The sequence below is a fragment of the Melospiza georgiana genome, chromosome 16, assembly GCF_028018845.1.
Source record: "Melospiza georgiana isolate bMelGeo1 chromosome 16, bMelGeo1.pri, whole genome shotgun sequence".
Classification (NCBI taxonomy): domain Eukaryota; kingdom Metazoa; phylum Chordata; class Aves; order Passeriformes; family Passerellidae; genus Melospiza; species Melospiza georgiana.
In genome coordinates, this window is record NC_080445.1 from 4,172,013 (window position 1) to 5,310,627 (window position 1,138,615).

Consider the following 1,138,615-nt stretch of genomic DNA (forward strand, 5'->3'; position numbering starts at 1 on the left):
TACAGAAAATAAGAATAGCACAGCAATAAGGGTGTCTGATCCTCACTACCATAATCTAGACCCCCAAAGAAATCCTCACCTTGTGAAACTGGAGCTTTAAATAGAAGCAATGTTATTTATGATGCTCACAAACAAGCCCACTGGAAGTCAGGGAGCAGCCAAGATAGTATCAGTCTCTCACAGAGTAGATATTAGCCAGAGCTGTATTTAAAATTATTTCTAATTGGAGTGTGATTCTGCATATTTTGTACCCCAATGCAAATGCAGTGTGCAGATAAGGTTCTTAAAAAGAGATGTTCAGAGCAGCAGACACCTGAAAAACATAGAATGTGAAATCCAGGAGCAGTTGGTTGATAATTTTCTGTATTTTGTATGGTTTTTATTGACCCAAAATGATTTGCTCCTTTATGAGAGAAGACACAACCTCACTAGCATTCCCTACTGTGTGTGAGACCCACTCTGTGCGGACTGCTGGGTTTTGAGAATTAACAAATGAGCTAAATGAATGCAATAAAAATAAATCAGGGATGGTGCATTGCAAAATGGGCTTTGTTCATTTATTTCTGACATGAATGGTTTAGTTTTAATTATTTATAATCCTTCACAGTGCATTGTTAAATGTGCTGCAACATATTTTGTAGAAGTAATGAAGGTTTTGAAGTAGCAGAGCACAGTGCAGCTCTCACACCAGCTTGGTCTGCTGGGGACTGAGAACTGCAGGGGGAGAGGGACAGAAAAGTGCTGTTTGCTCCTGTTTCCTTAAGGTGATGTTTGCTCCTGTTTCTTTGTGATGTGGAAACAGCTGCACTCCAGACTCCGTGATCTGAGCATTTGGGGTCTCTTGGCAGTGCCAGGTGGAGGTGGCACATCAGGTGCAGGTCAGACCCGAGCACCCTGAGCTGGCACCGCACGAGGGTTTTGCTCAGGAGAGCAGAGCTGCTGCTCATCCTCCTGGCCAAAGCTGGGAGCTCTCTGTGTGGCTGAATAAATCAGTGTCACACCTGCAGATGGCACAGGAGCAGTGACACCAAGGCAGCCGAGGGAGCTGCACTGCTGCTGCTCCTGGGGAAGATAAACAGGGACAGCAAAGGCTGTGAGTGACTGAGCACATACGGGAATGAGAAGTTTGAAACTGCAACGTGTGCACATTCTCTACTTTCACATTTTCACATCATTGCCTGCTCTCTCAAGTTGGCACTGGCAGACAAATGAGGACATGAGTTGAGAGGCAAATATTTCTTAAATAACCACAGACCTCTTTCATATGGTTTTACATGGGAACTAAGGAATGGAATTGTGTCTTTTCATGCAGGAGCAAGGAAAAGAGTTGGCACTTGGGGAGGAGGGGAAAAAAATTCAAAAATAACTGAGTGTGATAATTTAATCTACTGTAGATACAAAAGAAATGAGCTGAAGTATATTATAATCCATCTCTCAACTTGTACAGAGCCTTAAAGTTCACTTTTGTTTCTGACTCTGCTACCTTCTGTGAGTTTGTAAACTCTGAAACCATACCAGTGGAATTTTCTACAATTTATTTTTAGTACTTTTAGTCTGGTTGAAAACATTAGCTACCTGAATAAAAAGCTGATGTATGAGATACCTCTCTGCATCCATGTGGAGGTAATGGAAGATATCTGTTTGGGGGGGATAGGAGGGGGTTGATGCAACTTGCTTGAGGCAGTAAAAACAGTCACAGAAACTCACCATGGAAAGAATCTTTTTACCTTTCATGTGAAAATCCTCCCTGAAACCCTTTCCTTTGCTCTGTGTGTGTCATTGTGTTTATAATAACCTGGCTAATGTCTTACCTTTGATGGGATGAAAGGCTGTTCCTTTCACAGATGTTTATGACATATGTTTCCCCACTATTGATGGATTCAGCACTGGAAATAATGCACTGAAATTAGTGTCTTCTTTTTCCCACTTTATGATAGCAAATGTATCAATACAAATGTGGAGATGCTATGCAAAAGCAATCAAATTTAGTCTGGCTTTATATGTATGTAAATGTTTTATTTTCTATAGTATTTGTAGCCCTTTGCTGCAGCAATTGTATTAATCTCTGATGACTTTGGGGAAGACCAGAAATATTAATGAACAGCACAGCTTGTCTGGCTTCTAGGATTTAGAATTTTTGGAATATGCTTTGCAGTCTACTTTATTCTTATGTCTTTCTCATGAAGCCCCTTTTCAGGATTAACACAGGATTGAAAACACAATCCTTGATTATGATCCTGCAGAGACTTTTTAATAGCCTTAATTTTAAGAACTGATACTTCAGTAGGACTGCTCACAGTATGAGGAACCTACACGAGACTTTGCAGAACTGAGATCCAAAATACTAACTTTGCCTTAGAGTTCTTAATTATAACAGTGCACTATTTCCAGGGACAGCTGCCTCAGTTCCAGGGAGCTGCAGAGCAGCAGGTTGTGGTTGTGCATTGATCCTGCAGTCTCTGACTTCACAACCCTGGTACCATCCAGCCACTGAACCTACAGACAATGAATGTTCTGATTTTCTCTTACTCTTTTTAGCTCCATGACAGAATGAGTTACCCTCTGACCATTCCAGCAGCACAGCTGGGTGCTGCCTCCTCTTCCTCTTCTTTCCATCCACAGGAGTGTTGAGTATTCATTAGAAAAAAGAGAGGCACTATCATATCCTCAGCTGTCTCCTCCTTCAGAAACCTCACAGTGGGTTAATCTAAATTCTGTAACCAAAAAGAAGCAGCTGGGCTTTGTAGTGTCCCTTTCTCTGCTCTCAAGGTCATGCCAAAAAGAATCTGTCCTTATTGCATCACCTTCACCCCCTCACAGCATGTGGAGACATTCTGAATTCAGCTGAAAAGGATGTAAATGTCTTATTCCAGAAATAAGATGTGCCCAGTGTCTATACCATGTGCACATTCCATTACATCTCCTGATAGGTCTCCCTATCACCCCTCCTCTCTTCAAGGACAGCGAGTTCCTACACGGTCTCCTGTCATGATCTTGCTTTCCTCTGGGCTTGCCAGAGCAGACACTGTGTTCTGCTCCCCTGTTTAAAGCTGCTGAGAGTTATATAAACAAAAGTAGCCGTGCCTGGTACTGCTTCACCCAAGTGATGTGAAGCTGAAGTGTTGCAGATGAGCCTGCAGTGCTTTTGTGGGGTCCCATGAAATGAGCCCATAAACCACACAGTTACTGCCTCCTCACATGGCATTTACTTCCTCCAGGGCAAGGAAAGCCAACCCAGGCTGAGCTGGAATGGTCTTCAGCAACTATAAAAGCAAAATGAAAAGTGACACTTTTCAACTCAGCAAAATATAAAAGTGAGCTCTCCTTCTCCACTCCTCTGAACACTTGAGCTTTTGCTCCCAGCCAGGCCTGTCAGTTTAGACTAGACTCAGCAAAGTGAAAACCTCTGCAAAAAGCATCGTATCATCATCTTAATCTTTCTCCTCACTTCTTCTTGTTTGTTAATTCATCTTCATTAGGGCTTTTGGTACTCACTATCATACTTGTTTTGTTTCTTATACCTCAGGCATCCACAGTGAGTTCCCATATGGAAGAAATGTTGGACCTCAATTTTAACATATTAAGGATCAAGTTGTGCTGTTTTATGAGGCCACTGGGTCTGCTGGAAAGCTTCAAGTCAGTGGGTCTGCTGGAAAACTTCAAGTCCTGTTTTTTCTGCATGCATAGGTCAATATTACTGAGCTGCTTTCTTTGGGAGAGGTAGTGTCTGCTGAGACCCCAAGATGAAGGTATTGTAGCAGTGTACAGTACTATTGATAGCAAATGTCTGGTTTGTTGCTGTTGTTGAAAGCAGAACACTACCACAGTCTTTAGAAGTGTAAACTAATTCCTGGTTTGTTTCAAGAAATCAGGACAAAAGCTCCCCTTTGTCTGTACATCTGTGCTTTCAGCATTACTGACCCTTCCACACCTGCTCAGCAGCCTCTTCCACCAACTCTGAATGTCCAAGGTCTGTTTTCCTTTACGTCCTTTCACTTTCATCATCTCAAGTGCAATATTCATGTATGATTTTTTTATTCCCTTCAGATTCAAGCTTTTCCATTCCCTTCAAATTCTGAGCTTTCTATTCTTCCTTGCTGTCATCTCTATTCTTCCTTCTCAAGCCTCAATTACCAGAGTATTTCTCAGGAAGATCTTGGACCAGTGGCTGATGTATAGTGTTTGGACCAGAACAGCGTTCTGTGTGTATGAAATCACTTTTAAGAAAATTTCATTACCCTTCCATTTCCATTAGGGATTTTTTTACTTCTTTGTCCATACAGAACTATGGAGAGCTACAGCTTTTGGCCAGCAGATCTTCACCTGTGGGATGCCAACAGCTTTTGTACTTTTGTCTTTGCAAGAGTTAACTTCTTCTGAAACTTCTGTGCCCATCTTCACTGCCCCTCTCTCATCTCCAAACTTGTTTGCCTCATTACTTTGATTTCATCATGGCTGAGTTACTTTGATTGTATTCCCAGACACAAGCTGTGTCCAAATGTGAAACATTTTCTAGACTTTTTGTATTAAAAATAAATTAAATGGGAAAAAATCAGATTCCTTCTTTCAATTTCTCTGATGTTTTGTGAACATCTTGGCTCTAGCAGTGGCCACTTATGTTCTGTAAGAACAGAAGAGGACAAAGATTTCAGAGAATGTTTATAGGAAACCCATTCCCTGCTGTGTCAGTGGGAGACTGATGGTTTTCCAAGCAGCTCTCAGCCTTCATGACAGCCTGCTGTCAATGAGTTAAATCTCTTAAGACCCAAACCATAGTCTTGTTCAAACACTTGACTTTTACCCTGGAAGCTTGCAGAAATGGATTGCTGACCATTCCCGAAAGAAGCATCCTGTCTTGTTCATTAAGTAAATGATGCTAAAAAACCTTGAACCACCTATTAGTGAGTGGTTAAATAGAGTGAGAGCAAATACACTCCATGCACACTTTCATTTCTCATGCTCAGAGAACTTCAACAACCCGAGCTACAAGACAGGCTTGACTTCTGCTCAGGAGAGAGGCAGGCCAGCCCCTAACAACAGGGAGGTAATTAGCAAAAGGCTGGCTGGAGGTATATTTTGAGAAAGAATTCTTTTGTTGTGGATAAATTTTCAGGATTAGTGGGAGTAGCTGTTAAATTCCTCAGTTATATTGGTGTAGAGAGAGCTCAATAGATCCATGATAGAATAGAGAATTTAGTTTGTTTCATGGTATAAGGATAAGAATTGGATACAGTAGTTGCAAGGGGAATATATCGTTCCCTAAATCCTGATATAAAATGGTAGTTCCCTCTTTCTGTCAATACTTTTAACATTATTGCTTCTTTGTCTCACTGAAAGTCCAATTTAGGAGTCACTGGGGTTTCTTAAAATTTACAGTTTTCACTCACTGGAATTTTAAGCCCACAAGTTTATAAGCAGTTTTTCATATTTTGGTGAGCCAAAAGAGGATAAATGCATAATTCCATATCTTTTCAGAAATAGACAATATGGTTTCTTTGTTCTCTCCAAAACTTTTTAGACTCTTAAATAAGCCTGAAGCACTATGCAGTGCTGTAAATTTTAGACCTTGTTTTCAGTTGTATATGAAAGGACTGTGCTCATCTCTCTATCCTTTCTCTCCTTTATGCAAAATATAATGTAAGCATATTTCTATGAATGAATGGGGGTCAGAAAACTCAGCAAGGATCTGGTATGCTTTACACAAGAACCAGTGATTAACACATCAAACCAGGTAATTAGTGCAATGTCTCATAAAATCAGGCTTCAGTTTTATTAGATATCATTATCTATTAATGTAATAAATTTAAGAAGTTATTAAAATCATGGCAATTTAGATCTACAGATAAAAACCTAGACCTATGTGTGCCTGAATTAATTTCATTTCCATTACTTATTTTGAGATGGGTTATCTGCATTCTATTACATCAGGTGCATCAGAAGTAACTCCATGAATGGTAAGTGAATTAAAGTTTGTTACAAATTTCGTGGTGTGTAATGAATGTGGGTATGTGGGCATAGGAATGAAGTGAAAGTCCTATAGATGTAAAGATATTAAATATTCTAACACAGAGTTGCCATGCAGTGAGAAAGCAGAGCTTGCAGAAAGCTACACTATTGTTTCAAAGAGAAATATTAAAAATTCCAACCCAGGTATTCATTTATGGATCAATAAATAGCAGCCATATAGTTTTATGGCTATGTTTAATCTCACATATGTAAAATGTGCTGTGATATATGACCACTATTTATATGCATTCTAAGAACTGTTCTACAGGAATGCTCAGAGTCCTTCCCTTGGGAACTACACAGTTAAATAGAAAATGAACATGAGCTCTTGGGAGAACAGATACATCCAAAGATGAAAAAATAATTTATAAGTAGCAAGTCATAAAAAAATCCCATACTGATCAAGTGGGACATCAAGATTTCTGTCAGCTCAGTCACAGGGGCCAGTTCAGTCTCACAGGCTGTTAAAAACCTCTCAAGAACTCTCCACTACCTGCTGCTTCTGCCCTCTTTCCCTTGCTTGGAAAACATTATATGTTCCTAGCCTGCCTCAGCATCCTCTGCTTTCAGAAATGATCATTGATGTTTTGGCAGAATAACTCTGAATGTGATGTTGGCTAAAGCTTGTTCTATTTAAGGGAAACAATAAGGAGAAATAAGGCATAACATGGTAATATCTCAGTCTGACCCCTGGGATCTGATAACTTTTCCATCAAATTACTAACTTAGCCCAAGTTGCTTTTGGCAAATTCCTGTTTCATAAGCTTATCTCTGTTCTCTGTAATGACCCAGCTCTGTTCCTGCCGTGGAGCTGCATTTACATGAGGATGGCTCCAGCTCCCAGCTTTGGGAGCATGCAGTTGCTGTTCTCTGGCAGAGCTGGATCTTTGGTGTGACTCAATACAGGAATTCTTGCTTTTCTAAGGTGTACTGATGATGTACTCTGGTTTTGACACATTTATGTAATCGTTTCAAGTTCAAAGGTGTTGTGGTTCTATTTACAGGGGAGAAGCACTGGTAGATTCTGTGAATCATGGTGGATGCAGAAGACCTGTAATGAAAGGTAAAAAACCTTAACTTCCACTTGTATTCCCTGGATATTTAAACTGTGGAAATTTCCCCTTGCCATTCAACCTATGTGGATTAATATATAACTCTTGGTTTAGAAATTACATTGTTCATGTTATTAATTAACCCTAACATTGCTATTTCTGTGTGGTATCTTCATGCTCTCAGCACAAGTTTTCCTCCTCCTGACCTTTCAAAGAATCTGTATAGATTCAAAAAGATAAAATGTTGAAAAATGTAAGCCATTAAAGTTGTGCAGTTATTTTTAATTTGTCTCTATTAAAATATGCATACTTTTAATTGGAATAAATGCTGACCTATAAAGAAGACAAGAAACATTTCCAATTTAAAACAAACAAACAAAAACAAGTAACTCACCTCTCCTGGCATCTACTAAATTTCAAGTTTGATAGATTATCCTTTAGATTCCAGATATGTTAAGTCCTTCAGTCTAATATTCAGAATAGATATTGACAGTGCTACTATCACATAAATGGGGAAAGATGACTTTGTGCTTTAAGCAAAAGGTGAGATATGAGACTGATTAATTTCTTTAGAAAAAAATTTTAACAGAAGTTGTTGAACTAAAATAATTTTTTCCAGTATTTGTTGTGGTGACAATGATCTGAATTTTTTTTTTCAATAATAGTGGTTGAATTTATTCCTGTCCCTCTTTAGTTTAAGAAAAAAATATTGGTTTAGAAGTGTCTGCCTTGATCTCAAATTTTTTCAGTTGTTGTGGCATTGTTGTTTTTTGCTTTTTTTTAAATACACCAAAATACTGAACTATGTGAAAGAACTATTTTTACCACTTGTATGGGAGAGGAAATATTCCATTTTTACCTCTCCAATACTTTGTCTCATCATCCACTAAGGATGGATATGAATATATAACTCATTGATTGCTGTGAAACTAAATCATTTGTCTGGAAGGTTTAAAGATCCTTGGATTTTAAGCCCTGTGGACATGTAATTAAGAACATATGGAAAAGCACAAGCACCTGAGCTATGGCTCATGCCCAATTTTGATGAATCATGTAAGTGTAAGGGAAAGAGAACAGGTGGAAGAACAACTCCATTAACTCTGACTCTTCTGGAGAGAGCATCAGAGAGTCTGGAGCTTTCCTCCCTTTGGCTTCAAGAAGGGGCAGAATTTGTCATAGAATCCCAGAGCTGTAGAATCCCAGACTGCTTTGGGTTGGAGACCTTAAAGCACATCGTGTTCCACCCTCTGCCACGGACAGACACCTCCCACTATCCCAGGCTGCTTCAAGCCCTGCCCAACATGGTCTGGAACAATTCCAGGGATGGGGCATCCACAGCTTCTCTGGACAACCTGAGCCAGGGCCTTACTACCCTCACAGGGAGGAATTTCTTCCCAATATCCCATCTAAATCTACCCTCTTTCAGCTTAAAGCTATTCCCCTTTTTCCTATCAAAACCTGAGGTCTGGGTTCTTTACTTCAGTGCAGGGCTGGTCTTTTGTGCCATGGATTGTGAACCCAGATCCCAGAATGGATTGGAGCCCAAATTTTCCACACTGGGTGAATATGCTGGCAGGTGACTGGGATAGATCCCATAATACTGTCAAACTTGACAGGGACTGTACATTTTGTGCAAAACCATGTAAGCCCCACACTGTCAAATGAAAGAGGGAATTTTATGCTCTCTGTTCCCCTCTGATATATGTTTGGCTGTCATCTTATTTCATAGTTGAGGCAATTGAAACACTGTTTAAATGTGTATCATAAACCTATAGATGAGAACATTTCCCTGCTGGATTTAAACCATTACCCCCAAAGGTGTTAAAGAAACCACACTGTGTGTCACTTTTTAAGATCAAGGGGCATTTTTGATGTTAATGCCTAGAAAAGGCAGATGAACACTAACAGCTGCTTATGCACAGGCTGGTGAATTGAATAGGGAAATACTTCTGTTCTGGAAGTCAGATCTCCAGAGAAAAATGATAAATTGTGAGCATCCTTAAGTAAGAGTGATAGTCTCTAAGGATAGTTGAGCAAGGCTGATAACATAAAATATGTAAAACGGGGAAAATATTTAATACTTCTGTTTCTCTGCTCTAAGGAGTTGGAAGGGTTGTGTTAACAATATATACGGTGCTGCTGTGCTCAGGCATGCAGGAGAAATGCAATATATAAGTTCTCAAATCAGTAGTTTGTGAAATGCCTTTCTGGTATCCAGGGATTTTCAGGACTGTTACACTGATAAGGAGTCAAGGGCAGTCTCCTCATGGGCTGGGATGGCTCTCTTGGGAGGGGCAGGGAACAGAAGAAAAAGGAGGAGCAGATTAAGGGCTGGACATTTTAGTGTTTTGTACTTCCAAATGCTGATTTTTTTAACTCTTCAGTTTGCAGATATTTAAAGTTCAGTAGCTTCAGCTCTGTCTTAGAGCTGATGAGTCATGTCTTTAAAAACACCTCCTATAAGAAATTGTGGTGCACAAGGAGAACCTTACACCGAGGGAAGTTTATTCCCATAGGAAGCATATGGGATTCCTGTGGGACAGACAGAAGGAGAAAGGAGAGAAACTTTCCCTGTAGACCCCAATAATGATGTTCTGGTATGAAAGTCACCCATGGGCAAAATGTGTGGGAGGCCAGCAAAAACGGGGAGGAATATATAAAATTCAAAATCTTCTCCACTGTTTGATCACCTAATAGAATTACCTTGAAATTTTGCTGGCTTTTTATGCAACGAATCCAAAAGCAGGGACGAAGGGAAGGTACAGCACCACCAAAGGATTTAAAATGCAGCCTTGTTCAGGTTGTACCACCAGGGCTTAGATCCTGCAGAATTAGACCAACTGGAAGGAATGAAATATACCATTTCTTTCTGAAGTCTCTGGGAAAGAGGAAGACAGCAAACATACCAGGTGTGTCCTTCCAGGGGGTTTCAGGTGAGAGGAGTTCCTTTGAAAACAGAAGTGCAATTTATTGTTTCCTGCACCAAGTTTAATGAAAGAAATCTGAGAAGCCCTAACAAATACCAATAACAAAAAAAAGTATTGTTTATTGTTAACTCTTAGCTGGACAGCTTGTTAAACTGAAAGTTCCAGTGAAATTTCTTAAATTATCATTATTACAAAAAAAGAATCAGAGGACAGAGAACGGGTGTCTTTTTAAGGCAATTCTTTTTTCTCACCCCCAAAAAACTAAAAATAAAAAAGGAATGTTTCTTGTTTAGAACTACCAGTCAGGCTGCTAGACCATGAATTTGGGTGAGGAAAGCCCCTGGTTCAAACTCTGCAGCTTTTTGCTGTATTTTAGGTGATACATCTGAAGTTTTTTATGTTTTCTGGTTGCCTAATAGAACATAATTATTTTCTACACTTACATTGTGTGAAACACATAACTGCAGTCTGCCAGCCTCGAGGAACTGCAGCCTCACTATAACAATTTTTTATAGCTTGAGAGAATTTTTTACACCTGAAAACTGGGATTAAGATTTAAACTCTTTTAAAAGAGAGTTGATACTCAGTTACATGTGGCTTTGTGATTGATGACTGTATCCTGCTCAGCTAATCTCAGTTTGCCAGTAAACCCTTTATGACTATGAGAATTTTAGGTTCTTTGATTTCTCTGATAGATTCCTTAAAGCTGCTCAGGTTTTGCTGGATAATTGCTTCATCTCTGTGGTGTCACTTTAATGCAGGGAAATGTGGCATCTTCTTTAAAACAGTTACTGTAGTTTTTGATCTGTTTGTAATCTACAGCATTAAACAAAGCAAAAGCAGGAACAGGAACAAATGATACCTAACCCCTTGCTTGTAGGGCAGTTTCAGAGTGTGCTGCCTGATACCTTGTTTGCTGAAGAAATCAAGGAGAGAAGGAGAAAGCTGTAATGAGACTTTGTGAGTTTTGATTTGAATTTTTCACATGTTTTTCCTTTCAGGTTAGGAACTATGTGTGGAATATCTGTGATTTTAAAATTGAAGTGAAGCCACAAAGCCTCCTGCCAGCAGAGTTAGTTTCTCTGGTTGTGCTTAAAATGGTTCCTCTGTTGCATGCACAAATCAGCTTCCTCTGTGAAAGCAGCAGAAAGCTCAACTCAAAAGTGCCTTGTATTGGTTTTGATGGAAGAATTGTAAGCCATCATTCTTGTAGCTCTATTTCACAGTTTTAACCCAAAGTTTCACAGACTTTCCCCCAGTCAGAAACTGCAGAACCTCATCTGTGCAGTTGTTACATGGTGAGATTTTTGAGTGCTCAAAGCAGGAGGTTTTCCTGCACCTTGTCACATGCAGCTCCAAGTTTGTTCAGCAGTGAATTTTGGTAAAGTTGCACAAGAATATAAGTAACACATCACAATGTAGTCCTCACTGGAAAAATAATTGGTAGAGGGGGTAGCAAAAGTTCTGCTATTGCTCAACAGGAGACAGAAATTCCTGCCTTCCTTTATCTTTGAGTTCTTGATATAGAAAATTAGAATTGCTTCCAGATCCCTTTCTGAATGATCCTATGGATAAACTTAGACCCTCACCAGTCCAGGTGCAGTTACAAACATGCGAAGTTAGAGAAAAAATAAGGGACAATTGGAGCAGAGCACCCTCACAATTTTTTCAGGCTTCAGATTTTCAGTTTGGTGAGAACACTTTATGTGTTATTGTAGCAAGACTTTGAGCCATGTGTTTTCTCTATTTTCTTTACATTTCTTCTTTTCACTGTATCACCTCACTTCCTCTATTCTGCTCTTTGATGCCGCTCTATCCTTTGACAGTTTTTCCACTGTTCTTTTATACTTACTTTCCATTTGTTATGTTTTTCTTTATTCTCTACCAAATACTTTTTCCTTTCTTATTTTCTCCCTCCACTACTGTCACCATGTTTTCCCCCCACACACATTCCTAAATTATCAATTGTAGGTTGCTTATGCTTATTTTTCTAGTATTTCTGATTTTATTTCTGTTGTTTTGTCTCAGGAAATAAACAGATATTCATGCCCATACATACATAGTTGTTTTTTTTCTAGTCACCCTGAAAGAAAAACTGAACCTTGCAAAAATCATGAGGTAGCAGAAGGTAATCCAGACAGCAAAACCTGTGGGTGACTCTGCTGAAACCCCTGTTATTGTTCCTGTAATTTGATGTGTTTGCACTTATACCTGGACTGGTGACCTTTGCAGTCACTCTTGCACACTGACATCCTTATTATTCATCCTTTCTTTAAGGGTTCTCTCTGTCCCTAACACACCCAGGACCTGACTCCAGTGAGGCTTCACCTCTGCACATCTGCCCAGTGTAAAGGTGAAACCTTGGGTGTGAGGAGCAGAGCTGTACCTGTGCCTTGTACAAGAGCCAGCACACCACCCAAGGGGTTCAGGCTCAGGATCCCTCAGCAGTGAGGCAGAGCACCAAAGGATGTTTCTAGAAGTGCTGGTGACTCCTGGTCCTGCAGGACCCAGAGAACAGCAAGGGCAGGGACTGGGTGACTTTGCTCTGGGGGGTTTGGCTGCAGGGGGGCTCTTGATTGCAGCAAGAATTCCTCTGTGAGACCCACCAGGGGCTGGGTTTGCATGTTGGCCTTAAGCCTGGAATCCAGCATTGAAGCAATACAAGATACTGCAGCTTCTTTGTGTCAGCAAACACTCCCTTTGGAAAACATGTTCTTTAAAGCATCCTACAACTGTAAAATCATCTGATGCATAAAGTAAATCTTGTTGACTACCTTTTCAGCAAAAGGAGCTATTAATAAAATAGATGCTTAATGAAAAACCTTTGAAATCTGGGAAAACCCAGAACTCCTTCTACCTGGAACTGTTGTTCTTGAAACTCTGTTTTCTTCAGTTCCTTCATTCTTTTTTCTCTCCCACCTGCTTTCTACCAGCAAGTGCCCTGAGACACCAGGGCTGCTGCCCTGTGCTGGGAGGAGCACAGCACCAGCCAGACTGGCATTAAGCACATCTCCTTGTGCCCCAGGAAAACATGCCCTGGCAGTGTGTGCAGCTGGAAGTGAGGCAGTGCAGACAGGCTGCTTCTTGTGCCTGAGCTGGGCGTCAGTGCTGCCACCTCTGCCCACTGCTCCTCCTGGGGAAGGGGCAGCAGTTCCTCCCGATTTGCTTGCCTGGTGTCACAGGGCTCTGCTGTCACCTGCCTGCAGAGTCATTTGCAAACAGGCCCTATTGCTGGGGAGCAGAATGTGTTTTTTTCAACCCGAAGCAGATTTATAGTCTGGTTTCCTGTCAGATCTTTGCATTTTCCTTCTCCGCCCCTCCCAGTCTCTGACACACTTTTTCTTACTTTCTGTGTGGCTTTTTGCTCGTTCTGCCCCCAGTGCCCCAACCTCCTTCATTCCTGATTCTCCTGAAACTGCTGTACTTTTGGGGCTAGGGGGTGTTTTACTCCTTGTTTTTTCTTTACTTTTCAACAGCTGCAGTGCACAAATAACCTCTCCAGGAATCCTGGAGAGACGCTGACAATTGCATGGAGGCGAGAGACGTAGAGAGTGCAGCCTGCAGCAGCTGCAGCCAGACAGCCGGTCACTCATGAGCACCCAAGGTAAGGAGAGCAGCTGCCAGAGCAGCTCACCTCCCTGCTGCCTTCCACAGCTCTGATCACTGAAAGTTCCACTTTCACCTTCTTTGCATTGATATTCAAAAGGTTCTTTGAAAATGGTTCCATTTGTGCTTTCCCTGCCCTCCTCAGCTCTGGTACTCGGCGTGCGCCGATCCTTGGAGCCCAGGGTTGAGGGAGGCACAGAGGCTGTAGCTGGAGGTGCAAATGTGCACGGGGAAAGAGAGTTGATATGGAGGTCTGGAGAGGGGAGATGAAGGACTGATCATCAGCACTGCTCTCCAGAGTATTTCTGGTTCTACCCATAGTTTGTTGTGCTCTAGCCCTTTCTTTAAATCTCTTCACTGAGATTTATGCTTTCTGTTAACTAGAAAAATCTTTCTTATTCGTTTTCTTCCTCTTTTTATTTGTTCTTCTCACTTCCTTTTTTTCTATTCTCAACCATGTCTATTTCTTCTTATCTTTTTCACCATCTTTTTATGCCTTTTTATGCAATCAAGAGTATTTTCTGTGTGACAAATATTTCCCTTCTTCATTCCTTTCCTTTGCCTGTACCTTCTTTTGTGCCTGTGCAATAGACTGTACATCGTCCCTCAAGTCCCTAATCTCTCCCTCCCCTCTGTCAGTTCCTTCTTGCTCTTGTGTTCCCCTTTCCTGGTGTTCCTCCAGCTTCACACATGCACTCCCACTTCCTGCTCCATCCCCTCTCTCTTGTGTTTGCTGCCATGGCAAGATCCTTTTGTGAGAGCTGCTGCCTCTCCACTGGGCTGTCCTTGCACACACACATCTCTTAGTCCTCTCATTCCCTTCCATGGACATGTGCAGGATTTACATATTTAAAGTTTTGGGAATGCATCCCAACATAGGAGACTTTTACACTTGCATAGCTTCCTTCCAATGATCACACTCATATTTAGTCATTCATAACAAATAACCACTGCCATCCTCTCTCTGTTTCTTTCTGTCTCACAAACAGCATTTTCTAATACCTGTAACCCCTTTGTCTTGCTTTCCACTCTCAAATAGAGCCTGCCCTGACTTTGGGTATTCTATCCCTTCTCTTTCTGCCATCCCACTCCTTCCTACCTCCTTACCACAACTCTCCACCAGGTTTCTCTATCTGTTTTTATCTTTATATTGCATTCAAACTGGGAGGAACTGCTGATGCAGCTGGGCTTGCACTGCTGCTTTAGGATACCTGCTGCCAGTCTGCAGGGAAACCAGAGGAAGTATTGAAGTCTCTCAGCTCCTCTTCCCCCTGCAGAATATGCAACCTGAGCAGAGAAAGAGCTTAGTGGTGGGACTGGAGGTAGATGAAAAAATGGGAGAGCACAATAAAAAATGCCTTTGGAGAACTGTAAAAAATAGTTCTAGTTGTTCATTAATCTTTTTACTAAACTTAATAAACTTCTGGAATTCCTGCCCCACAGCAGAATTTCTGATCTCACACTGATGTAGTTTTTGTCCTTTTGATTCCTATGGGACTCCAAGTCCCAAATGTAGTGGTTCTCATCTCCAATGCTGTAGTGGCAGTAACTTTGCTCCTAGGATCTGGAAACAGCTCATGTCTTTTCTACCAGACATATTGGTGAGTCACCAAGATCAGACATGGCTAAAAACTGCATCCAAGGACAATATCTGGTATTATTCCTTGCTTAAATTTGTATGCTTTGAATCAGATGTGACAAATAAGTGCAATTCTTTGACAAAGCCTCTTAGCCTCACCTTCTTGAGCAGGACTATTGAGACTGAAGATTTATTTCTGTGGATGTTCTGGTGTGGTCTTTTGGGAACAGAATAAGGTTCACTTATTAAACTCAGCTGAATTAATAAGAGAATTATTATGTGAGAGAATTCTCTTAGCAATCTGTCTGGCTTTCTGAAATTGTCCATCTCCTTATGAGTGAAAGGAGCTTAAATTTTTATGTTTGCAATTATAAGATATCCTTTCTGATTCAGAGCTAGAAACTGTGGCCTTTGAGCTGTGAGCATTCTCTTCTGAATACAGAAACAGTTACATTAAAATACCTTTGCCTTTTGGATCTTGCAAAAGCCTAGAACAATAAAATAAGAGACGCTCATTTTATACATTCAGGTCTAATATGACTCTTTCTTACTCTGTTGCAACTCATCTTGTGATGGGAACAGCATTTGTATTCCTTTGAGTCATTCTACAAAACTTTTGGATTTTGTGGCTTGTTTCATCAGTATTTTTTGCCCCTATTACTGGTACTTTTTGTAAAGGCTCCCATAAATAAATTGGCTGAGACAATTTCTCTTCTCTCTCTCTCTTCCTCCCTTCTTTTCCTTTTGCTTCATATAGTTCGCTTGTGTTGAGTTTAAAATGGACATTTTAAAGGTGTGTTGTAACATTTGTAAGGGGACCTGGAGACAGAAATTTTATTTTTGTGTTTGTCTGTGTCCAGTTTCTTGAATCATGTGTCTAGCAGAGGAGAAATTTCAGCAGGAAAGAGCCTGGAAACTTTCTATCCTCCTCAGGAAATTGCTGTACCAAGAGAGCTAACCCCAGAACAGAAATTCAGAATCATGTGTTTGACTCACCGTTCTTATGCAAATAGTTCCTTTCAATTAGATTTAACTCTTAATTAAATCAACTTGAGTAATAAACTTTCTTAATAAACTTTCAATGTGGGGGAGAAGGAGGAGCCATCTGCCTCCCTGTATCTTTTACAGTTAAAGTCAATTTGGACCTTCTCTAGAAGGGTGAATCCCAAATAACTGGATATGCTGGAGATACCAGAATGCCATTCACCAAATGACCTTGGTTTCTGTACAGTTGCTTGGTAAAAGTTTTTATCTGATAGATATATGGGATGATTGCTCACAGAGGATGAAATTTATAGAGATCCTTAGCTACCCACTTGTTAGCAGATGGCTTAACTCTCTCTTTGATATTGAAATGCATCTTTCATGAAATACAAATCTTTCACTTAGATATGGTCATTAAGTTGTGTAAGTGATGGTGGAGTTTGACCTATGGCAGCTTTCTTTGGCAGTATCCTCCGCAGCAATCTAAACTTTAGAAGAAATATGGAAGTATGCCTTGTGATTTTCAAACTGAAGGGTAAAACCATAAACCCCACCAAGTTTGGTCAAGTCTCACCCCTTATATGAGAGAAAAATTCTTTGTCTTTTGTCTCAGCAGTTTTGCCACTGCTGTCTGTAGGATTTGCACTCACAGACACTGTAATCCAGTATCTGCAGTGAATCTGCAATTCCTTTTTCAGAACAAATGATGGGGTTTTACAGGTCTACATGTAATAATATTCTCCATCTCTACCCTTTCCCCAAATTTTTTCTTAAGTGCTGCCTTCATCCTCTAGTCTGGGTCACTTATTTAATGGCAATGAGCATTTTCAGGAAGGTAACCTTTCTGCTTGTGATTTGTTCAAGGACTCTGGAATTATAATGGTTGCTGTCAAATGTATATAATTGGTGTCTGTGGCACCCATCCAATGAGTGATAAAAGCTTCGTTGTCTCTGCTGCTTCAGTCTGTATTCTCTCCCTATATCACCCTCTCACTGCTGCTCCTCCTAGGCAAGAGGAGAATGCAGTGCCAGGCTGTTTAAAGTGCAGTTAGACAGAAGAGCAGCTCTGCCAGATTCTCTGTCACAGTGTCCCAGCTCTGGACAGCGGATTCCCTTGGCTGAGGTTTGCACACTGAGTTAAGCACAGCCTCCTCTGAACTTTGATTTAAAACACCTCCCTTCATAACCTTCTGCCAAATATTTGGGCTCTAGGAAGGGCAATTGTTTGGGAGTGACATGAACTCCCAAGATTAGTGATCTACATGTAACATTTTACCAGTGAGTAAGTGTTGTAGTTGAGATGGAGACAATACAGAATGACACACTCCATTTTCAGAAGACTTCAAACTCTTTATTATAGTGTGCATGCTTTTTATACATTCTTACAAAACTCATAAGTTTACACTTTACTCCTTGGTCACGAGAGACAAAGTGCTTATTGGAACAGGCAGTTGCAGGTTTCTCTATTTATCCTTCTTTCTTTCTTGGTTTCTATGTCAACAACCTTGGTAGAAAATTCTTTCAGTGGTAAACATGGATCCTCTTATCAAACTTCTCTCTGGCTCGCAGAAGTTGCTGTAAAACCTCTTCCACAAGGAAGAACTTTTGCGTAAGAACTTTTGCTTTCATATACAAAAAGCAAACACACGTTACTAATAGCACCCAAAACTGGCAACATGTTGTTCACTGTCTGCTCCCAGTGCTGAACATGTGGTGAGGAGAATATTCCTGTTATGTTAGTCCTGCAAAACCTATTTTATCTTCAGGGCTGCATGGGGCATTACTTTCTAATGCTGTCTACTTCAGTGAATCTGTTTAGCAGCTCAAAAAAAGGAAAGAAATTTGCCAAATCCCACTGGAAATCTGTCAGAAATGTCAAATGAAATGCTGTAACATTCTGGTTTTGTCAAAAGGATAAATGTATATACAGCTGTGTGTGTGATGTTATTTGTAGTAATTGTTGCCTCAGTGAATTTCTCTGTGTGAAGTAACTTGGTGTTGCATTAAGGGATGTGTTTGTTCTGGTCCCTGAGGCCAGCTTGGCCTTACACACAGGTACTTGGTAAAGTCAGCCCTGATTTTTGGAGTTCAGGGAAGGAATCAGCTTCAGTGTAGCCAAGGAAAGGATTCCCACTGGCCGTCTGAGCACTGGGTTTTGCTGGAAAGTTTTCCTCAGGTTGTAATTGAGATGCTCAATTCTAGCATAAGGTTTCTGTTTAAAGTGAGATAAGGATATTTCTTCCATCTGCATGCAGAAGCTGTATGATAGCAGTACATACATGGTTGTCATTAGCAGCTGAAGAATTGTTTCCACTTAAATTTTATAGCTCTAAACTTATAGAAGCATCTCCAATCTGGCTGTGCCCATACTTGAAATCAGTCTGAGTATACTTAATAGGTTGTTACATACATTTAATATATTTGAGCACAAAAATAAGTTCCTCCAAGATTTGAAACACTAATAAAGGCAGCTATCAAATATTTCCCTCTGGGGATTCTGAATCCTGATGAAACTGGGAAAACACCCAAAGGCTGTTTCAAGTCTTTTTACACCAAGTACATTTCCAAACTACAGTGGAAATAATGATTGAAACTTTGATCATGAACTGTAAAATTATCACATTTGTAAGATCATTTGAAGGTTTTTGGCTTTTAACAACTCAATCCAAATACCAGTGACCTGCAGTACTCACTGACCAAACTGGTCCATTGCATGGAGTCTGTATTTAAAAGAACTTTTCCTCCCTGCTGGCAGTTTCATGTTTTTTACAATAACAAGTCACAGTGTCTATCCAGCATCTGCTTCCTGCATCTCATTGCTTGGCTTTTTCTGAATCGCAGAATTATTTAGGTTGGAAAAGACCTTTAAGGTCATTGAGTCCAACTGTTAACCCACCACTGCCAAGTGCAGCACTAAATCATGTCTCTGAGCACCATGTGAAGGTAGTTTACGTTCCATATGGTTTTTGTAGTTTATAATGAGGTAGTTAGTGAGATCATCAAACTCTTTTCGCTAATGATTTCCAATGACTGAAAATAGAAAATTCCATCAATTTTTCCCGCATTCTTTACTATTGCTGAGCTGATATTTTTCCTGAGGGAAAAAAACAAGCTTAAGGTAAGATTCTTCCCTGCTCCCATACTGCTACTGCTCCTTCACAGCTCCTGCCAAAGGAAGTCAGGATAAGTCCCAAAATTTAATTCTTTAAGAATCTTTAATTCTTTAAGAATCTTTTGTGCTTCATTCTTACAGTACCATATTCCTGTATTTCCAGTTACATATTTTTCAGAAAGACCCAAGACTGGCAAATTTTATTTTAGAAGGTTTAATTTCCTTCTGTCTTTTATTCTCTCTTTTTTAGCAATTTATGCCCTGAAAGATACCAGGGTAGCATGAAACAAAAAATGTTTAAACTTTTATGTCAGGATTGAAAACAATGTGTTTTTCTCTTGCTTCAGTTGTTAAAAAAAAAGTGAAGGAATTTTACATTTCCCGAAAGGCTGGAAAGGCTGAATCTGTTGGGTTTTTTAATCCGCAAGTCTGTGGCCTGAAGGAAAAGTGATACTTGAATATTTTCATATGGAGTGTTACACTGCAGAATGGTGTTTTTGTGACTCATCCATATCCATACTGAGAGCAGCATCCAGGCAGTTTTGCTGGATTAAACACTATTGACAGCAGCACCTTCACTGAATCACTGCCCAGCAAGGCTGCACACCTGGGAGAGCAGGGCTGCCTCCAGATTGGCCTTAGAAGCTATGTGAGAATACAATATCAGGAAGAATATTCCACCTGCAAGGAACAACTGGAAAATGCTTGGTCTGAGGCAGAAGTGATCAGAATTTGAATGCCCCTTTAAAGGCTGTGGATTCAGTGACAAGCTGCTGATACCTTGTAGTATGTGCTGCAATGCAGAAAAATGTAAACTCATTACAACTGCATCATTGCAACATGATAATAGGGCAGAAATCCAAAGCTACTTGAGCAGGATAGTATTAGAAATCTTGAATGCATTTAGAAATTTTGGCTGTTAAATAGCCAACGCCATCAGTGCTTCAAGTGGAGTCTGCACAAAGGGACTGAACAGTAGAAATGATTATTTGAACATTCAAATATGGTGAGGAAAGAGCATGAGAAAAGGCAGAGAGTGGTTTGTTACTGCTCCTTTGGTCCTCACAGAACATCCCAAGTCCTCCCTCCCCTCAGCCTGACCTGTTAGTCTGACTCCCCTCACTTGTCTTGTTCAATATCTCCTTTCCTTCTCCTCTCTGATTCTGATTCCCAGCCCATGCATGGGAGTCTCATCAAGTGAGAGAAGGCATCTGGCAAATTCCTCTCTGTCCAGCAGATATTAGAGCTGAAAGCATCACTCACCTCCAGTTTGTGACAGAGGGAGGTGAAGCAATGCACAAGGCACAGCAAATGAAAACAAACCTGCCTGGAAACAGACAGGCCATTGTGCTTTAGCATGCTCTAAACAAAGTCAGATTTTCATTTGGGATATTCTTCCAGTTCTTTTCTCTTGTGGAGAATGCTGCACACACAGCTGTTTGTAGCAATCCAGGTTGTCCAGGTTGCTGTGCTGGTGGCAGCTCAGAGCATCAGCTTCTGTGGGCTGGCCAATGCCACATCCTGGCATCCTGCAATATGTTGTCTGTGTCTAGAAGTGGTTCCTGCCCACCTCTCATCTCTCCTCATGTGGAGGCAGTGAACTCTCTAACCTCAGACCAGAAATTTGCTCTACCTTGAATTTGGCCTTACACAAGCCCAAGAGAAACGGAACAGCTTTTGCTGCCCAAACCAGCAATCCTTATTTCCTCCAGAGGAAAACTACTGAGTGGTTGAATGTGGATTCTGAGCCACCAGCTGGAGCATTCTGTCCTGAAAAGGAACAGCAATATTTTTGGCTAAGTGCTAAAAGTTTGCATATAAGAGTCCAAAAGGAGCATATGGCCATTGCTTTAAGCTTGCCTTGTTCTTTAAAAATATGCTTTACCAGAATTATCCCTTTCAGACCCTCCAACTGTGGAGTGAGAAAGTTTCATTCCCTCTTTTTTCTTTGCTAGAATAAGTGTCATCATAAATACTAGAAAGAAACAGAGTTATTTCAGGAATTTGAACTGGGATAAGTCTCATTTACAGAGACATCCATCACCACTCAAAGGACTATGCATCCATTGTTTGAAGAAGGCTGTTGGTCCTTGCTCAGTTCACCTCAACTCCACCACTCAGCTCAGAACCAGCAGTGGTGATAAAATGGGCAGTGTTGCCCCAGTCAGTGTTGGTATTAACAAGTCAGGGTGTGGCTCTTGGCTATTGCAAGTGACCGATAATGTAACAGTGATATGAAACTGTCCTGATGTATAAAAGTAACCAGGACCACCTCTGATCAACTCCTTTTTACCCCAGAGAATGTTGTCATTGAGAGCACCCAGGGGACTTGCCCACTCACAGAGTTACTGCTGAAGCTCTTCTAGCAATCCAGGAATTATTAATGATTAGTCGCTCTCAGGAAAGGTCCTGTAAACACTTCCTCCCACACTGATTGCTGTGAACAATGTCAGTGTGAGTGTGGGGAGAAAGCACACACAGCTTTGTGGTTACTGCAGTTCCCCAGCCCTTGCAGAGCTGTCCCACAGCATTTGCTCACATGGTCCCCTGTCCTGTGTGTTCTGTGTTCTGTGCTTCCTCACTGGGGCACCGAGGGGGGCACCAGGAGAGCTCCTGTCCCTGCCTCCAGCCCAGGTGGCTGTGCTGCTGTGCAGGGACAGGCACTTGTGGAACTCCTCCTGCCCACCTGGGAGAGTGAAGCCAGAGCAAGAGCTCCTGAGCTCTCCAGAGATCACGGAGAAGGTGGCAGAGGACGCTCCCAGTTGACAGAATTCCACCCAATAATGCTGACCTCAGTGCTGATGTCAGCCTGGGACACAGCTTCTAAAATTGCTAGTAATGAAAAGGCTGGACACATTCCTACTTGAAGAGCTTTTTAAATTCTCCATATGCTTCATTTAAAAACATTCCTTTAATCTTTCTGATGTTTGCAGTACCCTGGAGAATAATGAGAGTTCTTTTCTCATTTGATGAGTCTATTGCTTTTACAGGATTTGAAACACTTGCTGACCTGAGTAGCTTATGACAAAACAGGATTTTGAATTCAGATCCAACTTGCTCTGCCTTGCTTCCTTTTCTAATCCAGAGTGACCCTTATCTGCTGTTATTTGGTATTTCACATGATGGAGTCATTGCTGCCACAGAGAGGAGAGACGGGCCTTGCTGTCAGAGCCAGAAACCTGTAAAAACATCCCATCATTCTTAAAAAATCTGAAACAGGAGTGGAGAAAAGCAGGAGTTAAACTGGCTCCCACATAACTGTTGCTTTGTCTTATGCTTGATGTTCCACTCCTGTGCCTAATTCCTCAGTCTTGTCTTCCATGGTGACTTCGTTAGCAATGAGATGCTAATTAAATTTCATATTTATGATTAGAAAATAAAATCATTGGACCCTTTTAAAATAGATTTTTATGAGTTTTGGCTCAGTTAGCTGAGTCAGCAGCATGGATTCTGCAAGGCTGAACTCACCGGCTTTGAAAAAAAAAGATAAATAGAGCAACTAATGATGAAAGGAGAGTCTAATCTAAAACCTCATACAGTTTCTACACTGTATTAGCTTTTGAGCATAAAAAAAATAAATTTGTTTTCATTCCTTGTAGAAAGTCATGTAAAAAGAACCCTTCTTTTATTATGTTTCAGAGGGTTCAAAGCTTAAGATTCCATTTAATTCTTAGAATCTCAGTTGTGGCTGGAGACAATATGCTGAGAAGAGATTGATGCATCTGCAGTGTTTGTCATTACCTGTTAGCTAGCAAAATATTTATTTCACAGCTTAGAATTAACACAGGTAAGCTCTGGCACACAGCATCTGCCCTCTTCCCCATGGAATGTGCAATGCTGCAGAGTTTATACAACACTAGAGAACCAGAACTGCTTAAATACTGCTGCCAGCCAGATTTATAGGTGCTATAGGGAGCAGTTCCCTATTCATGTAAAAATTAGCACCTCACTAAGCTTTAAAGGCCCATTTTTCCAATACCTAGAATTTGAAGAATGTTCCAGTTGTGAGAAGATTTTTGAAAGCATTCAACTTTAATTTAAGTATGTACGGAAGGCCTGATTTTAAAAAGTGCTTAACGCTCAGCAGCCCTGTGATTCATAACACCACCTTATCCCACACTCCAAGGCAAGGCTGGCAAAAGTCTGGCCATTTATTTTGATGCCTAAATACCACCTGTGCTCTTAGAAAATCTGACCCTAATTATGAGCTGTGCCCTAGAGCAGGAATGAGAAATAGGGGAAATCAATCCTCACTCGTGGGAGCCGTTTGCTTGTGCTCATCTTGTGTGTAACCTCACCTCAGCCACAAATGCAACACTGCATTTAAAACAAAGCCTTTTCTGCACGTTCTGCAAATGATTTTGCTGTCAGCCTGTGCTAAGGAATTGTTGTGCTTCAAGGCATAAGTTGGAAGAATAAAACAAACTTCCCCTGATTTTGAGTTGGTTACCACCCTCTGTACTGTTAAACGTCTAAAAATCAGGGTTTGGGTGCAAATAATCCTGCAAGTCTTGCTTTTGAGGTAGGTTTTGTAGATGTTGTTTTAACAGCAGCTGCCCATCCTTAAAGGCTGGGATGCTCACAGATGGAATGTAATTCTGGCATCACTTTACAGTTGTTATTTTCACAAATATTTATTTCCACAGTCAGCAGAGAATTCAATACAATTCTCATACTTCTTTTTACTTTGACTCATGGTCAAGAACCACACTAGGTGAAAACAAATAGTCAGATTTATTGCTGTTTTAGGACTTTGTTTCTTTGGTCTTTAAAAAAATATACAGATTAACCATGAACTGAACCAGCCAGAGTTTCCTGATGAGACCAGAGTTTAGTCTCTTCCCATGGTTAGTTAATTCTTTGGGGATAAATTTTCCACATGAAAGCTTTACAGTATTTTATTCCCTATCATCAGAGCAATGGGCTTAGTTATGGAGAGAGCAACAGAAGATGCTTAATTCCTCCTTGCAGTGCTTTGAACATAGAAAATATAGAATTGCCAAGTATTTGGCATTATCTCTTCCCCAAGACAGCAAGACAAGGTCATGGAGACATTACCACTACAGAAATAATGGACAGACAATGTACAAACAGACCATTTTTCCTTTAGATTGCTACAGAAGTGACTCACAGGAGCCCTTCTGCAAGAGGGAGAGTGAATTGTCTCTCTGTTCTGCAGAGATTGCTTTCCTGCTCTTAATTGCAGGTCTTTGGTGGCAGGGGATGGCTAAGGAAACCCAGCTGGGATCTCTGCAGGAAAAAAGGACCTGTTTGAGGTCCTCCTCAACCCCTTGCTGTTCCATCCAGAGCCCCCAGCTCCCCGTGGCTGTGAGAACACTTCCTCTAAGACTTCCCTCAGCAGCGGTGTCAGATTTGAAAGTTACCCACAAGCTCTGTTCAGAAGAAAAGGGAAGTAAGGCAGCCCCCAGCAGCTCTGTGCCTGCTATATATAGGCTGTGAGTCTGAGAGGGAGGGTGGTGGGTGGAGGTTTCCGGAGCTGCATGTCACAGTCCCACAACACGGGGGAAAAAAGAGAGGGCACAGAGCAAGAAGAGGTGACCAGAAAGCACAAGCAGGGAAGATCTATTCATAAAACAAGCACAACCATTTCCATGTACAAGGAGTAAAATATCAAGCTCCTTCTGATTCCTGGAGAGGGTTTACCCTTCCTAGACCAGGCTGCTCTGATTTTTTGTAGGTTTTTTCTCATCAAACGGCATCCAGTTGTCCTCTGTGTGTGTTGTGTGCTGCTGGCCGAGATGTTCCTGCAGCTCTGAGCAAGGTGCAAGGATTTGGCCAATGAGCAGAGCACCCAGGACTGTGGCAGACTGTGGCTAGGAGTGGAGCTCACCTCTTCCAGTGAGGGGTTGGTTGTGTAAGGTATGTATGACATTGTTCCAGCTGCAGTGGAGCTACAGGAGAGCAGCCTGCTCTTTAAAATCAGAGTCTATATTAAAGTAATGGTTACAAAGAGGTCACAAAAAGTAACAAGGTGTTGATTCCTGTTCTATCTACATAACCTATGCATTTACCTAAAATGAGCAAAATGTATGTGTGAACCTTGGGAGTCATCACCTTTAGGAGACTGGCCAGTGTTTGATCCAACAGGATAAATTGTTGGAAATTAAAAGCTAAATACAGATAGGTAAATTTTCACAGAGCTAGATGGGAGCTATTATACCTTTGCAGAGTATTTAAGATATTTAATTAAATAATATTCTCATGACAATCAGTGCATGCTGCTCTTGTGAAACAGTAAACAGTTTGCATCGGGGTTGTTTTTCATGTGTTTAGAGCAGTTTGTCAAGGTTGATCTTAAAAGGAGGATTATCAGAGTTTGCTTCTTATTTATTCTTTCTTTATATTTTGTATGTTTTTACTAGCTGTGGGATTCTGTAACTGCTGGAGCTGTGTCAGGGGAGGTTTAGGTTGGATATCAGGAAAAAGTTTTTTGCTCAGGTGTTGGTCAGGCACTGAGCAGACTCCCCAGGGAATGGTCATGGCCCCAAGGCTGCCAGAGCTCCAGGAGCTTTGGACATTGTTTCCAGGGGTGCATAGGGTGGGATTATTGGGGTGTCTGTGCAGGGCCAGGAACTGGACTGGCTGACCCTTGTGAGTCCCTTCCAACTCAGAAGATTCCATGATTCTGTGATTCTCCATATAGGTTTATGCCTTATTTTCCTACCACGTTATATAGCCTGCTATATGAAATAGTATTTTCAAACTTTCCTGGGCCATGGTGAATTACAGTGAGATTATCTGACAGTATTCAAGAATGGAGTGTGACCTTTTCTGTTTTAAGAATGTCCTACACATTTACTGTCACTTGTTTCCGAATTTGGAGATGGTTCAAGTGAGTGCAGTCCTCTCCTTGAATGGATTCTGTGTTATCCTTTGGCTGCCTGGAGATGAGAGTATCACCTACAGAGGGTCATTATCTGACTAGATGGAAAGTGTTCTTCTCTCTGTTATGTTTTTAAACTTCTGTAATGTAAGAGTTTGTAGAAAGTGACAATTTTTTTCAAGAAACAGACTAAGTAGGAGTTTTGTTTGGCAGAGCTACAACTCTTTTTCCCTTCCTGATGTGACTCGTATTAATAGAAGAGAAATGTTAACAGCACTGATAAGAATCATGCTGTCGGTGCCAGGGTTGTTCGAGTTTCATATGTACCAGTTAATGAACCTTTGTCCTTAGCAGGTTTCTGTGTAGCTCAGCCTGTGGAGGTTCCTCACGAACACTGGCTCTCTGCACCAAGGAATGTGCTGGCTTTTGTAATTCAAACACACATTTACTGGGACCTAACCTACTGTCATCAAACCATTTGCATCTTTGAGCAACTTGAATTTTTAATTCAAGGCTCCTCCTAAACACACAGGACATGCCCCCAGCTGTGCCTTCCACCTCCTCCTGTGCTGGCAAGAATCTCATAATTAATTGTAAAAACAAAGTGAGTCAGTCTAAGGGAAAAATTAACCTGGGACCTAGTAATGACTTCTGAGGCTTTGTTGGACCAGCATTCTCATGAGCCTCGGCAGCTTCTTTCTTAGATCTTGGCTTTTAGCACACATTAGTTGAAAGGAAATGCTTGTGTCAGTAGCTGCTGCTCCAGAACAGAAGGACAGCTATATAAACATATTTGTACCACGTTAGCACAGCGATTTCTGCTGCCCTCCTCATCACCATGCGGAACAGGACAGAGCATGTGCAGATTAAAGCATTTATTAAATGTCAGGCACTCAGTTCTCCACTGCTACTTTGCAAATCCTTTAAAATAGATGCACTGAAGTCTTGTGGTAAATTATTTATTTTAATTACTCTGCCATTATCTTGATTTGCATGCTCAGAAGTAACACTGATTCCTAATGTTTCAGGATCTGTGGCAGGTCCTTCCCTATTTATTCCCACATTCCTTGCCTCTGCCTTTAGTAAGGCCTTTCCTATTCTTATTTCTGTCTCACTTTTGTTCCTCACTTTCATTCTGTTGAGTTCCTCTTTCTCTAACTTTCTTTTTGTTTTCCTGTTCCGTATTAAACATTTCCTTTTCCCCTCACCTCACCGTTTTTCACCCTCAATTCTCATCTTTCTCTCCCCTCTTCACTTTTTTCCCCTGCATCTCTCATTGTTCATATAATTTCTCATTTACTTTTACACATATTAGCATTCAATAATGGCAGTATGACAGTTTCTGAAACCTGGGTATCACATTCTCAAGCAATATGTGAAAACAGAATAATACCCATCTAATCACCAGTGTAGATATTCGCATCAGGTGGACAAATCTATCTCCATGGATCTCAGAGGGAACCCAAGTGATCTGGGGTGGCTGGAAACCAGTCTTTGGAGAGCATTCCAAGGTGGAAGTATAAAATGGTGGAATGAAGAGTTTTGAATAGAGCATTTCCCACTAAAGAAGAACTGGATTCTAAATTCATACCTAATTCAAAATGGTGAGATGAATCCACCCCCAAAATTTGCTCCTCTCTCAGTAGTGTTTAAACAGTGTGTTGTTGCCAGAGCTGGAAGCAGGTTAATTGTTTGTAGGAAATAGTGACACACAGAGAACTGACAGTTGTCAAAACATGGTTTCAGCTATTTGCAGAGGAGGATTTTTCCATTGTCTTTGTTTATGATCAATAATGTGTGTGCTACAACCAAAGCTGATTGGATGCTGCCTGTTGCATGTTGGAGGCAGCACAACCTGCTCTCCGTTGGCCATTGAGCACAATGAGTCATTTCCTTCCTGTGAGATCAGATGATGGGAGCTCTCAGGGGCTCTGAAGCTGCCAGACTTGAGGAAGAGGTAGAGCAGATTCGGCCAGCAGGTGGGGTGCGAGATGGGAAAGCTCCAATCTCAGCCTTTTCTGAAACAGAAATCATTACAGGATCCTAAGGAGCATTGCTGCACTGACTGGGCTCTTTGTAACAATATTGCATGGGGCAAAACAATGTTCTTAATGTGTAAATAGTGTTTTCCTCCAGAAAGCAATAGCAATTGTATAGAATTTCATTTGCAATTTCAGAGCACACAAAAGCTCACTGCATTAAGTGTGGAATTCAATTCAGTCTTTGTTCAGCTCTTGGGCAATGTTATCCTGCAGCACTGAAGATTTGTCTGTCTGTTGCACACAGTGTTTTCAGGTTTAGGTGGTTCTAAGCAAACTGTTGGGTGTCCTGACTGACAGCACCAATAATTGATCTGTGCTTTATGTATGAGTTACCCCTCTTTTTTCTGAGATGGGAATTTATATGGATCTGTTCTTAGGAAAGTAAATAAAGACAGAAAGCGATAATTAAAGAGAGTTCCAAGAGTATTAATTCTTCTGACCCCCTTCTGTTAGGACAGGAATAGTGATTAGACATAAATCTCTGATTTATTCAATTGCTTGGTTTGTTTGGGTTTCTTGTTTTTCAGAAGGGACAAGTACTGAATCACAGTACAGTAGTACTGAAGTACAGAAGGGGGGAGAGTAACATGATAGAATTCTTAATTTCTTTTTGTCTTACTTGGGTTTTGAGCTTATAGTTACAAAAATGAAGGGAATTTTCTTTCTCTCTTCTGAAGCCAGATGAAGATGCTTCCAGAGCTTTCTGAACCAGTTAGGGAGTTTGGTTTGCTTTTCTTCCTTCTCCCTCTCTTCTGTTCAGAAAATGGGAGTACTACTCATGTTAGCTACTGAAGATCTAGCTTTGCCTCCCTGCAGCCTGCTGGTGTTTGGGGTTTCTTTTGTAGGCTGTGTGGAATGGGAAGATTGACTCAATTGAATTGAATAAGACATTTTTTTGTGCAAAAATAATCCTATTTTGTGTTTAAAGCTTCTTGCTCTTCTATTACTTTGGTATCTCTTATTCTATTTTTTTTCTTTTATATTTTGTTGAAATAAGTAAAATTGTTGAATCTCTTGTATAAAGAAGGGGTTCTGAGATACACAGAATGGTTCTTTTCATGTGATTCACTATGACCCAAACCAGAAATACAGCCAGCAGAGCTGCTGCCTTCAGAAAGTGTTCTGAGGTCTGCAGAGTCTGAAGTAATAAATCTGCACTAATAATAAATATTTTTCTCAGGGCTTTCCATCTCAGTGGTTCCTTGTGCTTTGCAGTCACTAATTAACAAGTTACAAACATACCCATGGCCAGCCTTGTTTTCAGGTGGGGACACTGAGGGAGAAAGGAAGGATATAAAGTGCAAATTCTTAAAGGCAGAGGAAGACATTGCCTTGTTTTCTCTGGGAGTCTGGATTTAGACATCTGTATTGAAAAATATTGCAGGGATAGGTAAGCAAATTTAGTCATCTTTATCAATGTTTAAACCTGTTAAAAGTGGTTTTCAGTACCACAGAACATCCAGAGAGCAGCCAACATAATTGGAAACTGCTGGTATTCAGCATTTCAGAAAGCCTGGAGGGCACACAGAGCTCTCCTGTCCTTAAGCAAAGGAATATAATTTCCTTATCACACTTTAAACTGTGACTTTCCTCTAAAAGTAAAAATAGCTCTAAATCCCTTTGTGGTTTTGTGGTTCTCTGATATTGCAAATCTGCACATATCCACACAAGCAGCTTTTGAGAAAATCACCCAGTTGTTACACTTTGTCATGTGAGGTGCTGTACACACTGCAGGGAGAAAAGACATTGCCCCACAGACTCTGGAGATGTGCAGGGAAAGAGAATGTGCAACAACACCCTCAAAATGCAGAGAATAATTACATATACAATTTTGTTTTAATCTTTATTTTTGGTTTAAAGTATGATGATTTATATGTAATTCTTTCATAGTGAGCATTTAACATAAAATTCTATTCTTATTAACTTATAATATGCAAAACATTTTGTGTACTGTGGTTTCTTTTTAAATACTGCCAGTCTGCAAACATCTGTGACAAATACAGAAATGCAAAACATAACAATAGATTACCTTTTCCAAAATAAACTTTTTTCTGCTTCTCAGTATGAAGAGAAAACCCTTTTTTCATATTTCACAAAGGGAATATCAGGACATCAGAAACCTGAGCTGGAAGCTGCATTTGCTCCGTGGCAGTTCCTGAGTATTGACAGGCTGGCAGGAATTGAGAGCACGGGGATGCAAATAATTAAACAGCTGAAGGGTTAATTTCTGCACCATCATCAAACAAAGCACAAAAACCAAAAATGAAGCTTTAGATGTGACCTGATGATGAGCAGTTTATAGAACCCCTGGGTATGAAGCCTGCAGGCTTTATTCCCTTGATCAGTGGAGAGTGTCACTGACATATGAGAGTGTGGAGTCTGAGTGAGAACAGAGAGCAGCTTTAACTGCAAGGTGATTTGTTCAGCTGAAAAATACACCACAGAAAAACCAGCAAACATCCAGAACGATTCATTTGTGTGTAACAGCCAGCAGAAGGATAGTCCCTGAGAGAGAAAAGGAGACAGGGGGAGCAGAGTGTTCCTTTTAATGTAAAAAAGGATTCTCTCTTTTATTTGTCTATATCTACAGAGACCTTTGAAAAATATGAAACTAGCTGAGATTATGACTGGATTAAGCTTTCTTGCAGTTAAAAGCTATTTTGTATACTAACTACTGAAAGGAGCAGCAGGAGAGCAATTTTTTAACTGCTGTGGTGATTTCTGATTTCTTTTTTGCTTAATGTCTATTGAAGTCAGTCCAAGTCTGTGAATTCACACCTGTGATTTGTAATGGATGCCACAGTATTTCTATGACATATCACAACTCCTGCATGTGTTAGTTTACAGCTCAAGAGGTGCTGGAATCACAAATTAGATAATGGTAATAAAGATCAGATTAAATAAGTGATTACACATTTGAAAACATTTTAAATCTGTCATTTTTAATTTTATAAGTGAAAACAACTTTTCTGCAATATCATCATAGGGAGGAAGGGCAGAAGCAGGGAACAAGGACTATAAAATGCCTGGAAAATGCATGTACTGCTAAAAAACTTCTAAAATTAAAGCCTGTAATACAAGACCTTTATTAGTGTCCCACTGAGCTTCAGTTGTTACATCTGGGTTTTTGACCAGCACACCAAAATTTCAACCAATGGCAAGCATTTTGTTTCCTATTCAACACTATATTAAATACTAAATCAAATAATTATTTGCTCAGTAGGAGGGGTTCTGCACTAATATCAGCTGATCATTGCTATTTTCTCTGGAACAGCTCCATGGGGGTTGTGCTCTCAGAGCAGCCTGGCCAAAGCCTCAAACAAAGGCAAGGAAGGAGCAGACAGGAGGAGTGAGCCCTGGGACACATCCCTGGGAGCTGATGGGCAGCACAGGCTGCTAGGACAGAGCTTAGCTGGGATTCTGCAGGGCTTTTCCAAGGTAGAATTCCAAAGAAGGAAGCAAAAGACAGAGTCTGACATTCCTACATGAAGGGCCACTCCACTACATGTAATTTCTCCCACCTTATTATAATAGACTGTGTTTAGCAGGAGCTTGCTACCAGAAACCTTTTAAAATTCTTAGCCACACATCCAATATACTTATTACTTTCCCATTAAACATTATGTCCCCAAAATAACAGTATGGATGTATTATGCCCATACACAAGGGACTATTTGATAAAGATTTTTTTTAATGTCAGGTAAAAAAAAAAGAGTGTTCATGTTGAGAATTACGCTGATGAGTGAACTCTCCTTTGAATCATTTAGTGGAGAAATCCCTTACTAATGTCCTGAGGGAACTGCTGACAGTGTGCAATAATTTCTGGTTCAGCGCTGCAGATTACAAGATATCTTGCATTTTATGAAATTCAGGCAAGTGCTTCTTTTGCACTCTGAGATCCATCCCTGAGTTCCCTGGTACGCTCCCAGAAATTAAAGGGCCTGTGACTTTCCTTTTTTCAGCTGCAGTGGATGCTGTGGCTGTGAGCTGACTGAGGCTCTGTTTGACCTTCTGCTTCACTGCCTTCTACTCCCCAAAGTCCAGCTTCTCCAATTATGGAGCGTTTGTTAAATTCACCTTTGAAGTGAAATACAGTTACTTCCAGAATAATGGTGGAGAATAAGGTTCATGAGAATGTGTGAGGACTTCAGATGAAGCTCTTTCACCTTTAGCATTCCTCCCACTACAACCTGCTTTGTAAAGATTTTTCTCTGTTGTTTTACCTTTATTGTGCTCGTTGCTTCAGTGTCATTTTTACCACACATAAATACTGGCATTCAGTGAGAATTTCACCCAACCAGTGTGCAGTTCATAAGATCAGGGAGATTTTTCCCCTAGCTACAGCCTTGCCTCATGATTCTGCATCCCATTGAACTGCCCTGGTGTTCTTGGCCCTCTGGGGATTGCTGTCTCCCCCAGAATGTGTAATCCCCATGCAAGCATCAAAGCAAATGTGGAATAAGTGGCTCCTAGAATGTGAAACTACAAAGGAAATTCTGCTGGAGTACAGGAGAAGAACAAAGCCCCTGCCAATACTCCCTTAACTTGTTCATACGGTGAAAAACCATCCAAATTTTTCTCACTGAGATTTTGAACCCTGACTAGATTTTTGACAAATTGGGAAAGCTTTTAACAGCATCAAGCAGAGAGTATGCATTGTTTTTGTAGGAATATTCTGTACTTCATTATGTGAGAACACTGACAAACACATTATTTAACAGATTAGCACTTTTGGCTTTAGTTTTCAAAATGAGGAATTAATACCCCTTGGCTATGCAGTTCATGAGCTGTTTTTGCTCAGGGATGCTCGGTGTAACACAGGCTGCTCCCCAGTTCCTAAAGCTGGAAGCTGAGAAAAACAGCAATGCTGCTTTTGAGGTCTTTAGTTACTGATTATCAGCAAAGCCTCATAAAGCAGAGCTCTTGTCTCATATGATCCAAGAACTGCATATTCTTCCACCAGGGTCTCCGAACTTGAAATGAAAGTTTATGTTCCACATGCCACCTGGATCACAAGGTCCTATGAAAGCTAGAATGCAAAAATAGTACTAGTTGAAAGGTTAATATCACAAAATAAAGAAGGAAAGAATTTTTTTACAAAGTCTGTTTTGTTTTAACTTCAGTACAAGTTTTCTTGCCTCTCTGTAGCCTGCCATGTAACCTTCTCTAATGAGCTGGGTACAAATTAGGAGCTGGCAGGAAATTGCTTCACAAGCACTCAGAAACCATGTGATGACATTTGCATGAGTCAAGAACATTTTCAGACTGCAGTGACACAGTGCTGTTACCTGCCCCCTCCTGCAGGGAAAGGCAAGGTCTGAGCTCCCAGGTACCTGCACTCAGAGCCCTCAGTGCCTCCACAGCTGCAGACACAGACCTGCCTTAACTATTCTTGTGTGCAGCCACTTACAGGTGCTGGCTCATCACATCTGTGCAGGTTCACATCAGTACAGCTTGCAGGAGCAAAGGAGGTGAGGATGAAAGCCTTCATTGCCTGCAGCCAGTATTTGTCTTTGCTCTGAGCCCTGCAGGTTCATCTCCTTCTTGCCCTTTGCCATTGCCTCTCTGGAGCAGAGGTGTCCTCTGACTTGTAAAGAGCTTGGTGGGGTTGGCTGAGTGCAGATTCATCACTGGAGAGCAAGGAGCAGTAGTTCACAGACTCAAGATAGCACTTCTGGGAACTGTCATTTCCCAGATGAGCTGTGGACAGGCTGCACTTCAAACAGCCTCAATATTGGGCAAATTCAGCATTAGTCAGAAGTGATTCTGAGCTCGTCCCTTATGACATGGCAACACAAAAAAGTACTGGGATTGCAGCTGTCCTTCTTGGAGTTCATTTGTCTCTTGTGTCCCTTGTTCAGGAGCAGAACCAGAGATGGATGACTGCCTAGAGACCCTGAAAGATGAGGAGGAGGCTTTGTGGGAGAACGTGGAGTGCAACCGGCACATGCTGAGCCGCTACATCAACCCAGCCAAACTGACCCCCTACTTACGGCAGTGCAAAGTCATCGACGAGCAGGATGAGGATGAGGTGCTCAACTCACTCATGCTGCCCTCCAAAATTAACAGAGCAGGTAATTATCTGGTCAGTGGCTCCATCTGCATCTCTGTCTGAATAGCTTTGCTCTACTAAGTCTGGAGAGAGCCTGAATCAAGTTACAGATTATCAGATAGGAACTCTTTTATCTTATTTACAGGAGGTTTAAAGTACAGGGGGATTCTGCTGCTATTTTGATAACAAAGACTCCTTCCAGAACTGTGCAGACTGGAGCTTGTGGGGTTCAAATTCCCATCAAAGCCTTGGCAAATATTTCAGTTAACACAAGCAGCAGTCAGTGCCATTCCAGGAGTAGCTTTTCAGCTGTCTTGCAGTACTTTGTGATTTGTCACTGGAAGATCTGCCATACCTGCCTGGTAAAGGCTGCACTGAATAACTTGTCCTTTAAAATTTCTGTTCCAGACACCAATTTGCCCACAGTCCCTCAGAATAGCCATCAGCACAAACACACAGAATTGCTGGCATTACTTTATGGGTTCAGCTGAACTCAGTTAATCAGCTGGATTTTTCACAGCTCGTTGCTGAGATGAACCTTAGGAACACCAGGGATGTGATATTTGCTCGTGCTGCTCATGGGGCTGATGTGTCACCTCTCTGCTGTCTGTACCCAGGCCGGCTGCTGGACATCCTCCACACCAAGGGCCAGAGGGGTTACGTGGTGTTCCTAGAGAGCCTGGAGTTTTACTACCCTGAACTCTACAAACTGGTGACAGGGAAAGAGCCTACACGGAGATTTTCCACTATTGTTGGTGAGTAGAATCAATCACAAAGGATTTTGTTGAAGTAAGGACTCTGTGGAAGACTGGCTTGGTTTTTTCAGGCAAGAAGTGGAAATAAAAGCTAATCTTGGTGTAGAATGCTTTTCAGTCTCCTTCAAAGCAAAATGTGGTAGGTAATGTATAAAGCAAAGGGACATCCCAGCTGTCTGAGTGAAGCTGAAGGGCTTCAAATGGAATGATGGGCATTACCAGAATTCTCAAGAGAAGCTATATTGGAACAGTGGACTAAATTACACTGATGACTTACACATGTGCAGCACATTTGAAACATTCAGATTAATTGTACTTGCACAGATTCATTGTACAAATGTTGTGCTATTTCCACAGGCTCAGTAAGACAGATATAAAGGCTTCATCTTCTATCCAGACAAGCTGTATGTGTGCATATTGTGATACTGATACCAGTGTGCTGTGTAATATTTGTACTGTTCCCAGTTAGACATACAGATGTGTGTAAATTTGTGTAAATTCTGTACCTCTGTACATATTCTGGACCTTTTGTTTCTCACATCATTCTGATGATCCTACTTATTACCTTATTAATAAAGTAACTTAAATAAGGTACTTTACCAAACATTGATAAGCTGTTCAAACATTTTCAGTGGAGGAAGGACATGAAGGTCTTACCCATTTCCTAATGAATGAGATCATCAAGCTCCAGCAGCAGGTGAAGACAAAAGATGTGCAGCGCTGTGAGCTCCTGGCGAAGTCCCGCCAGCTGGAGGATGAGAGAAAGCAGCTAAAGCTGAACAAGATAGAGCTGCTGACCTTCCAGGAGAGATACAACAAGATGAAGGAGGAGAGGAATAACTACAATGATGAACTGGTCAAGGTGAAAGATGAGAACTACAACCTGGCCATGAGATATGCCCAGCTGAGTGACGAGAAGAGCATGGCTGTGATAAGGAGCCGGGACCTGCAGCTGGAGGTGAGAGAAATGCTCTGGGCAGCAATGGAGGGTGCCAGTGGCATCTGGGAAAATGAGATCTTCTCTGACAGCAGAAAGATATGAAGCTCTCATTTGCTTTGCTTATCTAGATGATTGAAGGCATCACTATACAGAAATGCCAACTGCAGTGAGGTGTATTAATGGCAGATAATGAATTAACAGAACAGAATGCAAATAAAAATAAAATGTAAAACATAACTGCTTGCTAAAACCTTAATTCTAGCTTTTTTAGGCTCTGTAATATCTTGGCACAGTTATCCAGCAGCACTGCAGCTGTGGGGGATTTATTCAGAAGGATAATCCTGAATTTTCTCCTGTTTTTCCTGATCCAAATAGTCCATGTGCAAAAAGCACAATGTGTGGTCAGCCTTTTATGTGTTCATTCTGTTTCATATCTCTTTACTTATTGGAGGATTGAGAATATGCAACTTTTTTTTAGTCCAGGTATTCTAAAATTTCACAACCAGCCCATATGAGTTGTAGCTGGCAAGTAGCAGGTTTGTACTTGAGACTTCACCAGTTCAGTTGTGGACTTTCAGCACCCAATTATCAACCTCTCGTTAGCATTCACAGTTTAAGCTATTTTCCCCTGTATGTTTTTTGAGAGCACTAAATGTCCTCTCCTCTTTCTCCTTTTCTCTGTTCCCTCTAGATTGACCAGCTGAAGCATCGCTTGAACAAGGTGGAAGAGGAGTGCAAGCTGGAGAGGAACCAGTCCTTGAAGCTGAAAAATGATATTGAAAACCGACCCAAAAAGGAACAGGTTCTGGAGCTGGAGAGGGAAAATGAGATGATGAAGACTAAAATCCAGGAGTTACAGTCCATCATTCAGGTACAAAAACAGATTGCTGCCTTTAAAATCCAAACTCACACATTCTCCAGTTACAGTGCAGGAGGTGTTGGCTGAAACCTCTGCCTGCAAACCTGCAACTAGCAGAAGTGTAAAGTTTGGACAGACAGACAGAAGGCTGCTTGTACAGCTCCCAGCTGCCTGGAGTGCTCCCTGTGCAGACACATGCATGAGGAGGAGTTCTACAAAAATAGTCCTCTAAAAAAATCAAGTGTACATGAGAAATTGGCTCTTCCAAGAGTGTAGTGTTTAATTGCTGAACATTGTACCAGCCTGTCACTACAAATCTGTGTTAAACAGCCAGCACAGAAATTTCTGAAAGTGGCTCTGGGTACCCTGTGTTAGGCTGTTGTCATATCTTTGACAAAAGGTTTTAATGAAGCAGAGGATGATAAAGGTTCCTGTACTTGAGGGTCACTAAGCACCAGGGTGTCCTGCAGAACCCTGCTGTAACCTGCACAGGGAGCTTCACCAACCTTTGTTTGGGCAGGTAGGGAAAACAATTGATGTGCAACACATTTAGGACTCCTCTGTGAACAACTTAGCCAAATATTTGGATATATGTGAGATTACTTAGCACTTTGTTAGAAAAGGCTTGTGGCATTTTAAATTATCAGCAGAAGGCCTTTCAGAAATGGATGTAGCCTCTAGCAGTGCCTAACAATTCTTAGTTCTGACACAAATCCAATGCAAAGGTTGAAAAAGAGTTTACAATAGAAGATCCTGAGAGTTCTGGTTCATGTATGTCTCTTATATTAATTGAAATGGTCTTACAGCACTTAAAGAAACAGAGAAATAGCTAAAAATAGGATTTAAATTCTCTTAAGTGAAAGTATAAATAAACTTGAAGCAGTTTGGTTTAGAAATGCTTAGGTATGCCTAGAAATACTGGGTAACTTAAATGTCCCTGAAATCTCCAACTCAGTGTAGATATTTCAAAAATAAATATGCGTAATCCTTGCTAGCATTTTATGCTTTTTTCATCTTCCATTTATGGTTAATTTTGGATGGCAATTATGTGTTGGAACCTGCTTTGGTAATCTTGTTCATTTTAAATCTACAAGAAATTATATTCCTGGATGGTGTAAAAAATGAAGCAGTGGTACAAGGTACTCCAGGCATGTTTAATATTCTCTGAGCACAGCCTTGCAAAGCCTGTGCCTGCCTTAAAAATTCTCCTGAATATTTTCTTAGGCCCTGCTCTTTGGAAAAGGGTGATTTTTGTGCTCAGTGAGAGCTGATTAATAGAAAAGGGTTTTGAATGCAGGGCTTGGAGTGAAGAATTGGCTGCATCCAAACTGGATCAAATTATAGCCAGTACAATAGACCAGTAAAACAGTTCCTTCATCAGACTGTTCTGACAGCAAGACAGATTTTATTCATCTTTTCTGACACTGCTTTAAAATATGAACAAATGTCCATCTTTTCTCCTTCTTTCCCATTGCAGTACCTTCTTCATTTGCTATTCCTCTTGCTTGTTACTGTCTCTGATACTTCTCTCCCTGCAAAACTACTTTCTGTTTCCCTGGCCTGGCTCTAAAAAATGTCTTTCCTCAGGCTAACAAGAGGGGTTTGCCAGATTCAGACAAAGCCATTTTGGATATCCTGGAACATGACCGTAAGGAGGCACTGGAGGATCGCCATGAGCTGGTCAACAAGATCTTCAATCTCCAAGAGGAGATTCGTCATGTGGAGGACTTAAGAGACAAGGTGAGGAATGGAAGAGTAGAGAGATGGAATGTCTCAGGCTGGTGCCCAAAATGCCTCTGAGAGCAGTGGTGGCTAACAGTTTGTCATTTCCAGTATCTTGAGGAGAAAGAAGATTTGGAGTTAAAGTGCTCAACACTAGGAAAAGACTGTGAGATGTACAAGCACCGCATGAACACTGTGATGATACAGCTGGAAGAGGTGGAAAAGGAGCGGGACCAGGTATCTCACAGTTAAAGTAGGGGAATATCAATAGCAAAAGCCTCTATCTGCTCTGTATCACTTTGGGGAATTGTAGGTAATGGGGCCCAAAATACCATTATAAAATAAGCAGTTAAAAGAATTACTTGTTGGGATTTACATTATGGTAATTAAACACAGGGTAATATTGGGTTGTTTCAACAGTGTAGCATCTGGCAGGCAGGACCAGGATCTTAAAAACAGCTCCTGTAAGGCTTTACATCATTGTCAAGTCACCCCATTTGCACTCTGGGACATTTTCCCACCAACCCAGAGGGAGCTGTAAATGAACCACCCTCATCATCATAATTTTTAATGGTGCTACTGTGGCACATGCTGGTCCTGATTGCTGTGTTAATGGGTGACTGGGTACCACTGCTGAAGTCCCCGTTGCCAACACCTCCCAAACAAAAGCAGCAGGAGCAGGATGTGCTGCCCAGGTGCCAAGGCGGTTTTGTGCCCTGCTGCAGGCATTCCGCTCGCGTGACGAGGCTCAGACCCAGTACTCCCACTGCCTGATTGAGAAGGACAAGTACAGGAAGCAGATCCGGGAGCTGGAGGAGAGGAACGACGAGCTGCGGATCGAGGTGGTGCGCAAGGAAGCGTGCATCGTCAACCTGGAGTGCAAACTGCGGCGCCTCTCCAAGGACAGCAACTTCCTCGACCAGGTACGGCTGGGCAAGACAGGCAGCCACTCTTTTGTTCACAGAATTCACAGAATGACCAGGTTGGGAGAGATCTTAAAGATCATTGAGTCCAACCCAGCCCTAACACCTCAGCTAAACCCTGGCACCCAGTGCCACATCCAGTCTTTTCTTAAACACACCTAGGGATGGTGACTCCACCACCTCCCCAGGCAGACCATTCCAGAACTTTATCATCCCTTGTGTAAAAAACTCTTTCCTAATATCCAATCCTTGGTGCAGCTTGAAACTCTGTCCTCTGGTTCTGTCAGTTGCTGCCTGGTGAAAGAGACCCCACCTGACTATAACCACCCTTCAGGAAGTTGTAGAGAGTGATAAGGAAGAGACTTTTTAAGACTTGCTTTTACAAACATTTTGATCTGGAAGGGAGAGGGGACTTTTCTAATTCTTTCCATGAATTAAGTGAAAAAAGTAATCTACTAAATGTCAGTATTGTGAATTCTTTACTGGAGTGTTTTTCAAGTTTTCTGTTATGTACATGGCTTCCCAAAGGCTGCCGTTCCACAGCTTGACTTTAAATGGAAGGGGGAAAATGCAGAAAAATAATTATTTTCTACACTGGGTAGAAGCTACAAATATTTTTAGGAATGTAAGTGAATAGAATTCAGTCTGTGAACAGAAATCCCCACAAATCTCAGCCCAAATTACTGATAGGTCTGCAGCCACATTCTATGTGAGCTTCTGAAGCACTGGAGTTGCAATAGCTTTAATTAGATTTCTCTAAAGGAAGGTTATGAGTTTGTTGTACCAAACTGGTCTCAGAAACAAAGTGTTCCCTTGTGATCTTTAGAGTTTGCCACGGAATCTCCCCATCACCGTTATCTCCCAGGCCTTTGAGAGCTCTGGCCCAAAAGCCAATGGTCAGGAAGCCGATGACTCCTCCACTTCTGAGGACTCTCCAGAAGACAACAAATTCTTCTTGCCTGATCAAGTTCGTCTCAAGAGAAGAGTGAACCTAAAAGGGATCCAGGTGGGTCTGAATCCGAGGCTGGAATAACACAGAGCAGGGACTTGGGAATTATCAGACATAACACATGTTGTAGCTGTGCCTCTGAAACTTCTGTAAAGATAAGAATAGATCTGTGTATGATAGTGAGCTGTGTCTGATAGTTTTTGCCCTGTGGTGATTTGCATCTTGAGGAGCAGATCTAATCTTGCTTCATAGACTCTTTTCTGTCCCTTCTCCCCATTTTCTCTTTTCTTCTTGCTTCTGCTGTTCATTCACATTCTTGGAGCGTTGTCAATAAATTGATTCTTTGCCTCCTTAACATTAGTGGGAAAAAAAAAATGACATAATGCCTGAGGTCCAACACACACTGAAGGTGAAAAACAAAGTGTTGGCGGAAAAGCTCTCAGCAGCTGGAAGGAAAGATAGAAAGAAATGGACATAATCTAGAGCAAAATTAACTATCTAATTTAGAATTAAATTATGGCAATTTCCTCACCCCTAACAGGAAGGGGGCAGCATGAGTTAGGTTCATGCTTTCCCCGACTAGCTGCATTCACATGGCTATTATCTGATGCTGGATTCATGATCTGTAAAAAAACCCCACAAAAATCTAACATTTGGGCTTTTGAGGTTCTCTTCCCTTTCATCTGCACTTGAATTCTCCCTGCCCTTCATAACCTTTCTGAGCTCTGACTGTCGTTATTACTTGTGGCAATAGAGCTGTATTTTTCACACTGCACACTCCAAAAGGATGCCTGTTGTATTAACAGCTGCCTGAAACCAGTCCCAAGACACCCACTTCACCTTTTGTCTCTTTTTTGCTTCAGCAGAATCTGGAAATTGCAATGCATTTGGGCCAGGCATTCAAAAGTAGCCAGGTTGCTCACACTCCATCACTGCTGTTGTATTTAGAAATCTAAATATCTTCTAAATTTTGGGTCCTGTTATTTAAAGGAGGGCAAGTATATTACAATATAACAGTGAAAAAAGATGCTGAAAATATCTGGTTTACAGTGTGTGGTAAATATTCTGCATTTGTGCTGATTTTTGTCCTCTTTCTTTTAGATAAGTCCAAGAGCTAAATCTCCTGTCAGCATGAACAAAACATCAGAGTTTCAAGGTCAGAAAGAGCACCCATGTCCTTATTCCTTTTCCATTGCTTTGTCTCTTTCACTTAATCTCTTTAAGTTGTTTAAACAAATATGCCAACCAGGGAAATTCTTAACTAAGCCCAAGTCAGTAAAAAAAACTAAAACAGTTTCTCTCACAGTTACACATGTAATGATTAAAAGTGGTCAAGAGTTCTACTTCATTCTCCTCTCCGTCCAAAGGTACCTTCCCAGGCACATGATGTGTATCCCATAGCTTACCTAAATTTTCTGTTTACTCAGTTTTCTGTTTAGTTTACAAAAGTTGTAAAGCATTTGTGAAACATCTGTACTAAAAATCATTATACCATTCTCCTTTTGCTGTTGGAAAAATCATTCAAGCTGAAAAGGCCCTAATCTAGTGATTGTCTAATGAGTTCTTTTGTCCTTCAGCAAAAAGGAATTAATTTTACTTCTAGAGCATTGCAAAGGCTGGGAGAGAGGGATTGACCCATGCCCCAGCCAGCTGCCAAGTTACCAAATTTGTTGCCGTACACTCATGTTTGAGCTACTCCTAATTCCTCTTGTTTGTGTAACACTATTCCTGAAACAGCAAACCCCATCAGAGGCAGCAATTCCTTCAGTAATTGTGTGAGGCCCTGTTGGATAAAATATCCTGGGGAACACAGCTCCTGCTCCAAGGAATTCCATGTCAAACAGCAGCTTTGCTGTCAGGCAGTGTGCAGCATCAGACTGCTGAGGAAGGGAAGCAGCCCACATTCACTTTGTGTTACCTGGGACTGCTGAGGCATCTCAGGCTTCTTGGTCCTTGTTGTAGATTCTTTGTTGTAACAAAGTGTAATTCGATAAGCCAGCCTTGCAAATGGCCAGATTCAGGTGGTGTAATTAAAACATAAATTCATGAAACAATCATTCTTTAATTTGTCAAATAGCATTCACAGATCTATTAAAAACACCCAGGACAGAGCTGAGAGAAAAAGTGGGCAGGAGTGTGTGCAGAGGGTGGGAATTTCTGTGCTTTGGTGGGAACTGTTGGGCAATGGGAGCCAGAGCTGCAGGGCAGGGGTGTGTCCAGGGCACCTGTCCAGTACAAGACCAGCTGAAATGGAAAGGAACATAAGTGCAGTGGCACATCTGTGAAAGGCTCTGCATTGGAAGTGCTCTGACATGCTTCTCTCTGTGTGTTTTCTCTGTGTGCTTCCCTTGTCCCCCTGAGTGCAGCAGCCAGAGCACAGGATGAGGATGGGGCCGAGGGCAGCACCGGCCGCACGGACACGAGCTCCTCTGTGTCCATCAGCAACTCCATCAGCAGCTGTGAAGTCACCAAGATTGTAAGGATGCCCCTTGCCTCACTACAGCCATCTCTCCTAATGTGGTTCAGAGCTTGCACAACTCAGTATTAGCCCTTCCCCAGCATCCCAGCTGTGATCCCATTCAAGGCCCTTGTCAGAAGCTCCCTTAATCCTGTTACCAGCATTTTGTTAGAACTATGTTATTAGCCTTTCCCAAAATCACAGAATTGGTTTATGTTTATTTAAAGATATTTCAGAGGTATTTATGACCTCTTGCTGTCTCCTTATGCCATTTAACATTTACTGTTAGAAGAAAGAGATTTGCTTTAAAAGCTGCTTTGTAACTTATCTGAGAAAATTTTGAGGGTTTTTGAGTTCTATAATACTTTTCCTGTCTATAAGTAACAGCGAGTGAGGAAAGGGGTGCAGATCACAGTTGGAAATTTCTGCATACCATAGTCAAACCATTTCTTCCCTGCTTGCTGTATCCCCATAATCTTCCAAGGTAGATATTCCATTATACTTATGTGAGCACTGACACAGCAGGACAGGCAGATAGAGAGAGTGCTCTTGCAGAGTGTTAATAACAAAGAACAAAACATCTTTCTAGAACACCGTGAAAAATGCTGCCCCCAGGAAATTAAAATTATACTCAAGAATAGCCAGGAAAGAACTTGCTGCCACTCATAATAAGCTTAGCTAGGTTAGGAATATTTTTTGGAATATCTGTTGGATGTTTAGATAACTTATACTCTTTTCCCTCTAGTGCAATTCAGGGTTTCCTGTGCACTGGAAGATTAATTATTTAATATATAGAGATGTGTATTTTTCTTCCTCATTCCAACTACATATATATTTATATAAGTACACATACTGCTTTTCATCCCCCTCCTCCTATGTCAGCTGTGCCACACACAGAAGTAAAGTTACAATGGCTCAGTAAATCAGGCAGTTGTGTGGTCACAGGAGAAGGTGCAGTGCCAGCACACAAGCTGTGCATTGTGCTAAAAACTGGCATAAATGAGTGCTCTTGGATTCTTCACAGCTAGAATCAACTTCTTTTTCTGTGTGTGCTTCTCAGAGCAGGGTACAGCCAGTGCAGAGCACCCTTGCTGCTGAGTCAGAAGTGAGAGTACCTTTCAGCCAGATAACCTTCCTGACACCTTTTGGTTTCTCATTGGCAGCAAACCCTGCGGAACCGCAACGACAGCATCATGTCCACCACCCCCGAGCCGCCCGGCAACGACTCCATCGTGCGGCGCTGCAAGGAGGACACCCCTCACTGCAGGTGGGGACACCGGCCCTGAGCTTGCTGCCACAGGGACAGGGGACAAGGGGCTCTAGAGCTCCTCTAGAGGCTGGAGAGCCTCTACAGAATTCACAAAATTCACAGAGTCACTGGGTTGGAAGAGACCTTAAAGATCATCAAACCCAACCCATGCCCTAACCATGTCACTGAGTGCCACATGCAATCTTTTCTTAAACACACCCAGGGATGTGTTTAAAACCACCTCCCTGGGTAGGTCATTCCAGAACTTTATCACCCTGTCTGTAAAAATACTTTTTCCCAATATCCAACCTATATTTCCCTTGGCACAGCTTGTCCTCTGGTTCTGTCTCTAAGGCATAGGATTAACCTAAGCTTCTCAAGGCTCAGCCCTTCATCCCACACTTTGTCCAAAGCACTCAGGAATGTCTGAAGTTCAGCTGGGATGAATGACACAGTGACAGCACTGCAGCATTGACTGTAATGGACAGAAACACAAACAGGACTAGAAAGCCTCAGCACTATTGGAGAGAGTTCTCTCCCTACCTTTGCATATTGATCCAGCTTCAGTTTTTGCCCCTCAGCTCCCTGCTGCCCTCATGTCCCTGTTCTTTCCCATTCTATCAAACCCCTCCTTCTCTCTGGAAGCTGCAGAAGTAGAGCAGAGCTGCTTGCAGGTCTGTGAGGAGTGAGGGGAGAAGTGGAGGAGGGAGCTGGTTTTTGTGAGTCTCAGGCTTTGTTTCTCAGCAGAGAAGGGAGGGAAGAGAGGCTTTGCCCTTGGCTTCACCTTCTGCTGCAGCTTCCACTTCTGCCAGGTCAGGGCCCCTGGAGTTCCCCTGGCAGTGAAATCACATCAGCTGGTAAGTGGGAAGTTGGTGGCAGGAAGGAAAGAGACCTCTCCAGCCTCACAGTTCCCTAAAGGGCACTGACCCCTCTTCTAAAAGGGTTTTTGCAATGTGATACTCAGACATGCTGTGCTGGTGTGGTGTTAATAGCATCAGTGTCTGCATCAGAAATACCAGGAGACACAAATACATTCCCTAAAGGTAGCGAGCAAAAGGAGAAAAGAACAGACCAGACCAGTTTAGAAGAAAGCAATATATGTGGAGGGTTAAAATCTTTATTAGATCTGGTTTTAATATCTAATCTTTATTAAAACTTTATTCAGATTTTTATGTTTCTCAAAACAATCTGATCTTGGGCAGGCTGCCACTTCTGCCTCTCTCTCTGGACAGCTTTGTAAGACAGCTTTCCACCGAGGGCATCCTCAGCTGGTTCTCCCACATAATTTTCTAGGCTGCTGAGGATTTAAGCAGTGTTTATTTTAGTTTCCCTTAGCTTCTCCTTCAATGTCCTTCAAGTCCCTTTTTAAAGTGTGTTGTAACAATTCAAGATAGAGAAAAGGGGATTTTTATTAATGATTTGAATGTTTTGTGCTTCAGGTGCTTGAGAAGCCTTTGGCATGCCTGAATTTTTCAATATTTGCAGTGTATTACAGAACACAGTGGAGATTACATGGAGATTATTCAGCTTGTGGACTTATTTCACTGTAACTCTGACTGTATTCTGTTCTGTGTGTTAAGGCATTGGAAGACTGAGTGGTACTGAAATGTGAATTTTTCCCTCATATTAGATATTCTTCATGTGGAAAGAACAGGTACCCTGGAACAAGGTCTGAATGGGGACTTGCTTTGTTGAGCTGGTAATCACTAAAGTCAAGTACCTCAAGAGCCTGCCCAAAAGTTCAGTGTAGTTTATAACTTTATAATTAGCATGATAAATTTTTGGAACTTATTTGTGAACATAATCCAGAATAATTGCTGTTTGCAAGCCAAGTTGCAGGTTTCACAGTTCATCTCTTCTTAATTTGTGTGGAAAAAAAAGGTGAGATCATCATTTAATGTACGAAAAGGTACATTATTTCCCTGCTTATGCATGGAGTAAAAATAGCTGATCCTCTGCAGCCTGGCTGCAAAAATTCACCCTTCAGCTGAAGCCAAATATGAGAAATATCAGCTTCACAGGAGACCTACAAATCATTTTCAATGGGAAAAACAACAAGCTGTTATTTAAACAGCTTTGCAACCAAAGGACATGCTTTAATGAAGTCCTTCCCGTGAAGCTGACAGATCACTCACTTGGCTGGACAGCCCCAATACCCCTGTAAGAGCAAAATTTTAGTGACCTTGGAGTGGCTTTAAGGCCAGCCAACCCAGTCACCTCTGCAGGAAAGGCAGTGTCATTGCCTGGGAGCTGGGCTGGGACCAGAGCTGTGGCAGCTCCTGTGCAGGAGCCTGGAGCACTTTGCCATTCTGTACTGCAGGTACCTGAGTAGCTATGAGAGCTACCCTGAAACTGCTATAAAATGCTTCAAGCACTTTAAATCAAGCAGATAAATTATTCCTCTTCTGCTGCACCTCAGTAACTTCCCTTGCATTCACTGTGTCCATCAGTGAACTTCTGGCTTTTTGCTCAGTTGTGGAAAATCCCCATGGTGCAGTGCATGCACAGCAGGCATGGTGCAGCCCTTTATCTCTGTGCTGAACCAAGTGTGGTGTGAGTCACACACCAGACCAGCCAGCAGCTTCCTGTTGTCCCCAGCAAAATCTTCATTTCCTCACTGCTGTTGGCAGTTCTTCCTTCTGAACTTTCTTGCTGTTTCACATGTTTCCCATGCTGGCTGACACATGTTGTCTCCTGCCCTTTTCTGTATCTTCCCTGGACCCTCAAGGATGTTATTTGCTTATTTTTTTGCAGCTGCACCATTGCCTGGTGCAATATCTCCAACATCTTCCCTTTTCACAAAAGTTCCTCCTTCAGAACTTAATGAAATGTACTGAAGGTGGAAATCTGCTGAAAGCTTGAAAGTGTTCAGCTTTCTCTGTCTTCCATTATCTCATGCTTTGTTTTTAATTCCAGCCTGGTTGAAGAGGACAATGACAGCTTTGGATGTGATGCTTTGGAGATGGATGGTAAGCAAGAGGATATCATGTGTAATTGAAATATGAGCTAATATGTGATCAGCTCCCCAGCTAGAGAGATTGTCAGATAACCAGCCCTGCTCTAAGTAATGGGACACACAGCCAGTGAGTAATTCAAGGAAACAAAAGGTCAGCCAGTGGTGAGAAGGGGAAAACAGTCATTCCTGAAGATCTAAGAGGGAAAAGCCTTAGTTTTGTTGCCACAAGGGTGGTCAAACACTGGAACAGGGTTGTCCAGAGAGTTTTAGTCAAACTCATCATCCTTGGAGATATCAGAACCCAGCTGGACAAAGTCCTGAGCAATCTTCTTGAGCTGACCCTGCATTGACCTTTGACTAGAAGCCTCCAGAGGTCCCTTCCCATTTTCTGTTCTGTGAGAGTGCCATTCCTTGTGCCATGTCCTGTGGATATGAATCACATCTCTGTGTGAAGAATTTCCTACTTCAGCTTTGGCTGGGATCAATTAAAATTAATTTTCCCCTTTTCCATCTTTGTCACTTTATGTAGGACTCATCATCATTCTTGTTACTCTTTCCAGATGACAGTCATGACAGGCATTCACATGGAGCTCCTTCAGTGCACTCTTCCTCTTCTTCTCATCAGTCAGAAGGCCTGGATGCCTATGAGCTCGAGCATGTCAACTCCATATTTAGGAAGTTCTCTCTGGAAAGGTATTTGAGATGCCATTTTACTTACCTTAGAGACTGAGAGGAAAGGGTGCTGTGGTAGAAACTCCCTATTTATTTATTAGTTGCTGAAGTTATAACAGCAGGAGTGATTATGGTGGCAGCAGTATAACGCTATCTTGGAGCCCTTTCATGTTCTGTAAACCCATGAAGGTCAGCCTGAAAATTCAAAAACTTCAAGGCAGACAAAATGTTCTAAAGGCTTCCATTTCTCCTTGTGATCTTGCTATCTTGCTGCAAAGCTTGCTGAGTGGAGAACTGTTATACTCTGAGTTTTCAGAGATGCTTTTCTCCCAAACTTTTGTAGTAACAAGGAGGTTTTCTTTTAGAGTCTTTAGATCCTAGTGATTGATAATGCTAGAAGTTTATTCGTGTATCTCTCATTTCTCATGCATTCATTTAACTCAGAGTGAGATAACCAGTTGTCCCTTCCTCTCCTGGACACAGACCCTTCCGTCCCTCTGTCACGTCCGTGGGCCGCATCAGGAGCTCGTGTCACACGGTGCAGCGCGTGACGCTCAACGGGGACAGCCTCAACTCAGAGATCACCCTGCTGGGGGGCAATGACAAAGGCAGCTTCGTCAGCTCTGTCAAGACAGGCTCCCTGGCAGAGAAAGCTGGCCTTCGGGAGGGACACCAGATCCTCCTGGTGAGCATGGCATTGTCACCAAACCCCTGGGTGTCTGCTCACCCACCTATGCTGTCCCTGGCATCCCATGAGCACAAGTTCAACAATGCTTCTGCCAAGTTTCTCTTTACTTAGTTTTCCCTCCACTGCCAATGTTCCCAAGCCATTTCCCTGTTCAAATGCCTCCAAGGGGAGAAAAAATGTCCCCCACAATTTATATTCCTGCACTTCTTACTCCCAGGGAAGCCTGGGATTGTGCAAATCCTGCAGCTCTGTTGACTGCTAGCATTCCCTATTTGAGAGAAAAAGAATTATATAATTAGAACATAATCTGCATTCTGATAACAAAGTGTCTGCATTGTTTAATAAGAAAAAGATCATGGCACTTTAAAAAAATGGTTTAATTGACTCAGAGATTGAACTTGCACTGAAGAGCAATATTTCTTTCATATCTAGTTGGAGGGCTGCATTAAAGGGGAAAATCAAAGTGTTCCTTTGGATACTTGCACAAAGGAAGAAGTTCACTGGACAATTCAGAGGTGCAGTGGTCCAGTAACACTCCAGTATAAATCAAATCATGAAGGTAAGAACAAAAGTATTTCTTATCTCAAGTAGTTCCAGGGCTTTTATAGCAACTTGTCTGGAAGAGAGTGACAGGAGCAGCATATCCTTTGTATTGGGATAAATCTGGAGCATGCCACTGGTGTTAATTACAGCTCCTCTGTGGAACTGCTTCAGCTTTTAGCCTGCTGTCTGAGAAAAAACAACAACATGTGCTTGTCAACAGGAGTCTGAAAAATTTACATGGTGGCCAATAGCAACATGACTCATGAAACACACTCGAGCTTATTTTTATGTACAGTTTTCTGCAATATGATGCAGTGAGCTGAGTGATCTTTATCCAGCTGGTCGATTTAGCATTTACCTGATGGAGTTGCCCTGTTTATTACCTTTGTGGCTTTGTCTTATCTTTAACAGCTGGAGTTCATGTGTGGTGAATAGAATTTGATTTTAGTGTTCAGGTTCTATAATGATAATTTCAGGTTATGGATCAAAAATTACATTCCAAAATTCATTCTTTACTGGTGTGTATAAGTGGGCATTCATGTTTTTTTGTGCTGGTTAGAGAGCTTCAGCTGCATAGATCATGCAGGAAGTGATGCCTTTGATTTTCTTTGATGTTTTCAATTGTAGGAAAGACTATTGCAATTTTTTGAGCATCACTTAACTGCAGATAAAGCATGTTATAGATTCTGGGAGTTCCAATTAGAGCTAATAATAAGGAGAATAGCTTGTCATTAAAATTGGTGGCAGAACTCACACGGTACTTAGAGGGCAGAGCTATATCTGTGTCTGCGTCTTTGCTGAGAAGTTCTTTGTTCCACAGGTGATGTGGGGAGTACTGAGAATGGAGTTACCTAAAAGTGGCATTATAATGAGAATATTCACACAGAGCTGACAGCAGCAGCATGGGCTGTCCCTGTGCCACTGCCTTCAGTGTCTCTGAGGTGCAGGCCCATGATCTTGCTGGAACTCCTGCAAGCAGCACTCTGGAAGTACAAACCTCTCTCAGAGGAACCTCAGGAGTTTGTGCTGTGGCTTCTCCCAGAGGGAAAGCAGCAGCAGTGGGAGCTCCTGCCTCACCCCCTTCCCTCCTGCTGCAGGGTACCGCAAGCTGCTGTCGGAGCTGGAGGAGGGGCTCATCACCTCGGGGGACTCGTTCCACATCCGCCTCAACCTGAACATCTCCAGCCAGCTGGACTGCTGCTCCCTGTCGGTGAAATGTGATGAGATTGTCCACATTCTGGACACCATGTACCAGGGCAGGTGTGAGTGGCTGTGTGCCAGGGTGGATCCCTTCACTGACAGGGACCTGGAGATGGGGACCATTCCCAGCTACAGCAGGTGAGAGTGATACTGAGTGACCATTACTGAGAGCAGGGATCTAGAAACAGGGAACTTAATTACTGCTGTAAGGAAAGAGGTGTCTATGTCTTAAATTTTGAGATAAAATCTGATGTAAAACTTTAGTATGAGCTCTAAAACTTAAGAACAGAGATTCCAGATGTTACCTGATAAAATGAAGTGAGTCCCTCAAAAAGTATCATATGCAAATATTCCATGGATATTCTTTAGTTCTTAACTGAACTGCAGTCCTTCCTATTGTTTTGTTCCTGCCTTTACTGCATGGTTCAGTCAGTCCTCACTGCTATTTCTATTTCATCTTTTCTGTAGGCACAAACCCAAGGCAATCCAGCTTTCTTGTGAGTGGTTTCCAAAATATCTTGATCTGTGTGATTTCATCCTTTCTTTCAGAGCCCAGCAACTCCTTTTGGTGAAGCTGCAGCGGTTGATGCACAGAGGAAGCAAAGATGAGACAGAAAACTCCTACAACACCCTACGGGCCCTGCGGGTAAGTGTCTGCCAACAAAGTCCTTTTAACACCTCATACTCCCCTGCTATTGGTTTTTCATTTTTCATTTTTCATCATCATTTTACAGAAAATCCTGTTTACACTCTCTGTAGGTTTTGATTGTGTCAGGCAATGGGCACCTTCTGTTTGCTTTAAATAATATTGTCCCTGGGACTGAACCCAGCTCTGGCTCACTATTCACCCTTCAGCTAGGAGGGACTACACTTAAAAAGTCCAAACTCTGTTCTGTGTGTTAGTCACCCTTCTCATGCTTCACTACCTGTAAACATTGAATGCATCTGCATGTACACATGAGGAAGAAGCTGTGTCCTTGCAGTTAATAAACAGAATTATTTCTCTCCTATTGTGAATAAACCTCTAAACTATAGAGTCTGTTGTCCCACTTTAGAAAGACCTGTCTCTTCCAGCCTGTAATGCTGTGGAGAGAATTGGGATTATCAGGCCTTCACACACAGCAGCCCTTCAAACTTTCCATTTTCCATCACTAAAAGCATTTTTAGACCCCAAAATTCCATTTTTACATAATTAAAACTGGTGTGTTAGTTACCATAAGTTATTTTTAGAGTCTGGGAGACATTCATGCTTCTAAGTTTTACAGACACAGGTAGACAGTGCTTGTGCTTGATTTCAGTCAAGGTTGAGTGGCACACATTCCTTCTGTGCTCACAGCCCCACTGATCAAAGGGACAGAGATCACTGGCAGAGGTGCTTGTGAAAGCAAAAGCTGTGCATGCTCTTTTTTGGTGCAGAAATTATCTCTTTCTTAGGTGTGGAGAGCAGTCTGTGAACAAAGGAATGTGAAGAGCAGTGAAAAAGCAATGTTTGTCAGCACAGGCTTTGCTATGCCCACTGTTTGTTTAGAGCATTGTATTTGGGATAGGTATAAATCACTATCCCTTTTATTGGAAATAGAAAATATCTGGTTTGGCTTCTTTTCTTTCTCAAATGTTATGATTAAAAAATACAAAAAAGAGCAGCGGTGAGAAGATCTCCTGTATTATTTTTTACCAGAATACATTGCAGCCAGAGGAGCCTGCCCTGCAGAGCGACCCCAAAACCAGCCCTCGCCTATCCAGAGCAAGCTTTCTTTTGGGCCAGATTTTACAGGTAATAAAGTTCAAATCCTCAGTGCAATCTCTGAAATAGTGGATCTGAACAGTAGATATTCTCAGGCTATCCTAATTCACCCAGAAATCCCAGCTCAGGTCTAGAGGTTGTATTGGAATTTATTCCTATCAAAAAGAGATTTAATGCATGAAGGAGAAGGATGGGTTGTGTTTTCTGTTGTGATGTGGGGTGTTTGTTTTCAAGAGCATGGCTTCCATTACAGATGTACAGATTCCTTAAGGAATCCCACACATCTGCCATCAGAGGCTGAAATGTGCTTTGTTTGTACCATAAGGACAAATCCAATGGGCTAGATCAAATCTCCAAGTGTCTGGGATAGGACTCCATCAGAAAATAGTCCTTTAATTGTGGGCCAGTAACTCTGAGCATGACAGAGACTGTGTGGGTGAAAGATAAAGCTTTGAGAAGGAAGGTGATAGGGAAAGGTTAGCAAATACACAGGAGGAGGAGTTAATGTTTGGATAGAGGAATAGGTGGGTGGATGAGGAGGGAAAGCATGAAGCCTATTTCTCATGTAAAATGACTGTAAAAAGATGCCATTTGGGAGTTTTTAAGTCTCTCTGGTAGAGCAAAGAAGAGGCAGTTTGGGTATAGCCTGTGATACATTTGTGCATATACTCTGGGTATGATGTACACATCAGTGCTTGTACTGATGATAGCAGGGAGCTCTGTGAAGGGAAAACATGCCTCTTAAGAGCAGAGAACAAAACAACAAATCCCAGAGGGGATTAACACAGGCTCTGAAACAGATCTATGATATTTAAAGAGTCTTAGAATTCAGTCCACAGATCCATGGAGTCCTGTCTTTGACAGACACAAGTGATTCAGATCTTGTAGGTAATGAGCGTTGGCTGATGAATACATGGGAGGGTAAATAATGCAAAAAATGAGGTTCAAATCTCTCTTTTTTTTGTTCACCTTTTTAGTTTGTCAGTAGGTCTGAGAACAAATACAAACGAATGAACAGCAACGAGCGGGTCCGCATCGTCACAGGCTGGCCCTCAGGCCTGTCACTGAGCTCATCCGAAGGGAAGAAGCAGCTGCCTGATAAACTGGAAGGTAAAAATCTAAAATAGCCTTTACACACGTAGCACTGACACAAAGGCCTACATATACATCTACAGAACAGCATGGCTGTGAAATGAATCACAGGTCTTGCATTTGTGGTCCCTCTGCAAAAGTTCAACAGCAACTGTGACCAAAACTGATTCTGCTAAAAGAGCTTGGGGCAGCTTTGGGACACTAAAATGTCTTGGTTGGCTGGCACTTCTTCCTAGGTGCTTTCTTGCCTTTTGCTCCAAAGCATTTAACTTGGAGTAAGTCAAGCTAACAAGCAGAGAGTCTCCAAGCAGATGTTGTGTGGAACAGGTTAAGAAATAATCTCTTGAAAGCAAAAGGCAGTTGAATTATTTAGTATTAGATTGGACATCATAGTGCTGTGAGTACAGTAAAGATAACTCCAGTAAAAGGGAAGGAGGACCAGTATGACTAACCATGTCAACTCTAGTTCATATGTGTCTCCTTTTTTTTCCTCCAAATATTGATGGAGAGGAACCCAGAGGATAAATGTCTTGTTCTTTGCTCAGATTTGGATTCAGAGAGTGAACTGGACAAGAAGCTCAGTCTGATCCCTTACAGCTTGGTGAGACCCATCCACTGCGAGCGCAGGCGCCCCGTGCTCTTCACCCCCACCATGCTGGCCAAGCCCTTGGTACAGAAGCTTCTCAACTCTGGAGGTGCCCTGGAATTCAACATATGCAAGCCAGGTAATGGGATAAGAGAGGGCCATGACTGTCAGCTCTCAGTGTTCGAAATATGGACATATAAATGCGTGCACACGTAGGGGAATGCACATGTGAGAGTTGCTTGAGGTACTTTGAGTCACATCAGAGTGATGTGTAGCTGTAAATCCTGCTTTTTGAGACTATCTGGGATATTTGAATGTTTTTGAGACAGCCAGTACACATGGTTATGAGATTCTGTGTCTATAAATATTATCCATGTGTATGCTGTGTGGTTGCTAGGCTGCCCCTCAGAGACTGAAATGCTGTGAGTGCTCTTTCTGTTTGCATACTGTTTGCATACTGCATATCTAGGCAATGTGAAATTTTGATTAATTTGTTTCTAGTATTTGCTATTATGAGGAATATCTTCCCTAGAGCAACTTTAGGTTTCTGTCTCATCCAAGCTGTGAAGATTGTGCATTTGATCTACTGGAAAGACTGATTTTCTTCCATGCTAAGTATTTACTATTAAAGCAGTACGCAGTGCCGTGATGGCTGCAGGGCAGGATTGTATACAACCCAGCATTAAACAGAGCTGACGTTTCATTTTTACACTAATATTGAATACTCACAGCATAGTATGCAGCCTTACAGTCATCCAGACAGAGAAACTGAGAAGTTAAGTATTATAATAAATATCCCCTGTCTTGCAACATAAAACAAAAGCTTTGATGTAGAGCTGCAATTCACAAGGGGGCCAGTATCACACATTGCAACCTAAGCCAAATTTTTTGGAAACTTTAAACACAAATGTTGGAACACTAAATCCTTGTTTTAGGATCCTGTGCTGAAGAGACCACCTTTTTTTAGCACTTCTCAGCATCCTCCATCCCTGAACTGCTACTATATAACATTAGGTGCTGGAATTGTATTTACTGTTTTAATTTAATGCCTTCATAGTGTTGTAGTAATTGCCCAAGGAGTCATTGGTGCAGGATATAGCTGAGATGCTCAGCTGTGATCAGATTAGGCTTTAATTGAATTCAATGGAAGAAATGAGGCAGCTGTTAAGACAATTCATTGCTCATCCTCCTTCCCTGAACGTCCTTACATCCCATGTGAAGTACTACTGGATACTTTTCTACGTGTTCTGCTGCTGTAAATTTGATTCTGTCCCCATCCACATCTCTTCCTAGATATTGTAACAAAGGAAGAGTTCTCAAGGAAGCAAAGGACAGAGACTGTCATCTTCAGCAGAGAAAAGAATTTGAACACATATGAATGTATTGTACCTGCCAACATCGAGGCTGTTGCTGCCAAGGTGCTCACAGTGCTCTGTCCCTTCTCTGGGCTCTCTGGGAACCCCTCTGCAATGTCCTGCATATCAAACTGACCAATTTACAGTTGCACATTCTCTCTCCTGCCCTCTTTCAGTCTCAGATTTTTATTTATTCCCCCAAATGGCTTTTATTTGTGCTCTTACTTTTCCTTTTCTTTCCCATCCTCAGCCATATCCTTTTATGTTCTCCCTCATTCCCTGTGATGACCCACATAGATGCAGCTAAATATCCTTTCATTTTCTGTGCTCCATCCTTTATTCATTTCCTTTTCATATCATAAGTATATATGAATACACGAGAGAGTAAGAGATACAAGGACCTAGACAAAGGAAAGAGAAGCCTGAAACCCAGACACAAGGGTGTACAGAACAAAGATAACAATGCCCAAGACAGAGATCTGATGTCAAGTAGAGTAGATTTGATGCACAGCATGGAAAATAAAGGAGAATTAAAGTGATGGTTTTTTGTCTCACAAGTAGTTGCAGTAGATGTTCTTTTTGAACAAAAAGCAAGTCTGTGTGTTTGGGTCTATATGTAAAACTGGTGTTTTATCATACTTTTCATCTTTAGAGCATTCCATTTCCATTTTAAACCTTTTTAGAAAGCTGTTAAGCCCACCTGTTATTTGACTGACCAGTTTTAAGCCAGTAGGAGGAGCTGGACTTAAAATGTATATTTGATTAAAAGGTTTTAAATCAGTACAATGGTAAATAGAGAGCCTTCCAAATCACCCCATAAGGGATAGATATCATTATCTTGAGATTCCACAGCAGTGAATTTTCCTTTGTGACACTGTTATGACTTTGTTTTTAGAACAAGCATTGTCTCCTGGAAGCTGGAATAAGCTGCACGAAGGATTTAATCAAAGCCAAGATATATCCTATTGTTCTCTTTATAAGAGTCTCAGAGAAAAACATCAAGAGGTTCAGGTAACATGTCAGACCTTTTGCATATTTGATGTTCCATCTTATTCAGTGAATAATTCTTGAGTCCAATAACGTTCTCACTGAGAGAAATAAAGACCCTCATCCTCTCCATCTGGTACTTCTATGTGCACTATTTCCTCCCATGACTCCTCCCTGAAATCTTACAACTGGAGAAAGCAGGAATTCCCCAAATCTGGCACTCTTTCACTGTCACTGGTGGCAATGAGCATTGTGGGAGGATGAGACCAAAGAAAATGTGGTTTTCTCCATGCTCAGCACTCCCACAGCATTTCTTAAGGTAATGCAAGCTGGAAGAGGAAAGCTCGTAAACACTCGCACTCTCCCTCCATTCAATCCTCTGAAATTGTTTCCCCATAGCAAATATTTCTCCTTGGGGGCAGCATGGAGGTAAAGGGATGGTAGATCTGCAGTAGCTGCATTCTTCACTGCTTTTATTGCTTGTAAGTAGTTAGGAGAAAATAAATTCTTGATGGTACAGCTAGGACTACAGGATTAACTTAAAATCCAAGACATTTATTTCTGGTCTGCTCATTTGATACAGGAAACTGCTGCCAAAGCCAGAGACTGAGGATGAGTTTTTACGGATGTGCCGCCTGAAGGAGAAGGAACTGGAGGCACTGCCCTGCCTTTATGCCTCTGTGGAGGCAGAGGCTTGGAGCAGCATTGAGGATCTCATCCGGACAATAAAGGACAGGATCGGGGAGGAGCAGCGGAAAACCATCTGGGTGGATGAGGATCAGCTATGAAAGCCCTCAGGAGCACGGAGCTCTTTGGTGAGGAAAGGACACATCCAGGTGGAGCAGGGCTCCTCACAATCCTCTGGTTGGGTGCCCAGAGCTCACTCCTGTTTCACCCTTGCTGCTGGGGCACTCCCTGCTGGCAGGATGCATGTCTGGAACGGGACTGGAGCTGTGTTGAAGAGCCAAAGTCTCAGATGCTGGGATCCAGGCTGTGGGGCCACCACCACAATTTCTGATCCACTGCCATTTCTTAAGGGACAGCACCTGTTTAACACACGAGGACAAAGATCTTGAGCAGGAGCTTGGGGTAATTTATTATGTTCAACATATGGATCTCTTTGGTCTCATTCAAAATTTCTGATGAGAACAAATAAGTGGAATCTGAAAGGGATAAGGCATGGGGATTGGGGAGCAGGATGTGGAACTGAGATGTGCCCCACATCTCCCTGAGATGAGATTCTGAACACACCCAGCTGAGGAAGCTGAAGGCTGGTTGGGACCAGCAGCAACACAACTGCTGATGACCAGAGCAGCTCTGTAGCCCTGGTTCTCCACAGCCATTTTCAGCCTTTTTAATCAAAAAAGAAGAAAATAACTATTCCTCCTGGCATTAACTAAAATGAAAATTTTCTCTTTTGTTTGAAACCCCAGTTTTATTTAACAGTTTTGCAGGTTTCCTTTGTAGTCCTGCGCTTACAGGAAAACAGGCTTCACTGTCCCAGTGGCACATCAGATCTTTCCACATCTGCCAACATTTCATTTAGTTTATCCCTGCCTCTGCATTGTATTCATTTGTACATCCCTCAGTTTTTAACATTTTTTTACTCACGGAAAATACCATGGTGCTTTCTTCAGACAACAGGTTTCTGTATTTCTTCACTGAAATATTTCTCTACAACATCATTGCCTGCCAATATGCCCACTCTCAACAGGAGGGACTATTCTTAGAAGAAGAAAAGGAGGATATCATAAGCCAGTAATTGCTGTGAACCACTCAGTCCTTGACCTGTGTGCCATGAGCAGCAGCGAGGAGCCCGGCGGGCACCGCGCTGAGCTGTGGCCAAGTGGGATAATGCTTCCACAAGTGTGTGTAGGGCTGAGCAGACCATGTCCCGTTTTCAAAAGCACTTAAGTCCTCAAAGAGTTTAAGTTCCACTGCTCATGAGTGTGACTTATACTCCTAAATCTTTTCAGTCTTTGAAATCTTTCCTCTCGGCATTAGACGCTGTACTGAGATTGCCAAATTGATCCAATAAAACTGACCCGATAATAATGACTCGCGCAATTGCTGATCTGAAATGCAATAAAAATTGACCTACAGATGAAGAGTGGTCCATCCCATTGTCCTTAGATCCTTTTTTCCTTGCCATATCACTCCCTTTTAAGATGCATTTAATAACAAATTTCCTTTCCTTCTTCATTCATCCTCAGTCCCCCGTCTTGGTGCTGTGGGCTGATGTGCAGTAGCAGGCAATAAAAAAACAATCGGAATCTAAACAGAACATCTGGCCTGGTTGCCTTCACTAGATTAGCTGCTCCCTTGTCTTTGCAACAAACTTCTGCTGTGGGTGTCTCTCAGGTAGACTGGGTCAGCTCATGTTGGCTTTTGGGATTGTGCTTTTCTTTTATGTTCTTCTCTTTTATGCACATCATTTTTTAACTAATGGACTCTTCGAGAAGTAATTTATGTCACTTTACATCTAATTGCTGCTGCTGTGTTTCTCAAGTTATTAATGTTTGAAAGAATGTTCATAGCTAGCACTTCTCAGAGAATAGCTTTTTACCTGCCCAGTGCCATCTGCTTGGACTGTGCAAGCAGGGGGATACTTCCAAGTGCCATCTCTTTACAAAAAGGACAGGCTGCACACACAATTTGCAACTCCCTCCAGGGCAAAGAACAACAACCAGTTGGGGTATATATAGAACAAATTGGATGATTCTTCAGAGATCCTCTGTAGCTCAAGCAGAAATAAGAAAGCATCAGTTGGAAGAACTAAGCCTTCCAGGAGCATTTTGCATTCATTCCTAATGTCCTGGTAATGCAGCCTCGTGTAACAGCTGCCTGTGGTTTGTTCCTGCCCCTCTTGTGAAAGCTTTTGAGTCCGCAGCTGAGCAATGGGAGGGACTGCAGGAACATTTCTCAGCTGCTTCAGCAAAAAGTTCAGCCAGGTCAGCGTCAGATGCCTCCAGGAGCCAGCAGCTGACTGCTCTGACTGCTCCGTGGCCAGCACATGGAGGATGTCCGTGTGCCACCGGCTGTGCCACGGGGACCGCTGCCATCTGCTGGAATGGCTGCAGCAGATGGCAGGTGGGGCAGAGGGGATGGACTGTCTCAGAATGCCGTGGTTGTTTCTGCAGTGATCTCCTCTCCCCACAGCTTTATGTCTCTTTGCATGGACAAAGCTGCAGATGTGATTTGTCCCACTCCACTTTCGGCACAGCAAAGGCATATGCCAAACTCTGGAGGAGGTTCCTTTGCAGTGGGCAGAGATTCACCTCCAAAGAGCTGTTTCTCTGACTTACTGGAGATGGCTATCTAAGGGTGAGATGAATTGCCCTCTGAACTGTCTGGAGTTTTCATAGACTACAGCAAGAAATGAGAGAATTAGCCTGGCCTTTAGCATTTAGCTCTTTGATCTGTAATTTTGGGCAGCTAAACCACCTTGTGGGAAAAGTGGAGGTAGAGATTGAGACAAAGAACAGGAGATCTGATTATTTCTGTGAAACAAGAGAGAGTTGGATACATGGAGCAAATCTTTCTTCTCAAATCCAAGTGCATCTGTAAATTCCCAGCTCTGCAGACCCATTGTGGTTGTCTGCTCATGGGATGCAAAACAACCAGAGCCTGTCCAGTGCAGTTCATGGCACAGCTGAGTGCTGTACCCTGCACAAACCTCATCTCTCTGTGACTTGGTGGAGGAGGACTGAAAACTCTGTTCCCTTTTGACTTCTGGGTGTGAACTCCAAGAGCAGATCTGGAGCTGGAGTGGAGCTGCAAAGCAGCCAGGGAGCAAAAGGGGCCACAGTCATTTACACTGGCTGGGAGGTGCCTCTGCTCTGGAGCCAAGAGCTGTCCCTCTCAACTGAAGGAAATTAACCCCTGCACCTTTTGAAACACATTCAGATATTGAAAAGAGGCCATGATTTTTCCTGAATGTCAAGAGTGCTTGAATCAGTGTGGATTCCAAGCTCTGAACCAGCAGATTTGAAGTGCAGACTTGGAATTTGGGCTGTAGATCATTGTGGAATTTTCCATTCTGCTAAATCTCTCTGGTGAGGTATCACCTTAGGCCACATCCCTCCTCACATGCACATCCCAGTTACACAAACCTGGGCTCAGCACATGCACAAAAGCCCAGCAGGCACAACCATCTTCAGGAGGGGTTGTGTGGTTGAAAAACTGGGAACAACCATTAAGAAAACAAAATGGGAATTGGAAATGTTGTAAATGTTCCCTGTAAACAGTGTCACAAGGGGATCTCAAGCAGATTCTCCACCTGATCTCATCCAATGGTTAGAATGGGACAAGTTTAATGTTGAGTTATTCTCTGGTTGTTTCTGTATTTTAGACAGCACTTGATATTTGGGGTCAATAACTGGACTTGCAGGTACCACCAAAATTCAGATACTTTCTCTAAATCAGTCTAAAGAGTGAAATTCAAGCTGCAGACCTGATTTGGAGCTGGAGGCTGTGCTTGGACACCAGAGCTCAGGCCCAGCCATCATGTGTGAATCCCAGGTAAGGACCCCTACCTAAGGTAAGCAACATTCACAGCACAACACATTTTAAAATCACTCATGGGTTTTAATTGAAGTCTGGGAACATTTCTCAGCAGTCTGTATTTTAAGTTAGAAAGGAGGTAACAGAAAGCCTGGAAATTGCCCTATGTTTGGTCTGCTGCTTTTACTGTAAGAGGCAGAAAACATAGAATAATAACTGCCTTTCAAAATGGATTATTTGAAAACTACTTCTTGCCTTTAAGAGCTCACAAGAGCTTGTTGGAAAATTTTTCAAATGCAAATTGTTCTTCTGAAAATGTCATTGAAAAATTGCCCACTAGAAAATGCAATTGGAAATTTTTTCAATGGAATATTGTTCTGTTAGAAAATATGTTTTCATCTAAATCAAATGCCTATGGAAATTCTTTCATTCTAACATTTCATTTTTAAAAAATGTAAAGTATTTCAATAATACTGAAGCAGTCATTTTCAATATTTCACATACTTTAAATCTTTTATCTGAAAACATTTTAGGTGAAACCTTTTAAAAAATCTACATTTAAACATTTGATTTGATTGAAACACTTGTTGTATTTGATGTTTACATACTACAAAATAATGGAAGTAATGGCTTACAGCTCTCACATGTGGTATAATACCTGTGATCACAAGAGAAAAATCCAACTGAGTCTGGCTTTGCATTTTGTTTAACTCTGCTGCTAAAATGATGTATTGTATAAGTCAGTATCATGCAGTTCAGCACATTGGGGAATTATTGCAGGTAAAAATTTCATGCAAACTTTATTACACAGAATTGGATATTCCTTTGAATCAGAATTCTGGCTGGAGGCAAAGCTGCCAATCGGTCCGGCTGCAGCACAGACAGCTCTGGCAGCACAATTTGCAGGGGGGTAGGAACACACACAAAGCAGACTTGTGCCTACAAACTTAAAGTGGAGATAGATGCCAAAGCTGGAAAAATGCCTGTAAACCTGTTAGAGGTTTCTGTATTCTTTGTGCCAAGCTATTTTCATGGCCCAGGGTTTGAGAGCTCAGCACAAGGCTGTGGTCGGCACTGCTGAGCCCTGGAGCTGCTCGCAGCTTCTCCAGCCCTGCTGGGCTGGGCTGCCTCAGCAGCACTTGTTAAACTCTTCCCTGGAGACTGCAAAAGCAAGACACAGGAGTTTAGGGCTTCTGGGAGAGCAACATTCTAGGATTTTGCAGTTATTTGTATTGTGTATTCCAAGTCATTCAGCCTTAATCAGCTTAGACCGTGACAATGTGTTCCCCTTTGGTGCCGTTTCCATCTCCTTTGCTCTTGTTCAGCTCTGAGAATTGAACAGTACCTCACAAAGAGACACACAATATCAAACAGGAGATTGTGATTCACTGCTTGTAAGTGACTTTGTCTCCCCCCTTTCTCCTGCTTGCTCAGTTTCCAGAGTCCCTTGTTCTGCACCCTGTGTCCCTGTGCAGCCCTGAGGTCCCTCACCAGGGCACCACCACATCAGGGATGGCTGTCAATTGAAGCAGCAGTTCCAGGAGAACCTTCTGCTTTTCCAGACTCATTTGTAGAAGAAAAAGGAGACTCTCCCATGGATCAAGGCCATGTGCCTTTGGTTGTGGAGACCAAACCCAGGGTGAATTTTAGTTCAGGCACAGTGAATAGGAGTTCTTGAGCGCTGGCAGCTTGGGTGGCAGTACAGTCATTGTCTGGGACACCCTCCTGGTACAGCAGGAGTGACAGTGACCCTGCTGTGCCAGTCCTGCCCACACAGCACCTGCAGCTACTGGGGTCACCATTCTGCCCAGCTCTTTCCTGGGAAGAAAACCTGATCCAGCCAAGGCAGTGCCGAAAGATGGTGGCATGAGATTTCACCCATGTACTTCAGGCACTGCAGAATTCTGCCATGGTCCCAGAAATCACACTTGCTATCTCTGTAAAGCTCTGTTTAACCCTCAGACACAACCCCAGACCCAAATTCTGAGTAATCTGTGCCATTCTTACAGACTTTTCATTGATTCCTTGCAGAAGCAAACTGGCATCCCTGCAGATTTCACCTCTAGAACTGATGCTTCTTTAAGAAGTTGCTGTCCCTGTCTCTGTACAATGCAGGAGGTGACAGAGAGCTGAGGGCACCTGTCCACACGGGCCAGTGGCACAGCCTGGCTCCTCCTGGGCTGCACTGCTCTGTCCCAAGGCTCTGCAGGGGGGGTGAACTGCAAGGGTTTGAGTGGGACTTGCCTTCAGTGGTGAGATTTCTAGTCTGATTGGAGAACCCTACCAGTAAGCCAAGTTAGAACAACAGGAAGCTCATCCACCCTCCCTCCCCCACCTCCTTTTTTCTGTTCCTCTGCTGCAGAAACTGTCTGATGTTCAGATCAGAGGCTCTCCAGGGTTAAATGCACCATTAGTCACTGGGAAAAAGGGAAAAAAAGACACTTTTAAAAGCAGATGGTAGATGATAGAGAACCTGCTTGAGAGTAACTATCTACAACAGCGTGTCTGCTTCATCAGATATTAGCATCAAAAGCTGTCTGATAATTTAGCAACAAACAGCAATATTGATTTTCTTCCAAAGTGCAGATGCAGAAAGACAAAGATGGAGAGGTGGCTTTTTCAGAGGATCCCCATTATGCCTGGCAAAGACAAGGCAGGAAAGGACCTGCAGCCCCCACTGCCATCAGCAGGCAGGAGCAGCCTGCAGGTGAGAGCTTCTGGAGGGAACCAGGGACAGATCCACTGCAGCCCTGTCAGGAGCCTGTGCAGAATGGACAGGCACCTCCCAGGGGTGAGGAACTGGGGCTCCCACCAGGGAAAATGGGAAATAGAGCAAAGTAGTGGAGCTGGGATGGAATGCGGAAGAGACATGGGAAGTAGCTTGCTCCCCTTGTTCTCAGAGGATATGTGAATTAATTGCTGCAAAGTAATCTGAGCAGTAATAGTTACCAGTCCTTCTGTCTCTCCCTTGGATACAGCAGCCAACCTGACTTTCCAGGGTGCTGCCAAAATAGCCATTTTAACACCTTAGCATCTGGAAAAATTCCACTTTACAACTAAAATTTCTCCTTTATCCCTTGTCCCATTAATTTCTTTTTCACACATTGGTAGAAAAGCCTCCTTGTGGTCAGCAGTTGGCTCTTGGAACTATTTCTTGATGACAAGAATTGGGTTTATCCAGTTCTTTGGACAACAGCTCCTACTTCTGATTTAAATTCCCTGCAACCAGTGGTCTCACATCAATTATGTACACTGCTCCTCATCTCTGTGTCTGAAATGTCAGTGAATCTGATAATTTTTGCTCACAGAGGTGGGGAACCAACAAGGATCTCTGGCACAGCCTGCAGTGATTGCATCTACCAAGGCATTAGCAAAACAGCAAGGAGACAGAAACGGGCACTGACACTTGCTGAAGTTCAGCCCCCTGCTCCAACAGCAGCAGCCAGAGAATTCCTAACAGAGGGCTTAGGCAGGCACCAGGGCACATCAGGACACTGCTCAGGAAGGGCTGCACAAGGCACTCTCCAACCATGGGAACATTTAGAAAGAGCAGGAAAGAATTAAACACAGTAAGAAATAAAGAATAACTCATAATTAAACTGATTTATTCCTGGCAGAAATGGACACAATTCCATTAACTTTCAGTTCCATCTAAATACACACCAGAAAGAAACTAAGCTGGATATCGACTCTGACCTAGTTGGAGTTCTTTATACTAACATTTCTGTATTGTTAAAATACTGTTTTAAGAGCCAATTTTGGGCTGTTGCCTCCATCTTTGCACCCTAGAGAAAGCCATTGGGGTAAACTTCTATTAAATGAATGTGAAAAATTGATGCCTGGTTTTAAGTGCACATTTATAAATATAACATCAATTCCAGTGGCTTACAGCAGCTCCTCTCCCAAAGAGCTCTGCCCTGTGGTGTCTCTGACCCAGCCTCCTGGAGCAGCCCAGCACCTTCCAAACCCACTGGGAATATTCAGCTTTGTCACTGTAGCCTGTCTGCAGCATTTGCTTCCCCATATCCTGGTGCTGAGGTGATTTGCTCATTATCAGATTGCTGTTTATTAATCAGAGCGGTAACAATGGGACAGAGGAGCTGGAATACAGCACAGCCAGTGCTTCATTTGTTCCAATTGATTTTCCTATCACATTTTATTACTACTATTTACTTTGTATGCCTCAGGAAGATTGAACTGCACTGTGCAGTAGGGGTAGGGATTTGAATTTCTCTTCTCTTTAGCTCTATTTCTGTGGTGATAGTCAGAACAGTGGGTTCTTCCAGCAACTAAGCCATGACCTTCTCTGCTATAAAACAGCATATGGAAATGCTGTGATAATGAGACTCCACCAGTGTGTGAAGTCCTGCAGGTGGAGTCCTAGGGAAATCCATGAGAGTCATGGATACTGAACACAAATTATCTCTCCAAGATGACACCTCACAAATGCTCAGCACTGGCCAGAAGCTGTGCTGGAGCTGAAGCAGCTGGAAGGTGCAGAACAGGCACCTGTGCTTAGGCTGGGATGAGCAGCTTGTACCAGAGGGAGCTTTTGTCCTGCAGTAAAATTAATGGAGCTGATGGTCATGATGGGTTTTTCCCATGCTCCTTCCTCTTTTCTCTGTCTTAGGTCACTGTTCACAAGCTGGATCTTGCAGAGTCCAGCCAGCACATGCAAGCCATGAGGGCTGAGCAGATGATTCCTGTCAGGAGGTGTGTGGTGCTTTATGGAAGCTGACGTGTGGGTCAGCAGGGACACCCAGGGTGGCACACGCTGTAAGATCACATTAATCCTCCCCTTGCCACTAACAGGGCTCACTGAGAACCAAAGGCAACTTTAAAACTGACTGAGAAACTATAAAAATCTGTGGCAAACCTCCTATTTTCAGCACAGCAGGGATTTCACTCTAGAGATTTATAAGTGTTTGAACTATATTTACTCTGAAATTGCCCCATTCAGTGAGTACCACAGGAAACTCATGGTTGGCTGCAGCTGTGGGTGTCAGATGCAGTTGCGTGGGGAGGTGATGAGAATATATGTTTAACAAAGGCTTTGTTTTCTACACTAATTTTAGAATTAGCCTAGTTGAGGAGTGAGGAGGCAGCTCTCAGGTGGTAGCACATGTCATTAATAAAGTTCAAAACACAAACCACAGACAGTCAGCTGAGCTAAAAGCTTCTGTGGGCTCTTCACTGTTACTGGCAACGTGAGAGTCCTTCAGACAGGAATTTCTTTCTTATCACGAGTTTTATCTTGCTGCGAAGCTGTTTTGTAACTTAGGTAGAGTGGGTGAGTGTGTGCATGTGCAAACACATGCCTGTGTCACCACCCAGCAGAATGAGTCTCTGCAGACACGTGCAACATCATCTTTGTGGGAACGTGCCACATGACATTGGGGAGAATTGCTCCTTTTGTTTTTTTCTTTATTTTTTTCCCTTTCAGAACTGCTTCTTTTGTTCCACCAGCAGAAGCTTTGGGGTTTTAGAGCTGAGCTGTATGTCCTGGCCCCTCTCTGAAGTACATCCATGCACATTCCTTGATGGCTCCCTGTCCTCCTGCTGTCAATGACCTTAAGCTGCACCAAATAATTATTTTCTCCCTGGTTTTGTTTTCAGCAGCAGTGGGAGTAATTGAATGATTGTAAAATAGTCCAGTGGGCCAATAGGGATTAAGTGAAAATGAAAATAATGCCATTGATGGGAACATTTTTTGGTCACATTTAAGGTCACAGTGAGATAAAGGGTTAGGAAATATCAGCCTGAGAATTTAACATCACCAATGGCTTCTGCCAGCACATCCTGAGAGTGAGGGGAGGGGGTGAGGACAGAGGGAGGGGAATGTACAGACACTGGTGGTGGATTTAACCAGGACTGACTTCAGACACCTGCAGCAGACTCACTTGAGCAGTATTGATCAGAGTGGAAACATTAAACTCTTAATCTGGCACTGTTTCATTCGTGCTGCATTATTATTGTTATTAGAACCTGTGATTTACCGTGTCCAGCCTGGATCAAATTCAGCAGCTGTATTTCTCCAGATTATTTTGCACTCTTCCTTACTGAAGTGCAGTCTGGCAGCAGAAGTTTTACAGCTCTTTAAAGGAATAAGGTCTCCCTCCAGTGGTGGCAGGAAACAGCTTTGACTCCCTAAATCAATGAGGGCATGTGAGGCTGGGAAAGTGAGTGTGCACCACAATACATTTCAATGGGAAAGAATTTTTTGAAGGATTTTTGAAGACCCTTCACTATTTGCCACCTCTTCTTATAACATTGCTCCCAGTAGAACCCCCATTGTCTTTGAAAATCCTCTATTGTCTGGAAAATCTCCTTTTAATACTACTCCTTTTAATAAAATAGTTTACTATGTGAAAATAGCACTGAATTCCCACTCAATTTGCCTCTTTTACTGTTGTAGTAGTTAATAATTCCTATTGCTGACTGTCAAGTTGCACATGAAATACTGGGTTGGATCCCATCACCCCATGGCATGAGGTAATACAGTGCTTTAGACATTTTGCAGAAAAAAAATCCCTTTGGATTAAGCTGTTTTCAGTTCAGAAGAGACATGTCCGAGCCCTGGTCACCTTGTAACAGAAAGCCATATGACACAAGTGCACTGGGGTGAAGAGATATTGATTTACCTTCTGGAAAATGAATGTAAAGTCAAAAGTCTGAGCATTTTTCAGCACCTCTCCATACTCTGCCTGATTGGTGTGACCCTGGCTGCAAGCCCCATGGCTCAGACCTTCCACTGCACATCCCACACCTTCCTTATCATCCTCCAATTGCAGATTCATATTTTGAGTTGCAAAACTTGTGTGATCTGTGTTGTAAGGCACAAATGCTCCCTTATTCATCCATTTTGTGTTCCTCACTCAAGTTCTCTGTTTTTCCTCTCTCTCTCCTCACATTTCCATATCTGAAGCAAACTTCATAAACCACTTTTCTTAACCTCCCTAGGCCTTACTGTAGCACCAGCAGGAAAGGTGCAATATTAAAAAAGGTATTAAAAAAGCAGAGTGATACCTCCAGAGTGATGGGAAGCACTGAGAAATGCTATTGAAACCAGTATTTAATGTTAATTATGTTTTTGCTTCCAGTGGTGAATAACTACTCAGTGCTGCAATTGGAAGACTTGCTCAGAAAGGGTTCCATGGGATTATTTGATTGGAATATGTCAGTGGTGCTTGTGGTTACCATTCTCCTGATTTCATGCCAACAGAATGGGCAGTGATGGCTTGAGAATCAGCTAAACAGTTCCTCTTCTTCTGAACATGGTAAATGGTTTAGAGAAAACCCATCTGAGCATTTTCTTTCTGAGCTCTTTCATCATCAGAACTGTTATATAGAATAGCTTTATTCAGTCTTTGCTGTATCCTTAAATATGAATTTATTTTTGAAGATAAAATTTTATCTTGTCTCTTCCAGGAGAATGCATTGTCCATCCATATATTTTGGGTTTCTGTTTGTACTTTTGCCCTGTCACCCCCTAATATTCAGTGTATGTTTTTTCCTTCTTCTAGCCAAGGGTATAAATTGAAATTCAATTTCATTAAAGTTGTAAGTAATCACTCCCTGGCTCTCATTAGTAATGATTCGGTGCAGGGGGATCCCGGCTGCTCCCACAACTGTAATTCAATTGGACTCATCAGCTCTTGTTCACAAATCGCTTGAGCTGCACTTTCTTCCCAAATTTATGGCATCAGCACTGTCCAGAGGTTGAATTACAGCTGCAGGTTTGATCAGGGACTGCATTATTCTGCATCTAATCCCTGCATTCTGACAGCAGTGGGGGGAGCACTGTTGTTTTACAGGAACTCTGCATTGTTCCTCTGCTTTATGTCAGGGGCTGAATTGCCTTTGGAATCAGGGAACTGTCAGCCCAAAGCTACAAGCAAACAACCAGCTCCAGATGACATGGTGTATAAATAACAACCATGGAGACACTCAAAAGCCAGCACTCCTTCTTCTGCACTCTCCTAAATTACCAGGATGGTGATTGACCACAGCCTGTGCTCCTGCATCAGCGGATGCAATCTGAATATATTGATGCTTTCTGAATATATCGTTGGAATGTGACTCCCAGCTTTTACCCAAAATGAGGAATGTTGATATTCACTGGTGGCACAAAGTCACTTGCACATTGATTAAATATTTCAGCCAGAAGCCATGTTCATGCATTCATTCCCATCCAAGCCTTTCCTCTTGAGCAGTGACCTGCAGCCCATGGCATTCCTGGCATGAAGGGCCCTGTGCCATTTTCCACAGAGGTGAGTGGCACCCCTCAGCTGACAGCCAGGACTTGGCCTCCTGCAAGGCAGCATCCCCCCAAACCCCTGCTAGCCAGGTTTAATCCCAGAGGGATACAGAAGCCTTTACCCCTCCCTTTCTGTCCTTCAGCTGACAGAAAGGGACTGCAGCCTTAGTTTGGAGCTGATGCTCGTTAGGAGCACAGGAAATGCCCCAGGCACATCTAACCTTGGATCAGGCCAGGGGGGAATGGTGCACTGCCTTTGGAAGCTTCTCCTGCTTTAGCATATCCATGTGCTCCAACAGCCCAGAGCAGAGCCCCAGCCAGTGGGTATCAGCATCCACCACTCATTTAATTGACCTTTGCTGTTAAATCATTAATGGAAATCACTGAACATGAGGCAATAAGGTGGTTTCACCACTGTTCTGCTGCTTGTGGCTTCTGCTAATTTTCTGGTGTAGCTTTGCTTGCTCTAATAGCAGAATCTGTCATCTTCTAGTTCTGCACAAATCCTGGGAGGCAAATTAGAAGGGATGCGGAGCAAATTCCTGTTGACTTTAACGAGGTTGTGGTTTTTAGAAACTACATTAAGGAGAAAACGAAGGTTCTTTTATTTCTTTATGCAACCTTGCCTTTTTTATACACTTTGTGGTTGGAGAGATTCTAACATGAGACAGGCTATGGGAGATGTCTGCTTTCATATAACATCTCAGAGCAGCAGCATTTGGCTGCTGGACTGCAGCTTTCAGAGAGCTGTCGGCATCACCTGTTGTGTCAGTCCCCTGTGGCTGCAGATCCCCGGGCAGGATTCTCCCTCAGCCTCCCAGGTGGGTTCCAACATGTTTTCAGTGTATTTCAGTTCCTTCTTTTGAGCATTTTTTTATTCCTTTTCAAACTGAAATATATTTTTTCCATTCCTAATTAACTCCCTGCCACCCTCCTTGTGGTAAAACCTGATTTATTTCTCCTTCTCTGCACTGAGAGGACAGGATACTTAATCTCCTCTGGGTGGACGCTGGAACACTGTCTGAATAAAATGCTGATCACTCATCTGGTTAGCTCCTGCCAGCTCTTCTCTGCATTCCTGCCACCTGGGTTTTGCATCATTTGCCATCGTTTCTTTAAGTGACAGAGCCTATTCCTTCTCCCTTTTTGGGAGAGCAATAATTCCTAAATTAGCTGGTTGTCACATTTAGGTGTGGTGTGAGTGTTTATCTTTCATATTAATTGTAAGATCATGAATATTCACAAGCTATTGTTTGAATAAACGTTTAGAAAGGGTATTAAACCAAAGTCTACAATTTACAGCATTTGCTGTTCTTTTGGGACAATTTTTGTGGATAGAGAGCAGCTTTTTATACCAATGTCCACTTGGTAGCTGCAGAGAAATAAAGAAGGCTTGGGATCCTTCATTCAGGGAGCAGTGAATAAATATGTTGTAGAAACAAACAAATATTAACATTTTGAAAGGCTTTGTGTTTGACACACATCTGCAAAGTAAAACATGAATTTCAGATAGATGTGCACGCACACATCCATGTTTGCAGGGGCAAACTCTTTCAGATGGCAAACACTCACTGTAAGTGCCAACAGTTTTTGCACTTCTTGGAAATATTTGTGTAAAAACAGAAAGAGCAAAGATTGCCCATGTGCAACGTGAGCAGGGAATGATGTGTGCTCAGTGAAAGGATCCAGCTGAGGGAGGTGAAGAATCAAAGCTTCCTTTCTCCCTGCTGAAGCTGAGAGGCCCATCCAGGGCCATGTCTAATGCCACCTTTCAGATGCACCATCCATCCCTTCTGCCTCACCTCAAACCAGCCCAGGCTGAGGAACATCCCCATGGATGCAGCCCAGGGCTGGGAGCCTGGCCAGCCACCCTGCCAGTGATCTCAGGCAAATACTGGCAACTCTGCTCCATTTATTCATCCTGAAGTGGAGGTGTTAAGAAATATGAGGCTGGTAAGTGGGTGACAGGCATCTGCAAGCGTCACCTCAGCAATTCAGGTTCACAGAGAGCTTTGGAGTAGGATTGCAAAAATTGCATCATTTGTAACCTTTTCAGCACCAGCTTTTTTAAACACAAACTGTAACCAACAGCTTTCCTTCGGACATGAAGAGAATAACTAAAGAGAACATCTGTTTTCCCTTTAGATGTGGAACTGCAATAGCAAGCCATGCATAAATTTTATTAAGGCTTGCTAATTTCTGACGAGTTTGGGGAGATACATGCTACCAGTGCAGATATTTGGCTCTGCATCACCAGATGAAAAGTCATTTTAAAAACAATGCAGAAAAAATGGACATAGCTTGGCAGCAAATATGTGAGGTTCTGCTCCCAGGGCTTTGTTTGTGCAATTTATAGATTTGTGCCCTTTTTTCCCCCTCTTAATGTCACTTATCTTGTTTTCTAATGACTTTTTATGACATAGATGACTAAACAAAATGCACCTACACTGACAATGCTACTTATTGCTGGAGTCTTTTGTACTCAAAATCAGAGTCCAAATGCTTTCAGGGCTTAGGTTTGCTTTTATCTTGTTTCTGCAATGCCAAGTTTTTCTGGACCCCAAGAGCACTCGAGCCAGCACGAGCCTGTTCTGTCCCTTTTGCTGCAGGAATGTGTCCCCAGATTTTGAATTCAGAACTTGAGAAAGCCCCACTCAGGTCCCACAGCCCCAGGTTCTGTGCCCTCTGAGGAAACATCTTGGAGCAGAACCTCAACTTCTGATCTTTCTTCACTCTCAGAACCAAGGTTTATCATCCTGAGGGGTAATCACAGTAACTTCACAGAAAGCCAGAAGGGTTTGGGTTGGAAGGAACCTAAAACACCATTGGGTTCCAACTCCCTGCCATGGCAGGAACACCTTCCCCTACCCCAGGTTGCTCCAAGCCCTGCCCAGCCTGGCCTGGAACACTTCCAGGGATGTGGCAGCCACAGCTTCTCTGGGAAACTGTGCCAGGGCCTCACAGGAAAGGATTTTTTCCTAATATCCAATCTTCACTAAGAACTTCAGGATGCTTGGCAGAACATGCCTGGAATTACACAGATCATGCCTCGTTGCATGAAATAAGTAGGAAAGTCACAGGCTGGGTTCAAAATATGCTTGTCTTCTCTCAATAATTAATTGTTTGTGGATTAATATGAGGTTTTGTGTTTTGAAAGTAAACTAATCCACTCACTGGCTGGTGTTTAATGAAGGAGAACAGGCTGCTGTCAAGCAGTCTGAAAATAGTGAAAATTAACTCCATGAAGTGTCACGACTCACATATTTTATGTATATGAGTAATGTGTCTTCTGTGGGACAGAAGATGAAAATACCACATGGAAAAGAAAAAATAGTGGCTACCAATTTAATAAGAGAAGCAGGAGTAATTGCTTTGACATAATTTGGAGTTTTGATTGCTTGGTGGCAGCTGGGCTGGGCCACTGCAAGAGAATCCACTGCAAGAGAACTCACAAACATTATGAACCAAAGGTTCTGCAGCCTCTGTATTCAGAGCTATCAAGGGGGAAAGAAAACACAATTAAAAATCAGAATACACAGAAATCATAGAGTTCCTCCCCAGGTTGGAAGGGATCTCAAGGATCACCCAGTCAAGATTTTCTTGGCAAAAAAATTAGTCTAGACAAGATGTCCCAGTACTCTTTTAAGGTTCACCCAGCTGAACCATAAAAGTGTCCAATACTGTGGAATCCACCACTTCTCTGAGGAGATTATTCCAATGATAGATTGTTCTCACTGTGAAAAATTTTCCTCTCGTGTCCAGTCAGAATCTCCCCATGAATAACTTGTACCCACTCCCCCTGCCCTTTCCATGTGACTCCTGGTAAAGAGGGAGACTCCATCTTCTTTGTAGCCACCCTTTAAATACTGGGATAGATAAGGTCTCCCTTCAACCTTTTCTCTAGGCTGAACAAACCGCATTCTCTCAGCCCTTCCAGTGGCATTAAAAAGGGACAAGGCAAATACTGAGATACAAATTCCCTAATAAGTGGATTTTTTTCTTGAGAGATGCCGAACTACTTCAGTTTTCTTTGGCTGCACAAGTGTTAAGACTGCAAGCACTTCAAAAAATTGGGATCTCTCAGAAAGAGAATAGAATAGGGATCATAAAGTCTTGCAGATAACAACCAGCCAAAGGTTCAATACCTACAGCAAAAAACTAATACTTTAGTACCAGAAGGTTCCTCTATACTTAATGATGTTGCTAGAAAATGGTTGATCTGTTTGAACTGCTCTTGCTCATTCCTGTGCAGGAGAATGTTATTCCCTTTGCCTCTCTGCACTTTTTCATTCTGCCATGGGGAGTGTGCAGAGAGAAGGCCATTGAAAAAGCCATATAAAACCTGGAGAATGCAATAAGCAGAACATGGCACTTTTAACACGACAAAACTACCAGCTTAGGTAAGGCTTGAAGTGCACATAAACTCCAGCACCTCCTCAGGCAAAAGAGAGTCACAGTCTCAACAGAGAAGCAGCAAAAGGAGTTTAGATCATAAATGCTCTTCAGAATTACAGGCTTTGCTGCCTGAATGCACAATGAGCAATTCAAGGGCCCAGATATCTTCAAATCACCCAGGCTAAGCCAGGAGTGCACCTGCCCTGTGGGAGCAACAGTTCAATACTCTGACTCAGTCTGCCCACCAGCACGGGGTGGGTGATTTATCACTTTGGGTGATTCCACCACTGCACACCTTTCCTTGCCATCCTGTTCAGATCTTCACTTTTGTTCCTAAACTCTGCAGTTTTGATTGCATTTACAGTAGCTCTGACATTGCTGCAAGGTGCTGCTACTGCAGCAGGAGCAGATCCTCCTTGTGGATTATTTGGTTCTGTTTCACAGAGCAAAATGCTCTTCTGGTGTCTGGTGGCACTCAGGGGACAGCAGCCGTGTCCCAGGTGTGGCAAACAGTCAGTTTTTAATGCAGGGTCCATCAGCTGCACCCTCAGCTCGAGTGGCAGCAGCTCCTTCCCCCTGGGCTCCTGCTGTCACTCCCATCTGCAGTCAGGTCTTCATGCACAAGCAGCCACTGCCTCCTCCAGCTGCCAGACACTTTTCCAGCTTTCATCTGCAGATGTTCTGCAGATAAACCCCAAAGTTTATTCCCCAGCCTTTCCCCCAAGAGCCCCCATGTTTCTGCTCATAATTCAGTTGCTTCATAGCCAAAGGGGGGAATGGAAATAATGCTTCCCTCATTGAATCTCCCTTTCTTTCTATCCTCCAGGTCTCTGTTCTCTTCCATCTTTTAGTCTTTTCCCTCTCTCCATGGGAGATTAAAGAAGAAGGAACAGAAGCAGCTGCAGAATCAGCAGAAAGAGAACAGGAGTGATAAGAAGAAACAGAGATGGGAAAGAGGAAAACAGAGTAGAAATATATATTAAAAAAAAAAAAGTAAAAAAAGGAAAACTGAGAAGGTAAAAAATAGAAAAATGAAGTAATTGATGTTGCTTTATTTTATTCTGTATCAATACAAATTGTTTAAATTTCAGCCTAAGCATAAAGGGAGACAAACTGGAAGCATGGAGCTGGACAGGTAATAAGGAAAATGGGAAAGGGAATTCTCTGAGGCTGAGAACAAACCTGACTCTCACCAGGGACACTCTCACCTCCTGCTTAGGCTCATGCCAGAGCCTCTGCAGGGCTGTCAGTGGGGATTGTCACATGGCTGAGAGCCCTGGGCTGCTGCAGGAGCAAACAGAATTCAGCTTTGTGCTGCTCCAGGGATTCCATGGGGAACCGCGGGGCTGCGGGGGATGGAGGCAGGGCTGGACCTTCTCTTTTCGATGGGAGCTGTTGAAATCTGCTTTCATGGATGAATGCATGGAGAACTAAGTACGTCTGGCAACTGATTTATTTGATTAGTTTATTGTGTACCGCAATTTCCCTCTCCCAGATGAAGCAGGTCTGTCATTGGAGTGAGATTCACAGTTACTGAACTCTCTGCCAAAACCCCTCAGCACCTCAAATCTGAAGAGAACCTCAAGTAGGGCACAGACAAAGCCAGAGGGGCAGGAGAAACCGAGCTCATCACAAAACGCCAATCTGGGCCCTGCACAGCTCCTGATTTCCAGGCAGTTTAACATCTGTGGATGCCAGCGGGAGCCCTGAGTGCTCAGCTGTTGCGAAAATCAGAGATCGGGGTTTCGGGTTGGCTTGTTCGTCTCCATCCCACCGCTGTGGCTGGGCTCTGGCGGGGCAATCATGACATCCAGTGGGAAACTCCTGAACTACAGCAGCTTTTTATGGGGAATGAGCCGCTCCTGAGGCTCAAACTGCAAAAGAAGGGTAAAATCATGGAAGGGGAGCTGTTCAAGAAGCTTCTGTAGGGAACGGCTCAGGACTAAGAGTTTTGTGCTGGTCTCCTGAAATCTGCAGTGTCTAAATGTAGTTTGAAATGTCACTTCTTGCTGGGGAGAAAAACACTCGGACTTGGGGGAAGAGTTGACATCTCAGTGGGATTAATCCTCACCTCCATTAAATGTTTTCTGTAATTTTTTTACTTTAAATCTGTGACTGTCTGACCTTTTAAGATGTCTCAATGCCTATAAGGAGGCTGGAGAGGAACGTTTGATGGGGTGGTGACAGGACAAGGGGGAATGGCCTTAAGCTGAAGAGAGATTAATTTAATTTGGATATTAGGAAGAAATTGTTCCATGTGACAGTGGAGAGGCCCTGGCACAGGTTTCCCAGAGAAGCTGTGGCTACTTCAGCCCTGGAAGTGTCCAAGGTCAGATTAGACAAGGCTTGGAGCAATCTGGGATAGTGGAAGGTGTCCCTGCCATGGCAGGGGGTGGAACAAGATGAGCTTTAAGGTCCTTTCCAACACAAACCAGCCTGGGACTCAGCATCCTTAATATTGATGAAATCCCAGTCATTCTAGTAGTTTCCCTCATCTCTCTATTCTTGTGTCCCGTGTTTGGAACAGGCCTGGGGAGGATAAACAACTTAAATTGAATAGATGTTTATGCCATAAATACTTGTAAGCACAGACAGAAGTAATGCAGAAAGGACAAATAATCTCATAGAACTGAGGACATGTGCCTGTCTTTTATGATTTCATTCTGCAGCCATAAGGTCTGGGATCCCAGCCACTGCTCGCTGATCCCACACCAGCTGCTTCCCAAAATGGTTTTTTCCCTCCAGTACCTAATCACAAGACCGAGGGGGATTTTCTTTCAAAGGTGTACTTTGATACTTTAATCCCCACCTCGGCAGCAGCGGGGCCTGGATTGGTGCAGTGTTTGTGAGGAGTTACCCCGATGGCAGCAGAGAATGGAGCACCCAGGGCAGGCCCTGGGCAGCGGGCTCAGCCTGGGCCAGATCCACCGGGATCAGCTCCTGGGGGCAGCCGGGGCTGGGGGGACAAATCCCCGTGCATTTAATCTGGCTGAGCAAGGATCTGCGGATGCTGCAGTGCTATGGAGGTGTGTTCCCTGATGACGTCAGCGATGACACTTTTTTACGTCACTGCATGTTGTCTGGTGAGATCAAACCCCGCTGGGTTCTGACCCACACGTTACAAACAGCGCCTCGGTACCGCCGGCTCGGGACTCCAAGGGCCCGCCCAGGCCCCGCAGCAGCGGCTCCGCCTGACGTCATCCCGGACGCGGCGTGACGTCACTCCACGTCCCGTGTTGTTGGCGTGACGTCACGCAACGGGCGGAGCGCCCACCACCCAGGCCTCGCCCTCGGCAGCGAAGCCACGCCCTCTCGCTGCTGATTGGTGCTCGCGTTCCTGTCCCCGCCCCCTCCCGGCACTGCCCGCCCGGAGCCGCGTCGCCCGCTTGGTCCCGCCCCGCATGCCGGTTCACCCAATTGGAGAACGGACGCGTTGAGCGACAGCGCTACCGCCCAATGAGGACGGCGCGGGCTCCTCCCCGCGCGGGCGGCGGCGCTCAGGGCAAGGGGCCGGGGCCGCGTGTCCCCCGCCCGCCGCGGCACCGCCGCGACCCCGCGCCGAGGGCTCCGGGCGCCTCCCGCCGCCCCCGGCCCCGCGCAGCCCCCTCGGAGCGGCCGCGCCCCCTCCCCGGGCAGGGCCTGCGGGCCGCGCCCCGCCGTCCGCACCCCTCCCCCGGCCGAGCCGGAGCGAGGAATGGGCGGTCCCGGCCCGTAGCCCCCGGCTGCGGCTGCTCCTCCTCCCGGTCGCAGCGTCTCGGCGGCCTCCGCCCGATGCTGGCGGAGCTCGGGGTCTCGGCGGCGGCGTTGTGAGCGCTCCGGCCGGGCCGCCGCCGCCATGTCCGGCGTGGTGCGCACCCTGAGCCGCTGCCTGCTGCCGGCCGAGGCCGCGGGCCGCGCCGGGGAGCAGCCGCGGAGGGACGGCAAGGAGCGGAGCCGCGATGCCGAGCGGGAGGCGCGGCGGCGCAGCCGGGAGATCGACGCGATGCTGGCCCGGGAGCGGCGCGCCGTGCGCCGCCTCGTCAAGATCCTGCTGCTGGGCGCCGGCGAGAGCGGCAAGTCCACCTTCCTCAAGCAGATGCGGATCATCCACGGCCGCGAGTTCGACCAGAAGGCGCTGCTGGAGTTCCGGGCCACCATCTACGAGAACATCCTCAAGGTGAGGGGCGGCCGAGGGGAGGGGGCTGGAGGCCGGCACATCCCGCAGCGCCGTCGGGAAGGGATGTGAGGGCTCGGCCGGGCGGCGGCTGCGCCCCCCGCCTGCCCCGCCGCGGCTCCCGGTGCTCCGTGAGGGGCTCGGGGCAGGTGTTTGGGAGGGCGGGCACCTCTGGGCTGCGGGGGCCCGGGGAATGCGGGTTCCGGCGTTTCCCGGCTGAAAGCTTCCGCGAAAAAGGCTCCAAGGAAATTTCCCTGCAAAGGGGATTGAGAAAAGCTTTGTGGAAACGCAGAGGAAAGAGGATATAGGTGTGGCCTGCCTTCTGGAAAAAACATTATGAGAGCATCCTCGAAGTCGGAATTGGAGAAACTTCAAGGTTCGAAGAAATGAGGAGGGATTTCTCTGCTTTTGCGAAGTATCTGTCCCTACTCTGTGCACCTGGAGGTGGGACAAGAAAGGGCTCCTGGTACAGATGTTATGGCTGCCAGTGGTTGTTACTGACTTGGTGCATCTTTAGAAATGCGGAGTGTAGGCCCGCAGAGTTGGGCAGTGTGGGGTGTTCCCAAACCTGGAGCTGAAATGGAAGTAACTCTGGTTTGGTGCCTTTGCAGGAAAGTTTTCTTTCAGTGTGTGTGCAGGTTTTATACTGCTGGCAGTGTTTTTCTCTATTGACTGGAGACTGTAAAAGCTGCTGGTAGATCCTTTGGTGTACAGACCAATATTGCCCTAAGTAAGGAAAACCAACCTTGACAAATACTGCTCCTTTCAGGGATACAAGACTTGATGCCCTGTGCAGGTAGAAGTAATCACATTTTAGAAGATACATAAAAAGCTCACTCAGGAGTGTTTCTCTCTTCATCTTCATAATCTTTCCCTAAAAGAAATGCTGCTTTCCTGCCTATATTTTTCTGTAGGACCGTCACCATTCTTTTGTGGGCATGGATTTGTGAGGCTTTGTGAGATTTCATAGAAAGTTAAAGGAAAGGGAACTGTGCAAGTTAAAGATAACAAGTTACTTTTGAGTTTCCAGATTCGTGTTTAAATAGAAGCTTTATGTGCACTTAATAAGTGCACGCATACAATGACTCTTGTTTTTAAGAATGCTGCTATTCCATAAAGGGCTTTCACTTCTGTTAATGAACAGGAAAATTGTTGTCTAATTTTCTTTTCCTCTTTTTTGTCCATTTTCAGGCTGGAGCCCATTAACTGCAAGAAAGTTGAAATTCAGAAGCTTCTCTCTGATTGTAGTTGTGTGAGCAAAGAGAGTGTTATGATTTTTTAAATCTGTATTTCTAGAAATAAGGAGTCTTATTCTAGGTCTTAATGCTTATTGTGGTCCTGTCAGTGATTTATTTTTTGCTGCTGCTAATTTCAAGTGGTAGGAGAAGCTTTTAGGGAAGCAGTTTGTGAAAATGGAAAAATCTGAGCCTCGTTCCTCTTGAAGTTGTCTAAGCAGTAGCAGTTATGGTAAAATGATGTAATATTTTATGTATGCAGAAGGTGTAGAGCTTTCAGCAGTAGAACTTGGTGTGCTTTGGAAAGAAAAGTGTCTCCTCCTTGTAGTAGGGGAGGCAGAATCACACACTTGAAACACTCCTGGGTAGATTTGCAGAATTCAGAGTAGAATCCTGGTCCTCCAGATAGCAGTCAGGTGTTCTGATAGTTAACAGCACTTCTTGGACTATGTCAGTTGAACCTTTTAAACTCTTCTAATCCTGAAAATAAAATTTGGAAGTAGCTTTAAAGTGGGTTAATGTGGTTCAGCAGATTGATTGCCCTTTTGGCCTTGCAGGTGGTGATTTGGGAGTGTTAAGGTTAGGTTGGAGTTCTCCTTTGGGTCCTTCTTGCTTCTCCAGATAACACAGGTGGCTCTTGTATACAATAATACAATTTATACTCCCCCATATGTTTTTGGGGAATGGCTTGGGAATAGTCACTCTGAAGGAGGAAGGAGGAAGAGCAAACATGAGCTAGAAGAGTTTTCTGGTGGGAAGGCAGTAGATGTTTTGTTTGCATTTTTGCTCATCTGAGAGAAACCTGATAACACCTTGATATTTTGCCATAATCATCAGGAAGAAATCAAATACCAGGACAGAATAACGGCTTTCAAAACAGAGATTGTCTGTCAGTGCTTTTATTTTAGGGTAATTGTGTAGTACTCTGTTGCATTAAACGTGGATAAACATCCAGTGTTTAAAGTAAGCTTATTTAGCTTCTTTGACCGTGTGAATTGTCAAGTGCACGAAATTGCTGCTCCTTCTGTACCAGTGTTTAGACTGCAGGTCCTTTTCACTTTTTTCAGGAAGTTCAATGATCACTGGCAAAGACTTAATGAAGCCAAGATCCCCATGTGTTTAACTGGCAATAAAAGGTCTCAGATGAATTTTTTAGTACTATATGTGGACAATGTGAAGTGGAAATGATCCTATCAAATAGCATTTAAATCTGTGTGACATTGTCAAGTACAGCTGCAGCAACCTTAGCCCTTTTTCCACACAGTGCTCAGCATGGTCAGACAATGGTCCCCCTAAGCTTCTGCAACACTGAGATCTGAGTTAGAAATGCAGTGTAAATCTCTGGGATTAAATGGTCAATTTTTATTTCCCAGCCATGACTAAACTCCTCTCTGAAGGAGGAGCATTCCTGCTCTTGTAACAGGGCTGGATATTTCTGAAATGCTTGTTGCAGTGGTGTTTAGGCAACTGTACAGCTTATGGAGAATGAAGAAACTGCTTCAGAGAACACAATGTGAAACCTCTCTGCAAATAACAGTGCTAAGTATGAATTGACATTAGTGTCAGCTTCCACTTTATTTTCAGTTTTCACCTTCTTGCCTTTCTGATATCTTCTTAATGCAGAGTTCTTTGCTTACCCTGTTCTCTCTGGTTCTCATCTCCCATTTTGGGGAAACCCTAGTCAGAAACAAAATGCTGAAGCAAAATAAACCTATGATACAGAATTTACTTTTCCATTTACTACAGGTGATGGTTCAGGCCTTGCTAGCTTTTTCTGGCATTTGTGGGATGGTATTCAAATACAGGAGTTTTGCTTTGGTTGAAGGTAAATAGTCATCGGTTAACTCAGGTTTTGCTTGTTAATCGAGGCTAAGTTTCAAAGTAACTTTTTGGAACTTTTTGATGATTGAAGTGAAAAGCAGTAGTGTTAATGTTCTGGTATGAGTACACAGGCTTCAGGACTTCAGCACACCCACCTGGAAAAGGAAAGTGCACAGGACAGGGCTGTCTGCCTGCCCAGGCCTGAATTTTAAGGTGACTCCTGGCTATGTTGGAAAACTGTCATGTACCTTAAGTTTCAAATCTAAGCAATGTTTGGTGGCATTACAGACTATTTTGATGCTTTTTGACTGTAGCTACAGGAATTTTCTGGTGCCTTCCATCCAAAACAGATGGCTTGGTGGTGCTACTCTATTTGCTTCCTTTGATAAAAGTTAAAGAGCTCAGACACTCAACGGGTCACAACTCTGATGTTCCTTGTCTAAATGTTTTTTTGTTTCAAGTATGTGAATATCATGCTGCTTAAAAAAACCCGGTTTAGTTGCATAAGAAAATAATTACAGCAATCTACAAGCACCAGAGTGGTACTTGCACCAGCTTGTTTAGGAGATTTTGATCTGAAGAGAGAAAAAGTTCAGCTTTTAGAAGCCTGAAGTATAATCTGTTGAGCTCTTTTGGTAATGTTAGTTTTCCTGTTGAGAATGGAAATACCAGCTCAAGGTTTCAGTAGATCCAGGAGTGTTTTCTTCTTGTTTCTGGCCTGAAGTGTAGTGATTGACTAAGGAATTAAAAGCCTGGAATTGCAGAGGGAAGGACTGCACAGGAAATTACGTGTGATCATTTGAGAGCTCTGAGTGGGGAAAAAACAAGGGAAGATTCTGAACATGTAAAATCTTTGAGGAACAATCCTTTGGGACTTTTGAGTGCAGCTGCAATACACGAGGGGATACCTGACAGCATTTCTCCTTGACAGCAGGAGTATGAGTGGCAGCTAAGTGAAATAAGTGGCTTGTGCTGAAGGCAGCTTTAAGAACTTCAGAGTTCTGCAATTAATACTAAACCTGGGCTGTTGCTGGCACTCAGTGTACCTTGAATCTACCTAAATTGTGTTTATGGTGGCTCAAGTAAGGTTGTACCTCCTGTCACCAACAAACAAACCAAGAAAACTCTTTTGCAACTTTCAAGTTGCAGCCAGGTACAGATAGAAACTCTGGCACGTGGAAACAGATTATTCCTCAGTTTGTTTGGGAGCTGCACTTGCAAGTGCCCAAGTTACTCATTTATAATGTAAGCCTGTTTATTACAGTGGCCTACAAACTCAGGGGAAATACAGCAGGTTACTCTTTAAATTGCCTTGACTCCAACTTCCCTGGGTTTGCATGCAAATGGGTTTGGAAGCCCATGAGGAGGTGATGATGGTCACACTCCAGCTGCTGCTGCAGAGCTGGGATCCAGCTGTTGGAGGAGTTGGTCTCAGGACTGTGTCAGTCTCCTTTCTGCTGGAACAGCTTCTTTTCATAGGAATGACAAGGAGAGCATAGGAGCTGTGGTAAAGTACAATCTTTAAATTCAATATAGAAGTGCTAAAGTTCTGTACTAGGACAGCTTTAATTCTGATTATCTTTACTCTGAGCTTATTTTATTAAGAAAAATAATATTCACTAGTTTATATAGAAAAGACAAAAAAACCCCAATGAATCTTGCTGATCTTGTTGTTCCAGGTTCATTCTATCAATGAATTTCTTACTAACTTCCAGTTGGTGTATTTCCTATGTCTTAAATGTAAATTCCATCAACTCTGGTGCTCTCTTTGCCTTTGGGGTGTCTCTTGGTTGGGTTGGGAGACAGCAATCTCTCTCCATCATGGCAGATACTGGAAGAGGAGTAATGGTCAGTAGTAAATGATAAATATTCATAGCAGTTCCAAAATGGAGCTCACAATGCTCTGGTGATGTAGTCATTAGTATTGCAGAACATGACTTATCCCTGGAGACTGCAGGCACATACTTTGATGTCTTGCAGACAAAAGTTTAGTCACTGAAGTGACTAAATTTGGCAGCTTATTCCCAACTTATTCACTTGCTTAGTTTTATAATTAACTTGGAAACGGTATTGGCAACAAAAAATTAGCAAATTGTCCTGTAAAAATGTTTACAGGAAAACTTTGGAGCAAGCTCTAGTTTATATTGTCTGGAAAAATAAGTGCAATGCAAATTGCAACAAGGAAAAAGCTGCAAGGATTTGGAGGCTGCAGAGTTTCCAAATGAGTTTCCAGCCTTTGCCTGGGATTTTTCAGCCCAGTGAAGGTCAGGAGCTGGTCCAGCCTGGCACTGAATGTGCTGGGTACTGAACCCATGAGGGCAGCATGGCAGGGATACCTCTGGGATGTCTCCTGTATTGAAAGCATGAACTGTGAGCTGATATTGGTGGGATGCTCTCAGGGCAAGGAGAAAGCTGCTGATACAAGTCTGAAAGCATTAACTGAGAACTTTTTGTGAGGTCCTGAACGTCATCTCTGAGGTCATCATCTCTCCCCTGTGCTGAGTTACAAGTGAAGTTTGCAGTGGGTATTTTCCTTCTGCTGCATTTATCGTCATTTCGCTGGGCTCACTCAAACACAAGGACTCTTTTCAGAGTTTCCAGACAAGCAGACATCACTGCTGCTCCCAATCCAGAGACTCAGTGGCTAATCCAAATGTTTTTTAATATTTGTGTTCCTGTGGACTAGGTGAATGACACTTGCCCTTTGTTACATTTTTCATTTGTATGCTGGCCTGGAAGGTCGGTCACCTCGGCTGTTTACCCTGCTCTCACCTGGGTGGCACTGGAATATGTGAGTGGTGAAGGACTGCAGAACTGGGGAGCCTTTTTGTTGTCTAACTGGGCCAACTGGTGCTGCTCCCACCCCTACCCTTGTGTGTGTCTCACCTCACAGCAAACTAATACAGCCAGTGGAAATCACTTTTTTGTGTGAGTAGCCAGGTTCTTGGTGATGTTTGCTCACTGGATTGTGGGCTCAGGCAAATGACAAACCTATCAAACAGAAAAGGGTGGAACTCCACTGCCAGGAAAGATGCTCCTTTTGATGGTACCTCATTTTTTGGCTGTTCTGTAATGTGAAACCTTATCCTGAATGACATTGGGTTCTCTACTCCTGCTTGGCATAATGCTTCAAGGACAGAGATCAAAGAAAAACTTTCTTAATGCTTTTATGATACTGTGCTGTAAAAATCTGATTGTCTTGCTGTCACTCTGTTTGTAGTAGGTCACTTCTCTGCAGTGCTCAGACAGCAATTTCCAAACAGTGCATATGGTTATATTTGCTAACACTGACAACTTTATTTTTAAAAACTGTGCAGCTGGACCTGTGTTCCTCATCACCTTGTATTGTTCCTCTGGCTCCACAGAATATCTGTGGGCTGAGGTGGGAGCAATCCTGTTGGCAGCAGCTCTGATATAGATTGGTCTCTGTGAGATGAGATCCCCAGACTTCTGCCAGTTCCTTGTCAACAGCAGAGAGGAAAAACACTCATAGGAAACAGGCTGGGCTCTGCCTGTGCCTGCAGTGTTCCTGCTGGTTTGCAGCCCTAGGAGAAGACAGCAGTGCCTGTTGGCTGTGACCTGGAGGGCTCAGCAGTGCTCAGCACCTCTCTCAGGACAGTAAAGTCCATAACTGATATGTAGATGATGGAGATTTTGGGCATTGCTCTGAGATTGAGCAGTGTATTAATGGTAAATATGTAAAAAGTAGCTGCTGTAGTATCCCATGTGTAACAGTTACTCTGTTGTCTGTGCTCTCTTACTCAGTAGTAATTCTCTAAAATTATTTGAGAAGATGCACTGTAGGAAACTCTTCTATTTGTAACAAACTCTCTACTTGCAGGTTCTCTCTAGACCCTGAATCAGGATTTTGATCACTTGACTGCATGGAAGGATCTGGCCTTGCCTATGAGCAAGTGCTCCCCAACCTGTTGTGCCAATTTTATGTTTGGTGCTTTACTGAGGGGTGTTCACTTGGCCTCTGAGTTGGTCCATCTGGTGAAAGGTGTGAGGTTTTAGGGATAATGAATCCTTCAAGTACTGGAGCATATGAATAATTTAAAAAGTGAGTGTTGTGTTTTATGTAGCAGTGTAACTACAGATGTAAGATGTGCTTAAATCATGCTGCTCTTTAAATACTGCAAACATCTCTGGCTTCAAGTTAGCTCATGATAACCTTTCTAATAATTCCCACAAATTCATTTAAATATTATTGAAAAATACAAGAAAACCTGGATTTTTTTCAAAGCTAGAATGCTCTCAAAAATAAAGGAGAAAAACTGCATTTGAGCCAGTTCTAGTAATGAGCATTTGTGTAAATGCTCATAAAACCTTCCTGCTGGTGAGCAGCAAACGTGCTCCAGACAGCTGTGCTGTGTCAGGCTGAGGAGCTCAGCCTTTGTGTGTGACATGAAAAAACAGCCCACAACCAAAATGGGGTACGAGCTCCAGGCAATGTGATCCTTTGGTTGCTCTCCCAGTTATTGGCAGCCTTTGGTTTAGGAAACTCCCTGAGCCAGGATTTGCATCTGGAATGTAATGGAATAGTCCTCTCTGGACTTTGCTTCCATCTATTCTTCTTCATGGCTCTTGGAGTCCATTTGTGCTTCTGGCCAACATCCTGTGCAAGTGCATTTGGCTGGCTGGGGGTGTGCAGTTTTGGAGTTTGAGCTGTGTGATAACTCATATTTGTCTAGCAAGGGGAAGGAGAAAAATAGTCTTTGTCTATTCCCTTTCTGCAAGTGGTTTGTGATTTCTTTAGATTTCTTGTGTGTTATGCCTTAGCTGTCTTTTCAAATCTATGGATTTCTATAGTTAGCACTTCCTTCTGTATAAGATGTGCTGCTTCATGAGCTAGATCTCATCACACTCTTGTTACACCTTTTTTTCTTCTACCCTGATTCCATTCAGATCTTGTGCATGCCAGGGATTTATGCAGTGACTTGAATATATTAAAATTTATTAAGAAAGGAATGGAACAGAGAATTTCCTATTTTTTTCCTCCCTAGCTGGTGCTTCCATTATGCTGCTGGTTTTCTATCTTCTAATGCCTGACACTCTCCTTAGCTGTGACTTTTAATTCTTTCCATCTATTCTTATTCTGGGTCCTGCTTTAACTGCAGCACAAAAGCCTTAAATCACTTGAAGTGTTCAGAAGTTTGTTTCCCATCTAAACTTGTTCTTCATTTTTTTCTGTAGCCCAAATTTGAAAACAGAATGGTAGTTGATGGTGTTCAGCCCTGTGAATGAAAGAGTGAATTGACATTTTCTATAGTCACAGAAAATCAGAAAAACTGTCAGGAAAGGGGTAGGAAAAGTCTTTCTTGTATTTCCAGTAAGTGGAAACCTTTCCATGGTGACTTGCTGTGCAGATTAATGAGGCAGGGATTATCAGATGCTCAGTGAGCTTGCAAAATACAGTGTTACCAGTAAGTCTGAGATGTGAGAAGAGGAATACACAGGATCTAAATTTAGTGATTGCTCTGTTTCTTCTCATCTTTCTGACATCTGTTTGTAGCATTTATGGAACTGTTTTGTGGAGATGGAGAAATGTTAAGTTTAGATTCACTTTACTGGGGATTTTGCTGAGTCACACGTTTAACTGCTAAGAGTTGGGTGGAAAAAACATTGATTGTTTTGCTCATTATGTGAAGCTTTCATTCCTGATGTGTTTTAGAGACACATGTTGAAGCAGATGTGTTCTAAAAATTTGGAGAGATGCTGTGGGTGTGCATAGGACAGCATTCCTGCTAGTTTCTATCCTGTATTTTTATTTCCTTCATGCAGTGTGTGTCTGTTTGTCAGTGCTGATGTCCCACTACTGAATCACTTTGTCCCAGATCAGGCTCTGCATGTGACTTGGTGGCAACATCTGCAACAGTCAGAGCAATGCTGATGCCACGTGCTGCCCAGGGGTGACCTTACAGTGCTTAATCCACTCCCACAGGCTCTGTGGGACCCAACTTCAGTTCCTTTTTTTCCTCAGTGAGGGTCAAACCTGCATTTCCAATGAGCAGCAGATAAGTGACTATTCCAGGACTGGAGCAGTCTGCCCACTCTTGATTGAAACTGTTCTGTGGTTTTCTCTACACAAATAATGAAACTTTCCCTAACAACAAACAGCCTCTTGAGAAGCTCTGTGTCTCCAGTAGGAGCAGGGGAAGTCAGAGCAGCAGTGTGGGGAAATGCACTTGGACTGAGCTCCCAGAGCTCTCTTATCCAGGCAGGAGTTGTGCAGGCCTGCTGGCACCCCTTTGAGATGCTGTGCAGTTGCTGTGAGCTGGAGAAGGGTTAAACCAGCCCCAGGAAGGTCAGAGCTGTGTGGGCTGGGAGCTCTGTGCAGGGGACAGGCAGGGAGGGGACAGGGTGACCCACAGGGGATGGATGTAGCCCTTGGGGACGTGGTGCTCACTGTCCCACGCTGTGCTGATTAACCATTTCATACACAGCAGTTCTCACTGAGCACTGGCATCAGACACCCAGGGATAACCCTGTCCTGCTGCTCTCAGTCACCACAATCCTCTGGAAGAATCTCCCAAGTCCTGAACTGGGCATGGTGGGGAGCTGACCCTGCCTTGCAGTTGCAGCCAAGTTGGGAGTGTGTGCAAGGGATGGTTTGCAAAAGTGTGTGAAGCTGTGAGATGTCATGGAGGCATCTGCAATCCAGAGACAGAGCCTTATAAGTGAATTTTTCATGCCTCTGTTTGCTATGCCCTCCAAATAACCATTGAAAGACTTTTGTTAATAAAGGGATAAACTCTGCAACTGGGAATGAGAGTTGGCTTTTAGTCTGTATGACAGTTACTAAATAGTTATGTCTGGAATTTAAAGCATCAGTTGGTAAATATGTTTGATTTTAGTCTTTTCGTGGTATTGTGGAGATTCAGTCTCTACTTTATGAGAAGAAGTAACAATCAGTAGAGAATAATAAATATTTACATTTTTGGGAAGCTGCTCTTCAGGAGCACTGCTGGCTAGTGACAACCACGACACTTCACTTTTCCTTTCCTGTGACACTCCACTAAGTTGCTTCTCACTTCCCTCTCTAATCTTGGTTGCTGTTGGGAAGTTACTGTTGTTGTTGTTGTTGTGTGGTGCTGCTAAAGGACTGAAGAGCAGAAAAGTTCAAGTGTTAAAACATAACATGCAGTCTTGATAGCTTAAAGTATGCAAAAAAAAGAGATCAGTGCAGTAATGTGGAGGCTCTTGTGAGTAGCTGTGGAAACAGAACTTCACTTTTGGAGATTTTTAATTTTTTTTTTTTCATATCTCTAGAACCAAAGATCAAGAAAATAATCCAGTATAACCCAGAGATTTTACTTGTGAATTCAGTGGTCCTTGAGATGCTGAGTCACCATTAGCAGATCTGTCCATTACTGAAATGGGGCTCACTATTGAGAAATAAATATTGGCCATTGGAAGCTGTTTACTGCAGGTGAAGTTAGAGTCAAGACTGAAGTATCAAATTTCTTTAACCTCATGTGTTTGGCTTATTGCCATGAATATGAAATTAGGTTTCCATAAAAACTGAAAAATGTGAGAAGAACCAGCTCAGTAATCTTGAATTGAATTTGAGAACTAGATTGCTTTGCTTGTAGATTTCTTTTCCACTATTAGAGTAACAAAGCCTTCGTGTCACACACTTGCAAATGTGTGGCAAGTTCAAAAACTAAGCTGAGTCTCAGGGAAAACTGGACCTGCTTTCCTGAGCCTGGTACTTGGAATCTATGCAATGTCTTCAGTCCTGTGATGCTCTTCTGATCTCCCTAATGCTGGGATGTCCTTTTTGGTGTAAGAAACTCAAATGCAAAGGAAAAGCTGGAAGAATATGGTTTCAGGCGTGGTGTTACTTTTAAAACTACAGCTGTAATGATCACACACCAGTTCCCAGACACTTCTCTTAATTCCCAGACACTTTTCGTGCTCTCACTGATGTTTACTTTCATTATCTGTTGGTAGCACTGCTTGTTGCCATTAGCTGTTGCCACTAATACTTTTTCCACCTGGGGAAATATTTTGTGGCTTAATTGCTTACAGAAGCAGGTTCTATCTTACTTCTGTTGGAGATGTTGTAATAAACAATGTTTTTGCTTCTCTCTTTTTGAGTTCAGTCTCACCAGAACAGTGTCAAAAAAATAATCTTCAAGTACCTCCAAGTCCTTAATCTTTATTCACCGAGTCTTTTCTCTGAATGATTTTTTAGGGCTGCAGGGTTCTGGTTGATGCACGGGACAAGCTGGGGATCCCCTGGCAGTACACAGAGAATGAGAAGCATGGGATGTTCCTGATGGCCTTTGAGAACAAAGCTGGGATGCCCATCGAGCCTGCCACCTTCCAGCTCTACGTGCCTGCCCTGGCTGCTCTCTGGAGGGATTCAGGAATCAAGGAAGCCTTCAGCCGCCGCAGCGAGTACCAGCTGGTGAGTACATCCAGCTCCTGCCTGGGAGGAGACAAGTGCTGCACCATAAATCTCTCTTCAGCTCAAACACAGCTTGCTACGTGCAAGATGGAGCCACCCTGTTAGCTGTTTGTAGGAGTGCTGTAAATCTGAGCACTTCAGCAGCAGAAACAAGTGGTAATTGGAGCCAAACTTGAAAAACTACATGGCAGTAAGAGGGAGTGGAAAAGTGCACATGACTGGATAAACTGGAAGAGCAAGAGGAACCAAAAAAGGCAGGAATTGGTTGAACTAAAAATATTTTAGCAGCTCAGTAGGTCTGTTCATAGTAGGTCACTGATGAAGGCACACTTAATTTGTAACTTTCCAGTCCTGCCAGCTTGCACTATATTGATACTGGCAAACTCTTCCTGCATGCAGCTCTTTTGAAGTGAATGCTGCACCCATTCAGGCTGCTGCTCCCTGACTGTTTCTTTTCATCCTGATGTCTGCAAGTAAAACTTGGATAAGCAACTGAAAGATGACAGTGAGCATAAAAATGTGCTCTCTTCCCTGCTTTCTTGTTGTTAGCTCTTGATGCTCTTGTGCCAGAATAGCTGCACTTCTGGTATGGGATATGCTTCTGACAGCTGTTCATAATCCACTCCTTTTCCTTCATATGTACAAGATGGAGAGGATTTTTTTTTCCTTCTCTTTTTCTTCCCTGTTCTGTGGAGAAAGGTACTGATCCAGACAGCCTGGTACCACAATTGTTATAATTGTTTAGTTAGAGGGATTAAAGGACAGAAACAGGGCTTTGTATGGTCTCCTTTAGATTCTTTTACAAAGGAAGTCAGAAGGAGAACTGGAGAAATTGGATAGTGAAATTCTGATTGTTCCCTCATGCTACTTCTCTGTGTGGTTCTCTGGTGTCTGGTGCTGTAGTTAAACTCGTGCTGCAGCCCTTAGCTACTCATCTGTCTCCACTAATAAGATGCCTGTTTGAGTCTTGGTGTTGCATATCTTTGAAATCTGTCTCTGAAGTATCATGAGACTGCCAAATAGGTAAAGAATAAATGAAATGAAGTAAAGCTGTCACAGGATGATGGGATAAACCTCACTTCCTTAGGCTAAAAATGAAACAATTTCCATGTTACAGCACTGGGGGTGGGGGGAAGGATGTGCAGGGGGAGAGAGGATGGATTAATTGTTCTATTATTCCTAGCATCTGTAGACACAGGCTTTGCTGTTCTAAGCACTGTAGAATAAAAAGATGGTTCGTGCCACAGGGAACTTGAATTTGCCATGAAACAACTGCTAAGAGAATCCAGTGTAGTAAGCAATAGTTGCATCAGCAGCCTGCTAAGATTGTTTGTTTTTTTCCCTGGGAAATGCTATGGTCAGGCATGGATTTTGTTTGTAGAGGGAGATTCAGATGGAGATCATGTGGGAGGTTCATTCCTGTGCTGGTTAGCAATAAAATAGTATCAAACTGGGGGGAAAAAAGTCCCATTTGTTGAATAAATTGTGTTCCAAAAGTAGCAGGCCTACCTCTGCATTCCCTGGCTTAGAGGATTAAACAGGAAATACCAAAAAAATAAAAAAGCCCCACAGAAACAAAGCAGGGAGGCATGCAAGGGATCATTTCAGAGGCTGTCATCTCCAACATCGTGCTGCAGTTCCAAGGTGCATCCTTTTGGATACCCCTGGTGTCACCTGGGTGGTGTCACTGGGGCACCTGGAGCTGCTGCAGGCACCAGGGATGATACCCTGTCAGTACTGCAGCCACCTGTGTCACACAAACTCTGTAACTCCATCCCAGTCCTGCACCTGTGGCACTGACAACATGAAAATCTGGGTGCTGTTATTTTATTGTGCAGGCTGCATCACCAGGGGATCAGAAAGTGCCTCACTTGTAACTAAAAAAAAGCACTTGGCTGCATAAAAGGTTTTTAAATGCTGCTTCTGGATTCAACAAATTAGTAACACCTCAATACTTTGAACAAGTTTCCATATCTTGCTTCTAAGTTTAGCAGAAGTCTGATTCCCTCAATATATGGGAATAAGCAGCTGTACAATTCCTTTAAAAATTTAAAACTACATAATGTTTTAAAGAAAGAGGTGGTTTTAGGTGATGCCTAATTTGTAATTGCATATGATATGTATAAACCCATACCTTCATTTAGTTTAAACCCTCGCTGAATATAGACTTGTGTAAATAAATAGAAGCCAGATATAGTGGACTCTGAGAAAATAAATCTTTTCTGAACTGATTTTAACTCAGGCTAAAGAAAACCTCTGCATCAGCACTCTCTTTCTTCCCTAGTATAAGCGAGCTATTAAATGGAATATGCTTGGTTTAAACTGAATTTATTATCTTTAAAATAGTTCTTAAATCATCACCAAAATTTTGCAGCTTTACATTACTGTGATCCTGCTGAATGTGCCTTGACACTGTTTGAAAAAACAACCCCACTCAGCACTGGCATTTTCTTTACCCTCCTCTTGCAGTCAACTGAACCAGCTTTTTTTATAAATCATTGTTGTTATTTTGACTTCAAAGCTGTAGGATTATTGGTGTGCTGTGAATGCTCTGTTTCTCCAGGAAGCTGTGGGACCGTTAAAAAGCAAAATACAGCAGTTGGTTGGTTGGCTAGAGCTGAAAATTGCAGTGTGCAGGTGCCTTCCTATGGTCTGCAGTGCCCAGCTCAGTGACTGACTCAGCAGTAACAAACTTGTTGAAAGAAAACAGCTCTGACCATAACCCTGTGCAATCTAAAAGCTGCTTCTCTGGCACCACAGAAGCTGCCTCTGGGCATTTGAGTGTTTTCTGCTTCATACTCAGTGCCTACAAGTGCTGGTTGTAAATCCCTGTCTGGGTCTTTGAGCATTTCAGAAGTGAGTGGGTGGATTCTACAATAGCTTTTTTTTTTTTTTTTTGCTTTTGTCTTCCCAGCCTTTCTTAAAGCAGACGAACCAATTTTGCTTTCTTTTTCCAAACATCAGCCTCTCTCTCTTCCCCTACCCCAGCCAGCCCCACCAACCCAAGTTCCTCTGTTCCTTGTATGGGAGCCAAGTGGTTTGGGGACAAAAGCTCCATTGTGTGTTTGCTTCCATTGTCACGTCTGTCCTCGTTTTTTAACTACTGGAATAGGAATTCCTTTGTAATCAGAATGGGATTCTTCTCCCCTGCCCTCATTATCCCCCCACCCATTTTCTGTCTGTGTTAGAAAGGAATATTTTGGTCATGGGGATGTTTGTTCCTTGGAGGGTGCCTGTGATAATTTGGGCAAGGGGCTGCAAATCCCCCAGTCCCTGCAGGAGGAGACAAATCCCACAGGGAATGTTCCTGAGAGCAGGCAGTGGGGTTTCCTGCAGGATTCAGCCTAATGGCAGCTGCTTGGGTGTATTTGGGAGTTTGGGTGATGTATCTGCAGGCTCTTTTTCACCCACTAGTGACATTTCCTTTTATGCTATAAACCATGGTGGCCAAGGCCAAGACAGGAATTGCTTTGGTCATGTGGTTTCTGTTTTGGTGTGTGGTTTGGGGTTTTTTTGGTTTTTTCCATCCTCTCAGGTCTTTACTGTGAGAATGTGAGAAGCCATTCACTTCTCTTTAATGTGCCCAGAACAAAAAGTCTGACCCAAGGTTAGATACTCTTTTGGCTTCTTGCAGCTTGGCATGCTTGATGTCATTGTGGGTAAAGATGGGACAAATGGGACAAAAATTATATTTTTGTCACGAGCAGAGCAGATGGATAGTGATGAGCAAATCTGCCGAGGCCATCATGTGTCTTTAGCAGTTCTTAGAGCAAAATTGACATTGTTGTTATAAAAAATATGTTCAGGATCCATCACCAGAATATCAATAAAGATTGTTATTGATGTATTAATGTTATTATTGATGTTCCCTGCAGTGTTAAAAGACTTTCTGGTGTTTTAATAGCTCTTTTTAAAAGAAAAAATAAATGTCAGCATTAATGGGAAGTTGTGGTTCCTGAGAGGGAAGTGAGGCTCTTGCAAATATAGACAAAAACCTTAGTGCTGTGTCCATGGCTATTTTTAGCTGTGTGCACAGGGAATTGTATGGAACACTTCCATTAATACTTCAAATACTGAGAGCCTCTGAAGCTTTGCTTGTGGGAAGACTCTGGAAAATGTTTTAAAAACCCTTTCTTTTCATTCACCATTCTCTGGGTGAGAGTGAGGGGCAATTGGGTGATATTTGCAATAGCACATTGGTCACCCCTCTGAGAATTAACTGTGGGGTTTGCTGTTTTTCTTTTGAGCAGCCCCTGGAATTGGATAAATTCTGCCTGCCAGGACAGGAGCAGAGGGAGCAGCCTGCTCCTTGGGGTGGGAGAGCTTTGTGCTGCCTTCTCCCCATGCAAGGAGCTGATGGCTTCAGAGCCTCACAGGCAGTCAGCTGTGTGCTCTGGCCATGTGCAGGGGAGGCACCAGTCGTTCACACTGATTCTCAGTTCAGGGTAGACAAACTGTGGCTTCAATTCTTTATTTTTGTACAGAAATGCTCAGTGATGTAATCAGGAGCTGGGCTGTACATCAGCCCCTGAGGCACTGGGAGATTTTGTAGCAGCATTTGGCTAAGCCAAGTGAATTGAGAGATGGGGCAGCAGAAAATTGACTTAATGTGAGAAGTAGGTGACTTTGAAATGACGCATTCAATGAAATCTACAGCAGTGGGCTGTATTTTGTCAGAATTCTTCAGTGCACTTTAACAGAGATTTCCTGAATCCCGAAGCACAAAGTTTCCAACTGATGATTTCTCTTTCAGATGCAATGGCAGAGTAGAGGCAGCCCCAGAAGCAGGTTTGGAGGCAATTTGCTCTCTCAGCACATATGGCAGACCCTGAAATGCAGGGATGTTTGTGCCTGGCATTGCTGTAAATCACTTTGCACTTGAGGAAATTCCGAGTGTCAAATCAAGCCCAGCTTATACAATTGGCTGTAACACAAAAATGAGCTCTTCCCTTTGCAAACTACTGTTTGAATATGAGCTTACACAAGAGACTCTGAATGTTGCCCATTCTGCAAGGATGATTTTTTTTTTCCCAGAGCTGTGAAATTCTCATATTCCATCAGTGAAATCCATTGAGGCTTGACCAGTGCTGGTGAGATGTACAAAGGCAATAACCACACTGTTCAAAGTGCCAGCCTGGGAAATCTTGTTACAATTTAATGCATGTAATTGGGACTAGGCAGCAACTCTGCCAAATTACTTTTGAGCCCTGCATGGGTATTTCCTAGCTTGCAGAACTCCTGTGAAACTAAATTATTTCTGGGAAGTTACGTGGTTTTTTTGTTTTCTTTTCTAGATCTGGATGGGACATACCACTCTAACCCACAAATTTTTTTACAAAACAAGGGATTGACAGTAAAGCTACAAAGCAGAAACTCATGTTTGCTGTTGCTGAGCCTTAATTTTTTGTATTTGCACACTGTTAGTGCTAGTGAAAGTCAAGTGCATCTGTATCTAACAATATTATATTCTTTCTTTCTTTTTGAAGCTAATTATGAAGCTGTGGATGGTAAATTGGCTTGTCTGAATCATAGCTAGTACGTGCAAGGAATGATAATGCTGTATTTTTTATATATAACACAATAATAGTTGATTATAATCTGGTTTTATGTTAGAGTTCTGTAAAAGTGGCCTTATCTGAAACAAGAAGTCATATTAACTCAAAAGATCACTGCAGACTTTACCAAAAGATCACTGACTTGCTCTAGACTCAAATAGAAGGGAGAGTTATGAAAATATTTCTTATTTTGGGCCAGTGTCACAACAATTAAATGGCAGAGATCCAGATTTAAGTTCTAGTTCTGCTTCAAATCCCAAGACCTCCAAAGTTTCTGGTCAGGTTCTGGAGTCTGACTCATCTTTGTACAGCAGGGGAAGTTAATTGCTTGTTTAAGTGTAATGCTGCAAAGCCTGGTGGCTGCTCTGCAGCAGGAAGGATTAGCAGCTGGAGTCCCTGGCTTCCATTCCTGTCTCTGTGACCAAATTTAAATTTTTTTTCAGAGCAAGATCTCAAGTAAGAACTCTCAAACAGAAGTGGTATTTTGTTAAAGGAGGTGAAAGTTAACAGGCTATAGCTTAGGTTTTTTTAAAAAATTGAGAGATAGCAAAGCAAAAAATGCAGAAGGAAACCTTCATGCAAAATTATGTGAGTACTGGCTAAGGCTGTAGAGTTTGCCAATTTGCATCTGCAGAAGTTCAGTCCTCAGTCTTAAATTTGCAATATTCTAAAAATGAATGTTTAAATGAGATATGTTAATGGGCTTGCTGCCAGCAGAGAGCTCATGGAGCAGTGCAGGCTTTGGCTGTGCCAGTTTGTCTTGACAGTCAGGGAGGGATTCAGCCTGAGCAGGAGGCAGAGCTGGAGATGTTGGCTGTCACCCACAGCAAGGAATGCTCCACTTGGTGCTCTGAGCTTTGCTTGAAGTGCCATTGAACAAGAGGTGAGAAGAACTTGCATTGAAAGTAGGCTGGATTCACAACCATTTAGGGAATCACTGCAAATCATTTTGAATTCTTGAAAATCTGCTCTTGCAAAGTCTTTCCTCAGTGACAAGAGCTGCTCTCTGAGGCAGAAGCAACATAAGAAAGCTGTGATGGGTAAAACAGTTATTAGCCATTCTTAAATACTTTCTGCTATTGGAGAGAAATAAGAACTAGAAAGATGATGAATTATGACTTTTTAAAAACAGTGCAAGTGGAAAGGTCTTGGAGAACAGCAGTTTTGACTGTACCTACCTGAAACCTCAACCAAGCACTGAGTGCTAAATGAAAGAAGAAGAAAATAGAAGATTCTTGCCATAAATTTCTCCTGACCTTAGGTTATGACAAAGTGCAACAGCTGGGTGAAATGTGGCCTGCATGGAATTGGGAGGATAAGTTGGAAAGTAATGAGCAGATCATACATAATAAATAAGTGGATAACAAGAAATTGATATGCCTACCATATGGGAGCTGAGATGGATCTGAATAAAAAGAGCTGTGCTACTGGCTGTCCTGCTCTTCTGTGTAGTGAATTCCCAGCACTCAACAAATTTTTAATTTTTACATTATTTAAAGATCAAAAACTTTGGGCAAAATCACCTCCAAAGTCTGTAAGATGTGCAGTTAATGCACTTCGTTAATGCTCTGCTCTCTGTGGGTACCAAAAGGCTGAAATTCAGACTGAGTGTGAACCTACCTTTAATTTACAGATTTTGAAGGCAGATTAAAATGGTACTATGTAAGGCTTCCTGTAGGAGCTTTTTCTGCTGCTGGCTCTTGGAAGCCAATACATACTGACTGTTTTTGGTGATTAAGATAAGTAAGAGAAATAATTTCATATTTACAGCTGCCATGGTGAAAATTCATTGCAAGATTTGCCTCTTGCCTAATGATTGCCATCTTTTTGGTTGAAAGATTTCTTTTTTCTTATATATATTTTACAAAGTACAGACTTTTTTTTTTGTCTATACCTCTTAGTAATTGAGCCCCTTAGAGAACTGTCTGGGTGTCCCAAAAGGTTTTTTACTCATCCTTACCTTTCTGTGTGCATATGGAAGTGGTTATTGTTTGCTGTCTCACCTTCAACAACAGCACTGAAACCCTAAATCTAATATTAACACTAAATCTAATGTTCTTAAGCTGGAAAAGCCCTTTTGGCTCTCAGCTCTGGAGAATAAATGCCACCTTGGTTCTGGAAAGAAGCTTTGATTTTATTATGCATAAAATAATTAGAAAAAATACTCTGTATGTTTGTCTTTGCAGAATTGTTGTTCTAAGCCCTAATTAGTGCTACTCTAAATCTTGCAGGACTGTATTGAATATGAGGATTTGTTCAGAGCAAGTACAGCTGTAATTAATCTTTGCATTCCCATCAAGAAATGCTGGCACATGCTGTGAGAAACAAGGAAGGAAACTTTCAGTTCAGGCTGTCTGAGCCAGTACCCAAGTGCAGCTACAAACCACTGGAGTAATCTCTTTATCCCTTTCTAGTGTGCAGGAAAGGTCTGGGCAGAGACAAATCCAGCCCAGTGAGCTTTGATTATGCTGTTTAATTTCATACTCAGTTACTAATGCACCTCAATCATTCAGGAGACTTCAAAATTGGCAACTATTATCAGCTTAGAGATTCCCAGTGATGAAAATGTATTCCAGAAATCTGAGAGGTTGGGCATATTTAAAAGTGCACCCTTTGAATGACACAGGGAATCTAATGAAGAATTCCTTCTGAAATTTGATGGAAGCAGGAGGGAACTCATATTCAGTAATGAGCATCTGCATAGGTTAAAGTTATGGTAGCACAAGGAAAACTTTTATTTGAGTTGCTACAAAAATACTTCATTATGCAGAGACATATATGTTAATGTTTTTATGCCTAAAAAGAAAGAATCCTGTTTCTAGTGGAAGGGCTCCACTTGTCAGACTGGTTTCATCCATTCAGTCTCAAAGATACAATTGAAAAGGAGACATTTATATTTTTGTTCCCATGATATGTGAGTTCCAAGTTCTTGGTGTATGAAAGCTACATGCACTGCTTGAAGATCAGCAAGGACTGGCTTAGCTGTGTGAAGGAAAAGAGAGATCTCCTGCTCCTTTGTGTGCTGCATTAGCAGTTTTCTGACCCTGTGGTTGGTTTCAGGAAATTGAGGGGGAAAACAGGCACTGCCCAAGGAGAGGTGGCTGGTTTTGTTAAGCCTGTCTCCCTGACATGGCTCTCTCTGCTCAGAGCAGCAGTGCTGACAGTGCACTTCAGAAAGTTCCAGTTTTACAAGTCAGCCTTTTGTACCTCATTTATATATTCTTTGTAGTGATTCAGCTTGCTTTTGGTACCCATTCAGCTTTTTATTGGTACCAAACCTTGCACTTTTCACCTAGAACTGGGCCAGCGAGCAAGGCTGTTTTCAGTGCCTTTAAAAATGTTCTAAAAGGTTCCCTTGAGAAAAAACAGTAAGAGGTTCAGGCTTGGATTTTTCAAAGGGGCCACTGAATTTAATAGGATAATGGGTAATGAATGCTTTCAGGCTTTCCTGAATATCCTAGTTTATTGTAAGCTATGTAGGATCAAGAACAAGTAACATGAACAGATGAACAAATAAGCAAATCATTAAAAACTAGGTCTGTTTTTATGAGAGAGTCTTATTAGCAAATCTTCTGTATTTTTATACTTAGCAGATATTTGAATTTGTTCTTTACTTATCACAATGACAGTGAATTATGTTTAATGAGCCCATGTTCTTGAAAAGGTGGGACCTGACAGAAAGCTGAGGAGGAAAATGCAGGTGGGATGGTGAGGCAGCATGCTCAGGTCCTATGTTGTACCCTTGCCACCTATCCAAACCCTGACCTTTCTGCAATGACTTCTCAAACAGATTGTAATGTCTTTAACCTGCTCTTCTTCTGTTTTTCCCCCTGCTCCTGCTGTCTCCCAGACAAGCCTGGTTTGCCTTAAAACATGGAGAGTTTCACTGAAAGCACACCACTCTTGACTCCAGCTTACCTTGGGCTGTAGCTCTGGGCAGTGATGCCAGTGAGCAATGGGAAATGGTGATTTGGGGGGTTCTGCTTTGCACTGAGCTCTTGGTTATCTGGGTGGGATTTTTGGAAGCTGCTCTTGGAGAGGAGACAGATGCAGCCTGGGGGTGACACACTGGGGAAGGAACAAGCCATGGGCGTCACAAGTGGGCACAAATTGCCTTAACCTGGTGCTTGCTAAGGTGTGATGACAGAGTCTTTATCTCACTGATCCTTCTCCCAAGCAATGGTTCCTTTCCTGAGGCCAAAATAAGATGCCTGTACCTCAAAGAGTTGTTTTGTCAGTGTTTGTGTTCTGGGTTACTGGAGGATCTGAAGTGGTCACAGACTGTTCAAATCCAGGCTCTGTTTCACAGCTATTGAGTGTGGAGGAGGAAGAGGAGGTGAGCAGAGGAAGGAAGGGAAGAAACAATGTTTAACTCTTGACTTCTGGGTTTGTGTGCAGTGGTAGCTGTGCAGCAGGGGAGGGTTTCATAGATGACTTAAGATGCTTCTGAATGTGCTGCTGTTCCAGGAAATATCTCAGTGCTCCAAAGTGCTACGAACCAAGCAGCTGATAAGCAAACACTGGTGGAGGGAGCAGAGCTGTTGAGTGCCTTCCCAAAGGAGAAGGGTGAGGTTAGCTCAGTGTTTCACTTCTCCTTTCTCAGCTGCACTGCTGGAAAAGCTTCTGTCACAAAGGCAGCCTGGTCCTCACCTTCTCTAGTTTGCAGCTACCCCTAAAGCAGCTCTGAGGAGCAAACCTGTTTCTCTCAATTATTGACTCAGGATTTGGGGGAGGGCAGGAAAAATTCTTGGAAACATCATGCAAGATTTTCTGTTTGAGAAAGTGGAAAACATGTTGCTCTGAGAAGTAATTTATTGACACCTTTCAAATGTCTCCTCTGTATACAACACAGATTCCTGCAGTCAGACTGAGGCAGACTTGTGCTTCACTTGGCTTTGCTCCTGAACAAACTGTTGCTGTTTGTCCTTAGAAGGTCTGCTCTCCACCCCACCCCCAAAGCTCTTAATTTGACTTGCTTTCCTTGATACTCCCTTAATTCTACTTTGGAAAACTCAGTAGAATCTCAAACTGAAAAAGCAGTGCTTTATTGATGGAATTCTTTCCCATTTAATTCCACCTCTGGATTTAAGGCTTTGATCCATGTGGTTTCAGTCTGGTCAGAGTACAGCAGTGAATCAGTCATGGTGTTGGACGTGGGCAGGAGACAAAAGAACACCTACTGTATTCTCCTTTTCTGTCCTTTCTTGCAGCCCAGCACATGCATTCCTGCTTGCAGGGAGTTCAGCTGCCCATCCACGTGGCTGGACTGCTGCCCTCTCTCCAGTTCAGTAGGATGTGACCGAGGCTTTAATTAGGATTTTTTTAATAGGCTAGTCTGCTCAACAGCTTGGAAAAGTTTGTTAAACTCACTTCATTTTCCACTTCATTTTCTTCTATGTGTAGCTGAGGCCTTAAGGATAGAAGCTGCCACCTATTTCTAATCACAGATTTCATCTTTAGATTTGTTTTCAGATCTGAAAGAGAACAAATTCTGAAGTTGAAAGTAGTCCAGGCTGAGTGAAATCGTCATACTGAAGTATCAATAGGGTGAAGGTTTAAGTGCAGATTTGAAGAATTCCTCCTCCTCATGCCAAAACAGATGTCACAAAGGGAGAGACTATTTAGAATAGCTGATATGTTTTGATGTGAATAGGTAAAAAACCTTGCAAGGTAATGCAGGATGAGAATCCCCATTGATTGGAAAAGCACTGGGGGGCAGACAGGGTAACAACAGGCAGAAACTGCACCTCAGGGCTGGTCAATTCTGAGTCTCTTAGAATTCACAAATACCAAACTTTTATTGAAAAAGGACGTTTTTGTTTCTGGGGCAAATGATTTTTGAGAGTCAGCTGTGAAGCTGCCTTGGGGAGTCCCTCAGACCTGCAAGCCTTGTGCTGTCTGTGGCTGAGCCTCCCAAGCACTGAGGTAATGGGCATGGGGCACAACTTCAGAGTAATGTAAGCAAGGTGGAACTTAATTGCTGTCTGCACTCTATTCTCTACACACTTGATTTTCTAGAAATCAAACTGTTAAGTAGCACACCTGAGTGCAACTGAGACTTAGGTTGCATTTTAGCTGAGTTTTGCCTAAAACCTTTCTTTCAGATTCTGAGCAGCTTTCTGAGTTTTGCAAGGCCATCATTTTATTCTGCCCATCTAAAAACATCTCAGTTGTATACATACAGAAAATGAGAATCTTACTTAGAACAAAATTTTAAAGAAATATGAAGGATGAATGACACTTTGCAATCCTTATAGTCACCATTTAACAACAGACAAATATCAGTATGACAAGTCTGAGCTGATATTCCCCAGAAAGTGGAGCATTAGGACACTGCAGCAAATCTTTGCTGTGTAAGTGGAGCAGGAAGCATCGTTCTGCAAGATACTCAAGGTTATGCCTCTTGTAAGTGCATCCAAGTTGCTGAACTTTCCAGCTGGCCACCTGCCATGGAAAAGTCCAAGCTTAACATTCTCTCATGGCTGGTGTTAGCTGCTTTTTCAGCCCACAAGATCTAAGATATTTATTTCCCATCCCTTGATCTGATAAGATTTGAAAGGGAAACTCACTGGTAAACTTGTGATTTAGTCTTGATCAGATAGTCAGTACTGCTGACTAGATTAATTCAGGAGGTACTTTTTTTTTTTGTCACTGTCTGTTCTAGTTCTGCAGATGTCTCCTGTAAACAAAGCAAGTTTCTGGTTTGCATTCTGACCTGATGGGAGTAAGGAATAACTGGACTATGCATCATTCCAGGGGATGCAGAAACATCCAGCTGCTTTTAAATTCTGCCATAGTGGTTGAAGATGCCCATTTTTCCATGGCAGCTGCACACAGAGAATAAATGGGATAATTTACTGGTGATAGGCCAGAATCTTGGCTCCATTCCTCCTTGTGCAGTCAGGACTTTGTTCTAGCAGTGCAGGGGTGCTGGCTCAGTGCTGTTGGGGTGCTGCTGTGGCTGTGCCTGAGATGAGGAGCTGAGCCTGGCGTGTGCTCACTCAGCTCCACGAGAACCTCCGGAGAGGAGATGAAAGAGCCCTGGCAGCACTTGCAGACAATGAATTCCCTTGGACAGTTGGCAGGGAAACAGGAAGGAATCCTTCCATGGGATGCTTAGGAGTAGGTCTGGCAGCCACCCGTGCCAGCCCTGAGCCGGGCTCGCTGCTGATCTTGGATGCAGTTGTTGGACTATTTTAGTTGTTTAAACATAGCTGTGATTCTTCCACATGAATTTGGTCTATATCCCCTTGCATCCACTCCTCAACTCTTGCTGGCTGCTGGTCAGTGAAGGGCAGGACTGCTGAATCCCTGTTAATCCTTAACCCTGATTAAGGATTTTTCTAGATTTATTTTTTTGAAAGCTAATATTTAACATATTTATGTTACACTTTTTGTGTTGTTTGTGGCCAGTACTGTTTTCTCTGCTGTTTGCACCTGTTTTTTTTCCAGCCACTGCAAATCTGTGAAGCAGAAACAGCAGTGATTAAGACAGTAAGTATGAGTAAAATCAAAATTACAGGGTTTTTTTGTTAATGTTTCTTGAAGCTTTTAGTGTAGGATGGAGCCTGCCTTAGTCTATTAACAGAAAATTCCTTTCTTCCTGGAGGCACTGCTGCTGGTGTGCATATTTGAGACAAATGAACAGAATTGTTAACCTAGTCCAAAAGTAATTTATCTCATCTACATCCTGTTGATGTAGAAATACCTAGAATTTCAGGGAAAAATGTAACTCTAGTTTTCCCTTGCAGCACTTAGGAGAAAGAATTGCTGTATTAGATTGCTGGAAAAAGCTAACACATGTTAAGAGTTGCCCTCAGCAAAGAACCCTGCTCCTGTGTGTTTCTTTGCTGCAAGGCTGGAATTGCAGTCACAGGATTCCACAAATCTTAGTACTGATGTGGAAGCTCTGATTAACCTATGGTTTTTCTGGAGAATTAAATAAATATTTATCACCTATTATTTTCCATATGCTGCAAAGCACAGCTAGGCCATGTGTCATGGAGGATGAGTTGATATAAACCCATCCTGTCACGTACAAACACATTTTTCCATTGCCTGTTTGGACTGAGATGACAAATAATGAATTTTTTAAATATTTTCAGATCTTAACATCTGATACCTACAGTATGTGAACAGGCAGGAGAAAGGAGAGGTAATTTTTAGAAGTTTGGAACCATATGGTACTTTTTTTGTAGTTGGCATGTTTGTAGGGTCCAGATAGCAGCAAGTTGGATAAGCACTGGAGTTGCTGGATGGGAGCCAGGAGCTCAGTCAGTTGTTAAGGAGGAAGTTAAATAACACTGGAGAGATTTGATAGCTGGAATTCTGTACAGCTTAAATAAGAAGTGGTTGGTCTCTGCACTGGAGCTGGTGATTTAATGAAACATTAATGTTTGTCTTGTGTCAATAAATTTGGATGCCCAGACAGGATGTAGAATATCTGTAGAACAGAATTGCAGTGTCCAATGGGCATCAGCATTTCAGGGCAATTTAGGTTACTTCAGCATCCTCTGGGGGAATTCTTAACAAGCACAGACTTGCTCACCTCCTTGGAAAATAATACTGAATTCATCAGCTGTCAGAGAGGAGAGAACACATTTCTGGCTGCAGTAAATCCATGCCCTGTTAGCAGTGGGGCTGAATAGAAGTGCAGATTTAGCAGGAATCTCTTGAAGGAGCCTGCAGCCTTGGGGAAGGGGAGTTGTTTGTTTGTAGCTGTCCCTCAGGAGGGTTTCAGCCCTTGGGCAGAAGCAGGGTGCAGAGCCTGAGCCCTTCACTTCCCAAGGATTTGTGAGTTGTGGTGACAGGGTGTCATCCTGCTGCTTGTGTCCAGTTTGATGGTGAGGTTTTGGTTCTAATTTAAGTACCCAAAACCTCGGCTAATCTAACTCCTGAACATTTTAAAGTACTGGGCTCCTGGTTATTTTATAACCTGGCTTCTCCCTTGGGCCTCTTGCTTTTCTAAAACATCTGAAGTGGTAACATTCAGACCCCTTACAGTCAAGAGGTGATGGACATCCCAGGAAACCTGGAAGAGGGGAGATCTCAGTGTTTGCAAACAAAGATTTTGCTTTTTGTCTCTGTGTCTCAAGCAGCCCTCATGGAATAGTTCCTTAGATAAAGGCCAGCTTTGGATGAAATTGTGTCATTGCTTTCAGTCCATCCCATTTATGTATCCAAGATCTCAGAGCTGGGAGATTCCCAAACATCTTCCTAGGGTCTCCTGGATTCTCTCTGTGTTTCTCAGCCCTGCTGCTGAATGTTTTCAGCTCCTGAGCAGAGGGTGGGTGCCCAACACTGCTTTTTTTATCTGGATATTTTATCTGGATCAGTGTCCTCTCACCTTGCAGACTCTGCTGCAGTTTGTGGCTGTTATGTGCAGTATCTGTTTCTCTGTAGTGTGGGAATTCTGTTAGATCTGTATTTTGTGTTCTGTTTGATCTGTGTTAGATGCTTCCTTGAAGTACAACATTTCCTTCCTCTGTGGTTTAATCCATCATCTGAAACAAGCTAAGACTGACAGGTCTACCTTAAGTTGTGCACTCTAAATTTAGCAGCCAGAGACAGAATGATCAGGAAGGGCTAAATTAATATTATGTCAAAAAGGCCTTGGGACAAGGAAAGGAAAAAAGCCAATTTGGAACAGAGGGTCCCCTTTCAAGTCTTGTAGTTCAGAGCAGAATATAGAGGAACTGCTTTTCAGCAGGAAAAGTTTGAAATGAGCCAGTATTTTGGGGAACTGGACAATGGGATGTGTCACTGTCCTTTATGGTCTGACCAAGGCTCACTCTGAATAACTGGGGGTTACAGTGGCAGGTTGATAAATTCTGGCCTTGCAGAACATGTCTGCTGAGTTTCTGGGGGTATTTTAAAGATTGCTGTGCATTATTTTCATGCAGTAAATACTGCTTGGGATCCCAGCCCAAACTGAGGCTGTCAATGGCAAAGGAAGTGATGCCAGATTAGTTATAATATTTCTGTGTGCAGATTTCCTATGTGCTCTGAACGTAGCCTGAAGGGACAGGGATGTTGAGTTCAATCATTATTTTCATGGTGACTTATTTGGAGCTCATGTTAAGATGGCATTCACATTGCCCAAAGTATGTAGATTAAAAATTCTTTTTTTTCATGGCTTTCGCCCCTTGAGAATGCTGTGGTCAAAATAATCTAGCATATAAAAAGAGTTTTAGAGGACTATTTCAGGAAGCAGGAGTATATGTTTACATTTCAACTTTCCTCCCTTTCTCTTCCACCAGTCACTTTTTAAACAAATTGCACTATTTTCTCTGGCTTCACCAAACTTTATACTGCAGATAGGCCAGTTTCAAAGAATAACAATTTTTTTTTTTTTAAATAATCCAATAGCAATACTGCACTGTGGGCTCATTTGAGGCCTTCTGTTTGTGTTTCTTGATTCCCCCAGTTCCCAGATGTGCAGTGACTCATCCTCCTGAACAATGGGAACAGCATCTCCAGCTCCTTCTCTTGGTCCCAGTGGCAGAACTGTTACTCAGAGGGAGGGGAGCTCAGTGACACAGTGAGTCACCCCAGCTTTGTGGTCACTCCTGTGTGGGGAGCAAGGAGTGGAGCACCAGTGGTCACTGCTGTACTCTGGGGCACTAAAAAAGGATCATCTGAGCTACATGAAATTCATAACTCAGAGGTCAGTGCTCCCTCCCCCGCAGCTGTCCCGTAAAACACGGGCTGTGGGTGCAGGAGACACCACTGAAACATCTTGATTTATTGTCAAGGAGGATGAAAATCCATAGAAATAGCCAACTGCCTTGTAACTTTGCAATGTGAAATGTACTAATCAAGCACTAGTTAAAAATAAAATAAAATAAATAAGAAATGTCAGTGTGTAAATGCTTCACTGACAGACTTTGCTGAGACTGTGACAGGACAGGGCTTCCTATCTCAGTATTGTGCTGGTAGAAATTCAAGTCTTTGATATTTTAAAAGCATTTTTTATGAATAGTGTTAGAATATTTTTAAAGGAAATAGTGTACTATTAGGACAATGCAAGACATGAGTCTTTTTAAATCTGAAAGACAGGAGCTCAACAACTTTCTATGAGCACCATTGATCTGAAGAAGTTTCTGGAGCTGCCACAGTTTTTCTTGCAACATCAGCCTGTAAAAGATCTGATCTGGATCTTTTTTGTTTGTTTTCTAAATGAACACACCACGATGTGATTATATTTAGGTAGTTAGACTTTGTATAAATACACATAGAGGATATAAATATACATATATTATAAATAACTTCAGCTTTCATTTCTACTTTGCAAGCATAGCTTGAAATAGATTGTGACGTTAAAATAAGCTTTCTTTTTCCCCAACAGAACCAGTAAAATACTGAAATTGAAGTCATCAATCTGCATAAAGTTATTTTTAGTATCTGATGAATCAATTGCAAATATTTGCTGACACTTTTACAGGAAGTCATGGTCATGGACCTGAAATAACTGGCTGAGATCTGGAGGAGGAGAGCACTTGAACTGCTAATCCAGCTTTGAATGGAGCTGAATGGCTGGGTGGATATTGGGGAAACACTAAATATTTGCACTGAAAAAGCCAAACCAGCTTCTTTATGGCCAGTGTCATGAAGAGAAAAAATAATTCAACACAAAAGAGACAGCTGATATTTATTTTGATAATTACTTGCTTTGAATGGAAAATCTACTTTCATTTAGAAACTGTGTGTGTATTTTTATATACATACATTTATATACATAAGCTTTTGTTTGTGTGTGTGTATAATGCCCAAAGCATGAGACAGCTTTGCATAAATAATAATTTATTAGTGAATTCAAAAGTTCATTGAAGTGCAGCTTGATATAAAACTCTGTGAATTTGACTTCTAGATGTAATTAATATTGCTGTCTGAATGACTAGGAAAAATGAATATAGAAAGGAATGTTCAGTTAGTATAATTGTTCTAATTAGAAACACTAATAGCAAACAGTTGTGAAACCTGGAGTTTCCATATTTTCCTCATTTAATACATTGCATGTTACTCATCACATCAGTTAATGCCCAGTGCCTGTGTGTGCTGCTGCCTGGAGGAGCTGAATGTGCTTCCCAGAACATCCCAGTTTGCTGGAAATCTGACTAAGATGTAGGACAAGGTTATTCCAGAAGCCCTTGGAGCAGGAACTGAGTTCACTCTTCCCTAGGACTTGATGAAGAATCATTAATCAGGGAATCATTAAAGCACGGGTTTTGAGTGTGCACGCTGGGTTTGGGCTTATTACTCTGGCACGTTTTTGGTAGGTGTTTTTCCTCCCTTCATGTTTGTGTGCTTTAATGTTTTGAGGGTTTTTAAACTTCAAACCCTCTGGAGCTCGTTGAGGATTTGTTGTTTTGGCTGGAAACAGATATTTTGACTTAGGTCCTGGATGCCTTTGGATTCTGTGCTAGAAGAGAATATTCAGATTCCTTCAGATCTGTCAGACCATGCATATGGTGCTCACACCTGTTCCAGCCACCTGACTTACCCAGCTCTCCAGTGCTCTGCCATTGCTGATTAAAATTTCCCTGAATAAATTACATGGCTTAATTGCAATGTTAATAAGAGCTGGGTTAGAATCTAGAGAAGTCTGTTTTCCTTACGTCAGACATGAACGTGTATTTTTCCATTAATCAATTGATTTTCTTAGCTCCCTATCAACATACAGAATGTCAGAGTGATGGATGGTGGGGTGGGAATTAGGGGAGGCAGAAGCTGTAAATCAGGAGATCCTGCCTGTGTGTCCCTGCATTTCACAGGCACGTGGCTGCTCCTGCTCCAGCCTGGGAGGGGGGACAGACAGACAGGGAGTCTTGAAGCAGCTGGGTAGAAAACTGGAAGAATGTCCATCAGAAACGGCCCCTTTGCAGTATTTTTGCACATCTGAAGGAGCTGTGTGGGATGGAGCACAACAGATAGAGAAGGGGTTTTTTGTGGCTTCAGTGATCTTTTCTTTCTGGGCTCTCCCATCTCCTGAATATGACTAATGCTGTACAGGAAGCCCTTTTCTCTTATTCATGCAGTCTGTGATATCTCTTCTGATCCACAGAGTGCCAAAAAATACAGGAAATTACTTTCACCTTATGAAAATTCATGATTGTAAGGAAGCTCTTAGAGCAATTGTTCTTTGGAAACTTCCCCTCTCCCCCACCCCACCCCCCAAAAAAAGAAGTGGTTTTTTTTTTCTGCCAGCAATCCATTGTAAATCTTTTGTTGATACGTGGTAGTCTTTTGCAAATCCGTGTGTTCTCTCTCCTTTATGAAAAGAACACTTCCAGTTTTGAATGTTAGAAAATAATAAGCTGCAGCTCCTTTTGTGTGTGCCTTCTGCTGGGAGTGTGTACTTGTCCAACGCTGAGTCCTCTGATCTCCAGTCTGGTTCCTCACAATGAACTGTTGTGTTCCTCTGTTCAGAGTTGTACTGGGGGCAGGATTTCTGTTCTGTCTCAGGGCTATGGTGTAGAGGAGGATGTGAGGTTTAAGAGTTTATATTGCAGCTGGAGTACTTTGAGGAAGTTCCATTCTGAATTAGTGACTTGGTGAGGGCACCTACTGTCATTTGGTCGTGACTGACAGCCCTGCTCTGGGATAAGGAATGGATTTCCCTGCCTAAAATCACTAAAAGGCAGCAGGATTTTCCACTTTATCATTCACATGACATGGCTACAACTCCAAGACATATCCTGAACAATAAAGAAGACTTACTGAATTACTTCTTCATGAAAGGAAGCATTTGCTGGAGGGTTTCACTCCAGAGTAGTCTGTATCTGTATGGAAACAATATTGTTATTTCTTTAAAAGTCTATGCAGGGCTTCTTGTCCCCACTTAATGCAGAGGGGCCCTTGGTTTGATAAAACACCAAATCCTCTTACACAAGAGTAAATTTTCACACAAGAATGACTTCTCCCTGAACACATTTCTATTTTCTTCATGATAAAATTGCTAAAAGACTTTTTACAAGATGAGCAAGTCAGTTATTAAAAGTCTTGAGCCCAGAAGGGGAGCTGTCTGTATAAGAGCAAGTCCTTGAAAATGCTCCTTTTTTACTTTGTTTGTGACAAGCAAGTCTAGCTTAAATCATCATAAATTGTGGGAGACTTACATCTTCCACTTTTCTAGGATATGCTTTTGTTCACTGTTATGAATTTTAAACAAACTAGACTGGTTTCTTATAAGTGTTTCATTTTTTACTCCCACTCAGTGTCAGTTAACTGCACTTATCTTACAAGGGGAAAAAAGCCAAATTCTTTAAGTCAAAGAACTGACTTTATAACACTACTCTTTTATTGTAGAGATTTACTGGATAGATCTGAGCATTTGTACAAATCTCTTCTCAACTTAGAGTAATACCACCATTAGATCACCAATATATTTTTCTAACTGGAAAAATCAGTTAGACCTCAGTTCATGCTGGGCAGAAGGCCTTGGTTCTGTTGGATTTGCTGTCCTAGACACAAGCTCACTTCCCATATCTTTGCTTTTCCACAGGGGGAATCAGTGAAATACTTCCTGGACAACCTGGATCGGATCGGTCAGCTGGTAAGAAACTTCTCCTCCTGAAGCACAGAGCTCCAGGAGCCAAGGAGAGCCCGAGTGTGCTGTGATTAATGGGGTTTGCTTGGGGTTTTTGGTTTGTTTATGAAATAATTACGCATTAAATTCAGTGTTCTTTCTGTAGGAACAGTAAATTGCAGCTTTCTGAAACTGAAGCTTAGCATTTGTTTAATCTTTTTTGACAGACAACAAATGGAAGTTGTATTTGTGCCCATGTTTTATCAGCCCTTCTGTGCAGTCTCTGGATCTGATTTGCTTTTCCTGATGTTCTGAGGGCTGCTGCTGCGTAAGGTAGCAGAATGAAACCTTAATAAAATAAAAACCATTCCTGGCACTTGTAGGATTCAAAATCTGTAATGAAAATAAACATCTGTCTGGACACTTGGAGGAGGAAGAAGAGAGATGATTTTCCTAAACAGTAGCAATGATAAGGCTCTGAAGAACAAATTTCTCTACAGCAGTAGATTGGGCCAAAGCCTGTGGTAGAATCTGTTGCTGTACTTGCTGGTCATAGTGTGAACCTGGAAGAAGAATTTCCAGTAAAGGTTTCAAGATGGTCCTTGTAAGAGCAATGAACTGTGGAAAAGCTACATTTAAAAAAAAAAAAAAAAACAAAAAAAAAACCTTTTAGTGATAAGTTGATCTGCTTTATTGAACGCTACCTAAGTGGCAGTAACACTGTAGCTAAGAATTTCATGATGAAAAAATACATTTCAATCTTAAACCAAGAGGCTTGATGGATGAAAGTGTGAAGTAGTGAATTAGTCCTTTATTTTTGTTCTCATATGTCTCAGGATCCTCTGTAGCTGTTTACCAAAGTCTTGAGCTAAATGGTCAAGAGGCCAGTGTTTTAAAGCTGAGTATTCAGTCTTTATCTGATAATATTTAAATTTTAAAGCAGCTCTTGGTGATTTTACCCATTCATTCAGTATTCAGGCATTAGCCACAATTTTTTAAGGACTTTTTTGACACTTCTCTCCTTTCTTTTGCAGAACTATTTTCCCAGCAAACAAGATATTTTGCTAGCCAGAAAAGCCACCAAGGGGATAGTAGAGCATGATTTCATCATTAAAAAAATTCCTTTCAAGATGGTGGATGTAGGGGGACAGAGATCTCAGCGTCAAAAATGGTTCCAGTGCTTTGATGGAATAACTTCCATTTTGTTCATGGTCTCCTCCAGCGAATACGACCAGGTCCTCATGGAAGACAGGCGCACAAACAGACTCGTGGAGTCCATGAATATCTTTGAGACAATAGTCAACAACAAGCTTTTCTTTAACGTTTCCATTATCCTATTCCTCAACAAGATGGACCTTCTGGTGGAGAAGGTCAAGACTGTCAGCATTAAGAAGTATTTCTCGGACTTCAAGGGCGACCCTCACCGCCTGGAGGACGTGCAGCGTTACCTGGTGCAGTGCTTCGACAGGAAGCGGCGGAACCGCAGCAAGCCCCTGTTCCACCACTTCACCACGGCCATCGACACGGAGAACATCCGCTTCGTGTTCCACGCCGTCAAGGACACCATCCTGCAGGAGAACCTCAAGGACATCATGCTGCAGTGAAGGAGAGCAGCCCCTGCTCTGTTGGAATTTCGCTGGAGGGTTCCATCGGAGTTTTTGATCCTTTCTTTGTGGGCCGTGCGTGCGGCGCGGGGCCCGTGCGAATTCCTTGGCTCAGGAATGCTGTACACTAGCCAGTCCAAACAGAGGAGCTCTAGGCCGGAGGAGTCGTGTTGATGTTAGCTACTGAATCATTTGGACTAAAACACTACTGAAACCTGGCCCTGGTAGGTTCTGTACCGAGTTTGGAACGCTGAATGACACAACCACCGTCTGCCTTCTTGGAGAACAGAAATCTCTGACAAACCATGGATGGAAGACACGTTTCCAATGAATGCTCTCATTTTTCAGACACTAATTGTACAAACTACCTTTTTTTTTGTAGTTTGGAGGTGCTGAATCGATCAAACTAATCTAACCATGATGAGATTGGCAGCTGTATTGGAGAATGTTAATGGAGGTTCCATTCTTAACCCTTAGGAGTATAACCAGGTCTTGTGTGTGTGTTCAGCTATGCCAGGGGTCTAGAATCCACCTCCCAAGGTGGATGCACAGCTCTTGTCTGAAGGTTTTGCATGAGTCTCCTGTGGGAGAAGCCTAGAACTGTGTAAGGAAACTCATGTTGGAGTAAATGGGATGGGGACTTGAGGCCTCGCTGATTCGGAGAAGGGTTTATTTTGCACTATGCTTGGAGGGTGTTACATCATGGAAAACTGATTTCCTTGGTGCAGCAGCCTGTGCTGTAGCACCCAGCCATGTATCTGCACAGTGGCTGCTCAAGGGAGATGTGCTCCATGGCCAGCTAGCACTGCCCTCACACCCACAGTGGGGGCAGCATTTGTGAAGGTTCAGTATCTCATGTGACAGGGCTTCATCTGAACTCAAAAGTTTAGAAGCTGATTAAACTCTTTAAGCAAAGGTTTTGGTAGCACAGCAGCTGCTTGATTAGTTCCAACAGCTGAGCTTGTAGGAAGAATGAACACCCTGGAGATCCCAGCTTTCCAGCTGCACTGATGGATTTGGACAGCAAGACCTTGCTGTAAAATTAGCCTTTAATCTGTGTCTTAATGGGATCTTCAGCCTGTAGTGATGCACATGGAACTCAGAGCACAGCTGGGTTTGGAGTCACCCCTTTGGGCAGTGGTTTGGGTGTAAAATGGCAAGAGGCTGTGAACAATTTGGGTGTGAACTCCAAATTTCCTTGTGCTCTCAATCTCTGCCAGGTGTCTTTTCTGTGTACAGACATTGAATCTTTTCTACTGCAGTGGGGTACATGGACAAACGAAGATATTGTAGGGCTATCCTTTAGGTAACTCAAACATAGTTTACTGTGCAATTTTTGTCATAGTTTTTATCCAAGGATAAAACCTGAAGGGCTGTTTGTACCCATAAAAGTCAGCATAAAAAGTCCCTGGAGTTCTTTTCCCCTTTGAGCCTGTAATGGCATGTCAAAACAAGCAAAGTTTTACTTCAGCTGGTAATCCCATGGGAAATGTGGTCAAAGAAAAGTCCTGTTCCGTTGTCCTTTCATGTTAATTTGGATAAAATCTGGAATCTTTCTTCCCCTCTGAAGCTTGCAGATGTTCATATCAGTATTTTGTGTAGTTTCCTGATGTAGCAGCCTCCTGGCTTTCCTTGTGCAGGCTCCAGAGTGGAAAAGCTGTGGCTGTTTCAGTGCCTGAATCGACGTAAGAAGCAACTGAGAAGTTGCAGATGGGAAAACCTAACTTAAATTTCAGCAAACTTAAACAGGAATTAGCTTCCTTGTAACAAGTCTTATTTTGCCAGGACCAACTCTGTCTTTTAAATATTTATTAATTTTTAGCCTTGAAGGGGAAGAATGTTACGTGACTAATATTCAGATGGGGGAAAAAATCTTCAGATTATTACATTTGAAAAGGAAAATGTTTCACCACAGCGTGATGCAAAACGAGTTTACTCATCACATAAGGTTGGTTTCTCTGAGCCCATTTGTTTGGTTGAAGACTAAGGCTGCTTTCAAAGCTTTCAGATGTTTTCTGAGTTCTTGGTAGTGGTTTTCACTTCACACAAGACACTGGGAAAGAGGAGGCAGTTGTGGGCTCACCTGACTTCTAGGTTGACTTGACTTTAGTTCTTAGTTTGCTGTGAGCTTTATTCTTTCACTGAGTTTTCCAGATGAGTTAATATTATGCTTGTTTTCTCAAATTAGTTAAACATTCCCTTTCAACTGTATTTTTTCTCAAGAATTACCTCAGTTTGGTGTCTGAAGCTACTGTAGTTTTACCTGGGAGGCATGGCATGGAATTTCTGTTCTGTTTTTCCCTTGGCACTCATCCATGGTTTTGTATCTTTAGTCACCTTATGGATTTACCCTTCAACAGAGCTAATGATGCAACTTATATTTTAAATAACTTAAAATCTGCACCTGGAAAAGAAACAGCATGAGAGATCTCACTCTGAGCTCTCAAGCTGCTTTTTTTTGTGTGTGTGTGTGATATGGCAGTTTTGCACACTAAGTCAGTTTTAGGGAACCAATTTGCCCACCTTGGGCCCATTATTGCCTTTCTTGTTTTAATTGATGAAATGGGCCTGAGTGTGAGGCTGCAGGTAAAAATCCATGTTTTGGCTCTGTGGGCTCAGAGCTCTGTCAGGTTTGGATAATGATGGATCACACCAGGAACCAGGTCAGGAAACTCTCCTTGCAAAATTCAAGCACTTCCCAAGTTTGCAGAGGAGCTGGCCTGTGAGTAAAAAGGACTTGGGGGTCTTTTTGAACTGTCAGCTTTCTCTGCAAAATACTCATTTTGCCACAGCTGAGGGGGCTTGGGGGTTTTTCCAAGGAAAGTTTTAGCATAGTAAAGCCAGAAAATCATGTTGTGGTAAATCAGTGAATTACTAAAGCAGAGCTTGGGTAGATGAGGTTGTTCACACTTCTAGGGACAGGCCTGCTCGCTTGCTTAGTCCTTTCACCAGAAACAAATAGAAAACTTTATTTTAAGTGACATCCTGGAGAACTTTGCAGGTAAACACAGCTGGAGAGAACATCTTTTTTTGTTAGTTTTATAGGGTTATTGTTCATTTGGCTGGTCAGGAAATGGGTCACAGGCAGGATGATGATCAGATGGAGACCTTGAACAAGAACTTTTTTTTTAAAGAAAAAAGCAGCTTTTTACTGTCCCTCCTGACACTTGGGGTCAGTGACAGAATGTTGCAGAGGGGTTGTCTCTCCTGAGGACAAAGAGAGGAAACTCTTGCAGCCTGTGCTTGGGGCAGAGACTTTCATAAACCCGGAGTTTAAACAGAAAAACGAAATGGGAGTCATTTTTCCAACACTACTTTGTGTTTGTTGTCCTCAAAACAAGTGTTGAGCTAACAGAGTGTGTCAGCACTCCTGCAGTGCTGGCAGGCTCTGAGCACTCCTTAGATGCATTGCAAGGTGACTTGGTGGAGCTAAAAAGGATGGGTGGTTTTCTGTAAGTGACAGATTCAATAGGCACTTGTCACTTTGAAGGAAGGAAATAGTTGTTAGTGTTGAAAATGACCTAATGGTGGTTCTGGAATTGAAATTACTGGCCACTCAGTTTTACAGCTCAAAGATGCTTTCAGTTTCATGCAGAGAATGGATCTTGTTTAATATGGCAGCCTAGATTATTTGACTTATTAACTTGATAATATATTTAATTGTTTTAATTGCTGCTGTGTAGAACCTAGAACTAGGCATGTTACAAGAGAGAAGCTCCTGGAGATGACCATTCCCAGGCCTTTGAGGCAGGAGAAGCTGAGCTGCAGCCAGGCAGGCAGAGTAGAGAAAGTAATGGCAAATAAACCATAGGGAAGTGGAGTAGGAAGAGCTCATTTGTACATGGCACTGGAGACAAATATACAATTCCCCTAGGACAGCTGGAGTGGCATTTGGTGTGGAAAGTGGTGCATTTGGGTGTGTCCCAGGCTGTCCATGTGTTGCCCCCCATCCCCGTGGCCTCATTCCCTCTGGGAATTCCCATCCTGGTTACTGTGATCTGCAGAGAAATGTAGAATTAAAGCAGTTCAAAGAACAGATGTGGTACCACTGAAGAACCCAGCAGCTCTCTTTAGTGACAGACAGCTGCCTTCCACAGAACAGCATTTTAGAACACAGGTCCTCTGCTGCCTTTATTTGGCTGTCTTTGTATTAACTATGTTTTAACTTATATTAACTTATGTTTTGGAGTCTTTTCTATGTGTGTACTTTATTTCTGGGGGAAAAATCCTTTTGTGCATGGACCTAGAGGATTTCTCTAAAAGGCCCCTCTGATTTTCAAGCAGTGAGTTTGGACACCTGACTTAGCTTGGCTTCTGTCATCAGATTTTCAGGAGTACCTGCTGCATTGATGGGTGATTTGATGTGTGCCAGCTTGAGAGACAAACATGATATGCAGCAACACCTCCACACAGTGCAGTTTGTCATGTAAACCAAACACTGAGCTCATGATGAGAGCTGTAAGTTGGGCAGTACCCTCTTCTCTGTGTTCTCTCTCTAGTATAAAACCACGGGGTGTAGTCAGGGGTTTAACTTAGCACTGCCAACTCTTTACCTCATACTCTGTAATTCTGTAACACAAAGTGCTGGGTGGGGTGTTTCAGTAGCAACTATAAAACATCTGTGCCTGCTTTTGTAAATGAGCTTGTAACAGTTTTTTTTAGGGAGCATCCATTGTGGATCAGGAAGACTGGCGTGGTCTGGGCCAGGCTTGGCCTGAGTTCATGCTGACTCCACACAGCTCTAGGTGAGGGCTGCCTGGCCTAGTGAGGAGTAATTGGTAATGCAGGACCTAGTGCTTTTTGATAATGCCTGTTTTGTAATTAGCTGGGGTGATCTCTGCTTTGTGCTGTGACGTGGGCACTTCTTTGTTTAACACTAATCTTTTTTTGCATAGATGGAAATGAGTAAAGCCAGGAGATTTGGAGCTGGAACTGCCTCTCTGCTAACCAGGTGATGCTGCCTCTTTGCTCACCTTGGTGCTTGGGCAGTCCAGCTCCATCCTTGATATTTTTATCTTGACAATGGCATTTGGAAAGCGGTGTTAAAGTTTGTCTGTGTGTTGATATGCTTGTGTTTTACTGGGTGGGGAGTGTGGAGGTTCTGGATTGTCAGTGCTGGTGGTTCTGTGCCTGGCTTGAGGAGCTGTCCCAGCCCAGCTCTTGGCCTGGGACTGAAGGTTGGATCTTCTGTCTGGTGTGAGAATAGAGGGGGGAAAAAGAGCAGCACTAACTTCCAAGGTGGGCATTCTGGTAAAATAAAAAAGCCAAAGTATGTTGGAGGGGAGCAGGAGAGGGGAGCTAGTGTCTAAACAGAGACCAGAAGCTGATGGTGCTTGAAGGCTGTATTGAAGTGAATGCCATCTGCACTGACCCAAAAGCTCTGAGTGACTCCAGAGAGCCCTTGGCTGTGAATTAAGAGCAGCAGGCTGGCAAGGCTGGCCCTGCCATTGTAAATCTCTCTCTTCATCTGTTCATCACTGGGTGCTAAAACTCAATTTTGATAAAATGCAATATGCAGATCTCTGGCCAGACAGTGCATCTTACTCCTTCCTGACAGCTGCTTAAACTTTCTTCAAGATACCAGAGCACAAGAAGGTAAGAGGCTGTTTCCATTCTTTGAACAACAACTACAACTGATGGAGAGCAACATTTTTTTAATAAGTAGGACCCGAGAGAGCATCTTTTGAGGGAGGTGGCAGGTTTTGAGTAGCACAACTTCTCTGCTGTCACTTGCCACCGATCTCTTGTGCAGGTGGTTGGGCACAGAGGCTGAGAGGAGGTGGGAGGGAGCAGGGGCTGGGGGAGGAAGGATCTGCTGGGAGCTCACGAGGCTTGGGAAGGTGCTTGGTGGACTTAGGTTTGGAGAGGTGTGTTCAGAGTCCTGTCTGCATTGGAGCCTTTAACCCTCTGTGGGATAGGGGGAGTTCCTCCAGTTGTGTTGTCTGGAATGTGGAATGGGCTTGAATTGATGATACAGATTAAAAGGTGTTTCTGGAGACTCCACTGAACAACAGTGCTGGTGTTTCTCGCTCTAGTGAGGAGTTGCCTTGTTTGTGGAATCAAAATGTACAAAACAAACTGACAAAACACCAGGTTATCTGTGGCACAACCACATAGCTTAGGAAGCCAAGTGATGTTATCTTTTATTCTGCAATGTACTTGCTCTCTGGTGCCTATGCATTAACACACATACTATGCAATATCAGTCTTTTTTTAAACCAGTTCACTACATTGGGCAAGAAAGGCCTGAGTTTAGCCTTAATTTTTTTTAACAATTCACAGGAAAGTACTTTAAAAACAGTGACAAACTAAAAGAAGGTGGAAAATGCATTAAGTAAAAGCACAGTCCCAGACTGCTCACATAAGTGTCTTTCTAGCACCAAAACAGCATCCGTGATAGAAGCAGCTACTTGCTGTCATAGTTTCAACTTATGAAAACTGTGTACTAGATAAAATTATATTGTGATGTGTAAAAAGTGTATTTTATAGCTTTGGTGACTTAGTTTACTGTTTTGTATATATGAATTTTATAAATCTATTAAAACTTGACTTGTTATACTGTTCCTATGGGTTTTATCTTTCAACAGAGTTTGAGGTGACTTTTTTATTTATTACATTTTTTTTCTGTGAGAGAATTACCTTTTGAACAAACAGCAGCATGGGCTGGATAGAAGTGCAACTGCCATTCCTGGTTGGAATTATTCTTCCTGAGTGTGTCCAGGAGCTCAGGCTGGTGGCTCATTAACCTGGGTGAAACTTGGAGCTCCTTCATCTGGGGCATTGGCACTGCTGGGAGGTGGGAGGGGAGGCACAGCTGCACTTTGCTGATGTGCTGTGGGCTCAGCAAGGAAAGAGAATTGGGCCTGTAGAGATGGGAGCACCTGTTGGAGATCCCTCAGTGCTGTGTAGGATGTGATAATAAATAGCCATGGGGCTGTGGGCCCTGTCTGGGAGCACAGCAGAACCTTGGGAGGGTCACCAGGGTCCTGTCACACAGCACTGCCCTCCTGTGCTGCAGACTCTTGGGGATGCCATTAACCTTACCTCACATTCCCTCACTTCCAAAGGTCACATCTGGCAGATTTTTCCAAAGGTCACATCTGGCCAGTTTGATTGTTTCTTGTGTAACCTGTTAGTGCCAAGTCATTTCCCCTGCCAGTGCACAGCTTGAAACATTTCATGGAGCATTTTTGGTCCTTTTTATCAACAATTGCAGCACTTCAGCTGCATCAGGAGTGGCTGCCTCTGTCCCTGGAGCTGGGGGCACTTTCAGGTGAGGTTTATTGCCAGTGTTCAGCATCTGTGCTGAGCAGCAATTGCAAATTCAGTTTGCTGTAGCAAAGGGTGCCCAGGTGTGGTCACTGTAACCTGAAAAGCTCTCAGCAGCAGCAGCAGCTCCAGGGGATCTCTCTGGAGCTCTGTGGAGCAGAGTGGCCCTTTTGGAGCCCAGATGTTGCTGTGGGATGCCCTTTCCTGGCTCAGCTGTGCAGATGCTGCTCCATAAGAGCAGAGCTGCAGCAGTTGGTTCTGCAGGTGGGTTTGCTCAGTGCCAGTGAGTGCCTGTGCCCCAGGGAGAGCCCAAACTCCATAAATTGTCTTGGAATTACCTTCCCAGGAGCAGCACAACTCCCTGCTCACAACCAGAGTATCTCTTGTGCAATTTCAGAAGATAAAAGGGAAAACATGTCTGTTTCCCCAGGGAGAGGCTGCTCTAAAATGCAAAGTATAGCTTGTGGTTTTGCTCAAGTGTACAAGGTGTAAGGTTTGGGGTGGTTATAGTAATATTAAAGTATTCCTTAGAACTCTTTGAGGAGAGAAATTAAATAAATCCTTGTGGTCTCTAGCTCCAGCCTGGTATCTCATTATCCTTACAGACTGGGAGGAAGTTTACTCAGTTACTAATCCCAAATTTCTTGCCACTCTTCCCAGGACTGACTGGATCTTGGGAAGCGGTGTGGTGTTAAGGCAGGAAGGGTTAATTAGGACAAGTGCTCAGGGATTTTTACCAAAACTAGCTTTCCCTTAAAGCCTCAGTTTTGCACAGCAGAAGCAGATTTCAGTGAGAAGTTCCATTTTTAGGGGAGAGGTGGTCACAGCCACTGTTAAATCACAAAGTGATCATGCTGATGAAATGTCTGTGGGAGGTGCCGCTTTTTCCTCTCCCCCTCTTGCAAGCTGTTGGAGGCAATTGCACCCCTAACTACTAAAGGGCATGGAGTTTTTAATTGTGCTGGGTTTTTTTTCCCTCTGGACAGTGGCTTTGTCTCCCCTCTCCCTTCAGCTCCAGCAAGTCCTTGTTTTCAGAGCAGCAGTGGAATGTTCTGCCTGTTTATTCTTGGGAGAAGATATTTGTCTTTATGGGCTCGTAAAGCTATTAAAAGCCTGGTTTTTACTATGTTCAGCATTAGACTTCAGAAATTGCTTCAAAACAAGTGTCCTTGAGCTTGGGGCAGAGGGGGTGAGGCTGGGCTGCCTTGGTGGGGCAGGGAGCTGCAGGTGGCCACAGGATGGTGTGGTGTGGGAGGTGCTCTGAGCCACAGGAGCCCAGCATGGATCTGTGCTGGGCATTAGGGGTTGTTACATGGGAACCAGCAGCAGCTGCAGGAGGAGGTGCTGGTTCTGCTGGGGCATCTCCTGAGGGTGGCTCAGGTGCAGGATTCATGGTCTGCCTGTCACCACGAGCCAGAGGAGCACCAGCAGTGCCTTCCAGAGCCCTGGGCCGTGCCCGTGGAGCCTGGGGCAGGCTGCTGGCACTGTGGCCTCTGGGACCTGCTGGCCCTGCCCATCTGAGTGCCCCTTTCCTTCCCCTGCCTCTCTTCTGCCAAAGGCTCTCCAGGCTGTGGCTGAGATGCTGCACAGGGAGCACGCAGATCTGCCTGCCTCACACAGGAACTGCTCCTGGACCTTCTGTAACCAGCCCCAGTCCTGGCTGCTGCACTGCAAGTGATTTCTGCATGTGGGATTTATATATAGAGCACCCTGCTCCTTCTTGCTGATGCTGATCCACTGCTTGACCTTTTAGAGTGACTCTTAATTATCTCATCTGGATTTCTGTTTCACAGCTTACTCAGCTGCTCATTAGCTGCAAGATATGTCCCCACACCTCTCCAAGTAGAAGGATTTCCCCAGGAACCTGCTGCTTAACATGCAGGAAATCTCATTTAGGGGCTTACCTTCAGTTTGGCCTACTGCTTGTTCCTGTGCCAGCTGTTTTCTGCCCCCCTGCAGCTCTGGTACATGCAGAGAGGAGTAGGAGCTGTGCCTTTGTGCTTTAGTTCTGATTATAACCTTCATTTTCAGCATAACCTGGGCCAGTGATTTGTTCCTCTGTGACCCAGCTGCCTCCAGGCCTTTCACTGCTGCAGGCTGGGGCAAAATGCTGCTCACAGACCCTGCAGGAAACCTTTGCTGCTGTGAAGAGGAGTAATGGCTTCACATGACCAAACCCTGCAGTGGAATATTGCAGGGACTTTCTCCTCCAGCTGCTGAAGAACTTCCAGGTGTTTTCAGCCACTTTCTGCCCCTTTCCTGTGGCCACTGCTGAGCTGCCCAGGTAAAGCTCTGAGTTTCCATCTCATTTATGTCTTACCTGCAGCACTTGTGGACAAGCTGAGCAGGTAAGTGCTGGTGCTGGCAGTGATGGTGTCAAAAATACCCATTTACAGTCACAAGAGCTCTCAGCAGGAATTCCTGCTCTCACAGCAGCACTCACATGTGCCAGGTGTCACAAGGAGTCCATCTGTGACTTCTGCCAGCCCTTCTGTGCCACCCCACTCCTCTGCTGTCTCTGGAATTTTATGATGGGAAGCTGCCTCTGCTCCCTTGGGCAGGGTTGTCATCCTGAGCCTCTTTCTGGGAAGTTTCTAAAGTTCAGCCCAATAACTCAGCACAGAATCAAGGAGGAGCAAACAAGGCTGAACAGAGAGTAATCTCTTGCTTAAAATAGCAACTGTGTTCAGGCAACAACTGAGCGAGTTCGGGGGCAGAGCTGGGATTTGTAATTCAAGCAGGGTTTGTTCGGAAGGTTTCTGCTGCTGGGAAGAATGCCTCGGATGAGAAGCCTTGGATGAGGAGCCGTCACCTTTGTGGCTGCCAGGAGAGGGCGGCAGCCGCGGCTCTGCTGGAAAATGTTTCCAGGAATTGCCGTCATCAGCCCCGCAGCCAAACTCCCTTTCTCTCCCGGCATGAATCATGCGGATGTGAAACGCTTGTGTTTCCGGAACCCAGCTGAATTTACTGCAAGACCATCTTTGCTACTCACCTGCGTGTGTAAATCTCCGGAGTTCTTGCAGTGTCTTCCAGTTGTCCTCTTGTTTCCTGCTGCAGAACCGTCCTGATGGGGTGGGGACCTCAAAGTGCTCCGGGAAGCCGAAGCTGCTCCTGCCTCCTCGGAGGGAAACATCTCCCCTTTGTCCCAGCTGCTGGTATCTGATGCTACCTGCTGGTATTTTTAGCCAGGAGAGATTTGGAGCTCAGCCCCGTTGCCATGAGCTGTGGGAGCGTTATCAGTGCTCAGGGCTGAGGGAGCAGGGATGGAGAGGGGTCAGCCTTCCCCATCGGCCTCTCCAGCTCTGGCTATAAATAGCAGGAGGAGCAGAGAGGAGCAGCGTGCCCTGGCCATGGGAAGGGAGGCTTTGCTCTCAGGGTGCCAGCACGGCACCCAGTCCTGCTCAGTGGGAAGAGGGAAGGGCCAGGGTGGTCACTTCCCAAGGCAGAAAGAGGAGCACAGGTGTGGTTCCCCTTTTTACATTAGTAATTAATGAGTCTGTGAATGTTTCCAAAGGTTTCCTCTCCTGTGCCAATCCACAGAGGATGTGGGCAGTTCCAGCTCATGCTCCAAGCCTGGCTTTGTTTGAACTGAGGCATCTCAGGAGATCTTTTGAGGGTCTGCCAAGAGACAATTGTCAGGCTAACGCTGCTCTTTGGGGCAGAGCTGCCAGGGATCTTCCTGCTTTACTCTGTGCCCATCTCCTCCATTTCCCCCAGCTCATAATGAGAGTCCATCAGCCTGGATTGTGCTCCTGTGCTCAGCACAACCTCCTGCTGGTGGGACTGCAAGCAGAGCACTCTGAGTGTTTGAGGGGGAAATCTCATCTGTGCCTGGAACTGACTGCTAAGCAGAGAAGAGCTCTCTGTGTGGGGGAGCTGCCCTGGTTTAATCTGTTTGTATCTGTTTGTTCAGATGGCCCAAGCTCCTGTGTGAGCATGTTCAGCCTTTAGTGGGGACCTGGCTGAGCTCTTCTGGCCAACTTCAGACCAAGAAAACAAAAGCACCTACATGGGACTTGAGGTGGGTGTGGACTGGTGGTGTCATTTAGACCAACACAGGAAAAACCCTTGGAGAAGAACTAATCACATCAAAACGGTGTTAGCAATCTCAGAAATCAAAACACCTTTTATTCCTGGGGGGAGTTGCTGTTTCTCTGAGACAGCAACAGCCTGGGGTGAGGAAGGCTGGAAGCAGTAAGGTGAGCAAAGCTGGCCCAAGGCAGCCCCAGCCTAGTTGTCCTCCCAGCGCCAGCGGTGAGGGGACGATTCCCCTTTGGAAAGTTTTCTGGAACTCAGCTTCCTCCGCAAGGAGGAAAATTTGTCTCCAAGAACTTTGCGTAGGCCAGTGCTGTCCCTAGCAAAGGGCAGGTCCTTCCTGATAGCAGGCAGCTGGCCTGTGAACATTTCCCACTTAGCCAGGGCGTCCACGCTCTCGTCCACTTGAGCCAGCTCCTCCTCAGAGACGTTCCTCTCCAGGGCAGCGATGCACATCTCCAGCCACAGCTCGTAATCCTTGATGGTGTCCGTGGCCTTGGTGTGCCCGGGGGGCCGGGGCTGGCCCTGCCCCTCCTGCAGGGAGCTGGGCTGCTCGTCCTGCTCCAGCTCTGGCCCCAGGGACAGGCCCTGGCTGCAGGTGTCGGGGGTCAGCGGCTCGGACAGGGAGGTCACGGCCTCGGAGTCGTTCTCGCAGCACATGCCGGAGTCGGAGCTGAACGGGAGCATGTCCTCGGAGGCTGAGAGCTCTGCTGACTCCTGCCTTGGCCACGTGGACAGCACGGTCTGTGTCCAGGCATACAGCTTCTGTGTGAGAGGAGAGAGGTTTCATTGTGGAGGATGAGAGATGCTATTACACCTTCGCTGTGTTTGCCAGGTAAACCTGTTTATCTTGGGTGGCTCAGCTGCTGCTGCTGCCACGATCCTCTCTGCCAGACAATGGGGTCAGACAACTCCTAGTGACCCTACAAGGCAGGAGCTTTCTCTTGTCCATTTACTTGGACTGTGGCAGAGCTGCCTCCAGTCAGATGTGGACTTTATCTGCCCTGTTATTGAAGGTGGTAAGGAGGAAACTGCACCAGATCACTCCCTGCTCTGTGAATGTGGTCTCTAGGAAAGGCAAACCAATGCCTCTCCAGAGGAAAGTGTGTCATTATAGAAACTCCTCAGATAGTGGTGAAGAATTGGGTTTCATCAGGTTGTTACTGCCTGTGGTAATGTGTGTTTTATTCCCAAGAATAGCTCTTCCCCTCCTGAGCTGAGATGAACAAGTGGGAAGGCTGATTCTAGGAAAGAATTAATGAAAGGAAAATGTCTGAGACAATTTCCTTTTTAAATATTAAATGCCACAATGAGGCTTATAACAGGCTGCTCCTGGCACATTTGTTCTTTATGCTTTAGGGAATGAACCACAGTACTCCAGTCATCCCTGGCTAATAGGTGGTCTTATCTGCCTTGCTGCCAGTGTTGAGCTTTTTTATGTGTGTTTTTCAGTTTCTCACACTCCTGTGGCCTATTTCTTCTCCTTTACTCTCTGTAGCTCCCAGTGATCCATCTGCAGAGCCCCCAGTGGCTCAGCAGTGTCAGGATTAGCCTGGGCTGTCCCCATGGTGTGCCAGGCACCGAGCTGGATCTGTCCCTGCTCAGCTCAGGGGGAGCTGCAGTGTTTGAGGAGCAGGCAGGAGATTCCCAGCCCTGTGCAGCTCCCTTCCCTCACAGCCCCCCATTGCTTCCCCCTCCTCTCCTCCTCTATTGCTGTCTCTTCAGGCAAGTGACAGAAAGGATAAAGAGCTCAAATTGAGTGGGTGGGAGAAATCAGCCCTGCTTCTCATTTCAGTCTGAGCATGGAGCCTCGGGGAAGAATTCTGTACAGGAATAAAATGGACTCTTTCAGCTTAGCTAATCCACCCTGCCCCCTCCCTCTGGGGCAAGAAAAGTTGTAAAGGGACAACTTTTCTCCTGCCTGGTCCCACCTCCAGTGGGCCTTCCTTCCCTCCCTCTGGGCTTATCCAACAAAGGCAGTGCCAGAAGCTGCAGAGGGAGCTGGGCTAGTGAAGGGGACAGCAAAGCTACTGGAAAGCTGCAAGCAGCCCATGATTTTGTAATGGCTCTACATTCCCAAGAATAGTGAATCTGGGAAGGAATCCCAATTGCTACTTAGCCCAATTCCCAGGAATGAAAAAGGCTGTGGAGATGTGGATTTTCCAGCAGTACATTTGGGCTGTTCAAGGCAAAAAAAAGGGGATAATCTACTCAGGATTACTGCCTGAATTCCCAGAATCTCTTCAATCTATCTCATCCTTTGGGTGGCTTTTTTCATTTGAACTTTGGGTGGGTTTGAAGGGCTGCAGCCTCTTATGTTCTCCTGTTTGACCAGGAAGGGATGAGCTCTGTGTGGGTTTTGTTTACCTGCAGGCAAGAGCAGCTGAAGTGGATGTCCACCCCGAGGATGTCACTGAGACCTGCTGTCTGTGTGTGTGTGGCCACTGCAAACTCATCCAGCCACCATGTGAGGACAGCCTGGGATGCTGCACAAGCAGCAGGTGGAAATGTGGAAATGTTGATTGTGGTGAGGAAACACCAGGATAATTAACTGGCTTTCAGTTTTCAAGATGACTCACGCTGGAATAATCAGCTGAGATAAAAAATGGAGTGTGGTTCTGAGTAAAACTCAGATAAATAAGTTGAGGAGCTCTTTCTGCTGCATAAGGACTGGTTTCCTGCCCCAAACTGTGTCTCAGTTGCAGATCTGAGCAGTGTTACCTGCTGCTGCTGAGGCACAGTTTGGTTCTGGCATTTCCTGTGGTTTTTAGGAGTGTCTGAAGCTGTTTTGTGCCAGGTGGGGATCTGTGATTATTTCCAAGAGGAAATGTGACTTCAGAGTTACACTTAACGTGCTTGGCAAGTTAACTTTGCTCTCTGTTATTGTCTCCAAATGCTTTCTGCCCTCTTCTGTCCTGTTCCTTAACTATTTAATTGATCTCTGGCATTTATGTCTCCTCTCAACACTATGGCAAAGCCTCTTACAGAGATTATCACAGCTGTCCTACACCAGTTTATGCTGTATCTAGTTGAGCTTTGCCTTCCCAAGGAAGCAGATGTGACATTTGGCAAGTGCATCATTCCTTAAGGTTTGTGTTCAGAGGATGCTGAGCCAATTACAGTATTTGCTGCAGGTGTAAGGGCAAAAATATTTCTAGAAAAGATGAATGCAGGTGGCCATTCTCTTCATGAAAGCACTGGCTGGATGCTGACAGGCTGGGTGTTTAAATAAAGCAGAATTTATTTGCTTTATTTAAGCAGAATCTTCTGGTGGTCTGGGCAATTTAGACACTTCTCAGACAGAAGTAGGGACCAAAGAGCCACAGAGTCAGAGAAGGGTCTGGCAGCAACACAGATAAGTAGGAAAACCACAAAAAAATGTGTGTTTCCCCACAGTCTTTGCCATGCTTCTGTGTATCTGATTCCATGCTGAATGAAACCAGAGGCATCTCCTTTCTCATTCTGCTCATATCTTGTTACAAATACAACCCACAGACTTTAAAATAGGCAGTGAGGAAAATCCTGCCTCTGAGCATGATGTGTGTCAGACAGGAATCACAGCCAGGGAGAAGATGGGTGCTGAGTGAGAATGGGGATATTATTTCTATTCCACCAACCATTTGGCTACTGAATCCTGCTTTTTGGACAGCAGAGGTAGAAAACCCTTTCAAGAGCTAAGGGTGTGTTAGCATTGTTCCTGGTCTGTCTAAATGTGGTGTTAGCAGTGATGTGGGTGAGAAAAGATGAGTTTGGGACCCTTTCTCATAAATTTAAACAGAGGAATTGCAGCAAAGTGCACACATGATGTTCTCTCCCTGTTCCCAGCAGCCCCGGAGAGGCAAAACTCCAGGGTGGCACAGGAAAGGGCGCAGCTGTGGGAATCCCTGCACTCACTTGCTGCTCCTGCTTGCAATCTCCCTGCCCTTCCCACCTCGTTTTTGGGAGTAGGAAAGTGTGGTTGGGCTGTGGCAGTGTCCCTTGGGAAGAGCCAAAATCCCTGGAACTGTGCAGAGTGCTTTGTTGGTCAGAGCCTGTGTAGAACACCCCCATGTCCAGGTGTGAGGTGCCTCAGCACTACATACTGAGATCTCCTGGGATCTCCTGCCTTCAGCAGGCTGCTGCAGCACCCTCGGTGCTGGGGTTTGGGCTGAGCCAGCCGGGCCCTGCCCTGTCCCTGCTCCAGGAGGCTCCGGGCTCGGGGCTCACCCGGTAGCGCTCGATGAGTTTGAAGCCCACGACGTGCTGCAGCTTCCTCAGGCAGATGGGGCAGGGCTCCAGCGGCCGCAGCAGCGCCTCCTCCAGGCTCAGGGCTCCCTGCATGATGCACTGCAGCCAGCGACACGTCCCCAGCCCCATCAGGTGGCAGATCTCATGGCAGGTCACCTGGCAGGGAAGCACAGCAGTGCATGGTCATCCCTGTTTCTGCTGCCTCCTCCTCTGCTGTTCCACCTTCCCTGCTCCCCTGCAGTCTGACCAAGCTCCTGCTCAGCAATGGCACCTCCCCAGCCCAGGCTTGTCCAAGGTGACAGGAGAACCTGCTGCCTCTTCCCAGCTCCATGTTTGTGTTGTGGAGAAGGAGGGGTGGGTGTGAGTGAGGCAGATGCGGGGGGTCCTGTAGGCAGAATGTTTGGTGCTCCTGCTGCTCTTCCTCAAGGACAATGTGGTGGGTTTTGTTGTTTTAGGGGTTTTTTAAAGAGGAAAACCAGTCCCACTGAGGCCTGAAAAGAGCAGCACAGGCTGTGTGAGAAATGTGCAAGAAGCTGTTGGCAATAACAGATCTGAGTCCTTCCAGAACAGACTCCATTAACATTTGTGCCAAAGCAGAAAACTGAGCTGGAGTCAGCTGGCCAAGCATGACTGCCTTGGGAATTGGCAACTGTGGAAAGGCTGAAGATGGAGGACTCCTCTCCTCCTCCAATATCATAATATCATTTAAAATTATTACAGGAAGAGGTCTCAAACTAGAAAATCCTGAGCAAATACCAGGGGAGCAAAGGGAAGTGGCTTTGCAGGTGCTGGTGTGACTGCTCTGTGTGGGCCAGCTCTGGGAGGAGCACTGGAGGCAGAGCTGGAATATGGCAGATGTTGGGATGAGGGAGGACAGCACTCATGAAGAGATGTGTTGGAGTTGGTGGGGTTTTAAGCGTTCTGCATTTAAATAGATGACTTGGCTGAGATATTATTCTCTGTTCTTCTCCTCCATCCATGTAACAGGGATGGCACAGGGACCCCTCTTCTGCAGCCATCCCTTAGTTACACACAGCTCCACCAGATATTCTGATTATCCTCCAAATGCTGTATCAGCCCTGCTATGCTTGACAAGAAAAATACTCAGGATTACCCAAGCATGAGCCTGGGAGCTGGGCAGGGCTGTTTCAGTCCTGCTCCATGACACAGTCTGGTTTAGTGGAAGGTGTCCCTGCCCATGTCAGGGGTTTGGAACAAGATGGTCTTTAAGGTCCCTTCCAACCCAGACCATTCTGTGATTCTGAGGCAAATCCTGTAGCCTCCCCATAACTGGTGTTGTCACTTGCTCCAGTGGTGAGGGGAGTAGGAGCTGTCCATGCAGTGCACTAAAATGGAAGATCTTTATGTCTGAATTCAGTGTGGGCTTAGCTGTGACTGCCTGTGCTTCTGGGAGCAGTCTCATGGCTGCTTCACTGGGCTGAGGTGTTTTATGCCCTGGCCTGCAATATTTAACCCTACCCAGGAAAAAACGGGGTGCAGAGGTTGCTGGTCCTACCTTACAGCACTGCACCATCTCCTGGGCACTGAACTGCAGGGTCCTCTCTCTGCCCTCCTTGCTGACTTCACACAGCTCTTCCTTCTGTGTGGGTGGGTTCAGGCTGCTACAACCAGCCTGGGGGAAATCCCCAGAAAACCTGGCAAAGCTGCAGACTCCCACTTCTGTGAAGAGAGAGGAGTAAAGTCAGGCATCTGCTCTTTTACAGCTGTCTCTCACCTTAGGCAGCATGAAAATACAGCTGTGGGAGCACAGTCCAGCTGGGCACACAGGGTGTGATGAGACCCACTCCCTAAAAGGCTGGTATCACCCCAGTTACCTCTGCCTGGACCAGGAGCTCTGATCCCCCTAATTTCACCCTGGGAAAGCCTAATTCCTCTTACAAGGGAACAGCATGTTAAGATTTGTCTATTCCAGTATCACAGGGAAGGGACAGTGCTGCCTTATTCTCACACCGTGCTGGATCACCATGGGACACCAGCCCACCTTGTCCTGGCAGGAATTTGCTGAATGTGAAGCTCCAGGTCTCACATGGGTAAAGGTCCAGCAGGGTAAGTCCAAGGACACACAGGGCATCCATGGGCTTGTTGTTCTTCAGGAAATTCAGGATCCCATCTGGACAAAAACAAGAGAGATGTTCATTTAAATGAGGAATCCCTGGAAGGCACAGAGCCAGAATTTCTGCTGCTGATGGGGAGGAGGATGCAATCCAAGCCTACAGGCAGGCAGGGCTGCTGGATTCATCATCTCAGGTGGAGAACCATAGCTGTGTAGCCCATCTCTCAAATCAGAGAGGACTTGAATTTGGAAGTGGTGCTGGGCACAGAGTCAAAACAAAGCAGAGATGCTGACGAATTCAGTACTAACCCATGGAAATGAGCACCTGAGAGCAGAATTTCCCTACAGGCAGTTCAGGATTGAGCTGGAACAGCCCCAGGGCTGCAGTGCTGGGTCTGTGCTGAGCATGTGCTGCCCATGGTACTTGCAAACACCTCATTCCAGGTGGATGTTTGTGCAGTGTGAGTTTGGCAGCTGGCAAATCCAGTCCCCTGGGGAACTTGTGACACTTGAACCCAAACTTCCTATCATGAAAGGCCTGTGAGTTCTCCCCCTGCACCACCCAGGCCAATAATTTACTTTGGCTCTGGACAGGGGATGGGAGAACTCAGACTGCACCAAATCAACAGAGCCTTCCCGCAGAGCTGATCCGATCCAGAGCTGGACCTAAACATAATAGCACTGAAAAACACAAACAGCAGAGGAAAATATGATGAAAGTCACTTTGTTTTTTATTCCTGTTTCCAGCCTCAAAGCTCTGGCCTTTCCATGGGAACAGGATTTCTGCCTTTTTACTCCCTTCCTCATCCCCTCCCAGCACAGGCAATGAAGGCTGTGTCAGGCATTTCCTGGGGCAGAGCTCGTGCCCGTGTGCCAGGCTGGTGTCTCTGTGGGCTCCCTGCTGCTGGTCCTGGCTCACCTGCATGGAGCTGCACCCTGTCCGAGTCCCGGCTGTGGCGGAAGCAGCAGTGGATGGAGGAGACTGGGATGGAGGGGAGGCACTTCACACGCAGGCCCAGGAAGAAAGACTCCACACAGCTCTGCAGGGAATCCAGCAGCGAGAGCCCAGCGGGGCCTTCGATTAAATCTGAGGGGAGAAGCTCTCTGTCAGTGCCTCACAGCCAGGGTGAGCTTTAGGCTCTGTGATGGGGTTTTGTGGCACTGGCCACAGCAACTGGGCAGGCTGGTTCATTCTGGAGCTCATTGCTTACTCTGGGATGTGGTGGACACCTCTGGATGGTTATGGATATAGAGGAGGAGAGGGAGCTCTTTCTGAGAGGTTGCACAAGGCATTAGTATGCTCTCATTAGCAGAGCAGATATGCTGGAAGGTTTTCTCCTGTTTAAGATGTGCAGAATGATTAACGTGGGAACGGGTGGCGGTGTTTAATGAACCATCAGAGACAGACCTCCAGAAATGCTGGTTTTTTCAGCATTGTTTCATACTTTGATGTACATACATGCATAAATTCATAGTGACCCTCACCCAGGGGCACACATACTATTTATATGGCAGGTCTACCACCATGGCTCGTGACTCTGGACTGGGGGCATGTCAGAGCCCTGCCTGCTACACTTGTCTTTGCTCTGGCCATTGCATTTGCAGGTGACTCCTTAGAGGAGCATGTTAGCAGCACTCAACACCACCCACCGCCCTCCTGTGTCTCTCCAGGCAGCCTAGTGAAGATCCCCCCATTACCTATAGGCTGCAGGTAAATGTGCTTTCGACAGAAGTTCTGCTTCCTCCTCAGCATGGCGTGGTAGAAGGTCTCGAAGTCCTCGGGGGCATCGGGGTGGCTGAGCAGCCAGTCGAAGGCCGTGCGGATGAGCAGCGTGCAGAACAGCGTGCGCTGGGGGTTGTAGGCCTCGGACAGGAACAGCTTCTCGGCCCTAGAGAAGGCCTTGGCGTAGAGCTCCTGCAGCGCGGGGTCCGTGGAGATGAGCGCGTCCTTCAGAGCGCGGGGCCCGAAGCTGAACTCCTGCGCGTGTTTGCACTGCAGCATCGCGGGTTTGCACGGCGGCGGCGGCACGGCCTGAGGGAGGGGACACGGCCGTCAGCACCCGGCCTTGCCAGGGATGGGAAAACTCATCATGCCTGAGGAACACGGCCATCAGCGCCCGGCCTCACCAGGGACTGGAAAACTCGTCATGCCTGGGGGACACAGCCATCAGTGCCCGGCCTTGTCAGGGACAGGGAAGCGCCTCACATTTGGGGGACACAGCCATCAGCACCAGGCCTCGCCACAGATGGGACACGACCATCAGCGCCTGGCCTCAGCAGGGATAGGAAAACTCTTCACGCTTGGGGGACACGGCCATCAGCGCACGGCCTCGCCAGGGACAGGCAAGCGCCTCAGACTTGGGGGACATGGCCTCAGCGCCCAGCCTCACTAGGGATGGGAAAACTCCTCATGCTTGGGGGACATGGCCATCAGCACCCCGCCTTGCCAGAGACAGGAAAGCTCCTCACACTTGGCCCTTGCAGCAATGAGCACCAATACCCCGGCTGCAGGGTGTGGTGGGATTCTATAAACACTGCACACTGTGCTCCGGGCCCTATGCTCCATGTGGGAGAGGCTGTTATGGGTTCTCCACATCCCAATGGGTGTCACTGGCTCAGGGACCCTATGCCAGGACATGGTGCTCAAAAATACACAGCCCCAAAATGGTGCTGGGTGTCCAGAGTAAACCAGATGGCTTGACTGGTTTGGGGGTTTTTTGGTGCTCTGTCCTGAAGCCCCAAATAGGTGGGAAATACCTCTGAATGTTGTGCAACTGGTTGCACTGGACCTTGTAGGCTGTGGTGCTCCTATTTGCTTGGGATAAACCACACTCCTTGGAACAGGTCCATGTCAGGAACAAAGAGGCTGATGTTGGTTTTTATCTGTTGATCAGAAGCCTAAATTTCTGCTTTATCTGACACCAGTGAAAGCAGCTGTTCTCTGGTGACAATTTCCTCTAACACCTTTTAATCCTAGCTATTATCCCAGGGCTCCCAGTGCTGTTGTCAGGCTGCAGGATTTGGGAACATTTGCCCAGCCAAGGTGGGACTTGCTGTGCGAGGCTGGTGGTGCCTCTCCAGCAGGACACGCTCGGGCCCGTTGCCATCATGTCCTTTCATGAACAGCTTCATGTCACACTGTGTTAGCATCAGCAACGCTGGGGATGATGTCAAGTGGTAAATAAAGAGCAAAAGAAAGCCTGCAGCACAAAGAAACTAATTTGGAGCTTCCTGGAAATATCCTCTCCAGGGTCCTGTCTAAGGCCAGTATTCTCCAAAGCTGCAGAATTCCTATTCCTACTTCTATTCCTAATTCCTATTCCTAGCACCTATTTCCCACTGCAGTTTATGCACTTGGGGAGGTGCCAGTGAACACCTTGGGGAGAAGGAATCAGAAGAGAAAACAAAGCACAGCCCCTGTGACTAATCCATGTCTGGGTTTTTCCTTTTTGTAAGGAGACCATGCCAAGCAGAACTGGAGCATTTTGGAGCAGTGCTTTGGGCTTTTTGCCTACCACAGGTAAGTGCTCCACCTGTTCACAGCAGAATGGGAAATTTGGGGGATACATGCATAAAAGCTCAGGGTTTCCAGGAATAAGTGTTGCCTTCTTCTAGGCAAGTTCATAATAACTCAGAAGGAGCCAGAAAAGCTTTCTGGGTGGACACCAAATGCATCAGCTGCTGACCATCACTGCTCTAGCAGTAGCATTCAATCACAGGGAAAAAAAATAGAGAGATTAAATATTTTGAGGAGGAACTGTTTAAGTCTATAATTTAAGTAGGTCTTTAGCCTAGTTCTGCTAGGTAAGTGACATTCAGTGGCCCCTGAGGACAGCAATATGATTAAGAAAATTCAATATTTAAAAAAAGTAGTACCAACATGAGCCAAAGCCTCTCCTCAGTTATGCAGAGGTGGTTTGCACTGTGAGAGAAAAGTGGCAGCCCATTAAAATTAACAGTGCATTCCTTCTCATCTAACCCTTGGGAAGAGCTGTGTGTGTATTGGTAGTCCTTAAAAGGGCTCATTTTAGTGTGATCTTTTCTGTCTCTAAGGGTGTGTAGCTTGGAGAGGGAGTGGAAAAGCAGTTTTCTTTCATTTTTGCAAGCTTTGTATTTCACTTGCATTAAAGGCTGACAGCAGGTGGCATGGGGGGACCTGAAGTGCTACAAGGTTCCTAATCCTGTGAAAGTTTAGAAAAAAAAAAATCTGTGATACTTTCTGAGCTCTTCTTACTACCCAAAATTGTCAAATTTGTTCCAACAGGTTTTTACAGGGAGCAGCAAGAGTTTGTGTGAGGTTTCCCTGCACTTGGCGACCCAAATCTCTACACTTCTGACTTCCTTCCAGATTTGGGAGCACAAAGTGAGAGTCTGACCCCAGCAGGTCATCAGGAGTTTTGCCTTGGAGGAGGGTGAAGATTGGCATTTTCCTAATGGACAAGATTTCACTTGTTCTGCACAACTTTAAACCCAAGCATCCTTTTCCTGGTGATTGCAGAACTTTCACTGGGAGCTCTTAGCAATTTTCAGCTCCCTGAGGATGTGATGCTGCTGCCTGCTTAATGCAAGTCAAGGAAGAGACTTTGCACTTGGTCCAGGTTGAGACTGATCATGTTAAAGGATTTAAATTTCAAAGTTTCTGGAAGCATGAGCTGCTTTCATTAATGTTTTGGGCAACAACTGGAGTGTTGGTCTGGGGAGGGGGAGCTGGTCAGAAAATGAATGAATTTTTCTCAGCTAAATGGGAAGCAGCAAAGAGTGGATGTATGTGACAGCAAATACAATGAGTGCACAGTCTTGTAGTCAGTGTTCCCCTCAGGGTCCCTCGTGGAGTATAGTTTGAGCCTAAAGCTATGGGATATACATTGTTCCCCTAGACTTCCTAAAAGGGGACATTCACCCAGCTCCAGACATTCCCAGCTGTGTCCATGGGTGTTTTGTGATGCTCCTCATGCCCAAGGGTGCCCATGACGACGCTTCAGTGGTTCAAAAGCTCAGACACAGGGAGGCATTTGCAGGAATTCAGTCTGGAATTGCATGTGCCTCCTTCTCCTGGAGAGTCTGGCTGTGCTTCCAACAGAACAGCACAACCCATTACACTCCCCAAATCCAAGACAATTACTTCTCTTTAGTAAGCTTTTCTAAAATACTTCATTGGAGAAAATTAATGCTTCAGAAAAATTTTATGGACCAACTTTAGTGGTTGATAAAAGAAGCTCTTTTACCACGTTAGCCATAGTAGATGTTATTTGTCTTAGTCTAATATAAGGATATGGTGTTTAATTTAACTGGAGCAGAGCTACAGGGCCTTATAATTTTTAGTTCTTGTGCTGAGGGTGCCTGCTGTAACTCCCTGAGGCTCAGGAGGGAATGGCACTTGGGCTTGGATGGTTTCTTTCCCAACTCAGTTTTTAAGATGACAAGGTGGGGATGAAGAAGTGGAAGCACCAATGCATCCTCCTGCCCTTCGGGTATTTCAGAAGATGTTCTGCCTTTAAAGAAGCTGATTTGGCCCCTTGTTAAATGACAAGCGGTGGGACCTGACCAGCAAGTCCTGGGGAGGAGAAAGTAACTCCTTTTGTTTAAAGGCCAGTAATTTGTAGTTGTACTTAGGAAAATGCTTTAAGCAAAATAATAATCTAGAGATCTGCTGCAAGTGGAGACACTCCCCACATCTACTCCTGTGCTGGTTTTTACTTTACTATGAGGAAAACATTCTGTTCTCAGTACACATTTTGTTGCTCCATCTCACAGCCATTTGCTAACATTGTAATTTTTCCTAAACCAGGAGTATCTGGTTTAGGAGACCACATAGATCCATGAAGGTTGGACCTGATGATCTTGGAGGTCTCTCCAACCTCAGTGATTCTGTGAGATGAAGGAAAACCAATGTCCCTGTGTACAGGATGGAACATGTGGAGGATCCAGGGCAGGTTAGGAGCCTTGCTGGGAATCTCATCCAGCCCCTGGAGATTTTCCTCTTTTTCTCTGTTATTTGCATATTTCATAGCATCCATCATCACCTCCACACAGTGCAGAGGAGACACAGAGAACCCAAAGGTTTTGGCATTTGGCTCCTTATCTTTTCCTGGCACCACCTTTCCCAAGGATTATATTGTAGGGTCCCAGTTGTGGCCTTTCTGCTCGTGGTGCTCCACAAGGCATCAGATCCAACACACTCCCTGAGGCTTTCAGCACCACTCTGAGGTTTCAGACCAGATTGGGCACATTACACAAATCTCTTTACTATGGAATCTTCATGGTGAGTGTTTTCACAAGAAACACCCCAAAATCCTGGCTCAGCACGTGACACCTGAGCAGTCTGTACACTCCCTTTCCCACAGTAACCTGTTAATGTGCTTCATGTGCAATTCAGGTTACTCATAAATAATTCTCTCTGCAAATCAGACACATATAAATTATTCTCTGTAATTGAAAATTACCTATGAATTATTCTGTTTGTAATTCATAGACATGTCATTTATTCTCTAATATATTGACATTGCTTTCTTGGGTAGATATGCCTGGGGCTGACAGTAACTGGATGATTTTCAAAGGCCAGGGCAATATCATACAGTGTGAGCTCATTTGGGATATTCTGACAAGACAGGGATGGTCTTGTGTGAAGAAATTCCATGTACAGGTCCAGAAAGGGCACTCAGTGCATTATGAAGTTATTTGATATTGTATAGAATTTGACCCTAACATTGCAAAGATTGTATAATTTTTAAGGTCTTTCTAAAGTTATTTATTTTATAAGCTAACTTGTAAGTAATTTCTAGCTCTGACTCTCCCATAGGCACTGCAGATGCACAGAAGGAGATTCCCTCTGTTCCCTCTCAGCTCTTGTGAAGTATTTGGAGGCAAACTGACTTTACCTGGCTCTTTGTGTGTCAGAGGGACATTAGCAGGGTCCCTTAACACTGATTAATTACCTTTGGTAGGTGCTGTACTGTAAACAAGCAGTGATAGTGCAGAAAATTCATTGCCAGTCAACAAAAATGGAAAGCCCAGAGCAAACATAACGAGTGATAACTAATTATCAACACATGCTCCAGTTACTTAATAGCTCTTTCCCTGAGATTTGCGCTTGGTGTCTGCTACTGCTGCTCCAGTATCAGCCTCTCCTTTTCAGTGCTTCCCAGCATTGCACCCATGACAGCCTAAAAGCAATTTTCTCAATTTATTTCTTTACATGTATAGAAAGAGATTTTTTTTTGACTGAGAGGCTCTGCTCCAAATAAAATTCTCACTGGTCCAACTCCTTCCTCAAGGAGCTCAACACAGAGCCAGGCTTTGCCTGCTGAGTAGGCTCAGCTCCTGGGGTCACACCAAATCTCTTTGGCCAGGCTCAGACCTGGTTTTGAGATACTCAGCAGTTTTCAGAACCAATCCCCTCTGCTCACAGAGAAAATCCACTCTGGACCTGCTCAGCCCTCTGCTTGCACCCCCGTGGCAATCTCTGTCCAGTGGCATTAAGTGGCCACAGAGCACTGAGTCAGATGTGTGAGTGTTCCAGCCCAGAAACTCAGATAAAGCATTCTGGCCTCACGTAGTGCCAGATCCCAATAATATTTGTGTGTGATGTCTCTAGAATATGTCTGTGGCTCAGAAACAGATGGTCTTGGGAAGAGTCATTCCTGGTGCTGTGGAAAGCTTCAGGGATTCACACGAGCATTTACCAGGAGGAGAAGCTGCCTGTCCTATTGGAGCTGTGATTGATGTGTTTCTGCTGCAAGACTCAGCCCTGGAAGTTTGTCCTCCCAGGAATCTGCCTCATTAATTAACTTGGACTGCTGGACAACTTAGATGGACAACTCCACAATATGCAAAAAAGGTTTGCAAGGTGAAAGACAAGATTTGTAAAGGTCATTAAATACCTAACATGGAGGCAGATGCTTCCTTTTGTCCTTATTTAAATATTCTTATTTAAGTGTTCTTAAGTATTTAAGAACACATACACGTCCACTTTGCCTTTGATTTTGTTTTATGTTAAAGCCTGCTCTCTCAGTGTGCTGTGCTTCATTTTAATACGTCCTGAGGACATGCATTATCCCTCGGTTCAGCCTTCTCTTCTACAGGTTTTATTTATTCTATGCTCGTACAAAGCACTACCCTATTTTTCAGTGCCTGCCATTTGAGGCTTTCTAAGTGTCACACAAACATTCATGAACTTCTCTGTGCTAGCCTGCAGAAAGTAAGCTGGCAGTACGTGCCTTTCCCCCTCCTCCCCCTCATCACCCATTTATTCACCATTTTCAGAGTTTTCTCTGTTCATTTTAGTCTGGTTCAAGTGCCTGTGCTGCTTCTCCCATGCACACATGTGATGAAGGGCTGGCTGTGTTCTCCTTCCCTGCCTCTGACATGAAATAATCCTCCACAATCCATGTCTGCGTGCTGTGCACTCGCTAACCAGACATCCAAAACCACGGAGCAGCATCTATCAGAGGTGTACAACAAACGCAGCACTGCAGAGATAGCCGAGCTCTAATCACTCAGCTCCAGGCACTTTGCTCTTCATCATACTTGTCTAGACAGACTAAATGGTCTCTGCGAGACAGCCCCGGTGTCAGCCAGGGAAGCGGCTGCGTTTTCCATACGGATGAACTCCCAAACAGGTACGGCCAAGGGTGGGTATTCCCTGGAGCACGGGCGGAGTGAAAGCGCCTCATCCCGCGGTGAAAAGGTAAAAAGGCTGCGGTGCATCCTCCTCCCAGCACAGCCAGAGCTTTTCAAGCGGTGCCGCCAGGTCGGGGATGTTTGTGGGCATTTCACAGCCCAGGGGAAGGAGGGGGCTCCGAGGTGTTACTACAGCCAGCAAGGCTGGGGGGACACGGACAGAGCCCAAAGCCGCGGTAGGGCCGGCTGTAGCTGATCAGCAGCCAGCGCTGATCAGGGTTACTGCGTGCGAGGCATGTTCTGGAAGGGCTGCGGGAGCAGGAGCTGCTCCTGGGACACCTGAACACCCCCGGCCCCGCTGAGGTGGAAAAGGGGCTGTGGATGCTGGAATCACACGGGTGGGTGTGCAGGGAGGGAACGAGTCCCCCAGCACTCTGGGACGATGCACCAAGCACGAACACCGAGCTCAGCCCAGCACCGCAAACCCCCGGAGGGTGCACCGAGAGTGCCCGGCAGGACCCCTGGAGTCCGGGGGATGATGCCCGCAGCGCAATCCCTGATCCCCGGCGGGAGATGCCCCGAGCGCGGTCACCAGCCCCGGGAGGGGGATGCCCTAAAGCGTGACCCGCCGCCACCGGGGGAGGATGCCCCGAGCACGGCCACCATGGCCCGCGGAGCGATGCTGTCGCCGGGAAGCGCTGCCCGTCCCCCGGGAGATGCCCCGAGCGCGGCCGCCCTCACCCGCGGAGCGGTGCCCGTCACCCCGGGGCGGTGCCCATCACCCACCTGGGGTCCCGCCGCACTCCGGGGCCGCCCGGACCCCCCTTCCCTCCTGACCGTGCCCTCCCGCGAGGAGGCGACCCCGCGACACCCCTGATGTGCCCGGGAGGACAGGACAGGACAGGACAGCACAGCACTCACCGCCCGCCGGGCCGGGACTGCGGAGGCCGGGAGGAGCGGCAGGGCCGGGGCACCCGGCTCGGGGCTGGCGAGGCGGAGCGGAGCCCGGCAGCGGCGGCGGCGGCAGGAGGAGCAGCAGGAGGAGGAGGAGAAGGAAGAAGAAAAGGGGGAGCAAAGGGGGGCTCGGCCCCGCCGCCGGGAGCCCGCGGGATTCGCCGAGCGGCCGCGCAGAGCCGCCTCCTGCCGCGCCAGGGGCAACCGCCGGGGGGCGCCCGAGGGGAGCGGCCGGGCCAGGGGACACCGCGACAGGGACGGGACACGGGGACAGGGACAGGACACGGGGTGCGAGAGGGACACGGGGATAGAGACAGGACAGGGGGACAGGGACAGGACACGGGGACAGGGACAGGACACGGGGTGCGAGAGGGATACGGGGATAGAGACAGGACAGGGGGACAGAGATAGGACACGGGGACAGGGATAGGACAGGGAGATAGGGACAGGGACGGGGGTGCGGGAGGGATACGGGAATAGGGACAGGACAGGGGGCGGGAGAGATGCGGGGACAGGGACAGGACACGGGGTGCGAGAGGGATACGGGGATAGGGACGGGACAGGGACAGGATACCGGGTGCGGGAAGGACACGGGGTGCGGGTGGCAGACACGGGGAGCCGGGAGGGGACACGGGGTGCGGGAGGGGACGCGGGGTGCGGGGTCAGGACACGGGGAGCGGGGCCCGGTGGCGGTGGCGGCGGGTCCCGCTCGGCTGCCGGAGCCCGGAGCGGGCAGGGAGCGCGGGCAGCCCCGGTTTGGGGAAGCGCACTCCCCAGAGAGCCCGGGTTGAGCAGCGCGGCGCTGCCGGGGGGTGGGAACCCTTTAATCTGTGCTCTAACGAGAGCCGGGCTGTCTGGGGACTGTTTGTGCCGGTGGCTGGTGCCATCCCCGCCCTGGAGCCGTGTTTGCATTCGCCTTGATGCCTCGCTCGCAGCATCGCTCCCACACTGCCCGAATGCATTTGTGTGTCCCACGATGTCCTTTAATTCGGGAATATTATCTGTTCTTGGAAAGGTTAATTACATTAAAAGAGTGGATCTCTGTTCCCATTTCTTCATGGCTTCATTTATTCTGCCTTTCATGTTTTGATCCTCTTCAGCGCTTTGATCCCTCACTTCTGCCATCCCTGGATGGGAGGAAGAAGGAATACCCTGGCTGGGACCCAAGCGTGTCCCTAAGTGACATAAACTCAAATTAAGAAAAAAAATATATTTTACAGCCTCAGGGGCTGTAGCAGTGCTGGCAGCCCAAATGCCATCTGCACACCCAGCACAACCATGCGGCTCGCAAGGGCCACCAGAATGTCCTGGACCCGTCGTGGCCAATGACTGCATGCCATGCTGCAGGATTAGCAAGCAGCAGGATGAGACCATCCCTGCTGCAGCCTGCGTGCCTGGGACCTGCATTGCTCTGAAGGCACTGGCAGCATCACTGGTGAAAAATTGCCCTAATTTGCTGCTCTCATAATCAGGCCAAGGCGAAGCAGCAGCTTCTCCTGGCAGCAGACACTGCTCGTGAATCTTCCTTGTGGGAAACCTTCCTGAGATTCAGCGTGTGGGAAGGGCAGGGGGGAATTCTGAGGCCTTGCAACAGCATCTTCTTCCACTTCAGCTGCTACCCAAGGCACCGGAGATGCCCTCTGAGCTGTTTTAATTGGTTGCTGCTTGTAATGAGACTTTATTTGTATTAATTACTTAAATTATGTATTTATGAGTTGCTCTGAGTACACCATCAACATGTTTAGAGCCATAACAAGCCTCAAAGAGTCAGCTCCTACATGAGGAACTTGTGAACTGGAAAACCAGATGCACTGATATAGTGTGCTCCCAAAATGCACAATTATTTTTTTGTTGAACCTCTTGTAAACTTAAAAATTAGTAGTTGGCTTAGCTGCCAGCCCACTGACTGACCAGCACAGGTAAACAGGGCTGGTGTTGTGGTTAAATGTTCTCATAATGATGCATTTATCCTGGACAGGCACAGGGGGAGGTGGGCTGTCCTTGTGAGGGAGAGGGAGGCAGGGACGGTGATGAGGAAACAGCCACACCTCACTCTCTGACTTTCTAGGAGACAAGTGGTTTCATCAAGAGAGGATCAGTAGAAAAGGAAGGGAAAAGGAAGCAGGAGGTCATCAAAACTCAGATGAGAAGACAACCAGGAGGTGCAGAGAGCAGTGAATCAGAGGGATGGGGGTTTGGAGCTGTGCAGGGAGAGGAAGGGCTCCAGGACAGCTGCACTCACTCAGCATTGGCTCAGCTGTTGCTAGAGCTGGTCACAGCTCAAACGTGGTGCTCACCACAAGTGGCCTTTATCTGCAGTGATCAGCAGCAGTCACCATTCTGCTCTGAAATCAGCTGTTTGTGCAAAGCTGTGTTTCCTGGAGCAGCCACGACCACGGAGGATGTAAAATACAGGGGTGCATGCCTTGGGCAGGTGAGTGCAGGGAACTTCATGGGGCAGCACATCCTCAGGGAGAAGCAGAATGAAAAAAATCCCAGAAGTGCTGCCTGAGACTGGAATTTAGGCAACTGTAGCTATTTAGCCAAAGAAAGTTGTGTAGATACACAAATAGCTCCATGGGCAGAAAAGGCAGGTACCCATGAGCTGTGTAAGCCAGAGAGAGGAGACGGCCCAAACCCACAGCTGCAGGCTGAAGGCAGACTAATTGAAATGAGAAAATAGGCATTAATTTTTTAAAGAATGAAGTTGATTAGCTGCTGGAACAAATTACTGAGGAAAGTGAAAGTCTTCCCATGTGATAGTGTTCTCTATTCCAGATAAGATGCCTCTCCCCAAGTGGGCTTCAGCCAAGCACATGTTCCTGTGCTCAGCAGAGCAAGGATGGGATGAAATGGGGTGGTCTCTGCTCTGAGGAGGTGAAGAGGTGACTTTGTGGCCCCACCTTGATTTCAGGAAATGAAGGCTGTGCTCTTGTGATGGGTTTCTAAATCCCTCCTGGATGGCGCTCCTAATTTCAGTTTGTGCTGCTACCACAAAGCATAAATGCACACAAGCAAACTTTCTGAAAGTTTGGACCTCAGCAGCAGCCCAGAGAGAGCAGAGTGGGTTCAGCTTGTGGTTCAGCTTTATCTCTTTGCTGGTCAGTCACAAAACCCTGACCTACCCTTGGGCAGCACCGTAGAACTACCAGCAGCTACTTTGATGTTGGTCCTAAAGCAATTGCAGCCACATCTGTCACACTTTTGGACACAAGGAGGAGAATTAGGGAATGCCCCCACAAAAAAAAAAGTAAGAATCTAATTTCACATTGCTGCTTCTATGGAAATGAGTAAAGTACAAAATTTGCTGGGAGGAGCAGGCTCAAAATCAAAGGGTGAGATCTCCTACATTTTAATGGTGATGGAAAGGAGGAGAAACGGGACTGACTGGTTTGCACAGGAGATTGAGAGTCCCCAGCCTGGGAGGATGTGGCACAGACCTGTCTGGGGTCAGGATCACTCCCTTTGCAAGTCCTGGTGGTTGAGGGTCTGATGCAGGAGATGAGGAGTTATTAAAGCAGGGTTTCACCTTGAACTGGGGAGTCTGAGGGACCTCATCTGACAAGACTGCAGGAGGTTTTTGCTTCCTCACTGAAATCAGTTGATTTGGCTCCCTGCCACACATCAGAGGGTGTGGAAGGGGGATGAAGTGCTCCTTGTCTCCCCCACTGATACCATGAAAATGCAGTGCATTGTGCTGGTGCTGTGGGAAGGCCCCTCCTTTGCCCAGCTGCTGCCCTGCATTGGGCAGTGCCATCCCGTGTGCCAGGACATGCCCATGATGCTGCCTCGTGCCCCATCCATCACCCTTCCCCAAAAAGCCCTGCAGACAAACCTCCTGTGGGAGTGGGTGAGCAGCCCTGAGTGTGGCACTCCAGGATCTCCATGATCCCCCTGAGAAACCCGAGGGACCAGCAGCAGTGAGGGAGGAGGTGGCAGGAGAGAAGCAGAGAGCAGCCGGCACTTTCTGGTAGGTGATGGGCTGGGGGCATCACTGTCCCTAAGGCAGGGCCACTGTCCCTAAGGCAGAATTGTCCCTCTCTGCTGTGTCCTGGCACAGCCCAGGCTCTGCTGGCAGCTCGGGGAGGAGTTTTAATGAAAACAAATGTTTGGCTGGTGTTACTGTAGGGCCACAAGGAGCACACAGAGAGAGCCCAGCCCCTCTTTGATTAGTGAGAGCAATCTGCTGCCACAGCTGATGCTGGAGGAGAAGATAGGAGAGAGAGAAAGAAAACAGCTCTGGAGTGAAGATGAAAACACTGGGCAGAAGATCTGTGGGTGGATGAAAGGGAGCCATTTATTTGCAAATAAGTTGCTAGATCAGGCTCCATGTGCATCTGGGCAGCTTCTAATACTATGGGCTTATTCAGAGCTGAGAGTTTTGACTGGAGCTGGAGACTCTTGAGACACCAGCCCACACATGTGGCTGGTCCAAGTCTGTCTTGTGCCAATCTGAGGAAATTTTAAGGGTCTCCTTTACTTTTTACCATTGATTTTGTGTCTCTGCAGGAAGTCAGTGTGGCTGCTCATGATTCATTCCCATGAGGAAGCATGATTTCAGGTTCCCAGATGGCTGCAGAGGCAGAAGAGGGGGCAGATATGTATTTTTACAGCCAGGAGAATGCAACTTCAGTGTACAAATTTGGCTTGGCTTAGAAGATGTGGGGAATATACAAAATGATTCTTTATTTATCTATTTTCATGATTATCTTCCTCTTGGCTCCTGATTAGGCTTTAGGAACACTGAGGAAGGGGGAGGCTGCTGCCTGAGCAATCCACCCCAGGATTTAAACTCAGCCTGGTATCTGGTGTGTGTTCCCTGGGACTCAGCAGAGTCCACTGATTGAGTCCAGCAGAAATAGCTTTTTGCTTCCTGGTTCCAGAGGAGGTGTTAAGTAGGACATAGATAAATTTGGGAATATTAGTAAGGGAGGAAGGGCAGCTATTTCTTTTGAAATAAATCTTTGATAATAGATGTTTGGGCAGAGAGCTGGGAAGAGCTGCCCTTTGTAGAGAGCTGGAGAATGAGACTTTTGCAGATAGGAAACTTTTTGATTCCAATAAATTATTGGGCAGAAATGGATGCTTGGGAGCATTTCAAGTTTCTATAGATGCAGCCCTGTCTGGCACTGAGTCCTGCAGCGTTTCAGCCCAGGGAGTGCCTGGCTGATGTCAACAGTTCAGGGCTGGGTCGTGTCCTGCAGGGGCATCTCAGTCTGCAGGAATTTGGGGACAGCTGTGTCACAGTGCATGTGAGAGGGGTTTGGTGGCACCCCAGCTTTAAGGTTTTTCAGTGTTTTCCCTGAGATGCAGAGACATCAAGTTGCACATGGTCAGTGATGTGAAACAGGCTCTCCCCACAGAAGGAGGGGGGTCTGTGCCTCAGAGGCAGAGCCCTGCAACGCTCTGCCTGCGTAATTAAAACACTGCAGTGAGATGAGACACGAGATGGAGAGCAGAGATAGTTGGAGGCACTGAGAAACAGAAGTGTTTTCAAGTATTTTGCTGCAGAGTGACTGGAGAATTTGCCTGGTTTTCCCTTTGTGCTGTCCTGAGCCAGGTGACTCGTGCTGGGCACCCAGGGGGACACATCACTGACACGGAAACAGGAGTGGGCACAGGAGTGGGCACTGAACCGAGTTCAGGCATGAGGCACAGGGGAAGCACAGGGGCTCCAGAGCCTCAGAGCTCATCTCTGTGCCTCACTGGGCTGATGTATGGCTGTGATTTTTGGCTGGGGAGCTGACCATAGCCCAGTTTGCCCTGGGCTGGGTGAGGATCCTCTTGTGCCCGGTGACGCTACAAAGGCGGCTGAAGGCCAGGTGCTGTCACTGGAAACCAGCTGTGAATTAATGCTCAGGGTGTGATTAACGTGCTTTCTAAATGCATTCATGTCCTGTCGCACTGGCTGCAGCTCTTGTGTCACATTTGGTGTTCTCAGAACATTTATTAGCCTTACAGATCCCTTGATTATTGCTTTCTCTTTTATAATTAAGCCATGAAACCCAGCATGGTGCAGCTTGTGCAGTATTAATTTATGGCTGGTGTATTCTGCCTGTGCCCTAGGATAAGGCTAAATGCTGGCAGCTGGATTGCTCTTTGCACAGGCACTATTCTGAAATTTTAAAATATTATTATAAAAATCACATTCTGCTTGCATAAATGCGACTTGGGGCTGTGCACTGCCATGATTAGTGAGGTGTGGTCTGACTTCCTCCAGAGCAGAATCTGTGCCCCTGGCAGGGCTGGGAGAAGGGGTTTCCTCCTGCCCCAGGTGATGCTCTCCAGGTGGATGCTATTAGCTCTGCTCCAGTGCAAATGCAGCCCCACTGCTCTCCACTCCCTGCCCACCCTTCCTAGGACACGCCTGTGAAAATGTGAGTCTTGTAAATGAGTTCTGTTTCACTCCTTTTTGTCCTCCTCTTCTTCGTGTGACAGTCAAGTAGAATTCAGGATTTCCTGCAAGCCTGCAGCTCCACGGCCCCTTTCTGTCAGCAGCAGCTGCCATGGATGTCTGAATAGTTTTCCTCCTGGCTGGTTGCTCCTGCCCCCAGAACAACAGTTTAACAGTTTGTGTGGCCATGTGGTGAGCTGAAAAGGGAACAAAAATAGCATTAAACATGTCTGGTTAATTTATTTTTTTTTATTTCCCCTCTCCTGGGAACTAGTTGTAGGAGTGACTGTGCTGGAGGAATTGGAGCTCAGAGCTACTGGGAGGGAAATCACTGGAATGACACAGACCCAGTGCCCCAGCCAGTGCTGGCCTTGAGGCAGCAGTTTGAATGCAGAATTCATGAGGTCTTTGCTGGGCCACTCACTGCTTCCTCTGGGTAAATCCAAGCAGCTTTGCAGCCACCTCCTCTGAGGCATGAGCTGCAGCACAGGGTGGGCAGTGATGGGCTCCAGCAGCTCTGCCCATGTGGCTCTGGTGTCCTATCAAATATCAGATATGGGGACATCTGCTCTCTAGGCGCTGGCACTTTATGTCAATGTCCCTCATGTGCTCTTCATGGGCCAAAGACTCCACTGTGGAATGGCAGCTCCACTCCACTGTGTTAGTGACACACATACCCACACTGCTCAGGTTATTGATTATTGTTCAAGCCATTTCTGGGGACGTCTGACTGCTGATTATCTCAAAGGTTCTGTTTCAGAACCCGGTGCCAAGCCCTGCGTGCAGGATGCAAAGCTGTAGTGCAGAAACTCTTTGAGCTCAGACGTTTCCATGGAGATGAATCTTTGATCTCACTGAAATAAATAAAGGGCGGGGAAGATGCTCCCAAACTAGGAAGGAAGGCAAGGCTGATCCCTACAGGGCAGAAGTTCTCAAGAGGAATTAGGCTGACAGGAGGCTTCTCTTTTCATCCCTCCCAATGCCATGTCTGTGGCAGCAGGGAGGTTGAGCTGTGTGCCCGCCAGCACACATGGGGAACGTGCCCTTCATGCAGCCAGGCAGACACTCTGCACCTTGGAGCTGCCTGATTTAAAGCTGCTGGAGAGGCAGACCTTTGTCTGCGCTGCAATATTCACCCTGTGCTGCAGGACTGGGAGAACAGACCCAGGGTTTAACACCAGTGCAAGGCACGCTCCTTTTCTTGACTGTGGTGAAGCAATGAGAACAGCCAGCAAAAGTGCTCTGTGTATGGATAAAATATAGAGGGGGGGGGGGGAAAATCACATTTTACTCTGGTGTAATGTGCAAAATAGAAGTGTTTCCTATGCTGACATGGAGATGGTGACCAAGGGCAGCAGTCAAGTTGGCTTTATCCACTCGGCTGAGCTTTGACCGCGCCGGCCAAAGAGCTCGTGTGTTCTTGGAGCTGTGGGCAGGTCTGTTACTGCTGGCACTGGGAATTGAGGCTTCTGTGGATGGAGCAGCAGAGAACTCATCAGGGAAGGGTATAATCAGCAGAGCAGTCTCAGAGCTGCTGCTCAGGGTAGGAGCACACGGTGGCAGGGCACATGGTGTCAGTGTCAGTGCCCTGGCCAGGCTGGGTGCCCCTGCTGCTGCTGCTGCATCCCTGCTGTGCTGGGCACCGCGTGTGCCCTGCCCTGCCCACTCCAGATCTGCTCACAGGACGCTGCCAGATCCCTCCCTTTGTCTCAGCTGCCAGCACGGCCCCAAACAGGTTTTATTGCAGCGTGTTGGGGTGAGCAAACTGCTGTGTGCAGCTGGTTTTCCTCCTTTTTTTCCCTAAATCATCTTCCTCGGATGCATTGAGCTGCCAGTTGTGCTAATTAGGGTCTCTCTACTCCAAGGGTTATCACCCAGCTCTTAAACACCTCACTCCCACCCCTGCTTTCCCTTTCCCTTTGTGCCTTGCTGGACCTCAGGCTCCTGAACGACTCAACCATCATTTCATGTAATTTTAAATTTACAGTTTAGATACTTTATTTACGAGGATAAATGTTGTTTACAGCTCTGAAATCTAGTCATCTTTTCCAAACATTGCAGAAAGCTTCAGTGTTGAACAAAGCCCACAGGTTCCCTTTAGAAGCTGACAAGTGGGGGTTTTGTTGATTTTGTTGTTGTTTCGCGTGGCCCTCACTGAAAATATTGCCACTGCTCTCTGTTTTCAGAAATAGGCCATTTCACTGAAAAAACCATGTTTGTCTTGTGCACTACCTCACTGGGAAGAAAATATGTTGAAAGAGCATGCAATATTAAAGGTATTTTGAATCAAATTCACTTCCACTGGTTTCAGTGGAAGGTTTAGCCTTGTTTTCACAGGGCTCTTTGTCAGAAACTAAAGCACAAAATACTCTGTTGGGTCAAAGTTAAGGTTACTGGACAGTTATGAAAACAGCATTTTTATCCTCAATTACATGGACAGGGCAGGATTGCTGTGCAGCCACAGCTGTTTGTCTCAGGGCTGTGATGGATGCTGTCACTTAGCAACCACTGCCATTTGTGTTTTAACTGCAGCTTTTTTGTTGTTGGCACGTAATGAGAGTTGTAATCAGGAGATCAGTCCCGTGGAGGGTGTTTGTTATCAAGAGTGATGGGTTTTAGGACTCACCTGTGGCCCAGCCTACAAGGCTAAATCAGATTTCATGTGTGATGGCTAAAGCAGCTTTATAAGTGTTTGTTTGGGAGCTGCCTTGGCTGGGCCAGGTCGTGTTTCAAGATGTGCAGGCTGCATTCACCATCTGCCAGCCCTGGCTCTGCAGCTCCTGTGTGCTGGTCACAGCCCAGCCTGGTCTGGGGCCAAAGCTCAAATCTGAGTGCACAAAGGAGGGACCAGCCTGGGCAAGCCTGGCTGTCTGTGAGCACAGAGAGCTCAGGAATATGGGCTCAATGGAGACTGGGAATGTGAGGAGGGAAAGATAATGAGGTGGGAAAACTGAAGTTCTCTGTCTCTGGAGTGTAATTCTCACCTATCCTGCACTGACAACGAGGAAAAAGCATCAGACCTATGACAGTTCAAGCTCTAACACGCTACAGGAACTGGTTAAGGTCTTGGTTTAACACCTGATCTGGTCTGATATAACTAAGAAATGTCTCTCAAAGAGGTGGGTGCACCCTCTGTCCCAGACATTGGGTTCCTGCCTGGCATGGAGGTTAACAGCCAGGCAAGTGGGGAGTAACTTGGTTTGTATGGGCTTGTTTTGGAGGCAGAGGTGTGAAGGGAGCCCTGTTATATGTTCATTATAATGTAAATAAACACCTTCAGGTGGTGTGCTCTGGGCAGAGAGTGAGCATTGGTACCACAGATAGAAACACTGCTTTCTTTCATTTCATTTTTGCTTTAATTGAAGTTGTGTATCTGCACCTGTAGCTCTGCAGGGACCCTTGGTGAGGGCTGCTCATCCCCCTTCCCTTGGAGGGATCCAGGAGAGCCCCAGGCTGTGTTTCCTCACAGCTGCACATGCTCAGCTCTGCTCTGCCTTGTCCAGAGGAACATTGAGCTCCCCCAAACCCCATTTCTGTGTGTGCTGCTCCGAGGTTAAAGGCAGGAGCTGTTCTGCCCCTGGAGCAGCTGGGCTGACACAGCCCAAGCTCTGGCCCTGCTCAAGGGCTGCTTAATTTCTCAGCAGAAGACAAAACCCACAGCTCTGAGGGGAAATGACACAGACCACAGAGCTGCTGCTGCTGGTATCTATTTCCATTGTAAATTGCTGAGATCTTCTGCAGTGAAGCTTTTTGAGGAGTTCCTCTCTAATGCACGCTGGTTTTTGGAAGCCTTGATGAAAATGTATTGAAAGGTAGAGCAGATTTTATCAGAGTATAGAAGGAATTGCATGGATGTGCACAAATTGATCTGTAATCACAGATCACGTATATCTAAGCTGAAGCAACAGCCCTAGACATTTATGGCCCATTTTTGACTAAGTTGTGCAATTAGTGTAATTAGGCAAAGAATATTCTTTGTATTGTAAATGTCTAGTGTATTAAACCAGAAAATTAACAGCCATTTCTTTGGCAGCTTTCAATAAGCCATTGCTAGTGCAGGGCTGAGCCAAAGATGCTTATTCTCTGTGGTGTCTGAGTCTGAGCAGTTAAAGGATAAATCCTCTCTTCAGAGCTTTGTTGAAACGTGTTGAAAGCAACTCTAGGAATTTCCTACCTGTGTACAGATCAGAGAACACAACTTGGCATTGCCCCTGTGCAGATAAAGAGCTGAAATGAGTTTTGAAATTTTCTTCTTTCACAGCACCAGCCACCAGAGACATAATCTTTTAAAACTGTGATATTTTTTGTCAATGCCACCTGCATTTCTCCTGCCAGCTATTTTGTTTTAAAACAAAGGACAGTCCTGAGCCCTCTGTCCTCTTGCACTGAGGCTCATGTGTGGCCACAGCCTCTGGCACAATCAGCTCTGTGGGTGTTGGGAAAACTCCCAGTGGTGCCTGAACCAAACACAGCTACAGCTCTGATGGGATGAATGCTGGAGTTTCCAGAGAAATCCATCCCAAAATGTCTATTAGAACAGGCCAGGCAGCCCCTGCTCAGCTGTGCTGTGTGACAGAGTGAGCTGGTGGTGGTTTCTGGCAGCCAGAGTTGCTCAGGGCTGTTCTCCTTGGGAGCCAACCTTCCCCCAGGTGCAGCATGACCACAGCTCCTTGGCAGGACTTGGCACAGAGTGTAATTCTTAACCCAGCAGGAAGCTCTGGGGCTGGGATAAGGATCTTGTGGAGGTGCAAAAACACCCTGGGTAGGTAAGAAATGGGTTTAAAATAAGCTGTGGGTGTAAGCAAGTGGGGTAGGGCTTGTATGAGTCCTCAAGTGTGTGAAGATGGGCATCCTAGAGAGGCATCCCAGCACGAGGGATGATCAGTAGCTGCTGGTGTGTGTTCATTAACTTTGTAGCTCAAAAATCCCAGCCCAATGTTTTCTGTAGAAAGAATTGTGGAGTTTTTAGCTTGTTTTCATCTCCTTTAATCTCTCTAGCCCTGGCATTTGTTCCACACTCTGCCCAGATGTCCCCGACCCTTCCTGTTCCTCCCAGCTCTCAGGGGCAGCATGGCAGTGCCAGCACCTCAGTGTCAGGGGCACTCCACTGTCACTGGAAAACAAAAGGTAAAGCAGGGAGAAAACACAGAGAAAACACAGAAAAAACAAAAGGTAAAGCAGGGAGAAAACACAGAAAAAACAAAAGGTAAAGCAGGGAGCTCAGACAGACAGAAATACAGAGCCAGGACTGTCACAGAGCTGCTGGAGGTGGAGTCCTGTTTTTAATGAAAGAGGAATCAAGTCCTAAATGCCCCTTCTAAAGGTAAGGAGCCCCCCCCCCCAGCTTGTTGTACATTTGGATTTTAGTGTCCAAGTGTATAAACACAATTTTGGACTGCAATTAGGCAAATGCTACAAACATCATGTCACCCTCACCCCAGCTTATTAAAAAGAAAAAGGAATTCCATGAAAAATTAATAGGTCTGGGAGTTGAGAGACCTTGGTAATAAGCAGTGAGTTTTCCTTCTGTAACAACTCACTTTTCCAATTTGCTGCTGTCTGAGTAACTCCTTGGAGTCTCCTGAACTGCAGAGTCCTGAAATGACAAGAATTGCTGAGCAGGAGGGAGGGCTCACCCAGCAAGCTGCTGCCTCCTCTCCTGGAGCACAGCTGACCTACTGTCAACACAGAGTGCTGCTTTTGGAACCGCAGTGCCTTCACTAGACAGGGCTGCTGCAACTCCACAAACACTCCACACCTCTAAAAGCACATCCCTGCTCTCTCACCGACCCCTTCCACTTCTGAGATGAATGCAGTGACAGGAAAAGTCCTGAATTTGAGTATCTTCTGTCTTTTGCCAGGTGTAGACCCAGGTCGGGTGGAATTGTGTGTCAGAAACAGAGTTATTCTCTCCTAAAAACAGCTGCTGGTACAAAACCCAGGGGCTCTGTCACACATAAAGCTGTGCACAGGGCAAGAGGCAAGTGTGCTGCTACCTTCAAAAGGCACAGGGCAAACCTTCAGCCTCAGCAGCAAGAGATCCAAACCACACCTCAGTCCATTGTCCTCCTGCAGGGAGATTTGTGCAGTCCTTTCACTGCTTCAGATGCTGCAGCCCCAAAATCAGTGTCATGTTCTGCCTCTCCACAGCTGCAGGAGGATTAAGGATGCTCAGTAACACCTGCTGGAAAAGAACCCACCATGGTTTGATCTGCTGCTAAAGGTACTGTTTGCTTTGGGGTTTTTCTAGGTTGCAGAGAGTTCTTAGCACATGGCAAGGTACTGGGGCAAGCTGCCAACTGCAGTCTTCCCCAAGTTTTTAAAAAACTGGCATTTTTTTCTCAGAAAATGATGTTGCCATTCACACTATGTCTGCTGGTTTCTAGTTGTTACCAAAGCTAATCACAGATCGAATTTATCTTGAAAAATCTTTAGGTGTAAGTTTCTCTCAAAAGTTGGAAACTGAGTACTTTAGGAATGAAAAATAGGAGCATTTGAAAAAAGAATCAGCAAAATGGACTTGCTTCTGGCTTCAATTAAAACCAAAGTCAGCTTGTTGGTGTCACTGCTGAGATCAAACAAGTCTGTGTGATCTACAGGAGAAAATTTGTAATGCCAAGGATGATCAGCTTCTGACTCCTTAAATGCCACTTTCTGCTCTAGACCTCAAAATGCACAAGGGAAGCTGAGAGCTCTGTTTATAGAATAAATACTGAAAGGTCAAAACAAGTGTCCCTTAAACCAGTCTCCATCAGTTGTAGCTACTCTGGCTCTAAAAAGAGCTTGCAACAGTTTGTTTTCAGTCACTCTTTTGGTTTTTTTAAATGCTTCCTTATGTAGGCATGGTCTGGTGCTTTCTTAAAAGACAATAACTTAAAAAAAAAAAAAAAAAAAGAACAAATACCATTCTTAATGTTTTTACTTTGAAAAAGAAACAACAGTTTATTGGAAATGACACTTAACAAAAAAATATTCATCAGTATTAAAGCAAAGATTTTCTATCCCATTTAACAGGTAACAAAACCATCCTTCTCCTCCAGAAGAAAACTGCTTGAGCACTGCTCCCTCAGAGCAAAGGCTGTGTTCAATAACAGTCAACTTCATTATCCTCTATGGTCCCCACAGCAGCAAGGATGTCCTGTAGGAGGGACTGAGGGCTTTCCTCCACATGGTCACTACTTTTATTTAGCTCATCATGCAGCTCCAGCAAGTCTATTGCACCCAAAGCTAACATCATGCTCTCTGGATCTTGGAAATCCACCCCAACATCACCATCCACGGGGAAGTTCTGAGCTAGAGAACCCTGTCTTAGTGTCCTCTGTAGCCAGGCAATGCCACGTCCTGCAGGTGAATCTTCAATCTCCTGTGGGTTCTCCAAAGTACTCATGGGGTAGAAATGGCCTCTCAGGCCAACCAGCACATCACAGGCTCTCTGCCCCACGGGTTTGTCACAGTCACACAAAGAGCCAAACAAAAACCCAAACAGCTTTGCTCGACAGAACACCTGCAGCAGCTCCTTCTGAGGGGTGGAACTGGGGACTGCAGAGGTGACAGGAGCATAGGGACACTGGGAGAGCTGGCAAATGGTCTGGCTACAAAAAACTTCAACCAGCTCCAAACCACCGAGTCTGACTTCCCAGTCTAAGTCATGCTCCACAGTCTGGATGACTCTAGAGACAAAGTGCTCTGTATCTTCCAGCTGACCTGTGCAGCCTTCTCTCAGCCACTTGATGAAGATGCTGATCACAGCCCTCCTAGGAAAGCCCTCTGAGTCTGTTGACAAGATTTCCTGAAGCTTTGCTACCATGCTCTGGATGCAAAAAGACAAAAGAGAAAGCACAGTGAGGGGAGGAGCACACAAAGAAACAAAAACAGCAGAGGTGAAAAATCTTCTCATTACTGGCTGTGCAACCTGCCTGCATCAGCAGATAACTTGGGAAGAAAATTAGAAGCAGTACAGCAGTAAACTGATGGGAATTGCTCATGCAGAAAAGGTTATCCTACCTCTCTGTTATACTGAGTGCCTGTGACAGGTGAGTCTGGAGCAAAGCAGGCAATGGGGGCCAGGTGTCCCACGGCAGTCACGGCGCTCGCTCGCACGTAGCTCTCTGGGTCCTCCAGCAAGTTTTCTGTCAGCCTCAGCACCTCAGAGGACAGGAGACACTGCCTGAACTCCTTCTGGTCTGTAAACAAGACAGCAATCCAGAGAAGTGGGATTTTATTCCCTCTGAGCATGAAGCTGTTTCCAATGCAAACGGCCCTTTGCCTTGCACAAGGATGGCTGCTCCCTAGAGGGACAGCTGCCAGGGACAGGAGCTGCTGCAGGACCAGGCAGATGTTCTGTGTAAGGCTCCCCCTCTCCCAGCAGCTTTTAGTCAAGCCCTGACAGACATTGGAACTTGGAAAATTGCACTTAGAGTTGTTTTAACAGCAAGAAAAAGCTTTCTGCAGGCAAGCGGGGACATGGTTCCAGCCTCATCAAATTTATGCCTTTGCTTAAAGGAAGACAAAAAAGTCTCCCTTTCCTGTTGTCAGGCGTATGGCAGAGAAAACAAAGTAACTGCAGCACTGAGAGGGGCTGCAGGGTAAAGTGCTAATGCAGCTGAGCATGTTGGATACTTCCTTTGTGACCTGGGGACAACAGCAGTTGATAACATTCCCCTCCCTTCCAACATTGCAGAGCTGCTGTAGGAAAATCAGCTTTGCCTCAGTGCTACCTGCTGCAAGGCCTGGCTATCAGTAAAGCAGAAAATCAGTAATTAATCCCAAGCATATAAAGCAGGTCTAGGTTTTTAGCCTCCTAAAGGCCAGCCCCTAGACTGTTAAAAGAAACCAGACTCCAGTGCAGAGCAAACTGAAAACCAGAAAGTATTATCTGCCATTAAGCACTGTCACCTGCCTTGACAGACAAGTCACAACACCTCAGTTTAACTCAAAACTAAGGCAGGTACAGCAACCTGAGCTCAAGAGAAAAAAGCAGGGTAAGTATATTAATATTTTTGTCAGATTTTGATCATGATCTAAGAGTAAAACTCTTGACACTTCTTTCTTTTCTCAGCCCTCCAGTTACAGGTCAGAAGATGCTTCACCAGCCTGACTTTCACACCATTATAGGAAATACTCCTCAAATCTGAACTGGTAAAGCTTTGCACCTACCTCTCAAGCACTTAACCATGGAAGTGAGGAACTCCAGAGAAGAATCTCTGACTTCCCAGCAAGGACTGCACAAACGTTTCTGGAGCACCACCAGCACATCTGTAAGAGACAAGTGGCAAATCTGAATGAATGTGAAAGGTAACAAACCTTACTGAAACACTCACTGTACATGCTCTACATCATTTCATCTCATACAATCCCTTTTGCTGCTGCTGGGTGCTTCTTCCAGAGCTCTGCAAAGCTGAACTTTGCAGCTAAACTTAAATTCAACATAATTGTGAACAAGTGAGTCCAGTGCTTTGAGCAGGAAGGGTAGGCAGGAGCAGATTTCATGTGTGCCACTAGCTGCTGTTTGTCCCAGCTGGAACAGCTTCATTACCTTCCAAAATCTTCTCAGTTTGTGGCCCCTGGCTGTTGGAGGAGGACAGCTCCTGCAAGTGCACCAACCACTTGGATGTAGCTTGAAAGGTTTTCTTTAGAACCTGAAGCAATGTAAAACAGATTGACTTTACTACAGGAGGACGCAGTGCTGCCTTTATGCCTTTAAAAGTAAAATTAATTTTAGCCTCAAACTTACAGAGAAATTATCAGAGTAAAAAGTGCATATGCCTCCTTACTAAGAAGCCAGCCACACAAAAAAATGGTGCTTAAATACAATTTCTAACAAACACCTAGAAAATCCCTGTGTTCAGCTTAGTGTTATGAAGTTCGATACCTCCAGCTTTGGGTTTGCAGTTGCCACCAGAGTCATTAAAACTAAACCAAGAAAAAAAACAAATCCCCTTGATCAAAAGCATTCAATACTTCATGACCATGTCAAGCTGAGTATGTCAGTGCTACTCTTAGACATGATGGCTCCTGTCTTCTCAAGAACCCTCAATGAACTGGTCATTTACTTGCTCATTACAATTTTAGATATTTTCTGCAAGCCACCCAGGACAAGAAAAGTGTCCTACATATTCTAATACAAAATGTGCTAAGAAACACCTGCAGTCAGACCCTTTATGGGAATTACACCCCACTGGGGCACACTGATAGACCTGGATCTCTCCCTAGTTCTGTACTCACAGTAGGGCTGGTGTTTGGACTCTGTAGATACGCCAGGAGGACATCAAACAGATTTCCTATGAGAATGTCACACTCTGAAACAGAGAAAACAAACCCAAAGGGCCAATACTGAGAGATGGAGCAGCCAAATCCCTGCTGAAATACACAAAGACACAGAATTGTAAAATTGTTTTGGATAAGGAAGCAAAGATGAACTCACCTTTTTTCTCTGAGAGTGCTGCAAGGACATCAAGGGCTGACTTTTGCACTCTGAAGCAGTTGATCAGATTCCGGCTGATTGTGCTTCCCAGAGGAGAAGTTGGGCTCAGGAAGCCATTGCAGAATTGTAATATTGTCATGAGAGAGTGCAGCAAAGACACACAGGGCAAATCCACTCTTAAATGTTTCTAATGGGTGAGAAAGAAAAGAGAAGAAGAGTTTCCAGCAACAGTCTCAATATAGAGCAGTTCTGGGTCAGAAGGCAGCAAAAATTGAACTTCCAGTGAGTTCTTAAGGTACCACAATGTCAATAACTACAAATAAATTATCTTCCTCTCTTCCAAGAACTGCTGCAGAGATGGAAAGAGATTCTTCTGACTGCTTGGGAAAGCAGCTCAATTTGTGTTTCCCAGGATGAATAATTGCAATACAAGTAAGGCATGGTAACAAAGCTCACCAAGACAAATTTAAAACTTAAGTTCAGTCCCTCTTTAAGAGTCTCAGTATCTTTGTTCTCCTGTTTAGAGCCTACTGTGCTAAATTTCCTTAAAATATGGAAACCCTCACTGCCAACTCCTCTCCACATTCTGTTATGCTCTACTGAAAAAGTTTGCAACCATCTTAACACTGAATTTCAAGGACCACTTTGACTCCTAGGTTCTTTTTTTCCCTCTCTGAATGTTACCAGAGACAGCAGCTTCTCCAGGTGGGTGAGGGTCTGACACAGGAGACCAGCACAGGATGTCTTGGAGGACAGAAGACTTTCAACAGTGGCAGGATCACTGACAGATTCATCCAGCAAACCTAGAGGACAAAAAAAGGGAAGAGCTCAGGTTGTCAATGAATAGAAAAGTCTGTGATTTTTAAAGCTAACCAAGATATTCAGCTGATGTAGTGTAAACATGCATTCAAATGCAACTGGCAGTAAGATTTACACAAACACTGCTACTGTCCTTGACTTCTCCTACTCTTTTTCCTCCAGTTTTGGCTGCACCAGACATTTAAAATACTGGCAAGCAGAATGGCCTCTAACTTGTCTGTCACAACTGTACCTGCACATTCCAGAGGCTGGGAGGCTGCTCTCAAAATACAGTCCATTGGCTGAAGCAGAACAGTCAGTGCCTGAATCCTGACATCTTGTGGGCTTCAAGGAGGAAACAGCAGTTACCAACACAAGAAAACTTCAATCCCTTCCCAAATACTTGCCCCCAAATGCTGAGCAGGATAATGACTTTCATGCAGGCTTTTAAACAAGCCAGCAATGACAGAGCAACAAAAGCAGTATCACAATCTGAGCCTGCTTCCAATGCTAAATGAAAGCAGAGGAGAAAGAGCTCTGGAATTTAGAAGCAGCTTTATCAAGCTATAGAGAAGCTTGATAAACCTATTTCTTTATCAATGCAAATAGAGAGTAGGATCCTGTGTAAGGAGGCTGGGAGAGAGGCATATCTTGTCAACAAAAGTGTCCTTCTAGTTTAGAACAAAAGTGTTATTTAGCCTGTAAATCAGTATCTGTATGTGCTGTACTCATCTGATGGTTTTCTGCTGCTTTTTCACTACCTAAAGGGGAATTATGTTGCAGAAACACCTGCACAGTGCAGAAATTTCATTGCTTTAAGTCCTACCATTTGCAGAGCTTCAGAAGTCCCACTGCCAGAAGACCTGCTTGTACTGGGGTGAAGTGTTCCAGAGCAGAAGTTACTAATGCCCAAAAGCTGCCTTCAGTGCCACAAAATGCAGGGGATCTGAGAAGAGAGAAGTGTAAGTGTAACCCATCCCAGGGTGGCAAACAGAACTGTCTCAGCACGGGCTCCAAGGTGCCATGAGATCTTTACCGTGCCACGTTCAGCAGAAGATTGGCCAGCAGGGGCTGGGCTTGAACAGCCTCCTCCAGCAGAAAGGATTCTATTTGCTTTGCTATGTCCAACCAAAGGACCTCAGTCCATGCAGCATAGCAACTGCCAAAACAACTGCCAAACAAACTGCTCAGCAGCTTCAGGGACTGCTCAATGTGAGGGGCAGAGCTGGACTGAAGGGACTCTTTGATGTGCTCTACAATCATCTGGGCACAGCCTGGCCAGTCACAGTCCTTGGCACTGAGAGCTTTGGATGTTTCAGACTCCAGGGAGAAGGTGAGCAAGTGCATCAGGAGCTGGCTGGCAGCTGAAGCCACAAACAGGCTGGGATCCCCTTGCAGAGTGAAGATCACATCCATGCCTCCTGTGGGAAAACAAAACAAGTCACTGGAGCAGCAAACAACCAGTTATGACTCTAATTCAGGTACCACACAGCTTTAAATGGTGGTGATGGGGTTTTCTCATACTTTATTTTGTAGTCTCTACTCAAAGTCAATCAGTCCTTAAGAACAAGCAAACAGAAGAAAATGAAATTGTTTCAGATCCTGAGGGGTTTAATAACTCAGGATCAGACTTCAATATAGCATCAGTAACATTAGGAGAGTTGACAGCACACTCAAGGTGTATTTATGGACAGAGCCTGTACCACCTCTGGACATAACCAGTAGGAAAAACATGAACAGCAGTATCAGCACCACTTTTCCACCACAGGGACAGCAGCATGTGCTGCACTTTAATACCAATCCAGTCTTTTAGACCCCTCTGTACATGGTATCTAAAGTTGGTGCTAACAGCATAATTTACATACCTCCACAACAACAGGATTGCAAGTGAAATGAGCCTCTGCTTAGTTTTTCTGCACTCAAATCATGCTGAAATGTACCCTTTAGCAGGAGTTACAAATAAGAATACAGATAGCTCTTAATTTTATAAGGGCAATTTTATAAGATTCTTTCCCCTTTAAAAAGAGCACCACCTTCAGTGTTTGGAGGAAAAAGCCAAATGCATAACTAACTTAACAAAAATTAACTTACTGCTTAGCTAACTTAGCCAACACCTTTCAACGACTCGGTTTTTTGGACAAATGGCTCACTTTAACCTTAAATAAACCAAGACACCCATCCTGCCCAGCACAGGGCGCAGCAGGGAGGGGAGCTGGCAGCCCCAGCAGCACTCACCCGTGGAGCAGAGGCAGTGCAGGGCAGGCAGGTGGTGCAGCATGCTGTGCACACCCTTCAGCCAGGCGCTGCGCACCGACGCGTCCTCCCACGCCGCGCCGCCCCGCGGCCCCTCCGGGCCAAAGAGCCTCCCCAGCAGCTTCTCCTGCTGAGGCAGGGCAGAAAACAGAGTGAACAGGGAGAAAAGGGGCTGCTCTGTGCCAGTCAAGAGTATCAGCGCTGCGGTGAAACCTGCTCTTGCTACAAGTATCGTAAGTATTCAGAATTTCCCGCTTAAAGGTAACATATGGACAAACCAGGGTGTTCAAAACCAAAACTGCTTTGTTTGCAGGCGCTAAGGGAAAACTTATGTACATCAGTTCCATCAGAGTGCTTTATACACCTGTACACATCTCTTCCCTGAATGAAGCTTTTTGGGTTTTGTACTAAAATGTATCCTGGTGCAGAAAGCACTGCTTTAAAAAGCTCCCTTGTTTTCGTAGGGAATAAAAAACTTCCTGTCAACCTACCAGGAAGGGAAAATGACATCTGTTAGTGCAGTTTGACTCTGCAGGATCTGTCCTGGGATACAGTACTGTGCAGTGACTGCTGTGAAGTGTTCACAGAATGACTAGGTTGGCAGAGAGTCCAACCCAGAGCTGGGTTACCCCATACACTCTTTTCAACTACAATGGGAAGCACTACCCATCAGCATTCACAGTCCTGCTGTGGTGAGACAGAAGTGAGAAACAACTGTACCCGAGAATTGAACAGGAATGGTGATGGTAGGTCTTTGCTGTTGAATCACTTCTACTGAGTTGTTCCATGTAAGTCATAAATTTACTAAGCAGAACGTGCACGTTTTTAGGGACTGTGCATAGAGAAGGAGCAGACAGACACACAGCAGCAGGCACCCAGGTCACTGGTACCCAGCTCACCTGCAGGTGCTGGAAGCGGCTTTCGGACGAGGCGAGGATCCCGGCCAGCTGCAGGGTGAAGGACAGGATGCCAGGGCTGGGATCGGGCAGGGCCAGCACGGAGCTGAGGAGCTCTGTCAGACATGGGTTGTCCTGCACCAGCTCCACAGTGGGGTCTGCCCAGGACAGCAGAAAACATCAGCTCACTGCCAGGACTGAGCTCTGCAGAGCTTCCAGAGTCCCACTGCCAGGACTGTCCTGTCTCACTAAAGCGGTTCCCTGAGCTGAGCGGTTCAAAAGCAAAACTGCTTTGTTTGCAGGTGCTAAGGGACAACTTGTGTGTATCAGTTCCATCAGACTGCTTTATACACCTGTACACATCTCTCCCCTGAATGAAGCCTTCTGGGTTTTTCTATTAAAATACAATATTTGTATTAAGCCCTGCCAGCTGCTAGGACTGATGAGTTCGGGTGCACCCACGGCATTTTCGGGTGTCACAGCACCTCAGACAGCAGTGCAGGCATTCCAACCCCACCTGGACCCCTGTTCCCGTGCCACCTGCTCCAGGTGACCCTGCCTTGGCACGGGGCTGCACTGCATGACCTTCGGAGCTCCCTTCCAACCCGAACTACTCTGCGATCCCGTGATGGATCTCAGCTCCCCTCGGACCGGCCCCCGGCGCTCACCGAACCACGTCAGGCTGCGGAACCAGTCCAGCAGTTTCTCCAGGCAGGTGTCGTCGAGGCCGGGCTGCCGCGGGTCGGCCAGGGCGGCGCAGACGCCGGGCAGCAGCACGGCGCATTCTCGGGTCATGGCGAAGCGGCGGCGGGCCCGGGCCACGAAGCGGGACTGGGGGTCGCACATGGCCGGGACCGAACCGAACCGAGCCGGGCCAGCACGGCCGCACCGCGAGTGTCGCAAAGGGGGCGTGGCCAGCAGAGCGGGGGCGTGGCCAGTGGCCGGTCAGGGGGCGTGACCCGGGCGCGCTCCAGGGTCAGGCGGTGGCTGCGGGACGGTACCGGCGGTGCGCGGGATGGAGTTGCGCCCTGCCTCGAGTTATCCCGGCGCTCTCGGGCAAAAACTCCTGGCCCGCAAGTGGAGCGGAGCCCCCGCAGAGGCCGCTCCGCCGCCCGCCGCGGTTTCGCTCCCTGCGGGGCCGCTTGGTGTCACCCGCGCTCCGCGGCCGGGCCGAGCCCTCCCCCGGCCCTGCCTGCAGGCGCGCCCCAGCTCTGCGCATGCGTCTCCACCCCGGGCCGCTGAGGGTTGCCATGGTTACCGCGACCCGGAAGTGCCGCCGGGGGGCGATGGCTGCCCCCAGCCCCGAGCCGGCAGCCACGGCCCGAAGGGGGCCCCGCGGCCCCGCCGCCCCGTGAGGCCTTCCCTCTGCTCTCCCAGCATGGCCCGGGGCGCCGGCGAGGCGGCCGCGGAGGGGGAGCTGGTAAGGAGTGAGCGGCGGGGAGGAGGAGAAGGCCCCGGGTCTGTCTAGGCCTGCTTCGGACCGGGCTCGGCTCAGGGAACGCTCCCGCGAGGCCGGGGCAGAACCCTGGAGCACCCCCGGGCTCGCCGGGCTGGCTCGGAGGGGAGTGGGATGGATTCTGCCTTCCCCAGCCCGCGGGAATCTGGGCTCTGCCTGTGTGTCCCCGAGTGCCCCGCAGCACGGCACAGAGGTGACAAAGTCTCAAGCTGTGCTACGGAAGGTTTAGGCTGGACGTTAGGGAGAATTCCTTCACAGAAAGAGTGATGAGATATCGGAATGGGCTGCCCGGGGAGGTGATGGGTTTGCCGGCCCTGGAGGTGTTTAAAGGAGCGCTGGACGTGGCACTCAGTGCCATGGTCTGGCTGGCGAGGTGGTGTTGGGTCATAGGGTGGACTCGATGATCTTGGAGGGCTTTTCCAACGTAGATAATTCTGTGATTCTGTGCTGGTGTTTGTCTCCCACCCCCTCAGCAGCCAGCGGGGGGTTCTGAGCCCCTCTGGGAGCCCCCAGGCTCTGTTTTGCTGCCTGCTGCAGGTTGGGGCAGTTTTGCAGGAGCAAAGGGGCTCTGAAAGTTACCAAGCAGCAGTGCTGGGGCTGTTACTGCATCTTTGTATCCTGGCCAAGTTTTGTTGTTACCATTTATCAAAGCTGGGCACTCTCCACATTGTCTGATTCCAAACATGATAGCTGCAGTGAGGGAGAGATATTTCAGAATGAGACACCTTAAAATAACAAAATTAATCAGTGTGCTGCAAGGAGCATTGCCTCAGGAAATGAAAAACTGTATGGGCTGGTGTGTGAGGACACATCCCTCACTGCTCTCAGCCAGCATGGCAGGCTCCTTAACCTGCTCTGCTGTCAATCCTTGCTCCTCTTCTACCAGCCAGGGTTTCCAAAAATACTTCATCCCCTCCCCTGCCTCCTACAAGCACAGATCAGCATCTGTCCAAAGGTTGGTGCTGAGTGCCTGAGAGGCAGCAACAAATGGAAAAGGTCTTTCTGTGAGGGCAGCATGCAGATAATTTGGAAGCTAAGTGGAAATTTTCCTTCAGCTGTGGATATGCTTGCATTTGAGAAGGAGGGAAATTTGTCATCTTCCTTGCATTTGAGGTCTCTTCCCTTGGCCTGAGCACTTCTCCATTTCAATACAGGAGCTGAACAATCCCATAGCACAGCAGGGGTAGCACAGGTGAGGGAGGAAGGGAAGAGCTGGGTGAGTTGCAGCTTAAATGGTGGAGAAATTCGTGCAGAGCCATGAAGGTTCAGCTGGGGCAGTGCTGTGCACTGCAGTGCCAGGTCTCTGTGACTCAGGTGCCCTCAAAGTGTCCCTGCTGGTGGCACAGGGGTTGAACCTGGGTGATCTTTAAGGTCCCTTCCAACCCAAAGAATTCTGTGATGGTTCATTGCTGAAGTGACTTTTACAATATCCCAAAACTATTTGTGTGGAGCAAATGATGCTGGCTTTTGCAGCAAGAGCCCCACCATCTTTCAGTGACTTTAGTGTTTTTGAAAAATGGCTTATTTTTGTTTTAAACAATTGACATTTTAGCAATGCAATGGCAGAGAAACAGAGCCTTTGGTCACTTGTATTGCTCTCCAGCTTTGTTAACTGTACAAGTTTTCTGGATGTGTATTACAAGCAGTTGTTCAGTAGCAAATGTCCTGTCTGTGTTGCAGGGAGATGACAGCCTGTCTGTGGTAACCTGCCAGTCAGAAACAACCCTGGTGAGTTTGGATTGATGCCCCAAAACCCCTCTGGAGCTCCTGCTCATCCTGTGCTGCCTCCTGCTCACCAAGCACCCCTCAGAGAGGAGAGTGAACAGTGGCACTGCAATGAGCTTGAGTCACAGATCTCTCATTTCAGATGTAATTCTGCCTTCCAGATCCTCAGCACTGGGGCTGCAAATGATGTTTGGCTTTATTTTGCTGCTCTATCAAGTTGTGGGCTTAAGTAATCCTTTTAGAGAGTTTTAATGGAATTGAATAACTCCTTTAGCTAAAGGGTTCTACAGATCAGCCTCTACTTGGATCATTTTGAATTTTCTGCTACTCATATTTAATATTGATGGGAGAGGTCTCATGTTCTGAGCAAGAATTGACAGTTAATCTGTATAATCAGACTTCACTTGGCACCACCTTAATTCTGACCACCATTGCTGTGCCCAAATCTGCATCTGCTTAATGCTACTATTTTTCTTTTCTATAGAAAAGGTTTTGTCTTATTAGAACAAAATATCTTCCTACAAATGGGAGATTGAATTTGAGATTATATTATGATATCTTAAGAGTGGAGTATTTGCAATACAGAAAAAAAAAATCCATTTCTCTTTCAGAAGTTAAAGAAGAAGATTTTTCACAAACCTCCAAAGTCACCAAGTAAGTGTTCCAAAACTTCTTATTCTGCAATTGCAAAACTGGATATGTTTGTGGGATACAGGAACTGGCAGCTTTATCTGAAATAAGATCTTGTTATTCTCTTCAGAATTATTCACTGCTGTGTGCACCTATTTGAGATCTGTGCTGTAACCTGTGAAGTCCAGCTTGTATAGACTAAAATATTGACATTTATGGGTTAGTTGTAATTCTTGATTCTCCGGCATCATTTACTTTTTTCTCATGTCATGCCTTCTGATGGCAACCATTCTGAATTTGTTTTTCTCCTTGTCTTTTTTGGAGAAATGCTGATACTTGTTGTGCAGATAGACTCTGGAATTACTGGAGCTCTCTACCATCCAGTCATAGATCTCTGGGTGTGGATTTAGTGGTTCTCTGTTTCATTTGTTGTGATGGGCTGTTTTGGTGTTTTTCACTGTACAATGTTGTTATTATTATTAGAACTGCAGTTCTAGTATTGGGTTTGTCTTTTTTTTTTCTGGGGTTTATGTTTTTTTGCTATACTTTTTCATTTACCTTGCTTCATTGGCTTCTTGTGAATGTTACCCTAAAGTGTTGTTAATAACAACATTTAGATATTCAGGTATCTTAAGGATGCCTATCCAAACTGTACACATAAATATTTCCACATGTGTTGAGTCACACTACTGTCACTCTGCTTTTTCTAAGCCTCTTCATTTTTTAGAATTGTATTTTTTTTATTTATAGTGGATTTTTTTGGGTTTGTGGCTTTTTTTATATGACTGTTCCATTGCTCTGTATAAGCCATTATGGAATATGCTGTTAAATTCTATTTTTACAAGCAATAGGATTGACTCTGGAAACTTTGAAGAACAAGACAACAAGAATTTTAGTAACCTTGAGCTTTTGAAGGCAGCACTGAGATATTTTCTTTTTCTGCAGAGTCTCCCTACAGCTCCAGCACACAACTGTATCCTAGAAAAGCTGCAGCTTGGAGATCTCTGCAGGGAACAGGCAGTGCTTGTTTTGAGAATGCAACTGTTGCAAACCCAAGGCAGATGTGGCTGGGAATTCTGAAACAAGGTATTAGTATAGAAATGTTGTTTGCATTTATGGATAAAATTCATTGTTGTGGACAGCTTAACATATAAACTATTAAAAAATAGACATGTTTTTGATTAAAGGTTACATAGGAGTTAATTTCACTGTTATTTATTTGGGTGCTTGGAATTATCTGATCTTGAGTATTGGCATTTACAGAGGGAATAATGAACAGCATCTGGAGCTTTCCATGTTGCATTTGTTCAGAATAATTCCACAAATTTAATTCACAATTATCCCTGATTTTTGCATTTTTGTTCCATTTCTCTTGGCAGGAATGAGCCATGCTCTGAAATCAGATGCTGACACGGGGCATGTGCGAGCAAATGCTTCCAGTAGCACTCCAGAGTATTTGAAGGAAGCTCTAGGAATGAAAAAGCCAAAACATGCTCGTTCTTCCAGTAATGGTAAGCCCTATAATGGTGTGGTAGATAAAAGTGAATTTTTTTCTCCCTCTAAAAACACACATTGCTCAAGAAAAGCAAGAGCCATTTTAGTTTACTCAAATCCATGTGTGAAAATATGATCCATGAGATACTTTTTGAGATTCCTAAATTGGTTAAGGCAGGGTTTTCCAGTTTTTTTGAGCAATGAATCACTATTAGCTTTCAAAACTTTTGCAAATTGCCATGCATTTGCAGCTGAAAACGTTGCAAATATAATATGGTTCAATGGGACAGCTGTAGACAATTTATTGTGACTTCAAAACATAGTTTAGGAACCATTGATAGAAACCATCTGCTTGCCTGAAATTCTGTGTGATTGACTCCTTTTACTTCTTCTCTAGAAAGTGTTTTATCATGTGGTTGTGACATTAAAATCAAATGAGTTTTATGAGAAGAGCAAACTTTCAAAGTTTTATTCTGCTTTTCTTAAAGGAGAACTGTAAACTTTAAAATCCCACTTTCATTTAAAATGACACCTATACATTTATTGGTGATACACAGTTTCTGGCAACTTTACAGGATGATATATTTGTGCATGTTAAGCATAAATAGAAAAATGCATTCTAGACATCTTTTAGAAACCTTTTGTAATAATGGATTTATTGGGATGAGAAGACTGCAGTCATCTGTGAAGTTTGTATCTTTCTTGAGATGGATATTTTAATATAGCAGCAGAGAAGTAATTAGGAAAAAATTGGCTGCAAATCTGGCAGAAGTTTCATACAGTAACACTTCCATTTCACCTCTGTTTCTAAAATTAATTTCCTTGTTGATTTTTCTTCTTCGAGGAAAGGAGAAAAACCTAGTTTCCACTTTGGTGCTGTTCTAGATATTTCTCTTTATCTGCAAGGTTTCTGGTTGGTTAAAAATACCTCTTTTGGATCTGCTTATTTTACATACCCCTGTCTGTAGGCTACATTCCTGGAACTCCTGACTACAAAGAGAAGGAAGACATGTATGATGAAATTTTAGAACTGAAAAAGGTACAGTTTCTCTGATACTACAGAAAAACTCATGATTGCTCCATCCTGTACCTCTCCTGGCCGTAATGATCCAGAACACTTTTGTTTCTACAACTTGGGATATCCACCACATTTTTTTGTGTTTGTAATGTAGGGTTAAACTAAATCTTGTGTCTGTCTAAGACAAATTCACTGTGGTGATAGGGTTAGAGTGGGTTTTCTGTAGAGGTTGGTGAACTGTATGAAGGATGAGGACTGGGCTTGTTGAACTCTGGGGTTACCTATGGACAAATACTTGGCTGTGGTTGATTGTTTGTGTAAGGTTGCCTTTCTGTAAGACCTTTTCCTTTTATTTTCCCTCTGTCTCCTCCCTAAGCTGTCCTGGTGTCTGCCCTGGTCCAATGTGATGGTTTTGTGTTTTGGCTGCTTTTTCCTCTTCTTCCATGTCATCTTTACCATCATAATTGGATTGGTTTTGACATCAAAATGTGATTCCATGTGAAAACTGCATTTTCCTATTGCTGAAATGATTCTTCTCCCCTCTTTTAGACAATACAAGCTCAGAAGAATGAGGGAGACAGAATGAAGACCAAGCTCCGTCGCCTGGAAGAGGAGAACAATAGAAAGGACAAACAGATTGAGCAACTGCTGGATCCTTCCAGGGTGGGGATTTCTTGTGGGGATAAAAGTGGGGCAAAAGAGTGGGAGTTTGTAGTGTGCTGCCTCCTAGCAGTGATGAGCTGGAATATGGGAGGTGATGTAAAGGGATTTCTGGTCTGTGCATCTCAGATCAGCAGTTCCAAGGAAAATGATGCAATTTACTACAGATTAGTTAATTTAGCACAAATACCTTTAATTTCTAAAGGTAAAATAAAAGTGCTGTTGTTGAAAGCGAAGGGAGACGACTCATCTTGTTGTTGATCAGCATCGACTCTGATTTATTGATCAAATCAGTCATCTTTTATAATGGTGTTAATTAACTTCATGCATATTGTAAAATCTGAGCTCACGATAGGTTACAGAGAAAACTCTAACCCCTCCTTTTGTTTACAATACTCGTGGTTGTTTATTGAAACTAAAATTAGTGTTCTCACTGTAATATGAAAAGTTCTCAAAACTTTCATATCTATTCCTAAAGCAACTATTTGTTCCCAGAGAGCTCGAAGACAGAATGTTTTGCTTGTTATGAGAAGATTGTCTGAGAATCCTGCTGTTTATAGAAAAAGTATCTAAGAACCTAGTTATTTACAAAATCAAGCCTAGAAACTACTGCTTTACAGCTACCTTTTACTTTCCCATCAGCTGTATACCTTCATAGCCTCTTTCTTTAAGAGGCTCTCTTTCTTTAACCAAGCTCTCCACATGCTGTCTCATTAGGAGCCAGCCCACTTTCTGAATATTTTGCCTGAGAGCAGAAGGGAGTTAACCTCTTGCAGTCCTGAGACCTGACCAGGAGGCAGAGGAACAGTCTTGTCAGGCCCTGACAAGAAGCATTTGTGGTTGTAGTCAGACTTGAATCATACTGAATTTCTTGTGGCTGTCACTCTGTGCAGACCTACATCTTGGGAGAAATGTGCTAATAGAAAGCTGTGGGCATGTGGAACTCATAATCTCAGCTGGACTGTGGAGTTGAGCAGGTTGGAAAATTCTGGGGAAAGAGCCAGCAGTAGAATAAAGTAGCAGAGTTGGTCACTTGCTTTTGCTCTTGCAGGGCTCTGAGCTGGCACGACCTTGGTCAGAAAAGAAGACTGATAATGGATGGGTAAGAGTGTCTTCATCACTTCCTGCTTTCATTTGTCCTTTTTCCTCTAGCTAAGGTAAAACACTACTAAAAAATAAAATTAGGTCAGAAAGAATAATCAGTTAGGGAATCACATAACCTGTATCTCTGTTAGCAGGTAAGGAGTCAGTAACAAAGATCTAGAATTAACATGATTTTGGGGAGCTTTCTTTGTCATTGTCTTGAGTGTGTTTAGGCAGTATTTGATGTTGGCAAGGTAGTGGGCAATGTTGTTTTTATTTTATGGCTGTATATCCATATTTTTAAACTCATTATGAAATCATGCATCTGATTTCATCAGCGTTCTCTTTTTCACAGGGTAGCAGATGTGTATGATTTACTAAGGACTGAAATATATAGAAATAAGTATATCTGACTGGGTACAATGTATAAAGACAGGGCAGACAGGAATAGACCTGTGAAGAGACAGATTATTCAAGGACTCACGAGCTCTTTGTTCTTTCTGTAGGTGGTTACTGGATTAAAGCAGAAGATTGTCAAGCTTGAAGAGCAGTGCAAGGAGAAAGAAAACACTATTAGGTATGACTTTGAGGGGGCAGGGGGTAGAGGCTTGTATTGGATGAGCTAATAGAGAAAATTGGAAATCCATGTTATTTTTCATTTGCGTTCTATTCCTTAAGACATTTTAATAAACTCCCAAGAACATACTGGCAATTATAAACCAAAAAAATTATGAACCACCAGCTTGCAGTGTCTTTGCTGATCTGACTGGCTTCTTTTTTTTGTATTATTCTATTTTCAGTGAGTCCCAGGCAGACATGAAGACCAGTAGTTTGGAAGAAGTGAGGTTAGCCATGGAAACCTACTATGAAGAGGTATGTGTGGCAGGTCCTTCAGGGTGCATGCAGGACAGAAAGCTGGGCAGTTGTTGAGTCAAAGTGCAAATGGAATGTTTAAGATTCTTGTATCTTGTACCTTAACAGCACCTGTCATTGGTAGCAGGTTTTCATAGTTATTCTCACAGCTCCAGCTGTATGTACTGGAAAAATGCTTTATTCAATAAGTTGAGTGTGTTAATGAAAAAGGGCAAATAAAGAATCCAGTGTACATCCATAAGTTTAATGTTGAGATGGAAGCAAATTTAGCAGTAGCCTGATCTTCAGTGATGGCATCATTAGCTCTGCCACTACCCAGAGAGTCTTGTTCTGATTTTCACCTAATGAACAGATGTGTTGCTGTGGAAGCTGACATTGCTGATGCTCCTTAATGGAATCTGTTTTTCCCAGGTTCATCGCCTGCAGCTCCTCCTGGCCAAGTCTGAGACTATGAGGAAAAAGTATGTTTAATTCTTCTGATAAAAATGTTTGTGTGTTTGACACATCACTGGAGTCCTACTTTAACTGATGGAAAACTACTACATGGGAACATTTTTTGTCATTTAGATTGCTGGATTTGCTTTTTTGGTGCTGCTTTAGTTGGCTTCACAGCCTTGAAATATGTCTTAGTCACATTTCTTTGCTTGTAGATAGATCATTTTATGGATCTGGAAAAATACCAGAGCTATTTAAAAAGTACAGGGTAGCACTGAAAATTTATCTCTGTTACATCTTCCCTCATAATCACACCCATTCTGGCATTGCTGGTAATTGAAACAAACTCCCTGGATGTTTGGCATTTCACACTTGAGTCAGTTCTGCATCTTGCTCTAGAGTGTGTGCTGCAAAGAAAATGTTCTTGGAGTAAGCATTATTTTCCTTTGGTACAGAGACACAGATTAGTAAAATGTGTCAGAGAGCTTTATACTAGTGTGCAAGTGTGGGCATGAGGGTGAACAGTTTATAGAGGCAATGAAAGTCAAAGCACAAAGGCAGAAGACAAAAGTCCACTAAGAGAACAAATTAAAAGCATCACTGCAAGTGAGTGTTATTTGAGCTGAAAAAAGAGTAAGAATGTCTTGTAGGACAGTAAAATTTGCTACCACACCACTTCAAAATATACTTGACCTCTTAGTGCGAGGTACAGACAACCGTCTTAACACTGAGTGTAATTATTTAGATTGATAGAAACATGTGAGAATTCTTTTGGTTCATTATTTGTACTGCTTGTGTTCCATAATTCACTGTCACTTGTAGATTGAAAACTGCAGTTTGTTTTGTCACTTTTTTAAAAAAAATATTCTTTTGGCTCAGGCCTGCAGTGACCAGCCTCTCAAGGCTCTAAGCCATCACACCTCATTTATTTACAGGTGAAAATGAGTCACAGGTCTCTTCCTTGTCCTCATTTATTCATAGCTTCAAAAAGTGGTGGTCAGGGCAGTCTCTCTCCATTACATGACTGCCAGTCTCTGCTGGAGAGGCTGAGCACTGAAATAATAAATCACGTTGAAGGTCAGGACTCTGGCATGTTGAAAGAGTTGTTTGAGAGTATTTCTTTCATGATGCTTGTCTCCATTAGTTCTGGCTGATGTGAATGGCATTTGGCTTCTCTTTTTCAGTGTTAATGCTGAAGTCTGATTATTTGTATGTGAAGCTGTAGTATCCAGTTGTAGCTAGAAACTGACTTTCTCAGCTCTCAAAATGGACTGAAATATGTTTTCTTTATTTAGGTTTAGATGAGCCTAAAATAATGTCACTGAGTGGTCTGGTTATGGTTTCTATCATTCCTGTCACTACCCCATTTTGATGGTGTGATGTGTTTTGGTTTTTACTCTTTGTTTTCTCTCCTGTCTGAGACAGCTGTGTGAATAGTCATCCATGGACAGCCTTATTTTGGTATTTATTTATTTCCATTTAATTTCTGAAAAGGAGATCAGCTAAAAATTCAACCTTTTTTGATATGCGAACTCTAGGCTGTCTCCCCTTTTGCCTTGTAATTATTCCAGTGGATGGGATGTAAGATTCCTTCACAAAATGTACTATAGTTGTCACTGACAGTGGCATCTGTGCAAAACCAAGTCCATCAGTTACTTCAGGCCTTTATTTCCAGGAGAAAGTTTTTGGGAATTTTCTCATAGCCATAAAGCAAATCTATTTCATCTCACTAAAAGTATGTTTTGTGAATAAACATTACAACTTTGCACATCTAGAAACTCAGATTTCTTCCCCCTTTTATTAGAAAAAAAAATTAAAATCCCTGTAGTATATTTAAAGTTGTTTTAACACACTTTCCCATTTCTGATGCTTTTCATTTCCATATTAGCTGTGTTCTGCAAATCTGTTTCAGATCTCTCTGGGGTTTATAGACACAAGGATAATTTCTTTTACAGTAGAGCACCATTTCCAGTTATCTGAAAATACACTTGGGTGTTGGATTTGTTTGAGAGTTATTCCATCTGTGTCTATCCTTCCCTCTCTCAATGTTTGTTAGTGAACAAAAGCCATTCAGAGCCTGCAGGTTGGCCCTCTGTGCTGGACAGTTTTTTGGAGGAGTCTCACAGTTTACTGAAGCATTTTTTAAATCAGAGGTTCACAGAGTGCTAGTAAAACATTGTAAGGTTGGTTAACAAAACAAACAGAAAATAAGATAAATAACATTCATAGAATTGCCTTTGTTTGTGCATAAAGGAACAGAGTGGGGGAGGAAGTAAAAGTAAGAAATGAATTTTCAATGTTTCAAAATTTTTGATGCAAATTAAAACAATTGTGGAAGTGTTGAGCAGGATGATCTTTGCGTGCTTTTTCAAAGAAGAATAGGTAACTCTTCAAGTAAAGAAAACATTGAGAAATGTTTTTATGGGGGAACTGAGGCTGTCAGCTCAGCCATCTGACCGGAATAGTGAAGCTGCTCCACTCTTTTTAATGCAGCTGCTCTGTTCTCTGCTTTTAAGTTAACTTTCTGGTTTTGATCCCTTTTCCAAGTGCAGAGGGCAGAGACACCCAGAAACGGCTGAAGGCCCTGAATGCTGCAGTGCTGAGGCTCTCCAGGAACATCAGGGAAATGCAGGCTGAGAACCGCAGGCTGAAGGAGGACCTGGATCACGTGCTGAGCACTTCCCCTCCTCTCAGCAAAACAAAAAGTGTGTGCTGGAAAATCTCTGAGGGATGAGGGAAGGGGTTTGGGTGCAGCTGAAAGAGGTGGGACAGCAGGACCCTACAAAGGGAGAAATAAGGGAGTTATTGCAAGGTGAACATTCAGGAGCGGCAAAATTGGAATGAGAACCTTCCTTGAGGAGTCTCTGATTTCTCCAGTCAGATCTGTGTCTCCTCTGTTATTGTCCCTGAGAATTTAAACTGGAATTGATAGAGGAAACCTTTTTAATAGATGAAAACTGGTGAACATGAGTGGCTTATATTGATTTCTGAGCTAATTGGTTTAGAAGTCAAATATTTGAAGCCCATTCTCGTTTTTTCATTGGTAGATATTTAAACTTGGCATTCAGACATCTTTTGATATGGCCAGAAGTTTCAAAAAGCAAGAACAATGTTGCCCCATGGATGTGGTTACATGTTTAAAGTTTTGTTATTGTGTTTAGATTATAGCGAGTGGGGCAGACAGAGGCTGGTGAAGAAGATTTTGGATCTAGAAAAAGTAAGTGATCATAGTTAAGTGGCTTTTTTACCTGTCTGGGAGCAGAAAATGCAGAACTACTGCCTTGTCCTTCAGTGTCTCAGCCTTGTGCATTCTGCCTCACACACATAACCTGCTTGCTGCCTGTAGCATGAGCCCTCCTTCCCTGTTTTCTTCTCTCACACTTGTTAGATGTAGATGCACATTTTAGAATTAACCTCCATTTGATCTTTTCTCATGGCCTAAATAAAGTAATTTCACGCTAAATTTAATTTTCTTTTTTTGTGTGTGTGTTTTCCATGTGAATTTACCCTGCTTTAGAAAGTGTGTGCCATGGAGAGCAGCAGGGTGTCCTTAGGTGACAGTGAGGCATCACCAGTGCTTCCTGAGTCATCCTCTCATTCTGTGGACCTGGACCCTCCAGCATCCCAACATTTAGGTGAGGAATGCTGTCGCCTCCAGAGGCAGGTGAAGAAACTGCAGGATGACAGGCAGGCACTGCAGAATCTCCTGCTCAGTAAAGAGTAAGTGTGACTTGTCTGGGGTGGTCTTCTGTAGGTGTGAAGTGTTTCATCATTTCTGTTCCTGTTATGAAATGATGTAATAAGGAATTCACATTTTCAACTAGAATATTGATTTTCAGAATACCTTCTGTTTTTATTTAAAGAATTGGTTCTAGTTCTACTTGCTTCATAATATTACATTGAAGAAGAAAAGCCAGAGGATGGAAAATGAGAATGAATTTCTGATTGTTTCTAGCACATTTTTCAAGGCTTATTTTTCTGGCAGCCACACTGAAAACCCTTGTAAGGGTTATATGTTTATGCTGCACTTCTTGTTTGTATTGTGCTGTAAAAATTTGTGGGTTTTTTGTTTTTTTTCAACATGTTTTGTCCTGGTCTCCCACTTTCTCCATTTAAACCTGCCTTCTGCCCTGGGATGCTCTGTGGCTTCTGTTCTCCCCATAAGTGATGATTTGCAGTTTGTATTGCCTGGGCTGTTTGGTGTGTCAGGGCCTTGGAGCAGGTTACTCTGAGCACTGTGAGCAGGGACATGGCCACAGGGAGGTGTGTTGGGGACACTCCTGTGTCACCTCTGAACAAAGATGCACAGTGAGAGCACATGGGGAGGCCTTTGCTCTTCAGCAATGGGTGCTTGCACTTAGTTTTGTTTAAAAGGAAAAGTTAAACATTCAGTTACTTTACAAATTTGAGGAAACCCAATTGATTTAAAAGTTTAAAGAAAAAAAATAACTACTTGGTGGAAGTATGAATGTGTCAGGTATCTCTGAGATTTCCTTGTACCTCTGTAGATTAGATATCAAGCAGCTACTGCAGGCTAAGGCTGAAGTGGAGCTGGAGCTGCAGAAGTGGCAGAGTAAGATGGAAGAAAAGAGTACAGAAGAGCAGACTTCAAGGTAAAGCATTTTGTATTAATAGATCCTTTTGGAACCCAAAATAAATCTCCTAAAGTGTAATTCTCTTTTGAAGTGGCTCAAATTCTGTAGGAGTTCATCTGAGCTGCAAGAAGCTGGGGATTCTTTTAAGCAGAAGTGTTTGGAGGGATGGAGTAAGTTACTGGGGGAAGACTTCTATAGAGTGCTCTTAGAGGAAGTGGAAGTCTAAGTAGTATAGTAAAAATAAGATTTAAATTATAATAAAAATTCATAAGATAGATGGAAAAAACTTCTATGTTGGGCTCAGACATTTTTTCTGCATGAAAATGTTGTACTGTCTTTACCTTGACTTTACCTTGTGTTTCTAGACCATTGTCATTCCAGTTACTCCTTGTATGCTGTGAGTGAGAACCCTGTGCAAGGGAGGCACAAAAAAGTGATTTCAATATTGTTTTGTGAGAAAGGACCTTGCCTGACAAATACAAAACTGTAGCAGATCTAAATACATTGTTAATAGTATCAAGGCTACCACAGTAACCTTCATTTTAACATAAGGCTGTGCTATCACAGATTGAGAATTGATGTTATGTGTCTGTTACTATGAGAACAGGTATCATCCTGAGCAGTTTCCCTCCTTGGCCTTAAACCCAAAGTGTTATGAAATAGGTTCAGTATTTTCAAAGCAGGGTCAATAGAAAATTTCTATAAGTTATAAATGTCTTTGCTTTTCCAACTATAGTGAGGAAATCCAGAACCTGACACAGAAAGTAGGAAAACTGGAGTTAAAACTGGAGGAGGAGAAAAGACAAATTGGAGAAGATACAGTGGAAAAGCTTACTAAGGTACAGCCACATTTTTGGTTATGTTTTTCTTTTTTCTTTGTATCTGGTATAGATTTCAAATGGAGCTGGTAGTCTAAAGAGCTGCTACTTGTGTTTTTTCAGAGATGCATTAAATCTTGTCTTGGAGATAATGATGGTTAACTGTCAGTATTCGTTGGAAATAAGTTATTTCAATAATTAACACTGCAGTTTGGGGAGTTTTTTGAAGCTATTCTGTTAGTGATCCTCTGCATTGTTGTTTTTTTCTTGCTCAGTGTAATATTGCAAAATCTTAAACTTTTAGTGTTTGGGGTTTTTCCCAGAACTTAAAAAAATAAAAATATTATGGTTACTTTTATCTTCTTACAGCATCTGAGGCCATTTCCTAATTTCAGTCTGATTTTGTAGAGAGAAGGTGATTTTGTGTGGCTCTTGAATCAGTTTGGGGTTTTGTAAAATATGTCTGAGGTTGATATCTCTGCAATCTTCTGTCTCTCTTCCCAGTGAGGTAATTGGCCAGCAGAGATGGATGAGCACTGACAGAGCTGCTTTCAGAGGCACTGTGGCCATGTTAATCTCATTTCACTAAATATTACTTGGAAATTATTGCTAGGGTTTTTGATTTGCACTTAAAAATAAATAGACCCTGAAATACACATAGTAAAAAATACTAATAAAAATGTCCAGTGGCTTCAGAGGGTTCTGGTTTCTGATATACTGTGCCATTCTGTAGATTCTTTTCTGTGTGTTACAGGCTCATGGATGCTAGAGGATGTTTTGAATACCAAACAACTGGAGTCTTTAAAAACAGCCAACAAACAGCTCCTTTTTCCCTCTGCAGACTATATATATTCTTGGCCAGTAACCATCCATTTATTGAAATGTTCCCATTATTTGTAATTATCACTAAGTTCCTACCAATTTCTCATTTTAATAGTAGGTTGTCATTTTTAATATGACATGATCCATTTGCTAAACTTAAGCCTGGAGCTCGGCGGTTTTAGGTTATAAATAAATTCTTTTCACAGAATCAAGAGGTTTTTTCAGAGTCTATAAAATCTCTTGTTCCTCTAGTTAAAATTTTACACCAACAAATTAAATTAGCCTCTTCAACTTGCAGTTAACTTTTGTTTGGCATGTGAGATATGACAAGTAGGGTGGGATAATTTGGGATCAGAAGGATCAAGTGGTGAGAGGTGGAATATGCAACCACACCTCAGGAGAAATTATTGGAACAAGATCTTGTTTTATTCTTGGTTTCTTCCTTTTTCCTCTAATTAATTTCATTAAGATAGAAGAGTAGATTTATGCCAACTTAAACAAGCTTGGTGTCATGCAATGGCCAACTCTCAGTAAGCTTAAAGAGATGATTATGGGGCCACAGTTGCCAGGATGAGGCACAAGAGACCTCCCTGGTTAATTAATACTTGTCTTTCCTGGAGAAGAACTGCAGAGTCAGATAACCTGATTTTTGTTCTCAGTCTGTTGCTAACACACAAATAATTTCTGAGCAACAAATCAGTGAGTTAGCAATGCACAGAAAAATAGGAGTGTGTGCAAATGGAAACTTCTCCATTGCCATGCCCTGCTGAGGGCTGAGAGGGGGCAGGGATGTGTTTCATTCTCAGAGTCATCTCCAGGATGAGTTTGAACACAAGCAGGGTTCAGAATTAAGAGTTTCCTCTTGAACTTCCCTGTGCCCTGCAGGCAGGATGAGCTCTGGTGCTGATTTTCCTGAGTCATTTGTAATCTTTTCCCTCACAGCTTTGGCTTTACTGTGCTAACTTAGAGATTCTCCTTTGCAGGCTCCTCCAGTCTGCACAGTGACAGGCAAAGAAAGTCACAGGAAAGAACAAGCAGCCAGAATTATCCAGAGATACTGGAAGATGTACAAATCCAAGGTGAGATTCTTCTATCAGGGAACAGCTATGCCCCCTCTGAATCTTATCTTGTTTTAGCATCTCTCCACACATCTTGAAACATTATGTTGTTTGAGTTTGGCAGAGGTTTGGGCAAGTGTTTTCTGTGTCTCTTAATTATTGAGAAAATTTGGCAAATCTTTATTAGCTAAAACCTGTATATATTTATGGCATTAACATGGGCATTTTTCATTTCAGAAAGAAGAAGTTGGTCTGCATGAGGTGAGTGTGTTTATGACACCCAAAAACCAGTACAACAGATTTGATTTGTATCAAAGGGGAAGCAGCCAAGACAATATTTGTTCTTCAGCCTGGCTATAATCTTCTGACATCCTGATTTTGTTTCATGTATTTTGTCAGTGGTCTCAAATTTTTGGTCTCTAATTTTCCATAGTTGGCACCTTCTGCAAGGTGAAAGCTTCTGAAAATTCTGAACCAAATCTGATACCAACAGACAATAAAGTTTTTCTAAATGTGATAACTCTAATCCTGATTTAATTTTCATTATGATGAATCTTCAGAAAGATTTGAAATAGGATTTGAAGCTTTTGCTAAGGAAAAATATCTGTGAGAATTGTGAAGATAATGAAAAGTTTGTCACGCAAAGTCACTTCTTGATGAATGTTTTGTAGAAGGGTTTGAATTAAACTGTTTTTTTTCAAATAGCACAGTGTAGCATCTTACCTTTGTGTCTTCCAGAACATTAAAAATCCCACTTTCATAAATTAGAATTCATTCTAACCATGTGACAAAACATGCTGTTCTAAAGGCTTTTTGTTGATTATAACCCAATAAAATCTCTGAGGGGAGTGGAAGGCCTTGCCTTCAGTGCAATCACCACGAGGTCTGCCAGCCTTGGTTTGGTTTCTGATTGCAGCAGAGCATCTCAGAGCCCTCTGTGTACCCAGAATCTGACATGGAATGGGAGCACGGTGCTGTGGTGGTGAAATTCAGGCTGTGCTGGCAGCTCCAACTTCTCTGCATTTGATAGGATCAGTCCTGAGCACCTCCCAGGTGGAATTTAAAGCCCAGAGCTGCCCCTGGGGGTGCAGTGTGTGGGGTTATCTCTCAGAGGAGCTAATGGGCACTTCTCTCCATGGCAGGCCGTTGTTCTGCTCCAGGCAGCCTTCAGGGGACATTTATCTCGGCAGAAAGTGCTGCTGGCTGCTGGGGATGCTGGGGTGCCTGATGCAGAGTCTCACACCGAGGTAATTGAGGGGACACATGGGGATCCCAGCATCACTCTGTGTTTATCTTGCCCTGTAAAGGACTTCACTTCCAGGCTTAATTTGTTGAATCACCTGGTGATTGTTTTAATGGGCTGGTTGGCAGCACCACTGTGATTCTAGAAAGACACTGAGCTCAATCCCTGGCTTCCCTTCTTGCTTTCTGTAGTTCACACTTTTTCTTAAGAAGTAAAGCTGTAACTTCTCAGCCTTGTTGCCTGTAACACTGTAACTCTTTTTTTTTCCTGGTTCTTCCATCAGGTAGAACCCCCTTTAACTCTTCAATTTGGAGTCTGTTGAAAGCTTTACCTGCTCTCAAGGGTTCACTACTCAATCAATGGAGTCATAGATAAACTTTTTTTCACCAAAGTTCAGCAATAAGAATCTGGAAAACATCTTGTATTGGATTGAAAAGTAAAGGAGTTCTGGTGAGGCATGCTTAGCCCAAGACTTGGTGTCCTCTCTCATGTCCAGTTTGCTCCAGATTATTCAGTTTTGAATATGAAAAAAATTCCTTACCAATTAAACATTCAGTTTCTGTAAATCATTTTCCAGGTTATACAAATATCCTTTGGACCTTTAGCAGGCTATAGTTAATTTGTAATTCTCCATCCAGGTTGTCCATCTGATTGTACTTTCCATGCTCTTTGATTCTGGTAAACTGGCCCAGTGTAGGAGACTGAATACTTGGCTTGATACAAGCAGAAAATAAATCCATTATGAAGGTTGTCTTACCTCCTTAATCTTCAAAAGGTTTCCTTCCTGGAAAATAAATGAACTTTCCTTGCAGGTGTCTGCTCTTTCATTAATTGAATGCTGATGCTTCAAAGCTTACATGATGATCAGATTTGCATTTCCTGCTGATTTAGTCTTACAGAACCTTAAAAACTGCAGACCAAAAGATGGGGATGTTTGTTCTACTGCCAGTTTCACTATCAAGAAGATTGTGAAAGGTTCTGTAGAGCTTCTGTGCAATCTGTAAAAGGTCAGTTTTCTTTAATCTGATTGCTTTGCAGAACTCCTGCCTGTCTTCCATGTCAGACTCCTCGAGCTTTTCTTCTGATTGCAAGGAGAGAGATGAGATTGTGACATTCATCCAGTCCATTTTCAGGGCTCACTTGGCACATACAGAATCCCTTCAGGAGAGGTAAGCCAGGAGTAGATATTTCTGCAACATGCAATAGCAAAATCATTTTCATTACAGGAAAGGAGTATTTTTTAATAGATTTTTAGTGTGAGTTCCTTGGCAGAGAGGGAGAACAAGGCCACTGTTATAAGAAAAGAAAAGGGAGAGCTAATTCCTGAGAAGATTCAAAAGATGTGCAACTAAAGGGAGCTTTGTGGCAGCAGGAGTGTTCCCATGCCCTGCTGCATGTTCTCTTCCATAGCAGTGAGTGAAAGTAAAGTGAAATAATTCCTCTGTAGAACAGAAAGGTTACTGTTGTTATCACACAGATTGCTGATCCATTTGCTTAATGTGTGAATCTGAAGCCCTGGCATGTGCAGGTGAAGGGTTATGTGGAGGAAGAGGAGGGAGAAGATGGAATGCTATCAAGTCACTTAGCTCAGGCAGGGTGCAGGGATTTGATTACTACTTAGGTTTATGGTGACTCTGCCTTGAAAAATACTTCTTTCTCTCCAGGGTTTACTGCTCTGAAAGTTTTTAATGTCAGCTGCCATGGTTACAAGGAGAGTTACATGGCTGTCACCTCTATTCAGTGTCTGGGTTCACTTCTGCAGGTGATAGAGCAACAACACAAGAAACTTTTCAGCACAGGCTGTGCAGAGAGACTGCAAACACTGTTCTGTGCCTCATGCTCTGAGTGTGTCTCTTTGCAGGCCCTCAGTGCCCAGTGCCCCCAGTGAGAAAGCAGATCCTGCAGCTCCCAGCTCAGAGGAGAGACCAGACTCAGCAGCACTCGAGGAATCTTCAGTCCCCACATCTCCTCTTCCTGGTAATCTCCCTCCCCTGTGTTCAAAAGTCTGGGTGTTTTGAGTGGGTGCCTGCACAGTTTTATAGAGAACATCTGCATGTGCACACACATGTGCAGCCTTGTGCTCCCTGGGGGTGGCTTCATTTGGTGGCATGTTGCTTCTACTGGCACGTGCAGTTCCCTGCATAAAAAACAAAAACCTCTGACAGTGTCAGCACCACCTTCTGCACAGAGCTTTGTCTGTTTGTCCCAGCTGTGGCTTGGAAGGTCTCTGATGTAAATGGTAATTATTGAGGGAACATGGTGTTCCCCTGCATTGCCTCTCTGCTTCCTTTTCAGCCCTGTAGCTGCAGTATGGTACTTCCCATCACATTTTGGGCCCTCAGCCATAGACAAGCTGAGCGCATTTCCACCACCCTGACTTAGTTTCTGCAGAAGACAGACAGACATCTGCTAAAAAGAGCCATCCTAGGCAGCCATGTGCATTTGGTCATGGTGTTTTCAGCACTCTTCAGTTGCTGCAGTAAGGGGGAAAATGAAGTCCTGGATAACCTTGCCAGCATGTACTACTGTAATACAAACTGAGAAAATCTGTCTCTTTTATGGCTCTTGTGCCTTTTGGTTTTCTTCTTGGATTCCTTCTTGCTGTTTGCGAGAAGAAGATGGAGTTTAAGCCAAAGAGCTTTTAGGAGGATGTTAGGAGTACTGAGTAAGAAAGACAAAGCAATGCTGCAGATCAGACAGCCTTAGACATGCAGCTTCAAGGGAGTTAAATTGAAAAGGGCTGGTTCTGTCCAGAGTGGGACATTTGAGGCTTTTATGGACCAGCTGGGGAGAAAAGGAGCAACTTTGAGTGTGACCTGAGAAACACTGGCTCAGTTTTTTTGTCAATGAAAAGCTCTCAGTCCCTACAGGCTTGCTCAGAGACAGAGAATTCTGCAAGCAGTGAGCCTGTTTCTCTCAGATAGGAGGTGGGGAATAAGCCAGATTTGCAGGGCTTGTGAAAACAGAGGTAACACTTCAGCGGAAGAAAATGTGTTTAAGAAAGTTTACTGTGTTCCATATTCAGAGGCACATTCTGCTTTGTGAAGGAAGTACTACTTGCTTCTGAAGATGTTTGAGTTTTGAGTGACTTTAATTATGTCTGGTGATAGTATCCAGGAAAAAAAATAGTGCTGCAGCACCTTGATTTGCCTGAGCTCTACTGCAGTGTTCATTATTGGCATGCTCACTCTAAAGCCAGGGTAAATCAGTTGTGAAATTCTGCTCAAAGAGAAAGAATCCCTTAAGTGTTTAGTCCTTCTAGGACCCACAGAGGAGTGTAAGATGAGCAAGCCCAGTGAGCACAGTCATATGAGTGAATACCAGCAGGGCACAGTCATTGTCTAGCTATGAAGTCTCCTAAACTAAGTTTTATTGCAGATTATGATGACAAGCTGATGAGTGAAGAAGTTCTGGGGTAATTTATACTGGAAGAGAGACAAAGGAAACCATACTCTGAAACTCTTTCTTGCAGTCCTTTCCTGTGAATATCAAAAAGGAGTGATTGGGAGCAGAGCAGGTTTTGTTTGCTGCTGATTTTATCAATGTGGGAGATGTTTTCAAGCTCTAGGATGAGGACAGAATGTATCCAGGTGGTTTGTGGGGAGGCACACTGGGGATGTGCTTCTGTAACTGCACAGCTGCCCAAAAGTCTGCCTGGCACTGAGCTCTCTGAAGTGTTAGGTCCTGGTGCATGGAAGTGTTTAACCAAAATCTCCCAAAAAATGAATTAGGAAAAGCCTCCTAAAGGAAGGAAAGCATGCTGGTGTAAATGCAACCCTTCAAGGATCTGTTTGGTTTTTTGCCATGTGGATTTATATAGCTTAAGTTAAAGTTAACTAAAAGTCCACCCCTGCCATTCTGAGCTCATGACTGATAGAAAAATCCACTGGCAAAACTGGGGTTTGGTGGTAAATTGGGATTTCAGTGGTCATCCTGCAGCCTGGGAAGGATGTGAGACAAGGAGCTTGTTGAGCAGCTGAGTGATTTAAAAGCAATCAAATTCTTACAGCTTTAAATCATGCAGCTAAAGAAAGAGCAAGTTGTTTCTTCATTTGTCCCAAGTCCAGACTTGCATTTCATGACCTCTAGGTCTTAAAATGATCTTAAGCTTTCAGTCAATATCTGTATTGCAGTAAATCATTTCAATTCACTACCCCTTTGGCATTATTTGAAGAACAATGGGGAGGATGAAAATGTGTTTTAAAACACTTTCTACATGTGCTAGAATGAATGTGTATAATCCTGGTGTAGCATTGCAGACTTATAATTCATTGTTTGCATCAGGTTAGATATCTCTGTATTTTCTAGGAATAGAGAAAATTTTTTTTAAAGTATTATTCAGTGCTGCTTTGCTTGTCTTCAGGACCTGGAGGTTTTATAAAGCCATTCTTGCTGTTTCCCATGAAATGAAAGAGAAATTAACGATTCAGCCTGTGAAACTTGGTGTTGTGTTTTGTTTTGTTCTGTCAGGGGAGTGACAGAAAGGAAGAATATGTTCTGTACATGCACAGCAATCTTGATTAAGGGCAGTGTTTCTCTTTGCATACTGCTGGCCACTCTGGCTGCAACTGTTAACTTCATTTCAGGCTTTTTTGGAATCCTAATGAATTTACATACAACCCTTAACTCATATCAGTTCTTAGCCTTCACAAGCAACAAGATAAAGTTGAAATCAAACTGAAAATGAGGACAAGAAAATCTCATATGTCAGGAGCAGGATATAATAAAGGGTGATTTGGAGAAACTTAAGCTATTTCATGTATAATATGTTTATTCTTGGTGTTGCTTCTTCTGGTTGTCATGCCTGGTTTTGGCAGTTCCCTTTGCTCCTCCATATCACCAGTGCTACTATCTCATAAATCTCCCTGAAAAACTCTGACATTATTTGTTGTCTGATGCAGAGAAGATTTTCACTTACCTAGAAAATCTTGTGTTTCCTTGTTTTTTAGGCTGAGGTCAATGTAATATAATGGCCTCCCTTCATCCCTCTTGCCATTCACAGGCTCTGTCACTCTTTTCCTTTTCCTGGGCCAGTTGTGGTCCCTTTTCTTTATTCCATGTTCCACTTTCTGTGTTTGCCTGCTCTTCCATACCAAGATATTTTTTTTCCCGTGTCAGGAATCTCTTATTTCACTACAAGCCCTGTGGCAGGTCTCTTGTCCCTGGGTAATATTCTCTGTGTGCCCTCCAGTTCAGGTCAAAACCTCAGACTGTGGCTTCTTGCCAGTTTCCTCCTTCTACCACAGGTTGTCTTGATTTGTTTTCTTCTCTGGGAGAGTCTTTTCAGAGAATTTATGTTTGAAACTGAAAAAGAAGTGGAGCTGAGGGAAGAATATTGTGCTAGAAAGTATTAATAGCTGAGGGGAGGATATTGTGCTGGAAGGTATTAATAGCAGTCATCATTTAGCTCCTACATCTCTTGCACAGGGGTTATAAGCTGCTGGTTCTGCTCTTCCTGTATCAGGGACTTTGTTCATATTCATTTCATGCCTCTGATTCTCCAGTGTTTACTGGAATCATCAGGAATATCTGTTCACAACCTGAACACTTCTTTAAACATTGGAATGGTTGAGATGCATAGAAACACATCCAGGAAAAGAGCAAAGGAACAAAATTTTTTAAAAAGGGGAAAACCCAATGGTGTGGTCACTGTTTTTATTGTCATTACAGTAGAACAGCATGTGAACAATATTTTGGGTGTTCTACATGTGTAAGGGTTAAAGACAGTGACTTTTTTTTCCATCTATTTCCCTTTGTTCTGTCTATTTTTGAGTCAAGTTCTCATTGTGATCTCTCTATGTAGTTTAAGCTTGGGTCAATTTTTCCTTTTCTTGCCATTTAATGAATATTTGGTTTTGACCTGCAATGGCTTCAGTATCAAATGGCTTTACTTGGTGTGTGTAACCCCTTGCAAAGATTTCAGTGCAATAAGAGAGCTCGTGCATGGTCAGTGTGTCAGCTCAACCCTTGCTGTGCACTGTGGCTCGTTAAAGAGGAGCACAAAAAGATCACAGCCATCCATAACTGGATGACTCCAGGTAAACTTGGGAACTTGCTGGCTCAGAGAATGGCACATTTGCCCCCAGGGTTTGTTTTGGTCGGTGCTGTGTGTTGATGAGCTTGTTTGCTGGGATCCTTTCAGGCAGGTCCTGCTCTCCCCCGTGTGTGGCCCTGGACGAGGCTCACTCCGATGACTCCGATGATGTCGTTGTCCCTCCCTTCCTGCAGGTGAAGAAAAGCCACACCCACCTCTAAGGTTTGCTAACAGCTCTGGTGGTCTGGAATTGTTTGGTTCACCAACAAAACTATTTGTGCCAAGATCAAGCATATCAAAGATGGAAAAAGGGGGAATATCAGCCCCTTTGTAATGACAGTTCACATGATTTCAGCCACAAATGAGTAATTCTTTGACATGTTTTCTCTTTATGGCTAAAAGCCACTGACTGACTGTTAACCTTACCCTCCTGGGACACAGAGAGTTTGGATTTATAAACTCAACCAAAACACTTCATTGTTTTTAATGAGGATTATAAATTCAGTTGCCACATTTAACTGAAAGCAATAAAGCCTTAAGATACTTAATGCCAAACAAAGTTTTGTTTCAGGTCAATAAAATAATTTGTTCAATCAGAAAGTGGTACATGATATAACTCCAGTTTTTAGCCCGTGTATGAAAGGGGTACAACTGGTATTTGTTATCTGTGCTTTACTATTTAAAATTTTTACTGTATCATATTTTAATATCTTTCTTTTTATTTTTATATTGAACATTTACAATCTGTGCAAACCTGTTAAAGGCTTTTAGAAAGCCATTTCTTTGCCATATGACTATTCAAGTATTCAAGGCCCACTGTATCAGCTGGGTTTTCTTATTTATTGACCTTTTCCTGTGTATGTATGATGACATGTGTGGTACTGCTTTGTGTTGAAATGTCTGATGACATAATCAACTTTTGGGATTTGTCAGGGCAGGTGTGTATTAGCAGCAGTGTGCTGTGAAGGGATATCCTTGTGAGTGTTTTTTCTGTTTAAAAAGTCACAAATTATGGGTGGGGTCAGCTCTTAATGTGTAAAAATATTTGACATAGGAGATAGAACTGTCTGGAATGCTCACCTGACTCCATTGCTCATATCTAATTGGGGCCGTTTGGTTTGGGAGCAGAAGTGGTAGCTTGGATTATAACAGAAATCAGTACTGCATCCAGAAAAAGCACTCACAGTGTAATTATCCATGGAAAGACCAAAGAAAACAGCCTGATGGGCTGTTGAGGATTTCATCAGAGAGGGTCTTTCCAGATCTCTGCAGACTGTACTTTTGGACTGGATCGTTCCTACTGTTGCACCAACATCCTTCAAAGACATTGAAATGTGTGTGGGTTTTTTTTAAGGTGAGCTAGATAAATCATGATACTTATTGGAAGGGGAAATTAATTTTACAAGCACGTGGTGAAGGTTTGCTGGAAACACTAATGGTTTCTTTGTCATCAAAGAGTAATAAAGTCTCCTGTAAACAGAAAGCACACTCTTAAATATAAGATTTTTATCAGCTTTTCTAAATTAAAAATCAGTCACCACTGTTTCTCAGAATACCAATAAGTCAGGGCTGTCTCAGTTCTGTGATTTCAATGAAGACTATCTGAGGCTTATCATAGTTTGTGCCAGTACTTAGAGCCAAAGAGGAAACTGGATGGCTGCAGCACAATGCAGCTGATTTCATTTAATCCCCTCGGTGGAAATGCTGCCTGTGCTATTTCCAAAGGCAGTTTTGGGAGCTCTCCATACCCAAAGCAGTCTGAAGAATGTCATTTGCACTCCCACTGGGTAAATTTTTCCTGCTGGTGCTTTGGTCACATGACTGTCATCTGCAGGAAGGATAAAAAAATATACAGAAAAGAAAAGGGATAGAATCCTGCTAGAAGCTGGGATATGTTTCTTTTTCTGGAAGTCACATTAAGAAGAAGGGTCATTTTGCTAAATGGAAGCAGTGCTGTACTGAGTTGTTGTGTATAATATTTCAGGTCTGTAACTGTGACTCTGTCATGGATCTCTCCAGAGAGTAACCAGAGATGAGGCCTGACACATTAAAGGGAGAGTGTGTGATGTGCCAGGACCAAGGCTGATACCAAATACCTGCCTGGCTGTCATCCTATAGGGGGGTTCTGGGGCAGCAAATGCAATAAAGAAAACATTGTTTTACTTTACTGTGCTGTAATGAGCAGTATGACAGTATTAGGAAGTTGATAGAGAGCAGAAGGGTTTGTGTTTGAGCTGAGCACGTGGCCATCAGCAGCACTGCCCATAGACAAGTTCTGGGGTTAATGGGGGATGGAGCTTGGAATGACCCAGACACAGGCAGAAAGCAGGGTGAAAAGGAACAAGTGTTCTCTGGGCTGAATCAAAATGTGTCTAAAACTTTCTAAATTTGAGGGTGCTGTCTAAATTTGAGGGTGCTGTCTCCCAGCTATAAAAGATCTGGTACTAACATTGAGATGGCCTTCAAACCCATACCTTCCTTTGGAAGGTGATTATGTGTTCACTCCACATCAGGAGCTTGTGGTCCAGGAGGAAGGGAATCCTGCACAGTGTCAGCCTTAGGTGTTGTTCTGTTGTACCCTGGGATGCAATGTGTTGGAGGGAGTAGTGATTGACACTAGGTTTGGTTCTGTGGTTATCTATCTGAATGCCAGCACCCATAAACTGGGAGGAATTGTGGCACAAAGAAGGAAGAAAAAGTTATTTTTTGAATAAATGGCATTTTTCCTCAGTAGGGAGCTGAGGACAGTAAAAATGAGTGAGGCTCAAATGTGCCAAGATAGGCCCAGTACAAACACACTGTTTCTGCAAAACACCTCTGTAGAAAGCCCTGGAAGCCTTGTGGGGGTGTCAAGGCCTTGAATGAAAATTAAACTCCCCTGTATCCAGTGTAATCTAAAAGCACATTTTCCATTCTGTCAATATAGAATAATGTTTCTGCCTTAAATCCATCTGCAGTTTGCAGCAGTGTTAGTTAGAGATTGTATGTGAGTGCAGAGATCTGACTTTAATGGGATGTTATCTCTCTTGATCTCTTTTTGCCCTTAAGTGCCTTTGCCTGTAAATCTTTACTGAGGCATCAAGACCTGAAAACTGTATTGTTTCCTGCATAACTCTAAAAATAATCCCTGCACAGGCAACTTCTAATGTAGTCAAAATGGAAAAGGATTAATCTTGGCATATGAGAGCACCATTAATTTTTATGATCTTTTTAATATTTAGAACTGTGCAAGTATTTTATATAATTTATTTTGGGATCTTTGAAAAGCTAAAACAATTGCAATGAATTTTCTTTGAACTGTTATATTTTGAAATAAAGTTTATAACTGAATCTTGATGTGTTTCTTCTGCTACTGCTGTATTTTCATTGCCCCTCTGGCCTCTGCTGCACTCTCCTGTTTTCTCTTTGCACCTGAGCTGACCTTTTATCCCTGATTTCCTGAATGGACAGTAACAAGATAACTGAAACATGTACGGTGTGAAATTTCTTTTCTTTCAGTGCAGGTTCAAGGTTTTTCCATCAGGAATGAGCAGTGTTCCTGACCAAAACCTGGTGGAACTGAAAGAGCTGATGGGTTTTTGCTTTAAAATACTTGATCTGGCAGCAGCTGAGGGGGAGCAGGACACTACAGAGTTCAACGTTTACTGACAGTGTATCCTCTCACCTGAGTTATTGTTGCTGTGTGTGAAGCTCTGGAAGGAGCTGGGACATGTGCATTCTTTTCCAGGTCCACTGAAAAAGCCTTTAAGGACTCCCTAAAGAAGCCTTCTGCTGGTTTATGGCAGTGGAAGACCCTGCTGTGAAAACATGGGAATCCTGCAGTCATCCTCCTGCCAAGCAGAGTCCTTGGTGTAGGACTACAGCAGCTGTGAGAGTACAAGATGAGACAGTCTTTGTTGGATGATTTTATTAATTAAATTTCACAATTTTTATTCTTTCCTCTCAGCTCTACTGGCATATTCTCTGGATTTCTTATGAGAAATTTCAGTTTTAAATCTTAAACACCAGAGGTAATCCATGAGGCATGAATGGAAAAATTTGGTATTATTTCTTGGAGCAGACTGGTCTTGAATTCAGTTGAAAGCAATTAAACATTCACACTTAGTTATATTAAGCCATAATTTGTCTGCAGATGAAGTTGGAATGCCCTTGACTCTTGCAAGCTTTGCAGCATCTCTGTGGTAGGTTTGTCAGCTAATGAATTGCTTTCCTCATACAAACTTTTTAAGGGGAGAAAAAAAGTTTCATTCAATGGGCAAAGAGCAAAATTTCCATGTTATACTCCAGGTTTGTAGGGAAGGATTTCCAGGCATGGTTGGTGGTCAGGTGTTGCATGAGTTCCTCTGTTTTCTGGAGTGCTGCTGTGCTGGTGGAGGCAGCCCTGACATCCCTTCCCAGTGCCTGGCCTGGTTTTGGTGTGTGTTTGGCACTTTGGTTACGTGTGGTGCTCAAGGAAGGGCCCTGAGCAGTGAGGGTTGCTGTGTTCTCAGGAATTCACTCTGCTCTGATTCACTGATGAAGTTGCACCCTGCTCCCCTTGCCCCTCCCTGCCTGGCCCCCCCAACTTCCCTTTTCAAACCTGAGCATCTGGACTCCCCCTGCTCTCCAGGACATGTTTGTGGTGTTCCCCTCACAGAGCTGTGTCTGAACCAGTGTCCCAGCCCAAGGTGTGGCTCAAGCTGTCCCAGCTCCCCTCTCTTGGAGAGGCTTTTGCCTCACAAACATTACACTGGGTACCACATGAGCTCCTCTAGGGCTTCTATTGCTGGCAGTGTGAATGGAGGTGTCATAAAACCTTGCTGCTCAAAATGATGTGGGAAGAAGCAGGGAGGACAGGAGGGACATCCTGTCCATTGCCATCAGCCAGACAATCCAACACCTGGATGCCTTTCCTGTCCCCTCCTCAGCCCATCAGCTCTGCAGAGCAGAGCCTGAGCCTCAGCAATGTAACACAGCTTGGAAGTCTCTGCTGGGCTCTGACTTTTGGGATGGAATCCTGTAAAATCTGTCACTTGGTTACAGTGCTGCTGTAAAAAAAGGCTGGAATGGCCTCTAGGTATATGCATGGAAAATTAGAAGAGCTTTTAATAAATGAGATTGACCATGAGTGCCTGTAGTACAAGTTACAACGTTCTGAACAAACATTGCTTTGCATTGCCATTATTGAGCAATAATCCTTATTTGGAACTTATACAAATTGTGGCAGAACCTTCTATTTATCTAACCTGGAAATTTTTCCTGAACAGGCTCTTATAATCTACTCAGAGAACTGGCAGTTTTCTTCCCTCTCTTGGTAGATATTTAATAGCCACGTATTGCATTTCCATGCTAGTAAACCTTCATTATTATACAAAATGTACCAGAATGTTATGAAGAAATACCTTAAATAATTAAATAGAAACGAAGAGTGACAAAACAAACGAACAAAGTGCAATTTGAGCTGTGTTATCCTTTCCTTTTTATGTTCACTTATTTGCTAATTTGCTGAACTTACTGGACTGCAGTGGGTCTTGCTGTGATTAGAGAGAGTTTGCCAAGTTCCTTTGTAATTGTTTCTTTGCAATTAACTAAATAATAGAATGTTCTCTGTGTGGCTCTCTGGGGAAAAGAGCGGGCAGGTGCTTTTGCAATAGGATTTCCACATCTTCCACCCATTTCCCTAGAACTCAGTTTAAAAAGACCAGTAAAACATGAGAAAGAGAGAGAATATTGCCTCAGGACTGGAAATGAAAGAATTAACCTATTATTATTTCTTTGAGTTGGCTGAAAGCTTTTTTTTGCTGGCCATGGTAGTGGCTATTCTTTGTGTAAACCTGAAAGTCCCTGGCAGGATGTCAGAGGAAAGGCTTGAAAACCCAAATATATGTTCCTGCCTGCAGATGCCTCCACTCAGGGGAAGTCCTTCAAGCTGGGAGGAGAAGTCAGCTGGGAAGATCCCTGGCTTTGCTGGGAGAGCAAGGCTGGAGACAGAGCTGTCATGGAGGGAGCAGCGATGGCTGGGGGCCCTGGCTTTGTTATTTCCTTTGACTTTGAGCAGAAAATTAGAGAGGAAGCCCTGGGAGGAGAGGCAGGGTAGTTTTAATGGAGGCAGAGCTGAGCTCAGCGGGAAGGAGGCACGGCTGGCTGCAAGGGCAGAGTTTATGGAGCAGCAGAGTCAGAGGTGTGGCCCGGCAGTGGCAGCTGAGTGCCAGGCACGGTTCTCTCCCTGACCTCCCCATGACCATCTGTAATTTAGTCCCTGTCTCAAGAGGGTAACTCATCCATCTGCTGGCACTTGGAGTGCAAACCTGCCATTTTTTTTTTTTTTTTAATCTATATTGTTAGCTAAAACCTTTTGTGGCACACATTAGGTTTGACAGAAAGGGGAAGGCTCCTTGCTCCACATTATATTAAAAGCTGAATTATTTCATTTCATAGTGAATCAGAAAAGCCAGGGCTAGGAGATTGCTGGTTTAAAAGGTGCTCTCATTGCCAGTGCCACTTCAGCAGCAGGGATGTCTGCAATCAGAAGCTTGTGAAGAGTGAAAAATGCTGCATTTCTTGGAAGGCTTCTGTAGAAGCCTGGTGGTCTCAAGAGGATGGAGGACAGCCCTGGCTGCCTTATTTTGGAGATTTAAACTAGTCTTTTTATCTTTGCTGTCTTTAATGAGGAACACTTCTCATCTGCCTATTTTGTCCATTGATTCTTTAGCAAAGCCACTGTCAGAGCAAGTTAGCAAACACTAATACTGCTCTTTGGGTCACTTTTCAGCAGGATTACCAGTGAACAAGCTGACATTTGCAGTTTGCTTTGCTTGACTGTAGAACTGCTTTTCATGCAAGGGTGATTTACTGTTAGATTTTATTCCTGGGATGTCATGACAGTGTCTCGTTTGTTCATTTGGCTTTGGCAAAAGAGAGTGTACTTATTTGTGTGGGAAGGAAAAAAAAGGCTGATATAATCTAAACATGAGAGCCTTGATAACTGTCTGGTCATGTACTCAAGAGTTACCTGGATAGGATTGAATGAGAGATGCTAGACATCCAAGAATTGTAGATATTTCTTTGTGATGTGGCACAACAGTCTGGAATGCCATGGAAAGTCTGGCTAGTGCTGGATCCTGTGGTTTGTCTCTTATTCCTCGTTTGCTGAATCCATTCTGCTCTTCATTTTCCCATATCATTATAAATAATTGTGGGGGAGAAATGAAAACTGTTGATGCCTCTGTTTCTCTGTAATCCCCAGTCCTCATTCTGCTCTAATTTAATCCAGTTGTCTCAGCAGCAGGAGGCTGAGGGGAGGCATGCACACAGCCCTGCTCCCTTTCCCACTCACCCCCAGCCCCACAGAGTGCCTCAAACACCCACCCCCATGGAACAGCATCCAGCTTTTCCTGTCATTGATTCCAAAACTTTCTGTGCAGTTTGATTTACATCAGCCCTGTCAAACAGGATCTCAGTGTGGTGTCCTGGCTGCAGCTTCTCTCCCCTGTCCATCACATGCTGACAGAGGTGCTGGGACCTGCAGCCTGGTAGCGTTTTGTGTCCATCCAGAGACCCGTGGTTGTGGTTACATCTGCAGGACAGATTCCAGCCTTGAGTGTTTTAGTACCAAATTGCATAAACTCTGTGTCAGAAGGGGCTTAGGCAGAGATCTCTTGCTCCCAGCGAGGTCTCTCTGCTCCTTGCCTTTGGGTTGTTAGAACTGGAGACTGGACCTCCAGTTGGACCATTGGCCCTTGAAAGAATTCCTTCTTCCATCCATCCTTGCTGGCACTGTGGAAAAAATTAAAATAATAAGGAAAAAAAAATGGCTGATGTTCAGCTGTCTTTCTGCAGAAAAATAAATCCTTTTCTTGGAGAAAGCTGAAGGGAGTTGAGGTCTTCTATCTTGTACCCTTGTATATCTTGTACTTGTGCACACAGCACGTGGCTCTAAACCCTCTGACATGTGTCTTAATGCTATTTGTGAGTGATAAGATTTCTTTTTAGCTGTGTTGATAATACTCATATGAAAATCCCATCCTAGTCAAAAGCTATTGAAGTTGTCAGAACATCAGCAGAATGTTCTTTGTGTTTATTTGCTTTAAGGGGTTAACATGTGGCCCTGTGCCCAGCACCCCATAGTCACAGAGACATTGTGTTGGGAAAAACCTCCAAGATCACCAAGTCCAACCATCAACCCACCACCGTGACCATGTTTGCTACTAAACCATGTCCTCAAGTGCCAGATCTGCACATTTTTTGAGGTATTCTGAGAGATTCCAAGACTTAGTTCAAATTATTATTTTATTATTTTTCCCCGTCGTGCTGTCACACAGTGGGAGGTGTCTCCTAAATGTTCACCTGTGCTGTCATTGCCATGCGTGTGCCCAGCCAAGGGAGTGCTGGATGACATTCTGCCTCCAACAACTGTGAATTCGGGAGGGACAAACTTGCTGCCTCTGGATCTTGGACGGGCATTGAGATGTACTGGAGAGGCGCTAACAATAAATGACTTTATGCCCACCTTTACCACTTGCTCCGGCACAAACTGCTTTTACTCCGCTGGCTTTTAAGCTGAACCCAATCCGCTCCTCCCGCTGTTAGACCCGCAGGGCCGTGTGAGGTTCACGGCACCGGGACGCAAACGCAGCGCCGGGGGCTCGGGGCCCGGCAGCGACTCCCGGTCCCGGGGGAGCGGCGGGGGCCGGGCCGGGGCGGGGCGGCGGCGGCGGCGCCAATGGGAGCGGGCGGGCGGCGCCGGGCGCGGGCGGCGGAGCCTCTGGGCGAACAAAGAGGGAGCGGGAGCGGGCGGAGGGACGGCAGCGGGCGGGGGGGACGCTCGGCCATGCGGGGCCGGCGGCCGCGGTGCGGGTGAGGCGGGCGGCGCTCCATGGCCGGCGGCTCGGGGTGAGGCAGGCGCGGGCATGGCGGGCGTGAGCTACTCGCCGCCCTGGTGGGTGAGCCTGCTGCACCGCCTGCCGCACCTCAGCCTGCGCTGGGAGCTCACCGCCGCCGACTTCCGACCGCACGACGCCGAGTACCAGCAGGTGGGTCTGCCCGGGGCCGCGCGGGGTGCGGGGTGCGCGCCCCCGGCCGTGAGGAGCGGCGGGAGCGGGGGCTCGGCCCGCCCGGAGGCGGAGGAGGAGGAGGAGGAGAAGGGGGCGTGCGGCCCCCGCTGGGGCTGCCCGGGTGGGTGGCCGAGGGTGCCGTGTCCCCGCTGCTCCCGGAGCAGGTGCCCCCGCAGGGCCGGGCCAGGCGGGGCTGGGGCGGGAGGTCACCACGCCGAGCTGCCCCCAGCCTGCCCGGAGCGCGGGTTCTTCTTGGCAGAAGCTGAAATTATAGATTGATAGAATCACTGAGGTTGGAAAAGCACTCCAGAATCAGTGAGCTCAACCTTCGACCCGATGCCACCGCGTGCCCGCTGACCCGCATCGCTCAGCGACCCCTGGAGCGGGGCAGGAGCCAGGGCTGGCCCGGCCGGCTCCCAGCGCTGCTCGGGCAAAGGCACCGTCCCGGCCTGGAGCCCCGGGGCTGCCCGCAGCCACCATGGGCTGTGCCGGTCCTGTGCGGGCTCTGCTGACCATTCATCCCCTTTGGTTGTGCCAGTCCTGTGCGGGCTCTGCTGACCATCCATCCATCCATCCCCTCTGGCTGTGCCAGTCCTGCACTGACTATCCATCCCCTCTGATTGTGCCAGTCCTGTGCAGGCTCCTCTGACCATCCATCCCCTCTATGCCATTCCTGTGCAGCCTGCACTGACCATCCCCTTTGATGCTGCCAGCCCTGCAGCGAGGCCAGCAGTGCCTTTCCAAACCGTCTGCCTGCCTGCTGGAAAACAGATGACTTAATGCACGAGAGTGGCGTTAGCATCAAGTGCACAGGAGGATGCTCGCAGAATACTTGTGTTCAGCTCTTTTTTTTTTTTTTTTTTTTTTTTTTTTTTTAAATGCCGCTTAGCCTGTATCCTGTGCTTGGTTGGCTGGGCATGTAATTAAAATGATTGTGGAGTGAATCTGTGTGCTCCAACATCTGTGTTCTCTGCTGTCATCTTGGAACAGAGCTGCAGTGACTCTGCTGCCTCGTTTTGCCACGGTCTCTGGTTTTGAAAACACCATTTTGCTTTTCTGAACATACTTGCAGTGTCCTATATACACAGCCTGCTATCATGCACACAGGCATCAAGGCTAAAGCATCTAAGCAGTTCTTGTTTATTCTAGGAGTAGAAGGTATTAGAAATACTTTAGGAAGCAGTATGTTTTGGCTTTTTGTTCTAAACAGATGAACAGATCTGAGGACTGAAGCTAGAGCAAAATGTGAGAGATGTATTTAAAGAGCCGTGGGTAGATACAAAGAAATATCTTTATACCAGCAAATCAAAGGGACTTTTGAGCTAACTTTGTATTTTGAGGCTTCAATTTGTTAATTTGTTTTAGTTCCCTTGGCTTAGCAGAGTTCAAGATGGCCACATGCAGATGTAACGCTGCACAGCAGCTGAACTGTATTTCCATGACCTCAGAGGGTAGCTGCCTTCAAAATAAGGGATATGCAATCCTGGAGATCAGAAGTTAAGAGTTCATTGAAAGATCTTCTTGGGAGTGTGTTATCATGAAATAAGCACTTGGTGACCTTTTGAATAGACAGCAGATGTACCAGTTTTCACTTAAATTGCTTAAAAGCATTCCTAGCAATAATCTGGGGTTGTGTTTGTTTGTCAGATAATTTTTCTACAGTAATCATATTCCCACTTAAAGCCTTCTGCTGCTCTCCTCCTGTGTAGCTGCCTCCCCTCCCTTGATGGCATTGAGGACTTCTTGCACAGCAGTCGATGGCCTTTTAAGCCTTAACATCAGCTCTCAAGAAAACATTTTATCAAATCCGAACTCCAATGTCTGCATTACTGAGGCGTCTGTCACCAGGAGAGTGGTTTGAGCAGCAGCAGCTTTGCTGGTTGTGGTGTTGGTGAGGGGTAGCAGGCAGGCTCCAGCAGCACTGCAGCCTGTGCTGTCAGAGCTGTGGTTATATAACCACGCTGCTGCTGAGGCTCTGCAAGTTGGCTCTGGAGTTCGTAGGCACATAGATTAATTCTAATGCAGTGAACCAGGGAAACTTAATCCAGCACTGGGAACTGTAATGATAAATGCTCTCTTGTGCTTTTAAATGCTTCTGAAGGCCTTTTGGTTTGAATTTTAGATTTTTTTAATGGATTTGCAACTCTTGCTCTGCGTGCAGCCTGTGCTGGCATTGTCTTTCCTTATCTTTAGGAACCTTTTGTATTTAACATGTGAGATCATATACATCCTCAAAATTAGGAAGTCCATTTTTTAATTTTAACTTTGCCTTATTTATCTTTACTTTGTAGGTCTCACTGGCGCAAATTGTGTATGTTTTTGTTTTCTATTCCATTAGTGATTGATACTCTGATTCTTAAGTATGAACTATTAAAAAGCACACTGCATTTGATTTCCCCAGGGGCTGAGGAGAGGTCAGTGGGGGGGATGCTAGAGGAAGTTTATGGGCACAGGTAAGGGCAGGGTGTCCCTACCTGTGAGGAAGAATTGCCTTTGCTAAACTGCATGGCTCCTGTTCATCTGGGAGCTGGACTGTTGTCATAAATAGCCACACAGCTGGGCTCAGTGTACAGTCCCATTCTGACGTGTTTTGAGGAAGGAAGCAATGTACCCTTTCTGATTCTCCACTGCTTCTCTAGAAAAGATTTCCCAACCTGTGACCACAGGAAAGCAGCACTTTCCTTATAAAAAAACTCTTTTCTTCAGTCACCTTTTAGTAAATACCCACCTGTTTGTTGTACTCCTGTTTTGTGATGGGCTTTGAAATTGTGCATCAGCTGAACATCCCACTGCAGCCAGAAGTGGAATGCAGTTTGCATGTTGTCCTGTCACTTGTTGCAGTGCCACGTGCTGCTGCAGGTGAGGAGGCTGCTGCCTGGAGAGGCTTTGCACCTCTGCCTAGCAGGATTAGGGTAATGCCAAGCTGCTCTTCCCCTGCAGCAGCAGCCCAGCCATTGTGCCCTGAAACCTCTCAGAGGGAGGGCAGATAAGCACATGCTGCCACTCTTTGAAGTCTAGGCCTTTGTTAAGTCTGCTGGGACCCTGGGTGATGGGGGATGTCCAGCAGGATGTGGATGCAGTGGCTGCTTCTGCTGTTCTGTCCCAAGGGGTCCCTTGGCCAGGGCAGCAGGGATGCCTGCTGTGTGCTGGGCTGTCTCAAGGCTGCAGCCATTGTGGACCAACCTTCTGGGGCTTCCTCCTTTTGTCTGAGAGCATGAGAAGTGCTCATGGCAGTGCTGCTGCCAAGGGCTGAGATCAGTGCAGCTGCAGGTTTTGGCTGCATACCTTCTTCACCTGAGCCAGCCTCTAAAACACTCTCTCTCTCTGGTATTACTTTACTCTTTATCTTCTCCCACAGCATATCTTGTTGCATTAGGTTAGACCAGTGTGTGTGTGAGTGTGGAGGAGCAGAACAGATCCTTCCCCTCTGGACTAGATTGTTTAAAAATGTATGTGTATCCTGATGTCCTTCAGATGCTCTGCTTCTGCCACTACAAGCAGTGCAACCAGTTGTTTTCTTTTTCTGGAGGAATTGAGGTGAATCTCCATGTAGACTGAGCTGGGGTTGTGGTCCTTCTTCTGCAGGGGTTTGGCATGCTGGAGAGTCCTGTCAGAGCTGCCTTCGTGTGCCACTTGCAGGACTTGCTCCATAGTCCTCCCTACAGAGGATCTTATCAGACCAGTTCTTTTCCTAATCCTCCCATGAATCATTGGGGTTGAAAATATCTTGATATGAACAGCTTTGTTCTGGCTGTATTCTCATCTGAGTCATACTGCAGTGCTCTGCAAAGCCTTTTCATTGTGTAGTGAGTCACAAATTCTAGAGTGAAGGGAATGTAAAAATGGAGCAGAGCTCCTGTTCCTTCTGACAGCATCATGCTAACACCAGTTCAGGTCTCCCTGCCTTTTGCTGCTGACCAAATCATGATGATCTTGCCAGTGCTGTCCACTTTCCAGTTCAGTTGGTTGGCCCAGTGAGACGGTCCTGAGACTGCTGCTGTCACTGGTTTAATTTATTTAGCAATGTAAGTGACTGACTTAGCTGTGTGGCATTGAATTCACTTTCTTTCTCAGGGTAGAGTTGGTTAAGAGCCTTGAAGTAGCATGGAGGTCACGTGCTGGAAAGGAATAGAAAAGCTGAATAGCTTTGTAATGCAGCACAACAACAGGTAATGGGATATCTGCTCCAGTCAGGGTGTCTGTGCACTGACAGAAAAGGAGACTATGGCACTTTATCTCTGGAGTCTGGCTGTGGGCTCAGAAGTGCCCTGTGAACAGTGAAGGAGAAAAGAGGCTGTAAAAGCCAAACCACGGAGCCCTTTGGAGTTTCTGCTTTTTCTTCATTGCTGGAAACTGGCGATGTTGACACAAACCTGTGTAAACACAAAGGTTATGTGTGAGTCAGGCCAGAATGAAGAAAAATTCTCCAGCATCTTTGAAACTCATCCCTTGCAGGGCTTCGTGCCTCCTCAGTACAGTCAGAGCTGCAGATGCTTGGTTAGTAGGTGTAATGGCAGCTGTTTGTGCTTTGGAAGATGACTGATGATTGATTCACACCCATTAAGATGCAGAGTCGTGCTGAAGGAAGCAGTGACAAGAGCAGGGACATGCTCTAGTCCTTGGCTTTGAGATGCTCTCTTCAGTGTTGTCACCCAGGAGTTTCCTATCATGCCTCTGTCAGTGCTCTCGTGCTGTAATGTTCTTTTTCTCCCTCTGTACGTGTGCTGAGAAGGGATCCAGCAGGGAAAGGTGCTGTGTAAGCCCAACACAGACTCTAATCCAAGGCATGTGTGTTTGAACCCATAGCCAAAGGTTCAGCAAGGAATTAATTCTGTCAGGTACTTTCTGGCTCTGTGAGGCTGTTTCCCCACACACAACAGCTAACGTCGTCTTTGGAAGTGTTTCTTGGCTGGAGAAATATGATGGAGCCCAAACTGCCAGAAAACTTGGATTATAGAGATTGTTTTAGAACTTCCTCTACTGTACTGGCATCTTATTTCAATTTTGAAACCAAGAGTCTTTCTGTAAATTGGAAACATGTGTATTAGTCAAGTTGGATGACGTGTTTTTGTCTAGTTGGCTCAAAGTCAGAGGGTAATGTGCCTTTTTTAAAGGGGTTGGACTGAAGGTTTCTTTCTTTCAAGAACAGTTGGACCCCTTCCAAGGTCTGATCAGCTATCCTGCTGTAGCACCAGTTTGCTCATATTTCCAGAGAGGTTAAGTGACCCCTGTTAGTAGAATCCAATGTTGTCTGATGAAATTGAAGTTGTTTTTATTTTTTTAAGAGCTGCTGGTAAATTCCCTCTTCCCTTTACTCATCAGTGTCAGCTCCATGAGTAACCATGCAGTAATGCCTCCCATCAGCAAACTGGTGCTGTGCTCTGACTCTTCTCTCTTTGATCTGGAGGAGCCTTTACTGATGAGCAGCGCCACAATGAATAACCAAAAGGTAGAACCAAGGCTATTTTTGGCTGATTTTTACCAAAGGTAGACATAAAATGTGTTCTGTTGACCATTCATCCAGTCATGCAGCAGCATATGGTGTGCAGAGAGGAAAAAATTCCACCTTTGCCAGCTTTCTGTATGCAGCCTTGCTTTGTTTTGCTGACCCATGCTGTGCTGCCACGTTTTCAGATGCTCTCCTGAGAACTGGCAGGTTCTGGAAACACTGGCTGTAATTACCCTGCTCTAGTCAAAAAAACCAACTGTTTTAAAGGTGTGGTTTTAGCAGAGTACACAGGGGTAAAAGGTGTCTTGGAGAAAATGTGAAACACCTTGTGGCGGTGAGTGTGAGGAGATGCAGGTGAGTGTGCAAAGATGTAAACCCTGCTCGCTTACTTCTCTGGTGGGATCCCAAAACTGTTCATCCTGCACAGAGAAGATGCTGGTGCCAGCCTGGTGAGCTTCCCAGCCTGAAGACACATTTATGGAGCATGTGGTGCCCTGAAGGCACCATGCTGGTCTCAGCTGGGAGGGCAGAACCAGAGCTGAAAACGTGTCTGGTTGTGGTGGCCAGCCACTGGCACCCTGGTGCTTCTGCACCTACACAACATTTGTCTTGCTGAGAATGCTCCATTTTTATCCCCATGAGTGTAACACCATCTGACTCCTGGTCTGCAAAACCTGATCTCTGGCAGTCTGGAGAAAGGGGTAAGCAAATTCACTTCAGTCTTAGCGTGTCTTGCCTCTTTTTGTGCTTTTCCTCTTCATGCCTTCTTGAACCGAGGAACATCTGTGGTCTCCAGGTTAACAAAGTGCCTTTGTTTAAATGTTGATCCAATGAAGCAAGCAGTGCTTAAAGCAGATGTTGATGTGGATTTTTAGTGTTCTTTACATTTGGTTATTAGGGAAAGTGAGAAATTCTCACCCAGAAGAACATATCCCATTAGGCATGGCTCTGGAGATTAAGGGCACTGAAGTCAGGTGCTTTCTCTGACTTAATCCCAAGGCTCTGAATGTGGATTAAGGGGCTGTACCACAAGCCTTCTTGACCTCTTACTTGTACTTTGGGATTATATTTATTTTGGAACCTGTAAACAGAAACCTGTCCGTTGAGTACAAGAGAGAGGAAAGTAATGGGCCTGTGTCTCATCAGGTTTTTTGCCCTGTGTCTGCAGAGCAGACAGTCAGAGGAACAAGCACTCTCCAACCCCCTGGAATTTCTGTCTTTTTTTTTCTGTTTTCTTTCTATTTCATTTGGTTTGGTTTTTTCCTTCCCTTTTTCTTCCAGGACAAGGCTAATTTTGCACCATTTCTCCTGTTCCCCTGCCCCCAGCAGCACCCACTGATGGAAGGGTGAAGTCCAGAGCTGGTGGTGTTTGTGTTGTGTGGCTGTGCTGTGGCAGAGCTTGCATGGTCACCCTGGTGTGACACTCCTGTGCCTGTGAGGATGGCTGTGAAGGGCCAGTGGTGATGGCCAAAGCTTCTCCTGGAGTCATTCTTTCAAGGCTTTGATGTCAGGGGAATTTGCTTGGGTGGCTGCAAGCAAGCAGTGAGTAAGGTGGTGCTCACTCTTCATTTTCTTAGGGTGGAGGGGAGTCAGCACCTCGTTTGCATTAACCTCTTGGTGACTGTCAGTTCTCTTCTTGTTCCTGTTTTAATTTTCAGTAGTAACTTCTCCACCAGTTATGGTGAGATTTCCCATTCCCCTTGAGTGAGTAGGAGAACTTGGCTTGTGTTCAGCTGAATGTGATTCCCATAGCTGGGGGAAGGGATGCGATGTCTGGGAATTTATTTGCTCTAAGATTCAGATGAGACCTGAGAAACTTGGGAATATATCAGGATTACCTACTGCACTGAACCTCAATTCTCACTTTTAAGACATTAAGACTCATAATACTCAGGAGGTGGTGGTAATAATAATAATAATAGTAGTAGTAGTAGTAGTATCCAAGCCCAGTAATTTTGCTCCTCTCTTGTCAAGACTGCTCCACTTTCTGGGTATGTCATCCTACCAGTCCTTTGTTTTAGCTGATGACAATGATTAACAAGACAGATGAGCTAAAATCAAGGAGGATCAAGTTCATGCAAGGCTTCTAGTCCTGGGGATGCATTCATATGACAGTCTGAAAAAACAAAAAAGTCATCACTGTTAGAAATCCTCTCCTCTCCTCCATTTCAAGGGGTGACTGATGTGTTGCAGCAGTGAAAAACTGGGAATTGGTTACATTTATTCACAAACCAGAAATTATTTTTGCTGTATGGCAAAGAGGTCTATAGGTGAATAGTGGCTGTGGGGCAAAGCCATGCTGATGCTATTTTTTTTTTGTATTAAATAAACTAGGAAAGAACAAAACACAGAGTACTTTCATGTTGCAAAAGCTTTCATTTCAAACTTCTTTTTTTTTTTTAGATTTCTGCGTAATGAGCCACTTAGAGTGTTTGAGTCTGATCTTGTAATTGTGAGCTTTAGGGTTTGGTAAGCTGCAAATGTGCACGTTTTTGCAAAGTAGTCATTTGTGTGCTAAGGCTGCAAGGCTATTCTCTTGCAAGAAAAAAGAAAAGTAGGTTAGCGTGCAATCCATGGCCACAGCAGTTGGTGTAACTCAGTCAGATGCTTGTGCCTTTCCCTTCTCCAAGCACTGGGGAACATAAGGGTAACATTTGCAATAATGTGTGCTTTCACATGCTTATCAGGTTGCTTGCTTCAGCAGATGTAATGAGTGCCAGCTCTCTTTTTAGTTATTATTTTAACAAATGAGCGGTTTTTGGTCAATGGTGAGAGCAGCATTGAAACCATCCAGGGAAAGAGCTGACACTCCCCTTCACCTTCACTTCAACTGGAGCTGCACCCTCGGATTTTGATTTCCTCGGTCACCACTAAATGCTTTTTCTGGCTGATATGGCTCAGAATGGTGCCACACGTGCATATGCATGAAAGCCCTTTGTAGTGTGAAATTAGGGATAAAAGATATTGCTAATCAGCCCTAACAATGCAGGACTTATTCCTGGACGAGGGGAACAGGGAATGTGGGGAATGGATGTTTCACAAATGTGTAACACATTCAGACACGTTGTTATGCCAGTGTTGGTGTCTGTGCACGGACGCCCTTTTCAGGCTGTAAAATGCTGCTGTTCATGCAGGGAATTTCAACAAGCCTTCTATTCAAGGCCGAAATTCAAAATAACGCCAAAATCCAAATGGAGGCACTTCAGTTGCATAATAGTGTCTGTTACAAGGAGGCCTTGGTGCAGGAGATGATGTAATGCTCCTTGAGATAAGGCCCAGGCTGGGGATGGGGAGAAAGGGAAGATGGTGTCAGTGACAGAGCCATTAAAAGTATTGCTAATGGTATCAAAGCTTTCCATAGGGTGTTAATTAGCACGCCTGAATAATTCCAAAGTTGATTGTGTTACAAGTGTACATGTGGAAAAAAACTGCTCGGTGCTACCTGTTTTCTCTGATCATAATCGCTTTTTCCCTGGGGTGAGCTTTCCTGAAGTTCAACAGTGTGCTCGAGCTCCTGTAGATGATAAACTGGTAATTTTGACACTTGCTCTAGGAGCTAAGAATGCCTCAGTCTGCCAAAGAGATGCTTGCTGAAATTGTGATGCTTCTCACAGGGCTGTGCCTGGAGCTGTTGCTGTTCCGAGGCCTTTGGCAGCTTGTTACTTTATTTCCTCCTTAAGTTTGTGGTTCATCTATATTAATTTTCTTTAGTTTAGGAATAGTTTATGTTGCATCCTCACTGCAAGAGTCCCCAGTCCGTTTTTGGGCTGGCACGGTCAGAGGGGGCACACAGGATTGCTGCCCTACCTATGGCCCGCCCCATCCCCTTTCTCCCTGCCCTTACAGTACTCACTCCAGGAAATGCTGAGAAAGTCGGCAGTAATGGAATTCATGAAATTCAAGCTGTGCTTCAATGAAAACGTGTTTTCAATTTCTGCCTCCTCGGGAGCCTGGGACTGAGCCGTGACTGTGGGGGCTGGGGCCGGATGAATGGAAGTGCCGGAGTCAGCGCTCTGCCGAGCCTGTCCCGCATCTCCCTCGGCATTCAAAGGCTGCCGAGAGCTTTGTGGCGGCTTCAGGAAGCGTTTTTGTATTCAGCTGGCCAAAAAAGCCCGGGCGTTTTCCTGCTGGGTTTGATCTGGCAGTCGGGGTCTGAATGACAGTGACGTGTTGGAGAGGAGCGTGATGGGGGAAGCATCAGCTGCGGGTGGCTCGTCCCCCCTCTCTGCTCTTGATCCTGCTCACGGTGTCCTTTGAGTGTCCTGCAGCCGATTAAGGGTGAGAATTATAATGGTGACTCAAAAGCCTTTGGTAAAACTCATTAATTCATTCCTCCTTTAATTAGACACCCAGCCATGGGCTTATAATTATCAGAGCGCAGGAAGGTTTGCAGCTGTAATAAGCTGTGTTGCATCAATTGCAGAAATCGTGGGTTTTTGGCAAATGCAGATATGGTGAACTCTTCTCACTGGTTTTTGGTGAGGAACATGCAAAGACATAGAAATGAAAGAAGCAGCTGAGGGTGTGCTGTGACTGACCTCTGGCTGAATCTTGCCTTGTGGTGTTGAACTGAGAGGAAAGGGTGGAGTTGTCCTGCTTATAAATATTTTTTTTCCTTGGGAGGTGTAATAATGTAACTGTCAAAGAGAGAAAAGATGAAGGAGAATCAAATGAAAATATTATCTTAATATGGAATATTGTATAAAACCTTTAGCACCCAGGAGAATTACACTTTTGGAATAAGTGTTACAAGAACAGCTGCAGGCGTTGCACACAGCACCCATTTTGCTTTTTGGAAGTTAGGGAATAGCTGGGTGTTCTACACTGAAAAGTACCAGGTACTTTTTTTCAGTCTTCTGGGGGAACAAAATCAATAGTGAACTTCTGTTATTTCGTAATGTCTTCTTGTTTCTGAAATGGGAAGCAAGGTAATTTTCAGAACTAATTTGTGCAGCTCACCCCCAGCAACAGCTGATTGGGGTCTTCTGAGAGAAGCTTGTGCTGCTTCTGGTACCTTTGAAATGCTCATGGGTTCTTTTGCAGAAGAACAACTAGAGTGGAGGCTGAAAGGATTTCAGGGAAGAACTTATTTCTACACTGTTGCATCTCTGCTTGTAGTTCTGATCCTTGTGAATGCCATGGTAGAGCCTGATAAATGATCTCCTTTTAGCATTGGACTGACAGGCTGTCAAGTGCAGGCAATCCAAAAAGGCACAGACCTAGGAAAAGGCAAGGGATGGAGATAGCTGGCAGCCACTGGGCTTAAACAGAGATGATTGAAGAGATAGGCTTCATTTTTCAATATTTTTTTCCTTAGACTTTTTAACTTGAGTAAGGTTAGAATGAATATTTTGGACTTGAAGAAATGGGAGCTGTTGCACAAGAGTAGATCAGAGGTACTGCTAGGCAATGGCAAGTATGAATGTTCATGTTCCCTTAAGAGGGAAACTGTTTCAATTGGAGTAGGTGGCAGGAGAAAATGGATCAGCTGTGGTTTGGGTCTTTTTCTGTCTGGATTTAGTGGAAAGCACAGATAGGACCTCCAGTGAGGATGGAATGATTTGTTTGACACTTCTGTAGCTAAACAGAAGTCTTTACTTCTGAGGGTGCTATTTTAAAACCACTGTACAACACTTCTTGTGTGCCTTTTTGTATTACAGTATGTGGCTGCTGTCTTCTGTTTGTCCCTCCCATCCCCTCCCCACACAGTCTGAGTTATTGGTGGTTTATGAGACTAAGTAGTGCCTGGAACTTGGCTGGAACTGGGCTTCATCCCTGGCCTCTGAGGTCAAATATGCTGGGTCAAATATGCTGGCCTTTCCTTATTTCTGTATATATTTAAAATTCCTGCAGGTTAGACAACAAACATTGGATCAACCTGAGTGGACAAATTAACTGGAGCAGCAAATTTACAAGGTTAAAAAATTGCCTTTCAATCTCATAAGTACAACTTGGTAAATGTCCTGCTGAGGTTCCTGGCTGCTCTTGGAGCCCATGTTCTGGGGCAGGTTTTGTTCTCTAACATTGAACCTCTTGATCACTGCAGAGGTTGGTTTTTTTTGAGCTTTTTGAGCAAACTAAAAAATCTCTTTGAGCACAAGCTCTCCAGCATTTTAAATGCTCCAATATGAAATGGCAAAGTGCAGATGATGAATATGAAATAGGTCAGGTGCTGTTGACAGAATTCTCCGCGTGGACAAGCGGTGCTCTGGGAGCTGCTTCCAAGGTCTTGGAGGAGCTGTGTAAATGATCATGGATGCTGGGAGCGTTCTGCTGAGGTGTAAATAACAAGGTTGGACAGTTTAGGCTGCCTCTGCTGTTTTTATTAGTGCAGCTTGGCTTTCGCCTCGGGTGATGTGGAGGTTATGGGAGAAGGAGGAAGGGACAAGCTGTGAATTTGTCTCCTCTCCCAGCAGAGCATGATGAGAAGGTTTGGGGATCTGGTTACCCTAATCCCCCCTTGGCATGTTGATTCTTCTTGTCTCTTTACTTGTATCTTATGTCTGAAATTCCTACTGAGGCAACTGCTTGCTGGGTCACGTGTGTCTCACTGCAGTGCCCTTTCAACCTTTTTTCTGTGCATTTTGTTGCAGCCATTACAAATTAGTTGCCTGCTGTAGTGTTTCATCGCTGTTAATTTTTATTCTCAAGAAAATGTTGCTCTGAGATGTGGCTGCTTGTCTTGTTCCTGTCCTAAATACATTTACTGGCTATTTGCTAGATGTGACATCTTCTGCCTGTGGTTGACCCACCTCTTAATGTCCTCTGCAGATCCAAGTTCATTTTTGTGGATAGATCTGAATCACTTTCTGCTGACTTCTTGGACTACAGCAGTGACAAATACCACTGGTGAAATGCAGTTCTGCAGGTGTAACCTATGGGCTGGACTCTCATCACTTAATTATTAGCTTTGGTTTGCATGTGCTGGCTCCAGCAAGGGTGGTCTTGGTTGTGTGATGCAATAAATTAAACACAAGGTTCCTAAGAAAGAACCAGTTTCCAGGATAGGCTGTGAATGCTCTTCAAGGTGCAAGTTCAAACCAGGTGTGTCTGTTTTCTCTCTACCAAAGTGAAATTTGCTGCTCTGTCAGATGTAGTGAATGTTGAGCTTCCTTTCTAACATCTGTGCCTTCAGCTGGGATTCACCAGCAGTTTAGTTCTTTACTTCCTCCTCACAAACACATCATCAGCATTTCTTTGATACTAAAGCCAGTCCTACAAGGCTGTCATCCTTGAGGATGTGATCAACTAGGCTTCTGTCCCAAGAGTTGTGTTCAACTAGCCTTTGACATGCTGCTGCCTTCCAACAAGTCACAGGTCACATCTCCTGGGAAAAAAGAGCTCCTGAGTGTTTTCTGTGTGGCTGCACTCAGACCTTGGGCAGTGTGTGGTCATGGCCTTGTGCTGTGAATATGGCTCACTGTAAACAAGGCTGAGAGCTTCTGGAAACTGCTGTTGTCCTCAGCTTTATTCTCAGTGAGGAATATTTTTTTCCTGTTAAGAGCAGGGCACATGAAATGGAACCACAGCTCTGCTCTAGTGCTGCAGTAAGGAAATAGTACATGGTGGGAAGTTTGATGTTAACTGCAAGTGATGTATTCTTTTTGTAGTCAAAGCATTAGCTATGCTGGGATTAGAATATTTTTCTTGGTACACCTGTGGCTTGGCCTGTGTGGCTCTTTGTGTTCCAGGACAGCATTTCTGCTGATGTAGATGATGAGCTGATGGCTGGAGGAAGAGTTCACGTGTGTGTGCACATTCCATCAGTTGGGGAATGGTGCTGGCCACTGCATGTGGCCATCAATGCTGCACTTGGGCTGCTGGTTCTGGCACAATCCTGGCTGTGAGGATCTAAAGCTCCTCCAGTGCTGCTGAGTGGGGTCTCAGTAGGCAGGAAAGCATCTCTGTGATTCCCAGCTGCTCACAAGGAGCAGGGTCTTCAGGCTGTTTATGCTGCACTCCTTGCTATCATGCATTTACCATCCAGGCAGCAGCCAGTTAACCCCCCAAACTTGTGCCCCTGGTAAAAAGGCTTCCAGAGGGGGTTGCACATTCCAGGCACGTCCTGGCTCAAGCTGAGTTAGTCATGCATCTCCCCAAGCATGTCAGAGCTCAGATCTGTCTCTCCTGCTGCTGCTCTCACATCCATGCTCTGTAAAAGACAGTCATCAACAAAAGGGCACTTGGAGTTGTGGAGTCTGACAACATGATGTTGTCACTTCTTTCACCCTGATCTTCAGAGACGGTGTTGGGAGTGCAGAAGTATTTTCAGGAGCCTGGGAAAGTGGCTGGGACTGCAGGGCACTGTCTCAAATAAAATAGTGGCAGCCAGTGATAGGAAAGTGAAAAATATCTCATTTTTTAGGAGAAAACCACTTGAAAACTTGATGCCATGCTATCCCTCATGATCATATTCTGTGTCTGGAAGCTACTGCTAAAGCTGCTAGTCTCTACATGTGGGATTGCACTCTCATGTCTTCAAATGTATGCAAAAACCTGTTCATGTGCCTTCCCTTACACGCTTTCCACCTGAGGGCATAATCCAGTGACAATACAATCGCTCCCATAGCAACCAGCCTGTCATAAACAGGATTATGGCACCTAGACGGGATGGAGCACAAAGAATTCAGGGAAGAACTGCCCCCTCATTACCATGGAGCAAAGCAGGGTAAATGGTGACCTGTGTGTGTCACCAGAGAACAGGGGAGGAGGAAGGGCACATGTTCACGTGTGTGCTGTGTCCTTAAACTGGTGTGACAAAGCCTTGGGAAGGTGAATCTGTGTCGTTAGCAGGGCAAGGTAAAGCCTGCAGAGAGCCTGTTACTGATCTCAAGTGCACCGGGCTGCATTGGCTCAGCTAATGAGATTAAACCCCTGAAGGCACCGGGGACACATTCTAGCCATCCCTTGCCTTCCTTTTTTCCACTTCCCAGCCATGGACACTCTTATCCTCCAGTCTGTACAGGGTAAGGTTTGTCTGCTATAAAGTGCTGCATTTTTTTCCTGTCTGCAGAGTTAAATTAAAATACTTTCTCAATACACATTCAAGCTTGCACTCTCTTTCAGTATAAACTTGAGCTGTTTTATTGTCACAGATGATGGGAAGAAGCTGCAAAATCAAAAGCTTCTGTCTTTAGCTCCTTCTGCAGAGAAGACAAACAGTGTCACGTAATGTTCTTCTGCAGACCCATAAAGGAAAGAGAACTACTTCACTTGCACACGGTTACTGCCAGTGGTATTGTAGTTGGTTTTATGCTGCATAGATTTAAGTGAGAATAGTTACTGAGTGCTTTGTAGGAGTGTTTGAGCAGCTGCTCTGCTCTACTTTGTTCTGCAGTTTATGCACCACTTGCTTTTGCTCAATAAAAGGCAGCGTGAAAACACGGAGTTATTGCAGATATTTGGTCTGTGGCTTCAGGGTATCTTATCATGGGGCTGCTCAAAACTTCTTTCTAGTGAATTGCTCTCTGTCTTTGCAGTCTTTGGGTGATGTAACCAATGGCTCCATTGCTTCAGTCAGTCAAAAGCACTGCTTGGCTCTGTCCCAGGAGCTTTAACACCTGCTAAAAGGGTGAAGAATTCTGGCCAACTGCTGCCAGCCCCTAAGTGCTGTGAAAAGTCTCTTGTCAAAGATCCAGCTTTCTGTCCAGGTTGGGAATCAAGATAATGCTCCCCATGAATTGAGTGGGCTTGGTCAGAGCAGCTCCAGCTCTCTGTTGTTGCTGAGCTACTTTTTGTAGTGATGGTGTTGTTAGAGAGCTGAGTTTGTGGAAAGGGAATGCAAAGTTGCTGAGGAGGACATGACTCTTTTATTTTTATTGTGTTTTTACTGCTGGTCCTGCAATCAGTGAGGTCTGACAGCCCCACCTGATTAGAGAATGAGCTTCAGTAAGAGATGCTGTGAGTCCTACACTGGGGCAAGAGGGGGTTTTTGTTCCTGATTAGGATTCTCACCCAAAATATATTCACAAATGAGATTTTAAATACCTGTCTATAAAGAATAGGAAGAAAAAATTCCTGTAGGAAGTGAGTATCTCAAGCCTGAGGTATTTCAAGTGCAAGTTGAATGTGTGGTGTGCCCTAGCTTAAAAATCTGTATAAAACTACTCATGCAAGGTGATACACCTGGTCCCCTTTTGTGGCAACCTTCATGGGAGAGTTCATGCATAGCCTGGGGTTTTTCTGCTTTACACACTGGTGAATCCCACTTTGGGATAATGTTCCAAACAGGCAAATTGCAGATCTACACATGTACCAAGGTATTTGGTGCTTCAGAAAAACTCTTTTTGCAAGTGCAAAGTTAGCCATGAGGGTAACTGTAGGTATTAGTGCTGAAAGTTGCTATAAAGCCAAGAAATGTAGTTCAGTGGTCAAGATAAGGTGGCTGAAAGTCCATCCAGCTGCAGCAGTGAACTGAAAGATACTGAAATAACAGTAAACACAGCAGGCAAATAGCAAATAAGTAACTAAGCACCAGTTCCTGGTGTAGATTTGATGAAAATGTGTTCCAGGAACCACAGCAGCAAGAAAGGGTGATATCATGTATTTCTGCAATTGTTATTCTGGAACCTCTCACTGAGAATGCTGATCTGGCACTAACAGCTGTTTATAAGTAGCCAAATTCAATTTTTAAGTTTGTGTGAGTACTCCCTGCGGGACTGATAAATGCTGTTTGTGTTGTTGTTAGTGGAAGTGTCCAACCTCGGCAACAAAAGTCATTATAAGGCACCACAAGGTGAGTGTTGAATGATAGACCAAAAATCAGAGCAGCCACAGGGATGGCTCATAGCAGGAATGACCCATTGCTCAGATACCAATGGTTGTATGGGAGGCTGGATTAAACAATCCTTCCCAGGAATTTTCAGGCCAGGACTCTCTCCTGACTCCCTGTTGCTCCAAAGGGCTGCAGCAGATGAGTGCAGAGCAGTGAGTGGAGGAGGCATCAGGCTGTTGTCCGTTGGATTTCTCCTTCTTTTGCTGGATCCCTCCTCATAATTCCAAGTTGGAATGTTGTGGGCCGTGTTTCTAACCTGAGATCTGAGGCTTGAAACAGCAGACTGAGGAGTCTGTGCTCCTGGGCTTCCATTCTGAAAGGCACTGTAACCCCAAATCTGCCAGTCAGTAGTTGTGAACATGTTAGGGAAAGGAAAAGGACCTGGTTTGTGGGTTAGAAGTGCAAGTTCCTCCCAAGGCCAAGTGAGGACCTGGTGAGCAGGAGCACTGGAGCCTGTTCTTCATCAGGTGAATCCTTCCCTGGGGTTTTCTGGTGAGTCCTGCCCTGGTGGCTGTGCTGGGTCAGGGCTGTGACCACAGCAGCTCTTTTGGCTGAAGAAGCTTTTCCCTTGAGGTTTGTTGGGTGTTGTGCAACATCTTGGGCTTGGCCTGTCAAGCTCTTCTGCTCTTGCACTTCTGTCTTGTGATTCTTCATGGATAGAAAGCATTGGTGGCAGAAATACACAAAAATACACAGTAGATGCACTAATCTCAGCATACCTAAGTAGGAACAAGAGAAAAAGGAGTTGGTGGGAAGAATAGCTCAGGATTACACTGCGAGGGGGGAGCTATCAGCAAGTTTGGGATGTGAAAGAAAATCAACTTCCTCCTACTTCTGTATAGTTTTGGCCTCAGTGAGCAGTGTTGTGGGCTCTCTGAAGGAAGGCTACAGTGTGTTTAAGGTTTCAAGCTGAAAGGCCAAGACTGCTGAGGCTGTCTGTTGGTGGGAGGATGTGATGCTTTCAGGATGCTGAACTGCAGTTGTGAGATGAATTGTCTTTCAGTGGGTGGAGAAGGGGGGAAGTCTCCATTATCAACAGCGAGTGTCTGAAGTGGCTCAAATTTCCCAGTGAAAAGTTACAAAGGGTAAGTTTATCACAAGTAGAGAAATCAAATTGCAGTCAGTGCTTTCTATAGAAGCACAACTTTTGCTTTTAGCTTGTGGGGCTCACTTTTTTCCTGGATAAAAGTTAGTGTTTAGTGCAGCTCACAGCATGATGTGAGTTGTGCATGGCGTGGTCCTCACAGAGCAGCTGGAGGCATTTCAGGATGAAGGCTTTCCTTGGTGGTCAGGGTGACAGGAGCAGGGAGCTGCTGGCTCTGCTGACTCTGGTTAGCAACCCCAAGTAAGGAAATCTGCTCAGAAGACAGAAGTCAGCCAGAAACCTTTTATTTGGTTCCTGATTTCTGCTTCTTGATTCGGCACTCCAAGATATTCCAAAAGGGAAATTCAACACTAAGTCTGCCATGTCCCACACTTTTCCACCCAACTCTTGGTGCTGCAGCACCAGGAGGGCCCAGGGACTTTGTGTCCCCCAATAACACATGGCTCAGGGCAGAGGGCTGCCCCCTTTCTGACCAGCTGTGGGTCTGTGAAGCAGCTAAAGCTCCACAGGGGATGTGGACCTGGCATTTCTGCCTCTCAAACTGATCCAAGCACTGCTCTGCTGAGAGGTAGAAGCTTTGCAGTAATTTCTTCCCCAGATGTAGCTGCTGTGCAAACAAATGTTGGAGGACTATTTTCTCACAATGGTCCTCTATCAAGGGTGCTTCAGCCTTCACCAGTTACTGGATTAGCATAACAAGGGTGGTTTGAAGCAATGCTGATAAGAGCAGAGTGTTTCCTGCTAGAATTATGATCAAGCAACTTATAATTCTGCTGTCTTGCACTTTTTTCAATCCTGGACTTAAAAGGAAAGCTTTGTCTGCCTGAAGTGTCACCACTTCCTCTCCTGCATCTCTGAAGTGCAGAAGGGTTTGGTGCTGTCCAAGTCTGCAGTGCACAGCCTGGGGCTGCTGCTAGAAGAGGTCACACTTCTGGGAACTGTGGAGCATTGCAAAAATATTTCCTCCCTCGTGCTGTGTTTGGAAAGATTGTTTTTTCTAATAACCCAGATAAACTTCGTGTTCTCAAGTCCTGTGTGGTTTGAGTGTTTTGTTGTTGCTGGTGGTTTTTTATTTAGATTCTTTTTGCAACGTGCAGGTGCTTAGATATACTCAAAGAGCCCAGGAGAAAACTTTAGTGTTGTCACTTTCCTTACAAGTTAGACCAGAGTTCTGAAGTTGTTTTTAAAACCCCCCAAACAATCAAACCCAAACATCTCTATGTTGTAGAAATCCATGCAAACAAATTGACTTTAGGTTTGTGTGTGTGTACACTGAAACCCCAGGAAATCCCATGGTTGTGTGGAGCCCAAACTTTGCTGCAAGGTTTGTACTTGTGATCTGAATCTCTGGAAAATGAGTCTGTTTCTCTAAAGAGTTGAAAATCTCTTTTTTAAACATTATAGGGAGGGAGATTCTGACCATTTTGTGTAACTGTGTGCTCAAAGTCTCCTTTACTTTTTAATGACATTAAAGACTTTTTTTTTTTTTGTCGATTTCCCATGGAATGGCACTGCTGTATCAGTGCTGCAGTGCCAGGACCTGTGTGTGTGGGTGAAACTGCATCCAGGACCCATTTAGAATAAATACATTTATATAGCTTGTTGAACAAGATAAAGAAATGGATAGCACTGTAATTTAACATACACAGCACAATTTAAAATTAGATTTGGGCTGTGAACATGGATGTTTGTCTATGATAGGCACCTACAGGCAGGACCTCAGCAGAGAAATAGTGCAAAATTGTGGTTTCAACACTGAGTCTTTATTTGTGTAAATGGCACCTAAATCTCAGGTCCTGCATGGGCAATTCTAGCACTGATGTGACTCTCCCATGCCTAATAAAGTTTCCAGCTTTAGCTCTTTTAATCACACCTGTGTGAAGTGGAAATTTGTGATTCCTGAGGTCATGGCCCAGGAGGGTGGCTGGAACATTTTGCACTCTGGGGCTGCTTAGTGATAAAATCAGGGCACTGCCCAGGCTGGGAACAGGTTTTCACAGCAGCTCAGAGGTAGCTCTGGTTGCAGTTATAGAGTAACCAGGCCTGGAATGCACAGGAGCAGCCCTGCCAGCCTGGAGCAGGCTGTTTGAGCAGCTGCCCAGTGAGCCAGACTGAACATCTGATCCAGGCATGAAACACTGGATATTTGGGGCTGATTATTGTTATAACCCTGGCCTGGCAAAAACCTGGCATGGAAACAAAGTCCCTGGGCCCTCCTGGTGCTGCAGCACCAAGAGTTGGGTGGAAAAGTGTGGGACATGGCAGGCTTAGTGTTGAATCTCCCTTTTGGAATATCTTGGAGTGCCCAGTCAAGAAGCAGGAATCAGGAACCAAATCAAAGGTTGCTGGCTGACTTCTGTCTTCATGGCTTTCCTAAACCATAGCTTCTTTTAAACCATCATGGAAAAAACCACACTTCTGGTTTTGGCTAATAGATGAGCTGTTTCCTGCCCTTTATGGCTTCTTTCTGGTTTGGAGTTGGAAACGATGCTGAGAGCGCATAGAACAACCCACTGAACTGCTGGGGAAAGGGTCTGTAATAGCATTTTATTTCTGGTTCATTTGTGACCTGCAGAATTGTAACTGAGCAGGGAATATTCCTCTTAAAGTGCTAAGATCAACCCATCCTTTTCAGAGCTGATTCTTCCTTTGTTTCCCTCTGCCCTTAAGACCACACTCTCCATCACTTTAACAGTCTGGAGCAGCTCCTGTTGCCACAGGAGCAGGTGATCAATTGTCCCCTTCCAGCAGTGGATTATGTGTGATGTGATGCTCTCCTTGGTGCTGTGTGTGCCTCTGCTCCTCCCCAGTGTGCAGGAGAGGCTGTTCTGTGTGGCAGGGTCTGAGTTGGGGTGTAGTGTGCCACTCCACAGCTGGACAGGCAGTGGCACAGGTGACGCTTCACACCTGGGGCTCAGCTGGTGTCTGTAATGTAGCTTCAGTCCCCACCTTCCCTGCAAACTCCCCTCCTGCATTTTGAAGCCCTCTCCAGAGTTGTCCCTCTTTAGAAGAGTGATGAGAAGTGAGATCCAGGGCTGTGCAGCTCAGTTCAGGCCCATCCATTTGTCAGGGAAATGCTTTTCCAGGGCTGCATTCCCACAGGAAGTGTCAGGCCTGATAAATAGGCTCGAGCTTCCTCACTTCTTCATTTTCCCTAGAGCTTAGTTTCTAGGAAGTGATAGTGTTATGTAAAATACAGGAGATGGTCACCAGGGACCAACCTGGATTGGAGACAGGACAGAAATATTTTAATTTTGAGTCTGGCTGGATAAACAGTTAAATGAACAAACACTTTTATTTTATAGAGACTTTACTTTAAAAAAACAAGAAAGGAAGGGAAGCAAGATTGATACATTGAAGTGTCTGGGAGGGAACATCCTTTCAGATGTTTGGTGTGTTGGAGATAAAGGCAGCCTCCCTTTAATCAGTGGCCTTTTTTCCTAGTGCTTTATAATGCAGTGCAGCCAGTGAGTCTGGGTTTCTGAATTTCTGATTTCTGGGCACTGGCTGAAATAGCTCTTCCTGCAGGGATCAAAATGGGAAATGACCTGAGCTACACAAGAGGAAGTAGGGGAGTGGCTTGCTGGCTGGAAACTTGGTAGTTTTGTTTATCTGTTCAGTAGCTGAGCAATAATTACTTTTCAAGTGTTCAGAGTTTGGCTGGTGGGACCATGCATTGTCTGTTATCCATGGAAGCATGATGATGGGAAAAATGGGTGTTGTCCTCTGAAGATTTTAGTTATAATAAGTTTTTGGCTGATATTGTTATGAAAGCTTTTTTTTTCATCAACACCACTTTCATAGGGAGAGTTGCCTTGAATCTGATCAGATGTTAGTCTGAATAAGGATTCTTATTGCTTGGTGAACAGAATGTGGGATATTTAAACTGGTCACACTGCTTTGCAATGTCACGCTGTCATGTAAGGCATTTAAGTGTTATCCAGTGATTCCCAGGCTCCACAGATGGAATTTAAAGTTAACTTTAGAACCAAGAACCACTTGATTTTTTTTTCTTACAATATCAGCATGCATGCAGAAGAGTTAAGAGTTTTATTTTCAAGATCATAAGTTATGTTCATGCTTCATGAATCTTTTAGTCTGTATTGAATCATTATAAAAAGGCTTCTTCTCTCATTTAATTTTTGTGGGAGTAAATTTTTCCTGGTGCCTGTTTGCTGGGGAGTAGCCAAAGGATCCAAATCTTGGCTATGGCTTAAATTTTGTTTTTTCAGTTGAGGGGAAAAGGAAAAGGGTGTCTCCAGAGGGCAGACCAAAGTGACCAGATGCCTTGGGTGTGAATGATGAGGGCTTCCTTAATGCTGTGCCCTGGCAGTCTGGGTGCTTTTATGTCTGCTTTGGAGTGGTCAGTGTCTCCAGACTAGCAGTAGTTCTCAAGGATGGTGATGTTTTCCAGAGGGACAAACTTCAGTTGAAGAACAATTATAATAATGAAGTTTTGTGAATAGCTGTTCTTTCCTGTACCTGAGAGAGCCACTTTTGTGCCTGGAGAAATCATGGAGGATTTGAGGAAAAAAGACTGAAGACAAAACCTAGCTTGTCTAGAGATCAAATACTCCACTAGAGTGAGTATTAAAAATAGTTTGGGGAGCTAAAATGATCTTTGGTGCCTAGAGCAATGAACTACATGAAATAATCCTGCTCAAGTCCTGGGACATCAGAGGCTTACTTTGAGCTGACCTCCTGTTAAAGGACTTGAAACGACAGCCCTTGCAATTCAGCTTGTCCAACTTGATTAGATTTTATCTGGAGCTTGATTGAATTTGTGAACAAGATTATGAAAAGCAACATGACTGTCAATGAGGTGAACGGTCTTTGAGGGGAAATTCTCTGCTATCCCAGAGGGTAGTGCTTTTAAGTTCAGTTATGAATATTAGAATTCCTTGATTAAGTTAGTTGCAGGTTTTAATAAGGCTGCTGTGCCTCAATTTAACACAAAGCTTGTGTGGTGTTTGCTTCCTGAAAGGGAAGGGTCTTCTTCCCATTTCAGCTGCTACCAGACTGGTCTTGGAGACCCTGGGATGTTATTATTTTAGGGAGAAGCTTTGATCATCAAGCAGAGCAGCAGAAATAGCCTTGCTTGTTAGTGTGGAGCTGTGTCTGCTGTGCTTCACTGCTCCAGCAGGTCAGCTGGGAGATGATGACCTCTGGGTAGTTCACCTAAACAACACAACTTGGTATTTCTGTAGTGGATATCAAAGTCGGTCTCCCTTGAGGACATAGGGATTTACAGCTTTTTTTTTTTTGTAAAAGGAGAAGAAAATAGAAGGAAACCTGGCTATCTTCCCTCTGTGGATGGGGTAGCTGACAGGTTTTGGAAGCTGCTGTGCTACCTGCTGCTTCATTTTCCTGGCTGCTCTAGTAAGAGTGGCCTTGTGTCCAGCTCAGAGCCCACAGCTGGGATGTGGGGAGTGATTGCATGGGCCCAGGGAGAGCCACGCTGCCCATCACAGCCTCAATTGTCACAGCTTCTCATGGTGGCTTTCTTGTTTTTCTTCTGTTGCTAAATGTTCAGCTGTGATGTTGAAGAAGAAAAAAAAAGTCTGACACCTTCATATGTAGCAGCAGCTGTTAATGAGGAAAGTAGTGCTTTGTCAAAACTGGAGAGGTCTCACTTATTAAAACTATGCTTTTTACCACTTTTGTTTTTTTTTTTTCTTGTTGAAGTAAAAGTAAGTTGATTCAGAAATAACAGTAATTTGTAAGCTTGAGAACAGTGCCCATATAAATGATTACAGACCTTTTTGGCTACTGCCAAAGTAATAAAGAAATCTAATATTTAGCTGTCTGCTTGTCAAATGCCTTTACAAGTAGTTTTGCTCAAAGCAACCAACAGCGGATGTGACAGATTTTCAAATGAATTTGTACCTTTAGTCCCTAAAAACTTTTAAGTTGTTTTAGTACTTAGTAGGGTGGCAGGATCTACTCCTCTGTGACAGGAAAGTCTATGAAGGTGCTGCATTTCTGGGAGCTTTTTCCTGTTTGAGACAACCATAGCAGCAATGGGTGTGTGTGTGTTTGCATGCAGGAAACCTGTGGGTTTTGCCTTTAAGATATTAAATTTGCTCTTTGTTCTATCCCCAGCATGGATTGCTTCAGGGGCTCCTGTTTCAGTGCAGAGTTGGGTGTTCAGGAGCCAAATTTGTCTATTTGACTTCATGCTGGTGCTTCTCATCTGCCTCAGTGCTGTTTGATCAGCTGAGGGCAGGCAATTCAGGGCAGGCAGTGACACAGAACTCAGTTGTTCCTGCAGTGGTTTATAAATAGTGGAAGCAGGTAGGTGTTCCTGGCTGCACAAACAATTGCTGAGGTGCAGTTGTGTAATGGCAAACAGGGAGAGGTGCTGCTGCTTTCCCTCCCTGAGTGGGGCAGGCTCAGAGTGAGCCCTGGGGATTTCAGTGCCTGAGCACCTGATCAATAAACAGTGACTGCTCAGGGGATGAGCTGCTCCTGCACTCACTGGGAAATAGGGCACAGGAGTTCATTCTTTCCTTGCCTCTAAGTGCTCCTGGAAGATAATGCCTTGGGGTCTGGGTGGAGAGAATTCAAGATATTTCTGTGCTAGAGCCTGCAAATCATTGCATTTGAGTTCTGTGTCTTGGATTAATTTTTGTTTGGATCTGTTGGGGATTTGGTTTAGGTTGTTGTGCAAGAGGGAAGGTGTAACCAGCTCTCCTGCTGGGACCTGTGCTGCTCAGGCACCAGAACCAGCTTTGCTCCTCCTCATCCCATTCCTGACTGCTCTGTGCCTGTGCTGGGGTGAGCTCAACAGCTGGATCAGCTGCTTTCCCACATGATGCCACTTTCTGTGCTCTCTCCTGCTTGCTCTTTGAGAATTCTGACCCTCTGTTATAAACTTTGGTGTGGTCTGGGACGCTGGGATTGGAGCACTTTTGTAGGGAAGCAAGAGCTGGGCAGCTTTCTCTGTAGAGACCACTTCCTCCCTCACTTTCCTGAATTAATGGAGTGAAACACCTCCAGAAGCAGCACTTGTGCTGTGTGGTGCTGCCTTTGAGGAGTATTAATCCCTTTTGGGTGTCAGCACTTCTCAGAGCTGTGTCAGGCACAAGCACAGCTGCACATCTTACCCCTTCCCCTCCACCCCTCCTTATTCCTGCAGTTCTGCCTTGCTTGTCAAGGAAAACCTGAGCTGAGGACCAAGATGAAACATGTGATTACCCTCCATTCTTGGATACAGGCAAGAACCCTTTCTTTGGCCTCCCAGAAATCTCCACATTTTGGGAGAATATAGATTAAGAGAAAAATGATTATTGGAAAGCTCTAGATGGTTTATTTTGGATATGTGGAAAAAGAACGTACCCAAACCTTCCCTGGAAAGGGAAGCCAGGATTTTTTCTTTAACATGACCTGATGGAGACCAATTAGGGATGCCAGCTCATGAGCACCTAAAGCGAAATAAAAGAGATTTGATTAGAGGATTCCAAAAAGTGGCTGCTGATTTATTTAACTGAGCTCCTGCCTCCTTTGGCTGCCTGACCCCGGGCTGGGACAGGGATCAATGCTGGGATGAGCTGGGCAGGCTCTGGGGGTGACAGGAGGGGTTGAGCTGGGAGCTCTCTCCCCTGTGAGCTGGCAGCCTCCAGCTCGTTGCTGTGCAGCTCTGGGAGGCAGCAACCAATGGGATGCCGGAGCATCCCTGCAGCTGGGATCCCAAATACCTCCCCAGGTGCCTTGTTTTCAGTCTGAAACATGTAACTTCCCTATTGCTGCTTTTTGCCTTGCCCTGCCTTTCCTCTTCTCTGCCCTCCGCTGTCTCACTGTGTTGTTGTGAGCAATAACATGAATGCTGTTGAGTCTCTGACTCTGGTGGTGCTTGCTGTGCTTCTCACACCCAGTGTGGGGCAAATCTGTCACCTCTTGGTGCCTGGTGACCCTGTCAGGTGGGGTGGGACGTGCAGCTGGAGGCAAACCCAAGCTCTGAAGGGTTCTGCTTTGGCCAGGTCTGTAAGCAAGCTGAAAGTAGCCCTAAAGTGGGGCCATCAGCCTTTTCACAGGCATGGACTCTCTTCCAGTTGTGTGCCTGTATAAATTCTGTGTAACTGCCTCATTCCTTGGGGCCTGGTGCAGGAGAGGTGCTGGTGAGCTGGAGCATGTGTAGGGAAAGATGAGATGAGGCTGACCTGGGAAGGGAGGCTGGGACATTTGGGACCCCTCAGCCTGGAGAGGAGAAGGAGAAATGACAGATCTGTGAGCAGCATTTGCATAACTGAAGAAGAAGAGGGTTCCAGGCTCTTCTCAGAGTTGCCCAGCAAAAGGACAAGTGACAACAACCTCAAGCTGAAATGGGAAATGGAACATGGGTGCTGCCACTTATGAGCATTTTTTTATAGTGCTGGAGCAGGGTGAGGGAAGCTTTGGGAACTCGAGCTTAGAGACACTCAAAACTTGCCCAGGGAAAACTCTGAGCAGCCCCATCCATTAAATTAGCCCTGCTTTAAGCAGCAGGTTGCACTGCAGTGACCTCCAGAGGTCTTTTCCAGCCTATTGTTTTCTATTGTTGTATGGAATGTGTGGAATTGGGGTTTGTCTCTGAAATCTCAGCCCTGTGTTGTCACAGCAGCAGCGATGTGTTGACACAGTGGAGTGAGTGCTCTAAAGCTGGAGCTTTAAATGTGGACATTTAACATTTATGGGAATTAACCTTTCAGGGCTCTGTGGTGCCTATTTTTGAGTTAGTGGGAAAGGAGATGAAATAGCCATGAATGCTGCTTTCCCCTTCTCTGTGGGGTGCTGAGTTAAGGCTCAATGGTGCTTTGTTTTGCCAGGTACCCCCTCCTGCCCTGTTAGTGTGATCTCTATTTTAAAAGTATGCTTCACATTCATGTATTGTCCATACAGTGCTTTCAGAAGAGTGAAGGCTGACATTAAAGACACAGTCATTATTATTTTCTCTTTAATAAGTGGTGTGCAAGTGGGTTACAATCTAGCTGTAATGAAAAGCTAATCACCAGCCTTCTCCACCCTCTGGGATCCCAGGAGGTTACTGGAACAGCACACTGCCCCAGTTTCTCTTCCCCATGTGTGTGATGATTGCATTTTACAGTTTTGTCTGGTGTTTTAAGCATGGCTCTTGATAAGCCAGTTTGATAGCTGGCTGCTATGTCTAGGAGCAGCATTTGACAGATGACTTCAGAGGGGGAAAGCAACTTAAGTAGCTTAATGGGATTTAGCTCTGTCTACACTGTCCTGCCAGAGCACGTTATAAACCACTTTAGTGGGATTCCTTCTTTAAATATAGCCATGACATAAGTGCAGGCAGAACCTCTAAGAGAACTCTGGGAACTTTCCTGAAAAATCAATCTCTGTGGTTCAGAAGAATTGCTGAATGAATGACTATCAGTGCAGGAACTCGAGGAATCCCACCAGCACTGATCCCATGAGCAGGATAAAAGGATCTCTGAAGGCAGGCTGTGTGTGTGTATTAAATTACCTATAAAATGCATTGATTTCTAGTGAATATGATGTGTATGTCATGGGAAAGCAAAGCAACTAATGAAAAATCTTGTTAGGACACAGTGGGGCAAACACCTCCTCCTTTTAACTGATGTAACCTCTATTACAGCCAAATAACCCCGTATCCTATATATCCCAAAACTTGGTTGTGTAAAGGAAGTAAAAGTGGGGTGTGTTTGTCTTTAAATAGTTGATGTAAACCAAATGCTTTAAATCTTTTTAGGCCAGTGGTCCATGACAGCTTTCAGCTTTGCAGGCAAACCCTAAGAGAGTTAAACAGCTTTGAAACAGTTGAAAGGAGACAGATTCCCCTCTTCCCCCAGCCCCGTGGGGAAATGAGGAGACTGCAAGAGGAGCTGCTGAGGCAGAGCCACAGGGTGAGATTGATGCCTCTGTGGATGTGTGTTGGGGCGTCAGATTTGCCTTTAATTGCAAGGGGTTTAATCTATGAGAGCATCTGCTGTTAGCTGTGCCCCTGTTCACATTCAGGAGGTGAATTTAAAAAGTGTGTGCTCCCCTTTTATCAGAAGGATGCTGGGGAGCAGAAGCAGAGGGTGAGGCAGTGACCACTCACCAGAATGCTGCTCTTGAGGAGGAACTTCACTCTGGTTGTGAGAGGAGCATCTGCAGCTCTGCTCTGCTGCTGGGAAGAGCTGCAAAGAAAACTCCATATTGAGATTGCATTTCCCTTCAGGGCAGCAGCCTGAGCAGGCCCTAATCCCTTCTCACATTTGGCCAGGAGCCTGCAGGAGGCTTTTCTGAGCTCCCCAGCCTCCCTTGCCCAGGCTGAGGAGAAGTGGTTAATGACACTCCCAGTGCTGTCAGTGATGCAGAAACACGGGCTCCAGCTGTGACTGTGGTGGGTCTTGGCTAGCTTGGATGGGTTTTTTAATCTGCTTCCTCTGTTGGTCCCTCTATGGTATTTTTTTTTTTTTTCATGGGTTTGAAGGTTCTCAATAGTGAGTATTGGTAGTCTTTGTCCTTGGGGTTTTTTTTTTTGAGAGCTTTTTTTCTCCTTTAAAGAAAGAAAAGGAAATGAAAGGCAACTCAACCCCAAAATAAAACTAAAGAAGAGTTGAAATTTAAATGTTTCCTGCACTTTTTCGTGGGAAGGAAGGTGCAGTTTTAAGTTGAAGGAAGAGATTTCCTCCCTTTCTTTCCCCCGTTTTTTTAAAAAAATATTTCTTTTTTTAAACTCTGACTATAGTACTCTTGAAAGAGGCAGTTTGGAGTGAATTTATGGTGAGAAGTGTGGCACCTGTTTGTCTGTGGCAGTTAAAAGGCACGTTTGCATTGTTTGTGCAAGGAGGTCAGTGGGCACACAGTCAATGGATGGGTCAGAGGTCTCTGTTCTCCCTTCCCCAGCTCCCTATGGGATATTGCCCCTTCCCAGCTCTTCACAGCCTCTCCACATGACCCACATACTGCATTGAAGCTGACTTCACATACAAATTATTTTAAGGAAGATGTCATGTGGGCTGCTGGCTGTAGCACAGTGGGCCATGGCTTTCTGAGGATGTAGGGCAGTGTGCCTTTGATTCTGTCCTTTGTCCCTCCCAGAGGTCACTCCTTGGGGCAGCCACACCAGGCTGGTTGCTAATGCAACCAGGAGAGCTGTTTCTCTCACCCTGTATAGGCTTACAGTGCATCATGAACTGCACTCAGTTTTTGTTGTGTAAACAGCCTTTTGACCTGCTTCACTTGTGTAGACAAATGCCAGTGAAGCTGGACAGGGTAAATATTATGGAAACTTGGTGCTCTGTTGTTTTCCTGGTGGTTATTTTCATGTTGTTCCAAAACTTCTCCCTCCTTATGCTGAGGATTGACTTCAGGTTGCAAACTGAGTGCAAACTGGATGTGGATCTCGCTGTCAGAGACACCTGAGTACACTAAAATTGACCCATTGCCATCACTGACACATAAATGCAGAAGCCCAATTATTGCTGCTTACCTTCCTGTCCCTTCAGTGCTAATAAAAGCAGTTTATGAAGCCATTTGCAGTGGATTTGTAATCTTGGCTAGAAAGTACCTCTTTCCCTTCTAATTAATTTTAATTTTTTTTTAAACTTTGGTGCCTTCAAATGTCAAAGTGTGTGCTAGAGCTTCTCACTTAGACATTTTCCTAATAGCTGCAGTTTAGAAAAAGACTCTTCATTGTGCTAATGATATGGAACAAGTTGTATACATTAAAAAAAAAGGCAACATTAAGTTGCCTTTCAAGTCTAACATTAGAAACAATGTGATGTTAAGAGTTTCCATTCCAATTTGGATTCTCTCTCTGTTATTCTGTGTAACTTCTGTGGCTCAGTGCAGCAAATGTTCTGCTTGAGTTTATAGCGTGCAGCTGGAGATGCTCAGCGCCAAAACTTTCAAGACATAAATGGGATTAAAATAGTGCCTGAAGAGAAAGCAGCATGTCCAAAATAATGCAAAATAATGGCAGAAGGGAGCTGAACCACATTATCTACAGTGGTCATGCTCATGGAAACGCTGCCATTCCTGCTGAGGGCATGGGCTAACCCTGTTGATGGGTTGGATAAAGTTTCCACCACTGGGACAAGGATTTGTTTTCTGTTCCACTTCGGGGTGGCTCTGCTCATTTCCGTGCTCTTTCCTCTCCCTCCCCAGTGCCTTGTTTATCCTCTCCCTGACAGAAATGGCAAAATACTGGTGACAGCTTGCAGTGACCTCCCTGCCAGGACATCAGAGCCGAGGATTTGGCTCAGTGTCTTCAAACTCCATAGTGGCCGATCAGTTCAGATTTGGTTGTCTGGTTTAAGAAGAGATGATTAAGAAGATCAAGAAGTTGCTGTGAGCCTAAATACTGCATTTAATCTGAACTGGTGCCATGTCTCCTGGAAAGGACAGGGTTTGGGCTCTGCAGAAGAATGGGAGACTTTTAGCTGATGCCTGTAATTACCTTTAGTGGAAGGCCCAATCTTTGTGGAGAATTCTTAAAATTCACGGGGGCAGGAGGAACACTTGGGTTTGAAACCCAAATCTAATAAGGAACAGCAATAGCTGAAGAACAGCTAACGTGGAGTAAAGCACAAACTCTGTACAGCTGGGGCCTTGGAAGAAAACCCTTGAGGCTGCTGTCTGTGCCAAAGCATGAATGGCCATCATAGATTAAAAAAAAAGCAGTGTCCCAGCACTTGGCTTGATAGAGTGTAAGGACAGGCACTTAAGAGAGATCATGTTTTTCCCCTCTAAATGAAGTGTATTGTCTCTGAGAGTGCACATTGTAGGAGGGGGAAGGGAAAAAAGGATGGAAATTGGATTAAATCACTGGGCTTCAGGCCTAAGCATTTCCTGCTCTTTTTTTTTTCTTTTTCCTTTTTTTTTTTTTTTTTTATTTTTAAAGGCACCAGTGCTGCCTCACTCACGTGCTGGGCTCTGCAACTGTGCCCAGCTCCCTGCCTGCAGGCATTGCCACGTTTTTCCTTCAGGGAGTTCCAGGCCTGCAGGAGCAAAGCTGAGCTCCTGCTGGAGGGCTGGGGCTGGGGAGTTCTCTTGGTGTGGGAATTTATACAGCATTGAGCCCCAGCCAGGTCATACAGGCACTGCTTGCTTAGCCCTGAGCTGTAGGAGCATTAAATTCATACTTCCTTTATAGCATGGGCTTTCTTTCCATTATCCAGTTTGCTGGAAAATTGCCTTGTGAGGAGCCTGTGGTTTAAGGCATTAATGGGTGATGCAGTTTTCTAAGCAAGGAAGTCAAGTGGCTTCTAAAAGACCTGGAGGAGAGGAGCTGCTGTTGGGTGGGAATGTGTGAGCTAATCTGCTGTGGGAAAGGAATGTCTGGTGGGGTTGTGTGGCTCTGCCATGGGTGAGCTGAGTGGTGCAGGATTCCTGCCAAATTCCTCCAGCTACCCTTCTGGTGCCCTTCACCTCAATATCCCAAAAATTATCTGATCTTTGCCTTTTAACAAAACTACTAATGGCTGTAACTTTGTCTAGCTGGGAATACTAAGAAGAAATAACCTTCTGAAGCTGAAGACCTGTTCCTATGAGGATTCTTACACATTTTGCTGGGCTGGGATTTGGGGCAAAGACCTGCAGGAGCACTGATGCATCCATGGTGGTGTGGTTTTTTTAGAGTCCTGCAAGGGAATTTGCAGAATCCCCAGAAAGGAAATCCGCCTTTTCAGCGAGAATGCTCATTTGACAAGCTGCCAGTTCTGAGCTAAGCCTCATTTAATAAAGATTTAGTCTGTGGGGACCTGTCAGTGGAAACTGAGTTTGGTGAGAGTGTCTCATTCTTTTCATTGCTGTAGAGCACAGAGGCTTTCAGCCAGTACTGTGGAGAAACCAGGGATAAGAACATGGGAGAAACCAGGGATAAGAACATCCAGTTTAGGGGACCCTCTTACCTCTGGGAACATTGCCTTGCTGTGTAAGATGGAGATGTTGCTGAGTTGGTGACAACTAAGGGAATAAACACGTTGCTGTTTGATTTCAACCCAATAGGACCTCAGTGTTTGCTGCTGATTAGCACAGCTTAGATCTGCATTCATGGGCAGGGAAAAATATCCAACACAATTGTTGAGCAAATCCTTTCTAGTCTGTGCTTTCCATCTCTCTTTGGTGTGTGATGTGAGTTGCTCTGATGAATTCCAGCACCTGCCCATGTGTAACCTGTGGCAGCTGAGGTGTGCAGACATACCTGAGCTGTGTATTTATTATTCAGCCACAGCTCTCAAAACCCTCACAGTGATTCTGTTGAGTTGGTTGCTGCAATGAGTCAAGGGTCAGCAAGCTGTGTATTTTTGGCCTCTACACTGCTGGCCTCTATGAATTGGACCAAATATAAAGGCAGAGTTTGAAAGTCTTTAATTATGAAATAAGGGGTCACAATGTTAGTATGGAGGAAATGATGATGAATCTTTAATCAACCTAGCCTTGTTCTTAGTTGTTGCTTACACTTGAGAAATTAATCTGAATTAACTGGAGGAATAAATTCAAAACAGATTAGTCAAACCACTTTAAATGCACTAAAGTGAACTAAACTACACTGAATTAAGGCCATTCTAGCTAAACTACATTAAATCCCTGTGTGAACACTCATTTGTACTTAAAGTGGCTTTAGTTCACAGCTCTAATACCAATTAACTATGTAATGCCCATGCCTATGTAGAGAGCTCTGCAGTGTTGGGGAAACTGCCCTGCTCATTTAACCAGCTTGGTAAGTGGAATTGAGTGACGGAGTTGTGCTAACACAGGTTTCAGCTGCACATCTGTTTTTATTCCAATGTGTCTTCTGTATTGTCTTAAGGTGTTTTTAAATAAAAAAAAACAAACAGAAAAAAAGCATGACACAATCCTTGGCATTTCCTGCTTTCCAGAAAGGAAAGCCAATAGCCAAAAAAAGCTAAAGGCAAAGAGTTGGCCTATATTGCTTGCTCCAGTGTGGACTTGCCCTAAATATATCCGTGATCTGCACTCCCTTAGCAGTGTGCTTTCTGTGGGAGATGTCTGTAGAAGGGGTGAGGCAGTGGAACCTGTTCTCTGCTTCCATGGAGCTCTTCCCTGTTGCACAGGGACCCCTCATGGAAGAGAATTCATCTCAGCTCCGTGGGAAAAGCCCCTTCAGAGCACATTTCCTGCCCAGCTCTGCTCCTGCAGTGCTGAGAGCAGTAATTGGCCTGGGAAGGGCTGTCCCTGGGAGGAGAGAGGGATGCTTTAGTGCTGACATCAGCATTGCTTCCCCATCCTCCTCCCCTTCCACTGGCCAGTCTGTGGCTGGCTGTGTTCCCCACCCCTCTGGAGGGCCTGTGCCATGAGTGACATCCCCAGACACTCGAGTACCTCAACAAACACCTCCTACAGCACTTTAAGTACTGAAAATCAAATCTCTGAACACACAGCATGTTCAGAACAAGTTGATGAGGAGGTCAGGGTGTTCCTTGTGTTGCCAGCATTCAAAAAAATTAAAAAAAAACCCAGTTAGCTTGGTAGAACATAACTGCTTATCATCTGTGAGTACATAAGCTTTTTAGAGAGATGTCCTGGAGTCTGGAAGGAGAAAAAAAAGCAGTGTAGGAAGTAGTGTGGGCATGACACTATCCCACAGCAGTTTCTTTTCTTGCTAAGATGACTTCCGTCCTTCATGGAATAAATAGAGATGAGTGCTCCTTTGGCAGCAGCCCAGGTTGCTTCATTTGTTCTTCTGGGTGAACGTTTTTCTCTTCCCACACTCCTTTAACCTCCTCTCTCTGTTTTATTATCACTATCTCAAGTCACTGCATGGAAATACAGAAAGATTACTAGCTGTAGATTCAATGGAAAGCTTTCTTTTGGCAAAAGCTGACTTTAAGGTAAACCATTCTCAATCTGGCAGTGATTAGGACAGCTGTGTTCTTGAGGTGCTCAAAAGCTTTTTTTTCTGTGGGCTGAAATGATGAAGTTTTAAGATAAAATACCTTTAAAATCATTGATGGAAAATTAAAAATGAATCTGCAATCTGCTTCTCAGGAACCACCTGAAGGCTTCAGCTTTGCTCTCAAGTTTCTTTAGGAGTTTTGGTAGACTTTCCAACTGGCAGTAAAATAGCAATCATCTATTCCATGTGAGGAGCTTCTCACTATTCTCTGCTGCTGTTATTGCAGTTAAGGTTTAAAGAGTGTGGTAATTGGAAGTTGGATGAATTGAGATTGGTAAGACTTGTACCTGATAAACACCTGGGCTGTTTTGAGCCCTTGAGTATTCAGAATTAATTTCTTAAACCTATTCTGCTGCCAGGACATTTTGTGCCAAATAATCTCCATGGCAGAGGCAACATGGTCATGTGAAGAAGAGTCACTAAACCCTTCTCTGTAAAGTCAGGTGATGAGCAAATAACATTTAATGCCATGGTAAACCTTGACATTTAACATGAATGCAACCCAGAGTTTACCTCCTGCACTGTGGTGCCTTGTGGCTTTATTTAGGTTTTCCCCTTTTAAAAGGAAGTAAATATATCTTGTACATCCCTTTTCTTGTGTTCTTATGTAGATCTCCTTTCTTTGTGACTTCATCTGCTGGATGGGATGAAATATACCTCCCTAAAGTGCAGTTTCAGCAGCTAAAATTAGCCTTGCAGGACCACAGTCCATAGATAGATTTGGATAACTAACAGTGTGGATCACCCTTTGGAATTTGCAAAAATCCTGGCTGTTTCATATGGGAGATTTTGATCCAGCAGACAAGGCTGTATCTTGGTTTATTTGAGCCCAGTAACATGGAGAGCAGGGACAGATCAAACTGAAGGTTGATCTGCATGTGAGTTCTTAGGAATGATACCAACACCACACCCCATGGAAGAGCTGACCAGCCCCTGGGTAGCTTTGTGGAGGATTTTTTTGCTGAGCTTTGTGTTTCCCCTTTCTCTCCATGAGGCTCTAGATGCTTTCTGCCCCTTTTTTGGCTTCCTGCTCCCATGCAGGTGGTAAACACCACAAATCCTGGCAGCCACACTGGAGCTGGGAAGGCTGCTAACACTGCAGCACCATCCCTGCCCAACACTGAGGTTTTCAGGTTCTGTGGTGCCTCTCCAAGCCAGGAATGCTCCTGTGGTCACTTCCCTGTGTGCAGCTTTTATTTTGAAAGTGCTTCCTGACACTGTAGCTTCGTCTCCTGCCAGTCTGGGGGTACCACTTGGATTTACTCTCATTTTCAGGGACTGCTCTGTCTCCACTTCTGCCATTAGTGTCAGTGCAGTAGTAAAATGCTGTTCCTCCAAGTTATCTCCATTTTCCTGTAAGGGCAGTTCATGCATCATTTGCTATAAAGGTTCTGATAGCTCAGCAAATGTTCGAAGACAAATTGATGCTCTTTTGTGGCAAAAGGCCCAGTGCATAATTTTCCATTTACTTGGGATAATGTGGCCTTGGATAACCGAGTCCCAGATTTACTGGTGCAGGATAGAGTGTCTAAGGGTTTATCCAGCCTCAACCCCCCTTTTTTAAATACTGTCATTTAATCCTGACAAGCAGGCAGAGGAATATCTTTGGTTGTGACCAGGCTTTCACTGCCTGCCAGTTCCTGGGTCCTAAACTGACTCATCAGTCAGAAAGATTAATAACTGCTCTGCTGGATGATTTCACTTGTCATGGCACATATCCATTAATGGAAAACAAATATTCTCTGGAAAATTGAATGCAGATTGTGGTATAGTGGCCAGCCAAGTCCTTTTGGCCAGATGCAAATTGAAAGCATGTATTAAGTGTCCCTTCAAAGCAAGGACTTCAGGTTGCTTGCTGGTTGGCAGTCAAATATCCATTTTTCCTTTTTTTAAGAATTTTTAAAAAGTATTTCCTTTTATTTCCTTTCAATGGGGGCGGTTCCCTTACATCTGGAGCTGCAGTGTGGATTTTTTGCTGATAGAAGTGTTGCTGGGAGGATGTTTTCAGCTGAGCTTGTCTTCCCAGCACTAATGCCTTTTAGCATGTGCAGGAGGGTTGAGGGTGTGAAGAAAGAAATGCAGGCGAGCGGGGCAGGAAAGCTTTGCCTTACAGCAGCCTGACATGTTTAAAAAATAAAGAATACCCCTGAGGAGCTTTGGTATGCCAAGTGTGTTAGTTAAATTAGCATGGAGTGCTCGTTTGTGGCAAGGCTGCAGAAGTGGGGGAATGCAGGGCTCGGAGTGCAGCTCCCCTCTCAGAGGCCCCTTTCTGCTCAGCAGCTCCAGCAGAGCTCCCACCATCTGGAGAAAGCATGGGAAAGGGGGATTGGGCTTGTTCCCTTCCTCCCACCCCCACTCCTGGCTTGGGAGAGGTCCCAGAGCTCACTTTGCACAGCAGGGCTGAGCTCCTGCTCCTGGGTTTGGGAAAGCAGCACCTGGGAGCTCCCCCCAGCCCAGGGAGCTTGGCGGGCTTGGGGAGGGCTTGTAAGGATGGGTTTGTAAAGCTGGGAAAGCAAAGAGGGTTTGTAAAGGATGGGAGAGGGTTTGTAAGGATGGGCTTGTAAAGGGTGGGAAGGCCAAGAGGGTTTGTAAAAGATGGGAGAGGGTTTGTAAATGATGAGAGGGTTTGTAAAGCTGAGAAAGCCAAGAGCAAGGGGCTATGGGGAGTATCTGTGGTGCAGCACTTGGGTTTAGTTGGTGTGCACCTCATTTTATGTGCCTGATGTTTCTTGGACCCTGTGTGCCTTGTTTGCCAGGATAATCACCCAGCATGGAGTACCTATGGAGCAGAGCAGGGGAAAAAGGGGAAAGAAAAGCCTACAAAGAGCAAGTTCCTACCAGACCCCGTTAGAAACAGTCACACCAGTTGTGAAAGTTCTTTGCTTTAATCTCAGCATTCTTTGTTGTATTCCTTTTGATCAGAAGGAAGTTATTGTTTCAATCAGGAGGAAGCATATCAATGTTATTTAAAGAATTTCTGCATGGGGAGGAAAAGAGATACTGGTTTGAAAACCCAAGCCTTTGTTCTAGGTTAGCTGATACAGATCTATGTCTGAATTCCCAATATTGGGGCAGCAGTAAGTGACTTGGGCTCTTTCCAGATATTTAAATAATTTCTAGTAAGTTGGCATTTGTCACCAGTAACAAGGATTTATCAAAAAAACCTTATGGGTAAAATTGCATTATTTTGCTTGATTCATGCAGGTGGGAAAATGTGGCTAGATATGGTGTTGGAATGGATTTATTATTTTAAACTTTATTTTATTTAACAGAATTGGTTTGCATTTTTGGATTTTAGGCAGGATTTTTCAAATAAAAATAAATTGGGTGGGAGTTAAGCACTTACAACTTCCCTTTTCTCCCAGGAACATGACTAGAAATAGGTATTATTCACACTAACTCAACTTGTGACTGCTGCAAGTGTGTCTGTAGCATTGAAGTTTGTTGTACCTATATATGTGGATAGTATATGGAGGGGTTTAGTATTTATTCTAGGTCTACCTTGAACAGAAGCATTGCATGGAGATTGACTTTTAAAAAAAAATTAATCTCATGCATGTATAATAAATTCCACCCCCTTTCAAACCCACTCATGCACTTGGATTTCTAATGAATAAGCCTGCATATTTATTCATGAAGATTAAAAAACTGTACAGATAGAGGCAGCTGGTTGCACTATTTTTTTTTTCATTATTATTTTTGTTCTGTAAATCTGCTGACCTGTGATCAGTAGTAAAGAGGAAACCCTCTGATTAACTTAGGCTGTTTGCAGATTGAGACAGAAAAAATGGCTCAGCTATTCACTGCTGAAGTACAGAACGTGGTTTTGTTGAGTGGGATGGACAGAGGGGAGCAAGTGGGACAAAAAAATCACCTCTTTATAATTTAACAACGTGCCAAGCGCACAAAATGATTTGTTGGCAAGGTATGCCTTGGTAGGTATGTGTCTCCACATTTCTCTCACAGAGAAAAGCAAGGCACAGTCCTTCCCAAGAATATTTCTGGGATTCACATTCTCTGAACCTCAGAGAAAGGAAAAACAATTCTTGTCATTTGCTCTGTGTGTGTTTGTGCAAAAGTAGAATGCAATATGGAAATTATTTACTGAAAGTGATGGTGTTTTGTTTCCTTGGCTTATGAGGCCTAAGTGTGTGTGTGTGTGTCAGGACTGTGGGCTGTGAGTCATGAGATGAGTGCAGTTCAGTGCTTGGCAGATTCAGTTTAGATGTAATGTAACATAATATAGAATAATACAGTATAATAAAGTAATTAATTAACCTTCTAATAAGCTGGAGTCCCCCTCATCCTTTCTCCCTGCCACGGGGATCCCTACAAACACTGCAGGGATGTCCCTGGCTGGCCTGCCCTGCCATGGCCTAGTGTGACCCCCATGTCTGTCCCTGCAGGCCCTGCTGCTGTTGGGTGGCATTGCTCTGTCCTGCCTGGCTCTGGACCTGCTCTTCCTCCTCTTCTACTCCTTCTGGCTGTGCTGCCGCCACCGCAAGAGCGAGGAGCACCTCAATGCTGACTGCTGCTGCACGGCCTGGTGCGTCATCATCGCCACCCTCGTCTGCAGGTACGGCCATCCCCGTCCCCGGTGTCCTGAACTCGGCCTCACGCTCCAAATAATGCCTCAGGGTTTAGCTTTGATGTTTTTCAGGTTCTGTGCTGCTGTAATGTGGGGTCTGGGGTTTGTATTAAGGGGATGGTGAGCTCTCTGCACAGAGCAGGGAGACAGAACAATTCCTTCTCTAGCTGGGGACCAAGGACAGCTGATCCAAATCTCAGTCCCAAGAACACAAACAACGTGGACTAAAGAGAGAAAAACAAGAAAGATGGGACTTGATAACCTAAAGCTATAATTGGACAATTAATTCCAATATGCAAATGGAGCAGGTCTTATAAAAGTGAGAGACCCCATGAGCAGTTATGGAGGGGCTTCACAGCTGGCCTGCAAGCAAAGTTAAGTTAATAGAAGAAATAACAATTGATGATTTTTGAGTGTATCCATAGCAAGGAAGAAGACAAGGCCATCAGCATGGAAACAGATTAGAAAAGATAGCTTTGCACCAATGAATATAATAAGTTATTGTGATGTAGTTAATGACTTAAGATCACGCTTTGTTAAGAGTATATAAGCTGGAGAACACGCAGAATAAAAATCTTTTTTTCTTAGACCCTAATCACGTATGTATGTGTCACATCTGACCTAACAACGACAACTTGTCATTGATTTTGTGACCATTTTGGTTCATCTTGGGTGTAGCCCTGGCTGCGCTCTTATACTGCCCAAAGTGGATCCATTGAGGATATCCTTTTAATAAATCCCTAGTTTATTCTTTAACTCCATCAAGCCTGTGTTCTAGTGAAAAAGTTCTGTTAGTTATTGTCGTTGTGTCAAAATGTTGTTAACCTACCTCTATGTTCTAATCATATATAGCCAGAAATTTGAGGCTTGCCTGGGAAAACCTCAGTTCTCTTCTTTTTCTAGTAAATTGCTCAAGCAAGACATTTTAGCTTCTATCTAATTGGCTATCCTTAAGTTTGAGGTAAAGTCCCTTAGGTCCTATGAAGTATCTTTTTGCCTAATCAGAAAGAGAAACTTCTGGGCTTTTTTTCCTTTTTAAGGAGACAAAGGATAGTTTTGTCACTCTGTAAACAAGAAGCACATTCCTACATTCTAGGTCAGCATTCACAAGGCATCAAAATGCTCTGCCTGTACTTGGTGAATTTTGGCAATAATCCCTCTTTCTTTCATTTGATGTATGTATGTTTTTAAATGTCTGTAATATATTTCCTTCCTTTCTGCTGCTTGCAGAGCTGCCTGGTGGTTTGAGCAATGTGAAAAGGAATAGTTAATGTCCTGCTCTTTGATACTTTTCAAGTGATAAATCAAGGACCCTCTGTCCTTGGGAGCTTATCACTTAAACAGGATGGATACAGCTGAAATATTTATCAACTCTAAATGCAGATTTTCTCAGAACTTGGTGTCCAGAAAGAATCACTATGTGTGGGAGAGTAGATTAGGAAGAAAGAGTCACAGCTGATTCTTTTGGGTTTGGAAAGATTGGTGTTTATGTGGAGGGAACGTTCAGGTTTTGTAGCCTGTGTAGGACACTGCTGCATTTTATCTGCATTTATGTTCCATCTCCAGGGGCTGCTGCTGGTAATGGTGCCAGGGCCAGCAGTGTTTGGTGTTATGACTGAGCAATAGAAGCTTTTGGAGGTGAGGTGGAAAGAAAGATTGCTGAAAACCAAGGGGAAAAAAAATCAGTAATTAGTGGAGAATGGGTGCAGGAGAATTTAAAAGGAGATAATTTCCTAAAAATTGGATGATAAGGCATCTGAAAGCAGGGATGTGTTTGCAGATATGGAAGGAAGGAGCCTCTGATTTTGTTTTGGTTTGGCCAGAATGAATCCTCTGGATATGTGCCCTGTATCAAACACTTTCCCATTTGCTTTTCTTTTGAATTCCAAGCATCATCTTCTCTTGCCCAAGGCTCCAGGTGGTCTCAGCTGCCCCTCTGTGGGTCAGGCAGGTCTGGGAGCTTCCCCCTGGTCAGAGGGGAGGGAGCAATGAGATGATTGCATTTGGCAGTGCCTTGTGGCTCTGTTTTGGCACTGGGCTGCTGATGGGTGCTGGGTGTGCTGTGTATCCCTGTGCAGGTGAGGGGTTCCCTGAAGGCCAGGCTCAGCTGCTCAGGAGCCAGAGTGAATTTTTGTTTGCTCTCTTGAGGCACTGCAGAGAACAGCAAGCCTTGCAGTGTTGGAATAGACAGAGCAGAGCAGACATTCTGTGGTGAATTCAGCAGCTGGGGGTAGATTTGCCTGCAGAAGCAGGGGCTGAGGGCTGAGGAGGAGACCTTGTGTACCAGCCAGGATTGCTGCAAGGAGCTCTTCCATGCTCTGCTGCTTGCCAGTAGGTGCCTGGGGTGGAAAGGCAAACCACAGAACTGCTTGTAAAGAAGAAATCTCAGCCTTATTCACCTTTATTTTAGTGATCGGCTGCATCCATTCCAATCCACTGAGAGAGCTGTGGTCCTAACCCTTTCTTACAGAAGCTCTGCTGATGCTATTTATAGTTGTGCTGCTGCTACAGGCCCTTGTTAGCCATTGTTATGCAGCAAATGTGACCCAGGCAGCTGCTGCCCTGTGGTAGCTGTGTTTGTTTTTGGTTGTGGAAAGGGTGAGAAGGAGGTATTCTGCACTTCTCCAGAGCATCTGTGAGATAATTTAACGTTGGAAGGGCAGCATATAAATTCTGCTAAACTTGATGTGACTCTGTCAAATCCACAAGCTGGAAAGCTGCTTAGGCTTCCCCAAAATCTGAGCCGCTTGTTCCCATCCTTGGTGTACAATTTGTTTCTGCAAGTATTAAATGCAGAACCATATAAAACTAAGGTTCATAACACAAGGTTCTATCTGAACATACAGTGATATTGGATGATCATTTTTCTTGACTTTTTAAATTAGCTGCTTAATTTCCTCTCTGAAATCAGCTTGCTTGAGCAAGAGCAGGTTGGTACCACCATGGCGAGGGAGGTGCTGCTGCTCTCCTGCAGGGCTGAGGTTGGTTTTCTGCCTCTCTGCAGCAGCTGGATGCCACAGTGCCCCCAGAGCAGTGTCTGTTGATGCTCTGAGCTCAGTCTGTGCTGGGAATGCACATACAGCTCCCAACAATCCCACTCCAGCTGCTGGAATCCACCTGGGACTTCCTGCTAGCACTGATTAAAGATTAGCCCACTGGATAGATCCTGTCCTATCCCTGCTGTGTCATACACACCAGAGGAGCCAGAGCAGCTGTTATGATGGGGTGTGAGGCTGTTCTGACCCTCTGGGGCTGTTCTGACCCTCTGCCTGCCCTGGGAGGCAGTTCTGTGCCTCTGGTTGGATGCTGAGGCAGTGAGAGGTTCCAACCAGCAGCAGGTTTGCTCTCTCTGAGCACTTGGAAGGGGACTCTTGTCCTCCTAGCTGAGAGCTGTTAACTCTGGTGAGTCCAGCTGTGCCTGGAACATGTTTCTCTGGGTTCCCTCAGTGTCAGGGGGCTGTTTGAGCTGTGAGTGCTGCTGTGTGCTTGGCTGTTTCCTAATCACTCACAGCAGGGAGAATGCTGAGCCAGCATTCTGAGGCAGAACTGGTGAACAGGAGCTTCCAACAAAATGTCTCTATTGAGTCTTCCCATTTGCTCTAGCCACAAAGCTGCAGGAATGCTTAGCCTGGATTTTTCCATTAATGCTTCAGTTCTAGTCTTCACCAATTTTGATTGGTTTCTGTGTATGGGGAGTTGTCCTATAAACCATCTCACCCACTGCATAGGTGACCCTGATTATCCCAGAAGGGACCTCAGCTCCAGAGGTGGGGAGGAAGCTTTGTGGAGAGGGCATCAGGAAGAAATGGGTGCAAATAAATGGTAAAAACTTGTTTTATCAAGTGCCAGTAATAGCGCTTTCCCCTGGTGTGAAAGTGCAAGGTGGTAATTAGGCAGACAAATTAACATTCCTCCTGAGAACCTGCAGTCTAAAAAGGGCTCTTCTTATGAAGTTCCTGTAATTAAAGATGACTTGGTGTAGTTAGATTATTCATTTCTAAGGATGTGATGTGAATGGCTAGTGCTTATCTTTGCAGACTGCTGTCTGGGTACCCAAGGGTCACAGTGTGTGTGTGGGTATCACAGCAGGAGCATCTCATCATAGAAAGCACAGAGATCCTCTCTGTGTCACATTAATGCTCTGATTCAACATGTATAAATGCAGAAAACATTTTTTTGTTTTTTGCAGGTCACATTGTAAGCAAATTCAGAATTACACTTCCTTTATTTTTTCTGGTTCTTCAGCTAGGTGTTCAAAGTGCAGGTGATTCTTGCACACAAACAAAGGGAAAGCTGCTCTCCAGACTTGAATTTCTGGAGTCTTGCTGAAAAGTGATACTGCAGTGTGTGTATAGCCTGCAGGAGTTCAGATCCCACTGTGGTATCTGTAGGAAAAGACAGAAATCCTGGTGTGCACCTCTTCCATCTCACTTGTGGACTTCTGTGTCCCCAGTGGGTGTTTGTGCACTGGTGGTGATGGCTTTAAGCTCAAAGTGCAATTTTCTTGACTTAAATAAGTGGGTTTCTTAAAACTTACTAAAACTATTGAGTAGCCAAGTGGCTTTTAAAGTGCAGTGTTGAATAGCAGGAGCAACTTTTTATATGGGCTGTAAGACTGTGATAGATTGATTTTTAAAGATTTTATTCAAAAATATGGGTGAGAAGGAAAGCAGAGGAGAGCTGGGGGTAGTGAAAGTGACGGGAGACTGACCAAGGTAGGTTTGGGAGGAGGAATTGAGGATGGGACAGTTTGGATTTGGGAGGAGGAATTTGGGAGGAGGAATTGAGGATGGGACAGTTTGGATTTGGGAGGAGGAATTGAGGATGGGACAGTTTGGATTTGGGAGGAGGAATTGAGGATTGGACAATAGGGATTTGGGAGGAGGAATTGAGGATGGGACAGTTTGGATTTGGGAGGAGGAATTGAGGATTGGACAATAGGGATTTGGGAGGAGAGAGGGGTGTGTGCACTCAAAGGGGAGTGCAACAGAAGCAAGACTGGCAGAAATAGCCATGACTTTCCTATGGAAGCACTGAAAATGTGTTGGAGTCTCTCCTAGAGGGTGCCAGGGTAGAGAAGAGCTGTGTCATTCAGGAATGCTGTCCTTGCATCCAGGCTGTGTGACAGAAATGCCTCCATTGGGTGATGATTTTGTCCTCCTGTGCTGGGAGATGGATCTGCTCTATCTTAGGCCACTGTGCCTCCCAGGGTTCGTGCAAGAAGCCTTGTGATTTATCATGACCTCAAGGACTTATGCTGCTGGGTTAAGATGAGTTGATCTATTTTTATTTTAAAAGAATGCTCTTAAATAGAAGGAGCCCCTCTGTTTCCCTTTAATCATATAAAAGGTAGTTAAAAACTAGTGTAAATCCTTAAATCTGCTTTAAACAATAGCAACTCATATCAGTGTGTGTGGGCAGGGATTTGAAACAACTATTGGATTTAGATGAAGCCAAATGCAAACAAAGCTCAGCAGCAGCAGTTCCCCCCTGGCTGCCCTTCAGCTCTGCCCCCAGCCCAGATTTGTGGGATGGGTTCCTTCCCTCTCTACCCTGATAGGAAGGGGAAAAGCCATAAAACTGCTCCTGGGGGAAGGACTGGCTGTGTAAGTGGTCCTTGCCAGCTCAGGGTGGGAATGCAGAGCTGGCTTTTGCAGGGCAGGGATGGAATAATTAACACTTCATGTGTAATTTGCAGTGAATGTGTGAGTCTCATGTCTAGAGGAGTTTATTATTGGATTGAATGGCTTTTATCCCAATTGTTGTGCTGTGGGGTTTGCTTTCAGGAGCAGTGGCTGTGCCTGGAGGGGCAGGACAGTGGGAGCTGTGGTTTTTACTGGGCAGGATGGGAAACCTAGGAAAAGTCACTTGTTTGTATTGCCAGCACTTCATCCTGGTACCTGTGAGCGACCTGGCTGCTCTCTGCAGCATCCCCAAGGATTCTGCTGCTATTTCAGAGTGCTGTTTCTGAGTCTTTCCCACCAAAACTGTGCTGCTGTGCTGGGAATACTGAGAGCCAAGCAGCAGATTTTGGGCACTTACCAAGTCTTTGCTGAAAGAATAGGCTTCTAGTAGCTGTAAACAGGCTGAATAGAAATTGCTCGCTAATCAAAGGGGTCAGATCTGCCTATTCAATGTCCAGAATGTTCTGGAGCTTATTTGGTGCCTATGGTGGAAACAACTGCTAAGGTTTTCTGCAGCTCAGGAGGCTGAAAAGGTCTGTGTGAATTTCTTTGCTCTGATAAGACAAGGAGAAATCCAAGCCATGGTTTTGTAATTTCTGTGATGGGGTGCTGAGTTGCCTTATCCTGGGCATAGCTCTGCATTTGTAATCTCTGTGCTTCAGGGGGAGGGGGGAGTGTGTCCTTTTTATCCCTTCCACCCCCGTGCACCCCAGGCATGTGTTATCAAGCTCTGATAATAGCTGCAACCAGAGGAATGCAGAGGGCTTTTCTCTCTTGAGTTATCAGCATAATTTGCATTAGGAAAATGTTTGAGGAGTGGTGTTCCTGAAGAAAGAGGCCCATTTCTTTTATTAATGCTGAATATTTAGTCACACAGTTACATAGAAGGAGTCTTGTTGCCTCTCTTTCTGTTTATGAAGGCTGCCCCTTGTCCTTAGAAGACTCCTTGGTTTTTATGGGCCAAGCTCTCTATAATTTATGGAGATTCAATTGCTGGAAAAAGCATGAGGCTGACACAGATTTTCCTGGTGGATCTGCTTCCAGCTCATGAACTTTGCTTCTATTTCTTGTCACATACGAGGAGAAATGTGACCAGGTGAACTGCATTGCTCTGCTCACTCTTTTGAAGCAGAACCCAGGAATGGATGTGTCTTCCTGCAGGAGAGGAGCAAGAGCAGGAGCAGTACACAAAGGTGTTGTGGAGGAACTAAATGTTTCATCCAGAATGAGTTTAGATTTACAACAGGATCATCACCTCCTCCTTCCTCTGCACTGCCACAAACACAACCTTGGTGTCTTGAGAACCTTCCTAGAAAAGGTCCTGGGTGCTCTCAAGCTAAATATAACATGGGAACAGAAAAAACTGTGTCTTGGTAAGGTTTATTTGCCCTGAGTGATCCCTTCACAAGTTTAGTTGTGTGATCCCTTCACAAGTTCTTTCCTCCTCTATTATTAGGAAATATGAGCTTGGGCAGAGGAACTGTGAGTTCCTGCAGTGATCTCTTCATAGAAGAGGTATTGCTGACTTGCATGAGATAATCCTCTGGTTGCAACTCATTTACAGGATCTTCCTCCTTTAAGTGAGGCTTAAGCTAATATGGTTTACTTCATAATTGGGGCAGACTGATATGTGTGGACAATTATAGAAAATCAGCTGATAGGTGGTAATTTGCTAAGCAGCTGGAGTTGAATTGTGTCTGCAAGCTTGAAATTTGCTTGCTTTAAAAATAAATAAGCCTTTTGTCCCAGTAAGTTATTATGCCTCCCTTCCCAGTACTCTAAATCAGTGTGACACAAATGTTTCTAATGGGAAGATAAATCAAGATAATGTTCATAGATATTTCACAGGGTAGAGAAGAGGCCATGGAAAATGTATCTGGAGGAACCACCACCATGGGCAAGCAGTCAAAGCAAGCTCTTTGTGTCCTGCTTTAAAAAAGTGTAACAAAATTTCATGTCCAGAGAAGGCATCTAGCACAGCAATGGCAGCTCTCACAGGAGCCACTGGCTGGATTTCTGGTTCTGAGCTCCCAAACAGCAATCTAACAGATTTTAATTATTTTACCATAAATGAAATACACTTGTTATGTTCTGCTCTTGGCCCTGTGGGTGCTGCATGGAGAGCTGCTGGCTGTGAATATTCACAGGTGCAAACTGAGCAACAGCAGGACCGCAGCTCCCTGCGGGAGGGAGCGCCTTCCTTTGGTGGGAGGTGACTCTGCAGCCATCAGCCCTGTGTTACCCACTTGCCTTTCAGCTTTACCTCTGCCCTTTGGTGCTTTTCTTCCTCTGCAGTGCTGGAATTGCTGTGGGATTCTACGGGAATGGGGAGACCAGCGACGGCATCCACCGGCTGACGTACTCGCTGCGCCACGCCAACCGCACCGTGGCCGGCGTGCAGGACAGGGTGAGTGAGCACCCCAAAAACGGGCCTGGGGCAAGGACCAGCCTCACTCAGCACCTCTCCTCCTGAATCTGGCTGTGCTTGAGTCTCTTCCTGTTTTCTCTCAGTATCTGGGCTCGGAGTTTGTGCTAAAATTTCCATTAGTGGCGGGGTGATTTCTTCCGCTCGTCTAAAAATAACCAAGCGAACGCGGCTTGTGGAGTGAAGTCTTCTCTTTGCTAGGCTGAAAAACAGCTTGTGATCAGATCTCTCCTCCACACCCAGGAGAGGGGGCAGGCCAAAGCAGACAAATCTTAGTAAAATGTAGCATTTGAGTACCACTGGTTGTTCCTGTGCTGTCTCTAATCTCATGGTATCATACTGCAGCCCTGTTGTAGAATGTGTGCGTGTGGTAAGGCTCAGCTGAGGTACCATCACTGCAAACAATCTCCCTTAGAGATGCTTTTAAGTTGCTTTTGAGGGGTAAGCAGTCTGAGCCTCTTAAGACAGAGGGCTGGTAATCTGGAAGCTGTCCATGACTTGCTAGGAAGAATGAATTCCCTTTTATTTCCTTGGCTTCCTGTACTGTAATTTTTGTTTTTTAAATTTGTTGTAGGTACTGGACACTGCAGTGGCCCTGAACCAAACAGTGGAACCAAACTTGCTCGTCCTGGAGGAGATGTTCAAGAAGCAGACAGACTACCTGCAAATTGTCCAGAAACTGCAAAGTCTCTTGGATAATCTGGTCAGGCAAACAACTGAGATCCCCTTCTGGAAGAATGACGAGCTGTCTCTGGAGGAGCTGGCAATTCAGATTGACCTCTATGACTGGTACAGGTGTGTAGCATGCTGCACTGTAGTGGTTGTAACATCTGCTTTGGCCTGTTTTGCAAAAATTATGTGCATGTTCTGGGTGGCTGAGCCAAAGGCTCTGTTTATTGCTGCAGGTGCTCTTGGCCCACAGAGCTGATTTGTTTCTTACAGCCGGACTGCATTCAGTTTAAATCAAAATGCACAGCTTTTTTTCCTTAAGTGTCTTTATTACCAACTGATGAGAAGTTTATTCCCAACATACAAAATCTGTAGTTTGTGTTCTAGCACTGGGGAAAAAAACAGCCCCAGGTATAGGTTCTTCTCTGTCCTAATAAATGCATAAGGAATGCATTAAATAGAGTAGAAAATGGCACTAGTTCTGTAAGTTAATTCCACAGCCTAACATTCCTTTTTATTAAACATATTAAATAAGATATTGCATCAGTTGTATCCCACAAAAGAAAATCTCTATCCAAACATGTGGAATAAATAACTGAAACATTTCCTGACAAATATCTAGGAAGTTCAAGAAGCTGCAATGCCTTTTCTTCCTCTGATGATGACCAGTGCATTTAACATCACACTAGAAAACACTGTCAGTGACATTTCTCAACAACTGTTTGTGCTGAGTGTGTTGTGTAAATGCTTTTACCTCTCTTCCAATCCCAAAATACCCAGAGCTCTCTGAAGATTAATCTTTGGAGGTGGTTTTGGGGAAGAGAAGGACTGTGTTTTCCCCAGAAGTCACAACAGCTTCTTGATCTGTGTATTTTGCAGTTTTCCTTTGCAGACTGTGTTTTTGTTTGCTGCAGGTGGCTGGGATACCTGGGCCTGCTCCTGTTCAATGTCCTGATATGTTTGCTGGTGCTCTTTGGGCTCATTAGAAACTCCAGGGCCATTCTTATGGGGTAAGTCTTGATCTGGGGACAGGGCACAAGGAAAGTCAGCTGAAAGCAAGTGCCTGCTAGTGGGAACCTCTACCTGTTGTCAGCTGATATTAAGGACTTCTGAAACTGAGCATCTTACATTTCCTCTGAGTAGAGAGACATTGTAGAGTGTAGCTGTGTGGAAATAGGGCTTCACACAGGAGATGTTCACAGGAAGGTTCTTGAGCTATAAAATCACAGGTGAGGAGCCCATCCAGGCTGTCTGCTTTCCACTGGGTGGCCTTGAAAGCCTCCATTTGCTGGGAGATAATAATGTGAACATCCTTCCTTAAAATGACAGGCTTTGAAAATCCCCCCTTAATTCTCTGCAGTTGGGAAGGCATTTGTTAATTGATGATAAGCATTGCATGTGCCTACACAACCTGCAGCAGTGCCTTCTGTGTCTCTATCTGCTCTTGTTACCTGGGGCTGTCACACCTGAGGAAACATTAAACTGAGAACAAGCCATGGTTTGCACAGTGATGAGAAGGAGTCTTGTTGCCATGGCACTGCAATGTTAATGCATGTCTGTTGCTCAAAAGCACTGAAAATGCCCCATTACAGGAAAAAACTCTTCCTCTCCTTTTCTTGTAGCTTGGCACATTTGGCAAAGAGCCTGGTATCATAAACACAGTGACAGTTTGATTACTGACATGGCCAAGGGTTTCTCCTGGTTCGTGGTGGTGCCATTAATAATTGGAACATGGATCCAGATTTATTCTTCACCAGATGATTTCATACCTGGCAGGTTATACAGACAAAAGTCCAAGTGGATGCACAGATGGCAGACCCAGGGCTTAAATTAGAATCTCATTCCCTGTTAGCCAGAAGTTCATATTAAGGCATTCCCTAAAGGGAGCACATGGCATAAAGAAACAAGTGTATCACAGCCAGGCAAGATGGTGAAATGCCAGTTTTAGATCTTTTAGCCAAGCAATCAGTTGCTGACCCAGTCATCTTCATTTAAAGTAAAACAACAAATGTGTCTTATTGATTAACATGCTCAGCTGGAGGCACCAAGCTGTGTTGTCCTTATGTCATAAACCCACATAAACCCTTGCTGATCCATGGCTGATAATTTTTGCATCCATTTGGAAAAAGCATAGCAAAGTCTTTAGTGTCTCATTTCAGAGTGCAGCACAGATGTCAGTCTGGTGAAACTCCCTTCCTTCTGCAAGATGAGGCATAGATCCATTCACAGAACAGGGATTATTTGGAATTAAAATAAGTTAGTAAACTGAGGGATAGTTTGTTTATTTATTTATTTTTAATGGAGACCCATAGGTTTACTTTTTTAAAGCTCTAGTATTCAGTGAGACAAATGTAGCAGAAAAAAGATGTCCCTTCCTCCCAGAGACAGTTGTCCTAGGTTTGAATAAAGAATGTCTTGGTTATGAACAGGTTTTTGTATTGTTCAGGGTGTGGGTGGGAAGGGATCTACTTATGTTTCAAAGCTTGAGGGAAAAAGCATCCCTAAGAGAGCAAGCCAGTGTCTCTTTACTTTGAAGATAGAGATAAAATGAAACTGCTTATTAGTCTGCAGCCCTGTACCTGAGGGAGTTGAGGAGCATTATAGCCTAAATATCTCTACCATTCATACTGACAGCAAGGGTGAAGAGCTAATGTGCTGGTTGGGAAGTGCAAAAGCCTTTTCCATGAGTGTGTGCTCCTGAATGTCACTGAGAGCACTGCTCTGCCATCCCTGTGCCTTGTGGCTGCTTGGCAGCAGACACATCCCTGGGTTTCTGTCACTAATGAGGTCCAGCTGTCAGAACTGAGCTTCAAATCTGCAGAGATGGACTCACATGGCAGTGGGGGGCACCTGAACTGCAGCTCCAAGCTGTTTGCCTGCAGGTGACTTTCTCTCCTGGAGCTGTGTGGGATGCTTGGTGCTGTTCAGGTGCACCAGCCTGGAGCCAAGGTGTCCTAACAGGGGCTGTGTTCCCTCCCTCCATCTGTAGCCATGTGGTACTTACACCAAACAACCTCATTTATTGCAGGCACAGGAGAGATTTATCCCATTTTGCATCAGTTGGTTTTGTGCGGTTTTCTTGATTTAGCATATATTTCTTTGGGTAACTTTGGACCTGGAAAGTGAAGTCTAGAATGGGAACAGTGAAATGATGGGACTGTAGTGAGCCTCCTGCCAATCTGCCTCCCCTACAGCCCCCTCTGAGGCTTTGTGCCTTTGGTTTCCCTGCTAGAAGCAGACAATACTTTCCTTCCCCTGCAGCTCTAGGGCAGGTAATGCAGTAACCAACAGCTGGATATGAACAGCTCTGGGTGCTGCTGTCCATGACATCTAAAATAGGATTGTTTATGTGAACATACAGTCAGTGGGTGATCATTTCTTGGGTTTGGTAATTTCTTTGGACTCCAAATAATACATCTTGTGAAAAGAACTGCTTGAAATCAGAGCTGCTACATCTGCCATCTGTCTGTCTCCCACAGGGTGTGCTTGCTTGGGGTGTTTGCCCTGATTGTCAGCTGGGGATCCCTGGGCCTGGAGCTGGCTGTTGCTGTGGTGAGTGGCTGACATCCAAATCCCAGTCACCCTTTGCTGCAGGTTTAGCAGACACCAGATTAATGTTGTGCAGTGCCTGTTTTACAGCATCTCCTGATCTAAGTAACTGTCCTAGCCATTTCCATCTGGGAGAAGTGCAAAGCTGCTCCTTCTCCATGGTGTGAGAGTCCAGCACTGCTGTGGTTGTGTAAAGCAGTGCTGCTGGGGATGAGAGACCTCAGCACCTGAAAACCACCTAGAACAGAAAATTCCCTGATGTTAACCTGGCCCAACTGCTCTTTGATGCTGATGTGTTTGATATTCCTTTTGTCTTCCATCTCTCCAGGGCTCCAGTGACTTCTGTATCAACCCTGATGCTTATGTCTCCAAAGTGGTTGAAGAGAATGCAGTGCTCAGTACTGGTGAGTGCTGGGATGGCTCTGGCATGGGGTTCTGCAGCTCCAGCTGTCATGCAGGAGCATGGCAGTGACTGAGAATTTTAGGCTGTGTTTGAAACAGAGCAGCTGGCATACAGTGGGAAACTAAATTTGTGGAGCTCATTTATGGAAAAAACAGCATTCTGGTCAGAAGTGTGCATGTATGCATCAGAACCACCTTCAGAACCTTTCTCCTGCCTTCACCTTTAGGTGGAAATAACTGATAAAATGGAATAACAGAAGTCCCCAGATTAGTGGATTATTTTGCTTTAAATGCAGCACTCTTGAGGCTTGCTCTTCTCTCTAAGTGACAGAACTGTGGCAGTAGCAGTGTGCAGTTTGAGTTATCATTTTTAAAAATGATAACTCAAAAAAACTTGCTCTCAGGTCTGTATTCCTGAATCTAGCCATTCCTATTTTTATATCTGTTATCAACAGTTTATATATAATTTTTTTCTCTTAATGATGCCTGTAAATAGTAGCCTCTTTGAAGGGTAAGTGAATGGAAACAGCCACAAAGAAGTCTGAATTTCCCTTTCCATTATAAATGCAGTATTTTGACTTCTATGTGTATCCTGTTCCACTTGAAGCATGTGCCTGCACCTCAGAGGCTTCCAGCTGAAGCACTGATGTATTTGGGGCTTGTTGCTCCTAATTTAGACTGAAGTGGTTGCTGAGGTGAGAGGTGCCTCCAATTTGAACTTCAGTGGGGCAAAGATGGCATTCAGAACCATGGCTTAACAAAAAGGTGCTTGGGTGCCTGCCAGCAGAGATACACTGAGTGCTGAAAAGAAAAAGTATTTTTAGGACTGAGTTGGCTGCTTAGTTTACAAAGTTAACTTTTTTTCCCCTGTCTTCTCTTCTCCAGTAGTTCCTTTATGTAGTTCTGTGTATGATAAAACACAAATAGGAAAAGACACTGATTTGTGAAAGGAGTGACTTGTTTTTTTCTGGTTCTTATTTGGTGGAACCAGAGAACTTTTGCTGTGTGTGGAGAGGGTCTGTGCTCAGCCAAATGCTGTCTCTTAATGTGCAGCTGGTAGGAAATTAGGTATGGAGCTACGGCTGAGGATTCAGGCATTGGAAACAGTAAAAAACATAAATGTCTGGAGGCAGAATGTAGTATAAAAGGATATGTACAGGTTGATCTTACAACCCTACAACTTATTTTTGGAGTGCCTTATTTATTGATTTTGTGGGAAGGGTAGAGCCAGGCAGCTCTCTTGGCAACAAAGAAATGTAGTGAGGGAAGAGAATGAGTGTTTAGCATGAGATGAAAATCCACTTTGGCTCTGAAGGTGACAAGGATGTGGCTTCAGGTGCCAGGCTGCTTTCCTGGCTCTTCAAGAGCCAAGTGGGTCAGTGAGGCCAAGGGGAAATGTGTGATGCTCCTGGCAGCTGTGAGCTGTGATAATTTGGTAACCCAGATTAGCTCTGGAGTTTGGTAACAATCAGATTGACCCTGGGGAACCACAGAAAGGCCCCTTTGTGCTGCTTCTCCATTTCAGCTGTGCCTGTGTGCTGGGCTCCTGTGGGTTTCCATTGATCAGGATCAATGCTCATTGGGAGGCTCACAGGCAGTGCAGGGCTGGCATTCCATCCCTGCTCCTGCATTCCCCAGCAGGGACAGTTGGCTGCCCCAGGGAACACAGGCTCTGCTCCTGCAGCAGCACCATGGAACAGTTGTTAGAGCTCCTTAAATAACAGTGAATGGCTCTGAGGGAAATGGGGAGGAGCAGGAAGAGCAGGTGCTGCCACAGGCCTGGGTTGGAAGGGTGGCCCCTCCATGGGGGCTGAGTCTGCCAGTGATGCCTCAGGTTTCAGCTTTTCTATTTTATAGATGCTGTGCTGCTTTAGTGTGTGGGTCTGGGCTTCATATGAGGGATGGTGAGCTCTCTGCACAGAGCAGGGAGACAAAACAATTCCTGCTCTAGCTGGGGACCAAGGACAAATGATCCAAATCTCAAGCCCAAGAGCACAAACAATGTGGACTGAAGTTTGGTTGTGCTGGGTCAATTTTTCTCTTTAATCACTACTTTTAGTTGCTGTTGTTACATACAATGTATTCTAAGGCTCTCCATGCTCTGAAATTCAGACTGGGACTGAGTCATCAATATTTGCTGCTGGTGGTTGTAATTTTCACAGAAAAATAACTCAGTTGAATACTGAGCAACTAGTATGTTAATATTCTTGTTTATGTATTAATTACTGTTTTTCAAATCTAAGTGGAATTAATGGAGCTGAGAATAATCTGATTAAGTGCATTATTACTGTCATGTTTTTAGCTAGAGAAGAGATGTTCTTGTTTTGCAGATAAAATGTATTGCATTAAAAAATGATGGGGGGAGAAAAGGGAGGCAAAGAACTTTAATGCAGGGTTTTGAGAGAAGCAGTACTTAAATAATTTTGCAGAAGAGGCTGATGTATGTGCCTAACTCACCTTATATTCATTAACTGAGATAAAGCCAATGGAACTGAACAGTGCCTGTATAATCAACTCCTGCTGCTAGTAAAAGGACTTGGTGCAGCCAAGATGTTCATTTTCAAAGCAGGAGGCCATCTTCTAGTCCCATTCTTTTTCACTGATATTATGTTATTATCAGATGACTTGTTGCATAAAATTAAATAAAAAGGCCCAATCTGTCTAAACAACAGGAAGAGCTTTCTGCAGATTCTGTTCCCAGAAATCTGCTTGGTGAACAGACACTCCCTTCATCTGAGGGAGCTGTGAACCTCAGGGGATGGATGGTGGAGCCTTTTAGCTGTGCTCCAGGTGGGATGCTGAGGCTGAGCTGCTCAGATGAGAGCAGGAAGGGTCCTTGCTGTGCCCACCCTCCCAACTGGCCTCCACTGGTGCAATCTCACAAGTGCAGAGCTGAATCAAAGGGCTGACACCATCAGCACCTCTGTTTCTCTAGAAGAGATCAGGACAGAGCCTCAGATGGGGCAGTGGGCTCTGCACAGCCATTACCTGAGCCCAGAGAATTGGGATCTTTCACTGCAGGACAGAGTTTGCCCAAAGCAGGCCTCTAGAGAGTCCTGCTGAGCTGATGTTGGCATTGAGAAGCTCTTTTCCTGCTTGCTGTTGTTGGACTCCTGATGAGCAGAAAGCTTTGAATGGAGGGTAAATGGGAGAGTTGCAAGCTCTTTGCTTTTACCCATATGAGAATAGGATGCATCAGAGAAATTCAATATTGTTCAGACACCTCCCTTTGCTGTCAGACTGGTGCCTGGGGGAAACAAAACTCCTGGTGGAGAACCTTACCTGGGCAAGGAGCTCCAGCCAAAAGAGCTGCCTTGCTTTGACACTACAGGTGCTGTCTCTGGTGATTGAACCCTCAGAGACAGCCTCATCTGGGTGTGTGGCTAAAATGAGCCCTGCTAAGAGAATGTTCCATTAGAGATGAAGAAGAGCTTGGAAAAGCTGTTCTAGGTGTGAGGGGTTTTTTTTGAGTTAGGATCTTTTTTTCTCATTGCTCTCTCCAGACCTAATGCCTTTTGGCAGGTGCATAATGCCATTTTTGCATTTTGGCTGGGCTTTGAAGTGAGTAGTAGGTCTCCATGGTTGCAGAAGCAGTAAGTTGTTCTAGCAGCTGAAGCTGTCTTTAGTAGGAAGCTCTTCTTTCCTTTCTAGGAAAAACAGATTCTGCAAATAAAAAGCATTTTAGGTAGTTTCCCTTCCTTGCCTTCTGCTCCCACAATGCCTATGCACCAGGGGTGAGTCAGGAGTATTGCTGCTAGCTACAGCAGGCATGGGCAGCTGCAGATGTGACCCTGCCTAACCCTTCTGCTATGAGCTAGATTGCCTAAAGGCCAGCTTCAAAACTCAGATCAACCTTTAGGAATTTTCCTTGAGAGGAAAATGCACCAGAAAGATGATTATAGAAAGAAACTGCCTGGAGCTGTTAGCAAAGTGCAAAGGATGGATTAGTGTAGCTGCTTTCTGGTCAGAAATAGGAGATTTGGTGATGTACAGGATAGCCTCCACCAGGTTTGAAACAGGTGCAGGTGCTTCTTGCTCCTTCCTCTTTCCCTGGTGGCATTGGGGCAGGGGACATGGTCTTCTTAATTTCCAGGCTTTGCAGTACAGGATCGTTTGAAATCATCCTCTCTGCCTGTTGTAGCTGTAGATTTAAAGCAGCACAGCCTGGGTTCAGTGCAGGGCAAAGCTGCTCCTGCTGGCTGAGCCATTTTGGGAAGCACGTTTTATGTGGAGTGTCACACTTGTCAGCAGCAAAGCCAGTGCTACCACAGTGAATCCTGGCTGATCCTGCCTTCCAGGGTGAAGCAAGGCAAGCATTTATTTCACTGTACTGCTTTTTGCTTCACTTGTAACCAGCAATCTTTATCCTGAGCTTACAAGCTGCAAACTATGATATCAGGAGCTCTCATCTCTAATCTGCCCACCAGGGACGATCCAGAAGGCCCTCAAGAAACATTTCTAGAGCTCTGCATTAGCAGTATGTCATGCAATTTATTGCACTTAAAAAGGCAATATAAACTTGATACCACTGTGGGAGCTTAGGAGAAACTTTTTAGTGGTTTGTTGGTTTAAAATAAAGAGGTGACAAGATCACAGCTCCTCTGGGTCACCATGTGTGATGCTGTGGGTGGCTGTTGCTGTTCTCTCAGTGCAGGTGTGTTTTAATCCTTTTTCACACAGCCATTGTGTGTGATTTATGAGCCAGGCAGGAGCAGCCCTTTCTTTCCTTGGACAGTCACTCCTGTGGCGTGCCCAAAGAGAGGCACAAAGCAGCTCTTGCTGCCCTCCTGTCTGCCCACAATTTGCTAATTGCTGTTTAGAGGCTTGGCTGGGGAGGTGTGAGCTGTCCCAGAGAAAGAGTCAGTGGGAGGGGGATGGAGCAGCTGGCAGAGCTGCCCCAGAGCAGGCTGATGAATTATAAATAACAGCTGTCAGCTTGCATTGCCAGCACACAGGGGCTGACAGGCTGTGCTGGAGCACTCCTCTCCAGCAGGCTGCCTTGCCCAAAGGTGCATGAAATATTGATGGCAAGCATGGCAGAGGCAGGATGCAGGCAGATCTGCTTCCTTCACAGCCCTGCTTGTTTCTGGTTGTGCCTTTTACTGATTTCTGAGTTGGGAATCATCAGAATAGCTGTGCAGCCTGGAATATGCATTACTGAAAGGCACAGACAGAAGATTAAAAAGAACAGAGGAAAGGATGCTGGTGGAGGGGGGGATGCAGAGGGTTTGTGTGTTTTGGGGCTTTTGTAGTCTTTACCATGCCAACATCACCCTTGATTTTGCTGAGCTGGCATGCTCATATTCATCTGAAGAGGAACTGTAAATGTTTGAGGAATAATCTAAAGGTTTTTTGATGATCAAGTCTTTCAGAGCTTCCTTTCTTGATAACATTATTGAGGATGGCAGGGGAAAGCCTGGCATTTGCAATTTGTGTGTGCTGGCAGGTGATGTAATGTTGTAGAGGGCTCATGAGGGCTCCAGGCTGGTTTGAATGAAGAGGAACACAGCTGTGTCTTCAAGGCTGGAAACAAATGATGTTGTTAGCAGAGCACAGTAACAATCTTATCTGGAGTTTATGAGTATGTCTCAATGTACTGTAGTTGGACTTGCCCTAGACTGATGTCTTGTCTTGGGTTTATGTGATGGATAGTGCCAACTGCTGAACAAAACTTTCTCTGTGTTCCATCTCACTTTGAGTGGAGCTGGGGTGATGTTTCTGGCCTTTCTCCTCTTGTGTCTTCCAGAGACTCTCCGCTATTACATGACCTGTAGTGCTGGCTACCCCAACCCCTTCCAGCAGGTGAGTGTGAGCACCCCAACTCCTTCCAGCCCTGCCTCTCCTCACCCTGCAGGGTGCAGGGGAAGTGCTCAGGTGCAGCATGCAGCCAGGTACAGGGTGTTTGCTTTAGGGAGTGCTCTGGCTGCTGGTAAAGCTTTGGCAGCTGCTTCCCAGCCGTGCAGGAGGTGGCACTGTGATTTAGGGAGGAGGTTTTTCCAACTTCATCATCACCACCTGCACAGCTTCAGATCAGGACACCCCTTAGAAGGGCCTGTGTGTAATGTGGTGAGAGCCATGGCTTTGTTGGTGGTACCTCTGTTTGCCAGGCACTGGTCTAAAGAGCAGCACCACAATTAATGCCAGGTTGGGAAACTGTCATTCCTGCTTTGAATCTCTTCTTTAAGGTTCTTTTGGGTTAAACAGTGCCAACACTCCACTCCCAAAATGCAGTTGCTTCTGTGGGTGAAAGAGTGCTTTCCACAGATGCCTCTTACAAACCTTTGAACATCCAAGGGATTTATCCTAAAGTATAAATGTGAGTCATTATTCTTTTGTGTGGGGGCAGAAGAAGAGCACCTGGGCCCATTCCAAACTTTGCTCTGTGCATCAGAGGCCAGAACAAGCCCACACCACCCACCATTTGGCAGACACCAGCTGCTTCCCCGTTTATATTTAGGATTTTAAAAAAATCTTGTCTTCCTCTGTTTTAAAGGGTGGGGTAAGAACACTTGGGGCTGTGGTTTGATGCACCTCTGCCATCTGTTGCATTTCTGGTTGCTCTGTGTACTCCCTGACATGCTATTGCATGTGAAATTCTCATGGTGCTTTAAAGGGATGTGAAGGCTGCAGCCTAAAACAAACAATTTCCACTGTTAACATTATGTGTTTTTCATCCATCTGATTTAGTGAAAAAATCCAGCTGTGTTCTGTGGTGAGAAATTGAGTGCTTTGTGTCTTTTCTTTCTCATTCCCTTCTGTCCTAGAGCCAGCCCCAGCTGTGTGTACATTTTTTGTATATGTATTTTGTTCTTTGTTTGTGGGTTTGTGTTTTTTGGATTTTTTTTCCTTTTGGCTCTTCCCTTCTCCTCTTCTCTCTGTCTGTACTTCTTCCAGTTTGCTAAAGGTCAAACTTAACCCTGTTGCAGCTGCACTCATGTCAGCTGGGACATCTTTAACCAGTACCATTCATACAGATGATGCTTCAGTATTTGGGAAATAGGATTTCAGTCTTTTCCCAGGAGATCTGTTGGTCCATGTGGCCTGAGCTGCTGAAACATTGCATGTTTTGTGTTGAATAGAAGCTGTCAGGAAGTCACAAGGCTCTGGTGGAAATGCAGGACGATGTGTTGGAGCTGATGAGGTCAGCAAGCAAAGAGCACCCCACCTCCAAGGTAACTCCTCAGGTTTGCTCTCCCTGGCCTTTGGGGCTTCCCTCAGCTTTGTACAGAGCCCAGGATCAGCTCCTGCTGAGCATTCCCTTGCACTAATCACTGGTGTGTTGATTACAGGAGTATCTTACTCGGATCCAGGAGGTTTTGAACTCCACAGAGATCAACTTGCAGCAGCTGACAGCTTTGGTAGACTGTAGGAGTCTGCACTTGGTGAGTTTGGGTAGCTGGGCTTGAGCTAAGGAAGAGCAAAGGGAGTGTAGAGTCTGTGTTAGTTTGGAGTTCCAAAACTCTGGTAGAAGTTTACAACTTTTCACTTATTGATAATAGCAGAAAGGGGAATGAGAATTTGGATCAAGCTAGCTTTGAGTTTAAAGTTCAACACAGGAAGGTAGATAACATGCCTTCACACATCTACAAGCTGCAGCCATGGAGGCTTTCAGGTTTTTTGAGTATAACAAATAACTTTTTGCCTTTGCCATGGAGTGCAGTGCCTCAGAGCAGTGTAGCACAGCCTTGCTGTTGTCCTCACTGCCCCTCTAAAGGCAGAGACACAGTTCATGGTTCTGTTCTTGGGCATGGGACACTGTGAGGGAGTTGAAAGGCTTAATGAAAAATATTATATCTTCAGTTGGGTGGATAAGTTTGCCTTGGCTGTTTATTTTTCCTCCTCTTAAAGTCTTACTGTGGGCGGTTGAAAATATTTCTATGTCTAAATCCAAGCTGGTATTTGTGAGGGGAAGCAAGGGTTGGATCATTTATGAAAAACACTTGAGTCCCTGAAATTAAAATAGAAATATGCTCTAGAAAAGGGAGTGTGATGTCTCTAAGTTGTTTCAGAGAGTGTAATCTGGAGAAGGGCTTTTGAGTAAGAGCTCAATGGTAACTCTGCAGTGATCCAGAAACTCTGCTCCTTTGCCTCTGCAGGATTACATCCAGGCTCTGACAGGATTCTGCTATGATGGAGTGGAAGGCCTCATCTACCTGGTTCTCTTCTCCTTTGTCACAGCCCTCATGTTCAGCTCCATTGTCTGCAGCGTCCCACACACTTGGCAGCAGAAGAGGTACAGAGAGGGTTGAGATCCTGTAGCACTGTGGAGCTCTTTCCCAGTGAAGCCTGGCTGCTGGATTTGGGCCCATGAGCATATGGAGCTCATTCCCACATGATCCCAGGGGTGAGAGGGATGAGGCTTTATAAGCAGAGGTCTAACAGAAAAAGAAAGGTTGTGTTTTGCTCTGGCTGTGGTTGATACTAACATCTGAACCTTATTGCACTGGAATACTCTGTGTGCAGAGCATTCAGTACACTGCAGGACTGTGAGTCAATTCAGATGAATGATTATAGCTGCAACATAGAGGTAATGCTTGAACTATTGCTCTCTATATAAAATTCTTACTCTCTTACATTATCTTGAGGCATTTTTTCTACTGTGGGGAAGAGAATTGGAATAAGAAGCAGTTTACACTTGCCTTTGTAGCTTTGCTCATGCTGAGGTGACTGACTTGCATAGATAACAGAAACCAGGAACTGTTTCTTTGTCAACAACATGGGCAGGTGAGGCATTGCAAATTGGAGCTGGTATTAATGATGATAACCAGATTAATCAGTAAGTCTTTAGCAAACCTTTGCTTTACTGGCTGGCTGCTGCACCACAGGCAGCTGTTAAAATGCCATTGAGTTTTCTACTCTTGCAGAACAGCAGGAGGCTGCAGCAAACTCTCTTCTGTGGTCCTGATTTTTGTGGAAAAACAGAAGGCCCTGAACAACAGCAGGGAGCCAGAGCTGGCCCAGCCACAGAAGTGGCTTTAGGAGATGTCAGAACTGCCCCTGAGACTATGTCTGTGTCCTCACCTTTTTCACAGCTGCAGAGCCCTTACCACAAAGAGCAGGCTGTTGGAAGGAGAAAGGTTTGGTGGCATCTCCTGTGCTGCCTCCCCTGTGGGCCCCTGCCCTGCCAGCCCCAGCAGGCTCAGGCTGCTGCTGTGAGCTGAGGGGCTCCCCTCTGCATTCCGTGGAGCACCATTGGTGCCCCAGGCTCCCTCTGGGAAGTGGAGGATGTCGTGGTTTATTGCCTGTGAGGGACTGTGCAGGCTGCAATCCCTCGATCTTCAGTGCCACCGTGTGGTGCAGAAGCTGCAGGTGATGTTTGGGAGGTTCTGGTGATGGCCATGCTGTGGAGAACCTTTCACTAGCTTTAAGCACAGATTAAATATATTTCAGACCATGGTGCTCCACCCCCTAATTAGGGAGTGGAAATAGCAGTGTGTATTATGTAGGAAGGGCAAGAGAATGGGAAGGCAGAGGGAACCAGCTGGCAAACAGTTCTGCTCTCCATTGATTTAGATCCTGCCATTTTTGAGAAGATAAAGCCTTTAGACACAAATTTTGCAACTTAGTCTTTGTAAAGACTTCTGTGGTTTTGCTAGAAGCTGAAGCAGACCCTTTGCCACCAGAATGGGACTTGAGAGAAGTCTACAGAGGTTTATCCTTTAGAGCTCTTTGGACCTGTCTACAGGAAATGGAAGGACACAGATTGCAGTTTTGAAGGATGTTTCTGTGGGGTGCATGGCACTACATCCCCACTGCCTCTCCTCTTTGTTGTCTGTGGGGTTTTTCAGCACTGTACATTATGGGATGTGTACCCATCCTCTGGTTGTACAGCTGGGCAGCTGCAGAGCCACGCTGAGGAGCCTGCAGGGAGGCTGGAGGGGATCACGCAGTGTGCACCTCCAGATGGGATCAGTGGGAGGGCTGAGTCACTGTGCTGTGGGCTGTGCTTCACGCTGCCACCCTGAGCCATCCCAAACGGGCACCAGCGTGGAGGATGTGGAAGATGACTGGGAGGCTCCTAGGATTGCCATGGTTTCCTGCAAACCCCACACGTGGGGTCACTGTAGGGTTCTAGGAGGAACTTTTTCTCCTTCTTGCAGAGGCTCAGATGATGATGGGGAAGAAGAATCAACTGCTCAAGGGAGCAGGCAGACACACGATAATCTGTACAGAGTGCACATGCCCAGCCTGTACAGCTGTGGCAGTAGTTATGGCAGTGAGACCAGCATCCCTGCAGCAGCACACACAGTCAGCAATGCTCCCGTCACGGAGTACATGTGAGTATGCCAGGGAAGCCTCTCCACAGGGCTCCCTCCTCATCCCTGTTGGCTCCAGTGCTGCACTTCTGACCTAGAGGTAAAAAGCAGTGAAGGATTTTGTTTTCTGATTGGCATCTTTGAAGGATTTTGTTTTCTGATTGGCATCTGATGGGAGAAGGGAATAGTGCTGCACTAGGAGGAGTTTGGTTAGACAGCATGCTCCAAAATGTGAACAGCTTTGTGCTCCAGGACTCAGGAAAATGTCTAAAGAAAAGAAGTGGGAAGGTGTTGTCTGGGCTTCTTATTACACAGTGATTCTGATCACCAGAAGACTTAATTCTTCATACATAGCAGTCTTGCCAGAAGCCTCCTAAAATACTGAGAGCCAAGAAAAAACCTGTGGGCTCTCTCTTTCTGTAGTATTTGCAGGCACCTCTGACATCTGTTGTAGTTTGGAGCTACCTAGTCCAGGTGGGATCTTCAGAGCTTTCTCCAGAAGTGCCTAACCCTGATTACATTTGGACTACCATCAGGGCCCATCTTTTTTTGGGCTGCCACATCATTTTGTTTATCCCCTTAGACGTTGTCCTCATTTTATCTCCATTTCTGCCACTTGGCAGTTCTAGTGCTGCAGGGAGGCAGATTTTCACAAGGCCCTATTTTTAAATCACTTGATGTGATTCATTGTGGGCCCTTCTGAGTAAGAATGTAAAAATAGTGCTCAATCTGAGGAAAATTATGATAGCTTTATGCCCTTATCTGAAAAAGGGGATCCATCTGGCCTGTAAGAAAAGCTTTGAAGGAGACTGACCTGACACAGTAGTTCTGGGGGTGAGGATGCTCTGCCCTGTGTCCCCACCAGAGACCCTCCCCAGAGAAGCATGGCAAGTGCCCCGTTACCATGTGTGTCTTCCTTTCCTAGGAGCCAGAATGCAAATTTCCAGAACCCCCGTTGCGAGAATACCCCGCTCATTGGCCGGGAGTCCCCACCTCCCTCAGTAAGTCTCTCTTTACTGCTCTTCTCTGCTTCAGCAGCTTTGGGAAATACACATTTGCCACTCCTGTGTACTCCCAAGGCAGCTGATTGTGCAGCCAAATACAGGATCTGGCCCATAAATGGCAGCAGCTTGAATAGACAAGCTGTGTCTCACCTGCCATGGAGAATAAAACCCTGCTATGCTGCTTTGGGCATTGCACAAGAAAAGACTAAATAAAACTCAGTCAATTAATGCTGGTAATCCTATGGGCCCAGTCCTGCCACCACTGAAGTGCATGAGTATCTTGATGGGTGACTTCAGCAGGATGATTCACTTGCATGCAGTGTACTTGCTATCTGTGCCATTGGTTCCTCAAGTTTAAAAAGAAACTTGTTCAAATTGTAAATTCAGAGTTATTGCTGAACCTCTCTCCTTAATCTGCCCTAAAGAGATGGTAGGATGAAACCTGTATTATTTTTTTGTTGAGATTTTTTTTTAAATCTTTCTTTCACAACTGTTTTACTTTCTTTGAAATCTATTTTTGTATTTAATTTCCTATGGAGGAAAAAAAGAAACTTTCATGGAAGGTTTTGGTATTTGGAGTGGCCTGATAGCCATTTCTGTATGCTGGATAAAACATGGGCTTGTCTTCATGGCTGGGTAAGAGCTAAATGAATCTTGCCCTCCCTCACTGGATCCTGTGAACCTGATTTACAGCAGAACCTGGAGAACATGCCATCCCAGTGCTCACTAACTTGGTGGTGTGATTACAGAGGATGAGTAGTAAAATGCCTAATGACCAACCAGTCTTCAGGTGTAGGTAAAGAAAACACACTCTGTGGTGCCTGGTTCAAACTGATGGGAAGGGGAGGAAGAGGAGGTTGGCGGATGAAGGAGTAGGAATTGTGGTGGAAATGAGGGCATCCCGTTCATGGTTTCACTTCGAGAGGACCAGTTCATCTTGCTGTAGAGGAAGTGGAAGTGTGCAGAGTTGATCCTTGTCTCTGTCCTTGGCCAGACCTCTTCCACCCTTCCCAAAGAGGTTTCCTGCCCCGTGCTCCGATCGCGAGCTCTGGTCGCGTTATCCGCTCTCAGCGCGGTCCCTGACGTGCTGCACTGCCAGAAGGGCACTGCCCCTCTGCTCCTGCCAGGGCACATGTTCCTTCCATGTCCTGCTTCCCCTTGCCCTACAGCTCTTCTGCTTCAGAGAAAGCAAATCCCCTTCCACGGGGCTGGAGTGAGGCAAGGCATTCCCTGGTTCTTCAGTAGCTGTTTGTGTCAATGCCCTGAGTGGGAATCTGAGTCTTGGGGTTTGGGAGTAGATAAAGGTTTTTTTTTTTTCTTCAGAATAACTTGAGTTGGCAGCCATCAGTGTGGGCAGTGGGGAAGTGCAGGAGCTGGGGAGGATGAGGGAGCAGCACTGCACCTGTAGAAAAGGGAGTTTCTCCCCAGATGAGAGGAGGAACCAGGCTATGGGCTGAATGTGTTTCCTAGAGGGATGTAGTAGACAGGCAGTGGAGAGAAGAAAAATGCTTTCTATTCTCATACTGACAGGCAACAGGGAAAGGCTTTTCTGGGATTTTTGTATTTGCAGCTCTCCATAGCAGGTGGCTGAGACTGTACTGAGGCAGAAGGAATGATAACTTTTCATAGCAAATTGTGGGAGGAGAGAGACAAAAAGGGAATACCAATGCACACATCCCTGCCTCTTTTTGGGAGGGAGGAGAGGGAGATAACCATCCAAGTAGGTTATGTCCAGTGGGCAGACAGAGCTGACCTATTCCATTTAGCTTTCTGTGAACAGATGGTGACAACTAAGATGTGATGATCCTGCTGCATTGTTTGTCCGTTACTTTTCCTGGCTTTTTGTTCGTTTGTTTGTGTTTTTCCTTCTCTCATTCCTTCTGATTTCTCCTTCTTGCCACAGGGATATCCCCTTAGGGTGCTAGAGCCCACCTTGTCGCTGGCACACACCAGGGTTTCACTTGCTTGCACTGTGTTTTTCATGCACGTTGAGGCTGCACTCTCTTTTTCTCTCTCTTTCTTGCGTCATCACAGTTGTATTTGGCTGCCATGGACAGTAGCAGCCATATGAGCTGGCAGCTTAAGCCCTCGGACAGTGCTCGGACATACTGGTAACAGCGCCCGCAGATGGAACAGGTACTGCACCCAAGGTCCCCCTGCTCAACCCCCTCTCCACTCCCAACCGCTCCCCTCATCCCTGCACTCTTTATCCCAGGCCAGTGCCTTTTATTTCTTCACATTCCTTCCCTCTGCACCTCCCACCCCATCCCCTCCTGCCAAGGGTGAAAGTGAAAATCCGATTTTGGCTCTGGTGCAGACTCAAGGAGCAGTATCGACCTTCTGGAGGCTTCTGGTGCGCCTTGTGAGGGTGGCAGGTGCCCATGCCTCACAAAAGCCACCTCACAGCAGCTTCAGCTTGGATTCCACACCTCAGAACAGCTTGAACACCAAGTGCTGAGTGCTGCTCAAATGTAGGAATAACCTTGCACTTCAAAAGCAGCACAGAAGTTCTCCCATCACAAGAAGCCATTCTCTAGGAGTAAAGAGAACCAATCTAGCAGCACTTCAGTCAGGAATGGTTGTCTTAATTCAGCTTTTGGCTCTCCTTGAGCCCTGCTGCTGTTCTGCTTGTCCTTAGTAGCCATAACACCCAAAACCATCAATACCAACCTGCCACAAGCTTGTAGCTCATTTGTAGGGTTTTTAATTTTAAACTGTCCTGAAGAGTTACTTAATTGCCTGTCAGATCTGTGGGCAGCTTTTCCTTTTATCCTTACATTTAAGGTCAAAAAGGAGCAAATTTTTAGAAAAAACCTTTCTTAAGAGTCCAGATATAATCACTAAGATCTGTTTCATTCTGTTTCAAAACCTTTTACTGTTTTGTTTGTTCTGTGTGTGTCCAAATCATGCCATCCATGTCCCACAGACTCTGTGAGCAGGGCCCTCCTAGTGCCATTTCACTGTCTGCATTCCCCATGGGCTGCAGTTGCTGGTGCTCTCCAAGACAGCCAGTGTTTGCTCCCTCATGACAAGGAAAGAGGAGGTACTCTGCATTTTGGGGGGGTTATTAGCTTGCTTAAATACAGTGTATGATTAGGACTACCAGACAACTCAGATGGTCTGAAGGACAGTGCTCCTTCAAGGGAACTACACAGTGCCAGGAAGGTGCTGGTTCCAGTGGGAACAGGGAGCCCTTTGCTTTTGGCTGTCATATCTTGCATTCTCTTCCCAGAAATACATATCCATAAAGCTGCTGCTGTTCCTTCTTCTCTGCTTCTTCTTCTTCTTCTTCTTCTTCTTCTTCTTGGCACTTCTCTCAGCCTTGCACTGGATTCCTTTCTGTTCTCTTGGTGCTTGGTCTGCGTCCCTGCTGCTCCTTGCTCTCTGCCTGCCTGCCTGGGGAGGGGCTGGATGGGGTGTCCTGATGCCTCTGCCATGGTGCATGAATGCAAACAACCTTGTCTGAAGCATGGTGCCAGCACCCTTGAAAGGCTCACAGCTTTCTCCAGTCTTAAGTCTTGCTAAGACTGCTCCTGGGACTCAGCTTGTGGTGGGGTTTTCTGCTTTGCTGTTCCTGTAGGTGGTATTGTAGCAATGTTAGATGGATCTGTTCCATGAAATAAAATATTGGTGAGGGTGGGGAAATTCTAGGGCCTTCATTCTAGACTTGAAATCCCTGGGCTGGAGCATGACCTGATCCCAGTCTGCACTGTCTCCTGTTTATCTATGGTCCCACCCGAGCTTCATGTGGCTGGCTGAAGGGCTATGGAAAAGGCACTGCATTCTTTCCAGGGCTTTAAAAACAAACAAAACCAACAGAAGCTCTGTTCTTTTGACTTGAAAGACTTAAGTCCCTTTGAATTCAGAACCCACTGGCTAGAATTAGCTGTTTCCCTGCATCTTGTACCTCCCATACATAATAACACCAAACCCTCTCTGTGTTTACTGTGCTCTGGCTGTTTGAGATCAACCTTTCAGAACTTGAATCCAGAAGCTTTGGTCTTTATTGCATTACCTGAACAGCTCTGGCAGGAAATCAAAGTCAGGGGAGCTCAAGAGAAATTCACGTGGGTTTTTAACCACAAATAGTAAATGGTTTGTACTCAGTCATGGTTTCATATGGTTTCATATGGTAAGTGATCTTTCAGCATAGCTTAGTTAGCTGTGAAGTACTCATGGATTTCACAGGAGTCAGTAGAATTCATGGCCTCTAAAACTAACTGATTATTCCTTGAAATTAGGGGTTTTTTGCAGCCAATGATTCCTTTGTGCCCAGGCTATGTGTGTTAAGTGCCTAAATAACATGTGCTGGCAAACCACACCTATGAAAATTTATATCCTCTACATGGCTGAATGTGAAGCAGAGACTTTTATTTTCTTTGGAGAAATACAAAAATAACCCTGTGTGCAATCAGCTGTGTTTGTTGGAGCTGGCTGGTAAGTGACTGAGAGCAGCAATGGGAACAAGAACTCTTTCAGGTGCCCTTCCTGGGGAAGCTGACAGTGAGGTGGAGGTATGGGGTGCAACTTGTCCTCTGTGCTGTTTTGGAAAGGCTAAATGAGGGTGTGTAGGCACATGGGTACTTCCAGTGAGTGTGCTGGAAGAATGACTGAATTGTGCATGTTCTTTAACCTTCTATGAAAGCTCCTCTTTAAAGGAAACTAAATGCAACTGTGAACCTGACAGCTGTGGAGTCCAAGCCCTCCTTGGTCTGAATTGTGCTCAGGTGCCTAGAATCACTTTTTAAAGGAGTTAAAGACATAGTGATTTGCTTTCTGTCTTTAGAATCACTTTTTAAAGGAGTTCAAGACATAGTGATTTTTTTAAAAAACAACTAAAGACTGAATTACTTTAACCCTGGATAATATAGTTTGGTTTCATATCCAAAAGTGCCAAGTGTCTGCTGATACATCTTCATCTGCTGGCCTGTCCAGCTGTTGGGACCTGTGTGTTCCACAGCATCTTCCCTCTGCTTCCCAGCAGAGGATGCAGAGAAGGACTTGAGGAAGGACTCAGCATGTGGAGAGGGCAGTGGTGCCTGGAGGGTGATGCTGAGGCTGACCCAGGGCACTCTGACAGAGCTGTGCTGTGACAAGTGCACAGGGGAGTGCTGGCTCTCTGCTGCCAGCTCTGTCACACCTCCCATGGTCATTAAAAATACACTTAACACAAAGAGTAACTGAACAGGGAAGAGGTACAAAGGTGCAAAAATCCTCAGTTAAGGAGAGAACATCAGCCCTAACTCTGACTACTCTGAGTCTTGTTTTGTTCCTTGTGGTGGATTTGCAGGTAGGTTTGAATGTAAAATACTCTGTGCTTGACTCTCCAGATCTTGTGTTCCTGGTTACTTTGTGTTAGCGACACTTAAACAACTGTGGGGTCTTTTCTTTTTGGAGGAAGGAGGGAATTCTTTTCAACTACTCCCACCATGATAGGTGTACTTTGTACATCTTTGAAATGCAATTCATCAAGTGGTCCTCTTGATTTTAATGCTTTCAAGAAAGTTTATATTGCATGTTGTGTGCTGAACCCAACTACTAGTCCAGAAAGATGCACAATAACCTTCCATTATCTGAGATTTTTTTTTCTAAATACTTCTTACACAACTTTAGCACCTGGAAAAGTTCTCTGTTCATACTCATCTCCTATCACATGTCACTACAGAGAATGCAAATGGAAAATGAGCACTCAAATGGATTTTTCCTTCTAAGGCCCTCTTCTTATCATGAGGCTAGGCTGGTAATTTCAGCATTCCACCACCTGAAATGTGCCCTACTTACTCTATGAGAAAGTTCTTTGACTTCTAAACCTCTCTGAGCCTGTTGGGTTATTCTCCTATGTATTAATAACACCCTAAACTTTATTTCTGAAACAGTAATCACATTTAATAAACTGTATAGATTATTGCCCTCAAAGTAGCTCAGCTTGCTATTTTCCATCTTTTGCCCTCTCACTGACAAAAAATGCATCTTAGAAAGAACAGATGTACCCTTTGTCTTCTAAATATAGATGCCATTTCTGGGCCAGAGTTTTATATTAAGATCCATGTTCTGAAAAAAAGTTTTCCAATTATGGAAGACACAAAAAGCTGAGTGTGCAAGTAAGCCACAGGTGTCTTCATCTTGTGCTGCTGGGATCAGCTCTGCCAGAGGAGCAGTTTCTCTCTTCTATTGTGCAGAGGTTCAAGCCAGGTCAGTCTTTGAAGGAAAACTGATAAAATACTGTTAATTCTCTGAAAACCCCCGTGGACAGCTGAGCCTTTGAGAGCCTAAAGATGCCTCATAATGTTCTTTCCCAGTGGGCAAGATAAATCACACCTCCTGGTGTGGAACTGCCTTTCAGTTGTCTCTGCCAGCTTAACTGGCTATTTTATGTGGTTTGGTTTAAGAGGTGATAAAAAGTCAGAATGCTGAAGAGCACTCTTGGGAAGTGAGCTGTGGATATTATAGAATTATTCAGGCTCCAGAGGGTATAAAAAGAGGAATGAAATGTCTGTCCTCATTGCTTGGTTGTTAATATTGTGGTAGCAGAACCCAGAAGGTATCAAACACATTGGCATAAAGAGGCAAAGTTCTGTTCTTGCTGCTGGATTTTATTCACGTGTTTTCCAGCTCATTAGTCAGAGCTGAATGACACATGTTACCTCAGAAGCTTCTGGGAGCTGTTTTGGGTTACCTTGCTTAGAATAAAAAGGAGAATGAGAACAGCACCACCACCTCCAAATCAAACCAACCTTCATCTTTGTGACTTGCTCTTCTCACCCCCACGCTGGAGCCTCATCTGCTGCTGCACTGTGCACAGTTTGGATCCCAAGCCACAGTGGGCTGTCACCCACCTGATAACTTGCTGATATCATCCTGTTTGATGGCAGCCTGTTCCCAGCCTGATAGGGTCTGTTCTTTCTTGGGCATAAATCATTTATTCCTCACTTTTCTTTCAAGCTGCCCATCCGTGGCACATGCAGTCTTCTGATGCCCTCATTGCCGTAAAATGCAATGTGAAGATGCAGTGAGCACCCATTTTCTTTTCAACCTCCTTTTCTGGCATGGTTGAAAGCAGTAACATCACTAAGAGAGGATGAAAGTGTGGGGTGGGTTTTTACATCTGCATCATTCCCATCTCCCTCTCTTCTCCCAAGCAACATATGTCATGTTTTGACTTAGTGACTGTTGGATTTCCTTCTCTAGAGAGCTTGGATAAATCACCAGCACCCCTGCAGCAGAATGTTACTCAGAGTGAACTGTGCAGTGACTTGTGAAACTTTCCTCTTAAAGACTGAGTCAGCAGCTCCTTGAGATGCTTGCTGTAAACACACACCATGTTATGCTGAGAAGTGGTAGAAATCTGTGGTTCCATCGTGACATTAGTCATTCTGACTTAACTTTCTGTTTGTTTGTTTTGTTTTTTTTTTTTTTGTCTTGTCTTTTCTTTCTCCAGTACACCTCCAGCATGAGAGCCAAATACCTCGCCACCAACCAACCTCGTCCAGATGCTGGCAGTGTGCATTAAAATGAAAAAGCAAAAGCAAAAAGCAAAAAAAAACAGCAACAAAAACAAAAAACAAAACCCACACGTGCAGTCAGACGAAACAATGTGCCAACTGCTGTGCCCCTGTGCTGTCCTTGTAGAACAATCCTGCTGTTCTGCCCAAAATCTAGTGCAGCTCCTTCTGTTTCTCCAGCCCAGACCGCCCTTCCAGCCTGGTACCTGGCCACTGAGTGGAAGCTCCTTTTGAATTTAAGCCTTCACCCTGTAGTACAAGAGAGCAAATGTGTGCTGGCCAGCAGCTGACAGCACCTGGGCAGGAACCTGGGCCCCAGCCCATGGGCAGCTCACCAGAGCAGCCTGGCAGGAACAGGGGGTGAAAATCTTCTGCCCCCTCCTTCCCCCTTCTGTTCCAAGAGGGACTTGGTGAAAGATGGTGGTAGATCTTCTTCACCTCTGCAGTGGGACCAGCAGCCTGCCAGACACTGAAGAAGCAGCTCTGGGTGCCTGTGGCTGGTGTGCAACGAGGGAATGCTGGGGATGCACAGCACAGGACCTGGTGGGAATCCTCTGGTGAGGGAGGAGGGAGCTCCTGCCTCAGGGTGTCACTGCATATCCACTGGAATTTGCTCCAGAAGAGCAAACCATTTCACTACCCTGATTAACTTTTTTTTTTTTTTGGAGTCCATTAAGAAAATGCCTTTTTTTCCCTATCTATATCTATATGTGGATTCTTGAGGAGGAGCAGAGGGGCCCAGCACAGTCAGTCTCCCTGTCCACTGCTCTGGAGCTGACTCTGCTCCACCAGGGAAGCCCAGGTATTTACAGATGGCATTCTGGGTGCTGCCTTTCCCAGGCTGACACAGATCAAACAGGAGCCAGCCACTCACTTGGTGCCAAATTTTTCCAGGGAAAGACTTTTAAGACTTTATGGGAGGTATTTTTGCACTAAAGAGTTTTGGCTCTCCGATGCTAGATCTTATGGGACAGTCAGCTTGCAAAAGCAAGAGAAACTGGAAGCACCAATGGATTTATAGCAAATGCAAGCTCTCCACGTGGGAATGACCTGTGAACTCTGCTGGACTTTCTTTTTTTCCTTTTTTATAAACCATAATCTACAGCACAGGGTTGCTGAAATGGCATTGAAGGAGGTTTTTGGAGCCTCATTCATAACAAACTCACCAGATTGTCAGTGTATCTTCTGTGTTTAGAGTCCAAAACCCTCGACAACATTGTGACTGTCAGAACAGATTTATATTTGATTCTATTTTGTTTAGTTTTCCAAGGCACATTGCTAACCACTATCTGACCATACTAATGCACATGTAAGGCATTTTCTAGACATGAGGCAGAACAAGGCTTGCAAAGGGGCAGCTGGGTGCCTGCAGAGGGCAACATCCTTCACTGGTGCTGTACTTCCCACTGCAGAGCAGTGCTCCAAAGGGCACTGGCAGCTTCCTGCTGGAAGAGGAGACTGCCTCTTGGGAGGTGCTGTCAACTACTGCCCTTTCACTTGGGTAACTATAATGTTCCTTTTTGTCTTTTTACCTCTTAGTAGGGGCATCTTAGCAGAGCTGCTGAGCGTTTTATTAAATCACTGGCAGAGGAAATTGAGTGGGAAGCATCTCTCAAACTGGAGTGGAGCTGTTGGCAGAGGCAGTTCATTGTCACCTCAGTGATGTTCAGACTGATGTTTGTTTACCCCACCTCTGCAGCTTGGGGCGCAGAATTACCAACCTGCCTTTACTCAAGTCAGTTGCCTTCTTGCAGTGAGGTGGGAACTGCTCCTGGCAGGCAGCTAAACAGGCTGGAGGGATCTGCTGGGAAATGCCACCAGCTCTGTGGCACAGCAAGCTTGGAGACTCCTCTTAAGATAGAAACCACTACTAAACTGCAAGGCCAGCTGTTACCATTGGAAGGAGTGAGAGACAGGGAGGAGGCATCACCACACAGACAGGAGGAGAAGGGTTTGGAATAAACTTCACACTTCACCATAAATCTCTGGAAGCAGGATGTTCTTGCTCAGGACTGAGTATGCCCTTTCAGACACATTGGATGGGCTTCACACTGAAACATTACCTCTGTTTTATCAAATAACAAGGGCAGGGAAACCTGGTCACAGGTGGTATGGAGGGACACTGGCTCACGAGCCCCAGGGTTTCCATCCTGTCTTGGAGCCTACCAGGAGCTGTGGGTGTGCAGGGTGTGGTGATCTTGCAGGGCCCCAAGCACCCAACTGTTCTCTGGGGGAACCCCAACCTTTCCCTCACTCTGAAGAAAGAACCAAGAGCCATATAATCCTCACTAACACTGAGTTGTTCTGCCATCATCCCTCCATGCAAGGATGTGCTCCGATTGCCACTCACATTATCAATTTTAGGGGAGCTGCCCTGAAATCTGTGGCCCAGTCCTACTGGTGGAAGGCAAATGTTTTGGAGGCTGGAGGGTGTGGGGAACCCTGTGAAAACAAGAGCTTCTGTGTACCAACTTCTGTGTGCACAGAATGCACCCTGAACCTGCGTGTGACTGCGCTTTGGGCTGGGTCTGAGTTGTCACCGTGGCATTGCCTGTGCCACACAGGAACAGGAGTGAGCCTTTGTTTGCAGCATCCAACAGAGCAGCCACCTTGACCTGCTTCCTTCCAAGGTCTGGCACAGCCACTTCCAACAACCAGAACAACTTCTGACAGTGTTTGGGGCTCGCAGCAAGGCACAGCTGTGGAGATACGTGCTCTGTGACTTCAACATATAACTGGAAAGAATGTTATGGAGGTAACATTTTGCTCTCTGGGGGCCAGCACAACGTGACTGCGGTGTGAGCAGTGTACCTGTGTCCAGCCAGCACTTCCTTTACTTGACATGGATATTGCACTTTTGTAAAGCATCCTGGAACTCTGCTGCCCCGCTGCATGCTGTGCAGAGCGCTGGATAGGAAACACAGACAAATGGGTTTCTTTTGGTTTATTATTATTATTATTACTTTTTTGGGTTTTTTTCCTTTTTTTTCTTTGTTTTACTGGAACCTTGAGCAACAGTGTGGCATTTCTGCAGGCTGGTCTGAATGGATCTGCTGAAGAACAGATGGCCTTTGCCTATTCTTATGGCTGCGACATAATCAGTCTCATCCATATGGTCACATTCAGTCTGAGGAGGGGACTTTGAAAAGCCAAGATCTCCCAGACTCTGTGCCTCCCTCTAGGGTGAACAGCAGGTGCTATCTGGCAAAGACTCATCTGTTCTGGATGGCATTCATGGTTGAGGGAGTCCAAACTCTTCAAGCTGCAGGTGGTAAAGCTGTAGAGACTTCTCTCTCTTCCATCGTGTCTCTCTGTTTTTAATGTGACAAAACACCGAGGCCATATCACTTGGTGTGTCCTAGCTGACCTTGTTGGACATTTCTCGTGTTGCTGGTTGCTAGAAAAAGGGTCCAGAAGTTGGAGGAGCTGAGATTGGCCTCTGGACACCTCGCTGACTGCAGAGTGGACGGCAGCTTGTCCGGTTGAAGGTGACTGCGTCGGTGAAGACACTTCATGTTACCTTTTCAGAAGCACAAATGTGGTCATTGGCTTGTCTGGTTGGCTTGGTTTATTTCCACTGCATCATCATGTGTGAATGACACTTTCTTTTTGGAACTGAGAACTCTTCCAAGCACACAAACATCTCCACAATGTGAAATGTAAATAGCATGTTGGACTCTTGTGTCCAGTGTTCAAGACTGCATTGTAATTGTAAAGGAAATCAAATCAAGACTTGGCTGTGAATTTCTTGTGCTGTCTTGGGAATTATAACTGTAGTGTTTGTATCCTGTATGTATTATTAAACTGAGTTCATTTTGTGTGCTGATAAAAGGGTTCAAGCTAAGATTTTTAGCGTGCATCCATGTACCCAAATGTGAAGGCTGGAGTGCTCCCTTCCCCTCCTGTCCTTTTTAATTTTCTCCATTTGATAGGTGTTGATTTTCCGTGTACAGTCATCTCAGCCAAGATGCAAGGGATGTTCATTGGAGTGCTTTGAGGGGGACACAGTGCATGGGGTTTTAAGTGATCCTAAGTCAGGATTTCCACAGCAGTTCCCTGAAACCACATGAAAAGTTTGGCCTTTTTGAGAGTTCAAGCATTTCTCAGGGAGCTGCTCAGCCATTGCTCACGAGAGCTGTGGGTGCTGCAGGGGGTGGGAGGCAGGAGTGGGTGGGTGCCCCCAGAGCAAGGTCCAGGTACCTGTGGGAGCAAGCCCAGGCTTCCCTCCTGGTGCCTCCTTCTCTCTCTCCCTCCCAGCAGCCACTGAAATACCATTCTGAGCCCTTTGAAGAAGAGAGAGGTGTCTTGGCTGGTTGGTCCCTGCCACCCCCCAGTTCCAGAGGAGATGGGGTGGGTGGGTTTCCCCTGAGCTCAGGAGAGGAGCTGCCTTTGGAGTTGTTCCTGCCTGGGCTCCAAGGAGCAGCCAGGGTCTCCCCCAGCCCAGCAAATACCAGTGAACACCTCTGGGTGGGAGGGGAAAAGCCCAAAGCCCTCCAGGGAGGTGCTGAGGAGCAGATCTCAAGCCTTGAGACAGGGACAAGGCTTGGTCTGCACCTCCTTTCACCACAGCCAGAAATTGTGTGTGTGCTGTGGATGGCTTCCCTAGGCTGCCCAGCAGAATGTGGGATGTTTTACAGCAGTTCCTAGCGGGCTGACAGGTGGTTTGTGCTGTCTCAGGGGGTGTGGGATCTCTGCCAAGCTGTGATGGTGAGTGTGCTGCCCAGCTGGGACGTGAGGGATGGGTCACTGCTGGCCTGGAGCTCCCAGGTGCTCACCCAGCCCCTGTGGCTGCATGAACCAAGTGGAACATAAATTGATGTACAACCAGAAAGTTCAAAATGCTCCTTTCCTAAAGAGGATAACTGTAGCATGAAGCTCTTAGGTGCTCTGCATATTTGATACCACATTGCTCCTCACTATGCAATTCCCAACTCCTTCCTTCCTGTTCCTCCTCTAATCTCACACCAAGACTTCTGCAGTGGCCTCTGCCCAGGAGGCTGCTGGAGTCCCAGAAAAGCCTCATTTCTTCCATTGTCCTCTGCCCTGGGTGCAGCTGCCCAGCTGTCACGTCATGTGCCTCAGGTCCCTTGGTAATGGGAGGCCCCATGAGTTTTATTCACATCATTCAGAGGGAAGTTTATTTTCTTGGACACTGTGCACAGAAATCTAATGGTGATCATGTACCTGGCCTTTTTGTAACTTCTCTGTTTCGTTTGTTTTTTTTTTTTTTTTCTTCTTAACCATAATGGTTGTATATCATACCACTTTATATACATATATAATATATAAATATATATAATTTTTTTTTAAACTTCGGACCTGCTAGTTTCTTTCAAGTGTTCCTGCACTTACCCAAAATGTTTTTAAATTGTGAAGATTAAAGAGGATTGAGCCCATTTTTGTATCTTTACTTTTAATTCTGTAGTTCTCTTGATTGTAACGTAGCTATTTTTTACTGTAACTTTTTGGTTTGCAAATACTAAACAAAAAAACCTAAATGTAATATCTGTGGTTTCTATTCAGCTTGGGTTTCATGTTTTAAAAATAAACGATTTAAAACCACTGTTCCTGGTCATTGATCTGTGTTTTGTCCCAGAGGGGGTGTGGGGATGGGCTGGTGGCTGCAGTGGGGATGTGCCTGGGACAGGAGGTGCTGGAGCACATCAGACACATCAGATGTTCTCCTGGGAGATGTTCTCCTGTGCCCAGTGAGTTTGAACCTCTTGAGCCCCCTCTGCTGCTTTGGTTATTCCCCACTGGAGCAGCAATAAACATGAGTGGTTCATTTCCACCAGCACAAGTACAAGAAATGTGGGAAAATATCCTGGGCTGGAGCCCACCAGCTCAGCCCTGTCAAAGGCTTTTCTTTGGGGGAAGATGAAACTCAGCATGGGCTCACCTTGCTTGCTGCTGCCCCAGGGTATCGTGGGTTACTCTTTAGTTCTGTTTGTGCATTCTCTGATCACAGGCCCAGCACCACATCACTATCACACAGTGAAATTAAACCTTTACCTTCCTCTAATTTTCCTGATCTGTTTTCTGCCTGATCCTGCCAGCCAAAGGAGGCTCCTGCCCCCATCCTGTGCTATTCTTGCCCTGACCTCAGCCCCTCCCTTCCTAGGTGTGGGGATAAGCAATAATTCAACTCTGTCTTTGGAAATGCTGTGTATTTTTTTTAAATGCTGAGAATGGCTGAAACCCACACCAGCCCATGAGTCCAGTCCAGAACACAGAGGGCTCCTTGTTGTGACTTTCCCCTCATGGCTGTGAATCCCAAGAGACACCAGTTTTCCTCCTTTCACTAATAATTGACAGATGTGTCTCCCCTCTTTTTTTTTTATTCCCATCTAAAGGAAGAACCCACGTTTTCCACCTTCATCCCTGACCTGAGCTGATTAAATCTGCTCTCTAAAGCTCTAAAAGGGCTTGGAGCAGTCAAGGGAATCTCATGGCATGCAGGAAAATAAGAGTCAGAGTCATCAGTGTAAATATTTTACCAGGTTTATGGACTCCACCAGGGATGGGAACATGCAAAGGCCACCACCTTACCTTCCTGGTGACCTCTCCCAGGAGCTGCAGCCTCCCTCACCCTCTGCCCTGCTCCCAGTCCCAGCAGGAGCAGGGCTGAGCTCTCTCCTCAGCCACTCAGGAGAAAACAGAGGGAAGGGTGAGGTATGTGTTTGAATAAACCTCACCCTCAGATCAGCCCTCAGTAGTGGTCCCTCAGATCTCATCCTGGGAGATAAGGCAGGGAGGGGTGCCCTGGGGAGGTGCTTTAAACCTGTCTGTGCTGTGCTGAGCTGCACTAACACCAGCAGTGCTTCTGATGGAAAACCACCAGGCAGAGCTGGTGGCAGTGGGACACAGTTACTGACTGCATGTCCCCATCTGCTGTCACCTCCTGGGGTGGGAAATGGCCCAAACTGCAGGTCCTGATTTGCACTGAACTGTGCAGGCAGCACCTGCTGCTGGTGCTGCAGCCTGCTCTGCCCAGATCCATCCATGGGGTGCATTTAAGAGCTGGATTTGTGATTTTATTTGGAAAGTCCAGAGGGGTTTTGCACTCTCCATGAATCCAGGACACCAGCAGGCAGCAGAAATTGCAGCTCATCTTCTCTAACCCTTCCCAAAACACCCTCACTCCTGAGGTATAGATATTCTCAGTTCAAAGAAAGAACAGCAACAGCTTCTCACAAGCTAAGCCTAAGGATCTTAGAAGAAAAAAAATCAAACTATTATTATCTCTCTTTCTATAACCATTTTTATAGATATAATTTGTTAAAAGTGCTATTCATAGCACACCAAGTGCTATTCATAGCACACACAATTATTATCTCTCTATAATCATTGTTTATAGAAATAATTTGCTAAAAGTGCTATTCATAGCACACCAATAGTGTTAGAAGTTTTCACTTTAAGCCCAATCAAGTCTTAGGTCCACTACTGTATACTGTAACTATAAGAACTGTGGATTTCTTAATGCTACACTTAATAATAAAGAGTCTTTGAAGCCGTGTGCATCATGGAGGCAGATGCCAATCACTCTCCAATCAAAACACCCCCTGGTACCACACTGGGGAGTGGCCCCATCTCCCCACCCACTCCATGGTGCTTTCAGGAGGTCGTGTCCTCTCCTTGCCCTGTGAGGGAGGCCAGGACAGAGCTGAGTGTCCACTGGAAAGGAAACCCCGAGCAGGGAGATCCTGATCAGTCTGACCACGTGGGGATGCTGGAGCCCTGCGCTTGGCACTTTGTGAGCAGAGGCAGAGGATGCTCCATGCAGGGCTCCTCCTCTGTGTCTGCAGCCCAGCCTGGTCTGTCCAGCACTCCAGCATCTCCCAGTTCGTTTGGGAGTGCCCAGGCAGGGACAGAGGGTGGGCTCACTGTGACCATGGTGACGAGGCAGCAGGTCACACTGCTGTGTGCTGGACAGGGGATGGATGGTGGCAGGAGCAGAGGATTTTCCTTCTGCTGCTGGGACCGTTTGCCTTGGCTCTGCCTGGAGCAGGGGGTGTTTCTCACCATGACCTCAGCCAAAAATCCCTGCTCAGGGATTTTTTAATCCTTCCCAGCCCGTGGAGGGAAGTGGGAGGAAGCACAGCTCCCTGCTCACTGCCAGGTGTCGCAGATGCTGCTGCTTCCTCTTCCCACCAGCAAACCTCACAGAACCTGGAGCTTGCACCCTGTAAATCACAGCCAGCCACTCCTGAGCTGTTCCAAACACATCAGCTCTGGGCTGGGCATGGGCTGCTCATCAGGGAGCCAGAACAGCCCCCACAGCCCAAGGGCTTCCTAACCCAACCACCCTAAGGGGGGCTCAGCAGGCTGGCGAGGGCACGGCTGGAGCATCCCCCAGAGCTGGCACTGCTGCTGCAGGCCCCTGTGCTCAGTGTGGACCAGCACAAACCCAGCACTGCTTCCCTGGTGAAAGCACCATGGTTTGGTGGGGGCTGAGGGGGGACACATCCACTGAGGAGGAGGAGGAGGAGGAGGAAGGAGGGGTTGGTTGGGAGCGGGACTGTTCGGTGATGCCGCAGCTTCGCAGATCTCATCTGGCAGCGCCGTGGGAAGTGTTTCCAGATGCTTTTGAGATGCTCAATTTATCTCCTCCTCCACTCTTGGCTTGCCAAATGGCTCCAGCAGCAGAACTGGCCCCACTGGGCAGATGAGGCAGACCAGAAACAGCAGTTGCTGGGAGCTCTGGGGCAAGGGGGATTGGTTTTGATAGATTCAAGGCTGGTCTTAAAAGTCAGGAAGGGAAAAATAAACTTTGCAGCACTTTTTAGTTATTTATTTTAACCACCTGCATGTTATGCAGGGGTGGGAAAAAGTAGAAGGGTGAAAAAAATAAAGGGGCAGTGGTTGAGAGCTGCTCTGCACATCCCAGTGCTGAGTCTTGGCCGTCCCACAGCCATCACTCTCTGCTGCAGGGCTTTGCAGCCCCTCACTCCAAGGCAGACAGTGCTGGAGGTGGATTAAATCACCTCCAGCTGCACAGAGGTGGTGGGATGCAGATCATACCCCCACAGGGGTCCCAGCACTCTCCCACCCAGCACTGGGACAGGCAGCTCCCAAAGCTGCAGCTGCATGCATCGCTCAGGCCCCGCCATTCGGATGCTTTTATGTTCATTTCCCACAAATATTCCACTTTTCTGGGCCAAAGCAGCTGGAAGTGGCTCTTGGAGCCAATTCACACAAGTTTTGTTGTCTCCCAACACTGCCCTCCCACCCCAGGCCTCAAGTACTTCTCGCTGCTGTCAGTACCAGGATGGGTGTTTGTCCATCGTGGGTGTTTGTCCCAGCACATGGTCCTGTTCACCCTCACATGGTCTCTGGTGAAAGTCCCCACAGCCAGGCTGGGAACACAGTGACTCACACGAAGGCTGGGACTGCAAGTGACCCAAATGCAAATTAAACCATTAAAAAAAAAAAGAAAAGGAGGTTGGAAACAGCAAAAAGGACTGAATCAGTGTGTTACTCTCTGCCCTCGATGTTGCAACCACCCAGAGATGGGGAAAGCCTTTAGCCAGGCACAGTGCTGTCAACAGCAGCAGTGCCTCCGTGGTGGCAGTGTCCCCAGCAGGCCTGGCTTGTCCCCACCCCATCAGCACACAGCAGAGTCTCCAAAAGGTACAGCTGCCTTATCAGCTGCCTCGAGCAGGCGAGAGTAAACAGGACGTCCCACACCAGCGCCGGGGTGCAGATGAAAGCAGCCTGGCCTGCAGAGTCTGCCAAGTATGCGAGAGCAGCAGGCTTTGCTTTTGTTTTCCTTTTGTTTATTAATGCCTGTATTTATTTACTTTTCAGCCCACGACTCGGGGAAGGAGGAGGGAGAGGCTGGGAGCCTGGTGGGAGACAAACTGGAGGGCTGGTGAGCTGCCTTCCCCCACTTCTGAAGGCTCGGTGGGGTATATTTCATTTTATTATTTTATTTTATTTGTAACTTTATTTTTTTATTTGCATTTATTTTAATTTTTAAGCCCCTATCTGGGAGTTGCACCATGCCCAGCATCCCCCCAGCCTTTACCCGTGCCTGGAGCTCCTGTTCCTCACAGCAGCATCCCAGCCCCAAGCCACAGCCCCTGGCTGCCCAGTGCCTCAATGGGCACTTAACCCACATCTGCCCATCCTGTCTGGGGTGCAGGGGAGGGTCAGGCTCGGTGAGGTGACAGCACCACTGCTGGGAAGTGCCCACGCTGCCAAACCGCAGCCTGTGAGCAATAGGAGAACTCGTGGGGGGCAGATGGGGCTGGGTGTCACGGCTTCCTGTGCCTGACACAGGTCCCTTTGCTGACCCTGCGCCAGGGCAGGCCTGAGGGCCACCAGATCCTGCACCCAGCACACCATCCCTGGCTCAGGCAGCGGGGAAAGGCAGCACTGCTGTACATCCATCCACCCTCCCCTTCCTCCAGGGCCCTTTTTGGGGTGCCCAGTCAATGGTGGTTCTCTGATGTGCCACACTCGCAGCCAGAGCCCCACCTCACCAAGGGCTGCAGAGCTTGGGGCACTTTTGATTTTTGTGGCTGTCTGGAGGGTGAGCAGGCTGGGAGGAGGGGTGGCTGCTTCAGCACACACCGATTTCCTGCCAGGCTGTATTTTTAGCAGGGCCAGCCCTTGATAACCCAGAGATTCAAAGGAAACTGTGAAGTAAGTAAGTGTGCCTTGAAAAGAAGAGAAAAGGAAGAGAAGAGAAAAGGAGGGGAGGAGAGAAGAGAAGGAGAAGAGAAAAGGAGGGGAGGAGAGAAGAGAAGGAGAAGAGAAAAGGAGGGGAGGAGAGAAGAGAAAGAGAAGAAAAGGAGAAGAGAAAAGGAGGGGAGGAGAAGGAGAAGGAGAAGGAGAAGGAGAAGGAGAAGGAGAAGGAGGAGGAGGAGGAGAAGGAGAAGGAGAAGGAGAAGGAGAAGGAGAAGGAGAAGGAGAAGGAGAAGGAGAAGGAGAAGGAGAAGGAGAAGGAGAAGGAGAAGGAGAAGGAGAAGGAGAAGGAGAAGGAGAAGGAGAAGGAGAAGGAGAAGGAGAAGGAGAAGGAGAAGGAGAAGGAGAAGGAGAAGGAGTGTACTGGCTGTGCAGGAAGGCAGGGAGAAGGGGGTGGCACAGGTGGAAGTTGGTACCAGTGGCACCACCAGGACTGGTTTGGGAAGTGGGGCAGATCTCGGGCTGTCTCCACAGCCATGAAAGCTGGGGCTTGTTTCTGGCAGGTGGATGCTCAGTGTCGGCTGAAACTGTGGTGGAGAGGCTGAGGGGAGGGCCGGGCAGGGGGAAGGGGCTCCTCCAAGCTTCCCACGCACACGCCTGCCCGCCGGCTGTTAACAACACCCTGCTAACAACCGGCTCTCACCTCATCCCCACCGCCTCCCTCCCGCCCCCGAGCCTGGGAAAAACCAGCCCCGAGGTGCCAAAGCCTGTGCGAGCCTTTTGGGAAGGGGAAGGAGGAGAGGAGCCTCACACCCCGGGATGCAAATGGCCAGCGGGATCGCGGTACCCGTGGGAAAAACGGGGATGGAGGAGCAGCCCCTCCTCAGAGCATCCCTGAGAGCTCGGCCAGAGGCGATAACATCTGCGGGGGATCAAGGGCTGCTCGGGGCAGCACATCCATAAAGAGACGCCGGAGCCGGGAGCAGGTGACTGTGGTCAGCAAGAAAAGCCACTTTATTGGTGACCGCTCCCACGGGAACCCCGTGGCAGCGATCGGGTTCAGGTCCCTGAGAACACACTGTCCATGCTGGTTCCCCTCCCCACAGCTATTGCCTTAAACACATCCTAGGTACAGAAAGCACAGAGTGACATTCCAGATACTGGAACATATAAATTAAGGTAAGTGATAGTTACAAGACATCGCAAAAAAATTTTTTTTTTTCTTTCTTAAACAGATTATCAAAGGTCGGGGATTTTTCTTTTTCTGATCCACAGAAAATGTATAAAAAGCATTTAAAATCTACATATTTCTCAATGTGGTTTTTTTTTTTTTCTTAAAAAAAAAAAGGCACAGTAAAAAAAATACTGGCTCAATAACATATTTACAACACACCCATTATGGGCTATTTTCACTCAGCTTCAAGGTGGAAATGTTCAGCTCTGGCTCAGCCCAGGGGCAGAGAGGGCTGATGTTGGCAGGCAGGGCAGCTCTTGGGTGATGCAGGGTCCCTCTCCCTCCCTGGATAAATCCCTCTCCAAGAGGGAGAGCACAATGGGAGGGTTGGGAGGTGCTGCCTGGGCAGCACCCACAGCCAGGGCAAGGCTGGAGGATGCTCTGGCCCCACGGGGTACACCCACACAGCCTGGGCAGACCTCAAGGTGTTCCTTGCAGAGCTGCAGGGCTGCCCGAGCAGCACTGGAGGGAGACCCTGGACAAACACAGCGCCCACCCCACTGTGGCAGCTCTGGAAAATCCCTCCTCCCATGCCCAATTTATAGAAAGTCTTTACACCAGTCTCTAAATATTTCACCCACCAATGCTGCCAGCAACACTTCACCCGTGTGGGGGGAGCTCTGAGAAACGGAGTTAACACCAACACCATCTCCCAGCCACCCCACTGTCTCCCTCCAGTGAGGCTGTGGAGCACCTAGCAGCTTTGCAGGACCCTGGAGGAGCCACTGCCATGGCCAGAGGCTTCCCCTGCCCACCTCTGCCTGTAGAACTCACAGGGACCCCTCATCCAAACTGGGAGCCAGAGCTTCGCTGCTGAGATTTTGGGACTGGGAGAGAGGATGGGCTGGGTCAGGGGTTACAGGAGCGGGTTGTGGGGAAGAGGCAAAAAAGGGAAGAACACACCAAAAAAAAAAAACTTAACATTTGAAAGGGAAAAAAAACCAACAACCATCAAGGAGAAGCAAGGCCGGGGTGGGGCAGGGCCCCGCGCTGCGGCCGCTGCCCACGCATGGCGTGGGGCGCGCCAGCCGCGGTGCCCGTGGGTAAGTGCTCATTCCCGTCCCTCTGCGCCCTCCCGGCCGAGCAGGCAGCGAGGCAGGCAGGGCAGGGCTCAAGGGGCCGCACAGCAGCCTTCAGTATACACACACTGTGCAATACCACAGCAACGACGTCCGTCCGTCCGTCCGTCTGTCCGCCCGGCGGCGAGGCCGGAGCGACACACCCGCACGCGGGTCCCGCACGCCCGTCGGATACCGGGGAAACGCGGGACGAGGCTGGAGGGCACGTGCGCCTCCTAGTAAACCATGTTGGTGGGGCACCACGGCGTGTCGGGGTACAGCAGGCAGTGCACGGAGCGGAACCTGAGGGGGAGAGGAGCAAAGCTGAGCATGGGACGGTGGCGGCCCCAAGGCACCCAGGTTTGGGGGGACAGGGAGCCCCAGCTCACCTGGATGGGTCCTCCTCGACAGAGAAGGCTCCCTTCATGTGGATGGAGTTGCGCTTGTTTTCGAACATGCCGTAGCTCAGTGTCACCTGGGGGGCAAGCACAGAGGGGTGAAGTGGCCGACATGGCCGTAAGGATCAAGCAGAGGAAAGGGGAGCTGCAAAATTCACCCCATTTCCCAAAGCCTCCAGTGACACTTTGCATCACCCCACAGGCATGGAGCTTTTCCCCTCTGCTGTTTTGGTCACATATGAATCAATATCTTAGCCACAATGCCCAATTTTTAGGTGACAACTTGGGGTACCTGTTTGTGGATCTCCGACTTGGGCACCTGGTGGAGGTTCTCCAGGTGGGAGTGGAAGAGGTTGCTCCTGATGAGCTTCACGCCCAGCACAGACTCGATGATGTAGCCGATGGTGCAGTCGTCAGGCAGGCGGATCTTCTCTGCAGTGCTCATGAAGTGACCCCCACTGCGGGGAGACAGAGAGGGGCTGCAGAGGAGCAAAGCCCAGGGGGATGTGGGCACCCTGCAGGAGTCTGGGCTTGGCCAGTGGGTGCCCAGCTCTGAATAAAAGTCACTTTGGGGGAACTGAAGCCCTTCCCAGCTTGTTTCCAAGCTCCCTGCAGACACCCCCAGAAGGCAAAGAGAGAAAGGTTGTGGGACGTGGTCCAACACCCATCCCCAAAAATGTCACCTCTCTGTGCCCTGGGGACCATGAGGAGTCCCCATGGGAGAGCAACACCAATGCTCTTACCTGGCCCAAGGGCTCATCTTCAGTGCCAGCCCCCGGCTGATACAGAACCCTGCTCCACCCGTGGCAAACCAGAAATGCACAGGATGCTGCGAGAGAGGGGAACCAACGCAGTGAGACAACAGCTCCTTCTGCACACAGCCCAAATTAAACCAGCCCCAAAGTCTCCCCAGGCTCACCATCTTGTTCTCACTGATCCTCTCCGTGGCCTGGATGGGCCGGTCCAGGCTGGGCTTCCCGATGTAGATGTCCTGTGTGTGGGGGTAGCTGGAGAGCAGCTTCACCAGCATCCGCACGTTCACGTAGTTGTCATCGTCCACGTGGCAGAACCACCTGCAGTGACAGCAGTGTCACACCCACCCGGGCCAGCTGCCCAGACCCCAACCCCAAATACACAAATGGTCTCTGTTTGCACCATCCTGCCCCCCTTTATCCCTGTCCTCCCCCAGAGCAGCCGCTTACTTTCTGCCAGACTCGATGAACTTGTCGTACTCCACGGCCATCTTGCAGGACAGCGCCTGGCGGCTGTGGGCAGCTGAGCAGTTGGTGTTGATGACATTTCCTGCAGGGGAAAAAGAGGGGTCAAAGCCCATTGGTGCATCCCACACCTCCCCACACACTCAAACGGTGACACTTCACCACTCATGTCCCAGGTGTGCCAGGGGGATGGAAACTCATGGGTGATCTCGATGCTCAGCGACCCACATGCTATGGTGCTTTGGGCAAATGATGAATTTTTGGGGGAATGTCTTTTTTGTCCACGTGAGAGAAGGGAAGGGATGATTAAGGAATGTGGGTGCTGCAGATGCACTGTAGAGCAGCCCTATCCACGTTTTAAGCATGATGCCACTCCACATCACTTTGCCCAGGGTGCACCAGCCACCTTGGGGGTAAGGGGATGTCTGTGAGCTCTGAGTTTCCCCAGGACATGGTAGCAAAAACCCTGCCCTATTTTGCTTGCCCAGCTCAAAGGCAATCACTTCCCAGCCTGAAAAGGAGTCATTTGCATGTGGAGAATAGAACACACTGACCCCAGCCCAGAAAATGCTCCCATGAAACCCTGTTGGTGCTGCCATCAACCCCAGCTCAACCCAGGGATAAAGTGGTGCAAAATGTGGGATTAAAAGTGGGGTTACTGTGATCCCCACCATGTAGGGGATGGGCTGGGCTGGCTGGGAAGTAAAGCTGCCCCCAGATGGGGCTCTCAGGCTGAGGGTGTTTAGGCATCATCAGTGAAACAAATTGTGTCATTCTCAACCCATGTTCCTGTGGTAAGGGCTTTTTCAGAGTTCCCAGGGCAAACCCCACACCAACCATGCTCCACAGGTGGGAGCTTTTCAGGGGACCTGGCCAGGTCACACACACAAAGGGACAAGAGCCACAGACTCACGTGCTTGCTTCTTCAGCTCCTCATCCTCCCCGTCAGTGAAGATGAAGGTCTGAAAGAGAAGACGAGGCACCTCTGAGGACCGAGGGGCTGAGACCATGTGGCCCTGGGCAGCACCTGGGAACAGCTCCTCCAGGAAGCTGGTGGTGACTTCCTCCCCCTTGCCAAAACCCCGAGTGGCACTGGAGAGCCAGGCAGGCACACAACAGCCCCAGCTGCAGACCAGGCTGGGTGCTGAGCTCCCCTTGGGAGCCAACCCCGCACGGAGCATCCCCATCCTGATGCCTTTAGCATGGAGCAGCTGGCAGGGAGGTGTTGGGGGCCACAGGGGCTGTCCCCAGCCCCAGGGGAGGCAGGGGCACGCAGGGGAGCAGGTGCAGAGCCTGATCTGAGCAGGGATTTCAGAGCTGAGCCGGCGCGCGTGGCGCCGCAGCAGCCGCCCAGGCAGGTGTGTTTGTCCCTGGCGCCGGCTCCAACCGCGTCCCCACCTGTGTCAACAGCACGTGCCTGTCCTTGGCCACTTGCACAATGCCCCCACAGCTCCTCTCTGCTCCCTGTGTCCTACCCAAGGGGGCTGAGATGATGCCAATGAGCACCGAGGAGGGGATGGTTCCTCACTGCCCATCCCAGCACAATCCCTCGGTGCCAGGCAGCGCCCGACCTCCTCCCCGGGCCCCTGAGCTGCCTGCCCGGCTGCACTCCTCTATTTACACAGCTAATTCCTGGCATATGTCACCCAGGAAGGAGGACTGGAGGGGCTGCTCTGGGCCTGGGATTTGGGGAAGGACGAGAAGCAGGAGGAGAGAGCAGGGGGTGGGAAAGGCATCGCCATCAATCAGTGGGCAGCAAACAAAGCTGGAGGAGAGAAACCACAACCAGCTGCCAAGCGCTATTAAAAACCAGACGTGCTCAAAAGGGCAAAGGAGGAAAGACAAAAGGGCTGGGGGGGGAAGGCAGGAGGCAGCAGAGGGGGACGATGGAGCGCTGGGGATGATGAATTACAAGTGAGCTGGAAATTGGGTGCCACCCCGCAGCCGGCCCCGGGAGCGCGCTGGGGTTTTGTGGCTTGTTTGAGGAGCTGGGTACAATAGTGGGGTTGACTTTACTCAGCGAGCAGAGTTAAGCGGGCAGCAGTCATTAGCATACAGCTGCACTGGTTAACCCAGCCCTGTTTGCTCAGGTCCCCAGCCGGGGCTGGTGGGGACAGCCCGGAGCCTCAATGGGAGGGGACGGGGCTACAAGTGACCTCTGGGGCTTGAAAAGGAGAAAAGAAAAAGCAGGGGGGAAAAAAAATGATGGAGGAGGTGGGAAGGCAAGTTCTCACAAATGCACAGCCTGCCGTGCAGCCTGGCTTGTGGGGAGGGACAGAGGTCAGGAAGGCTCTGAGCAAAGGGGACGGGGAAGGGCTGGTGAGGAGGGGACAGCTGGGGACAGGGAGCCATCAGCTGCAGGGCCAAGGATGCCCGTGGTGCTGTGTGCCACAGCACTGCTGGGGTGGCACGAGGTCAGTGCTGTGTGTAGAGGAGGAGCTGTCACCCCCATCCAACTCGGGGTACAGCTGCTGGTCCCCATTTCCCCCAGGTGCTCAGGGACTGGTCAGGCAACTGACTGAGGTACAAATGGAACCATGACAGCATCCAAGGATGCCTGAGACAAGCCCATCACACAGGGGGTTGGCACTCCAGCCCAGGTTTCAGCCTTGCTGAGAGGGGGGACAGGGAACACGCAGCCTGTGCACAGGCGAGACAGAAAATGTTTGCTTGATTAGCTCAGAAGCGCCGTCCAGCAACTGCCTTCAGCTGCTCCAAAAATAACCCCACAACTAATCCTGCACTCAGTCTCTATAAATAGAGCACAGAGACAATTGTTTATTACTCGCCTGCACTGAAACGTTTCATCCTAGCCAGGCATCTCCCCTGGGCCCCTCCCCACACACAGCCCTGGGACATTCCTGGTGTGGGAGGGCCAGGTGGCACCTCAGGGACTGGGACAGGGGCACACAGCTGCCAGTCAACCCTTGTGGGCACCTACTGGGGCCTCACAGGTCTCCCACATCCCTCCCAACCCCACCATGGCATTAAGTTAAAACTAAAACAATTAAAGGCTTCATTTTTTTAAAATTAATTTTGTTATTAATTTGTGTTTCTTGGAGGGAAGATGCACCCTGCCTGCTTGGCCCTTCACCTGGGGCTGCAGGGGAGAGGAGCAGAGGTGACAGCCAAGCCTGGGAGGGGATAGGCCAGGAAAGGATGAGAACAAGCAAAAAACATGAATCCACCTTTGGCATCTCCCATGTAGGATGCCAGACATGAGGGCAGAGCCCAGTTTATAGCGGTGCAAGTGGGCACTGCAGCCAGCATCCCTGAGCTGTCACCTGTAAACCATCACCCCCAGAGCACTCCCAGCCACCCCCCTCCCACCTGGCCCCTGTGCCAGCCACAGCACCGAGGGGTGCAAGGACCTCTTGGACCCCCCCCCCCAGTAACTTTTCCTGCAGGGTGCAAGAGAGGAAGGGCCCTCTGCTCCCCCCCACCAGCCCCTTCAGGAAACCTCATTGTTCTCAGAACTGCAGCTTCAAGAAACACAGGATGCCAAGTCCCTCCCGAACAATAGCTGCCAGCGCTGCTCGCGGCCCCGCACAATGCGCGACCCCGCGGCCGGGACTGAGCGGCACCCGGGATGGATCCCGGCGGCCAGAGCGGGGTCAGCCCCTCCCCGGTGCCCGCCAGGAGCCAGGCAGCCGCCGCCGGCCCCCACTGCCCCTTCCGAGCCCTTGCGGAGGGAGCTTTTCTGTCTTTTCTTTCCTCCCCTTCGTTTCTCCTTTCAGGGTGACTCATTTCCCCTGCGCTGCTGGAGCCCGGGGGTGCTCATGGCTGGGGCTGCACAAGGTGTCCCCCCCAGCCAGGGCCGTCCCAGGGTCATCGTGGGCTCTCTGTGCTGCCTGGCCCAGTGGCTCTGTCACTTCCCAGGGTGACACACTCTCAGCATACCCCCATGCCTGTCACCACCCCACCAAAAGGGGAACCGGGCCAGGCAGGCACCCCGTGACCCTGCAGTGCACAAACCCTGACCCTGTGCCACATCTCACTTCCCCATGCTGGGAGGGGATGGAGCACCCCAGCACCCTTTTCACAGCCACCCCACTTGGGTACAGAGGAAGGGAGGCAACAAGATGCGCTGGTTGAGGGGGGCTCAGTCTCCAGCTGGTTCTGGAGCAGGTCAGGATGCTGCCTGCCAGCTTGGTGTCCCCCACAGCAAATGTTCCTCTTTTCCCTCCACCCTCAGGGTTAAGTTGGGAAAATGCCCACCCCTCCCCACCAAGTTGGGAGCAGTGTGATGGCCATGTCCCTGCAATGACAGCGTGCCACAGAGGCAGCAGCCCCAATCCATGGGGGTGGCTTTGCCCGGACCGGGGGCGGGTCCGTGCTGGCACCGGATGGCAGGGCTGGGACCTGCAGAGGCGGCGAAGGGGCTTGCAGGGCCGCGGGCCCTTCCTCCCTCCCCCCGCTCCCTTCAGCAAGAGGAAGAATCCTCCACTGTAATTTTAAATGCTATAATTTTTAATAACCTCCTCACAAACAATGAGCTCATTGTGTGGCGAGGGTCCCCCGCCCTCCCTCCCGCCCGGTGCTCCACGCGCCGCTCGCCGGCCCCGGGGCTTTTATGGGCAAGGACAGCAGCATCCATCCTTCCTTCGGGACGGGCAATGAGGGGCGCCCACCCCTGAAACCCACACAGGCTGCCGCGGGGGACAGCAGGGAGGGACCCTCACACCCCACCCGGGTTCATCGGTGCTCAGCAGGGCCTGGCACCCAGCCCAGGGCCGGGGGGAGGCAGCTGCACTGTGGGGCTGGTTTGGGATGAGCAGCCCCCGGTCCCAGCCCAGCTCTGGTGGGAGTGCGAGTGACACTGGCGTGCCAGCACACTCCGTCCGGCGTGTGGGTGGGGACCCTGGCCAAGGTGCTAGAGGAATTTGGGAGCCGCCATCAGAGGAGCGTGCTCTTTGGAAGGCGAGCCCGTTGGCTTTGCCCCGAGAGCAGGAATTTTTCAAAGGCTGCAATTACCGACGGGAGGCAGCCAGCGGATCCCACGCTGCCGGGACGGCGGCCCGGGCTGAGCCCCGGCGGGCTGCGAGGCGTGTGCCGAGCTGCCTGGATGCCTCCGGGTGCCCCAGGGACACCCAGCGCCTCCAGGGTACCCCCAGGGGCAGCAGAGGTGTCTTTGGCGGCTCTGCCGCTGCAGATCACCCGACTCGGCAAGAAAGCAGTGGATTTGGAGTTGCTCCTGTCCAGGATTTCTGCTTTATGGTCGTTTTCCTCCCCTCTCTCTTTCCTTTCAAGTGCAAAGTTTCTACAGCATCCTGAGGATACTGAGACAGCTGGAAACTCTCCCCAAAGCAAAGAGGGGAGAGCCCATAACTCTCCTCCAAAAGCAGCTTGTCCTGCCTGGATTGTGCAACCCAAAGAGGGGATTTAGAAGGGAATAGGGATGTGCTCTCCCTGTGCAGAGAGGCAGGAAGGAGAAGGGGGTGCCCTTTGCAGTGTCTTGGAGGTGACAGAGGGCAGGAAACAGGGACTATTGTGGGCAGAACAAAGAACGGCCAAGGAAGGACACAATGGCTGTTCCCCCTATCTGCCAGGAGCTACCTGCTGGATTTAACCCCTTCTCAGCATGTCTGCATCCCTCCTGCCTGGCCAATGAGCAGCCGGAGGGAGCCTGGGGGTTGAGAGAGAGGAGAAAGAGAAGCAGCACCAGGCAAAGGAGATTCTCAGCCCCTGGGCAGGAACTTCCCCACGTTGGTGAGGCAGCTCACATGCCTGAGCACCGTTAGTGAAACCCAGAGTGAGGGAGGATGAGCAGAGACAGGCCTGACTCAGACCAAGAGAGACGTCTGAGCAAAGGCAGCGCCACCAAATCACCGTCCTGGGATGGAAACCAGGGGGCCAGGCAGGGAAGGGATACAGGAACTGCAGAGAAGCAGGAAAGAAGAGCCCCACAGCACCAATCCCACACTCTGCAGGCAAAAATCCCCGACCTGATGCCAAGTTTGGGGAAGCCCAGGATGCCTCAAAGCCTCCCAGGGACAGCGTGGGAAGGGCAGAGCCGGTCACCCCCAGCAGGGCGGGCTCATCCCCTGTGCTCACATCCCGGCTCTGCCCCGCAGGAGTCTGTGCTGCCTCCAGCTCTCTCGGCAGCTCCTTGTGCTCAAGTGCTGTACAAGAGGCGTCACTCAGCGGCTTGGCTTGTCAGGCAGGCACCTCGCCGGGCTGCGGCCCCCCTGGCTTCATGGCCCTCATCTCTAGGCAACCTGACCTGGACACGGCCGGCTCCGGCTCCCTCGTTCCCATGGAAAGTGCCACACAAGAGGCTGCGAAGCCTTTTCTCTGCGCCAGGAGAAAAGGGGCTTTGTTAGCTTGCCCAGGGGGACAGCGTGAGAGCCGAGCCTCAGGGCTCTGGGAATCCAAACGGACAAACGAAGCACAAAAAAAAAAAAAAAGAAAAAAAAACCTAGAAGAAAGCCGGAGCTCACAAGAGGGAGAAGAAAAAAAAGAGCAGCCATTCCCAGGATCATCTGTAGGTGCTCAAAGAGCGTTTCACTCCACCACCACTCACCACCCCCTCGCAGTGACAGCAGAGCATAAAAGAGGTTTCCATTAAATAACTGGACCAAGGAGAAGTGGCAGATCCACTGCCAAGCCCAGGAAACATGAGGGGGAAAAAAAAAACAACAGCAAAAAACCACCCCACAATTCACAGGGGAAAAAAATGCAGCAAGATAATTCTTGGGGTACAGTGAAGGAGCCAAGACCCCACAGGGTCCAGCAGACCTGGGTGAGGGGGGCATGGGCAGGTCAATGCTTCCACCACAGCCTCCACCCTCAGCCACTCCAGATTTCCAAGGAAAACAGTTTGCAAGCAAGAAACCGAGTTCCAGGCCAGGAGGAAACACGTGAAGACAGTAGGAAGAAAAGGTTAGGACCAGACATAACTTACTTTTGGGAAGCTGTCTAAGGGTAGAAAAAGTGTCTTAAGAGCAAATGGCAAAGCACATTTCCTAAGGAAACAGCTTTTTTTTTTTTCCCTTTTGAATTTTGCTTCAGTACTTGAAGGACAGAGCAAGGGACTGGGCAGGACATCAGTAAGGTCAGGAACCAGACTCGCTGGAGCTGCCCCGGTGTGGGTGAGCCCACAGAGCTCCCAGCAGCTCCAGTCCTGCCCAGTCCCTCGCCAGGAGAGCGAGAGCTTCAGCACATCCCAGCAGCACATCTCCCAGCCCTGGGCTCATAAACTGGGTGTTCTTTGAGCAGCACAACTGCAGGGGCCTGACCCGGCCTGTGGCACCCACGGGCTGGGCTGCACCCCCACACCGTGCCTCAGTTTACCAGCTCTGCAATGGGGGTACTCAGGGGAAAGGACCCCGGAGCAGAGTTTGGGGAGGGTTCTGAGCGCAAGGAGCCAAGGTCGGGCTCTCTCCATCACTCACCCTGCAACGCTGCATTTCACCCCCCCAAAAACACAGCTGGCTGCAGAACAGCCCAGCCAGCCCCAGAACACCGCCCTGCTCAGCGATATGGGGCACGAGGGAAGGGCAGGTGGTGTTTGCTGGGTCACGGCACCACCCGGATCGCGCAGAACGAGGGGCCAGGACCGCGGCAGAGAAGCGTGGGCTGCAGCCCGCCCCGAGCCGCTCCATCCCGGCCTGCGGAGGGGACCAGCCCCGTCCCCATCCCCGTCCCCATCCCTTACCATGTCGCGGTTGCGGGAGATCCAGGTGTCGAGCAGCAGCTCCAGCCGCGCCTTGTGAAACTTCTTGGTGGTCTTGACGGCGATGAAGACATCGCGGGGGGAGATGTCCTCGGCCGGCGGCCGCGGGGGGCTCGGCGGGGCCGGGGGCAGCTCCCGCCGCGCTCGGCTCAGCCGCCCGAAGTAATCGGCGAAGCTGCGCAGCCCGGGCGGCCCCTGCGCCGCCGGAGGAGCCGCGGCCGCCGCCGCCCCCAGGCTCTGCAGCGCCCGCTGCGCCCCGCCGGCCTCCCCCCGGGCCAGCCCCGGCCTGCCCGGCGGCTCCACCATGAGCACCAGCAGGCAGGTGAACATGGAGCCCACGAGGGACAGGAGCAGCTTCCTCCCGCAGCTCTTCAGCATCCTTCCTGCCTGCCCTCCGCTCCTCGCCGCTCCGCGCCGCCGCCACCGCCGGCCCCCGCCGCGCCGCCGCCTTTAAACCGCGCCCGCCCCGCCCGGGGAGGGACGGAGCCGGGGCCGCCCCACGCGGGGCGTGGGCACCGCCCGGCCCGGCCCTGCCCTGCCCTGCCCTGCCCTGCCCGCGCACGGCCCGAGCTCCTCCGAGCCCCGCGGCCGCCCCGCCAGCCCCTGCACCCGTCCCGGCTGCTCCGGGCCCGTCCTGCCCGCTCCGGCCTCTGCCCTGCGCATCTCCGCGGGTGCGGACAGGGAGCCGGCGCCTCCTTCTCCTCCTCCCTTTCCCCTGATACCCGGGGATGGGGACACTCTGGTCCCCTGCAGCCCCCAGCGCCCTGGCAGCATCGTTCGCTGCCCTGGGAGCATCGTTCACTGCCCTGGCAGCATCGTTCACTGCCCTGGCAGCATCGTTCGCTGCCCTGCCGGCAGCAGAGGGTTGCGTTCCTTCCTTCCCCGTCCCGGGCTGCCCAAAGCCCTGCCCCGAGATGTTCTCACAGCCCTGTCCAAGAGGTTTCCAGAAAGCTGAGCAGCCTGACCAAACTCCAGGCATTGTCCCATCAGTCTCCCGTGAGGCAAAGCATAATTGAAAACAAATACACCAAACCTCTCCCCAAAAACCCCACAGCACTCCTCTCACTTCCAGCAAGTTCCTTTCCAGTGGGCAAATCTGGGGACAGGGAGCCAGGAGCGTCTGCTCTCATCCCTTCTTCAGGGAGATCTGGAGAGGCTCCCAGACTTGACCAACCTCATCCCAGGCACAGCACCGTGCTTTGAAGCCTCAAAGTGCTGGGATATCTGAAAATAAATGTTGTATAGGTACCAAGCAGCCCCCTCCCCTCGCCTCCACTTATCATGATAATGATCACTTGTTAAACGAGACACCATTTTTCCAGCCAGACAGTAGGAGAAGTGGTGCCTGAAAGAGAAAACTGGGTTGAAATCGGGTCTTGGATGTGCCACCAACTCGATATTTTCCTGGCGCCGAATCCCGGGGCCTCTTTTCCCCCTTTCCCTCTGTCTCTGCAAGCAGTGAGCTCTTGGGGTTTTCTTTCCCAGGGAGTGTGCTGCTACAGGGAGGCGGATTTGGGTTTGGGCCTGGGCTGCAATGTAATGCCATAATCAGGGGCTGCTGCATTTTTGGGCAGGGACCTTGTCCAACTTGCATTTTTCCTGCTGTCACGTGTTCCATTCATCTCTGGCACTGGATAAACAATACCATAATACCAGGCAGGATGAAGCAGGGAAACTGCTTCCTCAGGCAAGCCCCAGCATTTGCCTCCTCTTGATTTTAGGCCATGCATTCTCTTGGTCAGCACTTGAACCATGATCCCAGGCTAGAAACACTTGGGGAGACTTTGGGGCTTCGTTTTTCAGGGCATTGGCCACATCTGGAGACAGACCTGGGTTGCCAAAGAAGCCTTCCATAATAAAATGTTTTTAAAAGGCAGTTAGACCATACAAACACAGGAACCAAATCCCACACTCCCCATTTCCCGCTATTGCTGCCCAGCCTTCCAGTCTCAATTTGCTTTTTTTTTTTTTTTTTTTTTTTTTTTTTTTTTTGGGCGCCCTTTGTCTCCAAACCCTATGGCACAACAACCGCGGCTCGAGAGGCAGCTGAAAAGCCCGAGCAGCAAAACCCTGAATGAAGAAAGAGCCCCTTTCTCCAGGAGCCAAAAGGGGAGGAAAGGCACTTTTCCCCCGACCAGCTGCTCTGCCACTCCCGCAGCCCCGGCGCTGGCTGGGGACACGCGCTGTGGCCAGATGTTGGGGACACAACTGCGAGTGACAATGCGGGCTCTGTGCGCGCCGGGCTCTGTGTGCGCCGGGCCCCGGCGATGCAGGGGCTGGAGGAGCCGCTGTGCTGCCCCTCGGGGATGCAGGGGCTGGAGGAGCTGCTGTGATGCCACCGCTGCCGCCACCAGCGCTGTCCCAGCCTTCCATCCCTACCTCACCCCATCCCGGCTCCGCCACTCGGCTCAGCCCCGCTGCCCCCGCAGCGAGGGGAAGTTGTTCTTCCAGCAGCACCGTCCTGCCAGAACCAGATTCCTCCGGGACCGTCCAGATGCTGGCGGCATCCCCACAGATTTCCCCTCCAGGCGCCTCGCTTGGTGCTGACACCAAGGCATTAAATCCACTCCTGATTTAATGCCTCCCTCACCTGCCACGAGGCACCGATTCCCCCGGGGAAACCCTGCTTGCTCTGCAGTGGGCACAGGATGGCACCTGAGGGGCAGGGAGCCAAAAGTGGGCATGGGGAGGATGTCCGAGGAAGGTTTGGCGCCTGGTTCATTGGTATTCAGACAATTTTTTGGGTACAAAAAGCTTAAGCGCAACAGGGGTGACTCCAGGACCAGACAAATTTGGGTGGCTCGTAAATACAAGAGGCAGGGGAGATGGGTTCTGTCACGGCTGTTCTGCAGAAGAGATGCCCAGGCTGGACCAGGAGGGGCATCTCACTCCCTCCCCCAAAAAGGATCCCGTTGTGGACACAGTCCATAACTCCTCACACTGAGATGTGGGGCGAGGCTGCAGGGTGCTGGTGCGCTCCCCACATTCCTGACTCCACAGGGATGGTTCCAAGACAGAACATTCTGCTCAAATCCCCCAGATCTCAAGGATATGATCGCTCCCACTTCAGGTCAATTTCACTGAAACTCCAGACTAGTTTTCCACTGCAGATAGCCGGGTTCAGCCCCGCACCAAACCCAGGGCCGGGGCTGCGCGTGGGGCATCTCCCTTTCAGCCATACCACGGTATTAGGTCGGTTTAAATTGGTTTAAACTCTCCGCATCGCCCCTGCTCGCAGCCTGACCCCGGCGCTCAATAGGTGGTCCCTAAGAGGCTCCCAGGTTCTCAGGGCTGCTAAAAATGGTTAATAAATCCCCAGGAATAAAGTGTTCAGGTCATCCGAGAGAAATGCCGCGCTCGGGCTGCAAAGCCGCATTGTCTGCCCGCAGCGATTTACGCGCTCCGCCGGACAGGGGTTAAAAGCTCTGTCAGGCGCCGACTTCGCTGCTGTCGCATTGTCGGGGGTGTTTAACGGGGTTCGGCCCCGACGTGCGGCCGGGCGGCCACTGCTCCCACTGAGCAGCTCAGGTTTGGGAGGGAGATGTCGGAGGAGGGCGGCCCAAGAGCTGGATGCTGCCCTTGGTCTGCCTCTCACCCCCCGCTTTTTTCATTCTGGGATTTTCTGCGCGCACAAAAGAGATTTTTGCATCAATTACTGGTAGGAAAGCGGCAGAGCCCCGCGGCAGAACTCCGCGCTCCCGTTCCGGGCTTGGTTAACTTCCCATTGTCTGATAGGCTCCGCTATTCAGGGCTCAGCTTTTTTCATCTATCGCGGCTTTTTTTAAACACCTTCGAAACAAAAAAACCTTCCTGCCCTTGTAGCAGAGGGTCTGGCAGTGCCTTTGGGGTGGAGCACGCCAGCATCTCCCTGCCCAGCACGCAAATCTCCCACAAGGAGTGCCTGTGCTGCATCTCCTGATGCTGAGCTGTCCCCACGCCATCAACCCCGATGTGCTCCAGCGCTGGCACCACCGGCTCCTGCTGCCAGCCCCCTCCACCCTCCGCGGCCTCAGACCCTCCATCGCTTTTCCCCTCCACCTCTGGGGTCTGCTGGTCCCCTCGGCGGGGCGGGAGGACACGATTCCATCCGTGCGGGGCACTGCGAGATCCCACGGGGCCGGGGGCCATACAAATGCAAAGCGTCATTATTTTCCCGGGGCTGAAGCAGAGGCCTGAGAAAGGTTGAGTGAGGGAGGCAGCGAGCAGGGAACAGCGGGGGATTTAGCTGCTGAAAAGGAGCCAGGGAGAAAAGCGGGCGAGGAGTTTCATTGTGCGCTGGGCAGAGGGGGTCACGAGCAAGTTAAACTGGTTAATGTATTGGAGCAGCTTCCTCCGAGCTGCTGGGAGCAAGCAAAGCCCTCAACAAAAGGCCGAGGGAGCATTCTTGCGGGGAAAGTGGGCTCTCTTTAAAAGGATTTGATTTCTTTTCTGTCAGTTGAATGGAATTTGGTGGTGACTCCTCCAGGTCTAAGAATTTGGGGCTTTGGCGGTGGTGGTAGCGGGAAGGGACGGTCCCTGTCTCCCCCCACCCCCAGCTCCTGCATTTTTCTCCATCTCCAGGCTCGCTGCCTCCAGATTACAGCTCCCGGTGCTGCGGGGGGAGAGGAGGAGCTGGGGGAACACAAGCGGCCCCATGGATGCCCTGATCCTGAAAGAAAGCGAGGGGCACGGGGCCGTCCCTGCCCAGCCTGGTTTCTCATGCTCCCTATTCAGCCCAGGGGAGGGGAGGAAGGTGTGGGGAGAGGGGAGGCTGGTGGGGCATCCACTGCTGATTTAATGCCTCTCCCTGTGCTTCACCACCGAGGCTGATCTCAAGGGAGTTTTGGCAGTGTAAGGTGTGCAAGGGGAGCTTTGCACTCCTTCCTTTGGGGCATGGAATTTTGATGTCAAAACCACGGAATGAAGGTAAAAACGTGAGGGAAAGGGAACTTGAACTAGGAGAATCAGCTGGATGTAACCCTTCTTTCCCACAGCCTGTGCATCTCTCTCCTCCCAATAGCAACTCCTGGGGCGGCTGAGGACTATGTTCACAGACCTGGCTTTGTCCCCTCAAAATCCCTGGGCTGGTGGGATGGAGCACTCCCTCTCCATGGGTCCAGCTCTGGGCCATGGAGGGATCACACTGCTGCCAGCCAGGGCTGCTGGGCTGGGTGCAGCAGCCTCTGCCTGCAGGTGCCTCACTGGGTGCTGACCCCAAGAGCAAACCAGGGAGATTTAGAGCTGCCCTAATCTCCCAGCGTGAGATTTGTTGCTGCACACTGCTCAGAATAACTGGCAGTGTGGATTTGGGGTGAAAAAAAAAATAATTAAATAAGCAGTGACTGTGATTGGTAACACTGCACTGCATGAGATTATCATAGAGCCAGAGCCTTCAGCAGTGCTCAGGCCTCAGTTTCCCAAGAGGTGACATTGGCAAAGACACCATGGTCCCTGTCCCCTGGGCTGGTGTCTGTTTGTGTCCATCTGTACAGGCAGAGCAGGAGCACAACAAGCTGAGATCACAGTTTGCCGTAGATGATGGCCAGCCTGTCCCAAGCTCCTTCCAGAGGTATGGTCAGCAGAGCTTGCAGCTCCTGGCCTTTAATTTTTGGCCTCTCATGCTTTCTGGCCCCAAATTTTCTCATGTTCCTGTTGTGAGCTGTCCCTCTCTGCTTTGCCTTTCTGAAAAGGAGCCAGACACTGATGTCAGGGGAAGTGTTTGATGATTACCCCAAGGAGAAGGCAGGAATCAAATCTCATGCTGGGCTGGACTGGATGGACAAAGGCCCAGTGAGCCCCATGTGCAGCCTCCAGCAACAGAAGAACTGTCACATATAGTTTGTTTAGTTTTTTGGGTTGTTTTTTTTGTTTGTTTTTTGGTTTTTTTTTTTTTTTTTTTTGTGTATGTATAAGGAACAGCAACCAAAGGCAGGCTGCTCCCAGAGCCCATCCCAGCCAAACCCTGCACTGTGCTCCCCTCCAGACCAGCATCTGCCTTAATAACTCCTTAAATCTCATGGTTTTGCCCATGTCTGACGCAGTGGCTGGCCACATTCCATGATGGGACACTGACCACTCTTTTCCTGGCCACAGCTACCTACAGCTCCAGCTTTCCCAAACCTCCTGGGGAGAAGCAGCCAGGCAGAAGGATCAGGGATGCATTTTAACTCCCTGCTCAGACCTGAGCATCTCAGGGCCTGTGGTAGGTCCCACAGCCTCCTGTGCACACCCTCTGCACCCAACCCAGATCAGATATGTGTGCCACTCTGGCCCTGAAACACTCCTGCAAAAGCTGCTTCAAAATGTTGGCTGCTCACAGGGATTTTGGCTTCTCTCTGGGCCCCCACAGCTTCTTGGCTTCTTCCTTGCCCTTGGGGTGCCCCAATTTACTTGCTGAGGGGTTTTTCAAAGGTAGGTGAGCGAGTCAATATTCACCCACCACTTCCCCCAGCTTGCCTTGGTGTTCCCAAAATCCCACCCCTTCCAATTCCCCCACCGCACCCCCTGGGAAATTTGTTTGCTCCCTTCCCACTGCCGCTGCAAAAGGGATTAAAAGCAACAGTTCATTTTTCATGTGATGCAAGTTGAAATAGGAATTTCAGTGCTCTGGCTCCGCTGGTTTCCGGGAGGCAAAGCCGAGAGGGGATGGCATTAGCGCTGTGCAAGGCAGGGAGGAGGAGGAGGAGGAGGAGGAGGGAGGTGGGAGCTGAAAGGGGGAGAGGCGCAGGGGGGACGTGCGGGGGTGAAGATGGGATTAAAACATCCCATTAGAATTTCTGTTTTTGGAAAGCTCACAAAAATGTTGACATGTAGCATGACTAACATAGTGCAAATGTCAGCCCGGCTCTGCGAACGGGGGCCCTGCTCCCCTCCCAACACGCTGGCCCCCTTTTAAGGCAAAAATATACAATGAGCCGGCACAATGGCCGAATTCCAGAGAGCCGCGCTAATTGTTCCTCGCTCACGTAGGGCTAATTGCTTTGCTGAAACCATTCGTGCCTGGCCTGGATCCCACGTGTTTTTACCATTTAATTAGGACAGAAAAGCTGGGGCCAGGAAATGGGGTGAGATAAAGACTGGCAGAGATGGAGGATAGGTCGGGTGCCCTAACCTGGAGAGGAGACAATGCTGTGTGTGCTTGGAGAGAGGAGGGGGAACAGTCCCTGCTCTGCACCAGCCTCCAGTGGGATGGATGAGAGCTGGGCAGGCACTGGGGATGGGAGTGGGAGGCTGTGACAGCTCTTGAGGCTGGTGAGGCCAGCTGTGAGACAGAGAAATGGTGCCAGGCACAAAAGTTTGCAAGAAACACCTTCATCCAGCTGGTCGGGGACTGCTCCAAGGCTCTGGCACACACAGCACGTGCACAGCCCTTCACCTGGTGCTATAATTAGAAAGTCTGTCCACTTGCAGACCATGTGCAAAGCATGAGCACGACTCAGAGAGGGAAACAATAGATGGCCAGGAAATGCCTTTTGATGGCTGCTTATTGTCTTCCACCTTCTGGGGGAACTGGAAGTTTAACTATAGTCTTCCTCTTTCAGGTATTCCTGTAAATCTTCCTTCTCCAAGGATGCTCCTGGACCACAGCATGGCCTGGCGCTGGGCTCCATTGTGCTCAGGAATTGTGCTCAGGAATGTGCATGTGTTTTTCCCCTTGAATAGCTCCTCTGAGACTGCAGCGACCCAGAAACACTGCAGGGCTCCAGCAGTTCCCCTCTGGGGGAGAAGGGTTTGTTTAGGGGTGCCACTGTCTCCCCAAGGCACAGCACAGCAGCTCTGCTGCTGCTCAGCACCGTGCTGTAAACAGGGTGGGCGCACAAAGCTCAGTACAATACTGCATTCCCATTCTCCCAACAACTTACAGAGCTCTGCTTGCTCTACAGCATCCTCTGGGGACCCTTCATCCAGGCCATGAGGTTTCCTAGGCAGGGAAAGTAATTTAATGTGTATGATCTGATTCTGAAATACAGCACCTGCTAGGCTGGACCCTGATGGAGCTGATCTGTAACTTCTGGAGGTGTCTCATCTCCCTGGGAATGCAAACATCGGGGGGTTTCAACCAGCAAGAAGCCACCAGCCTTCCTTGCTCCCCTGTACCACCCCTCATCCCCTCCAGGAGCTCTTAGGGTCACTGCAATGCAATTTGCACTTGGCAAGTTTAATTGCTCCGTGGCCTCCATCACAGAGCAGCTCTTGCCTTTATAAGCAGTATTATGAGCAGCACCCTGGTGGGTCTGGCCACTCAGAACAATCATTTCCGATCAGTGTGAACAGATTGTCACACAGTTCAAAGCACAAATCTCAAAGTGAACCTGGCTCCAGCCTCCACTGGAGCCCCAGGAACTCTGCTGCTGCTGGGCTGTCACTGCTGGCCAGAGGAGCTGAGACATCTGTGGCTGGAGTCATTTTCTTCCAGCTGCCACAGAGGTGAGGGATGTGCTTGGCCTCTGCCTCACTCCCAACCCAAGGCTCTTGTCTTTCAGGTCTCTTGAGAATAATTTTTGCCCAACTGCAGATGAAGGAGGAATTAGTCACACAGAGCTCAGCCACGAGGATATAAGGTAACCACTGAAAACAGAAAACACAAACTTCAAAAATTCTCCAGGAAAAAAAAATTGTAATTCTCTATATAAAAAGGGTGAGCTTCTCTTTGTGTTTCCATGAAAGCCTGAAGAGCACGCCCGTATCCCGAGGACAAGGATGTTAACAAACAGTGGAATTTACAGCAGCAATTTAATCAGGAGGAAGGCTGCAGGTGAAAAAGACTGATACTTGAACAAGAGAGTGAAATTCTTCATAGATGCAGATGCAATGGTTGTAAGTCAATATTTGCTCTTGCAATATTGGCACACACAGCAACGGTTTTCCAACAGGAATAGGTTCCAGCCCAGCTGCTCCAGGATCACGTTGTTCAGAAGCATTCAGATCCAGTTCTTAAACTTCATTAAAAATGTGGTTTTTAAAAGCCTTTGGGGAGCTTAGAGTCTTTTATGACAAGTCCTTCTAGCCATTGAAATGCACCAGTGCCGTGGGGTGGCCTCATGGTAGCTAACCAAGAACAGATGATCCCTTTGGGAAGGGAATATTTAAAACCCTAAAACACAGACAAGACAGAACAAATACATGTGGCAACAAGAGAATTGGGAACATTTCTCCTCAGATCAGCCAGTCACAGAGAAACCCCCAGATGATAATTCAGCCTGCGACTATACCCCACCCCATGCACCTTTCCAGCTCCATCCTTGTGCTGGAATATCACACTGAGATATCCAGTGCTGGTCACTCCTGAGGTTTTCAGCAGTTCCTTGGAGGTTATTGTCACGTGTGTATGAGCAGGGGGCCTGGGGAGCCCAGGTGACACTAGGACATGCGGGCCATTGTCCCTCCCCCAGTCCCTTGTGCCTGTCCCATACACAGAGCCCAGGGAGGAGGTCTCCAATCAAGGGAGCTGGAAAGATATTCACAGCACCCAAAGAGGCCAAGAGCCTTTCTTCAGAGCTGGTTTTACTTACATAAAAAAAGGAAAAGGAGTCAAAATATGGGAAATTAATTTTCCTATCTGGAAGGGAAGAAAATAACCAATTTTAGCCCCGGGAGCAGCTGCCCCAGTTTGTGAGGTACAGCCTGTGCCACTTGTTGCCCTGCTGTAACAAGAGGAGGCAAGTAGCAGGCAAGAGATCTGCAGGCTGGCAAACCAAGATGAGGAGGAGAACTGAGCAGTACTTCTGCATACCACTGGGAAAAAGCTTAGGTCAGTGATCATCATCAAAATCTGGGAGCAAAAAATGAGGAAACTCCTTATTCCTGTTCCCCGTGGCTCATAAAGTTGTACATCAGGAAGGGTGGAGGCAACAAGTTTTGTACTCTTGGAAGGAACTACACGTCCTCGACTGCTCCTCTTGTTGTTGCAGAACAGCTCTGTCCCTTGTCCCAAAGCTCCCCTTCATGCCCCATCCCCTGACCACGAAGGACCACATCTAAGGAAGTGGTCAAGGGGATTTCTTTGGGTTTATTATTATTTAAATGCAATCTCCACCTAGGAATAGCATCCTAGGTGTGGGTTGCCTGCTCAGGTGGACGAAGGACATCATGAAGCTGTTATCCTGTTTTTTACACTCAGAATGACATGGCTGTTATCCTGGAACGAGCTGGCTGTTGGCTGCTCCTCTGGAACAGGGCTCAGGGAGTGTGCCAAGCCCACGGAGGGGACACAGCCACCTGCCCCATAGGAAGTGGGCCAGCAGCCAGGCGAGGTTTGCACACACCAGGACAGGCACCCAGCAGCAGCAATGGCCTCCACTACTGACCTGGGCTGGAGTCAAGCTGGCAGCTGAGAGGGAAGAGGAAACCATATTCTATCGTTATCTCTCACCTTGCTTCCCTTTCGTAATAACCCCATCCCTCTGCAAAACAGAAAAACACACCAGGGCTGTACAGGGGCTCTGGGAGCCCGAGCTCTGAGCCAGGGCCAGCCAGGGCTGGAGCTGCCCTCGGTGAGGGCTGTGCACAGACAAGCTGTCATTTCCCCAAACTGGGTCAAATGCAAAAGAGAAGAGCTCAGGGAACAGCAAGACTTTGTTTCCAGCTCGATCCCAGCCTCTGTAGGGTGGGATGATGCTGCAGAGAGGGTTTTCTTCAGGAGGCAGGACCGTGCTCCTGCTGGTGCTCTGACCCCGCAGTGCCACCTCACTGCTTTTACCAGGAGTTTGTATAAAAGCTCAGGGATAGAAAGAAAAATAAAAGATAGAGAAAAGAGATAGAAAGGAAAGAAAAGAAATGGAAAAGAAAATAAAAAATAGAAAGAGAAAGAAGAAAATCCTGAATCAGAAATGTGTGGGCAAAGAAAGCTGAGCTCCCAAGATTGTTGCCATCATCCTCTCCCCTTGCACTGTGTGACTATCTCTTTTCAGTTTAAGCTCCTGATATCCCAGTCCCTGGTCTGACACAGTGCTTGTCTGTCAGCTCTGCCCACCCTGACCCCTTCGTGTGGCTCCTACAGCGGCTCTCAGGAGCAACAGAGGCCATCTCTCTGTTTTTCACATGAGCTGGTCTCACATTTGTTTTTCTTTCAAACACGAGGCTTTGCAGATATTAAAATATAATCCAGGGAGAGTTTGCTTTGTGAGGGAAGAGTGTGGGATCACGCAGGGGAGAGGGGTCATTGGGGGAGTGCAGGGAGGTGGGGGTGGCAAAGCAATTTTCATTTCCCCTCTGTGTCCCATTGGGATCCAAGTCTTTACTTCCCTGAAAACAATAGTGGCCAGTATGGGACAAGTTAGAGATTTTGGAAGTCTCCAGGCCCCCCAAGATAGGAATTTCTGTTTGCAGCAGAAATTTTACACATAGCTTATGGAGAGGGGAGAAGAAAAGCCCTTGGCAGGTGGTAAAACCTCGAGAAGATGGCTGGGACCATGGAGAAATGAGTAGAAAGGAGAGAAGAAAACATCCCTCCTAGTCCTGAGTTGTTGTTTTGCATTTAAAAAGAGCAAACAAATCCAGTTTGTGCTGTAGGTAAACAGAGGAACTGGGCAGGCAGGACAGGAAAGCGGGGCCTCGTCAGAGCCCTGCGCCATGCAGGGGGTAAACAAGAATCCTAGAAATGTGGAGAGAGGCTTGAGGTGATTGCTCAACACGTGAGGAAATATGGAGCAAAAGCCAGCTATCAGGGAGAGGAAGCTGGAAAAGGCAGGCTGATAGGAGCCATGAGGTCAGCACAGTAAAAAATAGAGTGGGACGGGCTCCCAGAGGCAGCAAGCCCACGGAACACACGAGGCCCTGCTGACCCTCCTGCCTTGGGTACACAGGTGTCAAGGGATTACTCGCCTGATATTGGGTTAAAACTGCTCAGTCCTGGTCAGTTCAACCAATCAAAGGCTCCTTAGCTACAAATCACCTCACAGCATCTGCAGCTGAGCTTTATTCCCAAGAGACCCCTTCCACATTGATGCTGCTCCATTGGCAAAGCCTCACCGAGCTGCCCGAGCTGCCACCCAAAAATCACCAGGAACAGGCTGCTGCATCCACTCAGCCCGGCCATTTTTCCTGAATGAGCACAAAGCTGGGCCTGTCTGGCTGTCAGACTGAGCATGAGACACCCAGGCTGCCCTCCCAGGCGGGGTTTGGTGTGCAGGCCGAGCGCGTGGTGAGCTCATCGCGCCCGGAGCGCGAGGCCCGGCGCTGGGAGCGCTGCCAGCTGACCCTGGGCCCTGTGAGCACTGGCAGCACGGTCTGTTTGGGTTCCTCACATGCCAGGGGTCTTGGGGCTTGTTTTGAGTTCAGCTCAGCTCGGCGGTTTTGATGGATTCTGCCTTGCTGCTCCGGTCACAAGCAGTTGGATGTTCACAACAGCCTTGCTCTAAGACAAACAGCATCCATAAATCTCTGGCTGAAGCCAAGAAAATCCTGACTTTCATTGCTCTGTGTTGTCCCCTCAGCCCTTTGAACGCCCAGTGCCCTTGCATGGAAGCCTTAATCGAAGTCCTATCAAAGGGAGCAGAATAAATCTTGTTATCTTGTGAGGTAAGGTCGCACTCTCTGTGTGGCCATCTGGGGCTGCCCCTTGGGTTGTCTTTTCCTTGCAGGAAGTCTTCCATCAACTCTTGCAAGGCATGAACCCCTGTGTCCCCCAAAAATGTGGTTTCAGCAGTTGTCCCTGCTGTGTTCAGTGGGTCACTGCTCAAACGAGAGAACTTCTCATTATGATCCCTCCTACCAATCCACTGCTCCAAGGAGACACACTGGGATGTTCCCAGCCTTGCTCCCAGGACCTCACAAGGGATCTCCCATTAGGATCCTACACACTACTAAGTCACTTCTTCAATTTCATTGAAATGTATCTGGTTTTTTCAGTTACCTACAGAATGAAGGATCTTGGAGCATTACAGTCCCTTGTGCTTGGACAGATTTGTTTCTGTGGCTCATCTGTCTCTGCTCCTGCTGCTCTGCCTCCTCCCATGTTCCCAGTGATTTGTTAAAAGTTTGCACCAAAGCCTGATAAAAACTGCCCCTAACATCAACGAGTTTGGGTCAGAGCTTGAATTCCTAGAAAAACATCTTTTCCTGCCCCGTTTCCCTGGCTGGACCTGCTGCTGGGGTCAGTGTCCCTTGGCATCTGGGGTCAGGGACAGCCATGCTGACATAAACAGGCTTTTTTAGCTGATTTTCCCTTCCAGCCTCAGGCAGGGAAGAGAAAGGGGATGTCCTGTGGCTGCTCCAAGAGGACACACAGTGAATAGTGACTGCATCCATGACAGTGTTTGTTTGCCTTTCCAGCAAGTCTTTGATAAAGCACAGCTCCTGCCTGTGCTGCCCAAGCTCCAGGGACCATGGGAATGCTGGGATGACCATCTCCCCATCTGGGACAGGACACAGGACAGCCAGTGACCAGGCTGCTGGCCCAGCAGCACACTCAGCTGGACACACATTCCCTCCAGGGGACAAAGGGACTCACTGAGAGAGGAAGAATCCATGTGTGGCCTACAGGAAAGAGGGGGCTGAAGAGGACTTGACTTCATCAGCAGCAGGAAGGGAAGATAAGGATGGAAAATCAGATTGTTTCCAGCTCATGTCTGGGCAGTCTGTGGGGAAGAGGCTACGAGATCCATGCGTAGTGTGAAGGGTCTGGAAGCCAGGCAGACTTGTGAGATCCTGAAGGAGACCCTAGGGAGCTCCTTTGTCCCCATGAAGGTGGTGTCTCCTGCCATGGTGGCAGCTGCATGAGGAGGGTCTGAGTGTTGCAGAGTGAAGCCAACTCCACCATCACTCACTGCCCTCCAATCTCTGCTGTATCTCTGAGCCCAGGAAGGCTTACATGGGATTATCCAAGAACCTCACTCCATGTGGAATACTGTGCAGGGTAGCTGAAGGGACAGGCATGGATGGCTCTATGTCTCCCCTTCACCTCAGCTCCCTCCAGCCCTGTCTGCTCAACAAGAAGCCACGGGGCAGAGGCATCTGCTCATCCTCCCTGAGAACAGGGACCCTTTTCTGCTGTCACCCTATAGCCATGACCCAGTTTCACCGAGGCACTGCTCAACCGCCGGCTTTTTCCTTTTTGTCTCTGCTCTCACCATTCCCCTCCCTCCCCTTCACCACTGGCATCTGATATTTACTCTCAGACCGGGAGGGACAGAGGAGGCTTTTCCTTGCATTGCCCCCACATTGTTCCCTGCTGGTATTTGGGAACAAGTGTGACATTCAGGGGAGCCAGAGCACACAAAGCCTGCCTGCAGGTAATCACACCGCAGGCGGGCATATCGGGTGTCCCTGGACACAGGGCATCCAGGAGCTTTTCACTGCATCTTTTTAGGAAGAGCTTTCTCAGCCCTGGTATCTCTCAGATTAGGTTTTGTCCCCAGAGGAGCCAGTTGTGCCTCCATTGTGGAGCAGCTGTGGGAACCCGCACGGCACCGGAGCGGGGACAATGCCCGAGGGCGCTCCCGACCTGCTCCAGAGGGACCCTGAGCTCTGATCAGGAGGCTGGGCCGACAGCTGCTGCCCGGGGCTTTCTCCTCTGAGCTCGGGTGTCCACAAAAGAGCAGGGATAGATGGATGGATGGATGGAAGCCCTGTGCCCTTGGCAAGCATCCCTGAGCCCATGGAGAGGGGGGCACGCACATACACAGGACAGGTGCACCAGGTACAAAGCTGGGTTGGTGCCATAAATGTGCAAGGAGAAGGCAACATAAGGGTGACAACACTTGCTGTGTGCTGAAGGAGTAGCAACAACTTCAAAAACTCAGTGACCTGTGGGAAAATGTAGAGGAAAGCCCAGGATTGTCTCCATTCCCTCCCATGCACCTTCTGGCATTGCCAGGAAGAGATGGTCCTGGGTACAAAGCACCTACAGCCCCCCAAAAGATGGGAGATCTCATCTCTGACTGTCTTCTTCACTTAGAGACTTTCAAGGATGCTAAATTCTTCCTAAAGACACAGGAAGGAATATTGGTCCTCAGCCTCTGCTGCAGCACAAGCTCAGACTGCTGGGTGTCCCATCTGAGAATATCCAGCCCTATCCAACACAGACAGAGCCTGGCTGCTGCATGACCCTGTCTGTCCTGGGATGGGACATCTAGAGCTCTGACAAGCCCAAGGAGAGTGCAGTGTCTTTTCTCTTCAAAGAAGTCAGCACTCTCCCCTCCCCAAGCCATTAAAACGCCTGATTTAGCACAGATACTGACTGCTTTTAGTCCATGCAGAGCCACTTCTGGCTCCTCATGCTGAGGATCTGCATAACCCCAGTGAAGTCTGACTGATATAAACCAGTCCCTGACTGATCCCTTATCTCCAGCCTTCTCGTGCTGACTGATTGGTTCCTCCCTCTTTCTCAGCCGAGCCTCTGCTCTGGATTCACACAGACTTTTCAACACTTTTAAAATCCTGGCCCAATAAAGCATTAAAGCACTTGAACATGAATGTGACTGTTTACTTGCTTAAACCTAAACATGGGACGTAGTTGGGTCAAGACCTTTCTCTTCCTGCCCAATCCTGCTCCTCCAGTGTCCTGGCTGCTCTCCTCAGCCTGCTCTGTGGTTTCTCTGCAATGTCACGGAGAATTCGCAGTTTCCCATTTGTGACACGCTGGTTTTGCCTAAGGTGACAAATGACCTTCTCCCACAGTGATAAACCAATTTACTCATCCCAGGCTGCATCTGCTGGTTCATCTTGGTCTGCCCACAGAGCAGAGGCTTTCGGTTCTGCTCAGCATCTGCCCCACAGCTGTTTGCCATTGGCTTTCCCGTTGCCTTTCGCATTCGGCCGCTCGCTTCCTACTGCACTTCAGCTCACTGTGTTTCCTTTTAATATTCTCTGCTCCTAAACCAAGCTGGCTCCTGGCTACCTCTTCTGGGAAGAGCAATCCCCTGCCAGGCCATGAGGCAGCCTCCAAGTGGCTGAGCACATTGAGTTGGGTGGGAAGTCACGAGCATTGCTGACCTGCTGCCATGTCCCTGGATGGGGAGGGACACTCTTGGATGGGTGTAAATGCCCATGAAGCAGCTGGGGAGGTGGCACTGTTGTCCCCAGTGCTGTGTGGGGACAGCTGCCCGCAGCTGCTGAGGCTGGGCCGCGTGCAGGAGCGTGCAGCCATCGGACACAGCCCTGCAGAGGTGTCTGGGAGCAGGTCCAGGCTCATGCACGTCGGGCTGGCTGCCCAGCATCCTCCACACGAGGAAAAGATGCCTTAGCAGGGAGAAAAACATACCATGGGCAGGTCTTTGGATAAAGAAACTTCCCTCCAGCACATCTGGAAAGTTACTCCCATCCTTTAGTAAACAGGCTTGCAGAGGAAGGTCTGTGCTAGTGCTGCCCTCCCTTTGGGACATAGTGGAGCCACGGTAGGAAAACCCAGCAGGATGGGAGGATATAAACTCCCCTGGAATAACTTACAGCTGTCCTGGAAGCTCAGAGACCCAGAGGGCTGAGGAGAGTGTGGGCAAAGTCAGAGATTTAATCAGTTCTGTTTATCCTTGGCAAAGGGCCAGTGCAAGATCCAGTTTCCGCAGGAGAGCAGGGATGATGGAGGTCCAGCTGGTGTCCCTGTTGAGTTCAGCTTTTCTTCCACCTCCATTCAGCCAGAGGAGCAGCAGCACAGGTGGGTCTCTGGGCCAGGCTCAGGAGAAAGCCTGGAGGAGCCAGAACAGCTGATACTCCTCCTCTTTCTCCTCCTCCTGAACAGAGGAGGTCCCAAAACCCCCAGTGATATCTTTATAACCATTGCATAACTTCCAGCATCACTGACCATGGGTTATGGGTTTCAGAGGCTGCTGAGAAGACAAAAGAAGCAGTGCCACAGTATGAAGTCATCTCAGGATGGGGAAAGATCCAAGAGAAGGATTGCAGGTCCTCAGACCTGGAACAGAAATTTGGAAGGGGTTGTCTCAGAAATCCTATTCCAGCACAAAGGGAAGTGGTGAGAAAGTGATGTAGTCCTTGGACAGCAAAAGAGGGGAGGGTTTGCTTAAATATCTGGTAACAATAATCATGTCACAGCTGTGAGGACACGGCCCAGAGCTGTTTTGTTAGAGATTGTAAGCCCAGATATGGATAAATCAGGAACTCAACTCTCTCTTCAGAGGGGGATAAGCAAGGAGGTTGTTCTCCAGTGTGGATGGATGTGGAGGCCTGAGTTCCCTGCAGACACCACAGAGAGATGTCACACATGAAAGGAAGCAAACCAGAGGCATGATTCACACTTGGTACACAGAACATAATGCTGAGGTCCTGCTCCATCACCTTGCTCCAGCCTTGTCCAGCAGCCCCAGGCATGGAATGGAGGGAGATTCCTCTTAGGAAACCAGGAGCCTGCTAAGTTCAGCTCTGATTTCATCCTTGAACCACCATGCCATAAATCTTTCCTGCAGCATCCTTGGCAAGGGTGTTCTCCAGCAAACACCTTGCTCAGCAGCACAGACAATGAATGCAGCAGCTGGTTTGGTTTGGGGGCTCTAATTCTGCTGTGGGCATGCTCAAGCTTTGGGAGACCAGCACCATGGCCCTGAGGGGGTGACAGAAGATGTGACTTTTCTCCCCAAGAAGATGTGACTTTTCCTCTCCCAGCGGGAGCTGCCAGCCTTTCTCAGCTGAGCCTCCTTGGGCAGTGTGACAGGGCAGGCAGAGCTGGACATGTGGCTTTGACCATGCCAAACCTCCTTGCAGCCAGACAACGTGCCCAGGCAGGCTGACCAAAGCCAGGCTCTCCTCCCCACACTGCTGGCCATGCCCTCCACACAGGGAGAGCCAGGAGGTCCCCGGGCCACTCTGGATAGAAGTGAGCTGGAGCTGGGCACAGCTAAAGATAAGAGGTCTGTGTTCAGGGCTCAGCACTGAGCTCTGGAGGCTTTTTACACTAGGAAAAAACACCTCTAAGAGCCTGTTCAGACTGAGAGGTTCAGAACTCTCCCAGGCACCTCTTTCCTGCATCTCTCCCTCCCCCCATCCCGCTCAGCCTCATCTCCTGTGAAATGCCCAAGTGACAAAAGGCTCTTTGGGGCTCGGCGTCAGCCCGCGCCCATCGCCCGCACGGATGGAGGACAGCACCATCTGCTCCGGGGCAAATGAACCCCAGGGCCAGATGCTCCGCTCTGCTGAGGAGGCTGTATAAGCCTTGGACCCGGTTCATGGGAACCGCTTCCCTCTCCCCCGCCTCCTCCTCCCACCCGCATTAACCTCTTTACTGCCGCTGATGCCTTTATGGTGACATCTGAGGGAGGAGCGGGAGGTGGGTGACAAGGCACGGGGGTGGCGGGGCAGGATGCTGCGGAGGTGTCCTGGGAGCCTGCCTGACACGCTGGTGTGAAGTTTGCCGTCCTTCCTCCCTGCCTTGGGAAGCCGGGCAGGGAGAGCCGCTCCCGGCGGGGGTCCGCAGGCAGCACGGCCGCGGCTGCGGCGATGGGAGGAGGAGGAGGAGGAGGTGGCAGGATTGGCACTCGCTTTGGAAGTGTCCCCGCTGGGGTTTGCTCTCCGCTGCAGCCGATTCCCACGAGCCATCCCAGCCCCATCCCCCAAAGCCTGTCTCGAGGTTTCCATCCTGATAAATCCTGATGGTTCCCGTACCTGGGGTATTGGCAGCCCATGTTTGCTCCAGGTGCTTCGGCTCGGGTGGAGGGGACAGGAGGGACGTGTCAGCCCACGGGTCTGAAGCTGTGGCCCTGTTGCAGCCCATGTCCCTGCCATGGGAGGGGGTCCCACAGAGCCCTGGGTGCCTGGCCCGGGCCTGGGTCTGCCCTCCTGCCACAGCTGAAGCCCTGCCTGCACAGTGTGGCCCTCATTTCTATCCATATGATATATATTTTCCCTAAACACCGTGGTTTTAGGGGAGGGAGGGAGCCAGAAATCCTGCCCGGTGGTCCCTGCCATGCTGCTAATTGGGAAGAAACCACACAACCTCTGTATTGCCCATATTGCCTCCAGAAACAGACAGGAGACATCAGTCCCACCTGGCAGGGTGTTCCCAGGCAGGACTCCGGTTTTGGGCAGAGCTGGCAAGATCAGGGCTGTGAGGATCACAGTATCACAGTGTCACAGATCACGGTATCATAGATCACAGCATCACAGTGTCACAGTATCACAGATCACCTGCACACTGCTTTAGCAGGTGAACTGCTGCTCCAGACAGGATACAGCCCTCCTGCCTGGAGAAGGAGGATTTCAGGATATTAACAGGCACAGGGTGACGCCACTTCCATTGAGGTGAAGCATCTCCCTCTTCCCCTCCCTCCCCCACACGTTTTCCGTCCCTCTAAATTAATTTCCAGCCACCCAGGCCACCAAGGGTTAACACTGGTGGGAGAAATCACAGGTGGGATGCGCGCTCGCAAGGCACAGCGGCCCGCTGGAAAAGCCCTTGGCTACTGAACCCTGAAAAATCTCCTCCTTTGGAGCGGAGCCTTCCTCGCCCTGGTTCCCACAGGGCTCCTCCGCACCTCCGGCAGGGTCACACGCCGCTGCTGGAGCTCGGTGGGAATCCGATTAACAACTGGCCCTGGGATGGGGCCGCGATGGGCGAGGGAAGGGTCCCGAGCTTTCCCACACTCCGTCCCCCCCTGGCCGGCGACGGCGGAGGAAATCGTCCATATCTAAATGTGTCCTGATAGCTGCGCTAATCTCGGCCTGAAAGCGCAGCTCGGGGTGGGCTCACCGGCAGCCTTGGCCCAGCACATGGCCCGCATTCAGCTCAACAAAGGGGCGAATTCTTCCCCGTGCGGTGGGAAAGCGGGGCCGGACCGTTGGCAGGGAGCAGCTGGCTCCCCTCGGGGACAAGGGGGGACTTCTGACCCCGGGCAGGATTTGCTCCTCTCCCCGTGTGTTTCCTCGGCAGGCAGGGAGAATGAGTGTGAGAATGATGCTGTGCCCGCGGCCCTGAAATTTTGGTGGAGAACAGGAGAAACTGGGTTATTTTAAGCAGCAGAGGGGTGTTTTGGGGTATCGCTCCATCTCTGGTTGGCAAGGGTAGGGTTTCTTCTCTTGTTGTCTGTGCCAAAGGAGTACCAAGTGGAAAAAAGTCGGCAAGATACCAAAAAATGTTGTTTCAGCCCAGCCTGAAACATCCCTCCAACCAAATCCACAATGTTTCCTTCCCTTTGCACCTTTTTAACCTTTCTTCTCCCTTTGGCTTGCAGCGCTGTTCAAATAGGAAAACCTGTTCTGAAATAAAGAAGATTAAAAAAAGCACACTTTGTTCTGAAAAAAAACCACGTTGAAACAAGATGTTTCGACATCTCCCAAATGATCTCTCTCCCTTGTTTTGGCTGAAGCCCTGCATTTGCATTTGTCCTGGATTTGCACATTGTTGGTTCCCCACAAAAGGGCACATTTTTTAGTGAACTCAGTCCTGCTCACCAGAGGCAGCTCAGCTCCTGAGCCAAGCTTCTGCAAGCAGAAATTTTCAAAACTGTGTAATTGGTTGGTCTGGATAAAGGTGAAGATCCTCTTCCCCAATGAACCTTAAAATAGGCCTTTTCACCCCACAAAGTTCCCCTTTTCTGTTCCCCTTTTTCCTTCACTGCCCCTTCTTCTTTTTCCTCCATACTTAGTCCAACCCCTCACCTAAACCTCTTGTTTCCTCAAGCTCCCTTTTTTGGGTAATTTAATGAATAAATATTGCCAGGCTTGGATGCAAATTCTTGGAGCCTCACATAGTCCAGAAAACCAAAAAAGCTCATCACTGAGATGAGTAATCTACCCTGGGGGATCCTCTTGGCCACTGGATACTCTCCGGCTCTAGATATGGGAAAAATTTCCCCCTGGGCAAAGAGGTGCCCCAGCCCTGCCCCTATTCCTAGGGGTACCTCGGGGCCAGCAGGGAGGGAGGGATCTCTCTCAGGGATGCAGAGCTGTGAGCAGCCCTTGCCTAACCAGCCTTCAGCTCACATTAGCAGTGAAATCCCCACCCTTGCTGGGAGCCCTGATGTGTAGATCCCATCCCTTCCCCACCCATCACCACTGTGACAAATTTCCTCCTCTTTGCCAGGGAATTTGTGGGTGCTGCTGGGGGAGAAAACCCCCATGCTGGAAGCTGGGAAAGCAGCAGCCTTCCTGATCCTTCCTGATTTCCACTGGGAAGGACAGGGAGCAAGGGGAGGCAGCCCTTCCACGCCTGGCAGATCCTTCACAACCCTCTTTCTGGGCCCTGTCGAAATCTGCCTGTTTTAACTTGTCTGTGTGTCTCACTGGGGAGATGGACTGGAAAACACAAGGCGGATCCAAGCAGCTTTCTCCATGGGGAAAACTTCCAGCACATAATAGTCTGGGGCTTGTTTGATGCCTGGTGTAAGATGCAGCTGAATGAAACCACGTAGAAGGAACTTGAATAGCAAAGGGCATCTTGAGAAACAAGCAGCCTTTTCTTCCCTCTCCCTCTGCAGAAGCTGCCCCGGAGCTGCTGTGTGTGCGGGGAGAGGGGCTGGTTCCCATTTAATCTCAGGATGAAGGCTGCCACTATAAATAAAAGCAAATATATAATTCCTCCTATTGCTGCCCGGTTGCTGTGGAGACTGCAGTTTAATTAAGCACAGTGCTGATGCCCTGCATGCCACAGAGCTGCCCAGGAAAATATTACGGATGGCTCCACACATGTCAGCCCCGCGCTTCACTCACTTCCAGAACTTGCCAAAAGTGCCTGGTGGGCACGTGGTACAACTTGGCAGCATCATTCAAGCTGTGCTCATGCTTCCTACAAAATGGAATGGGAAGACAGCAGCTACCAAAACTGGATTCTTTGTGGTGATGTGCAGGCTGGATGGAAAAACCCATACACACAGGGAATTTCCAGAGAAGAAAGGGGAGAGATCAATACCGTTCAGTCTTCCCAGGCGTTCACTTGGAAAACCCACAGAGAGAGAGCTGGTGCGATCCCAGTTACCTCTGTTCTGTGGATTGTGGCTTGGCAGGAGGCAGTGGAGTGGGTGCAGGAGGCGGCTGCACGTCTCGCCCGTGCGAGGTTGCATCCCTGGACAGCCTCCAGCTGAGCCCCCCAGGAAACCTTTGCAGGGAGCTGGGCTTGGAAGAGGTTTTACCAGAGTATTTCCATCCCACTCATCTCTGCTTGAGGGTAAAGCTGCTATTCCCTGCAGCCCATCCCCACCAGGGGGACTGGGGCCAAAGCTGCCCGTACAGGGGGAGGTTTGCAGACCCCTCGTTGCACCCCGAGCTTCTCCAGCTCCCCATCTCCAGGGGAGCAGCAGCCCCAGGAGCTGCACAAGCCCTGGGGAGAGACCTGCGTCAGGGAGCTGGCTCAGGCACAGGAAATCCAGCTGTCAAGAAGGCTCCGGCGTGCTCGCCCATCCCTGCCCCCGGGCGCCTTTTTCTGGTGCGCGTTCTCGTTGTTTCAGACAGCGCTGATCCTGCCGGCCAGCCCTTACCTGCCAGCAGCTGTCAGACACCGCAGCCAGGAGCAGCCCCAAGGCACGAACCGCCCGCCACCGAGCCCCACCTACATCCATCCATCCCTCCATCCATCCATCCATCCATCCCTCCCTCCACCTCCGTGATGCAATTCCTGGTGTGCAGCTGCTCCTCTGGCTGCCAGCAGCCCCCGGCGGGGAGCGGGTCTGTGGAGCAGCAGCAGCAGCGTTGGCACATCCCCAGCTGCTTGCTCAGCCCCAGTCTGGAAAGTGAATCTCAACAAAAAGTCAGCAAGAACCTTTCCTGGCGGAGAAGTGCAGGGGTGAAGCCTTGGCTTGGTCAGTCAAGAGGAGGAGTGGTGACCAATGTGAAATCCACATGCCCTCATGGCTGCTGTAGCCATGTGAGCTGTGGAGAGAGGAAAATTCATCTCAATTCTGTCCAGTTTCTGTCAAGAGCCAAGTTTGGGCAGCCACCCCACCTGCTGTCACAGGGACCCTGGTGAATGTACACCATGGTGGGAAGCCAAGCTGTGCACTTGGCTCGCGGGGTGACACCACAGGGCTTGGAGGGAGCGTGATCCACTGTGCCACCACGCTGTGCTGTGTGGGACAGCAGATGCCAGTTCATAAATAAAAGCAGGGCAGTGGGGTCTTTATGGGGTCAGGTTCATCCAGCCAGGTCCTGGTGCAGGACAGCTGTGCCATTATCCCAGCATTAGAAGCCACATGGGCTACACTGACAGTACCACAGACTTTCCCCTGGATCCCTGGGGCAGCATTAGTCCAGGAACAAGCACAGGAGCCCAAAACTCCGCCACAGATGTGGGAGACAAGCCCAGGTATCAAAGAGCAAAGCTGTGGGATTGTAGAGAATGATGAGTTTTTTGGCAGCCCCAAAATTTCAGACTGTCTTGACCTAATCCAGAGGAACCAGAGGAACTCACTTCCCTGGTTCATCAGGAGAGTTTATTTTTTCTACTGGAAAATTTAGACCCTCATTCCCATTCCTGAGCTCCCCAGGGCACTGGAGGAGTCCTTCACTGTTTTTACAGTTTGCACTGCTTCCCCTCGCCCTCTGTTTTCCTTTTCCTCTTCTCCATGACACGAAGCTTAACTAAACTCTGGGGAGGGGAGAGGAGAGGGGGGAACAGATGCTGACTCTGGCTCAGCAGTTCTGTGAGATCCCCCGAGATACAGGCACAGATCTCAGTGTCCTACACTCACATGGAGAGCTGGGGGGTTGCCTTTTGGGCCAGCCAGAGCTGGATGAGTAATTCACACCATTCCTTCACCTTTTCCATGGGACTTTCCGTTCCTCTCATCTGGGCTGGGATCTGACCACATGTGGCAGCCAGGATGGCTTGGAAGGATGTGCTTCTGTGGGATGATTGTACTTTGCTTTCTCAGCATGGGAGGTTGATATCAGTAGAGTTTCTGCCTTTCCTGCTCTCTCAGGTAAGATATTAGTAAAGCAGGTGATTTTTATTGCTGAAGAAGCCCCTGGGATTCTCCCAGTGAGCTGCAGCCTGGCAGCTAGGGCCTGTTCCCATGTTGGCACCTTGCAGGGACACTGACACCACTTTGGCCCATATGGTGGGAATGGAGCTGAGGATCTCCAAACCACAGGACAGCTTTGAAAAGCTGGTTAGCAGGGGGCTGTCATCAGGACTCTGATCCCTGTGGGACATACAGCACGCAGAGCAGCGGGCATCCCTTCAGGCTGGCTTTGGCTGCTGTTTTGGAGCAGGTATTGCACTGCCAAAACACAGTCAGTGCCTCTCTGTGGCCTGTCAGTTTGGGGACAAGGGTGACAGCTCTCTGGGGAACTGCCTGGATTGAGCACCATAAATTGCAGCCAGTGGGAAGAACAAAGGGCCCTCACTGGATGGGGTGTGGGGCAAGAGGCATCGCTCGGGGTCGCCTGAATTTATGGCTCCCTCTGGCTCCTTTAGCAATGGATGTTTTCCACATAAGACTCAAACCAACAGCCTTAGAGGGGGAGATAAAAGCTCGAGAGAAAAGAAAGGATCATCTTTTTTCTTCTCTTTCATTTTTTTTTTTAATCAGCAGAGGGAGAGGAGGCACCATGGCAACATCAGCCTCCTGGGGCGGCACGCTCATTGCTGGAGAGCCCGTGCTAAACCACCCCTCTGGGACTGAACAGCCCCCTGCAAACCCCACTGCGAGGCCATCCCTGTGTCTGATGCATCACAGCCCCACCACCAGCAGCACCAAAATCCATCCCCAAGCGTGGATCAGCCGCTGCCTCCTCGGTGTGGAGCCGGAGGCAGCGGGGAGGGATGTGAGGAGGAGGAGGAGGAGGAGGAGGGATGTGATCCTGTTAACAAACCTCGGCTAAACAGGCTGCTTGGGGCTGTGCGGGCAGAGCCTCATTGATATTGAAATCAGGTGCAATCCATCACCGGGAGAACAGGCTCCTTCCACGGGGAGCTGAAAAGAGCCACTCTCAAAGGGAGGGGGAAAAACTTGTCCAGGGGAAGGGCGAACCAAAGCGTGGCAGGTGTGGTATGGAGGGGATGCTGTCCGTGCCAGACAGTGATTCATGGCCGGGCCTGCCGTGCCATTGCCAGGGCACAGGGAGCAGGGGACGGAGCTCCCCGAGTGGCCGGAGCACAGTGGGCTTGGGGAGGGGTTTTGTTGGGGTCTGCTCCCCACAGCTCTGGCATTGCAGAGTGACAACAGCTCTGGTTTGTAGCCCAGGGTGAGAAAGTCCCTGATGGGGCAGTTTGTGGGTGTTTGGAAATCAGGCAATTTGAGAAATCACTTATTTGGAGATGGCAGCAGGTGCAGCTATGGGATGTGGCTCCCGGGCCACTCTGACCCCTTTCACCTGAGCTCAGTGAGTGAAAATGCGACTTTGCACTTTCACCCGCGGCCTTTTTGGGTCCTCCTGGGAGCCCATGGGACAGCGCAGAGCTGCCATGGCAGGATGAGCTGCATGAGCCTTTCACACCTCATCTCAATCAGCATCCCTGCGGCTCTGGGGCTGCCCGTGAGCCCAGGGCAACACCGAGACTCCCCCGGGTATTGCCCAGCCAGGGATCACCGCAAAGGCCCTTGAGCATGGGCTGATCTCACATCTGTAGATCCAGCTCAACATTAAAAGAAAAACAAAACAAAACGAAAAAAAAACCCAAACAAAAACACCAAACAGAAGTGAAACTGAGTTTGGTTTCCTGTGTCTCAAGCCAAGTTTCCACCAAGACTGAGGGCTTTGGTACAGTCTGAGGTGATTGGGATGTGTCTTGGGGAGAGGGATCTTAGAGCTGAGCGAATGAGAGGGAATTGGGGTTGGGGACCAGCCTTGTGAGCTCCCCAAAATTGCCTCCCCTACTGCTGACAGCCCCAGGACATGAAGCACGGTCACTGTCACCCCAAGAGTCTTGTCTTTCAGTGCTGAGGGTCAGCCCTGAGCCATCCCATCACTGTTCAAAGCGAACGGTGCCAAATCTGTGCCAAACCAGCATCTCAGAGCTCAGCATCTCAGAGCTCCTGCTCCCCGCACCTGGATGCAATCACAGCTCCGGTCAGAGACTGGGAAAACGCCTCCGATCCGCTTCACCAGCAGCTGCTGTTTATTTAGCGGGAATCCTTCCTAGCGAGGGAAGATGGAGCGGGGACCGAGCGCTTCCCCCGGCCCGGGGCTGTCACCGCCGTGCGGGGATGCCCCAGCGGGCCGGGGATGCTCTTGCAGAGCTGTGAAAGGACCGCGGCAGGTTTGGCCTTTCCCAGCGCTGCCCGGGGGCCCGGGGGAAGCCCCCATCCCACATCGCACATCGCACATGTGTGTGCGGGGGAGCCGGGCAGCGCGGGGCTCCTGCGGGGGCGGCGGAAGCTGCAGATCCGTGCGATGCCGCGGAGGCGGGGGGCGTTCTCAAAAACGGCATTCTGCTCTGATTTTCTTTCTCTTCTTCTTCTTTTTCTTTTACCCTAAAAAAAAAAGAAAATCGTACAAGCTCTGCAGTTAATTAAGCCAAAGACAGAAAGGCTGGGAAGGGCCGGGGTGCAGCTATGAAAGCAATGCTGTTCCAAGGGGAGAACGGGTTTGCTTCTTGACAGCTTCCCTCTCCCAGAGCCGTGCTTAGCACTGGCCGTGGGATGAGCCCTGGGGCTGGCAGGGTTGCTCTGTGTCCCCCTGTCATCCCTGAAGATGTGAGAGGGGCTGGGCTCTGTTTCAGCGCCGCCATCGGGTTTGTCACTGCAGCACGGTGACTTATAGCCTCTGTCCCCTCCTTGGCAGCAGACTTGGGCATGTTCTGTCCCTGCTTTGAGCTGTACTTTTGTCTCTGCTTTTGTCTGCTGTATGGAAACCAAGCAGTTCTTTGGCAGAGCAGCTCTGCTCACCATTAGTGAGATTTGCAATGCTCCTGCTTTTAACAGTGAATGAAAGGGCACAGGAGACAGGAGCCTACCAGGGGAATCTCCTCTTCTAGCCCTGGGATTAGGGCATTTATCCCAAAATTTGGGCTCTGCCACACCAGAGCAAGCAGGCATCCCTCAGGGGAAGGAGAAATACCCAAGGCTGCGTTTTTGCCACTGTGCTCCACTGAATGAAGGGAAGGAGAGCAAAGGGTAAAATTAAACTTGCACCCTGAGCCTGGAGATAAGTTTCCCCTGATTGTTGTCGTTGGCCACACTGTTCCTTTTCTCCTTTTCATAACCTACTTGCTGAATGTGATTCCCCAACCTCCACCTGATAATTACAGATCACAGTGAGCTTTTATGATGCTGAAATTTCCCTGTGACCACAAGCAATTCCTCATTGCCAATCTCACTTGTCACTCTGCCTTTTGCCAGCAGCACTTTGCACCTGCCTGAGGAAGGTCCCTCATCCCCCAGCACGGGGCTGAAAGGCCAGGATGTGTCCCCACGCACCAATGTGGCACTGACAGATGCCCATGTTGCCCTAAATGGCTGAACGCTGGTGTGAAAGGGACAAAGCCACTTGCTGAGCCCCTTCTGTGATATCTTGGGCTGGCTGAGGAGCAGAGCTGTTATCCTGGATGGGTTGTTGCTGCTTTATCCCTTCCCATATTGCTGGATCTGGATTCCACTGGGCTCTGCCTTGACCTATAGAGACCCCACCAGAATAACATGGTGAGTGTCGGTGTCTGGGGAAAGCACCAGCCCTGGGGATCAGCAGTGAGATCCAGAAGAGCAGGAGCAAGGCCAGGATGAAGCTGCCACCAGAGCAGGGCCAGCCCTTGGGGCCACATTGGACAAACAAAGGCAGAGCCTGGGGCAGGGGAGGCTCCAGCGGTGACCGGTGGCGCTGTGACAAGTGACAAAAGTGACAAGTGACAAGTGACCTGGCCCCGCCACTGCCATCTGCTGCTGCTGCACCCTGCGGGACCCCAGGGCTCCCCGAGGGGATGGGAATGGTGGGACAGGGATGAGGAAGAGGAGGAAGAGGGAAGGCTGCTCTGGCAACTTTGGGAATGGGGCTGGAGAGAGGCCATATGCTGGAGGAGACATATTCTGGCAGAATAATAATGAAAATAAACCTCATCAGACTTATTTTTAGCCCTGCTGATGATGCTGGGACTATTTAGGGCTGGCTGACACTGTGGTCTGGGGCTCTGTGACAAGCCTCAGTTATCTCGTGTTTTGTTCTTGGATCATAAAATTTGGTGGGAAAGAGAGAATATTTTCTGTGTGTTGGTCAAGGACCCCATGCCTAGCATGCCTGGGCCCTTTGGTGTAGCAACTAATAAACACAAATAGTAATTGACAAGGAATTTACTACTTCTGATGCAAGCTGCTCAAACAGGGAGAAGGAAATCTGCAGGGTGGCTTTGCTCAGCCTAACAGTGGGATGGATGCAGAATCAAGCTGGTAACTCAACAGACTAGAGGGCAAAAGTTTCAAGTCTTTTTCAAATTCACATCAAAAATGTCAATGAAAAAAAAGAAAACCTTTGTGGAGATGATATAAAGCTCAAAGAAGTAAAAGAGGCAGTAGGGTCTTGCTTTGGGCGCACCAACAAGGGAGATGGGGCAGCTGGGTTTGAGTGGCAATGGGCACTCCTTAAATCACACATGCTCCTGTGAGTGGGTGGGGGGCTCTGGGATGAGTCCCAGATTTGCTGTGTGGGGTCAGGAGTCAACCTGACACCCAGCAAACCAGCAGCTCTTCCACTTCAATCCTCACAGAGAAACAGCTTCTAGGGAAACTTACACAAACTGCTTTTTTGATGTCTTTAAACGCTCCCTGCAAGACGGTTTGAGGGTAAACACAGGCAGACCCATAAATTAACTGTAATAGCTGAAGCCCCATTGTGTAGGCAATGGCTCGCAGCAAACAGCAGCTACTCCTGCCCAACAATGTGAGGAAAGTCACCCTGCACATTTTTTATCCTTTGACACAGAGTGCAGCTGCAGAAATACCTCAAAGGGGATTTTACCAAAAGACAATCGTGTCCTTGCAGCTCTGCACATTTGAGAATGAACCCGTGGAGATAACGGGCCCAGGCTCACAGTGATAAACATGTCAAGATAATTAAAATTATGTCTTTCATCTAATAGAAAGGGCAAGATGCTAATCTGATGTAAGATGCTGGAGCTCTGTATGGTCAGTGGAGTCACTCCTGCTCACCCCACTGGAGACTGAGCCCATGGAATTGGCAGCAATGAAATGAGATCCAGCAACCAGGCTCTGCAAATGCAGCATGGTCAGAGAGGTCACGGTTTGGTTGTGTGTGCCAAATTCTCATCTTTCCCAATCCAAAATAAATCTGGGATTTCTGTATGTGTGTGCAGACGTCACTTAGGAGCTAAGCTGAAGGCAGACAAGCTGCCTGTGCAACCCAGGAGCCAGCTTTGAGGGAAGAAAGGTCTGGATGCTAAGCAAAGGAATGGAGTGAATTTTCGAAGTGGGAATTAGCCCAAATTTGGATGGGAGGTTGTTGCAGAGATCAGGGACAGCAGGGTCACACACGCTTGGGAAGGGCTGGGGGCCGATTTCACCGGGATGAGAAACAACAAAATCCACAGGACAGGCTGCACCAGGTTCTTGGGGGGGCTTTCAAGCAGGGAGAAGTGCTGGAAAAACAGCAGCCTGAAGGAGAAAGCCTGGAGGAGGCTCTGGCAGCAGGAGGGGAGAGCAGGCAGGCAGGATTGCCCTGCAGAGGAGCAGCAGCAGCGTGCACAGGGCCGGTGTCGGGGCTTGTCTGCACAGAGCAGCACAGCAAAGCTGCTATTGTGGAATAAAATATGCTGGAATGTGGACACGCCTATTCCAGAATAAAGCTGCTTTTTCCTAATTTAACTTAATCCACTATTTGTTTTTATTATTTTTATCATCATCAGATGCAGCTAATTTGGAAAAGCTGTTCCAATTAATTTCCCTGCATAGACAAGCAGCTACACGCTGCAAAGCCTTTGTCTGCTCAGTGGCAGCCTGACCAGCAGCTTCTATTCATTCCAAAACCAGATGCTTTCTTCTCCCCTCTGACCATTTTTTCTACTTTGTCTCATCAGACCATGAAGGGAACAGGAGTGGGAATTTCTCCCAGGAGCGTGGAGCCTGGTAGCCCTGTCTATGGGAGGTAGAGCAGGGAAAAAATGTTATTTAAAGTGAGGGAATACAGAACCTCAGGACAACAAGAGTCCAGGGCAATGGTCAAGGAGGCCATGATGACTTTAAGAATACCATGAGGGACCTGGCATGAGGTAGTGTCTGCCACCATTCTCTTTAAGCTATTTAAGCCATGGGTAGTGCACAGAGACATCAGCAGGGGCTGGAGCACAATGGGTTGTCCATGTTGGAGAGATCCAAAACTGGAGTCAGGCCCAGAATTGCAGCTGTTGGTGGCACCAAGTCTGTGCTCAGCTTCCAGCAGTGCTGGACAGTGGGAGCCCCCCATGTCTGGGGGGGCTGTGCTGCTCCCAGAGATCCAGAGCTGGCTCTTGCTGAGCCCAGATGTTGCAGAGGAAGCTGCTGAAGAATGATCCATCCTTTCCTTTGGCTCGGAGATCAAAGCAGCTCACGGGAGCTCGGGGCTATGAGTAACTCATTAACCAGCACTCAGCCACTGCCTTACTGGTTTTGAAGAGTTCCTTCACCAGCCCCCTTCAGCTTTCAGCCAGAGCAAGATAACCTAGGGGAAGTCTGCACATAGGGAAAAACCAAGACACAAACCCCTGACCCAAACTGATTTTTCTCCCTCTGATTCTACAGTCTGTCTCTTTTCCTACGTTTTCTTCTTCCACCCTTTTACCCGGAGACTCCATCATCTCTTCACTCTATCCCACTTGGTCTTGTCCTCTGGTACTTCAGATATTTGGCTCATCCTCCTGCTGACTGGCAAATGTTGGGAGGCCACAGCTACAGATTCATCTCCTAAAGCAACCTGAAAACAGTCCATGAGTCAAAAACTGAAGTCTTCTGCCCCACCAATGTTTTTGGCCCCTCTTGCCCAGTGCTTGCTGAGCTGTACCTCCCTGCCAGCCAAGCCTGGTGCATTGTAGGGGCAGGCTCACACAAAAACAACAGCTTTAGTACACGGGATGTGCTGCCAGCCCCCTCCCTCCTCCCGTGAGGGTTTGTATGGTCCTGATTTCCGCACAGAGACTCTGATCTGCAAGTTTTATTCATGACCATAAAACAGAGATTAGCTCTTATCTCTGGCACGCAGCAATATCAGGCACCAGCCCTCGCTGCAGAGCATTGGCAGCCGAGGAGCAGAGCAGCACACGAACAGGAACTTCTTGGAAAAGGAGGAGGAGGAGGTGAACAACATGGGGAAAACCAGTGGTGGGAGGTGAACACGAAGGGTGGGATGATGCCAACCTGCCCTGGGAGCCCTGAGAGGCAGGGGAGGAAGCTGTGATTAGACAGCAGCATCTGCAATCAGGAGCAGGAAGGAGGCACCAGCCCTTCCGTGCCCCCCTGGCACCCTGCCCAGCCAGCAGCACCCCAGCTCTGAGCACACAGGGAGCTGCTCCTTGATGCAGAACCACTGGAAATGTTCCCCTTGGTTTCCAGCGGTCACTGATTGCCAAGGATCCTACAGAAATCCCCAAGGCTGTTGGTTTGGAGCATGGCTGGCCCAGCAGGGAAGGGTTCCCTGCATCTATCCTTGGCTTTTCCTGGCAGTGGGGTAGGGTTGTACCTGGATGGAGGAGCTGTGCAGACAGGCAAAGACCCAGGGCTGGTTTGGAGCCTCACTCACAGCAAGACAAACACAGTTCTGCTTACACAGGAATTTGGATTGATTCAGCACTGGAGTGTGTGGGATCAGGCTTTGGTCATCAGATGGCTGCAGGAGAAAAAGAACAAGAGATGGAGAGGGAGAGAGGATAGGTGAGGAATTAAAAAAGAAGGACAAAGAAAGCAAACCAAAAGAGAAAGAAAAGAAAGGAAGGAAGGGAAAAGGAGAGAAGAGAGAAGAGAAGAGAAGAGAAGAGAAGAGAAGAGAAGAGAAGAGAAGAGAAGAGAAGAGAAGAGAAGAGAAGAGAAGAGAAAAGAAAAGAAAAGAAAAGAAAAGAAAAGAAAAGAAAAGAAAAGAAAAGAAAAGAAAAGAAAAGAAAAGAAAAGAAAAGAAAAGAAAAGAAAAGAAAAGAAAAGAAAAGAAAAGAAAAAGAAATCTCCTTTTGAAAGCCCTAAACCTGCCTCTTTATCTCCCTAATCTGTATTTTCCCCCCAGAGCCTCTTTCTGTACAGGATGAAAGCAGATTTCTCCTCTTTATTTTCGTTTTCTGTGTCCTTTAGGAAGGCATTTGCTCGAGACTAATTGAATTTTCTGCCCGTGAAGAGAAGGACACGACACAGAGTGAGTTAAAGTCCAACACCAGGACAGGGCGCAGGAGCCGTGTTAACTGGTGTGGGGAACAGCCCCTCACTTAACAAAAGTGTTTAATTCTGTCCCCTCTTGTTAAGAAGGGGCGGAAGGAGGGGATATTTATTCTGTTCTTTTCTCAAGGTTTTTCCTTTCGGGTCACAAAGTGCCCCCCACGCTCCTGGCCCCCCTCCTCTCACTGCTTTTGTGGCAGCAGCAGCTGGTGGGTTGCAAAGGGGACAGGCTTTGTCTTTTGACACACTCGAACATTTCTGCACAGAGCTGGGGAAACCTTTCCCTTCCCACCTCTCGCCTTTGCGGGCAAGAAGGAGGGAGCGAGGGGCAAGTGGTGGAGGAGTTATGACCGAGGGGATAAAGTGGCACAAAGGGCTGTGGAGCCACGCTGGACGAGGGCTCGGGGCTGGACTGTGAGGGGCTGTGGTGAGCAGATGGTGATGGGCCATGGGAGGGGGTGTGGGATGGCCCTGAATGCCAGGGAGGCTTGTGCCGAGCAACCTGTTGAAGGGAGAAGGGAAAAAAGCAAAGCGAGAGGCGGCAACTGCACAAAGGAGAGTGCAGGGGCTGCCTCTTCCCAAATCCAACAAAGGAGCCTCTTCTGTCCCTTAGTCGGCCTCCCAGTCTTGGGCCCCAGTTAATCTTGTGGCCTGACACGTGGAGGATTCGCTTGGTTTGTGCTACAAGTCCATAAACCAGCTCCTTTTTCTGCCAGCAGCACCCTGGATTCCTCCACAAAGTGTGCAAACCCTGCAGCCCCTCCACGAGGGATGTGCAGACCCCTTGGTCTCTCCACACCTCCTCCAGGGATGGGACAATACAGCTGGTCCTCAGGAATGGGTGAGATGCAGCCTGTTTGACTGCAGGGCTTGAGGAATGTCCTGGTCCAACCCTGTGGCCCTGGCCTGGGACTGGAATGAGATCAGGCTCCTGGTAGGTATGAGCAGGAAATTGGGGCTGGACCCCTGATCTGACTCCACAGCACTCAGTGTGACCTGCCTGTGTCCACCCTGCACTGTAGGGGTTTGCAGGCTGGGAGTGGTCCCAGCACCTTCTCTGTCCTGGGCAAAATTGACAGTAGGAATATTAAAATGAATGTAAAGAAGGAAAATGAAACCCATCTCCCATGAGCTCACTGCTTGATTTGGAGACTGCATCCCTCCACTGCTCTCCCCATGACCAAGAAGCTCATATAAGACCCCCAGACCTGTTTCTGGGACAGCAACATATTTCTTTTCTGCAGTAAAACCCAAGCCCTCACAGCCTAATTGCTGTTAGTGGGTGCTCACCTGTTGGGTGCTCCCCAATAGCCTGAACAGGGAGATGCACACGTGGACACTGGAGCCTCCAAAACTGCAGCCAGTGCCCTGATTAAAGCCTGTGCAGCTCTCTCTTCTACTGGTGCAAGCTGGCAGCTTCAGTGTGTGGACACTGGGGTGAAACCAACATGAGGTGAGCAACAGCAGAGGTGTGAATTTCAACCTTTGTGCAGCACCATAGAGACACACAGAGCTTTGGGAAGTGCCTGTTTCCACAGGACCTTTCAGGAGAGCCCTTATGAATGGAAAATAAACAGATACATTCATTATCCAAATTGTCTTATTTTTGTGGTGCCTCTTGAGTAAACCCACTTCTGAGGCTGTCCTAATTGCTTTGCAATAGAGCAGAGATAAATATTTATCAAACAGCTGCATCAGGAAACCACAGTTCAGAGAGCCAGTATCGGGTGATGTGTCTCAGGAAGGATGAGTCTGAGTGGTTTTAGCTTTGCTGACCTGCCAGGCTTCCTCCCTTACACAACACAGAACATCACCCAAGCCCAGACCCCCTTAGCATCACTTGGAACTGGTCACACAGAGCCTTTACAGGACTCTTCTCTATGCTGGAGTGCCCCATTCCATTGACCTGGTGTTTTCTGACACCTTTTCTTCCTCTGACTTCATGGCCTCTCTTGCTTTCTATTAAAAACCCCAGAAACGTGGCCCATATCCCTCTGGGACACCCAGTGCTAAAAGAGGCCCACATGCAAATATTTAGCTGCACTAATATTAGCGCAGAAACATCCGAGCAGATGGCAGAGTTTCTAGGTCTCGCTGTGCAAAACTGGCTCTTCAAAATAAAACAGGCTGTGACAGAGCTCTGTGACCACTTGCCAGCTCCTGAAATCCCAGACCACTGCACTGAGGCAGCTGGATACACAGGACAAGGGCTTTTTAGCATCTTGCACATGTGGGACATCCTCTCAGACACTGGTGTCTCAACTAAAAAAGAGAGGAAACGATGACGAAAAGCAAATTTTGAAGTTCAGAGTGTTAGAGGAGAGGGTTGGCCTGGAGAAAGGATGTGCAGGTCTCCTCTTTCTCCAGACATTCCTGATCCCTCAGTAGAGGGGTGGCATTTTGCATTGACCACAATCAACGTGTGCTGTCCACCACTGGAGAGGGCAAAAACCCCTCTGTGATTGTTGATTGCACTGAGCAGCCTCAAGAGCAAACAAGAGCAGAATTTCCTCTTCTGCACAACTTGTGCCCACCCTTTAAAAAACTTGTCCTCCCAGCAATGCTCTCTCAAGCTGGAAATGCCCAAAGAGATGATCACAATGCCGAGCACGAGCCAGCTGAGTGCCGCTCTGAGCCTCAGAGGGATGACGTTCCCGGTTAATTGGGAGCGGGTGTTTCTCGACTCGTGCAAAGGGCATGCTATTTTTGTAATGGTCTGGTTCCAGATCACAGCCTCCCCGTGTTGGGCTCTGCACATACATCTAATGAAAGCCAGGTCCTGCCTAGGAGCCCATACAATGGGCTCAGAGCTGGGAAGAGCGCTCTGAAGCCTCTCACCCAGGGGCTTTGCGAGGTTGCCCGCCAGGGTCTGTTTTTTCCATCCTCACTCATGTCAGAGAAGTTAAATATTTACTGGAGCTATTAAATATTTATGCTAAGTTGGTCCTCCCGTGGGGAGGCATCCTATGGCTGACTCCAGGGGGTCTGCAGCCAGTTCACTCACGTGTCTGTGCTAAGCTCAGCCCTGCTCCAGAGTGCAAACACACGGGGACTTCATGGGGCTGCCATGCACTCTAGGGAAGGGAAATACATGGTTTTAGCTACAATAATTCTATTGGTGGCTCTTTGGGTGTCTTCCTTAAAGATAAGTCCCTCATGAAAGTGTAGGTTGCTCTTTGCTCTCCTTCCACCCCATGGTTTGCAATGCCACCTCACTCCTGTTTTGTGGGAAGCTGAGTGAGAACATCCAGACCCATCTCCAGCTCTGTTCATTCTTCCAGCTGGTCTCCAGCACCTCCAGAGAGCAGGGGGACTCGAGGCAGAGGGTTCCTATTCAACAGCATCCAAGGAGACCCATGGTCAACTCAATAAGAGCATGAAATGTGGCAGTGCCAAAGCAAAAACCAAATGGGAAAAGCTCTGTCCCATCCCAGGAGCCAGCGCCAATCCTGGGACAAGCTCCTCACTCCCATCCACCAGAGTGGGTTAATGCTGCTGCAACTCCCTGCTGGAACAGGGCCAGAGGAAAAAGGCTCCACCATTTCCCAGTCAGGCTGGAAAACAGGCCAGCTGTTTTCTCCAGCAGCAGAAGGTTGTTTATTCTGGGCCAGATTCAAGAGCGCGTTGTCCCCTCAGCCCCGCTCTCCAGCCCGCGGTGGGGCTGAAGGGCACAACCTGCCCGGGGGGAGCTGGGCACTCTCCCACCTGGTGTGACCCTCCGCGGGCGCCACTCTGCCCTTTCTGTCCCCATCCCTTTCCTTTCCAAGCAGGGCTGGGGACGCCCTTTCCTGCCTGGCACCCGGCTGGCCCGACAGCAGACACGGCGCTGCCAAGCGCCACCACACTGCTTCCCCTCCCTCCACAGTCCTGGCCAAAGGCCCACCACGTTCTCATCCTCTCTGCTGCACTATCAACCTGAAAAATGCACCTGGGGAAGAGAGAAAGAGTAAAGAAAGGAAAAAGAAAGGGAGAAAGAAGCCAGCCTTTGGCTCGGGCGTGCCAAAGGGAGCACGAGCGCGCGCGGGCTTGGCTCCTTTCCTCGCCAGCTCTTTTCCCAGCAGAGCCATAAGGGATGGGGAGAGTACAATTGTGAGTGGAGCAGGTCCCAGCGGCTCCACCGGCCCTGGGCTGGGATAGCCAAGGGACACTGAGTGCTCCACAGGGACATATTTCCAAAATAAAGTCATTCTGGTGCTCCTCCAGCCCCACCAGCCACACAACGGCTCGCCGCAAAGCATCGCTGCCGCCCCCACGGCCAAAGTAAAGCTGTGAGGAGCCCTGACCCTGCAGAGGCCAGGCTGAGAGCTCCCCAGGCAGCCCCTTCCTCCAGCCACAGCGGTTCTCAGTGTGAAGAGCAGCACGTGGGCTTGGCCGGATGCACACGCGGCCCCCACAGCCTTCCCAGCACGGCCTTCTGCCCTGCCTCCTCTTCCTCCTGTCCTCCCCATCTCCCATTTCTCCCATGAGCATTGCTGCTTTTTTGCCATCCACACTCTGGTGAGGGGACACAGATGGAGTCAGTGCACCAGCCTGGTTTGCCTGCTGCAGACTGAGCTTGGCTTGTCCTGAACACAGGTGGATGTTTGGAGCCCAAAATAGGGATGACATTGTGGAAGGGCAGCTGAGAGGAGCAACTTGAGTTCCTCAGCTCACAGAGCTGCACTGTGCACCCAGCCTGCTGCAGAAGGGGTGCTGTGGCTTTGCTTGCTGCAGGACACTTCTGAGGACACAAGCCACAGGTGTGAGATACCAGTTGTTCTGGGAGAGTGGCCCACAGGAAAACAGCTGAAAATTAAGGCTGGCAGATGTTTGAAGTCATCCCAGGAGATGGAGTTGTGAAATCCAGGTGCAGAGCCTTCAGAGTCCCCTTTGTTCACCTCAACCTGCCCAATGCTCCCCCTGCACCACAATCAGATGCCAAACTCCTTCTCCATTTCTCAGCGAACCCACAACTAATGCCCTCCATGTGCACAAAGAGCAAGCCCTGTCCATCTGCTCTCCCATGGGACCCCACTCATTAAACACTAATCTAGAGATTCTGGAAGTGGATCACACCCTGAGAACACCATGCACCCTGCACAATGGTTCATGTGGTGGATCCTTACAGAAGGTGACAGCCCCAGCTCTGAACTCTTCACAGAACAACCTCTAAAATCCCCACAAGGTTTGCCCACCTCAGTCTCCAGCACAGCCTGTAAATGTCACAGCATGCACACTTGGGTCACCCTGATCGCTGTCCCCAGCCCTTCCACTTAGTCACCTCTTCCTTACTGTGATAAATTAAAAATCAAATGGGTATTACCACACTGATGGTCATTCTCATAATCCTCTCATCAGCATTAAATCAGCACCCCTGACAATGCACTGCAGGCACCAGCAGGGCTGAGATGAGCAACAACAACAAAAGGAAATCAGTTCTCCAAGGGAATGGCCAGCTCTGGGTGTCCATGGCCAGGCACTCAGGCCTGTCCCACCACAGAGCCCATCACCTCCCCAGCACCTCCACACCAGCTCAGCACCCACAAAGGACCTCAACAAGGTGGGGACCAACAACTGGGGTCATCTGGGTGGGCCTGGGAGCCTGTGCCCATCCGTGGTGCACAGGGGATGTAGGAGAGAGCCACAATGACATTAGAGGGGGTTGGGACTAAGCAAAGCTCCTGATGTCCCTGCTCTAAACACTATTCCACGATGGGGACACAGGGATGTCCGTGGGGCACCCTCTGCCTGAAAACCTCATCTGAAATAGCTGAGGATGCCTCATCATCATGGTCCATCCCCAGATGATGTGAGCAGAGATTGGCTTGGATCCACCAGCAAATGTCTCAGTGACATTTTGATCTTCCTTGCTGGAAGAGGCTGTGAGGAAGGGGTCACCCACCTCACTTTTTCCGCACCTTCCTGGAAAATGGGCAGGAAAGGAAAAGTTGCATTGGTTAGAGAGCATTCCACCAGGGCTCAGGGTCTGGATGGAGCAGTGCTTGGAGCAGACACTGCCAGGAGAGCTGGGGCCCTCCCTGCTCCCTGGAGAGAGGGGCTCAGAGAGGTGGGGCACACCCCCTTGGGAGGGGTTCCTGTTTGCAGGGAAGGAGGAAAGGACACGGACGTGGCAGTCAGGGATGTACCATTGGCCCTGCTAATAGAAACCCTCTGTGTAAACAGGGAGAGGATCCAACAGAGATCAGAGATGGTTTTTCTTTCAAGAAAATTAAACATTTAAAACATTTGAGAACACACGCCCTCACCCCCCGGACAGTAATTAACTTCTTCCTGTGCAGAGCACGGAGCACTTTCCAAAAACAGAGCTAGATGGATTATTTTTCAAAGGAAATGTTGTTGAAAGGATCTTCTGTTATGTCCCAAAGTGGGAAAACAGGCACAGTGGCTGAGGAAGGGCTTGCTCCATGCATGTGCCACACCGTGGCTGCCTGAGGAGGTGGTGCCACTCCAGATGATGCTGGTCTGGGGGACACGTGGTGGTTGAGCAGTAGCCATCATGTTTGATGGAAAAAAAGAATCTTTGTTTGGTCATTATGGGACCCTAAAAATCAATAAAAATAAAGCAGTCACCAACAGCAGAAAAAGAATCCCAAACTCAACCTGTGAGGGATGCATTTCCTTTCCCCAACATGACAGGGCACAGGAATCTTGCAGTGTGAGAGGGGAGATAAAATCAGATGCAGATGCAAATATATGCAGTGTTGGAGGGGATTTACATCCCAGGTCCCCAAATGAGCCCATATCTTCCTGTGAACTTGGGAAGTTCAGCCCTGGTTCTCAGAGCAGTAGCATGAACAGAGGCAGCTGGTGTGTGTGCTAAACGAGCACAGTGTGAGTTACATCCCAGCAGTAAAAGGACTCCACGCTAGCCAAGGTGTTTGGTGGGAACAGAAAAACTCCCCAGGCTGATCCCACCACTCTCCCTGAGCCTGCAGAGAGCAGCACAGGGAGGCAGGGCCGGATAGAAATGGCTGAGAGCTGGTTTTGAGAGACAGTTGTGCTTTGTAGCAAAGTCTGAGGTTTGGATGTTTGTTTTCAGTGCAGCGCTGGGAGGGAAATAAAACCCAACATTTTTTGCGACACAGACTTGTGGGGAAACAGCCTTTCTCTGGTTGAAAAGGTCAGGTTTGCTTTCCATATCTCCCTCACATCAAAAATGTCCTGCAATCCCTGGAGCTCGCGAGGAAAATTTCCTCTTGCAAAGTTAAGTGAGGGCAGGCCTGCGGGGAGAGCTCATTTCTTTTTCTACTCCAGACTGAGCCAGTCTGAGGAGGAATGAGTCTGGGTTTGAGCACCCAGATGCCCTTTGAGGTCTGGGGTAAAGTCACCACAGAGCTGGGCTGCTCAGCAGGACCCGCCTGGCAGCTCAGGGCATCCCACCCAGGGATGTGACTCAGGGCCCTGCCCTGGAGCAGGGGACAGCAGGAGCTGTCATCACCCAGGCCTGCCCTTGTGCCTCTCCCCGGGGACAACATCCACAGGAATCTCATTTGCCAATGTGCCTCATTACGGATGGGAAATTCTGTGCTTGGGGTGAGAAGTCTTCTGGCTCTGCTCCTGTAATTTTTCTTCATCCCTTTTATAATCCTAAAATCATCCCGAAGTTTACTAATTCCCTTCGGGCATCATCTCTCCACTCTGACTTCATCCTGCAGTCTTCCTTTGGCTGAGACTTAGCTTTTAGCATCTTCCCTCCAGCAAGGATCCCTCTGCGTCAGCGTTGCGAGGAGTTTTGGCACCGCTGGCCAGAATCTCCCTCCTAATGAGACATCCAGGGCTCAGCCTGGGAGGATGGCGAATGCAGACAAAGAAAATATAATTCAAAGCGACAAGACAAAGGGATCTGTTGGATGGGGACCAGTGCATCTGGAGAAGCATCTTTGTTTCAGAGGGAGAAGAGAGCAAAAGCAAGAAAAAGAAAGGAAGAAGGCGACGGGAGCAGGATTGTTCCTGGCCTGCAGGTGTGTGAGTGTAGGGAAGGCAGGAGAGCCCTGGGCATTAAAATCTTTCATTGCAGGCTGCCCACCTTTGGCTGTTCACTGCACACTCCCTCGTGGGGTGTTGTGTTCCTGTGCCCACAGGCAGCGTGCTGTGCTCTGCCCTTTTCTCTTTTCCCCATGCTCTGCCCTTTTCTCTTCCCCCACCATCTGCCGTGGCAAATTCCCCCGAGCATCTCCCGCCCTGGCGTTGAGTTTCAGCACTGTGTAGAAAACAAGAGGGAGAGAAACCCAAACCCCACCTGTAACAGCCTGAGGAGGGACAGGTCCCATCTGTGCCTGATGCCCATCTCAGTGTCCTCTGGCCTCTGCTTTGGGGGCACTGGGTGATGCTGGGGCTGCTGGGCAGGGGGAGGATGGGGAATGCAGGGCTGTGCACACACAGTGGGATCCTCTTTCCTTGTATGGCTGGGGCTGCTGGCGGCACAGTCCCCCCCTGACCCCATTGTTTCAAGTTACAAAGCTGCCCAATCCCACTGAGCCACCTCAGATCCGAGGCAAGAGCCGGCAGCTGCTTTGAAATCCAGGCTGGAGCAGACAGAGCTTCCAACAACAGCTGGGCTCCCTCCTCGTGGGGCACAGCACCCCAGCCCTGGGCACCAGGGAGGGCACCGAGAGCCAGCGCTCCTCTCTGATCCTTGCCATGGAGGAAGGGAAAAGGACATTCAGACCTGGAGCAAGGCTCCCACAGCCCCCAGAGCAACCAGCACCCTCCTGTGCCTTGTGTGGCCATTTTCCATTTATTTATTTTCCATTTATTTTCCATTTCTTTCTTTTATTTTTCTTTTCTTTCCATTTCCTTCTGGAGAAGCCCCTGGCTCCTGCTAAGTGATACACAGGGATGCATTTTGTATCCCCAAGCAATCTGGTCCATTTTGGATGGCACATACCTGTGGCTGTGTCAGACCTCTCCTGCAGAGTGTCCAACTCATTGACTCCTGAGAAAACAATCATGGGAAAAGGTCTGCAATCCATGCCAAGTTTATTGTCCTAAATTTGGTTTCAACCCTTCTGTGCCCATCAGTGCCTGCAGCACACTCTCCTGGCTCTTGGGCCACTCAGCCCTGAATTTGAGACACTCTGTGGTGATGGGAGCTGGGAGGGTGGAATGGGGGCACTGGGCTGGCTGTCCCACAGGCTGATCCAATTCTTCATGCACAGTTAACTCCTGCTTGGATGGCCGGGAAGGAGAACACAAGGCCATGGCTGGGACAAACTTGGTCATGCTCAGCCACATTCCTGCCTTCAAAAGGGTGCAGAGAGCCTGGGCCTCTGTGCACAAGGGCCCTGGGAGATCACATTACTCGGGGCTTTTGTAGCCTTAACAGCTGTGACAGGGGCAGCAAAAACTATTAGAGTGCAGGGCTGTGTGTGTGAGAGGGGCAGGGCCCGGCCTCCCCAGCTCATGGGGCATTAATCCCCCAAACAGATTAATGATGCTCAGTGCTTTGAAGAGCAGAAAAGGAGATGGGAGACTAATTGGGGAGATCAGCAGGACCAAAGCTGGCACATGCTGTCCCCAAAGCCCCAGACAGAGGTTGGAAAATCAGCTTGTCCCCTGGGGAGCTCAGCCTGCCCCAGGAACCACAGGACAGAACAATGAAATCTCCTTTGGGGTGTCCCACTGACCAGGAAGGGGTGGCAGGGACCAGTCCCTGCTCCTCAGGGATTGCTGAGCTCCCTCTGCACCCTCAGCTGTGCCAGGAGCTGGGTTCAGCCCTGAGCCCTGGCACACCTGAGCCATGAGCAGTGGGACAGATGGGGGCTGTTCATGGAGCAGAGCAGCAATGCCAGCCTGAGCCCGTGCTCTCCTGTCCCTCCCAGCCACCAGCACACTCCCCACAGCCCTGAGGGAAGGAAAGAGGCCTTGTGGGGGCTGCTGGGCAAAGAGGAGAGGATTTGTCACCACAAACCAGTGAATCCATGTGGGAATGCATTAGCTTCCCCATGGGATGTACCTGCCCACACAGGTGGGGCTGCAGGAACACCCCCAAAAGCTGTTATCCATCCTTCTGGCTGCTCCAGCCTCTTCACCGGGGTGCTGCCTCGCTCTCCATCAGCATCACAGCAAGCTGTCACCCTCCTGCAGCTCCTGGCAGGGACTGAGCTGATGGTTTCCTTGGGCTGAGATTAAGGAGGGTGTGAGGAGAGTGGCAGCAGGGTGCTCTGAGGGCTGCTGTGGCTCCTTCCTTCACCAATTAGAAACATGCAGCCACCAATGAGTTACCTGCTCTCCCCTTGGCACCTGCATGAGACAGAAGCTTTCCCTCAGCCCAGCTTTGATCAACCAGCACCCTGCAGACACTTGGTGGGAAAAGGGTCTCTCCCCCCGTCCATGGATCCAGCATTTTTATTTGCATTCATCATCCTGGCCGTGATTAATGCTGCAAGGACTGCTGGTATTTCCTCCATGCTTCCCCTTTGCAAAGGGCTGGCACCAGGAGAGCAGGCTGAAAGGCCTCCTGAGCTAAAAAGCACATGTCTCTGCATCATGTACTCTGGGGCCAGGCTCCCAAGCTGGGACAGCAGCAGACATTGGTCTCTGGGTCACAGATGTCCATGAAACATCCTTCTCCCGAGCTGCCCCAGCCCCCCAGCCTGCCTGCCCTTCAGCATCCAGACCTTCCCAGGCCATTCCCTCTTCCCAGGGAGGCAGGAAAGCTCCCAGGACCAATTTACCCCGTGTGGGCAGCAGGGAAAGCATTTAAGGCTTGGAGGTGTATCAGGGCCACTGCAAGCAGCAAAGAAAAATAAACAGGCACAGGATCTCGCAGCAAACCAGCAGCCCTGGGAAGAGAAGCCACAAGCCCCCAGTGCTGGGTGGGTTTGTTGGGCTCTGAGCATCATTTTCTCTGAGCTGACACAGGTAGAGCTGCAGCCTCCATGCAGGATACAGAAACCCATCCAAAACCTGCATCTCTGCTGTCACAATTCCTAAGTTATTTTTCTCCAAACTTACCAGTCAGTGGCTGACAGGCTTTGCCACTGCCTCAGCCAAGAAATGCCTCCCAGACAGTTTGGGTCAGGGCTGCCTTTCCTGATCTGCTCTCACCTGATTGCTTCCCACTTCTCACCAAGAGGCTCAAACCATCTGCAGAGATGCTCTGGATGTGAAGGGGCATTTACAACCCAACTGAGTTCTGCAAAACTCTTCTCTTTGCACCAAAATCCTGGTGGGAACCTCATCCCTTCATCCCACAGTGCCTCAGTTCCCCATCCATGTCACAGATGTCTTTTTCACTAAAAATCCTTTCTTCAGGATTTTCTCTTCTGGGAAGCTGAGGCTTCAGAAAAAGAATGTGAACAATGGTTGTCTGCTGCTGTGGAATGCAACAAGTAGATTTTTGATTGGGCTATCTTGAATGTTTATAATTAATAGCTAGTCAAGGACTGAGCTATCTCAGACAGAGTCCAAGAGAGCTAGCTTTGATATAATTTTTTTATTTTCTATTCTTAGTGCAGCTAGCTTCTGAGGAAACTTTTTCCTTTCTTTTTCTTTTTAGTATAGTTATAATGTAATATATATATCATAAAATAATAAATCAAGCCTTCTGATCATAGAGTCAACATTCTCATCTCTCCTTTCACCTGAAAATCCCTGTGACCACTGTCACACATCCCTGCTTTGGGAACGTTTTTCCCAGGGGAACGGGAAGAACCTTTGTGGATTTCCCCTCCTCCCCTGAAGCTCTGGTGTTTCATTTTTACCTGACTCCCCTCCGTGTCCCCTGTTTGGATAGAACTGTGTCCATCTCCTCCCGCTGAGCTGATGAAAGACCCCCCTGCACATCCCCCGATGCTCCACTACAGAGAGCCCCTATTCTGCAGAGCCAGGAATCCGAGCGGCTGCTGATGCTTTCAGGCTCATCTAACGACTTCCAGAGCCTTAATTTAATTTAATTACCATCCCCTTCTTATCTTAGTCATCCTGCCCGTGTTTATAAACAAAACACTGACTCCCTGCCCCACGGCTGCAACCTGAGCGCGGCACCTCCCATCTGCACAAGCCATCGCATTCCTCTCCCGGCGCATCTGCCAGATGTCCGCAAGGAAGCCCGTGCAAGCCGCGACTGGAAAGTCGGCTGGGGGAAGATGCTGCTGCATTAAGGACTCGGCTTTCATCTCGCCCGGAGCGCCTGCTTTGCTCCGTGCCCGCGGTGAGGAATTTGGGTTGAGGTTCCGCAGCCCTGCGCTCCTGCTGCGGGTGGTGCTTCCCTCTGCTGCCGGCTCAGCCCCGGCCCTGCGCTGGGGATTTGTGCGTTCCAAGCCTGGCTGGGTGGCTTTTGGGGAAAAAAGGGGTGATGTGAACGGCCGGGGTGGTGTTTGTGAACTGCTGCGCTGTAAATGTTCAGCAGAGGACACAGAATGCCAGGGATCCTGGGAGTGCCCTGCTGCGCCATGGCCAGAGCTGTCACAAGGGTTACACAGCTCCAAAATGAGCCCCAAAGTGGAGGAACAGTCACTCCCAAACCCACAGGAGCTCAAACCCACTGCTCCTGGAATGTTGGGGGTCCCTGCCCAGTCTGAGCATCTTTTCCTGCACCATGGGTGTGAAATGAGTGATGGTGCAGCCAACTCCATCCCTGCCCCATGAAGATCAAGGCCCTGTTTTTGAGGTTCTCCCTGTTTCCTCTAAAGGATGTCAATCCTCAAAATATGTCTCTTCCCCTCCAGGGAGTTCTGACAATCTCACACACGGCTGGAGAGAGAGCTGGAAGGCTTCCAGCAGAGCTGTTGTTTGGTGTCTTTCATGACGCTGATTTTCGGTCCTTCTAGAGCCCAGAATTCCTTTGATTTTCAGTTCTTCAAGAGCCCAGGTTCTTTCCAGTCTGGACAAACATTGCTGAGATAACCTGACTGTTATAAAGGTGAGTGAGCTCCTGCTAACCAGAGAGACTCTCGTAAACACCAGAACAAGGGACTTGGCTCGGATCAGGTGTAAAAACAAACTTTGGCGTCGACTTCAAAAGGCTGGGAGTTTAAAAAGCAGTTATGATGCAACCTCCTTTGTATGCAGGCAGGGATGGCAGCCCCTGCAGGAGGGCGGGATGGGCCCAGGGGGGCATTTGCAGGAAATGCTGCAAGCCCAGCGTGATTCAGAGGGGGCAGGTCCAGGGGAAAGGGCAGCCCACTCCCTGTGTTTGCCTTCTGCCATTAATGGAGCTTCTGAAGGGATGCCACAGGAGCGGAGCTATGGGGGAGGAAAGTAAATATCTTGCTCTGTTTTCTCTCTTCGCTGCAATACTCGAGCTGCCCCCTGAAATGCCCCTGCAGCATCCCCTGGCTGGCTGCAGGCTGGCAGAAGTGCAGAGCATTTACTCTGCTGAGATGTGGTGGGGCTGGGGTGAGCCACCAGCTTAAAGCCCTGTGCTGGGAAGAGGTCTCAACCAAAATGTAAAAATCAGCCCTTTCCCCATCACTTGGCCTCCTGACAGATTTACATCCACAGGGCAGGCTCTGTGTCTGGCCACGGTTTGTATCTGTTGGCCCAGAACACTGAAATAATTGGTGCCTTCTTGCAGAGACAGCAGCAGTAACTTGGGCTGCTTTGTTTGTGTGACCTGATGCTCCCACAGCACATCCCAGCTCCCAAAAGTCCCTAATTCATTTCCACGGTGGTGGGTCCAGGACAGTCACACATCCCTGGGACCAAGGGGATGCCAACAGCACAGCTACAGCCAGTGGCTGACAATATCTGTCCTGAAGATGTCTGTTTATGCCCTGAAATTCAGTCTGCAGCTAGTGTGGCTGCTGGTATCTGCCATCTCAGAGGTAAAAGACATTCTGGAAAGGTTCTGGTGTGTTTGGTTGGGTAAGAGCAAGCTGAAGTTTATTAGAAGGTAATTCTTCTGCTAGACCGATGGATCAATCAGGAGGACCAGGATGCCTGGCAGTGCTGTGGGGGTTTCTGTGCTGGAGGTCAGGTCACAGCACGGATATAGGGGAAGATTGGTTCAAATCACTGCAAACAAATCCCTTCCCAAGAACTGCAGCCTCCACATCACCCTGTGTCCTTGGATGGACATGAGCAGGGGCAGGCTGAAGCACCAGCTCATGGAAGGGAACTGAATGGGTCCCCTGCAGCACCCAGGGAGCAACACTGATGGGAGCTGACACATGGGACCACAAAGAGCTTGAGGAGACCACACACAACCATCTCCATGTCCGACATCACATTCCCTGTGTGTCCCTTAGGGTAAAATAGATCAGAAAACCCTCTAACCCTGTGGCCACAGCATTGCTGAGCACAGGAGCAGGGGCAGAGCTGCTCACTGGCAGGAAGGACACAGGGTTTTCCTATTACAGCTCAGTCATGGGACTAATAAAGGCTCTTTAATCATTGTTGGTCGCTTGTACACACACGCACACAAAGGACACTCAGAGCTGGAGTGCAGCAGCAGCCAGCACCTGGCAAAGTCATTACTGGCCAGCCTAATTTATTTCTAATCTGATGCTGAGGAAGAGAAAAAGTTAAATGCAAGCTGCTGCCAAGAGAAGAACTTGGCCCATGTTGGAGGGAAGGTTGTGATGGAGGTGTGAGCAGTGGAGAGGGAAACTGAGGCAGAAGAGGGTGCAATACATAGATATGGATATAGATATAGATATAGATATAGATATAGATATAGATATAGATATAGATATAGATATAGATATATAGATATATAGATATATAGATATATAGATATATAGATATATAGATATATAGATATATAGATATATAGATATTGCACCTATACCTGGTGGGATGGCCTGGTGGGGTGCAGTGAGGAGCCCTCACTGTTCTGGGGTTCTGAGGGGGTCCTCAGGTGTGTGGGTAGGGTACAGCATACACCACAGCCCTGTGGCTGCTTCCCTTTGCCAGGGGATGGAAATGAATATTTCAATGAAACCTAATTTCCAGGTACAAACTACAACTGCCCTGGAGCTCTCTGACAAGGACCTTCCCAGGTATGCCTGAGCTGGACTCAAAACTGCCTGGGTTTTATTTAAACCTGTATCCAGACTACTGAGTTTAGGAGAAATTGGAGCTGCCTGGACCCCATCTCCTCAGGCTCCCCATCTCTTCATTTCAGACATCCCCCAATAAGTCTGGCTGCAATAAAACCTTATCAACCTATAAAACTCACCCTCCCAAGCACATGTTCTGGTGGCAGGATACCAGATAAGGGGTTCAAATACAGGAAACCACAGAGGGAGCTCAGCAGCAAAGGCACTTGAGGGAGGTCCTGCACAAACAATGTCCTGTCTGTGCCCTGGGCAAGGCACAGAGCCCATCCCTGTGGCAGCAGCCCATGGGTGCTGTGGGGTGGGATGGAGGTGGGGTAGCTGCCCCATGGGTCACCAGTCCTTTCAAAATGAGCTTTGGATCCCACCAGGATTCCATCCAGGCATGCCAGGGCAAATGCAGCCAGTGCTGACAGCAGCTGCTGAGCCTGGGCTGAGCAGTGAGGTTACCTGAGGGGATCACATCTGCCACAGTCCAGTGAAAACTTTTCCCTTCCCTTTTTTTTTTTTTTTTTAATTTTTGTTTTGTTTTTTTTTTTTTTTTTTCTTCTGGAATAACACATAAAGTTCAGCAAACATTATTCACACATTTGTGAAGTCAAGGTTGGTATCCTCATGTCTGACAGCAGCTTCCTTGTGTCCTTTCTCTGAGCTCGGAAAGATCAACCCATCTGAAAGGAAAATACCTCAGTGACATGTTTACTTTTTTCACAGCTTGTTTTCTTGCCTGGATTGGAAAGCCTGAGGCCATCAGTGTTTAAATCTGGGTTTAAAACCCAGAGCCTGTTGTGGGCTGGCAGGTGGAGGCACAGCCTCAGCATGCAAGAATCCCTCACCCTGAACTCCCAAATATTCTCGGCAGCAGTGAAAGATTTTGTGGCAGTCAGTGCAGGGGGATGGGCTGTTCCACTCTCCATTTGAATTTTTCAGATGACCTTAGTGTTCATTCCAGCCCAAAGTTATACCCTTTTGTATTCATTCATTTGATTTTATCCAGTTTTTCCTGTTGGCCCAGGAAACCCTCTCCCCTCTCAATCCTGATATTTAGGGATATCATCATCCATCAGCCAAAACTTTTCAATGTATAGTGCTAAAATAAATAACAAAAAATAATACAAATTAAACTGAGCTTCTCCACCCTGTCTGCATAAGCAACATTTCCAGGCCCTGAATCACTTCTGAGGCACTTTTCCTGGACACTCCCAGTGTGCCACCCTCCTCTTGGCAAGGGGACACCAGAGCTGGGACATGGCCCTCCCTGCTCTCACCCCATTGTCACAGCCACAGGAAATGCACCCTCCATCCTCACCCCCCCACGGCTGATGGGACACAGGCAGAGCTTCTGCAGTGAAAGCACAAATCTGAGGAGCCTGAATTACCCCTGAGGCACCACAGAAACGTTTTTAGAGGGTGTCCCACTAAAATGAGTCTAAAAGTCCTGGTTCTGCCATGGCTTTCACATATTTTTGTTTCCAAGAAAGAGGTTGTCCCATCCTATAAATCATACCTTCCCTTTTCCTAGAATCTCCTTGTGGTTGTACTAAAAAAGGCAATTCTGGCTTGTACCAAGCTGAGTGATCAGGTTTCTTTTTAGCAGCTGTCTAAAAGTGCTACCAGAAGGGTTTTATTTTTCCCTTAACAGGTAAAACCGTGGAGTCTCAAGCACCAATCACTTTGCAACCCCTCTGTGAACCCCACACATTTCCCCAGGACAGCTGCACCTCCCATCCCCGTTTGTCCTCCCATCAGGTGAGCTCTGATGGCTTTGCTTTGTTAGAATTTATCAATTTATCTGAGCAGCAGATAAATAGAGCACTTCAGCTCTGTTTGTACCACGGGCTGATGCCAAGTCAAACCACACAGTCAAGGCTGTGCCATTGACAAGATCCTCTTTATCAGTCCAATGGAGAAATGGAGATGTTAGCAGAGGTCTATTTTCATCATTTTCTGGGCTTGGCACCAGTTACACCCCTCTTTTAATTAACTACATGTTGCTTTGTATTCAAAGCCATCTCAGTATTCCAGCAGTGAGGGATGCCAAGCCGGCAGCCTCCAAATAACCCCAGGGGCCTCGTTGCCCTTTGCTAAATGCTGGCTTCTTCCTGGAGCTCCTCCCACAGCCTGAATTTAGGAGCAGGGTTTGGAACACCAGGGTTTGGGACACCAGGGTGTGGGACACCAGGGTTTGGGACACCAGGACACCAGGGTTTGGGACACCAGGACACCCAGGGTTTGGGGCACCAGGGTGTGGGACACCAGGGTTTGGGACAACAGGACACCCAGGGTTTGGGGCACCAGGACACCCAGGGTTTGGGGCACCAGGGTTTGGGACACCAGGGTGTGGGACACCAGGGTTTGGGACAACAGGACACCCAGGGATTGGGACACCAGGGATTGGGACTCCAGGGATTGGGACACCAGGACACACAGGCTGCCCTGCAGAGCCCCATCCCTGTGCTGAGGTGGGCACTGCTGGCTCCTCCTGGGCAGCAGGACCCTGAGGCACGTGGTGGTGTGGGGAGGGTCTCAGTTTCCAGCTGTTTTCCTTTGTGAGTGGGGTGAGGATTTGAACTCAGCCCGTCCCAGCGTGGCTCCCAAGCATTAATCTAACAGGGTGCCTCTGTTTCCATGACCCTGTTTCCACCCTCAGCATTATGCTCCACTCCAGCTCCATGAGCTGTTCCAGATGTTTTGGAAAACCCCTTGCAGTTTGGTAAAAGCTCCAGAAAACAAGATAATTTCTCCCATCAGAGAGATCTGAAGGAGGAGGAGGAGTAGCAGCAGAGGATGTGAGGAGCAGAGTCACGGCTGGATAACATCTCCCCAGGCTACAATCCACATCAAGCACAAACCAGGATTGATGGAGTGCTGAGGCAGGTCAGAGCTACCACAGACGTCTCTTGGAGATGAAGGCCAAACCCCTGCAGTCCTTGTCCTTTACCATCAGTGGGAGTTTTGCCCCTGGCTGCAGCAAATGGCATTTCCCTCTGAGCCTGAGGGGTTGGAGACACCACCAGCCACGGCAGGAGCAAGGAAAGATGGATACAGCACATTCTGGAGCTGCAGCTCTGTCCTCAGCTCCTCAGCGTGCCTTGGCTTCTCCTGAGCTGCTACTGAGATGCAGATGGGATTCAACCCCAACTCCCAGAGCTGCTCTGTGAGCAGGCAAACTGCAGCCAAAGTGTGGGTGGGTCTGGGTGGAGCCTTCTGTGGATTAAACCCCTTGCTGGACCCCTCCATCCCCCACACTGTGCTCTTCCTGCCGGTTTGTGTGCCTTCCTCTTGCTGAATCCTTGCACTAACAAATGTTTCATTCACAAAGCATCCCTTCAGCTCCCGTGCTGAAATTCTCACGCTCCACTTACTCCTATCCATAACTATATAGAATCAAATTACATGTAAAGCCAGCACCAGAAATAGAGAGGGACTGAATCAACAGCCTGGATTCAGCCTCCACCCAAGCCAGGAGTTGGCTGCAAGCTGGACCTGCCTCCAGACTTTGTGGCTGGAGCCCATCTGCAAGTCTAAAAGCCAAAATGAAAATAGAGAAGAAACCAAGCAACACGGCATCTCCTGGTCTTGACCACAGGCTCCCTAGGGGGCAGGGCCTGTTTGTTTGTCTCTAGAACAATTTCACTGTCTGTGAATGAGTCTTGCAGCAGGAAGGGGCAGAGAGAAGCAGAGTTCTCAAGGGGAAGGTGGGTTTGTGGCTCCTGCAGCCTCAGAGCAGCCAGCAGCAGGATGGGCAGCAGCAGACATGGCTGTAGGGAGGGCCATGATTCCCCCTTGTGATGGTGGTCACAGGGGTTTTCTGGTGAGGGAAGAGACGAGAATGTTGACTCCATGTTCAGAAGGCTTGATTTATTATTTTATTATATATATTAGATTAAAACTATACTAAAAAGAATAGAAGAAAAAGTTTCATCTCAGAAGGCAAGCTAAGCTAAGAGTAGAAAGGAATCAATAATAAAGGTTTGTGTCTCGGACAGAGAGTCCAAGCTAACTGGGCTGGGATTGGACATTAATTATAAACATCCAAGATGGGCCAGTCACAGATGCACCTGTTGCATTCCACAGCAGCAGATAATCCATGTTTACATTTTGTTCCTGAAGCCTCTCAGCTTCTCAGGAAGAAAAATCCTAAGAAAGGATTTTTAACGAAAAGATGTCTGCGACACCCCCTCTTCATTCCTCAGCACTTCTTTGAGCCCCAAAATCTCAAAAAAAATGTGGTGCCATTGGCTACCACCTCCTTGGCTCCTGCCTGGTGTGACAGCAGGGCAGCTGCTCCTGGGCAGTGGCTGGAGGAGAGGATGGAGGGGAGCCAGGCAAAGAAGGGAGGCAAGGGCAGCCCCTGGCCCCTGTGCAGGGCAGGGGCTCAGGGGGCTCGTGGGGCCTCTGGTCCTTTCCAGTCCCACCCTCACCCTGGGACCCGAGAGCTGCCACTCAGCCTCTGCTGTGTCTCTCACTCTGAGCTATCCCTGTCACATCAGGAAACAAAAATGCGTTTGGTTCCCCAAACGGGAGAAGGGTTTTTTGTCACCGTCGTCATTTTTCTAGTTTCGCTCTTTGTTAGCAGCTCTTCCTCTTCCTCCCTGCTCTCCAAAATAGCAAAAAGCTGCATCCTCCTCCCCCAGCTGCCTCTTGGAGGTTGCTGCAACAGCCAGCACTTCTGCTCAGCCACCAGCAGCAAAGGTCAGAGCCCTTTGGAGGGGACCAGTGCTCCCAGCTCAAGGGTTTGCTGACTGGGTGGCCTGAGGCACGTATGTGTGGGGTCCTGCTGGTACCTTTGGATGTGTGCCACACCCTGCCAGGCTGAAAATGTCCCCCCTGTGTCATTCCACCTTTTCCCAGAGCCTGGGATGGGGAGTGGACCCTACATCCCTTCTGCTGCTGTCACTGTCCCTCTCTTGCAGGGCAGTGATGAGCTGGTGCCTCACTGCCACAGGACCAAGAGAAGGAAGCAGTGGTGGTGCAAGGAGTGGTCAAATACTCAGAGGAGGAGGGAGGACATGCTCAGGCTCCCAGAGCTGCAAGCCTCTCACTCCCTAACCCTTTTCATGACCAAACCCAGAGTCCCTCCCCAACAAATGCCTCCAAGCCCCCTCTAAGCTCCCTGGTGTCTCCTTGGGGTGGGGTTCACGCTTCTATCACAGCTCCAGAAACCCAGCATGATGCCATCTATTGTGTCCCAGCACTGACCACCACTGATCTGCCTGGAGGGAAAACTGCTCATCCTGGTTGGAGGCAGCACCATCTGTGCCACCCTGACGGATGGTGGCCCTTGGACACAGCTCCTGCTGGGAAGGGGCTGAGCTGGCTCTGGCCTTGGCACAGCTTCCTCCTGGGTAAGTATTATTTGCACTTCTCTGTGCCTGGGAAAGGTCACTCAGGGCTGGGCAACTGGCTGGAGGAGGCTGAGATGTTTGTGATGCTGATGGTTTCATTGTTTTCTCCTTTTCGGAGTTTCTCTGCCCCCTTTAGTGCCAGTCACCATCTGACCCCAAACTGGACCTTCTCTAGGGTGCAGCCTGTGGGACAAATGTTTTCAGGTGTGATGAGGACATCAAACAAGGGCATGGAAAAGTTTTTATGATGTCAGAATCTATGACTCCTTATGTTAATGAGTCTCAGTAGAAAATGGTGAAAAAGCAGGGCTACACAAATTCCAAAGCTCCCCAGACCCGAACAATCCTCACGAAACCTGCCAATAGCCAGAAGGGCTCCAGCACACGGGAGACACCTGTGGCTGCTCCCTGAACCCCAGAGCATCCCTAAAACCTCACAGGCTGCCTCCCTCCCTCCCTCTTTCCACTGCTCCAGGCTCTCCTCTCCCTGCACGCTCTCCAGACCCACCTGCGGGCTCAGGCTGGGCTCCAGCCCACGCGCTGCTCCCGGGCACGAGTGAGGCTTTGGGGTGTGCAGAGCGCCCTGCCTGGGCCGTGCTCGGGCCTGCTGCCATGTGGGCTCCCTGGCCAGGGGGCTGGCATGGGGCTTGCAGCAGGAGATGGCTGTGCTGCTGCTTGTGCTGCAGCTGAGAGCAGGAGCAGAGCGCACGGCCAGGCTGCAGCCCCTCCAGTGGTGTGCATCGTCCTCCCCCTCTGCTTTGGGGCAGTAAATCATTCAGCACGGAATAAGAGCTGCTCAAACTCTGAGGAAGAATGGCTCCCGGAGACAAACCTCTCCTGGGAAGCACTTCTGAGCTGGCAAGAGTTAGCAATGGGGAATGAAGGGGGATTTGACAGTGCTGATGCTGCTCCTCAGGAACCAGGGACTCAACGTAAAAGTGAGCAGGGAGAGTTCGTACATAACCTCCCTCCCCTGAGGATCTGTCATTGCTGTAGCTCTGAGCCACCGTGGAGGGACAGGCAGCACACCCACACACTGAGAGGAGCACAACGGGGCCCAGTGCCAGCTCTCCTCCTCCTCCATCAATCACCAGGAACAGGCAGGCAGATGTCTCCTGAGGAGTTTGGAAGGTATCATCAAGGAGCAGGATAAATCAGGTCCCTGCATATACAACAGGGCAATTATTTACGGATCATCAAATATTGGCTCTGAAAACCCCAGGCATCAAACAGCAGCCTGTGCCAGGGGGTGTGTTCACCTTCTGCCTGCACCTCACAGAGCTGGAGCACTGGGATCAGCACCAGCTACGACCCAAACCCAGCACTGCTTTCCAGCAGGAGTCACTGGTGAGGGCAAAGGGAGCTATTCTGACATGGTTTTACCCCTTTCTCCCCGGGGAATTGAGCAGGTCAGGTTCACCAAGCGTGGCAGGACAACACCCAGCAGGTATGGGTACGGACCCACAGGGATCCGCTGCCTGCAGGGATGCTGTGTTGTAGCACATGTGGCCGCCCCAAGCCAAAGAAGGAGGGGTAGGTACAACCTGATCTCAGCCACTCTCTGCCTCAGGGCTTTGACCTCTGGAAGAGCCTGGTTGAGTTTCTGGCTGGGCCTGGCCACCCCTGCCAGGAGCAGCAGCAGTGGCAGCAGCCGTGCCTGGCGGGATGCCCTTATAAGAGCAAACTCGAGCTCCCAGTCATAAACGAAACCCTTCTCTTTCATTTACTCATCTGACCTGGCAGTGCTGGGACTGATAATGCTGGTTTCCTTTTAAGCAGAGGCCAGTCATAAATAAAATAAACCAGGCATGCTTTGTGTTTGCACTCCTTGCCTTTCATCCCCGCTCCTCAAAGCCGCGGAAGGGAAGTCCTGAGCGGGGAGCAGGAGCTGGGCTGGGGACAGCAACAACTCCAGCCTTGGCCTCAGCTGCACTTTGCGGCTTCATGGCCCTGTGCAGGGGTGGAATCACCTTCCCCTTTCCACCCAAAGAGCAATAAGAGGCAGAGACTTCACTTTTCAATGAGTCTCATTCACAGCACTGTCCAAGACAGAACCAGGCTCCTTTTCTTACCATCCACAAGAATAAAAGCAGAATTCCATAGCCAGCAGCTATCAGACAGCTGCTGAGGGAGAGAACATGCTCTTCCCTTCCCCAGCACCAGTGTCTGACTGGGAGGGTGATGGGACATGCTAACAGGAGGCCAAAGAATGGAAAGTCTGACAAGCACTCGTTCCCAGAAGCTGCCAGCACTCAGGCCGCCCTCGTTAGCAGGGCTGACCCCAAATGAGGGGCAGGGGGCTCAGCTGGAGCCCAGCAGCGTGTGCCAGGGTGTCAGCTTCCCCTGTTTCTCTTGCCACCTCTCAGGGTGTGATGTTTTCCTTCGGTGCTCTCTGATGATCTGCCTTGGGCTGAGCAGCTGCAAGGGGCTCCTGCCAGAGAGCCTGGGGTCTCCTTACAGCAGGGATGAGAGCTGCAGGCTGCAGCACTGACCCCTGGCAGAGCAGCAGCAGGTGCTGCACCAGACCCTTCCAGAGTTAGAGGAGAGTTAGAGCTAGAACCATGTGTGAATTTTGTTATAATTTACCTCAGGGAATTGCCTGCACTCTCCAGCCCTCTCCTGGCCAGTTCCATAATGCACAGCAGTGTGAGATCACAGAAACAGAGAGATACCACAGCCTGTGGCACCAAGGTTTCACTCACAAAGGTTTTATAGGTCTTTTCTCTCCCATTCACAGCATTCACAGCATCAGGCCCTGGCACAGCACTAGACAGTAGTGCTGGAAAGAGATCCCAGGTTATTGCAGAGCATAGGTCTGGGGGAAAGGGAATGGGGGAGAGCCAGCAAAGCAACATCCCAAACCCTTCCTGGGGTCACACATCCCTAAAGCAGCATGGCCAGAGCACAGGCTGACCCCTGTTTGCACAGGAGAGTTTTAGGAATTCCCTTAAGAAATTAAATGGCTGCAGAGGAGGTGTAAAAACTGCCAGGCAGCAGAGGAGCAAGGCTGGAGAAGCCTTGCACAGAGGTGTGCTCTGGGGAAATCACAGCCCCTGCTTTGGTCTGGTGGGAGATGGCTCTGGGAGGATTTGGGGTGACCCAGACTCACCCTTTGAGAAGGAGCTGAGCCTGCCTGAACACAACCTGCTCTGCAGTGCCCAAGCCTTACCCCCATCCACTGATATCACTAACATCATTATTATAAACTGGACACACTTATTTAGCTTGCAGACCCCTCCCTTCCTACACACAGGACAGCAGTTCTTCTTGGTTCTGCCCACCACCACTGAGTATCCCAAAAGCAGCCCTTTGTACCTGCAGTCCCCTGCAGGCAGCAGAAATGAGCAGGGAGTGATGATTTGGGGGCTGAAAACACAATATTGGGTTCAGGCCATAAGAAGGGGAAAAGTGCAGCTCGGCAGATTGGAGACACCAATGTCCATCATCCTTCAGCCGCCCAAGCAGGGACAGTGGGATGTCCTGTCCCTGTCCCTGTCCTTCCAGCACCGCTGGGCACCTCTGCTGCAGCTCAGGGCTCCCTTGCACGTCCCAATGCTGCCATCTGTAGCACAGAGCTCTGCTCCTGCTCCCAGCACAGCAGAGCCTGCAGGCAACAGGGCAGAGCTCAGCTTCACTAGACTTGGCTTTGTGAGAGTCCAAATGGGCAAATCCTGGCCTGGGACTTGGCTTTTTTCAGTCCCAAGAGAGGCTGTTGGCTTTTATGTCCGTTGAATTGCATTTTTAGTTGTCTGACAAGGGCGGAGCCTGGAATAGTAATCATTCTGCTTATCTGCTGGAAAGAAAACAAACATTAAATAATACCATATCAGAGCTGTGACCAATACACCAAGGGGGTTTTAGTCTACAAATGCCATGGATTCCTGTAGGACCAGCCAAGGACCATCCCATCCTCCCATGCATGCAGAGATGGGGACGGTGCTTCATAGTTTTAAGACATTTACACTGTGGGAAGGGGGGGCATGCACAACCATCCCTCCCTTCCCTAGCTTATGAAAACACCTCATCACTGGAATTCATTTCAACGTTGCTCATGTCTTGGTGCATTTCCATGTCAGGAAATATTGGACAAAGGCTCGCTCACCCTGCTCCCAAATCCCTGCATTGTCCCCAGCAGGGAAGGGAAATGCAGACCCGGGGCGTGCTGAGCTCAGCACAGCAGCATCCCGGGGCACCACGAGGGGGAAACGTGGCTGGGACAAAGCTGGCATCAGCTCATTTCAGGCCAGGCTGTGACTCATAAAGAAAGAATAAAGGAAACAGGGAGAAAAAGCAATCTCTGATGGTCAGGGTGTAGCTGAACCCTGTCTGAGGCACCATTCCTCCTCTGCCACCTCCCTTCTCTCTGGACCTTGAGGTGGGTGTGATTGTTGGTATCTCCCTCAGCTTTGGGAGTCCCCATCCTTTCCTCATGCCTCACACACATCAGACCCTCTCGGGTTCCTGTTGTTAATTGCTGCCCCGAGATGTGCAGGGTGTCTCTGCTTCAGCCCGCGCAACTGCAGAACGAGTCTGGACTCGTCACTTTTCGGTCTTGAGGTTGTTTATTAATTCTTATCTATAAAATTGTCTTTCTGCCCAGCAGAGGTCTGCTCAGCAGGGCAGCCACAGGCACTCTGTGTTGTCCTTTTATACTACAAACGATGTATAACATATTTACACTTAATTCCCAATGCCTATCACCTATGTTAGGCAGTGCACTTCTACTCTAAACCAATTCCAAAGTGCCAACATCACTGCAGAAAATGGAGAAGAAGAAGAAAGGCTAGACATGCCTAGATTCCTCCATCTTGTCCCATACGAAAAATCCTAAAATCTACATTTTCACGCTGTGATCATTTTGTTATTACACTGTTCAAACCTGTGTGACTTTCATGTCCTCATACAAAGCTGGCAACTTGCTCCAGGGGTCAAAATCAAACCTGCAGGTGTTGTGGGCAGCATGCCAAGGTCTCGAAGCCCCCCGATGGGGTACTTGGCAACTCTGGACACCCGGAGGGATGCACTGAGTTCTGACAAGACCCCTCTGGACCACAGGGCTCCATCCTGTCCCATCACACAGCTCCTGATCCAGCCCAGCACCAGCAGGGCCGGATTAACCCGCACGCCTGACCGGGCTGCCCTGCTGGGCTCAGCGGGATTCCTGCTCCCCATCCCGGCCGTGCCCCGGCTCTGACAGCACAGCTCAGCCCCCTGGGGATGCCAATCCCTGCACACGTGGGATCCTGGCCGGCAGCATCCATAAAAACCCCTCTGTGCGTGCCCGGGCTGGGCTGCAGGGCTGGAGAGCAATGGCACTGCGGGTGAGCATGGGGACAGGGCGGGGTGACAGAGATGAGTGAGTCTGACTCCATGTTCTTAGAAGGCTAATTCATTATTTTATGTAATATTATATTATATTATTCTACACATAGCATATATATTATGTATACATTATATATTCTATTCTATTGCATCATATTATATTCTATTCTATTGCATCATATTATATTATATTATATTATATTATATTATATTATATTATATTATATTATATTATATTACATTACATTACATTACATTATATTACATTATATTACATTATATTACATTACATTATATTACATTATATTATATTATATTATATTATATTATATTATATTATATTATATTATATTATATTATATTATATTATATTATATTATATTATATTATATTGCATTATATTGCATTATATTGCATTATATTGCATTATATTGCATTATATCGCATTATATCGCATTATATTGCATTATTTTATTAGAATGCTATACTAAAACTATACTAAAAGATAAAGGATACAGACAGGAGGCTTAACAAGAATGATAATGAAAAACTTGTGACTCTCCAGAGCCTTGACACAGCTGGATGTGATTGGTCGTTAAGTTAAAACAATTCTCATGAAACCAATCAATGACCAGGTGGTAAACAATCTCCAGACCACGTTCCAAAGCAGCTAAACACAGGAGAAGCAATCAGATAATTATTGTTTTCATTTCTCTCTGAGACTTCTCAGCTTCCCAGGAGAAAAAATGCTGGTAAAGGGATTTTTCCAGAAAATGTGACAGTGACAAGCATGGGTGTGACAGTGGGTAAAGGAAAGTGGAAGAGAAGGTCCAGACAGGTAGAAATCCTGAATAACACAGGGGTTATTGATCCTCTGTGTCAGTCTGGTCCAGGCTACTGCAAAAGTGAGTTTTGTGATGCTCAGTAACCAGCAATTGGACAGATTTTCACCCAGCAGCAGAGGGAACAGCTCTTTGCTGTGTGTGCTGTGTCTCCTGCAGGGGTTGGTGTAATGATTACAAACTAAAAGTCAGGGCAAGGTGAACCTGGGTGCTGCCAGGTGCTCTTTGAATCCAGAACTCATCAGCTCCAGCAGCTTCTGTGCCTCACAGGCGTGAACTCTGGTCAGAGCCTTTCAGTGCCCACATGTGGGGTCCCAAAGCTGCCCTCCTAAAATAGCCAGACATGAAGGTATGAGGTTGGTCATTGCTAACTGCTGCCTAAATGTCTCAGCTCCTGCCCAAAAACATGTATATCCCAAAAAAGCATGGGAAATAGAACTTGTGACAGAGAGAGAAACGGGGGAGTTGAAGTCCTGAGCTATAGGAAGGAGAAACAGGCACACAACTGGCAGCGGAGATGTCAAAGCTGGGGAACTTTTCCTAATGTGAGCAATAAGTTTGTGAGAGGGGATGCTCAGAAGTGCAAGATCATTAGAGTGCTTAAAAAAAAATTAATGGGGTGAAATGGCAAGAACTTCTTATTAAAATGAGTTATTTAATAAAACTATGAATTATTCAAAAAGGAGCATTTTCCAGCTCATTTTATGCAAATTTAACCTTGGAGATGGGGAGAGCACGTGGAACAGGGGCTCAGGCAGGAATTTTGGGAAGAATCAGCCGTGTAACACTGGATGAGCTCACGCTGGATGTCACTTCACACCTGTTCCTCTGCTTCAAAGCATCACTAAGTTTTCTGCTTCAGATTTTATATTGCTCAGGCACAGAGAGAAGCAGAACATCTTTGTGTCCTGACAACAATGAAGGCATTCAAGTTCTTCTTTTATTTTTTGCTTTCTGATCCCGCTCAGCTCTTTACAAAAGACCTCGGGGACAGCAAATCCCACCTCATCAACTGGGTGTCATAGAGACTTGATTTCTTATCAGTTTAGAGTCTCTGAGATTATTTAGGAGTGGGAAAAAGACTGGGATAGAGAATGTGCTTGTGTGGGGAGGGGAGAGAAAGAAGATAACAATGAAAATGAGAGAAAGGAGTGTCAGGGCTGAGTGGGGCAGTGCATCTCTGCCACTTTTGCTGTGTTCTCCTCCTTGTCTGCAGTTTGAGGCCCTGCACCCTGAGGGGATCTGTCCTGGATGGAGCATCGTGGTCAAGGGTGAGACCTGCTCCAGTTCAGGCATGTAAGGAATGCTCTGCTCCCGGCTCTCCTGGCTCACGAGGGCCAGAAGCATCGTTCCCAGCTCTCCATCCCTTTTCTCTCTCTGTCACAGGTTTGAGATTAATTTGCTCTGTGATCCCGGGGACCAAATCGCTCTCCACTTTAACCCTCGCCTCTCCAGCTCCAGAATTGTCTGCAACTCCTTCCTCAACAGCCACTGGGGGCAGGAAGAGGTTGACAGCACCTTCCCCTTCAAGGCAAAGGAGCCCTTTCAGGTAACTCTGTCACCTCAGGTGTAACAGGAATAACCCAGCCAATACTGGGGTGCTCCCATTGCCTTTCCTGCCAACACCATACCCAGCAACACCCCCTCTTTGGCTTTGTCTGCTGTTAGTAATCCTGTTAAAACCTGGTGATTTATACCCAACTCTGGCACAGCCATGCAGAGCTCCAGCAATAATCCCTGGATGCTGCATTTGTTTTCAATTTGGGCTTTGCATTGCCACCAGATTTTGTTATCATGAAAGGAAAATCTAAGTTATTCCCTCTTTTTGCCCAGAGTGGGGTGAGCAGAGTGTGTGTGTCAGCTCGGGCAGGATTTGAGGTGGCTGGGCAGATCCAGCAGCTCCCTGATGTGATGGAAGCAAGGTCCACTAAGGCCACATGAACATCACACAGTATCTCTTTCAGGTTGAAATCTACTCTGACCAGGACCATTTCCATGTTTTCATCAATGAAAACAAAGTCCTGCAGTACAAGCATCGGCAGAAGAATCTCTCATCCATCACCAAGCTGCAGATTCTGGATGATATTGACATTTCTTCAGTGGAAATCACCAAACGAGCTCTTTACTAGAGACCAGAGTTGGGGCTCTCTCACAGACCATTTCCCCTTGAGCTTCTGATTCAGCCAAGGATCATTTCCTCCCCATTTCCAGGGAGGTGACCATGTGTCCTCAGAGTGGAAGGGATGGTCATTCCCATCACCCAGCCACATTGCTGACCACAGCCCAGCCCATCAAAGACCTTCTACAGCTCAGAGTGCTCAACAGGCTCTGTAGGTCTGATCATCTTTGCTGCACTTCAAACTCTGTCTTGAGCAGTCTGGACACCTGACTGTTACCTTAGAAATTGTGTTTGCCCAAGAGTAGTGTGTGCATGAGCACCAGTCCTCAGCTGGGCACGTGGGGAATGTGGATGTTAGGGGTGGGAAGGGATGTTTCTTTCCAGGAGCTGGGGAAGAATGACACCAGATTTGCCAATAAAATCAACCAGCGTAATCCCTGCTGAGACATCCCTCCCTGGGGAGATCAATTTCATCATTCCTTCCCTGCCAGTCCAGGCACCTGGCATGAGCAAGGGCTGGAGGACACTGTTGAGGTCTGTGTGATTTTGGCTCTGGGAAAATACTGCTTTTTTTTGAGGGCTAATGCAAGGTGAAGGTCCCTGGCATGCAGAACAGTGTGATCAGATTCAGCTTGCCAGGTGTTGCCAGGAATTCCCTTCACCAGCTTGGAGATGTTTTGCTCATCATCCCTGCCAACTCCAGGCTCCTCAGACAGACCCCAGGGTGATGCTGTGTGTCAGAGAAGGGCAAGAGCTTGAGGAGGCACATAAAGGCACGTGGCTCCTCCACCATGTACCAGGAATGCAGCTGGACTCCAAACAAAAGGAACTGAGTAAATCTAGAAATTTTGATAAGCTTGGAATGAACAGCCTGGGTATATGGATGGGTAGCCTCTGGCTTTTCTCTGCTTTATTGTTTTCCTTTCTCCCCCTTTTTAGTTGTCTTTCAAAACAACCCACTTATCACTTGCACCCTCTTCTCTTCTCCACCCTCTTCCTTGTAGCACAACATATCTGCGACTCCTTGACCAGGACACAACAGAGTAAAAGTTGTTATTTTTACTTTGTTTTAATTACACGCATCATAAACAGCACAATGTCACAGTGTTAAATCTGAACAGAACTTATTCCAAAAATGCAATTACAGCTGCCCTCTAATCACTCCTTTGTTCCTCACATATAAGACAGAACACATTCCTGATGGAAAAGGCAAAGAGGGCTCTGCCTTGCCAGTCCTTTCCACTTAGGAGAAATCACTTAATCAGTCAGCCCTGATCCATCCTTGCCTTTGCATGAGATCTCTGAAGGTTGCAGCTTTGCTCCAGCCTTTTCTCAGTGCTCAAATTGGCCATTCCCAGCACTTCATTCTATTTACAGTTTCAAGGACTTGTGAGGAAGATGTGGGTGTAGAAAACCACAACACATGATGCCATAAACCTGACATTCATGAACCTGTTAAGAAGTTTGCAGTGTTTTTCCAGACTGTCAAGAGCACTAATGGGAAACCATCCTGTTCTTGCAGCAAAGGGCTCATTGGGAACACAAAATGGTGCCAAATGGTGCCTTTTCCCCTCCAAAAAGAACAGAAAACACGTTTTGGAAATGGCAGGGGTCTGAATGGCAAGTCAGGAAAGTTGGAGATGGTGAGAGTTCCTCTGGGCTGGAATAAATCCATCACTATGGGACAAGAGAGTCAACCCAAATTCTGGGTGTTATGATATAACCCAAGGCTTCAGCACACTTTGCTGTCATGGCCATGCCTTCAGCAAAACAAAGGCAGACAAAGCCAGGCCTGCAGGGATCTCTGTGTCATCCATCTGATAGTGCTGAGCAGCATTTGAAAGAAATTGTCTTCTCTGTTTGTGCTTTTTTTTGGGTGCTGATAAAGTCAGATCATTTTTCATGGATGAAAAGTGACGAAATGATTTATAAGGGTAATACTTTGTACTTATATGGCCACCAGCTGCATCCACAGCCCTTGCTGCAGAAACACCCCACAATTTCATTGTTCCCCAGAAAAGACAAAGAAGGCAAATACATTTCAAGTACAAATAAATAAAGAGATGCCACAAAAATCAGGCAGAGGCAGAGATTATGCCCTGACTCCTGGACACATCATCCCCAGCTCCTGCCAGCAGCTGATCTCACTCCATTGCCATCTGCACCAGGAGAGCCCAATCTCTCCTGACACATCCTCAGCTCTGCTGCTGCCTCCAGGGCTTTATCTGCTGCCTCCTCCAGCCAAAACACAGACAAGGGTGAAGGGGGCAGAAGAGCAAGAGAGGTCTGGGAATCTACAGAGCCCTGCTGGAAGCAAAACTTCAGGGCTGGCTGTTTATAGCTGTTTTGCAGAGTTTTATGGGGAATGAGATGCCCTCCAAGTCTGTGACCCTCATCTGTCCCGTGAGGAAAAACTCCAGAAAAAAATTAAGCCTTGCAATTACAATGGTGAATTAAACTCTCTGGAGCAGGCCTGGCACACCAGGCTTGCAGGGAGGCATCATGTGCTGGCACTGAGGGGATCAAAGGGGACAAATTAATCTTTTTCCACATTTCTATCAGCTTTCCTGTTCATGACTGGGGGGAGAGCTGATAAAGACAATAAACAAAGACAAGCTCCTGCCCAGGGTGTTTTGAAGGGGAAGGGGCTGCAGCACCTGTTGCATTCCACAGCAGGAGATAATTATTGTTTACATTTCATTTCTGAGGCTTCTCAGGAGAAAAGAGCCTAATGAAAGGATTTTTCATAAAACATGTCTGTGACAAAGCTCTGCACCTTTGCTGTGGCCAAGTTCTGCAGAGGATCCAGCTGGAATGTTCCAGAGAGAACATTGCTGTGGGATGGAGCAGGGACTGTCCTAGTCAGGATCTGCAGACAAAGCAGCAGTTGCTGCTTGTGTGGCTCACGCAGACCAGGAAGGGACACCTGGAAAAGAGAGATGTGTCTTAGGAGGCAGAACATACAGAAGTGATGGCCTCCCATGTGGGCTCTTCCTTTCCCACCAGTTCTCCTCATTTGGAGTGGATCTGCAGAGCTCAGAAACGCTCTGGTTCACCCCCAGATCAACAAGGGGAAAGTCAGGCTCATAATTCTTTGTGCTTTAGCTGTGCCAGAGCTCCAAAGGGCCGAGGGCCCCTCTGGCAGTTTCACAGATTTCCTGTGGAGCATCTGCTGATGCGTGAGCAGAGCTGCTCCTGGGTGTCCCTGACAGCCCTGGCAATCCCCACACACCCAGCAATTCCCCCACAGGATGGTGTCCCTGGCAATCCCCACACACCCAGCAATTCCCCCACAGGCCTCTGAGCTCCCTCATCATCCTCAGTCTCACCAGCACAGCAGCAGCCTGGGGACATCGGACTGGCTGACACCAGCCCTGCCAGCCTTGGCAAGTGACAATTAATATCAGCCTGGGTCCTGCCTGGGGGCAGGAATGGGGAAGGAAAGGGCAAGGACTTGTTGCCAATGCAGCGACAAAAGCTTTCAGGAAAGTTCTAGAAAAGAAGAAAGTCACACAGGCTGCATCTGCCCCATACTCACTTTGCAACTTGGTACCTTTTGTTTCAACCTCTGTTTTCTTTCTTTTCCGTCCCTGCAGAAACCCCCCAAACCTACCAAATTTGATGCTGGGTGTTTAGCTACTTCCTCGGTGCTAGAAGGCAGCTCTGGTGAAGAAGGGCAGGAGGAGGGCAGTTATTAACCATTCAATTGAAAATTCCTTTTCTCCCCCTATTTCAATGCCCCCCTGAACATCTCCTGATGGAAACAGCAGCAGAGATCTCCCGACTCACACTCAGCAGCTGTGCTGTGGCACAGCTCAGTGACCCTGGCCCCTTGTCTGTGGCATCTCTAATTTCCCCCATCCCCCAAGGGCTGTTTTCCCAGCACAGAAGTACCTGCTACAAGTGCAGACCTTATCAGCAGTGACTTTCTGCTCTGCATCTCTGAGTCCCTATCTACGAGGCTGTTTATTCAACCCTTGTGGGCTGTCCAAACTCCTTAAATGCTCAGCAGTCACAGGTGTTTGCTGGCAGGACTGAGGAACATGGAGAGAAAACATTCAGCCTTTTGCTGGAGAGTGTGAGGAAAATAAAACAAGAGGAAAGGAGCAGTAGCTCTGAGTTCTGGTGGGGAAAGGGAATTTCTGAGGCTACAGGCAGCCCCAGAATGCAGCTAGAAGAGTCTCTGCAGGAAAGCAGAGGGGTATTTCTTGCACTGCAATTAAAAAGAGATTTATAAACCATTTTAACTCAGCATCCCCATCCAGAGCCAGCTCAGACAGAAAAGCTCACCTCCCAGCCCTGATTTTGTATGCATGGTGGCAGGTACCAGCTCCAGACATGAAAAGCTGGAGAGGGATTATTTTCTGAAAGAAAGGCTCTGATCTAGAAGTTGAAGAATTGGAAGCTGATGGTATCACTTTATTTGGCAGCTGAGTTATTGTGCATCAATACTGCCTGAGGAAAGCGTGACAGAAATTAGCCTGATGCCCAGATTTGCTGGTCCTGCAGTCCCACAGTCTGTCCAAGATCCTCTTGCCAAAGCCAGATGCAATTTATCATGTTATTTCTTCAAGCTATATGGACATCAGTAGCCAAATCTCTGGTTTTAGCAGAGCACAAGGCAACAGCCTGTGGAGATCTGGGTGTTTTCCCTGCACCACCCCACTATTGCAAGATTTTGGGGTATTAAAAAGCACTTATAAAGATCCAAGTGTAAAAATATCAATATAAAAATTATAAAAAGGGAATCAAGGCACTGGCAGAAAATGAGAGCAGAAAGGAAGGAGGGGACCAGGAGGTTTTGTCTCCAGCCTGGTGCTCTCACCCTGCACTCTGGGCTGACCCTGGAGCCCATGGGTATCTTGGGCTGGGACTTTCTTCATCTATCAGGTGTTTCCCCAGGCCTTAATGAGCCAGCAGGCCCCATGCTGAATCCCTCCACGTGTCACAGCCCCTTGTCTCAGTGGGACCCAGGCTGCTGAGCAGCTCACCAGCCCGAGGAGTTTCCATCCACCTGCACACAGACACCATCACTCTGCTCTCCGTACTAACCAGCATTTTTCCAGCTTGTTTCATGCCAGAAATGATGAAAGAACCACCACCAAACCCTTCATTTTCCTCCCCTTCCTTGATACATCCCTTTTCCAAAGGCTTAACAGCTGCTGTTTGATCTGTGGCATGAAAACCTTTCTGGTTTCAGAAATGGGGAGTGAAGCTGAGATGCGGCTCTTTCACCTTGTCACCTCCTCCGCCTCTGCGGCGAGCTGCAGCCATTGTCAGCTCTCATTTCCTGCAGCTCCTCTGAGCTGTGAGCACACTCTGCAAGCAGGGGGACAGGCACAGTCAGTGGTGATGAGAGGGCAGTGATTGTACTTCCAGTAAATTGCCTGAGCCTTTCCACATGAGTCACTGCACCCAGAGAGGTGAGGCATTAGGGAGGAAAAGAAGTTTGCAACTGATCCTGGCAAGAGTTTAACAGCCCCTCGAAGCCTCTGCCTGCCTGGTTTGCTTTGGTTGTGGGGATTCCTTCTGAAAGGCTGCTGCAAATAAATAACTGCTCACAGATTATCTTATACTGTCAAAACATTGGAGAACATTCAGAACTAGAATCGCATCTCTCCCTGCTTCCCAGCTAATCCTCTCTTGAATCCAGAGAGCACAAATCCTAAGAATGTCCTCACTGCAAGTGTAAAATATAGGAAAGCTGATTTTTAACATATAACACTTGACTGATCACTAAGCCCTTGTTGCAAACATGCTCAAGTTCTAATTCTTATTGCAGCCTGATCCCTGAGGTATCTGCTTTGTGACAGCCAGGCCAAGTGTCACCTAGGCTGAGAGTAAGTTATTTCACTCAGAAAGACAAACTCCCTCTATTGTATTCTCTAAAATCTTTATCTCCTCTCTGACACTAGCAGATCTGGGCCCTGAGAATGTGTTTTTTCTGCAGAGCCTTTCCTTCCTGCCTCCCCGCATTTCCCCTCTGCAAGCCTCTGCAGCTGGGAAAAGGCGAAACAGTGGCAAATTTAAAGCCTTTGTCAGACTTCCCCCAGATGGCAATCAGCTGATGAAACCCAGGAAGATTTGTCATCTGAAAAGCCCTTTATTAGCCTGTTGCACCTGGGTATAGAGCACCAAGGAAGATGTATTGATATTCAAATGTGGAGCAGTGCAGGTAGAAGGAGGGAGGGAGCATTTACCAGCCCCTGCTCTCAATGCTGTCTCACCTGGCAGTACCACTCCAGTGAAAAACTGCTTGGAGTCATAGCAGGGTGAAATGGAGCCCCACAAACCTGCTCTGACCACCAGATTCCCTCAATCACCAAATCTGCTTGTTTGGGCTTTGGTTTCAGTCTGGTTCTGAATATTTCTCCCCAGGGTTTGTGGTGCCTGTACTGAGCAGGAGGGTGAGAACATGGGCATGGAGGAAATCCCACTATTGCCTCAGAGGATCCTAGGTCCCAGCTCCAGGGAAATAAGGGCTGCATGAATGCAGGCAGTGTTAGAGGGCTGCTTTGTGTGTCAGCTGCCTCCTCTGCCAAGTCCTGGCACTCTAAACTTCTCAAAGGCTTGACCTGATGCTCATTATCACTTCAAAATCTTCTCTGTAAACTTGTGCAGTGATTTAAGGATCCACAAGGCTGATTTCTCCTTAAAACACTCACTTTGTTACTCATTGCACATCCATTCAGGATCCTCTATTTAATGAGAGAGGGTCAAGTTCACTTGGTGTGGCCCTGGGTTTAAACAAAGCTCTGCAGGAGCATGTTTAGTCCTGCATTTCCAGCCTGCTACTAGCCTGAACTTCTGCAGAAACCACAAGCAAAGACATCTGAAAGACAGAATTTGCAATCACTCCAATGCCAAAACCGTGTTTCATTGTTCTTGAGCCGGTGAACGTTGTATTAGACAAATTCTTCTGTGCAAAATTATCTTTTTCTTTCAGCCACTACATTTCCGGAGCACTCAATCTAAAAGGCATCCAATAAAAAGGACAGAAGATATGGAATTTGGCACATATCTGTTTATGAAAACAGGCCAGTGAATATTCTCAGACATAAAAATGCACACATTCTCCATTTAAAATCCTCCAAAAGAGACTGGGGATAGTTTAAATGTTTCATTCTTTGATTGAGGGGAAGACTAGTGGGAGAACAAAGATTTTCTCTCTCATGGAAGTAATTACAAACAACCAACATCAATTCCCAGATGTTTTTTATTTGCTTCGCTATTTTATTTTCAAAGAATCTGAAGTGCACTTGGCATCTCTTTTGTATTGCCTTTGATTGTGAGCAGCGCTGGCCTCTTATCTCCTCCTGGATTGACAGCAGCATCAAAGCACTGACATCTGCGAATGTCACACGGGAATTGCGATGAGGACCCGGACCCTGGGACCATAAATATCTGGTTTTGGCCCCAAACCGGCGGTGCCGGAGCAGCGCTGGCACGGGGACAGAGCTGTCACCAGCAGAGGGAGCGACAAAGCCAGCTCAGAAATCCCCGTGCCGATGGCACCGAGGATTTGGGGAGTTTTGGTGCTGGGTTAGAGATTTATATGAAAATGTCCCGGAGAAGGGCAGATTTTTTTTTTTTTTAATCCAATATGAGTTAACGGTGATGCTGTTACTCTCTCCTGATGGCAAGAGAGACAGGTTTCTGTATTTTCTGTATTAGTCAGCATTAGAAATGCTCACACAGAACTTCCCAGCAGGGTCCTGGGAGGGCTGGGGGAGTCTCCTTTAGCCCCGGGTCCTCCTGTGTCCATCGGTCCAAAGTGTGGCAGGCAGAAGGGACAAGTGGCAGTGGAGGTGGGTTTTGTCCAGTGCTTTCAGTGTTAACAGCACCTCCCAGCACAATCAGGTGGGAAACAATTTCACCAAGGGCCAGTGCTCACCCCGAACACCCTGCAATGTGCTCCCAGCTCACCTGACACAAGCAGCACCATTGACAATCTGTCCCAGTAGCACCAACCCAGCCCTGCTGCACCGAGACAAGCCCAAATTCTGTTTCACCCCTGTGAAGGGGGCAAAGCCCATCCCACCTACCTGCTGGGCAAGCACAGGAGGGAAGAGCAGCTATATCCTCACAAGAGGCCTTCACCTCAAACTGTGCCAGCTGAGACCCATCAGGCATGTCAAGATGGGCACTGGAACAAAGCCAAGAGAGCCAAGTGCCCTTTGGTCAGGTGCCATCACAGAGAGTTCAGGGATGCAGATATACTGGGGACCACACAGTGTGTGCCCCAAATCCTGGCAGGGAGCCTGACTAGCAAGGGGAACAGTTAGAGTATGGAGAGCACAAGTAGATGCACAACCAGAGGGTTTGCTCTAGCTTCACACTCTCAAGGTCCAGCCCAAGCTGGAAAATCCTCAGGGTTTCCTGAACTTGCACCCATGGCTGGGACAGCAGAGCATCACTGCAGCTCTGTGTGATGCCCAGCTCCTGCTGCAGTGGGAGCAGGGAGGTTGTGCTGAGGCTGCAAAGCTAAATTTACCCTGGCCCGGGACTCTGCTGCGCAGTGGGCAGGGCAGGGCTGGGCACTTGTAGCTGGCATGGGAAATGTGAGGTTTTTTGAGATTCTGGCGAAGCCCCAAAGTGGCTGACTCACTCCTCTCAGGTCAGTTGTTCACAGCTGTAACTCCAGTGAGACCATTGGGTTATTTCTGATGTGCTTTGCTGTATGATCACAGCCCATTGCCCTTGCTGCTGAAGGTTGGCTCCTGTCTCCGGTGGACTTTATTTAGCCTCCACTTCAAAGCTGCTCTGTAAGAGGCAAACCAAAGTGGAAAGGGTACAGCATTTCTTTTAGCTAGAGATTCCCCATCTTGAGTTATCTGGTGACTTTGAACTTGTTAGAATCAATGAACTCGTGATAATCAATGCCCTGTGCTCTCTGTCAGCTGCACACAGTGGATGAATTTGTCATTTGCTGCTGGAGATGACTTGGCATTTGTGAGTTGTGTCAATGGATGCAAAAGCAGATTAATTCTAATTATATCAAACCATTGATTAACTTAGTAATTTAGTCTTGAAGTCCTAAAGGTCCCTCTGCAGTAAATCATGCGAGTTACAAATAAAGTGCATCAAGGAGAAAAAAAGAAGTTAAATGCATTTATTAGCTTGAACATTTGGAAGGCAACTACCTGGACAAAACAAGCCCTGTCACATTTCTGCACTCTCTTCTCTTTTATTCTCTTAATACCTTACTAAAAATGTTGACTTAAACACCTCTATCCTGTGTTTTCCATGTGTAAATGGCAGGTGTGCTGTAGGGAGGCTGTCAGAGGCTGGCAAGGGCTCGGGTGCATGGAGATTTCCAATTGCCAGCTCCAAGGCTGCTCTCTGTAGTTGCCTCATTGCAACAGATCTATTTGCTTATGGAGCAGCTGTGAAGCTGCAGCAGATTTTAGGTATCCATGGGAGAATCCACGCATTTCACTGTGTGGAATAATGTGGAATAATGTGTACCTGGTGCTCTGGGCAACACTCTGCAATTAGTTTGTGGAAGCTGTTTGTCTCTGAAGACCTATAAATACACAGACAGAACTGTAGGAGAATGAGCAGTTACACACTTGGAGCAAATGCATTCTCAGGCAGGCGAGGTTTGCAGGCTGATCACATCTGCCTGCCACCCCCCTCAGCGGAGCTCCACCACTGATCTTCCTTTCATTTCACGTAAGGCTGACCAAAAATATTTACTTTATTCTTTCACATGCATAGAATAAAAAGGATGGGGAATTTCCCAGTGAAATCAAGGGCATTCACCGTTCAGTGACGAGCAGCCTCCACTGGGCTGGATTTGTTACTTTGGTCTCCCTCAGAGAAGGCAAAGAAAGAGAATAAAAACTAAACATTTCAGGCAGAGCTATGAATCCCTCTCATCAAACATTGTCCTCAGTGATACACTGGCACCCTCTGAGCACCTCCAGTCAAAAGTCCAATTTTACAAACCAACCTTGCTCCCCAGCTTTTCAAGACACTTTTCCCCATAAACGTTCCTTTTCCCCATTCCTTCAATTCCACAGAAAACACCAGAAGTTTGGTTTGTGCGGGTGAGTTCCCATCACACCTGTGGTGCTGTTAACCCTTGGCATGCCGGAATCCGCCAGAAACTCAGTATGATGGGGGATGTTTGGGGGATGTTTGAGTAGAAGTGAAGCAGGATCCTCCCCGCTCTGCTACAGCTGAACCTAACGAGAGGAAGAGGAGGAGGCGACCCTCAGGAGCAATCCCCGACTGTCCCAGCCCCGCCCGGTCCCTGCCCGCTCCGTGCCCGGCCCTGCCGGAGCTGTCCCTTCAGCACCACGGGCGGGACGGGCGGCTGGCACGGTTCGGCTCGGATTAACTGTCCCGGGATGGTCCGGGCAGAGCTCGGCTCGGCTCCTTCCAGCTTGGCTGTCCCGGGCCGGCTCGGCCAGGGCTGCTTTGCAGAGAGAGAGTGGGGTGCGTGTGTACGTGAATGTGTGTGTAGGTGTGTGTGTGTGTGTGGTGTGTGTTCTTGGGGTGCGGAGGGGCTGCGGGGTTAAACCTGCGTGTGCGGGGAGGGGTGCACAGGAAGGCTCTGGGGGTGCAAAGCGTGCGGGGCCACGCAGAGGTGCGGGGATGGGGGTGAGGAGGGAGCGGGGCGGTGGATGGTCAGGGTGCCTGAAGGAAGGTGCGTGCAAAGGGAGTGTGCAAAGGGAGTGTGCAACGGGAGTGTGCAAAGGGAGTGTGCGGGTCTACAGGCGTGCTGAGGGATGTGTGTAGGGTCTGTCGGGGTCCGCGTGTGTGCGTGCGGGCGCGGGGATCGCAGGACAGAACTCTGTGTGCGCGGCTTTGTGCGTGTGCGGGGCGTGCAGGGCTGTGTGCGGGGCTGGGTACAGCGTGTGTGCGGAGTGCGGGGTGTGCGGGACTGTGTGCAGGGCTCTGTGGGGTGTGCACGGGGCCGTATGCGGGGTGTGCAGGGCTGAGTGCGGGGCTCTGTGCATGTGTGCACGGTGTGCGGGGTTGTGCGCGGGGTGTTCAGGGCTGTGTGCTGCGTGTGCGGTGCTGTGTGCGGTGTGTGCAGTGTGTACAGGGCTGTGTGCGGGGTGTGCGGTGTGTACAGGGTTGTGTGCGGTGTGTGCGGTGTGTACAGGGTTGTGTGCGGTGCTGTGTGCGGTGTGTACGGTGTGTACGGGGTTGTGTGCGGGGCTGTGTGCGGTGTGTACGGTGTGTACGGGGTTGTGTGCGGGGCTGTGTGCGGTGTGTACGGGGTTGTGTGTGGGGCGTGCAGCGTGTGCGCGCCGCGCGGTGAGCGCCGGGCTGGCGGTGCGGTGGGTGCGTGGGTGCGAGCACGCGCGTGTGGCAGCGGGTCGGGCGCTGCCGCCGCACTCACGCGCGGACACACGGACACGGGGACACACGGACACACGCACACAGCCACGGCAGAGCTGCCGGCGGGAGGAGCCCGCCCAGAGCTGCCCGCCCTCCGCCCGGTGAGTGCCGCCGCGCCGCGGGACCGCGGGAGAGACGGGGAACCGGGTGGAACCGGGAGGGAACGGAAGGGACCGGGAGGGACCGGGGGGGACCAGGGGGGACCAGGACTTGTGGGCAGCTCGGGGCAGGGGTCCGGCAGCGCGGCCACGGGACACGCAACTTTCCGGAGAAGGAGGGAGTGAGGGACAGCGGGAGCGGGGGAGTGGCTGCGGACCGAGGCCAGGGCTGCTCTCCGGGCTGCGGGGGGCCCGGGGCTCCTTCCCCGTCTCTCCGCGGCCGGGCAGGGGCTCCCGTCGGTCCCGCCGCTGCTGCCGGAGCGGTGCCGATGCCGGTGCCGCGCTGCCAAGCCGCTTCCCAACTAAGTTGCGGATAAGAAGCTCCCCTTGAAGGGCGATCGCTGCTCCGAGCCCCCCGCTGATCCCCTTCTCCACACCCTCTTTTGCAGGCAGGGCTGATCCCGGCTCGCCATGTCCGGAGCACTGGAAGCAGCGCACAAGGCTCTGCCCCATTAGCCCAGGTCATCCGGGGGGGACTCAGCCATGGATTCGTCCCCCCCAGAACCCGGGGCTCCCCCTGACCCTCTGCAGCTCTGGCAGGAGGAGAACCGGACCCAAGGCGGGCTCTGGAACGGCAGCCAGGAGCTGGGCTGGGAAGAGCTGGAGAAGATGCTCTTCCTCTTTGCAAAGGAGCCCGTCACAATCAGCCTCACGGTGATGTACTTGCTGTCCTTTGTGGTGGGCTTCGTGGGCAACATCATGTCCATCAGGGTGCTGACCCGCAAGCGCCGGAGCCGCGTGTCCAGCCTGAGCGCCACCCGCAGCCTCCTCATCAACCTGGCGGTGTGCGACCTCATGGTGGTGTGCATCTGCATGCCCATCACCGTGGGCAACCTCATCTACAAAGCCTGGGTGTACGGGGACTTCCTGTGCCGGGCAGTGCCCTTCATCCAGGCTGTTTCTGTGTCCGCCAGCGTCCTCAGCCTGACGGTCATCAGCGTGAACCGGTACTACAGCGTGCACAACCCGCTCAACGCCCGCTCCTTCTTCACCCAGAGGAGGATCCTCAGCACCATCCTGGTGGTGTGGTTGCTGTCCTCAGGGATATGCATGCCCCTCATCTTCATGAACAAGCGGGATGAGATCGGGGTGGTGGAGGGCTTGCCCCTGGTGTTTTCCATCTGCAGGGAGATCTGGCCTCAGGAGAGGCTCAAGCAAGCCTACAACTTTCTGCTCTTCTGCGCCCTGTACTGCCTGCCCGTGCTGTTCAACATGGTGATCTGCTTCCTCACGGTGCGGCGGCTGTGGAGCCGCAGCAGCCAGCTGAAGGAGAGCTCTGCCCTGAACCGCTCCCTGCCCGCCTCCAGGCTGAAGATCCGCAGGAAGGTGGCACAGATGGTGGTGGCCCTGGTGCTGCTCTTCGCCATCTCTTGGCTGCCCGTCTACCTGATGGACATCTGGATCGATTTCAACATCCCCAAGTCTTTGCAGGATGTGACTCCTTCTCCTTGGATCCTGCAGCTCAGGCCTTTTGCCCAGTGGCTCGGCCTCACCAATTCCAGCCTCAACCCGATATGCTATTGCTTTGTTGGGAACCTCTACAGATCAGCCAAGGAAATGAAGAGCAAATACCACCAAAGGATGGTCTCTCTCTTTAACTTCTCCCTGTCTGAAGGGACAACTCATTCCTCAGTGCCAGAGCTGCTCTCTTACCGGAGTTCAGTGGAGCCTGCAAGGAAAGGACCCTCCAGCACGCCCTCCATGGACAGGAGATGTCAGGGGAGTCATGGCCATAAGAACAAGTGTGGACACTTGAACTCCTGCCAGCATCCACCTCTGAATACTGTCTCCAGTGAGAGCACTTCCTTGTAATTCTGCTCAGGAAGTGCCACTCATGCCCTCATCTGCATTTAAGGACTCTGGAGATCTTTCTGAACCCGGTATTTTAATGATGGAAGGGAGCTTTCTCCTAACAACTCTTGATACCATTTCAAAAATGCCGTGACAGGGAAAGAAACAGGTAATGAGATAAAAAGACGATGTATTTTAACTCAGATGAAATTTTAAGACAAATTATTTTTTACTGGGGACAACTGGATGTGCAGCCCGTTGCCCAGTCAACAGTCACATAATTAGGCAGATCAAGTTCCCAACGAGTGAGCTCTCCCTGCAGCTCCATCCCTGGATGCAGAGATGCTGTTTGGATACAGCAACGATTTGACTGCTTGCTGCTGCTCACACTTGCTGATGAAGAGCAGTGATAAGAGGCACTCTGTGCTCCAAATCCATCAGTTGTAGTTGCAAGCAGTGAAGAAAAGCTGGAAACAGCGTCATAAAAAGTAATAGTAAATGGAGAATTTCACACACTTTACCACTTGAGACTTCATTGTCTGCTCATATTGTTTCACTCCTCCACGCAAATAAATTCTCCTTATGTGAAGAGACCATGCCAGAAGTACTAAAGCAACCATCACCATTCCACATTTGGGGATTCAGAAGGGATAATGTGGCCTCAGAGGTAATTTAGGAAATGAAACAGGAAAATATTTTTTTGGGCACCAGCTCTCTTTCTTACAGCGGTGCTCCTGTGTGTGGAGTGGAAAGAACTGGGCATCTATTAACATGATTTGCACTTGAAAAACCAGCCTTGTTCAGCTGTGTCTGTACCAAACAAAGTCAATGGCATGTGAAAACAAAAATAGAAAGTGGTTTATAGGTAATAAAATCAGAAACAAGCAATGCAATGCTGTTTGTCTGGGAAGGAGCGAATCAAAGTGCTTGCTTTTCCTGAGCTTCACAAGTAGGTTAAAACCTGTTTCGTCCATCTCCTCCTTTAAAGGAGACTTTGATAAATAAATGGCATACTTTTATTCTGTTAGCATTGAAAGGCTCCAGTACAGCTTGAGCATTCTCTTGTTCTGAGCACAAAGGAAACCTTTCTCCCCAAGGTCTAAGAGAAAACACATCAGATCAGGCAACAGGTAGGAGGCAAAAAAATGTGCAACAAAGATCCAAAAGGCTGGAATGACACCAGAGATGGACCCCTTCCCTGCCCAGTGCCAGGGGAGAGAGCCCATGCCCAGCTGCTTGTGCCCCAGCTCCTGGCACAGCAGCTTTGTCCCCTTAGCAAAGCCCAGACTGAACACAGCAGCATCCCCGCGAGAGGATTTTGAATTTAAAGGAGCTCAGGCTTCTGATGACTGGGAGCTTTTTTATTATTATTATTATTATTACTGAACAAGGGAAGGATGCTTAAGGAAATCCAAGTTTCATACAATATCCTGCTGCCTTCCAGGGTGCCTTTTGTAGGCAAACAAATAGAGATAAGAAAATAGCCTTTCAAAGTAACCCTTGTAATGATCACTCAATAGTGTTTAATGCTGACAATGATCTGCCTGGGAAGTGAAAGATTCCTCCTTACCAGGCAGTGCCATCCACAATTTGTGTTCTCTTTACTTGAATGAACAAGACATTACAACTACCCAGATTTATGGCTTTTATGTGTGCTGGAGATGAGAACATCTGCATTTTTGCAGGTGATATAGGAGCATACCTACTGCCTGATCTTTTAGTAGCTGTGGAGAAAAGCCTGCAGAGATTTTATTTTCTCTTTCAAGGCATATTTTTAGGGCTGGCAAAATGTGGCAGACTGAGGAGCATCAAAAGCTCCCTCTGAATGCCCACTGATTCCTTGTCTGTAAAAGGATGTTCTCCATCCCCAGCCCAAATGTAACTCAATATTGTAACCCCTACATTGCCCTGACCTGTATATTTAATCCTGCCCTGGATAAACTACAATGAAGGGACCACAGAGCTCCATCCCCTGTGGTTTTCTGGCTCTGAAAATGGACAGGATCAAGTGATGCAGTCAAAGATGCAAGATATTCATATTTTAAAATATCCCAGAGAAGAATTCTTTTCTCTGAATTTGTGTGCTAATGCCTGAGTCCTACCTGGAAGCCTCTGTACCCTCCATGGAGGACAAATACCAGGAACTGTGTTCTCATTAGTGTACCTGGGCCTTCCCCTCCTGACACAGGTGCCCGTGCCTTCCTCCAGCCCCACAGCACTCCCAACCACTGAAATTCACAGAGGCAAAAGTTCCACTAGGCAAGGTTATCTCCTCTCCACACTTCTAAATGTATTTTCCAGTTTTGTTCAGTGGCCCTGTTTTCCTATAATAAAGCAAAATTGCTCACTTAACTGCTCTTTGCCTCCTTGCTTGCTTCTTCTCTATCCCCCCACACTCCAAGCACTTCTCCACTGTCTCTACAGTGAAACCTCCCCCTGCTTTTCCCTGTTATCTCTCTCTGCCTGTGAATTCCCCTCACTCTAATGACCCATTCATGTCTCCACTCCCCTGATGAAAAATCCCTTTGTGCCCTGGTGATGTGAATGGCTCCTTTTGTGCTGCAGACACCTGTTTTCTGTGCTGAACGCTGATTTATTTCGCAGGGCTTTACCCAGTGGCTGCCAGGTAGTGATGGATTTTGGTCCCTCTCACCCAAGGGTAAATGAGAAGCAGTGACGTCAATGTGGAAGCCACACAGCATCCTGAGAGCTGCCCAGGCTCTGGCAGGGATTTTATTAACCTGAACAGGTCTGTGGAGCTCAGCAGGGCCTGGCTGACTCATCCTGGATCCCAGAGAGGTGAAACCTCAGCGTTTGGGAAGGTGGTTTCTTCCCTCTCCCCTCTGATAAAAGTTCTTTTATATTTAAGGCTGACAAGACATCTGAGTGCCCTCCAGGCCACGTAAAATCCTTGTTTCACTTGGCAGGAGCTTTGATAGGCATTCAGGGCACTCCTGGTCCTTTGAGGAGCAGACACAGCTCTGGCTGGTGAGCACAGAGGGTTCCTCACAGGAGCTCCAGCCAGACATCCCATACTCGTTGTGTGGCTGAGGAAATGTGTTTCTCTCTGAATGCGCCCAGGCAGACTGGAAATGTGAATTTTAGGCGTCTCAAGGACAATGTTTTCCCACAGCAATGCTGCTAATGCATCTCAGTCCCACTCTTCCCCCGTGGGTCTTTCTTCTCTGCTTTGCTGTTCAAATCAATACAGGCATTTTACCACCTCACAGAAACAGGATGTTTAGAACAGCCTTCCTTAGAACCACTGACTCATTTAGGTTGGAAAAGACCTCTAAGACCCAGCCATTAACCCAGCACTGCCAAGCCTCATCAAACCATAATTCCAAGTGCCACATCTTTAAAATCCCTACAGGAATGGGGACTCCAGCACTGCCCCAGTCCCTGGATCCATTTGCTTTGCTAAGGACTTACAGGCAGCTGCTGCTCAGTAACCCTCTCATATTCCAGGATCTGTTCTCTTGCTGTCAGCGCTGCCTCAAAGATGTGACAGGTTTATTTTCTGGGAACCACCAGGGAGATGGAAAAGAGACAATTTTTTGTAGCAGGTATCGTTGAGGTAGGTACAATCATGACTGCTCCCTAGCCTTCACATAGAGATTGATGAATCACTGCTCCTTATACCAAATTACTCAGGGGAAGCCAGTGGAAGGATTATCCAGGGTGTGTGAGGGCAAGCCGCTCCTCCCCTCCCACCATGGAGCTGCTGGGCTCACAGACAGACAAAGTGGTGAGGGCTGAAAGCAATAAAATGTCCAAGAGAAGAGCAGAAAAGGCCATCAGCAGCTCTTTAAAACAATGATGAAACTTCTGACCTAGAGTACATTGGGTGTATAGCTGTGATTTCCACTCTTGCTCCTTCCCAGGATGTGCTGCCAGCCATCCCTGGGAGCTGAGCATTTCTTGCTCTATTCTTGTTTTTGCATCCCTATGGAAAATCCTTCCACATTAAAGAGCAAGGCAAGAGCAGAGGATGATTTCAGACCTGGGAAAATGTGATCAGTAGCAAGGCAGAGTCACCTGGAGGTAGGGCACATTAATGCTGACACAGCATGAGAAATGCTCACTCAGGCACTGCAGAGTGAGAGCTGAGGAGCCCCAGGGGATGGTGCACGGTGCCCACCACAGAACCAACTGATCCATCCCTCTTCTAAATCCATCAGCCCTTTCAAGGGGTCAGCACTTTCCCTGCAACATCCCAGAAAGAGGAATGCCCTCCAAAGGGAGAGTCCTGCCTGCTGGAATTTTGGTAATTTATGCGTTATTCTTACAGACGCTGACATGCAAAACGATGGAAGCTAGCTGGAAAGTTATCCACAACATCAGCATAATTCCTCCTGCACTCCCTTCAGCACAGCACATGCCACACACAACAGCACCTGAGTTCTTGTGATGTGAAATATCTAAACACTGAAATATCTAAAAGAGCAGAGACTGCAGGACTTGCCTGAGTTTCCAGTGTCTTGTGATGCCCTTGTCAGGAATCAGAGAATTATCACTGTGAATCTTCTAGGAAAAAGCAGAGCACCTCAGTTTACATTTTTGATTATACTTGTCATGAAAATAAATCCCTGTCAGCTGCTATAAAGAGCAGCTATGAGCAGGTACAACCAGAGAGATTGGTGGAGCCCTGTGGGAAACTCAGCCTCCAGTAAGGTACTGGCAGGTGCAGGGATCATGTTAGACTTTCCCAAAATTTCTGGGGATGAATGATTACTGGTTAGGTCAGCCCAGGGGTACAGGAACTGCAGGAGTTGCTTTTTCTGTCTGCTAAACATCTCAGAACTGACACAACACAGCTGCAGAGCGCAGCCTCGCGTGGCTGCCACCCCCAGGCTGCTCTGCCAGGCCCTGAAGGAGCCTCCTGGCTGCCCTGAGCCAGGGATTTCTCCCTCCTTCACTTGAAACAGCCAGGAAATAATTTAAAATATTTCAGAAAAAAAAAAAATAAAGAAAAAAAGAAGATGGATGCAGCACTTGCAGAGAACTTTTTTCCAAGTGAGGGATCTACAGCAGAGTGCTCCTGTTTGGCGTCTCTTGCTGATTGCAAGACACCCCCAGGAGAAATCGATGCCTGGAGGGCCGTGGTGAGGAGCTGGCTCAGGACTGCCAGGGCAGGGGGCACTGATTGCCTGGTGATTATCCCCACCCCATGGGGAGAAGGGGAAATCTCATGGAGCTGCAATGTGACCTTTGCTTTAAAACATTTTCTACATTCAACCTTTTCCTTCTTAACTCATTGCACTCTAAGACAGCTGGTTTATGTTGCACACTGGGGGGTGGGTGAATTATCCAAGGATAATTTATTTTTGAAGATACACATGAAGTGTCGCAGACATAATTTTGTGAAAATCCTTTTCTTGGGATTTTTTCTTCCTGAGAATCTGAGAGGCCTCAGGAACAAAATGTAAGCAATGGTTATCTGCTGCTGTGGAATGCAACAGGTGCATCTGTGATTGGTCTCATGTGCTTGTTTGTAATTAATGGCCAATCACAGCAGAGCTGACTTGGACAGAGAGTCTGAGGCAGCTGCCTTTGTTATTCTTTTCTATTCTATTCTTAGCTTAGCTAGCCTCCTGAGATTAAACTTTTTCTTCTATTCTTTTTAGTATAGTTTTAATGTTATATATATATCATAAAATAATAAATCAAGCCGTCTGTAATGTGGAGTCAGATCTACATCTCTTCCCTCATCCTAAAACCCCTGTGATCACCATCACATTGAAGTATTTCTGCACCTGAAAGATCCGGGAATTAACAGCTTGTCCCCACGTGCCCTACCCTTGTCTCTGGGAGGTTTTATGGCACTGAGGAGCACAAAATGCAGTGTGCACTGTAGGATAAAATCACCAAACTCCAATCATTCCTTTACCTGGCAGGCATTTCCCATGCACAGCCTGTGACCGTGTTCACAGGGGTCTTGGATGAGGGAAGAGACGAGGATCTGACTCCATGTTTCAGAAGGCTTGATTTATTATTTTATGATATATATTACATTAAAACTATACTAAAGGAATAGAAGAAGAGGTTTCATCAGAAGGCTGGCTAAGAATAGAATAGGAAGGAATAATAACAAAGGTTTGTGGCTTGGCTCTCTGTCCGAGCCAGCCATGAGCATGATTTGCCATTAATTACAAACATCCAACATGGGCCAATCCCAGATGCACCTGTTGCATTCCACAGCAGCAGATAACCATTGTTCACAATTTGTTGCTGAGGCTTCTCAGCTTCTCAGGAGGAAAAATCCTAAGGAAAGGATTTTTCATAAAAGATGTCTGTGACACGTGGCCCTCCGCCAGGTGCTCTGGGGCCCATCTGCAGAGCCGTGAGCAGTGGCCTCCCCCTGTCCCTGCCAGAGGTTCTGAGGCTGGCCAAACACCTCCAAACAAAAGCAGCAGCATCCCTGGGTGTCCAGGCTGCTGCCTCAGGTGCTGCAGAGTCTCTGCCTTTCTTAATTTTCCACTTGAGGTGTTTTCAGTCAACCCCCACTTTCCTGTCCTCAGACGTTCAGCACAAGAAAGGAGCTGCTGAATTAAAGGGCTTTATGAATGAGTCTTCAGGCAGATGGATCCCATTAGCCAGGGCTCACAAGTCCTGAGCTGCTATTTCTTCATGTGAGGAAGGAAAATGTGGCAAAACATTCAGGAAATAAGCTAAAAGATAAAAAGGGGAAGGAGAGAAAGTCCAGACAGTGAAATAAAACCATCTTAAGGCAATTACTGGGGGAGAAATGGATCTGCCGAGGATATTAAAGCTCTCATCCACCTGCTAATCTCTTCTGATAAAGGTCTCACTGGCTAAACTAATAACACTATTAAATCTGCTGTAATCAGTACCAGAGGCAGCCCAAGGATCTCAGAAAGTCACATGCCTGCAGGAAGACCTTTTCCAGCAGCAGGTGAGTGCTACCTGCACCTGTGGGACTCAGCCGCCTCCCCGATTGCCTCCCTCAGCTCAGAACTGAGCCTGCAGCTCCCAAGGCTGCATCCAGCCCTTCTGCTTTGTCTGGTTGTTCTTCTGGGCCCTGGCAGCACGGGAGCAAACAATGAATGCCTGCGCTGCCTCTTGGTGCACGTTGGTATTTGGAGTGGGCTGACTCATAAAGCTTCACAGAGGTGGGATGTTCTCCTGCAGGAGCTAACAGCCCAGCACAGCCCCTGGCAGAAATGCATCAAGGAAATGACACAAAATGGCAAAACTATCCCAAATCCCCCTCCTAAATCCCCACAGCAGGGGCAAGGCTGCAGTCTGCTCCTCTGTGAGAGGGAAACAGATTGTGGGGGAAAAACCAGCCCCCTGCAAGGTCCCTGTGGTGACCTGGGACATCAGGGAGGAGGTGCAGAGGTGCATCCAAGCAGCAGCACCAGTGACCAAGAGTTTGTGCAAGAGCATTTTTGATGTCCCCTCTCCAGGAGGGCTCTGATGCCCCAGTGGGGCAGTGGAGATGCTGCCACCCTGCAGCAGGAGAGAGTTCCAGGCTCCTTGCTGCCCAAAAAATGCAGATCCTGCTTCTCCTTCATTGCCTCCCCACCTCTGTTGGCTTCAGCAGAGTTTCTTCTGCAGGAGATTCGAGGGAAGCCCACAGTGAATGAAATGCTGCCAGGGTGAGGCTGCTGGCACATCAGCTGCTGTAATTCCACAGCCTTAATGGATCTGCTCCTAATTTACAAGTGAGAGCTGGACCTGGCACCGCAGGCTGAGTAAAAAAGGTGTCATTTTTATACAGTCAGATTTATATCTGAAATAAATACCACATTAGATCTTTCCAAGAGGTCTGAGCTGCAATGGATTCTTTTCTCTCCCTGCAGAAAGGTGAAATTCTTGCTAGTGGTTTCATTACCCTCAGGTCTCAAGGCTGGGCACTTTTTGGCCGTCTGCTTGTTCCACACAGGCTGTCAGAGGCCAAAATGGGCAACTGTGTCCCCCAGCAATTTGATGTGAAAGATTTTAAGCCCCTTCCTTGAGGCTGGTTTTTGCAGGGAATGACACAGTCCTGATGATGTGCAGCTTCTTACAGCAAAAAATTCAGATCAAGAAGAATAAATAGTTTTCAATCTGTATGGGCTTTTCTTGTGGACTTCAGAAATAAGGAATGCATAAATATGAATATAATTCCAATTACAGTGTAAGCATATCAAGCTTAGAACACCGTGGTCCCTCCAAAAGCTGGTGAATGTCTGTGTGATCACAGGCTGTGAATGGAAATTCATGGCTTAACCAAGACCATGTCACACAGGACCAACTGTGTGGATTCAAATGGATCTACAGACACACATCCTGGAAGAAAAACACCTACAGCAGCCACGTTCCTGCGTCTGCAAGCACAGCGTGGGAAGGCTGAGTAGGATGGGAAAGTCTTTGCTCTCAAATAACAAAATGCTCTTTTTGATCTCATCTCCTTAATTCTCTTCCTGAAGTCCAAGCATGACAGCCCAGAAGCCAGAAAGCTGCCAAATCTGTCATGGAAACAGCAAAGCTTTTCTTCAAGGCTCAGTGCCAGAGCTGGAAGCCAGAACTCCTAGGAACAGCAAACAACTCTTTCCCAGTCTTTGCTTCATCAGGCAAAAAACAAAACTTGGGAAAACGGGGGGGCAGTGATGGATGTGGGGGTCTGAAAGTGCCCATGGAGCAGCTCCTCTTCCTCCAAACCCAGTGAGTGCCAGGGGATGCCAAGGGAGGCTCTGCCAGGGCACCTGGGCAGCTCCTGGCTCCAGGCTGGCTTGGCTGCAAAGCTACAACACAACTGGACAGCAAGAGCTTAAATTTCCTTATCTGCTGTCTCAAAGCTGCCTGACCAGAGGCAATCTCTGCTGCCTGCTGCTGTAGCACAGAAACAAGGGCCACAGCCCATGGGCTGCTCCCCTGCTGGCAATCAGAAGTGACTGGAGGAAGCTCTCAGGGCACGGCACCTCCTGTGTCCTGCTCTGGAGGAGCAGAGATGGGCAGGGCTGGTGGGACAGCTCAAAAGGCAAAGAGAAAAGCAGTGTTTCATTTGTGCTGATAAGCTTCAGCATGTTTGGTCCAGCAAACATGGGAAATGATTTGATAGATTTTTGTTGTGGGGTTTTGTTGGGGCTTTTTTTTTTTTTTTTTTTTTTCCCAAGTCCTTTTCTCAACTGTGAGAAAAGCTAGGAATTGTGATTTTTGTTCCTTGGCATGCTGTGCTGGATAAGAGAAATCTGGGAACAAAGGGGTGAGGTGATGGAGTGCCACCCCGATAAAAAAAGACACAGAGTTGAAAACAACACAGACTGTAAAGCAGCAAGAAGGTACCTAAACTATGAAACCACAGGTGAGCACTTCTGCGAGGAGGAACTGCTCAAGAACCAAACAACCAACATGGGGACTACCCAAATTTTATTTTATATGCCTCACCTCTTACTATGGGATGGCCTGGGATGGTCTGGGATGGTCTGGAGTGGTTTGAGATGGTCTGGGATTGTCTGGGGTGGTCTGGGATGGTCTGTGATGGTCTAGGATGGTCTGGGATGGTCTGTTATGGTCTGTGATAGTCTAGGATGGTCTGGGATGGTCTGCTGTCCACACAGGGGGTAGGGAGGACAACTGGCCCTGCCAGTCCTGCTGTCCTTTCCATTACCTCTCCAATGGAAAATGGTCCCCCTGCCTCCCTTGTAGCATCACATCAGCCTCAGCTTGGCTTGACTTCCCTCCAGGGTTTGGTGCCACAACTCCACAGCCCATGGCTGCTGTCCAGGGCAGAAGGGGCTGAAGCCACACAGGCTCCATTGCAGAAACTGGACCTTCCAAGGGAATGGGATCTGCATGGGTTAGAAAGCATGGCTATTTAATTGTTCCTTTGTTGCTCCTAGTTTTATTGCCAGCCATTTAAATTATACAAATAAGGTTTTATCTTGTTTCATCCCCAGAGAGTCGATGCATTAAACAAAACATTAAAATATAATCATGGGAACTCTCTCATATATATTTATAATGTCAGAATTGCTGGCATTAATGCAGAAGTGGTTTCTTCACACTTTTCTCTTCTCTGTTTCTATATCCAAAATATACAGCACACAAAAGATAAACACATTAAACTGCCCAGCCATTAACACATCTGCCATCCAGAAATAAATGCAAGGAACAAATTTACAAGGAAAAGCCAGTGAAGGAGACAAACACAATTACAGTGATGTGTCTCCACCACTGTCAGATCATTAAGGATGATGATAAGGGAAGTGTCATTCCAAAGACTCTGGCTATTTTGGAGCTGTTTCTGACATGAAAAGCACCAAGGGGAGAAAAAGAGCAAGGTGGAAAACCCACAGAGATCCAGGGCAAACAGGCTGGTTTGTTACTTGTGCAGGAGCCCCCAGAAATACTGGGGGACAACTGGTACAGAAAGCAGGATTTAGCCCAGATTTTCAGTATTTATCCCCAAAAAACTTCCCATTTTAGAGAGAAACAAGACACCAAGGGCAGCCCTCAAACACATTCTACAGGAGAGGGGTGTAGGAAAGGGTGAAGGTGCTCAGAGCTTCTCAGCACCAGCAGACAGAGCAGCCACCCCCTGCTCCAGCCTCTCTGTCACTCTCAAGCTCCTGAAGAAATGCTCAGCCCCATCTCAGCCAATTTGGTGTTGCTTTCCCAGACCAAATTCTGCCCTGGAAAGGGGCCAGAGTCAGGATGCCTCCCCAAGGGCTGTGAGGTGGTGGCAGAGGGTGTCACAGCCGTGGATTCAGTGGGATCTCCATCCAAGTGCTCACCAAAGTGATGGAAATCAACCTCTACTTCGCTAAGGTCTCACTCCCTTCTCACGTTCCCCTTGCCTGGCTGTTTTTCCAGGGAAGGAATTGCTGCAGCTTTATCCCAGGCTGGGCAGAGTCCACCCTGGTGTATCCAATCAAGGAGCCAGCCTCTCCCTTGTGCCCCAAGCACCAAAGTACAGACACAAACCCTCTGGCACACCCTGCTCAGCTGGGGCGTCCTTGCTCTCCCAGCACTGCACAGCTTCCCTCCCAAGCCCCTGGAATGTTAAGGCAGGAGCTGCTCTCCAGCACACCAGCACAATAATCTGCCTGATTAAGAATCCCTCAGGCTCCAGACCCATTTTGGGCTGATGCTTCACTCCTGTTTGCAGGTGGCCAATGCCTGCTTGATTTGTGGGTACCCCTGAGCCGCTCACAAATCCAACTGAGTGCCCTCGTGGGAATCACTCCCACAGCCACACCAAACTCCAGGGAGGCTTCAAGGAGTGACCAGCCACAAAAAGCTGACCTTCTGCATCAATAACTGCTGCTGCTAAAGCTGGCTCCTCAGACATTAGCAAGATTGACTGCTGCTCCCCACCAGATGCATTGATGCCAAGTGCACCTTGAGTGTGTATTAGCAGTAAGTTGCTGTTGGTACCTCTCAGTTTCTTCCATCAAAAAGCAATCACCCTCCTCTCTTTCCCCATGGCAACCAGGGTTTAGTAATCACCTCATCACCTATTCCAAATTGAGGCTGTAATACATGCTCTCAAAGACTGAAAACTCCAGTCTTCATTAAACTGCAGGTATTTGTTACTCACCCAAAGCATCTTCCAGGCTGCATGTGAATAAATGTTCCCTTCTCTGGTTTGAAGGATGGTGGGATGAGAAGGGCAGAGAAGGTAAATATTTAAACAGCCTCCAAAAGGAAAACCATGCTTTGAGACACAGGGAACCAAATGCTCCACAGGTGAATCTTCCAAGAAAAACACAAAGGATCAGGAATTAAATATTGCGTTTTACCCACAGGGGAGCCTTCTCTCATATCTCTCTTTCTGGCTTTTGCAGACAAGTTGACAGCCTGAATTATCAAAGCATTTGTGCTACACAGGAGGGATTCTCATTTGGGGGCTGGTGCAGCAGAAGACATCTAAGATGGAAACAGAGCTCACCATTTGTTCCTTTGCTGCCAGCTCTGGTTACAAGAAATGAGTTTCTGAAACCTCCAGCCTGGCCAGGGACAGAACCATCAGTGCATCTCTCACTTGCAAATGTGCTGCTGAGGGGGTAGAAAATAAAGAGCAAAGATTCTCAAGACATGACTGAAGGTGCTGAGCACTCACTCCCTCCTAACATTTCTTACCCAGAACCATTTGTTTCCTAACAATAGATTCTGTCCCAGTAAAAAATCTGAGCACTGAATTTTACTCAAAAAATTTGAAAAGCCAGGAAAATTTTATAAATTCAAAAATTAATGATCACAGCTTAGCCTTTTTTTTTTTCCCTAAATATTTGTACATTAAATATGATGCTAATTAGATGGCATGACGAAAATGGGGGAAAAATTAAAGTATAAATGTTTCCTGTGACATTATCCCAAGCCTGGGGGAAAAACTCTTTGTAATGGCGGAAGGAAGGAATTCTGCTGGATCCTAAGACTCGTGCAGTAATTGAAGGAAACTTAAAATGCCTCCGACAAGAAACTGCTGATGTGAATGCGCTACTTGGTGGCACCATCTACTGGGTGTGACAGAAACAGCTGAGCCACGGAGGAAGAGGAGTCAGAGGCATTTGCTGTGCCCAGAGAGGGAGCAGAACAAGGTCAGGGTGTGAAGTGGGACTCTCAGGGTGTGGGATGTGCAAAAGCACCTGCAAAATCAGAAGAGCTCTGGCTCCATCTCAGTCTCCCCTACCAGGTGAGAGACTGTTTCCCACAGGATCTCTTTTCCTGTAGTCTTCAAAGAAAATGGCAAAGCAGGGTGCCTGCATTGTCATTCTGGTGACAGCACACGAATCCCATGCTGGAGCTCAGCTAGGAAATTCTGCGTGCACATTTCTCCTCCCTCTTCCGAGACCTGTGAACCCGAGAGAACTTCCAAAGAGAAACGTTAAGTAACTGGTTTTGAACTCTCAATCCACAGAGAGGACAGGATGTGGAGCCAGCTCAGAAGAAAGGTTTGAATTCAAGCCTTCAATGCCTTCAAGGCACACAATGCCTTCACAAGGAATGAAGATGCTCCACAGAATCTCTGCCGGGCTCAGAGATGGTGATGATTCATCCTTGTGCTCTTTGGTGGCCCTTCTTTGGCACACATGAGAGCACCCAGCCCCTCCACCATGCCAGGGCTTGGCCTCCCATGCCCTCCTGCCCCACATCCTCAAGTTCAGCTTGGATTTCCAACAAAACTCCTCCTCCCAAGCCCTGATCTCCCGGGCACTCAAGGTGTTCATCTCTGCTCTCTTTAAAGCACCTTCCCCCAACAGGAACAGAACTCACAGCATTCACATAAAGAATTCCTGTTCTTGATCTTTTCCTTCCAATTTTCATAGATTATATAAAGATTTCCCAAACACTCACACCTTGTTCCTAGAGAATTACATGCTGTGCTAGTCACTGAGCAAGATAAAGTCATGAGCAATTGCAAGAAGATGATGCCAATTTGGCATGGCCCTCTGTTAAATTGCTTAACACTAATCCAAGTTTTTCACAAGGCTGTTTTCAGATACGTGCCCAAAAACCATGATTATCTGCATTCAGCCTCCACCACCACAGATTCTGCAGATTCTTGCAGAAATAAAACACTTCTCCATGACACGGCTGGCCCAGAGATCCTTGAGATGATATAAAATTAATAGAAGTCGTGTTTTTATCCTGTGTCTGCTGCTGCAGGGTGATATCTCACCAGGTCTCCTGAAAGCTATCAGTGCTTCCATGTCCCAGGTTTTGGTGACAGCTGGGAGTGTCACTGTGCACTGGAGACTCTCCAGCTACCTGGGAGTGGGCTCTGGAACATCTGAAATGTTGGTTCATTGGATTTTATCTCATTGCACCTCTGTAGAAAACTGTCCAGGATTCCAAGCCCTTACCTGAATCGTACCAATCTGTAAGCAAACCCATTTAAAGAGCAATGACAAATTCAAAACCAGCTTGAAAAGAACGCAGCATTCAAATTATTGACTCTCTGGGCTCTATAAAGACCATTTAATGTAATTTCCTTTCTTGTGTAACATATCCCAGGCACAGGCAAATTGAGAATTTGGTTTTTTTTTTTAGGATGCAGCTTTGAAGGGTGGTTGATGGCTCAGCAGAATCAGGGCCCTGCATCCCACGCCTGCTCACATCAAGGCTTCAACACCATGTCTCAAGGACAAAAAAAAGGGGATTTCCACAGGGAATTGTGATGTAACAGAACAGAAGCTGTTGATTGTCTTTATGATGACCTGGTGAAGTACTGGAATCTTCATTCCATATATAAATGGAACTTAAATTATTTATAGATGAGCTACTTCAACCACCAATTTTCGTGAGGCATGAGGGAATTCTAAATTTCACCACATTTCCCAGCTGGAGATAAAAACAATCTGGAGAAGATTTTCTGCTGACTTCATGGTGATTTGGAGCTGTAGTTTCTTCCCCATGCACTGTGTCTGTCACAGGTCAGAGATATGGATATTATTACTTACACCAACTTTCATTTAGGTGAAAAAAGCCTTATCTCTGCTCTGACCACAACTCCTCTGATACCTGAGCTCTTAAAGCAAACAGCAAAACTGGATTTTGGTGACCTTTTAACTTGATTTTTTTTAAAAAGCATGTAGTAATGGTTCTATTTTTACTCCAGCCATTGATGATGACCGTTTTGCAATGATTTATTTCTATTTTTAAGCTCATCAGAAGGATATTATTTGAGACGATTCGTGTATCTCCTACAGTGATATTTTGGTACTTTGTTCTTAAGATAAATAGATAGGGGTAAGCTAAGCTCACAGAGTTGCATTTCACAAACTAGGGGAATACAAAGAAAAAACAACTTGTGAGAACACTTGCTGAAGATTCTGTTTATCAGTTGCTGCAGAATGATGACAGAACACAGTTTAGTAATACATACTTTATAATCCCAATCAATAAAGTCATTGAAATATTGAAGGCATTTCTTTCATGTTTTTCTTTTCATTAGAAATTCATATTAGACATTAGACACGTTCTTTCAAAACACTTGAGAGTTGCAGTGTTTTTTAAAACGACACAAAGCCTTTTCCCTCTCCTGCCTTATCTCAGCCCCTTTGTGTGTCTCAGGGTTCTTGGAGCACAGTGCACTCAGAAGCCATTAGTCACCTATTGGCATATTTGGGAGGCTGATGGCTTTGAAAATCCGATCCTTGTGAGCTCAGAGTGCTTGGTCACATTGGGCGCACGCAACACCAGATTCCCTGGCAGCACAAACACAAAGTGACAGCAGGATGTGGACACTGCTGCCTGTCCTTGCTGCTGAACCAGCCCTGGTGCTCAGTGCCATGACAATGCTGGCTGAGATGGCAAAACAGCCAGCCTGGTGTCTGCCCCTCCAGATGCAGGCAGGACAGGGTTCTTCAGGACAGGACTTTCTCTCCTGAGTCAGCTCGTGGCTACAAAGAGCACCAAGGCATTGCCCAGGCTCTGCATGTTTGTGCATTCGTTTTCTTGCCTGATTTTCTTCTGGATCATGCTGCCATTCCTCTTCACTTCCAACTCTGCTGCCCTTTGTGATACCCATCCCTAAGGTCAGCAGCACTTTGCTCCTATCCTTTCTTCACTCTTTCCAGCATCACCTTTCCAGAGGTGCAACGGGAATGACAGCAGAGGAACAATTCTAGAGTTTGATGCCTATTGTCAGAAATGAGATACCAGGATGTCCTGTTGCCTCCCAATGAGTCTGACCCACCAAAGCACCTAAATCTAGGCTCCTGCATGGCTTAATCCTCCTGAAATATTTATGGTCTCTCAAAAAGTCATTCCTGGTGCTTTTGCCTCCCCGAGGCACAGCCGGATGAGATTTCCCAGCTGGGCACTAGATGGCAAAACATCCCGAGAAAGGGAATTTCCCACCTCGGCTCTTTCGGAAGGGGCTGCAGGGAATTTGGAGAGCGTTTCAAACGCTCTGAATATGCAGAAGTTGCAAATGCGAGCGCAGAGAGAGAGAGAGAGAGAGGAGGTGATTTGTATTCCTGTCCTACCTTTGGGCAGCAGTGTTTGCGTACACGCGTCTGGAGCTGTTTCCCCCTCTGCTGCTCTCCCGCTGACAGATTGTGGCCACAGAGCTTCGAAAATGCAAACAGCAGCCCCGGTGAGGGCAGAGCCATTTTTCTGTTTGCAGAGATGTTCTGGTTCCTACAGCAGCCCCAGTGAGGGCAGAGCCATTTCTGATTGCAGAGATGTTCTGGTTCCCTGTGCAGGCATGGGTCAGAGGAAAGTGCAGCACAGGGCCTGAGGATGCCTCAACCTTCAGCCATGGCAGAGCTGCCATCCTCCTCCTCCTCCTTTGGAGCTTTTGGCAGCTCCAAAGCAAAGAAACGGCCATTTCATACAATCATAGACTGCTTTGGGTAGGAAAAAACCTTAAATGTCATCTAGTTCCAACGCCCCTGCCATGGGGAAGGATGCCACACCAAGATGTGGTTGCTCAGAGCCTCATCTGTCCCTGAATATGCTCATGGATGGGCATCCACAGCCTCTCTGGGCAACCTCTGCCAACCCTTTTAGCTCCCCCACACCTCTCCATGCCCTGTGTGACTTTCTCCCTTCTCCTCTCATGTTGCTCTCTGGTGGAAAAGGTGATGTTGCATTCACTGAAGGGCTGGAATCCTGTGTCCTTTACCCAGCAGGTTCTGCCCTCCACCATTCCCTGCTTTGCCCAGCTGCAGAGTCCAGAGCAGGTGGCTGAAAGGCCTGGGAAGGGACAGGTCCTCAGCTCCTTGCCCTCATGATTCCCTGCTGGCAAGAGCCATCTTTTTATTCCACAGTGATCAGCCCCTGATGTGACTCAGGGACCAAGAGACTCAAAGTGATGTCACTCATTTTCATTTTGGCCTTCCCTGCCAAAAGCTCTCCTTCCCCAGCTATAAAACATCCAGCACTGGGCTCTGCTGGCAGGTGGGATCTGGAGGAAACCTACAGATAACTGACCTCAAAAGCTGCTTTTTCCTTTTCTTGTAGCTCTCAGGACGTGAATTCTCACAGGGCCCTCTCCTGACTCTGCTCTTCCACAGCCCATCAGCAATTTAAGGTGCTGATTTTGCAGATCCCAGAGGCAATACTGGCCAAAATGGGTGACACATCTCCAAACCCTGATGCTCTGCACTGCTGGTGACATGTATGGATGCAGACAGCCCTGCTGCTTTGCTCTGGGGAAGGTGGACTGGAAGAAAAAGCAGCTGAGATCACCATTAAGGAGGAGATATGGGGGGATTTTCGGGGATTTGGGATTTGCTCTGAGCTGTGGGCACCCCCAGCCTGCATCACACGAGTCTGGTGGAGCCCTTTAATCCCAGGGGAAGGTATCAGGAGGGGAAGCTTTGCCAACTCCACAGCCTGGCAAACAGAGGGCAAAATGTGCTGAAAGCTACGACTTCCTGAGCATGTTCTCCGTCTGGAATCTGCCTGCAAAACAACTCAAATTTCTCAAAGAGGTTCATTATTCAAAACTATTTGCTGAATAATTTGCCTGAGTAATTGCAGGTCTGAAGCTTGTCAGCAAACAATTCGTTGTGAGCATCTGGGCAGGCAGCTGGAACCGTGCTCAGGTTTTGGTCTGGGGGTGGAGAACCCCACAGCTAGGTTGGGTAGGAAGGGTAAACAAACCTGTTTACAAAATCAGGATCTGGAGAGAAAAAAAAGGAGAAAAAAATATTGTGTAATCTTAAAATAAGCTGCTTCCACCCTGGTTTCTAGATATAACTGACCAAAATAATCTGGCAGAGAGAACTGGGCGCTGAGCACCAGCCCTGGGCTGCCACATCCCTGCACGGGGTGTGTGGCTCTGTCCTGCAGCTGCCCCCATGTCCCCGAGGGAGCAGCCAGAGTGGTCCCCAGGCAGGGAAAGGAGAAGGAGATGGGGAAGGAGGAGCTGCCTCCACCCTTGCAGGGCCCTGAACACCATGGGTAGAGCTGAGGAACCTGTCACACACGCCTGTCCCCAGGAAATGTCACCCAGACGCTCTGACAATCCACACACACACTCGGAGAAGGAGCAGAGAGGGACTGGAAGCGTTTCCACCATTCAGGGCTCAGCAAGTGCACAGCAGCACTGGGCTGGGTACCAAAGCCATCACTCAGGCCGTGTTTCCTGCTGAAATCATGAAATAATAGATGTCCAATTAACTGGCAAAGCAAGATGCAAAGAGAAATATTGCTTGCAGAGTGCTGGCATAGTGCCCATGGAGTTATAATAAGAATATTTTATTTGCCCAGGCTCTAGATAACCTATTTCTCTTCTCTCTCTTGCTGCCTCTGGCATTCCTGAGAGGAATATGGGTTTTCTTGGAATCATTTCTCTTTTCCAGCAATCTCTAAAGTCCTCTCACATTCCACCAGCTCAAATTTGTTTCAAATGCTGCTAGACTAAACACAGCCCTAATAGCTGGTGTTAGAGACTGGAGTACCTGACACACTCAAACTGCACAGATTGCAAATTTGAGGCTGTGGTACTTTTCAAAACGTGCCTGTGTGGGAGCAGGAAGGAGAAGAGAGGATAACCTATTTCAGCCTTTAGAATAGGCAGAGCAGGAAAAGTTAGAGCAGAAATAGAAAAAGGGAAAAAAAAACAAAAAACCAACACCCTAGGACAAAAAATTATTTTGCAGGGAAAAAATCCTGCTTCATATTGCAGTTTCCTAAATAAAAAATAAAACTACAGAGGTGCCAATAGGACTGGACAGATGTCAGCTCACCACCAAGCTGCCCAATAAGTTATTAGAATCCATTGGATGCAGAAAATCTTGTGCACAGTGCCCTGGAGCCAATACAAGGCACGTCCTGCACATCCCTGAAAAGCACAACAGGAAAGGTTCCAGCTGCAGCACGCCAGCCTATCAACCAACATGATCCAGATTAAGGGTAACTAGCACGAACTAAAGCCTCTGAACAAGGTGTCCAGCAAAATGAGATTTTTAATGGGTCAGTCCCTCCCTGCAGGCACTGGAGCTGTTTGCTTAACTTGAAATGGAGCCACAGCCCCGGGCAGGAAAGAGCTGATTCCCTTTAATTGTTGCAGCCATTAACCTAAAGCCAGTCCTCTGTAATTCTCTGTATCTGTTTGGCCCAAGAGTGTTCCCAAACCCTTAGGAACAAGCCAGCAGTTGTAGCCTGGGTAAAACTGGAGGCATCAAGCAGATAAGTGACTCACTGAGGGTCAGAGCATGACCCATTTCAGAGCTAAGAATGGAAAATCCTTTGCCTCTCAGCCTTGTATCCCAATTGCATTCCTAATGGTCTCTGATCTTGGGGAAGGCAGTGCAAAGGAAGTTCAACACACAGAGAAGAATTTATTTGAATTAAACAGCTATTGAAACAGCCCAGAACATGACCTGTGAATCCTGTTTCCTGCTATCTTCCCTTTTAATTCTTAAATTTTTTTCTTCTCAGGCCTTTCATTCACAAAACTCTTTTATTCTTCCTTTCTTCTTTTGTATTCCTAAACTTCTCATTTTGCAGTATTTCCCTTTATTTGCAGAGAGCAGACTGGAGAAAACCAAGAGGCACATCCCTAATGGGAAGAGAGCCCTTAACATCACCTGCCAGTAAATCCCTTTACTGCTGGTGGCTGCCCCTTCCCCATCCTGGCAGCAGCTGGGAGCACAGGGGTGGATGGCTGTGGAAATGTGGGTTCTGCTCCGTGAAGTGCTGACAGAGTGAGAAGGAAAACACAGGATGCAACTGGAGGGTGGGAGATGTTTCCTCTGCACCGCTCTGGGAGCCCAGCACAGCCCCAGTTCTCACCAGGGCAAGCCTGCTGCAGGTGCAGAGAAGCAATCAAGGAACCAAAAACACAATGAGACAGCCTTTTCCTGCCGCTTCTTGACCTCATCCTCTCTCAAACCAAACACTGCTGTTCTTTCAGTGGGGGGGGGGGGAAAAAATCCCCTGTTGCTTTTGACCGGACAAGAAAAGAAGAAAAACAAATCCCAGTGCAGCTCCTGCTGTCTGTGGGTGCCCGTGTGAGCCTCAGCTCCTTGCAGCTGTGGGCAGGGAGCAGCAGCAGCACAACGGCCTCAGAAATGCCTTGCCAGGGTCAGGCAGATCAAGCCAAACACGTGTAATTTCCCCATTTTTACTTGGAAGGTACCACATGAGATCCTGGAGGCGAATATATGACATCTAATAACTCCCAGAAGGGAGACTCACGGAGTCGTTTTTTGTTGGAAAAGACCTCCAAGGTCAGTGAGTCCCAGCTTTGATCCGAGATCAGAAGATGAGAGGGAACCCAGGCTGCCTCCAAGGCCGTGCCCACATGTTGGTCCTTCCCCAGCTAATTAACTCCCTCCTGATGGAATTCCTCCTGCCATTGCACTCCCAGTAAAACACACACCTCGAGAAGGGCCAAGAAAGGATCCTACAGAGGGACCTTGCTTGTGGCATCACAACCTCCATAGTGTGGGAACAGGCCTGTCCAAAGCAAACACCAGCTAAAAAAACCCCAACAAAAATAAAGAAAAGATCAAACTCGGTGCTGAGAGCGAGGCAGCCAATTGCTGTGTGTTCCTGCACTAAGTGGCATCCCTGCAAGGAGCAAGTTGGAATATTTTAGCAAAAATATTCCAGCAAGGAATCCATTTCTGGCAACGAAGCTGTATTGGAAATTTCCTTCCAATCGACATGGCCAAAAAAAAAACCCAGCTAACACTTCCAGCAGCAGCCTAATGTATACTGAAAGCTTATTCCTGAATATTGGAGGAAAAAACAAAGAGAGAAAAAATAACACAAAACCCACTCCACCCCCAAAAAACTTGTCCCTCATTGTCTTTTTAGCCTAAAATTATGAGAGCTAAATTTTCACTGGTGTTTCAATTCCGAAGGCAAACTTTGCAAGCAGGCAGTTTTCTTATTGAAAATACAGTGAAAAGCACAGATCCCAAACCTGCAGACTTTCCAAAAGCCAGGAACTGTGCCCGAGCACACTGACCTTTTGCTAAGCTCTAAAAAATGTAATAAATGCAAAGTGCAACAGCATCTGGAACCTGCCCTGACATCTTGAATTCACATTCTCACTTGCTGATGAAAGATGCTTTGCTTCTTCTTTTAATCAAGTTTGATTCTTCTTTTAAATAAGTTTGATTCTTCTTTTAAACAGGTTTGCTCCCAAAACTTTGCTGTAGCCTGGAGCCATGGCTGTGCTCAGGGCCTAGTTTGGTACATGAAGGGCTCTCAGCACACAGCAGTTTCATCCTGCTGCTCTGCCCCTACCTGGTGCTGTGGTGGAAAAGAAACACAGTTTGTCTTGGTCTTACAAAGAGCTTTTGTTTCCAGGCTGTTCCCAGAACCCTCAATTTCCTCAGGAAAATCTGTGTGTGTGATGCAAAATCAATCCGAATTGCTTCTGTCTGGGAGTATCCATGGAACAACACCACAGATTTTACTGCCGCCATAGGCTGTACTTGCTGGGAGTATCTGTGGAGTAACACCACACATTTTACTGCCACCATAGGCTGTACTCACTGGGAGTATCTGTGGAGTTACACCACACATTTTACTGCCACCATAGGCTGTACTCACTCTCCTGTTGCACCTGGCAGGGCTTCAAAGGAAACCTGGTGCTATTTTGAGAAGCCAGGAAATCCAGGAAGCTCAGATTTGAGGCATCTAAAGAAGAAGAGGGAAAACCCAACATGGTTCCATCGTTTTGGGATTGAGTCCCAGCCCCACTAACCAGGGGCTGGATCCATGCAGGGCACACTGGAGGGTGCAGCCGTGCCTGGGTTCACCCTCTGGATGCTCAGGGCAGCTGGAACAGGGACAAAGCACACAGGATCAGGGATGGACAGACAGAGGGACACCCACAGCCACCAGCAGAGCCGGATTGTCCCATACCCACAGCACCCTGGTGGTTGCACAGCACAAACCACCCCAGGACACAACAAGGTTTGCTCAGGAGAACCATCAAAAACTGGGTTAGTCAAGAGAAATGTCCTGGAATCCACAATCCATTGTAATTGGGTAATTGTAACCATAAAAATGATCCTCTGCTGATAGAAAACTGAAAGCCATCACTTGATTATATTTCACTCCATCAGAAATATGTTCCTATAAACATTTCACAGGTGTTCGCCTGCCCAGGGCTGTGGATTGGTTCTGACACCTGACTTAACATTCACAATACTTAAAATACAGGGGAAGATAATAAAAAAACAGAAATCTAGGTCATCCTGACCTGCAGCAAGAACCTTTATTCAGAAGATCTGCATGCCCAGCCTGCTACTGGGTAGCTGTGTCGTGCCAAGGTGGGTTCCCCACTGTGCACAGCAACACCCAGCACTTGAGAGATGCTTATACAAACTCAGTTCACTGATTTATCATTAGCTAAAGGTCACCAAAGGCTTTGTAAAAAGCTTTATCCTCTCAGCATGATCATTCTAGGTGACAAATACTTCTGATTTACCCAAGACACAAAATACACAGAGTCAGAAATCAATAAAGCACGCAAAGGTTGAGGGAAAGAAAAACTGGAGACAGACAGAAGAGCCCAATAACATGTGAAAGGTCAGTGGCACCATCTCTCCAGCACTTCCACCCCCCATGGACATTGCAGAGAGTGACAGCTGGCAGAGCTGCAAGCCTTCCTCCCCCAGCACAGGTGAGCCCTAGGCCACCACTCCTCTTAGTTTGCTCTAAATAACTGTTTGGTCCAAGTGCACAATGCCCAGCAGAATTTCAAATAATCTGTCCCCACATCCTGTATCAGAACCCCTTGGATTGTGCCTGCTGCATTGTGATAAGCTTTCACTATCTGATATTTCAATTGCTTGTTCCCTCCTCTATTTGAGCCCCTGGGGGAGCAGACAGGACAGGTCTCCATGCAGCAGATGGCACCTGGTTTCTCAGCAGCCCCTCTCACTCATCTCAGCATTTACACACTGCACAGAACCCCCATTCTGTTTAGAGATGCCCTCCACTCCCCCCACCCTTTTTATTCTTCAGAAACACATCCCCAGCCCAGCTCCACTCCCTGCTGGCCACTCTTTTGGCCACCGCTGCCTTTTTAACACATCTTCTTGGCTCTTCTCTGTCCCCTGCACTCCTCCCATGTTTTCCACAGAGACCTGTGTAGCGTCCAAACAAAACAAGAGTCAATCCCAATGGCATTTTGTTCCATCCATTTTGAGTTCCTACAATGACAGAGAAATAAACACTGAAACTGCAGCTTCTCTGCCACAAAATGTGCCTTTGCCAAAGCTGTGTGTGATCCATCTGCCCGGGGGATAAAACATGGAATTCATGAAGGCACTGCTTGGTGGGTCAGGAAAATTCGCCCTCATTTGTTGAACACATGGTCTGGGCCAGACTGGGAGTATTTTGATGCTGGCACAGTCTGAGGATGAGAATCTGAGACAAAATTACAAACCCCCTCATCAGGTGAGAAGTGCCAGCCCTGCTAATGGCATCCCAGCTGGCTGAGCACACTGTGCTCAAGAATGCCCAGCATTTCCCCAGATGAAGAAAGACATTTTGTTCAGATTGGTGGTACTGTCTGTGCCTTCTCTTCCTCTGGAAGGCAGCCAGGGGCAGAGCAGGATGGTGAGCTGGGACCTCTGCATTTCTGTGGCAGAGTTTTTCTCACAGACCCGTATGAGCCCTTGAGCTGTCCAAAGCATATGCACGCCTTGAATCAACACAGCTCTCATGCCAACAGCTTCCAGATCAACCCCATGGTAGAACCTGCCTGGATTGAGGCAGTTCTGCATGGCTTTCCCATGCACTCCCACCCAGATCACTGGTCCTCCCCAGACCTCCTGTGGACACAGGAGCTCCTGAGAAAACAGGTGTCTACCACTCCCATTTATGAAGGACAAACAGGAGGAACTCACCAAAGGGCTCTCACAGCTACAAATAGCATCCCTGATAACTAAATACATGCTCTTCGGCTCTGTCTCATAGTTTGAGGAGGAAAACATAATCCATTACACGAGTTTCTGGGTCACATCATTCCCTGCAATGGAAATTCCTGCTGCCCTGCATCCCACCCCAGCCTGGGGGTCACTTGCCCCAGCTGGCAAGGACACAAATACCTGAATAGCCAGAGATAAATTGCAATAGTCCTAAAGTATAAACAGTGAGAAAAGACTGATGAACAGCCACATTTGCTTGCCCTGCTTCCCCTCTGGGGCAGTCTGCTAAAATTGCTGCAGCATTCTCCATTAGCACCTATGGTGTGACTCTTGGGGATGTCCTGGGCAGGGCTAAGAGTTGGACTCGATGATCCTTGCAGGTATCTTCCAGCTCAGGAAGAGGGTGACTATGATTCTGTGCTTTTTAAAATGAGAGGAGAGGAGAGGAGAGGAGAGGAGAGGAGAGGAGAGGAGAGGAGAGGAGAGGAGAGGAGAGGAGAGGAGAGGAGAGGAGAGGAGAGGAGAGGAGAGGAGAGGAGAGGAGAGGAGAGGAGAGGAGAGGAGAGGAGAGGAGAGGAGAGGAGAGGAGAGGAGAGGAGAGGAGAGGAGAGGAGAGGAGAGGAGAGGAGAGGAGAGGAGAGGAGAGGAGAGGAGAGGAGAGGAGAGGAGAGGAGAGGAGAGGAGAGGAGAGGAGAGGAGAGGAGAGGAGAGGAGAGGAGAGGAGAGGAGAGGAGAGGAGAGAGGGAAGCCCCGCCGGCTGCCGAGCATCGCTCCCAAACCAGCACGGGGCTCTCCATCATCCCTTCTGTCCCAGCCCAGGGCTCTTCCACACCACTCCCAGCACAGCATGGCACTCTGCCACAGCCCCCAGGGCAAAGTCTGAGCTGGATACCCAATTTGATTGAATCAAGGATAGAGCAGAGCTGCACTGTGCCAGCTCCAGAGCCAGCACCACCCATCCTCCCCATCTCTTTCCCAAGCAGCCAGGTATCAATGGCTTTATTAACTTCTGCTTTATTTATCCCTCCTACCCTTGACTAGAGGGCTTATGAGCAAGACCAGCGTGGGCAAGCCCTTAAATTCAAGCAACACGAGTTTCTTTTGAGGCACCACACCCCACACCCTCGCTGGCACCGCTGTGCACCACAGCCCTGCAGCAGCACCCTGCCAAGTCACCGGCTCTGCCCCGCGGGCGCTCCGAGGCCCAGCTTACGTAAGAGGGAACAAACTGGCTTTTCTTCACCACCCTTTCAATGCTGCCATTCATCCCCTGCCCTCCATCCTTCCAGTGCCACCTTGAAGGATGCAAAACACACAGCCAAAACATCTCGCATGTTGTCCCAGGGTGAATGTCGTCTGTGGGTGATGAGTCTATAGTTTTGTCTCCACAAGTGAATTAAAGGGTTAAGGCAGAAAAATACTGAGATGCAAAGGTACCCATGTGTTAAAGACACTCCCACACTGACAAAGTCATGTCACTGCTCAAAAAACAAGGAGTTCTGATCTGACAGCCCTTTCCTGGAGGACACAGGGGCTGCAAAGCCAGGTCACATGCATCCTGATCCACCAGAGAACCCAGCATCAAACAGCGAGGGACCAAATCTGTTCAATGGTTGTGTAAAGACTTTGGCTCTGATGCTGAGCAAGCACTAAAGATGGTTTCAGTTCTACCCAGCTGGAAACATCTTGGTCAAACCCCAGGTTATTTTTGCATCTGCACATCAGTTCTGCCTCGTTAGAGACTCCGTGCTGTCTTTGGCCAAGTGGTCAACCCCAGGGAAAAGCAAGCCAGGAGGGGAATGGGACACAACTTTGCAGACTGAGCATGAAATGACAAAGCCAGGTTTATTCAGACACAAATAGCCTGCTTCAAAGCATTTTCCAGCCCTCATGAAACTGATATGAGCATCATATCCATCTACATTCCAGGATTTTTAGCCCTCTGCTGACTTCAGGCCAGCACGGATGCATTCTGCCTGCCATTATTTGTCAAACACCAAATTCCAACTCCTTTACGAAACCAGGGGGGAAGGAAGCATGGCTGGTTGAACTCTTTGTCCTTCTCCCCCCCACATACACACTTTCACATCATGAGAACAGAGCAAGAACCCACAAGAAATGCACATTTCCAAAGCCAGAGGCTACATCCCAGTTCTGGCAACCCAGTGGTCTTACCACAAAGCACAGCCTGGATCCCCTTTGACTTCTTAACAATACATTCACAGTGGTGGCAGGGTGGGGAAGAAGAGCTTCAAAAGGGAGGAGCAGCAAGGAACAAGTTATTTTGAATCCAGAAGCCAACCACTGCAACATGAACACTCCCCATCGGAGTTTTACTGCTCCTCCTGGGAAGAGCTTTGAAGCGTGGCAGTGGAAAATGAGGAGAGAGCCAGGAGCACCCAGCATGTTGGTTGGGGACAGTTGTGCAAGCACTAAAATGTCTAAGATGTCAGTAAAGGATGGACTTGGTGAGATGAAAAAGGGAAAGTAGAGAACACAGGGCCCTCGGTGGCCTCATGCCATCCGTACATTTTCCTGCCTGCAGTTCCAGGGAGGCTGATGGAGCCATTGGGATGCAGGCAGCTTGCTCAGCTTCACACATGGGCTGTTTTGGACCTCAGTGTGATGCAGAGTGGTGTTAGCACATAAAGCTGGAATTCACTCACTTCATCCAGCTTTGGATGTGGAAAGAGGAATCAGTGTGTTCCAAGTCTCCCCTGTCTAGCCAGTGTCAGCAAGGGAGCCTTGGAAAAACCTTCTTCTTCTATGGCTATTAAATCACAAGGCAGCCACATGGAGAGGATAAACTCCCACACCACATGGAGCAGCTGCCGGGCAGCTTTTGCAGCCATTTTGCACCTTGTCTGCCCACTGCACAACCAGGACCTTGCTGCCAAAAATGGTCACTGCAAACCATTCCTGCCCTGGCCTGGATGACTGCCAGCCAGTGACCTTGAGAAGATGTTCCTGGGACAGGCTGTGGCCAGGAATCACAGGACAAGTGTGGCTGGGGAGGCAGCAGCTGGTTTGCAGGATGGCACTGGGATCCAGCAGCCAAGCACTGCTCAGAGGGGCAGGAAGAGAGAGGACCAGAGCAGGGGAAGCAGCTGGTGGGAAGCTCACACGGCATCTGTGCTTTGGCCCCAGCCCCCCATGCCTGCACATACTAAACATCAATTACATGGAAATTAAAAGAGGAAAAAAATAAACACTTTGAAAAGACAAGAGATGAAAACATCCACGCTGTGTTTTTTGAAGAGAGGGATGAACCCACCCTGAACAAATGTAAATGTAGCAGGAATCAAGAGACTCCCGGGATTACTCATTACAGGAGACGAGACTCCACATCTCTCTGTTTTGCAGCAATTAACTGTTAACTGGGGAAAAAATTGAATAGATCAACACTTTTCTATTATTAGTTTTAAATAATGACTCAGAAGCAGGCACTTCCTTTTTCCCCAAGCTATGAGGAGCAAAGCACCAAGACCCTGACGACGGCTTCAGGCTCATTTAAACTGCAAATATCTCAGCACAAATTACAGGAGAGTGGTGTGAGTACAAGGAGAAACAAACCCTTTGTTTTGAGTCTAACTACCAGCAATTACCTCTCATTTATAGGTTATAAAGCTTGATACAGCACATTTATTGGAAAGAGCATGGAGTGCCCAGATGTACTTGTGCAGAAATTGGGGAAGTGAGGGGAGAAAGAGAGAGGAAAAATCACGCCTGCTGATGGCCTTGGAGAGAAACTGAGTTAAAGGCCAATACAAAGAAGTCTCCCCAAAACACAGAGCTGTCTCCCAAGGCCTGACCTTGGACCTTAATCACCAATACCATCTACAGTCCAGGGAAATAATTAAGCATTTCATCTCTGAAAGAGTTGCCTGCCTAATCTGCTAAGCAAACAGTTTTTGCAGAGCAATTCAGAGAGAGAAAGAGAAGCAGATTCAGCTGATGAGACACAAAAAGTCTCTAAAGGCATTAATTTCCTTTGGGAAGCAGCCCACATGCTCCCAGCACAGTGGGAACCATCACTCCTGCAGCAGGTCCCAGCAAGGCAGATGATCAAATCTGCATCAGCCATTTGGAATAAGCAGAAAGGCAGCAGATGAGGATGTGGTGTCACGAGCAGTAGCAGGAATGCTGAAAACAGAAAAACTTTGAGTTGACCTTGACATCTGCTTATTGGAAGAAACCTTTTGGATTTTCTTTTCCGTGGGATAAGCATTTACATCCCTGCCCATTCCCTTAAAGGGTGCACAGGGATGATGAGGACACAGCACAGATCTGAAGGGACCTGCACTGCCTGCAGCAGTGAGCGGGACATGGAGCAGCACAGCACCAGGGCCTGGCCAGTTCACCCATCCAGGAGCACTCTGCCCATCCTGGCTGGCCACAACCCCTAGGAACATCCCCACCCTCCTGGAATGGGACAAGGCATGGGAATGCTCCACACAAGCAAGGTATAGGGGCTGAAGCTCAGCTTTGTGGACAGCAGAGCCCCAAAAGGTCAGGCAGTGCAGAGGTGCTGTGTTGGCCACCTGCATGCCCCAAAACACCCCGCAGGACCTGCAGTCACTGCTCCCAATGCCATTTCCTTCCTGTGACCCTGGTGTCACACTCCACACCTGCGAGCAGTGTGAGTCAGATCCTTCAGGGTGTTCTTCCAGGCCTGTTTGGCAGAGTCAGGCACTGACCCATCCCACTGCCTCAAGCCCATCTTGGAGTGACCAGCAGCCACCACCACCAACATCCCGTCCAAGTGCTCTGCAAACCTTGGACCTCCGAAACAGCAGCCCTGAGACAACACACAGAGGCAGGTACATAATTTCTTGGGGTTTTCTTTTACTTTTTTTTTTATTCCTTCCCTTCCTTTGCCATGACACACGCTTTGTTTTAAATATCTTAAATATATTAATTTTTAAAAAGTATTAATAAAAAGCTACTGAAGGACATGATTGGCAGAGTGACCAAGGGCAGCAACCCATTGCAAAGTATGGGGGGCATTTTAAAAGACAGAAAACAAATGATAACCCAAAAAAATGGCATTTTTTGCATATGCAGAGCTGGCTGTAATACCCTGGACTCTGGCATTATTGTAAAAATGGAAGGGGAAGCAGTAGAAAAAATATATTCCATTGTACCAACTTGCATTGGGAAGGGAGTTAAGAGCAAAACCGAGGAGGATTGAAACATTTTTGGTATTTCAGATGTTCCCTCCCACACCCACTGCCCAATCACTCAGTCTTTAAGCAAGTTTTCTGGCTTGGGGTAGCCAAAGAGTACAAAATCTGCTTCATAAAGCTTGTAGAGCTGCTGCCTCCAAGCCAGTGGGATTTTGGCAAACCAGTTATCTTCCCAGCTGCTGGCAGTCCTGTTTCGGTAGCTGGGTGGGAAGCGAAGCAGCCTGTCCACTTTGAGGAGCTGCAGTAAATAAGCAGCATCCTCGTCCAGCGTCTCCAGCTTCCCGATGAAATCATAGTCTATCTGGCACGGGTGGCACAGACGGTAAACCTGCCTCCAGTGCTCATTGAAGGGGGCCATCTTCTCTGTCCTGGGATCCAGTAAGTACTGGATGAAGTCCGAAAAGGAGACTTTGAGGCCCGCCCCGAAGGCCTCGCTGACGGAGGTGGGAAGGTTGGTGTGGTTGGAGTAGAGCTTCAGCATGGGGATGGCGAAACGCCGGTAGAAGTCCTCGTTCTCCAGCTCGAACTTGCTGCGGAAAGCGGAGATGAGGCGGACGAAGGGGTCTCGCACGAAGAGGAACTTGGTGTATTTCTTCAGCTTGATCTTCATCAGGTGCCGCGAGAACTTCCCGTAGCGGCGCCAGAACTTGTTGAAGGTCAGGTGGGTGCTGGTGTTGTGGACGTGCTCGCGGGGGATATCCAGAGGGTTCCTGTAGGGCACCCCCTGGTCCAGCAGGCTCTCGCTCAGCACGATCATCACACGCTTCCAGTTGGTGCAGGCCACCTTGGGCACGTAGCAGTAGATGACGCCGTGGCGGTCATCCACGATCAGGTGGTTGAGCTCGTAGTTGGGAATGTCATCGAAGGAGCGCTCCTTGGTGGGGAAGGTGAAGCTGGAATTGGCACAAAACTCACGCAGTGTTCTCTGCCTCTCTACCTGCAGCTTCTCTTGGTCCAAGCTGTTCCTGTCCTTGTGGGTAGACCAGTCATAGCCCCGCACGTTCTCCTCCAAGTTACTCACCACAGGCTTGTTGGAGCCCTGGACGAGGAGCTGCTCTGTCTTTCGGGGGATAGAGCTGTTCTGTTTCAGGCTCGAGCTCAGCAGCTTTGCCAAAAATTCATCTACATCTGGCAAAGTTTCCCAGTCCTCACCTGCTGCGATGGCTCCCGGGGAATGGGGTCTGGAGAAGGATGTGTGCAGGTAGAAGTGAGCTGTCCCCACGTTGTCCCAGTACACAATAATCAGGAGGATCATGAAGATGGAGACCAGCACCACAGACAGACGGAGGAGCCGCGCTTTGGTCATCCTGACACTACTGTGGTAGCTGGCTTTCACCTGGACTCACCTCTGGCTTGTGGAGTGAGGCTTGGGATCCAGCATGGTGCTGCAGAGCAGGAGCCTGGAAAGGTATGAGGAAAGAAAAGTTAATCCTTAAGAAATCCTTCTAGTTTGGAGAGAATGACCTGGCACAGTCAAAACTTGTTGTGGGTATGACCATCCCCATTTCCACATGGGGAGAGCGGTGAGAAGCGCCCCGCTGGAAAGAGGCTCATCAGAACGTGGCCTGTCAGTTGTCACTTCACTGGGAACAGGTGAAACCCTATTATCAGTACACTGTCTACAGACTTCTGCTGCATCAGAAAGCAGCTCGGCAGTGCTGTGTGTACAAAGATGTCACTGGCTGCTGCTGAACTGCACACAGGCTGCCTGATGAGTACAAAATGTGGGAGCAGCAGGTGAGAGAGCAGCCTGGGGCCAAGCTGGGGCTCTGCTGGGAGCATCTCATATCTGTGAGGGGACAGGCAGCAAAGGGTAGAAGGGAGTGGGACAATTTCCTAAAGGTCAGGATTTGGTTGCCTCTTTTGTGCCAGATCAGGTGACCTGACAAAACCTGGACACACTACACAGGGGAGGCTGAAGGTCAAACCAGTCTAAACCTGGACAAACTACACAGTGGAGGCTGAAGGTGGCCAGAGACACCCCAATGTGCTGCTTTGTGCCACACAAGGAGAGACACACTCTGAGGTCTGAGACTGGCTGGACATTGCTCCTGCTGGCTCCACCAGCAGCAGCTCAATCTGATGCTGGGACCAAATTCCTCAATTCAGGAGCAGCAGCCTGGAGTCTGAGGATGGCATCACTTCTTGCAGCTCAGTCCTCCTGAATTCTGCATCCTGCCCTCTGCCTGAGTGTGAGCGAGCGTGCGCAAGCGTGCGTGAGTGTGCCTGAGTGTGCAGGAGCGTGCCCAAGTGTGCCTGAGTGTGAGTGAGTGTGCCCAGGTGTGCGAGAGTGTGCGTGAGTATGTCTGAGCATGTGAGAGTGTGAGCAAGCGTGTGTGAGCGTGCCTGAGTGTGAGCAAGTGTGAGAAAGTGTGCAAGAGTGTGCGTGAGAGTGAGCAAATGTGTCCGAGCATGCCTGAGTGTGCCCAAGTGTGCAAGAGTGTGAGTGAGCGTGTCCAAGTGTGTCCGAATGTGCCCTTGCTCCTGCCCGGGCTGTCTGTCTCACTGCTGGGCAGGAAGGCTCTGAGCAGGGCAGTGTCCAGGACAAGGCACAGATCTGTGCCCAGCTGTGCCAGGATTGATCCCCACCCCAGCATCCCTGCACTGCACAGCCCATAGAGACTCCGTGGAAAAGAGCTGGCTGGCCAAAAGCAGGCATTATAATGTGTCGCAATTTTATCAGTTTCATAGCAGTCATGGCTTTTTATCAATATTAAGTTTCTGGAATTAAATTATTTCAAGAGAAGTTTTGTTTAAATTAAAAAGAAATAGTAAAATGTAGTGATTTCAGGCCTAGAGCTTACTGAGGTAAGTTGGAGAGTATTAAAATACATACACAGAAAGTATGCAGAGCCAATTACCTTTCAGACCTCCTTGATTTTTATACCGTCTAACAAATAAGAAGAAAGAAGTCTCCATGCAGGAGATCCATGATTTCAGCTTTTGGTATCACTGAAAACAAATTCCTTATTGGAGTTATGAATACAGGGCTGAAGGTGCCAGTGGCTCAGTGGCTAAAGCAAGTCCCTGCTGAGAGAACATCACTGACCTGAACACACCATCTTATCTACTCTGTGTGAAGGCACCCTGTAGGTGTTATCTCCATGACCTCTCTTGGTAGCAATTTCATTTTGCCAGGAACAAAGATTACACAAACAGTTCTCCTACAATCCCCCGCCAAGGGATACAGTCCCGATAAGAGCCACACATCAATAAAAATCTAAAGGAGAGATTACCTTTAACTGAATGATTTTGGAGATTAAAGGTGCTCTGGTAAATCTGTGTTCGTGCCCAGACACTGTTGAGTCAGGACCTCTTTTGCTGCTTTAATGTAATTTATATTTCTGTCACACTCAACACTAACAACTCTTGATCACCAAAGACAGGTGAGAAATAGAGGCAGCTCAGATCATCCATTCTGAGGGGTGCAGCAGGTTTGAGTTTTTGCTTTAACCAGCCCCATCTTTTCACTGTTGTCTGCTTTCCATGACTCCCAGCCTGTTTCTTCCCACAAGATCCTCAGGGAACACCCATCTCCCCACCCTGCTGCATGTTTTCTGGTCCAAGGCTCTGTGCAGAGGCAGGCTGGCAAACCAGCCTTGAGCTCTCCCCAAGCCAGCAAGGAGCCAGTGCCTACAGCCAGGGAAGAACAGCACAGCAAAGTGAGGTACAAGTAGTTACTGCAATGTTCTCCACCCCTCCAAGCATAGTCCAGGCTCTGATTATAAACACAGAGCAGCACCTACAGATAAAAAACCAGAGCTGTCCTTTCCACAGACATCCTAAAAATCTTTCCAATGACTTCAGCACAAACCCTGCAAACACCAGCTTTGAAAACAAAGCCACGACAGGGCAAGCTGCCCTGAAAAGTTCTGTTAAAATGAAAGCTGGGTGTCTCTTCTTCCCAAAACACAGAAGTTGCTCCCCAGCCAATTCACACCACCCTTAAACAACATCAACTCCACCCCACACAGAGATGCAGAAGAACTCAAATCCAGATACGCAGAAGTGCTGAGCTCTGTCATTCCCAGGGAAAAGGTGCTCAGTACCTCTGAAGTTGACTGCAGCCTTGCAGTGAATGACTTGGTAAAAAGTCCCTTGCATGGTTGCGCTTGTGTCTCAGGAGTGACGGGTTTTAACAACCAAAGTCCAGGTTTCAAACATTAGACAAGAATTTAGTAACAAAGAGGAACAATACCAGATACTGTTACATGTCAAAGTATTAGGTCAGCTTGTCCCAAGACACAAAACACATATCTGAAGGCTTATGGTTTCTCCACCCTGGTGTATTTATTTACAATTTGGAAGTAGGGACAGACAGAAATTCAGCAGAGCTGTAGCCTAACACAGGCTTTGCACTGCCACACCAAAAAGTGCCCTCTCCTGAAGCCAGGTTTTTATTCTGCCTGTGAAGGGGATCTGGAGGAACTGCAGACATAACGTTTTACACTCTGCAGAGCAAGAAGCAGGTATTACTCAGCAGTAATTCTCCTTGTTTAGCTAGTCAAGATTGAGGATGGAGCAGATCTGAGAAGAAATACTCAGAGAGATCAGCAGAGAGCTAAAGAAGGGGCAAATTACATATGTGCGTCAGCACTTCAGACCAAGCATCTGAGTCCAGCAGCAGAAGATAATAGAGGGACACTGCCAAGCCTCCTGCTTGGCACACTCCTGGGTTTGAGTTTTGCCCAAGTCTGCTCTTGCTTTTGATCCCATTTAGCTGCTCAGGGCAGGGACTGCTTCCCATTCTGGATGAATAGGGTGCCCACTGCGCACAGAATCCCAGCACGCCGCGCTTCCAGCGCCGCTCGAGCCCTCTGGGCTGCCTGGAATGCAGCGAGCCTGGAAAGCTGCACGGAGCATCCTCTCCTGCTGTCCCCAGCCCAGCAGCTCCCACAGCCCTGGGCAGCACTGCAGCCTCCCAGCAGAGCTGTGGACAGGGACACATCACCCTGCTGGCAGCAGCGACAGGAGCAGGCTGGACACTGTGTGTGGCACCCACATTCCTGGGGCAAAGGAAAAGAGGGATCTTCACCAAAGCCACCCCACAATGCAGCTTCACCAAGTGCACCCCAAGGGCTCCAGCCTGCTTTCCAGGACACTGCACACAGGCCTGCCAGAGAGTTTGGCTTTTCCAAGACACACACACAGCAGCAAGCAGCATAAAATCAGAAAGACTCCACTTCTATTAACTCTGCCAGTGCCAGAGAGGAGCCCTGGAAAAGAGCAGTAAGACAGCTTAATGCCCTCTCAGAAGGAAAGCACTGCAGAAAACAAGAGTTGCTCTATTGATTATGAGCCATCCCCTTCCTGAGCACTTCATAAAGGATGCCAGACTGAAAGCACAAATTAGAGCTCTCTGTGCACATTAGAGGGAACGTGCCTCTGTCCTCCCCTTGCAAGAATCAAAAGGGAAAGCTTCCAGAAAGAGCCAAGAATTTACATTCAAGTTCAACCCAAAGTCACCAGCCAACAGGAACGTGCACCAGGATCCAAACAAAGCTGCCTCTGTGACACGGTGCTGGCAAACTGGAGAGTGGACCAAGTGCTATAATCACCCTACAGAGTCCCCTGAGCAGCCGTCCCGTGACCATCTCCAACCTGAACCTGGCCTGGGTGTGAACCAAGAGCTTTGCTCCCCATGCCAGGCCTGGGAAAGACGCCGTGGTCTGAGGTCACTCGTGCCATGACAGGTCAAACCCCTGCTGTGTCAAACAACCACCTCTCAAACTCATTTAACACCAGAAAAAGGGGATGTCCCCAGCATCTTATTGCAAAAGCCATTGCAGATACAACTCCTCGGGGGTTTGGAAACTTTATTTCCACTTCACAGCCCAATTGTAACTGTTTATTCTTAAGATAGATAAGAGCTAAAGTAATTTGTGTCTCTTTATACCTCTCCTCTTGGCTTTATGGAACAACTACATTCTCTTCCAGCCTCTCTGCAAAAGTAACTCCAGCTCACTTACAGGAGCAGAAAATAAAGCAGCTTACAGAAAGGCATGTGCCAGACACAGGGGACAATAAACCCTCTCTATGAACAGCAGTGGTTTTGAAAGAAATGTGCCTTCCAAAGGCTTGGGTGCAGATCCCCTCTCTTCTTGCTTTGGGTTTCCCCAGCAGTAGGAACTATCTCAACTCCTCCAGTGCTCACTTGATCTAACATGAAAAGATACAGGATTTCTGGCAACTTACTTGGATTTTGCCTGCTTAGGAAGACAGAAAGAAGTGCAGTAAGAACTTTTAAAAACACATCAAACCCTCACCAAATTCAAATGGATACCTTCCTTTGGGGCACTTCACCAGGGATCACTGGACCCCTGCAGCCTTCTACACTTATATATCATGGTACACACCACTTATGCTTAGGGAATCAGCATCCTCTAGAAAAGTGGAATCTAATTTAATCTCCTAAAGGTGCAGGAGAACAAGCACCCACCAGTGAAAGCAGTCTGTACCAATAAACAAATTTCATGCACTTGGCTATCACTCAACACATTGTTTCTGCCCAGCTTCCCAAAAGTCTTGTACCCTTTGCAGAGCAAGCTAGTTTTACCTCATCAAATGACACCAATACTTACATTAGTATAAATGTACACCATAAGAAAAAAATGGATCTGCTTTGCATGTTGTACCACAACTTAGCCCATATATGTTAGAGACCAGCAGAAGACCATCCTAATCTAGAGTTTGCCAGCACCTTGCCCGCCACTGCTGCCACAAAGCCCAAATTTACAGGCTTGGCAGCATTTGTCACCTCTTTTTTAATATCACAATTTGTCACAATTTCCTGAATTTCAGGAAGAAATCCCAAAACACAGGACATACTGTTCATCCATTACTTTCATCACAAACTTCCAGCACACGCACCATCCCTAGCTTCACAATCGCACCTCAGGCAGCCCCGATGCTGCAGCCCGGGCCAACAACACCTGGGGACATCTGTTGTGTGTCACCCCTGAGAGCCACCACTGGCTGTAATCACCTTACAAACACCTGGTTCCGGCAGTTTTGAGCTCGGCAGTGAAGTTCAGGCTGGAAGAAGAGCGTTCAGGGCCGGATGCTCGGGGAGCAGCGCTGGAAGCCGGGCAGTGCCGGCTGCATCCCGGCATCGCTCCCGCTGCCCAGCCCGGCAGGGGCTGCAGAGCAGCCGGCACGGCTGCACCAGCCTCAGGCCCAGCACCGGGGCTGGAGGGACTCGCAGAATCATTAAGGTTGGAAAAGATCTCGAGGATCGAGTCCCACGATCATCAATCTAACGCTGTCAAACCGTGACCCCAAGTGCCACATCTACATCCACCTCCAGGGACGGTGCCACCACCACCACCTCTCCGGGCAGCGCGTTGCTTGGGTCAGCTCCAGGCTGTTTCCTCTTCTTCTGGCCTTTTGATATTTGGAAGAAAAGACCGACACCCACCTGTCTACAACCTCCTCCCCGGTGGCCGTACATAGCGATGTGATTCCCCCCGCTCCTCCTTTAATCCGGGCTAAAACCCCCCCAGCTCCCTGGGGAGCGTCCAGCCGGGAAGGTGCCGCGTGTGCGGAGAACGGGATCTGCCCCGCAGAGCCCCCGCAGCCCCAGCCCCGCGTCCCGCCGGACCGAGCCCTACCTGGCACCGGGGAGAGCGGAGGGACAGGCGGGGGCACGCCGCGCTCATAACCGGGAGCTGGTCCGGCCCCGGGGCGGCACCACCTCAGCGAGCCCCGCCCGGCCTCTCGGACAACCCCCGAGCCCTGCCCGGCCCCGCGCTCACCTCCCGCCCGGGCACCGCAGCCTTCGCCTTCTTCCCCTTCCCCTTCTCCTCCTCCTCCTCCTCCCGCCGCGCTCCCGGCGCCGCCTCTCGCGAGACGGCGTGCGCGGGGGTCCCCACGGGGCCGCGCAGGCGCCGCTCCGCCCGCCAGGGGCGGCCCCGGCCGCGCGCCCGCCCTCGCCTGAGGGAACGCAGGGCTGGCGGCTGTGGGGCGGCTCCTGAGCCCTCACACCCTCCCAGCGTGAGGAGAAACGGCCGTAAAATAAACCACACGATTCGCCTCAACATGTGGAAGGGCTGCCTGCCATGGAGGGGGGCAGAGCACTGGAATAGGGTGGCCAGGGAGGGTGCGGGTCTCCCTCTGTGGAGATATCCCACACCCACCTGCACGCGTTCCTCTGTCGCCTGCTTTAGGTGACTCCTCTGTGGCAAGGAGTTTGAATAGGTGATCTTCAGAGAGCCCTCCCAACCCTGAAAATTCTGCCATTTTGTAAAAATTTAACGTAAAGCTCACTTTTAAATTAATTGGAGGTTACCACACCATGACGCTGTGTGGGTATTTAATGTCCCTGAAGCTTGGGTGGCCAGCAGTCATTATAAGGAGCAAAGTTTAAATAACTGGACACAGTAAGGCTAGAAAATGCTGCTGAGAAATCCCAGCACAGTTTAAGCTCCTTTTGCTTCTCTAGTTGTTTGTGATTGGTAAGAATGGAATAAAAAAAAAACATTAGCCCAGCACTGAAAAGTTCCACTTTGCACAAGACACGGGCTGCAGCCTCACATCCAGCAACAATCAAACGTACAAGTGATAATTTACAATCCCACCTCCAAGATTTCAAGCCCCAGCTTTTACATAAATTAAGACTTAAAATGTAGATTTTTCATACAGGGAAGTTCGCACATCACGTGGCTCTGTATTTTTCACAGCAGTCATGGAAAATTATCAAACTCTTTGTCACACAAACTTTCCCTTTGGAGATGCAGCTTCAGACTGAGGTGCTCATCTCAATTCAGCTCACTTGAAATGACACCAAACTGCAATTTTTTCATGGTGATTCAGACCAAAGGTATTTAGCAGAGCTGTATATGATTGGAAAGCTTCATTTTCCCTCATTTTTGGTCCTGCACTGTTTGCAGGTCATGTGAGGTCTTGTAAATCAATCCTGGCTCAGGACTTGCTGGCACAGATTTGTCTTACACACACTCTGTGCTTATTTTATCTTTATTTTTATCTTTATTTCTTTGTTTATCTCAAAGAGTCAGCTCTGGAGACAAGTGTTCCTGACCTTCCACTTCCCTGTCACGGTTTTTCCTGCTGCTTTCTGTTTCACAAGGAAAATTGGCTGCTTGCTACACCCGCTCGCACCCTTGCATTGATTGCATCCCCACTTCAGGGGTTTAAGGCATTAATAGAGACAAGTAATTAAGCTTCCTCATCCCTGGAGTGAATTATCCCTCATCTTCCCAACAGCAGAGCAAGAGGCACAGAGAAATAGGAGCGTGTACAGTGTCACCCAGTGAGAAACAGCACACAGGAGAATCCTTTGCAAGTGCTGCAGCTGTAAAATAGATTCTCCATCCATTTGAAATAAATGCCCAAACCTACCTGAGACTGTCACCTTAGAGGAGGGAAGCCACTTCTGCTTGGGGCAAGGAGTCACTATTCCATGCAATTATCAGAACCATTTTATTTGCAGCATATTTTAAAAGCCTCTTAATGGAGAAGGCTGCCAGCTGAAGATGTTTGTTCCAAAAAGGAAACCACATTCCCACAGTTTCCCTCCAGGCCAGTAATTCTTATCAGGGTCTTCACCTACCACCACTGCTGCCTCTCTGCCTGCAGTGAGATCTGAAATGCTCTGTAGACAGGAGAGAGCTAAGAGCAATCCCTGGCTGCTCTCACAGCCAAACATCTGCTCACCCAAACAGCATTCCAGACGTGCAGTACACCTCCCAGCTTCACAGCAGCACACAGGGAAAGAACAGGGAAACTGTGTCTCAGGCATTTACATTTGGTTTTAATAGTCAGGGAGCCTTTTGGACGCATGGGTGGCATCCACACTTTTGCCCTGGGAAAAAACAGTGGCTTGGGCTCCATGCTGACATCTTCTGGGAGATGGACACTGCTGGGAAAAGGAGGATTTCCTCTTCTCCTGGACTCTGTTAACACCCTGCTTGTTTTAGACTGAAGCTAACAGCTAGAGCACACAGGACAGAGCAAAGATTTGAAGTAGGGATATAGAACAGGAAATCTACAGTGTAAAAGCTTCTCTCCTCCCTGCTCACCTTCCCTCTGCTCTTCAGCAGCATGAGAAGCTTAAATACATTTTAAGGCACTTTTGAATCTGCATCTTCAACTTCCAGCAATCTTGAAATTGCAGTCCATTTGGGCCAAAGAGAGTCCTGTTCACGGGTGACTTCTGTTCAGCCCTGGGCTGGCTCCCCAGGCTGTGGCTTTTGCCAACCGCTGGCACCATCTGCAGGCCCTGCAAGAGAGGGAAGAGGAAGAACTCTGACAAATTTCTCACACCTTCATTTGACTCTCTTTGCCAGTCAAAATGGGGAAGAGACAGATTGCTACAGGCTGTGGAGGGATGAGTTTGGCAAAAGCCAAGGATCTGCACATCACTGGAAGATCCCAAGCTGACACCTTCAGTGGAAGCAGTATGTTGGCAGGTGGCTAACTCAGATAAAATTCTGTACTTCACATATGGATTAGAGTGGGGTTATGAGCACCTCTGAAAATGTTATTTTCTCTTCCTAAGAGGTTATTTTTGCCTAAAGGGAGATGGAGTGTAACTCCTTCTGGAACATTGCCCATGTCATCTGTTGCAAAGAAAAAAGGCTTAAAACTTGGCTATAAAACCTCTACCCATGTGACTGCTTTCACAACTGGACCATTTGTGTTGCATTTACAGCTCTTTTAGTTCAGATTGCACCACAGCAAGTGCTGAAGAGTGCCACAGTTCCTCCTGTGCCAGCCAATCTGATATTTCATGCACTCACTTGTTTCTGTAGCTCTTGTCCTTTGATGTGACCAGCATTGCTGTGCTGGGTGGGGCTTGCAGAAGCTTTGCCTTTTGGCAGTACCTTGAGTGGAGTCCCCTCCGTTGGAAGCAGGGAAAGATTTGTTATAAACAGTAGAAACACAACACAGATTAAAAGTATTTTGCAATGTACAAGTTGCTAATATCTAGCCAAAATAAATGAGTGCACTGTAAAACAAAAATTAGCCATTCTTTAGTTAAAAAAAATTAAGAAAAACTTATGAGGATCAGTAAACACTCCTTCCCAGAACTGTGAAGGATTCTGGCAACATTTCAATAGGATTGGGGTGTCCAGTTCCCCTTAACTCCTCCTGGTATTGTGTGTCTGCACAAGCAAAGCAACTCAAGCTGGCAGATGGTCAGTGCAGCCTCTCATGGTGTTCTTCTAAGGCTTAGCTGGGATATGAAACAAAGACTAAACTGAAATCAACAACTTGCTGCACATGAACCCAACTGAACATTAATGCTTCCCCATAGGTTACAGTGGCATAGCTGAGGCAGTTGTCTACAAAGGATGTGCTTTCTTACCCAACAAAAGCTACTTACACCATGGAAAAAATATTATTATCTTACTGATAGTTCTGATTGTTAGCATTTACCCTGACTTATTTGTCACATGACAATCCATCTTCTCCAGCAGAGCTGATGCAGGATGTCCCCATCTGTGAGATGTGATGTCAGGCACAGAGAAAGATGTCCCCATCTGTGAGATGTGATGTCAGGCACAGAGAAATCTCTTTGCCCCCTACCTGAATGGTGGCTGACAAGAGCCCTGGCCTTGGTGGCAATGGATCTGTTGCTTGCAGCTTTGGATGGATGGAAGAGGGTGGCTTGGTGCAGGGGGCTCTCACAGACTTTGTATTGGGGCTTGAGGGACTCCAAGGCTTATCTTTCAAGATCTGAAAAACATCAATATGTGTTAAACCCAGTGGTGTTGTCTCTGACCTCTGACTGTTGTCCACATTGCACCAAAAATATTCCCTGCCCTTCCCACCTGACCAGCTCAGCTTGCTCTTTAGGCAGGAGGTCAGGGGCATTGTAGAAGAATAAAGATATTTAACTTATTTCCTCATGCAGTTTGTACTATGTTTCTCTTACTCTATTTAAAAACCACTTGCTCCTCTGGATCTGTGCCTTTTGCTCAGCTCATCCCTTTTAGAAAAAAACCTCTAAGATAAGCTTGTGTTCCCGCCCTGTGAAAGTTTGGTTCTTTTGTTCTTTGGCAATTTCCTCCAAGGTCTCTGGACTCAGTAGAACAGCAGCAAAAGAACAGGAGGCTTTTCCCCATGGAAAATCTCACATACACTGGGTTTACCTGCTCTGCATGTTCTGCCATCACAAGAGCAGGATGCTTTCCACAACAAACGTGCCTTGAATTCAGTTCCTGCTGTACTGACCTGCTGAACTGAGCTTTCTGGCAAACCAGAGAAAGTTGGGCAGAGATGGGTATCCAGAGACCACGCTTCCTACAGAGTGTCATTTTAGATGATCTGTAACTGCCACCGTGAACAGAATATGCCAAGAGGTTAACAGATGAAAGCACAGACCCCTTATCGACAGGCAGAGATGGAACATGTCTAGCTGAGAGCTGTCAAGCTGCGGGGAAAGCAAGAAAGCTGGTAAACATGGTGATAAAGAACACAGCAAGGAATACTTCCAATTCATTTTTGTCCTCTGATCCTCACTATCTTGGCTACTTTATTTGGTTTTAAAGCCTGGCAACAGAGCAGATTGAAACATGTCCCGTAGCTCTCCCTGCAGAGAAGGCTCCTGCTAAAACAGAGCTGCTTTGCAAGAGCAATATACCAGGAAACTTTTTAAAGGGATTTCACTTTCCAGGGGTCCTCCCAGTTTGGTATCTCCCAGCTTTGTGGACTTACCTGGGAGCTGCTAGGTCCCCATGCCCTAGCGAACAAGTCTAATAATAAGAAAGACTTGTCTAACTCAAGGGTGATGGAGGGAATGTCAAATTTCACCCCCCAGGGAATCATTCATGCCTGTCCTGTGCTGTTCTGCCAGCAGCAGGTTGATCTCTTCTCTTGCTGCTTCCTGAGGGTCCTGTGAATCCATGAATCCATGACATCCCTGTCTTCCTCCTCTGTATTTCTTCCTTTCTCCTCCTTTGATAGCATATCATCCCTGCATGCACCCTGAGCCTTCTCTGGTTTCCAGCTGCCAGGAAAAAAAAAAAAGAAGAAGAAAGGAACTTCTGGGACACAGTGTCATAGCTCTAGTGATGCATAGCCGTTCATTGTGTCTATCCAGCCTCTTCTTCCATGACAACAGCAGAATTAATTAGTCCAGGCTGCTCTGAAGCTGCACAAACCACGCAAAAGAACACAATTACCTTCCTCCCTTTGCCTCCTGTGTGATTTTTCTGTGGAAAGAACACCCCAACACAAATTACTGCCTCTTTACAGGAGCTTGAATATCTTTTGATATCTTTCATGTCCTCAAGATTGTTTTAACCATAAATGACCAGTACACAAAGGGAGTCTACAAGAAAGATGGAAAGAAATTTTTTACAAGGACATGTAGTGGCAGGACAAGAGGAAATGGTTTCAAACTGACAGAGGCAGGGTTAGATAAGATGTTAGGAAGAAATTCCTTACTGGGAGGGTGGTGAGGGTTGCTCAGAGAACCTGTGAATGTCCCACCCCTGGAAGTGTTCAAGGCCAAGCTGGATGAGGCTTAGAGCAACCTGGTGCAGTGGAAGGTGTCCCTGCCCTTGGCAGGGGTATTGGAATGAGGTGGTCTTCCAACCCAAACCATTCTATGATTCTATAATATTTACAGAGGCATTAGGTGGGTGACTAGTGATAGGGAACTGATGCCTACTTATAAATTTATCCAGAAGAATAGGATGCTGCTGCTTTTCCTGGCATGGAATCGTGCATAGAGGCTCTGCATCCAAATGGAAACCACTTCACAAGCACTGAGTGACTGGAGCAGGGAAGGACTGATCCAGTCTGTGCTTCACCCAGTTTTTCCCTTAAAACACAAGTTCAGAATTTGGACCAAAAGAGATGAGATGTGTCCCGTTTATACTTTAGTCTCGAGCCTAAATTTGATGCTCTGTGTGCTGGTTGCCTTATGGAACTGTAGCTCCTCCTGGTGAGTTTGGAGGTCCAAGTATTCATCATGCTGGAAGCTAAGGAGATTCTCACTGAGCAGTTATTGGGAGGTGCCTGCAGGTGTCCAATGCAGCTCAGTGTTGGTTTTCCAGCTCCATCAGGCTGTGACACATCTCCATTTGCTCTCTGAAAGCCTCCATCCATCAGCTGTGCCCCCCAGGTGTTCATTACTTGGCTGCCGTGTGCCTCAGGCCCTTGTCGCCTCTCTGTTGCAGGAGAAGACATTTCTGATCTGATATTGGGCCAGGTAAAATTCTGTGATGTCCCCCCGAAACTACTCTGGGATCAGGCCAGATGTTACAAGACATTCCTTTATAGGATTCTGCTTCTTTCTGCAGTCTTGTCAAGTTCATAATGTGCTTAAGAAATCTGATACAGCTTTATGATTACATTATTAGCAATACCTAAGGCTCATTGCTATGCTTTTGTGAATATAAAGGGGGAACTGCATTGCAGGGAGATCTCTTCTGCCTTTGCACACACCAAAAGGAAAAAGGTATCTGTTTTCTGTGCTTGTAATCTGGAAATAACTTTGGCTGTCGGTAGCAGAGGCCTATTATATCTCATGTATAGTCTGTCAGAGAACTTGACTATTTTTATTTCATTTCTTGCCAGATTCACTGACAAAAGGAACAATCCCTGGGGCAGAACAATCAGTATTTTAAAATCTTCACCCTGCCTGAGTCTCTATTTTTTCTTTTTTTAAATTACATTCAATGGCCCACAGAGCAGAGCTCGGTGTCCTGACTCTGCCTCAGAGCCCGCGGTGACACAGGCTACAAACTCGGTCACCTCTCTGTGAGACACAGGACTCCCCACAGCAAATGCTGCCATTTGATGTCAAATCTCTTTTCAAGGGCAGCTTTGTGAAATTTAACACATTTTAAGGCTGAGGAAGATGCTGAGAAGGGCAATACCCAGAGTCACACAGTACATCGGAAAGAGGCTCATGCAGAGAAACAACTTCAGCTCCCCTGCCCGCCTCCACTGCCCATCGGAATGTGCTTCCCACCTGCTCCTCTACAAGCATTCCTGAGCCACGAGAGACCCAGCAGGCAGCACCACAACCCCCTCACACAGCCCCTCTCCCTCTTTCTTCCCTCCAGAAACCCCAGAGCTGTTTTAGCTCCTGGCTGTACATTGCAGAACCTCGAGGTTGGAGCTGACTGCACTTTTCTCCTTCTCCTGGTTCTCAGCCCTCTCCTTCAGCCACTCGACCTTCCCACATCCATACCTTGCACATCCTCTTCTGCCTTTCCATTATTCTGCCCCATTTTTTCACCTTCATATTTCCCTTCTCACCTGCAACTCACACAATTTGCTTTCCATTTGCATTTCTTCTCTCACTCACACCTCTATACCAACATGCACTGCCCACTCCTGAAGTTTGTTCTTTCTTCATCCACTGCATCTTCTATTTCCACTTACAAGCTTTTAGTCATAGAATCATAAAATGGTTTTGGGATGGTTATCCTCTCATTTCACACCTGCCATGGACAGGGATACCTTCCACTATCCCAGGTTGTTCCCAGCTCTGTCCAGCCTGGCCTTGAACATTTCCAGGGATGGGGCAGCCACAGCTTCTCAGGGCAACCTGTGCCAGGGCCTCGGCACCCTCAATAAATCTCTGAAATTTACCTTCTTGGGAATTGTTTGTTCTGGTACCTGTGTCTTGCTGGTTTTGCTCAATAGGCAGAGATCAAGGTCATTTGAGATTCTTGGAGGAGGCACTGGCTGGGCTGATGTGTGCAATCACAACAGTCCTGCTGTTGTCCCCTAAGGGGTCCTGGAGAGATGCAATGTTGATGTGGTTAATGTGGATGTGACAGGGTTTTATTGTTCAGGGGCAACCACTGTGGCTGGGTACCCTGCAGTTCATTGAGATTCTGGTGGAGAATCCCAATTAGGAGTGAAGGAAGTGCTGCTAAAAGACCATTCATTAGGCCCTCTCTCCATCAACAGTAAAATCAATAAGTAATTAACTTGCTACAAAAGAAGAATTTTTGCAAGAAAATCACAATTTACACAAATGCACTGGCAGCATCCCAATTCTGTTCACAAAAGGAACCTGCCTTTCCCTCCATGTCTCCTCCTTCCCTCTATCCTCTACAAAACACATCTGTCATGAGCAGCAGTGAGAGCTCAGCACCAAGGCTTGAGGCAAGGTTCAGAAATGGGCTTGTAAAGTATCCATGAAATAACCAGCATGGCAAAGAGCATGTCTGCAGCCTTTCTGATTTCCTAAGGGACAGAGAGCTTATGACAGCACACATTCACTCTCAGTACTCCTTCCTCCTGCCCCAGAAATTTATTGTCCAATTTCAGCCAAATCTTAGAGAAGGGATGAAACATTCAAAGGCATTAAATTAATTTAAAAACTCACTGGTCACCTGTGAGCTTAGAGATGTATGACCCACATCTACACAATTTCTTTAACCCTATAGAAGCTCCTTCCTTAATCCTCTAAGAGGCAAAGTGAAAAGGTCTTTGCTGTTCCTGTTCAAGACACAGCAGCAAAGCCCAACTGCCATGTGAGCAAATTTCCTCAAAAAATGATGCTTGGCTTCCTATTTTGCCCTTCACTCCATAATTTCCTCCAGTTACTTCAGTGTCTCAGCCCACAGTGACACTGCCTGAGGAGAGAGACAGGTGTGTGCCATCCAAAAAGGGTGACAAGAGAACTGGCAGCTGGGCAGACAGGGAGGTTACTGCCCACCTGGGTGTTCAGAGCTAAAGCTGTAGTCTATAAATGCTTTCTACAGCTACATTTGTTCTCTCTAAATCAGCCTCCAGCATGGCACAGATGCCCTTATCACCTCCTCCTGGTTAATGGGAAGATTTGTCTCTTCTGAATTCTACCTCAATTAAGTGACTTTTCTAACATGGCAGCTTCACTGTTAGCATTTAAGTGAGGTCCACACTTCCCAGTGAGAATGGTATTTTAACTCTCCACCCTTGTCCTCACAGTGAGCACTTAATTGGCTCTATATTTTAGCCGTGCTTTGCACAGCTGTATTTTATTCCTCTGGAGCAGAACAGCTGCAGGGACTACTTTACCTGTTGGACATTATGCAAAAATGGTTGCACTGAAGCCAGAAATTACTCCTACCAGGCTCTTGGTTGTGGACATATATTCCTTTCTCCTAATTCAGTCAAAAAAGCACAAACTTTTGGTCAGGCACAACAGCTGTCTGAATGATCTATACCTAATTACATTCCCTGTGATTTTCTCACTCTGTTTTAGAAATTTCCTGGGCTTTGGAAGGATTCACAAGCTGTTTGAATTCTGATACATCATAAGAATGAGCAGAAAAGCACAGAGGTTTATTGAATTTTCTAAAGGCAGGCAAGATGCAGGAGCCTACTGAAAGAAATATCCTTCAATATCATTATTTTATTGGACTCTGAACATGAAATGCTTTAGGTTTTTTGTGACTGCTGAAGAAAGGAGTAAATTCATTCCCTGACCTTTATTGAGAAGTGCCACTGGGCTTCCAAAATTGTCTTAGGCTGCATACAAGGATGAAGTTTGGTGTTAAAGACAGCACAGGTGCCTGAATTGCTGTGAGAAGCAAGGCTGCAGTCACATCGTGGCGATCACAAAATGCAGGCACTGATTAAATCCTCCCAGTGCACCTTTCCCCAGCCTGCAAAACACAGCTCAGGGGGGGCACCAGAGCCTGTAAAACCACAGAGCACAGGGAAGAGCTGTGTGAGCAGCAGAGCCAGCAACGTGACAGTGACCTCACTCAGCAGAGACCCCGGGCGACAAAGCTCCTCACCCCTGCTCAGGGTGTGCTGCACCTGGGGAGGGTCAGAGGGGAGAGAGGCAGAATGAACCCCACACATCTCCCCCCTTCTCTGGCAAAAGGAAAACCCTGACAACCCTCTCACCTTCGGCACTGTCACCTTTTATCTGGGTGACAAGTGGCCTCTGGGCTGTGCAGTTCTGTTCACCTGCCAAAAACGTTTATCTAAGCAGGGAAAACAATTCTAATGTTAAGCCTTAAAAAGAAAAAAAAAAAAAGGAAGGCTGTTACCTGGGTTGCTGTGTGACCAAAAACCATGTCAAATACAAATGTTTTTCCTCAGGATCTGTTACCTCTGGGTCTTGGAGCCATCAGGACCCACTCTGGGATGGGATGAAGTCAGAGGGAGAACCGCTAGGTCTGGGTTTGGGTAACTGCCTGTGGGGATCCCTCACAGCACCATCCCTGGGCCAGAGGAATGCTGCACTGCAGCTTTGCCTGGAAAACACTCACACACACAGGGCTGAGGCTGACACACTGGGTTTTGCAACTGATTTGGCAATTTCTGCAGTTGGAGAACTGCAAGATCCTTGGAAGGGCCGTTGAGCAGCAGAACGGTCGCTGGTGTTGGGTAAGAGCAGAGCCTGAGGGACACAACAGACCCAGGGAGGGACAGCACCTCTTACCTCAATTTTCAGCTAAGATTCAGACACAGGAGCTGTGAAATGAAACAGTCAGGCTCCTCAGCAGCAGAACTGTCTGAAGCCTTTTGTGCAGAAGGACTGAGGGAAATATCTGCATTGCTCAAGGACAGAATCTTCATTCTGTGTCTGCCTTTTAGTAAGGAAAAAAGCAAAGGTGAGAAGCAGGTTACAGAATGGTTCTTGTTCTTCTCAGTCCTTCAGGACTTATTTCAGTACATGATTATCACAGTGTGTAGTTACTGTGGAGAATGGGGCTCTTTCTCTTCCACTGAGAGGGCTCACAAGGAGATGCTCAAAGGAAGGACAGAGAACCTTGTGCCTCCTTCTCCAGAGCAGCCTTAGTGCTGTCTCAGGCAAACAGATTGTTAGATCAGCAGTTTGAGCACAGACCAGCAGAATAACCCCATTGGTACCCCAGGAGAGAAATGAGTGCCCATGGGGTTCAGTGAACTTCAGAACTTTGAGGTTTTTCTTTTGCATTTCCTGCTAAATTCCAAGTCTAACAAGTATCTCTTGGATCTGCAAGTTTTCAATTACCAGAATTACTTTGTTGTTGTTGTTGTTTTTAATTTTTTCATTTTCACTGGTCCAGCTCGGGCTTTAAAACCCGAGGCAACACAAGAACAAACTGTGAAGGGAACTCCTGGTTTGTCCTTGGTGGCAGCATTTGCCTGCAGAAGGCAGACTGACACGTAATCATGTGCACAGGCAAGTGTGACAGGCTGGAGCAGAGTCTGGAGAATGAGGTCAGCCTGTTTCCTTGAGAAGTTTGTCCTGTAACACTTTCAGAACCCTTTCACTGAGCTCCTGCAACAGCCAAATGTTGCTCACACAGTGTATCCATACATCCAAGAGTGCTCTTTTCCAACCTGGGGCTAAAGTCTTGTCTAACTAGCAGTATTCTAGAAGCACAAATCTTCTGCTGTTTCATGGAGGCATTAAAATATAACAAGCCACAAGGAGAGTCAATTTTGAATCAGGATTAATAAGCAGACAGAAGCAGTTCTAAATGAGTTCAGCTGGGAGTAAAAATAGCAGGGAACATGAATCCAAATCAAAATACACCAGGAAGTTTAAGTACTTTGACTGCCCAGTCAATTAATTTGCTTCCATAATTACAGTTATTTGCATTATTAAGAGAAAAGCATTCTCATAGACAGAAGTTACTCAGACTAATGTAATGCACATTTCCTTCCCAGATTTCCATTAGAGAAAATAGATCTTGGGGAAAATGATGCAAGTCTGAATAAGCTGTATAAAAATAAAGCTGATATCCTTGTGAGATTAATGGCTGCTTCAAATTAGAAAAGAAAAAAAAAAAGGGATTTCACAAGTAAGGTGCTAAACAAAAATTGCATTTGTAATCCATAAAGGAGAAAGAGAGATTCATGCTCTCTTTGCTTCTGAGAGCTGCTACCATGTGATTATTGTGGAGACAAGATATATTACAGAATTAGTGTGTGCTCAGGAAGGGTTCAGAGAGAGATGAGCTGAAGCACAATAAAAAATAATGGGATTTACATCGAAAATGAAGGTAAATAACAAGGGCACAATAAAAAGATGTAGCAATGTGGAAGAGGTAAGTGGGACCCTTCTGCAGTTCCTGCCTCTTGTAAAGGTGAGCAAGAGGTGGAAGATGCAGAACTGGAAAAAAAGCAGTGCCTCTGCAGAGGAAACTTTAAAGCCTAGAGAGTTTAATGAAGTTTATAAAGTTAAAACCAGTTCATTCTCCCATGGTTTGCATGTTTATCTTGACAAATTCTTCCTGCCTCTGTCTCTAACACAGCAGAACTGACTGACTGACAGGGAAGGTGGCAGAGTGAACTCAGCTGTGTCATTGCTGCAGCCAGCAGGAACCTTCACAGGTCTGGGACCCACAGTTGTGGAGCTGAGCACAATCACAGATTCCCCTGGTGTTCCCCAAACACTGATTAAAGTTATCCACGACAAAGAAAGGGAATTGCATTTCACTAAGTACCCATTTTGTTTAATCCCAGGTAACAATCATTATGAGCCTGTTCAACCAGATCAGAGCAAGTTGGCCCTGATCTGTGCAGGTCCCACAGGGTTCCCCAGGAGCTGGAATTCATCTGGAATTCATCACAGGACTGCAGCAATTAGAAAGTAGCAATTAAGTGCCAGTGCCTCGTGCCACAACTCAATCAGTCAGAAACACTGTGCTCTGTTTGAAACACAGGATTTGACTCCAAGATGTAAAACACAATGGCACAGCCTATTTGTCAGCATTAATAACAGACAGGAGCACGTGTGTTTCAGGCTGTTTCATGTACAGGTGAAGCCCCAGAGGCAATGCTGCTGTGGGGTTAATGGGCCCCCTGAGGCTGGGATCCTCACTCACTGTGGGTGAGTGGCACAGACCCAAAGCTGTGTGTGCTTGGCAGAGGGTCTGTTTGAAATTCCACCCAAGAACTGCCTTTGGGATCTCAGATAATAACAGAGATTGGAAAAATTCTATTTTCACCTTTCCGTGGGGGTTTTTGCTCTCATAAAACACAGTGACAGCCCCTTTGCAGCTCCTGGCAGAAGAGCTGATGCTGCTGAAACATTTCACAGTGCACAGGAACAATGCTGTACCCAGTGAGCACTTATCAAAACAGACTTGTTCTACAGCCCCACCAGTCACAAGCAACTAGTTTCTATAGGAACCAGATTTATCTCCACAATAACAAACCATGTACCAATTAAACAAGGGTCTCACCAACAGCTCCCAGTCTCAAGCAGTGTTAATAGACAGTTTTGAGTAGTTCCAGCAACAGTAAAGGAACATTTCTTTGCTGTGAACATCTCAGAATACCAGGTGAGCTCCCTAGCTTTAGACAGCTTTTAATATTCACAAGAATAAGTTAATTGCAGTTTCATCAGCTCTCTAAACAGGGCTGAGGGACTGCTATGAGCAGCTCATTCCCACATCTCTTAAAAGCATTTAAAAATATTATCGTGTACACCATAATCCCAAATCTTCCAGGAGATGGAGGGGATCGTGCAAATCTCTTGGACAGCCCTAAACTCCAGAATGCTCCAGTTAATCACTGCACTTGGGAGCCCCAGCCACTGAGGGTAAGAAAACAAGCTCAAATGAGCAGCATGTGGAGCCAGGTCACACCAAGTACTAAGGCTTTTCCTTGCATTAGAGAGGAATGCAAGGTATTCCACATATTATTGACTTTATTTTAAGCGATTCCAGTTAGAGCAGAGGTTTCTGTGTCTGCCCCAATCCTGTTTCAGCACACTGTGAGAGCAGTGCTTCAGTTTAACTGAGAGGCATTGGGTTGAAGGTTAAAACTTGGGAGAGGATTACATTTTCAAAGCATTCCTCTTACTGGGATCAACACAGAGATGCTGAGGCCCTGCAGGAATTGTGAGGACTCTGGCAGGACTTTAATCCCAGCTGCTTTTGGCTGCTTACTGTGAATCTGTCACTCAGGTCCCAAAGAGATGGGGACAATGAGGATCACAGTGACACCTCCACCACCTGCCAGATGACCCAGCCTCCCTCACCCTACTGCACATTTTTCTCTCTATAAGATTACTTACACACCACTTTTGCTTTAAACCATGCATGGACAGCGCAAGTCTGGATTTTCCCCCCCAGTTGGACCAGGGAGCCCAGGAACACCAGGAGTCCATGCAGTACAACAACCCATTAAAAAAACCCCACAAGATCACCTTTTGTATTCACTGACTGTAAAGGAGTCAAAGCTCATAAAAGTTACAGCAGGGCTTAATGAAAAAAAATTAAGAAGAATTTAAGAAGTTAGAACTTAGTATAGCAAGTGACCGAAATTTGTTCTGTGAAGTTGCATTAAGGGCTGCAGATGGTTAAAAGGTCATGAGAATATTTATCACAAATTCAAAATAAAGACAGGCTGAAGCCTAGCCCAGGATTACATGAATTGGCCCAGTTAATCCTGCTATTTAAGAATAATCATTAAAAATACTTCATACAATACTTAAACAAAACCAAGGAGAGATACTATCTTAATGCTTAAGGTTCATTTCCTTTCCCACCCAAATTCTGGACCCTTAAGGGCACTCAGTGGAGGAACAAGTGCTGTGGGAAGCCTTTTCCCCCACCATACACAGCTTTAGACAGTACCTCCAAACCTGTTTCTGCTTTGACCATCCTCTGCAGCCCTTCCAAAGGCACAGGCTGAGCAGCAGTGGCAGAGAGCTCAAAGCTACACAGATGGATTCAATCCCACAGGACCCTCCTGCCTCCTCCACCTCCCAGTGCTATTCCAAGATATGGCAAAGAGGATAATTTACCAAGTGCATTCCCATAAAGCAATTTCAGTAGCACATAATTTACAAAAGGCATGTGAAGTAAGAAAAACACAGAGAAAAGATGAAGTAATTGAAGGGAGTGATGTCAGAAATGCCAGTGTTAGATGAGAAAAGGTCTGAACTGCTGGTCTGTACAAGATCTCATAGCTTCCAAAGCTGCTGCAGGAACAATTTTAAATGCAATTTTTGGGTTGTTTTCCTCCACTGATGATCCACACTTCAGAGAACCATCTTAGAAGAGAACTCAATTCATTCAATTACTTAGAGAAGAGCCAGGAATAGAACACAGTAGCCTATGAAACCTTCACTGTGCAGAGACAGGGGAAAAAACCTTCCAGCTCCATTTGTGATTCAAAAAATGGTTGAGAAGTCAGCTCTTCCCAACAAAAGGGTCATAAAAATGATTCCTGCTCTGCAAGTTCCAGCCATCATTCTTTACCATGAGGGTGGGCAGGCCCTGGCACAGGGTGCCCAGAGCAGCTGTGGCTGCCCCAGCCCTGGAAGTGCCCAAGGCCAGGCTGGAAGGGGTTTGGAACAACCTGGGTTAGGGGAAGGTGTCCCTGGATGGGCTTTAACATCCTTTCCAACCCAAATCATTCCATGATCACCAGAGAACTTAGTTGTGCTCTAAGTTTTTCTGGAAAGTATTTCATCCCAGTCTACTTGAAATATGAGGCATGGAAATACCATGGAGTAAACTTTAATCAACTGTACCTGTTGAATTATGGATGAAAAAATGCAGAAAATTGGAAATTAATACAGAGTTTTGGAAAAACATGTGCTGGTTAAAGAGTGAATTGTTGGAACTAAGTCAGTACCATTTATGGGAAAATAATTTTGAAAACCTCCTGGTGAAGAGGACATGGGAGTTAATTGGGGCATTTTTAATTGGCCATCACAGCAAATTTACCTGAGGCCAAAGTGAGTGCTGAGAACATCCCTGTCCCTGCAGCTGAGTGGGGCTGCCCTGTGCCCAGAGGGCCTCCCACTCCAGAGCTGTCCCACCCTGCTGCACAAGTGAGCCCTGGGCTTAAGGAAAGCCAGTCAGAAGTGCTCACCTTGGCAATTCCCCTGCCCAGTCCAGGAGAGGAGACAGGAACATCCTCATTCTCCAAGGGCAAGGAACAGGCCAGCCTCTCACTGCTCTGACAACAGCCAGCTCTGCTCACAAATAAAAATACAGAGAAGCTGCTGCACCAGCTCTGGGTACAGCTCTCCATCCTGAGCCTGGAGGCCTTTGGAAATGAAACAGGTGCTGTAAGAGGGAACAAAAAGCATGTGCAGAGAGCAGTGCTCTGAAGTCTGCAGGTTTCCCTAGTAGGATACATGAACCCAGTAATTCCTGAGGCTTTTATCAGTTTGCAAATGGTTTAAGAATCCAGTCATTTTCTAGTCACTCCACCACCATGAACAGGTCAAGGTGACAGATTAATGAGCTGCACCATATTGTAAAAAACCAAGCAACCACAACACAAAGCCAGAGGGGCGATGAGGAACCAAGATCTGAAAAAAAATCCCAAGGAACCATTAGCCAAAACACACTCTTATTGCTGTCTGAGTCTTGACTTTGATCATTCAGGGAAAGATTCTCCACAAACAACACACAGCCAGCCTGGTTTTAGTATAGGTCTGCTTTTATTTCCATATTCAGCTCTTTGAGGGAGACATCCTTTCACAATCTGAAAGGAGGAGGGTATAGCCCACTGTAGTGCTGCTTCAGCACACTAAAACACATCATACAGAAAATGGTTCTGGTGACTTTGCCCCAACCCAAAGGAACACCTGTCCATGCCCTGGGGGCACAGAGAGAGTCCTGGAACCCAAACATTGTGTGTGAGAGACAGGGGTGCACTGGTGAATCTCACCTCACTGGCACGAGGCAAAAACTGCCAGCTGGCAAGGACTGCACAGGAGTGGGGAAGTAAATACTGGTAGTAGTGGATTTAAAAAGAAAAAAAAATAATAATCAAACCCTAGAAAAAAAAAAAAATATAAATTTAAAAGCAGCGCCTTTCCAGTATCTCACTGCAGCAGGCAGCAAGACTTAAAGGCACTACAATGTGTCAGAATGGAGAAAATCTGGTGCATCCACCCTTTCAGAGTGCAAGAATATGGATTAAGAATTCCAAAATTGATATAGGCTTTTGGAAAACAAACAAACTTCTCTTCAGCACAAGATCTGGTGGAGCTGCAGAAAAACAAAAAAGAGAGGTGAGTTAGTTACTGTGCTTTTATACCAACAGCTCAACCTCAGAAGCTGGGCTGGTGAAAAGTACACCAGCTTGTGTTTCACCTCCTCCTAAACTCAGGTGGTTTAAATTCATACACTAAGCAGCTTCTCTCCCTCCTCCTTCCAGAAAAAGATCTCCCAAGTATGGAACACATAAGCCAGACCCAAATATAGTCAAAGCTATCAAGGTTATTGTTTTCCTACAGCTCCAAGAGGCACATGTTGCACCTGACCTCTTCAGAGGCTTAAGAACTGCAGGGTAACTTACAGCTGCATTTCCAGTCTCCCCTTCCTCTTCCTTAAGCAAGATCCTAAACATGACAGAGCAGGAACTCTGCAAGTTTTAAATCCTGTCAGTGTCTGTGAAAGTGTTTTTTCTCCTCAATAGACTGTCAAGCTCACTAAAGGACATCTCATACAACAGAGGCTGGAAGTACCCTCCATTGCCAACATAAAACATAAGAATTCACAAGAAGAAGCTGGAAAAAACACTGAATTAAATACAAGGTTTCCCAGCAAGCTATGCAAACCAGTACACAAAAATCTGCTACCACATGATCTCTATCCAACTTTTCTAGAAAATAATAACTGAATTAATGCAGGTATTTAGAAAATCTTCAAAATTTTATCAGCCCACAAACAAATGCTGTAGTATCTTTAATACAGTATTTAAACTCTGTCCAGTCTTGGACTAACATGCAAATCTTCCAAAAGGCAAAATTCTGATCTCATACCAACTACAATTCCTCCTACTGACAGAACTTAAAAGGTTTGCTACACTGTGTTCACAGGCTGCCCCTGACTCTGTTGTGGGTTTGATCCCTCTGGCAAGACAAGATTCATACAGTTATTCTACTCACAATTTTGACTGTCTACAATTACTTTTCAAAAAAACTTATCTTTCCTAACCACAGAAAAAACATAAACCAACTCAGGGAACAGAACATTCACCAGTGCAACAGACAGACCTAACTCCCTAAAGCAAATTATCAACTCTATAGCAATAGTTGACAGAGAGTTTGTCTCAGAGTTATGTTATCTTACCACAGTTTTATTAATTACTCTGGTTCTGCAAGGGTAATAATTTCTTCATTGATAAAAAATTCCACAGTCTCCTCCTCCCAGTCATCGACATTGCTGTCCAGCTCATCTGTGTCTACCCCTGCAATGGAGAAAATATCAACTGAACACAACAAACAAGGCAGCAATGGAATGATTTGATGCTCTTGGCAGAAAGCCCTTAGAGCAGCAGTGAAACAGGAGGTAAAGAGGTATTTGGTGCTTTAAATGATAGTCAGTGGTTATGACTGTTTCCTGCTCCAGTTTTACCCCAGGGTCAAATCAATGCCTTTTTCCCCCCTTAAATCCTGCCACGATTCAGGATAAAAAGTACAAAAACCTCCAGAGAACACGAGACTGGCTTTAGCAGGAAGCAGAGGGAGAAGAGAAGGGGCTGAGGGGCCCCATGCCCCTCTGGAGGAGGAGCTGCAGTGGCCCAGCCCAGCCCTGGGTGTCTCACCCCCACGCAGCTCCAGGCGCTCGTTGCGCTGCTCCATGTACAGCTCTTGTGCCATCTTGCGGTACTTCCTGAACTCCTCCATCATCGTGCGCCGCCGCTCCACCAGCTCCTGCAGGCCACAACACAGGGGTCTTCACCCAGCCTTCCCCTCAACCACACCCACACCGGGCTGCTCAGCCTCCCCCTGAACCAAACCCACACCCCAGGGCTGTTCAATCTAAACCAAACCCACACCGGGCTGCTCAGCCTCCCCCTGAACCAAACCAAACCCACACCAGGCTGTTCAGCCTCCCCCTGAACCAAACCAAACCCACACCGGGCTGCTCAGCCTCCCCCTGAACCAAACCAAACCCACACCAGGCTCTTCAACCTCCCCCCGAACCAAACCAAACCCACACCGGGCTGCTCAGCCTCCCCCTGAACTAAACCCACACCGGGCTGCTCAGCCTCCCCCTCAACCAAACCCACACCAGGCTGTTCAGCCTCCCCCTGAACCAAACCAAACCCACACCAGGCTGCTCAGCCTCCCCCTGAACCAAACCAAACCCACACCGGGCTGCTCAGCCTCCCCCTGAACTAAACCAAACCCACACCAGGCTGCTCAGCCTCCCCCTGAACCAAACCAAACCCACACCAGGGCTCTTCAACCTCCCCCCGAACCAAACCAAACCCACACCAGGCTGTTCAACCTCCCCCGAACCAAACCAAACCCACACCAGGGCTCTTCAACCTCCCCCCGAACCAAACCAAACCCACACCAGGCTGTTCAGCCTCCCCCTGAACCAAACCAAACCCACACCAGGCTGTTCAACCTCCCCCCGAACCAAACCAAACCCACACCAGGCTGTTCAACCTCCCCCCGAACCAAACCCACACCCCAGGGCTGTTCAATCTAAACCAAACCCACACCCCAGGGCTGTTCAATCTAAACCAAACCTACACTAGGCTGTTCAACCTCCCCCTGAACCAAACCCATACCCGAGGGCTGTTCAACCTCCCCCTGAACCAAACCCATACCCGAGGGCTGTTCAACCTCCCCCTGAACAAAACCAAACCCACACCCCAGGCATGCCCGACCAAGGCAAACTTTGTTGTCATAAAGAACTTCTACTGACTTAGAAGAAAAAAGATTCTCTTCTCTGATCAGAATGCTATTTTGGTGAGATGTCCTTTTTTCTAATTGAAAGAGCTTTTCTTAATTTAAATACTGACTAATGCAGAACTTACCACCTTTGCTTAATGACATAACACCAGTTCCTCTCTAGACTCTTTACAGCAGCACCTCTCTGAACTACCCATTGCACTAAATCTAACCATCTGGATCAAATGAACATTTGTGATACAGGAAATGCAACTTATATATCACCAGTACAAACTAAGGCTAGGCTACAAGAGTTTCATCTATAAGATATTTCAAAAGTGTCTTGCCTTTGAAGCTTTGGACTGGCTCAGACGATCCTTCTGCTCAAATATCTTGGAGTATTTCTTCAGGTCCTTCTTAATTTGCTGTGAAACAGGAAATTTTATTTCAAGTGGAGTTTCAGGCTACAAATTACAACCATCATCTTCTCTAAGCACTTCTTGGGTAGGCCTAAGCAGGCTATGTCCTTCTGAAAAACATCTCTCTGCTAGGCAATTTCCTTTCACTATAATTTTGTACCTCCTGGCTTATAGATCATACAAGCACTGCTGTACACATACAACAGAAAGGTCTGAAGAGCAAAATTCAATTTAGTCTTCTTTATATCCTTTCATCATACCCTAACTGTAAGAACCACTGGTAATCACTTCTATTTTGAGCTTATAATACAGTTAATATCTCCAGACATTCCCAGAAGTGAGGTCCCACACAGCAATGTGTTTATTCACACATTCAGGGCAAAAGGCAGTTGTGTAACAAACCCCATCCCCAAGAAGGGGGAGCACACCAAGTATGCTTTATGCCCCAAATCCATGTCAGCACAAAGGAGTGCCCTACCTTTATCTGATCCTCGCTGAGCAGGGTGGCCGGTCGTGGTCTCCAGAGCAGCTGACAGAACCTGTCTTTGTTGTTCTTCTGAAGCAGACGGCCTTGGAAGGTCCATAACCAATATGCATTGTCCACCTGGAAGAGCAATGCAGCAGCTCAGCCAAAATAAACTTTAACTTAACAGTAGAGTGCTCAGAAATAATGTTTAAAACTGTGGTGGAAGTTAAGTAATTTGACCAGTGACAGGGTTTATTTTCTCTTCCTAATCAATAACCCTTTCCAAAACCACTGGAAGAGCAGGCAGGGGTGGGAAAAGAGGTGCATCAGTACCTTGTGGCTCCACCAAGACACAGAGGTGACAATGTATCTGCCCGTGGGGTCCCACTCCACGTCGGAGGCCGTGTAGTGCTCGGCGATGTTCATCATGGTGCAGTCAGACGTGTCAACAAAGGCTAAGGCACCATTCATGCTGCACGGGCAAAACAGGACACTGCTTTACACACCAGCACAGCCTGGGCTTTGAAAAACAGGCCACAAGCTGCATCTCTACTACAACTCATTGCAAACAAAGTCTCACAGCAGCCAAGAGAGCAGCCAGGTTCCTGCCAGTCTCTGTGGCTGGAAAGCAGGGCAGGGGATAAAAACAAAATGCCACATAAGAATGACACTTCTGCTTCTATGTTCAGGGACCCATGAGAATACAAATAAATGGGTTAAAGTCACTGTAAAAACATGCTCTGGGCAAGCTACAGCCAAAATTTAACAATCATATGCTTAGACATAGTAGTGAAGAAGAGATTAAAGAAAAGATTTCTAATATGAACAGCAGTGCTTGTTTGAAAGCATGTGAAAGCAAATATTACTTGACTGATTGACAACAATAATTTTCACTTGCTCTAAAGTGAAACTTTCTTGTTAGTTCTTTCACAAAGCAGCACTGTCAGTAACAGGTATGGCCCATGAAAGGGCATAAGCAATGACAACAAATGCATCACAAGAGCCATAAGCATGTCCAAACTGGATTGGTTCAGTCAGATTTAACTTAAACAGCTGAAGGTGTTTCTAATGATCCACTTTTCTGTTGAAAAATGCATTCTTTATCTGGTGTGGCAAAAACAGGAAGTGAAAGCTGCAAAGGACTAAGATCATGAAGCTGCATCTCTGCCCTGCCTTTGCTTTTGCACAGCTCAATCAGGATTACAGCAATCAGCATTGTCAGGGACACCAAACACTTCCTGGTGAATACTGTAGTTCTTTTCCTCTTTTAAAATCCATGTTCAGCAACCTGTGCAACACTCACCTTCTGAGGCCAGCCAACACCACAAACTGCCCCTGGGGACTCCAGAATATCGTGTTTGCCTGTTGTTTGTCAAAAGTCTCTGAAAAGAAATTAGACAAATTCAGAAAGAGATCTCAATCCAATGCCATCAACTACAAGCATCAACCCCACTAATTTCTCCCAAAACATCACAAACAGATGCAATTTTGAATTTATTGCATCTATTACTGTGCAAAATGTTTAGTATCTGCATGTCTCACTTGTTTTTCACTTACTTATAAGTTCTATTTTCCCGTTGTTTTTAACATGGTAAAAGGAAACTGAAATTCGTGGAGTTTCTCCATGCAACACAGCAAACTTGCTTCCATTTGGTTCCCAAGCAAAGGCTATGATGCTTTCTGTAACAAGAGAAGACAAAACTCTGTTAAAGGACCATACAAACCTCTGATTTCAAGTAGTTACCCAAGAAAACCAAGTTATTGAAGAGAAAGAACCCATCACTTAACAGACTCTCTTTTAAAACACAGGTTGATAAGGCAATTGCAGGGAGTTAGGGGAAATGTTTCTAACTCTAAGTCTTCCATCTACAAAATACATTGCTATTATCAGCCCTACCATTTTGATTAACACCAGACTTTCAGTTCTGTCATTTTTCAAGTCAGTCACAAGCATGAACAGCAACGGAAGTTTTGATTTCTCATTTTTACACGAGACATTCTGAAACACTGAAAACCTACTCTTTTCCAAAGGGTTAAATTATGTCAGGTGTTGACAAGAATTTCTAAGACACAAGCATCTCTGCAGAAAAGTTCAAGCTCAAAAGTAAGAAATACTTGGCATTACCTTTCATTTCCACCACATCCACTGGCACCTGCTTCTCTCTCATGCGGAATATTTCAAAGTTGGTCACTACTCCCTGTGAAGGCCAAAATGAGCTCATTATCAGCACAAAAACAGCAGAGTAAATAATTTTATCACTTGGCATAGAAGGACAATTCCTCAATTAGCCTGTTAGGACATAGGATGAGAGTGAGTCAAGGTTTTTTCCTTTAATGAGAGCAGATAAACACAATATGCCTCCTTACCAAAAACATTCCCAATTTGTTCTGATGAAGAATAACTTCAGAATTGTAGAAAGTAATTTTTTTTCAGACTGTTATAAAATTTAATTAAGACATGAACATGTAGCACATTATGCAGCTTGACCTACATGCTGTTCAACGATTGTGATCAGGAGAAGAGGTGAGGGACAGACCTCACAGAGAACAAGAGGCCACTAAAGTCAAAGCAAATTCTGGATGCAAACATTACCTACATTTTGCTTTCCACATACTCTAAATTCAAACAGAAAAAATTAAAAATAGCTTTGACACAAAATAATTGACACTGCCTTTACTTAAAAACAGCATTGTAAGAAAAGGAAGCATGAGGCAGAGCCATATATTCCCAGGAAGATCAGAAGCCATGTACCTGTGTGCCTTTGGGAGTCCTGTCCACCTTCACACACAGGTAGTCCCCATTCTTCTGCCAGTGCAGTTTGCAATCGACTACGTTGAACAAATTCCGCACACGAATTTCTTGTCTAGAAGGCAGCTGCATCAAAGTCACTCTTGCTGGGATGTCTTTGTCCTCAGGCACCCAGAAAGCAATTATGTTACCACCTGGAGACCATGAGAAGTCTCTACAGGAACAAAGTTAAAAATAGGTCGTTTTAATTTTCAGTTAGATACTACAAGCAGAAATCACTTTCCTCATAGTATCTGAATGTTGCAGACAAAGATCAACTCACAGTAATAAAAGACAGACACAGATACAGAACTGAGGGCAATTTAATAACAATACCTAGACATATCTTTAAGCAGCTGTTTAAATTTGCTGTATCACCAAAGTTGTCTCACCAGTACATCTCACCAAAAAGGAGGGGCTGCACACAGAGTAACTGCTAAAGCTCTAAGAACAAATGAGCCAAAAAAAATCCCTACTAAATTACCATGGAGACCATCTTCTTGCACCTGGGTACACTTAATTTTCTTGCTGCTTTACAGAGATTTACTTTAAAAACTCTCACAGGAGTTAATGTGTCTTGTGCAGACACAGCACACTGCTCTAAGCCAGCACAACCACCTTGTTAGGGAGATATTCCCTAATAAACTGCATTCCAGTCTGGTTTTGTAGACAAGGAACAGAATTCCTCAGATGGCTTAAGCAGTACCACAAAGAGGATTTCAAAGCACAGAATCTACCAAGTGTGTTCATCAACAAGTGGAGAGCTTCTTATTTCTTTTTGCTACTTTGTCTAATTTGACCACCTCAACATGTAAAGCTCTTTGCTCCAGGCAAAATAAAGATTGCTCTTGCCATAACAAATCCCCAGACTAAAAGATTCAAGCTGAAGAGCAGAGTTATGATTACAAGGGAATAAACTCACCTTATCCCATTGATTTTCAAGCTCTTTTTGTCCAACAAACCCATAGACTAAAAGATGAGAAAAGGATGAAGTTTCAAGTTAGTAACATTCTTACATTTACACACATATTTCTACTCTCCCTATTATGTAAAAAAGGCAAGAACTTACAGGTGTTTCATAGATGCTGAGGGTATCTGAAGTCATTCGAGCAAAGAATTTACCATCATGACTCCATCTAAGCAAGAAAGAAAAAAATTAAATTGGAACTGCCTTTTTATTAAATGAAGTCTGGGACCACAACTCTCTACTCCAATTCTATTTCTCAACCTACTTAAAAATAGGCCAGTGAGCTGAGTTTTCACAGTGGAATCCTCTCTTCTTTTGGCCAGTCAGAATATCCCAGATGATGATAGCCTGAGGGTCATCCTGTGTGTCCATCAAAGGGCTGAAGGTCACTAAATACCTATAAAAGAAATAAACCAATTCATTATTGAAACTTCATCTAATATGTCAGTACCAGCAGGCTTTTATCCAAGTGGTATTTAAATACCAGGCACTTTCAAACAGCAGTTTCTCTAATAGGATTTTTCAGGGGAAGGAAAAGTAAGAACAGGATGATAAAGGAGGAGAAAGTTTCCCTGGCATCCCTCTGGCTGAAAAGGTTCTAGATTTATGTGCAAGTTCTTCCATATTGATGTTACAAGGGAGGGGAACTCACCAAATACACTGTTACATAGTTTGACATGAGAATAACACTGGTTTCAAATCAAACATACATCATTGAACTTATCCAACACAAATTACAAGGATGCTGGGCTTCTCCATTGAAAGGCAAATAATCTCTTTAAAACAAAAAAGCATAAAATCCATCTGCTTCCAAATGTGTTACTTGAAAACTCAAATGAAAATGCATCTCAGTCCTGAAATTAATTTATCCTTCTCTCCAGCACTCTTAATTGTTAAAAAAATTTAAAGAACTTAATTTCAGCACTCCACATTTGGAGGATGCTGTTCATGCCTCATGCTTTAGAGACCTTATAGCCCAAACCAACATCACACTCTACCTTTCACAGGGTGAGAAGTCAATGAGCTGCACTCCTTGGTGACTAAACCTTTGAATCTGCTTGAACTTCTCTCCACCCCACAGAGCAATGCCCCTCTGGTGGAATGTGGCCAGGTAGGTGCCTTTGGGGGACCAACGGACGTAGGTCTCTGTCCACCTCTGCATTTAAACAAAAAAGTACACACAGAAGTTTATTTTCATGCTGCGTCCCTAAAAGGGAAAGAATTCATTCATGGCTTGTAGCAGCACATTTTGTAAATCCCTTTGCTAAGTGAAGATCTCAGGATGTGTGATAACTGTGGAATTTTATTTCATGCACACAATGTACAGTACTTATTCTTCAGGTTGAAAACTGTCAATTGAGACCATTTCAACTTAGGGATCACCAAAAAAGGTTTTTCAGGAACAGTCACATCCTCTGTGCAATAACAAACCCACCTAACACCCTAGATTTCCTTTTTTCAGCCTTGGCAAGATCATACTGTTCTCAAAAGTAAGGGTGGGTATTTTGAATTTCTGAACAACACAGCTCTGGACCTTCAGCTAAGTTAGAGAGATCTCAGCAATACAGACCACAGCCAGAGACCATGGTGATGAGCAAATATTCTCACCATCTCAAAGCCAACTTCCTCCTACTGAAATGTACAATGGTTATTAAGGAAAATGCTCCTGGGTCCTAACAGTTCCCAGCAAGTCCAGTGCCTGCAGCACACAGGCAGACTAACTCTCCCTTTTTTATGCCATTACCAAACCAGCTATTCCTCTTTAACACCTCTGTGGTCAGCACAAAAGCAAGGAGTCATCTGAAGCAGCAAACTTAAGCACATATTCAGCTCGAATGAACAGTGCTCCTCAAACTCTGACTCTGCACTCTCAGGTCTTTCTGAATCACCTATAACAGAGAGATGAAGGAAACTAATGTGCATCATAGGCCAGTTAGTAAAAAAAAGAAACACCACCACAAACTCTTAAAAAGTTCACTTCACAGTTCTCTTACCAAAGCAGCTAAGGCTAATTCAAAAGGATGTGGTTTCACCACTCTTCACAAGGAAAAAAAATATTTCAGCAATGGGAAAAAGCCTTTTTTTTTTTAATTAAAGTCCCGCAATGTCATAAAATAAAGGAGATTGGCAGTGTATCTGCAATCTCCAGCACTTCCAGGACACTCACTGCTCTGTCCTCAATTTGAACAGGTTCCTTGATGTCATTCCAAAAAATGGATGTCCGGTCTCCTGACTCAAAGATCACACTGTACTGATCCCTGCAATCAGGGTCTTCCAACCAGTATCTGAGGTTCCCCTGAGAAAAACAGAGCAAAAGACTGTTAGTGAGTCCAAGGCCAAGTCAGCAAGTTCCACTAATTAGTATCCACCTGGCAGGGGAAAGCTGGTCTTACCAGAGGAGTGCAACTTTGGGGTCTTACCACTCCAAACAAGCTTTTGAAGTGAAATTAAACAATTCCAATTACTGGATGCTGGAGGCTGAGAGCACACCATAAAGAGGTGGACCCTCAAGGTGTTTTGATGTTAAATAGGTAATTTAAACAAGAAGTCATTTGGTATTTGGTTTTTAAAGAAAAAGCAAACTATTGTTTCTTCCACCAGCCTATTTATAAAGCAACCAGCAACAAACACCAAAGTTTGCCTCCAACAATTAAGAATATAAAAAGATGCTTTTGAAAATCTATTTTTAAATTACTTGTGCAAAATTATTATTCACTCTTAAATAATAAGAGTAATTAAGCTTCACACTATGTGTAACTATTAAGCAGAAGCACTGAGTTCCTCCCACCACTGCATGAGAGCATGAAGGAACAGCAGCATGTGATCAGCACTGCTATTTACAACACATTAACACATGGTTTCTATTTTCATATGGACATTTCAGCAGTGAAGCAACCATTTAATATTAAGCTGAATATTCTTTCCACTTTTCCAAAAATTCCTTACCAAATCCTTAAATGGCTGTTTCTCAGGGATTTCCCACTCATCACTGATTGTCATGTACCTGAAAGAGCAATTTGGTTGGTTACACTCCATGCAGGCACTCAGGATTAGAATCCCTAAATTCACAGATAACACCCAGTTGCTGCACTCACTTATCAAAGTCAGTGAAGAGGTTAACTCTGAAAGTGTGCTGCTTATCCAGTTTGTATCCATCTGCATTCTTCACAGCATCCACAGCATGGGAGGGAGACATGTACTCCAGGAAGATGTACCTGCAAGGAAGGAAAACCAAAGTACAAGACATTGACTACACAACAGACTCAAAATAAAGAAGAAACAATGGGGAGTAATTAAGAATTCAGTACAGAGCATCTACAAGATAACTTCTTATCTCGTCCTTAACCAATTAGGGTTCACAGCAAATGAATTCCCATTCTGGCCACAGGCTCACACATTTTTTAGCTCTCCAGATCTGACCTCAGTTAATCTGATATCCTTTCTGAAATGGGCCAGACAGAGCAGTGAATGCAAGCTCAACACAACCAGGACAAATGAGAGACAGGAACATGCAGGAACATCCACAGCTCCTCCCATAAGAGTAACAGGTCATGTTTAGGAACTGGAACTTGCTGTCACAGGATCTCAAAGCACCACTCTTGTTTTTCTATTACAGAACTCAGATTCCTTCTGGCCACTTAATCCAAGCTAGCTTGCAGCCCAGTGGACTCAAAACTAATGCTATCCTGAAGAGCATCTCAGAGGCATGAACACAGAATAATTTTCATGCTGACCTTACAGAAGCAACAATCCCTCCTCTCCAGAAAACTCTTTTCATGCCTTGTAAGTATGGATTCCTCCAATACTCAGAATATATGCTACAGATAGTGACAATCTATTTTGCAACAAACAGTCCAGCCATTGCTGCTAAGTTTTTAGCTCAAGAGGATCTTTAACTTCTGCCATAGCAGAAAATTAAGAAAAAACTCCCCATGTAGCACAGAAATTTGTCTCCAAACCCAGCTAAACTGTTTCCATAATTAATCCCCACCATCCAACCTAATGAGCTATTATTAATCTTCTCAGTTCTCTCAGGAACTTGTTTGTCACTGAGACTGATGTGAGGACAGCACAGGCTGAGGTAGAAGAAGGTGATGATAACAACTGTGAGGTCACTATAAAAACCGGCCATAAAATATTGACACCAAAAATCAAAGATAACTCCAACTGGAAAAAGGATTGAAACACACCTCTGGCTCATCATGACTTACCCTTTTGTTTTTCCATCTGCTTCTGGGTAAAATTCATTGATAATTTTACCAAACTTGGAGAATATTTTGTGGATGACATTCTTCAGTTTCTCCAGTCGGTCTGGTCCAACCTGGGGCACATTATCCACCACAATCACTGAGTCTATTCCATCTGCCTCCTGGGGCTGATCTTTCAGGATGTCACCAAGCAGCTCTGCAAAGACAGCACAGACAGGAAACTAAGGCACTGCTCACACCATGGAGGGAAGACAAGGATGAAAAGAACAGTGAGAGTAAGAAAAGAGAGAGACTTCAAGAAATTTCAAGAATCACTTAAGAAACTTGGTAGTGAATGAACCTTCTATCAGAAAAAGAACTGAACAACACTCCAACAGCACACTCTGACTAAGCTGTGGTTTTATGGCAAACTCTGATCACCCAACTCTTTAAATCTTTCTTAAAAACATGGTTTACACACTGAAGTTGTCAATGCTTCCTCTATCAATTTTTTCAGGAGATGGAACTGGCTCACAAAGTCCCCAAAACTGACAACAGCACAGACAAATGCATGATTTACTACCTGACCTCTGACCAGTCCCCTTGCTCAAATTATAACCAGGTGACTTTGATAAAAATAAATATAACCTGTACCTCCCTCCCAAATTACACAAGTTTTAGCATAATTCAAAACTATCCACCATACTGGAAGTTCTGCCTGTCTCAGCATCACTGTAATTAAGAACTCACACTCCATCTAAACCTTTAATTAAGCACACAAACGAAGGTCTAAGGCACTGAAAGCCATATTTAAACTTTGTGAAGACAAGCACACTTCTTTTCACACTAGATATTCTTTGAACATATTAATTCCTGAATATCTGCAGCAAGCTTTAAGATTATGTGAAGATCACTATGAAGTACAAGACTACAGAGAAAATTAGTTCACACCACCATGCCTTTGAATTAGATCAAATTTGGAAAGTCAGACTATCTATAGCATCCACAGACCAGGAAAAAAATCCAAATCCAATGTAGAAAGACTTAAACCATGAGAATAAACTAAAAACGTTGTTGTATATGCTGATATTTCAAAGACATCCGATTTTCGATGGTTTTGTAATTCAAGAAATTTTTCTGCCCAGAAACATGACTGGGAAGATCTCCAGCAATGAAGAAATAGGAGAAACATGCTTACTTTGAATTTCAAACTACTAAAAAGTTGCTTTCTTCAACTTTAAGCTTCAACAGGTTATTACACATGAAGCTTCCTATTGGTCTGGGGCAACATCAATCACAAATATTTAGCCCATTACCACCAAGTTTAGGTAGCATCCACAAAATGTTGTTGTTTGCAATATTTATCACTCAAAAATAGTATCTCCATGCGCATGCAGGAACTACAAATAACAAAATAATATATATAAAAGAAAGCATGTCCCACAAGGACATTTCCATAGGAATCTATTAGCAAAAGGAGAAAACCAAAGTAAAACACAAAAGGGCCATTTTTAAGGCTCCTTTAGCCATTTTTTTCATATCCACTTCTCACAAAAGACTTTAATAAATCAGCAGCCAAATATCCTAGATTAAGGAAGTGTTTGCTGTTCCCAGTTTAGCAGTCTGTGGAACAGCTCCCTGAACTTTTACATTTGTTTCTTAAAGAGACTTTGGCAAAATTGCCTTGGAGTTGGATTCTTTTTGCTGAGTGCCTGCTTAACACACTTTGTGTACATTTAGGATTGTTATGTTCAGTTCCTTCTTGGAAACTGGGCACATTTTCCATCCCCACCTATCTTGTTGTTAATTAATTTGGTTAACTTCTCAGCTGTCTGAAATCCAGTGAGAGTGGCTGAATTACACCCTGCATGGAGTCAAAACTGTAACAAGACTGAAGCCAAATTCCCACACTGTGCCCTTAAACTCCCAATTGTGAACAAAGGAATCTTCAAAGAGCAAGAAGCAGGTTCAGCCAGCTCCTGCTGCAGCCAGAAGGGAAGCAGGGTGTGGTGGGTGCAGGGCTATCTCCAGCTGGCAGCATTTGAAGGACCACTGTCATTATCTGAAATGAAGCCTCACTGGTCCCTAAGTGCTTGTCCAACACTGCTTTAACTCACACCAGCTGCTCCATGCCAACACCTCCTGGGGAAAAGGAGAGGCAGCAAAAACATCTGAGATGTTCCAGTGCTGCAGCTGGTCCAGCTCACAGGTGCTCCTGAGCATCTGAGTTATCCTAGCAGGGAAAGAGCCTTGGCTGGGTCACACTGGGATGATTTTCTCCTTGGGGAGGCACCAGAATAATGGGAAAGGAATAAGGAAGCTCAGCTAGCAACACACACAGATACAAAGCCAGACCAGCAAGAGTGACTAAACTAAAACCCTGTAATTCAGCCACTCTCACTGGATTTCAGACAGCTGAGAAGTTAACCAAATTAACTAACAGCAAAACAGGTGGGGATGGAAAATGTGCCCAGTTTCCAAGAAGGAACTGAACATAACAATCCTAAATGTACATAAAGTGTGTTAAGCAGGCACTCAGCAAAAAGAATCCAACTCCAAGGCAATTTTGCCAAAGTCTCTTTAAGAAACAAATGTAAAAGTTCAAAGAGCTGTTCCACAGACTGCTAAACTGGGAACAGCAAACACTTCCTTAATCTAGGATATTTGGCTGCTGATTTAATAAACTAAACAAAGGACTGGAACACAAGAATGCACCTCTATCACCTGTATTATACTGGCACTTGAGATAACTGGCAGATTTACAATCCTGTGCTTTAGAAACATCCTTCCACTTTTTATACACATAACAGACCCTAAAATGGCACAAATACTGAACAATAATGGGGAAACAAGTACTTTTCCTATTCAAAATACTAAGAAATTTTATCTGGAAAGAGTAATTTGAAGAACATTAATTTAGAGTTCTAAATTCTGTATTACAAGCCCATGTGTAACATTTATTGTCTGTGCAGTTACACAACAGCCTGACCGTTTTAAGGCAGTCAATATCCACTACTTTTAAAAGAGCCTGGGCTGACATTTTTAACTGCCAGAAACGATTTTCCCCCTATTTTCTTGTCACAAAGCACCTACATCACATCTTCACGAGCAGCAACTCTCCTCAAACCCTATTTACCTACAGATTTCACTCTGGGTGCGTGGAAAAAAACAAAAACTATGAACCATAATTTGTAACCACCACATCAGCCATTTAAAACTTCTGTTTCTACAGCTGAGTTTAACTAATGGAGACAAAAGGAAGGGAGACGAGCTGGTGCCTGCACTCAGAGGGCAGCTCACACCTGAGGTGTAACAGCGGCTTTAGAACCACTCTGACAGCAGCTTTTAGAACTCGGGAAGAAGATGATTTAAACTAAACAAAGGTTTCAGAACAGCAGCGTTGTGCGGGGCAGAGATAACTCATTAAGCAGGCGATTTCCGAAGCCCAGCTCCGACGTGGATGCGCAGCTGCCCCACAGCAGGACCGAGGGCTCGGGGCACGGCGTTCCCCGGCCCAGCCCCAGCTCCCCGCGGGCTCCCCCGGCTGCTCCCGTCCCGCACCTTCGTCGCTGATGTCGTCCACGAAGTCCTCGGGGTCGCTGAAGGAAATCTCATCCTCGGGCTCGGCCGGGCCGGCGGGCGCGGCCTCCCCGTTCTCCTGCGCCGCGCCGGGCTCGGCCTCGGCCGCCGCCTCGGACTTGGGCTCCGCCGCGGGCTCGGCCTCAGAGCGGGGCTCGGGCTCGGCCTTGCCGGGGCTCTGCTGCCCGGACGGCGGCTGCGGCTCGGGCGGCTGCTCGGGCTCCGCGGCGGGAGGAGGAGGCTCGGGGGGCCCCGGCGACGCCTGGGACTCGCCTCCGCCTTCCTGCTCCTCATCCTCTTTCTCGTCCTCCTCCGGCTCCTGCTGCTGCTGCGGCGGCTCCGCGGCCGGCGGGGGCGCGTCCGTGTGCTCGGGCTCCTCGGCGGGGCCCTGCGCGCCGGGCGGCGCGGCGGCCGCGGGGCTCTCCTCGGTGTCCTGCATGGGGCGGCGGCGCTGCCCGGCCCGGGTGCGGTGTGCGGGTGTCGGTGGGTGTGCGGTGCCGGTACCGTGTGCTCGCCGCGGGCTCTCGGTCTCGGTGCCGGTGCTGGTGCCGGTCCCGTCCGGAGCGCGGCGGGGAAAGGCGGGGGAGGGGCGGGGCGGCTCCTACGGCCGGGCCATGTGCGCCAGGCCCAGCGGCCCGCGCGCGCCGGCGCCTACCAACGCGCGCAGGGCGAGAGGGGGATCGCTGTCCCCGCCGCCGCTCCTGCCCGCCGCCGCCTTCTCTCCCCGCCGCGCACCGGCGATTCCGGTGCCTTTGCTAGCCCCGGCTCACTCCGCCAGCGGCGGCTTCGTTACCGTCTCACCCTACTGCACGCCTGCCACCCCTATTTCGTGACTGCTGTGGTTGCGTCCAAGATGGCGCCGCCTTCCATTCTACTGAGGCGGGGTCCGGCCGAACCATTTCTTGGGGGGCGCCGCTACATTTAACTGGTCTGATGCCTAGTAAAACCTCCTCCCTCTGCACATGTCGCTGCCCAGCACTGGGCAGCCGGTGACGGGACAATGCCACTGTGAAAGGACAGCGCACCGGCACGAAACTCGCCCCACTACCCCCCTACAATCTTTCACTATGGCTTCGCCCGATGTCAGTCGGCGCGCCCGTGGGCGCTACCAAGTTGGTGTGGAGGGGGAGACGCGCGGTGTTTCGCCGACATGGACGCGGTTGTGCCGGGGCGCGGCGAGGGCGGCGGGTCAGCGCCCCCCCTGCGGCGGCGGGGCCGTGTGGTAGGGCCCGGCGGTAGCGCCACATCAGCCGGGCGGGATGGCGGAGGCGGGAGCGGCGGGGGCTGCGGCCGGGCGGCTTCCGAGCGCTGTTTTATCCTACCGTGACTTTGTGGGTTTTAAATAACATTTTTCCTGAGGTACAAGATGACAGAGCCGTGCCGTGGTATCTCTACATGCCTCGCGAGAAGCCTTAAAGCTCCCTCCCGGTGCAGCCGGACACACAGAGCAGCGATCTGAAGGGTCATTCCTGGCATTTTAGCGTGATTTTTAAATGGTTTCTGAACTGATAAAGCTCTCCTCTCTTCACATGAGAACCAACATGACTGGCCTGAGAGATGTAACCCTACATTATCGATTAAAGCATCGCATTCTGTCCCGGGCACCTCAGGCTGATGAAGAATACAAAGAATGCATGAAGTGTTTTCTACTTCTGCCACCATGTGGGTTTATATATATACAGACATATATATTTATATGTATATATATTATATGTATATGTGTTATATGTATATGTATATATTGTACATTTAGAGTGGATACATGCTGTGTGACTTCGGTCAGCATGTGTGTTTACATATATATATATTTATATAGTATATTCAGAGTGGCTCAGAGAACTTGGAATTTACCTCGGATACCATCTTGAGGTGACAATTTCAGAGGCAAAAGTTCTCGGGAAATGTCTCTTCTGTTCAAACTTAGAGACAAACACTTGCATTTTGAGTAGGATTTCTTCTTTTATCCCAATGCTTTCAATCAATCATCAAAGCACAATGCCAGCCTTAAAAATAATAGAAAGGCAGAGCAGGTAGTGTACAGAACTGTGAGATCTTAGCACTTCAGGACTGATGTGCAGAGTGATTGAGACTACTTCTGGGGGGTTCGGAGGTTTTAGAATGTTGCTAGAAGTGTTTAGTAGTTAGACTTTGATCTTACACGAGAGATGACACTTGTATGAAGATGAGAGGATTTTACTGGGGTAAATGGTGAAGAGATAAGTTAATTAGAGTGTGAAACACAAAGTTTAGAATTTTTGTATAGAGGAGTTTAAAGAAGTAAGATAGAAGAATTGAAGCATGTCCTGTCCTTCTTCTTCTTCTTGGCCTCCATCTTCTGTAGTGATAGTAGCACTTTGAGATTAGTTATTACTAAAAGTGTACTAGTCAATAAGAGTAAAAAGTATTAGAAGAAATAAGTAAATATTGTATACATAGTTTTGAGTATAAAGATAAGTGACCGCCCCAGAGACTCTCAGTGTGCTGATGGCTGGCTTGCTGTGCAGACCTCTGTCAGGCCGGGAGAAAATCTTTTAGATAAAAAACTAATAAACACTGAAGACCAAGAAAAAACCTGAAGCCTCTTCTCGTCCTTTAGAGCGCGGGCTGCCCAAGGCCACCCCGAACCTTCCCAAATCATTAAAACAGCCAAAAAACCAACACAGAACATTTTAAAATTAGACTTTGTCGTCTCTGGCAGCATCTTGGATGTTTTGAGCAGCTCTTGGGGCAGCGTTTGGGAGGCTGAGCCAGGCCAGCTGTGCAATGTCGCCGGGAGTCACACGATGGCATCCGAACTCCACTCCCCAGCTGAGTGTGTCCTGAGTCCCTTCCCAGGGAAGGCAGCTCCCGTCAGTGGAAACCACGACTGGCACTTGGGGCAGCGATGTTTTCCCCTCGTTACCTCGCGGTAGCTGAGCAGCCCCTGACTCCCCGCTCAGCCCCGGCGCTGACTCTGAGGTGAACGCAAGGTGCCATCACAGCCATCACAGCCGTGTGCTTTTCCAAATGCGAGGGGGCAGGACACGGTCCATCCATGGTCCCAGCTGGCTCCTCACTATTCCACGACCCTTCCAGGGGTGTGCATGAGGTCTGTGCTGCTTTTATTTCACCACTCCCACTGTCTGTGTTGCTGGAACATGCAATTTCTGCAGTTGCCCCCTTTTCCTGTTTGCGCTTTTCCAGTCCTTTGGTTAAGCAGTGGATCTGAACATTGGATTCTCCTTTCCCTGACTCTTTGCACTTTCCTCTACTTTTCAGCAGCTTTTGATTTATCTGCTCTTCCTTCCTTCTCCTTTTCCTTTCTCTGTTGAAATTTCCCCTCAGTCCCTGCCCTATCTCACTGCTATTCTTTTTCCTTCCAGCCCTTACTCAGCAATCTGAGGGAGAGCGGAGCAGCTTTTAAAAACACAGATTTTGGCACTGCCAGCTGAAGCCTGTTCCTTTAAGTACTCCACATGCAAAACTCCCAATCAATGGGAAATTTTGGGGGAAAAAAATCTTGCAGGAAAGGCTTTTTATAACCCAGCTCTCCAACCAGCAGTGCCTCATGAATTTTATTGCGTGCAGGTGATCTGAGAATAGTGGAGCTGACAGCTCTGTTTCCTAAACTGAATTCTGAAGGAGTAAGCAAATTCTTGTATGAAATTTCATCTCATCCTGACAGGACGTGCTCAGAATGACACTCTGTGAGGCAGGGCCTGGGGTCGGGATTTATTTCTGCATTGCTTTTGTCACCTGGAACCTGCATCCAGCTCTGGGCTCAGCACAGCAGGGACAGGGAACTCTTGGAGGCCACTGAGGTGATCAGAGGGATGGAAAGGAAGGAAAGGCTGAGCAAATTGGAATTGTTCAGCCTGGAGAAGAGAAGGTTTCAGGGTGACCTGACTGTGGCCTTTCAATACCTGAAGGAGCGTGAAAGAAACATGGAGAAAAATCTTTACAAGGGGGAATGGCTTTAAATTGAAATAGAATAGGTTTTGATTAGATGTGAGGAAAAACTCTACCGTGTGTGGGTGGGGATGCCCTGGCATGGATTTCCCAGAGCAGCTGTGGCTGCCCCATCCCTGGAGGTGTCCAAGGCCAGGTTGGATGAAGCATGGAGCAGCCTGGGATGGTGGAAGGTGTCCCTGCCCACATCATGGGGTTGTAACAATCTGATCTTTAAGATCCCTTCCAACCCAAGCCATTCTGTGATTCTCTGACATGTCTCCTTTTTTTTTCTTCAGTGTTTATTTCTTTATGCTCAAGGTTTTCCAGAAGCTTTTGCTGCAGTAACAGCAAATACAGAAGTGTTCAATAACTTACATCAAGCAGCTGAAAGTCTTTCAATTTTTCAACTGCCCCGTTGAAAAATTATTTCCGCAATTGAATTATTTTCCACGGTATTTTTCTTCAAGACTCCGAAGCAATCTTCAGTTTAAGAATATCTTATTTATACCAAATAAATAGTTATGCTATTAGCTTAAGTACAGACCAATCAAAAATCTATAGCTGAATGAGAACATGTTGATTCCTCCATTCATTTTCTCCAAAAATGCTGTATGGGCGAAAAATCCTGCGGTGTTCAGAAGTGCTGAGCAGGCAGAACTCTGCTGGGCTGCTGCACAAACATGATTTGAAGGGCCTCTCAGCTTAAATAATGCCATGCTTTTTTAATTTTATACACAGCTTTCGTCTGCACCCACGCTCGTGGGGACTGGGCTGAAATAGCACCGGGGGAGGAGGAAAAGGAGAATCACTTGACTCATTTACATCTTGGTAGCAGCACAAAAACTTTTTATTGTGGTCACAGTTACACCTGAAATAATTCTCACTTCGTCATTTTCTGCTTTAGTTCTTTCTGCATACATGTTTATCTTCCCTTGATTAAGAAATATCAGGAATATTAATTATGGAATGCATCCAATCCTTAGGATGTCGAAAATATAAAGCATTATTATGGATTGTAACATCTCAATCTGCAGGTCCAAAATCTATGAGGTTTTTTTTTTGTGTCTGATGGTGTTTTTAGGAAAATCACTGTACAAAACATGTACCTTTTTTTTCACCACTGTCAATCATATCATTCCTGACTAATAAAGTACAGGAAGTGGGGAAAAAAATCACTAATAAAATGAGAGGTGCTCATACATGGAGTTCTTGTTTTTATGCACTTTTGGAAGGTGTATTTGCATTTCAAATATTCATATTTCTGTGCTTTTCTGAATAACTTAGTGTTCATTTCTACCAAATTTACCAAAAATCCAGGTGCATCCAAAGTATAAAAAAATACTGAGCATAGGAAACTTGGTTAATGTCCTAGATGGCAGGCAGCAGAAATACCATGGGAAAAGGAACTTAGGTAAAGAAAATATACCAGAATCAACATGGAGTAATTAATCCGATGAGAGGGCACAGTCTCAAGCTGTGAGCCCCAACAATTGGGTTGGACATCGGGAGGAATTTCTTTCACAGGAAGGGTGATCAGACATCGGAATGGGCTGTCCCCGTGGGTAGGTGGGGGAGTCACGGATCCTGGAGCCCTTTCAGGATGGAGAGGAGGTGGCACTCGGTGCCATGAGCCGGGTGACAAGGTGCTGTTCGGTCATAAATCAATGATTTCAAACTCTTTTCCAACCCAATTGATTCTGAGATTGCGTGGCAGGAAACCCAAAGCGCAGCCTCGCCAGTTCAAGTTTCCTAGAACTTCACAACACTCCTTTTCAGATTTCAAAACCTAAACCAGTTATACTTCGGAATAATCCCGCATTAAACCCATGAGCCGATCACTCTTACACGCCGTAAGATCCTTGCGAGACGCGTTACTAATCCCGAAGCGCTTCAGCGGCGCTCGCAGCGCTCCCGGCAGCGGCGGGGCCGGTTCGCTGCCCCGCCGGAGCGCGTCCGGAGCCCCGGGGCCGCAGCCCCGCTGCAGTTTGACACAGCCCCGCTGCGGTTCGACACAGCCCCGCTGCAGTTCGACACAGCCCCGCTGCAGTTCGACACAGCCCCGCCGTTCTGGAGCCGGAGCCGGAGCCGCCGCCCCGCGCCCCCCGCGCCCCTCGCCCCCGGCCCCGCGGGAGGCGGCTCTGCCCGCCCGCCCCGCCCGCGCTGACAGGCGGGCGCTGCGGAGGAAGGGGAGGGCGGCCGCCCCGGCCTCACATGACCGCGGCCGCGATGGACGGAGAGCCGCCCGCGGGCACGGCCGCAGGTACGGGGGGATGCGGGTGCCGGGGCCGCCCCTCGGTGCAGCCGCGCCCGCGCTGCGCTGCCCGCCCGGGAGCGGACGCGGCTCCGCGCCGGGCTCGGGGCTGCGGGGACGCAGAGGAGCCGTCGGGAAGCAGAAAAGCCGCGGGGAAGCGCCGCCGCCGCCTTCCCCTCTCCCCCCGGGGCAGCCGGACCCCGCTGGCCCCGGCCCGCCCGGTGGCTGCTCGCGGCCGCGCTCAGCGCTGCCCTGCGGGGCCGTGGGGGTCCCTCCCCGTGCCGAGGAGCGGGGAAGGAGCGGGGAACGCCCGGGCCGCCGGGGTTACCTGCCCGGTGCCGCCCCGGTTCTGCCGCGGGCGCTCCGCTCCCTTGTGCGGGGCCGGGCGCGGGCGCGGTCCCGAAGTTCTCCCGCGGGCAGTGACGCGGCCGAGCGCTCCCTCCGTGCCGCGCCGAGTTCATTCCGTGCCCGCCCGGCGGCTCCGGGCACCTCGGACCCTCCCGCAGCGGGACAGCGGCTCGGACGGTGCCGGAGCCCGCGGAGAAAGCGCCGGCTCCCAGCGCTGGGGTTCCAGCAGCGTGCAGCTGGGGCTGGGATGGAGAAACTCATAGCCAAATACTGCCAGCGCTTGTTGCGAAATGAGAGATGGAGGGAGCTCCTGGGAGAATTGAGGGAATAACGTGTTAGGCTCCTTTAGCAGTTAAACTGAAGGAAACTTTTAAAAGTTCTCTTTGAAGTCGTTGAACTTTTGTACCTGCTCTGTCCCTACTATTTTTTGCTCAGTTTGGAAAGAAAACGAGTAGGTAAGCTTAATTCGTAGAAAAAAGGTTTGGTTGATTGCATTTAGAGCCCACTGTGAGTTTGCTCTTGATAGGCCTGTGATGCTCCCGATGCAGATAATGCTTATAAATAAATTATTTTGGAATATTTCTGTCCAGGACTGATGTAACATATTGAACAGCAGCCTTTGTGGAAAAAATGTCCTACTGTACCAAAGAGAGAGCTTGCTCAGGTATGTCTGTTATGGATTTACCATCTGCTTCAGGAGCCTTATAGAGATAAAACAGTTGTCTCCAAGTAGAGTATTCTTGAACTGATTAACTTCTGGTGGTGGTGCTTCTGTACCTTTCTGACCTACTCAGCCTTCTTTAGAAAACCTGGTTTTCTTTGGCACAGAGTTTATGATGAACACTGACAGAGGGTACTTAATGATTTTTGGCTAAAGAAAAACAATGCTGTGAATGCAGCAATGTTTTTTATTTTTAGCATCATGATGCAGGTTCAGAGGTCTTTGAAGTTTCACACCCATATGTAATTGTTTTTGGAGACCAGCAGCTTGTCAGTGAAATATACACAGTAATGAGAGTCCTGATAGGTATCACTGATGCTCCCCTTTGAGGGCACATACAAATGCTGTGGTTTGGATTTAGCAGTACTAAAAGTGGAAGTACTTTAATACAATCGAAGAGAAAAGAAAAAAGGATAATGTCCAGCTTGTAAAGTCAATTCTGCAGAGTGGCTTTTATTGACTTTTTTCTTTCCTTTTGCTTTTACTTCCATGTGAGTCTGTTTTGCAGTGATTGCAGGGAGGTAATGCAGGTGTTGGCTGTGTAGGGAGTGAGGTGTCTCCTTTTCTTCTGATGTAAACCTTTAACTGGGTGTTCAGCCTGTGGGAGGCTGTACAGGTTACAGACAATATAATTTGCACATGATTTCCCCCACGGTCTTCAAGTTTTATGGGTTGGTGCAGGTTGAGGGAGAAAAATTTACCAGTTGCAGGCATATGGAATTGATACAAAAGGAGGAGAGCTTTAATAATTGCTTTTCAAGAGGATTTGGGATAAGAATGAGCTTGTTTAACTATAAAATCTGTGAAAAGACCATTGGGATCCTGTAGGGTCTGGAGTGGCAATGCCATTTTTAATGCTTAAATATTAACATCAAGCATAATCAGGAGGGTGAGAAACATGTAAGGAAAATGAGAAGCAAAACAAAGATAATATATTTATTTTCATGGGATATTCTTGACCTGTATAAGGATGGTTGGATGTGGAAACTTGCCAGTTTTGTAGTCAGGCTAAAACGTCCTTGTGTAAGTTTCCCAGAGTAGTTGTTTGGGTTATTGCTTGCTGGGTTACATTTTTGGGTGTGAATTTTTACACTTCCAACCTCTTTTGAAAAATGATAGCTTAGCAGTCATCCACTGAGCTGCTGGGAGCCAGCCCTAGCGAGCATTTGACTTTTTGTCCCTGTAATCTTAGGGCACATTCCTCGTTGGATTTTTCTCTGCTAATCCTGTTATTTCTTCAAAGTAGCTGCATCTCACTTTATTGTGCTTGCTGCAGCTGGGCCCTGTGGCTCATGGCTGTGAATGGAATGTGTCCCTTGGATCCCCAGACCTGGGGAGTCAGATGAGTCAGTTGATGATCTAACAGGGCAAGAGGCTTAAGGTTAGTCCTTTACACACAGTAAATCTGTGTGACAAGTTGGTGTTGGGGTTTTTTTTTTCTGCTGGAGTATGGGATTGTTGTAGTTTGAGAAGCAGCAGGGGACTGCAGAAATTCAGGTGCTTTTTAAGTATTACTAAATAAAGCTTAAATAGTCTCATCTATTTTTGAGTTGAGGCATAACTTCTCTGTTTCATCTTTAGCGGCACCAAGTGCTGAGTAACTATGTTAAACTTACTTGGAAAAAACCACCAAAAACCCCTTCCCAAACAAAAACCAAACTACCTGCAACACCAAAAAAAAAAAAAAAAAGGGGGAAATAGGAAAACCTAACCAAAGGAAAAAACCACAGAAAACCCAGAGTAAATAGTGCAGAGTACATACTTGGCATCTGTGGTAGTGGTGTTTTGGTTTTTTTAAAGGAGAAAAACAAAATGTTGGAGCCTGTTTCCAGCATCTAATTTTATGAGAGTGTGTGCTATTTTATCTTGTTTTGACATTGTGGGTAGCTTGTATTTACATGGGAATTGTTGGGAAGGAGAAAGGAGACTTTAATTAGAGTAAATATGATAACTTTTCTTGTACCCAGTAAGAAATGCAGACCTGCTTTCCATGTTGAACACACAGCTGTGCAGCACTTAGCTTTCTTAATTCTTTTGTTAATTCTTAATTCAGATTCTTTTGCTTTTCTGCTTTTGAAATAAGAATTGTGTGGTTCAAAACAACCCAAACAAGTTGTGCGCAGTTGTTTCAAAAAATACGTAAAGCCTTTAATAGGAAAAAAGTTTTGTTTGCTTTTTTTTTGGTGTACTTATGTTGTTTTTTTTTTTTTTTTTTTTTTTAGGGGATTTCAAATTATGTAATATTTAAAAAAAAACGAGAACTAGGATGGGAATCTGTTTGAATTTGTAGTTGAAATCTGCGCCAGCTTTCAGGGAGGCTGATGTGGATGCTGGATTCTGGAATTATGGAGGAATGTTTTTGACATGATAAGGGGGAGAGGCATTTCTATAATTCCTGGGGCTTCTCATGAGAAGACAGAAAGGGAAGGGAAATGCTGATGAATGATATTTACATTGCTGCTTTGTAATTCCTGGCCCAGGAGTTGGTAGTGGAGTCCTCACTTTTTCCAGGGAAGAACCTGAGGTATCTGTGCACAAAACCAGTCAGTTTTCATATTTCCTGTGGGTTGGATCCCTCTGCTCTGCACAGCTGTGGCCTGTGATGATGGAGGAGAGATCTGAGCTGCTTTTCCTGAAGGTTTTGCTTCCTTACAGGCTCCTTTCTCCTTCTAGTAAAAATGCTACTAATATAAGTAATTCTGTGGCACCATCTACTTAAGCATGTCTGATAAATTTATCTGATTATTGCCTGGTGTAATAAGGAGTTGGTAGCATCAGCCATCTGTAAAATGAAGATAAGGCCTCCAAATTTGGTTGACAGAGCTTTAACAGGGAAGGGAGATCAATGCTGTGATTTACCACCTGTGCTTCCAGCCCTGGATGTGCCTTCTCACATGTGAAAACTCTGTGCAGCTATGCAGGAGCTTGGAATTTTGCTCTGGCTTTCATAAATGCATGATTTTGGAAATTTGGATGGAGGAAACTGCTAACTCCATGGAAGGCAGATTGCTGCCCAGTTGTATCAGTGGAGTAATGAATGTTGAGCACTAACTAAAGCATGAACTAGAGAAATTTTCTATTGCAGTTTTTCTCTGGGTAAGTTTCTCAACTCCCTTCAGTCCAAAGGCTATCTGACTTGCTGAAAAAAAAACCAAAAAAACAAAAACAAAAAAAAAACAAAAAAAAACCAAAAAAAGAGTATTATGCAGTGTTTTAGTGTTTTCATAGCTGTTTTCTTTTACAACCAAACAAAAACTAGGCCATGCTTTGAATGCTTCTTCAGACTTTTAGTTCTTGTTATCTTGTTGTCTTGTTTGCATGTGTATGTTTGTACGTATTATTTTTAACTTTTATATCAACTTGTTTTCAATTGTATCAGGCCACTTCCTGATACCTTATTGACAACAGATTGAGAATCTGCTGTAGCAAAAGCCTGGCTTGTAGGAAAAAGCTGATTTTTTATTTTGTCTGCTTCCCAGTGTTCCAGGGGAACCATTCCATACCTCATTTCTGTATCCACTTGCTCCTGTCTCTATATAAACTTTACCAGATAATGATCTGCTGAAAGCAAAGGGAATGTTTTCAAAATTAGCTGTTCTGCAGCAGAGGGTGCGTGATGGGAAGTTTTAAGTGTTCTGGTACAATGCATGCAAATCCTTTTACTGCCTGAACACAGGAGCTCATACCAATGAGTTCCCACTATTATCCACCATTCCTGGCCAGGGCTCTTGAGGCTGTTCCCAAATTGGCTCTTTAGCAAGCAGAATGAAAAATGGGCTGAAGAATAGCTCCAGTACATATTGCTCTGTAGGGCTGGTGTTAATGCCATGATAAGCATTTCCTAGAGCAGGTTAACAGCTGCTCCCAAGTCATTTTACTGTGTTCTCAGAGCTGTGTTTGTGGGTGTTTGTAGATTCACTCTGTCTTGTTGATACCAGGCATGCTGAGGTTATTAATTAAACAGTAATTATTCAAACTTGTTTGCACGGTTGTCTGGTTTGTGTGATTTCACACATTTAGACAAGGTTGAGATGTAAAGAAGCTGCAGAATATTTCAGGGAGAGCCAAGAGTGTGAACTGCTGACAAAGAGAGGGCATGTCCTGTAGGTGATTTTTAGAGAATAATTTGATAAAAACTGGGGAGAAATTACCAAGAAAAGGGCAACATGGCTGAATTGACAAAGGACTGTGGATTCTTGCCTGGTAGGGCATCACTCTGTGGATGTCTGCTGGGTGATGGGTTCAGACCTGTAAGGAACTGCAGAGTCCTCAGCATCACTTTGGTTCTGGGACTTAAAGATCAAACACTGATGGGTTTCATGGTTCACCCTGTACATCTTTTCTCCTCATTCCTGTCTCTTGCCTTTGGGGTTTCAGGAGTTTACCAGACAATGCTGAGCCCAGTTCAGGCACTGATTTGTGCTGTTGATGTCCAGCAGAAGGATGGGAAGCAGAGACAGTGACTCAATGGGCAGGAGGAGATGCTGTGTTAGCACAGACTGGCACTGCTCGGGGGATTATTTGGGGTGCATTTTGAGTAGCCCCCTTTGGGGGAGGCCTCTGCAACATCAGCCAGTGGCTGAGCATCACAGAAGGCTCTGGAATTCTCTGGAGGGAGGTGTGTGTGTGCATTGGAGGAGTAGCATCATCTGCTGTCCTGTGTTGCATTTCACTGGTGTGTCTTGAGCAGTTAAACCCAAAAATCACCAGGGTGGGCACCCAGAGAGCTGCTGCTCTGGAAATCCAGGATGCCTTGTGCTCTACAGGTGTTATCACTTCATCCAGCAAATCATCGATCAACACTGAATTAGTTTATATTATTTTACTGCAGATTTCTGGCAGGTAGCTGGAAATCTTTAGGAGCTGCTCCATAGGTGGGGTTAGCAGCTGATATGTCTATTAAGGCAGAGGTGTTAAGACTTGCTTCTCTGAGTCACATTAGCAGGAATCTGAAGCCTGATGAGGCATGTGGGATAAGGTCATTTGTCCTGGATTTGGTTTGGTTTCATAAAGTCATTTTATGGAACAAATAGCCAAGTGTCTGTTATGAAGTGATAAATCTGAAGAATTAAAGATTGCTTGTTTTCCCTGTTTATCAGGGCCTAGGGCACATGAAGGAGCAGGTAGGAAATCCTTATCAGGAGGAGGTCAGGGCTTTCAAGTCAAGGCTGTGACTTCTTATCTTCCTTGAGTTAATCTGTTACCCAGTTAACAACTTTTTGAAGTATGTATCGAAGCTGAAAGAAATGCTTCTTGCTTCTGTGGTGTTACTGTGTTCTCAAAGTTGCAGATCTATTTGAGAACTTCTGCACCATGGCAAGGAAGGGATAATGAATCCTACCTGGCTTTTTAGGTACCTTTCATCATGGATTTGACTTGCTTTATGAAAGAGCTTGTTCACAGTATGCCTCTTACAGAGAGGCAGCAACCCAGCTGCTCCAGGCTGGAGAGCAGAACTCGGGCATGGAATGGACAGAGCCCAGGGTTGTACCCTCATTTTTCACACTATTTCCTGTGTGTGGAATGGGTAGAAAAGAAAGGAGGGCTTTGAAAAACAATGTAAGCTTAGTTTACAGTCACATAATAGATGCAGTTATGAAGTCAGGGTGAGATAGCAGGCTGCAGTCAGGCACTTGATAAGAGAACACTCTGAGTCATCAGCTTTGCCCCTTCTTTGATGTCATTTGTCCTCTGGGGCCACATTCTTAAGAGCCATCTTCTTTCACTTCTGCATCTGAGAGTCAGTTACTGTCCAAAGCTGCCCAGTTATGGCCAAATTTGCTGTCGAAAGCTGTTTGTTTTCTAGCTACAAGCAATGGAAGACAATAGGTAAGTTTGAAAGATTTTGCCACTTGCTGTGACTGAAGAATTGTTGGGTTGGGAGCCCTTATTAGGAACCTTTTCCCTCTGCTTTGGAACTTAAGTATGTTGACATAGTCAATTATTGTAATTCACACTCTCTGTAGCACACTGTCATAGAGTTAATAAAATTATGTCAAATGAAGTGTCTCCTTCCTTTGTAATGATGTGCAAAATTAATGGATTAAATTTCTGCAGCGTGGTAAGAGGACACATTTTTCTTTCCTTCCATGAGTTGTTCTAGGCAGGATCCAGAAGTGCTGAGCAAGGGTTTCGTTCATTTTGGCAGATCCTGCTGTGGTGGGAGCTGGACAGACAGGAAATGCAGGCCTCTTAGCTGATTCACAGGACGAATTTGGCCTGTGATCCTTTGCTTAGTGGAGATGTCTCTGTGACTCGATATAATTGGTGGTGCCCCTGGCTGTTGTGAGCAGGGAGGTACTGATGATGTGAACGTGTGAGAAGCAGCATAACCTCCCAGGGGAGTGGCCTGGCTGGGCTTCTGGTGGTGTTGCACCACTCTGGCAGCACCAAGCCAAGGAACAGAATATTTTAAGGCTACTTTTTTTACTATATCTTATCAGGTCTACTGTTTTTTTCCCTTTTTGTCTTGTAGATTTGGCAAAGCCTCCAGTAAATGAACCAAGGGAAGCGGAACAGTTTCTGATGCAGACGCCCCAGGGAAATCCACTGCTGCTTTCCCACACCCTACAAGAGCTCTTGAGCAAGGATAGTGTGCAGGTGGAGCTTATACCTGAGAAGAAGGGCCTTTTTCTGAAACATGTGGAGTATGAGGTTTCCAGCAAGGTAATGTGAACAAACTTTGGGCTTGCTGAGAACGTATCCTCCTAAAAATGTCTGTGCAGTTTCTGCTGGCAAAGTCCTGAGTCATTTAGGTGTGCTGGATGATGCTGGTTTTAAGCAGACCAGTTATGTGGGCTGATATTTAATGCAGTAGCACTGGGCCTTGTTGACTTGGGCCTCTGCAGATTGCACCATCTAACTGAGCTGTGAAGGATGGTCTGCAAGTTCACTTGCTTGAAAACCTGAGCTCTGTACCAGAGCAGGTGTGTGACGATGGAAACAGAACGGTTTTGTAACAAACTGGTGTAGGTAGCTGGGCATTTCAAACTGAAATTGTATTTACAGTGCAAAAAAAAAAAAAAAAAAACCAAAAAAACTTGAGGTGCTGCTGTGTAAGCTGTGCACTGATTTATCCCCCCTGGTTGATTGCAGAGATTCAAGTGCTCGGTGTACAGAAGATACAATGACTTTGTGGTGTTCCATGAGATGCTGCTGCACAAGTTCCCGTACCGCATGGTGCCTGCACTGCCCCCAAAGAGGGTGCTGGGAGGTAAGCCTGCATTTTGGGCTGCAGGGGGTTTGCTTCATGCTGCAAGTGTGATAGTGTTGAAAAGAAATGTTTAAAAGATTGAAAGTCTTGGGTTCTGCTTGCCTCAGACAACTTTGAGAGTATTTGTTTGGGTGGTCAGTCTGAAAGGTCTGGTTTTGGGAGCTGACAGACTATAGGTATCCATTCTTTAGTTTTTGCTGCAGTGCTTTCTTTTTTCTTTCTGAGCTGCCATGTGAGGGACATTAACTGAAATTTCATGTTTCTTCCTGCAGCTGATCGTGAGTTCATCGAGTCGAGGAGGAGAGCGCTGAAGCGATTCATAAACCTGGTGGCTCGACACCCCCCCTTCTCAGAAGATGTGCTCTTGAAACTCTTCCTGTCCTTCAGTGGCTCAGTGAGTGTTTGTTAGCAATAGTCCTGAGCTTGCAAGTCTCGCTGTAACTGCCACAGCGTTCAGGATTGCTGTTAACCTGCATGCCTTTGCTCCCTGGGAGGAAGAGAATTTTCTCTCAGTAGGTGTTTCCACAGTGGAAAGTGGAAGGTAATTTCACTCAGTGCCAGGAGTGTAGTATTTTGAAAATTATGACTGTTCTTAGGCAGAGATTATGCTTTTCCTTAAATTAAATCTAACCTGGGTAAAGCTGTATCTGCTGAGTTGTGCCTTGCTGCTGCAATATATCTGAGACCTGCATGAACTGCCTGTGTTTTTTCATAGTTCCTTCATGCTCATTTGATTCTATATTTTCTCCAGGATGTACAGAATAAGCTAAGGGAATTGGTCCAGGGAGTAGGAGATGAATTTGTGACTTGCAGATTAGCTACCCAAGCCAAGGTATGTATATGAATTTCTTGCAACATATTGTTCTGGTTTAAATGGCTTTCTTCTCCTGGTGCTTCAGTTATGGCATTTGTGCAGTGATGAACACCTTAAGTAGGAGATATTTGTTTCTAGAGTTTGAAGGACTTGTAATTTTATTGAAAAGATCAAATAAACTTTTGACTCTTGATATTTCTAGCTAAATTCTGGCTCATGAATATGATATAGATTAAACAATGAATCCTGCTCAGAACTCGTTTCTCTGTAATTACTCGTACTTGCATAACAAACAAATGCACAAATTGCACAATTTAAAAGGTAATGTCTAGATTGATGTCTTTCCCTTGTGCTCATGCCCTCATTCTGTCTTGTTCTCTCCCTGTGGGAGAGCAATTTGGACTGTTATGGAAAAGCTAGTTATAAATTCTCCATATATCTGTTTATCCCAGTGATTACTGCTATGACAAGTTTTAAGTACACATCCACTGTGTTCATTGAGCAATTTCAAAGCAAGTTGTTGTTCAGGTTCCTGCAGTGCTTGCAGAAGGTTTTGCAACTGGAGCTTAATTCAGGCTTTTACCAGTGATAAACTGGTCAAAAAAAAGCTGATCTTTCAGTTTGTGCTTGACTTTACTGGGCTGGGAGTTACCAGTAGGATCAGATCAGAACTTGTGAGCTTGAAACCTCACAAATGTTCTTTTAACTACATAGAAGAATCGCAGATTTTGCCAACTCTGTCTATGCTGGGTATATGAACCCCTTTCTGCCTGTGAAAATCAGGGCTGTTTGTGTGACATGTGTCTTGGGCACCTAAATGGGAAACTGATCTCTGCAGAGTTCTTAGCGCACAGAGGGAGAGTGTGAGCGCAGGAGGGAAGCCTGTCCCTCTCTGCAGACTGTGCTGTGCCTCTGATTTACCCACCAGTAATCCCTCTGTACTCCTTCAGGACTTCCTCCCAGCTGACATTCAGGCCCAGTTTGCTGCCAGCAGGGAGCTGATCAGAAATATTTATAACAGCTTCCATAAGCTCCGGGACCGTGCGGAGAGAATCGCTTCGCGAGCCATCGACAACGCCTCTGACCTCCTCATATTTGGGAAGGAGCTCAGGTAGGTTTGGAGCAACAGGGTTTGCTGGTTTCTGATGTTGGTTTAGAACTCAAAACTGTTGCAAATGGTCTGGTAAAAATGGGTGTTTTAATGCATGCTGTAGGACATAATCAATTTTCCTTCTATAAAAGAAGGAAATACACGCTTTTCAGTAAAGCTGCATTTTATAGAGTGAGGAATGAAAACAGAAATACCTTCACATTCAGGTACTTGTGTTACTGTCTCTCTCCCCAGTATGTACACAGTTAACTCTGCATTTGAGATAGGACAGGAGTAGCTCAGCACTGTGAGCTATTTAGGCAGATTTGAAACTGCTCTCTGCAAATAACTTTATCTGCTCAGTGGAATTTGTCTCCTAGATGTGACCATTGCTTTTCTCCTTCCAGTGCTTTGGGCTCAGACACTACTCCCCTTCCTTCCTGGGCTGCTTTGAATAACAACACATGGGGGACTCTCAAACAAGCCTTGAAGGGTCTGTCTGTTGAATTTGCACTTCTGGCAGATAAGGCTGTGCAGCAGGTGAGTCCTTTACTTTTGTCCTTCTTTTTTCCTTTTTGTAACATGAATGAAGTACGCTGCTGCCCTGAATTTTATCTTGAATCATGAGCTCTGTGAACATAAGCTCTTCAAGAGTTAAGAGGGAGATTGCAGTCCAAACTCACATCCTCAACTAACAGCCTGCTTGTTCAAGCTTGTGTGAAATACCTGGACTGTGTCTAAATGGGAAAAAATGTAACAGGTAAGGGAAAGGAAGAAAAAACCTGCTTTCTTTCTTAATTTTAAATGGTTACTGCACACATTAAACTCACTATTAGTGTGAGCTGTCCAAAAGTGCCGTGTTCCATTTTATTAATCTGCTACAGAGAACCCAGAATAACTTGCTTCTGAATCAAATTTTCAGTACTTTAATTCATGTACTTAAACATTACATGAGAATCATTCAGACAGAAGCATCACATTCCAGTCTAAGTGCACAGTGTGGTAATGACTGTCAGAGTGACGTGAGAACACGACACTCTGGGAAGGAAAAGTAATAGTTTTGTCTTCAGTGCTCTTCATCTCATTGTGTTAAAACAGTCAGTGTGCTTTTGTAGATCAGTCAGGCCAGGTCTCTTTCTCTGGAGTTTATGCTCCAGAGACCTCTATTGATACAGGAAGAAAAGAATATTCTATAAAATAAAAAAACTGGCAGTAAAATTTGTCTTGGTCTCTGTCTCATCTCTGCCTTCTGATGCATGAACTGTTATGGGGAACATGCAGGTATTCAGAGTTTTAATGGATTAGCTATTTTGTAGGAAGGGAAGATGAAAGATTGGAGGAATCTGCAAGAGCAGGGAATTCCAGGCAGAGTGTGCTGAAAGGACTGACACGCAGGCCTGTGAAACCAACTCCTCTTGTTCTAATGATCAGTCAGTTGGAAAAGCTGTTCCTGCCTCAGTCAGGTCTTTGTTCTGCACACTGAAGACCAAACACCCCAGTGCCATTGGAGAGATTTTGGATGCAGTTGTGTAAGCTCTGATGTGCCCTGGAGAGAGCAGTGAGAGCCTGCGTGGTGTGGGGGGGTGTGAAGGGCTGTGATGCCAGGCTGACGTAAAATGTACTTTTTCCTTGTTTTCTAGGGTAAACAGGAAGAGAATGATGTGGTGGAGAAGTTGAACCTTTTCCTGGATTTACTCCAGTCCTATAAAGTGAGCTCTGCTGTTCTGCCAACAAGAAAGTTGTTTAGAGCAAGTTTGTGCTCTTTAGAGGGTGTAACGCCAACTGGATGGAAAACTGTCTGTGAGGCCAGTTCAGAGGCAAACTGGGCATCTGGCAGAGGCAGGGGAGTGGCTCTTGGCCACAAGGAGCTCTGTAGCCTTCCTGATAGCTCATCTGATGATGAGAACTTGCCAAAGAGCAAACTCTGCGAGGAATTTAAAAATATGGCTGGTTAAACTGCATGGATCAGCTAACTTTTTGGTTTTAGATTTGGCTGCTTTTGAGTCAAAGCAGTGAACTAGATTGTTGCTGATTTGCTCATGGAGACATGAGTTCAGTTATGAATGAAAGGACTTTTTCAGCTGTATGTGGCAGCCTCTCCTGACATTCCCAGGCCAGGACTGAATTTGAAGGACTTGAGCCAGCACTTTAATTAATTGCCAGCACTTAATACTGAGAAGGTCAGAAAAGAGGCCTGATAAGATCCAAAATGTTGGCAGAAGTGATGCTCCAGGTTGCCTCTTAAGCTCAATGGTCTGGGTTCAAGCAGTTTTGTTTCTTAAATTCTTAGCTACTGGCATTTTTTGACCCTCTTGAAAACAAAGGAGCAAAAATCTGCAGCGTAGAAATGACACGAAGTGTGACCACACGTGTGTGCTCCTGATTTACTTGGCTGTGTGTTTGCTGACTCCTGGCCCCACTGCTGTTTTCTTTTCCCATAAAGGACCTGTGTGAGAGGCACGAGAAGGGGGTATTGCACAAGCACCAGCGAGCCTTGCACAAGTACAGCATGATGAAGAAGCAGATGATGAGTGCCACTGTGCAGAACAAAGAGCCAGAATCGGTGGAGCAGCTGGAGTCTCGGATTGTGGAGGTAGGGCAGGCAGAGCAAAGGGTGGGGCTGGGCTCTGATGGTGCTGCTCTGGATCTCAGTCACATTTGCAGACAGTTTTTGGATTGAGAGGGTAGCCTGTGCTTTGGGAAATCCGTGCTACCCACTGTGCCACGTGGGAAATGTGTTGGTAGCACATAATTCGCAGGAGTTGTGGGAAGCATCAGTCTGCATGATGGAGAGGGCAATTCCTGCTGTATCAAATGGGTTCAGAACTGCCTTTTTAGGGTTTTGGTATGTGTTTGAATTGCTGGTATGGGGAGGAATGCTGTTTTCTCCTGTTTCTCCTTTTCCCCATCCTCTTCCTGGTCACCGAGTTCCTCTTCTTTCAGCAAGAAAACGCCATCATAACCATGGAGCTGCGGAATTACTTCTCCCTGTACTGCCTGCATCAGGAGACACAGCTCATCCACATCTACCTGCCTCTCACATCTCACATTTTGGGGGCCTTTGTCAACTCCCAGATTCAGGGTCACAAAGAGGTGAGTTCTAGACTCTCCTTTTTCTCAAAATATGAATGAGAATTTGATTGGATTTTTCACCCATTGGCTTAATCCTCTAATCACCTGTGCAGTTGGGTTTTCTCATAGCTTAGGAAGTTCCCTGAGGTTTTTCCAGTTTGGGGTGAGGATCAGGGTTGGCCTCTAACCCCTCTAAAAGATGGTATCTTGCAGCAATTTTTTTTCTTCTTTCCTTCTCTCATCTGTATCTGGCTCTACCCTGTGAGTAGTGGAAAAAGACCCAACCATTCAGTGTCTACTCTGTAATGAGTGATGTGTGTTTGTTAGATTAATCTGGTTTTTTGCTGAGCTACACAACATATTGTATGACAAGAAAACTTTCCAGGTTTTGCTCTAAAACTTAGAAAACTCCTTTTTGTTAAACCCTTTAATATTCCCCATATACAAACTTTCTTGCTTTGGTTATATTAGAAAAGTCTTTTCTCCTTCAGCTCCCTTCCATCCTTTCAGTGAAGGAATTTGATGAAGGGAAATCTCCCTTCCATACAGGCTCAGGACAATGTTCATGGAACTGCACTGGTCTGACAGGAACATTCTGGGTGTAGTGAACTTCCTGAAAATACTTCAGCAAATTTGTTGTCTCTGTATGTCTGAGACTGCTGCTAAATTTCCATGTGGGGAGACTGTTACCTGCTGTGTGGTCATGTCTGCTCTCTCTCCTTCTCCACTCACAGATGAGTAAAGTTTGGAATGAATTGAAGCCAAAGTTGAGCTGCCTTTTTGTGGGATCCAGCAGTATGCCAACTCCACCACTGTCACCTCCAGAGGGAAACTTCTTTTCCAATTAACGTTCCAAGCATCCCACACGGAGCAAGAAGGGCAATCAACGAAGGGGTGGGACCTCTACCTCCAACGAATCCTCCAAAACAGCTATTTTTATTTTTATTTTTTTTTTTAATATTGCTGCTTTGAGCTGCTCTCTGATTTAGACAGACTGGATGTGGGGCAGAACATAATGGATATAGAGACAATTTTGTAATTTTGCAATGCCCAGGGGCAGAGCTGATGCTCATTCTCCTGCAGCCACTCCTCATGGGGTTGGGACAGGGCCTGGCACAGCGAGTGCTGCAGGGTTTGTTGTTGCTGGGGCCTCTGCATCTTGTACTAACAGTCCTCCAGTGGTGTTTATCTGCAGCTGTGCTGACACATCTCTGCACGTCTCTCAAGTGCTGAGATGAACAGGATAGCTGAAGCACTTGCTTGTAGTGGAGATAAATTGCTTTTTATGCCTTGGAGGGCCTGTGTTAGGGACGTGTGTGCATGAGGAAAGCTGAAAGCCATCCCCCATCCTGTTGTAGGTGTCTGGATTTGATTTCTTACTGCTAGACCTTAGCACAAAATGAATGAAGTGGTTGGATTTTGTAACCCGGCTGGGCAGGGGTCAGTGCTGCTCTGTGACAGGGATTTTCCTGATGGTGCTGGATGGACTCTATTGTCAGTTTGTTTCCCTTCGTGGTTGAAGGGCACTCTGGGGACTTGCTCATATTTTTCAGTTTGGGGCCAAAGACAGCTGGGTTCAGGAACTCAGAGGAGTTTGCCTGGCATAAACGAGAAAATAATTGACTAAAACATTCCTTAATTGTAAATCACTTGTACTACAGGAGTGGAACAGCTACAAGGTAGCTTGTTTATTTCTTCTGGAGGTTCTGACCTCCATCTGGTGAGTAGCTGCTCAGATCTGTTGGAGAGCTGCTGACCCAAAGGCTGGTGTTTTCTTTGGTGTAATATCAGAAGTATCCTGCTGCACCAGCAGGCTGGAACACAGTGCTGATAAAGTTCATTTGCAAAAATTGAGTATTATCAGGATGTTACTGTCTTTCTTCCTGGCTGTGGGTAGCATTGCAGTATGTTTGTTTGTGAAGGAGAGTAGATGATTAAGTGAAAGTTCTCATCTCTAAAAACACCACAGCCCTTGGTAATGGGCTTTTCAGAATGGTTTGTGGTTGTGATAAAGGGACTAAACACTCCCCAGTTTGCATCTCCAGTGGCTTTGCCTTGGGAGGCAAAGGGGGAGAACTTGTAAGTCATGTTACCTCAGGGGAAATGTGCACATCCTCCAGAGAAACTGATAATCAAACTGCAAACGTCTGCAGCAAAGCTCTGTGTGAACAGGACTCCCTGAACCTGACTTCTCTGGGGCCAAAATAGCTCCCAAAGGGGAATTTGTGACTTGGCTTCTTAGCATTTTCCTCGAATGGGTAAAAAAGGAAGCACATTAACAGCACGCACTCATCCTTGTTAATCAGAATCATTACAGTATTTTCCCACTGGGGAACTTCCCCATTACCAGGAAGTATATTTAAATCCTCCAATCACAAAAGCTTTTTTGATTTGATTTTTTTTTTTTAATTTAGAAATTTCAGTGCAACATGAAACTCTTCCTAGCCCAGATGGAAATTCTGGATTAGTTTCTTCAGCCAGGAGCAAGAAAAGTTATTTGCCCAGTTTTAGGAGACTGAATAACCATTACTCCCACTCCTCAACATGGAGTAAATACACTGCTATGGGTGAATTCCTTGAGTGCTGGCCCTTAAGCAGCGTGTAGCCAACCTTGCACAGATTGCATTAAAGAGCTTTTTCCAACAATTCAAATGTTAACTCACTTTCCTCCTGCACATGGGCCTTGTCCAGTGAGATAGATGAACTGCAAATGGCTGTGACAGATTTGATTCTCTCCTGGAGATTTCCTAAGTGATGCAGAAGAAATTCTGCTCACAAGCAGGAGCAAACTGTCAGGGGAGGGAAATGTTTCTACAGTCCAGGTACAGAGAAGATATAATCTCAGGCATGGTACAACAGGTTTTTTCTGCTTGACCTTGTCTTGATTAGAAAGATGGTTTGTGGTTCAAGTGTGGAAAGTGTGTTACCAGACTTTTCCATGCTCTTCACATTATCAGAAGGTGCTGGCTGGTTATGGCTGGCTTAGTCTCAGCACCCATCCTCCCTCACTGGTTTGCCTGATGTGATGAACAGTGAAACTGAGAAAATACTGTATGTTTTGGGGCAAGATCTGATAATTTATGATGGGTCTCATAAGTTACTTGTTTGACTGGGCAGTGTTCTGTAGGAGTGCTTGCAAAGGAATAGCCTGAATGGAACTTTGCACTTCTCACTTTTAGAAAAACATTACAATTTTGAACTTAAGATCAAAAAACAATCCCCCAAAAAGCAAACATCAAAATTACATTAGGTCTTTAGACTAAATCCTCTTTCCCTAAAGCACAAATTGGACAGTCCTAGTGCAGAGACTGTAACAATAATAGACACACCACAGGACCTATAAAGAAACTGAAATGACCTTGTTTTGAGAAATATCCCCTTCCTCCATTGTCAGCCCTTGTGTCTTTGAGGAGAGTTTTGGGGGTGGGCGTTTCCTGTTTTGGTTTTACTCTGTTCACCAGGTATTTGAGAACTGAGGCCCAGTATTCCCGAAGCTGATCCAGCTGCTGGCACTTTCAGAGTTTATTTCATACTGGACTGTCAAGCTTGTTTCATTCCTAAACACATGCAGACACTATTTCATACAACCCTTAGTTTGCAAACCTTTCTTCTGGGAGACTGGTCAGTGTGCAAATAGCACTGTTTGTTTACCTCAATGTGTGAGGGATTTCCTTACTGTTTTCATTTTGTTCAGTTTATGGATCTGTCAGACTTGGAGGGCAGCATCAAGCACAGCTTCCTTCCTCCAGAGGGAAGCAGCAGGGACTCAAGGATCCATCAAGCTGTCTGTCTGTCTGTCCTAGCCAATGTGGGGAAAACAGTTGTGGTTACCTCCATGCTCCTGCCTTCTGCAGTAAACACTAACCAAGCCAGACTAATTGAGGAGTGTGTGCTGCCTATCTGAGATCTGATGCTCCTGTAAGATGCAGTGCCAAAGTGTTAATGTGCTTTTGTGAATGGAAGCTTTTCTGGGTGTGCTTGAGGTCAGGGGACTTTGATGTGCTCAAAGGAGTGATGGTAGAAAAGCCTGCAGTGTCTGTCAGAGCAGTGCTGGAGCTACCAGGGTAGCAAACACCTGAGACCTTGAAAGGCTGCCTGAAAATTGTTCTCTGAAAAGGGCTCTGAGTTTTGTCACTCCTGAGGGCTTCTCCACTTCCAGCTGTGACGTGGGAATACACAGGCTTTTTGTCAGTATCCTGTTGAAAGGCTCAAAACTATTTACAGTACCTTAAATCTTGTATTCTTCTTTCCCTCTCCTTCCATCTTCCTGGCAAGTTGCTCCTCCTCAGCTGTAACATGTTCAACGGTGCCTTGCTACATTCCAGTGCTTTTAACTCTCCTTTAACCATGCAAGGGTGTAATTCCTGGAATTTTTAACAGGCTAATTTACACTCTTCTGTTTGTGCTGTTTATTGAAACACAAAGATCACCATCTGGGGACAGAACTTACTTAAGAGCAGTATCATCCCAGCTCTTTGACACGAGCTAAAAATCAGGGTTGGGGAAAGCCCCTTCCTGAAAAGACTCACCTGACTGCAGACAGGATAACAAGAGCAAGCTTGAGCCATGCTTGTTCTCTTCCTACCCAAACTCCTGGAGGAACAGAAAGTAATTCTGTGTGGTTGTCACGTGCTGTCTCTCACCCAGCAATTTACAGTTTCCATCAGGAAATAAACCAAGGTATTTAACAGGTATTGGCTGCCAGTCATGCCCTTTCCTACCATGCAGTAAGGTCCTACACTCTGTAAAAGCTGCTTGTCCTTTTGTGCTTATTCTATTTGCCCCAAGCCATTCTCTCTGTTAGAGCAGCCAGGAACCCTCACTGCCAGGTCAGAAGCAGAGGTGGGTATCTCTATTTACTCTGTAAATAAGTGTGCAGCACAAAAGGAAAAGTAAGGTTTGAAGGTGTTAATTCATCCTCCTAAGTCTGAGCTGTGGCTTGCTGAGCAGATTAAGAAGGATGTTTTGAATGGTATAAACTTTTCAAAACTGCTGGAAGGAGACAAGAAACAAACATAGTTCAGAGGGTGTGAATTTTGCCTGCCTGGAATATCCTGTATCTTTGCTTTGCTCAAATAGCCTTATGTATGAAGCACTTTATTCAAATGCAGGAATTAAAGAACTATTACTACAGCTGGTAGACTGGAAATGTTTACAGATCCTACATGACATTCCAAGATTCTATCTGTAAGTGTTACATGTCTGTAAGTGTTTGAAAAAAGGAAAAAAAAAAAAACCAACTTGTGTAAGAAGTTACATATGTGATGTGTTATTTCTGACATGATTGGATCAAACTTGTGCTGCCCACCATGCTGGGTTGGGCTGACATCAGTGCTGAGCAGTCACCTGCCCTGGGACAAAGCCTGCAGCCCTAGGGGATGGCACTTTGCAACAAGAACGAGCTGGAAGTTGAATTTATTCAGTATATTTTTACCTGAAATGCTCAAATAGTTTGACTTTCACAATAACACTGAAAGCTGGGCTGAGACAGGACTGGACATCTGCCTCTGGCTTGTGCTTTGTTAACTCCCATAACCTCACACTGCCTTCAGCTGGAGGATCCTGAAGAAATCTTGGTTTGAACTTTTCAAAAGGCTTTCACAGGCATCCTTATAACAGAACAACACATGCTTTTACTAAAAAAGTATTTTTAATTATAACAATAATAAAAAAATCTACCCGTAAGGGAAAGACTTAAGCCACTAAAAAGGGTTAACATTTATTTTTTAATAACTGTGATCGCATAACCACCAAAGCCAGGGACTTCACAGCATGGAAAATCTTGTTACTTTTATTTCTGCTCTAAGAAACCCCCTTACTTTGCAGTGACCTGGAAAACAAGTCTTGTGTTCTGGCGAGCTGAGCAACGAGACCCTCATAAGTCACACTCAGCATGCTGTAGCCCAATGTGGGCAGTAGCATGTGGGCTGAATGCTTCTGCTTTCTTAAACTTCCTCCACTTCTTTCAGGCTGTGCTCCAGGATGGTGTCTTGTCCTTGGAACTTAAAATAGCCACGAAACAACTTTCTCTGAAGCACCAGGGGAAACCAGTAGCTGTCATCAGGCCACATGCGATGGAAGGGCACCTCGTCCAGCTGAAACCACTGGGGCCTCATTTCTGGTGGCACAAAACAAGAGAACTCTGCGTGGGACACGCTCGTGGATTTTTGCTGCCTACGCTGAATATTGGTCAACAAGCAGCTTCCCTCTGCAGCCCAGCTGCCTTCCTTCTGGGAGGCATTTTAGTGTGAATAGTTCTCCATTTCCTCCTCCTTTCCCCAGACCAGCCACCTACCCTCACTTTCTGTTGGCTCTCCATGGAAGTGATCTGCTCGGAAAATGTGAACGTCCATGAGTTCAGAGTTGCCCACAAATTCAAATGTGATCTGACCCATCTTCTGCAAGGTGTCCACAGTCAGTCCACTCTCCTCCAGGAGCTCCCTGCACAAGGAAAAGGCTTCTTATATGAAACTGAGCATTGGGAGGACAAAAATGCAGTCATTAGCTTTACTCACACATTTAAAAGCCTTCCAGTGAACCAAAGGTGAAAGCTCTTACAGTACAACAGAGCAGGGCTCTGACCTGCACCAAGCCACGAGGCTACAACACCACAGTGCAGCCAGGCCAGGTGGGATTGTGTGTTATTCCAGGCTCCTGAGCCTGGCAGGAAAACACTCAGTGTTGGAAGGGGAAGATTCAGGAACGTGGATCATTTAGTAGAATTTAGTCCTTGCAACATGCAGCTCTTCTCAGAGGTAAGGGAGAAGTGGGGATGGGAAGTCATCTGACTGTGGCTGGGTGTGGCTTCAGAACTCCAAGATACACGTCATTTAGACAGGCAAAAAGCTTTGCCAGCTTCAAGCTGAACCTTTTAGAATTGTGGAGAAGCAGGTCATGAACACCAGAAAGAACATCTATACCTGCTACACAATCAGCTACTTCTAAAGCAAACAAGCTTAGTTAAATTACACACTCCATCACACCATTTGCACACAGGAGGTTGAGAATTCCGGTTCCCATTCAAATGCAGTGTAAAAATCACAAAGCACTTGTGCAAACTCTGCCCTTCTGCTCCTTGGGAGCACATTGGGCATAACCAGGGGCCAAAAGGGAAGACTTCTAAGAGCACTTGGAGAGCTGTGCCAGCTCTTTTCCACACACCACCATGTACAGCTACTTGAAGCACATTCAATTATTTCCTCTCTTTATGCTCTGTGCTCAGAGCTTTTTTTATTTTACCTCACTCTAAAAGAAGCAGCATGGCTTGAAGTTAGTCATGGTTTTATAATGTACAAAAATAAGGAATACTCTGAAACTGTGTATCTTTAGTTATAGTTAATAATTAACATAGTTGCCTATTTGGCAGGAACAACAATTTTAAAATGTAATGGAAATGATTTTAAGGCTCCAGCTTTCTTTGGCATTGGTTTCATGGATCCCATCTTTCAAAATAATACTTGAAATTAATGTCTTGGCTAATTTTAGTTTATCTTCTATGTCTAAGCTATCTATGTCTAAAATAGAAGCAGTTTTCCAGCAATGACTCTAAAAGCCTCCTTTTACAGGCACTGATAATTGAACAACAAAGCACAACATTGCTACAGTTCTCCAGCTATCCATCAGCTTCTTGGCTCTGTCTGTAGCAAGTGGAAACATTACAGGTGGCAAACTAGAAATAACTCATTCACTAAATGCTCCCCTTACCAGATGTGCCACTGAGGACCTGCCCATGTGCTCATGGGAATGTGCTGTACACAGCAGAAGATGGAAATCTTCTGGGAACTTTTCATGTTTTGGGTTAATATTTAACTACCTGTGCTGAGACTTCCCACCTGCTGCCTCTGCCAACCCAACGGAGACAGAGCAACGTAGAACCACAACCTCAGACCTCAACTGGCAGTGCAGAGTGGAAGTGGCACAAGGGAAGTTTGATTTGGAGTGTGTGGTGCTTCCTGCAGCAGAGCTGTGCCCTGAGGCAGCACTGCACCACCCAGCAAGGTGACCACTGTGTCCAGCTGCTCCTGGCCCTGGGGACAGCCTCCTGCCCAGCTGACCTCAGCAGGAACTGGCTGTGTCATTCTGGAGGAAACTGCAGCTGAAGGGGTGGGAACAGTCCCCAGCAGCAGGTGCTGGCTGTGCTCTGGCACACTGCATTGGAATTGAGGAAAATTTTAGCACTTGACATCTTGTATGAGCAGAGGTTTTGGTGTCAAACTTGGGGCCAGCACAGGTAAACACACCAAGGAAATCAAATGCTACATTAAAGCATTAGATTTACCTCATAGCCAGTTGCAGGTAAGTTTAGCAAATGTTAAGTGACAAAACTTGTGTCCCTCCCGCCACTCAGAGATGATAAATCACATGAAAAGCCACAATGAAATGTCAGGTACGTTAGGGCTGCTGGGAACACATCTGCACAGGGACCCTGCTGTCCCTGGGCCCAGCTCACCACAGAGCCTGGTGGTTGTGCTGGCACAGCTGGGGAGGCTGTTGAGGGCAGAAGCTGTTGGGAACCAGCTGAGCACACCATGACTGATCTTCCTGCAGGTGCAAGGGCAGCTTTGGGCACGTTATCAGAAACGGAGGAGATGGCAAAGCACAGCTTTGTATCAGCAACATTCATGTAAAGAACAAGGTACCTAATTTTTAGAGGAATTTAGCAATTTAGCTGTGATTTGCTACTTCATTTTAATGACCAGATAGATGAAAGAACTACAAGAAATCAGTACTGAAAGGTTCAGAAATTACACTCTGCCTTTTTACTGATGAAATTCAATTGCGCAACTCAGCATTAGCACTTAAAAATGTCACACTATATGATCAAATAATAAGCAGCTAGGGTAATTATTTAAATTTAATTAGCTGTAATTCTGCTATATAGCCAAAATTAAACCTTGCACCTCTGTGAAGATTCTAAGAAACTCTATCCACCACTCAGACTCATTCTCAGTTTAGATCAGAGTCCAGGGAGGACACAGGAAGTTCTAGCTGCTCACAAACTGGATAAGTTTAAGATATGCAGGTGACAAAGGCGATGATTGTTTCTGCTGTGCAGAGAAACAATCCTGTTTCTCTGTACATGTGGATGATCCCTCATCACCTGTGGAGCAGGTGTTCAGAGCTGGGCCATGACGGCACTGGTGGGTAACACGAGGCTATCACTGACCAGATGAGCCGTGGTAGCTCCGCCTGCAGCCCACAGCCGATGGTCCAACACCTCCTCCTGTGCCCCCATACCTGTCCCCGTGGCACCGGCCCGGCCCTCACCTGCGGGCAGCCTCCTCGATGCTCTCCCCGGGCTGCACCTTGCCCCCGAAGCCGTTCCACAGCCCGGCGCCGAACCCGCGCTTCTTCATGCCCAGCAGGACGCGGGACGGCTGCACCACCAGGACGAGGGTGAAGAGTCTGGAGGTGGGCATGGCTCCTGGCTGAGGGACGAGGCGGACACGCTGTGCCGAGGGTTCCCGGTCCCTTCCGAGGGGACCCGGGGGTGCACAGAGCCCCAAACACCCAGCAGCCCTCCCCAGTGCCCGGTCCCTAAAGCCCGGTCCCCCAGCACCTCTCCCAATACCTCCCTCTCTAATGCTCCCACTGACCCTCGCTCTCCTGCTACCTCTGCACCCCCTTCCCAAAGTTTGATCCTCCATTCCCAAATCCTTGTTTCCCCAAACCCGCCCCACCAAATCCTGACCATCTTTAACACCCTCTCCCAGCACCCCTGACTCCCAGCACCCCTTCCCCAAATCTTCCATCCCCTCTGCAAATCCCTGTCCCCCCAGATTCTCCGAGCACCTTCAGCATCCCTTTCCCGTAATCCCTGAGCCCCCAGAAAACCCTCCCCAAATCTCCGATCCGCTCTCCTTAAATCCTTGTTCCTCCTAAACTCCCTCCCCGAATCCCGTATCACCCTCAACATCCCCTCCCCGAATCCCTGACTCCCAGCGCCCCTTCCCCAGATCGTTGAACCCCTATCCCAATCCCTGACCCCCCTGCACTCCCGTCTCCCCGCACCTCAGCCCCGCACTCGCGGCTTTCCCGTTCGCTTCGGTGTCACCCCCGGCCGCGGCCCGTCCCCGCTCTTCCCGCGCCGCCGCCGCCCCGCCCGCGGCCGCCGTGAGGAGAGGCGGGACAGGGCGGGCCGAGGCGGCCATGGCGGGCCCGGGCGGAGCTGTCCTTGCCGGGGGCAGGTGCGTGGCGGGGCCGCTGAGGCGATCCCGGCGCCCACGAGGGGAATGGTGGGGTGCCCTAGAGCCGGTGCCTGGAGATTCCCTCGGGAATGGGTTAATGGGGGTCTGGGTTCTGCGCGGGCCGTGCCTCTTGGTTGCTCTGCCAGGCTTGCAGGAACTCGGCCATCCCTCCGTTCCTTTGAGGGGCTCACAGGGGCCACCGGTCCCGCTGAGGCAGCTCAGGAGTGCTGGGATCACTCTGCTGTGTCCTGTCCTTAAAACACCTGAGCAGAAGCGGGAGTGGGATCACTTTCCCCCCTTAGCTCAGGATAGGACATGAGGCCTCATCCAAAGTCTGACCCTGCTGTTGTGATAGGAACTGATAAGTAAAGGTGCCAGAAATCTCAAATTTGGGGGCTTCTTTTTAGAATCACAGAATGGTTTGGGTTGGAAGGGACCTCTGGAGACCATCTAGCCCAATGGAGCTGGTGGCACAGGAACATGTCCAGCTGTATTGAGAATGTCTCGTGATGGACACTGCACATCCTCCCTGGCTGCCTCTAGTGACTGGAATTAATTACTATAAAGACTTTTAAAATACAGAGTGGGTGGTTATGTACTAACTGGTTGACTTGCCTCTTCCTGGCTTTGGCTGCGCAGATGCCTGCACACCACGGTGAAGTTTCTGAGGAAAACTGGAAATGAGCAGAGGTGGTTGGAGCGGCACTTGAAGGATCCCTTTGTCAAGGCATCGAAGCAGCAGCGGTACCGGTGCCGAAGTGCCTTCAAGTTGCTGGAAATTGATGACAAGCTCTGTGTTCTTCGTCCAGGATTTTCTGTTCTTGACTGTGGAGCAGCACCTGGTGCTTGGAGCCAGGTTGCTGTAGAGAGGGTCAATGCCTTAGGTATTGGTAAGTGCAGTTTTTTGGCAGGCAAGATGGGGATGGTACTCCTCTTGAAGTATTTGAGAGGTCTGTGAAATACCACAGAATCTAAATCAAAATACTGTGAAATCAAGGAAATATTATGATGGTAACAGTATGGGGAGGGGACATGGCTACTGGCAAGTGCCAGAGTCACTGATAGAAACATGAAGGGATGAGCCTAGTAAATCTTCATGTAGAGAAATTTACTTGTTTATGAAATAAAACATACCACGTGGTGCTAGTGATCTGATTAGCTGTTGTAGGGAAGATCCTTCATCCAGTTCTGAGATTGATGTCACCTTTAGCAACTACCTTGGCTTATTTGAAATATTGTTTCCCTTCTCAAAAAATGGAAGCAACTGCTTTGCATTGTTTACATGGGCGAAGCAAGTGATATTTACAAAGTGAGGTGTTACCATCTGCACCATTATCCAGGATTTCTGGACTGTCAGCCTTGTAAGAGCAGCAGAAAACCAAGAAAAATCCTCCTTGTTTATCCAAAGTAGCTGAGTTTTTATGTCTTGAACAGATGAGCTTACGGCAAACCCTCCATCCAGATGCACCCAGCAAACTGCCAGGGGACAAGAAGGCAGCTGTGGCAGCGGGTGGGTTGTGTCTGCTGGCACAGAGCTCGTGCATGTGCAGCTTTTTGCAGCCAGTCTGAGTGTTCCCTGTGTCATTCATCCTTACAGATGCTGCTGTCCCCACTGGCTTCGTGCTTGGCGTTGACCTGCTGCGGATTTCTCCCCTGGAAGGAGCAGTTTTCCTGTCGGAGACTGACATGGCAGAGCCCAGCACGCTGAGGGCCATCCAGAGCCTGCTTCCCCTGGGGAAGGCAGATGTCATCCTGAGTGACATGGCCCCCAACGCCACGGGCATTAAAGAGCTGGATCATCAGAAGCAGATCAGGCTGTGTTTAGGCCTCCTGGATATAGCCCAAAGCATTTTAAAGCCAAAAGGAACGATGCTCTGTAAATTCTGGGATGGATCCGAGGCCCGCCTGCTGCAAAACAGACTGAAGGAGCAGTTCCAGGATGTGAGGACTATAAAGCCTCAGGCCAGCAGGAAGGACTCTGCAGAATCTTATTACTTGGCAAGGCTATACAGAGGGAAATGAAAGTCATGAGCTGCAGATTCTGTGACATTGGTTGGAAATCTCAGTTTAGTGGGTGTTTCAAGGAAAATCCCACCATTAAGACGTTGGGGAAGTTTGCTACTCTTCTTAAAGTCCATCAGGCTTTTCAAATACTGTGGACAAAATGGTTAGGAATGGAGAGGAATAATCTGAAAGGCAACCTCTGGGGCTGGAGTAATGGAAATGAAAATAAAATGTTGATTATATGAGTTTTTAATGGGTTCATGATGTCATGAATGAGTCTGACCATAAAGGTGATTGTTAGAACATGAGGGAACAGCAGAGGGGAGTTTGAGCCAATTCAGTGCCTCTTAGAAAATGTTTCTGTGCACATCAGGATCTGCATCCTCCTGCAGAGTGTGTAACACACAGAGAGGCACGGCTGCCTTGGAAATGTTCAGCCCCATGGCTCTGCTGCCTCTCCTGCAGACTCGGGTTATATTTAGGAGTTGCTGCTTCCTGGCACTCATAAATCCAGTCAGTGGCAGTGGGGAAGGGTCATGGCCATGCGGATCATCTCCCCAGTGCTTTTTAGGTGTGGCCAGTGGTGTTTCTCAGGCAACAAGACAAGATGTTCCTAAGATCCCAGCAGGGAGAATGACCGAATCGCCAGAAATCTGTTCGCACAAATAAATTCAGCTGCTGCCTTATCTGAAAGTGACAAATTTCATATTAAATACTGCTTTTATCAGGCTGACTGTGGCACGAGTTATACGAGAAGCTGTTTTAAGACTCCCAGGCCTTTCTCATCATCATCATCAGCAGCTTGTTTGGGGCAGCTGAGTGGGTCGGTGCTCGGAGGGCGCGCTCCGAGCTCAGGACATTACGGTAGCGCGGGCGGTGCTGCGCTCATAGTGCCGCACTTACGGCTGCCGGCCCCGCCGTTCTCGCGAGAGGCGGCCGCGGAGTTCCCGCGAGATCCCGTGGCCGGGGCGAGGAGGGAGATCCAAGCGGGGCGCGCGGCGGTGAGCGCTGAGGGAGGGACGGGGGAAAGGGGAGGGAAGGAGGGCGAGGGGAGGGAAGGAGGGCTCCGACCGCGCCCGTCTCACCCCGCTCTTCCCCTGGCGGAGTCGTGCGGGCGAATCCCTCGGTGCCCGGAGCTGCCCCGTGCCCGCCGCGGCCGCTCTCGGTGCCCCGGGGCAGCCTTGGCCACGGGGGTTCCTGAAGCGGACCGCGTCCCACACCTCAGTGTCACCTTAATTATTTATAGGTTTGAGAAAGGGCTTGCTGCCGGCAGGTGTGTCTGGTATCCAGCGCTCAGTTTGGGTTTTGGCAGATCTGTTGCTCCTGCGCCGCTCTCACGCCGCCTGCTCGTGATGCTGTGGATGCAAACAGTGGCTGCAGTGCGACCCCGGGGTGCAGCCCCAGGGCTCTGTGTGTGCCACAAGCCGTGTGCTTTTGTGGCTGCTTTTCCTGGTCCGGGACTTTTTCAGGTGTTTCTGGGGATTTATGGAGTGTGCAGTCACTGGAGGCACTCACCTAAGGTTTCCTGAAATCTCCTGGGAAACCTTGCAGGCTTTTCTGAGCTCCACCCTTAATTCTTCTAGTTAGTCCCCTTCTGAATTGGAAGGAAGAACTGCATTTCATTATATGAATAATGAGATGCAGTTTCACTTATCCAAGTGATCAGTGGAGTCCAAAGTGCTTCTGGGACACCAGAAACAAGTTGAGTAGCAGGAAGGGTTTGCTGCTACCGTGAAGTTAGTTCTGCTTCCATCAGCTTCAAAAATTGAGGGGAAGAACAATGAGTTTGGTTAGAGAAGAAGAGGTGGTCTTGCATCTTTTTCTCATTTCAGAGAAAATTACAACTTCAGTCTGGGTGGGGTCATGTTTTCTGTGGATCCCAGCAGTGATTTGCAGGTTGATTTTTACCCTGTTAATTGGAAGACCTCGTGTTTAGTGTTCCCTCAGGGCAGTGGTGGATCCCTCTTTAGCAAAGCATCTTGCTCTGAGTGTTTTGCTGATGATTTTCTGTCCATTTCCAGAGCCATGGAGGACTTGGAAAATAATACCACTGTCTTCTCCACGCTGAGATCCCTCAACAACTTCATTTCCCAGCGTATGGAGGGAGTGTCTGGAATGGCTACGCCAGGATCAACTCAGAGCTCCTTACAGATGCAGTACCAGCAGAGGATGCAGGTGAGGAGTCCTCATCTTGGTGATTCCTGCAGTGTCATTTCTGTGTGGTTGTGTGCTCCTTTTGATTCCAGGAGCTGGGAATTTCATTCAGATCTGAAATTGACGTTCTGAAATTGACGTTCAGAAATTGACATAAACAAACAAAGGAAGCATTCTGTCACCATTCTGGAATTTTTCCAGAATATATTTAATTTTTTTTACAGTGTCAGACAGATTTATTTCTGTTTTGTAAAAGTTTAAGAAAGGTCTTTGAATTTATTCCCTGCTGGTTATATCTGTGTACCAGCTCAGGAAATAAAGTTGTGAGTTGTTTTCATATTGCTGAACAAAGGAGCTTTATATCTTAACATTTTCCTAGTAAGACACTTTGTTACCTTTTTTCAGGATTTAAAGGCTTCTTAGCCTGGACACATCCAGGAGACTTGCATTGAGCTGTGGCTTTGATATGCAAACCAGTTGTGCTTTCTTATCCACCTGGGTTATTTGCTTTTTTTTTGTCTTAGCTGCTTCAGGCTCATGAAGCATAAAGTAAATTGACATCTTAGATCCCAGGGACTGTTTATTAGGCTGGAATGAAGTTTCTCTATTCTGTATCTTAATATAATTTCTATTTCAGCCTCTAAGTAAAAAAGAAGTTTGCTTCTTTTGAATGTAAATCTGCTTTGCATTTGGAATGTTGACAAAAATTTAAGCTTTTTCTGCCTGTGCTACATCTCTGGCGGCAGCAGTAGTTGCAGGAAGCTCTCTCTGATTAGAGTCTCCATTGACTGTGTGTTGGATGTACATCACGAGGATGTGAGCAGTTCTGTTAGTATTGTCTGTGCTCTCAGGTAATTTGAATGAATAAATGAAGGGTAATGTTGTAGAGCTCATGCAAAAATGTGTTATTTTGCTCAGCAGTTACTTTTATTGGGAGCATAATTTGTGCTTCTTAGGCTTGGGTAGTTCATAATTAGCTTTTTAGACAGAGAGTAGATTTTGTCAGGCTACATCTAGAGATTGAGAAATTCTGACTTAAGAACTATGAATTAGTTTATTTCCAATTCACCTTGGTTTGCTGTGGGTTTCTGAGCGTGGAGTTGAACTCTGAGTTTCCCCATGTACAGCCGGTGTGAGAGGCACCACAATGTGGTGATAGTTTGTAAAATGACAAATTAATATCAGCTGAGCAGTACAGGGCAGGCATGATGATACTGTTGTGCTGTTAATGGTGTGCAATGTCCCTTTTCACACATGACCTGGCCAGCTGGAGGAGCAGGCTGGGCAGATCCACTCCAAATCCCAGCTGCTGCAGGTGGAGCGGGAGAAGATGCAGATGGAGCTGAGCCACAAACGAGCTCGCATCGAGCTGGAGAAGGCAGCCAACACCAATGCCAGGAACTATGAGGTGAGTGTGGTGTTTGCTCATGGCTTGGGAGCATTGGCCTAAGCCAGAACACATGGAGAGCATTTACATCAGTGGTTTGGTTCAGGGATGTGCACTGGTTTGCAGTGGTCTGTCTCAGAATGTGTATGGTTACTCTCTTTTTGGAGTGAAACTAAACTCAGAGGTGCACTGCAGGTGCAAGCCTGGTGTTCTCAAACTGCTAATGGACACTGTCTTCAGAGCAGGGCTTCAGTCATTCTGTAATGCATTTACTGTGTTTGCATTTACTGCAGGTGTGGGTATCAAGTTGCCAGCACCAATACATCTGCAGAACTGCTCTGCAGGTCCCCTCTCAGTGCCCTGCACTAACTTACTAATGTGCACAAGAGTTTGAACTTGAAGCCTCGTTAGGTTCACAGACTGATGATCTGATCACTGGATTCTCTTAGCTTAGCCCTCAAGTTGTCACGGGTAGCAGTAACAAAAGGGATTTGTTATATGTTTCTCCCAGAAGTATTTAATAATTTTTCTCCTAGAGGGTTTAAAGTTCTGCTGGCACAATTGGCAGCATTTGGTTTGTGTGACTGTAATTAATTGGAATGGCAGCAGTTCCAGGCATGCAGTGTCACGCTAGAGAGCCTGCACTGATAAAACACTGAGCCTCACTCGGGGACTAATAGCTTTTATTGGGTTCTGCTTTTCTGCCCACATATGTTTGCTTAATGACATTACTGGAATAAGCTGTGGATCAGTGCCTTTTGTAGCATAATAAAAGTCTTCTGTGTGGCTGATTATTGAAAAAGAAATCTGTAAAAAATAATAAGTATGTTTTGTTGTGTTTTATGAGGGTGACAGATTTAGTGTGTGGTTGTGAAACAGGGAGTCAGTGACTAAATTCCTCCTTCCTCTGAAGTAAGGTGATGTGGGATTAGGCCAGGAAGAGTTCAAACTGGAATGTAGCTGAGTCAGTCACCGAAACCCTTGAAATACTGGTACAAAAAAAGGGAGCAGCATTAATCCAGCACTGTGGTAATTACCCTGCTCAGATTCTGTGTTTTTCTGAGTCATGTGGATAAAGGTTTTAGGAACCTCACATTGCTTTGCATAATCCTTGCTTACTATGCAAATCTGTGTCTCCAGTTGCTTTGATTAGCAAAGCATTTTATTATGCATTTTTTCAATAAGTATTGATCAATTGTGGTAGGAGTAAATTCAAATGGTATATGAAAGGCTGTCAGACTGCAAGAGTATTTATTGTGTTAGTTAATATTTTCTTTTAAATAGCCTCAATTCCAGAAGTTGCAGAGGGAAGTGTGTCTGATTAACCCAGCTGTTGAGGGCTGAGTTTCTGAAAGTCAGTTTGCTGTGTGTGGGTCAGCTTTAAACTGGAGATTGAATTTTTTCATCTTTAATCTGCTGGAGAGTGTGCAGTGGAGTCTGTGAAGCCGCATCTGTATTCTCACAGTCATGTCTTAGTGAAAGAGATTTGGAAAATGTGGTCTCTTAATTTTCCAGCTCCATTTCCCTGGGTAATTCCTTGGGCAATTCCACTGAGTTACTGCTGATAAATTTTTGTCCTTGCTAGGTTAAAGCTGTAGTCTGAGTAACTTTGCTTCATGATTAAGCAATTACCATTGGTGATCACAGTAATGAGGAATGAGGACAAAAGAAGGAAAAATGGCTTCACCTTTCTGCTGCTTTCTTCTTAAATCTCTCTGTGTGTTTTCCCTTGGCCAGCGAGAGGCTGACCGTAACCAGGAGCTGCTCACACGCATAAAGCAGTACCAGGAAAGGGAAGCAGAGGCTGAAAACAAGCTGAAAGAACAAATGGAGATGAACAAATCTTACAAGAAGAGCATGGAGACAATGAGTAAGAAGCTGCAAGAGAAGGAGAGCAAATTAGCTGAAGCTAATGAGGTAAGAACAGAGTAATTTTTAATCCATCCATAGCTCCAGGTGACTTTGCAGATCTTGTGACTTGAAAATGTCCTTTTTGATTAAAAAAAAAATAACTGGAACATTGTGTTCATCACCTGGAAATGAATAAACCCTGGTGGCGTGTGTCTTTTCTGTGTTTAGAATCAAAACAAACCCAGATACAGTGAGCAGGTCAGAAGGAAAAGAGATTTTTTAGACAAGGTGTTATGGAGAAAAAGAAAAGAAGTGTAATGCAACATCCAGCATCTGGGTTCAGAAGTGTGAAGAAAGGGACAGTGATGGAGGAAATAATGTAAGAAAGTGTTCAGGGAAGTCAAAAGAATGGCAAAGTGGATGAGAGCAACATTAAGTACCAAGTGTGTCTTCCTGAAGGGTCTTAAATGCCTGTGCATTCTACTGCAGAATGGATACTTGGGTAAGAGTTTCAGTATATTTGGATGTCCAGACCATCCTCTCAACCCTCAATGTCCTCAGACAGCTTTATAGTTAAGTTCAGCTATTTAATTTGTAACTTTCCTGTACCAGCTGTTGATCAGCAATCACTAAGTCCTTAAGCCCTGCTCCTGCCTTGGTGTCACTGGAAATGTAGCAATGTGATAAAGCAGGTAAACAGATTTAATGTTCCAGTTATCAGTGATTAAAACCAGGGGGAGACATTAGAGAAACTAAAGCCACCTAAAAGATGTGTCTGTTTTATTCTTATCAGTATCAAGATGAGGACTCTACCTGTCTCTCTGTCTAGAAGACACATTGCATATGTGATGTTTTGAGATATTTCTCTTTTTCTCTGTTACAGGGAGCTGAGTAATGGCTATTGGAAACAAACCTGTGAGCTTTTCATTAGAGTTAATGTATTTAGAAAAAAAATCACCTAACTTTAAAATTTGAGGTTACCTATTTAAGAGATAATGCAAATGACAAATTTGGATGGCAAATTAAAGTGCAAAATTATTTTCTCTTGTATTTGCTTGAGGTAGGTTTGCAGGTCTGAAGTTTTGCAGGAGTGTGGGTTTGTTTCTAAGATTGTGTCATTACTATTTAGTTGGAAATGATTTCTATCATCATCTGGCTTGGAAAGTCACAGCCTTGTGTGTTTATGCTTTTTTTTTTCCCCATTAATTCAGACAATCACTGTATTAAATGGAAAAATATCAGAGCTGCAATTGGATATGATGAACCAAGAGATGCAGATGACAAGCCAAGACTCTCAGAAGCAGGAACTCATGGAGCAGCTGGATATTGAAAAAAAGTAAGCAAGGGATGAATGACTGTAGGGAGAAAAAGGCAAACAGAACCTCAGTCTTGTGCAGCTGTCATCACTCAGAAAACTTTCAACATTGTTTGATTTCTGCTCTTCAAAGGGGTTCTTTGATCTGGGTGTGCAGGTTATAGCTGTTGTTTGAAAGCAACTCTGAGGTGCAATTTTAATTGTACCTTGAGGAAAAAAACCCACAAACTTGAGCTTTAAATCTCAGTGATGTTTTGTGTTCTTGGTGAAGAGTTACCAGAAGGAATGTGGGTGGGAAGGGCTGATCTGAACTTTATGAACTGAACAGAACAGAAATATGAGAAATATGAAACCTTAAATCTTAGTGGAGTGGTAATTGAAAGCTATGAGTGTTTTTTCTTGCTTGCTAACTTCTGCTCTTCAATTTCTAAGTTGTGAATTTTTGTTTATTCTGAGTATATATTTGTTCTTAGAGTTAAGTGGCTTGATTTTTTTGTATTTTTCTCAATATGATTCTTTTTATTAAAATGAATGGATATTTCTGCCTCTAAATAAGAGGGAGCTGATATGACTGTGAGACTGAAAGAGCAAATGTTATATAAGAGTAACATTTACCTTGTTAGTGCTGTTTGACTCTGTTGGTCAGAGACTTCTGAAGGTGGGTTGTTTCTGGTACCTGAATTCTGGCTGCTCAAGTGCCTCTTGTGTCTTCATCTGACAGGAAATGGCAGGAGGCAAGTCAGCAAATCCAGACACTGCAGGCAAGCCAGGCCTTACTGTCAGAATATGAACAGAAAATTAAGGTAAGAAACTTTGTGATCTATATAAAGCTTTAGATTTTAATTCCTTCAGTGGAAGAACAGAACATTGCTTTTTAAAAAACTGGCTGTTGCAGAAGTAAAGTTTAGTTTGTCATGTAAGTACCTGAATTGGTTGCTAGCAAGAGTTGAGCTTGGGTGGGCCAGGCTATCCACAATTAGCTGTAACATGACACTTTGCCTTTATTGTATCAATTGATTGAAAAAAGCATGCTTTCTCTATAGAAAGGTGATTTATATCCTTAAGCAGTGCTCTGTAGGAATGCTTTTTTTTGGTCTTGTGCCACAGCAGAAATTTGCTCTGCACAAGACTGCTTGTAGAGTGATCTGTTTTCAAATGGTGTGTGATGAGCTACAGTTATTTTCTGCTTCCCAGAAAATCCTTCCTCTGCAGTTGTGTTTAGAAAGTGCAATTACTTGTAAAGCTTTCAAAACTACACTATCTTAAACATCAGTGTAGAGATGCTTTTTGTGCTTCCAAATGAGCACATAGGTTGGTGGGAGTGTATCATTTTCATATATCCTGTCTTCCTAGCAGAGGCAGATGTGGAGAGTTACTTTGGTTTGAGCAGTGCTGACAGTGGCACTGCCTTGCTGTAAAACCAACCTGATGGCCAGCAAGAGGAGACTTTCTCCATTGAAATGAAAAGATATGTCTGCAACACAGCCCTAAATAATTTGGGGTTTTAATGGAAAATGCCCCAAAATTTACCATAATGTTGAAATGCACTTTTGTGTTTCTTTCTGTACCTAATTCTTGCAGGCCATTCAAATGCTTCCCTCTGCATTTCGTTGGTGGAGGGATAGAGGACAAGAAAATCACAGATTTGGTTCAGTTGATAGAAGAGGATCATTTTAATGAGTAACTGAGGGTTTTTTTGTTGTGAACTTGGACTAAGCAGGTGTAGAGAGAAGAGACCAGCCCAGGTGTTAAAAGTGCAGCAAGAGTCATCCCTGCTTTGAGCATGGATTGGACCACATGACCTCCTGAGTTCCCTTCCAACTTCATTCCAGTCCTTGATTTGAGCATAAAAGGTACAGTGCAGAAATAGCTCTTACAAATTCCAACTTCCTCATTGCTGTCCTGTTCTCATGCCATGTTTTCCAGGATCTGGAGCAGAAGCTGTCCCAGCAGGAACATGATGCTGTAATTGTCAAGAGCATGAAGGCAGAACTGGCTCGTTTCCCAAAAATGGAGCGTGAATTGCGCCAGCTCAGGGAGGAAAATACCTACTTCAGGTGAAGGAAGGGTTCAGTGTGTTCTTCTGTACATGCTACACCTGCACTGTCTGCACTTTACATCCCTCTTTAGGGTTTCCACATGGGAAAGCTCAGAAGGAAGTATTTTATATAAATACTGCCTATGAATTGAGCAGTGTCATGGTGCTTACTAGATGAGAGGATCTGACAGGATCTGAGCAATGTTCTTGAACACAGGAGCCTCACAGAATGTGCATTCATTGTTCTAACAATCCAAAATCACTACCCAGGACAAAATGCAATGTTTAAATGTATTGTTGAACTCCATACAGACTGGGGGAAGAATTTCCTGTAGAAGAAAGAGGCAGCTGAACATTGCTTTAAGAACTGGTTTGCTTAGTTATTGTTAACACTGTTTTAAAGGCCTGTTGTTCCAGCATAATGTTTAGAAAGTGTCTTGTTTAAATTTCTAAATTCTGATATAGCCATTGGGTATGGTAGGCTTTCTGGATTGTCAAAGTGGCAATCAGTTTGCAAAATTGAATTAAATGTAATGTGAAATAAATTGCCTTAAAGTTTTGGGTGTTTCTTGTTATTGTTGTTTGTCTTTTTAAAAAATTACATGAGTCACCCTGCCAGGTTTTTTTTTTTTTAATTAAGTAATTTTCCTAGGTTTTGGTCTTGTAATTATTTCATTATAATTTTAAATTGCTTGTCTTGGAATTTTTTCTCATGCTTGTTTTTCTACACTGGAACATACCAAGAGATTAAAGGTCATTTGCTTTTGTACAGATTTATTTCACCCTTGTACACCTCTATTGAAAAGTAAAAGTAAGAAGTAAAACCAAGCAGTGCTCCAAAGCCCAGGTCTGTACTGCTTACTGTGTTCCAGCCAGTCTGAAAAGCAGAGTTTGGAGTCTTTTGTTACCCTTGTCTTGACATATAGTAAAGCAGACACAAAGCTTCAGCTTGTTTGGGCATAATTAGTATGGTATTTTGAGTAGAAAAAATAATTTCAATAAAACCGTATTTTTTTGGTAGCAGTGTCTTTGCTGTGAAGGTTATAGAAGTGAGACAGTTGAATGTCATGGTTCCCTTGGGATTCCTGTATATCTGAAAGTTTGTGAAAGGGAATTGAGTTGCATGAATCTCTAGTAATTGTCTCTCTTCATCACAGGGAAATGAAAGAAAACAATGGTTTGCTTAAAGAGGAAGTGGAAAGTCTTCAGAGAAAGCTGGAACGCTTTGAGAAAGTCCAAGCACAGCTCGTGACTCTGGAATTGGAAAATGAGGTGAGGAGCTGGGACATCTGGTGGATGAGCAGAACAGGAGTTTGCTCTATTGCCTGTTCTGACTTTTAGGCTCTTCCTGTATTGTATTACCTCCTTTAATTAATGGACTCAAACCAGGCATTCCCAAACTGGAAAGTCAGCATGAGGGGAGTCATGGCAAGGAATGTGTAAAAGGCAAAAGGGATATTTACTGTTCAGCTGGAGATTTTGTGTACAGAATAATCTCATCATAAGTGTCTATTTTAGCCTTGATGTTTCTCTGTTACTTTTCTTTTGCTGGAAAGGCTTTTTCTGGCATCAAGCTCTGTCCAGACATGGTGGTGTCAAACAGGTGTGTGAAGAGCCTGGGTACCCAGGGCTGCAGAATGATAAACCCAAAATGCTGGATAAGATCAGGAAATCCACAGGAGAAGGAATGACACTGACTTTGCATGGAGGATTATGAGAAAACGCTGGTTTTGAGTTTTGTTACAGCTCTGGTGGTGAGCTGTTAGAACATGTGTCTATGTCTAACTCTACTTTTAATCTTCACTTTAGAAACTTCTGGGAAAATTACAAAGCTGGGAGAAACTGGATCAGAGCACTGGCTTAAATATCAGGTATGTGCTCACAGCTCTGGAGGGAAGTAAGACTTTTAAGCCCTTTCCTCTTAATCTTCTGACTGATCTCTTAAGTGTGTTGGCCATGCTTTCTTTCTGTCCCTTCTTCATGTGGAAGCTCTACTAGTACATTTTATTTTATATGAGAAGAAAATAACATAATTTTTCAAGTAACTTTGGCAACTAAGAAATGTTTTTCACCAAGTCACCTTGAGTCTTTGAGACTGGGGATCAATTTTGAATTCTTGAAACTTTTTATGTATAGCTGCATTTTTATTTGCTTAAGAGATTCCACTTGCTTAATAAGTGAATTTTGAAGAATTTTAGATGTCCAGAGAAGAGAATGTGTGCTTGTTGTAGCAAACTATTGTAAACATATTTCCCTTGAAATCTGGATATCAAAATTAGCTGCTGGATCATGTTGTGACTTTCCCTAAAGCAGCTGAATAAATGTTGTTATTTTAGTTATTTTGTCAAAGCCACTCCCCAGTTGTGCTTTCTAACACCAGCTGGTCTGTGTGCTGGTACTCAACAGCTCCTCCTGACATCTGGAGCAGTGAACCAGATTTTTTAAGGTCCCTGTGTATGTGGTATAAAAAGAAGTGGGAAATAGTGGAATTTTTGATCATTTTCTTCTGCTGCAGAAGGTTTTCTGTGTATATATGAGTCTTTTGTGTGCCATATTTCAACACTGTTTTATTTTCTCTAAATATTTACAGTGTTATTACATGAGAAAAGGAGATGCTTTGTAAATAATTGATAAGAGGATTGATCACTTTCCACACTGGGTCAAAGCTGAAAACATGAGCAGCAGAACCTCATCTTGCCAGTTGTGTCTCCATTCCATTCATTCCACACACCCAGCCACAGAGCTGTGTCTGCACACTGCTGGGATTGTTTGGAAATGCACAGATGGTTTGGACACATCTCTGCTTCATGTAAAAAATACTTGTGTTCCCACTTGGGAAAGCTCCCTTAATTTCCTCAGTGTTTTCTGTTTAATGAGGGTAACAAACCTTTTCCTGAGGCCTGCTGGTAGGTAGCAAGCTTGAGGTTCTCTCCTGCATCTGCTGAGGATCCATACATTTAGATGAAGATGGAATTCTGCTAAGTCTCCTATGGTAATGTATGGACAGAAATTGTAGGAATCCTTTTCACAAAACCTTTTGGAGTAAAAGCTTTTTACTTACCTCAAGCTGTTAAAGGTTTAACGAGGTAATTTCACAGTGGGAGAGAAATGGAACCAAGTGATTCTGCCTGTTGAAGTCTAATAATTCCTTCATTTAAAATCAGAATATTCACTGTGAAGTGCTAGTTTTGTGATTGGGCCATATTGTTTAGTGCTATTAATGGCACCTTCTACAGAAAGGGGAATTGCTCTTGAGAAAGATCTTTTCATGCAATTGGGACTGGATGATTTCCCCCTCCCTCCCTATTGTTCTTTTTCTTTTCTTGCTCAGACTTCTTACAGCATGAATTACATTAATTTTTGTGAAGGTGATGAAGATGGTGAGAGATCATTGTCCTGGTTGGATCCTGGAAAATGCTGTTGGTGAAAGTTTGAGAAGAGTTAATTGCCCATCTCATAGTAGAAAAGAAACAGGAACAAGTTGGCTGATTGTCCCAAGGAGCCAGAGGAATGTTCTGTTTGCTAATAACTAGATAAGAAAGGGAAGAGGGAATAAATTAGGATTTCTCATCTTTTCTTATCAGGTTCTTCATGGGTACAGAGGATGTAAGAGAAGTGCATGCAGCATGTGGCGTTTTAGCAGAGGATGATTTTTCATTTCCTCCAGCACTTCCACAGGGCTTGTTCAGTGTCTGCTCTCAGTGGTTTCTGTTCACTGATTGCCTGCTCCCAGCAGGCTTTTTGTCAGATTGGCTTATGATCAGCCCTTGCAGTGTAATTTTATGTAATAATACTTGGGAAGGAGGTGCAGCTTTCAGGAGTGTGGTGGTAATCCAACTGTTTTTAGTACTGGTCTCTTTTTGGTGACAATGGAAGAGTGTTTATAATGCTTCACCTTGTGGGGGGAAAACAAGTTCATTAACAGTTGACTCTGGCTAATCTTCTGTTTGCTTGTTCTGGATTCCACTTGTAAGCTCCTGGGCTTTCTCTCTCTTCATAAACAGTGGAAACAAAGACAGCTGTAGTCTATAGCAAAATATCCCTGTGCTGTACAGTAGCTAGATAATGAAATAGGACTCATCATATGTGCTATATATGGTTCATGTGTACACATTATAAATCTATGTTCTCTTTCTTGTGTTCAGTTATCTGTCCTTTGGACTTCTTGAGCTTCCTCCTGCCTATCTTGCAGTATAGTTGGCTGTGGTTTTTATGTGGATCTAGGTCTTTTTTGTGTGTTACTGTTATGCTGCCAGGGATTTTCATACATTTGTCATGTGTTGCTTGATATTTCTGCTGTAGAATTGGTTTCAGCTGTAAAGGGATAAAAACCACAAAAGTTAAATTCTTGCTCTGTGAGCAGAAAGTCTTATTTATTTTGGAGTGTGCTGTCCTATAGAAGGATATTTATACACAGCTTTTTTAGGACTGTTATTAGGAAAGGGTTGTGTTGAGAAAACAAGCTTCTTATACTCTGTCTCTCCAGGATGTGCTGATGCAGTTTCTATTTCTTCAAAATCCAGTATTTGAGAAATTGAGTTGTTGACCATCTTCACTGACAAACCACGTTAATCGTGACACACTCGGTTGTTTTTTCAGCAGTGAACTATTAGCTTGTAGATATTTTCCAGGCAGTTCCTCTGCTGCCAATTAACAGTTTATCTATTTTAACAGAAGAATACTTGGGGCAGGTTTTGGGTGACAAAGCTCAGAACTGCCGCGAGATGGCGCCCGCTCTCCTGCAGGGGAAGGCGCGGGCTGGCTGCGGCCGGGGCTCGGCCCGCTGTGAATCCAATCCATCCGCCTCCGAAGGGGCAGCTGCGCTCAGGAAAAGTTCTTCACAGCTTGGTTCTTTTCTCCCCACCCCAAGCCTTAGAATTGCATTTTCAGAGCAGTTATTGTTCTGCCTTTCCCTTCTGCAGCATGGAGAGGATGTCCAAATAAAAAATACGGGTGCTTGTTCTGTGAGCTATTAATCTAAATAAGCCTCTTTTGCTGCTGTTTGTCTGTGTTTGGTTGATATTGTTTTTGTCCTCTAATGAATTTAGCAAGTCATTTGCTATCCATAAATAGATATACCCTGGAGTACTGAGTGATGGAAAAAGATGTGCATCAGGTATTTGTTAAAGCTGAGGCAGTAACTCAGATGCTGAAGGTACTGATAGCCACTGATAGCAGCTGACAAGGTTTAATGCTAAATTTGTCTTTGTGTTATTCCATAAGTGGCAGAAGATTGCAAATTTTGAAAGCTTGGAGTTTGGCTGAAGAGTCATACAAGTGGGTGAAGGCTGCCAGGTGGGCCACAAAGAACAACTTCAGAGGAGTTTTAGTCCAAGCTGTTTTCCTTTTCTGAGGTAATAAAAAGTAAGGTGTGATATAGGGTTTTTTTTGGTTTGCTATTTTGCTTTGTGTTTTTTTAATGGAAGTAATGAGTATAAAGTTTTTACAGATTCATCTGCTGAGTTGAAAGATCTTTGTATACACAGCAGAGTTATTTTATATTGGTGATCAAATATATTGATCATGGCCTATTTAAGTCAGTGTTTCCTTTTTGGAGAGCTGTTTTCTGTTTCCAATGGTACTGTCAGCTCAGGCTTGGTGTTCATGTGTAGGAAAAACCAAAAGATATTGTTCATACAACTTTTTAGAATAATTTCAGTTTTTTTCCACAGTGGGGATCTCAGCTGTCTTTTTCTGAATGGCCATGGAATACAGTGTGTGCCATGGAATACAGCGTGGAAATTAGAGGTGGAGCTGATGTATCACAGAGGAGTGTGCTTGTACTCTTGTGTGGAGCTCAGACACTCTGCTCAGGGGTTTGGGTGTTCTGAGTCACATCCCACTGCAGTTGTGGTGTCAGGCAGGTGCTGGTGGTGTGAGGCTGCCCCAGAGACACTTGGGGTTCCCTGGGTGTGGTTTGGGGAGTGCCCACAGAGCCCTCTGGGGTGAGTGCAGGTGGCTGCAGCAGTGCCATCTCCTGGAGCTGCTGTGGCTCTCTGGGGAGCTCAGTGGCCAGGCCAGCCCTGCCAAGGGAAGTGCAGTTTGGCAGGAATTTGGGCCAGTGCTGAGGAGCCATTTTCCCTTGGTGGAGCTGCCAGCTGCAGACAGCAGACACTGATCTGCTGACCTGTCGCCTCGAGCCAAAGAAGTGAACCTGGGAATGCTGACCTGGTTTTCTTTCTCAAACATCTGTGAGCTGGCTGCCTGACAAATCTTGGGGACTAACTTCCTGCAGTGTCTGAGACCAATTAAGAGAGGAGATAGTGTGAATGTGTATGCATTTCCTCTCTAAGAAAGGGTTTAATTAAGTGGCAAGCATCTCTATTTAGTACAGTGGTTTGCACAGTTGTAATTCATAATTACCCAGGTGCTACACTCAGTACGGGAAATCCTTCTATGCACATTCTGCTTTGGGAGCTGGGGGAAGGGAGGGGAGAGAGGGAAAGGGAATTGGATTTCTTGATTCTGCATTTAGTCGTGGATTAGTGCTCTTTTTTTTCAGTGAATAGAAGAAAAAGGAGAATATTTGAGTTCTCTACTTTCCTTTTTGAATCTTGATTAACTATGCTTAGCTGCTGTGCACTCTCTTCCATGCAAGGCATTGAATATCTTTGCAGTGGTGAATGAAGCTCATAATCTTTTCCTTTCTCACAAGGTAGTAATTTGTCTTTCTCTGAATGTCCATTATGAGTAAGTAGTTACTGGTTAAAAAAAAAATCTGTTGACAGATATACAAAGTAGTGCATGTTGAAATAATTTGAATTACTCATGTTGCTCTGGATACTTAATTAACTGCAGCCAATCAAGACAAGACTGAGGGTTATTGTTGCTGGTTCCAGTAATGCCATAATTCTGGCATGATCATTCCATAGTGGAGCAAATATTTTTATGGGATAGCCTATTGTAGCCCTGTGGTCTTCTGTCACCAAGCTAGAAATCAGTCTAATTGAAAGCATTTGGTGCTGGCTGCCCCCTGTAACTGTACCACTGCCCTGAACTACAGTGCCAATTTCTCTGTTGGAGGGTGAGAAGTTTGGTTTGTCTGGGTTGATCACTGGTGGCCCCCAACTTTAGAGTTGTATCCCTAATTGGAGGAGAAAATTAGGATTAGCATAGTATGAGGATATTGAAGCTTCATGTTCTGTCTTAGTTTTTCATAAATAGTTGTAATTTATGATCTGTGAACAGACTGAAATTTGCATGACTGCTGTTTACAAGATTCCCAGTGTAAAACAAACTGTCTCCTCACAGTGGGAATTCCCAGGGTACCCAGTAGGGAGATAAATGCTGCGTAGGGGGAACAAGTAATTAAAAACCACCACAAACAAGCACCAAAAACCAAAACAACAACCAAAAAGCACTGTGCTTCTTAGAGAAACTTTTATAGTTATGATGTCTAGGCATACCTCATGGATGGGTTATCTGCTGTTTTCCTGTACAGGCACAGTACTGCATTTTACTGTTACTTTTTTGCCTTCTACTCAAAGTGAAGATTTGGGAAATAGCAAAGAATTCACTCTCTGAAGAGGGCCAGTGTATGCAGGCTGCTAATATTCCCCCAAATGCCTCAGAATAGGGCTTTCTCTTGGCTTCTGCACAGGGATTAATGCTGAGTGAATTTGCCTTGCATTGTTCTGCCAGGATGAGTTAGTCCCAGTTTAGAGCAGCTCTGCCATTCCTGTTTCACCTGGGGCTTTTGACTCCAGTGTCTGTCTTAAAATATTCTGTTCCTCCCTGGTACCTTCTGCTTCTGTGAAGTCTGCAGCTGAAAGAGATGTCCTTGCAGAGCAAAAAAAGCAGTCTGGAATGGGAAACAGCAGTCCCATTCCTGATCTGTTCCCTCATCAGCTCTCCTGTGTTGGTGCATAAATAGTTGTGCTGTTCCAAAGCAGGGGCAGGGGATGTGGAAGGGATGATGAGGGTAATCATTGTGTTTATATAGAAATACAGAAATAAAGGCTACGTGCTCAGTATTTGTAGGGCTTGGCATGTGTGAAAGATGAAAGCACTGCCTCAGCAGTGTCTAGCAGCTTCTTGAGGGGGAGGCGCCTGAACACTTCCAAAGGACATCTTTGGCTTTAGAGTGAGGTACAAGTGTAAAGAGAAAACTACTTGTGGTTTTCTCACACTAATTGTGCATGTGCAAGTTGTGGAGGAAGCTGTCACCTGTTGAATGTGACATGCAGCATATGCTGGAGTGTTGCTCTAAGCTCTTTTGTTCTTCTTTATTCTGTTCTCTTGTTTTAAAATGTACATTATTCTTCACTTTCCATGCTGCCTTAGGTTTTAACTTTCCATGACAGAACTCTTATCGTGCCTCTTGGGGAGAAAATGCTCCTTTGTCATCTCAGTTTTGAAGCTCCAGGCTCCAGAGCAGTCAGATGCAGTTTTGGTGGACTTTCAGTCCATGTTTGGGTGTTGGGAGGACTGCATTTCAATGTGGTGCTTGGAAATGGATGTCAAATCTGTACTTTAGCCAGAGTTTAGTTTTCTCCCGTTCCCTTGGGGTTTATCCACTTAGTTTTAATAAAGCAACCACTTTTCATAGATATCTTTAAGTGTTGTAGGCCTGTGTTTTATGGTTCTTCACTTAAATGCTGGGCAAAACTTTCTGCCAGACTTTCCTATCTGATACTAATTTTCTCCAAAGAATGCTGTACTTATCTCTGATGTTCAAAAATATTAGTGTTCTTTCTCCTTTGCCATTAATGCTTTTATTTCCATTTGAATATATCAGAGTAATAACTCTGGAGGCTAAAGGAGAGATAGGAAGAGTATAAAATAAAACAGATGAGCACCTGACATTGAAGCAGAGCAAGGCTGTAATGTATAATCAGATAATCAGAGTGAGAAGTAAGCAAGCTCAGATCAAAAATATATCTGTCCTTGCTTTGCATTTCAAAGCTCTGGGAGCAGTTCAAGAGATTGTCTTCCCAGGATCACAGATCTGACATTCTGGAGACAGAAAAAGCTGTTAAGCAGTAGCTTAGCACACTGTCCATCTTTGCTGAAAGGTGATTTGAGGAACTTCAGTAGTTGGAGTCCAAGAACTGTGTGGAGAGGAATTTAGCAATGTGTGCTGGTATTGTCTGCTCCATAGCAGGTGTTTCATTTGCCATGGGGGGCTCACCAGCCAGACACTCCATTTTGAGCTGCTGCTGCGTTTCTTGCCAATATTGTTGGACACTGTTGGAAAACAGTTGGGTAAAAGTTGCTTTGGCTCCTTGCAGCATGTAGTGACCCGTGTTATGTGTAAATGGCTCCAACTTTGCTGCTCACTCTGCTGTGAAGGAGAAGCTTTCAAAAATACAGACCCTTCTAAAGAGCCACTTTGATTGCATTAGGCAGCCCTGTTTGCCTTAAAGTGAAATTATCATTTAAATAGCAGAGACTAATCAGCAAGGGGATGGTTTGCTCCTGTCAGACAGCTCAAATGCTTGTGCTTGATTTTTATTCAGCCTATCATTTGATCGTTTCCAAAAACCCAATAACCACTATAATCTCCAGCTCAGTTTTAATTTTACCTTTCCATTTCCATTTTAGCATCTTTCAGTATTTCAGCTCTAAATTTTAAGCTGGGGCTGTTGATGTGCCCTTAGATGTGCAGTGCATTATCCCTCACTTACCCCCAAAGTTTTGCTTTTGCAGGGGAACTTTTAAACAAAAATGCACATCTCATAAATGCATATTTGGGGATGATTTTGTTTTAGCATAGCAATGTCTTTTTCAACGCTCTTCACTAAATGAAGAAACCTTTTTTTATACAGAAGCTAAACAAAATGTTTGAGTAAGGATTCAAACTCTTGTGTGCTGCTCCCCTGTACTCCTGGGCATGGCCTTTAGCTGCAGGGCAAGGAATCTCCCTTCTTCATTGGATCAAGGAATACCAAGATGGATTGTGCCAGACTGATGTAACAGCTTTCTTTGTCTAGAGAATTGATTATATTATCAAATAAATCACAATAAATCTTATTTCTTTGAACTTGACTGAAACAGGAACCACTTGGGAAAGTATAAACCATGGAGGAGATGGAAATTAACAGAATTGTAGGATGTATAGGAATTGTTTAAGCAGGGATAGTTTCAGTATTGTTGAAAGGAAAATGCAAGGATAAGTAGAATTCCTCAAAGATTAGCCTTAGGATCTGCTTTATTTAGTATTTCTATTAATGGTTTTGGTGCAAAAATTTGGTGTGTGCTGATAAAACTTGGCTAATGATGCCAAGTTCAGAGGATTCATAAATACACAAAAGCTGGATATGCAGAACTGAATGACCCTGAGGATTAGAGTGCAGAAATGGGACAAAATTCAATGAAACAAAGCACAATGCTCCATAGAATTGGGAGCTGAATGCAAACTTCTTTTGGAAAATGTTGCACATGCAGTAGAAAGGACCAGAAGGGCTGTGTGTTTGTTAAAATCACTGTTCATTCTCACCAGGAGAAAACTTGCCTTGGAGGTGAAAGTGTTTGAGGGGCTTGGGAGATGCTACTCAGAGTTCTGGTCACCCAGTGTGGAGGAAGATGGTGGGGGATGCAGAAAGTGGCTGCTGGAAGGAGCCTGGGAGCCATTCCTGAGTGTGGAATGGAGCAGCCTCTGACAGAGTCTGGTGGGAGATGTAATTGCTGTCAGGAAGTTCATGGATAGAAAGCAGGAGAAGGAAGGGGGATCCATACTGGTGAGAAAAGAAACCAGCTATCCCTAAGACTTGCACTGGCATTTAAATCAAATTGGTGTAACCCTGCCGTGAATGCAGTTACAAGGAGGTGTTGTAACTTTTAGAAAGACTAAAGTTCTGAATGCAGCTTCCAGTGGAATCAAAGGTATCCAAATTTCTTCTCCACAGGGTTATTGAAGAGATGAGTTCATTATAGCAATGGACTGGACAGGACCTAAACTAGGAGGTTTTTTTCAATCCCACTTTGATTTGAATGTGTATGTGCCAGTCTGTAAACAAGGGGATGTATTCAAGAATAGGAAGAGGGGCAGTACATTTTAGTTTGGAATTGCAGGCTTTATTTAATACCAGGGTTCTGAAAACTGGAGGTGGGGAAGGGATAACGGAGTTTAATGAGTAAAAGCAGATCATGTCCATCTTTCTGCCCATGCAGAACAAAACTGTAGACAGGGACACGAAGTGTGAGAGCAGCTGACCCTTGTTCATGTTGAGAAATAAGCAGTTTGCTGGAAAATGCACTGAACTATTAAGAAGAGCTTATCTGTCAGTGCTGATAAGACCAAAATATGATTTGTATCATTGGAGAAGCTTCTCTGAGTGTATTTGGTGCAGGTTATCTTGATGGTGTTTTGAGAATGACTCACTCCTGGTTAGTGCTTAACCTCATCAGTGCCTAGAGCACGGATTCCTGTTTCTGAGGGAGCTGGGAAGGGGCTGCTTGAATCATCTGGCTGTGGTTTGTCATCAGTGCAGTGAGGAGCTCTGTGCTGGATTGGCCAGGAAAGGTCTGATTTTCAGTTTTAATTGTACCTAACAGCCAGCATAGCAACATCAACTTGGGCAGGAGGAAATTGGAAATGTATGAACATTACAGTACTTCAGTTTTTTAGCATTGTTAAAGTGCTCCTGCTCTGACAAGCTTGCTTATGTGCTCTGTGAAGATATTATGTAAGCTTTGTCCTGAAGCTCCAATCTGTCCTCCCTTGGGACTGCTTTCCCACTGAATATTTTTGATGAAAGCTTATCTTTACCTGGGTTATATTCTCTTTCCTCACAAGCTGCTCTATTAAAGGGAATATTCTTGCAAATATACCTTTGTCCATGCATTGCTTGGAGAGAGAAAAATTCATGTGGCTTGGAGTAGCAAAAGCACAGCACAATATTTTCAAACATTTCTTAAAGGGCACAGTGAACTTGAAATGTTAGTGAGTTAAAAGATTAATGTGATAAGTGCCTCAAGGTTCTCTTGAACTAGCTGTGATTATGTAAGTGTTGTTTGTTATTTTAAAATAACTCATAGCATGGAAATTAGCATGGTGGATTGGATTATTTACTCATCCATTTCTGGTCAGTGTCAGTGCTATCTTGGGCTAGATAGAAAAATCCAGAGCAAGACCTGAAGCAGATTTTTTTTTTTTTAGAAAGTTTGTTCTCATCAGTATGAATTTTAAATAAGCATAAAGATTTTCAGTTGGTGCCCTCCATCCCTTTTAAAAAGTAAAGACTCTTGCAGTTTGGACCTCTTATGTGTGCATAGAGTAAATAGAAAAATGTTTTGCTTTCAGCTATAATCCGTCTTATTTGAAACAGTATTCAACAAAGTTGTAAGGTATTAGAAGTGAGCTTCCTAAATTGCTGCTGTTTCTATAAATGATGCCTTTTTGTGTTTGAGACAAAATGAAAAGTGTTTTTTGTCTTAACCTACAAAACCCACAGCCTGAAGTGAGCTGCCTGAATGAGAGCAAACACTGCATTGGGCTGGCAAGAGCACTGGGGCTGGGATAATTGGAAAGATTCCCATTCTGGAAGCAAAGATGGGAGGTGTTGGGGGTGAGTGGGTCCCTGTGTTTAGTGAACACCAGAATCAGTGCTTGGGGGCTGTTTTCAAAGTGCTGACCTGCATACCTGAAATAAGAGCTCAGGGCTCCTGCTTTCAAATGCAGCTCTCAGTGGGGTTAGAGCAGCTTGTAGGAAATGGAGCCAGGCCTGCTCAGCAGAAAGGAGATAATAAAACATGCCAGCTCTCCCACTTAGCCAAGGCAGGTAAGAGCTGGAGGTGCATGGGACCTTCTCTCCCTCCCTTCCACTGATAGAAAATTCTAGGAGTGCATTGGCAAAGCTTATTTTTTTCAAACAGATGTTCTGCACGTATTTTGGTCATCACCTTGCTGCAAAATGTTTTTTTTCTAATGAAGTCATGTCCTGCAGAATGGTGTTTTTGTAAGAGCATGAACTGTTTTGAGCAGAGTGGTAGAAACCTCTGAAGCTGCTCTCAACTTCTGCTGCCTCTTGCTATATAAGCAGAACAGATCTGTCACAGAGCCCAAACTTCCCACAAAAGGCAGAGTTTTGTCTTTTCTAGAAATGGATTGATTCACATTTCGAGCATCTCTTCTCTGCTTTTTTAGTGCCTCTTGGACTCAATCCTTACTCACTCCCTTTCTCTGCATTATTCTCAACTCCCTTGTCAGCAGAGTTAACAATTTCTGTGTCTCTGCAGGGAGTAATGGGCAGCTATTGCAAGAACCATTTTCTGGCACAAGTTGTTCTTGTTGTAATTGCTTTTGAATTCTTATTACTTGTTTAAACTGTCTTCCAGAGACACTCTGATATGAGCAGTGTAGTAAAAGGGAAGATAAATCTTTTGGGTAGGAAGAAATATGAAATTCTGGATTTACTTGAGTTATTCCCTGCTGACCAAGTTGATTTATTTTCTGTTTTAATGAAACAGTCATCCTCTTGCTGTGATACACATCAAGCTCTTCAGTGATGGCTTGAAATCCTGCTAACTTTTCTAAGGAGGGCAGAAATGGGATGTCTGGCTTTGCCTGAGAATATGTTCAGTATCTGCATCCTCAGTTAGAGAAGTCAGCTTTAACTGGGACAGCTTTTGGGAATACTTCACAGCTCTGCTCCTGGCTCCATTAGAAGAAGATGCTTTAACCTAGTTATGAGTTTTTTGTACTCAATTTTGCTACTGTGTTTGCAAATGACATTTGACTCTGTGCTCTTTGTACTCCCAGATAAAGTGCTGTGGCTTCAGGTGGTTTTCTGCAAATGCAGCAGCCAAGGTTGATGGCATCAAGCCTATTTTGTGACAAGCCTTTCATTTAGGTTTGATGGTTTCCAGTGTGACTTTGGCAAAAGCATCACCTGCCTTCTGGAGAGCTGGCCCACTTGTCAAGGTCACACAACACCTTTTGGCTCACCTGTCTGCAAGTACCTGGCAAGGGGAAGTGCAATTGGCACTTTGTAATAAGTGATATATTTGCAAGTCTGGTAGAGAGGAAGAGTGAAAAAATGCTCTGATTTTTTTTTTTTTTCCCTAATTGAATAGACCTAGGTCTTGGAAGTGCACTTGCTCCTGCCTGGATGGCTTGTGACAGCTGCTAAAGATAAACATGCTCTTTCTCAATGTCATTTGACTGTAGTTAGATAGTTAAAATAGCTTTTTCTGTTCCAGAAATATCTGTCTGGTTTTTGTATTCTGTTCTTTCCAGTAGTGGTGTGTCCAGGTCACCAGATTTTCAGATTTGTAGAATACCAGGTTGGAAGGCACCCTGAGGTTCAGCCTTTACTGACAAAAGCCTGGTCTGGACAAGATGGCCCAGCACTGGGTCCAGCTGAACCTTAAAAGTCTCCAGTGTTGGAGGAGAGTTTAGGTAAACCCTTAACCAATATACATCATGAAAACCTAAACCAGAATGTCTGAATCTACAGCACAGATGAGTGTTTACCAGAAATTACTTTCATTACTTTCATACTCTGGTACCCATCTGATGTTAATAATGTCAGACACATCTGATATACAATATTGAAAGAACTGCATTTTTGTGTCTGAGGTTGTAAGGGCTACAAAATAAATATTTGGCCCTTCAGAATTCCAGCATCAGAAGGACAGTTACCAAAGTTTTAGCATCTGTATCAGTCTGTGGTTTTTGTCAGGGAGAATGGGATACTTTTGGTATTAAGTTGGGATTCAGTTCTATGGTGTGACTAAATCACTACATGGAATTTGATGGAACCATATCTGGCAAGAATCTTGCTGACAGCCTCAAGTTTGTACGTGGGTTTTTAGAGTTTAAAGGAGCTGTCTCTCACTAGGTTGTTTCTTATAATTTTCTGTGCTTAGTAATTTGGAATTGTTAGGTTTGTATATGCTGTCCCCTGCATTTTCCCTCCTTGCTGTGCCAGGGGAGTGGGGACTTAGCTGAAACAAGAAGGAAATAACCACCTTCTCCTCCTCCACACACTGCTGCATTTGTCAGAGGCAGCTCAAGGGCTCAGGTTGTCCTGCTGTTGTGGAGGAGCTGCAGTTCTCTTCTGTCTGAACAATAAGCTTTGTATCTGTTTGTACAGTAATGAACTGCTTTTGTTTCCTTCAGGAACCTGCTCTGCTGTCTGGAGCGTTTCCATTTACAGACAACCCTTGCCAAATTAATTTTATTTAATTATCTCCCAGGGCTAAGCTTGAATACATTTTGTGTTAAATTCACCGTTTCTCCCTCTTCTGAACGAAATGGACTTAATATCCTTGTTAAAATCTGATTAAAACTAAAATTGAGTTTTTTGAAGTCTGATTATCCCATGAAATGGAATTTTTAAACCTAATTATGAATGGATTTGCATACATTCTTAGCACCATTGAAAAGAAAGTTGAAATAAATTTATTAATGAAATCTTCCTCTGCTGTCTCTTTGGGCCATGGTGATTGCTGGAGAGTGAGCGAGAAGGAAGGCAGGCGAGAATGAAAACTCCCCCTCTTTTGAAATATACCCTCTCCCCTCCCAATTAATTCCAGAGCTGTTTTGACCCTGTCTCATTTTTATTCCTCCCTGCCACACAGCCCAATTTAGGTAATTGACGGCCTTTCAGAGGGTAACTACACAGTCGGGTTGGTTTCATGTATTTAAAGCCTTTGTGCTTTCTGAAGGGAGGATGTAGTGGGCAACTTTTGTTTCCACTATTATGTTTTTTCTCTCTTTCCTGAGGTAGCCCTGACACCTAATCAATAGGCAGCTCTGGTTTCTCCTTTCTGAGGAGCTGTATGTTGGAGTGTTTCTTTTAAACCTGCTAAAAAATTGATAGTTTGACAGACTCTGGTGAATGTGCACGTGAAAATTGGGCTTGTTTATGTAGTTCCCTGGGTTTGCAACAAAAAGGTTTTTTGGTAGGATATATTTGAATCTCTTAGTACAGTAATTGTGCCCATCACTTCAGGGTTTTGCCAGTCCTCTCTGGGAAAAGGTGTGCAAGTGCAGGATGGGTCTGTTTGTCTGGCTTGGTGCAGAGGGCAGCAGGATGCCTGTGCAGGGAGGTGATTTCATGTGGAGGCTCCTACTTGTTGAACCTTTGTGTGTTTCTTACATTGATTGAGGAGTTCTTCTCCTTACATGAAAGGTACAACTTGAAGGTGTGACTTTTTTATTTTTCAGCCAGTCATCCTCTTACCCAGACTTACAAAAAGCTCTTTTTGCCTGTTTAAGCATTAGTTACAAAATTTTGAACAGTGTCTTCTCTCTGTCATGTGCTATGTGCAGATTTTTTTCTTCTTGTTAAAAAAAAATACAGTAAATGTGGTAGAAAAAAGGTTTTGGCAGAAGGAGAGAGAAGAAATCCTGGTCTTGATACATGACTCTGCAAAGAGTAAATGCTCAGCATGTGGCCAAGTGTTCTGTGAGCATTTGCATTTACAAAGTTGCTTTCAAGTACAGAGGGACTTGTTTTCCATATGCCTTTGTGCTTTCATTTTAATCCTGTCTTTGCACAGGTTTAGTACTAAACACAGTGGTGGTATCAAGTTCTACAAAAAATGTGGATTTTTGGCACTATTTCTTTGGGGTGCTTCTGAAGCGGGGAGTTCTATGAGAGTTGAGCTAAGATTTGAGAATATTTTTGGCTGACGTGCTCAGGTTATAAACCAGAATGGTTGAACTAAATAAAAAATTTTCTTGGTGAGGTAATGGGAAAACCTGAGAATTCAGACAAGCTTTGGAGGAAGGCAGCTGGCTCAGGGAGCTCTGCACCAGCAACTTTAAAATTATTTTGTGGTTTAATGGCTGCAGCTTTCATTTGTGCTTTTTGAAACTGTTGTCCAAAGACAGGTTTAGCATCTCAGGTACATACTGCAAGGGAGTCCCATTTATACAGCATGTATTATCTTCCCAATCAAGTTCCAGTGAAATATGAGGAGTTGGGAATATCTGATGCACCTTCTCCTTAATGGTGGAGCTGTTGTACCAAGCTGCAGTCACACCAGCAGTGAGCAGAATCTGGAAGCTGAAGATCCCAGAGAAAGCAGGAGGAGATCTCCAGAAGGGTGGATGTTTTGAAGGCTTTGGGAAAGCTGTTTAATTCTTTTATTATTGCCTGGTTGGTTCTGTAGCATCCATTTGCTGAAAAAGGAAAAGTAGCTGGTTTGTGGGTAGTCCTGTATCACAGCATGATGATCAAGTTCTTCAAGGTAAATGTGAATGAAAGGAAGGATGTGAAAGTGGTGTGAGAAAAGGGTGTTTGTTTCTTTTAACAGAGAGAATAGGAACTTTCTCTTCTGTGGATCCATTTCAAACTTTGCCAGTGTTTATCATCTGATCTTATTAGTGCCTCCCCCAGCAGCTTCAGGCCTCGAAAGTGCTCAAAGCTGGATGATAGCAGCAAGCCAGGATGATGTCCCAAGTGCTTGGGACACCAGTGCAGTCCTCACCTGAATGCCAGTCCCAGGAGCCCTGGCAGACCCAGGGAAGCCACAATTGCTTCTGGCTGCTCTGACCCCTGTGCTGGATGCAGGTACCTGAGCTCAGTGAGGGCTGTGAGAGCAGGCTGGCAAAAGGAGAACAGAAATTGTTGAAATGCCACTGTTTACATCTGTAATGCAATTATACTTGAGCAGTTCCACTTTCTGTGAATAAGTCTTAAAATTTGCTTCTATCTCCTCCTGCCATGAATTATTCATTCCTTGTGGATGAGGGTGATTGGGGCTTGGCTTTCACAGGCAGGTTTATTATACCCACTTAGCTCCAACTCCTTTGGCATGCTCCAAGCCTCAGTTATTTTCCCAGCATTTGTTCTTAGCATTCATTGTTCTTGATGTTAAAACTTTTGGACTATGTAATTCAGTAATTCAGCTCTGGTTTTGGGAGTGAGAGTCTGAGGGGATGGAGAGTGTTGGTTTTTTTCTTTTGATTTTTTTTTTTTTTTTTTTTTTTTTTTTTTTTGCAGCAAGCATAGAAAGAGATTTTTATTTAAATTTGTGCTAATTGCTAAGTCTGAGGGTAACTATTGTATTATCACCATGTGTCAAAGAACTCGGATGTGAAACACTTTGTATGTGTGGCTTGGGAGCTTTGGATGTTAAGGAAATAAAGCAGAATTTCAAAACGAGGTGGGATTGATGTGCTCTGCCTTTCAGGGAGAGTGGTTCTGAGGGCTGCTGGGAATGGGATATCATAGCACAGGGATGCCACCACCTCTGCAGCAACGGTGACACTCTGGGCTCTTCTGTTCTGACAGCTTGAGTTGTCTGCTTTGTGCTGGGACTGCAGCACCCGGGTCTTGCTGTGTCTCATGTTAGTGATGCCTAGAGCTGATGTGCTAATGGGCTTCCATTAAACTTTCCATTTTAAATGTTATTTGTCCTTCACTTTGAATATTAAATTTTTAGAAACTTTCCAAAAAAAAAAAAAAAAAAGTATGAGAGAGAATTACTGCATTTGTTTAAAGTTCTGAAAGCTTTTTTTAGCCAAACAGTTCAAAGAGCGCATCTCACTAATCAGAGGAATATTTTTGCGTCCCCGGGGTGGTCACAGTGTTTTAATTGGAACTCAGGCTTCTTTGAAGTCCTTTTTAATCCTCCCTGAGCTGGGGGAGAGGGTTTGAAGACAGAGCTGTAAATCTGAAATTTCTTTGGTTTATTTACATGTGTCTGGGGACGTGTGTAATTTGTTTTCCTGGATGAAGCCCGTGGCCAGCTGAGTGGGAAATGTGCTTCCCTGAGTGGGGAGGCCTGAGCCAAAGGTGGGGGTTCTGCACACTGAGCTCACGTGCTCCTGCATTTGTTAAAACCAGGAGTTCAGCAACAGGCTCAGAATGGGAAATGAACTCGGTGGGAAACGATGTGGTAGCTGAACATGAGGCAAAAAGCTGGGATTTAAACTCGTGTTTTAGGATTAACTGATTAGTATGGCTCACAAAAATGGTGTTGCATACTGATATTTGGCTTTTACCAGTTAGGAAGCAAAATATTTAGGAGACAGTGCATATGATGGATAGCTTTAATAATCTGTTAAATCAGTGTGAGGTTTTATTTTTCTACATTGAATTAGAGATTTTTGGGTGTTGCTAATGATATTGCTTAGTCTTTGTGCCTCAGTTTCTAAAATTCAGGTTTCAGGGGATATCTAGTCCTGCCTCAGATGTTTCATGCCCTTGATGTAATACCACAAACAGAGCTTCAGTGGCAGCTGATGCCTTTTTTCCATCTTATTACAAATACCCTGTGGCTGCTAACAGCACAAGCATTTTCCTCAGGCATTGCCTAATTTTGTTGTTCTGCTATTGATTTTCATGATAAATATAATCATTTTTCAGCTGTGTTTTCTGTACTTCAGCAAGGCTTTTAACCTCTCACATTTGCTGGAGCTTAGATGTTTTATGTTCTGCTTCTGGCAGAGGTGAGACATAATCTTTTACTGAATTTGGGGAGTTTTTAATTAATCAAAGCAACAGGCTTAACCTCAATTTTCTAGCTGAAAGAATAACTTAGAATTCCAGCTGAACATACAAGCAGTATGCATTTCATTCATTCTAAAATTGTTACCATAAATTTACCTGTGACTGGTTATTGTATTGATATTTAAAAAAAAACCATTTAAAATAACTTTTACTGTAGCTTAAAGTTGTAGTTTAAAGTGGCCATTCCTGGCATGAGATTAAATATGTGATTGTAATCAGAAGTGAATAATATATGGGTTGTCAAATCACTTTATATAAAAGCAGTTGAAAATATGGTCTGGACTCTCCCAAGGACCTGTCTTCAGCCATTATTATTATTATTTCCTCTTGCTCAAGGTTAGGGGCTTTGTGTTACTGCTGGCTAATATTTTCAGCTGATAAGAGTCTGGGTAAACAACAGGATCAATAAAGATGTTGAAAACAATACAAGGACTTGGGCAAATTAATATTCTGCAAGGATTATCTCAGACAGGTGTCAAAAGAACAAGACCATCAATTCAGTGCAATCTGTAAAATAGTCAAATGTACATAAATTGTCAGTAGCCAGCCTTGGCTGCAGCAGGAGCTCTCCTGTCAGACAGAGCCCTGGCTATCTGCAAAAATGATGTCTCTGTTGGTAATTTCATGGGGCTAGAAGTTATGCCAGAAGGGCATGTTGGATACGTGCAAATTATATTTGTTTTTAGGTTTTGAAAGATTTTGCATCTTGTCCCTGTGTCCCACTCCTCCTTCCTTAAGAAGAAGTTGATGATGTGTTTCTAGGCTTGGTCCAAATCTCTCTTCAAATGTCTTGAGAGTGACTTTGCAAATGGAATCAGCAGAGGTTGGTAAAATTGACTTTTTAGCTGTCAGGGTTCTTTCCCAGTTTTGTATAATCCTGGTAATTGGCCTGTAATGGTTTTCAGGGTTTCTAATGACCCACTGTTGAAAGAAACAACATCTTTCTGTTTGGAGTTTGTTTCCAATGAACACATCTTTGTATTTTAGTCTGGTTTTCAGATATTAATTTTTTGTTTATTGCTCTTTACAACTATCCAAATGCCTTGAAAATCTAATACATAGTTGGTGTTCTGCTGACATTCTGTTCTTTAGATTAGTTTGATTTGCCCTCACCTTCCTCATGAAGTCTTTTGGCTCTGTTCACACAGTCCTGTCAGCCCAACCTCAGGTTGCCAAAATGATTGTTCCAACTCCAGGGACAAATAGAAACTATAGGAAAAACAGCCCTACTTATGACTCCCTAAAATGAGTTTTTATTCATTTTATGGCATTATTTTTCCCTTCAGCTGTTGTTTCTTTCTCAGATAAGGTTTGTGATTAGGAAAAACACTTAAAATGTCTTTTACTGCTGCTGTAGTAAAATGAAACATTACATTATTAAGTGTGTTTACATTTTGTGCTTGAAGTCTTAAGGGCAGTAGGTATGAAATTGTGTAGCACAATAATTTCCTTTCAACATCATAATTAATATATAATTACATTCACTTAATTGTGAATTGAGAAAATACATTTGCTTCTCTAATTGTGAAGATTGTGCTGATATCTCTGTTAGCATGAGAGCAGTAACAGCCATTTTTAAAATCTCTTTTGATCATTTCCAACTTCAATAATTCTGTACTACTGCTGGTGAGTACCTGAAAGTTGCTTTAGAATTTTGTGGCTTTTTCTTTCTCTTCAGTGTCTAATCTATTGGGTTTAAGACCTTAAGAACTCTTTATTTTCTTGTATAGGAAAAACATAGGACAAAGAGTATTTCACAGCTTTGTAGATACCCTCCCTATGTCTTGAGATGTATGTTAAATTCCTTATTGCTGCCTTATAAATGGTCTCATTTTATGAAGGTCTCTTGATGACTCTGGGAAATTTTTGTTTCACCATGACCTCTAAAAGCTTTGAACTATGTCATGTGATTGAGCATGCAGTGGCAAACCCCAAAGGTGAGTGTTTTTATCTTCCAAATCAGCAGTCTTGGTGCTGCTGTGTACATCCCCTCTTCCTGAGGTCTCTGAAAGCTTTTCACTGCTGAGGTTCCATTCCACTGTGCAATGTGTGTTACCTGGCATGCTTCTGTGAATTGTTCTGTGCTTGCTCTAAGAGCAGTGGTAGGGATGAGAAAGAAGTTTGGACTGCTGAAATGTTTGCCCAATGGTTCATTTTTCTTCCAAAGTAAGATTAATTTTATCTTGCTGAGCCCTTACCTTTATCTTTAAAGTAGAAATGAGACTTGAACAATGTGTTGTTATCATGCCATAACTTTGGGAGGAAAAAAAGCTTTCTTCATTAAAACCCAAAGGTTATTAACTGGAATCTAAGATAGTTTTCTTCCTTTTTTTCCCTCCCCTCTTCAAATGATAGCTTGATTGGATTAATTTGCTAATTTTGCAATTGCTTCAAAAGAGACATATCAATTGTCTTTAGAATTGTCAAGACACTTATAAACACTTCAAATGTTTTCTTACAAATAAGTTGTTCTTCTACTTCAAGTGGTTAATGGGGACATTTGCTTTGGTAAAGAGCAATTGGATTTGTTGATTCTATCTGTACACAAATAAGAATTCTCTAAATGAGGGGAACCTCTGAGGCTGAGATTGCTTATTGCTTTCACTTGCACTTCAGATTTCCTCCATTTACTTTGTACATAAAATATTGAGCAGCCACTTTGTTGGAGAAACAGTCTCAGGTATACCTTAGTTTTGTGGGTTTGACAGCTCTTAGCACCTTCATTCGAATGAGTAAAGGTTTGTGACTGCTATTCAAAATATTTAGTCAAAGTGCTGCAAAGCACTAAATATGTCCTAATTGCCTGGGAACATTGAATATTTTTTTTTTTGTGACTAATGTGTGTAGGAGATTCCAGACCATGTGCATTAGTTAATGTAGTCATGAATAGGAGGGGAGGATATAGGCATGGAGATAGGAACAGACAGGGGGAACTGCCTGGACTGGAGCTTGGAGGGGCTTTTCTGCAGGAGTTGTGAAAGTTAATTCTCAGAATTTCCAGGTCTGGACACCAGATTTTAGTGGTAATATTTTCTTCTAGTCTGGTGAAGAAGAGCTAAGGAGTCCTCCCAAGGAGGCAATGCATATTTTGAGGAGAAAGCTACAAATTGCTTAATTTCCCTTTCTCATAACAAACATGGAGTTAATCTGACCAAATGAAACATAAGGACTCTGTGCTGTATCCCAGAATTCTGTATGAGCTCTTGTGGTTATTGATATTTGCTGAACTTTCTTGCAGGGCAAGTCCTTCCAGGAGCTGAGCTGCTTTTGGATTGGTGAAGCTTCAGAGATAGACAGGAGTCCTGTAAACCAGAGCTAGAGGAGTTAAAGCAGTTGAGGAGATCAAATATACAAAGAGGATGTTTGAGACTCACTTCAAACATACAGGAAAAGACTGTTACAGGCATTCCATGGCCTTTCTAATCATACAGAAATATTTAAAACAACTAAACTGCCTTTCCAGAAATCTTCTCTTGTTGTCATGTTATTGTTCTGTTTGTTCTTCAGATGCTGCTGTTTTCCTGCCTAGAAAGAAGATTAAATTATTTTTATAAAAGTAGAAAAGGATATTCTTGTGGAGAGCAGAATTTCAGAATCTTATAACATTTCCATGTTCATAATACAAAAGAAAGGGACAAAGTAAATATTTTGTACTTCTGGGAGATTACCTTAAAAAAAACCAACAAACCAAAACTCCAAAAAACACCTGGAAGTTGTTTTTCATAGAAGAAAATTAAACAGATGTGGACTCCCTTCCTGTGCCTTATTTTCTTGACAAACACTTTAATAAGAATGTCAGTCTCTGGTCTTTGTCAGTTAATTATGTTTAAGTGTAAAACTAAAAATACTGAGCCAAAACTCTGGTAATGTTCCATTTCAATTTAATATGACTTGGTCGAGACAACCAAACCTGTCATTGTGTATTCATACTGAGCTAAATCTGTGAAATGTTAATTAAGCAGGCTTTCAAAAATAAATAATTCTGAGTAATTTAGTGTTATAAATGTGGTATTAGTTTGGTTGTTTGAATCAAATTTAATTAAACAAAAAGCAATGAAGAACTCAGTCCTCCAAACATAGTTGATGAAGTGCCTGTTATTCTCTTCAGTTTTACTTTTGTCTTGCACTTTCATACTTAAAGTTTAATGTCTGATCTCTAGCTATGATCAAAACTCTTCCTTTGCTGTGCATTTTGAAGCATTTTATAGAAGCAATAAGAAGTTGACATTCTGATAAATTATAAATTAAAAATTTTTTTCTTTAACATTTTTGTCTATTTAGAGAGTGTTGGTTTAATGTTACTTTGACAGCTAATTCTCAGTGTGTAACTGTCACAGTTTATACTGAAATGGTAATAGATCCTTAACTAAGAACTGTGTTTTCCTCCAAATCCTGGCAAATGTCAGTTGTGTGCATCAAAATAAAGATAATACAAAATAACATAAGCTGTTTTCATCAGAAGTTTAAAAAGTGTGACAGTGGGCACTTAAAGTCATTGTATGACTTGGTTGGACATCCCATTAAGTTAATTTTTCACTTCATTTGAATGGTTTTATGTTTTCATCATTCTTAAGTTGCTCCTTTTCATATCATCTGTGCTTCAAAGGAAGGCAAAGAGCTTTGGTTACCAGCAGTTTTGTCCCCCTCCTGCCTTACTGTGATGTAAACTGCTGGACTAATCTGCTCATTTAGGGCAAAAGAAAACCTCATCCAAATTAGGCTTAAATTCAAGGGTTTGTTTTTATGTATTTTGATTTAGGGGATCTCAGGATGGGAAGGTGGGACAGAGGAGGAACATTCTAGCTTTTAGCTCCTGTGCCTTAGCCAGGAGGAGGGAACTGAAGGCAGGGATTTGCTCCTGCAGTTTGGAAGCCCCTTTTTCATTTGTTCACGTGCACTTTATGATTACAAAGCGCATGAATCAGTTTTATAACACACTGCCCTGAATGGGACTGTTTGGTCCCTTTACAGGTTTGTGCATGGCTGCTGCACACGAGGTGTGGGGTTTTTGGTGGTTACTCCCTGGGGAAGGAAGCTGCCTGCAGGTTTGCAGGGCAAACACAGTGGCACTGCTCCACTTCTCAGAAAGGGACTTCTGGCTCTCTTTGGCTCAGGACAGGGTTTCAAACTTCCCTCAACAAGCCATGGTGATTCCAGGAGTGTTGGAATGCTGTGTTGTCACAAAGAACCTCTTAAAGCAGATTCCTTGGCTTTCCAGTGCTGCTTTTGATATCAGCTGTTCCATAGGGAGTGGACAGAGCTTTGCAAAAATTACAGACATCAGCCAAGGCTCTCAAGGCCAGAGCACGTTGCTGTGTGTTGGGATGCTGACAGACTTCTCTCTTTGCATGGCATTGTCTGCAGAAACTCGTGCAATGGGAGGCCTGGTTACAGCTGGTTGCTGTTTGCAGTGCCTTGGGACTTGACCAATTCTCTTCAAATTGAAAGCTTTGATTTAATTTTATTGTGCATGCAGCATCGTTTCTCTGCTTGGATCTGTGGAAATTTGGCTTTTGCCAAACTGCTGATGCTCAGGATAGGGTGTAGACCTTGGAACCAGGCTTTGAAACCTCTCACTTAGGACAGCAGAGTGCACACAAAGGTGTCTTTGGCTCTGATCACCTGCTATGATTTAGTGTTACAGAAAATGAACTTTTCTTTACGGGGGTTAATACCCATGGACTTTGTTTTCTGTTATATAGCTATGCTGCTCCACTTAGAAAAAAATAATAAATCTGTTTAATGCCAATAAAACATTGTCCAGAACTGAGTGTAAACCTAAAGCTGCCAATTGCTGGAACTGAGATTGGAAGCTGATTGTTGGTTTGAATGGCTGAGCAGATGAGGATGATTGTTTTCTATTGGAAATCGGTCAGGAGCTGTCATTACTAGAAATCTGTGGCTTTTATAGTACTCTCTCATTTTACTACTGGATTAATTTCAGTTCCTGATCTCAGTCCTAATAGATGATGGTATGAATTTCTGGAAAAAAAAAAAAAAGAGAAAAAAAATCAAGGCCAATACACTTTTTTTATACATTAAAAAAAGAATCTGTGAAATTATTTAATTGATGCAGGGACCATACACTGGTGGTGAGGGCTGAGGGCTGGCACTCAACATGACCAGAGAGCTGCATGATACTAACTTTGCTTATGACAAATCTCCTGTATTTGGATGATTTATTAGAAGCTTAGAAGTGCATTTTTCAGAGCCTTGTTGACATGGCCTTACATTGTACAGAGATTTTTCCTGTACAAATCATTGTGTCTGCCTACAGCTTCTTCTTGCCAAACAGACTTAGGTGTGCCCAGTCCATTTCCCTGGTGTTCCCTCTGATGCCCAGCCATTGGTAGCCCTCAGTAAAGAGCTGGTGAACTGCTCAAGTTAAGGATCCCTTCAGGCTCAGTTACAAAATTTTGAAATGTTATTTAATGCTGCAACACATTTTGAAATCCAGGTGCATGTTGGCTTAAAATTGACTTTGCTAACAGAATTTTATTTTCAGATGTTCTAGCCAAGCCATCTCCAGGCTGTGTCTTGGTTTCTTCTCATAATTCCCTTGGCTAGTGAGTGTGATGTCCTGTCCTGAGTGATTCCTTTGCTGCACTCTGTGCCTCTGTTGTCTCATGGGAGAACATTTCCATCTCTTTAACTGGATATTGACTATTAAGACTTGGATCTAACACAAGTGGTGTTAGAAGCCTCAGAATTTTCTGCTGAGGAAGGATAAAGGTTTGTAATTCTGGAAGTGAAACGCAGGAATCTTTCAGCTGGGGTTGCCAAAATTGAATCCTATCTGCACCAACTCAGCGTTTAACTAATTTTCACTCAACTGGAAGTGACAGATGATTAAAGAGAAAAAGCAATGCCTTTTTTTTTTGATGTGAGTAGTTGCCTGAAAAATATTTTTCATCAGAAAAAGGGCTGCTCTAGTCCTAGATCCAGTCAGAATCCAATGATCAAGCTCAAGGCACTTCTCTCTGTTCAGTTTTTGGAGAGGCAGCAGCCTCCTTCCAGCACTTGGAACCTTGATTTGCTTTTTGGGGTACATGATAGATTGTGTGTCTGCAGATTTCACTGCTGCAAAACTGACTCCCCACTTGGTCCCTGTGAAAATCCCTTTCAAGGTCTGGGTGCTCTTTCCCTTTGTGTGTGGTGCATCTTGGTGGAGCAGAGGGATGTATGGACCCAGTTCATACAGGGGTGAACTTTCCAGCTTACCTTCCTCTGGGGAGTGTGATATTGATGCTTCTATTTTAGGGTGGGTAAACCTTTCTGATGGCTCAAGACAATTTTTTATTTTTATGACTTAGAGAGGCCTCTGAAAGAGCAGTTTCCTCCTGCACAGGCTGTCCATGGAACTGCCAGTCTGGAGTTATCTTGATCCCATTCCATTACCTTTAAGCATTTGTCATTGGATTTGATGAAAAAAATAAACCTATTTCTGACAGCTGTGCAGTTGTTACTAGCAGGTCTGTAAAAATCTCTGATCTCTTTGACAAGGAAAGGTTATCAGTGATATCTGAAGTGTTACCCAGAGCTGAGGGATTCTGGTTTTTTCTCCTGTGGCTCTGGAGTCATGGTGTGTGTGAAGGACTCTGAAGTTCCCACACTGGTAACTCTGTGGGAGCCCTGCTTTGAGTCACCTGTGATGTACCTGAACATCTACACTCTCACAGGGTGTTCAGCAGTAGCCAGAGTTGTTGAATTGTACAGTCTGCATTTTGATTTATTTCCTCCTTTTCTTCCTCTCTTACTACCAATGCTGTGCTCATACTGTGGTGCCTTTAGATTTTATGTGAGCTGGACAAGGTGCAGCTCTGTGTTGTTCTAAGGGACTGCAGCAGGTTTGGCCCCAGGAAATCACCTTTGGCTGCTTTTGGTGAGAGTTGTTCCGTGGCTGTGTGTGGAACATAGATTTGCAACCAATGATTCATTGAAAGTTTTTATTTTGTTTTAATTGCATAGGACACCTGATGATCTCTCGAGGCAAATTGTGGCCCTGCAGCAGAGGGAGCTTGCCCTGAAGGAGCAGAATTCCACCTTCATGAATAGGTGAGTGACTCCAGGAGGGGATGCTGACAGCAAGACCCTGCTATGTTAAAGCCCAGAGAAAGGAAGCAAGGGCTGCAAACTGAGACACCAGCTCTTTATATTTCCTTGATGTTCTTTCTGTGCCACCTTCTATTCTTTCCCATGTGGACAAAGGCTTTTCTGCTTACTGAAATCCTTGCATGAAAAAAAAAAATGAATAACTGTGGATGATGCAGTGAAGAGTTAATCAAGCTTTATGTTATGAATGTTTGCAAGGGGAAATGAGCTGCTTTCCCCAGACCATTTCATCTGGAAAGGAAATGTCACAAAGCAAAAAGTGCCAAGTATCCATGTGGGTATGGGAAAGGGAGTAGGAGCTCTGAGGACTGTGATTTGACTGCTAAAAGGACCAGGTTGTAGAGATGGTGAAGGAGAAGGATGTTTGCAGTTTTGCTGGCAAAATGCTGCCAGACTTTGAGAGGAGCAGCCTGTTAATGGAGTGAGACGTGTGCTTGAAACATGAGGGTGTTTAAACCATTGCCCCCCTGTGGGAGTGAATGTGTAATGGGGAAATGAATTTGCCAGAGCTAAACTTTCAGTCTGTCCTGGTTCCACAGCCTTTCTGAACACACAGCATGCCAGACAGTGCTGCTCACCCTCAGTGCGCATCTTCTTCCTTCCCTGTTTATTCCATACATCGGGAGCCCTCTGTTAAAGCCATTCTTGTTAAAAGCAAAACCTCTGTCATTCAAAAATACCCTGGACTGCTTGCACTGCAGAGTTGAGCAACAGGAGTGTGGGGTGGGCACACTTAGCTTATTGTGGGCAGCATTTCCTGATGTATCTCCTGATGTAGGTGATGATCCTGTTTTGGGCTCTATTACCGCACTTGAGTGGGCACGGCTGGTGATAGAGAGACGGTGAATCTTGTTTCTTGAATCAGAAGGCATATTTATTAAGATATTATATATAATACATTAAGACTATACTAAAAGAATATAGAGAGAGGTTTGCAGAGCTGCTAGCTAAGCTAAGAATAGATAGAAAGAATCTAAAACAAAGTTGTGGCTAAGGACTCAGTCCCCTGGCTTGCACTGGTGATTGGCCCTTAATTATAAACATAGAAAATGAGCTAATCAAGGTGTTCCTGTTGCATTCCACAGCATCTGATAATAATTGTTTACCTTGTCTTCTGGAGCTTCTGGCCTCCCGAAGACACAGAAATCCGAAAGAAAGAATTTCTGTAGAGAAATGTCTGCGACAGGGCTCCACCTTCCTCATGATGGGCAGGATTCAAGCAGGGTGGTAAAAAGTTTTGGCTGTGCTGCTGCTGTTAATGAAACTGTTGTAAAATGGTTAGCTAGGTGTAAATTCCCAGGAGTGAGCCAGCCAAATTGTGGTGTGGTTTTATCTGTGAAGTTTACAGTGGAGAAAAAAATATCTCACCAATATAAAAAAGACATTCTGTATATTAAAAATAAACCAGGCAAACCCTCAAACCCACAAGTGATTAAATGATAAAATAAAAGAATGATGGTAGTGTTTGAGTTACAGATATGGGTTTTTATTTTTAGACTGCTTTTCACAGCCCTTCAGAGAAGTTCTTTTCCTAAATTTATTAATGGCCAAGGGGAAATGTCTGTTGAAAAAGCAGCTTTTTGATAGTGCCTGTTCATCTAGATATAATTGTGCCAATTTAGTTTAAAAATAAAAACATGATTAAAATTACTTTTTGATTTCAAGTTAAATGGACTGTAAAGCTGCTGAAATTAAAATTCTAACATTTTCCTGATGTGTCAGTTCTGAAACTGATCATTTTGACTTTCTTCTATCACATACCTTATTCTGTCTTAAAAAGAAGGTAATAAGATAAATTTTTAAAAACCTTTCATTACAAGTGATTTGAAAATTCTCAGCAGAAGGTTTTGAGTTTTTGGAAATAAAACCTTGTTAAGCAAGCAAACCTAATTTTCTCCTTTCCATGAATCTTTTCCAGATTTAGCTGATGGTCTTCTCTTTTATTTGTTTCATAATTGTGTTTGGAATTGTCTGTGTATTAGAGTAATTTAATATGTGATCATGCCTCCCTCTAGTGATGAAGCCCAGCACTTATTCAGCTTTCTATTGTTTTTTTCTTTCAGCCACAGGTTCTTTTGCCCTTAGTTAAAATATGTTGTTTTTGGTGCTGATAGTGCAATGTTTGATTTGTAACATCAGGGGTTATGTGTGTACAGAGCAATGTGCGGTACAAACACCACAAAATTTGTGTCTACCCTAAGAACTTTAAGTTTTCTCCATTAAAAATAATGAATTAGCAGATAGTTAAGAAAACATCATCCCAAGTTGGCATCTGAATTTTTTTTTATGGCAACGAAGGAGAGAATCACAGATAATCCTGGCTCACCTGTTGCTACAGTGCAAAACTGTTTAGTAATGAGATTTTTGAGTGTCATGGTAAAGAGCATTATATGGCTCCCTTCCCTACCTGGCAGATGTTGAGTCTTTGTACAGTGTGTGTGTGCTCATCACCAGCTTTTAAACACAGGCAGGACAGTGCCTGCAAGGTGTGTGAGGGGGGTTTGCAAGCTGATTATTTCTCTCTGTGTCTTTACACTGCAATCATCTTGGTTTGTATTCCCAGTGATGCTTTCCCACACTGTTCAGTGACTGGGGTGGGCACTTGCCAGCTGCTATTTCTGCTTCCAGTGTCCTGTAGTTGATCTAGAGTGGTGAGTTATGGTTGATAAACACCTTTTCCGAATGGCTTCACTAAACAGAAAACTTATTTTTTCTCATTTTTGCATTCTTGACCTGCTTTCTATTTATTACTGTGCATTTTTAGAGCCAGTGTTTGTGTAATTAAGAGGCAATAGAGATGATCCCACCACAAAGAGACAACATCACTATAAACCCATTTTTGCAGTGATATTTCCCATTGTGGGAATCTGCAACATCACTATAAACCCATTTTTGCAGTGGTATTTCCCTGTGTGGGGATCTGCACTGCAATCTGTGTTTTGTGTAGCCTGTGCAATTGCCAGTGTCTCAAATGATGATGCATATCCTATTTGCTCCATCACTCACATTGCACACTTTTAGACACAGAGCCACAGGACTGAATTTCCCGAGCAGTAGGTTGAAATCAATTTCTTTTAACAGTGATTGTTTACACGTCTGAGTTGTGTCGACTCCTTTGGAGCTTGCTATTTTTGCTAAGGGGAGAAAACCTTCCTGTGGTGCCAGCATGGGGCAGGAGGAGGGTCACTTTAGCACTGAACACATGGGCAGCAGCTCACTTCTCTTGGCAACTTCAGGATGGCTGAGTAATGTAGCTGAAAGTGCCATTAATCGTGCGTGATGGACTCTGTGCTGCTCTGGAGTGTGTTGCTAGAAGTCGTATAAATAGAGTAAATTACACTTGCAGCAGCAGCAGGGAGTGTCCTGGAGCTTTTTAACTGCAGAGCAAAGCTAGCAATCCAAAGGTTCAAAAGCTCAAAAGAGGATTGCTCAGGGCCACTTTGATAGCAAGAATTGTACCTGTTCTGCTATTTAGGGAAAGGGGATGGAAGGGAGGTGTTTAATTAGTGGGTCAGTTTAACCATGCAGCCAGCATTAGTTAAAGGCCATTTTCCCCCCCAGCTGTGACTGCTGTAGGTGTGGTGCACGGAAATGTGTTGGTGGTTGTAGTTTAGAATATGGAAAGTCAGCCAAGTGGTTCATAAGCTTTTCTCTGATGGAGAAATCATGTAGCAGTTATATACATCATATTTTTTAAAGTGAGAAAAGCTGCATATTTATTGTGCCTGCTTTCTATCTACATATTTGGTCTCTCTGGAGAGATTTCCTCAAACAATCCTGGCAAAGTATTCTGGAATTGGGAATGTTGTCCTATGAGATGGCTCACGTGAAGGAATGATTTTACTTTATGGCTTGAGCTTTGCTGCATTTGGAAAGACAGGCTGTGAAAATGGTTACTTGTGGCTCCTCCCAAAGGGATAATTTCTACTTTTGCTCTTGTGGTCTAAGTGCAGGATTGATTTTGGACCTTGAGATGTCTTGTGGAAGGTCAGATACAATAAAATATATAGGTGAAGTTGGTTCTGGGCAGGATGAAGGACAGAGGGGAAAATGGAAGAGCAGTAAATCCTTGGTTCTGGTGTTGAGATCCTGGAGCTGATGGCTTATTCCCATCACCTTGTGCCAGAAACCCAGCCATGTGTTTTGACATATTGTTTCATATGGGAAAAGGGACACAGAGAATGTGTTTGGAAAAGAATTTTCCTACTGCAAGTGCTCATGGAGTTCTGCTAAGAGACATGGTTGTTTACCACCTTTGTTCATATAAATCATGTCAAACTGATTTACCCAAACAACCTGCTGTGTGTGTTGTTGTTTAAAATGAAATAAAACCCCAAACCATTGAAGACCAGGGAATGTCGATTGCAAACTGAACAGAAAATGCTTTAGACTTGGGCAGCAGGGATTTTTTTTTTAAACAACAACAAAAAAAAAGAATGAGTGATGATAAGCCCAGAATTGTCCATCTTCATAAGTGCTGTTAGATCAGAAGTGTTGTAAATCTATTGCCCAACCTCTCTTTTCTTTGGATGTCCCAATGAATGTCAGTCACAAAAACAAATAGAGCCTGTCAGACTTCTTCCCCTAATCTTCTGGAAAGTTGGACAGAAGTTTAATTACAGTGAAGTGTCTTTTATCTGACAGAGAGAGAAGTGCTAGCTTTTTAATAGGCTTTATGAGTTATTTTTTGATCAAAAGAAGCACTTAATGTCTAATATAGGATTAGGTAGGGATTTTTTTCCTTCCTTTGTTCATTTATATGGCACATTGCACCTTGATTTATACATGGAGGTGTCTGTGTACCTAATATCAGACAAATGTTTATTCACGGTGCTTCAGGGCAATATTAACTGCTGGCAGGTTCTGCATTCATTTTCCAGAGTGAGGTGATGAAGAAATGACTGTAGATGCTGCTTTTCCTTTTCTCCAAAATGGATCTGTGCTTCTATACCAGAAGGTACTCAATAGGGTACTCGTTAAGTGACCAATCTACATATTCATATAGCAAGCTTCTAGAGCAACATCTGGTTATTCATGACTCTAATTAGGTAGATACAAAGCTTTTCTATTTTTTTTTTCTATCATATAGTTAGCAGAAAATAGGAAAGCAAAAAATAATTTAGCCAAGACATTGACTTACGCTTCCAATTTGAAAAACATGGGATTTTGCCCAGACCTTTGCTTTTCATGATTGTGCCATTTTTAGTCTGATTTCCTGAGGAAGTGAGGCTTATTACTGTGCTTTGTGTGTGTATGTAGATGAGATTTGTCTGTGCCTACCCTACACTTTTGAACTTGCAAGTTGTGTTCTGTCAAGCTTGGCAGATGGTGGAGGTCTCAAAAGTGATGAATTCCAGCAAGTTTAAGGCAGTCAGATCTCCATCTCCAGGAAATCTCCATCCTGAGGCCATGCCCTGAGGTCATGGCAGGGATCAGAGCCCTGCAGGCAAACAGACCCTTGGGAATCTCCCATTTGGAGATAGGGCAGCACTGAGGGAGCTCTGGCCTCATACCCTGGCAGCATCACGATCCATCATTTATGCTGTTCCATGCTTGCCAAAGGCTCATGGCATTTGAGAGTACCATGGTAATGTTGCTGGCATGGTTTTCATGCTTCTCATGTTTTGTGTCATTTTGGTATGAGGAAAAGAAGTCTGCTTGAGTCAGGAGTCACCTTTACAGAGAGAAATCCTCAGGAAACCAGGCAACTTTGGTTCTGGAGCTCATGGAACATTCTCTCTGTATTTAAAAAGAAAATATGTAGAAAAAGCCAAAAAAAGCAGCCTAGAGGGGATAGACAAAGCTATAATGATACCCTGGAGCTCTGTGGAGACTGCAGAGTGCAAAACCAGTACAAATATTAGTGCTTGGTTTCTTACCTTTTATTTGACTGTGCTCCTGGGAGAACATTCAAAAATAATGTGTGAGAGCACTCTGTTCAGTGCTCTGATAATTTCTAATGATTAAAAAAAAAACTACAGAAGGCATTTAACTCTGTTCTTAATAATCCTTCTTGTTCCAGGGTCGTGATTGACCCTGAGTATTCCTACCAACATCCCTGATGTCTGTGCATCTCTTTATTACTGGAATGAATGATAGCTTTCATTTAATCTAGAGATGCTGATTCAGCATTCCCTTGGTAGCAGTGGGCATTATTGACCAGAAAAATGTGTAAAAATAACCATCTAATTTGGTAGGAAGCACAGGCTGTTCTTGGTAGCGTGTGGTACAGCAGACACCGTGGTTGGAGCTGCACTGTGGAAGTTAAGGAAGGAGAAATCTGCCTTGCATCTCTCCTGTGCATGACTCACATCTACCCTATAAATCTTCCACTTCTGTGAGATTAAAATTCCTAAAAATTTTAGATGAAATAGATGTATCTTAATACTAGTCCAAAGTTCTCAGGAACCAGAATGAATATTTAGATATTGAAGTAATTAGAAGTCAAAACTTATTATCTATTATCATTATTCTTATTCTTTCCTTCTTAGCAGGGGGATGCTATGATCAAATTAATGATTTACAGGAGGCTGATGGGCAGAGTGCCCCACATCCATGTTATATTTGTGATATGAACACAAAGGGAGGAATTGTAATCTCAGCAGTGCAGTAGGCAGCAGTACAGAAATATTCTACTTTGAAACCAGTAGTATTATGTAAAACCATATATTCAGCCTGCTGCCAAGCTTTGTATAGAGCTCTGGGAATTGTAGTGCTTTAAGATTTTCAGTTCTTAGGATTTGTCTTTTATTTCCTCTGCAACATGGCAGCATGCCTTGACAAATGTGATGGGAGTTGGAAAGAGTTGTCTGTTTGGTGATATCTTTGGAATCAGTGTTGAAGTCACCAGGGTGGTTCCATAAATGAGGAAGATGATTGGAGCCCAGGAGGTCTGGACTCAGTTTCTGGAGTTCTTTCCTGGGTGCTGAGTCACTTTTATCCAGTGACACCAGACGGATGAAAACAAACATTGTATCCTGCCTGCTCTGCTGCTTTTAAGGCAAATAAACATTAATTCCTATTAGCCATATCTCTTAAGAATTTTTTGTTCCTTTCTCCCCCAAATACACATCTGTTTCTTCCCATACAGTATTTTAAAATGGCTGTAGTGACTGTGGCTCCTGAACTGTTTCATGGGAAGGCATCAACAGTCAAACAAAGCTGTGTTTAACAGTTTTGTCTCTTAATTTGTAATGCTAGAACTGCAATACAGCTTTCCTGAGCAGTCATGGGAAGACAGAGGAAGATTGGTGGCAGAATGCAGAATGAATTTTCTGTCTTTTTGTGCTCATTTATTTGAACACCTACTGTAGTTGCTGTAATAACAGGAGTTTCAAAACAGACTATGGATTTTTCTAAAGTACTTTATGGTACGGTTGATATTGTTTATTTTAAGCAGATTGATGAGGACAGCCAGAATACACTGAGACATTTTACCAAGGTAAATATGAATTCTGCAGGATTTTTTAACTTGCTGTAAAGTGGTGTCAGTTCAAATACTGCACAGAATATGGTTATGCCTGAAAAATAGATTGTCTGGCCTGGGATGTCTCAATCAGTTGATCATATCTGCATGTACACTTTGTTCAGCTCCATAACTAACTGCTTCTTGAACAATTTCTCATCTGGATCACATCCTCTCTAGTGCCTGCTGCCTTCAGGCTGCTGTTATTGGTATTTTCATTATGTGTTTAATATTCTTTGTGGCTGCTTGCATGCACCTGTGAATGTATAGAGCAAAATACTGAAGGTATATCACTGCTGGTGGTGGGAAGGCATTTTTAATTACTCATAAATATTCTCCTACTGTCAAAGTTTTATCATCTATACAAAAGACATACTGCTTGGAAAGTTTATTCAAGAAGTGAGCTGCTTGTCTTTTTTAGCTGTGTAAGGCAAAAAAAACCCCCAACTTGTCATAAATTGCAGTCAACCCCCCTCCCAAAAAGCAGCTTTCTCTTGCTGCTCTGAAAGTTAAATGACTAATGTGCATAATTTATTTGAGCATCTGTGCTAAAAACTTGCATACCAAGTTTTAGTTCAATGTGATCAACAATGGCGAAAATTAGGATTTATCATGGAAATGCTGACGGATGTGAACATGTGGAGGCTAAACCGGTGCCTGACAAACCTTCTTATTGTGCAATGCTAATGGTGAAACACAGTTTTTTCTGCTGTAATTGCATTCCCCCCCCTCCTTGGCTGCTTAATTTGCTCCTTTTCAAAATTCGGTGGTTTTAGCTGCACTTCATATTTGGATTCCTGCTTTTTCTGGAGTCTGCATAAAACCTCCTAAGTTGCCTTGTGATATTTCTAAGCACAAGATACCCTGAGCTGCCTGGCTGAGCATCAGCAGCCCGGGCTGGGCTGGGCTTTGCAGTAACAGCCTGAGAACAGGAGATGGTGCCGGCAGCCTTGGCAGCTGCTCTGCCTCCCCTCCTCCTCCTCCTCCACCTCCTCTGCCTCGCACAGCCAGGCTGCTGTCACCAGCATTATAAATTCTGGAGCCAATTAGCTAAAAAATGTTACAAGTGAAAGGAAAGAGAAGAAGCTGTAGAACATCTTGATGTGAATGTGCCTGTTTCAGAAATTCTTCCTGTGGAGAGCTTGAATCCCGGAATCACAGAATGGTTTGGGTTGGAAGGGACCTTAAAAATCACATTTCCAACGCCCTGCCATGGGCAGGGATGCCAGTCACTATCCCAGGTTGCTCAGGGTTCCATCCAACCAGGCCTTGAATACCTCCAGGGATGAGACATCCACTGCCTCTCTGTCCCAGTGCTTTACCACCCTCTGAGCAAAGAATTTCTTCCTAACATTTGGTCTAAACCTGCCCTCTGCCAGTTTAAAACTATTGCCCCAGGTCTTATCACTATTTCTACCCATATAAAAGGTAGAAATATCCCTCTCCCTCCTTTTCATGCACCTGAGGGCCACAAAAAGGTCTCCCCAGAGCCTTCTCTTCTCCAGGCTGAGCAACCCCAGCTCTCTGAGCCTGTCCTTGTAGGAGAGGTGCTCCAACCCTCAGGGCATCTTCCTGGCCCTGCTGTCCCTTTTGCTGCAGCTCTGGTGCAGCTTTTGTTGAAGCATCAGGTACATTTGAGGCACCTGGTTAAGGAAGGATAAGTTGTTTGGATGAGTCAAGGCAAGGCCTCCTTAGAAAATGGTGCTGGTAAAGTCTTAGGTTAGATATTGGAAAGATCTTGGCTGTGTTCATGCCTTACTGGTGCTTCCTCATTTCTCCACCCTTGTCCACAAGATTTCTTGTTGAAGGAAATTTATAGAAAAAAGGAATTTTTGTTGATATTTAAATTCCCAAAGTCAGACCAATTGCTTAATTCTTGCATGGGCATCACAGAAGGGAAATGTGTTTATAGTCAGATCCTCTCTCTCTGTCTCTCTTTGAACCAGTATTTGGTGTGTTTTCAGGGAGTAGTGGCTCAGCCATGCCCTTGTTCAGAAGAAATGTTGACAATTTCTCAGTGCAGTCATTCTGTTGCAGAAATGTGTCCCTCCTTAGGAAGGAGATAGAGATGGGTTCAGAGGGGATGCATCCTACTGGTACAGCTATTTTGTTGCTGCTGGCTTGTTTTTGTTTTGTTTTTCCCTTAACCTGTGGTGGGATGTGACATTCAGAGGGCCTGTTGGGGCTGGATGAGTGGTCAGAAAGAAAGCTGGAGCATGGTGCTCTGTTAGAGTTTAGCACAGTGTTCCAGCTAAATGTAATTTCCTTGTCATATTTTATGTATGGGCTGTTTTTGCATATTTTCAATATTTAAAACAATGTCCATATTAATAACTTTTAAAATATGTTCTCACTGTTAAGAGATGGAAATCAGTAACAAAAAGCACACACAAAAAATATCTCATCAAAACCCCCACAACAAATCCCCCAAGCTTTCCTTTTATTCAGGCAACAACAATCAAATTCTTATGACTGGAATAACTACTGAAGAGGCTCTCTGTTTCTCAGCCAGAGAAAGCTTTTGAAATATTTATGGAAATAAACCAAAATGTGTCCCTTTCTGACTGTACAAATAAGAGATTATCAGATCTAGCCTATGGCAGTTGCAGTACATAGAGTCCAAAGCATCTTCAACTAATAACATAGAGTGTATGCTTTAAAAAAAGCTGTGAGGTTTTATTTTGTTTTAATGGGACTCTACTGACTAAACAGCACATTTTCCATGGATTATCCTAATGAAAAAGTCCCTCTTTGTGCATGTTGCATTACAGGTAAAAATTAACGAGACAATACATTAATTGACCTTTTAAAACCAAAAGCATCATTTATGTTGATGCATCTTTATCTGCTTAAAGAGCAGGACTGAAATCACTGTGTAGCTCTTGCTGTGGTAGCTGTGAGTGTGGAGCAGGGCTGCTCCCATCCCCTCCTGTTGAATCCTGTGCCACCAGGGACAGAATTGCAGCACAGCTTGTCTGGCTGTGTCACACTCCCAATTTACTGACTTGAACTTGCTCATCTGGGTCTTAAACCTTGCTTTTCATTCTACAAATCTTGCTCTGGTGTGAGAATCGGAGCTTGTTGGAGTCAGAGTGCATTTTGATGATTCACAGAAGACTCAGCAGGGCCAGGTTTGTGAGGAGCAGTGATACCTTTTATTAGTGATAGGATTAGCAGACAGACACACGTGTGGGCACACAGCCAACACTCCCATCTGATGAAGAGGGAAAAGCCTTGCAGCTAAATGCAGGTTGGGAACAATTGCTCTGAGTTTAACTTGATTCATCAACTGGACAATTTGATAGAGAAAATGGTGGGGGGCACACTGGGGACGGGAAGCAGAGGAGATGGAAGGGCTGTTAGCACCCATGAGAAAGAGAATGTCCAGTTCATTCTGATAGCAGGGTTTGGGTACTTGGAGGAGACAAACCATCAGCAGAATGAACTTTCTCCTTATAGAAAACAAAGGGTGTGTGTCATGTTTTTATTGGAGCCACGTCCCAGTAAATTCTGTGCTTCACTGACTCAGCACTGGGGTGTCAGCCTTGCAGTTAAGGGACTAGGACTTCAATTTTATATTAGCCAAAAATACTGTTTTCTAAACTGTCAATAAAATAATTTTGCTGTATTGTTTGACTTATCTCCTGTGGGCAGTCGGGTGCAGCAGCAAGTCTGAACTGCCAATACAGTGACTGCAGAATGAGTTTTGCTTTGTTTGTCCAAACACTTTCTAGGATCAGTCACTGTTCCCTGAGCCCTGCTGCGAGTGCTGTGGGCTCTGCTGACTCTGGGAAAGGCCAGCTGCAGGTACCAAGTGGGATGTTGGTGCTCATGGCAAAATCTGTTGTCAATTTTGGACTTAACAGCAGCGTAATTAACTTGTTTATTTATTTTTAATTGTGTCCTGTTAATACAAGTGCACCTGCTGCTGTGTTACCTTGAATCATGATGTGCAGTTTGTGCACAGCCATGGGTGGTAAGTCTCTAGCTCTCCTATTTGAGAGTGACAAGATGTCTTTTAACAGTGTATTTGTCAGGTTTTTTCTTTCCTGATTACTTCCAAAAGGGGGGAAAAAGTGCTGATAATAACTGTGATTATAAAACCCCAAGTAACAGTAAGATAACCTGGGGCAGAGTAGTGCCTAAAAATACTTGTTGTTTTTAAGCTAATTACATTTTATGTTGCCAGTGACCTTTTGGAAACCTTTTATTTACATGGATTGCTGATGCCTCCAAGGAAATGCCTTTATGCAGAGGGAAAATGCATTCCAGTCATCTCCTCAGAGCAGAATGCAGGTCTGCTCTCTGCAGAATGTGCCCTTTCCCAGAAGGACTTCATAACAGGCTTGTTCTGAACTGCAGGGAGAGCTTTTCCTGGTGGAGGAGATGAGCACCCAGGCTGTGTCAGTCATCTCACCAAGCTGCTGCTTGAAGGCGAGGGCTCAGTGTGTGAGCAAGGATGGGGGGCATTCTTGAACTTACAGAAGTATTCATTAATACTTAAAGGCAGAGGAGCCAGAAATTCGTTCAGACTCCCTTGTGAAATTTTTGGCTCAGTGGCAAGCTTATGAATGATGAACTGTGGGCCTTGTTTCAAACATATGAGCCACAAAAAGGGCAGAAATGCCTCAGTATTTGCAAGCTTTTAAATTGGATTTTTTCATGTTGTGTTGAAATAAATACTTCACATCTTCCCTGAATGAATGCTGAAGGTCTTGAACTGAACACAGGAGAGTGAGACTGGATGAAGTTTCAGTGGTTTCTCCTTTCCCATCCTCTGGAGACAGTTGTCTAATTCCTGAATGAGAACTGAGCAAGAGAGAGCAGATTTGTTGCAGCTCCCATGGATAATGTAGCTGTCATTGAGGCTGACAGAAGTTGCTGTGTTCTTCTCCTTGCAAACCCAGCAGTCCTGGTCAGACAGCCTCTGACTTCATTGGTTTTGATGTTTTAAAAATAAAGTGAGTGCCATCTTTTGTTGATGTGTACAGACTTTGAAGAAGTTCCTCTTGTTCTTAAAGCAATGAATGAAGCCAAGGACTCAGTGTAGATGGTACCATGTTTGATCAGTCAAGCTACTTTTTAATTCAAGTTTTTTCACGGCACTTTTATAGAATAAGTTCCTTCTCTAGGTACCTTTCTTCAAAGAAGTAAACCACCATCATTGACTCTGCTGCAAGATATTGAAGCACATTCTTGAAACATGGGAGCTCTGGACATATAAAATCATTCCCTTACTGGGATTCATGCCACTGAGTGCTCATCACTGTGTCAGGACAGGCTTATGTGGAGTTCAGCTCAAGTGCAGAAAATTTGTGACCAACAGATGTCCGGCAGCAGAGATGAACCAGGGCTCGTAAAAATGCTTTTCTCAGAAGGAGGCTGATGGTGTAAGCAATGTGTGTCTGCTGTGTTTTTACACCTGACCTAGGCTGGAGCCTCTCTGAAGTAGAGTAAATGTTATTTATGTTCTCCCCAGGTGTGCACAAGTGTTACTGCTTGTGGTCAATGATGTGGTGCTTTTTAATGTGTTAGACCTGCTTCAGGTAGAGAGGATGAGGGAGAGGGTGGATGGAAATTGAGAGGCCTCTGTAAGACAGGACTGCAGAAACATTCAAAACTCAGTGGACCTTTGGAATCAATTTTGTTCTGGGCTCTGATTTTGACCCAGGACTTGTGTGTAATGTTAAGCAAGTCAGCGCAATCTGTCCTCTGGCTGGTGGGAGTTAACAAACCTTGTGACAGAATTTACCAGAGCATGTCTTTGTCCCTGCTTGTGCAGGGCTTTCTCAAAGAGCAATTCATGTCACTTGCAAATCCTAAAGCTTTTGCCTGTGCCCCAAACAGATATTTTTGAATTCTTTCAAATATAAACATGAGAGAAAGGAGGTAAATTTTGTTTTGCTTCAATCAGCTTTGTGTCTCATTGATCAAACAGCATCCTATTAAGAAAAGAGTGGGAACCCTCCTAAAGAAGAGAAGAAGCTGGCAAAATTCCATGGTCCTGGAGCAGACCACTCTGCAGAGATGCTGCCCAAGTCCCCTGCACAGTCCATGTTTGCACTGTTGGAATGACAGAGAGCCAGGAGGAGTTGTGAGAACAGCTTTGTTTTGGCACTGCAACAGGGATTTGTTATGACACTGAGAATTTTGCTTTGGTGTGGGTTTGCTGGTTTGCCTTACACATTTTAAAGGTATGTAGTGAGGAAAAAATAAAGAGCAACCTGTGAAAGATGGTGAAAGGTCTGGAGGAGAAGCCATGCAAGGAGTGGCTGAGATCTCTTGGTTTATTCAGCTGGAGGAGAGGAGACTGAGGGGAGACTCAGTGAGGCTGCAGTTCCTCCCAAGGGCAGCACAGGGACCGGACCCAGGGAGTGGCTGCAGCTCTCTTAGGGAGCTTTAGGGTGCAGATCAGGAACAGGTGCTTCCCCCAGAAGATGCTGGGGCACTGCCCAGGCTCCCCAGGGAATGGTCACAGCCCCAAGGCTGCCAGAGCTCAGGAATGTTTGGGCAACACTCTCAAGGACGTACAGGGTGGGATTGGTGTCTGTGCTCAATGGTCTCAATGATCCTTGTCCTCAGGATATTCTGTGATTCTAAAAACTACATTTTCAGACTCCAGCTTCTGCAGAAAAGGGGTGGAGTGTGAAGAGAAAAAGTGTGTCATTACTGCCAAACCAGCTGCAGCTGAGCAGAGCCATGTAGGAGAGTAAATCATCAATATTTCAGATCGCCACTTTGATAAACAAATTTTAGAATGTGAGAATGAAAACCTGAGGAAACAATGCAGAAGAGTGAGTCTGTGTGTGTTAATGTCCTTTGAGCCCCCAGCAGGCAGGAGAAAGGTTGCTAGAATTCTAATTTGAATTCAAATTCCCTTTGATTTTGTAGTCCATGCCAATTCTGTGTATATTGTCACTGGAAAGTGAGCAGAGGATGCTTAAGACTCCCTTACTTTTATGCTTGGCTAATTTTATGGCCCTCCCATATTTTGTAGCTGTAAATGTTGCAGACTTTATTACATTTAAACTAGTTTTAATATAGTAGGTCATAAAAATTAAGAAACTAGTGGTAGTGTCCACTGTAGTGATGCATTTAGCCAGGGAGGATACTTGCAAGTCACTGAGAGGCTCAAACTGCAACTCCAGAATCATCTGCTTTGTGAAGCCAGTGCAGAAATGAAAAGCCCCAACCTGTCACAACTGAGAATGAATTTCATTGTTAAAAATTTCCTCCTTTTCCTTTCATCTGAGGAGCTGGTTTATGCTTTGAGGCATTGATCCAAGTGTGAGGAGAGGAGGGAGGCTGTTTCTTTCTTTTTCATAAAAAGGTTCAGCAAGTTCTGTACACTGAATAGCTGTACACATATATATATATATATATATATTTAATATAAGTGGGTACAATATGGTGTAGCTGTGAAACTTCCTAGCTGACTGCTGAGGAGCAGCTCCAGTTTATCTGTTAATTGCAATTATTCTACCTGCAGCCCATAAGTCTTTATGATTTCATACATCTGCTTGCAGGAGGTTAATTACTCCTGCTGCATTAAAAGCTGAAATAGCGTGGGAAGGTAGGGAGTGACTGGGGGATGGTTCCATGGATGTGTTTGACATTTCTTAACTGTTGAGCATTTGGCTTTGAAACTTCCTTCAGAGAGTGGCAGGGCTGGTGTCTGATCTCCACATGGGTCACAGCTTCATTTAATACCTTTTGACATTAAAACTGTTTGAGAACTGATGCCTGTGGTTTTGTCTGTTCAGATTTCATCATGGCTTAACAGTTAGTAAATGTTCCTGTAAAATGTTTATGGTGGTTTCTCCAAGTGACAGCTTCAGTTCCCACATCCTGAACTTGTATCTCAGCAGCTGCTTTACACCAACCTTCACATCCAGCACAGCCTGGGAGCCACAGAGGAGCCAGGGGCTGAGCGCACTTGCTGGGATCCTTTTTACCATATAACAACAGGGACAATTTGTTTTGCTGCTTCCATTTAAAAGAAGCAAACAAAAAAAATCCCCTTAATCCATCAGAATTATTAGACCTGTTTGTCTAAGATGTCACAAAAGCAGAGTGGGTTGGAACACAGTGTCCATCTGAGGCACAGTTGGCACATTGGTGTCCTCTGCCCACTAACCTGAAACCTCAATGTAAACTTGAACAACTTTACAGGCTGGCAGTAATGGCTGTGATAAATCAGGCTGCTTTTTGTTTGTGAAAATGATCTGATGGTCAGAGAACTTGGACACAGAACCACATTAAATACATTTATTTTAATAATTCCTTTATAGCATCCATTTAATCATTCTGGGAGCCAGCACAGATTTATTTTTGAGTATTCAAAACAGGTATCCCATCACTCATCCAGTTTTGTCTGCATCCAAACAAATATCTGGATAGCTTTTAATTTTTTAAAAAATCTGCATTACTTTCCTGCTGCTTCTTTGTAGGGGGATAGACTATAAGAAAGTCAAGATAGTGTAGAAAGTAATCTTACCCCTAAGGAGTTGCAGCTGGGGCAATTAGCAAAGATTAGCAACAGGCCTGACTTTAATGGGCCACAGGTGTAAGCAATGAGGAGTGCTATAAAAGGGTGGGGTGGGAGGTTGAGAAGGGAGCTGGAGTCAGTTGGCTGCTTTGTGAAGAAGGAGTCAGTGCTCTGAGGAGCTGCCCATGAGAAACACCAAAAAGGTATGGAACTTTTGTGATAAGGAGACATCATATGGAACCCCTGCAATAAGATGCCAATGCTTCTTTATTTCTACAGCAGGAAAAAAGGAAAATTAGAAAGCTGTGCCTCTGACTTTTCCCTGTGCAAGGTGGGCTCTGCTCAGCACAGAACAGTGTGAATTGGAGAGGGGACGTGTTGGAATAATAATTAGCTGAGACTCAGTTTTTTTTTGTCTAGGAAAAGCCCATTCTTTATTTACATCACTTATTTTATACAGTTTTCACAGACCTTGTGGTAACTCTGATTGTCTGGTAGTATTCTTGCTACCTTATTCATTGATTAAAGGCTGTTTTGTGTGTATGTGCTAGGATTCAGGTGTTTACATTTTTCCTCTGTGGACAGATCTATTGTTTATGCAGGTGCAGATTTACTTTTCTTACCAGAATAGATTGTTGTGTTAACTGACTCTTCATTCCCAAGGTTGTTTTGCATGGGAACCTACAAGCTCCTGCTAACTTAGCTTGAGTAGCAGGGGCTAAACCAAATTTTGTAAGACCTTTCTTTTGTAATATCACTACTTATATGCAACAGAGGCACAAGGCTCTTCATGTGGGAATCAATCCAGCATTTGGAATCTTACCTTTTTCTCTTCCTGGCACCCCCAACATTGTCCACTGGAAAGGAGAAATGAGGCTTGGAAATTGAGAGACCTCAGTTGAGTGCAGCCCAGGAATGTGTACAAGGTACTAAAATAATATATTTTGTACCAAGTATTTTGGCAAGATGAGTTAATGTGTTTTACTGCTCCACAGTGGAAATCAGAGATTTCATTTAGGCTCTTTCCATCTGTCTTTAAATTGTGTTCACAATTTCATTTTTTTCTGTTTTTCATTTCTTTTTGTCTCAGTTTTTTCAGCCCTTCATGGGTCCCATGTAACTTAAAGGTCTGCAATACCTGATCCAGGCTCTTTGAAAGAAACTCTCTCACACAGAGATTGCCAGCAGGGACACCATTGGACGTGATGCAGCGTTCATTTCTCTGCTGCACTGGGTAATGATTTCCTGGTTCCAGGAGCAAGAAATTAAAATTCTGGTGAGAGGATTTGCCCCCTTCCTCACTCAGCAAGGCCCCTGTGCCAGAGCTCAATCACTTCCTCTGCAGCAGCAGGAGCAGAGGGAATGTGATACTGTGGTCATTCAATCAGAGGGAGAAATGCTTTAATCTCTGCTATTCTGTCTGATAAATGCTTTCTTCTTTGTTCTGAATTCAGTTCTCTAGTGTTCCTACTGGTGCAGGGATTGGCAGAGAAAAGAGATCATCCTGTCCAGTTAAGTGTTCACTGATGATGCCTTCCTTTATTCCCAGAGGTACCTTGTGATTTAGTAGGAGAAATGCAATTGCAAAAAGGGCAGAAAAAGCATAGGAAGGATGTGGGACTGTAGCAAATCCCACCACACCTTGTGATTTCCCTAAAACAAGGACAGCATGTCTTGTGAGAGACTTTTATTTGCAAAAGCACAGTGGAGATAGAGCAGCTTCTGCTTCAGCATGTGATCTTTGCTCTGAATATTCAGAGTGCTCCATATTAATTGGGCAGATGAATTTCTGACCTGTGCAGCCACTTCCTTTATCCTGTGTTCCTCTTCACTGCAGCAGCTGCACAGAAATGTGATGGATGGGTATTGACTTGGCTGCTTTCTTTTGCTCCCTTTGCTGTATTGACATGAGTTAATAGGGCAGAAGTGGAAGACAGACTCAGTACAAAGTGGAGAGAGATTTTCTGTCAATAGGGTTTGTAAGATAAGAAATACAGCATTAAGGGTGAACACACAGGAGAGTTAATAGCTAACAAACCACTCAATGTGTTGACAGGAGAAAGACACTGACCAGGAGCCATAAACTCTTTTTCAATGAAAAAATGATTTATTTTTTTTGGTGTGATGTGTTATTAGTAGTTAGTTTTCCTCAGTGCTGTCAAATGCTGAAAGATGGGTTGTTGTCTTTTGTAATGCTGTTATAATGTTTCATTATGTTGGCTTTATGAGTTTTGCTTTGATTAGTTATCACACCATTAGAGGAGAGTGTCTCCATTTTTATTAATACTACTACATCCATATGCTCCCTTGATTTGGCCATATTAAAACTGGAAATGAGAGTGTTGAGTGAAATTTAAGCTTGAAGGTGATTGGAAATGGAAGGCAGAACAAGTTCTGACTGAGCAATATTAGTTCACCCAGCCTCAAAAGGCTGTACATCATTTAAGCTACTTAATAAATGCAGTGTGTATTCTTAGAATTTTAAACCAGTTGTTAGTAAGGAGCCCACTGGAAGGATATTCTGGCTGTACATCCAAATGAAGAGAAAAGATTTTAGATGTTATGTTCAGTGGTTCAAAAACACTCTGCTGATGTGTAGCAGTAGTTTGAAAGGCTGAAGAAACACTTTCATTGGTACCAGGAAACAAGTTGAACATCTTAAAATAAGTTCTGTTCTACCACTGAACAGGACGTTATTGGATCCTCAGAATGTCACTGAATTACAGAAGGGAGACTGCCAGGGGCAAGAAGCAGCCCTGGATAACAAATTGCAGCAGGTATTTGGAAACCAGCTAAATACATGTTCACTGGAAGATGAAAGGAGACTCTTCGTATCTCTTATAATTATGAAAGAGATGAGCTGTGCTGCTGGCAAAGTTATTTAGGTGGGTTGACAATTGAAAATGGAGTAGTTTAGTTAAATATTGGAAAGCTAGAAGTGAATGAGAGTGCTTAGACCAAGTTAATTATGGATGGATTTGTGCTGTAGGTATGGGGGGAAATGGCAAGAGGTGTTTACTGGGCCAAGTTTTCAGTTCTCCTTTTGTCTGGGAGCTCTTTTTCATGAGAAGGATGTTCAGTAATTTTCATCTGATTAATGTTTGTGGCATTTTAATGTTCTTTTAAAATGGGCATCTGCATGCAATTCTGAAGGAGCCCTGCCTGGTTTGGCGCATGAAGTTCTGCTTTTGTACTGGACTTGGGTAGAAGTAGAAGAAGAAAAAGCATAATTTAGTGCACTGCAGGCCAAAATATTAAACCTGTGCTAGAAACAAATAATGGCATAAACTGAAGAATTGCCTAGAAGTAACCTTTCATTTGGGACCTTCTTAGGAGAAAGGAAACAAAGGCAACTTCTTTCTCTTCCTGCTTCAAATGCCATTTTTCTTTGGCTTAAAATCTTTATACCTAGACATGCATTAAATATATTTCTGGTTTTCTGGAAAGATGAAATCCATTGGTGAGGGACATAGAGAGACAATAGAAAGCTCCAGGCTGTTGTTCCAGTGAGGAATATCACACTTATGTGGCAGCAGGAAGATTTTGTGGGCTGATGGAGGCTGTACTGGCTGGAGGTCATCGGGTCTCTTTGGGGCCAGCAGAAATGGTGAGTTCAGAACTGAGGATTTGCAGCTTGGGCTGGAGTTTGCATGTACAGTCACATTTCAGATGTGTATTATGAATACTTAGTCATGGTTTCTTATCTTTACCAGCTGTTGCATGACAAGGTACAGATTGGTTGATAATCACAGTTTGGTCAGGAGAGCTGGAAGAAGCTCTTTAGGAAACAAACCCACAAAGATTAGTGATTTCTATTGAAATCTTTGATCATGGCCAAGCAACTGCTATTCCTCTAACATACCTTATTGAGGAAGAGTGTTGTGATCAGGTTTATTCTCAGGGCTGTTATCAGTTTTTGGGATGTGAACAAGTTCAGACACAGGGAGGACTTATGTGAGGTTCTCATTTAACCATTCCATTGACTGGGACCACACAGATATCTGATTTTTAATTGTCTGCCAAAGAGATGCTGGAAGTGACATTCTGCTGTTAGGTGCCCTGACAGTTGAGCTGTTAATCATGATGGAATTTGAATGGGGCATTTAACTGTGCAAAGCTTTTCTGTCCTTTTATTAATTAACTGTGTTATCCATCTGTCAGTGTCTTCCAGAGAAGACATGGTGCATGTTCATTTCCGTGGACAGTCTCAATCTGGTTTTGGAATGTCATGCTGAGATCACTACCTTTGTTTCCAGATAACAGGAGATGAAAGTTTTGGTAAATCATAAAATCCCAGAAAGGTTTGGGTTGGGAGGGAACTCAAAGAACATCTTGTTCCAACCCCCAAGCCCAGGTGCTTTGTAGATGACAGGGGTTTTAACCTTTCTGTTTAGAATGGATGACTGAACTTTTTTTGTCCTAGACTTTAATTTTAATACATTTTTACAAACAGATGCAGAGATGTTGAGGTATTTGAATTGAATGGATGGAATTGTTGCAGATTTTTCCTAGGTTATCAGACCACCTTCTTTATCTAAGAACAGAAGAAAAATTTATTTTTGGAGCAGTTACACTGGACTTTGAGTTTGGATGTTCTGGCTACCTTGGTCACTCCAGAGAGGGGGACAAATCTTTTAAAGCCAGGGAGTTTTGTGCAAAGGAAGGAGCAAGGATGTGGCTTTCACTCCAGCCAAATGCAGAGACAGCTGGTTTGCTCTGTTTAGTTTGACAGTGGCAAGCAGAATGTGAGTGTGTTCTGTAGCCCACACGTTCATAAGGAACAGGATTCAGAGGGAAACTGTGGGGAGAGGAAGTGTGGGCAATGTAGGGCTGATGAGGGTGACGTGGGAGGACATTTGATTTATTGCTGTATGGGAGGAATTAGATGTACAAGCACAGTCCAAAGGAAATGGAGCTTTGCTAGTTAGGTGGCTTTGTGGATTACAGAAGTATCTGAGGATGTGTGTGTGCATAAGGTAATTTAACATGGTCAGAGAGGGCTGCCTGGAAGGGGACCTGCTCAATAACAGCTGTTTAAAAAGACTTGTATTTTTCTCCTGACATGCATTCTGTGACTGAGCAGGTTAAGACCATAATTGATTTTCTTAAACCCTCTTTTTCTTAATGACTATGGAGCTAAAGAGAGACATTTCAGTATGGAGAATTTCACTTTGTGTCTTCCAAAGTTGAATCCATTGATTTTTTTCTGAGGATTGACATGCTTGGTGTTGTGCTAATTATAAAGAACTTTGCAGCAGAAAATTGCCAAAGACTATTGCAGTGGGTGGACTCAGTTTACTCTGTATTTTTGAACTGAATTCCTTTGGCTTTGACTCATATCTTTAATGTTCCTTTTCTTTGGCTCTAAATGACCATTTCATCCATGTCTGCGTGGCCTCCTTTACCACATCAAAGCTGTGGTTGCAGCAGGGATGTTTGACATCTGCTTTCTATTCCAAGCAAGAGCATTAGAAATGTCACCAAGGGCCTGATACATGGACAGAAGCAAGAGAAGAAAAGTGCAGGTATTGAAGAAAGTAAGGTTTGATCCTTCAGAGAGCCCTGGGATTGACTGAGTTTGATTTCAAATTAATTACTAAAATCTTGCAGTGCCTCTTGCTCATTTGTAATTTCTGGTAAATATTCCCTGTGCTGTGGCCTTCCCTTTGGCATCCCTTGTGCTTGTCTCACTTCTCTGAGGCAATCCCAGAGTTTCTGGATTTTTCCCTGGTGCCTCTGCCACTGGGATCCACCTGCTCTGTGTGGCAGAATGGGGAGCTGAAGTGACGAGAAGCAAGAGCTGAGCTAAGTGCCAGCAACCAAAAATAACCTCCAGTTTTCACTGCTGACTTTTAAAAAATCAGTCTGTTCCCTTAAAAATGTGCTGAACACTGCCAAGTATTGCCATAACATATATGGCTTTGTTAATGTCAGATCCAGTTCTGGGGTTGAAAAAAGAAAAAGGCTCTGGAGCTCTTGCAGTAGCTCTGGAATGTGTGCTCACCTGTTGGAGATTGAGATGCTACCTCTGAAGTGAACTTTGATTGTTTTAGAGTGGAGGGAGAAGCACTAATTTGGGAAGCCATGAAAGTGCTGTTCTGTTTATTCTAAATGTTCTGTTGGAAACCTTCTGGAGGAGGATACCTACAAGTGTATCTATTAATCACCTCTACCCAGAAAAGCAATTTGTGAAATGTAATAAGCAATTAAGTTAGATGAATCTCCAAAACAATAAAGATGTATTTCTTGAAGTGGTGTCTAGGGCAAACACAAAATCCTTGGGAGCCAGCAAGTAAAACGTGATCTGTGCAGATGTGCTCCTTATTTACCTGAAGGTGCTCAGGTCCATGTGTGCAGACCTTTCTCACTTGGATCTAAGAAGAGAAGTTTTCTAATTAAATAGAATTTTTGTTGGAAAGCAGAGCTATGAAAGCGTTTTTGTGTGAAGATATTCCCCTGTTGAGTCAGTGCAGTGGGAGTGCTGTAAGATGGACATTCAAATAGCACTCTCACTACTGAGCTGGATTTTCTTTGCCCTCATCCAATTATTCACATCTAATTTGTTTCAGAAAAGTGGGAGTAGAATGAGTGTGTTTTGCTCAGGCTCTTTAACCAAAGGAGTCAAGTACTTGTCTGTGCCTGCCTTGATCACCTTTCAGTGCCACTGGAAAAAGGAACTTGTCCCACAAAAATGAGGGAAGGCCCTGTACATCACACAGCTGCCTGCTGGCTCTCTTCTGTACTAGTTTTCCTTAATATTGTGTTATAGATCTAAAGACATTAAATTTTATCTCTGGGGTAGTTGTATTACTCTTTGGCTCCTTATTACCCTGACTCCATCAGAGACAAGAGGTATAATGTTGTTTCAGTTGCAAAACAAATCCACAAAGGAGTTATTATCTTAATTAGTTTGAAATGTAATTTCATTCAAGATCTAACAAACAACTGGGTATAAAAAAAGCAGGTAGTAGGGGAAAAAACAGGATGGAGTGATAAACCTTGCTGAGTGGACTCTGGTAAGTACAGCTTGGTTGTTAGTTGCTTAACTATTTTGAGTGTTGAAATCCCATATCTGGCAAAAGTTCTTTTATAAATGAGGCAGCTGAGACAGAGTTTATATATTTTAAATAAGCTGACCAAACAGTACAGATTAATTTTGCATCACAAGAACGTACAGTTCTTCAAATGCTCAGTAAACATTGACATATTTATTGTATTGCTCTGTTTCCCTTAGGTTGAGAGGCTGATGGATAGTAATAGTAGAACTGGCTAAATTCAGACTCAGTTGTTCTTCTCTGGAGAGTTGTTGCTTTGTATCTTTTGCTTTGTAAGAGAGTTTTTCTTATGCTGATGTTTGGGGCTGAGTTTGTTTGCACCTCTTCTGAGCCCAGAGCTGAACTCCCAAGAGATTGTTGGATTTCAATAATCCTGTATAGTTAATTCAGGTTATTTTTATTCCTTTTTAATCTCCCTCACAGGATTGAAGAAGTCCAGAACTGACTCCTTGCTAAATGATTCCAAAGGTTTTTTTATGATAAAAAGAGCAATTTGGTGTTTCTCCTTTCTTTTTCCCCTTCAAAGGTTATACCTTTCCTTGCCAGATGTGAAGGCCTTGTATAAAATTAAGCCTCTGTTTCTGTTTTTGGGTAAAAATAACAATGCAGGAGGTATGTACTTAATGGCTTTGTGCATTCCCTGGGTGACTGCAGCAGCTCAGCTGCATCAAAAGCTGGCATTTAGCAGACCAAGTCCAGAGTGGATTGGATCAATGCAGTGCAGAATTGAACTCAGTGGAGGTGGATATAAATATGTTCCTCCCTCCATAACAATTAAATGACATTTTTTCTCAAGATCCAGATTGTAACTATCTTTAAATGCACAGTGTTTCACACAGACACGTCAGGTCTCCAGTTCTTCTGTTGTTCAGTGCCTGGAACAGCTTGATGCTAGTTGGCTTTTCTACAGGGAAGAACTAATTTCAGTCAAACCTTTCTCATGTCAGATGCACGGTGTTGCTCTATGTCCCTCTTGCCTTTGAGAAATGCCTGTTTATATCAGATATTTCCTTGTTTGTGCATTGCTGGCACATTTCTGCTGCACACAGACCTCAGACACTGCCTGGGTTTCTTCTTTTAATGCTGCAATTGGCATTTCACTCCTCTGCTCTTTATTCTGTGCACTGAGGAAAACTTTGGGTGTTAACTAGTGTTGAGTTTCATTTATTTATTTATTCCAGGATTGTAAACAGATTTGCTTCCTGTGTGGGAGTAGAGCCAGGCACTTGCTTGATTTGTTACTTGCAGTGACACAGGAGCAGGGGGATCTGTGACTCCCTGCAGGCAGCTGAACCCAGTTTGGAATATATTTAATTGCTCTTTCACAGACTCCTCTTTGCCCAGGATAACTTCAGACAGAATGTTCTGAGTTTGCAGCAGTATTTGGGCGCTGTGGCAAATTTTTAACTATTTCATAGAGGAGATGGGTGCTAATGATGTACTGGGTCTTCATGTCATTCATTTGTCCATCTGATATTTCTGTCTTCAGGTCCCAGCGTGGCCTTTCCTCCTGACCTGCACCATTTCTCCTGCTCTGACCCCTTCTGACCCAGCTGCTGTTTGTTCTCAATCTTTGATATAATTTTCTGTGTGTGTGGTGTGTCTGTAGACACATCTGTTACAGATTTCACTTTTTTTATCAAGTTGCTTTTGCCGAAGTGCCAGATTTGCAGTCTTCATTTTCTCCAGTATTGTTGGTGATATTTGGGAATCTCTCTTCTTTCCTGGCTTTATGGAGATTTAAGGTACCTCCTATAGAAATTCATTAGGTCTAATTTGTGTAAGCACTTATTGTATGTAGGCTTTGATCTTCATTTTTCCAGTCCTAGGATTTTGCTTAATGATGAGCTGGAAAGGCTGTAAATAAATCTATTTGTGTATATTGTGCATTACCTTGTGAAAGGTGTGTCAATAAGGTCAAAAGAATGGTAAATTTTCAGCTGTTTCACTGACAGCCCTCACCCTCCAGTTTACCCTAAATTTAAACATAATGTTTCTGGGGTTTGTGAAGAAGAACTTCAGTGTGATCAATGATTATAAGACTGAAGGAATATTGAATGTTTACCAAAACTCAGAGCATTGTTTTGCATGTCTGCTTTCTGCCAGAGTGAAATAATTAGCCCAGGAACTGTATGATAAACTTGTAGTGACTCAACACAGCCATCTGATTATTTAAAAATGTTATTAAGAGATGACTTCAGAGGAATTGCTTAAAGTCTTGTGGATTCTAATGACTTGTTCAGTGCCTTGTTCAGTTGCATGCTGCCATCCTATGGGATGGCCATGGTGATCCTATTCCTGTGGGGCTGGCACTCACTTCAGGAATCTGCCTCTAAGATATATTTAAAAAACTAAACTTACCCAAATTCACAATTTTTTTAAACAATCTCAAAAACTGGTATTGTCACCTGTAAGTTCTCTTTTTTTTGCAGCATTCTCCTGGTATTATTTTCCATTTTCAAGGCACCTTTAGACAAGTACAGAAGGGACTGTTGTGATTGATTTGGACTGTGGGCTGCTGCTCCTTTCTCCTACCCCCAGGTCCAATGTGATCCAGGGCTGTATTATCACAGTCTTGATTGTCTGCATCCTTTGTGCTAGTGCTAGCTGATGGAAAGAATAAAAGAGTTTGTTAGGGAAAATGCCAACTTTTTACTTGCCAAACTCAATCCAGCCTTGGGCTGGATTTTGGGTAAAATAATTTGGAAACCAGGAAACTGTGCTGGGTTTTTTCCCTCTCTCTCTGAGATGCTTCTGCTGAGGTTTGTAGAAGGGCATTCTAACAATAGTCAACTCTGTAGGAGGTGAATTTGTGTTATGCCATCTATATTTTAGTAGAGAAGGACAGGATTGAATAGTCATACAACTAAAATGCATCTTAGAAAGATCCATTAGTTAGAAATGGCCTCTGGAGCACACAGCATCTGCCATGGAGACTTTGGTAGGAGCCAGTGAAGAGCTGCAGCTTCTCACCCATTTATTTTCATGTGGAAATGCAGCGATTTGGAAACATCTGATTCCTTTTACCTGGAAAATTGACAATTTCCACCAGCATCCCAACCCCTCTGGATGTGCTGCAATCCCTTCCTGATGCTTCCCACTTGAAATGCAGTCCTCCAGGACAAGAATTTCTTAGCAGTAAATGAATTTTCTAATGAGCTTTCCTTCCAAAACAGTGAGGAGATGCCAAGTGACACGTTGGGAAGTGCCAAGCAGGAGGGAAATGGCTCTTGTGTGCTGACTGTCATAAACAGGATGTGGTTTGTTTACAGTCCTCACTTGCTCTCTCCAGTTCCCTGTCAGGGCTGTGCACGAATGAGCCTCCCTGCAATGGCCTGGAGAAATCCAAGGTTTCTGAGCCAATATCAAATATTGTGTCAGAGGAGGAAGTGGCTCCAGGCAAAGGAGCAAACAAAATTAAGCATTGTATCCTGGATTCTTCTGTGCTTTTCTGGGGCATTTATCATTCTGGCTGTGCAGCTGGGTTGCAGTTGACTGCAGAGCAGAGGGAATTTAATAAAGTGCGAGGGTAACTGTTGGGTGACTAATTTTGAGGGAGATGTGTTGAAAAGCCTTTGTAGTGGGATGGTTTTGGAGTGGTGACAAGGGTTTGTTAAGATATACATTACAAGAAAACAGCAGTTGGAAGGGACCTATGGTGTCATCTAGTCAAACCTCCAAGAAAACAACTTCAGGTTTTTGATCCTATCACCCCCAAAAATCCACATAAAACCCTTGGCATTGGTTGGAGCTCTTGGCACAGCGCTGAGGGTGCAGCAGAGTTAGAGTTACAAACATTGTCAGAGCTCCGTGAGGAAAACCCAAGGCCCTGGGGTCTTGCTTTTGCCATCAAACCTTGCTGAGCTCATGTGCATAAAATGCTCCATGTAGAGGAACGTGGTGCTGACCCACTGTGGTGTAAGTGAAACTTTCCTTGGAGTGACAGCAAACACACCAAAGTCCCATGGCTGTGGGGAGTGGCACGTGCTGCTCCTGGAGGAAAGGCACTGTGAACAATCTAATTAGGCCAAGTTTCATTCTCTGAGGCTTCACTGCCAATAAAAGCTCCTCGCTTAGAAAAATGAAATTGAGCTATAGCCCAGAGTGATGTGATTTGCATTAGAGCAGATTGTGAACATAAGGTAAATTTTTAAGTATCAAAGTAATTTAGAAGCTAAAGTTTTACAGAAATTCCGTGATGCTTAAACAGTTTGTGATTCTCTCTCATAGCTTTCTAAGCAAAGGCTCTGGGAGTTGACATTCTCTGTTTTCCTACATACATGGATCTCTTCCTGTATATACTCTTATACAACATGAATAATTCAGTGCTTGTAAACAGACAGGGAGATGTGTTGAGCTGGAAAGTCTGGGGTTTCTTTGTTGATAGTTGTGTATTTTAGTTGTTGTGTAAAGAAGGCAAATAAAAGAAGTTAAAGTAGCACTGTTTACATCACCCCAGCAGTGTTTGTGCTCCTGTTTATCTGCTCCTCTCAAGTATTTTGTTGCACTTTGAAATCAGTTCCTTGATTCCTTGGCACTAATTTACCAGCTCAGGTTTATCTGAAGGGACATGTAGGCTGCCTTGTCTTTTTTGGGGCTGCAGAGGCCACCAACATTCCCTACATTTTCAGGCAGCCAGCCTGCTGCTGCTCTGGCAGAGCATTTTGGTGATGCCTCAGTATTCTGAGTTTTCCATTTGCCACCCAGGACACTGACAACTGAAAAGGCTAATTGGGATAAGGTGTAGGGAGGAAGAGAAAATCTCAGAACTCAGACAATAAATAGAATTAATTTGGTTGGTACATGAACTGTGTTGTGGAGAGAGGCTGTTCATGTACCCTCTCTCATGTTGAATCAAAGGACAACTTGCTGTCAGAAGAGGAAGAATAATTTGTTCTGAGTTTATTTAAACTCCCAGTGGCTGCTGGCTTGTCTGTAAGGGTCTGTGCAGGATTTAGTGCTGTGGCCTGACTGGCTGTGCTCTGTCTGACCGAGGAAATGAGAACTGATGACTGCAAGCTGCCATCCATTGGCGTGGATGTCATTTTGGTTTTAAGTCACTGCTCATTATTGAGGAAAATAGGGTGAGAGTCACTTCTTGTATAGTTTGCAGAATTAAAAATCAAATGTCATTTACAAACTGAGAGTACAATGCAGGATGGATGAATATTTCAGGAACCAAAGTCCTGACAGTATTAACAGAAACTGAGCATTTCTAATATCAACTGAAAGGGCCACTCTAGCAAGCCAGCACTTCCTAAGCTTACAAGGACAAATAGGTGTTGTGTTTAACCCTTAAATCTTAGAGTTTGAAATATTTGTTTTTACCTTGTTATTGTGCTTTCCTCTCCTGATCTGGAGGGAAGAAAGGTGGTTTGGTAAGAGAAGAGTTACTACAAAATAATACCCTAGAGAAGTGAACCCATCAGCCCAGCATGGAGCAATCCTTCTTTACACAAATAGCATTTAGCTGCAAGAAATACAGAGTTCATCTCTTTGTACAGAAGATATATGTGTTTGCAATCTGCAGAGGGGAATATGAATCCAGCTGTTTGTATTATGATTATTATTTCTTTTTGATTATAGGCTGTTTGTGCCTAAGGAGAACAGCCAAGCTGAGGAATGGGTGTGCATTGTGCTGGCAAATCCAGTTTGGTGCTTTGTCCCAGGCGAAAGGAGGGCGACAGAAATGCTGATGGAAAAAAAGGAAAAAAAAACCTTAAAGGAATGAGAACTGTTTTCTTAACAGCATCCATAAAGCTGGGACTGGATGGTGTGTTCTTGAAATATCTTTTTCCAGCACACTAAAATTTTCAAGGGTTTCTTGTTATTTAATTTTTAAGATGCTGTATTTATAGTGTGCAAGGTATAAAATCCCTTGCTGATCAGAGGGTGTTGGGAGATTTGGGAACTCTGGTGTCACCAATGCATTCTGTAAATAAGTCTCATTGACTTATTAATAAACCAAATGTGGGAGAATGTGGGAGGTGTCTCTGAAATGAAATGCTGTGTTCTGCAGCTCCTCGGAGCCAGCATGGCAGCCTGCTCCTGTCTCATTTTCCCCACAGGGCTGCTTTGGATGCAGGCAGTGAGCTGGACGAATTGCTGCACGTGTGGCATCTTGCTTTCCAGCTTTCCTTCCCAGGAGCTTGTGATTTCTTCCTGGAATGTGTTTTGGTTCTGTGAGGTGAAGGTGGAGCAGGCTGTGCAGGAAATGGGCACACCCAGGGGTAATTGCTGCTGTCAGAGAGCTCCTCCATCCCAAGCTCCATCACAGGAGACATGGGACGATGTAGGATTTGGCTGGGCAGATTTAATGTCTCCCACAGGGATGGGGAATGTGGAGGTACAAACTTCTAGGACCTGGTTGCAATTCCTAGGAATATATGCCTTGAAAACATGCATTTCACACAAGTATCAAAGTACATGACTTTATCCACCACTGGCAGTGGAGAGCAGTGGATGCAGCTCTCCTCCCCACTGGCTGGGTTGTGATTTGTGTCTCACAAGGATTAACCAGTCTCTGCCCCATCTTGGTTTAAAATGAAATTATTTCTGCTCCGAGGTGATGAAAATTTTAGCATTGTCAGAGGTGAAGCATCGTGGCATCACACCCTGGGGGCATCAGAGATCCTGTGGCCTTGGATGAAAAGGGAATGCTCTGGAAGGCCTCACAGACAGCACTGCAAAGGTTTTGGCATTGGTGAAGGACTCAAAGCTTTTGAGAAAAATACCCACAGCAGTGCTTACTCCATCATCTGGCTTAGGCAAGGTTCAAGGTTGTTACAAGTGAGGAACATCTTTCACAAGGACAGTCCAGAGAGCACTGGGGTGATCCCTGTGAGGAGGAGATGTCACCTGTAAACTGGTTCTCCCCAAATACCTCAACACTAGACAGCAAAAGTGGCTTCTGGAAATTAATATTTTAACTCTGAAATAGAAATGAGGGTATTCCTTCATGGCACTCCAGCTGTTGGGTTGCCTGGAAAATGGCCAGGCAGAAAGTCAGTGGCTGGTGTAACAGCTGGGTTAAGATGTGTGCAATTTTTTATATTGTGAGAATGTATCTATTGAAGCTTGTCAGATTTTCTGTTTCTACAGCATTTCCAGTTTGGGTTTTATTTGTTAATGTTCTGTTAGATTGTGTTTTTGCATGGTTCTACACTGATAGGTTGGGATTTTTTTTTAGTGTTGTATTTTCACTTTTGAGAAAATAAATACTAGTTTTGTGGAACTGTCTTTGATACATTTTTCATGATGGCTTAATAATAGAACTACCATGAAAGCCTGCTTCCCAACAATGTACTGTGATTTCCATATGAGGAGGGGGGGAATCCCAAACATTTTGATGTTCCATTAAAATTTAAAGAAATATTATATTCAATTCTCTGTGGCATTTCTAAAAAAGATTCCTTAATTTTTTCCTGGTGTAGTACAGATGGCATTTTAAAAAAAAAAAGCTTTATAAGCCACCAGCCTGCTGCTTGTCTCAGCAGGAACTGCACAAGACACCAGGGGAGGCCTGAGCCTGCATTCCCAAGGGATTATCACGTGGATGCACTCTGTACATTGTCTTTTCACCATTTTTTCCCATTTCCTGGAATAAAACTTCTCCTTCCAGCAGCTGGGGTTTTGCAGTTTTCCATGCCTGTCATGGAAATGAAAGGCCTGGCAAGGACCTCTTGCATTCCAGTCCAGACCCTAGGTCTGTAGGGATCATTCCATATCCTTTTAATTGATTTATTGAGGTTTTGAATGCTGCATTTCATGCTCTGATTTGTAGTTGAGGGAAAGACCAATATGGCTGTGTCACAATCGATGACATATTTAACTTTTGATATATCCCCAAGTGACTCCAGGTGCATTTTTCCAGAGCAGAACAGTTGGTCTATTGTTGATTTAATTTGGTTACCTACAATGAAAGCTTCAGTAAAATATTTAGAGTTATAAACACAGAATTGTAGCCAAGAACTGACTTAGAGAGCAGTTCCTGCCAGTTCCTTGAATTTTTATCCTAGGAAGTATTAACACAAATTCTGTTTAGTCGTAGAATTTTCTCTCAGTTCTGCTACTTATGATTTACTTCAATGTCATCTCCTGCCAACTTCTGCTAAAAATAACTGATGCCAAGATATTTTGCTTTATAATGTAATGATGCCTTAGTTTCTTCTTTTTCTTTTTTTTTTCCTGCTTCTCATATTTTCTGCTGCTGTACCTGAAATTGAGCTGAATTTTGGATGTTACTGGAAATTTTAAAAATACTTGTTCCAGCTCCTGTCCTGTGTAAGTGGCTGCAGTGGGATTGCTTTAATAGCAGTGGGTGGAAATTACTGAGATGTGTTCTCTGTTTGCTTTCAGTCCACCTGACTTGCCCCATATATTTTCTGCTGCCTATTCAATACCCAGCTCCACCTCCTGATGTTGTTGGAAAATTGATTGCTCACACAGGTGGTATTCTAGTTTATCTTCCTCAGAGACAAGGTGAGCACTCTGTGCCTTGATAAACAAGCATTTTTCTCATCTCTGGTAAAATTACCATTTTATACACAACTGTTTGTTTTCTCCTGTCTCTGCATGTTTTCAGTGTTTTCTGAAGATAACTGTTGATCTTTTTTCCTTTTAGACTGCACTCACTGGTGCTCCCAGAGCATTTCCATTTGCTCTGTGTTAAGCAAGCTTTCAGCTACTACTGTTCCTTACCTGCATCCCTCTCTTCATTGATTTGTGATGCCAGTTTAGCATGTTTGATTTTCCAGAAAAGCAGACTGGTTTGGAGCCTTCCCAGCTGTATGTTAGGAACTTTTTGTGCACTTATATTTACATTACCCTGAATCCTAGACAAGCCGACTTTTAAGAGTCAGAGATTTAAAGAGCAAGCTCAGAATTCTTATTTGAAGCCCATATTTGCATGACTTGTCTGTGTATTTTCTGTGCCTACCTGTGTATTCCCTTACTTAAGTTTTATAGCAAGTTCATTAATATTTCAGCAGCTGAGCTGCCTAGCTTTTGATTTTCACAGGAATCAGCTTTCTTTAAAATGGATGGTTCACTTGGCACTTGGGACCTGTATGTGGCATTTTGGGTGTTTAACTGATGCTTTTTTCTTCTTGATGAACTTCCAGACAAGGGCAGGAGTGAATTGCAGACCACATGAACTATTTCAGTGGTGTTTGAACCATTGCAGCTTTTTCCCTGGGTTTGACAGAGGTTTGTGATTGTCACTGGTTGTGCCACATTCCCTCACCTGATGGGAAGTTACAAGGTGTGGGTCACTCCATGTCGTGAGCAGACAGGACAGATGTTTGATGTGCTGCCCTCTGTGTCTGGCAGCTTTGGGAGGCTGTGCAGAGCAGCAGCACCCTGGCTCAGGCTGCTCAGGGGGCTCAGAACAGAGCTCTGGGTGTGGTGGCATCCACAGACTCCGAGGGCACAGTCCTGTGATGTAGCCCCACGTTTCTCTTCACAGAGAAAAGCAAGGCACAGTTCTCCCCAAGAATATTTGTGGGGTTCACATTCTCTGAACCTCAGAGAAAGAAAAGATAATTCTTATCATTTGCTGTGCCTGTGTTTGTGCAAAAGTAGAATGCAACATGGAGATTATTTACCAAAGTGGTGGTGTTTCTGTTCCTTGGCTTATCAGGGCCAAGAGTGTGTTTGTGTCAGGACTGTCAGGTGACAGTCACGAGATTCTGTGCAGTGTGTGCAGAGTTGAGTGCTTGGCAGATTCAGTTTTAGATGTATAGAATAATATAGCATAATAAAGTAATAATTGGCCTTCTGTTATCCATGGAGTTGGATGCATCATGATTCTCTCTCCCTCACCAATGCTGGAGTCACCTTTGATTTGCTGTGCTGTGTCCCTTCACTGATGTGTGATGAGCTATTTGGGCTTTTGCTAAGAGAGCTTGATGTGGTTTAACAGGATAAATCACAGAATGGTTTGGGCTGGAGGGGAGCTTAAAGACCCTCTTGTGGCACCCCCCTGCCCTGGGCAGGAGCACCTTCCCCTGGACCAGCTTGCTCCAAGCCTGTCCAGCCTGGGATGAGCACTCCCAGGGGTGGGATGCTAGACCCTGGTAAACAGCACAGTCACAGAAGGTAATAAAGTATGCAATTGGCATTGAGGATCATTTCAAGCTTATGGCAGCTGTTATTTGAATGAAGACAGTGATGTAAGATGAGGTCTTGCTTTTTCTGAGGTCTGAGATTTGCAATAATCATTTTCATGACATTATGCTGCCGGTTTTCTTATAGCTATGGTTTTATTTCATAGCATATGCTGACTTTGATTATTTGTGTGAGAGAAAACCACATGTTTTTAGATGACCTGGGTGACTTTGATATGAAGATATTTAATTATGGAAAATAACTTTTGCAACAGCAGGTGGCTTTAAAACTGCTCATATTCAAACTGTACTGTATGGTCATAAATGCAATATTGTAGTAAAAACACAGATCAGATTTTGGACTTGTTTCCAAGCCCAGAGGGTCTTATGTTGTTTATAAGTTTTGAATACTGAACATAATGGTATTGCTGGAGATAATTTCTAGCTCCCAAGTTACAGTAGCATGGAATAAACAGACTTTTATTACTGGCAATCAGTGAGTACATTTTGGTTTGTATTAAATCTGGCTTCATTGAAGATAAACTTGAATTTTTTTCCTTGATCAGCTTCTCCTGCTTTTATGTTTTTTTCTTTGTACATCAGTAGAGAAAGGAAGAGAAGTGCCCAGAGAGGTTGTGGGCTCTCCATCCCTGGAAGTGTCAAGGCCAGGCTGGACAGGGCTTGAGCAACCTGGGATAGTGGAAGGTGGCCATGGATAGGAAGGAGATGATTTTTAAGCCCAAACCATTCTGTGACTCCATGATCAGTGATGGGTAACACTCTCCAGGCTTCAGTCCAGAGAAGATCTTGACCACATCTGTGTTTGGGTTTTCACTGCACGAGATGATGGAGCCTGAATGCCTGAGGTGTTCCTCTCCTCTGGGAAAAGTATTTCAAATATTGAACAGACCTTTTAGCAGCTCTTATCAGAATGACCAAACAAACATTTTCATGAACAATGAAACAGCTTTAATTTCCTGTGGGTTTCTCTGTCTTGGTTAATTAGCTTTCTCTAAACTGAATTTGGCTTAATTTTTCTGTTGATTCTTCATTAGCCTGAAAAACAACCATCCTTTTCTCCCCGTTGCTCTTTTCCTACAGAGTATTTTGGAAAGCAGAATGTGTGCTGCTCTATTCAACACCACCAATTAGATCAGGGACTAGAGAAATTAAGGGTGAATTTGTGAATTCCAAATTGTCTCCTCACCAGCTGCTTATTTTCACAAAACTTGGAGGAAGAGAGTTATCCTTGAGATGTCTACTCTGCATCCTAGGGAGATGATTTTTGGAAATAGGTGTTGTAGGGGAGGAAAAAGATACAGTGAATGTCTAACCTTGATTTTCAGTAATAATGATTAAAAAAATCATAAAAGTATGGATTTTGCACTGAGAAGTATTTAGTTTTTTTAAAATGAGAGTAACATGGGACTCTTTGCATAAAAATAGTTTGTACATACTCTTTGCATACAAAGAGTACATACATACTCTTTAACACAATAGCATTTAATATTCTTTTCCTTTAAGATGATAAAAGCACAGTGTTGTGTGTTAGTGTCTGCTAGGAGGAATTTCCATTGAGATTCCCAAACCCATGTCATATTTTGATAAAGCAGCATTAACTGCTATTACTGTATTAAGAAGACATAATTGCTTCTTATAAATGCTGTCAGTGCTTTTCTTAAAGATTTTCCATCACACTAATTTTGACCAGAACCTTGACATGATTTAAAAAAACAGTTTATGAATGAATTACTCAGGGTGCATTGGGATATCTCACTCCTGTCACCTGTTATGTGAGAATTTAGAGCCACCACCGAGGTGCTTCTGCTGCTGCTTTGATTGGATGCACCTTTGATTCAGTCATCATTATTATGCATTCTGAATAATAAATCTTAATTCCCTAATTACTCGTTTACCTACCGTTCTAAATTGTCACATATTTACCTGATGCCATGTAATTAGGTAATTACACAATTTATACAATAGATGATGTGTTTTTCATGTTTCATAGTTGGAAAAATACAATGGGAAATTAATTGGGAGATATGTTTCAATATCCAAAGTATTTCCAGCTGTAATCACTTAGGAAAGCTTCCTAATCTTAATAAAGAGATTTATACTTAAGTATTTGTTTGCACACAAGAACCATGAAGTGGGGAGTACAGCACTAACAAAATAAAGTTGAAACTGGAAGTTTGGGCAAATACTTGAGCTCTCCCACAGAGCCTTTTTCTTAATGTTCAATAATATTTGGTTAAGAATTTCTATTAAATGACTTACCTGACAACCTATATATTAATTAAAATGGCATATCTTATGCAAATATTCCCTTTATCTGGGAGATAGCTGTATTAAGAGGACCTGTCTGACCACAAAACTCTACAGTAGTTGATTTCTCTGAACAATTTAAATATGATGCCAATTAGTTGTGGTTTTAATTAAGGTGGGTTTGTGCCTGCAACTGGGGAAGGGGAGAAAAAAGGATGGAAAATGGCCCTTTGGAAAAGCCTCTTCTGTCTTCCCTTATTTACCTTGACTACAAGAAGTCCATGCAATTAGTAAGACATTTGTTGCTTTTGTTGTTTGACATCTGAGAAGTGATGCAATTTTTTTTGGTTTAAAAGAGAACCTAGAGCAAAACCACCCCAAGATTACTTTGGAAGCCAGGCCTTTCCTGGTAATCAAGTGTTTACAGAAAGATGCTTTGTTCAAACCTTTTCTGGGGCTCTGTATGCTTAAACAAAAGGCTTTTAGACTTAAACACAGCTGTTCATTTGAAAATGAAAAATCAAATTAAGCAGAACCAGCTTTTGAAAGTTAATGTTGTATAGCCATGGAAACAAAGGAAGAAAATACTGTGTTTTACTTTTCACTTAAATAACTTTTTTACCATAAAGTTTGCAGCTCAGAAGTGTGGTTTCAAAGCTGCTCATCTCTTGCTGTATCCTGCAATGGAACATCTGCGTTCATTCTGACGCGGATGAATGACATGAATTCAACTAAAACCGTTCAAGTGCTCTTTTTAACATAATTACACCTTGTTCATTTTGGAGACACAATGCAGGGATGAAATGCCAATTAAGCCTGGTATGTTAATGAGATTGAGACTGAATAGGGGATTAGAGCGGACACAAATCCCAGCGGAATTGATTTGATATAATCCCTCAAGTTTGTGCTGTTTTCAAATGTACAATAACATTTCTATTAAAATTTCCAGGCACAGAATAAAAACAACAACAACAAAAAAATCTCCAAACATGTTCATTTTGGGGATAAGGTCAAAGGAGCTGTCATGGGGGCTGAGTTTGGTACTCTTGCTTTTATTGTCTTTGCCTGTGTCAGATTGAAAGAAAACTTTGCAAGTGTTTGATGTCTGTGTCAGCACAGAGTTCTCTTGCACATTCATTCCATGTCTGTGTCATGGAGTTCCACATAACAATATTCCATAAAAATATTATTTTACTACAGATCCCCCAGGGTTCTAATGTCAAGAACTGGGATTAATTCTGTAAATATACATGTGTGTATACATTTACATGCAAAATAAACACTATATTATGTCCTTATATAATGTAGTGTTTTTAGAAAAAGAACTAGATCAATGAAGTGTAAAACACAAACCAAAACAAATGGCTGCTTTCCCCTTATAAAGATTGATTCTACCATCTAATGCCATAATTTTTAAATTATGTTTTTGGCATGGTTATCCAAAGCAATGTGTTGGCAGGAGGGTGGTTTGTGCAGGACAGAGTGGAACTCCACAGCTGGTGATCAGGAACAGGAGATAAGGTATAGATGCCTCTTGTTGTAGTTGCTAGGTTGGTAATCTATACCTATGAGTGAAGAAATACAACTATATTTAGAAATAGAAGGTGTTCTCCTTTTGATCAGCTGCATTAGAAAGAACTCAACATGACCAAAGATGTGTAATCCAAATTTTTGTGGTTGTGTAAGACATAATTCCATTTCCTAGAAAACTCAGTAGTTTATCCCCTAGAACATCTCAAGGGAAATGATTCTGTTTCAGATGGATCTTAGTGCAGATCAATCTGGCTTTAGGAGCACGATCAAACCGTCCTGTCAGTTCAGATCAGATTTATGATGAAATGCCATGTCAATACCTGTGATTGATTCTTGAGTTTCTACGAGATGAGAGGAACTCCTGAGCCACAGGTGTGTGGGGACAGGAGGCTTCTTAGCCAGGCTCTGGATCAGAGGCACTTTGAGCCCATTTAAATCCTAATTAGGACGCTGGAGAAGCTCCCCTAAAAGGCTGCACAGGGGTTCTTGGTGTGTGCTGAGGCTCGGAATGAAAAGCCATTGCCTGGTCTTTTCAGTTTGCCAGTGGTGTGTCCAGCCCACTGTCTGATGGATTTTGTCTGTCACACAAGTATAATTTTTTTTGTCTATGTGACTGAGGACTTAGCACAATGTCAGTTACCCAGGGTAGTTTTATAAAGGGAAGGTTCAGAAACCTAGTAGAAAAGACAGGAGAAAATTCCTTTCTATTTTTCCTGTACAATTTAATTTGTTCTTGTATTACTCATAGGTGGAAGCCCTTGGGGCTTTTTTATTTGTCCTATATTACAAAATGTATTAAACTCTTGAGTCCTCTTTGTGGCAGGGAGTCCAGTTGTTTAAACAAGTATAATTCTTGGCTTTTTGAGAGTGTTCATAGTTTTTAAAATAGAATTTTTGAAATGTTAAACCATTATCCTGTCCTGTCACCTTTTGATGAGCTGGCCTCTCAATCAGAACAGCTATATGCAGAAAAATAACTGCTTGAATTAATCAAAATACTATCTTTTAGTAGTGGATTGAGGCCCCCAGAGAATGGGTTCTCTTCATTAAGTGTGTTTTTCTTTTGGTAGCACCATTTGTCTTCAGCCTGTCTCCAGATTTGCCTCAAAGCAACTCTTGGGTTAACAGCTAGTGTTAAAATGCATTATTAATATTGCTGGAGATACTGCTGGCTTGCAGACTAAAGTGTTTGAGAAGAGTCTGCAGCTACAGTGCAGCTTCCTGTGAATGTCAAGGCTGCTTTACACCTACAGCAATTTTCCTGCTCTGTTTCTTAAGCCAAATCCTTGTTTCATCCTTGGTAGTTCTGTACTCCTCTGTGTTGTTGTGACCAGCTGGATGGCAGCCTGTCCTCATTCACATGCACCTCTGGAATTCCTGGGCTGGAATATACAGCAATGTACTGAAGTGTGAGCCTGCCCTGGGATTACAAACCACAGCAGTTCCAGGTCTGTGGCACAGAAATCACAATTTTGTACTCAATCTCCCAGAAAACCCAAGGTCTCCATGGTTTTTCTTCACTGCTGTAATTATCAGTATCTGGGATATTGAAAACACTGCTTGTAATGACTTGTCAGCTCTCCATGTAGAACAGAATTGTCTTAAATTGTTTTGGGGTTGTTGAAAAAAAAAATCTCTCTCTGGATGTAAAGCCAACTCCCCCTTTCTCAGCTAAGCATCTATTTTGACATTACCTCCATAGTAAAAATAACTTCACCAGTCCTGTTCCTAATAGTTTAAGAAATAGGTGATGAATTGAGGGTGGTTGCTGCTTTGGGGATGGGAAGAAGGGAAGATCCTGTGCTGTGGGTCAGAGCTGCTCCTGCAGAGGCACAGACTGGGTGTGAGAACCCACATGGAATATGTTGAGGGGGAGAAATCACCTCTGTTACTCAAAACTCCACGCACTGCTGCAAAATTTGCTGGCTTGTGTGTCATTGCCTGGCTCTAATTCAAAGCAGGATTAATCATTTACAAGATTCTGGTGTTTTGACTTTATTTCTTACAGATTAGGTTAAGTCTTTCACTGTGTGGGTAGGAAAGCACTGAAGTGTTGCAGCCTGTGGCTTCTGCTGGTGCCTGTGAGTGGGATAAGGGAGGAGTCCTGGTTCTGGGATGCTGGTTCTCTGTAATGCTCCAAAGCTGGGACCTTCCAGCCTCCACACCATGTTAAAAAGCAAAACAAAACCAAACCAACCAAAGAACAAACCCACAAGCAACCAAACAAAAAACCCCAAACACGCCAGGCCCTCTAAAACCAAAAATTATGCTGCTGGTTCCTGTCAGGCTTTGCTGCTTAGAAGGAGCCATCTGGATTTGGATTCACCTGGTTTCTGAGATCTAGAACTTGTCCCTTATGTTAAATGTATTGGGAATGCTGGAATTAGATGTATAAAAACAAAATAATGACATTTTAAAGTTGAGAACTTACCAGGTGTGAAGTCAATTACTGAAACAGTTGGCTTAACAGAATGGATTATAAAATATACAACTGGAGCTTTATTAATGACGTGTATTTAAGTATTTAATAGAAAGCTTTTTCAAGAGATAAATTATGGCTGAAATGATTCTGAGTGCCACTGTAACTGTTTGGATTGCCCAGTCCTCTGGAATAGCATCTCTCAGTGAGGACTACAGCTTGACTTTGTGTTTGTGTGGCTGCTCACACCTGAACCATTCTCCCCAGCCTTGTGTTACTCCTCTTCTTACTCTCTGCTCACTTTTCCCAGCAGTGCTTTGAGGTAAATCTTGCTGGATTTTTTTTCACCAGATGAGGAAAATGAATGGTATATTTTGCATGTAGAATCCTTCCAGGATTTGCTTGTTTCTCTCATACATCAAGAACTACCTGCAGAGCTGGAACCTGGCCCTGCTGGGCTGGGTTCAGTCCCTGAGCTCTGGAGTGCTTGGACTCTTCTTTTTCCTTTTGGCGTTCTTCCCACGTTCCCTTCAAATGGGGGATGATCCATAAGTGTTCAATAGAGCTTTCCTGTAATAGGCCTCAGTGCCTGTAATAACAGATACTGCCTGTCATGCAGTTGGGCAGTGAGACTCTGATCATTACTTATCTGAGCGTGCTGTTTTGCCCCAGGCAGCTGATTAGATAAATTCCTATCTTTATCTTTTCGTTTTCTAGATATAAGCAGCGTACTCCTTTCCCTGTGATGCTTCTCTTGGAAGGTTTTTGCTCTGAAGATTGTCTGTAGTGGTTTCTTAATCTTGTGTGGTATCAGTGCAGGGATCTAGAAGGGATCTGCAATTTCAGTTTAGATGAATCCTGCTGCACCTTCCCCATGGGTATGAGTGAGATGCTGTCGGTGTTTGCAGTCTGTGAGGGAAGCAGGAGTGAAATTGAAGTCAGCAGTGCCCTTTGCCTCTTGGCATCTTCTCTTTCGGGCACAGTGGGATTTCTCACTCTCAGAGGCACTGGAAGCCCATTTGGGTAGCAGGTTTCTTTTATTAATAATTTACATCCAACACAACAATTATTTAATTATTATAATTTGCATACAATAAATATTTTACTAACAATTTACAGCTGCTTAAGGAGCCTGTTTTAGGTATGAGCTTTGCTGGAATTACAACTGGTTTCACCCATGACATGTCTCAATTTGTTCTGTCTGGGGAGGATTAGTTGCCTTCAACTCTGCAGAATAACTCCAAGAGGGAGCTGAGGTGCAAAACCACATGGATGTGCAGATTTCTTAAAATCAGGTGTTCTGAAAGAACTAAATAACTGCAGCAGGGCAAATGCTATTCCACAGTGAGTGGAATATTTGGTGTTAACTTCTGCTCTGGTTGGAGCACTAGAGGGTTGTGGGGACATTCATCCCCCAGTGGTGTTATCTTGCTGCAGTCTGGCTGTGTGGCATCACAGCACCAACCTGCTCGTAAATGTATAATTTAACATTCTGAGGCAGTAAGCTAAGAACAAAATGCAGTTTTTAAAGTTCCCTCATCTTACAAATAAATATATTCTTGGCAAAATAAAAAGGTAAAGTTTCTGCCTAGCTCAAGAAAATTAAAGGCTTTTTCTTATAACTTTATTCACAGTGCCAGAACATAACAAGAATGTGGTTGTTTACTTGTTTGCTCTAATCATATTCTTTTGGTTTTGTCATTAATAATGTATTGTGAATATCAATTAGAAGCTAAGCAGAAATTCAGACTTTTCTCAGAGCCAATTGAAAATGAAATATTGTTTCAAAGGAATATTTTTCTAATTTAAGAGGAAAAAAAGAGTGAAATAATTCAAAGTTGGTGTGTGAGAAATCTTGATAATTAGAAAATGATTCTTCCAGCTTGCAGCTGACAGGAGATGGTAAATCACATATATAGAAAGAAAGAAAGAAGAGAAAGGAGTGGAAAGCAAATTGTTAGCCCTGTTCCATAACTGATCGGAAAAACAGGTAATTAGGTGATTTCTTTCATTTTCTGACACGTGTAAATGAGAATCCACTAATAAGAGACCTGTAATATAAATGATAAAAATGAAAACAACAACAATAACAATGAAAAAAGATCAACCTGTCAGGAATGGTCTGAGAGTGAAGGTAGATTTTTTTTTTTGGTCAGTGCTGTGAGCTGAATACTCTGACCCAGCCTGGAGCAGTGGCAGGGCTTGAGATGTCACCAAAGTCACAGCACTGAAACAGCAGCTCCTCCTGGAGATATCTCACTCCTGGGCAGTGCAGCTGTGCCCAGATTCTGATGTCTTTGAGTGGCAAAGGCACTGCTGTCACTGCTGGACACTGCTCAGAGCTCAGCACTCGTTTCTTGGCTTTTCCTGGTGGCTTTGCCTTTGGTTAGTGACCAAAAATGGATTCGCAGCTGCGAATCTTCAGCACCTGCTTTGGTTTTCCTCAGCAAACAGGAAAGTTGATGTGCTGTGGTGCCCACCAGCCACTCCTCAGTGACAATCCCTGCCCTGGCCCCTCTCCTGCACTTGGGGTTTGTCAGTGCTGAGAGGGGCTGTGGATGTGCCGAGCTCCTGCTCCTCCCAGCTCAGCCTGTGCCTCTTTCCCTGCTGGGGGATTGTCAGCTTGGGGATGGCTGGGTTTTAATCAGGCCTTTCCTTTTCCTGTTTGCACTCTGCTCCATTTTCCTATTAAATGGTGATTGCACATTGTTGAAGGAGGCAGTCAAGTGTAAATTTCATTTTTTGCTTCAGCTAATGTTGCTGTTAGAGGTGGCTTTGCACATCTGTGAATATTCCCTGAAGGAGGGGGAGGAAAATCAATAGATGTTCCAAAAAATACAAAACAAAACAAAAAGAAAGCAGTGGGAGAAATTTTGAGGTAGAGGAAACTGTGTTTTGGTACAGAAACTTTCTGGTTCTGTCTGCTTCCGATCACTTGCTCTGAGTTTTCTTAGAGCACACAGAGATGATTTGTGGTTTTTCTTTCCTGGATCCAGAGATGGGAGGCAGTAGAAGACACTTCCTTTTGAATAAAGGAATCTAAGTGGGGATGAAATCTTCCTTTGTGTCTTTTATTTGGATTGCAGTCTAAGCAAGGGAGAGGGTGTGCACTCAGTTTGGGGTGAGGGTTTCCTGTGCTGCTTCTCTCACAGCTCCTGTTAATTCTCAGTACACAAAGCTGTCTGCTGGGGCTTCAGTACAAAGTCTGTCCATGCAAGGCCATTCCCTGCTGTACATTTACAAGTTTCCTTTTCTAACATTGCAGAAGAAACTCTGTTCCCCTTTTTTCAGTACTCTCTAGCTCTGGGGCAATGTTTTTAGGAAGCAGGAGGTACCAGGTAAGCTTTTCCATCTCTTTGTGGCCACCCTGAGAGCACATCCCTCTAAATCTTGTGAGTTCAGAGTGACTTTATTATCCAGAGGGACTTTTGTAGCTTCTTGACTGCAGCATTTCTTGACTGGTGCTCAAATTTCAGCACCAACTGTGGGTCATATTTTGCATACATTTCACTGGTGACTAGTCCCCTTTTAATATCACCTTTTCACTTGCCCTAAAGTCTGAGCTGCTCATAGTCCTGAGCTGCTTTTTTCCTTCTCTTTTCCCCATACTTTTTAAACAGACATTTTATTCATGTAGTCCCTTCTGTTTGCTATTTGTCTTCCTTGCTTAAACTCCAAATGCTGTTTAGTTTTTGGATGCATTGGAGTTGCATCCCCCAACCTGCCTTTTAAACTGTAAGCATGACTAAGGACACCAAGATAATATTTATTTTCCTTGTTCCTTCCATTGTGTTTAGATTCATTTATTATCCTGTCTTTTAAATGAAAGGTGTTCTGTGCAGCTGCTGACTCTCTCCTCTGTCTCATAAAACTTCTCAGATACTTGGGCTATAAAAACCCAGTTGTAATCTGGTTTGGGATTTTCTTTAGAGATTTGTTACCTGTGTGCTACCCGTAAAAAATGTGTTAAAATAACCTAATTTATTGTGAATTTTTGTTCATTTCTCTGCAGTATTTTCTGCAGCCAGGTAAGATGTCTGCTTAGTGAAGAATTGCCTGTCTCTTCACTGTGTGGATGTGCATTTTTATCATCTCAGCTTCCTTTGCGTGTTTTCTTATTGCTGTCTTTTTGTGTTCAGGAAAACACAGTTTATTCTAAAGCTGAGGGTCTGTCTGTGCTACAGGAATTGGAGACCAGCAAATAAAATCTGCAGGTGTAAAACAGCTCATCATGGTGTGTAGGATTAAATTCTGGGATACCACACAGTAGGATGGGTATCAAAGTTCAAAAAGAGTGAGAACAGTAAAGGATGAAAAAATCATCTTTTTTTATTATTACAAAGGTACCACATTGGATTCAACAAGAGTCTGAGGTAGAAATTGCTGGAAAGATGGAGAATATCCTGCAAAAGTTTTGATATGCCTTTGTCCTGCTCTTGTATTTTGCAAAGACATTTGCCTTGGCTGCTGTTGAAGATGGAATGCTGGGCTAGATTAGATTTGGTCTGACCCAGAGTGACTGCTGAGAATAGGCTTTTTTGAGGAATAGCAACAGTCTTTATAGAATGGAATATTTGTGTACTCAGTATAAAGCGTGGTGATGTACAAATGTTAACAATGTAGGGAGGTGTTCAGGAAATCCATCTTCTGCATGACAAGACAGTTAAGTTTCTGTACACCAGAAATATTCAAATACACTGCAAATTATGGACAGAGCAAATTCACTGTGCTTCAGAACCTGCTGGGTAAGTCACCTTACCATGCACAACATAACGTGGGTTTAATTCACCAGCTGTTTAAATATGACATTCTTCACAAGGCAGCCTCAGCACTCAAACCTTTGGTGCATGTTAAATTTTAATGGAACATCTTCGATTAAAATGAAGCTTTTGGAGCTCACACTGTTCATATGCAAAGAATGGTTATCGTCATAAAAATCCCAGGAGGGGAGCAGAAAAATGCAATAAAATTTCACACTGTTTAATGTTCATCACCCTCGGGTATCCAGTAGATTTCCACTAACTGAATGTGAATTCCATTTGCTGTAGTAGCTGAATCTGCTTTCTCAGCCAGCTTGCTTGTGCTGCTGCCCATGGAGCCTGTTAGGAGAATCTTCTTTTGAAATGCCTTTGTATTTCTTCAGATTTCTCTCTTTAAGAAATGCAGCTCAGTTAAGTGAAGTGGTTTATTTCCAGTGGCAGCTCTGAGCATCTTCCATGGGTTTGTTTGATCAGTTCTTGGCTGCATTTCCTCCTTAGCTCTGCACAGAAGTTGCTTTGTGGCAGGGCTGTGAGGAAGCACAAGTGCAGTTCTTTGCTCTGCGTTCTCTACTAGGTTGGTAAATCACAGCCATTTATTGGGAAATCTAATATATGGCTCAGCCCCATAAGGTTAATCTATTTTATCTGATAAAATACACGGTGTGTTATTACCTGCCAACCTTGACCACAGGTTACTGCAAGTGCTAAGGTTATCAGAAAGCTGCTGATTGTTGTTTTTGGCTTTCTCATCTGGATTCAAAATCCTCCCCCTCTTCTGTGTCCTGGGCTCCTGTGCCAGGACTTGTGTCCAGATTTCCTTTTGCAAAGGATTTGATGCACCAGGATGGATGGAAAATACAAAAATCTTCTCCTGAAGGTCCTTGCTGTGCTGTCACTGACCAGCAGCCCCTGGTTGCCACCTTGGAAACCACAGGCACTGTGTGCTGTCTCCAGCATTGCTCCTTCTCTCCAGGCAGGGAATAACTGATTTCCCCATCCATAACACAGCAGCAGAACCAATTGGTTTTGTCTCCTCTCATTTCTCTTTTGTTGTCTGAAATTAAGGTGATTTTTCCCTCTGAGCAGGCTTTTCTGCAGACCTATATCTCTCATTTATTGTACTCTTGCACTGAGGCTACTGATAGTGAGAGAAAAGTTTGCTCTGTCTTCTTTCTGACAGTTCTTTTATGACAATTCTTGGGCTTTTGGGAGATGAGGTTCTTTTTACTCTCTTTTTGAGAAGAAATGCTGTTTGTGCCTGAAGGTTCTGTTGAGAAATGTCTGGGTTTTCAGCCTTGTATGTGTCTGTAGGTACCCACATAGATCCTTGTGCCAGATTTTTGTGCATGTTTATCATATAAACAGTGCACATAAAAAGGATTATGCCATTCTTATTAAATACAGTGTTGTACAGATGAATAATAGAGGTACAGAGGAGGTTAAATGAATTGCCTGAGGTTAAGCTGAAAGCCTGAGGCTCAGTGTGGCTTTGAACTTAGATCTGCTGAATCCCAGATAAGAGCTCTAACCTGTTAATTTTTCTTCTTAGATCTGTTCCTGCTGCAATTAATTTATAACTGTATCATCAAATGCAAAATGTGTCAATAGCTAAACACAAAAGAGTTGTTTTATCAATTTTAGATGGAATTTGCTTTTAAGAACTGGACAACCACTAATAAATATTTTCAAAGTATTATGAAAAGTGGAAAATATATTGCTTTTAACTCTTTAGTCTATCTTTGGCTAAAGTAAGGATAGCTCTTCCTAAGATGGACTAAACTGCTAACAGTGTTGTTCAGCACTTTAGTTTTCCAAAGTAATTTTCTCTTTGAAGTTTTTTTTTTTTTTTGCTTGTTTGTTTGTTTCTTTATTCTCAAATAATAAATTTCCTTGCTTCTACAATGTAACTTTAGTGTTAGTTCCTTATCTCCTGAAGCTTCAACAGGTAATTGGCTGAGACTTGATTCTGGCATCCACAGCTCAGTGTGCTCTGAAGTGGCTTCTCATAGATTGTGTTTTAAAAATGATGGTTTTTAAAGCAAGTCACCTCTGCTGGTATTTGGGATTTGGGACATTTGAATGGTGGATATATTTGTGGTATTTTTTAGAGAAACCAAACTTTTATCTGTGCTTTAAGATGTCCAGAGCCCATTTAGTACTGCAAGGAACTTAATTCCTTAACACACTTTGTTTCTAGAAGAACACGACCCCCTAGATTCATATGGTAACAGTCACTGTGGAAATTTTCAGCTCAGAGTGCAGGAAAATGTCTGTTTGTCTGCCTTCAAAACACTATAGAAAAATTCACCATATTTTGCAATATTGGGAGTTTTGGTACTGAGTTTGCACTGTTTAGAATGAAATTATGTAATAGATGCTGGAGGCTTGCATTTCCTAATTGTCCCTATGCATCAACTTATTTTTATAATTACTGTCTGAGTGTCAAAATTGTAATACTGCAAATAGAGTATCAAAGATCTTTTCCCATTTGAATGAGCACTGCTAGCAGCTGTCATACATAGTATAAAAACTACAGAGGTAATTTAGCTTGGCCCAGCATTTCTGTTCTCTCTGTATCAAAGTCTGCCATTTCAGCCTCATTTTCCTTGCAATGGGATTATGTGCTTTATTACTTTCTTTGGGTAGAGGATGAAATTCCTCAGCCTTTGTTCAGTCCGTGGAGCTTCCAAGGTGTCATGGTCTGAAGGAAGAGATTTGCAGCTGGCTTTAGTTAGAAATGACTCCTGGTTGCTCAGTCACCATAATGACTCTGTTTGGATTTTAATGCCCTTGCACCTCAGCTCCCTGCTTGGAAATAATGTGCTGTTTCACATAGATGAAAGGGGAAGAAAATGGTTTTGTAATGTTTCTGCGAGAGATTCTCCTTGAAAAATGAGGTGAGGAGTTTGTGAATATGAAGGGCTCTTAGCATTTCCACATGGAATGGCTTTTTGTCTCATTTTAGGGGGGGCTGCATTGCACTGTCTGGCCATGGGAAATGTAAAAAAGAGAATTCCTCAATCTGTGTATTATAAAGTTTTAATTCAAACCTGGTTCTGTGTTCATTTGGAAAGTAAGAATATTGGATCTGGACTGTTTCTCACAAGTCAACTATGACATGGCAAGAACCCAACAAATTTGGAGGGTTTTACCTTCAGTTTCAGTCACTTCATAATTTTTTTCATGAACAGAAAAGCAATTTGAGGGAAAAAATTAAGAAAAAAGGGGCTAAACCATCAAGTTCTGTGAGTAAGTAATTAGGATAGAAGTAATTGAGGGTCATGGATCTTGGTCCTACTGTCCTGGTCCTTGCATGCAGAATTAGCTCAGAGCAGCTTGCTCATGGGAGAGCATCACTTGACACCTTTTTTCCCCAAAAAGCTCCATTTTCAGTTTCCTGGATTGATACAGAAACACAGGGGATTAGCTCAGGTAAAGCCCTTGGTCAGGAGCCACAGAGCTTTGAAATGGATCCCTGAAAATCCCTACAAACCACCTGATGTGAATCCTGCTGGGTCACCTGTCCAGGAGAGGCACTGGCTGAGATAACCCAGAATATGGGAACAGCTCCAGCCAGGCCAGGAGAGGTCTGGGGGGCTGGAGATGAAACACAAAGTTCATTTCCCCTTTTACACTGAATTTCCCCACATCTGAGCAATGTCCTGGAATGTATTCAAAGGGTCACTGTCTAATTCCCTTAATTGCTGGGAATCACAGGCAGTTTTGGAAATATCTTCTCTAGTCAGCACACTGTGGTGCCTGCCTTTCCTTTTCAGGCTTAATGTGCCTTGGATATAAGCAAAGCAAAGATTTTTTCTTTGTGTTTAAACACAAATAATGTTGGTTTTGGTGTTTGCACACAAATGGGTGAGGCTTAATGCTGTCAGTGGAGCTCTGTGTGTGGAGTGGTTTGATTGAAAACTTCAATTTCCTCTTTCCTAAGCTGCACTGTTGCCCATAGATGTAATACTTTAAAATATGACTTTATGTGCATGTGTATACATGCAGACTTCAGATTAGAAAGCAAAATGCATAATTAAACAAACATTCAATGTTTAAGCCACTCAGTCAACAGCCTTCTGGTTATAGATGTATTTCTGAGCTGGACAGGTCAGCAGATGGGACAGCTACTGCAATTTTTGTAGTTTTTGTCACCAGTCAAACTCTCCACTGCACAAGGGTTAGGGAATGAATACATTTGGGGAATATTCAGAATGGACAGAAAATGCCAGGTTTTGGTCTCAATTCCAGCCACAAACCAGTTTCCGGACAGCTGGAAGTTTCCACTGAAATTATGCATTATGAAATAAATTTACATCTCTCTGGTTAATTAGCACTACTATCCCCAGCTAACACGTGGAGCAAATAGGAAATTTCCCCTCTTTTTTGTTTTTGAGCCGTGTCTGCAGGCAGTGTAAAACTGCACAGACCACGTGTGTGTGTCAGGGGACCCTCCCCAGCATATGAGCTCTGGATTTAATGGATTTTAAAACACTTTAAGAAGAGATGTGGCTGGATGAGAAATGCCTGTGTCTCCTGCAAACCAGTTTGGGCTGAATCTTCATCTGAATTGTTCTAAAGAAAGGCGACCCACCCCACACAACACAAAAAGAGTGGGAAAAGCCTGCTTGAGATACAACCTTTGCTTGAAGATTAGAATAGAAATTAATCTGCTCAGCTGTTCTTTAAGAGCAGACTAAGCTTTGTATTTAATGCAGTCACAGTTGATGGGACACAGAGGAAAGCAAACAGGAGACTGAGAGCCTACCTTTAAAACAGTAAATTAGATGTTCCTAAAGGCAAGACATTTACAGCTATTATAGTCTCATATTTATTTGCAGTCTCATTTTCCTTGCACTTGCATTTAGATCTACTACTGTGCTCTTAAATGTGATATTAGCTGGTTTTGCCCTGTGTTTGGAGGCACTGGGTTTTCAGATTGATTTTTTAAAATGCAGAGTTACCAGCAGAACCTTGTGTTTGATGACACTCAATATCTCTGATGGTTTTTTAAAAAAATCAATGCACACTGAATCTTGTGCAAAACCACACTAATTTCTTTTAATGAAACTGTAAGGCTGACACCTCTAATCTTCTCAGCAATCCAGATTTTACCTTTTGGAGGCAGAACTCAATTGCACACAGTGCTGGTAACTTGTGCTGCCTAGGATTTCTGTCTGGCCCTCACTTGGAAAGATGGGGAGAAAAACCACAATTAGTTGATGTCAAATTGATCCAGGGTTTCAGCATTCAGCAGGCAATCTCATGGAGGCTAGCAAAGATTGTTCAGGCATCTGCATGGATTAGTTTTTCCTCTCTTCAGGGCTCTCTCCTGTCTGCAAGATCTGTCTTGGGATGTCAGTGGAGACAGGCACTGAATTAGCTTTATAAAAATAAATTTGATGTTATTTAACACGATTGCTTATCATGTTTCTATAGAAGCTTGAAGAAAAAGAGTAATAAGTGCTGGAAGTTGTTTGAATATTCAAATATTGCTACTCTGCCTTTTGGTATTTTTCATGGAGTAAACCCAGTGCCCCTGCTCATGTCACTGCCCTGCTCTGCACCAGCTCAAACCTGCCAAGTGCTAAATGCAGGATTTTCTACTTAACAGCCTGGTGTAAGACCTCGTAGGAAGCTTATATTTCCTTGTTGAAACCCAATTGCCAGCACTTTCCTTAGGGAATTAAAAGGAATTTTATAAAAGCCCCACCAATATGAAAATTAAAATCCAGGAATGTGCCAATCTAGGCCATGCAGGCTGCAACCCTGCCCCACATTTGAAATAAATGCTGAGGACCTGGGTAAATTTAGTCCTCAGTTGTGGGCAAAATTGAAGTTATTTTTCCTAGGTTAAAGCAGTTGTACTTTGTGTTACAGCTTTGCAGTAAATAAACATTGGGTACCAGAATAAGCTGGTGGTAGGTCCAAGTGCTGAAGCAGGCCCAGAGAGGTGAGGTACCTCATAACCAAAGGAAAATTCCATACTTTTGGTATTGTACAAATGTTTCCTGAATTACTGGTAGGTCACAAGACATTATTCTTGCATTGTATGTAACAGCCAGGCATTACTCTCTGGTTTTTATTGCTTGTCTCTGACAGTTTCACTGGAATTCTGGTTGGTTAACACGGGAAAGGAGATGTTTTAGTTTCAGATGCAATCTTATATTTCAGTTTAATACTTTAATTTAACCTTTAAAAACCCGCTCTGAGGACTTGACAGATCATGTCTTTTTCTCAGCCTTTGTTCTGTGGATGGTGGTGTTAGAAAATCAAATAAAAGTTTCTCCTCTGGTCTAGAAATATCCACAATATCCACTTGCCCACATAATCTTTGTAAGTGTTCTCTGTGCTGTAGTTAACAGTGGTGGTTTGAAAGTTCAATGCAATGTAAATGTTGGATTGTGCCTGCATTCTCTTTTATTCCAATGCTTTTATCCCATGTACTGCACCACAAATGGATGAACTATTTCACAAATCCAATTAAAAAAAGAGAAAGATGAACTCGTGAAACTGGTTTTATTCTGTAAACACGACTGGTAAAATACAAACATTAATTCTTCTTAAAAGGATTCTTCAATCGATAGAAATGTCTCTATACATTTTTTATAAAACTATTAAAATAGTCATTTCCCTAGACTGTCCTGCCTTAATAGAAACACAAATATTGGAACACCAAGGTCCTGAAAATGAGAGCATGAAACAGCCTTGGAATGAATTGGTTATTGTTGTCTAGAGGTAGAGAAGGATCAGAAAAATACTGATGAAATCTGCCAGCTTAGGGTCTTAAAATATTCCTGTATGAAGTTTGTGATAAGTAATTACAGGCTTATGGATTTTCAAATCATTCTCAGGTTGTTAAATGTATAAATGTTATCAGTATCTAATAGTTGGAGTTATGGAATCCATTTCCTTTAAACAGATTAATGAATTCAACTAAAATTGATTGGCTGTTCAATTGATTTAAGCGATTCCAAGTACACTTGTCAATATATACTCATTTTGAGATACTAAGAATGTCATAAAATTAGCTAAAGACCAGAAAATATTTACTCATTCAAGCATGCATGCCATTGAAGCATGATCCTCTACAGTACAGAATATTTGGATACTTTAACAGGTTTCAGGGTTTGCTGTTTACTGTTTTTATTCAATTTGAGAATAACTTTGAACAGCCAGAACATCAAAGAAAATCCTCTCCCAGGTTAGCAGTCTGTCAGTGCACATGCACAAAATACCTTCTGTAAAATCCTGGTGATTTTGTGTGTGTCTTTACTATACTCTCCTGTTTTTCCTTATCTAGCTTGTTTTCTTGGGTGTTTTTAAATATTATTTCTATTTTATTGGGGTTTTTTAATTGATTAAAAAAATAAAGAAAGAAGGCTATATAGAGTTGGTGTGCTAGTTATCTTTTATATATAATTTCATGCATCTGTAGGAATTTAGAAAGCCTGGGAAGCTCTTGCTGGCTGTTCCTGGCTGACACCTGCATACAAAGGAGCCCCTGAAAATATTCCTTGGTTTGGAACCTGTAGCTGGTGCAGCTGCTCTGTGCAAAGCATCAGTAATTCCCAGTCAACCCACTAGGAACTCTGCTGGTATTCAAGGGTGACAGTGCTGTTGATGGAAAGAGATATTTTCTATATTTTTACAACCTTCTCGTGAATTTGCCATAAAGTTATAAGTTTTCTGCTTGAGTTGCATTTTAAAGTTTTTAGAAAAAGACTTCTTTTTCCTATGTTGATGAATTTGGTGAGAGGGTTTCTTAAGGAATTTGTACAAATTTGACAAGAATTTCAACAATTGCAAATTAGTTTTTGCACTGCTTTCTGTTAATGATTCCACCTAGACTAAAAATACTCCAGTGGTGTGTTATTGCAGTATTTGAGTCAAAGTCCTTATGGTAACAATGGACTCCTCATTTGCAGCAAAAACCCTGCTTTGCTTTGCTTATGCTGCTAAAAGCTGGTTTACACAACCTGCTAGTAAGACAATTTATTGTGTCTTGTCTTTTGGCATTTCTTCATCCTTCAGTAAACTTTGTTTTCTGTACTTTTGAATGAAATCTGGGGAAGAATTCCACCTCTTCTTCTGGGCCACTGGGTACGTTTCTGCTGAAATACCTGGGGTAACCAGAGCAGCTGTGACTTTTGTAAATTCTCCTGCCTCAGAGTGAATTAAATGACAAAGATGGATTCTTGATCACTGCTTTTTTCTCTCAAAGGGGTGGTGAGGACAGAGAAATTCAGTCAGAGGACTGAAGAAGATCACTGCAGAAGTTAGATCTGGGATCACAGGTGTTGGGGAGGTGTTCCAGCAAGCAGTGACAGAACTCAGGAGCCTCAGATTTTACTCAGACCAACCCCTTCTCCCCGCTTTGTTGCCATCCCAGAGATCTGACAGACTCTTGAATAAAGGGTACAAAATTGTTTCTTCTTTTACGTTTAGTCCTTCATCCATCCCTCTTGCTTCATTTAAAGCTGTTTTTCTGATCTGCATTTGTGCTCCCGTTTGTTCCCATGGGAGTGATTAGATGGTGCCAAAGCACAGAGAGCACAGTCCTTGAAGCAGCTGAATGGGGAAGACACTTTACTACAAGAAAAGTGCCCTGGGACATGAATTGCTTTAATTAAAACCTTCAGGCAAAAGTTACAAGTCTCAAAGTACATCTCATGTAAATCAGATGGCAGTTCCTTACTGGTTTTTAATGTTGTTTGATGTGTATTACAGTTGAGCAAAATCTGTTTTTGCAGCAGTTATACACCTACAGTATAAATCTATATTTTCATATTGCCCTAAAGATGTTAAGAAGCTTTTTCTATGCACAAGAGTCAGAGCCCCAAAAGCAGCATTCTGTGTGTGAGAGCAACAGTTGGAGGCTAAACATTGTTAAATTGCCTGTTAAAAGAAGAGATTGTGCAGTAACTTTGGAAATGGGAGTCTCTCTAATGGACTGCAGAAGTAAACAGGTTTCTCCAAGGCCTCCTGTGATTATACACACAGGAAAAGCCCCTTCAGAGAAATCAGACAGCATTTAAAAATATGAAAAAAATTAATACTTGCAACTCTTGTAATGCTACAGAGGATAAAACAGCATAGATATTATTTAGTATTCATTGATACGTACTGTGTTCTTGTGTGTCTCTCTATGAGTAAATATATATATATTTACACGCGGCACATATAACTGTATATATATGTCAGGAATTTTCTAAATCTCTGCCAGCAGGGAGGAGATGCCAAGCTCTTATCTGAGAGTTTCCACTCAATATCCCACTGAGGCCATGGCTCGCTGTCATGCCTCCAGTTGCACTGGAGAGCAAAACACCTCTCCCTCTCCCCAGCAAAGTGCCTGATACTAAACCTTAGGAATAATGACAAAAATGATTCATTATTAATAAGTTAACCTAGACTATATAAGGCTTGACTTCTTCTGTCTGCCCTGCTGAGTTTGATGTGTATTTCCCTTCCAGAGGAAAAGAAAATCCTGCACAGAATAGCCATGGGCTTCTCTTTATGAGATGTCTGCTTCTGCTTAAGTGGGCTGATGGTAGATTGGAAGCATTTCATTGCTGCTGATGGCAAAGTGATACTTCATACTTCACTGGAGATTTCTGAACTCCTTCAGTCCTTTACTGCTTGCAGTCAGCATGGCTTAGCAGTTGAAGATCAAGGCTAGAAATAAAATAAAATAAAAAAAAAAGGAGGCAAAATTTCAACCTTGCCTCTGAGGAGCTTCTCTGCCAGGCAGTGAAAAGTTTACTTACTTTCTGCATTAATGTTTTGCTGTGACCAAAATGGCTATATCTGCCTTCCTTAAAGAGTGAGAAACAGGTGAATACTCTTACACTGTCTGGATAAATGAAATATCATTTGGATATCTTAGTTTAATGTGTAGGTATCATGCCCATCAGCAGGGCACTTTGTATCTGCAAATACTGTACCAGTTAATGTCATAATTTGCACAAAGGGTTACTAAACTTACCTGTCCCCAGTGCATTCCCAGCCCTGTTAACATCTCAGATATTTGTTTTATGAATTTCCTTTATCAAACCTCCCAGGTTGTCCTCTGCTGCCACAAAATCCTTCAGTTGCCTTCCTTTGGACATCTGGTGGTATTAATTGTGTGGTGAACCTCAGACAAGAATATTCTGCCCAGTTGCATGTCTGGCTACTGGTGTGGCAGCAAGTATTAGTAGTAGTTATTGTTGGGTATTGATTTGCATTTTCCAGCTGCATTGAAGACCATTAATGAGCCATGTAGTTATTGGTTTCTTTTTCAGTAGAGATGGATGTAAGCAAACTCACACCACCAGGGAGATGCCCCAAAATAGCAATCCTGGAATCTTGTTCTGTGTCCCAGTGGCAGCAGGACTCTCTGGCTGGGGCTGGTGGTGGCTCTTTAATTTTGGTTGTACCTGCTCTGCTTCCTTGTGATGGAAGTTTGGGTGTCTCCAGGTTGTGAATATTGGTGTAGTCTCTGTCCTGGGCATGTAAAAGGTCACGGATTTATGGCTGTATGAGGCTTTTTCCCTTTTGTTGTAGACAAGATGGGTCAACAGGTCCCACATCCTGCAGCTCAGTGGATGCTGTGGCTGATGGAACATGGTGTTGTTCCTGCCTCTGGTGAGAGAGGGGAGTTTGTACAGGAGATTTGCTCAGTACCTTGCTGTGCTGTGTAAGCAAAGAATCCTTCTATCAATTCATACAAGAACTAACCCTGCCTTTTTAAAGGTCATTTCTGTCTCAGTCAGCTCTTAAAGTTCAAGAGGAAATAAACTGCTTAGAGTTGGCATTTTTCAAGTCAAGTGTCAACTTTTCAAGCCCCCGAGCCAGTGAATGCAGAGGAAGGAGAGATTAATAAGTGAGCTGCTTGCTTGATACAGTGATTGTGCAGAAACGTTCCATTTTTTCTTTCCTCTTTATGGGGCTTTGGAACGAGCATCATTGAAATATCTTACTCTCTCTTTTTCACTTTGCAATGCAAAAGTACCCAGAGCTCTTTAGAAGTGCTTCTTTTCCCATTAGTCCGGTGACAGCGAGTGGAGAGTTTGTCAGCTCTGCTGAAGTAGGACACAAGGAACATTTTATGACATTGCCAATGCCTAAAAGCTCCTCTAACCAGAGATACTTATTATCCGGTAGGAACAAAACTCTCTCTCAGAAAGCAGCTGAAGGCTCAAGTCTCCAGGCAGGTGCCTGCCCTTAACTGCATTGATGCCTTTTCCCATGCAGGGGATGGTGGATCGATAGGGAAATAGCCAGGGGGAATGGGCTGCATTAATCAGCTACAATGGAGGCAGCAGGGGAGGTGATGAGGGGAGACAGGTGGCAATCGAAGGATGCGTGAGCACAGCCCATCAATTGGCTGCCAAAGTGCCTCTATTGAGTGGGGGGTGTGGGCTGGGGGGGACCAGCTCTCACTGTGCTGGTGGGCAGCTCCAGAGAGTGAACTCTGTCTCCCAGTCACTGCCTTGGGGTTTTACTTTTGGTCTTGGAAACTTCGTCTTGTCAATTTGTTTTGCTGGCCCACCTAAACTCCCATTGAAAGTTTACTTCTTTCCTTCCTAAAGGAGTTTGCAGAAATAAACACATTAGTGGCATTGTCTTGTGTTTTGCTTTAAATAAAGTGTCGCGGTGATAACAATTTTTGAAAGTGACAGGTAAATCAGCCTTGCCAAGTATCTCTACATAATTACCTGGAAATGTTCAAGCCAGGCTGCATGGGGTTCTGACAGCCTGGTCTGGTGGAAAGTGTCCCTGCTGATGGCAGGAAGGTTGGAATGACATGATCTTTAAGGTCCCTTCCAGCCCAAATCATCCCCTGCTTCCATGGTGTTCCAGAATACCAGAGAATTCAGGGAATTCCATTTGATGTCATGCTCTGCTGGGGTTGAACCAAGACAATGATGAATTGAGGTGCCACATTTCTGAGGGCAGAAACCTCTCCCTGCACCTGTTGAGTCCATGCTGGTCTATCATCCTGCCCCTCCAGCATGGAGCTGGTTGGTGGAGGATTTGTGGTGCCAACTGGCTGATACCAAATTACATTGGACAGAGTATTTATTTTATGAGTGATGCAGAGACAAAATTACTTGCCACGTCTTTAAATTCATTTCCTTGTCGCATCTTCACCACAAAATAAGGGATCTGATTTGTCTGCAAATGTAGTGATTTTGAAACCTGCAACTGCTGTATAAAGGCCATTTACATGCAAACCTAACCGGCTTCTCTATAAGTATTCATGACAAAAAGATTGCTTTGAATGTAGTATTGTTTTATTAAACACTTAAAAATATTGATGCAGAAGAATTGATGTAACAGGGCTATAAATGCAGCTGTTCTGGCAGTTCTCCTTCCATGGTGACAGCTTTATTCCCCTTGCCTTGTATTGGTTTATGGGTTCTTTGACCTAATTTGGGGGATTAAAATTAGAGGAAGATATGTCTCTGTGCCCTGCATGTAAATCCTAATAATGTCACCAGTCCAGTGGAAGATTGAAATAGTGCTCTGGATTTCTAGGTGACACAGGGAAAACAAACATCCACAGGATGTTTTAGGAATGGGGTTAGCAGGGATTCATTGTAAGTCTGGTTTGGGCATTTCCTTTTCATGGGGAAAGAATTAGAGCTTGGAAATGGGGTGTGGGGAAGCCTTTTGCCTCTGCATATTCCCTGGGTTTGCAAAGAGAGGGGCTGCACAGCCTCTGCAGGAGGAATGGCAGATATTCCTGTGTGACAGTGGAGCTTGGAAGGATCCCAGTTTCTTTAGTCTCATTATGTGACACCAGATGGCTGGAGATCAGCTCTGCTCTTCTTTGGGGGTCTGCCTGTGCTTATGTACATGCCCAAAATGGGGGTGTGTGAGAATGTAAAATAATATTACTGGGATGAAGGATACCCCACAGTGGATGTTTTTGGGGCAGCTTCAGCTAACTCTGCTGTTTTACTTCATTCTTATATATATGGTTTTGCTTTTATGTGTTTTTTTGGGTTTTTGTTTGTTTGTTTGTTTTTTTAAATTTAAGTACTACTTTCCCCATGAGGAAAGTAGATACTTGAAGCCAAGATCAGGGTTGCAAGGTGAAGCTCTTAGGGGGTGGGAAATCCCAAATTCAAGTCACTTGACACCTTTTTAATCTGGTTTCCTATGGCATGCAGCATTCTCACTTAGCTTGGCAGAGATGGTGGATTATGTTGACTTAATGAGCAGCTATTAATGCTTTTCTACAGAGAAATTTAATATTTTATTAGTTACTTCTTATGCTAATTCTGTTATACCAGATGTAAACCGGGGAGAAAGCGTAGCCTTATTTTTGGAGATGCCAATATGGAATATTTACAACTTGTTCTTTCAAAGCACCCAAGGCTTCATAGGGCCTGAGTTAGCCCAGTGTTAGTGCTGAGCACCAAGGGCTGCTTTGGAAAGGTCATGGTACCACCAGGAGCTCTGGCAGAGGCAAGAATTGGAACCAGATTTTTTGGGAGCCTTTCAGTTGCCATAATGTGAGACCATTCTCTTCAGGCAATTTCTGTGCTCCATTAATCTTCCAAATTCTGCAGCAAATGAGGCAGAGATCCTGCAGAAAACAGATGCAGTTAGCAGTGAATCCTGATTTGTTGTTGGAGCATGGTAGAAAAGATCCTACGCTACCATGAGATGTTGCTTGTGCCCAAAGACATGGTGGCACTTCAAAAATCCATGGTTACAGGTCAGGTTATTTGGTCACGGAAATTTCAAGATCTTTGCTGAATTAAAATGCATCCATATTGAGGATTTAAGGATTAGCAGGTCTGTTACAATGCTGTGCTTAATATGGCTTGGATCCTGGTAGACTGCTTTGACACGAGCTGAGTCAAAGCAGGTGGGAGGCAGATATGAGATGGAGTTAAATTGGTGCTTGTGGGAAAGGAGAGCCAAGAGCAGCAGTCTGGCAGAGTGCTTGTCACAGATAGCTGAGTGACTTTGCAGTCATTCCTTTGCTTTTATCTGCGCCAGTGTCCCATGGGGAAATGCTGGGGGGTAGCACTTAATTGTTTGGGTTTATTTGTTGTCAACAAGTAACACTATGAATTCTCTTCTGAGTCCCTAGTGAAAACTGAGACAAGTTTTCATCACATAACCTGGAGGGGTTTTCACTGACAAAAACCTGATGCTGAAATGCTGAGCTGTAGCTCTGGATTTTAGTCAGAGTTATGGTGAGGGTCCGTCACTGAATTGTTCTGCAAAAAATACCTCAGACAATTGTGTTTCTGTAAATTTGTTCAGGTAGTCTTAGGTTCAGATATTAAAAAAAAGAAAAGTGACTGAGCAGTAATATACAATCCTCATTTCAATCCTCATTTCACTGTGGAGTACTGTAATGCACATTGGAAATGAGGTCTCATTGGAAAAGGTAATTTGAAAAAGATCCACAGAACCTTCACAAAGCTGTAATGAGTCACCAGTCTGTGAGGACTCACTTGCTATATTGCAGTGGAGGGTTTAATGTTTTGTTTTTCTCATCTAAACACTTTGACCCTTCTTATTTTATTAAGATAAGCCATTATCTAGCTGTCAAGAGCCTAGAATTTCTGCAGATTTGTTTGCTGACAAGTTGGTTCAGCACGACCATTCTCCTACTCATTTCTTTCCGCACTTCAAGCAAATTTTCTTTTTTTTCCACTCCTCTTTATCAGTTCTTTATTCTTTAGAGCTCCTCAGCTCTCATGCTATTCCCAGATGACTTTCCCACTCTCTGGATAAGCGTTGGTTGGAATGTATAACAGAAATTGGAAATATTCTTAGTCACTTGTGGTGTTCATGTTACCAGTTGCTGTGCTGGAGAGTTGCCCCAGTGACTTCACAGCTTACTGGGAGAGACAAGAGTTATTATGTGCACTTTATGAAGCAAATAGTATTGGATTGGGTTGAGAAAACTGTGCAATGCCTTCACTTGTGACTGTGCATCAAACTGAAATCATTGGGGTTTGTATTTGGGGCTGAGTGGTGGGGAAGGACTGAGGTAGGGACTTAATCCCTATAGTGAAGGAGCAGTAGGAAATATTAGTACAAAACAGAGTGAGAAGTTTTGACTTTCTTCATCATATTTAGGCACAGCCATGAGCTCCTCCAGCCCACAAGTGTGATCACAGATTGGTAACTGGTGGGGCCAACTGCATTATTTATTCTGGTTCAGACTGAAATGAAATCATCGAGGGCAATTTTCTGTGTCACACTTCAAGGTCAGATGAGGGTATTTATTATTCCTTCTCTGTTTATCTGTGAATGCAAATTGAATTTAGTGATTCAAATTGATGAAATGATAGAAATACAAAACTCATCAGAGCCGACACGAAGAGAAATTACTGGGTAGAGCTGGCCAGTGACTTCACCAGCCCATGTACAGGCCTCTGTTTAGATTAGTAATTATTTCAGTCTTTGGGTTTTTTCATTCAGAGTTTTGTTCCAGTTGTTGTCATTTTTGTTTTCAAAGAAAAAAATGTAATAACACTTTGAAGCATTTAGAATTTGAATTAGATGATGTAAATTAAGCCAGCTGCAGGGAGAGTGCTCGCATCCTGGCTGGAGAAAAGGTTTCCTTTCAAAATTCTTCCTTGGATTTTTCTTTGAGGGCTTGTTTGTTTATTTCTCCTCTCTCCTGTGACAGTTCTCTTTCTCCAGTATTTTATTCCCTTGTGCTGGATGCTCAAATCTGGGTGAGGGGTGATAGGGAGGGGAGCAGACATTTGGCATCTCCTGGTGCTGAAGCTCCACAGATTCCCTTACTGACAGCATCATCCACAGGCTGACCTGCCTCACTGTCCAGGGTTGTCAGGAGAGCCAAAATGAGGAGCTGCAAGGTGGAGCAAGTGAAGACAGCTCCAGATGGAGTACTGGGAGTGCAGGTGCTCCTTTCCCAGCTCCCTGTGATGCATTTTGAGCAGTTCACTGAACATCTTAGCTTGCTGTGGTGGGTCAGTGTGTGCTCAGAGGGTGTCTATGGGCATGCTGTTCCCTGCAGTGTAGGAAAGTGCACCTTAAACTTGTTCTTATCACAGAATGGGAGTGGAAAATCCTTTTCAGTGAATGCCCTTTTAAAGTAGTCCATCCTCCGTACTTGCCAAATGCCACATGCAACTGATGATGCAGGGAGAGATGACACATGCTGTACTGGCTCTGTGCTGTGTTAATCATCCTAGAGGACTCTTGTTTTAAACTTCTGCTTTTTAATTACTTGCATTTTATTAAGAACATTTAGTATTTGCTTCTCTCCAAGCACTGCAGAGGGAATCTATTTGCTCAGGGTGTAACTGATGTCTGACTTGTTGTGGATTCAGAACAGGAGCCATGAGCATCTGCACATGGCAAAGGCCCTTGAAGATTTGTAGGCATAAGCTAATATTAATCACTTTGTTTATTCAGCTATCAGAAGAATTTCTCCTGCAGCCACTGAAGGCAGCAGCATTTTCAAGTGTAGTAAGTGCACAGCCAGGAGTGTGGGCTCAATGGTTCTTAAATGCCAGTACAAGTTTTATTTGCCAAATAAATGCCTTTGGTAGAAGCTTTGGCCTTATGAACACTTCAGGTTTAGAAGCTTAGGAAAAGGACATTTATGCCTGTAGTTATCTCCCCCTTGAAATATTTTCGTTCCAGAATTCAGTGATGGATGTTGAAACTATTGATGTTTCCACATGAAACCAAAACAAACCACAGACATTCCTCATTTGCTGAGACACTGCTCTCATTCTCATCTTGATGGTGATGTGGAAGGCATGTTCAGGACTGTGATTCTCACCTCGAGTGGCTGATTCAGTGTCTGTTCAGGTGGAGCCACCCTGGGCTGTGTGTTTGGAAATGTTCCTGGGCTCCTGTGGGTCACTGCTGTCAGCACAGCCCTGTGTGTGTTGACCCTGCAGTGGAAGGAAGCTCAGGGTGCCTGATGTGAATTTATTTCAGCGAGTCTTAACTTCTGCCAGTCAATTATGGCCATTGTGCTGGGGCTGGGGCAGAAAATGTGGGTCATTTCTTTTCTCTAACTGCTCACTTTGGTGGAACTGTGTTTCCAAGCTTGATGGTTACACTGCTGGTTAGGGAGTAAAATTAAATAGTGTGTCACAGATAAAACATTGTTAGTGTAGCAATAAAGCTCCAAATGTCTGTCTGCTTCTTACCCATTTCATCTGGCCACACTAGCAAAATAATTCTCTTTTTGTTGTTCCCTCATTATAAATTCAATGTGATTTGAATCCTCCTTGTGTGTCTAGCAGCAAGATGATGTATGATCTGTTTGCTTTTGAATGATTTGTGATTTATGGAAGCCAGGTCTGGTGAGTTATACAAAAGATCTTTGAGAAAATACAAGGTGTGAAAATACAAGAGAAAGTTTGCAGATGTTTGCTGAGGACCTGGGAGAAATAAATAGCAAGAAGAAAGAGTGTTTTCCCACCAACTCTCTGTAGACCATTTCATGTAGTATTTTGTGTAGCAGTATTTCATAGGACTCTCTGTGAGGCACACTTAAAGCTTTAAATAAAATATAGCCCCTGTGATAACTTCTACTAAAGATGTTCATATTTTGTGTCATTTTTCTTTCTGAATATAGTGAGCAAATAGACAACACAGACCTGTTGGCCCTTACATCTCCCACAGTCCCAGGGGCAGGGCAGGGTGCTACTGCTTCCATATAGCCACAGTTCTGTCTGTGGAGAAGAAAGAAAGCAGAAAGAGATGCCAATCTTATTGTAAAAAATTTAGTATTTATTTATATATAATTATAGTAAAAATTTAGCACCCAAACTTCTGAATTTTGAGCTGAAACATTTATAGCACTAAAGTTTTCTCCTTCCTGATGGTGTTTTTTCTGCCTTAAATGTTAAACTAGTTCAGGCTAGTTCAATAAACTAGTTCCATCTGTAGCTGTGTTCTCAGAGCCCAAATCAGTCTTTTCAGCAGCATTTTGTAATGGATCAGTTTTGTCCCTTTTTAACATTGGATGGATATTTTTCTGTTTTGCCAAGCATCACCTTTTCTTTCCTGTGTTCTGTCCCTATTTAAGTCAAACTGTTTTCATCTTCTCCCTTCTGTTTTTCCTTTTCAATTCCCATCCTGGATAGTGCTGAGGGGGGAAGTTGTGTCAGAAATTGGAGGTTGGAAGAATCCTTGAGGGAGAGCACAGGCAGGGATGTCCTGTTGCTATCCACTGGAAAAATAAAAGACATGCTGGAGTTGCTTATGCCTTTGTGTTTGTTCAGAAAACCTGTGGGGGAGGAACTGGAATGAAAATAACATTTTTTTGTTCAGCCCCGTGTTTATCAGTTTCCAGTCTGGTTTATGCGCGTACGTGTGGATTCATTGAGATGCCTGCGAGTTGTCAACTTTCAGGAGCGGGTGTTCCTTCATCCAAATGTCTTGCTGCAAAACAATTTCCCCTGCTCCTTTTTGCCTCATTAGCTTCTGCGTTAACCCTTTTTGGTGCGCCCTGACACGAGGATGCTGATGGCTGCAGTGAATTTCTCTGTTCAGCTCAGTGTGTTTCTGTGCCGGTGCTGTCACCGTGTTCTCCCCCTGTGCTCCCTCACTGCTCTGCCCATCACACTCTGCTTTTCTCTTTGATGTGCTCTCCCTCCTGGCAGCTGGCCCTGGTAGATACACGTGTCTCATCTTCTGCTGAGCTACAACATGACCCAGACAGTGTTCCTCTTCTAATTGTTGCTGTGGACCCCTTGTTTTCCACCCAGCTTCACACACAGACTGCTTCTGGCATCCTGTTTGCTTTCCTTGTTGTTTTATTATTATTTTTTTTTAGTCACTCTGAGGTGGTAACTTGGCTACTGGAAGGATGGAATGATTAAAATAATGTTTTATGGATCACTGGGGGGTGGGCTGGGGGGAGCTGTCGGCTGCTTTTGTCATTTTTGAAGGAGATTATTAAAATGTATCTTATAGCTTCAGTATTCACTGTGTGCCCTCATTGTTCTCAGTCTTTCAAAGAATATTCTGGAAAATGAAGTTTTATCATTAAGATTGCATTAAAGTGGATTACAGAAGGGAAGAGCAAAAAATGAAGAGTCTCAAACAGCTCAGAACAGAAATATGTTGGCATCTCATTCACTGGGCTGTGGAACAAGGAACATTAATAGGCTGATAAACAGAAATGACTTTTTCTCTTTAAGGCTTAAAAGGTTTACTTTGAACTTGCAAAGATTTTTTAAAATGCCACTTCCCTAAGCTTATGTTGAATGGAGAACTTTGTGCCTCTTTTATTTTATTTTTTAATGCTCATATTGAGTGAGCAATTACTTCTGAAAAGCCATAGGTGTCATCAGGGTGGAAGAAGAGTGCACAAGTCTGGCTTTAAAGGCTTTTGCTTCTGAGCACCTACTTGCAAATCCTGTTTTGTGTCAATAAGAAGGAGCACTTTCCTTTTGGATTTTTCCTTATGGAAGCAGCTCATGCTGTATTTGGTGCAGTTTCTGGAAGAATTATCAATCTGCCCAAAGAGAGAAAGAAAGGATCTCAATAATGTACTTTGGCATGGTGTGGAGAGTTGTGAGGAAGTTGAATTTCACGCCTCCCATAGCAAGGAAACCTATGGTAGCAGTCAGTTCAGGGAGCTTGGGGATTGTCCTCGCTTTCAGAGCCATCTCTGGCATTTGAATTTTAGGCACATTAACATCACATTTGTACTGAGGCTGAAATATAAACAGATGAAGGTGCTATTTCCATGCAGTGGCTGAGGAAATTGCCCATTTGTCTCTCTTTGCTCAACTTCTCTCATGTTTTTAAGCAGTTGTTTTCCAACCTAGCTTGAAGGGTTTGTGTGTGGCTGAATGTCTGTGCTCTCCATGAGACGTGAATCTCAAATATTTTTCATTCTTTTGGGAAGGAAACCTAGCACATATCTCATTTTTCTTGGTGAATGTCAAATCAATCATCATTTGTTGGTCCACTCAACATTTATAGAAATAAGTCACAATATTGGGAGATTAAGAAAAAAGATTGCTCCATTGCCTTATCAAAATGTTTTTGCAATAATCAAATGTGAGTTTTTTGCTGTTTCAGGGTAATTTATCTTATGCTTGCATTTTTTCCTTTTGTTCTGACTCTAATCAGGACAAAGGTTCTTTGATAAAGAAAAAGATATTTGCAGTAAGGTTTCTGTAGTGTGATTTTAATTGTTACAACACATGTATCACAGTTAATGAGGGTTTTGTACTTATATTTACCCTAGGCATAACAAGGAATGTTGTTGAACAAACTGTAATAAATCCTAAGGCAGAAATTGAGGTTACCAGGAATTAACCCTTCATTTCTGCCCTGTTTTGAGGGCAAGCTTGACAGGCTGCCCCACAGGCATGTTCCACCACCAGAGATGTTACTCTTGGCACAGGTGCCCTCCTTAGCTGATTAATTAAAACAGGTGCAAGGAAGGAGTGGTGCCCTGGTAATGCAATTATCCAGTTTCAAATGCAGATGTGAAGCCCTCTTGATGAACCTTCCCACCTGAATACAGCAATGAAGAGACTCTTTCACAGTTCCCAATTATTTAATTGGTTTGTGAATGGTTCCAAATTGAACTGGAGCATTAAACAGGTTTCTAATTCATCCAGTGCTTTAAAACAAATACTTTATTCTAAGAGAAGGATTTTGAGGTAGGGAGACAGCTGCTTTGGAATTCTTGTGAATTCCTACATACATTTCCCAAAGAATACAATTTGGTGACCTGGCAGTGCAGGTTGTACTTGATTTATGCTAGAAGTGTTCTTTAAGTATTCCCTTTTGGATCTATCTAAACAGTACCTTAACAGTAGTGCTATTTTATTTACAGCACTTTTATTTCTTTTCTTTCAAATATAATGATGAATAAGACCCCATGGAAGCAATCATAAATTTTCTGGTGGTGTTTCCTGCATTAGAGAAACAAAGTTCTTCTGTTCCTGACTAAGCTGCAGATGTTGAGTTTGATCTTTCTTGCTTGCTTGAGGGTTTTTGACTTGTGTGCAACACTTTTATTTCATGTCCTGCTCACTCATTAAATACTTAGCGCAGTCTTGGATAAACTCATCATATTTAAATCATGAACAGACTCTTAATCACAGGAGTGGTTCCACTTTTATTTTGTTATTGATCAAGTGCTTTGCCAGCAGCTGGTGTGTGATGAGCTGCCTGATGTGAGCCTGGGAGCAGCTGCCCCTGTGTCCAGCAGCACTGTGGGGCTGAAGGGCACACCTGGAGGAGTTCGCAGGTAATTGTGCATCCCCACGGTGTGCTGCATGGAGAGCTGAGAAGAGAAGGGGGCCAGGCTGTTCTGGTTTAATTGAGAATCATGAGCACATCTCAAAAGAAGTGCCAGTCACCTCCCTCAGAAGACATTTGTCTTCCAACATAGGTTGCTGGCAAGACCAATGTGCAGGTAGTGTGGCTGCAATTACTTGCTGAGTACTATCTCTCAGTCAAAGCAGATAATAGTAAATCTGCTTTTTCTTCTCTTTTGTTAGAAAAAAAGGAAAAAATCCGGTGGAACCCAAGAGTGTGGGTTGCTTGTTGAAAACAAGACACGTTCTCAAAGGCAAACTGATTGATTTTGAAACAGATGTGCAATTATTTAAATGTTTCCTACCCGTGAGGTTCCAGTAATTGTCTCATGCTGCACAAGAAGGCTGTCCCTGGGGTGGTTCCTCTCTCATATCTTTTTCTGACAAAAGCTGATAATGAGAATGCAGCTGCCCAGTTTCCAGCGGTGCAGCTGTAAGGTCAGAGTGACACAGCCATGGTCACGCTTCTCCTCTGAGGCTTTCCTGATGTCTCTGAGAGGCAGCACTCAGGAGTTACAGGTGTGTCCTATCTCTCCTAGTGCCCGGATGCTGGAGAAGGCCCGGCAGCAGCTGCAGGAGGAGCTCCTGTGTGTCCAGAGCCAGCTCTTGGATGAGAAGAAGAAACGGGAGCACCAGGAAGCGCTGGTCAGGCGGCTGCAGAAACGCGTGGTGCTCCTTACCAAGGTGAGCCTGGAAAAGCACATGTCCTCTCCTTATTTCTTTCTGCCAGGTGCAGTCCTTCCTATTTCTTCTTTGTTCGCCTCTATAACTGGTGCTACAAAGCTGTTCTGGGGTCTTTGCACAATGAGTGCTGTGGGAGACATGGAACCTGTCTTTAGGGCTTCACTGGAATGGAAGTACCAGTGCCTCCTAAAGCTGTGCTCGTGTTCCCCCAGCTGGGCTCGTGCTGTGCTGAGGAAATGTGATTTTGTCTGAGCCTTGGCATCCATGTGAGGGCAGAGAACTGAATCATGTTGTTGCTGGAGTGTTTTGAGCCGCTGGAGGGAATTTATAATGGCTTTGGCTGCATTGCCTCCTTTCCTAAAGAGAACGAAGTGGCAGCACCTTGTCAACTGTTCCTGTGGAAAAACAATTTACAGGGAGTAAGAGATTTGCCTTCCTCTTACGCTGGAAGTCTGTTCAAATGTAATGGCAAGCACTAGACCAGTAAATTGAAAATACGTTTTAAGATTCCTTCTATAGAATATATCAAAGGGGTCTGCATCATCCTATATCAGGTGTGCTCTCATGATGAAATTCTATACAATAATTCTGAAGTCTGCAGAGCATTGAAAATTTTATATTAAATTCTGAGAGCTCGCTTTCCACAGAGGGAATAATAATTTGCTGTAGCCAGAATGAGAGTTACTTCACTTTCCAAGAATACTCCTTGCAAAACTTCCCCCATCTGAGCAATCTCCCTGGTGTTATAAAAGCTGCTCACGTAAACGAGCTTATGTGTGTGCAGAAGGTCAGACTCCAGTAGTCAGAGCTCATGAGAGGGAGCCAGGCACATCACCACGTGGGGAGGCAGGAGGGGAATGAGCTGCTGTGGTGCCTGAGCTTTAGACTTTGATTTCCAGTGTCAAAGAAAGCATTTTGATCGATTTTAATTGCGCTGCGCCCAATTTTGTGTAATTCCCGTGTCATTGTTGAGCCAAGGAAGCTGTGATGTATGGTGCAGCAAGCAGGGCTCTCGAAGCATGAAGCAGCCACTTTACAAGAGGATATTCCATCAGATCTTCTGACTGCAGAGTTTGATGCCATGGAGAGTCACAGAAGTGCAGAGAGGAAAATGACAGCGGTTCTGTCAGCCTCACACTGAGGCAGGCACTGCAGGCAGGGCGGATGGACCAAACTCTCTCCATGGAAACAGAAAAGGCATCTCCTCTCTCCTCTCAGCCCCCTCCTGCCCCAGCAGCAGGCAGCTCTCTGTGATGTTCTGGTTTGGGATTGCCATGGCTGGATAAGACACAGGTGCATACTAAGCCCTATAAAAAACCTGTTTTTATAACCTTTTCAGCTGTCTGATATTGTGCTGGACTGCTCAGCCCTGAAGGAAGTTTCTCAGATGGTTTCTAAAATATTCCCTTTGTTAACTTATTTCCAGTGCTCAGCAGAAACACTTTTTGTCATAGAACACAAAAATATCATTACTTTTCTTTAAGTACTGGACAAAACCACAACATTACTTTGTCATGTGATGGATTGTACCCTGATTTATATGGAAAGACAAACCTTTGCTTTGTTTGCTGTGCTCCCCCTGAGGAGGAGCATAGGAAAAGTTGGAAGTGTTCTTCATCAGACCATGGCAAATAAACTTGTGTTTTGACAGGGGAGGTTTTCAGTGTGCTCAGTCATTCCTCAACTGACCTGTTTTGAAGGAATAAAGACTTTGCTGTTCTCTGAAAATTTATATTCCATCCAGAGAATGCTGGGGTCCTTTGTGAAGGAGCACATGCATTATGGTACTTGGACAATCTATCCTCAGCACTGTTTCTCCTGCTGGTTGCTCTTCTCATGCAAAATCAGAAGAAAGAATTTCATTTAATTAAAAAAGTATGATATTGTGATTTTAAATGAGATTGAGCAAATACATTTCCTGTCAAAAATAATTATTTTACATTGAAAGCATATCACCTAGAATGGTATTTAATCATCTAATTAGTGGCATCAGTACTGTGGTGTGCTTTTATGTAATTTGAGAATGGAAAAGATGAGTTCTCTCTATTCAATCTTTGTCTTGTTAAATAGGACTGTGAAAATCTAATTTGGGGGAGAGTATTATATATATGATTGAAATGCTATTGCTTTTGATAGTATGACTTCTGCATTTGTGCATGTTTGACCCTCTGCTAGGGCAGTGAATCCGTTCCTGTGTGCTGAGCAAACAGGGCCTGGAAGGCATCAGAGGTGTTCAACAGGGCAAGTTTAATGCTGTAACAGTTTCCCTTTCTTTGGGCTCAGGTTGGAACCTGGAAGCCTCAGTTCTAGAATATGTTTTAAAATAGGAGTAGAAAGCAGTAAGTTGTTTTTTTGTTTGGTAACAGCAGGACCAAATATTTCAGTGGTAAATGTACTCTTTTTCAGGGGGTACTTGCTTTTTCAGTCTGACTCCTTCTCACTGCTATGGCTACTGATTTTTTCCCCAAGACTGAAGCAATATTTTGTGGCTTTTACAGACTGCCAGTCCCACTTTTCAGTCATGCACAGTTACTATTTGCCACAGTCTGTCTGTCTTGGCTGCTGTTGTATTTCCATCCCAGTGCATTTAACCTCTCTGTCCATTGCTTCCTTCCTTGCCTCATTTGCTTCTTTTGGGCTTTCTTGATCTTACTTGGGCCTTTCCAGCTGGTTTAGTGACACAGTTGTCAGTGTGGGACACTTCAGTGCATCCCTGCAGATCTCTGTTCCCTGGCAGAGCATTCTCCACTCTCTGGGTGTCCCTGCAGGGCTCCAGCCCCATCCATTCCACCACTGGCTGTGGGAGCTGTATCCTGATTATTCCTGCTCACAAACTGCTCTTCAGACCATGTTGGTTGATCATTTTGTCCCACATGCCCTTGTAAATCTGGGCAGGACTGGAGTTTGCAGATTTACATGAATTCAATGAAACCTGAGGCTGGATTAGGGCCCCACCGAGGCTCTCGACATTGATGGCTGGGAGGTTTCTTCTGCAGTGTCACTCCCTTCACTTGAGGTGATGGAACAGAAATTGATGTTTGAAGGGATGGATTCACTCTCTCTCTCAGAGATCTGCCTGGCTGGGTTTGCTGTCTGTCATGCTTTTTGCTGTCCCTTAGCTCAGAGTTTTGGGAAAATCTTTCATTTTTGCTTTGGTACCTGAGGTAGTTGTGATACAGCAGTCCTGGGAGATACCTGAAAAGGTGGGGAAACACCTGGTCCGCCTCTGCCCTTTTGTCTGTTTGATTTACTGCTGCATTTGCTTTGAATGCCATGTTTACTCACACAGTTTTGTATTTGACTTTTGTGTTGTCCTTAAGCTTTTGAGTGTTTCTCTCAAAGAAACACAACTCCTGGTCTTTGCTTATGAAATGGGCTTGTTAAAAACAGTCAATTCTGCTACTGAATGGCTAAAATTGGAATCTCTTAAGAAATTTTATATGACATAGAGACTTCCCAAAATGAAAAATCCTTTCTGAAGATCCTCATCTGAGTGTAAGCAGCTGATTGGGTCAGTATTTCATGGAAAGCCAGCTCTGGTTATTTATTTCAGGAGGGCAGCTTCCAGAGGGCACAACTGGGCCTTGTGCAGCAGAAGTGTTGCTGGAGAACAGCAATAAAGGCCCCCTCCAAATCCCCCAAAGCCCTCTGATGTGGAGGGCCAAAGATTGGCCATCATCTGCTCCTCTCTCCAAGTGATTTTACCTGGTTGTGATCAGCCCTTACTGAGTTTCTGACTTGGCTGCTGCCAGGGTTCAGACCTGGAGCCTCTTCCCTGCACGAGTTCAGTTCAGTGACTCCTGAAAGCAGTGATTCCTTCTGTGCCCAGGAGGAATTTCTTCTGCAAGGAGCTCTGGAGTGCATGGGATCAGCCCGCAGCACTGCAGGTTTCACCAGAGACAAAATGCCCTGCTTCCTGCAGCCAGGCTGTGATCCTTTGCAGGAAGCTCAGAACTCAAAATGGGAAGCCCAATTTCAGTTCCTTTGTGTAACTTATTCCAAATTAGTCTAATTTGTTCCTGAAATTGTGGGCTTAATGAGTGCACACTGCCATAATTGCAGCCCTTGCTCTCATCTAAGGCACAGCACAACGACTGAACCAAGCTGCTTGTGTTGGATGTTGATGTTTCACTGTGTTTATTTCCTGTCTGTGCACTTATCTGCCTTTGGGTACTCTGCTGCCCAGAGAAGAGACTGAAAAATTCCCTTTTGTTTCCTGGGCTCTCAACCAGATCATGTGATATGATAGGAAATCTGTTTCTATTGAGACATAATTTAGGCCATCACCATAAAAGTTCAAGATTAAACAAGTATTGATTAACCAACTCCAGCTGACTGCTGATACCACATGTTCCTGGAGATATCAGTCAGTGTGAAGTGTATTAGTGACTCCCAGAGCTGAGAATGGTAAAAATGCATCAGAAATGGGACTAGGTAATTAAACTGTTCATTAAGCATGGCAGATGCAGAGTTCATGACTTGATTTGCCATCTGCTTTGTTTTGTAGTCAGTAAAGATTTAAAATAATGCTGATGGCTTCTCTGTCACATTGGGTCCTGCAGGATGTTTTTGCTGAGGAGGTGGATAGATGATTTTAAAGCACAAAGAAGGATCCTAAAGTTCTGGGTGTGCAGCAAAGAAGGTGAATTAACCCTTTTGCTGGGATATAAATTGGAAGATAAATTGTAAATACAGCAGTCAGTGCTGCACTCAGCAGCACTAGAAACAGGGACTTTGGCAAAGCTCATCCTTGTGTCAGAATTTTTGGGCATCACATCCTGAGCTGTGCTCTGCATCCAGGCAGCACAGCTGGTCCTGGGGCAGCTCTGAGCTGCTCCTGAGGGCTGTGAGCAGTATCCAGAGTATCCAGTGCTTTCTCTGGCTCTTATCACTCTCATTGCTTCCTTCCTCAGTCCATGTCATGATTCTGTGGATGGCATTTCAGCAGTGCAGGTGCATCCCCAGCTGTGCTGCTGTCCACACCTGGTTGTTAAGTGCTGTCAGCCTGAGCCTGGCCAAACCTTTCCCTCTGCTCACTGTGTCTCCCCTTTGTAGGTTTATACAAATTCAGGGAAGTTTACCTTCCTTTTTAATCCTTTTAAGGGGATTCCAGGTCTCCCTCTCCAGGCATTAAGCAAGGCAGGTTTTGTGAGGGCTTCCTTGGACCATCCATCCTTGAGAAGAGGGAAACAGGACACTCTGTGTTTGAAGGAGACCCAGCAGCCTTTTAAATTGAGCGCAGGTCTCTGTAATTTCAACTTGATTATATTAATCAGTTCAACAATTTCAGAGAAAAGGTGTTTGGTAGTTGGGGGTGGAGGAGGATAATAGCAGAAGGAGACAGAAGATCACTAACAGGTGTGGGAAATAGGCCAAGAGAGAATTGCTGCCTGTAGGGTGCAGGGGCTCAGAACAGGTCACTGCTGAATTTTCATCTTTAGTAACCAGTAGCATCATCAATTTAAATTCCCAGACTGCTTCTGTAGGGTGACTTTATTAAAAAATGAAGACCAACGGGTCAGAGACGAGGTAGGTGCTTTTATGAATAATTCTCTGCCCTGTGAGCTGCTGTTAAAATGCTCCTGAGATCAGTTTGATGAGGGGTGGTTGCTGGGCTTCATGTTGTGATTTCCACAGGAGTGTCTGGGTTACTGGGTAAAGGGTGCTGAGTTTTGTGAGGAGAAAGCAGAATCTGGGGGTTTGATGACTGTTTCCATAGACATTCTTTGTTGGAGTTAAGGAAATATCACACTTTACTTTTGTTGGTCTCTGACTGCCTTCTCTCTATGAGGTGGAAAGTGCTCCAGGGAAATGGAGTTCTGTGAAGAGTTATTTTAACACTGTTTTTTTATTTGTTAGTTTGGTTTGGTTTTTGTTCCCCTGTATAACTCATATTTATTATGTTTTTTTTTTGGGGTTTTTTTTTTTTTTTTTAAATAACTTCTTCCAGTTACTTGCTGTGCCATATTTTAGTCCTGATCCACTTAACCTCCTCCTGGAGCTCAGGCAGCTGCCTCCACATGCAGCAGTGTTGGAGCTAACTTGCTGTATCACTCTTTGCCTGCAACAGATACCCTGCCAGTTAACCCCACAAATATGTGTTCTGACAACACATTTCCTGATTAATTTTTATTATTTTTCATGTTTATCACTGGTCTGTTTTACCTTTCTTAATCATCTTGCAGTCTGCACTGTGAGGACCTTTAAACCATGCTCTTACCTTCTATACCTGACCTGATTTCAGGTATCTCTAGATCTCAGAGTCTAAAAGTTATTTTCTTTTCCCTCTCTGTCTGTACCCTCTAATTTGTCTGCTTCTGAGTTTTATTTAGCTTTTAATGGAATGGCCTAACTCCAGTTCTCAAGGGAATACAAAAGAACAAAACCAAATTTTATCAGCCTCAGCTGTTCCCCCAGTCACTCAGCCCTGCCCCTGGAGAAGCTCAGCAGTGCTGATGGCTTCACCCTGGCCCTGCCATGAACCAGCCATAGTATTTATTGAAATGGTTTCATCTGCAGCACTGCCCTTTCTGTAGCATTCTGAGCACAATCCCACAATACTCCAACAGCAATTTTTGCAGACACTTGTACAGTGACAAACTAACTCTGTGCTGATTTATACTAGATGCTTCCTTATATTCATTACAAGATCCTATTTTGCATGCTTGACATTTTAAAATACTGTGTTTGGAATGTGTTATTTATTTGGAGACCTTTATTAAGCAACCTCAATCTAAGGGTTTAATTGTTACTGATAGCTAAGAGTATAATTACCTCAGTAAAATATCATGGCTATATTAAGCAAATGGCAATTGTCTCCAGAAGAGAATGAGTACAAGCCATTTTCCTGTGAAACAGGTTGTTTCACGAGGTCTGCTAATATCATTTACTGATACAATTGCAGAACCTCTGCATAAAGAATGAATAAGGAAAGCTGGGATCAATGTGCTTGTAGAAGGGACTGGCTGCAGCAGTGCACAAAGACCATTTGGGAGGAGGAAGAATCTTTAAACCAGAAAATGTTCTGTTTCTGAAGTGTGATTTGCAGATTTTGGAAAGTCCAAAGAGTGTGTTTTTGCTGGTGTGGGCTCCCAGAGCAGTGCTTGGCTTTCTTTTTTTTTACCATTGTTCCTTACTTTGCCTAGCTTGGTAATAAGTTTACTGCTCACTTTTGACTCAATGAAGAAAGTAGCAGAATTGTTGAGTTCTCACTTCCTTACCCTGCTCCAAAATGACTTTTCCAAGCCTGAGAGTTCCCTTAGTTTCACTTGTCAGTCTGCATTTGTCAGAGGTGCCTCTGGCTCTGAGCTGCAGGATGTGGGCATCCTGTTCCCAGGCTGTGGGCACTGGAGTCTGCCCTTGTTGCTTTGCACTGCATCCTCTCCAGTGACACCTTTTGCTCTTGATCTGCTGTCCTAATTCCTCCTAGCTAGTGGGTAAATCTGCCTTTTCCCTGACTTTGTGCATTGTACTCTGTGTACCTGTAGGAATTTGTCCCCTGGAGGCAGGAGGGTGATGTTCTTTGTTAGAGCTGAGCTTTAGCACCTCAGGGCTCTCACCATGGAGATGCTCAGGCTGAGTTCAAATGGCCAGCCTGGGGGCACAAGATGAATTGGCCCCTGGGCCTTGCTTCCCTTTCCCTTTTAGAAGCATAAAAGAGCTGATAAAAATTACCTTAGCAATTTTCCGGGGTTTGGTTTTGTATAATTCTTTCTCTTGCCTTATTATGTATCTGGTAAACCTTGCAATGATAAAAATATAGAGTTTATTATTATCTTTATATCTGATGTTTTTGAGGTGGAGGCACAAGGACAGCCTCTGTATTCTTATTGATGTTATCTCTGACATAGCTTCTATTTAAGCAGCGAGTTTAGAGGGTTTTTTAAAATTTTATAACAATTCAGAGGGTGCAGCAAAGTTAAAAGTTATTTTATGAGGTATTTGTGAAGAACAATAGAAATGTGATCTTTTTTTTCCCCCAGAATACTGACTGGATTCTGCTTTGTTCTGCCCCCACTAGATATTAATGCTCGCTGCTAAGAGGTTAGATTATGAAAATTAGAAATATACCCATAAAAGAATTCATATGACCTTCAGTTCTCATATTTCTCTCAGAGAAAGGACTGTAGGACTTCTAAAGGTAAAATATTCAATAAAAAGAAATTAGGTTAATCCAATGTTATGGCTGAGAATTTAAACTCACCCAGGTCAGGTAATTCAAAGTTATAGTTCCCTTGATGCGTGTGCTGTAACATTTATTCCTTAGCTCCTCAGCTCTGAATTATGAGGGATGGTTGAGCAGCTCTGGCAGGGAAGATGGATGGGTGGAATGAGGGAGTGATTGCTGGGGGAACTCGGGCAGAACAAACCTGACTGCTGGGCAGGGGCTTGGGCAGCATCCAGGGACAGGGAAGGGGCTTAGGATTTCTGAAATACCAGCAAGGCTAAGCTGCACAAAAAGGGGTTTTGGTTCTTTTTTTTTTTTTTTTTTTTTTTGTTGCAATTCTTTGTTCCTCAGATACTTATGGTTTGAAGGCATTAATCTCGCTGCCTCTTAGAGTGGTGGTGCTGCCACAGGAGCTGCAGCTTTGAATCTCTGACTTCTCTCTGTTTTAATTCTCAGCCATAAAACTGGATTAACTGGGTTTGCTTCAAGTTGAATTGCAGTGGATTTTTTTTTTATTTTTTTATTTTAAGGATAGGGGAGAGTGATAATTAAGTAATTGCACAGTAGCTTATTTCAACATGTGATGGGAGCCTCTGGTAAGAACAGCTGCACTACTCAGACACCAGTCAGAGCATCCTTTCAAATGAAGACCCAAAGTCTTTATAAAACTGAAGGACTGCCTGGAGAAATGAGGAGTTTTGGATTGCTCCTGGCACAGTATCATGCAGTGCTGAGTATTTTGTTCACAGCATCTCAGGTCAAGCATTGCTTAAATTGATGAATATATTAGAAGTCAAATGAGGTTTTACAAAGCATCTTGGAAATGGTCTCTGACCCATGATTTGTTGCATTGAGGAGGAATGTTCTGTTCCCTCTTTTATGAGCACATTTGTTTAGGTAGTATTTCAGATAGAGTCAACAACTGTTTAATAGAAGCCATAGAAAATTTGAAGAATTGGTGTAGTTTCAGTTAATTAATTTTGATTGATGTAATGAGATTATTACGTTACAAGTTTCTCACTATACAGAACAGCTGCTGGATTTTTTTAGTGTTATGTGGGGCAGGACCTGTGAGGAATCATTAACTGTAAACTTGCACGTTCAGGTGGAACCAATTTGGGACAACAGGAGAGCTGAGGCTTCGTTTTCTGTCTGTATGAATCCAGAGCTTCAGGATCTCCCTAGAAACATCAATGCCTTTTTGAAGTCAAGAATTTAAAAAGGAATCAACAGGTAAAGTGTGAGCATGAGACAGGAAAAGAGGATGTGCTTTTTACGCATCAAAATGTTGGACTTGCTTTCTGTCAGGAGGAGGAGATCTCTTCCCACAAGAGTATTAGGAAGGTCCTGTAACCCCGTGGGGCATCCAAGCTGCTTTTTAAGCACAGGGAAAGATAAACATGGGTGTGGAGCGATGTTTCATTCAGGATGTGCACACACTTTCTGCAGGGCATTTGCAAAAGGAGTATGCAGCTCCCAAAATGATCTAGTGTCTGAATTAGAAATTTAAGCAATTTAACTCCTCTCTCAGTTGCTGCTTTTTCAGGCACATATATAAGCTTCAGAAGTTCTGTGTTTTGTGCTTTGTAACAGGAATTCTGCTCTGTAAATAGTATTTTCAGTTTTGCAGATAAAGAAACACTTTCTGACTTTAATAAATTAATTTTCCGTTGATAACATACTACCTTTGGAGACCAACTTTTCAGGTTGACATTTCTATTATATTAATTACAAGGAGAGGAGAAGCTGTGCTTGTTTTGTCATTGGGAAATGCCATTTGCAAAGTTATTGGAAAGCTGACCTTGTCAGAAGTGTTATTGCATTATCCCTCAGCGAGGGCCACCACAACTGAACGACAAGAAAAAAATGCAGAAAGAGAAAAGCAATTTCAGGAGATATAATGAAATCAAAACAAAATGCCTTTTATCCCTCTCCAACGTGGAGATGTTTATTATGATAGTGTATATAAGGTTTGGTGCTGGGGAAAGAAGTGCTTGTGAACCATCCAGAGTTGTTTTTTAAAAGTGAAAATCACCCTACAAGAGAATTCTTGACTTTTTGCATGAAGTAAACATGAACAAGAGGCAGTGCTTGCTCCAGTGACATCTCTCCCACTCCCTATTTTCACTAAGTATCCCTGTCCATTATCCTTTTTCCCTCTTGTTCCTTCTGCACATGAGGCTGAAGGGGCAAAGCCCCCACTAAGGGCTGCACTGGGGGTGCCCTTTGCCACCTCATTGTTTGGAGACATCACCCTGGAATCATTTTCTTTCCCATCTCTGGTTCACTCTGCACTCTGCGAGTCCTTTAAGTAAATCTCAGCTCCTCTGTTTGCTTCTAGCAAAATGCCAAGCAAATAATTTGTTTATTTTCTGTTTTCCCTCCCAGTTTAAAACCACAGAGCTGTTTGTTTTCTCAGAGCCATCCCTTGTTCTCCCTGAACACTGAGGAGCAGCAGGGGCTGCGCATTCCTGCTGTGCCTCAGTGTCCCAGCCAGGCACAGCTCTGCTTTCTTCTCCTTCTCTGCTTTCCTGTGCCTCTGAACAATCCTGTGCAGGAAAATACCACTCAGCTCAGTGGCCATTTCATCTCTGAGCATGTGGGGCGCAGCAGGGCATGCTGAGTGTCCCATTCTGCTCATCCCTGTGCTTTCTCTCTGTGCTGGAATTGTGGCAGAGGTGCAGGTCACGGGTAGCTCTGTGAGTGGTTCTTAATGGAGCCGTGGTCATCACACTTTAAAAGCTTTAAATTAAATCTTTTCCACCAAAGAAGTTATTAAAAAAGCCCCAGAAAGCTATTTAACCTCCTTGTGTGTGAGGCAACGTGTTTCTTATGTAATATCTATGCACATGAATTTGTCATGTGTGGTGTTAACCTGAGGCTATGTTTGTAGCCCTTGTGTTCCAATATTGGATTTTTACTTGCATAAAAGAGAAGAAAAAAGCCCTGCTGAATTCCTTGAAAACATCCTAAATGGGATGCTGAGGAGCTGTAAATAATAGCCAGGTTTGTAGTTTAACTCTCTGGGGGGCATGTGCAAGCTGAAGGGTGTGAAACACGTGTTCTGGATCTGATGTTTTCCTTCAGATAACACAAGGAAACCAGAAATGCAGAAATAATTAAATGTGCTCACCTTCCCTGCTTCACTTTGCTTTCTGCCTGCACATGGATTTGAGTTCTGAGGTTCTGAAGCTCTTTCTGCTGCAGCTGTTGGTGCATTTTCTGCATTGAGCTGTGCCCTGTGTTGGGGTTCACTCCCTAACATTTTTGCTTCCTCCTAAAATTTTTGGTCCTTCCAAGTAAGCAGCTCAAGCTGACTCATCTAAATCTGTCTCTCAGCAAAATGCTGTGACTTTGTGATTTCTTGCTAAACTTCACCTACCTAGGCTGAGTTTGGGGTGCTCTTTTGTGGGTATTTATGTTCTCACTGCTTCTCCCTTTGCAGAGGTAGTTTTTTTTCCTTAGTTTTCCTTTAAGAAGAGGGAGCAGGGATGTGGAATTGTTGCCCCTCATCGGCCAACACTTTCACAGGCTTGGTTTCCGTGCCAAACCGCTCCACTGAAGGAACTGGATCTTTAACTGCAGCCAGAGCATCCAAGTAGGCATACCGGGTTGAATTAGTAATAAAACCAAATAAAGAAGTTCCTGCCAAGCCAGGCTGGTGGGCAGGGGGTCATGCTTTGGCTTGGTGCAGAATTCCCTGTGTTTTGGACGTTCTTCAGCTGACAGAACCTGCAAGCTGTTCCTCCTCAGCTGCTCTGGGATCGTGGCTCTGCCTCCCTGCGGATGAATGGCTGCCTAACGACCTGCAGCAAAAGTTTTGATTTGTAATTAACTTTCAATATGCTAAAAGGGTGGCTAATAACATTAAATGCAAATTACAGAGTTCATATCCTTCATGCAAATAAAACCTAAGAAAAATGGTATCTTCTCATTTTGCTGCATTGTTCAGATGTAACAAGCATGATTGCTGCTCTCCCCAGGGACAGCTTTGGGACTTACAAGGTTTATTCATCCAGACCAATGAGTTCTTTTTCCTGGCAATTTTTCCCCCAAGAAATAGTGATAAGAAACTCTGAGGGAAGGGGGGAACCTTCTTGATACATTGCCTGTCCTTTCTCTTTTTTGTGCTGGGACTTAGTCTGGAGTTAAATGTGTTATAAATATCCGAGTATCAATGCTTGGTAGACTTAGGAGAGCTCTTAGCAGCTAATGAAGGTTAAATGCTGTCTATTTTGGGAACCTGAATGACACTGTCACTCACATTTTAGCAGTACTCAGTGTCTAGAGCTGCTTTTCTCCTTCTATCATTCCTGTGAGGTAACAGGGGAAGCACTGTTCTCTCAGTTATAAAGGAGCGTAGGGAACAGAGATGCTTGGGTGAAATAACTGAAGACCTGAGCCCAAGTCAAACAGGAGTGCTGTGGAAGAGCTGTGAAATCTTTAGTGTATCTCCTTCTGAGAATGTTTGGTTTATTATGAAGTCCCCCAGTGCAGACTGCAGTTTTCTGTGCCTTACCCATGTGACAATGACCTTCCTTCAGTGGCACATCCTTTGCTGCAGCACGTGTGTGAGTGTTCCCTGACACTGCCTGCTCTGCTGTGTTAGTATCAGCATTTCACTCATTTCCTACATCTTCTGAGTCTTGTCACATCCTGGAAGCACCTGGTACTGTTGTGGTGAACCTGTGCTAGTACAAGGATCTGATTTTTCTTGGAGCTGTGTTGCTGGAGTGGTTTTGTTTGTGGTGGTTATGGCTGAAGTCCCTTCCCTCCTCTCTGTGGGCTCTGGCTGGCATGTCCCTAGGGATGTCATAGCTTTCAAGGTTGTCAAAATCAAATCCCTAGGAGGTTGTGGTGTAAAAGCTGCTTGTGTGCACTCTGTGTGAAATCTGAAGTTTTTCCCTCCCCTCTTCACACACTTACATTCGTGTGTGGCTTTGCTCAGTCTGTTTATCAGCCTTTGCTCATCTGTCATTATTGATATTTTTAGGTGCTCTGGAATGCCTCACCCTTGTCTCTAGACTCTGCTGGCATTAATATTTCATTGTTGTCAGCTCACATCTTGCTGCTTGCCCTTGTTCCACTATGCTAATAATGATCCTGAAGGAAACTTCTGGCTCCAATCCTGAGTGCAGCCTCCTGCTAATTGCTTTCCATGGCAGGGAGGGCTGGTGTGCTCCTCCATCACCAGCTGCTATTTGCCTCTCACATCATGTTTAAAACCCAGGGATGCTTGGTCATTTAAACAGACTTTCAAACCCTGGTTGGCTCTCCTGTGAGTTCTCTCAAAGAATTCTTAACTGGTTCAGTTTAAATTACTTTCACAAAAGCTCCTGCTTATCTATCTCTATTTTATCTTGTTACACTCAACTCAAAGAGATGCTTTGAATTCTGAATCTTCTTAACTAATTTTCCTAATGTTCAGGTGAAACTTCCTTGCCAATGACTCTAATTTCCCAGAACAACCTTATCTCTGCTTTCAAAACAGAGGAGGATGTCTGCAGTCTGGTATCTCCAATAGGATAGCCATTTTTAATGATAAATCATTTTATTCCTTTTGTCTGTTAACACCTTTGTTATTTTTTGGTCCTGGGTGAATATCCAGCTTTGAGATTATTATTATTATATCTTCTTAGTGCAGTTTAATTTCTTGAAGCATTTAGCTGCCTTTATCACAGTTCTCTGGATAAAATAGAGCAGAGGAGCTGTGATGATTCTTTTTGGAGCCTGGATCTTTGTTGGGTCAATGTGCAGCTACAGCCACTTGTGCCTCTGATAGACTCAGAGGATTGTCCTCTACATGGAGCTGTCCATTTCAGCTTTGTTTGGGGCTTTATGTTTTCATGGTGTTGGAATTTGTCTGCCTTTAAAATACAAATTAATGTTATTGCTGTTGCTTTTATTTACTTGATATTCTCCATTATATTTTACATTTGCATGACCTTTTCTTGCTTCATGCAAACATTGTGACTTTCAGTGTTTTGATATTTGTATTTGCTTGCATCTTGATGAAACTGGTAATGTTAAAAAATCAATTTTATTTCAAATTTTGTTAAAGATATGAGCTACTCTTGCAAGTTCACGTATTGCAAGAAGCAATTTCTGAGCTGCTCATTCTCTTCTCCCTGTACAAGTGTCTGAATATCCCATGGGATTTAACAGTGCTGCTGTGAGTAAACAAATCACTTTCTGTATTCCCAGCAAAGTGTGAGTGAATCACAGCTGCTGTCACTCCTGCCTGTCTGCAAGATGAATCAGAAATTTGCAGCTGTGGGCAGTGTATGGAGCTGGGTGGTCCTGTTCTCTAGGATCAGATGGAGATTTCAGACCTGTTGTGTTTCATTTAGGGTATTACTTTGTGGATTTTTTCCACTTTTCTTGTCCCTTTAAAATTTATAATTACATTTTATTTGAGTTATTTAATTTTATTACTTCATTTTATGAAACAACCTGGTTGGTGGTTGCGTATTTATTTACAGGGAGGAATTTCCTGCCAGATCAGGTGAGAGGCCACAGTTCAGGCATTGTCTGTGCCAGGTACTCTTGCCAGAAGGCCAAAGACCAATCTTCTAACTAGTCCTGGATGTGATTATGATGTTTTTATGAACTTATTCCAATTTCACCTTTTATTTGGTCTTCAGAGCTGTTAAGGGCACTTTTTATGGTGTTTCTCTAGTCTGGAAAATTTAGATCAGATTGGAACATAACTTTTCAGAGCTGCAGGAAGTAGGGCATAGTTTAAAGAGGATTAGTGATCAGTGTGTATAAGGACTAGTCTGTGGAAGGTAAATCTTAGAAGGAGCACCTTCATCTTAAGTAATTTATGTGTCAGGAGAGATTTCCTTCTTTCTTCAGCTGGAATCTGTCATGTTAAAGGTCATTTTATTGAAAATCATGCTCACATATTCATAAAAGGATGCATTCTTCTGAGCATTAGCAGTCACCAAGTTTTTGAAGTTGCCATGCTGGATCTTTTCTGTACGTTTTAGCCCTGGAATCTGATGTGAGGAATTAAGTGAGATGTCTGCTGATGATATTCCAGCATTAATAATACTGAGAGGGGAATTGTGATGGCATGCAGTCTTTATACTTAGCATGGTTCTACTGGCAGGAGAATATGAATTTATAGGAATGGGACCATTAGACCACTTCCAGAATTAAATCTAACCTGCAGCTAGGAGTGCTTTGACAATCTTTTTGCTGCCAAAAGCTGTGCCACTGCATCTCCTCCCATTTATCCTTAGATTTTTCTTTTCCCCTCCACACCAAAATTTGTTTGAAATTTCCTTGTAAATGGAGGATTATGAATAACCCTTGTCACATTTGGAAGCTGTAAGCCATTGAGGAGCAATTTCAGCTCACTCATTTACAGTCTGCCAGCCTTTTTGCCCCTCAAGATTGAAGATCTGGGTGCTGCTATGGAGCTGATCATCAAGTTTTCTAACAAGGAAACCTCTTTGCCCTTCAACCTTGAGGATTTTGTGTGAGCCATGGGCTGAGAAAGGTGTTCCAGAGGGCAGGGCTGGGGAGCTGCAGGAGGCTGCCCCACGTGTGTGCTCCTGGATCTGTGCTGAGCCTTGCTCACGGCATCCCTGCATCCCATCCAGAGCCAGGCTAATGACAGCTCTGATAATGCCAGATGGCAGTCACCAGTCATCCTTTAATAGCAGAAAAATGCCTAAATATTGACTCCAAAGCTGGTCTGCTCATTCTTCCTCCTCGTTCCAGGCTGGCAGTGATCCTCAGGCAGCACTTAGGGACCTCCTAAGAAGATCTTGTGTAGGAAACTGTCAGAACAGATTGCTGTATGGATTTTCGGAGGATTAAAGTTAATTAAAGAGCTATTCCTTGCTCTCATTTCCTCGTGTCTGCCAGCTATTTACATGCTAATGTAGGGTCTTCCAGGGAGAACAGGACAAGTGTCAGCACTGGGCATGTTATCACACATGGAGACAGTAGAAAATAATGAGATGAGCAAAATATGTATATATATATATATATATATATATAATATGTATGTACGTGTGTGTAGCTTGACAACTGAAAGCCAGCAGCAGAGCTTTTTGCATATTTTCAGTAATGTGCGATCTTGCTGAATATAATTCACTCCATTACATCTCACACTGCATAATTTAATACTTCATTCACTATAGTATCTTTCCATAAGGAGTTTTATAAACAGGCAGATTTAACTTTTTCTTTTTTCCCTATCTTGTTCTAAAGAGGAAAGTTCTTTCCTGCAGAAGTAGTGAGTGGTTTTACCAGGAGTACAAACCTGGGAGCTTTGGTGGGGACTGGCATTTGCTGCTGTCTCCTTTCAGAAAGATTTAGCAAAGGAGATGCTCAGCATGGAAGCAAACCGAGAGTGGATGTAATAGTTTTCTGCTCCAGTTGCATGATTATTTGCCCGTTCTATTTTCACATTATTTCAGAGGATTATTTTCTCCTGTAATTTTTCAATATCTTTGATTTTTACACTTTATTAAAACTGCTACATAACAGATGAAATAAAATTGATCTCTGGCTACACTTCAAGAGGGAGTTTAATGCTTTAGGGAAATGAGAAACCTCATTTTCTGCATTTTTAAATAAAATTATCAAAACCATCTGTATTGTTGAGCACAAGTAAAGAGTTTTGTCTGCTGCTGAGGGTAGTGCAGATAGTTTGAGCATTCTGGAGGTAATTAAGCTTTTAAGGACCAAGGGCAGTTAAAGACAGATTTGTTTTCTGTAGTTTTTTGTTCCCCAGTATGCAGGTGACATGCAAAGTGAGTGGCTTAGTAAACCCAAAGTGCCCTTACCACGGGCTGCAGCCCCTGTGTTCTGTGTGACCTTTGTGAAACAGCTCTCAGCCTTTCTCTTCATTTTATCCTTTTGTGGTTTTCCTAGCGGAAAACACGATGGTCTTACTCTCAGATGTCAGGTGGCTGTTCTCTGGCCCTGAAAAATCAATGTGACATTTTGTGAAAGAGTTAAAAGAGGAGGGAAAGGGAAAAAAAAAAACCTTTTTTGGAGACTCATTTGGGGGCAGGTGAGGGGAGAAGGTCACCCACACTGAAAAGCCATGACTGCTTGTTCCTGCCTTGGTAGCACAGCTCCCTTAAAAGATGCTCTGAAAGGGATGTCAGGCCAGAGATGCTCTGGGATTTGGGTGTTTTAGGTTTCCTCTTGTATTTGATATCCCAAATCCTCCCTTCAGCCCGGCTGGTGGGCTGACCAGGATGAAATGCTGCTGTGCAATAACCTCAGGCTGGATTTCTCCCTGTTGTGGTTCTGTGAATGCCAGCTGAGCTACACCAGGGAAAAGCTGTCTGGGGAGATGCTGCCAAGCCTTGTTACCCTTGGCCTGTGCAGGTCTTATTAATATTATTATTATTATAAAATATTATTATTTCAAGAGAATAATCTTTACTCCCCGTACCAGAGGAAACCAGTGCTGGCTGAATCCTGTTGCTGTGTGCTTGGGAGAATTTGGGATGGGTGCTCAGGAAAGGCAGTGAGCACCCAGAATTTACTGAAGTTGGGGCACACATTGTCCCTTACTGGGCTGGGCCAACACAACGTTGTCGGCAGGAGCTCTGACAAATGGAAATGCTTAAAACACAAATTATTTTAATTTGTGGTGCTCATCTCTGTTACACAAATAGTAAGCCTCCTGATTTTTAGATGTTCAATATTGGTTTTGGCAAATATGAAAATATTTAAGAAAAAGACAGAGATGCTCTTAAGCTTTTCCTATCAGTGATATGTGTGTGCACTTTTTTTGCCATTCATTTATGTTGTACTTTGTGTGAGGGAGGTTTCTATTTTGTATATCAAGTGGAATCTTCAATTTTATCTTGCCACATGCTCAAAGGAAATTTTTATTTCTGTGACATTGTTTTAGAAAGAGATCCACGCTTCTTTTGCTATCTAAGAAATGGTCTTTATTCAATCAGAAATCAGAAATTGGCCTGCTTTGAGACTATGGTGGAGCCACATCATGCAGGAGCACTTCAGCCATAAAGGGCATTTATTTAATAAGTTCCATGTGCTGAGAATATGAATATTTTTAGTGGTGACAGTTAAGGCTGAACATTTTTATCCACATTTTTACATTTTACTAGAAAAGAATTGAGGGGAAAAAAAAAGTATTTTTCAGGCATTACTTGTGTATTTTGCTACATTATGCCACATCCCTTTTCTAGGACCTGTAAATATATGGATTTCTAAGATAATTAGCTCAATGCAACCATTCCTTGCTGCTGGGAAGAGAACATGAATCTTTTTTTGGGAGCTAAAGTTCCAGTGCCCCTGTGTGTGTCTGATTTGTGGGTCACAGGCCCTTCATTCTGCATCCTCACCTTCAGACTTTGTGATTCCTGGTGATGGATGTGGGTATTGGGAGCAGAAGGTAATTTTAAAGATATAGATGAAAAGAGTTTCAAATAATGAGGTAAGAATTTGATGTCAGTTCAGTGGCTTTTTTGTTTAATCAAAATTTTATGTTATTTTGATTTCTGGAGCTTAAATAGAGCACGGCAAGGATCCTAAAACCAAAATTAGATTTTGGCTTTAATTTTCGGGTGTCATCCCTCAAGATACAAAATAAAATAGCAACTTAGAGCAGCAAACAACATGAATATTTCAGAAGCAGCATCTTTTCTTTCTGCTGCCATCTGTTGATGACCTATGCATAGGAAAGGATTCATTTCCCAAAGTCAAAGGTTTCATTTCTTAATGAAGAAAGCTGTGAAATACAAGGTAAATTCTGATGGTTGAGAGAGCTCTCCACCATTATTTTCCTTTCCTCTTGGATGGACTGGTTGAATGCAGGTGCTGACAAAAGTGGTGTTGTGGGGGAAGAAGTGCTGCACAATGCTTACTGTCTTATATACATATAAACAAAAATTAGCAAATGAAAGAACTAAAGAGGTCTGGTTTGTTAACACTGTGTTTTTTGAACTTTAGCTTTTTGAATGTCTCTGATGATGGAAAAGAGAGGCCATAAGTTGTGTCCTTGAATCTGTGAGCTGCAGGGAAAGCTCAGATGCTCACAGCACCATTTCCATTAATGCATTTTCCTGTCTTCAGTGCAAATGACTCCCAGATATGTGATAGCTCTTAACACGTTTTGAAACTCTCTCCCATAATTAACTTGTCATAGACAGAAACAAGGCTGTGGGGGTTACAGATTTGAAGAGAGAATGCTCAACAGGTTTTGAAAAGGGTGTGTACAAGTCCTTCTGCCATTCACATCATTAGGTTTAATTATTTTGAATTGATTGGAGGGTCTTGAGCAGGGATATGTAACGAGCTGTTTGTTGTCCCTCAGCAGCTGTACATTTTAAAAGCCATCTCCAGTGGGATTCCATTGGGATGTCCTGGGGGTATCTTTGTCCCTGATGTGCAGTGCAGAGCTCATGGTGATGATGATGATGATGATGTTTCTCTGCAGCACGTGAGAGGCACAGGTTTGGGCTGTTAATTAATAATTCCAATCCTGCACAATGACTAGTCTGATGACAAGTCTCTGCAAAAAACCTCCTGGTAGCCTTTGAAGCAAGCATGCAGAAATATCCTATTTTCAGCTGTACATATTTTTTTCCCAGAATTACTTCACCATGGCACTGCTCTAAATATGTCTTGTGAGATAAGCTTTAAATCCTACTTGGGCAAAGTTTATTAAAAATTAACATTTGCATGGGGAGTTATAAAAAAGAATAGGACCTTCATTAGCTTAACATCATCTGAAGTACAAAATAATATTGAATTGCTCTCCACTGGCCCAGACCAGGCAGACTCTTACTGCCTGACAGATCTTGAAGCCCAGAAAAGTCAGCATCAATAATATCCAAAAAGCCACACTGGAAACTGCACCTCTATTCCCAGAGGTCCAAGAAAATGAGCTGCTACCACAGGCTAAACAACCTGAACTTATTGGCATGGGATGTTAGCTGCCATTCCTCTCAGTGGGGAAAACTGCAGTGTTCATTAGGCATCCACGCCAGATGTACTGCTCTGGCAGCTCACCGTGTCTGGGAGTGAAAAGTCAGTGCAGGGGATGTGGTTTCAAACAGTTTTGCTTTGTGGAGGTTCACATTTGAACCAGCACAACCCCTGGGCCGGGTGGTGCTGGTTTATCCTGGCTGAGATTGATGCCATTGACAGCGCCTCTGATCTCCAGCCTCTACAGGAGTTTGAGGGAAATGGAATACCAGTAAAGACACTGAGAAACAGAGGGATGAGAGAGGGTCTGTACAATGGATGTGCGTAGAACATGGGTTTTCATTTTCATTTTGTTTTCTAGGACAGATGAGGAACACATTCATTCCCATTTCCCTTTCCTCCTTGGGACCGCATGTCGCCTGCCTCTACCTCGCAGCGTTTAATCTGTCGTGATTGCCTTAAATGCCTGAGTCTCCACAATATTCACCTTCCCCTGGGCTGCAAGTCAGCAGCATGTGTGTCTTTGTGCTAATTTGTCCCAGCTCAGAGGCACGGCATCATTAGTGAGCCGCCGCCACCACGGTAATTACTGTGGGATTTGGGCACAGCGGTTTGCTCGTGCATTGCTCCGTACCTTCTCTTTAATCTGCACAGGCCATCTGCTTCATTTCTTAACTAAAAGTTGTTTTGTTTCTGATTTGGAAGAGTGACTCTGTTGCTCCTAGTCTTCTCTGTGTAGAAAAGCCATTGCAGCCAGGATAAATTACATCAGTTTGATAGATCGTGTTCACTTTTGAAAGATTTGTTGCAGGTTGTGGCCTGTAGCTTTGCTGTGCATGGATTTTTGCTTTCCTCTTTCGCTGCAGGGACAGTCAGGGCAGAATTTTGGTAGGACCACTCTGTGATATTGGGAACTCTTGTAAGTTTGACCACAGTCCTGCTGTTGGCTTCTAATAAAGATTTCCCAATACAAATATAAATATACAATAACAAAAATGCTACTGGGTGGTTATCCCATGCCAGCCCTGTGAGTAATAACCTTTTAAACCCTGGTCCAGATAAGAATTGTGTGTTGGGTGACAAAGCACTCTGGCTCCTGTCTAAAAGGTCTGTTGTGTCTTTTGCCATTGCTTATCTGATCAAAAATAGTGAATTGTTGGACTGATCAGGTCAAAGATCCAAGTTACTCCAAATCTGTTTTCTCCTCTTTTGCCTTTCTCTTCCCAGGACTTCTCCAGGATTAAATAGATCAGCTTTTTGTTAAGAGCTGGTTTCCTAAGCTTGGGCAGTCCTCAGGCATCACAGTAGATTGCTTACATGGATAGAACATTGATATTGCTGTTAGGAAAAGCTTGCTTTTATTTCCAAGAAAAACCTGCTCATTAGATGATGATTTTGAGGGGTACTCTCTGGTGTGGTCAAACTGGACCATTTTTGATGTTTTAGAGGCATTAAGATTGTAAAATAAGAGCAGTGGGGATCTAACAGCATATGTCACTTTTCCTGTCTTTTGGAGGAATTTATAGCCTAGTTTTACCCATAAAGTGGGTTTTGTTTGTTGCCTTTTAAAGATGTCCCTGTTGTCGATAAATAAGGTGAGGACTGCAGTGATCCACTCCTCAAAAAATATAAAATGAGCAAAATAACTTCCTTAGGTCTATCGACAATTTATTTTTCCTGTAATGGGAACATTATTTCTGCATGAGCCTCTCTCTCCTTGCCACCAGAAGCTGGTGCATGCAGTTCTGAGACAATGAAATAGCAGCATCAAATCAGGCAGTTTGCATCTTGGTTTTGTGAAAAGAATAAAGAAAATAACATTATTTCTCCGAAGACGTTGTGGAGTAGAGCAATCATTTAGAAAATGAAAAGAATCTTTGTCTGGGAGGCTCCTCTGTTTCACTCTTTAATCTAAGCAGCTGTCTTTCTCCTTCCCCATGGGAAGTTGTGGTGGGTAAATAACATGGAAATTCATTTGATGATGGAGACATTAGAGGTTGGCATGGACAATTAATTTGTTATTAGACAGAATTAATTTTATTTGATCCTTACATGGTTCTGTTGCTGCATAGAAATTCAGCAGCTCAGTGAGTTATCCTGTGGATGCAGCGCTGGTTTTGCTGAAGGATGGGGCTTTTTGTGGCTCTGACATCAGGGCTGGCTTCTCTTCTCACCTGTGTGTGAAATGGAGATACGGGGAGGTTTTTGGCTTTGTGCTGCTGGAACTCACTGTGGGGTTTGTGACCTAAAACTTGAGACTTTCCCCTTCCCAATCTAAATACTCTGGTCCCTTGCGCAGAACTGGTTTGAAAATATTTCTGAAGTTCCATCAGCAGAAACCTGACTTGAGAAGAAAATGAGAGGCTTTTCTTCTGAGTTCATTTGCTCACGTGAGGGATAGAGTGGAGCATCAGTGGTTACAGGTAGAGCTGGTAATCTTCATCTCCAGAGGGATGGAGAGGATGGCATGATCTCCTCATAGTGGGACAAAGCAGCACTTTTGGATTTCCCCTTTTACTCCTAGAATTCAAAGCCACATTTTGGTTGATTCTGGTAGGTGCTGATCATTTCTTCTGCAAAACCAGAAAGGAATTTAGATCTCCTGATGTCTTTCATGACTTTTGAATGTCAAGAATTGGGAGCACGTGCAACAGGAATGCTTTGGGAATGCTCATACTTGTCACTATTTCTGCTTCCTTTTGCTGCTTCCTTCTGGTTTTGCCCTTCTCTGCCTTCAGGAGAGGCAGCACCTCAGAAGTGGCTGCACCTTCCAGTGATCCTTTCCTAGCCAGAGCTGGTGCACATTTTGGTGTTTTGTTTTGACAAGAATGACCTAATCACTGAGAAGATCCCCAGAGAGCCTTCAGAGCTCTGTGTTTCAGCCCAGGTCTAACCTGGTGAGTGACCACAACCACTTCATCTTGGGGGCACCACTTTCTCCTCCTGAGACATGGAGATGGTGATGCTGAGCTCCCCTAAGAGGCTGATTTAGGATTAATTGCTAAAAAGTGCAGCATAAAAACCTAAAGGTAGCCCTGCACTTGTGCACTGCTAAGTGGAAGAGTCATGAACAAGTTACTTATAACAGTGTCCTCATAAGGCATCTGCATTTGCATATATTATACTGCATTTTTCCTCCTGCTTCTCTTGCCTTAATTGTCTGTGCTTCAGTTTTCCCCAGACTGGAGAGTCTCTTGCTTGTGCTAGATTGGTGAACTGAAGATAAAAGTTTTTGAAAATGAGACCAAGGACAAAAGCAGCGAGGATGTTCAACTCAGAACTGTAAAAGAATATGTGAGTGTGTTAAAAAGAGTACCAAATTCAATTATTTTTGTTAACCAGTGAGATCAGAAGAGGAATCAATTATATCATGCAGGTATCTCTCTTTGTGAGCTGCATGGTGATAACTTCAATTGCATTTGCTTTTTAAAGTTGACGTGCCAGGAGACAGCATTGTTTCAGTAGGGATGAGCAAGGAAGAGGCTAATGTCATCTGTAAAAGGCAGGGAAATACAAAACTCACACATCCTGACAGTCATCTCTTCTGTTTAAAAAGCAAATAAGTGAAAAAGCAGGAGAAACTGAGGGATAAAATCACACCTCTTGAAGAAATGCAGGGCCAGGCTTGGCGTGCTTTGTTGGAGATGATTTAGCAGTAATTAAATTGGTTCCAACATAGCGGGTAAGACCAAAGATGAGAAGAGGGAGAAAAAAAATTTCCTTACTATCCATTAATATGCCAGACTGTTAGCAAGCTTGGTGGGAGAGTGGTGTGTAAGTAAGCATTAGTGATGAGTAACTGCCCTCCCCTCTCAGTCCACACTGAGCAAGCGCTTCACGCTGGCATTAACCACCCCCAGCACTGACAGGCTGCCATTCCTGCCTCTGCTGTCAAACACAGAAATTTCCTTAGTGTTGAATGCGGAATTCAGCCCAGCTCCTGCCTGTTTCCCATCTCTTGTTCTGCCCCTGTGAGGGTCTCAGGATGCCCCCACTGATTCCTGCCAGGGATCACCCGTGTGCCTGAGCCTGTGCCAACATTCCATCAAACCCTTCCTGCCCGGCTAGCCTGCCGCGGGATGCTGTGCCTCTGGGGCTGCTCTGGTGTGCACAACAACATGCTGCTTATAAATAACACTGGCTTATTTATAACACACTCCTATGGCGTTGCAAATAACAGCCATATCCATCACACGGCGTTCATTGAAATAGAAGGGTTTAAAACCACTTCAGAGAACCCCTGTTTCTTCGTGTGGCGAGGGAAAAAGCAATTGCTGTTTGGAGCATGGGAGGAGTTGCCTTTGTGTGTCTCTTTCCTGTTGGTATCAGTGGGGTAAATTGTCTAATAACTTCAATTCTAAGCTTTTGAAGTGTTTTTATTGTGAAAAGTATTCTTTAAGAATGAAATATGTTTGAAGAGCACGAATGTTGAATTTAAAGAAGAATGATTGTGTTCAAGTCAGTTCAGTGGGTGATATTAAAGAGGCAATTACACATGATTTGTGAAATAAAGAGCAACCTCGGCAGAGTGTGGTACCTGCAGGGTTTAACAGCACCCTCTGATCTGAGCTAATAAGAGCAGTGTCTAATATTAGAGTTTGCCTTGTCAGAAAAGCCATTAGTGTGCCAGTGTGAGGACAGGGAGTGCCAGGCAGAGCGAGCAGCTGCTTGCCTTTTGGTGCCACAGGAGGAGGCAGGGAGAAGCTCTCTCTAAAACCTTCATTTGTCATGCTGCTGGTTTGCTGTTTACAGTATTAAACTGTTGATTAAGAAAAAGATGATTGAATAGGTACCTTCTTTTAGAAGCATGCAGACTTCAGCTGGAGATTAATTCCTTCATTTGCTTGTGCTCTTCAGAAGTTTTTAAAATTTTGCATAAAGTTTTTTCTTGAGATGAAAACTTCAGAGCTCTCAAGTTTTCAACCTGTTTATTCTTTTCAAGTCATCTTCCTTCATACACATTGAACTGACAATATTTTTTCCTTCCTTTCTCACGCATCCAAAACCTAAATACATTTACAGTTTCCATTCTGTGGCCTCTGGAGGAACAGGTCTTTGTACAAACTTTGCCACAGGCTTGGTGAGGAAGGGTTTTTGATTAGTACTACATTTGTTTTTAAAGCTTTTAGAGATCTGTGTTAAAATTAGGTGTACTGGGTAACCTGTCGGATGTGCAAATACAGACTATTTATCAAAGACCACAGACATTTCTTCTTTGCTTTGATTTTTAGCATGGCTCTGTGAGTATTTTACATTTTGCTTGGCCCTGAGTTTTCAATTACAAAGTCATTTCTTGTCCTTATTCCCCATCTCATTTATTCCTGGCTCTCCTTCCAGTCAGCTCTGGATAACTGAGAGATATGCTAGAATGGTTCTTCTCAGTTGTTGGAGAGAAATTGATATTTATTAACCATCTACTGAAATGGCAAAAAAGCAAGAGGAAAAAGTGAAGAATTACACTGGTGAATACTGCAGAGAAGCATATCTTCAAATATGTACAAGACTGCTCTGGAGGAAGAGGTGATAAATTTTTGCCAGGAGTTGTGCTCACAGGCGTGGAGATCGTTTCTAGCAGGTATTTTGTGTTCTGCTCATGCTGCCAAGGCACTGCTCCAGCAGCTCTGAGCTCAGACAGGATGGATGGACTCTGCTTTGCCCTCTCCTCCCTCCCTGACCTTGCTGTCCTCTCCCTGGGCTGAGGGGGAATCCAAGTGAGAGCCAGCCTGGTCTTGTCAAGCAGCCTGAGGTGGATGGGATCAATATTTCCATGAGTGGAGCTCTGTGGAGGTGACAGTGAGATACAAACCTCTGGGAGGCTTCGTGTGCTGAGACCATCACAAGATCCATCTCCAGAAGGTACATCTGTGCTTTCACAGGTACGTCAGCTGCTTGTGCCTTGTTCCTCGTGTCACAGAAATGCCACTAGAGGATCTTACGTGGTGATCACACTGTTTCAAGAGCTTGTTCAGAAATTGGAGACTTCTGAAGATACAGCAATGGCATTATCTGTGCATGTTCTCCTTTCCTTATGTGTACCTGGAGCTGATGTGATTTGCTCGTGTTCTGAACTGATAGCTTTCCCCCTAATTTTCTTCTTGACTTAAGTGAGTATTAATCATAAACTGTTTCATTAGTAGCTAATTTGATTGAGAGAAAAAGTTGAAAAGATTTGACATCTGCTGTGAAATTTGTCTTGCATCTCCCATGGACTCGAGGCAGGTATTTGGCACAGAGATTCTTCTGCATAACCTTGCTTGTTGATTTTGTTTGTGTGTGCATTTAGAATCCTTGATGTGCACAGGGAGACAGGCAGGAACTTGCTGCTTTTTGGGTGCTTCTTTACCCTCAAGAAGCTGAAGAGAATTAATAACCATGGGCAGCATCTCTGGGACTGCACTGACAAAAACAATGCATTTGTCCTGCTGTCTTTGAACATGCTAAAGCTCACAAATGTTGTTCTTGGAGGTGAAATAATAAGGACAAGTGTAAAAAGTAATAGTTGCAAGTGAAATATGAGCAATATTTTTGGAATAAGTTGAGTGAGAGAGATTGTCAGGTGGTCAGAAATTCCAGCTGTCTGATTTGTTCCTGTTATCTTTTGCCTTCCCTTCATCACCAAACCAACCCTTTTTTGTGGATTCAAGTGATTTTATGGTGATTGTGGAGGGTTTTTTAAACAGCCTAAGGTGGATGTTAAGGACACTAATAATTGAATATTTTTAAATAATTGAAAACGACTCCTGAGAGAGGGAAGCAAAGCCAATGGCAGGACCACAGCCCTGATCTTCTAGAGAGGGGAATCTTGAGCTGTTCATGAACCTGCCTGGAAGAATTCCATGGAATGTGCTCCTGGAGAGAAGGGGAAACCAGGAGAGCTGGGGAGGACAATATCCTCAGCAGCTTTCAAGCCTCAACTGTTGTGCAAGTTTGAGTCTGCCCAGTGCTGATAATAGACTCCATTGAAAGTGGCATCATCTCCTACAGCACTGGCTGGTAAGATAAAGGTGTATTTGAGAAAGATTGTACTAAGTCAGGAGTGTGCCAGGTTTATTGAAAGGCACTTTATTAAATAATATAATGGTATTTTCCAAATGGAAGCAGAAGAACCAAATATAGCAACAGATATGTGACTTTACTTAAAAGTTTTAAGTTACTTTAGAAGAAGAAAAGTTGTTCTGATAGTATTTCCTGGCATGTCACAATGGACTTTTTTCCAGAGATGGGACGAATTTAGGAGTGAGTGTTGTGGGTTTAAATACTGCAGTGCAAAAGGGTCTGTTCCCACCTTTTTGTTTTCTTGAAGACTTGATTACAAACTCACAGTTCTGTAATTCTGCCTGTGGTGGGTTGGGCATCCTTTGGATTGCCTTTCTGGTAGGTGGAATGCAGTAAAGGTGAAAATTCAAGTAAAGTCCCTTAAAATTGTTCAGAAAGTTCTGTGTGGAAGTGTTGCAGTATGGAGGTAGGATAATCATCATAATGACCAGGTTTTTCTGTGGTGTTATGTGGCAGGGAGGGACTTTTCCCCTTCTGTCTTTTGTTTGCCAGGTGTTTCTGTGGCTTTGCCATAATCTGTACCCTTGGAAGTTGTTCTCAGAAGTAGAAAAGCTGATGGTCTGTTTCATTCTCCAAAATGTGGCAGTTTGTTACAATGAAAACAAACCAAAGGGTTTAGTTTGCAACAAAGGAGGGTTTTTTTGATAATGTTTCTGTTCTTTACTGAAATCTAGTTTTGTTGAAAATGCAAACATTGTGGTCAAATATTAAAAGGATGATGAATGTTTCTGTCTCGTACGTTTAATCATAATTGTTTTTCAGATGTGTATAATGAATATCTTTCCTAAATAATGTTTTTCTTCTGGTAAACTGATTTTTCCACTTATTTTAAATGAAGCACGACTTCAGTGCTTCACATTTTGTCTAATGGTGTGAGCATAACATTCTTGATATCAGTGCAGTTTTGAGGAAAGATTCTGTTGACTTAATATTGCAGAGACAGTGGAGGGAGAGAAAAGAAAGCAATTTCATTTTGTCTGTGAATTAATTTTGCAGTGTCTAATGATACTAAAGGGAAGGTGTTTCCTAACACTAGCTGCCAGTGAGTGGCAGCTAGTGTTAGAATTAGCTTTACTAACTAGTAGGCCATTTTAAAGTAAAAATTTCAGTTCTGAAATGTTGAACTTTGAGAAAATTGTACGTGTGTGCTGTTAGCACAAGAACTGGAGATTCAGGTGTAGAGATAAATTCTCTTTTTTGGTGTTGTCTGCTGCTGTGGTTGAGGGGGGAGATTATTTGCTGTTTTTTTGTCATCCCCATGCTCAGCAGCTTTTGGGAGAACATCTTGTCCTGTTGCTGTGAGCACATCAGGAGGGATGAGGAGGCACCTGTTACTCACAGAGAGAAGGGGAAGGGACCCAGAACTTTGTGTCTTCACTTATTCCTCACCAACCCAGCTCAGGCAGAGCTGCTGCAGAATGAGAGCAGCAGTCAGACATGGGTGATGGGAGTGTGAAAGATTGGGAAAGCTGCTATGCTGGAAAAATGATGATTGGACTTGCTGACCTTAAAAAGCAGCTGAAGAAGAGGTGACAATTTGGAAGAACAGAATCTAATGAATGAATGGTTTTAGAGTTGTTTGGGAGTTGTTTTCCCTGTCTGTGCAAGGCAGCAACAAAGATGTTCAATGGAGCTGAAAGGTGGCAAATTAAAGGCTGATAAAAGAAAATGCATTTTCAAGCAGTGAAAAAAAAAAAATGGGATTAATTTCCACCAGAAAACTGGTAAAGTCAGGAGCTTCTCAATGTTCAGAAAGACTGGCTATTTATATGATCAATGAAAGCATCCAGAGGAGTTGTCAATGAGAGGTTGTTGTTCAGGTGTTTTTATTAGATGTCATTTTTCTGGAGTTGGGAAGCCCAAGGTGAAGGTGCAACTGGAATTTTGGTGAAGTACCTGCCTGAAGTGATCTTTGTAGCCATTTCTTGAACATCCAGTTTTGTTCTTCACCATGTCAGGGTCTCAGGAGGAGCAGGATCCCAGGCACAGAGGGGCTGTGGGCTCCTCTGCCAGCCTGCCCTGAGGTTTGGATGGGGTTCAAGAGCCAGCACATGGCAAACCTCTGCTCAGAGCACTGAGGTGGCACACTGTCCTTTTCAAATGCAGAAAACTCTTTCAGAAGTGCAGGTCCCAGGGTTAAATATCAGCTTCATGGTGCTCACTTGCTGCCCAAGAGCAAATTCTGAAGGTGATCCTGATGAAGCTAATGAGGCACATTCTGTGGGTGTTGGCTGAGCTGTGCTCTGGGTGAGAGAATGAACTGATCCGGGAAACAGCCAAAGAGGTGATGCAGTTTTCCATCTTTTATAAGACAGAGGTGTTAAAATGATCTCTGGTATTTTCAAAGGGTACAAGTTAAAACATGGAACCTTCATCACGTAGGTAATGTGAAACATGTGATGTAAAATTAGTATTTTGACCTCATGCAGGGAAAGCATAGAATTTTAGTTTAGAGTGAAGGTTTATTATTGCTCTGCTCTGGGTGAATCACTGGGTATGACTGAATAATATGGTCCAATCTTATTGTTAGGAACATGGTTTTGGTGTGAAGTGACCCTTTATGGTTCTTATTATTTCAAGAAGAATATATTTGGATATTCTTTTGTTGTATAGGTTTATGTAGTATGGAAGGTGCCCCCTGGGCCAGATTTCAGTCTCAGTTCAGTCTTCTTCCCCTGGTGTCCTCTCTGCTGGGCTGCAAGGGCCAAGAGCCGAGTCCCCTCTGCCCTGAGAATCCTTTATAATAATGCAGATATGCTATGGCTGACCTGGGATGTATTTTACTTGATGTAAAATTTGTGAAACTCTTATTGGAATCACTGATTTTTATACCCTGGAGGCAGTAAAGGGAATGTTTTATGAATTAAGTAAAGTATGGGAAATTATTAATATCTTCTAATAAAGCAGTCAGGTGATGTATATTCTGAGGCATCACCTAAAATCCCTTTTTCTTTGCCTTGTTCAAAACGCCACAGCTGGCATATTTCTGGAGTTGTTGACACATCATGAAGGGATCAAGGAATTACTTTAGAGTTCAATGGAATGTGCTGTGTTGGATTGGACGAACTCATGTCTGATTATTTTATTTTATTTTAAATTATTTTTTTTTATTTTATTTTATTGTATTTTATTTTATTTTATTTTATTTTATTTTATTTTATTTTATTTTATTTTATTTTATTTTATTTTATTTTATTTTATTTTATTTTATTTTAATTTAATTTAATTTAATTTAATTTAATTTAATTTAATTTATTTTATTTTATTTTAATTCCATTTAATTTATTTTATTTTAATTTATTTTATTTTATTTTATTTTAATTTATTTTATTTTATTTTAATTTCATTTATTTTATTTTATTTTATTTTATTTTATTTTATTTTATTTTATTTTATTTTATTTTATTTTATTTTATTTTATTTTATTTTATGTTATGTTATGTTATGTTATGTTATGTTATGTTATTTTATGTTATTTTATTTTATTTTATTTTATTTTATTTTCCAATGTGATGTGAGGGCTTTGCCCTCCTGCTTCAGTTCTGTCTTAGCCTGAATGCCCAGGGAGCAGAGCCCAGGTGATGGGGCCATTTCTCCCCCTTTGTTCTTGCAGAGATAACTGCACTGGCTTTGAGCACAGTTCAGTTTACTTTTCTCCCAAGTTAATGATATTTAAGTGGTTAAAACTGCAGGAAACTGTCTGTTAAGAGCTTTAGAGGCCAGTTTCTGGGTTACCTAGTAGACAGGAGGAAAAAGAAATTTGAGTGTAAGGAATGAACATAGGGGTGAAATTTTATACCCTAGCAGTATGTTTTCCCTCTGGCAGTGATGGCAATCTAGTGGCTAGATTGAAGAAGGTATGTTCAGGGTTTTTGGTTGGCTTTTTAAAAATAAATTCCTGTTTTTCACATGTGAACCATGCACATGGTGTTAGATACTGGTGTCAGATGGGGAGTGACCCTGTGCTGAGGCAGGTGAATAGGGCAGCTTCACACACAAGATTGCCACTGATAAAGCAGTGGGACTGTGAGAAATGATAGGAAAAAGAGGGGTTTTTTGGGATGAAGAGATGCCAAACACACTGAGACAGAAAAGCAGGCTCACTCTGGAGACAGGCAGCAGTGAGTGTTCCAGTAGAGGGGAGCTAAACTAAGAAAAAGCCATACAATTATTCCACAGCAGCAGGAGGCTAAGAAACATAACTAAACATGTTAAACTCACTGTGAAGCAAGAGGACCCCAGGGGTATTTTAGTCAGATAATATTTAATTTGTTGCAGTGTCAGTTGTATGATTGCTTGTCAGCTAGCATATGGATGTGCTATAAGCAAAATGGGGCTTTCAGAGACCATGCCCAATTTTCCAGAAGATAGTAAAGCAGGAGATTTATCAGAGACGGATTAAAAGAGTTACAGTGGATTTATTTGCTCTGGTCCTTTGCCAGGATATAAGGCAAGCTGAGCTCTCTGCAGAGAAGTGTTGGAGGAGAGGGACAGGAGCTAGAAAGGGAGGACTATAAATCAGGAGGAAAACCCACAGAATACACGAGCATGTGAGATGTACACAGGTATTTGTAGGAGTTTTAAAGCTGCCATCTGAACGTTGGCCAGAGGAGCAATTGGATTGTAGAGTTGCTCCAAAATTTAAGAATGGGTGGTTGAGAAGCCAGGAGTGTCTCTGAATGCCTTGTTCTGGCACCTGAAACGAGGCTTTGCCTGATTGTGCCCTCTTCCCACCACAGTTTCCCTGAGTTGTTGCTTTCTCCGCACTTCCAGCCTTGAGAGGAAAGTTGCTTTTCAGGCTGAATGATAACCTGACTCTCCTAGCAAGAAAACGGCTCTAAGAGTGTTAGAAAACAGATGAAAGCCATCCCTTGCAGAGAGATGATGGCACACACAGGGATTCCTGGTTTGCTGTGTGCCTGTGGTTATGTACATGAGCTTTTCTGACCTCTCCCCACCTGCTCCTGTTGGGTGTGCATGGAGCTACTTGCACTTCAAAAGAAGGAATATTTTATTTTTCTTGGAGAAGCCGTCGTTGTAGGGCACAGCACATCTGCAAGGCTTCTTTAGAGGTTAAATCCATCTTTAGATTCCTGCAGTAGCTTTATATTGGCTTGAGGGGCAAAAACACCAGCAGAGTGTTGATATATAGACAGTCACATCTGAGAATTAAGGATACTTTAAGAAATGTTTCCTAATGGTCTTGTCAGGGCAAGGATAGTGAAATCTGCTGGATGTTTTTATTTTTATGAAGTTAAGAGGAGTTTTTTTTGTAAATGGTGTTTTAATTGAGGTCTTGAGTAGAAAGTCAATGGTGTGTGCATACATATGTGTCTGCAGTCAGTTCTGATTTGCGAAGTAATGTGAAAATAGGTCAGCCACAGAGAGAAGTGTTGGGAAATGGCTGCAGCTGAGAAGGAAGCTATTTGTAGGCTTGGGAGTAGAAAATTTTGGTTTAAAGATGATTTGTACAGAAGATAAGAGTGCTAAGAGGAAGGGGAGCCATTTGCCTTCTGGTCACCATAGCTGCTGCTGAAGGCAAGGAGGGGTTGAGAAGTTTCTGGTAATTTAACTTTTGCTGGCTTTGTTTGGCTGAGAGCTCTTGGGGTTTTTGTTCCAGAAGAGTCCATTAGCTCCTGTGCTAATTAGCAGTGCTGCAAGAGGGAGCTGAGGGATAAGAGCAGAGTCTGACCCAATGTGTCTTTATCCCCAGCTGTCCCTGCAGGGCTGGTGCTTCCTGGGCCTTGCTGTTGCTTGGTTGTTGCTTTTCCCCCTACACTTTCCATAAAACAACAGGATTTGAACATAAAAGAAGTTACTTTAGTTGCTTTACTTCCAAAGTAGGGCTTAACAGCCCTAGACTGGGGCAGAACTGTTAATTGTCAGCATCCCTGTTCCCAGTCCCTGGTTGATGCTTTTTTTAGGGTGTAGAGCATCTCCTGTATCCTGGTGAACCTGGAGAGGGCTGCACATGTTTCCCACCAGGAAGGCACAAACAGGCAGCCCTGGAAGGGGCAGATTCCTACTGATGTGCAGCCTGCTCGTGGAGCCTGGTGGCTCTGCTGGCACACAGCACTCAGGGCTCTGTGCTTTGTTTCCATGAGCTTCATCACCCTGGCACAAACTCATTCCTCTGAATTACAGAGATGCTGTTGAATTGTAATTCTCCTCTTTGATAAACACATCACTGCAGTTAAGATTTATCACATTTATTATTTGCCTTTATTCAGTAGACAATTTACCTGTCAAAGAAGGAAATTAGACTGTTTTCATATTATTCATATTAAGGCTCAGTTGATTGTTTCTTGTCCTTAATTCTTCTCTAGCTGTTTGCAATTTGATTGTTAATGTTTTTTTCAAGTATTTTATGAGATACCGAAATATTGAAGTGATTTATAATTGCCAGAATTTGTATCCTCTCATCCATCCTTCTCTTAAAAGTTGGACCTGTCTGTCCTGTTTCCAGTTGCTGTCTTAACATTTGTGAGTTCCTCACAAAAGGAGGTTGCTCATGGACCAGACATTAATGTGATTAATTTTATCAAGTAACCTAAGAATATATTTTGTCAGTAGGTCCTGACACACTCTAATATATTTAAGTATTCTTCAGTTATTTCTAACTATATTTTAGTTTATATTCCTGTGCCTCTCACTAATTTTACTGATGTTAAACATCTGGTCAAGCCCCACTTGCCATCTCCCTTCTTCTATATATTAGTTTAAAGCCAGAAAGCCCAGACCTCTGTTCCACAGTTGCCTCTTTCTTTTATTTGTGTTTTTACAAGAAATAGTTAGCTAAATTATACCTGATTGCAAATAGCATCTGTTTGATGTTGAGGCTCCATATCTTTCTTCAGTCTTGAAATTTTCCCTTATTACAATTAATTTGGATTTAGGAGTCTGAAGATGAAGAGGAGGGGGAAGAAATCTTGCCACTGATTTCTGATAATGAAGCAGCCTGTTAACATTCCTCAAAAATTATCATTAATTAAACAAAAAGCTGATGTAATACTTGGGAATATTTCTGTACCATCAAAAAAGCACCAAGTGGGAAGGGAAATATTCTACAAAATATCATTCTGATTCCACTGTAGAGAGTCTTTCTCCTCTGCCAGGCTCTAACCTGTACACCAGTGAGAGAGCAAGAGAGCTGTGCCATTGGGTTGTGGATTAATAGTCAGGGTTCACTCGTGTGGAAATAAAGCAGATTTTACTGTGACTAGAATGTGTCATTAAAAAGCCATTATTGGAACTGACCAGCACAATTCCTGCTCTCTCATTGCTAATGACAAAGCAATCTGTTCTTTAAAAAACAACAACCCTGTATTTTCCTGCAGAGAATGGTGCAGGGGACTCACCAGAACAGGAGCGGGGTGAAGAGAGGCAGTTGAAAGATTTATTGATCAATAAACCAGACAATTACAGCTTGTTTATAAAAGGAAAAAAATAAAAAAGCCACCTCGAACCTCAGGCCTGCGAGCAACCCTGAGACTCTAATAATGATAACTCTGGCATCCAGCTTGAAACCATAAAAGTCAATAGGAAGATATAGGATTTCAATAAAATTATGACACTAGATAAACTTTACCCCAGGAACACATTTTCCCTGGGTGTGTGAGTGACTTGAGCTAGATTTGTAACTTTAATTTCTTTCTTATTGATTTTTCTTTTCTTCAAGTAATTAGAAAGTCTGTGGTGAATGGGGGGTGTGTGTTTGAAGAGGGGCTAAAGAGCAGCAGCAGAGGAAGAGCCTGAACTTATATGTATGTATATAGGGTCAGACACCTTTTTATGGTTTTTTTGGCTATGTTTTACTCTTCAGTTGCTTCCCACATCCAGGCAGGAGTGGCTCAGATGCTCCTCAGTGTGCAGGTGTCTGTGGTTGCAGTGATGATGATGATGATGGTGCTTATGTGAACCCTTCTTAGTTCTTTCCCTAAAATTACCCCAAAAGTCCTGGAGGACCCCACTTCTATTCCTGCTGTTTCTAAACCTCTCTGGGGTGTGAAAACTGCAGAAAGGGACTTACTCTGAGCTTCAAGCTGCTTGTAGCCAGGTCAAATTTTGGTTTTACACAGAGGGAGTGAAGGAGCTGGTGGGAGGACTGGGGAGAAGCTTCATATTAGAGGTGCCATCCTGTTCTTTCCCATAGCACATTTTCAAGGGATTAGCTCTAGTTTCTGGTTAAAATGATAAAATGTGTTTTCTTCTTAGTTACTTATGCAATAGTGGGAGGAATATTTATTTGATGAATGGGCTGGTGCTGGCAGAAGGAAGGGAAACTGTTCAACCTTTGAAAAAATCACTATCCTTCCTCTTTTTCAAACTTACATCTCCTCAAACACAGCTGCAAGCTGCAGCACCAGGGTTTGCTGTAGGGCATTAATTTCCTAGATTTGTAATGAACATCAAAATTATTATTCTGCATTTAGGGCATGTTTGGAATGAGCTACATTTCTGTTCAAGTGTTGATTTAAAGCTGGTCAAGGTAAAGATCACCTGGAATTGTGCCAGGGTAGGGCCATGGTGAGTTAGCAGAGATTTCCCCTGTGCTGGGGAAATTTTGGTAATTCCCAGAGGAACTGCTTTTTAGTAATTCTGATGAATCCTCTCCAGATAGGAAGCAGCCAAGCAGCTGTATTAGAATAAGGTTAGAAAGGGCATCTGAAAGTGCCTGGGGAGGATTTTGATGGGTTGTGAAGAATGAGGAAATACTGCAGTAATTACTAAATTAGGATTACATTTTAGAGAATCTTTTTAGACAGAGGACTTCTCAACAAGAACTTCTGTTTCCTGCCAAACTAACAAGATCTTTAGGAGGGAGGGAAAAGCTTTTAGTAAGTGCACTTGATGGGGAGAAATTTAAAAAATGGAGCTGGGGACCACTTGGAAGCTGAGCATTGATTTCACTAACAGTATTAATATTTAGAAATAATTAAAGAGGCTAAGTAAACTCCAGGATCAAGTGTTTAATTGTGCCACCTTTTAGTTCAGCTTTTCAGAAATTTTTTTTCCAATACAGCTTTTGCTGTGTTTACCATGTGTGATTTTTTTTTTTTTCTTGACACGTTTACTCTTTATTTTAGAGAGATGCTTTGAAGGGCAAGGACTGAGGTTGATTTTAGGGGGAGGACAGCCTGTGGGGTTGATCATGCTCCCATGTAGTTCTCTCATGCTCACATGAAAGCTGGAGTTTGTCCTCCTTGTACTCAGCAGCCCAGGAGGTGCTGGGGTCTTGATGGAGATGACTCAAATAAGCTCACATTCAGCAGCTGATTAATTGGAAACCAAGTGTGATGGGACGTGCCAGGGGTCCTGCATGCTTTTGAAAAAACACCAAGGATTTTGGGACTCTCAACAGAGAGAACATAGCAGTGGTGAGTTATCACATGGATAAAAGATGCTCAGGAGGAAATTAGGGCAGCAGAGCAGCTCTGAGTGAGAGAAGGAGAGAGGATGCTGTAATTGCAAATCTAATTGCAACAACATGCAAAGCTCAAACCAATACCTTCACTAAATGCTGTCATTATGTTCTCTTCTGTGCTCTAGAAAGTGATTTGGCTGTAAGTGGGGAATGGAATTTATCTTCCAAGCAAAAGCAGTTTGCTTTATGGAGAATGCATTGGGTAATGTCTGTGGGTACTGGAGGGGGAAGAGGAGGATGGAGAGATCCTGTCCTGCTGCCTCTCTGCTTAGCGAGTTCATTACAAGGCAGATGTGACTCCATTTGGATTTTCTTCTTTTTCAGTAACGTGGAGGTATTTCCTCTCACATGTCTGTCAGATGAACAGTTCTAAGCTATGGCAAAACTATTTCCCTGGAAAAATATTTCTCTTCAGTCAAACCTGGGCTAGGAACTGGTAATAGCTGCTGGTACTATTTATGTGGAAACCTGTTTTTCTTTATAATTTTATTAACTCAGTTCCTGTAGCCCCAGGCTGTCCTTCAGTCTTGGGGTCCTTTTATCTGCTGACCAACTCAACTGTCTTGGCTGACCTTTCAGTCCATGATGTGTTCTGAGCACACTGTACCTCTGGCAGTGCCCCCAGTCTTGTTGTCACACCTTGAATTTGGATGTTCCTTCCTTTCCCACATGGACACTTGCTATCCACATTCAGTCTTTGACCTTTAGATTTGGAAGGAGGAGATAACCTTTGTATCCAGGCTGAGCTGGGTGGTTAGTGGTCACCTTCACTATGTGAAATTCAGCCTTTTGCATTTAGGGGTGTGGGGAAAAGGACCTTTTTTCCTGCCCCAACAATTCCTGATTTGCCCAAGTGAAGCTTTTAAGTGCAGCTGAGCTGGATGTGAACTGCACAGCCCAGTGATGATCTGATATTCCTTTGTGATGGCAGAATTCCCAGCAAGGAGCTGGTTTGTCCAGGCTGCTCCTGCATTTGTGTAGCAGGGGAGGCAGCAGACTTCAGCAGTGAAAGGTGGGCAGCACTGCTCAGGTCTCCTCAGAGTTTTGGCTCTTTGGGTTTACGCCAAGGGCCTGTGCTGCTTTGACCCTGTTCTGTAGCCTCATAAGCATCCAGGTTCTTCCACGCAGTCAAGAGATGAAACTTCAACCAGCTGCTAATCCCTGTGTGCACAGTGCAGTGCACACCTCCTTCTTCAAATTTTCCTTTTGGCCTCATTCTTCTCCTCCATCAGTGCCTGAGAGGGAGGCATTAGGTGCTTCTGAAGCTGGGAATGCATTAGGAATATTTCATACAACAGCCCACACAAAAAGTTTTACATTTAGCTCAGACCCCAAGCCTTGTAGTTGGGGAGCTGCTGTCAGGGAGGGGAGAAGGATCCTTCTGTTTGTCTTTCTCTGCAAATGCCTGGTTGTAATTGCCAGTAGATAGAGAAGTGAGCCAAACACTGCCTGCCAGACATTAACCTCTGAAAAAATGTTTGTTACAAGCACTGAGTGTTGCAGCATCTAACAAGTGATAAGTCACATACCATTTTGAGGATATTTGCTCTCAGCCACTTTGTTCGGTGTCAAATCTGTTTCATTTCTGTTGTGACAATTCTGTTCTTTCTTTGCTGAGGCTCTGGCAGGAAAAATGTCAAGTACAACACTAAATATTTTGCTGAGGAATCCCATTCAGCCATGTTGAATTAGAAGAGTGTCTCCAGGAAGAAGGCAGGCTCTGTTTTCAGTTGCCATCTGCTTGTTAGAGTGTCTGCATGTTGCTTTCCTGCGAAGGATGTGGGGTTTTATAGACACAAGAAAGTCTTAATTTTTCACTTTTCACAGCAGCAACATTTATTTTATTAGAACTGTGTGTTCATCTGTGCCTTGATGCTGATATGAAGACGATGAGCCTGCATCCATCAGAGTTGAGTTGTTGCATAAAAGAACAAAGTGGGTAAAGATGCAGAAGGCTCTTGTAGCACACTCTGGGGCTTTATCCTTAAAAGTTTTTGCTGTTTTTCCTGGCAAGGTGTGTGGTCTGGGCCTTTATCCCATGTGGGAAATGAATTTGTAGAGTTCTGTAGGCCCACACTATGCATCTGTATGCAAACTTGGAGATAAGAAATGCTGACTCAGAAATGCCAGGGAATAGGATAGGTATTGTTGAGAGAGAAATGGAGCTAGGAACAAGTTTCAAGGGATGGCCTTGCAAATAAGACTAAATACTTTGGAGAAATAGAACTGTGAAAGATGCATTGTAGTAGGACCCACAGGGGGTAGTTTTAGATGATTGGCTTTAAGGCATCTACAGTGTGGTGTGGCTAAAGCTGATAGGCCAGGAAACACTTATATAGTGTATTGTAATTAGGAAATAGTTGGCTTCTGATTGTGATGGTGTGAATTATAACATCTGTATTGCCTTATCCTTTTCGTGAGACTGAAAATGGAATTGTCACCCTATTCTTTTAAGTTCTTCTAAACCTTCTGATATTTACATTCTTGTAATGAACTTTGTCACACGCTTTTCTCTAAATAATTTTTGTTTTACCTTCATTTCTGGAGGAGGAGAAATTTGATGGACTGTTGGTTTGCCCAGTGTCATTGGAGAGGTGGCACTGTCGCCCTCCAATCCATTGTCACTTTTGAAAATTTGCAAATGTTGGAGTCAGAAATTAAACTGCCCTTTTTACCTTGGAGATTCCAATGTCCACCTTGTTTTATTTTGTGCTGTATAGTGACATGAAATAAAAGTTTTTAAAACACCTCTCAGTTGCCCCATCTCAGGGTCAGAAAAGGGATTTGTCCAACAATCCCTGAATGTTTTGCTGCTGTTCCTGGTGTGATCTGGGCCTTCATCCCTGAGCATTTGGTAGGGTGTGTGCTCTGTGCCTCCATCCCTGAGCATTTTGCTGCTGTTCCTGGTGGGATGTGTGCTCTGTGTCTCCATCCCTGAGCATTTTGCTGCTGTTCCTGGTGGGATGTGTGCTCTGTGTCTCCATCCCTGAGCATTTTGCTGCTGTTCCTGGTGGGATGTGTGCTCTGTGCCTCCATCCCTGAGCATTTTGCTGCTGTTCCTGGCGGGGTGTGTGCTCTGTGCCTCCATCCCTGAGCATTTTGCTGTTGTTCCTGGCAGGGTGTGTGCTCTGTGCCTCCATCCCTGAGCATTTTGCTGCTGTTCCTGGTGGAATGTGTGCTCTGTGCCTCCATCCCTGAGCATTTTGCTGCTGTTCCTGGCAGGGTGTGTGCTCTGTGCCTCCATCCCTGAGCATTTTGTGGTGTTCCTGGTGGCATGTGTGCTCTGTGCCTCCATCCCTGAGCATTTTGCTGCTGTTCCTGGTGGGATGTGTGCTCTGTGCCTCCATCCCTGAGCATTTTGCTGCTGTTCCTGGTGGCATGTGTGCTCTGTGCCTCCATCCCTGAACCTTTTGCTGCTGTTCCTGGTGGGGTGTGTGCTCTGTGCCTCCATCCCTGAGCATTTTGCTGCTGTTCCTGGCAGGGTGTGTGCTCTGTGCCTCCATCCCTGAGCATTTTGCTGCTGTTCCTGGCAGGGTGTGTGCTCTGTGCCTCCATCCCTGAGCCTTTTGCTGCTGTTCCCGCAGGAGCGCGATGGGATGCGGGCGATCCTGGAGTCCTACGACAGCGAGCTGACGCCGGCGGAGCACTCGCCGCAGCTGAGCCGCCGCATGCGCGAGGCCGAGGACATAGTGCAGAAGCTGCACGCCCACAACACCGAGCTGGAGGTAATAAAGCAGCATCCTGCTCTAAGCCCAGGGGTGCAGGAGTTGAGACCTCTAAGACTGAGTTGCCTGGTGACGGGATCTGCTCTCACCGGAGCCAGATTTGCGGCGTTCGTGCTCCGAAATTCCGGGATCAATATGAGGCACGAGTTATTGCTCTGCAGCTGAGGCTGGCAGGAGCCAAGAATAATCATCTTTGGGTGTGCTGAGTGTGCTGTGCTGCTCTGCGTGGCTGGAGGGGCACCCACTCCCTGTGGTGAAAGGGTTGTGAAGGGGTAGCAGGTGTGGGGTCTTCTCTGTGGTGTAGTGGAAGAGATTCACTCTTGATTCACATCACATGTGTAATCAAGGATCTGCTGTACACAATGTGAGCAACTTGTGTTTGCAACAGCTTTACTTAAGAGTTGAAGAAGTATGCATCTGCTGTAAATTCTTCACTTCTTGGGCCTGAAAAACCCCAGAATACTGGTCACTGTTAAGTGTTTTTTACTAGGTTTTCTCTAAGAAAGAAAACATTCTGTCCAAAGATAGAAGTATTTCTGAAAGGAATTATTATATTCTCCTTAGTTCTCCTTTTGAAGTTTTGGATTCTGAAATGTGACTGTGGTTGAGCTGAAGTTAACCTGCACTGGCCAAATTGTTCCTTTCTTCTGTTGTGCTTAGTGGAATGGGCTTTGTGGTCATGAGTTGAAATATTTGGAATATATCTGTGATCTTAGAGCTTGGCAGTTTTATTACATCAGGCTTTACAATAGTCATAAGTATGTGAGTTTTTCTTTGTGTCTAATTCCATCATCATGTAGATTTAGGTGTTATAACTCAAGTGGAGTAGAATGGTAGAAATTGCTCCTTGAGTTCATGCTCAAGTCACAGAGTGACACAGAGAACTGTCTCACTCTGCACAAAACTCTGTTGTTTCTGGCATCTTTAGAAATGCTCTTTCCTCCTGTTGGGAGAAGGGGCCTTATTTCAGTGATCTTTAAATCCTAAGAACAGCACAACGTGGTGTGGATCCATTTCATTGAAAATGAATTCTGCAAAGTTTTGGGCAAGCTGATAGAGAAGTTAGCTTGGTAACACCAGATAAAAAGGAAATTTGCCTGAATTCATCTGCCTCAGAATGTTTCTCTGTTTTGTCTTTTGAACACTGCATTGCTTCCCAGCAGACAGAGCAGGATTCAATGATGCTGACATAAAGGGATACGTGGCTATTTTATCCTGCTTCCTTAGTTGTTCCCAACAGTGGCAGGGAGATTTTCTGAATTGTTTCCTTGAATGTTTCAGGTGTGCTGTGTTGTCTTCAGGCAAGAGCAAATTATCTTTTCTTCTTCAGATGAAAGCATAGAATAGTGTGGGAACTATTTGGTTCTACTCCTTTAATTATTTATAGGGAACAAATTCTAAGTTTATTTTCATGGATATGGATTAAGGGGTACATGGAAAATTTCAAAACGGAGATGTGTTCTCTGAAGGTTTGTTGTGTCTGATGTCAACCTCTAAAACTTTGCTAGAAGCAGGCTTCAAAGACCTGATATTTTCCTCTCAAAGTACAATTTTGCACTTCAGCTTGATTGTGTTTGCCTTTCTGACTGCAGTGTTGGCTGCTGAATCCCATCTGTTTCGAAATTTTGGGGGAAAAGTGTTTTGTTCCAGTAAAAACTTGAAAACTGGAAAGAGAAATTGAGGTACAGGCAGGACCCCTGGTGCTTCATCATCAGGAGCAGCAGCTGTAATCAGCTGCCAGTAGATCAAAGCTGCTGAGATGGTCGATGGCAGCTATTAATAAACTCCTGACTTGATGCTCTGCACCCTCCCAGCTCTGCTGAGCCTCCCCATGAGGTTTGGAAATGTTGACACCTGCATGACTCAGCTCACAAACAGAGCAGACTGCTGGGATGAGGCACCTTGGAACCTCAGGTGTTTGGGATGTGGGAGAAACAGCCTCTGTAGGGGGGGAGGAGAGAAGGAAAAGGGAGCTTGAGCATGTTTAAATCAGTGTGGCAGAAGGGTTGGAGCAGCCTGGGAGCCCCTGGTGTGGATGGGCTGGGGAGGAGCACGGGAGAGCCAGGAGTGCTCAGCTGGGAGCATCCAGCAAAGCAAGCAGGGCACAGCTACTCCAGACAGACCCAGAGGAGGCTGCAGAGAGGGGCAGTGATGGGTTGGAGCTCAAAAGGCCTGGCTGACACATTTTGGAAGGCTGATATGGCTATAGTGTAGAAAACAATCAAGACCACTAGTTAGCAGGGATGTACCGCTGTGGGTGCCCACAGTGATGCCCACAGAGGGGTCTCTGGCACCCAGCAGACAGAGGGACACAGTCCCTGTGTGCTCCATCTCTGCCAGGGAGGCTCCAGGCATTGCTGTGGTCCAGGGGCTTCTGGGGTTTAACAAAGACCTAGAACACTCTAAGGGAAATGCATCCTCCTCCATTACATTTTGTGGGTTCTGCCCTTCAGCTTTGTTCATAAATCTTAACATTTGCACCATGAACCATGAATTTTTATCACAATGTTTTCCTTTTTATTTTTTATAATTTTTGCTACAGAGTACTTAATTTAACAAAATCAATCTATGTTCCCTAGAAGAGAACCCCTTAATAGTTTCTTTTTTCTTGTTTATCCTGCCTGCCTAAATCTGTTACCAGAAACACCATTTCTGACAAAACAGAGGAGGAAAAACTGGGGTTTTTTTCCTTACTCTGGAAAGGGAGATTTTCCCATCCATTTCAGCAGCAGTCAGGAAGCTCTGGTGAAGATGGAGTGATAGAGATAATACAGTTAGAGAGAGGAGGAAGCTGTGAGGGGCTGGGAAGATTTTGGGCTGAGGCAAGAGCTTTTAACTTATTAAGGAGATGAGGTCTCTGGTAGGTCCTTTGCTGGGAAGCTGCTAGAAAGAGCAGAGGGAATGTGAGAAGAACTGCCCCCAGCCCAATCCCCCCCTCCACAGGGCTGATGTGGCTGGGGAGGGTTCAAGGAATTATTTTACAGCGTTGAATGTAAAGGACAGAGAGATGCAAAGAAAAATGTCATCTGAAATGGTGGCTGGAAAAGCAAGCAGGCTGTGTCAGCCCATTTCACGTGGTTAATGAAGTGTCACTCACCATCTCTTTAAAAGTGTGTTTTGGAACTGTAGAAGGAATGAGTTTGTCCCTGGCCAGCCTGTTACAAATAGTTTAAACAGAAATGTAACTGTATTTCTATGGCAGAGTGAATTTTTGTTTTGATACTGGTCATATTAATAGTTTTCTTGACAATCTTGGTTTACTTTTACCACCTTAGCTCTCATTCCTTTTAATTTCAAGCTAAATATGACAAAACAAAAAGCTTCTGTGCTTGCAGCAGCCACTGTGAAAAAGCTTTGATGTGGAGTTTAGTGTTTGAAAAGTTAAATCCAGCTGCACAAAAGGGAGATAATCATAAATATAACTGCATTAATAGTGATTTTATTACAACACTCCTGGCTCCATACGAAACTTTAATGAAGAGAGATTTGCAGGGAAGACTCACGCTGACACCTTCAATGGTCTCCAGCATCTTTTACACTGAGAGATTTCCCCTGTCTGTGAGCACCATATGCACTCTAATCAGTTAATTGTGAGTCTGACAGTTTCAGCACATGAAATGCCATATGTTCTCTGGTTTTATTCCATCACAGGCATTACTGGTCACCTCAAAACTCATTGAGGCCAAATATTGTCACATTATCTGCCCCTGATAACTGCAGTGAATCTGCTGCTGGTGAAACCTGGACCTTGCTGATTTTGTGGTGTTAAGTCATCAATCTGCTCCTTTCCCAGGGGGTTTACTCAGCAGTCACCCCAGTGCTTAAAGTGCTTAAATTTTACAGTGAATGCATTAAAATGTTAATTTGAGCATCTAACAGTTCTTCCTTGTCTTTCACCCAGCTTCCCCCATCAGCACTTCTCCAGTTTTTTTTTGCCTTTTTTTTTCTTCCCTTTGATCCACACTTTGTGTTTATCTTGCTCCTTTGCCACATTTTCTCTCCCCCTCAAAGGTAGATTGCTCCTTTACACAGCAGAAGGGGCTTCTGTGGTGATGGGAACTTTACAGAGACGTTTCCTCCCACCTGTGCAAGGTACAGAGGAGTTTGTTTTAATTTTCAGCTCTCTCCTGCCTACTTTCTCTACCTTTCTGCTGCCATCCAACCTTTTTTTGTTCAGTGACAACTCTTAGGAAGCAGTGAGATGATTACTGTGCTCACTGTGGATGTCCATAAGGAGCAAACTGGAATCACCAGAGCTTTCCTGCCACTCCAGAATGGCATATATTGCACTTGCCCAGACTTCTGCTGTCACTGTAGCATCTCATCTGTGGCTCGTGGGAGAAAGCAGGCTCTCTCTGGAGATGGTGCTGAGATGCTCCACGCATCAGTTGCCACTGATTGCTGAACAGTCACAGGGCTGAACATCATCTTCTGACAAAGCAAACACCTTGTTGAAATAGCACTTTGAACCCAAAGCTTTGGCATCTCTCGGCAGACTTGAGCCTTCCCAGCAACCACTGAGGTTCTCAGCATTTGTTTTTCTTTGCTAAAGGAGAGCAAAGAGCACTGTGTGCTCTGGCAGTTCTGCAGAATGGATTATCTTGGTTCTCTGTTCTTTCATTTTCCCTCAGACCCGAGTGACCTTATTGAGTCACTGAGTCATTTGTTTCCTCCCCTTCCTTTTACACCTGCCAGTGGCTGTGTTTTGGGAGAACACCTGGCAAATAATCATCATATAAATGAGGAAGTCAAGTCACCAAGAGGTTTAATGATTTGTTAAAGGTGACAGTCCCTGCCCTGTGGAAGGACAGTGACTCTTTAATTGATGCTGCAGCAGATCGTGTATCTGAGACTTTTTGTTTGGTCAAACTAGATTTTAAAACTCAGTTGCTCCTAATTTTTTTTTTTTTTTTGAGGAGATTCCTCATTTTGGATCTGTCCTGAAAGTCAGTAATTGATCAAGAGAAGCAGTTCGTGGCACTTCCTTACACTGGAGATATTCTGCAAAACCAGCATTGTTTTCACTACAGGGAGATTGCTGCAGCTATTTTTAGTGTGTGGATGCTCTGAGAGTTTAAGAATGGCTTTAAGTCAGCAGTTTCCAGGGACCACAGCTAACTGGAAGCAACCTCCATCATTCTCAGGAATGAGAATGTCCTGTCACTAACTTGCATGGGGTGAATCATTAACTGAGACAACTTCTCCAGCCTGTGAAAAGCCCCCAGAAAAATACCCCCAGCTGAAACACACCAGCAGCCTCAAGGACACTTTTACCTCTTGACTGCACATTGAAGTGCAGGGGACAGAAAAACATTTTCCAGCATTTTCCAGCTCTGCAGCTCTCGTGTTCTTCAAGTGCAGTAAGGACAGGGATAGACTATTGTCATTGCTGTCACCTCTTGCTGAAAGTCACAGTCCTGGTGCAGAAGCAGTCAGTGGCACTCTGCCCCTTGTTCTCTTGCTGGGTCACATCTTGACTCTGTCATGTGAAGATGTGCAGCAATGATAAATATAACCAGTCACTTGTGTTAGCAGTGCAGGGAGCTCAGGGTGGGCTCTGGCTGGCTGAGTGCTTCAAGCCTGCAAGGAGCACACCCAGCCTAGCTGAGACTGTGCTGATATCATCATCCTGCTGTCCAGGTTTGATCCCACTGGGTGTGGGAATGCTCCTGTACTCAAGCTCTAAGTGCTCACTTCAGCCCTGGTAGATTGGTAGGTGCCAGGAACAGAAAGATCTTCCCTTCTTCCCAACAATGCCCCAATTAAATGTTCTTGATATGAGCAAATCCTCCCGTAGCCTCTTCTGGTGATGTTGTGAATAACCAAGCACAAAAGAGGCTTGACCTAAGGAATTTGGATTAGCATCAGATGTCCCTGGCTGTAGGAAACATGAGAAACAGATGAACAGTGTCTAAATTCCTAGAGAAGATTTGGAAATTGGGCTCTTTCCTGCTGATGTATTGGAGAGAGCCGATAACTGAGGTGCAGTTATGAGTCACATTTGCCGCAATAGAACAGGAGAGAGCGTTCATGAGATGCTGGGAGCTTTCAAATGCATCGCACTGGAGAGCCTGCATGCCTGTGCTGAGAGATACAGGCTCTGCAATTAGGTGTCTTTAGGTGGAGGAGGAAGCAGGAATACATTTGAAGTGAGAGCAGTGGCCCCATCCACAGCAAAGGCATGGCACAAAAGAGCTGCTTCAGTGCAGTGTGGTGCAAATCCCCTCCTGCTGCAAGGAGAGCCTGGGGAGCAGGGGCTGAGCTGAGGCACAGGCAGAGCAGTGATGGCGTGTTCCTCTGAGGCAGAAGACAGAAAAAGGCAAATTAAGTATCTTTGGGGAATGGATTAGGAATGCATGGCTTCCAGCTTTTCAGAGGGAAGGCTTTGAAAGAGTAGAAGCAAGTTCTTATGTTGGTTTCCATCACTTGCTGCTGCAGGCAGTGTGGAGAGATGAATGAGAGGCAGTAGAGAGGTTGCTGGGCAAATTCTTCCAGAACTTGCACCATTTTTCAATGTTGCTTTCCACGATTGCAGAATTGTTTGGTTTTCTGCAGTGTTAGAGAAACCTTCACCATTAGGACTACTGCTTGCTGTGTTTAATTTGGAGATTTAACCTCTATGAATCTCTTCCAAGCTGTAAAGTGTGGTAATTTGAGATAGCACTGGTCTGATCCATGTGCCCTGTGCAGCTACAGCCCGTGTCACTGCTGTGCCACACATCTTCTTTGCCTTGCCAGGAATGGTTAAAATTTCCTATCAACTTCCAAGGAATATGGTTCCTTTCTGGAATAAGCTGACGGGATCTCCTGGCTGGCAGTGCCACATCTCCAGAGCACTTCCAGCCCACAAGTTTCCTGTAGTGGCTGGTGTGTGTTTGTGTGGCTCAACCACCTGATAAATATTTTGGTGCCTGACACTTTAGGAATTGAAGAATTTGGGAAAATGGGAGAATTGGCCAGGACTGACCAGTTTCTCTCCAAACTAGAAGCTGGGCTTGTCCAGGTTATGTTTCCCAGAGGGATCCCAGGCCAGTGCTTCTCATCTCCTGAACTCTGGGTGAATCAATCAGCTGAAGCCAATAATCTCTCCTGTTTGTTAGAGCTGCTATTTAGGCACCTTCTCACATCAATGAAAGCTTTAACAGCCCATGGAAACCCAGCAATTTTGGGGAGAAAGGAACAAATATCTCCTGAAAAAAAGTAAAAGCTAAGATTACACATCAGGATAACGTTTTACACAGAATTTTTACCTGTTCCCTAGCTCTGAGTTAATGAGATTAAATAGCGCTTTTCTGGGAGTCTTGAGATGTTCTGAACTTGTTGAGATTTGTTGATTTTTGTAATTATTGGATTTGAATTCTGTGATTTGTAGTGCTTCATTTCAGAATAATTGCATAATCACTGCTTAATATAAGATTTAAAGTATGTAGTTGTAAATGTTTTCGTGTCATCTTTTAATTCATGATGATGGTGACCTGTAAGAGCGAATTATATTTTTAATTATTATTTTCTCTTTAAAAACAGAAAAAAAAAATCTATTTTAAAAAATCTTATAAAGATTCCAAGGGTTTCCTGTAGGGCCTTCCACATAGGCTCAGCACAGTTGTGCCCGCTGCATTTCTGTGGGGTCCAGCTACAGTTTTATTGAAATCCTGTTACCAAATAGTTTTAACGTATAAACAGAAAAAATGCTTTGAGAAAACAATTATCAACACAAGCTTGTTCCCATGCTCTTGTGGATCCCAACACTCCTGCTCTTTGTAGTTTGCAAGGATTATAAGACCCACTTTTATGCATTTAATACTTTGGTTATTGTGGCAATTAACCAAGACAGCAACTACTGTTCTTTCTTTTTGAAGCCCATTGATTCTTTATTTTGGCCTTAATTACAAGGAGTAGAAGAGGTGTTTCTTCAGGGAACTAATTAGTCTAAGAGGCCTGGTTCATCTAGAGCCTGAGCAGTTTGTCGAATGGGGCCTAAATGCAAGTGCCAATTGCAGTTGTTTTGTTTCAGAACATCCATAATTGGTCACTGTCAGTACTTCTCCAGGTTAGGAGCTGTGTTTGTTCCCATCTGTTCACCCAGCCTTTCACCATGGCCTGGCTTGTCCAGAGAATGCTGCACCTCCATTTCCTCAACCTGGTTTGTGTTAAGGTTATGAATTTGAGCATGACATCATTGCTAGTCCAAACTTGAACAGAATTCAAAGCAAGGTGCATGGGTTTCTCTTTTTATTTTTCTCTTTTTTCCTTTTCACGCCAGTGTGACCAGCGTGCTAATATCTGGATAAGGCTGGGAGCAGAGTAAGTGAAAAACCCAGCTGATAGCAGTTCTCACCATGCTGTGAATGAAAACTAAGCTGTTGATATAGATCTCCTCTGTCCAGGGGTGGTCCAGATAAATTGTAAGGAACAGTTCTGCTTTTTCAGAGGCTTTGCAATTTATCTATTTGCTCTAATCAGCGTTAATGTCAAATGTGCTTTGATGGTGCTAAAAGCTTTTCAGCAAAACAAACTCAAAGTCAAGAGTTGTGGAGAAAGCCATGATCTCCCTGTAATGCAAGTTGTAACATTTGTCTTTTGAATTTTATTTATGCTGCTTAATAAAAGAGGCAGTGCTGCAGAGCACACGTGCCATGAATCCAGCTGTGGTGACAGCATCATGGCTATGAAATGCATGGCACATCGATTTGACATATTGATGTGATTTATGGTTTCAATTTGTTTAAACAGCTCTAATGGCTGCAGTTTTGACAGATGTACACTCAGATTTCTAGTTCTGTTCAAGCCCACATTAAAAACACAACTGATCGTGGCTTAAGACATTGATTTTTATCTGTCCTGTGTTCCTGTGCCTGTGTTCCACACGTCAGACTCCCAAATGGGGTTTTTGTGGCATCGACTTCACTTCTTGTCAGAAAATTGTTGACACATTTCATTTTCATTGGGAAGCTGATTCTTGGAAGGATTGCTAAACCTAAATATTTTTCATTTTTAAAGGAAATCAACAAGAAGCTCGAAATATTATATGTTATGGTATTAATGGTGTATAAAAACCCAATGAGATATTCAGAAACCATGAACAGGAACAGAGTAATTACTTTGTAGAGGTTATTTTAAGTAGAATATCATGTGTATGGGAGAGAGTTTGAGGTTTCTTTGTATAAAGGTTACCACTGTACATTATTTATATAAAAAGAAAGAATGAGTGTTTGTATCTGTATTAATTATTGAAGTATTTCTAGAGAGCCCACAAACTCTGACTTTTTCATAAAATCTAGGCTGTGCAGTGCAGTGGGATCTGAGACCCTAAGCCAGTGATCTTTGTGGCAGATATTATTGCTCAGCCCATTGTTACCAGCCCTACCTTTGGCAACTCTGTTCTGAGTACTCTCCATTTCATTAACAGATGGAGGCAGAGTTCTTCACTAAATAAATAAAAGGGTTTATTCCCTTTTACAAGAGGTCATTTAATGAGTGAAAATGCAGCCTTAGGATAGGTCAGCCCCCTGGTATCTCAGATAAAATGTGTGCTCCTTTGACCTCCATGGGTCTAGCTCCACCTTAGCAAAATCAGGTGTTGGTTTCTGAAGCATTCTGTGACCTTTTGCATGAGGGAAGGTGACAGGGACAGCAGCAGTGACATCTGCAGTGACAGCCCCTGTTCCTCTGGGGGGAACACACCAGCAGTGACTGATGTTCATTAGTTATTTGCCTTGCACACGTGTGGTGTGAAGGGGCAGGAGCTCCGCACTTGCTGAAATGAGACGCCCCTCCTTCAAAGAGCCTGGGCTGGGGGTACCTGGCCCCCAAAGCTGCTCCTGCTTGCAGGGGATGGGTGCTGCCTTTGCTCTGAGCGGATTGCTCTGTTCTGTGTGCCTAAAGATCATCTGAGTGTACTTAATTGTCTCTCAGCTGCAGCATGGCAGCCTGCAGAGCTGCTGAAAAGAGAGGAGTTGTTGGCATTATGGATGGTATTTATTTAAAGCTGCTCATTGTGCTTGGCAGAGGCTGCCTGGGGTGGGGGGGGGGCTGTGATGAGTGCAAAACTACCTATGCAGATGGATTTAATTCCTGGGAATGTGTACAGCTGTATAAAATACGTGGTGAGTCTCAAATTCTTTTGACATTCCTGGTACCAAACACATCCAGGCTTGTTTGAAAGTGTCAGTTAATTATTTTCATGTATTATGACTCCCAAAAGGCACAATGTAAATTCACATGTACATATATATAAGTGTTCCTAGGAAAGCATGTCTAAAGAGCTCCAAATGAGTGATTTTATGCTCTCAAAACAATAATGTTCCAGGCTAATTCCACAGGCTTTTTATTGCTTTGCTGTTTAGGTCCATTTTTGAAGACAGTGAGGCCATCACAGCTCTATAGAGAAAGGACATTTATCTTCCCAATGCAGTGTGACCTTCTCATTCATAAGTGGAGGCATTTCCTTTCAGGATAATGAGCACCTTTTTATTTAGGCCAGGCAGGATCCACAGTCCTTGTGCAATTCCTACAGCCCATCGACACCGTACACATTACTGCAATTATTGCGGATATTATTTTCTGCTACATTCCACTTGCTCTTTGGATTATGCTTTTTTTCTGGCCAGCAAAGGGGACAGAGAAAAGGAAAGGTCACATTCAAGTCCTCATGAATATCTGGAGGCTGCTGCATGGCACAAATACAACCACTCCTGCAGCAAATGTGCAATTATATTGCCTTCCTCCGTGGCCTCTTGCACCAAGAGTGAGTCACTATTTTGGCTTGTATCAGCCTGGGACAAAGGAGCTGGCATTGCCCTGGATCAGGCATTTTTAGGGCACAGGTAAATCTGTGGAGCTGTTTATCTGCTAGGTTAAAAAGAAAGAAAACTGAAGCATGCAAAGAAGCTAAAAAACCCAAGTGTTGACAATTCTTACGCGTAAGTATTTACGTGAGAGAGCTCTCTGTCATGCTCCATGGTGCTTTTCCACCAGGAGCCTCTGGAGCAGAGCTCCCAGCCCTGAGCATCCCACTGTGCCATGGAGGAGTGCTTCTACACAGCCTGCACCTGGCAGGAGCTAATAACTGAGATTATCTTGGCATATGTCCTGACTTCTTCCCTTCCCCTGCCAAGTGGAGATCTCTCATGTTTCTATAGCACAGTTTTGCTCAACAGGCATTCAGGAGTGAGGAAACTCAAAGGTTTCTAATGGGACCATCAGGCACTTTCACCTTTTGCCCTGTCAGGCTGCATTTGCTGGAGCTAGAAGCAACTGTGAGTTGCTGGATTGCTTTCCTGAAATGAGTTGCTGTTCGCTCAGAGAAGATAAACACCCACATCTCAGAAATATCATCCTGTCTGGCATCTTTGGCAGCCTCAGCAGAAGGGCCAAGGGAAACAAATGGACCACGTGTAAGATAAAATTGCAGTGCTCCCTCTGGAGTTAATTCTTTCAGCCTAAAACTGAGCAGCACTGATGGGGCAACATATGGAAATATTCCCTTCTGTTCCTGCTGCTCAGTTCTGGGATAAACACAGGGCTTCAGCCCTGGCTTCATTAACCCTCTACTTTGCCCTCTCCTGCAGGATCTTAGAGTGAGAATTAAACTGATGGTTGGCAAACACAGAATATGTACCAGGCTTGTTCTTTACTTGCTCTGATCTTGTCTCTGCAGAGGTTTTTCTTGTACCTCTTGCCTATCCATTCCAAAATGTTATTTTGTTTTTTTTTTTAGTAGGGCAAGATATTAACTGCTGAAGTTTAACACTTTGGATTTCAGGCCATTTTGATAGCTTTCTCCTCCTTCCTACAGGAGGAAGCAATGAATTTGGAGAAAGCTGTAAAAGTCTGTGCAGAGCTGCAATGGGATCAGCCTCCATCTCCCCAGAGGAGAAGGCTCTGGGGAGGTCCTGGCTGCTCACTGGCAAGATCTGCCATGGAGTTGCAAGGAAATACTTTGCAGGAGTAGAGAAGGTGTTTAAAGCTAGTCAGAGTCCTTGGGAGGGGAAACCAGAAGGGTTTCTGCTCCTTGGATTCTGTGAGAGCCTCCTTCAGCCTTGAAAGAAGGAGCATAGGATTAAGAGGAGTAATTAAAAAGATGCCAGAGAGCTGGAGATGGGATGTTGTGTGCAGTCAGACTAGCTGTGGGAGAGAGGAGGAGAGTGAGCAGACAGTTGGAACAAGAGCTGTGAAATAAGCTCCAGCTATTTTGAGAAGTGATTATTCAATATTTTAAAAGTAGTTTTTTAGAGATTTCCCTGCAAATGCTTTTCAGAAACTGGATCCTCTCTGGGTGTGACTCAGATTCCTCCAGCTCTGGTGTTCATTGACACGAGTATTTTCACTTTTGTTATGATGTGGATGGCTGCTTAACTTTAATAGTTTTGAGGCCACTCCTGTTTTGGATGGCTCTTGGCTCAAGAGGGCTGCAGAAACACTTCCAGTGCTTTTCTTTATGCTGCACTTCATATGTTCAATCTGATATGTGGGAAAGACTAGAAATTAGTCCAAGGTGGCCCACGGAAGCTTGACTTTGCAGCTACTGATAACATAAAAGCCTTCTTCAAGTTGTGGGTGTGAGGGGACCTCCAGGGCATCCCTAGCTCCAGGTCTGTGTGCCTGTTCCCATCCCTGATCCATCCCTCCTCTGGAAAACCAGAGGCAGAAATGTATTTGCACATTTCATACCTTTGAACATCTTCATGTCTCCTTATCCCTCCTTCCCACACCCCATCTTTTTCTGAGTCTTTATATTTTTACAACATTTCTTCTACCTTGTCAGCCACCTCCTTCCCAACAGACCATTAAGCAATAACAAGAGAAAACAAAAAAAAACCCTTGCTGTTTCCTTCAAATGCTTGCCTTGCATTTGCTGCCTATTTATAGCTGATTCATTTAAACCACAGTGGCAGTCAATCAGAAATGTGGTGAATCCTTCTTTCAAGAGCATGCCAAGAAAGGATCTTTTTAGTTTTCTTGCTTTATTTATGATTTTTGCCGGAGCCTCTACAGTGTGCCTAAATTCCATTGGGATTTATTTATTTTGAATAAATTCTCAGATAAAAGTGGAAGGGTTTTGTTCCTCCTCTTGGAAGTTACAGGAGCATGACCATGGTGTGTAGGGATGTTTGATTTTATTTGAGGGTATTTCACACCTTTTTTTTTTTTCTTCCAGTTGGAATCTTGGAGGATTTTTTTACTTTTTCAGTGTAAGGAATGCCTTTGGATAGAGAAGCTATTAACCTCTGGTTTTGTTCCTTACAGTCTTTTCCCCTTAAACTTCCAGCAAATTCTGCCTCTAATCTCTTTGTAGTACAAAACTGATGGGGTAAAATATTGCACCTGGAAATTATGACTGTCCATGTGGCCTTGCAAAGTTCATGTGTTCTTTGAGCTTTGGTTTCTCCTTTTATTGAGCAGCTTGGTGCTAATCTGCTTCATCCCTTTATGGGGATTATATTGGTGTATCCCAAACAACAAGGCAGGAGCTGTGGGTGAGACACTTGTACCCCACAGGGGAGAGACTGCACAAGACCCACATTAATAAACTCAGCTTGGGACATTCTGAGGTGTGGAGCACTGCCAGGGTTTCTGAAGTGTCTGCAGGAAAGCTGAGAGCCACAGATTTATGGAATACGTGGAAATGGAAGGGCTGCACTTCTCCTTCAAGGGGAGGAGATCTTTGGTGTGGGGAGGTCTGTGTTGGGAAAAAATACTTGGCAATTTTCTTTTAATATTGCAAATAATTCGTAGAGATGAAGTTGGTTTTGCTTTCCCAAAACAGATTTTAAAAGAAAATGCTGTTTGAAACTGGTCTCTGCATTTGCCAGAGCCTCTGCAAAAAGGTGTTAGCAGCAGTAGCTGTGCTAGTTTGGGGTTTTCCCCCTTGTTTGTTCTCCCCTCACTGCCCTTTGATTTTGTGCCATGATACCCTGGCAGGACAAGCAGGATGAGGCAGAGTACTCTGGAGGGCTGACTCAGAAAACAGGTATAAAATTCCAAAAGAAATTCCTGCTTGGCCTCAAACATGAATTTTCTGTGTCAAAGAGTCTCTGCTAACCTTGCCTTGGTGCAAATGGTACAGGAAAATGAAGGTACAGGCTAAAGAAGGACAGTTATTCTGTTTGTTTTTCCATCTCACTGCCCATGATAGGATTTGATTCTATGCTCTGAACCCTCCTAGGTCAGCTGTGTTTAGAGCAGCCAGCACAGATCAGCTGTGCTAAGCACACTGACATTTGGAAATCCCTGTCTGGAAGGGGAATTGAGCAATGAGCTTCTGCTAATTATAATAGCTATGTTTAAAATGGGATGTTTGCTTTATTCAGCAAAATCCAACTATGCACCCAGACTAGAGGCTGGAAATGCTCTGGCAGCAGAGGAGACAGGTCCTCAACACACACATTGCCAGGGTGGAAGCAAGGGCAAGGCAAGCACTGCTTTGTCAGAGCAAACATTTCACAATCTTGTCCTGGGGGTGGATGTTGTTACCTAGCAACTTCCAAGAGCGTTTGAAATTTGTTGGAGCCCCTCCGAGGCTCAGGCACTCTCCCCACTGTTCTGCTGCACGCCAAAACCACTCTGGCTGTAATTTCCCAAGCCAAGGATGGTGCTGGCTGAAACCCCTCCTTGACCTTTATTTGAGCTGGGACAACCTATGCAGTAGGGCTGAGAACTCGAACAGAAACCAAACTTGATTCGAGTTAACAAAAAAAGTTTGATTTAAACACAGATCTTCACTTCCCAATGTTGTTTCCTGGCTGGCTCACAACACAAGGAAGTGTGCCCACATGCCTGAGGGCTCCTGTTTGGAGTGTGTTTGTAGGGATAGCAGATATCATGATAGATATCACAGGGACAGGGCTCACAGCACCATTAAAGATGTCTTTAATGGGCTATCACCATCATCACCAGCCTTGGGCAGCTCAAAGGAAGGCACTGGCCCACTCAGGAGTGTAAGGTCGGTGAGAGTTCAGTAGCCTTGTTTTAGCAGTTAAAAGATTATCAAGAGTGACTGTGATATTAATGGTCTTGAATAAGAACACTATAGCTGTGCCACTGGTTAATTTATGATAGTCTTTGTTTCATCCAGCAATGACCACAGATCATCTTCTTGGCCTCTCATCCACACCCCACACTCCCTTCCTCATTTTCACTTGGGGCAGAGACTTTCCATCCATACTGCTTTTGTCTGGATTTTTATTCAGATTCTAGCTGTTTTTTTAACTTTCCCAAGTCCTGGTATTCTCTCCAAAGACATTGGCCATCCACTCCTCTCCTCAGAAGCACTGACACCCTAAGGCCATGGGCTGTAGAGCCCTCTCCTTTCTTGGCAAACTGGAATATTTTCCAGGTATTCAACTGTCAGCTCAGTGGAAAGAAAATGTTGCTTTATGGTTGGTAGACTTGACAATAACTCTTTATCCCTTTAAATTAAAAGTGACACACTCACATAAATCATTAGAACAGTGCTGTGTGCAAACACAGTGCCTGGTCCAGAGGAGTTAGGAGATGACAGTGAATTGGGGTGAATACCCTTATTCTTGACTTTGAGAAGTGCAATGACAATGAATCACTCCTGGTGATGAGATGCAGCAGTGCTGACTCATCGGGCTGAAATTAGAAGGGCTTTTTTAGGTAGAGCTGTAATTCCACCATTTTTTCTGATGAATGGATAAGAGTGAACGTTTTTGATGGCTAATTTACAGGTTTCATGAATTAGATGTGGTTTCTTTCCCTCCAGCTATCAAACCTAGTTGGAGGTAACTTGATGGGGAGAACTCAGGTCCGGGGAGGTTGTCCTGGCAAAAATGCACAGGAAGGAGTTGGCAGTTTAATGGATGATGGGTGTCACATTGCCACCACTTCTAGTTTTTGAGATCTCCTTTTTTTGGATTTGGTGAGTACTGATGTTTGCTTTCATCAAGAGAAAGCTTTGGAGCCTGAATTCATTCTGCTGATAACTAAGGGATGAAAAAAAAAAAAGTAAATAAATGAGCTGGGCTTAAAATTTCACCAGAAAATTAAACAAATGCACAAACATTTGTTCCTCCCTACTTCAGCCAGCTTCTTTATTGCATCTAATGGCAAGGGATTCTGTTCCCATTAGCTGCTGTGTCTTCTGTTTGTCTCTCACTCTGCTTCCCAATTCCAGGAGTGTTAATACAACATTGTGCTCACCAGATCCCAGAATTGCTTACAGTACCTGTTTTTACATCCCCTAAGCAGTGATGAATTACCAGATGTGCTTTATCTATTTCAGGATTGAGTGCTGGTATCCCTTCACCTTTAGAGATTTGACCCCACAGCACAGTGAAATTAATTCTCTTTAGTGTCCTCCAGATACTTTGTATTTCTTTACCCATTTGCTATTTCCCTGTCCAATGGGCTGGTACTCCTTAATGGTTTTGAGTTGCACTAATATATTAATCTGTTTTACTCCTGGCAAGAGATTTGCAGCTGACCCTCAATACAACAATTTTATCTTTCTGCTGTTGGGTTAAAACTTTTGGTGGGGAGCAGCAAAGAGAAGAAACTTCCTGCTACATCTTCACACTCAGCTGCTTCTCTGAGGCCACAAAGACAATTTTAGCGGCAGAGGCTTCTCTGATGGGTGTTCTAGTGATGGGGACTGACTCCTTAGGAGAGTCCATCAGCATCCCACAGTCACTTGTGTGTGTCCTGGAGATGCTGTGCTGGCCGACTGCATCACGCTGGAAGCAATTGGCTTGGCAGAGTTTCATCAGTCAGGCTGCCCTTTGCTGTTGAGGAAGCAGCTGCAAACTCACATTTTTTGTTTGGCACTGTATTCTCTCCCCAGGGGACTGCAGCACCATTTGATTAGGATGGGGGAAGGAGACCTATTACAAAAGTAGATTGTTCCCAGCAGAGCTGTACTAATCTTTTGGTCTCTGTGCTCCTTCTTAGCAAGGTGCTGAATAAAAACATCAAGGGAAAACAGAAGGAGAGAGGAATCTCTGGGGTGTTGCCCCACAGCCTCACCTCACCCTCAGCTGCAGTAAAACAACAAATGAACGTTGTTATTATGAGATGTTTTTGCAGAACTAAGATGGTTTTGTTACCTGAGCCCACAATTTGCCTGCCTCATTTTAACTGTTTCAGCCTGGCATGGAGCTGTCCAATCTCTAGGGACTCATCCTTTCCTGGATAGAAAGTTCTGCATTTTTCCATCTCCCAGTTTGCTTCTCTTCCTTCCCCAGCAGCATCTGCCTGAGAGATTATGTGAGCAGTGTCGATGGAGTAGATTTAGAGAAGTTCAGGGTTTTTCCCCAAGTTGTACATTTTATTGCAGCTGTGAAGGTCACCTTTGCTTTGAGGATCAGGGTGATGAGGTTGCTGCCACCTCTGAACGTGTTGGTGCTGGACTTCTGCACTTATCCTGGTGCTTAATCCTTTTAGTGCTGGGGCCCATCAGGTGTGGTTTGTGTCAATAGTGGCACCTTGTGCTCAGAGATTATCCTTTCTCAAAGGTTTTGGAAGTGTTTTACAGAGTCAGTATTATCTTTAGGTTAGAGAGGGGGAGAAAAGAAGGACTTTCAGAGTTTTGTGCTTTCCCCCAGGCCTCAGTTGTTAGGCAGAGTAGGAACAAAAGCCAGGATTCTGCTGTAGGGCTGTGCACCTTACTTTAAGCTAGATCAAGTATTTACCAGGAATAAGGATGTGGGTCATTTTAGCTTGGAATCCTGTCTTCATCTCATATCAGTTGTTCCACAGTCACTTTGTTAACACCCTTTTCTCATAGTCTAACCACAGAGAGTTTTGGCTTATTTCATTATATTAAGCTTACTGTCAAGTATTCTTGACATTACAAGTGACTCTGTCTCTTAAAGAGAAGGAGAGCGATTGGTCTGTCCTTGAGACTCAAGAGCTAGAGAAAGGTGTGGCTATTATCCCCTTGTCCAGTAAATCTTGATAAAGTGTTGACAGAAGCCCATATCTCTGCTAGGGGAGATGTTTTCCCTTTGTCTTCAGTAATTACAGCCATGACTTTGGCGATTTTTCAATTTGCAGTTTCATTTTTTTGTTTAGTGCCCAAGAGCTCTGCTTTATTTCTCCCTGATTTAGGTAACCAGCTGCTTTTTGTGTCTCACTGGGGGGCGGCATTTCCTTGCACAAATCCAGTGCTAAACTGGTTTCCAGAGAAAGGAGCAGCTCTGTTTTTTTTGGTGGAAAACACTTTCACTGCCCTGGACAAAACAGTGGCCTTCAGTCCCTGGGTGTTGTGGTTTGCTGTGGTGCCCAGGAGCACGAGTCCCTGGAGATGTGGGACATCTGGCTTACAGGCATTCTTATTTCCTGTGTTTCCTGTCCTTGCTTGGGGTAAAATTAAGGACTAAATTACATGGAAAACTACATAAGCTGTGGCCTGAGACACATGCTTTTCATTGAGCTGCAAGCCTATCCTCATAAATTATGTCAGTAAGTAATGGTCTCTGCTTTGCCTATTGCAGCTTTTCTGCAAGTCAGAGTGAGTGTGGTTTCGCTGAATTTAAATTTCTGAAACACATTCAGAAGTTGTTGGGGAATTTTCCTCTTCACTTTCACATCAGACAGAGCCCCCTGCCACCTCCAATCCAGCTCCTGTGAGATAACGTGGTGTTCTGGATGCTTTGGAGACAGCAGCAGAGTTTATTTGTAGCTCTTCTTTCCCACCTTATAAAGGATGTGCATTTGATTTTATAACCAGGAGAACTTCAGAGCAGCAAAAAGGAGCCTGCAAAGCAGCAAGGAAATTATTTAGCAATGGCTGGTACTAAACTGTCTTCTTGATTGTGATCTCAACTGATGCAGTTTTGTGAAAGATTGACAATTTCAACTACAAAGCATTAAAAACCATTAAATTAGAAATGATCAGTTAGTTCAGAGTAATTCTGTAGTGCAGTTCAGAGGTTCAGACACAATCCTGCACTGCTGCCCTTGGACAATAATGGTGTGCAGTGGGTTGAAGGCCCCAAGTGTTGGCTGGCATGAGATAAATGGATATCTGACTTTGAAGTAAACAGGGAAATGCCTGCATGAACTGTTGAAAGCTGAATCCCGCGGGTGAGATTCCAGATTGAACACTAATGAAAATTTAATTTCAGTTCTCACAGTATTTTAATATGCAGGATCACAATATGCAAATAAAGTGAAGTCTGACTGCAAGTGGCTGATGAGTTACTTCTGCTCAGTCTCTGCCACCCCCAGAAGTAATCTGTCTGTGGTTTTTGTGAAATCAAAGTTTTCCTTCTGTTTTCCCCACAAGCCAGAGCCTCATTCTTTGCTGAGAGGTAATTAGTGACTGCAAAGTTCTCTTCAAATTGTTCTCATCCTATTCCTGTGTTGTTCCATGTAACTCATCAGCATGGTGCTTATGTTCCTACATTGAATTGAATTCTAATTGTTGCAGTCAGTGCTTTCCTTATCAGAACTGTCCTGGGAGTGCTGCCATGTTTTCAAGTTTCCTTCTGTATTTCAGCTGCAGCTTCAATGCACTTTATTTGCTTTGTGTCTCCTGAATCTGATAGAAAAAAGGTGATATTGTGCTTTTTTTTTCTTTTCTTCCCTCTTCCCCAGCTATGGCACCAGATAAATGTTGTGGCTTGGGCACTGTAGAGGCCACACCACATTTTAGCCACACACTCAAGCCATCCACCTTGAGCCAGGAGGCTTCATCTTGTGTCTTCTGTTGTGAGTGATCAGAGAAATAAGTGACTGAGAAATTACCCAGGGAATGGAGAGCAGCCAGCACAAGGAAACTGAAGTGAATTGGCATGTTGGAACGTACAAGATTCCCTATTTCTGTGATCGGCAGCCGATATATCCTTGTAAATTTAAATTGTGTGTTAGCTTTCTCAAAGAGGAGAAGCAAGAATTTATCTTAGAAGTTAATTAATTTGAAATAGCTGGTAATTAACATTATACCTAAATTTGCCAATTATCACACTTGACTTAGATTTGCATACAACTGTTGCATATAAAATATTTCTAAGGGTATCTTGGGCTTCAGTGAGCTGTAAAAATGCCATTTTTTGCAGCTGTGTTTCAGTTCTTCCAGGGAAAGCCTCTTCCTCCTCCCCTTCCCTGCAGAGGTGCTGCCCTTCCAAGAAGTGGCCTTCTTTCTGGGACTTTCATTGGGATTTCTAGCTGTGAAAGCACAACCCCAGAATAGGCAGCAGTGTATGTTCTCAGGTATTTCCCCCTGATGAGAAAGAATAAAAATTGCTCTTTCTAATTTGAGGTAGTGAATGTGCTGCTTGTTTCTCTCCCTTGTAGAGTACCGTTATATTAATGTGACTGTTATGATAATCATGTTTTTTGATGAAAGCATAAGACTAAAATGATATTTCCAAATGAAGGTTGTTTTGATTTATTCCCTGTATGCAGCACGCCTAATTTTGCTTCCTAAACTCTTTGAAGCAAGCTTTTATTTTATGGTGCTGGCTGTTGCCACTGCTGTGCTGTACCTGTGAGCTATTTAATGTGCCACATCGAGGAGTAAATTAATGCAGGTCCGCAAAGAGAACACTTCGATTTGCTAATTGCTTGTAGAGCAGAGGGTATTGTTTTGTGTAGAGAAGGACTGTTCATTAGAGACTGAGTAGTTAATTTTTCCCTACACATGGGGCTCACTTTTGAGCTGCCTGCCCATCATTCAGGGTGAGCCAGCTCAGCATCAGCCTCCAGAGGGGAGTGGGGGGCTCTGGATGCAGGCAGTTTAGCAGCTGCATTGTCACCACAAGATTGCTTCAGTTTCATTCATTAAACCCTCCCTGACCAGCCTCCTCCAGTGCTGTCAGTGAAGGCTGACTTCTGGAAAGTACAGAAGAGAAATTATTGATGCAGGGAAGCAAGTTAAACAATTCAGAAATGTCTCCTTGGAGCTGAGTTGGTTCCTCTCCTTGGAAACCTCTTTCAGCCCAAGCTGCAGATTCCCAGTGAGGCTGGAGCACAGGTTCTTCTCTTGCTGCCACTCTCTTTTGAGGATGACAATCCACTGACAGTAGATTAGACTATGTTGTCATGTAAGATGAATATTTTGAATTGACAAACCTTTTTTTGAAAGCTTAAAGTAATTGACTGAGTACTCGAGAGGATTTTTTTCCCCTGCTTTGCAACTCGATTTTCCATTACCTGGTTGTGCTGTCTTCAGTGGGTGAATTGCAGTGTATTTTTATATCTGATTCCTAATATTTGTTTGCATATCAGGTTTCTTAATGCTTGAGCTCAGTTATCTATGGGAATTTAACATGTGTCTTAAGTAAAGAGAATTTCCTTGGAGCTTTATGTTAACTTTTATGCGTAGACTTAAAATTCAACACGGAAGTCTATCCTATGGAGAGATTGCTGAGGTACCAAAGTGGATATGATCAGTTGAAAAGACCCTAATGGAGAGCTGAGCAACTCAGATAATCATGGAATGGTTTGGGTTGGAAGGGACCTTAAAAATCATCTTTCTGTGGGCAGGGATACCCTCTTAGATGAGGTTGCTCAGAGGTGCATCCAACCTGGCCTTGGGCACTTCCAGGGCTGGGGCAGCCACAGCTTCTCTGGGCACCCTGTGCCAGGGCCTGTCCGCCCTCATGGGGAAGATTGTTTACTAATGTCTCATCTAAGCCTCCTCTTGAAGCCATTCAAAGAGGAGCATTGGGGTGTAGGATGGTAGGGATAGACAGAGACGAGAGATCTCTGAAGCCAGATCTCTGGAATTTGTGGTTTATTGCAAAGGGCCTGGGTGCAGGGCCCTGCTGGGAGCTGCCAGCCACAGCTCAGAGCAGGCCTGAGAGAGGGAGAGAGAGAAGGCAAGAGCATGGTAAAGAGGATGAGAGAGAGAGAGAGATTCCTGTTACAATACAATAACTCTTCCTCTGTGTTGAATATTCTAATTCTCACTAACCAATCTAGTATAATATACAAATCCTATAGCATTTACATACAGCCTATAAGAATCATTACATCACCACACTGTGTTATGTTTTAAACCCTAAAAACTCCTCTTTGGACCCCTTCTGCCAAGCTGGTAGGATCTGCTCTGACCCTTGGGCCTGTCTGCAAGCAGAAGGAATTGTTTCATCAAAAGGGGTTTACCTTCATCTGGCCACACCATTGTTTTCCAGTTGTTCAGTAACTAAGATCTCTCAAAGCTTACTTTAATTTCAATCTCACTTATAGTTTCCATATTCTCAAAGTCTTTTGCCAGGAAATCATATTTATAAGGCTTTCCTGTTCCATCTTCCCCAACACCCCTTGTCCTGTCACTACCTGGATGCTTTTCCCAGAGCAAAGCTCTGAGGTGGGACTGGCAAACAGCTCCTGCATCTGCTGGGCCCCCCTGAGGGACCCATGTCCAACCCTCACGCTTTCCTTGTCTGCATGTGGCCAGAGATGGCTGCACCCAGACACCAACAGTTCATTCCTGACAAGATACATTCCAAGAAACAACATAACTCTGGTTTTTTGTTTTTTTTTTTCAGATCTTTCCTGGCAAATGCCTGGGGAATGGCAGCAGGGGCTGAGCAGGTGCCAGGCTCCACTCCAGGGCCCTCTGCAGCTCCTGGCAGCTCCTCCCCAGCACTCTGATTAAGTGAGATGTGGGGCTAAGTTCACAGCCTAATTTCTCCTTCATAATTAAAAATGCGTGCATCTGTCGTGCTGCTGGTGATTAGTTTGTATTTTCTTGTGGCCTGGAAGGAATATGGCAGTGAATCACTTGGCCAGCAGCTGTCCTCCAACAGCTGAGGGAGGTTCAATATTTGATTTAAGCTAATAAAAAGTCTGGGATAGGGCTGATGTTTACAAACTGGACGTGATAAAGCATCCAGATCAGCTGCATCACAGCCTGGCAAGTGCAGGCATTGGGGACCCTGCTGAAAATTTAGGCTTTGTTTGGAGCTTCCCCAGCTGTCTGAATAGGGGGTCAGGGACTGGGAGGGTCCCTGCTCTGGACTGTGAGTGCATCCCACAGCATCAGTGAGCTGGGGAAGCCTCCTTGTTTCCAGCTTTGTCATTGTAACAGCTCTCAGTGCATTAAATATGTCCCTTTTGCTCTTCTGTGAGAGTTGCAGTCAAACCATAATGTTTAAAAATCTTTTAATCTTCATAAATCATTTCTTCCAGCAGTCTGGTAAGTTTAGTAGCTGCTCTCTGAATTCCCACTAGTTACTGACTCTTTCCCTTTGAGATGAGCTGCCTAGAAATGAATGCAATGAAGAAAACCTACTTTGTGATTTAGTTCTTATCTGATTGCTTCTCCAAATCATATTGATCTGCTGTTGTGCTGCTGCCTTGGACTTGCTGTCCAGGGTTCTGTGTCTCTGTTGGCATAGCCCCTTGAAATGGTTATTTTCCCCAAGCCATATTATATCCAAGATAAATTATGGCATATTTCCCACTTGTATTTTCAATTTTCCCCATCCCTTTATATTATTTTTTCTCTTGCCTAAAAGGTTTTTCCAGCCTTTTCCTGAAGTAAAATACATTGGAGTCTTTGCTATCCTTTTCTTCTGACTTTTATGTAGGTATTATGCTTTAAAATGCTCTTATACCCATCTAGTTAAACAGGCTCCTAGGGTACTTTTGCCTTGGTGTTATAAATAAAAATATTTACACTGAACCCATGACACAGTGTGATGGGTTCATCCAGGTGCACCCCAAAACCACAGAGGATTGACCTTTGAGGGGATTCCCACTGTTCCAGGGTGGGTTACTCTGTGATTCCATAGGATTCTGTGTGAACAGGAGGCTGAACACAGACTTGACCTCAAATTCAGGACTGGTAGCTGCTGCAAGAAAATACATTATTTTTAATGTAATTGTAAATGAAGTAATTCTTATATCTGGTTTAGAATAGGCTAGTGGTTCCCATCTAAAGGTCATCTTCATACAGAGAAAGCTAATAAATATACAGAACAGTTGGAGTAGTTTGTAATCAAAAATATTCAATCAGTCTTGAGGTGTTTTGCAGAGTTTATGCCATCACCTCTCCTAAATAACCTCTCTAAGGTCTTGTTTTCTAATTCTTCCCCAAGCAGCTCCTGGCTCCAGCCTGCTCCATTGTACCTGTTTTAGCAGCAGCAGGGAAAAGCCTTTCCCAGGTGTCTGCAAATTTACAGTTCCGTGATGTCTCCCCATCAAGCTTGGTGATCATTTCATTTGCTCTCTTCCCTTGCCTGCCCAGGCACTCCAGTTTGGGTTGGGGCTGGCATCTCCTGCAGTGTTTAATGAGTGTGTTTCGTTCTCCTCTGCCAGGTCCCAGGCTTGTGTTAAAACCCTTTTCATCCTTTTTCAGTGCCTCTTCCTCAAATAATGTCACATCGTCCCCAGCCCTGCACAGCAAGAGGCTGAAACTTTTTCAGTTTCCACTGAGCTCTGGGGCCAGGGAAATTTGGAACTGTTTGCTTGTTTGTTGGCAAAATGGAACTTCTGCTGTGCTGAACCCTTAGACAGTATTTTTTTATTTAATTATTTGCTTGCATTTCAGTGCAGTTAGCCTCCAAAGCTGAATGTTTTGCTTTTCATTGTAATAAACTGCTTGCTTGCTTTTTGTCTCTGGTTTGGATGTGGCACTCAAAAGACTCATTTCATATGTGGTGGGAAGTTGAGAGACTCCAGAGGATTTTAATGAATATTTGCTTGAAATGGCATGAATCAGTTTGTAGGAAAGTTGTTTTTATTTCTTTTATTTGTTTACATTGGGTTTTTTTGCTAAGCAGAGAAAGGCTGATTGCAGCCTAGCAGAGTGTTAGAAAATCAAGGATGTGGGAAGTAATAGCATTCATGTATTATGTGTGGCTTCTCTTAACTGTCTCCCAAATACCCATTTGGTTTAAAATCCCTTTTCATAAACAAAACTCTGTAAAAGATCCTTTTCTGAGTCAAGTTCCTGTTTCCCCTTAGATTATGCCAGGATAACCAAAGGTATTTCTGCCCTGGTTTGAGATTCTTTACATTTCAAATTTCCCTTTTAAAAAGTAGAAATGCTGCATTGAGATCTTTTCTCATGGAAATTCAAGAGGTTTATGTTAAAGAGCAGATTTTCTTGATGTTTTCCCACAGCATTTTGGAAGGCTGTGGGACAAAACCTGACCCTGGACCCCAGAAATTCACAGAACATTTTCTGTGAAGTTAGCTTGAAACACACACTCCTTTCAGGAGCTATGGAGCTAAACCTCCTCTTCTTCAAAGTTAAACTGGGCAAAACTGTGTGGGTTTTAGACCACTCTTTCTGCAGCTTACAGAAATTTGAGTGGACCACAGTTCTGGCTGGACCGTGGGATTGAAATTTGGGCTGGCTCATCTTGTGGCATCTCTGCAATAAACCTGGTTTTTCTTGTGCACTTACACTTCAGGCTATTTGGGATAGGACTGTCTCATGGCATGGGATGCTGACAGGACACAATAAGACCAAATACTTATAATTCCTTCTCAATGCCATGAAAATCATGGTGCCATATGTGATTTTTTTGGGGAAGGGGGGGAAGAGTCTCATTAAACTTCCAAAATTACATCCTAGACTTCATTTCTTTTTTTTTTTTTTTCCCCATGTGTCTTGAAGGCTCAGCTGTCTCAGGTTCTGGAAGAAGTGGGAAACCACAAGCAAAGAGCAGAGATGGTAAGTGTTCAATTTCTGCCTTTTTTTCCCCCCTGGTTGTTCTACAGAGCAGCAATATGCAAAGTTCAGTTCATTTAAACAGTGGATCAGTTCCAAATATTCAGAAATGAGCAGCAAATAAACATGGCAAAAGTTGTGTTGCTGCTGCCAGTCTTGGCACTGCCTGTCTCTATACTCACCTGGAAAAAGTTTTGGATGGGATTTAGTGGTCTGCCTTCCTTTTTCTGGCAATTCCTTTTCTCCTCAGCAGGCTTCTAGATCAGAAGCAAGCATTTAATTTCATACTGAATTGACTCCTTTCTTTGGGAGCCTTGATTCAGTCTCAAGTGTTCAAAGAACAGGCAGATGAGATACAAGAGAATTACCACAAACTATTTTTTTATAATATCTGTTAATTTTCTGCTGGGTTCATCTATTTTATTGGCGCTTCCCTCAAGGACCAAAAACAATAAAAGGACACAAAACCAGGTAGCAGGGAGGTTTATATTCAGTTTCATGACTCGAATATGATTTTTTATACTCAGGAATAAATGAGGTGTCAGTGTTAAGCTATTTTGTGAACTGATATTTTTGCTAATGGATGAACTGTGGGATTCCTGCAACTTTTCTTAGTCACAAGGAAAACCTGAGCAGTATCCAAGATGCAGAGATTCATTCTGTAGATGTGATTAATTTTATTACTAATATAAAAACAGGCCCGCAGCACTGGCTAGTAAGTAGGTGCTAAACAGACATCTGTTCTAAAATCCAAATCATAAACTAGAGTGCCAACATGAGTCTTTTTAGACTTGTGCTGAGCTCTAGTAGGGCACTGAAGGGCAGGATGAGGTGCCCCTGCTGTGCTATTAATGGGTTGCCATACGTCTGTTAGGATCTTTTTTTAAAATTTGTGCCTCTTGCTGTTTCAACATCAGATTTTCCATCATGAGAGCGTTAATTGATTCCGGTTCTGGGGTGGTCTCACGTTGTGGGCAAACATTTTTGTATGCCCAGCTGCTTTCTGTGGTGACACAGGCCACAGCTGATACTTCCAAAGAAAACTGAATTAATCCTGTTTACCAGCTGATCTCATTACGGGCTGCCTTGTAACAGTTTCAAATTCTATATAATCAATCTGGTGTTGTGCTCACTGGATGTATCAGAGGAAAAACTTGCTGTTATGTTTTAAATGTTCTGATGTTACAGAGTTGGGTTTTTTTAACATTTGAAAGTTTTTCTTTTGGGCTCATTAAGCCTGCTTTTTGAGTTGTTTGCCTTCAAAAATTTCTTGCATTAAGTGGGCTAGCAGAGGGCTGGAGAAGCTGGAACTTGCAGTGTTAAAGCATTAATTGGTGTTGTGCATCATCCATCAGAGGATAAAGCTGCAGTCAGTGTTCAGTGCCTATTCCCAAGGGTTTCTCAGTGGAAAACTGCTGGTCTTGTGATCTTCCAGTAACTCTTACATCAGCCTCCCATGAACAGGCTGTTTTCTGGGGTGGTTTAATCATGGATTGCAGATTGTGTGGTGTGGGCTTTATTCTGCAGCTTGAATTTATTCAATAAATACAGGAGAATTGATTCATACAGAGGAAAAGAAATTTTTTTTCCCATCTTTTCCCCTTTCGAGGGAAAACCCGACAGTATAGCTCCTTTTCAATGGTGGTTGATGGTTCTTCTGCATGCCCAGTCAAAAGCTCCCTGGTAGGAAAAGTTGTTGTCACCTTGTGTCTTCTGCAGGGGTGATGGTGACTGAGGTCTTTCCCCTTTGGATGGGGCTGTTCCATAGTTGCCTGCCACAGGCTCCTGTGGATATGCCACCAGCCCCACTCTCCTCCTGCCATCCAGCAAAATGCTCTTTGTGTGGTTCGTTTCCCCCCTCTCCAGATCAGTGTCTCACCTGCATGGCTTGATTTTTGACTCCTTTAAATTTGACACTTCAGCAAAATTATTTGCCTGGTTTGGATTGCTGGCCCCTCGCTTTCCTTTTCATCCCTTTCACCTGTGAGCTTCCAGCCCCGGTTCCATGTTGAGCTGGGAATGCTGAAGGGCTTGTCCTGCTCTGGGTGCTGACAGATGTGGATATTGCTTTTAACCAGCTCTTCTGCAAACAGGCTCTGAGTGAAATGGAACAAACACCTGTCAGGTGCAGGTGTTTGGGACAGTCACCTTCTGGGACAAACCTCTGTGCAGGTGACACCTCTGCTGCCACCCCAAAGAGCTCTGATGGCTCTGCCACCCTCCTGGGGCACTGGAAATGAAGAGCTGGGCTCTGGCTCCAGGGCACTGGCTGGTAGCACCTCACTGAGAGAGCCAAGGACTTCTTTCTATCAGTGGGGGCATCTCTGGTGCCCTGGTCAATGATTTACATAGCAATTTTTTACATAGCAATATTCATTCTTTACACAGCCATATTTCAAAGTACAATACTCATGGGATAAGTCTGATGGGATCATGGCCTCAATAGAACAGTATCTGCACAGTCAGGGCCTCTCCTCTGGGGACAAGCTCAGGGAATTGTGTCCCCAGGGACAATGGCAGAGGAAGGGTGGTGTGTGTGTGTGATAAGGAGCCCTGTGCCAGGTCAGGTCCTGCTAGAGGAAAATGGGATCCATGAAATGGAGGGGCTGCTCTCACTGCTCCAGTGCAGGGGTTCTTTGCTTGTCAACTGAAAGCGAGCGTGCCGCTGAAGGAACAACAAAAAAGGAAATTTAAATGTCTTCAGTTAATTGCAGTTGACAAGACAAAGGCAGTTTGACTTTCCAGTATTAATTAGCAAACCCATACTAATTAGCTTGTATAAGCACAATTCATGCCTCTTTCCCTAAATGCAATTAATATTGCAACTGAAGACATCTCTGGGCTGTGCCTCTGTATCATTAACATACTTTGCCCTAATTAGACACGGCCAGTAGTGGCTGGAGAAATGAGTTTGTGATTGCAACCATAAAAAGCCCTCTAATATTTTATATCCTTCAGGGAACTTGAACCTAGAATTTATTTTTTGATTTAAGAAAAATTACCCTTATCATTGTGCTATGTAATTAACAATGAAACTTTGATTTTCCTCTCCCTCTAACCCTTCACTTATTTATTTTTGGGGGTTTTTTTCACAGTTTAAGCATGTTCATACTGTAAGGGAACAATGTATGCCCATAAGACACATAAAAGTCACCACTCTTAATAGGGCTCAGGTCACTGAGCTGAGAGATCCATGGGGTTTTTCTGTCTTTTATTTGCTGAATGTTTGTTGTTTCCATTTTTTTTGGTATGAATGTGCACTTTTCTGACAATTTGATCAGCACTGGAAGTTTTCTTTATTGGGGTTGGTGCTACAGTGTGTTTATTTGCAGGATGTGCAAGGAGGTTGCTCAGAGTTCACACAGCTCCCTGATCTGTGATCCCAGGATCTTATTTCTCATGCTATGTTAGCTTAGTGCTCTACTGGCCTAAAGCTGAGGGAGAGCTTCACTCACACCAAAATATTATTTGTGGAAAATGCCTTCTTGTTTGTTATATTATTTTTCTTTCTCTCCCTGAGGGAAGGGAAACAGAAGACGTGTTTGTTTTTGTAATTTTCGTTTTCCTTTTTCATATCCCTTTATAGACACGAGGAGATTGTTTGGCTCAAGCTTGCCATCCAAGCAACAGCTCTGCTCTCTGATCTTACTCTTTCTTCCAGTCTGGTTGTGTAGCAGGGGGCATTCATGTCAAGATTTTTTGTTCTCCATCATTAATCCCTGAGGGAAGTTGGCTTGGTATTAAAAAAGCATCACCTGTATTTTCATTACCCTGAGGTGCTTTGGGCATCTTTTGGCTTTCATCTTCAAAAGACAGCTTGGCCCGTGTGGGCTCTGAAATCTATAGACTGCTCTTTGGAACAAATTAAATTTCACCCTCCAGCAGATTAAAAAGGATGGATATAAGAATCAGAGGAATTGCTTAGCAGGGTGGGAGGTAAAGAAGATTTGAAGTCCAAGAATGCAGCCGTCACCAAATGAATGGCATAAATTGAGTGTCCTTACAGAGGGAATAAAGACACCTCAAAATTAATATAATCAACGCCCCTTGCCTTGGGGAAAAGTGTTGGTTAACCCTTTGCAGAGAAGAGGAGACCTTTATTTAAGAGCAGCAGGTCAGCAATAGTTAAAGAGCCAATCATGGGTTCAGTCTGATGAAATCATAATGTTTAGGATTAACTTAAATGTCAGTGACTGCCTACCCTGATGGTTATCAGGAGTAGAAATGGAGACAGAAAGGAGAGGACATGAAGGAAGTAAACTCAGAGAACACTGAGCTGGATGTAGTTGGGAACTAGCTGTTAACTGGAAGGCAACATGGAGAAATTATTACTATGTTTTTAATTTACAGGTAACACCAATGATAATAGGAAAAAATATTAACTTTAGTATAGGAATACCTGCCCTGAATTAATCGCCAATAGAGCTAATTTAATTCTTGTTTAAGAGTTATTGAACAGAATGCAAGAAATACAACAGACTGAGAACAAGAACAAAAGTGGTGTTCATTAGTGGAAATGTAAATTCTCTGTGTTTTCTGTAACAGGAAGGCAATTAAATGTGGGATTAGAGGGCTGAACCACAGTAGTTATAAATAAAAATGAAGCTTTGCTGGAACATCTTTAGAACCAACAGGTTGGGAGGGGCAGGAGACAACTGACTGGTGCAGGAAGTCTCCATCTATCAAAAGTGTATTACATAATTTCTGAATTGATTTAGCAGGTGACAGCAAATCTCCTTCCCATGTGACAGATTTTATCCTAACACTTTATGTGAGGCCAGCAACGCCAAGACAGATGAGCAGCCTGGCACTCAGCTGAGCAGCAGGGTGAACAGTTTTAGTGAGGCAATCTTAGAGAAATATCCACTTCTCAAATCAGATTGAAAAGCATGAACCTGGTTATAAAGAGACAGCAAAAGAAGCTAATCCAGAATGAAATGATATAGTAACAGAAGACTGGAAGAGGACTTTTAGACCATAAAGTCCAGTCCTTCAGTAACTGAGGCAAATTCAGTATATATCTCAGTCCATAAATTTATCAAGCTTGTCTTGAAACTGCTTTGGTTGTTTGTACCATTACTGTCATGGGAAGACTGCTCTGATAGCTGAAATCTTCCCAGTTCCAAGTGGAAATATATGTGCAGTTAATATCCATTTTTTTCTTGTGCTAATATTCTCCTTAAACTACAGTGACTGTTCTTCCTCCCTCATATTTATGCTGTGACATATTTATAGAGAACAATTGTTCTCTCCCAGCCTTTCATTTGTCTAGGTTAAACAAATCAAGCTCTTGCAGCCTTCTCTTAAAACAGGCTCTTCAGTTTCCTCATGAATCTTGCAGCTTGCTTTAAATCTCTTCCTCTTTCCATCTCTCCTTTGAAGATGAGTAATCACAGTGGTCACATCATTCCAGGTGGTGTTCCTGCAGTAGGTTTTGCAAAAGTGTCTTCTACGGAATCATGGATAGAGGCAGGAACCTCTTCCACTTGTGTGGTGGAAGAGCTGAGCTGTATCCAGGTCATCTCCCGTTTCCAGTGATGATGTTCACCCTGGGATCAGTTCATCAGCCCCACTCTGTACTCCTCTCCAGTTTCTGGCTGAGGAAGGCTCAGTTTGTAGGAGCTGTTTCGGGACTTGCACTCTGACATTTCAATTCTGTGCTGTTTCTTCTGTTTTCATGTTGTTTCCTCTTTCTGATCAGTTTATGCTCCTCTGTGGTAAAGCCTCTGTGCTCTCAGTAATTGTGTTTGTGCGTTTGTATTTTTAGACCAAAGGCCTTCATTGAATTGTGTTTGTTTTGAATGTGTCTGAGACATCTTTTTCTCTATCAGGTAGTTTTAGTTTTACTTCAGCAAAGCCATTTGTTGCTTGTTTACTTCACAATGTTTATATCGTTCTTCACTTTATTGTGTGATCCCTTAAATTGGAATTATAAGTTGTTAGAAGAGGGGGATGATTGTGCAGGAATCATTGATGCCCTATTTTGAGTCTTCCCCCTGTTTTAACTGTGGAGTTTTGGTTCTGAAGGTGGAGTGAAGCCTAGAATAGAGGGATGGGAGTGTGCTTGTCCTTTCTTTTCCCCTGGCTGAGAGCTCTCAGTGCCTGTTGTAAACAACTACATTAAAACTGGTCCCTGCTATTCCCCACGGGGTAGGAATATAGTGAGCTCTGAGGTACACAGACAAGGTTATTTTTTTTTCTCCCTCTCTTAGCCTGGGGAATTATGAACAGCCTCAGTTGGTGTGTTGCACCTGCTGTGTTCCCTCTTGGAAAATTCATGTTCAGCACACAGAAGCGTGGCACCATCAGAAACATCTGTGGCAGGTGACTGTGGGCAGAGCAGGGAGTGTGGAGGAATCCTTGGGATCCTGGTGGATGAGAGCTGCCAAACTGCTGTAAGCTGGAGAGGTGATCAGCACTACACCTCTGCACGTTCCTATCTCAATGCTCTTTTAATTAGGTGAGAAGGAGAGACTTAGTGAGTCAATTCTCCTGGTTTATCTCTGTTTTAAAAATCTAGCCGGGCACATGGGATCAAATAGCACATTCCCTTCAAATTAAAAAGAAATAAACGGTCTGTTTAAAAGTCCCATTACACAAATGAACCTGCTGTTGGATCCATTAAGGTGGAAGCTTTATGGGACACGGCAGCACTGTTTGGTTTCAGCAGGATTGTTTTCTTTTGCTCTTCTGATGTGCTAAGAGCTGACACGGGGTTAGCACTGCCAGGAGGAAGAAGTGTGGCTGCCTGCAGTGGAGAGCTGCTTTCCTGCTGCCCTTCCCTATGGGACAGGTGCTGCCAGACTGGGGGTAAATGGTCTGACCCAGACCTGGAGAGCAGTTCCAGCTCAGGTGGGACTCATGGACATGGCCCTAATTCCCAGCCCAGCATTTGGGATGGCCTCCATGCCACAGGTGTACCCCTAAAACCTGAGCTGTACTGACAGGCATGATGATGACTGGAAAGAGAGAAGTGGGGAGGTTTTTTCTCTACAATTGTTGAGCAGAGGAGAAAAGTGAGTAGTTGTCCTGTTTAGAAGGTGCTGCAGCTGGAGTGGTCCTGGTAAGTGTCACTGTTGTCACTAAAATCTGAGTTACACTGAGTTACTTGGTTAAATGAGAACAGGACAGGAATACTATCAGAGGCTTTATTATACTAGGTACAGCCTGGAGATGTAAAAGGGTAATTAATACACGTGCAAGAATTGTGCTTTTCCAGGCTTCATTCATCTCTACAGGAACTGGAAGAAGTTTATGGGCTACCTCAGGCTCACTTGGTTCAATTTAGCTAAACTAAAATTTCGTGGGAAGTGCAGGGTCTCTACATTATGTTCAGCACTTTGAGAAAACCAGGTAGAGGTCCAGGAGACCTCTAGGGTTCTATCATTTCTGCTCCTTTATTCTGCCTTCCTAAAAGGCAGCTTGGAGAAGCTGTAGAAGGAACATGAAGTGCCTGTGCATGTCCAGAGAGGGAAAGGAAGAATTTGGGCTGTTGAACAATCGTGTTAGAACAGGACAAAATAACAACTGATTTACAGCTTGCTTGTAACAAGGTTGGAGACCAGTTTCCTCCTGCTTTCACAGCTCTGGGAAGCTGTGCCTGCATCAGAAGAGGACCATCCTGAGAGATCTGATGCAAGAGATCCAATTCTGTAAGCACAGCTTGTTCTGAACATGCAGGGGGATGTGAAGCTCTCCAGCTCTGGGATCTGGGGGGGCACGGAGGGCATGTTCAGAGGATGTGCCTGCACATCAAAGGTTGCTGGATACTTCTCTTCTTGCCTGGGGCTGGCTTTGTGTGTACAAAAAGGGAGATAAAGGCTTAAAAAAAAAGTTTAAGTTTCAAGACTTAGTCCTTACACTAACAGGCTAATCAGCTTGTTACATCATTTGTTTTTAGTCTTTTTGTGTCTGTGTCCTTAGAAGGGCTTGTTCCCAGTGTTTCTTGCCTTTGGCTGATGGTTGCTGGGGATAGGTAGTAGCTGTGGCAGGCTGGGGTCTGTCAGGGCAGCAGAGTCCTCCAGCAGGAGCTGTAAAACCCAATTTATCCACTGAGACAAGGAGATCATAGAGCAGAATTTTTCCTGTGACCTCTTGGTAAATAATGAATGGCAGAGCCCTACCTCTTTGGAATTGCTTAATTGAGGCTGACAACTCTTTGTTGTATTACAGGATCTGGCTTGTCAGGAGAATTTTAACTTATTTATGAATATTTCATTAACCTCTAAAGACTGGCTGTCTAAAATCTAGCTCCTGCCAGGCCCTGTCCTGGTAATGCTGTGTTCAGTGCTAATGTCATCACTGCACATCCAGTACACCTTTCCTCTGAGCTGGGCCTCACAGTTTATTGTTGGTGGCAGCAAGAACATGTTCACCAAAGGTTAAAATGCCAGGTTTGTGCTTTGGCACAAGAGTTGAGCATATGGTATTTGAGAGGAAATTGCTGTTTGTCTTTTATTCTGTGACTGCTGCTGGCAACTGAAGGTTCCTGCAGGCATCATCCCAGAGGCTGAAGTGAGCAGAGCAGTCTTGGCAGGGCCCTGTGACCTTTGGGTTTTGGCACCAGGAGAGAGATTGCTCACTTTTTATACATTAAAAGCCCATTGCTTTTTGTCACAGGCTAATCTCAGGATGGGTCATTTAGCTAGAAAATTTTCAGCCTGCTGTACTTAACCTGTTCTTTGGGCAGGGTTTGGGGAACAAGGCTTCTTCAAGGCTCTGCAGCTTCCTTTAAAGCAGCTGGGAGGCCCTGTCAGGAGAGCTGCTGCTTTCACACAGCTGGGCCCCTTGCCCCATCCTCACATTTCCCAGCTCTGGGAGTTCAGAGAGCAGCTTTAGCAGGCAGCTCTGCTGGCCCCTGCCAGGATGTGCCAGCAAACAGTGCTCCCAGCTGTAGTGAACTGCAAAATTGGTCTGGAGCTGCAGAAGGAGAGAGAGGGCTGTTCCTAAAAACCCAGGCTGTGTGCTGTTCCATGTGAGCAAGAGAAAGAAGATTAAGTTCAAGCGCTCAGTGAAGGCTCCTTTGCTCTCTTTACTTTATTAAGCAGGATTGATTCCACTGTGTTTATGTTAGGAAACAAAGAAACAAAAATGGATGTTGGATTCCTCTCTCCCCTTTGATCTTCCTAGGTGCTTGGTAACTGCATAGATTCTTCTCTGACTGTTTATTATGTGATGATTTTTCAACGAGAAAACTGATGGAGGGAGTGAGAGGTGGGATTACAAGCTCCTGTTTGATGAGAATTCTTGACTGAATGCTCAGGAAACTCCTCGAGGCTATATTTTTAGGAAACAAACTGTATTCAAACTCTGTACAGAGGAGGTATGACATCTTTGCAGATTTATTTGTTGCTTTGCCTGTAAATTATAGCTGCTAGAAGACTTGATTCTAGCAAAATGTGCCTGTTCCTGCATGAAAGAAGTGATCTGTGTGATGCTCTTCTCAAGAGCAGACAACTCCATTGTGCCAGCACCACAGCCACACTGGGCAGGGATGTGGCACATCCTGTCTGGCACCTCGACAGGTTCCCTAAGCAGGCTCTTATTCTGTGTTTTGCTGTTCTAACCAGGAGTAATGGGTAGGAGGTGTCAGCCAGTTAAGGCTAATTACTCCAGAGTTGCCTTCTCTCGGTGGACACCAGCTGTTTTGTTCTCCCTGGCTGGGAGGAGCTTTCGGTACTAATTAAAGGAAACAGTCATCTACACGCCTGGTGGATGTGGTGGAGCAAGGCTGATAACAGCAGAGAGCTCTGAGCTGAATGAACATGGAAATTAGGTGATCCTTCTTCAGAATGAGCTGTTAGAGCAAAGAGAGGGGTTTGGATGTGGAGCTGTCAAAGGTGTTTTGCTGTCAAGCAGTGGCAGTGAGGTCTCAGCAGTGCCTGCGAGCGTGGGCAGGACAGGCTGAGAGGAAGAGATTCCTTGTCTGCTCCTTTCTTGGAGTGAGGGCTGAAATGTGTAATTATACTTGAATAAACTCATAGGTTTAAATTAACATCTTCAGTTCCCCTGCTCAGTGTGTCTCTTGTACAAGATGTTTGCTCTTCTTCCCCATGAACTTTCCAGGTTTGTTAATTTTGAGCTCTGAGCCAGCTTCCATCCATCTGAAGTAGTAGTAGTGCTTATTTCCAGCCACATCCCGCACCCATCCCAGATTATTAAACAGAAATAAATACAGCACCAGGGAAGGTGGGCGGGGATGGATGGTGGGCATCTGGTGGTGTTGGGATGTGAGAAGACACTTGAGAGGGGCAGGAGTCACAGAGCAAAGGTGTGTTGTAGGTGTTCAAGGAAGAGTTTGTTGGATGGGTTGTGCAGCAGGAATTTGGGGCTTTGGGGCTGTGATGTGATGGTGATTCCTTCTTCACATGCTTGCAGCTGGACTGGCAGCTCAGGTTTGGGCCATTTTGAGACCCATGTGGCACTGGCCTCATTTTGCAGAACAGTTTCCTGCCATACCCTGTCCTGCTGTGATTAGGTATGGAAACCACAGAGTGGCTGGTTTAAATGGGCTGGCTGTGCATTTGTCCTCTTGTTCCTTTGCAGCAGGGCTGGGCCTGTCTGGAGTCTCCCCAAGTTGTGCTGGTGCCACACAATGTGGAGGGGAGGTGTTGGAAGGCAAGCTGCAGGCTGCCTGAGCATTGGGAATCAGAGGGGAGAGAGGTGAATGCTCGTTAAGGCTCCCTTGGGGTAGATGAATTAGTTAATGACTATGCTGTGCTTTGAAAATGCAAATGCTGTGTCAGAGCTAAGTCTGATTATAATAATCAATCTTCTTTTGGAGAGGGTGCTGGGTATGAGGAAGGGGGAGAGTGATGAGACTGGGGCTGAATTTTTAGATCACAAATCTGCATTTCTCTGCTGTTCTTAAGGAACTCAGTGTTGCCTGAGAGGTCAGCAGAGCTGAGGAGGGGGAAAAAGGTGGGTTTGGGGAGGAATCATCCTGGCAAGCACCAGTGGGCCTTGGCAGGCTGAAGTGAATTTTGTCATTTTGTCCCTTCTGATTGCCCTGGCTGGAAAGGGAGAGGTTGTCATCTGCTCCTGCGTGTGAGCTCCCCCTGCTAATGGGAAAGACAGAAACTGCCTCATAAGCAGGGTCCTCCAGGGATGGGGGAGAGGGGAGCGTGGCTGCTGCAGACGTCCAGCCCTGACAGCTCCTTCTCCCCTGGCACTCCGTTCGTTTGGAGCGAGCGTTCCCAGTAATTACACCTCTTAATTTAGGAGAGCGAGTGGGAGAAAGGAATATAAATTTGTGTATTAACTTTAGAGATTGGAAATAGGGCAAGTGAACCTTCTCTCTGGGAGATTATATTTGGAAATGAAATAGAATGACATTTGGTATAAACTTGAAAAATTGCTCTCTTTTTACTGCAACAGGAGGAGAAAAGCCACAGTCCAGACTGTATTGGAGAGAAGCAGAAGTCAGCATATGTCCATTTCCCAGTGTGTGTGTATCAACAATAATATATATGCATGAGTACATCTTTAGGAAAGCGTTTGCTGAGAGGTTGCTCCTAGCCCTGACTTCTCAGTGATAAAAGCACAGCAAGTTTGTTACAGATGGTGGAGCCCCTAGGGACTGGTGACTGTGATCCAGCCAGCCTTCATCTTCCAAGAGAAAAAAATAATACATATTCTTTTCTTCAGACAAGTGGGAGATGGGTACTTCCAAACCACTTTTTGTTGAATATCTAATTTTCTTTGGCTTTATTGCTTTTGTTTCACAATGGCATCAAGGTTTAATTTTCCCAAGAAAATGTACCAACTAATCCTGGGCTGCTTAGCCTGTTTCTAAATGGCAGGCAATATTTTGTTTTACAAATACTGTCCTATTTTTTGAAGAAGAGTAAAGTTCACTAGGAAATTTGGTGAGGCTTATTTCTCCCTCTGTGTTCTTCTCTGCAGATGTTTTGGGGGATCAGCCCTTTGGAATCCCAGTGGGATGGGCATATGGAAGAGATGGTGGTGCTTTTTTTTGCTGAGCAGAATGATCTCTGAAGTGCTCAGCATGGTGTCTTACTTTGCTGTGGTATTGCTGGACACCAAATTAAACTCACTGGTGTTGCATGTACATTGGATTTTTGATGCCAGATTTATAAGCTTGCAGAGAACATCAAGCTTGCTGTGCTGCCTTGTGGGAAGAGGCAGAGAAGCTCCTTAGTCTGCTACATCCCATGGAGAGAAGCACAAATGGCACCACTGCCATGTCAAGGTGCTGGTTTGCCTGTTTTCAGAGCCCAGAGCATGGATCACACCCGGGGTCCCCTTTCTCTGTTCTTGTCTATTTTAGCCTACACTCTTCCTTTCCAAGTCTGCTTGGTGTTCATACATTTTAAATATTTATGTACTGAAATAGCTCCTTGAATTGTGTTGAGACTTGTAGTCCAACACAACCTCTCAATTCACCTTTCCATGCTGGCTCTGTGCAATTCAGTTCCCATTTATCTCTGCTGTTCAAAATCAGCTCTTTTGCTGAGGAAGGCCTTTCAAAGGATGTTGCATCAGCCCATTGTTAAATAAACCTTTAGACATTTCTAATGGATTCAGCATTTCCTGCTTTTTACAGTTCCAAAAATGCTGAATGACGTGCAGACACACTTCATCAGGATAAGATTGCTGTATCAGCCCCTCACTAAAATGCACTCATTATTCAAATAATAACTGTATGTCTCCAGCATGTGTTCTGTGAAATGTGTGTACATGATGTGGGCGAGTAAACCAGCCCCCATTTTTTTTCTTTTTTCAACATGCAAATCCTACTTTGGCAGTGAGTTGAAATACTTTAGATTTTGAGTCCTTTACTACCCAAAATGAGTCACCTGAAGAGAGATTTGATCATTCTTTTGGGCAGTGTGTTTAAAACTTTCAGAAGTTTGTAAATGTGGTTTTCAAGGCTGACTGATCTGACCTTTGATAAGCCTCACTCTGAAGATGGGGTGTGGACAGCAGTGGTCAGTGGGAGGCTCTGGGAAAGCTTTTCTCCATCAATGCTGGACCCTGCTGGAGTTGAGTTGAGGAACAAGAGGTCCATGGCATTGCAGAGACTCAGGGTGCTTTCTTGGAGGGGACAAATATGGGTCAGAAATGACAAATGCCAGAAACATACCAAGAAAATCAACTCTCCAAAGTTCTGTTTCTTCTAGCTGTCAGGAGATGAATTCATAATTTTGTTTTTCCTGTCGTCTCATATGTCTTTAAAGAATTGCTACAGAAGAGAGAATCAGGGAGGAACATATTTCTTTCCCTGCTGTGGGTGTTTGCTATGTCATTAACACTTGGAGGAGAACCACCTTCTTGGAATCTTGTCCAGGCAGGTTTAAAAGTAAGGCTGAAAGAAGAATGATATTTCATATAATTAAATACTAGATGAAAATGCATCTATGTTCTTCCTCTCTTTCCCCCTTGGTAAATAATGATGGCAGTACTTACTTTGGAAAAATTATTTGGACTTCTTCTTTTGGGGCACTTGCATATTTCTGAAAATGGACATTCTAAAATTAGTCTATATCCTGTATGTGTCCTGATCACTTTTTATTGAGAGTAATAAAGCTGTGCTGGAATTCATGCTTAAGAATTGAAAGAGATGACATAGGTCAGGATAAATGGAATTACTTTAGGTTGAGAACAAGGGGCACCATTATATTTTGAGAGGAGAACAACACATCCTCAAAATACTAAGTACCTGTTCATGTGTTTTATTCAACCATGGGCACTCATATTACTCATTATTCTGCCTTATCATAAAAACCTTAGGTAGCTTTAAAAACTATTAAAATAACAAGTTGCTAATGTGTTCTGTAGGGTGGGAATAGCACTGGGGGTCTGATCCTGGGTGATATAATCCCTGAAGCTCTTGCAGTTGAGGTAGGTCCTTAGGTCCCTCTTGTGCAGCTTTCAGGACAAGAAGTACAATGCTGTATTTTCACAACAATGTTCCCTGTCTGCTCTCAATGCCAGTTAAAAGAGCAAGGCTGACCTGGGTCGTTTGGTATGGAATGGGGGAATGCAGCAGTGAGCTGTAATTTGAGCAGCCCTTTTCCCCTCTCTGCTTGGTAATGACTTCTACTAGTTTAATGTATTCAAAGCAATAAAAGTTTAACTCAGCCAGTCACATAAAATTATTGATAAAAATTGGAAGAGTTTAGTCAGGAATGGTGAGTTGGTTCAAAAAGCATAAAATGTCTGCTGAAAGTGGCATCTGGTGAACAAGAAACCAGGACTGGAAATTAATTTAGGAAAAGGGATGTGATGGGAATTAGGCAGGGAAAGCAGCAGGAGGGGTTTGGCTCTTCCTTTCCTTATGGTTTCTTGAGTCTGTTCTTCAGCACAAGTACTGAGGACAAGTGAACAGGAAGGGACAAACTGGTGGTGAATTATTTCATGCTCATCACCCATTCCCAGAGCTATCCTGAGGCTGTGTCAAAGGGAATGATCTTGGAAAGCTCCTCACCTCTTGGGCTTTATCAACAGATTCCTTATTTTTACCCATTCTCTTAATTCTTGTTTTGTCTTGCTGCTTGCACTCTATTGCCTTCAGAAAAGCAGAATTGGGTCCCAGGAGTAATCCACTCCATCTCATCTCAATTAACTGTTTTTGTCCTGGAAAAGACATTAATAACATAATAATAAATAGCATTTTTAATATCTGAATATGTTAATGTCTTTGGTGAGATTGGCAGTAAGGGATGTTTTCCTAATGACTGCTAGGGATGAAACCTAGAAAAAACGCATTTTGAATGAAGTATTTAATACCTTAATTGTTTTACTTTCTTATTTCATCAACAATTAGTGAGCTCTGAATGGCAGTAATTTCCTGTGACACAAAATTGTGTCTTGGCCTGAACTTTAAATTCTCCAGTAGTTTTAATCCTAGTTCTGGGAAGCAGGTCTGTGTCAACATCTCTCTCCTCAAGCCAGTTTCATCTGTAGTGATATCATTGTGTCCTCCTGTCCCTTCTCACCTCAGGCACATCAGATTTTCAGCCCCGGGAGTCTTGGTGCTTGCAAATTGAGAGAACATAAAAATGAGATGAAACGCCCTCACAGCCCATGTGCCCTTTCCTCCTCATTCTCTTTCAGCAGCTTATTCTTAGAAACCCAGCAGAATCTCATCCTGAGCATACCTGGCACTAAATTTGTGTATGGAGTGAGATGCTTCTCACAAGCTCACTTGTGTTCACTCTCCCATCTCCTTTTCCTGTCACACACTCTGTTTTTTCTGTGCAGCCACCACAAGAGCCCCCAGATCCCAAGAGCAGATTCCTCACCCATCTCTGTGGAATGTCCCCCTTGTCCCCTGAGAAGGTGGCAGTGATTTATCTGTGTGGGTGAGCAGGTGCCACGTGGGCTTTGAGGCTCTTGAGCCCTCTTAGCCAGTGATAAATAACTCACCAGCCCTTCCATCTTCAAGTGCTGCCCTCACTCAGCACAGAAAACATCCTCAAACTCCTAACAGCAAACACATCCAGGCTGCAGCACACATGGGAAACAGGAGGCATAATGAATGTTTTCCTGCTAAGAAGTAGGTTGGAATTGAAGCCTACTCCTCATCCCTGCACCTTTTATTCACATTCCTGGAATTATCTGGTGTGCTTGCTTTATCCCCAGCCATCTGTGATGGGCTGAGCTGGGAGAGATAAGCTCAGTAATCAGAAAATTGAGGGAAGCATTTCTGGCTGTGATAATCTTATCAGGCAGCTAATATGCATTAACATTTGTACAGTCTGATGATGCAGGTGGGCCTTTGCTTATTTTTTATTCCTAGATGTTTCTTGACAGGCAGGGGGAGAATGCAGGGCTTTTTGGGGTGTCAGGGGGAATTAGCTTAAACCATTTTTTGGTGCTTTCTTCTGCTCTGTTCCTTTGGTGTCAGAAGAGGGGCTGGGAGCATAATCCAACCATCTATTATCTGCCCTTTTCCTGCCAACAGCACTGCCATGCTCTGCCTGTCTTTTCTGTTAAGTATGGAAGGGCAGAGAAGGCAGCATGTCAGAACTTCAGTTCTGTCTAAGCAATATGACTGCCCATGACAAGATGCTCCTTTTTTGGAGAGTTTCTGCAAAAAGCTTGCAGAAGTTTGCCCTTGCAATGGGATTTTGCTCTACAAGTCTAATCTATGCTGTTGCAGGGAATGGTGTATTAATGGATTATTTCCCTGATGCTGAGCGCTGAACTCTCTGTGGTCATAAGTTTTGCATTTATAATTAAAGCTGGATTGCTTATTTTTTTCCTCCTGGGTGAAAAAATATCATTTCCGTCAACAGATTTATTAGGGGAATTAGTCGACAGGTGGTGAAAAGACAGATGACAAAAAGAAGTCCAGAATCTCAAGGATGAGTGTGTGAAGAAGGTCTAAGCTGGGAGTAGGTGTTGGAGCAGAAGTTTGAGTATCCTCTAGGTAGTTTGTCTCTGCTTACACTTCATAATAAATCATTTTCTGAGGGGTTTAGAAAGAGGTAACATATGGAGTTTATCAATCTGTGTGTTGTCATGAACTCTGAATTAAGGATCCAGACTGCTACAAGTCAGGGAGTCTGGGAATTGTAGAATCTGGGTAAGTTCTCATGTCTGTAGAGTTTTGAAATACTTTCTTGTGAATTCCTACCCAAACAAAGCCAGAGGCAGAAAATATTCTTAATTGTTTGTTTGTTCAGCCAGAGCTACCTGAGCAGCTAGAGCTAGAAGTGTATATTGGAAAGTGCTGGAAATATTCCCCAGTCTTTTGGATTCAATGTATGTGTCTCAGAGTTGTTGTGGACAAGACAGTGTAATCCTGTGGTTCATTTCTTCTGAGGGGGAATTGAATGAAGTTGAACTATCAATACTGAGCCTCAGGTCCCAGTGAGCTCCTAATGCCACACAGAGGCTTCTGCATCCCATTATCCATGGGGGAAAATAGGGGAAATACCTGAAAGAGAAGCAGAAGCTTTGCTAGTAACATTCCATTTTCTGTGTCTCATCTGTTGTGGAGAAAATGTCAGGAAAGACAAAAGGAATTGCAAAGGGAAGGAGAGTTCTGTGAGGTTTTGACATCCAACACGAGAGAAGTTGTGCTTCACATCTGTATCACGAGAAGTCTGACCTGTGCAGAACCTGATGATTTCCTGCTCCCTTTGCTGTTTGTGTGCCCTCAGCAGTGCTGCAGGTACTAATGCCTTTTGTCTCCTGCAGCTGGAGGTGGAGATGAAGGTCCTGAAGTCTCAGCAGTGCACGGCTGAGCAGAGCACTGTCATCACCAAGGAGGAGGTGGACACGCTCAGGTAGGCAAGGCAAGGGAAAGGCTGAGCTGATTCCTCTCTTTTTGGTGGAACTAATGAGAAGGGAAATGCCTGGGGTAGTTCCACTGCCTGCTATGGTTTTTGTCATCACCTGGTGGAGCAGCAGGTACAGGAGCTCACCATGCCATAGTGCATGAATTTTATGTGTGTAGACTGCCTGTGTCTATAGGCAGTCTATACGCATAAAATTCATGCACTAAAGCATAAAGTTCAGGCAAATGGGGTGATGATCAGGACATATTTTCCTTGTGTTCCTGAAGTAGGATGTTCTTTTTCTGAGCACAAGTTTTACTTTCTCACCAGTTTTTATGGACGTGAGAACCCCATGAAGCATTAGCAGAAACACTCAGCTCATGATCTGTCCTGCATTTAGATACTTTATAAGCTTTGCTATCTTTTGGGACGCTTCAGGCTCTTTTCTTCTGATGTTTGGGGTCTTTTGCTGTCAGTTAATTCATAAGCCTGGCTCCTGCATCACTGTTCCCCCTCTTGACTGATTTCCTGTGGAAATAGCATTGCTGTTTATTTGTTATTTTGACCAAATCTTGACTGTAAATACAGGATCTGTTGGCATGTGTGTGAAGAGGTTTAGAATCCAGCTTTTGTGCTGCTGATGCCTGTGTAGCACTGGAGATAAAAGAGGGATGTTTCCCCTTGTGCATTGCTGGAGATGGCAGAGGGGTACCTGTTGTGATTCAGTGAAAGAGAAGTTACAAAACACCATTTCAGCAGAGGATACATGAGCATGTACAAAAGCTACAGTGAAGCTAAACAACCTTTCCATGTATTTATTAAAGCTTTTATAGCTTCCATTGCAAAGCAGGTGACACAATAAATACTGAGCGCAAAAAAGTTCATCTGTTTCTGAATGTTTAATAAAGTTCCTTTTATTTAAGTTGGGCAAATCAGGTCCTCACAAGTACTCCTCCTGAGTATTTTATTCTCAGCTGATGTAAGACTTTGGCTGGACTTTCACTTCTTAATTCTTTTATATTTTCAGCTCCATCACAATAAAGTGTGACTGCCTCATAGGACTGAAAGCAAGGTTTTGCAGCAAGCAGAATTTGCAGAAAGCAGAAATTACTGGCCTGTATGTTATGGCTTTGCTCTTGTGCTTTGCCTCTGGAGCTTGTTTTATGGCTTTGAAAGCCCAGTTCCATAGCAGGAGGGAGGTGCTTGAAAATAACACATGTTCAGCTAAGCTATTCCAATACATTTTAGGGTTGTACACCTAATATTGGGGACTTGCTCCTATAGTTCCCTCAAGGTGCTGTAATAGTTCTGGAGGCCCAAGGCATACATCTCCTTTTTTTATTCTATCATATGTTTGAGTTCTGCTAAAGGAGAGAATGCTATGACTTCCCTTTTTCAGGGAGATAAACCTGTCTTCATCAACTTTTGCCTTTTGTGGGTTTTTTTTTTAGCTCATTCAGGCTTTTCCTGTGCTTGGGCACACTGGACCCTGTGAAACCTGAGGTTTACACTGCTGCAGGAGTATTCAGCACCTCTTTGGCAACATTAAACCTGTCACTCCTGATTAATAATGTGCCTGTGTATCAGTAAAGCCAGCAGCCTGTCTGCTGTCTTCTGGGACCTGCAGGTTTGCAGAGTTTTTCTACAGTGCCTGCCCAGTCTCTCTCTCTCTCTCTGGTTGGTGTTGCTGCAGCACCCTTTCATCTGGGAGATGTTCTGGCTCTTTATTTTCCCCTCCAAGACTCATTATTTGGTGTTTAGCTTCCCTGAACAGCATTTACTGACTGCTACCTGAGCAGCTTCAGGGGCAGTGTGTGCAGGGGGGAGCAGCTGGACTGCCACAGAGTCCACACCACACCATGGTGGGACAGGCTTGTGGAATGGGGATGGAGATGTCTGGCTCTGCCCTGAATGAAAATCAGTTTCCTGGGCAGGGATAAGTGGAGCTCACAAAAACCTGCTTGTTATGGGATTGTGGTGTTTGATTCAGCTCAACAGCAGCCCTAAAGCTCCTGGTTCTCCCTTTTTGTTTTTAAGGAGTTTCTTTGATTACTAATCTCACTCTCTCCTCCTTTCATGAAATGGTGTCAAACCTCTCAGGCAATGTCCCAAACCCAGGCCAGTTCCCAGTGGGGTGGTTGATGGTGCAGAGCTGTTTTCCAATGATGGGCCATACTCTGAAGGCTGTTTCAGCAGAGGCCAAGCTTCTGCAGTTCTTTCACGTTGATATTTTGGTTTTTCATCTCTCTTGCTCCTGAAGCTGTGGGTGCATAGCAGCCACAGTTCCACGTTCTAATTCCAGACTGGCTTTTCCTGTCATTTTTTACTGAACCATTTTTGGTCTCATGGCTGATTTAAATACTTGTCCCAGGCCCTGATGCTGGTTATTTAGTTACAGAGCTGTTCCACAAAGCTTGGATTTGTTTGATTTTGATCACCCTTTTCACTGCTCAGCTCTAACAGTAAATGCCTTGGTGCAAAGCATTTTCTTTCTGCTGAATCCTTCTTTGCTGGAGCACTGCAAGCCAGTCCCTGCTCCTTTCTCCTTACTCTTGGCTTCTATTACTGCTTCAGACATCTCCATGCACTCTCAGGCACTCCACATCTGAGTGGAGAGAAATCTCAGAATTGACTCCATAAAGATTTTTTTTCTTATGTTTCTAGACTTAAGCAGTCAATGAATATGGTTGGACTTTATTTTGCATTTTCTGAGCATTGTTCAAGAAACTGGGCCAAGTTCTTTCTTCACAGAAGAGGCTCCTTCTCAAAGGAACACAGAATAAATCACTGTATTCTCCCAGCCCTTTGGAGCTCAGGAAGAATGTGCTGTGATTCACATCAGAACACTCCTTGTGGCTCAGCTGGATGTGTCCTCTCCATACAGCAGCAGTGAACTGGGTGGGTGTGATTAAAGAACAGAAAGGGTTTGGAGGAGAGCAGGGATCAGAATGGGAAGGGATTAGGTCTGCTGTGCTCATCCTCCTCCTGTGACCCTCAACAGCATCAGTTCACTCAATTTTCTGTAGCTGCTAAGGAGAACAACACAAACTCCACTGCCACTCCTTCCTTCTACAGCACTGCCAGAAACTAATTCTGGGAGAAAACATGGGGAAGAGCACAAACTTCCAAACTGGAAAGTGAGGAAAGAAATGCCACAGTTTATGAGGGAGTTATTTCCATCTCTGTAGTTTGTTGTAGTCTTTGAAATCCTGTAACCTACAGGACGGCCTGTCAGCTGCTCTGGGCTGAGCCCAGCCTCCCCTGTTAGCTGCTGTCACGAAGGAATGTGAAAAATAGCAGCCAGCAAGAGAATGTGCAGAACAGGAATGGACTGTAGAGCCTCCAGGCATTTCCATATAGGCCCCGTGGCTAGGAGCTCATTTCTGAAAACAAAAGCAGGGGAGACATAAAGGAGGGGGAAAAAAAAAATCCATATTAATCCTTTGAATCTGTATTTACCTCCTGTGAGTGAACGAGAGCTTTTAAGAAAAATACCTTTTGTCTCATTTTTCTTTAGTATGGAAAGTAAATTTTCAAGCCAGAAACTTGAAAGACTTTATCAGTTTTTCCTCCTTCTCCTGAGAACAAAGTGCTATTTCGTCAGACCTTTTATAACTTTAAATGTGAAACTCTCTCCCAGCACCATCGTTTCTGGAGAGACAATAAAAGCAGTGCTAATGCTGTCATTTCTCACACTTTTTGCTGCTCCCTCTGAAATAATATTTGTTTATATTCTGCAGATCCTATGAAAAGAAACAGTGGTCAACCCATTGAGTTCCTGCTCTGTAGGGTACAGCATTTGGGCAATAGCACCTTTTAGAGGGAAGGTGATAACTGTGCAGAAGCTGGTATTTCAGAATCTATAAATAAAAGGAATATATTTAAAAAGGACTTCACTGAAGACTTAAGTGGCAACAGCTGAAGGACCTTTTCATCTGGAACAAATCTGAACTTTTTCTTTCTGCTGTCAAGCTGCAACCCCAGTAAATCCTAAATGTTTTCTGTGGATTTAGTGACTGGGTAGAGTTACAGTAATTCAAAAGAAATTCATGTCCTTGCCAATGCCCATTAGTCACACTTGCTGAAATTCTGTCTGCTCTGCTCCTAACACCATCTCAATGCCATCTGGATCCCTTAATAGCATCTTCCCAACACATACGTTTTGTGCTCCATTCAGTATTTTCCTGTTCTGCAGTGGCTTTTCCACATGGCCTTGTCCCCTTGGCAGATGGGGCCTCAGTGAGACATGTCCTCATTGGTGATCTCCACAGGCAGCCACATAACACAGCTGAGAACATTAAAAACCAATAATACCGGGATAAAAGGGTGATGGTGGGGGGAGTTTCCACTGGTTAATTCCTCTGAAAAGCTCTAGATTCAGAGAGACTTTTTGGAGTGCCTGGCTGCTGTTGAAAATCCAACAGATTGCCCCCGTTTTTCCTCTCTGAGCTAGGAGCAGCCTTGTCTCACGATCTCAGGTTTTCAGACAGACTGAACACACACAGTGGGATGTCTCCTGATTCTCACAAGTGTCATTTTAGGAGACCTGAGGCTGTAGGTGGGTTTTTTTTTCCTCCTTCTCCCTTCTGATTTGAGATAATGAAACATGCAGTAAAAGCAATATAAAGCTCAGTTTTTAAAAGAGGGAAAATCCATGAGGCTGAGCAAATGCCAATGAATCTGTATTCTTGAACTAAATTTGATCTTGTGAAAGGTTGTGGAGGTGGCATCAATTTACCTTATGCCTGTGGAGCCTTCAGCTCTTGGTTGAGCTGTCTGATTCCTGGAAAATCTTCTAGACAGGTGAAGAGATCTTTGCCAGAGATTAAATATTTTCATGTTTTCAAACCCCTGTATGGAGAAGTTAATGAATTCCTCAGAAATTAATTCAAATAGTTTCTTCCTGTATTATGAAACTTGACAATGGTGTTGGTATTTCAGAAAATAATTGATGTTCTTCCTTCCTTCCTTGTGGCACAGGGCTGGTTTTAGAATATACACCAGCTTTTAAGGCCAGGTTGGATGGGGCTTGGAGGAATCTGGTTTAGGGGAAAGTGTCCCTGCCCATGGTGGGGAGGCTGGAACTGAATGATCTTTAAGGTCCCTTTTAACCATTCTGGGCCAAAAATTGAGCTGGTAGATGATGGTGCTGTACCCAGGTCTTTCTGAACCCTGCTTTTCATGGTGCTCACACGGATTTGTCTTGGGTTGTTCTCCCTACCTGCAGGTAACTCCAATATCTAATAAGTGGAGGATTGCAAACTGGTGATAAAATAGCATCACCTCTCTTGTGCAGGTATTCCTGGAGGCAAAAGGCACAAGGAGTGTGCACCAAGGCTGCCTTTGTGTCTGCTGGCGCATCCCAAAGCAGTGCACAACCATCCCTGTATGTGAACTTCATGAAAAAAATCCATAAATGAAAAAAAATCCAAGTGCCAAGCCAGTAAATATTTTTCAATATTTGACTTCCATATTTTAACCACCAGCTGCAAATGCTTTGCTGTGTTTATATATAGATAGGATTTCCCTTGCTTCTCTCTCTTTGCCATTGGGAAGTGTTTCCCAGGGGGCTGGGAAGCAAAGCTGGAATAGCACAAACTGTTTGCTAATGGCTCTGAATGTTTTCCCACTGGAGATCCAGGACACTTAACAGTGTTAAAAATAAGATAGGAGAGGGATGAATGGTGAGAGCACTAGTCAGTCCCAAAATCCTCTTGGCACAAAGGTTGCAGAAATGTTCTTGTTCCTCAGTGCAGAGGAAGCAGCAGGTTTTGTCTCTGAAGGAGAGCCAGGGAGTGCCCTTGGTTCAATGCCCAGAGCATGGGACAAGCCCTACAGCCCTACATTGTGCCAGGAAAGGAGGATGCCCCCAAAGCTGGGACACTGGGAAGGAGCAGACACCTTGGGGATGAGCCCAAGGCCATGCTCAGGGAGGAGATGCTGTGGCCCCCGGCTCAGGAGTGCTCCTCAGCCTGTTGCAGGTGGTTCTGGAGAAGAGAATACTCCAAGATGACCCTAAGGGGCTACAAGAGAGTTGAAGAGGGACTTTTGACATGGCATGCAGTGGTAGCACAAGGAGAAATGGCTTCAAACTGACACAGGCCAGGGCTAAAGGGGAAATAAGGAAGAAATTCTTCCCTGTGAGAGTGAGGAGAGAGTTGCCCAGAGAGGCTGAGGCTGCCCCATCCCTGGAAAAGTCCAAGGCTGGATGGGGCTTGGATCAAACTGGGATAGGGGAAGGTGTCCCTGCCATGGCAGAGTGGGGAACTAAATGGTTTTTACTGTCCCTTCCACCACAAACCAGCATTTCAGGATTCCGTGATATCTGCTGCCTGACTGGGAGTGCCCCGGGCTTTAAATCACCGTGTGCTCAGCAGCGAGGCACAAAGGGCACAAACAGATTATTGAATCCTAAAATTGCAGGTGAAATAGCACAAAAATGTAATGGCTTGAATCTACCCTCATTACAGCTGTGTCTCAGGTCCTTGGGAAGAGTTTTCTGGCTGCTGCTGTGAGTGATTTTCAAAGGGCAACTGAGAGGCCTGATCTTAAACCTCCCCACCGAGACAAGTTCTGCAGGCAGATAAAGGCAGCATCAGAGTATTTGTGAGTCTGGATGGGGAGAAATTTGTTCCCAATTAAAATTCAGCATGTCAAGGATGGAGAAAGCGCTGATGAGAGTCCTGTGTCTGGCTCTGACCTTTCAGGAGCTGCTGCACTGTTGTTCCTCAGAGAAGAGTGTTGCTCTCCTTGCGACCTGGTCTGCAATCCATTTAGAAATGCATTGTTAAAAGCATTAATTCCACTTTGAATTTCCATTTTTCCTGACCTTTTCAGTCTCCTGCTGCAGCATCCTCCTTCCCCACTAGCTTGGTGTCTCTTTTGAAAGTTATTGATGATATTTTTTAATGGCCTGGACAGTGCTAAAGCTGTTCCTCGGCATTTTAGAGGCTTCCAAGAGCAGGAAAAATGAGGCTTTATAATATTTGAAAATTGCCAGCAGGGGTCAGGCTTACAAATAATTTAGGCAATCCAAACTGCATATTTATAAAGGAGACATTTCTGTGCTGAACATGATGTAGATCAACCTGCTTCTGTGGAAAAGTTTGGAACTGTTGCCAAATGAAGAGGAGAGATTACTTCTTCCTCGTACCTGAAATTGCTGTTGCATAATTTTGGGATGTTGGCAGATGGTTGCATACTTTATTATATGGTGCAAGGATTTTCAGCTTAATTTAGATAATTTAAAAGTATTAAGCAAGTTAATTAATTTTTAAAAATATTCTGAGAAAAGGCTCCTGCGAAAATTGAATCCAAAGATCAGTGTTGTTCTGTATTAGTTGCACAATTAATCCCAAGAAGTTAATATGTGGAAGGGGAGAGTCTTGAAGGAGCATCAGGATTTTGTTCTCTGTACTTAAATGCAAGCTAAACTTTTGTATCCAATCTTTTCTACATATATCTCCTGGCTAACAACTTTGATAGAGTTCTCTGGAGGATTCACCAATCATTTGTCTAAGGCTGGTATGGTTGATCTAGTGTATTTGACCTTTCAAAAAGCTTTGAGCCAAAGGTGATAACAAAGCTTTGATGGAATAAAAAAGGAGATTCTTTGTTGGATTGATAAGAATATATAAACCCTGGAGGTCTGGCTGTCCCAGTGTAGTTTCTATGGGGGTGACGAGTGGTGGGTGCCCATGTGAACAGCACAGAACATCTGGATACCTTGCCAGGAGGCTCTCCTGGATTCCCTGTGCCCTGTCTCCAGGATTTCCTGAGCCACAGATAAGGCAAGATATTTTTTACTTTGTAAAACTTAATGCATTTTTCTTCCGTTAATTTGCTTATGTAATACAAAGTTAAAATATGGAAAATCAAAGAATAAATGTTTTCACAATGCTGAGGGTTTTTCCACTAGGTCCTAGAATGGTTTTGATTGGGAATTAGGAACTTGTCCAACACAGAAAAGGGGTTTGTGAGTAGTGAAGTGGCAGAGTTTGAGATAATATGATATTTTTCAGCTTATCAGAGCATTCAGAATTTCAGAAGAAATCTCAGGATGCTGCTTGAGATGGGAGATGAAGTTGCATGTCAATAATTGCCAAACCCATGCACATAAGAGAAAACACCTTTACTTTTACTCCCACAACAGAGAGCTCTAAATGAGCTGTTGTCATTTAAGTAAGAGATCTGACATTATTGTGAAGAGCTTTCTGAAAATATCAGGTAAGTGCTCCATAGTTAAAAATACAAATAGAATACTAGAAGCTGTTGGAAAGAAAGTTGAGAATAAAGCAGAAATCCTCATTGTATCACTGAATATGTCTGAGTAGCTCTTTGTAGTTCCAGCTTATTTCATGTCAAAAACTCTATATAAAACTTGAAGGAACAAGGAAGAAAAATAAAAATATGGAAAATCCTTGGTGTGAAGGAAGACTAAACTGAGATTGTCCAGGAAATAATAGAGGAGATCTGTACTGTGGTGTGGAGAGAGAAGTGTGGTACAATTATTCACAACTTTTCACAGCAGAACTAACGGGCACTCAGTGAAATAATCACATGTGAAGTATAAAACAAACCGAACTAATTTTTCATACAGCACATAATTAAATTGTGGAACTTACTGCCAAGGAGTATTGTGAAGGCCAAAAGTATAAATCAGATCAAGAAGAGATTTGATGCCTCATGGAGGTTTTAGCTGCTGTTGGTTATTAAACATGATGGTCTAGACTCAGTCTGTGGTTCAGAAGATATCCAAGCTGAACTTGCTTTATGTTCAAATTGTGTATTTTTAATATACTTTTACAAATTACAGTTTTATCATATAAGCATGTCACTTCTAACCATATGTTTTTGCTACCTCAGTAGTGAAGTTTTGTGGTGCTGAATGCAGGAATAATCTGGTACCGTTTTTGGTTTCATGCTTTACTAGATTATTTGTGGTGGGACTGTGCAGGGACACCCAAAGTCAATTAATTTTCCCTTCTTCTGCAGGTTGAAAATTGAGGAGCTGGAAGCTGAGCGCAGCAAGCTGGCAGAGGAGAACAGATCTCTGGGAATGCAGCTGGAGAAGCTCACTCTGCAGGTAGGAGTGTGGAGGTCCGGAGCAGCTGGAGAGCCTGGCGTGGTCCATGAGTGCTCCCAGCATGGAGCTTCCCTGCCCTCCATCTGGGCAAGGCACCTGTGGCAGCAGCACTGCCACACCTGTGTTCTGACCATGCCATCAGAGAGGTTTGAGCTCAGGTGTGATCACACGGATTCAGTTGTCCTGTTGGATGACTTTCTGTAGGACTTCTCTTCTTGGAGCCTTAAAAATTGGTCCATGTGAAGTAGCTCCACCACTTGAAGCTGTCTGTTCCCAAATTCATTCATGACAAAGTGGGAGTATAGACAGGGCTGGACAGCATGGAGTGGATGGGAAATTTTGAGCTTTGTTTGTGTTGACGTCTCCTCTCTGCTGGTGTCAGTGGTGAAAGCAGAGGCCACCTCAGCAGGCAGGAGTTTCCAAGCCAGGAACCCTCAGTGCTGTTGAGGGGATGAGCTTGCAGCATCCACAGCTGTGGAGTCGGGAGGATGGGAGCTGTGTTCCCTTTGCTGTGCCTCTCTGTGTGGTTTGCCTTTTCCTGGTGCTGTCCTCTGTGACAGAAGGTGTTCAGCTTTTCACTTGGGATAGGTCTGTGAAATCTCACACAAGGGCACCTGCAGCAGAGAAATGGACTTGGTGTTCAGCTTGTTGTCACCCTAGGAACAGCTTTCCTGTGCAGAGGAAGGGCAGGGGAGTTGCTTCAAGCTTTTGTGGTGTTTCCTGTTTGAAAGACGCTGGAACAAACAAGAACCTGACCCTGTTGGTTCAATCAAAGCCCACCCACCCTTCTTGAAGAAGAGTGTTATCTCTTCCTTCTTTTCTCTCTGATGTGCTGAACAATTTGTCATTGTAGCATTCTATTAATTTTTTTTTCTTTTTATCTCTATTTTTCCAATTTTTGTTTTGCAAATAGCTTCATGGTAGAAAACCTGCATGAAACCTGGTTTGAAATTACCCAGATTCCAGCCAGACCATTGATTTTTATCTTGACACCTATTAGACGTGAATCAAAATTTCTTTTTTTTATAACCCATTCCTGGAGACAGGGGAAGTGACAGCTTTGATAAAGCAGAGAGCTAAGAGCTGCTGAGCATCTCTGCTGAGCCATGTTTAGTGTGAAACCTGTCACCCTGCTCTCCTTTAATTGGGTTTCAGTCATCAGAAGGAGATGAAAGCTTTGGGCTGGTGTTTGGATGCTTAGGTCTCCAACAAACACACAAGCAGCTTTGGTTTCAGACCAGATTACAGCTCAGGTCATGGTTAATCTGCCTACATGGTCTTAGAGTTGCTGGCTTTCCAAGAAGGCCTAACCAGAGGAATTCCCTATTTTAGTTGTGATGTCTCGAAATATCACAAAGATCTGCTTTATTTGTTCATACAAAGATGAACCAAGTGATTTGAGATGCCAAGTCTTGAATAGCAGGTCTAGGAAAGAGAAATCTTGGAGTTAGTGAGCTGAATTCAGGTAATGATGCCCTTCCATCTCTCTTGCCAAGGCTGAGGACATGGCTTTAACTCCTTATTTAACAGGAGGGAGCTCCTCCTGTCCCTAAAGTCTCACTTTGCTTATGTCTTAGAGACCTTGATGCCTAAAGTAGTTTTCTCGAAAGAGGGGGAGTAGAGAGGAAAGCACAAGAACAGGAATATGTCAGCTGAATGCAAAAGTGTCAGTATTGATCAGTGTGTGCCCACCTGAATGGCCAAGAGCTCCTCAGAGGGAAAAACATCAGCCTTCCCAATTTTTATTCACCCTGTGAATCAAGCACCTCGACAGGCCAAGCTTAAAATGACTCTTTTTATAAACACATTGAAAGAAGGTTTGTTAGAGTGAGAACCCACAAAGTTAAGGATAAGCTTAGAAATTCACCTCTTCTATCAGTGCTGAGCAAATATGCTGAAAATGTCATTATACACTCAGATAAGGTCACTGAAGTGTTGCTAGTTTGACATGTTATTTATTCCCACCTCTGAAAGAAATCATTGGGAAATGATGGGTTAAAATAAAGTCTGTATCATGAAGGGAAAAAAATCGAGACAAACTGCATACAGAAGTCACAAGGAAGTTTTACTGAACAGGAAGATGACTAAAACTACAAAAATGGGAGAAGCATGGCTTCAAATCAAATAAAGATGTAAGAGAAGGGGCTGACATTAAACCAGGTAGAATGAGGGTGATTTCTGACAAATCCTTATCTGCAGTTCTTTCTTGCAAAATAAAATCTCTGACTCCTGGAATTTTATCTACTAAAGGAAAGAAATGTAGAAGGGACATATTAAAGTTGGGAATTTTGAAGAGACAGGTTGTAGAATTAAGGCTCTGAGTGCTTTACACTGAACTGAATCTGTTGAGTTCACAAAGTTGTGTTTGGTGCGTGAAATCTAGGGAGATACAGCTAATAATTCATAATTAAAAATGTCAGTTTGAATGTATTGAGGCGTGGAGTTTCAAAAGTGTTTGTCTCCAAATCACAGAATCATTTAGGTTGAAAAAGACCTCAGATCACTGAATCCAACCTATGACCCAACAGCACCAGACCATGGCACTGAGCCATGTCCAGGCTTTCCTTAAACACCTCCAGGAATGGCAAATCCACCACTTCCCTGGGCAGCCCATTCCAATATCTGATCTCCATTTCTCTGAAGAACTTCCTCCTCTTACATCCTTTTGTATCTGAATATTGGCACAGGAATTTTGCTGATTTCTCACAAAAGCCCACTTTGTGAGCAAGGGGACCCTGATGGACTGGGCAGGGGCAAAGGAGCACCTGGAAAGGTGCTTTTGGTGTGTGACTCGGACTCCTTGAGCTCAGTATTAGCAAATGAACTAAGGTGCTGATACCTCACCTCTCCACAGCCATATAACATCTGACATCTTTTTGTATTCTGTGCCTGTGTGGGGACAGCTTGAATTATGCCTGAAGGTGTTTTCCACCTCCACACACCCTGTCTTCCAAAACCCCTTGCCTCTTGACACCTAGCTGCAGGCTGCATTGATTTTCCTTCACTGGTATAAAGACTTTAGCATGGATATCACTCACTGGCCAGGTCTTTACTGCTAATGAAAACCTCAGATTACAAAAACACAGGAGATGTAGAGCTGTAGAGAAATGACACCCGGTTGAGACTGCCTCCCTGGTGCCCAGGATATTATCTTAAGGAAAACATTTGAAACCCTGGCTCAGGAGAGGGATTCAAATACTATGAAAAGAGTGGGCTTAAACACACAATTTTATCTCATCTTCTCTACCCTCCTTCCTTTTGATGAAGCACAAAAACATTTCCAGGAAACCTGAGCTGCTACTCCTTGGCCCATGGTGGGCAGCCTGAGATTTCAGAGAAAGGCTTGGTTTGTTTGTTATCTGAAATGATCTGGACCATCTTCCAGAGGTGCTGGTGGAAAAGTGCAGCTTGATGCCAGGAACAAAAGAGACTGATCAAATCAGTGCTTTTTGGATAAAGTGGGAGGAAGGAGTTGTGAGGAGTGTTCAATTAGCATTTCTTACTGCTAGGAGCCCTGTGTTTACAGGCAACCAAGCGGATGTGAAGTGTTCCTTATGCAAATACTACTCTCCTGCTTTTCCTGCTCTCCCCTACTCTTCCAGCTGAAGAAGAGATTCTTCAAGGTTGGCTGCTTCAAGGAAGATTGATTAAAATCAGCTGCAGTTTGACTTAATTGGAGCCATATGCTTGGAGAGGGAGCAGGACTAGTTAAAGTCCTCGTAATTAGTTCACAGCTGGTTGGTGAGAAAAATGAAACTCCAGTTAGAGTTCAGATAAGTGGATCTGTATGGATAAAAGGCAAGTAGATGGGTGGGGTTTTTTTTACATTGAGATGTGTTTGGGTTTGAGAATCACCTCTAGTCCCATAGCCAAGCTGGCAGCTTAATCCCTTTGAGCATGTGCATGTGTATTTATGAGGCTAAATGGAAAGCATCTGTATTTTCAGGCTTGTTTCTGAGTAAAAAGAATCACCTGTGCATGCTGGCAGTCAAGAAAACCTAACAGAAAACTGGGAGAGGATCTCAGGATTTACAAAACACAACAAGGGCAGTTTGTCTGTGGGAAAGGGTCATGACTTGGCACAAGCTCTGGACTGTCCAGCTTTGACTACTGCTCACAGTAGTAACTGGTTGTGTTCAGCCTCTCTGTGAGTCAGCAATAAGACAACAACACTCTCAAAAATGCAGTTTTATTCATACATATTGAAATTATTGATTTTTGCCTATTATATCAAAGCTCTGAAAGAGCTGACTGACTACATAGTGTGGGGACAGTCATCAGAAAGTTTCCCCCAGACAGAAGCTGGAATTTATGTTAAACTTTGTTGTTGAACTGGAAGGGACTGCATTGCCTGTTATGGTGTCCTTGAGGGAAGTGCCTGCTGGGTTTAGTTCTTCAGGAGTGAAATGCCCATGAATGATAGAATTGCTGGACACCCAGAGCATTCCCATGTTTCTCTTTCCCCTTATCTCTGCAACCCTTGTGGCTGGGCTGGCCTCCTCCTTTTTTTATTGCTGTATTTTGAGGCAATAGCAAAACATCTGGGAGCTGTACCCCTGGGGAAGGTGGGAAGGTGGACAGGGAATGTTTCTCCTCTTTAAGCATTAATGACTCATTTTATGGTTAGGGCTTTGGCAGCCAGGCAGTGACTAGCTTGGAGTTAAGAGCCCAAGGGAAAGCTGAGGTCATTTAACAGTCTAACTGTTCATTTTGTGACCAGTAAAGAATGATGAATGAATCATTTACACTGTTATAAAACTTAAAAGGACATAGTCAACCTTTCAAGGTTCTCTAATTGGCCTCCCAAATGCTCACATTTTTCCTGGATTATCTCCATACCTTCCCTTTTCACAAACTTCCTGCCCTTTTTTTCTTCATCTGTGCATGCAGAGGTCTGTGTTAGCCTCTGTGGCACAGCTGGTCCCTGTAGAAAACCTCACCTATCTAAGTTCCTTTTTTTATTTTCTTTTTTTTTCTAGGAGGGTTCTTTAGCTGGTTCTGGGCAACTCACTTGGCTTCTCTTCAGTCAGGTACTGCTTGTGGGAAGGTTCAGGAACAAATTTGTGTGTACTCCAGAGGGACTTAATTATGAGATAGAATAACTGAGAGCATACAGGAGGAGATCTGTAAAGAGAAGATGAAGAGAGGTGCAGGTCCAGGACTGCAGAAGGTTGGATCATATTGTGCTGACCCACTCATCCAGTGCATCGAGTTCATGGGAGCATGTGGGAGTGATGGGGAACAGAGTGATTTGTGGTCCATTCCACAGATTCCTGGATTTAAACAGCAATAAGCTCATCTTTTACAGGCAAAGCTTATCCTCTATATTTCACAGGCAGCAGCAGGTCTGCACTGACCTAAGGAAGTGCATCTGCTCAAGTGTGTATAGGCAGAGAGCACTCTGGGGATCACTCCACAGTTTTGCTCAAAACAGCGATGGAAAACGTGATAAACAGACATCATGGGTATTAACTGATGACAGCTCAGAGGTGTGCAATGCTTGCATAAAACAGGGGAGAATATTCACACAGGAAGCTGGCTTTGATTGAAGAAGAGGCCAATGAGTCTGGCTCTGGGGATGGCACAGGCAGCTGGGGGTGACAGCTGCAGTGGAGATGGGGTGGCACAGTGTGCCAGGGGCAGAGGGGCACCATGGAGTCACCTAGCATGTCCTGGTGGTTGGTCTGGGCAACACCTGTGCTGTTACACCACCTTCACTTCAATTATCTCTAGAGCTGGGCAGGAGAAGCTAAGTCTGAGCTGCTCTGCTGGGTGGGTGTCCCTGGTGTTCTCAGGGAGCTGCTAAAGGAGATGTGCTGAAATTTCACCCAAATGAACGGGAGGAAAAAGAGCTTCCCGTGTAGTGCACCCATAAATGGTGCTGAAAGGATTATACATGTTGTTTGGGAAAAACCACTGTGTATCTCATGCCACGTGGATTAGGTACTGCAGGAAATCCTAGAACTGGTGTGAAATGGAAGGAGTGTAGAACCTGCTGTGATCCAGCCCCTGGGGATTACGTGACACTGAATTAGCTGGGGCTATGCAAATATTTGTACGTGTTAATTCTGAATACATTGCTGTTCTTAGAATTAACAGAAATTAGAAACATTCCACAGGAGCAGAGAGGAGAAGCATAAACATGCCATTTACTTGTAGGTTTGTCATTAGGTGGTTCAAGGAGAAGCTGTTTGATGGCCTTGGTGGCCCTGATAAATGTGATGTGCAATGTGGATGTCAAATGAAACAAGGACAGGCACAGAACAGACTTGCTAATGTTTGTTAACATCAGAGACCACGAGTGCACAGGTTCACATTTGTGCAGGAAAATTTTACCAACATGCCCTTTAAAAAAATTTTTTTAAAGGGATTCACATTGAATATTAAACACCTGAAGCTCTATAAATTCTACTGCCAGAGCTGCCGCCGTATTGTTTATTTCATGCAGCACCTTTCTCAAAGTTCTGCAGAAACTGATTAACATTTGCATAATACATTTAACACGAAAATCCAGAATAAATTCATTAATGTTCTCCTGCCACTACCCTTGAAAATATCAGCAGCTGTGTGGCATCACAAAGCTCATTAGATGAGCAGAGGGGGAGGAAGGGTGAGCGCTGGATTTCCTGAACAGCTCTGAAGCAGGAAAGGTCAGTGCACTGAGTGTCAGCACCTGAGCAGCAGCACGGGGAGCTCAGAGCAGGGAGGGAGAGCTGGGCCATGGGAAATGTCCTGCAGGAAAAGGTCTCTGTTCCACTACACAGGAAGCATGAACTTCAGGAGGTGCCATCCGTGCTGGAGTAGGAAAATTGAGCACAAAATGCAGATGAGGATGCTGCTACACTAAGGAGGTATATGTGTTATGCAGGGGCATAACACGCAGCTGGAAATTGTTCCAGTCCTTCCTTCTGTGGTATAAGAAAGCTGGCTTGGAACAAACCTTGGTTTTGTGAACAGGTGTTGCAGAATAAATGGTGATGTTTTAAAAGTCGTGCAAGGCTTGGCTGTGTGGCACCAGAGCACTAAATCTGGGGCGAGTGCACTGCCTTCATGGGAGTGAGGGGACAGGGACACCATTGGTACTCTTGTGTGGTAAAAAGAGCAACAATATACAAAAATTAGGCATTTCAGCTACAACTGCACGTTCAAACTCTCAGATGTGTATTTAAATCCCCACCCAAAACCTTACAATGTGTGCCAGTCAAGTAGTAGTTAAGTGGCAACTCCAGAAGGCTTCTGTGTGTTTCACTGATCCTCAGAATCAGCCTGTGGGTGAATGCCAAGGCTGATGAGACAGAAACAACCATTTTAAAATGAGACTTCACTTTTAAACTCCTCTAATCTTACTTCTCTCACAAAGAAAAAGCAAAGTTTCAGGAAGCAATAAGAGTGACTGTCCCTTTATAGTTTTCTTGTTTTTCTCTGTAGTCATTCAGTGGCACAAATTAGTTTTCAATTGTTCTTTCTTCGTTTTCTATTATTTTTCTGCTGCTTTGAATTCTGCTTCCATGTCACAGAGACAAAACAAAAATGTCATTTAGACCTGTGTAAGGCAAATAACGCTTCACAAGGTTTGTTTACTGAAGCTTTGTGCTTTCTCTCAGACTTTTATGAGTACCATGTCCATGAGTTGCAGCTCTCTCCACGTTAGGCTTTGAGCTTTTCCTTACTCATTTCCATTTCAGCCTTTTGTTGATGACCCAATTATTTCTGAGTTTTTGATTAAAACAAAGTAATAGGTCACAGTTTCGTGCTGGCCTTGTCTTTGTCATTTCTGTTGTGATCTGACTTTGTAAAGTCCAAGTTTTCAGTAATATTCCTCAGCAATTTTATTCTTTTGATACTCTGGTCATGGTGCCATATTTTTCCTCTACTTCTTGGTACATGTAAAACTTGACACCATCTCTAGGAGACAAAAGGCCAGGATGTGTCACCCAGATTACAGAAAATAAATAAATTGGAATTTAATAATGTTTTATCTGAGTGTATGATGGGGGAAAGAGGAGATGTTTCATGTCACAGTGAAGAGCGGGCAGTGTTTGTAAAGTTAAAATACACATGAGGAAATGGGGAGATGCTCTGAGCTGAAGCGCTGGTGGGGGTGGCAGTGTGCATCAGAAAAACAGGTTTTTGTGAGACCTCTGTCAGGGAGATTCAGCATGTGAGATGCTGATATCTTATCTTACACGTCCCAGAACTCTTCCCTTTGATCAGCCTGACCTACCACCTCTGTGACACTTGGAGGCAGAGATTTACATTATAAAAATGGGTTTTCTCTGAAGAATTTCTTCAGATAGTAGGAAGGAAACTCAACATGCCTCTGTCACTGGGATGTGTGGCATTGCCATTCATCTGGCAGTGCAGGCTCTTGTTGTGCCTGGGAGTAAATGGGGAGAAGTTACACCCCAATAACAGAGCATTTCTGTCAGCACACTCTGAACACAGATCATGACACAGGCCCTTCCAAGCCCAATTTTAGCTCAATTTCCATTTGCTGGTGTTTGATAAGACTTTAAAAAGACATGGATCCAGACAAGTCAGGAGAAAAGTAATTGTTTTTGACAGCTTTCCTAGCTATATTTGAAAGACAGGTAACAGTGGAATGGAAGGTGATGCCTAATTTAGGTAGAAAGGCTGTTCTGTTTAAATGAGGATGGACAGTTGGAGTGGCAGAGTAAGTGAAGTGCTGTGAGAAGAGCATCCTATTCGTGTCTTTTTTAAAAAATGAGCAGTGAGGGGGTTCTGTGTGTCCAGGAGGGTGTCTGGAAAGCACAGCTGTGTTCCATGTAGCTGGAATGGGGATTCATCACAACCATGCTCACCCAAGCATGGGGCTCAGCTCCATCAGGAGCTCTGCTGCTTCCTCTGATCAACATTTAAACCCCACATTTCCTAAATGATGCAGCAGCTCTGTGCCTGTTCTTTGCATTTTTGGCAGGACATTTAAAATGAAATAAAAATTCCCTGGAAGCTGTTGTGCATGTTGGACATGACAGAAGATGTTCAGCTGAGATTGTGACCTTTCAGAACAAAGACTCTGCTTTTGAAAAGGGGGTTCATTGTGCTTCTGGCTCTAGTAAGATGAAAAACTTGAAAAACCAGTAACATGAAGGCTGTGCAGCAAGGATGAGCTCTCCAGAGGTCCTCTTGTGTATTTTTGGTTGTCTTCCAGTGGATGCATTCTTTCTCTCTGTGCAGTGCTACCACACTGTTCCAATCAGTAGTAATTACAGAAATTTTCTCATTTTTATGAGTAGAGGGATGTGAAAAGCTGTTGACAGCAGTCTGCAAGGGAGCTCAGCTGTGGAGCTGCTTTCCCTCTAGATCCATCACAGCCAGAGCTGCTGACCTTAAGGTGATTTCCCAAGGAGTCAGGGCTTGCTCAGAGGTCAATCTGTCAGTGTGCAAGGAAAAGTGTGATTAGATATGTGTGAGCTCTTATGATTAATATTAACATGGTGGAGCTGCCTGAACATTTAAATGCAACACTGGGGAATTTAATTTTTTATGTATGTATATACATATGTATTTGCAAATGATTATTAGAATGCATGTCAATGTATTTAAATGTAGACATGACTTGATGTAGCTGGGTGTAAAATAGGACTATCACCTACATTGGCTCAACAGCATCCAGCTGGAGTGTGGTCAGAGGGATGGCAGGGAGGGAAATGCCTGCTCAGGAGGGAGAACAGACACTGGGTGTGGGCTTGGGCATTTTCCTTGGATATAATACAACCAGCATGTCAGACTGTGCCCATCAGGCTCACAGAAGCTGAAATGAAGAAGGGAGGAAGTATTGGAAACAATCCTTAGGATCCTCTTCAGGTGATGGGGGGAAGGAATAGTGGTTGTATGACATGAAATGGTTTCCCCAAAGCTGCCAAGTGGCTGTGCCATGGTGGCACACAGACAGTAACTTCTACAGTCAGTTTGAGGGTTGAATATCAGTGTCTTTTGACTTTCCTGCTTTCCCAAGGTCTCTGACATCTTCTGAGTGTGATGCTTCTGTTTGACACTGCTTAGAAGACAGATTTGTGTCTGTATCTGGAGATTTTTGTGTGGTCCATTCTCTCAAGCATCCTAGAGGAAAAAAACCACTGGACATGCTGCAAACAGACCTGTAGGTCAATTTACCAAGTGGATTCCTCCTAAGCCTACCCTCTCATCCTTGCCATTTTAGTTCCTTGACTGTTTCGTTCAACTTAATGCTCTTTACTGATGTTTTCTGCTTCCAGGGGATCAAAAAGATAGTCTGAGTCCTTTAGATATGTGTGAAAGTTAGAGATGATGCCCTTCTACCAGTTTACTCAATGATAACTTGAAAACTTGTGTCTGGGCAAGGCTGCTTCTGAAGTATTTATTTCTTCAGGCAGGCAGCTCAGGATAATGTTGAATTTGCTGGTTGGAGCAGTTAACTCAAAGCTCTTCAGAATCCAATAGATTGCCCCATAGCCATTCCTCTTATTGTTTCAGTTTATCCACAAATCTCTCTTACTCTTGTAAAATTGAAATGAAGATGAGACGACTGTCCCCATCTGAAAAGATGTCAGTGCTGCTTGAAGTCTCCTTGCACTGGCAGAAAAAACAATTGAGCTTTGAGCTTGAACTGAGACAGATAAGATCACCAGGAGATTTCCACAGCAAATGCAGAATATATTCTTCTCTAATGGATTCTTAGTGCTATCTGGCAAGTAATTGAATTGCTTGGGTTTGAAGGGAGAGGGGACTGGGTTGGGGTTTTTGATGTTTGAAGGGAGAGGGGCCTGGGTTGGGCTTTTTTGATGTTTGCTGGGTTTTTTTAAAGCTCCCAAATTTTGTGAAGATAGGGAGTGAACCGTGTTTTCTCTGCATGACACAGGATGTCTGTCAGACATGGGGGAAGCTAATTAAAATGTCACAATATGTACATGAGGGTGATGAGGCAGAAAAGACCGATCACTTCCTTGGTTCTAGGAATCTGTCTGTGTCCCTGCTACTTTCTACTCACTGTGAAATCCGTAAGTAATTCATGCTCTGGGGGTAGGAATGAGGCCACTGGGTAAATCTGGCCTCTCTCCCTCTCTCTCTCTCACTGGAATAAAGCAGAAAATAAATTAAATCCATTCTTGCTCTGCTGCAATTACCAAGGCAGTCTCACTCCAGCTGGGTGACAGCGAAGATGCTGGTTCCTGCTGGCCCATTATAGCCAACACTGGTGTGCTCTGCCAGAGGACCAGGGCTAGCAGAGGTTAGCACTGGGGCAAACTGGGAGGGTTCCACAGCCAATCTGTTTCAGTGCACAGCATCTGAGGAGACAGAAGCAAAGCAGCATTCGCCTCTTTCCTATCCTTTTGTTTAAAAGTATGTCCTGGAAAGCCAAGGGAATGATGGAGAGAGATAATAACACACCCTTTGGTGTGTTCTTTGGAAACACTCAAATGGCCAAGAGGTGGTCCAAGCCTTACAGCCTGCAGCATTGAAAACCACTGAACAACAGCAAAATGGGAAAAAAGGAAAAAAAAAAAAAAGAAGGATGATCATCAGGGAAATTGCTATAATGGTAAGATAATTAGAACGCAGAATGATTAACATTAGTCAGTCTGCTGCATTGGCAAGGACTTTGCAAGTTGACATAATGGGCCTCTTCCATATCAAACATGCAGTTTTCAGCATTCAGTTTAACACTTTCATGTGACTTTAATAGAGTTCACCGCTGAAACAAGCATTTGGTGCTCACGTAACGTTGCACAGTACCTTTCTTCTCCTGTGGCTACTAGAAGAACCTTCTTTTTTTCCCTTTTGTGCCTACTAGTACTGAAGGATAAAAGCCACTCTCACCATAGAATTCTTCTACATTGTTTTGAATGACAGCTTGACATGAATTCCTAGGCGTTTTCTTCCTGTTGTGCCTGATGGAAATGAACTTCCCTAGAAAAAAACAGATTCTGAAATTTCAGAACATGGTTTTCCTCTTCTCAAGGAGAAAATACAGGAACTCAGGATATCATATACTGATATTAAAAACAAGTATTTTATAAAGTCTGCTTTATAGGGTCAATAGGACCCTCTCTGCTTATCATCTTTAATATTTGCAGATTCCTCTTGCCAGCCCTTGTGTGTGGGCCCTTGGATTTGCCAAAACTAAACTGGTGCAAGAAATGAGATTTAGCACCACATTGAATAGCTGTTTGGAGTTGAGTTTGGAGCAAAACTTGGAATGCAGAATGACCTCAGTGGTCCCCATCTCTAGTAATCACTGCTGACCAGTAAACATTTCTCCTGTGATTACCAACTGACTCAGGTATGGACCAGGGCACTGGATGTTTTGTCTCCCTCCATTTTCCCAGGATCTGCTATGGCTTTCCACTTGCTGTGCTTAGACATGGGCTGCTGTCTGTGTTTGTGCTGGGGCACTTCTGGACACTGCAAGCTTTCCCCCACCTTTGCTCATTCTGAGATCAGGCACATCCTTCATTGCAGCTGCTAAAATCTGCTGCTGTGCGGTGGCAGAAAATCCCTTGATCTCAGTACTGTGTTTATTTTTCCTTGTACCCCTTTACTATGAAAATAAACCATCTTTTTTTCTGTAAATGTTGGAGAGCACAGTGCTCCCCTCTCTGCTCGGTGCAGGGCCCTCAGAAAGGAATTGCAGTCACGCAGCTGTGCAGTGAATATGGAGAGCCTGTTTGGGGTGGTTGGTATTTTGTGGATTATTTTCTCGCTCCTTCTGACCCTTCCTCAAATGAAATTCCTGCACTTCATCCTTGCTCTGGGCTGGGCAATCAGCAGCCACGATCGAGGGCTGTAAGGAGCCAGTGGTCAGGCATACAAAGCAGCTGGATTAGGGCTGAGCAACCAGGACTAATGGGGAGCAAGGCCGGGAGCAGAGACAGAAATATGGCAGAATAAGATTCATTAGGGATCAGATTCAATAACTGTAAAATGATGAGAAGTTTATGATCAAAGGCTTACTTCGAGCATTTTAATGACATAGTCATTTAATCCGTTTAAAGCAGATAGATAAGGAGTTAAGTGAAATCTACAGCAGCTGCCTTTCTGAGCTGTTTATGAACCTGTTCCAGGCTACAGATCACTGTGAAAGGCACAGGATGGATGCTTGCTGTAGTAATTGAATAGTATATAACGGGCTACCAGCCTTTATGGGCTGATTTACATATAAGGCTGGTAAAACTTAATGCAAACACTTGTGGTTTGTGTTATTAGTGTGCATGGCTCCTCTGCTATTTTTAAATGTGTGCTACTAGCAAGAGTATGGGATGAAGGAAAGAGCAGAGTTGTTTAAAAACCTTTCTGTGCCAGGGTATTTAACTCCCAGTGGGTGTATCACCCACCACAAGGCTGTTGTGGTGACAAGATTCAGATGGCCTCTGACACTCAAACCACCCGGTCATCAACCACAGGAATTATGCATCTGAAAAAACCCAGGAGGGTCAAGGGGGCGCACAAATTCTTTCCCATCTGTTCCTTCTACTGTTGCACTTTTGCCACCCTCTGTCTCTCTCTTGGGAACCCTCACTGGTTACTTAACTTAATTCCCAGTTTCTCTTGACAAACACTTAAAAACTCTGATGGGATGGTTGGTGGCATTTTGCCACCTGTGCCCACAGAGTAAAGCTCAGCTCAGTCCCTCATTCCCACAAGCTTTCAGTCTCCTGGACACCACAAATTACAGCTGAAGAGCTGCATATGCCTGTGGACTGCACCTTTTTCTATTTCTCAGGTATTCACTCTCCCCTTCAAAACTCTCCAGACACACACATGGGTTTATAACAGCACTTACAGCTCCTGCATCCCACCTGCTCCTTCCCTTCCCTTTGATTAAACCCTTGGTCCTGTGCACACACTGCTGTGGAGAAGCAAGCAGAGGGGGCTCTTTCTCTACTCACAGCTCGAGGCTTGTTGAGCTGCTGGAAGCAAAGGAGTTGCTGCTGCTGCATTGTTTAAGGCCATGTTACAGCCCTGGCTGTGCGTGATGCAGACACAGGATCAGAGCTGCGATCAGCTGGTGGGGAGCAGGGAGAATTTCCCAGGGCTCCAGGCCATCTTGTTTTCTACTTATACAGAAAGTTGCTGTCCTGCAGTGGTATCGATTAGTTTTAAAATAGGAAGGTGATAAATGGAGATTTCAGGTGGTTCTGGTCAATGTGACTGCAAGGGATGGAGCCATTTAAATCGAGTCTGGAATATCTTACCTTACCTCATGCTGCTTTTCCTAGGAGGGATCTGCTTATGGCTAAGAGGAACAGTGTGCTCCCATGGAGGGGCCTTCTTAGCTTTCTTTGCTTGTGCTTTGCACAGGAACCACCTGCATCCTCTTCCTCCAGCCACACCAACTCCCTTTTTTCTGCAGTGTTTGGGATGCCTGTCACAGCTGCTCAAAGGCTGCTGCATGTCTGACAGACCAGCCAAGGCTGAAGGTTACAAATCCCTTGCAGCATCCCCTGGCAGCCAGGTTATAGATCAGGGTTTAAGCAACCTTGGGTCTGCTGTCAATCTGCATGTTCCCATTTCCTCAAAGAGAATTGGAAAATATTTGTCTGGTTTGAAAATAAGTGAAATTTGTCTTTTGAAATAGCAGACAAATCTCTCATTACTCCACTCCCCTGTTGCTCCCCTGTGTCCCTGTGTTTTTTCAGCTACCGTTCCTTCTCAAGAGCTTAGAGACTGAGCACTTGAGAGTTGACTCGTAGAAAATAATATACAAAAAACTGGATTTTAATTCATCTTCTGCCTTCAAGTACCTTGTTCTTTGAGGGTGCTTGTTGCACTCTATTTACACATGACTGTTTCAGTGGTGATAATGCTTTGGACTGGCAGTAGCTGCCCAGATGAGAACTGGCAGTGCAGCACAATGACTTACCCACAATAAGAGTAGTTCTCCACCCCCAACCCTCTGTCAGGAACACTGGAACAAGTTTTTAATCTCTTGAATGCAAAGGTTGTCTGGTCTCTGTGGTATCACACAACCCATCCCTGACAGAAGCCCAAATTAGCAATAAAGTTGTTGCAAGCAAAAAAGTCAGAACTCAGGCTCTCTTCTTCAGTTATTTATAAATATTTGTTATGTCTGGAAAAGTAAAGCCTCCATGTAATGTTCATGAGGGGAGAGGCAGGAGAAAAAGCTCAGCAGCAGCAAGAGGAAGATGGTGCCAAAGCAGAGCTGGGGATGTGGCTGGGTGGTTGGCAGGGCACAGGTCTGGCAGGCAGGAGGTGATGCCACGTCCAGCTCTGGTGTGGGTGTGACTGAGTGTAAGTGGCTTCTGTGCAATCTGTAGATAACATCCCTGAAATGTGGTCACTTGTGCTGTGAAGGAGAGGCTCAGGCCCTTGGCCACAGCAGTCCTTGTGTTGGCACGGTGTGGTTTGGAGATCACAGAGGGAGGGAAACAATTCTGAAAAAAAAAAGGTTTTTCAGTATCACAGTTCCTTTGAGCATCTATTACACCTGTCCAAATCTACCAGGTTTGATCCATTGTCAGATTCTGGCACAGTTAAATTTGCCTGGAGCAGCTCTGGACTTCTTTGGGCACAGCTGGCAGATCTTCACAGAGGTTACATGGACTGCCCAGCCTGGCAACCCAAAATTTGCTGACCATCTCACCTGGCAGAGCAGCACTCCTTGTTCTTTGCCAGGTGGTATTCCATTCTTTTTCCATAGGAGGCTATCTCATTTAACAGCTTTTGAGAGAGGCAAGCACATTTGTGTGTGGCTTAACTTAATATACAGGCTGCAGAGCTGAAGTGAAGGCACTGATCAGTTCTTACAGTTGAGATAACATTCAGAAAACAAATTAGAGTTTGCAGTTGGTACGGATCCAGGCAGAATTCATAAAATTGAATAGTATTTCCAAGTTGAATGTGGACAGGCTTATTATGGATGCAGAGAAACCAGGCATGTATTGAGGAACTAGAGATATTTGTGATTTTTTTTTTCTTATTAGTATAGAGAGGCAACCATGTTATGGTCTCCTGTATTTGTAATTTGGGTTAGAATTACTGGCAGTAGTAAGGAGGTAGTTGGGGGGAACAAAGCCTGAGAGTAGTGGGCTGGGTTTTGTCTGTTGCAGAAGACCAGTGTGCAGCTGGCTGGTGAAGCTGGCTTTCCCAGTGTGGCAGCTCATGATGTTCCAGGTCTTTCCTGAGGGCAGAACCATAATTTTTTACCTGTCTGAAACTGTGCTTGAGGCACACGAAGAACCACAGTCATGTTGTTACTGTGGCTTGTGCATGCTGGAGCAGAAATAATATGGGATTACAGGGGGAAATGATGCTTTTTCAAGGTGTTTGCTTTTCTGCTCCCCTTCCACTCTGCAATCCTTCAGGTGCCCCCCAAAAGTGCTCAAGACTTGATGTCAGGTGCTGCCTTCACAGGGCAGCTGTGGGAGGTGGGAGACTGGCAGCAGGATGTTGGGTGGAAATGGGAGAGATAGTTTGTTAAATCTCATTTAATGAGAGTGAGCACGTGTGCAGAATGGTTATTTTACAAAGAATGTGTACACGTGGTCAGGGGTGTTGTAGACAGAGATATATTCATGTTTTTTGTGACTTGTAGAGCTTTTACATCTTAGTCCATCTTTATTTCTCTCTCCATCATCTCCCAGAAAAGTAGTTCTTAAATTGGCTTTACTCCCATTAAATCAGGATGGACACTCCCTAATATAAAGCCTAGAGATCAAAAAAGATTGCAGGTGACAAATCTGTTTCCATTCTCTGGGGTTTTTTTGCACTCTTAAACACCAAATAAGCCTTGTAATTTTCCAATGAGCCGGATTATATCTGTATGGATCAGCATCCACATGTTCAAGTTGTCATTATGGCTGTTAGAAAGACATTTCCTTCAGGGAACAAAGCACAATCTCAGTGGCTGGGTCTTAAGCATCATTCTGATTTTCCATCACCTGAGGATTTGAGCAGCCCTGCCGCTCTGGAATATTGAAATGAACATAGATTTGAAAGTATTTTTATATTTAGAGGCATTGATTCTAATATAATTTCTCTACAAATTAAAACTCTCCTTGAAAAAGATTAAACTGTCAGTGATAACATCTAAGTTCTTGTTATGTCTAAGAGGAATAAACGCTGAAGTTACAGAATTGTCTGGAGGCTTATAAAGTAAGAGGGGGAATTAATGATATGAGAGAGAATGGATAAAAGTATTGGATAACACTTTTTTTTGAATTGGGGGAAGTGGAATGAGTTGAATTAAGAAGTTTATGGCCAAAAAGAATACCCATTAGTCTGATATAACACAAAAATACAATTTTAAGAGAAATCTGCCCAGTGACTTGTGGTTGCTCCATAGACTCTTTTTAATAAGATATCAAATATTGATTTAAAGACACTAAGTAACAGACAATGTATTGGTTTCCCTGGTTAGCCATCCCTATTAAAAATATGTATTATTTCCATTTCATTGGCTTCACCATGAAGTGAAGCTATCAGGTTCTCTCTATGCTTTTGTTTGCTACATTAAAGAACCATTTAGTGTCAGATTTCCACCGAAAACCCAGATCAAATTGCTTCTGCCTTCTCCATAGCAGATAAAATAGTTTGATTTCCATTAATTTCTCAGCGGAGGATGTGTTTTTTTCAGACCATGAATCATTCATGGAAATCTTCTCACCACTTTCCTTAATTTTCAACAACACTCTCAGGCCTGCACACCTCACCTGGGTGTGTTATCACTGTAGGGGTCTCATCAGTGCTGCCTTCGGGGACACTATTGTTTCTTTGGCCCTTCCTGCTCAATGATACATAAAGATTCTGGCTGTTCCTTGTTTTTTTTTTCTCCACACAGCATTAAATTAGAGGTAACCTTTAGTTATTAGCTGTGGCCTCCTGACAGACAGTGTCTCCCAGAAAGTACCTGCTGTGCTTTGTGCCTGAGACCGTTCTGCTCCCTGGGATCTCTCAGGGTGCATTTGAATTCATAGGGAATGATTGTGCCTGGCACAATCAGATTTCTAAGCTATCTTTGTGGGCTTTATTGTTTGCTACAATTCTGCCTTTGTGTTATCTGCGTATTTTAGTAGGGTTTTATTATTTTCTTATATATCTTAGAGAATATGTGCTGCATACCATTGGCCGAAGGAGCAATTCTTGTTGGGAAAGTAACAGGGAAATGTCACTATTATTTCATCAGCTTTTGGGCCATTTAAAAACTGCCATAGTCTGATTTTGCATCAGGCTGGTTTTAAAAGAAAATGCGATTTTGATACCGAGGCAAATATATTACAGAATTCCTATTCTGTTGTGTCAACACAGTTATCTTAGTTAACTGGACTTGAAATCTCTTCAAGTCTGTTTGACAAGACCTGTTTTCCATGAAATTGTGTTACTTGCTTTTTCTGATATTTCCTTCTAATGGACTTATGTATCAGCCCTGTCTTGTGAGTTAAGGAGATTCAGTTTGCTGCATTCTGGAAGCTTCATGAAAAGCGAACAAGGCAGCAGATAACTCGATCTGTATGAGGCGAGCTGGTTAATCTCATTTTTCAGTCTTCACAGTCTATTCACCAGCCTGTGCTGTCTCATTCTGACTGCAGTAAAACGTGCAGATCAATACTGCCAATGGGTGATTAGCAATTTGCAAACTCCAGTAAGTGAATACATCCGAGTCGAGGTTTGGAGTTGGAGAAGAAAGTGGAGGAGGAGTGATTGAGTGGGCTGAAATAATGAAAACAGATATTTCCTCTCAAGTGAAATGTAAGCATTGTTGAGCTCTGTTAAGCAAGACGATGGCAGAGATTTGTACTCCTTTCACAGTGATTACAGAAAATAATATTTTTTTCTGAAATTGCTAACATCAAATATGCTTTTCCTTTATCACCCCTCTTGATCTTTTTTTCCTCTGCTGTTGACCTGCTGGAGGATAAAAATGTCTAAATGTATGCAACTGAGATGTTTATCGTTGTTTTTGAGGCCACTTTTTGCTTCAGTCAAATGAATTCCAAGGTGCTTGTCTACTTCTCAGTTTCAGGCAGAAAATCCCTGCTTTCTGTCAATATATTCCATACCAAAGACAATTTTGGGGCTCTGCTCATGGAAACAACTCAATAAATACCTTTAGCTCACTTGGAGACCTCGTACCACCAAAGAGTGCAGCTGAAGTAGCAGTAATTTTAAGGTATTAAAACTGCATTAAAAACAAAACAGTTAACTGAAATATAGAAAATTACCAGGTAGTTCCTACGTAGAAGGAAAATTGCATTCTCCCTAGCAAAAGTGGTCTGACCCCCGAAGTTCAGGGTGACTGTGTGCTTAAAGATGCCATCTGAAAATCTGTGGTAAGAGAAGAACAGGAGGGCTCTCTTTCAGGTTTGCTCAAATGAAGTTGAAAAGATTCCCTTCTCATCTGCAGCCAGGCTGTGTTTCCAAGTCATGCATGTGTTGTCTAATTAAAACTTAATGGGAAAGAAGCAACTACCACAGTGCAGGAGCATGTTGTGGTAGCTGTAGTGTAAGGCTGAGCTCTCCTCTCCTCCCTGAATTGTTGTACAAAGCCTGGAGAACTGGGTTCTCACTCAGAAACACCAGAAAAGTAGAATTTCCCCTCATCCACCATTTTGTTTCATAAAAATGCTGTGATGTATGTTGGCAATGAGGAAAGTGATGATAAAATCAAAGCCTGAGTTTTATACAGCAGGAAGTATTGTGTTTTGAAGGAGGTTTTGTAGGGTCTTAATAGTTTAAAGATTGACCTGGCAGTCATAATTCTGGGAAAACCTGGCAGTGAAATTTAAAATCATTGCCCCTTCACATCTCTGTGCAAAATGTGCTGGTTGCTGTCCAGTCCATTAGCACAGTGACGTAAAACTGGTGAAATAAAATCCAACTGGAGGCAGGACAGTTGTATTTCAGACCATTAAGTCATGCACTGAGGATTGGACAGTTGTGCCTACTAAATATATTTCAAGATAGATTCAAATTGGGTTTGGCTCAATTTCACAGCAGTCTAAGCCTGAATAAGGAAAATGTGTTGTTGGAGTTGATGTGATGTAAGTCAGGTTTAGCATGTTTGACAGAGACATTTTGCTAATGGCTTGGTGATCCCAGTGTGACTTCTTAAAGCATTTTCCCATATCTTTGGTTCAAACTGCATTTACTTGAAAAGACATGAATAGCAATTGAAGCATTGGAGGCAACCAAGAAGTATTTTCCCCCAGGGAAAGCCAAGAAGGGATGTTTCAGCAGATGGTTGTGCTGATGGAAGTCGCCATGTGAACAGTCTCACCCAGCACACTGGGTATGAGATGTTGGGAGGTGTAGTTTGTCACCTACAGAGAAATGCAGCTGAAATGCACCTATGCAGCTGAAATTGTGAAACCTGTTCTCTTGCCAGAGGTGGATTTCTCTTTGTCATAGGAATAGAAGAGTTTAAACTGAAATTGTGCTCCATTGCCAAGGCTCAGGTGAATTCCTTGTGCCATCTGTGGATGGCTGCTCCTTCTCTCCCCTCTGCTTCATCTTACCCTGTGATGTTACAGCTTGAAATTCCCCCCTCACAGCCCAGGAATTTCCTCCTGTGGAGGCTTTCTGGGTCTTGTCCTGGTTGGGCAAAGCACAACCACATTACCAGCTCTTGCTTTCTCAGGCCATATGTAACTAGTGAGGATATTGATTTAGTTTTGATGTGATGTAGTTTATAAATATGCATGAGGATTTAGGGTTATTTAACTGTGCTTGTTAATTCTCCTTGCATTGCTGACTCTTCTTGTTGAGGGTTTCTTTGTATGCACAGCAACCTCTTCCATGACAGCCCTGTTCTCACTGCCTGGGACATCTTGAATGTTTGTTAATCCCAAGTCTGGAGAAACTTTTAATATTCAAGGAATGAAGGGAGACAAAGTGATGCCCTTCTGCATAGGGACCAAGGGAGAAGAGTCCAGCTCTCCAGGGAGTTGGGTGAGGAAACCTGGGGCAAAAAGGTAATCATCACAAGGTGAGGAGGAGGAAGGAGATGGAGACCTTTTTCATGCTCCTAGAGAAGGGGAAAATAGCTCTTTTCATCAGGGATGCTACAACTTGCTTAAATTTAAAAAATAATTAACCTGATAAAATGGTGAAAAGGAAGGGAAAGCCAAACATTTGTCTATTTGCCCTGAGGAGATAGAAGAGAATGTACCACTGAATCGATATTTGGATGTCTTAGACACTCAGGTCTCTTACTTGAGAAAGAGCAGAGCAAACAGAAGAGGGTTCTGCCTGCTCAACGCAGCTGGGGGAACCTGCAGTGACTCCTCATGGTGAGTAATGTAGGTGACTGCATGGATAAAAGAATGATATGTACATGGGTACATGTTTTTCCGAGATGTTGAAAGCTTTCTCATTTTCCCTCTGTGCAGTTACCCATTACTAGAGGAATTCCTAACTGTACCTGGTTGGACTTTGTGGTGACATTGAGGGAGATGAGCTCTCCCCAGGGGCAAGACAACCTCCACATCACTGTGAAGAGACGGTGACAAAATGAATGAAACCTGGCAGTTGTGCTGTAGCTGCTCTTCCCCTGGGTGTGTGGCAGGGCCATGTTTTGTTTCCCTCCTTTCCCCTGTCAGCCTGGCCACAGCAGAAGGTGTGTGGGAGGCGGTAACCTGCACAGGGAGAGGCTGCACTGCAGCTTGTTTAACCTGCAACACATTTGCTGTGAATCCCACTCAGACACTGCCCAGCTGCCCCAGGAGACTGTCAGAAATGAGTCCTCCAAAGCACTTGTGTCTGTCATCTTTCTGTGTGATGGGAAAAGGAATTTGACTTGCTTTTTGAGTGGAAATGCTTCCAGCTTGAGGCAGGAATCTGGTAATGGTGGTGGGTTAGCTCAGGGGGCAGCCAAGGCTGAGGGTACTCATTCATTCACTCAAACACAGTGGGTTTGCCTTGTACCCTGCCAGGTTAGAATTAGATGTGCAAGGACATATAATAGTACTTTATATACATTAAATTACCGGATCAAAATGTCCTGGTGCACTTAAAGCCTTTAGGAGATTCAGCATTGCTGTTGAGGTTGACCTCAGCATCCAGCCTGTGCCATGTGTTTGCTGTACAAATACATAATGTGATTGACGGCGCTTCTTGTCACTTGTTTTTCAGGCTTTTATATGCTCAGATGAACTTTGATGCTTCCATGAAGGCTTTTACATAATTTTTAATTATGCATCTTTCTTTTTATACCAGATAGTATCTTAAAAAAATACCCGTAGAGGTTTTGCTTTTTGCTAATGAGATCCATTAACTGGAAAATCCTATTACATTGCAGTTTCACTTTGCTTTATAAAGTCTTGAAAGCAGGACCTCTGCTGTCATACTTCACTCTGACTCCTCCCTTCCTATCTGGATACTGAGGGTCCTGGTCTAGCACAGCCAATTTGTGTTGCTTTTCTCCTCTAGGATCTCTCCTTTAAGTCAATCTGAATTCATTCCAAAGTAGAGCTTTACCAGGAAACACAGAATTATGGAGGATTAAAGCAAGATTTAAAGAGCATTGTCAGGAAGGAAAGCTTTGAGTGGCTGAATATCTGAATTGGAGTGAATACTACAAAAAAAAACCTCACTTCAAGTGTCTCTTGTCTTTCTGGTCTACTGAACAGTAACTGTATGTGCATGTTGCAGAATAAAAAAGAGAGCACCTAAGAAATAGTTAAACTTTTTGGTAAACTGTGTGTACTTCTCTTGAAAACCTAGATTTGGTCTGACATCTCTCAACAATATTCTCAACCAAAGTTACTTGATTTGTATGGGAAAGTTGATAGAATGTTTTTTGAAATTCAGATCTGTGAGAGCCAGCATTTCTCACATATAAAGTTAAGAGTTATCTCTGAAAAGGAATTTTTATAACTCACACTATAAGCTCTTTGGGGCTGTTTTTAGAACCTATGTGCTTTTTATTTTCAGTGTCTTTATCACAGGTTTTTGAACCAGCACAGGTCTCCTCTGCACACTACTAGACTGTAAATAATAGCAACTTTTTATGGACTTTGTTCTCAGGAAAGACAGGAATCCTTGACTTGAAAAAACTAGTGTAGAAACCCTGGAATTCAAGTCTCTAGGTGGTAACAAGCCATCCTAGAGCAGACTATGATTTTCCTCCATTTCAATAAAAGGAAGAGCAGCAATTGAAAAGGACAGTGAACATTTGGATGCATTTTTTCTTTTAGATTATCTCAGCTTCATGCCATTCCATGTCTCTCTGTCCTGACTCTTAACCTTCTTGTCACGTTTGTTTGCATCCCAGACCTCATCTGAATGCCTCACTCAATGCAAATTACAGTCTTGCATCCTCCAGGGAAGAACACGTTTGAAAGAGATACAGAAAACAGATCTCCTTTTAAAACTGTACCTGAAGGGCTTCCACACCGCCGCTAAGGCATTTTATTTTATTACTCCCATTGTAGCAGTGTCCAAAATGTGTTACATGTTGTACCCAAAGATATGGTCTGGTGTTAGAGCAGTGTGATTAGGGTGATTAGAGCTTTTTCGCCTGTGATACAGCCTAACTCCAACCACCTCCCTGTCTCACTGCTAATTTGCTGTAGATGCTGCAGTGAAAGAGGCCATAGGGAGGAATATCAATGAGTGTGGATGGTGTGGAAGATCTGCTCAGGAAGGAACAGAAAAACCCCTGTAGAAGCCTTTGTAGGAGGAGCAGCTGTTCCAGGTGGCCTTGCTGATGGAGAGGGGAAGGTGATGTGGGATTACTCACTGCTCCTGAGAGCAGGGATGTGGAATTTGTTGTTCTGGTGGAGGAGAAGAGGCATAACTCAGGCTAACACAGAGTGTCTTCACTGTTCTGGGAGTGACTGACGTGGGTGTTCAGGAGGCCTGAGGTGAAAGGTTTCCTGAATCAAGGTGTATGAGCAAGAGGTAGCACCACCTGGGCAAGGAGAAAGATCTTCCTGTTTTGCAGAAGAAGTAGCAGGTGTTGTGCTAAGAACTGGCTAAGATAACGATGGAAAGGTTGCCCAAGTGAATTTCTGCTGCCAGGTTTCAGTGTTGTGTGTGTGCAGATGCACACAAAAAAAAACACATGGAGAGAGAAAAAGGGTAGGGAAGCACCATGAGACCTGGTGGGAACAAATGAGCCTTTTCCCAACATCCAGCACCTTCTGTTTTTCATTTCCCCCCCCCCCCCCAACTGTTTCTGATGTCAAGCAGGCACATACTGGCAAAGCTACAAGGAGCAGGTGGTGGTTGTTGCTTATTTGTTAGTTAGCTTTGTCTCATCTTTGCAATCCATTTTTGTTAATACAGCTCCTGTTCCACAGGCTTTAAAGATCCCTTGGTGTGGTTATCTTGTGTGACAGAGGGAGCTGAGGCTGGTGAGCGTGCTGTGCTTTGTGCACTGGGTACACAGGGAATTCTTTGGGATGCAGTTTACTTTGGGTATTACTCTAATCACTTTAACGAGCCTGAGCAAAGAAACAAAAAGAACAAAACCAAGAAACAGAATTTCCATTAAAATGGCATTTCCTGAGGTGGGATTAAGCTTTCTGAGGCTGCCTTGTACTGGGTACAGAAATGCCTCCAATAGCCTTTTGTATGAGAGAGTTGAGTAACCAATTTTTTTTTTCTTTAAGCTGTTAAAGTTAAAATTTAGGAAGATCAGGAGAAGCTGCCCACCTGAATAGCCAGGCAGACTCTAGTTAATAAGCTACTACAAGAAGAGCTGTAGTTGTTGGGGACCTTGCATGTGCCTTTCATGTGATAAATTCCAATTTTGCCTTCCCGCTGTTTTTTTCTTCTCCATTTTTGAGTGAAATTTCTGATGGGTATTGATGCAGGACTAACAGCAGACAATTCTTGACATAAATGCTGAGCCATTAACTGTAAGCTGAAGATAAACACATTCAAAGACAACTTCTAATGATATGTGACTTGTCTGCTTTCATAATTCAGTGGAAGCAACGGGGTGTTCATTAGCTGTGTGCAAAGCCTGTGTGGCTGTGTTTACCCACAAATACCACATGTTTGCAGTGAAGCCAGACAGTCATTCCAGAAACCACCAGCCTTGGGAAAGGCATGCTTGAGCTGTGTAAAGGATCCATAGTCAGGAGGAGGCACTGAATCCCAAGAATAAACCTGCAGGTTCCCAAAAGCAGTGTCAGCTCTTCTAGCATCAGAAACCTGGATTTTGCAAGAATTCTGTAGCTGGAGCCTGACACAATGAAAGACCAGCCAGAAACCTTGAGTAACATTTTGTCCCATTTTGTCCTGTCTTTGGGGGATTCAAGATGTGCCCCCTCTGTTTTAGTCCAGGATTTACCCAAGTGTACCACCAGGCTGTGCCAGCAGCGAAGTCCCATCCTCTGCTCAAGAGTTCAAAAGTTCAGTTTTGGACATTGACCACCTGCAGATACCCAATTACCTGCTGTGTGTTAGTGTTTACAGTTTAAGCTACTCTTGTGCCTACAAGAGGTAGTAAATGGAAGCAAGAGCATTCCCTGGCCAGCTGGATGCTTTTCAAACACGTCTCTTCCACCATCCCCCCAACTGATGCTTTATGTTTTATATCTGTACGTAAGAAACTTTCCCATGTGTCTCCTACAGCTAGATGCAGTCTTTATTTCAACAATTCTTCCAAGGTAACTACTGACCCATTTAAAGCTGATATAATCTACTAAGCTCCTTATATAATTTCTATTTAAGTTCTCCAGTACTGAATAACCTGTCCCAGCCCAGAAACCTTGGAGATTTCTCTCTTAAGAAGTCAGCATGGGAAGAAATTCCTTAGCTCAGGAGGCAGCAGTGTTTGGGTGGCTCTCTGAGAGTCATGTGAGGAGGAAATTGTCCTTTCCTTGAAGAGCTTCCAGCCCCCAGCCTTTTCTCAGCAGGGCCAAGCACAAGCTGTTGTATTGCCAGCCAGCAGTGATTAAGCTCAGCTGTCCATATGCTCCACCAGAATTTATTGTGCTGCTCAGAAATCACAATCTTTTAAGGCTGATAGATACCAAGACTGAAAAAAATGAGGTACTTAAGTGCGTGTCAGCCCCATCTATGGGTTTTGATGATTTTGCTTGCCAAACTGTTTAACAGAAGGAGCTTGTGAGGATGTGAAGTCAGCTGAAAATCCTTTACAGTGCCTGCTGACATTGTATCCTGACAGTCAGTACCTTTTTTTGGGATGTATGGATTTCTTTAATTTCATTAGTGATGTTAGATGAACATATTCACACCAGTGGAGACTATTCCCTTTGCTAGCAGCTATACCTTCTGATCAGAAATACCTGCAGCAGATGAAGAGACCTTAAATGGAGTTGTTAAGCACTGAATGTTTCATCAAATGTAAAATGGTCCACATGGTTTTAAGTACTTTATTCTTACCTGTGTGCCTGTGAAAGTGAGTGGAGTAGAGAGAAAAGCTTTTATAGCTCCTGGAGAAAGACATCTCTGAATTGGGACTGTGCAGTTTTCAAACAACCAGGAGGAGAGATGCCAAAATAAGTTCATCCCTTTTCAAGGTGCTGTCACTGGCAGCTTTCATTGTTCCTCTAAACAACTCCTCTTCTAAAGGAAAAGTTTCTGTTTTTCAGAGATTAAAGCAGTCCTGTCTTCATTCATTGCCTTGGCACTTGACTGATTCTTCCCTAATGGGCAGATTGCTTAGGAAGTTTTTGAGCTGTAATTTCAACACGTAGACCAACATGCTGACTGTTTGGTGATAATATAGTTTTTAAAAATGACACATAGCATCAGCACAATTATCTCCCTGGGGTGGTTTTTTTTCAAGCTGGAAGATGGAAGTGAGAGGGGAGGCAGCAGCATCTGACTTGAGCTTGTACCTCAGTTCTAGATGACAAATTGGCCCTGTTGCAAATTCTTTTTTCCATCGTCTTTTGTCAGAAAGTTTATTGATAGCCAGAGTTACTAAATAGTTCTGCCAGAGTGTGTTTGGAACATACTGCACTCAGCCAATATTTGAGTGTGGCATCTGCAGTGTTCGTCTCACACAGCGACTCCACAGTTGGGACAGCAGCAATGGAGTGGTCCATGAGAGAGTTTCTCATGTGGAAACCCTGGGGCAGATGTCTGGATAACACACCAAAACAGCATTATTTCACAAATTGTGGAGCATATTGACAAGTGAAATCAAAAAATCATCTCTATAAAATGTCCAGTGCCCTTCTGAGAGCTAAAAAACCAAGGTTTTGCTGCCTTAAACACCAAATCAGCTAGTTAACATGTTGCTTTCCAGGAATGAGTAATTCACTTTAAGTGCCAACCAGGTTTGGTTGCAATCAATCAAGGTATTTATTGCTTCCCCCTAAATTGAAGCTCTCTGTACATTTTTCTGACAAATCTGAATTACTTGTTCAATGTTATTTCTGAAAAGAAGAATCAATGAATGCCAGCAGTTCTCTCTAGTCCAAGTAATTTACTCTTCAGAATCTCTGCAATTTCTGGTTTTTAAGGTAAAATTTCTGGTATTTTAAGGTTTTTAAGGTATTGGAAAACAGGGGTAAAGAGAGGATTCTGCTGAGAAACTGGCAGTAATGTGTTATCTTTGCTCTCTGAGACTGGCTATCTTGTGCTGATGAGCAAAACAAGCTACCAAGTTACTGCTGAATGAGCCAGGGATGGGATGGCTTTCCAACAGAGCTCTGTAGGTCACACATGGATTGCATTGCCCAAATTTCCATCTGAAGGCACCATGAGCTTAAGTGGATCTGGTCAAACCTCACATTCAGGTTCCAAGTTTCCAAACCTGCAGCACGATTTTCACACTTCTTGGAGAAACCAGGGATACATTACCATTTGTTACAAGATGCTTTTAAACTCTGCTAAGCAATACCTCCTTGCATGTGTTGGTTCAGCACAGAAGCAGCATCTGGAGCTGTGCCTGGGCAGCTGTTTGGGGAGTCCCAGCTCCTGTTCAAGGAACGTGGCTGTCTCTTCTGTGCCTGCCTTTCAAATGCCACTGTTTGGTCTTCCTCTTCAGTCACCCAAGATTAGAAATTATTTTCTAAATGGGAAAATCTGTTTTAGGTCTTCTCTCCCAGTGCCTGAAACAATTCTCCAGGCTTCTGCTGCACAAATGAAAGGATAAAATTATGATCAGTAAGACTAATTTATTGTAGGTGGAAGTGCAGTTGACAGAGAAAAACAGCAATTTACATTTTCCAGAACGAAAGGGATTCCAGGAGGATGTTGTTTGCTTTCTTCAATCCCTGCTTTCCTACCAGCATTAGGGTTTCATGTCCATCAATTGCTAGTGAGATTTTAATGCTACTTTGCTGTCTCTTATATTTTGCAGTTTCCAGCTGTGGGTCTTCATAGAGCCAGTCCTAAACCACTCTTTTTCACGACCCAAAATCACCCTCAACCTTCATAAATTTGGGAAAAACACTCCAAATGTCCCAAGCTGTGATAGTGTTCTGACTTTCTATATTACCTACACATGAGACCCATCCCTTTCATCAGACACTGCACCATTTCCATGGAAAGCTTCCTGCATTTATTTGAAACCCCAGAGATTGCCAGTAAATTTCCTGGAAGCTGCTGTGAGGTGGCAGCATGGTCTGGTGGTGAGGAGGAGCAGCTCTGAAGATGTGTTTTCTTTTCTGCCTTGCTGCTGAGGAACCTGGAACCAGAGGCTGCATCTTTCCATACCTGCACTCCCCTCACATATTGCACCTTCAGGATTTGTTGTTTGCTTTTTGGGCTTTTGGTTTTCTGTGGGGTTTGTACAGGACCTGGCATGCTGGGATCCCTGTCTCACTTGGTTTCTTTTAGGCATTGCTGTAATATAAACCAGCTGCACTAATATTTTAGCTGTAGGGAGAAATGTACTGGTTTGATGTGTGCTGTGTAGAAGAAAGAGAAAGCTACTGCCCCTAGCCCAAAAATGTGAGTAGCATAGCAAATATGTTAGTGATCTCCCAGAAATGTTAAATGAGATGGATTCTGCCACTGCCTTCGTTGCACTGTGGGCTTTAAAGAGATTCTCTTGTCTCAGTGAAGCTTCAGACTGATGTGCTGAGGAGAGCTGGTGAACCCTGAAAATAAGGCTGAGTCCTGGTGATGAGTTTTACAGCAAGATTTTTCAAGGGGGGCACGTTATGAAAGGAGAGGATAAATGGCCTGAAAGATCTGTAAGAGCCAAAGCACTGCAGCTTCATGGCAGGGCTTTGTAGAAAGGCCAGATAGATGATGGAAAAGGGTAAATAACCTGCAGAATAAAAAGATTGGTGCAGTGTGGGTTACAGCAGCCCTAGCAGGGAGGGAGCAGCAGTCTCCAGGTGTGCAGGGCTTTCCTCACACAGGGATCCTGCTGCTGTGGATCCCTGCACTGCAGCTGGAATGGTGCTGGCAGCCAGGATGAGGGGCTGGGAGCTCTGCCTGACCTTGGCAGAGGGGACAGGGCCAGAGCCCTTCCCAGCTGGTCAGAAGCACCAGCAGCTGCCCAAGGAAAGCTGGGATCCACAGCTGACCCTGGAGCATCCTCCTAGCCAGAGTAAGCCCTGTTGCAAACTTTGGAGTTAAATCTCTTCCCTTGATAGACAAACACGAGAGTGAGGAGTGCCCTGACCTGTCTGGAGGAGTCCTGGAGTGCAAATAGCAGGAGAAGGTAACGAGCTGGCCAAAGCAGGTTTGTAAATGCCAGTCTGTGCTGGGGAAAATATATCTAATGAGCTGGTGTTGCAGCTGTCTTCCTTCTCCCTCTCTTTGATATCTCCAACATGCTGCTTGTGTCCTTCAGGTCTCACCTGAATTTCTTTTGATCAAGGCTGATGGTGGGATAATTTCTTATTTTGGCCTGAGCTGCTTGATTGGCAATTAAGGGAGATTTGTCTCAGCCTGGCTGTGGAAATGGGGTCACAGAGCCCTGTTGCTGTGGGGCTGCAGGGCAGTGCTGCCCTCCCAGGTGTTCCTGAGGTCACTCAGGTGAGGCTGAGCAGTAGGAGAACGTGCATCCCCTGCTCAGAGTGTGGCCAAGGGTTGGGAGACCACATAGTCCTGACTGTGGGGTCTGCAAACACCAGGGAAGGGGACCTGAGGTTTCTGTACCTGACTCTTCCCAGCTCCCTGGAGGGAGCTCTTGGACCAGGGCAGATCTCTGGGAGTTCCTCCCACCTCTTCATGGCCTGGGACACACACATGTGGTCTCCTTTCTCTGTAACTTGCACTTTTTCTGTGGAACAGTGACTCTCTCCTAGCCAGATGCACAGCTGTGGTCAAACTGGTTTCTCAGAGCAGTTATGAGGAACCACCACATCCCTCTTTTTTTTATCTCTGGGAAGAAAATCCCAGAAGAGCATCTTTGACCACAATGGTAGAAGCTGTTATTCTGTGAAAGCTCACAGTTTTATCCATGCTCTCCAGCACTCTGCCAGCAACCAGAGGTGCTGGAAGATTCTCACATGTCCTGCCCTGGCATGGCCCAGTCATGGAGCTGCTGTCCTTGAATTTGTCAAACCCATTTTTGATGCTGTTGTGTGTCTGTTGCCAGGCTCTGGAGCAGTGAGTTTCAGCAGTTCAGTGCCTGATGAAGAGCTTCACACTATGAGAATAGAGAGTATTTTCAATAAAGGATATTTGGGAATGGGATCTTCTGGGGTCTCTTACCAGCAGTGCAGGATGAAGTCACTCAGCCTCTGCTCTGGTTTGCATGGAAAAAAACCCCACATAAAGTTCTATCACGTCTTTAATGGAAATGAAATTATAAAATTGGGATAATACCTACCTCATGCTGCTCTTGAGGGTTAATTAATGTTTACAAAATCACTTTAGGTCCCGAGATTTAATTGAAGGAAAAATATTACCATATAAAATAGCTTTTTATGCAGGCACTGCTATAGGGTTTCAGCTGGGCAGAGTGCCGTGGCAGCCAGCGTTAGCACATGTTTTACTACATTTATGGTTGTGAGGCTTCCTGTAGTTTATATGAAAATTGTCTCTCTGAAATCACAAATGCAACATCAGTGTTTTCCTCTCGCTTTGAAAGAATATTAATTTGCCATCTTAGGGCTTGACTGACTATTTAAGCTGCTGTAAATACAACTCTCCTTTGAGAAAAAAGGAATCGAATATCTGTTCCCTTGCTTGGGATAAGCTGATACAACTCGCTAATGACTCCACCTTTGGATGCCATGGATGTTGCTGGCTCATATGAGCAATAAATCAGGCTGGCACTGGGTGTCCTGCTGTAGTTTAAGGGTGTGTTTGGGTGTTCATTATAATCTCCTGCTATCAAGAGATTTTAAATACAGCTACAAAACTTCATTTCTGGAGTTAAATCTGTGGAAGTATCAGCCAGGGAATGAGTTCTGTTATAAGTGGGGTGTTACGGTGGGTTTTTCTGGTTTGGTTATTCTTTGTTGGTTTGTTGTTTCTTTGCCTGTTGTTTCAGGGGTTTTTTAAAGATGGAATAGCAAGGGAAGGAGAAACAACACTGGGCTTGGCTACCTTCAACCGTTGTCATAAAACCTTGTCACTGCATAAAAGTCACCTTATTTCTGCTGTAACATTTTTTTATTTCACCCAGCAATACAGACCGGGTGAACTTGCAGGTTGGATCGGTTACTCAATGTGCTTTTGTTTTGTTTTTGTTTTTTTTTTCCTGCCCCCCAGGGGGACTACGACCCCAGCAGAACCAAGATTGTCCATTTCAGCATGAACCCCATGAGCCTGGCCCAGCAGCAGCGCAAGGAGGAGCAGCAGCAGCTGCAGGAGGAGTGCGAGCGGCTGCGGGAGCTGGTGCGGGTGCTCAAGGGAGGCGGCTCCATCTCTGGCACTCTGGAAGGAGTTGGGGCTTTTCAGTCCCCACAAGAAGTTGCAGGTAGGCTGCTGGCTTCTGCTCCCGGGGATGCGTTTATTCATTTGTGTTGCCAGAGTGCAGAAGCAGATGGAGGCATTGCAGACAGTGTGCTTGATGGAGTGGTTGTGTGGGAAATGAAAAAAGCTGGGTTGGTGCAGGAGAAGAGGGGATGTGAGGTGGCAATCCTGTGGCAGTGTGGTAGAGGGTGGGTGGTAAGGCTAAATAGTAATAATTCATATCATTTGCTCATGATGAATGAAATACCAATACAACAGCCTTCATAGGCTGGTGCTGCCGACAGAGTGAAAGGAAATATTTCCTTCCTTTCAGGGCTGGTTTAGCCCTTGAGGTAGTACAGACAGCAGGAAATAACTTTCATAGCTGCAGGGAAGCAAGTGGTTGAAATCTTTTCAGACCTGGCTTAAAACAAATTAATATTGTTTATCAGTGTATATGTGCCCCATTAATCACAGCTACATTCAATACTCCATGAAAGCAGAGTACATCTTTCACTGAGCTAAATACATTTCACAGAATCTGTGGCACTCCAGTACAGTCTGTCTTCCTTTCACATACCTGAGTGAGACTTTTTAGTATACCGCAACCCCAGAAATCAGCACCTCCAGACATGCTCTCAGACTCTGAAAATCAAGGTAAGGATATCAGTAAAGCCTAAGCCATCACCTGTAACACTGTGAGGGACCAGGCAGAACCAAGTTATGCTGAAAAGCCCTGGAGAAGTTACTGCTGTAATTCTCTCATGGCCTCAAAACAATTTGTTAGAGAAGAGAAAAATGAAGGAGAACTGGAGGTCTGTGTGGAGCAAACCTGGTGTGTCCCAGCTGCACCTACATGGTCAATGTCTGGAGGTCAAGATCCTCCCTCAGATGAGTCTGAAAGAGCAGAGCTTTTCCCAAAGGTCACAAGTGCTGGAGGCTTCAGACCCACAAAAGGGCAGAGCCCTGGTTTAAAGAAAATCCACAGAAGAAAACATTTTTCTCTGTTATGAAACAGAAATTCTCAGAAAGTAGCTTGTTTGTGTTCCCATCGCTCAAACAATGGCACTTTATTACTGCTGAGATTGTGTTTGTTCCAGCATCTCATACTGGATTATGGTACGATATAGCCTTAAAAATAGGATGGTGAGAAGTGCAGATGGGGTGGTTTATAAAGTGAAGAGCTCACTGAATGTTACAAGTAAGTGACAGTTCTGTCACTCCTGTTAGTGGCTGCTCTAACAGATGCATAAGCATGAAACACTTGGCAAACATTTTAGAAAAAACTATTGTCTGTAGGAACTTCCAGTCTCAGACCCCCAGTGGGCAGTTCCTGGGGCTAGCTCTTGCATTGCAATTTGAGATGCAGTGTGTTTTAGGTGTTTAAATTGCAGCAGATGCAGCTGCCCAGTGCCCTTGTCTGTCCTTATGCCCTCAGTGCCAGGCACATCTGATGCTGCAGTGCCCAGGGAGGGCAGGGGCAGGGAGGCTGCAGAGGTGGGGTCAGCCCCTGCCTCTGTCACTGATGGATGAACCTCTGGGGTGTCATCTGCAGCAATTAGACCATCTCTTCTGGGGGAATGTGCTCCTCACGTGTGCCTCCTGTCATGTCATTATTATTCTGCTGCCTTTCTCTGTGCAGCTGCTTTTAGCTGTTTGTGAGGTGCCTCTGTGCTGGGATGTTACCAGGTTTGGAGTTAGCTCAGAAGGGATGCATTTTTAAAGCTGTTTTCTCTTCTGCCTTTGATTCCAACAGGAAAACAAACAGCTTGCTGGGTTTCAGGGTATTTCCAGCCTCATGTATGTCATGTGTTTTTTTTTTCCTTTTACCCCAGTCCCAAGCTACTTCATTCTGACTTCTGGTAACCAGCTCAGATGGAAGAGAGCAGCAGGTTCAGAACTTAGAAGGGTGGGAAGTACTTCAGTGTCATTTACCAAAGTCACAGGAGGGCCCTTTGGATTCTCAGAGTGCCTATAAGTGCATCTGGAAGTGATTCTTGTAAACAAAATGGGAAAAAGCTGTTGAAGGCTGGAGCAGCCCTGTGGATGACTCTCTTTGAGGACAGGGTGAAGGTATAGGAAGCCAGGTTATGTGATAAGATCTTGGGCATTTTTTCTTGTGGCTCATGTGCTTGTGTGCCTTGTGTCATGCACAGGGCACATTCCCATAAATGCACCTAAACTCTCATTTCTGCTGTGGGAGCATTCAGCAGCATAGTCAGATGCAAATGTTGGGATGTGAAGAGATGCTGAGGGTGTCACAGTGCTGACCACAAGGTTACTGGGTTATTCTGAGCTGGCTTTAAATTAGCAAGGTGAATGCCAGATTTGGGCTCCTTGCTGGAGCAGGGAGAGCTTCCAGTGGGCTTGGGGCAGCTGATCAAGTGTGCTGTGCAAGCTGCATCCATTTCTGCACTGACTCCATCCTGCACCCACAGTGTGGATACAGCAGCTGTTCAGCAGTGGCTCCACAACATGGATCCTTGTGGCCAGAAAATCACACAGTCTCCTTCTGGATAAGACATGGAAGATCCAGCTTTTGCTGTTTTCTTACCTCTGCCCACAGCAACAGCTGCCACATGCCTTCTGCTTCAGTGTATTTTCAAGGTGTGAAGTGGGGAGCCTGTGGCAGAAACTCCCTCTGCTTTGTTTGTCACTGTCCAATTGGCTGCCCCAGGGAGGGAGGTTTGTTGTGCATGATAAGGGAGCGGATTTCTGTGAGCTTTGTGAAGCTGTTTCTGTACAAAAATAACAAGAATTGGAGTTTTTCTTGCACCCCTCTCTTGTCAGCTGTAGTCCCCATCTGTTTATCTTGCTCGTTCGTGTGGTACACACAGGAGGCAAATTCACTTCTCTGAGCTTTTCAGGGGGGAGGTCCCTGGTGTCAGAGCAGAATGAGGTGAAGAGAGAGCAAGGACAGAGTAGGAAGAGTGTGGATAAAAGCTGGGAGGACAACAGAGGTCATATGTAAGTTTGCATTTTGCCTTTAGACAGATAGAGGTAAATGTAAGATTTTATTGTCCTGTTTTGCCATATAACCTGACTGGCTGCTTGGCAAGGTGAGGGATTTGGGTGGCCTCCAGCCAGCCAGGTCTGATGCATCCAGCAAGCTTATGTGGTATGCAACAGCTATGCTTATGGTTCACAGAATTATAATTATACCAACCAAAAAAAGGCATTAAGGACAATGATGTTGATGGTTTGATAATAATGTGTTGGCCATTGTTAAATCCCTTCATTGGACTGGAGTACAGCACATTTCTTCTGATTGTATTTCCGACTCCTGCGTAGGTAATAAGAAAATTATTACTGTGGACGTTAAAGCTCATTAAATGTGACTCTATTAAAAATCAAGGTTATGCTGGACTTTAAATCTCTTTGAGCATAACTGCTGGAGGCTGCAGCACAGCCTGGCACCTTGCCACGTGGTTCAGTGGCCCTTTCCTCTCATTTATGCCACAATAGTCACTGTTCAGATGGGGACCTATGGAGAGCTATAACAACATCCTGTCCCTTTCCAAAATACAGATTGGCAGTGCAGGGTGTTGGGGGGCTCCTGTGGGTGCTGTGCTCGGGGTGTGGGCTGGAGCTGTGTCAGTGTAGTGCTGCTCTGCTGGGCTGTGTAAGAGCAGGGAGCACCAAGGTCAGACAGCCATCTGGGGAGAGGCTCCGAGTCCTCCTGCCTCAGAAACAGGGATGCAGATTGTGACAGCTTTGGAAAGGTGGCACAGGGCATTGCTGCACAGATCTGAAATCTGTTCCAGTTCTGCATTTCCCTTTCCCATGCTCTTCACACCTTCCCTCTACGGCCCCTTCTGTATTTCAGTCTGCATCTTCTACTTTTTTTTCTTCCATCTCATAGCTTTTCCTATTTTTTTTCCCCATTTCTCTCCAGGCCATTTCTGTTTAGATCTTTTGGTTTTTTTGCCCTGTGGGGTCCTGGTAGACCTCTTGGAGATGGATTTGGGTCTTAGTTGCAAGCAAGTATGTAGGTGGCAGCTAATAGAGAGCTGGAGAAGTAATGACTTGTAACAAAGCATGGGTAGAAATGAGAGAGAATGGTTCAGGTGCTCCTTATCTCTGTTTGTGTTTTTATCTTAAAGGTAATGTATCTGGAGGTAGGAATGAATGATCCATGGAAGCTGGTTCCTGACTAAAAGAATGCAGTAATGTGAATTTTCCATGAGGTCTCATGATTTATTGCTATCCCATAGCTGCACCAGAGTGTTCCTTTCTTCATGCAGCTTCTCCCTGTGAGAAAGAGGAAAAGTGCTTTTAATATTCTTTCTGGTGAGAGAGAGGCTGGCACCCCTACCAGGAAGGAAGATGGGGAAATCAACTCTGATTTCAACCATCGGTGGAGAACTTTGGAACTATTTTCCTAAGCATAATCATATCAAAAAGAAAAGCTGTTCATCCATCTCAATGGTTTCAGTGTCCTTTTCCCCTTGATAGGGAAGAAGTGGGAAAAAGGGGAAATCTGACTCTGAGGCAGGTGTTTGGCCCTAACACAGATGCTACACCTGGCATTCAGCAGGGGCTGTCCCCAGCATCACAGCCATGCCAGGGCCTTGTAAAATCTATTTAATTGGATTTAAATTGGGTAATGAATTAATATTAAAATAATCTAATCTTGTTGAAGTGACAAGCCAGAGATGGTAAAATTTGTCACTGTCCCACTGTGCTTGTGCTTCTGATGAATGTGTTTCTGAGTACAGAAGGTGACAAAAAAGGAGCAGATGGAATTTAGAAGTTGCTGTTCTCCATCCACAGTTGTCTGAGCTGTTGGTGCTTGGAAGTCTTGGTGCTTCCTGCCATCTGTGTAGGGAATCCACACACGATGGGGGCTGCACCTGTGAGTGAGAACCAAGTCCAGCTGATGGAGGATCCTGCCCTGACCTCAGCTGCTGCTGGCTGCACATGTGGCAGAGCAGCCTCCATTCCTCACTCTGTGCCAGTGCTCTCAGCATCCCTCTGGTCAGATGGGCTCGGGCCAGGTGAGTGCACAGAGGGCAGCTCTCCTTCAGTCTCATGCTGAAGCACAGAAAGGATTCATTAGGTGACCCCTCTGTCACTTATCTTTAACCTGCCAGTTCCCCTTCACTCTTACTGGAGGAATTGCCTTTGTTCTAAAGAGACACAAAGGTCCAGGGCATTTGCTGCCTTCAGATGTTAAGGGACTTGTGTTAAAAGCAGGATGTTAGCCTTTGTGCCCTGCCTCTATCTCAGTAAATTGCTTTCTGCATATCCCAATTTCATCTGAAGTTAATAAAGAGCTTGACTTTGCCTCTGGTGCTTTGCTGTGCACTGATGAAGGTCTGTCCTCTTTCACTCCAGAGATGGCCACATATCCTTGATGGGGGAGGAAATCATCCCCTACTGCTACCTGCATCTGAGATGCTGCATAGCATCAGTGTGCAAACCACAAATGGCATGGACAGCAGCACAAGGATGAGTTATTAGCAGCAGTCCTGACCCACTGGGAGCTGCCTGCCCTCCTGTGCTGACTCCACAGCCTCTGTGGGGCAATCCCTCCAGCTCCCAGCTAATTCTCACTATTACTGTTTTTATGGTGCTACTTTCTCTTCTGCAAGGCATTTAGACCAGTCTGGGACCTGAATTGTATATTAAGACTGGGAATAAGCTGATAGTTTAAATAGAGCTTACTTTGATTCCCTTCATTATTGTCCATATCCCTTTGTCTCAGCCCAGCACTAGAGAGAGCCAGGTGGTGCTGCTAAATATACCTGTTTTCATAAATAACTCTAGCTGAGTTTGATCTCCTGTACTTCATATTGACAGGGTTACAGTGGTCAGGGGAGAGTCCCTAAATGGTGTCAATGGATTTGGGCAGTGCAGCTGTAAGGGGAAAATACCTTGAAGCTTTTGTGTGTTCTGATTCAGCAACAGTGCCTTTGATGGTGAATGTTCTGCACTACTGAAGTCACTGCAGGCACCTATAAAGGTCCTGGCTTGGATGAAAGTCCAGTATCTCAAAAGGGCTGGAAGAATTTGAATTTGAATTTGTTTTCTGATCTTAAAAGAAAATTGCTTTAATCTTACATAGTATTCATCATCCAGAAAGATTCCCAAGGTTGTTTTTTTTTGGAGATAACACAGATATGAAGTCATGCAGCACTGAGGATATTGCAAACAGTGTGCCCTGCCCGTGGCAAGATGCCATGAGTCTGTTGAACGAGCAGAGGCTTGCCCTGAGCTCGGTGTAATCTGTGTGCTGCGAGAGGGCCAAAGGTTGCTGACCCAACAAACCCCCAAGGATGCCTGAAGCCGGCAGCTTCCTGTGAAACTGGGATGGGAGGTGCCACTGAGGCATTGTTAGAACTTTCAGGCTCTGTCTGCTGTCCAGGGAGCCAGAGGTTTGTAATAAATTCTGTAAAGTAGTTCTGTTGTAGCTGGTGAATGTGTAAAACTTGGTGTCAGTCAGAGGTTACTATCCAGACTATACTTAGCCTTCACAAAGAGCAAAAAAAGCTGCAGGATTTCTTTCTGCCCTCCTTTTCTACCAATTTCACATCTAAAGTTCTTGGAGAACTCAATATTTCTGTTTTTCTAAGAGGCAGCCTGTGAACCCACATAATACTTCCACACAGCTCCAGCAAGTCCTACAAGGGTTTTTTTTAAAGCATCTTCTGCCCTCTTCCTAGGCACTGTGTAGAAATGGATTACAAAATAATTAGTAGAAGTAGAAGCTTTGTTCCATAAAAAACTCCCATTTTTGCAAAGAAAAAATAGTAAAATAAGTTGTGAGAGAGAAGGAAATGGAAAAGAAAATAAAAATGTGTATGTGATGAGGAGCACCAAATTTAAACACAACTGCAGCAACATCTGCAATGGTTTCTGTAGCAATATGAGGAAGGAGGCTCCCAAGGGGAGATTCTCTGGGCTTATTGATCCTGGCTTGAGTCTGGGTGTAATGGAAATAGTAGCACTGCAAGAAAATACAGCTGAGGAGAAAGCTGCTGGTTTCCTGGGAAAATGCATTTTCCCTACTGAGTCCTGACACCGTAAAGGTGTGGTGTTACATCTGGGGAAGAAGAGGCTGCTGTGCTGAGGGAGGTGGGAAGGTTAGAGGTAGCTGAAACCATTACAGATGGGCAGAGAGCAAGGTTAGAGGTGACTTCAGGGAGCAGATAAACCAAGAGAAAATGTGTAGAGAAACCTGGGCTGACAAGGAGTATTCTGTCTCCTTCTGTATATGGCTGTGAAGGAAAAACTGGTAATTGAAACAGTATTGTTGAGCCTGGTTACTTGGGATTCCAGTTCCCAGTCCATCAGTAGCTGAGTGAAATACAAAGTGAGCATGTGGAAGAGTTGCTCTCACTACCAGAAGTAACCCCCAGAAGTAGCTGTGCTCCTCCTTTTACTCAGGGGATGTTCAGAGCCTTTGCAAGGAGAAAAGTCAATGAGCTGCTGGAGGATCCCAAACCCTTCTCTGTGTATTTTAAATCCTTCCCACCCCCACAATCCTTGTAAAACACCAAATTTGTACTGTACAGAAACTGCCACATGAAAGGTAACACCCTTTGTGGCCACAGTCCTTCTCCATCCCTCAGGTTCTTCAATGTCCCTCTGTGCTGATGATTTCTTCATCAACCAGAGACAGGCCAGCAGCCTGTTGAGCTTTGTGGCTGGTAAATTTTGGCATTTCTGTTTTGGGATATTTGAGTTGATCTCTCATTTCTTGATTGTGGCCTCCTTGGTGGCTGGGATGCTCCAGCCCTGAAGGGGAGGAAATGCAGCATTATCTGCAGCTGCCCTTTGGCTCCTGCGGGGCTGTGCTGGGAGCTGCCTCTGACAGCACTTGGCATCATGGAGCAGCTTTTGATTAGTCCTGATGTGCCACAAGGCCTCTGGATGTACACAATTGAAAATGCTCTTTCATTCATCAGCAGGATTGAGAAGAAAGGCTTGTGCTGATGTCTCAAATTCGGGCCGACACGATTTCCCTGACATCAGAAAATCCAGCCTGCCAGCGTGGCGGGGCGCTCCGGCAGCAGAGAGCCTCAGATCTCTGCTCTGCATCTTGTCAGTGCATTGTTTCTCCTGGAAATTAAAGCCTGATGCCTCTGTAAGCCAGTAGAGTGTAGAAATCCAGTGGAGGAACTTTGCAAGGGGTGTCAAGGACACTGGGAAGTCTTAAAAAGCCTTGTGCTGGCAAGGTGAACGTACCTTTGGTTGGGGTTGTTTATTGGATTCAGGATAGATTACAGCAATGTGAAAATACTGAACCTATTTACACTTTCCCACTCCGTACTGTCCAAGATGGCTTTCCTCTTGTGATCAGCTCATAATAAGAAAAAAAAAAGACTGAGTTTGCTGCTTTTCTCTGGAGTCGTCCTTGTATCAATTTACAGGTGGCCACGAGCTGACATCTGACTGTCTCCACAGGATAAATCAGGGCTCCTTAACACTGACTCCTAAATGAGGTGGGGTGAATGTGTGGAGACTGAGAAATGAAGTTTGTCTCCTCATACCACATATTAAAGGGACAAAATGCAACCAAAATTTGGAAGCTGAAGGATATCTTTTGGCATGGGCTGTTTTTCTGCTTCATTTCCCTGACTGTGGGAAGCTGCTTTTTTCTGAGAAATACTGTTGTGCCGTTGAATTTCCAGTTTTTCTTTTCACTTAGGCTGATTATTTAGGAGCTGTAAATGAAGTAAAATAAGGTTCAGTATTTTAGAGCGGCGGCTGTATTTAAGAAGTTTGTATTTGATGAGTAAGTTGATGACATTGCATTATGTGAATTTGATGTGCAAAGTTGTCACTAGAGTGTAAACATAGTGACAGCAGGACCAGCAATTCCCAGCCTAATCAAGTAAGCAGAGTCAGACATTCTTTGAGCTATAGCGTAATAGAGACTGATTTGCATATTAAAATGAGAGAAGCTACACAGATCCAACAATTAAGTTGATATTTTAATTGCCTAAAAGTCAGGAAATTCAAAGTTATGTTGCCTGCATCAGTTAATTTGTCACCCACATCTATTTGTGGTATTTCCAATGACTTTATTTGGTACAAAACTAATGTGGATTTAAATACATTAAATGTTAGCTGTGGATGAAAGGAGAGCTTTGGATTTGCTGCTTTAGAAAGCAGACTAAGAGAATTGAGGATTCAGTTCTTGGTCTGTTTAAAAGTAGTACAAACAAATTTCAGGTAATTTCTTTCTTAATATTCTGGTAGACACGTTGGGAGGGAGGGAAAGGGAGCTATATTCAAATGCAATGAAAAAAAATTCTCATTGATCTCAATAGACCTTGAATTGTATCCTTAACTTCTTGTTTTCTTTGTAAGGAATAAGCTTTATTTAATTGCAAATTCACACAAATGCACTAGTAGCACTAAGAATTACATCAATATATGGATTCTGTCCTTGATGTTTATGCTGGTTTCACAGGGCTGATCTTGCATTCAGATAAGCTCTCAGTATACAGCTCCCTTATCTCCCCATGCTGATGTTCTGATATATGAATGCTTGTTCCCTGTGCTCACAAAAAGCCATTCACATGCCGAGTCTGACGATTTTTTTTTATAATCCTTCTTTGAATTAGACTACAAAAAGAATGTGTTTGAAAAGGTTAACTAATGGATACATTTTTCTCCCTGATGAGGAAAAGAAAAATGGTGAAGTGCTGAAAAATGGTCAAGCAGAGTTTTGATCACGCTTTTCTAATCAAATACATTCTAGGTAGTGAACAAGTAGGAGAAATGTTAATCCATAGTGGATTTATTTGGAATGGAGAAGATCTGTTTGGAAAGCAATCAGCATACAAAAGCAGACACTTGTAATTACTTTGCTGTCTTAATCATGGCACTGACATCAGTACCATGATGTGGTCGAGTTGTGATATCCTTTAGAATGTGGTGCTGACATAAGGATGTCAGAAGGAGGGGAGAAAAGCCTGTCTTAGCATCTTCACCCCTATCCACCTGGCTTGCTAACATCCCTGTGTTAGGTCAGTAAGTAATGCAGTGCTCTCTGTGCTGCTGGCTGTGTTCTGGGCACCTCGTGCTGCTGGTGCTGTTTCATGCCAGGGAGGCAAAGGCATTGTTAAATCATAGCGAGTCCTAAAATGCAGGAAACTCTCATCTGCCCATCAGGGATTTCTGAGCAGCCCATTCTTTACAGTAAAGCTACTAGGTATGCTTTGTGTGTCACAGCACTGATGCATCTTCCCTTGCTATTGCAGTGTTTCCATGTTTTCTCCATTTCAGTGCCAGCTTTTCTGGCATCTCCACTTAAAGAGGAGCAGGTCAATCCAGCTTCCATTAGGGAACAGCATATTCATTCTTACATACAACCAGCTCCAGCTCAATGGATGAAAATCAAACAGATGAAAAGCTGGAGATGAGATTAGATTCACAAATTGCCTTTTCTTTCTCTGGGTCTCTGAGTGTGTTTTTGTCTCTGTTGAATAGCAGAATCTCAATGGGTCCTGTTGGAGGGCTGTGGCATGGTGGGTTGTTGGGCAGGTATGCAGTGTTGTAAAGTTACCTTCTGCCATGATCAGACACCATCATAGGTGTGCAGCAAAAGTACATAAATGAGATAGATCAGAGGTTTCTGTAAGGAAGAGCCAGAGGCAGCAGCAGCAGCAGCAGCACCTTCGCTGGAGATGGGGATGTGTCATCAGAAATCTCTCCGCTGGTGGCATCAAAGCGCCCGTGCAGATCTGAGGGATTCAGCAAAGGCTTTCTGAATAGGCTGGTAATGACGATGGTGTGTGATTCCCCTTTTAGACTGCCATGCTGCCTTCCCTGAAGTGAGGCAGGATTCGGGCAAGGGGAGGTTTCTGCCTCGTTTTAGCAAAGCGATAAAAATAAATCCCGCGTTGAGCCGGTGATGTTAGAGCCGGTCGCAGATGTGGGCTAAAGGCATCTCCATCATCAGCCACCATGAGGAGAACTCCAGGTCAGGTTGTTTCCACAATGAGTCCCTTCCTTGCTACGTGGGCAGGATGCTGATGCCTTTGCAAGCTCCCTGCAGAACATGTTTGTACTCCCATGGTGCTACAAGGAGTAGCAGAGATTACTCTTTGCTCCCCTTCCAAAGCACTTCATTCTACTACAGGATCCTTCACATTTTACAATTAAAAGTCCCAGGAAAGTGGAGGGGAGCATCACTTTGTGCTTTTATTCCAGAGTCCCTAGGAAGTTTTTGGTGAAGAGAGAAATTTTGAGCAGAATGTTCCCGCATATGCAAAGGCTTCATCTGCAAGGTGATGTCCTAAGCCAAATGGAGAGGCTGCTTGCAGCACTTGGGAACAGATTTAAAGCTAATGGCATCTTAGTTACGCCTCAGGTAGCTCAGAGTCCTCAGCTGCTAACCCCGACAGAAATAAATAAGGATAAAAATTAGAACCAGGCATATCACACCTCCTGCAGCATGTTAAACACTGCTGTTCTCCTCTGTCAAAGCTGGAGTGAGCCAGGCTCTTCCATACAACCAGGGCAAATAAGCAATTAGCAAGAGGTACAGAAATAGTGTTTAGGAAGGTATAAAGTTGCTCTGAGAGCTATTAAACACCTCTCCTTGTTTTGCTCATTGTTTAGAGAGGCAATGTTTGACACTTAACAAAAGCTGACTAATGCTTTGGGGTTTTTTTCCTTTTAATGATCAGAATTCAGGGGAGGGCTGACTGTGACAGGCAGGAGAAAGAGCTGCCATCCAAGTGAAGCTCTTTTTAATTAGAAAGCCCCTTGGATTATTTAGTTTGCAGTGATTTGAGTGCTGGCTGGTTTGAATGTGTCAGTGGTACTGACCAGCAGGATGCAGTCCTGTTCTGCAGGTTCTGGTTTGCTCTTCAGGCATCAAGAAGGGAAGCTGCTCCAACAAGGAGTCTGTGATGAGGGAAATTATAACCAAAGCCAGCCCTGCTCACAACTTCACCATCTGCTGGGAAAGCTCCCCCTTGGATGCCAGCACTGGTGGGAGCATGCATAATGATGATAATATTTTCCACTTCTGTAGCACCCTCTGTCCAAAGGGCTCTGAGCATGCCAGAGATATTAATTAAGCTCTCATGGGAGGTGGGCAGGAGTCTCCACAGAAGCTTTTTTTTTGCTTGCAGAGTCTAAAAAGATTGTGGCACTAATCTTTGGGCATTAATTCCTTCCATCAGGCAGCTCTGGAAGAACGAAAAGCCTTTCATAGTGTTGTTAGTTTGAATCAAAGCTGTGTTAGGAAAGGAGTCTGGCTGACGTTGACCTGCTGGACTGAGTTTATGCTCCTGAGTGGTGGTGTTGGAGGAGCAGCAGAAGCTGGGTCTGCTGTAGCTGGCTCAGAGTTTCTTGTAGCATAAGACTTGGAGTAGGTCTTGTAACTTGTGTCCAGTGCTTACATATGGCCTTCTGAGGAAACTGTGCTCTTAAATCAGATGGAAGTCTCAGTGCCATGCTCCACATGTGAAAAATCATGGATTCATGTTCTAGCTTGAGTTGGAAGGACCCTTAAAAGTCATCTAGTCCAACCCTCTGCAATAAGCAGGGGCATCTTCAACTAGGTCAGGTTGCTCAGAGCCCTGTCCAGCCTGACCTCAAATGCTTCCACCCACCACCTCTTTGGGCAGCCTGTGCCAGTGTTCCACCATCCTCATTGTAAAAAACTTCTTCTTTATATCTAGTCTGAACTGACCCTCTTTTAGTTTAAAACCAATTGCAGAAATCCTGCTAAAAGGTCTCTCCATGTCTTTCTTATAAAACACCTTTAGGAACTCAAAGGCAGCAATAAAGTCTCCCTGGAGCTTTATTTTAGATAACACAATCTTTCTTTTTCATAGCCTATATTTCCACAGTCTTCAGGAAATACATGAATAACACTGAGTGGTCCATCAGGAAGGAAGCATGCATGTGAGAAAAGGAAAAATTTGACCACAAATCTTTAATGCATGATGCCAACAGTCACAGTCCTGGATTTAGAAGTATGTCCCCATGAAGATCCATTTAACATGCTCTTCAGTTGGGTAGAGTTGGCACAATGAAGCTTTTCCTTCCCCTTGAGTGCAAGGCATGAAATGAAATCTCCTGTCAAAGAGCAAAGATACACCTACTAGCCATGATCTATAGGAGGAAAAATGCTGTTGTCAAGTATCCATTATATGGTGTTTAAGTGTATTTGAGGCTATTAAAGACAGTTATCCTCAGAGATTTATATGTAACAGGTTAGAACGGGGGAGGGTGGGGGAACAAACACTTGCTGTGTTTAATTATTGCTGGGTGCTGCATGCACTTTTCTCCATTATTTACTTAATCTTAAATGCCAGATGCTAAAGGGCACCAGCATCAATTAACTGCATAATTAGACTTGCAAAGAAATCATGTAATTTAGTTATAGGCAAATAAAAAACCCAAAAACGCACTGAACAGAAGCTCAGGGCTCTCTCTGCAATCATTTTGAAAGCTCCCTGCATACATTGTTTGCTTTCATTGCTCACTGGAAACTCTTTGGAGCACTCTCTGTGCCTCTTGCCCTGTAGGGAGCCAAATGTCTGATGCAGCATCTCTTGTTCATTCTGAGTGGATTTAGGCACAGCTTGCTTTTTTGCTTTCCAAATTCTTTTAATAGAAGTTTGGATGAAGGATTTATGGGGTGCCTCATCCTGATCCAGAGCAGAACCTGGCCCTCACCCTTTCTGTGCTCTGCATCCCCTCTGGTGCTTGCTCTGGATGCCCAGTCAGGGGAAGACCATTTGCTGCTCCCTGTTCCTCCTAGCAAGACATATTTTTGTGTTTTGCAGTGTATTTTAGTATGTTAGCATGCAACCTGAGAGCACCCTAACTTTAACAAAAAAGCCCTGCTTCCCTCTCTTCAAAATAATAAGCAGCCAGGTACTTTTATTCCATTAGTTCCCACTCTTAAGAATAAGAGTGTTCCCAGGAGTGGAATGCATTTTGTTTTATCAAGGCCTACAACTCTGTCTGAGCCCTTATGTTGCAAATTGCTCTAAGAGGGTAATAATAATGGCCTGGGCTTGGGTATAAGCAAAGTTTTCCTTCTGGAGAGCCCCTGTGACTCTCTTTAGTATCAGCAGCCCACTTTGGTACCAGCAGCCCTGTCATTGCACTGCCTCTGCAGCATCCCCTGGTTCACAACTTTTGTTTCTTTCTCAGTTCCTGGGTGTTGGAAGCTGCTGACATGTATTTTCTCAAATGTCCTGAAACCTTCCTGCAAACAAGGTGGTGTTGAGCTTTTGAGAGCTTTGTCCTCCCTCTGTGCCTGTGCTGTCTCAACACTGCTCTTTTCCCCTCTGAAAATGCGACCCAGCCCTTACTGAGTTCCTTATTTCTTCAAAGCACTGTATAAACATTATCTAATTAAGTATATATAACATGCCCTAAAGTATTTTAAGGGAAAACTGCAGCACAGCATTGAAGTTTCCAGCCACTTGATCCAGTGTAAAATCTGATTGAATCACTAATTATTTTTCAAAACGCTGTGCCTAATGACATGTATCAAGCCAGTAAGATCAGAGCTGCAGCCAGAAGCATGAGGAGCCAAGGAGAGAGGGGCTGTCAGGTAAGTTCTGTATTACTTCAGGAGTTAGTTTGGATCTGCACACTGAGGTAATAAACAGAACAACAACAAAAAAAGAGTTGCTGCAGCATTCAGATCTTTCCTGTTTTGATATATATAATCAGCTCTACATTTCCTGTTGAAATGTTCATTAAAATTGCAGCCCCTGTGATTATGCAGCTGCCTAATTCAAATCAATGGGGCTCCTGAAACGATTTTGGATATTTTTAAATACTGCTGTAGAACTTCCTTGTTTACAATGTTATGATTAAGTGACTTTTTCTCTAAGTCATCTAAAGCATTAATAAAAATCTCTTTAGGTTTTCTCTTTTTTTTTTTTTTGTTTGTTTGTTGTTTTTTTGGGTTCTTTTTTACTCTGAGCAGCTGCAATGCAAACCTTGCTTTATGGTTTTATCTTTTACTTCTTAGTACAGAATGTCTTTTTGGATTGATAACTACATCAGAAACCAAATTACACAAGTCCTTTATAATTCCTAGTAAGCCAAAATTGACTTTTTTTTTTTTTGTTTTGGAATCCAAAGACTAGTAAATAAAATTAAGGTAGCAGCAGAATAAACCTCACTGAGAGTCCTGTAGATGGTGAGAGGGAGTGAATGAGTGGCTGTGTGGCTCTCAGTTGCTGGCTGGGGTTAAACCATGACAAACACTCATGCTGGGCTTCCAGCTCACCAGCTTCTGAAGCAACTGTTGATAATGCTGCCAAGAAGATTATAACGTCCAAAGGGTCAAGTGCTTCAATAGGTCTCATGCTGAAAGGGAGGTAATTTCAGTTTTACTGGAAAGATGTATTCAAGGTAATTTCAGCTCAGGAAATTCTACTTTGGAATGCTTCAGAGTGATGCCAGGGCTCTTGTCAGTTTGTTTTAATGGCTTTGGGTTTATTAGATTTTCACTTTTCTAATACCTTCAATCCCTTTTACTGTTTGTTACTGAAGCCTTGGCACAATTCTGATGTGTTGAAGTTGCAGACATTACAGGAAAATACCTAAATCAAAACATTGTGGGAGAGAGACAGCATGAACAAGCAGATGTTTACAGTCTCCGACTTCTGTGGTTAAGGAAAAGCAAACACAGTTCTATAAAAACTCAACGTGGTGAAAACATTTTAGTTGCCTGTAGTTACATGCTTCATCTGCTTGCAAAGGTATTTTTCTAGTTGTCTTTTGCTGTTATTGCCTCTCTCCAGCTGTACTTATTAACTCCTTTGTTTAACTCCTCTTGGTAGTGGTCCCACTGGGGCTGCAGGAGCAGGGGAAGAGGCAGAGCTGGCACAGCTCAGGGCTGGATCTCTTGGTCACATCACTCCTTGCTGAACACATCTGCTCCAGCTGGAGCTGCCAGGTCAAGCGTGGGGGTGGCCAGATGTGGGGCACTGCAGATGTTTTGTGTGGTTGAGCCCAGATGGTCTGACACCAACCTGCCACTGTTACATCCGTGATCAGAGCGAGGGGGATGATACCGTGGGAACTGTGCTGCTCAAAATTGGTCAGTGCTGGCTGGAAATGGCCAACTGCCTGGTGATTGTGTTGAGAAATACGTGAATATTTTAAATGAACCCTTGTTCTGTGGTGCTGGAGAAGTAGGATGCAGGCTGTAGGATTGAGAAGTGAGAATTGTTATTTGGTATCATCCTTTGTGTCCTCTTGGTATTCAGAACCTATTCACCTATTGAAAGTTGGAGGTAAATGCTTTGGATGTGGACACAAGAAGTGAATGAGATGGAAGGGGACAAGAGAAACCAAAGCTTTTTCTTCTTTTTACAGAGAATAGATTGAATGTGATTTGGCCACTGCACCTTAATGGGTAATCCCCACTCTGAGCCTCAGATGAAAAGAAGAAATCTATAAGGCTAGAGATAATACAGGAGGATTTTTGCAGACTTTTCTCAGATGTAAAGTGAGCTACTGAATAGCACAGCCTTTAAGGATAACTTTTTCTTCGAGCACAGAGCTAATTCACTGATTTAACCGAGTTGGGTAAATCTGTTTCTCCTTGCTTGCTCATCCCACGCACACAGATCTTTTGTGTGTGTACCATTTTTCCTTTCCTCACTTGTTCCTCGGTGTACACTTTTCCTAAGAGTCTCTGACCTGTTTTGGCAGAGCTGCTCACGCCAGCAGCATGGTCTCCATGGCACTTGGTGTCATTGACCTCAGTGGGAAGAGTCCACAGCAGCAGCAGTGAGTAAAATATTCTCTAAACCTAAATGAAGTGAATCCTTCTTGTGGAAGGCTGCAGTGCAGGAGATCAGGACTCTGTGTGCACTGGCTCCCTGGTGTGGGGTGGATCATTGGAAACCAAGAGTCAAGGTGACCTCAGTGCTGTGCTTTTTTTCTCTACCAAAATAATCTCTTTGGTGACTAAGCATGGGAGATCTCAATGTTTTGACTGATCTTTTTCCAAACAGGATAGTCCTGCACTAAGCCAATGTTTGGTGCAGAGTTCTCAGGAGGCAGAGAGATGGAAGAGTTCAAGCAATGTCAGAAAGCAAGAGAATCTTCCCAACAAGTAGGGCAGGAAGAAAGGAGGTAGAGGCTGTGCAGGGAAAATGCAAGATGAAGTTGGAAAAGAAAAATAGTGACATTTTGGGGTAGGCTGTTCTCTGAGCCTGCTGCTACAGTTGATGTGGTGGAGCTTGCTGCAATGAGTGTGTTGGCCCCTCAGGATTCCCAAAGTGCTCTGGAAAACTTCACAGCAAAAGGAAATCTGCACGGGGGTTGCTTCATCCTCCACTAATGTGCATCCATGGCTCGTGTGAAGTACAGCAACTGCTCAGTGCCACACAGGGGCCATCCCAATGGCACAAAGTGAGAAGTGTCTTTTTAACTTAAAAATGGAGGAGGCAGAATGTGGTTACCAAATGGCATTTGTACAGGACTGAAGCCACAGTCCTGGGTTGTGCCCTCAGCCCCAAATAAAAAATGCTCTGCCAGGAAAAATGTTTTACCTCTTCCGTAACATTCCAGGTCTGAGTCTCTTATCTCCTCTGAAAAATGGACTATCCAGAGCTCAGCGTGCTCCCTGCCATAACCTTTAGCTCATTACTGATTCAGGCAGAGAGTGCCAGCTATTGAATCACAGGGCTGGCACCCAGCTAAAGGTCGGGGTTGTGTCTACGTAGATGAAAGCAAGCACAACCTCTTCTTCCCAAAAGCACTAATACGTGGAAATGGAAAAGTTCTCGTGAGTTCTGCAGCACTCACATCAGGCTTGGAAGCAAACAGACAGGTAGGAAAAGGCAGCTTCCCAGCTGGGGAGAACCACATCAAGGGGCTGATGGAGTTTAGGAGATGTGGGCACAAGCAAACAGCCATTGTTATTCTCCAGGGTGGAAGAAAATGTGTTTCTGCCAGCAGATGCAGACAGTACCTGGAAGCAATTTGAAAATCCAGGCTGACTCCCATGGCTTGCTGCCCTCCAAGATAACACTTTCACCTGTGTCCTGTATCCCACTGCAAAGGTTTCCTGCTGCTGTTTTTTCCAGCTCGTGCTTAGTTTCCACAATCTCTGCCTCCAGCAACTTTTCAGCTAACTTTGCTCTTAAAACTTCTTGCCTTTTGTGGTTTGAGTTGTGTGATAGAGGATTGAATGCCTTGCATCTGTAGGGAAAGACAGTCTCTCCTTCAAGACATGCATGGACTTACATATCTCTGCTGCATGTTAAATTGAAGGATTTTGCCTCTGTTAGTTGGGATTTCTCAGTTGTTAAAACATTTCAATGCCTGTCATTAGCAAAGGGACATTGGGCTGACAGAACCCATTTCTCAATCTCCCACATTTACTCACCTGCATCACTTCTGCTGAGCTTAATTTTCATTATAATCCTCTGGGTCACCTGTGCTCCATCAGCCTGTTCTCTCTAAGGTTTTGTTTCATTAGAACTTTATTATGGGGCTAATTTTATTTTTTAAAGCCATCGAATTCAAGGCTGAGCTATGAATTTTCCTGTTAAACAGGAAGATAGCCCAGGTCTGTGCTGTGATTCAGCAGATTCTGTGCTCTCAGGGCTGTCACCAGATCTGTGCTGTCGAATTAAGTAGTATCCTTGACTTTCTTTCCCTCAGCTTCTCTATCTGTAAAATGGAGACAGTGCTAATCTCTCATTTGTGTGATTCCATAGGCTTTGTCCAGCACTTCAAAGATGCCAAAGACAATAAAACTGCCAAGCCTCCTTTCACTAACAGGATTGGTGATTTACACCCAAAATGCTCATTTTTGTGCTAAAACAAGATCACCTGAAAGATACTGCGGTTGGAACCGACCCAGGGAAGGGGGGAGGAGGAAACCATCTGTTACACAACAGCAGAAATGTTTTGGGGCATTCGCCTGGGAAGCTCTGGGTGACGAGTTTGGAATATGAAAGCTTATTTATATGGATGGAGTTAATTTTCTCTAAGTTATTCCTTTTTCACTCAGGGAATTACCTAATCTTACAAGAGACTCTAGGAGGAAAGATTCATTTATTCTCTGTCTCATTCAGCCCCAGGCAAGCCTGAAGATGCTCTGCCCCTTCCAGTTCTGCTTTTTTAACTGATTCTATTAATGGAGCTTAAAGATTTTCTTCTTCTGGGTAAAAAGGGTTAATCTTTCTCATTCCCACTCACCCTTCTCCTCCTCTTTTTCTGGAGAGTTCTTTTTTTGGCAGCTCTGGCTGTTTCTATCATCTTCTCCCCCTAATCTGCCACTATCTGAAGAATTCATTACATTTCAAATCAGAGGCCTTGCTGCATACATTAGCAGGTTTTAATAGACTTGCCACGACTCAAAAAGGAGGAAAAAAAGGGAGAAGATTTAAAACTCTTGTCTTGCCGAAAGCAGACAGATTGACTCAAAAATGACTCAGTCAATAAAAGATGAGTTTTGAAAAGGCTTCCCTCTGCTCAAAGGGAGCTCGTATTCCAGAGAATTAGGTTTTTCTAAGCCCACTGTCAGAAATTAATAATACATACGGCATGTAAAATGGATTTAGCCCTCTACAGCCTTATACAAACATATCTTTGACTTGCTAAATGTGACATGACTACCAGGATTTTCCAGCCTTTATCCCAGGAGTTTGTCATCTCTCCAGAATGGTGACCTCGGTGGAATTTTTAAGTACATTAAAAAAAATTTGCTAAATGAGATTTTAATTAAGAATATGTTTCTACTTCCCTTACCCTTTTTCTCCGCCCAAACCCCTGCTGTCAAAGTGTTTTATTATTATTTGCAGTCAAAATTATCCCAAAAGCTCTGCTTTAAACTCTCAAGCTATCAAGTGTCTTTGCTTGACACTTTCAGTAGAATTCCTCTGAAGAAAGATGCTGAGCCTTCTGCAGAATCTTTGATTTGGGTGTGGGTTTTGTCTGCTGCCACAAAAAGGCTTATAGGCCAATAAAATATCTTAGGAAAAAAGACAGGGATTCTGTCTTATTAGATCTATCCACAAGTATTCTTGTGTGATGTGAGTTCTCAGATGGCCCTGCTCACCTTGCTTAAGGTAACTCAAACGTGCAGGTGTGAAATCACTCACCACCACTGTTTATTCCTCCATCACACTCCCTCAGCTGATAAGAATTAAAAGTGGGATTAATTTTATCCTCCTGGATGATTTGGCTTGATCCTTTATTCAAACTGACCTTGTTGAAACCAGAGAAGATGTTGTCTTGAGCAGGTAGGTCCATACAGCCTTCTGGATGGCTGTGGGCTTGACTGCATTTGTCCATCTCTGTTTTTTCATTCTTCCAAACACCACTATTTAATTATTTTTAGCTCTCAGAATGGTTGACTCTGTCTTGAAATCTTTTCCACGTTCTCCCTCTGAAAATCTTTCCTCCACCTTTTTTTTTAAAAATTACTTATCATGAATTGCCCTTTAAGCTAACTTTTTGAAGTCACTGCACGTCCTTATCTCCTCATGGATTTCTTCTGTCCTCAGCTGTATTATTCTGCTCATTGCCTGTGGGCTTGTTGAATGTCCTGTGTGAATGTGCTGCAGCAACATGAAGTCTCACTCTGGACAATATCTCCTAGACGATGCAGAGAAGCCTTTAAAAACATCAGTGAAGAAATGAACACACTAAAGTGCTCCATTTTGGACCATTATGTGCTCTATGGTTGTTGCTTGGGCTTGAAACAAGCAGAGCTCATAATTTTTTAAAAATGTTTATGGGTTCTATGAAAAGTGTGAGCTTAGAGTTGTTGACAATATGCACCCAAAAGTGCAGCAATAGTGTGTTCTTCTTTCCCACCATCAAACAGGAGACTTGCTCAGATTTTCTTGTGCTTCTTTGACTCCAAAGAATCAGGGGTGTCAGTGTTCAGAAGAATTTCCATCAAAGTAAGAAGAGGTATTTTGCACAGAACTGGAGGTAACAAAGTGGTTCAGCACTAGCAAAAGTATTTCACTGCATAAGAGGTCTTCACTTTTATCTCTGAGGTCAGACTTGCTGTTTTTGTTGGTGGTAGTTTGTTTTTTTTTGGTTTTTGAATATAAATGTGACATCCCAAGGTTACAATCCAGGGTTACATCCCTGGTTTCTTGTGTTTTCTGGTCAGAATGTGGAATTATCAGCTGCTGAGCATCACTTAATGAGATTTAATTCCCCCAAACTCCCCATGGCCAGGCTGGATGGGCCTCTGAGCAAGGTGGTCCAGTGAGTGGAACAAGATTATCTTTAAAGTCCCTTACAGTCCCAGCCACTCTGTGATTCTGGGTAACTGGAAATGAGCTGTGCTCAGAGCACACCCAGTAGAACATCACCATCACCCTCTCCAGCACTGATTTCCCTGAAGAAATTTGTGTGACTAAATCTCTTTGTCTTTCTTGCACAGGCAGGGACTCTAATTTCTCATTTCTGTGAAGAGCCATGAGGAATTGTTTTCTTGGAATTCCACAGGACTTCTGCTCCACTTCATTCATGAACATTACCCAAACAAATGCTGGTTCTTGGGTTGTATTATAAGATAAAACCAGGAGTTATACAACAATCCCAGGAAGAGAGCACTTGCCTGTCTTGTGTTTCTCCAGTCCTTGGTTTAAAATTCTTGGAAAATCCAAATATACAAGAGCTAGAAATCAGCTGGATTCCTGCAGCTGGAATTGGTGCTGGAGTCATTCTTCTTCTGGGCTTTTTATTGTTAATATCAAGCTTCTTCCCAGGATAAGTCTCCAGAGTTAATGTCCTGTTATGTCATAATCAGGAGCTTTTAGTTTTCTTTTGAAGATGTGCTCCTAATATTGGTATAGAGATGAACAAAAGTGAAGGGAACAAGCATGATTTTACCTCTAGTTTTGTGTTTGTTTCCAATTATTTCAAATTTTCATCTCTTCCATGTTCTCTTGACTTGAGAAAGTAGTTTTCCTGGTGAATATTACATCTCTTGAGCTTCCAGCTGCTTTGCTGGGACACAGCCACCCAATAATCTCCTTGGGAATAATTGCTGGTGTCCTTTCAGATAATTCTTGTGAAAGGTGACAAACTGCTTGCCACAGTGAGATGTTAATAACACAGAGATGCCCTTTGTTTGAAAGCCGGTGCAGAAATTACCCCATGCAGTTGTTGGAAAGTCTGACTTTTAATGGTAAGAAGTGAGGAATGGATCCATTCATTTGCATATAATTCCAGGCCTTTTGTGTCATCTTTTGTGTAAACCATACAATTTCCATCCCAGTGGGGAACGTGTGCTCATAATGCAGAGGGACAGGAACATGGGCTTGCTCTCAGCAGGAATCAGGGTTAAACACATGTCATCTACTAAAAAGGAGGAAAACAGGGTCTGGAGGAGCAACACTGAGAGAAACAGCCATGGAAAATTAATGAATCCAAGTTATTAGACCAGCTCAGGGGAGACCATGCCTCCTGACATCCCCTCTGAGCAGGCATCAGAAAAAGGGAGGAATCTGTGTCCTTCTGGGGGTGTATTGAGCTGAACTGCCCCTGCATCTGCCCCAAATCCCAGCCAAGATTTTCTGCATATTTTTCTTGTAATAAGAGGCTTCATTTACCAACCAGATCCACTGCAGCTGTCTGAGGTGTGCATCTTTCTCTGTGGCACTGAAATTAAGCTCTTAAAAACTCTTTAGACTGCAGCTGACTAGCATGTTCCCAGTGTAGGTTTCTCAGCTTTTTCATAAAGAGGTGATGCATTTTTGAAAACAAAAGGCATAGGTGTCTCTGTCTCTGTGATCTAGAGTCAGAGAGGTGCATAAATACTTGTTTTAGCTTTTCTGTTCTTCCTTCTCTCTTTCTAGGTAGCCAGAAGGTCTCTCTGAGTAGGCAGTTGGTCCCAATGATGAACTTTACAATTAGAGCCTTAGTGCCCATCTTCCAAAATTTCTAATAAAATTGCATGAATATTTAATACCCAATTATTAAATATTTAAAAATTGAAAACAGAACTGGCTTGGAAGTTAGCACGTGATGAATAATTCAGGAGCAGGAGAGGAGACTTGGCATTTGGGCTGAGACAGATGTTACCTTTCCAGAGATGATTTTGGTGTCCTCCAGCCTTGGCATAGTTTGTGGACAGTGCTTGAAGACATCAAGCCCTTATTCTTGGCCAAGAGTACCAGCACAAGGTTAAGGGACATAACCCTCCCTTATCCATAGTAACACTTCAGACTCCTGCAATGGAAATAAAAGCTCCAGAGGCTGGAATAACATGATTGAAAGCCTGGTTATCCAGGAGATGGCTCTGTTTCCAAACATCTTTCATGCTCCAGGGAAACAAGTTTGCTTGTCTTTCCATCTGTGTCACAATCCTGCAGTTCTGTTGTTTGAAAGTCTTTTTCTCCCTCTTGCTCTGCTGCTGCTCCACGCTGAACCAACAGCATTCTCCTCCAGCATAAGCATCTTTAAAGGATTGTTTTCATAAAGTGGACACCAGACAATGAAGCAGAACATGAAAAATATGCCAATAAAAGCAGGGCAGAACCTGCTGTCCCATGAGAGGAGGTCTGGGGCACTCAGAAGAGTGCTCAGAGGAAACATCTGATGTGATTCTTGAGCACAGTGCCTTTGGGTCCTGCTGCAGGAGCACAAGGAGCAGGGAGAAGGCTTTGGGAAAGGTTTGACTAGTTGGCATCCAGAGAGCTTTCAGGCCAACAGCAATACATTTACAGAGCCAGCACTTCAAAACACTATTAAGGGGATAAACAGGGGAGGAAAAAAGCATTGAATAGAAGGAGCAAGTGGAGGCTTTTTAAAGCTTAATTTCCTTTGGAACAAAGCCCTAAAACAAACTCCACAATCTTGTGCCATTAAAAACACAAGTAAGGTGGCATGCTGCAGAGCCTTGCCTTTCTCTGTGGCAGTGCCATTGTGTTCTCCCAGCTGGCTGGAGCCTGTGCATTTTCCTGGCTGTGCCCTGCAGGCTGTGCTCAGCACCCCAGGGCCCTTGGCTGACCTTTCTGAGTCTCCCCACCTCGGGGCAGGGTACAGTGTCACAAAAAAGGGAGCTCTGGAGATGGGAATGGGGCTATTATGGGGCTGTAATGGCTGTGAGGAAGTTATTATGTGGGTAGAAAGGCTTGTAGACAGCCATGCTCCCAAACAGTCAGGGAGTCTGCAGGGTTTGGAGTTTGTTCTGTGCATCCCAAATTAGAATTAAGGGGTACCTGTATGGTGCCCTGCCCCATCTCAGCATCTGTCTTACACCACAGAGTTATTTAACAGCGACTTTAGACACGGGAGGAACCTCATGAGGCATTTGTTAGTTCTATATTTTGATTGTCTGCCTGCAAAGCTACAGATTTTTTGTGTTGTGAACACAGAATGTGCAGTGCAGAAAACAGAGGAAGACAAGAAACTGTAAGTAACATAATCTTGGACACTACCACTGAGTTAAAATAGCATTTCCATGAGTCTCAGCATCTGAATTTGACTATAAAAAGTTCCATGAGGAAGAGCAGAATGGTTTTGCTCCTGGGAAGGCTTGAAATCCTCTCTTGCCAGGGGTGGAAATCTCCCGTTCACAGCTTCGCTGAGCATCATCAGCTAATAAACTGTGAAGCACTCTCTAATGCATGATTGAATATTGTCCACCCTGTGCTGTGAATTAGTAAAACTCCTGCAAAAAGTCTTCACTGTGAGAGAGAACAAATAGCTATTTCTGGAGCTGTTTTTCTCATTTGGTTTAATAGCAGATGCTGGGTGCTGTTGGAGAGGATTAAATGCATCCAGTGTTTTGGGGTAGTACTGATAGTAGTGATGTGCCAGTGGAAACAAAATAATGGGCAGAGTGCAAGGGAGGTGATAGGCAGAGGATAAATTAATCTATTAGATGCTTCTGCAGACCACCCTGTCTAATTAACAATGCATATTATATATGTTAATTATATAGTTCTTAGGATTAATCTTTTCATTAGACACTTGAGTGGTTTCAAAGCACTCTTTTTCTTGGAAGCAACTTAGTGGAGAAGTGATTCTCCTTCATCTGACAAGTGATACAAATTATGCCCCAATTTTTTGCTACCTGACTTCCCTGAACTACAGCCCATGAAAAGTCCCACTGACTTTTTTTTTTTTTTTTTTTTTTTTTGAACTCCAAAATAGATTACCTGAAAAACATGTAGGCTGGAAGACTTATACCTGAGATTTGCTGGCTAGGTCTAGAAGCAGAAGTTAAGTAATTTCCTGTAAACTGAAGTGACACAGAATATTTGTGTTGTTAAGGTGAGGCTATTTTTTGCATCCAGAGTTAATGACTTGCTGCAGCTCTGGCTGACATCACTTTGTTCTGAGAAGTGCTGTTGGGCTGTAATTGCCATATGGAAGGGAAATGTGGCTGGCAGACCTTAATCATAGTTTGGGAGGTAGAGGGAGATGTCTCCCTGTTTGGGTCACAATTTATGACCAGTGTGACCACCCTAATTTCCAAACTGTTTGTGCCATATTATGCTAATTGATGGAGTCCATCTTGGGCAATAAATAGCTCTCCTGAGGTTAATTTCTCCTGTCTGGGGTGTGTGCTGCCATCCCCACTGAGTTCTGTACTGCTGCAAGCAGGCTGCCCACACCATCACAGCCACAGATTTTAGTGGCACCCAGGGTCTCTTCACACAGCACTGTGCTGCCTCCACTGAGAGCAGCTGCAGGGACTGAGCTGAGCTTCCAAAAGCCCACTTGCTTTCCTCCTGCCCCCACTCCAACACAGCTCTGCCAACAAGGAAAGCTCCAAGCAGTGCTGGGGCTGGGATGCCCTGAGAGAACCTTTTGCTCAGGGGTGCTCCATTGGCCAGCCTCAGGTGTGCTTGTGAGTTTTGCCATTTGGTGTTGTAATCTCAGTTTTGGCAGAAGGAAGAAAAGAAAATCGCCCTTCACTTGATCCTGACCCAATGTTTGTGTAGGTACTGCAAGAGAGAATTCATGCTTTTCCACAGCTTCCTCTCTTTGGTCCTCAGCGTCCTGCTGCTCTCACCTTACCCTCCCAATGTCTTCTGCTACTTTCTTCAAGTTATCAGAGGCTAATTAATTATGGATTTCTTTCCAAAAAGTCCATAATTAATAATGTCCTTTGTAAAGGTACGTGGGTTGTCTGAAATGGGGCCTTCAGCCAACCATCCTCAGTGAAGAGAAACATCTGGGAAATCATTTTTTTAGTGGGCAGTTCTTGGTCAGTGCAAGAGCTTCATCTGGTCATGGTGGTGGAGACCTTTACTTGTGCTGTGCTGTCTTTGAAAACTCTCCCCAGAGCTGCTGGAAGGGCAAGCAGGGGGCTGGGAGGTGCATTGAACCATATGGTACATAGATGGTTTAAAAATAAACCAATGTTGACTGATCAAATAAATACCACTTAGGTTTCAAATTGAACAGCCAGTGCAGTCTGTTGAATATAAAACTGTTTTTACCTTCAAGAAAAGTTATAATTCATGGCTGTAATGTCACAAACTTCAAGTTTTGCAGAGAGCAGTGTGAGGCTGCCAGACTGTAAGGTCGGGTAGGGGTGGTGTGGGGCTGCATGGTCCCACTCCCCCAGGGCATAAAACATGCCTATAAAAGCTAGCAAAGCGAATTTTATTTCTCAAAAGCAATGGTCATAAACTTGCCTACATCAGAAAGTGTTCAGCTCTTCTCCTATTAGCCTTTATTTAACACGATACAATTTATTTTTATGTTGTGCCCTTCACAGAATATCACAGAACTCTTTTCAGACATTGCTCCTCATAAACTGAGGCTGGCAGAGAAAATTCCAGCTTGAGGTTTGAGCAGGGGAATGACTGGAAGGGCCCCAGGTGCAGAGAGACAGATGGCAAGAACAGACTTGCAATGGATGGAATAATTCAGAATCAGTTTGGGGGTGCAGGGGGTGGTTCAGGAGTGCCCCTGCATGGCAGCACCTCCTGTAGATGGGGGAGAATAAATGTAAATGTGCCTTGCTGCTTGGAACTGAGAAAACAGTGTTTCCTCTTCCCATTGTGTGAACAAGGTGATTCTGGCATCCATCTCTGTAAGCTGGAAACAAAATTTAAGCAATCTCCTGTTTAAGTGAAGCAGGGTTGGTGAAAATGCAGCATCCTCCATAGCACTGTCTGGTGGCATCTGTCTTGAGGCCCCCTGGCAGGGTCAGCAGGGACAGGAATTGATGTGTAAATGCTTTATCCTGTGTGTGTGTTGGAGTGAGTGACCCCCAAACACGTCACTGAGAGAAAGTAACCTTTAATGGAGAGTTGGAAAGGACTGCAGGCCTTTCTGAGAGAGATATATATTAGCTGGGATTGCAGCTGAATTAATGCAGCTACATGGCTTGTGGCATCTTTGAGGATGGGCAGAACAAATTTGTATTTTCCTGGAAAAGACTAGTGATACATTTAATTTCATGCCACTTTTGGCATGCTCAGACTCACATTGTTTCCTTCTCTTTCCCTGGGGAAAAAGGCAAAGTGTGAGTTTGGTTTTCTTTGGTGTAGAAACTGCTATTGTTATTGATTGACCTGGCTGAACCTGGAGCAAGAGCCAAAGCTGTGGTATTTCCAGGCTGCTCTGAACAGTTTCAGATGTAAGGAGTGTCAAAGGAGTGGAATAAAAAGCAGTGACATTTCCAATATGAGACCAAAAAAGCCCAACTCATATTTTATTTATTTATCCAAAATAGTTTGAATTATTCATTAAAGTCAATGTAAGTGTGTGAAAATACAAGGTGTTTCAAGAAGCAGTATCATTAGGAGGAATTAATCATTTGGCAATATTAATTTTCTAACAGATTAATGATTTTTTTTTAAAGTGAGGATTTTTTTCCCACATCAAACTCTTCAGGACAAGCAACTTTCTGTGCATACTCTCAGCCTGAATACAAAGGAGATGGCACAGGATTTCTATATATTTTCCTGTTCTCTCTATTCTCCATTTTTTGTTTTCAGCTCAGTCATACCCCCAACCAAGGCATGGCCTGTGTAACTACCTGCTTATTTTCTTATTTGTTTCATAAACTTGGAGATGCTTTGGCATCTCTTCTCTGGGATGAAGAGAGTTTGTGATGTGACCTTCCCCATCCATGGCCTCTGCAACTTCTCTCACCTGTGTTGTGCAAGTCAAACACAAATACAGGAACTGAAACGAGTTCTCTAAATAGAGAGATTCTCATTTTCAAATATTGTCTTTTAAAGGTGTAATTAAACCTAATTCTCCAAACATTGGGGAAGATCTGAATGGATCAAGACGTTCAGGTTTCTGTAGGTGGTAGATGAAAGGGGTGGACACATCAGTGCTGTCACTGGAGACCTGCTCTGACCATCCCAACAGGATCTCCCTCTGTTCCAGGGCCTCTGTGGCTGTGCCTTAAGCACTGCTCTGAAACAGCTGAGTTGCACTCTGACTTTTAAATCAATTTTTCCTGACTCTGCGAGAAATTTGGCGGGAATTAGCGGTATTAGGTGAGGCTTAAGAATTAGCGTTTTCACAGCTTTGAATTCAGAGGCAGAGCAAACAATGAGCTGCATTTCAGCTTAACATCTTCACTTGATGGGGGACATATTAGAAGGATTAATTACTGTCCCCAAGTCTGTGCAAATGCTGCTGTCCTGCTGGCTGGGTGCAGGGAATCTGTGGTGCCAGGTCTGTACTTGGACAGACCCATGGTGCAGAGAGGCTCCATAGGTACCCTAAAATTAATCAATTTTTGCCATTTTAGACACCCCAAGGTGTCTGAGACATTGGCCTGGGGCTGGCTGGTATCACACAACCTGCAGGATGCTTCTTTCCTGCAGAAGTATGATAAAAGGTATGAAAGATACCCCAGGACATCTCAAATGGCTTTGTTTCAGCAGCGGGATCCCATCTGACTTCTCTCAAGTCTCAGTTTACCTTCCTGTGATGTTCCTCTTCCAAGGATCCTGCTCATGCTGTGCTCTCTTGGTGGTGTCAGCAGATCCCTCAGTGGAAAGCAGGGCCGGTCACAGTGCTGAGTGCTGTCCTGAGTTAAACCAGGAACAGCCCCGGGTTGAATTGTTCCCAGGGGATAAACACTGCGGGAGGGAGGCACCAGCTGCAGCTGAGCTGCTCAGCACTGCGGCTTAATTGGGCGTAAAGGAGGAGCAATCTCTGCTTTACAGTCAGGGTTCAGTGGACCTTTCACCGGGGGCAGCTGCAAACTCGGGCATTCCTCCTGTGTCCCTGTGCTTGGGTTTTTCCCTGCTCTGTCCCTAAGCTAAAGAAGCCCTGATGGAGTCACGGGAGGGGTGACAAGGCTTTATCCCACCCCTGGCACATTCAGCTGCATCTACATGAGCAGCTCCCCGGTTCAGCACCTTGTGGCAGTGGCTGACACAGGGCATCTCTAACCCGCAGAGAGGTTTTTCACGCAGATAATTCCTCCAGCCAGGACACCAGCACTGCTGCAGGCTCTGGAAAGAGGGCCAGGAGGAGCAGCCGGGAGGCAGCAAGGGCACGCAGTCCAGTCGGGGGTGAAAGCTCCCTGGTACTTGAGTTACACTGGAAAGCCCCAGATTTCTTGCATTAAAGAGTGATTGTAGTCAAAGTTTTTCCTTTCTCTCCCTGAGGGGAGTGGAGGGAAGCAGCTGCCATCACTCAGTTGCTGTTGCAGAGTCAGAGGGTTGTTTAACTAGGCCAGCACTGTTGGGTGGGGATGCTCATGGTGGCCACTGGCAGGATCAAATCTGAGAGACAAAACAGTGCAAAAAGCACTAACTCTTCATGAATAACAAAAGCTGTTCAAGGAGTTAATGAATTAGGGTGCCATCCACCTCTGAGGTTATAAAAGTTGGGAAAAGCAACCTCTGAGATGCAGTAGGAAGAAGCAGATTTACTTTTTCAAGGCTAGGCTGCATTTATTAAGGAAAAAAATATTGCTGTTGGACATGGCAATATATTAAAGGCAGAGCTGTCTCTGACAGTGACGAAATGTTATTTACCACTGCAGTGTGGTCACTGAATTTTTACTTTCATATATAGGATTTTGTCCTTAACAGTTGCATAGCTGAATGAAAACTGAGACTATCCAGGTCAGAGCCACACATTAACCTCCCAATTTCAGAGGCTGATTACTTGATTAATCAAAGACCAGTCCCAGCTGAGATGATGGGGAAAGGGTTGTAGTAATCCAGAGAAGGGTTGAATTAATTACACATTGATGAGTTGCTGTGAGTGGGAAGGTGGGTGGTCAGAAAAGAGCCTTTTTGAGCTCATGAGAAGGGACTGTGTGTAAGACACAACCCTTTGGGCCATTAAGGGTGGTTTGGATAGTCTCTACTTGCTTTACATCCCCCTACAATTAGGAGGTTCCCTGTATAGCAGGGTTTTAGTGAACCAAAGATGATGTTCCCCACAACTGGTTTGCTCCCCTTCATAAAGCAAGATGCAGCTGGGGGTGCCCAGGGTAAAGGCGATCATTGCTTGCACATCAGCACCAGAAGCTGCCCAGGAAGGTGGAGCTGGATTAGCTGAAGGTAAGGAGCTGGCCAGGGTTAACTCTCCCTGAGTGGATGCTCTCACTCAGAAGTAAAGGAACATGCAGTTCTCTTTAACCATTAAAGAATTCCTGTCCTTGCCTGGGGATTAAACTGAGTTGGATTAAGGCCAAAGTACTTCTGAGCAGGGGCATCCTCGGTGGCATTGAAGGCACTTTACCTTAACACATTGAATTATCCTTTTGTTCCACCCACAGTGCCTCACCAGAGCAGTACAGGAGATGAGAGGTGGCTGTCTCTCTCCTGGTGTGCCTGCAGCTGCTCAGAGGTCAATGTCACTGGCAAGTCCATGGCCTTGCAGTCTCCATCCTCCATCCTCCCTGCACTGTGCCTGGGAGGCCAATGGAAACACTTTCCAGCAAGTACTCCAGCAAAAAAATTTCCAGCTCACTTGGGAAGCGATAATGTTTTAGTATGGGCTCTATAAACCCAGCCAAAACCATCCCTCATATTCCAGCAGTCACCTTGCTCTGAAGCTCCTGCTGTCCTGCTGCTGGACCTGAAGTAGCTGAACTGAAGACATATGGGCTGCAAATGCTGCAATTATGTCTCTGATCGCAGCACAAAGCCTTAAACCTCAGAATGACAAAGAGGTATTCGACTGAGTAAGTCTATTTGTTTGCTGTTAGAAAGAGTCAGGATTTTTCCTAACCCTGGGCTGCAGTGTTGATAAAACAGGCTGACTTGGGAGACATCTCTAGTGTATATTAAAGTAAAGCCAATCTCTTTAATTAATGGGATGATAAATTGAGGTTTAATTACTCAGAAGGCACCTTGGGTGAAAGATTCATGGTAATTGTTGTGTATCCTCTTGAAGGATTCACAGTACTGGCAGCTCCCTTTGTAGCAATAAAACACAGGTGAGTGGCAGGCAGTCTCCCAGGGCCTCTCTGATAGGGACTAGTCCAGTTAAGGTAGCAAATGCAAAGAGGCAGAGGTGCTCTCTAGGCTTTTTATCGCAGTAAAAGCCCCTTCCCAAACCTTGAGGGATTCCTAAGCAGTGTGTCAATTTGAGATCAAAGCACTTACCTCAAATCTCCACTGGAGGAGATTTACCTCGTAGGCAGCTTCCTCCTGATGCAACCATACAGAGGCGTATTTTGGACCATTTTTCCACTTTATTGCTTTCTGTAGAGGAGCACCCTTCTCTTGGGTTCTGTGTAGAAAACAAGCCGTGTGCATGTGGGGAAATGGAAGCTATAGCTTTGAATTTTTGTAGTGTGTTGTTAAAAAACTGGCTGAGCAAAGGAAAAATCCATCCCACCAAGACATGTCTGTTTTCCTTACTCCCCAGTTTACTATCTTTTAGTCTGCTGGGACCAGGAGGAGAGGCATCCAGCTTGCTTGTTTCTTGCCTGCTTAATTCACTTTTTAATTAACCTTTTCAATTCACTCAGTTTGGCTAGCACTGCAAGTACAGCACAAGGGCTCCGTGCTGGTGACATATAAGAAAATACCCATTTTCTTCCCTTACCCAGAGCTGAAGAAGCAAGTGGAAAGTGCAGAACTGAAAAACCAGCGCCTGAAAGAAGTTTTCCAGACCAAGATCCAGGAGTTCCGCAAGGTGTGCTACACACTCACGGGCTACCAGATCGACATCACCACCGAGAACCAGTACAGGCTCAGCTCCATCTATGCTGAGCACCAGGGGGACTGCCTGCTCTTCAAGGTAGGTCTGTGCACCCCTGCCCGCTCCTGCTTCTCTGGGTTCATGGTTTTTTTCAACGTGCCAGGGTGTATTTGCTCTTTCTCAGTGGTTAGACTGGAAAATCACTGCCCCCTGTTACCTGGCAGAGTGTTGCTCGTGAGGGAGGTAAAGATCCTTTCTTCTGTTAAAAAGTAGGAGGTTTGACATCTGGTCTCTCACTTATATATCAAAGTCTGGAGTAAAGAGAAGAGACTCTCTGTGCATAATACCTCAGGCATCTGGCCTGGCACTTCACCTTTTTATATTATCAGTTACATGCCGCAGTAATAAAACCTTATGTAACCATCAAGGCTCATCATTACTTCACTATGAGATATATGTCCCTATGTTTTTTTACCATCCTCTAGCTTGTCTGCGTGCCATCATCTTGTCTTTATGTAAATTGGAATCCCTTTTGAGCAGCAACTCATGCTGGTGTGTGTGAAGTGCCATTTATGTGATGAGTAGCAATAACAGTCTGTCTTCTGTCTGTCGGCTGCTTTACTGCTCTGGCTGGGTGGGCTGGGAGCTTGTGCCTTGATACAGGGGCTGTGTTCTTCCTCTGTTACCTCCTGAGCTGATGCATTAGAGAGCTGAGGTGTGATGTTATTAGTCACCAAGATGTTAAGTCCTGTCTTTAGGTTGGTTCAAGTGCCAACAGCCCAAGTTTACAGGTCAGTGGGAGAACTTTCTTCTTCTCCATGGCAAACACAACAGCACTTAAAATCATATCTGCCTCCCACTGATTCTCCTGAGAGCAAATCTCCTTCAAGAAGGGTGTTCAGTAAAGGAGGGAACTCCACAAGCAATAAGTGGGGAAGTTCTGTTTCTGCAGACCTACAGCTGTGTGCCACATGTGGATGATTGCCACATTGCTTCTCTATATAATAGAACAAATGTTTTCCTATTCTGCAACTTTAGTGCCTCAGGGGAAAAAATATGTAACAAATAAAACCCAACAAATAGAGCAAGTGAGGATGTGTACAAGACAGCACCTAGGATCTTTAGTAAAACTAGGAGAATATCCCCAAAACAGTCATATTGCTTGGCCTTAGGAGAGTTCTGGATTACCTGAGGCACATAGCAGTGACAAAAGCAGCTCAGTGCCCAGGGAAGAGAATAATTCTGTTGATTTTAAGGTGCTGCCATTGAATCCTGAAAACAGTTCTCTGTTGAGATGGTGCAGTGCTGCTCTAACACCTCCAGAGATCTGTGCTCACACTTGTAGTGTTAAATATCCAATGGATGAAACTTCAGCAGACTCCTGGAGATGTCTGTTGGATGTCACGGCCAGACAGTACAAGTTGCAGTTTTTTCTGCACCACAAGAGTGATGGCATGCTTGGAGAACGTTGAGAAAATGTGAGAAAATTGTATGCTGGCCACATGAACAAGAACTGGCTGGCAGCTCAGAAGCTTGCCACTGGTAGAAGGAAACTCTCCTTGGTGAAATGGCAATATAAACTATTTATATGCAGGACAGGGGATACTAAAGTACAGATTTCTCTCTCTACACATTCTTCTTGCTTTCTCTTCTTCATTTGAGTATTTATTCCCAAGTACTTCCCAAGGATGGAGGTGAGTGTCAACAGGTAAAGAAGATCTCACATTTCTTAGAGCCAAGGGTGGGTCATTTATTGATTCTTGGAATTCCTCAGGCTCTCTTACCTCACCACCTCTCCTGACAAGAAGAGCAGACTTGCTAACTTCGACATGAATTTAAAAACTCCAGACTTTTTCTCCCTGTTAAGTAAATTGCAGACAATTCCCACTGGCTGCAGCTTTGAATAGTGGTAGAATATAAACAACAAATTATTTCCTTGCTGAGTCCAGGCAGCTGGTTCTCTTGTATGTATGAAGGCTTGAATCCTGACTATAGCTTCCAGCAGGGCTGTGTGTTTATGCTGTGGAATTTCTGAGCCATAGCAGACTGTGGGTGTTTGTGTGCATTTCATTAACCCAGAGAGGTCACAAAGCATGGAAGCTATTTGTATTTATTCTATTCAAGCAGTTTATGGAACAGGGTCTATATAATTAAACCAGAGAAGTCCCTTGGCACTTTACAAGCTTCTGTAGTTCGGCTGTAAACTTTAAAAGCATATTTCAGTAGCACTGCTGGTGGCATTTAATTTTAAGTGAGGGATGCAATAGGAGCTCCTGTAATGTAACCCCTTCAAAGCTAAATGAAGATGAAAGATGTTGGTTTTCCTGGCCAAGGTGTGCTGTTGCTATAGTGGAGCTTATTATGTACCTGCTGGATGTGTCCAGCCAGTTTGCATTAATTGGGATTACAGCTCCAGTGAAAGGGTTAATCACAGGGCTGTGCTGGGAATGTCAATGACTGCATCTATAAATGAGCACTGAATTCCAATGAAACCATACCAGTATTTATTGGTGATCCCTATCAGTGCAACAGATGAGCTCATCAGCTTGAAGGATGTCCCAGTGATTTTCAGCCCCTCTGTGAGTGCGTGGGCACAAAGGCACATCTCAGGCTTCACAGCTCCCTCCCGTTTGTTTGCTCCTTTTTATTGTTTCAATTAAACACTGTGGAAAGGCTGTTACAGATTCCTCACCAGGAGTTTAGATTCTGATGATTTTTTTTTTTGTGGGCTGTAATGCACTGTAGCTCCTGGGGCACTTGACAGTTTTGTATTCCATTCCTGTTGCTGCTTCATTAGATGTGTCCAGCCGTGGCACAGACTTGTGTGTGATGCTTCACTGGTGTGTCTAGACCAGCCCACCCATCAGATATCCAGGAACTGCCTCAAGTCCCTTTGTAACAAGCCATTAAAGATGTCTGTTAAAACAAACAAACAAACATTGCTGGGGAAATTCTGCATCAGCTTATCAGGCTGGGAATGAGGAGGTGGCAAATCAGGCTGTCATTGCCTGGCCAGGAGTACATTGTGCTGTTTATCCTTGTCTCTGGCTGGGTCCTGAATGGGAGTAAGGAAATGAGGTCTTTAGAAAGGCAATGACAATTGTTTCAGACAAAGAAAGTCCTTCAGTAAACAGAAAGACTGGTCAAATTTGAAGAGGAGATGATTTGGAGACACTTGTACAAATGAACAAACAGTGGAAAGAAATTAAATTGCAGGCTTTTTTCTTTTTGTGTGCCTAAGGACACGGTCTCAGCCAAAGCATTTGAAGTCAATCAATTTGAAAGAAAACGTAGAAATCCTTTTATTTGATAGACCCTGTGGCTTCAAGGAACTACTGAGACCAGGAGGCCACTACATTTCTAAAATGTTAAGCTATCTTTGTGGGCAAATAATAATATCTAGTTTTACATTAAATATGTACATTTATCCAAAGTAGGGACATGCAGAGCTCTCTACTTGGAGGTGTAAAAGCAACTCCTTACTACAGAGATTAGGAAGAGAATAATAACTCCTGTGGTTAAATGTGCAGAGACACTCTGGTCTGCTGAGATTCCAGCACAGTCTGAGTACCAGTCTGGCCAGGGCACGCTGGTGAATGATGTACAGCTCAGAATAAGCAGGATGGTTAATGCAGGGATTGCTTTTATTCTCCTGAGTGCTCTTGTTTCGTCCTGAAGCTGACAGCAGTGATGGGAGCTGTGATTCTTGAGTCGACATTCTTGGCACACCTGCAGTTTCAGTTATTCCTCCTCAAACCTAGCAGAGTGTCTTGGGGAAGCCTGTTCTAGCTGTTTGTTTCTTTTTGTATCTCTATCTTCTCCCTTCTCCTCCTCTTCACCCTTGATGAGTCTTGAGAGGAGAAGGAAATCACAGTTTTGATGGAGAGCTATTCTTCCAGCCGCAGCTTCACGCTCCTGCACACACAATCAAAACTAACAATGGGGCTCATCGGTGGAGCAGGCCAGGCAGCAAGAGATTGATTAGGGACTGTAGGCCTCTCTTACCTCCTCATTCTTGTTAATTGCAAGTTATTTCATTTTCACGTTGTGTTTTGTGTGGTTGTTGGAGGCTTGATTTCAGCTCAGCTCCAGGGGCGCCGGCCATGGCTGTGTGAGCGTGGTGCCTTCCTGCTGGATGATTGCTGGGATCCCTGCAAGGGTCAGCAAGCACCCATCCTGGGCTGCACTAATCAGCAGCCTCTAAAAGCAACTGCTGAGCAGTCTGTGGTGTTACAGCATCAAATCCTGTGTTTAACCTTCCCACACGTAATTTTCTTTCATATATTGTAGCAGTCTGTTTTGTGTTAGGACCCAGCTTTAATTCTTGCTACTGGCTTCAAATTGCTCTTCATGCTTTTTTTTTTTCTTCCTTACACTGTTTCTCTCTTACTGCATATGCTTCTCTGAGCATCTGCCTATTCCCTAGTGCACATTAGGGCTTTCTCTTTCTTTGTTTTTAATGAAGCCAGTCATCTCGAGTATACTGGGAAAATCTAACAGGAGATTTTCCTTTTGACTGCAAAATTTCTGAGCAAAGGCCTGAAGAGGCTGGGCTGAACCTTCTTCCAGCTGAGCAGAGGGAATATTCTTTGTCTGCCTCTCTTCTCCACCTGTACAAGGGGGATGATGCTCCTGCCAAGGTCCCTGGACTGTTATGGGAATAAATGGACGGTGTTGGTGGGGAGCACAAACCACCTTTGGGCTGGGAATGCCCATTCCTTTTACCTGCCAGTGTGGCACAGTACCCATTTCAATGTCTTGGCACCACTTGCTCCCCTCCCTGCCATGCCTGAGAGTCTGCCAAGGTAGACCCAGGCATGGAGGTAATTAATGTTGGTGATTTTGGAGCATTATTCCAGTGACAGAGTCTTTCCTGACTAGCAGGACAAGGGGATGGGTGAGGCTTTCTGAAAGGTCAGAGGTTTGTCTTGCTCCTGGGTGCATCCTCTCTGTTGGAGTGACTGCTGTGTTACCTGGTGAGGCAGATACAAAAACTGTCACAAAAGCAGGCCTGGTTTTGGACAGGAAACATGAGGTTGGCTCTCAGATGCCATCTGAGAATCTGTCTCTGCAATTCCATTTGTTTTGCAGCCATCAGCTGCTGACCACCAAGTTGCTTTTGCACTTTCCCTTCCCTTTGCTCCTTCATTCCCCAAGGACACGGCAGTGCCACTGCAGCATTCCCAGGGTTCCCTGCCCACAGCTCCCTCCTTGTGCTGGCATCAGCTCTGCCTCTCTGTCTGCACTTCCTTTGGCAGAGCAGGAGGGCACTGGAAAAGGCAGCTTTTGAGTTATCCACACAAATTCTTCAGCCCCCATCACTGTTGGAACTGCTGATGGCCTCATCCAGGCTGTGACAGGCATCAGCCATCCCAGCTGAGGGACCTCACCATCTCTCCTGGGCTTCTGGTGGCCTTGGCAGTATTAGATTTACAGTTGGACTCCATGATCATACAGGTCTTTTCCAACTGAAATGATTCTGTGATTCTGCAATAACAAGTAACAAAATTACTGGAATACACCTATTTTTTAATAAGCTTGCAATATATCTCCGTCCAAATCCCCTTCATTGAAATAACTCCTATTTAATGAAACAGAGACAGCCTGTGCTTTCTGGGGTGAGTCATGTGCACTATCAAGGAGCACTAATCACTGATAAGAATTTAATTAAACCGGAGCATCCAGGCTGGTGTGGCAATGGAAGGACATGGGGTGGACATGGGGCAGGTTGTGCCAGTGCCCCAAACAGGAGCCTGTGACTCCATCCTTGTGTCATGGGGCAGGACACAGCAGGTCCTGGCTGCCTTCCCTGCTCCAATGAACCCTCTCCCTGTTCTCTGCCCCCCAGCATGTCCCCAGCACCAGTGGTTGCAGTTTACTGAAGGAAGAGTTGTTCTTGTGGCTGTTCCTGTTGCTGGCTGTGCCCGTGTCCCTGTGGGAGGATGTCTGTGTCCGCCTGCTGCTGTGTTTGAACAGCTTACAAAGGACTGTGTGGGCTGGCAGGGATGTGTTTACGCAGTGTGAGATGAAGACAGTGTTAAAAAAGGGATCAAGCAGAGGGGACATGAGCAAAACCCCTCCTGGATTCCCATTCCCATCTCTGCTACTAAATCACCACGTGGCTCTGCTCTAGGTCAGCCAACCTCCTGCTTTTCTCTGTCCCTCTCACGTGGTTGCAGCATATTGCAATTCCTGGACTCACAGGGGTGTGAGGAACTTTTCAAAATGTCCTGTGGTGGGGAAGCTGCGTGTGGACGGGTTGAAGATGTAACCAGGGCAGATGGAATTGTCTTGCACAGCAATGGATGCAGGAAATTGTCCCTCGGGCACATCCTGAGAGGGCTGAGGGCTTGGGTGCTCTTTTCTGTGGGTGCCCACCACCTCCAGCTGGCATTAAATGCCTTCAAACATTTTTTTTTATTTATTTATTTATTTATTTATTTATTTATTTATTTATTTATTTATTTATTTATTTATTTATTTGAGGCACTTGTACTTTCAAAAGTTGTTCTACTTAGGGGTTGTGTGATCAGCATTCTTTAAGGAAAAGGCAGTGCCTCGGAGCCTGGGCGATGGGGGAATACCAAACCTCACTGCAGCTCACATGAAATGGGTGTTTTGCAAAGCAGCTTTTGATGCACGCTTGTTACTGTCCCTGGCTGCTCTCTTGTGATTTTGCAGAACTTTCAGAGCCGTGTCAGCGAGCCACAGCCCCCTGGTCGCTTGCATATGGCTCTGTTCAAAGCTGCACATGAAAAAGGAGTGGAAACTGCTGGAGGTTTTTATCCTCTTGAGGGGGGAAAAGCCTGGAGTTTCTGGGTACCCTGCATCTCAGCCAGCTTCCCTGGCTGCTCCACAGTGTCTGTTTGCTGTCCTTGGACAGGAGAAGGGACAGGTCAGCTCTTGTGCCTTGGGCACCTTCTGGGCCTCTGTGCAGGTGTTGGTCTGCTCTGTTCAGCCAGAGCAAGACTGTCACAGCATCATATTCTGTGTTATCCCTGTGTGACAAATGCTGTCAGGGACTTCAGCAATCCCTGTGGACCTTTCCTCCACTTGTGATTCCACAGGAACACCCTGAAACCTCTCCAGCTGGTGGCTGGTGCTGCAGAGGGCATGCAGTGAGAGCATTGCCAAAGGACTTCAAGATGGCTTTTGTGCCACTCCTCCACCTTTTCCCTGTGTGTTCCAGGAACAGGTTTGAGAGAAGACCTCTAGGAAAAGCAGTTATTTCCAGGAAACAGCTGGTAACATCCAGCAGAGCACCCACCAGCGTGTGAGTGCCCAGGTCATGGCAGCACAGCTCAGCCTGCACAAAGGCACCAGTGGAGTAGTGGCACTCACTGCCTCTCTTCTGTCTCCAGCAAGCAGCACGTTGTTTAAATACAAATATAATTAGGACTTATCTCTTCTTTTGGGAGTTATAGCTTGACTGGGACAGAAGATTTTCTAACCTTCAGGGAGGGAGAGGGACGTGTGTTTGTGTGTGTAAGAATTGTTCACAAGTATGGAAACACACCAGAAGATTCCCATGCTGGTGTGGCCCTGGAACATCTATTGCCTTCATCTGAAAGGTGTGTCTGGGCTCATATAAAGGTCTTCGCTATTTGTTGTGAATATAAATGTTTGTGTTGTGCCTTCATGTAGTATTTCAGGTGAAAGATTTCGGCCTAAATTCAGTTTGGGTGATGAGGTGGTTGCCTCTTTCTCCCCACATTTGGCAGGTGAGGGGGAGGATGGTATGAGGCACTAATGAGAGGCAGAGAATGGAGTGCTGTGGTCACAGGTCCCCTTTGGCAGCCAAAGGGTCACCATCAGGAGTGAGACAGGAGCCAGCATCTCACAGCCGTGCAATTCCTCTGTTATCCTTGTATTTCTTCCACACTTCACAGTCTGAAAGCTCAATTCTTACATGGTTCTCAACCATGAAGTTGGCACAGCATAAACCAGTTAATGTGCTTTCTCTCAAACTGGCATGCCAGCTTAAGATAAGAGCTTTGTAGGCAGCTCTCCTTCATGGGATCCCAGTCTGTACCCTGCTTGGGTTTTCCCTCACCTAAACAGAGGGGTTATTTTTTATAAAACCACTTGTAGAAAAGCAAAAATAATAACTTCTGTGAGTGTACCTTCTGCTTTGCTCCAAGGCATCCTACCACTGTTTGGGGGCAGTTACTGCTGGAGAGGGCTGGGAGCACATCAGGCATCCAGCTGTGGCATTTCCTGAGAGTTTGAGGCACTTCACAGCATTGGGAGCCTTCAGCATGATGATCCATGCACAGATCATAGCATGTCCCATCAGTGGTGTCAATCCATTAATATTGCTGTGTCCATGGGGCAGTGACAGAATGCAGCAGTGCTCTGAAAATCCTCCTGGAGAGCTTTGTGCAAGGGCTGGCTGCTGGGATTCTGGTGGATTTCTACCTGACACTGCAGAGCAACAGCACTTGCATCTCAGCTCTTTATGTGCTGGATACTTAAGGAGTTAATCCTTCACATGGATACAGCTCTAATAATTTATTATTACACTAATAATTTAATATCAAGGATAATATTAAGGATTTGATAATGTATCAACTGTCTTCATTCACATTCATGGAGATGGTAGAAAAACCTCTCCTCTCCTCACATTTGCTTCAAATAGGCAAGTCCATGAATCATTGTAGCTCCACACAAAAATCATTCCTGCCAGCCCATGTGAGTGTCAGTGCTATGAGCAGGTAACTTAGTACTGTTTAAGGCCTTTGTATCTAATGTTTTTTCTATTTTGCCAATTGCATGAGAATGTCCTTTGAGGAAGAAGTTCCAAACAGTATTTTATATCAAATCTGTCTTACAAGGATTTGTAGCTAAATCACATCGTGGGGGAAGCAGGGAATTTGAGAGCTGAGGATGACCTCCAGCTTTAGTAACTCCCAAGATTATCTTCTGATGGCATCTTTTGCTTCCAGAAGAAAACAAACCAGTCTACCTATATCTTGAAGGGAATATATCAAACTCAGGCTTGAAAATGTTAATTTGTCCCTAATCTGTTTCAGCTAAAGCAGGTGGCTGATAGCAGTAGATCTATCTCAGCCATGTTCTGGGGAGCTGTCATAAATTTAAACCTTTAAGCGAAGGGTTTGTCTGTTTTAATGGAAGGCTCTGGGGAGTGTTCATGTGCTGTCTGTCACTTTGCATTTCTGGGATGCTTCTGACCCCAGAGAGGGAACTGTCTGCAGATGATTTTTCTCTGAAGAGGAGAGAGAAGAGCAGCACAAGGTGGGGTTTGTGATTGTGTCGGTGCCTTTGGTGATGCCACGTGCCGTGTAGCGATGATGACTCTGCAGCAAGGGTTGCCTTCAGCTGTCAGCTTGCCAGTCCCTGTGAAGCCTCCTGTGTGTGGGGGTGTTGAAAAGGCACAGTTTCAGGGAGGCCCAGAGGTTTTGGACATGTGTGCAAACAGCTGTCTCTTGCAGTGCTGCTCAGGAGGGTGTCAGACATCTGTGCATGTCTCTGTCAGGCAGCAATCTCACCGCCTTGTCCTGGGCAGGCACAGGAGTTGTCCTTGGCTTTTTTGGCAGTCACTGCAGCCTAAAGTTGTTTTTCTTCATATAATTCCATTAGAGTGATGACAGTTTCAAGTTGGAACAGAAAAAGACCTGATGAAAGGACCACTCTGTAAGTAGGGAAGATAGACAGAGTGGAAGCAGTAACTAGCAAGGTAATAGACGGTGATGGATCTATAATCTCTGAGGCTGCTGTGTGCAGTAAATTCCTAAATAGTGTCCTTTCAGCCCTAACCTATTTATTTGCAAAGTGCTAAATTTAATTTTCCTTAGTCTGCAGGAAAGCAGCATCCCAGGAATAAACCTTTAGCCCAGCCAAGAAGCTGTGCCAAAGTGCTTGTTCCAGCATTTCCATTTCCTCTTTGCTCTGCACTGAGCACTGGGGCTGTGCCCCCAACACTCTAGTGCTCAGGTTGGGATGGATCCTGCTCAGGAGCCTCTGCAAAAGGGAAAATTTAATAGCTGCAGGTTCAGTAAACCACCTGGACTCTTAAGAGCAAGATGAATGAACCTGACTTGAGGTGGGAAGGCTGGCACATGAAAGCCTGGGAGGGAGCTCGTCCTGCATGTCCTGACTCTCTGTCTGCCCTGTGCTCACAGGGCTGAGTGCTGAAGGCTCAGCTCAGAATAACTTCAAGGGTTGAGCAGCACATAAAAGGCCATGTATTTGGAAATCTCTGCAAAGCTGCATCTTGAGGAAGAAAAGCAGCAAGTTTTCCAAGCAGCCAATGCTCTGCATGTTCACCCAGCAAAGTTTCAGCAAATGTGGTGAAAAATAGGTTTCTGTGCGTTGCTTTTTGTTCCTGCTAGCACTGTGCAGGTGAGATGCACAGCATGTGTTCTTCTGGAGCTACCAAAGACATTTGGTTTTTCCCCCAAAACTCACAATTCAGTAGAATTTTAGAAACTTTGATAAAATATGTCAGGAGCAGCCACACAGCATCTGAATCCAGGAGCTGGCTTTGAGTCAGCGCTCAGTGTTCCTTCAGTTATCCTGACCCCAGTGAAGTGCAATGTGGGCTGTCACTAATCCTGTTGCTTCACAGAAAATCAGATCTCAGCTTCACAGCTTTGCTATTTTCCTGCCCGTGGAGGATTTTGGCAGAGCTTCCTGGTCCTCTTTGTCCATTTCTTTTCCCCATGATGGCAGCACAGGCAGTGCTGCTTTGGCTGGTGGGGCATGTCCTGCCAGTGCTGCCCTGAGATTCCACCAAATTCCCAAGGTTTTGCTCCCCAAGGACTCTGTTCACTTTAGCTGTCCTTATTCCACTGAGTAAAAATCCAACTAAGCCTTGTAACAAAATGCCATTGAAAAGGCAAGGGGGATTTTGTGTATATTTGTTGTGTTTTGCTGGTTTTTAGCACCTTAGGAATGAAATTGGGATGTATAGGTTTAAATCCAGCCCTTCCCTGTCCTTCTCCAGTCTCAGTCTGGAGATGGTTCTGAGCTTCTTGGCTCCCTGTGCTGCTCAGAGCTCTGACATCCCTCTCACATTTATTTTAAAATAAATAAAAATAACAGTGCTGGGAGTTGAGGGTGGAGAATTATGCAGGTCTTTTGCCCACTTTTTGCTTTGACATGGAGCTGGTGGGCAGGGTGGCTCTGCTGCAGGCTGGCAAAGGACCTTCCTTGAGCTGGTACTGAATTTGCTGTGGGAGTCTCTGTTTTTCTGGAATGAGGTGAAATTGCCATCCAGGGGTGGGTGCTGTGTCACCTGCCCTTTCCTCACCACTTAACAGATTCCTTGAGTCTTGCCCTTCCTGCTGATAGCCTGGGAACAGATGAGAAAAGAGATATTTTTTGTGTCTTGAGATGATGTCTTTCTCCGAGAACCTTTCTCTGCTATTCTTTCATTTTAAGCACAGTGTCACAGAAAATTTCATTAGCCACACCAAAAGTCTGTGAGCCTGCAATCAGCCTGTCAGTGAGTGATAGATGTACAGCCCTGATTAATATTTACATTCTTTGGAGATTTTCCCTTACCCAAGGGGTCATGTGGAAAGCCATGAGGACTTGAGCTTTGGAAGAACCTGGGATTCACTCTCTGCAGTGAATACAGAATTTTTAGGGTGTTAAACTGAAATGGCTTCTCCACAAAACCAGAACTTAATCACCTTAAAGCCACATTTTCCTACCATATTTTCCCCCTTGAGCCAGGTCTGCAGGGGCTTCTCATGCAGGGGGTAAGTGGGCAGCACACCAAAGGCCTTCAGACTGCAAAGGGGCATCTCCAGCTTGCCTGAGCTGCTTTCATTACTCAGAGACTGAAATTTTAATCATTGAATTAATTTTTCAGAAACTGAAGTGCAAATCTGTACCCCCAGTGGCATTAATAATGAATGCAGGGAAGAGAGACATTAGGAAAAGAAGGGATGGGAAATTTGGGGTTAGGGAAGGAGTGTTTTTTGGGGGTTATTAATTTGAAGAGATAATGTATGCTTTTTGTATTTCTTTCTCCCTGGGCCTTTCTCTGTTCTTGCCCATGCTGTGTCCAACAGAGTCTGCTTCATTTCTGTCCAAGGCATTTTTCAGTGCTTCTCTTTCACCTGGACTTTCTTTTCTGGGGTAGATACCCAACTCTGTACACACAGGGTCCCACTCCTCATCTTCAGAGCATCCCCTGAAGCTTTGGGGTCACATCATGAGGAGAAAAGGAGCTGGGGCTCACCTGCAAATCAGTTTAAAGAAGACGAAGTCTTAACTACAGTCAAAATGCCAGAGCTTTCTGCTTTGCTTTTGTCTCCTTCCTTCCTCTCTCCAAGAGCACACAGGATATTTTTTTTCCCCTCCTAATTAAAAGTATTATATACCAGAAGATTAATTAGAAATGAAAGTGATTTTTTCCCCCCTCCCTTTTCTGCCAGTGGAAAAGGCCTGTGCCAGGCAACTGCCAGAGGGAGCTGGGATTTCTCCCTTTAATGGATTCCAGGCAATTTGCCTCTGGACAGCTATCTTATAAATAATGAATGTTTGCACAGATTCTCCCAATTCTCTGTCAGCACAGGTGGTCTTCACTTGCAGGATCCCAAACTGTTCTGGAAACCACAGGGTGCTCCCAGCCCCACACCAAGGGGACAATTCCTCACAATTCCCTTCCTCCTCCTTGCAGGCATCACAAAGACCCCCTATGCTTATATTTTTGTATATTTATTAATCTTAAATATTGTATATTTATTTATCTGCAATCCCATTGAGCCATCCCATCCACACTCTGCCATTCCTCCTCCATCACACAGCAAAACCTCCAGCAGTGGATGGGACATTTCTCCTCCTGGTCAGATGGGCTGACATTCTCAAAAGCTTGTGGGAATGTTGCCAGCAAACAGGGCTCCAGCCCAGGTGCACACTGCATGGTTGCAGGGCATTTTCAAAGCCTTTGCGCTCCCTTTCCAAGGCTCTCACAGTAAGAGGATGATTCTTTGAATTGTTGTAGTAATCTTTAGAAAATGAGGATTTGGTTCAATGGGTGCTCCACAGAGACCAGCCTAGAGGAGAAATCCTCTCCCAGAAGGAAAGCTATTCTTGAGTTAAAAGCACTCCAGAGTGTTTTATGCAGAGCAGGGGCTTTAAAGTGGCCCTGGTGGTGGTGCAGGGATGAATTCCAGCCCTGAGGAGGAGGACAGCATGGCCTGGGGGTTTCTCTCCATGCACTGCCACTTGCCCTGTTTATCTCCCCTCCATTCAAATGGCCGTGGTGACTGCAGGCAGATGAAGGTGAAGGTCCCCAGCTGCACAGAGCTCCTGTGGTCAGCAGCCACCTGCTTCAGAGGAAGGCTGGGGACTGCTCCAAGAACCTTTTCTGTGGCTCTAAATACAGCAGCTAATGACACCTTCCACTCAGCGGGAAGAAAACAGAATTACTAAACTTGCAATTTGGCACAGTGGGAGTGTGAGTTTGTCCTGCCAGTTTCTTGTTGCTATATATTTCCAAGACTTTTTTTTTTTTTGTATTTTTTTTTTTTATTCTCTGAGGCAGGTGGAATCTACATTGAGGGGTTCACGTTAAGGACTCAAATTGTGCATATGGAAGGCACAGCCCCAAAAGGGAAAGACTGATGGCTCCTTATAAGTCATCCAGCATAAAAAGGAGAACGTGCGTGTTCCCTGGGAAATGCCACATGTCTTGGCTTTATGAGTAATGTGTAGTGATGTCCCCATTAGGAGCCACATTCCCAGTTTGGTGTTGAAGGAGAGATATATATTTCCATATCATTTAAATCATTTTGACTTATGGTTTAGGTTTGTGCTAGGCAGGCTGCACAGAGGGGTTCCAGGAGAATACTGTTTGAGATGGCTTCAGGGGCAAAAGAAAGAAGACAACTGGAGGCAAGGTTAGAAATAAGTGAACATTTCCAGTTGAGCAAGTTTTACGGTCATGCACTGTGGTAATTGAAGGTTTGCTGTTAAATGCTACAAATCTGTGCTGGAGAGGAAAACCTGGCCCCAGTCTGAGATTGCTGCAGTGTGAGGTGGGAGAGCTCTTAGGGCAAGAGGTGATGTTTGTAAAGAAATGCAGGGAGCAATAATGATAGGATAGCAAGGCCCAGTTCTTTTGGGCGTTTTGTAGAGGAGCCCATCATCTCCAGGGGTTGTGAGGGTTCATCCTGAAAATGCATGAAAAGTCAGAATAATTTCTCCAGCAGTACCTGGAATGGACTCGTCGAGCTGAGCTTGTCCTGGTGCTGTTTGGGGATTGTGGGTCAAAACTAGTGAATGCTGTGGAGGTAAAACTCTACATTTCCAGGTCCTCTTCTGCACCTCGGCATGTTTATTCCCAAGGCTGTATTTGAGCTGAGGGACAGACAACCATCACAGCTCAGACTGGAGAGAAGTGCTCAAAGCTGATTTCTGCAGCCAGCCCTGGAGCACTTGCAGGAAGGAGTGCCTGGTTTCTGGAGCAGGGACTTGCTTTAATGTTCTTATCAACTGTTTTGCAGTCTTTGTTAAAAGAGGTCAAGGCTCATTCCCCTGGGTGGGGACTTCTTGAGCACAGTACTTATTATTAGGGCAGTACCATATCTTGTAATTAGGGATGTAATTCCCATCTCTGTAGAGAGCCAGCCTGTAGCCTGGGTACCATTTAAGAATTTCATGAGATGAATTAAGCGAGGATGGATGGAGCAATACAATGAATTTCAGCAGAGCTCACTCGCCTCAAGTCCTGCAGGTGTTTCAGATGAGATATGAAAAGTAAACACCTCCCCTCATCTTCCTCCCCTTTCTTTTTTATAGCAGGCCAGGGGAATGGCATTGTTTTGGGGCCATGCAGTAGTGACCTCCTGGCAGCTTGCAGCCTGGTTGTTTGGAAGGTTACATCATTCCCTAGACCCTGCTGGAGCAGCTGGAAGAACCTCTATTTCTTTTTCTGTCTGACACTAAAGATGTTACCTGCAAAGGACCTGTGTCTTAGAAAATTGCTGTTGCAGTACATCTGAAGAGTCAGATTTGGCAGGCTTTAAAGTGTGATGTAAGAGATTCTTACTTAATTTAGCATTTTGTTAACTTTACTTTTTTTTTCCTCCTTACCTACATGGGTAGCAGTGCCTGTGTTGTTCTGCAGGGAGTTTTACAGTTTATATGCCTTGTATAAAATAATTTACGTAAGTGCAGGATAAATCAATCAAACTTAAAAAGAAAAAGGAAAGCAATCAACTTTGGGCTTGAAATAAGGAGTAGGTGAAAAGCTGAAAGAAAAGAAAGACAAAGAAGATGAATTGTGAAGAAAAATAGAAACAAAATTGTGTACAGCAGTGAGACAGAAAAAGCAAGGGAAGGCCAGACATACAAGTTAATGCAATGTATTTTCCCCTGTAATTATATTCATTTGATGTAGATTTGTGCCAGGCACTTTACAGCAGTGTTAATGAGATGAAGGAAGAGCTGATATCCATAGCAGTTTCAAAGATAGGGCTGGAAGCTGTTCTCGGTGGGCATGGCTATATTTAGCCTCACACTGGATATAGGATGCCATCACAGTCTTACACCAAGGCTTCTGAAGGAACATCTCAAAGCACATTGCATCAGTTCCTATGCAGTATTTCCCAGATTTTATTTCCCAAAATGTTGAGCTACAGTTGTTGCTGTGTCTGTGCTCATATTTTTGTAGAGCAGGTGCCAATATGGAATTTGAGTCAGATGCCCACTGATGATTCTAGTCTTGCCATCTTTGTGGAATTCTTGTTCTTTGTCTTCAGGAAAGGGTTTTGCTACCATGGGGTTATCTTGAGGTGTGAGGATCTCCAGAGTGTCTCAGGGGAAGGAAACACTAATTCACCTCTTGAATGAAGCATGGTTCCTCTGCAAATTTGCATTTGCCTTCCTTGTTTCACATATCATCCTCCAGAGGGATGAGAGCTTGTTACCCTCAACCCCCCGGGATTATTAACTAATCCTGTTAATAACCTCACCCTAATGATGCACAGGGTGCTGAGGAGTCATGTAGTGCACTCATGATTTTTCTGCAGTGCAACTTGCACCCCTTCATCCTGAAAAACAACAGTATATGTTTTACTGGGAAAAGGGAAAAGGAGAGGATATTCCCAGGGATTACAGAAAATTTACCTTCCCAGATATATATGGCTCAAAGATGTGTAAAGCTGGTGTGCTCATAGACAGTTATGTTAGCAACAGGTAGGAAATGCTCTGGAATTATTCACACAGGCTCCTGGCAGGAGCTCAGAGTTGTGTGGGTAATCCACCAAGGCAGAGATGAGGTGAACAATAGGGGTTTAATTTAGGGGATGCTTTCCCTGCCTTCAGCACGTCTCTCCAGCTCCCATCTCTGTTCCCTGATTGCAGTGTAATCTCCCTCATTACTCTGTGACCGTAACCTCCTCTCCCCATTTCAGCAGTGAAGAACCAGCAGCCAATTTGTGTCCAGAATTAAGGTTGTGACCCTCTCCACTTCCCTCTGCTCTAGGCAGCTGTGGAAGGAGGTACACAAAGGCTCTCTACTAATTGTTAGAAGAATTTCAGACCCTGAGTTGTTTGCTGAGATTTTCTGTAGATTATTTTGCTCGGTGCAGCAACAGTTTCCAACAAAAGCAGAGGATTGATTGCTCCTGGAGTTTATTGTGCCTCCTTTTAAAGGAGCCTGAAAGGGTGTCAGATGGGAGATAGCTGGTCACTCTCACCATGGCAGAGTCCTCAGTGCGCTTCACCTGCTCTTTGAGAAGCAACCACCACCCCTAGAGCTGTGTGAGACACTGCCTGTGCTCTGCTGCTGATGCTCCAGGTGAATTGCTTGTTAGGGAACACAGAACTGTACATTTCTTTTTGGAAAGGAGGATGGGATTATTCCCCCAGCTGAATAAAGCTGCAAGTCTGGGGAACAATTGACCCATTTGTACTCACAATTGTACAACAGCTTTGTAGGTGGTAATGACTTCTGTCAAATTCTTTTATTTGTCACTTTGAGCTGTCAGATTATAGAAGAAGCACAAACACTCCTTGTTGGTGGAAAGAAGGCCTGAAGTTGCTGAATCATTACAAGCATCTTAATGCAGAAGCAGCTAATCTTTTCATCCAGTGCTAGCTTTGGGCTCTGCTTTCCCTCAGGACCTGGAAGTTGTAGAGAACAAGAAAATTAGTGCTAAAAAGATTATTTGGCTGTATGTGAAGTAATCCTCCGTGCTCCCCACATTTCAGAAGGATGCTTCTTGCTGTGCTGAAATGTTGCTGAATAGTATGGAAAATACAGGTAAGATCATGAGGAGCACCCAAGATGCCCACAAGGACACAGAGGGCACTTCCTGTTGCTTTACATTTACTGGAATATGTTGTATGTAGTGCCCAAAGCCATGGGTAATTACATTTTGCAATGAAATCTATGAACATCTGCTCTTCTCCCTTTCTGTGCCAAGTCCCAACCTTTGGGAATCATGTTGTCTCCACAACAGTTAGATAGCACATTTGCCCCCCTAAACTAAGCAGAGGTTGCAAGGCAGGAGAAGAAACCTCTCAGGAAAAGCATTTTTCTTTGAAAACTTCCAGAGGCAGCTGTGCAGGGAAGAGAAGAGAGAGGGAGATGCAAGAGCAGAAAATTGAGATCCACTGTGGTGCCCACACTGAGCAATGCCCAGTGATGGATGATATTCATGAATTAACAGCTTGGTTGGAGCTGGGTGTGTGCCTGGCTGGGAGGTGCATAACTGAGTGTCTCAATCAAAAAAAAAAAAAAAAAAAAAAAGAAGTTTTTCATGCCTTCTGTTGTAGCAGAAGTTTGGAAGTCTGGTGGAATCCTCTGCTATAAATATTTATCTTCTAGCTCCCTCTGCACCCTCCCGCAGTGGGAAAGCTCTTGGGTGATGGCAGAGGTCCCACAGTCACTGCAGATTTTCTCCTCTCAGCAGTGACAGTGGTGCAGCAGGGATGGCTGGCGTGTTGCAGGAAGAAGGATGAACTCCATCTAGGCTAGACTTGCAAAGAGTAAATTGGAGTAAAAAGAGATTAAATCTTTCCATAGTTCAATGGCAAAAGTAAATCACCCATCATTTGCCTTCTGTCTCCCAGATGCATTAAAATGTGGGAAATGCTCCATCTCCAAAGCCTTCATTTCTTGACAAGCTTTATTCACTCTTTCCTCTCTGATGTTTTTATTAATTTATTCTCTAAGGCAGTTCCTGCTGTGCCAACTCCTTTGACTGCATGGTGAGGGAGATGTTGATAGGTCTTGCGCAAGGAACACTGGATTCTGAACTCAGGGTTTGATGGATATTCTACAGCTCCTCCATGTTTTCTTCTTCTGCCTTTTGCTTTGGGCTTTTGCAGTATCCATTCAAAGGAAACAGCAGAAACAAAAAAAAAAAAAAAAAAAAAAAAGAAGGGTTTGAAGAGTTACCAATCTTTTCTGTGCCTTTTGTCCCATGTGATAAAGTCCCAAGTAAAGGAGATAAAAAGGTAAAAATCAAGGATGACTGCACTGTGGAAGGCTTGGAATGCTGATGGTTAGTGATAGAACAGGATGTTCAGGATAGGGTGAGTCCTGGTGTCTCACAGCTTGGACCTTAGGACTGAGTGATTTTAAAGACATCTCCTTTGAAGGCTCTGACCTTGTCCTTCCATTTTCAGGCTTCAGCTTTATTGCTCTCACAAGGAACTGAGACAGTTGATTAACTCGTAACTCACTAGTTCTTGACACATTAAGCAGCAAATTTGACTCTAATTAACAGCTTTTATTAACCCAGGTTCCCCCTTCCCTCCTCCCTTTCACTCTAGAGACTCCTCAAGCCGTTACAGGTTTTAAAGTAATTTCTAATTTCTTTTATCTTTTTTTTTTTTTTTAATCTTAAGTGAGTATGTGCAGACATTGGAATGCACAGCTCAGGGGCAGGACATGTGTCTGCCAGAGGAACATTTGGAGAGCAAATCTGGTCATCTGGAGGGAAGCAAGGGTTGGACTGTGGATGGAGCTGGTGGCTGGCCACAGGCTTGGCTTGACACCAAAGAGGAAACCATGAAGGGCAGGTTTTCCTCCCCTCCTGCTCTGCACAGGAGCCAGGTTCAGCCTCAGTGATCCACGTGGGTGTGCAACCTGCCATGGAAAATGAGAGAGGGCATTGCTGGAGCTCCTGGCCAAATTGAATGAGAGCTTTGCTGCTCCTCCAGAGCCTGCCAGAAAGATCTGCATGGAAATGACCCTGCAGGGAGCTGAGAGAATGGGGTTTGGGAAGTTATCCCATCCACAGTGTCTGTAGTTATCCCATCCATACCCAGCTCTGGTGCTGATGAAGCAGCAGCTCCCTGGGGAGTTCTCCTCTGCAGTGAGGATCTGGGATGGGTGAAGGGCTGGGAACAGCTGAGGAAGAGCCTCTTCTTCCCCACTGAGGTTTCTCTGTGCTTGTTTGGTCAGCAGATACAGCAGCTTTTGGATGAGCACACAGCCAAAAAATCCAGGGATTCCCTGAGTGTAATCCAGCACTGCCACTGAGCACCTCACTCTGTCCCATTCCCCATCTGTGACTTGGGAACAGCAATGGCTCTGCCAGCTTGTCCAGGTGTTGCAGTTCTGCTGTGCAAGTTCCTAGTGAAGTGTTAATTTTTATGGCTTGCAAGGGAGAGGGAGGTTTTCACCTTTGTTCAAACAGAGAGAGATGGTTTGTTTTCAGAGGAAGAGCGTCTTCTTCCCCTTGTTTTCAGGTTTCAAAACACATAGTGGTGCAAACCTGCCCAAGAAACTACTGTGGTGTCTTTATAAAAGATGTTTTTCATAAGCTTTGGTAAATGTGTTTCACCACTATTGCTCTGAATGTATCTAATTCAGTTTTGGACTTTCTGAACTCTTGATCTGCGAGAGAGCTTGTGACAGTGAGCTGCAGAGGTCAATGCAGGACTTGAGAAAAGAGGGTTTTTATATCTCTTTAAAATTGCCATTCTGTTCCTCTGGGTATCATTTCCCTAGCATCTTGCAAGAAAAGAGTAAATATCTTCATTATTCTGTGCTTTCTCAGGTTTCTCCTTAACTGCTAAACAGCTGTGTTTTTATATTTTCTGTAACTAAAGCGAGTGAAGCTCTCCCAAGACAGCCTGCAGTGAAGATGAAGTGTTTGAGTGCTCCTGAGAGGCAGAGCAGCCAAGGTCAGCTCAATGCCCCCCAAACCAATGGTGTCATATGCAGTCTCACCACATCTCAGCTCACTCTCCTATGCAAATAGCTGGAGAATGTGTTAGACAAAACTGGTCCTCAGGGAGCAGCCACTGAAATCTTTCACTATGTTGAATATTGATCATGTGTTATACCTCCTTTTTTAATTTAGTTCAGTTAGTTTCTGGATTTGTAATAGCACTTTATCCCTTGCTCCATTGCTCAGACAGTTTTCTTGTAGCCTTCTTGGTGGTTCTTTGTCACATAGGCTTTGAAAATCCAAATAATTAAACCCTGATCCTCAGGGTTTCTTTCTTTTTTATTTTTTTTTTTCTTCTTAAGAATTTTAGGGAATTCTCCTAGATAGGAAGAGAATGTTTTTATTTATTTATTAGCATAATTTTGCCTGCGGGTTTATTATTTCTTGTTTAGTTTTATTTGATACATAAATAAGTTTTAAGGCCTCATATTCTCTGGATTGTTTCTGAAAACCTGGACAAAGGCTACAGTATTGCTCTTTCTTGTCTGCTGGTAAGAGGCTAATATTTTTTTAACAATTTCAGTACTTTTAAGTCCTCAAATATTATCCTGCTTTGATGATTCATGATCCTTTGAGGATAAGAGATGTGTTATGGGAGCTTGCAGATGATTTTGTGAGTTGAGCAAACTCTCCAAGTCACAGGAAAGCCTAAATGCAGAAGTGACACCCAGGATGGCTTTAACAGCCAGCAGGTAAATAAATATGTGTCCCCATCATGGGGCACCTGTGGGATCCATCAGGAGAAGACTGAACTCCCTTCAGCATGTCCCTTTGCTGACTTCAAAAAGGAGGATGAAACTAGGCTTCATTTTAATGTTTCAATTTATTATGTTTGAGTAGAGACAGACCAGAGGTCTGTTTTTATTTGGACTGTGTGGAAGATAAATCAGGTGTGATCCTTGCATTATGGCTCTGTGATGCTCATCAAGAGCAGTGATGGATGGGTGTCTTTGTCACTTCTTCTCTGCCAAGAAGAATAAGAAAAATAAGGTTTCCCTTTTGCAATCCAAACAACTCCCAGTCTATGCATTAAGGGGAAGGCAAGGCTAGGAAGGAAGTTACCTCGAGGGGTTCCCTCCAGATCTGACGCAGCAGGTAGGAGGACATTCATTAGAGATACTTTGGTGAGTGGGTGTAGTGAGCACACAACTCCCAGGATGTGTTTTCAAAGGGTCTGTCTGAGGTTAATGCTGCACTACATCTCCTCTTTTGTGCTAAATTAGGCTAATATTTAAACAATCTTCTTATTAATTTCTCTGATAATTCCAGTGTTTATCATCTACCAGTGATGTGTCTAAATCACTGTGTGTTTTATTCTTGGAGTTTCTCTGGTGCAGGGGCTGGCAATGTTCCTATGCCATCATGTGTCTCAGCATAACCTCTGTTGTTGAATTCTAGAGATGAACATAAGGATTAAGATCTCAGGAGGTTAAACAGAATAGGTAATCCTCTGTTGCCCCTTCTCTGATCCTCAGTTCCTTTCTCAAGCCACTTGTAGTGAGATTGCCTTCTCCTGTTGAGATCTTGGATGATGCTGCTTTGTTTGGGCTGCTGGTTTTCTAGGCTATCTCATTTTGCTGTCTCTTCAGTATTTCTCATCTCTTCAGGACCTGTTTGCTTCTCCATCTCCTTTCCCCACCAGGTACCACAGGGTTCCACAGAGCAGCTGCATTGCTCCAGCATCTGAGAGTAATTTAAATGGAACTGCACTTAACAGTGATGCTGCCAGCACTCATTTTGATCCCTGCGTCCGGGGATATTTTGTTATATTCATGGTGTTCTCATCATGACTTAAATCAAAAATAAGCAGGTGTAGGGCAGGAGGGGATGCCTTGCTCCACTGCACTGCTTGGGCTAGAAGACAACACCTCCAAAGTCCAAGTGTGCAGGGTTATCATGTTTTCTTCTCTTAAGGTACCATGTTGGCTTCCAAAGTTAGGTAATTTCTAAGGGCTTCTAATACTTTTTTTATGAACAGCTTTAAATAGAAGTCATTAAACACTGTTGTTCAAACTTAATTAACTTTCCTCCTTACTGTATTACAGCACAGCAAAGGGTGACAGCACTGTAGGACAGAGAAACATCTTACTAGATTTAAGAAAAAAACCAGGCTAGATTTAACATTTCATGAGAACACAGGACCTTTGGCAGCCCAGGTATCAGGATGCCTTCTGGGAGATCAGGAGGAGAGATGTCTCACTTCCCAGATTGCTGCAGTTAAACCTTGTGTGCTTCAGGCATCATTGGAGCACAGGCCCTTGCTTTGTGTCCACAGGGATGGACAAAGGCAAAATGTAACTGCAACTTGTGCAGTTTCTTTCATGTTCTGTCTCACAGGTGCCTGTGGCAGCAGTGAATAAGACAGTGCTCAAGGTTTCAGCCTGTGCTGACAGCCCAGTGCAGGCTGTGCTTGCTGGACAGCCCTTGCTGTGGTTGCCAGTACAGTTTCCATCATCCTGAGCCATCCCAGCAGCAAGGGAAGGCAGCACAGGATTCTATTCACAGCCTTGCAGGGAGAGGTCTTTTCTGTGCCTGAGCAGAGGGTCGGTCTCAGTTGTGTCTGCACAAGGAGGTGGTGTAAAACCCTCAGTGTTTTAACCAAGAGCAGCACGCAGTGTTGATGTTCTAGAGTGTGGTTATGTTGAAGGGAAACAGTTAAATATAATTTCATAGGGTCACAGAATGGTTTGGGTTGGAAGGGACCTTACGGACCATGCAGTTCCACACCCCTGCCATGGGCAAGGACACCTTCCACTAGACCAGGCTCTTCCAAGCCTCATCCAGCCTGGCCTTGGGCACTTCCAGGGCTGGCCTTGGACACTTCCACAGCTTCTCTGGGCAGTCTGTGCTAGGGCCTCCCCACCCTCACAGGGAACAATGTTATTGTTATATTTAATCTATAGATACTGGAGAAAACAACATGATCAGAAAATGGATTTAGAAGTTGTTGACCTGCACAGTTACCTAGAATTGGTTTGTAGGCCAAGCGAAGTTGCCTGGAAGCCTTTGCAGGATTAAATCAGGCATGTACTGTTTTTGACTTTTGATATTTAGAACAAAACTTCTGCAAGCAGCTAAACCTTCCCATCACATCCAAAATGCTGGTGATGTTTTGACACCTAATGCCTTGTAGCACCTTGTGAGGCCTCACTGAAGTGTGGAGGAGCAGCCTGGGGAGATTGTGTGACCAGGTCCCACTGGGAAAAGGCTTTCTTTTCAAAGAGCTTGCAGAGATGTCTGCTGTGTCTCCATCCTGCTGAGAGGCTGAAGGAAATACTGCAGGGTGAACATTTGTGCAGAAACCAGGATTGAGTCATATTAATGTCAACTGTTGGCAGTGCCAGCAGCACTCGCTTTGGCCATGTGCTGGATCCCCCTCTCCTTCATCCTGTGCCTTTGTCTGACCATCACAAAACAATCTGGTTTCTTTAGCTTGGTTTTGGAGCTACAGCCAGAGCTTACTACAGCTCTTTGGAGTAATTTTCACCTCCATTCCAGCCAACTAGATTAGACTGCAGATAATGCTAGGAGTGAATAAGAGCTCTGGCTCCAAGGGAGCTCCAAGGGAGCTGGAACATAATTACAGTAGATGAAGGGTACTCTCCTCAGCTCCTCCAAGAGTGCTGAGATTAGACTGTAATCATTGTTTGTAAGCAGAAGGGAATGAGGGGTAATCAGCCAGGCAGCCCTTGCACAATATTCCAGGAATTAATATTAGCTTCCTGAAGTAGCTCATCAATTCACACTTACATGAAACCACAGAAATCAACAGGTCTTGGCTTCCACCATGGGAGCTGCTGAGCGTGCTGGGTCCTGTGAGCTCAGGCTTGGGGTTCTGTGGGCCAGGCAGGGTGAGCAGCAAGGCTGATATGGCTCAACAAGAGGGAATTGTTGTTCCTGGGAAGGACTGGGGGTCTCAGCTCCATGGGGAGAGAGGCAGGACCAGGAGAGCTCAGGAGCTGCTGCCCATGGAGAGGCAGCCAGGTTCAATATGCTGAGAAGGGGAAGGTGCTGCTTTTTTTCTTCAGTCATCTCCTTTAGCCTGCAGAGCTCTGGAGAGAGGGACAGCACTGGGAAGGAGTGGGGAAGTTTGGGTTTGAGGAAAGTCTTTGCAAGTGTGCTTGGTGCTGCTTGAATCTGGCCCTAATTATGGAGCCTGCAGGTCGCAGTGAGCACAGTGAGAACATCGTGTACAGACACAAAGTTAACATCAGGCAGCAAAAGTCTTGACACCCCTCTGATGTGAAATGAGAAGAGAAGGAAAAAAAAAAGAGCTTGCAAATCCAGGCAGAAATCATTAGGAGAGTGAGTCCACAGACCATGAAGGGTCATTTGAGTTTCAAAAAACACCTGTACTGCTTTCAGCAGAGCTTGCTGCTGCAAGCCAGGTGGTAGGACTGTGTCAGTGTGAGTGTTAGCCTGCCCTGCTTCCCTCCCTTCAGCAGTTCTCACTGCCAAGCCCTTTGCTTCCATCAGTTTTGGAATAAATCACCAACCAACCAAATGATTATCTCTTGCAGTGTTTTACATACATTAGTTATGTGCTTGGGCTTTTTAATGATGCTGCTGCTCTGACAGCTCACTAAATATGACACAGCTTTATGGGTGGCATTGCTAATACTTCAGCAGCCAAAGGTTAGCTGCTATTATTAACCACATTAGTACTGGCTCTTGTAGGAAAAATAAGTGGAGATAGATGCTTTCTCCAGAAAGCTCACAGCCTAAAAGCCAAACCTGAAGAAATATTGAAGGAAGGAGCAGCCCATGAGGGAATGAGTTGGTGGTGGCTGGCACAATGTCATGAGTTTGCACTTGTGGCTGTTGGTTCATTTGGTTTGTTAATTGCAATAGAGGCAGGTCGGAGGGCACAGCAGGAGCCTGGCAGCCTGTGAGGGGAAGAGGGACAGAGCTGGAGTGTCACCTGCCTGTCCTGATCCACTGCCAGGGCTCTGGAGCTCTCGCTGCAGGAGGACGTCTGGAAAAATTTGCAGGAAGAATGTGTTCATGTCTGCATGGATTGCTCCCAAAATTCTCTTCCAGGCTCTTTTTTAGCATGGGGAAAAGCATGGGGGGGCACCTGGGTGGAACAGTCTGGGCTTCAAAGCTGCAAACCTTCCTTGGCAAAGCAAGGTGTGTGCGTGGAGCACCTGTGTTAGGGGAGAGCCATGGAATGGGAAGCTGGGATGGTGAGTGAAGAGAAATGAGTGAGTTGGACACCTGGAAAGGTGGGTGAGGAGAGAGAGGAGCCTCTGGAAGAGGATCTTGAAGTTGTTGGGTAAAATGAGCTATGCTGAGGATGCACAGCCATGAGTTCACTTGACGAGGGCATAATTATTGTAGCCCAGATCAGAGAGGAGGAGCTGTCTGAACTCATTTCTTTCTGCTGCATTTCTCATTTAGATATGTTTTTTTTATCTAATGGATCTTTGTGCAGTCGAGCTGGGGAATGAGAAAGGCCCTGTTTGCTGTGGTGGAGCAGAGCAGAGCAGAGAGGCGGGGTTTGCTGATGAATATCAGCTTCTAGAAAAGAATTGTTTTCTTGCTGCTTTGCTGAGGGACTGGGGCATAGATCCCATTTCAGAAATCTCACGGTGTGACTGCTGTGTTTCTTAAAAAGGGCAGTAGGGAGAAAAATCCATGGCATGGAGGGGGATGATGTCTGTGGGTGACACTCTGGTTGTGCTTTTGCCCCGTGCTCATCACCAGCCCCATCACACTGAGATGTTCTGCCTTGGCTACCTGGAGATCAGTGTCAGTGCCTCCTCTGATGGACTATTAATACTTCCCAAAGCCCTAGAAGCCTGTCTAATAAAAGCCATGAGTGCCTTGGTGCCTTGCTGCATGACTGGAAGATTTATTGCTACAAGCAGCAGAAGAGCATCTGGGGAAGCAGAGGGGTTGGTTGCTTAAGGAAATTTTAATATCACAGGTCCCCACATTCCAGTTCATCTTTACCAAAGGAGTTATCAAGTTAGAAGGTCCATTGGGAACAGAGAGAACGTGTTATCAATGCTGTTATAGTGAGGGCTGTGCCAGCACTTTTCATGGAAACCTTCTGTTTTCAAATGGCTATAAATAGTTGGTTAAATGCACATAAATAGATCCTACCTGGGGGTAAATGCTTGACTTTGAAGTGAGCAGACGGCTGCTTCTCACTTTTAACCTACATAAAATGAGGGACAGCCGTGTTGCCAAATATGAGTGTTGGAAATTGTAAATGCAATGTGAAAAAAAAACAATATGCTTTGAGATAATTTTATTTGCCATCTGGTTTTGAGCTGTCAGTTATACTTGCATCATGTTTTCTCTGCAACTGTGAAGTTTCTTTATTTTGAAACAAAAACAAAGATTGCCATCTAGTACCTTGACTTCAGGATATCAAAATTGAAGAAAAGTTTTTAATCAAACAAGTCTTGCAAAGCTTTTCAGAAAGGGAAGAATGCTGGCAATGGTGGGGCATTTAGGGAAGTTTAATAATCTCTTTTAGTTTTGTGTAAAAGCAGATTAACCAAACAGACATAATGAATGCATCAGACATCTCCATGCATTCACAATGAATGTTTGCAGGTAGGCATTTGGAAATTAGAGAGCATTAAGTTAAAACACGTATTTTCCCTCTATGTTTGTACCCTAAAGAATTAACTTTCCTCACCCTTAGAGGCATTTGCTACACTCTTACAGCCACATGTAGCCTAAATAATCTGTGCGTTTGTGATTAAAGCTTTTTTAATATTTATATTCCTTGGGGTTTTAATATTTGATATTCTTTTCTCTGTCTTGTTTTCATGGAAAAAAGAAAAAAAAAAGGCAAACAGAAGCTGACATGTACAAGACTGCTGCCATTGTAAACTGGCATAAAGACCAGAGCTCTTTTTTTTTTTGCTTCAGCTTGTGGACATGAAGTAGGTTTGTGCAGTTTTTGGAGATGTGAAGCAGCTGTATGAATCATTGGGATGAAATGGTTACCTTGCTGTATAAAAATGTCTGGAGTGCAGGTCACATTCCCTAGATAGATGTGGCACCTGGGGACAAGGTTTAGTGGTGGGCTTGGCAGTTGGGCTCAAATGATCCTCAAGGTCCTTTCTGACCAAAACACTTTTGTGATTCTGTGACTGAAGTGGGGTCTCACCACAGAAGGAGGAGAGATGCTTAGAGCTGAACCTCTTTGAAATTGTTTCCCAAATAAGACAGGAGTTATTGTTCTTGAATGGCAGCAGAGCATCACTGTGCAGGCTGAAGGCAGATGGGAGAAAATTGTCATTTCTCACTGGGCTGAGTTATCCTGCTCCTCTGGTTTTATTTAAAACAAACTTGGTGAAGAGGTATTTTGGGGCAAGTTGGAGACGTTCAGCTGGGCTGGGCTGGCACAAGGACAGCATCCACCTGCCAGCCTTCCCTGGTGAGGACCCAGCACACTCAGCTGGGCAGGCAGGGATTTTGGAGGGGCTTTACTGTATTTGCAGGGAGGCTGCAGAGCCTGGCTGTGCCCAGGGCACTGCTTTGGCAGCTGCAGAACCCGGCTGTGCCCAGGGCACTGCCTTGGCACCTGCAGGCAGGCTGTGCCCTGCAATGGGCAATGTCTTTCCCCCCAGCCCAGCAGAGGCAGATCCCAGCTCTGCCAGGCAGCCAGCCTGTGTGTGTGGAGCTGGTGCCCACGCAGTGACTGCTCTGGGTTATTCATCTCCTGTAGCAGGCTCTGCTGCCTCCTCCCACCCCGAGCTAATCGCTTTGCAAAGCTTCCAAGGTACACCAACTTTGTGTGGCAGCTAACAAGCTTAGCTGATGAGTTCTGCCATCATCCTTCTCCAGAGCTAATCAGCTTACCAGTGCTCCAGAGCTAATGGGCCTGTGGGTCACAGCAGCACAGTGAACTGCTCACACACACATTTCCCACATCCATCTTTAATTGCATGGCTGCTGCTTTAATGGAGTTTCCTCCTGCATATGCTTCGCCTTTTTTTCCAATGGTTATCACTTGTTATTTTGCAGCCAGTTCTTTTTTTTCCCCTCAAATGCACAGTTCATTAAAGACTGTTTTCATGCTATGGTTGAGATTTCAAATATCAGCTGCTTCCCAGTCATCCCACCCAGACTGGGTGGTGGCCAAAATATATTTACAAACGGAAAATTACACTTGGGATGGCACATCTCATGAGCACTGTGTGCTTTTTACCAGTGCATCTCTCGGAAAAAAAAAAAATCAGTTCCAGGAGAAAAAATAATTGAGTGATGTCAGCTCTGTAAAGTAAGGATTTCAGAGAGTTGGGAGTGGAAGGGCTGGGAGTGCTGCAGTGGAGGTTCTGCAGCCCAAGAGCGACGCTGCCAGCCTGTAGCCCCGTCATCTTCAAGTGCAGCAGCTGAGAGCTGCACCTGCAGCCCTCCCCTCATTTGAAGTGGCTTCACAATCATTCTGCTAGAAAAGGTATTTTATCCTTTTCACTCACTACGTGAAAGCGAGTGGAGAAAAGCGGCTGACAAAGAAATGCTGATGGTGATGTATGAAAAACGCCGACTCTGCATTTGGCGAGCAACCCAACGATAAAAAGAAATTTTTTTTCCCCCTTGTATTTTTTCAGCTTTTATAGTGGCAGGGGATGGGAGCAGGTAAGGCATCTGCCTGAAACTTTGTGTGAAGTTGCAGCGTGTCTGTGGCCTGGCAGTGTCCCAACGTGATGGGAAGGGTTTGGTGCTGATGATGTGAGCACACATTTCCAGCTGTGCTCCATCCCCATACACAGCAGCACTTGGCAGGGAGCACAGGACACCCATCCTGGTCCTCACCTGCCCCTGGAGCAGAGCAGGGGCAGAGCAGGCAGGACCTTTTCCAGGAAAAGTCACTCAGAAGGGTTTTGCCATCTGAGCTCCCAGCTGTGAGCGCGCCGTGACTTAGGAAAATATAATTAAATGCTGCTCAGTGACTGCATTGTTAATAACATGATTAAAAAGAGGTTCCTCCTGACCATATCTCATTCTCGAAAGCAAAATGGAAATGGCAGAAATACCATTTAGAAAGTAGGATGTTGTTGTCTGTTCCAATTTTCATTAAATTCTGTGCTTCTGCTCCCCTACAACCGTGGTTGCACAGGTTAATTAACACATGTTGTATGAAAATTAAAGTCCTTACATTGTATTTTTTTCAGCTGAGTTCTCTCCTGTTTTTGTCTTCTGAACAAAGAGCAGTGCTCTTTCTTCCCTTATTATAATCTTGGTATTTTATAGACCTCTTTTATGAGCCTCTTGTTTTCTGTCCCTTCATGTAGTTTTTCCAGAATTTCTGAGAGATTTATAAAAACCTCTTTCCTTGCTTTCTCTAGTACTTGTCAGTACTCTCCTGGGCCTATCTTAAAGAAAGTGCACAATGTTTCAGATAAATATAAGCCACCAATTAAAAAGTTGCATTACTGTATAATCCAGACTGTTCCCTATTTTCTGTTCATTACTGTCCAGTACTTTATCCAAATTTTGCTAACTCTTGGAAAAAGCAAACAGAGGCCTGGTTGTCCTCTGCCCTTAGCCACATCAAATTATTTCTCTTCCCATATTATACTACCACAGAGGATTTGCACATAATTTTTCCTCGCTCTTTGTGCTGGCATGGGATCATAGTTTGCCAGTCCAAATTGGTAAGCTCCTTCCCAAACCTTCATTTAAAAACTGGGTTTGACAAGAGCTCAGTGTTTTGCACTGCCTGAGAAATCTTTGGTTTCCAGGCAAATTCCACACATTTAGGAAGGAGTCCTTCATGATACCTAACAAAATTAATTGTGGAAAAACAGCTCTTTGGGACACTTTTAGTCAATTCAGATGGCGTTTCTGTTGGAATCTCAGTGAATATGTTTGGTGAGGGGAGAGACAAAGCCATGTTGCCCTTAGGACCCTGTCCCAGACCATGGAACCCAGAGCCTCATGTTTCTTTTCTCTCTTAAAAATCTGACCTAACTTCTGCCTCCCCATAGGCATGTGCCAGAACTGGGGTGTCCCAGCTGGGGAATATTGGGAACAGCTGTTCCTCCTGCTTACTCTGATATCTGGAAATACAGATTTCTTCTGAGTGGAGAGCGAGAGAGGAGTCCTGACCACCCTGTTGGAGGAGATACAAAGGGCTTGCTTTCCTTTTGTCCTGTGCGTAATAACCCTTGTGTAAAACACAATTTTTATATAAAAACAAATATAAATTTGCATAAAACGCCTCCCTGAGAGCAGCAAAAGTTGAGCAGCTCTTCAGAAGGGTTTGGTTCAGAGGCAGGGCAGCCTGGCTGCCAAAGAGGGATGGGCACCACACGGCGTCCTGGTGGAGTCTGTCTGTGGAGCTCAGAGATGGAGAGGAGGAAGTGGCTGGCTGTCAGCCACAGCAACAGATTGCTCCTCTTTTGCAGACTGAAGTCATGTCTGAAATAAATACAGGCACTCACTGCCACGCATCCTGCACGGAGCAGTGGAGGAGCTGAGCAGAAATAGGAGGTTTTGGCTGGAAATTTCTGATATTGTTGCATAGAGGTGAATTTAAAGCTCTGGGGCAAATATTCTCCTTCCATTAGGGCATCCTTAGTGACTCCAGCCCTTCATGTAACTCTACAACACCATAAGTGGACATGTTTATTAAATCCAGTCCCTTAGTTGGGATACTTCTGGACTTATAATTCATCCAGTTACTCAGATTTTGTGTTTTGCCATACCTGAATGTGTGTCAGATGTTCGCAGGTGGTGAGAAAGAACAAAGCCCACTTTCTGTTCTGGCTGTGTACTTTTCTGTCTGTGTGTTTTCTGTGTACTTTTCTCTCTGATTCAGCCCTGAGCTCTTTGCCCAGGGTTCTTCAGCTCCCCCATCTAAGGTTCCATCTCCCAGGCCTTGTACCCACCACTGATTGATGGTGAAGAACACGCCTGGAGATGTTTGCCAGCTCGATGCGGAGGGTCCCTGGTGCTGATGTTCCTTTATCTAAAAAGCCAGCAGTGAGAGGCTGGGGCTGCTGGTGCCTTGCTTAGTGTGTGAGTGTAATTAAGAAGATCAACTGTGCCAGTTTTCTGACTCCCCTCTGCTCGTGTGAGGAACAATAGCGCTAAATGATGATTGTAATTCATTACAAATGCACCCTAATTAAATTACCCATCAGTGGCTGCAAGATTAATGACACCAACCCGAGTTAAAACATGATTAAAGTTAGGCTTGTCACATTTTTCAGTTATTACATGGAAGTTCACAGGAGGAAGGGATGGGGCAGAGTGCAAGGTGTGATTGGATGATGCTGTGGAGCACAGCTGGAGCAGCAAAGGCCGTGGCTAATGGTGCTCCTTTGGACTTTGCTGGGGACAATCCCTCTGGAAGCTTTTCTCAGGTCTGTCAGGAGGGCTGTGGGGCTGTACCTTTGTCAGGGAATGTTGTTAATCTCTGTGGGATGAGCAGAAGGGTCCTGTAGGGAGTCTGGCACAGCAAGGAACTGAGCCTGCATCTCCCAAACTTAGGCTTAACTCTCTGAGTTTAGCTTGCTGAGCTTTCTTGCCTTTCTTCTTTTTTAGTTTTGTATTTCTGCATGCTGAATATCATCCAGACTTTCTTGAAAATAGTAGCAGGGAAGCATCATGGATGACATGACGGGTAGTATCAAATACATCAGAGCATCAGAAATTTTACATTGCAAATGGCTCTCAACAGCAAGCATTTACAAGGGGAAGACAACACCACAACTTTGCCAAAAGTGCAAAATTCAGGACATTTTATTAAAAAGAGATAAAGCAAGGGACCTGATCATGCAGCATTGGGAATTTTGCTGTGTCTGTACTGCTGGAGAAGCCTCTGGAGGTGTTGCCAGGCTCGAGTGAGGGGGAGGACCAATGTGTGGGATGTGTTTAGGTGGATGAGAAGGAAAAAAAATATATCTTGGCATAAGAACTGTCTCTCTGAACACCCTACACAGATTGGCTATGCTTGGCATTGGTTCTGTCATTAGCTGGCAAATAAGCAAGGAGGAATATTTTCAAAGTAATTTCATTTTCCTGTATTGTACATCCTGTCCTTAAATGCCTTTGCTGATTGGATTGATGGTGCCACTCCAGAAATGGACATTATTTACCAGTCAGGGCTGGACTCTTAATAGATCTTCTCAAACTCCTTGAGAAGCAGCTCTTGGATGCTCCAAGCAGAAATAAATTGAGCAGTGTGGTCGATGTGCCCCTTATATCAGTGGAATGGACGTCATTAGAACGTTGTACACGACTGCTTTGGGCTGGAGCAGCAGAAACACATGGAGTTCCTGGAAATGAACTCCAAAAAAACAACAGGACTTGAATTAGAGAGCTGTATGTGTCAGGAGGAGGCAGCTTTGTTTTTTGCATGGTTGCCTGTGCTGGATGCTGGGGCAGCTTGTGAAGCACAGGAGGATGCAGGCAGGGGTGCTGGACCAGCAGGGGCTGTGGGTGAGACAGCCCATCCTCTGCCATGCCATGGACTCTGCAGCACTGCCGTGGCAGGCAGATGGCATTACCAGCTGTGCAAGCCTAATTAATGCACATCAAAGTTACTGGAAGACAATTCTCTGGGGAGTGGATGGTTACCAAGAGGTTCAAACCCTGCTTGGAGATATTAATATTGAATGTCGTCATCTCCGGGTTTGGATGACCTTGCTTCTGTTGATAAAACGAGGCATTTTCCAGTTTTTTCTGCATGTTCTCTTCAGCAGTGCTGTTGCTCATTACATTGAAATGATTTCCCTTGAGCAGGATAGGGATGAATAACCTGAAAGACTTTTCCTCCATAAAATCATCTGCAAAAGCCATCTCTCAGTACACCAGATTTGAAAGTGCCAGGTTTAGAGCCAGAGGTACATTTTTGTCTTTAATGTGAAGGTGCTGAGGCCCTGGCACAGGGTGCCCAGAGAAGCTGTGGCTGCCCCATCCCTGGAAGTGTCCAAGGCCAGGTTGGACAGGGCTTGGAGCAGCCTGGGATGGTGGAAGGTGTCCCTGCCATTGCAGGGGGATTGAAATTAAATGGTCTTTAAGATCCTGTACCATGGGCATCAGTGGATCCAAGAGCAGCAGACTGGGGGTTGCTGTTCTCCAGATTTCCAGATGTTGCACACATTAGTGCAGGGATGGCAGCCAGATGTTGGCTGTTGGAGCAGTGGGTGCCTCTATGAGCTCTGGGAAGGTGGAGGCATCACCTGCAGCTCTTGGCATCCTGGCCACATCTCATCTTCTGTTGGAGAGTTCAGAGCTGCTTGCACAGTCCATCAGCGTGTGAATAAATACCTGTCAAAGGAGAGCTGCCAGCTGGCTCAGCCATCAGAGGGGCCTCCCCCACAAATTTTGGGTAATGCAGCAGATTTAGCAGCTAATATGAGAGTTTTGTGGCCTACTTCTTTCTCTCTGGAGGATTTTCTGACCTGGCTATGTAGCCTTGAAGCTACATATTGCTCTGCTTGTTATTGCCTTACAAAGCTAAATGGATTTTTTTCCTTTTCATTTTTTTCCCCAAGTGTTTGGACTTGTTTTTTATTTAGGACACAACCCTTTTTGTCTTTCTGGTTTTTCCTTTCCCAGCCATCTCCTGCAGACAAGGTTGTTGGGATTCAGAGAAATAGCTGACTCACATGGGCAGATGTTGTGATTTTCCTTTGTAATTGAGCCTGTGAAAGGGGGATTTTCCTTTAGGCATTGTGGAGGCAGAGCTCTGCTGGCTCTGACAGGTGCTGGGGGAGTGGTGGTGGGACAGGGATGTCCTTTAGGTGAGGAGATGTGGTGAAGTGGAGATGAGAAGCCATTTCATGCTGCCCTCTGGAGCAGTGACCTCTGTGAAATGAGGTTGGGTTTAGTCCAGTTCTCTGCAGATAAGCTGTTTGCAGAAAGCAATCAACGTATCTGGCATGGACAGGCACCCAATGAGCCACCTCAGCACGAGCCAAGGATGCAAAGGTGCCCTGGAGGCCAAGATGCACTTACACAAAGTCTGGCTTAGGCCTTTTGCTGTAATCTCCTACCTTGATGGATGTCTGTGACAGTCTTCACAGAGGTTTTTGGATTTGGGGAGGAGACAAGGACCTGACTCCATGTTTCAGAAGGCTTGATTTATTATTTTATTATATATATTACCTTAAAACTATACTAAAAGAATACAAGAAAGGATTTCATCAGAAGGCTAGCTAAGAATAGAATAATAAGGAATGATAACAAAGGTTTGAGGCTCGGCTCTCTGTCCAAGCTAGCTGATTGATTGGCCATTAATTAGAAACAACCAACATGGGCCAATCACAGATGCACCTGTTGCATTCCACAGCAGCAGATAATCAATGTTTACATTTTGTTCCTGAGGCCTCCCAGCTTCTCAGGAGGAAAAATCCTAAGGAAAGGATTTTTCATAAAAGATGTCTGCGGCAGATGTCCACCTTATCAGCTCCCAAGCTTCTGGCTGGTCTTTTGGTGCACCCACAAATTAGGAGGAGCAAAAGCTGGGGGGTTTTGAGTCCTTGGTGTCATGCTGAGCTTGCCATTGTGGTGAAATGAAATGCATGTTAACAGAGATTGTGTCTCTTGAGGTCATATCCCCTTACTGCCCCAGGGCTGCCTCCTTGTACCCCACCAGAATGGCTCTGGGCCCAGCTCAGACCTTTTTCAAGGGCAGAAGAAGCTGGGGCAGGGCAGAAGGTCCATGGTCTGGAGCTCTCTCCTTGACCCCTGCTCAGGCAGGGCTCCACACCCTCACAAAGGGGTTACTGCTTCTGTCAAACACTGCAGCCATGAGAGCAGGGAAGTATGGTGGCCTCCAAGAGCTGAAAAATACCTTGTGAGGATCGAGTCTCTGAGCATAGAGATGTTTCTTTTAGAAGAAATAGCTCTCTGATTCCAAAGATGCATATTGCAGGCTGATCAGTGATCTGAGGCAGCAGCAGCACATGGCACTGCCTTGCTGTTTGCAGAGACAGCTCCCTCCAGGACAGAGCTAGAGAGCAGAGCTGGAGGAACCGAGGGGCAGATGAGTGTGTGGATGCTGCTCCCTCCCCACTGTCCGTGCCTGTAGTCCTGCCAGCTCATGGGCAGTGTCCTGGTTCTGTAGCCTGTGATCAGTGGTCAGCAGATGGGCCCCAAGTTCAGCCTGATTAGTCCTGTTCAATCAACAAGGCCGAGGCAAAGTTGCTCCCTGTCTCATCCCATATGGTGGCTCCTGCTGTCACTGTCCTTGTGGGAAAAGCTCTGAGCAGCCTGCTGGTCTCGAGTCCAGCCCCTGTTTTCCCCTCACCAAAGAGGAGAGAGCTCTGGAAACATCACCCAGTGTTTCTGTCAGGCAGGGTTGCACCCGAGCGGTGATGTTTGACTCACGGTGCCACTGATAGCTGGGAGCTGGCACTGCTGCGTCCCAGTGGATGCTCCCCTGTCACTTGGCAGGGACAGGCTCCCAGTGGGAACTGCTCCAACACCCTGCAGATGTCCAGGGCCCGTGCCCTGCCTCAGATCTGTGAGCATAAAGGTGAAACAGATTGATGAAAATTAATTCTGAACAGATTCTTGAGCTGTCATTCAGTGGCTGAGGAAGGGATGGAGAGACTAAGCTGAGGCAATTTGGGTAACTCCAACTTATTCTTTGTGTGTTCTGTTGGAAACTGTCACTTGGAGTTAATCCTTTCTAAAATTTTAAATTTTTGGATTCTTAAATTTTTTTCAATCACAATGAGCTGATCAATGAGGTGAGGAGTTTGCTTTTGTAAAATTGTAAGGTGTAGGGTGCCAACAACACAACTGGCTCCCAGAGAAGTTCAGAAGAGTGCCTGGAATTGGTCTGTCTCTTCCTATGGAGATGTGGAGAGAGGGAATTCAAAATTGAAGGGATTTAGATTCAGGACTTGTGTAATGATAGGCTGTGATCCAAATGGGTAATACACATGAAGCTTCTAGACATCATCCCTTTAGCATATTTTATCTCAAGAATGCTCTAAACAATTCCTGATATAGCCACCCCTCAGAGCTTGTGCCACCCTCACAATCTTCATCATTTCAGGGTTCTTCTCTTCAGATCCCCACATTGGGTATCTCCTCATGTCCTCCTGTTGTCTTCTGGCATGCTGAAATGAATAAGATCTTGTGATGCTCAAATGCTCCAATTAATCACCTATGGCAGTTTGTGTCTCTTATTAGTTTGGAAATTCAGAGAAATGCCAAGGGGTTGGCACAATCTGTTGAGGTGGAGCATGTTTGAGTCAGCTGAAGAGGAGCTGGCTCAACCATAGCTGGTTTTGTTTGTATTCACAGTTGTTACCACACATGTTTTCTGTGATCACAAAACAGAGATCTGAGTAGATCCAATTTCAGTTTTTTCCCTCCTCTTATGATTTTGGGCTTATTAGCCCTGACAGTTATTTCTTTGTCCTTAGTTGTAGGCTGAGGCAGCTTTATGGATAATGTGGGAAGCATGTCTTTTCTAATTAGACCACAGTCTGTTGTCTGTCTGCCTCATGGGCAGGACACAGCATGCTGTTTTGCTGAGTTTATAATAGCAGGAAGCCCTGGATGCAGAAGGTCACGTTGGGCTTTTTTTCACAAAGGTGTTAGAGCAACAACTCACAACATCAGTGTTCCCGAGACTAAGCAGGAAACAAAACCTATGGAATATATTCTCGTCTCGCTTCCCACAGTGAACTATTTAAATTACACTGGGGCATGATGAGGTACAATAGGAACTGAGAGCAGCACACCATGCCCAGCCAGGCCACAAGCTGGGTTTGCAGGAACTTATTCCAGCTTATTTCCTGTGTCTCCTAGCAAGGTGCCAGCACACATGTTGCATCCCAACTCTGGCAGGAGTTGTTCTCAGAAGTATTGCAGCAACTAATGAGGAACATTGGCTTCATGGAAGCTCACACCTTTTCTTTTCCCAGCATGATCACCTGTAGAATGTGTATTATGTCACCATTATGAGACCGGTAGCTTTATATAGTGTCCTATCTTGTATAAAAAGTCAAAAACTGCTGTGTCTTGCTCTTTGAATTCAGTGGCCCATAGCAGGGGGGTTGGAACTAGATGATCTTTAAGGTTCCTTCCAACCCAAACCATTCTGGGACTCTGAATAATTTTCTTGCATCTTTCTTGAGAGCAGCAGACAAAGTTGCGCAGAGCAGCTCCTGGTTCTTTGTGGGCAGTGAGGGAGTGAAGTTTGTTCTGGTGTCAGGAGAGAGGCTGGGATGGAGGGACAGCTGTCAGGAGCATTTCAGCAGTCTTCCTCCTCCAAGTCTGACCTTTTTCATTTGCCCCTGATTTCAGCAAAGGGGACGGTAACAAGTTGTGTTCATTACCAAACTTTGCAATTCAAGAAAACTCTTAAAATAGCAACTTTCCTTATTCTTCAGCTGCTGGCTCACTGCCCAGGGAAAATAGTGGGTTGAGAATGAGGCAACAACTTTTCTTTTTCCAGTAATAGTGCTTTCAAACTATATGTCTGTTTAGGAACATTAATCATTGTAACTACGGGGTAAAAATCTTCTCCCTGTCTTTAATCTTACCTGTGCAATGAGATGGCAACATTGAGCTTTTGCTTTCTGTGGATGATTAAGAAGGGCCAAGCCTCAAATAGTTGACTATATCTTTTTCTCAATTTGCTTTTCTGTCAGCTTAAATTAGAGATGGTCTTAGCCATTCTGTTGCAAACTCTCCTTGTCCTGTGCTCTTCTCTGCTGTTGCAAACTATATGGGGCTGCTCTGGGTTAGCCCTGCTTTAGAAAACCCGCAGTAAAGGTTTGTCAGAAGGTTTTGCAGGAAAACCACCCTTGTCTGAGGCAGCCATGGGCACAGTGTGCAGTCAAGAGATGTTGCATTGCCTGAGGGTGTGCCCTGCGGAAGAGATGCAGAACTGCTCGTAGGTCTTGATTTCTTGTGGCACTTTTATGAGATTAGGAGTAGTTCTTGACAAATATTGATGTATTTGCAGTGTAATTACAAGGCTTGGTTGGTATTTATATCTCCTCCCCAGCCTGTGCTAGCATTGGTAGATGGTGTTAAAGAGGTGCTGCGTGATTAGTAGCATTAAGTGATACTTCAAAGTGCTTCCCAGACAATAACTAACTAATCCAGTTTGGTGCCTGTGAGGGGGAAGAGATCCCAAGGTATTATTTGTAGCATTTCATGTTTGTAAATCCCTACAGAATCTCCGAGGCGCAAAAGAAATTCCATACATGCGATAAATAAATGGTACAAAAGGGTACAAGATGACAGCCAATCTTCCCACATGGCTTGGATGCCTCTTGCATGGGTTGCCTCCTGTGAGGCAGATGTTCCCAGGAGAGGAGAGGGCTGTGGGCATGCAGGGGTGGAGGTTCCTGCTTGCAGGAGCAGCTCCTGGGCTGTTCTTTGGCCAGACGGGGCAAGGGCAGGCGCTCCCCGCATCACCTGGGGCACTGAGCAGCACCTGGTCCTCACTTCACACTGAGGCTTGCATGGATGGCTGGGCAAACACAAACCGTTCTGGCTTGCTCCTGCATGAGCATTCACACAGACTGGATAGCAGGGAGATTAAATCCTTGGACATGGGGTGTGTTTTGTGGTTCCTCAGTGCAGCTGAGGACATGCCCAGACTCCCAGTGGAGGGACAGCAGGGCTGAGCAGCATGTGTTGTCTTCATTAACTCTGACTGTTCCTTATGTCCATTTCTGCAGTATCTGATTCTATGTCCCTTCCCTTTGAAAGCTGCTGTGGGTCAGAGTTTCTGAGGAGTAGGAGTAGGTGTCAGCCCATATGTGGGATGGCTGCTCTGTATCTCACTGTCTCCTCATAGACCTTCCTTTGGCTTTCCTTTCTTTCTTGCTTTGTTGTCAGCAAAGGAATTAAACACAGCAGGCTACTGTCCTCTATTGCTGGCTCCCACCTGCAGGTGCTGTGGAGAAACACCACAAGCACTCTCTCCCCCTCCCATCTCCTCCTCCAAAAGCTTTCAGCTGTCAGTAAGCTTGGGATGAAACCCCAAGTGTTAAGTGACAGCATCCAAGCCAGTGCAAAAAGTCAGAGGTGGGGAAGTAAACCCACTGATTAGAGAAAATGGATTTGAGAGAAGTGGAGAGGAAGGCAGAGCGAGCACAAAGAGGAGGAAGGGAACTGAAAGCCCGTGGCAGGAGCTGGGCAGAGCAGCCAGGGTGAACAAACAGCCAGCCGGGGTGTTCCACCAGCATGGCTGATTTGTTCCTCCCTTCCAAACGGTTTAGCTGAGACCCACCATTTGAAAATAAACTTTCCTTTTGTTTTTTTAAACAGTTCAGTGCCTAGGAGAGCATCAAAGAGCTCGGGTTGCAAATCAAAATGAGACTGTGGTGGTTGTGTTGTCATTGTACCTGTTCCACTGCTCTGGTCTTTGGGAGGAGGAGGCGTCTTTGGGGAGCGGGCCCAGCCAGGCTGGTTGCCATGGCAAATCTCTGCTGATGCCTGCTCTCTGCCTGTAATTGCTATTCTGCAGCTGTTTCCAGTGGTTGTCTGCAGAAACTTGCACAAGTTATGGACGTTAAAATCCGAACCTGTACGTTGGCCTTTGCTGGAACTGAGCTTTGACAAGAGAGATGCATTAGCTTCCAAACTCACAAGTAATTAGGTTGGTTTGAGTGTACTTTGCCTAAAGTTAAGGCTTTGGGGCTGGGAAAGGAAAGTGGAGGGGGAGGAAGTGGCAACTTTAAAATCAATATTGCAAATGCAATGCAAAAGAGTGTAATTAGCATGTTTTGCAGGGCCTATTAATTCCTCTGAAATGTTGTTTATTAGGCAGAAGAACTTTGGGAGCCCATCAGTGGATTAAACAGGTTCTGTAATGAAATGTAAATGGTGTAATTGGGCTTGTTCTGAAAGTATTTATTCTTCACCTGTGACCCGCTTGATTGCGGTTTGACAACACGAAGGAGTGTGCATCTCTTCGTTAATGACAGCTAATTCCCTGGAGCTAATGGAGTGGGAGCCCGGGCGCCAGGAACGCGGGTCACGCCTGGAGCTCCCCACTGATTGGCACCAATCCGAGCACAATGTAACTTTAATTACAGTAATTCCGAATCTAAAGCAAGCATTTAGCCGGTGGAGAGAGGCTCTTAATTTTGCAAATAGGTGCCGTATAATGGGGTGACCTTTTATTAGGCAAATATTGGGATGGGTGGGAATGCTGTCCTCAGAGTTACAGGTAACAGGTTGTTGGCTCCCATTAGCTCAGTGAAAATCACAGAGATGTGTTCTTCCTGCCAGATTAACCACACGGATTTCCTTCAACAAGCAACGCTGGGGAACCAGGGGGAAATGTGCTCTGTGTTATTTAAATGCAGTCTTTCCATCAAGGCATGAAAATCTTCTGCTGCTCCTCTGCCTTCTGTGTGTGTTTTTGTCAGTGTAGACAACCGGGATTTCTGTTGTTTTCCCTTTTTACAAACCCTCTTTACCCAAACTGTGCAGTGCTGAATATCTCCAGGCACACAGGAAAGGTCATGCAGCTCTCTTGGAGAGCTAAACACTCAGTTTTTCCTGGCATTATGGTACCCTCAATTAAGTGCTACCATCGGTGCTGTTCTGCTCCCTCTTCTTTGGGGTCAAGAGGATGCCCAGCCACAGCTTCCCTTCTCTCATGCTGGAGAAAGCCTTTCAAAGCAGACACTGGCTGTTTAGTGGGAGCAGAGGGTGCTGTGCTGGTAGAGAGGACCAGGGGGACCTGCAATCCCCCAAATCCATTCAGGCCTGCAGCCTCCAACCTTGCCTTCTGTCAGCTCAGTCTCTCTCTTAAGAAATGGACTTGTTAGAGTTGAAATGAACCCAGGCAGGGAAGCTTTTATCCAGGAAATGTCCAAGTCTGTGTGCACGGATTTGGAGTTGGTCCCCAGGGGAATGCTGTAGGCTGTTGTATTTAATGTCTGAAGCAGAAGCACTACAATTTCTGCAAGCAATGCCTTTCTTTTCTGTTTCATTATTCCTCCTCTGCCTCTTTCCATCTGCAAGCTGAGAGGCAGAGGTGGCAGTGACAGCATGGTCACAGATCTCTTTACATCATTGATCTTGGGCTTGTCCCCAGAGTCAGGACAGGGTGGGAGGCAGCTGCACACAGGGTGAAGCAGCACAGTCAGCAGACATTTCCAACCTGAACAAATGAAGGAATGAGCATCACTGGGCAGGGGACTGGCGATGATGGGGTGTTGGTGCTGCTGTGGAGCAGCAGCCAGTTCCAGCCTGAAACCAGCCCAGCAGTGATGAGAGCAGTGGCAAAGAGGAGGGAGCATCCTCACAAAGCCAGGCACGTGCTCCTTCCCAGCAGATGGCTTCCCATGCACCATTCCTAATGCCAGCAGAAGTATCACCTCCTCTGGATGAGCTCATGCTCCTGCAGCCTCTCTTTGTGCTGGATTTGAGCTTTGTGGAGTCTCAGTGCCCTGGCACACCCAGGGCAGAGGCAGAGCAGCCTCTGGCTCCAGCCTGGCTGCACTGAGCAGGTTCTCCTGGCGTCAGAAGCATCCCATTCCCCACAGCTTCTCATCTGGAAGATGCAGCTGTGATGGGGATCTTGCTGGGAAGTGATACATGGGAGGACCAAGCTGACATTGCAAAGAGATCTCCTTGGCAAAAAAAGCAATAACAATTCTGATAATTGTCAAGTCAAAAACCTTCAGGTTTACCTACCTCTATTTCCTAGACTTTGCTAACATGCCACATCACATCCTAATGATGTTTCTTCTTGCTCCTTACCTTAAATGATCATACATTGTCTGTTGACCTACAGATTGAAGATATTCACCCTGTGTTATATAGAGAAAGATACTCAGGAATTTCTTCTGGAGCACTTCTCAGCACATAAATGTAAAATTCTTGAGAGCTTCAGACTAAGTCCCTCTTTTCACAGAGTCCAAAAGCATGGATTGCTCTCTGGGGCAGGCTGGCCAGATCAGTAGTTCTCTAGCTGGTCTTCCCTGATATTTTATCTTTGAGATATGGGAAGGAGAAAGATAAGATGGCTGCACAGAAGCTGGATAAGAGCTGGCAAATGTTTATATCAACCAGCCCAACATGAAGTGCAGCAGCAGGATAGGCTTTGCATGGGGAGCCTTGGATCCAGAGGAAGATTGGACATTGTTAATATGGCCAAGTGCCTCAAGGAGAGCCTAGAGTAGACTTCAGGCTCCTTATCCTTCCCATTCTCAACCTATTTGTTCTCTTTGGGGTCCATACAGCCACTTGTTCCTTCTTCCCTTCAATTCCCCATTTTATATCCAAATAAAGGAGCCATGCCATTGCATGTGTTCCATCCATATAGAAAGCTGTATAAAATAGCTCTGTGAGGTGAGTAGTGAGGAGTACTTTATCTCTTCAAGCCCATTCTTGTCCATTCAACCCCATTCATCTTCTTTTAGTCTTTTCCTCTTTATCAGCCTGAAGGCTTTTCAAGAAACGGACTCTGTCATGTTGCCACAAAGACCTGTTGTGTTTTAGGTATTAAATAAATAATAAATATTGAGTACTAAATAAATAATAAAAGCTGCCTGTACTGAAAAGCCATCCTCCAGATTAATGCTGCTGCTATGAACAAACCAGGCTTTGAGCTGGGCAGAGCAGCAGGTTCCTCGGGTGGTCTGAGCACAGGATGAGTGGCAGCTCCCAGTCATTAATACAGAGCTTTGATCTCTTTGAGATAAGAGGTTATTTCCCCGTGGCCCTTTGGGTGAGGAGCCAGTGATAGAGTGACAGCAGTAAAACATGGCCATTTGAGAGGCTCCTCCAGCATTTTACTGAGATTAGATCTCCGGAAGGGGCTGTTAGAGAGGAAGAAATGATGGCACGGCCGGTTATGTGACCGCTGTGACTCATTAATAGATCAAAATTTATGTCCAGAGTACCCTCACACAACTGGTCCAAACCACCTCTTAGGAGCTGCTTTCTCTCTTCTCCCTGTGCTGCTGTTGCCTAAAGGCCTCAGTGGGAGATGTGCTGACTCTTTTAACAGCCTCCTGCATTTACTCTGGATCCAGGAGTTTTTGACACAGCGGAGCCTTGGCTGTGCCACCAGCACAAACTTCAGCTTTGCTCTGCACCTGGGACAGTCTGTGTCTCTGCAGCTGCCTTTCCAAGGGCCACAACAAGCTGTGGTGACACAGACACATGTACTTGAGAGCCTCCTGCCTCGCTGGGGCTGGGCTTTGGGTGTCTTCTCAGGGTGTCTTTGTGAAATCAGCAGAGCAGCGAGACAGTTGCTGGGAGGTGATGATGGCGGAGCTAATTTTATTGAATTTCATCCCCTCGACTAATAAATCACAGCCTCAAGTGGTGGGAAAAGTTGTCTTTTGCCAGTGGGCAGAAGACCACTAGACAGCATTCACTGCCAGAACACGAGTCAATTGAGGCCTGACTTTTTCACCCAGAGGTCCCCAGGCCAGACTTTGTCACCCGGAGTTCTGGCAAGAAGCGACAGAAAATCATTGGCACTGAGCAGTAGTTTTTCTCAACAGGAAGGGTTTTATCTCTTTATCTAGTTCCTCTTAAAGAGCAGATACATGAGCAACACAGAAGCCATCCTGGTTTTGTGTCCAGGATCCACCCATGCTAATCTTTGTTCTGAGGAAGAGGGGATTTGAGTCCTCCCTGTCTAGGGGACACTGGGGCATGTCACCCCTCATGGGATGGCTGAGCCCAGCTCTGCTGTCTCATCACCCTTCTCCTGGGATGGCTCATTTCATCCTTGCTGCTTGCCATTAGTCCCTTCCCACCTCACTAAATAAACTTCTAATTAAACCACTTGAGTAGATCAGGAGAATACAGCGTGTTGGGGTTGGTACTGCTTGTAGGGAGAGAAAACCATGCAGAGTACCCTTGGATCCTGCCCCACAGATGAGCTGAGCAGAACCCCACCATTTCCTGACTAATGCCTTGGGGTCTTGTTCTGCAGGAGAAGGTACTAACGACTGTCGAGATAACGATGGGCAGGAATTATGTTTTCTATATTCATCCTCTATTGTTTGCTGATAATTTTTCCTCAGTTTTCCCCCTGCTTTTCTTTACACCAAGATGGCCCCAACCTTTTTTACCCAAGTCTGCCTAGTTTCCACAAATCAGATTGGGATAACAGGGGAATAGTGTGAGCTCTTTCAACTCCCTCAGCTTAATTGCTGTCTCCCTCATGTTTTCTCCTTTCCTGTGGCAAGGTGGATCCTCCTTCTCTCTACTTAGACCTCATTCATGGGGGCAAAATGCTGTTTAATGACTCAACACCTCTTTGTAGTTCCAGTTTTATATTTGTTGGGGGTTTTCTATCCCTGCTTGCCCCCAGATGCCCACCATGGTGCTCACATTTTCCCACCAGATCTCCTCCATGGCACTGTGCTCCCTCACCACTGGCACGCTGCTGTTTAGCACTTCCACGAGCATAATGAAACCCCCATCACCACTCAATTTAAAGCAAATCAAAATGCATCTGCAGCAGCACTCTGGTTCTCAGAGAGGAGACAATCAATGATGAATGAAGTCAGGCAGTGGTTAGCATAAGTCAGAATGAGATGCTTCTTGAGGAGGAATATTTCTGTGGCTGTGAGGCAGCGCAGGCATGGAGGAATCAGTCTTGAGGCAACAGCACAGCTGTTCCCATCTTCCTTTCCCAGCAAGTGAGTCACAAAAAGATGATGTTGTTTGGAGATCCTACTGGCAGTAAAGCAGTTTTGCCCTGGAGTGCTGGTGCTTGCAGTGATGCTCGAAGGGCAACAAGAAGCACAGCAGGGCTGAGAGTTGGACAGGAGTGTTGCAAAGGGCTGGAGAGGAGAAGAGGGTGGCGTGTGTCTGGGTTTGGAGTATTTCACATGGGAGCTGCGCTCATGTGAGCTCCCAGCGCTGAGAACCACAACAGCTTCATTGAGGGAGCAGAAAACCAGCTCCTGCTCAGAGCAGGGTTTGAGAAGAGGGATTGTATGGATGCAGAGGAGAGCAGCAGCCCTGTGAGTCCTCCCACAGAGAAGATGTGAAGCAAAAGGAGGAAGGGAAGGGTGAGAGCACTCTTTGAGGCAGTTTGGCGAAGGAGACAGTGAAGGGAAGACAACGTGTGTGAGAGAAGTAGGAGGAGAAGGGAGAAGTAGTCCAAGAGTTCCCGTTGGCATTAGGGGAAGGGAGGACTGTGTAGGTCGTTTGACACACAGGCAGGAGAGAGCAGAGCAGCCTTGGGAAGAGAGAAAACCTGGTAAAGAGCCTTGAGAGATGACAGGGGCTGACTTAGCAAGCAGCCTCTTGCCAGAAAAGCAGAGTGCTTCCTTTGGGTCTTCCAGCAGAACCTCCTGGTATCTCAGTATTTGCTTCCCTCTCTTCTGTCTCCTTTGAGGTGGGGTCAGTGATCTTCAACATGTGCAAATTCATGTGGAAATCAGCTTCCAGCATCGCCTCCTGCATCAGCCTATTCCAGGACAAGAGGAGGCAGGAAAGGTGACATAAAGATGGAATGGACAGCATAAAGCATGTGGTACATGTGTCTCTATTTCATCAAGATATTATCTTAACCTGTTTTCTTTAAAAATAGGGGAAATCCTTGGTGAGCAGCGTCTATTTCTTCTACCTCACCTCAAGATCTAAAACCAATGAGAGGCTGGAGAATTTCCTTCTAATTAACTTAACAAAGGCTAGGTTAATAAGCAGCTTGATCATAGTCTGAGTTCCTATATGGGAAGGAGATTGTGGCTAGTGAAGAGCCCTTTAATCTCTCGGACAAAAACATAACAAGATCAAATGCTGGAAGTAGAAACCAGAAAAGATTAGAAATAAGGAAATGCTTTTGTTACAACAGGGGTAATTAGCTATTGGAACTATTTATCTCAGTACGGAGGGGATTTGCCATCACTTTGAAGTGTCTAAATGAAGATGGGATATTCTCGTACAAGAAATGTTCTAAGTCAGCTGGTAATTATGAGCCTGATGCAGGAACTGCTTTGCTTAATTCACCAGCTTGTGCTTTTCATCAGTTTTTAGATTGGCTGATTCTTACGGTTCTTTTGAGCTCCACAATTTGGGAACCTATGAGAAATCAGGGACAGTGCTGATGAGCAGAGCACCTGAGAGTACAAATACTGGTACTGGGAAGCAGCAAAATAGTGCAAAAGGCTCTTTTGAAGCAGGAAAGAGAAATCTGTGGTAACATTTACTAACAGCTTGGTAATTCTGCTGGAAAGAAACTGCCTTTCCTGTGTTTCATCAGGGATCAGGCTGCATTCCCACCTTAGGCTGGTTTTTCCAGAGGAAAACTGGAAAACTGGAGATGTTGTCACCTCATCAGATTCATCATGCCATGTGGGTTCTGTCACAGGACTGACAGTGCAGTGGCTTTCTTTGTCCCAGCTCATAGCATCTATCTTTCAAGCAATTCCCAAACATAATTTATCCACTCCCTGGAATACCTTTCTGGCTTCTCGTTATACTTGCTCATTTTATGGATAAGGACAGCTGGGATGGGGTGGAGATTTCATTCAGACAATTAAGGAAAGGAGCTGTCAGAGCTGGGATTAATAGTCAGGCCTCCAGGGCCACCATCTCATTTTGAAATTAGTAATGGAGTGCTAGGAAGCGTATGTGTGCTGTTGGCCTGAATTTGATCTTCCTTTCTTAAATAAGAATAATAAAAGAGGGAAGGGGCTGGAGGAATGCTGCAGCACAGAGTGGGCTCCATTGGGAGCTGGATTGGGAGTGCCAAAGGGCTTCTGTGCTTGTTTGTGTCTCTGGCAGCCTGACCCTGCCGTGAGGATAATCAAGTTTAAAATTAAATCAAATTTCAAATCTTAAACCAGCCAATTAACGATGTAATCACATGAAAACATGCATTTTAAAAAAGTTTTTTGTTTACTCTGTCATAATTAATTTATTTAGCAAGAAAACTTTAGTTGGTACAAAATACTTGTTAAATTTGTCATGAGCACTGAGAGAACAAATATGCAGTGACAGAGAGGCATAGCAGGGCAAGAGTTACCCAAAAACCCACCTGAAAATCCCTGAAGAACTGGCTGAATGAGTTCTATGGGGAAGATCTTTTCCTACCACAAACCAAACATGATGTATCTATTTTTCTGACTGCATGAGTGGAGGCATGATTGCTGTTTGTGGCCTGCCCATTAACCTTAGAAGTATCTTTGATCAAATAACTTACCATCTCTTGCCTTTGATTTCCCTTAATATTTCTCTTGATGTCTCCCTTCAGAAGACTGAATATCTGGTGAGTTGAGTGCTGGGCTCCTTGGAAGTTATCCATTACCTGTTGCATTTGTAGCCTCAGTTGATAGCATGTGAATTATGTTCTCTTGTTTCCTGCAGTTCAGTATCCCTGAATTTCAGGATCTTTCCTGTATCTTTAGGCAGGTTGGTGTTTATTTCACCTGTAGCCTCTTGCATAGGCCAGCGTATTTCAGAAGAAATTTTTTTTCTATCTTGACATTCCTCATGAAATGTTGTTTGAACCTCAGTGAACACGTTTCAGTAGTGAGAGTAGGTGGATTTCAGGTGTGCCTTCCCTTTTACATTCTACCACTTGAGTTGAGGGTTTGCAAGGTTCAGTGTATCAGGATGTTCCTGAAAGCTTCTGGCTTCCTACTTGTTTTGACCTCTTCGTATGGCTTTGGTTATTGTGCTGGTCCTGAGACTCCATTCAAGGAAAGACAAATGCAGATTTCTAATACCAGAGCAGTGAGGAGGGAGTGACTGCTGAAGGAACCTCTCAACACCGTGAATTTTACACTATGAGAGGACCTGTAGAGGTGGATGGGCACCAGTGGATCAACAGCTGAGAGAGGAAGGGCAGAGCCAAGGTCCCCAAGCCCCATGTGGGTGACCTGCTTGGCTCTGGCTGTGGTTTATTGACCTCCTGGCAGTGGCCAGGGGACAGTGACACCATTCTGTATGAGGCAGGGATGACCCTGTGGTGCTGACTTGGAGAGCCACTTGTTCACACTTTGTCATTCACATGGTAGCTGGATCCAGAGATTTTCAAGAGAATTTGGTTGGAAGGTGCTGAGGTGAAGTCTTAAGAGGTAGAGGTTGATTTTCGTCATCCAGCAGTGGTTAATTTGTGAGGAAAGAAGGACTTGACATTTAAGGCTTGAATTCCTGATGCTTTTTCCATCCCCCAGCCTCTTTTCTGTTCAGGAGTAGACAGGGACTGGAAGGAGTCGCTGCAAGTTTGCAGTCGCCTGAACTTTTTGTAATTAATTAATCCCATCTTTATTCACGCAGCACTCTCTGCCTCAGACCGTGGGTAATAAACACCGATCAAGCAAGCAGAGATGATAAATTATCTATTTAATAATTAACAAATTAGTCCTAACAGATGGAACCAAAACAAATTTGTCTGTATGTGCACACAGCGCACGGCTTGCCTTGCGCTGTTTGTCACACCGGGATGTGACCCAGAGATTTTGCCATTTCTCCACTGATAGTCACCCTCGTGTGCCACTTGGGCTGGTCATGAGTTTATCTCTGGGGCTGCTGTGACTTTCTGGATGTGACAATCTCCACGTGACAGCAGTGGATGAATGAGGCAAAGCATGATGTCATAGAGGAAGAGCACAATGGAGCAGAGAGGAGGATTCCAGCATTTTAGTATTAGTTAAGATTCAGGAGCATCCCTGCAGAAGTATCAGCTGTCCATTGTGATCTGTTATGTTGAATTAATAGAAATTACAGTCCCTGTAATTCTTTCTGTTATTATCTAGCAGAGAATAAAAAGTCAATGCAATGCTGAGTTAAATAAACATGAGGTACTACAGTCATATGAGCATAGTATCCTGTGAGCTAACTGTACATATATTATTTATCTCCAGTTATTATTCATGGCCTTTCCCTCACACCGTCATGGCTCCATCACTTGTGAATTTATAACTTCATTAATAATGAGTGTCAATTAATAATGTATTTTCATTATATCCATGGGGTGTATTTACAGCATTCATAATGCATTCGAATAACTGATTTGAGGTGTAAAAATAAAACCACGGCTCTTCCATGGGCCCTCACCTTTTGCATTTTGAAGAGTCACTATTTCTGTGGATAATCCTTCCTGCTCCCATTGCTGTGTGGCCATGCTGTGTAATAGCCTGCCATCTGCCACCATCACGCTTAAAAGGGCTTGAATCAAAGCAGGAGACATCATTATGGTGTGAGATTAGAAGAAGATGATCCACAGATTCATCATTATTGAGAGCGACACCGCAGTGGTGAGAGCGTGGGAAAGGTTTGAGGTTCAGCTCCTTCCTTCTCCTCTCCCCCACCAGTTGCGTTTGGCTGAAACAGAGGAGCCCATTCAGGTGGAAAGAGGCACCTTGTGTTCAGGCAGGCTCCAGGAGCTCTGTGATGGTCCTGGAGCGCGGAGATTTGCTGGGGGTGTTGCTGGGATGTGTACCTAGCACAAACACACCGTAGCAGGTCACACTCTTGTGCTTTATTTTAATTGAAAGACGCCTACCTCATTTCCTTCCTCATCTGCAGCAGTTTAATCCCCAGGTTTTTTAGAACCTGAAAGTTTTTGCAATTTCTCTGTTCCCGTTTTCTTTTCTTTTTTTTTTCTTTCTCACTAAGAAAACTCTAAAATACTTTGGTTTCTCACAGACATCTCTTCCCTGTCTCTGCCTAGGGAAGTGCTGGTGTACAGATCATTAGCTGGCTTTGGACAACACAGTCTAAACATTGGAGACTCAGGGACAGATAAGCACTTAACATAACTAATCCTCTCTCAGTTCCAGTTCTTTCCTCTTCAAGTATGCTGATAATTCTTATTTTATTTTGTCAGCAGTGCTTTGAATTGCCTTTCTCGGGTTCTCTTTGGGTGTTCATAGCCCCATGGTAACACTCTACCAGTAAACAAAATTCACCTTTTATCTATTCCCCATTATAGGCATAGGCTGTGTGCTTTTAAGCAGCTCCAGGAATACTGAGTTCAGTGAAAGTACCACCTTCAAAGTACATACTTGATATTCAGACAGGGCAGGAGAAGCTGCCTCTAGCCCCATGGCATTAGAAGCACTTAATAGAAGACTCAGTTGGATATCAGTAAGAATTTGTGTTATTTTCTATTCTAACTAATAGGATTTTTAAATAAAGCTAAAGCTGGTATGTCTGGCTGAGTCCCTGCCCTTTGTGAGAGTTGCAGCTTCACCAAATGACACAGGGCTGGGCAGTGTGAATTCTGGGCATCCTGTGTGCTTGGTGGAAACAGCTGCAAGGAGCTGTAGAGAGGGAGGCAGGAGAAGAAAGCCATGAGCAAGGGACGCTAAGTGAACTCTTGTATCAGTTTTAATCAAAACATAATGAGGAGAGCTAAAGCATAAAGCAAAGGAGGGATTTTGCTTGTGTCAGCCTAGAGGAGGGAGCCATTAATTTTACTCTATCATTTTGAATTGCTTTCTAGAGCGCTCACTAATCCATCTTCACCAGCCAAACACTCCTCTCTGCCTATCATCGTTCATTCTTTTGGATTTAAATTACGCGTCTGTAATAATTTAGGCATCTCTTTTTGCTTCTTGGTGTTGTGTTTGCCTGTTGAACCCATTTTGGGCCCCCAGAAGAAGTTTCATGCTCCATTTAAGTAGCCCAAGGTAGCTGGGAGCCTGTGCAGACACTTTTTCCTTTGGACAGCATTGTCAGAACAAGCCAGCCAGTGAGTGATGTGATCTGGAGTCAACGAGGGTGTACAGTGGATAAATGTGCCTGACGCTTTGTGATAGAGCTGGTAATTACATTTCACAGTGAGTGGTATTAATAGTGAAAGGAGGCTCTGGCAATGCTGCATGAGAATTGGTAACAGGAGAGGCTGTAGGGAGGAGAGGGAGCCATTTATTAGCCTGAGGAATTACAGAAAAGTGGACTTTTCCTCAGAATGCAGAGGAACTTTCCTAGACATGATGCCTGTGAGATAACTCAGGGCCTTTGGTGACACTGCTGATACTGAAACCTTTTCTTTCTTTGTACCTCACCTCAGACTCTTGAGACTTCCATCTCCCTGCTCTTGCTCAAATACTATGTCACTTGGATTTATGCTACACAGAGATGCTGCTTGGCTAGGAATTCACAGATCTTGAGGTCCGAAGTTCAAAAGTTTTAGAAGATTTTTGAACCCATTGAAGAAAACGTGATGAACTCTGAAGAGAGTCAGCTGTTGGTGTCAGATGATTATGAGGCACGTGCCACAAATGTCCTGCAAAACAGGATTCTCCATCAGCATGGTCCTGGTGAAAGATCTCTGCCTGTGAAAGACAAATGCCCATGCTGAGAGATTTCCCGATTTCCCAAGAAATAACAGGAGCTGTTGTCCCTCAGTCTTCCTGTGCAATTTCTTACAATTGCATTTTCCATATAAAACATCTTTGAGGGGAAAAAAGTAATCTCTCCCTAACATTCAACTGATGAAAGATCTTTTCCTATGGATCCTTCTGCTCCTCCCTACTCACACCTCACATTCCAGCCACTCTGCTGATTTTCCTAGGGTCTGTCAGCATTTTCCACGTGCCCAGAGCTGTGTCCAGGCTGTTCCCTTCCATCCCAGCAGCCGTGTGAAGGGGATGGTGCCAGCCCAGGCAGTGCATTAGTGCTCAGAAGGGATCTGATGTGTCTGCAGCTGCTGGCCCTGATGCTGCGTGGTGCAGCTCTCTCCTGGGCTTCTTAAAAGGAAAAACGTGCCAGCCCTGGGAAGGAGGACAGCACAACGATGGAAACGAGCCTGAGCTGGAGAGAACTGCCAGGATTTTAAGGTATTAGAAGTGCTCCAGAACCAGAATGATTTAACGGTGTGATTACTTCTTAATGCCACACGCGGAAGGTTTTTTATTAGATTTCCCCCTGCCCCGTTCATTCCTTCCAAGTGCTGTGGAAATAAACACCTGGGGCTGTTATACTATATCACTCACTTTAATTAACTTTTGAATCATATTATGTCACCTGGATATCTTTCTAAATTCTACAAGCCCATGAGACAGCAATAGCTGCACTTCTATTCCATTCCCACCTTTGATAAAATCACCTTCTGGAGGCTGCAGGGTTCCCCTCTGCTCTTTCCTCTCTTACAGATGTTCTCTCCTTCAAAGAACATAGACTGCAGCCGAGTGACTTGTAGCTTAAGGGCTTGAAAATATATGCTGTTGTGTTAATGTTGAGTGGTGTCTTCGTGGGTTTGGGTCAGTGAAGCAGCTCTCTGGTGTCCAGAATAACTTTACACTGATGCTTTCACAGCTCTGTATCCACACAGCAGTTCATGCTCTTGGTCATGAGATGGTCTTACCCAGCAAGTGACAGACAGAGGAATGTATTAGGAAAAAACAAATTGTGTGCCATGGTGATTAAAGCTGCTTGGCAGGGAGGTCTTTATTGTTAATTTTTGCTCTTTTCTGATACAAGTTGCCTTTGTACTTTCATCCTGGCAATCCTTCTATCCTAAGAGGGTGCCAGCTGTGCATTTTCCCAGTGTCAGTCCCGGTAAATAGTTATGGTTGGTTCCATCCATCCATCCATCCATCCATCCATCCATCCATCCATCCATCCATCCATCCATCCATCATTTTGTAGGCATTTAGAGCAGAATGACAGGGAAAAGAGCTACAACATAGGATTGTCTGGTCCCTTCCTCAGCCCAAAGGAGGGAGCAGTCCATGGGCTCTGTGCCTCACAGCCAGGCTGTTTGCACTGAGCTTGGTCCACCCTGTGCACAGGAAGCTGAATCTCAGAGGAGTCATACATTAACTGTTAGGGCTAATCCTTTAGGATGCTCATTATTGCAGGAGAAAAAACTCCAACCAATAATGAAGTTTTTAGTACTGATGGAGAAGAGGAACACAGAATGATTAGAAAACAAAAAGATGAAGGTGCTGGGATTTCCTGAGCACTTCCAAGTTCAAACTACCCCAAAAGCACTAAATAGAGTCCACATTTAAGGAAATGGTTGAGAGATGGCTCTGAGATGTATAAGCAAGAGAGCCAAGAGATAAAATAGATGAGGTGAGAAGTAAACCTGGTCATTATTGACATAGAAATCATGGTGGCTGAGTGTGAGAAATGGGGAAATCACTGAAAGAAGAGAAGACCAAGGACTGCCCTCAGCATAGATATGACAAAGAGGGTTTGTGGAGCAAGAAACAGAGAGGTCAGCATTGGGTTAAAGGAGTGCATGGACATAACAAATGGGAGGAGAGCAATGGGAAGCTTTAAGGGTTAATAGACCAGATATGAGTATGAAAATACCTGCTGGTGAGAAATGGAAGGGTTGGAAAAGGCCACTGGAAAGGTCTCTCTCTCTCAGGTGACCCCTGAGGTGCAGGTGGAATTCATTGGCTGTGCAACAATGTCACCACATCCGCTTCATCTTTATTTAAAGTTCCTCCTTTTGTGTGTGAGCTCTGTGCACAAGCTCAGCAGTGTGAGTGAGCTGGGCTGCCGTCAGCTCTGTACCTTCCCGCTGTGCTCCTGCCCCTCCTTTGATGGTACAGCCCATATACTTCCCTCCAACTCATCTGATTTGCAGAAACCCAAGTGATTCTTAAGCTTTTTTTGCTTTTTTTCCCCCCCCCTTTTTCTTCCCATGCTCTGCTCTGAATGCATTAAAAATGGGAAGGCTACATAAATGCAAGTCAAACCAAAGATTCCCGAGACCACGAGTGTGTGGTGCCAACCTCATCCTTGCAGGAGTATGTGGGATGGTCATTGCAAGGCCCTTGGCACCTCAAGTGGTGATGAATTTGCAGGATGCCATTAAGCTGCCAGGATTTCTCTCTGCCAGTTGATGTGCAAGATAAAAAGCTCCACCATTTCCATAAAATAGAGAAGGAGGAGGGTTGGGGCATGGCAAGCACTTGCAGTGCAGCTTCGGTGATGCACAGGCAGCTCTGAGCAAGGGAGGAGCTGTAAAGTTCGAATGCTGTATTTTGATCATCCTCTGCAGCTTTTCTGACCAAATTTTCCATTTTTTTTTTCTTTGTGTCTGTGAAATGGGAGTGAGCTGAAGTGGCCATTTCATATTGCTGAGAGTCGCCTGACATTGGGGCTTTGTTTCCTCCAGGGGAAGGTCAAACGTGCTGCTGGGGGAGCTCCCAGGAAATAATCAATAGAGGGAAGGTGGAGCAAGCAGGGCTGAGAGATAACATCTAACCCATGTTTAATAAGAAGGGGAGAGAGAGGTGCAGAGCCAGGAATGCATTAGGAAAGCCAAGAACCCGGCGAGAAGCTGCATGATAATGAGGCACAGGTGATAGCAAAATGATAAGTCAGCAGAGCTGGTCAGGGTGGTAATGTCCAGCTTTTCAATTCCAGGCAGGTAGTGCTGCGTTTGCAGGAGCTGTGGCTGTGAATGTGAAACTGGGAGCTGGGAACCAGCCTGCACATGAGCTTGTGCCCAGAGCCTGGGGAGGCAGGGAGGAGGAGGATGCAGGGCCCTGAGCAGGTGGGAGAGAGGGAAAGGAGCATTTGCACCTTTGGTTCTGTCAGGCTGATGGATCAGAGGCCCGCGGAGCAGTGCTGTGGCCCCTGGCACTGTTATGCTGTGTTATGGTGGTGCACAGGGAACTCAGAGGTCCTGATGCAGCTGACCTTCACTTTCAAGGAGATGGCTGGTGGTGGCACAAGTGCTCTGCAGGCTGGTTATGAACGGCCTGTGATAGACCTGTGCATGCAGGCAAAGATTAATAGCCTCCAAGAAAGCTGAGTGGGATAAGTGCACCTACTGTAAGGCCACTGGAGCAAGGAAGGGACAGAGAAGTTGGTATATTTTTATTTCACTGTCAGGAATGCCCAGCCCCTGAAGCCATAATCTGCTGATAAATGCTGTAATCTGCTGATAAATTCCTAGTTTAGTTCCAGGTTTCCTGTAAATACCAATGGCACAAAATGCTATTTCACCAGGAACTGTGTCTCTGCCCTTAACTGGTTCCAGCAGGAAACCATTTGAAAGGCAGGGAATGAATCCATTTCCATGACTGTATGAACTCCATACAATGCAGTGGGACTGTGTGTGTGACTGTGCTTACCCACGTGCCAGAGTCACACCCATCTGAGGGGAAATGCATTGAAACACCTACCAGAGATAGCTGGAACATGCCTGAGCATCCCTGGGGCTGTCGGAATGAGTGTTGTGTCTCTTGACAGATGCAGTGGCTCTACCTGATGATTGTCTCAGGCTAATACCCTGACTGCTCCAGCCATGGCATGCAGATGCCACTTTAAAAAGAAAAATTGCTCTTCTTAACATATTTTGCTTCATCTGTGCCTCTAGCTTTGCCCCCCAGAATAATTTTGACTGTGTAAGTCTCAAACTAGACAATCTTACTGTCTCAGGCTGATTTTAAATCTTCCCTTTAGTGTCAAGTGGTCAGGAAACAAATATTCATCCTGCTGGGAAAAGATGCATTGCTTTCCAGAGGCCACAGAACTTGCATCTAGCCTAGAAAGTCCTCAGCTTAATGCACTGCAGTTTATTGACATGTTTGTCTACACAAATGCTACTTGCTGATGGTCTCTAAAGGGCTTTGGACTTCAGTTAGCATGGGAAACTTGACCTGGTAAGGGCATATATATATATATATATATATGTATTTTATATATTTCTGTATATATATATATGTGGAATAAAAATTGTCCAATGTTAATAGCACTTGTAAACTCAGGTTTTGGAATATCCAGTCTCTTATTGATGTTTCACACTCAGAACAGGAGGGAGCCTGACTCAAGGTGGACTTGCTGTGCAAGCAGATTGATCAGGCAGGAGGCAATGCTGCCATGGTTCACCCAGCCCTTTGCCTCCCCACCAGTAAATCCTCCCAATACAGAGCTGAAACCCCCATTTTTGGTATTTCATTGTCACAGTTAACACAGCTACATATGTGAGTTCAGGAACTAGCCAAATGCCCCATTTCTTAGGTTTTCTGACTGTCTCTTGGAGCTGGAAGGCAGCATCTCTCAAACTGTCTATTTTTTTTTTTTTTTTCAGAACAAGCTGTTTAATATTAACGCTGATTACCCAATTGCTCATTTCAGGGAGAGCAATGGCAACTTTCAGAGCTTTGGGGACTTAATTTTCTTCTGGATTTATGGGCAGCCACCCAGATCTCTCCAGCATGGTTTCTTTTCTCCATTGCCTGTATTTTTGCAGACAGCACTCTAAAGATATTCAAGAACAAGCTATTTCACACCAATCCTTGGCTTTCCCCATGTTTTCTGTTTCCTTGTTAAGTATAACAGTGTTTATGGTGTTTTTAACATTTTTACAAAAGATCAAGCCAGTCAGGATACAGCTACAGTACCCTGGAAAGACAGATGTATTTGACATACTTGACTGTGAACTGTCAGCATCTAGGGGGTGATAGTGGATAAGGTAAAGAAGAGTTGCTTGAAGAACGTTTAGAAAGAGAAAATGAGGGAAAGCTCAGTTCTTCCGAGTCATCATCTGAGGAGGATCTACTGCAAATTACCAGCAGACAGTGTTTTACCAGTTCTGAACTATAAATTACTTTTGTTTAAGTTTGAACCTACATGTGGAGGTCACTGTGCTGAAGTCCCTCCACCCTTCAGTGCAGGCATTCCCCCAGTACTGTGAGCTCTGCAAAAATTGAGTCTGCACTTAAAGCGAGTGTCATGGTGTCTCATTAAACCATCAGTGCTTGGAGAAAGTGCTAAAACCTGATGGCTTTTCCACAGGCATCTGCCTGGGAAGAGGGAGAGGTGTCACAAAGTGACATGTCAACGGAGGCCATGTAGTTTGTGCTCCTCACACTGCACATCATTTCTTACCCGTACGTACGCTCCTCCCGCAGGATGAGAAATGTATGAATCAGTCACACTGCCTGTTCCATGTCCTGTAAATTACAGAAAGATGCAGCTGGTTTGTCTTCTCGTTTTCTGTGCTCTTTAATTGCCTCTTCATTATGTCATCCAGCGTCCCTTTCTCCAGCCCCTTTCATATCCATCTTCGAGAATGATGAGCAGTCAAGTGTGACATGCCCTGAAGGTGACTGTCAAAACACTCTGAATTATGCAGTGGTCCAGTATTCCTTTTCTTCTCTCTCTTTCTCCTTTAAGTATTGCTGGAAGAATTCATTGCAGTGATCGATTGGGAGGTCAGGATTTCCTTTCAGATTGGGTGGAACACTTTGGATTTTGTATGATTTAAAATGCAAACCTTGGCAAGTCTTTCAGTGTGCCGAGGCTTTCCATAGTGTTGATATGGAGCATTGTGGGGACATTTGAAAGCTGTCTGGGTACACAATCCAGAGTAGGGTGTTCTAGAAAATCTGCTTGAGCAGGGAGCTATGACCAGGTGACTCACTGTGGTCCTTTCCAATCTGATCCATTCTGTGACATAATCCTGGGTCTCTGTGGATCACTCCACACATCCCATCGTGAGCTCCTGCTTGTTCCCTGCTTTGTGTTCCCAAGTTTTTTAGTTTCAAATGACTGACTCAATTGGCTTTCGGATGGCCAGATACTTTTGTGTAATGACATCTTCCCGGGGATTAATCTGGTTTTTTCCTCCTTAATTTAAGGAGGAAATGTCTGGAGCTATGTCTGGGACTAGTGTTGTGCTGGTTTGTGCAGTTCCCATCTCTCCCTGTCTATCACTACTGTAAAGCTGTGGTTAAAGAAATCTTTTCTCCCTTAAGGCAAAACAGGAGGAGATGCATGTAGGCTGTGCTGACATTATCTTTGATAGCTGTGCTGGAGCTTGGCTGCAGCTCCCAGGGCCAGGTGGCTCCATCCAGCTGTCCCCATCCCCAGTGGAAGGGACGCTCCACGGAACCAACATTCCCATATGGCCGAGCAGCCCTGCCTGGGGACCCCGTGACGTGGGGCAGGCTGTGGGCAGGATGAGAGCCACCTTTCCAGCCACACAGAGAGGAAAACAGGCAGTGCAGGGGGATTCCAAGCCAGTGGTGTCCCCAGGCTGGGCACTGAGCCATGGCTGGGTCCATCCAGGCAGCCCTGATCGGGCTGTGCTGCTCAGGGAGGAGGAGGAGGCTCTCCAGGGACGTGCCTTTTAAAGCACATTGCAGTCACAAAATTTAATTGACACATTTCAGAGCCTTAAACCTGAAGTGCAGCCTCGGGAAAAGGGAAATGCCTTTTAGGCTTCTTTAAAGGATCCAGGGTTTTATGTAATAATAACAGCAACAACAACAGCAATAATAGTAATAATAACAACAACTACTTAGCTAGGACCTACACAAAATCATTGATGTTTGCCTTTGCCATCAGCTTAATGTGCATTTTGCTGATGCACAGCTCCTGGTTGATACTGTGGCATAAATAAAATAAGCCCTGTTAATTTTAAACTACTTGAGAAACATATACACGCAAAAATGTAAAGCTTACAGTAAAAGGGCAAAATCAGCAGGAAAAGAGAGGGATTATTTTCAACAGTTCTCTTTTAATTAGAGCAATAATTAATTCTTTTTCCTGACATGCACATACAGATTATTCTTTTAAAATATTCCTGCTTGAAATAAAATTACTTAAAGCTACATAGCGGAAGAACAGATCATAAATCTAAAGGAGAGAAATCAGGACTGTGTGTATTTTGAGCACTCCTTTGGAATCCAAAATGGTCACTGGAATGCATGCCATAAAATCTAATGGCAAGGTGAGCAAAATACTCCTGGAGACCTGAGTGCTGAGAACAGGCAGAGGCTTCGTGCAGGCACTGGCTCCGATGAAGTGGAAAATGGAGTTAATATTTTGCACATGCACAAATCAAACCAACTGTGCTCCTTTCCAGGGGACAAAATGCTTCCTGCTGTTGGTCTAGATGCAATATATTGCCATAATTTTTTCTGGCCTTATAGACTTTGAAGGTTGCTCAGGGAGGAGTCTTGCTTGGAAAGTGGGTGTGGAAGGAAGAGGTGGCTTTAGGAAGGGTGGAAGAAAGGCAGAAGGAGGCACAGATGGGAGGAGGAGAAGGTGGAAAGCCAGTGAAGGTGCAGCACCAGAGCTGGGTTGGAGTTGGGACCAGCTCTCCTCCACAGGGCAGTTGTCACTACCCCAAGAGTTTGGCCATTGCTCTCAGGTGGAATTCTTGGGGTTGTGCTGTGCAGAGGCAGGAGCTGGACTCAGTGATCCCATCCCTGTGGGTCCATTCTAGTTCAGGATATTTTATGATTCCTCAGCCAAGGGAGGAAGCCTCTGGGGGCCTGTTTCCTTTGCTGGGGGCTGTGGAACCTGGATGGTTTCACTGGGTGGAAGTGGGCTTATTGTGAGGCTTTGCACTTTGGTTGTGATCATGGAGAAATGCCAAAGAAAGGTGGAGAAAAAAGAGGGCAGCACATCAAAGGCTGGTGGAGAGGCCAAAGGTGACGTGAGGGGACAAAGGAGATGTGTTTCTGGAGGAATGCAGGCACCCATTGCTTTGACCATTTTTCATGATATCATCACACAATTCCCTTTACAACTCCCTCAGCCATGCCAGAGGAAGCTGCAGTGTGGCAGCCAAACCCCAGCTTGCACCCATTTGCTCCCAAAAACCATCTCTGTGAAGCAGCACCAGCACCTAGAGCTCGGTCTCTCAGCACCCTGGAAAGCCTCTGAAAAGCATTGGGCACAGCAGGGAGGCATCTCACTGCTTCCCTGTAATTAGACTTGTGAAAATGCCTCCATGGAGAGGAAAAGCCTGAAGAGCTTGCTCCTGGATGGGAGATTTCTCCCCAGGGCTGCTCCTGCAGGCAGGTAGTGCCAGCCTGGCTCAGCATTGCATTGCTGAGTTGTGCTGCCCAGCCAGGCTTTAATTTCTTATGGCGGTGATTAAGACTACTCATTTAGGGACATAAAAGGAGTTGGCCCTCTAATTGCGTGTACAGATGTTTGCAGACATAAAGCAAAATGATGCAGGGAGGCTATAGCATCCTGCTCGCTGTTCTGTACAGGGAGGCCGGTGCCAAAATGAGGAATTAGGAGGACAGCATGAAAAATAAACGTAAGGAGCTTTTGTTCACCTGGAAAGGAGATCATCCTGGAATGGTCATCAAAGAAGAGGTGCAAAGAGAATGTGTGTGTGAGAATGGAGTTCATGTTGTCCATATTTCGCTGTTACCCAGGGCAGGCTTCAGGCCACAGAGCCACAATCAGTGCAGCCACAAAGACCTCACCAGCCCAATCTCCAGTGGTGCTAATTAAGAGAAAAGAGTTTCTTCCATTTCCTTTATGACAAACTGATTTCCACACATTAATTCATTTGGTTGCTTTTCTCCAGAGACTGGCAAGCCAGGGAAATGCTGTTCCCTTTGCTGTTTCTGTTAATTAAGGCAGGGCTGAGGCACCCTGGTGAACCTCAGGTACCTCTCAATTTGCAGAGGGCTTTGCAGCACTGAAATGAGCTGCAGGGCTGGAGACATGTTTCACCAGGAGCCCCAGAGGTCCACAGGACCTTTCATTACAGGAAGGAAGTCTGGTTCATCCAAATTGTGGAGGTACAAAGGAGTTGTAATCCTGTATTTCCACCTGCTAGAGGGGTCTAAAAATGACTCTTTTTTTGCTTCTAGTGAACCTCAAGTCTTGTCTTGTTCAGGTGAAGGCAAAGAGGACATGGTGTAGTAAGGGACCCACAGGGATGCTTCCTGAGGGCTCCACTCCAAGTCTGCTCCTTTGCCTTTTGCCTTGTGCTGCTTCTCCCTCCTGCCTTTCCTGGATTTCATGAAGTCCTACATGGCTGGAGAACCTGTCAAAGACATCTGCAATTCTCCTCTCTGCAAGGGCCTCATCCCCTTTGGAGAAAAGTGAGGGGTTTGCTCTTACCCTCCTGTGTCTATGTGACCTCTCAGCCTACTCTTTGGTGGATTAAAAGGAATTTCATTCCCTGCCCATTAATCCCTGCAGCTTGGATTCATGCTCTGAGGAAGAGATCCAAATTTCCTTGGATGGTTGGGATTTGCTTTCATGTGTATCCAGAGAGGTGCAGCCATTCAGTGCCACATTTGCTTCTCCAGGTACCGGTGGCTGCAGTTTTTTGTGATGAAACCCACTCCTACATAAACACCTTTCTTGTTCTGTTTAACATTTCCAGTTTCATTTCTTCTTGCCCTTGATCAGCCCTTGGCACTGACTTTGGTCTAGAGAGGTTGTGTAAGTAGAGGCAGTCACAGCATGTGTCATGTGGGGATAAATGGTTAAAGGTCTCAGGTTCAGCTCATAGCACTGATTTCTTGGGTCTTTTCTTTGTTTGTTTCAGGGCACATCCAAGTTTTGAGGACAGCTAAGGGTGATGGAGATGACACCTTAATTGAAAGGGGTCAGAGTGCTGCATATTTCTATTGCATTAACATTCTGTGCATATTCTTTTTTAAACCCAAAGGTGCTGTCCACTGTTCCTTGCTGGCCTTCAGAAAGTGAACTCCTGGTAAAGAGCTTAAAATACAATATTAAAAGGGGAGAGAAAGAACTGGAAAGGGGATTACAAATCTAATAAAAATTGCTCTAAAGAGTAGACAGTATCTGCTGGACAGGAAATATATTTGAGTTTCTGACTAGCTGCAAAATACCTCAGCCACAGAAAGTCCTGAGCAGAGGGTGAGCCTGGTGCTCAGTTAATCATCAAAGACAAGCAGAGGACACTCAGCTTGCACAGGGATCAGGTCTGGAGCCACCTCATGCATATTGCAGTGGCTCTGCCCGTGCTGGTGCTGGGGAGCTGATGGAGCAGCTGTGCAAGGATTTGCCGATGCTTTTTGGTGTGTGCAGGCTGTGCTGGTGGGGATGGATTGCCTGGCTCTGGGAGGTGACAGCCAGCCCACTGTACACTTAGTTCACCAGCTCCTTGGGGTACTTTGGGACATCTTTGGTGGTCTGGGAGTTGAAGAGCTCAGAAAATGGTGGTTCTGTGCTCCTGGCCCAGTGCATTGGTCTCAGCTTTCTTCTGGAGGGGGCACAAGTTATTTGGGCATTCAGGTTTTATCAGCAGATGCTATTTCCAAATCTCTCTGCTTTGTGAGGGATTATTGGCTGCTGCACTCATCCTATGCATCCTATCCATTATCACATGGGTAACTGAAGATTTTTCATCAGTATCTCCCTATTCTGGATCTGACCACAGAGATGGAAGTGCTTTCAACCCCACCAGCAGACAGTGGAGAAGGCAGCAGCTCCAATTCTGCCTGTGCTCCCTTCCCTGATGCTTTTGTGTGTTACAGGGTGAATATGTCCAGGTTGGTTCTCTCAGTGGATGCTCTTTGTGACTTTCATTGGAGCATGGGTGGGACAGGCAGGATGCTGGCACTGCCCCCTCTCTGTGCAGGGTGTATGGAGTGCCTCGTGGAGACTTTGTTGGAGTCTTTCTAAGAGCATCTGCCTCCAGTTGGGGTAATTAGTACTCTCAAGCTGTAGTAGTGAGTACCACGTTGATGGAATATGAAAGTGAGCAAAATGTCAGTTCAGCACTGCGTGGAGGCCTCACTGACACACAGGCTGCTTCTGAAATTGCTGGCGTTTTTTTCAGTTAATTGCCTTTTTAATCATAGTGAAATTGCTCCTATTTGCATGAATATTCCAACAGCAGGATCAGTTTGCTCTTGTCACAGATACTCACTACATATCACATGCAGTTTTGCTTAATACGCCTCATATTTAGAGGATCAAACTTTCCCCTCTCTGTTTTATTCTTTTGTTTCCCTCTGGCTGCCACGGGATGGGCAAATATTTTTTGTTTGTTTCAAAAGATGTCTTGAAAGAAATAAAATGTCTGGAGAAGAGAAGGCTCTAGGCAGAGCTTATAGCAGACTTCCAGTACCTAAAAGGGAATTACAGGAGAGCAGGAGAGGGACTTAACAAGGGCATGGGGTGACAGGACAAGGGGGAATGGCTTCAAACTGATAGAGGGCAGGGTTAGATTAGATAGAAGGAAGAAATTCTTCTCAATTAGGGTGATGAGGTGCTGGAACAGTTGCCCAGAGAAGCTGTGGCTGCCCCATCCCTGGAAGTGTCCAAGGCCAGGCTGGATGGTGCTGGGATAGTGGAAGGTGTCCCTGCCCATGGCAGGGGTTGGAGCTGGACAATCTTTAAGGTCCCTTCCAACAGAAGGGACCTTAAAGAACCATTCTATGTTTTTGTCATTATATGTTCTCCTCTGCCCAGCTCCCTGAAGGCTCCCTCAGAATCAGAAAACAAAATTCCTGGGAGTGATTCCTGTACTGCTGTTCACCCTGCCAGCATCAGTATGAAGTGCTCCTGATGCAGTGTAAAATGTGAAACCACTTGCACCTGAATAGTCCTTGTCACTGCCAGCACCACTCAGGACTGGTGTAACTGCTGGGCAAGGCACTGTCTGCTCCAGGTCTGGTGGCTTGTAAAAATCACCCAAAAATTCAGTGTGCAGGCTGTTCCCAGGACAAGAGGCGCAGATGGGGACAGGCCTGCACAGAGCAGTGACCTCAGCAGCCTGGCCAGGGTGGTGCCCCAGGTGCAGACCTCGCTGGGGTGGCTGTTCTGGTGCAGCAGGAGGAGCTGGCGTGGCCAGGGATGCCCTTTGCCCTGAGGTGTTGGAAACAGCCTGTGGTGCTGAGCACACACATGTTGATGGGGATGTCACAGCTCCCTGAGACGGATGTGCTCAGGTCTTGGCAGGGGGCAGTGAGAACATTGCTCAAGTTAGCAGCACGTGAGGATGGACCCATCCACTTCCAAGGCAGTAAAGCAGCAGAAAACAGGCTGGGCAATCACTCATCTCCAACTGTCAACTTCTAAGCAGAAAACATTGATTTTAATGGTAATTTCTGCATAAAAATTAATGGCACTATAAAATCTTAATTTGGAGTTTCAGAACAAATAATGTAATAGTAAAAGGCAGCATCCTGGAGTAATTTGAAAATGAATTAGGCCAGTGGAATGAAACTCTCCCCACTGAGACGCCTTTAATTGATCATCTCCATAACAGCTAGTTTACAAACATATCATGAGAGCTCTTGCTGCCCTGGCACCTTCCAGGCAGCACATCCAGCATCAGTATGGGAACCAGAGCATCCCCTCCATGTTCCTTCTGGGTCCCAGCGAGGGTGTGATGGGGAGGAAATAAATCAAGCGCAGTCATGTGGTCTGTACAACACGAGTCTTTGAGATTTGAACAGAGGGAAAACACTCTCCCACAAGTAGCAGAAACCACAAATCTAAAATTAGCCAAGCCCTTCAGATTGGCAATAGGCAAGTGGTGAATCCCTGTGGGTGCTCTGTGCTGACAGCACTATTAATACATCAGCCAAGGGCTTGGGTGAGGGTGGGGAGAGCTCTGTGTGCATTGGGAGTAATATGTTTTCAACATCTGGTCTCGTTCACTGGAGCAATACCAGGGGCTGAGCTGTGATACAGGGCAGGAATGCTAGAGACTTCCTCTGAAATGTAAAAAAAAAATTTGCTGCTTCTTACTTAATTACAGTCATGCCAATTGCTATGTTGAAATGCTGCTTTAAAAGCCTTTGTGAGTAATTAGTGTCAAAAATATAAGATCTACAAAGCCATAAACTCACAGCTTGGTAATATTACCAAGTACTAATTAAAAAAAGAAAAAAGAAAAGTCTCTCTTTCATGATAAGATTTCCAGCATAGCGAAAGATAAAAATGATGCAATTTGCAGATGATAGGAGAGGAAAAAAAGGAACCTGAGAGAAGGATTGAGGAGAGAAGAAAGTCAATATCAACAAGGCTGTAGATCTCTGAGTGATTTGGTAATGGTAAGGGTAAGGGAAGTGAAATATTGGAGTTCCAAGACAGAAATATAGTCAGGAATGTATCCTGGAAGCTTTCTCTGCTATGCTACAGAAATAAGGTTGAATATCAGACACTGTGCACAGGAGGGCTAAAAACTCTGATATATTTGGGACCAAACCTGGCATGGCTCTCAGGAGCAGTTGAGTATTGCAGGAATGTCCTATGTGGCAGAAAAATTAGAGATATCTTATGGAAATCTGCAAGTGTATCATGGCATCTTGTGAGGGGTGTGTGACATCCCACCCATATTCCTCCTGGCCCCTCTCTGGACTGGTGTCACAGAGCAGATCCAGTCTGGCACAGGGAACCAGGCTCACACACAGCAGCTCAGAGAGTTTGGTTATCCTGAGATGAGGTGTTTATCCTGTGGAAAAAAGATTAAGAGGAGACCTCATTAAGGTATAAAGAAAACCCTGCTGGGAATAAAAGATCAAGGCTATTTGGGTTATTGTCAAATTCATGTGTCAAGGGACATAGAGCTAGTCTGAGGAAGGACCTGAATTCTACGAAACATAAGCTGATTTTTTTTTAAACAGCACTTAATAATGCAATTATAATAACAACTTGTGCTTTCTCATGCCTTCCAATTTAAGATCTGAAAGCACTTCACAAACATGAATTAAGCCTTCCAGGACTGTTGCGAGGTACAGCAAATATTCCTCTATTTTACAAACTGAAAAACTGAGGAACAGCATGAGTACAAGGCAGCACAGCATGTGGAGGAGTATGTCTTTATTTTAATCATGTTAGGCATTGCCTCAGGGCTTTGTTTGCTCACCAGGTGCAGTCCTGTGCCTGTCCAGAATCTGTCTCCTGATGATGCTGTGTAGCTTTTCATGCTGCACCTTCCTCTCTCAGATCCCTCAGCCTTTATGGAAATGGTCATTTGTGAGCAGGACAAGGTGAAGGTGGCCATGGAGCCATTGATGCCTTTGGCTGCTCCAGGATCCCAGGTGTCCCTCGACACCAGTGGATTGAGTTTTGTTGCCCCCAGCCTCCTCAGTGTTTCAGTCTGTGCCCAGGCAGAGGGGCTCCTGAGCCATTTCCATCCAGTGTGGTTTGCAAATCCCTGTATTCTGAGTGTCACTGTGCTGTCCAGGCATGTCCCTTCCTCTGGTGCCCACCACGTGGCTGAAGAGCAGAGGAACCACAGGCTCGTCTTTTGAAATGTTTCTCCAAGGTTTCTGCTCTCATTTGCAACTCAACAGAAGCCCCAGCAGGCAGGTGGGCATTTGGGACTGGGAGCTGGGCTGTGTGACTGTACCAGCCATGAGAAGGAAGCTGCCACGGGTCTGGCTGCACATCATGGGCTGTTTAAAGTCTGGAATTGTGGACGGCTCCTTTCACCTTGACAGGGCTCTTGTGGTGGACCATTAGTATGGGTGGCAAGTCAGCAGGAAATAAAATTGTCCTGCCTTAACAAGCTGGCCTCACCTGACCTTGAAGACATTATTTTGTTTCCTGGATGTTTTAAATTAAGTGGCATTTCAGCTAAGGTAGTTACATATAAATTGGTTGGGGTAATGCTTGAGCTGAACATGCCCAGCTAGTGCCTGTGTTAACTCCCTGGTTCTGCATCCATTCCTGCCTCTCTCCTTTGCCCACCAGCACAGGTTCCCTTTAGATATCATAGATATCTAGATATGTGAATTTGCTCCCTTGTTTTCCTCATTCTTCTCTCTTTGTAGCATGAGAATAGAGAGCAGCCTGTTCAGCAGGTGTGCTATGCACAGAGCTTGGGATCTTGGCTTTAGTTGCTCTGATGGCATGTGTGTGAGCAGGATCCAGGTGACATCAACAGCAGGCAGCTGTACCTGGGAGGAGACTTCTGCACAAGTCCATGGCACGTGTTGTTTGTCTCCATACCTCCAGTTCATCCTCTAACTCTGAGATCATACGTAGAAATATTTCTTCAGGTTGCAGGATGAACTGTTTATTGGTTTCTTTTCATCATCCAGAGGACCAAATATCCCTTGGATTTTTCTAAAGGCCGTTTTGCACGAAAGCATTCCTAGAAAAATTAATCTTCCTCATTGTTATTCAAGCCTCAGTGTTGGAGGAATCTTACTTTTCTTCCACCATGCAGCTAATCACTGCATGGGGCTGTACTTGAGCTTCAGCAGCTCACTGTTGTTTGGCAAAGATTAAAAAATAACAATTGGTGGTGTCATCAAATCAGTGCAGCCAGTGAAATCAAAGCCTCAAACACCATCAAAGGTCTACATGTCTCACAGAGCAAAAAGCCACAAGAGCAACAGAATGGCTGTGCTGCCACTGCTGCTTTGATGCCATTGGTGATGTTGGGGAGGAAATCAGATTGCAGCTTTCCTCCTGTCTGCCTTCCACACCGAGAGATCCTGAGTGCATCAATAAGCAGTAGAAAACAAGGAGGGCGTGTGTTCAGGAGCACTTCAGGCTTTGGGATAAGTGTTCCCAGAGAGTTGGTGGGAGCAGAAATGTAACAGAAATCAATGGCAGCGTTTGTGCTGGTTAATGACGAGCCAATACTGGAGTACAGCGAGTTCTCACCTGCCTCTGTGCTAAGTGGACAAGCTGCTGCAAGCTGATCCAGCTGGGAAGTGAGCCTGTGAGTTACACCCTGTGCAAGGGAGGCTGGGACCTCCCGAGCTAAGCCTGTGTCAGAGGGGAAAGGCTGTGACCTGGGAGCAGCTGCTGGTCAGAGCAGCAGAAGGGATGCTCAAAGCCACTGCTGGTGTGTATCAGATGTGTGCAGAAGGAAATAAGGGCTGTTTATCTCCTGGATAGATATGGAAGATGGGATTGAATTTTCCAGCAGCACCTCTGCAGCTCTTTGTCATCCCTGTGCTCTCCTTGCCCCAGTCTGAGTGATGGCTGTGCTCATCCTTAATGCAGATGTAGGGCTGGGTGTCAGTGCACCATCGAGGGGGAGTTGTGGGAATCTCCAGACTCCATTGTTCTGACATTATTGCTGTGTTAGAAGGGAAAACAGGGTAAAAACCTGCAGCAGCCTTGGTAGAAGGAGCAATTGTCCATTGCAATGTGTTTGTTACCAGTCTGAGCATGGAGTCAGCTTAATGCCATTTGGGTCACTGCTGCCAGGGCTGGAGGCCGCAGACAGGGACAGGCTGGAGTGGATGGTGTCCTGGTGTTGGTGGCTGTGCAGTCCCAACACTCTCTATATGATATCCTGACTTAGAGGGAGCACAGAAGACGATGGTGGAGGTGAGGTGATGCTGCAAGGCTTTAGAAGACACTTCTCTGTAAAGAAGGATTAGAAACAGGCTGGAGTCCTGATGAGATAGGATTATTTCTGCACCAGCAAGTCCATTTAATGGCTGAGGATCAGTATTCAGCACTGGGGACACATGGAGAAGGTTCAGGTGTCTGAATTAGCATCCAAGTTAGTTTCAGGTGCAGCCAATGCTTTCAGGACTTCTATGCAGCTGAGCCAAATTCTGGGAAGGTAGGCATCATGTTTGCTACCAACCTAGACAAACCCTGCTTTGGACTTGGAAAATTGTCAGGGATTTGGGTTTTTTCTTCTGTAATCCATGCTGACAAGCTGTGGCAGGAGAAGGCGCTTGGATCCAGGCTGAACTGAACTCTGAACGAATCCATGTGTTGATTTGCTATCCTGTCTCATTTCAGCCTTTGAGTTTTTGCAGATCCCACAACCAGGTGAAGGGCCATTTGCAGTGGTGCTGAGGGATAAGCCAGGACACCATGTTGTCTTTGTTAACATTCACCTGGAGCCATGCAGGATCAGAGCTCTGATCTCGTGTTCACACAGTTCAGCTGTTGTGGGTTGTCTGGGTGTCAAGGTGGGCTCTAAACCAGGGAGGCCACTGGGGCTCTGAAGACAGAGACCAGTTGTGCTGGCTGTCAGTGCTCTTGTCCTGCAGCTGGGCATCAGCACATTTGGGAGTTTTAGTGAGCCCCAGGAAGGAGATATGTGATTCATCTGCACAGTCCTGCTCCTGGCTGTGCTCTGCTGTCCTGCCTGGGCCCTCTGATGGAGCACCTACCCATTCTGTACAGCCAGGAGCTCCTTTTTGGCAGCTCTCTCTGCAGCCTGGCTGTCATGGCTCTCTGTCTGCTCATTTTGAAACACCCTCACAATGGTCCTGGCCTTTTCTGGGAGAAATTTCCTGTATTTCTCCCCACACTCAACAGGAGTGTCAGCATCCACAGGATTTCTTACAGCTCTGAGAATGCCTTCCACTGGGAACCTGCCTGCACCAAAGTACCCTGGCACAGTTTGAGCTGCAGTTTCATCTGATCCTTTTAAGAGTTGGGAATGGCTGTTTTGATGTCTGATATCTGTGAACATGAAAGGCTCCTTTCCTTCTTACTGTGCACTGGGCAGGGCAATGCCTGTCTCTCCCAATCAAAAATGTAATCAAAGATCTCACTTCTTGTAAAAAATGTATTAAGAAGACAGAGAAACAACGCAGCAGATTTCCATTGGTTTCACTGCTGGTTTGTTCTGGTTTCTACTTCTGTGCTTCTCTCTCCTGCCTTTCCCAAAAGAACTCCCATCTCAACTTTCCCCATGTCTTGACATGTTTAATTGCAAAGCATTGAGCTTTGAAAACGAAACAAACAAACAAAAAAAATCATTGCATTTGATTCAAACGAAATATCGATTGTCCTTGAGTTCCCACACCGTGGATATTGGCAACATTTTGTCAGCACCAAGAGCGAGGAGAAGGATCACAGCAAGAAAGCAAAATTTCCAACTGGAAGGAGAAGAAGCTGAGCCAGGAAAATAGCTGTGCCCCATCACTCCCTGTCCCACAGCTGCATCTTAATAAATGGTCTGCTGACCTGCTGTTAACATTTCCAGTTTACAACAAGCAGCATTTCCCTTAAACAAGATACTGATAAAGTGAAACAAGGGAATGGAGGGGGTGGAGAAGAAATTTGCAAAACATGCTGGAGTGAGAAAGTCGGAACATACCGTGTGTGTCTTGGGAGTGAGAACATGTCTCAGTGTGTGAATAAATATATAATGTATAGACATATGCTCTCTCTTCTCAGAAACTCTCCAAGCAGTCCCAGATTTTGCTGCTTTCAGTAGCATGGCAAAGGAAAAGGCAGGGGAAAGTTGGGGCTGGTGATTGAGGGTTGTAGGATGATGGTTTGGGCAGAGCATCCTCATTTGCTCAAGAGGAGACTGGTCAAAAAGAGGGTCTCAGGCATCACCTGAGAGTGTGTGAGGGGCAGGTGATCTGTCTGAGAGACACAATGCCCTCAGGTTTGCTCATTTTCATCTCCCAGACAAAGGCTAATGGAGATCAGATTTCCATACAAATTCAGCTGAGGAAAAAAGAGAACAGGAAGAGGAGTCAGGAAAGCGTTAGCACAAAGTTATTTGTTAAATGGATTTTTTTATTGTTTCCCATGAAGTCTGCACAGCGCTGTTGTCCTCTTTTATATTCCTCTTCTGGCATTTGTTCCCCTATTCACTGCCTCCACAATTCTCCCATTCAAGTCAAAAAAGCTACCTCTGAAAGACCAGTGTAACATTAGCAGAAATTACTAGCAGCAGTGATTTCAATATTCAAATGGACAGTATATTTAGTAATAGACTGTGAGTTGCATAAATAGAGTATGAATGCCTGGTAATGAATCATATCAATAATTTTCACATACAGACTGTGCCTTACATTTCTCAAAGGCCTTTACAAATACCAATTGATTCTCACAGCAGGCCTGCTCAGTGGAGGAGTTGTTATTAGTTTTACTGGAGGGTGAGGATATTGAGATGCAGAAAAATGATGCTACTTGTGTAGTTCATGCTGGGACCCAAAGTGAGGAATAAACTTGGAAGCTCCTGACTCACAGCTCTTAATCATGGGGCTACATAACTCTTTGTGATTTCTTTGGCTTGGCTGGAAGTGGCAGCCCTCATGGAGAGAGGTTTCTGTCACACCCCAAAATCTGGGGCTGATGGGATGTGGGTAAAGGCAGGAATAATTAACATACAGAGGATGGCAGAATTGGTTTTGATTGAGCTGTGCTTCAAGCTTACAGTCAGGGTTAGCAACCCTGCCCCACACAGGTCAGGACTGGAGGTTGTTTGACCTATGGAAGAATGGTTTTCCATGAAGAAAAATGGCAGCTAATGCAGCCAAACTCCATGAAGAGAAAGGGGCATCTTGAATCCAGCTGCACTTTGTAACTCTCACCCACCTCAGTCAAGGAAGGTAGTGGCTGAAGAGCACCTGAAATACTGGAATTATCTTTTCTAGTGTAGCATCTGACCCAGCATTCACCATCCTCTGTTTACTCTTGCCTGTCTTAATTCTGCAGTAAATTGTTGCAGCCCTTAATGTTTCTCCCACTGACCCCAGGATGCAGTCAGTGATGAGAAGAAAGGCAGGTTAAACAGCACATGCCTCAAACAAGGAAAACCTAATTTATCTTTTGCCCTCATGCTGTACTGAACTCACCCAGGCTGAGTCACTGCTCAGGAGAAGAGGCCATGCTCTCAGCTTGTGTAAAACTATGACATAGTACTCCCAGCTGTATTTTCAAACACATTTTATTCTAACATTTTACTTGATGTTTTGAGTGACACTGTACACTGAGAAACTGTCTAGAAGCTGGCCACAGTGGCACTTGGCTTTTTATTTTTCTCAGAGGTTACATCATTTCCAACACATCAGCATCTTAAGAGTCCTTTAAATTGGCAGAACAGCATGTGCTACATTGCACTTGTCTGTATCGAATTTCTTCTGCTGTAGCATTGCCCAGTGACCCAAATTTCACAGGTTCTCTTGGTCCCTCACAGCTCTCCACACTCCTAAGCCACCCAAGTCATTTTGCCATCTCACAGGGGTTTTTTGTGCTCTAAATCATCAGTCATTGGGCTGAAACTATTGATTCTTGCGATCGTGTTGCCAACTCTGCTCCACGGAGACTCAGTCCTGGAGGCTGGCAGGGGGCTGAGGATGGAGGAATAACCCAGGTTCCTCTGGAGCTCAGAGACAGAGAAGGAATGGGCAACCCAAATTGTCTTTTCAGAACTGAATTGCTGAGCCCCAGCCCCAGTCTGGCCAGCTCTGCCTGCTCTTCATACAATGGCCAGAGGGAGAAGGCGACGATTGGGACCCACAACCCAGAACCAAATTTTCCACCTCGGACTTGCAGCCTTTGGAAAGAGCATTTGTATTTCTCAGGGCTGTCCCACAGAGACAAACTTCAGCTTTCAAGATTTAAGAACAGTTTTAACAAGCTTATTGAGCAACTTCATTGTCTTGTCTTCCAGATGAAACTTGGCCACATCTACTCTTTTCAATCTATTTTTCCCTCCACCTTCTTATCAGCCTATTCAGCATGGAGTTTTACCTTTCCCTGACCATTTTCTGGCTATATTAATACTCTTTTTTAGTCATCTTTACCTGATGTAAGTGATATTTGTAGTCTCATTAACTCTTTCAGAGAAGAATCTGCATGTTAATGCCAAAAAGGCTTTCTTCTACACTATAATGCTCTTTCAGCCAAATTATTCCTCTAGGCTCTACCTCAGGTATTTTGTTCCATGAAATGAGCCTAGCATGTTTAGGGAATAGATTTTTTTTTTTTTTTTTTGCCTTTTCCCTTCTTAAGAAAAAGAAAGAAAAAGGAAAACATAGCAACGACAGCATGGCAACAGCAGCTGCAGCACAAAGGAAAAATAGGCAAACAGAATTCCGAAACACGTATTCACTGCTAAGCTATTTTTACTGGTTGGTGAGTGACTATGTGGGGGTATTATAACAAAATAAGTGAGAAAATAGCTTACAAATAATTCATAAGTAACTTTAGATGAGAACACATCTTAATGACTTCATCCTCCCAGCTAGCCCTCATGCTGTATGAATCTCCACATGCACAAACTTAAAGGTCACCTCTGATCTATGCTATTTATACTTTGCAAATTTGTACACAGACACATATATAACATTCCATACAAAAAAAATAATGTCAGTGGAGCATTAAGGTTAAATAACAGGGCACTAAGTAAAGAATTGTGCCTCCCTGCATAGCAACTTAAGGATAAATCTGTGTCATTATATCTGCCTCTGTCTTTGCAGAGATTTCTCCACAGCCTGGGCGTTTTGTGGGCATTTGCAGGGTCTGTCCATGGCTCCTGCCTCTGCTGCTGCCCTGCTTTGTGACCCTGGGCACTTTTCATTGTTTCTCTCTGGGGACTCCTTTCCCCATTCTCCTTTTGTTGGGAGCACACAGTCAGGAACCTCCAGCACAGAAATATTTGCATCTTTGGGCAGAGCTCAGTCACATTTGGGATTATGTGTGTAGTGAAAAGTGACAAAATAATAAGGAAAAACATTTTCTTTCACCAGCCTGATCTAGTGGGCAGCATCCCACTTGAGTTGGAACTAAATGATCTTCAAAGTCCCTTCCAGCCCAAATTATTCTCTGATTCTATGAAATGTTCTGCTTCACCATCCTCTCTCTCCCCAAAATGCCCCACTCTGACTGCAGACCAGTAAACTGTGGGAAGTCTTTCACTAAATAAAAAAAAAAAAAAAATTCATTGAGGGCTTGAGAGAAACAGCCTCCAAAGTGTTGGACTCCTTTACAGTTACAGCCTGATCTGTTGTACTGTGTGAGCCCTTTTTTTCTGTTCAGTCATGATCCATGGGAGACTGAAAGTAAACACAGTCTCTTAAGTCTCTTCCACAATCCTGATGCTTTTACTGGCACAGAGAAGAGCCCAGCTCGGCCCTCTGCAGCCAAAACTGGATTCATTTGTCTTTAGAAACAACACAAATCTGTTTTGCTGGTTAAATAAAGTCATTTGCAGGGTTCTGTTGTGGGAAGGATGTGTCAGCTCGTGCTGAAAGGGGCAGTCACGGGGATGAATGGGTTGGTTGTTGGGCTGGAACAGCCCTGTGCACACTGAGGGGCCCTTCCCCAGGCAGGCTGAGCCCGGGCTGGGATGGTGCCCAGGGGATGCTGCAGGTGCCTGGGCATCCCTGCCAGCTTCATCGTGGGCATTCCCACCGTGCCACCGAGTTTGGCATTGCTTATTGCAGAATTCATCCCACATCTCTGCTTTGGGGGCAGCTCTGGTTTCTGCAGCAAAGGAGGCAAACGGGCCTGGAGCACTGAATCCTTTGTGTGGCTCTGTGCTGCCCTGCTGGTGTAGGAAGCCAGTTTCTTCTTATCTTGTCTCAATACCACACAAAATGAACGGCACTCACACTCTGAGTTGTTCAAGGTAAAAAAGGGAATGTTTATTTCCCAAGCTCAATATTTATAGAATTCCAAGAGTGCCCATGGATCAGAGGATGAAATTGCCACCTCTCCAGCCACACTGGTCAACCCAACAGTCTATTAATTGTCTCCTCCTCCAGAAAGGAATGTAAAACAATCATTATTTACATGAAAAGTGCGTGAGAAACTCCATTACAAAAATGTAAACATCGGAAGGCTTAGAAGAACTTTAGAAGAACAGGGCAACATTGTCTGTCAGTCTCAGGCCATGCTGGTGCTTCCCTGCCCTTCAGATGTGTGACAAGCAATGACTTGCAATGTATTTCAATTCTCCTCACTGCTGTAGAGTTACTTGTTCTAGAAATTCTGGTGTGTAACTGGTAGGAAAAAGAGGTTGATGATGTTCTCCAGAGGACATCAGGAATGAGGAAGCAGCAGCTAAAGTGGTTTGATTCCCTCTGAGATTTTTTTTTCAAATGTAGTTGCAAACAAGCAAGTGAAATGAGATGCTTAGAAGCACTGTGTTTGTGAGGTTCTTTCTGGTTTTAAATTACTTCGTTTAAACATCTTTGTCCGTGAAACCTCCGAGGGAGCTCAGCCGCTCGTTTTCTCATCTGCATCTTCTGCCTTCTGTCTGCTTCTTGCACAAGAAAGAATGTTAAGTATCTCATGTACATCTGTATATACAGAAATAAATGTAATTGAGTTGTAAAATAGTCTGGTTGAGCAGGAGGAGGTCAGTGATGTCAAGTAATCCTGACACTTTAGTCAGGACCTGCTCTGTATTACAGTTCAGATTCGCTGAGGTCTTTTCCTGTGTTCTTCTGTAACATCTGAAAATATACCAGTGCTTTTCTACAGTGTATTTAGAGCGCAGCCTAGATCTGAGGCATTTGAAGAAATACTTCTTGACTCTTTTGCTGTTATGTTTGTATTTTTTGCTTGTGAAAACAATTCTCAAGAGCATTGTTAGGTGGGTCATAGCAGGAACACCTCTGGGCTCGCTGGGGAATGTGTGAAAGCAGGTTTGGAGGGCTTTTATTTTCACACCATGTTTCAGCTCTGTAGTGATAAATGTTTTCTGGAGTACAAACCTGAAGTCCCTCCCCTTGCAGGTCCCACTCATTGAAATGTAGAAAGAGATTTTTTTTAATTTAAAGGTTTTCTTAGCAGTCAGGTTGTGTCACACTTAGCCAGTGACAGGTCTGATCAGCAGCTTGGCAAGTAGCACAAAGTGGGAACTGCTGTTTATTTTAGCAGCTGATGGTACTAGACAGGTAGGATTAGTGCAGGACATAGGGCAGAGAGGAAAGGTAATGGCACAGCATGGGAAAAAATGAGGAAGGAACAGCTCTTTTAGGCAATTCTGTATTGGCAATTGACCTACAACTCCAAACAAGTCCCGACGTACACTACCAGAATTTTTACCATACCCTCTGGGCTATGTGCTGGGTAATTCCCACGTCCTTCAGCAGATGGGGTAAATCTGCTGAGTGAGATATCTGTGAGAGAAGCATTTGGAGTCCCCTGAAAATCCTCTTAATTCAGGACAATATTTTAACCTTGCAGGTGTGGGGAAAGAAAAAATGTGTTTCCTTTTCTTGCAGGCAGAACCAGCCCCCGCACACACACCTGGGTCTAAAACCCCAACTAGTATGTGCTCCTTTCAGGCAGACCCACAGCATCCTGTGGGATGAGAGGATGTCACAGTGGCTTTGTTGCTGCAGCACTGTAACCACAAGCAGCCCAATTCCTTAAAATGGGCCTTAGCCAGTTCATTCATATTTGATTAGGAACTCTTTGAAAGATAGGCACATAGAGCTAAGAGCTGGCTCCAGCCTTAGTTATTTACATCAGGATGGGGGTGATAAAATCTTTTATTAGTGTAGTGTTTAAATATTTTGGCTCTCTATTCCAATATTGTGGCAAGAAAGAGCCATATGTGTTCCTAGAAAGAGAGCCTGGTGCAGGCATTAATCAAGAGAGGATCTATTAATGTATTAACATTCAGAATAACGAGCAAAACCAGCATTCACTGCAGAGACTAACACATATCTGCAGTTTTGAAGTGTTTGGGAAATGTTGTGTTCCTCCATCTTTCTCAAACTGGTGTTCTGCCAAGAGAAGTTCTCTTCTGTTTTTAATTTTAGAAAGGTTAAATCTATTTACAAAAGCAAACATAGCATGGAGTGCTAAAAACCAGGAGGATGTGGGCACTAACAGGCTCCCAGGCTTTAGAGTTCACAGCAGGAGCTGCCTTGGCAGGGAAACTTGTAGGCTTGTCCTTTCCTTCCCTTTTAATGCTGTGCTGAGTAGGGAACAAGGTATGAAGTCCAAGCTGCATACCAGCTCCCCATCACCACATTTCTCCAGAAAGCACAGGACAATGTGTATGTATGTCTACAGATCACCACTGCACTTCAGGGGAGCTTGCTGAAAGACTTGGCACAGGAAAAGGGCAAATTTTAAAGAGCTCCAGAGTGGGAGAGATTGCTGGTTGAGCAGCTTGCATGCCTCGAGGTCATTGCTAATGAGCAGTGTCTTGCCTAAAGAAGTGAACATTTCATTTTAGTGCTGCTATGAAAAGCAGCCATACTGTGTCCCCTTTGCATCCCACACTGCTGCCCACTTTGCTGTGGCATCTGGAGAAGGCTGCACCAGGAAGGGAAGGAAGCCCTCCTAAAGGATGTGGAAAGGATGCTGAAGTGGTAGCAGAGCTCAGATGACAGAAGCTGGAGCATGACAGCTGTGTTACCGGATCATGCAAAAAGCCTGCCAGCAAAAATGCATCAGTTTGTGTGATATCCGGGTGTCTTGTCTTCTGTTTTCATAATTGCATACATGGTGTCTGCATAAATCTCTTCCCCCCCTGCACTTGCAGCAAAAGGAGCTGACTGGAGGATGGCAGCACATCAGTGGGAGAACACCAGCAGGAAGAGACAACCAGTCAGATGTGTGTCAGATGGGGAGCCCCGGGGCCCCAGGCAGGCTCCTCAGAGGCTGCTCGAACATGGTGCACTTGCTAAACACAAAACCTCTCCTTTTCCCTTCGGGGAGAGGAGCATGTTCATCCAGACATGAGAACCAGCAGTGCTGTCTTGCCATGTTCTTCAGGAGCTTAGTGCCAAATGACAGCGCAGGCAGCAACAGCAGGAGCTTTCAGCAAGCGCGTCCTAGCCCAAAGGGCTGAGTTTCCCCTCCAGGGATACAGTGGAATTTCTCCTGCTGTTTCAGTGAATACTGAAATCTTCCTATTTATTCACTCCTTAGCTGCAGCCTATGTCTCTTGAACCATGGACTTTCTTATGGTGAGATCAGACCTGCTTAAGGAGAGAGGAGTCCTGTGTGTCTTTGTTTCACACTGGATTTTACCATTAAAAGCCCATTTCAATATAGCTGGATGTACTCAACGTGCACAGGCCAGTTTACTGGTTTCCCTGCTATCTAGTTCTTCAAGATTTCCTGCCTGTGGACTACAAGTCTGGTTGAGTAACTCCACAAATAGAATTACTGATATCCATCAGCTCCATGATAAAAATAATAACATCTTCTCAGTATAAACTTCCACTTATGGCTATAGATGCAGTCAGAGGAATGTGAGATTGTGAGCTGTTAAGGGTTAAGACTCATTCTTGAGGACACAAGAAAATCATTTTGCATGTTCAGAATCAACTTCCTTCTTTGACTTGCTGGGTACTGACAACTCAGGCTTGCTTTGGTCCTGCTGGCAGTCGTGCTGATGACAGCGATTTCAAATGAAGAAAAACGAAGGAAAACATGAGCCAGCAAAAAAGCAACAGCAGGAAAAGCTCAAAAGCACCTTCCTCAACCCACACTAGCATCGTGGCACTTGGTCATTGATGTTGCAATGGCAACTAATGTTATTCCCAGAGCCAACACTTAAATTCCACTTTGGTAGATCATAACTGTAAGCAAGTCACAGGGTCCCAGAGGAAGGGGTGATTATTGACCAATTCTTGTTGCTCTTAGAAGAGAGGTGTTTGGTCTGCGGTGCAGAGCGCTGGCTCTGTGCAGAGGTGACAAATACGTGTCACCAATTTCCTTGATGCAAGGCTTGAACCTGCATTTTAGCCTGGGGTGCCAGACTATGACAAACAAGAGCTAGAAGACGGTAGTGAATAAACATGGTGAGAATTTCAGCTGTAATCTGCCATCAGGTCCATCTGTTACTCGTTCCCCCACAAGCCTTGTGAACTCAATGAGCCAGGAACGGGCATGCTCCATGTACTGTCCCATCCCTCAGCCACACAGCTAAGGGCTAATTGTCTGCTTGTCATTAAGTTTATCACTTACAGTCCCTTGAGCCATTACTGATCACAGGATCTTGTTCAGTTCTTTAGCCTTCTGTCCACCCCACTCGTGGCAAGGCTTCCAGAAGGATACCAAAATGATGATGAGGATAAATGGGTTAATCACATGATGGCATCTGCAATGTGGCAGAGTAGCAGCCACTCAAGATGTGCCTCCCAGGAGTGTGTCCTCTGCTCATTTAACCATTCCCAGCCCCAGGCACTCTCCCTCCATCCATGCCCAGCTCAAAAAATCAGGGGTTCATTTCCAGTTGGCAGCTGGTGAGTCCTGAGGTCTGTATGACCTATTTTCACTCTGTGTCATGTGCAGGCGCTTTCTGCTGATTTCCTCTAACCCAGAGACAGGAAGGCAGAGGCTTCTGAGCAGGACCATGATGCAGGAGCAGCCAAGCAGTGGAACAGTGCATGTCTGGTGTGAGTCAGTGAGGGATGAAGGCTCCAGCAAGCTCTTACTCTTGGGGAGCAGTGGTTTGCTTTGGGGAAGGGATGCCTATCTCCCAGGCAACGCTGCAGCCTCAAAAGTTTTGCTGTCAAAACTCTCCATGGTTCCAGACATCTCTCACTGATGGCAGGGTTTGGCAAACTCTGCTGCTTGTGTTATCTCTCAGACCTCATGCCCCAGCTGCAGTTCACAAGTGGAGTATCTCCCTGCCTTTACAACAGGCAGTCTTAATTACAGCCTGCACAGATAATTTTTTTTGCATTTCTCCCATAGGTGCTTCTTTCTCATGTTCCAGAAACTCCATGTTCTTGGTTTACTGCTCCTCTGTTCCTTCCAGCTCAGAGAGCTTTCAGCAAGGGAGATGAAGAGGAATGTGATAAGCAGCTTGGCTGGTTAATGAGCTCCCTGTCTAACTGAGGGATTCTTGTATGCTGGGCTCACTTGCCAGTCCCTGGTGTCTCCCTCAAGTTCTGCTGGCTCCCCTTGGGGAGCAGTTTGGGGCCTGGCTTGAGTTGCAGCTACTTTTCACTTTGTCCCAAGCCACGTTCACCATGGTCAGGGGCAGACCAGAAACTGCCTCTGCATGGCAGGGCTGGAGAGCTACGTGAGCCTGAGATTTGGCTGGGAAAACAGAGCTTAAAAAACACCCAGTCCCTCTCGTTCCCAGTGACAACTGCAGAGTCACTGCAGAGAAAGTAACGGGAGATTTTTCTCTCCCTAATTTATGTCTCTCCTGCATATGGCTTCTACGGAGTCGCTGATGTTACAGACAGATGGGTTGGCATTTTACTAGACAGAACACATGGGCTAGATGTTGTTAATGCTTGTTAGCTACTCGCTGTGCAGCTTGACCAGTCCAACACAGTCACTCACAGATGGCTGGGAAGCTGCAGCCGGGGTGCTGGAGCAGTCCAGCCCTGCCACATGTGGTGTGACAGCAGTTGGGATAACACACGTTTGGCTGCTCTTTCCAAAGGGATTTGTTGTAGGTCAGAGATAGCCATGGCTGTGGGAGCAGCACAGCTTCCCTGTGTGTCAAGGAGAGACTCTGATTTGTAAAGATCCTGAGATTTTTATGGAGGTATTGGCTTTAAAGGATTAATGCCGTAGTTTGGGGTTTATATGGAATGGGGTTGGAAAAATTCTGGGAGCTCCATGCCTCGTTCTCATCTCTACTCCTCCATGCTTGATGTTTATAAGCATATTTGGCTGGTGAACACTATTGAGCAGATCTAAAGTCTGTTAAAAACTTGTACTTTATAAGCTCAAGTTCCGACTACAGCTGGCTGCCAGTATTAGTTTGGAGTGACATCCCATGTGATTTTCCATTCTCTGTGATGTGAGTAGTCTGCTGTGATTTACTCTCACCAGCCATGTGCTCAGTGGAACCATTTTTAGGTATCACCTCAGCAAATCTCCACGGGGTGAGTCTCCTTCTGGCTGCTTTGGACATCCCATCAGAGAATCTGTGGATGCAAAAGTAGATGCTACTGGTGAATCATTTCCATTGCCATCTTCCCTCTTTGACAATGTTCAATTTGCAGCATAATGACAGGAGTCTGAATGAATCCTACAGATGAAACAGGGAATTTTAGTTTCTGCACTTGTTCTCTAAAAACTCTCAAAGCACTTTTGGAAAATGCATGGGTATTAATCCACACTGAGCAGTAGTTCTTCAATCCTATGATTTAAATTGGATATATTTGTCTCTGTCTGTCCTGAACTGTTCAGTAACATTAATGCACCCTGATAATAGCTGTCACATTTTACCCCGGGGGTTGTTCCTCAGTGATAGGTGAAATCACAGCAGTTCAAAGACCTGTCTTCCAGGATGAAAAGCTCTATAGGAATATTCAGATATAAAATAGTAATAGTATGAATCAAAAAATACGCTTCCCTTATTTTAAAGCCTTTGATCTTATTTTTATGGCATCGCATTTGACAGTCTAAAGGGCATTAACCTGTGGGAGAAACCTTTTGAAAGGAGGTGCTGGCTCCTCCTCTGCTGCACAGAGCACTGTCCCCCAGGATTATCCAGCATCTTTCCCCCACAGAGAGGGGTGCAGCCCTTCAGCACACGTCCCTGCTCTTTCTCATGTTCCATTTTTGACGTGAGGTGCAGGAGAGCTCTCCTGGATCCAAGCAGGGAGCTGTGGGGACAGGCTGGTGCAGCACACCCTGCCCTCCTGCATTGCTGAGCTGGTGCAGCATCCAGGAGCCATCACTGCTGCCACTCGTGCACACAGAGCCTGGGCCCTGTTCTGATTAAGATGGAAGGATACGAGCTGACCTCTTGTTCCAAAGACATTCTGGGGTTGTGGTTCGTCTCAGCGTTGAATAATAAGAAAGAGAAAGGAAATGTTTGCTATAAATCTCAGTGCACACAGGGCTGTTTCTCACTTACCCCATCCCAGCATTCAATTTTCTTCTTGGCATTGCCAGGCATTTGCTTTTCTTTGCTCAGCAGCTAAAAGCAGCTTTTTCATTACATTTCCTGGAAGGCTCTTTACAGGCATCCATCCCTGTCTGCCTCATAAATTCACTTTATATACCAAGCTGGTGACACAGAGGTCAGAGGTCTTGGCAAGAAACAATTATTATAAGGAAGTGCTCTTCTTCTTTGGGTTACAATAAGGATATTAAAGGGGGGGGATTTTGCTGCAGACGAGGAATGGTTATTTGTGAAAGGGAGGTGACCTGATTGATTAAGTGCTGCACATCCTGCAGGAGCCACTATGGGCAGGCATCCTGTCAGGCCAGCTGGAACCTGCCAGTTACCATGAAAAAAAGAAGGAAACCAGTAAACAGTTTGTTAAATAACCTCATAAATATTTCCAGCCATAAGCACATCTTGTGGTTCAATTTTGTGTTGGTTTTTTTTTTTTTTCTTTCCTTAATATTTCCCTAATTTTAAATGAACGGCCTGTAATTAAAGTGATTTAGAGGCTACCTGGGGACCTGGTATTTGAGCAGTGCATGATGCTTAGGAGAGATTGATTGGTGAGGCATAACTCAATTGGGGTATTTTGATAATGATATCATCACCCGAGAGAGCCAAGTTTGAGCAATTAAATCTCAAAACCTCGTGTTTGAGTTGTTATAACTTCAGCAGGCAGTTTCTGCATGTGCACACACACAAACACACACATATTTTTTTTTCCTTGGTTTTTTTCCTTGGGTTTTTTCTGGGCACTAGTTTTTTGGCTTCCCTGAGTCTGTCTGTCTGTCTGTCTGTCTGGGGTGATGTGAAGTGGTGATTTATCAGATATGCAGACCCAAGAGAGGGTGCCAGCCCGCTCAGCATCACTGCTTCCCCCCTCAACATCTGCACGTGGACAAGGCGGCCTTTGACATTTAGAAAAATCTTGGCATCTGAAGCAAGAGGCAGAAACAAAAGGATTTTCTCATTTAAAGGTCAGAGCCAGCAGCTTCTTAAAGGAAAATTTCAAATAGGTTTGTTGCACTGTGGCAGGGTTTGTGGGTGTCAGTGGGTGCCATGGGGAAGGTGTGAGGGAGCTGAGGGATGTTTCAGGACCAGCAGTGTGCCCAAAGCTCTGAGCACACACAGTGATAGCTTTTTGGGAGGTGATCACTTGGAACAGCCAACCCTGAAGGCTTCTGCTGGCACGTGAAGGCTTTGGGAAGAGGGAGTGACTGCCCCATTGGAAGAGGAGGTCTGAGGGATTCGTGTGATGAAGGCAAATTGCCAAAGGGGTCGATCTGCTGGGGAGATGTGCATAACCCACATTGATGTGGACAGCACAGCACTCTGCAGGGTAGGGTGGGGAACACCACAAGGAGAAGGGAAAGGGGGAGTGAGAACTCAGGCACAGAGGCCACAGCATGGCCCATAGTGCTGGAACAGCCTGTGGAGCTGCACATTGACCCTAGCCCTAGCTGGAACCCTAACCCTAGGCACTAAACCCAGCCTAGGGTTAAGGCTGTTTCCAAGGAAAAAACTGTGGTGGAAGGCATGTTGTGGCAGTTTTGTGTTCTCCTTGGGATGCCTTTTGCAGCTGCAGTGTGCCTGGAACTCTGGGCTTTCTGGTTTCAAAACCCTAACCCTAGCTGGAACCCTAACCATAACCCCAGCCTAGCGTTAATTCTGTTTCCAAGGAATAAGCTGTGGTGGAAGACATGTTGTGGCAGTTTTGTGTTCCCCTTGGGATGCCTTTTGCAGCTGCAGTGTGCCTGGAGCTCTGGGCTTTGTGGTTTAAAATCCCCAACCCAAGGTAGAACCCTAACCCTAACCCTAGTGCTGGGTGTGAAGCTGTGGTGCCCCTTCCCTCAGTACACTCGGGGCTGGTTGCTCTGTGTGCTCAGAGCTGGCATCCATGGGGACACAACACAGACAGTGATTTATGGAAGGAGCAGAGCAGATGAGATGGGGCCTTCCAGATACATTCACTGGGTAAATGTCACCAGGCAATGATTCACTTGCCCCTTTTGACCCCTAATACATCTTAGCCTTGGAAAGCACCGTCCGCCATAGAGCGTGGCCAAGCAGCATCTGCAGAGCAAAGGTTTGTCACCACGCCAAGGGGTGGCTCTGGCAGCCCTGCCAAACCCTGGACTTCATCCCTCTGCATGCTGTGGAGGTGTTGGAAGCTCCTTTGTTCCCAAGCTGAGACACAACTGTCTTGCCTGCTGTGCCTGGCACAAAGCTGCACCATCCCTGTTGTCAGCTTGCCAAAACCCATTCAGGAAATCCACCTGCGACGCTGGATGTGTGTGTTTGAAGTTGCTGGAACACATGTCCTGCATGGATTGCATCCCCAAAGGCAGTTGTGCTTTCTCAATGTGGAAATCAGAGGTTGAAAATCCTCACTTCATTTTGAAATCCCAAGGTGTATAGAATTCTGTTGTATAGAATTCACGTTGTGCAGAATTTTCCCGTTTCTGCATTTCTGCTCCGTATTTTCTGATAATACCATGTCCCCATGCCAGCTCTCTCCTTGGGGTGTGCAGCCACCCTATTTTCAGTCTTAATCCGGTGTCTAAAGGTCTGCATGACCTTGGGTCTTACACTCAACCCATATTTTTTAAGAAGCAACCTTTGTGTGATTAAACTCACGCTGCATGTCAGCTCATAGCCGATGGCACTTTTGGAGCCATTGTTTTTAGCTACCAAAATATGTCAGAGAGAAGAGGAAAAGGGTGTACAAGAAAATAAAACCTGAGAGAGAGTGCACTTCTGAACCATGTGGTAGCTTGTTAGTGGGTAAAGGAGACACTGTCACACTTTTGACATAGGTCCCCCTCGGCAGCTGGAGGAATCAGAGAGGGAAATGCTGGGTCTTGGCTTTCAGGAAAGTCTGTGTGCAACACCAGCAAGGGTGCAAAGAGCCATCTCAGCAGGAGCAGTGCAGACAGGGTCCTGTACATGTTACATTGAAGTGGCAGTAGTTAAGGAGCCTTTTACAGTCCATATGTTGCAGTTTTATGAGCCCAGTTCATCCAGCTGCAGGTCCATCTCCAAGAGGGACATTTGGGAATGCCTATTGCTCCCTCTCATCATTTGTATTGTCTGCTCCTTGCTGAGATGGAGAGAAGAACCTGCTTTTCTACCACGTTGGTGGTTATTGGAGAGATTTTTACATGTGTATCTGAACTATAAAGCCTTGAATAATTTACTGGTTTCCAGAGTTAAGAGGAAGATTTATGATGTTTCCTTCTGGCAGGTGGCTGATGATCTTGATTCCCCTGAAGAAACAGTTGTGCTAACAGCTCCCTTCTCTGAGCAGCTACTGCAGGTTCATGTTGTTCTGTGCTAAATAGACCAGTGTTGTTGTGGTTTGTAATACAGAGAGGCCTGTCCCCTGATAATCTGGTTACTATGGGGTAGCACAGCCTGCAAGGAGACAGACAGGCTGTCACCCTTCAAATCTCCAACCAGAGTCACATCCCACCCAGCCCAGCAGAGCTGGGTGTGCAGCAACACTGGGCAAAGAGTAATTTCCTTTGCTTTTCTAGAAAAGGTCCCCCATAGCCCTTAAATCAGACTAAACTGGCAACAGAGCTTAGTGAAAGCTGAACTCCTTCCTTTTGCAAGTATTTGAGATCTGAATAAAACATAACAGAGACCTGAGTCTTGGTAGTTTAGTGAGCCAGACAGACTTTTCCCATGAATTAGAAGAAACCAATATAGGGGTATGTACAGGGTACCTGAGAGATGGTGTTTTCATCGTGATGAGCTGCTGATCTGTGCTCAGGGAAACTGAGGTTTAGGAGGGAGTATTTACATCTCTGGTGAAGCACTGCACTTGTGTGGCCCAGCACAGAGAGGAAAGGGAGAGTGAAGCACGATGGTGGTCCTCAAAGTGTCCTCTTGCATTGACTCCTCTATGCATTGACTGGGGTGGATGGGGATACTCTCAGATCCAGCTTTTCCTTTGATCCCCTGTATTCAGTTTGACTCTAAATGTTGATGCTTTTTTCCTTTTTTCTTTCTTTTTTCTTTGCTTTTTGCCCCTTCTCTTTAAGAGCAACAGCACACTGTAGCAGTGGTGTCAGTAGTGTTGGGCACAGAGCAGTCAGGGTTGGCTTTGAACGTGCTCTGGTCTCTCTCACCCCATTCCCACTCATGGACTGTCCCCATGGATCAGTGACACTTGTTTATGCCTCTCTCAGCTTTGTATTTTATTCCTAGATGGGCTGGGATGGCTTTTGGCTTCACCTAAACTCAAAATTGTAGGGAATGCATCAGCAGAGTGAAGGTGATTGCAATACGTGGAGTGTGCTGTGAATAGCTGATCTGTGCGGGCACCTGCAGCAGGAATATCCAGGAGCTGTCTTTGAGGATTGAAACTTTTATAAATAAATAAAAAATATATTAAAAATGGGTGGAGGGAATCCTAGCTATGAACAGTGAAGAGCTCGACTTGAGTGCCCTTGCAGCTTTGAACTGCTGGAAATTTCATATTTCTTATCTTCAGAAATACAGTTTTTAGAGCTGGAACCACAGGCATGCTCTGCATTGATCCAGAGTGGTGTGGACCACCAGAGCCTGCAGCGTTCACTCAGCAGAGCATCCCCCCCATGTCCTTCCTCCCCTCAGTTCCTGCACACCCCTGTGCATCCCCCTGCCCTGCTCTGATCCCTGCTCCCTCCTGTTCCTGCCTCGGGCACTTCCCTCTCTGCCAGCAAGTGCACCAGGCAGGGTGCAGGCTGGCTTTTGAAAAGGAATCCTGTGAATTAATGGGAACATATTGCTATTATTTCATATAATCACTTTATTTGTAAAGCACAGGCTGCAGAGGTACTCCCGCTGTTGAACCCAAAGCAGCAAATCTATCTATATATCCCAGTCTATACTACATTATGAACAGATGGGTGAAGAAAAAAAAGCAATAAAAACAAATAATAAGAAAAGTTACGATGATAGCAATTTTAAAACACTCCTAGGGGGAAAAAAAAAGTTTCTCCATTTTTTTTAAAGCAATGTGAGATTGAATGAGCTGCACTGCAAGTGCATCCATCCTCTAAGTTCACATGTAAACATCTACTGGCAGAGGAAGAATTGCTTTTTTTCCAAGTGGCTGCCTTCTCGCCTTGTGCCTGTTACAGAAGCAATCATAAGAAACCTGGGTGAGATGGCTGGGGTTTGGAAACATTTGGGGGTTTTCTTTGATTTTTTAGAGTTCCTGGGGAGACAGAGGCTATGGGGGTGAGAGGGAGGATGCTGCCTCCCTTGACAGCTGAGAAAACTCAATGGGAAATAGCAATTTTCTCAGGAGCATGTATTTATCCACATAACTTTCTCTGAACATTATTCTTCTGCCTCTGCTGCAGGAGGAAACTTTATGAACAATAGCAGAGAGAAACTACCATTAATCTCATAAAAAAGGAGAAGATATTCAAATGTAGCCTTCACCCATGGCACCAGCGAGCTCAAAGGAAAAAAAATTTAAAACATTTATGTTGCTCTGTTTTTGAGGTCATAAAACACAAGCAAATGGTCTGGCACTGGATGCTAAATTTCTTAAGGAATTTAATTAATTAAACTAGTAAACCAATTAATGGATTTGCTTGTAAATTCTTAGAAAATTAATTCTGTGCCCAAGGAGTGTTTTAAATCTGCGAGGGAGGCTGTGTATTTCATACAGAACTTGAATTCCCATTCCAGATGAATCCAGCTCGGCACTGAGAGAGCCGGAGATACAAGTGATGCATTCATAATACTCGGACCTTCCTCCAAAACTGGCACTGCTCATCAGCTGAATCTGGGGGGGATTTGCAAAATAAAACCTGTGCTGCTGCCACAGCACCCATCTCCTGTGCTTCTGCTCTGCAGTGACACCTCTGGCTCTGTGTGGGCTGGGAATTTACATCATTCCTGATGCCTCCAACTGGCTCCTTCATCTGCCATCTCTTCCCTCTTTGATCTGCTCCAGGGGTACCTCAGGTGCACAGGAGGTACCAGGTAGCTCTGGTAAGCAGCAGATCAAAGCACAGGATTTGCTGGAAAACAGCCCAGCCAAATCAAAGATCTAAACAAAAGCTAATTCGCTTTTCCACGTGAAAACCTTGTTTTGATTCCCTGCCTGCCTGGGGGATGGCGGGGGCATCCTCTGTACCTTGCACTCCTCACAATCCAAAGTGACCCAAACATGGAGGGTTCATAATCAAATCTGTCCAGGCTCTTGAGAACATGAAATGGGAAGGAAGCATGTTCTTTGGGGCTCTCAGCAGCTAAAGCCATGCTTTCCCCTCCCATGGCAACCTTCCACTTTGGGTCTTGGCATCCTTTGATTGAGGAGGGGGATGCCAGCCGTGCCTGGCACCACTCATGCTGTCCCACCTCACCTCCACCAGGAAGCAGAGCTGCAAAGCAACTAGGAATGGGAGTATTTTGAAGAGGAAAATGGCAGGGGAAAAAAAATTAGCATTTGCACTGTGATGTTTTTGCCGTTTATTAATAAACAAGCTGCTTTCATGCCTCCGGGGGCAGGAGAGGCTTCAAGCATTCCTTATTTCTCTTGCATTTAGCTTTTTTTTTGCTTGTTTTATATGTTACAGGAGATTTGTAGTGTCTTCCCACATGTTGAGTTTCCTTATTTTCTTGAGAGCTTCCCTGGAATAATTCCTCTGGTGGCTTCGGCTGTGTGCTGCCAGGCTGATTTAAACACTTTAGGGATGCAGGGTGGATCAGTACTCCTTGGGAAGGAGTTGTGCTAATCAGGAACAGGTCTGCTCTCTCCTACAGATGTGGCATGACTTCATGGATAAATGTTTTCATGGAGAGAAAACCCTGTGCAGAGCTCCTGCCACCTTGGGTGGTGTTGGTGACAGTGACCCTGATGTGGCCACCTCTGTTCTGGGCTCTTTCCAGGATGGTCAAACATCTCCCCAGTGCCACATTTGTCACCAGGGAAGGCTCACAGGGGTCCTGCATGGGGACATTGGGATGCAGGACTCAGGAATGCCATGTGCCAAACAGATGGCATGTCCTTGGTGGCAGCAAATCCGTGCCAAAGGAGGCTTCAGGGTGGCACTGCTCTTGTGTCAGGGAGATTAATTCAAACCCTCTGGTATTAATGGCCTTGTTCTTGTTTCCCTTTAGGCCTCCAGCTCCTCTGGTGGAAAAATGCAGCATTAAAACCTTCAGGTATTAATGGGTTTGTTCTTCTTTCCCTCTAGGCCTCCAGCTCCTCTGGTGGGAAGATGCAGCTTCTGGAGACGGAGTTCTCGCGCACCATCCGGGAGCTCATCGAGCTGCACCTGCTGCGCCAGGACAGCATCCCAGCCTTCCTCAGCGCCCTCACCCTCGACCTCTTCAGCCGCCAGACCATCGCTTAGTGCCCCACTGCCAGCTGCCAGCCAGGTTTGGCCCTCCTGGGCAGCACACTCGAGGTAGCAAGGAAAAATTCTCCTGTTCACCACCCCTAATTTGTGGTGTTGGGTTGCTTCTGTTTTGCAAGGAACTTCTTCCCCTTTCTTTCATGCTGAGTGACAAATCCCACCAGTTCCTCTGAAAAGCATAATTTTCATCCGGTGGGAGGGCAAGTCTAGCTCCGTCCCAGGGCTCTCCTGTGCCAGGATCCAATCCCTGCCTTTGAACTGGGCCATGTGTTCATCACTACCCAGATTCTCAGGATCTGTCTGGAAATATGGTGGGAACTGCTGGTTTGAGGAGCCTCAGCATCACCATTCACATCTTTTCCCAAAAAGATTCCCTAAATCTGAGCCCTAGCAAAGAGACAAACCTGCATCAGGCTGGTGCTTTCTGCTGCATGGTTTTCCTCTTCTAATGGCAGCCAAGGGTTTGGTCCCTGAGGACAGAGACCCAGGGAAAGTCTCCTGCTCTTGCAAACATCTCATCACTCAGCAAGTCTGAAATTATTTTTAAGATATCAGTGACCTGAGTCTGCCATCACTGAGTGAAAAAGCACAAGCATAAATGGCCATTTGAAGCCCCTATACCTGTGTTGACACCTCTGTGGCTCAGTCACTGCCATGCTTTTGGTTCCTTACTGAGACTATAGGTTATCTTGGTTATCTCAGGACTGTAGAATTGTGGAAAGGAGCAGTTTGGGCTCCATTGTGTTCAGTGCTGGTGGCTTTAGCCTGCTGCCTGCCACCACCCTGTGGGTATCTGTTTTGAGAGGTCTCCTTCCTCCTCCCCTGCATGGAGGGTGGAGCATCTCCAGAAGTCTGACATTTTGTATTATAATGGATGTAGCTCTTCTGTCATAATAATAAATTGTCACTGCCAAACTGGGTATATGATTCTTATTTGGGATGCACTCTGTTCCTAGCTCTGCTCTCCCACATGTAGAGGAAGAGCACATCAATGATCTGATGTGCTTCACAAAGGGAGGACATCATTATCTCTGTTTTTCCAGGCAAGTCTCATTCACAGATTTATAGATTCATCAATGGTTTGGATTGGAAGGGATGTTAGAGATCATTTAGTCCCAACCCCAGCTGCCTTAAACCAAATCAGTTTGCTATAAACCTCTGTGTATATTGATTTCCCCCTGATTTCAGCAGGACACACTCCCTAGGCTTGGAGAAAAGGTAGCAGTGAGCAGGCTGGAAAGTTAGCTGAGATACTTGCAGTGACTGCAGGGTTGGCCAGGCTTGCTGGAGTCACTTGGAGACCTGTTGATGTGTCTCCAGGCATGGAAAACATCTGCTGTTGACCGGAGGTGGAAGGACAAACATGAGACCTGGAGAGGCTGCAGCCCCCATCTCCTCAACTCACCTCTCTGCAGGGAAGCACGATAGCAAAAGTTTGTCATTTTCTCTTCTGCTTGAAGAAGTCCCGGTGGAAGATGAATTGCTGGGCATGCTGTGCCAGGGGAAGGCTGCCTGATTCATATGCACGGCGTGGCACGGAGAGTCGCCTTCCCCAGTCATGGGGAAAATGAATCCTGACGTCAGCCGCATTCAGCTCCGCCGCCAACACAATAGCGGATCCTGGCTGCCGCGGAAAATTTTTCTCCTGGCTCCTTGCAGGAGAAATGAAGTAATTAATAAGTTTACAATAAACCCTCTATCTTAGCAAAACACAGGTGAGGCGAGAAGCGATGCTGGAGAGCGACAAGGGAAAACACGTTCAGCCCGCTGGAAAGTTGCCTCCCGAGAGTGAGAGGATAATAAGTTGGGAGAGAACACACAGCAGGCTTGCGAGACGCCTCCGGTGGGGAGGAGACATGAGTTACTGCTCTGCTCCCTGGTCTCCCAGCAAGACTGATTTGTTCAACTAAGTTTAATATGGGAGAGGTGTGTGGTGAGGATGGGTGCTTGGCTGGGTTGTGGTGGTGTGGTGCAGCAGCTGTCCATGGCTTGGGAGCTGCTGGACTGTCCTGCTTTGGTCAGCAGCATCCCCTGCCCTGCTCATGGCATTATGCTGCTCCACAGTGAGTTCACTGGGATTTTTGAGAAGCTTGATATCCTTAAGGCTCACACATGGAAGCGTGGGAGTTTTTCATGTGGAGGTGTCACCATTGCAAAGCCACTTGGGCCAGCTGTGGGCCATGGAGAGGAGGAGCTCCCCAGTTTCTAGTTCCAACAGAGTTCAGGATGAAGCCACAAACCTATGGCTGTACCTGATACCACGGCAGCTCCCACCTCTGTCATTATCCTGCTTGTCTGAGCCATGAGGGAGCTGCAAGGAATAACTGTGACACTGAATTTCACTGTGATTGCTCCATCCTTTATGAGCTACATGGGCTCAGCAGCCCATCAAAGGCACTGCCACCGTGTTCACCATGCCCTGCATCCCTCCTCCATGAGTGCAGCCCCCAGGGCAGTGCAAAGAGATCCCACTTGCCACCACCCCAGGTGGTGAGGGCACAAATCCCATCTGGGTTTGGCTCATCACCCGCAAAGCTCCAGCCCTGTTTGTGGAAAATCCTCTTAGAAAATCTTGGGAGCTGGATAATAAATTTTCAGTTGATTGGAGGGGAGAGGCGGGAGCGCTCAGGAGCGCGTGTGTGCTCGCTGGGTTTCCATGCACACTAGCTGGGTTTATGTGCTGTAGGCTGTGAAATATGATTTATTGGTGCATGGCTGCAGGATTTTGTGTGTGTATATGTGTGTGTCAGAACACAGTCTTGTTTGCAGTGTTGCTTGAAGCTTCCCTTCACTCAAACTGCTTGTGAGTCCCTGCTCTGCTGCCAATCAGCCCTGTGCATCTGTGTGCATATGCAAACACCAAATGGGCACAGAGCTGTTGGGTAAAGCAGCAGAGCTCTGGGCTAAGGCAGGTTTTGCCAGATTTGTGCCTCTCCTAAGGGCACATCTCTGAATCTGGAGGTTTTTGCACCTGCTTTGTGTCTCCTGGCTCTTGGTGTTGTCATGTATTACTCACGTTGTCCTGGAAGTGTGCAATGCCTGAGAAGGAACCAGGGAAACCCTTTTGGGATGAGCCATGAGAAGTTTGGAGTTTGTGGATGTTAGTTTGGATCTTCTCCATGTAACACTACAGGAGCAAGGGAAGGAGAAGAGGAAAGAGAATTGGAGCCATGATGGAGTGGGTGGCTAGAGAGTGAAGGGCAGGAGCAGAGCAGGGGATGGATGGAAGAAATGGGATATGGATGGAAGGAGAAGCCACCTCCATTTCTGAGCAGCTGCAGTGCCAGCCATGCTGCTGGTTCTCCACTGCTCCCCTCTGCTCACTCCAAACAAACACCGAGCAGCACCTGCCCTTTTCATTTCCCAGCCCAGCAGTGGGCTCAGAGGCAGCTGAGAGTGGTGTGAGCTGGGCTGATGGGCAGAGGTGCCAAAATAAACCCCAGGGGCTGACAGGCAAGAGCCTTCCTCAGACATCACCGGGCTGATGCCAGACCCCTGCTGCTCGGGGTGTGAGAGGGCACAGCCAGGGCAGGATTGGTTCTGTTGGAGCTTTCAGCTGTTCAGGGACATTGGGAAAAACAATGGTTCTGCCTGATGCCAGGTGTCTGTAGCTAAGGACAGGAGCTGGGGAGGACAGAACAGGCTCTCTGTGCTGGTGTGAATCACATTCCTGCTGCCTGCTGTGACAGCAGATTCAGATTTAATCGCAGCGTCGCTAAAACTTGCATGATATTTAAGAGCTACAAAATGCACCCACTCTGATCAGGGGAGGGACATTAAATAAATAAATAAATAAATAAATAAAAAATCAGCAAAGCTTTTTCACGAAGTCTTTTTTAAATATTAAAATCCCATCCTTCCCAACAGGAAAGCTTTTTTCAGGCTAAGAGGAAAGACTGAACGGCATCTGATGATATCGCATTGACACAAGTGTCTAGAAAAATAGGGTAGGAATGTATGATCTGTTCTGAAAAAGGAACCATAGCTAATAGGAAATATGCTGATGCTACTTTTAATTTCATGACTCAGGTTTGCTGCAGAATTGATGGAAATCTGTGTTGGAGCTTGGTTACATTAAAACAGTTCTTGGCTGCTTGGGGGTTTTCCAGTTCTTGTTTCTCTTTTGGGGGATTATTATTGTAAAATCTTTTGCTACTCTGGAGGTTTGCAGATGTGATTTGAAAGGACAAGGGGACCATCTTTTATCCAAAAGAAAGAGGGGATTTTTGCTCCAGAAAGATGACTGGCCAAAGCCCAGCCCTGGACAGGCCATCCCAGGAGCCCCTCTTGTTCCTTCACAGTGTCTGTGTCTCCAGCCTTCCTTCTGTGCGTGTTTTCCCTCAGAGCAAGAACAAGGAAAAAAACAGAAGAAAAATACACTTTAAAGAAAATGCTGCCGTGTAATTTAAGGAGCACAAAGGCAACTTCTTGCTGCTGGAGGTCTCGGAAGCAGCCTGTGTCTTTGGTCTCCATCCAAACCACATTTCTCCACCAAAGCCCATTGCCTTGGGCTGTGTCAGTTTTGTTTTACATCCTCAACATGGGCTCAAGCCTCTACCAACCCCTTCATCTTCCCTGTGCTGTTTCCTGGCCTAGGCTCCAGCACTGATGAGTTTATTAGGGTTGCTAATTTTACCTGATGCTGCTTCCTTCTCTTCATGACAGGCTATGTTTTTTTTGAACTCTCCAGCTGATTGATTGAGCTCCCTTTAATATTCCATGTTTCACTTTGAATTCTCTTTGTTGACTGTTGCTTGTTGTTGTTCTGATTTTTTTTTTTTTCTTTAATCATCCCACTGTCTCTTTTTCCTTCCTGGTCCTTCTAATGCTTCTTCAGCCTGGAGCAAAGCCAGAGACCATCAGGAGGTCATGGAAACACAGACGGCTGTAGGATTTAAATAAGGACTGGATAATTTTATGACCATTAACAAGGCTCACTGCTATGCAAACCAAAGTAATAAGGGCAATCATATCTCATGGTTCAGGGAGCAAGTTGATTGTCTGCAGGGACTGAGAAGGTAATTCTGCATCCCTGACTCCCTCCAAAATATGATACAGTTGACAAAATGCACCAGGCAGGTCAAAGGGCTTGGCTGGAGGGTGAGAGCATTTCCCTTATCAGCTCTATTCTCTCACTCCATTGATGTGATCAGAAACTTCTGGTATCAGCATGGTGGGAAATGTTCTCCAGGCAGATGAAAGGCTCTGAAGGTTGGCAGATGAACCTTTCCTCTTAAGGAGCATCTGCTGAGTGACATTTGTGCTGTGTGATGGCAGATGCTTCACTTTGCTGGTAGTGGCTGCTTCACCTGCCAGGATGCCCCATAACCACTGCCCAGGAGTGCTAAAAGAAACACAGACCATGGATGTCACTTGGGTCCTTCAGTTTGGAGGTGCCTCCCACTCCCCACTGACCATGCACAGCCTTGTTCACAATGGAGTGATGGCAAATCACACTGTCCCTCCTTCATCTTTCTCTGCAGCATGGCTCTCCTGCCTCCTCCATGTTCCTGTGCCTTTCCTCAGCTCCTTTTGGGCTCTCCTCCCTCCTCCATGTTCCTGTGCCTTTCCTCAGCTCCTTTTGGGCTTTCCTGCCTCCTCCCTGTTCCTGTGCCTTTCCTCAGCTCCTTTTGGGCTCTCCTGGCTGCTCCATGTGCCTGTGCCTTTCCTCAGCTCCTTTTGGGCTTTCCTGCCTCCTCCCTGTTCCTGTGCCTTTCCTCAGCTCCTTTTGGGCTCTCCTGGCTGCTCCATGTGCCTGTGCCTTTCCTCAGCTCCTTTTGGGCTTTCCTGCCTCCTCCCTGTTCCTGTGCCTTTCCTCAGCTCCTTTTGGGCTCTCCTGGCTGCTCCATGTGCCTGTGCCTTTCCTCGGCTCCTTTTGAGCTCTCTTGGAGAATAGGTGCTGGGTATTCTAAGGACTGATTTTAAGAGATCACTGTGGTGGTAAAGCATAATTAACAGTCTATAGCATTGCTGATTTTTTAAATTACATGAAGGCAAAGCCTGGAGGTGTGGGATGGTTGATGGGCAAGTTGAGAGCCGCCAGCACTGACTGCCCAGCTCTGGTGGGTGACCACAAGGGAGGTTTGGGTGCTGTGGCCTGAGCTGGTTTGGGTGGCATCTCCCAACATGTGCAGCCATGGGCATGAACAGTAGGAGGTCACATCCTGGTCATCGTTTGCTCCCCAGCGTGGCAGCTTGTAGATGTCTCTGCAGAGTCTTGTCATGTCTCTTCCCTGATGGCTCTGCCAGTGCAAAGGGAGTTGTGAGCAACCCTCCCCTCTGCACTCCACACACAGAGAAAGTGCTCAGGGAAGATGGAAATCTCACCTGCACAGGATGCTCAGCTCGGGCAGGTAAGGTGGTTCTATGGGTTACTCTGAAGCTCCAGCCTCAAGCATGTCAGAGAGCCCACAACACTGACAGGACACTCCAGCCTGGCTGCACCTCCTCTCCCTTGCTTCTGTCCTTAACAGAAGGAGGAGAATGGCTCATGGGACTGCAGCAGGTTTGTTCCCAAGGTAAGGAAAGCACCAGGCCCCCCAAAGCCTCCTCACACACACCCTGTTTACATCACTGCCATTTCCTGGCTTCACAGTTAGCTCAGGACAGTCCCCACGTCCTGGAACCAGTGTTAAATGTAATGAATGATCTTGTCCTCCTTGTTTGTCTCCTCTTTAGTGTAACACTGTAATTAGCTTAATTACCAACAGATTCATATTTTTTTTTTTTTGTAACTTAAAATGGAAATTAAATTTTGCACCAGGTTTTACAGGCTGTTAACGGGAATCGAATAATCAAGCCTGACTCCAAGTCCTTGAAAATGAGTATTAAAAAAGGTCTGAATTTGCATATTCATATTTTTAATAGGGTTCAGAAGGTATATTTGCAACTGATGAAAAGGATTAATTAAGCTTAATTTGCATAGGAAGAACAGTTTAACCCCTTGCATCCTAACAAGGCAGAGACTGACAATTTGAATTCCATGGCTTGATGCTGGAGAGACACACAGGCTGAGAGCAGTGCCCTGCAAAGCGCCTTCCTTCCACTCCAGAAGGACAGAACTAGGAGAATACAGGATCCCAGCACCATCCTGACACAGCTGGTCCCCCAGTGCCCACAGCCACCTCCAGGTTTGGTCTCTATCTCTCTACCATGGTGGTTTGTGACCTGGGTCTTCCAGGGCAATGGCACCACGTCAGGCTTTGAGCTAAACATGCTGTTCCTTCTGCTGTGAGCTGGGCTGGGCAGCTCTGGCAGAGATTAAAGAAATCATTTCAGTGCAGCCAGCTCAGTCCCCTGAGCTGTTCACAGCTGGGCTGGCTGTAGCCAGGACACGGTGGGAGCACCATGGCTGATAGGGGCACCAGAAACTTCAACTCCTGATCTCATTTCCAATTTCCTTTTTTCTCAGTGAGATCCCACTCAGGAGTTAAAGACTCTGTGGGAATGTCAGAGCAGGGTGAGACTCGGTGAGTCCTGTCCTGCTCCCAGCCACCAGCCTGTGACTGGTCAGAACTGGTGACAGCATCCCAAAGGTCTGGGACTTGTGCAGCTTCAGAGGAAGGGTCACAGAGCTGCCTGCACCCAAACTCCCAGCTGGCACCTCTGGCGTGCAGAAATCAGCAGGGTCTTGCACAGCTCTGTCCAGTTGTGATGTAAGAAAAACATAAGCCCTGCCCATGTCCATGGTGAGGGAGTTGGAACTAGATTATACTTGACGTTCCTTGTAACCCAAACCTTTTTATGGTTCTATAGAACCCTCCCAAATCAATCTCTTCTCAGACTGGAAAGCAGAGTGGGAACGTTACGCTTCCCGGGGCCCTACAAAGAACAGAGCACAGCTTTGAGTCAGCGCCTGAATATTGCTAAAAAGTGGCAAAAAATAAATAAATCAGGCATTCATTTTGCTTCAGCAGGTGGTGTGCAGCGTTCCCGTCGTAACGCTTTGGTGGCGTGCGCCGCTAATTATTTTTGGGGTGGAATTTGCTGCGCGCAGCACGCGGGGTTCGTTAGGCAGAGATGGCTTTGAAGTGGCGTTCAGAATTAATGCTGGCACATGTAAATGTTCCTTGTGCCGTGGAAAAGCTGCCCATAAATGATGCGTGAGGTCCAGTGAGAGGGATGCTGGCATCAAGTCAAGTCAGGTGAGGGGAGAGAAGGAAGGAAGGAAGGAAGGAAGGAAGGAAGGAAGGAAGGAAGGAAGGAAGGAAGGAAGGAAGGAAGGAAGGAAGGAAGGAAGGAAGGAAGGAAGGAAGGAAGGAAGGAAGGAAGGAAGGAAGGAAGGAAGGAAGGAAGGAAGGAAGGAAGGAAGGAAGGAAGGAAGGAAGGAAGGAAGGAAGGAAGGAAGGAAGGAAGGAAGGAAGGAAGGAAGGAAGGAAGGAAGGAAGGAAGGAAGGAAGGAAGGAAGGAAGGAAGGAAGGAAGGAAGGAAGGAAGGAGCTGAGCATGAAGCTGTGACCAAGCACTGAGAGGATTTTGTATTTTCCTACTTCCAACTGTTTATTTACCAACATGCTAGAGAGCAGCAATCACTTCCTCATGCCTTATTGAGAAGCTCAGCTGTGAAATAACTAAATGAACCGTCCCTTTTTATTAGCCTTTGGACTGAGCAGAGGAGCAATGAGTTAATGGCTGACCAGTTTTTGAAGATGCCAAGCACATTACAAGTGCTAAGTATTATTTTTTTTTTCTGCAATGCTTTATTTTCCCCTCTGAACACTCATTTTAAATAACCCTTTCAATTACATTATCTGGTTTCATGCATTCTGCTCAGATTAAACACGGTGCCACTTACAATTCACCCACCTCAGTGGATTTGAGGTCTCTGCAAGTCTCATCTTAACCTTTGCCTCTCAAGCTTGGTAGAAACAGCCTTTGTTCTGGGTCCAGAATCTGCCCCAGCTCTGCTTTGGCTTCTTAAACTCGAATGCATCCACATCACTTTCTGTTGGCCACTGCAACCTCTGGTTCCTGGCTCTTGCACGCTGCTTTTCTTTCTTAATAACAGAACATCTTGCATCCTTCCCATTTCCTTCCAGCTAAATTAGCTCCCTGGATAAGCTGTCTCCTCCCACTTGCTGGCATCTTGTGATGTTTTGGTTTATTCTTTTTCTTTGTGAGGGCTCTGTGCTGTGCTTCCAGCAGATCTCTCTCCTCAGACCTGGATCTCCACCCGTGTACATCTGTGGCTTTGCAGACAAGTGGGACTGGCTCAGCCTTCGCACCAGTGGGTGAATCCATCTCCTGGCAGCTTCAGAGATGGACAGTCCAATCCTTCACAGCCACAGGTGGGCTCTCCTGGGTGTGCTATTCTCCAAAGCCACCCTGGGCCAGGGACTTCTCAGTCACCTGAGCCAGAAGAGCTTCACAACTCTATCCAAAAGTGTTTCGCCATCTCAGGTGGTTTCTGGAGCTCCCAGCTGTGCTCCAGCACCTCCATCTCTGCTTCTCCACTCCTCTTAGCTGTGCTGGGATATGTCTGGGCTTCAGGGCCCCAGTGTGAGATGGGGGGAGATCAGAAGCCAGCCCACCCCTCACCTCACTGTCCTCCCTGTCTGTGAGCTCTGCCAGGGAAATGCCAGGTTTGGAGAGGCCGTACCAGGCACCTCCCTCCCCAGCTTCCTGCCTTTCCACACCCACAGCCCCGGTGTCTGCAGGGCTCTTTTGGGAGCTGTGGCCTCTCTGCAGGGCTGGAGGCAGCTGTGGAGCAGCTCAGGGCCTGTCAGCTCACGAAGGGTTTGTCATTCTTGGGACTGCTGCGCTTCTACCTGGGATTTCCTAGGCAGAGATGTGTGTGTGTGCACCCTCTGTGGTGGGTGGGAGTGTTGGGATGATCTGAGGATATAACTGAGGGAAGGTTTGTATGGAAAGGTGATAAATTGCAGTGCCTGAGATGGCTGGGAAAAAAACCCAACTGGGTTTGTGTCGCAGACAACTTTTATGAAAAATCCTTTCCTTAGGATTTTTCCTCCTGAGAAGTTGGGAGGCCTCAGGAACAAAATGTAAACAATGGTTATCTGCTGCTGTGGAATGCAACAGGTGCATCTGGGATTGGTCTCATAGAGTTGTTTCTAATTAATGGCCAATCACAGCTGGCTTGGACTCTCTGTCCGAGAACGAAGCTTTTGTTATCATTCTTTCTATTCTTAGCCAGCCTTCTGATGAAACCTTTTCTTCTATTCTTTTAGTACAGTTTTAATGTAATATATATCATAAAATAATAAATCAAGCCTTCTGAAACATGGAGTCAAATCCTTGTCTCTTCCCTCATCCAAGACCCCCTGTGAACACCATCACAGGTTTGTGCACACAGCTCTTTGTCAGCCTGAGCTGAGCTGGACACAAGGGATGCTTCAGCTGGATGGTGGCAGATGGTTTGTGCCCATGGCCACTTTTCCAGGGGTTGTGGGCTCTGCCAGCCCCTTGGAGCTACTCCCAAGAGCTGCTCTGCTGCCACTCTCCAATCTCACTGCAACACAAATCCCAGCTGGGCAGGAGGGAACTTGTGGGACAAGCAGGCTTTAAGCTCCAGCTTCAGGGAATGGAAACCTTTGTGTCTAGGCTCCAAATGTGGTGGAGCAAGATTAATTAATTTAGCTGCATCACATGAAGAGCGCCAGTGTTTACTTGTGAGACCACAGAGGAGCTTTCGCAGTGCCCAGAGAGGCCTCCTGCATCTGGACGGGCTCGGAGCTGTTGATTGCAAGGCAGGAGATGCCCAAGGAGAGCTCAGTGCTGCATAAAAGCAATGCTGAGAGAGAGGAACAGCTTCAAGAGGCCCCCAGCAGGCACCACACACAGACTGAGGCATTCCATCAGATTTCTGCAGGCCAGGTGAAGCCAGCCAGGGGCTCCTGCAAGGATGGAGGAGCCTGTCAAGGCCGGGATGAGCCAGGCTGGAGGGCTGCTAGGAAAGCAAATGAGGTGGGAGGAAATGTGGATGCTGCGTGTGGGGCTGATTGCTTCCTTCCACAGCTGAAAACACTGAGGAATATGATAGACCCAGAGCAGAGCCCAGGAGATGAGCAAGACAATGCAGGGGACAACACTCGCAGATCTTAATGGATGAGACAGAGCAGGAGAGAAGAGCTCATTAGAAAAGGGCACTGCATGGTGAAGGGAGGACAGGATGTAAGCCATGTGAAAGCTGATAAAAGACAGAAATGGAAATCTTTTTGTCCCAAAGAAAGCAAGGATGGAGTGCATTAATGAGCTCTTTAATGGCAAGGCAAGTAAAGGTGAGCAGCAAATGGCTATTGCCAGACAGCTGAGCCGAGTGTGAAAAAACAGATGTTGGTGGGATGTGAGAAGTGATCGAGCTCGTACAGGAACAACAGCACAAGCCTGTGATTAACATCCCCACTGAATTATTGAAGAGGCACACACACAAACTCAGAGACTTGGCAGGCTCCTCTGGTTGCTCTGCAGGGACAGGGAGGTTGCAGGGGGATGGATACAGCCATGTTCACGTCCAATTTGAACCAAAGGAAAGGGCAGCAAAACTAAAGTGAAAACTGACATCCTGCTTGGCTTCTCCCCACGTGATGAAAATCCACATCCCTGGTACTTGTGTGTCTTCTTATCCCTTGCACAGAAGAAACTGAGTCCAGAAAAATGCCTTCACTCTGGATCAAATTGTTTCCCTCCATTAAGTTCTGGGCAGGGTTGGGGAAAAAGTGGGAAATGAGCAAAACTCCCAAGGCAGCATTTGTATGTTCTCTGCCACCCTTCTGGTGGTGCTGGTGAGCTGGCTGAGAGGGGTAAAACAGAAGCTGTGACACAGAGGAGATAGGAAAAATTGGAGCCTAAGTAAATTCAGGTGAAGCCAAAGTCACTGCTCCAAGCCAAGGAGCTGGGTTGGTTTCTGCAGCAGCACTGGCCATGCCCACCAGCATCTTCACCATCTTCAGTGCCTTGGGCACTGCTGGCATCAGGGGTCGGAGGTGAAGGAAATGAAATGTGCTCTATTCCTCTCTCTGGAGAACAATCTAATCTCAGAGAAAAAAATGCCCCAGGGTCCATGGTGGAAAGCCTGTGGTGAGGAAAATGGGAGATAGGAGCTGGAGGAGAGGCTGGGGCACCTCTGAAGCCCACACCTGCCTGGCCATGGCAGTGCTGCAGCCATGCTACAAGACCTGGGCATTTAAGGCAGGATCAGTGCTTTTCCCAAATAAACCCTTCATCCCCTCAAGTCCATCCCCTCTCCTCTCTGCTCTGTGCCCATCCTGTGCCTGTGTGCATCCACATTCTCACAGCTCCAAGCTTTGGGGAGTGTCACTGTCCCCAAAGGGCCCTGCAGAGGAGAGGGACACGCTGTGCACCCAGAGGAGCCAAAGCCAAGGTGAGCAGGTCCCAAAACACTCAGCAAGGCACTGCTGGGTGCTGGTGTTGGTCCTCCCCCTGACGAGAACTCATAGATGCAAATAAATTCTGACTTGGGCTCCCAAATTCCTGCTCTGCTGGCTGCGCTATAAATATCCTAACGCAGTGTGTGCTGGCTTCAATTACCCCATTGATCCGCTCTCCTGGGTTTGGTCCAGCCTCTCCACATCCATCCCATCCCATCCCATCCCATCCCATCCCATCCCATCCCATCCCATCCCATCCCATCCCATCCCATCCCATCCCATCCCTCCGCTGCATCCCTGGGCCTCTCCTTGCCCAAAGCACACTGTTGCTGACATCTTTTACGAAAAATCCTTTCCTTAGGATTTTTCCTCCTGAGAAGCTGGGAGGCCTCAGGAACAAAATGTAAACAATGGTTATCTGCTGCTGTGGAATGGAACAGGTGCATCTGGGATTGGCCCATGTTGGTTGTTTCTAATTAATGGCCAATCACAGTCAGCTGGCTCGGACAGAGAGTCCAAGACAGAGACTTTGTTATCATTCCTTATTATTCTATCCTTAGCTAGCCTTCTGAGGAAATCCTTTCTTCTATTCTTTTAATATAATTTTAATGTAATATATATCATAAAATAATAAATCAAGCCTTCTGAAACATGGAGTCAAATCCTTGTCTCTTCCCTCAACCTGAGACCCCTGTGAACAGTGTCACAGCACAAGGCCACCTGCAGCACAGTGTCCTCCACCCCTGCTGACCCCTCTCCTGCCAGCAAAGTGATTCATTGCTGCACACAGCTGCAGTGGTGTCTGCCCGGGGCTGAGTGCAGCTCCCGATCTCTGCAGAGCCACCAGGAGGAGTTTGGGGCTCTCGGTTCACCAAACCCAGCCCTGATTGAGGGAAGGACTGACCTCAAGGATGGGCAGAGCTTGCTGGGAGTGAGGGACATGCTGGAGGTGGCTGAGCTCTGCTCTGCCTCTGGCTGTGCAGCTGATGCAGCCTGGGCATCACCCAGGTGTTGATGCATGGGCAGATCCATAAGCACCAGTGGGGCTGGGAGAGGGATGGCTCCCTGGCAGCCCCAGGAAGCACTGCAGGTCACTGGAGGCTTGATTTGAGCAGAGTCAATGAATTCTGGCTGTTGTCTGGTCAGGGTGTGCATGGAGCACCTTCCCTTCTTAGGGCCCCTTTGCACAGACCCCTCCCATGGGATCTGTGCCTGGCTTACTTAGCTGAATCCATCAGGAGGCTCAAATGCTGGGCAGGGAGGGGGCAGTTCACACCCCCAACACCCACCAGCTCTGGGGGCAGCCCCCAGCTCCCCTCCCAAGCTTTGCTGCATCAGGGAGGGAGCTGGGCAGCACTGCCTGCCCCCCTGTGCTGCTCCACATTGTGTCTGTGAACGTGGCCTGTCCCACAGGCCATGCTGTGGAGCAGATGGACACCCCATGTGCACACCAGGGCTGGCAGGTGCCCTCGGGAATCCTGGCCTTAAATGGTGCATGTCTATATAATGGGATGTTTCTGTGCTAATTTACAGGTTTTTAAATAATATCCAGGCTCTAGATGCCACACAGGCTTTGTAACACATGGCAGGGTCCTTTGGGCCAGAGTGAGGACTGAGCCATGGGTAATGTGGGCTTGGATTTACTCCAACCAGAGCTGTCCTTGCTGGGGTGCTGGGGGAGGGATCAGAGGAAGGATCTTTAGTGCTGTCTTGGTTTTGCCCTTGAATTCAGGTTGTTGAGACAGCAGCAGTTCTGTGGACAGAATGCATGTCCACATAGCCCAGGGCTATGGCTGTACTGCAGGGAACTGTGAATTTTTGTTCCCCTAGCCTCCCCTCCTCTTCACTCCAACATGCCTTTCCTGTGCCCTCTCCTCTCAGCTTGGTGGGAGCCCTCTTCCTTTGGATGAGTTTGGGGCAGCAGGAGCAGCCTGGCTGCACAAGGGATCACCTCTCTTTGCAGAAGCAGCTTGAGAGCTTTGGTGGTTGAACAGGAGACAGAACAAAGAACAGAAACAGCCAGCAGGTCACAGGTGATGAAATCCCTGCTCTGTCCCCAGGTGGGTCTGTAAAGAAGCTGCCTTGGAGGGATGGAAGCTGCCGTGGACAGAGCTCTCCAGGCCCTGTGCAGAGCCAGCCCTGGGCTCATCCATGGGGTGGTGGCCCTGGGGACCTCTTCCCTTTGCTTGTCTGGCTTTTTTCACAGCTCGTTTTATGGCATCTCCTGCCGAGGGATGTGGAGCATGGCTGGCAGGACTTGCCTTTGCATGCACCTTGCTTTGGAGGGAGAGCAAGGGGCTGCAAGGTGCTCAGCAGCCCAGGAGCCACCTGAGAACTGTGGGGAGGCCCCACCAACAATGGGGTACTGGTGATGCCTTAGAGATGCCTTAGAGATAGAGAGGCCTGGACTTTTTCTAATTCTCCTTCTTTCCAGTAGCAGACCGTTTGCATGTGGGAAGTGTTTAATTTAGAAAGGCCAGCGCTGCTGTATCACATCCCTGTCGGTCTCTGTTGGTTTATCACCAGTGAAATCCTGGTGTGAAAACAGAATCAGGCTTTGATTTCATCTGCCCCTGCTGTTTTACACCACTAACAGCTTTGCATTTCGATAGCAGCTTTTATTCTAGGAGCTAAATGGGCTTCACAGACAGCCAATTAATTAATTGAGCCTCCCCAGCCAGCCTGTGCCCTCAGTGCCACAAGGAAGCATTTCCAGAGGAGGAAACAGAGGCAGACAAGCAAAATTATTGGCCCCAGCTAAAGAGCTGAGCTGGCTGCTGCCTCCACAGTGATGCCTCACCCTGCACTGGCTGGGCCATTGCTCCCAGTCCCATGGAGATGGTCCTGGTGCCTTTCCCAAACTGGTGTGGGAATGGTCTCAATGCAGAGATCAGCTGAGAGGGTTCTTTGGGTGTCTATCAGTGACTGTCAACACTGGAGCATCTGAGCCCAAATGAACTCATGAGCTGCCATCACTTTGGAGCACCCCAGCCTCTTGATAAGGAATCCTGTGGGACCATGAAACAGTGTCAGGAGGCCCCACTACTGTTTCCATCATCCGTCCTTGCTGAACAACTCTTATTTCTCCTGGCTGGGACCTTGAGCAACATGATTTAGTGGGTGGCATCCCCACCCATGGCTGGGAAGCTGGAACTAAATGATGATGATGACTTTTTATTTTATAATCCTAGATAATTTTAAGGTCTTTTCCAAGGTCTTTTATTTTTTTTTAAGGTCCCTTACAACCCAAAACATTCTGTAGTCCTATGAGGAGGCACTCAGGGTTTGCAAAGAAAGGCTGTTCCAGCTGAAAGGTTTGTTTGGTCCAGGTGCTGGAGCTGAGATCTGGGGAGGGATCTGCCATGAGGCACTCAACCACAGAGGGGTGACCCCCAAATCCCCTCAGGTCCTGTTCACTGCCTGGTGAGCAGGACACAGCCCTGGGAAGGATCTGGGGCACCTAGAGGAGCTGGAGGAAGAGCGAATGCATTCCTGCAGAAATTACCTGCCTTTTATTATGAAATCCTGCTAATGGTTTGTTGTCTACACAAATAACCACGGGGAATGAACTCGTGCACTTCCCAGCCTGCTCTGTGTCTTCCTGGCTCAGCTCCTTTCTGAACAAACATAACCTTTTGCAAGAATACCTGTCAAAATCGCTTTGAAACATTGAAATAACAGGATGGGATATGGTTTGCTCCTGGGCCCTAGTGCTCATCCATCAGGACTCAGGATGTCCATCCAAAGCGACTTGTGAGCAGGATGCAAGGGAACAAAACCCTGGCGAGCAGCAGGGCCTCAGAGGGCTGCATTTGGGGAGCTTAGCACCTCACCTCACTGTGATGGGCTCCCACACACCCACCTGGGAGCAGGGCAGCTCTCAGACCCTCACTTTTTGTTGGTCATGGGTGGGTGTGATTCAGCTAGAGCTGATCAGGACAAACCAGTGTCCTTTGGCCGCCAGTGTGGCCTGGAAGTGGCTTCATGGCCTCACCACCTCCCTTCTCACCTCAGGTGAGTATTTTAGAGATGGGGCAAAAAGCTGTGGAGTCTTGGAACAGTGTTGGGCACCAATGGTTGAGGGGCATGTGGATGCCTGGGTGGACCCATGGCCACAGAGCCATCTGCTCCCCTCCAGTCTCAGAGTGCCAGGGGCTGGTCAGGGCCTACCCAGGGTGTCTCAGTGTGGGACAGGCTGTAAATGCTGAGTGTCTTTACCTCAAAAGCAAAATCCCCCCTCCATTCTCTCCTTCTCCACAGAGCAGCAAGAGGCTTTGTGCTCTAACCCATCACTAGCTCCCCACCCTGAAAATGGGGGGATAATCCACCCCTCAGAGGCTGCTCCCAAGGGCCACCACTGCCCAGACACGTCTGTTTAGGAGCAGAAACCAATAACTTCTGATTTTCAGGAGAAATCCCACTGCATGGTGGCACCTGCTCAGCCAAGAGCCCTTCACCTCTCATCCCCTCCCCAGTTCCTCCCACCTGGAATAAGGTGAGGGATTCTATTTTCCTGGGTATGAGCCTTTTTTCTTCAATGCACTTGGAAGTGATGAGCACTTGGACACAGGCAATTGGTGGAAGAAATCAAACGAAAACACTTAGAAATCCAAACACTCCCCCCTCCAAAAGATATCCCATCAACCAACCAACCAACAAACAAAAAAGTCCTTCAAATAAAACTCCATCTCTTTCTCTAAAATCCATGATTAAAACCTGGTACAAACAGGTGAATATAGAGATATATATATATATATTTTTTAGTAGATGTAGTATTGTTTTTTTTCTCCTCTCTCTCTCTCATTATACAGCAAACATTGCAAATATAGAAATTTTCTCTGTACAATTAACGACTTCGGTTTACAATGCAATGTGTGGTAAAACCTCTTAGTGAGTGAAAATGTGAACGGGCCTTCAACCGGGTGAAAGTCTAAACTGGAAGACTCCGTTTGCAAAAACAGCCCAAAAGATGGAGCTCCTTCTGGTCTCTTTTTTGGTTTTTGTTGCTGTTTTTGTCGCTGTTGATTTTGGAAGGGAAGGAAGGAAGGAAGAACACAAACTGTTCACAAAGAATCCACAAAATCACGGAATAGGGACTCATGCAATGCAATATTGGAAAACGCCAGACCTCAGCTCTCTGCTCGCTCTTTCATTTTCATTTTATATTCAATTTTTTCTTTTTTCTTACATTTTTTTAAAAAATCAAAATGAAACAAAACTTTTTTTTGTTTTTTTTCCAACTGCACAGTTTGTTTGTTTGCAAAGTTTGTGTTTAAATTTGGTGCATGTCTCACCAACGTGAGGACATTTTAATATCTCACTGTATATATTATATAGAATATTTATAGATTTTTTTCATTATTTGTTCTCTCTTTTACTCTTTTTTATTGACTCTCTCTCTTTTTTTTTTATTTTTTTAATTTTTATTTTGTTTCAAAGACAGTCTGAATAAAAATAGCTGCTGCGGATTTCTTTTTGGTCCAGTTAGTGTGTTAAGTCACGAGTTGTGTGAGGACTCAGGACTTTTGCTGGGCAGAGACGCCCTTCCAGTAGTCTAAGATGTCGTGGAGATCCTCGTCTTTGGCAAACTGGACCTTTTTGCGTAGGGCGTGGCCGGCTGCCATGTACTCCTCCTCGTCTTTGTGCCGCTTGCGGTTGAGTTTGAAGCGCTCCCAGATGCTGTGCGAGGGTTTGCAGGTGTACTCTGGGCTGGAGGTGTAGCTCAGGTTGTGGTACTGAGGCGAGAGCTGGGAGTAGGCCAGGTCTCTGGGGCGAGGGCGGGTCAGCGGCTCCAGGATGGAGGGCTTGCGCCCGCCCATGCTGTCGTGCTGCTCCCCCGGGTGCGAGCTGGGGTACGAGTGCCGGTGCTCGCTGTACTGGCGGATCTTCTCCGCCTCTGCCCGCAGGATGGCCGCGGCCGGCGTCACAGTGAGGATGGTGTCGGTGGTGGGGGAAGTCTTCTCGATGTATTTGGCTTCGGATTTGTGGCCCGATCCCTCGGAGCGGTAGGACCTGGGGCTCCGTATGGAGCCGCTGGAAGAGGTGCTGGAGCGTTTGGGGGCCGCCTCCATGCTGTGGTGTCGCTGGAGAGGGTGGTTGTAGCTTTCCTTGTAGACGGGGGAGAGGAATCCGTGCTTGCTGGGGATCTGCTCTGACAAGAGCACCAGCTGAGGCTCCACCGTGGAGACCGCCCCCGACTTCACCCCTTGGAAGGAGGTGGACTCGGATTTCAAGGCATCGATGCAGTTGTTGATGATCTGGTTCACCTTGTCCACCTCCTTGGCGATGGTGGAGATCTCAGCCACAGAGCCCTGCGTGTCTGGCGGCAGGGACAGATCACAGTCTCTCCTCTCAGGCTGCTCACCCGTCCTCACCTCCATGTAGTTGCCCTTGGTGGCCTTGGGGGTCTCACTGCTCTCAATCAGCTTGTACTGCTCAACCTCGCCAGCAGAAGGTAGGTAGGGGATGCGGGTCACTGTCTCCCCACCCAGTATCTGCCCCTGGGACAGCTGGGTGATGCTGGTGGTCTCCATTTCTGGCCCATACTTCAGCTCGATGATGGTCTTCTTCATGCTGCCGGCAGCCTTTTTGTGCTTCTCCTCCTGCTGGCGCCTCTTGCGGAGGCAGTAATACACCACGCCCAGGACAATCACCATGCCAAAGAGACAGCCCAGGATTGTCATGATGTAATGGGTGGCAGTGGAAGGGGTGGGCACCGGCTCCTTGCGGTTGGGTCTGGTGGGGGTGATGGTGACGCAGGTGTGGTTGTACTTGGAGTACTGGTGAACAGAGACTACACAGTAGGTGTAATCTCTTTGTGCTACTAGGTTGCTCACGGTGATGTTCTCCTCCTTCTTCCTGAGCTTGGTGATCATGGAGGAGAAGCCGTTTTCGAACTGGGAGAGGATGTACATCTTGCTGAAGGGGTAGGGGATCTGCACGGTGAGGACGGCCGAGTTGTGGTTGAGGTGCTTCACCTGGATGTTGGGGCGCACCTCGGTCTCACCGATGGGCGTGAACAGGGAGAACTGCGGCGTCGTGCCGTCGCCGGAGGAGCACTCCTCCTCGGAGCAGGGGCTTTCGGAGGGCACCGTGGTCACCTGGTACCTGGGGGGGATAAAACGAGGGATCACAGTGTAGGAGCCACCAGTGCAAAGGGAAGAGAGCATGCTCAGAGCATTGCGGTAGCCAGTCCGGCCTTGGCCTAACAAGTAGTAGCCCATGTAGTCGGGCGGGGAGTCACACTGCATCCGGTCGTAGGTGCGTGTCATGTTGGTGAAAGCCTCCAGCCATTGCAGGAAGCCCAGGAGCTCGCAGGAGCAGTAGAAGGGGTTACTGTAGAGTTCACAGACAGAGAGCTTGTTTAGGCCCCGGAAAGTGTTGCTGTCCAGTCTCTGGATCCTGTTCATGGACAGGTCAATGTTCACTATGTTGGGGCACTCCCAGAAGGCATTGGGGGTGACGATCTCGATGAGGTTGGCCTGGAGATAGAGGTACTCCAGCTTCCCCAGGCCCCGGAGGATGCCCTCGGTGAGGTTCCTCAGTCGGTTGTAACCCAGCTGCAGCACCTGGAGGTTGAACTGTCCTGAAAAGGCACCGTCCTCGATGTAGGAGATCTCGTTCTTCGTCAGGTTGAGGTATGTCAGGTTGCCGAAGCGGCTGAGCGAGGCGTACTGCACGCTCTTGATCTTGTTGTCGTTCAGCCGCAAGTCCACGATGGTGCTGTTGATCTGCTGGGGGATGGACTCGTAGGGGGGCTGGTTTTGGCTGCAGATGGCCAACCAGACGAAGCCCTTGTCCCCCTCGATGAGCCAGCAGTCTGCCCGCACCCCGCCGGCGTGCAGGAGGGACACGGCCGCCACGCACATGCAGAGGGCTGACGTCGCGGCCCACCGGCGACCTGCCATCTGGAAGGGCAGCACGGAGAGGGGCTCCTGGTCTGCTGGAAGCGGGGAACAGGACAGGGGCTGGGAAGGCGAGGGCTAGTGCTCCTTGGGCAGCTTTGCTTGCCTCTCCCTTCTCCTCATGGCTCAGAGACGGGAGGGAAGCGTCCGTGGAGAAAGCGGAGCTCGGTGCCCACGGTGCTCGGCAGCCAGCAGCCAGGGGCTGCTACCAAGGCCTGGGTGGCTGAGGCTGGTCCCACATCACCAAGCCTCTGGCATCTCGAGGAGGGAGTCATGAAGTTAAGCGCCTGTGCAGAGGAGTTGTTCAGGCTTAGAGACAAGCCTTCCTCTCATTTTTTATAGTACTTCTCCTCGTTTTCTTTCTGCTGCACATCGTGGCGCTGGTCCCCATCTCCCTGTGCCTCTGTGTGTTTGGCTGTCCCTGCTGGGTCCCCCGGCTCACCTGCTCAAAACAAAACACAAGCACAAGCTCAGCACAAAGGAAAGACAGTCAGCAGTCAGAGGTGTTGGAGATCCATCCAGCTCCCCTCTTAGTTAGGCACTCGCCTTCTCATCCTGGCAACCACCTTTCAAATAAACCACCTTTGGTTTATTTGGTTGCCACTGGCACTGTTTGGCAGCACAAGGAGAGGTGGTCACTGACCATTGAGGTCACCCTCTGAGCCCTTATCCAGCATCACTTTTTTGGCAGTTGAGAGACCAACACACATCCAGCGCACCGTTTGTCTGACCTATTTAGGTGTCTACCTGAGGAGGAGAGGAGTGATGCCCCAGAAGTGTCTGTTCCTCTCTGCTGAGAGCAGATGAAGTCTAGACAACTGGCTCTGATGTAGATTTGATGCTGCAGCGTTTTGCTGAGGGGAATCCTGACTGTCTCATGTGCTGGTGTGTGCAGCAGCAGTGCCCACACAAGGGGCGCTGGCTGAGGACACTGTGTCTCTCTGCCTGCACTGCCATGTGGCATCTGGGATACAGCCCACCATCAAACACTTGTCCTGTTCCTGGGAACCTTTGTAAAACCCACTGCTGTGACTGTGAACCACCCAGCGTTCTTGTCCCTGCTTGTTGGGGGTTTGTTGCCTTTCTCCAAGGCTCTCCCTCCCAGGTGAAATGATGCAGAGGTGTGGCAAACCAGCAAACATTCAGTGCCATAAGAAGAACTCGGAACAGTTTCCATTGGAAACATGGAAACTGTTGGAAACATGGCTGGTAAGAACTGCAGGTTTCTTGGGAAGCTGTGAAGGAGATAGGGCCACATCTTACATCCAAATTTTCTTTCATTAAATCTGAAAAATAGTGTAAATCCAGAAACAGTTTTCCAGACCATTTTACAGTGCCCAGGCTGGACTGTTCTTGGTGCTACACACCTGAAAATTGTGTGGGGCTGATTGTTTAGAGGCAGATGTATACTCTGACCCTTGTCCCTAAGAAACCAGGTTCTTTTCCAGCACAATACCAGCAGGAAAGGAGAGCATATTTCACTGTAGAGACCCCTGTCCACCATTCAGTTTATACTTGGTAAACAGGCCAGTAATAATGAGCAGTGAAACAGTTTATTTGGTTGGATTGTGACCAGTGAGTCTGTTCCCTGGTCACGCTTGTGTTTCCATTCGATGACTGACAAGACCTTCTCTCACATCAGCTCTCTGCACAAGAGAATTTCTTTCCAGCCACCTTTTCCTCCATGTGCTGTCACTGCCCTGAGATGCTCTGGCAATACCTGCAAGTCTATTTTAACACAGCTGAGTCCTCAGAGCCAGCAAGGGAGGTGGGACTGTGCTCGCTGGCAGATTGCAGGTGAGTGCCCCCCCTTGCCACCCCCACAGAGACACAGGCTGCAGTGCCAGACTGAAACACGTCTGCTGCTGCATCCCTCTGGTGTTAGACAACTCAATTAACCTCTCTGCACTCCAGCCTCCTCTCTGGTGCTGTGAGATAATGATAGCACTTCATGGGGTGGTGGGAGACTGAAGCAAAGTGCCCTGAGCTCCTCTTGTTGGGGTGAAAATCCCAGCACACACATTGTGTTGTGGAGACTTTCTCTCTAGGTGTGCCAGCTCTCCTCTGCCACAGGGGTGGTCCAGCTCCTCCTGCACCCTGTGGGGATGTGCATTGCCCCTAAGAGTGTGGGATGAGGGTATTGCTGGCCTGCAGAGCCATCAGCAATGGCTTATATTGTCCCTCTGGTGTGGCATTTCCCTGTTCCAGCATCTCCCTGTTCTCCTCCAAGGACTTGTGGCAAGGGAAGTCCTGCCAAACCCAGCACAGGCAGCAGGAAGGGATGAGCTTGGCATATTCTCTTCAGCAAACATTTATTCTGTCCCCTCTATCTCCCACAGTGACCCAACCACTCTGTCTGGGCAAACCTGTGTTTGGGAAGGCTCTGCAGAGCCAAACCAGCCTTTTCCTCACAGAGAAAATTTGTGCAGTGGGACCATTCACGAGGAAGGAGCAGAGACAAACTCCCCACAGATCCTGCCAGGTTGTTCCCCTAAAGCCTTCCCCAACAGCATCCTTGTGCTTCCCCCATCTAATTGGAGGTGTTGGACATGAAAAAGAGCAGCACTAAATGACTCAAACACGTTCAGTAAGGCTCCCACTGTATGTTTTCTCTTATTTCCCATACATTGCCTATCAGCCAGGTCCTTCCCAACAACAGAAAGGAGAAATGGCATTTTATCAGCAGCCCGAGTTTAATTTCAGCTCATTAAAGCAAGCAATTTGCTGGTTTATTTGCTTTACAAAGTGTGAATAAAATGACAGCATTAAGGAGATGTGAGAGAGGAAAGAGGGGCTAATCTCCCTTTTTATTAGATTCTCGGGACATGACTGGTGAGTGGAGAAGTGGGTCTTGTTGCTTTGCACAAAAGGCATAATTGTTCATCTTGCTGGCTCCTGAGAGCCTCCATCCCAGCCTTGGTGGGTGTGTGCCCAAGCAACACCAGCACCAAGCATCCTGCAAGGATCCAGTGGTTTAACCCTCCTGCCTGCCTGATTCATCTTTGCCCAGTTGTCCTGAGTTCATTCTCCTGCTAACACAATTGCACATGGCTTTTTCCAGTCCTCTGAACCCCCACAGAGCTGAGAAAACCTGGGAATAAACCAGCAAAACTCTCACATGAAAAAAAAACAAACAGGAAAGTGGCAATTTGTGGGTTTCTTTTGCTGCTGGAGAACGAAGCAAAAGGTAGGAATGAAGAGAGTGTGGAATAACAATAGAAATGTTTTGGAATGATGGGTTTAATCTCAGTCAGAAAGGCTTGAAGTGTGGCACCATGGTGACAATGACAACAGCCACATCCATGACAAGGCCATGGCAGCCACCCAGGAAATTCCTGTGCCATTCCTGCAGTTTCCTGGGCCCTGCAGACTCTGCTGTAATTTCCTTTCCTTCCACTCTCAGGAGGCAGAATGGTTTGACCAGCTGAGGTGATGCTGGGGTTTTTGTGCCTAACAGAGGCCAGCAAAGGGGCAATGACCACTGCCTCACTCCTTGCTCCTCCTGCACATTGCCTCTGATATCCAGTATCTCTGCTTCTCCCTGCTAATCCTCAATATTCACTGTGATATCTCCCCTCCTACCCATCTCTGCTTCTCCAGCCCTGCTCCCTGTCAGCAACCCAGCAGCAAAGAGGGATTGCTGGAATTTCGAGGCTGCAGCCTGCCCTCATGAGCAGCAGCATCCTTATCCTGGCTCCAAACCCACAGCAAGGGAGGTGGAAAGAAAAAGGAAAAGCTGGAGCTTCAAAAACCAGCGCAAGCTGAATGGGAAGTTTTTGCTTCCATTTCCCAACTAATGGCATCTTGGAAAATCAAACCAGAGCAGCAGCTGCAAGGAAGCAAACAAAGCAGCTGTGGAGGCTGGGAAGAGAGCTGGCACTCGGTTCCTAATTTTGTTATTCTACTGAATGAGTTATTTCAAACTGTGGATTACATTTACTGAGGGAACACAAGATTACGCATGCGTGTGCGTGTGCATACACACAGCAGGGCTCCTCTCCTTGGCATTTCTGCATCTCCACAACTTCCTCTTCACTAGCTGTTCCATCTCCAGCTCCTCTTAGATCCCCTTTCACAGCCACTTGGGCTGTTTTATCAAAAACTTATCCCCCACTACAAAGAGAGCCAGAGGAAAATGGAAGTGGTACACTACAAACATGAGTGTTTGGTCACCCAAACAGAAGGGGAGGGAAATTTGGCTAGCAGAAACCAGATTTTAAAGTGAACCTTGTCTCTTCGTTATGTGTAAGATAATCTGGAGAGCTCCAAGATGGCAGATGAAACCTTTAATAGTGATGAAATCACTTGTAAATAGTTAATGTCCATCCTGTATATGTCAGGTGGGGAAAGGAGGCTTCCAGGCAGATTTTCCCTTATTCATACTCCTGGTCTTTGCTCCATGACTCCTGCTGGGTGATGTTGGTCAGAATCAAAACCTCCCTGGATCACAAGAATGCTCAGGCCTGTAAAATTCAAGTTAATTTTATATCCAGACATCCTGGTCCCTTCACTAACAGGGTTTAGGCAGCATTGTGTGCATCCCAACCTTATTCCCAAATGCCTCACAGTGTCAGATAATAGAGTTCTCCATTCAATTCTACTCTCTCTCCTGCTATTATTTATTAATTAAGAAAAACAGGCAGGAGAGAAGAGATATATTTTCTACTGAGGTTTGAGGAGAGATTAAGAAGGAATGAAGCACAGAGGTGAAGGGGAGGCTGAGAGAGAAGTGCCCAGCATTGCATCCAGGATGGTTTTACTGGGACTCTGGGAGGTCACAGAATGTATGACAAGTATCCAGGTGGGAGGGATGGCAAAGAGGTAACTTTTCTGGGAGACACTGGGAGAAACAAAGAGAAATTAATGCTTGGTCTCTATACAGGGACATTAATATTACCAGTATGTCAACACTCTGTATGGTGTTGGGGCCAATCTCTCCTTGGCTTATTCCTATTTTAACCTTGATTGAAAAATTTATGATTTTTACTGGAAGCTGATAGTCAATCCCATTTAATTTAGCAGCGAATTTTGTGTCTGAGGGGAGCCTTAGTTCAAAGGCACTGTGCCTCCCTACAAAAGCCAGGATGAGGCCAGAGCTGCAGCCTGGCAATGGCCAGAACAGACTTTCTTTGCACAAACATTTTTAAGAACCTTTTTTTCTATGGCAAGATAAATTCTGGTTTAAAATGACAACATTTTCAAGACAAACTGTTGGGATTTCAGAAAATAAGACTATTCTGCTGTTACTCAGCTGCAGTCTGAAATCATTTACATCCATCTCATGCTGCTTGGTTTCCAGGGTCTGTTGAGATGACAACCCTATCTCATGCTGCTGTGGGCTGCTGAGCAGAAGCCTCTGCTGAGTTTAAGTAAATGCATAAATGATCTTCTTGGTGAGCAACCTCTTAAGCCCAGCTGGGGTACCTGTGCATTAAACCAGCCTTCCAAAACATCAGCACGAGCTGCAGTGGAACATCAGCTCCAGCCCCTGACAGAGCAGCTGAGCCCTCAAGGAGCTGAGAAATGTGATGAGAGAGACAGAGTTAGGGGAAGGTGAAGAGGAAAAACATTTTAGGGCTCTGATCAGGCACCACTCTAGCAGTAAGGAAGATGTGTTTCCATGGGAGAAAGCCTCTCTAGTACTTTCTTGATGGGGTTTTTCCTTAGAAATAATCAGTCTGAATCACAGCTTCATTATGGGATGGTTATGCTGATGGTAGGCTGGGGAAAAGCAGAGGTCTGGTGTGGAAGCAAGAGTCCCCTTTTCCCTGTAAATAGTGCTGAAGATCAAAGGATGCTTTTCCAGCCCCATGCCATGGAGGGAGGCTGCCCCACACTGGAAATGGAGCTGCTGGTGCTCCTCAGCAGAGACAATCTGAGCTGAGCCTTGTCTCCCCTGCATTGTCATCTTCACTCAGATCCTTGCTGCTGTTTGGAAAAGGGCTTTACTGCTTCCATTCATTAATTTATTTTTGCAGGAAGCCTGCATAACCCTTTGCCTCCCCACTTTTACACAGGGGGAAATCTGGCGATGGATGTGTGAAATGGTGAGTTGTCAGGAATTATTTTTAGAGGTGGAAGTGCCTTTTTCATTCTGATATTTTTATGGTTGCATTTGCAGAACAATTCCCCTTCTGTCCTGCCCTTCCCCTGTGACGGGGACTCTGTGCAACATCTCAGTTTCCAGGCAGGCTGTAATGCTGAGTGCTGAGAGATGGACAAGGAAACACAGAGCGCATGAAGGGCCTCATGACCTGTGATCTCTGGGTGGGCAGAACAGAATTCACCCTTCCATTCCATCAGCACGTGTCCTGCACACAGGAATTGTTATGTCTGTGCTGTGAGCAAACACCTCTGCTAACCTCTCACTGACTCACTCACCTTGGAAGCTGGTCCTGCTTTTCTGGTTGGAAACTTTCAGATGTCTCTTCCAATCCAGGTTATCCTGTGATTTTCAATGGTCCCCTGGAGCTGAGAAGCCCAGCTTTACTCTGGGCCCTCTGGCTATGCACTTTCTGAAGGGGGTTCTGCCCAGATTTTGCTATATCTGGCAAGCCCCAGTGCCCTACAAGCCTAATTTTAGCTCAGTGCTGCAGGCTGGCTTCTTGTCATGGGCCAGGAGAAGGTTAATGATCATCTGGGCAGCCCTCCAAAACCAATCTAATGTTTATTCAGGATAACAGCATTGCAGAGGAAACCAAGCATGACCACCTTGCACGCAGAGCTTCCCCATCACAGCCCTGCTCCTGCAGGTGGCTCTGCTGGAGCAGCTCACCTGTGTCCCCTCTTAGAGGAGACCCTTCCCTAGGTCCTCATCAACATTTCCAACCCTGCCCTCCTAACCCAAACAGCTGCTGTGTTTCTACAGAAAAGCAGTTTACCAGGCTGTGGGTCTGATGTTTCAGCAGTGGAAATACGCACCCACCTTTTTATTTTTATAATTTTTTTTTAATAGGACACTCCTCTTGGATCAGGCAGCCAGGCTACAAACAAATATCCATTTATTTGGACATTTGGGAGGTGGGTCAGTGGTCCCAGCCTGGTGGTGGGATGTTGTGGCCCGGATGGAAGTGAGAGGATGAGGGGCTGGTGCAGATCAGCACATGAGGAGGCACAGGGATGTGAGACAGCAGTGGCTGCACCCTCTGGCAGAGGGCAGAGTCCACAATATGGCTGTGTGCATTCATTCACCTCAGCTGCTCTTTAAGGATTTAATTTCAGCCATGAATTACAGCTTTTTCTTCCCACCAGCACAGCCCCTGCAGTTATTCCATCGTGCCTTTGACAGGATGTGAAAGGATGTGCAACAGATCCATCCCAAGGATAGCCTGCACCTGCAGGGAGGTGAGGACACTGATTTCTTGGGGCTCTCCTCAGGGTTCCATGAAGGGATTGGGTATAAACTGTGAAGCCTCAAGGCCTGAGATGTGCTGTGCTAAGGGAAATATTCTATTCAGCAATAAGTACTCACAGACATACATGGCCCAGGAGAGCTCTTGATGCTTCCCTTGGGGTGCAGGAAAAATTGTACAGAGAGAAAAAAGGGTTTTCTGAGGCAGCCCTGAGATGCTGGTACTGGATTCACCACCAACAGTCCCAAAATAGCTGATTCTCACTGCTGGGAGGCCCTGTGAGAACATTTATTTAGCACACACTGGGAATGTGCCTCCTGCTACCTGAGATGGTCAGGGAGAGGGCTGGACAGCCAGATGACCACAGGTGTTTGGAGCTGATATTAATGTCTCATTTGATTATGTTTACAGCATGATTAAAAGGCTCCTAGATTCCTGAGCAGGTATTTTTATTATGCTAAATCTAAACAGAACACAGATACCCCACTGTGGGCTTGGCTGGTTAAACATGGTGCCAGGCAGTGTTTCTCTCAGGAGAAACCTGATTTCCCTCTGGAGCATGCCCATGCACTGGTGGGAACAAGAAAAACCCATCTTTGCCCACAGAGGATACTCATCTACAGGCATGAGGGACCACTGGGTTTCCTTTTTCCAGCATGCCTAAAGCTCAACCAAACAGCCTTCTAGCTAAAAGTGTGTGGCCAGATGCAGAGAAGATTGTAAAAAATGGGTTGTGCACATGCTAGACTACAAAAGAAACTGGTTTTTGTTGAGGCACATGCCCAACTGATGGTGGAAAGCAGCAGTAGGAGCTGCTGTGTGTTAGCACACAAAGCCCCTGCTCAGCATCCTGGCTGCCCCTCAGCCTGGTCTGTGGCCACTCTTGGGCCTCTTCCCTGCTTCCCTGCTTGTCCAGAAGATATGGAGAGTGCAAAGAAGCTTTGGAGTCCAAGGGAACAGAAGCAGGGAGCTGTGCCAGAGTTTGGATTGCCCGTCCTTTCCCCAAACATCTCCTGTGGAGGTTACCCAAGCTGAAAAAGCAAGTGAACCCAAAACACCTACCCTCTTTGGAGGATTGGAGTTTATTGTTAATAATCTACTGCTAAAGGGTAACATCTGTTTTGGACAAACTGTAATGAGATTTAAACCCCAGGTGGAGGGAGGACTTCACAGTAATAAATGACTTTCTGTATGTCTAAATAGTTTTAATTTTTTTTCTGGCAGAAATAGCTGCTTTTCACCTCAGGCTTCTTTTTGCCAGCTCTTTTTGTTTAATGATTGCTATTAATTTCCAGGGTGGCAGATGGATTCTGGGCTGGTGTAGTCTGAAATGAGGAAAAACAGCCCGTGAAGGTGTGAGCTTGCCATGAATGTGTGCACAGGTCACACACACTGCTGTGTGCTGTGATGCCATGTGTGGGAGTTTGCTTCCCAGGGGAACAATTGCTTCCTGCTCCTCCCCACTGGGATGTTTGAGCATCCCTCAGCCATAAAGGAAGGTAAATTAACATTTCTGGTCACTGCTTGTAGCTCTGCTTGTTCAGACCTTCGTTTAATAAAGCTGCTGATTTCAGCAAGGGTTCGGGAGGGATTGAAACCAGCACCAAGTGCTTGGCTAAATCCAAGTGAAGTGAGCTGGAGAGCAGCACGTGGTCCCCAGAACATGGAAAGGAGCTGGATGCTGCCAGGTGATGGGGATTCCTCCTTGGGCATGAAACAGACATTTTTCAGTGCTTTTCCTGTGTTATTTGGATTTTTTTGTTTTTTTGTTTTTTTATAGTGTGGGATTCCCCAAACAAACAACCATTCTCCATCCTCCAGCTGTGGTAGTAAATATCTGATGCTGAACCCAGCACACCCTGCCAAGACTGCAGTGCCCAAAGGAGGACTTTGTTTATCCTCTCTGCTACCAGCTCCTCCTCAAGGAGCCTACAGAACTAATCCCAATGAGTGCCACAGTGTGCTGGGGTGCCCTCCTTTGTCTTCCCCTCCTGTGGAGCATCTCTGCACTTGGCTCAGAGGGCAGGACACAAGGGTGGCCAGGTGGGAAGCTGGATCTAGGAAGCAAGGCTGCTGATGGACCACCACATGGCAGCACCCTGCGGACAGACAGCTGTCCTGAGACCAGAGCCTGGCAGAGGACATGGCAAGGAGGGAGGGGTTTGTTTGCCTGGGCCTGGGTGAGCTCCTGGGGATGGAGGAAAGGGGGTAGAGATAGAAAGTGCAGCATCTCAGGTGATGCAGATAATCGCCTTTAATCTCCTGCTCAAAATAACCCAAAGTCAAGTAAAGGAGGGATTACAGGGCCTAAGCCACTGTTATTGCTGGGGTGGAACAGACTTAGGTTGCCTCTGAAGGGCTCCTGAGGAAGAAGAGGAGCTGCAGCAAATACCAGCAGGCTGGAAATGCCCCCTGGTGAGGGTGACTGGGTGGGCTGGGGACCCTCCTGATTAGCCCAAGGGGATTTGGAGCTGCAGGCACAGCAGCTGAGGGGACACTGAGGAGCCCACACAGGGACCTGGTCCCAGGCAGAGAGTGTCTCAGATGCCCACTTGTCACCTTGTCATTGCTGATGGGTTTATTCTTAGTGCAGGATCCAAAGTGCTTTATAGCCATTAATTATCCTAATGGGGAAGCAGTGCCCGTGAAACCCATTTCACAGATGGGAAACAGAGCCCAGGAGGAGCTAAATGACCTACCAGGTACTGGGGCAGGGCCACTGAGGCAGGCTCCCTCCCATTTTAAGGTGCTTTTCCGTGGATGTGTGCTCCCATCAGCTGTGAGGCTGAAGGCTCCTCCTGCCCTTCGCCAAAAGCCACAGCCTGGCTGCTGAGCTGCTGCCAGGGAGAACTGAGCTGCAGAGCCCCATCCATCAGCTCCTGGTGATGCCTGTGAGATAGCAGCAGCACAGGGACTGTGTGAGGCAGGGCTGCACTGGGGAGGGAGCAGAGTATGCTCATTTTAATGAGCCTGTCCCTGCCTAAAGGAGAGAGAAAGCGAGAGCCCAACCTGCTTTAATAAACTCTGGCATGCGGATTTAATCAGACGGATCATTGTTCCCCAGCACAGGGATGAATATATTAAAAAATGATTCAAACTTTTCCCCTTTGTTTTTCATTTGTATTATGTGCTGTGGTGTGATAAAACATCCTGGGGCCAACTTGCAAGGCAATAAAGGAGAGAGTGGAGGAGAGGAAGACATTGATCCATGCGAGAGAGCACAGGCGCTGTGGGGAGGAGGCTGCTGGCAGGCAGGGCTGGCAGAGAGGGGCTGCAGCCTCCTCAGAGCCCCAGGGGAGGTGTGGTTATGGGGGCTGACCTGCTGTCAGCTCCCTCTCACAGATCTGAGATGACTAATAGCAGTTTAAGTCCAGTGCTAAAAGCAGCCTCCTTCAAGCATGAGGCTTCATCTCACCACAGAGACAAGAATATCCCCACACCCCTGCCCCAGGAGGGAAGGAGGGACAGTCCCCACCTTTCTACAGGGACACCAGCACGTGGATTGTGCTGGTGGTGTCTTTTGGAATTAGGTGGCACTGAATGGTGCAACAGCACAAACTTTCCTCTGGACTCTCCCCTTCTCCTCACCAGGAGTTGTTTCATCACTGCCTCCATGTGCCAGGGGATCTGGGTGCTGCTCATTAATTTAGAGAACCAAATAGCTGTGGATAGAAAGCTGCAAACTGCCAATCTGGAAGGCAAAGGCTGCTCCCTGTGCGAATGGCACACCCCCGTGTGCCTCTGAGTGTCCCTGGGGACAGCAGGCTCTGCTTGGAGGCACAGGAAGGTCCTGGTCCAGCACAGCAAAGGCAAACGGGTCTGCAGGCAGCGCAGGTGGGACTGTGTCAGTGTGTGCCTCAGCAGCACCTGGCTCTGGGCTTGCGAGGCTCTGCCTACGTGGGTGGGAATAAAGCCAGCTTAGACAAAATAGTCTTTTGTGCTAAATCCTGGACAGACCACCTGGAGCTGTGGACAAGGACAGAGCTCAGAGGCCTCAAGATGCCTCCATGGAATTCACCTCCTTTGCCCTGCCCAAGCTCACTGTCCTTGGCTCAGGCTTTAATAACCCCCAGCCCTTGCTGCGCTCACCCTTCTGTGGCCCATCAGGCTACTTGCCACCCTGAGACACAAAGAATGGGCTCTCCAGGGATGGGACGGGGCACTCAGAGGTGTTTTTAACCTCTCCCCCAGCACTAATGCCAGAGCACTAGCTGCACTAGGCAGCTCCCTGGCAGGGATTTGGCTGAAGGCAGCCCAGAAGTGTTTTTTGGGGGGCTACAGGACCCCCTGCCAGAGCAAAGCTGTGCCTGACAGGTTTGACTGGCCCTAGGATTTGCGATGAGAACCCAGGAATTGCTTTTTACATCCTGACCTCCACCAGCAGCTGCAAGGCCATGTAATGTTTAGACTAGGGGGAAAGGCATCTCCTCCCTTGGAAAAGATTTCTCCAAACTGTGCCATTGACCCATCCACTGAAGAGTCACTTATGGCCACTTGGTGTTAAGTATCACCAACTTTGGCTTCTAACACACCACCGTGCTGCTGCTTCATTAGTTCATCCATTACTGTCCATAAACACTAATAAATAATCCTATTTTCATTCCCCCCATTGTTTAAGTGGTCATTAATTGTAGTTTATATGCTGTCTCTGTGTATTTGTGTACGATAGCTTCTTCATAATTCCTTGATTAACTGTGATTGATTGTGTATTTTAAAATCAATTAAAAGTTTCAACGCTAAAAGGTAGAGTCTTTAGCAGTAATTCTCCAAGACATTGCCATTTATAATGGAGCTATGGTAGTGCTGGGATCCATTGGTGTGGCAGGCTGTGATCTTTATTTTCCACATTTATGCAAATAGGTGAGTGTGAGTGTGCACATGGATGTGTGGGAAAGAATCAGCTTCTCACAGGGTTGCTGCCTTTTGTGGGTGACCAGGAATCCCCCACTCCCTTCCTTAAAGCACTAATGCAAGGGCTGAGCCCCAGAACCCCATCATTTCCTTGCACTGTGTATTGATTTTCTGATTGCAAAGAGGGGCTGGTACCCTCAGCTGATGGGGGCATAAAGAGGGATGGGTGTTCTTTGCAAAGCTGCTTTAGTGAGTGCCCTTGTGCCCTGCTGGGGTGCAGGAGAGGGGCATGAGGGAGGATGGGGAGGGCGGGGAAGGTCTGTGTCTGTGGTGGTGCTGATATGATGGAGGAGGAGGAGGAGGAGGAAGGTGGCCACCACCATGGTCAGGGCATGGGCTGGGGCACAAATCTTTACTCTTTATAGCATCATATTATATAGCATCATATCATATAGAATCATATTATATAGCATCACATACTATAAGCACTGTGTTATATCAGTGCTTAGCTCCTTGTATTGCTGTTGTGCTGGGAAAATGCGTGTCCAGCACCAGGGCTGGAGGAAATGGGCTTAACACCATGCTGCCTTGCCCTGTAAACCTGGATCCTGAGTGTTTATACCTCTGTGCACTCTGTGACTCCAGGGCAGCTCTGCCCAAGCAGCTTCTCATGGCCCATGCAGAGAATCAGGAGTGGGCAAACCACAGAAGAGATTTTGTGCAGGTGTTCTGAGGTGGGGAGCAGATCCCCACGGCCCAGTGGGAAATCAGGCCCTTGTAATGGATCCCCTCCTTGTGCCCCATCCTCCTGGATGTCTGCCAGGGGCAGGGCCCTCCCAGCCATCTGCCAGCTCAGGCAGAGGATTCCTGTGCTCTAATCTGCCCTCAGACATTTGTCACCCACCCCTCTCCCAGCTGCACGATGCAAAGAATGCCTCAGTACAGCTGCTGGGAGCACCTCTAGAGGAAATCACCAGTCCTGTTAAATGACGGGGGGACTATGCTGTGCAAGCCCTGGAATGGGATCACCCTGTTGTATTAACTTACCCGCTTGCATTGATGTTAATGAAATAAAGAAATATAATGGTTCCAGACTTTTAAACTTCTTATAGCTCGATTTGCATAATGGCCACCACTACCCTGAACAGGAACTGATCTGTCAAAAAATATTGTTCCAGTCCTCTATCATTCAGCTCAATGGGAGGTGCAGATTGGCCCACAGGAGCTGTTTTTCGCTGATGGAGTGGAGTTTGCCTAGTGCCGACCATAAAAAGCTAATATTAGCACGCAATCCAATATTGTAAAAAAGAAATTGGTTAAAAGTTATAGATCAATAACTGTTAGCGTGGCTCTATTTCTCAGACACATCATGTTTGCTGATGGGGAGGCAGGCTCCCTCCTGCTGGCTGAAGCAACCCCAGGGTTCCCCCTTGGAGGAGCCTGGAGCTGCCAGGGGAGGCTCAGCTGTCCTGGACAGCCCTGGGAGCTGCAGAGTTTCCTGGGGAAGTTTCTTCCCCTCTAGCCTGGACTATGAAATGCTGGTCTGTGACGGTGTTCACAGGGGGCTGAGGATGAGGGAAGAGATGAGGATCTGACTCCATGTTTCAGAGGGCTTGATTTATTATTTTATGATATGTATTATATTAAAACTATACAAAAAGAATAGAAGAAAGGATTTCATCAGAAGGCTAGCTAAGAATAGAAAAGGAAAGAATGATTACAAAGGTTTGTGGCTCGGACTCTCTGTCCTAGCTAGCTCACATTGATTTGCCATTAATTACAAACATCCAACATGGGCCAATCACAGATGCACCTGTTGCATTCCACAGCAGCAGATAATCAATGTTTACATTTTGTTGCTGAGGCTTCTCAGCTTCTCAGGAGGAAAAATCCTAAGGAAAGGATTTTTCATAAAAGATGTCTGTGACACTGGTCAGAGCTGGACATTAGCCCTGCCTCCACCTTCTTGCATGTCCCTCCTTAGTGCTACAGATCCCACTCCTTGATGCCCCACAGCAACTCCCCTTGGTGCCTTAGATTGTCACTCCTTCATTACCTAGACCCCTTCTCCTCCCTGCCCTAGATCACTGCTCCTTGATTATCCACATCTCTGCTCTTTGATGCCCCAGATCTCAGCTCCTTGATTACCTACATCTCTGCTCCTCCATGCCCTAGATCTCTTCTCCTTGATTATCCCAATCTCTGCTCTTTGATGCCCTAGATTTCCTCTCATCAGTGCCCCAGATCTCTGCCTGCTGCCAACTTGGTGTCTCTCCCTGCAGATGATTCCTGCAGCGCTTCCAGCTCTTCCAGAGCAGCAGGATACTCTCACCCCTGTGGGGAGAAGGGTGTTGGCATGTGTCTGTCCCCTCCCTAAAGTGAGGTGAGCATCCCTCCTCTCACTGAGTGGATTTAAAGCGTGTTGCCCACGTGGCAGGGGCTTCTCTCCACACCAGAGTGTGTTTAGGGAGCTCAGACCCAAATCCTCAACCACAGGATGGGATGGGAGTGTGCAGGAGCAGGGAACCAGCTGAGCACCACCAGCCAGTGTGACAGGGGCCCTTTGCCCCCACTGACCTTGGGCTTGCCTCTGGTACCTCATTACAGCCTGCCTTAGATCACTTGCCTCTTCCCTGCCCTTTATTGGAGATGCTGGAGAGTTTTCCTGACCAATATCATCAAAAAGGACATTTTTACTCCCAAAATATACAACTTAATTAGAACTGTGAAGGCAGAGAGCAGCCAGTCCATAAAAACACCTACTCTGTGACAATCTGTACTGATTCTGTGGGAGCTGGGGACAAGAGACTCCTGGTTTTCAGTGGGAACAGGGTGGTTTCCCAAATGTTACAAATACCACTCAGGTCCGGGACAGAAAGGGTTTATTCCACTGCAAGAGAAGGGTTTGGAGTGGAAATGCCCTCACCTGCAGCCAGACATGCTTTGCTGAATTGGGACCCATTGGAAGCATGGGCTGAATAGCTGCAGACAGCACCAGAGAGCCCCTCACCTAAATCATCACCCTCAAACACACCTCTGGTTGAATGCCTGAATATCCACGGCCTTGCTCACACTCTCACTGAACTGGGACTGAACTGGGACCATTTCCAGCTTCCCAGGGCCATCTCCCTGCAGGCAGCAAGGCAGCCCCACCCCATGGCAGGGCAGGGGTGTGTTTGCATCCAGCTGCCAGGACCTGTGGGCAGGACCTGCCTAACAAACCAGCTCCAGCCATCCCCATCTCTGCAGCTGCCCCATCAAACAGCTGACACCTTAAAAATTGATGGGGTTCATTTCCTGCCTCTGTGCACTCACTTGCAGCACCAGCTCTGCCATTACCAGCAATGTCCACATGAATTACTATCATACCCAAGTACCTTGGCACAGCTCCCCTGCCTGGAATGTCTGTCCCAGCAGTCACCTGCATTTCCCTCCCCCTGGGACCTTTGGCATGGCTGGGATTGCCAGCACTGGGCAGAGCTGATGCTGTGATAGCCCCTGGGGACCAGGACAGGCACTCAGGCTCTGGTCCAGGCTCACCTGAGCACAGGAGGCTCCTTCACCCCTTGCCTCCCTGAGCAGCAGCATCAGTGCTGCCCCATCTCTGAGAAATGGGCTTTTCCACGTGGCATAAGCAATTTAAATATTCAGTGGGGGCAATTTAAATATTCAGTGGCATTCTGTGGCTAGGTGGGGGGAGCATTTCTCCTAGGATCATTTGGAGTCCCTGCACTGAGCCCCTTTAGGTTTGAGCCCCAGGGACCAACCTTCAGCTTCCCACTATGGAGTCCTTCTGGACAGAAACCTCCAGTTTCTAAGGAAAAAAAAGTCATGGAAAAAGGCTCAGCTCACTCTAAAAACAGCTCCTGAGGGATGGAGACAGGCTTTTCAATGCTCTGTTGGCTGCAGAAAATTGAAAATCTCATCTCTTTTGCATAAAATGCTGATTAACGACTGCTAAACACCAGCACATTTTAGACAGTAAAAGGACATGCACAAAAGAGATAAAACATTAGAAATTATGAGGTAATGGGAGTCAGCAACTGAAAGGATCATCAATAAAACTTCTTCAGCATGGACAGAGTTACATCTAACCCAGGTACCACACAGTCTGACCAAAAGTGTGCTTTGAATGCATGAGCACACCCAAATCAGCACCAGCAAGACACGGACAAACACAAGAGAACACAACATTCATTAGAGATGCTTCATTCCTGCCTTTTGCTATTCACCTCAGAACCCCATGGGAAACACCAAGCCCACAAGCAATAGCTCCCCAGAAAAAGGTCTGTGAATTATCATGGGTCACAAGCTGAACATGAGGTATCCCTGTCACATCAAGAGGCAGACAGAGCCCTGGGATGCACCAGCTGCAGTGTGGCCCAGGAGCCTCACAAAATCATCTCTCTGATCTGCTCAGGCCTCGTGAGGTCTACACTGGAGTGGATTCTGGTATTGGCAGCTCATATCAGAAAGGAGGTGGCGCTGCTGTAGGCAGCACAGAGCTAGCAGGATGATCAGAGGTCTACGAGACATGACCTACAAAGAAAGATTGAAAGAACTGGGTTATTTTGCCTAAAAGAGATGATGGAAGAAGAGATGTGATAACAGTTTTCAAGTGCTTAAAAGGCTGCTGCTAAGGGGAAGAGAATAATCTGTTCTTTATGTCCATGGTGGACAGGACAAGAAATAATCAGCTTAAATTACAGCAAGAGAAATCAGGTTAGACTTGGGGACAAAAAAGGCTCCTGGAGCAAGGCAGTGGCTACCTGGGAAAACACAAATGCTGTTTGGGGACAGGCTGGCAGACATCCATGGGGAGAGGGGGCTGCACCCTCTCCATGCCCCTGTGGTGCCTCCAGCATGAGTCTGGAGCTCAAAGTGAGATTATCCCGCAGCAATCACTTCAGCTGGCTGGACAAATCCCAGACATCTTGGCTTGTGAGAAGATTCAAGATAGCAAAACTTGATTTGGTAGCAGGCTGGGGGCACAAGTCAACGTTTTGGGTTATTTTTCTTGCAGTAAAGAAATACTTCAAAATTGATTTTCCTTTTCCCTCTCATCTCTTTCAGTCACTCGATTGTAACACAAACGAAGCGGAGCATCCCAGCCACGCCACGCAGCCAGGCTGAAATGACACCATCCAAACGAAACCTGTTTGATAATGTCCTTGCTGAAAACAGCAATGAAACCAATCTCTCTCCTCCAGACAGCCGGGGTGGGGTTGAATCACCAGTTCTGAGTGCACAGACTTGCCTGGAGAGGTTTTTCAGCCAGATTGTTGCTACCAGAGAGACAAAAAGAGAACAAAACCAGAGCCCCTTCCAACCCAGCTGTGCCCCACTGAGCAGCAGCCAGGATGGGGGATCCACCAGGGTGTCCAAGAGCAGCTCCATCCACTCCCATCTCCACTGTGCTGCTGAGCCTGCACCTCAGGGCTACTGATTAAGAGATTCTGTGTTCTCCTGAGGAATTATTATTACCCCTGGGTTCCAAGAGCAATCCTTTATTTTAAAATCCTGCCTCCTAATTCATTTTATATTTACCCATAGAATCTTGGCCGGGGTTTCTGAGAGTTGCAGGGTTTTTGGAAAGGCCAAGTTTTAAATGGAGCTGACTCAGCAGAAGCTAACTTGATTGAAAGAGTGCCTGTTTGAGTTTATTCCATTCCTGGGCAGGATTGGAAACAAAGCAGCAGAAAATGGACTCTTCCCAGCTTTGTTTTCTCCACAGGCTCTTGGCTATGGGCAGCAAATGTTGCTGCTGACCCACAGGGCTGGGACTGAAGTGGAGGAGAGCAGAAGAGAGCTGGCAGAATCCCTGCTGCATATCCCATATTCTATGGATTTAAAGTTTAATACAGTTGAGATGAGAATCAAAAAACAAAAAGGAAGAAAAAAGAAGAAATCATGAGAAAATTAAAACCCTGCAATTAATTTTCAGCCTCGCTGCCCAGCATCAGCCTCAAAGAGGGTACTAGGGATGCAACTAATACTTAGATTATTAAAATATCTCTCTAGTTCCTCCCAGGTATAGACAAGCCCTGCCATGGGGAACATGGTGCCAGTTCTTTCCCACATTACAACAGCAGCAAACTGGGGCTGGGAGTCATTTTAACAAAGCTCATGCAGCCAAGCCTGCTTCTGCCTTTCTTTTGCCAGGCTGTGGATCCTTGGCTGTGCCTGTGGCACAGTCACATCACAGAAATCTGACTTCTGTCCATAATGGCAGCACACCTCACTTGTTGATGTTGCTGGGGCCGTGAACCAAGATTCCTTTAAGGAAAAATTCATTTTAGGCTCAAGAGAAAAATATAAAAGTGCTGAAAGTCGACCATCTTCTCATACCTTGGAGAATGCCTGCTTCTGATGTCCTCACTGTTATGAGGTGCCTGAGTGACAGCCAGGCTATGAAACACAGCCAAGGGGTTTCCAATTGACAGCTCATTTCATGTACAAGCAAAGCCTGAAAGACAGTCCAGAGCTGCTTAGCAAGAGCAGACTAATAGCTGAGTACACAGCAGAGACCTAATGAGAGCACCAATATCTGCTCACTCCAGCCTCATGCAGAAAGCCAAGAATATGGAACTTGTCACTTAGTGTCCAATGGCCATAACGAATGTGCCAGTGGAGGTGCCCAGGAAGAATAATACCATAAATTGGCGAGGTGGCAGCTGCATTCATCAGCTCTAACAAGAGCTGGTCATCCATAAAATCCAGCAGGATCAAAGACCAGTTCTTCAATGCCAATGTTATTGCCACCTTTAGAGTGTGGGTGGAAATATGCTTCAAATTTGCTGTGTCTCTTCTGTCAGACAGAAATATGGGTGATTTGAAGCCCCTGGGCCACCAAAAGTTGTGCAGTGTTATCCGTGCAACAGCTAAGGAAGATCACTCAATCCATAAAGATTTTAAGTCAAGGGTTTGATGTTAATTATGGACCAAAACATTTAATAGCCCCTTTCACTTCCACAAGGCATCTTTTTAATTAAAAAAATGATATATTGCACAAAAGGAGGGGGAAAAAGGAGATCAATAATTGAAGATTGTTTTATTCCAGAACAACCTGAGGCAGGGAAGGCAGTAAGGAGATGATGTGTTGGGGAGTGTGATGGCAGCACCACAAGCCATGAACTGGTGGCAGAGGAGGCCAGGGAGGGAGCAGGCTCATCACAGGGGGAGGAGGTGCCCAGGGAAGTGGAAAACAGCCAGAAGCAGGTAGGTGGAAACCCAGGTCAATCTTTTGGGCACCACATTGGCCTGCCCTTACCTATTGAGTCTTCAGTTTGTTCTGCTGAGGACTTGGTTTCAAATCCCTCTTTCTGACTCTCTGTCAGCTGTCTCTCAAGAAAAACAGCCAAACCCCCAGAGTGGAAATGAGTCTGGAATGGGCCAGGGATGAAGAAAATCTGACACGTCTGGCTCTGACCTTGCTCTGGTTTTCATTCAATATTTAAAGATGGAAATAGTCTGTGCAAAGGGAAGGTCCTCAGCAGAGCAAACCAACATTAAGCAGTGCCCATCATCTGGTGGTGCACAGGGAAGGGGCAGCAGGAGGGAGCAGCTCCAGCTGGGAGGCTGCTACTGGACTGACTCAGGGAAGGAGGAAGAGAAATGGGATGGAAATGTGGCCTGGGGCTGAGCAGGAAACTTAGTGTGACTGTAAAACTGGAAGTATCGGGAATATGAACCAAAGTGCCTGGCCATGGATGGACTCAAGTCCTCCTGTGCCTCCAGCTCTGAGCCTTGCTGTTGTTCTCTTCCTTCAACTCTACAAGGGGAATAATATTATTCCCTCCTCACAGGGTTCTGAGATGCTCAGTTACTATGGTGATGGGGCCATAAAAGTACCAAAGATAGCAAGAAAATAATAATATCAGACATGGTAGGAGCCAAATAATTGCATTTAGGGCACGCACACAACACAAAAGGGAGAGCCACCTCCATTCACCACGGCTCTCAAACCCCAAAAACACAACCTTTGTTCTACCAATGGGCTCTCAGCCTACTTAAAGGGCTAATTCCCAATTCCTGCAGTATCCACTCAATGCTAGGAGTGGTCACTGCAGCTCCAGGGCTGGTCCTGCCTCTCCCCAGCTCCAGCCAGGAAAAGGGGAGAGCAGGGCTGGATGGCCTTTGCCAGTGGAGAAATCAAATGTTCCTGGCACCACCTGTGTAACACAAAGTGCCCACAGGTCACGATGTGACCAGCCAAGCATTCCCTGCCCACAGTGGTGAGTGGGCCCACACAGTTCCACTGACAGCTCGTTCCTTTGTCTCTGCTGAGCACAGCGCCTGTCTCGTTATTTTTTTTTAATTTATGGGGTTTTAATTGAAAAAATTGTGCAACATCTGTGGCTGCCTCCCAACACCTGTGTGAGACAAGGCTGATTTTCAGCAGTGATTGTCACAGCATTCTCATCTGGGCAATGCTGACTCAGTGCTGTGTGGCCTCCTCTTAACTGCTCAGGCAAGAACCATCCTTGGGTGGTGTGTAATTAACATGTGATGGAAAAGAAGGGGCTGAGGGAAAAAATATGAAAGACATCCCTTTCAAAAGGGGAGTTTGGCATGAGGAGGTTTGCAATGGATCACCTGAACAAATGGTGCTGGCATGCAGATGGATGGGTGGGTTGGCAGCCCAGCTCTGGTGTTATGGTAAGAGGAGGTGGCAGAGGGGATTTGGCCTTTCCATCAGCATTTTGGGCAGTGTTTGCAGCACCCCATTTCTTGCTGGGCATGTACCTTGTGGCCCAGGAGCTGCCTGCTCCCCGAGGTGGGCACGGGCAAGGTTGGTGCTCCTCTTGCATCCCTTACAGCAGCCTGTGCCACAGCAGTGCCAGCTCTGGGACCTGCTGAGCACGGGGGGTTTGCTGGCAGCAGGGACACAAACTGCCCTTCTGCCATTTACACAGCTGCTGTGGGCACCTGCTCTGACAAACATCTGCACATCTGCAGCACCCCAGATGTGGCTGGGAAATGTCCCCCCCCCATGCTGGGGCACGAGAAGCTGCTGCAGCCCTGGCCCTGCCAGCTGTGCACAGAAACCCAGAAGGCAGCAGGCACCCCCAGATGGCTGAGAGCCCAGCATCCTTCTCCTTCACTGTCAGCTCTGGAGGCCCAGCACTGCCCAGGTAGTTTTTATCACAAGTAGAAGGATCCTGAAGCTCACTGCTGGTGCTGCCACCCAAATCCTCATGATTTTGACAGCCTTGAGTGCTGCCTACCCAAAGCTGCCTCCTTAGAGCATCTCCCAGGGCTTGCTCTGCAGGTGCTGGCTGTAACAGCTTGGCTGCTCAGGAAGCACAGAGCAGCCTGGGAGGCTTACAGGTCCCTCTTACATCTCTACATGCTCATGACAAAGCTGCTGGGTAGCACGAGTGAGCGAGGAGCAGCAGGGACACAGCTCTGGCTGTGCACAGGCTGAGGTTTGTTCCTTGCAGGAGCCTCCCTGTACAAAGCTGGAGGAGGTTTTATCCACTGCTCACAGCTCTGGGAAGCTCAGGCTGCCCTAAAATCCTTCTTCCCACTGTGACTTGGTAAATAAATAAAACCCTGTTCCCTGCTGAGCTCAGTAATGGCAGCAGGGCTGCCAGGGCAGCAGACAAGCAGGGCTGGCAGGTGGAAAGCAGAGCCAGCTGAGCAGGGAGTAAAGGAGCAGCAGTGCAAACATTTCAGTGTCCTGCCCCTTGTCACTGCAGCTTGGCAACACCCCTGTGTAACGTGGGCTTTTTGAGCAGATTCCCCCCTGCACATGCTGGGATCAGCCCACACTGCTCTCCCCTTCAGCACAGGATCACCAGCACACCCCCTCCTCCCTCACTTGGTCTGCCCAAGAACTCCCCTCATCTCTCAGAGCCCATTAAAAATCAATGTAACTACACAGCAAACATTAATTATGATCAGAAAATGCAACTGAGAGGGATTGATCTGGAGGAGGGTGGCAGCTAGCCACCAAATTACCAAACACCAAATCAGTGGGGTTGGTCCAGACAGCAAAGCTGACATTGTTGTCATCCTTAGTGACACATGGATTGACCATGTCAATCTCTGGTTCTTTTCATTGGCTCTCCCAGTTTGTGGTGCAAGGCAAACTGAGGAGTGGATAAATGTAATTTGTTTTTAGATATATGTATATGTATATGTATATGTATATGTATATCTATATCTATATCTATATCTATATCTATATCTATATCTATATCTATATCTATATCTATCTATATCTATATCTATATCTATATCTATATCTATATCTATATATCTATATCTATATCTTTATCTGTATCTATATCTATATCTATATCTATATGTAATTTTTATGTAGATATATACCTACTAAGCACCCCTGGTATGGCTGCTAAGAGGACATGAGACAAGAGAAAGCAAATTGCTTGTCTCAACCTGGTAATCCCAAGGACATGGCTAATCCTGCTTGGGGTGAAACTTCATCGCTGCTGTGGAGGTGACCTCCATGCAGATGCTCCCTCAGCTGGTTGTTGAGGCTCTCCTGGGGACAGGACTCCCACACAGCCCCTTTACAGCCTGCACAGGCTCTCAGACAACCTTGTCCTTAGGAGGCTTTTCCTGAGCATCTAACCCAAGACCTCTTGGCTGCAGTTTAAGCCTATTACAGCTTGTCCAACCCTTGACCAATTGATCAGCATCATTTTTCTAGCTGCTTTTTTCCACCCTGATGAATGTTACACATCCTACCTCCAGTTGTCTCGGTCCTGGAGCACAAACCAACTCTCTCAGTCCATCTTCCCTGGAGCATGTTTTCAAAACTCTGTGAACTCACTCAATTTGTCTGAATCTTTCTCAGAGTTGTGATGCCAAAGCCTGGAGATATATGTCTCCAGCTGATGCATCACTGGCACTAAATGGAGCCAAATAAATTACCTCGCTGCCTTCTATCTGAAACTATTAATACATCTGTGGGCAAGATGTGCCTTTGCTCTCCCTTTCTCCAGCAGCAGGTTATTGTCTGCTGCTCACTTTGAGGGCTGCTCCATTGCTTTAGCCGCTCTCCTGCTGGCTCACCAGTCCTTCCCCATCTTATATCTGTGATTTTGATATTGCCTTCCTAAGTGCAACGCTTTGCACTCGACTTTATTGAATTTCGGTGTATTGATTTCAGGCCATTTCTCCAATTTATCAAGATCATTTTGCTCAGAGGAATCTGGCAGCAGCTTGTCTTATATCTGCTCTGTTGACAAAAGGTCTTTAGACCTCAGGGCTATCAAGCCAGAGCTTTGCATTAGTCCTGAAAATTGTCAGAAAGAAGCACATGGGAGGCATGGGGACAGTGGCAGGTGGCAGTGACAGACTGGCTCACACAGAGCAGCCCCACGCTGCCATCTCAGCCAGGCAAGGAGCAGGACAAGAGGAGGAGACAGGAGGAGCAAGATGGAAATGCTAATGGGTCCCCAAGGGCGAGAGCAGGGATAGCTGCAGAGGGATGCTGGGACCCTGCTGCAGCCCTGGGGACAGCCCTGGAGCAGGGGGATGGAGGGAGATGGCCTCTGGGATTTAATGGGGCCTCCTTCCTTGCAGGTCAGCGTGTGATGAGCTGCCCTGTTCCCACCTGAGGGCTTGCCAGCAGACTGGGACAAGCCCTGCAGCGCCAGGCATTAATGGCACTGTCTGGGGACAGAAAAACTGCAGTGAGATGGAGACAGAAGTCCACTCTGGTGTGCACAAACCAGGTCAGATGGTTTTATTTTTGCTACTACTATTATTATTATTATTATTATTATTACCCAGAGATTGGAGTTCTCCACTCTTCAAGGCACAGAAAGAGTCTTGGGAAGCTGCTGCTTGTCCTGGGGTGGAAGGGGCAGCTCCCAACCCTTCTGCTTGGGCACACTGCAGGAGCACAAGGCTTTGGACAAACATTATGGCTATACAGCAGCATCCACCTTCCCACCACACTCTCCTTCCTCTACTTCTCCCACCAGCCTGCCAACAGCCCCTTCCTCTGCCTCCTCCTCCTCCTGCCCCTCAGGAGGGCTGCAGCTCAGTCAACAATTACCCACGTACCAGGAGGAATTTCCTAGAAAACTTTGCAGCAAAGCACGCTCCTGCAGAGCTGCTTCCTGCAAAGGGCAGGTGCAGCAGCTGCTGGCACAGTGGGGAGCCCGGGGAAGCATTGGCAGAGAGCTGCCAGCAGCCCTGGGGAGGGGGCATGGCAGAGGCGGGATTGAGGGACTGGAACAGCTTGGGAGAGGGCAGTGCAGGTGGTTTCCTTGGGAAAAGCCTGGCAAGCCTCAAATGCAACAAGGATAGCAAGGAAGAGCCCCTCTGGGTGCAGAGGTCATGAGGAGAGAGGAGGAGCAAGGTGTGGGTGAAGCCCTGGTGCCACAGGAGCTCACCTTGGCTCCTGGCATGGGAACGATGCAGACACAGACGTGTGATAAGCTCTGCTCCGCACACGCTTTAAAAATCTAAGTAGCTTATGAATAAGTAATAATCCCTTATTCCCACAGCCATAATCTATATTTAATTAAGAAAATAACTAAATGGTGGCAGTAAAAGGGGCTGTGTGGGGAAATGGAGAGAGGAGCACTGTCAGATCAGCTGCAGTGAGAAAGGGAACAAACAGGAGCCTCAGCAGGGCAGAGGCAGCAGAGTGTGGCCTCCAGCTTGGCTGCACACACAAGGTAACCTGGCCTTCAGAACACCTGTCTGCAGCAAAGCCTGCCTCAAGAAGCTTCTTGGGCCAACAGATGAGCTGCAATGTCCAAGAGGGACTCAGCCATTCACAGCAAGTGGGAAATTTCCTGCTGTCCAGTGGTGCTGGATGTGCATGGAGAGCAAGGCTCAGAGGAGCCAAAGCAGCCCCCACTCCTGTATGGGAGCATCCAACAAACACCTTCAATGATGCCACAGCAAAATGTCTTGCAGCATTTCAGTGTCCAAGGTCTCCTAATGTCTGGCATTGGCACATCCTGCAGCTGAGCAGCACACAGGGCTGGCATGCTGTGAGCCTGGAAGGGGCCATGCCAGCCCAGCCAGTGCCCAAAGCGGGTAGAGATGGTCATGTAATGCCTGCAGGAGCTTGTCAGCCAGACCAGAGCCCACAGCAGAGCTCTGCTGGACCCCTCAATGCACCCCTGGGACCCCCATCCTGCTCAGCATCCCCCCAGCACCCATGGGCACTGGCTGCTTTCAGGGATCTTTGCCATTTTGGGGCCAGTGCCAGGCCAAGGCTGGAGCTTGGCTTTTCCCTGCTCTCTGTGCTGGGGATGGGGCTGGTGTGAGCACTGAGCACTCCTACTCTAGAAAAGAGAGAAAATGTGGACATAGATAGTCCAAATACTCAGCACCTGTGTCCAGAGCCCCTCCAACCCCTCCCAAAACCACATCCCCAGGTGTACCTTTCCCTCCTGGCACCTTTCACCAGTTCCCCACAGCATCACTGCAGCCTAGCTCTGTTATCTACATTTCACTTATCATTCCACCCACAGGCTCTGCAGGTGACAGATGCCCCTCTGCTTCCTTGGATTGTAGTAGTGGCAATGACAACACATTTTAAAGGCTGGGTTAAAGAGAATAATAATAATAAAAAAAAAAAACTCAGTCCACATACTATGCATTATAAATAGACCGTCTGGTTTTTAAATTGAAAAACAGCAATAATCACTGCTAAGAGCCTGCTGAACAAAACCAGCCTTATTACCACTGGGACAAATTCATACTTACCAAAAGAACACAAGTATTTTTTAAGCTGCTCTTGAGCTCCCTAAGTTGTTAATGCCTTGCTGCTTCCTTCCCCTCATGGAGGTCCCTGGGAGCAGAGTCCCAGCAGGGACACGTGGGCAGTGCAAAGTGGGGGCAAGAGAGAGAGAGGAAGTGATTTGCCAGGCTGCAAAGAGAGATGCCATCAGTTTTTTTAGCTGCAGTTTTTTCCTCTAACTGCTGTTTTATGGTAGGGAGGCAGGAGGTCTGGAGAAACCTGAGCAGAGATGAGGGGCAGGCATGGCACAGGCTGTGTTTCAAGGGGCCATTCAGGCAGGGCTGTATTTCCACTCCTTTAAGGGACAGAGAAAAAGCACAGATTTTAAAGGACATGGAATTTTGGTCCATGCAGTTATTGGGGTAGATAGCTTTAGGACTTTGTGTTTAGGGTGAGGAAAACAGTTGCAGTTATTTTAGTGTATAGGTAGAAGTTGAGGAGGGTGAGTTTAGGGTTGTAGAGGATAATGATTGCTACTCAGCCTAGGTGGGAGATGGAGGAAAAGGCTAGGATTTTTGGGATTTGTGTTTGGTTGAGTCCCATTCATCCTCCTAGGGCTGCTGAGAGGATAGCTAGGATAGCTGGGAGCATAGTGAGGGTGAGGTTATGTAGAGAGGGTGAGGTTATGTGCACAGAGCTCACAAGAACAGCACAGCTGCTGCCCCTGTGAAGGTGCTGCTGAGAGGTGAAGGAAGGGTCCAGGGCAGCTGGGCAGGCAGGAGTGAGCTGCAGGCACTTCTTGGGTCATCCAGGGGGATAACAGAGATAACCACCTCACTTTGCCACCACAGCTGTCACAGTGCTGATAGCAAGGTCAGGATGCACTGAGGGGAGTGCAGGGATGGGATCCCCAAATCTGCCTGTTCTCCCTAAATCTACCTGTTTTCCCCTTCTTCACCAGAGCAAGAGACCAGGGCAGGGAGATGGGCCTGCAGAAGCTGCCACGGGGAGCAGGGTCCCTCTCAGTGGGATGGAGGGCACTGCTGCCAGGCCCCAGGGCTGTCCTGAGGCTGCAGAGCAGGCTGAGGAACACAGGAAAGAAAAATTAAACCAGCCCCATGCCACAGTCATGAGATCTTCTCTTCCTCTCTTCCCAGGCCACAGCACAGTGAGATCACTAGAAGCTGGCTGCTCAGTCTGATCTGTCCTGAACTTTGGGGACACTGAGGTACCACAGAAGCCATCCACAAGCTGCCAAGGTGGCTGCCCACCCAGAGCCAGGAGCACGGCTCGGGCAGGTGGAGGTAACGCTCTCTCATCTGGGTTTTGGGCCCTGAATCAGAGGGTTGGCCAGCATTAACCATCACTGATCTGGGGCCAGCATCTGAATGGCTGCAGGAGAAGCTCACCCTGGCTAGAGCCCTGCCTGGGCACCGTGTCAGGCACAGCTGCCAGCAGGCTCATGCAGTTGGTCTGTCCTGTGCAGTGATCAGCATGAGTGATGTGGCCCTGGGAGCCTGCCACAGCCCTGGCCACAGCAGCAGCTGCCCTGAGCAGAGCTCTGGAGCAGCCACACCCTCATGGACAGGGCTCAGTGGGTCTCCTCTCTGCTGCAGCCTGGCTGTGGCCACTAGGGATGAAGCACAGACTTGTGAGGATGATCTACCAAGGGATGCTGGCTGCTCCACGTTGCAAGTTGTCCCTTGTGAACCATGCAGGTTCAAATGTTGCAGAGAAATAAGAAAAGTGCAGCCTTGGAAGGTAGAGGAGAAAGGAAAGGAAAGGAACAATTTAATAATGAATATATTATGTAGACATGTCATGCCTCTTGCCTGCTGGCATGGATTAATATCCATAAATCAAAGAGGAAGGAGCTGTTTTTAATGCTGGAGATGGATGCTGGTCCTCAGAAAATTGCTAAGGGGGCATTAATGAGGAGAGACATCTGGGAATGGCTCCAGGTGCATTGGCTGCATGCACAGGAACTGCTGCAGTACTGCTGTCAGCTAAAAATGGTTCTGTGCTGGGGACACGTGTGGTCCATGAGCACAACAACTCAGGAACCAGGGTCCCCATGTGCAGGTGTTGGTCAAACTGAGGAGGAAGGTGGACAATCCCTTGGCTCTCTGCTACACAAGGCAGCTCCTTCCCTTCTCTTGCACACCAGGAACATTGGCCCCCTCCTTTGGCTTTGCTCAGCAGGAAGGTCCACACAGTCCAAGTGATGGGACAGCCTCAGCCTGAGGAACACAGGAGCCAAAGCTGGAGTGAGAGGTGCCATTGCATCCCTCCTGCCTCTGGCTGGGCATGCAGCCACCAGAGACAGGAGTCAGGGACACCTGAGTGTCACCTCACAGCCACCAGCACTGCCAGGACACAGGGCATGGGGAGAGGCACCTCTTCCTGCTGTTCCTGGAAGCCCTGGATCAAGCAGAGATAAAGATTTGGGGCTAGAAGGAGGTTCCATGGAGGGGACAGAGGCTCAAAGCCACCTGAGGGTGGCTGGGGATGTCTGGGCAAATTGCAATCACCCTGCTGAACAAGCACAAGCCCTAGAGCATTGATCAGGGATGACCTCCTTGGCATCTTCCCCTTTCAGCAGCTCAAGGCTCCTCCCACGACTTCAGAAGAGTGTTAAACTCTTCTGGGGCAATGGCACAGTGAGACCTTTCACATCCCCAGGAGGGCTCTGTGTGCTGGGGGATGCTGTCAGGAAAAGGGGGGGGGTCCCTTCTGCTGTCAGTGGTTTTTCCTAAGTTGAAGGCATTGAGTGCCAGGATTTTGTTAATCACATTTATGTGCACTTTAAAAACCTGCAAGTCTGATCTGTCCTGTACTTTGGGAACACTGAGGTACCACACAAGTCATCAACAAGCTGCAAAGGTGGCTGCCAACCCAGAGCCAGGAGCACAGCTCGAGCAGGTGGAGCCAACACTCTTTCATCTGGGTTTGGAGCCATGTGAATAACCTGAAATCTTCACTTTGTAAGAGCATCTGCTCCTCTCCCAGCCACCCTGTAATCTGGCAGGGGCTGCCTCTCATGTCTGCTCTCTCTCTGCTCTTCCTAGGACCACCTCGTTCCACTTGCACTGACCCACTTTGGGTGTCACATTTGCACCCAAAGGCACACTGGGGGAAGAGGCTGGGTTCACAGAATGAATCTGCAGAGCCAGGGAGCCAGCCAGGGCTGGGGGAGCAGGAACAGGCTCTCCAGGAGACACCCACAGCCGTGTGGTGTGTGGAGAGGTGAGAAACCTGCCAGGGAGAAGCCTGGGAGCAAAGGATGCTGAGAAAGCATCTGTTCACAGTATGAATGGATTAGAGGGGAAAAGGGGAAATAAAACAAGGCAGGAAGGAGGTGAGCAAGGGAAGGGCATGGCAGGGAGGGCACAGAGCAGTGGAAGGGAAGCTCACAGCCAGGCAAAGCCCTGCACAGCACAGCTGCTGCTTTTGAGGTTGCACTGCAAGGGAAAGGTGTGATATGGGAGAAAGCTGGGTGCTAGCACAGGGGGAATCTGTCACCCCAGAGGGATGGAGCAGGACATTGCTGGCTTGGAGGATCCTGAGGGCTGCTGGGACTGAGCTGTAGAAAAGGAGAGATGAAGGAGGCTGAGTATTAAGAGATGCCTCAGCATTTCAGGGCTTATTCAAAAGGAACACTCAGCTCCTTCACCTCATGTGACGAAGCAGCCCCAACTTCTGACAGCAGAGAAGGAGCAGCTGCTGTCCCAGGGTCCCAGCAGAGGGATGGAAACCCCAAGCATGAGATCCAGGGAGCTGCTACAAGCAAATCCATGTGGCAACATCAGAAAGCCACGCTGGGGCCGAGCTCACAGGCAGACGAGCTTAGCCCTCGGAGAGCAGGGAATTGCTGTCTGTCTGTGTCTCCCTCTGTTTTCCCTGATTTTATTGTGTTTTGTTTAATTGAATCACACACATGCACATAAAGCCCCAGCTCGTGGTGTAAAGTCTGTGAGGAAATGAGCAGCAAATGAAGGTTCCAGGAGGAGCAATGCTGAGCAAACACTGACACGGCACGAGCTGTGAGCTGGAGACAGGAGACACTGCCAGAGAGGGGAGAGGGAGCTGTAAAAAGGGTTTTCCTAGGGGAAACAGAGCCCAAAGAAAGCAGAACAAGGGAAGGAGGAAAACCTGAGAGGAGAAATGAGAGCACAGCACAGATGATGCTGGTGGTTCCTGAGGTCACTGTGCCCAAACTCAGGTCCCTGTGTGGAGCAGGTCAGAGCACAGGGAGAGAAAGTTCACACAGCTTGTGGCCAGGGGATGGCTGGGCTCAAACTCCATCACTGCTCCAGGGCTCTCCTGCCCAAACATGAGCACAACACTCCTCTAGACCCAGTATCCAGTGCACCAGGACCACTGTCATGACCAGCTCAGCTTCTCTCCTCTGGTGTGGCACTCCATCCCTCCCTCAGCTCTCAGCTCAGCCAAGACCCCATTTCCCTGCCTCTTGTCCCATCTGGAGTACAGCAGCTCCATATAAGATGCTGATCCTCAGGAGGATACTGGGCACTGAGGAATGATGGTGTGGCATGTGCCCCAGCACTTCCCAGGCGCCCCATCCCCACAGAGCTGCTCCCCAGTGGCACCATCCAAACCCTGGATGAGCAGAGCAGCCCTCAGCAGCTCCCTGTGACCACAGTGCAGAGGGCAGGGACACAGAGGGAAGGAGCATCTCCAGCACAGAGGGCTGTCTGTGCAGAAAGGCAGCTCTCTGGCCTCTCCTCAGCTCACAAAGGGCTGGGAGGCAGCACAGCCCTGATCAGCCACTCCCCAGGATGAGGTGCTTTGCAGTACTGGAGGAGTGCAGGGTTAAAGGATTCTGATTCTCCTGCCCAGGCTGGCTGTGACAGCCTTCACATGTGTTCAGTCACATCCAGATATGAAGCCACTCTGAAAACCAAGACATTTATTCAAAGGAGCAGCAGCATTGCACACACATCTGCCTGTGTAAAGGAGAACTTCAAAAGGGCTGACAGTCACAGAGCCCAGCAGTAACCTTTGGCTAATTAGCTGTCTTGATTTCCTTGCAGTTTATTTTTATACTTCTTGGGCTCTGAAATGCATTTACTGTAATGTCAGGAAGGCCATGGTAAATATAAAGCTTTCTAGCAATAAGTATATCCACCCCACTGAGCTTTTGGGGCTGACAGCTCCAGCTTGGCGTGGGCCAGGTGGAGTAACAAAGCTTTGCTGAAGGTTTTGTCTTGCACAGGATTCACTGGCACTGTGCTGGTGGAAATGATAAAGGCACCTGGGGCAGAGCAGGTATGAGCATGGAGCACAATGAGCACGGAGCAGAGGGCACCTGTGATGGTGCTTTCCTGAGGTCAAACCACAAATGAGCAGAAAAGACAGAGGGGTGAAGAAGCCTGCAGGATGCAAAGCCATGAGCCAGCTCGCCAAGGAGAGGTCAAGAGAAGCAGGCAGCCAGAAAGGGGGGAGTGATGCTGAACCTGCAGAGACAAGCAGGTGGGACCCCACTCTAAGCATTAAGGAAGTCACCAATGGGAGCTGCACTGCCTGTAGAAGGCACAGAGCCTTCCTGCTCCTGGACAGAGGAGAAAAAGGCCTGGAAAGATCTCAGTCAACAAGGGATTTTCAAGTCCCATTGGGGTGGAATATAACAGTGTCTATTGAAGCAGGTCACTGCTCCCCATCCCAGCTGTGCTTAAGTAAGTCTGCACTCCAGGTGTCACCACACAGGGCCACAGACCCCTGTGACCCTTGTCAGAGGGCTTGTGACTCTCTGAGGCACCCAGGGCTTCCCTAACAAAGTCAATGTTAGGGAATTGCCACCCCCTCCATGCCAGCAGCTCCTGCACTCCCCAGGCTCTGCATGCAGCACTGCTGAATCCCCCTTGGCCAAGGTGCTGGGGCTCAGCTGAGGCTGTGCACAGCCTGGGATGCTCCTCCCTGCTTCTCTCTGCAGGGATGTGCAGCCCACCCTGGCAGGGCAAGGCTCCTGCCCTGGGCTGGGCTCAGACCAGGCTGAGCTGCACTGTGAAAAACACCTACATCTTTGTTGTCTCTGCACTGTGATCTCCACTCAGTATGTGGCTCTCCCTGGCCTGTGCACAGAGAAGATCAGTGAGAAGAAAACAGAGAAGACACCAATGCATTAATGATCAGAAATGAAGCAGTGCTCCTCTGCCCCCAGATCTAGCAAGGAGAGCTCTGAGTCCCTGCATTGGGTGCCAGGCACCCAGGACATCAAACAGCCTCCCCTCCTTGGCTGCTGCTCCCCTGCCTGGCTGGGTGTCAGTCCCAGGGCAGCCCTGGGTACCAGCTGGGAGAACTCAGTGCCAATTAAAAACCAGGTTCGTGAAGCCTTTGAACTGCAGAGAAACAAAAGCTGTGAATTTAAACTTTGCCTTTTTTTCCCCCAAATGATGTCAGGAGTTGAGGAGACAGAGCAGTGCTGAGCTGTTGAAGGCTGCTGGCTGTTTTCATGTGCTTCTTGAACTGCACCAGTGCAGCAATGCTGGAGTTGGTAACTGCAAATCTTTAATTTTAAGGGTCAAAGTGACTCCTGATCATTACAGAGTCATTCAGGAAAGTTAATAGGAAGTTTACCTTTGACTCAGTTGTGTAAAATCAACAAGAAATTCCCCACTGATCATAGTGATACACAGCTCCAGCTCCAATCCCAAGCATCCCTTCTACAAGTCAAAATCATATTTTCATTTTTAAACCCATTCTTCCACTTGAGGCTTGTGCTGCCTGATCAGAACCAAAATGTCTCAGATGGCTGAGCTGAACTTTGGGACTGACCCACTCAAATCTGAGTCTCCTCACCTCTGCTGAGGCTCAGGGGTTTCAGGACTGAGCTCTCTGGTGGGATAATGCACCTGCAGGGCACAGCATGGCTCTGTGTGTGTGCACTTGGTTGAAAATCCCTTTGGCCCCACCCAAGCACCTTAAAAGCCCTTTGTACCAACAACCTGCACCTTCCTTTAAATTCTGAATACCATGGGGGCAGTTCCAAAGCACCTTAAACATCACCAGGTTTGTGAGCAGAGCAAGGCTCTGCTGCACCCACAGTCCTAAAACCACCCACAGGGTGATAGTGAGCAGTGAGCACTGAAGGTTTCAGTGAAAGGGAAGGAGTAACTACATTGCTCAAGCAGGCCCAAAACTCACCCCTTTCAGCCCTTTTATTGCCCATTTCCCTGTGACAGATGTGTGTGATGCTTGTGCAAACCCAGCCCTCTGGCCTGGCCAGAGCCAGGGCATGGTGCGGGGATATTTTAAAGGAGTTGGTGCCACTCAGGCAGGGAGGGTCCTGAGCTCGTAGGTCATGCATATTTGGCTGCATATCCATTATTAAAGCCCTCCACATGACAGCTGCTGGCTGTTTCTACAGACTCTCTACACTGATGCCTCTCTCTGAGTCACGGCTGCGTGAAGCTCCTTGACAGACCTGGAGGATGAGAGATGTGGTAAAATCCCGAACATGAGTATTGCATCAAAGGTTCTGTGGTTATCAGAGCACAAATAACATCTCCCTCACAATTTCATGGGCAGGAGTAGTGCCAGGGCTGTCTAACCACCCTCCTGGAGCACAAGGTCCATACCCAGGGCCAGTCTGAGATGCTCCAAGGGGTGCAGTGAGGTGGTCTGTCCATGCTGCTGGCACAGGAGCTGGGGAAATCAGCAAGGAGCTGGTGGGTGGACTTGAGTGGGATTTCTTCTGCATGGAGAGCTCAGCAGCCCTCCACACGTGCCTGGCAGTGTCAGTCACTCCTGGTTGAGCTGACACACAGGACAGCCTCATGTGGGACTGTCAGAGGGTGCTGCACACTAATGGGGAGAGGTTGCCCCACGTGCCTTCACCTGAGGCACTGTGCAGTGCAAAATGAAGAGGAATGGCTGGGACAGCCTCCCCTCTCCCAATGATCTTTCTGTTTTCATCACCATCTTTCTTATTCTCCCCAGGCCCTTCACCTGCTCTGAAGCTGCTGCTGCCTCAGCCACCCAAGAAGAATGAAGGGTACCTGAGCATCCTGATGGACACCACAGCCACTTCCAACAGCAGGTGCCCTGCTCTGCCATGGGCATTCATTTACAGACACTATTCCAGCCAATCCTTGAGGCTGGGCAGGAGGTTTTCCACCCATATTTTGCTGGAGCTCTGCTCTGGGGATTGGGGATGGCTGTGGAATCAGCACCCCAAGGCAAGGGCACTTGCACGGGGAAAAGACCCCAGTCTGGGAATAGACAAGAAGCAAGACATCAGGGAGGATCACAGCAAAGAGAACTCTGCTCCTTCCAACTCCATCTCTCTGCAGAGTCAGTGACTCCTCCACCATGTATTACATTTTATTCTGTAAGTGCAAAGCAATTTCCATTGAGGATAGGGACAGTGAAGCACAGAGAAAGAGGAGAATAATATCTCATCTTTCTTTAATCCCCACCATCCCAAAGGATGCTGGTGGCCTTTGCTTTACTTTCTATATGTATGCACAGTTAATTAGCATTACCACAGAACTGCAGGTATTCTCAGGCTTAGTAGAGGGAATATCTTGTAATAGAAGGGTAAGCAAATTGTTTCTGCTGTTTCCATTACAGGCAACTTTGATTATCCAGGGTAATGGGATAACAGGCACAAAGCAAAAACATGGATAACATGAGACCTATGCAAATTAAGCTGGGGGGGGGGAAAAGTGATGCTGAGAGTAATGAAGGAAAGAAAGGTCAGTGATGCTGATTAAGGAGCATGGAGATCCCTGTGTTAGCACTGCCTTAAGCTCACAAATCCATGCACAATGGTACCTGGGCATGGTAGTTATGGAGCAAATCTGTAGGGTCTGTCACTGTGAGAGAGAAGCAGAGACATCCTCTGCACAGCAAAGCCAAGCTGCAGCAGAGGGAGGAAAATTGCATTAATGCTGAGTATTTCAAAGCCTCTGTGTGAAGGATTTGTCATTAAAATGAATAAGATTTGGGCACTCAACCCACCTCCTCCTTACATGAGCAGGAAGAAGCCCAATTTAAAGGTCAGCATCTTAATGGTTTTCACTGCGTATATAGCAGGATAAATCCTCTCCAAACAGAAATCCAGCACCTCCTCAGTGAGCCACAGAAGGAGCACAAGAACATCCATGGCTGAGGAGGTACAGGAGTACAGACAGGTGCAGCTTCTGTGTTAAAAGAGGCTCCAACTCCATCTCCTTGCAGTACAGCCCAAGAGGAGGAAAAGGAACAGCCCTGGAGTTCCTCTGTAGTCCCACATCTCAGCAAAGACCAGATTGACTCCACTCTGTCAAAGGGGATGTTCAAATCCTTGGCACCAATATCGTGGAGGCAGCTCTGAAAAATCTCTGGTGGTGGGTGGATAAAAAGGGCACCAGTGGAGATAAGACAGAAAGAAGAGAGGGAGGAATCTTAGAGGAAGAACCTTCTTAATAGGTTTTATTGATTTAACCCAAAGAGAGAACAGTAGGGGGAAATATATGCCATTTAAATGTAAACCAGCAATAAAAATAATCATTAGAGTCATAATCTCAATCTGTTAGCATTTTATGTAGAGAAGATCTTAGTGGGAAATATCTTCTGAGTAAACTATTTGCATTTACTTAGTATGAAGGAGCCTCTTAAATATAACTCAATCATTATCATGGACTGTTTTGCAGGGGTTGTTATCAGTACTCAGCTCTTGCAAGTGCCTGATGATTTCACAGCCCCTGTAGATCCTGACTTGGAGAAGCTGCTGGCCCACCCCAGCTGGGATCTCCTGTCCATATCCCTGGGGATGTTCCTGTTTCCATACTGGAAATATCTGTGGGTTTCAATGGCAGCTAGAAATCATCAGTCTCCACCCAAATGGTGACTTTGTCACTGGCCAAGAAGGCTGCGTCCCTTGTTCAGATCTTGTGAACTTTAGCTGAGGAAAAGTAACTTCAGAGCAAGTTTCCAGGCCATGCACATTCCAGAAGAAGTGAGAACCACCTGACCATCTCTTTTAGCTCTCCCTCTTGTAAAAGACAAGGAAAATGAGGAGTTTTTCCTTTGTGGAGGAGCTGCAAGGCTGGCAGTGAGCATGCAGGGCAGGAAGCCCTTTCCTGGTGCAGCAGGGGAGATTGGATGTGCCCACCTGTATCTCAGAAGGAGCTTTCCTAGTCACTGTGTTTCCCCCAGAGCAGTCCCCGTGGGGACACAGCCCTGCCCACGTGCCAGGGGAGGTCACTGTCCCTGTGCCTCCCACACCATGTGCATCTCAGCCACAAAGAAAGGGATAAATACCCTCTTCTGCCTGGGGACACCTTTTAATCTTCTTGCTAGATTTTCATACACTAGTCCAGACTCCCAGCTGGGCCAGGCATGATCTCATTTAGCATCCCATGCACAGAGGCAGCTAAACCAGGGCTGATATTTTATGCCATGCACTGGTAGGGGCTGGGGATGCTCTCACTGATGGCACTGGGGGTTCTCAGCAGCCAGACCTTACCCCAGAGGGGAGAACATCCCATGAAGGCAGACACCTGGACCAGCAGCCCCAGTGGGATGGGGGATGAGAGCAGACAGTGCTGGGGAGCTCATCAGCCCCTTGCAGAGCTGCTGGTGGCAGGACATTTGCGGGCAGCAGGAGCCAGAGCAGCAGCTCTCCAGGGCCAGGCAACAGCCAGGGACCCACACCAGCAGCTGCCACTGGCAGAAGGCACTGCAGCCCCTGGAGTGGGTCTGGCCCTGTATCCACAGCCTGGGGAGCAGGAATGGCCCTGTGTCCACAGCCTGGGGTGCAGGCCTGGCCCCTGATGCCCTGCTCATCACCAGATCCCCACCCTCACAGTGGCCCTCACGCTGTGTGGGTAATTCAGGCTCACAGGGGGGTTATTAAAACCCATTCAGAGCTAATGTCAGCCAGCTCCGTGTTAATGTCAGTGCCTGAGAGGCACAGCAGGAGTGGGTGGAGAAGGACTTTGATTTCCCCACTCGAATTTCCAAGCAGGGTGGGCTTGGCAGGCAGTGATGGGGAATGGGGAGTGCTGGTGGATGGAGGGTGCAGTGCCACATGTCACACAAAGACAGGTGGGACTCACAGCCTAATCCCAGCAGCACAAACATTTCACTCCATGTTTTGCTTGACAGCATGTCTCCCTGGCTGGCCATTCCAGAGGCATGTTATCTGCCAGCATCCCAGCAGGTGAGTCTGCCTGAGCAGTCAGCTCTGCACAGGGGCTGGAAAGGGGCTGTTGGTGTTGCTCCACATAGGACTCCATCAGGTCTTTCAGGTGGATTGGGCATCACACCCAGGAGCATTTGGAGGTTCAAACCACATGCCCCATCTTCTGCACTGACTCACAGCACCCCAAACCCGCTGGGGTTGAAAGCAGGGCTGTAGTTTGCTGTGAGTGCAAGCCATCCCCTGGATTTTGAAAAAATCCGGGTAATTTCAGGATGTGGCCAGCATTGTGCAGGCTAAGATAAGAGTAATCAGAGCTCGGGGCTGTAAGCCGATTCCTTGGATATGACAGGAAGGAATTAGCCCAGTGTCCCCGCCCTCCCTCCAGGCAGCGTTTGCACACATGGGCACACACCTGGCTGGGGGCTGAGCCACGGGACACGTGTGTGTGTGTGTCCCGATGTTGGCCCAGGACAGGGTGACAGGGATGCTGGAAAGGCAGCACACAAATCCCACAGGCAGAAGAACGGGCACAGACCGCAGAGGAAATCTGCTCCAACCATCATTCACAGGGCAGGTATTGCCCCCACACCTCCTTGCACTGGCACAGCAGTGCTGGAACCCCCAGGTCTCCTTCCCAGGAGCTCCTGCTCTGGTTCTCCCCTGTTTTCAGCATCTGGGATTCCTCCACCTTGGCTAGAAATGCATTGCAGTCTCTTAATAGCTCATCCTGTCTGGAGCTTTTCCTCGTGTGTAAATACAGTGTGTATAACAGTGGCCTCATTTCCCACTATAGGAGTGCATCAGACACAGCTAAAGGAACTGAGGATGGCTAAAATGGTCCACATTTAACATTTGGTTATGTAGGCTGAATATTTCAGTGAGTTTTTAGGTTAGAAGGTGCTGTAAATGGAGCCTGACCTCCTAGACAGTGAATTTTACCCAGGGATTTAAATCAAGTTTGACCATTAAGCTTCATCCTTCTGACAGATAAAAATTAGTCTGGTTCATAAGCAAGGGGGACAGCTGCTGAAGGCAGACTGGGCACAAGGCACAAGATCAAAGTGTTGAACAATATCTCTGAAGGGCAGCAGATCCTGCCTGATGATACAGCACAAACCAGGTTATTTTGCTTTAGCCTGTCTGATTTGTGAAATGAGGGTAACAAGCAGTTCTGAGGTCAAAGCCAGTGTTCAAAAGCAATATTTAGTGCTGCTGTTTTCACCTAGAAAATATCTGCTATTCAAAAACCAGTGGTATTAGAGAAAAATGAAACTCCAGTGGTTGCCAGCCATTGGCCAGATGGGTCAGTGAGGTGGTTTGGGGTGGCAGGATGACTGAGATGTGTGGCACTAGCAGCCCCAAGTCCCATCCTGTGTCCCTGGGGAGAGGGGCCACAGGGGTGGGAAGGAGCTGCATCTCCCTGCAGCTGGCATCTCATGCCACGTGGCAGGTTACCAAGCAGCTGAGAGCGGGAGATGATTTTCTTTTGCCAGTTTTCTAATTTATCTAATGAGCAAGAAAATAAATCAAGCTGACAGTCACCCAGGTGGTTTTGGGCCTCAGCTCCTCACAGTCCCCTTGTTCTCCCAGCCCGTTTTATAACAGGGTTGCAACCCCAGGACACTGCACTAACTCCTGCTATAATCTTTTCTTTACCAACGTCACTTAGCAGATGGAGTCATTTAGATGTGCTCACGTTTAAATGAGTGCCTTGCCCTGAAAGGGACAGAGCTGGGGCTGCTGGCAAGGATTTTGGGATCGTTAGCCTAGAAAATGCTTAGCAGGGGAAGCAGTTGGCAGGCAGATTTCACGGACATGGCACCGCTGTCCTCTGCCAGCAAAATTACAAGGCTGAAATCCTGGAGCTGGATGGGGCCAAAGCGTTCACAGCAAACAATTTAATTGATGAATGAAGTGAATTGCCCAGGAGACAGGTTTTAGTCATCTCCTCACTGCATGAAGCTGCTTGGAGAAGGGTTTGCACAGTCGGGTGTGGCCTGGGATGGGCTGGCTGGAATTGTATTTGGGCTCCCCCCAGATGGAGGGAGGGAGGGAGGGAGGGAGGGAGGGAGGAAGGAAGGAAGGAAGGAAGGAAGGAAGGAAGGAAGGAAGGAAGGAAGGAAGGAAGGAAGGAAGGAAGGAAGGAAGGAAGGAAGGAAGGAAGGAAGGAAGGAAGGAAGGAAGGAAGGAAGGAAGGAAGGAAGGAAGGAAGGAAGGAAGGAAGGAGTGATGAATCTGATTCCATGTTCTCAGAAGGCTAATTTATTATTTTATGGTACTATATTATATTAAATAATGCTATATAAACTATACTGAAGAATACAGAAAGGATACTTTCAGAAGGCTAAAAAGATAATAATGAAAACTCGTGACTCTCTCCAGAGTCCCAACACAGCTTGGCATTGATTGGCCAATGAGTCCAAACAACTCACACTAGAATCCAATGAAACAATCACCTGTTGGTAAACAATGTCCACACACGTTCCAAAGAAGCAAAACACAGGAGAAGCAAATCAGATAATTATTGTTTTCCTTTTTCTCTAAGGCTTCTCACCTTTCTCAGGAGAAAAATCCTGGGTGAAGGGATTTTTCAGAAAATACAAATGCCACAGGCTGGGGCTCCCCAAGGTGGGAACCTTCACCAGAGCCCCATGGGCACCTCCTGCCCAGTGCTGTGAGCCTGGCTACCTCCAGGCTTGCCAATCCAAGGTACTTACAGCTGTCACTGCTCCTAAGCCCTTGTGGCTGGACCAGTGATGGGACCATGCAGAAGATCTCAGCACTCTGTGCTGGAAAAGGAGCCAGCACAATGCAAGGAAGAACAGCACCAATCTAAACAGCAAAAGCTGCTTTTCAGCTCCTGCAAGAAATTCCACAGCTGTCTCAGAGGTCTCTCCTCTCCAGGTCCCTGACCTCCTGCACAAGGCTACCTCCATAAGCTCCTTTCATTTGGTCTAATAAAGTTAACTAGTCCTTCAGCTCTTCCAAGGAGAATAGGCATAAAAATGTGCATTGAGATGAATGCTTACAACCCTTTAAAATACCTCTTGCTTGTGAAAAGGCTTCTGAGGAATGAATAGAAGGGACAATGATTACCAGAAAAGGAGGAAATATTGTTCATGCTGCCTGGAAAGCACTTGACCCTTGCAAAGGCTGGAGAGAAAAGGAGGAAGAAGGCAGGGAGCTGAGACACTAATGGCAATCATTGCTCTGTTGGGAGCAAGATCTCACAATATCCATGGAGATCAATCCCAAATTATTCAGCCTAATAGTCCTCAAAACAAACTCCAATTCTGCTCCTTTGTGGCAGGCATGAAGCTTTCTCTGCAAGGCCCATTTTACATCTTAGGTAACTCAGTGCTGGATGGTGTAACACTCCATTGTGAAATCCCTGCTGGAGCCTTTGATGCCAGCATCTTCCAGACGAGATGCAGAGCTTATCAGCTCAAATAACACAACTGTCTTTTATCCTTTGTGTCCCAAGCCTGCTGTTTTGGCACTTATATTTGTAATTCATTGCCTGGCTCTGGGTCTGGATCCATCTGGACAGGCAAACTATCTATCTGTCTGCATTGCTGAGATATTTGTGTCTGCCCCAAGGGACCTGAGCACCTAAGCTCTGCTTATCTTCATTGATGCTTAGGTTCCTAATTGCTTAAAAGTCATTTTGGAAAGGTGGTCTTAAGGGCTGTAGGCTTGTAGATGCTTTCAAAATTACTTCCCCCAGGCCAGGCTGTCCATCTTTCCCTGGGACTGCATCTCTGGTCTGGCTTCCAGACATGCCTGTGAGCCTCCAGCTCTGCTGTCCCTCCCTTCCACATCAGTGCCAGCCCTCAGCCCTGCCTGCCTTTCACCAGCACTACATTTTCTTCAAAAAAGGACAAATGAGGTGGAAGAAGAAAAGGTGAAAACATGATAATAGCTGTGGGAAAAGGCCACTGCTAAAGATTTGACAATGCTGGAAATAGAGGCTCAGAGAAAAGTTTTTTCTCCAAAAATTATTCTTTTCAATCTCAACAGCACACTGAAGAGAAGTTAAGGCACACTTTTTAGCACCTTTTGTACTCAAATTCGAAATTCACCTGTCTAACCAAGCAATAACAGAAATAATCTTTTTTTATCCAGCTGCACATTTTGCTACAGAAATTTGTTTCCATTAAGCTATTCCCTTTTGTCCTCTTAGAAAGCATCTTTTAAATAATAACAGTGTAAAAAAAAAATTACACACTACCCAAAAAACTCAACCCTGTCAACCGTGCACTTTTATACAAAAGTTATCTCCTTCTTTCAATGGATTGATGAAAACTCTTTTCATAATGTCAAGGTGGAGATGAGAAAGAGAGAGAAAATTTCAAAGTGCCCAGCACAGCTAGTCATTTGAACAGGGAACAGGGGGCAAAATCTGGTCTTAGAAAACTGAGCTACAGCTCCAACATGAGCCTGATATTCTTTTTCTGCTTTGTAAAACACAATTTTGTAGAAGCTGGGATGGAGGCACGCACTGCACTTCTCATCTGCAGGGGAAAAATAATGTGCTTTTTCTTTATCCCCTAAACCTCAAAAGAAGAATGTGAACTCAGTCTTTAAAAAAATAAAAATTAAACATGCAACCACGACAAGTCTCACTGCTGCCACGCTTTCAGGAGTGCAGCTCAGGGATTCCCCAGGAAGGTCAGACTTGGAGAAGAGCCCACCAGGAAGCACCCCATGATCAGCAGTGTGAGAAACACAGCCCTGGCTCACTCTTTCCTGCTGGGAATGAGTGCCTCGGGCTCCCCCTCACCATCCACCCCCGGGAGGATTTCCCAGCACTCAGCCCTCTCCAGAGGGACCTGCTCCATCCCTGCTGGCTCTCTCCCACAGGCAGCTCCTCCTCTCACCCCAGAGATGCCACCCCTCACCTCTGAGCCCGTGTGTCACTGCAGGTCCCAGCCACAGCCCTGGATGTGTCCTAGTTGTTGTCCTCAGGGGCTGGGAGGCTCGCTGGACACGGCATTCGGGATCCCACGGGTGGTCACCAAGCCCAGGGTTTAACCTGCAAGGAGAAAGGAGAAAGCATAAGAGGGAGTTTCAACAAAGGGGATAAAAGACTGATTGATGGCTTGATTAATACCAAGCCATCCCAGGGACAGAACAGCTGCTTAAGCCATGGATCAAACACAGAGACACAGGAACCAGAGGTGAAGGGGATGAAGAGCACAGGGTGGTCCAAATGAGAGCAGCTGCTCAACAGAGTAACTCAAAGGGAAAAGAAATCCACTTGTCAGTGGATTTGGGACTGTGAGAAATGCTGGAAGAGAACTTGGGACTGAAGTAAAAAGAATGGGACAAATACCAGACAAGGATGGAAGAAGATGCAAGGAAGAAGGATAGCTCTGGGCATGGCCAGGGCAGACGGTGCAAAACATCAATGCAGAGCTCCTGGAGGAGCGAGGAGCCACTGCCCCCACCAGCACCAGCCACCCAGCATGTGCAGGCTTTGGAAGTTTAATAATCCTTGTTACACATGAAGATAGGTCTCATAAATGTAGTTTGATATCTTAAGTGTGATTTTATTGCTCTCAGTGGTCAGTTCCCACACCTTTACTGTTTTTCTGTTACTTTTGGACGCCTGGCTGGCCAGGACTCTCTCTGCTTCCCACTGCTGTCAGCTCCTGCTCGCCCATGATGCCAAACAACCAGCACAGCAAGAAGAAGTGACACTGAGGGTAACAGTACTCATCTTTGTGATATTCAGTGTCTTGTTTTATTATCATCTGCACAGTAACAATAATAGCAATATTGGTGACAACCATTTTGTTACTCCTCCTGTTGGTAATATTCAGACACGACCTAAGATGTGTTTCAGAAAGACAACACAAATCCTGTGCAAGATCCAGGAGAATGGGGCAGTTAATTAAATGTCAGAGTGATGGACAGAGCTGGGACAAGCCTGGAACAATATCAGAGAGCTGGACAACCTCTGGCAGGCACAGGGAGATGGATGGATCTGGGACACGTCCCAGACCTCTCCCCTAGCAGACACAGAACCATCCTACCCCCCACATCTTTAAAAACAACATTCTCTGTCACTTCATTGACTTATGCAGGTGAGGAAATTTCCTGGGGAAAGCTGCCTTCCAAGCCATGTCACTGATCACAGCCTGATCTAATGACATTTTTATACCTCCAAATTGTGCAAAGGAAATAAAGAGCCCCATTGACAATGACAGTGTCTTAGAAGTGTGTTTTACTACCCTATGTGTGAACTCACAGCAGGTAGGGGTTTATTTTGCAAAAGATTTCTTGTCATTTTTTCCAAACTAGACATTCATAAGAGAGGCAGGTGGTGGCCAGGGACTATGGAGAGAGAATGGCAGCCGGAGGGTGTTCCAAAACTCCAAGAATATTAGAGAACAAAAGGAAGCCTGTGACAGATACTGGGCAATCTGTAAGCCATCAGGAAGACTGCAGAGCACAATAGACTAATCAATCAGGCAGACAAGGGTGAGGTGTCACGGGGAGGCAATGGGTAGTTGGAGGTCAGTTATGAAATATAATCTCTAAATTGGAAGGAGAAGAGCAGTAGCACAAGAACAATGACAGGTGTTTGAATGCAGGTAGGTGAACACCGGATTGGTGATTTCCAGGAGAGTGAATGCTGGATGAGAATATTATGGGGGTAAGGAAAAATAAGCTGGTATTTTAGAGACAGGCGCATATTCTGTGAAGTGAAAGGCTGAGCTGGCGAGACTTTAAAGTGCTGTTCCATTTCAAAAAATGCTGCTGGAAGACAGACAGTGGGGCTCCCTGGTGCTTATTCCTCTGGGTTTCCAGACAAAGTTTGTCAGGCTAGAAGCAAAACAAAAGAAAGGGATGCTTTTCCTAAGCATAAGTCCTGCAAATAACAGCTGGGATCTGAAAGCCAGGCCAGAGCCTTTCTAGCTGGTGCTTTCTCATCAGCATGAGTAATCTCTAATCTAGTTAGCTGAGATGCGGGGAAGTTGCACACTGCCATGCATGAGAAGATGGGGATTCTGCAGGTGAATTTAATTACTCCTTCCACAGAGAAAGTGGGAGTCAATAAGGCACCACTCACCCTCCATTAGCTAACTGGGCTGGCATCATTTACTAACAGGCAACATCATTTACTGCTCTTTCTAAGCTAAGGGAGAACAGCCCTGTTACACCCAAATAAAAACTTGACTTAACATTAAGTAATTTCTACCAACACTCTTCTGACCTTAACTGCATGTTCCAAAGATGTCACACAGTCCTTCTAAGAACAGTTAGACCCAAGCAATTAGAGCTGAATGAACAATTTCTAAAGAAAAATCGTTTGGCAAACTTCACCTCATTTTATGCTCAGGAAACATTCACACACAGATTGCAAAGTCCTCACATTTCTTTTTCAATGGATATAACTTGCTGGTTTTTTCCACTGAGCAAACAGCAATGTTACAGTTCATTGAAAAATCTGCAATCAAGCACAGGCTGGGTGGATGGGTTCTGCCAGACATGTGGTGCTGTTCCTCCATTCTTCCATTGGGTGAGGGATCAGAGGAGCTCCAAGAAATGTGAATCAGGACTGTTACCCCTCCTCTTTGAAATTCCCTTTTGCCAAATCTGGAGCACATTTACTGGGCTGAGCCATGGATATGGACAATGTGGGAAGGAAGCCAGCTGTGGTATTGTCAAAGCCATTGGAGAGCTATTCACCAAGGACACACAGGAGGACCTGGAGACCTTTAGATGATAACCCAACTCCCTTAAACACTTAAAACCACCTGCTTAACTCTCCATATCACAGAATCACAAAATAATGAGGTTGGAAGAGACCTCTAAGATCATCGAGTCCAACCTATACCCTAACACCTCAACCAGACTACAGCACCAAGTGCCATGTCCAGTCTTTTTTTAAACACATCCAGAGATGGGGATTCTACCACCTCCCTGGGGAGAGCATTCCAGTACTTTATTATTCTTTTAGTGAAAATTTTTTCCATGCCCAGTGCTGGCCAGGGCTGTGGAGAAAGGGGCACAGGTGAGCAGCCCAGGAGGTGGAAGCACTGGTGAGGCTGGAGCAAGGCTGGCATCCGACCTGCTGGTGGCTGAAGAAGCTGAGAACAAAGTGTGCTGTAACACCCAGGGGGATAAGGGAGTGTGGAGCAATAACTCAGGCTCTCAAAGCAGAGCATATTAGGAGATCAATGGGACAGACATTAGTCCAAAGGAGCAAACTCCAGAGAGACAGGAGCAAATCTTTTCCTCCTCCTTCTCCCTCGTTGCTAAGGATTTTTTTCCTTCCTATTTAATACCATCCTCATTGTTTTTAAATGAACAGCAAAGCCAGTGGGTTCCACATGGCATTAGCAATGTGTTTGTGAAAGGGAGAGAGACTGGCTCCTAGCAGGATTTGATAAAAGCCTCTCCAAGTTCTGAGTGATTTACAGCTGGAGAAAACAAACACGGACTGATACAAATGCAGAGAGAGGCACTGACATCCAGGTACACTCAATTACCAATTCATCAGCCCAAGTGAACTTGAAGGGCTTTTCAAACTCTACATGGCTCTAAATTAAAGGAAATATTTAGATGGATAACGTTCTGCAGTGAGGGAGAAGAAGATTAATTTGCTGATCTTCGGCTCAGGAGCCTTGGCCCTTCATGGGCAAAGGGCCACAGGACAGGGGAGCAGGTGGCAGCTCCCATCCCCTCCATGGGACCAGGGAATGCACCAAACATCAGGATGATGTTCACACACTGTTGCAAAGCTGTCAGCACACAGCTCTCTCTGTTTCTCACCATGCCAGTCCCCAAACAGACTTTTTTCCCTCTCTCTAAAAACTTTGCTTTTACCTGCCCCGGAGGTAATAATGGAAAAGCTGTGAAAATAACCAATTTTTTGGTTCATTGGTTGAACTAAAAAAAAAAAAAAAAAAGAGGAAAAAAAATCACTGCACAGTGACCCCAAATTGGAATTGTCCAGGGTCTCCACAGAAAAATAGATATAAATACATATATATATAAAAGATATAGCTCTATGGTCAAACAATGGTTTAATTCAATCTGAAACTAACTCATGGGCAATGTCATTTTTCCCTCCATCCCCTGCCCAGAAACCCATTTTTTTTCATGAGAAGAGATGATTTACAGCTCCATGCTCCAGCAGCACTGACACAGCCACAGTGTTTGATATCCTCCCCTGTTCAATGAAGCTCCTCCATGCTGGGGCACAGGGCCCTTCAGTGCTATTCTGATACAAACTCTGGCAGCTGGGGGGAGGAACGGGAGGAGTCCGGCTGCTGAGAGACTGCAGGGAGCTCTTTGTTAGTTGTTCATGCAGAAACTGTTTTGATTTCACTGTCTAATTGATATCTTGGGGAAATCTTTACAAAAGGCAGTGCATCCTCCCCAGAGCCCACCTGTGTGAGCTCAGTTGGGCAGCCCCACGGTGCCAGTGCTGATGGAGCCCCAAGGCTGTGGGGTTGTCCCTGTTCCCCTGCTCCACATCCTCATCCCACAGGTTGGGAGAGCTGAACCAGCATGAGAGCCCTGGGGCAGTTGGAATGGAGGGTGCTGAGCTCCAGTGCTGCTCAGATTTTTGGCAGAGAGGAGATTTTGGAGAGTTCTGTGCTGTGATGTCTGTTCATCAGCAAGGAGAGCTGTGTCAGCCTCCCTCAGGAGCAGGGACTGTCTGCATCCCTCTGGATGCTGCCAGCACCATCTCTCCTCCTGCCAGAAGCAGCATCAAGCCCTGAATTTTCCACTGGATATCAGCCCTCCTCTTTCCTCTGGCCTCCTCCAAAGACAGCAGCCATGGCTCACACGTGCAGCTCCGAGGCTGGCTCTGAACTATTTAGAAGCACAGCAGGTATTTTAATTATTCACATCAAGCTAACGACGCTCTGAAGCTGTCATGGCTGCATGGGGTGGGGCCGAGCCCTGCCAGCAGCTTCCCGTGGCCTGGCCTTGGGGCAAAGCCTGGCTTTGCAAACAGCCATGACCCAGTGCTGTCACCGAGGGCAGAGGGGACACTTGGGTGAGGAGCACCCTGGCAGATCTGTCTGGTCCTGTGGGCACTTTCCCACCCAGCCCATTGTCCAACCATTGTCCACCCAGCCCATTGTCCAACCTCCTGCCTGGCACCTTGTATCCTCCAGACCAGGGGTATCAGCCAAATGCTTTTACTATTACTGTGAGCTGCCGTGCCCCACACTGACAGATCAGCTCTTGTCTCATTTTAAGTGCACTGGAATTACCAAAATGCAAGGAAAAGGAGGGGTACTTATAGAGCACAGCTGGGCTGCTTCAGATGAAGGCACTGGAGGGGATGACACACTTCCTTGCTGCCTTGAGCTGCTCCCAGGGTTTGATGCAAGGAGCTGCTTTGGAAAACAAGCCCTTGCCACCCTGCAGCAACGTCTTTATTTGCTTCTTCCTTCCCAGCACCATCAAAAATATTTGCTGCAATAGCATCACTCTTCTTAGAGACATTAGGAAAAGTTCTTTACCCAGAGGGTGTTTGGGCACTGGAACAGGCTCCCCAGGGAAGTGGTTGAAGCACCAAGCCTACCAGAGTTCAAGGAAAGTTTGGATGACTCTCAGGTGCCTGGTGTGGTTCTTGGGGTTGGTTGTCTTGTGTAGGGCCAGGAGCTGGACTCAGTAACCCTTCTGGACCCCTTCCAACTCAGGATATTCTGATTCTGACCCACATGTCTCCTTGGCAGAACAAGCTCATCTCTCTCAAGGTGAAATATGTGCAGAAAGAAGGTTGATAGCTTGTGTTGAAGGGAGCCAGGCTCACCCCAGGCTCACAGAGGCTTTTCTCAGCTCTAGAATGCAAGTGAGGAGCAGAGACAGGAACCTCACCTGCAGAAGCATGAGTGCTGTGGTTTCCTTCATTTTTACTCCACTGAGTCTCAATTAAAGGCGAGCTTCCTTTAGGGACCTCAGGATCTCTATCTGAGGTTGATCTGGTTTTTTTGGAGGTTCCTCTCAGTTATTTCTCTTATTTCGGGTAATTAAGAGGTTCTTCTTCCAGCCTTTCCTCACCATTACCTCAAGGTAAATTTGGAGGATTTCCAAGAATATTCAGGACTTGCTTTTCCCCTCTTCAAAATGAGCAAGAACCTCATCAGGGTAACCCTGAGCTCTTCTTCAGCAGCAACTCCCCATGGGCAAAGCCTGAGAGCAGAGAGGCCCCCACAAAAGCACATCCCCTGGTTGAAGAGCCAGGCTCTTCAAGCCTCCTGGACCACCAGAGCCGGCCCCTCTCTTTTTAACCTGCATGTTTTCCAATGCCAATTCCCACCACATGCCCAATTCGAAGCTCTAATAATGAACAACTGCTTTCTTCCTTTCCTTCTGATTTCATATTCATGAGTCAGGCTTTCCTGGCACTAAACGCAAATGCTAAACGGAAATCGCTGCACAGTGACACGTCTGTGCAGCTTCACTGTCCATTTATTTGCCTTTTCAAAGAGCTGCTGTGTTAAGCAAACATCTCTGCCTGGATCCTATCTGGAGGAGTTTGTCTGGTACGGCGTGGTGCCTGCCGGGCTGGGGGAGCGCCGCGCTGTGACGGTGTCTCGCAGCTCTGCTTTTGCTCCAGGGAACTTCTTGTACTGTAACTTTGAGCTCGGTGAATATCTCAACCTTTTCTGGAATGTTTTGCTTGAGTCTTGGCAGGATGTGTTCAGCTCTGACGCAGCAGGGATGAAGCAGGGAACTCCCTGAGAGAAACATCCCCTGCTTCGGCTTGGGCTCCTGCAGGCAGCAGTGGGCAGGTGTCTTGGCAGGGGGAGCAAAGAGGCACCTGGAACGTCACTGGGCAAATTATTTCTTCTGGCAACTAGAAAACTCACATGCACATGCAAACAACAAAAAACAAAACAAAAAAAACCATCAAAACAAACAAAAGAACCACAAACATTTCAGGCTTCATCCAAGCTTCCTCCCATCTTCCAAAAGAGAGAGACAAAACGCATCTTGAAAAAAGGAACATTTTCCATTAACTATATTGGTCAATGTGTTTCCCAAGTATTTTCCTTGCAGACTGCTCTTCCATGTTGAATTGAACTTTTAAAAGAGCAAGGGGAAAAAAGTAATCTAAAAGTGAAAGTCAAAGGAATTAAATCTTCACATATTTTGAGGCGAGCTGAGATGTTTTTCTCTGCAGAGATGCCAAAGCTGTGTAGTTTCCAAACCTTTTAACCTGTCTGGGATGGAAGCTTTAGGATCACAGATTGGCACCCTGAAGTCTCCTCTCCATCAGTTCACATCTGCCCTCCTCTGCCAGGGAACCCTTTGTCCCCTTGGAGACATCATCATCCTCATCATCCTCAGCTATCTGCTCTGCAATCAGTGGCAACAGGAACCACAGTCCTGAGGGCAAGGACCCAGGCAGGGCTGAGCTGGGCTGTGCTGGCCCCTGCTCCCTGGTCTCTCCATGGGAGCACCAGCTGAAGGTGGCTTTGCTCCAAGTGCTGGGCTGGAAAGGGGGGCAGCCAATATCACAGAACCCTGGATTGCTCTGCCAGCTTTGCTCCTGCACTGGTCACCCCCATGGGGCAAGGTGGGCAGTGAGGAACTGCAGAGGTGGACTGGGAACTGGCAACTCCAGCTCTTTGGTTGTCCAGTGCTGGAGGCTTTCCCTCCTCTCAGCTGCCTCCACTGTGGTTTCCTTCTCCAGGGCTCTGCGGATGCTCCTTATGATCTTGGTGCTTTGTTGCCTTCTGCAGTCATCCATTGCTTTTCCTTGTCCGCCTTTCCCCAAATACTTTAACAAATGAGCTCATGGGAAGGCAAGAGAAAAGACGAGAGATGAATTTCAGACCATGAGAAATGAACTCACAAATAAGAGTGTCTGCAAGCACCATCTGAAGAGCTGTGCTCCTGCTCATGGAGAACATCATGTGTTCAATCAAAGTAATCAATGGGGACCACATTTTGAATATTATCTACATGCAACAGACTCCTTGGGAGGAAATTATGCAGCAATATTTAATGGTGGCAATGGTTCAGCAAGTAACAGAAAGAAATTTTCCTCAAAACACCATCAACTTCTCATGGATAACTCCCAGATGGGACTGAGGGTAAAAAACCCTTTCATTAAAAAGCTATTCAGTTATGGTAAAACTGCCATATGTGGCTCACTGAGATTCTGATTGTCAGTGACTTCAGCTAGAAAGCTGCTGTGAAATCAGAAAACTACTTCCCATTTGAACAGGGGGGTGGAAATCAGTCCTTAGGGACCTGAAAGCACGGCTCGATCTCACGCAGCTGAAGGTGTCTTACAGCTGGATGTCTAGGTTAAGGTAATTGTCTAGACTTCTTTTATCATCAGTGAACAGAGAGACGTGCACCAGCCCCCAGAGAGTGATTCATTCTTCCTGTCTTAAACATCTATTTTTGGATGGGATGAATTACACACTGGAGGTGTTCAACTTTCTCCAGTGACTGTGGAGCCTGGATGATGAACTTGGCCTAGACACTTCACCTTTCTAGTGCTGAAACAGGGAGTGCTCCACCAAAGACAACTCAAGTTGTGCCAATAATGGTGGTAGGTTGGGAGCACTTGGCCAATACCTTCACTGAACAGACACAAGAGAAGAAGCTCCCTCAGCAGACAGGAGATGGAGGAGGGGAAATCATCACAAGCATACCCTAGGGTGATCTCAGTATTTAAAAAAGACCCGAGGGCATGCTGGTGCCTGATTATCTCATCTAGTTCTTTTATGTCATGCACAAGGTACAGATTACATCCAATTGCTTTTTAAGTGTGACCTGAAAGGTGTAATTTTGCAGTCCTAGGAGTAAAGCAGGGACTGGTCTCTCAGCTATGGGCAGTCTTCCTAAAAGACCAAGCCTTTTACTGAGCTTGGGTTTTCCTGAGATTAGCAATTCCAAACTTCTCCAAACCACCAATTTATTTCTGAGACACCACCTGTATCCTTCTACTCATCTTCCCAGCCTTGAATAGCCATGTCTTGCAATTTTAAGGGTTTCCTTACAACCTTGAGAGCTATCTGGAAACAGAAGGTTTCATGTCTCTGTTTTGCCATAGTCCAGGGCCAGTGCTAATAACTCACAATGCAGAAATAATCCTACTGTGTTCTAGGAGGCTTCTTGCTATAAGTCTTCCATAAATAAATGATATTATTAGCTTCCATTACTTCAGTGGGAGCCAGTTTTAGTCCTCTCAGAAGAACAAATTCTTAGTGCCAGCTCAGGTTTTAGATCTTAGAGCCATTGCAGCCACCTCTTAGAGCCATCCTGCCAAAACCTCTCCAGACTCCACTCCTGCTATATAACATGGGACAGGTTATCTGTGCAAAACCCAGAAGTCAGGATTCAGGAACTCTACAGGAAAACCAGATATTGCCATTTCAAAGATCAACATGAGAAAATCAAATAGGGACCTAAATGGCAGGAGAAGTCACCAGAGGAAAGCCAGGCTGCCATCCATATACAGGAAATGTTTGCAACTGGTTCTGAGTGGGGCACACAAATTGCAAAAAAGTATGCCAGGACCCTTCTCCAAAGCCAACAAATGTGGAGGAAGAGTGGGGATAAAATTAAGAGTTGTGAGTGCTAATTCACCAGGAGAGAGATTTGTGCTCTTTCCTGGGGCGAGCTGCTGCCAGGAACAGGATGCAGCTGATGACAAAAAGCCCATGGCTGGAAGCCAAAGGGTTCCTTGGGGGCCAGGGAAATGCCCTGGAGGCTTCAGCTCTCTACACCAATTGGCTTACACCTGTCAAAAAACATTCCCAGTATTTTTTCTTGACTCATCTGGAAAATCAAGATGGATCATCCATATTTAACAGGCTATTCGCGGTGCTCATGGGAGCGTGTTCAAGACAAGGCAGAGCAAGACCTTCAGTTCACGGTGTGATACCGAAAGTAACTCAGACATGTGAAGGGAGCATCCATCTGTCTATCCAGAAACATGGAACACACAGGATTCTTAGAGCCTAACTGAAATAAATTACCCTCCTGTGAATTGAACAGGTTCACTTAACAATATGACAGTCCAACCGGACAGATACCAATGCTTGGTTTCTCCTTTTCAACTTGTTTTCTCTTTTCCTTCCTGCTTCAAGCACTGAGTTTCCTGAGATGACTTTCTACATCTCTGCCTCAATTTTCCTCTATTTAAAAAGAGATTAATGTGACAGGGAAGTGTTGGAGATCTCTTAAGGAAAGCCACCGCATGAGAGATTTTTCTATTTTAGATGGTGAAAATTGCTAGCCAAATGCTACTTCTTAAATACAGCTGGTGAATATATAAGGAAAATTGATTTTCTCAAACGACTACATCATTTAAGTGAAAAGTCAATAATCATCTTCCACACCATCATTTAAATATCTGAGCAAAAACACTCAAATAGTGATATCTTCTGGGTTCAGACTGTTCACTGGAAAGAAGGGAACACACAGTATTAGACTCAATACTATGTTGAAAAAGAACACAAATGTCAGTTTGACCATCTTAGAAAAGACATTTTAAAAGATATGAAATTAAATGACTCAGGATTACTCATGATGACATCTTGCATTAAGCAGTGAAAACTCTTATTTCAGGACAGTTTTTGGGATTGATAATAATGTAAAGAAAATGCATTTGTGAAAAAGCTGCTTCCCTTGATAAAGAAACAGAGGGACAACAAGCTCCAAAGATGAACACTGTAACCCAAAAGCAGGACAGAATGCTAAAGAGTCTACCAGAAATCTCAACACATAATCAAGGGAAAAGGCAAAATCACAAATAAAAGTGGCCAAAGGAGACTTCCATGGAAGGGGCAGCAAGATAAAAGGGTTTGCTTTGCCTTATTACAAGGGAGTTTATGTAAAGTGCAAAAATATGGAAATTTTTCAGAACAAATGCAAAATTATTTTAATAAGAAGATGTAGCTCAGTTTAGAAAAAAGGCAAAAACAAAAAAGCCCAACATTACAGTATCATGCCAATGGTCAAAGGGTTAATAACCACGTAATTTCTGGCAAAGGAATAAATGTGACCAGCAGGCTCTGCAGCCAGGCAGCCCTGGTCAGGTGTTAGTTCACTTTCCCAGCAGAAAGCTGCATTTCAACAAAGCTGAAATTTCTCATGACATGAATTAGCTCTGGCAAAATCTTATTTTAAAAGAATCAGGAATGTTTCCATAAATCAAATATTTCATTTGCAAGACTTCAGGAGAATTTTCCATTTCTATTTTTATTGCATAACAAAATCTTCATAGGTTCATATCAAAATGACATTAAAATTAACTTGAAGTATATTTTAATAATAACTTAATATTCTATTCATAATGCAACCTTGTGCCAAAATCTTGTATTTTTCTGCAAGGTACAAATTTTTCTATTATCTCATTGCTAAATTTTTCAGCCTTTCCAGGTGTTTATTCCAGAACCTGCACTGTAACATAAGAAAAAGGCAGACTCTTGAAACCCTTAGGCATTTTGTTGTTATTCTAATGTGAAACAAAAGGAAATCTGTAAGCAAACATACCTGCAGCCCACAGCATCAGACCAAAATGAGCATCAGGACTGAGTCTGCTAAACAGCCTCAGAGTGCAGTGAACTGCATTCACTCAGCTTAGGTGAAGAAAATAGGAATTTAAAAATGCTTTTGGGTACAGGAACAGCACCTGACTTTGTAGAGTGGCCATTCTTTGTGAATCTTCCTCTTTTTCACCTCAGTTGGGTTTATATTTAGAAATGCTATAAATATCATCTGTTTAATCAAACGGAAAAAAAAATATTTTGATAGATCATTCACTCATTTATTCTCCCCAAAAGAAAGGCTGCCGATAAGACTGTCTGTTTCCACTGCATCTGTTCACTTGGCAGGAAAAAATAATTTCAATGGAAACATTGCAAAAACCTACCCTTTCTACCCAGATGCTCTATTTCCATATTTCTGATGCCATCCTGCCTGCAACCACTTCTTTAGATTTACATGAATTAACTAGTGTAGGACAGACACCAGACTACAAAGTGCTCACAAAGTAACGATGGCTTTTGATGATGACTTTAAAAGTTCAATGGAAAAGCTGTAATCTCTTGTCCATGTACAAAAATAAACATTATGGGATGGGTTTAATACACCTAAAAGTTTCATCCCATACGGTGTTTTTGCATAAGTTTCAGAATGAAACTGCAAAGTAGAACAAAGTAAACAGGTTCCAGCTAGGCAGCATTTGAATGAACTCCTTCCTTCATCATTTCCTCTCCTTTTTAGGGTTATTTCTGCAACTATCCACGATTTTTTGGCACTTTAAAAAAATAGCCATACAGGCCATTATGAATAATAAAACTTACTGAGTTTTATTAAGTTTTATTTTAGGAACTTAATTTTTAAAACTTAATTTTTATTGAGTTTTAAAAATTAATCTCACAACACTTTTTAGACAAAACCAATATTAATCTTCAAGTTAGACTACAGACCAGAAGAAGAAGATATCTTTGGGAGATAACTTAAGAATAATTTGTATCTAATCAAAACCGGACACTCAACCTCTTTAGGTCTTTCCATGACCAAGCTGAAGGAATCTACCAACAAAAAAAAAACTGCAGTATAAATCTGCAGGCCTGTTCTGGCTCACCAGAGTAAATTGTACTGATTCAAAGTTTGTACAAGGCACAGAGCAAGGGGAAATTAACTGTTTTGATCTCAGGGAATTGGCAAAAGATGCAACAAAATGCAATTTTCCACAATTATGATCCTTCTATTTTCTCCCAAAGCACAGCACTAGGAACACAGCCTTGAAGATTACACAAAGCACTTAGGATTTGTAAGATAATAATGATTATATGGTGCAGCCAGGGAGTAGGATTTTACCTATTATAACCAAGCTTAAAAGAGAGGTTCTAACTCTGCAGAAGTTTGATGGTAAATTCACATTCTTCTGGAGCAAAGTGGCAGACAGAAGAGCAAAAAAATTATATTTGTCACAGTTTCTAGCCTGTTTTATAGCATCCAGTTCTAGCTGCTGTCAAAATTTCTATAGACGTCAAGGAACAGAGAGTAAAAGCCAAAAAAAATCAGAAAAACAATGAAAATTAACTACAGTGAGAGGGTTCTTTTTGCCAAAACCCCTTATCATGCAACAGTGCTCTAACAGTCATACTGTTCTAAACCATGTGACCAGGAGAATTCTGCAGCCATTGGACAAAAACTCTTGGTAAAATCCTTGCAAGGTCTGAATTAAAAAAATAAGCCATCAAGATAAAAGCAATTGCTTTCCAAATGGCCAGGCAAAAATTGATTGATATAACATGATCAAGTAGCTATTGCATGTAATTTTATGGCAAGTCTGTATAAAACTTAATATAGCCTCTATTGTGCCTCTTGCAGATGATGTTCTTGATGTAACTGGCTTGTGAGTAGTGCTGGAGAAACTGCAGTGGGGAAAGGCACTTCCAACATGTAATTTGGTTTTGTCCTAAAATACAGACATATTGTCAGGAAATAGTAACTGTTACCAAAAATACTGCTGAAATGAAAAATACTGTGTTTTTTCCAGTAGAAATAATCTTAGGAGAGGAAAATACCAAAATAGCCCACAGTAAAACACAAAGTCCCTGCAAGAAGAACGTGCCCTGATTCAGCAAAACAGGTAAGAATGGCTTCATGCCAAGGGAGTTCTGCCCAGTGGAAATCATTTGTGTATGACAATTTTGGAAATCATTTGTGTATGACATTTTTGTTTACGTCCTCTTGAAGTTAGCTGGATGCACAATGCTCCACTAAATTGGGTGGTAGTAGGGAACCTTCCCCTTCCCATGGTAGTTTGGGAGCTATGGCTTCAAGTATTGGGGAAACTTGACCTGAGAACTTCATTAATTGGGTGAAAAAACCCAAAGTGAAGAGTTGTAAAGGTCTGCAACACCTTTTCCCTGCATCATTCACAGCAAGAGGGGAGCAGAGGAACAGATCATTGAAGAGGGATCTGCTCACTCGCAGATGTTGGAAACCCATGGGATGCTTTGAGTTTTTGCCTTTTGCCAGCAGAGGTGACCAGAACCTCTTTGGACCCTCCTAGATGTGGAAAGCTGAAGTGTAAGGAGAGAATTTAAGGATAAATTCTACTCCAGCTCATGGTCATGTGTAGCCTTGGCACAGTTTGGAGGTCCCACACTTTGTGTCATTCAGATCTGAACTTTCACGATGCCCTCAGTGAGGTGTGAGCCCCTCTCCTGCCCCAAGGCTGCAGCTTGTGACCCTTCCTCAGACAAAAGCAGAACTGCTCTCACTTCCCATTTTGAAAGACAGGTCCTTAAATATTTACCTCAGAATCTGGATTTTCACTTTTGGCTCTTTGATCTTTTCTTTTTATTAACTTTTTTCCCTCTTTACTCGTTCTGGAGTATTTAGTCTCATCCCACAGCTCCTGCGTGGATGTCTTAAGAATAAAATAACAACAAGGGGTGGGATTTTCCAAAGCACTCAGCATCGGCCTGACGGCCTGACTTTATTCTCTTTGAAGTCAGCAGGAGTTTTATTACCAACTTCAATGGGAGCAGTTAAGCCAGTGCTACACGTTGTGAACTTGCATATTCATGAAGCAAGCAGGATTTGCTAATAGAACATGGATTCAAACGGCTGACAAAATTTTAGTGAAAAAGATACTTGGAAAAAAAAAAAAAAAAAAAAAACAAACAAACAAAAACCAACCAAGTAGTTCCATGAGCATCAGAACTATGAATTCCTGCCTTCTTTGAGCTTGATTGACTTGGGCACTGAGAAGGGGCATGGGCTGATTGAAGTCCTTCCTGTGGGTGGGGTGCTGAGATTTGTGCTCTCTCCCAAATGGATTCACCAGCATCAAATAAAGGCTCAGCACAACATGGCAGCTTTTTCCTCTGTAGAAGTAGGGCATCTCTCTTCTACCTCTGCCTGTCTGCTCAAACCTTGAGGGAACTTGCTATTTTTGAGACTGCTACCCTCTATCAAATTCGGCTGGAGTTGGATAATGCACTTAAAAGTTGTGAGGCATATACACCCAGGTATAAACACACTCCATGTGAGCATGAAATCCACGTTTTTGCAGGATCTGCAGGAAGGCAGATGTTAAGACTGCTCAGAATCAAGTTTTGAGGCAATGGAAAAGATGGGTTCAGAGCAGCTGAACAGCAAACAGCCTCAGATGGATGAACCGCAGCCCCCTGAGAATCTCAGCTATGGAGAAGGTGTAAGAAAAGGGCAATCCTTGAGGAAAGAAGAAGACAACAATATAGTCCTTCAGAGGAATTAGAAAAATGGTTGCTGAGATAAGTGCATTCCAGATAAGAAGCTGACATATATATAAATGTGATAAATTCCTCCAAGTACTCAAAATGTCAAAAAAAAAATGCAGGACTTGAAAGGGTGCAGGCTTTTTGAGCAACAGAGGCACTGCACCTCTGGAAATCCAGAGCCTTTCCATTCTGGAAAGCCAAAGCATCCCTTTGTCTGCACAAAGAAAATGAAAGGAAGCAGCAACACTGGCTGGTCCCTCTGGCATCTGGGCTAAAGCAACCCAAGAGGAAGACAGAGAGAGTTGGAAACAGTCCCCAAACTCCTTTCATATGGCAATCCAGACTCCCAGGAACAAAGGCTGGCAATGGACCCTCCCTGCCAAGAGCAGCCCATTGCCAGCCCAGGTGCTCTCACTGCCTTTGGCACCAGGGATGTCCAAAGAACAGGATCAATTCTCTCTCCACCCCACAATTTCCACACCGCTGACAACTCAGAAAACAATTCAAGAGGGAATTCAAAGGATCTGTTGAAATTTCAACCAGGAAATCTGAGTGAGTGAGTGAGCATATGTAAATAGAAAGAATGAGTAGCACATAATTACATCAAATTGTTACTTAGCAAGGGAAGTAAATAACCCAAAATATGCAGAGCAAAAAATGGCAATGAATTAGAACTAATTACTTAAGGCTAATTAAAATAAGAATGGCTTGAATTGAAATATGTTAATAGCATTGAACCTGCCTTCTACCAGGGAATTTCAATAAAAGTGATAATGTCACTTCAACCTTCACCTGACTCGGGGAGGGAAGTTGGGATTTGGAGCTCATGGCTGCTTGGGGGTACTGACCACAGCAATGCATTATTTATGATGGAATGGACTGGATTGTTCTGGCAGGTGCAGATCTCCTGATCATGGGTAGAAAGAGGTTTTCTTGGATAATGGAGGTGAAATGGAGAAAATACTGTGACAGGCAGAAGTTAAATCCCGCAAAGACAAATACATCATGGGAGCTGCTATGGTTAAAGAGACAAAAAGAGAAAGGCATGGAGATAATGAGATCATAAAGAAGGAAAGAGAAAGAGGCAACAAGAGAGACTGAGGGAGTGAGGAATGAAATAGATAGGGAAAGCTCAGAGCCATGACAAATCATCACCAGCTTCAATTACACGAGCCTGCTGGGCTATGAAATCTGCCAAAGGTCACTGGATTCCTGTCTTTGCAACTAAAACCCAAGTGGGCTTTGCTGGTTCCACCCCATGGCACCACTGTCTGGTGGGAGTGACCAGGGAGCAGCAGCCTGGCTGACGGGCACTAACAAGAGAGCACAGACAGCCCCAGCCAGGAGATGAACGTGCCAAAGCCATGCACCAGCTCCCAGCACTCTGCCAGCACGCCAAAGGGCTCCTGTGCCAGCAACTCAGGGCCTGCCAGAGAGCAGGGGGACCCTGGAGCAGCAGCAAAACCTGGATCAGCGTCTTCTTGCCATGCCACAGAGCCCAGCTTGTGCTCCACCACCACCCTGGGCAGGCTTGTGCCCCAACACACCCTCAGCCATAGATCCCAGCAGACCTGGATCCCTGCTGGCACAGGCACAGCTGGTTCAGCATCTACACATGGAGAAATCCTGATCTTCTGCCACGAGCACAGAGTGCCCTGGCTGTGCACCACGCCCTGGGGCTCATCCTTTGGTGCTGAGCTGGGCACAAAGCTCTCCCTGCTCCTCCAGGAGCCGAGCCCTTAGTTGTGTTCACTGCCTCATTCTTTCCAGTCCCTCTGGTTCACACTGGAAATCCTCTCAGAGCCCTGGGATTCCCATAAAAACCACGAGCTCCTCACCCCAGCACCCTGCATGAACAGGGGTCACAGCGAGGATGGATATGGCAGCAATGCAGCCTTTCCACTTTCACTCCATCTCCTGCGCCGGCTTTTGAGCCAGCTGAAGGAAAAGCTGGTGCCAGGCTTGCTGCCAGCTGATGAATCCAACTGGATTCATCTTGGATCTGTGCATCTGAGAAAGCTCCAAAGCCAGAGCATGGCTGGGCTGTGCCCAGCAGGTTTGGGATGCTGTGAAATATCAGAGAGGTGCTGCAGCTCCAGAGCACTGCTCTGTCCATGACAGCATTCCCAGCAGGTTTGGGATGCCCTGGAATATCAGAGAGGTGCTGCAGCTCCAGAGCACTGCTCTGTCCATGACAGCATTCCCAGCATGGAGCAGCTGCTGATACTGGACTTAAAGCCAGTCAGAAACAAGAGTACAGACTGGCTGAGGCAATGGTGACAATTGGATGGATTGCCTGAACTACAGGCTGTGACCTATTGATGGCCACCTCCTCAGAGCCCCATTTGTCCTGAATGCCAGACAGGGTGGGTGACAGTGGGACACAGCCTTAGAAGATGCCACTCTACTGTCACAGACATCTTTTATGAAAAATCCTTTCCTTAAGATTTTTCCTCCTGAGAAGCTGAGAGGCATCAGGAACAAAATGTAAACAATGGTTATCTGCTGCTGTGGAATGCAACAGGTGCATCTGTGATTGGCCCATGTTAATTGTTTCTAATTAATGGCAAATCACAGTGAGCAAGCTTGGACTTTCTGTCCGAGACACAAGCCTTTGTTATCATTCTTTCTTTTTCTATTCTGAGCTAGCCTTCTGATGAAATCCTTTCTTCTATCCTTTTTGTATAGTTTTAATATAATATATATCATAAAATAATAAATCAAGCCTTCTGAAACATGGAGTCAGATCCTCATCTCTTCCCTCATGCTGTGAACACAGTCACACTCTACTGACTGCCAGGGCTCTACCTTGAGCATGCTGGTGGCTGTAATGTTATTTCTATCCCTCCAGTCTCCTTCAGAAGGAAAACCATTGCTTAAAAACCAGAGTTCAGCCTTGCTGCTGCTGCTGCTGTGCAGGGAGGAGCTGTGGCAGGCCAGGAACAGGTTCCTGTGAGCTGCTGCCACAATCCTGACACCGCTGTCCCTGCCCTGCCTGACCCTGTGCTGCCAGGGAGGGAAGCCCTGGCCCTGGTGAGGATCCTGCCTCGGCAGACACGAGCTGAAAGACGTTTCCTCTTTGTTTCTGTGCCGGTGTAATGAATCCTGCCTCCCACTCAGATCTGCTAAGTAAGAGGAGTTACTGTGAGTAATCCCCACTCCGACGTCTTCGGCTGTAATCGCAGAGAAATCACATTAGCTTTTTTTTTTTTTCTAGGACAAGGAGAAATTCATCAAATTGCAATCCAGGGAGAGCACACACAAGAGAGAGAGAGAAAGCCAGCAACACACACATACCCTGCAAAAAAATCCCAAAGTTGACATTTACATTTCAAACACTTATAACAGCTAAACAAATAACAGTAATTATACTATTTGCATACTTTGTTAAATAATTGTTTGTTAGGTAAAGGCAGCCTGTGTGTGCCTGTGTGTGTGTGTATGCAAGGAGCAGATGCCTGAAACCCCAGGAAGCAGAACAGCTGCTGCCTCCCTTCCCAGGTGACCTGTTTGCTTTACAAAATGGTGACAAGTGGCCCAAAGCACTGCCCAGGGGGGCTTGGATGTGCTGATATACGGGCACAGAGGCCCTTGGGTGAGCAGGACAAGGCCACGAGCTGTAATGCTGCTGCTCAGCACCCACATCACCCCCCCGGGCACAGGGACAGCTGAGTGCTCCAGACATGAGCACCAGCACTTGAGGAGGTGAAGCTCCAAAGCTCTGAGCACAAATATTGAGGATTGCAGAAACATTGCCAAGAAGGAGAGCTGTGGGAGAAAGCAGGGACGGCACAAAAGCTGGACAGAGGGAGGCTCTCCACCTTGCAGCAGGAGATGCTGAACACCCCTGTGACGAGGATGCCTGACTCAGAGCCCACAAACCATCTCCTGGCTGGTGATCTCCCTTTGCTCCTGCAAAAGCATCTCAGCTTTCATCCCTTTGCTCCTGCAAAAGCATCTCAGCTTTCATCCCTTTCTGCTCAGCTCCTCGGGCACACAGCTAATTGAAGGGTTTTCCTTTCATTTTTAGAACAGAAAACCCAGTAAATGCCTTTTAGCCTGCACAGTGTCCCCGTGATTGGCTCTGTCTATCCGCTCACCACTCCTATCCTGTTTATTTTTATTTATTTTTTTTTAATAGACTTGAATGATGCAAACTGGTGGAGAGTGGAGAAGCCTTCTGCCTCTCCTCACATGGTCAGAAAAGGTGGAGCAGAGCCAGAGCCCCTGCATCTTTTCACACCTGGATGGAACCAGGTCAGGCAGCTAATGCATTTCTCAGGCTCAGTGGCTACTTGCTGGAGACACACAAATGCTGCTGGGCTGCTTCAGTGCTGGAGGCTGGCAGAAAAAAAAAATCCAGCAAGAGACATATGTGTCAGAGAGGCTGAGAGGGATGTGGTGCCAGGAAAGAGAAAAGTGATGCACACACAGGGAGCTCAGCTCTGTGCAGCAGGAGGAGATGCAGATTGAATAAAAGCCTCCATGGCTTTGAAACTGCCCCTCACAGCATCAGTAAAGAGGTTTTTTTTTTTTTAAAGAGGGTTCATTAAGCATAAGGGTGAGTGTTCTTTCGCCCTGTTCATGGGTGAAATCCCAGTTCCAGAGGTTAAAACTGTGCCTCGGTGTGGGAGCAAAGCCCTGCTCACCATGATCCCCCCACACAGACACTTTGTGCCCCCAAGCAAGAGCAGGAAAGTCACAGTCCCAAGGAGGAGCCCAGCATCCACAGGCTCTGATCTGTGCAGCTCAGATTTTTCAGTGTACAACTAAGGGCATCCCATGGGGCAGGGGAAGAGAAATGCTCCAAAATAACCATTCTCCCCTCAGAACATGTTCACTGGAAACGTTTATATTTACCCTTCAGAAAAAAAAAAAAATTCCTGATTTTTTTTTCTTTAAGTTGAAAGAACATTTTCCAGTTCAACTCTTGTTCTTTCAAGTAGAAATGTTCGGTTTTCTTTAATGACTCCTTTTCCCCCCACTACTCTGCTTTTTACTTAGAGTTTAAAAAAAAAAGGAGATGAGGAAAGGAAAACTAACAAAACCAGAATGAAAATTTTTACATGAGTTTCAAATAACTTGAAAAAAAAATTTTTTTTAAGCTTTATAAGTGATTTTGAAGGATGCAAGAGCTTTCAGCAAACTTTTTTATGTAGGTCAAAAAAACTTCTTCCCAGGATTAAAAAAAAATTTAGCCTAAACAAAAGCCCTTAGTGTGGGTGAAACAATGTGCACCAGCTCTCTATAAAAGCTTTGCCACAACTGCCTGTGTAAAAAAATCACAGAATTATAAAATCATAGAAGAGTTTGGGTTGGAAGGGACCTTTAAAGGTCACCAAGTCCAAAGTCCCTGTTTGCCAGGGACACCTTGCACCATCCCAGCTTGCTCAATGCCCCATCCAACCTGGCTTTGAGCACTTCCAGCAATGGGACAGCCACATTTTCTCTGGGCAACCTCAGTGTTTCACCACCTTCATTCTAAAAAACTTCCCTTTATTTAATCCAAATTGACTCTCTTTTAATTTAAAACCATCACCCCTTGTCCCACCACTACTGACCCTGCTAAAACATTTGTTGTGCCACAGTGTCAGCCTGGACAGAGCAAGGAGCCTTGGGAAGTGTACTTGGTTTGGGACAAAATGGCAAAAAATCAGAGAGAAAAGAAGTGTGATTCCTGCCTCCCTTTAAATAATAATTACAGAAAAGAGCTTATGGAACCAGACACATTTTCCTTCAAAAGATAGTTAACACTTCATTTTGCTCCATCCTTTTCTGAATACTTCTTAGAAAACACAAAGGCTTTAAACAAAAGGTCATTAAGAGATAAAGAATTGAAGCTCTTCTTGCAAGAATGAAAGGAGAAGGCATCTTGACATTTTTAACGGGGTTTTTTTTTCCCCCCCTCTTTTCCAAACTCAAAATTAATCAACATTGATTCGATTTCACACGCATAAGCCTGTTTTGTGGAAGTGGCATTTGCTGACAGAGAGCTGTTTGGACAAGAAAATTCCAGCCAGAGGAGCACACAATATGCTGCACACCATTAGGGCACACAGGCTGCAAGGACACTGGGCTCCCAGGGTTCATAATAAATCCTCTCCTTTTTCTGGGTCAAGAAACTCGCAGCTGTCTGGAGGTTATGCTAACACGCCAGGGTTTGGGGACTGATGTCGAGATCTGAGGAATTCCTGTTGCCTGGAATAGAAACAATGAAATTGTTCCAAGGCACCATTTATTCCCAGGTGCCTGCGAGCTGTCATTTCTGGGGAAGATGAACAATTTGAGAAGATCTGATGTCTTCAGAAATAATTCAGCAAGGCAGGATTCATTCAGGTCCCCGGGTCAGAAATGAATGGGACTCGTGTGAGTCAGAGGAGGACAGGGGGCACCTGAGCAGCCTCAGCTCTCCAAAACCAGGTGAGCCTGAGCAGGGGCACTGACAAAGGCTCTGAGAGGCTGAACCTGGAACAGAGAATAGACAGAGCTAAAGAATAAAGCAGGGATTTATTAAAAGGCCTCAATGGACCCACCTTGGGCAGCACAAGAGCCCAGCCAGGGCTACACCCAAGATGGTCACAAAATGGACAACCAGTCATGAAGTTTCACACTTTTATAAGTTCTGGTCCATTTGCAAATTGGGGTTTATTGTCCAGTTACAGCTTTGGGTTATGAAGTCCCATCCTCCTTGTTTGCTCCCCTCAGTTCTTCATTGTTTATTCTTTTGGTCCTGAAGTTTGTAACAGTTGTCCTTGGTCTCAAGCTGGAAAAGGATTGTTTATTCTAACTACCCTGTGAAGAGAGCTTATTAACACTTAATATAAAGCTCAGAGCTACACACCTAGGCAGCAGAGAACCTGAGAAATATGAAAGTTAAAGCTTAAGGCATCAGCCACAGGTGCTGCAGAAATGGGTGTGAGCAGAGAGCACCAAGGGCTGCAGCACTCTGGGGCTGGCAGGTACAGCCCAACATGGTCTTGAGCCTTGTGCTACTCCAGCAGCCCAGTTCCCCCATAAATGCCTGCTTTACCTCACCTCCTTTCAGTCCTAGTCAGGAATTCTAGACAGGGATTCGCTCAGTGGGAACAAACAAGCCGTGCTATGAACCGTGGGGTATTGCCCTTAGGCATTTGATAAAGAGCTGTGAGACACCTTGAATGTGCCACAGCCTCCACCTGCAATGAGGGGTCAGAGGTGGAAGGAACAGCATGGAAAAAATCACAGGATCATTAAGTTTGGAAAAGACCACCAAGACCACTAGACGCTATCACAGAGAACTGCCCACTTCCCCTGTGACACACCAAGCCTGGGTACCAGAAGCAGTCCTGCCTCCCTGCATCCTGCCCTGGCTGGCACTCACTCTCCTGCTGGCATCCCACTGCTTTGGAATGCTCTGGGTCCCTGTATCTGTGTCAGGGAGCAGAGAAAATGGCAAGGGAAAAGCAAACAAAGTGAATGAGGAAAGCATAACAAACCCAGCAGAAAAGTCTTCCCACGCCACTCTGTGCTTTCAAGTAAATGAGGCTAATTAACTAATTGCCTAAATTATTAGGGCTATTTTTACCCTTGTATGAGGGCTTGGCGTTATTGCCAATTTCTTAAGACTCAGCGCTGAACTCTCAACTTATCAGGGAGTTAATGAAGCAAAGCCCCTGGAGAGGGGACCCTCAGGGCAGAGCAGCTGCCAGGCCAGGGCTGGGCTGGGGCTCAGGTGGGCACCTCTGCAGCTGCGAGGGAGCATCTGCAGCAAAACCACCCCCTGGGTGCTGCTGTTTAACACAGAAGTTCAGAGCTGTTTGCTAAAATCTCCCCTGCCCCCCAGTAAAGGATTCCTCTCCATCAGCTTCCCACTGCAGGCAGGATGAGATTTGGAGAAAGATTTCACACCTGGGCGACAGGAGGGGAAGGCTGATGGCTGCATGCCAGCCCTGGCTCTGTGGAACCCATCTGGGCACACCCGGAGTTGTAATTTTGGGCAACAGAACCACCCTGCACTAAAGGAAAGGGCTGATCCACCTGCTGCAGCCTCACTGACCACACTCCCTGCCCCAAACATGCAGGAATCCACCCTGGCAGCAGCTCCCTCCTTCTGCTTTGAGAAAATGCTCTTTTCTTGGGGTTTGTAAGAAATCTAGATGTTTTCTCCTCGTCAGCTAAATGCCAGCCTCTGAGCTCCCTGGTGGCAATCTCAGTTAACTCCATCACAATCCCCCAGTCATTCTGGCTGAAGAGCTGGTCCCCTCAGGAGCCAGAAGACTGATAGCTCTCCTTTCCTGTAACAAATCTCACCTATCAGCTCTAATGAGGTGACATTTCAAGCCTGCCTCTTCTCTCAGCACAAAGTACACAACAATTTGGGGTGCCAAGTCTCTCGCAGGCGTGCAGGTGACAGCCTGCTGTCCTTTGGATGCAGGAGGGAGCTCTCCTGTGAGTTATCTCCAAGATTATCTTCACTCCTGGACCAGCTTGGTGTGGCTGAGTCCTGGAGACCTCCAAGCGTGGAGATCTCAAGGCCTTTTCTGGCCATCAGTAGTGGAGCTGTGCCTCACTCTCAGTGCCCATCTCCTTCCCAGTGCCCAGCCTGAGCCTCCCAAGCTGCCTGTGTGCCCTCTGCCCCCTGTGAGGCTGCTCTTGGGGAGGGTTTGGCTCTGCCACCTCTGCAATCTCTGCCCAAGCAGCTGTAGTTGTTTCATGCTGCCTTTCCAACCTGGATCCTGCTGTCTGGCAGGATGAGGAGTCTCTGGATGCCCTGGTATGTTGGTCTGACAGCGCTGGTGAAGGGAACCAGCAGTGCACATCAAACCAGATTGAAAAAAGCCACAGATTTCTTGGGTCAGCTCTCCCCAGGCACTTGTGCCTCCCAACAGGATCTGGGCCCCTCTCTCTCAGCTCTTTGGGTGAGGGTCAGTGAGATGAGGAAGGAGGAGCAGATGGGTGGTAGCCACTGCTCTGCTCAGCAGTGCAAGAAGGGCATCTCACAGCTCTGCTAGCAAGGAAATATGGCTCACCACAATTTTTGGTATCTTTCTACCTGCAGGCCCTCTCCCCAAACTCTGGTCACCTTGCTTGCTGAAAAATCCCATTTTGGTTGGAGCTAGCCAGCTTGTGCTATTGAAAAATGCCATGTTTGACTAGTCCAGAGTGGAACCTCTGTCAGATCAGGTTCTTTCATCTTAGAGAAGATTAATCCTTTCTCCTGTCTTGTCAGGGAAGCACAGAGAGCCATTGTTCCAAAGTTTTGTAAATATAAAGCAGAGATTATGGTCCCTGGGGTGACTTGGCAGGAAACCTCACCATTTTCAAGGGCCTTCCTGCGTGTGAAATGGAAAGAGCAATGCTGCCCTGTAGCTCCCTGTTTGCAATGTACTTAGAAATTCTTGAATATCTGGCACAAGACATGCTGTATTATCTCCTGCCTCATCTCCTGTGTATAAAGCTGGCAGCCTGGTCAGGGGAATTATTCCAGATTTGTGCTCTCCAGAAAACAGCCTGACAGGAAGATTTGCAAGTCACATCCCCCTGCTCAGCGTCATCTCCTGCCCCACTGCTCAGGAACCCACCAGAGATGATGGAACTGGGGCTCCCCAGCCTGGGGACTGCCCAAGCAGGAGCTGGCAGGCAGCTCTCACTCCAAGGGCTGCTCACTGCCCGCTCCCATCACTCTCAATGCTCCCACCACCTCAGCCACCACTGCAGAGAAACCAGATTCTGCCCTTTCACACCCAGGGACCAGCAGGGAAACTGGGCGACACTGGGGAGCCCAGGAGAGGTCAGTCCTGCTGCAATATTTACAATACAGCAGAATACCTTGGTTTCTTCATTACCTCATATAACAGTGGAGATGGATGTCAGGACACAGATATTTCCCTACTGCTGGAGGCATTGGGGCAAAAGGAATAAAAGCCTGTTTTCAATTTACCAAGTGAGATTTGCGCATTTGCAAGTCAGATTAAATTTCCCAGGTTTGCCTTCTGCATGTTTTATCCACTAACACATTTGCATAGATTTAAACACAATACAAAGCTGCAGACACCATCAAAAGAGGCTGGAGGGGAAAAGGGCAGGACAAGCTTGTCCTTTTCCTTTAGGCTTATGGAAGATTCTGTTCCCAGAGGTTGGAGAAGGGGCATTGCCAGGCTGGAGCTGTGCCAGCCCCTCACCTGAGCAAGCACTGAGACACAGCAGGAGCCATGGGAGACCTCAACAGGTGGGTCCAGGGCAGGGCTTGGCACTGGTGGGGCTGGGACAGAGCATTCAGCAACCCCAACCCATGCCAACAGCACCTGAGAGAGCAGGATGTCAGCTCAGAATTTGCTGCCAGAAAGTGGAAAAATCCCTTGGATAATGCCAAAGTTTCATGGGAATGCCCCACTGGTGGTCTCTGCACAGGTACAGGTAAAGCACAGTTTAAACACACACTGGACAAAGAGAAATCATGTTAGATTATTAAATTCCCCATGTACCTGCAGGAAGTGGAGAACAGATCCTGCTCACCAGAGCTGTGAAACATATTCACCTGTTGCAGGAATTAATCCTTTTTTTTTTTTTTTTACTAACAGAGAGTGGCAGAGCTGTGCACACAGAAATCCTGTCTGAAATGAATCCCTGATAAAGAGGAAGCCAAGTTGAAAGGTGAGTTTTACTACCTGCCAAGGCTTTGGGTTTTTAAAGGGTGTCTTGTGGAATTACTTTATTAGCAAGCTATTACAGGTATAGATATCAAAATGCTATGCACAGCAAGAAAAATCATGAAAGTTTTGAGATGGGAAGGAAACACACAGAAAAAAATGAGGCAGAAGAGGAGAAAAGGGGGAGAGAGGAGAAGCAGTGATGTGCAGAGGGGATGCAGGCTGGTAAATGATGGAGGAAATAGTGGAAAGGGGTTGGAGAAGAGAGCAGTGAACAGTAGAGTTGGAAGAACAGAGAAAGATAAAAAGAGGAGGAGAAAGGAAAAAAGAGATAAATGAGGGCAAAGACCAACTCATCATTTTGCAATTCCACCCCGGTGGAGAGGAAAATTGATGTCTGGAGCTTTTTTATGGCCAACCTCCTGGGCATGGGACAAAAGACAAGTTATTACCCAACCCCAGGTCAGGTCTGTAGCCTGCCAGCTGCCTAGACACATTCAGAGAGCCCAGGAGAGCTGTAAATCAAGGGGGCCAAGGAGATCAAGAGAGGCTGGGACCAGGAACAGCAGTGAGCAATACAAGCACAGGAGAGGAGCAAACCCAGGAGCAGCCAAGGAGTGCCCAGATCAGAGGGCTCTGCCCATCTCTCCTTCACGCCATTCCTAAGGACAGCACTCCCTCAGAGATGCAAGTCCCCCTGCATTTCCTCCTGATTTCTCTTCCTATTGATTTCCAAGCCCTGAATACCATTTATTTTTGCTTGCTTGATTCACTCATTCATTGAATAAAGGCTTCATCACTATTATTATTATTATCCCCGTCATTGGGCTCCTCATCACACATTATATTATTTGCATTGCAGAGCTGGAAGATTTCAGGTTGAGGCAGGAAATTTGCGCGAGTTGTTATTACTGCAATCAGATGAAGTGAGAATTGGATCGGCCGAGGCTGCCAGAGCACAGCTCTCCCAGCAGGACACCCAGGCTCTGCCCAATCAGGGAGAGCTGCTAGCTCGATCTGCAGGTCCCACCAGCAATTTTGGACTTGCCTTTGGTGTCCCACCTCTCCCTCCCATCCCACCTCCCAGCCCCGCCAGCTGCCGGCAGAGAGCGGGGAAACGCATCGGGACAGGAGGGCGAGGAATCAGAAAGGACTTGGCGAGATTGCACATTTTCTGCCTTGCTGCTGGTATTTATTAGACAACAGAAAATAGCTATTTTACCATCTGCCTCGTAAAAAAAAAAAAAAAAAAAAAATCCTCATTAAATTAATGGAATGTGCAGCTGCTGAACAGAGTGTTCCTCTCGCGGCCGCCTCCCCATTAGCCCAGCACTTGCTGGAGCAGGGAATCAGGCTGCCAAGAGGAGCTGTGGCTAACTCCAGCTCGTGTGGCGGGAGAGGACGGACAGACAGACGGCTCCCTGCTCCTCCCAGCCCCGGGGTCATGCCAGGGGACCTACAAATGCCCTGTGGCTGCAGACAGGGTGAAAGCGCTGCCTTGCTCATGGTGCATCCCCCTTCCTGCACACAGCCCTGTGAAGGGAGCCAAAGGGGTCAGCTCAGCAGGATGAAAGTGCCTCCTTTTGCCCAAGCAGAGCATGATCCAAACTCCAGCTTGAGGAGATCAGTGTTGCTCAATGTCATTTGTTGAGAAAGGCAGGGTTTGCAGGCCAGTGAGATCCCAATTTCCTGGCCTCTGCCACCTCAACATGACCTAGTCCATCCTTCCCAATCATCCATCTCTCCATCTCTTCATCTCTGAGCTCCACTGAGCTGATGTTTGCCCTGAGGAGTTCAGCTGGGATCCAAAGGAAGCCCCAAGCCTGGCTGGCTGCACAGCCCAGAGGAGTTCCTGCACACAAGCCTTTGTTTTAGCTGAGAGGAAACCAAAAACAATGAGCCAAATCCCAGCAAGACAGGTTCACCATAAACCCAAGGTCCTGAATGATTTTAATGATGCTGACAGAGAGAACACAGCCAGTCTTACCCATTCATTTCTACTGAACAGCGCTGGAGGGGTTTATGTGAACCTTTTCTTCTGATGCTTGGTGGAGCCTGGGCCGTGTTTGATGGTGAAGTGATGTCCATGGATATTACATGGGGCTTTGGGGAGCAGATCCACCAGTTTGCTCTGCCAAACTCTCCAGGAGGTACCAGACACCAAACCATGCTGCCTTGGCTCACTGCCCCACCACTTCATCACCAGCACCTCCTGAAGAGCTTTATCTACAGCTGCTTTGGGCCCTGCAGTTCTTCTCCTTAGGAAATAAAGTCCTTTGTGAGTTCCCTCAGCACTGCCGACGTTTCAGGATCGCTGCAGCATAATCCACATTTAATCCTCAATTGTGTTTCTGCAGCTAACCCCTCTGCTAAAGCTGGGGAGCTCCAGAGCTTGCACTGCTCCTCTAAAGCTGCAATCCCCTCCCTGCTGCCCTCTCCTCCTCTTTCTAGGAGGATTTTCTGCATAGATGTTTCACCTAGGTGAGATTTTACCTGTCCTTCCCAGGGAATTTCTTCTCTTAGCTTGCTCCTTCAGCATTTACAAAGGGGAAAGCTGACCTTGGGAGACAGGTCCAGCTGCACAGAGGTTGCCCCCATTGTGTCTGTGGTGGGAGCAGGAGAGGGATCCCTGGATTTCAGCAAGCACAGGGAAGGTACAGGACTACAGCATGTTGAATCACCTCACGCCGGAATAAATCCTGACATAATAAGCCCTAATACTGCCAAAGAAACTATTACAGTCAGTTACAGAAATAATCCACATTGAAAATCGGTGCAAATACCTCTCCCCAGTGGAATAACATGGCTCTAGAGGATCAGTTCCAGTCAAAGATGATAATTTCATGTTTACCCAACAGATGAGGGCAGCTCCAAAAGTCAAATGTTTGTTGCCAAAAAATCTCTGCCTAAGTGAGATTTTGCCACCTCTCATCAAAGAGTTGCTTTAAAAAGCCATGAGCAAGCACAAAAGGGAAGACCATGAAAGGCAGAGATCAAATCAAAGTCCAGAAGGCTGCTCTGACTCTCTCTTACACCACTGCCTTCATTCCTATCAATCCAATCAATTTGCAGCAGCAAGGGCAGAACAAACACCAACCTGATTGCTTCTTTAGCAGAAATGTTTGGGTTTTCAGAGCCTAATGGCAAAATTTCTCCTAGCCTTTGCCTGTGTTGCTGCTGATCTCAGGGATTTTAAAGCAGAACCTTGTCTGCAAGTCGCTGGTTTATCTCCAGCATCAGCTGGTTGTGTTTTCAGGGCTGTAGGTGTCTTGGCACGTGTGGATCTGGCCAGTGGTGTGCACACGCTGCCTTGGGCACTCGTGGCAGTGCTACTCTCTCACAGGAACCTGTGACACAGGACCACCAAGCTGCTGAGCTTCCTGCTGGAGAGGCTCACAGGTTGGTTCAGAAAGCAGGTTAGCCAGAAAGACATAGCAGAGTAGCAAAAAAACCAGGGGCTGTCATTTTTTCCTTGGAAAAACATTTGCTTTCTTTGGAAAAAAAAAAAAAAACCTAATTTCACAGAAACAAACAAACACACACCCCCAAGTCCCATTAATTAAAACTTGAAGCCTGTCACAGGGAATTCTGATAAAAACGTTGACATTTTGCAAAGTTGCCCTTGGACAAATGATGAGCACAGAGAGCTCTGAGACAGGGAGGCTGTGGGAAGGGACTCTGCGCTGGGGAAGGACATTCACCCTCCTGCAGTCAGGTGTGCTGCTAACGCCGGCACGTTCCTCATGCGTTTGTCCTTCCCCTGCCCACGTGCACCCTGCATTGCACGGGGGCCGTGGCAGGCCTGTGAGAAGGCCAGGAGAAGGTCGTGTGGCTGCACGCAGGGAGATGCAGCGTGCCCCGGGCAGGCTGAGCGCGCACGGCTCTGCGCGCTCCGGGTGCCGTTTGGAAAGGAGGCGCTCTGTGTGTCTCCTGCTGCTGGCACAGACACCGAGCTGCAGCACTTCACAGAGCCCAGCACACATTTTTACAGAGGCCCAGGGTCAGGGGTGCTGGCTGGAGCAGCCAGAGGTGAAGCAGAGCTCTGAGATTTCAGGTTATTTGTTTGTTCTGTGGGAATCTATGGAGCCGCAGGTTGACGCAGCACCCGCAGGTCCCCAGGACACCTCCAGTGCTCAGGGCCTCACACAGCAGGATGTTTCCACCTCCTGAGTCAGAAATGCTGGTGCTGAGGCTCTCTCCTGCTTAGGAACATCCTGATACATCACCCAGGCTCAGGTCTCAGCTGCAGCCCTGCTCATGCACACACGGACCCATGGCCACCTCATCATCCATCCACACCAGAGGAGACAGACAGGGAGGAAAGACCAGACCCATGGCCACCTCAATCATCCATCCAAACCAGAGGAGACAGACAGGGAGGAAGGACCTCACCCTCCAGGTCTGCCCTGGGGCTGATCTGCATGTGAGGAGCCGCTGCCTTTGAACACCACAAGTCTCATCTCAGCACCATTTCCCCCTTGCTCCATCTCCCTGCTTCTGCCGTGCCTATGGGAGCACTCGGTTCACACCAACAGATCTGAGCGTCCCCGGATGATTAAAGGAAGCTCTGCCTTTCAAATCGCTCTGATTGGGGTTGACGGCTGTGTGGAATTGGACACTTGGCTCTAATGATGTGTGAAAATCTCCCTGCTGTGACCCGTCCTTCCAGCTGTGGAAAATAAGGAGAAAGGCGGAGGAGGGGCCTTTCAGTGGGAGTCCCAGATCAGACAGAGGTTTGTCAAGCTGGACAGTCCCTCTGGGGCTCTGCTCAGTGCCTGTGAGAGGCTGGGAGAGGTGGCCCTGCCTCACAGAACTGATGGGGATGTGTGTAAATGTGTCACCACCGGTGGCAGCAGATGAATTGGGGTCCTGGTCTGGAGCAGGTCAGCATGACCAAAGCATCTGAATCCAGCTCACTCCCAGGCAAGGAATGCCTGCCAGTTTCATGGGTGGGCTCCCTCCTGGCTCTGCCTGGTCCCACCAAAATTCCCACGCTGGTGTTGGGGGATATGATTCCAGTCTGAGGTGCAGCTGGTGTGTGCAGGCTGCCATGGCACAGCTGCTCTGCTGGAGCATTGCTCTGGGCTGTGACTCCTCTGGTGAGGCTGTGTGAGCTGGATCCAGCCCCAGGGACAGGCAGGCATGACCAGCCTGCAGCACAGCACGGTGGCTTCAGTCGGGTCCCTTGGGCATGGTAAGAATCGTCTCAGTGAGCAAACCACGCTGTCCCTGACACACAGGGGACACAGCTGACACCTCCTGGGCTGAGTCTCCATCACTGCTGCTGCCAGGGGACCAGCCAGCAGATCCCTGTCAGCCCAGCCCGTTCAGTGCCTCCTGTCCCCACCACCTTCCCCTGTCATTAAATCCCTGACGACACCTGGATTCAAAGCAAATCTGGCCATACACAGTCTAATCCTCCCTCTCCAAACAAATTGGCTTCTTAGAGGCCCTCCTCGCTGGGATTCACTGTTCTGTGGCAGAGGGGAATGTCCAACTGAGCTCTGAAACAAAGGATGAGTTTCCTCAGGGGCTAAACAGAGGCACGGAGGGGGGAGGCCGGAGGTGTCCTGCAGCGAGTGACCCTCAATGTGACATTGATGGCTCTTAATTCCTAAGCCTGCTTTGGAAGGATTGCAGCAGATCCAATTTAATCACTGCAGCCTCTTCATCTCCCCTGTCTCAGCTCAGGGAAACGTTATGCATTCTCCTCCACTGCTTTTCTCCAAGAACTGGCCACCCTCCTCTCCCTCCAGCATCAGCCCCCCGAGCCCTTCACCTGCTGCACGGTGCAGGGCTGCCAAAACCACAGCTGCCCTCGGCCTGTTTACTACCACACAGCTCCAACAGCATTTGCCTAATTTCCTGTGCCTGTGGGAGGACTCGTTGTGCTAACGAGGGGCACAGCTCCCTGCAGGTGCACCCACCACCTCCCCACAGCCGTGCATAGCATTAAACATTTAAGCGCTTGTCAAAACGTTGTAACTACCTTTTTGTCTTGTTCCATTAGCTCCATTTCCAAAGGCCACCGCTGGAACTACTGAACATTTATTTCTATTGAATCCAGCTTAGAAGTTATGATCTGAGGAAGAGGGAGACAGGACAGTATGTTCTGCGGCACCGGCTTTTCCCCACCACCGCTCAGCTGAGACACGCTGGCCTTTGAAATATCATTTTTATTCCTACCTTAGAAAAGCTAAAATAAAGAGATTGACTCTTCCATCTGCTTCATTTGCCTCTGCTGTTTAAACAAGGCACATAAATATCAGTCAGGTGGCTGCCCTGTGTAAGTTTTGGGGCTGTGTGTTTAAACACCCCACACAGTTTGGGGTACCAGCCGTGTGAGCTGGATTTCCTCCCCAGGTGCAAAATAAAGTGTGGTCATTACATGATTTTCCTGTTGCTAGAGAGGCACATACAAGAATCTTCCTCCCTCACTGCATGTGCATGAACAATGTCTTATTATGCAAATACTAGGAGTATTAGACAAAAAGCACAGAAGAAAGCCAGTGGAGCCAGCAGTTTAGAGGGAGTGGAGCATGGGCGGGGTGGGCTGTAGGGATCAATGATCCCCAGGTTTGCTTTATGTTCACTTTATCAGTGAGAAGTACAGAGCAAGAGGGAGTTGCATGGACACCTGCAGCCCCCAGGGACATTGGAGAGATGCCCAACACATCAGCCCTTGGCCACAGAATCCTGCACCAGGGTCACTGCAGGGCTGAGCATCCCCAGGCAAACCCCACGTTTGCATGAGGGAGCTGGGCTTGCTGCAGGACAAGGAGGCTGCAGCCAAGAGCTTCCCCTCCTTCAGGGTGAAAAAAGGGAAATCTAAAGCCTTCTTAAAGACTTCCCCGTGTTTAAGTTCCTTGCTATTTAAAGCCGTGTGAGAGCCCGAGAGTTCCAGCCCGGCTGCCTGTGCCTGGGTGCTTTGCAAAGTTGTAATCCCCGCTAGTGACATCACGGGCTGTTGCCATGGGGATGTCACAAACTCAGAGCTGTGACTTCATCACAGCAGAGATGGGCAGCGAGGGAGGCAGTGCTTCCCAGTGCCTCTGGTAATTAGCAAACTGGCATGGAAAATGAGGATGAAACACACAGGACAGGGACATAAAACCATTTAGCAAGTATCGTCTACTGGAAAGCATTCCCTCATGAGAAAGCGCCTCCTTAATGTATCCTGAGCTCTTAAATAACCCACAAAAGGCAGGGAATAAAATAGAAATTATAGTGATTTGTTTTATTGGGCATTTCATTGAGTAATTAAGAGGGTAATTATGAGAAGGAACATTAAAAGGTGTTACTCTCAGCCTTCATCCTGCTTTAGAGGAGCATCCTCATATTGAATGTGCAGCATCATCCAACACTGTCCTGTGCCAGCTTGGGTTTCCCTGCAGGGAGGAAGGCATGCATGGATGTGGGAAGGGGTGAAAAACATCTCCCCCATGGCCTGACAGGATGCCAGAGCTCTCCCAAGAAATGCAGGGTGGGAGCAGTACGTTGCAGGGAGCAAACCCCACTTTGATGTTGTCTCCTAGCACGTGGTGTCAGGCACCTTGTGCATTGTGTGTTATGCAGGGGGAGGCTAAAGGAAAAACTGGGGAGAGATCAGTGTGGTGCAAAGTATTGATGGGGCACCACAGCCAAGGCAGAAGTGGCAGAAAGCTGGAAATCCAGCTGAAAATTCAGCACAAAGGTGACCCTGCACCATGAGGGCAGCTCTCATCCACCCCCCTTCTAACACCCATCCCCTATTGTGTCTCCTCACCTTTGGAAAATACATAAATACATACAGAACTACTTGTTTAACTAATCCACACCCAGACAGGACCCAGCACCGCCCAGCAGACACAACTCAACCTAAGCTGCATCTCTAAGACTGCCAGTATTTCCCATCCATGAGGAAACCTTGGAGTTGGCCAGCACATCCATGAAACACATCAGTGAAACAAAGACCTACCCAAGCCCCAAAATCTGCAGCTCCTCAGTGAAACAAAGACCTACCCAAGCCCCAAAATCTGCAGCTCCTTTCTGACCCCAGCACATCCTGCTCCACTCCATTTACCCACCAGCACAGACACACTCCAACAGTGTGGGACATCAGGCGCCACCACAGGCTTCCTCTGGAGTCCATGTCACATGCTGGGGACCCCAATGCTCAAAATACTGCCACCTTCTAAGAGGCCTCAGGTGAAATCCAGCCTCAGCAACAGCAATTTGTCCATGTGAAGTCCCCAGAGGTCACTGCAGGGAGCAAACGTGGTGATAAGGGAATCGCAAGCAGGAGTGATGGACACGATGAGGAGCAAGAGCTTTACCAGAAACAATGACTCCCACAGGACAGGCATCTATAAACACTGAGATGACAGATGAGCTCATTCCCACTATTTCCTCAAACCACTTGCACAGGTGGCAAAGCAAGCAACCAACCCACCCAGATAAATGAGAAACCTCAACCTGCAAGATCGCAGTGCTGACCACTTACTAAGATTTAAGCAGCCCTTGGGTCCTTGTTTGCTACAAAACATACATTTAGGGAAGCTTGCTGGAGAAGGCTGGCATGTTCTAAACTGGCCTCTGTTTTTCTCTCTAGGGAGAAAAACCCTTTTTTCTCCCTAGGGATGGATATGACAGCTATAATCCAGTTGCTATGCTGGATTTCAGGGACAGTGGCTTGTCCATGTTGAGCCCAAAGCATCAGACAACTGTCAGTAAAATTCACATTCAGAAAGCCACCAACCCTCCCTTTTCTTGTCCTGGGAACCACAACTCCCCTCCATACTCCCCTGCTCACGGGGAGCAATTTCCATCCTCTTCAAAAGAGAGTAAAACCAGCCTTTTGGCTCCTGGCTGGCCCTTCCAGGCACGAGAGCAGCTTTCTGGGAGACTCGAGCGCTCAGCACAACCCTAAAACAAGGCTCCTGTTTGAAGTGCATGGATTGAGGCTGGATTAAGAAAACCCAGGAGGAGCGCTTAGCTCTGCTCCTGCTCTAAAAAGGCTGCTGAGCAGCAACAGCAGCCAGCCAGCACAGCTTCATCCTGCTCAGCCCTCCATGTGATCCCTTCCAAGGGCCGGGGAAGCAGCGATTTCGTATGCGCGGTTTGATGTGATCCGGGAGCAGGGAATGGCAGGGCTTGTGCTCAGCTTCCCAGCGCTGCATGAGAACCAGAGAGGAGCTGAACCAGGAGAAGGGAATGGCAGAGTGTGTGCTCAGCTTCCCAACGCTGCATGAGAACCAGAGAGGAGCTGAACCAGGAGAAGGGAATGGCAGGGCTTGTGCTCAGCTTCCCAACGCTGCGTGAGAACCAGAGAGGAGCTGAACCAGGAGAAGGGAATGGCAGGGCTTGTGCTCCGCTTCCCAACACAGCAGGAGAACCAGAGAGGAGCTGAACCAGGAGAAGGGAATGGCAGAGTGTGCGCTCAGCTTCCCAACGCTGCAGGAGAACCAGAGAGGAGCTGAACCAGGAGCAGGGAATGGCACGGCCCATGCTCAGCTTCCCGATGCTGCCAGAGCATCCAGAGCAGAGCTGATCTGATCTGGTTCTCACTAAGAAGGAGGATCCCTCCACAGGGACAGGGAAAGAACAGCAAACACAGGACAAAACACCACCATTAACCCCCAGTAGAGCCTGAAGAGCCTTGCACTGCTTGGGCGCAGAGCAGACACTTATCTGTGGCTTGAGACGTTTAGAGAATCCCTTCTGAAGTTTCCCTCTTGCAAACACCTTATTTCCCCCCTCTAATCAATGCTATGAGCAAGCTTGGTGCAACACAAATAGGGAACAGAGGATGAAACAATTTTCCAGCCCATACCTGAAGGTGCATCCTTCTTTTCTCACCAAGCAGCAGGGAGGACGTTGCTGTCTCTCGGTAATTTTCCAACATCCTGTGTTGCAGGTAGATTTATGCACTGATCATAGTTGAAGCTGTTAATAAAAAAGTGCAAAGAAAACGGATTTTACTGTGAAGTGCAGGGCTGCTTTTCTCCCAGCTTTGCATTATCATGACTTCCTCCTTTTTTAATCTTTTTTTCTGTGATTGACCATGTTTGGGGTTCAAAGCTTCAAAAATAAATCGCGGATCGTCTTTCATCTACTATGCATGAGAGAGTCAGAATCATTACATGGTTTAAATGGATATTTTGGGAGCAACTCTGGACCAAGCAGTTCCTGCTTTAACTGGGAGCCAGAGGGATGAAGCTAATTTGCAAATAATGTTACATGCTGGTTTTGCTTGAACGCAGGGAAAAGCTGCAGTGGCTACTTGTCATTCTTTGTGAGAAATTGAACAAAATGGAAATCAGTTCACTAGTTAAAAAAGAAATATATATATATATAAAAAAATCTGCAGCAGACCAATTTCTCCCGCATCAGGGGAACATCCCAGGACTGCAATTAAGCTGTGGCTCAGCACGAACCCTACAGCTGCCTGAGCACTGAGGACAAACACACCGGCCGTCCTTTTCCTGGGAGCAGGTTTTTAATTTGGTGAACTGCGAGCTTTTCCACAGCTCCACTTGAGCCACTTCTTCCTCAGGCAGTTCACAAGTCAACTTTCCCCTTTAGCATCACTCAGGCCTTCCCCCAGGAGCAGGGAGCTCTGGATTCTGCTGCACTGCACCTTCACAGGCAATCACCTATCGATGACTTTGTGGCTAGTGTCTACAAGGGGAAGCAGAGGAGCTAATATAATGTAATTTTCCATGTTTACTGCATTATTACAGTGGTTGAATCTGCTGATTAGTTCCCTTTTTTTTTTTTTTTGCCATCTCATCCTAAGCATCCCTTTTATTTTTGCCCTGCTTATCTGCATAGAGTCATTTATTCACATGGCTGCTGTAACAGCAAGCAGGGCCAAAGCTATCATTTCTCCTCCCTCTCACATTTTAATCTTGCAGACCTCAATCTCTGTGATACTGCTATTATTTTGTCCATATCTGATCTAACTGAAACCTGCCATTATTCTTTTTTTTTTTTTTTTTTGCCTTAAAAAGAGAAAACTAATCTGAGCAAAAGATCATGGTGGCTGTGGCACTAATGATCCCTGGCATTCCTCCTTGCAATGAACCCAGTGCTGGAACAGAGAATGTTTGTTTCCCTTCTCTCTACAGAGCTGCAGGACTGACCCCTCATGCACAGGCAGCTCCCACGAATAAACAACATTGCCCCAATCTCCTGGGGGATCCATTTCTCTGCCAACTATCTCAGCAGCTCTTCTTATTGTCTTATTTATCCAAACAGTGGAAAAACAAGTCAAGAGGAGCCACTCTTCAACAACATGACTGTTACTGGTTTATTCAGATTTGCTCCCCTATGAGCTAGGGATGGGGCTCTTGCCCCAGAGGTTATTAACTGAAAAGAGAGTGGGGAAATTTCCTGTAATATGAACAATAACAGAAAAAATGCTCTTCCTTCCTCTTCTTTGACGATCATGGCAATGCATTTTACCCCCTGGGCTCCCTATTGCTTCCCCCCTCCCAGCTCTGAGTGTCACCCCAACTGGAGACCATCCACTGAAGCACCAAGCCAAGATGCTCTGCACATGCCAACCACATCAGCCAGAAAAGATTTACTTGGGAGAGGCAAGGAGATGAATTCAGAGATCCCTCTACTCCCTTCTCCTGCATCCTGGGGCTTTTCAAACAGTGGTTGCTCACTCAGTGTTCTCACTTCATGTCCACAATCTGCGCCCTCACTGTGGTTTGTACCTAGGCCATGCTCTTCATCTCTGTCCAGAGACCTCCATGTGCCCTCCCTTCTCCCAGGAATATTATAAATAAATCAGGGGCCACGTTCAGCTCCTGGTCTGTGATGCAAGCAGGGATGTGGAACTGTTCAAAGACAAACAGCACAGGCAGGGCACAGGGTCTTGCCTATCCCCTGTCCAAGATTTACACAGACGAGACTTCTGGAAATCAAACTGAGCCCTTCCTCACATCCTCTGCTGATTGGAAAATCCCTTGCTCACAGAACCCACATCTGCCCAAGCTGTAGCACTGCAGGACCCTGAGCATTGCTTGGTCTGCATGCACCCCAGCGCGTATTGTATTCACTGTTAATGAAAGATTAAATGTGCCAAAGAGCAATATTAATTTTAAAGCTACTAATAATCATCAGCTGTCCCTCACTTCACCTCACAAGCTTGAGAGCTGTAATGAAAGAGCAAATTCCAGCTCCACCAGAGCATCTGTAAGCTCTGGTCTACAGCCCAGCTCTGCAGCTCAAGGTCCCACAGGCATTTTCTGCAAGTAGTGAGGACCCTCAAAGATCTTCTAATGTGAACAACCATAAATAATCTGAAATGGCAAAAAAATAACTGTTACCCTTGTATTTGAAAAGCAGGATTAAAACAAGCCTCCCAGCTCTGCAACACCAATTTGACTTCTCTGTGCCAGTCTGCACCCCTGTGATCACCCCAGGAGCCCAGGTTTGCTCAGCAGCATCACAGCAGTCATTAGATGGTGATAATTTAGTTCCAAGAAAGTTTGCATGTCCAAATGTATCCCTTACCCTCCTCCTCCCCGGGAAAATGCAGCTCCTTGCAGGAGCAAGAGCCAAAGAAAAGTCACAACAGACTTTTGTCCCAAACCAGTTCTCATAGGACAGGACTGTCCATAAGATCACACAACACCCACCTCACCTCACCTCCCAGAAGTGGCATTTTCTCCCACCAGAGGTGCCCCATCAGCACCAAAGCAGGGCCATTTCTGCCCTGGATCCTCCAGGCACTCACAGGACGAGCAGAGCAGGAAGGAGCAGCCCAGGCAGGGGCTCTGTGTGTCAGAGGGGCACATGTGCAGGGACAAAGCATCCTTTGCACACCAGCAGCCTCCCTGCTGCCTCGGCACATCAGCACCGCTGGTGAATCACATCTCCTTTGTATTTCACTTGGAGGAACAGGGAGAAAGACGTATTTCACAGAGGAGAGTCACAAAGAGGCCCACCTAGGAAAATGGGTTATTTTTGGCACTAAAATCCCTTTCCTGTGAAGAAGAGAGGGAGGCCCAAGAGACTGAAGGAGCTGCTGAAGCCCAGAGAGGAACCTGGTAGCAGAGCCTGGGGCATAATTCAGATATCAGGGACCAGCAACCAGGACTAAGATCCACATTTAAAGACTGCAGACCTGCACTTCACCACCTGCCTGCCCACCAACCCTGCTGTGAGCCATGCCAGAGCGAGAAGGTAACCAGGAGCACTCTGCTTGCTTCCACAGACCTTTCCCAATCATGCAAAGACCTGGCTCTTCATTTGAGTGCTAATTCTCACTCTCTTTCAGCCCAGTTTTTTGCAGCTTTTCCACAAATCCAGAATACATTTGAGCGCTCAGCACAATGCTCAGTGAGAAAATCGTATGCTACATTTCCGCTTGGCATGAGTTCGAAATGGTTAAGCTGTTAAGCCCTGAAAGGGAAGTTTTAAGAATACCGTGAATAAAAGAAGCCAAAAACAAAAATAAACCAACAGCAGCAAAATTAGAGCGTGGCATAAAGGAACCATTTGGATGGATCCTTTTTTCCCCAGAGAGATGGTGCACGCTGGCTGCTCCAATGTCAGGATCTCTGCAGTTGTGTAGCACTTGGACTTTCATTACAATGGCAGGGAAACAAATGTGCATCACTAGCATACAGGAGAGAGAGGAAGTTTTCCTAAGCTGTCATCAAATCCTTTACAAACTTCTCTAAATGGCCACATGATCATTGAGGGTCCCTTTACCCCACTCTGTCCCAGCAAGGGAGATGCCATCAGAGCAGGAAGGGGCTGCTTGACGCACACATGAGGACAGGCAATGGTCCAGGGTGGGAAACTCCACCTAGAAATGCTTGAATATCCCCATTTTCCAGATCAACTCTTCCAAGGAGAAGCAAATCCTGCCCCAATGTGTGTGTCACACAACACAACCCCAGCGATGCTGCTCTAAGGACAGCAGGTTCTGCCCAGAGTGTTCTGGGGACGGGGGGGGGGGGGGGCTCCTCACCTTCTCCCAACCCACCCACAGTGCAGTGACAGCTGGGTGGCCCCTGTGTGTCCCCTGTGTCACTCAGAGGTCCCTCCTGAGCTGTGCCTGGCTTTGCTGCTGTGCCCAGACTCAGTGACTTGTGCAGCCACTTACTGGGCTGAAGGACACAGCTCAACCATTTTACACCGATTTTTGTCACAAAATGTGATACAATGCCGGATCAAAAGACCTCCCAGAATCCGTACGTGTGACAGTGTCCCACTCCAGCTGTGATACAAAGCATTAAGGTAATGACAGCTGCATTCATGCCTGCTACTTTTAGGTCCACCCAGCCCAGAGCAGCTGAGAGGAACAAGGGCTCTCTTCCTCCCACTCCAGCCTCCCCTGAGCCACTGTGAAGTGTTTGCTAATCAAAGAGCTCCTGCAAGAGAGCCCTCCTACCCGGGAGGGCCTGCATCAGAGACATCAGGTCAGGTCATCCACAAAGGTAATGGTGGGGCAAACATCATTCCTGAGCACATCCGTGTCTGTGCACATCTGTGCAGGGGCCAGGCACGCTCTGGGTAAGAGCATCTCCTGTCCAGCTCTGTGCCCTGACCCAGCTGCAGCTGGGAGTGACAAAGCAGAGGAACAAACAGCCAAACCCAGCCCTTTCCTCACGCCCCACAACTTCTCCAGCTCAGGTCCTCGCTCCTCCTTCTTTGTGAAGTGCCAGAGGATCTCACACTGGGTCTGCAGCCACACGATGAGGCCCATGAGCTGCACCCCAAATACCTCTGCTCCCCCTGAAGGCAGGAACTGAGCGGGCAGCCCACCCCCCATATCCACCCTGGGAGGAGTTCTGAGACTTGTCCAGACAAAGCCAACACTGGCAAAAGTCCTGCTTCAAAAGAGAAACTGAGCTGCACAGTCCCAGAGTCCTCCCCTCCCGGTTCACCTTCCTCCACAACTGTGAAACTGCACCCAGGGTGGCAGGGCAAGGTCACAGCACCCAGCTCTGCCAAAGGCCCCTGCGACTCTGCTAAAGCCACCACAGGCTGGAGCAGCCCTCGGGCTGCACTCAAACACATCAAGCATTCAATTCTCATCTAGGGAGCTGGGGAACACCAGGAGAGCCTGGAAGACAAGCAGTTGTGTTATCAGGCATTCATCATCAGGAACGAGAGCACACAACTCAACACGAGTGTCCTCCACTGCCTTCAAGGGCACACGCGCATTGAAATTCCCAGCAGACTCAGGGATCTTGTTTGCCCTTCCATCACAGCCACGGCCAGAAGCTCTGAAGGCTTTCCAGGCAAACCCAGGGGCTCCACCAGCACTGCCAGCCTTGGTTTGCACCTGTGCAGTGCTCTGTGGATGCTCCTGGGAGAGTGATGGAGGGATTTTTGCTATTTATTAATTAGAAGAGCAGTTTACATACTTAAAATCTAAAGGTAGAGGAGATTTTGCTTTTATTTGTTTTCCTTCTTTTATTTCTAAAGTGTTCTAATCATCAGAACTCCTTGCCACAATGAACAACTAGGCAGTTGTCATGTTACCTCAGATGTATCATGGCAAACAGCTAATCCTGTTGGTCATAAATCATGTCCCTTTCAATCTCCATTATATAGCCAGAGCAAATTTGTTATGATGCATGTGTCATTACACACCAATGCCTTTCCATTATCATATAACTGGATACCCCCAAGGTTTGTAATTTGCAGTATAATAGTAATTTTTAAAGAACCATTGATAATCAATAGCTCTCAGCATCACTGTCAGGATCATTTGCAAAACAAATAACAACACTCATCTCTACCAACTTTACAGGAGGGATATTTAATCCCCATGAACTGCATTATATGATGGATAAGCGAGGAATCCTAGACTATGTATCATGTATTTTCCTTGGATTAAATATCACTTCAATCAATGTTGCTCCCAGCTGTACAATGCTGTCTGTGTTTTCACTGGGCAATGCTGAAGTATTGTTTTACAAATTGACATCAGCTACAGTGCTGGGCAACAAAACCCCAGGGCGGGTGCGAGGAGGGGGCACGGCCAGGGGCAAGGCTGACGCGATGCTCAGGGCAGCAGCAAGGCAAGGCTGGGGGCACAGGGGGCTGCAGGACCCCCAAACAGGGCAGTGCTGCACCCTGACCACCACCCTGCTGTGATGGGGTGAGCACAGATGGCTCTGAGCAGGGCAGAGGTGATGCTCCCTCCCTGGAGGCTGCACACACACACACAGCCCTCACCAGGAGCCCTGGTGGGCAAAGACTGAGCCCAGCAACCAGGCATTCTGCCCAAATTCAGCCCCATGTGCCCCTTGGAGGCCAGGGCACCCACAGCTGCTGCCCCTGGTGCAAGGGGAGAGGGGACACACCCTTTTCTCTCCCTTCCCAGCAGAAGCCAGGAGATGGAAAAGGCTTAGAGGACTATCCACATCCATCATCCATCCCTCCCAGTGTGGGTTTGCCTGCACAGACCTGCCCTGGACACCCAGCACAGCCTCTGTGCCAAAATGGAATGAGCAGCAGGAGGAGGTGCAGCTCTCAGCCCCGGGTCCATACAGAGCTGGGGTTTAACCACAGCAACTCCACAAAAGTGCTGTGTAGGGTCAGCTGAGAGGGTCAGCCACTGCCTCACCATCCAACAGGGCAACAAACAGACTGCACTCACTGCTTTACCTTTTCCTTCAGCACGCAGAGGCTGGAATTTGGAAGGCAACTGCATCCCAACCACCCTGCCCTGGCTGTGGTCAGTCTGTCCATCTGCATCCAAAGTCCTGACAACCTTTAATGCAGCTTTTCCATTTAAAAACAGGGGCACAAGCAGCCAGACCCCATGCAAGCAGTGCATGGAGAGCACTCCCAGGGACATCCCTGGCCTTGGGCTCCCTAATGAACATCTCCCAAGTCAGATCAAACACCTCACCTGTGCCTCAGCAGCCTCACAAGCAGCCAGCCCCAGTGACCTGTTGCATGGCCAGCAGTCAGGCAGCACCTGCACCTTCCCTTGCAGATGGCTTTCTGAGGCATTAAATCCACATTTAAATTTCCTACTCAGTTCTGCCTCTCCAGAGCTCTCCAGCAGAGCCCTATCTCGCTCCTTGCAGCTGGAGACACCTTTAGCAAAATCTCCAGCTCCTACTGATGTGGAAAAATTCATGCATTTCTCTCTCCTGGTGTAAGCACGGGTCTGGCATTCACAGCACTTCCCAGAGATAAGCCCCAAATCACTCATCACTAGAAACCCCACACTTGGGTGAGGGCAGACACAGCTGGGATGAAAAAAACCCCACCCCTGGGCCCTAACTAAACACTTCAGCTGCTGGAGATTACACAATCCTATTTAGTTATACCAGAGAGCATTTTTCACAGAGGAAACATCGTCAATCTGGCTCTAGGAAGCCAGTCAAATAAAAAATTTTGGAAGGAAGAGGAAATCCAGCTTGGTTTGGTTCATTTTTAGAGACAAATGTGGTTTAGAAATGGGATTAGCTGGGGTGTCCTGGCACCTCAGCTGGGCTGTGCACTCCTGCAAGCTCCTGGCTGCCCCAAGGAAAATGCCATTAAAGAAAACACAGCTATTTTTAAAGCCAGAAGGACAAATTCTCCTCCCAGTTACACCAGTGACCTTGTGACTCTCCACAAGGTTGGGCAGGCAGAGCTCTGATTTGGGGCTATTTTGAGCATCCTCCAGGCACCCAGCAGGCAGAAAGCACCAAGGAGCAGGATAAGGCCCTTGACTCCAGATAGACCCAACCTGTTAGGACAGCGATAACTTTCACCAAGAATAAAATAACAATTTGCTTTTTAAGTAAAAAAACTCTAAACAACATCACCACTTCCCCCACATGCACATGGGCCTGAGCAGGGCTGGTGCCACCCCCACTCATTCACCACTCATGCACACGTGGTACAAACTCATTCAGGGCTCTTCTGCAGATGAAATATTTAAATGGTTTATACTTTGCTATCCTTTTTAAATAAGATGGAATCACCATAAACAGACTTGAGCTGACTTGCTCTCTCTCTCCACCTTTTTTTCCTTTAATATTCTCCCTGCAGTTTCATTAGGCTGCATCCAGAGTGATTCAGGAGCTTCCTGGGCACAATCCATGCTGGCAAATGGATGGAGCCCCCTTGGGTGTTGCAGATATTGCAGTGGGATGGGGAAGCAGCCTGTGCTCTCTAGAGCAAGCGCACGGCCATGGTGTGACTGAGGGGATGTCACACATGAAGAGAAGCAGAGCCTGGGCTTTCCAGTCTGTGTGTGACCAGCTGGGATGAGCACAACCTGCCTTGCCATCCGACCCAGCCTGTTAGTGCTGCCCTTCCCAAGGGAGCAGCCGCATTTTAGCTGTGGTGACACCAGCAGGAGCAAAACCCAGGGCAAGCTGTCAGACAAGACATGGCCAACATGCAGTGTTGCTGCTGATGTGCTGACATTCCACCCAAAACCTTCAAGAGATCAGGCTCGGAGGAATTTCCCAGCTTGTGTGGTGCAAGGGAGATGTGACCATCACACAGAGGCTTTCTCCCTGCTGCCACGCATCCCAGGAGGCTGCACCAGGAACCCTGATGGACAATGGCTGAGCAAGCAACCAGCCATTCTGCCCAAATTCACCCCCATGTGCTCACATGGAGGAGTCAGCGAATTCAGTTCTCACATGGATTCACCCCCACATGCTCCTTGGAGGGCAGGACACCCTCCAAGGTGTCCCTGGAGCAAGGGGAGAGAGGGTGTTATGAACTTACTTCAGGAGTTCCATACTGTTGTCTCCTTATCACAAAAGTTTCATATCTCCTTGCTGTTTCTCATGGACAGCTCCTCAGAGCACTGACTCTTTATTGTTCCCAAAGCACCCAACTGACCCCAGCTCCCTCCTCAAGGCGCCACCCCACCCCTTTATAGCACTTTTCTTCTCATTGCTTACAGCTGTGGCCTGTTAAAGTCAGGCCCGTTCCTGATCTTTGATAATTTGCCCAGCTGCAACTCCTTAGGGGTGAGATTACTTTCTACACCATCTCTATTTCCTTATATTCCATCCCCCTGCAAGGGGGCACACCCATGGGCAGGGAGGGAAGATGTCTCCCTTCCCTGCAGAAGGAGATGGAGAAGGCTTACAGCTGTGTCCACATCCATATGCATTAGAGAACAGGCCCTGATCCAGCACACGCTTACGTCAATCCGCCGTCACCGAGATTTAGGAGAACATTTAAAATTAAACAAAAATTTCCTTGCGCTGCAAAACTAAGGACAAAGAAAGCGAGGAAGTCTTGTGGGTAGTGCAGAAGCAGGTGTTGGAGGACCTGGACCCAGCAAAGCACCCCAGATAACCCTGGGCATGTCCCTTCCCTTCCAGGTTCACCAACTGAATGCAGCAGCCAGCTCTCTGGATATCATTCTGGTGAGATAAGGGCTCTCAGATGGTCACAGGCAACCTGACCAGCTCAGGAGGTCATTTCTCATCTGGTGCCCATGCCTGGCTCTCTACAAGCTGTGTGCAGGACAGGTTACCTGTAGCTCAGCAGCTCCCAGGACCCCACAGGCCCTGGCTCCGAGGAGCTGCTTGCAATCTAAACCACAGAATAAGTCAGCATCTGCAACAACACTTCAGATTTCACCTGCTGAAAATAAAGACAACAGCTTTTCAAAACAAATGGGGAGAAAAAGCAAGATCAATAAGTGACACACACCTAATTCCCAAGCCAGCCTCATTAAAATGAAGTGTGTTATTCTGTTTACTCCCACAAATTAGAGTTCCAGTGCAAAAGAGAGTGTGCTGTCCTAAGGGCTCTACAAGCTCATGCTGTTTTATGGCTGTTTTGTTAAGACTGGGACTGGAATGGACAAAAAAAAATCATAACATGAATCATCCATTCTTTATTGACAGAGAGGGGGAAAAGTCATGCAGAAAGTTTGGGGCTTTTGCTTAAAGCCAGTGTGGAATTAGAGAACCTGCAAGCTAGTCCACAACTGGAAAGAATTTTAATGTAGAAGAGGACTTTTCTGCAAAACAGTTGGAGAATCATAGAATTATTTACATTGGAAAATATCTCCAAGATCATCAAGTCCATCAGTGAATCTCAAGATTAACCCACAGTAAACAATAAGACAAACTTCTCTGAACTTGCATGGGGCCATGATGTTCACTTTGCTTGTAAGCATTATGGCTGGACTTTGTCTTTTAGGCTATTTTCCAACCTAAATGAATATATGGTTTCTAATGAAGCTTTAATAATCTCATCCCACAGACTTACTTCTCCTTTTTCCTTTACACATGAAGCAGTTACACAAACTCCACAGCCCCATTTCTGCTCCTTTGTGAACTGGGACAGAGGGGGAAATGTGTTGATTTATTGAAGTTTTCCCCTTGCTCCTCTGTGGTGGATGTTCTCCAGAAGCAGTTGCACTATTCCTGAGCCCAGGCTTCAGCATTTCCATGGGCAATGCAAAAAAGGAGCCAGGATAGGTGAGCAGCAGCAGAGGGGCTCAGCAAGGTGTGAATCCCCATCCATCCTGTGTGCAGCCCTCATTTCCAGCACAGCTGGGCAGAGGCAGAGCTGCTCTCCATTGCCCTCTCAGTGCCCTGCTCTGCTGCACAGCTGGCAAAGCACGGCCTGGGCCAGGTCCCTGCAGCCCCTGGGGACAGAGGCTCAGACCCAGGCAGCACAGAAGTTCAGTGGTGCCAGAAAACACAAGAGACTGGCTTGAACACCGAGATTTTAAACACAAAGAGATTTCCAGCAGCTCTCCACCCTCCTTGGGCTGCACACCAGACTTTGCAATTCATTGTTCAGCACCACCTTTCCCTAGGAGAGCACTGGAAGTGACACCCCTGCTTTTACTCCAGGCCAGGCACAAATTTCTCAGCACAATGATGAAAAGAAACTACTTCAACTTCTCAAGTGTCCCAGGCCTTTTTCTGGTAACCAGACTGAACAATTGTTTATCCTGGAGAGGAAAGGGTTAATTAATAAAGTCCCTGGGCTACACAACTACGACCTCCTGCTTGGTGAGCCACCAGCATCAAAGGAACCAGCAGTGAGCTGAAGTTAAGACATTTATCCTTTGACAATTCTCCATTGCAACAACTTTATTTTGATGATACGGGATGATTAATGCTTACAGCCACTGTCATTTCCTTTGATAGATTTTTGGGGCTGTGGAGTGACATTTGCTCAATGCTCCATTCCTGAAAAGCTGCACTCATTGTAGCATGGAGGAGAGGGATGCTCCATGCATCAGCCATCAGTTACCTGCCTCTGCCAGCTGCAGGTGGCCAGGAGAGATACTGTGAGGAACTGGGGGGTGCTTACAGAAAGCTGTGACTGGTAAAGGCTGTGGAGCAAGAGGAGAGTGTGTTAAACAGCCAGTGCTGTAAGAAATTGTGAGTTTATCTTTCTCAATAGAAAGAAAGGAGACAGTTGGTTGCAAACACCACAGCCAAGAGCTGCAGCAGACTTTGCTGTTTTGCCACAAACTGGAAGAGCAGATCCTGAGAGAGACTGTCCGGGGCTGAGTGGCAGCCACAGCAAGCTCTCACAACTGCTCCTGAAGGCAAAACACATCCAAAAACTCAGACTGATCAATCAGTAAAACAAGACAGACAAATGCCTCAACTCTAGCCTTCGCTAACGGCAAAAAAATCCAACCTAACTTGGAAACCTTAATCTTAACCTGTTCACCTCTGAGCTCCCCCCACCTGTAACATGAGAACAGGAATCATTTCCCTCACCCGGCTGCTGCAAGGTTCTCCTAATCAATCAGCTCATTAATTCATGCAAAGCATGAGACAGGCAGCAGATGGATGGCTTTACACAATAGTGTTTTCTACAGTGAAATATTTCTACTTAATTCCCCACCAGCAGCTGCCTGCCCACTCTCATCACACCAGCACGGAGTGGTCCGGGCTCACACAAGGACACCCGTGAGGTCCAGAGCAGCAGAATCTCCTCTGGATCCAAACAGCACCTGGTGCCACATGGAATTCCCTGGCTGGAGACACCCTTTCCACAAGGGCTTCTTCACAGACTTGATTTTGCTCATATTTAAAAGCTGTCTCAGGAGCGTAATGATTTTAAATTCACTGCGCGCCGCAGTCAATCAATGGAGCGGCGGCTGCCGGTGCCTGGCGAGCAGGCGGTGATGAATGGGCCTTTGGAGGCTGCTCCCTCGCCTCCGAGCCACAGCACAGCGTGGGCAGAGGGCGGGGAACAGGAGCAAAGCCAGGAACAAAAATTAAAAGGAAGAAATGGGGTGGCAGGTAGGAAAACCCAAAGTGTGAAGTTGGACAAGTGTTGCTCTGGAAGGCGTCGCTTGGAGCGAGCAGTCCTGGCTGGCCTTGGTCTCCCTGATCAGTGACCATCCTACAACTCGAATAAACCAGGTAACACATTTGTTTCATAATGCTGACCCCAAGCCTGGCTTGTGGCGAGGCCCAGAGCCCTGGCACCAGCCCCCAGCTGCCCGTGTGCCACTGACCCAGCGCTGCTTTCCAGGAGCTGCCCAAGAACAAACGCCCGAGAGCAGCTCTCGGGAGCACACCCTCCCTGCAGACAGAGCACTGAGGGGCACAGCAGCAAAGTGCTGTCCCTCAACCTTTCCCATGCAGAAGCAGGCAGACCAGCCCCGTGGAGCGACAGACAAGCCCCACAGAGTGGCACACAGCTCCCTGTCCCCCATCCCTACACAGTGCCAGGGAGGAGCAGCCCTGTGCATCGCACTCACCCCAGAGGGACAGGGAGCACCCATCCCTGCAAGTACCAGGACTGTCCAGAGAGGGGAAAAAAATCAAATAATCCCATTTGGGGGAGCCCAAAGGGCCTAATCCTGCCCCAGCATGCTGCAGATCGCCCTGCTCTACGGAGAACAGATGCTGCTCAGCATTCAAAAGGAGCTGCTTCAGATCTGGGCTCTTTTTCTCCCTCTTCCTCCTATTACGGGGTCAGGTCAGTGCTGTGCAGCCTGTCAGCGTAAAAAAAAAAAAAAAAAAAAATTAAAAAATCATAATTCAGAAATCTGGTATTCCCAAAGAAGCTGCAGTTTGTGCATGAGCATCACAGCTGCGTGTTACGAGTCTCACAAACCAGAGAGGGGAAAGAGTCGAAAATCAAACTCACCACACCAGCAAAATAAAAATATGACGCAGTAAATTAATGATGTTGCTCCAATTTGAGAAAACACTAATTAAGAATGTGTAATTGAATTAATGCATTATTTAGAAACCCCAGCAAATCCTGAGTGGGAATATAAATACATTATAGGGTTCCTTTGACATTAAGTCTCTCTCATACCTCACTACCCACAATTTATTTTAATGTCACCCGAATCTCCAGATTTATTTATGTCCTTGCCATTGACCACTGCTTTACATTTATCCCACATATCAATATCCTCTCTCCTCAATTCCACACACTCAAGTGCTCCATATGGGGTGGTGATCACCATTTGATAAGTCATAAGTAAGTGCAATTAATTAGCTCAGCTCATCAACCACTTCCCCTCCCAATGCCCTGCAGCCACAGATCTGGGTCTAATTTGTTTAGAGCCTGGAAAAACATCAAATACCTCATTAGAAAATAAATCCATCTCCTAGAAATACATTTTTTCTACAGCTTCAAGTGTCAGTTTGCTCCATGTTACACTGGGAAAGGCCCTGCACATGCAGAATCTAAACCCAGCCCAGAACAGGTCAAGAAACCAATATCATCACATTGTGAAAATAGAAGAAAACAGTATCTCAGGGAAAAGGGGGGGAAAGTCAGCCCCTCAAATGTCTCACAGCACCTGTGAAATGCCCTGAGATCATGCATTTGCAGCTGGGATGGTTTAGGAGAGCTTTGGGTATTTAGCAAGAGGCTTTACAAACATTATTATCCCCTCATTTTGAGCCCTTCAGAGCAAGGGCTAGAGTTCTTATTACCATTTCTAGGAAGAGATACAAATACACCAAAAAGAAAGAAAGAAATCCAGTTAAATTGTTCAAAACTGCTAAAGACTCTTTTAAGGAAAGGAGCAAGAAAAAATAATGCAGGCAAATCCAAGTTCACAGATGTACATATGGCTCTGGGAAACGGAAAAAAAAAAGCAGCACTAAAGTGCCTTGTGTTAGGTATGATCATATACTGTAGCAAAATATGCATGCTGTTTATAAAACATATTGGAAGACTTTTCCCTATAAGATGCCACGGAGAGTATAAAATTTTATGATCTCTGCCTGTCCATTTTACAAAGATATACACAAACAAGTAGCCAAATCTGCCTGCAGTTTAACTCCATTAAATCCAATGAATGAGTTTGGCCCATGAAAACTCTGCACTTACTGTAATAAAGTTAAAAGCTGATAGCAGCTGATACAGTAAAACACATACATTTCCATACACTTATTCCTGCAGATTTAAAAATACGAATGAGTTCAGAGATTGCCCTTGTCCAGCTCATAAAGAAATGCTGGAATAGGAAAGAAAAAAAAACAGATCTTGGAGATTTTCCCACTGACTCCCTCTAAGCACAGAGGAGAGAGGGGTAGGGGAAGCCAGCAGAGTTGTGGTCATTTGGCTTTTCTGGGAGCCCTGAACACATCAAATGTGTGTGTTAGAACAAACCCCCGATGGTTTGGTCCCCAAGAGGGGCAGGACTCACCCGGCAGGAGCAGAGGCCACAGCCCCGGGACCATTTCTCCCTCATCAGTGCCCAGACAGGACAAGGAGCTCTCAGGGCACAGATGTGGGATGCTCTGCTCCCTGAGGGAGCTGTCCACACTCCCATCAGCTGAGGGCTTTCCTCATGAGCACTGGTTCTACAGCCACTGGGCCATCTTTAACTGTGCCTTGAACCTCACATTGCACAGGGGACCAGACCAGGTAGTGCCCAGGCCAAGCCCAAACAACAGATTTGAGCCTGCCCTGACTGACAGGCATTTTGGGTTTGGTTATTGAGGTGCAGCTTTCTCGCAGGCTCCTGCCATAACCACACCAAGCCCCATCTCCACCTCCCCAGCTTCCTTACCCAGGCTCCTAAACCCCCTGCACCTCAGTGCCACCTCCCCCAGAGCCTCCTGCCCCAGCTCCTCGTGGTGCAAGGAGGCTCCAGGTCCCCCTCACCTGGAGCCGACTCCCCCAACTCCTCTCATTGATATTTATTATTATTTGCTGCTATTACAGAGATGTCTCAGAGACTGAGATAACGCTCGTGCTGGGTACGCACACTCCCCACTCCAGCAGCCAAATAACACCACACAAATCATTTCATGCTCTTTGCCCTCTTTTTCCCCACTGAGCCTCCAGTCCCTTCACCCCAAGGTCCTCACAGACCTGCTGCTTTCACAGCTCTGCCTCCGTCCTCACTCACAGTTTGGGCAGTGTATGACTCCATACTGTCCCATCCAGCTCCACACAGCTCCTCTCCTCCTCATCAGCCTCCTCTGGGCCCAGTTTACTGCTGGCCATCACATCTCCATCTCCTCACACCAGATATTCCACCCCTGTGCTGTCCTGATATCAGGCTCACTCTAACCGTCCCCAAGCCCTGAGTTTGCAGCACCAAGAAAATCCAGCAGCTGCACAAAGTCATGCCAAGCACTGCTCAGGGCTGTGCTCCTTGCTCGTACCCCCTTTAGAGTCTCCACAGCAGCTTCCCATCTCCTCAGCCCTGCACTCACAGCCTTGTTGGTGACTCCACAGCAGCCTCCCCACTGCCCAGAACAGCACAGCTGACCTGCAGCAAGCCCCCAGCCCCACATCCTCTCCTCCTGAGGCTCCTCCCTGCCCAGATAAGCTCCTTCACAAGTGCCTCTGCTCCACCAGACTTCCCAGTGCCCTTTGCTGAAAAACCACATAATCCCAGACTTTTGCTTCACCTGGAGCTAACACCAATTCACAGCACATGCTGGCAGCTGGGATGCTGCAGGTGATGCTGTGCTGCTGGGGCTTTTTCAGCATGAAATCCTGGTCCTGGAGCAGCCAGCAGAGCTGAGCATCCCAACCAGCACGGCTGGGTGCTGCTTTCTGTGTCCCTCTGGAATGCAGGGCTTCACTGACACAATCCACTCACTTATCCCCAGCACATTCATGGAGAAATAAGTATTGGAAAAAACTGCCCAAGGATGGGGCTGAGACTTGACAAACAGATGGGACAGCTCTGGGCTCTCCAGGGCATGGACCTCGTGTCCCGTCCCCATCCCAGTTCCTCCAACCTCAGCTCTACACCCAGAGCTCAGCTCCTAACTCTCACAAGCACTGACCACGTCCTTCTGTTTGCATGCATCGTGCACTCCTGTGTCTGGCACAGACAGGAGAACTGGAATGCACAATCCACAGCTCACAGTAACAAACCTTGCACCTAGAACAAGCCAAAAGCCTGACCTTTCACAGCTAGGCATCCTGGTGAGAGGTTAGATCTTGTGTTTTCTGATCATCAAACAGGGAAGCATTAGCCAGACAGGGAGAACAAGCTCTTATCTAGACCTGATTTCTCTCCCCTCCAGGGGATCCTGTAGGATATTTCAGTTCTCTCTCGCTCGCTGTATGATTCTTCCCTCCCCCAGCAGCTTGAAATCAGCCAAATTCACAATCTAATCTGGCCAGGAGTCAAAGGGGAGAAAAATCAAGCCCTAATGCGGTGACTTTGAATGGGGAGCCGAAGCCAATCAGAAAGGCATTATTGATCCTGCTCGGAGCACCTCGGTCAGGCAGGGGGAGGCTGCGGGCAGCCGCAGAGCAGAGCTGCCCACCGCAGCCAGCCAGGGCTGCCCTGCCAGGCCTGCAGCGCTCCCGGCAGAGCTCCCAGCGCCTGCCCGGGCTGGCAACCGGCACGACGAGAGCACCCACCGGCCCTGAGCCGCCAGTGGGGAGAACCAGCCCCTTGCGAGCATCTCCGGCCCCGGGTGAGCATCACCAACCCCGGGCGGGCACCACCAACCCCGGGGGAGCACCACCAGCCCCGGGTGAGCACCACCAACCCCAGGCGAGCATCACCAGCCCCGGTTGAGCATCACCGGCCCCGGCTGAGCATCACCGGCCCCGGTTGAGCATCACCGGCCCCGGCTGAGCACCAGCCCACGTGTGTGCGGGAGCGTGCCCCGGGTGCTGCCTGCAGCGCTGTGTTTGTGTGCAAACACTTGCAGAGTGCATCGCCCTGGCGTGGGCCCGTCTGCGGGAGCCAGGCTGCTCCTCGGGACGGGCATTCCAGCGGCGTTAGTGCGGGGCAGCTCTGCGGGAGCGCCAAGGGCAGGGCAGGGCAGGGTGTCTGTGTATAGGGGTACCTGTGCCGCACAGCGAGCAGGGACAGGCAGCGGGTGGCTCAGCGCGGGCAGCGGGGCGAGCGAGGATGGACAGCAGCCGGACAAGGCTGAGCTCGGCTCTGGGCATCCCTGGGTGCGATCCCGGTGATCCGGCCCGCGGCAGCGCTGGCTCCCGGCTCCTCTGCCTTATGTAACCGCGGCAGGGACGGAGCGCCGAAGGGGGATGGAGAGCGGGGGGAGAGGAGCTCCCCGCTGAGCCCCGAAGGCAAAGGGGCCGCGGCACAAGCTGCACATCCCCGGCAAGGTAACTCCAGATGCCCGGCCGAGTGGCACTGGCACCGGGCAGGCTGGCCCGGCTCGGGGCTGCCCCGGTGCGGAGCCGCTGCCCTGCCCGGAGCCCTCCACAGCCGGCGGGCTCGGGGCGGAGGTACCGGGGGAGGAAAGGAGTCCTAGGAAGTTTAGGGACTCCACATTTTGCAAGGAGTCAGGAGGAAAACATGCTTCCTAAAAAAAAAAAAATAATACCCAAACCCATGCAGGGTCCCGGCAGCTCCTGTCCCGCTTTGGCTGTGCCCCCAAATCTGCCATCCCGGGCACGGCCGTGCTGCACCGGCACCCCCTTACCTGCCGGCGTCATGTCTGCTGCTGCCTGCCCTGCTCCGGCTCTTCCTCCTCCTCTCCTTCCTCCTCCTCTCTCCCTCTCCCTGCTGCTTGGGGCTCTTTATGGAGATTCATTCATTCATGCCTTCCCATCGGTCCCTCAGCCTTTCCCTGCCTCCCGGAGGCAGACCGTGTGACGCCTCGCCCCTTTCCAGCCACTTTCTGTTGTCACAGAGCGGCGCTGCCCCGGCCCGGAGCGGCGGCCGGGCTGGGACACGCGTGGGCAGCACCGGGCCGGGGCGAGGGGCGTGGGCGGGCGTGGGCACGGCACCGACCCGCCCTGCTGGGTACACGCTGTCTCTGGCACCCGGAGCAGCTCGGCCCCACGGCTTTCCGCCCTGCCCATCCCCATGGCGAGCCGCTGCCCATCGCCGCTGGCTCGCACTGAACAGCGGCTCTGCGGAGAGGGCCCGCACTCCCGGCCGCTCTCCGGGCAACCCTCGCCCTTTCTTTCCCTCTCTGCTCGCCCCTCCATCCTATTCCAGCTCGTCTTTCCTTCCCCTCTCCCGCTGCCTCCGCATCCCGCTCCCCGAGCGCTGCCCCATGCCCGGCGCTGCCCGGAGCGCTGCCCCAGCTCGGAGCGGGGTGTGCGGGGCCGGGGCTCACCGGGCACCCGCCAGCCCCGTGTCCTTCCCACCCCACCCCCGCAGGCCGCCCTGACCCGGGGGACTCGCTCCTGCAGCTCATGGGGCAAACTTCATCCCTGCTCCAGCCTGGTCCCCCCACTGCCCAGCGCTGCACTTCGGGGGGCTGGGGACAGCTCCAGGTCCCTACAGACAGCACCCCCGCTGCCATGGCAAACCCGGAGGGTCTGGAGGAGTGTGAGCCCTGCTCGGTGTCAGGCAGCACGGCGGGAGGTGCTGACGGGGGATTTTAGGTGCTAAATTCGAGAGGAATGCCTCGTCTCTGCGAAAGCAGAGGGTTATTCTTTCCAGGCAGGCAGGGCGGAAAAAAACATGCTTTTTAATGACATCGTCGGAAATGTGAAGAGCAGCTCCCGGGTTTTGGCGCTGCCACAGCATCGGAGCGATAAACCCTTAACTTGGGGTGAAACCCCTTAAAAACCTTCCCAGGAGCGCCCCGCCCGCTCCCGTTGAGCCGCGCCGCTCCCGCCGCCGGTGCCACCCCCTTTGCATCGGTGCCATCAATTTCTATTAACGATCGCTTTATTCACCGCTGCAAACTTCTAAATATTTAATCCAGCGCGAAGCGGCGGCGGAACGCGCGAAGCTGACGGGAGGAAGGAGGCGAGTCCCCGGCCGGGGAGGCGGGAGCGGCGGCTCTGCCCAGGGGGAACCCGGTGATGCCAGTCCCCCCCGTCCCCTCCCTCCCTCCGCGGGGCTTTCCCGGGGCTGCAAATCACAGCCTGGACGTGGGCAGCACCGCAGGTCCCGAGCCGGAAAGGCAGGGATGAGCGGAGGTGCGGAGGATTCCGTCCAGGGAGAACTGGAGGAGGGAAGAACTGCGGGGGGACCCCCCGGCATGTCCCCGGCACCGGAGGGTCCCGCCGCGCACGGGACGAGCAGCCACGCTCCACATGGAGCGGGATGAGAACCGGGGACCGCCGAGGTTTGGGCTGTTGGAGGCATCCTGCCCAAGGAGCGGAGGCTGCCCGCATCTCCCCGGCATCCCCGGGTTCCACGCACCGCCCCGAGCACCCCTAGACCCGGCCCAGACTCGTTTAAAACACAACCAAAAAATTCTTTGGCAACTCCGCTGCGCCGACGGGCGAGTGCCCGGTCCGACGGGCGAGTGCCCGGTCCGACGGGCGAGTTTGCCGGCGCTTCGTGCTCTGCTTGTGTTCAGGAACCGAGACGGAACTTTACGGCAACATCTGTCATTATAATTAAAACTGCAACACACCCTCCGGGAAGGAACGCGTTCCCGCGTCGTCGTGTGTCCGTGCCACCCCCCATATACACACACACACACACACCTCCACTCCACCGCCACCCTTTTCTAAAAAAAAAATACAACAACCAACCAAGCGAAAGCGGCTCAAACTCTCAGGCGGGCGCCTGCCCCCCGCCTCCCCCGAGCCATCAGCAGTCGCACCCGGCGAGGTCCCGGGGACCGTCCCCCTCTCCGGAGCACGGACACCCCCCCCTCGCCCTCCTCCACTAATTTTCTTTAATTAAAGCTCGATGTGCGGCGCGTTTGGCGAGGAGGACAGAAATAGCCGCCGAGGGAGCGCGTGTGGGGGGAGGCAGGTCCCAACTGCCGGCGTGGGAATGCAGAAGGGATTGGGGGGGCGGGGGGAGCGGAGCCGGGGAGCGGCTCTGCCACAGCTCCCGCCCCGAGGTTCGCGGCCTCCGGGGTTATTTGGGGTGAGGGCGGCGGTCTCCCCTGTCCGAGCGCTCCGTGCGGCGCTGCGGCGACCCGGGCGGAAGACCCCTGCCCCCGAGGCGATGCTGCTGCCCGCGGCACCGGCTCTTCCCCCGGAGCACCGGAGCTCCCCGCAGGCAACAGTTGCAGGGGCTGCCCCGGGGGATGCTCCGGCTCGGAGGGAGACCCCGAAGTGGGGATCCCGCCTGGGCGGGGGAGGGAGCGCGGCCCGAGCGGCCGCAGGGGTTCCCGGCTCCGTGTCCCCGGAGCGGCTCCGCTCCCGATCTCCCGCTCGCCCCGGGGATGAGCACAGCGGGGCAGCCCCGGCCGGACCGGGGACTCCTCGCCCGCGGAGGGGAGGGCGCCCCGCTCCCCCCGCCGCCGGCGCCGCGCTCCCCTCCCTCCGGAGCCCCAGCTGGGCTGCAGCCGCTAAAAGTTTGGCGGCACGGAACGGCCGGCGGGGGCTGCGCGGGGCTGCGGGCGGCGCGGGGCGGCAGCGGGCGCGGGGCCGGAGCGGAGCGGGGCGGGGGGCTCCGCTCGGGCTCCGCTCGGGCTCGGGGGCGGCGCGGGGGGCCCGGCCGGGCTGCGGCGGGGGACGCGGGCGCGTTTACCTGCTCCGGAGGCGGCTCCCGGCGCTCGGCGGCGCGCCCAGCCCCGAAGCGCGGTGATGGGCGGCGGACGCACCCGCGGCTGCGGCTCCCCGCGCCCTTCCGAGCGGGCGGGCCGGGGGCAGGAGGCGGGCAGGGAAACGCAGCCGGAGCCGAGCAAATCCCAGCGCTGGAGCCCGGCCTCCGAGAAGAGAAGGGCTGCAGCTCCTCACTGCGTCAGGCGAAGAGCCCTGCCCGTGCAGGCGGCGCCGGGCAGCGCTGCCAGGCCCGGGGGGCTCCGCCGGCTCGGCTCGGCTCGGCTCGGCTCGGCTCGGCTCGGCTCGGCTCGGCTCGACGCGGCTCGGATGGGACGGGATGGGCACGGCGCGGCTCGGCTCGCTGCGGGCCGGGGGCAGGGGTGCGGTGGGGCACGGCACGGTTCGGCTCGGTACGGCCTAGCACGGTCCGGTACGGCTCAGCACGGCCGCTTGGGCTCGGTTCCGGCTCGGCACGGCACGGATCGGTTCGGGAGAGCTCTCCGGGGCTCGGTGACGGCCCGGTGCCATAAACGGCTCGGCCGGCAGAGTCGGGCTGGCACCGGGGGCTGTGGGTGACACTGCGAGTGTGACACGGGGTGTGTGACACTGTGCGGTATACCGTGTGTACACAACACTGTATTTGTGTCACTCGCGTGTGTGTGACACTGCCTGTGCGAGTGCGGGGCTGTGAGTGTGCAGGGCTTGTGAAGGTGTGAGTGTCCGAGTGGGGACATCTGCCTGTGTGTGTGTGTGTGTGTGAGTCAGTGGTGACACCCTGAGGGGGTGCAGGGGTGATCGTGTTGGGGTGTGTGAGTGTGTGTTGGGGTGTGTGTGTGTCTGTGTGTTGGGGTGTGTGTATGTCCGTGTGTTGGGGTGTGTGTGTCCATGTGTTGGGATGTGTGTATGTCTGTGTGTTGGGGTGTGTGTCCATGTGTTGGGGTGTGTGTCCGTGTGTTGGGGTGTGTGTATGTCTGTGTGTTGGGGTGTACCTTTGCAGTGGGAGAGTGCAGGGTCCGGGCTGAGTCTGTGTGTCTATGTCTGTGTGTCTGTATTTACACACACAGGTCTGTGTCTCTGTGAGCTCTGTGAACATCTCTGTGCGTCCCCATGAGTGCATGACATCCACCCCACCCCTCACACAAAACCTCCAAACCTCCGTGGGCCAAATCCGGGCAGCACCAGGAGATGCAGGGAGCTCGAGGACTGGGACTGGAGAGACAGGACCAGCCCTGACACTGCTGGGGCTGGACCACGACCCCTGCCCACAGCTCCCAGGGGTCCCTAGCCCCCTGTGCTCAGCCCTTCCCAGGCATCCTCCTGCCTCAGACCTCCCTTCCCCTGTCCCACAGGCTGCCATCCTGCCTCCCCATTTTGGGCAGGATTTTTATGCTGTTTTAGCAACACAACGCACCTTCAATCAGGATGATTAAAGTGTGGCTGGCACTGAGCTGGCCCTTGGAACAGAAGTGCTCTTCTCTCTCCCCAGGCGCTGTCATTTGAGGTAAGGACTGGCCCGTGTATTTTTTTGTGATGTTTTGAGGTGTCTCAAACCATCTCCAAAACCACCTCCCAGCCAGTGATTTCCTTTTGCAGCCCTGTAAGGAGGTGGAAGAGGAGAGAGAAAAGGATGGGTGCAGGAGAGAAATTTTACTCCATTCAATTTAATAGCAACAACACCAACACCACCACAGCCAAAAAACCTGAAGCGTGGAGTAATAGATCTGGGAGAGAGCCTGGGAACAGGCAAGCGATGGCCCCTCTCCAAATGGCAGCTGGCAACCTGGCACAGCACTCAGCTGCATTAGACACACAGCCCAGGGAAGTGCCCATGGGAGTGCAGGAGATACCCTGCACGATGGAGAGGATGGGCACGGAGAATGCATCCAGCATCCTCTCTGGCACAGCTGTGACCCAGTCCCCAGGGGCTTGCTCTCTGGGTGAGTAGGTTGATCCGAGGTTCTCCCATTCCCCTTTGCCATCAGCACCTGTGCTCATGCCCTTGAAGCATGGAAAACCCCTTCCTCCCTGGATCAGGGATATCCCATTCCCCCACATCCCATGGGATGCCCTAAAGGCAAGGAATTCCCACTGAAATTGCTCTGGACTCATAAATGCCCAGGCAATGACATGAAATAGCAGGGGCCACCGTGAGGGTGGCTCTGGGGTCAAATGTCCTCCTGGGGAGATGACAGATAAGAGGTCCCATCCCTCCTCTGCCTTTGCTGGAGAAGGAGCAGACTGGATTTCCTGGCCAGGGAACAGATTCTGCCAGGAGCAGGGTGCTCTGGGGTGCGGCCCCCACATCTGTGCCACACAAACCCTGGGCCAGCCACAAACACTGAGGGCTCAGGCCAGCCCTGGAGCTGCAGCTGGAAGAAGAATTGCCCAGAGGGGACACGGATGCCACTGGCACCATTAAAGATCTTCACCTATGGAGATCAGCACTGAGGGAAGATTTGCCAAAGGCTCTTTGAACATTTCCTGCCTTTGTCCCTGATCCTCAGGATTGCTTTGGGAGAGGCAGCCCCAAAACCTCAAGCCTCACCCATGGATCAAGGACAGGCTTTTTAAGCAGCAGCATTTCTTCCAGCTGCCAGGTCAATGGGGGGTGGAAAGACTTGGTGCAATCAAACAACTTTGCAAACCAAGATAAATTAATAAAAGGAGTAAGTACTTCTGAGCAAGCTGTTCCAGTTCTTCTGGGAGGAAGTGACGCCAGTCCAGACTCTGGCCCCTATATTTAGTAAAAATCTAAACCAGACATTGATAATATTATTAAAGACAGGAAGGAGTAAAAGAAGACGTAGCCATGCTGGGATGACTGATCTATTTATGAGGGATGGCAGGGGGAGGGCTGTGAGAAATGTGTCTGGGGTCAGGAGAGCTCCTGTGAGCCCTTCCCCTCCACCAGCAGAAGGTGTCTGACACAGCAGGCTCAGGCAGCCCTAACCCACTTTAACAAGGAGACAGAGGTGGTTAATGAAACACTGGCTGCTTCCCACGATGGTGTGGAGGGGGAATGGGAATGAGAGCTCCTCTGCTGCCTTTTTGAGAATCACCTGGAAAGAAATGCTGGCCAAGGGACAGAGTGTTGGCTGGGCACTGCTCCATTTGCCCATGCAGAACGGGGAGGTGTTGAGTAAGATAAGGAAACAAAGTGTGACTTTGGGTAGGTGATGTCTCCGCTGTCCTTGCTCAGGGCAGGGACTGAGTTGTTCCCCTGCAGTGCCCACAGCAGCAGGGCTTGACTCTGGATCCTCCTTGTGTCACAGAGAGTGTGACAAGCTGGCGTCCTTGCAGAGAGGGAAGGGCTCACCAAAACGGGGGGGTTTGGAGGGAAAGGTGGTGATGTGACAGCTGTGGGACTGCCTCTGTGCAGAGCCTGGGAGACAGCCACAAATCCCCACCACACAAGGGATGGAGGTCTGGTGTACCTTGCTTGGTTATACTGTTCATCTCCTCCCAAAAGCAGTGGCTTCAACTGGCTTTAAATTCCCCAGCACCTGGAGCCCCACAGTAAGACCAGCAGTGACCCACCTGACACAGAGGGTGACAATCCAACCAGCCCTGCTCCACCTGGGACCCCCACAAGGGCTCTGCCTCCAGCTCCCCTCTCTTCTGAGGGCATCTGAAATATGCACACACATTTTCCCCACAACGGGGAGCTCTTATCAGAAAGACGGAAGATCCTTGCAGAAGGGTGTGATCTCCCCCTTTGCATCCCCACAAGACTGGCTGCTGTCCCCTGGCGTGGAGGGTGAGTAGAGGTGCCCAACCATGAGTCACCATCCAGTAGGATGAGGGGATGCTGCTCTGCAGTACCCAAGGATGCACCAGCTTGGCTGTGGGTTACTTGACATCCAAGGGATATTTTTTTTTTTCAGCCCGAAATGCTTTTTCACTGCTGTTGTCAAATCCTATCTAAAAATCATCAGATTAATTAGAAAACAAAAAATGACATTTTATGGGCTGTTAGTGCTGTAAGTGGACTAAGGCCTTATGGTATTTAGAGAATGTTTGGAAAACAACTGCAATATTTACATCTGGGAAAGTTACCAGGCCCAGGCAGAAGCTGCATTTCAAAACATTTTTGTTTAACATACTCAGCCTTGGTGATGACAAATATTACTGCACATCATTACTCCAATTTTTCAGGGCATTAATACCTCATCCATTGCAAATCACATCTGCTGTAGACTTGGCAGCTTGGATGTGTTTTTATAGGTCCCCATTTGTTCTGAGCTTCTCTTTCAGTTTTGACTTTGAAACTCCCAAGAAGTCCATGAAAGTCAGTGAGAGGTGACAGCAGTGGGAGCAGGGGACTCCTGCCAGCCCACAGCCCAGGTGCAGAGTGATTGTGCATCCTGAGCTGCTCTGCTCAGCACCTGCAGCTGGTGGGGACATCCAGGACTGGCTTGGTCTCTGGTTTTACCTTTACTTGCTGGGCCTGGCAGCTGAGATGTCCATGAGGATGGTGCAGTTCCCACGTAGCCATTCCCACCTCCCAAAGCAGAGACACCTCCCCATCCTGTGTGCTGCTTGTATTGACCACTGACTCTGAAAATGAGTTTCATTTGGTCCTTGTTGGTGCTGATCTCTGCCTCCCTGCTGTGCTTGCATCCCTGTGGAGCCTACATCTGCAGCTCTGGGCTCAGTGCAGCACGGCTGGATGTCCTTCACCGAGGCCCCAGGGGACTCATCCCACTGTTGATGGTTTCTTTTGGACCTTCTGGATACCTTGACATGCTATTGTAATGCAGATTGCACAGTGTCTTCCTCTTGGGGACTCCAAGAAAGTAGACAGAGTAAATAATTCAAAATGAGCAAATTCTTTCAAGATATTTGTCTTCTTTTTTTTTGTTTTTTTTTTCCTCTGTCTCACATACATTGTCCATGAAGAAAATGACGAATTCTCCAGTGCACTTGTTAGGTGCTATTCACAAGTCTTTTTGGAGACTAACTCTCAGCTTGTGCATGCTTTCAAAGCAAGGAGTCTGTCACCAAACCTTCAAGTGGCAATTTGATCATGGTCCAGCAAAAGACACATTTCAAACCATGCACCCCGGGGCAATGTCCAAAATCCAGCCTGCACGCTTAGCCATGTCCAAACAGCAGGGTGTGGAGAGGGAAGCCTTGTCTCTGCACAGATCCAAGCACAGATATCATGAACCCCAGGTTTACAAGTGGTCACTGGTTTGGGGGCTTCATTCAAGACATCAAAGCCACACTGTGGGTACCCAAGGTTCAGTCTCCTTTGGGGTGGTGATGGAGGAAAGTCAGCCTGACCCTGAAGGCCTTCACAGCAAAACCCTTCCTTGGCTGCTGTTCATTTGGTTCTCCCACTCTCCTGATGTCCATGAGGATACCTCCAGTGACCCTTTGCTTGAAGAGTCTCACCTTGTCATGCATCATCTGTTCCTCAAAAGGCAGAGCCAGTTCCAGGCCTGTCAGTGGCATTGGCCAAACCAAGTGATGCTGTTCAGGGCTGTCATTAAAATGAAGCTATTCACTTTTGCCAAAGCCATCCCTGAAGCTGATTCCAGCAAGAAAGGTTGACAGGGAGCACACGCCTGCCTTGGAGACATGTAGATGCAGCAAGACTTTCTTTTTATTTACAGAGCATCAGATTGCACATTCCCTAAGAGCTCTGATTCATCCCTCTCAAACCCTAGAACAAATATTCCAAAATCAGTCTACGGCATGGGGACAGGCTTTGTTCAGTGCTTTGAAAGAGAGCAGGTAAAGTCATTACCCTCACTTTGCATAGCAAAAAATGATATGCATAAAGCTGCATAGAACAACCCTGCAAAGCTCAAAGGAAACAAATGGGCGACTTGCACCATGAATTTCAATGGGACTTTGTGCCGCCAGGATAATAGCCAGGGAGACAGTGAAATATTGCATGGAGAGACAGTGGGCAGTAAAAACATGTTCAACTTGCTAATGCAGTGGAATATCCTGCAATATCACACGGGGGGAGATTGCAGAGCAGTTGTGAGGGGACACAGATCAGCCTGGGAGATAATGGATTCCAGGACAGGAATCAATTGGGATGGTAACTGCAGGGATCTTTTAAACACAGGGAATCGCCCTGTGCCTTCTCTTTGGAGCTGCCCCCATGGCTTGAAGAGCTATTTATCCAGCTTGCCTTGCAGGCAGAACCTGGTTTGCAGGGAGGTCTCCAGCCAATTTTTCACATGGGTTAACTACAGCCCTAGGAGCGCTCGACCTGGGACGGAGATCTGTAGCCAAGTTTCTGATTATTATTCCCAGCAATTGCCTTCACCCTGATCCCTGGCTGCCAACCACAGCCTGCCTCAGGTTCTCCCCTTCCTGTGGTCCCAAGCAGGAGAGACAAAGCAGAGCCCAGGGAACCCCAGCACAGGCTACAGCATCCCAACAGCATCCCAGCAGCATCCCAGCTCCATGGGGATGGTGTCCCAAAGCATCTCTCTCCCAAAGCATCTCTCCCTGCTCCCCCAGCTGTCCTTGCAGGATGCCCTGTGGGCCCTGGGCTCAGCAAAATCTCTAAATATAGACTGAAGAAAATCATCCTCCTATTTGACACCCGCAGAAAAGGAGGTTTGCACGAAGCTGGATAACTCGCCCGAGGATGGAGTGGAGTGAATTAGCATCCTTTAAATTAAAGAGCTTTAAACAGCATCTTCTCCCCAAATTGCCACTATATCCATTTCAATAGTTATAGCAGACACTTTGCAAGTACACCCAGAGGAAGAGGAAGGAGGAGGGAGAAAGCCAAGAAAGAGAGGATGGGGGATGCTGCAACGTGGTGGGGAGGGGGCCAGGAGAAACCCATTTGCACCAGGAGCAGCTGTGCTGTTACCAAGCAAAAGATGCTAAAGCCAGGAATTCCCTAAGGCTCCCTAAACTTCTATAGATTGCTGATGGTGAAAGCAGTAAATGAAAGGACACCTCTGAGTGAGCACTCATGTATTAAGCAGACTTGGAGGCTGTCCCCATGCAAAACAGAATGTGCCTTTCAAAGCTGTGTGACTCCACGGCAGATACAACAGGTGAGGGGTGCAAAATCCAGACAGGGAATCCTTGTTAGGACCTTTAGGCTGCATTTTCAACATGTCCATGGCAAGGGGAAATGGCAGTACCCTGTCTGACTGTCACATTGGAGGCTGGCTGCTCGTTCCTGTTCGTGGCCACCTGCACTATTTAAGGGTCATTTGTATTTTGGGGAGAAAGGAGAGAATAGTTGAGATGTGTAGGTGAAGCTACAAGACAGGGCTGGTTATGGCTCAGCTGTGGACATTTAAACTCTTTTGCTCTGAAAAGTAGAAAAAAATTTGAGATGGCTGAAAGCAGTGAACAAATTAGAAATTCAGATGGGAATCCAGCTACTCAATCCACCAAATCTGGGATTAATGACACCATCTCAGCTTCTTCTCCTATTTTAAGGCTGACTGGAGACCCAGGAGAACATGAGTGCTTTCAGGAAGGGAATGGAACTGGGCTCAGAATGAGTCTTGTGGTGCATCTCCTTTCCCCAGGATTCCAGGAGCAGAGACCTTCACATCCATCACCTTCTTCAGCTGGGCCCAGGCAGTCTGAGCACATCCTTGAAACAAGAGTGTGGGGAGCAATTCTCCTCCCTCCACACCAACCCAGCACAGGACTCTGAAGGCAGAGCTCTGCTAATGTCCCTTTTATTGACACCACAACCAAAATAGGGCAGCTGGGGCTGCTGACTCAGAGGGTCCCCAGGTAAGGAAGGAGCTGCTGGGAAGGATCCAAAGCTGTGAGCAGATCCCACGACGAGCCCTGGCCGTGCAGTGACAACAGCCATCCAAAATAGCATTTGTCTCCACTGAGACTCACAAGCCCCTTGGGAAGGGAAGGGACCAGCTATTCAGCAGCGCCGTCAGCTCCCAGGGGAATGTTTTGCTCAGAGAATGGGAGTTTGGAGGTTTTCTGCAGCTTCCCCTCCCAGTCTCAATTTACCTCACCAAATTAAAAGCAGTGTGGGCTGGAAACGACGTTAAAAGGAAAGAGACGACAGCAAAATCACACTGAGAGTATTGTTCTGGATAAATAAGACACAGGCGTGTTGTGGAAGGTAGCTAAACCCAGCCCACAAATGGTCTTCTCCTGCCAGGAAGATGTGACAAAAATAATTACTCAGGCTATACATAATTATTGTGCTGCTTTGAGCAGCTGCCTGCCCTTGGCACAGCAAAGGGAGCCTTCCCCTGATACTGATTAGTGACATTAACCATGAGCCCATTAAAGTCCTGACCTGCTGAAGGGGCTGGGATGTCCCCAGGGATGGTGCTGGGTGCCCACCTGTGTGTCTGATGCAGGAGAAATGCTCCCAGTTGCCATTCCCAGTTCCACCAGTGCCCGGAGGTTGCCATTCCCAGTTCCACCAGTGCAATTCTACATCAAGATCTCCATTCAGGAGATGCTGGGTGCCACTGGCAGGGCCAGGCTGGCACCACAGATGCCAGTGATGGTTTGTGGTACTCATGGGAAGTAGGACCAATGCTGGAAAACACAGAATTGGTTTGATGATGTAAACAGGAAGGGCAAAGGTAATGAAATCAGTTTTTTTCTCCCTTGAGTGAAGAAAGCTCCAAATCCCTCCAGATTTGGTCCAGCTGCCAGAGAGAGACTGGGTCACTTGGGGAAACCTCCATGGAATAAATTAAATGTTCTTCATTTAATTCTCTCAAAGGAGGAAATAAGAGTTTTACAACCAGCTGTCAAATGCTCGTCAGCTAAAATATCAACAAAGTATGACAGATGCAAGACTGAAAAAGCCTCTGAGGTTTCCTTTTATTGACTGGGAAGTCTCTGGTTTCTATCTTATTATCTTTCAAGCTAAACTGATATGAGCTGAACAATCAGGAAATTGAATAGCATCATTGGCAAAGACCATCCTCTCCCAAAATAGCTCACAGTGATGAATACCTGAGAAGATCCATTGCTTCAGCAAGGTGGGATCTAACAAAGCAATGCTCGATCTTATCCCATACAACCATTTGGCCAGAGGTGATGGAGCACCAAATGTCCTGCCTCTCCTTTATCTGGGAATAATCTGGGTCACATGGAGCCAGGTTGCAGGTTGATAATCGCATACTTGAAGATCACAGGCTATGAAAATTATTGCTGTGCTGGCTGGAATAAATTATGCAAAGCAATGCGTTATCTGGAGGGCTGCAACGCGCAGGCACACGCACACTTCGGTGATCTATCGCTCTCCATGCAGATGTTCTGCTGCAAAGACATTTTAATTAATACATTGAAAATATGTTTCCTGCCTTGTCTGAGCCGGAGATGAGCAGGGAAATGATGCTGAGTGGGGTAAAGCCCCCACTGCAAAAGAAATCGAGAAGGGAAATGCAGTGATTTAAAACCAGTCAGAACTAAGAGGTGTCTGAGCTGAGGCCCAGCCGTGCACTGAGCAGGAGGTGACTGCAGGAACTGAAGATGCTCTCTGAAGGCACTATGGGGCTGTAGCTGTAGCACAACTCAGTCTTTACAATCCCTTTTCCATCCCTGTCGCAGACATCTTTTATGAAAATCCTTTTCTTGGGATTTTTTCTTCCTGAGATGCTGGGAGGCCTCAGGAACAAAATGTAAACAATGGTTATCTGCTGCTGTGGAATGCAACAGGTGCCTCTGTGATTGGTCTCATGTGCTTGTTTGTAATTAATGGCCAACCACAGTGGACAGAGAGTCTGAGGCAGCTGCCTTGTTATCATTCTTTTCTTTTCTATTCTTAGCCTAGCCTTCTGATGAGAACTTTTCTTCTATTCTTTTTAGTATAGTTTTAATGTAATGTATAACATAAAATAATAAATCAAGCCTTCTGAACATGGAGTCAACATTCTCATCTCTTCCCTCACCTGAAAACCCCTGTGAACACTGTCACACATCCCTTCACCCGCCCCTCATCCCTGGCATTCCCACTGCCTTCGTGTGCATCACCAGGGATGACCCAGGTTAAGGCTCAGTGAGTCACTGCTCAAAGCAGAAACCAAATTTAATGCATGAAAACATGGCTCTTCCAGAAGGGCCACTGAAATGAAAAGACCCAGTGAAGACACCAACCACACCACCAATGTTTGGATAAAATATCTTTCCAGACAAAGAAATGATCTGAAAAATCAATTTCCATCCCTCAGCACAAACTGAAAGGGTGGACCATCTGCCCTGATTTTGAAAAGGATTTTTGCCTTTCATGCTCTTCTTTTCTATTTTATTTTTACTAACTCTCCTGCCTCACCTCTGAGAGTATCCCACACAGACCAGCCAAGGACCACGGTGGCAGCAATAACAAAAGAGGAAATTTGGCCAGCTGTCCCCATTGCCCACCCCAGGTGGCACATTCACTGGGACACAACTCAGTGAGCATGTCCTGCCCAGCTCACAGCTGATTTGGCCTCACTGGGGGTGACAACCATGTTACATGTTCTTCTCCATCATGTTCCATCAGAACTCAAGGAGGGCAATCACCAAAACCACTGTCTGAATCCAATCAGCATGGAGGGCTCCTGCCTCAAGCAGGGAGAGCCCCAAATATACTCCCTGGAGGAAAAAAATGTGAAATTAGCCTTGCCACACTAGGGAGTGCTTTTAAATTGCAGCAGAAGTGTTTGAGAGATAGCTCTGCTCTCCACAGGAACTTCTCCCCATCCTTGGGATTTAAGCCTGTTAATAGTGGAGTATGATGATATTATCTGTTGGAATTGCACTTTTTATCATAAACAGTCCCCAGAGTGATTTGCTATCATGTCCTCTGAAAGCTGCTGAAGCACAGGCCCTGGTGGGATGCAACAGCAGCAAAGCAGCCACCACCCTGCTTTTAGGGGAGAGGAAGGCGGAATTTGGACCAAGAAAACCACATCCATGGTTCCTCAGACCCTCACAAACCAGCAGGGGTGTGGGATTTATGGTCCTACCCAAAAGACCTGTGTACTAAACAGTCCAGTCTGTGTTCACATCAGCTGCCAGGCCTGAGCCACCATCCCTGCTCCTCAGTCAAGAACACAGGGAAATGCATTTCTCTGCCCTCCTTTTGGATAGATCCTCACAGAGCAAAACCTGGGATTATTTCTGTAACCTCTGCTCAAAACTGTCTGACCCACCAATATTAGAGCATGCACAAGGGGAAGGCAGTGTTAGAAAGAGAAGGGGAGAAATGAAAGGTGGAGGGGCAGGGGGAGTGGGAGGAGATAAGGAGTGCAGCTGGAAGTGGAAAAGCAAAAGGAATATTTATCCTCAATGAGCAATGGCCAGGCAGGGTGGGAGAGGGAAGGACTCATTGCAGCCACGCAGCCCCTGGTGCTGTGCAGTCCCACAGGATGCATGCTGTGTCTCTCCCCAGGGACTTGTGTCTCTGCAGAAGTTGCAGATGAGATCCCAACAGCTGAGAACATCCTACAGGCCAAAACCAAATAATCCACCCCACCTGCTGGGCTCCAGAGACCCTGGCTGCAGGACTAACCTGCCTGCCCTGCCCTCTGCCCTGGCCTCTGTGTGGGGATGCCAGGAGCCACTGGCCAGCTGCACTCAAGGTCTGGCAGCCTTTGAGCTCCATGCCACTGTCCCTGGGCACCATGCATTCGTCCCAGCAGGAGGAATGGCAAGGGATGGTCCCAGAATGATCCCAGAATAGGCTGCACACACCCCAGCCCGTGGTGCAGGCAGTGTCCTGGAGCAGCACTGAGGCTCCAGCCAGGGCTGTGGTGAGGGTGGCTGCATGTACAGCTCAGTGCTTGCCAGGACCAGCAAAATCAGGACCAGTTTCTGCCCAACCACCTGGCCATCCATGTTGGGAACTGCAGCACAGCACCCCGTGAGCATCACCTGGAGATGCACACAACCAGAACAAATATTTCTGTTTGCTTTCCTTTGACTCAGGGAGCTGGACAGAACCTTGCTGAAGCATTTCCTTCCCAAAAGCCAAGCAGAGTTGCTGTGCCCAGTTCTCCTTCCTGCAGCCATGTTTTAATGAGACATCCTGGGCACAGGCACGCAGGGCTCCAGGAGCATCGTGGAGCATGCAGCCCCGTGCTGGGAATATCAGTGCAGACACAAAGAGATTTCACTCACAGCTACGTTGTTGCTTGACTGACACCCTGTAATAAAGAGATTTGCCACATAATTACTGTGCACTTGGGATGCAGCACCAGGGATTATTTTAACCCAGTGACAGCTTTAAACGGTAGTTAAAGTACATGTTTATATTAATGCCATTAGTTATTTTTGTGTCTTTTACTCAGAAGGATTTTCCTTGAAATGGCAATACAGTAAACAACAGCTCAGGTGAATTCCAGAGACATGTCTACCCCTACTTCCTGTTGAAGCAAACAGGAGGGGAAGGATCTGAGCTGAGATTCAATGAGCAGCACCTTGACTGGAGGACAACAAGTGGTGCAGGATCAGGCACTGGTGTCAGGAGCCTCTCACCTCTCTGCACTACAGGGTAAATGCAGGAGCCTGAAACATGATCTCTTCCACACTCAGTGTCCAGCTGTGGCAGCAAGGAACTGCCACATGTGACACATTGCCAGTGGCTGAGACCTGACCTCTGTTAGCACACCTACTGCTGAAGTCATATCCAGGTATCTATTCCAGCCTTGCCACAAAATATTTTAATCTAGACTTATAACAAATGAGAGAGGGAGCTGAGCATTTACTGGTAGGGAATAACAATAATAAATGATGGGTTTTATTAAGAAATATTAGCTAGAAAGTTTATTTCTATTTAAGGGCCTCCAACAGCCAGCAATGTAATAAAAATGAAAAAGAATATGGGAAGGGGAAAATTAGAAAAATGAAGGTGATCGAATAAAAACACACGCCTATATACACCTTAAGTCAATAACATCTAACAACACAGTTGTGTTTGTGTTCCTCTGCAATGAAAGAAAGGCCACATTTCATAAACTGATACAAATTATCCTGGAATCAAAATGAAAATGGGTACAAAAGAGGTGGTGAAAAATTATCAGTCAGTAATGGGAACACAGATCCTTCCATCACTGTCACCATGAATTGTGATGCCAGTGGATGCACAGAGCCTGGCACAGCCCCTGCTGGTGCCCCTGTGTGCCATGGGGGTCTCACACCACCTGGGAATGTCCTTCCTTTGTTTGGCTTACACCCACATTGTGCTGAGATGCTGAGATGGACACACCAGGCCACTCCTGGGGCTGGGCTCCATCTCTGCAGTGTGGTCACCCACCATTAACTACGTGACTCAGGCATTTTTCCCGAGCTGCTGCTCAGTTCCCAGCTGGTAGCACAAGTTCTCCTCATCTGCCCTTATGTGAGCGACCTTGCACTGCTGGCACTCTCAGATTTAATCACTTCTACTCATGTTGAGATCACCCAGGTCTTCTGCTATGACATTATGTGCCTCTCTATTGAGGATATTTCACAGCATTGCGTCTCTAGAGCGTCTCATTAGCATAAGACTAATTTTTACACCAAGGTCATTAATTAAAACATTACATGATGAAAACATTGGCATTCCTGAAACCTGCCCTTGAGAAACCTGGTCAGCCCTTTGCTTAGTGCTTCCCTGCTCCTCACCACCTTTTTTCCCACTAATTCCCACCTCCTTGTTTAATTAATAGGATGTGAGACTGGTGAGGCAGCCAGGCTGTGAAACTGCCCAGGAAGTCAGTTTTGGGGTAATGATGAAATAAATGTGGTCACAGTGACAGCCTGGTCACTGCCTTCTCAGGAGGGGGAAGCAATGCGGAGATTTAAAGGTCTGTATCTGAATTTAATTAGAAAACTCTCCAAAACCTTCCTCTTTGCATGCATCCTTCCACAGTGATGCCTGCACACCTTAGCAGAACCTCAGCCCACTCCTGGAGCACAACAAACCTGTCCCAGAGATCTTGCCATGGAAGAGAACAGCCTTAAAGCATCACCACATCCCAGAGACATGCTAACATGTCTCTGTTAGCACTCACTGCTGGTGCATCACCAAAGTCACTCTGTGTGTGTGTAAAGAACCAGGAGGAACCTGCAGAGAGGACACTGAAATGCAAGGGACAAGAAAGAGAAGGTCCCCAAAGGATGGAGGATGCCACAGTGTCCACAAGGAGCCATTCCAGAGCCTGGCTGGTGGGAAGGTCAGTGCACACCTCCTCATGGCCCAAAGACTTTTTAACTCTTCTCTCCAGCTGAGTGGCAGGCAAGAAGTAACCTCAGTGATTGCATTTCTTTGTATGACCCCATCTAAAACTTTCTGCATCAGATAAACAACTCCCAAGGGTCAATTAACATGTCTTGAGATGATTAGAGTCTGACACTGATGAAACCCAGCAGTAATTAGCAAATTAAAAAAAAAAAAAACAACCCTTTTGATTAGTACTCAGCATAATTCCCTCCAATTATTCAAAGTTCATGACTACAGGGGGTGGAATATCTCCAGGAATATTTATTTATATCCCTATTTTTTTCCAATCAACTTTGTGAATCTAGTTAATCATCAGCACTTGAACTTGTTAACTTGGAGAGTTTCAGAGCTGTCACTCTGTCTGATTGCTGGAGACAGCCCAGGGAAGAGTTTGGGGAGCACAGAGAATCCAAATACCTGTCTCAGGCAAAGAAAAAAAAAAAAAAAGAAACAAAAACAAGAAGAAAGAAAAAACTCCAACTGAGTGCAGCAGCAGAGAAAATAAAAATACCCTGTTTTCCCTCTCTTTGTTTCCAGTCACAGCTTGGTGCTGGCATGTTTTGCATTAGCCTGTCAGACAGTGCTTTGCAAAGGCAATACATTTCCTTCTGCACACGGACAAAATCCTCTCCAAAGGGATGCTCCTGCCTGCAAATATCTGGGCAGGAGCAGCCCAGGCAGCCAACTCCCCTGAAAATGTGTTCCATGAAGAAGGGTGTTGAGCTCTGGAGCTCCTCGTGTGCAGGTGCAGTAAATCAGCTCCCCAGGCAGCCCCTGCCGGGGCACGGATGACCTGCCCACCATTCACGGCAAGGGCAAGCCACAAAAAAGCTGGGATTGCTCTGGAAGTCGCTGTTGCCTGCAGGGAAGCTTTGCTAAAGCATTTCATGCCTGTCTTCAGATGGCGTGAGAACAGTTTTCCTGCCCTAAATCCTCCCACATCCTTTCCAGCAGGAGGGAAGGGACTGGGAGCCGTGGAACCACTCCTTCACTGCCCCTCTCCAGAGGGAGGTCACTGCTCCAGTGACCAGTGCTGCTGGCTGAATGGGGGACCAGCATCCCCACCCTGCTGTCACAGGGGGATGTGTGACCCCATCCCACTGCCACACCTGCCCCAGAGCTGCTGCTGTGTCCTTGCTCCCAGAGATGGCTCCACAGCCATGGGAGAGGCAGGTGAAGAGGGAGCTGGAGATGTCAGCACTTAGAAATACCACAGTGGTCTGAGCATCACGAGGTTTTCTCAGGAAACTGCTCCAGTGGAGTCAGAAAAAAGCTGCACTTTGCAAGAGGACAGGCACTCTCAGCATCCCCATTCTTCTGGCCCTTGCCTCCCACCAGCCACACCATTTGGGCAGACACTGTCCACCCTGGTGGCCTGCAGGGACTGCCCTTGTTGATCTGCATGGCGAAGTGGCCACATGGAAAGTGGGCTTGTCAGGCTCTGAGCTGCAACTCCTCCACCCTCTGCTTCATTAAAAATTTCTTCCCTGCCTGACTGAGCCCTGAGGGATGGAGAAGTCTAGTCCTAGATAGGAAGACATACACTTAAACCTTTCAAAGCCATTTTTCATTGGACTTTTCTATATTCATCACTGCAGACTAACAGAGATTTTCTCTCTAGTTTAGATGATTTTTTTTTTAATTTAATCCTATCCAGAGAGAGCCCTCTAGGGAGCTCCTAACCCTGCTTTAATAACATGCTCATTAGCAAGGTTATTCAGGGAGTGGTTTCTATTTGACACTCCAGCATCTTTCCAATTAATGTTGCTTTAAAACAAGCAAACCTTAAAAAAGAGAGAATATCAAACAGCTCAGAGTCAGCACTGCAGGAAGCCAGCAATTTCCTCTGGATTTTCATCTCCAAAACTTGGTTCTTAGTATCGCAGCCATTTGATGAGACAGAAGTAAATTAAAAGACTACAAGGCCCTGCCATCTCCATAGCTCAGGGATGTTAAATGAGAAGCCACAACACCAATTGGGACAACAAAAGTGGTTTTGTTGAGCTGGATCAGGTCCAGCACGATGCATTCTCTGGGCCATGCAAATGTAAGGTTGTACCAATGCACACAGGCACTCCCATGGTAAAAGGGACAAGTGAGTGACATTTTCTGCCATCTCTACAACTGGAAATGCCTCCACCAGCTCAACACTGCCCAGCACAGGAGGTCTTCCCCTTGGTCCCTCACTTGAGGCTCCCAAAGGAGGTCACTGCTCCTGGCTGAACATGGGAGCAGCATCCCCACCCTGCTGGGATGGTGATGGGTGTGTGACCCCATCCCACAGCTCCCTGTGCTCCAGCTGCTGCATTGCGCTGTCAGGACATGAGTTATTGAAAACCATTTCAAAACGTGCTCAATTTGCCCAACATAAGCAGGACTGAAGCACTTCCTCCCCTGCCACCACTTCCCCTGCTGCAGTAAGAGGACATATTAATTTCATTTTAGGTGTAGAAAATTGAAATCCGGGTCGGAAGCGTGGAAAGCAGAGTCACACAAGGCACACAGCCACTGCAAAGAAACACCACCCCTGGCAGGTCAGCAGCTGCAAAGGGAGCAGCACAGGGACAAATGCTGCACTGTCCAGCACCAGCCCAGTGGCCAAAGACAAGTACAGCAATTTGTACCCAGCTGAGCCTCGCCCCAGAGGAGATACTGCTGCTTGAGCCAGGAATGAAATCAAAGTGGTGAAGCAGCAAGAGAAAAAAGTGTTCAGAGCCTAGAGCTGGTAACAATACCAAGACTTGTTACCCTTGGTGTTGTCCTCAAGTCATTGCCCACCACTTGGACTGAGGTAAGTGCATAACTGTGCTGCCCACCACAGCTCACACACCTTGCTGCTGAGATGCAGGGAATGCCAGCGTTACCTGGCTGTGGGAACAGATCAGCTCTGAGTAAGTCTGCTGGCATCCTCCACTCTCTATTAGCACAAGTCCCCCTCAGGCTCTTCTCTTTGCCTTCCCCAGTCTTACACAGAATTTTGGCTCTTTCCTTGTTAATTAAATGACAGCCAGAGCTTGAATTACAGCTGCCTAAAGCGATCAGCAGTGATTGGAACTGTCGGATCATTTTGATTGCAAAGATTCCCACACGAGTCAAAACAAGCAGGGAGTGCAGGCATATGCTGGGAGCTCTTAGGAGAGCTCCTTCCTTTCTGCTCACACAACCCAAGGCCTGTCCCAAGCTCTTCTCTGAAAGAATTTAAGAGCAAGGCTGAGCAGAGTGGGGTTTTTTCCCCTTGGGGGCAGCTCCTTGCAATGGTTTGAAGTGGCAGCAGATGATGCTGCTGTTGGCCAGAGCTGTTTGTGGGACCCGAGGTAGTGCTAGAGATGAGGCACAGCCCACATACATCCTGCTCTGCTGTTTCAGGATTATTTCTTCACATCAGGCTTGCAGCAGTTGATGTTTCCCTGGCTTGTTTTACAGCTGTGGTGGAAGGAGAAAAGCCAGTGAAAGGGATGTAACTGAAATAGAGCAACTTAGAAGCAAGCACATAAAGATGAAAGAGTACAGATCAGTGAGGCTCTATGGAAGCTCTCCCCAGCAAGCATCCTGCCAGGATTTCCCCAGGGATTGTCCACTCCTCTCTGTACTGCACTGCAGTGCAAACACCAGCCCTCCCTGCAGCTCTTCTCCTCTCCCCCATAAAGTCTTGACCATACACACATCAAATGGGATGCCCAAGATTTCCCAGTTCATCAGGAAAAGTCTGTCCCAGAGCTCATGGGAGGCAGTGATGGCGCACTGGGAGTGCTACAAGAGGACCTGTGAGTAGCCTGGGGAGAGGAGGGTCAGGCACCAACTCAACCCCTGATCTCCTCCTTCCATCAGCTCCCACATTGAACCAAGCACATGTAAAATGTTCTCAGTAAATATCAAACCAGCCAGGAAATGGAGAATCCAAGAATTCAAAATCGTTGGTGAAATCAGGCTGAATTTGGGAAAGCTGCAATGAAAATCCCTGGGGGGAAAAGGCAGCAGAAAGATGTTGCCCTCTGTAAATGAAATTTCTAACTTTGGTTTCAAAGGACAGTTTTCTTTAAGACCAGACCTCATATTTAAAGTGAAGCAGGGAGAAGGCAGGAAAAGTGCGTGTCAGGTCAAATAACCTAAAGCAAAATATTTCAATTCAGGTCTAGTGAGACAGCTGGGGTCTCCAGCTCAAAGACAAAGCAGGGGGAAACTGAACCAAAATTTTCCCCCTGATTTATTGGATCAGATACCAGCCAGAAGCCCTGTGACTTGCCAGCTCAGCTCTCCAGCCCAGGGCTGTTCAGGGGCACCCACAGGACAGTGCTGGGGAGCATCTCCGTGCTGCTGGATCCTCTCAGGAGTTGCTGTGCCCCTCTCTGTTGCCACAGAAACAGCTGTGATGTCATCCTGAGGATGGAGCTCCCGGGAAGGGCAGAGAGGTCACCCAGGATCGTGTCCTCCTGTGCCAAACCCCAGGCACCCTGTCCCCAGGCATGGAAAGGTGTACTGGGGAAAACAAGAGCTGCAGGAGAAGAGGGGAACAGATTTGTGTCCTCAGGAAGCACATTTTAAGCATTTTAAGTACTGAAAACACATTTTTTTGGAGGTCTGGAATAGATTCTTAAATGTATTGGTTTGGAGCAATAATGACATCCAGTGGCTGGTTAGCTTAGTTCTCAAGGGGAATTGTGCATGAGCATCCCCTGTCCTGTTGCTGCTCAAGGGTGTTAGAGAGGGGCAGGCTGGAGAAAATGGGGCTGTCTGCAGTCACTGCACACTCCTACTGCACCTAGGATGAGAGGTCCAGCAGCTAAAGAACCTGCTCCCAGGACATGCTCCTGCTCCATCCTCCCCAGCAAGCCCCAAGCCTGCTTTTTTTGGAGTCAAATCTCTTGGTTTCAGGGAGAGAGCAGAATGAGAGCCAAGAGCTCTGCTGTTTCCAGCAACTCTGAGCTTGCTGGAGGAGCCTGTATGGTGAACACCAACCTGCAGCAGCCAGGCAGCAGCATGGGTGCTGAACATGGTCTGTGGAATTGAGTGACAGCAGCTGAGACGTCTGAGGCCAAGCTGAGCAATTCCTGTGCCCAGGGAAACCAGGGAACACTGAAACACTGGGACACCATGGCAGGTTACACAGGCCACAGGATGCCAGCACAGAGCAACTCCATTGGATGTCACTGTGCCCATGCCAAGGGTGACACTGACTGCTGTGCCCCACAGCTTTCCCAGCAACTCCCTGAAAGGGGTCCCCAGGCACTATGGGGAAGGGGCCAAGGCCTGGGGCACATCACAACCTTTACATAGGAGAAACACTTCTGTGTGCATGGTGGGCAGGAGCACATTGCCTGGGTGCCAGGCAGATGGTCTGGAGTCAGTGTCTGTCCCCAGCCCTGCTGTCCCTCCCTCAGTCCCAGCCAGGCTGCGTGTGTGGCATTTGCAGAAGCAGTGGCTGGAGATCCTCTTGGCAGACCTCCTCCTGCAAGGTCAGGCTCCCAAGCAGGCACAAAGCCAACCTTAAAAAACCAAGCAGCATCTCAGGGCCCTCGGCAAGATGCAGTTGTGTCCCTGTTGCCCAAACCAGGGAATGGGACAGCACAATCTGGGGATCTGAGGCATGGAATATTAGCAGATTTACATAGGATTAAAGGAGACTCAGCCCCTGGGGGATGGCTTCATTACATCCCCTAATGACAACAAAGGCAGGAGAATGATTTATTTGAAGCCCAGTCATTGGGTTTTTAAGGTCTCCGAACGCATCCCTCACAAAAAGCCAGGTTGGCAAAGCCTGTCAGGAGTGGTTTCTCTGCTCATCCCTGCCAATGATTACTGGGTCAGGCAGAGGTTTCACTCCAGAGCTGATGGCTTTACATGCATGGATGTTCCCCGTTCCCCTCAAGGCTGCAGCAGCAAACACAGCTCAGCTCACGTGCGCCTGCCCAGACCCCAACCAAGGCAGTGAGACGTGAAGGATGCAGTTATGCAAGCAGAGAGTGAGCTCCAGTGCCTTTTCCCTCTGAAACTCAAAAATGCTGCTGTCAGAGGGCTGGCACAGCATCCCCCCCATCCCTGCTAGAGCAGACAGGATGACTGGGATCAATGCTGGGCAGGCCACGGCCATGGCATGGTCGCAGGGGCCTCTCACCCCTTGACAGCAGCCTTAAAGCTCTCCCTCATGTGTGCTGAGAGTGTGAAATTTATCCCACATCTGCTTCTCATCTGTAACTGCATCTCGGGGAGAGCCACCTCTGTCTTGGATGAGCAGATAGAGCCATTCATCTCTGAGGAACCTGGCAGAATGCTGAAGTCAATTAAGCCAGGGTACTAATTGCAGAGGGTCAACAGGCATCTCTCACCGCCCTGGAAGATGTGCAAAGACCCATGAACAATCAGGGACACAGAAGATCAGTTGATTTGGGGAATTATCTCTTTACAAAGCCACTTTAACAGTAAGTTATATTACAAAGACTAAAAATGTCCATGTAGTTAAAGCTCTGGGGCTCAGGGACAGGGGTTTAACTCCCCTCCCTGACACACTCTGTTTGTACAATAAGGTGCTTAGATATGACACCACTGAGACCCATAGAAAATCCCTCTGAGGCTCATTTATGGAGGATGGCAAAGTGCATTTGAACATCGAGTCCCTACAGGTGCAGAGTTGCTCAATCTCACTCCTCCTACTCCATGTGACTCTTCTGTGGAGTTTAGAAACCTCAATATTTCCCCAGCCCAGCACTGCTCTGTTGCTAGCATAAATCCCAGCTCCCCCGTGCTGCAGCAAGCCCTTTAGAGCTCTTTTAAATGACATTACCTTTTCTTTGTATATTTTTGATCCAAAGCACAGGAGAAAGCTAACAGAGGGAAATCAGCATTTTAATCAGGATTGGTGATGTGGCATTTCATAAGCAAGTCAGCTTATACATGGGTTTGGATGATAGAAAAATTGGCTAGTGGGAAGAATATTTACAGGAGTCTTTTCCCAGCTTTGGAATTAGAGAAAATAATCCTACTAAATTAAACAAAAGTGATAATAATATAAGAGAGTGCTTCTTAAACACAACAGCATCCTTCCTTGCCAGCAACATAGAACTCAATGTTTTCAACACATGTATAATGCATTTTTAATGTAAACGGCATGAGGCAAAATTCCAGCATAGGATGTGAAATAGAAAGAGAAATCGTTCAGGAAGGGAGTTGGGGAAATTGCTAACGTTGCACACAAAATGAAACTTTCTCTAAATCCCAAGCTCTGTCTGTGGGGCATTACAGAATCAATACCATTATCGCTGCACACCATGGGCCGCTTATTGCTTTTAATTATGTTAGCAAAATAAAGGATCCTTTCTGGCCAGACTGGATGGACAATGTTAAGCCATGCTGGCAAAGCTGGATAAACCTCATTAAGGAGAATTTGGCACAGAGAAAGATAAGGCTGCACGCTCACCGAGCTGAGGATACTTCAAAGGGAAAAAAGGCTTTTGATAATGGATTTCTTGGGAGTCACAACATGACTGGGCACCTTACTCATCCTGCAGCCAACTGCTACAGAGGAGAGGAGGTCTTCCTGGGAAAATGCCCTCTGTTTGCCTTGCCACCTCCACAGCCATGTGATGTAGTGGTGCTGCATCACACCCTGATTGTGGGGTGACAAGATTTTGCCCTGTTGTTTTAGTGCCCCTGGAACCACTGAGCATGCAGTGAAAGGACCATGGCCCCAGGCATGCACAAAATGGGATGGCAGAGCCCTGCAGATGTGCTGCATCCAGTGGCTCCCAGACTGTATGGACAGCTGGGCTGCACGTTCTCCTGGGTTTGCTCCACTTTGTTTGAATGGTAGATGTGGCATTCACATCTTCTGAAAAATCCCTTCACCCAGGATTGTTCTCCTGGGAAGCTGAAAAGCTTCAGAGAAAAAGGAAAACAAATTCTTATCTCATTTGCTTCTCCTGTGTTGTGCTCACGTGTGGAATGTGTTTGGAGATTGTTTACCCACAGGTGATCGTTCCATTGGATTCTGGTGTGAGTTGTTTTCACTCAATAGCCAATGAGTGCCAAGCTGTGTTAGGAATCTGGAAAGAGTCACGAGTTTTCATTATTATCTCTTTAGCCTTCTGTATGTATCCTTTCTGTATTCTTTAGTATAGTTTAGTATAGCATTCTTTAATATAATATAGTATCATAAAATAATAAATTAGCCTTCTGAAAACATGGAGTCAGATTCATCATTCCTTCCTCCATCTGGGGGCAACCCAAATACAACAGCAAGACACAGTGAGGGATGAAGGAGCAGGGTTATTCTGCATGCAGACAAGAGTGATTGGGGAGGGATGGCAAGGACACTTTGGGGACAAGGTTAGAATTCAGAATTATTTAGACAAGTTGGATGAAACAGCCCCAAATACTGAGGTGAAATGCAAATGGGGGACAACAGCCAGGCACTGCATTTCAGCAGGAGGCACAAACTGCTCACATCCAGGGTGGGAATGAACAGAGGCATGGCTTTTCTTCCAGAAAGGAGCTGGGATATTGGCAGTTACAGGGGAATGGTCTCTCCTTCAGCTCCAAATGGTTCCTCTCCTTGCATAGCTTAACAAGTAGCAGAGGAGAGATGTTAACCTTGTCTCCCCCTCAGCTTAACTATTCAGTTCTTAAGGCCTTGAAAAGATAACCTTCTGAGGGGGGAACAGTCTGTCCTGCACAGCTGCAGCAGACAGGACAAGATGACACAGGTTTAAATTGCAGTGAGAGCAAATCAGGTTAGACACACAACTGTTTACAGGGTCTGGAGCAGATAACTTTGGGATGCTGGGCAGTCTCCATGTTGAGAGCTGTAAACTTTTCTTTCCTGTTCATCTACAGGTCTTTTCTCCCTTCTGTGATATATGTGTGGCAAAGGAATTTTAGAATTTTATCTGTCCTTGAGGAGAGGACCTTGTCTTGGTTCCCCTGAAGCATTTTCCCTAGCACAGGGGAGGCAAGGCCAGCTCATCATCCTACGTACTAACACTGCCCTGAATATTGGGAAAAGACAGAAGCAATGCTATTTTTGAAGGCAATATTGAATATAAATAGACATGGCAAGGTGCCAGCTTCAAAACAGAACTGTTTCCAATAGAGCTGGGTGAGGCACTCAAAGAGTCTTTTGAAAAATCCATTAAGGCTCCATCAAAACAAGGAGCTTTTCAGGATGACAGACACATAGGTGCCTCCTTCAGCTCATTCATTGAAATAGAAAAATCAGGCATGTTTTCTCCTTATTTCCTTTCATTCAGATTCAGCCCCTTAAGAGGACAAAAAAAAGTAAATTAAAGTTTCTGTTGCAGAGAAGAAGGCAGCACCATTTCAAGTTTTAACAGATCTTCTATTGATCAGGCTTAAATCAGATGTTAAATCAGCTGCACGCTGCCTGCAGTCGAGCTCTCGGCTCCGCTGCACTGCTGCTGACATGGAAAGGACTTAGCAGGCAAGCAGAGAGCTCCCGAGTCTGCAACCCTCATCTGCTGCTCAAAGCTTCAAAATGCAGAAGCTTTCAAGACTGAAAAGCCCAGGCTTTTGCCTTTCCACCAGTAGGTCTTTGAACACCTCTGGGTTTTTGTAATAGCAGCATCTGCTTCATCATTTCAATTTCTGCATGAGTCACAGTTCCCCTCATGTACTACTTTTCCTTTCCCACTCTGCCTCAGAGATAAGAATTCACTGTCCCAGAGCAGAGATTTGAGAAACCTCAGGCAATGGATTCATGTCCAGAAAAAAATGAATCTTATCTATGACAAAGAGGGAAAAGGAAGGGGGCGAAATGTGTTTGTAGTAAAATTGTTAAGAGACCAAATCTGTGCTTCCTTAGGAAGTTCCTGGGTTGTAAAGCACCAATTAATGTGCACATGATGTGAAATATGAATAGACCAGGGCTTTGACTCACCCCCCAGTGCAAAGCAAGGGAAGAGCTTGAGTCGGCAAGGCAAGCAGCAATTTCAGGAGGGAAAAGGGAAGCCTTTCATTTGAACTGTGCCTCCAGCCACAGCAGAGGGACAGAGGAAGTAATGCAAGTTAGGAAGTGCCAGGATGTGGAGATGTGAGAAAAGGGTGCCTGGGGTCTGTCCTGGCCCCGTGCCAGATGAGAGCCCTGTATCCTTGCAATTATTTCCATCACGAATCCAACAACCACTGCAGGTTTGCACACATAAGGAAGGACCTGAGACTCCAAAGGAGCAATACACACTTCAGCTATGGATCCCCAAGCACTGGGTCGTGCTGATCAGCCAACCCACTCAGTGCCTCTGGCAGTAGAGTATTTTTAAAATATTTTAGGAGACAGGACAAGGATCAAATTGTTGAGGAAGCCAGCAGAATTCATGATTTGATTCTTCAGAAGATGCTTGTTTTACATGATTGCAGCTGAATGCTGGGGACATAAGGAGATAGTCCTTGGTTGTGACCCCCAACTGTCCCAGGCAACACAGCATCAGTGCCCCTGTCCTGCCTGATCCCCTGATTGATATTTAAGACCCAGCAGAGCTGGTGCTCAGATGCTGAGGACAAACTAAAGCCATTTCTGGTGCACTCTCTATTTACAGCTGCAGCACAACCAAATCCATCAAACGAGAAGAGGAGTTCAGTTGTCACTGTCACATCCTGGAGGAAGACTGGGCTGACTCAATTAGAAGACATACATGAGTATTGATTATTGCCAAGTACAAATTCTCTCTCCCTCTCAACTATGTGTTACACTGTTAGTTTATTTTCCCCCTCCAGGTTACTCTTAATTTCAAAATAACGTGATTGTTGTTGCTCCCAATGTACAATACAAATTGACAATATAATGTAGCTTGTACTACCACAATCCCTACTGGCTTCTGATGAGTTAGTAATTCAGCCATTTGATTTCCTCATTTTTTCTTTCCCTTTTCACTTGTGGATTCCAAGAGCTCTGAAAATGTATTTCTTGTTTATGTTCAAAGCAAAGCCACCTCACAGCTGCAGGATGCCTGAAAGATCTTTCTTGCCCTTTGACTCTACTATAGAGGGGGCTGTATCTGTTCCAAAGATCCCATCCTGTAATTGCAGCCATCAGTCACTTATTCCCAGAGAAACTTATTTACAGGGCATTAAAGTGGGGTGAGGGCAGATTCCTGGGAGCCAACCCTCTGTGTATGCTGGGACAACTATTTTGGAGGGACAGCAGAGGCTGTGAGCTCTCAGCTTTCAGGCTGGGAGTAATCAAGAAATGGATGTTGCAAGCTACAGTCTCCCAGGGTAAATGAAGTGTTAGATCCCACCAAACAAATCTGCCTTGAGACCTTTTTATTCAAGTGGGAATCCATCATCCCTGCCTCTGGAAATAAAGCCATTAGGATATCTTTGCTATAAACTCACGAGACTAAAAAAGAATCTCCCTCATCTGAAAATGGAGATTTCGTGGTCCTGCACAGAGCCAACAGAAAAGTCCAACTTTCTACACAAACATCATCACTCTCCTGCCCTTGCAGGGGAGTCTGGGAGCCCAAATTCTCCCACACCTGCAGTTTCCTGCATGGAACTGGCAAAATGCACTGACTGCATTGAATAAGCCTAGAGACTCAGAGGTCCCATGATCTCACCAGGAGATATTAAAATTCTTCATCTTCCTCTTGCCTGATGAAAGAGGGATGAACTGTGCTCGCACCAGTTAGAAATTAAACTATTTCCAGTGTATAACATCTATTGCTCTCCTTGGGGATGACTCAGATGTGAGTTACATATTTCTGGTAGAATGGTACTGGAGAGGACAGCAGGGCCAGCACTTCAGGTCTGTATTTATGGATATCATCAGAAAAGTTTTATTGGATTCATATTTTGCATCACTCTCTGGAGGTCTTGCTACTTTCATAGTATTGTTCTCTTGCTTTCAGTAACTGATTTTACACATGTATGTACACACAGGGGATTTGGGTAAGAATTTCTCAAAGTATGGAGAAACACTGGAGGCATGACTGAAACATGGGTTCACTGTGTTTATAAATACAAAACCCATCTGCATTCAGATGCACCAGAGAGAGATTCAGTGCCAGTCCTGCTTTAGCACCTTGGTCTAGGTACCACATGCCCTCATGTGTTGTCCTTTCTCCAAAATGTGAGACATGCTAAGATTTTCACCCAAATAGGAAAAAAGGAAGAAATATTTTAAAGCTTTTCACAAAAACAGCATGTCCTGCAGGTAGTTTGGGTCAACCAAATGTTTTCCTTTGCTCACTTTTCCTATATAAGATAAAATGTGGATAAAAAAATCGACATGAAGTGAAATGACTGCAACTTTGTTTGAAAAATCATCAAAGCAGAACACTGTAACCTAAAAGTTACTTTTGAAAAGGGAGTGATCAAAACAATACGGCCTGATGTGTCGAAATAACATTTCCAACAAAAATTCCTTTAACAACATTTTCTCAAAGGCTCCTCATTGCACCATTCCCAAAAGGACCATTCCTGGTGATAAGATGAAGAGATCACCTAGGAATTTTCTCCTCTTCTGCTTCCTTTTAAGGCAGTGGTGACATGCATTGGTCTCTCCTTTTCTCTTCATGCGCTGTCTTTGAGTCTTTTAGTCTTTTGTACCAAGTCCTGTTATTAATGTTGGGTATAGGGAGCAGGTGTGTGAGATGCACAGCACCACAGACCCTGCACAGCTGTATCACATTTCCCTGCAATAATGGGGGACTCATTGGATTGACACTGATGTCCCCAAGACAGCAGTGATCTTTCAGAAGGAAAGCAGCCCCACATGAAGGTCACACAGATTTTGCCCCATTCATACTGGTAAGTTCAATGTGCTCTTGTTTGCTGTTTGCTGCTGTGCACGTACAGATACTCAGATAAGAGGGGATGTGCTCATGCACTTGTCAGCAGAGCACTGAGATGTCCAGCACTTAGTAGAAATATATAGGAGATGATTGTTGGAGCATGATTGTGTGATCCCTCAGCCCAAGACAGCACAGGCTGAACTCTGTCCACACCAATAGGCTGGTACAGACCTGAGCAGAGCAGAATGAATGCACTTCTTCATCACGCAGGTGTCACTTCTCCTGAGTCAGATTCAAGTACACTCATGGAGCTGATTGCAGATTTCAGCCTACTCTTGCATATCAAGCACACATTCAATGTTCCAGGGACTCCATGAAACAAAAAGCCAGCACGTGGTTTTCCTTACAGCCCCTGAGGCTTGTTCATCCCTGATGGAGCCACATAAAGAATGAGTCTGGCCTATTTTGTCAGATGCAGGGGTATCTGTGGGATAGTATGTTCAATCCTTTATGTCATCTATCTCTTCTCAGCAAAATGTATCTGTGATTACTTCTCCATTTGCTGGGATTTAAATGCAGAATTATACAATAACCCTCAAACTGAAGGAGAGGGGAATAAAAATGTTTAATTTAAAAGTTTAACTAGTCAAAACAAAGTTAGGGAAAGCACTGAGCATCTCAGGTGCTGGTTAGCCTATAAATGAAAAATAATGAAGGCTGGAAAAAGGAATATTAAATTAAGTATATTCTTAGAGGAATCATATCTTGGCTCATACACAAGTCCTCAGCACTGCAGGAAAGGAATGGGAAGACTGAGCTGGAAGAAAAGGGAAAATCAGTGTCTTCTCATGGAAAACAAGGGAAAACATCAGTGGAGCTTGGGTAGAATGGAAAATAGCTCTACTTTAAAAAGTTTAGGTCACATTCATACCACGTAACAACAGTAATGTGTTTTGCCCTCAAAAAGAAAGAGCAAAGCAAGTCTCATGCCCACATACAGCTTATGCATGCATGTAGCTGGCACACAGCCCTGTAAGGACTGTTCCTGTTGCATGGGGCTCCTGCCTTACAGGAAAGATGGAGCTGTAGTGTCAGGAGAGCACCCAGAGATGGAGCTGCACGCTTCTCTTTCTCCTCCAGACAGGGACACAGTTCCATGGGAGCACATCCTGCCTTTTGCAGACACCTCCCACTTCCTAATTTATGGCAAGTCACCACAACGTCTCCCTGGATGCTTTCCTTTCCCTGGGGAGGCATTTGGGACCCAGCAGCAGGTTTGGGGACAAGGGTGGCTACAGACACATCATCTGCTGTCTCCAGCTTCTCTGTGGGAGCTGCTGCTGCAGGATCCATGTTGCATTGTTGTGTAGAAAAGCAGAAACTCCTCTCCAAAGCTCTAATGTACCTTCCAAGTCAACACTAAATAAACTTCTGCAAGGAATGCTGAGTTGTAATGCTGGTCCCAGCTGGTTTGGGGAGCATTGTTCTGTTGGAAACCATATTTCATGGTCTGTAAATGTGACAGGGTTTTCTGAAGATGGCCAAGCATGTGGGAACACTTCTCAGTCCCTGGAAGCCAATGGTTGTTCCTCAGCACAGATTTACAATTTAATTGGAAAAAAAAAAAAAAAAAAAAAGAGAGAGAGAAAGAGAAGAAATTTTTATTAACACTGCTCTTAATCACCAAAGCTTTAGCTGGAAACTTCCTGGTTTTGCCAGCCCAAGCCATAACATCTATTAGAGGACTGACAGTAGAAAGAACCAGAGAGGAGAACAAAATAAGAATGGGGTAAATGATGGTATCACTTGCTCAGGAGCAACTCCATGACGCAAATAGCTACTCTGCACTTATGTGGCTGCAGAGGCTCAGTTTGTCCCAGTGCCTTCTCAACACTGAACATTTGTCCTGCTTTCTAATCTTTAGGACCTGCCCCTAGCAAGTCTCCTGTCAAGCTCTTACTTGTCCTGTTTGCATGATATATCAGGAAACATCTCTAAAAAGAGACATCAGTCTGTGGCATGGAATTCTCCCCGGGAAATAATCTGCTGTGCTGCAGGCTGTGGAGGGGATATCTGTTACCTTTCAAGAGCTGTCCCATTCAAAAACTGCTGAAGCAAAAAGCAAAAATTACCAGAGTCAACCCTGAAGCAAAGTCCCAGCCAACATCAGGGAGCCCTTTTCTGTTAGAAGAGCCTCTTTTCTGTTAAGACTTTCATCCAAGGTTATCTGAACACTTGCAATCAAATGGCATTTTGTGCTAACATTAATCCTGGTGTCCTGGCCACATTCCAGTTTGAGTAACAACATTCTGCCAACCTAAATTCCTCCAGAGGTTTGAGTAGGATGGAATTTTCTCCTTCCTTTTTGTCTTCCATTTCTGGGTAGTCAATTCTGGACAGTGCAAACACGGACCATCTTCCAACCCAACATTGGCAGCACCTCTATCAGGAGGAAAGTGGAGCTTCAAGTGAGAAGGACCAAAATCCTGCATTAAAACACATAATTAATAATAAATTACTTTTAAAACATTTTGGTGCTTTTCTTTTAAATTCTGGTATCAGTTGAAAACGTAGAGCTGGAATACTACTGACACCTCTGAGAAAGTTTATCAGCAATCCCAGCAATCAGAAGAGAGAGGTGCCTTTTAACTTCTAATCAATACACTGGTGACACAAATGAAAGGGAGACGTTACATAAGGAGGATTTTTCCACTGGAGAGAGCCCTGACAGGCAGTTATTGCACTGAGGAGAGGAAGTCACCCAGATGGACTCTCCGTCACACTAATGAAGCCATCTCATAACTGTAACAGAGACCTCATGTATCTGCTGTGACACTTAGCAAATCTGGGCATGAATAAATAGCCAAAGTCCAATTGAATTAACCTCCAGCTGATCAGCCCTACTAAACAAATTATCCTAAACTCTGAACAAGATTAGAAGGACTGGCACAGGCCAGAATCATGTGGCAGGAGTGTTAATTCAGTTTAACAAGTTTAAAACTAATCCTCCAGTGTTCTCAGATGTCAGGGTTTCAGGGCAAACTAGTTCCAAAATGCTCCTGGAAGGGTTAGAAAAGGAGGCTCACACGAAGCTGAGAACAAAAATATGAGCTCAGCCTAGAGTCACCTAAAGATACAGAAGAAGAATTTCAAATGCAGAGCAAAGAAGGGTTTAGGCAGAGCATTTCTTACTGAAACAGAAGAGAGTAGGAAAATAACATTGATTTCCTCATGGAATATTCCAACCTCATTTCCAGGATGAAACTTAAAAAGTTGATAGCATATCTGCTTTTTTAATTATCATGTTTCTTGTGCAGAAACAGGAGATAAGCACCTATGAAATAAGGGACAATACTCCATTTTAAAGCCATTTTCTCCAGTATATAATTGTATTTTCTTCTAAGAGTACATTTGTACAGTCCATCAAAAGCACAATTAAATTATCACAAATTTCAGTTCATTACTTAGAATGGCACTAACAAACAACTTCAGTACTTGTTTCTTTTTATGTTGATTCATAAAAGAATTTATATGGTCAGCTAAAATTAACTTTTAACTTCAACTTTAACTGGCTCAATATTTTGCAGGGTTTTGGAATATTAAACCTGCTTCCAAGAGGAAATATTTATTTGATTACTCTCTAGACACAGGAGGAGATGTAGTAAACTCCACAAGTTTTCTGAAATGGAGATAACCAGGATTAGAAACTCTTCTAAAAACAAACTCCTGCAGTACATCAACATGATGCCTCATAAAATCTTTCAAATCACAATAATCTTCATAAATGCATTTCCAATCTTCTGTTATAGGTAGGTCCTTCAATGGAGCTCCCAGATTCCTAAAATCTCATTCTTTCAGTGAGTCTGCTTAGTACAGGGAGATGAAGACAGAAATGTGAGAGTCTCTGTGGCCCACTAAAGGACACCTGCCTGCACTCTCCTGCCTTGCCATGGAATGTCTTTATGCAAGGCTGACTTGGATTCTTTATTGTGGCTTCAGTTTTATGTGCTCAACTCAAGCACCAGACAGCATGATAATTTTGATTAGATGGCAAACAAATTTAATGTATCATGAAAGAGACATTCAGACACCAGGCAATTCCATCATCTTCAATATCTTCAACACATAAAGAACTTAAAAATCAGATTAGGCCAATTTTCACCCAATATTCAGAAGTAATTCATAAATCATTTTGTTACTGTTTCACTGGCAAGGCATTGTTGCCCATTTTGTTGAGAACTGCCTGAATGCTTCCACATATTTCAGTGTTGAAAATGAATACTCCTGTAATTCTGAAACTTCTGTTACACAACACTCAAAATGGAATCATGACTTGTCTACTGTGTACTTTGCTGTTATTTATGCAGTATATAAATGCAAGGTAAATATTTATTCTCATTTTCTACTGTGTGCACTGACTGATATCTCCAAAAGTTAACAGCAGCATTATGAACTGCAAATGATGACACATTGTCAAAGTTGAAACCATTTGGTTAGATGCCTCTTACATTCTCAAATATTCCCAATGTAATTTCATAACTGTCTTGAACATAATGAGGCAATGGATTTTTCCTCCTTCAACTGTGTAACAATGAACAACTATTAGAACCACTTTATTATTTCCAGAGTTTGAGGGATCAGTGGCCACAGAGAAAGTATGCCCTTTTCAACCAAGTTTTTAATTGTTTTCTCACTTGAAAGAGGAGCTAATTTATTACTGGCAGCACAGAAGGCATTTGTCTCATCAAGATATATCATTTCAACTGTGGGTGAATTCTAGACAACAACACTATTTAATTTGCTGTCACAATTAAGTGATTTATAGGACTGACTATACTATTAGCATCATACTAATACTCTGACATTCTTGTTACTTCTGCAAGGGCCACAGAGTTATTTTCAGTGCTTTCACACTTCTCAGGAACAGAGGGGTATGAGTTTTACTGTTAGAAGCTATGCCACAGTAATTTTTACAATCCACTCCATTTGCATGTTGTCTCCCATCTGACAGATCACCACAAGCACCTGAAAATCTCCTACACAAACTACAGTGAGATTTAAGGCAATTACTGCTGTCTTTACTGATCCATGGAAATAATTCCTCTGGCCACTGCAGCAACACAAAGCTTCTGCTGCTCTCAGAGTAGATTGCTGATGGATGATACCATCCACAGGCGCTGTCATGGTTGTGATCTATGAGGGGCTGTTATTTGACAAATGAAAATTATGTAAACAGTACTCAAACTCAATCTTGCCTCATGATGACTCTGTCTGTTCCATACCCCCTGCCTACAGTGCCCAGAACAGCCAGCTGTTATCTCATGATAAATATCGAGGATAAAATTATCATCAGACAGCACCAGATTGTCTGCATGATGTAATCCCAACTCTTTTAGGTAGCTGGAGCTTTTTTAGCTCTCTTAGATAGTCTGGAGTGTTTCTGGTGGTGTATCTCACACATTTCCAGAGAGTCATTTTCATTTCAGTGGTTGTTGAAATAATTTCTGCAGAAATTTTTGCAAAGAAATCAAAGATGTGCTGGTTTCAAGGGTACTGAATATATGAAAAATACGGTTGTTTGAGATCAAGCACCCCAAAAACTGTTTCCAGCAAAATCCTTCTGCAGATGTGACTTGCTTCACTCTTGCCAGGCTCTGTAATCTCAGCAGGAGCCCCTTCCCAAATTTCTCCCCCAGCACCAAGGTTGCTCCTTTCTCCTCTCAGCCCCATGGATCTGTAATCCTCCTCCCCCAGCCTGCAGAGCAGCTCAGAAAACACCAATGACACAGCACAAAAAAGTCCTACAAGGGCTGGAGTACTCCTCTATTTATAGGTCGCTAAATCTGACTAAAAAAAAACTTCCACAGAGCACCAGTCAAATTGCTACCTAGATGTTTCCAGGCCCAGCCAGGGCATGCTGGCTTGCTGCCATGTTTTTAAATCCTACCCTGTGCATTGAGCTTTCTCAGGAAAATCTGCTAGTGCTCATATGTGGGCTGTTACTATTGACACAAACATTAATGAACATTCCCCTATTGCTTCCTTACTAAGCTGCAAGTGCAAGAAACCAAAACAATAACATGACCTGACAGTCTCAAGCATGTAAGCACATCCAGCACTTCTATTTCAGATGTGCAGCTGAGTGCAGCTCACTAGGAAAGGGAACAATTTGTGTTTAAGTGTTATGTTTGTTTTTTCTTCTAACACTGTTTTTTTGCTGGCTGAATTCTACACTGGAAAAAAAAAATGTTTCATCAACAACAAAGTAGATTGGAGTGGTTCTGCAATGCCTGATGGATTGGCTGAGCCTTCCTCTCACACAATCAATGAAATAAGAGATGTCCCATACAATAAGAGCCATAGGGACAACTTCAGAACAAAGCAAACCTCTTAGAATTGTCTCTCAGAATAAGGACTGATAATCTTGTTATCCTAGGGAGCACAGCAAAGGGACCAACACAGAAAAGAGCCAGAATCCCCTCATCTTCCTTCAAAATATGAGCACATAAACCGAGAGCCTCAGAGCTGTAACTCAGGTATCACCTAATCCTGGACACATCTGAACTCCTCAGCAGCTCACACTCCAACCTCAGGCTCCCCTGCACACCTCATGTCCCATGTGCAGAAACAGCTGAGCTGAGGTCATGGCTGGCAGGCTCATACCTCTATCAGGAGGAGCTGCAGAAACCCAGAGATGAAACAACCAATTTCAGGTGCAGCAGGGGTGACTCCTGACTGTGGACAGTGGGGTTCAAAGCTGTTTCCACTCTGCACCAAAGGCCAAAGCCTCTCTCTGCTGTCTGCAGCCAGCCAGCCGGGGAGACCCGAGTGCTGGGCTAAACAGCCCCAGGTGTGCTCCTCTCCCTGCCTCCCCCAGGGCCTCGATTCACTATTATTTTCTGAACACAGTCCCTTCCAGACTAATTAAATGCAGTGGGGATGACTTGAAAGGAGAAATCCAGGAGGTGAATTTCTGCCATTCTTCTACTCCTTTTACAATGGCCCCATGGAGAGAGCCCTCACACAACCCCGCAGCACCCACACCCCTGACCTTGCTGTGCCAGTAATAAGAGGAAAAGGAGAGTTCTGATATTGCCTGGCCCGAGGAATGTACTCACAGGCAGCTCCACTTCATGTACCTGATTTATAACAAGGGTCAGAATAATTCCCAAGCAGCTCCTGCATCAGGGAGCAAACTAATTCCTTTCCTCTCTCCTTGGCTGCACAGCTCAGAGTCCAGCTGCACCCGAGGTTCCAGCTCAGTCTATATTCTGCATCATAAAAGATACAAGAGAGAAATCTAAACTGGAGAAGTAATAACCTGTAAACTAATAAACCAACCCAGCACTTTGATAGTGAGGCACTCCCCAGAGCAGGGATTATTAATGGGTGTCCTGAAACACTGTGTGTCTATGTTCGAGAGCAGTGGGAAATATTTCTGATGCTCTGTGGATCTTACACATATGTTCTTATAAAATCAGTTCAGATAGATGCAAAGACTAATATAAAAGCAGCCTCCCTCCAGTCTACACACACAGAGGCACTTAAGCAGTTTAAAAAGAAAAGCAGTACAAAACTGCTTGAACAAATAATAATAAAGGTATTAAGCTGCAATATTAGGAGTAGTTTTACTTGTCAAAGTATGGGGCTGCACAGTCATTGATTTTCTCTTATAATTGAGATAGTGACATGCATGACTTATGTTTCTTTGGCAGCGAGTGCATGGGGATGGAAGAAGGGATCTTGAAATCCTGTGAAATCTCCAGCTGAGGATTTGATGGCTCTGAAACTGCTGTCGGTCTCGATTCTTTATTTCCCTCGAACCATAAAATGGGTTATATTAACAATCTGTTATGATGAAAGACAGTTTATGAAGCTAAATGTAATAACGTTTGCAATGTGATCAGGGATCTGTGGAGGTAAAGTGTTATAGAAACCAGGAGTGAGAGTATGGATCCAGATCCTTCTCAGCCAGAAATGCTGGGAAGCAGATGACAGGCAGACAGACCCCCTCAGGAAAGGCTTCATTACCTGTCCTGGTGTGTATTCTCAAATCCCCATGCCCTGTCTCAGTCACACAAACAGGAATCTTCTCCTTAGTTAATTTCTTTAACATATTCACTTTCAGTGATGAGGATTCAGTGCTCAGTTGCTTCAGCTTGCTATATCCCATCTCAGCTACATGCCAAAATGAGACATCTAATTGACGGAAACTGTGAAAGACAACTTTTTTTCTTTGTCCCAAACTAATGCAAAACAGCAAAGAATGGTGTTTCCATGTAAATCTGAACTACAGTGGACTCCCTTTGTTCCCCTGTCATGTAAAAAATAAAATGAAGTCTGGCAAGGATGGCAGGAAGAATCCAGTGCTTTGTGTCCTGAAGTAAAGTTACTCTCTGGAGAAGGCAGAGCAGGAATAAACTTCTTTATGAGTCAGGAGGTTTTACTGACAATAGCTGCTATTATCTCTGTCTAACAGGCAAAGCCTCGAGTGATTGTGGTAAGCGAGAAAGAGGAATGCTGTTTATTCAGTGCTGGAAAACAGACTATTTGCCAGACTGCAAAGAGTACTGAAAAGGTATCGAGTCTCTCTCTGTTTGAATTAACCACAAAAATAACCTGCTGAATTAAAAGCTTTTCCATGGATCTCTGCTGCTCTCTAACGGTGCCTTAACGGATTGTCAGCACAAAGTGTATGTGTTCCTCCTGTAATCAAGTTTTGGTAAAACTTTTAATGCAAAACAAACAAAAGAAATATTCATTAGGTCCTTCAGAGATGTTACCTGAACAGATAACTCACAGATCAGGTAGCTATTGCTGTACCCATGGCCAGAATATTTGGGATGTGGTGAGGATGGTGGCAAAGGAGAGCTAAAACATGGGAATGCAGGTTTTGACTGTATTTTAGATGCAGCAATTGCAGGAGTCTGGGAAATGCCCGTTTTCAGGGCTTTGTATAAATTAGAATACAAGCTTTTTATTCGTGAGTACCAGTATTTCAAAGGAAAAAAATAGCATTGTATTAATTAGGTATAATTAATAGAAACTAATGTTTGCACCTGGGACAGACACATTTGGCTCCACTCTCCTCTCACATAAGTCTTTATTTTATCCCCCTGTACAGCTCCATTGGTCACCTGCCAATGCTCACTCAGCTAGCTAATGGCAAAGCCACTTCCCTGACCAAAACCAGCCTTGTTTTCAGAGAATCACAGAATGGTTTGGGTTGGAAGGGACCTTAAAGATCATCTTCTTTCACCCTGTCATGGGTGACACCTTCCACCATCCCAGGTTGCTCCAAGCCCTGTCCAACCTGGCCTTGGACACTTCCAGGGATGGGACAACCTCATCTGTGCTGGGCAACCTGTGCCAGGGCCTCAGCACTTTTATGGGGAAGTCTAAGTCCTAACAGCCAATATACATTTCTTCCCTTTAAGTTTAAAAGCATTCACTTTGCCCTAGCTCTGTTTGTCTATGTAAAAAGTTCTCTTTCACACAAGCCCCCTTCATAAGCCATTTTTATTAAGATGGGAAAGCACACTCGGGGTCTTAGAGCGTGGCCTAACAAAACCCAGTACTGGAAATGACCGTACCCCATGGGGAAACGGAGGGAAAACCAATATTCACAGCGCTTCTGTGTCCCCAGGGTCACCTGTCCCCTTACAGCCACCCCCTCATGGAGCAGGGGGGTCCTGCCTGGGAGTCCTCCCCAACTCTCGGCGTGCAACGGGGAGAAACCAGGCGTGGAGACCGGACCGGGGGAAGGGGATCATCCCCGGAGAAAGGGGTTCATCCCCGGAGAAGGGGATCCCTCCCGGGAGAGGGGTTCATCCCCGGGGGAAGGGGTTCATCCCCGGGGGAAGGAGTTCATCCTCGGAGGAGGGTCCGGGTGCGGCAGCTCTGTTCGGAGCCAGCGAGCGACCGTGAGGAGAGCGCGGGGGGGCCGGACATGGCGTCTTGCCGCGGCGGGTAATGGCGGCGGCGCGGAGGGAAGGGAAGGGGAGGGGACAGCCCGTGAGGGCAGCGGCCGCCCTGCGCCATCACCCCCCGCCGGCTGCGGGAGGGAGAGAGGGAGGGATGGGAAAGGAAAGGAAAAGAAAGGCGCCGCTTCCGCCACGGCGGGGCGGGCCCGGGCGGAGAGCGTCGGCGCGGCGGGGCTGGCGCGGGTAGGGGCGGTGAGGGCCGCGGCCCGGCGGAATGGGGATGGCTGTGTCCCTGTCTCCATGTCTCTCTCTGAGGAAAAGCCTGGTGGAGCCGGGGTGAAAAGCAGGGCTCGAGGTTTCCCCCTCGGTACCAGCTATCCGCGCTAGCGGGGGCCCTGTCGGAGGCAGCGGGGCCATGCGGGGCAGTGATGCCATCGCTGCGGGGCTGCGAAGTCCCCCCCAGTCAGGGGTGCGGGTTTGCACTGAAATTAACTTAACCGTGGGTATTTCAAGTTACGGGAATGATTCAGTCTTTCTGTAGCTCGTGGCGCATGTTTTTAATCTAATGTTGTCACACTGTTGTTGTTGTTCTGTTCTTTTTCGGAAGCGATGGAAGCGAGTCCCATCGTGACGTCCAAGCAGCGAGAGGAGGTGGTGCACGGGGTGCCCACCGAGGTGGTGTGCACGGCCTTCTCCAACTCGGTGCTCGTGGTGGTCACACAGTACGGCAAGATGGGCACCATCGTCTACGTGGACCCCAACACCATCGGCGACAACGTGGGCAGGCCCTCGCTCACCACCAAGGTGCTGCTGGGCAAGGATGAGGTGAGGTGAGAGCGGATACGAAGCGCAGAGGCAGCGAGGATAAGGGGGAAATGTGGTAGGTGGGGCCGTGCAAGCTGCCAGGGAGTTGATGAATCACAGCAGTTAAGCAGTGTTTGAATAGTGATAAGATTAATTTTAAAATGAGGAAAAGAGGGGCTCATCAGAAAAGTATGTGTGCTCGTCTGCTCTTGGACATAAAAGTTTAACTAGCCGTGAGTGGTTTGGCGTTCTGTTGTTTTTATCCTACAGGATATGGATTGCTTCTGCATGTTTATGGAAAGTTTGATAAAGCTCTGTTGATTTAAGGGTTGCAAGATTAAATATGCAGCCATTGATAACCTTTTTGGGTTTCTGTTCCAGTGAGTTTGTTTTCCTTTTCAGGTCTGTTTTCCCACCCCCATCCTCCCCTGTCTATGCCAGCCTCATAATGGACTTTAGTTGCCCTCTCCCAAGTGTGTCTGCCAGCACCTTCCCTTGATAAAGTTTAATTTGTTTTGCTTCAACAAAATGAGGTTTTTATCGACCATTTCACAAAGCTAGAGAGAAAGCAGAAGCAAATGTGTTTCTAAAAGCGTCAACTGGTCAAACATTAAAACAGAAAGTTACAGAGCTACAAGATTATGAAGCTTTCCATCAGGGTTGAAGCTATCACATATTACTTGCTAGCTTTAACTAGACAAGCTATAGCAGCACAAGTTCCTGATTCTATCCATGACTTCCCCTTGTGGAGTTCTTTTTCTTGAGCAATAGCCTTCCCTTTTTGGGAGATATTTTGCTTTCTCTGCTTTGATATCTGCAAATGCTGACCACCTCCATCCCCAAGCTTATTTGGGTTTTATTTGGAAATGGGAAGTGCTATGTTTACTTTGTTCCATTCTATTTTTAAATAATTTTAACTAACTGATCTAAAGTTCAAGAGAAGACTTCCACTAGTTTGCTGCTTTCCTGCTTGTCACTGCTAACATCATTCTTTGGGATGTTGCACATTTCCAAACAGCAGCTAAAATCAAGCAAACTCATCCTTCTGACAAATGCACAGCTCTGGGTGTAAATAAACCCTCAGCAAGCTGGGTGGTTCAAAGCTGTGCTGGCTGAGGTTGGGACTGGGCATGAGAAAACACCTCTTCACCAAGAGTGTGGTCAGACACTGGAACAGGCTTGAGGTGGTTGATGCTCTGAGCCTGTCAGTGTTTAAGAGCCATTTGGACAATCCCCTGAATAATGTTTTAACCTGGGCTGTGAGTTGGTCAGGCAGTTGGCCTGGATGTCATTGTAGGTGCCTTCCAAGTGGAATGGTCAATGCTGTTCTGATCTATTTTGTTAAAGAAAGCTCATGGAAAAGGTTATATCAGTTTTTTGCCTCCTTTAGCCTCACTACTTATTTCTTAGCTTTTCATGATTCTATTAAAATAAGAAGCAACATGTCTGTAACACCAGGCATACAAAAACTTTGTCTGTAACACCATTTGGGGATTTCTTGGAATTACAAAAATAACAGCTTTTTTTCAGAGCTTGTCAGTGGAGCATCCCCTCTTCAGAACAAGTTTTTAAACAAAAAAACTGTACTTGCAGCCTTCTTTAGAAACCTGGCTGTGAAGGAAATAAAGGCATTTGGATCCACAGCATTTCATGTCATTTAACACTGGTGCCATAGTTCAGGTGGGAGGATTATGGAAGGAAAGATTCTCTGTACTGAGTTTCCAAGTTTCCCAGACAGTGCTGAACTCAGTTCAAGTGCAGCTCCAGTAAAGTTGTTTCAGGGTGGTGTGGGTGGCTGGCACACTCATGGGACCAAACTCTTCCCTTTTAAGCTGGTTGAGACAGGGTTTTCTGAAGTTCCCTGTCCCATGGCTTGCCTTTGCTGACCATGTTGGAACTGCTCAGTCTGAGTCCAGGATCAGCAGATTCTCCACGTCACCCCAGAGCTCTTCCTCTCCTAACTCCTGCAGGAGAACTCTCCCATCTGCAGGAGTGTACATCTGTATCCCTTTGCTTTTCAGCCCCTCGTTCATGTCTGTGCCAAAAACCTGGTGGCGTTTGTGTCGCAGGAAGCCGGGAACAAACCTGTTCTCCTCGCCATGGCTCTAAAGGACAAAACCATGGAAGGAATACAGGCCCTACGAGAAGTGATCCGAAGTTGCCAAGTGTGGTGAAGTTGTGCCATCTGGATTCAAGGAAATGATCCTGAGCCCATGACTCATCACCACCTAGTTGAAAGGACTAGAAATGAAAATGATGGAATGTCTTTGTGGTGGTTTTGGACGTCCTGAGGAATTTCATGAATTTTTCTCTACTGTGTAGAACGTTTGTGGGTTTTATTACTGGGACAGGTTTGCAAGTCCATATAGACAGTGGTGAGACGAGAGCAATTGTCTCAACACAGGAGAGGAGTGCTACTTTTATCATGTTGGGTGGGTCATTTGGGAAAGGGCTCGGCTCTGCACATGTGTCCTGAGGAGCAGCAGATGCCGAGCTCTGTAGCTGTGCCATACCACAAAGGGGGAACACCCAGTGCAGAGGGAATAAAAGAAACATTGACAAATCAAATTTTACCTGTTTTCTTTTTTGCTCTTTGAGAATCACTTCAACTGAAATACAAGCCTTGGTAAAAAAAATCAACAGTTGTATAATGGGAAAGGTTTTCTTGCCTTTTTTTAGGAAATGAGTCCTAGATGGCTGCTTTTGTCCTTATGTCCATTCATTTATTGGATATAGTCTGAATTCATTTTCTACTTTCACTCTGATTTTAAAGAGAGGCAGATCATGATGCTCTGCAAATTTCATGAAAGCTGATGTCAGGGCAGAAGACAGGAACCCAAAATAGCGGTAAGAAAATAATCTCTGCCAATGGATTACATGGTACCAGCACATTGGAGAAACAGAACATCCATAGGCTGATCACCTGCAATGAGCATCTGTCTTAGGAGACGTGGGGACAGATGGTTTGAGGGGTTACACAGGGTTGTTTCTGCCAAGTCATTTCCAGAAGGTGTCAGATTATGTTGTATGAGCTGATACAAAGATTAATAGCCAAACTTTTGCCTTTTGCTTGGAAAGCACATTTGTTTTTACCTCTTGTAATAAACAACAACAAGTAGTAAATTTTTAAGTGAGCTGTTACACACTTTTGTCACTTATGAACTTGACAGCACAGACGGAGGCCAGGTCTTGGATTCTGGGCAGGGAGGAGTTGTGCTAAGACCAGTTGGTACAGCAGAATCAGCACAGAGCCTGTGCCTGCCCCACCACGGTGATCCAGCTGCCAGGTCATTCTGCTGCTAAAAAATCCCCTAGAAGCAGAAAAGCAGAAAATGGATTTGAAAGGACTCTTTTCTCTGAAGTAAGAGTTATTTACAGCATTTAAAGGGATTATGAGAAATGAAACTCTCTTTTAAAAATACGTTCAAACACTGCAGGCTTCCAGCTGCCCTTGACAAGAAACTTCATCTAAAAATAATTTTCTAAACTGTGCTTCCAAGAATCAAAGATTCGCATCTGTCAGAGCTATAAATTTTTCCTCTTTTACACTTCCCTTTTTTTTGTCTAGGAAGGCTGAGAGAGACATGTGGAATTAGTTATTGTCAATTTTGGTTTGCTAGTAGGGATTCTCTCCTGACACAAAACTGAGGCTCTTACTGTGTCCGTAGCTCCAGCAGCTTGAGGACAACATGCATGAATCAGCAAATTGGATGGAAATTGCATCTTCCACTGTGGTGATACAGTGGCATACCACTGTATGAGCCCCAGAGAACTGAGTGTTACTGCCTGAAGGCCAGGCACAAGTTAAGTACCTTCATTTCCTGGCTCTATATGTGCCACCTGGTCTGCATAGGACAGTGGGTGAGGAAAGGTCATGGAAACCTCTCTGATTTGATGCTCAGAGCCAGGACAGACTTACCTTGCTGCCTTTCCACGTGCCATAAATTAGAGCACGAGCAATTGGTCCTTCGACTTTGCTCCTCTCTGCTGCACAATAAACCAAGGGGAAGGCCTGCTCAAACAACAGGCACAAGGTGCCACCAGCTGCCTGCCTTTTAGTCATCGCTCTCCTCCAGGTGGGGATTAATTCCCGCTTGAGGGAAAGCTGCCTCTGCCACCCAGGCAGAGCTCTTGCCCTCGTCGTGCGCTGGGCGGGGGGCAGCGGCGTCGGGCCGCGGCTTTCCATCCGTGTTTGCTTTCCGGGCGTGGGTGCCAAGCACGGCGGACTGGAAAGGTAAGTTGGGTGGCTTTTCTGCGGGAGACAAAGCCCGACCTGCTGCTCCAGCTCCCGCGGGGCCCGGGGCGCAGGGAGGGCGCTGGCACGGTGAGCCGGGCACAGCCAGGGGGTGCGGGTAAGGTAAGAGGGGCACCGGCGAGCCCGGGCCACAGCAAGAGCCACTGGGGGCTGGCAGGGAGAGTGGGGCGCTGGTAGCAAAAGCGGGGTGCTGGTGGGAGCCAGGGAGCAGCGAGGGTAAGCAAGCGGGGCAGTGGCAGGGCCCGCGGCCAGCAGGCGGGCAGGGCTGGGACGGTGTCCGGAGGAGGAGTCTGCAGCGGTGCAGGTGGAGGAGGGCGCGGGGGATGCACGGCAGGTGCACGGCAGCCAGACTCCCTCCCGGAGCAGCCCCAAAGGGTGAGTGGGGCTCTGGGGGGTGCACAGCAGCCGGGGGAAACACCACAAATCGGGGTTGACCCAGCCATTGGTTCTGAGCACCTGTGCGAGCCGCTGGGAGGGCAGAGCCGCCGCTAAGAGCCCTGTGCCTGCGTCATCCGCTCCTGCAGATGGGCTTTAGAGAGGGCTCGATGCTGCCCGGCCGCGATTTGTGGCTGTGCGCTGTAGGTCCTTCCCCCTGAGTGGCCTGATGGTGGTGCGGAGAGGCTGGTCCCGTGAATAACCCGAGTGTCCTGGCTTTACCTGACAGCAATCAGGAGGAAAGGCATGTCTCCTGCTCTGGTGGGGCTAAGCCTGGATGCTCCCTTCCCCGGGATGTGGGTCAGGGATCTCAGAGGTGCTGCTGGGGGGCTGCGAGGGCTCACCTTTCCCTGCTGACTTGCTTCGCCCCACAGAGGGCTGCCACTGAGGTGGGGATTTGTCCTAAGTGCTGCAGGACACAGGGAGGGATGTGAGCTGGGAGTCTGGACTCCTCCGGCAGCCTGCAGATGGAGAGGAATCCTGGCAAGGTGAAAAGCCCCATTTGCAGGTGGCCTCCCTGAACACAAGCTTCGCTGCTCAGTTTATCTTTTCAGTTCTCGCTTAGCATCTCTAATATCCCAGAGAGTGCGTGTAACAGGTAGACACTGTATGGCAGCTACCTGCAAGGTGTCTGAAAACAGACTGGATATGGCTCAGTCCCATCGAGGAGCTGAATTTTGCAGCTGGTATTATTCCCGGTGTCTCCTTGCCGCCTTTGTTTTGGAAGCAAATGGCTCTCTAACTGCATTGAATAGCCTGACTACCTTGCACGGCCGGGATCTAATTACCTGTGGAGCTGGGAGCCCTGTCTGTGAGCGGCACCGAGGCTTTTGCTTTTAATGACTTGTTCTGCAATGTTCAGAGTGTGACAATGTCGGGGAGGCTGCCAGGACTGGCTGTCGGTGCCACTGTGCGATGGCTGGGAAAGTTAATAGGAGATGGGATGTCTTGGGCCAAGCATCTGTGGTTGAAAACAGAATAAATGGATCTAGTGAGGAGCACAGCTCTCTGCCGTGTCTTGGGGAGTAAGCTGGATCATTTAAAAAGTGACTAGAAAAACACAGCTAGAAAGAGTGAGCTTTCCAGAGTGAGCTTTTCAAGAGTGAGTTTTCCTGCTCTGTCATGATGCTCTGGCAGAGGCGAAGCGTGGCCAAATGCAGCCATTTACCCCGGCCAGCAGCAGGGCAGCCCCCAGAAAGAGTGAAGAGTGATTGGGGAGCAAGGCACAGCTGGACTCTTATCTCCTTCCCTGTGCCACGAGCTATCTCTGTCCTCCTGTTAATGTTTACAAGGCAGGTCCGGCAGCATCCAAGCCTGTCCAAAGACCAGCTCCCGCCCTGGCTTTCCCGGGATCCTTTTCCCTGCGGGCCGGGGCAGGAGCCCAGGCCGGTGTCGGGGAGGAGGAGCGGGCTCCCTGGGGCTGTGTAACACTATCGGCCCCGCTGCTGTCCCCGCAGCCAGCTCCAGCCCCAGCCCCGCTCCCCCTCTCGCAGCGCAGGTACTCGGGGTGAGCTGCTGGGGCCGCGCCAGCTGCTGCCCGGGCATCTCCGCTTACACCGACTGCCAGAGCCGGGGAAAGGTATTTTTAGGGCTGTTGATCTGACACCAGCTGAGTTTGCTCTCCTGTGAGGTTGGGGTTCGGTGAGAGGGCAGAACAGGGAGCCGCAGGGTCAGCTCTTGCTTTGGTTTGTTTTCAGTGTTTAATTGGACCGAGGTCATTCCCTACCACTCTTATCTGTGGCAGATATTTTTGTGCTTCTCTCCTGTTCACGCTTACAGTTTTACTCCAGGCGATAGTTACCCACCAGCTAAAATATTTGTTTATTAACAATGCACTGAGAAGCATCTATATTGTTAGAGTTCAGCTTGCAGGTTGTTGGGTTTTTAAACCACTATTGTTATACTTGGGGAAAAAGCAGCTTTCCGTAGATTAACAGAAAGAAAACCCAAACATGGCAGTTTATGCATCTGTTGGCCTTGAGATATGAAGCTGCCCTATAAATAATTGCTTATTATTAGGTTGGTCCTTGCTGTCTGTAACCACAGGGTACACGGTGTCCGTATGCCCAGCCGCCCTGTGCACCAGGAATGCTCAGTGCCTTGGGGCAGCCAGCTTTGAGGAGCACACAGCGAGCAGGGAGATGCCACAGCTCTGCCTCTGGCATGGCAGGCTTGCTCCCCTGTGCTTAATTTGGGTGCAGGAGGAACTGCTGGCTGTCCTTCAGGTCTTGGGGTTGGCACTACTGGCACACTGACACCCCCACAATCCCAAAATAACTGAGTGAAGAATGTGGGTGACACCAAATGTCTTGTTTCTTGGGCAGCCCCAGGCTTTCCCCCAGTAGGTCACACAGGATAAAAGGAGCCAAATTTGGGGGGGGACTTGGTGTTTTCTGGGCTCCCAAGGAAGATGAGAAAAGTGTCCTGATGGCTTGTTGGTAAGGGACTCTTTATTGTCCTGGGTGAGGGATTGGTTTAACCCTTAAGTCTCTGTTTTCTGATGGAAAAGATGCACAGACCATTCCCTTTCAAGTGGGAGTGATTCCTGAGAAAGCAAGGAGCAAAGCTGGGAAGGAGAAGAGGTGTGTATTTTGGGAGACATGGGAACTGCATAGACCTCCTCAGGGAAAAGAGGGTCTGCTCCTGAGGGATATTTGCATTTTCCTGCTGGGAGAAGCGGGCAAAGGGGCTGGTTTGGGTGAAGGACACCCTGGGGAGGAGATAAACCTCACAGGAGGTTTGTACATGTTGTGTGGGCTGGAAAATCTGCTGGGACCTTCCCTGTCCTGCACCACTCCCCTTCCCTCTCCCTCCCTGCAGATGAGTAATGCCACACGTGCTGTGCCCCCTCCCGTGGCACCTGGCACGCTGGAGCCTGGCACAGCAGCCAGGCTGGCCTCAGCCCCACCATTCTCAGCTGTTGCCCTGCTCACGGCTGCCCACAACACCTCCCAGGAGGGCCAGCAGCTTTTCCTGACCACCACAGCAGCACAGGTCATCTCTGGCATCTTCGTGTGGTCTGCACTCATCGTCACCTTCCACCAGGTACGGGCTGCAGCAGAGGTGGGGCTCAGCACAGGGGTTGACATGAGAGAAAATTATTGATTGCCCCCAAGTCCATTGCAAATTGCTCAGCTCTGGGTAAGTATTTCTTCCTGTTGCTGCCCAGAGGTGATATCCCCGCTGTCAGGAGCCTGCTGCTGGCAGCTCACAAGGATGGACTTTGCCCACACCCTCCCCAGGTGGTTGCCAGAGCCAGGAGAGGCTGCAGGGCATTGGCACTGCCCAGAAGCAACACCCAGTGGGGCATTTGGCGTGTTTGGGGTGCCCAGCACGAGCTGTCTTGAGGCATTCCCTGGGTGGGCACGGTTTAGGGGGCTGTGCAGGTCTGTGCTGCTGCTGAAGGCAGCCCTGGGGCAAGCAGCTGTCTCCAAGCACTGGGATGGGGCTGCACAGGAGAGGGTACATTCCTCACACAGCCCAGGGAAGGAACCTCATTTCCACGTTTTCATGCAAGGGGTGAGCCCAGGGACTGGGATGGAGCCTGTTGTGTGTGTTCTCTGTGGTGGAAGGCTGGCAGGGCTCTCACCTCAGAGAGGAGGGTTAGCACAGCACCCCTGTGTCTTGGGGGTTCCCATCCTGACCTCTGTCAGCCACAGCTCTGCTTGCTGGGCACTCTGCAGATCTACACACACCTGAGGAATTACACCATCCCCAAGGAGCAGCGCTACATCATCCGCATCCTCTTCATCGTGCCTGTCTACGCCTTCGACTCCTGGCTCAGCCTCCTCCTCCTCGGCAGCCACCAGTACTACGTCTACTTCGACTCGGTACGGGACTGCTACGAAGGTGAGCACAGCACCTGCTCAGCAGGCAGGCTGAAGGCAAAGCAGGGTTCTCATCCTGCTGACCTGTCTCTGGAGCATCTTAAAGTACCAAATCTCCATTGCTTTTGCTTCCCACTCTCCCTTCCTCCATGAAGAAGTTTTCCTTTTCCTTCTCTGTCGGCATCAGGGAGGGGATGCTCCACACACAAACATAAGCTGGTGCCTTTCAGACACAGGCTTGGAGGGACCCCAGCACCACATTCCTGGGAAAGAGGTTTTCTGTGAGGTAGAAGTACAGCTTCTCTAAAACACGAGGCAGATACACCCAAGAAACTGGGCAGTTGGGGTGTGTTGAAGTGCAAAGGAAACTTGTCAGGGTTAAGGATGTTTTTCTACCTTGGTCCATTTGGGTATTTGCATTTCTTCAGGTTTGGTGTATAAAAAAAATAAGTGGTGGGGATGTCCAAGAAAACTGTCCAGGACCCACTGCTTGCTGGCCACCAGCCATTTGTGCTGCCCCTTAGCAATTTTGAGGTAGTTCCATGCAGATGGTCCTTGGATAGACTGTGTGTGCCCAGAGGAGCTGCTGTGCCCGTCATGAACTCTGTGCACACAGTGCAATGTGTCTGACTCCACTTGGAAGTTGGATAGGTTTGACCTGCTGCTCCTCTCCCTGGGCTCCTACCCACCAGCATCCCAAATCTTGATGCAGTGCCAGGTTGGATGAGGAAACACCTGAGCAGGAAGAAATGTGAGATGAAACAACCCCCTCCAGGACTTCCATCAGTCCTGCTGATCCTGTCTGCCCTTGCCTTGGCAGCTTTTGTGATTTACAGCTTCCTGAGCCTGTGCTTTGAGTACCTCGGCGGGGAGAGCACCATCATGACAGAGATCCGAGGGAAGCCCATTGCGTAAGTCCCAGCATCCTGTGAGTTCCTCCTCCACCCACTTTCCCCACCCAGCACCCCCAATGGCATCCCCTTTCCTTCTGCTTCCAGGTCCAGCTGCTTTTATGGGACCTGCTGCCTACAGGGTATGTCCTACTCCATCGGGTTCCTGCGCTTCTGCAAGCAGGTGGGTACCCCATGGGGAGCATTGTCTCCACTTCCCTCAGATGAGGGTTCTCTGGAGGCAGGTTCCTTCCCCACTGCCCTGCCAATGGGGCTTAGCTTCATTATTCACTTAAAATGCTGTATTTGGAGGCTTTTTTCCTCTGAGGGAGGCAGGTCACCAGCTTGCTGGCATCTGGCCAGCAGCAAGGCTGCTTGCTGTCCTTGCCTCTGACTCACTGCTGAGTCAGGGTCTCCTCCCACTGCAGAGCTCAGATTGCCATCTCTGTCCAGTCCCAGGTTATCCTGGATGCTGTCTCACTCCCCAGGACTGCACTGTGGGCTGAATCCTGTCACCTGTCTGTCCCCAAGCCCTCTGGTCCCCTACCCTGGACTGGCTATGCTGCCTTTTGAGAGCTGCCTTCTGGAAACCCCACTCCCTCACATGTGCAGACCTTGTGCTGGTTCATATTTCACCCCAGAGCTCTGCTTTCTCCTCTGAGTGTGTCCCTGGAGCAGAGGAGTGGGATGTCCTGCTGCCCATGGTACACTGTGTCTCTCCTCTGTGCAGGCCACACTGCAGTTCTGCATTGTGAAACCCCTCATGGCAATTGTCACCATCATCCTGCAGGCGTTTGGGAAGTACCACGATGGAGACTTCAAGTGAGGATGCTGGGGTGGGGGGAGGTGAATGGGAGAGGATGGATCCCTGCTCCATCTCAGTGTGTCCTGCCAGTCTCCCCAGGAAGCTGCTCCATGGATAGTGAGAGCACTGTGAGCCCAAAGCGCTGGGGAACAGAGACTCGCTGCCTCCAAACAATAAAGGGACAAAACTCCTCTGAGCCATAATAAATAAAATCATAAATAAAAAAAATTAATAAAATGAGGTCCCACCAGCAGAGGAGAAGCTGTTACCTCTGCCCTGCTCCCCCTCCTGGGCTGTGTTCTCCCCCACAGCAAAGCTATGCACCCTCCATTTCCACATTTGACCTTTCTTTGGCCCCAGCTGCACTTTCTTGCTCCCCACAGCGCAGGGCAGCAGCTCTCTCTCTCTCTCTCTCTCTCTTTGTCTGCAGTGTCCACAGTGGATATCTTTACATCACCATCATCTACAACTTCTCTGTCAGCCTGGCCCTTTATGCTCTTTTCCTCTTCTACTTCGCCACCATGGACCTGCTGCGCCCGTTTGAGCCGGTCCTCAAGTTCATCACCATCAAGGCCGTCATCTTCCTCTCCTTCTGGCAAGGTGGGTCCCACCATGGACGCCCAGGGCTTCTCCTCCCATAGCCCCACCTGGATCAGGGGTGCAGGAGCAGAACTGATCCCTCTCCCTTCCCCCACACAGGGACACTGCTGGCAATCCTGGAGAAATGTGGGGTGATCCCTGAAGTTCAGATCATCGATGGGAAGGAGGTGGGAGCTGGGACAGTGGCTGCTGGCTACCAGAACTTCATCATCTGCATTGAAATGTTCTTCGCTTCCATTGCCCTGCGCTACGCATTCACCTGCCACGTGTACAGGGAGAAGAAAGAAAACTCAACAGGTAACTCTTCCTCACTTCTTCCTTTCTGCAATGACTAAGGAAAGAGGAAACTTCCCTTATTTTATTAGTATCCATTACTAATGGGATGCTAAAAGCCACAAGAGGAATTTCTTTACCCTGTACTCCATGCATTTCTTCTCCCTCTTCCCTCATGACACCCACAAGCTAAAACAAGGGGGCAGGTAAGGAGACCTTGGTGTGGCTGGGCAGGATTAGGGGATGGTGGTATTTACCAACATGCTCTTGGAGAGGATCTATCCTTTGGAACATGGAGCTTGGATTGCCTTCCTTCTCCTTGGAATCACAAGCTGACGTGGCCCACAATGAGCCCCTGATCTCGAATTTCCAAGGAGAAGTGTCTTGGATCACTTGTGCTCATTCACTGCCTGCTGTCCCATCACCCTCCTGCTCTCCCTGTTTTGCAGCAAACCTCGCCCCGATGCAGAGCATCTCGAGTGGGCTGAAGGAGACCATCAGCCCCCAGGACATCGTGCAGGATGCCATCCACAACTTCTCACCTGCATACCAGCACTACACCCAGCAGTCCATGCAGGAGGCAGAGCGCAAAGCGCCAGGGGACAACGGGCAGGTGGCCCCCAAGATAGATGGACAGAGCAGCAGGAAGAGCAAAAACATTGAAAAGAGAATGCTCATCCTGACAGATGAGGAGCTGTAGGAGGTATCAGAAGAGACACTGACACTGAAGAGGTTTTAACCCATGCAGAGGGGAGGTGTCTTGAGGCTGGGACAGCCTGGGCTAATCAGAATACTGAGAAGCCAGGAACTCTCTCCAAAAAGCCAGTCTCTCAAAGGGAAGATGCAATAACCCAGAAAAGGTTAAGTGAAATAGTGCCAGCTTCTGCTGTCATGGATGAAGCTGTGCTGGACCCTGTGTTGCAGCCTGGGCTTTGCTGCCCCACTGCTGCTGTCTCTCTGCCAGCCCTGTGCCAATGCTGGGGGATGCCAGGCAGGGAGGGGAGCCAGGGTGCAGGACAGCCCTGATGCCCTCACCCTCCTCCTACCTCCAAGCAGTGCTGAGGCCTGAGAGAAATGCTTTTCTCAGCACAGTTCTGCTCTAGTTTCTCCCAATTTGAGTAAAAAATGATCTCCAAGGGCTCCGTGGAGAAAACCAGCCCAGGAAGGTGACTTCGCTTCACCTCAAAACCCGGTAAAGGTTGAAAGACGTCATTCCTTATTTTTACATCTTTCCCCCTCTCCTTCTCACAGCAAAGCTTATAGAGATGTGCACAAGACTTTTTTACCATGGAGAAAGAGTAAGTCATCCTCTTCTCCCTCCAGATGGGGATGCAGCTGTCCAAGTAACTCCCCCGGGAGTGTGGCAGGACCTCACTGGGACTAAGCAGAGGTCTGCAGCTGCATTTCTGAGAGCGGCCGGTGACAGAAGTGCTTGTTTATGTCTAAACCAGCTTATCTCTGAATGGATCAGAAGTTAAAAGGGATTCCAGCTTCCTTATCAGAATCTTTACTAGGGAACCAGACTGTGACTGGTGGTGGTAGGAATTCACTTACTGGGAACTGTCTGTTCCTCTGAACCCTTCACCATTCCCCATCCCTGGGCTTTGCCTGACCTGTGGGAAGGCAAGCAGGAGCTGAGCCCAGCTGGGTGACCATGGTGAGGATAGAGAGATGCTGAGGGATGTTGCCACGTGGGGCAAGACCACAGGCAAGGGAAGACTGTGTATGGGGGGATGCTCTCTGTATCAGTGATGGTGAGCTCATATCCTTCTGTTAAGACTTCTCCTTTCTTCCCCAATTTCTAGTCTAATTTCTATTCTCCTGTTAATGAGATGATCCCTGGGAATGAACTTAGGCACTGGTTGGGTAGTTGTCTGGGATGGTAGCTGGCTAGTGGAAGGATGAAGGCAAATCTATAGCCTCAGATTTGCAATCATGTGGCAAACAAACCAATGGATAAGGCTTGGAGCCCTTTTAAACACAACTCGGAGAATTTGGATCTTTTTTTTCCCCTGCTCTTAAGCTGCAAAATGTAAATCACAACACAAAATTATTTATTTTTTTTTTCTAATAAACAGCAATTTCTAGCACAGAGCAAGCAAGCATTTTCACTGAGCTCAGCAAGCAAAGCCCACGATCTGCCTGTTCCTGCTATAATGCTGATGCTCTTAAGCTTAACGTCCTCCCTGCCCCTCAGTGCTGGCCCAGCAGAAATACCTGCACACGCAGCATCCTGCACATTTTGGCATTCCTACAGGATTTGTGCTCATCTTTTTCACTCCACAAAGAACGTGTGTGTCTCCTGCTTTGTCTCCTTGCACAGCACCTCTTCCAACCCTCACCTAAGCTGGTTCAGAGGTGCTGGATCTGTTTTAGCTAAGCTAAGCCCAGATTCCAGCACCAACAAGACAAGCTCTGTTTATTATTATTATTATTGGAAAAATCTTACCATGCTATAGCCCAGACTCCACATGAGCAACCTATAGTTCAGCCAGTCCTGCAAGTCCCTCTGGTCCAAAGGAGCACTGCTCATACCTGCTCAGCCGGTGAGACTGCTGCCACTTTTCCTGCAAGGAGGTCCATAAACAAGAGCCAGATGCTGTGCACGTCCAGGCATTCATCCAGGATCCTGCACATCCTGGGAGCCAGACTGTCCTGCATAGAATGTGCAGCCTCAGTACTCAGGGACAAGGCTGCTTGGCTTTGTAATGCAGCCAGCACAGAAGCAGGGACATCTCAGCTGAACATCTTGGTCTTCACCCCTCTGGGAGAGGACAGCCACAGCTGCAGGAACAGAGGCTGCTCTGGCTCCTGGGGCGAGGACAGACTGCAAAGGTGATGATGGCACATCTGCTGGTGCTCTCGCAGCCGCTGAGATAAAGACTTGCACAAGAACACAGCAAGAACCGTGGTTGTACTTCATTGCACAAATGATCGACTCCGGTGCATAATGGGCTGCCTCCACTGCTCTGCCAGCAGGTGCAATTCCCAATGCAGACAATAACATTTGCCTATTTATGTCAAGCCCTGATTACTGTATTATATGTAAAACAGATCTTTCTTGCAAGCCAAACAAGGGGGGGAAAGAAAAAAAAAACAAAAAAAAAGTCAGCTGTGACTCATGCAAGTCAGCAGTGTGATACCAGGCTGAAGGAGCCGTGCTGGGCTGGACACCAGCTGGCTGCCGCGACGGCAACAGCAGGCACCCTCCCTGCTCCAGCCTGGGCCTCCTGCTCGTCCTTCTTCTTGGAGAGGGGAGAGAGGCAAGAGCTGATGGCTCAGGCTGGGCGCTGTCACGGCCCTCAAAGCCTCAGGCTGTCAAAAGGCATCCATGGGGAACAGAAATGCCAGCGCTGATGTAGGCTGGACGCCGTCTCCTCGGCTCGCGCGTCTCCTCCACCTCCTCAACAAGGACACGGGGAAAGCTGGCGGCGAGCACACGGGTGACCTACACAGGAGCCTGCTGTGCCTGGAGCCACGCCAGCAGGCAGCCCGGGAGGAACAGGCGTCTCTCACTGCCAGCAGCAGGCTCCAGTGGTCGGCAGATTTGTTTTCCCGTTGTCGCCTGTCCTCGGGCTTTCCCCAAGGGCAAGGCTGAGCTGCAGCTATCGGATCTCCTGGTGATTTTTGGGCTTGGATCAGGCAGGTTTACACCCCACTCATGTCAGGGATGATCATCACAGCAAGCCCTGCCTCTACACCTGCAGGAGCTGAGGCTGACCTCTCTAAAAGCAGAGGGGAAGGAAGGCAGATGCTGGCACCACAGGAGAGGCAGCTCTCATGCATGGCTGCTCGCTGAGAGCACAGCACCCAGTCAGAGACAGACACTTCTTGTTTTGGGTGCTAGCACTCACCAACAAGTCCCTGAGCCCAGCTGCTGACAGGCACCAGGCTGCAGACCTGTGCCAGAGAGCAGGATTTGTGCTTTTGTCACCCTATTCACAGAGACCTTCTATGTTCCTCCACTATGCATGGTAAATAATGAGTTTCCTTTCACTTCTGAACCTTCACCTGGCCATTCCTGATGCCCTTTTCCTCCTAACTAATGCTTCTCCATCCCTCCAACAGTCACAACTGGCCCACCTCCCTGTCCCCTCTGTTGTCACCATCTCCTCGCTGCAGTGACTCCAGGCAGGAGCCAAAGCAGCTGATGATGCTTTTTTTGCTCAGCACAGAGACTGCCATCACCCTCAGGCTTCACCCACGTGCTGCTCAGCCAAGCCTGCCTGGCCCCACCTCATGACCATCCATTACCTGCTGACACACAAAGCCCTCCAGCCCTGCTCCTCTTCACTTTGCCCTACCTCTTAATTCCAGCTTTGGCCAACACACCCAGCTGTCTCCAACCTACTGCCTCAACACAGGCCAAGTGTTTTACCCCCTTCAGCTGTTCCCTCAAGAATTTCTACCACTTGAAATAGGGAATTAAAGCCAACACAACCCCTGGAAGCTCACTGGCACAAGGTACCACAAAGCCCCAACAGGGAAAAGCAAAAAGATGAAGTATTGATGTAAGGGGTTAAAGCAGTTTATTCACAAGCAGTGACACAGGGAAACCACGAAGGGATATTTCACAACCTAAAGGAAGAGAGAGGAGTGTCTCTCTCCAGCACTTCCAGACAGGTCACAGTGTCTCCAAGCCACAAGTGGCTTTGCTCAGCATCACAACTACAGGCAGGTGCCTGCTGAGCTGTCAATCCTGCTTGTGCTAACACAGACAGCCCCTGATTGTGCACAAAGAGAGCCCCTGGGTCAGGAACAGACACACGGTCTGAGCATGGCATCGACCTGACAAACAGCCTGGACAACAGCTGTCCCTGGAGCACATTCCAAGTGTCCCAAGAAAGCACCACAACAAGGCTGAGATGGGCTCCGGGAAGTTGGGTCAGATGATTGCAAAAGCCCAAGCTGCCATCCAACTCGCCTTAGCCCAGCCAGCCTCCAAAAAACACACTGCTCACCGCAGCCGCGTGCTGCGCTGGGGACAGGCAGCAAAAAACCCGAGGAAAACACTCCACTGAAGATCAATTCAGGCTCCAAAACGCTGACCATAGACCAGGGCAAGTCTGAAACCAGAAAATGCTTTATTGGAAAGGTACAAAAAAACCAGTCACTGCAGCTAAATTTACAGCAATAAATTACGTTGTGGCTGTCAAGAGAAGTAATGGACACATACACAGGGCTATTCGCCTTACAAACAGGAATCCACATTGCTTGGTATATCAATAATTTATTTTATAATAAAAAAGCAGCACAAAAATAAATATTGAAATGAAATTACTGAGTAACCACAGAGGATAGAATGAGCTGGTGATAAAAAACAACTTAAAACAGAAGACTTCTATCATTAAAAAAATGAAAGCAAGTATCCACCATCTACGGAAACACCCCAGCAGACTGAAATACAGACGAAGGAAAACAAATCCACATTACAAAAGTTTTTCGGTTTTGTTTCTTTTTTTTTTTTACCTTTTTTTTTTCTTCTTTTTTTCCTTTTTTTTTTTTTTTAAATAAAAACAATCATGACAATGAAGTTTAAATGATTCGAGAGAGAAAAAACTGCCACCTTCTCCTCCTCCCCGGGTCTGAGCCATCCCATGGCACAGCTCACATCCGCCCCAGCCCAGTGCCAGCGCCTCGTCCCTCCCGCCGTCCCGGAGCTGCCCTGGCACCCAGGTCTCTGCACTTTGTGGTCTCCTCCTGGCAGATGTAGAGCTGGGCAGGAGCAGAAACGCTGCCTTGTTTCAAAGGGATCTGGAGCTGCCCTGGAGGGAAAGGTTCCCCACTCCCAACAGAGAGCACAGCAAACACGTCTACGAGAACCGAGGAGTCCCTTCCCGACGCCTTCGTCTCCTCCTGCCTCCCACCCAGCCTCGCTTCCCGCGTCACACTGCGGATGGGGAGCAACCAAAGAAAGGCCAGGCCCAGGGGAGAGGATCCCAGCACCCAAAAATCAGAGCCCCCCCCGAGCTCCTCCTCAGCAGGGTCGGGGGGACAAACTAAGAGGGGCAGGGAAGGGAGCCATCCAAAGTACTGCAGCAGAGAAGCGCGGGAGGCGCGGCTGTGGGACACGTCCCACCATGCCACCAGCTCCCCAAACCGCGCTCGCCCTGGGTGTCAGGCTGGCAAGTGCAGGACGGAGAGAAAAAAAAAAAAACAAACAAAACAAAAACAAAACAAAACAAAACAAAAAATTAAAACACAACAGAAACAAACCGAACCCCAGAGGAATGCAACGCGACAACCCCAAGCTGGAGGGCCCTCCAGGGAGGAGGGTGGAGGAGCTGGGTCTCCAACGCCATCAACAGCTTTCGGGTCATTCCTCCCTCCACGTTACCTTGCAATTCTGATCCCTCTGTGGAAGTTTAGCCAGGACATTTCATTCTCCTCCAGGTCACCACCCAGGGAGCCCTGGACTGGCAATTTCTTTTAATAAAGATTTACAGTATCAAACTTGGAAAAAAAATTATTTTTTTTCTTTTTTACGAAAAATCTGTACGATAAAATGTATATAATTATATATTTATATATATATTTCTCTCTCTTTAAATATTTCCACGTGGTCCTTATGGATATCCAATATGGATTACCTACCATGGCTATGGTATCAACAGCTTTAACAACACCCAGGCCTCTTGTTCTTTATCGAGTGACCAGAGATTTAAGTGCCTACCAGCACTAAACTAGCAATCACTTGGACAAGCCTTTGGCACCCTTCCAAGAACTGGAAAAAAAAGAAATACTTGGCCACAAGGGAAGTGCCACATAAAGATATGTTTCTCAACTCATTCCAACAGCAAGAAGACCCCAGGAACAAAGTTCAACCTCTGTCCCCTTCAGTGAGACAGGTCTGATTTCCCCGGAGGGGTGTCAAGGGCAGCCAGAGGGTGTTCCTATCTAGCCAGGAATGTTATGGAGCTCTGGAGCTGTTTTAAAGACTGGAAGCATTTGGGCATTTTCAAGTCAACTGGCCTTTTTCAATAAAGTTTTCATTTAAAGCCCCAACAGTGCCAGGAGTCTCCATTTTGCCTGTTTTTGGAGGCACCTGTAAGGTCTGGGAAAGTGTCCAATGTCTGTGAGCTGGAGAACATGAGAGGACCAGGAAATGACCGTAACATCTTTCTCTTCCTCAGCTTCTGCTGTGGGAGTCAATAACTGGTACTGATACACAGGACATCGATCTGCCTGTTTGGAGATAGGGAGGGAATGGAGGAGAAATGAGGTAACACTAAGTGCCATCCAAACTCTACGTGTGTTGGAAAATCACACGAAGGAAACTCCCTGCTCCCCTCCAAAAGGTGTGGATCTGGCAGGGGGAACGAGCCTGCAGGAAGCATTTCACTGACACCCTTTCTGGCTCAGTAAAGTCACGGATGTCGATGCTGGGGACTGAACGAGAACCAAGTCTGAGGTTTCTCTTTTCATTAACCTATTTCACAAAGGATCCTCCTGGGAAATCCAGAGACTCCGATGACAAGGTGAAAAAAAAAAAGAAAAAGCAAGCTAACAACTTCTTCCAAAGACAAGTAGGGCTTCACTAAATTTCTACCAACTTACTGCCATTCAAGGCAAGACAAAGCCTCAAACAACAAATTATACTGGGTGTCAGATGCCAGTTCACTGTCCTCTTTCCAACAATGGTAGCACTTGATTATTCTCTTTCAGTCCAAACCACTTATGAATTCTCCGTGATCTTTGTTCCAGAGCCCAAATTCTCTAAGCTCTTCTCCTCACCTCAAAACCTCAGCAATCTCATTCTTTTCTCACCTGCATGACAACAGGCATCGTCCATTCCATAAGTCTCTGACCTGCCCTACAAAACACAGTCCCTTCCCTTTCCTACTTCAAGAAGAAAAAAAAAACAACAACAAAACACACAAACACCAACATAGCTATTTTTTTTTTACAGTGACCTGGAAACATTCATTGTTTCATCACTGCTGCGTGACAGCAGAATCTCTCCTTTCAGCTTCCCAAATCCTGCCCACTGCCAAGCCAGAAATCCCTCTCCCAAACCACTGCTCAGAGCCAAACAAACGACTTCTCCATCCCAATTCTTCTGCCCCCTACACGCACATTGATTTTCCATCCTGCCCTCATTATAACTCACCCACTTGCAAGAGAAAGCATCAAGTTTCAGGGTCACATTCACACAGGTTGTCTGAACACTGAGGGTTGTTCACCGTACTCTTTGGATCCCAAATCCAGCATCTGATGTGCTATGGAGAGGGAAAGACTCTTCCAAGCTCCCATCTGACCTCCCCACAGCCCTTCTCTGATCACCAAGGACTGGTGAGCACAGCTCTCCAGCTAAGGATGCTCATTGCTAACATACCAGTGCTTTTGTCAAAAGAGGAGACTCTAAACTTCTCTCCTCCTGGCTGAATGCTATTGCCCTCTAGTTACACTTCAGTGCTTTAAAAACATCCTTCCAACATCCTCTGCACAAACCCCTCCTCGCAGTGCTGATCCCAGCAGAACTGTCCCACCTTCTCTCCCAGCCAATTCTGCCTCCACCAGTAATACATGCAGCATTTTTCCTCCTCATCTCCCCTTCTCCTCCTCACCACACTGCTCTTCACAGCATTGACTGTGCCTCCCTCCCTTCAGCTTCAGGTAACCCAGGAAAAAAAAAAAGCTGCTACTTCAAGACTGCGGATCATTTGGAAGAAATAAACTGCATAAATATACCCAATTCACAGGCACACCTTTGGGAAGGAGCTATCAGGAAACTTGGGCTTGGAATAAAGGAGGCTGCTATGTAGGTTTTTTTTTTACAGGCCACACAGGTAATGGGGCATATTAAAATATGTAAAATATATATTTTTCCATATTTTAACAGCATGGATTGAAAACAAAAGGTTATTCTTAATGGGTGTGGTCAGACCCAAGCATTTATCTCCATCATCCTCCCACTCCCATGCACTGTTAGCAGGATGAAATCAAACCCAAAAAGCCTATATTCCTGCCCTCATAATATCAGGTGGAAGTGGGGAAGGTAGGGGAGACCCTTCTTACAAGGAGTAGGAGGCCACTAAAGGAAACTCTTTTTCCCATACATTCATCTCACATGATGATTTCTACGGTCCATATGTTTCCTGGCTCTTGAGCATCATTCACGAAGACTCCGGAGGCTCCTCAGGTATCTTCTCCCAGCTGGAAAGCTGCCCACAGCTGAGAGGGGTTTGTGGAGGCAGAGGGAAGGAGGAAGCAGATCTTGCAATTTGTACTGCATACAGAGCTCAAATCCTGGACACGAGAGGTTGATGGAGCCACTGAGTCCAGACAGAAGCAGCCAGTTAAGTTCCCTTTGTAGGAACCCTTTGGGTTTGTTTGTTTTTCTCTTTTCTTTTTTTTTTTTTTTATATTCTTCTGTTTTTTTGCACTTTTGGAAGAGACTTCTTAAAATGCCAATTCTTGACGTGACCAAGGACTCCGGAACAATGCATAAGAGCCTTATCCCCTCCCCTCTGAAAGGCTGCTAGTTCCCCCCACCGAGGGCACTAGGAGGCTGCTGAAAAGGGCACAGAACTGGACGAGATTTCGGCTGATTTCACGATGGTGATGACACTGGTGGTGGCAACTTTGGTCGGGGTAATAGGCCCTCGCGCCACAGTACGAGCAAAGGTCTGGAGTGCTTCGTACTTGGAGCGCAAGGCATCCAGCTCTAGCTTCATGCTGCTGTTTTCTCTGGCCAGCTTCTCCACCTCTTGCTGCAGCTCAACCCGCTGCCTCTCGAGCTCCTCTTTCTGAGTCACACGCTTGATGCGGCAGCTGGCAGCGTAGCCCCGGTTCTTGAGCGTGCGCCTCCGCTGCTTCAGACGGATGACCTCCTCTTTGGTGAGACCCCTCAGGTGCTGGTTCAGCTCCCGTACGGACATTGACACGAGTTCATCATCACTCAGCACTGGGGCATTCTCTCCTGACTCCTCCTTTACCTGCAAATACCAACAGCACAGGGGTAGCAGCAAGGCGACGAGAGCGGATGGTCTGGGCAGCAGAAGGAGAAAGGGCCACCCCAACATGACATCCCTACCTGGGAAATACTCCTGATGGGCTGTGGAGAGCACAAACTCCACTAAAACATCTGGGTTGAACATGGCAGAGATCTGAGCACTGCAGCTGTGTGGGTTTGGGTCACTCTCTTAGGTCACAGATCTTTACACACCCAATGTGAACACAACAGCAAAATTTTCAAGGGGATAAATGTAAAGTCAGCTGAAGCCTTTTTTTGTGAAGTCCTTTGTCAGGATCTGGAATTCATAATGAATGCTAAAGATGACACCTTATCCCAGCATTATGCTGGGACACCAGTGCAGCAGAATAGCTGCTTCTGTGCAGGGCTTAATTCAGCATTTTGTGGTTTTTCGTTGAAGATTGCTCATTTGAGTCGTGAACAAAACCAACCATGCTTGGCTTCAAGGACAGCCCGATTTGGTTTTGCTGGGGCACAGCATGTAGTAACTGAAGTTACATGAGAAAACCACCAAGGCCTTGCCCTTTCCTCAAGCACATTTGCCACCACCACTATTTTCAGAATCACAAAATTGTTTAGGCTGAAAAACACCTTCAATATCACTGAACACAGAACTTTTAGGACACCATCCTTTTGTCTTTTCAGAGACTGTAGGACATATGAAGAGCCAAAACACTAGAAAGAAATTTCAACCATGCATGAACAGCCCAGGCACAGACCACCACCAAGGTGTGTCTGAGGCATTTACTGTCTCATGGATCTAAGAGACATCAGCTGAAAAAGTCCCTTCCCCAGTGCCTCCCAGTCCTGAGAGTTAAAGTAGCTCATTGCCAAGACTCAGAGCACTGGTTTCAGGATGCTGCCAACACCTCCTGTAGTCAGAAGTCTCTTGGGAAGCTACTGGGATATGCCAGCCTCCTCACCATCCCAGAGACTTCAGGACTCTTTCTGGGTAATGTCAGTATTCTCCTACCCTAATCTTTCCTGTAGACAGTGGGAAATTGTACCAGCACCCATTTCTAAGAGTCTCTGGGAATGAAAAAGAACAGTCACGTACAAGCAGCACAGCTCTGTGACAGCCTCCCCAGCCACCCAGCACCACCCACTCAGCCTCTTCCCTACCTTTAATGCCTTGTTCGGTTTGGGATTAGTCGTCATAACCTGAGCACAGTCTTCCGGACAAAACTGCTCAGAAATTGCAACTGGAAAAACAAAACAAGGTTTCCAGGTTAATCACAGAGACAAGGGCAGGATAAAAAACGCCCAAAACACAGCCCAAGCCCCCAAATCAACCACCATTAAAAGAAATAAGCACACAGTTGTTTGAATCACCGGGATGGATTCAGATATCATTTACCCTATTCAGATAACAGCAAGAGAAATTTGTGTTGACAAGTGCATTGCTTTTTAACAGCCAGACCTCGTATTTTGCTGTTAACCACACTAAGATGCAGCAGAGAAGACAGGGCAGGGAGGAAAGAAGGACACCCACATTCATCTGTAAACAAGAGTCACACTCAGCATCACGCAGCACCTTGCCATGTGCCACCCCTTCCCAAGGGGAGGATGGAGCGTGGCCTCCGAGGCCCCGTCACTGGCTCACCTCCCTCTGGAGGCATCCCAGACGCTCCAAATGGCCTATTAGGGACTGAATTACGAGTTACCTCTGCTCATAAAAGGCACTGAAAAGCCACAAGACAACAACTCCCTTCATTCTCATTTTGATGATTATTAGCTCGGCTCCAAATTGAGCCAGCAACCCAGAGAGAAGCTGCCTGGTTTGTAACCTGCTTCCAGCGCTGTCCCCACCCAAAGGAGACGCCACCAGAAAACCCAAACAACAGAAACAAATCCCCCCCCCCCGACAACAAAGCCAGCAAGGAGTTCACCTCTCCCAACACACCAAGACTGTTGCTTCCCAATCCTCCAGCCCCAGACTGTGACAGCAGACCTGCTTGATGTTTCTAGTGACGTGGAGACATGTCCATCCACAGCCAGCCCGTCCCCTGCCATGACACTGCCCTTCACTCTCACCTTAGCCACGACTACACCCCTCCGACCAGCACCCTGCAGAAAATCCACCTGCCCACACCTCCACCAACCCCTTCACCCCGTGGTGCGATGGTACCTACCCCGGGAGAGGCACAGGCAGCCGTGCCACCATCACAGCCTCCGCTAAGGCTCCCCAGAGGGGAGGGGTGAGGCAGGTGCCCCCGAGACAGGGCGGCTTCGAGGGCTGCGCACCCGCGGCACCGCAGAGCTCCTGTCTGGCGGGAGTCCTCTGCCTGCCCCCACCTTCTCCTGCCCAGCCCAAACCCTCCCCATTTCCACGTCTGCATCGTGTCACACATCCTAATCATTCATGAAAAATCCAGCCAAAGCATCCCAAGCATGATTCCCTTCTGATAGTTGCCATGGTGACCTTGGGAAAGTAGCCAACCCGGAGACAGTCGCCATGGAAACAGAGAAGCCCAAAAGCAATAATGACTTCAGGTCATGTCTGTGCAAAGACATCACGAGGTCGTCGGAGAGTAAACAAACTCATTCATATCTGCAAACAGGGGTGGCGGGATTTGGGGGGGTGCAAAGGTGGGGTGTGGGGACCAGTGGGAGCTGAGTGGGTGAAGGTGCTGGCTCAGCCCGTGCTGCTGTCACTTGCATTTTATCAGTCAAGGCACCTCATCATCACACGACTTACATAAAAATCAAGATGAAGAGCAGGAGGGGGAAAAAAAAATAATCCTGTAATTGCAGAGCTGCAAGATACTATCCCAGATATTAGGGAGTGTATTTAGGCGCCTCCTCTATTTTTAAGCCTGAGACAGCACAGCTCTCCATGTCTGGAGGAGGGACAAGGACAGCCGCACAGCACACAAGCCAAGATGCTCCGTGATGAATGGACCACTTACAGCAACTGGTGTGCGCTGCATTTTCTAGAGCATCAGCGAGTCCTTCCCTGCTCTCCTCCAGCACTGAGCCCCACCCCGGGCACACCTCCAGCCACAGCAGCCCCTTGTCTCGCCAGCACGGCAGGAATGGGCAGGGCACGGGGCAGGGGGGCGACTCCCAGCCCCCGACAGACGGAGATGCGCCCAACCTCTGCGTGCGCGCTCTCCAGAGCAGCATCTCCTGCGAGCACAGGCACCTCTCCAGCCCCCTTGCACCGTCCATCGCTTCCCCTCCACACCAGCATTCGCTGCCCACCCCTACCTCCCGGCCGGAGCCGCAGACGTAGGCACTGGCAGGCGGGGAGGAGGGAAGGAGAAAGCTCCTTGTGTTGGCCAGGAGGTCTCTGAGGAGCTGAGGAGCGCAGAGGCGCTGCCAGTGCGGAGAGGAAAGGGCCGGCAGCCCCCTCCCTGCAGAGGCGCAGCCGGGCCGCAGGCAGTTGGTGCCATAGTTATGCAGTGAGTCACCAGCTGTTTACAGAGTTTGAGCGCTCACATTCCCACAGCATCAGAAACTCTTCCTTCCCTCGGCGGCATCCCCCCCTCCCGCGCCGCCCCCGTCCCTACAAGGGAAGGGGCGCACCGGCCGCTGGCCGCGCTGCGAGCGCCGGAAAAGGAAAGGCAGAAAGGAGGGGGAGGCCAGCGAGAGCCCCGTCACACCCACCGAGCGCACAAAAAGCCTTTTGATCCTCACCCAGCGCGTCTTCAAAGCGTTTCGTGCGCCAGCCGATGGAAAAACTGAACGCGGCCGCTTGGCCGCGCGGAGATGGAAAGAAATGTAAAGTACCATGGAAAACAAGAGGCGAGGGGTGAGGTTGCCTCCAGTGAGGGTCAGCGTGAGGGCTCACCTGCCACCCTGAGCAATGCTCCAGCTCTGAGTGATGAAACCCTGCTGGTCACCTGTTGCTCCATGTCACCAAAGCAACAGCTCCTTACCCTGCACATTCCTCAGAGGACAGCACGGGCGCTTGGCTCGGAGTCTGCTGCTGCACACCTGTCTCCCCCCCACACCAAAACACCCTGGATGGGCCAGCATCCCTCGGACATAGGCTGGGATCCACCCTACTGCACCAGGGGCCATGGCCAGAGCTGCTGCTGACACAGACTAACGAGGAGGTTCAAGGCACCATCAGGAATTGTGATGCCATACCCTCTTAAAACAAGGGTGGGAGACTGTGGGCTGGCCTGACCCAAAGGGCAAGATTTCACAGAGCAAGTAGAAACACTCAAACAGGCTCAAGTCAGATATGAGTGCAAGGGTGAGTCTTATCTCTGCACTAGGTGAAGGCACAGGTGTGGTCTGGGCTCCGCTCGAAACCGATACAGCAGCACTCGCAATCCTCACCAGCCGTCCTCCAGGGCCTTGGGCCTCATCTCATCTACCAAATCCTTCCCATCAGGATTATTTGGGACTATTCAGCTACCAGCAAGAAGACACTAAAAATCAGCATGTCATCTCCCTTACATTTGTTACTTACAAAGCAAAACCCCGCAATGAAATCATAAACCACTCTGCAAACAAGTCATACCCAGCAGCGTTCCCTAAACATGCTGCACAGGGGTCTTCTGGGACCCTGCCTGCGATTTGATTATTAGAACCCTTTTAGTCTTTACCCTACTCCTGCCCTTCTTTCCTTAATTGCATTTGCTGCATCACATCTAAAATTAGGAGCTCAGCTTTTTGGAACAAGGACCGCGCCACATCCCTGCTCTGTAAGCAGTACGACACATTCCGAATGCCACATCAATAAAGCAGCAAGTAGTATTACACCAACTGTGAGGGGGAAAAAGCTTTTCCAGAGCTGCTCCACGCTCGTATTTACAGCAAGTGTTTTGACTGTGGGTTACATAAAGAGCCCTTGTAATTCTGCAATAAAGTTACCCATTGACAGCCTTGCCAACGCCCTCTCCCTCTCTCAGACAGCTCCTGTGCCTCCTGCAGCATCCTCCCAAAAACCTGGAAGTCTCCAGCTGACATCCCAAGTCTGACAGTCTCAGCTTCGAGCATCTAGAGATCTCAGTTCCTTTGCTTTGAAAGGGAAAGGCAGCAGAAAGCCTGACTCAGGCAGAGGTAGGACAGAGCTTTCCACACAAGGCTTGCAATTAAGAAAGAAAACATGCCAGAGTGAGATTTCAGACTTTCCACGCTACAGGGCTTTCCAAACGCATTACACATTAAGGAATTACTATAAAATCACTGCCGACACCCGACAACTGCAGATGAACTTGAATTTTAAAACTCTTTCTACACCGAAAGACAACCCCGGCCACAACACGAGTGCCTGGCAGACAGCCCTGCTGGTGTTTAGCTTCCATGTTCACACACACAGAGCAAACTGAAAACATGCAAAGCCTCACCTTCCGCCAGGCCAGCGACGGCTTCCCGAGGGCAGAAAAACAGCGCAAGGTTCAAGCAGTGGCAGGGATCTCTGCCATCACGTCTCAATTCGGCACCGACAGCTACGCAGGGAACACTCTACTCATTCCCAAACGCAGCCATTTAAATCCTAGGCAGCTGTTTAAATTTCTCGTTTATCCTCAAGTTGTTCCCAGCTCCAGAGCGCCAGCCAAACGGATGTGCCTACCCCGGGTAACATCTGAGCTGACAGGTGAAGGCAACTACAGATGCTTAAATCCTCATCGCCGTGCCTCTGCCGCTCGCAGGCACGACACGGATTTCCAGCACATTGCAGCATGGTAGGCAGAGCACCATCCCTCTCCCCATCACTCAAAAAGCCATTCTCCTGCTCTGACAACCTTCACACATCCTGTAAGGCAGACTGACGCTTGTCACTCATTTGTAATGAGAGCGGGGAGGGACGGGCTGGTGGTGTGAATCAGAGAGTAGAGAAGCATATGCGAGGCAATATATTTGACATGAAGAGAGAGAAGACACAAGGAGGGGGTGAGTCACTGTTTACTGTTCTAGAGGAGCTCCACGCAGCCCTCGCCCAGCTGGCCAGCTTTCCATTTCCCTTATGGATCGGAACCAGCATCCAGCAGCAAAGGGGAGATTCAGGAACCTTCAGAGCACATTTGAGAGCTGCCAGGACAGAGCTCTCTGAGGCGCTCTCCGGGGAAGCCTGGACATGGATCAGACAGTCTTCAGTGCTTTGGTAAACAACCTAGTCAGAAGCTGCAAAGAGCCTGTGGTTAGGGAGCAGGGATACAGAGCACCAGGCGGGCACGTCTGTGTGTCACCTCTGAAACTTCATGGAGGAGGAGACTGAAGGGGAAAGGTATGTGACAGCCAGCCCTGGTACTGACAAGCTTACAGCACTTTTTCCATCACGTGCTTGTAAAACGCGGTGACAGAGACATACTGGAATTACACCTCAGCATCACCAGCCCAGAGATGCAGCTCCCCAGCCGGACAAGCTGAGCCACCAAGCAACAAATAACTTGCAGATGCACAGCCAGACTCTGGGGCAGAACTGGGACTGGGATTCCTAACTTTGCTGCTCCTGACCCCAAGTGCCAGCCATCAAGTCAGAGACCTTCACTAACTTTAATAATGGAACATAGCACTGCTATTTGGCATCCTGCAATATTGCAAAGCAGTGGGATCCACTATGCAGCCTGTCCCTCAACTCAGGAGCACAGTGCCAGGGTAATTGCTCTCATTACTGCCTTCCCCCAGCCCTTGTGCTGATGGTCACAGAGCACTGCATCGCTTGTGCTTGCTTCATGCTTGGAAGAGTCTCTGCCCAAGTTTGAAGATAGCCTCAAACAATAGCTGAGACAGAAGTGGAAATTGCCTGTTCATCTCTACAGGGTGCTGAGCCTGAAACTTCCTGATAATTGAAAGTGCTAGCACCGCTCAAGTATTTCACAGCTGGATGTTTACAAAAATGATCAGCGAGCGAGCTTATCCCACAAACCCCGACTGCCGCAGGGGCCAGCGCTCCCAGCTGTCCTTTCTTCGCTTCCCAAACATCTCACACAGCTAGAGATTTTCAATACCAAGTCCTGCAGCACATTCCTTGCCATTAATCATCTTCCAATGCTGATGGAAATCAGAGGGTATCAAGCTGATCTGTATTTTTCCCTTTCAGGAGGCACACAGCAGTACTGAACTCCACGCCGCAACAGATTGCTGAGACGGGCGACGGCGCAGAAATGACATAAAACATGACAAAGCACGCTGTCCTTGACAGGCAAGCAGGGGGAAGAAAAAAATAAAAAAAAAACCAACAAATTTCTACCTCTGGTTCAGAAACAGTTGTGAAGCAAGGCAAGAAAGCTGGCGTAATATAGCCAGGAACACTGAAGAGGGCTCAAAGCCCTGTCAAGCTCAGAGCGTGCAGAAGCGGGCAGGGTGTCCTGATGGCCAGAGTCACCGTGTGCCCAACCTTGCGGCAAGTGCATGGAAACCCTGGGCAGCCGCAGGTCCGGCAGCCCGGCCGGGCGGGAGCAGAGTTAACTCCGGGGCCGCGCAGCCCTGCGTGCCATTGGGCAGCCGCGGCGTCCATCAGCCCGAGGAAGTGACTGAAGCCTTGGGGAAGGGCTCTCGGCAGGCAGCACCGCGGACACGCACGGAAGGAGAGGGGGTAAAGAGCGGAGGGACGCACGCTGCTCTCAGCAGTGAGAAAAAGCCACCAGGTAAACTCATTCGCTGCTAGAACCCCGACGGCAGCAGGCGCTGGGCTGGGGCGCTGGGCTGCGTCCGCCACAGGGCTCACAAAAACTGAAAGTGCAAGAAAAAGGCGTGCAGCTTTTCAGGGAAACACTTTGCTCTCTCACTGGCTCCCTCCACCTTCCGCAGTCCCAGCTCAGCTTTAGGCACGCTGGCAAAGGAGGGGGCGGCCAGGTGAAAGCGAAAATGGAGGCCTTTCCCTTTTCTGTAACAACTTTGCCCAAAGGGGGCTCGTTCCTAATTTGAGACCTCATGGCCTGCTTTCAGCAGAATCTGTAAAATAAATCCTCCACGGAGAAACCCACGAGGGAGGGGAGCGGGCTCTCAGCCCGAGGAAGAGGAGGAAGGAAACAGACCCTGACACTCTGTGAGAGTTTGGAGATCTCAGTTCCCGTCGCTCGTGGCCTGGATGTTTCCCCACCTTGCGCCGCTGCCGTCACGGGGAGGCTGAAGAGGTTCCCCCCACCCACCTCCTCAGTTCTGATTAAATCCCCGAACCGTCCCGCACCCACCAGACAGTCACGCGGCACTGCCCGCTCCCGGAATGTCACCGTCCCCTTTCCTCCCACGGCCGGCGCTGGGCGGCCGCCGAGCACCCCGCTTGCAGGGCGGCCCCATGCACACGCATCCCTCCCTCCCTCCCCACAGGCTCCGGGACCAGCCCGAACACAGCACGCACCTCTCCCTCTTTCCACCCGACCAGCAGCTGTGCTCAGCAGAGATAAGCCCCCCACCCGCCGCAGGCTGGCCCCCCAGCCCATCCGACGCGCCCGCCTGGCATTTCCCGGTGGCGGCGGCTGCTCCTGCCCGATAACGCGGGGCGGACAGCGGATCACGAAGCCGCCAGCACGCCCGGCCAGCGCCGCACGCCGCGGCCACGCTGCCCGGCCCCGGCTGCGCCCCGGCTCCCTCCGTACTACAAAAGCTGCTATTTTTAGTCGGCGGAGCGCGCGGCGTCACAACAGGTTTCCTCACATGTATTTTAAGAGCCATTCAAAGGCAGAGGCAGGCAGCGCGCTCATCCTCGAGGGGAAGAAAAATAACAACAAGAGACAGGGAAAGCATCACCCCGGCGAACACCCGAGGGACCCCCCCAGCCCCGTGTCCCCGAGGGTGCGGGGGCGCTGCCAGCCCCGTCCCACGGGGGTTCAGCGGTGCCGGCTCCGCGCCGCTGGTGCGAGGTGACAGGGAAGCTGTGACGGCGGGGCCCTCGCGCCTCCGCCCCGCGGGGGCTCCGGGGGCCGCTCGGCGGGGACGGGCGGCGCTGCCCGAGCCCCCTCCCGCTCCCGCCCGGCGGGGCCGCCGCCGCCCGCCCCGAGCCCCCCGCCGGGCCCCACGTGCGCGCCCGGCCCGGCCCGGTGCGAGGGGCGGCGGCACCACGTGCCCGGCGCGGTGGTGACTCAGCACTTTTACCTCCGCCGCCCCGCCCGCCCGCGCCCAACCGGAGCCGACCGGACCGAGCGGGAGCCGGGCCGGAGCCGGGCCGAGCCGCCCCTTCCCCCGCCATCGAGCGGCAACGCGCGGCCACCCCCCCTTGCCGGCTCCGACCCAGCCCCCCGCCCCCGCCCCCTCCGCGCCGCGCCCGGGCGGCTCCTCACCTGCGCGCCGGCGGGAGCGCCCCGTGGCGGGGGCGGCGGCGGGGGCGGCGGGGCAGCGGGGGCGGCGGCGGGGGCGCTGCGCGGCTCCCTCCTCCCTCCCTGCCAGCGAGTCCCGCGGACAACAACAAGCGCGGGGCGGCCGCCTCCCCCCCGCCGCGCCGCCGACCAACCAGCGCCCCCGCCGCTTCCGGCATGGCGCGTCACCGCGCGCGTCACCGCCCGGCCCGGCCCGCCCGCCGCGTCACCCCGGGACCGCCCGCGCCGTTCATTCATGGGCAAGGGCGCGGGACGGGCGGGGCGCCGCTGCTGCCGGCACGTAGTCGCCCCCTTCATCCCCGTCCCCATCCCTCCGTCGTCTCCATCTTCCTCCCCATCCTTGTTCTTATCCTGGTCCCCATCCCTCCTTCATCTCCATCCTCACCCTGGTCCAGATTCCTCTGTTATGCCCCCTTCATGCCCATCCTCATCCGCGTCTCCTCATCACCACGCCCCGTGCCCCCGCCCCGCCGCGGGGCTCACCCCTCTCCCGGCCAGCCGGATCAGTCCCGATGGCGGGGGCGCAGCGTGGCCGGGGGTTTTGCACGCTCACACACGGGTGCGTTTTATGGAATCATAGAATGGTTGGTTAGGGAGGGACCTTAAAGCTCATCGCGTTTCAACCGCCGTGCCATGGGCAGGGACACCTCCCACTAGACGAGGTTGTTTCAAACCCCATCTAAATTGGCCTTGAACGCCTCCAGGGATGTGGCATCCACAACTTTTCTGTGCAACCTGTGCCAGTGCCTCACCACCCTCATGGAAAAGATTTCTTCCTGACGTCTAAACTAAACCTGCTCTTTGTCAGTTTTAAACCATTACCCCTTGTCCTGCCACCACATGCTCCGGACAAAAGTTCCTCTTTAGCTTTCTTGCAGGCTCCCTTCAGACAAAGATAGCAATAAGATCTCCCTGAAGCCTTCTCTTGTTCAGGCTGAACAATCCAAATTCTCTCCTTTCCTCATAGGAGAGGTGTTCCATCCCCCTAATCAATTTGGTTGCCTCCTCTGGACTGTGTCTAACAGCTCCATGTCCTTCCTGTGCTGAGGACCCCGGAGCTGGACACAGCACTGCAGGTCAGGTCTCACAGAGCACAGCAGAGGGATAGAATCACTTCCCTTGACCTGCTGGCTCCTCTGCTTGTGGTGCAGCCTGGGACAAGGTTGGCTTTCTAGGCTGCAAGTGCTTTGTTGGCTCATATCCAGCCTCTCATCCACCAGCACCCCGAAATCCTTGGAAGGGCTGCCCTTGATCCTTTCATCCCCCAGTCTGGATTGATACCAGGAGTTGCCCTGACCCAGGGGCAAAACCAGCAGGGCAAATGATGGTGGAGAAACGTGTCCTGGGCATCCCAATGCGCTTGGGAGGACTCACTTTTTCCCTGGGCTTCTTGTGGTGGCCACTGACCAGCTTTGCCCTCCACTAGGTGTGGGCCAGCCTTTGGACTGCCTGTCCTGCCTGTGGACCTGTGGACTGCTTGTCCTGCAGCCCCCTGAGCATTGCAGCAAGACCAAATCCTGCCCAGGGCTGGACCCTGAGCCCAATCTTTGCACTTTCCTCGTGCAGTTGTGTGAGCTGCTAAACACAGCACCCTGACCCCAATGGTGTGAACGGCATTTTGGACCCTGGGGGAATCCAACAATCATGATAATCTATCAAAAAATGTAATAACACAGGCAATTGACTAAACCAAACTGTCTCCATCTCAGCTGGGCTTGTTGTGGTTTCTTTGTGTCCATAACAATGTTGGACACTCTGTGTCAGCCCCGTGCAGTTTGTGCTTTCCAGCCTTGGGGCCAAACACTGGAGCAACTCTAAGGGCCACAACTGAGGCTGTGAGTAAGATCCCATCCCTCCCTGCTCCCCTTGAACAACACAAGCTGCAAAACACAGGGAGCCTCATACCTGGCACAGCCCCATGGGTCTGGGCAGCCAGAGCAAGGTTTAGTGAATGCACCTCCCTGATGTTAAGAAATCCCTACTTATCATTGGAACTGAGCAAATGAGGTTGGCTAAAGCTCCCAGGTGATGGGTGGCACGAAGCTGCTGTCCAGTGTAGCTGCAGCAGCTTTGGCCTTCACCTCTCCCAGATTTGCAGGCACTGGTTGAAATCCTGTGCTGGGTGCTGGGACAGGGTGAGCTAGGGGCTGGAGGGCAGATTTCAGCCAAAACTGTGGTCTCCACTGATGCCTCTGAGGTTTGTCTCCAGATCTCCTTTCCATCCAGGAAGGTTCTAGTGGCTCAGAGAGCCTAGACAGGCAAGGAGAAGGGATGCTGGGTGTGGAGCCTTTGGGGCCACTGATGTCCTCAACACAGCCACCTGCTCCTCGTGCTCTCTCTGAGTGGTGATAACCAAGAGTGGTCAGAGCCATCCTAAATCATCCAGGGCTTATCCCTGAGACATCCTCGAGATGGTCCTCAAGGGCAGGAGGGATGGGCTGGCTGCATCCTGGACGGGGGTTTCACCCTCTGTGGTGACAGCCCCGCACATGGGGCTCACCAGAATTGAGGTATTTCCCCCCATGGGGTTTGACAGATCACATATAGCAGGAGGGGAGCGGCTTTGTCACCTGAAATTCTGTTTCTGGATGAATTGCCCTGTTCACAACAGGTTGCTTTTCATTTTCATTCCCTGGGGAAAGCACCTCTGCTCCAAAGGTCTGTTTTCATTCGCTGCTGAACTTTAGACAGCGGTGGCCTTCAATAGTAAACAAGGAGGAGCTTTCTAGTCCTTTGAAAAGAGGGAAAGCCTGTGCAGCACACACACTCGTTAAGCAAATGAAGAGGAGTGCATGGACCTCTGGTGAAAACTTGGATGGAGAAAGGTTCTGGGACGTGTGGGTTTTTGTGAGTCTGGCCCAAAACACACCCAGCATCACGATTCCCTGAAGCCACTCAGCAGAGATAAAGTACTCTCACCCTATACGGGGGCACAGAGGATTAGTCACCTAAACAGAGGTTTAGAACACCTAAACAGAGGTGTTCTTTCTTCGGGTTTTGACACCCTGCATGCATCAACTGTGGAAAAACCTAAAAAAACCCCGCTGCTCTCCCATACTCTAGACACAAATATTAAAAATAAAATTTAAAAACAGCACCCAAGGCGGAAGAGCGAGCGGAGGAGGGGCGTGCGGGGATGCGCTGCTACTAGAGAGGCGCGGTAGGAGCCGGCCGAGCTCGTCGGGTGTTTACGGCGGGGCCGGCGGAGCCGCAGCGCCGGGAGCGCTGCCCGTGCCCTGCCCGCTGCCCGTGCCCGCTGCCCACAGCCACAATGTCAAGAGGAGACCCGTGTATGTAAGCGCCGGCACGGCCGGAGCGGGGCCCGCAGGCGGGCAGGGGCGCCCGGGGATGCCGCGGCTCTGTGTCCCTCCCCGGGGCTGTGTGTCCCTCCCTGGCCGTGTGTCCCCCCGTCCGTGTGTCCCTGCGGCTGAGAGTCCCTCCGGCTGTTTGTCCCCCGGCTGTGTGTCCCCCGGCTGTTTGTCCCCCGGCTGTGTGTCCCCCGGCTGTTTGTCCCCCGGCTGTGTGTCCCCCCGGGGCGGGCAGAGGGCCCCGGGGCTCGGGAGCGGCCGCGCCGGGGGAAGCGGCGGGCGGGTGCGAAAGGCGGAGGCGCAGCCGCTCCGGGAGGTTCGCGGCCGGGTTGAGCCGTGGTGGTGGCCCGGGATGGGAGAGGGCTGGGGACTAAATGTGTTGATGGGGGATGGAGGCGTTTTCTGAGCCTGTGCAGGGAGTATGGTGAGGGGAGCAGGGTCTGAGTGAGAGTGAGATGGAGACAAGAAAGTTGTGTCTCTTTTTTTAAGGTGCTGAGATTGCTGCCTGCAAACTTAACTAGAGCATGGGGGTCTCCGTTGCTTAGAATCCGGGAGTTGTTTGCCTGAGAGGTTGTCAGGATCAGCATTTATCAGTAGAAAGCAAGGACTAATGGCATATTCCCAGCCATCCCTTGCTCAGCTCTCCTCGGGTCTAAAACCTCTGAGTCAGGGCTTTGGACGGTGATGACAGAGGATGCTCGGAGCAGAGGAATGCTCAGAGCAGAGAATGCTCCTCACCTCGGAGCTGTAGCACTCAGCATCACGGCTCTGTTCCCACAGGAAGAGCAAGCTCGGTTTTGCTTGCACTTTCCAGAAACACTGCAGCCCATTAATTCAGATCTCCTTGAGGGGCCACTCTGCCGCCTCCCAAAAGCAAATGGTGCTTTTACCTCTTCGCAGAGAGCAGCAGGCACACTTTCACCCTTGGGATTGGTGGACAGTCAGGTGTCAGTGTCTCCCCACACTTAGCAGGGTGAGGACCACCTGACCTTGGCCAAGCCTTCCTTTTGCTGTATTTGCCAGGTGCATCTTGGCTGAAGGCACAGCTGTGATGCTGCAGGGTGCTGAGGGAGCAGGCTCTGCCCAAACCACAGGCATCGGGAGAGGGGGAAGCTGTCCTTGAGGCCTGGGCGAACTCTCCCCCTCTGTCTCTTTCACCCCTTCCATCCAGCAGCAGGACAATGAAGTCGTACCAGAAGCTGACAGCAGCCCAGCCAGCAGCATGCCGGCTGGAAGAGGAGGGGGCAGCCCCGGTGCCCTCTGGCCACGGGAAGCTGGCCCCGTGGTGGGTGGGCAGTGGGCTGCTGGTGGCCGCTGTTCTGCTGAGCACCGTCACCGTCTGGGTGCTGCGGCAAGTGTCGGGGGGCTGGCTGGGACCCACGGCACCCCCAAAATGCCTGGTGGTCCCCGAGAGCCGTCGCTTTGACTGCTACCCGGAGCGGCGCGTGGTGGTGACCCAGGAGCTCTGCGAAAGCCGAGGCTGCTGCTTCATCCCGAGTCCCCCGCTGGCAGAGGGCAAACAGGGGGTGCCCTGGTGCTTCTATCCCCCTGACTTCCCCAGCTACACCCTGGAGAGCCTCAACCAGACAGCGCTGGGCATGGTGGGGCTGCTGGTGCGGAGGGAGAAGGCCTATTACCCCCGGGACATCCAGAAGCTGAGGCTGGATGTGGAATTTGAGACGGACACACGGCTGCACATCAAGGTGAGCTTCCTGCTGGCTGCCCTCAAGGGCCTGTGACTGTGCACCTGACCTGCCATCCTGTAGGGGACCATCCCTTGCTTGGATCAAGTCTGGAATCAATGCTCCAGGCATGGCTGTGTGGGGCCAGTGAGCATCTCCAGCACTTTACCCTCTCGCTTTGCTGGTCTTTAAAGCCCTTTTTCTCCCTTTTGCAGATAACAGATGCAGCCAACCCACGCTATGAGGTGCCCCTTGATGTTCCCCGGGTGATGAAGAGAGCAGAAAACCCCATCTATAGTCTGAACTTCTCCTGGAACCCCTTTGGGGTGGTGCTGCAGCGCAAGGCAACAGGGACAGTGCTGTAAGAACCCACCTCATGCTCACGCTGTGCCAGTGGAGAGAAGCTTTTCCCATCCTAGGCAGGATCCACCATGCTTCCCCGAGGTTTTCCATTAGGAAAGCCCATGCTGTGAGATCTCCAAACTCTTTGTCTTGTATCTTTTGAGCGGTGCTGACATGGGGATGTGACAGCAGGTGGCTTCCTGGCCTCAGGGGCTGGCCATGTGCTTGTCTTGGCCATGGCAGACCTGTGTGGGATCAGCATCTCTGCAAAAACTTCCCAGTGCTCTGATTCCTCCCAGGGTGCTACAGAAGCCAAACATTGTGTAGATCCCAGCACATCACCAATAAATGATCTGGTGGCTCAGGAAAAATGTCAGAGAAGAGTTGTGGCTTTGCCCTCTCCCTGCTTTTGGGTTTCCCTGGCTGTCCAAACTATAGGTACACCCACAGCTCCAGGCTTTTTGTGGAAAAGGACTGTGGGTGACTTTGCTGTACATATTCTGTCACCTCCGCAGCTTTGCCCACACTCAGTTGGTGGTAAGCACCACCAGCTGGACAATGTCTGGTCAGGGTGTGTTTTGGGATCCCATCCTTTCCTCCTCTTTCCCATTTGCTGGTGGCTGTGGTCCATTCTGTGCTTGGGAGCTGTTTATCAGTGACAGAAGGCTGAGAAACCCCATGGCCATATCACCTCAGTGGTTAAAATTAACCTGGGTGGAAACTTCTGGTGTCAAAGGGAAGGCTGTGCTGTGCTGGCTTGGGCTGTGCCTTGTGTCCAGCCAGACCTGAATTTGCTCCTGGGCTGCTGGATGCAGGGTGGGTTGTGCTGTTAGACTGCCCCTTGAGATGCTTTGAGAGGGAAGAGATCAATTATTGATGAGCAAATGGATCCTAATGTATCCCAGAACCCCCTCCTGACCCTCTCTCTTTCTTGGTGTCACCCTGGCAGGCTAAACACCACCGTGGCCCCCTTGATCTTTGCTGACCAGTTTCTCCAGATATCCACATCACTGCCATCCAGGTTCCTCTATGGGCTGGGGGAGCACCGTGACAGCCTCCTGCACAGCCTGGACTGGAACACCCTCACGCTGTGGGCCCGCGACGTTTCTCCCACGGTACATCTGCCCTGTCCCCGAGGGGTGCAGGGGCTGAGGGCAGGAGTGCCACTCTGCTGAGCCTGGGAAAGCGTGACAGGGGTGGGCAGCAGCACTGGGAGAGGCTGATGAGCAGGTATGTGCCAGGGAGGATTTCAGAGCAATTGCAAAATGCTCTTGGCACTCCAAGGGCGCTGGGTGTTTCCGCTCCACCCTGCTCCTCGTGCAATGTGTTGTGGTGAGGCAGGAGGCTTCCCCCTCACCCAGCCCAGCTCAGTAGCAGCCCCTGAGCTGGAGGAAGAAGCAGCCTCCCACGGCCTTAAGCTCCAAACCTATCCTCATTCCTTGCCTTATGCTCCAGAGGAGTGACCGATGCCTGGTGAGGTGGTGGCAGCATATACAGCTCAGGGTCATTTATTCCCTTTCAGTGACATGGGCCTCTCCTGCTTTGCCCTCTTGTCTTACTGGGCACCTTTCCTTGCAGGAATCATTCAACCTGTATGGTGCCCACCCCTTCTACCTGCTGATGGAGGAGGGTGGAAACGCTCACGGTGTTTTCCTGCTCAACAGCAACGCCATGGGTAGGTGTCCAGGGGACCCCAGGCCAGCTTGTCCATGGCGGAGGAGTGGCAGATTGGGACAGATGGGAGCTGCTGGAGTGGGCAGTTTGGGACCTCGGGGTGAGGGGAAGGCATGAAAAGGAAAGGTGTGGTTTGATGGCTCCGTTATTGAGAGCAGCCATCTGTTTCCTGGCTACGGCGAGGCTCTTTAGCAACTGCCGAGCAGTTTAACCACACGCCTAGCTGCCATCAGCAAGGCAGGTCCCCTGCATGCAGCTCCATGCCCATTGCCCTGCTCCAGCACTGGGCACGGCTGGGGCACTGCCATCTGTCACCCTCACTGTTCCCAGCTGTGCTGCCAGCTGTGGCCATGGGATCTGCCCCTGTGTGCCAGCTGATAACACAGCAGCTCCTGCCCTGCCAGGGGCAGCACCAGGACCACCCGTCCCTCCCTGCAGCTGCCTCTTGCAGCCAGCTGGGGTGATGCTGCTCACCCCAGGGCTCTGGCAGCTCCAGCTGTGCTCTGCTCTGTGGCTGTGATGCTGCTGAGCAGGAGCTCCTGTGAGATGCAGCCACCTGAGCTGAGGTTAAAAGGCTGCTCCATGTGAGGAGCCCTTCCCAGGAAAGGCCTGGCTCCCACGTGCTTGCTTGTAAAAGCAGCCCTCAATTCACTTAGGAGGGGATTTCAGGGGAGGACATGAAGGAAAGCACTGCACTGAAGTGCTTAGTCTTGGTCCAGAAGCTGGCACAGATTTGAGATTAAAGAGCAGATTTTCAAGATAGCATAAACCCATGATCTCTCTGGGCTGTGATGATTTAAGCTTCCAGACACCCATTTAGCATCTGCTGAGTGTAAGACAGGGATTTCTGTGTTCCCCCCTGAGCGTTGCCTGTGGTGCTGCCTGGGCCCCATCATAGGGGCTAAAGTCTGGGGGCTGCTCCCCAGTTGTCACTGCCTTTTTCTCTTCTCTTTCCTTTTCTAACTTGCCATTCAAAGAGGTGGCTCTGCAGCCTGCTCCAGGCCTGACCTGGAGGACCATTGGAGGGGTGCTGGATTTTTACATCTTCCTGGGGCCCGATCCCAGCATGGTCATCCAACAGTACCAGCAGGTGATAGGTAAGTGCCCACACCCCAACACAGCTCTCTACAGGCATCTCCTTCATGCCCACATCCCTGTCTCACCCCAGCTTCACCACCATCCCCAACCCTCTCAGCTGGAGAGGGGTCAGCGTCCCCCAGCCATCCCATCCCCAGCCCTTCCAGCACACTGTGGTCAGTGGTCACCATTTATCCTCCCTCTCCCCTTACCTTCCCATCCTTTTGAGATGCTGCTGTCATCTTGGGAATCCCCATCCATGCTCCCACTGTCCCACTGCAGGGTTCCCAGCCATGCCCCCCATGTGGGCTCTTGGCTTCCACCTCTGCCGCTGGGGCTACGGATCCAGCAACGGGACCTGGCAGACTGTGAGAGCCATGAGAAACTACCAGATCCCCCAGGTAAGCCCAGCCTGTGGGGCAGGGAGTGCCCATCACCCATTCCTGCGCCCCATCACCCCTTCCTGAGCCCCATCACCCATTCCTGCGCCCCATCACCCATTCCTGAGCCCCATCACCCATTCCTGCGCCCCATCACCCCTTCCTGAGCCCCATCACCCATTCCTGAGTCCCATCACCCATTCCTGAGCCCCATCACCCCTTCCAGAGGCCCATCACCCATTCCAGAGTCCCCATCACCCATTCCTGCGCCCCATCACCCCTTCCTGAGCCCCATCACCCTTTCCTGAGCCCCATCACCCATTCCTGAGCCCCATCACCCATTCCTGAGCCCCATCACCCATTCCTGAGCCCCATCACCCATTCCAGAGTCCCATCACCCATTTCTGAGCCCCATCACCCATTCCTGAGCCCCATCACCCATTCCTGAGCCCCATCACCCATTCCAGAGCCCCATCACCCATTCCAGAGCCCCATCACCCATTCCTGCGCCCCATCACCCCTTCCTGAGCCCCATCACCCCTTCCTGAGCCCCATCACCCCTTCCTGAGCCCCATCACCCATTCCTGAGCCTCTTTCCTGCAGGATGGGCAGTGGAATGACATCGATTACATGGATGGCTACCGGGACTTCACCTTGGATTCCCAGAAGTTTTCCTCCCTGCCCTCCCTGGTGGAAGACCTCCACAAACATGGGCAGCACTACGTTATGATCTTGGTATTCCCCCTCCTCTCCCACTGTGCTGTCTTTGCTGCAGGGATGTCAGACATAAGGGCATAAGGGATGCTCCTGGTGCCAGCTGGTCGTTCCTGGCTCTGGGGATTTTTGTAGGAGGTCAATTCCCAGTTCTGGTCAGGCCCTGTAAACTGTGACTGGAAATCCCCCTAATGCAGGGACCTTGGAGACACAGCCAGGTTCTTGTGCTGTGCTCCTGTGGGTACAAGGATGGCCCTGACCCCTGGGAGAGAAGGAATGGAGGAACTGTGGGTCAGGCAGCTATCCTTGTGGGTTCTCAGCTCAGGTGCTCTCACATCCCCACAAGTGCTGGGACCTTGTGACCTGGCTGTGATGTGCCTTCTTCCCTCTGCAAGGAGTGGGGGCACGGGTTCTGCTTGCTGGAGGCAGTGGGGACCAGCAGGTCCTTGCAGGGGGAAGCTGGATTTCCTCCTCATTGAACTCTCTGTAGCAGCCCTGTCCATGACCTGACATTTCTTGCATAAGAACAAGAGTCCTTGTATTTGTCTCCCCCTCCCCAAAACACCATAACGGGTCCTGGGGACTTGCAGAAGTGGCATTTTAGAAAACATGCCTGGAAGTGTTGAACACAAGTTTCTCTTCCCCTTGGGGGGGAAACAGCCACCGTGTGTGGGCTCTGGCTGACCCTGCCTGGGTTCTCCTCTGTGAATCACACTGGTCTGGCCAGGGGAAGGAGCCATGGGCTGCCTGAAATGTCACTAACCCTCTGCTCCATCCCCAGGATCCTGGCATCAGCAGCACCAGCCCCAATGGCTCCTACTGGCCTTTTGATGAAGGCTTGAGACGGGGCTTGTTCCTCAACACCACCCAGGGGCAGCCACTCATCGGGCAGGTGAGGAGCTCTGGGGGAAATGCCGGCCCAGGGGGTTGTGCAACACCAGGAATGGGATTTCAGCACAACAGAGGGAAAGCCAAGTGCCCAAGGGGCCTCTCTGGGATAATTGCCAGAGCCTGGCTCAGTCCTTGTCCCCTCCTGGTGTCTTCACCAGCCCAGGGACCAGCTCTTGCTCAGCAGAGGAGCCTGTGGAAGTCATATGAGCTTACCAGAGTCAGCAGTGCTGCCTCAGGCTGATCATCTGATTTCTCTCCCTTCCTGTTTCTGGGGTGAGGGGAGGTTGTCTGTGGTGAGCAGTGTGCCTCGAGACCTGCTCTGCAGCTCTTCCCTCCCACTTTGACCCCTCTGGCTGTTTTCTCCCACCTGCTCTCTCTTGCTCTCTCCAAGGAGGGAGCTTTCGATGTAGCCTGAAAACATGGGGGGAAATGAATTGGCTAAAATCCTGGAGTGAGGCAAAGCACAGAGAAATCATGGCTTTTCCCTGACACGTTCTTGGTGAGGTGGTAACAGGCCTTGTGCAAGTGAGGGCAGAGCAGCTCCATCAGCTGCCCACGGCCTGTGGGGACTCCTCAGCACTTGGTACTCCTGGTACCATGGAGTAGAAGGGATGCTCTGTGTTTGTGTAGCACCCAAGACTCAAAGTTTTGGCTGGGTTTATCTTCTCTCATTTCCTGTTTCACCCCCAGCTGAAATCCCTGGCGTGCTCTGGTACCCTGGTCCTCATGGTGGCTCCCCACAAATCACCTGCTCGCTGAACCCATGGATTTGTGGTGTCTCCACAGGTCTGGCCTGGTTTCACTGCCTTTGCAGACTTCTCCAACCCCGACACACACCAGTGGTGGCTGGAGAACCTGCAGCACTTCCATGCCCACGTGCCCTTTGATGGCCTCTGGATCGTAAGTCCCTCCTTGCCCGTGGGTTGCTGCGTGCCAGCAGCTCAGCTCATGCCTGATGTGTGTCCTGGCAGGACTGTCCCTCAAATGCAGCTTTTCCAGGTCTATTACTAATCCCAAAACCACACACCTGAAATTGCAGCACAATTTTCTTTGCTTAGGACATGAATGAGCCATCCAACTTCATGGATGGCTCTGAACATGGGTGCCCCCCAGGAGAGTTGGACAACCCACCCTACACTCCAGGTGAGGAGGGAGATGAGATGCAAAGCTGTGCTCATAGGTACTGTGTGCTTTGAGATGGCTGCCAACTGAGTGTGGTGGAGGAAAACCATTTCTAAGAGACATTTATGAATGCCTCCATCCCTTCCTTCATGTGCCAGAATCCATGTCCAAGCCATGCACACTTGTTAGGCCACATCAGGGTGCAGGATGGGGCTGTTTGCATGAGCTTTTGGCACTGGTTGGCAATGACAGCTGGCTGTGGGAGGGCTGACCCAGAGCCAGCAAGTGTGGGGGTCCATATCCCCTGCACCCCAGCTGGGTCCAACTGGGCTCTGTGTCCTGGCAGCCGTGCTGGGCGATTCCCTCTCTGCAAAGACGGTGTGTGCCTCAGCAAAGCAGAAAGTCTCCGTGCACTACAACCTCCACAACCTCTATGGGCTGATGGAAGCCAAAGCCACAGCAAGGTACCTGAGCATCCTTCTTCCTGGCAGCCTGGGGATGGGCTGGGACAAAATTCTTTTCGGAGCTGAGCAGGAAAAGGATGGGGATTTGAGTGTGATCTGAAGTGGAGGAGCTCTGGCTGTTCGCTGCCTCTGGGATGGGAATAACCCAGGAGAAGAGAAGAGCTGACACTGCTCTGGGAGGAATGGGTGAATGAGGCTGGTCCTGCTGGAAGCCTTTTCCAGACTGCTCAGACTGACTCTCTACCCCGCTGCCAGCGGGCTGGAATTTCCCTCAGCTGTTGTGGGACAGGGCAAACCCTGGCGGGCTGCTCTTACCCTCTGCCCCCAGCTCTGCCCTTGTTTTCCAGCGCCTTGATCCAGCTGCGGGGGAAGCGCCCCTTCCTCATCTCCCGCTCCACCTTCCCCAGCCAGGGCCGCTACTCGGGGCACTGGCTGGGTGACAACCGCAGCCAGTGGAAGGACATGCGTTACTCCATCCCGGGTGGGTGCCACAGAGCCCCTAACAGCACTCGCCTTGTCTGAGGTGTCTCTGAAACTGTGCCCTGCTGACTGTCCCTGCCCCCAGGGCTGCTGAGCTTCAGCCTCTTTGGCATCCCTCTGGTCGGGGCGGACATCTGCGGCTTCTCGGGCAGCGCCTCGGAGGAGCTGTGCACACGCTGGATGCAGCTCGGCGCCTTCTACCCCTTCTCCCGCAACCACAACACCCAGAACGAGAAGGTGCAGGGCAGTGGGAGGCATCCTAGGGCTGGGGTGTGGGATGGGGGATGCAGGGTATGGGGTGTGGGATGGGGGATGCAGGATATGGGATATGGAATGGGGTTGCAGGATAGGGGATGTGGGATGGGGGATGCAGGAGGTAGGATGTGGGATGCAGGATATGGGGTGTGGGATGGGGGATGCAGGATGTGGGGTGTGGGATGGGGGATGCAGGATATGGCATATGGAACTGGGGATGCAGGATATGGGATGTGAAACTGGGGATGCAGGATATGGGATGTGGAATGGGGGATGCAGGGTATGGGATATGGAATGGGGTTGCAGGATATGGGGTGTGGGATGGGGGATGCAGGGTATGGGATATGGAATGGGGTTGCAGGATAGGGGATGTGGGATGGGGGATGCAGGAGGTAGGATGTGGGATGCAGGATATGGGGTGTGGGATGGGGGATGCAGGATATGGCATATGGAACTGGGGATGCAGGATATGGGGTGTGGGATGGGGGATGCAGGATATGGGATGTGGAATGGGGGATACAGGAGGTGGAATGTGGAATGGGGGGCATTGGATGTGGAATGGGGGAGGCAGGGTATAGGATGTGGGATGCAGGATATGGAGTGTGGGATGGGGGATGCAAGAGGTGGGATGTGGAATAGGAGATGCAGGATATGCGATGGGGCGTGCAGGATATGGGATGTGGATGGGGGATGCAGGATATGGGATGGGGATGGGGGATGCAGGATATGGGATGGGGATGGGGGATGCAGGATATGGGATGGGGATGGGGGATGCAGGATATGGGATGGGGATGGGGGATGCAGGATATGGGATGGGGATGGGGGATGCAGGATATGGGATGGGGATGGGGGATGCAGGATATGGGATGGGGATGGGGGATGCAGGATGTGGGATGGGGATGGGGGATGCAGGATATGGGATGGGGATGGGGGATGCAGGATATGGGATGGGGGATGCAGGATGTGGGGTGTGGGATGGGGGATGCAGGATGTGGGATGGGGATGGGGGATGCAGGATATGGGGTCGGGGGTGGGACAGCTGCTGACTGCCCGTGTCTCCCCCAGGCCCAGGACCCAACGGCGTTCAGCCCCGCAGCCAGGACAGCCATGAAGGACGTGCTGCTGACCCGCTACTCCCTCCTGCCCTTCCTCTACACCCTTTTCCACCGTGCCCACCTGCAGGGGGACACCGTGGCCCGGCCCTTGTTCTTTGAGTAAGGCCATCGCCACTGGGAGTGGGGAGATGCTGGGCTGAACCAGGGAAATCACACAGCATCTCCATCCTGCTGCAGGTTCCCTCAGGATAAGGCCACGTGGGAGCTGGACAGGCAGTTCCTGTGGGGCCAGAGCCTGCTGGTAACCCCAGTGCTGGAGCCTGGGGTGGACTCAGTCACAGGTTATGTCCCCCAAGGCACGTGGTACGACTTCTACACGGTGAGGAGCATCACAGCATTTGCCAGGGGCTGGGTGATCCCTGCTTGACCCTCTTGAGTCAAACTGTGGGTGGGAAGCCCTGGCTGAGCCCTAATGGAGGGAGGGTTGGGGATGGCTGCCCTGCAGACCCCTGCCTGAGCCCTGATCCCTCACACCCCTGTCTCTCGCTCCCTGCCCAGGGCTCCTCAGTGAACAGCAGTGGGGAGATGTTGAAGATGTCAGCCCCTCTGGAGCACCTCAACCTGCACATCCGGGAAGGTTCCATCCTGCCCACCCAGGTGAGTGCCCACCATCACCTCCCTGGGTGCTGTCCACGGAGTGTGTGTCCCCCAGCACCTCAACTCCTGCACCCAGTGCTCATGGCCCTACAGCACCCATGTCTTTGAACCCAGAAACCAGGAACCACCACAGAGGCCACCCGAGGGAACCCCCTGCGTCTCATCGTGGCCTTGTCCTCGCATGCCACCGCCTGGGGTGACCTTTTCTGGGATGATGGCGAGAGCCTGGACACCTTCGAGAAGGGCAACTACTCCTACGTGGTGTTCAATGTCACACAGGTGGGATGTGGTGGGGAGGGCAGGAGTGGGAGGTCCCATGGTACCTGGTGACCTTGAGCTCATGCTGTCCCCTCCTACAGAACATCTTCACCTCCACCGTCCTCCATGTCAGCACCGAGGCCACCAAGGTCACCGTTGGCACACTGAGCATCTTTGGGGTGCAGAAGCCGCCCAGCAAGGTCCTCCTGAATGGCCAGGAGAAGCCCTTTTCCTACCTGGACAACCAGGTATGGCCCCATTTCAAAGTGCCCTTTGCTGGGTGGGGGTTCCTATCCTGAGGGTCTCCACCCCTCCTCTTCCAGGGCCACAGTGGGACCAGCGAGGGGGTGAGGGCTCTCTGTGGCTCTCCCGCCATGCCAGGCCTTAGGGGAAAGCATCCTCCACTTCCCTTCTGTCAAGGCTGTACCCCAAAATGTCTCCTTTCCCCCCACAGGTTCTCAGCGTGAGTGACCTTGGCATGAGCCTCAGCCAGGGCTTCTCCCTGCAGTGGCTGTGACAGGGGGCTGTGGGGTCACCCCCAGGACACCCTGCTGGGAGATGCTCAGTGCTCCAGTCCCTGAAACCAGGATGCTGCCATGGAGTGGGCTCTGGGGACTGTCACCTGCTGCTGCTCACCCCCTCCAGCACAGCTGGGGACAGGGGGCGTGGGATGGGGGCTTGGCTGCTGGGTGCCCCCTGCATGGTCCTGGGTGGGTGGGTGCCGTGGGTGGAGGTGTGGGTACCTGCTGTCCCCAGTGCAATAAAGGCATGTGGAGAACTTGTCCTGGGAGCATGATGTGGGGACAGAAGGGGTAGCATGGGGGAGAGAGCAACTAAAACAGTTGCTGCTGTTTTAGTTCTTGACCTTGGTTCTCCTGACTCCATCACCCTGGTTTCAGCTGCTCAGTTTTAGCCCCAATCCTCAATTCCAGCCCCACATTCCACCCCTCCAACTTCAGCCACTACTTCCAGCTCCCCAGTTTCAGCCCCTGACTCCAGCATCCAATCCCACCTCCTTGATTCCCCTGTTTGATCCCAGATCCCCCAGTCACAGAATCATTTAAGCTGGAAAAGATCTCCAAGATCAAGTCCAGCCGTGGACTAATCACTTTTTCATACACCATGGCACTGAGTGCCACGTCCAGTCATTTCTTGAACACCTCCAGAGGCGGTGACTCCATCACCACCCTGGGCAGCCTGTTCCAAAATGTAATCCCACTTTTTTGTGAAGAAACCCCTCCTGATGCCTGACTTAACACCCCCTGGTGCTGCCTGAGACTATGTCCTCTTGCCCTGCTGCTAGCGGCGTGGGAGAAGAGACGGATCAAGCACCAAAGAACACATTTTTTTAAGAAGATGTTTACATTTTACACAACTCGCAGCCTCTCTGATCTCGGGCGGCCCGCGATCCCCGGCGCTGCAGTTCCCCTCCCGCCCGCCAGACGGCGCTGCCCGGTGGGGCGGGCCGGGCCGGGCGGTGCCGCTGCGGCGGCGATTCCGGTTCCGTGCGGCCGCGGCCGTCGGTCGGTCCCGGCTCTCGGTCCCTGGTGTCTGTCTGTCCGTCCCGGCTGTCTCTCGGTCCGGTGCTGAGCCGGTGCTCGGCGGCGCCATGAACCGGCCGAAGGCGGCGGCCGTGCGGCGGCCCAGCGCCGTGCCCAAGCCCTCCGGTGAGTCCCGCGGGGCCGGCCGGGCTCTGTCCCGCGCTGTGGTTGTCGCTCACTGTCCCTCACTGTTGCTGTCCCTCACTGTCGTTCACTGTCGCTGTCTCTCCCCTCGCAGCTCACCCGCCGCCCGGAGATTTCATCGCGCTGGGCTCCAAGGGGCAGAGCGGCGAGGGCAAGGCCGCCGTGACGCTGCTGAAGCCGGCGCCGCCCGGGCTGCCCTCGGAGCGCAAGCGGGACGCGGCCGCCGCCTTGGCGGGCCCGGCGGGGCTGCCCGGGCTCACCAAGCGGCCCAAGCTCTCCTCCACGCCGCCCCTCAGCGCCCTGGGACGCCTGGCAGAGGCGGCCGTGGCGGAGAAAAGAGCCATCTCGCCCTCCATCAAGGAGCCGTCTGTCATCCCCATCGAAGGTGAGCCTCGCTGCGCTCCTGCTGTCACACGGAGACCTCGGGGAAGCTTCTCCTTGCTCTGGAGTCTCATCCCAGGAGTCATTCTGGAAGCCCACGCTGCAATTACGTGCTGTCCTCGAGGGTTTCCTTCCCTGGATATGGGGCTGAAGTCAAGGCTTTATCTTCTGTTGGCATTGGGTTGTGTTCATTCTGTCTGACAGCTGTTTAGTAGCTGTATGCAAAATACTCCCTTGAGGAGATCTCAAAGTCTGGATTGTAGTGTGTTATTCACATACCTCTTTAGCAAACTCTGGGTCTGGATGTTGCCTTTGAATTGTCCATTTCAATTGTCCAAATGTATCCATTTCTGATATTGGGTACATTTGCAGAGGAGTGTGCTAGCATGGAAAAACAAGGGGTATTATCAGTTGTGAAACACAACTTTTAATGGCAATTGAGTAGGGAAAAACTGTTGCAGGGGCTAAAAGTGAGCTGGTCAGTGCTTTGCTGTCCCTTGTGACTGGTCCTGCAGCACCTCAGGGCGGTCATTTGGTGTGAGGGTAAATGCTGATGCCTGTGTGTTGGTGGTTGCAGTCGTCCCCACGGTGCTGCTGGATGAGATTGAGGCAGCAGAGGCAGAAGGCAACGATGACCGTATTGAGGGGGTGCTGTGTGGAGCTGTGAAGCAGCTGAAGATGAACAGAGCCAAACCTGACACCACTCTCTACCTGAGCCTCATGTACCTGGCAAAAATCAAACCCAACATATTTGCCACTGAAGGGGTTATCGAGGTGAGGATTCACAAAGTCACTGACTGATCATTCTTGCCAAACTGTGAGCAGACTTGTACTTTCTCTCAGGCCAGAGCATGGTCTGCATGGCTTTGTAAATACCAGAGCTCTGTGGCAAGCTGCTGCAATTTGTATTTCTCTTTCTGCAGCTTCTCTGCATGCTTTCTCAATAGATGACTTGTTTATCGTTTTATTTTTTGTGGATGTTATTCCAGGCACTGTGCAGCCTACTCCGAAGAGATGCCTCCATCAATTTCAAAGCCAAAGGGAACAGTCTTGTGTCTGTCTTGGCATGCAACCTTCTCATGGCAGCTTATGAAGAGGATGAGAACTGGCCAGAGATCTTTGTCAAGGTTGGTGAGCTGAGGGGGCTTCTGGACTGAGGCAGTGATGGGCAGACTGATTTGGGAAATGTGGATTTGTTGGAGTAGGAGAGCATCATGGGATTCATTACAGATGCAGGGAAGGGGGTGGCTAGTGTCCTCTTGTCCACTGTGGGAATGCAGCTGGAGGAGGCTGAAATTGGAGTCTGGACCCATCCTTGTAAGGAAGAATCTCCATGGGTTTCTGGAATGTAGCCTCCATTGCCTTCTGTTGCCTTATCTCTGAGATGTCTTTGAGAGTCTGTATTGATGTAAGTGTTGCAGAGACTCCTTGCTTTCTCTTTGGTGTGTAGGGGTTAAAAAAGCCCTTTAACTTGAAAAGACTGAGCTGACCAGCTTGTATATTTTGATGGCAGAAGTTGTTGCAAAGTGTTCCTTCAGAAGGTGCCCAGTAGAGCTTGGGACGTGGTGGTATAAATTTTTGCTCGTTTATGATAATCTGGTCTGGTTTTCATTCACGCACTGGTTATATTAGTTTCCTACTCTGTACATTAGAAATCCATAAAAACTCACAAATACTCCTTAATTAACCCCATGGAAATGGGTTGTGCTCCCTGCTGCAGGTGTACATCGAGGACTCCCTCGGGGAGCGCATCTGGGTGGACAGCCCTCACTGCAAGACATTTGTGGATAACATCCAGACAGCTTTTAACACCAAGATGCCTCCTAAGACCATGCTCTTGCATGGAGAAGTTGGACGTAGTGGAGGGGACCTTAGTGCTGGTAAGAAGATGTTTGGGAACCAGGAGCAAAGGTTTAGGGAGAGGACAGAGCCTGCAGTGCTTATTGACTTGTGAGAATAGTTTAGATGGAGTCATACAGACCAGGCTTTGAGTTCCAGGCATTGCTTTTCTCCTTTATGGGTCTCTCTCATGCCCAGGGGATGTTTGAGGGTAGTTAAAAATAGGCTTATATGCGATGCAGTGTGAGAAGCTGTGGTCCTGCCGAAAGGGATCCCTGAAAGAAGCTGAACAAACCAGAGCACAAGTGATTGATCTCTAAGAAGAGGAGTTGTGTGCTGTGTCCAGTGATTGACCTGTAGGGAGAGGAGTTGTCTCATGGCGTGTGCTGTGTCCTGGTCTCTCTTAGGGAGTAGCCCACACCCTTCCATGACAGAGGAGGAGGACAGCCAGAGTGAGCTGCTGATTGCAGAGGAGAAAATGAGCCCGGAGCAGGCGGGCCAGCTCATGCCCAGGTACAGTGCCTCTTCCTCTCCTGACACAGTTGTGTGCAGGTGTGTCTGTAGATGTGTCTGTGCTCACCCACCTGCAGAGCTGTGGCAGGAAGCTCCTTCTCTGTGCTCCTGTGGCATTTGCTGGGGGATGTTGATAAAGAAAAAACTGGTGCCAAGAGAAAAGAGGGGATTTTCTTGGTGTGCAAGTTGTACCACAAACAACAGTGCTGATCTCTGGACTGTCTTTTGTGGAAATGAGTAAAGTTCAGTTTGTGTGTCCCAGGTATGAAGACCTTGCAGAGAGTGTGGAGGAATATGTGCTGGACATGCTCCGGGACCAGCTGAACCGGCGGCAGCCCATGGACAACGTCTCCAGGAACCTGCTGCGCCTGCTGACAGCCACCTGTGGCTACAAAGAGGTGCGCCAGATGGCTGTGCAGAGGCTGGAGATGTGGCTGCAGAACCCAAAGGTGAGGAGAGGAGCTGCTGGAGCACAGCCCTGGTCTGCAATCCAGCCAGGAGGGCTGCTTGCTGTACTCCAGTTATGTTTCTGGTCTGTAGTGGTGAGTGGTTGAAGTCTTTCTGCTCTTTTTCTGCAGTTGACCAAGCCAGCTCAGGACTTGCTGATGTCAGTGTGTATGAACTGTAACACCCACAGCTCAGAGGACATGGAAGTTATCTCCAACCTGATCAAAATTCGTCTCAAGCCAAAAGTCCTTCTCAACCACTACATGCTGTGTGTCAGGTGAGTGACTGGGTCTGTGACAGGAAGGGAGAGCACTGTGGGAGACATGCCCAGGGACTTGACAGTCTCAATGTCACTGCACAGTGGTTTTAAATATCAGCTTGGGGCACAGAGTGTCTTGTGTTCATTTAAATGAATTTCACTGTCCTAGAAATCTTTCAGTAGTCCTTTGATATTGTCCTTTGATATGTGCTGTTCTATCCTTTTCACTTTTGTGTGCTAAATACTTCAAGGAGAAATGAAAAGAATGTGTCCAGCTGCAATGAAATGTCAATTCAGGTGTCCCTGGTCTTCCCTTGCAGGGAGCTGCTGAATGCACACAGGGATAACCTGGGCACCACCATTAAGTTTGTGATTTTCAATGAACTGTCAAATGCAAGAAATCCCAACAACATGCAGATCCTGTATACTGTGCTTCAGCACAGCTCAGAGCAAGCTCCAAAGGTAGGTGCAGGGTCTTGGATGACTGATGGTTACCCCAGAACCCCACCTGACAGATTTAGTTGTTTCGAGGCCCAGATGAATCTTTTCACAGACAGCTGTCTGATCTGTATCATACTATTTTGAAATTATATAATTATTCTTGCTAGGAATAAACATAAATGGGCATTTTCTAACTCCCACATTCTGGGTGATAATGCAGTTTCATGAGAGAAACATTATTACAGCTGCCCAGGGGTCTGAAGGACAGGATACGTCCAGCATGGTTTCCTTGTGTCTCTTCATGTTGTGGATGCAGACCCATTACAGTGCACTGAACGTTTTCTCTCTGTGTGGCCCCAGTACCTGGCCATGGTGTTCCAGGACCTGCTGACCACCAAGGACGATTACCTGCGAGCTTCACGGGCTCTGCTGAGAGAGATCATCAAGCAGACAAAGCATGAGATCAACTTCCAGGCCTTCTGCCTGGGTCTCATGCAGGAAAGGAAGGAGGCCCTGTATGCAGAGATGGAGTTCAAGGTACCATTCCCCACCCCTGTGCTGCTGGGTGTGCCAGAGGTGCCCTGACCTCTCCTGTGTCTGCTTTCCTGGCCATTCTTCCTTTTGCTCTTTGGTGTGTGAGTGAGTCACTATTTGTGTGTCTCATAGCAGCACTCCCATATCTCATTTCCAAACATCCATGTTCATCCTTTTTGATGACAAAACACTTCCAGAAGGCAGCTCTGGCTGTTGCTATTCAACTCTTTCTTTTTTCTTTGCTATTTCAAGGAGCGGTTTGTCATTCACATAACCGACCTGCTAGCTGTCTCCATGATGCTTGGTATCACAGCCCAGGTGAAGGAGGCTGGAATTGCTTGGGACAAAGGAGAGAAAAAGAGTAAGCAGAAGAAACTAGGTTCTCTCTGAGGATGAACATTTTAGTAGATATCTGCCCCTGGTGTTGGTGGAACATCAGCTAGGGTTGGGAGCCTGCTGCCATCCTGGGGCTGATAGAGATTGGGGATGTGGCATTTGCATGGCCAGTGCTTCTTGTATCTGTGGAAGCAGTGGCTGAGAGGCTGGAGAGAGGGAGTTGTGGGTGGAGGGGCCTCAGGCCTGAAGGGGCAGCTGTAAGGATTAAGGGGCTGGGAAGACAAACCTTTGGTGTGGCACTGACATGACTGCCCACGTGCCTTCTTCTCACAAAACTAATCCATCTGTGCTTTGTGTTGGGGGTTTTACTGCAGAAAGCAAAGAACATGTTCTGCCAGAGCTGGGGGACTCAAGTCCTTCTCATACACTCCTCTGGTTCCCCTTCTCTAGTGGAAGGTGTGGTGCAGGAATTGGAACAAGATGATCTTTAAGGTTCCTTCCAACTCAAACCATTCTGTGATTCTGTGATTTGCTATTGATGGCTCAGAGTCCTGTTTACTGTCTTGAAACCACCACACTTCTGATGAGGCCCATGTGTGTATTTTGTGCCCTGAATGTTTTTCAGACCTGGAAGTGCTGCGCTCTTTCCAGAACCAGATTGCTGCTATCCAGCGTGATGCTGTCTGGTGGCTGCATACAGTGGTTCCATCTATCAGCAAGCTGGCTCCAAAGGACTATGTGCACTGGTGAGAGTCAGCCTGGTCATGTCTGTGCATAACCAGTCCTTTCCCCAACACTTTTCATATATTATGAAAGCAGGTATACACCAGGGTTTAGTTAGATTTCTCTCCCATTTTCAGACAGGGAGTAGAAACAGTTTTAGCAGGGACTGTCTCCCTCTCTGAAACTCCTTCAGGTGCATTCTCATACCAGAAATATATGATAATGGAAAATATTTCTGATTTATGTTTAGGCCCACTCAGTAGGGGATTTTTAGCTATCTGACCAAACAAATTCCCTGTGGACTCCTTGTTTTTTTTTTGTTTTTTTTTTTTTTATTTGACATCCTTTTTAAGGCTCTGTTGCTGAGGGCTCCACAGATAGTTTTGTCTTCTGGAGAACAGATGATATCCTGGGGTCTCGACACAAGGCATTACTGAGACAGTTCAAGCCAGAATTTTTAGTAAGCAAGACAGGTTACTGAAAGTATAAAAGCCCCGAGCCCATGTTGATTGCATAGTCCTCTCTGTTCTGAATCATGTTGTTCCTGTTGCTAGACTCACTTACCTGAGAGTGCTCTTGGGAAGCTTTAGCAGGATTTGAGGGAGACTGGACTGTTGTATGTGTTCTTAAGCCTCACAGATGATGTTTACTGTGCTCTTCATCTCTACAGCCTCCACAAGGTGCTCTTCACAGAGCAGCCAGAAACCTACTACAAATGGGACAACTGGCCCCCCGAGAGTGACCGCAAGTGAGTGCCTGCCCTTCCTGTGGTAGGTGCAGGGGGAGCTGCTCTAGCTGGAGGCAGAGGAATTGGTGTTTTCTGGTGATCCTTATATAGCTCTGTGTTGGAAAGGCTTGGAACTGTGCTCAGATTTTCTTCATCTGTTACACTGCCATAAAACTGGGGGGTGTTGTTCCACTCTCCATCTGTTCCTCTTCCTCCTTCATTCCTGTTCCCTGTGCCAAGCTGTTCTGTATCTTGACACTGTAGTTGTAAGGAGAGCAGCCCCACAGTGTGTGGGTAACTGGGGTAAGGTGAGGGAGCTCAGACTCAAGGGGGCTGAAGCATAGAAGGTGCTGCAGGTGATACTCAGATAATAATTTGTTTCAAATAGTTGCATTTGGAGCTGGAGATCGGGGAAAGAGGCTGTGATGTATCTTCTGCTCAGATACGTTGTAAGGTCCCTGGAGGGTTCCAGGAGGCTGCTGTGCACGGTGACTGATGTCTGGTGTCCCCTGCAGCTTCTTCCTGCGGCTGTGCTCGGAGGTGCCCATCCTGGAGGACACGCTGATGCGCATCCTGGTGATCGGGCTGTCGCGGGACCTGCCCCTGGGCCCTGCCGATGCCATGGAGCTCGCCGACCACTTGGTGAAGAGGGCTGCAGCTGTGCAAGCAGATGGTGAGGCTGCACAGGCTCCCACCAGCAAGTGCTGGCTTCTGTCTCCGCATCCTCCTATTGCCACCCAGGGCTGAGACAGCTCCTACCACCTACCAAAGAGCCTTTGCATCACTTAAAGCATATTTTAGTCGTGATGGCTAAACATTTGGCTCAAAGCCAGCTGTGCTGCTGTTGCTTTCTCACTAGAGGAGCTTCTTATTTTTTCTTACTGTTTCTCTCTGTTGCTAATTTTGTATCGTGGAGTGTTTGGGAAATTATTGGTTGTGTGGAGAATGAAGGAATGTGAACAACCACCCAGAGTTTTGAGTCAGCATTTTAAAATTCAATTTAGTCCTTTGTACGTACTGTAAAATGAAATTTGTAGGCTATGCAAAAATGGAAGGATTGGAAGTTAAATTAATTAACCAATTGTATGCTCTTCTCAAGTCCATTATTGGGACACTTATAGAATAGCAGTTACAAAAGCAATCTTTACTCTTACTTCTTTTATGAATTCATTTAGCATTTGTCTAAATTCCTGCATTGCTGGTAAATACATCCATTCAGCTGAGCTGTGTATGTTTGTGGCAGAATTGAGGGTGTTGTCAGAGTTTGGTTCTAAAGCATCTTACATGCTCTTACTGCTGACTGGTTAATGGCAAAGAGGGCTTGTGGAAGGATTTAGACTTTGCTTGTTTTATTGCTGTTCAGTATCCTTTCACAATGTGTCCAGCCTCTCATATAGGATTTTAAATCCTGCACCATTTCATATACTGGAAAACTCAGAATTAGAGTGAATCTGAAACTTGCAGCAAAGTTGAAATTCATTTCTAGTTCTTCTGAGCCCCAGAAGTTCTGAGCAGATTTGTTGCTTACCTGAAGGAGTGTATCCAAGTTCTGAAAAAGTTACAAGTATCATATTGGATGCATTTGGGAAAAAAGTACCCTTAAGAATTTAAACCAGATTGCTGCTGAAAAGCTCCATATCCTTATATATTGACTTATAGGATTTTTAAAGTGTTGTTGCTCTTTAAATGTTGATTTTTAGTTTTTGTAATATCACAAGAGCAAGCCCACAATAACATAGTTGCTTGAAGTAAAATTTTTTTACACTGTGCTGCTTTTCTTGAAGGACTTTCAGGCAGGTAGACAGGTCAATAACTTGTTCAGTCTTTTCTTCTCCTCCAGATGTTGAGGTCCTGAGGGTAGAAAGAATCCAGCTGATCGATGCAGTCTTAAATCTGTGCACTTACCACCACCCAGAGAATATCCAGCTACCTCCAGGGTAAGACTTACCACATAGATAATCTTGCTGTGATCTAGCTCACTTTCACCTTGTGACTAACATTTCCAGTACACAGATTTTAAGATGCTTTTCTGTATTAAAATTTGTCATAACAAAATGACAAGGATTTTCAGGATCATGTTAAAGTGGGTATTTCTCTAGAGCAATCAAGACCTGAGTCATGAATGTGCTTTGGTCTGCAAGCACTGACTTTCTGCCCTAGAAATCTTCAGCTGAGCTGGAAGGATTTTTGTGTGGGTGTGGGTGTCTCTTTGTTGGGAAAAGCACTGAACTGGCATGACTGAATCTAAACAGTGCATGATTAAGGGGAAAAGCAGACTTGAGATGGGCTAAGGAATCAAACTTGACCACTTATTTCTGTTGGTGGCTTTTGCAGGTACCAGCCTCCAAATCTAGCTATTTCTACTCTCTACTGGAAAGCCTGGCCTCTCCTGCTAGTAGTGGCTGCATTCAATCCTGAAAATATTGGTGAGTTGGGACATTTCTCAGGATGCCAGTTCTGCTGCAAAAATTGGCCAAGATACTTTCTGCAGAAGTCTGGTTGCTTGTGTGCAAGGCCTGTGCTGGGTTGGTGAGGTAACTGCACTTAAATAACTGTGTATCCCCTGTGGCTGAAAAATGTGTGCAGGTGGGATTTGGACCAGCATGTGGCTGGAGTTGCCTTGTTTGTGCTTTGAGTGTTATGAGCTGTTCTCAAGTGAGCTTGTGTTTCCCCACCTTGCAATGTGTTAGAGTATATTTAAAGGCTCTATTTTTTTCCTGTATTCCTTATTGTTGTTCTCTTCTCTGCTGCAGGTCTGGCTGCATGGGAGGAGTACCCCTCTCTAAAGATGCTCATGGAAATGGTCATGACCAAGTTAGTATGGTTAAATCCCTATGTATGTCAAACAGACCACTGAAAACACACATTTCTGAATTAAGTTTGAGCCATGCAACTCCTTCCTTTCCAGTGGGACTTGTGTAAAATAAACTGGCATCAACACTGCAGTTGGAGTGGGAAAAAAGCCTTCCCTTGACAAAAATATTATAAGCAAGGGAATAAAACTGAGAAAAAGAGGGAGGGGAATGACTGCTGTGCCTTGCTGAGAAGGTCTCAGTCTTCTGGTTCCACTGAGGAACTACTTGGTTTTTTCTATGTTGTCTATCAGAGCTGAGGTCCTGTGTTCTTTCTGACTGTGGTTCATGAATTTTGAATAGAACAAAATAACCATTTCCTTTTTCAAACTCTTTTTTCACAGTAATTATTCCTATCCTCAATGTACCTTGACGGATGAGGAGACACGCACAGAGATGATTAATCGTGAACTTCAAATCTCCCAGAGAGAAAAACAGGAGATTCTTGCATTTGAGGGTCATCTGGCAGCTGCATCCACAAAACAAACAATTACAGAGAGCAGCAGCCTCTTGCTGTCCCAGCTGACAAGTCTGGACCCTCAGTAAGTAGCCTTCTGCATTCTAGTACCTTTATGAAATCCTAGTTAACAGCACTAGCAGGAAACCCTGCTCCTCCACAGGGTGCTTGATGTGGGGAAGAAGAACCCTGTGGTGTGGTAGCCCATGGGATCACAGAATCATAGAATGGTTTTGGTTGGAAGATCATCTGGTTGCAACCTGCCTGCCACCTTTTTATAAACCCCTCATGCACCACAGAACTGACTGATCGTGCTCACATCAGAGTGAAGGTCTGCCAGGCTGTAACTTGCTGTTTCTGTGGCAGGGGCCCCCCTCGCAGACCTCCACCACATGTCCTGGAGCAGGTGAAAAGCCTGAACCAGTCTCTTCGCCTGGGCCACCTTCTGTGTCGCAGTCGCCATCCTGACTTTCTGCTCAACATCATCCAGAGACAGGTGGGCTGTGGTGGGACTGGATCCTTTGCCTCTGAAACTTGAGCAGAGTGGGGGCAAAAGGAAGCTGAGTGAGATTCAGGGGAAGGTGGTTTGCTGCTCAGGAATTAAATGATCAGTGTGCTGCTCTGATCTATGATCTACGTTCTATGATCTATGTTCTATCTGATCTATGATCTATGATCTGCTCACCTTGTTACTCTCATCCTTCCCAGGCCTCATCACAGTCAATGCCATGGCTGGCAGATCTGGTTCAGTCCAGTGAGGGCTCCTTGGATGTCCTGCCTGTGCAGTGTCTTTGTGAATTCCTGCTTCATGATGCTGCTGATGAATCAACCTCAGGTGAAGAAGAAGAGGAGGGTGAGAGTAAGGACCAGCGTGCCAAGAAACGCCAGGTGAGCATTCTCTTGGGGATCCCTTCTGCTACCTACTTTCTGTGCATCCCAGAGTTGATTTCACTGGACAGACCAACTTATCACTTCACAGAGACAACAGAAACAAAGGCAGTTGCTTGGACGTTTGCAAGACTTGCTGTTGGGACCCAAAGCAGATGAACAGACAACCTGTGAAGTGCTTGACTACTTCCTGCGGCGCCTGAGCTCCTCCCAGGTGGCTTCCAGGGTCCTGGCCATGAAGGTGAGCAGAATGGAAATCATCTTGACTGGGGTCTGTCTAAACCCCAGGGCAGAGCCCTAGGTTATCTTGAGTGCAGAGCCAGCACAGTGCAATTGTTCCATGTCATCCTCCTTCAGTGACTTGTCTCAATCTCCAAACCCCACCAAATACACTTCTGCTCCCTGCTGCTCAGAAGTTATTGTTCAACAGCTAAGTTGTACTGAAGATAGAGCTGGATTTTACTATGTTTCCCGTGGAGTTCAGGTGTATGCTCAGGAGATTGTGTGCCATGTGGAGTAATTGGCAGAGGCTGTTGTTTGTGAGTGAGTGCCTGGTGCTCAGACTGAAACTTCAAGCAGGGTATCTGTCAAGAAAACTCATTATATGAGATGAAACCTGTTGTGTGCTGCATTTGGATTGTTCTGTGGTGTTTGAAGCATGTTTCTGTTTCATTCACTAGTATGAACCTAGCAGTCCAGCTGTGGCTTCAAATGCAACAGCTGTATGTGTGTGACTTTGCAGGGCCTGTCCTTGGTGCTGTCGGAAGGAGGGATGCGGGATGGGGAGGAGAAGGATCACCCCATGGAAGAAGACTCTGGTGATTCTGAGCTGCTGCAGGGATATCAGTGGCTGCTGAGAGACCTCCCAAGGCTGCCACTGTTTGACAGTGTGAGAGCCACGACAGCTCTGGCCTTGCAGCAGGTGGGTGCAAGCAGCTGAAGGGAGGAGTGTCAGGCTTGCTCTTTTTCTACTAGTGCTGAAACAGATCTAAACAAACTGGATCTGGCTGTGATATTGGCATGTTTATGTGCTTGCAGAAGAATTTTGTTTATGCTGGTGCTTGTTTTCATTAAATCCTGATTTCTAATGAAAAGAATTCTCATTCCAGGCCATCCACATGGAGACAGATCCCCAAACCATCAGTGCTTACCTGGTGTACCTCTCCCAGCACGCCCCAGTGGAGGAGCAGGGACAGCACAACGACCTTGCTCTGGTGAGAGGAGGGATTTTTGTGGGGGACACAGGGCATGTTCCAGGAGAGTGGTAGGCATGGGACCTGCTGTACCACCAGGATGAGTTTTGGGGAGTGTATTACTCTGACAACTGCATGTTTGTGTCTGTGCATGGGTTGAAAGGCAAACCTGTGTCTTTGGTTTATACAATGAAATGGTAATCAGAGCAATAACCCCTGGTGCAGCAGCCCATCAGCTGGAATGGGGAATGCAAGAATGGATAGTGTTTTGATGGAAATCCCACCACCTGGCATTGTTTCATAAATAAGCAGGTGCCAAACCTGCAGTCATATGTGTCTGGGGAGAGAATGGGAAGTCAGGAACTTCAGTGGTGGGATATGTACTCCCCTATAACCAAAACTAGATTTCTGGGTTGATTTGTTTGTGTGAATTTTTTTCTTTTTAGAGAAGCTTTTGGTGATATTTTTTTAATAATGTTTTTTTTTTCTTTTTTCTCCCTGGGTACTTTTTTTTTTTGTTGCTTTAAGACTTATGTGCTGATAGTGCCTCTGTTTGGATGCACGGGGGAGGTTGAATAATAAGGTCAGGAGATCTTTTTCTTCAGAGTAAAGCTATGTGAAGGCTTATTTTGTAGTGGGGTGCATCAGAATGCATCTGTGCTCCACCGGGGCACTGTAAGATGCATGCAAAGCACCAACCTTTTCCCTCCTGTGTCAGTTCTACTCTTGACTCCACAAGCTGATCTCCAGAGTGGTGTGTACGGGGCTGATGATGGGAATGGAGAACACAATGCAATGAAGCAGTGGGGCCTGGCTGTGCTTTGCAGTGAACACCTCCTGGATGTTTTCTCCCTGCAGGACGTCGCCCGACTGATCGTGGAGCGCTCCACCATCATGTCCCACCTGTTCTCCAAGCTGTCCTACAGTGCTGAGTCAGATGCAGTGCTCGTGGCTCTGCTCTCCATCTTCTCGCGCTATATCAAGCGCATGCGGCAGAGCAAGGAGGGCGAGGAGGTGTACAGCTGGGTGAGTGCCTCCTGCCCTGCCCCAGCAGCTCACAGGCACTGACTGGGCAGGTTAACAGAAGCTCTTAATGGGTTACTCAATTTGAATAGACCAAGTCCAGCCCAAGAATTCCCTGATCTGAAAATAATCGGATTGTGACATAGGATGAGAGCTAAGCCTGTGTGTTTGTAAAATGCCTTTTTAACTTTTCCCCAAGTATCTCCACTGTTGGAGATGTTGGGAACTATGGTCTGACTAAATCTGTCCATTCTTATGTTCTCTTTCTCTCCCCCTCTTTGCTCATCCTGTCTTATCCTGCCTTTTTCCAGTCAGAGTCCCAGGACCAGGTGTTCCTTCGCTGGACTAGTGGGGAAACAGCCACCATGCACATCCTTGTGGTCCATGCCATGGTTATTCTCCTGACACTGGGGCCACCTCAAGGTCAGTGAAGTATGCTCAGATTTTTTTGGGGGTTAATGGTCAATACAGGATGGCTTTTCTCTATCTGCTATCTCCTAACACGTCAGACTGGTGTTATCCTATTCACAGGCTTGACCCTGCAGTACATGTTTGTAGCTGTAAGATTTATCAGAATATTGCTGTAAAGAGTGAAGAATTTGCAGGGTTATTTGTTTTTCTTTCTGCAGACAGCAGAAAATGCCAAAACAATGGTGTGTTCTAGTGTATTAACAGAGAAGGGCAGGGCATTCTAGGTACTTGTGAACATGGGAAATAATTTCTTATCCACTCTTAAGCAGGGGATGGTGATTTTTACACCTTACTGGATATATGGTTCCCTGAGAAGAAGCCCCTCCCTACTGCTTTCCTGGTTGACACCTCGGAGGAGGCCCTGCTGCTCCCGGACTGGCTGAAGCTGCGCATGATCCGCTCCGAGGTCCCGCGGCTCGTGGATGCAGGTGAGCCTGGGCTGTGTCTGTTGGTGTTTCAAACCCTGCTGAAAGGAAAGGGAGAGGCTTCCTTGCTCAAGTGTGCCCAGCCATCCTGTTTGGATGCCTTTGAACGTAGCCATGTTACTTTTAAAGTAAGGGAGTGAGTCTGAATGGATATTCCCTTTTCTGTGTATTTTAAAGGAACGGGAGACTCTGAATTGAAGTCCCATCTCTTTTACAACAATTCAATTCAAGCTATGCAGTCACCAGACAATAGGCACAGCACTGTGGAAAGCTGTGCCTAGAGGATGTAAGCTAAACCTCTGGTTATTCTGATCTTTGTACCACTCATCAGTGCTCTCTTTCTTCTTGGTATTCAGAGCTTTCATCCCATTTTACTAATTAAATGACAGCTGTCTATAGCCAGTGATTGAATTATTCAATAATTCCTGCCTGCAGCCATCAAGAGATAGGGTGGAAGTTATTTTTTAATACGAATGATTGCATTACTGAAGTTCTAATAAAATTAAACAGAAGATCAGATTAGCCAGTGAGTGAATTAACTGGAAGATGCAATAAGGCAGCAATGATTTGCAGAGGAAAGAAAATATAGTAGGCAGCTGTCAGAGTTCTGGCTTTAGGCTCTCTGCAGCTCTGTCATTAATGTGTCACAGACAAAAGCGTAAAGATAGGTAATAAAGATGACCCTCCATGGACAGTTCAGAGGTCTGAGGACTCAGTGTTTGTCTATTGCAGCCCTGCAGGACCTGGAGCCACAGCAGCTGCTTCTCTTTGTTCAGTCCTTTGGAATCCCAGTTTCCAGCATGAGCAAACTTCTGCAGTACCTGGATCAGGCAGTATCTCATGACCCACAGACGCTGGAGCAGAACATCATGGACAAAAGTAAGAGCTGCAGAGGAGGCTGACTAGGCATTTAACTTTTTCTTGAACTGTTTCCATGAGTATCTCCTGTGACTTCCTTGGAAAAATCCAAGCTAGTTCAGCAAACTTTGTGCACAGGCTGCTTTGGCAGCTTGTTGTCACTGTCAACACCTGGGTGGCCCTTGGCTGTATTTCCCAAAATAGAGGAGGATTTTTTGGATTAGAATGTACAGAGTCAAAAAGTACTTTGGAAGGTATTTTGTAAAAGAAACAAAGCTTTCAAGGCATCATGTTTATAAAGTCTATGGGAACAGCAGATTCTCTTGTCTGTGGGGGCTGTACAAACAGCCAATTCTGTCCTGCGTTAATGAAGAGGGCAAGATGATGATGTGTTCTTATTTCCTCCTTTTTTCAGACTACATGGCTCATCTTGTGGAGGTTCAACATGAGAGAGGAGCAACAGGAGGCCAGACTTTCCACTCCCTGCTTACTGCCTCCTTACCAGCCCGCCGAGGTACTGGCCAGGATTACCTAAATGTCAAAGTCATCTTCCAAACTTCCCTCCTTTGTTGCTGTTGGGAGGAACAGGCAGAGATGTCTTAAAAAGCAGGCGTGTTGTAATGAACCAGCAAGCTACAGTTAGACACCAGTCCATTGCTTTTTTGCTTCTGGCAAAGAGAAAAATTCCAGTATTTTTGGAGTTTATTACAGTGAGTTTTTCTGAGTCATATAGAAAAGTAGGTCTTGCTTGGAATGAAGAGAAAAGCTGCTGAATTCCTCAGTAGTTAGAGACTGTAAAGCTGAAGGTGATCTAGTGTTGGGGCTCCAGATGCTATCTACCATAACAGCATTTTCCTTTCTTTCCTTTTATTCCTCTTGCAGACAGCGCTGAGACTGCAAGGTCAAAATCCAGTCCTGAAAACTCCCAAAGTCAGAGTCGGATCCGGGCCTTGAGCCAGGTCCGTGTGCTGGGCCCAGAAGATGATCTGGCAGGCATCTTACTGCAGGTACTGTCATAACCTCCAGCTGAGTAGCTGCTTCCCTGCAGCAGCTTTACAAAATCCATTTCTCTCATACTTGCATCTTATGACTCCTCATCCTGCAGTGTTTGCAGGCAATAAATATGGAAACCCTGATGCAATGAGGCTGTGCCATTACAGCCTGATGGAGTTGATACTGGCAGGAATTTTCTCTTGTAGTTGGAACGTGATGTGGCTTTTGATCATGCCTGGTACTGTCAGTACCTACTAGCATGTTGCTGTCTCTGCACCTTGTTTGTTCTGTGCATAGTGCCTTTCCTCTCAGCAGTGGATGCAGGATTTGTGAAATGCTCACAGGGCCCTGGCAGCAAAGCTGTGTGCAAACAGCATTTGTACTCTGGCTTGTCTGCTTACAGAACTTCCCTCCCTCCATTGACTCCAGAAGGAGCCTACAGGGAATTAATTGGCCAAGTCAGTTGTTGGTGTTTGGGTAGTAGGATTCCCCTGCAGTGTCAGCGTGGATAATCGTGTTGGGGTTGCAGAGATGCTGCTTATGTTCATGTGCCAGGCACTAGAATATAGAAGAAGCTGTATCAGAAGGTTCCTGTTAGCCTACAGTCAGTATAACTGTACAAGATAAATCATGCCTCAGGGTGTTCATGGTACAGCAATCCTTTCATTGTCAGTCATAAATTACTCCTTGCTGTATCTCCCCAGCTTTTCCCACTGACCCCGGACCCGCGATGGCAGAACTCCAGCCTGCGGCCGCTGGCCCTGGCCCTGCAGCAGTCACTGGGGCAGGAGCTGGCCCACATCCGCCAAGGGGCCGTGCCAGAGAGCGGGGTCACAGCCAGTGGGGTCACAAGCAGTGGAGTCACAGCCAGTGGAGCCACAGCCAGCGGGGTCACAGCCAGCGGGGTGACAGCGCGGCTGCTGCAGGCCGTGGCTGCGCTGCTCAACTCCGCGCACGGCGGCGCCCTGGCCATGGCCATGCACCGCCACCACTTCATCTCCTGCCCGCTCATGCGCCAGCTCTACCAGTACCACGTGAGTGCCTTGGGAGCATTTCATACAGAGGAGTGAGGGAGAAATGGGGAATCTGTTTGGGAGCATTTCGTACAGAGGGGTGAGAGAGAAATGGGAAATCTGCAGGGCATGTGCTCTGCTGTGTGCACACTTTGTAATGCTCAGCTCAGGTTGCCTGGCTGTGGGTATCTGGATGCAGGCTGGTGGCATTAGGCTGGCACTGCTGAGATTATCTGCAGAGTTGGTGCACCTTACCCAGCCTGGTAACTGTTTTTTGGATTTACAGCTGTAGGTCTCTGCTGGTTTTGGGATCTGTAGTCTGTGCTGTTCTGTAGTGTTGGACATGTCTTGCAAGCCAGGGCATTTGCAGATAGTTTGAGAGCTGAAGTCTAATTCATAGAGTCATAAAATGGCTTGGGTTGGAAGGCACCTTAAAGATCACCTAGCTCAAATTCCCTGCCATGGGCAAGGGCACCTTTCACTAGACCAAGTTGCTCCAAACCCATCCTACCTGGCTTTGAACACTTCCAGGGTTGGGGAGTCCAGAACCTCTGGGCAACCTCTGCCATTGCCTCACCACCCTAACTGTAAAGAATTTCTTCCCAGCGCGCCATGCCACAGGACACTGCCTTCTCCTCGCTCTTCTTCAAAGTGCTCATGCAGATGCTGCAGTGGCTGGAGAACCCTGCTGTGGAAGATGGTCCCCTGCGAGCTCAGCTGAAGGCCTTTGCTGTGCAATACTCCTCAAGGCACAGGATCAGTGATGGTACTGGCACTGGGCAGCTTATGGGACTCAGAGGGGACAAAGTGGGGCAAGAAAGAGACAAAACTGCACCTGGAGCAGGAAGTGTTGTGGGAAGCCTTTTAGACAGGTGTCATAAGGAGTTACAAAAGTAGCACATGGTGCTGCAGAAGCTCTTTGAGGCTGTGAACCCTGTCTTAGCTCTGGGGGCTTACAGTTGACAGCTGGTAGCATCAAAGCACAGCAGATCTCTCAGGGAAAACTTACAATTCCTCAGGCCAGGAATTCCGTGTGAATTGTAGTTTTGGTAGATGAGCATGCAGGAATGCCTCTGGAACTAGGTCACATCATGACTTATAGAGTTGTTTATCATCTGCCATCCCTTGGGAGCAGGAATCTAACGAAGAGTTTGGGCATGGAAATGGATTTGTGGTTACAGAGCTTCTTCTTAGCCACATGTCCCTGTAACATGCAGGAGAGCTGTCAAGGGTTCTGGTGGCCATAAGTGGCAGTAGAATGTGTATTTGTATGTTTGAGTAGTTGTGCCCTGGAGCCACATGGGGAATCTGTGGGAGGGAAGTCTGATGTGGGGGCTGGCTTGTCCCTGTGATGCCAGTGCTGTGATTTTGTTACAGTTAGAGGTGGATTCCTGCACCTCACAGAAGCTCTTTCTTTCCGTCGTGACCCGGACTTGATCAGCTCCACGGTCTGTGCCATCATTGCAACCCTGAAATCAGGAGAGAAGTGTAATGTGGAGCCAGAGCTCATTAGCAAAGGTATGGATGTCCTTGTGCTCTCCTTCTTTGCAGCAGCAGCTTGAACTTGCAGCCCAGCAAGGCAGTGCCTAGTGTGCAGGCTGTGGGAATCTGCCGTCTCCTGGATCAGAAAATGTGAACTGATCTAAGCTTGGGCCTGTCTTGTATCACCTCCTTTCCCCACTGTATGTGGGTTTATAAACTGTGATCTGGGGCTTGGATTAAGTCTGTGAGCAAACTGTTGGTTTCCACTAACAAAAAGAAATGGAAGCCTACTATCCCAGATAAAAATGTCTTCCCTCTTCCTCACTGAGCCTGGCTATCAGGAATAATACTTGCAAGGTTCCATACCTTTCACCACATCCTGGAGTTAATGAGTGGCATCTTTCTCCTTCTTCTAGTCCTTCAAGGTCTGATTGAAACCCACTCTCCATACCTGGAGGAGCTCCTGACTGTCCTCTTCTCAGCTTCTGTTGAGACCAAGTGTCCTGCCATGAAACCAATTGCTGTGGTGTGCTCCTTGTTGCTCCAGGACAAGGAGGAAACCCCAGTAAAGAAGGAAGTGGAGAGTTGCAGGTGAGCCAAGGCAATGATGGGAATTCACAGGTAGGTCTGGGTGCATGGTATCACCAGTGACACTGGTCTTGCTTTGTCCACAGTGCTGAATCAGCTTGGCCAGGGCCTGCCTCTGGCCTTCTCAATGACTGGCTGGAGATGTTGGACCCAGAGGTCATCAGCAGCTGCCCTGATCTACAGCAGAAGCTACTGTTCTCCTGGAGCAAAGTAAGAGTTGTTGGGCAGAGGGATTGCTGTGCTGAAACAACTTTCTGGGGTACTGACCTGCACCTGGAAACAGGGCAAGGGCTATTTTTATGTTTTGCCACAGGTTACTGTAGGAGTTCCAAAGCAGTACAGGCTGACTAGGAGGACAGTTGTGTGCAAGGCTCACATTTGTCAGCGCAGGGCTTATGTTTCCTTTTAGCTTTATATTTCCTCAGTTATGTTCTTTTAAGGACTTCAAAGTGCTTTGCAGACACAGCACAGTCCCATAACAACCCAGCCAGCTGTGTTTTCAATGGTATTTTTGCAGACAGATCAATAGCTTGCCCAAAGTGCCATGCCAAAGTTAAATCTGAAACTGAATTTCACATCTGATACTATGTTCTCTAGAAAGAGCTGCCCTAAATCCTCATGCTGTCTGTGTTGTCTGCCCTCCTGGACTATCATCCTTCTGCAATACACATGGCATGTCCTACAGCCACCCTGCTGCCAGGACCTGTTCATTGCATCTCTTTCTCTCTTGGTGCTTCCAGGCAGGGTCCCAGGTGCCCTCCTTCCGCCCGTACCTCCTGGCTCTCCTCACTCACCAGTCCAGCTGGACCACACTGCACCAGTGCATCAGGCTTCTGCTTGGCAGGAACAGGGAGCAGAGGTGAGTCTTGTTTGGCCTAGCCAAGGGATTGAGTTGGGCAACTCTGTCTGTCTGAAGGAGAACAAGACCTGCCATGTTCATGATGTGACTGCCAGGAGATGTAAGTCAGCCAGAAATAGACTTTGTGAGAAGGATGCAGATTTCAGTCCTGCTGATTTGTGTACCTTGATGTAAATATTACCTACTGTTTGATGGAAGCAGCACATAAAGATTTGGCTGTGTTCTAAACAGGAAGTGCTAATTGTGGATAATCCATCTTGCATTGCCCTTGTTAGTAGTGCTTATGAACACAGGGTTTGCAGGATGGCTTGGATAGCAAACTGGGGGCTGTCTCTGTACCTGGGCAGGCTCTGATGGATATTTTGGTTGTACTAAACTCCATTTCAAGTCTTTTTTCTAACCCTTTCATTACATCAGCCTCCCAGTTTTGATCTCTGCAGCAGCCCTAGCTCTGATCTTCTGTACACAGCTTTCAAATACTGAAGTTCCAGTTGTAGTATTGTTACAGTTATGGACCAGGACATGCTAAAAACTAATAACAGCAATACTTCTAAAACTGGTAGTACTTCAGTTTATTATTTTTTCCTAATTTCTTGCTCAAAATTAAATTACTTTCTCAGTTCAAGGTAACTGCTGTGATAGGGACAGTAAGGTCATTGGTCTGATTGCACCAACTGTTTGTGTTGATGACCAGCTCCTGGCCTTGGTGTAAGGCTCCCTGTAGCCCCCACACTTGCTGAATGCCATTTGTTCTGTTCTGTACCCTGTGCTTACTGCAACAACTATTTAGTCATAATCTGGGAACAGAACCAACCCCCTTCTTGGGACTTAATAGGTCCTATTTTTACATTTGCAGATGTTTCTTTCTTCACAGCACTCTTCATGTTTAGTGATGCTTCCATGTGTTTGTGTGCTGCCTGAGGGTTGTGTTGACTCTAATTGCAAATCTGTCTTTATTTGTCTTCTGGCAGGTTTGACCCAACTGCATCCTTGGATTTCTTGTGGGCCTGTATTCACATTCCTCGGATCTGGCAGGGAAGGGACCAGAGAACTCCTCAGGTATTGGTTCAGCTCTTCCAAGATTTCTATCTGGATGGAGTGAGAGGCAATGTTTTCACAGTGCCTGATTTTTCCATGGCCAGGAGGTGGCTGGAGTGATTCAGGTGCAGTGTGCCAAGTTTGCTGCTTGTACCTCAGCTGATTACTTGATTGCTCTGCTGTTCCATGTGACAGTGGCAGTTTAGAGTCCAGAAAGCTGATAGGAACACATAAAGTTTGCCCACTTGGCATTTGCCCTGCAGCAGTTGCCACAATATCTGGTAAAGGCACAAGAGAGTGGCAAGCAAGCTAAAACTCAGCATGGGATAATTGCCATTTTACAAAGAAAAGGAGGCTGTGTCTCTTCTCCACAGAATTTCTTTGGTTTGGTGACTGAATTATGCTTTCTGACCCATCACATCTAAGATGGAAGTAAATGAAGAAGTAGAGGAGGGGTAAAGAGATTTTATTTGGGGTTGTGATTCTTTCAGAGCTCTAGATATGGAGCCATTCTTAAGTCTGGTTCTGAGATGTTCCATTCCAGTCAGGGAAGGTGTGACTAGAAGGAGCTAAGGCTCTTGGGATTTGGTGTGGAATAATTTGGGGTGTTCTCTTGCCTTACAGAAGCGCCGTGAGGAATTTGTGCTCCACCTGAAGGCATCAGAACTGATCAGCATGGTGGAGCTGATCCTGGCTGAAGCAGAGACCAGATACCAGAACACTGACGAGGCCTCCTGCACACTCATCCAGTCCCGACTGCCGTTGCTGCTCAGTTGTTCTCATGGAGACCTTGAGAACATCAAGAAAGTAACAGAATATTTGACCAACTGCATCCAGCAGTGGGGAAGCAGGTGAGGGTGCAAATGAGGAGCATTGTCTGCTGGAATTGTAGTTCTTGGGCACAGGCAGGCAGTAATGCTGAGACTTGCCAGTATGTCTTCATTAAGAATATCATGTTCCAGAGCCTGTATGAAAATGCACACTATCCTCCCAAGGTCTGGGGAAATAACAAGTGGTTTTAAGTGGTACTCAGCCCAGGAAGCTGACTTCAAAAGTGAAATTTAAGGGCCTTCTTGCTTTTAGGACTTCAGAATGAAATTCTTGACATGCTTGGGTTTTTTTCTTTCATTCTTTAAGGCAGTGGTTATTTTTGATTACTAGTTCCTAACGTGGGATTTCTTGTCTACTCATCCCTTGAGTCACTGCTTGTAATACATCCTGCTTCTGACTTGCTTTGAAAGCTGAATGGAGACCAAATTATTTCCTAACAGCTATTTTAAGACTGTGGAAAGAACAGGAAGATGATGTTTTTGTGGCAGTGAAAGGAGCTGACCTAATTCCAACCTTGCTTATGGTGATATTAGGAAAGATTCTGAATGACTGTTTCTTCCTACTGCCTCCTGGTACAGACTATGCCAGGGATCTCCAGGGGTTTCAGGTGTGTAGAGAACATGCTGGTTAGTCTGAATAGTTGTGGGTTTGACTTATTTTCCAATTGGGATGGGGCTGACTGTGAGTACCATATGCAGGAACTCTGCACTGGAGATGTAAGCAGAGCTTTCTTCTCCTATGCCCTTTGAACTGCAGTTTTCTAACTCCAAATGGCCTCCTGGTGGATCCCCATAGACTGTGGATGGATCTGTGTGGAAAGTGGATGATTTGAGCTGTTCAAAAGAAGCAAAGACTTAAAAAACACTGGTTGAGATTATTGATGTCTTTGTTTTCACATGCTCTGTTTGCCACATGCAGGAAGGCTGTTTGTTACTAATCTGATGGGTCTGGGGTGTTTGCTGCTTGAGCTAATGTAGTGTCCAGTGGCTGACCTCTCCCTTTCTCTTTTAGCTCTGTGGGGAAATGCTGCCAGGACCTTCTGCTGCAGATATACCTGCAACTACCTGAGCTCCTGGTGCCTATGCCTGAGATGCTTCTTACCAGTGAAGGAGCCAGAGACAGCAGCACTTGCAAGGTAAAGTTAGAGGCATAGGAGGGCCCCTTTCAGTTGTGTGTATGCACAATGGATTCTACCTTGATGCCCAGTTTAGAAGGTGAGGGCTGGCAAAAGCTTCCTGGGTGACTTTGGTTTCTTTATTTTGCTTTTCTGTTACCCCATCCCTGCCTGCACTCTCCAGAGAAGAGAGTTCTGGTGTGGTTTGTTTTGCAGTGTCCTTCTATAAAATAGTATAAGCTCCACAAGCTTCTGTGTGCCAAAGGCTTCTGTAAGGCACAAGTGTGCAGGCATCTGATCCTGCTTTGATGTCTGTAGGGACTGTGGACTTCAGATCCCATGCCAGCTGGAGCACTGCATCTGCTCACAGATTCTACCTGAAAATAATTTCTGTTAACCCCCCTGCGTAGCTGGAAAGGAATTGGGAAACCCTGCTGGAGAGCCAGGGACTGGTTTGTACATTAAACTTCTTACCAGTTTGCTCATTATTTTTCTTGCAGCTCGATGCCCTGGTTCACAGATTCATTAACCTCCTCGCAGACACCAGTGACTCCAAGTCCTCCGAAAGCCGCGTGTGGGATGCCAATATGGCCTGCAGGAAGCTGGCTGTGGCTCATCCCATCCTCCTCCTCAGGTACCTCTCTCTCCCTGTGTGTCTCTGGGGCTTGTTGAAAAGCATCCACCCTTGTCCTAGAAAGGGAACAAACTGGCAGCAGTCACAGTGGTGGTGACAGAGTTCACATTCATGGACAGAAGTCAGGAGAAAAGGCAGCAGAGTGACATCTTTTACAGTGAGGCAACACTTTGTGTCTGTCAGGAAATAATCTTGGAATTGGAGACAAGGGAGCAGAGTATGGGTGGGAAATGGGGCATGCTGAATCTGTCTATACAGGGATCAAGACAAGAACTCTGAGAGAGGATAAGGGATTTTGCCTTCCAGGAACTGAGGTAGCATGTACCTTTGAAAGATCTAGGCCTAGATTTTCTTGTTTGGTGTTTCAGGCACTTGCCAATGATTGCAGCACTGCTGCACGGCCGCGTTCACCTCAATTTCCAGGAATTCAGGCAGCAGAACCACTTGACCTTCTTCATCCATGTCCTGGGCATCCTGGAGCTGCTCCAACCACAGGTGTTCCAGAACGAGCACCAGGCGGCACTCTGGGACTGTCTCCTGTCCTTCATCCGTCTGCTGCTGGTAGGAAAATCCCTCCCTGTGCCGGCTGCTGGCCACTAGATGGGGAAGCTCCTGTAACACAGGGCCAACCTTGCTGCTTCTCATTTGAGGGGAAAGCCTTCCTAAATGCCTAAGAACAAAAAAGTGCATTAAGTACCTTGGAGAGCTTGAAGAGGAAGCAGCAGATCAAGAAACTGCTCCCTGGTACCCAGAGGTGCAGGATGGGGCAGTGCATTGCTGCTGTTTTTTGGTTAACTCTCACCTTTTTGATCCTTTCCCAGAACTACAGAAAATCCTCCCGACACCTGGCTGCCTTCATCAGCAAGTTTGTGCAGTTTATCCACAAGTACATCACGTGCAATGCCCAGGCAGCTGTCTCCTTCCTGCAGAAGCACTCGGATCCACTCCAGTAAGCTTCCTTATGCCTGTTAGCCCATGCACAGTCACATTGCCAGGAGCTAATCAGACACAAGACAGCAAGAGGATATGACAGAGTAGCTGCTAATATGGCATTTTTTACCCTTAGCTCCCTTAAGTCACCACTGAAATGAGCAGCATATCTCTTCTTTATAGGTGAAAACTGAGCCCAAGGAAGTCACATAATGACTTTAACTCACATTATGGCCTAAATCTTATATTGAGGTATTATAGTGCCCTGCAACCTCTCATAGAGGCAGCTGGAGAGTCTTTCCCCAGAGCAGTGGCTGCAGGGTCCCACCTACAGATATGTGGGGGAAATGGATTTGAGTTCCAGTTATGAAGAAAGGAATTGTTTCTGCTTCTGAGAAGCTCTTTGTTTCAGTGTGCATATCTGTGCTCATGCCCTTATTGCTATTGAAAGCCAAACACACCACTTTTTTTTTCCCAGTGACCTGTCCTCAGACAACAGTGACCTGGCAATGCTGAAGTCCCTCCTGGCTGGGCTGAGTCTCCCTAGTAAGAGTGGCATCTTGGACAGGGGCTCTGATGAAGAGAAGGATGGTGAGTCTGGGTGGGAGAAGAGTTATTTCAGCTGGTAAACCTGCACTCTGCTTTGGAAAATAAGTGGGGTTTTTTGTGGGGTGTATACTGTGCTTGTTCTTATAACTCAATGTGTTTAGAGTGGAGAATGGCACTTGTATGCTCAGCAGTTGGGAACCAGTATTTGGGATGGGTTAATTTGTTTTCCTGCCAGTTGTATCAGTACTGGAGCAGAACAGCTCTTAACAAGGGTGAGTTTCCTGGTTGTGGATTTTGCCCTTTTAATCCACACTTAAGGATTGACCTGTTGGGGGGACTCTGAGGGTACATCCATTCTTCCACTGTTGACAGCTTGCACAGCTTGCATGGAGAAAATTATTCAGCATTAAAAGAGCTTGCCTAGCTTCCTCCTCAGTGTCAGCTGAGAGGGTTACAGGAGGTGCAGTGAGATTAGAGGCAGTGTGAGACAATTGTATCTCAGCATTGCTGGTGGCTCCTGATACACCACTGCACTGCTGGGGAATCCTGGCCAGTCCAGAGGCTCTCAGGAGTGCCCTGCTCTCTCTCTCCCCCCAGAAGAAGCAGCTGCTGGCTCTCTCCCCCTGGTCAGCGTGTCCCTCTTCACTCCCCTCACTCCAGCTGAAATGGCTCCATACATGAAGAGGCTCTCCAGAGGCCAGACAGTGGAGGGTGAGTGAGGCCCTGCTGTGCAAAGACACAGGGCAAATACAGACATTTGTCAACCTTGTTACTTATCTGTCAGCAGCAGCCTGGTTTCCTGTTTCAGTCTTGCACCAGCACTTAGGATGTTGTTCCATTTTTGGATTAACTTGTCCATAGCCTCCTGTGATTCTGTGACAGAGGCTTCCTATGATTCTGTTATCACTTAGCTCAGCAGTACTTCAGTGGCCCTTCTAGGCCATTTGAGCTTGACCCTTCTGGGCCATTTGATGGCCCCTTTGAGGCTCTTCAAGGATCTTCAAGTATTTTGGGAGATAGTATGAGTAAATCAAGGAATGCTGCAGTTTGAGCCAGGAAGTGCTGATAGGAATGAAATACCAAACTGATGAGAAGCAGGATTTACTAGAAATCCCCAAATGGCCTTCATGGAAGAAAACCATGTTAATCTGGCATATGGGAACAATAATCTCCAAAGGTCTTCTGCAATTACAAGTGTCCTGTGTTCATACCTAAGTTGTGACAGTTTTCCTTCCAAGGTAGAATAGGACAAAAAAAGTCCTGCCTGTACCCTGTTTGTTAAAGAGACACTCTGAAGGTCGTTATTTACAGAAGAAGGTGTTCCGAAACTGAAACCTCTCACTCCTTGTATTCCTTCTGCCTGGGCTGCTTGGGATGTGTTGATCTGGCACATCCCTGGTCTCCTCCTTTCTGAAGAACTGCCTTCATTACACTACCTCTGGGTGCAAGTGGGGAAACTTGATGGCTTGGGAGATTTGTTTTGTGGGGAAAAAGAAAAGATTCTTTGCTGGATCTGTGAATTTCAGTCACCTTTTCAACCTGTGTCTTCTCCCAGACATCCTGGAGGTGCTGACAGACATTGATGAGATGTCCAGACGGAGGCCAGAAATTCTTGCCTTTTTTGCTGTGAGTATTGGTGTCTCAGACTGCAGCTGGAAGAGATTCTTTTCACCAGATTCTGTTGCACAGCCAGCTGAAGCACTACCCTTCCTCTGTTTTTTGGGTGGTTGTTGCAGCACCTTAGGAGAAAAGTGTCCTCAGTTAGCCCTGCTGAGGGCAGACAGTATTTCCCTCCATTGCATACTGCCTCAACTATCATCTGCTGTATGTCAGAGGAAGAATTAAACCTCTGTCCTCTTCCCAGGGCAAGGAGAGAACAGAACAGCTCTGTTGAATAAGCTGGAAACTAGGGAAAACTCAGCTGTCCCACATGAAATAAGATTACAGAAGGGTACTTTAAAGTATTCAAAACCAGGATAATCTGTCTTACTAAGAGGGATTTCTGGGGTCAGCCAGTACCTGCTGGATTTGTGTTGGGCTGGATTGGTGTGGAGGGGAGTAATGCCAGTCTGAGGAGTTTGTGCTCCCTGAATGGCCCTGTGATCCACATTTGTCCATCTTTCAGACAAACCTGCAGAAGCTGATGAGTTCATCAGAGGATTCCTGCCGAAACCTGGCCTTCAGCCTGGCTCTGCGCTCCATCCAGAACAACCCCAGGTGAGCACCACTGCACCTGAGGCTGTGCTGCCTGAGCTGGGGCTCCACTGTTTGCTGTGGATTTCCTGCCCACATGCATGTACTGACCCTGTCATGTTTCCCTGCCAGCATTGCTGCAGATTTCCTGCCCACCTACATGTACTGCCTGGGCAGCCGAGACTTCGAGGTGGTGCAGACAGCGCTGAGGAACCTGCCTGAGTACACCCTCCTTTGCCAAGGTACCTGGAGATCAGCCCCCTTTGGGCCATGGTTGGCCTCACAAGGGTCAAAGCTGGGGTGCTGTGCTCCCTGGGATTGCTGTTGCTTAGACCAGGCTGTCAATGCCAGCAGTAGCTTTGGGCTGAGCTTCACAAGGGGGATTTGGCATAGAGACAAGGGGAGCTTCCTTGAAGCAGATTTGCTCCCTTATGGTTTTCTCTGAGTTGTGACCTCTCACATGATCACAAACCCACAGAGCTGTTAGAGGGGAGATTATTCCAAATTCTTATGAAAGCGGAAATTTCTCATACAGCTGCAAATGCTCAGCCAGTGGTTGTTGGTGGATTGCTCTTGCACAAGGAGCCCTGGGGCCAGTCCTCACTCTGCCTTTCCTTTTCCCTTTCCAGAACACGCAGCAGTGCTGCTGCACAGAGCCTTCCTGGTGGGCATGTACGGCCAGATCGACACCAGCTCTCAGATCTCAGAGGCCTTGAAGATTCTGCACATGGAGGCCATGATATGAACATGTGGTTCTGGGAGTTCCACTTCCAGAGGAATTAATTTAATGGATTCATCAGCTGCATTACAGCCCTTTAAGAAGAACAGTGTATTGCAACTCATGTGCTGGAGGATCAAAGAGGTGATGTGGCAGGCCAGACTGTGCTGGAAAAGAAGAAGGTGCTGACTGAAGATCAGAAAAGGGCAAGGATCAATCTGCCTGGCTGAGATGCCATTATTGTGGGAGAAAAATCTCCTAAACATTGTGCCAAACAGGGACCACTTCCTTCTTGGAGTCTTGGGGCAGTGGCTGTTGGTTTGTTGTTTGGGGTTTTTGTCTCTCCAAGAAGGCAGAGCTGCTGGGAGAGCAGAAGGGAGTGAGTGATGGCCCATGGCCCTTGCAATGGAAGTGTCTGCACTCTCTGTGCTGGAGAGAACATGCAGATTTGTGCAGGGGGAGAGACCACTTTGGTTTCTGGGGGTGGGTGGGGTTTTTTTATTTTATAATTAAAATTCTCTTTGTTTCCACTGTGCCTTTCTCTGCTCCCTTGGGTGTAACATGACATCCCTCTCACCCTGTTCTTCAGTCTCCCTAGACAAAGCACCTCTGGAAGACCTCCATGGCCAAGTGCTCACAGGGCTGTCTAGGCCTTTTACAGGATATGCAAGAAATGGAACAGATTTGGAAGGGTCAGTGAGGTACTGTGGATGAGTTGGGTCAGTACCAGCTGCTGACAGGACAACTTTTAAGAGGTTCCTTGGAAAACTTTTGTTTAAAAACAAATAAAACAAACTTCTTGATACATCTGCAAACATCCCAGCAGCTGGCCACTGTCTCAGTGGAGGCTTTGAACCAGCAGCTGGGTTTCCTCCTTGGGATCTGCCAGTTCCTCCCTGTGACTCTTCTGACCACTGCTCTCTGGTCCTTACCTCCTGATAGGGGTGAGGGTTTATTTGCCAGCTGTCATTTGAGGACAAAAGTCTTCATTTCCCTGCTCCAGAGAAATTACTGCTCCTTGTGCTTGTTCTGCAGCCTCACTTTATTCCAATCACCAGTTTGTTCTCCTGTCATTTGTCTCTATCCCTCTGGTGCTCCACTTGTTTAGTGGAGAAACACTGTAGTATGGTAATGACAAACATCCTGGAGGAATTTTATCTCCTTGCTGGTGGCAGGGACAGTTGTGACCTCAGAGGTGGCTGGTGGGGAAATATTGGCTATTCCTGCACATGAGGAATACCACAGCTGGTATTTAGCTGGTGTGTCAAAATATGAATGAATGTCCAGCTGGCTTTGCAAAGAAATGGAGAAGAAAAGGGGGAGAACTGAACCTCCCATCAACTCTAAGTAGCCTTGTCTTTAAATAGAGATTAGAGCCATCAGTTATGGATGCAACATGCTCTTTTCCTCAGCAGCATCTGCTTTGCATCCAGAGCCACTACTGAGGCAATTAGCTCCATGTAAATTATGTGGAGGAACAGCTGAAGGAGATCAAGTCAGTGCAATGGGTTTCCTGAGGGGCTCAGTGACAGCAGGATTAATGCCTGTCCAAGGGGAGCCAGGAATCTCACTGGGAACCCTTTCCTTAGTCCCTTATCACACATCATTAAGGCACTGCTCAGTTTGTCAGGGCAGGGAGGTAGTTCTGTTGGTGCTGCTGTGGGCCTAGAGCTGCTGGGAACTTGTGGGACTTCCTGGAAAAGGCTTTTAAGGACTTTGAGTCAAGGAGCAAGGAAGATGTCCCAAGACTGTTATTGTGCAAGGACAGTGAGTCAAACACGATAGTGGTGCTTTGGTAAAGATCCTCTCTGCAGCTGGGGCTTTCCAGAAATTCCACTCTTGGACTGCAACTAGAAACATTTACATGCAAAACCAAACAATGTGGTTGGTCCCAAATTATCCTGTGTGTGTTTTGCAATGCCTGTGGTGAGCAGAGCTGCTCCAGGATGCCTGGGTCACAGGAGCAGGACACACTTGGATGTTGGCAGAGCTATTTCAGGACCCCTCAGTCCAGAGCAGACAGGCTTTGCAGAGCTGTGTGGAAAGAGATGTGCCTGGGAAGGTGGAAGGAGCATCTCTTTAGCAGCAGCAGGAATCTCCTTTTGGGAAATCAGGAAATGAAGTCAAATGGAGATGATGTGGGTGGAAGTTACTCTGCAGAACTGAGATTTCCCATAGATCTCCCAGTACAAAAATCATCATCTGTGATTTGTTGATCTCTCCTTTTTCCTGTCCCACAATGCATTTTCTCTGCTGCCATGCTCTGTTTGGACCCAGTGGAGCTAAGCAGGCTGCCTTGGCTTGTAGCACATCAGCAAAACCAGATCAGTGCTGGAAACAGGGCTGTCAGAGGGTGCCTGGCTGGGTGGAGACAGCTCAGGGCAGGGCCCCATCCCTGCTCTTGGGGAAGGCAGCTGTGGCAGCTCTCAAATGGCTGGTGACAGTGGTACTGATGCCCTGACACTTGCTGCCTGTACTCAGTGCTCTGTAATTTCCATCTCTGCCTGGCTGAGCACCTCCTCTCCTCCCATCCTGGCTGAGCTGGCAGTGTCACCCTTCACAGCTCATCCCAGGCTCTTCCTGGGGCTGGGCCCATCTTCCATGTGTTCAAGAGCTGGTGCCTTGTTCAGAAGAGGAGTGGTGAGGAGGTTTGCAGGGTCTTTCCTGGCCAAGCCCATGGGGCCCCTTGACTCACCCAGTGCAAGTCACTGCTCCCATCTGCCTTACAGGCAGCACATCCCAAACTGGTGCAAAAGTGTTCAGACACTTTTTTACCATCATTTCCTGTAGCCAAGAGCTTTCTGAAGATAACTGGGCTGCCAGAGCTGGTGGCTGGGGCTGGAGAATGGCACTGGCTTGTGGGGAGGCTTTTTGTCTTCTCACATACACTGGGAATCCCTTGCCAGCTGTAGGGGGAGGCATGATGGGGAGGAGAAAACTGGCCAGAGGTTTGTTTCTCATGCTGGGGCTGCACCCAGCTCAGGGCAAGGCTGGGTCTTGCCCAGCATGCACATGGTGGACCTCAACTGCTTGGATTGGCATCTCCAAGCTGGCCATCCCACACACCTGCCAGGCCCTGTGTGGCTGCAGTTGTGGCCCCTCACATGTGCCAATGTCCTGGAGATTTGTGGCTTTTTGGCACAGCTCTGGGCAAGGTTGTGCACCCCAGGAACTGTGAGGGGTAGCCAGCAGCATGTAAATTTGGTTATGAGCAGGGTGTTACTAAGCAGGGAGGGGCCTGCCTGTTCCTGCCCCAGTGGCTGCTGCTCTGGGATGTGCTCGGCACTGGGGAGCTGGACAAGCCCCAGATTTTCCTCAGGACAAGCTCAGAGGAACATCTGCCCAACCTGCTACACCAACAGCAGAAGCACAGGGAGAGCTGTGCAGGTAACAGGCACCAACTGGGATTTCATGGCTGAAGGCTGATGTGCCAGCCATGAGCAATGAGAAAGGGTTAAGAGAAGCCTCACCTTGCAAGGAGCAGCAAGCAAGAAATCTTGTGCAAAATGAAAAGGGAGAGGAAAACTCTCCTTCTACCTGGTGTCTGTGAGTGGAGCCTGTTCCCAGGACTGCTCCCTGGGGCTCTGCCATCCACTCCCTCCAGCCAACCTCATCTGTGACCCCCATCAGTGACAAATGCAATCCTGGCCCTGCCTGCCCTCAATTAACTTCCTTCTGGCCATACCACAGTTCAGGACAGTACAGTTCACACTTAACTCAAGGACTGGTTTGCTAAAAGCTAAAAATGGTAACTTTAGGGGTGTCAAAGCCAGCCCCATGCCATCCAAGTAGCCTGGCTGCTCTAGGGGTAGCGTTTGCCTGAGGTGGGCTGTTCTCTGTGTTGCCTGTCCTTGTATTTAGATAATTTGCCCCTAAAATATACAGAGAATACTTTAGGGGCAAATTATCTAATACAAGGACAGGCAGAATACAGAGCTTGACATTTCCCATAATTTTAAAATCAGAAGACCTCTATAACAACATATCTGCCTGTCCCATGTTGCTGGTGGTGTTTTGGTATCAGCCTGTTTGCAGAACACCATCTCTAACACAAGAAGATACTGACAAAAAATGTCAAGACCCCCAGCAACAATTAAAAAATTAATTAAGCTACAGTAGCCCAGTCATTGCTGGGTAATTATTAAGCTGTAAGAATTGCTAATTGTCTTATTAGCATTAAGCAATTATGCAAATAATGGAAAACATACCATAAGAGTAATAAAATTACCTCCCTTTCTCTCTCTCTTTTTTTTTTTTTAACCAATAATGATATTCAAAATCTAAAGTGATGCATATGATTTTATTGTGAGTGTCTTTGAAGAGGAGTGAGACCTCTAAGGGTGCTCAGCCCTTTTGGGGCATCCCAAAACACATCTATCATGAATTCTCTTGCAGAGCTTGTAATGCCCCACATGAGGCCATCCCTGGTTCTGCACCCACCAAGGCACCAACACAGGGACACAGGGTGGCCAGGAGTGGGGAGTCACAATTTTATACTGTCACAGATGTTCCAGGGCAGTCCCCGTTCTCCCCCTAATAAAGCACATACTGCTTCAGGTTTGGCCTGGGAGAAAACAAGGCAATTTGTAGTTTTTCTGTCAATTCAGTGCAGAAGTGGAAAGTTTTGGCCTTTAGAGTTGCTGTCTCAAGGATTTTATTCCTATAAAAGTTCATAACCTGAGATAAGAGCTGGCTTCTTCTCCAGGTGAGGCTCCAGCTGGATTTCAGGGTTCAGGAATAAGCTGAATGATGAGCAAGTGTTTTTGTGTTCCTTGAAACAAGAACAAGACCTCACCCTCATTACCAGGAAAAGGAAACTTCACTTGGGCCTGGACAACATGAAGTGATTTTTTGCTTCAGCACGTTCACACTGTTAATCACTAACAAATTTTATTGCTTTTACAGGCTTTAAATTCTGCTTTACTGATAAGACACAGCATTTCAAAGTGCCCAAGCCAGTTCCTGCTCCAGGGTGTGTTCTGTTTCCATGGAGGCTCCTTAATAAACCTCTGGTCACTTCACCCAGTTGTGTGATCCAAACAGGTTTTGGTCTGCAAAACACACCTTTGCTTTCACTTTCTGATAAGAATGGGGATGTTCTCTCCTGGAGAACCAGAGAGAGTGTTCTGCTATGGCAGTGCAAAGACTGGAATCACATTTATCTGTTTCCCCTCCTTGTCAGAGAAGGGGAGATCACATTATGAAATAAATACCACCCCCAACCCTCTTGGAGTGCTCCTTTCAGCTCCCTGGGACTGGTGACCCACCAAGCTGCTGTTAATGCCCTTTTCATTTTTCCTATCCCCTGGTGTGTAGGATACAGGATGTGAGCAATCTCTTATCTTTGTTGCCTGGAAACAACTTTCTGAAATCACCCTCTAGCCTGTCCCTCATTTCACTGCACTGGGGGACAGAAAAACCAGCAGGACATCTGGCTGGTGGGAAGGGGGGACAAGGGAGAGAGACTTCTTTCTGTTTTGATGTGATATTGTATTATACCTAGGTGATAGGACACTCTTCTTTCTGATGCTCACTGGTTTTGGTCCTTTGAGATTTTAGGATAATGGGTTTACCATTTATGAGCTTCTTGGGGGATGTGTTGCAGAGAGATTTACCAAAGCGCCTTTTCCTGTAACTTCATGTTTCTCTTTCATCTTCTTGGAAGAATGGAAGAAGTGGAAATTCTTGTTCAGACTTGAATTCCATAATAACTTTTTTTCTGCCACTTTTACAGGTCAAACTAGTCAGACTCTGAGGGGAGGCAGGTATCATGTGGAAGCATTTCTGCGTGAGTAGCTGTGAAATTGTTGGGGCTTTCTTTTCCCTGTTTGGGGCCTTTCCATCTCTGTGGAGTCAGCTTGGCTGCCTTCTGGGAAGAGAGAGCTGATGAGGCATGTTACTGATGAGACAAATGCTTTTTCCTTCTTGTTTTAAATCCCTCAATTTAATTCAAGCCATTGGCACGGGGATGTATGAGGGCTCTTGGCTACCACACACACTTCCTATTGTTGGGAGTGAACAGCCCTGCACACAGCCTGAGGCAAAATTATGAAGTAGCTCAATTTGATCAGCTGATTTCTCACAATAGTTAAAAGATGTGATTTTTTTTCTATGATGTTACGCTCTCCTATGAGGAAAAAAAAGCATCACTTGATTCTCAGCTTCATGAGGCCCCACATTTCCTGATACAAGGAATTGGCCCTTCTCCTTCTTGAGTCTTCAAGGTGACTAATTTTGGTTGGGTTTTTTTGGGCTTTAGGGTGGCCTAGTCAGATATTTAAGTTTTTTCTCCACTAATGGTAAAGTCCATTGGTTGCTGCATATGGGAACCAGGATAAATTTAAGAGGTGATGGCAGAGTAATCCTCACTGGTCATAGTCATAGCAACTGTCAGGAAGCACCAGCATTGCTCTGATGCAGCCTGGTATCTAAAAAGAGAACTGAAAAGGACTGAGGAAGAGAAAGAAGAGTGTCTGTAAGTAGAGAAGAATAAATCAGTCCATGTCTGTGGATTGCTGCTCCAACAAACTTCCAAACACACCTTGGGGAGGGAGCTAGGGGAGCAGGCAGGGTGCTGCAGGACTCACTTTGCTCCAGGAGCCAGCTGTGCATCACAGGTGGGAAACCTCACCCAGCAGCCCTGGGAAAAGCTCAGTGAGCAGGGGCAAAGTCTGCAAAAAAGGGTAAGGACATATAAGGCTCCCTCAAAGGAAAAAGATGTGGAAAGGAGAGGTACAATGCAGAGTAAGGATTTGTCAGCATCATCCCCTGAGGAACAGTCTCAGAGAACAGCAGCTGTGGGTAACAGGCAGCTGCCCAGGCAGCTCTGCTCCCTTCCTGCCCTTTCCTCTCTCAGTGTGTGCTACTTTACCTGTTGGTGCATTAAAGGCTCATCAGAGCTGCAAGCTCCCACAGAGCTCTCCTCCAGAGCTTGCACAAGTCTCTGCTGCCTGCACTTTGGAAAGCCATTCTTGGGCCAGCAGCAATACCCTTACTGTATTAGCAAACTCCTCCAGCAATGTCATTTTAATCACCTTAGTGGAAAATGTGCACCTGATTCTTTTGGTGTACCAAGGGCTGTACCTCCAGACTAAACCTCTCTTGGGGTGCACAGCTTGGAGCCAGCAGCTAATAGTTTCTTCTTCTGCTGCCTGCAAGCCTGGATTTGTGGTCTGACCGTCCTGGTGATAAACAGGGCTCAGTGCAGGGAGGGACGAGGTGAGATGTGCCTGTGACACACAGGAAGTCACAGCTGCTCTGAGCCCAGCCTGGCTTTCCCCTCTGTGGGTCTGTGTCCCCTGCCACCCAGCCCCAGCTGCCCCTTCCCAAAGCACGAGGTAATGAGAAGGGCCTGGCTGCATTGGCTCATTGAGCTGGGTTTGTTAGAAGACAGATTGTCATGTTAAACAAATATATTAAAAAAACCACAAAGTCTCATTCCTGGGCCGTGCCCCATCTGGGCCATTAAATCTGAAAGGGGTAAGTACAGCTGTGTCAAAGCTGCACTCAGGAGCTGATTTTCAAGCTGATTTTCACTGTTTGTGTGATGGCAACTGGCAACCACTCCATTTCCAAACCTCATTTCCTTCTCCTCCTTTCCCAGAGCTGCGCTGTGTCGATTGGAAGCGCAGCAGGGGATGCACACTGCTAAACACAAACTCCACAGACACATTTCCTAAACCCAGAGCTGCCTCTTTATTTCTAACCAAACCCTAAGATACCTGGGGATGGGAAGGGCTGCTCACTGCTAGCCAGGCTTTTTGTAAATTGTACTATTATACTATTTTATCAAAGGTGTTGTGGAAATGTGGGACAGCTCATCTTTCAGGGCTCCAGCAAGTGTGTTTTTTGAGGGAAGTGAGGGGTAAAAACCCAACTTTGAGTTAATCCAGCCTTTCTTTTGATTGGTCCCTTGGTAGTCTGATTAATTTTGAGTGCAGATGTTTCTGCTTTCCATCACAGAATACACCCAGGACCTGGGAGCAGCCTCACAGTGCCGTATTTCCTCCTCGCCACACCACTCTTGTTACAGTTGTGCAGCAACATATGCTAAGGCCTTATTACAAGGGATTCCTATAAATGGCATAAAGGATTAATAATGTATTTATAACACAACTTTTTTTTAGTATAAAGTGATCTATAAATTTGTAATAAATGTTTTATAATGTTTTTGTAGCCTGTTATAAATGATAAATGGGAGACTATAGATGCCACATCAAATATTCATGCTGCATTGTGTGCATTATTATGCCATTACTGTTCAGGAAACCATTAATAATAAAGTGAATGGAGATGTAAAAGTTGCTGACATGCCCAGCAAGCCATTTATAATGAAATGTATAATCCTTACCATAAAGTAAATACATTGGCCAGTGATTGTTGATGAAATGGAAACACTCTGAATTATTTGTGAGGTATTTATATATTAATGTATATTATCCATATCATGTCACAGAAATGCCGTTAATGTATTATATGTATTATTGATTATTTTCCCCTAATTTATAGGCAGCTGTTTAAGTGTTACCTTGTCTCTTCTCGTGTTTTGCCAGCTGCCTGAGGTCTGCGGAGTTATTTTATGGGACGCGAGTGCTGCGGGGCAGCTGTTGCGAGCTGGCCGTGGCAGCGCTGGAGCGAGCCCAGCGGGGCAGGACGGCAGCGGGGCCGCCTTGTCGAGCCGCAATCCTTCCCCTTATCGAGCCGCAATCCTTCCCCTTATCGAGCCGCAATCCTTCCCCTTATCGAGCCACAATTCCTGCGGGGACGGGCCGGGGAGGAACCCGCGGGGCTTCTCCAGCCGGAACGAGTGCAGGGTTTCACGGCACTGCCGGCGCCTGGTGCGCTGCCCCAGCAGGGACAGACAGAGCCGCTGCTCCCGGCTGGCCTCGGCACGGCGAGACCTCGGGGCAGGCTCCGGGCTGGATCTGGGCTGATTCTAGGGAGGTTCTGGGCAGGTTCTGGGCTTATTCTGGGCAGGTTCTGGGCAGCCGAGCTTCGTCCTCCCTCCTCCTCCTCCCCGTTCTCTCTCCAGAGGGGCTCTGGCGGCACCGCTCGCCCTCGGCGTTACCTGGTGATGCTGGGGATGTATCCGCCCCCCCCCATCCCCCAGCCCAGGATTATCCAGCGAACACTTTACATTTAGATACTTTATGATGCTTTTTAATTTTTTCTCCTTCAAATGGGGAGAAAACATCCCTCCCAGTGACTAAATACGGCTCACGCCTCCCCTGCTGGCCGCCCCTTGGGCAGGGGGTTTTTCTGCGGGAGCAGAGGAAATTTCCCATGCCCTTGGTGCGGGCCCCCGTGTGCCGGGGATGCCGCTGCCCGCTCCCCGAGGCGAGGCGGTGCCTTCCCCGCCGCTTCCCCGCCCCTGAACCGCCCCAGAGCCGCCTGAGAGCCGCCCCTTTCCCCGCCTCCCGCCGCCGGTCCGGCCGCCACCCGCGGGCTGCTCGGCCCGGGCTGGGCACGGCGCGGCGCGGAGGGTCCCGGCCCTGCCCGGCCCGTCCCGGGCCTGCCCGGCCCCGCCAGGCCCTGCGGCGCCCCGCGGGCCATGGCGGCCATCCAGAACCTGCAGCTGTGGTGCCGCCAGCAGTGCGAGGGCTACCGCGATGTCAGCATCACCAACATGACCACCTCGTTCCGCGACGGGCTCGCCTTCTGCGCCATCCTGCACCGACACCGCCCCGACCTCATGTGAGTACCGTGCCGGGCATCGAGGGACGCCCCGCTCCGGCTCGGCACCCGCGCTGGGCCGCGGACCCCGTGTCCTCCATCCCCCCGGAACCCTCGCTGGGCTTTGCCCGTCCCTCCGTCCATCGAGCTGTGCATGTGCTGTGTCCATCCTGCCGTCCATCGAGCTGCAGACCCCGTGTCCTCTATCCCCAAAGAACCCATGCTGGGCTGTGCCCATCGAGCTGCGGACCCCGTGTCTTCTGTCCCCAAAGATCCCATGCTGGGCTGTGCCCATCCCTCCATCCTTCAAGCTGTGCATGTGCTGTGCCCATCCCTCCATCCACTGAGGTGTGCCCATCCCACCATCCATCGAGCTGTTGATGTGCTGTGCCCACCTGCTGTCCATTGAGCTGCAGACCCCAGGTTCTCCATCCACTCAAGAACCCTCTCCAGGGTGTGGCCATCCCGCCATCCTACAAGTTGTGGATGGCTGTGGCTGTCCTGCCATCCATTGAGCTGTGGACCCTGGTCTTCCACCTTCCTTGGGCTCTTGCCCTCACCAGCAGCATTCTGCTCACACCCACGCTGAGAATCTCCAAGAGAAAAGCTCTGCTCTCCAGCCTACGTGCTGGTTTTTTCCATACATTTTTCCTTTTTCCCTTTTCTTCCCTCAGTAGCCGGATTATAAATGTTCCAAATGCGTCCTTTCTGTTGCAGAACAAGTTCAGGCACTGATCTTTGGGGCAGCATTTCCTTCTTTGCTGTTGTGTTTGCTCTGGCTGGGCTCTCCTTGCTCAGCCCAACAGCAGCACAGTGCTCACAAGTCATGAGGCAAGGGCTATTTAAACAAAATGCAGTAAAAGGGCAGGGCCCCACAGCCACTGGATTCCTGCACATCCTTGTTTTTCCCATCTAGAGCTCTGTCTGTGGGAGCTTAAGTGCTTTTTGTGCCTTGCTGGGGCCATTTCTGGTGCCCTGTGGGTTTTGAGCTGTCCCTGCCCAAATGTTGGCATATGAGAAGGTGAATGGCCAAAGGGAGTCATAGATCCTGCTTCATAGCTGGGGTTCTTTGAGTTTGATTAATTTTTTCTTCTGGGCTCTTTGAGATAGTGGGATTGAGGGGGAAGATGAAGGCAAGGGAAAGAGTGCCCAGGAGTGTTGATTTAAACATTAGGTCTCTCCTGATCAGATGTGCCCAGCTGGGTGAAGAACAGATTGGGTGGTCTGCACTGCAGTTTTCCTCCTGTCCTACATCTTCTCCCTTTTTCTTCATGCTCCCAGCACAGCCTGCCACATGGGTTTGTGTGCAGCCATCCCTCTTGCAGATGTCTTGCTTCTGCTTGAACCCAAGAAAAGAACCCTTGTTTTCTCTCCTCTGTTACCTTGAAACGTGCCAGAAGCTGGAGCAGGCTTGGGCAGCAGAGGTTGGTTCAGGAGCTCCAGGCACCCTTTGTTGTCCCAGTGCTTGCTCTGTCACCGTGGTGTTGCCATGAATGACTTCCTGACATGTTGTCATGTCCATGTGACTCCAAATATTTCCTTTCCTTCCTTTGATTCACAGTCACAAAAACACAAAACACGGGGGCAGGAGGGTTGAGGTGTTCTTGTGGAGGGGCTGTGACTGCTTCCTGCAGCTGGCCCATCCGGAGCACAGCGATGGGAGAGCTGGAATAATCCTGTTGCCCAGTTTAGTGAGTTGTTTATAATCCTTGAACTGTGCAAAAAGGGTTGTGGATAGACATCTCTTAAATAAATTTTCCTGTGCTGGAGAGGGAAGATGTTCCTTGAGGCATCTCTCTGTTGCCATTCATTTTCCTTTATGGTGGACATTCTGCCTGACTTGATTTGGGACATCACAGAAGCTCTTTCTGCCTCAGACCAGCTGAGCAAGGGCTGCCTGAAGGTTAAAGTAAGAGAAGCCTTTATTTGTCACCTCCTTCATCCGTGTCAGTGCTGTAATTCAGCAATGCACCACGTGTACTACTGACTGGGCAAAGTCCTGCTGGAAGGAAATGGTGCTTTTGGGTGGTGGGTGGCCAGGCTTGCCAGGTGCCATGTGTCAGATCCTGGGGCAGAATACTTGTGCAGGTTCTCCATTTATCCCAAAAAGCTTCTCTGAGTGTTCCTGGTGCAAGGCACAAAGGTGGAGAAGTGCAGCTGGGTGCATGTGTGACTGTGATTTCTCCTTCCCAGGGGTCCATCCTGGGCCCCTGTCCTTGCTTCTACCAAGGATTATAGTTAAAGATTAAAAACACCAGAATAAAAGTAAAACTAGAAAGGGGTGTTTGGAGCTCTTGGTGAGTTTGCAGCAGCTCTGCTGCACAGATTACTTGCAGAACATGAGTCAGTCACAGCATCAGTTTTGCAACAGCGTGTTTTCTGTCTTGTTTTACACAAATGACATTCTTGGGCTGAGTGCAGGGGATTTCTCCTGAAGAAGCCTGAAAAATTACCAGGAAAACTTCAAGCTCAAAACATGGACATAAACATGAGCTTCTCTTGTGAAGTATGTGGCTCAGAGGGCAGGCTGGTGTGGGTCTCTCCTTCCTTCCTGTTTTCTTGCTGGAAAACATATGGAAAATATGATAACTCCTCTCAAACTTGGCCAATGTTGGCTTGTGTGTTACCAGTGAACACGGCAAGCTGTGTAAAATTAGAAATGCATTTCCCACTCACTTCCCACTCAGGCAAGGATGCTTGGGGGAGTGAAGATCCATGCTGAATTACCATGGAAATCCACTTTTTTTGTCCCAGATAAAGAGTGTTTCGGAGTCAGTCCGAGCTGGGCACACACACTGTTTCAGGCAGGCTGCAGCCCATTTTCTGGGGTGGTTGTAGAGCCTGGGGACATCTCTTGTCAGAGGAACATGAAACCTCATGGTAGGAGCTGAGGTTAGCAGCTGCCACATGTGGTGGTGAAGGTTGTGCAAGCTTCAGCCAGGATTTTAGTGCCCTTGTCCTGATGAATGAGTTAAAGAGGCAGGGGAGCTGTGCATGCTCACTCAGATATTAATGCCAGATGTCGAGGAAAGGTTTTGATTAGGATCCTTCTCTTCATCCAGTATCTTGCTCTTTCCCAGGCTGGTGTTCTGGGAATGGGCTGGTGGTGAAATCCCCCTTGGCAGCTGAGCAGCAGCAGTGCTCCTTCCCCCTGCAGCATTTCCAGGTCAGGAGCAGCTCAGCAGGGCAGGATGGGGTCAGGCTGGGGATGGGCTGTCAGCAGCAGGCTGGGCTGAGGCAGAGCTGCCTTGGCTCGGTGGGTTTGTGGTTTGTGTGACAGGCATAGGCAGGGGAGCATGGCTGGGGGTTCATTTTGGCAGCATTCTGTCGCTTGCCAGCAGGAGCATGGCAGAGTGGGGCAGGCATTCCTCAGAGGAGGATGGGCACATGGGGGGCATCTCCCTCCTGGAATTGCCAGCCTTGTCCCAGCTTTGCATCTCCAGAAAGAGCACAGCTGAGAGCTCCTGTTCCCAGCAAAGCAGGCTGGGTTTGAGCTCCTCTCCAAGGCTGGGAGCTGGCAAAGGGTGCCTCACTCTTTACAGTGATCCTTTTCACTGCACATCTTACTGTCTGTAGAGAAAGTAACACAAAGTTGCCTAAAAGAAGAAACTTTTTTGGTGCCATTGAGGCTCTGGGATTTGTTTTTTTTTTTTGCTCAGTCTGTTCCAAGGTCAAGTTTCCAATCAAGTTGGTGCTTGCAGCAGCAGAGATTCCTCCTGTGGAGGCACATGTGCTTGCAGAGGACTGTGGCATGTTTGTGAGTGCTGGGTCTGTGCAGCTGGAGCAGGGGGTGGTCACAGATTTGTGGGCATGGGAAATGCTCAGCCTCTTATTTGCTAAGGGAAGGATTTTTTTTTTTCAGAGCTAAAAACTTCCCCTGTTTTAAAACAGGAATAAAACTATTCCTCTGCTTGTGCACTCCACTCTGATTTGTTTCCAACACTGGAGGCCTCTCTTGGGTCGCATTTATATTTTTCACATTTTCCAATTAATTCAGTTGCCTGTGTTTTCTCAGTGGAGAACTCCTACTTCTCTGTTTGTATTACCTTTGCTGTCTTAGGATTACATTGGTCCAGAGAGCTTTGATATTCCAAGATAGGAGATGCACCAGCAAGATCAATTTCCAAAAGAAATATTAGATGTAAGCAGTTCACCTGACTAGCCAGGAAAGAATGATGCTGAGAGGTCAGGGGACTCTTGAAATGACCAAATAACCTGGTTGTTTGCACTTTCTTTTGAGGAGCAGAAGGGGATTTGAGACATCACAATCAAAAGATTGGGGTTTGTAGGTCTCTGCTGCATGCCAGGGAGTGCACGCACCACCACAGCAAACAGTGTTGAGTGTGGCTAAGGCACTGACTGACAATAAATAATAATTCCAGTGTCTCACAAGTCAGAATGACCAAGGAACTGGAGCTGCTCTTTGTTCTTGCAGTGTTTTGCTGCATTTCCATGCTACAGAGATTGTTTGGGAGCAGAACAGGGAGTGAGGCAAAGAACTGATATCACCTCCTTCAGCTGGGTCTTTAAAAAAACCAATTTTCTGGCCTGAATTAACCCAAGGATGGTTGTATCTATTGTTCCACTGAGACTTTTTTGGCACATTATTATTTTTGTTGCTTTTTAATCTATTGTCTCAGGGAAGGGAAATCTTTGGGCAGGAGCACTGCTTGAAGAGAAACCTCTGCAATTCCCTTTGACTGTGCACAGGAAGGACTCTGTGGTTTAGAGGTGGGATGTGCCTTGTCTTTACTGCTTGGGGGAGTTTAACCTCAGGGTTTTATCTGCCATTCCTTCTGTCCCTGTCCCACACAGCAATGCCAGATGTGGGAAGCAGGGAGGAGGCATTGGCACGATGAGCCGGGCTGTGTAAGGTTCCTCTCTTATTTATGATGTAATGCTCCCCTTTCTGTGCTGAGCAGATAAAGGACCTGGCTGCCTCCTTGCTGTTACAAGCAGTGGAAAAAGTTCCCCCGCTGCGATTACAGATCATGTGTTTCTCTCATGAATAGGGTGCTGTGAGCCAGCTTTGCTCTCAGAGCTACCCTGGCTCATCCCACGGGAGAGGGATAGGCTAAGGAGGTGGGTCCACATCAGATATAAAGGTGCTACGTACAAGGAATGCAAAGTTGGTGCTGTTTTCTGTTTGTCAGTGAGAATTCCCCTCTCAGGTATCAGCAGACACAAGGATTGGAAGGTGAAACGGTGTTATCAGAGAGGGATTGACCCTGCCAGCCTGCCTGGGCAGGAGGAAGCAGTGTTGCAGAGCAGGGCTGCCTGCCAGGATCCAGTTTTGTGTTCCCTGCTTAGCAAGTGGCAGCCAGTTTCTAACAAAGCTGATGGTGCTGTTTCCTCAGCAGGGGACACGCTCTGCTGTGGCTGAGGGGGCACTGCCAGAGGGCTCCAATTGCAGCAGCACAAACTCTGCAATCCCATCCCTGTCCCAGCACATCCCAGGGTCTCAGCTCCCAGCACAGTCAGGGAGTGTGGATCTGGGTTGGACCAGGCAGAGGGAAAGCAAATCTGGGGAGAGGTGAAGAGGGAAGTGATGTCTGGAGACAGCAGAAAGGAGCTGTTGACTTTGGCTTGGATTTGTGAACAGTAATTGTCACTTCCTTTTCAGTTGCTGATTATGAGCACGAATCAAAAGTTACAGCCCTAGGGAAAGCAGGCTAAAATTTTTACTGGCAGCTTTGGTGTTATCAGATGCAGTATGGTGTGGGCAGAGGTTTTCCCAGGCATATCCCTGGTGCTGCTTTTGTGGAGTTCTGCCAGAGGGAAAAAAGAAGATTTGAAGCCAGAACTCATGTGTGCTGCTGGACCCAGGAGCTTCTGAGATCAGAGGATATGGGTGTGTTGGAAAAGCATGTGATATGTGCAGTGTGTGAGGGCTCCATGAGAGACCTCCTTGGAGCTGAGCTCTCTCTGTGTGGAGACAAATTTCAAGGCAGGAGAAGAGCATGGAAAGTACTTTTGGGGTGACAGTGTTCATACCTGGCCAGCAGGTGTTGGTGTGTCTCTTTGAGGTGGGAGGGAACTGTGACAGTGTTCACAGGGGTCTCAGGTTGAGGGAAGAGATGAGGATCTGACTCCATGTTTCAGAAGGCTTGATTTATTATTTTATGATATATATTACATTAAAACTGTACTAAAAGAATAGAAGAAAAGGTTTCATCAGAAGGCTAGCTAAGAATAGAAAAGAAAGAATGATAACAAAAGCTTCTGTCTCGGACAGAGAGTCCAAGCCAGCTCACTGTGGTTGGCCATTAATTAGAAACAACTCTATGAGACCAATCACAGATCCACCCGTTGCATTCCACAGCAGCAGATAACCATTCTTTACATTTTGTACCTGAGGCCTCTCAACTTCTTAGGAGGAAAAATCCGAAGGAAAGGATTTTTCATAAAAAGATGTCTGTGACAGGGCAGCAAGGCTTTTCTGGGGGCCAAGAAACCACCCCATGAATTAGAGGTTGCTCCTGGCTGTCTCAGCAGAACCCCTCAATGTGCCTGGGATGTTTTTGCACCAACATGTCCTGTCCACAGGCAGCTGTGGGAGCCAGCAAAGGCAGATGTGCCAGAATTGTCTGGTGCTGCCTGTGGGCAGGTGCTGTGCCTGCTGCACATCCCTGTCCTGGGTGCAGCAGGTCTGATCTCAGGTGGGATCTGCCACGCTGCCCTCTCTGGAGCTGTCCAGGGGTGGATGGGATGCTCTGTCCCCTGAGCCAGAGCTGGAACTGGAGCAGTTCACTCTACATCACCAACCTGAGATTTTTCCTCTTTCTGTATTTCAGAAACTTCGACTCCCTCAGAAAAGAAAATGTGTATGAGAACAACAAGCTGGTAAGTGACTTCTAATGTTTACTTTTGGTCTAGTCTGGGACGTGGCACTTTGCTCATGTGATTTAGCAACAGAAACCCTGCAGACACAGTGTGCCCATTGTGCTGTGTTCCAGTCTTTTGCCTTATTCTGCACCTTCCAGCCTCCTCCTCAGGACAGCAATGTCCTGCTTGAAAGCACCTTCAGGCTGTTCACTCTTCTTAGCTCACACAGTGATGCCTGTTCCCAGTGTGTCCCGTGGCAGCAGGAGCTCAGACAGAGCTCAAAACATGGGCATGTTGAGTGTGTGATGCTCCTGAGGGGTGGAGCAGGAGCTGGGGAAAAGCTGGTGTGAGAGGGGAAGCACAAGGGAGTGTCCTCCCAATTCTGTTCCTTCCTGCTGCAGGGGATCAAGGTGGATACATCCTAAAACCTGTCTGGGTGCTGCCTGGACACTTCAGCCTGGTGTTGGAGTTTCTCATGTTCTTTCCATGAAGAAAATAGAAGTTAGGCAGGCCAGCCCCCTCCTGCACTGGATTCTAGCATGGTCTTAGTGATCCAAGGAGGGATTTTCCTCTCCCTCTCTCCATTGCAAAAGGAGAGGCAGTGAATTATAACCCTTCTCTTCCCCTGGCGTTGCTCCATGCAGCTTCATGGCTGCTTGACAGGAGCTTGGGATATGAGCAAACCATGGCAGCTTACCCCTGTCTGGGCTGGAGCAGTGACACACTCTCAGGCTGAAGTGCTTCTTGCCTCTGGGAGAGCCAAACCTGTCCCCTCATGCTCCTTAGCTCCTGCTGCCTTCATCCCTGGCGTGTCCATCACAGACCCTGAGTGCCCGGGCTGGGCTGGAGCCTGTGGGGAGTTGGTGACACTCTGGGGCTCAGTCCTGTGTGTTCCTCTCCTCAGGTTCAGACTGTGTATTTTGCCCTGGAGGGTTGCTGTTTGGCAGGAGTTGGGGCCTCTTCTCCGTGGAATCTTGGCTGGAGTGCTGAGGATCCCTGAGTGTTGCTCCTTGTCCAGCTGGGCTGATGGTTTCTGCTTGTGTCTGGGAAATGAGCTCTGAGAGCTGCCTCTGCTGCTTTCATTCATGAAAAGCTTCTTTGTGCTTCTCATAAAGAGTTGCTCCCCTCCTTTGTTGCAGTCTGTGTGTCCCCCCCTCCTCCCCCTTTCTGAGTTTCTTTTATGTCCCTTGTTTTGCTCTCTCTTCCTTACTCCACCTGCTGTGGGCTGCCTTGTCTGTGTTGTCCTTTCCCTGCTGGTGTCCTGCTGTCCTGGCTGTGCTGTCTGTGGGACTGTCCCTCCACCTCTCTGTGCTCCTGGGCTGGCCTCCCTTGGGCTTCTCTCCATCCTGGCTTGCTCTGCCTGTCCTTGGGATACAAAGATTTGCTGATTTCTCCCCAAATTATTGCTCTGCTATTTTCCAGACCCTCCTTGATGCCTTACTCATCAGAGGCTTATTTTCAAGGGCTGCATGCATTGTGCATGTAAAAAAGCCTTGTTTGAGCTGCAGTTGGCCATATAAGGTCATCTATAAGGAAGAATTTGTCATTTCTCAAGTGCCACAAGACCAACCCCAAACCCGTGAAAAATTTCACTTGGTGGCACTTTTTTTGCTAGAGATTTCAAAAATATATAAAGAGGAGGAAAGTTTCTAGAGGCCTGGAGTCAGTGCTGGTGGAGGGTGGTGTGGTGTAGCAGGTGGAGCCTGTGCCAGGCAGCTCAGGTGGCCTCAAGCATATCACTTTCCCATTTTGCATGGGCATGACAGCAGTGGCACTTTCCTCCCCTGGAAAACCCTTGGAGCTGCACAGATGAAAACCATGATGCAAAAACAACATGCTGGTCTGTGATGGTGGTCACAGGGGTTCTTGGATGAGGGAAGAGACGAGGATCTGACTTCATGTTTCAGAAGGCTTGATTTATTATTTTATTATATATTACATTAAAACTATACTAAAAGAATAGAAGAAAGGATTCCATCAGAAAGCTGGCTAAGAATAGAATAAGAAAGAATGATAACAAAAGTTTGTGGCTTGACTCTCTGTCCAAGCCAGCTGAGCTGTGATTGGCCATTAATTAGAAACATCCAACATGGGCTAATCAAAGATCTACCTGTTGCATTCCACAGCAGCAGATAACCATTGCTTACATTTTGTTCTTGAAGCCTCTCAGCTTCTCAGGAGGAAAAACCCTAAAGAAAGGATTTTTCATAAAAGATGTCTGTGACATTGGTCCTTGAAAGGGCAGCCTGGGCAGGCAGGCAGAGCAGGAGGTGACTGGGTCCTTTAGGTGCTGATCCTGTTGGGTCTCCAGGCAAGAGCAGCTCCCAGGAACACGAGGGTGCTGCAGGCACAGGGGACACCATGTCCTGATGGTGCTCTCTGCATTTGGCTCTGCCCAGAGCAGGTGGGAGCACAGAACATCCTCCTCTCTGTGGTCCAGCAGCCCCTGGCTCGTGTTCTGTGCCCGCTGTCACCCGTGGCAGGAGGTGGCACGACCTATGTCCCCACTAAGCATCACACCACCAATGTCCAGCAAGAAAACTGGACTGGTCAGACCAGTTGTGCAGTGGGGAGCACTCCAAGGAATGCATTAAGTACCAGTTTGCAAGACAGGAAAGTGCCAGGCTGGGCTGGCAGCTGGGGTGACACAGCCGGTGGTAACTGGCTGAAAGCGTTTTTAATGTCAGCTCTGTTGCATTTTTACTGGGATACCCAATGGAAAAAAAGGGTAATTATCTTGCTGAAAAATAGTGGCTGTTTGTTTCTTCTAAGCAGGAATGGTTGGCTTGTACACCAACACTGTGTGTGTCCGTGCCAGAGGTCAGATGCGGAGGGGTTTAATATATTCAAGGGGTTTTTTTTAACCCTTTCACTGTGGACTTTAGCAGTAGCTTTCCTTGTGCCTCTGCTCCTACAAGTGCTGTTTCCTTTGCTGTATTGGCATTTCAACAGGGATGCTCCAAAGGGGGAGAAAAAGGATTTTTTTCCCATAAGTTGGGAAGGAACAAGGCTGGAGAAGGTTCTTAGTGAAAGCTTTAAACTGAGCTGGGGTGTTGCAGTTTTTTTGTATTCTATTAAAGACTTTTTTCAGAGGCAAGAGAAAATAGCTTTTGCCTCCTTTAACACCTCTTCCTGGTGTCCTCTGCAGTTTCAAAGCAGAGGACACCACAAAGAGGAATATCTACCCCAAATACATGTTAGGCAGCACGGAAACAGTTAAACTGGAAGGCAGCTCTGTATCAGGAATTTTTCTGCATTACACCTCTTCTCCCCCTTTCTGCTCTGGGAGAGCAGGGTCCCTCCTGCAGCCCAATTTTCAGATGGAGAAGGGCAGGCAGTAGGAGGCTGGAAACTTTAGCCCAGCACTCAGAGATGAAAGCTGCCTGCAAGCACCTACCAGCCCACCGTTAATTGGGGAGAGCTCAGCTTGGGCTGGGAGCCTGGAAGCAGCTCTGCCAGCCTGGCCTGGCACATCCCCTTCTGCCAGCCTGGCTCTCTGCAGCTGTGCACTCACACACACAGGCAGGCTGCAGGAAGAGCAAGGCAAGCCCAGGTGAGTTACTGAGCACTGAGCTATGGCCAGCTTGCCAGGCCAGATTTTTGGCTCCTTGCCTGGGTTTCTCAAGGCAGTGGCTGGAAGCCATGACTCCGTTGGTTCCTATGATGTAGGAGTTAAACTGGTGCAGCTGTTCCCCAGTAGAGTTGTTTTTATTTGAGTGGGGCTGTTTGCAGTGCACTTTTTTACCTATGATGACGAGCAGCTCTGCTGCCTGCCATGGATAAGACCCCTCTCTTTTTATTTTTATTTTTATTTTCTTTTTCCCTTTCTGCAGGCATTTCGGGTGGCAGAGGAGGAGCTGGGGATCCCAGCCTTGCTGGATGCAGAGGATATGGTTGCTCTGAAGGTACCAGACAGGCTGAGCATCCTCACCTATGTTTCCCAGTATTATAACTACTTCCATGGACGGTCTCCTAGTAAGTACCATATTCCCTGGAGGGCTGGGAAGCATCAGGGCTTCATTTCAAGGCTGCATCAGGGCTGCATTTCCTCCTGACAAGCTTGGAAAAAGCAAAATAAACTGCACAGAGGCCTTCTTAGTACCAGAACTGTTTCACTGTGGGGATCTGAACTCTTTGCACACCAGCCTACAGTTGCACCAGTGCTTTTGGAATAGGGTACAGGGCCGTGTCTTGTCTTTGAAACTCTACCTTAAAATTTAAAATGCAGTTTAAAATTTCTTGTGGTCCAGCCAGAGGGGAGCACTGAAGGTTCCTCTCCATCGTCCCCACCTCAGCTTTCCATTCCTGAGCACCTCCACCCCTGTTGCAGTCTTTGCCATGCCTGAGGGCTGGTGAGAGCATGGAGCAGAGCAAGGCTGAGCTTGTCTGTGAGGCTGTGCCAATGTGACAGCATCAGTGGTAGGGCTTGTACAGCACAGCAGCACTGATGGAAGGAAGGAGAAGAAAATTATCACCCTAACTGACATAATTGTGATAGAAATTCTGTCAAACATAAAACAGAGCTGCCAAGGCGTTATATTCATGTAGTGGAGAGTTTAGCTGAGCTCACAGGAGCATTTTTGTAGTCTTGGTTTATATTTGGCTTTAAGCTCACATGAAATGAGGTAATATAATAAACCAATTTTACAGGTTCCTCCAGAGGAAACTTTCTAAAGTGGGACATGAATGACTTAAGTGGTTAAGGTGAATGTAAATGGAGAGATATATATTGAAAATGTCCTACATCTTGGAAAGAAAGCACAATTCACTCAGAACTGCCTTTAATGCTTAAACTCTTCCTACTTCTCCACCTCTTTACACATTTGAGCATGCTTTTTCTCTCCCTCCACAACTTCTTCTCTCTCCCTCTTCATTTTTTATTTCTTATTTTAAAACTGTTCTGATTGAAATCAAACAAATTCTGTCATGTTCATGCCAAGTGGTGAGAACCTGGGTCAGGCTGGGGTCTTTGCCCCCTCCTCCCTGCATTTATCTGCAACATCATCAAGCACAGCACATTTTTATACTCCCACAAGTGTCCCTCAAAACACTTGGGTTGCATTCCTGTTGCTGGGGTGAATGGGAATGTCTGAAAATGAGGAATGTGCCCTCTGACACGGAGCGGAGTCGCAGACGCACAGCCGTGCCCTTCAGATGGGTTCCTGAAGCAAGCAGGACACAGGAGGGCAGGCAGGGAGAGCAGACAGGGCTTTAGTGAGGCCATGCTCTCGTGGATGAGCAGAGTTGAAGCCACCCATCTTTGTGCTGGGCTTTGGGAATTCAGTGAATGGCACATTGGGGAGTGAGGGGCAGTCTGAGCCTGAGCTGTGTGATGTTTAACTGTGCCCTGCTCCCTGCACTGGGAGTGCTGGGTGTTTATTTGGAAACTTGGCTTTCTTGAGGCAGACTGCTGGGAACTGGGCTCCCTCTCTGCTCCCTGCCCTTTCTGTGTTTACTGAGCAGGGTATAATCTCTTTTCAGATGAGTGGCCATTGAAGTGTCACTTGGAAAGTGGAGCTGTGGCTCAAATATCCCACAAGGAACACAGAGACATCTCATTCAGAATAGGAAGTGGTGCAAGAATAACATCCCCGTGAGACACTTGGGGTTTGTGTCTGTAAAAACTTTGCACAAAGCCTTATTTCCCAGGGAAGGTTCCCTGCACTTCCCAGGGCACAGGGCACCATTCCCTGCTTGACTGAAGTGTGCTGGAGATTCTCTTTTCTCCACTTGTAGTGAATTTTGAGGGGTTCTATTCCATCTGCAAAGAAAAGAGAATTGGGCATTTTCAGGCTGCTTGTGGCAGCTCTTGGTTTCCACATCAGCATCTTCATGGCACCTCCAAGTCTTTGCAGAATTACCCATTTTTAGTGGTCATTTCCACATTCAACAAGGCTGTTTGCTCTGTGGGAGTCCCAGCTGGGGTATGGGAGGGACACTTGTAGCAGTGAATGTTCAGGCTCTGTAGGAAATCTGGAGCACAAGGACTTGAATGAAGCAAACCCTTTGTTTGCAAACCCTTCATCTCCTTAGCCATGACTCCTCTGCCTGTTCCAGCAGGGCCTCTTCCAGCTGGGATCATTTCCAGCCAAACCATGGGCTGCAATTGAAAACCCAAGGTCTTGTTCTCACCAGCAATGGATGGCAATTTGCATTTCTGCCCTCTTGCATTTCTGTTCATGAAATTCCCTGATTGCATTTCTTCCCTCTTGCATTTCTGTTCATGAAATTCCCTGAGAAGAGAAAAATCAGCAGTTTCAGAATGTTGTTACAATTCACTCGTTGCCTCTTGCCCCTCAGTCCAGTACAGAACTGCTCATGAAGGAAGTGTGTGTCTCCTTGTGTGCTTTTCATGTTACCCATCAGGCACCTCTGGGTATTCTTACTTTAAAATTATTCCTAAACCTGTGAGTTTTCCTTAAAAATATTCCCTTCTTCCATTCTTCCAGTTGGAGGCATGGCTGGAATCAAGCGTCCTTCCTCTGAATCTCCAGAGCAGCATCCTGGGAAGAAAACTGCTCCAGAGCCCCCCAAGCCAGTGCCACCAAAACTGCCTCCTGCCCACCCACCAGCCAGAGCCAAGCCAAAGGAAACCTCCCCAGTCACCACAGTAAGAAATGTGGATTTGGGTGTTCTTTATACCTTAAATCTGCCCAGTGAGATGGAGAGTACTGGGCTGGTTTAGAGCTCCTGCTGGTAAGGACTTAGTTCCTAAATTTTCTGTTCAGTATGAGTGATTTAATTCTGGCATAGATGGAGGTGGGAGTCACTGGAAAACCATCAATCAGCCTGGATACTTCCTGAACAGGATGTGGATGTCTTAGGACATGGAACCTGTGCTGTTCCTAGGTATTGGGAATGGAGATTTTACAGGATGTAGTGGTTTTTTTGCTAGAAAACATTGATCCAATTATTTGATATGGCTTCAAAACAGAGTAGAGATGAAAACAGGGTAGAAGCCCTTTCCCAGCTCATTTAAATCAGAGACCTTTGCCTATAGGCAGACAGGGCACCCTGGTTCTCTGGTTTTGTGGGAACATATTCCCCATGCTCTGTCCTTCCAAGGGCTGTTCCACTTCTGTGACCAAGGGATTGGAGGGAGAGGGAATTTCCTGGGTGTCACTTCTCTGTCCTGGCTGTGCAGGCCAAACACTGACCTTCTTGGGAGATTTCTAGCTGTGCCCAGTGCCACGCTCTCGTCTGCTCACCCTCTGCTTCTCCCCACAGAAGAGGGTCCTGGCAGAGAGTGGGAATGTGCCCAGCAGCAGCTGTGGGGTCTGTGGGAAGCACGTGCACCTGGTGCAGCGCTACCTGGTCGATGGGAAGCTCTATCACAGGAACTGCTTCAGGTACAGCAGCTCTTCAAGGCAGGGGCACAGCCCTGGGGCTCACAGAGGGCCAGCCTGGTTCTTTGGGGCTGGAGAGAGTGGTGTGGCACATTTTATTCAGAGTGGAGGCAATCTGGGCTTGCTGTTGACCTGTGTGTAAGGGAAACCGTCTCAACTGGTTTGTTTTCATCCACACCCCTCCTGCTTCAGGCTGTGCTATCAACAGCTCTTGTTCTGGTGCCTGAGGAGTGTGCACACAGGGTCTGCTCACTGCCAGTGTGGTGCCTTCACCCTCCTGTGGGTGGTGGAGTCGTGCCTGCACTCCCAGCTGTGTGTTTCCCAGCACTCTGGAGGATGTTTCCTGAGATTTTTGTATCCACAGGTGCAGGCAGTGTTGGAACTTGCTTCTTCCTGGAAGCTACAAAGCTGGGCCTGAGCCCGGTACCTTCATCTGCACCAGCCACCAGCAGCCAGACAGTGTCCAGATCTCTGGTCTCCACAGTACTGGGAAACAGCCTGACAGTGCCCCAGCCCCTGCTGCTGCCAGGGCGTTCCAGAAAGCAGCAGAACCCAAGAAACCAGAGCAGGTGTTGAAGAAACCCAGCCAGGAAGGCCTCACTAATTCAACCAAGCCATCTGTTTCATCTTATGGAAGCTCTGGCTTCAAAAGTGTAAATACTCCATGGTCCTCCTCAGCTGTAAATAAATCAGATGACTGCAAAGGTGCCTCGTTGGGGAATAAATCAGATCCCCATGAAGGCACCCCAGCAAAGCCTCCTTGGACATCCTCCACAACAAAAACACAGCAAGCACGAGAAAACTTTTTTCGCTCTTTGGAGTCCTCCAGCAATAAATCTCCTGAGACTCAAAAACAAGTCCAGTCTCCTCAGGGCCCTGATAAAGCTGCCCCTGCCAGAAGCACTGCTGAGGTCAGTCGGGTGACTGCTGGGAAGGATCAGGCACGTAACCATATTATACAGGCTCTGTCTGCATCAGGCACTGCTCCAAGCAGGCCAGGAGGACTCAGTTCCACTGGCTCCTCAGCACCTGGCAGGTAAGCACTGTTTCCCTTTCCCTTTTTACTGCCAAGATGTTCCTTGGGATAATTTGAGAAGCCTCTGCACCTTTCTTTGCTTTGTCCTGACTGCTCTTGTGGCTCAGTTTTAAAGGCATGTAGAGGGACACATACAAATCATTGGAACAGAGGCAAATAAAAAGGTCCATCCTTTCAAAAAGACTCATTAAGTTGTTCTTTTTTGCAGTGGCAAGTTTTCTCCCCCCAGTTCTCAGAGTCCAGCTCCAAAACCACAGTCCAGCAAAACAGGGTACCCAGCACCAAAGCAGGAAAAGATCACAGACCCTGTGCCCAAGAGCCAGGCTGCCAGCAAACCTGCTGAGCCTTTGCACAAGCCAGAGCCAAAAGGCATCAAAGGTGAGGATGAATGATTCACACAGCTCTGCCTGGACACAGCACTCCAACTTTATGCCTTCCTCTTGGACCAGTGCAGCAAATGTGTCCATGACTCTGTCCTTTGTGTCTGTGAGTGTTTTCTGAGCTGTGTTTTCTCCCTGTGTGCACTGTCCCTGTGCAACTGCTCCCTCTAGCATGGGGAATTCTACTGCTCTGAGGATCTCCAGGTGTTTGAAGTTGTACTTGCTGTCATCAAACATTGAGATCATGGTGGCTTTCAAAGGCTTAGGGTTTCCCAGGTGGGAGACCTTGCCAGAGCTTTGGGCTGGTTTTTTTATTGCAGTTGCAAGTCACCCAGCCTCCTTGTCTGTTTTGTACCAAGCTTCCATCATGGTGACTTAGCAGTAGGCCAGGGGATGATATCTGGGGGTTCCCAGTGTCCCAGGCACTTTCAGGTGGCTGGTATTTTTTTGGGCCAGAAGAACTGGCTGTTTGCAGTTAGCTGTGACTTTTTTGTCTCTTCCTGCCCCAGCCTTTGGTCTCTGAGATCTGAGCCGTTTGTGTTGTATTGCTGTTGAATGTGCCTGTTCATGTACTCTGCAGCTGAATTTCTGTAACTGTGATTGATCTGAAAGTGACAAAATGCCACTTAGATTACTTACTCCCTATGGTATCTGAATCTGCCCATGTTAAACTTGTTGAGCTGGTGCTGCTTTGCTGCAATAACATCATAGTACCTGCCCCACTGCATGCCTTATCTCCTAGGATTCTCCTGAGACTCAAATCTGGCTTGTTTCTTTTTATTGGATGCTTTTGTTCTTGTGTATTTTTATTTCCCTTGCTATGTTCTTTTCTTCAGGAAGCACAAATGTTGCTGACAGCAAGTCTGAGAGCCCAGAAGGGTGGAGATCTCGGTTGAAGCCTGTGGCCAACAAGTGAGTGTCTTTGCAGCTGGCGGGTTTCCACACCAGATCCACACCAGGATGGCCAGAACTTTTCCTGTGGACCATTCTGCAAGAGGGATTTTTCCTATCTTTGTCTTTTTTCTTTGCAGGGACCAAGGTGGCCCTAAGAAACCTGCTGATAACTGCCAGGTGGGAGCAGGGAGCCCAGCACAGAAGGAGCCAAAGCCAAGCCCATTAGTTGTCCCACCAGCAAAGCAGGACTCTGGTATGAAGGATAAAAGCTTTGCCTTCGTTTTGCTGATCAGGAAAGGGACAGGCATTGTACTGCAAGGATTGTTGGTGGAGAATGTGCCTTTGCTTTCAGGGATCTTTGCTCTCTGCACCTGCTTTAGCCTTGTGGTGCCTTTATTTTTGATGGATGGCTTCCTATCCTTCCCCAAGGAGAAGGACTCAGTATCCATAGGGTTCCCTTTTCTGCAAGACAGCCTGCAAGATTCCACTTACCCTCTCTTGCATGATTGTATAATGTTGAGAAATCTTAGTGATGGTTCCCAGCTGTTTATTCTCCTCCCAAATGTTTATTCTCCTCTTACTCTGGCCTTGTAATGAGTGTTTTTTTCCTGTTTACTTTGGGTTTATGCCCTTCATTATCATCAAGAGAGAACTAGGACTAGAAATGGAGTTTGGTAGTGGTGACTGCCAGAGACATTGGGCATTAAAGGGATTTTTATGAGATAAAATTGAAATTTCTTACCCAAAACTTCTCTGTGCTTCTTAATCCAGCTTCATCTGGTGGATTCACGAAGAAGTTGTTGATTCCCAGCTCAGATCTTATCAGGAGCTGTCAGAATGCAAAGCAAGACTGGAAAGATCCTGGAGGGTCTGCCAAGAAGGAGGAAGATGGCAACCAGTTGAAAACAAGCACTGCTACATGTAAGATCTCTTCTGTCTACTGAAGTCACCCTCTCCCCTGCACTGTCAGGGAACAGCCTGAGTGGTCAGGGGGGGTTATGTGTCCCAGAGTTTTCTGTGACTGATCCTCTGGCTGCTGTCATGGGGGCAGAGTCTGTGTAATTGATTTTTATTAGCCAGCTTGGCCTGAGCAGGAAGCAGCAAGGCCAGAGAATTCAGTGGGAAAGGAAGAAATTGAAATAGGAATTTTTCAAGGTCACTGCCCTGTCATTCTTTGGACTTATGAAGTGCTATGAAGAGGACCATCTCCTAATTTGGGGAACTGGGATCTAGTTGATGTCTCTGTTCTTCTTCAGCTGGGTGGCTTTAGGAAATAAAAGGAATGCAGAGAATTGTCATCCAGAGACTCCAGCTGGCAGGACCCACAGGAGCAGGAGCCAAGGCTTCTGTTTCTTTGATATTCAAAGATGTCCTGACCAGTTTTTTCCTACTCTTAATCCAGTTTCTTACTCCTGTTTGTTCAACCATAGCTTTACTGTGCACCTCTCCTCCAAGTTTTCCTTGCTCTGACGCATCCCACCACAATGCTGAGGAAATTTTCTGGAGCTAACCTAATGTTTGCTGCTGTCCTGTTTGCTCAGCTTCTTTGTCTCCCTTTTCCTTGCCCCATCTTGCTGTGTCTTACCTGTCTGGAGTAGAAGCTTCACACAGCAGGGCTCAGTCCTGCCCCTGAAGTTTGTCTTGGGCAACCAGGATGGATCCTGGTGGCTCCATGGCCTCATCTTTATTTTTTGTCAGCTGGTTCCACCACCTTTGACAGCTACCAAACATTCAGTCTCCAGTTGTGTTGTCTTTTTTAAAAGTTTGCTGTGCCTCCTTTGCCAGCATTTTCCCAAAACTTCCCAGCTCCTCTTCCCTCAGCCTCAGCCCCAGGGTTCAGCTCCGGTCTCTCCCAAAAGTGAGTGAGCTGTTCAGATAAGGGAGGCTGGGTTCATATCTGTGTTTCTAAAGGTTATTGATTGCCATGGGGGAGGGCCATTGGGAAATGTTCCTGGCAGTGTCCCCCCACTTTTCCCCAGCTGAAAGGCTGGTTCCTGCTGCTGTCACTGGGCAGGCTGTGGGGTAGGGACAGAGCTCTTGCTCCTCTCTGTGGATTTTTCCTCAGCACTCAGAGCTGTGAGCAGTCAGCTGCTGTTCCTGCCCTCAGTCCCGGGCTGGTGTTGAGCTGTGGATGGTGAGCATTGCTGTAATCATTCATTTTCTTTGGTGGTAGGTGATGTTTTCTGCTGAGAAAGGAGGCTCCAGGCTTTTCCTGCCAGCTGTCCTACTTCCAGCTTGCTGGCAGGCATCCAGCCCATCCTGTGTCTGTCAGGCCACAACCCGAGGGTATCAGGGGATATCAGATCCTGAGCTGGTCCCAGGGTGTCACTTTACAGGCTCTCCCCCTGCAGTGACCCTGGCCTTCTCTCCATCAGGGCTGCAGCTCTCTGCCGTGCTTGGAGGTGCTGCAGAGCCCACCTGGGAGGAGCCCAGAGGTGCAGGACTGGGCTGGGAGAGGGAAATGTTGTTTGGGCAGGCAGCTCAAGGCAGGACAAGTCCTTCTTGGCGGAATCTTTAAGAGAAGTGTGGGTTGCAGGCAATGCACAGGCAGCAAACAGCAGCATCCAGAGGGAAGGGATCCCTGACAGAGCCCAGCAGTGCAGGAGCAGCACAGCCACATCCAGCATCTTCTGCCTTTGCACTCCTAGAAAGCACAATGGGCAGCTGGAGAGCTGTCCTTGAGCTCTTCCTCAGTCTCCAGAGACTCTCAGGAGGCTCCCCATGTCTGTCTGTCCTGCCTTTCTGCTTGTGTGTGCTCAGCCTGCGTCGCTGCTGCCTTTGTTACAGCCCTGCTCTTTTGATAGCAGAGTTTTCCTCCCTTATCTCATCATCCACTCACGCCTCTGTTCCCTCTCTGTGGTAATTATCCAGCCCAGCCCCTTGGGGATCCAAATACCTCACACTCTTCTGTAGTTATCCTTGCAGCACAGTTGGGCAGAGGAAGCTGAGGCACAGTGGAACAAATACACATTGCTTAAGGATTGATTTTAATAGGTGTCCAGAGCCTGAATAATGCTGTGTAGTGGGGCCGTGGGGACTTCTCACCTAGGAAGTGTTTTGTGGAAGGAATTGAACCTTAGTTTCCTGAGATCTACACTGAGGTCCCCTAGACCATCTTTGTTTCATCAGTATTTACTGGTACTCCTTTGTAAAAGAGCACTAGGGGGACATTTTTAGTGTGTCCTGGTGTTTGCTGTGACAGTAACCCTGTCTTTCTGTGCTGCCCTTTGGAACCTTAATAAGGAATGGGGTTTGCCACAACAAATATCTTTGGGTTTTGACAAGATAGTGAATGAACATGCAAGTGAGTATTCATGGGTGGAAATTCCAAAGTCACACCTGAATTAGGTGACTGTCCATTCCCTGCCGTTGAAACCCTGAGGGACAAGCCACAAGGAGTAAATCAGGCTGTGAGGAGATGTCTCTTACTTTGGTCATGTGGATGCATGTGTATGATCTGTGACCTCTGTTGGGTAGCTGGGACCTGTTGTGCTCTGGTGCTCTGGGACAGGCACTGTCCCACACCATAAAATTATTTAAAGGTTGTTGTGATTTTTTTTCTCTTGTAGTTAAACTCCCTGTTCCAAAAAGCGAAGGGAAGCCTCAAGTGGTGTCCCCAACCAAGGTATGGCTGGAAACCACGTGTAAGAGGAGATGGGTGGGGTGGTTAAATACCCTTCTGGAGTGCTTGTCCAGATATATCCAAGTTTGTCTTAGTGGGAGGGTTTGTTGGGATACCCAGGGAAAGGGTGAAAGGCTGTGGGGCAGAACAAGAGAAGCTGCTGGTTATCTTCCATGCAGGGAGACAATCAGAGCTGGAATCAGAGCCAAACAAAACTATGGCAGACATTGCATTCCCCACAGAAGGAAGGAGAATTTCTGCAGGCTGACAGGTGTGGGGGAGTTACCACTGACAGCAGAAGTGTCACAGCCCTGCAGTGCTACTGACAGCAGAATTGTCACAGCCCTGCAGTGGCCAATGACAGCAGAATTGTCACAGCCCTGCAGTGGCCCCTGCCCTGTTGTGAGCAGCTCTGCCCCTCTGCTGGCCTGGCCCTCCCGGGCTGTGGCTCTGTACCTGGGCTCCTTATGCCCTTTCCCATCTCTGTGGTGACCTCACCAGGCAGTCTCAGGGCTCCTGAGCTGCATTTGGCCCTACATTTTTATTCCCTAGCTGCGCCCAGACTACCTCCCTGAGGAGAAGATCCAGGAGAAGGTTTGTGCCATCGAGAAGCAGCTGGATGAGCTGGAATTGAAGGGAGTGGATCTGGAGAAGCAGCTGCGTGCCTGTGAGGGAGGTGAGGAGCCCTGGTGCCAGCTCTGCCCTGCTGGGGAGCTGTGGGGCTCAGGTCCCACCCCTGGCACTCTGGGCTCCATTTTTAGGAGCTCATGTGAGTCACCAGGTTGCCAGAGGTACCTGATATACAAAGATAAAGCCCGGGGAATTTTGAACCTTCTCTGGCTGTTTTGTAATATATATTACAAAATACAATCTATTACAAAATTAATATAAATATTTTTTGAGCAAGGTCTTGTGTTAATTTGGCTGAGGATCAGAGTTTTGGGAGTCCTGTAGCAGAGGATCCATAAGCAGCTTCCTTGAATCCACAAGGAGTGACCTGCATCCCTTGGGGCTCCAAAGATTGCCTGTTTTCACTTGGGCTCTGGAAATCCCCACACAGGCCCTTGCTTTCAAGGGAACCAGATGGAATTTGCTCATGTCCAAGACTCTAACTGTTGGGTTTTTTCCTGTTTTTTCACTTGAGGTTGCCTGGGGCTCACATAAGTCACCCTAGGCTCTCCCCCAAGAGATTGTGTGCTTGAGCCAGGGGGGCTGAACTGATGCAGCTTCTTGCCCTTTGTCTCCTCTGTAGATGAGTCTGAGGATGCCCTTATGGTGGATTGGTTCAAACTGATCCATGAGAAGCAGCTGCTGCTCAGACAGGAATCAGAGCTGATGTACAAGTGAGTAAATCAGAAATTCTCCTCTCTGCTCGTGCACTCCCTGTGGGCAGTGAAGGACAGAGAGTGTGGCAGCCCAAAACAATCCTATGCCATTTGGATGAGAAGGGTTGAGGGTGTCTCTGGGAGAGCTGCCAGCATCCTGATGCATTAGCTGGTGGGCTTTGGGCACCCAGGGTCTGTGAAGAGCTCGTGAGGAGAGAAACATCAGAAATGTGATGGAGGAAGATTTCCCCTGAGCCAGCAGCCCCTGCTCAGGTGGTGGGCAGCACAGAGATGAGGCTTTATCATGAGAGGAGAAGGGTCCAGCCCTGGGGCATGGCAGGGCAGTAACCCATCACTCCTGTCATTCCTTCCAGGATGAAGCAGCAGCACCTGGAGGAGCAGCAGTGGAACATTGAGATGGAGCTGCGAAGGCTCATGAGCAAACCAGGTAAGGACTGGGAGTCCTGCTGGGAGCCTCCACCTGTGTGCCAGCCCTGGGATGTCCTTCAGATCTGAAGGGGTTGCACTGTGGGTGTCCCTGGGCAGACTCCCTGTGACACCCAGCCCACCTCTGCTTGGTGAGGGCGTGTAGGATGTGCCCCTCAGTGTGAGGATTGTAAAATTAGGGTGGAGGCAGGAGCCACAGTGGGGAGGCACTGCCTGTAGCTGTGAGATGGGCTTCCCTTGTCTTGTGCAGAGGAACTGAAGACTCCCAGGGAGAAGGAGCAGGAGAAGGAGCTGCTGGAGTCGTACCTGAACACGGTCAATGACCGCAATAACATTGTGGATTGCCTGGATGAGGACAGGCTCAGGTGAGGCTGCTCAGAGCCAGCACTGCTGTGTTTCCACTGCTGCCCAGGCTGTAGGGGTGGATGGGTGGCTGTAGTTCTGCTCCACGAGAGGTGGGTGGTCACCTGTCATCAACATCTTGTCCTGAATGCTGCTGTCTTTGCATCCTTGGCAGCTGCTGGGAAGAGATCAGGACCACAGCCCTGTTCTCTCTCAAGCTAAAGCTGCTGTGAGAACTGGGCTGGGAGATGTGGAATGCAGGGGAGGGGAGGGAGAGGCTGGAGATGCAGGCAGTATGGGAGATACAGGAGCAATCTGGGGACATGAAGTCAGGAATGTCTGCTGCAGCAAGTGGAAGAACAACTGTAGCCAAGAACTGGATCCTTCCCAAGTTCAAAGGAAAACTGTGTCAAGGATTTGTGCCTCCTGATGCTGAGAACAGCCTCCATTTGTTGACCTCAGAGCAGCAGCTCCTGCTTGTGGATTGTGGTGCTGCCAGGACAAGGTGGTGACAGCAGTGTGCCTGTCCCTGATGGCAGTGAGCTCTCTGTAGCACCCTGGGCTGCTGTGTCAGCTTCACTCGTCTCCTGGGGTGTGCTGGTGTCTCACCACTCCATGAACTCTGATGATTCATCAGCCAGCTGGGAGAAGGTCTGGAAATCCTCACACAGGCCCTTGCTTTCAAGGGAACCAGATGGAATTTGCTCATGTCTAAGACTCTCACTGTTGGGTTTTTTCCTGCAGCTTCTCAGGGTATGCTGTGGAGCTTGGTAATTTCTTAGTGGGGAATAAGAGCAGTATTTTCATGGGCTTTGGTATCTACCAGCTGGTCATGAGCACAGGAAAGTTTCCTAATGCCATGCTGTTCCATTGCAGAGAGAAAGAGGAAGACCAGATGTTGGCAGACATGATACAGAGGTTGGGTAAGGACCCTTTCTCCTCTTCCAGGGTAGCCCTGGGGCTCACTGGGGCTGTGGGTCTCAGCCTGCTCTGTGTCTGCTCCCTCTCCTGCAGATGGATCTCTTGAGAGCCACGAGCCAGAGAGGAAGAAGAACAAGTTCCGCCTGTCCAAAATATGGAAGCAGAAAAAACAAGAGTAAAGCTCAGGAGCTTCATGTTCCTTTTCCCAGTGGCCCAGAGAGAGCCATCAAAGGTGTGGTCCTTCCTCAGTGCTGTGTTCTTGGAGCTGTGCAGGACTGTGAGAGGCCCCAAGGGGGCTGTCAAAGGTGTGGTGCTTCCTGAGTGCTGCTTTCCTGGAGCTCCTGGGCTGTGAGAGGCTCCCTGGCATGGAGACTGCAGGTTTGCTGAGCAAAGGACAGTGTCAATCCCCTCTGGCCCTGGTGTGGGGCCCAGGGATACCTTCCCCTGCACATAGACTTTTAAGACTGTTTTCCTTCACTGGCTGTGGGTCAGAGCTGGTTCAGCCTTGCTGGCAGCTCAGGAGGGCAGAGCTCAGGTTGCCCACCCAGTGCCTGGGTCAGAACAGCCCTGAAAGCAGGAGCATGGCCCTGCATGGCACCCCACAGTGTCCCATCCCTGTCCCTTCCTCCTCTCTGCCTGTGCTGTGGCTCTTTGGCCAGGTCAGAGGTGCAGGGAGGGAGATGCTGCAGGGCCAGAGGGGTTGATGGTTCCCCTCTCACCACACCAGTGCAAACTGGAGGCTCCATGGCTGGGGGGAGCAGAGAGCAGAACCTCTCTGTGTCTGTGGTGTGGGATGTTCTCCACCCACAGCAGTTTCAGCAATAGTGATTTGTTTCCAGACCTCTTTTGGAAGTGGCTGTAGGCTGATTTCTCAAAGCCATGAGAGGCTGCTCACTGCTTCATTCCCTCTGTGGGGGAGATTTGTAGCCTCCTTATTTCTCTGACTGCTCAGTGGAGCAGTGTTTTCATTGTCTGTGGCCTATCCTGATAGAAATGAACAGAACCATTATTTTATTAACCAGGTGCTAACTTGGGAGCACAAGGGAATACATGGGTTTGCCTCACCCCTGATTCTTCTGCTTGGGACCAATATTTCAGCTCCTGAGCTCCACCCCTGGACATCCAGGGGTTGTTGTGGATCAGCCTGGTGAGAGCAGAGTGCAGGAGCAGGTTCTGGGCTGTTGCAGGGAGCCTTTCCACTGGGGAGCAGGGATGGAGACAGCCACGGAACGATCAGATGAATTCGTGTTGCCTCTGCTCTGTGTGACCTCCATGGAACGATCGGATTAATTCGTGTTGCCTCTGCTCTGTGTGACCTCCTCCCTGCACGGCAGCTCCTGGAGGTTCCTGCGGGCTCTGGCCGGAGGAGTTTGCAGAGCAGAGGTGATGCATCCCTTTCCCACGAGGTGGCAGTGGGACTCTCCGGGCAGGGATGTGCTGGGGTGGCCCCGGTGCCCGAGGGGCTCCCTGTGGGCACCGTGTGTGTGCGAGTGCTGGGACTGCACCCCGAGCCTGCAGATGCTTCCACCCAATAAAGAATTACTGGAGCAAATCTCAGCATCCCAGCGTGGTTTGGGGATACTGTGGGTATGGCTGTCCTGGGAGCACTGATAGTCCCTCTCTGGAGCTTGGTGTGCCTGTGATGGAGCAATCCTTGCCCACAGTCCTTGCAGGGCAGCACAGCAGTGACACCAAGGGGTTTTTCACCGACTTTGGGTGTCAAACTCACCCCTGCTCTCAGGTAAATGCAATTCCCCCTTGCTGCTTTAGCATCACACATATCCCAAAGCCTGTGGGGTCCCAGCCTGGCCCCAGAGAGAGGCAGAGCTGGTTCTGCCACAGCTGGGCCGTGGCATTGGTGACACGGTGACAGAACCACAGTGTCACCAGTGAAAGGCTGATGGAGGCTCTGCCACCTCTCTGCCCCCTGTGCTCACCCAGAGGGGAGGACAAACTGGGCTGTGGGGACGTGCTGGCCACAGGGGCTGGCATGCTGTGCCTTGCCATGCTGGCCTGCTTGTCTCTTTCTTCCCTGGTGTGCAAACATGAGGGGAGGGAGGAGGGCTCCTCTTCAGACCCGGGCAGTGGCAGCAAATCCCCAGAACTAAACCTGCCTTTGTGGGCTGCCAGCTGAGAGGAAAGGAGCTGAAACCATCTCTGCTGAAGGACAGAAATACCTTTCCTGATGAGCTATCCCAGGCTGTCAATATTGCTGGGCTTTCATCTTTTCAGGCTCCGATTCTCCAGCCTCAAGAAGTTTAGTCTGCATGGATTTGGAGGATGGTGGCAGCACCATCCAAACTCATCCAATTCTTCCCTCTCCAGCCTTCACCCACCTTGAAAACAGGCAGGAACTGGACCTCTGCAGGCATGTGATAACAAAGTGCTTAAACAACACCCCCAGGGCCCTGTGGTGGCAATGGTTGGACCTGCTGTAGGGTTGGATTTTGTGTGGAGGCCAGGCTGCTGCCAGACTGCAGGCAGGGCTACACCTGCTCCAAGAACAGGTTTTGAAGGGAAAACTGCTCTTTCTCCCATCTGGAGTCTGTTTGAGAGGTAGCCATGGTCTAAGGAGTATGAAGTTCACTTGGAAATGCTGTGTGGGTTTAGGTTTAAGTTTCTAGGTAGAAAAATACTCAGAGGGAGGGGAGACAGAGCCCAGCCTGGCTCACCATGCTGCTGCTGTGAGGCTGACTGCAAGACAGCCTCATAGCAGCCTCAGTTATTTCCACACCAAAGATGGAAGGGCAAATAGTGGAGTAGTGATCCAACACATCCTGCTCAGAGTCCCAAAATTGTCTGTGTGGATGGAATGCTGTCTGGCTGTGACCAGAGTGTACCAAAGCCAAGCTCTGTACAGCCTGTCCCACAGCTCCTGCACACCCTGACAAATGCTGATGGTGACCATGAGAACAACCCAGCTTGTTCCTCCTTCCTCTGCCCTGAAGTTGGGACTCACAGGATTTGCAATTCCACCATTCTCCTGATCCAGTGCTTGAAATGAGCCCTAGAAGATCTAAGCTGTTGGCTAAGGTGGAGAAAAGGAATGGCTTTTCTCCAGCTGGCTGCTTTCAGCTGAGCTGATTCCCCTGCCTGACCCCTGTTTGCTCTCCTGGCACCAGCAGCTTTGCTCACCCCTTGGAGGAGCTCCAGGAGGCAAAGCAAGAGGATTTGGCCTTGGGACTGAGCAGCCAGGGCGGTGTTGGGAACCAGCTCTCCACTGCCTGTCCACAGTGGTCACTGCTGAGTAATTAGGCAATCCAGACACCCTCCCATAACCGAGTGGGAATCAAATTCCTCTCCCTTCTCCATGAGAAAGGGCTGTTTGTGCTCTGCTCCAGCCCCGCCAGAGGTCAGGCTGGCAGGGGGCTGACAGAGCCATTGCTGTGTGCATGTGGGTGTCTGCATTTCGGCGATGACTGAGGCCTTAATTACTCTTCTAGTTCAGCTGCTCCACTTCCAAAATGGTTTTCAGGGGGCTGAGCTTCCTGCTCATTTCCTGATGGCCTCCAGTGGGGTTCGTGGCCTCACCAGCTCCTGGATACCTGGAGTGCTGCTGCTGCTGCTGCTTCCATTGCAGCTGAAGAGGAGCGTGGGGGCTGCACAGGGGCTGCACCCCTGAGCCTCTGCCATTTCAGGGGATTCTACTGCAGCTGTGGGCTGCTGTGGGCTCTGTCACTTCCAGGCTTGCAGATGAAGCTGTGCTTAGGCTCAGTGTGTGTGTATGTGTGTGTGTGTGTGTGTGTGTGTCTGTCTCTTCTGCTGTTTTCCTTAATTACAATCTCCGAGGTAATTTCTGACGCATCATTAACAGTTCTGAGTAAACAAGGGGAATTCTCCAAATTATTTGCCATGAGCACAAAGGGAAATCGACTTTCATCGTCTCCCTCTCCATCCGAGTAAGAGGCTGATCTGCAGTGAGCATGGGGATGTTGTGGCTGCCCTCTGATGCTTTGAGTCTCTTTGAGACAGAGCAGCAACACATCCAGCTTTTCCAGCTGACTGGGGCCAATTCTGCCCACAGCTTTTTGTCCCCACTGCTGAGCAAAGTGGCTGGGACTCGTCACCATGCCAAGTGCTTCTTGCCCATGACAGCTTTGGGTGCTGCCTTTGAGGGTTCACCTCTTGTTTCCAGCTGGATGAATCGGAACATGAGCTGCTCAAGAGATGGGACAGTGCAAAAGCATCCTCAAGGCTGTGTCTCAGATTGGAAGGTAAAACCCTGGTCATGGCTGGTGGGTTGAAGGGTAAATCCTGAGACCAGAGTGGATTTAATGAGGGAAAGAAGGAGCACTGATATGGAGAGAGTGCAGGGTTGGGGAGGGAAGGAAGCAGCACTGAAACAGAAGAGCGTGGAGCCCAGGAAACTAAGTCTGAAAAAGATAAAGAACTAAAGCAAGAGCCCACAGGGATGCTGGTGTGCCCTGTGAGAGCCACAAACACACCTGGCAGCGGGAGGAGGTGGCTGCAGAGGGCTGCTCAGCTGGGTGGGAGAGCATTCCCACCGAGTGCAGGGCTCAGGGGAAAGGGGCCTCACTAGAGGGTGGCACATGGAGCTCAGAGCCAGCAGTGCCTGCTGGAGCATCCCTACCCCTGCCCTGCTCTGCCAGCCCCTTCCTCCAGCCACGCTCCAGCACGGGGGCAAAGCAGCTGCAGCAGCAGCCGAGGGAGCGGAGATTATTTATATTCACGCTGCAGCCCTGCCAGCCGTGCTCTGTTATCTGCCATGCATGAATATTATTTGAATACGGAGTTTGTCCTGACTATTCTTCCATGTGAAACGAGGGATTTGCAGTGGGATGGGAGCCCTCCCTCTGGCTGTCAGTCAGGAGGGGTTTCCTTTTCCTGTCTCGTTGGAAGCCGCGTCCCCAGCAAGGTGAGACAGTGGACACTTTTTCTCTTGTTAATATCCATGTCTAATCTCCTCTCAGAGGGGCCCTTTGTCCTAGACTGTAGCCAAGATGAGTAATTCAGGGATAGATGAGACGCTATAATTGGTTTGTGACAAATTAAAACATTTTTCCTTGGGAGCTGAGAGCAGGACTGTGGTCTGGAGCTGTCAAGCGTCACAGGGGAGGGCGATTTTCGGAGTAAGCGCATTGCAAATTGGCTCCAGATATGCCTTGGAGTCTGAAATTAAACTCCAGCTGGTGACTCCTCTCAGTTGGGGTTTTATTTTAGGGGAGACAAAGGGAACATGTGTGTGGAGGGACAGCCTGATCAATACAGAGAGTGTGACTGCTCTTTACATCATACCGTGAGCTGGGAACCAGAATGAGCCATGGTGGGGATGCTGGGGAGCACCAGGGGCATGGTGGGATGGAGCAGCCCAAGCCCTGGGCTCACCACTGCCTGTGTTTCCTTCACACTTCTCTCAGTGGTTCCTCCATCACGTCCCAGAAAGGAAGAACCATGATGGAAAGCTGCAGATCACACCATGTCCTCTCTTGGTCACAAGTGGGTGCCAGCTGCAGGACCTCTTTAGGAGATACAGGCTGAACCTTGCCCTCTAATAATTCTTTTACTGAGCCAAAAAGAGTCTCTTATTTCCACCCAGAGATCAGGGGACTAGCTAAAATTCAGGAATACAGAGATTTTCAGGACAGACAACTTGGTTTGACCCTAAGGTGTTTATAAGCTGGTCTAGGGCAAAGGGGTGGAGGTGGGAGGAAAAGAACTTCTGATGCTCAGCACAGCTGCATGGAGAGAGCTACTGCAGCAGCATCTCCACCTTGCACTGAAGATGGGTGGAGAATGAAGGAATGCTTGGAAAGGGCATGAGCCTGTAAAGGAGGTTTAAAAGGCTCAAGAGGAATCACCATGTGGGCTGGTTTGTGTGTAGATGATGGTGGAGAAGAAAGCCTCAAGATCTTCTATCTGGTACAGAAGAAAAGGGAGGCCCGAGGAAAGGGTGCTGTGAGTTTTGCAGTGTCTCAAAGTGAACCAAACAGTCTGGAAGAGACAGTCCTAGTTGTGAAAACAGGGTAAGAGCACAGGCTGTCAGTGAGCTGGAAGAGTTCAGACCCTGGAGGTGCTGGGTGGAGAAAGGAGGAGATCTGGGCATCTCTTAGATATGAGGAGCAAAACAAGCAGGCCCTGGTGGCAGGGCGATGGGTGATGAGGAGTTGGGGGGCTTGGAAGGAAAGATCAGAGGATCTGGTTTAGCAATGGAAAGTGCATAGATGCAGCAAATCCTGAAAGGCAGGATCAGATGGTGAGCTGTGACTGGTGTCACTGGCATTAAGACGTTCGCTAATCCGGTTTAAGGGGATAAGCCCAAGAAAAACTGTGGAGACCTAAATTGGAGCTTGTCACTCTCCTGTGGAAAGCAGAAGTGTGGAGGAGGAGGAGGAGGATTTGCAGAAAGAGGCCCTGGGTGGTTGGCCAGAAACAGAGGGTGAATGGAGGATGGCTGTGAAGATGAAGGGTCAGGAAGCCTCCAGTGGGAAGGAAACAGGAGTCACCAAAAGTGGAGAAAGCCAGGAGTCTTCTGGTGAGCACAGTCTCTCTATCAATAATTGACCTGTAGCCCATCCTAATGGTGAAGCTGGCAAGGTAGCAGAGAATCTACAGAAACCCAGTGATTTTGGTCTGGGAAGCTTAAATGATGCATATCAAAGCCAGGATGTAAATTGCACAAGTGTGATGTAGGTCTGGCACTAAAGTGATAAGAGTCATATCAAGGGAATAACTTAATTAACTGGTCTTGATCAAAGAACTGTATGAATTCAATAGCCCAGTTTTCAGTGCTAAATGATGAAGTTTAGAAAAACTGTACTTGACACAATTATCAATTTTCCTGTCCGAGGAGCTTGAAGTGCCATTAAGAAGGAACAGTCTGTTGTTCTGTTTAGGACAATGTTCTCCTTCCCTCCAGTGATCAGAAGGCAGAGGGGCTCTCTCTCCTTTTCAAGTGCTCATTTGAAATGGTCTGAAGCATAATAAACACTGGATGTCAGGGGGAATGGTACTGAGGATTTCACAAATTAATTGTTTCAGATGATGTAAGTCAGGAGCAAAGAGCTGCCCTTTCCCTGCCATCCAGAAAACAAAAAACAGAACAAACAAACAAAAAACCCCAAACAAAACCAAAGCAAAAAATCCAAGAAGGTGTGCAGAAGATGGGTCTTTTCTCTGCTGTTACCTTGGCAGGCCTCAGCTAGTGATTCCAGAGAGGCACCTGCACATTTGGGTGTGCCTTTCTGGAAAAGGATGTCTAAACCTTGTCAGTGACAGTGGTGGGAGTAAAGCCCCACTGCTTCCAGCTACTCCTACCTGTGAACAGACTTCCCTGCCCTTCTCCATTCTCTGGGCACCGTGTCCTTTCCACTGGTGAGTATCTCATTCCAAGGCAGGGAAAACTGGGAGCGTGTCCTGTCTGTCCAGTGCAGTGTGAGGCTGCTCTGAAAAGCTGAGAAGCCTCAGAAAGTCCCTTGGGAAATCGAGGATTAATTCAATTTCTTCACTACTCCAGGACTTCCCTCTGCAGAACACAGATGGACTCTGAAATGAGGTGGTTCCTCCTCCTGGGCAGAGAGAGGGAATGATTTCCAAAGCAAGCCCAAGTTCCTCTTGCTTGGGTCTTCCCCAGAATAAGACAAGTGATGGCAGGGGGATGATTCCCTCTCGGAGCCACACTGCTGGTTTGTCTCCAGGAGATGGAGGGAAGCTGGGTGCTGGTAGCCAGGAGGCAAAGCTGCAGCTGGCCACGCCGGCTCCGAACAGCGAGGGCAATTAGAGATCAGAAGAGCTGGGGTGGCTTCGTCACATTTCCCTGCTGCTGTTCTGGAGGTGATAATATAATTCATATCAGAAGAGTTAGTGGGCTGAAAATGAATTGGAGAAATCAATCCAGAGGGTATAAATGAATTAGCATGTAAATGAGGACACTTGCTCTACATAGTTTAATATTGCCTGCAGCTGTAAATAATTCCAGGGATGGAATCAAAAGCCGCAAACAACTTCATTTTTGTGCTCCTCCCCCGTCCGGGAGCACCTGCAGCTACGACCGACCCACCCTTGCAGAATCATCGCCTTGCAAGGGAATTAAAGGAGATGAGATGTATAAACTTTTTTTTTTCCCCTCCCCTGATTGGCCATTACTTACAAGACTGCTGCTCCCAGTTGTGTGTGCACCGAGCCCCTGTTTGTGCATGCACATGGCAGTGTGAGTGGTGGGGAGGGGACGTGGGGAAGCAGCCAGCGGTGAAACCTCATGCAGAGCACCACGAGCCACCCCGGTCACCCTGTGGTGGGCTGGTGTGTGTGTGAAATAGCAATTTCTCACCCAACAGCTGCAGTGTGAAAGCTCCTGGTTGGGGCGGAGGATTTAACCCTCCTGGGGTGCCTGAGGGTGGGTGCTTGGAGAGCAGGAGCTGTTGGGGTAGCGCCTTGGTTCTTGGAGCTGTCTGGAGAGGAGGTGTTTCCAAGGGATGGGGAAGCATTTTCATGGGGGCCTGCACACATGTGCAGTCTGGAAAACTGGAAGAGGTGCAGAGCCGGGTCATCAGAGTGGGGAAGTGTCAGGAAGCTCCTTTATGAGAGATGACTAAAGGAGCACAGCTTATTTGGCCTAATGAAAGGAAGGCTGAGGGATGTGATTGCACAGGCAGATAAACACAAGAGAGGGAGAGGGGCTAGTTAAGCTAAAGGCCAGTGTTGATACCAGACCATGCAGATACAAACTAGTCATGAATAAATTTCATAGGGAAATGAGATGGAAGTGTCTAAGCACCAGAGCAGAGACTGTGGATGAGCACTGGAGAGTCCACACAACCAGGCTGCTCTTGCACTGGCATTTGAGTGTAAAACAGGATTACAGGGGCAAGTCCCTCGAGATCAGGACACTGCGTTTTGTGATCTGGGAAGTTCTGCCTGTTGCCAAAAGCCCCTTTATTATTCTGGCAGGGGAAGGATGCAGATCTGAGGAAGGGCATATGTCTCTTCAAGTGACTCCAAGAGCAGTTGTTGAGAGCTTTTGGAGTGATGCTGATGACAGGAGGTTAAAGATGATCCTCAGCAGTCTTTTATCAGTACTTCCCTCTTGTTTTTTGACACTGACAGATCACTGAGTTCCCTCTTTCATCAGGTTGGAGTTTCAGGTTCTGCACTAACTAGATCTCCCAGGTGGACTGGAAACACTGATTAAGATGGATAGAGTGAAAGCAAGTCCATTAAATTGTTAATAAAGAATATTACACACATACCTTAATCTGCAGCTAGCCTGACACTTTATAAAAGTACATTAGGATATAATCCAATTGAAGCCACAATATCGAGAACATCTTATCTCATCACAAATTGAAATTATATCATATTCCTCATTTCTTAAATTAAAAAGCTAAAACCTTTTAGTTTGCTCTCATATGCTTGTGTAAAACTTAATCAGTGGTTTTAACAACATTATTTTTCAATATGGGCCATTTCTGCTCTCATTTATTTACAAGAGAGAACTTCCTGGTAGAAGAAGTGATTCAATTTGCAGGAGGATACATCAAGCACTTAAGGATTTTGTAGGGATTGATTGATTATTTATCGTGTTATCTTGCCTGGAGACGTCTGATATGCCTGTGCTTTTGCTATCTCTCATTCCACCTAATGCTCTCCCTTCGCCTCTCGCTCCCCTCCGGTGCCACGGGCGCTCTTCCCGCACACACGTGTCTGCATCAGCACACTGGGAAAGGGAGGCAGGGCTGAGGTTCCCTCTGCTGGGATGAAGGTGCTGGACTGGGCAGATGGGAGAGATTAATTTCACTGGGAGATAGCACAGAGGTGAGAGGTGGAAGGGTGGTTTGAAGTTCTGCTGGGTTTGATCCGTGGGCTGCGGCACTTCAAGTGCAGCAAACGTGTCCTTCCTTGCAGGGGAAGGAGCTGGCACACAGAGAGGCTGGGTGGTTTGCTGAAAGTGCCCCCAGAAGCAGAAAACAGCCCTGAAGGGCCATCAGCTCTGGTTGGTAGCTGGTCACCTGGGTCACACTTTCCAGGGTAGCCATAATTACCTTGAATTGCCCGGTGAAGCACTGGATGATGTCCTGGAACATCCATGGGACAATGCTTCCACTTAGCTGAGCTGCCCCAGTGATGCAGTGGCTTCTCCAGGGATGTTTGAAAAACATCCTGACACTTATGAGGAATCTGGTGACCTGATATGGGGTGCAGAGAGGAAGGGGCCACCTCTTCATGCTTAAAATAAACCACTCTCACACCAATGGCTGATTATCTCCCACTGCTTCACTCTGGCAGATGGGCTCATTAGCAGTGACAATTAGCATGTCCATGATGGAGGTGTCAACCCAAGGCCTAAGGGGTGACATGCAAGGTCTCCATTTGATGGGGGATGACCCTCAGGAGCCCTGCAAGAGGGCTGTGGCTTGAGCTTTGTCTCGAACATTGGCCACTCTTTGGCACTGGAACATGAGTGGGAGAAGGAGGGATGTTGTCAGTGGGAGCTCTTGGCCTCGCATCCCTGGTGGGGCGTTGGATATAGCAAGAAAGAAAACTTTTGATTTTATGCAAGAGAACGACGGCAGTAGAAACTCCAACCAAACCCTCGAGCGTTTGGACTGTGATTGTCTGTAGGCACTGGGAACCAGGACATCTGAGGTTTATTCTTTTCACTGCTGCAGATTTTGGCAAATCGCTCTCCCTGCCATAGTTTTCCCTGAGCAGTTTGAGATCAGCTGGGTTTATTCTTTTATGAGTACTGGAGTGCAGGAATTGCTGTCTTCTGGTGAAAATAAATACAAAAATCCTGAAGCACAACTCCAAAGAGAGATGAGCCTGCAAAAAAAAAAAGCACTGCGCTGGAAAGGGAGTATGTTTGGTTTGTCTTATTTTTCTTTTGCTTTCTGGGATTTTAGGATTCCCGTTGCAGGGATTGCACCAAGATGACAAACTAGAGAGTTTTCAAAATGGAAACACAATCCCCTGACTCCAGGAGCTCAGACTTAAATATCAACAAATAACTCAGGATGCGGTGCGAGTGCTGATGGAGCAGCTGACTCTGGGAGCGTGGAGGTGAGCAGCTCAGGAGCCCCACAGAGCCCCACAGCCCTGATTTGCTGAACCCACTGGAATGAATTCCTGTGCTGGATGATCCATGTGCATGGGCCTCCATGGGATCACGGCCAACATTTGCCAAGTGCTGTGAGATGCCTGGATGGAAGAGACCACAGAAGCGCAAAGTATTACTTTTTCATGATTGCTGCAATTGCTATCCTTGGAGCTGTCCAAATACTGTTGTTCCATGTGAAAATATAAAATCCTTTTTGGCACGTTTCTGTTTTGCGTTGTGATAAATAGAAATGCAGGAAGGGGGAAAAAAATCTCCTCCTAAGAGCGAGAGAAGGAAAAGCAGCCCCTGTGCAATTTGTTACACATCTCATATGTCTCTGACTGCTAGCTGCAGAGATATTTAGAGGGAGTATTTAACCAACCCAGTGCACAGCCTCTGGAGTCCCAGCTTCTGCTTTGGTCCATGCTTGGTTGAACCTTTACAGCAGCTTTATGGTTTTTCAGCACAGCATTTCAGGAGAGGCTTTGATTCTGGAGGATGCCAACTGCACCGAGTGAAGCTAAGATGATTAATCAAATTATTTGAAGGGCGTTCGCCAGAACTGGGCAGTGACCAGTCTCTGTCCTAATCTCTGGATTGAGATGTCAAACCGGCCTCCAGCTCGGAGCACTGAGCTCGCCAGGAGGCAGAGGGTGGAAAGAAATCTCCATCAGCAAACAGCCTGGCAGGGCTGCCCGTGCTGGGAAGGAAGCTGGCCACCAGGGGCCAGTGGGCAGGTGGAGGCTGGGGGGCTTTGTGTGTCAGCAAGGCTGGACAAAACTTCTCTAGCTGCCATGGAACAGGAACAAGGTGATGGTTGTGCCTCAGGCTGCAGGGAGGAAGGGGGAATGGCTGGGATGTGCAGATCTCAGGGTCACAGGATGAGCAGGGATTCTCTGCTCCCGTGTCAGTTTAGGTTGTGGCCGAGCAGAATGGAGGAACAAGTGGCCTGGTGTGGAAGGGATACAGGCACTGAATAATTTTGAACTTGGTGCCTGTGTCAGATGCTATGGGGAGCTGGAGCTTTGGTTGGGAAAGGTGCAGGGTGGATGGTGTGGAACAAGGCTGGCAGAGGGCTCCAGGAGATGAGAAACACAGCGGGAAGCAGGGGCTTTGGCTCGGTGGCACGCTTTTCCCTTCAGGGACCAGCGTGAAGCTTTCCACCCACCTGCTTGGTTACATTCACAGTTAAAAATGAAGCCAAAGCACCTGAGAAGGAGAAGGCACACACTGCTGCAGCACAGCCCAGGGCAGCTGGGGTGGGGTTAAGGGGAAGGGCACTGACATGGGGACAGGGACCCTCCTCTGCCCTCCTTCCCCTCCTCTGCCCTCCGTCCCCTGCTGCTCGGGGCATTGCGGGCAGATGGGCTTTCCCCAGCGCCAGGGCGAGCACTTGGCACTGCCGCTCGGGGAATTGCAGGTCTCTCCCTCCCCTCCAGCTGGCTGGATGGGCACATCTCTGTTCCTACGTGAGCCCCAAGCCGTGCCGGGATCCCCTTCGCACCTGAGCCGTGTCACGGAGCGCTGCCCCGAGCATCCTCCCTGTCGGCCACGCTGGGCGCTGATTCCTGCCCAGCACTCAACTCTTCCTCTGCTAAACCCTCTTTTCACCTCTCTCCCAGCCCCATCCCGGCCGCTCTCACCCCGGCCGGGGCCGCGCGTTCGCGGGGGCGCGCTCGCCATCTGCGCGCTCCGCTGGACCCCGGCCAGCGCTCGCAGGGTCGGGCTCGCATCCTCGGATCCTCACGGCTCCAGCGGGCACCCGGTGCCCACGGCACCGCCATCACGTGTGGCCATCAGCTGATGGGGAGGATGACTCAGCCGGCAGCTGTCGGGCCCCTAAAATAATGACAAAAACAATTAGCAGTCCAAGCAGTAGCCTCTCCTTAATTATCTCCTCCGAGTTTAATTAACTAGCTAAATTATCAGCAGTAATGTAGGCATTAATTATGTCAAATTACAGTGTAAAAATCACAAAGTGTGGAAAATGTCAATTCAGCTGCGCTCACCTGCCGGGCTGAGGCAGCGCCGGTGACAGAGGCTCAGCCTGGCACAGGGGAGGGAAGGGCTGCTCCTCCTCCCCCGGGCACCGGGATCCTGCCACGGATCCTCAGCGGCACCGGGGGGACACCGGCACCGCTGGCGACAGGCGCAGCTTTATCTGGGAGCCGGTGGGTGGGTGCTGGAGTGGAGAGGGGGGAACGTTTTTGGCTCTGGCAGAGGGAGGGGAAGGAGCATGGCTCCCCAAACCAGATGGCTTGGATGCTGAATTATTAAATTATGAATATTAATACAAATCAGACACGGAAGAGGTAATAATTTTGCTGCCCTACAGAAATAATTAACATAATTTTGATAAATTACATGATAAGAGAATCTCAAAATTGAGGTAGATTTATCTTAATTAATATCTTGGACTTGCTCCGAAAGGTAAATTGTTCCACTGGGGACTGGGGAAGGGTGAAGAAGGGGCCCCTGGCTCTGTGAGCCAGACCTTTCCCAGGGTTAGCATGGTGGGGAGGACAGGGCACCCCCAGGCTGCACCCAGCCCTGGCTCTGAGGGTGCAATATCAGGGTTATCCCACCCCCACGGGGACACTGAGTGATTTATTTCAGGTTGGTCAGAGAGCAGGAGTCTGCACTGGTGTCTCCAAGCTCCTTTGGACACAGAGCCGCCCTCCCCTGGGCTCTGCCAGGCATTTTCCACAGCCCAGTGCTGGGCAGGCACTGAGGTCTGAGCCCAGAGGATAAATGACTTCACCAAGAACTGCTGCCCAAGTGTCCCCTGGCTTTGCTTCAGGTGCCCCTGCTTGGGCAAATGAGCATTGCAACCTGTGTGCCTGCTCCATCCATCCATCCATCCATCCATCCATCCATCCATCCATCCATCCATCCATCCATCCATCCATCCTCATGGGCACTCCAGGCAGCTACTGCAAGTTCAGAGGTTTGTTTTTTGCTGAAGCAGTGCTGGTGGGGACATGCCATATTAGAATTTAGTCTGGAAGGGAATGGGACATTCAGTAATTGAGTGATTTGCTTCCCCATCCCTCACTGTGGTGTTGCCACTGTCCTACCTGGGTTTTTTTGGTTGCATGTCCCTCTCCAAGTGTGTGTGTGATGATGGGCAGTGCCTTTCCCATTTTCCAAGCTGAGGTTTTCCCCACATCGTTGTCTTGGTGCTGCTGCTCATCAGCTCTGCCTGCAAAGGTGCAAATCTGCCCCAAAATGGATGTACAGACAGAGTGTGCAAAATTGCTTTATATTCTGTTTGCATAAAATATAGTACTTAAATCTCAGAGTCATCCAGGAGGATGTAACCTTCCAGCAGTGACCTAACCCCCAGAACATCCCCCAGGCACAGGCAATGCTGGTACAGATGTGTGCATGCAGATCATCCAGAGCTTGTGGCATCAAAGCTGCAACTCAAATTACAGGGCTAATTGCAAAATTAAATCAGTTATTCTTTACTAGGACATTTTTGGAATGTCAGATCAGGTGATGTAGGAGAAGATGTTGTCTGTACATCCGTATTGAACATTTTAAATGTCCAGAGCTGTGGCCCCACCACAGTTCTTCCTGGAGCCTGGTTATGTTTCAAGTCTTTGTCAGCTGAAAGGGCTTGGAGCTTGGTTACTTGGTGATTTCTGACAGGGGTGAGCAGGAGGAGAGCGAGGAGCAGCCAGGAGAAGCTGCTCTCAGGAGGCTCCACTCTTGGTCTTGAGCTTGAGAGGTTTTTAGATTCACATCCATGCGTTTGCCAGCTTAATTGGCAAAAGCTTTAATTTTTCAGAAGGGTTAGAAATCTTGTTGATCTGTTCCCACTGGCAGGATTTAAAGCCTCAAACACTTTACTTTTTCAAAGAGCTGTACAAATGTTAACTAATACAGCCCCAGTTAAGCATAATCTCTAGATGGGGAAACAGAGTCACACACTGCATGAGTGCCTGAGCCTGGATGGGGAGTTGCTGGGACCTTCATCCAGAAGGCACTGTCATCTCTTCCAAGCCTTCCCCACTCTGCCTGATGCCCTTGCCTTGCTGCTGTAAAACCAGGCTGTATTTAACTGTTTTTGGCTGTGCAGAAAATAACAAAAAGGGAAAACCCAGAGCCACCGATTGCTGCCGTGCCAAGGCACAGGCTGGAAGCAGAGACTTCTCACCATGTGGCAGCTTTGGGCAGCCAGGTGAGACCAGGGATGGTGCCCAGCATAATCAGGGATATTCCTGGAGCACAGCAGGAACCAGTGTTGGGAATATAATTTATGGAAATGCACAACAGGAGATTCTTTGCCCTATTGGGGATTTCCAGCTATGGACTAACAATCATTGATGCTATGGAGCAAGTGGTCACTCTGCCACCTCTGCTGCTCCCCACCCAGCTTGTGGGGTGGCAGAAGAGGGAGATTTTCCTTGGGGACCTCTCTTGGGCAGCCCCCATCAAACAGTCCCTGTGGATGAAGCTGCTGACAGCCCCAGCAGCAAAGAAGGATGTGAATGCACTGTGTCTGCACAGTGCTGGAAATCCTGCTCACACTGTGCTGAGTGACACCGAGCTCTGTGCCACTCATCCCCTGGGCTGGGGCTGGGCAGCCCTTCCTCACACCCAGCCCTGGCAGGGCAGGGCACCTCTGGGCTCCTCCTTTCACCCATCTCTGGGTGCATTTTCCATGCAGAGCAGAGAGATCCCAGCGCTCTGGTGCAGCAGGAATGCCCTGAGTGCATCCCGAGGGAGCTGCTGTGCAGCAGGGCTCACGCTGTGTGCAGATGTATGCACACACACACACAGAGGGATGGCCTGGCACAAACACCCACTGCATCCAACACTCAATCCGAGCCCAGTCTTAACCCCTTCACTGCTGCAGGAGGCAAATCCTGGTGCTCAGTGCTGCCAGGAGTGGGGGACACACAGCTGGTGGAACTTAAAGCCATTGAGAGGGGAGGAATGTGGCTGGGTTTTGGGGGATCAGGTTGCTCAGCTATATCCAAAGTAGGGGATGGAGAAAGGAAGTTGAAGCCCAGTGAAATTTAAGGCAGAAATGAAGAATTTTAGGAGAGGTGAAAGGAGAGTTGGATGGAGAGTGGGGTTGGAAGAACATCCCCTTTCAGGCACCAACCCTGAGCTGGAGGAGGAGGATGTAGAAGGGGGGGAAACTGAGGCAGGGAAATAGATAGACACGCATGGAGAGGGGCAGTGGTTGGTGTGACCACCCTGCTTCTGCTTGACAAGGACTTCTGTGTGGGGAGAAGGAACCCAGGCTGAGACAGCAGGAGAGTGCAGGAGCCATCCCCACACATGCACATATGGGTGTGAGCAAGATGTTCCCACCTGGGAGAGCACATCTGTACTGCAGAGCTGATGGAAACCTCATCACTCCCCTCCTCTTGCAAAGTCCCCTCTGCTGGGGCTGGATGGGGGGAGACTGGCACTGCTTCTGCCTTTTGTGGCTGCTGTTTCCACTTTGTTTCAGGTTTCTCCTCTGTTGGGACTTTGGGCCTTCCCCTTCCCCAGTAATTATATAATTACTTCACAACATGCTGCAGGAATAGTCAGGGAGACGGCTACAGCTAGCACAACAATGGTGACAAGTAAAACATTAATTTCTGGAGTTCTTTTAATTAATTCATCAGGAATCGTGCTGTGCGGGATGATTACGTTAAAGTGTTTAATTACAAATTTATATGTAATGATGCACTTTAATTACTTTGGACTGGTACAATATTATTGGGCCCTTTTCCCAAGATTCCTGGCACTGGGTTTGGGCTTCACATAAGCAGTGCCATGGATGCTTGTGCCTCTAAATTATTTACATGGCATGGGAGAAATCCAGTCCTGATTGATGAGAGCAAATTTTTCCCTCAGCTGAAGGGGAGCGAGAGCCCTGGGGAATCAGAGAGGGAAGGTCAGTGTGGGGTGTGTGTGTCAGGCAGAACATCAGGGCATTTTCTGTTGGAAGAATCGAGGTTAATCTGGTGGAAACTGAAGTGATAGAGAGCCAGGCACGACAAATATTTATCAAAGGGACCAGTGTCAGGATTCTGGTTCACCAACGCAGATATGTCCTGGATGGATCTCACCAAGAGCCCTTGCCAAGCATGTTGGGTGGTTTCTCCAGATCCCCTCCTTTTGCTTGTCCCCCTTGCCTTTGTCTTGCCTGTCTTTGTGTGCATATGTGTGTGTGTGTGCACACTCATTTTCTTTCCCTTTAGGCTCCCATTTTCCCCTCATCCCGTCTCTATTTGCCTCTGTGCACAGGGAGCATCTGTCATTCTTCCTTCTCCTTTGTCAGCATCCTCCCAGGCTAGACAGACCCCAGAGGGATGGCCATGCTGTTAGAGAGGCCTGGGAGCTAAAGGGCTTCAAGTAAGTTTGGGGTTAGCCTGTCTTTAAGCTGCTCTACATGCAAAATAGCCAGTTGTGTAGTACATATATATATATTTATTATTTAGGTATAGGTAGATATATCAATGCTACACAAAGCAGTCTGCAGGACAGGCAGCACCTTGCTGTTTGGGATTCACTGCTTCTGGCCCACAGGGATCTGGCAAAACTTGAGTTTTGTTTGCATTTAGGGATCATTTTCTGGCAAGGAAGAAATCAGACTGTTCCCTTCTCAATACAAGGGAAAGAGAGGTCAGATTTGTGGTTGTGCTGATGGGTCCTGGCAGGTTCACTGCTGAGCTCTGGTGTTGTATCACTGACACTTGTCTTGCAGTGGGTTTATGTCAGTGCAATTGCAACCAGAATTTGCTGGCAAATAGCAGCAAATGGACCCTGTGAGAGGCTCTGCTCCCCTGCAGCCGTGACTTTGCATGCTTATTTTCTGTGCAGTTGCACAGATGATGCACAGCTTTGCCCAGGACTGCGGGGTCCCGGGCTCCAAGGCACTTAGAGAGCTGTGTTCTCTGACTTTGAACACACACAAAAGAAGTCATTTGCATGTGCTGATGTCACACTGCCACTTTCTGTGGGTGCAAGTTGCTTTTAGGGATGTTCTAGTTTCTGGTGGAACTGGCTGGGAAGAGAAGGGAATTTTCATTGAGCTGGGAGAGGTGCCTGGACAGACAGGTGAGGATTGCCCTTGTGGCCATTGCTCAGGGGCTGCTCTGCTGCAGTGGGGCCATCACGAGGATGAGCAGGTCAGAAAGAATCATTCTGGGATCCAAAATACACATCTCCCTGCTGACTCACAACTGCTGCTGCTGCTGCAGCTGAGGAGGTGGGGGAAACCCTTTTTCCCAGGGGAAAAATGGATGTTTGCAAGCACAGCTCACTCCAGAAAGTTTTGTCTCCTGTCAGCCTGTAGGAATGGCCCCTCACTGCACAGGAGGGAGGGAAGCCCTTTCCCTGCAGCCTCCCTGTGCCCTTTTCCTTTGCAAATGTGTTTTTATAAGTTGTGACCACGTTTTGGCAGAGAGCTGGGAGTGCTGGACAGCTCAGTGAGAGCAGAAGCATCTCTCCCCACAGCTCAGGTATTTCCAGGCCAGAGCTGGTCTCAGAGTTTGGCGTTGCTCATGTGAGGTCATTCCACCCTTTTCCTGCCAGTCCTCAGTGGGAAGGGATTTGGGAGCGGTGGCAGGAGCAGGGCTTGCCTGGAGGGTGGATGGGATTCAGGGAGCTGTGATCACAGCGCAGGCAAAACATGTGAGCGTCATGGAAAGCAAACCAAATGGGCTTAGGTTTATCCTAAAGTCCTTGAGTGGGACATATCCTGCACAGATTTGTAGTAGCCATGGACTCTGCCCTTGCAGAACTTAGAATGCCAGGCAGGCTTCAGGTGTGGAGGGGGTTTTTTTGTTTATTTTTCGTTTGGTTTTTTTTGTTTTGTTTTGTTTTGTTTTGCTTTGTTTTGTTTTGGTTTTTTTGTTGTTGTTGTTTTGTTGTGGGTTTTTTGTTTGTTTTGGGTTTTTTTTTTTTTTTTTTTTTTTTTTGCTTTGTTTTGGTTTTTGGGGGTTTTTTTGGGCTTTTTTTGATTTTTATTTTGTTTGAGTCTTTTGGTTTTAGTTTTGTTTGAATTCCCTTTGACCTTACTCCAGCCACCCAGAAATGGTTTTAGGGCTGGTACTTCCTCAGGGAGGAGGAGCCGGGATACTGCACACACAGAGCCACCTCTCCCAGGTGTTCTGTGCCAATCAGAGGAACGGCTCAGCTTTCAGGGCAGACCACAGGCAGAGCGATTCATTTAGCCATAAATAATTCCCATTTGTGCCTCCTGTCCTGCCCACACCAGCAGGCCCAGGTGCTGGAAGCAGGATGCGATGTGCAGGATCCCCAAGGGGATCGCTCCCTGCCGTGTGCCACCTCCCCACCGCCCGATGCCGGAGGGACCTGCGGGCACAGGAGACGATGCCCGAGCTGCTCCGAGGCCCTGCCAAAGGCTCGGCTCCCCCCGGGACCGGCGGCACGGAATGCCCGCAGCTCCCATCCCCGCCCGGTGCCCGCGGCCCCGCGGCCGTGCCCAGCGCGCTGGCAGCGGGCTGGCACTGCCAGGGAAGGCTCCTCGGGGCTGCCAGCGCCAGATGGTGCCTGCGAGCGGCGCCAGGCCCCAGCTGAGCGCTGCCAAAGGCGCGGCATATGCTGCGCTCTGCCCCGCACCGGCCCGCGGCAGCCCCGGCGGCCCCAGCTGGAAGGGATCGGGCTGGCAGGGATGGGAGGGGAACCCCAAAAATGGGAATTGGAAATAAAGAGCGGGGACAGGGGAGATGCAGCCGTGCCCGGTGAGGTGTGGGGAGCAGCGGGAGAGGGGGGAGCAGCACCAAGGAGGGGTGGGACGTGGGATATGGGGTATGGGATGTGGGACACGGGAAATGGGATATGGGAAATGGGGTATGGGACATGGGATATGGGATTTGGGATATGGGAAATGGGATATGGGGCACGGGATACGGGACATGGGATATGGGACATGGGATATGGGATTTGGGATATGGGACATGGGATATGGGATTTTTGATATGGGATATGGGACATGGGACATGGGATATGGGATATGGGATTTGGGATATGGGACATGGGATATGGGACATGGGATATGGGACATGGGTTATGGGATTTGGGATATGGGACATGGGATATGGGATTTTTGATATGGGATATGGGACATGGGACATGGGATATGGGATTTGGGATATGGGATTTGGGATATGGGATATGGGATTTGGGATATGGGATTTGGGATATGGGACATGGGATATGGGATTTGGGATTTGGGATTTGGGATATGGGATATGGGACATGGGATATGGGACATGGGATATGGGACATGGGATTTGGGATATGGGATATGAGACATGGGACATGGGACATGGGATATGGGACATGGGATATGGGACATGGGATTTGGGATATGGGATATGAGACATGGGATATGGGATATGGGATATGGGACATGGGATATGGGATATGGGATATGGGACATGGGATATGGGATTTGGGATATGGGACATGGGATATGGGACATGGGATATGGGACATGGGACATGGGATTTGGGATATGGGACATGGGATATGGGACATGGGATTTGGGATATGGGATATGGGACATGGGATATGAGACATGGGACATGGGATATGGGACATGGGACATGGGATATGGGACATGGGATATGGGATATGGGACATGGGATATGGGATTTGGGATTTGGGATATGGGATTTGGGACATGGGGTATGGGACATGGGATATGGGACACAGGATATGGGATTTGGGACATGGGATATGGGATATGGGATATGGGATTTGGGATTTGGGATATGGGATTTGGGACATGGGGTATGGGACATGGGATGTGGGACACAGGATATGGGACATGGGGTATGGAACTCAAGATATGGGATATGGGACATGTCCCCTTCCACTCACCCCCACCAGGATCCCCGTTTCCCTTTGCACAGCACAGAGCCATCTGCCTGACCATGTCCCTACCAGCCCCAGGAAAACGTCCTGGGAAACTGCTGGGGGATATTTAACTCCTTCTCAGGAGCAAACCCCAAATGGTCGTGAGCACAATTGATGGGAGAATATACTTTCTGCCTGTTTTGAATTTTCTTTGGTAAACTGTACTCACTTGGGGCTTGGTCTATAATTTATTGAAAAGAACCAGAGTGGAAACCAGCTTCATACTGTGAGTAATTTCCAGCATCGTGTAATCTATCACAACAAGACAGGGCACTTTGTTTCTCTGAAAAATTATTTTTATACTTGGCTTAGTAACAACAACAATTATTATTATTAATATTAATAACTACTTGTGTAAGGCCTTTCATGCGTGGTTTAGGAAGTGTTTTTGCACATGGGTCAGTAGGTGCTGGATGCATCTCATGGGAAGGGAAACTGAGGCACAGATTTGGCCACTGCCTCACTCAAGCTTACCCTGGTGGGCAGAACCCTCACTCCCAAAATTCAGCCTGGACCACTGGGTTGCTGCTGCAAAGCCAAGCTGTATTTAATTGGTTTGGGCTGTGCAGAAAATAATGGCTGCTGCCCTTTGTGAATTTCAAAAAAATATTTGAGGGTTTAGTGATGAAGGAGATGAGGAAATAATTTCCTTTAAAATTTAGGTCTACTTAGGTTCAAAAAAATTATAAAGCATGGTCCAGAAAGAAATAGGCCCTGCCACATCCTGGTGGCTGGAGCTCATCCCCTGGGAGAGTGCAGAAACAAGCACAACATCTCAGCTTGGAAATAGTGACTCAAATGTTCCCTGCACTTAGTATTAATGTAGAAAACATTAGAAGCTTTCCCTCAGGCTGGCTGGCTCCCTGGTGTCTGGCCTGTGGCCACTGAAGCCCCAGGGCTGTGTCCTGAGCACAGGGATATCTGCAGGGATCTCCCAGAGGGGAAAATGCCATTTCTGGGTGGAGAACAGCAAAGAGCTGCTGCTGCAAATACACCGGGGATGGGGATGGGGATGGGGATGGGGATGGGGAGACACCCCCCAGCTCGGCTCTGGGGTGGACAGACATGGATGGGAACACTTCAGCTTCACCCTCTCTTGTCCTCTCTTCTGCTCAGGCCACCTCCAAACGAAACAGGGTTGGTCTGGACACGAGTAAAGTTATGGTGAAACTACTCCAGGTGACAATTGCATTATTCTATGGAAGTGGTGTAGACTTTCCATCCATCCATCCATCCATCCATCCATCCATCCATCCATCCATCCATCCATCCATCCATCCATCCATCTTTCAAGACCCTGTTTTATCACTAACAAGGGAGCTCTGCAGCTGAACTTTGTCCCTGTTTCTTTCCACTTCTTCCTTTATAGCAATAATAATATTTCACTTTTATGGAACACTTTACATCTTCAAATTGCATTTGCAGGTATTAACTAATGAAGGCCTGGGTTGCTCCTGTGAACTGGAGGGGAATGCAAGGTTGTCTTCTGCATTCTCAGGTGGAAAATTCAAGGAAGGAGGGGAGGTTGTGCAGGATCAGCACTGGATCCTGAACTTCCTGCTTGGCTCAGGCAGCACCCTCAGTGCCTCTCTGGGGGCACCATCTCTTACAAAATCTTCTCCTCTAGTAAGAAAAGGGGGTAAAAAATATTAGAAAAAAATCCTTTCTTAACTCCCATTAGGAATTTCAGTTTTCTTTTGACGTTTTTTCCTTCATTTCTTTAATACAATGAAAAATGTTTGGAGCAGACATTCCTTAATCCTGTACAGTGGTAATATAATCTTCATTTGTTCACAGTCATTCAACCTGAATCATCCTCGAGCTCTGAAGCTGATGTGTGAGCACAGTGATAAATCCAGCCACCACCTCAGAGCAGGTGCTCCCATGTAAAACAAAGTAAGCCAGCCCAGGGACAGGGGACAGCACTCATTCCTACACCCAGGAGCATGCTGGACTGAAGCCTTTTCAGGGAGTGGCCATTTCTGCTCAGTTTGCTGTGCCAAAGTCAGGTTTTTAGGATTTACCATGCAGGTGCATGAACCCCAGACACAGATTGTGCTGTCCCTTTGTCCAGGCTTTCTGGACATCAGCACTGCCAGCAGGGTCATGCAGCATCCCTGATAAATTCCCCATTTCCACCTGGGAAAGAGCTCTGGAAGTTGTGCTGGAGGAGCCTGCTGGTGGTGGCAGTGCATTATCCAGGAGGACAATCATCCCCCAGGGGACTGAGCTGTCACTGCCCCATAAGGCTGGGGGAGCAGGGCAGCTCACACACAACGCCAGGCATCAGATGGAAAAACAAAATATTAAAATATTCCCACTGCCAGACCCACCATCCCTGCCTGCAGGAGTTAGTGGGAAGGGCAGGCAGAAGCCTGGGTAAAGCCAGGGTGCACAGAACTTTTTTTCCCCACTTTTTTCAGATTTCCCAGGACTTTTGTGGGTTCTGATCCATGTTAGGGTGAGGAAGCCAATAGATGGCACTGTGCTGTTTCTGGAGGAGCCCAGCCTGTCTGGAGGGTTTCTGGGATGCCCGAATGTGGGAAAGCCCTGCACTCCAGGGAAGTTTCTCCCCATGCAGGAACACGAGCAAAGTCTCACTGTGGAGGAGGCTTCATGCCCAAAGCACCGTGCAAAGCAAGGATATTTTTGCACAGCCCTGGGATGTTATCTGTAAACAGGAAAAGGGAGGAAAAACCCTCCAGCAAACGAGGTCAGTGTTAGGAAAGCTCAGATTCTCATCAGGGAATGTTTTTGTCCCTGCAGCCTCTGTGCCAGTGCCCAGCTGAGGAATCAGCTCTGGGGAGCTGATGGTTTTGGCAGGAGGGACAGGGCTGCCCAAGAGTGTGGCTGGGTCAGCTGGTGGCCCTGGTCTGGAGCATGAATTCAGCCCTGGGGACTCTGGAGTTCAGCACCAGCAGGGCAGAGATGAGGGATGGGGAGGTTGGTTCCTGGTAATAAACCCCTGCTTGCTTTTCCATCAAACCTCCCCTGTGTGAGAGTGCTCTTTATTTCACACATCCTGAGGTCTGGGCTTGCTGCCCCAGGAGCACAGGCAGCATTGGGCAGGTGGTTTAGGGTGAGTTAGCCCCACCACTCAAAATGGGCCTGTCTCCCAGGCTGACCCTAACTCACTTCCAGGCCAGTATTGTGGAGTCCTGCGGAGCCATTCCCCAGTGTCCCAGCCCTACCTGGTGGGTATCACTGATATCCTGAAATCCTTGATTTCAGCTCCCTAAAGAGGTCTAAGCAGTGAGATAAGGCCCCTGTATTGATACTGTATTGATGGGCAAGGGGAAGCCTGGCCCCAACCCAGGACTGGGAGCTGCTCTTACCTGGGAGCTGCACCTGAGCAGGTGCCAAGGTGGGGTAAGCTCAGAATGGCCCCATTTCCCCAATTTTCTTGCCCTAAGCCACCAGATCTGTCCCAGGGAGCAGGGCCAGCAGTGAGTGAGAGCACAGTTCCTCACCCAGCCGAGCCATCTCTCCAATTCTCATTACTACAATTTGCTGTTCTCTTTTTCCTTCCCTCCCTCCCTCCCTCCCTCCCTCCCTCCTTTAAAGCCCCTCTCCAGGTCCAATCCAGCAGAGGTGTGCTGTGTTTGCTGCCAGGTCCTGAGCATCCCCCAGAGCCACTGTGCCCCTCTGAGGACCTGCTTGGCACCTGACCCTGCTGCCATTCAGTGCCACCTCTCAAATCACTCCAGTCAAATCAGGGTAAGTAGTTCTATCAGGCTGACCCCTGCCTTGTCAATCTTTACATCATTCCAAGGCAATTTAGCCTATTCATTCATAAAGAGAGGATATTGATTGAATAATCTCTGTTCGTAGTGCTTGGGTAGAACTTGTTCTTTATTTTATTTTAATATTGGGTGTGTTGGTAGCTTAAACCTTCCTCTGTAGTGCCCTGCTGTAACTGCCAGTGCAATTACAGCAAAGAGCATGAGCAGATAGTTGATTAAGCCTTGCAGAGATTATTACAAAGCAAGGCCTCGTTCTGAATGCACATATTTCAGGAGAAACAGCATCAAGAAGCATGCACGTGTGAATTCCTAGAATCTGCAAGCACAATTTATCCTTGCAGGTCAATAGCTCATATTGTCTGCTCTGCCAAATTGTTCAAACATATACAATGCTCTCAAAACATTGCTTAATTAGATTCTAGAGAACACTGACACACAAACAAAAGATATTAATATCAAGGATTTCAGCATCAAATGTAGTTTGCACAGATCAAAGAACATTTTTGGTGCAAAGAGGTTATGAATGTGACAGGTTGTTACTCCACAAGTGCAGAATTTGACAAGAGGGGAAGCAGTGATCAGAGAGCAGAGCACAAAGAGGAACAAGTAAGGACTCGTGAGGGACATGGGCAAGATAAAGCTGCAGAAACAGAGGGAAAAGGAAGATTATTGAAGAGGCAGGGAAAAGGAAGATTATTGGAGAGGCAGGGAAAAGGAAGATTATTGGAGAGGCAGGAAAAACACCTTCCAGGAAACAATACTCCCTAAAATGGACCTGGAGCTTTTGGAGGGTGTAGGGTTGTGAATTGCTGGGGTAGAATGAGATTTGTCCCCTTCCATAAGGATGACATCTTAAGAGCAAGATCCAAAACTTGAAAATTATTGTGAGCAAAGTCTTTCTTGAAATCACTGAAAGGAAACTTGGTTGGAAGCCTTTTGTGGCTTAGTTGTTTGGTCTGTGTTGCTTGAAACTGGGATGAGGCAGTGAAGGGGTGAAGATGAGGAAGAGAAGGGACAGGTCAGAATCAGGGATGGGATATCAAATATGCAGCCCTAGCCAGGCCTTGCATCGTGGGGGAATTGAGACAGGAAAGGGGACAAATATAATTAACAACTGCCTGTCCTGAGTTTCACAAACACTGCTGAGAATAAGTGACACATGCCCAGTGTGGGGGAGAATGATGGTTTGTTGGGGGTGTGGGTGCCCTGCTGCCATCACTTTGGAACAGCTACAGGGTCTGCGAGATCCTTGCTGAAGCCTCGGTTATCCTGGAATAAGCAGAACTGTCCCAAATCTGCCCCCAAATCTGCCCCAAACCTGGGGAAATATTCAGTCTGGTCAACAGGTCTGAATTCAGCTCATCCACAGCACCTGGAACAGAAAATTACTCTCTGGTGGCTACCTGGAAGAGAAGCAAGGGGCTGGAAAGAAAATATTGGGAATGGATGTAAGGGTAGGCACAAAGTAGCAGGCCAGGAAAACAAGCAAACAGCTAAAAGAGCAAGCCAAGGGGAAGTCAATAAAATTGACTTAAAATACATATGAATGAAAAAAAATTAATAAGCCAAAGCTGTATTTAATGTCAATATTGTTGTAGTAGTCTGAGAAATCATGAATAAATAAAAGCAGATGGTGGATTGATCATCCAACACCAAGAAAGGCACTTGTGAAGAATATTTTCTTCTCAAGGCAGACAGACTCATATGTGTGTGTCTCGTTTGCTTTAATGGCAGTCATGTTTGCAAACTCCTGTGTATTAGGAAACAGGTAAACCTCAGTGGTTAGGACTTGTTTTGACACAATTATTTCCTTTTTCTCCTGGAAAGTATTAACTTCTGCTTTGAAAGAGTTCCACATGCATATTACACTGTATATCACAGCAACCTGCCAAATCCACTGTAAATTATTCAAAAATAGGCTGACAAATCAAGGACTAGCATTTTAAAGTGAGGGTAATTTGCAGCATTATTTAAGAGCTCCCTTTCCCTTCAACTTTTCCCAATGAGCACTAAAAGCAAACTGTCCCTGCTGGTTCTGACAAGGGAAGGATTGCCCTTATTTCAAATTCTGGCTGAAAGGCTGGGACCTGCACCTCATTGCTCAGAGATGCTGGGGGCTCTCACAGCCAATCACACTCAAAAAAAAAAGCCTCAGCTCCTTGCCCAGCCTTTCATCTATTGACTTTTCCTCATGGATAGTGCATTGCAATATCCTATTTAAAAAATTGGGAAGAGGAGAAACTGCATCACACTGAGCTCCCAGCACAGAGCACTTGCTATTAGGCCCTACTGCAGAAGATTGTTTAAGAATGCACTTTTTGCATTTTCACCCCTTTCTGAAGCCATGAAGCTGCCAGGAAAATTTTGTTTACTAAAAGTGAGTAGATGTGGAGCATCTGTGCATGGGATGGCCATTACATACCTCAGGAGATGCTGAGCTGCCTGCTGAATACGGCCTGATCCTTTCAGGTTCCCAGGATGGTGCAGAGGAAGCCCAAAGGCTTTTTGTTTATCTCTGGCACAATTTATGTCTTGTTTCAAACCTGGTTTTGTAGCCTGGGTGTTCTTGTTTGCACTGTGCCCATTACTGAGAGATGCAATTTATGGCTTGTGCTCTTCAAGTGTTTGACAGTTCTGGTTTATCTGCCCCAGGAGCTTTGTCTTTCCCCTGGAAATGATTAGGTGGTTGAGAATTGACTTGAGGAGCTATCAGGAGGAATAGGCAAGAGGAACAGCAGCAGCCTGTAGGAAGCTCAGGAGACCTGTATCAACAGGTATTTCAGAAAGTGGAGCTGTTGCTGAAGGAAACTTGCAGAGCTGTGAACTGGATTGGCACCAGACTTTAACCCAGCTGATAAATTCAGGTGTGACCCACAGCCTGCTCAGCCTGTGCAAACCTTGGCTGCAAGGTCCTGGCTGTGCAGGACTGTGGGATCAGGGTGGATGCTGGCTCTGCCTGCAGCCATGAAACCAAAAATCCCAAAAGCAGCAGTCAGGACTGACTGTGCAATACTGAACTGGGGCAGCGTGGCTGGAAAGATGCCCAGTGGAAAAGGGCCTGGGGATAATGGTGAACATTGCCTGAACCCCAACCAGATGTGCCCAGGTGGCCAAAAAGGCCAATGACACCTGGCTTGTATCAGCAATAACGTGGCCAGTAGAACAAGGACAGTGATCATCTCCCTGTGCTGGGCACTGGAGAGGCTGCATCTCAAATCCTGTGTTCAGGTCAGGGCTCACCAACCCAAAAAAGACACTGAGGGCTGAATCAAGTCCAGAAAACCATAACAGAGCTTGGGAAGGGTCTGGAGCACAACCCTGATCAGGAGTGGCTGAGGGAGCTGTAGCTCAGCCTGGAGGAAAGGAGGCTCAGGAGGAACCTCCTCACTCCCTACAGCTCACTGAGAGGAGGCTGCAGCCAGGAGGGGGTTGGTCTCTTCTCCCAAGTAACAAGCAATAGGATGAGAGGAAAGGACTTCAGGTTGCACCAGGGGAGGTTTAGATTGGATGTTATGAAAAAATTCATCACCAAAGAGTTGTCAAACACTGGAAAAAGGCTGCCTGGAGCAGTGGTGGAGTCACCATCCCTGGAGGTATTAAGAACCTGTAGATGTGGCACTTGGGGATGTGGTTTAGTGGTGACCTTGGCAGTGCTAAATTAATCGTTGGGTTTGGTGATCTTAAAGGTCCTTTCTCACCCAATTTATTCTTTAATTCTGTGATTGAAAATGCTGCTAAATGTTGGCTGCTCATGGATGTGAGCACCCTGAGCACCAGCAGCACAGGGACAGGAGACTCTTGTGTTGAATTCACAGGGAAGGAGATCCAGTTTTGCAGAGAAAAGATGGACCAGGCCCTTGTGACAAGATACAAGGCAGGTAAGAGATGGGGCTGACTGCCAGGCAGAGGTGGAAAAGGCTGAAGGGAGATTTGGCTTAGATTTAGGAAATCCTGAAGGCAGTAGATAATCTGGACACAGAATGGTTCTTCACCAAATCCTGTAAATACAAGAACAAGAGGCACTCAATTGAAAACAGTGAGATTAGGTTTGAGATAGATAAAAGAGCTCTTCTGGACACGGCAGGTAGTGAACTTTGGGAACTTACTGCTACAGGAGGAAAAGGGGATTAGACAAACTCATGGAAACAGCTTTATAAGTAGCAGCTAAAATCCCTGGCCAAGCATGCACTCTCCAGCATCTCTGCCAAAGCAGCTCAGGGTGTCGCCACATTTCTCTGCACAGAGAAAAGCAAGGCACAGTTCTTCCAAGTATATTTCTGGGTTTCACATTCTCTGAACCTCAGAGAAGGGAAAAACAATTCTTATAATTTGCTGTGCCTGTAGTAGAATGCAACACAGAGATTGTTTACCCAAAGTGATGGTGTTTTGTTTCCTTGGCCTGTCAAGGCCAAGTGTGTGTGTGTGTCAGGACTGTCAGGTGACAGCCACGATATTCTGTGCAGTGTGTGCAGGATTGAGTGCTTGGCAGATTCAGTTTACATGTAATGTAACATAGTATAGAATAATATGATATGATAAAGTAATAGTAATATAGTATTATATATAAATCAATATGTAATATAGTATAGTAATATAGTATTATATATAAAGTAAATATAAAATTATATATACTAGATATACTATAGTATTATATATATACTATATATGTACTATAGTATTTTATATAAGTATATATAAAATTACGTCTACTATATTACATATATATATTAATACATAATATAGTATATTAATATAGTATTATATATAAAGTATATATAAAATTATAAATACTAGATATACAGTAGTATTATATATATACTATAGATTATATATAGAGATATATAAACTATATATAGATATATAGGCTATATATAGATATACTATAGCATTATATATATGTACTATATATATAATACTTTATATAGTATTATATATAAGTATACTTAAAATTGTATATACTATATTACATATATATTAATATGTAATATAGTATGGTAATATAGTATTATATATAAAGTAATATGTAATATAGTATAGAATAATATAGTATAATAAAGTAATTAATTAGCCTTCTGATAAGCTGGAGTCCTCCTCATCGTTCCTTCCTTCATCGGGGGCTCCCTGCAAATACAATATCAGGGAGCACAATGGAAGTGGAAAGCAGCAGGGGCAGCACACTTTTCTGAAACACCATCTCCTGCTGTGCCCATCAGAGACAGTGTGCCAGGCTGGACATCCCTGTGGATGGAGCCAGCCAGGGCATCCTGCTCACCGAGCTCCCTGGCACCAGCACTTGTGCTGCAGCACACACACGGGGCTGGCACACTCCCATGGCAGGCGTGCACAGGCCATCCTCCTGCAGCTCCTTCTGCACCAAGGGGTGAGCGGCACAGCTGCTGGGGTGGTGCTTGGCCCCCACGCTCGGGGCAGGGGCTCTGCTGCTTCCCTGCCTGCCATCCTTGCCATCCCTGCCATCCCTGCCATCCTTGCCATCCCTGCCATCCCTGCCATCCTTGCTATCCTTGCCATCCCTGCCATCCCTGCCATCCCTGCCATCCTTGCCGTGCTGCTCTGAGCCCCAGCCGTGGCAGCTGCCCGGAGAGCTCCTCGCCGCTGCAGCACAAGACACGTGGATCAATTAACTCAGTTGCTGGGTTTCGCTTTTGAATCAATTAACTGGAACTGAAATTAACTAAAAATATCCTTTGCTTATTAACAGACTGAACTAATTGCAATAAAAGGTGGAGGGGAAAAAAAAAGGGAGAAACACAGAGATGTTATTTGTCACAGTGAATCTCAGCCCTCATCTTGATTGCAGATATTCCTCATTCGCGGGGTGGACTAATGATTCCACAACCTCCAAATTGGTTGTGTCATCCCATGATGAGGCAGCTGTGTTTCCCACTATCTCCAGCACATCCCAGCTCTGCAGGGCCAGGATGGGGCCTATCCAAGACCCACTCTTGTATCCACCAAGTCTCCTGCCCTGGCTGCTCCACAGGGCCTGGCAGCATGCAGCCCTCTTTGTCTTGCCTTCCTTCCCTTTGTTTCTGCCTTCAGTTCTTTGTTTGTCTGGTTTTTCCCCTTTTTTGTTGTCTGCATCCATCATTTCTCTGTTGGCCTCTCCATTCTCTCTCCTTCTTCCTGCGTGCCTCCAGGGATTTCCATCCATTCCCCTCAGCCCTTCCTTCCTCCCCATTTCCACCATCCTCTTCCCCTTCCCTCTGTCCACAGAGCTATCCTGCTCCTTCCCTCTGTCTTCCCAGCTGCAATTAGAGCTAATCAGATACCTGAGCAGCTCTGCAAAGCTATTAGTGGCTCCTCTCTCATCCCAGGGGGAGCTGAGCAGAGCTGGACAATTAGGCTTTTCCATGCAGCCCCCAGCCTGATAAACACAATAACCAAGGTGGGGCTGTGGGCACATCTCTGCCCCTGGCCTGGAGAACATCCCTGGCCACACTGGGGCTCCCAATGTGGCATCCAGCACAGGGGATGCTCTTGAGGAGCACATCTGGCCACCCTCCTGTCCCTGTGCATGCCCTCTGTCTGATCCCCCTCCGTGAGGAGCCTGGGGGGTGTTTTTGGTGGGGGCAGAGCCTCTGTGGCAGGGCTGACGTGCAGGGTTTGTTGCAGAGAATTTCCCCCGCTCGCTCCCAGCCCAGCGCACCCCTCCTGCTGCTGGATCTATGAGCTGTGTGTGTGTTTTGTAATTAAGCAGTTAATTGCACTGGAGTTCTTGATTAGCTTTGGGGGATGGTAATGTTCTAGCAGGATGAGATGTTGTGTACAGTTCAGAATCATTTACAGAAATTGGAGCTAATTTTGCTGTCTGTGCTTATTACTGCATTAATTTAATTTGGGTTGCTTTTAGCTCATTAACACATCTAATTAATTCGTTGACATCACTATTAAGATGTCTCTTTGAAATTGGCGTCTCCAGATAATCAGGATGGAAGAGGCTGACAGATCAGGCGCGAAGCTGACTGGGAAAATGGGGAAGAAAAAAAAAAAAGGGACGACTAATGAATTTTCCATCAGAATCACACGGTTTGTCAGAGTTGGTATCAGAGAGACAGAGACAGAGCTGGTGAGACAGAGAAAGGGCACGAGAGAGACAGCAGTGGTAAAGAGAGACTTCCTTCCAAAAATATTATATTTGTTAGGAGAGCAAGCAAGATGTGGGAGAGGACAATAAATATTCTTTAGTGAATCGACATCAAGACTGCATATTTCTTATTTAATTTTCCTCTCTGCCTGGTTTTCCGTTGCAGCCTTTTGGCTGTTTTCATTTCTCTTCTGCACCACAAATGACTTTGCTCTCCCAGTGCTGGGGACAGTGTGTTGTCCCTTCTGCCACCACAGGTCCTGCTCTGCCAAGGGCAGGGGAGGCTGCAGGGATGGGAGATCCTCTGTGCCCTGTGCTGCAGGGAGGGCAGGGTTCAGGGGATGGATGGACAATTGCAAGCAATTAAATTACAGTGGTTTAATGAGTTTGCACATAGCAAAGCCTCACTGTTTGGTGATATGCTGGCCTGGCTGTATTTGTGAAATAAACCAGCTTAGCTTAAGCCTGCCCTCACAGTGGGTGTAGCAGAAGAGAAATGTCCTGTGGGTTTGGAAGGGCGGTTGTGGCTGGCTGGATTGGGAGGAAAGTCACATGGAGACTTCCCCAGGAGCTGCTGATCCTGTACCTGGGCAGGACCCCCAGAGCTGAGGTGGCTGTGGGGCACCCAGAACAGACCACCTGCCACCCTGGCTCTGAGAGAAGGTAAAAACACCCTTGGTGACATTCCAGGTGACATTGAACTGGAGCCTGGGACACCACTGGAGCCTGGGAAATCAACTGCACACAGGGAAATCTGAGTAAATCCAGCAAGAGAAAGCTTATAGCAAGGAGACAAACAACACCTTCACCAGGCAAGATCTGGGGCCCTTGTCCAGGGCATAAACTCATGGCCCTTTCTTGGGTGCAGCTGTGAAGAAGAAGGTCTCTGGGGCTGGATGGTGGCAAAGCTCAGGGAATGTCACTGGCAGGGCTGGAGTAAGGTGGGCTGCAAAAGAGCAGGGAGAGAGGAGCCAACACTGATCTCACTCCCTGACACAGGTTGATAAGGACGTGCTTAAAACAACCCAGAAGAGCTGCTTTTCTAGCTCCAGGACATTCATTTGGAGGGTTGATGTGCAAGGGATGCATTTGGGGCACAGCTGGCTAAAGGCACAAAAGGAGGAGGGTGGGTGGAGGATTTGTAGAGGGCAGAAGTACCACAGTGAGAATAAAACCAGAAAGGAACAAGGAAGCTTTGGGGTGAGAGGTGAGAACTGGGGAGGCCTAGTATCAGAAATATTTATTCAGTGCACTTAAGGAGCAGATGGGGAAACACCAGACACGGACCTTTTCCTTTCTCTTTAACCCCTCTGATGTCCAACTCTGCAGGGCACTGAGCCAACAAGCACATCCCTCAGTACACAGCCAAGCTCTCCAACCTATTGAGTTTCTTTCCACTGTTCTCATATTATTTCCATTCCCCCAGATTTTAAGAGCCTGGTCAACATGGTGGAGAGCTGGAAGCTGAGTGTGGCCATGGCCTTAGCATGCTGCTTAGGAAACTCTCCCCTCCTCCAGCTCCAGGCACATTGTCCCAAAACCACGAGGTCCTGGACATAAGGGGAGGAGGAAGCAGACTCAGATTTGTTCTGAGGTGGATTATGGTTTTCTCCTGCAGATTACCCCCATCCAACTCAGAATTCACAGCCTCTTTCTGTTCCACATTCCTTCTGACACATTCCTTCATGGGATAGAAACAGCCCCAAACCCACTTCACCCATGATTTCAGCTTTTTTGGGTCCACAGAACCCCCAGGTTTTCACAAAGCATGAGCAGACCTCTCCAAACACTCAGAATTTATGCTGACTGATGGCAAACCAGCTTTCCCCGGTTACCTCCCACAACTCCTGATGGTTCCCTCTGGAATCTGTGGGCAAACACATTGAGAACACCAGCCCAGGTAACACACCACACTGCCAGCCACATTCTGCACACACCAGTCAGCATGCTTGTTCCTGGAAGCTTTTTCAGTGGAGTTGGTAACATTATCTGGGCTACAAACATGATGTTTGCTTCTCACCATCTCTGTGGCCCTCCCAAGGGAGGTGCAATGTGGATGGAGGCAATAGAAGGAGCATTTTCACTGGGAATAGCTGTGCTGCAGAAAGGCTTTTGTAAAACTGCTTCAAACTAATTGATTTTAAAAGAGAAGGAAATCTCGAGTTGCAGTAGAAAGGCTGCTGTGGAGGGAGAGGATGATTTTAAAGGATGCATGGCACCTGATTCCTTGGGAGGAGCTCCAAGGCTCTGAGGTCAATGGGCTGAGCCAGGCAGAGCAGCCTCACTCCCTGTCCTCATCAGGCCCATTGTCTGTGTGCCCTCTCAGGCTGGAAAAGCCAAATGGAGAAAGCAATGTCTGCCTCACAGCAATTACCAGCCTTGCTCAGGGGGAGCTGAGGGTGGGCCCCGGCAGAGGAGGCCCCAAGGCCCCTCCAGGCAGGGTCTGGGTGATGGGGAAGGGTTGCAGAGGTGAAATCTCCTTCATTACCTGCTTTGCTTTGCAGGGCTCACCTGGGAGGAGCTGCTGGTGGGGGATGGAGGCGAAGAGCCAAGACATTCCCATTACAGGGACAGAGGCAGCTGAGCCCTGTGCTGTGCCCTGTGGGATGGGCACAGGGAGGCCGAGCCCTTTGACCAGGGATGTCAGCCTAGGAAACACATCTACCTGGTTTTCAAAGGTACCAAACCAGCCTGGGGCAAGTTATAAATAGAGGAGATTGGTTAAAGAGCCTCTTTTCTGGCAGTCTTGCTTTGTCCTGCTGCCATTGAACTGAAATACCCAGGCCAGTGACATCATGAGTGCTGTTATCTGTTCTCCTTCCCAAATGGACACCAAATCCTTTGGGATTTGGTTCCACCCCAAAAGAGAGAAGCCCAGGATCACACTAAAAAGCCACAGGAGTGGCATTGGCTTCCTCAGACTCCTTGTCCAACAGCAGGGCTAAAATGCAGCATGTCTTTAGGTCTCTTCTATCTGTGACTAGGGAGGAAAAAGACCCACAAGTATCCCCACATTGTTGGTCTAAAATTGGACCTGAGCAGGTCTGGTCTTCCTCCCCTGCACCACAAAGCTCACTGTGAGGAGCACAGGGTGATTTACTCCAATGCTGAGCTGCAGTTCCCACCTGGGGAGGAGAAGTTGGTTCCAATTCCTATTCAATTTCATTCAAGGGAAGAGAATATTAGAAACTCCACTCTTTAGCACTTCATTAAACACTTTAGTTTAATAGCATCCTCCAGGGAATCCCAATCTGGACCACGTGAGCCAGGAGTAAACAGCTGCATCAATTAACCCCATAATCTCAGGGGTGCTATTAGAAGGTGAGATACCCTTAGAAAGTGCATATGCCTGCAATTAGGCTTAAAATACTTAAGTGTCAATAGCCTCAGTTATTTGTGCTCCCTGCTATTGATCTTGCTTATGTTTTCCACATTAAACAGTCTTTCTTACTTCATCAATAAATTAAGTGCTGTTTAGATTTATTCACTTTTTCTATTAAATGGTGCAAACTCCTGAGCTCTATCTGAGATGAGGGTCTCCAGCCTTCTTTGCTGGCAGCTCCATCTTGCTTTTGTTCCAGAGCTGGGGAAAGCAGCAGTAGGATGGAAAGGATGGGAACAAATGCAGGAACTACTGGCTTGTGTTGCCCATTAACAAAGCTCAGGCATTTTGTCTGGGTTTGCTGTTTTATGTGTTTGTTAGACCAGATTTGGAGGAGGCCTTAGAGAAGGCCAACTTTCCATACCATGAACATAACAGAAATGTTTGAGTTTCTGCCACACGAGGATTTGAGGAAGGGACAGTTTCTACATACCATGCAGAAGATGCTTTTCCTGGCTTTTCTTCACAGTAAAAAGCTTTGGGAAGAGCTTTAAATCATCTGAAATGGCAACCAACCAGACAGTGAGCCTGTTCTTTTTCCTCCTCATGCTTTCCATCAGCTTCATTGCTGATTGCAGTCTCTTCCTTCTGATTATTTGACCCCAAATCAGGTGTATGCACAGAACGTGACTGTGCTGTGTTGCTGGCTGGAAGCTGGGCCCATTCTGGGAAATTCAGGTGTTCCAGAAAGGTGTGAAACAGTGGAGAGACCTTTCCTGTAGAGCAGGCTGAAACCGGGGCTTGAGGAGAGGGAAACAGAAACAGGTTGTTTCTGTTTTGCAGTTTAAGTCCTAATTCTTACCCATCTGGATGTGGACCAAGGCTGTGGTCCTGCTGCAGGGTAAGGCTTGTGCAGAGGGTTGAGCACACTGAATGAAGCAGCAGCTTTTGCCAAGGGCTGGTGGCATCATGTGCTGGAAAGATCTGCTGCCTTTTTCACTCTATAAGTTCTTCAACTGACTTCTCTTGTTTTCAACATACCCCTTAAAGACCTTGTGTCTTTCTGTAAGGAAAGTGTGACACTCAGGGTTTTGGTTTAGTCATGGATTTGGAATTGCTGGGTTAGCAGCTGAACTCTGTGATTTTTTTCCAACCCAAATGATTCTATGATTATTTTCATGGTCAGTTTTATTTCCTTTGGTCATCCGGACTTTTTTGTGTTATGCTCAATGATTGTTGTTGCATGAGGAGCACGCCTGAAAACAAAAGGAAAACTTAGGGCACTTAAAAGAGCAGTCATTCAGCTAGTTCACATTGTTGAGTTTGCTGTTCCCTGCCCATCTGGTGTGTACCAGTGCATGCAGAATTTTATTTTTACCCAGGCATTCCTGACTGGAGGGAGGCCGGCAGGCCCTTGTTGTTGCAATTAAACCGTGTGCTACTTTCCATAACTCATTAGCCCTTTAGTTTCTGGATTAATTCAATGTGCAAATAATGTCACAAATTGAATATTAGTAGACTTCTATTGAGGATTAAGAGGCAGTAAAAGCATATCACTGTGTCTTCATTGTGCTTTGCATGGCTGTGGTTTGTCCAGCATGGCCAGAGGTTTGTTAACCACCCCATAGCTCACTGCCTCCTCTCCTGGGCTGGTTTGGCAGGCATGGCCCAGAATTAGATGAGGAAAAGAACATGTGAATGGGAGCTATGGCAAAGGAATCACTGTCCAAACTCTCTGTCCAAAGAGTCCAAACTCTTTTCTCAAAGGAGAGCTTTTCCTGAGGATGGCCCCAGCTCTTCTGGAGATGCTCCCACGCACACCCAGCAGCCCATGGTCAGCTAAATGGGCTGTGCTTGCCCTGAGACACTTCACCTGTGCCATGGCATGGGTTTGGCAATGGATTCATTGCCTTCAATTATTTTCAGATGCACAGTTAAGGTGGGATTGCAAATAAGAGCCTGAGCATCCCTATTATTGCTCAGAGGTGGAGCAGAAGAATCATGGTTAGGAAGGGGTGCAATGTCCCCCCCCAGGCAAAGATCTCTGTGAGAACCCCCGTGTCTGCTCCCAGGGCTGTGGTTGTGGGTTTGGGACCCAGGGTGGGCAGTGCCAGTCCCACACGAGCCCAAAGCTTTTAATCTCAGAGGTGCTGATGGTGTCAGGGTGGGCAGGATGGTTCCATGCCATGAGAACTTCCAGGGCACTGAGAAGCAAAATGGGTCCAGCTTTCTTTTAATGCACTGAAGTGGAGGCAAATTTCAGTCTAATAATGTAAAGCAGCAATAACCATTATAATTAATTTATATAAAAAAACATTATAAAATTACACTTGATGCATTTAAATCCCATCCAGGAGCAGTGCTCGTTTTCCAGTTAAGCTATGGGTTGTGCAAAGGCAGATGAGGAAAGAGGTATTTCAATATGTCTTATAATTTTATATTCTTTCTAATATCTCTCATGCTAATTTCATTATGCAACACAGTCAGCACAATGATGTAATTATTGAAAAGTAATTTTGCAATAAATGGATTTAAATGTGTTCAAGTCCATTGTAAATTCAATCTCTTGGTAAAGGTGGATTGAACAGGCAGGAAAAAGGGAGCAGGGACGTTGCTGGGTGAAAACTGAGAAGTCCTGAGCATCCCACATCGAGCATCTGCTTACACCAACTAATAACATCCACTTCAGATGGAGACCAGCCTCAGAGCCAGCCTCCCTCCCTCTGAGCCCCCAGAGCTGCTCCTTGCAAAGGGCACTTCCAGCCTTCGTGGTGGGGGAAATTTTGGATCAGTCAAGTCTCTCCCAGAGCAAGGCACTGCCATTTCTGGGTGTCTGTGCTGCTCTCAGCAAAGTGGGTCCTGTGTGGGTGTCTTAGTCTGGATTAAGGGCTCAGTTACTGGGCAGGGACATAAAGATATTCTTCTGCATAAGACATGGGAGATGTGATTTCTATTCCTGGCTCTGTCAGAAACTTCCTGTGTGATACTGGGCAAGCAGTATATCATCTCTGTGCTTCCATTTCCTCATGTGCACAATAGGGATAAGGAGTGCTTCCCCAGCTCATCGGTGAAATTAATGTAACATATGTAAAGTGCATGTATATCCCCAGATGAAAGGTGCCATTGTAATAATATTCAAATTATTATGGAAAATAGATAAAACGACCAACCCCTGCTAAATGATCGTCTAGCTTTTCACCAGATTCATGAGATCCATGCTAAATGTGATAAGAAAACTTCAGATGTCAAGTGGTTTAGAGTCAGGCTCTGCTCACGAAATGGAGCTGGCTGTGCCTTTTAAGTGGAGGATGAGATAGCAAAGAATTTGGGGCTGGGAAAGTTGTTGCTGTGGTTAAGCTGCCTCGGTTTATTGGATGCCACCATTCATGACAAGGAAGGGGCTGGGGGATGCATCACCCAATGGCCAAATCAGGACCAGGAGCCCTTCTGTGACACTGAAATCAAAGTGACAAAGCAGGGGCTGTTTGGTCTTTGTGACACACAAATCTGGGGTGTCCCAGAAAGGTCACAAAGGGAACACTGGATGGATTGGCTTTGTAGGAGCACTTCACCCACAAGGATTATGTCAGACCTAGAGGCAAAGGAAAGAGTTCTGCTGTCACTTGTAGAGCAGTAGCAGATGATGCAGTGGGTGGATGATCAGGTCTCAGCATAGAGGTGATCTCTGCTGTCCTTTGTGCACCTCCCCTTTCCCTCAGCATCCCTGCAAGGTCTGTTTGGGCAGGACAAGGCTTCCATACAAGCAGTATCCATGTTCCTGGCACTAGGGGTGTATCTGAGCAGGACTGGCAGCATGCAGACTTTTGTGTGTTTCCTCTGAACCTCCTGGAGGTCCCTTCCATTGGGAAGGGGGTGCTGGCTTGGCCTTTGAAAGAGCCATTTTGGGGATCACTGAAAACCCAAGCTCACAGCAGATTTGACTCTAAAAGTGCTGTGCTGGTCTCTCCTGGCACCATTGTACAGTTGCCCAGCACCAAATGCTCAGTTATAGACAAAATTGAATTTACAATTTGCTTTTGGGCAATGTGTAAATTGGCCCTTCATTGATTATTAATGAAGTGCTAATTGCTCTTTGCAACCAATTTTTATGCAAATGCTATTAGTGCTATTTGCACAGTCCTGCAATTTACAGTTTTACATTTGCAGTGGCCTGGTGAAAAGATGTGAAAAGATGACAGCTTGTCCTAAAAGAAAACAAGAAGGGGAGGAGGGAGCCAATTGCAAAACTTGCAAAACTTGGAGTAGCAAAATAACACAATTAGGAACGAGAAAACATAAAAAACCCCAAACCAACAAAACACGAACAAACAAACTCTCTCTCTTTATTGATTGTTACAGATTCAGCGTTGACAGGGGTTGTTCTGAATGTAACAGGATCCCACGGCAGATGTAAACCAGACTCCAGGCATTTGCTGCGTGTTTCACGAGGAGGTCAGTGTACGAATTTGCCTGTGAAAACATTGATGCGAGGCTGCCAGCATCACCCATTCAGAGCCGGGTGCTTTCCTCGGTGACAAGTGACGTGATGTTGGTTTGTGAATGACTCTGGGCAGCCGCTGAGCTGTTTGGCCATGGAGTTCCTCTCCAAGGTAACACCTCTCCCTGCTGGGGCCAGGGCTGAGCATCCCCATCACCTGCCCAGGCTGGTGGGACCCTCCCGCCCTGCTCTGCCACCACACCTGGGGTCTTCAGACCTCCCTTTGCTTCTGCATCTGAGCAACACCTTGTAGGCTCTGCAAAGAGTCATGTTTTGGCTGGCTCCTACAGGATGGGAGTGTTGTAGGTCCCATTTTGCTCGTGGGGAGTGAGGGCTTCCAGTCAGGACTTGTTTGCAGCTTCAGTTTTCTTAGAGAGTGTTCCTGTCTGCTCTGAGGCTTCCCAGGAACACTTTGGTGGAGTACGAAAGGAGATTCAGCTCCAAGCTGCTCCCTGATGGCTTCACCTCTATCAGACAAACTTCTCAGTGAATTTCACTGCTGGTGTTTAGGGCAGCAGAGTGGCCTCATCTCCTGCTGGGGGGACAGATATTGCTGGTGGCACAGGGTTTGCTGAGTCCCTAACAGAGATGGCTTTTAATTTGGGTAGGGGCAGGCAGTCGTCATTAGGGCCCAGAATGAATCACTGCCCAAGTGTGTCACCCTCATTGAGGTGTCATGAAGGGCCTGGAATTGTAGAATGGTTGAGAATCCAGATGTGACAGCTGAGGCTCCAGAAAATGGGAAATGCCACCAAACCAACCCAGAGGTAAGAGGCACCCGGTCGCCTTCCCCTAGAAAATCCATTTGATGCCTGGGCTAAAATAGGCTTAAAGCATGCTTTCATTTCCAGCATTTTCTTCTGTTTTCTTTCCCACACCTGGTTTGGAGGACTGTCATACCAATGAAATAGGAACAAAGTTGTGTTTTCCCTGCCTCCTTGGCAATTGAGTGCCTGCCATCAGCAGTGGCAGTCTGGGCTGGGCCTGCTCTGTTCATCCTTAGTCTCCAGGCAGCACAGGGAGGTTCAGAAGATGGAGGAGGAATCTCCATCATTCTCTTCTCCCATATAACGACACTTCTCTGCAAGTGCTGCTGGATTTTCTTGTCCATAAAAATGTCCCTCCTCCACATGGCAAGCAAAACCCAAGAGGCAATCATGGACCTTATTTTTTAGGACCAGCATTCTAGCAGGACCTCATTTCAAACCCCTCAAATTTGAGAAATATGTATTTTAAATACGACGTAATTTTGAAAAATGCAGTAAATATTTAATTTTATTTTTATTAAATACTAAATTGATGACGGGTGACACTTTATTAAAGTGTCAAAGTGAGTGTTCCTACATCCTAATTACTTATTCTAACAAGGAGGCAGGCTCGTCAGGAGCTGTGCGTGCTGGCGTGTGCAGGCGAGGGGCAATCCTGGTAACTAACACCTATTAAACTATCATTTGCACCTAGAGGCATCTCATTAATATCTCAACTGGTGAGTCTGTGCTGCCAGTGCCTACCTGACCCAGGGTGTTGACAGGAGAAATGGCTCCGGGAGGCTTTGCCTCGCTCCAGGCTTTCCTGTACAAATAATTCCTATAAAATTAGTAACGACCATTCCACTTAATTGAATTCCTGATAAATGAAGATTCTTCCAGGCGCCCGTTAAAAGCATCCAAGAGATTCAGAGGGGGTGCTGCACCTCATTCTGGGGACAGTTTTGTTCCTCCCCTCTTTCCTGTTCTTGCTTCCTTTGTCTCTCCAAGCCTCTTCCACCCTGTTCATCTCTCCTCCTGGTCCCTCCTTTTCATTCTGTTCCTTCCTTTCCTGGCCACGTCTTTCCTTTTCTGCAGCAGTTTCCTTTCTGATCTCCCATTTGACCCCTTCCACTTGCCTGGTTCTGCTTGGATCCACCTTTATGGGTACCCATCTCAGTGACTGATTTTCCTTTTGGCGCCTTCTCCTTATTTCCTCTCTTCTCCTTCCATCTTTATTTCCCTTTCATCCATATTCTATTTGGCTCCTCATCTCACCAATAAAACCCATTTCTCTCAGGTTTCCTTCCAGGCCCCAAAAAGATTTTTTTTAGAGGAATCTCCTCACTGATGTGAGCTCTCTCTTGGATGAGGTTGTGGCATTTCATCTTCAGAGCCATCCAGCCATCAAAAAGATATTTCCTCTCCCAAAATGGAGTCTGTCATCCTCAAATGCTGATGGAACATGCATTCATCCCACCTTCTCCATGGATGGAGAGATACCTGTGGGTGGAGAGGAGATTTTCCTCAAGCCAGAGTTTATATGACCATCACTTAGATGCCAAATCATTACCAGAGAAGCAATGGGCCTCTAGGAGGGACACATTGGAGTTTTAGGGCTTTTTGTTGCCTTGTTGCTCTTATCTTGTGCATCTGCATTACTGACTTTTGGCTTTGGTCATCAGTTGTTGAGGTTTGCTTTTGTCATTCCTTTGATAAATATAAAAATAACCACTAGAAAATTCTGTTCCATGTTTATTTTATTCCAATTAGAAGAACAAACTGGAAAGTAGACTTAATATTAAAAACACCAACTTGAGATTCAAAGCAAGTAACTTAAAAATAAATAAATACATAATGGAAAAAATATCATTAAATAACACATGAATAACAAATAATAGGATTTTAATCTTCTTGCTAGGACAGGCTACTTTTTCAGCACTAAAGGTGACTCACAAGCAGCATCACTCTGGGGAAGTTAAAAGTGGTAATTCAACAAGACTCAAGGATTGTGTGGAACTCAAAGGGATAAAACAACCTTGCAGGGAGCTCTTCTCCCTCCATGTCCTGGTGATGAATGAAACTGGAAAGCCAGATCAGTTCAGAGCTGCTGAAAAATAAAAGATGATCACATCTTCATGAGCACCCAGGTAGGCTGGAAATCACTGCCCTGCAAGGGTGTGATGCTGAAAGCTGAACCGAGTTCAAAAGGAGGTTCAGCATTTTTATGGGTAACTACATCCAGACTAGGATACTACTACTACTACTACTAATAATAATAATAATAATAACAATAATAATAATAGTAGTAGTAGTAGTAGTAATTTTTATTATTGACGGTGGTGGTCTGGAGAGCATCTCTGTGTGTCTGCACCAGGACTCCACGAACCAGCAAAGTTCATTACTCTCAAAACAGGGTTTTTTCCACCAGTTTCTGCTGCCTCCAGTGGTAGAGCTGAGATGGAGCCTGAGACCTCTGGGGCACCTGGGAACGGGACTGTTGTGCTCAGAGTTTGCACTCGAGTTTTGTGTTTCTGTGTATTTCTGTTCACATCTTCTGTGAGACATCCAGAACACAGATGAAGATGAGAAAGGAAGGGAATAAGTCAGGGAAGGAAAAGATTTGGTTTATGGTGGTGGTGGGAAAGCCAAAAGGGAAGAAGGAGAATATCTGAAAGAAAGGAGAAACAGGTGGAGAAGGAAAAGGATTTATTTTGACAGGCAGTAGGAGGATGACGGGGCCAGTTCCAGCAGATGAGCACCTCCCACTGAAATCCAAAAATCTTCGGGCAAATCTTTAGCAATGTAGCAAAGAAAGCAAAACACAGCAGAAAAGTTGATTCTTTTGATGTTTGGTGCCGGGCTGGTGGGTGAGCTGGGAAAGCAGAAACAGGCAAACAGGAGCTGGGAGGAAGAATGCAGGGAATAAGAACAAGAACAAGCAAGGGGTGCAGAGAGCACTTGGACTGATCAAACTATGTGTGTAGAATGTTTTAATGTTTTAATCCAAAAGAGGTGACAGCCAGAAGTTGTGAAGATCTGCAGAGGAGGTAGCTAATGCTGTGTTTTTGTGCAGAGAGGATGGGCAGGGGTGGCAGGAGCAGGGGCCGTGCTCCTTCCCTGCCTCGCAGCTGCTCACTGCTGGTAATTTAAGGCAGAACTTGGCCCTTCTTACATATTTCACTTATTCCCTTGATTTTAATTGACCCTGTTATGGGCATTTCAAGCATTTCATGAGCCTGTGGTGCCTGGTTTCCCAGGTCAGAGGGAGGTGAGTGCTGCTCCTCTGCCAGAGGGGAAGGGAGTGCTGTGCAGAAGCTTTGGGATGGAGAAAGGGCTGTGAGTGGGTGTTGAACAAGGGTACACCTTGTAATAAAAAAAACCTTCTACAGTGGCTTTGCCTGCCTTCACTCACCCTCCTTTCCCTTCCACCATCCCTCTTTCTTTTCTCTGTTTAAGAGTAGATTTGTTTATACTCATGGCTTTTGCAGGAGCACATTCAGCTCTGACACCCTCACAGCCAGGAGGCCACTGGGAGCTTCCCAGCTGGGTTTGGGGGGCTCAGGGTGCTGGTCTCCCTGTCCCCATCGTGCAGGGAGGGTCCCCAGGGCTGGGCACTGCAGCAGGGCAGCACAGGGCACAGCACAGGGCACAGGACAGGGCACAGGACAGGGGTGCATTGCCCAGGTGGGCAGCCAGGTGTGTGCCCCACTCCTTCCATGGCAGTGGATGGGGCAGGCTGCTCGGAGGTACAGCTGCCCGGCCTCAGAGCAGTGTTTATTTTCCAGGCTGAAAGGAAGCTTGTGATCCCAAAGGCCTCTGTGTTTAGCCAGACCTCTCATTCACTCGCAGAGGAAACCCATGTCAGCCGCTCCCCTTTGTCTCCCCTGAGCTATTGCTTTGAATCTGAAAGGATTGGGTGCAGATTTCAAGGGATGTTGAGACAAAGGCTGTTTGAACAGCACTTGTGTAAATAATCCATGAAAAACTCTTTGAATAACGTCAATGAAATTTTCTCTGAATTTGCTATTCTTTTTCTCCAGCGGCAGAAAGAAGTGGAAGTCAGGAAAGGGAGGAGAGCGGGAGGAAGGGAGGGAGAAGGAGGAAAGGGGTGGGAGAAGCGCTGACACTTTTTTCTCTCTGCCAACTTCTCTCAATGCCAAGAAGTAGCTTGACTTAGGGAAAAAAAAATCTCTTTGTTATTTTCACAGCTTTAGGAATAATCTCATACGGGACCTCCGTGTCCTCAGACTTCTCCGTGCATTAAATGTAAGGGGACACCCTTGCATTTCGCAGCAAGGGTAATGCCGAGCTAGTTAATCATTAGCCGTGTGGTTTAATGTTCACTTGCTGTACATATGTACGAAACAATTCCCCTTCAGCACGTCGTTTAGTTTGCATTAAAATGGAGATAATTGTTTTGATGCCAAATGTTCCCGTCCCGCCTCCCCCATCCCTCTTCATACATTTTACACAAATTACAGCCTCAAACGAGAGGCACAAAAAAAGTCTTTGATTATTCGGTTCCTTTTGAAGACACCCAAATTGAATCCCGTGCTGTGTTTGGGGACACCTCGGGCCGGGCTGGGCGAGGAGAGGACAGAGGGGACACACTGGGGTGTCCCTGGGCTGTGACAGGGCTGGGAGCGGGGGCTCCGGGGGGCTCCGGGTTCCTCGGGAGCCGGTTCGGTGGATGTCCAGGAGATGGAGCAGTGCTGCTGTGGCCTCTGCCGCCTCTGCTGTCCCTAACGAGCCAGTCTGTCTGAACTCGGAATGAATTTTGTTCCCTTTTCATCACTCCCTGATGTCCAGCTGCTCCTGTCAACACCTTCTTATAGCATGTAATTCATCGCTCGGAGTGACAGCTGGGGCCGTGGGGCTGGGACCGGCTCCTCCTGCCATCGGCTGCACCCAGGCACAGTCCCTGGCCGGGGCAGGGGCTTCCCTCGCCCCCTCCCCGCACCTGGGGCTCGCAGCTCTCCCAAGGATTCCCCCGACAAACGCAGGGGCAGCCCGGCTGGTCCTGTGCCCCTGCTGCTGTCACTGGGTGAGCTCTGCCGGGGGATTTGTGCGGAGCATCCCCCCCAGAGCCGGCTCCAGTGGGTGCTGTGGGGCTGGGGAGAATGCTCAGAGGGGAACAGGGTGATGCTGCCATCAGGGAGGATGCTGGGGGAGGATGCCCAGAAGGATGGCCATGCCCAGCCCGCAGCTCCTGCACTATGCAAACACCTGAGCATCAACCACTCAGTGCTTTTATTCCTGAGGTTTGGCTTATTTTGGCTGTAGGTCAAAGCAGGAGCAACCTCGTCCCCAAATTTAGGGGTTTGCACCCCAATAGTGAATAGTGCTGTCACCCCATGCATCCCCAAGGCACAGCTAACAGGGAGGTGCTTTGCTAATGCACAAAAATGTGCAGCTTCCTTTGGTACCCATCCCCAACCCAAATGCCCTCTCCCCTTCAGTTTATACATTTATACAAACTGAGTTCTGAGTTCTGTTTCTAATAATTATTCTTTAACTCAGCACTTCTGCCTTCAATTCTTCCTCCATACCTTCCTGCTTTCCCATAATTTATTCTATATTTCACCCATTTCTTGTCCTCATGTATAATTCTTTATTTTATTACTTTGCATAATTTCCTTTTAGGATTTGTCATAAAATAAATTCTGCCACCTCTGTCTTCTCATTTCTGCTCTCAAGTGTCAGCAAGTGCTCTTCTGAAGCAGTTTCCAGTGACTCCCAAACTCCTGGGCTGGAGCTACCCCAGTCTTGGAGGATCTGGGGAACCTTTCCAAATGAATCTGAGTGATTCTCTGAGTGACACCTGGAAAGAAAGCCCTGAGTGTCAGTCCAGGGAGATCCTCTAGTCATGTTCTTTTGCTATGATGAAATGCTGACATAGGCAGAATCATTATCTCATGATTGACCAAATCTGAATTAAAAATACTGATAACTGAGTAGAAGAGGAAAAACTACTGATATATTGATGTCCAATCTGTCCTGGGAGGCAGGAACGCACATAGGGAAACTGAGGCACAGACCTCTAATCTACATCCTTCAAGGTGTGAGATGCTTGGCTCTCTTGGAATCCCAATCTGACATTTTTGACAGTTTGTGCCTGATTCACCTGTTCAAGGTCACACAGGACACTTGGAGGATAGTGGTGAAGAAAACAGAATGCAAATTTTCTGTGGTTCATCCCAGAATCTGGATATTTCAGCTGAAATGTGGCCCAGCATGAGGAAGAGCAGAGGACTTGGATGAGCTTCTCTATGTTTCAGTGCACTCCATCTCCACAGAAAATAGAAGCTCTTTTTGCAGAATTGGAGTCCAAATGCTGTTTGGTCTACTGGACAAGAAGGTGAATGAAGAGCCGTGAATTTCCAGTTACCTCCATGGAGTGGAAATTTGAAATTTGCTCAATAACATCTATGCAGGGTGAAGGATTTGGGAAAACTGTGGGAATACTGATTGGTGAATGGTTTTTCTGCCCAAATACAGGGAGATGCCAGAACATGAGCTTGTGATGAGGCTCCCTTGAAAATTCCTTTTCAAAAGGAAGGACCATTCCTATGAAAGGCAGTAGAGCCTTAATGCAGACATGAGACCTGTAAGGGGAGGAGGTTGCATTCAACAGAGGAAAGAAACAATCAACCCTAACCCTGGTAATGTGGGCCTCTCTTGGAAAGCACCTTTTACCTGCAGACAAGAAAAGGTCCCTTTCCAGCACAGTCTTGTAGCAAATTTTGGGGCCATTCCTGGAGGAGGCTATGCAGGGAACTAGGAGTTCATGGTTAATTTCATTTTTTACAGGGTCCTGATAGGAGATTACAGAAACAGATGAAAGGAATCTGTCTGTGCCCAAAATCTGTAATGGTTTCTCCACTGCAGCCCCTTACCTGCCTCCAGAGTTGTGGCATCATGCACTAAGGTTCATGAGCCCTTTTGAAAGCTCTTTTTGAACAAACCCAGCCCCAAAGACAGCTTTGTGTGACAGAACCACGTGGCGCCATTTGCCACCCCCTTGATTTTTAACATTCTTGGATCTGAAGCTCAAAGTAAAACACACAAGAACAAAACCTCAGAGGAACGAGATGGAAAACATCCTCCTGGTTTTCTGTGCTGGATAAAAACCACCAGCTTCATCTTCCTAATGCATTTTTTTGTTTTGTTTGGGTTGGTGTGGGTTTGTTTTTTTTTTCCCCTAGTATGGAGAAATCCCAGTGTGGTTTGGGTTTGTGAGAAGGATTTTCCCTTCATGCGCTGCCACAAGCACTGAGATCAGCTGAGGCACTGGAGTGAACGGATCCTGGATGTAATTGTCTCAGGGCTGGTGCCAGCTTTTTTCAGAGGAGGGACTGCCTGGCTGTGTTTCAGTTCCACCTCTGCCTCGACAGAGCCTGTCTCCTTTAATCATTGGAGTTCAGTGCACGGCTCTCGCCTGGCACGAGCTGGAATTTCATTTGTTTTGGAGGGAGATTGCTTCTTTTGTTAGTTTAGGTCTTTTGGTTCCAGTTGTGTAAACTGGGACGAGCTGATCCCATTGGCTCTGAGGAGCTGACAGCCAGGAGGAGGCTGGTCTGCCATTCAGTTCTGGGGTTTGGTTTTAAATCTTTAACACGTTCTGGTTTCTATAATGAGGCACGTTTTACGAACCACAAACTGTACGAGTGTGTGCTTTTCCCAAACCCAGGGCAGTCAACACAAGTTCGGCACCATAAACTGAGTTTCCTGAGCAAACTGAGTTCTGAATTTGTTCAAATGAAAGTGAATGCTGTATTATTACAGCCTTGCAAAACTCTAGTTAATTTATGGTAGTATAAAAATCCATTCTTTTTAATGACAGTGACACTGCCAAAATCTTTGCAGATGCAGAAACAGCTTCACAGGAGAATTTCAATCTAACATCAACAGGAGATTTGGAAGATGAATTGTGCAAGGATCTCCCTCCCCCAAAGATGCTGCTTTGTTTTGCTTTTTAGCATTTGGCTTGTCTCTAATATTGTCTGGTTTATGATGTTTTAATTATTGCTGTTTATTTATTATAATCATATTTTAATTGTTTGTGTAGTGCCTTGAGTGCCTTGGCAGGGGGGCGTATTATAAATTAAATTATTATTAAAACGTTATTATTATGTGTACCTACTCCAAACTAAGCTAGAGCAGGGAACACACTCAACTGCCTGGAATTAATTTGTCCCTTTTTTTTTTTTCCTTTGTCTCTACTCAGGAGCATAGTTCAAAGGGTTGGAGAGAGAAAAGGAAGTTTCACTGAGTTCTCCTGGGGCAAGGCAAGTGAGGGGAGCTTTGCTCTGATCTCCCTTGGGGACCCCATGCTGCTCCCTTGGGCCCCAGGGATGAAGTTAGGGAAAAGATGTGCTCTGTGAGTCAGGCAGAGGTTGGAGTTATTTTTTTAGAGGGGTTGGTTCATGTCTGCTGCAGCACAACAGCATTTCCTAGTTCTTAAATTAAAAGGTGGAGTGTCACTTGTGCTTGTGGTGTGCTTGGAGGCTTGGCCCTGTCTGAATCCCACTTTCCATGTCCAGATCTTTCTGGTTTGCTGCAGACATCTCTGTGGGTCCCAGCAGGGTCTCTGCCAGCCCAGAGAAACCCCACCTGGTGAGCCCAGAGCTCCCGAAATCCCAGCCAAGGTTTCAGCCTCTGAAACCCCCATTCCTGGTGCACAGGGTTGATGCCGTCACTCCTCTAACTCTGCTTTGGCCTCTTTGGGGTTTCCATGAGGCAGAGACCAGTGGCCATCTCAAGACCAAAACATCCTCATCCCCAGCTCATCCCAAGACCAAATAGGACAACTGGGAAAAATCTGAATAGTCCCATTCTCTTAATTTCATTTTCATGTGTCTCCCCACAGGTTTTCTCAGACCCCTCTGTCCCAACATGGTCTGGCTGTTGGTTCAACCCCATTCTGTGGGATTGAAGCTCACCAAGCCCTCAGATCTCATCAAGACTCTTTGTCCAGCATGGAAAAGAAGGATTTCCCCCCTCCCTCAAACCTCCTTATCACTTGCTCAGACACTCAGGTAAGAATTATTTGGGTTCTCCATGGATAATAATCTGCTGAGGGATGCTGGAGGTGCTTGGGTGTTATGGTGATAGGAGCCCCACGAGTACCATTGATGGATTAGTGATAATGTGAAGAGTTTTCTTATATTAGCCATCAGTTTGCTAATGAATATTAAGAGACAGTTGTCATGTGAGCATCTCTGCCCTTTGGAGCTGGTGGCAAACTTCACACCTCCAGCTCTCCTAATAAGACAGTATTTCATCCTGCTCAAATGCTTATTATAGCTAGTCTTATAGGTACTGTAAGATCTCATTATTTATCTATATGCTTTATTTTGGGTAGATAATAGAAAAAATTGTCTAGAAGGGCAGCAATTTATTCCTACCATTTAGGAATGAAACTGTGATTTTAACTTATTCCAGTCTGTGGGCTCCTGAGTGAGGGTTTCCAGTGGAAGTACAGATCTCTTTGTTTCGTGGTCTGCTACAGCCTGTGGGTAGACTGGAGGCCACGAGGACAGGAGAGGGAATTGGGTTTGGTGTTTCTGCAGCATCCCTAATGCCTCAACAAACCCACAGCGTTTCACTAACTGCTGCCCCGTGGTGGCATCAGAGAGGGTCAGCAAAGCCAGCTGTTCCTGCAGACACTGGGTGTGAGTCTGAAGAGAGTCCATCTTTTCTCTCTCCCCTATTCCTTCTATTTAACCAGACCCACATGCCAGGCACCTTCTCCCTCCCCGAGCTGCATCCCTTTATTGCTCCTGCTTTGGACACTGCAGCTCATCCTCTGCTTTTCCCACCCCTCTCTGGCACATCCCCAGGGATCTCCAGATGGGGCTCAGCTGCTGCCCCTCTCCATATGCACAGCCCCTTCCTCAGGCCCTTTCTGCCCGGCTGTGATGGGCAGGGAGCTGCAATTCCCTGCTCTGCCCCATCCTCCAGCAAAGCCCTGGTAATCCTGCACCCAGGGGCCGTGTGCTCCTGTCTGCCTGGTTTGTGCCTCTGCCACTGAAGGGTCCTAATTTGGTGTCATGTTGAGAGAAGACCAGAAGGCAGGGCAGGGCTCCTGAGGGTTGGGGGCTGCTCCTGATTTTACAGCCATGCAAAGCGTGAGCTGGGGAAAGGGTGTTAGTTAAAACCAAGCACCCACTGGTCGTGTTGTTGCTCTGCATCTGCTTTCCTGGCTTAAGGTTTTAATTTTATTGTGTTTGCTGATGATCATTACAAAACTGAAGCTATTTAGGCATAAAGACTTTGAGCTCCTCTGATTTTCTGAGTCTGTATCAGAGCAAGTAACCCTTTGCTCAGGAAAAAGGCATCTTTAGAACCCCTATACCTGCCTCACTTCTGCCTGAGCTTCTGATAATGGAGAACCATGTCCCAAATCTCACTCTTCTCATGAAAACTTAGGTTGTGTTACCAAAAGCAGATACCACAATGGCTGATTTCTTTACTTCTTCCTCTAAGGAGCTTACACAGAAAATCTCAGGCTGGGAAAAACAGGTCTCACCATCCTCTTCTGGTGTAACAAAAAGGAAAATCCCACTCTTTTCCAGGGGTTTTTGTCTTGGATTGAGAGGGCATAGTGAGGCAAACCCACATGCCTCCCTCTCATGCTGGGGATGGTGGATGTAGCCATGGGATATGTGTAATATAAAACACTGCCCTGTGATAAACCACACTTAGCTCCGTTCCTCCCCCTAATCCACCTCCAGGGGGATTTCTCCTGGTGCTGCAGACTCTGCAGGCTTCAAGAGTGGTCTTTATGAAAGCAACACCAAACCAACAACCTGCCAGTGGCTGGGGGGTGTGTTTCCCCCAGGACAAAGCAGCTGCCACCCTGGTTCATTCCTGTGCCCACAGCCCAGCAGGCATCACTCACCCTCATGGGTAATGGACACTCTGGGTGTCCAGCTCCCAGGGCCATCAGGGCTCAGACCTGCAGATTTACACCCTCAGCCTTTTCCAGGGAGCTCTCTGGATTTATAACAGGGCAGGAGGTGACCTGCAGAATTTAACAATGGGTGCTAAACTGACTGTAACCAAATTAGGCTGGAGCACTGGCTGTTGTATGGGGAACTAAGCTGCAACCCACCTAGAAAATAGCATTAATTCCTTTTCTTGTATTAACATTTCTTTACAATGATTCAGGTGTGTTCTGGCTGTGTCTGTGCTGGGGAGGGATGAGCAGGACACCAGGAGCTTCAGATGGCCTCCATCCTTTTCTGTTACCTAGCTGAAACCATAGGATCTTTTAACTGAGAACAAATGATTTTAGGCCCTCTTCCGGCTACCACACTCTGAAAATGTTATCCCCCAATGCCTGGTGTGCCTGTAACATGTTTTAACTTCCATGTGAGTAAATGCTGGGCTCTTGCATGTCTGCAGCAAAGCTCCTGGTCTGCCTGGCTGAAAATCAAATCTATATGTGCATTTGCATGGCAGAGCTGGGCCAGGATCCCACCAGCCAGCCAGTCCATTCCCTGTGCACACAGGTTCTTACTGTATCTCTTTCCAGACAAGAAAGCCCTTGTGGCTGAGATGCTGAAAATAACAAATGTGTCTTCATGCCTTCAGTAAGATGGGCCATGGGTGGGCACAGCCTGGCTTTTAAAGGGTTAAGGAGGCTGTGTCCTTGGTGACATGCAATTTATGATCTTGTGAATCCTTTTTTAATTATTTTGCTGTGACAGAGGTGGAAATATCCAACTTCAAACGACTGGCTTTATTGATATGCTGCTATTTGTGCCTCTGTGGAGGAACAATCCCATAAAAGCAATAAATTAGAAAAACCCCTTTTCTCATCAGAGAGAGAGATACTTTCTGGCTGGGAGCAAGAGACCTGGTGCAAAGGCATTTCAGCTCCACGAAGGGGCTCCCTGTGATCTGTGGTGAAAAGCCTTTTCTTACCAACCAGGCACATTTACAGTGCACCCAACTACTCAGCGCACGTCCTCCCTCCAAGAAGGGCTCATTGCACATGGCTGGAGTTTGGAATTTCTGCCTGCATTCATGGATGTTGGCTGAACATCTGTAAAATGTTTATGGCTTTGTGGCCGCTCACATTGGTTAGTTATTTACCATATTTGCTCTGAGAGGATGATCAGAAAGCACATTTTAGGACAGAAAAAGGGATTTCAAAGTACAATTAACTGATGCTGTTGGAGAGGAGCTGATTGAGGCCAAAATGGCTGTGTTTATTTGCAGACACAAATGACTGGTTTTCACCACAGAGAATGCAACAAAATCCATCTCATGAATCCAGATGAGAGCAAATATGACATTGTATTTTTTTTTAATTTTTTTTTTTTTTGTGTAAATAGTTGCCCATAACAGAGATGTACAGGCCTGGCCACAGGAGTACCCGAGCACAGCCATACAAACACCAGCAGTTATGAAATGATTTGTGCTTCCAGCTGCATTTGGCAGCTGCCAGAGCTGAGCTGGGCTCTGCCAGCATGTGAGGAGTGAGCATTGGAGGGGTCTGACCAGTCAGGGGCATGTGAGCCAGCCCCTGCTCCTCTCTTTGGGCAGGCACGGTCTGATGTGGAGCAAAAAACACAGGGAGACTCACCCTGGGCCCCTGGGAGATCACCAACCCATCCCTGCCAGCACAAAGGAATTGCCAACTTTGGGGAAATTGATTCCATGTTCATCCTGGTCAAATCCCCAGTCTGTAACTGCAGCCATGGTCTCCTCAGCACCAGCCCTAAAAGGAGAGGGAGACTTCACCAGGGCTGAGCTCACACGTTTTTAGCAAAAGTCAAGCATCCGCCCCAAGTCTTGTTTTTGTTTTGCAAAGGGGAGACAGCAGTGAACCTCAAGCTGTAGTCTCTAATCTGTTTTTGTTAAGAGGATTTGTGAAATATCTGCCCTTCTTGTACCAGGGGGAAATTTTATTGTGCCCCAGAACCTCGGTCATTTCAGAAGCTGGCTTTTGGTAACAACCTTTTCTGGCACCCAGGTCTGAATTGATGATCTCAAGGTAAAATTCCTCCAAATGCCATCACTATTCCTGGAAACACCCAAGAAGCAGAAGACAGCAGAAGATTCTTTTTTTGCACCGTGGCATAAATCAGAAATGCCTCCACAGAAGTCCCAGGCACTTCCCACACTCTAGCAGTGGTACAAGAGAAAGATGATTTGGTCTCTGAGTTTTTACCTGCTGTTGATCCAGTCCTGAGATGCTGCAGTAAATGGGATATTGCTTTTGACTTCCACAGATGCTGGATCAAGCCTACAGTGATTAACATTCAACACCTGTGCTTCGATCAAGGTACTTTTCTGTAGTAACACCATTTATGTTGAAACTTCTTCTCCTTCAGTCACTGATCTTCAGGCTTATGTGCCTTAGCCTGGTGTAAATCCAGGGTAACACTGCTCTTATTGGAGTTATTCCTGATCAGCACTGGTTTAAATGAAATCTGAATGTGACCCACAGGTGACATAGCTTCAGGGCCATGTAAAGACCAGAGCTACAACCCAAGTTCCCTGGGTTATATATAATTTATATATCCCCCCATCCATGCTGACCAGCGCAAAGCAACGTGGATGGGACACTATTGCATTTTCATTCCTTGATGTGGCAAAATTTACTGTGCAGTGGGGTAAAATTCCCTGTTTACAAACAGTGTTTTCACTGGTTTCACTTTGGTATGGAACCACCTCCCTCTGTGCCAGCCCATCCTCAGGGTTTGTCCTCCAAATCATAAAACTTCTAGGCTTGACACACACTGCACTGTGAGAGGCTGAACAGAGCCAGTCCGAGGGATGGAGAACAATTCCCATCCAGGGAGAAAGGGACCAGGCAGGACAACAATCGTGCCTTTGGGACACCCCATCTGCTGCTTTAGCCATCCATGTGGGCAGCCCATCCTCTAGATAAGGGCATTTCCCCACAACTCCCATAAAATCCCATTCACGGTCTCCATCCTTTGTTCACACCCCACCAGGACCAGGGCTCTCACGTTGGGCTGGGCACCCAGCTGGGGGTGTCTGCCAGCCCAGAGCCCACCAGGATTTGTGTTCAGAGCCCATTTCCAGCAGCTCCCTGCCATGCCCATTGAAAGATGAAGCCTCGCCAGTGGTGAACACCGCAGGACTAACCCCCTGCACTGCTGCAGAGCCGGACCCTGGTGCAAAAGGATCTTGTGCTGCTGCTTGATCACACCTTGAAGGTCACTGGTGAGGCCAGGCAAGGAGAAACCACCGTCTGCCACCTCGGTGGGCCTCGTGGGCATGTTCACACCCCCACCTTGGGACCCCTCAGGAGATCATCCCACTAGAGGGCACTGGGAGTCGATTTTCCATTCCCTTATCTTAGTTTCTGCTCTTTATTTGAGTTTCTCCTTGCTTAGCGTTCTCCCCACCTCTCCCTCCTCTTTGCTGGCCAGCTCAGACTGTTTAAATTGGAAATTATTTGTATTACTGTCTGTAAATAATAGATGAGGGAGTGAAGTGGAGTTGGTGTCCCTTCCATAAACTCCTCCTCGCTTTAATTAGTGCGAAACAGCCTGGTGAGAATGCGAGCTGCCTTGATGCTGGTAATTAAAATTGAAACCAGTGAAAAGCTGCTCTATTTTTTATCGGAGCTGCTGTTGGGAGCCGGGAGCCTGCGGACGGCTCTGCAGTAAAGAGTGATAATGAAGGTGTGAATTCCCGCAGGGAGGAGGGGCAGCTGTAGCGATGGCTGAACTTACACCAGATGAAAATGCAGGAGCAATTAGAGGTGCCTGTGTACAAGCTGGGCATCGGAGATTAGTTGGCACCTTGGGAGCATGGCAGGGAGGGACAGGGAAGGGGGAGATATATTTTTTTCCGTTTTGGGAAAAAAAAATTAATAATAATAATAAAAAAAGGTGGTAACTTAAAATAAAGACAAACATGTGCAGTGTGCCTGCCTGAGCAAGGGATGGGAGGGATGGTAGAAGATGCAGTACAGAGCATGTGGGGTTGGAGAAAACAGGGTATCTTGCATTGGGAAACAGCAGCATTGGTCACACTGAGGAGCTCCTGGTTTTCAGGATTTTCAGGTTTTTCAGGAGCTCCCCAGCTGCCCTTGCAGGAAAGGCATGGGCTTGATGGGCTTGGAGCCATCCCCGGGTGTGCTGCTCTTGAATGTGCATCTGAATCCCTCTGCAAGTCCTCTGTGCGCCCATGAACTGAACCAAAGCCACGTGGTGACCACTGAATAATTCTTCTCATCTTCTGTTAGGCTTTGGATCAGACCCTGCCTCTGAAAAATAACTGTTGAGTATCCAAGAGTGATGGAAGATAGAAGAGCACAGAGAGCCTAGCTATTCTTGGCCAAAGAGGAGTTTGGGAAGAGCTGTTCTAAGTAGTCAGATGTGGTTATTAATTGCTTCCTGCTCTGACAATTAATGCTCTGACATTACTTGCTTCCTACTCTGACACATTCATCTTAGTGTGTGCTCCACCAAACAGTTGACAGTGTCTGCTGGGCAGCAGAAAATATGTCAGATAATGTAATGTATATACATTCCCTGCCTATGGGAAGAGCTGTAAACCTGCAAAATCCTCTTCTGGCTGCAGCCACCCTGCAAGGAAAACACTCTCTGAACAAAACCACATGAGACAGAAGCGCTCTGGGGGAACAGAAGCTCCTCCAACCTCCCAGAGCTGGTGGGAGCCTCCCCGCAAAGGACACCTCACTTGTTAGCTGCTGACACTGGGGGACACCCAAGGGTGTCAAATTGTCCTATTTAGACTGAACAGGAATTTTGTAGAAAGCAACTTGGAGAGGCTGTAAATTGCCTGCCCTGACTCAGCTGTGGTTTCAGAGGGTTGGTGTTGGGTGTTGTTTTGTTTCTTGGATCAGGAACTGCTTATGTAGGGTGCAGCTCCATGGCAGTAATGCTGTTTCCACTGCGAATTCAGGCTCCAAAGTAGGGAAAGTTCAGACTTTCTGTAGGAAGTTTCAATACTGGAATGAAAAGCCAAAAATTAAAAACTGACCATGAAAGGAGCAAACTTAACATATCCTGTAATATCATGACCTTGGAAAAGATCTGTGAAATAAATAGTAGCCTGTGCATTTCCAAGAAAGAGGAAAAACACAGCTTAATTTGAAACATACACTTGGACTTTACCTGCATGAAGGATTCTGTTAAATTTTCATTCACTTCAGCACACTTGATTTCCTAACAAACCCCACGGCTTTGTAGAATAAGCACTTTCTCGTGAAAAGCTGCTCAGCTTTTTTTTCTTTGTCATTGAGTCAGAGTAACAAAATATTTTTACACTTGAAATTTACCACTTGATCTCCTGAAGGAAGAATCCGAGAGAAGATCGAGGGCAAAGGAAGGAGAGCTGAGATGCCCATGGCTGGTGTTTTGTTTGTTTTCAGTTAATGTGATATTCTCAGGAATATGCTGATCCAGGAATAATGGACTGTCCACAATGCTGACGAGTGCCTCAGCATATTAGTGAGATCTCCATGGTTCATATTTATCTCCTGTATCTTCTCTGCCTATGAGTTTCTAAGGTTTCTCTGTGGTTTCATCTGTGAGGTGCAAGCATCCCTCAGAGAGACTTTGCTAAACCCTCCAGAGTTTGGAAACGGGCAGTTTATAAACCCAGGAGATGGGAAAGTTTAGAATCATTCGAGGCTTGGAGACTCTGAGCAATTGTGTTTTCACTTGTTTTTACTTTGTTGTAGTGAGGCTGTTTTATTTTATTATAAAGCAGGCGGGTCTTGCAGTTGAATTCAGCCTTTGTGCACTGTTGTGCACTCTGCCCAACATTGTTTTCTCAGGCAGTGGGTTGTATTCTCTCACCTGTCAGGCATGATACAAAAATGTGATTGAGCAGATTTCAAAACTGAGAGGGTGTTTTCTCAAGCCTACAGGACATGTTTATTTATCAACTTGTTTCACACACTGGTCAGTGACTTTTGTTATTTAAACCAAAGAGGAGGTAGAACAGATTTGTATCTGAGACATCTTGTGTACAAATACTTGGGACTCTGTGTCTTTTTGCTTTGCCAAATAATGTTTGCAAGACAACTGAGCTGTCAATTTGTTAGAAGGAAAAATATGACTCTTCAGAAACACTTATTTCCTTTACTGAATGCTAGGAAATTTCCAGGGGAAAAAAACTTATTAGGATAGAACTAAGTTAGAAGATAAATTGAAATTCTTTGATTGAAAGTAATGTTATTAAAAAGTTTTAATTATTGAGAAGAAAATGTAGGAAAGGCACTCAGAGCTAACATAAAAATGATTGGAAACTGGTAATTAAAACAAAATGCTTGAAAATTAAACATCACAAAATATGAAACTGCGAATGTGGCTCTGATTCATTGCAACACTTAAAATTTGGGATTGCTATTGAGTTGTAGATGGTTGGTTTGAATTCTGTGGGTCCATGTTGATGCTGAAACTTGGGCAAATGCTGCAGGACTTTCCTGGTTGAGGCCACCAGACCTCAGGTCCCATCCTTATCCTCCCCCTGCCCACCTCTTGCCATCCCCCATTTAGATTTCCACTCTAAAGCAAAACTTGTTGCTCTTTCTGAGAGCATCTGGATGCCACCTTCCCTAGGTGTTTGTAAAGTTCATCAATTTCACCCTCCCAAACAGTTAAAGCTTTATTTTACAACCCCACTACAATTACTTAGGCACAGAGCTGTGTCTCTCTGCAGAACACCAACTTCAGCAAAGGGTCCTTTCCTTGAGTGGCAGCCTCTGGATTCCTACACAAACATCTCCAGAACGTCCCTGGGATCTTGCAGAACCAGGTCTGTGTTTCCTCTTCGTGAGGGAGTTGGCACCAGAGAGTTGTTCCCATGGTCACTGGGCTGGTTTGGAATCTGCTTCACCCAAGGGCTGTAAGGAGCCCTTATAGGAAGCACCAGCACGGTTCTCTCGGCAGATTGTGCACCAGAAAAGCCACCACTCCTCTGAAAGTCAGACAAAACCCATCTAGTCACCTCTATTACCAGGCTGGGTTTTTCTACATGGTCAGAGCAGTGAATGTCACCTTGTTGCCATCCTCTGATGGACAGACTGCCTCATCCTCTCCTCCAGGACAAACACCCGAGCCCCACACGGGACCTGGCTCCTGCCACCTCCCTTGCCCACAGTGCTTTTCCCAGGAGAGACCAAGAGAGAGCAATCTTACACTTGGAAGGAGGTAATTTGAATTGGATGTGAAGTTGTTACTAATTTAATGTTTATCCAATAACAAGGACTTTGCAAAACCCCTTACCTTTTCATGAGCCTCAGGTAACACTGTCAATTCATAATTGCTATGATTCCTTTATCCTGTGGTTTAATAAATAATTTACCTAAATTATTAAAATGAAAATTTCAACATTATTAAAAATTAACCAGGTTAAATGAGCAAACAGTAAATAGTGCTGGGATTGTCCTGCGTGACAGGAGTCCACAGCTTTTATTGTCTTTTTCCCAGGCACAGAGGGGACGTTCCTCCCTCCCCCTCTTCCTCCTCCCTCCCTCCCTCCCTCCACTTCCACTGCTCTACTCTTGTCTTTCACAAACTCCTCTCCTTGATATTAGTTTTCTTCACTGCCTGTTTCATCTCTGTGTCCTGTTCTTCAGTGTGGGTTTGCTCTTCTTTCCCATGAACCCTTTCCCTCCCTGCTGAGCACCAGGCATCCATCTCCTCTCTGCACACTCTATTCTGCACACATATGTAGCACAAGATGCCTGGTGGGCTTTTTTGTGTGCTTTTTTCCTTTGATCCGTGCCTGGCAGTGCCATCTGATGCCAGGAAAACATAGATCCAGGAGAACATGTGATCTCCAAAGAGCAGAGAGTTTGTCAGGTCTTCAGGATATGGGGCTGCTTCCATTCATGAAAAATTTATTAAATTCTGACTGCTCTTAAAGGATCGCAGCTCTGTCATTTTTAATTGAAACATTCAGTTTGCCCAAAATGAAGTGCTCCATCTTCCAGGCTGTATCTCTTGCCAGATTTTTTTTCTTCTCTGTAATTCCTGCTGAACTGCTCCTTCTGCTGTTTTCTGGCAGAATTCCTCATTGACTTAAAAGGGTTCCCCCCCTCCAGGCTTCATCCCATCCATTTTCCCTTTCAGCACATGGGAGTCCTGGAAATGGCCTTTTCTCCTGCCTGGCATTTTTTCACACAGAACACTTGCACCAGCACAGACCTCAGGGCACACAGCTGATCCTCTGCAGGGCTGAGAGAGTGAAGCACCCAGTTCCTGCTGAGTGTTGGTAGGAGATTGGTGCCAGCAGTCTCTCCATCCCTTCTCCAGGGTGCCCATAACACAATTCCACATCCCCTGATGAGTTTTGGTAGGAGCTTGGTGCCAGTAGGCCTGCCCATCCCTTCTCCAGGATGTCATAATACCATTCCACATCCCCTGATGAGTTTTGGTAGGAGCTTGGTGCCAGTAGGCCTTCCATGCCTTCTCCAGGGTGCCATAACACCATTCCACATCCCCTGGTGAGTTTTGGTAGGAGCTTGGCGCCAGCAGGCCTGTCCATCCCTTCTCCAGGGTGCCCACAACACCATTCCACATCCCCTAATGAGTTTTGGTAGGAGCTTGGTGCCAGCAGGCCTGTCCACCCCTTCTCCAGGGTGCCCATAACACAATTCCACATCCCCTAATGAGTTTTGGTAGGAGCTTGGTGCCAGTAGGCCTGTCCATCCCTTCTCCAGGGTGCCAGAATACCATTCCACATCCCCTAGTGAATTTTGGTAGGAGCTTGGTGCCAGCAGGCCTGTCCACCCCTTCTCCAGGGTGCCATAACACCATTCCACATCCCCTGCAGACACCTGGCCCCTGAAAGGCAAGCGTGGACTTCTTAACGTGCACTGATCATGCTCTTCTTTTTCCTTCTCCCATGAAGGAAGTCGGGCAATATTTGCCACCAAAATTCAGCTTTGTTGACAGGCCCTTTCCTATCCCTTTCTGAGCAGCCCTTGTGCAGTTCTCAGCCTTGCTACAGTCCTGTTTAGGATGGAGAGTGAAGGAAAAGATCCCACCTGCATGCAGAAGCAGCGGTGGTGTGAGCCACAGGGATAATTCAGCTGGAATGGGTCCAGGAGACCTGGAGTGCTTGCTCCTACAACAAGCTCTGGAGAGGTGAAGCCCCAAGGGTATGGTCAAAGTGGAGGCAAATGGATGCACTGTGGAAGTGGTGAGCCCCAGAGCCCATAAAGCAGGGGAGATGTGTCCGTGGGGAACGTGGAGTTATTGACTGCACTGTCACGTGGCACGGCCCTTTCCTCCCACAGTCAAGGCTGATATCTGAATTACTTTGGATTTTAACCACAATTAAAGAGCTAATCAAGGTCAATAGCTCCTTTCAAATACAGTTTAGTACAAAATCCTAATGCAGGAATTACACAAATTGATATTGTCAATATAATGGATTCGAACCAATTGTGCTAAACAAGGTTGTATCAAGTCTGCACTCTGTATTAGGTGAGGGCTAATTCTGTCTAGCAGCAGTGGAGACGAAGAGAAAAACAGATACATCAAGGCTTCACAGTCTGGATTTATTACCAAGGTGGTTTTTACTCCCCTCAAAGAATTCATTAGTCTAAGAAAACAGTGCAGTGCCGAGGATTCAGCTCCATTCAGAAGGCAGAACACACAAAATTGAATGCATGGACTCTCAGTCTAATCTATAGGAGATGGAAGGAAGGGACAGTCAAGAGAAATGATGAGCCTAGAGAATAAATCTGAACAGCAGCCCTTAGTGGAAAAGGAGGTGACAAAAGACTCTGCTCAGGTGCCCAAATGGATTGCACTACTTGAGACATCTTAAAGTATCCAAGACACCAGGCATGGCTGGAAGATGTGACAAGAGACCTGCAGAAAACCCATGTTCTCCCAGCATGGCAGATCTCCAGAGTGTCTCAAATGAACCCTAGGAGATCCAACCCTCTCACACCAACTGACATTCCAGCCTTGTTTTGCTTTTCCTCTGAGTTCCTTGAAGGTTTCACCAATGAGTTTCTTCCCAGCTTTGTAGACATGACGTAACCCTTTCCCTTCATCTCAGCATCCACCTTTTGATTCCTCTCCTCAGAGGATGTGTGTGGAGTGACCCCAGCCCTTGCTCCCACCCTCCAAACTGCTTTGGAAGTGTGGGAGACAGCCAACTTTTCTGGGGTCCGTGTGAAAGAAGCTAAATTGGACCACAAAGGTGGTAATGGAGTGGAAGCAGAGCAAGGAAAGCTTCATTGATGGATTATTAAGCACTGTCAAAGTTTCAGCAGAGTGGAAAACTTGGAGGCAGGAGTAGTAACCCATGAAAAATCACCTCTTCCTTTTCCTGTCCATGGCAGGGCGGCGTGTCCAGATCAAAGCCGCCCGTCACTGCTCAGCCCCAGTCGCACGATTTACGAGGCACTGGGGCACCAGCCCATTAACAGCCCTGGTAATTCATTGCAAGGGCAACAGGAGGTGTAAATCCCCTCCCCTCAGGACTTACACATTCACCCAAGTGTCCCCCTGTCACTGGAACCTGGACATCAGAGGGGCTGGTGTTCTGAATGAGAAGGGGCACGAGGATGAGCAATAGGGTAGGAGAGGACACTTGGGAGAGGCTGGGATGGTTGGAATGGGTGGGAGAGGCATGACCCAAGAGGCAGAGCCGTTTTCCTTTCTTAATGCACCCATTAAGGAAATCTCATTGGTTTTAATTGCATTCTGACCTTCCGGAGCTCCTCCTGGCTGTTTCCCTTGGGATTGGCCTTGGAGAAGGAGCATGCTTCATGCACATGGGCAGCTGGGAGGCCTCTGTGCTTTCTCAAGGTCTGTGGGATATTGTGCTCCTCACACAGGGCAATCCTTGCTGCCAGAAGCTGGTTTAGAGGCTCAACAACACCAAAATCATTGATGGCTGCAGGTGACGCCAGCTAAGGTGAAATACATGGTCCCAACACAATTTGGAACCTGAAGACCCAGAAATTCCTAGGTGGAGAACATTCATGTAGCATTCCACCACTTTACTGGCAGCACTCAGACATACTCTCTTCTCTTAAATCTTCTCTTGCTCTTCTGCAACATGCCTACATTCAAAACCAGCTTTGCAGAAAGCAAATGCTCTGTTGCTTTCCAAAGATAACAGATACCAGGTTTACTCTTTGTTTTCTTGTGTCTGGCTACTCCATCCATTTGATCTCACTCCCTTTCTCTCTGTCTTTACCTTCCCCATAGTCTGACAGTCCCATTTCTTACTTCCCATCACCATTTCTTGTGTTATACTCCATTTTCCTTGCACTAGTATCCTCCTGCTCCTTCATGCTTGGCTCCAGCTGTTTCAGAGGCTTTCAAAAAGTCCCATTCTATTTAGTCTTCCCTGACTTTTTAAATTCTTCTGCTGTTCCTTGTGCATGCTCAACTCTTTAGCTAATTTTTGGTATCAGAAAACTTGTCTCAGCTACATGACTAGGTTTAAAACATCTATATATTCACAAGAAAACTTTGAATGTGAGTTTTCCTCTTCAACAATTGGCACTAGAACTAAATCCTCATCAGAGGTACTTGTCTTTAAGGGCAGCAGTGGAGATAAATAGGCTCTGAAGCAGAAATGGAAGGCTCACCAGTCATATTCAGTGAGTGAGATAAGATGGCCAGATCAGTGGAGTGTTTTCTTGCAAAAATCTTTCAAATTTCTCTTAAAAAGGCGCCTTTTAAAAATTAATTCCACTGCGGCTCCTTTTGTGTCATTTTTAAGTTGCTACTTATCATTTCTTTTTGAAGCAAGACTACAAACAGATTTCCATCAATTTCCCTCAGAAACTCATTTTCTGTTTCATGCTATGGAGTTCACAAGAAATATGGCTAATTTCCCAACCACTGGTTGCTGTGCACTTGACCCCATGGTCACAGGGCCAGGCAGATGTGCCTGCAGGACAGGAGAGCACTGGTTTGGTTCTTTATGGGACAGGGATGTGACCAGCTGAAATGAGATGGAAGTGGTCAGAGTATTTCCTGTTCCTCCTCAGAGGCCCTTAAAGCATGACCAAGAATGAGAATCTGGTAATGATCTTTGGTTAAAAGATAACCAGAAAGGAGGTAAATGGAGAGAAAGCGTAAATGGGAAGATACTGGTCTGGTTGGGGGGGAAAAGGTTTTGTTAGGGTAACAGTTTGGAAGGGAAATCTATGAGATTTGGGTTTATACATGCCTGATTATTGAAAATGTGATTTAGACACTTCAGTGCTCTTTAGGTGGAAGAATTTCAGCTCTAGTTAAGTGGAAGGAACAGTTCCATGAACTGCTTGTAGTTAAGTCTGGACACTTTGTCAGTCTTGACTTTCTGGAAGCAGAAGTCACCCTCACATGCAGCTTCTCCAGGGTCCACAGCCCTGGGAAGACAAAAGAAGGAGACAAGGCAAGGTTTTGATGGCTCCTCTGTGTTACTTTCTCAGAAAGGAGCCTCATAAATGTTCCTAGATGCTGCCATGGGATTTACAGCCTGTTTAGTACTCAGGGTGATGGTGCATTCCCACCTCTAAAGGCAGATGGTTCATCCTTACCAATGAGAAGATAAAGGATGAGATGAAGCCCTTCAGCAGAAGGAGAAATGAAGCAGGGCCATGAGAGGACAAACCTTTGATACTGCAGAAGGAAAGTCCAGCATGGGAAAGGGCAGAGCCTCCACCAGGTCTTGCAACACATGTGAAACCCATCAGGGTCACTGTTCCCATGGTGTTCTGTTGTCTGAGCCATAACATGACACCCTACAGAGAGGGAAAGGCATCCTGTGGGTAGGGGGAAGAGCTATCTGTGCTTTTAAGAGGTTGGCTGGGAATTAAGGGAATACTTTATGGTGGTTACACTCTGAATTTATAGTTTCCTCCTCTTGCTTTTTAATGTTCTCCTGCCAAATTACCTGTGGTTTGTCCTATAATATCCAGCTGCCCTGTGGTCTGACATGTCCCAGCACCACCTGGGACACATGAAAGAATATTTTAAAAACTGTCAGAGAAGAGAAGGGCTGCAGTGCAAAATGTGGGTTCTTTTCTGGACCTAAACCCTAATTGTCCAGACTCTTGGATCAGATTTGATAGATTTGCTCTCATGTGATGGGGCAATGGCGACATTATGACACAGATCAGAAGTTTCTTATTCCAAAAGTGTGAGTGGGCACAATATTTTCAAGAAGGCTTTTGGCTGTGAAGTTCAGAAAACATCTTCTGCCTATTAACTAACCTCTCTGTCTTATTGTTTAGGGGTCTGAGCTACTCTGCACACATCTATTCTCAAGAGATAGAAGAAGGTTCAGCATCAGTATCTCAGAGCTTCAGAGCACAGTAGGACACCTACTCAGAGAGAAGACCTTCTGGTACTTCCCATTGCATTCCTGGAGAAGCTAAAATCAGGTCACATGTAGCTGCTAATAAAAAAGAAATCCTGCTCTGAGAACTTGCTGGCCATTCATTACTTGAAGGTGAGTTGTTGCCCCAGAGTTAAGGGTTTGGGAACTTTTGTAGTATATTTTTGGAAACCTGACCCTCATTCTGTGGATGTCTAGCCTTCAAAGCAGACCCTCAAAATAAAGCTGTGTAGTCCTGAGGAAGAAAGTCTACTGGTAGTAGAGAAGAGAAAATAAAGCCTTCTCCACAGGTGGCACTGTTAACATGACCCTTGTTTCAGAGGTTTATAGCTGCTTGTCTGTGTGTCCTGGAGTCTGCCTCTATCCTCATTAAGGTCTTTTCTTGTCCCACAGGCTGTGTCCCCCTGCAGCTGACCCATTTCTCCCTCAGTCCCTGTCCTTCCCAGTGGGCATCACAGGAGGTGAGGCTGCCATGTGTGGGCTTCAGCAGAGCACTCATGTGCCTCCACCAGCAGCAGAAATGCAAGCCCAGCAGTGGGAATGAGCTGCCTTTTCTCACCACTGCCCTGCCCAAAGCCACGTTCCAGCAGTTCACCTCAGTGGCTCTAAAATAATTAGGAGGTTTGAAGTTTCACATGGCCCAGCAGAGAGAGACAGGACAACCCATCTGTTATTGCAGCCCCAGTGAACAATGCTTTGGAGTGATGGGGGGAATCCTGAACTTGGAAACCTCTCCATGACCTCTGCCTGGGAGCAGGGTCATCCCCAATATCCGGGGTGGATGGTGCCTCAGCTCAGGTGCCAGCCTCTGTCAGAGCAGAGCAGGAACCCAAGCATCCTGACACAGGGCATCACCTGCCCAGCCAAGCATTAAACATTAATCCCCCAGGACTTTCACTCCTCTGTCTCTGAGGTGAAAGCAGATTAGGAATTTGATCTCCCAAGATTTCTGCATGAAAATCGCCTTTGAATAGGCTCCTGGTCGTTTGTCCATCTCTTTGGGGTTTTGCCTTTCATTAGATGTTGCTGCCCTTCAAGCTCTTTTTGGGTTTGGTTTTTTTTTTTGTTTTTTTTTTTTTTTTTTTCTTTTCTTAGGTTTTTCTTTTTTTAGGTTTTTCCTTTTTTTAGGTTTTCTTCTATGACCTCCTGGGGGATTGCAGGGTGTAGGAAGGAATCAGCCTCCACCTGAAAAGCTCAAACAGAGGCAGGTCAGCTCCTCCATGGGTGCCCATCTCCCCTGTGGCAAGGGGCTGCTGGAGGTGTGGAAAAGCCCCTGGTCCCCTTCCCCTGGCCTGGCAGGGAGTGGCAGTGCCAGGCATGGTGCTGTTTCACTCACAGTGCTCTCCTGCACCGACAGCTCCTCTCCCAGGGATTATTGCAGAGTAGCCAGCGCGCCGTGCCTGGATTGAGCCGGCAGATTTAATTAAGTTGCGATTTAATTACCTATCAGCATCCCTGCTTAATAAAGCTCAGGAGGATTTTCATTTTGAAAAAAAATAATAATAATAATAAATGATAAGGGCTGTCACCGAGTGGCAGTGAGGGCACCCAGTCTGGGCAGGAGGGCTCTGCAGGCAGTGTCCCTGTCCCTGTCCCTGTCCCTGCCCTGTGGGACGAGCAGGACGTGGCCAGGCTCAGACAGGGCTTGGGAGAGCTGGCACAGATTGCAGGGAGGGGAGTGTGACCCTTGGCAGCCCGTGTGGTGCCACAGGCCCAGGGTTCATCTCCAGGCACTCTGCTTGCTCATTCTGCCTCTTTGTACAGAGACTGGAAGGCACTCAGGAGCCCCTGCCCACTGCCAACAGTATTGTCCTGATCAGGGTTTGTCATTTTTGCTGTCTGCTGAGGCTCCTCTGAGGGGATGCTGGCTCTTGTGGAGGTTGGCATTTCTCTGGTGTTCTTCCTAGACAGCAGATCCAGGGTGTGGATGCTGCTTGGGTTTTCTGGTGAGGTTTTGAATACACTGAGACCCAGTGGGTGATTTTAACCTGAGGTTTAGTTTTGATTCACCAGATCAAACTGAAGCTGTGTGTGATGCTCAGGGCCATCAGGACTTGGGGAGGTTTGGAGAAGACACTTTGGCTCCTCTCTGGGCAGCAAGTGAAGATGTCAGGTTGTGGCTGTGCCCAACATCTGTGAGAATTCCCACCAAAAACACTCATCCACTTCAGCACTTCAGCCATCATCTCCTTCCAAGCCCCTCCCAGCCCCAGCAACCTGTGCACAGCATTAATGTCACTGTTTGCTGAGGATGTTTCCTCAGGGTTTAATTGTGCTTGAGGTTTTATTTCTTTTGGGCCAGACCCAGACCCTGTGCCAAGCAGACGTGGTCGTTGTCCCGGGGTGGGACTCACCAGCTTTGTGTGAGCTCAGATGCTGGACAGGGACCTGCTGCTCTTTGCTGCCAGTGGGGATGGGTTTCTTGTTCTGCCATCTGTGTTCATCCTGTTTTCTGCTTTAGAGCTTTTCTTTCGTGGAGGCTCACTCGAGACCTCTGTGCACCTCCCCACTGATGAGGATGTGTCAACACCAAGTTTAGCACTTCTTAAACCATGATAACTGTACACACAGTGTAAAGGAAGCAGTGCTTTAAGCAAGAAAAATGAAGGAAAGGCCAAACCTTCCCCCCTAGTCACCGGCATCACACCAAATGAGATCTAGCCTGAGTTCTAAAATACCTCCAAGGGGATAATATATCCATATGTGCTTCCCACCTGCACCTGGGACAGCACATATGGCTTCCTTAGCTCTTGCTCTGGCCTCTAAAACACACCTACATTTGTGACACTCACTTTTAGAGACCCCTCAGCTAGGCATAGTGGGTTCCCTCCCTCTCTTCCCCCCAAAAAGCCACTTTCCAACAGGGAAAACAGCTGAGATGGAGAGAAACAGACCTTGATATTTCTATTGTTTCACAGTAGCAGTGCCTGTCCTGAGACCCCAGGCCTGACAGATTGACATAACAGGTTAATAAGTGCTTTCCACTTCTCCTAAAGGCTAATTAAATATTAATCCACTTGGTGAGGTCAGCAAAAATAACAAACAATTGGCAGAGTGAAATTCGTTTAATTAATTCTCCTGTGGAGGTTTTTTAAGCATCTTCCTCCCCTGACAGATGACTGCCTCGGCTGCAGTAACCTACAGTGAAATCAGAACTTATTGGTTCTGGGCCTGCTTTTCTCAGATATTTAATTTTGTTTCTTTTGGTTTGCTTGTTTTTTTAGTTTCTGAATGCTTGTTGGGTATTGCCCAAGGCTCTAAGCAGAGATGAGAGAAGAGAAAGAAGGGAATGCAGAAGTGAGGTGTGAAGATAAGGAAGAAGATATTGGACAAAGTCTTCGTAGAAGGCTCCAACCTTCATTTGCCAAAGACATGAGGTGCAGAATCAGTGCAGAAACAACCCAGCAGATGTGTCTCAGCCTTGGTGGGGTGGGTGTGGGGTACAAAGGGTGAAATCCCAGAAGATACACACTTAAGGTAAGCCTAGAGGTGCCTTTCCTCACAGCTGTAATCTTGGGAGTGAGAGAGAAAAGGGAGACCCAGAAGGCAGCATGACTGGGGATCAATGAACAACTCCAAGAAGGAAACTGGAGCTTCCTTCCCTCCAAAATGCACTCTTAGAAACAAATAGTAGAAACTTCCAGAGGAAAGGATTAAGGAAATAAATTCTTCATACGCAGAAGCTGCACTGACTCTGTCTCCAGGTATTCCTCCAAGCATCTGCATGTCTGGAGCAGGGTGTCCCCATGGACACTCCATGGCTGATTACCCATGAGCTGCAACCCACACTCACCTCTCAGCATAACAGGGGAAAACATCCCTGGGCATGGAGCCTTCCAGGCATCAGCCCAGACTTGGGGAGAACTGAGAGAAGTGGAGAAACTTTCTCTGGGTTACTGCTTTAGTTCCATGTTAATTTTTTATTTATCTGAAAGTGTCACTGGAAGGGTTTTCAAAGTGAGTCTAAAGTAATTAGGCACTCCTGCTGATGGATTGCACTGGAGAGACATGTGGATTATTTATTACAAAGTCACTTGCTGGAAAGGTTAGAGGCTGAGAAGTAATTATTTTTTCCTTTTCTTCCTTTTTTTTTTTCTCCTCTTTTTTTTTTTATCAGTGCTGGAATCATCAGGGGAGCCCAGCTGAAGTTCCTCTGTGAAATATTCCATCCTGCCTAAGTGCCCCTTTTGTCCCCTCTCCCATGGCAGCCAACAGGACTGGTGCTTCAAGGAGGATGTTGAACTGGACCTCATGAATCCTGCAGTGCTGGGAGTGTGTTTTGGGTTGAAATCTTTGCCCAGCACTCGCCCTTTACACCTGGGAATCTGAGGGGCTCCCCACTCTGATCTCGGTGTGTCACAGCTGCAGCCAGGCTCAGTTTTGAGGCTGACCAAGCAGGGAGGGTGGCTGGTTCACACGGCAAGCCTGGCACACTGACTGGTGAGTGTTCTGAGCAATACCAGGAGGATTAAAGCTTCTAGCAACCTCAGCTGCCTCCTCCTCTCCTGCCTCATAATCTAGGATGGGAATTGAATCCAAAGAAATGCAATCCTCGACATTGAAAAACAAAGCAAGGCTTGGCAAGTCTAGCAATGAATATGCAACAGCCCTAATCAGGAATCCTTTGTCAGAAAGGGGATAATTGTGCCTAACAACATGTTGGTGTAGGGCTGGATCTTCGGGCTTCCAACAGCTTATAAAATCAGGATCTGTTTTTGGAGGGAAAAGCTGAGGGAACAAAGACATGCTCGAGCAATGAGTCACTGGAGAGCTCAGCTCCTGGTGGACAGGGTTAGAGCTGCACAAACCAAACCAAGTCCCCTGACATTCCGAGCAGGAGCCCGGGGTGGAGTCAGGAATTGGAGGGTGGTCTCGGGGGAGTGGTGTTGACACAGGGAAGTTGGGAGGATGGAGCATTGACAGCTCTGCTCTGTGTTCTTTAAACAGTGCCCATGCCGTGGCATCTGGGCAGGTATTATCTCAGCTTTACAGGAGATGGCTATGGAGGTCCTTGCCAAATTAAAAAAAAGTTTCAAATCCTGAATAAAACTTAGTTTATTCAGGATTTGAAATTATTATAAACCTTTGCAAGGGTCAGTTTAGTTATTATAAACTTTTGCAATGATCAGTTTAGTTTTAGGTGAAAAACTATCTGAATTTCTCAAGGTGAGTGAGGAGCAGGTATCAGCACTGGAGCTGGTGCTGAGGACCCCCAGTCCTGTGCTCCCACTGCCTGTCTGCATTCCCAGCTGTCCCTGGCTTTGCACCAGCACATCCCAGGGAATGCCCTGCCAGTGGTGTCACCACCTTGTGCTGGTCCTTCCTGACATCCTGGGGTGCCTGGCTAAGGACACAGCCTGCATTCCCTGGGTTAGGGACACAGCCTGCATTCCCAGGTGATACTGCCTGCATTCCCAGGTGACACAGCCTGCATTCCCTGGGTTAGGGACACAGCCTGCATTTCCAGGTGACACAGCCTGCATTCCCTGGGTTAGGGACACAGCCTGCATTCCCAGGTGACACAGCCTGCATTCCCAGGTGATACTGCCTGCATTCCCTGGGTTAGGGACACAGCCTGCATTTCCAGGTGACACAGCCTGCATTCCCTGGGTTAGGGACACAGCCTGCATTCCCGGCCCATTGTGTGGCTGGCCTCCAGGCCACCCAGGCAGAGCTCTGCTCTGACAGCAGCAACCCCTGGCTCCTGGTATTTATAGATCCCATCCATGTCCTCCCGAGGAAGGCATCCATAATCTCTTACAGATGTTGGTGAGAACAAAGCCAGCCAGTGACTGGGAAGGACCGCCCAGCAGAGTAATGGATGGAGACCTATTCCTTAGTTGCCTCTGACATTCCTCCCCCTGCACGCTCTTCCTCTTCCCCAGGAGACTCATTGGGGCCTGCCTGGTGCTTCCCTTGGGCCTGCACTCATCCCCATTCCTAGCAGAGGGAGCCTCTAGAAACTGTCTTCCATTGTCCCCAAAAGGGATGGGATGTTCTCCTGAAAACCCCAGAAGATGCACAAACAAAGGAGGAAGGGCACAGGAGGAAGATGTCCCTGATGCAGATGAAGCACCAGGCTCCTGCCTGGGGGGCTGGTTGCTCCAACAGCTACAGCCACCCCAAAGTGCTCCCTGCAAGCTCTCCTGGGGTTTTGGGGTCGGGTAACATTCATGCTACCCACTGTACATGCACATCTCCTGGATTTCTGCTCAGCAGGGTATTTTGCCTTCCCCTAAATCCTTACATTACCATCTCAAGTTTTCTCCTCCGGTTATCAATATGTCCTGCACAGAGAACAAAACAGCCTCTCTGATCTCCTCAGCATCCTTTCCCTTTTAACTTACCATCTCCAATTTCCTCTTCACCCCAAGTCAAAGCTCACACCCAGATTCTCCCTTCTTTACCTTTTTATTTCCCTTTTCTGTGCCTTCCTCCAATTTCCCTCTTGCCCTGCCCCAAATCCCGCCCTGCCTTCTGTGCAGGGAGGTTGGAACTTGGCACTGCTGGCACGGGGCCACCCCACTGCCCTGGGGCCTGGCAGAGCATGTCCTGTCCTTGTTTTCAGGTCAGCGTCCTGTCTGCCAGGAACCCAACAGTTCACCTGGCA

General features: G+C 46.5%; 22 protein-coding genes across 36 annotated transcripts; 14 read left to right on the top strand and 8 right to left on the bottom strand.

The window, feature by feature from the left end:
- The first annotated feature begins 13,524 nt into the window (after nucleotides 1–13,524).
- On the top strand, nucleotides 13,525–58,183 carry CARD11 (caspase recruitment domain family member 11). The gene is made up of 24 exons (XM_058035557.1): nucleotides 13,525–13,589; nucleotides 34,014–34,226; nucleotides 34,822–34,959; nucleotides 35,592–35,917; nucleotides 36,591–36,770; nucleotides 38,346–38,498; nucleotides 38,592–38,717; nucleotides 39,206–39,403; nucleotides 40,230–40,409; nucleotides 41,454–41,508; nucleotides 42,719–42,828; nucleotides 43,974–44,077; nucleotides 46,976–47,028; nucleotides 47,576–47,708; nucleotides 48,171–48,372; nucleotides 48,808–48,934; nucleotides 50,016–50,256; nucleotides 50,668–50,764; nucleotides 51,797–51,892; nucleotides 52,840–52,972; nucleotides 53,500–53,679; nucleotides 54,834–54,958; nucleotides 55,791–55,906; nucleotides 56,466–58,183. Exons 1-24 carry the CDS (start codon nucleotides 13,577–13,579, stop codon nucleotides 56,668–56,670), a joined length of 3,504 nt encoding a protein of 1,167 aa, XP_057891540.1. The 5' UTR covers nucleotides 13,525–13,576; the 3' UTR covers nucleotides 56,671–58,183.
- Nucleotides 58,184–76,872: 18,689 nt separating this feature from the next.
- On the top strand, nucleotides 76,873–116,911 carry GNA12 (G protein subunit alpha 12). The gene is made up of 4 exons (XM_058035379.1): nucleotides 76,873–77,193; nucleotides 88,447–88,662; nucleotides 108,721–108,771; nucleotides 109,779–116,911. The coding sequence occupies exons 1-4, from the start codon at nucleotides 76,873–76,875 to the stop codon at nucleotides 110,346–110,348; spliced, it is 1,158 nt and encodes a 385-aa protein (XP_057891362.1). The 3' UTR covers nucleotides 110,349–116,911.
- Nucleotides 116,912–121,725: 4,814 nt separating this feature from the next.
- Nucleotides 121,726–137,536, bottom strand: AMZ1 (archaelysin family metallopeptidase 1). Its single transcript, XM_058035616.1, has 7 exons — nucleotides 137,494–137,536; nucleotides 129,652–129,985; nucleotides 128,873–129,040; nucleotides 127,882–128,010; nucleotides 127,396–127,559; nucleotides 125,859–126,035; nucleotides 121,726–122,417 (listed from the first exon to the last, which is right to left on the bottom strand). Exons 2-7 carry the CDS (start codon nucleotides 129,953–129,955, stop codon nucleotides 121,848–121,850), a joined length of 1,512 nt encoding a protein of 503 aa, XP_057891599.1. The 5' UTR covers nucleotides 129,956–129,985; nucleotides 137,494–137,536; the 3' UTR covers nucleotides 121,726–121,847.
- A 13,347-nt stretch (nucleotides 137,537–150,883) lies between these two features.
- On the bottom strand, nucleotides 150,884–159,232 carry BRAT1 (BRCA1 associated ATM activator 1). 2 transcript variants are annotated; one of them, XM_058035466.1, is made up of 13 exons: nucleotides 158,959–159,232; nucleotides 158,294–158,448; nucleotides 157,377–157,521; nucleotides 156,178–156,562; nucleotides 155,968–156,087; nucleotides 155,395–155,486; nucleotides 155,028–155,146; nucleotides 154,344–154,530; nucleotides 154,145–154,218; nucleotides 153,456–153,558; nucleotides 153,077–153,175; nucleotides 151,925–152,103; nucleotides 150,884–151,730 (listed from the first exon to the last, which is right to left on the bottom strand). In XM_058035466.1, the coding sequence occupies exons 1-13, from the start codon at nucleotides 159,134–159,136 to the stop codon at nucleotides 151,005–151,007; spliced, it is 2,562 nt and encodes an 853-aa protein (XP_057891449.1). In that variant the 5' UTR covers nucleotides 159,137–159,232; the 3' UTR covers nucleotides 150,884–151,004. The 2 variants fall into 2 exon arrangements, with proteins under 2 accessions (XP_057891449.1, XP_057891448.1); XM_058035465.1 differs by having other exon boundaries at nucleotides 157,377–157,524.
- Nucleotides 159,233–159,585: 353 nt separating this feature from the next.
- On the top strand, nucleotides 159,586–185,564 carry IQCE (IQ motif containing E). Its single transcript, XM_058035583.1, has 22 exons — nucleotides 159,586–159,710; nucleotides 161,427–161,474; nucleotides 162,083–162,125; nucleotides 163,047–163,187; nucleotides 163,481–163,612; nucleotides 164,564–164,634; nucleotides 165,163–165,276; nucleotides 166,325–166,375; nucleotides 166,863–166,933; nucleotides 167,157–167,229; nucleotides 167,641–167,690; nucleotides 170,212–170,369; nucleotides 170,826–170,881; nucleotides 171,182–171,384; nucleotides 172,173–172,277; nucleotides 172,996–173,098; nucleotides 174,883–174,978; nucleotides 175,195–175,218; nucleotides 176,100–176,204; nucleotides 177,239–177,369; nucleotides 178,062–178,177; nucleotides 182,343–185,564. Exons 1-22 carry the CDS (start codon nucleotides 159,669–159,671, stop codon nucleotides 182,453–182,455), a joined length of 2,046 nt encoding a protein of 681 aa, XP_057891566.1. The 5' UTR covers nucleotides 159,586–159,668; the 3' UTR covers nucleotides 182,456–185,564.
- Nucleotides 185,565–191,105: 5,541 nt separating this feature from the next.
- Nucleotides 191,106–266,110, top strand: TTYH3 (tweety family member 3). Of its 2 annotated transcripts, XM_058035173.1 has the most exons (14): nucleotides 191,106–191,245; nucleotides 228,875–229,044; nucleotides 237,036–237,147; nucleotides 237,740–237,960; nucleotides 238,749–238,844; nucleotides 241,314–241,386; nucleotides 241,712–241,787; nucleotides 247,532–247,587; nucleotides 248,865–248,957; nucleotides 249,075–249,167; nucleotides 249,882–250,018; nucleotides 251,886–252,062; nucleotides 252,967–253,042; nucleotides 260,484–266,110. In XM_058035173.1, exons 1-14 carry the CDS (start codon nucleotides 191,123–191,125, stop codon nucleotides 260,553–260,555), a joined length of 1,575 nt encoding a protein of 524 aa, XP_057891156.1. In that variant the 5' UTR covers nucleotides 191,106–191,122; the 3' UTR covers nucleotides 260,556–266,110. The 2 variants fall into 2 exon arrangements, with proteins under 2 accessions (XP_057891156.1, XP_057891157.1); XM_058035174.1 differs by lacking the exons at nucleotides 251,886–252,062; nucleotides 252,967–253,042.
- A 6,048-nt stretch (nucleotides 266,111–272,158) lies between these two features.
- Nucleotides 272,159–283,166, bottom strand: LFNG (LFNG O-fucosylpeptide 3-beta-N-acetylglucosaminyltransferase). The gene is made up of 8 exons (XM_058035794.1): nucleotides 282,741–283,166; nucleotides 275,997–276,045; nucleotides 275,069–275,168; nucleotides 274,786–274,939; nucleotides 274,610–274,695; nucleotides 274,159–274,324; nucleotides 273,858–273,943; nucleotides 272,159–273,771 (listed from the first exon to the last, which is right to left on the bottom strand). Exons 1-8 carry the CDS (start codon nucleotides 283,134–283,136, stop codon nucleotides 273,705–273,707), a joined length of 1,104 nt encoding a protein of 367 aa, XP_057891777.1. The 5' UTR covers nucleotides 283,137–283,166; the 3' UTR covers nucleotides 272,159–273,704.
- An 11,142-nt stretch (nucleotides 283,167–294,308) lies between these two features.
- GRIFIN (galectin-related inter-fiber protein) lies at nucleotides 294,309–343,536 on the top strand. Its single transcript, XM_058035804.1, has 5 exons — nucleotides 294,309–294,317; nucleotides 294,850–294,945; nucleotides 342,624–342,703; nucleotides 342,794–342,956; nucleotides 343,372–343,536. The coding sequence occupies exons 1-5, from the start codon at nucleotides 294,309–294,311 to the stop codon at nucleotides 343,534–343,536; spliced, it is 513 nt and encodes a 170-aa protein (XP_057891787.1).
- Nucleotides 343,537–354,957: 11,421 nt separating this feature from the next.
- On the top strand, nucleotides 354,958–359,078 carry LOC131090352 (galanin receptor type 1-like). The gene is made up of 2 exons (XM_058035660.1): nucleotides 354,958–354,982; nucleotides 355,429–359,078. Exon 2 carries the CDS (start codon nucleotides 355,523–355,525, stop codon nucleotides 356,849–356,851), a length of 1,329 nt encoding a protein of 442 aa, XP_057891643.1. The 5' UTR covers nucleotides 354,958–354,982; nucleotides 355,429–355,522; the 3' UTR covers nucleotides 356,852–359,078.
- Nucleotides 359,079–385,459: 26,381 nt separating this feature from the next.
- On the bottom strand, nucleotides 385,460–393,638 carry CHST12 (carbohydrate sulfotransferase 12). The gene is made up of 2 exons (XM_058035545.1): nucleotides 393,575–393,638; nucleotides 385,460–387,220 (listed from the first exon to the last, which is right to left on the bottom strand). The coding sequence occupies exon 2, from the start codon at nucleotides 387,124–387,126 to the stop codon at nucleotides 385,876–385,878; it is 1,251 nt and encodes a 416-aa protein (XP_057891528.1). The 5' UTR covers nucleotides 387,127–387,220; nucleotides 393,575–393,638; the 3' UTR covers nucleotides 385,460–385,875.
- A 16,488-nt stretch (nucleotides 393,639–410,126) lies between these two features.
- Nucleotides 410,127–426,330, bottom strand: EIF3B (eukaryotic translation initiation factor 3 subunit B). Its single transcript, XM_058035824.1, has 19 exons — nucleotides 425,729–426,330; nucleotides 422,192–422,384; nucleotides 421,076–421,195; nucleotides 420,927–420,984; nucleotides 420,148–420,276; nucleotides 418,979–419,136; nucleotides 418,246–418,377; nucleotides 418,083–418,149; nucleotides 417,936–417,982; nucleotides 416,978–417,188; nucleotides 416,351–416,423; nucleotides 415,783–415,905; nucleotides 415,529–415,607; nucleotides 414,559–414,697; nucleotides 414,238–414,363; nucleotides 413,688–413,765; nucleotides 412,260–412,368; nucleotides 411,785–411,902; nucleotides 410,127–410,698 (listed from the first exon to the last, which is right to left on the bottom strand). Exons 1-18 carry the CDS (start codon nucleotides 426,183–426,185, stop codon nucleotides 411,799–411,801), a joined length of 2,403 nt encoding a protein of 800 aa, XP_057891807.1. The 5' UTR covers nucleotides 426,186–426,330; the 3' UTR covers nucleotides 410,127–410,698; nucleotides 411,785–411,798.
- A 5,557-nt stretch (nucleotides 426,331–431,887) lies between these two features.
- Nucleotides 431,888–450,756, top strand: SNX8 (sorting nexin 8). 2 transcript variants are annotated; one of them, XM_058035732.1, is made up of 12 exons: nucleotides 431,892–431,936; nucleotides 432,866–432,939; nucleotides 439,472–439,662; nucleotides 440,092–440,209; nucleotides 440,482–440,603; nucleotides 440,961–441,041; nucleotides 441,974–442,134; nucleotides 442,521–442,653; nucleotides 443,754–443,822; nucleotides 444,557–444,706; nucleotides 445,057–445,206; nucleotides 445,920–450,756. In XM_058035732.1, the coding sequence occupies exons 2-12, from the start codon at nucleotides 432,906–432,908 to the stop codon at nucleotides 446,031–446,033; spliced, it is 1,323 nt and encodes a 440-aa protein (XP_057891715.1). In that variant the 5' UTR covers nucleotides 431,892–431,936; nucleotides 432,866–432,905; the 3' UTR covers nucleotides 446,034–450,756. The 2 variants fall into 2 exon arrangements, with proteins under 2 accessions (XP_057891714.1, XP_057891715.1); XM_058035731.1 differs by lacking the exon at nucleotides 432,866–432,939 and having other exon boundaries at nucleotides 431,888–431,936.
- A 60-nt stretch (nucleotides 450,757–450,816) lies between these two features.
- Nucleotides 450,817–455,270, bottom strand: NUDT1 (nudix hydrolase 1). Of its 2 annotated transcripts, none has more exons than XM_058035734.1 (4): nucleotides 455,197–455,270; nucleotides 454,453–454,609; nucleotides 451,481–451,626; nucleotides 450,817–451,303 (listed from the first exon to the last, which is right to left on the bottom strand). In XM_058035734.1, the coding sequence occupies exons 2-4, from the start codon at nucleotides 454,602–454,604 to the stop codon at nucleotides 451,131–451,133; spliced, it is 471 nt and encodes a 156-aa protein (XP_057891717.1). In that variant the 5' UTR covers nucleotides 454,605–454,609; nucleotides 455,197–455,270; the 3' UTR covers nucleotides 450,817–451,130. The 2 variants fall into 2 exon arrangements, with proteins under 2 accessions (XP_057891717.1, XP_057891718.1); XM_058035735.1 differs by having other exon boundaries at nucleotides 454,453–454,613; nucleotides 455,197–455,268.
- A 44-nt stretch (nucleotides 455,271–455,314) lies between these two features.
- MRM2 (mitochondrial rRNA methyltransferase 2) lies at nucleotides 455,315–457,619 on the top strand. Its single transcript, XM_058035654.1, has 3 exons — nucleotides 455,315–455,372; nucleotides 456,012–456,262; nucleotides 456,970–457,619. The coding sequence occupies exons 1-3, from the start codon at nucleotides 455,335–455,337 to the stop codon at nucleotides 457,392–457,394; spliced, it is 714 nt and encodes a 237-aa protein (XP_057891637.1). The 5' UTR covers nucleotides 455,315–455,334; the 3' UTR covers nucleotides 457,395–457,619.
- Nucleotides 457,620–458,339: 720 nt separating this feature from the next.
- On the top strand, nucleotides 458,340–805,216 carry MAD1L1 (mitotic arrest deficient 1 like 1). The gene is made up of 18 exons (XM_058035443.1): nucleotides 458,340–458,377; nucleotides 459,398–459,551; nucleotides 460,798–460,938; nucleotides 462,655–462,834; nucleotides 463,980–464,104; nucleotides 464,805–464,886; nucleotides 466,010–466,140; nucleotides 467,279–467,393; nucleotides 467,931–467,992; nucleotides 493,499–493,585; nucleotides 559,572–559,716; nucleotides 599,879–600,019; nucleotides 625,557–625,613; nucleotides 642,780–642,868; nucleotides 651,854–651,944; nucleotides 683,508–683,715; nucleotides 715,627–715,817; nucleotides 804,149–805,216. The coding sequence occupies exons 2-18, from the start codon at nucleotides 459,402–459,404 to the stop codon at nucleotides 804,305–804,307; spliced, it is 2,154 nt and encodes a 717-aa protein (XP_057891426.1). The 5' UTR covers nucleotides 458,340–458,377; nucleotides 459,398–459,401; the 3' UTR covers nucleotides 804,308–805,216.
- A 16,176-nt stretch (nucleotides 805,217–821,392) lies between these two features.
- Nucleotides 821,393–923,300, bottom strand: ELFN1 (extracellular leucine rich repeat and fibronectin type III domain containing 1). 2 transcript variants are annotated; one of them, XM_058035802.1, is made up of 4 exons: nucleotides 923,225–923,300; nucleotides 902,255–902,367; nucleotides 866,492–866,625; nucleotides 821,393–825,002 (listed from the first exon to the last, which is right to left on the bottom strand). In XM_058035802.1, exon 4 carries the CDS (start codon nucleotides 824,561–824,563, stop codon nucleotides 822,173–822,175), a length of 2,391 nt encoding a protein of 796 aa, XP_057891785.1. In that variant the 5' UTR covers nucleotides 824,564–825,002; nucleotides 866,492–866,625; nucleotides 902,255–902,367; nucleotides 923,225–923,300; the 3' UTR covers nucleotides 821,393–822,172. The 2 variants fall into 2 exon arrangements, with proteins under 2 accessions (XP_057891785.1, XP_057891784.1); XM_058035801.1 differs by lacking the exon at nucleotides 923,225–923,300 and adding an exon at nucleotides 920,253–920,400.
- A 36,736-nt stretch (nucleotides 923,301–960,036) lies between these two features.
- Nucleotides 960,037–963,443, top strand: PSMG3 (proteasome assembly chaperone 3). 4 transcript variants are annotated; one of them, XM_058035509.1, is made up of 3 exons: nucleotides 960,037–960,117; nucleotides 960,679–960,896; nucleotides 962,897–963,443. In XM_058035509.1, exons 2-3 carry the CDS (start codon nucleotides 960,681–960,683, stop codon nucleotides 963,047–963,049), a joined length of 369 nt encoding a protein of 122 aa, XP_057891492.1. In that variant the 5' UTR covers nucleotides 960,037–960,117; nucleotides 960,679–960,680; the 3' UTR covers nucleotides 963,050–963,443. The 4 variants fall into 4 exon arrangements, with proteins under 4 accessions (XP_057891492.1, XP_057891488.1, XP_057891491.1 ...); XM_058035505.1 differs by lacking the exon at nucleotides 960,037–960,117 and adding an exon at nucleotides 960,261–960,314; XM_058035508.1 differs by lacking the exon at nucleotides 960,037–960,117 and adding an exon at nucleotides 960,330–960,540.
- Nucleotides 963,444–965,811: 2,368 nt separating this feature from the next.
- TMEM184A (transmembrane protein 184A) lies at nucleotides 965,812–972,660 on the top strand. Its single transcript, XM_058035704.1, has 9 exons — nucleotides 965,812–965,826; nucleotides 968,386–968,610; nucleotides 969,249–969,414; nucleotides 970,213–970,303; nucleotides 970,391–970,466; nucleotides 971,013–971,104; nucleotides 971,518–971,687; nucleotides 971,787–971,984; nucleotides 972,410–972,660. Exons 1-9 carry the CDS (start codon nucleotides 965,812–965,814, stop codon nucleotides 972,658–972,660), a joined length of 1,284 nt encoding a protein of 427 aa, XP_057891687.1.
- Nucleotides 972,661–977,025: 4,365 nt separating this feature from the next.
- Nucleotides 977,026–991,555, bottom strand: MAFK (MAF bZIP transcription factor K). Of its 4 annotated transcripts, none has more exons than XM_058035363.1 (3): nucleotides 991,537–991,555; nucleotides 983,059–983,138; nucleotides 977,026–981,898 (listed from the first exon to the last, which is right to left on the bottom strand). In XM_058035363.1, exons 2-3 carry the CDS (start codon nucleotides 983,092–983,094, stop codon nucleotides 981,464–981,466), a joined length of 471 nt encoding a protein of 156 aa, XP_057891346.1. In that variant the 5' UTR covers nucleotides 983,095–983,138; nucleotides 991,537–991,555; the 3' UTR covers nucleotides 977,026–981,463. The 4 variants fall into 4 exon arrangements, with proteins under 4 accessions (XP_057891346.1, XP_057891343.1, XP_057891345.1 ...); XM_058035360.1 differs by lacking the exon at nucleotides 991,537–991,555 and adding an exon at nucleotides 991,116–991,170; XM_058035362.1 differs by lacking the exon at nucleotides 991,537–991,555 and adding an exon at nucleotides 987,240–987,310.
- LOC131090177 (lysosomal alpha-glucosidase-like) lies at nucleotides 989,408–1,006,238 on the top strand. 3 transcript variants are annotated; one of them, XM_058035358.1, is made up of 20 exons: nucleotides 989,408–989,483; nucleotides 995,634–996,162; nucleotides 996,357–996,502; nucleotides 997,433–997,598; nucleotides 998,062–998,158; nucleotides 999,135–999,254; nucleotides 999,517–999,635; nucleotides 1,000,218–1,000,349; nucleotides 1,001,110–1,001,220; nucleotides 1,002,006–1,002,119; nucleotides 1,002,278–1,002,362; nucleotides 1,002,688–1,002,805; nucleotides 1,003,153–1,003,286; nucleotides 1,003,371–1,003,522; nucleotides 1,004,606–1,004,754; nucleotides 1,004,833–1,004,974; nucleotides 1,005,154–1,005,252; nucleotides 1,005,367–1,005,531; nucleotides 1,005,612–1,005,758; nucleotides 1,005,965–1,006,238. In XM_058035358.1, exons 2-20 carry the CDS (start codon nucleotides 995,641–995,643, stop codon nucleotides 1,006,025–1,006,027), a joined length of 2,781 nt encoding a protein of 926 aa, XP_057891341.1. In that variant the 5' UTR covers nucleotides 989,408–989,483; nucleotides 995,634–995,640; the 3' UTR covers nucleotides 1,006,028–1,006,238. The 3 variants fall into 3 exon arrangements, with proteins under 3 accessions (XP_057891341.1, XP_057891340.1, XP_057891339.1); XM_058035357.1 differs by lacking the exon at nucleotides 989,408–989,483 and adding an exon at nucleotides 994,356–994,441 and having other exon boundaries at nucleotides 995,631–996,162; XM_058035356.1 differs by lacking the exon at nucleotides 989,408–989,483 and adding an exon at nucleotides 994,356–994,441.
- A 794-nt stretch (nucleotides 1,006,239–1,007,032) lies between these two features.
- INTS1 (integrator complex subunit 1) lies at nucleotides 1,007,033–1,035,034 on the top strand. 2 transcript variants are annotated; one of them, XM_058035680.1, is made up of 47 exons: nucleotides 1,007,033–1,007,177; nucleotides 1,007,290–1,007,580; nucleotides 1,008,154–1,008,350; nucleotides 1,008,566–1,008,703; nucleotides 1,009,297–1,009,456; nucleotides 1,009,823–1,009,928; nucleotides 1,010,191–1,010,377; nucleotides 1,010,507–1,010,652; nucleotides 1,010,955–1,011,096; nucleotides 1,011,436–1,011,612; nucleotides 1,011,862–1,011,970; nucleotides 1,012,571–1,012,691; nucleotides 1,013,339–1,013,416; nucleotides 1,013,911–1,014,068; nucleotides 1,015,236–1,015,332; nucleotides 1,015,730–1,015,821; nucleotides 1,016,149–1,016,209; nucleotides 1,016,592–1,016,789; nucleotides 1,017,071–1,017,200; nucleotides 1,017,413–1,017,592; nucleotides 1,017,684–1,017,833; nucleotides 1,018,335–1,018,514; nucleotides 1,018,702–1,018,806; nucleotides 1,019,644–1,019,811; nucleotides 1,020,120–1,020,231; nucleotides 1,020,546–1,020,707; nucleotides 1,021,437–1,021,583; nucleotides 1,021,978–1,022,076; nucleotides 1,022,445–1,022,569; nucleotides 1,023,260–1,023,589; nucleotides 1,024,175–1,024,334; nucleotides 1,024,946–1,025,086; nucleotides 1,025,467–1,025,641; nucleotides 1,025,725–1,025,848; nucleotides 1,026,379–1,026,497; nucleotides 1,027,469–1,027,556; nucleotides 1,028,160–1,028,386; nucleotides 1,029,378–1,029,501; nucleotides 1,029,981–1,030,114; nucleotides 1,030,483–1,030,675; nucleotides 1,030,936–1,031,063; nucleotides 1,031,523–1,031,635; nucleotides 1,032,191–1,032,304; nucleotides 1,033,149–1,033,219; nucleotides 1,033,719–1,033,810; nucleotides 1,033,919–1,034,028; nucleotides 1,034,416–1,035,034. In XM_058035680.1, the coding sequence occupies exons 1-47, from the start codon at nucleotides 1,007,120–1,007,122 to the stop codon at nucleotides 1,034,529–1,034,531; spliced, it is 6,633 nt and encodes a 2,210-aa protein (XP_057891663.1). In that variant the 5' UTR covers nucleotides 1,007,033–1,007,119; the 3' UTR covers nucleotides 1,034,532–1,035,034. The 2 variants fall into 2 exon arrangements, with proteins under 2 accessions (XP_057891663.1, XP_057891664.1); XM_058035681.1 differs by having other exon boundaries at nucleotides 1,020,549–1,020,707.
- Nucleotides 1,035,035–1,044,047: 9,013 nt separating this feature from the next.
- Nucleotides 1,044,048–1,067,930, top strand: MICALL2 (MICAL like 2). The gene is made up of 17 exons (XM_058035435.1): nucleotides 1,044,048–1,044,197; nucleotides 1,050,971–1,051,019; nucleotides 1,054,835–1,054,976; nucleotides 1,057,451–1,057,611; nucleotides 1,058,229–1,058,350; nucleotides 1,058,712–1,059,383; nucleotides 1,059,592–1,059,761; nucleotides 1,060,600–1,060,675; nucleotides 1,060,795–1,060,910; nucleotides 1,061,429–1,061,578; nucleotides 1,064,227–1,064,282; nucleotides 1,064,832–1,064,955; nucleotides 1,065,532–1,065,622; nucleotides 1,065,979–1,066,052; nucleotides 1,066,302–1,066,416; nucleotides 1,067,270–1,067,316; nucleotides 1,067,408–1,067,930. Exons 1-17 carry the CDS (start codon nucleotides 1,044,055–1,044,057, stop codon nucleotides 1,067,491–1,067,493), a joined length of 2,394 nt encoding a protein of 797 aa, XP_057891418.1. The 5' UTR covers nucleotides 1,044,048–1,044,054; the 3' UTR covers nucleotides 1,067,494–1,067,930.
- Nucleotides 1,067,931–1,138,615: the final 70,685 nt, after the last annotated feature.

Coding starts and splice junctions, on each gene's coding strand:
- CARD11 (XM_058035557.1), top strand. Junction 40,410..41,453: donor TGAACCTAAAAGGGATCCAG/GTGGGTCTGAAT, acceptor TCTTTCTTTTAG/ATAAGTCCAAGAGCTAAATC. Junction 41,509..42,718: donor CAAAACATCAGAGTTTCAAG/GTCAGAAAGAGC, acceptor CCCTGAGTGCAG/CAGCCAGAGCACAGGATGAG.
- GNA12 (XM_058035379.1), top strand. CDS start 76,873: ATGTCCGGCGTGGTGCGCACCCTGAGCCGCTGCCTGCTGCCGGCCGAG. Junction 77,194..88,446: donor TCTACGAGAACATCCTCAAG/GTGAGGGGCGGC, acceptor ATGATTTTTTAG/GGCTGCAGGGTTCTGGTTGA. Junction 88,663..108,720: donor GCCGCAGCGAGTACCAGCTG/GTGAGTACATCC, acceptor GCTTTTCCACAG/GGGGAATCAGTGAAATACTT.
- AMZ1 (XM_058035616.1), bottom strand. CDS start 129,955: ATGCTGCAGTGCAAACACGCGCAGGAGTTCAGCTTCGGGCCCCGCGCT. Junction 128,011..128,872: donor CAGGGTGCAGCTCCATGCAG/GTGAGCCAGGAC, acceptor GTTTTTGTCCAG/ATGGGATCCTGAATTTCCTG. Junction 126,036..127,395: donor AGATGGTGCAGTGCTGTAAG/GTAGGACCAGCA, acceptor CTTCCCTGCCAG/GTGACCTGCCATGAGATCTG.
- BRAT1 (XM_058035465.1), bottom strand. CDS start 159,136: ATGTGCGACCCCCAGTCCCGCTTCGTGGCCCGGGCCCGCCGCCGCTTC. Junction 154,531..155,027: donor TGGAGAAGCTGCTGTCTCTG/GTAACATTCAGA, acceptor CTCACCCATTAG/AAACATTTAAGAGTGGATTT. Junction 153,559..154,144: donor GTCCAAACACCAGCCCTACT/GTGAGTACAGAA, acceptor ACATTGCTTCAG/GTTCTAAAGAAAACCTTTCA.
- IQCE (XM_058035583.1), top strand. CDS start 159,669: ATGGCCCGGGGCGCCGGCGAGGCGGCCGCGGAGGGGGAGCTG. Junction 167,230..167,640: donor TGGAAACCTACTATGAAGAG/GTATGTGTGGCA, acceptor TGTTTTTCCCAG/GTTCATCGCCTGCAGCTCCT. Junction 173,099..174,882: donor CAGTGGAAAAGCTTACTAAG/GTACAGCCACAT, acceptor TCTCCTTTGCAG/GCTCCTCCAGTCTGCACAGT.
- TTYH3 (XM_058035173.1), top strand. CDS start 191,123: ATGGCGGGCGTGAGCTACTCGCCGCCCTGGTGGGTGAGCCTGCTGCAC. Junction 248,958..249,074: donor AAGAGCACCCCACCTCCAAG/GTAACTCCTCAG, acceptor TGTTGATTACAG/GAGTATCTTACTCGGATCCA. Junction 253,043..260,483: donor GGGAGTCCCCACCTCCCTCA/GTAAGTCTCTCT, acceptor TTCTTTCTCCAG/TACACCTCCAGCATGAGAGC.
- LFNG (XM_058035794.1), bottom strand. CDS start 283,136: ATGCTGAAGAGCTGCGGGAGGAAGCTGCTCCTGTCCCTCGTGGGCTCC. Junction 274,696..274,785: donor GGATCAGTGAGAACAAGATG/GTGAGCCTGGGG, acceptor CCTCTCTCGCAG/CATCCTGTGCATTTCTGGTT. Junction 273,944..274,158: donor AGTCGGAGATCCACAAACAG/GTACCCCAAGTT, acceptor CTTGCCCCCCAG/GTGACACTGAGCTACGGCAT.
- GRIFIN (XM_058035804.1), top strand. Junction 342,704..342,793: donor ACCTGCTCCAGTTCAGGCAT/GTAAGGAATGCT, acceptor TCTCTGTCACAG/GTTTGAGATTAATTTGCTCT. Junction 342,957..343,371: donor AGGCAAAGGAGCCCTTTCAG/GTAACTCTGTCA, acceptor TATCTCTTTCAG/GTTGAAATCTACTCTGACCA.
- LOC131090352 (XM_058035660.1), top strand. CDS start 355,523: ATGGATTCGTCCCCCCCAGAACCCGGGGCTCCCCCTGACCCTCTGCAG.
- CHST12 (XM_058035545.1), bottom strand. CDS start 387,126: ATGACCAAAGCGCGGCTCCTCCGTCTGTCTGTGGTGCTGGTCTCCATC.
- EIF3B (XM_058035824.1), bottom strand. CDS start 426,185: ATGCAGGACACCGAGGAGAGCCCCGCGGCCGCCGCGCCGCCCGGCGCG. Junction 417,983..418,082: donor TCAGCATCTATGAAACACCT/GTAAGTTCTTGC, acceptor CTCATCTTTTAG/TCTATGGGTTTGTTGGACAA. Junction 412,369..413,687: donor GCCAGTCCAAAGCTTCAAAG/GCAAGACACTTT, acceptor TGTGGCCTGCAG/GAGCTGGTGGAGCGGCGGCG.
- SNX8 (XM_058035731.1), top strand. CDS start 431,888: ATGACCGCGGCCGCGATGGACGGAGAGCCGCCCGCGGGCACGGCCGCA. Junction 441,042..441,973: donor GATTAGCTACCCAAGCCAAG/GTATGTATATGA, acceptor GTACTCCTTCAG/GACTTCCTCCCAGCTGACAT. Junction 443,823..444,556: donor ATTTACTCCAGTCCTATAAA/GTGAGCTCTGCT, acceptor TTTCCCATAAAG/GACCTGTGTGAGAGGCACGA.
- NUDT1 (XM_058035734.1), bottom strand. CDS start 454,604: ATGCCCACCTCCAGACTCTTCACCCTCGTCCTGGTGGTGCAGCCGTCC. Junction 451,627..454,452: donor ATCGAGGAGGCTGCCCGCAG/GTGAGGGCCGGG, acceptor TTCCTTGTGCAG/GGAGCTCCTGGAGGAGAGTG. Junction 451,304..451,480: donor AGAGCCAACAGAAAGTGAGG/GTAGGTGGCTGG, acceptor TTGTGCCACCAG/AAATGAGGCCCCAGTGGTTT.
- MRM2 (XM_058035654.1), top strand. CDS start 455,335: ATGGCGGGCCCGGGCGGAGCTGTCCTTGCCGGGGGCAG. Junction 455,373..456,011: donor GCTGTCCTTGCCGGGGGCAG/GTGCGTGGCGGG, acceptor TTGGCTGCGCAG/ATGCCTGCACACCACGGTGA. Junction 456,263..456,969: donor GGTCAATGCCTTAGGTATTG/GTAAGTGCAGTT, acceptor TCATCCTTACAG/ATGCTGCTGTCCCCACTGGC.
- MAD1L1 (XM_058035443.1), top strand. CDS start 459,402: ATGGAGGACTTGGAAAATAATACCACTGTCTTCTCCACGCTGAGATCC. Junction 460,939..462,654: donor CCAATGCCAGGAACTATGAG/GTGAGTGTGGTG, acceptor TCCCTTGGCCAG/CGAGAGGCTGACCGTAACCA. Junction 464,105..464,804: donor CAGCTGGATATTGAAAAAAA/GTAAGCAAGGGA, acceptor TTCATCTGACAG/GAAATGGCAGGAGGCAAGTC.
- ELFN1 (XM_058035802.1), bottom strand. CDS start 824,563: ATGGCAGGTCGCCGGTGGGCCGCGACGTCAGCCCTCTGCATGTGCGTG.
- PSMG3 (XM_058035509.1), top strand. CDS start 960,681: ATGGAAGCGAGTCCCATCGTGACGTCCAAGCAGCGAGAGGAGGTGGTG. Junction 960,897..962,896: donor TGCTGCTGGGCAAGGATGAG/GTGAGGTGAGAG, acceptor TTTGCTTTTCAG/CCCCTCGTTCATGTCTGTGC.
- TMEM184A (XM_058035704.1), top strand. Junction 968,611..969,248: donor TCATCGTCACCTTCCACCAG/GTACGGGCTGCA, acceptor GGCACTCTGCAG/ATCTACACACACCTGAGGAA. Junction 971,985..972,409: donor GAAGAAAGAAAACTCAACAG/GTAACTCTTCCT, acceptor CCTGTTTTGCAG/CAAACCTCGCCCCGATGCAG.
- MAFK (XM_058035363.1), bottom strand. CDS start 983,094: ATGACGACTAATCCCAAACCGAACAAGGCATTAAAG. Junction 981,899..983,058: donor AACCGAACAAGGCATTAAAG/GTAGGGAAGAGG, acceptor TGGTATTTGCAG/GTAAAGGAGGAGTCAGGAGA.
- LOC131090177 (XM_058035358.1), top strand. CDS start 995,641: ATGAAGTCGTACCAGAAGCTGACAGCAGCCCAGCCAGCAGCATGCCGG. Junction 996,163..996,356: donor ACACACGGCTGCACATCAAG/GTGAGCTTCCTG, acceptor TCCCTTTTGCAG/ATAACAGATGCAGCCAACCC. Junction 1,005,532..1,005,611: donor TGGTGTTCAATGTCACACAG/GTGGGATGTGGT, acceptor CCCCTCCTACAG/AACATCTTCACCTCCACCGT.
- INTS1 (XM_058035680.1), top strand. CDS start 1,007,120: ATGAACCGGCCGAAGGCGGCGGCCGTGCGGCGGCCCAGCGCCGTGCCC. Junction 1,008,351..1,008,565: donor CCACTGAAGGGGTTATCGAG/GTGAGGATTCAC, acceptor ATGTTATTCCAG/GCACTGTGCAGCCTACTCCG. Junction 1,010,653..1,010,954: donor CACTACATGCTGTGTGTCAG/GTGAGTGACTGG, acceptor CTTCCCTTGCAG/GGAGCTGCTGAATGCACACA.
- MICALL2 (XM_058035435.1), top strand. CDS start 1,044,055: ATGGCGGCCATCCAGAACCTGCAGCTGTGGTGCCGCCAGCAGTGCGAG. Junction 1,059,762..1,060,599: donor AGAGCCAAAAGGCATCAAAG/GTGAGGATGAAT, acceptor TCTTTTCTTCAG/GAAGCACAAATGTTGCTGAC. Junction 1,065,623..1,065,978: donor GAATCAGAGCTGATGTACAA/GTGAGTAAATCA, acceptor CATTCCTTCCAG/GATGAAGCAGCAGCACCTGG.